At 35.6% G+C, this 926,528-nt stretch overlaps 16 protein-coding genes and 2 long non-coding RNA genes across 38 annotated transcripts; 13 read left to right on the plus strand and 5 right to left on the minus strand.

Moving 5' to 3' along the window:
* Positions 1-26,388: 26,388 nt before the first annotated feature.
* Positions 26,389-32,575, plus strand: LOC105207556 (calcium homeostasis endoplasmic reticulum protein). Of its 3 annotated transcripts, XM_011177087.3 has the most exons (8): positions 26,389-26,623; positions 27,861-28,031; positions 28,670-29,330; positions 29,412-29,483; positions 29,727-30,129; positions 30,202-30,605; positions 30,748-31,113; positions 31,455-32,575. In XM_011177087.3, exons 1-8 carry the CDS (start codon positions 26,605-26,607, stop codon positions 31,747-31,749), a joined length of 2,391 nt encoding a protein of 796 aa, XP_011175389.1. In that variant the 5' UTR covers positions 26,389-26,604; the 3' UTR covers positions 31,750-32,575. The 3 variants fall into 3 exon arrangements, with proteins under 3 accessions (XP_011175389.1, XP_011175390.1, XP_025986926.1); XM_011177088.3 differs by lacking the exon at positions 27,861-28,031 and having other exon boundaries at positions 26,394-26,623; XM_026131141.2 differs by lacking the exon at positions 26,389-26,623 and having other exon boundaries at positions 28,732-29,330.
* An 8,685-nt stretch (positions 32,576-41,260) lies between these two features.
* Positions 41,261-45,712, minus strand: LOC120356990. Its single transcript, XR_005574197.1, has 3 exons — positions 45,286-45,712; positions 42,091-42,147; positions 41,261-41,713 (listed from the first exon to the last, which is right to left on the minus strand). It is a non-coding gene; the product is annotated as an uncharacterized LOC120356990 (long non-coding RNA).
* A 7,924-nt stretch (positions 45,713-53,636) lies between these two features.
* LOC105207557 (transcription factor cwo) lies at positions 53,637-114,924 on the plus strand. 3 transcript variants are annotated; one of them, XM_011177089.3, is made up of 6 exons: positions 53,637-54,186; positions 58,883-60,714; positions 86,217-86,346; positions 110,648-110,831; positions 111,443-111,679; positions 112,488-114,924. In XM_011177089.3, exons 2-6 carry the CDS (start codon positions 60,650-60,652, stop codon positions 113,096-113,098), a joined length of 1,227 nt encoding a protein of 408 aa, XP_011175391.1. In that variant the 5' UTR covers positions 53,637-54,186; positions 58,883-60,649; the 3' UTR covers positions 113,099-114,924. The 3 variants fall into 3 exon arrangements, with proteins under 3 accessions (XP_011175391.1, XP_039302266.1, XP_011175392.1); XM_039446332.1 differs by lacking the exon at positions 58,883-60,714; XM_011177090.3 differs by lacking the exons at positions 53,637-54,186; positions 58,883-60,714; positions 86,217-86,346 and adding an exon at positions 106,339-106,778.
* A 236-nt stretch (positions 114,925-115,160) lies between these two features.
* LOC105207558 (elongation factor 1-alpha) lies at positions 115,161-123,080 on the minus strand. 4 transcript variants are annotated; one of them, XM_026131242.2, is made up of 4 exons: positions 122,922-123,080; positions 117,587-118,429; positions 116,690-117,183; positions 115,161-116,193 (listed from the first exon to the last, which is right to left on the minus strand). In XM_026131242.2, exons 2-4 carry the CDS (start codon positions 118,407-118,409, stop codon positions 116,125-116,127), a joined length of 1,386 nt encoding a protein of 461 aa, XP_025987027.1. In that variant the 5' UTR covers positions 118,410-118,429; positions 122,922-123,080; the 3' UTR covers positions 115,161-116,124. The 4 variants fall into 4 exon arrangements, with proteins under 4 accessions (XP_025987027.1, XP_039302265.1, XP_025987030.1 ...); XM_039446331.1 differs by having other exon boundaries at positions 117,587-118,432; positions 122,922-123,060; XM_026131245.2 differs by lacking the exon at positions 122,922-123,080 and adding an exon at positions 122,436-122,894 and having other exon boundaries at positions 117,587-118,432.
* Positions 123,081-124,646: 1,566 nt separating this feature from the next.
* LOC105207559 (actin-binding Rho-activating protein-like) lies at positions 124,647-134,105 on the plus strand. Of its 2 annotated transcripts, none has more exons than XM_026131062.2 (4): positions 124,647-125,013; positions 133,021-133,151; positions 133,286-133,535; positions 133,704-134,105. In XM_026131062.2, exons 1-4 carry the CDS (start codon positions 124,987-124,989, stop codon positions 133,809-133,811), a joined length of 516 nt encoding a protein of 171 aa, XP_025986847.1. In that variant the 5' UTR covers positions 124,647-124,986; the 3' UTR covers positions 133,812-134,105.
* Positions 134,106-136,115: 2,010 nt separating this feature from the next.
* On the minus strand, positions 136,116-867,545 carry LOC105207562 (agrin). Of its 10 annotated transcripts, none has more exons than XM_039458528.1 (29): positions 867,337-867,545; positions 865,197-865,239; positions 686,150-687,629; positions 659,096-659,131; positions 614,268-614,300; positions 300,942-301,148; positions 184,373-184,609; positions 174,966-175,181; positions 174,323-174,588; positions 172,813-172,999; positions 168,182-168,276; positions 161,709-161,838; positions 160,817-161,050; positions 159,408-159,704; positions 159,057-159,206; positions 158,573-158,833; positions 157,617-157,763; positions 157,016-157,252; positions 150,181-150,375; positions 149,328-149,501; positions 148,260-148,599; positions 147,729-147,956; positions 146,785-147,395; positions 146,191-146,602; positions 145,688-145,941; positions 145,266-145,362; positions 144,971-145,078; positions 144,189-144,366; positions 136,116-143,651 (listed from the first exon to the last, which is right to left on the minus strand). In XM_039458528.1, exons 3-29 carry the CDS (start codon positions 687,486-687,488, stop codon positions 143,394-143,396), a joined length of 6,927 nt encoding a protein of 2,308 aa, XP_039314462.1. In that variant the 5' UTR covers positions 687,489-687,629; positions 865,197-865,239; positions 867,337-867,545; the 3' UTR covers positions 136,116-143,393. The 10 variants fall into 10 exon arrangements, with proteins under 10 accessions (XP_039314462.1, XP_039314485.1, XP_039314471.1 ...); XM_039458534.1 differs by having other exon boundaries at positions 143,394-143,651; positions 174,323-174,564; XM_039458551.1 differs by lacking the exon at positions 686,150-687,629.
* Positions 272,143-275,194, plus strand: LOC113003107 (ornithine decarboxylase 2-like). 2 transcript variants are annotated; one of them, XM_026131153.2, is made up of 8 exons: positions 272,143-272,275; positions 272,811-273,031; positions 273,140-273,216; positions 273,445-273,617; positions 273,764-274,064; positions 274,134-274,376; positions 274,460-274,668; positions 274,794-275,194. In XM_026131153.2, the coding sequence occupies exons 2-8, from the start codon at positions 272,848-272,850 to the stop codon at positions 274,816-274,818; spliced, it is 1,212 nt and encodes a 403-aa protein (XP_025986938.1). In that variant the 5' UTR covers positions 272,143-272,275; positions 272,811-272,847; the 3' UTR covers positions 274,819-275,194. The 2 variants fall into 2 exon arrangements, with proteins under 2 accessions (XP_025986938.1, XP_039314527.1); XM_039458593.1 differs by having other exon boundaries at positions 272,811-273,216.
* Positions 326,357-336,088, minus strand: LOC113003122. Of its 2 annotated transcripts, XR_005576552.1 has the most exons (3): positions 331,319-336,088; positions 331,029-331,122; positions 326,357-330,892 (listed from the first exon to the last, which is right to left on the minus strand). It is a non-coding gene; the product is annotated as an uncharacterized LOC113003122 (long non-coding RNA). The 2 variants fall into 2 exon arrangements; XR_005576551.1 differs by having other exon boundaries at positions 331,029-336,088.
* LOC120359750 (putative gustatory receptor 28b) lies at positions 349,227-351,304 on the plus strand. Its single transcript, XM_039458630.1, has 3 exons — positions 349,227-350,459; positions 350,616-350,702; positions 350,779-351,304. The coding sequence occupies exons 1-3, from the start codon at positions 349,410-349,412 to the stop codon at positions 350,872-350,874; spliced, it is 1,233 nt and encodes a 410-aa protein (XP_039314564.1). The 5' UTR covers positions 349,227-349,409; the 3' UTR covers positions 350,875-351,304.
* Positions 366,935-368,831, plus strand: LOC113003103. The gene is made up of 2 exons (XM_039458656.1): positions 366,935-368,012; positions 368,353-368,831. The coding sequence occupies exons 1-2, from the start codon at positions 366,957-366,959 to the stop codon at positions 368,467-368,469; spliced, it is 1,173 nt and encodes a 390-aa protein (XP_039314590.1). The 5' UTR covers positions 366,935-366,956; the 3' UTR covers positions 368,470-368,831.
* Positions 371,006-371,505, plus strand: LOC113003102. The gene is made up of 2 exons (XM_026131146.2): positions 371,006-371,163; positions 371,231-371,505. Exons 1-2 carry the CDS (start codon positions 371,092-371,094, stop codon positions 371,336-371,338), a joined length of 180 nt encoding a protein of 59 aa, XP_025986931.2. The 5' UTR covers positions 371,006-371,091; the 3' UTR covers positions 371,339-371,505.
* Positions 383,070-384,830, plus strand: LOC113003119. The gene is made up of 3 exons (XM_039458595.1): positions 383,070-384,257; positions 384,409-384,495; positions 384,558-384,830. Exons 1-3 carry the CDS (start codon positions 383,202-383,204, stop codon positions 384,660-384,662), a joined length of 1,248 nt encoding a protein of 415 aa, XP_039314529.1. The 5' UTR covers positions 383,070-383,201; the 3' UTR covers positions 384,663-384,830.
* LOC120359749 lies at positions 493,479-495,429 on the plus strand. The gene is made up of 3 exons (XM_039458624.1): positions 493,479-494,834; positions 494,969-495,055; positions 495,123-495,429. The coding sequence occupies exons 1-3, from the start codon at positions 493,794-493,796 to the stop codon at positions 495,225-495,227; spliced, it is 1,233 nt and encodes a 410-aa protein (XP_039314558.1). The 5' UTR covers positions 493,479-493,793; the 3' UTR covers positions 495,228-495,429.
* LOC120359743 lies at positions 495,763-501,205 on the plus strand. Of its 2 annotated transcripts, XM_039458607.1 has the most exons (6): positions 495,763-497,847; positions 497,976-498,062; positions 498,158-498,269; positions 500,459-500,545; positions 500,638-500,749; positions 501,066-501,205. In XM_039458607.1, the coding sequence occupies exons 1-3, from the start codon at positions 496,786-496,788 to the stop codon at positions 498,245-498,247; spliced, it is 1,239 nt and encodes a 412-aa protein (XP_039314541.1). In that variant the 5' UTR covers positions 495,763-496,785; the 3' UTR covers positions 498,248-498,269; positions 500,459-500,545; positions 500,638-500,749; positions 501,066-501,205. The 2 variants fall into 2 exon arrangements, with proteins under 2 accessions (XP_039314541.1, XP_039314535.1); XM_039458601.1 differs by lacking the exons at positions 495,763-497,847; positions 497,976-498,062; positions 498,158-498,269 and adding an exon at positions 498,854-500,340.
* Positions 506,438-507,796, plus strand: LOC113003110 (putative gustatory receptor 28a). The gene is made up of 2 exons (XM_026131156.2): positions 506,438-507,207; positions 507,343-507,796. Exons 1-2 carry the CDS (start codon positions 506,470-506,472, stop codon positions 507,472-507,474), a joined length of 870 nt encoding a protein of 289 aa, XP_025986941.2. The 5' UTR covers positions 506,438-506,469; the 3' UTR covers positions 507,475-507,796.
* LOC113003105 (putative gustatory receptor 28b) lies at positions 512,586-516,338 on the plus strand. The gene is made up of 3 exons (XM_026131151.2): positions 512,586-514,222; positions 514,351-514,437; positions 514,521-516,338. The coding sequence occupies exons 1-3, from the start codon at positions 513,179-513,181 to the stop codon at positions 514,623-514,625; spliced, it is 1,236 nt and encodes a 411-aa protein (XP_025986936.2). The 5' UTR covers positions 512,586-513,178; the 3' UTR covers positions 514,626-516,338.
* Positions 517,481-519,359, plus strand: LOC113003121. Its single transcript, XM_039458636.1, has 3 exons — positions 517,481-518,527; positions 518,805-518,891; positions 518,987-519,359. Exons 1-3 carry the CDS (start codon positions 517,493-517,495, stop codon positions 519,041-519,043), a joined length of 1,179 nt encoding a protein of 392 aa, XP_039314570.1. The 5' UTR covers positions 517,481-517,492; the 3' UTR covers positions 519,044-519,359.
* On the minus strand, positions 795,805-862,536 carry LOC120359759. Its single transcript, XM_039458682.1, has 2 exons — positions 860,129-862,536; positions 795,805-799,672 (listed from the first exon to the last, which is right to left on the minus strand). Exons 1-2 carry the CDS (start codon positions 860,556-860,558, stop codon positions 799,620-799,622), a joined length of 483 nt encoding a protein of 160 aa, XP_039314616.1. The 5' UTR covers positions 860,559-862,536; the 3' UTR covers positions 795,805-799,619.
* Positions 867,546-926,528: the final 58,983 nt, after the last annotated feature.

Genomic DNA, 926,528 nt, shown 5'->3' on the forward strand with positions numbered 1-926,528 from the left:
TCAGAAAAATTTTTTTTCCGAATTTCTCCAATATTTCTGTGTTCTGATAGCCCCCAGAAGAGTTCTAACTTTTATCATGATGGATCGAATCGCTAAAGTGGAAAAGGAAAGACTTATATCAGTCAAACTTCGAAATATTTGAGTAAAATTTTTTTTGCGACTTTCCCCAATATCTCTGTGTTCTGATAACCCCCAGAAGAGTATTAACTTTTTTCATGATGGATCGAATCGCTAAAGTGAAAAACGAAAGACTTATATCAGACCAAAATTTTTGAGAAGAATTTTTTTGGCGATTTTCTACAATATTTCAGTGTTCTGATAGCCCCCAGAAGAGTTCTAACTTTTATCATGATGGATCGAATCGCTAAAGTGGAAAAGGAAAGACTTATATCAGTCAAACTTCGAAATATTTGAGTAAAATTTTTTTTGCGACTTTCCCCAATATCTCTGTGTTCTGATAACCCCCAGAAGAGTATTAACTTTTTTCATGATGGATCGAATCGCTAAAGTGAAAAACGAAAGACTTATATCAGACCAAAATTTTTGAGAAGAATTTTTTTTGCGATTTTCTCCAATATTTCTGTGTTCTGATAGCCCCCAGAAGAGTTCTAACTTTTATCATGTTGGATCGAATCGCTAAAGTGAAAAACGAAAGAATTATATCAATCAAAGTTCGAAATTATTGAGAGAAATTTTTTTTCGAATTTTGCCAATATTTCTGTGTTCTGATAGCCCCCAGAAGAGTTCTAACTTTTATCATAATGAATAGAATCGATAAAGTGAAAAACGAAAGAGTTATATCAGTCAAACTTCGAAATTATTGAGTAAAATTGCTTTTTTTCCGAATTTCTCCAATATCTCCATGTTCTGATAGCCCATAGAAGAGTTATAAGTTTTATCATGATGTACCGAATCGCTGAAGTGTAAAAGGGAAGACTTATATCAGTCAAAGTTCGAAATATTTGAGTAAAATTTTTTTGCGTATTTCTCCAATATCTCTGTGTTGTGATAGACCAGAGAAGAGTTCTAACTTTTATCATAATGAATCGAATCGCTAAAGTGAAAGACGAAAGAGTTATATCAGTCAAACTACGAAATTATTGAGTAAAATTATTTTTGCGATTTTCTCCAATATCTGTGTGTTCTGATAGCCCACAGAAGACTTCTAACTTTTATCATGATGGATCGAATCGCTAAAGTGAAAAACGAAAGACTTATATCGGTCAAAGTTCGAAATTTTTGAGTAAAATTTTTTTTGCGAATTTCTCCAATATTTCTGTGTTCTGATAACCCCCAGAAGAGTATTAACTTTTTTCATGATGGATCGAATCGCTAAAGTGAAAAACGAAAGACTTATATCGGTCAAAGTTCGAAATTTTTGAGTAAAATTTTTTTTGCGACTTTCTCCAATATCTCTGTGTACTGATAGTCCCCAGAAGAGTATTAACTTTTTTCATAATGGATCGAATCGCTAAAGTGAAAAACGAAAGACTTATATCAGACCAAAATTTTTGAGAAAAATTTTTTTTCCGAATTTCTCCAATATTTCTGTGTTCTGATAGCCCCCAGAAGAGTTCTAACTTTTATCATGATGGATCGAATCGCTAAAGTGAAAAAGGGAAGTCTTATATCAGTCAAACTTTGAAATATTTGAGTAAAATTTTTTTTGCGACTTTTTCCAATATCTTTGTGTTCTGATAGTCCCCAGAAGAGTATAAACTTTTTTTATGATGGATCGAATCGCTAAAGTGAAAAACGAAAGACTTATATCAGACCAAAATTTTTGAGAAAAATTTTTTTTCCGATTTTCTCCAAAATTTCTGTGTTCTGATAGCCCCCAGAAGAGTTCTAACTTTTATCATGATAGATCGAATCGCTAAAGTGAAAAACGAAAGACTTATATCAATCAAAGTTCGAAATTATTGAGAGAAATTTTTTTTCGAATTTTGCTAATATTTCTGTGTTCTGATACCCCCCCGAAGAGTTCTAACTTTTATCATAATGAATAGAATCGCTAAAGTGAAAAACGAAAGAATTATATCAGTCAAACTTCGAAATTATTGAGTAAAATTGGTTTTTTTCCGAATTTCTCCAATATCTCTGTGTTCTGATAGCCCACGGAAGAGTTATAAGTTTTATCATGATGTATCGAATCGCTGAAGTGTAAAAGGGAAGACTTATATCAGTCAAAGTTCGAAATATTTGAGTAAAATTTTTTTGCGTATTTCTCCAATATCTCTGTGTTGTGATAGACCAGAGAAGAGTTCTAACTTTTATCATAATGAATCGAATCGCTAAAGTGAAAGACGAAAAAGTTATATCAGTCAAACTACGAAATTATTGAGTAAAATTATTTTTGCGATTTTCTCCAATATCTGTGTGTTCTGATAGCCCCCAGAAGACTTCTAACTTTTATCATGATGGATCGAATCGCTAAAGTGAAAAACGAAAGACTTATATCGGTCAAAGTTCGAAATTTTTGAGTAAAACTTTTTTGCGAATTTCTCCAATATTTCTGTGTTCTGATAGCCCCCAGAAGAGTATTAACTTTTTTCATGATGGATCGAATTGCTAAAATGAAAAACGAAAGACTTATATCAGACCAAAATTTTTGAGAAAAATTTTTTTTGCGAATTTCTCCAATATTTCTGTGTTCTGATAGCCCCCAGAAGAGTTCTAACTTTTATCATGATGGATCGAATCGCTAAAGTGAAAAAGGAAAGCCTTATATTAGTCAAACTTTGAAATATCTGAGTAAAATTTTTTTTGCGACTTTCTCCAATATCTCTGTGTTCTGATAGTCCCCAGAAGAGTATTAACTTTTTTCATGATGGATCGAATCGCTAAAGTGAAAAACGAAAGACTTATATCAGACCAAAATTTTTGAGAAAAATTTTTTTTCCGAATTTCTCCAATATTTCTGTGTTCAGATAGTCCCCAGAAGAGTATTAACTTTTTTCATGATGGATCGAATCGCTAAAGTGAAAAACGAAAGACTTATATCAGAACAAAATTTTTGAGAAAAATTTTTTTTCCTAATTTCTCCAATGTTTCTGTGTTCTGATAGCCCCCAGAAGAATTCTAACTTTTATCATGATGGATCGAATAGCTAAAGTGAAAAACGAAAGACTTATATCAATCAAAGTTCGAAATTATTGAGACAAATTTTTTTTCGAATTTTGCCAATATTTCTTTGTTCTGATAGCCCCCAGATGAGTTCTAACTTATATCATGATGGATCGAATCGCTAAAGTGAAAAAGGAAAGTCTTATATCAGTCAAACTTTGAAATATCTGAGCAAAATTTTTTTTGCGACTTTCTCCAATATCTCTGTGTTCTGATAGTCCCCAGAAGAATATTAACTTTTTTCATGATGGATCGAATCGCTAAAGTGAAAAGCGAAAGGCTTATATCAGACCAAAGTTTTTGAGAAAAATTTTTTTTCAGAATTTCTCCAATATTTCTGTGTTCTGATAGCCCCCAGAAGAGTTCTAACTTTTATCATGATGGATCGAATCGCTAAAGTGAAAAAGGAAAGACTTATATCAGTCAAACTTCGAAATATTTGAGTAAAATTTTTTTTGCGACTTTCCCCAATATCTCTGTGTTCTGATAACCCCCAGAAGAGTATTAACATATTCATGATAGATCGAATCGCTAAAGTGAAAAACGAAAGACTTATATCAGACCAAAATTTTTGAGAAAAATTTTTTTTGCGAATTTCTCCAATATTTCTGTGTTTTGATAGCCCCCAGAAGAGTTCTAACTTTTATCATGATGAATCGAATCGCTAAAGTGAAAAAGAAAAGTCTTATATCAGTCAAACTTTGAAATATCTGAGTAAAATTTTTTTTGCGACTTTCTCCAATATCTCTGTGTTCTGATAGTCCCCAGAAGAGTATTAACTTTTTTCATGATGGATCGAATCGCTAAAGTGAAAAACGAAAGACTTATATCAGACCAAAATTTTTGAGAAAAATTTTTTTTCCGAATTTCTCCAATATTTCTGTGTTCAGATAGTCCCCAGAAGAGTATTAACTTTTTTCATGATGGATCGAATCGCTAAAGTGAAAAACGAAAGACTTATATCAGAACAAAATTTTTGAGAAAAATTTTTTTTCCTAATTTCTCCAATGTTTCTGTGTTCTGATAGCCCCCAGAAGAATTCTAACTTTTATCATGATGGATCGAATCGCTAAAGTGAAAAAGGAAAGTCTTATATCAGTCAAACTTTGAAATATCTGAGCAAAATTTTTTTTGCGACTTTCTCCAATATCTCTGTGTTCTGATAGTCCCCAGAAGAGTATTAACTTTTTTCATGATGGATCGAATCGCTAAAGTGAAAAACGAAAGACTTATATCAGAACAAAATTTTTGAGAAAAATTTTTTTTCCGAATTTCTCCAATATTTCTGTGTTTTGATAGCCCCCAGAAGAGTTCTAACTTTTATCATGATGGATCGAATCGCTAAAGTGAAAAAGGAAAATCTTATATCAGTCAAACTTTGAAATATCTGAGTAAAATTTTTTTTGCGACTTTCTCCAATATCTCTGTGTTCTGATAGTCCCCAGAAGAGTATTAACTTTTTTCATGATGGATCGAATCGCTAAAGTGAAAAACGAAAGACTTATATCAGACCAAAGTCTTTCAGAAAAATTTTTTTTCCGAATTTCTCCAATATTTCTGTGTTCTGATAGCCCCCAGAAGAGTTCTAACTTTTATCATGATGGATCGAATCGCTAAAGTGAAAAAGGAAAGACTTATATCAGTCAAACTTCGAAATATTTGAGTAAAATTTTTTTTGCGACTTTCCCCAATATCTCTGTGTTCTGATAACCCCCAGAAGAGTATTAACTTTTTTCATGATGGATCGAATCGCTAAAGTGAAAAACGAAAGACTTATATCAGACCAAAATTTTTGAGAAAAATTTTTTTTGCGAATTTCTCCAATATTTCTGTGTTTTGATAGCCCCCAGAAGAGTTCTAACTTTTATCATGATGGATCGAATCGCTAAAGTGAAAAAGGAAAGACTTATATCAGTCAAACTTCGAAATATTTGAGTAAAATTTTTTTTGCGACTTTCCCCAATATCTCTGTGTTCTGATAACTCCCAGAAGAGTATTAACTTTTTTCATGATGGATCGAATCGCTAAAGTGAAAAACGAAAGACTTATATCAGACCAAAATTTTTGAGAAAAATTTTTTTTTCCGAATTTCTCCAATATTTCTGTGTTCTGATAGCCCCCAGAAGAGTTCTAACTTTTATCATGATGGATCGAATCGCTAAAGTGAAAAAGGAAAGTCTTATATCAGTCAAACTTTGAAATATCTGAGTAAAATTTTTTTTGCGACTTTCTCCAATATCTCTGTGTTCTGATAGTCCCCAGAAGAGTATTAACTTTTTTCATGATGGATCGAATCGCTAAAGTGAAAAACGAAAGGCTTATATCAGACCAAAATTTTTGAAAAAAATTTTTTTTCCGAATTTCTCCAATATTTCTGTGTTCTGATAGCCCCCAGAAGAGTTCTAACTTTTATCGTGATGGATCGAATCGCTAAAGTGAAAGACGAAAGAGTTATATCAGTCAAACTACGAAATTATTGAGTAAAACTTTTTTTGCGACTTTCCCCAATATCTCTGTGTTCTGATAATCCCCAGGAGAGTATTAACTTTTTTCATGATGGATCGAATCGCTAAAGTGAAAAACGAAAGACTTATATCAGACCAAAATTTTTGAGAAAAATTTTTTTTGCGAATTTCTCCAATATTTCTGTGTTTTGATAGCCCCCAGAAGAGTTCTAACTTTTATCATGATGAATCGAATCGCTAAAGTGAAAAAGAAAAGTCTTATATCAGTCAAACTTTGAAATATCTGAGTAAAATTTTTTTTGCGACTTTCTCCAATATCTCTGTGTTCTGATAGTCCCCAGAAGAGTATTAACTTTTTTCATGATGGATCGAATCGCTAAAGTGAAAAACGAAAGACTTATATCAGACCAAAATTTTTGAAAAAAATTTTTTTTCCGAATTTCTCCAATATTTCTGTGTTCTGATAGCCCCCAGAAGAATTCTAACTTTTATCGTGATGGATCGAATCGCTAAAGTGAAAGACGAAAGAGTTATATCAGTCAAACTACGAAATTATTGAGTAAAATTTTTTTTGGACTTTCCCCAATATCTCTGTGTTCTGATAACCCCCAGGAGAGTATTAACTTTTTTCATGATGGATCGAATCGCTAAAGTGAAAAACGAAAGACTTATATCAGACAAAAATTTTTGAGAAAAATTTTTTTTGCGAATTTCTCCAATATTTCTGTGTTCTGATAGCCCCCAGAAGAGTTCTAACTTTTATCATGATGGATCGAATCGCTAAAGTGAAAAAGGAAAGACTTATATCAGTCAAACTTCGAAATATTTGAGTAAAATTTTTTTTGCGACTTTCCCCAATATCTCTGTGTTCTGATAACTCCCAGAAGAGTATTAACTTTTTTCATGATGGATCGAATCGCTAAAATGAAAAACGAAAGACTTATATCAGAACAAAATTTTTGAGAAAAATTTTTTTTGCGAATTTCTCCAATATTTCTGTGTTCTGATAGCCCCCAGAAGAGTTCTAACTTTTATCATGATGGATCGAATCGCTAAAGTGAAAAAGGAAAGTCTTATATCAGTCAAACATTGAAATATTTGAGTAAAATTTTTTTTGCGACTTTCTCCAATATCTCTGTGTTCTGATAGTCCCCAGAAGAATATTAACTTTTTTCATGATGGATCGAATCGCTAAAGTGAAAAACGAAAGACTTATATAAGACCAAAATTTTTGAGAAAAATTTTTTTTCCGAATTTCTCCAATATTTCTGTGTTCTGATAGCCCCCAGAAGAATTCTAACTTTTATCATGATGGATCGAATCGCTAAAGTGAAAAACGAAAGACTTATATCAGACCAAAATTTTTGAGAAAAATTTTTTTTGCGAATTTCTCCAATATTTCTGTGTTTTGATAGCCCCCAGAAGAGTTCTAACTTTTATCATGATGGATCGAATCGCTAAAGTGAAAAAGGAAAATCTTATATCATTCAAACTTTGAAATATCTGAGTAAAATTTTTTTTGCGACTTTCTCCAATATCTCTGTGTTCTGATAGTCCCCAGAAGAGTATTAACTTTTTTCATGATGGATCGAATCGCTAAAGTGAAAAACGAAAGACTTATATCAGACCAAAGTCTTTCAGAAAAATTTTTTTTCCGAATTTCTCCAATATTTCTGTGTTCTGATAGCCCCCAGAAGAGTTCTAACTTTTATCATGATGGATCGAATCGCTAAAGTGAAAAAGGAAAGACTTATATCAGTCAAACTTCGAAATATTTGAGTAAAATTTTTTTTGCGACTTTCCCCAATATCTCTGTGTTCTGATAACCCCCAGAAGAGTATTAACTTTTTTCATGATGGATCGAATCGCTAAAGTGAAAAACGAAAGACTTATATCAGACCAAAATTTTTGAGAAAAATTTTTTTGCGAATTTCTCCAATATTTCTGTGTTTTGATAGCCCCCAGAAGAGTTCTAACTTTTATCATGATGGATCGAATCGCTAAAGTGAAAAAGGAAAGACTTATATCAGTCAAACTTCGAAATATTTGAGTAAAATTTTTTTTGCGACTTTCCCCAATATCTCTGTGTTCTGATAACCCCCAGAAGAGTATTAACTTTTTTCATGATGGATCGAATCGCTAAAGTGAAAAACGAAAGACTTATATCAGACCAAAATTTTTGAGAAGAATTTTTTTGCGATTTTCTCCAATATTTCTGTGTTCTGATAGCCCCCAGAAGAGTTCTAACTTTTATCATGTTGGATCGAATCGCTAAAGTGAAAAACGAAAGAATTATATCAATCAAAGTTCGAAATTATTGAGAGAAATTTTTTTTCGAATTTTGCCAATATTTCTGTGTTCTGATAGCCCCCAGAAGAGTTCTAACTTTTATCATAATGAATAGAATCGATAAAGTGAAAAACGAAAGAGTTATATCAGTCAAACTTCGAAATTATTGAGTAAAATTGGTTTTTTTCCGAATTTCTCCAATATCTCCGTGTTCTGATAGCCCATAGAAGAGTTATAAGTTTTATCATGATGTACCGAATCGCTGAAGTGTAAAAGGGAAGACTTATATCAGTCAAAGTTCGAAATATTTGAGTAAAATTTTTTTGCGTATTTCTCCAATATCTCTGTGTTGTGATAGACCAGAGAAGAGTTCTAACTTTTATCATAATGAATCGATTCGCTAAAGTGAAAGACGAAAGAGTTATATCAGTCAAACTACGAAATTATTGAGTAAAATTATTTTTGCGATTTTCTCCAATATCTGTGTGTTCTGATAGCCCACAGAAGACTTCTAACTTTTATCATGATGGATCGAATCGCTAAAGTGAAAAACGAAAGACTTATATCGGTCAAAGTTCGAAATTTTTGAGTAAAATTTTTTTTGCGAATTTCTCCAATATTTCTGTGTTCTGATAACCCCCAGAAGATTTATAACTTTTATCATGATGGATCGAATCGCTAAAGTGAAAAAGGAAAGACTTATATCAGTCAAACTACGAAATATTTGAGTAAAATTTTTTTTGCGACTTTCCCCAATATCTCTGTGTTCTGATAACCCCCAGAAGAGTATTAACATTTTTCATGATGGATCGAATCGCTAAAGTGAAAAACGAAAGACTTATATCAGACCAAAATATTTGAGAAAAATTTTTTTTCGAATTTCTCCAATATTTCTGTGTTCTGATAGCCCCCAGAAGAGTTCTAACTTTTATCATGATGGATCGAAACGCTAAAGTGAAAAAGGAAAGTCTTATATCAGTCAAACTTTGAAATATCTGAGTAAAATTTTTTTTGCGACTTTCTCCAATATCTCTGTGTACTGATAGTCCCCAGAAGAGTATTAACTTTTTTCATAATGGATCGAATCGCTAAAGTGAAAAACGAAAGACTTATATCAGACCAAAATTTTTGAGAAAAATTTTTTTTCCGAATTTCTCCAATATTTCTGTGTTCTGATAGCCCCCAGAAGAGTTCTAACTTTTATCATGATGGATCGAATCGCTAAAGTGAAAAAGGAAAGTCTTATATCAGTCAAACTTTGAAATATTTGAGTAAAATTTTTTTTGCGACTTTTTCCAATATCTTTGTGTTCTGATAGTCCCCAGAAGAGTATAAACTTTTTTTATGATGGATCGAATCGCTAAAGTGAAAAACGAAAGACTTATATCAGACCAAAATTTTTGAGAAAAATTTTTTTTCCGAATTTCTCCAATATTTCTGTGTTCTGATAGCCCACAGAAGAGTTCTAACTTTTATCATGATGGATCGAATCGCTAAAGTGAAAAACGAAAGACTTATATCAATCAAAGTTCGAAATTATTGAGACAAATTTTTTTTCGAATTTTGCCAATATTTCTGTGTTCTGATAGCCCCCAGAAGAGTTCTAACTTATATCATGATGGATCGAATCGCTAAAGTGAAAAAGGAAAGTCTTATATCAGTCAAACTTTGAAATATCTGAGCAAAATTTTTTTTGCGACTTTCTCCAATATCTCTGTGTTCTGATAGTCCCCAGAAGAGTATTAACTTTTTTCATGATGGATCGAATCGCTAAAGTGAAAAACGAAAGACTTATATCAGAACAAAATTTTTGAGAAAAATTTTTTTTCCGAATTTCTCCAATATTTCTGTGTTCTGATAGCCCCCAGAAGAGTTCTAACTTTTATCATGATGGATCGAATCGCTAAAGTGAAAAAGGAAAGACTTATATCAGTCAAACTTCGAAATATTTGAGTAAAATTTTTTTTGCGACTTTCCCCAATATCTCTGTGTTCTGATAACCCCCAGAAGAGTATTAACTTTTTTCATGATGGATCGAATCGCTAAAATGAAAAACGAAAGACTTATATCAGACCAAAATTTTTGAGAAAAATTTTTTTTGCGAATTTCTCCAATATTTCTGTGTTCTGATAGCCCCCAGAAGAGTTCTAACTTTTATCATGATGGATCGAATCGCTAAAGTGAAAAAGGAAAGCCTTATATTAGTCAAACTTTGAAATATCTGAGTAAAATTTTTTTTGCGACTTTCTCCAATATCTCTGTGTTCTGATAGTCCCCAGAAGAGTATTAACTTTTTTCATGATGGATCGAATCGCTAAAGTGAAAAACGAAAGACTTATATCAGACCAAAATTTTTGAGAAAAATTTTTTTTCCGAATTTCTCCAATATTTCTGTGTTCTGATAGCCCCCAGAAGAGTTCTAACTTTTATCGTGATGGATCGAATCGCTAAAGTGAAAGACGAAAGAGTTATATCAGTCAAACTACGAAATTATTGAGTAAAATTTTTTTTGCGACTTTCCCCAATATCTCTGTGTTCTGATAACCCCCAGAAGAGTATTAACTTTTTTCATGATGGATCGAATCGCTAAAGTGAAAAACGAAAGACTTATATCAGACCAAAATTTTTGAGAAAAATTTTTTTTGCGAATTTCTCCAATATTTCTGTGTTTTGATAGCCCCCAGAAGAGTTCTAACTTTTATCATGATGGATCGAATCGCTAAAGTGAAAATCGAAAGACTTATATCAGTCAAACTTCGAAATATTTGAGTAAAATTTTTTTTGCGACTTTCTCCAATATCTCTGTGTTCTGATAGTCCCCAGAAGAGTATTAACTTTTTTCATGATGGATCGAATCGCTAAAGTGAAAAACGAAAGACTTATATCAGACCAAAATTTTTGAGAAAAATTTTTTTGGCGATTTTCTCCAATATTTCTGTGTTCTGATAGCCCCCAGAAGAGTTCTAACTTTTATCATGATGGATCGAATCGCTAAAGTGAAAAACGAAAGAGTTATATCAGTCAAACTTCGAAATATTTGAGTAAAATTTTTTTTGCGACTTTCCCCAATATCTCTGTGTTCTGATAACCCCCAGAAGAGTATTAACTTTTTTCATGATGGATCGAATCGCTAAAGTGAAAAACGAAAGACTTATATCAGACCAAAATTTTTGAGAAAAATTTTTTTTGCGAATTTCTCCAATATTTCTGTGTTCTGATAGCCCCCAGAAGAGTTCTAACTTTTATCATGATGGATCGAATCGCTAAAGTTAAAAAGGAAAGACTTATATCAGTCAAACATTGAAATATTTGAGTAAAATTTTTTTTGCGACTTTCTCCAATATCTCTGTGTTCTGATAGTCCTTTTTTTTTTTTTTTTTTTGTTGACGGAGGGGAAATGCGTTACCGCATACCCCAGGCCTCGGGGGAGGCCTGGCGGTTATGTGGGGCTCTCCCCCGCCGTCGACGTGACGACGGGGGCATACCCACTAAAACCCCTCCGGGTGTCCGGCTCTGGTCCTTGGCTGGGGGACTCCGGGAACGCGTGCAGCATGCTTCCGGAGCCCCCCGGACCGGTCGGCCGAGGCCGACTCAGCACGCCGGGAGGACCCTGGTACAGGTCCCCCGGCAGGGCCGTGAGGCCAAGCCGGCCTCAGGTCGGAGGAGAGGGACACCAGCCCTCCCCCGCCTCTTCCCCTTGAGTTGTTTACGGGGGTAAAGCCCGGGAGTCCGGCCCCCCGGCCGTATGTCCCGGGCCCCTACGCGCCGGACTAGTCCGGCGCGGCGGCTCATCCTTCTCAGTGTTGGGGTGGGAGGAGGTAGGAAGAAATTCCTTCCACTCCCCCACCAGCACCCCGGCGAGGCGCTAGAGGGGGGAGCGATGGCGCGTAGTAGCGCGCGCGATCGCTCCCCCGGACCGTTAGGTCAGATCTGCCTCGCCGGGCTCACTAGCGCGGGGGACCCTTCTCCCGCGGCTGTGCGTCCCAAAAGCTGGGCCGGCAGCCGAAGGGGAGGAGGGTCGCTCCCTTTCTTCATTCCCGTGGCGGTCGCCGTTGTCCCTCTCCTCCACGATAGTGGGGAGGGAGGGGGCGACCGCCACGGCTCTTCTGCCCCGCCGCCGCCCGGTGGAACTCCGGGCTCGGCGGGGGCCGCTTCTTCTCGGTCGGGGCGGACGGGGCGGGGGCCGAGACGAAGCGTGACCCCCGTCTCCGCCGCCCCTTCTGTTCCTCGCATCGCCTGGGGGCATACGGCCCCCAGGCTGACGCTCCCGCACCTTTTCGGCCTCCTCCTTCTGCAGCATGACTCGCTCGCAGAAGGAGGAGACCGCCTTCCAGGCGCTCTCCCTGCCAACCATCTGACTGATGATGGCCGGCAGGGAGAGGTCGTTTCCAACTTCAGCCCTCAGAGACTCCGCGCAGCTCTTCCCACGCTGGACACTCTTCCATCGTGTGCCGCGCGGAGTCCCGGGCGGCGCCACAGTGGTGGCACTGTGTCGTCGGCTCCTTCCTTATCCTGCACAGGTACTCACCGAAGCAGCCATGCCCGGTGAGCACCTGTGTCGTCCTGTAGGACAAGCCGCCAAACGGGCGGCCCACCCACTCGTCCAGGTGTGGTAGGACGGCCTCCAAGATCCGAGATCCGGCCGTCGGCGGGTTGTCGATGAGGTTCCTCTTCCATGACCTCATCACCCGCCGACGGGCCCTCTCCCGTAGCAACGCGGCGGCCCTGGGGGTGACTACCCCCCCTCAAGGCGGATGGCTTTTGCCCTGGCGTAGGTCCACGCCAGGGCATCGGCCGTGTACTCCGCCGGGGGGAGCCCCGCCAGGGCCATGATTGCCGCGTTGGGAGCGGTGCGAAACGCGCGCGTTATCCTTCGCGCCAGCCGCCGCTGCACATCGTGCAACACCTTCTTGATGCGGCGGCTGGCCAGCGCCTCGCGGGACCACACCGGGGCTCCGTACAGAGCCCCGGACATGATCGCGAGGGCGTACGCGCGTCTAGCACCCACCCTCGGACCCCGGAGGTTGGGCATCAACCCATTGAGGGCGTTCAATCTCCTGCCCAACCGCTGGGCCAGCTGGTCAAAGTGATCAGCGAAGGCCCAGCGACCGTCCAGGTGCAACCCAAGGTACTTCAGGGTTGCACCCACCTGAACACGGGTGTTGTCCACCAGGACGAAGGCCTGGGGCGGTACCCCGGAGGAGCCATCGTGAAAGAATATGGCTTCCGTCTTCTCCGGGGCCACCCTCAGGCCCAGGCCTTTTATGGCACCGACGACACAGGCCACTGCCCAGTCGCCATTGGCGACTGCTCCTCCCCAGGAGGTCCCCCCCGCCACTATGAACGTGTCGTCAGCGTAGCCGACGACGTAGCAGCGGGGGGGGAGGGCCGTGCGGAGCACTTTGTCGTATGCGGCGTTCCATAGCAGGGGGCCCAACACAGACCCCTGTGGAACGCCACATGACACGTCCCTCCGCTGCTGGAGTCCGTCTTTGTCGCGGAACTCCAGCTCCCTATCCCGGAAATAGTCCTGAACGATGGCGACGAGGTAGGGCGGCAGGCGAAAGTACTCGCTCAGCGCCGCCACCACCTCGCCCCAGGGGAGACTATTAAAGGCGTTGGCGATATCCAGGGATATCGCCAACGCCACCATCCCGTCCCCCGTTAGGGATTCCGAGAGGGACCGAACCTGACGTATCGCGTCGATTGTCGATCGCGCCTCTCGGAACCCGTATTGTTTGGGAGACAGTTCAGGACCATTCCGGGCCATATGCCGGATGATGCGGTTAGCGATTATTCGCTCAAAGATCTTACCCGCATCATCCAGCATACAGAGGGGCCTGTACGCGGAGGGACTCTCCGCGGGCTTGCCCTCCTTTTTGAGGAGGACAAGCCGGGCCCTCTTCCACCTCCTGGGGAAGGTACCTTCCCGGAGGCACTTCGTGTACGTGGCACGAAGTGCCTCCCCTACGATAGGCGATGCCCGGGCCCAGATTTTGGCATAGATGCCATCCGGCCCGGGCGCCTTCGCTTTTTTGCCAGTTATTCGGGCGAAGGCCGCGACCATTTCGTGTCTGGACACCTCCAGTTCCTCCGACCATCCTGGGGGAGGGTCGGACTTTTCCGGGATATCCCTCCCCCGGGTGGGGAACAGTGTGTTCACCACCCTTTGGAGGAACTGTGGGTCCAGCGTCTCCGAGACTGGAGGCGCCCATGAGCGAAGCCTTTTCATCACTATACAGTATGGCCTGCCCCATGGGTCGCGATCCAGCTCGGAGATCATATCCTCCCAGGCCGCGGCCTTGGCCCGAGCTATGGCGGTCCTCAGGGCCTTTCTGGCATCCCTGAGGACCGCCGTGGCGTTTGTCAACGCTTCCTCCATGCCCCGTCGCTTGGCGCGCGTGTGCGCCCGCCTGGCAGCCACGGTAGCTCGCCTTAGTTCGGCGAGCTCCGCGGACCACCAGTAGGCGGCGCGGCGCGCCATAGGTCTGCTGCGGGGCATGGAGGCGTCGCAGGCACGCGACATAATCTCACAGAGGCGCTCCGCCTCCTCCTCGGCTCCGAGGTCAGCTCCTCCCTCCGGCCAAGTGGAGGCGAGGAGACTGACCTCGAGGGCTTCTAGGTCGAGTTTCCTCAGAACCCATCGATTCCTATCCCGGGTGCGGCGGCGTTGCTCTCGCACCTCCGTGGGGGGGGAGACCAGCTCCATGGAGATAAGTCTATGATCAGACGTCTCTCCGAGGGAGCCGGTCTCCACCGTCCATCCCTGGACCCTGTTTAGGGCCTCGGGGGAGGCCCATGTCACGTCGACAATGGACTCTCCCCCGGTCCCCACGTAGGTGCTGACCCGGCCCCGGTTCAAAAGGACCAGGCCGAGCCCCGCCGCAAACTCTAAAGCGAGGCGGCCCCTCGCGTCAGTGCGGGGAGAGCCCCAGGCCACAGCATGGGCATTGAGGTCTCCCCCCACGATGACAGGCCTTGGAGAGCGACTGAGTATGTCGCTCTCCATGCCGTCTAAGGCCGCCTCGTACTCCCCCCTGGTTAGGCTAGGGGGGAGATAGCATCCCAGGACATCGATGGGTCCGTACTCGACCATGACGAAGCCCTCGCCAGCCGATAGAGGAATCATCGGCGGAGCGCCCGGCACATGATGGCTGACCATCGCCACCTTCCCCGAGGGATCTCCAACCCAGTTGGGGTTGCCCTCGGGGATCCTATAAGGATCGGCGACGATGGCCAGCCCGCCACCCCCCTCCGCCAGGCACTGCGCAAGCATGTCTTGCGCAGCCCTGGCGTGATTGAGGTTGGCCTGGAGGAGCCTAGGGGGCATTTTCGGATGTCCCCTGAGGCTCCTCCACCTCCATCTCGGTTTCGCGGGTTTCCGCGTTCTCGGTTCTTATGGTCCTCTCCCTTTGCGGGAGAGGGGCTTCCTCCTCAACTACCACCATGGGGACCGGAGCAGGGGGCGGGGTTGAGTCTGAGATTGTAGATGGCCCCGCCTCCCTCCGGTCCTCAGTGCTCAGGGGCGCCCGTTGCGGCTTGTTAACCAGGCACCCCTTTGCACCGATTCTGTGCTCGGCAGGCTTGCCCGCGTCGCGACAGACCGGGCAGCCCGCCTTGGCAGTGCATGCCTTGGCCAGATGGCCAAGGCCTCCGCACCTGTAGCAGCAGCCGGATCTATCGATCCGGCTGCTACATTTGGCCTGGACGTGTCCTTGGGCCAGGCACTTGTGGCACTGCAGCCCCCGAGGGGGAAGCAGCACCACTCGGCAACTCGACCAGCCCACCCTGACGCGGGGGGCGGCCAGAGCTGCCTTGCCAGCCTTGGCTGGGATACGTACCCAGCAGGTGCCTAGCCCGTTGGGAGCCGTTCGGATCTCCCCCACTTTGATGTCGTGGGGGGAGCATCCTCCTATGGCTCCCAAGGCATCGGCCACCTCACTCGAGGTGACCGAATCGTCCAGGCCACTCAACCGTAGCTCGACCGTCTTGCACGGTCGAGCTACTTTAACGTCATCTCTGACTCCGAGGGCCTCCCTGATCCCTTCGGCCAGGGCGTCGGCCTTGATGCCGTTTTCTACGCCCCTGACCTCTAGGATCAGGGCCCCCGTAACGGCTCGTCTCGGGCGCAGGTCCTCAATCCCGAGGGAGGAGAGATCTACCTTCTCCCTCGCGGTCTTGAGGACCTGCGCGTATGCTCCCGGGTCGGCGCAAGTGACCGTTACGGCCGCCGTGGTCGGCGGCCTGATCTTGGTCACCTTGGCCGGACCCTGGGAGCCGGCTCCTCCTGGGGTTTGCCCCCCTGGTCCCCCCTGGCCCCCTCCACGTCCACCCCTCTTCTTCTTCTTCTTCGAAGAAGTAGAAGGTTGTTGGTGGGTGGGTTTCGGGGGCGGGATCGGGAGGACCCTAGTCGGCCTCGCCGCCGGGGGTGGGGCCGTCTTTGTCGCCCTTTCGGCGGCTTTGACGGCCTTTTTCTTGGTCTTTTTGGAGACCACCTCCGTCCATAGCTCTAGTATGGACGGGGTGGCCTCCCTCTGCGTCGTCGGAGCGGGCCTAGCGGCCACTGCGACAGCGTTGTCCGCTCCTTTCTGGGGGGCAACCCCGGACTGCCTGGCGATCTTGCCCGCAGTCGGGGGTGCCTTGGGCCTTTCCGCCCCCCTGGGGGCGGGGAGAAGTCCCATCTCAGCGAGGACGGCCGGGAGGACTCTAGAGAGAGCCTCCTTTAGGCCGTCCTCGGTCAGGGCTTTCGCCCTCTTCCTTTCTTTCTTCCCGCTCTCCCCAACCCTGGCCCATCCCGATGTCTCCAGAGTACTGGAGGGAGGAGGGAGGGCAGGGAAGGAGGAGCGGGAAACGGGAGCCGCTATCCGGTCCGCCGCTTTAGACAGGGGGTTCAGCTGCTTGCTGACCCCCTTTAGCGGCGGACGGAAGTACGGCTCCTTTAATATCTCCGTGGAGACCACTACCGGCAACTTTCTGTGCCGGGTGGTCTCTGCTTTGGCGGAGGTTTCCTCGACAGGGGGTCCCTCCACGGCCGTTTCCGTGTTTATATGGGTCCCCCCGGTCAGGGCGCCTAGGACTTCGTCGTCGAGGTCCAGATCCGTCTGGACCTCGACGTCCGTTCCGCCCTCGCCGGCGGCTCGTGCCGAGAGGCCCTTTTCGAGAAGGGCAATGCGAATTCGCAATTGCCCCATCTCGGCCTCCAGGCGCTTCTTCTCCAAGGCCCACTTGGCCTTGGCCTTGGCCAGTGCCGCGCTTTCGTCTCGCTGCGCACGAGCCTCAGGGCTCTCCGCTTGCCTTGTTACAATGGTGGACAAGCCGGCCGTAAGGTCCGTGTACACACTCCATAAGTCCCTCTTGATGGGACCCTGGATGTTTGTGGACCTTTCTACCGACTTGGCCAGCATCCCAAGGCTCTGCGACATAACTGCAGCAACAGCCGCGATTGGCTGTTGCTCCAGTTCTTCGGCGCGTTCTAGGGCCTTCTCTTGGGCCTTGGCGGCTCGAGCAGAGGAGGGGTGGACCTCCGGGTCGTTAATGGCCATGTGGTCCTTTTTCACCTTCCTCGCCCTTGCTGCATCGGCCTTCTTTGCGAGGGCCTCCGCCGTGAATTGCCCCTCATGAGAGGGGTCTTTCGCCGGCCTGCCTCGCCCCCTCTTGGTCGGACCTTCGTCCGACTCGGAGGAGGACGAGATGTAATATGCGGGCTTCTTTTTTACATAGGCCCGCTTTGTCCCTCGCCCCGTCGAATCCCTATCCGTGTCAACGTCCATGTATATGGGGTCCGTGACTAGGGACGGGGACGACGGCAGAGACGCCGTCTTCTTCGTTTTCAGGCCGGATGGCCCGGGAGTACTAACCTTCTCGAGGCGGGTGGTATCCGGTCCGCAGCTGTCGGGTTTCGGCCCCTTGCTGCAGGACGGGCCCGGCCTCGAGCCGGTGGGACGTGCCTTCCCACCTTTCGGCAGGAAGTCCTCCAGAGTGATCTGGAGCCTTCTGGTCTCCAACTTGTTTGGGGGGTTCTCCTGAGAGCTGGACGGGCTGAAAAGTTCTAGCCCGCCAGCTCCGGTGGAGGGTCCCCTCACATATTTCGAGGCATCTCTCCCTTCTGCGGGAGAGATGTCCCCTGTTTTTAAATCGGGAGAGGACGAAGATCTCGTCCCTCCCAGACCGCCGCTTGAGCGGACACCCTTGGGCGTGCCGCTTCTTCCTGCCTCTTGTTGGTTACTAATACTCATTTTGAAATGTATCCCACTCCCCGTGACGGCTGGACCGACCGGCGTATCTCCCACCCCGCCGAAACATGACCGGTACGGGTGCCCCCGGTACTCCGGGGGGTCGGCTTATGGCGCAGGCCCTGGGGATGTGACATCCAGGGCACGGGCCTCCAGCCCCCTACACACCCATACGGAGGAACCATCAAGGGCTCGCCCCGTATGGGCTTTCAGGGGTCCCCCGCCTCCGACAGCGGGGGCACCGTCACGGGTGGCGCCACCCGGGGGGCCCCACGGACGGGTCGGGCAACGGAAGCGACGCCCCTTCCGCACCCTAGCCGCCGTGGCGACCAGCACGTCCACCCAGGGGGGTGACAACTCCCCTGGGGGGACAAGACTCCGGCCCGGCACCCGCTTCGGAAGGGACGCCGTCGCGGAATGCCGGGCCAGCCAACACCGCCGCGGGCCCCGCCTCGGAATACTTCCGAGCGGCCCCGGAGCCAGTCCAGCCCGCAACCTCGGGGAGGGTTTCCCACGAGGAACGCGCTGGACCGTCCTCCACCGCTCCGACCCTGACCCGGAATAAGTCCGGGCGGCCCGGAGACGGCCCAGCCCGCTGGGTCCGGTGAACCGGGGTCCCAGCGGCCCGTCTCGTCCGATTGGGGGCGGCGGGGAGTTCCGTTCCGGGACAAGTCCCTTCACAGAGACCCCTCGCCGCTGTCCGCACGCGCCCTCGGCCCTGCCTCGGAAAAGTCCGAGCGGCCCGAGGGCCGCCCCGGCCCGATGCATCGGGGAGAGTTTCCCACGATGCACGCGCCGGGACAACCCCGCCGCTCCGACCCTGCCCTGGAATAAGTCCAGGCGGCCCGGAAACGGCCCAGCCCGACGGGAATGGTCACGCCAAAACCCGCCGGCCCGTCCTTCCCGGAGGGACTGGTTCTCCCCGTGCCAGGACGCGAGCCGTGAAAACGACGCCGTCCCCAGACACAGGGATCACCAGCCCCTCTTCTTCCCGTGCCCGCCGCGCCGGGAGGCGCCTTGGGCAAGGCATTTGCCTTCGATTTGAAGACAGATGCCTTTCACGTGACCTCTTGGCCCCCATCCCCGAAGGCATTCGGGGATGGAGTTCACCCTCTCACCACGTTGAGGTGGGTCACATCGAGAGGGGTGTTCTGATAGCCCCCAGAAGACTTCTAACTTTTATCATGATGGATCGAATCGCTAAAGTGAAAAACGAAAGACTTATATCAGACCAAAATTTTTGAGAAGAATTTTTTTTGCGAATTTCTCCAATATTTCTGTGTTCTGATAGCCCCCAGAAGAGTTCTAACTTTTATCATGATGGATCGATTCGCTAAAGTGAAAAACGGAAGACTTATGTCAGTCAAAGTTCGAAATTTTTGGGTAAAATTTTTGTTGCCATATTCTCCAATATTTCTGTGTTCTGATAGCCCCAGAAAATTTCTAACCTTTATCATGATGGATCGAATCGCTAAAGTGAAAAACGAAACACTTATATCAGTCAAAGTTCGAAATTTTTGAGTAAAATTTTTTTGCCAATTTCTCCAATATTTCTGACTTCTGATAGCCCCCAGAAGAGTTCTAACTTTTATCATGATGAATCGAATCGCTAAAGTGAAAAACTAAAGACATATATCGGTCAAAGTTCGAAATCTTTTAGTAAAATTTTTTTTGCGAATTTCTCCAATATTTCTGTGTTGTGATAACCCCCAGAAGAGTTCTAACTTTTATCATGATGGATCGAATCGCTAAAGTGAAAAAGGAAAGTCTTATATCAGTCAAACTTTGAAATATTCGAGTAAAATTTTTTTTGCGACTTTCTCCAATATCTCTGTGTTCTGATAGTCCCCAGAAGAGTATTAACTTTTTTCATGATGGATCGAATCGCTAAAGTGAAAAACGAAAGACTTATATCAGACCAAAATTTTTGAGAAAAATTTTTTTTCCGAATTTCTCCAATATTTCTGTGTTCTGATAGCCCCCAGAATAGTTCTAACTTTCATCATAATGAATAGAATCGCTAAAGTGAAAAACGAAAGAGTTATATCAGTCAAACTTCGAAATTATTGAGTAAAATTATTTTTGCGATTTTCTCCAATATCTGTGTGTTCTGATAGCCCCCAGAAGACTTCTAACTTTTACCATGATGGATCGAATCGCTAAAGTGAAAAACGAAAGACTTATATCAGTCAAAGTTCGAAAATTTTGAGTAAAATTGGTTTTTTTCCGAATTTCTCCAATATCTCTGTGTTCTGATAGCCCACAGAAGAGTTATAAGTTTTATCACGATGTATCGAATCGCTGAAGTGTAAAAGGGAAGACTTATATCAGTCAAAGTTCGAAACTTTGAGTAAAATTTTTTTGCGTATTTCTCCAATATCTCTGTGTTGTGATAGACCAGAGAAGAGTTCTAACTTTTATCATAATGAATCGAATCGCTAAAGTGAAAGACGAAAGAGTTATATCAGTCAAACTTCGAAATTATTGAGTAAAATTATTTTTGCGATTTTCTCCAATATCTGTGTGTTCTGATAGCCCCCAGAAGACTTCTAACTTTTATCATGATGGATCGAATCGCTAAAGAAAAAGGAAAGACTTATATCAGTCAAACTTCGAAATATTTGAGTAAAATTTTTTTTGCGACTTTCCCCAATATCTCTGTGTTCTGATAACCCCCAGAAGAGTATTAACTTTTTTCATGATGGACCGAATCGCTAAAGTGAAAAACGAAAGACTTATATCAAACCAAAATTTTTGAGAAAAATTTTTTTTGCTAATTTCTCCAATATTTCTGTGTTCTGATAGCCCCCAGAAGAGTTCTAACTTTTATCATGATGGATCGAATCGCTAAAGTGAAAAAGGAAAGTCTTATATCAGTCAAACTTCGAAATATTTGAGTAAAATTTTTTTTGCGACTTTCTCCAATATCTCTGTGTTCTGATAGTCCCCAGAAGAGTATTAACTTTTTTCATGATGGATCGAATCGCTAAAGTGAAAAACGAAAGACTTATATCAGACCAAAATTTTTGAGAAAAATTTTTTTTGCGAATTTCTCCAATATTTCTGTGTTCTGATAGCCCCCAGAAGAGTTCTAACTTTTATCATGATGGATCGAATCGCTAAAGTGAAAAAGGAAAGTCTTATATCAGTCAAACTTTGAAATATTTGAGTAAAATTTTTTTTGCGACTTTCTCCAATATCTCTGTGTTCTGATAGTCCCCAGAAGAGTATTAATTTTTTTCATGATGGATCGAATCGCTAAAGTGAAAAACGAAAGACTTATATCAGTCAAAGTTCGAAAATTTTGAGTAAAATTGGTTTTTTTCCGAATTTCTCCAATATCTCTGTGTTCTGATAGCCCACAGAAGAGTTAGAAGTTTTATCACGATGTATCGAATCGCTGAAGTGTAAAAGGGAAGACTTATATCAGTCAAAGTTCGAAACTTTGAGTAAAATTTTTTTGCGTATTTCTCCAATATCTCTGTGTTGTGATAGACCAGAGAAGAGTTCTAACTTTTATCATAATGAATCGAATCGCTAAAGTGAAAGACGAAAGTGTTATATCAGTCAAACTTCGAAATTATTGAGTAAAATTATTTTTGCGATTTTCTCCAATATCTGTGTGTTCTGATAGCCCCCAGAAGAGTTCTAACTTTTATCATGATGGATCGAATCGCTAAAGTGAAAAACGTAAGACTTATATCAGTCAAACTTCGATATATTTGAGTAAAATTTTTTTTTCGACTTTCTCCAATATCTCTGTGTTCTGATAGCCCCCAGAAGAGTATTAACTTTTTTCATGATGGATCGAATCACTAAAGTGAAAAACGAAAGACTTATATCAGACCAAAATTTTTGAGAAAAACTTTTTTTGCGAATTTCTCCAATATTTCTGTGTTTTGATAGCCCACAGAAGAGTTCTAACTTTTATCATAATGAATCGAATCGCTAAAGTGAAAGACGGAAGAGTTATATCAGTCAAACTTCGAAATTATTGAGTAAAATTATTTTTGCGATTTTCTCCAATATCTGTGTATTAGGTTAGGTTAGGTTAGGTTAGGTTAGGTTATGACGATGATGGTGATGATGGCGATGATGGCGATGATGGAGATGATGGCAATTATGGCGATTGTGGCGATCATGACGATGATGGCGATGATGGCGATGATATTGATGATGATGGCGATGATAGCGATGATGATGACGATGATGGCGATGATGATGGCGATTATGGTGATGATGATGGCGATGATGGCGATGATGGCGACGATGGCGATGATGGCGATGATGGCGATGATTATGGCGATTATGACAATGTTGGCGATGATGGCGATGACGGCGATGTTGATCGGGCAATCGTATTGTCACTATTACGACGGCAATGGAAATGCAATGATAGAAATGATAACAATTGTGGGAATGATGGCAATTGTGGCGTTAGTGATAGTCCACTGAATTTCTGCAAAATTAAAAAGAACTTGAAAAAGGATTCACTTCTGACATCTATTCTTGTCAAAAAATTGACCAAAGTTGGACTATCTTTCACCGTTTTTCCGCTAAAGATTATTCATGTCATTATAGTGGCAAAATATCGGTCACGACGTATGCAAGACTTACGAGCGTTGAATGGGTATCGGAAAATCTTGAGCAAGCCTACCAAAAACAAGTTATGTATTATAATCAGCGTCGGCGTGGTACAGTTTTTGTAGTGGGAGCTCGTTTTGAAGAGATACCACGTCCTATCGTCCGCGGCTCAAAGCATTACGGCAAAATTGTTACCGAAATTTTATGGACCATTCCGCGTTTTAATAGCCCTTTCGCCTGTCGTATACGAAATGTCAGAAGTTAATTTTTTCCAAGTTTTTTTTAATTTTGAAAAAATTCATCATTTTTCGTCAAGTTTTTGTCAAAAAATCGACTAAAGGTCTCTGGTCGATTTTCTCACCATTTGTCCGCACTCACTGTGCCGCTTAATCCCAAGCAGAACAGTAAGTGAAAATGACATCAAATCTTAATTGATCGAAAAGTGACTTTTAATGATCATTTTGATATTATTTTGATGTAGTGGTGACTCCCTGTTCTGCTTGGAATATGTGAGATAGTCTCTCATTCACAGCATTCCCATTATTGCCATCGTTACCACTATTGCCATCATTCCCATTATTGCCATCATTTTCATCATTGCCATCATAACATTCATTCCATTATTTCCATCCCATTTCCGTCATTTCTACAATTGCCATCATTCCCATTATTGCCATCATTGACATCTTTGCCATCGTCGCCATCCCATTGCCATCATTGCATTCATTTCAACATTTCAACAATGCACATGATTGACATCAGTGCCATTAGTCAGTCTATAGCCTGACAATCTTAGGGCAATGTTCTCGATAATTTTAATTATGGCAATGAAATGGCAATATGGAAATGGAATGGCACATTATGAAATAAATGCTTGGTAACGTTATCAAAAAGATGGCAATGATAGCAGTAGCAGAAATGGTGGCATTTGTGACAATGATAACAATGATGGCAATTGTGATAATGACGGCAATCGTGGCAATGATGGCATTGATGGCAATGGCTTAGTTTACACCGGTTATTTGATACGCGTACTAACTACAATATACATACTAAATTAATTTAATTCGATGGTGTAAACGATGACGTATAGTCTGGTACGATACAAATCAAACAGACGTATCGTATCAAAATAGTACGCATTTTCAGCACACTTGTAACGGTGTAAACATTTCCGTATTATGTAATAGGCGATTTAGGTTTTCTCAAGTTTTTCTCAGTTAATAGTTAATAATGTCTTTGTCTTGTGAGAATAAATCTGCGATAATTAATATAATGTGTAAAAAAAGACAAAATTGGGAAGAAGAGGAGACGCGTGTTTTTTTAGAATTATGCACGGAAAAACAAATATTATCAATAATGGATGGAAAAAGACATAAACATGTTGAAATTTTCCGGCTACTTGTTTCAGAAATGGAACAAAGAGGTTACAATAAAACTGCAGAGCAGATAAAGCTAAAATTAAAAAATTTAAAACTTGCATACTTTAAATGCTAAAGAGATAATAATGTTAGTGGAGCTGCAACTAAACGTTGTCCATTCTATGATGAAATGGAAATATTATATGGCTGCAGACCAAATACAGCAGCAAGCTCATGTCATTCAGGAATCGATAATTGCATTCCATAATTGCATTCTTTCCATCATTGCCATCCAATGGGATGGCCTACTTTTCATCTTTTCCATCATTGTCATTATTGCCATCGTTGCCATCATTGTCATCCCATTTTCATCATTGCCATTATTATTACGCCATTGCCACCACTGTCGACATTGCCACCATTTTTATTATTGCCATCATTGCCATTTTTTTTATAACATTTCCATCATTGCATTCATTTCATTATGCGATTCTATTTCCATATTGCCATTCCATTGCATCATTAACATCGAGAACATTGTCATAATTGCCATCATTTCCACCATTACCGTCATTGCCGTCAGGCTATATATATTGTCATTGTCATCATTTCCATTATTGCCATTCCATTAACATCATTGCATTCATTCCAATATTTCCATCCCATTGCCATCCCATTTCCATCATTTCCACAATTGCCATCGATTAATATCGAGAAGAATTTGATTAAAATCCGTTACTTTACTGATTAACACTTTAATACCTTATATCGTATATTATTATATAATTCTTTATTAATTTTTTTTTGTAAAGTTTTGATTAATCTTTACGTGATATTTCGTAAAAGCTGTTGAAAGGTTGTATTAAAATCAGATCAATAATCTTCACGTTTGTAAGTTAGAGAATAAAAATAATACTCAAGTATCCATATATTTCATTGATTTTTATTACATTATTATTATTATTATTATTATTATTATTATTATTTATTGTGCCATATTAATCGCGCGTATTGTCATTTGTAAATCATGCGTATGCATGTATGCCATTGTAACATAATAAAAAAAGAGTGGGCGCTTTCTAGTCTCTCTACGTCCCTGCGCAGAAATCGTCCGAAATCCTCTTTCTGAATTTTACGGCCTAAACGTAGCACGGAAAACGTGACGAGTCGAGAGGGGAGTGAAGAGGAGGGTATCCATAGAGATAACATCGCCGCTTGCTCCATGTCTATCACCGCGATGCTTTCTCTCTCTAAATGAAGGCCTAAACAATTAAAGGACAATCACGTTAAAAGAGAAAGAGAGAAAGAGTGAGAGAGAGAGAGAGAGAGAGAGAGAGAGAGAGTTGCGTCAAGATTTAAAAAAATTAAAAAAGCTAATTTTTTCAAAAGCATAATTTGAAGACATTTAAATAATAAAGAATTATGTAAAAATAAAAAGATGGTATATTTATTCGTGGAAAGACATTTATTTCTTCTTCATCATAAGATGCGATGTTAATTACAATTATTTTTTAAGTACTGCGTAAAATGAATGTTTCTTTATTAAAGAACCAAATTCTCTCTGTTACTATTAAACATCTTTTTTAAGTAAAAATATGATTGTGCAAAATATGGGCATAAACGTATTGATATGTATTAATATCAATGTTAATGTAAATAATTCAGACTATAATAAATAAAAAATTACGCGAAAGTAGACGTAATTAATCATTTGTGCATATTCTCGACCCCTGTTCTGGATGCAACATACGCGATACGCATCAGATTTTATTTGCAGCAAAATGGATATTAGCACGGACAACAACCTACATCCATTTCTCGAGAGATGGATGTGGGTTGTTGTCCGTGCTAACATCCACACTGTTTTTAACGGCGGGTTTCAAAATGGATGTAACACGTAGTTCCCATTCTGACCAGAATAGATGTGCGTCACTAGTGTACGGGAGTTTCGAAGCGTTAAGGGTCTCGCACATGAAATGCATAACATAACATTAGCACAGCGTAAGACCGATGAACCAATAAGCATCTAGCATAAAGTTGCCATATTGATTTACATAAGATTCCCATTGGTCCAGAGGCCTTATGCTACGCTTATGCTCTATTATACATTTCATGTGCGAGGCCCTTTATAGGAAAAAGGCCGCCGTGGCCGCTCTCAGGTTCCTCTCTGACCAAAGGCTCAAGGAGGAAGCATATGCATAAGGAAATTGATTGGTCCATTAGGACATGCATAAGGAAATGGACCAATCAATGTCCTTATAAACAAACTCAAATTTAGGGGAGTCTTTCTGTTTGACAACTCTGTTCGAGACGCGAGACGCGACGCCCAACGGGTTGGCAATACTGGTCGCCGCGAGCAACCGCGAGGTCGTAATGGCGACGTGTAGCGCGTTGTCCGGTCCGCCTTGAGTGAATGATGCATCACAAAACGGTGCTCCGTTTTCATGCACGGTACAACGTCAATCGAGCGAACGGACGGTACGTGTACGTAACATTTTAACGGCGCAATTTTGACGGAGCCGCCGACGATCGAACGTCCGCGCCGAAATGGACCAGGCACCCGCAGGTGAGCATGCCGATCCGGCCGCACAGGCGCGCGCTCTCTTGCACGCGTTTCTCTCTCCCCCGTCGCACCGCCTCATTCGGTCGTGCGGTTACACATTAATTAATTAACCCGCATTCTCTCGTGTTAAACGCACGAAAAACGCTATTAGAATCTTTTGCTTGCACCTTGCCGTTTTGTTTGGCCTATGTCGAGCGGCTTTCTACGAGAACAGAGTAGAGTAGTGTAATTCTTTCAATTCTTTGGTGTCTGGATTTTTATTCACTAGGTTACTTGCGAAAACCTACATATTTACGCATGTATTTCAAACGCAGGAAATAAAAATGCCAATAAAAACAGGTTTTTTTTGTACACGTAATATATCGATTTTATAACGATACATTTCTGAGGACTTTATTATGTATTCTTTTATTAAAGTACATTTTTTGTTTTCACAGTAATTATTGTACATATAATTGTTTTATTTATTCAGGGTACTTCAGAAATAGGTGGACAAATTTTAGGAGTTTATTCTACTCACTGTAAGAATGAAAAAAAAAGCACAAGCCTGGGTTTGGAAACGCTTTCTTTTCAAGTTATAAGCAACAGTCTGTTTACAACAGACTTTGATACGAACATTTCATTAAGGGAATTGTTCGAAATGATTTTCTTTTACATCAATGTCCCTTGCATTGTCAAAGATGTTCAAGAATTCCCCAAGTATTTTATATTTTGTTACAAAGCAATATAATTTCATAATACTTTCACAATAGCAGCACAAATATCATAAATGAGTCTTAAAATGTTTCCACAAGTAAAGAATACAAAAGATTTAAATCAACTGAAAATGTGCTGACCATTCAATCGATTCTCATTTGTCACTCCATCGATTGATGCAATTATATATTAACAAATTTTTCCATAAATAACATGTATTTTTAATTTGGAATAGAAGTGTTTCCAGGCTTATGTGACCATGTTTATGTGACATTTTTTTTATTCCTACAGTGAATAGAATATGCTCCTAAAGTTTGTCCACCTACTTTTGAAAGACCCTGTATATAATTATTGTATATACAATCACTTTTAGTTTTTAGTTTCAAGCATCTCCCACAATGATTTCTCATAGCGAGATTGTTGTGGAAGATGCTTAAAATGAAAACAAACTAATGTGAAGTAACAATTTAACTAGAATAGCTGTTAGATTCTAATTACTATTAGTTTGGATCTGACTCTTGTTGTTTTCGCTTATAACATTCAGACACAGAATTACGGAACATCATAGACAAACTGGCGCAGTTTGTCGCTCGCAATGGGCCAGAATTCGAGCAGATGACAAAGAACAAGCAGAAGGACAACCCGAAGTTCGGTTTCCTGTTTGGGGGGGAGCACTTCAACTACTATCAGTATAAAGTGACTACAGAGCAAGCCAGTAAGTGGGACACTCCCATTAACAGCTACTGCGATTATACGAAGCATATAAAAAGCAGACCCATGCTTTATTCAACCAGCAAAGGAATGACTTTGAAAAGCGATACAGAGTCTGATTCTCCATCATTGCGAAACATACAAAAACCTATTATTCATCGAATAGGAACAGTCTTCCTCTCAAGAGTTTGGGATTGCTCTCTATTTGTTAAGCAGAAACACTTTTATCCTAAAGACATCTTGCGCATTCCTTGGCAATGGCGATTTTTAAGAAGACGTAGTTTTAAGATTCTTGCTGGAGTTTGTCTAACGTGAAGTACATTGTCAATGTATTGCTTCAATCTGTGTGTGGGAAAATATGAACCCACCATCCAAAATAGCGTGCCCTGTAATATATCTTAGTACCGTAGAAATACAAAAAAGAGAAAAAAAGAAAAAATGAATATAGTGCTCCCAAAAGATTTGCCGATGTTTCTGATACTATACTTCTCTCATGTAAATGCCCAAGAATTTTCTTATATGCACCGATATAGAAGATAAGACTTCGCAGAAAAAAAAAACAACTATTTGTATACAAATTTTTCAAATATCGATTGACAAGGACTCGACATCTCACAATAATCCACCGTCATTCGTTTACAGTTTTAAAGCAAAAAGGAATAAATCCAATGCAAAATGCAGACCCACGTTTAAACGTTTCGCAGCAGCAGCAAACAGCCGCAAACACCGTCTCGCAGCCACTGAATAACGTCAATCTTGCGTCCGGTCTGAGTACGCAAAACAATGGAATAAATCCAGTAGTCGGGATCGGACCCCAGGTGGGAAGCCAGGGCGGTCCCGTTTTACCTGGACAGATCGGAGGGCCGGGAAATGCAGGACCGCCGATTGGACCGGTTTCCGGCGCCATGGGAGGTGTGAATCCGCCGATCGCTGGTGTCACGCAGGCAGTTAACATCGCGGGTCCGCCCGCGTGGCTGCAGAATGAGCTGGCAAATCTACAGTCGCAGCAGACGACGTTGCAGGAACAAGTGAGACAATCAGAACAGAATCTGGCTGCACAGCATGCTGCATTGATGGCACAACAGCAGGGGAGAGTAGAGGATGCTGTGAGGCAGGCACAGGAACAGGCTCTGCAAAACAATGCGCAAAACACGAACACAGACTTGGCTGCATTTGACACGGTGCTACAACCGATCATCGATAGCTGCACGAAGGATAGCATAAGCATAGGAAAGGCCTGGATACTTCAGAATTCACTTACACCGCAGAGTAATCAAGTTGTTGCGGATCATTTGCTGAAAAGGTACATTTTAACATATACTTCATGTTTATGTATGAAAAATATTTCCGTTTTTATCTTCATTTAAATATTCTTTTTTTTCAGAGTAATTCAGGGAACAACCTTCAGTCATAAGTTACACATTATTTATCTGGTGAATGACGTCTTACATCATTGGTTAGTATAAATGCACGTGTCATGTGCGAGATAAATTGCAACTTAATCATAGTGGTTAATTTGTATTATTTTTATTCTTAGATAATTATAATTCAATTCTCAAAATAATTTCAATGGTTTCTATGATTGTGTGCTAAAGTTTGATTCTGTTAACATTTATATTTATAATTTTATGATATTAAACAATATGCCGTAAAATATTGTCACTATGCCCAAGATATATGTTATTGGATACTTTCTTAGTGCAAGAAAAAAGTCTATGGATCTCCGCAAAGCAATGGAAAGTGTTGTTGTTCCCATGTTCTGTAACACTTCACTAGCTGCATCCGAAGATCAGCTTAATAAGTTGAATAAACTGTTGAGTTTGTGGGAATCAAAGAATAATTATTTTGACGAAGGCATCGTAGATAAGTTGAAACAACCAAGCGCATCCTGGTCAGAATACCAAGCTAATTTGGTAGCGCAACACACTACCGCGATTACTCCTATCACAGCATCAACGAAACAGACATTCGATAATTATCAAGCTCAGCATCAAGCATTTGTCACTCACGCACTGAGACAGATCCAGAATATCGAGCAACAAAAGATGGCAATAGATCAGCAATTAAAAGCTCCGCCGCCGCCGCCCCCGCCGCCTCAAATGGTAGTGCCATTTTTTCCTCTAAACTGAACATTTTATTTTTCTGGTTGTTTACGAAAATTTTTATTTGTGTAGAGTCAGCAAAATATGTCAATGCCACCTAGTCATTCTGGTCCGCCGAACACAATGGGTACAGATGTGAATTTCAGTCAACCACCACCAGGTTGGGGTGTTCCACCCTCGAACGAACCGCCGCCGTTTAGCAATGTTCCTTTGCCGGATTTCTCGAAACCACCACCGGGTTTTGGACCGCCACCAGTTATCCACGAACCTTCTGTGGAGGATTTGATGCCTAGTATGCCTTATTTTGAACTTCCAGCGGGTTTAATGGTACCACTGATAAAGCTAGAAGATGGTGAATATAAGCCATTGGATCCAGACGCGATAAGACTTCCACCACCAGCTCCTCCAAGTGATCGTTTAGTTGCAGCTGTAGAAGCATTTTATGCACCACCAAATCATGATTCTCCCAGAGATAGGTAAATCTAAAAATCTTACATATATAATTGTGTACCAGCGTACAAAAATAAAGTATTTGAAATAAAAATATTTAAGATATATCAAAATAAATGTGAAGTAGGGGTATTACTATATTTTTGGTATATTTTTGTATATTTGCAGTGATGGATGGGAAAAATTAGGATTATATGAGTACTACAAAGCGAAAAATGGCGCCCGCAAGCGTAAAGAAGAGGACATTGCTGCTGGTATTAGGCAGAAATCAAAATCTCCATCACCGATTTTACGACCGAGATCTAAAAGTCCTAGTCCGCCAAAGAAACGCTACCGGAGTAAATCACGCAGCAGATCACGATCGCGGTCACGAGGCAGAAGTAGATCGAGATCGCCCGCAACTAATCACAGACGCAACAGTCGCAACAGCAATCACGTTAATAGAAGTCGAAGGAGAAGAAATAGTAATAAAGATCGCAGTCCCGATAGGAGAATGGATAGACAGGACAGAAGCCCAACTCCTCCTAGTTTTCTGTAAGTACTTCTGTAATAGATATATAGAATGAAATATATGAGATTCTTCAGTCTACTTAAATTCATAAAGTTCAACTTTTGAATTAATCCCCTAATAAACTAACTGTATATATGTTATCTTTAACGCTTGAACATCGAACTTGGGAGAGACTCGTTAACTACAAGTTGATTCTCGCATAAAGCTCTTATATAAAGCTATGTCACCATACTAACTTATGTTAGCTTTAATATTTTTTTTTCTTGTGAACAATGAATAAATGTTTCCTTTATATACTTTTATCTTCTCTATATTTTCTAGCAATAATTATGTTATTATAGAAAATGTTTTACATTACTTTTAGTGGCTCCACTTATAGTAAAGTTCCACAAGAGATTAGTTTGGATGAGAGTAATAAAGGACATCAATTACTCAAGAAAATGGGTTGGAGCGGTGCTGGCCTCGGTGCGAACGAGCAGGGCATTGAGGCCCCTATTTCAGGAGGCGAGATTCGTGATAAGAATGATCAATACAAAGGAGTCGGTATCAATCTGAACGATCCGTATGAGACTTTCCGAAAAAACAAAGGCCAAGCGTTTATCACTAGAATGAAAGCTAGAGCAGAAGAACGAGCTGAAGAGAGAGGGGATCGTGATTGAATGCAATTGAACGCTATTATTAAAATGAAAATTCCAAATGTTTACGATACTTTGTGAATAGGGCAGATATCTGACACGAGATATTAAGAACGTTCTTGTTCTATATTGATCATCCATTCACAATGCCAAAAAATTTATGCTACTGCCTATGAGGGCTAATTTTCAAGATCGACATAATTTTTTGACTCTCAAGCTGTTGTCTTTCATTAATTCTGAATTCCCATTGCACATCACCAATTTTGTAAACTGTAACAGTGGACGCAGATTATTTTATATTGAAATCGCACTGATTATTTTTATCGGGAGCTATCTTCATTACAATCTTACAATTAGATGATGACCTGACGACTAGTGTCATGTGGAGTTAAATTGTACATTTTTAATATAGAAATTATGAATGTAATTAAGATTGATTTCAAGCTTAATGTGTGAATTAAAAATGATAAAATATTCAATCTTGTTACGAAAGATTGATGAAAAAGATTAATCGGCTTTATAATCTTATATTGAAAATATTTAAAACGCCAAGCGCGTAATCATCACATCGGTCGACACAAACCTTCGGTCCTATTTAATATATTAATTATATTCTATACATATATATACATAATGAATAAATTTTGTTCCATTTTCATCCATTATTGGAATGATAGGACGATACTCGACTCACAGCAGAAGTACAATTCGTTTTGTGCCGTAAAATAACATGGGCGTAAGAAACGTGAGAAATAAGAATACTTGTATCTAGTAAGTTAACAAATGATTATATTGGATACACTGAACGATAGCTCAAGAATAAAAACTGTACATTTATTACAAAAGCAAATGCGAACCATCGCTATCGTTATTGTCTCCTCTGTTTTTTCCTCTTCCTGATATTAAATATATTACCAAGAGAAAAAAGAGAGTGTTTGAAATTGATTAGTCCCAAAATCAAAATTTTGTTGGAATGTATCACTTTCATTATTTACTTTTAACAGTAAACTGAATGCGTTTATATTTTATAATTTTATATTTAAAATCATGTTTTATTCTTAAATTCACTTTATATAATTTATAATTCGCTTTAGATTTTATGATAAAATTCTCTATAATTTTAATAAATAGAATTTTAGCCTGAATTTTGGTATAAGTAAATTAGATTGTCTAACGTGAAATTTAGCTTCTTTTTTTTCATTCTTATTATTTTATTCTTCGTTTTTTTTAATTTATTCCTCATGCTGTTAATCTGATCTGTTAACATTCTGTACATACATTGTTTTTAGATACTTCTCTGTACATACAAGAGATTATTTGTGTTTGAATTAATTTTCATTATTTTTACTAAAAACCCTATAATCAATCAATGATTTGTCTTTAATTTTTACAAGTATAAAAGAATTTTTCAGTGATACTTATACTAGTTCTTATATGTATGTATAAACTTCAACATTTTTAGAAAATATTTGTTAATTAAGAATTTATATAAAAATTATAACTAATTATAGCCAATAAAATTAAAGAAATGAACCTTACTATATAAAAATTTATAAGTTTAAAACGAAAGATTTAATCTAAGAAAAAATTTTTATGTCTTAAAATTGATATTCCAAATTACAAAAGAAAAAAATAATTTAAATGTTGATTGTTCAAAAAGTTGAATTATTTAGTAAAATGATGTATTCTAAAAATGACATGTTTTAATATGAATATAAATAGAAAAGCTATTACATTCTAAATTGAATAAGGTATTTCTTTTTAATATGTTACAAAAACTTGAAACTAATTATAAGAAATATGTTTGAATGTTATTTATATATTTAACGCAAATATGATAGCGATGCTCTCGCATTTCAGCTTAAAATTATCGTTTAAATTTTAACTTTTTTCAATAGTTCGTAAAATCCTTTTAATATAATATTATATATAAACGAGAATATACACGATGGGATCATTTGTGATCCAAAACAGTTTTCTAAAACGTCTTGGATAAAAGACATGCACGAATTAAGACTCCAAGTGTGTTTTCTCATCAAACTTTTGTTAAGAAAAAGGATCGGATATTTGGCCAGTTCGTAATATTCTAAAAAAAAGTTACGTTGGACATTTTTGTCCAATTATGTGTATATAGACATATAGAGTGTTAAAAAACAGCTATCGATTATTAAAAAACAATTATTACTGTTAAAATTTGCAAAAACTAATAGCTCATGCCTCTAAAATTTTAGCAGGATTGGAAAGTAACTCGTTATTTATAACGAAAAGTTGGAATTAGTTTTTTTTCAATAACTTAATTTCGTTCTTTTTTATAATTGTTTTTCTGTAACTGTAATTTAATTACATTATTTTAGTAACTAATTTATTAATTACTTTTATAATTACTTTATATATTTCAAACTGATTCGTCAACATATGGTCTGCGTCAAACAGAATGAAGTGATAAATCTCCGAGAATAGCCATATCATGTAAACGTTTAAAGTTGAAACTTAACCCTTTAGTCTTGAATTATTAATTTACGTTGATATTATCATGAAGTTTAAATTTAGTAAATTTTTTAGCTGAAAAATATTAATCTTATAATTTTGATAATATATTCAAACATTAATTTGTTATAAATTATTAAGTTAATATATTAATATATATTTTCGAACTTTGTTCAGCTGATTCAAAATGATGACAAAATATTGATTGAATAATGTTAGAAGTATAAGGTTCTGGTATTTAAAATAGGACTGCATAAATATTACAAAAAAGTAACTAAAAAGTAACAATTTTTTAAGTATATATTTATAACTGTAACGCGTTATTTTTTAGAAACCGTAACATGTTAATTTTGAGAGAGGAAAACTAACTGTAACTTCTATAGTAAGTAGCTTTCCTAATTTTGAATTTTAAACATCGCAGCAACTAAATCTCATTGAGAATTCTTTCTTCTTTTCTTGCGAAGAAGAATCAGAGGATAAGGCGACGCAAGACAAAACTGTTCTAATTGAGATGAGAATATCACACGGCGTAATAGAGCGTTCTTCGACCGCTCGTTGGCTCGTAACACAGGCGTCTCCTTATCGTGCGTCACGTGCATGCACGAGTCTAAAGAATGGAAGAAAAAACGGAGAAGCCTCGTTTAACTGGCTACGAACGGCTCGGCGAGTGACCGGGTACAAGTTAATCGCGAGTCGCCTTCTTGAACTCCCCCAGCGGCAGCTGATATCGAAACCGATTAAATCCAACATCGAACCGGTTTTCCCGGTGACGATAGCGACGGGCCGGCCGTCACGTCTCGAGGCGAGACGTAAACAAAGCTGGATGATCGGCCGTCGCTGTCACAACACCCACGAATTCTTTTCGCCGTCGTGCGAGATAATATGCATGATCTTTCTGGACGCAAAAGTTACGCAGAATCTTAACCTGCTGCCCTGCGAACTTATCACGCGAGAGCGAAAATAGATCTTTTCGCGCGTCGAACAAACGACAACGATATCACATTTTTGCGAGCGGATGGAAAAATTGTAACACTGAAGAAGATATAAGTTTATCAGAGAAATGTGTATGCACATAAAAATTATGCGTGCACGCGCTCGTGTGAGCATATAAGAAATCGAGCCCTAAGGAAATCACGATATTTTTTTATCAATGTAGCATTTTTCTTTTTAGATGGTGTCTCAACAAATGAAAATAAATTCAAATGAATTGAAAGTTACAATTCATTTTATCATTTAATTCATCCTAGTTTGCTTCACTTTAGAGTTTCCGAGTATTTTTTAATTCAAGTGATTGAACTCAAATTGATTGAAATGCGCTATTCATCATTGTTGAATTTATTTTTGGATTCAAATGGATTCGAAAAATCTGAAGTGCGACTTCGAAAATGTCAAGATAAATTCATTTCTGTCCATTTCAATTCATTTGCCGGGATTATGATGTCTAAATTAATGATGTCAAAGACGGTACTTATGAGTTATACCTATTATATTTATATAACCTGACTTTGGATATACATTCTGAATACAAAAGTTTCTGCAACGTTCCAAGGATTTTTATAACATTGAAATATTGAAACCGTTACAGTCATGTTGCGTAATGTCTCTACAAGTTTGTAGCTACGTCGAAATGTAGTCTACTTCAATCTGCAAGAAACATTTTTTACATGTAACAGAAATATTTCTATAAGACTGTTGACTTTCCTCTTTGATTTTATTTGCAACACATTTGTCTCACATAAAAAGATAATATAATATTAACATGTATTTAATATTGACATATTAAAATATAATATTAACATATAAAAATACAAATACGAGGAAACATAAAGTATCAGTAGTTTGTTATTTTTAATAAAAAAATTCATATATCACTCGTATGGTAAGAAAATATGTACGTATCTTCAGTACCCAGAAGATAACCTAATACGTATGTATCTTTTATCGTAACGATTGATATATGACTTTTTATTAAAAATAATATACATCTATACTTCATACAACTTAATTGGTATATTCGTTATAAATATTATACATATCTTTTATAAGAGAGATATTCTCATCCGTTTCAGATTCGACCCTATATACTCTCATTTTTGACCCTGAATAATACACACTGTGTTTTAATGGTCAGAACTGTGCCAATATGTTTTATAGAAATACAAGAGTAAAAAAAATTCTCTCTCAAACAATAGTAACAATATAAAATATTGTTAAACCTGTGGAACACATTTCTTTCATATCTAATCAATTTATTGTATTATAGTCACAAAACATATGGGACATCATGTAACATTTTTGCATAAGTGACTCCATTTATTCTCGCTTTCGCAAACAAGAAAATGGTGGAAATTTACAATTTTAACTACGGACATTCTCAACATAGAACCGTTTTACCGGATAATAAACGACACTACTTTGAAGCCAACGTATCTCAACGTATGTTAATACATCGACGTGCGTCATTATTTATCTTTTTCAAACTTTGTTCTACTCTCAGTAACGTATCATTAAGTACGTAAATTGACATTATCAGGCTAAAGATGACTAATTGTAAGAAAAGTCGAGACATATCTAGATATTTTTGAAACGTTTCTAAATTAAGTAAAATTGAATAACATTTCTTTTCATCTTTTGACAGTTTGTTTTATTTGACCTATATTCTTTATTAAAAAAAAATTTACATAAGCGGACCATAAAAGTTTTATGAAAAAGTTATAATAGAGATGTATGCAATATTTGAAAAAAAAAAATAATAATAATACAGCGGTTTCTTGTTATATATGCTGCAATTTCATCCGGAAATGTTGGCCATTCTTATGTCTATATATCTAATATTTTATCATAATTTTTTATTTGTAAAACGTACTCTGTACAATTTGATCGATAAACTTGAGACAATCTGTGTAATATCAAAAGAATGTGACTTTCAATTCAAAGTTGATTTTCTTGCAAGAAATGCATTTGATCAAAAATCATTTAACCTGCTACAACTTTTCAGTCTTTGACATCAAACGCTATTCATTGAAGTGAAATCTGTTAAAGTTACTCGAGACTGATCGAAAGTAGATTTTATCTGTTTATAGATTACACAATCTAATACACTAACCATACTGAAATATAATCTATTATATAAAATCGAGCATTTTGTCTACAGATAGCTCGTTCAGTTAAAAAGAGTGGACTTTAAAACATAATGGTATGCTTTATCGCATTTCATAGTTTAATCTCCATGTCGCTTTTACCATTGACATTGTTAAAAATTCAGAGATAAAAGAAATAAAACGAAGCGATTTTATATTAATAATATGAGAATATATCTAATAGTTTTCTAGTCATGTGAGAGATTCTGTTTGTAAGGCGTAATGGGAGTGATTCCGCATTCTTGTATCACTAATCATTTTTGTATCATTAATCATGTATGACCGAGGTTTAATGTGTGATTGGAAATAGATAGAATATATCATTCCTACAGTCACTAAAAAATTTTAAATTGGAAATGTGTTAATATTTATTAAAACGTCAACCGGACATTGATGGAAAAAAATACGCCAATCGGACATTGATTTAAAAAAATACGTCAACCCGACATTAATTTTAAAAAATATGTCAATAGGACATTAATTTAAAAAAATTCGTCGAATTGGTGGATTGACACCCGAAAAAAAATTAATTGGTGGATTGACACTCGTAATAAACGAATTAGTGAATTGACACTTGGAAAAAATTAATTGGTGGATTAACAGTCGGAAAAAAGTAACTGAGTGAAAAGAAAACGTCAAACGGACATTAATTGAAAAAAATACGTCAATCGGACATAGATTGAAAAGAATACGTCAACTGGACATTGATGGAAAAAAATACGTCAACTGGATATTGATTTAAAAAATAAATTGGTGGATTAACACTCGAAAAAAATTAATTGGTGAATTGACAATCGGAAAAAATAAATTGGTGGATTAACACTCGTAATAAATGAATTGGTGAATTGACACTCGGAAAAAATGTAATTATTTGAAAAGAAAACGTCAAACGGACATTAATTGAAAAAAATACGTCAATCGGACATAGATTGAAAAGAATACGTCAACAGGACATTGATGGAAAAAAATACGTCAATCAGACATTGATTTTAAAAAATACGCCAACCGGACATACATTGAAGAAAATACGTCATTCGGACACAGATTGAAAAATCTACGTTATTTGTAATTAATTAATTAATTAATAAGTTTGATTTGAGTTTAGTTTAAATTTGTTACGTTGCACACGTACCACACGTACAACATATTAATACACTAAAAATATGTTATTACAAAAAAATTACGGAAATTTGTTTTGTAATTTAATTGCGATTTTAGTAAAAAAATAATACTACAATATTTATAATTTATTTGTTAATTATTAAGTTTAATTTAAGTTTAATTTAAATTTGCTACGTAGCACACATAGTATACGTACAACATATTAATACACTGGAAATACGGAATTACGAAAAAATTACAGAACGTTTTTTAATTTAATTGCGAGTTAAAAAATAATGCTACATTATTTATAATTTGTTTATTAATTATTAAGTTTAATTTGACTTTAGTTTAAATTTAATTTTAAGTTAGTTTTAGGTTTTTAGTTTCTAGTCTTAGTCTGTTGTTCAGTTTAATTTAAGTTCAGATTAAATTCAGTTTTACTTCCTAATTTTTATTTAGTTTAAGTTTACGTTACCGTTTTTCAAATAATCATTGTTCATAATGCACAAATATTTAGAAAGAAGCTCGCGTCTTAAATTTGCCTTGATACTCGTGCATTTTCAGATAGCTAGGCATTTCTGTCCTCATGTGTACATACATACAATATATGTATAGTTAATATCGGCAAAAACCGGCACTTTTAATTAGGGTGTAAAAATCATCCAAGGTGATCGTTAGCGCAAAATAATGAGATAATTATTTTCGAGTTAATTTTGGAAAAAACATATCTTGTCCCATAATCGCACGTGCCATTTGTGACTCGACGTCTCTCCCGTTCGCGTATTACGTGTCAACGTACCCGAGTACGTGCGCGAACGTGCCGGCTGCTTCCCAACGTGATTGATACAATTGACCGCGATCGGCGAAGGAAAGAAGTCCTGGTCGCACGGGAGCGATCACGTTCGTGCGTCGAGTCGCGCGTGATCCGGCCATCACGCCGCGGGGAATTTCTCGGGTCTCAAACGCCGGGTGTCGGGAGCCGTAACGAGACCGGCAAACGTGAGCGATCCGTATCGGAAACTCACGTTTCCGTCGATTCGTTATCGGACGCGTTATCGCGCCGCACGAGCGCGGCCGCCACTGGCCAGCACCCGTCGTTCGTGAGAAACGTGCGATACAGGCCGATGCCGATGTATGCGATGCGTGCGTTTCGAGTACGTGCGTGCGCCCGTGAGACCACGTCGCCGGCATGTTCGGGTGCAAACGTGACCCCGGGCACGAAAAGAAATACCGGCGATGCCGATAAGAGGCCGATTACGTCGACGGACGGATGCGCGTCGATGGTCGGTTAGGCATTATTCCTGGAACGTCGCGGCTTCGTGGCTATGCTCAAGCTACCGTTCATAGAAGAGCTGGATAAAAATTGCGGCGTCGCCAGAAAAATATCCCACCGAGAAGCATCCTGTGTCCGAGAAAGAGAGCGAACAAGCAACGAGTCCGATAATTTTGAGGAGATACTTTCGAGGACGCGACATCCTCCTCTCTCCGCGAACCGTCTTATCAAAATTTTCCTCTCGGCTCGTCAAGGGAACGCTCTCGTCACGGCTGCTGTATTTTTATTCCAGACACTTTTACACTTTAACGTTAGAATGAGAAAATGGCGAATAATTGCAGCCTCACAAGGCTGAAAGAAAAAAGTCGCGGTCCACGCGATTGCACGATATCTCTGGAGCGACCGGGTGCCTACAACGCAAATTGACATTTCTGAAGGGGGTTCAAACTGCTCCCTCTGACCTTTCGGCGCGCATCATTAATGAAGCAGATATCTAATTTTACGGTGCGTGTTATGATACGGCAGCAATACGGTGCCGTTTTATCGTCGGCTATTTATGGTCGCGCGGAATACAGTTTCTCACGGAGAGCCAATCTTTGCGACCTCCAAGGCGAATGCAGCCTACACAACGACGCCATATAAACAACAACTCTATATGCAGCTAACACGTGTTATTTCCTTTAAATAAATAAATACGCGAAAAATTTTTTCAAATATTAATGAAAAACGCTTTGTCAGGTGGAAACCTTTAAAGAAGTCCGACAAATAATTTCGATCATTCATTCACGAGGATCGTTCTATCACAAATTAACATTTATAAACTTGATAATATATATTTTTTTTTATTTCAGTATTATGGAGAAAATAGAAAAAAAGTAAGAAGAAAGTTCACCTAGAGCGAGAAAAATAAAAATAATACTTTCCTGAATTTTTTAAAGGATGATACAAGATCTTTCAAAATAAGGTTTTTTATAAAAAAATATATATATATTTCAAAGTATTTTTCAATTTTCATGTTTATGCAAAAATTTTTTAAATGGCAATGCTATAGTAGTTTGCGTTACATACTAATTTTAAAAACGATATCAGGTGAAATAATTACAAAATGCATCTTTAAAAAAAATGTATTTACATGTCCTCTTTGTAGTCCTTTAGAAAAAAATTTTGTTTCAAAATGGTAGGTGTTTAAAACCATACACAAAAAAAAAGAATATTTTTGCTTAAGAATATTTTCACTTTCAAAATGTTAAATAATGAAATAAAATTATATAATGTTATAAACAGATAGAATTTACTTGAAGAATTTTTTTAATATTTTCATCAGGAAAAATATATTGTAATTATTCAATATTAATTTTCATGAGTTCAGAGAAAAATGTGTCGATTAGAAAATAAGAATATCTTTAAACTAAGAAATTAGAATTTTTTAATTATTATCAAAACAATTATATTATGTTCTTTAAATGACTATTAGAATATTAAAATAAAAATATAATTGTTTATTAAAAAATTTAAGATTATCAAATCTTTTAAAGTAGATTAAATTATTATTATTTTTTAAATAAGAAGTCTCACTTAAAAAACCTTATACATTTCTAAAAAAAAGTGGCTCTTACTTTCATCGCTTCAAGTGCATGTACCCTTTTAACGGCGTATAATTTCGATTCGCCGTTTATTGCTGGTATCAAGAGAAATATTTTTTTTAGCATGACATTGAGTGGCAGCTGCCGTCGTTTGTCAGATAAGTGAACACGCGCCAGTAGATATCACCTACTCGCGGCAACCATACCTACTTTCGAAAACTAAATCGCATTCTACCACGAGCGACCTCGTACGTGGCTGTCACGTACGTAAGAACCGGATCTCGTACTCCAGACGCGTATTTAGGGCGGAAGTGCAAGTCTGGCGACAGTTTTAACTGGTGGTCACGGCTCTGTCACTCGATTCCTTTTACGGACTGGCCACGCCGAGAGCACGCGATAATCTATCAATGGAACGAATGTTCTACTTTGCTTATTTTTCATCATGATCACGCTAATCCATTTAAAAGTCAATAAAACATTAAATGTTATTAAGCGCGGGTTTCGTTTGGCAAAAGTAATATTTCATTGAATTTATATAAATCAAACTAGTGCACGTATTTTATATCTAAAATTAAAAAAAAATAAAAGATTATTTTAAAATGTGAATAAAGAAGTGAAAAGCACGAATTAAACTTTTTATAGATATTAAGAAAATACAATTTTTTAAAATTTCTTTATACAATTTGTTATTTAAATTAAATTTGAATGGACAATTAAAATAAAGAATAAAAAGATAATCAGTGATAAATATGTAATATACAAAAAATAAATAACTCACCCAAAGATTACTCCGATGCCTCTCCCAGGTCTCTACCTCCTCTCAGATCCTGTAAATCTGTAACATACAGGTATAACAAAAATTATAGCAGTGATCAAAATAATTAATATTTTAAAGAATAATTACATAGCTCGTTAAATTTTATTTATACTTTAAAGATTTTATAAATGTGATCGAATGTACAATGTAATAATAAGTTGTAGAAAACATATGTTTAATAATAATGAACATATAAATTAACAATATGATTACCCAAACAAAAAATCTAAGAATTTATAAAAAAATTTGTATACAGTAAATGACAATAAAAAAAATCATACGACAGATTAAAGACGTAATTATACAATATTAGCAAACTGTGACTTATTAAGAGTGTTTTTTTTAAGTTTAGCATATATTTGAATTTTATGAGACTCATTATTGGTTTTAACTGTGTAAAATTAACGCAATGAAGTGTTTTAATAACCGTTAATGAGATTTTATATACTGTCTGTGCAAGTTCTTAGTTTTATCGTTAAAAGTATTGCCCACTCGACACAATTTGTAAGTGCTATATAATTTAGAAATGATCCTTTACTTAACAAATATGTCGAGACATTTATATTATAATTACTTGTATCTATTGCTTTCTTTTATGTAATATAAATTTGCAAGTGCCGCATATTATTTACATAACAAATACAATGCTTTAATACATAAAATTTGAACGTTGAAACTACACAAACGTCATATAAGAAAGTAATTAATTATAATAAATGGTATAAATACATTATCGTTACTTTTGAAAAAAAGCAAAATTATAATATATAACATTGGTGTAAATTTCACGTTATACAATTAGACTTTTAACTCCAATCTTTTAATGCTTTTTGCATGCATATTTCAATACTTACCCTCTCCTTATAATAGCCCTTAGTTTTTAATTAATATTTTTGTAACAACTTTTTCAATTTTTTTAGCGATTAAGTTTGGTATGCCGCAGTTTTTCGCGAATCTCAATAAGAAACCATAATAATTTACATTAATAATTACAATAACTTTTAAAGGAGCTTGTAAACCGTTATAAATGTGAATGTACATGTATTATATATTCATGCATAAAAACTATCTTTTAAATAAATATCTTTAACTTATTATCATTTTTATCTATAGCCAATAAAACTTTAAGTGAAAAATATAATTAATAATAAATGACACGTAGCAGATTTTAGATGATAATCACATTTCTTTGTGGATTATTGTTTACAGAGTTCACGGTAAGATAGCATGTAGATATTTATTAAACTTGGATCCAAACTTCTCTACTCGTTCGCAATTACTTCGAGGAAAATATTTCACCTTCTCTGACATTACTTTGCGTTTAAAAGATGCCACTTCGGATATGATAATTCGCTAGTGACTCAACCGTTATCGGACTGAGGACGAGTAAACAATGACTACATGTAATTTACGTTGACAATGACTCCAAAGTCAAGTCGAAACATTCATTGTTTTTTCTTAATTAATTTTGCATTTAATAAATTTGGTAAGAGTTTATAATTGAAATTGTGCATTAATCATCGCACTTGACTCTTATCGTATTTATAAAATTTACGCCCAACGACAGGTAAATGTGATCTTTGAACGTCTAGTTCCTCCCCCCTTTTCCTTAACAAATAAACAGTAAATTATTAAGTGACAGTTTCAATATCTATTAAGCTGAAATATATTTAGGAGAACAAAGTTAAATAATTAAAAAATAAAATTTTTTTTAGATAAAGCGCTCCTGGAGCTTCGACACCGTAGGGTTTTAGCCTCAAAAGTCCATAAGTAAACACGCTATTGACTCCCATTAGCCCTCATTAAGTATTGTATTTTATAAAAAATAAAAACGTGAATTAAGAGGAAAAAAAAGAGAAATGCAGAATAAAGGACAATAGATAAAAATATTTTGCAACTCTATAAAAAAATGGAAGGGAGAAAGAGATTTCTTTAAGTTTTAGGAGACTGGAAAAAGTATTGTCTTTAAACGTGTGTATTGTTTATCTGCATCATGCTTACAAATCGAGTTACAAACTAACTAACGTTGCTCCGTTTTGTACCGCATATCTTGCACTTAATTGCTAAACCAGCCAATGGCTATCGTAGCTATTATCGTCTCTATTGCGATAATTATCGTTAATTGTGCGACCTGAACGTCTTTTACGACTTACTTGTTGCACCCGCTCGTTACAGTGCAAATATCTTTCTAGGAAGAAGTTCAGCACGGAAAAAGAAAAGATTAGTTGCAGTTATAGTTGCAACAGCAAAAATCTATGTACAACTGCAATTTAGCTACCACATACAGACTCTTGCTGCTGCGACTAATCTTTTTTTTTCCGTGAAGTTACTTGTTTGCAAAACTTATAAATTTTATTAGAAAAACGTTGAAACGCCAGGAAAAGAAATAATAATTATTGCAAAACTTTCATTTTTCTAACATATAAAAAAAAGTTGAGTAATGTATTGTGCTATTTGAGAAACTGTATATTATTAATAAAAACGATAATGATGTTTGCAAATAGTACACAAAAACAGACAACCGAATACAAGAATATTTTCGTAATTTAAAAAGTAATTTAAATGCTTTTTAAAAATTTTACAATTGATAAAAAAAAGTACTTGCATATCTTATCTTGTTAGAAATGATTTTATACAATCTGAAAAAAATTTTACTGCAACGTGCTTTAATTTTAGAGTATAACGTATATAAGTAGAATCATAAAAGGGAACAGTATGAACTAAAAATACGAAAAATAGATCGAGCAATCAAATTGTGTTAAATAATCAATAATGGCTCATTTGTCTTAAACGAAAATTCTCTGCATTACGTTTTTTGTTTCTAACACAATTTGATTACTTGATCTATTGTTCGTATTTTTAGTTCATATTTTCAAAGATATCGCTCTACGTAACTAATAGTAGCAGATCCAATTATGTGCACTTTATTCTGCATTACTAATACTTTCAAACAAACGCTATTTCAGCGTAAAATTTCATAAAACTTTTTTTTTTTAGTTATTCAATATTACATTTATTCAATTTATTTTATTATAAAAAAGAAATATGCATAATCAATGTTATATATTTTTTGAAAGTAATAACACAAATTTTCTTTCTAAAATCTCACAATGAAGGATCATTTAGAATTATTTAAGAATTATTTAATCTTCTTACATTTTCTATCAGGCGTGCAATTTCAACTGTTTTGGACCAATCGCGCCTGTACCGAGCATAGTTCAGATTTACCTCGCGCACGGTGCACCGCTGCAGTTGGCGACGGAAAGGAGACAGTCACGGGAATCGTGACAGTGCACCGCGCGCGAGAAGCGCTCCGTGCAGAGAGCGGGCAAAAGCGAGAGAGGCGAGAATGTTCAGACCGCGTTACATTCCACGTGATCGGGAGAAGGGCACGCCTCGGCCGCGCGAAGTCACGCGCGCGACCACGCGTTCACCCTTTCCGACACGTGCACGCAATGTGCACGGCGATCGGCTCGGCGCGGCGCGGCGCAGCGCGGCGACTACGTTTCGCCGATACACCGCCGGCGCCCGATGACATCGTCACCGGTGCGGTTTATTGCGCAAATTGCGACACGCTGAGACCGCTCCGTTCCGTCCCGTCCCGTCCCGTCGTCGCGCTCGCGCGGGCTTGCATAATACGGGAAAGTAGATGGAAAATAGTCCGGGCTGCGGGGCGGTCTCGTTCGTTTTCCATCAGCTGGACGCACGCGCGATTACGAGATTGGAGTAACGTCGTAAACGCGTCTCTCACACGTTAAATATTTGCCGAGCGATCCGCGCGCGATTGACTTTTCGATTTCGCGAGCCGCTTGGCGCAAAGAACTGTTTGTCATACGATCCAATAAATTTGTCTAGATGTTTTTTGCGTAAAAGGGTAATAGTTACGTAAGTAAAGAGTCTTTGTGACTGTAACTGCGTTGAGAAAAAGAATTGGTTGAAAAACTAAAATATTCGATACACACACGTGCAATTAAATATCGAATTGGTTTAATTAAATTTAAAAAAATTAATAATAAAAAGAATTTGACGATAAAAATAAAAAAGATTGATCGTAAGCCAACGGGTCCACGTGGGCTTGTTTTAAATTGCAACAGAACAGAATCTTTAAATCTACTTTAAATTTGACAAAATTAGAACATATCTTTTCCAGATGTTTCATGACTATTTTTACTTTCCACCGCAGGCGCGGTCCATTTCAGATTTTATGCACATCATCACATGCAATGATAATCTCTCTTTGAGGCATTGTTGTTAAAATTGCAGAAAAACAGACATCTCTTTAGAGCTATTGTCCGTAATGGAAAATTGTCCTAGATTGTACAATATTTCTTCCATTCCCTCTCGGCAGCTTCTCTTTCTCTCGCACTTTTTTTCCCCGCTTTCTGTTCCTGCGTCGGAATGCAACGCAGGTATTTAACGAGGACGCGATACGCAACGACGACGGTGTTCCGTACCTGTCGCGCATCGAGCGAATGAGCGCTCGGAATTGCAAAGCGCACCTTGTTCCACCGGCGAGGTCGACACGGATTCCGCTGTCGGATGACGCGGAGAAGGGGGAAGAATGCCTGTTCGCGCTGCATTTAGCTACGAGCGGCACGCTTTTGCCCTCGAGCAAATTTATCCAACCCTTTCCTTCCTGAGAAGCGTACAAAATGTATCCTCTGATATAACTCGAACGGTAATGAATTACGTGACATTTTTTTATTTTATCCACCATGTACGGAGGGATGATAAATAATAACTTTTTTTTATTTATAAAAATCATGTTAACTATGAATATGCGACGGTGTTTTTTTATTATTATCATTATCGGACGGTATATAAATATTGATTCCTTGTTTATCAGAGTTTAAATTTAATTGGATTTAATTAAAATGCAAGAGTGTCGCATTCGTGGAAAAAGTTTTTCTGAAAAAAATATATGTCTAGTCACCTCGAGTAATTGAGGAAACTCGGTCTGTGCACCGAGAAAGTCGATCGATAGAATTTTCGTAGGCGCGTGTCAAGTTCCATGCGATTAAGCAGGCCGCCTGCGCTAGCGAGATTAAAGCTCGACACGATAATTAAAAGTAAATCGATAAAAAGAGCTCGGTTGCGACTAACGGCACGTGCGCGCGGCTTTTTCATTTCCGTTTCGAAAGCGCCAGCCGCGTAAGGCCGCGGGGCAACACGCGCCGGACTAGAAAGCGCCGGTATTTTGCCGGGATTATGTAAACTAAACCGTCGCTCTTCTCGTGTCGGAAAGAGGGGGAAAGGGGGAATCGTCATTTAAAGGTGACGCGAATGAATAATGCTCGCGGAAGAGCCGGGCATTGCGTTATGTCACGCACCTATCTTTCATAAATAGCTTCGCCCGCCTAGCTATTACGTTCCACTTTTTCCTGAGAAGTCGATAATATTTTCTACTCTTGATGGAGCGAGATTTATTTGGGTTATTTGTAACGACAAAATATCTCTCGGTGTTATCATTTATAGAAAAGTGGTAGACAAGCGTGATAAAGTGAAAGTAAATTGTCCTAAGTAAAGAACGAAAAGGGATATACTTGATTTCTCTCTGTCAGTTGATTCGAATCTATGGTAAGCTGTTTTACTTTTTTTTTAATAACGTAGAAGAAATTTATGTAAAACTCTTGAAAAATAATTGTCTGAAAAGAATTAAACAATTCTTATTAATAAATTAAAATTTTAATATATCATAAAACTAATTTCTAAGGTTCAGTATGTCTTGTCATAATTTTAATGAGTGGAATTATCATTATTGATGTAATTTCAATTCATTAATAAGTTGATTCTTAAGGATTTTACACATTAGGCTAAATTTTTTGTTAAAATTCTGTTAAAAAGTAAAACAGCTTGCCACATTATCCGCTTTGCACTGAGAGAAAAATGTTTTAATTAAAAAGTACAGTTTTCTTAAAAGCATATATTTTGATGCAAATATTTGTTTGTCCTGTTTAATTAAAAATATGTACTTTTAAGTAATTAGACATATTATCTTAAGTATACTAAATACATGACGCATTGCAATCGGATGCAAAGTCGTTGTTGCGAGTGAAGCGAATCTTCTTCTGCAGCACAATACTAAGGATTTATTCTCTAGAAATTCTTTCTAGAAATAGCCCTGCAAAAATTAGAGCATCGAATTGATTATGCGAATGAATACGATTTATGTGCGCCTTTCATCTCTCTTCTCTCTCTCTCTCTTCCTCTTTTTTTCTCGCTCTCGCTGCATCGAATCAACAGAGAATTTGAGAACCGACGACGGATTTAGCGCGGGAATTTGATATAAGTGGAAAGGGGCGATCTCTCTTATAGTCGGAGGCCGCGACAAAGTAGGTAGGTACGAACTTGACGTATGCGAACGTAATACGAACGTAAGGCGTGCGCGACCAGCGCGAAAATAGACGAACTTATCCTGTGCACGACGCGCGTGAAAATAAACGCGATCTGTGGCAACTACGGGTTATTCTTGATCCGGCCTCGCCTATTACGCGCGACGCACACGTTCACCTTTTAATTCAATTCGCTGACGAATAGGCAACCTTTCCGGTCCGCTTATAGACGGACCATTTCGAGGAAAAAATACGGGCCGTTCATAAATGTCGTTCCTGTAATTTGAGAAATCGTTTCGTGAGGAATTTTCATTTCTCTCACAAGTATTCGCGCTTACAAATTAATTCTTGTATGACACATATATTTATAGCACCGTTAAATGCGTCCAAGCCGATTTTGACAACATGAAAACGTACGAAAAGTTTTGAAAGAGTTTACACAAGCTTTAGTTAAAAACTTATAAAAAGAACATTTCTGAAAATGTTGGGAAGAAAAAGTTAAATATTTTATTTTAGTGCACAAAAAAGATATGTAAAGTTCATTTATGCCATTAAAATTTTTAATCAATAATTAACCAACTCAATATTTAGTTAAACGTAAAGTAAAATTATTTTCGCTTTTTGACAAATTTTTTTTCAATATCTGGGAAACGGAGATGTTTAAAAAATTGTGCAAATAAAAAAATAATTGAATTTTTTTATTTGAAATTTTTAAAGAAGGAATACAAGAAAGTGAGTATTCAAAAAAATGAATTATTGAAGTACCTGCCGAAAAAATGAATTATTGAAGTACTAACTTTTTGTAAAAAGTTAATTTAAAAATATATAATTTTTTGTAATCCTTTTTGCAAAAGTTTAATTTTATTACTGTGAAAATATTAACAATGAAATATAAAAGAAAAAATATTTGTAGACATTATAATAAATTTTATAAATATACTTATGTATATGTATATTTATAACACAACATCCTGTTTATCGCTGCTTGCAAGAATCTTTCTTCTCGTCTGTGCGTGGCGCGAGACTTTGTGCAACTATTTTCTCGTTTAAACGAGACGATCCTCGCCGGACGCATCTCAGCTCTCGCTTCGCGTTTTCCTCGACGTTGACACGCTCGCGAGCAGCTGTTGAACCTGTAGTTCCGGATCCTGCCTGTGAGACGAGCCAATTTAAATTCCTTCGTCGGCGCCCGACGGAGGCCCTCTTTGCGCCGGTCGGAATGAAATTATGCGCCGCTTAAACGGCGACCGTTTAAGCGCCGTCGCCATCGTCTCCGGCTACGTGACTTTTTAGCTTGAAAGCAGGCAGGAATGCGCAGCAATAAATATCGACGTGCCTTTAAATCAGGACGGTGACATTCCCCTGGCGATTCTCTCGAATATCGACGTTAACATATTAGGTGGCGTTCGAAGCGAGCAGGCGCGAGGCGTTAAACTGCAGTTAAACGTGCAGCTGAGAACAGAAACTCCATTCGCATTATCATGAATTGCAAAATTTCTATCAAACTGTTCGATTTAATTTTTAACTCTTTGTGATTGGCAATTTAAACCTTAAAAAAGTTTGAGGCTCTATATCTCTATGTTTGATTTATTATAAAAAGAGAGGGATCAGAGTAATGAGAGTACCCAGACTAATTATGTGAAAACTCAAATATAAATTAATGTGGAGCTTGTAACAATCGTAGCTAGATTTCAGATTTGAACTAATGTTGTTTGTACGATTTTATGCAATTTCAAATTTTTTCAAACTATGCGCTGTTACTTTACAGTTTTAAAAAATCATTTCATTATTGTTTTTTTAATAAAACTTATTTTTCAAAATTATTTATTTTTCCAATTTTTTTAAATATGTCGTAATTAAAACCGTTGTATGTGTATCTTCCACAATGTTTAAAGTGTGTCTAGTAATTTCTTTTTACTTTAAAGGGCGAGAATTGTAAATACGGCAACCGGTTAAATGCGCTGGGGTCATTTTGATTCCAGTGGGAGCATTACAGAATAACTTTCAAGAGAAACGTGGCCACGAAGGGTTAAGAGTTTCTGAGAAAATGTCAATGTTAAATGATATAAAAACTGATCGATCGTGGAAAATACCAATGTCAAACGATATAAATACATCTGTCGCGTTCATCGCGGAGAGGCCGATCATCGCACCTTGTAAAACCACTCGTGTCCCTACGCGTGTCCGCTCGCTCGTCCTTGGCGAATTAGAACATTCGCTCGTTCGGCGCGCAATTATAGCGCTCGCGCTCGTCATCGCGGCGATGACGTTCCCTTACCGTCCTGTGGTATTTCGATTCATGCGTAAGGATGGGCCAAATGAATCAATTTTTAAAAATCGATTAAAATAAAAAAATTGCGAAGTCATTGATTATGTATAAAAAAGAACGAATAAAGATTCGGTTAGTCGGTATATCCTTTATTTTTTAAATTGATTTAAAAAATTTTTATTTTTTATATTATGTTTAATTACATTAAATTACATTATATTAAGTTTTTTATTCAATCCATGTTGTCCAAGATTTTTAATTATAATTAAATATACATCATTATCCAGATGTGAATATATCTCTCAAAATATTATAGTTTATTAATTAAACTGAAAGTTTATTAATTAACATGAGTTTATTAATTAAAAGAGAAATTTTCTGTTGTTTTTACACCATTCACTCTTAACCATACACATGCACATTATAAACATTAGCACGTATTTACATAAGTTCTACGCAAAATTCATTAAACTTGATTGGTTATCTTTCTTCTAATTGGTTAGTTTCAACCCAATCTCAATCTAGATCTCTAGTCTGATACGAGCAGGTTCCAAGCCTCTTCAGTTGAGAAAAGAACCAGTTATTTTATCGATGTTGACAAGAAAAAATTGACAAAAAAATTAATCAATGAAAGGCATCGATTAATTAAAAAAAAAAAACTATCGATGTTTTCAATTTTTCGAGGAACATCGCCCATTCCTACTCCCATTTGCAAAGTGGCGACAACGTCCGCTTCTTGACGATAGGTCCTCGCGTTCCCAGGATGGGCACTCCTGATCCACCCGGTATACTCTTGAACCTGAAAGTCCCACGGAGGCGCGCGTGCCTTCGCTGCCGCTGCCGCCACCGTCGGGGGACGTAAGCGCCGAGACCCTTTATCCGCCCCAATAGAATTTCTCACGCCAGAAATAGTGGTACTCGCGTGTGGGCGGAACGTGCACGTGCTGCGCGCACAAACTTAGAGCGCGTCATATTTATACCTCAGAGCCCGCGATCAATCGTTCTTTCACAAATCGCGCGTTACGTTATAAGATGCTTGCAGTTCGACGTCATCCATCACGCTCCTCGTGGTGAACAGCGTGCACTGAGAAAGTCCGTTTTTTTCCCGCCGTTAAATGCCAGTAATAATCTTTCTCACTTTGGATTCTCTCCTCTGCCGAAATTTTTAGCGAGTAAATAAAATCGAAAAGAGAGAATTCGAAATTAAGCGTTAACAATAACGAATGCGCGCGTAATTACGGGAAAAGTCTAAATAATGTATATTTAGAAATAGAGAAGACAGATAAAAAAAATTTACAAGAAGGTAAATATATTATGGACAAACAACATCAATTTGTAGGATTATCAAAAGCGATAATCGAAATTTACATATGAACAAAACAAACTGATGTTACGTGTTAAAAAGATAAAAATAACTCAATAAATTATTTATTTCTATGTTAAATTAATTCTACGCTCTTGGCAAAATTTAGTAGAAAAAGATCGCCGATATACCAACATACCACTTTGCTTTTGAATTATATTTCTTAAGCCAAAACTAAAGATAAAAAACTTTGGAAACATAAATACATACTAGAAAGTGTCTTCTATCGAATGATATAGCAGTTTTTGTGTTATCGTGTTAATAGTTTCAAATTTTGTAATAATTAAGTTTCTCGTAAAAAATGCAAATTATTAAAATAAAACTAAATTATGAAAAAAATAAGAAAGAGAAAAACTAAATATATACTCACTATTATTTTAACTACGAAATTTGCAAAAGAAAATTGTGCAAATTTTATTCTTATTTTTTAATAATTTGTTTTTAGCAGATTTTACATAAAAAAAGCCACGGATACATAAATTATGAGTTTTTACGTTTTTAATTTAAGTAGTTATTTAGGATACCTCGGAGGATTTTTTAGGATCAATAATCACAACTTTCCTCTATAACAACAGTATTTATTTGATTAGTGATTAATTGCTTATCTTGAGTATTGAGTGAAAGAGCGTTTGTTAGTACCAGTGTAAATATTGTCAGTACTAAATTTCTCTAAGGATATTCTAAACTTATATAACTTCTGTGCTATTATATACGTGTACTTTTATCTTATATATTTTTGCAATAAATTTCCAACATTATTAAGTCGTTTGTATCGTTAACCTTATGTAAATTTTCTGTTGTTCAATCTCAGCTATTAATGTTGTAATAAATCATTTGTATGTTATATTTTGCTATATATTATATTACGTTTTAATAATGTTAAACATATTTCAATAATACTGTGTGTAAGGTTTTTAATAGTGCTATATATCATATCGTTTTAATAATGTGAATTGTAGATATTGATTAGATACACTAAGAAAAACAGTTGACTTGATTAAATATTTTAACTTGATTAAATTTCTTCAATTTAAGTATTTGTGTATTTAAGTTAAATACATAAATACTTGAACCAAAGAAATTTAATCAAGTTGAAAAATTTAATCAATTTAACTACTTTTTTTCCGTGTAGAGTATCACATCACGGTTGCTTGGCTGCAGCTTTACCTATTGTTTGTTCAGTTATTTTATTATTACAATCTTTCTTAAATGGTCTGTATTTTATTAAAATATTGTGTTGTATGCAATAAATTAAATTAAACTCGGTGTTATTTAATAATAAAACGTAGCTCAATTAAAGAAGCTTTCGATGTCGAGAAATCATCGCGGAACAGTAATGTCAGCGAAGTCAAAAGAATCGCAAAATGTCATCACGTTATGATCGCGTCGACAGGGAACGAAAGGGATGGTAGGGATACGCATGTGGAACGTAATGGGTTCACGCGCATGTGCGAGAGAGAGAGAGAGAGAACATGTTCATATATGCATGTAATATAAGCGCTCGAAAGGAATAGCCGCGCGACGTGGCGCGACGACGAGAAAGGAGAACCAACGACTGCAGCGGAGTGACCGGCGACGGCGGAGAGGCGACAGAGATAGAGAGGTAGGGATGGAGCAGCGAGCGCGTGACAGGACACGTGATCGGGAGCACACGGTGCTCGCGTGACCGGCCCCGTGACGTCACGCGCACGTGTCGCATAGCGTGGTAACCACCGCTGCACGCTTCCCACTCCAGGCCAGCCCAACAGCCGCCGAGCCGCTCGCGGCTCACCTTCCTTGCCACCCTCTCCTACTCCCATCGCAGCGAAACGCGCGAGAATTGTGCTCCGTGTCTTGGTCAGTAGCGTCGCGAGTCCCCACTTCGCCCTCCTCCTCCTCCTCCTTCTCCGACAGCGGAAACTTTCACCTGGAAAGCCTGACATTTTTCTTTCTCTTTCTCGTCCTTTTTTCCCCCTTTTTCTCCGCACGCGAGCTGCACCTTACGTCGCCCGATGTATTTGCATCATCGGCCGGCGGTTACGAGACGCGACGATGCCTAGCAGTTAAGGCTCGATAGTCCACTTGAAAGCCCGCTTGCACGTTACTTGGAAATGGTACGTAACATGCATTCGCTATTTATACCTGTCAATCGTCAACATGATTTTTTCTTTCGTGAATTACATATCCCCCTTCAAAACGAAATTGCAGGGCGCGCTTAAATCCACTTTGTCGATTTTAAAGCCAAAGTTTGCTCACATTTTTGTAAAGAAAATCTGATTATCATCCGTGAAATTACAATTTTTTTTTTCAATTAACAGAATGTCACAGTTCAATATTTTTCTTCTTTAGGAAATCATTGGAACTGACGTTCTGCATGACATTCGTTCTAATATCAGATTTAATCATGAATGTTCATTCATCCGTTACTCGTTTGATGACGAAATTCGAGATGCACCGATCGATTTTCAATGTCATGACACATATTGCATTAATCTCTGAGACGTATGATTAAAGGAAAAAACGCACGAGTGTCGAAATTATGTCATTTCTTCACTATTAACATTTCTTATTAAATATATGTAGAGATATAAAATTACCATCACAATTACTTACGGTAGAATTAAGAAGATAATTTATTGTTAATTTTGGTAAAATTTATTGTGTTTGATAGTTTTGTGCAAATAAGCTATAATCATTTTCCGCATTAATTCCTAAGATAAAATAATGTTTTTCTACATTCTTATCAATTGTACTAATTCTAATTGATGAAATCAATTTCCCACAACTCTCTGTCTCTAATGATGAGAATGTGCAATCGTTGTTATGAATGACAGTGAACAAAGTAGACTTTACTCGACTTTTTATTATGAAAATTTTTTACATAATTCTTAATTTTTATTAACATTAAAAAATTTAGCATTTTGTTTTATTACTTAAAATCAATCTATATTTTTGTTAAATATTCCTGCAGTACAGTGCAATTGCAGAAAGTTTTATTTCGTTTTCTATAGACATTTGTAACTTTAAGTGTTTTTGTTTTTTTGTGTTTTTATGCTGTAAGATGTTGTAATACTGTAAACTATGAAAAATATAAATTAAAAGACAATATTGCATTTACACACATTTTACTTTAAAAATTCTAATAAAAAAAGTTTTATTTGAAGTTTCATTATTACACTACTATGTAACTATGTCCCTCATTATTATATGTTATATTATTATATGGAAAATATGAGTTAAATAAAATGTTAAAGACGAAATGCCTGTTATAAGCTTCGTATCAAAATATTTTATTTCTGTTTCTAAATTATCTCATTTGATCAGTTTTTCAAAATTACCGGGTAATTTATTGTAATTTATCAAGTTACTGTTACATTGAGTTATTTTAAAATATATGCTATAATTTGTGACAAGAAAGAGCTCAACCTTCTTTCCCTCTTGTGTATTAATTTGATTGCAAATTGTTTCAGTAAAATTTGATTGCATAATTTGCTTGCAAATTATCTCAATAGAATGCGTAACATTATATTTTATATTATACGAGATATCGGACAATTATTAAATAATAAATAATATTATGTTTATGAATATTGATGATATTATAATAATGAATAAATTAATAATGCTGCTAAAATATATATATATATATATATATATATGAATGTAATTTAGTTTTATACATGAATATTTCTGTGAGTGTTGGGAAGTTAATAGCATGTCTTGGCTTGTTTTTTTTTTGGCGCGCAATAAAATTCTTTTCACAAGCAACAACAGTGAACAATTTTGCGTAACCATTAATCTTCACAATAGAAGAGTACCTGCCACGTTCTTGGTAGATGTACTTGAAAGATAAATGCAATGCGAATTTCGTGCCTCGCGCGTGTACTTAATCGCAAACGCTATAGCGAAGAGTAATAAATATCGTGATACTCCGGCAATTAGCGATCAGCAAAGGGAACGCATTTACAAGGGATTCCACGAAAATAATTCGCTCTGAATAAGATATTACTTCCAACACACAAGTTTAAGAGAACAAGTTTACTATCAATTGTTACGTTACCATAATTGCTATTTGCATTTAGATATGAATCATTCTGAATAAAGTCTAGATTGAATAATTAGATATTACTTCGTGGTATCAAATTAATTTTACATACTGTGTAAGAATATTGTTTTTTTTTTGTCACTGTTGTCTATTCATTTTTTTTTCAGTTTCTTGGTAAATTTCAATTAAATTCTTCGTACAAATGAAATCTTTCGTGTATGCGTGCTGGATAAATCTGGCAAAAAAGCTCAAGCTCGGTGATAATCACGGCTGAGCATTTACACAAAGATTTTCTGCCAAGATCCCGACGTGAGAGACCAGCTATCGCGAGAATGTGAGATTAGTTATCTCAATGCGATACAATGCGTTTGCGATGCGATGTAGCAGTTTGTTTCTCAGTGTTTGTTTTTGTTTTGGCGGTGGCGCATATGTGTGTGTATGTGGGTGGATAATGTGTGCACGCACCGTCGAAACTATTTTCAGATGTCGTATCGCCGTATCATACAATTATTGCAACACGTGATGTGTCAAGAACGCTCCGACCTTATCGCGGCACCACGTATGCGCCGTCATCGCGTATTCATGTGCCGATGAGTAATATTGCTCGTATCGTATATCTAGCAATTTCCCGATATCGTTTCGCGTAACGTGTAACATTATATTACTTTTCCTCAGACGTTAGAATAATTTGCAATTATTAAAGAAGGAGTCCATTTTCATATTTTACAACAAAGAATAACAAAGGAATGATGAAGTTACAAATGCGAAAATCGTGAAGAAGCGTTATTCTTATCATCCACACATACTTGTGTTTGTAATTTGTGAAGCTTTCGTTAATATCTGATTCCGTTCAAGAAACTTTTCCGAAAAGTATTTTTCTATTCAAAGATTAATTTGATTAAAGATTTAAAAAAAAAAAAAAATTGTTAGAATTTTGTTCAGCTGAACAAAGGATAGAAAAAAAGATTTCGCTTATACTCATTCCGCGAAGAAATGTAGCTACTTTAATATCAATTCGTATTTTGTCAATACTAGGAGGAATATCAAATTTTTCTTTAGTATTAATAAACATTATCTCTATTATCTGAGAATGAAGAGCATCACAGTATGACTAATAGAATATTTTATCAGAATTTTCAAAGTTCATTCTTGTCAGGAATTAAATATTTATGTAATATTTCAGTCGAATCATATTTTAGATATCAAATGCAAAATGTTAATTCTTATGCGAACAAATTTAAAATTTGAACATTGCATTTTCTTTCGTATACTTATAGCGGAGATTGAATTCGGGGAAATTATCAATTATAAATTTTTAATTCTTACAATTTCTGAAATTAATAATAGATTTATTATCACATTTTTTTTGTCAGAAAGTTTAAAAGCATCACGAAGAAGTATCTAGGCATCAAAGATGCAATCTATATTAACACAAGAATACATACATATAAGTATCAACAAATCATTATTACCTATTTTTTTAATTAATATCTTTTTTCTTGTGCAAAAGATGAGCTTCTAAAATTTTTTTTTCCATTATTTTCTTTATCCTAATAAAATATTTGGTTTTCTACTACTTTTATTTTATTTTCATGTGGTAATTTATTTGTCTTGTCTTTTAAGTGATTTAAAAAACTTCTAATATTCACATAAGTAAGTAAAATTTAATTAAAAAGTGTCTTAAATCTTTTTTAAAAGTTTAAATGCTTAATATGTGTCATATCATACTTTTAGACGTTTGTCCGTGAACCTGTGTTAATTATTATTTTTTAATTACATACAATTTTAATTATAATTATTTCAGAGGTGAAAGTGATTATAGCTATTCGTAATCACGTTCGTTGTCACTTAATATCTCCGTTATTAGGAGGACAAATTTCAATAATTAGTTTTGAAACTAATTAGTTATAGTCATTAATAGTCATTTGTTTAGTAACTCGCTGTTATATAGTGGCGTTAATATAATACAAAATAACTGACATTTGTTGTAAAACATTTTTATTTTTGAGCATTTCGAAACTCTTCAAAATATTTTAGTATTTACTGCAATCTTTTTGAATTTGGATATGACTGTCATACAAATATATGTACGCATAAATGCTTTTTTTTATTATTTAGTATTTTATTCGGCTGTACATATTTCGATTATGCAAAGTTAAGTATAAATAGCGTGGGATTTCGTTAGTGTAATTTCGTAAGCGTACTGATGTTTCAATAGACTTAATACAATTTTTTTTTTCGAAATTTTCATATCAAAGTATTCGATAAGTTTATTATAGTCTTACTACGAATCTATACTTCACATTACATGTATTATAGATTTTCAATACTGCAGTCTATGTATGGAAGGGTTATGTATATGTACATATATTTGCACATATTCTACAATGTTATTCCCTTTTGAACAATTTTATAACAAAATACTATGTTTTTTTTTAATAAAACCAATTGTTTAAATCTATTTTTGTGAGAGGAAAGAAAGTGCACATTACCATTTCTGTTTTTTTTTCGAATTATGCAGTGTGTTGTACATTTTCTATAAATAGCATTTTAAGTAGTAAATATTTCATAACTTTGAGTCTAGAATCGATTCAACAATACGAGCTATAACAGACGAAGATATAATCGTCAAGTTTTCAAATAAAAATTTAATTATTAACAACGTTATTGTACAAAATGTAAACGTGGGCCAAAACGTGGAACACCTTCACTACAGAAAATTAATCTTATTAATCGCGTAATTATGAATTATCACTTGATTATAGAGTCGACAGGAATTGTAGGTTAGGCAACACGCCCGATTCCACGAGTGCTGAAGCCGCACCTGAGACGGCTCCGGATTTACTCCTACCAGCCGCGATTCATCGCGAGCGCATCGTCGGGCAGGGCCGCGCGCGTGATTACACGTATCCCTGCCGAGGTGACGACACGCCGTACATTCGCGCGGTCGGTCGTCGTCGTCGAGTGCGTGCGTCGCGAATAGCATTACGTACCTACGACGACTTGCTGCAATCCGCACCGGCATCGAACCGGAGAGATCTCGGACGAGAAGATTACGCCCGAGCACGGCCTCGTCCAAAGTCGTCTCGTGAAAGTTCAACGAATCTATATCGCGCTTATCGCGAGATCTTCGGAGGTGGGGGAGTGAGGTCTCTCTCTCTCTCTCTCTTTCTCGGGCCGCGAGAGAATTCGGCGGCGGCCGGCGCGGCGGTCGAATTACGGTCCTGGCCGGAGTTCCGCGGAATTTCGCGAGTCAACGGCCGTATCAGCGTTACGTTCCGAGGCGCTATCGGCCACGTTCGAACGCGTAGATCGATCTTTCGGACGGTGACAAGAGGACATCGTCATCGTCGTCGTTGTCGTTGTCGTCATTTCCTTGGGAAAAACGCGTTATCTTCTCGGTTCATGATATTTTACCCGGCAACTTGAGAACTGAGGAACGGAGAAGCGGCGGATAATAGATAAACGAAGCGACTTCCTGAGAAACGAGCCGCCGCCGTAAAACTGCTGGGAACCAGGGCGCATAATTTCGTTGGGGGAACGTAGACGACAGGCGAGAGAGAGAGAGAGAGAGAGAGAGAGAGAGAGAGAGAGAGAGAGAGAGAGAGAGAGAGAGAGAGCTGAAACGGAGAAACAAAACGGCACGTGATTCGGACCTGAAGACCTCGCATCAAGAGGCGTAATTATTACGATAGTATTATTACTATTATTAAATAACAAACAAGAGGGAAGCGGCGGAAGATGAATCGCTCGTGAAAAAAATGAGCGAATCGTGACCGGTGCACGCGCACGGGAGAGAGAGGAGAGAGAGAGAGAGTGAGCGGAGCGCGCGCGGGAGGGTGGGGAGCAGGAGAAAGAGGGCGCCAGCACGGATATCGCGCGCGCGGCCGCGAGACCGGACTCGGACTACTCGGAGCGGTGGAGTGTCGTGGGCGAATGTTCCCGTGCGTCGCGCCGGCGGCCGCCTCTCTCGTCGTCTCGCGCGAGTTGTGTCAGTGAGCCCGTGGCCGCGAAACTAACCTAATCCCGCGCCGTGTCGTCTCGTTCGTGACGTTTTGCGTTGCGTGCCGTGTCGTGCCGTGCCGTGCCGTGTGTGCGTGCGTGCGTGCGTGCATACTTCCGGTGCATTCTTCCTACGCGTGCACGCGTCATCGTCGCGGTGCGATCGATCGATTCCGAACGATCCGCGCCAATTTGACCCAACCGGAAGGTTTCCGCGTGGTCGATCTCCGGAGCGAAGCGGAGCCCGCGCGGAAGAGGAACAGGAGCGGCGCGAGTTTTCGCGCATCTCTCGCGATACGTGTATCACGTGACACGCGCGCGTGAGCCAACTGTCGGCCCGGAGCCAATTCTCGCGGAGGCGAGACGATAACGCCGCGCCGGTAGCGAGTCAGGCGAGGCACAAGGCGAGACAGAAAGAAAACGAGAGGAGAGGAGAGCGGGAGGAGGAGGAGCAAGGGGGCGAGAGAGCGATCGTCGCGAGGATCTTTCGGAAGCGCGAAGCGGTATCACCGCGCCTTCTATGCGGCAAGATGATGGAGACGCAGAATTATTGGGAGGACACCTCCGCGCACTCGATGCAGGTGAAATACGAGAGGTGAGTGCCCACGTGTGTGCGCCTTGTTTCGTGCGATTGCATTTAAAGCTGCGTCGAGTCCGAATCGAGCGAATCCACGCGTCGCGTGTTCTCTCTTTCCCGCCTGCGAAAGATCTTGTTCACGTGAGACGCTAAAGAAAGAGGAAGTCGCGTTTATATTCGCGCCAAATATGCCACTAATTCTTTGTGTTACGTTATTATGCCAGTAGGGACACGAGTTTGCTCCGCAAATTCTAATATCTGTAGCTGAACATATTGTAGCCACTAATAATTTTAATTACCATTTAATTTATTAAATTTAATTAGATATTATAAATTATCATCATTATTATTATTAATTTTAATTGAATAATTTTCTGCAGAAGCCAAACAAGTCCAGAGGTCTTTTTTTAATTGGATTTTTTAATTCTTAAAGCCTAAATCTTGTTCGTATATTTATTAATTATATATTCAGAGAAAAATTACATATTTATGCAAAGAGAAATACAAAAGGATATTTCTGTTAATAACGACTTGCAAAAATTATGTAAATGAAAAGTAAAAAAATTATCACTTTATATTTTAAATAATATTTTCTTTTTCACTTTTTATCATTATTAATGTTATGGAAAAAGATAAATGTAAAATATATTATAGGATAAATAGGTGATAAATATAAAATTCTCACAAGAACTAAACAAATTCAAATATATTGGAAAAAAATTTTCGATATGTATACAATAAACGAGTTAAAGATGAGCAGTTCCTTCTGTCTTTTGAAAATTTAACTTTTTGAATTTATTTGGCTTTTATAGGAGACCCTTCAGTTATTATTATGTCCTTATTACTTCCTTTAATTCTTGAATTGAATATAAGAGAACAGCCCAAGTCGAGGCTTAATCTCACTCTGTTCCTTGAATAATTGTAATCATTATCATATATTTAATTGATTTAACGATATTTATCGTCCGACAATCGCGTGTTGAATATGCACGAGGAGAGGTGCTGCTGCAAGTTTTTTTTCGAATTTTTTTTGTTAGGCTAATTAAAATATGTTTTCGGAGCAACGAGCGGTTTCCGTTCAACGATTTTACACAAGTGACGGTTTCTCTGTGTACTTTTGGAGAATAAATAATAACGTAAATATACGGTAATATATTGCGAATAAGCGTAAATAAATAACCTGCCGGCGGAATAAATATTAATAACGCCCGTGCGGCGACGTGTTCCGGGCATTCAATTTAAAGGCCGATCCCATTCGGCGCGGCCGCGTTGTTTACGATAATAAATGTAATGTAAAAGGCCGAGGGGGGAAAATATTTCCTCTCTCGTCGTAATAAACGGCAGAGTCACAGGTCGCGGTACGTGTTTTGTCGCGATCGCTGGCGTCATCTCGTCACGTGTACAGAAATCAACGGAATGAAGCACAAGTCATTACACCTTTTGCACGATGCCTCGCACGCGTGTATGCAGGATGAAAATCGCATTGGTCGCGGCCGCGAAAAGAACGAACGCATCACTAAGGATGTATATAATATTTCTTAAAGAAATTTAAAGACCCAGACGAATTTTCAGTTTTCAATTTTCAATTATACTGATGGAAATGGAGAATTATGTAGGTTGCGTTTCAAAATTCATTACCAATGCTAAATATCTTTAATTTACGTTATACGCACATAGACTTTCAATGCAATTCACATGTCGGTGAATTTGGAGCACAGCCGCAGTAAGACGTAAGCAGTAAGGAAATCAGCAGTTTGGATTTGCTGCCACTCATGTTGTGACCCAATTTCTTGACTATGATTGGCTGGCTTGCTTAAATGCTCAAGTTTTACTGTTTAAATTTTCCCGTGTGCTTTTTTCGTAAATTCACGTATTCACGTTAAGCGTGCATGATAGACAATTTTGCGCGGTGAAGTCGTGGGAGAGTTCTTTCCTTTATAAAATACGAAGAAAATAAAGCTGACACGTGTAAACGGTATATCCGTATGCATCTCATAATGACGAGTAAAGAAAAAACGAGATGCACGTGTCGGTTGTTTTTGCGTCGTACCGGCGGCGTGAGACATAAACGGGCGGATTTTTCAGTTTTTCCGGGAAATTCCCGCGTTAATTGAGTCAGATTTGCTTTCCGGTCGCCAGCGAGCTAAATTAACGAGTCTCGCCGAAGAGAGAGAGAGAGAGAGAGAGAGAGAGAGAGAGATGGTTCTTTTTGAATTAAAAATAGGTCGTCTGATTCGCACTTGTTTTCCTTCCCCCTTTTTCGTCGCGTCTGTTTTCGATGCACTTAAGTGAATTATTACGTAAAAAGAAAATATTTGCATATATCGCACGTATAAGGTATTTACGTTCGTTGCATAACATTCGCGGGCACGTTGAAATATACACGGTTGCCTCCAGTCATTATGTTTTCATTTTGCAGCTTCTCTCGTCCAAACTCTCATCTAAACAATTCACGCGTCTGTATACGTCTTCCTAGAAATGTTATCGAGAAGGGCATCAATTATACATATTTCATGCCTACATGTTATGAAACACTCGATATACAGTGTATCTATAAAGTCTATTTCAATCTCCTATATTTTAAAAATCGTTCAAAATTGAGCCAAATTACATATTCGAAATACATATTCAATTTATTATTTTGGGAGTTTACTCTTTTAATCCTCCGTGGTGTAATGTTTTTTTTTCGTCGCTTTCCTAGTTTAAACTGGATCACTTGTGGCTGACAATATTTTTGAAAAGGTTTTTAAGTTTTAAAAAATCTAAAAAAAAAAAACTGATATACTCTTCTAGTATTCCAGAAAACGATTTCGCAATTATTTGTCCCGAAACGTTTTTCACTTCTTTTGCACGTGTCCGAATTTGAGGCAGAATAATTCAAAATTGAAAAGATCTTTGTTAAGATCTTTAAATTTCCGGTTGGATCACGGAGGATTAAAGAGGATGAAGAGGTAAGAGTGTAGTCTTTCGAAATGATTGGACGCGTATTTCGCGATTTTTCATAATTTTGAACAATTTTTGAAATATAGAAGGTGCAGACTTTACAGACACCCTGTATATCGGTCTCCTTTATTTTCGAACCGTTATATCTCGATTACACGATTTGTACACGTGCAAGATCCAGATCAATGGCGTAAGAGACACAATGTTGGCAACATTCAATACAATATCTCTCTCTTTCTTTGTCAGTTCTCATGAATAATTTTACAATTTAAACGCATGCATTTAAATGCATTGTCCTAACTTCCGGTGGTGACGGTTTTAGGCTGGGGAAAAACAGCCTTCGAAATTTGCCGTCACGGAGATTTTGTGCTGCAGGCTTATTCCGTAATTCTCAACGATAGTTTCGTTATCGTTATAACGACGTTGCACAGCTTTTTCATTATATTTTATATCTGCGCAACAACGACGATATAACAATAACGAAACTGTCGTTAAAGCCTAATGCACAATGAAAAGCACAGATTATAGGGACAGAGGATAAAGGAATATAACCTCAAAAGAGCTCGTATAAAATCGGATTACTGTACTTGGCCAAGTATAGGTATATAAATGCTTAAACTAAAGCTCAAGCTTTTATATATTTAAGTCAAACACATAAATACTTAATCTAAAAAAATTCAACCGAGTTGGAAAATTTAAGTTAACATTAATTTAAGTTAATAACTTTCTTCTCATTGTAGGTTGAGATCTATTGTCTGTGATCCTGTTGCCTGTGCGTTTCATTCTACATTAGGCTTAAGAGTTATAGAATAGGCCAGCAGTAGCAGGGATTCTATAACTCTTAACGATAGTATCGGTATCGTTACACTGTCGTTGCAGCTTTTTCATCATATGCAACAGCTGCGTAACGTCAATATAATGATACCGATACTGTCGTTATGTTGTCGTTACGTAGATCGTCTATGATAAAAAAACTGTGCAACGATATTATAACGGTACCAATACTATCGTCAAGAGTTACAGAATTCCGCTGCAGCAACTGTATTCTGTTACGATAAGAGTTCTGTATCGTTCTGTAATACTGTCGTTGCACAAGTATTATATAGTAAGAAAGCTACGCAACGACAGTATAACAATACCGAGCTGTCTATCGAGTTACAGCTTGCTGGTCATTTGGCCGGATAAACGAAGACAAAGCGGACTTCATTCATGTTTCGAAAGCTTAGAAGTTTGCGCGTTATCGCCGGAATCGGCAGATCGCGTGATTACGGAGAGCTTAATATCACGTTGTTATCGTGAGTACACAGGTGTCTTTGGTTTAACTCGCGTATTCCCTTTCTCTTCCTACCTATCGTCCAATCCCTCCCCTCCCTCCTGTCCGCATTGATCTATTCTTGATAATTAGATTTGTGTAGATATGTTTTATTTGTATCCCCTTAAAAAGACACCACCGAAAGATTCATGGCCGTGCCCGAGATAAGATAGAAACTAGAGGCTCGTTCTCTATCGGCGGGCGTTAATTAAACACACAAGAGTTACAAGTTCGATCGACGACGTGTACGTTACGTGCGATCGAGAGCGTGAGAGAAAACCATTGATGTTTCATCGCGAATGAAATCTGAGGTATTGCGTGGGTTTCGTTCAATTTTAGCGGAGTGACAATTGCTTTAATTATAATTAATTATTTTTATTATTTGAACTTGAAAGAAATGTGTTGTAAAATTGTAATTTTTAGTTCGATACGTTTAACCAAATAATTGATTGATTCAACAATTATTTAGTTGCACAAAAAAGATACAGTTTATGTCAATCACCGTTAAAATTTTTTAATCAAGAATTAACTAAATCAATATTTAGGTTGAACCTACCGAACTGAAGACTTCAGGTTTTTTTCGACAACCTTTTTTCAGTGTACATTTTAGTTCTATATTGTTAACTTGACTAAATTTCCTCAGTTCAAGTATATTTAAATTAAATATATAAAGAAGTAATTTCAAAAATAATTAGAATCACTGCAATTGCTGAACAATCATCAATAAACTGTCCAAGAAAAATAATAAGACTTCAAAGTAATGAATTACAAATTGATATTCTTTTAAACCTAATTTTCATATACATTTAATTAAAAATTTTTCAATTAAAACTTTTTAATTTGAAAACGTAATTACTATTAAGTTGTTTTTATTTGTTCATTGCCTGGCGCAGTAACCCTATTTTTTCACAAGTCACTTAATTTCTATGAGTACACACAACCTGTATGTCGAGCGAGATAAGTTGGCAGTTTCTTCCAACAAATCTATAAAATGCAAAATATATGTGCATCTCACGAGCTATCGCGTCGGTCGTTGACACTGCCGATCGATTTGCACGGATTTATTCGCGCACCGTCTACGCTCTTCGTACATACGCGTACGGCGAGAGTATTTGTGTGAACACGTTGCACGTACGACCACCTGCGTCGGTTAGTGCACACTTGGGACAATACGAGATGCCACTAACGTTGCATACAGATGTCAGAGATCAAACTGAGAAGAACGTGTGTGTTTATTGCAAGGATAATTAATGGCTCCCGAGCTGTAAGCTGTGCAAATTGACAAATGCATACCATAATAGAGAATTAAGAAATAGCGCAGAGAGATGATAAATAAATTTTGTTTCTCGTCTAATTTTCAAATATGATCGACCATATATTTTCACAGAGTTTGATTTCAAAACTTAACGAAGACACCAGAGATAATGAAGATCGTGAATCTCCAATGAGAATTATTTAACGTCGCGCAATCGACGCTGCAATCTTAAAGATTCTTATTTCTTGTTATTTGGATTTTATTTTGACGCGACGTTGGAGATTTTAAAAAGATTCGATCTATCGGTCTAGACGAAAGTATATCTCGTTGCCGCGTCGCGATCTCGCGTTTCGTCTTGCGAGCCCCGAGCTCTGGCGTTTGATAAGGAGCGGTAGATGGAGTGCCGGATTTTCGGACTAGTTTCATTTAATCGCGATATCGGCGGCTAACAACACCTACACAACGGTCGTCGTACTTGCACGCGACGTACGTCGCGATGAGGAGCGAATGACGCAAGCAGGCACGGAGTGCCTGCGTCATGGAAACCAACCGCGACCTGAACGGGATCGCGGGGCGATTAAAGACGGGCGGATGCTAAGTATTTCGGCGTTATCTAGTGTCACGCGTTACATTCTGTCAATAGAAGTGTTTCTCATTGACGTCGGCGACCTTCATAAGCATACACGTATTACACGTGCGCCGCCGTCGGTGACTACGTTTCCTGTGGAACATTATTGAATTTGTGAAGGAGATAAATTTGTTTATACGCGTGATTCGTCGTGTCCCTGAATTAAATATTACATAATTAATTATCCATCTTCGAAGAAGTGAAACTTGTAATGGATAATATCCTTGAATTAAATATACACGCTTAACGAGCGTTTTGAAGTTTTTTAATGTCAGCAATGGTTAAGAGGTTACTAATAGTTTATTTTTATCTCGATTGACATATTGTGCTAATTTGTGCATATTGTATAATAATGGCATCATAAATCGACGGAAATTTCACAATTGCGTCAGATGACAAGCCGTAGTTTTGCCAACGCAGTAGTTTTGTTCCAATAGAATTCCTGAATATTTTTCAAAAATTATACAAATTTAAATTTCAAGTATAAATATTTTACAGTTATTTAAAAAATCGTTTGATTTTTTATTTAAAATTTTGCCATGCTGAATGTATAATATTTTATATTGCAATATTTCTACATTTAGGAATATTTGTGCATTTTTATATGTATATGAATTATGTTTCTAAATGTGTTTGCACATAGTACAACTAAAACATTTTTTTTTTATTACTTTCAAAGTTAATTTTGCAAATGTATCAATAAGATAATTGCTTTAATATAAAATATCAACATACATACATGGATTAATTACAAAATAAATCAGATGCAAGTTCTAGGGCGGAAATGTGAAAAGTAAAAATCTTTACCATTGTTAATGGAAAAATTTTTCATCCCTCACGCTTTCATCTCAGGAAAAAAGTTAAAAAAATTTTTTTAATACATATTATATACATAATACAATAAAGCAGTTTACGTTTAAGTTTAGTTGAGATATCACGGTGATATTTTATTTTGTTAATTAATTAAACTTTGAAAAATATTTTTATTTTATGTATATTAATATGTAACATAATTTATAGAATTATGTTATATGTAAATTAATATTAATTTTTAATACAAAAATATAATGTTTTTATAATTTATATAAAACTTTATCTTTTGTATTGAAAAATATTAAATAAAATATTGTAAAAATATTATATAAATAACATAAATAAACAATTGTTTTCTGTAATTTACAATTACTTTTATTTACGTTTTCTTACGCTTTAATAATAGTGAATAGTAAACTAAAGTCTGTCTGTGAGTTTTAATATAGGTTTTTCACTTTGGTTAAAACCGGTTTCAACCAGGTGAATTTAATTAGGCTGGTCCAAATATTTTACCAGTCTTGTCGAAGAAAGGTTCATATCACGTGAAATGCTTGTTGCATCTCGTCACCCAATTATTCCTCTCTTTCACATTTTTCTTCACATCCTCGACCGAGGATCGATTCTGGCGATTCGACAAACAAACCATTTGCCAGAAGAATTAATCCGCGCAAATTAATGACACTTGTGTGGGAGCTCAAGGGAATATAATAACACACGGTGAAACGTCACGCGCGAACGTGTCGTTGCGAGAGTTTCAATTATGCATATTCAAGGAGCGTGCATAATTAGAAGTGTGCGTTCGCGCGAAGAGCTCCACGTGCAGGACGTAAAATCTCTTAGTACCTCTATTATCTACGGCGAGCATACTCCCGACTCATTTTCTATACGAGCGCGGCAAATTGCGACAATTACGGCAACAGTTCCGTACGCGCGACTGGCGCGTTTGCGCGCCTGGGCGCTTTTTGCTTAGAATGTAAATTCTCTCCCGTTTCTTGCGACAGTATTGTATTTCGCGTTCGACGCAGTTGTATCTCGGACGTGCGTGACATGCGTTATCTTTGTAGAATTAAAACGCCGTCCTCAGTAGCTGTTGCGACTCCAAGGGTCAATCGGTATAATCGTGACGAGTGGAACGGGGCGACGTTCTAATGCCTCGCAACGAGAAAATTGACATTGAATTAATATAAAAGCGAGATGCGGCGAACATAAGGAAAAATGTCGTAAAATAGCAAATGAGAAATCGCAACGTAACGAAATCACCGATAAATTCATAATTCTTTGAGACGATCTAACATTAAATTGCTGCCGGATTGTCAGACTGACGAATATTAATCGTTGGAAAATAAATCTCGATACAATTGATTGCGATTACTCTGTTCGATTTATTCCTTTCCCTCTCTCTCTCTCTCTCTCTCTCTCTCTCTCTCTCTCTTTCTTCCTCCACGCACATTACACGCCCTAGAAATATTTTTCCCGGCCCACGATCGCTTCGCGATCGGAGGAAGGTAATGATGGCGTGCACGAGACCCCCCTCGTCGGATCCTTCTAATTGTGAGATACATAAATCACGGCTGTCCTAAATGCTTTTAAATCGCGCGATACAAATTGAAAGCAGTGCCCCCTCGAATCTCTGACCTCCTTCGACAGCTACTTTTCTCCTCGTCCTTGATGAAGCGTACGCGCGTGACGATGCGCGATGCGCGCAGCGATGTGTAGCACGCACCCGAACGAACGTTATACGTGCGCTACACTTTCGCAGTATTTTTCCTTGGCTGTATTTGTCGATAACCGTGCTGGGGAGAGGGAAGATTCGAAATTTTCCGTCGTTGCATTCGGCACATATGCAGTTTTGCGAAGAGCTTTTGCGAATCGCGAGAGATTGCAAGATGCTCAATGAATTCAAACTTCATTAATCCCTTTCTTTATACATTAGAGATCGATCGAAATTGCTCTATTCTCGACCATTTTTTGTTTTACTGATTTTTTGGAAACGAATTAAAGAATGATTGGGGAAATGAATCTATGTCGAATCTTTGTCTAACGAGAAAAATAATTTTTTGTTACATTTTCTACACAATTGAAACACTTTTTCTCTTGATAAAAAATAGGAAGAAACAAATTTTTTATTTACAAATGCTTGAAATTAAAATGCTTCAAATAAAATTACATAAATTAATAGAAAAATATGAAGCTAGAAACTCATTTCAAATGAACGATAATCTCATTTGTACCACATTTATTCATTACAAACGGATGCTCTGTCTATTTCTCAATGCATTTGCCCTTTGAAATGTTATCTACATCTCGTGATTTTTTTTTTGTATACTCGGGGAAGTACATCCTACGTGGAAGTTATCCGTCACGAGAGAGTAAGAAGAAATTGCTGCGCCATCATCGTCAGCTCTTATCAGCGTAACATAACGAGACTTCGATTTCATGTAAATACGAGCATGCAATCAACAACCCGGGGATTTTCGTATTAAGTACACAAGCCTTAGGCTGCAATCATCATGTATATTGTATACAAGAGAGAGAGGGGGAGGAGACTGGAGTGTGCACATCTGTGGCCTAACGACACGAGGCCTTCCGAAATAGAAGCGGTGACATCAATGGAATTCAATATGAGTATCAATAACTCGGATGGCGTAGCGGCCGCGATATTTATACATATCCCGTCGTGGGGGCTGCCTGTCATCGGCTATTTATTATCGTCGCCCATGGCTGCATCTCTCTCTCTCTCTCTCCTCTCTCTTCTCTCTTGCTGCGATGGATGCGCCCGTCCGCATGTAAACTGACTTTCGACGCGGCGTGGTTAATCGATCGCGCTCTCTCTCCTTTCACGTTTACGTCGCGGATGAATGCAAATCGAAAATTCGTGTATGCGCGCACACCTTTCGGCACAGCAACGCCGAAACCTGCTCGCGGTGGCCGTGGCGCGATACGGCTCTGTGGAGGGTCTTCTCGGCTGCCTCGTATGTGCGCGGTGGAAAATTTCGACGATAAAACCGTGTCGCGATAAGACGAGACAAAGTACTGGCGTAACAAAACGCGTCTCATCATCGTTTGTATCGTATCATGTTGATTGCTGCGTTTGGCATTTCTGATTCACAGGTCTTCACAGGCCAGAGCTAAACAAAGACGTTCAAATAGAGTATAATGATACAGATATGAAGACACAAATAGGATTCCTTGTTTATTGAAGCTTAATTTAAAGTATTCTGTGTTTTGAGTCTTACACTTTTTCTATTAATTTATGCAACTTTATTCGAATCATTTTAATTTGGAAAATTTATAAATATAAAAAAAAGAATTGTTTTTCTATTTTTCATTTTTTTTGTACAAGAAAAGATATGCGTCTATGCTAGAATAGATATGCGTGCTGTAATATGCTTGACAATAAATTTTGCAATTACAATTTTCCTAAACATTTTTACGATAAATATTCATCATTTTGTAATGTGTGATTTTATAATTCAAAGTAATCGGAGAATTCTTAATTTATTGAAGCTTAATTTAAAGCATTTTAATTTGAAAAATTTATAAATAAAAAATGTTTCTTTTCATTTTTTGTTACAAGAAAGCTAGAATATATATGTGCTAGAGTAGATGCTTTGTAATGTTGGCGATAAATTTCACACAAGCCAAAACATTTTTATGATAAATACCCATCATTTTTTAAAGTATGATTTTTCAATCCAAAGTCAAATCGGAGAATTGACACAGTTATTTTTTTGTCTTGACCTTGTCTCTGTTTTCTTTCAATAAATTTATCGATTAGCAATTCCTCTAGTGCTGATATTGGAGGTCGATAATCCTATCGCTGTAGAGAGATTCAGTGTCGTTCGAGAAAAAGTGAGAGTCACCTTGGCGCTTCGCTGTCCTCGTTGAACGGTGTACGTTTTGTGTAATATATGTATGTGTATATGCGTGTGTGCTATGCCTGTATGTATGTATGTTGCATGAGTGATGAACGCACGCGCCGAGTGGTCGTGGAAAATAGTACGGCGATCTTATTACTGGAGGCAGATGATTCATTGCGAAAAACTCTGAACTCCGTCGTCTTTCATTCTCGAGATTATATTCTTTGCTCATCACGATGCTTTGCGATCGTTTATCCTGTCATTCAACATCTTGCAATCAGCGTCGCTAGTTCCAATCTCTTGGAAGAGGGAAACTTTACATTTTGTCATATTCTCGAATAAAATCACTAAAATCATTCTCAGCACAATAAATAGTAGAAAGCCTATAAATACCATTAAGTAGATTCAGTCTTGATTAGCAACCTTGAGAATATCTTCACACGGCTTTATCGTTTTTTATTCCTTTATTTTTTTTCGATGGTGAAGTCAAGGTTCGTTTTGATGAAATCGTGAAATCAGGGACGACGCTGCCGAATTTAACCGTATACCGTTTCGGTCGTACTATTTCTAGAATTATGAAATAAGTATATGTGAGTCCCCGTCTCCCGTAGGACTGCGGAAATCAATTTGTATCGCGTCCGCACTATCAGAGAATTCTCGGTATAGATTTATAGTCTCTTATAACTGTGACGACGATATATATATATATATATATATATATATATATATATATATATATATATATATATATATATTAGAAGTTAAAGAACAAACCCGAAAATTTTAGGACTTTGTTCCTGCATGTTTCTAAACTAATTTGTGACTGTATATTACAAAATTTGTATTTTGTCTTTATTTTTTTGTTACATTTATATCTTATACATATAATTAGTAATTATAGATTGGATTACTATATTTGCATAATTGACTCCTATTGTCTGATTATATCGTTAATATGTAATTCTATATAATGCCGTGTTCGACGTTTCCGATAATCCGCGAATCGGGCGACAATCGGCGCGCGGGAAACGTACGGTCGCTCGCACGAAGCGGCTTGGCGAGCCAGAAGTCACGTTGCCTGACACGCGCTCGACCTGGATATGGGTTAGTATTTTTGCACAACGACTTGGTATACACGAGTATATGCAGGGTGCGTCGTGTAACTAGGACGGGTTCTAGCACCTGTTCCGTTGAAGATAGAGAGAAATGGCAAAGACAAAACTTGAATGATATAATAATATCTCTTTTTCTAATGGCTCATTTTTTTCATAAGTGCAACGATGCACCGGAAAGTGTAATATTTTTTTATTAATGGAATTGTAGGATATCCTAAATAAGTATAAAAGATTTAAGAAAATATTTCTTAGCTTATTTTATGAAGAAAAGGTCTTGCAAATATGTTCAAGTGTTTCTTAAAGTGCTTTTTCAAAATGCAGGGTGTAAAAATTGAGAAAAGAAATATGAAAATTATGAAAATATGGAAAACACAATAGAAATATTTTAATCAAATTTGCTGTGCTTATATGTGATATTACGAATCATTTTCCAGTACTAGTGAAACATTCTTAAGCCCATCAAAAGTGTTCGTAATCATATTAAATTTTTTAAATTAAAGAATGGTACACCACTGTTCTTTTTTAAGAATTTAATATTTTTTTTTAAATTTCGAACTAAAATTCTTGATACAACATGTAAGTACATGCATCACATTTAATACTCTGAGCTAAAAATACACTGAGAAAAAAGATGTGAAATTGACAAAATTTTTCAACTTGATTACATTTTTTTCAGTTCAAGTATTTATGTATTTAATTAAAATATTTGAATTTTAATTTAAGCATTTATAAACTTAACTATAAATACTTGAAGAGATTTAATCAAGTTCAAAAATTCAATTAAGTTAATAATTTCTCAATGTATCTCTAAGCGTTTCTTAGATTTTCGAAATTTTCATATTTCTTTTCTCAACTTTGACATCGTGTTTTTTGAAAACGAAGTATTTTAGAATATATATTTTTATAGGACCTTTTCTTCATAAAATAATTTAAGCAATATTTTTTTAATTTTTACACTTACTTAGGAATTACTTTATATATAAGTTTATATATATATATATATATATATATATATATATAAATTTTCTTATCAGAATAATATTTTCTTCAAGGCATAATTCGATGTATAACGGTAATCATATCCTGTGATTATACGTGATACTTCGTTAAAATTATTAGCCTAGAGATAGCCTTATGCTCTATCTAATCATGAGATAGATAAGTATCCAGCTGAAAACTTATCTATCTTATAACTAGATAAACATAAGATTCAATTTCTATTAGGATGTGGACAGTAATTTTAATGAAGTATAATTGCAAGACTATATATATATATATATATATATATATATATATATAGCGTAATTCTTAAGTGTAAAAATTTAAGGGAATATTTCTTCGCTTACATATATATTTGGATAAATAGATTTTTCTGAATATCTCACATGCATACAATTATTAAGATAAAGTACTCAAAGAAGAAATATTCATAAGATTTTATACTTTATTCTAGCATATTTTGATATGAAATATCTCTGTAAACTATTCATTTTTGGATAACTATACCTTGATATTTTTATGATATTTTTATGACACAAAATAATGAAATAAATTAATTGGTGTAAGAAAAATACGAAAAATGAATTACGTGTCGCATTCTGTATTTCTCTATCTTCGCGAGAGTGCGATTACACTCTGAACAAAACGATATATCAAATGTGAGGCGAGAACGACTATGATTGATTCGTCTTTCCTTTTCATCCGATAACTCTATATCTATCCCGTGTGCGATTGGATGTTACACGTACACAATACGTAAAATTTCGGTATTTTCTCTCAATAGAGACATTATTTTCTGTATTTCTCATTATAAAAGAAGGAAGAGAGGTTTTAATCTTACACTGAGTCTATAAAAAATAATTTTTATATGAAAATATTGCGCGCGCGTGTATGTGTGTGCGTGCGTATAAATGATATATTATAATTATGCAATATGCAAATGTATTATAATATTTTTTCGCAACATTTCGTTGTACGACTGATTATTACTGTGAAGGTCGACAATCAATCGTATATTTTTAGCAATCACATTAATAAATTTGCAAATTTTGCGTATGCAATTTTAGTTATGTAAATTTTAAATTATGCGCATATAAAAAACTTATAATATATGTAAAAGTACTGGCGTTACAATCAATTTTTTCACTGTCTCTAAAAAGTTACGATGTAATGCTTTGTTAGAAATGTAAAAATACAAAATATAAAACGTACGACTCATCTATAAAATAAAAGCAGCTGCATTCACAGACTATAAAGACTTGTCTCCCATTTTAATAGAATTTGATTATATATTAATATTCGTTAAGATTATTTTTTTTTAATGTAAAATTTACATGCTATTTTTAAATAGAAATCATAATATGCAATGCCGATATAATTCAATGTAACGGGAACTTTATAGTACGTTGCTTATTACATATTTTCTCCGTATTATATTTTATGAAGTCGTGCGTGCAAGAAAACTGTACGTCTTTTTATATTTACATTACGAAGACACGAAGTCACGCACCTCGCACGCCGGGGAGAGGGGTATCTTTCAATACTTTGTGAAGAACGTGTTTGTACGTATTATTGTGTCACCGTGTATCCTTGACCTTTCGCAATAACACGCGCGCCATGCGTGGTCGGGTGTAGGTGCACGGGATTTCATGAGGACTTTACTTTCGGCATGCATGGCTTGCGTAACGCGAATGAGTTGAAACACATGCGAAAACACGCGCCGCGTTAATCGATGCCGATACGAATAGTTACCTTTTCTTGGCTCTCGAAATACCTGTCTGCCCGCCCGCCTGCCTGCCTGGCTGACGGACAGTGCTAATGGTTCGGCGTTTTGCAACGAGAATACCGCCCGAAAGATTGCCGCGCACGCAACGTACCTACATATCTGGTAGAAAGTTGAAGAAAGGATGGATTTTTCTTTAATAATATTCCGAGCATCGACGTGATGATATCGCGACGAGAGATGAAAGCCTCTTCGCGAACTTCGTACGAGCGAATCAAATTTCACTTTCTCATTCCTTGCGTAGATCTCATTTCAGAAAAATCTCCGCTGCCTTTATTTGTAAGCCATCAGTGAACGAGATTTAATTAAGATTACAATAATAATTGCTCACGCGATTGCAATTGCGGGTGGTCATTGTGGAAAGGACTTAATTTTCTTATCCCGTTCTAATTTGAGTGACTCGTTGAATTATTGTATTATCATGATATACTGTTCTCGATTTAATAGTGATCTACACAATGTTTTAAATGAGAGCTTATCACGCGATAAGCGATACGGCGTTCGGGTGTCGACACACACACGACTGTCGAATTAGCAACAGGTTGTAAATTATTGTCTGACCTGTCTGACCCAACTGTATCAGATTGCTTTTAAATCGCGAAACATTTGAATAGGATGGCGCGGAGTGAAGCTACACTGTCTGGGAATTATATATTCCTACGTTTCGCGGGAATCATTTACATGATTACCAAGGACGCGTGTGACGCGTCGGTCGTTTCGTCTCAACGTGACAGCACGAGATTACCCTCGTCGTCTCGAGACGAGGTGCCATGTCGTAGGTACGATTTCGCGGATTACGTCGAATCGAGGTAGTAGCCATTCAAGGCGACGACCTTCGGCGGGCCGTGGCCGAAAATATCTTGGGCCGGATCGCTCTATTTTACTCGGAAGACTCGGGGGAGCGGGAGACGACGACGACGTCTTCGTCGACGGGAGAAGGTTACAGCCGAGTGCACCGGCGACGCATCTGTTCCGCAGCTGTCAACCGTGTCAATTGAGCATCGAGGCCGGGGAGGCGCGTTACCGATTGCAAAACACGACGCAGCGAATACGTTGCGTCGCGATTGTCGTCGCTATTCGCCGCGTCGGCGAGGACGAGATACTCTTTCGGGTCAACGGGGATCCGCCGGAACCCCGCCGATCCGAGGTGCGAGGTATAAATCATCATCCACATTCTTGCGTCATCGGAGATGAAGCGTTATACACCTATCAGGCAGGCCATTAATCGCTATATTGTATTCACGGCAGTTTAGTCTGCTCGCTGGATCTATATACAAGATGTGTTTGGACAGACTGAACCTTACGAAGACGCCGGTAAACAACGCTATATTGTGAGCGGTTGAAAGCTAAGTGATTTCCGAATGATAGGGTAGAAGTTTGATTAAATTAATGTGTCGAATTCTAAGAAAATCATCCCGAGTCCAAATTTCATCTGTCGAGATGGTTCTTAATATTGGTAATAAAAAATCTGCTCCAAGTAACCCGGAAACGAAAAGAAATTCAAATGAATTGAAAATGGCAATTTATTTTAATTTATTCGAGCTCGTGTTTTAGAGTCCCGGAGTATTTTTGGATTTAAATGCGAAATGCGCTATTCATCAATTTGAATCAGGTTGCGGATGGATTTATGTTTGCATTATATTTTTGCATTATTTTCGGATTTAAATAGATTGAAATACGAAATAAACTATTCATTATCATGTTGAATTCGGATATATCCATATTAAAAAACTATTTTTGAAGCATTCAACGTCTTTTAAATTTATAATAAGAAGACCTGTTTCGTTATGAGAAAAAAAAAAGAAAAGATTCGCTTTATATACTAAAGTGATTCGAAGTGTCTCGAGCCCGACACTATACTTAACCGCGAGTAAAGTGTGACAAGTAATAAGTGCGTCTTTTCCGTCCACTAGTTACGCGCACGTGCGCGTGCACGCGGCGGCGCGCATTTACGCATCGTCACTTTCCATTTACAAGATATTTGCCGTCGATCTATACGATCGCTCGATCATCGATCGGATTTGTGTGCCTCGCACACACCTTGAGCGAACCACGGATAAATGATGAACGGTCGCGTTTTAAGACGATTCCGTCGACACGCATAATCGCCGTGACGACGTGCGTGTATGCGTGCGCGCGTACGCATGTACGTGCGTTCTCATTATTCATGCGACACGGCGCATCGTCGTCGCCGTCGTCGCCGGCCATCTGCGTCGCAAATAATGCTCACTGCTACACGTACACCACGGTCCACCATTTCCTGAATAAAACAGCTCCATCAAGGATGACGGAGCGCGCGAATCTGTCAAAAAAGGACACGAAGGTTGAGCACAACCTTCCATATCAAACTTTCGAATAAATACATAATAATTTTCCTTAATGTGTAATTGAATAAATTAATTTTGCAATAACTATATTACAAAGGTGTTCATGAGAAAATTATGAAAACTGTATATGAAAAATGATATCGATGAGAGTTTTTATTTTGTGCTTCTCTCGTCGCATAAATTTCTCACAAAAAAAACAAAATCGTTTCTTTCGCACGTGGGTAGACAGTGTATAAAAAAAGCCATTTCTCAATCGTGAAATCCTAGTCTTGCAAATTCGGCATGGATTATTCTGCATTCGTCCGAATCAATACAGGTAGCGCGATATAAGCCGTATAAATGTATCTGTACGTACCTAACGCCAGTCGCACAGTGATAAACTATTACATGGGAATTGCAGAAGAGAATGCGTTATTAAGATGATAAACGAACGACAGCGGTGGCGATTAATCGGCACCGGCGTGGCGAATGCATTCCTGCGTTTTACCGTCGACGTTTGGTTATGCTTTGGCATGTGAGAAGAGAGAGCGAGCGAGTGAGAAGGAAAGAAAAACAGAAGAGATGGATGGCATAGCTACCTGCGTGCCTACGCACTCGCGAGCGCACGTGTTTTCGTGCCCCGTAACGACGTGAAAGTGAATGGCAACGCATTGATGCGTACAGTTATGGCGTGCAAAAAGGTCGTCGAAGGACACGCGAGATCTCGATGTTTCCACGACTCCGCGTGTCTGGGATTCTAGTTCACCTCTTTGGGAGACCTAGACCCAGCGGACTTTGCATCACGTTTCTTCGTATCTGCGTTCCAATTTTGTCCCTTTCCCTGCTATCCTAGATATTTCGTGTTCGATCGATTCTCGTTCGTACTAGTTTCTCGCAAGTTTGATGAATTATTAAATTATACACTTTTTATTATTCTCTAACGTGAAATTTCAACATTTGTTCTAGAAAGCTGAAAGTATCGATAAATTGTTCGAGATTTTTTTAATTATTTTACATATAGATGAACAAATGGACAGATTCGAGATACCCAGATAGTAGAGATAGTAGAGATGAGGCACCGTTTTGAGCATGATATTGTAAGGGTTAATCGAGAATCATCTTTCCGCGATTTTTCGCCGCTTTGCTAATCCAACTGGGTCACTGGTGCTCGACAGATTAAATGTAATTATGTTTTTGCTATCAATAACTACAAAATTAATTTGATCGCTAATTAAATATTTGCTTGATATTTCTCTCGGTGTATTAACTTTCAACACAAAATGTACTAGAATTTAATTAGAAATTACCATCTCTGGAAGGATACCTTATAGATAAAGTTATCTAGAGGTCAAGAAATTTGACATTTAAGTCTTCAAATCCCTGGTTAGACCACGGAGGTTTGAAATTCCGCAGGCAACTTCTGTGAATTGAAGTACGCAGGAGGTAGGAATCGTTTGCGCGTTTCCTTCGCCTCCTGACGTCAAAAGTCGATGACGTTAGCTGCCTGATGACGTGGTCGCCGAAACTTTGTTGCTTCATACCCGTGGATTTCTTTCGGCGTTCGTGGAAGTAAATAAATATGAATTTCCAAGAAGATCAAATTGGCAGAATTTAAAAAAATATTTGAATTTATTTTTTATTATAAATGACTGATGAAAAAACTGGAAACATCGAGTAAAAGCATTCAGTAAAAAAAAAAAACACAGATTTTTACTCTGGCCTTAAAAAGCTTTTCATTCAGATTTATATATTTTTCGATATTTAACGTTCTCTATTATTCTAAAATTAGTTTTTACATTCAGCCAAAAGATTTCTATATAAAAATAAGTGTAGGCAATCAAATTATAGTAAATGACGATGGATACTTAGATCATAGTCGGTAGGAAGTGAATTCAAAGCCCATGTTATTTGAACAAATACATCTCTTGTGTATTTATTTAATCATTAGAGACAGAAAAATATTAAATAATATTGAAATAATGTATGAAATGTATATCAAACATTTTAACAATAAAAATTAAAAGAAATAAATTGGCTCTTTTTATCATAGAAAATTAGTATTTTTACTTTGGTAATTAGTATTCTTACACCGAATTAAAAATCTGTTCTTTTTTTTCATCTTTATTTTTGATGTTTCATTCAAGGAGGAAAAGCGCGGCCTGTGTAGCTATAACGGATATTCGAGTGATTTGATCGTAGTGAATCATGTGCTTAGCTCATTCGTGTCTCGCGCAAAATCTCACCGGAGATTTTCGACGCGAGTGTTGTGCTCATGGCGCGACTGCTCGCGAGATGGGATCGCCAGTCAAGTGAATCGTCTCACGCACGTGCGCCCGCGCAGCCGAACGTGAAAGTGAACGCACGCGCGAGCGGACGACGTGGTGGGCAGTAAGGTCGATGAAGGACGCTTTGCGTGGATCTCGAGCACGACAACTGTGCTGTACGTGGATCTTACACCATAAGAAAAATATAAATGAAATAGAAAAAATAAAAGTATGTGAAAAATAAGAGTAAAATTGTATAAACAATTGGAAAAGTTGCATGTTTTACGTTATGGAAATATATGTATTTCACACATTTATGTGATTTTCATGCTTGTCCTACTTTAGTCTTTGCTGAATATTTTTGTAACTTTCAGAGACGAATATTCATTACGTGAAATTTATTGGCTGATATTCTCGAAGCTAAGAATAGTCGCGAGAGATCCTCTAGATTTTTATGAAGGATAATTTTATACTTGGGAAATAAAATCTTTCGAATCGAAAAATAAACCGCCAACCGAACGATTTGCTCGACTGAAATTTATGAGATAATAAACAATAGGACGCTGTTGTTCGATTTAACTCTTCCATTTGGTGATGTCATCGCCGTCTATATTATTTGTTGTATAGTACACTCCTCGCACGGCACTCACATACGAGATGCGAAACATTCATAACGTTGTCGATCGAAAGACATCTTAAAATTGATTTCGAAATTAGACAAGTGGCGATAAATAACGCTCGACGATACTAAAGATGAAAATGGAAAAATTTGTGCGGTTCTATAGACTGACATTAAGAGTCCAGCACTTCGCGGTTTATCGATTACGCTCACTCAAGATTGATGATTAAAGACTAACGGCAGACTGTGGTTTTTCGCAGAAATCTTCGCTATAAATCTCGAGGTGCCAGAATGTACGACAGAGAAGTGAAGAAACGTGTCAAGATTAATCATACGATTTTCTGTAGTTCGTATTGAATAATCAATTTCTTCGATTTAAGTTGAAATAAGAGGTGCGGGGAAAGACAGAACGAATGAAGGGAAACCTCGTCGGATAGGCAAGGAGAGCCTCCTTTAATATCCTGACGTTACGTATGTCGGACATTACGCACGCAATTCACTGGGGTGCTGCAAGGGCTGCGGGAAGAGCGGCCCGCTGCGTCGGATCGAAGTCGTCTCCACGTGCATCGCGTTGTTACGTCATCGTCGACGTTGTTCGTCACCGCGCTCGGTCAGAAAATTCCGGATATTCTCCGGCTGCCGACGTATAATTGTCGTCGCTATTAATGGAGTAACACGAAATCATGTTACGAAATCACGATGTTCCATTCTACCACGTAGAACGCATGCACGCGCGTAACTTGCACGCGCATTGGTGTGTTACACCATGAGAAAGAGTGTTGACAATACTGACATAGAGATACTTTCTCTTAAATGCTTAGACATGTTAATACTACTGTGCTCTAGATTTAACTACGTTTAAGATTTTAATGTTGGATTTTTGTTTGATATTACGAAGTTTATTATTGATACCTGGTGATATATTGACTGCATGTTATCATGGAATATTACAGATGTGACATGTTTTATTCCGTTTCTTTAAAGTTTGAATCATTAGTACTGCCAATATTATTAGATCAAATTATTCCAGTTATTATTATCAAAGTATTGATTTTTTAAATTCAAAACTGTACTTTCATTCTTGTTTTAAAAATAAATACGAGTTTTTTTTATGATAATCTTATTTATAACTTTTAATTTATTTTATAAAATCTTTATTTCAGAACAATTATATTTTTATTTTATTAGATTTATAACAAGTTCGATTTTGTAAAATTTTAAGAACTTCCATTAAAAGAATTGTTTGAAAAATTAAAATATTGAATATTAAATAAAATATTGGAGTTATCAATATTCATCGATATTGATCTACACGTTATCATAGATTATAAGATATAATACAATTCCGTTTCATTTCTGGAAAGTTCAAATTATTAACTGCTTAATATTGAAAACGATTATTATCTGAAATTCTTTTTAAAATATCTTTTCTTAATTATTCTAATTATTTATACGTATAAAGTTTTATGCCTTTATGCTTATTTTGAGAACTATACAATTATTTTGTGACAAAATTTATTTTATAAATTTTTGGAAAATAATTTCATCTAAAACGTAGGTCGAGCGCTTATCTTTTTAAATACGTTTAAATTCTAAGAATTGTAATCGCAATGAATCATCAGAACTAAAATAATCAAAATTGCGTACACTTCTCTTGCGACGCCAGGTGTGGCGTCGATACTTGCCTCGATATCAAATGTCGCGATTAGTATTACAGTGTTTGCATAGCGCAATCCTATTCGGGGCACACGTGCTGGTATGAGCGCTGGGCGCGTTGCAGCGACGTTACGTACGAGGATGCGTAGCGCGCTGCAGCCGCAGGTGCACACAGGTGGTGTCTGCCGATGCCGGGGCGACGCGTGTGAAAGAGAGCGGTATGGTTGCGACGTGGCGGAAAAGGGGCAATGGGGATGGAGGGGTCAGAGGGGGGAAGGCGGCCCTAGTCACATGCCGGAAAATGTCAACCACGTGCGGGTACACGAGGCGCTTGTGCTCGCCTATAATCCGTCCGGCCGCGGCGACGGCGCGATGTAAGTAAGCGCGCCGTCCGTCGTCGTAAGAGGAGCGCGTGATAAAAAGAAAGAACGTTCCCAGCTGTGTCGCGGCCGTGCAATTCACGTGGCAACTGCACGGGAAACTATGGACGCAAGCCTACGTTTCTTTCGTCTACTTCCCTCGTTTCTGCGCGGTTTTTATCTCTTTCTCTCTTTTCTGCACCTCCGTTGTTCGCCGCTCGTTGCCGATCAACGTTTCGTTGACCCAGGTCCAACTCTGTGCTCGCGGACTAATGTTCGCGTAACGGAATGATTGTTTTCTCGAAATTGAACACCGCAACTATTTATTTTCTCTTTTCTTCTCTTGACTTTTTTCTAGGGAAATTTTTAGCTTTCAGCTCCGCGAGCTGTAAAAATTTCGCAAGTAGTCCGACCTTGTTGCGTTGATCTTTGCGACTGAGGGCTATCCCCCGCTCCCTCATTCTCGTGTCGCGTGATATCGACGATATCGACAACTTCGTCCTTGAACTCTTGTACGAGTGAACGCGTTCGGTAAACATAATGCCAATCTCCATCATTGTTGTAAAATTATATCGGAGACTCTTGTGGAACGCATTTATTCTTGCCATTGTTTTGTATTTAGATTGTTCTAGACTGATTTTCTCATTAACGTTTCTTTTGATATCGTTCGTTTTTCAGTACAAGATGTAGCGTGTTTAATTAAAGAATACAACCTTTAAGAATAGGACCTACTTCTCGTAAACAATTCCTGCATCTCAAGAAGGTTTTATTTTTGAATTAATCAATTTCTTTTAACGTAATCGCATTAAAAATTTATTATATTATTTAAGTAATATATTATTTAAAGTTAAATCGATGGAATATCTTTCCAAGATAAAAATTTAGACTGTTCTAGACTGTTATCTCATCATTTTTTCGATATTGCTTGTTTTTAATGTAAGACGTAGCATGTCTAATTAAAGAATACGATCTTTAAGGGTGCAAGAATAAACAAGCGCGGTTTCTCAAGAAAGTTTTTTGAATTGATCAATTTTTTAAATTTAACCGCATTAATCATTACTTGAGTAGTATATTATTCCTTGAGTATTAATATATTATTTGAGTAATATATAATTAAACCAATAGAATGTGATTATTCTTCAAAAATAAAAATTTTAGGTTTTCCTTATCTGTCTTTTAATACAAGATGTAACATGTCTAATTAAAGAATACGATCTTTAAGGATACAAAAATAGGACGTCTCAGAAACAGTTGCTGTCTCTCAAGAAAGATTTTCAAATTGAACAATTTTTATCTTACCCGCATTAAATATTCATTGAGTAACACTTAAAATAAGCAGAATTTAATGTATTGTAACGGAAGCAAATGTCAAGCAGTTAGAAATATTTAATGTAACCAAAAGTGCACTAAATTTCATGCACATACTTTTCAGTTAAAGATATATTAAATTTAATGTTTAACTTAAAAATACACTGAATTTCATTACATTCTCAACAGTGTAATATATTATTTAGAGTTAAATCAATGGAATGTGATTGTTTTTCAAAAATAAAAATTTAGGTGGTTATAAACCGAAGCCTTATCTCAACGTTTTTTCATTGTATTGTTGTCTGTCTTTTAATATAAGTAGCGTATCTAATTAAAGAATACGAACTTTAAAGATGCAAGAGTAGGATTTATTTCTCAGAAACAGTTGTTGTTCACGAAAGATTTTATCGTTTTCGAATTGATCAATTTTTTTTTTACTAAACCGCATCAAACATTTATTGTAATATATTATTCAGTGTTAAGTAACTGGAATGCGATTATTTTTAAAAGATAAAAATTCATGCTAGTCCAGACTGGAATCTTACTTCATCGGTTTTTTCTTTAATATTGTTTATCTTTTATATAAAACATAATGTATCTAATTAAAGAATATGATCTTTAAGGATGCAAGAATAGGACCTACTCTCTCAAATTGCTATTTCTCAAAAAACAAATTGCTACTTCTCAAGAAAGATTTTACCATTGTTAAATGGATAATAAATTTTTACCATTGTTAAATGGATAATAAATTTTTTTAATTTAACTGCATTAAACATTTATTGAGTAATAAATTATTGAGTATTAAATCTATAGATATGAAGGAAAGGCATGATGTAAATTCCACAGTATCTCTCAAAATAATTAACGCGAAATCTATTAGTGACGTAAGCGTTTATTGACACGTTAAAAATGCAAATCTACAATTCGTAACGTTACGAGAATCTCTATTCTAGGTACGATAATGCGATGAGAACGGTGCTTGACCTATTTTTTTCAGAAGGATTGTTTGTCACATGGCTCTATCCTCTCGACGCATGAATTATTAAGCGTCGGATGAGATCCGATTTGTGATGGCTTATTAGCGAATTACCGGCTGTCGGCGGCCTTCTGACTCCGCTTGAGTCGGAATTACGACGTATCTGTGTCACATGCATGCGAAGAACGCTGCAGCGGAGAACTCTAACCCGTTAAAAATTTATGTTACAAGAGGGATTCGAATGCCGACAGACCCCTCGGCGAACCGTCGCGGCGTACAATGGACTAGGGAAAACGGTGTCGCCTGCAAGATTCATAAGCAACGACATTGCCGTGCTTATCAATAATGCGCCGGAGCCTCGTGCTTTTCCCGTTCACTCTATTTACGGCGGAAAATCTATAACGGGGCAAGGGACGTGCACAGGGTTATTGACTGAAACATATATTCGTGTCGTGCGGTTGCGTAAGCTTCGCGAGAAGCAGATGCATTTAGCTTCTTGATAGCGTCATGACGCGCATAAGCAGTGCGTCGATTTTTTTTTTTTAAATAATAAATCACTTTTTCCTGTTTACAAATGCGTTAAAAAGGATTTAATTCTGTAATTAATATTGAATTTAACTTAGTGAAAAAATAATAGTTATTTAATCAAACGAGAGAATCAACTTGAATACTTTCTACGATTTGAATGTACGTACGCTTTAATGTAATTATATAATTTCAAGTAATAAAAATCGTTAATTAATAAAGTTAAGTATTTTATACATGGAAACTTAGTACCGCTCTTATTGATTCTTATTGGCAATATTAACATTAATTGAATAATTTGCTGACTAAAGTTTAAGGAAATCAGGAGACAGTTGCCGAATGTGTATATACAATGAATGTAAAATATTTTAGAATAAACTTTCTTGAACATATAAACATAAACGTTCAGTATAAAATTTGCGTGATATCATTATCAACTAACACGTAAAGTTAGCACGCGCAAAAAAGAAGTGTAATTTGTTAAATTTTTGTCTCTATATTAAGTACTTATTTTTCATTTATTTCATTTATATATCTTTTTGTCACTAAATGATTTGTATTAAGTAAAAATACACAATACTGTTGAGGTACTATTTAGGCGGACTAATAGATACGCAGTTCAGCAACTCTCTCCTATATGTATAAATTATATAATTATTTTTTTCATATTTATGTACATACAATTTAAATATAAAAACATATAGTTTTTACTTCTTGAAAATGGCAATCTATCTTACGTTTTTAGGTCATCAATACTGTAGATGACTAATCGTATACTTTCCGATTTTTTTTTTTTCAGTCTGGATGGTAGATCCTGCAAGGACGAGATATACAGAATGGGTATAGGAGCTGGATACTGCGAGGGCAACCTGAACTTCGCAACGGCCTCGGAGGATGACGAGGTTTACACCAAGAAGAAGGTCTCCAGGGTGAGTCATGAGCTCATTTATACACGATCGGCTACATAATAAGCACTTTCGTGCCAATCGACGAAATATTAAGCAACGTGGTGGCCGCACTTCGCATTTCATTTCTTTTGTGTCTATCACACGTCAAATATTCCTCAACTATTTTTACCATGTTTCACAACATTTGCTTAAACGAAAGCGTACAAGCACTTCAGCTCCGAGAGAATTATATGCAGAGATGCAACGTTAGCCGCAGGCAAATATTGCACGCGAGTAAAGAGGGACTAATTGTAATTTCATTATATTTGTTTGGCTTATTTTACTGATAAAATAAAGAAAATCTCATTTTTTAATTGCATACTTATAGGTACATACATGTTAGAAAAAAATTATAAACATATCTTTTAACATAAAAAAAACTGTATTTTAACTTAAAAAATATCTTTATACTCTTTGTACCTTCGCTTTTATCATTTTTATTTTTTCCTACGTTTACTTTTTTCAATTATAAATTCTCAATTAATTTTTTACAATTGTAAAAATTACACGGCAATATGGCAGGTATACTTTTTCTTCAGATGCATAATGCATTTTGAAAAGATTCCGTAAGAATTGAAATGAAATGAAGAGAAGAAGAATTGTCCGTTTTTTTATTTCAATTTTCATTTGCATTTTTGTCAGTTCACTTTTTTTCATTGATTTTGTTACGATGTCGACCGGAAGACGATTCCAAAATCAGAGTGTACGAGAAATCGCGGGGTATTTAGGCCATCGCGCTGTGGAGAAAGGTTTTCCATGTTGTCGAATCAGCAATGATGCAACAACTTGTCGCGACGATGTGCGTTAGTCACGTCACGTCACGTCCCGAAAATGTGATGATTGTGACACGGCGACCGCGCGAAATCGGACATCAGAAATGTCGAGTGCGCCAAATTCTTATCAGAAATTGTCGGCGCATTGACGGGCGTGCTAAACATTGAAAAAAAAGCGTGTCTTTAACCTTTTTCTTTAATCATGTTTATTATTCGTGTTCTTTTAAACTGTCTTACATTTTATCTAATTATTCGCATAAAAAATATACTCGAGTTCTGATAATACTCATTATACATCGTAATTATTTGTAAGAACCGTATTATCAGCGTGGCGTATTTATAACTCGCGTTTTTTATATATAGTAGCGATAAGTGAGAACTACTAACTGACGCGACGTTTCTGTTGCTTGTGACACACGTGTTTCCAACATGCTTATAAAGTATAGCGCGGTCCCATCGTGCGCTAAATGTCATTTTTGTGCCAAGGGTACAAGTGACAATGGCCAATGGACAATTAGTTGTGTTACAATTACCGCCATATAAACTTATTGCAATTTAACTTACATTATTAAAAGAAAAGAAAATTGTTTATATCTTCATATATTTTTTTTAACAAAGAAGTTCGGAGACGTCTCGGTGCGTTTTACTATAATATATTGCAAGGCGACAAGGCGACTGACTGTCGATCAAGTGGATGCTTAGTTATATTTTTATCAGACATTTAATTGAAATTATTTCACTAAAGTTTGTTTATCATTACCAAATTCTTTTTTCAACTGACTGTGCGATTTTACGTAAGTTTATACGGTCAAAATCCGTTCAATAAATTTCTCCTCTTTCTATCGTGTTGTAATCGCCAAGCTGTTACCAAACCAAGAGACATCCTAGTCAGGAAGTAGCTCGGAAGCGTGACTGGGTGTCTTTTCGAGATGTTGCGATGATTATACGGATCTAAATTAGAAAGGAACGTCTGCTCGTCTATTTCTTTATCTCTTCCTTTTTCTATGTCGACATATAATCCACGACAGTTGGGAGAAAGCAATGGTAACGGAATTCGTCTGGGGAGCGATTTACATTATTATTCCGCCCAACAACTTGTAAATCATTCTCTTTCTCTCTCTACAAGCTTTATCTTTATTTCAAGAAGAATAATTCGAAAGGATTAATGATTCATTTTAATTGCATGTAAATTTTTGATTTCCAAATTCATGTCGGCGAATGGCTGTGACGTAGAAAAAAAATTCTTCCTTTCACCAAGATGTAATCGCATTATCGAAGAAATATGCATCTCTTCGCGCTCTCTTTTACTCGCCTGTGCAACATCTGATGAATCCGCGAATTGCGTAAATATGTCTTTCCTTCTCATTTATCACGCATAGAGATTATAAAAGATGAATCGCGTTGCTAGTTAAGCGTGCCTAATTCATTTTGCATCGGCAAATTATATAAAGTAACGTGGATCCGCGTTGGATTGTCAACATCGCGAATTCGTTCGACAGTCGAACATGTTCTTACGTCGATGTTAAATTTTTTTTCTTACGTGACGAAAGAGAGTGAAACCGTGTGCATGCACGAAACGAAACGTGCGCGCATTTTACGACGCCAGAGCGTCGGATTTCTTCCGTCATCGTCGGGCGATTCATCCGCGGAAATGTCCCTCTCGTTTCTCGGTCACGGCTGTGAATCAGGGCCCCGTACACGATTACACTTGCTCGATGACAATGAGAAGAAATTTCGCTGCCTCGTCAGAAACGCAGAAATCTACTTTTCAGGCCAATTTAAATGTGTAACTTTGATTTCTTTTTTCTTTATAACGTGTACAGTCATTACGACACACATATTTGTACTCGGTTGTTAAATACTTAATAATACAATAAATAAAAATTTAATAAATTTTAATTGCACATACACATTTATACGCACTCGATTATTTAGTTGTATCTTATAAATTAATACTTGAATTGAAGAAATTTAATCAAGTTGAAAATTTTAATCAAGTTAACAATTTTTTCCTCAGCGCATAATTATGAATGTATTCTATCGTTTGAGGATGTGCTTCTTGGCGTCAGTGTTATAGGAGCTGAGGTAGCCTTCGTGAACCGTTTTGCCTCAGGTTACTCTGTCTTTCTTGCTCTTTCTGCCGTGAGTTGCACGTGGCGAACGAGATAATTCGAGTCACGCGCTTCTCCTCGTCGCTTTCTGGAATCGTCGGTCGTCGAGCGCATGCCGCTTCGCACGGCGATGAGTTTCGAAAGGCGGTTGCTGCCTGGTATCGCCTCATTGCGTCATAAACTGATATAGCGTTCGTGTGATGTCCAGAAAAAACGTGAAAGAACATATCTATTTCTTAACGATGGACAGATAACACGTACTCTAAAATGCCCCACCGGAATCACACGGTTGACAAAAAGAAACGATTTAAAGAACTAGGTTTAGGTGTCGAGAAACAAATCAATCTTGGTATTTTTTTTTAAAGAACTTTTCTGCGCATTTTATTATATTAAAAATTAAAAATTTATATTACTATAAATACTAAAACTTTATGTTATTGACTATCAGCATTAAAAATATATATTGTTAAACATTTATATTAAAAATTTATATCTTTAACTGTTAATATTCAAAACTTATTAAGTTTTATATGATTTTTTATAGAAAGATATTAAAAAATATTAAAATTGATTTTTAAAAACATTTGTAAAAAAATCCGATTAAATAATGGCTTTATTCTTTCTCGAATCAGAAATAAAAAAAATAACTTTTTTTTTTTTTATAACTATCCATGTAAGAATATTTCGAAATTTATTTTCGGAATCGTTGAAATAATAAAATGACTTTCAAATTTATTAAGGACTTGAAATAGACAATCGTTATCTTGTTGATAAGCACTAAATTCTACGTGATCAGATAAAGTACTTATCTAAAAATATGCATAGTAAATTTGAAACAAATCAATGGAAAAGTTATCAAGGCTATTGCTTTAAAAATATATTGTTTTGAGGAAAAAATTTTTCTTATATAATTGCAATCTGTAATAGAAAAATGGTTATCTATATAAACTTTTAGAAAATGCAAGAGGAAATTTTCAAACTTTTATAGTAACTTCAAAATAAAATACAATTTAGAAATATATTTAAAAATCTTTATATGACTATATGACAAATTTTCTAATAACAAAATTTTTTAACATAGATAGTATTTGTATATTTAATTCAACAAGTGATCATTGTCGAGTCATCGTTAAAATGATCGAATAAAATTATCCCTTTTGTTATGATTTTCCTAGCATTTAATTTATTCCTGAACCTTTAATATAATTATGATGAAGATGAATAATTAGAAAGTTGTCTTTGAAGCATACTCTTTACGTAAAGCTGCATATTTCTTATTTTGACGTAACGCGGAGAATATTTTAAGTTTAGCAAAAAGGGGACGCTTTCGCGCGTAAGTCTGAGTGAGTTTTCCGCTTCCCTTGGTTCTGATTCGTTTGAAACGCCCGAGGCGTTTACGCGCGCGTCCTCTCCGCCTTCGCTTATTTTCATAAAATATCCAAGCCGGCATCACGTGGCGACGGCGCTCCTGGTAACGAATGACGTGACCGGAAAACTAGTCGTGAAAAAGTGATCGGAGCCGTGATCGTCGCACGCGACCCAAATAATGCTTTCTGCGACGTCACGTGCGAGGAATAGCCTGGGCGCATCTCGTTTAATGAGCGCGGCGTGTGCCTCGATTTCCGAGATCCTATTTTCAGAAACTGCGGAAATTGCGAGTGGAGCACGACGAACATTTTGCAAAAAGTAATGAGTACAGTAAACTACGCAATAAAAAAATCAACATGAAAATACTGTACGGCAAATCCACTTTAATTTTGTTTTGGTGCTAAAGATAAGAACATATAAAGATAAGAAGACCAACATATAAAGATAAAAATACCATTCTTAAAAACGGTAGCGATTGGGACAATAAAAAAAAATGACTTTTTCGAAAAATGTGAGTTAATATTTTTTTCTCGAATGTGTGAACACTCCTATCGTATTTTCCTCAATTTTGTTGCTGTCAGCCATTCTAATTCCCAGACGTCCGACCTCAGGGTTTGAGGATATACGCTTGTGCAAATAAATAGAAATGTGTCGCTCCTAATTGCAAATATATATTTTTTTTATAGCAGTTAGTGTCGCAGCGCGAAAACGTTGAAAACGAGAAGTCGTTGATCCAAATGGCAAACGTGCCAAAATTAGAATACGTTTGTCGTAACAGAGAGTTAGGTCTTCCAAGTTAAATTTGTCGCGGGCCGTATTTAATCCCGGTCTATATCGAGAGATTCGTTGGCGCAGATAGTCTCGCGCGGACGATACATCGCAACGTATTTACATCTTCGGAGTGCCAATTAAAAGCGAAACACACGACGTGGCTTCTTCTTTTATATTAAATTTACATCGAATTAAAAATAACGACGTGTGCTTCTCGTCAGGTTGGCGATAAGTATTTTTGCATGTTTTGCCTCACTCGATTTCTAATCTCGTGTAATTACACGTGATAAGTAACATAGTAACGTAACATAGCAACGTACTAGATAACATCTATGCGTCGCGTGAAGTAAAGTAGCTCAACGACGTAATAGGACGAGAGTATACGCGTGTACGGAAAGATTTTATGCTAAAAAATTTAGTTTTAAAAATAATTTTCTTTTCAATAATTGAGACAACAGCGTAACAAGTGTAACGTAATTAAAATTGAGAGAAGAATGAACGGACTAATGAACGGAGCGTGTTCTATAATATTTCTCATATGGTTTTGTACATTGAGAAAAAAGTTATTAACTTGACCAAATTTTTTAACTCAATTAAATTTTTTTTAGCTCAAGTATTTATGTATTTGTGTGCATGTGACTTAAATACATAAAATATTTGAATTTTAGTTTAAACATTTATATATTTAACTTAAATTTATAAATACGTAAATTGAAGAAATTAAATCAAGTTGAAAAATTTAGTTAATACTTTTTTTCTTAGTGTATATATTTCCTAAATCTTCGACCCATTGTTATTTTTGTCTTGAAATTCTTAAATTGAATCAGAATAATAATATTACAATATTAAATTGATAATTGATTTAATAATGCTGATGCTAATAAGAATGTACAGTGACCGATAAAAAAATATGATCGTTAATCTCTCGAGTTTAATAGTTTTTTTGTTTAGACCATTCAAATAATTATATAAAACGCGGAAGGTGGTTGCTAAAATGTGAAAACTTTTTTGCCACACTGCTTATTCTTCAATAAAAAACGATGGTGCAATAAAAAATTGTTTTCAGATCGGTTATTCAGCTAAAGTTTTTAGATAATAGAAGCGACGCGTTCAGCGGAAGTATTTGAAGTAGCCGTATCTGACGACGAGCGGAAAAATACTTCGTGATAAGCAAACAGGTGTGACGTAGCCGATGGCTCCGCAATCGCGGACAGAAATCGCGCTTTTAAAGCGATAAACTAGATTCGTTCGACATACACTTAAAATTCAGCGATATGTAAATTCTTCGCGCGATATTCCGGTTGGATATCGTCGCGGCAGGCCACTTCTGATTTCGCCTAATTATTCGTAATAAGTTCTCGAAAGGCTGAGTTTCACGTGCCATTGGACACCGAGCGAGCGGAATTACCGCGTGACTCAACGCGTGCCGCGATACGCATTTATCGCGCTCCGTTTTTTTTCTGTTTTTATCTCTCTCTCTCTCTCTTTCTCTCTCCGTACTCGTGCACGTGTTACGTGCTGTTTGACTTTCGCCTGCGGGAACTCACGTCTGACCAATCAGCTGTTTTTACTTAACAGAATTAATGCAACTATCACCGTTTATGTCAGCCACTGAAAGCCAGATGTAATTATATGATACAATTATAGGTTTTTCTTTTCATGAGAAATTATCGTTATTAAAAAAATATATATATGGTATGTAACATAGAATTTTAATGTAAAAGTAATTAAAATTATATAAATGTGTAAAATATTTCTTGACTTGAGAATCGATTTTATATTAGTTTCAGGAAAAGTATGATATTAACATAAATAAATCTTGGCTCGGATTGATCAGATTCCGCTTATTGCTATCTAGTTTTTCCTTGTTGGTGACTTTATTTAATCACTGATCCACTGAACTCTGTGCCAATCAGTCATGATAATTTTTACAGATTTCACTTATTTATGTAGACGAAACAAACATGATGAAACATACAATTGTATCTATCTAAAATAAACGTGTTTTTTAATTCATTAATTTGATGGACAAGTCCTAGAATTCGAACGAATGTTCGCCGTGATTGAAAGCGGCTTTAGATAAATGGAATTGTCGCTCCGTATTCATTAGCTTCAATCAACGTTTCATTAACTTGACGAATATAAATGAATAAAATTAAAATAGGAAATAATTAGCTCATTTAGATAAATTATAAAATTTCCATTTTAGGATTATATGCACACAATACGAGCGTAAGGTGCAGGTCAACTTAATCGACAATTAATTCAACTGCATAAATGCATAATTGTTTTTGAACTGTATAATTCTTCGTTTTTATAATATTTAATCTTTCTCCTCGTGTGTCAGACAGCAACAGAAACAAGAAGTCAACGAGTCTATTTATATTAATAAAATATTGTAAATTTTTCTGAACGAGTTATAAACTAATCTGGCAATGAGTTTGATCGAAATTAAATTGTGAAATGTGTTAGTCAAATTGTATGCTTCGCATTTTTTGAATTTTGTTTTTTTATCAATTGTCCTTGGTGGAAAAAATTTTACAAAATTCTACACAAATTTAAGAAATGCTACAAAAATCTACGTGAAAATGATAGAATTGAAATACTTTACTAAATTTTTCTATTTTTGTTGTGCTAGTCCTATAAATTTCTCGGGGTAAAATTATTACGTCAAACTACGACGAATTACAACATTTTTTACATTTTTAAGTAGTTTGGTGAAAAAAATTTCTATGAATAATTCGAGGGGGAATTCACAACCCAAAATTTTGTACACCAATGCCGATTTTTGGCATTGCTGTAAAACACTGCCGACATTTTTGTACACTGCCGACAATGCTTATTGTTAGTCAATGCCTACAATGCTGTCAATCCTATATTAAAATTAAGGCAATGCCATGCAATTATGAACACTACCGCGTGCCCATTATCATACGCCAATGCCTGCACAAGAATTCTAAAGCTTTCCCGAAGTATTCAAAAATTTTTGTGCTCAACCCCATGATCGAAAAACCGACTCTGAAGTGAGCTCACCACTCCCCAACCACTGACGACAATGCCGTCAATATTATAGGTCACTGCTTACTTTTTTCGGCAGTCCACTGCCGAAATTTTGTACACCAATGCCGGCTGTGAATTTCCCCTCGGAATAATTACAAAATTTATTTACAAATCGAAATTATTAATTTTTTTCTAGAAATATTTATTTTTTCTTAGATATATGTATTTAGGTGCTAAAATTAATAAAAATATTTCAATTCTAGAATTTTTTTGCTAGTGGTGCTACGCCCGCGCGCGTGCACGCACACACACACACGCACACACGCGCGCGCGCGCGTTAATTTATCATAAGTCTTAACACGGTGATTTAAAGCATATTTTGAATAAAAAATTTAAAGCACATTTTAAAAATAAAAAAATTTTCTGCTACTTCTTAAAATCACTTTTGTGAATGTTTAGTCTTGTGATTGCATTTTTTTGTTGTGTGCGTGTGAAGAGAATTTCAATGGACAATTATCGGGATGATCTGACGATTCGAGGGTCACGATGATCTACGTCACGTGTGTGGCTCGTTGAAGTCGGGTGACGATGCGGCTTATCAAGCTTTTGACGTTAGAGTCCGCCGCGATTATTATGAAATTTCCGCGAATCGGATAGCCCGGCGTCGCTGAATATCGCACAATGGACTTCGCGCGATGACCATTAATGGCGTCGATAACGGAGCTTTCTCGATAGCCGATCGGGGGTTACAATCGTACTATGAACCGACGCGATAATAGTTAAATATGTATGCGTAAACAAGTGCCATAGCGTATATTGCACGCCGTATGTATGTCGGATCAGCGTGCAACGTACCAAAATTCGAAGAGACGATCAACATAATTCTGAAGCATATTCTCTGTCTATTTCAAGTTGATTTAATTAAGAAGATTCAAAGAAGAGTACTAATTTAATCAAATAAAGTCCGGGTTTGTTCTTTAAAAAAACTCCAGTGGGTTTTTTATTTTATTGGGTTTTTTCGAGTTTTACGCGCTTTTTTACTTATATCTAATGATTTTATATCTGATGATTATCAAAATTCATTGTTCAATTGATAATTCTATTATAAATTGATTTTAATTTAATTTATATAATTAAATTTATTAAATTTTTTTCTATATAAGAAGAAATCGTTTCTAGGTTTCATAATAAATTTACACCATAATTAAATACCTCATATTTTAGTCATTCCGTATATGAAATTCACTTTTGCAATAGATTCAGCTGTACTTAAGTATAATAAACTTGAACACCTTGGTCGACTAATTATAGATTATAAGCGAATCGGTCTGCCATTAATTGAATTAATTAATTATAATTAACTGTGAAGTATTGCCAGCTCGGAGTTTTGCCAGCGGAAATGTTTTCTTGCAAACGGTGGAATGTAGCGGGAGAAGCCTATTCGTCTCTTACGTTGTTTAAAACTTCGTGAAAACATCACGTGAACATCGCGGTCCCAATAATAGCCGTCTCGCGTATTCATATAACTCTTGTTAAATGTCATATAAAGCGATTTGCACAGCGCTGACCGATCGCGTTTAAATAACAAAAACAATTTTTATTGTAAATTGGAATACGGCACTTATTATATTATTTCTCTCCTCTGTATATTTTTTAAATAAAAATTTACGGATAAAGATTAAAAATATACAACAAAAACTGATTAACAAGATAAAAGGATAAAAAAAGAAAGATTTTCAACTTACAGATAATATATAGCCTTCGATGAATCGTGTTATCAATTTTTAATTCACAATTTAATATGTGGTGATAAATTGATACTGGTTTTGCTCAAGCTGATGAAGATTAAATTAAATTGAAACGTTCTTGTGTAATATCATATTTAGGAGAATAAATTACTATTATGAAAATTATATCATCTAGAAATGCTTGTATTATCCGCGTTCTTTCTTCTATATTTTTTATGTATTTTTAATTGTATATCGTTTTCCAAAATTTTTCTGATTTAGAATTTTTCTGCGTTCAGAAACATATTACAGGTATCATTTTATCTTTAACATTAAACAGCAAGGATTAAATGATATCTCTAAACGCAATTCTGTAGAGTGATAATCGATCTATCGAAGAAATATTTCAATACGAAAATCTCGCTTAAGTAGTCATATTGATAACATGCTATGTTGAATAATTGTGTATGACACGAAATGTGTGTAACTAAATACAAAGTTAAGTAACAAAAAATTCTTGACTGTACGTACATTCGTATGATGATACGCTCAAGTTTAACAACAACAAAGAAATGTGTGCAATTAAATATTAAAATGTACGTCGAAAAAATTTCGAAACGTTGAAAAGTAAAAATGCCTTATAATAATTGTCGGCTTTTGTGTATTAGCGCCATTACATAACGACACTACATAACTACTAAACAAATGATTCCCTTGAAACAGTTATTAGAATTCATCACCTAATAACGGAGATAATGGGAGTAGCCATAATGCTTACAGTGTACCGTGATACCAGTGACTCGAATTTAAGACATATATGTACGTGTTATTATTGTTAAAATTATTACATAATAATATATAATAATATATAATAATAATAATATTATGATATACATAATATTATTAAATATCACACTTATCTACACGGGATGCCAATTGGATCATCTCGAGCATCAAGTCGCTTCAGAGGGTTGGACATCCTCAGGGGGAGCTTGTCCTAAGTAACAAGCTGACAAAATGAGATCTTTGATGATGTTTTGGCGCCAAAATGCCGACAAATAATGTCAATTTGCTACTTGGGGCCGACTTCTCCGAGGATTAGACACTCGCCGTGAAAAGTCCGACGAATATTCTCCTCTCCCTTGTCTATATTTATATTCAGCTCGAACACGCGACGCCACGACAAAAATAAGGTGTACTCGAGTGCGTCACTGTTTTGTGAAAACAGGACGTGTTTACCCCGCCGACGCGTGTGCCGTTTCGTCCGCGATTAGCGTGGCCGTAAGTTCCTTTCTCACTAATATCCCCTACGTGATCTCTCGCATGAGCGTTGTTCCACTCAGCCGAAGAGCGACGTCAGCCGAACGTGCAGAGGCTCAAGTCCGATGAGCCATCGTTCTTTTCGCCTGTTCGTTAAGTTACGCCATGCGAGAGGAAGGTTTCGACCGCGATAAACAAGTGATATTAACGTCATGAGTCATTCGTTATCATCAGTTAATCGATCGGTCGAAATTGAAAGATATTAGCGGGTAAATGTCTAATAAAGAATTTGAGCGTCAACTAGATCGTTAATCAGAAATAATTATATGCAATTATTATATTATTAGTAACATCCGCGATAATTTTTAAGCGGTGAGAAAATTCGATGTCGCTTAAATTATTGAAACGCTAATTAAATTACGGTATATATTTTTTAATATTAAAGAGAAATATAAAAAATAATAATTTAAATCTACAAAAAATACATATCAATTTACAAAAAAAAAAAAAAAAATATTTTAGAATTATTTTTGTCATTTTTAGATACCAAAATAAAACTTGCGCAATAGGAAATGTTAAAATTGATAAGAATATCACCTTTCTGCACACTTATATACAATTTAAATAAATTTTAATAAAGAAAAACGTTATTATATTACGAGGTCACGTGTTGGGTGAGCAAAGTACATCTTACAACGCCGTTCAAGGCTCCAAGAGTTCTCGATCGCCGAGGTTTCGACATTGGTCTCTACCCGCCGAATGAATCTTAATTTATGGAGGTACCATTTAACACCGGTTGATGTTTGTGGTCTCAAGGTTGCATTCGTCGCACAGGCAAAAATACTCGACGGTCAAAGAAACGGGAAACGCCATTCGCAATCTGGAGCGCGACACAAATTATACAGGGCGATCGTAAATCCGCGCGCGTTCCTGGTAGTAATTTCGATGGGCGGAAGAAGTGCGAAGTTTTTGCAGGTAAATAGCGGATAGAAGTAACAGGAAAGTGCCGGTAATCATCGGCGTCACCGAGCGCGCCGAGGAATTACGAAGGTCCGCTCGAGGAGCTCTCCTCACGTTTTTTTTTTTCTGCTAACTTCGCGTGTCGTCGATCTGCAGTTGCTTCGACACGAGATGCCTCGGGTAATTTATTTTCGCGTCTAAATATAGACGTCGCGGCAGCGCTATGCGCCGATTTGCATAAGCAGGCCGGATTTTCCTCTCGTCGCGTATAATAATCGCTCATTCCACACGTGTACATATGCGCGCATGTATGTTCATATTATTTTATTTAATAATGCATAAGTTGTGCTCATTGAATTTTCATCAGTTTATTTCGAAAAAATAAGAGAGACAGTTTCTAAATACATTCAATTATTCGTATTCCGTATTACAAAATGTATTTAATGTGTAATTATTATAATTCAATCTTCCTAAAACTTTGTAGTTTTTACGCTTGAAGATTATTTATTTCGTAGATTTTTTATGATACAATTCTATTCGCAAAATACGTTTGGAGATTTTAAGAGTGTCGAGATATTGTTAACAGTTCTTAACTCGACTTACCAAAGTTAAAAGATATAGTTGAAAGATATAGCGATTTTTTTAAAGATAGAATTTATTAAATCTCAATTAATTTTAGAGACTTTAAGTTGTAATAACGTCAAATTCTTAGAATATATTAAATTAAATTTCTCTAAATCTTTACAGACAAAATATTCCAATAAGATGGTTTAAATTACTTTAAAATTTTATTTTTGTTTTAACGTGATAGATACAGAGAAGTCGTGAAAAAACGCTATCTTTATAGCTCAAATTTATTATACTTTGCTTTTAAAATTTTATTTATAACTTTATATGTGTATTTTCATGTATTTTAACATATGCATGAATGTTTGGTTCTCGTTATTCCGAAACGTGAAATTAGAAGTTGAAATCTGGTCCTTTAGAATTCTAGCAGAAGATTCGTAATTTTATTTTTACCCATAACTTTTTAAGCGGTTTATTTTGATGTATAAAATATTTATTTTCACGTGCGTATATACCTATATATTCTGATTTAAATGCTTTTCATATTACACGCAAGATTTTTTTATTAAACACTATCCGGAATTTTCTAACGCGAATTACGGATCGGCCGAATCGAGATGAACGTCGCGCAGACTCGTCGACATATCGGCGATCGTCGAAACAAAAGTAGTTTTGCGCATGAAGCAGACCGACGACGATAAGAGGCCCCGACCGCGGTTGTTGTCGCCGAGATGCTGGGATCCGGTGATGCCCGGTTATCGTTTGAAAAACACTGGCTGGACCACCGTGGTCAGCGAGCGTGTGCGCGCGCGCGCTGATAAACCCTCGGTCATAATGCGAGCTTTCATGCCGAGAGCGCGCAGAGATCACCGAGTACCGGTTATATCCGGCACGCCGATAACTCGACCCCGTTAAAGCGGTTCTTGCGCCGCTTTTTTTTTCCTCCGTCGTCATCGTCGTCGTTGTCGTCGTCGGATTTCTTCTGTCGACTTTTTCTCACTGTTTCGAGGCGATCGCCGATCAATGTGCAAATAACTTCTCGCCGTTCACTCGGCACGCTCAGCATCCTGCTGTATCACGAGCCTTATCTTGGCCTCGCGGATGTTTGCGTTTGCAGTATTATAATTTAATGAGAGAATTCGCTCTAATTGATATTATTATTATTATTATTAGAATTCATTGAATTATATCTCAATTATACAATTAAACACGGTTTACGTAAGATATGATTTGTGTAACAATTGCATTAATCAAAGTATGATAATTCGTATGGTACATCGAAAGAGAATTAAAATTACTTTGCACAAATTGCTACATTTTTAAATTATTTACAGTTTTTGTGCACATGGCACGTTAAATTACAATTGAGTTCACTGCCTTTAGTTTCTAATTGTAATACGAATGAGATTCAATAATAACGGCACACATTGATATTTTAGAGTAGTCAGCTTTAGAGAGACATTGTGATAATTTCAAATTAAAATCATGTCATTCGTTATTAAAATTGTGTGAGTAAACACAATGCGCAAATGTGTTTATCCACATCAGACTTTGTAATGAAATGATGATAACTCTGCGCTGACGGAGATTAGCAAGAAAGATAACTGATTAGCATTTTGCTGTGGTTTTGTGTGTGTTTGTATATGTGATAAGGTTAAAATGATTCTTTTATTTCGCGGAAGGAGAAAATTACGTCAGATGATTGAAAACTAAATCATGTTACGAGGAATCATTAGCGAATTTAATTAGACGTATTAAAACCATCGTATACAAATCGACAAATTAACAAAGTCTCCAACAAAGTCAAATGTGTTTGATTAATCTTTATACTTTTTCTTAAATAATTGAGTAATAAAATAATTAAATTAATAGTATGTGTCTAATAACTATAGATAATCAAAGTATCAATTGAACGTTATGATTAATTGAAACTTTTTTTGCGGAAATATATTAAACTATCATTGTCAGCAGTTTATCATTTTTTAAGAATTATTATGTATAAATATTTTCACTCCTAATTTAAATGCCATTTTTAATAAACATAAGAATTTCCTTTACATTTATTTTGACAATATTATGGCGAAACTAAAGCTATATGAGGAAAATTATTTATTATGTTTTAAGAATAATTTAATTGACGAGAATATATGAAGTGTACAATAATTTTTTTAATTACATTCCAATTAGGAAGACAATTAAAAAGAATATTTAATGTATAATTTGTCTTGAAAGTGCAATCCATAATAAATAAAGATAATATATTATTATTAGTTAAGAATTACACTTTGAAGACAATATGGATTATGATTATACTTCTCATTTATGTAAGTAACAATACATAAATAAAGACGTAATGAGAGCTATATTAAATTATCGATTCCTGTAAGACTTAATTTTTTTACTTTATTTTTAAGAAAAAAATTTTATTTTGATCTCTATTTCTTTTACGTATATTTTTTGTAATTATTCAAAAATACTGATTATTCTCGCTGTCATTTTGATAGGGAAAAAATATAATTTTATATATCAACTGAATGGTGTATATGTATACCATACTTGCGCCTTTACCTCCAAAAATTAATAAAATTTAAGACTCACCAGTCGATGCGCAGCAGCGGAGTTGCAAAATTAATCTGTAAAATATAAATATCCGAACATTAAAAACATATTCCAATAAATATTAAAATACTATAAAAACTTGTTATTTAATGATATAAAATTAAATAGAAAATAGATACTTTTATTTAAACCTGATATGTAATATAAAATGAAAATTTGACATTTTTTTTAACTTTTTAATTTTTAATATTATATATTTTTATTGTACATTAAAATCAGATATATTAATTTTAAAACTCAGTTATTTTTTTCTGTATGTTGTGCTCTGTATTTTCTAATTTACAATAATTAACATATTTTACACGCTTCTATTGTCTACATGTAAAAAGTTTGTGTAAAAATTAGGTATTATTTACGTTAAAAGACATGTGTAGACGTAATTTTGAAATATATAGTACAACCCTGAGTTACGTGACAGATTTTGCAAGAACAGTAGGTTCAATAGGAAATGACAACACACCATATTTTAATTATGAATCGGTAAAAATGCGCGTGATCAACTCGACCGATCAATAAGTTATGACGGTACAATCGATAAGTTATGTCATTATTACCTACTGAGCCACGCCTGCCCTTGCAAAGATCGTCGCTTACTCCGTCGTGATGCTCAATATGCATTCTGTTCGAGTAATTAGGCGTTCAAAAACAGAACAATGAGTTACAATGACTTTTCGCTCCATTTGGGTACGACATCCGCGAGTCTCAGCTCGAAAATCACACCGGAGAAATCTAATCCTCGATCAAAAAGAGAAAGAGAAAGAGGGGGGAGGGGAAGAGAGAGAGAGAGACACACTCACCCACGGTTGCTCCGCCGTTGCCAGATGCCAATCCCCGGGCCTCCACCTCCTCTCAGACCTCCTCTCAGTAGGGGCGGCGGGTTGCTCCCTCGCAGAATGCACTGACATTCACATAAACACTCACACACGCGCACTTCACAACGGCAGGATTGTAATAGCCGTTACCACTGACCAAAACAATACATCAAAACAACACTCGCGACGCTCCGACGACACTGCTCCACCGTGGGCCGTATACGATCACGATCGACATACGCATCCACTATCACTCGCGGCGTTCCTCACGGCACTACACCACCGCGTTGATCGTGCATAACCGCTACGATTGCCATCAACCCGGACCGCGAAAACGGAAAGTCCGCTCGCGTGAACACCCGCGCGACACACTCGCGACCAGAAGCAATGTAACGGACAAACTTGCACGGGTGGCGCGGACAACTTCACGGCGCTGCCAACTTCGCGGCAATGTCGTACCTGTTGCTTCCCGCCCGGCGTACTCACGTCCACTCTGTACTCCGCACTGTTGTCGTTCGCGAAACGCGCGATCGAGACGAGGTTGACGTAAACAAATGCGGGAGGTCGAACTAAAGGTTGTACGCGCAAATCGAAGCCTACGCCGTACACTAGAAACGAAAATTCGCGAGGTACGACTCCGTTCGGAGGCGGGCGGGTTGGGAGGGGAGGCGGAGGAGTACGACTGCCGCCTTGTCGCCGATTACACGACAAGATTCGACTCTCTTTCGAGGGAATCTCGCGTCGTACGCGTCCTGCGATGTCGTCGGTTCGCGAATATGTGTCGCACTGTTGACGAGCGTCGAAATACGGGGCCGATTGCGACGATATTACACTTCTAAGCGGAGGGCGCCCGCGGAGTAAATCTGCTCCGTGTCTACGATGACCGTTTCACTAACGATGACGTCACGTTCACACTACTTCTCCCTTGTACTGCGCGAGTCAGTTTAATGGTTAATCACTCGGTCTCCTCGAAAACGACGATCGGGATTCGGCATCGCACTCACGACGAATTCTGCGAGAGGGTGAGGATTTATTATCGAGCCATCGATGCTTTTTCTGGATATTAATCGAACGGTCTGACGATTCACGTATTCCTCGCGCGCTCGCGGCTGGCGGGCAAGCGGAATTTGAAAAGCGCGATGTTCAAAATGAGCATTCGAGCATAACATGAAAAAGTTAAATTAATATCTCGCTGTTTCGATCTTCGGCAAGCGAGTTGTGCGGAGTATTAGCGTCGAAAACGACAGCCGTTGCTAACTTTGAGATATATATAAATATAAGTAAGTACATAAATAAATAAATATATTATATATGCAAAAATATAGTTTTTAACAGAAATTCGAATTTATATGAAGCTTTTTTGACTGATTAACTAATCATTTTTTGCTCCAACTAATTTGAAAATTGCCTTCGTGATATGTGAATTGATAAATAAATTAAAATAAAGTACAAATAATTATGTATTAATATAATGCAATTAATTATGTAATATAACGAATAATTAACATGAGCGAAGTTACATTTTTATATTGTTTATTAAATATAATGCCTGGAATTATTAAATTTTTTTTGCATAAAATATTTCGTTAATTTTGTCAAAGTGTTTCCGGAAAGAATCGTTTTTATACAATATTATAATAAATGTAATAACAAAAATAAGTAATTAAAAAATTATTCTAAAAAGTTTATTGTAAAAATATATAATTTTGTGAAGATATATGAAATTCTGTAATTATATATTTTTAATAAAGAGACTGATGACGTCAAATAAATATATTGTAATAGACAATAGTGTTGAATGGAATGTGTTTTAATATAAATTTAATTTAATTAACTAAATTAATAATACGACGCTTGCCTGAAAAAAAATATCCGACCTGCGTCAATATCTTTGTACTTGGATGTGCCATTATAGAAAACGATTATTTTCCACGAAGGGAGAACAATTTTTGTTTTTCTGTCAAATGTCATGGTCTGGCAACCCTTCAGTCGACAACAGTACGCAGTTGTGTAAAGCCTAATTTCTTACGGTTATGACCTGTATAAATTAGGTTTAAGTGTCCAAAACCGCCGCATTTCTAATTTCTCTACATTGACCGAACGCATCAAATAACGAAGTTGCATAAAAAATAGAAAGGTCATTACTGGCACTGAATTATGATTCTACGACTATACCTCTGAGACAAAAGCCTAATATTTTCAGTAAAAAATGGCAAAAGGACAAGAACCGAAAAAAAACGCGTTAAAGTCAAAGCAATATGAGGGCAATGTTCACAGGTCTTTTTTTCGACCACAAAAGTATTGTTCTATGATGAATACGCTTTACGAGGTTAGATAGCAAACAGGGAGGAGTATTGCTGTCTATCAAGTTCTGAAAAGATTACTAGATGCAATGAGAAGGAAACAGCCTCATTTGTGAAGCGTTGGCTGACTATTTCATCATGATACCGCATCTTTTCATCTCACATTATCCAGGAATTTTTGACGAAACACGACAAGTGTTTCCCAAGTCTGTACAGTCCCGATACAGTTCTGTGTGACTTCTGGCTTCCCGAAATTAAAAGAAAACCTTTAAAAGGAAAGAGATTGGATGATGTGGAGAACATAAAACAGAACGTTCCGAGTTGTTGGGTATTCTAAAAGCTGAGTTCTAGAATTGCTTCAGGAAATACCTTATAAGTGCTACAATATTATTTAATATTAAATACAAAGTGGTTGTACGTTTACCCTTAATAATATTATATAAATATTATACGAGAATTAAATAATATTTACTGCAATATATTAAATTATTAGGAATATTATAACTTTTAAATATAATAATTATAAAGTTTACGAATACTTTGTGCATAATAATTCATATTTATAGAACATTTTCATAATATTTCACAGATGTGGAATTAATGTATCACGAATATTATATAAAGCGGACATAGGTATAACATTAATACAATATTCCTATAATATTAAAAAATGTTATAATCCCAAAATATTATTTTAATTTTTAATAATATTTGTACAATATTCTAAAAGGAATATTACAACAATTTATAAGATGGAAGCAGTGCTGGAAGAAGACTGTTGGCTTCCAAAAAAGATTTTGAAGAGGATATAACGCATTACTTAACATGATGCAAACTTTTGCGTTATGAAAGTGTGAAGCTTTTTCTAGAAAGAGATTTATCAATATTCATTAATCATCATAAGCATCGGTTCGCCTATCGGCGGAAAGATAACTGAACCAGTTTTATGTAAAGACCCGCGCGAAGAACTGGGGAGGGAAATTCGGAGATTCGAACGGCGCGGATGGTTCTTCTGCGAGAGATTCTCGTACCAGTCAAAGCCAGAAACAGCAAGACCCCGGGGCTCGGCCTGACGCACGGCGGCGTGGCCTGGACGCGGCGTGGCGCGATGAAGACGCGTGCTGCCTCACGTGTTGGGCGTAACGCATCGCGTTTCCAACACGTGATGCCTCCTCATCGCCGTCGGCGCGGCGCGGCGTGACGTCTCCCTCCCGATGGCTGAAGAAACGCGAGTGTCGTCTCTCGCAGCTCGTAGTCGTCGGCACGCCTGCGATTCGCGAGCATGCGGAGCACTGTTGTTCGATAACGAGAAGTGTGAGACATCGCCCGTTCCGATTGTTAAGTGGAAATCGGCTAATCTCTCACCAAGTTCGAATGTCGCGCAATGTATTGAGTAATTTACAAAGATTAATTATATAATATAAAATAATATACAAAGATTTATTATTTTTAAATCTTAAATAAAAGAAGAGAGATATAAAATAAATATATTGAAATATTATTGTCAAAAGTGTTGGACTTTAATGTACATGACAATACGCTATCAATCAATAACAATACGTAATTGATATCGAAAAATACAAATCAAGACATGAACTGATAAAATCGAACAATTTTTCGTGGTGAAATCCGTCTGGATTGGATTGTGTGTGTAACAGCTGTTGTTACAAACTCTGAAAGTGTCCCGTTGCAATTTGACGTAGTGTAATTTGACGTAGTGTGAACCAATTGTGGGAACTGACCGGAAGAGGATAAGCGCTACAATTTGAAATTGAGTTTTCTTCACGGGGAAGATCGAGAGTGAAGTCTAGTCAGCGCAATTGTCTTTGACATTTGTCAATATAGGGGTTTATTTTCGAATTTAGTACACACGTGCAACGCGCATCATATCGCAGACATTCAAAGAGAAACGTCAAGGGCAATATTGATCTGCGAACGGATCGTTATTTTCGCTTTTGAAACACCTTCGTGGAAGATTCGATAGGACGGTATCTCTCCTCTTCTGTGTTTCACCACTCAAGGCACGATGGTCACGCATAGTATGGATAACATCCTGAATATGCAGTACTACCCGACAAACAGCCACGTCGATGCGTCGGTGCATTCACCGCCGCCGAGGAAGAGACGTTGTTTGAATAAAGAGGTGAATACGCTTCCGCCAATCTGATTGAACGAAATCGATATCCCGTTTCTTCCCACTCGAGAAAGACGGATACGCAATCTCATAGCGGCGCGCTGAAGCATAGGAATGCCATCGGAGCGTCAGTCTCCCATCTAACTTACAGCTGACTCTTTTATTAATAACGTTTAATCCATAAGTATTCGCCTGAGGGACAAATTGATCCGAACGCGAGCTATAAATTTATTAATTAAATGTATTACGTAATAAAATATTTTTTTAAATATCGTTTTTTCCTAATTTCTAATGTTTGAAAATTATTTTATGTTTAAAATATGTCTCGGTTTATATAATTATTTATAAATTATAAACGCACATGCCTTAAAGAAGTTACGTGGTTTAACACTAATCCTACGCTGAAAAAATGCTGCAATATGGATTAAAACGTAGTTTGATTCAATTAAACATCGAATCGGGAGCTGTCACAAATATTTATGTATTATAGTTGATCCATCTAAATTTTATCATTCATCTATATTTGTTATTATTTTTACTTTTAATCTTTTGCTTTATTAATACTGTTATTGAATTAACAAGATATTTTCAATTAGATTCAACAGCATTTTTTTTAGTCGGTGTACGAGTTAACTAACTGTGCGATTTTTGAAAAGGAAGTCGATTAAATTTTTGTTTGAAAGGAAGTTTGCTTTAAGTTGGTCAATATGCCGCATATGATCCTATTGGAAAGCTGCCATTTCATTCTTTCATTCTGATTTATGATTTTTCGGTGTATTTCTTGCGCTTCCACGCCCTTCTTTCGCGCGTACTCGTTTTCGCGATAGGATGTGCCGATTTGTACGCCGATCGCTCGAGTAATTTTGCATGAATGAATTTCATGGAAAATGTTGCGTTGGCTGGGTGCCAGGAACAAGCGTTACGTTACATTCGAACATTACCCGTTCGTAAATGAGCACAAATGTCATTATGACGTTGTTTTTTGTCTGTTATTTAAAATGCATAATTGCGGAGCGGATCGCGACGTTCTCTTGAAAAAATTTATTTGAAAGCAATTCAATAGGCGTTTGTGCAGAAAGAGCGTTGTATTTAAAGTTTATGGTCTCGCGTCGCATCGATTATCTCGAAAGAGAGCAAATTGCAATTATCTGCAAGTGTAAAGCATGTTGTTTGTTTTCAAAGCGGAGACTCCGAGCTTCGAAGCAAGAATGCAGTTATATAAGATCCGACTGTGACTTGGCATGACGTGGCAAATAATGATTTAAAAATACAAAAATTGACAAAGTTTGCATTACACTGTTTTGCAAATTAAACGGCGCAGGCATGAAAATTTGGCCGGGGGGTCATAAAGTTGTAAAATAATTGCAGCTTCCAAGGCTTTCGATCGCCGTTGAAAGATTCGGTTTCTGCGATTGTTCATTCACTCGTAGCGTCCGGTATATGTATGTATACTTGCTCTCAGTTCATTTACAGAGTACGATCTTGAAAATTGAGATTATCGGGGAAATTGAAGATTACGACCTCGCGCGCGACTTTGTCATCGAACGCGAAGGTTTTTCCATTACATCACGTTGCTCCGTGCCCGATTGTTCAATGTTATCTTTCCGCATATTCGCGCGATAGACGAACATTTCGGCGAATTAAGCGGTTACCTAACTAACCGCGATACGTGCCTCGAGATTGTGACACGCGGCACGTACAGATAATTGCGCTCCAGCAGCGGCTCGCAACGTGACCTTTAAAGACGATAACGTATTTTATTTCGCCCGCGATAGCGTAATTACGATCTCTCTCTCTTTCTCTTATTCGTGGCGAACGCCGTTACTTTGAGATACTTGTGGGTGGCCAATAAAGCTTGCTCAACGCGAGCAATCATATTTTATTTTCGAATTACAACTCTAATTGGGATAAAAAATCTTCGTAAAAACTTATCTGTTTACGAAGTAAACGAGAAAGAGAGCTTTTGATGTCTCTCATCTTAATTAGTGAGAAATTTAATCAATTGAAAGAATTAAAGTGTCTACAGTAAACGGACCGTCTCGTGTCTGACCATATTCTCGACCGTTACTACTGCGAGATAAGCAAAGACTCAAATATTAGGTGTACAAAAAATAATCCACTAGTTTTGAAATTCAATATTTATTATCAAAACACATCGATATAGTTTCATTGTAAAAGTTATTATTTTCAATATTTTTCTCTAGGTTTTAAACAAATTATGGATAAGCTCGATAAAGAAAGTCTCGTCTTTTTTTATGACGAATTCATCAAGATATTTTCTTACTTCTTCGACTTTCATAAATGTTTTGTCAGACAAAGCGTACTGCACCGAACGAAATCAATGATAATTTCAAGGTACCCTTCACCATGTCTGGTGAAGTATCCTAGCCAAGAGTTTGTTCAGATTTCCTATCCGAGTGTCCCCCAGGTGTCGTTTTATCTTTGTCTAACATTCAGTAAACAATAAGGATAAAATGTCACCTGTGGCACACTTAGGGGAAAAGAAAGTTGAACTCACCTCAAGTTGCAATTGCAATGTTGTTGTATCTGCAACTGACGATTATAGGAAAAGTTCGCTGCCCAATCAAATTGCTGTGATGACAATACTTAGCCTTGTGTGGCGAGAGCAAAGGTTAAAGATACACTATTGCAACTTGGCTGAGATGTTTTACTCACTGGATATAGCATTTTTAAATCATTATTTGTTTTGTTCGATGCGACATATTTCGTGGCAAAAAAGAATTTTTTTAAATATCGACGAAGTTTGATGAATTTATCGTCAGAAAACATCAGTTTTTATTTCGAGCCGGAACGTATAACTTGCCTAAAGGATTATTGGAAAACAACGAGAATCGCTTTTATGGTTGATACTTGTATATTGATGTGTTTCGATAAGAAATATTGAATTTCATAAAAAATAATGAATTATTTATTTGTACACCTAATATATTGACTTGCGTGAAACTTTTTTTATAGAAAATACATCGCATATGTCATCATTTTTTAAAACTTCGTGATATTTACATCATTTTTTTTTTATGAAGGATCAATGTATAAAAATGAATATCTTGTAGTTATTTAGTATAAGATTAATACTTTGCTGAAAGGTCAAATTATAATGCGTCTTTCTTTTAAAGAGTTTTTATCAATCAACTTCTTGATCTTTCGTTTTTGAGATTATGATCTGTTATTTTACTTCGTGATCAATATGACATCAAATTTTGTCTATTAATTATCATTAGTCACTGTTAGTTACCTATTTGAATTTATTGCTAAATACAAGAGAAAACTCTGTTTAAATCACAAAATAAAAATTGCTAGAATTTAATCTGAATACAGAAATGTGAAAGGGCACGATATTATAAAAGATAAGAAAAATTATTCGAGTTTGAAAATCGTAGAGATAAAATTCAGAATTTAAAAGTTTATTTATTGTATTTGCCTAATCAATCCGGGAATTATGTATATATATGACATATGAATGTCGTATGTGATGTATGAGTGTCATATTGTGTATATGTTGCGAATATATGTGCATCTGTCCGAATATTTATAAATAATATTGTACATTTGGTTTTAAGTCGTGGCGATTTAATCGATACATTCTTTTAACTTATTTAAATTACAAAGTTTAAAGAGATCGGTAATATTACATTTGCAATTTGTTAATCTAGAATAATTATTTTATTTTGAATTCTTTGTTCATGTATCAATTTATTTATTTCTTGCAATAATAGCAACAGTATATTCAGATCAACAGATTATACGATTATATAATTGCACAAAGCTCTAAAATATTTTAATACTTTGCTAAGCGATTAGGTATTATTATTAAGGCGTGCGGTTAGATAATTGAATCGTGTTCGTTTTTGTTGCAGCAAGATCCAATGTCACACAGGATTATCGAGAAGCGCAGAAGAGATCGCATGAACAATTGCCTGGCTGATCTCAGCAGACTCATACCGGCGGAATACTTGAAGAAGGGTCGGGGCAGAGTCGAGAAGACGGAGATCATTGAGATGGCGATCCGCCACATGAAGCATCTTCAAGGCCTCCGGCAAGGTGAGTTCACGCGAGCTTTAATCCATTCGCTGATTCTTCCAAACAAAATTATTTTGGGAGCGACAATATATTACGCAACGCTGCACAGCATTGCATTTTCGCGAGTTGATGTACTGAGAAAGAAAAATATTTTGTATTTGTGACTATAATTGATTGTTAAAATAATTACGATTAGAAGCTTCATTTTTACTGCTATTGTAATGCTAATAATAATAACATACAATGTGTTACACTGACAAAAAGTGCTTGTAGTATCAATATAATTTATTATTTTTAGTGTTTATACACTGATAAAAAATGTAATATATGAACTAATACTGTTATTGAATTAACAAAATATTTCCAGTTAGACCGTTGATTCAACAGCATTTTTTTCTCTGTGTAGTAATTGCAATTATTTTATTTAGTGCAACACGTCGCATTGTATGCTATTAACATTTATAGCAGTAATGACTAAAAAAATAAGTAAAAACAGTGTAAAAAAAAAATGTTGCTCCGCGAGCAGATAAATAACGAATACGCGTTCTCTCGTTGATGCTCCCTGAAAACGACAAGCGTACAAATCATACTCGCTGCATGGCTTATCAAAATTGGTAATATTTTGTACTTAGATACCAAGCACTCATCCGTGACGCCGGTGCACGCGCACCCTGAAGATAGCGTGGACAGCGTCTCTCATTCGACTGCGGCCTCAACCGCAGTTGATCATTACAAACTGGGATTTCAGGAGTGTCTGAGCGAAACCATGCATTTCCTCATTGAGGTCGAGGGCTTTTTCGCGAGAGATGCCCTTTGCGTACAACTTATCAACCATTTGCAACAACATTGCGATAAAATCGTAGCCACCAGTACGTATCATTCAACTTTCGAAAGATATAAATAGCCTTTATTACGGAGACACTTTAATCCTTACAATGCTTGCGTTTATTATGATAAAGAACAATAGACAGTTTCATTAAAATTTGTATATCTTAATAAAATTGTAAACCAGAGTTGGGTAGTAATTAATTAAAAATTTTAATATTCAATTAAAAATTAAATTAAATACAATTAGTATAATAAATTAAAGGTTAATAATTTAGTTAATTTAACTTAATTAATTTCAGAAGTTAATTTTGAATATTACTTAGTTTAAAACATATAAATTTTGGCTTATTAACATTTATTAATTTACCTATATAAAAGAAAAAATTATAAAAGAAAAAAAGATATTCTTATATAAAAAAAACAATATGTTTCTTTGTTCCTTATAAATTTAATTTACAAACAAAATATTTAATTTATTTGATTACTCATATTATAATTGGTTGTTTAGTTGCCAGTGTCTTTTGAATTTTGATATTTCATTTTCAAAATTTTAATACGACCGATAGAGTCTTGCACTGAGAAAAAAATTTATTTGAATACTTGCAATAAAATATTTACTTACATAAATGTTTATTTAATTAAAAAAATAATAGTTGAATTACATTAGTGATTCTTGTAGTAAATAAACGTTTATTAACATTTAATAAATATATTATAAGTATTCAAACAAGTGTTTATTAAAATTTAGTAATTTTTTCTCTTAGTGTAGTTATTCCTTAAAAAGACCTATAGATTTCCGATGTACTTTAAAGGAGGTCCGATGATTAATCGCTCGAATCTGTGTTCCAGGTGATCGATTAGGCTTCCCGCACCCCGAGCTGCCAGTGCTGAACGGCGTGATGAACGGCGCCGGTTACTCGCACACGAGTATTCCGACGATATGTCAGCCCAACGGCGGCCACTCGGATCACGGCTCGAGCTCGGGCGTGAGCTCGTTCGGCGATCCGGAGCGTCCGCTGCTACGACCGGCGATCGTGCCTCCGCCGACGATCGTAAGTGACGACAGCAACCATAGCAGCCACTCGCACAGCACACCGCCCGGAGCTGGAGCCGTTTCCTGTCGGGATCGGCCGACCAATTACAAGTTCAAGAGCTCGATCAAGCAGAGGTTCTCGGCGGAAAGGATAAAATCGTGCTCGCCGCCAGTGTCGAACGGCGCCGGGCTAGATAAACCGCCGTCCTCGTCGTCTCACGGGGTGCCAATCTTCGCCCTGCACGACGCCGGTTCCTTCTACGTGCCGCTGACGGTCGAGGCAGCTCTGATCAGACCTCATCTGAACTTCATTCCGGACACAGGACCCGACACCGTCCTACATCCGGTCACGATATCGGTTAATTTCAATCAATCATCGCCGCCAGCATGGTCGCAACACAGTCCTACTCACCAACATCAGACATAAGGGAGAGACGAGGACAGTTTGAAACGAATGATTTGTCATCCGGTCACTCGTGTCCATCGTGAGCGAGGGAGATGTTCTCTGATCCATCGGACTTTCGATTGCCAGATCGGTAGACTGATCTTTGGATCAGTGCTCTAATATGTGAATATAAGAATCCTGTGAATTCTGGAATAATAAATACTGTCGGTCATTGCGATGGAATCGGGAACGATGATGAAGTCGTCCACGTGGCGTTTGCGAGAATCGAGAACAGCTTATGGTTTCTCCTATTTCATTAATTGCGATTCAGACGCAGTGGACGGTACAAAGTGGCCTATATACGATACATTTTCTTAGTATAATTAATACTATCGCTAAATCTCAATAAGTAAAATAAAAGTTCTCATTAGCATGTTACAAATCTCTCATACATATATCAGTATCTTGGAGTATATTTGTGATGATAATTGAACATATCGCGTATAGGCCGCTTTTCGGATGCATGCATAGGAGACGCCGAAGTCGAGGATGTTTGTACATTTACCGAGGCTGTGGGTCGCTTTAGCATTTACGAGGTTCGAGAGAAAGCGTTTTAAGGGTTGTACATAGATAGAATATTAAGGATAGGAAGCTCCAAGTCGTTCTGGCTTCGGTGTGTCTTTCTTCGTCGTTAATGTGTATAATTCGGATACCCGTTTTCCTCCATCTTCCTTTTCCCTCAACGGACATTTCATCTCGTTCCCGTTTTAACTCCGTCTATTCTCTTTCCTCGACGCTTTTTTTTCCATCTGCTCGATGAACGCGCTCTGCTTTTCGCGCCGCTATTGGTCCCTTAGTCAGAAATCAGTATGACCGACGATGAGTTTACGGTCGTATAATCGTTAAACAGTTGTATGAGCATGTTGAGTATTCAGCGGAGGAGCACATTGCGTCTCAATATAAAGCTGGGATCTGGAAACAACTTCATTTCTTACATATTATCTAAGATCATGGCCATAGTATGAATGAAAAAACAAGTCATTAGATATACGACGTCCATGGAAAAGATTTATTTTTGTTAAGTTAACGCAGCAAACGCATGACAATAGATAAAACGTTATCAATCTAATCAGATTCATGCAAGAGTGATGACCTTGCTTCAAGATCCCGACGAATTGATCCGTGTAAGCCGATGATTTTCCGTATTTGCGATATAAGTTAATTAGAATAAAAGTGCCTACATATACATACATACATCATATATATGCATCCAGATAACAAAAAAAATTAAAAAAAAGTTTTCTAGTTCCTGAACTATAAAATCAATTTTTTTTATTTTTTAATCTAAAAATATTTATTAAAAAAAAATTATTTTTGTGTTACTTGAGCTATTTTTTAGATACAAGATAAGTTCTTTTCTAATTTATTTCACAGATCTTTTTGAATTCGTTTTATAGATTATGTTCTATAAAGAATTAAAAAAATGAATTATAACTATTCTCTATTTGCTATTTGGGGATATTTATATGGATAATATAATATGAATGTATGTATGTATATATCAGTTCATGAATTCCACTTATGTGATTTTCTGATTATGTACGGAGAAAGTGTTTCTTTTTTTTCTGCGAATATAATCCTGTGTCATGTTCGATCACGAGAGGATTGAGTCTGCTTGACGCCCCGCCACAAACGGGCCTCAGCAATTAAAGACTGACCAAGACCTGCATTACACTAAAAAAAGAAAAAAAACAACTCTTGTAAGATCACTCTGCATTAAATATATTTGTACATACCACGTCTAGCTGTAACTTTAACAAAGAGAGGAGAAGAATTTATGCGGAATAAATTATATTTACCTTAGAAAACCCACCCCTCTTCTTTTGCGTCAACCATTCGTCTTACGTCACGTCTACCTACGCGATTTCCTCGCCTGCATTCACATTTGGATTAATATAGAAATTATACGAAAGAAGATATTCCGTTTCTCATAATTTTAACTACGCAGTAGCTTGCTGGCAGTCTCTAATAATAATTATTTCATCTGTTGTGAAATTACGGGAGGGAGCGTAATGACCGGGGAGAAAATAAAGAGACCTGAGAATGCAATTAATGAATTTTTTTTTATTACATCAACGTAATACTGGCTAAGGGTCAAAACAATGTCATAGAACGCGTCTATGGTCAGCGGGAGGGACAGCGAGATCAACATGAGCGACTCGCGACGCGGATGTCTCGTCCTCTTTAAGGAGACGATTATTTTCCCTCCTCGAGAGAGGGGAGGCAACCGGCGACTCGCTGACGACAAGAGAGGGAGCATAGTCTAATGATCCCCATGTAACTACAGATAAATATCTTATAAGTATAATAAAACTAATTGCACAGAGAGCGAGGCAACCAAGTCTCGGAACAAATCAGCCTTAATGAACCCTTCGAAAAGAATCGAGAGAAGTCTTGCTGGGTATGCGAGCCAGCGGCGCTCGTCTCGACGTCGTCGATCACGCTGTGCGGCTAAATACTCGTCGCTGCTCCGTCTCGCAGAGACGGAACACTCGACTGGGAAAAGGCGATGCGCCCGCTGTCTCGCTCTCGCTCCTCCCGCGAGAGCGGGGAGGATCCCGAGCGCGGCTGTCTCCGCGACACCCCGTGATTGTTGTTGATGCTCGGTGTTTTGTATCAATTGAAAAACCTAACTACACAGAGTCCAAGGGAACTGAGTACCTGGTAAATACCGGACACATATCGTCAATATCGAGTAATTAATGATAAACGCGGTAAGACGCGGGGCAACGCTCCTCCTAGCATATGTGAGGCGTGCGCGGGGCATGGGTGAACTGAATGTGCAGGTTCGGATAGATGCGCGGGTTCAACACTACCGGATAATGTAACGGGGGTAAGCACAACATCTTATGACTTTTGGTATTAGTCGACGAGTACGAATCGAGCGGGGCAGCCACCGCGGCGGCATGCTGCGTCCTGACTGTGGGTCCCAGCTGCTGCGCAAGGACGCCTGCTGCCGGCACAGGGTACCTGCCGGCGGACTGCGAGCTTCCGAGGAAGCTTGATGGTTACTTTTTCTTCTGGGCCTTCTCCGCGGCCTTTGTTACCTTGCCCTGGGTGTCTTTGAAGGTGACACTCTGTGGGAAAGCATTACAGATTGTTAATTACGTCATTTTTAAAAAGTTTGATCAACTCGAAGTGAATGTCAAATATTTAAATATTCAAACAAAGTTTTTATTGCTTTGCCACAATAAATTAATTTATCGTGTGTGTGAAATATCAAAAATACACAACATTATCATCATTTCAATGTAAGAGGCTCGAAAATATTTTGTTTGTTGAAGATTTTTGCTTTATCAGGATCTCAAGAGCGAAGTAAGCAGGTTCAATTACCGATTCTCCTATTCCGCATACGATAAGAAGAAATTTTGCGAATGGAAAAATATTCCACTACGACAAAGATAAGAACTAAAAACAGAAACAAATCTCGAGGTAACCGAGTAATAAATCATAACGGTGCATCTGTTGAAGAACGGAAATTCAAATAATAAGAAGCCACTCTATATGACTCTAATGTTTGAAGTTGATTTCAGTCCGCTTTTATCTTGAACCTTGCAAAGTAATTCCTCGTACCTTGATAACACCCACAGCAACGGTTTGACGCATGTCGCGAACCGCGAAGCGGCCCAGAGGCGGGAACTCCTGGAAGGATTCGACGCACATCGGCTTGGTCGGCTGCAGCATCACAATGGCGGCGTCGCCACTCTTTACGCTCTTCGGATTCTCCTCGGTGGTCTTGCCGGTACGGCGATCGCACTTTTCCTTAATTTCGGCGAACTTGCAGGCGATATGAGCAGTGTGGCAGTCGAGCACGGGCGTATAACCGTTGCTGATCTGCCCCGGGTGATTCAGGACAATCACCTGAGCGGTGAAGTCGGCGGCGCCGCGCGGCGGCTGATTCTTAGAGTCGCCGGCGACGTAACCGCGCCTCAGCTCCTTAACGGAGATGTTCTTCACATTGAAGCCAACGTTGTCGCCGGGCAGGGCTTCTGTCAGCGCCTCGTGATGCATCTCGACGGATTTCACCTCAGTGGTAAGAGCCGCCGGCGCGAAAGTCACCAACATACCTTAAAATATTATTATATTAAATTTATACATTTATTTACAAAAATATGCACCAGTAGGTTTAAAATGTCACGATAGAAGTAATTAAATGAATAACAATGGTTATTGGTTAAAGTATATAAAGATATTAAACGTGATTTGTCAGAATGATGCATAACTTTGTACAAGAGCGATTGACTTATAGCTCGACAGAGTTCAAATTGATCTCCGTCACTCCATGTATAATTTCCTGGTTGAAAGATTGATGGAGGGTTGAAAGTTAGATTTATGAGTAAAGATGAGTGGTAACATTTTCACTTTGGGAACGCAAATTTCGTTTATTATGTTCTATCTTCCAAATCCGACTCCCGCAACCGCAAAATTATTCTCTCCAGTTATTTTTTACAAAATTGATATTATAATCACCTGGTTTCAAGATACCGGTTTCCACGCGACCGACAGGCACCGTACCAATACCACCAATCTTGTAGACATCCTGAAGCGGCAGCCGCAAGGCCTTGTCGGTGGGCCTGGAAGGCGGCAGGATGGCATCGAGCGCCTCGATGAGAGTCTTGCCGTCGGCATTGCCGTCCTTGCGCTCCACCTTCCAACCTTTATACCAGGGAGTTTTCGGGGATGGTTCGAGCATGTTGTCGCCGTGCCAACCGGAGATCGGCACGAAGGCGACCGAGGCGGTGTTGTAACCAATCTTCTTGATATAAGACGATACTTCCTTTTTGATCTCCTCGAAACGCGTTTCCGAGTACGGCGGATCGGTCATGTCCATCTTGTTGACGCCGACGATCAGCTGCTTCACGCCCAATGTGAAGGCAAGCAGGGCGTGCTCGCGGGTTTGTCCGTTTTTCGAGATACCGGCCTCAAACTCTCCGATACCAGCCGCAACGATCAGCACCGCGCAGTCCGCCTGGCTGGTGCCGGTGATCATGTTCTTAATGAAGTCACGATGACCAGGCGCGTCGATGATGGTGACGTAGTACTTGGCCGTTTCGAATTTCCACAGGGCAATGTCGATGGTGATACCACGCTCACGTTCCGCCTTGAGCTTGTCCAACACCCAGGCATACTTGAACGAGCCCTTGCCCATTTCCTGCGCCTCCTTCTCGAACTTCTCGATCGTCCGCTTGTCGATGCCGCCGCATTTATAGATCAGATGGCCGGTCGTCGTGGACTTGCCAGAGTCTACGTGGCCGATCACCACGATGTTTATATGGATCTTCTCCTTACCCATGATGCTGAGGTTCTAGCTACCTGCTGACACAAGTTGTCAAGAATTCAGGAGTGAGCTATCGATCGAGCGTTACGCGACAGGCGGTGTACTGATTTTAAAGTTACTTTAATAGTTGTGCAAAACGTGATTCAATACAGAACGTAACATCTCCCTCTATAGAATAGACTATGACGTAATATCTGTCTATAGACTGGTCTACTAAATCGGTCGTGCAGACTCAAGAGAAAGCGTTTTAAGCCAGTGTTGAACTTTCACGCATAATTCAGCTATAGAATGTTGTCTTGTAAGCTAAACGTAAAGTTGTCTTGTGAGACTCATAGTAATCCACGCATGTAAATAGACAGTAAGCAGTAACTATGTTTTATTGGTTCCCTATTGGCGCTGTTAGTATGTAAGAAATAATAATAGCTTCACGTATAACAATATAAAACATACACAATAATTAGTAATTTCAGAAATAATAATTAGAGAGATAATTTTATATTGCGGATATGATTATAATTATCATGTCTCGATAAAACAACATTTATTAAATTAGGACTAAATCTTGTATAAAAATTATAAGATACCTGAGCCGCATAAGCCTCAGTACTAAATGAGGCCCACTTTTGAATCTATCACTTAAAAACGTGCTTATAATATATATATGTTTAAAAGATATTTTAAAGGAAGTAAATAAAGAAGGGAATTGGAATCAGCAGCAACACATCTATTCAGTGCAATAAAAACTTGTAACAAAATGGACTTATAAATTATAAAATATGAATATATATAAAAATTTGCAGCAAAGTTTATTAAGTATACATTATTTATAATTTATTATAACATTTTAATATTATTCAACTTCTTAGCTATAAAAAATGACAAACATATAAATTTTTTTTGAATAAGTGCATTTTTTTAGAAATAATGTACTCAATAAATAAGATCCACATACATGAATATTATTGTTATGGGTATTGTTATTTGCTTGTTACGTGTAAGGCTTGCATCAGAAGATAATGACTTTCAATGTTGCTAACTTCTGAGAAGCTAAAATTGCATCCAAATAGCTAAAAAAATTAAAAGAATAATTAAAGACAAAATCAAAGATATTTATGATATTTAAGTAGAGTAAACGCCAAAGGATTTTATTGTTGTGATTATTTTGTGATAATTATTTTAGAGCTGATTTAGAATATTTAATGCCTTTGTTGTTTTCAATTTATTTTTTATTTGGGCCTTATTATATTTTTGAACATATAATAAGGCCTAGTGTTAGAGTTTAAAAAAAATTGTTTTTTGTTTATTTACAAATATTTTATATGAAAGATATATTTTATTTTTGTGAGTGATTGAAATAAAGATTTTATTCCTACTAGTTTTATAGTTTATTTCAATAATCCCATAAATAGAATTTTTTTAAAATAAAATAAATTAAGTAGGCTTTTGACTCAAGTATCTTAATTTGCAATTATATAGGCATATTTACAAAAATATGTAGTATTTTGACAAAACTATAAGGATATTGTGAATTATTTTAGTGCTGTATTTTGCAAAATTAAATTTAGAAAAAAATTGTTCAATAGTTGAGAAAAATATTTTAACTGTATCCTGTATACAAAATTAAAAAATACAATTAATTCGTATATGCTTATAAAAATGCATAATTATTCCTAAATTATAATGTAAAAATATTGCAACATAAAATATTACATATTTAACAAAATTTTAAATAAAAAATTTAACGGTTTTTGAAATAATTGTAAAATATTATATCTCAAACTTGGATCTGTCTAATTTTTGACAAATATTGTTTAGAAATTTTATTCTGACTAAACTGCTGCGTTATGACGTATTATTTCAACACATTATTACGAAATCGTCAATTCACGATGCCATTGTTATGCAATTTGCACAATGTGTCTATTAGAGTACGTGTGATATCTGTAACGTGTTTATATCTATATCTATATCTAGTGTACTAGGTCATTCGATGAGCTACGCCGTATTTATTTTATTTATGTTAGATAGACACATTCTGACATGTCATAATGGAATTGAAAACTTAACTTCAAGATAGCAAACAGTAATAAAAAATGAAATTATATTTTGTATTAAATTAAATTAATAAATGTGTAAATTTTATTCTTTAAAATCTTTCAAGAAATGTAACATTATTTATTTAAAAAATAATTAATAAAATTAATTAAATATAAGTATTTGCTAGTTTCCTGAAAATAATTCATAAATAAAATTTTGGAAAATGGATTTTTTTTAATATAAAAAAACATTTTTAAGATCAACATAATATAGATTTATTCTAAATCTAATTTCTATTCATCATTGAAAGGATCTAATATTTAAATACAATGTATCAATAATATCTCTCTCTTTAATTTATCTATCTAAATATACAATTTTCTTTGTACTATTCTTTTTTATTTAATTTCCATATTTTATTAGTGCAGTATCAACAGAAATTAATTATAACTGATAACACATGAATTCTTGTGTTTAATGAGACATCTGAGAAGTTTTACGCGTTGATCGGATATTAAAGAGACGATAAATATTGACGCGCGAGGACCTCTCGCAAGCTACAAAGGGTATTGATTCGTTTCAAGGAGACCCACGCAGGGCTTGTGAACTCACTCACTCACTCACTCTCTCACTCTCTCTCTCTCTCTCTCTCTCTCTCTCTCTCCCCCTATCCTCCCTCTCTTTCTCGACGTACGTGTATAAATATGAGTGGTATCGGATCGAGCGTGCGCGGTTATCCCCCGGATCTCCGCCGAGAGGCGATCGGCAATCCGCCCGCGGAAAAACAATTTCAGCTCGATTACAGCAATTTAAGGGGGCTGAATTAGGGTAGCCTACCGCATTCCAATGGACTCAAATCGGATCGTACGGCGCGGCCCAGGTAATTCCCGTTCCGCGAGTTTCTCTCTCTCCGCCTTTTAGATCAATAAAGGGTGTACGCTGTCCTAGCAATCTCGATTTACGTATGGGGTGCGGTGCACAGAATTTATTAAAACTTGTACTTCCGTCCGAATGCCAAAGACTAAAGACCAAATTAAGTAAACAAACCTCAAACTAATGCCAGCTAGATAAATTTCTTTGTTTAGTCTTTGTGAAAAGTATTTAAAGATGATTACTTTATTTCTCAAAAAATAATTAATGAAACCAATTAGATATAATTACTTGATGATTTCTTAAAAATAATTCGTGACTAAAATTTCGGAAAATTGATTTTGATAAAAAAAGAAAAAAACACTTTTGAGATCGATGCAGCATGGAGTTTTCTAAATCTAGTTTTTATTAATCAAATATGATTCAATAAAAAATTCAGAGTTCAATTTAGTTAAATTATTTAGTAAGAGGTATCGATTAGATCGAAACCAGTCAATATTAATCAGGACTAAACATTTCCTTCTTTTAGAACCAAAGAGGAGCAAAGATTAAAATTTAGAAAGATAGGAAACAGTTTCAACTAAACTGCTAGGGATTACTCGTCTAAGATTCGCGTTAAATTTTCTAAATCGTTGTTTATATACTGGACAGCATATAACTGAAGAAAGTCGAGTTAGTCGAGTAGAATCAGTTGGTACCCGATCTTAGAAAATCAGTATCGCGCAATTAATCGTGCTAATTCTCATTTTGCCCGTTGTTGCAACTCACGTCTCTCATCGTAACGCGCGTACCGGCCTGCCTCTTCTAATAATAGTCACAGCCCCACGAAGGCGGCCATTTCTCAGGCGGCGATTACTCGCTCCGAAACGTCGTATCTTCGCGGCGTTCACCATCGGGAATTTCCATCCCGATGGTGAAATTACCCGAAATACCCGAGAACGACCCTTTCGACCCTTTTATCCCTCTTCGCTCCGATCGCACGAACGAGAGTCGTGCGATCTCTCCCTCGGGAAGAGGGAGAGATCGCACATCGCGGGTGCGGTACGAGGTATGCTAAAATGACGTGGCTTACGACATATCACGCAACGAGGTAAAATCCCCGAATGAACGTTGGCTCGAGGCGGTACCACTTACCGATCGACCGATGTCGCCCGATCAATCAATCGCAACGACGCACTCCGATTTTCAGCAAAACCCTCGCCGGGAAGTATCACCCAAGCACCCAGGAAGCTCGCGGCACCTTTTACGTCGTCAACGTAACCGTGTGACCGGTCACCGACGTAATGACCGGTCTTCCTCGCGTTGTCACGGGCTTGCGGCTCGCACGGAGAAAAACCCTTTACCCGCGACAGGCACCCCCGGCTCGGGAAACGGCGGAAGCTCGCGGACGCGCGACGAGTCGAGGGCGGATTCGCCCCTAGAGAAGCGGCGCGCCGGCTCGAATCGATACTCTCGTTGGCTGGCTGGTTGGCTGGTTAGCTGGCTGACTGGCGAACGAACAAGCCGGCTCGAGCTTGCACGCAGCGAGAGACCGATCGAAGCCTTCTCGCAGGCTGGGTCGGACTTACACGAGTTCCTGAAGACGATGATCGTTCGCGTAACGCAGAACAATTTACTTACCCGAGGATTCGACGTCGACGGATTCTCCGCTCCCAAAATCACCGCGGAGCCCTGCCTCCCGTCTTGCCGCGCACGCAAGCTCGTGGAGAGCGAGAGAGAGAAAGAGGGTAGAACGGCAGAGGGAGGATCAGGCGCGTAGTGGAGGAGACAGAGAAAAAGCTCTACCCAGAGCTGGCGGGTGGCTGAAGGGGCTTGCGGGGTGAACGAACGATTGCGATGCCATCTGAAACGTGTCGCGGCGCTTGCGCCCGCGTGCTTTCTCCGCGTCCGCGATCCCTCTCGATTGGTCCCCGACCGACCGACCGGCCGGCGAGCGTCTATTTTCCTCTTCGCCGAGGACAAAAGAACGACATCGTGTGTCGTGGCGAACGCGAGGCCGGCCGCGAGCGAGCGAGCGAGCGAACGAGCGAGCGGCCTCGCGATGTATTCCGCTCCGATACGCGTGCGCCCGTGCATTCGCGCTCCACGCGTCGGCGCCGTTCTTTTACGAAGACGTGGTTTTTCCTGGTGCGGCTAATCCGCGAAGAAAGCTCGTCGTCTAGCGACGAAGCATAATCGGGTGAATTGGACTGATAAGGGACGTCGGCGTTGTTATCTTGCGCGTTACTGCCTTTTTTATTGATCTACCGCTCGCGCTTTTTTCTGCTGTACGCTTGCTGATGTAGCGGAACGTCGAAGATTGCGAGTTGGGTGGGAATATTCAAAAGTGCTTTCACGTAACACGTGCTTTTGGGAAATATTCTATATTCTTATTTAACCTCTTGCGTCATGGTGGGACGCTTAGCGTTCCACCCTTTTTCGCTTATAATTAGTTTTTAATTATTTTGGTGAATTTCTTGAGTTCTCTCTTGTTAAGCATTAGTTTCTTTGTTTTTATAGAATCTCATAGATTCCGTAGAATATAAATGTTTAAAAAAAGTAAGTAAATTTTGATTTGCATAATTACTATAACTAAACAAGTAATCAAAATTTGTACTTTCTTTAAAGGGGAAAAGCATTTTCTATTGAACTATTATCAATGTCAAAATGGCCATTTAGTCATTCATTTTGAATATTCTCAAGTATTTTGAGAATTTTTTACGAAACAACTACGTTATTTTTTTATTATAAATTTTATTATAAATCTAAAAATACATGGAAAAATCGATATTTTCTACTGTAAATTCAACTAAATAGTTTGAACATTTCTTTTATAATGGTGTTCTATGAGTTTCTTGAGTCAATCCTAATCTAAGATTAAAGGTTATTAATTCCTAGTTTTAAAATCCAAAATGGCAGGATCTAGTATGATAAATAAAAAATAAAAAAATATTCTTATTGTATTAAAATTTAGTTTCTGAGTTTCTTGATCGCTCATCCGAATCTGAGAACAAAAATTTCGATTACCAAAAGTTCTAGATCGCAAAACCGAAATGAACAGAAAAAAAAATAGTTACATTATTCTTCAACTTGTTTTACGAAGTTTTTTTAACTGCCGAATGTCAAAATTTTCGAAAATCAAAACAGTTACAAGAAAATAACATGTATTATATATATTCTTGTAATTATTGGGCCTCTCTCTCCCTCTCTCTCTCTCTCTCCAGTCTGATATTTTATTTTTTATACTAATTTTCATAAAAGTTAAACAATTTTTGAATTATTAATGCACCATATTGGATCAGTCATTTAAAATTTTAAAATTCTGATTTAAATATAATAAATGCAAATAATGGAATAAATTATCACAATAACAGTTATTGATATAAACAGAATCGAGTTACATATGACTTTTTTATTTTCTGTTTATAGAAATCGTAAATATACCTACTGTTGTTCTAAAAATTTTCAGTTCCAATTGTCGAAGAAGATGTCGGCTGTGTCACGTGTTTGCTACGATCACAAATAGAACCGAACAGTCATCACACGAAAGTCTCGCCATAAGAGAAGTCAGTGCTGCCTCTAAAGATTGTCGAGAAAATTAAATTCATGTGCGTAGTAATGTAATTTCAGATCTTGTTGCTAATCGAATTACGTAACTGTAGTTTTGACGAATATTGGCGCCGAACGGTTGCTTTACATTTCGAAGATGGAGTATTATAGTGATTCAGAAGAGGTCAGTGACAAAATCGTGTAAAGTGATGTTTTTATACACCGGTCACGTTTTATCATGCAATTAAATTTAAGCTGAAGCTTATATTTATAATAAAGTTGTTTTGTTAATCTAATCATGTTTATTTCTCCTTGCTACTATTTCCATTAACATATCTACACATTTTTAAACACTTTTAAAAGTATTACATTTAGTACAAATATGCAAAATATACATAGATTTTTATCAAATACATTCATTATTATTATATGCTATTTATATAAAACTCTGGTTCGAGATTTTTTTATTAAGATAATGATCGGTCTACATGGAAAAAGAACACTAATCAACAGAGTAGTTTAATTGAAAATAATCTTATTAATTCAATGACAGCTTTAACTCTTGAGGCCCATAGTCAAATTTCGTGTTCATCGATTTCTATCGGAAGTTTTCCGAAATTTTAAAAGTAATTAAAATATACATTTTACTTTTTCCAAAAGAAATTTTTCAAATAGATATTTATTCTAGAAACTAACAAGAGATTTTTAAGCTTTACCATGCTCATTCCGTTTAACTATATCACTTTAATTTCTGTTTTATAATTTTTTCTATTTTATTTGTGAATGTTCATCTATTGGATCTTCTTCTTCTTTACGTTTATGAAAAGCTCTTTCTTCTGTTTCTTTTACCTGTCAAACTTAAAATTTACGTATTGACGAAAGAAACAGGATTTATAGCAAATCATTCTGTCTATTTAACTTTATGTGTATGTTAATTTTTAAGAAAATATTTAATTGGTCAATTTCTCTTTAATTGCGGATAATTTTTCAGACGATTGTCAAAGATAATATCCATGAAATGAATTTAAAAGCGGCGATCAGTCGCTGCAAGAGTTCCGGACTCGTGACGAATACGGCCGAAAATAACGACCGCGTCTGCCAGAAATAACAGAAAAAGTGGGAAAGAGAGAAAAAGAGATATTAACGCCGTGATTTCCGCGTATGTCGCAGCGTGATTGGATCATTCGTTATTCTAGCTCTATACTCTGATGTTGGTATTCGCCGATATTTCGGTCGGAGATCGAACACGGAATGTGGGACGAAACTTCATAATGGGGCACGCGTAGTACGGCGAAATACGTATTCTAAGTTAAGATTACTAATAACTTCGGAATGTAAACACTTCTGATTAAAGTGATTTAATAATTAGTCACTGATATTTCCTAGTATTCCGCTTTTAGCCGAGCGTGTACGTTAATGGCACGTTCTATTTTATCCAGATCGATCGTTAAGGTAACCCACTTTCTTTAATCCTTTATGTACTGACTTGAAAGTCGTATGCATATATATATGTATATATAGTTATTTTTATTTATTATTAAATTATTATATACCTTTTATCGTCTATGTCTTAAGTATATTATGAAGAGGTTTGCTGCTTCTCGTAAATATTTATAAGTTCTTCAAAAGCTATGAGAGTAATCGGTTCCTTGATCTTAGATTTTACCATTCTCAAATTAGTTTAAAGAGAAATTATTTAAAACTGTCTCGAGGAGTTTTTGAGATTTTTTGCGACAAACGCCAAACGTCATACTTTGAGTTGTCAAATAGGAAAGAAAGACGTCGTGTCAAACGAGGTCACGTTTGGCGTCCGACCAAGGCTGCAGACAAATAAATTATGACCTTTTCTGTACGATGACTCGATTTACATCTTCATTTCAGATGCAAATCTGAATATATTTTCCTTTTACGATAAACAAAATATTAAAAAAAAACATTCTAGTTTTCTTCATTAAATTGTTACCCAAATAGCAACGTGTCTCTGTATTGTTATTGATATATTACTTGCACCATAATATATATTGCTACCAGAACTGCACCAACTCTACATTTTTTTCGAGAGAAACCAAATTTTATTAATTTTATTAAAATTGAAAAAAAAATGGAATGGAAAAAGAAGTGGATATAGAGATGCGGATGTGGAAATGAACGAGTTGTGTTAGTCATACAAATCCCGGTTAATGCGAGAGACAGGCTCGAGTGCCAACTTCGAGATTGTGTGACGGAGAAAAGATTTGAATACCAATGTCTTATTTGACGCCCACGTATCGTTGACATTGGTCAGTGGCGCGTGTATTCATGTAGACGCACGTGCGAGAGTTTCACGCGTGATCTTTCGACATATACTTGATGTCGCGAATACTTTGACACATGAAATTACTTTAAATCCAACTTATCGTAGTTAAATTGTATTATTCTTAAGTTGTATAATTCAACATACATAAGTGCTCAATGATAAATTAACCTCAAGATTTAAATAAAAAAAATACTGTGCATAATAATAAAATAATTGATTATATAATATATATTAAATTAACATAAATAAAGAGCTTTACATTTTAATACTAATAAGTATGTATAATAAGTAAATATCTAAACCGTTGTTAATTTCTATGGCTTTTATCTCTCTTTAAGATTCGTCTGTAATACTACGATAAGTTGCATCATAATTATTTGTTAAGATTAAGAATAATTATAATAATACTTTATCACATTTTCTTTAAGTGTAGTTTGCTCATAGAGTTAAAAAGAAATATAATAAAGTTGGCGCAATGCATAAATGTAAGCATTCAATTAAATTAAATTTAAAAGCAAACTCTAAAATTTTGTAAAGTTTTATTAACTTTGGTCGTATGTCTCCTAATTTTTGTTAGAAATTCATACACTAAGAAATATTATTTTAAGTACACGTACATGTATTTTGATTTTAACACACAAATTTTTTTAAATTAATTATTCGTCTTTAATTGTACATTCTTAATCTGTAGATACGATTGCATGAGAGGACTTCATTAAATTACTGCGTTTCTGTATTAGGCTAGGCTAGTGCAGAGGTGCTATTCGAGCAATTTTACGACTTTAATTTGGCTTTACTTACATAAGTCCATCAACATAGATTCTCCTAATTACTTTGAAATCTGATGTGGCGTGCCAAAAACAAACGTCGTACGTACTTCGTCAGTTGGAGGGAATATCGACTTTATACACGCGAAAGCTCTGAATGCTGATTGTGTCCTACAAACAACATCGTCTCCAACTTTAGATATCAGGCTTTCCAAGAGAAAACAATTCCATAAAACGCTACTGCTAAAACAGAAGGAGTAATAAATTGTAAACAATATAACTTTTAAAATCCCGCAGCAAATAACAGGAAGACCTAGTTTAAGTCAAAGAAGATTCTCCCAAAGTTTATTTCTCTGATGTGTTTACAAAGATAATTTATCGTTTCTAGATATCGATTTCACAAGTTCCAGCTTTCGGTTGTGTTGGATGAATGCCCTCTCATTTCCCACGGATTCATTTATAGCACGCACATGGTCGACCTCTGATCTTCTAGTATGTTGTCCTAGGTTAGGCTATACTTTCGTTGCTTTTGCTGATTGTGATTTATTGCATTCCTGGCGCAAGCTTTTTTTACTTTAAATGATCAAGGAGAACGATAGAAACCGCGGACGGGTTCGTTGCCATGGGGAGGGTCATCGGTAGGATAATTTATAGAATCTTCCACGCACATACGCGACGATCGTTATACGGCCTCTGGAATTTTAAATAGCATATTTATAACTCCGGATCTCTAAATTTATCCTGAAGATTTTAGTCGCAGATATCATTCTAAAACTGACTTCTCCATCTTCCATCTTCCTTGATTCACAAGTAAACGAATAAAAGGAAATTATTTTTATTAAGCAGTTTTCTTTATTATTTACAAAATAAAAACAATTTTTTTTAACTGATGTTAAAAATATATGCTTATAATATTGTAATGAGATTTATTTTATATCCTAAATTGACAAAATTACAAGTTTGAATCAAGAAACAAACAATTCGAGCAAAGAGCTTGATGTAATTAAGAAGACAATTATCAAAAGAGAAAGTACAAGTGTAAAAACAATTGTCTTTTTTAAATATGAGGAAAGATTTAATTTTATAATAATTACTTAACAATATACAAGTATAAAAAAATTATTAGAACGTTGAAGCTTTTATTTGAAACTAATTTTTTCTTAATCTTTCCTTCTTATTTCCTACAATATTTCAAGAATGAATTGGTTTTAAACGCTGCCAAAATATAAAGCATTATTAAGACAATGGATTTTAAATTAGTGCGTTTCTTCAAGAATAAATTCCATTGCAGATATGCATCCGCATTTTTGGACTTATAATGCAGCTACGAAGGTATAATATAATGACGTATTCGTGTATGCGTTTGTCGATGAGAGCAGAAACGGATCTAATTTTGGAGCATGTTTCAGGACTGAAAATGCAGCATCGTATGCGTCAGGTTCTTGAAGCTCCTTTTATGGATGGCCATCACGATCATTGCATCTTTGCGTGGCATTTCTCACGAAATGAATATTTACGCACGTTAGATCTGCGTTCAAAGTTAAATTCTCGCGAGAACGTCATAAGTATAAGTAGTAGAGAGTCATCAATTCCGATATAGGTATCCTAACTCAGCAAACAAGATGACGTCAAATGACGTCAAACAATGTCTTATTGACGACAAAAACGTCATTAAGATATTAAAACATCTTTTGACATCATCTTATGTTTACTAAAAAAGCGAAACTTTATTTCTGGAAAAACTAAACATTATACTTAATAAACATTGATTAAAAAATGACCTGTTTAAATAATTAAAGAAGTAAAAATCTGTAACTCATCTATGGCTTGTTTCTACATATATAAAATCAACTAATATATTAAAAAAAATTTTTTTTTAATGCAATTTTAAACTAAATTTAAATTAAATTGGGATGCAATGTAAACTGGTACATCTGACAAACCTCAATAAAAATGACTATAAAATAATAAATTTTATATAGAATAAAATAAAAGACACAGTATTAGGAGATTTATTTATTAAGTCAGTAACCTCATCTAATGTTTATTGTTGTGCTACATGTTGTGTCTTGCGAAACGACATAAGATATTTATATAAATCGATAGATGTTTTATGAAGCAAAATGCTTCTTAAAAATTGTCATATACATTAACTTGTAAATATTTTGTAAATAATTCAACAAAAGAAAAACCAACGAAAATGTAGCATTCTTGCTTACTATGTTGATTTTGGAGTACATTTGTTATCGGACATTCGTTTTTGCTTATTTTATGAAAATTCAATTGTAAAATTCGAAACGATATTATAGAAACTGCTGTATCATTTGATAAAAAAATGTTTCCTAATTTATATTTATGTGTTCACAGTTTTATTTTTATAGTTTTTATTTAAGAAATACAATTGGTGCGTCGGTATTGGCAATTTTTTTCTAACATTAATATAAGCATAAATAACATTGTTACAAATTTTTTTTCTTAAATTATACAGCTCTTAAAGTGTAAATCACTTATAATTTTTGGATACCTTCTGTCTTTTTTTCTTTGACTTAATTAAGATATTAATTAACAAAATAATTGAAGTTTTACTGCTAAATACTGAATAGTAGATATACACAACTTGTCGTGATAATTACATAGTTTCGTGACTGATAGATAAAGTAGTAAATGACACGCACGACGGAAAATCCACAAATCTATCCGATCCCTAGCAGACAAATTAAGAACACGGGGAATATTTGTAAGGTGTTTTATCAACGTGGACTATGTCGCGTCCTCGAGATTTATGCGTATTCGAGTTCACGCGATTCAGCTCGTATATCGTTCGCCTGTCAGTGACGAATAGTCGTCGGTCAAAAGTTAATTTGGGAGATTAAATTCGGGTTGTGCTGTTGAGTACACGTTGTATTCGTTGCTCGCTAGACACATGTATTCAAGTTTCATGCTAATTTGGGGGGACATGCACGCGATTCGATATAACGCAATGCTAATCGATTTATGACCCTCTTGCAACATCGACATCGATGTTTTCATAAATTTACTTGCGATCATAATCCTAGGTTGAAAGTAGGTTGCTCTAATGCGTCGTAAATTAAATGACTTTCAGGATTTCCTTTTTAGAAATTAGAAATAAAAATTTTAATATTAAATACTTATGTCATTGATTATCATTATACTGTATTTTTTACAAAACTAAAAATATACAAAAATTAATAAGTTATAAAAATTTGTAAAAATTCCAAATTATCTTTGTTTTTATAAAGAATAATGTATTTTATTTTATATATTTTTAAATATTAAAATTTTTTGCAGTTAAAATTAATGAGAGCTTTTATTTTACGAGAGAAAGAGCGGTAGAAATAAATATTTAAAATTACAAAGCTACGTGTCTGTAAATCCAAAATGCATATCAAATATTTTTTTCATTAGTATAAAATTAAAGATTTTTGCTAAATTTTAAAAGATTTAAAGATTTTATACCTGTTTTATCAGTGAATTAAATTATATTAGCTAAATTAAGAAACAAAGATTAGGTGCATTTAAAGGGCTATTTTCTTGTATTTTTTAACATTAAATTTTTTCATTATTCAAACAATTAAGAATTTTTTTATGGCGATGGATATAAAGTGATATTCCTAGAAATTTTAGCATATCGTTTCTCAAGCGAAGTGTTATTGTGATAAACAAACGGAGATGAGTGAGATCCGATCCGATTTTGAGAATTGATTCTCGAAGGCAGAATGAAATGAATGGATATATGCACGCGATTGATAAATTATCATTTCCGGTGCGAGCAGAAGGTCATCTGGCAACCAATCAAGAGTCTGGGAAACGTGGCAAATATTTCGGCCCGCGCCGAAATATCACAGCAGGGTGGGAGCCCTTGGGACGCCGTTGGTTTCTTATAAAAAGAGACGTGAAGCGTCGCGACGCCGTCGTATTCGCGCCGACAGTGTCGAGTGAACTTGGTACCGCAGTACCGGAAGTGGGAGTAGGGTGTCGATTCAAGATAGTTTCTATACTACTTAGGTGAAACTCGCTTCCCTTATTATACGTCGAGCATTATTTGCTTGCGGTTCTATTGGATTAATCACGACACTATAATGTCTTCAGTAATGTATGTGAGTATTATTGAAAGACCTTCGGCTACATATTGAGAAAGGGATTAGCAATAGCATTTTGAAATAATTAAAAATTAAATTTTTTTGAAAATTTTCGGACGAAGAATTATGAACATGAACTTTTTATAAATAATAGAAAATTAAAATAAACGAAAATGATTTAAGATGGGGGGAGGAAGGATGGTATTTTCACCGATTGGAATTAGTGTTTTATCTCTGAAAGACAGTGCATATATTATTGATTGATATAGTTATAAGTATAGTATTGAAACAGTAAGATTTAACTGAGAAAAGATTTTGAGACAAAGGATTTTAAAGAAGGATGCTTTAATACATCTTTACTGAATTATACATATCTCTTTATATAATTATTTTAAAAATTACATAATTTAATAAAATATAATTGTAATTATAAAATAAATAATTACAAAAGCTACAATTATAATTTAAGAAAATATATTTATAATATAAATCACTGAAAACACTTTTAAAAACTTATTTAAATTTGTTAATCTTAATTATCTATGTATTATATCTTTATTGAAACACTTTTTATTTTGAAAAAATGAGACAATTTGGATTTACAGAATTTTTTGTTAAAATACAATTTAATTAAAATCTTTTACCATCTGGAACCTTAAAATGTATGAATGCGCGAATGAATGTAACTACATATATGTGACTGTGAAAATTTGTCAAGATGCCATTACGACGTCATTTATGGTCAGGGTCAATTCTTAGGCTTAGTTTGGCAGATTCCCAGAAATTCCTGTCCCGTTAGGTTCCGAATAACTCGACTCTGTGCAATCTTCGTCGAAGCTTGAGTACAAAATTTTGCAGAATATGTATTTTATGTCCTTATTTTTCCTCTCCTTGGTTATTCAAATATGAAACTCTACAAAATACTTTGCGCAAGCCATTCATGTCCTACAAGATGTTTTCTGACTTATAATGTCTTAATTAATTTTAAATAATAAATTAATTATTTACGTGCTTTTCCGTTTTTAAAGGAATCTTTGGGAGCCAAGGTCGCTATGTTCAACCAGTATGCCAACAAACATAAAGATAAGCAGAGTAAAAATCCGTTCACTTCTGGTCTAAATATCGAAAAGCCAAAATTCTCGAAGGAGGAATATGGCAGGTATATGAAATTTAATGTTTATCAAGTTTGTCAAGTATTAATATAATATAAATTATACTATACTAATTTATAATTAGCTAATTAACTTAATTATTAGTTATTAATAGTTAATAATATTAACTTGCTTCTTTCAGACCAGAAGCAGGTTCCTTGTCCGATATACGCGGTCGCAAAGCAAACGCTCATGTCTTGAAGGAAATTCTGGAGCTTTGTGAAATCATTAGCCAAGAAGGCACACCCTGCCGAGATCAACCAGACGTAATTGGCATCACGTTCGGCGATATTTTTAATATTTATACTAATATTAGCAGCAAATGCGTAGGACTGCTGTTGAGAGCAAGGAAACAGAAGTATTTAGAATTTGAAGGCGAATGTCTGTTTCAGGTAACTGGATGAATAATATTTTTAATATTTAAACGTTTTCTATTTAATTAGATATTAATGATTTTCATGCAGATTAATTGTATTAAAAATTGATAATCAATTTACCGTGTTTTTAACATAGCAGCTGTTACTTTATGTTACGTAACATAAATTTTATTTTTTCCGCAGAGGAGAGACGATGATGTACCAATATTTTTAGTCAAACCCATCGAAGAAATTCGTCAGGAATACAGACGACGACTTGAGGAAACTCAATATGATGCACTGGATAGTTAATGCAAATTATCGTTGTTTCTATTACCGGTTTTTACAATCGAAGGATCCTCTATTTATCCATTTATATTTCACAGTAATATGAATGAGACCAGTATATATGTAATTTGTATTTGACTCGCCGGTTTTGTATTTTAAGAATGATTGCGGATCGGTGTAAATATTTTCGCGAGTGGCGCAAATGAGATACGTTAATGTGACAATGAAACGCTATTTCATACAATTTTTATAGAATATATTACTGAGGCTGTCGACTATGTAAATATCTGATGCGAAATAAATAATTAATATCTCGTACATTTTATGATTTTTAAAGATATCGCGATTATTTTAGTAAAATAGTATATTTTTATCTAAACGTATTTTATCTAAAGATATTTAAGGAATTTTCCAGCTTGGAAAAGTGAAGAGAAGTTATGTGATTTTTCATATAATATAATAGAACAATCTATAAAATTTTTATATTTTTTGATAATACTTTAAGAAATGATACATACATCTTTTAAGTCCTTTCAATTCTTAATAATTCTTTAAGTCATACATGTAGCTTTGAAAATTCTCTTCTGTTACTGCAAAAACAAATAAAATGAAAAAAGAAATACACATAAAATTTATATTATTGCGTGATGTTGCGCCATTTTAAACTCTTTGTAAGATTTCTTTATCTTTTGCGTGCGTAACCCTCCACAGTTAGATATTTTCTTATCTCGGGCATCAGCTGCAAAAGCAAATACAAAATATAAAAAAAATGGGAGGGAAAGAGCTAGTTGATTTGATAAACGTAGTTTACAGTTTACTTCCAATAGTGAAATGACGCAAATAGGATCTCAGGGCATAGGTCACCAGTTAGCATATTAATGTTACAGTTGTATACACGCACCAAATTGGATAATTTACTGCATAATTTACTGTTAAAAATTTACGTACTAAAAAAAACTTTGATGAAAAATTAAAATATAATAGTCTGATACGTGTAATTAAATATTGAACTGGTTTAATTAATTCTTGTCTAAAAAATTTTGATAGTTGGCAAATTATATCTTTTGTTTGTACAACTGAATAATTGTTCAATTGATCCCCAGTGGTTGATTGTATCGGACTAAATTCTTAAGTTTTTTAAACAAAGTTTTTTCCACGTGCATATAGCCTTAGTGGTTCTACGAATACAGTAGATGAATTGTTTAGTAATTTGTTTATTATCACGTGGCTAAGCTGAAATGTGTGTGTTGTTCCGCCTTTTCTAATATTCTTATACAAATAAATTTATTTTAAACCTAAACTTAAATTCTTTATTTTGTTCGTTCATAAACCCGATTATTTTAAATTAAATAGAAGAATAAAGTACAAAAGTATACATGTGTGTGTACTTAAAATACTAGCTAAAAGTAGAAAATGTATTATAAAACTAAGTGAAGATAAAAATGTATTGTAAAACGCAATAACGATAAAGAAGTAATAGTGAAATGGGAAATAAGTAATGACAAAATTGGAACTACTTCATTACATTCGTTCATTTGTCTTGGAAATAAAGGAAGCATTGCGTCTCTATTTCGAAGTTACATTCCGCAGTTTTCATACATACATCAGTTTCTGATCAGTAGTGTCATCTTCACGTTCAGGCTCGAACCTACATTCCTCGTATGAATGTAGGTTCATCAAAATTTTTATATTTTATTTGCAATTAAATTACTTAAAACCCCATACAGCACAAAATATTTAAAAAATATTTTAAAAGTATTTTGTATAAAAATTTAATATTTTAAAAATATTTTATAAAATATTTTTAAAATATATTTTTATGTCCGCTAGATCTTGTAAAAAAAAATATATTCAAAGATATTCTGAAAATAATTGGCAGAAACCTTTTTAAAATATTGTTAAAATATTTCTCATAATATTTTGTTGGATATGATATAAAAAATATTTTTAAAAACATTAACAAATTTTAAAAATGTTTTTAAAAATATTATTTTTATTTTTTAAAACCTTTAAAAAAAATATTAAAATTTTTTAAAAATATTTTTCATAATATATTTTTAAGAAATATTTTTTGGAAATATTTCATAATATTGTGTGCTGTATGAGAGCACCCTTTTTCCTAAGACTCAAAGCTATTTTAGAAAGTTATTTAAATAAAATTGCAATTTAGATAAATTTATTCTCAACATTTGATTTTACATTATGTAAAAGGAATAAAGAACCTCCTAAAATAAAATTATAGTCCTACATATTTTCTTTTCATTTCAAGCAAATTTTTAAATAATAACTAATTTTTGAGAAGGAAAGGAAAAATGTGCACAAGGAAAGTAATCGCATAATTTATATTTGTATATACAGTCACTTTACAACGCGCACTTTGTTACACAGTGTAGCTCGATTACTTTAGGTCAGCGAACGCCAGGTGATCTTAGTAAAGACGATATCAAAGTAAAAAAGAAAAATTAATTAATTAAGAAGGGCGTCCTGCCGCGTATATCTCTCGCGCGGAAAAGATGTGCGACGACGCTAAAATGGGATATTTTATGTCCGTCCAAGTGGAAGCTTTCGATAAAGCTTCTTCAACGTGTTGCAGGACAGACCAAAGCCTCGTATTCTCATTGTACATTCAGAGCCTCTGACTGAATTTCGCCATGAATTCTCCTGTCGAGCTCGATAAAGCTCGTGAATCGTGAACATTTAGATTTCGTCGTACTGGCTAATTGTCATCTCTAATGCTGAACAAGCAGTGAGAATAGGAGGCGGATTCTTTCGCACTTTCGAAGGCAATAAGTTCGATATAACACTCGATGATGCGCGAATATATTTCGATCATCAAAAAATGTACACGCCTTCCGAGAAAAAACATCGATCGTAGGGTCTCTATCTCTATACTGGCAGTAGCGTTAGTCGTATATTGCAACGGAAGCCAACAACATGTGTCTCCTTTCTTCCCGTCCGCGTCTTCCTTCGACTCGGTCAAAGCGCAATTTTGTTTTACTAAATAAGTTTGCTAAAAAAGTTTCACTATAAATATTTATCACGCATTATTATAATTTCAACATTTTTTTTGTAATTTATATACTACTTGAAAAACTAAATAGATCCAAGAGAAAAAAAGTAAAAAAGTAGAAACGTATCTTTAAGAATATCAAAAATTTCTAGATATATAATTCGTAACAAGTGTACAAGTCGAGTCTCGAGAAGCGCATTTATAGTCTTTCTTCTCAGTTTTTCCCCTCTACCTCGTCTCCGATTATAAATGTGAGCAAAAATTGCGATGGGATAAAGATGTTTAACAATTGCCTTTTTCTCCGTTGAGTCTCTCGGTTCTCGTTTGAAGATATAGTTCGATATGTTCGACGATAAGATAAAAGGGGAGGATAAAAAACCTTCCAAAAGACAAAAGTTCGCGTGTCGAAAAGAGAGGGATATGTGCACGGAGATTGCGCGCGATTGATATTCGCGTTGCTCGCGGATATGGTTCAATTGGACAGCGATCGCGATTGATCGATAAGAGCGTCGTATTTCACGATTTTAATTACACTGTGGAAAGCCGCGCGGCAATTCTTAGGTATTCTTTAATATATCCCTTGCGTTTTACATCAATTCCTGGCTCCTCACGAAGTAATTAGAATTTTCATGAAATACTACAACGTATGCGTAAAAAGAATGTTCGAATGCGGGTCGAAGAAACCCGAGGATGTTCGCCGCAATTTCATGTAAGCGTATTTTCTAGACCGCATATTGATCCTCCACATTTAAGCGCCAAATACGGATGTTTTAATATTTTGTTTATTATTTTATAACGAAGAGAGATGGCTTTCCATCAGCCTTATTACCATTCAAATAGATACACATTTAGCGATAAATGTCGGATGTCAATATGGGCTGAAATGAATGGGGCTTGATTCACACTATCAGGGACGGATTTAATTGAATTGAGATATTGAAACGTGTCTCGGAAAAAGTAAGGCTACTTTCGCGCTTAACATATCTATAAGAAAATAATTTTACGCTAACTTATACAATCCTATATATTATTATATATGTACTTTATTACTACATTATTTATACTCAATTATAATTCTGTCGTATTTTTAAACTAAGAGACGCATTAATTGCAGAAAGGTCGCTGATACCGACATACCACTTTGTTTTTAGATGTTTCTTAATCAAGAACTGAAAACTTTGAATACATATACGATCGTATATAAACTAGAAAGTGTCTTCTAGTTTGTCTAAGATAATGTAGCAGTTTTCATAATATTTTGAATTTTACGATAATCAAGTTAAAATAAGCAACAATGAGCGTCTGACAAAATAAATCCCAAAACCAATATAGCAAGGGATAATGCTACATTTTCTTTTTCTTGTTCTTTCACATGAATCGTCTGTATAAAATACTTACAAATTTAATATACATGAGGATTCTTAGAATCCTTTTACTTCGATGTAAAATGTTTTTTGTCGATTTATACAAATATTTTATATTTTGTTTCACAAAATGCAACAAGTAGCGCGACAATATATAAAGATTATATTAGATTATTAATTTAATAGATTCATACTGTTGTGCTTTTTATTCTATCCTATATAATTTTTATTATTTTAATCCGTCTTATTAACAGGTGTGCCAGGTTACGTGGCATCCCAATTTTAAAATCGCATTATAAAAAAAATAAGAAAAAGAAAAATAAATACAATAATTTTATAACGCTACAAATGTGTAAAATGAAATAATATTATCAATCATTCACTGTTGTTCAAAATATGCAGTTTTCAAAAAAAAAAAAAAATTGTGTAAATTTCATTCTTGTTTTAAAGAGTTTGTTTTTTTTTCAGATTTTATATAAAAAAATTGAAATTATGAATTTTTATTTCTTTAATAATCTAAGATTGTATTTTTATTAGTATTAATAAAATTCAATGTTTAATTTCCGAAAAATAAGATATTGTTTTGGAAGACCTATGTCGGTATTAACGACTTTGCTTTACTTATTTAATGAATATTAATTATCTAATAAAATTTACATATAAATTCAAAATTTTATCATTATGTCTATTCGATTAACATAAGTTCACTTACGCAATTGTCTTATAAAATTAAGAAAAAATTATAAAATTCATCTTATAAAATTAAAAAACGCAGTCTTACATTATGATATCAATCTTATGTATATTACACATAAAAAAATCGAATTACCTATCCAAAGTATGTGTTTCGTTTTTTACTCTTTTTATATGTTTAAGTCATCATGTCTTCCAGATTGAATTTTCATGATTGAGGTTGGACATGCATCTGTTTGTTAACACTGAGTCAATTGCAAAGCGTCACTGAGCCCGTAGTTTGAATCAAGCCTTCTGTACATTGTCTCCGGAGATGTTAACAACGACGATCGATATGTGTTGCGATCAATGTGTTGGACGTTGCGTAGTTTTATCAATCGCCCGTTTGACGCTCCTCACGGAAGCGAGCAATCGTTGTTTCCTTCTGTGTAACTATTGCGGCATTCGCCAGTATACTCGCGGATTATATTGCGATCACTATTACATAGCGTTTCTTAAGTCGAGTTGCATTAAGTTCGATTGCCAACAGTGCAATTTTATTCCAACAACTTCTAGTTTAGCGTTTTTTTTTTTGGTTCTTTGCAACAAACGTTTCTTTCGCTTTTTTTACGTTTTTTAAAATTGTTTTTTATATTGTTTTTTTTAGAGTTTTTTTAATGCGTAGCGTGTTATGCTTAATTCCGTAGATACATTTCGTGTCTGACTACACGCTGAGTCTTCTACTGCGTTCTCGAGCTTACGCTTGATTAATTAATACAATTATTTTCGCGTTCGATATTGGAATAAATTCGCTATACGTTTTTTTTTTGCACGCGAAACGCACATTTGTACTAATCAACCCGTTTTTTTTCCCGCGGGATTAGCACAACGTTGGCAAGCGAATAACGTCACGACGCTCGCAGCAACTAAAGTGGATTACGGTTTCTCTTGGTGGTAGGAAAACAGTGAAATTCGACGGTGTCTTTCAACGTCACGCGTTATCAGGGGCTTGGTAGAAACGCGCGTTGTTGAACGTGCCAGTGTACATACATACCACGTGATATATATCTCGAGGGGGCCTTTCGCGCCTCTCTGCCATGATCTTATTTCGACGACGTTTACGTGACCGGAAGGAAGCGTTTCCGCCGCTCGCGCATCGCCGGCGGTGATCACGTAAACATCCGCCGAACGTTTCCAGCCTGTCCTATTCCACCACCTTCTCCGCCCGTTCGCGTGTCACTGCCGCGAGAACCGCGAGATTGAGAATTGACGATTTTTCCCTGAAAAAACGAAGAGCTCTCTCTCTCTTCGCGTTTCCACCATCTCCCCCACGAATTTTTCGAACGAGATAAAAATATCTTTGTAAGCTATTCTTTCGAGATTTTAGCTACAGCTTTTTTTTAACAATTTTATTTATCGTTTACATATAATGGCGCACTTTAGCATTTTGTTCGCGGAAAGGGACAGGGATGGAAACGTTTGGTGGTCTCTCTAAATTATCAACAACGGTTGCATACAAGGTAAGAACGAGTTTCACGTCAATTAACTTAGGCGCTTAGCTATTTCGTTCGAAGGGAAGAACACGTTCACATCATTAGCTCGACATGCGTGCGTGTGGTTGTCCATATATTGTATATGTATATATATATATTTATTTATATTTATTTATTTATGTATATGCGTGCATATAATGCGCTTTCTTGAGTCACGCAAAAAATAAATGATGCGCATCGCGAGCATCGTTCGAAGGCTAATCCGTGAATTGGTTACGATAATTAGGTCGTTACGATGATTCTTAGGTCCGGTTATAGTATGGTACACTCTAAAACGAATATTTAAATTCGTTATTTAGCAGCGCGTGTGGAATTATTTACAAGTTCACTCGCGTAAAACTCTTCTCTTTGCCTCGTCTCTCTTTTTCTCTCTCTCTTTCTCGATGCGCTTTCGGATGCGAGTTAACTTCATCGGGGATCATTACCGCTATGACGGAAAATTTTGAACTGTATTCCGCCGTACACGCAGACGAGCAAGGCGTTAATTGGCGTTCCATTCGCGTTCAAATTCCGATTAATAATCAGTGTGACAAGACCAATCGGATTTCCTAAAAATAATATTGAAGCAGCGACGAAAACTTGAAATCAAATTTGATGGAATTATAACACTCGATATGTCATCAACTTAATTTACTGAATCGCTGTATTCAACTAATATGATTACGTAATTTAGGATATATAAATTGTAATAATTTGAATCGAATATTTTCGAGAATATATTGTAATAACTACTGAAATGATATATAATTAATACACTAAGAAAAAAAAGTTGTTAAATTGACTCAATTTTTCAACTTGATTAAATTTCTTCGGTTCAAGTATTTACGCATTCAACTCAAATACATAAAATACTTGAACTTTAATTTAAGCCTTTATACATTTAACTTGATTACATACATACTTAAATTGAAGAAATTTTAATCAAATTGAAAATTTTAATTAACAACTTTTTTTTCTTAGTGCATGCTGTTTTGATATTCTATAATGAGAATTGAAGCCGCAACGTCTTAGAGAAATAAATGAGTGTCCAGAGTTAGCAATTTAACAATTGCTCATTTCTTACAACATAGAGAACGGTTTGTCAAAAAATGTGATATTTTCAGAACTACGATTCGCGAGAGATTTGAACGGTCACGGATCGCGCTCACGCTGGCCATTGTCAACAGCGTCTGTCCACGTAAATCCCTTGAACCCCGATTTACGTCCATTGAATGGAATGTAGAATCCTTTGTATATAAGTGGTACGTATAATATATATATATATTTATATATAATATATTTATTCTCTTGCGCATTTGTAAAAAGCTTCCCCTACCTAAAAACAACAGTGTCGTGTGAGTTCGTCTACTATACTGGCGATAAATCAACAAGTCCTTTAAAATACATATTTCCTCTATTCCGGGGAAATCCACTTTAAATTCATTTAAATCTCTCTACCGAACACTCAAACATAACACCGATTTATCAATTCTTTCCTCGTTTTTCTTTTTCCCTCCCCCTTCGCTACTTCGTGTCGTCATCTCGTCGTTTCTCGCCGCCTGCGTGCGCTTTTTAGTCAGTCTTGGCATCGTAAAACGTTTAAGTGTGTGCATCAGTACAACTTATAAGTACAGATTCTACAACGGGGCCCGCTTTGAGCGGACCCCGCTCTTCTTCCTCTTTCGCTAAAATCCGCTAAACGCCGCTCGCGCGCGTTCGCCACATGCGTATACAGATAGATTCATACATACACATACATATGTATCAATATGTATATTAATCTCATCATCTTAAAAATATATTATTGTCTTTCGATGAAAACGTAGCACTTAATTTGCTCCAGTTTCTCCCCCTCCTCCGTCTCTTCTTTCATCTGTTAACGCGATGGTGATCTCGACGACGAGCTCTGGTATCTGAATATAAACGCGTGAAATAATCGCGTGGCGATCGACCCCTGCGACTAGCTTCTTATACTTAAACCTCGACGTGGTCGGCCGCGAATAGCGAACGGTCAAACGCTGCTACTACAACTCTCTCTTTGAGTACTTTTCTCCTTATCCCTTATTACTTATTTATTGGATGGCTCTATGAGAAAGCAGTATTCGCCAAGTTTCTATAACACGCCGATGAACTCTTAATAGTGCCCGCACCTTTCACATGCGATAGAGTCACGGTTCTCTGACTTCAGCAGTGTAATCGTCTCAAGCGGACGATCCTGCGTTCTAAAGTGAAAGTACTTTGGTTCTCGTTCTGGCTCCGGCCTCATTCGGACGTTTAAGCTTCAAACGACACTATTACCGATTACAAACCTGAATTTCTTATCTTCACTGTTTCGGAGAGACATGGGTGCTGTCTAAGAAGGTCCTGGTCCTATCTCGGGTTTAATTTTTGTTCTCACAAAAATACCACTAATGACTTTTGAGAATAAAAGTTTTCAGGAAAGACAGGAAAAACAGAAAAAAACATTTCTGGTCCTGTTGCGACAGTCATCTTATAAGCAACACGACATCAAATTTTTTTTCTCTGAGTGGAATTTCCGATGGTTTTATCTGTAGTTGTATAAGAACTTCGTTCTTCTCGGGAATATGATACCATGGGGATACAGCTTTGCCTTTCCATGAGACGCCAAGAACCCACTCGCGTGAACGAGGACCATCTCTTCGCACAACTTTGGCAGGAATCAACACGTCGCTCGGTCGGGTTGGACACGATTCTTTCACACTTTGTCTCGACGGCGAACTTCGTTGCACTTTGCGTTTAGTCTGTTAATTCACTTGGGAACACCAGAGACGTCTTTCGAGTCTCCAACGGCGTGGGGTGAGGTTGACGATCGTCAGGATACGTTATCGTACTTGTCGTTGTAGATATTTAGGCGATCGTCGATCTTGGTCCGCCGCATGCGATTCAGATTCGCGTTCGTATCGCGTGATCAACTTGTCGTCGTCGCCGACGACGGCGACATCATCGGGTCGATGAGGTTCTCTGATATCGACGTCGCGTTGACGATCGTCGGATTCGGGGTTCGTTATCATACATCGTTGTCGTGGCAGAAGTCGATCTTCCGTCTGGCGAGCTGCAGCCGTCGCTTGTCGACGATGAAGTCCGTCACGCAGCCCTTGATGCCGCGATGACTGGGCTTGCCGCCGACGAAGATCTTACCGTTGGTCGTCAATAACGTTGTTTCCATCGAGACCTTGACGGGCGCGTTCTCGTCGATCTGGATCGTACATGCCTTTCGTCGTCGGGACGCTCGGATGTGATGGAAGACTCCATCATCTACTCTCTCCTACATTCACATCAATAATAACATGTGAGATGCATAAGCATTTTGGAGAGGCAAGCATATTAAAAAAAATATTTTTGGAGAATTTTTATTGCATTATGTTATAGAAAAAATACAGTTCCTTATTAATTCCGCAAAAAACGGTTCCTTATTAATTTTACAAAATATTGAGATGTGTTTGATCATACTCAATAATAAGAAATACATTTTCTGCCTGTGCTTCTAGAAACACTTTGAATCAGACGGACGTTTTATAAGAAAATTTTATATCAGTAATTTCAATAATTTAATATTGTATTAATAAATTTAATAATTTAACGTTAATAATTTTACAGATATAATTCTTTAATTTTTATGCACAATTTAATTTGAATGCACAAAGCAGACAAAGAAATATTGTATAAAATAATTTGTAGAAATAAGAGGAAGGTGGAAATAAAAAGGAAAGATGAGAAAATTAATTAAAATGGCCGTAGAGAGTAGATATAAAAAAGGAGAGTGTGATATCTATTAAATCAATGTGATAGCAATAGAGCTTACCTTGCTCTTCACGGATATCTCTTCATCAATCTTGCTCTTATAAGTGAGTACCACGTGACCGTCGTGCAGAGACAAAAAGAGGTGCTCCATCTTTCCTCTTCCCACCCACGCGATAAGACCTTCGGGATGTACCGTCCTTAGCCGTAGCTCAAACTTGTTCGATTGCTGTCCTCTGCGTCTGAACGAACGTGTTCGTAATTAGAGATTCATTAAAGAGAAAATTTCAATTTCAAAGCTAAGCACATGCTAATAATAATTCACACTACTATGTATCTATATGCTTCTACACTAATTAAGGTATTTTCTATACTAATTGTAAGATACGCTTAGATGGGAAATTAAAAAAATAATAGAAACAAAAAAATTATAAAACAGAATTATAAAAGAAAAATTCTTTTAAAGACTTTTTATCCAGCTTTGCTGGCTCTTTTTCCTTTAAATTTAATTAGCAAAGCAAAAAAGAAATAAGATTGCGAATATTACTAAAATAATGCTCTCAATTGTCAAATATGTAATATGCGAGAAGCGTGTCGTTGATAATTAAGAGTTATTGTAAGAAGCTACCCATCTAATTATATCCATAATTATGTTACGTCAATTCTACACCAATTACATTCCTTATTACGCAATAAAATAATTGGCTCCGGAGTCTACGGTAACTGCCAGGGAGGTGATTATCAGAGATTGTCGTATGACATTACAAGGCGCTAGCAGGAAAGATCAATGTATCTCTCAAACGAGTACATTACAGCCATTCTGTCCATTCTTTCTAGAAAACTTACTCCGTATAATCATAACTGTCGTACTCGTAGTCGACGTCCTCCTCCAAATCGTAGTCGGAATAGGACTCCTCAAAGTACTCGCCGAGGGTAGTGTTAGTCGAGTTAGTACTAGTTGGTGGTTACATAATCAGAAGGTTAGTGACGGTAGTCGTTAGTCGGGAATGCTAATTAGTCTAGTCGTCGAGCGATCGAGGTTACTAATCTCAAGTGTACCTAATCGAACATCCTAAAAGATGTGCCGATGCGATCTAAAGTTTCGATCGTCGATTTTTCGTTTTAGCCGAATGTCACTCACCTTCTTCCAAAGCGATGTTTGAACTGCAGGAAGTTATCGCCCTCAAAGCGTACAGGCCGCTCCGATATCTCGGTACCGGACACATCGTAGCCCGTAACTGAAAGAAACATTTAAATGATAACTTAAAAATTTTTTCTGTAATTATAACATAACAATGTAATTAATTATTAACAAAGTAAAATGTATTTTAATTTTTTGAAAAGCAAAATAAAAGGTAAGAAAATAATATATTTAAGTATATGAGATTATTAAGAGATTTATTTTACTATCGACTGTGTATTAATACATGTATCATAAATGTGAGAATATAATTAAAATTACCTTCAAAATTTTTTTCAGAATTTTTAATACAATTTTAACATAAAAATATTCAAAAAATTTTATATGTTAAGAAATAATTAAATTACGAGGAAAAAACTTACAGAATTCGCAATGTAAGCCATTGTAACCACTAGCGCATTTGCAGAGGTAACTGTTCAGGAGCGGTAGGCAGACCCCGCCGTTGTGGCAAGGGTTCTCGTTACTGGGACATGGTAGACCGTCGTAAATTTCCGTATTGTGTTGAGTAACATTCACGGCGAGATTCTGATATGTTTTGCCATTTACCATTAGCCTCTGCACGGCGCCTACTAATCCGGTCCAGGCTCCGGACAAGCGATGAACTTCTCGCCAGTGTCTATGGAAGCAAACAATCGCGATCATCGTTTGTTGCTTCGACAGTACATCGAAGACGTGTGCTTATTTCTTTACGCAGTCGTATATACGTATGGCAGATATTTTTATTATGTTTTATTTAATTATAAGTGTAACAATATAATAGCAAAAATCTGGAAAGTTTAGAGCTGAGAGAACAAGTAAAAAAATTCGAGATAATTGAAATAACAAAAAGTATAATAAATAGTGTAATTTAATAAAGATATCTCACTTGACGCCACCAACGTAAAGCGGCATTTCCAGATTCAATTCCGTGAGAGGACTTCCAGACAATCCTCTGGCGACGGTTCCGTCATCGAGCTGAAGAGCACCCTCTCTGCCGAGTCTGTTGATCCTCACGCAGTGCCACATATCCCGACTGACCGGATCCGGCGACGTGATGTTCGCAATACCGCTACCGAGATTGAATCTGAACTCCAGCCTGCCATGAACCAGATTCAGACTAATGAAGTCGCCCCTGCCGTTATTCAATTGGCCATTGTAAAGCAGGAGACCGTCGTTCGCGTGCGTGAGAAACCATAATTCAATGGAGAACGCTTTTGCGACACCCTCCAGACAAGGCAGCTCCAAATATCCGTTCCCGTTCATTTCGGGAATTAGCAATTCCGTTAGGTCAGCGTCCACTGAAAAAATAAATATGATATAAAATAATTAGAAAATTAGCGATAAGAGAGAGAAAGAGACATCAACATATTCTTTAATAAAAATATATTAAACTATTAATATTTTTTGTACGTTAATAAAATGAAAAAACATGGTTGGTCAGCAAACAATTTCTTTTTCCAAAAATCTTGCGAGTACTTACGGATTTCGCAGTGCTCGCCGGCCCTACCGGGAGGACACTTGCACACGTATCCTCCCTGCGGCAAGATGTCGCAGGTGGCACCGTTCTGACAGGGCTCGCCAATGCACGGATCCAAAGATTCCTCGCAATTTCTGCCGGTGAACTGCGGCGGGCATATGCACTTGTAATCTGACTGTTCGTACTTCTCTACCGCGTAATTTCCGTGATCGTAATTTTTCTCATATTGCAGCTCGGAATCGTAATCACTTTTCCTCGCATTCTTCTTGGTTCTTCTCTGGTCGATGGACGTGCAGTGGGAACCTCTGCACCTGACTATATTCACCCCAACACTTTTGCCATTACCACCTCTGTTGTTTCTGCTCTTACCCCTCTTCTGTAATCTCCTGCAATCCCGGCTGTTGCATAGATCCTCCTCGAAGATCGGTTGACACGTCGCGCCGTTCTGACAGGGCAGATTGGCGCACGCATTGTCGCCGCATTCCTTCACCCGATAACTCTCGAGTACGTCGCTATTGTCACGACCCACATGGAGATCTATGTTGTTTCGATTAATTTTCAGTTTGCGAATGCAACCGAGAAGGCCATGGTTGGTGCCGATGTTGTCATAGACCCTGTTTAGAAATTTGTGATCGTATTTAGTTCTGTTCTTAACGTTAAATCTTCACTGTAAATTGAGAGAGCTTTCTCAATCAAAGCGGCAACATTTACAAATCCTCTTTTAAAAACAAAAACTTCCTAATAACATTAAAACATCTTCCTTGATTTGTCTGATATCAAACATTTGTAATTTCATTACTTTTTTCATAGACACCAAAACCAGTTGTTTAAAAAATTTTAAATCTAAGATTGGAAAACATAAAAATTATATAAATTTGGTAAAATTACTAATTTTATATGAAAAAGCCCTTCATTTTTTTATTCAATACATCGTTTACAAATATTACTTAGAGTAATTAGTCGGCATGTTTCCGATGAAGGTGTCTTGATTCAGGTCCAAAGACTTCAGCATTCCCTGACTTTGTCCGGCTACGTCTTCGCCGTCGTTAAAAATCAACACTCCGTCCTTGTGATATCTTTTAGCCGCTACTCTATGGAAGGTCTTCATGGTCACCCTTTCCGATGACGTGAGCACTACAGGTCCGTTTCCCAAGTTATATCTGAATTGCACATACCTGAAGCACACAATCATTCATGAGCTCTACGAATTAGAAGCATCATTTATTTGATCAACAGCGCAGCGTTTATATCTTCTTTTCTTGTTTTTGCATTTTTTGTCATTGGCAAACAATTACGTGAAAACAATTCCAAATAACTAACTTGATCACTTTGATATTTAAAATATGTTATAAATATAATTATATTTTATTCTTGAAATTAAATTATAGAGATATGAGATAAAATAGTTGAATCACATTGTATATATGTTGCTTTCAGGAAGCATGGTTTTTGAAACAATCGTGATGAAAGATACCAACCCGTCGACAATGGCCAGCGAGACAAAGTCGCCGGTGCCATCGTTTTTCTGCTGATTGTACAGTATGATTCCATTGTCCGCATATGTTTTGAACTCAACCTCGATGCTGAATTTGTGATACGCTTTCAGTCGCTTCATCCTGACGTAGCTTTTGCCGTCAAAGGAAGGTATCTCGTAATCTCGCTTCTTGATCTCTACGTCGCATAGCAGCCCGGTGTAATTTGGTCGGCAGATACAGACGAAAGTTGCGCTGGGTAAGTCGATGCAGGTCGAGGTCATGTGGCAGGGATAAGAGAGACACGCGCGAAATTCCTGAGTCGGCGTCACCGGAACGTAATTAGCTGACGAACGATTAAGCAAAAATTAATCTTCGTCTAATCACGATAACATTGATAATTCATGAATGAAAGTCGAGCTTTTGAACATCAGAAGGTTTGAACGAATTAAAAGTCAGGACAGCAAACTTTCTTAATTAAATCGCTTATTAATATTTAATTTTATCCGTTATTATTAATTAATATTCGTTTGATTAAACAGACTTATATTGAGAGAAAAGAGTGGGTGCAATTAATTTAACTATAATTCATAGTTATTTTCAATGTCAACTATATATTTATAGTTGTTTTAACTATGCAAATTATAGCTATCAGTCATTATTACATTAATAGCAAATGTTAAAAAAATAGTTATATTCATTATAATTATGATCATATTTATTACAAAAATGTTAATTTTATTTTTATTACCTGTATCCTGATATTTTATTATATTTATATTTAAAATTATCATAACTTGTAAAAAATTTTTTCATAATTAGTAGAACTATAAAAAAATGTTATTATTACTAATTACGTTATAGAAATAATAATTATAATAATTATAAAAACAAATTTTCTTACCAATTATTTTACCATAAAATTATATTCAGAAATACCAAACACTTTTCTCATGTCAATGTAATAAATAATAAAAATTGTTAATACGAGACGGTAGTTGATACAATGTGAAAAATTCAAAAGTCGTATATTCAAAGTGAGAATTAAATTAATTGAAGCTTTTTCTGTTTTACCGAAGCATTCCTGCCGATCGCTGGTTTCCGCGTAGCCCTCGGAACAGATGCAGCCGCCCTTGGAGCATTCGCTGTTCGGTATGGTGCAATCCTTATCATCGGTGCAGAGATCACCTAGTAGAGCGGTGACCACTCGAATTGTCGCCGGTGTCGGTCGATACACTGCAGCCACTCCTGAAAGTTACATTTTTTATTATTCTCATCATTAGAATACTTAAAAAAATCAATAATGGTCCGAATTTTTATTAGTAAGAAGCACATTTTAAAATTATCCCAGATTTTCGAGATAAAATTGTTTTCTACGACCATCTGACAATGAGAAAGGTAAAAAGCTTTGATATAAATTTACAGCAGCGAATAAAGATTATATCTACATATACTAGTTCATTGAACCAATGCCAGTTCATTGAACTCTGCAAGTAGATGCGCAAAGAATCATGAATTATTTAACGTGAATGTAGAATTAAATAAATTTCTACAATTTTCGCGTTGCCAAATTATCACGCCACGTTTCAAGCATTGCAAGCAATTTTGAAGCATTAACGTTTTGATCGTGTTAATTGACAATCAACAATAAATCAATGCGGTTAATAAAGTAGTACACGACACATCACATTATAAATTTATCTAGTTAATTATCAATTTTCCCAGTACAATGATTTAGTAATCAGTTTTATATCTTGAAATGTTTCAGAATCTTTAATAAGAATTGTATATATAGACTCAGAAAACACTAACAGAGTTTTCTTGAAGAAAATAAAACTTTTTTTTTGTGTTTTTTTTCTCATTCTTCTGAAAGAAATACATGAGGTGGCTCATAAAGAATTCTCAGAAAGGGACTTTTCTTTTTTACCGTGTTTCAAGTTATCTCTGTCGATGGTGATGGTTTCTTGATGAGCTCGGTGGGTGTAATAATATCTTGGGTCCGGCTCCGGTACCAAGAGATGCCGCGTGGATTTGGACAATGGAGAAATGGCGGCCGCTGGTTGAGTGTACTGTACAGCTGTATATCTCTTAACGGGGAAGTCCGTATTAACCATGGGATCGTCTGAAAATGTTCGTGAATTCCGGTTCTCCTATTATTTTCCCTTCTCGCGTTCTCCATTGAAAGGTTTCGTTTATTTCAAGGCTTGTAACCAAAAATATATAAGAGATATATTTTGTTCCTCAAACGCGGTCATTTCATTCATAATAACAATTCAAATTGATAGAAAGAAAGATTATTATTAAACGCATTATAATTTTGATTGTTACATTATTTTATTTATCATGTATCTACATGTACGATTACTAGAAGAGAAAAGTTATGTTCAAAAATATTGGAAAGATTAAAAATAGAAAATAATGCTTTAGTAGGATAAAGAACATTATCAAATCGGTCAAAAGCCTTGATTATAATTATAACTAAACCAATCATTTATGTTCTTGTAAAAGTCGATTTTAATCATCGTAACATGGCAATATAACTAACCAAACAGGATTCGCGTTTTGTCGCTGCGTCCTATGTGTGTACGTGTGTGTATGGCATATGAAATTCCATTATATAAAAAACGAGGAAATAATTAATTTTCCTCATTAAAAGTTATAACGATGGTGACACCCCTATGAATATATATGATTATAAAACTATAACAGAGAAAAGTTTTCGCTCTGCTTGGATCTCTGTTAATTAATTTCCAGATAAAGCTTTGATACTTTTTTTTTACAGGGAGAATATATAAAAAAAAAATTATTTCTTTATTTTGTTTTCGTAAACAAATAAAAAGTATACGATACAGAATTGTAGCATATATTTCATTATTAATATTAAAAATCAAATATAATAGTATTAATAATAATATGAAAAAGGTTACATATGATGAAGAAAGTCTAAATGCAAAGAGAATAGGAAAAGAACAAAATCTCAGTTCAGTATAGATTAATAATTCTTACTCAAGCACGAGTTATTCTCATAGGTGAATCTATGTTTCTGTTTGTGCTTACGAAAAATCTCAGCGACGGGAGAAGTTTCTGGAGTCGCTCGTCGAGTTTTCTATAATGATTTAAGTTGCGATCTTGAAAGCTACATCCGAAAGCTTTAAGAAGGACTTGAGAACCGTTTCAAGAGCTGTTTTCCAAACTCGCATATTGCTCCTTACTTTCTTTTTCTTCCTCTTATTTCCATGAAAGATTCGCTTTAAAAATACTATACTTTATACCCAGATGAGTACGAATAAATGCAATCCCTTATTTTCTACCCTTTTAATCCAACAGATCTTTGCTTTTCCTCTTCTTATAGAAAACGAAAGAAACGTTACACAAAAACTTCGTAGAAATTATAAATCGTATTAGCCGACGAAGAGTTTTGTTTGAAAGGAGTTTTATTTCAATTAACACTGCAGTATCGAAATGTAGGCTATCGTATTGTTTTACATCTTCATCAACAAGTGCTACGTTTCACTAGTTTTATTATCTTCAGATTATATTCTACACTGTTAAAAATGTTATAAAATTTCATGAACTTTCAATATACAGTAGTAAGTGATATTTAAATCACTTGTAACTAAAATAATTTTTAATGTACATGATAATAAAATTGAATTTAAATAAATAAAAATATTAAAAGTAACGAATATGTACATTAAATTCAGTAAAGCACATGCTTTAAAAGTAATACAAACGCTAATCAAATTTAAGACATTAGTAAATAAATATACATATTCATATGTTGCATTACTTTTTGTTTACGGGCTTGAACCAAGCTTCCTTTACTATTTTAAAAGTTAAGAAATTTCTAACAATTTACTAAAGCCTCAGATTAGACTCAAGTTATATAACCGCGATAGCTTTACAGCATGTCAATGTCTACAGGGCAGAATTTCACAGAGCGTTCTATAAAATTATCTCATTCCGTTTCCATTATATCTCATTTCTATTTGCGTGGAAAGGATTCGTGTCACTCCCACGTTCGGAGAAGAGCGCGACGATGGCAATGGCGCGCCGGCGACGGCGGCGGCGTTCCTCTAAATAATGAAAATCGAAAAGCTAATTCTATCGGCACGGAGTAACGCGAAACTGTTAACAGGAGTCGCAGCGACCTTAATGGGATTTTAATTACTTTCCAATTGCCGCGTTGTTTCCTGTTATTGTCCGTCGAGGACTTCCGCTATTTTTTTCTCAACAATCGCGCACCACCCGCTCTCTCTCTCTCCCTCTCTCTTTGGACTATCAATTCTACTCTTCCTGAACCCACCCTCTCGCACATTCAACAATTCGCTTATTTGTCTCCGTATAATCGATTCGTTTATTTACTTCCGTCACGAGAATGAGCTTTTCTCGTTTTCGCGCATCGCCGCTGCTACAAATATTTCCGTCTCCTCTTTTTCTCCGGAACTGCTCGCAGCCATTTAAGGGACGAGAACCCCGACCGGACAATGCCCCCCGACAGGATGCGACGAGGAAATATAATCTGATATTTTACGATCGGTGAATCTCTTTTGCTTTCTGCTGATGGATATGTTTTTATCAAACTTAAGATGTGTTTGAACGCCTGATGAAATCCAGTTACTTTAATAAAAGCTACACACGCTGCATATTGGCAATTCGCAATTTAAACCGAAAGAATCGGTCGATTGTTAAATTTAATTGACGGATTTTCCGGTTTCTTTCTTTAATGGAACACGTAACAGTGAACTAATATTTTCTCAAAAATTTACAAACTTTCTAGATCTTAATCTTCTTTCGCAAAATGAATGCTATATATTAACTTCCTCGTCAAATTGAGACGGAACTTGTAATATTAAATGATATGCTTAATATTGTAAACGCTGGATTATGCAATTTATTGACGGACATGGACTGACTCGAGTTTCCGCGACACGGCAGATTATACTAACCCCTTGCATTGTTATATTGATTTATCGCTTTTCTCGGCAGCAATTTATTCCAGGATGTTCCTTTGGCGACGCGAACATTTTCACATGAAAAAGTAAATGTCGATCGCATTCAAGATCTGCCCGCCTTCCTCTCCGGTTATCCCGGGTATACGCGACCTCGATACGATATCCTCGCTTTCCGATAGTAACGCGATCATCATAACTCGCGCTTGCGTCAAGCGTATCGCAGCCACATCCGGCGCGGTGGCCCACGTCATCCACACTACCGGTAGGCAGGATCCTCCGAAGGGATATCCCACGGCGGCGTGCCATTTTTTTTCGCGTGAAAAGCCCGGCCGTCACGAGAAATTACGGCATGCATTATTTACCAGGATCCAAAGTGCCGGCGCCGTCCACATCAGTCTGTCGTCCGATCCCCCTCCCCTCCCCCCTTACTCCCTTGCTATCGTCGTCGACTTCGGGCCTGCATGTTGAAGCGAACAAGGAGAGTACATCGAACGATAAGGAACCCTGTGACCACCCGGCGAAGTCGGCGTACACTCGATGAGACTGCTAGAGCGAAGTCGAGGGGAAGATAGTGGAGAAACACAAGTGGGAGTGAAAGAAAGGGAGGTAAAGGGAAATCCGCGAAGACGGCGTAATCTGATTTATGTTTGACTCCGGAGGACGAGTCCCGAAGAACTTTTTAAGAGATTGACTTTCAGCGAGGAAGCTCCGACCGAGACTGAAAGTGAGGGGGGAGGGAGGGGGTGGAGGTGGTGAGGGCCAGGGCTGAGCAATCGAAAATAAGGGGTCGGAGTTCGCGGGGCGAGCAAGAGACTTTAATAGATTCCGACGTTTCGCTTCGCGAACTTCGTCAGAGGTTCGGAATATCTTGAGAAGTGCGAGGTAAGAGGAAGAGCGGCGGAAGAGAGGAGGAGGAAGAGGAGGGTGGGGGAGGACGGGAAGAAGAGGATCTCTCTTTCTTCCGTACTTTTTGCGCGGTTTATCGCGGCGCCGACTAGATTCGTCGGTCTGATTGAGTCGGGTACCGAATTTAATGTCGGAATAATCAACGATCCGCGAAATTAGATCGCGATCGCGCAAGCGTCTCATCTTCCCTCTCTTTCTCTCTTCTCTCTCTCTCTCTCTCTCACTCTTCGGGGTTGTTTGTAATTAGTTGAGGAACTCTCGCTAATGATGCGTACGCTCGTTACATCTATCGTCGAGTTTCGCGAGAAGAGACGATCGATTACCGTGGTACCGAAGTAATCACGCGGGAGAGCTTCGAATTTTCGGGACAACATAATTCTACTGTTTGGGAACAAAGAGGTTGAAACAAGTATAAGTAGGTCTCACCACTGCAGACTATACACATTTCTCGTTTTCTTGCGAGAGATGCGGACTATCGTTCGCTATAAATCTTGCTAACTTCGAACATTCGGTCATTCTCGATGTTTTTGTTTTAATAGCTCTAAAAGTCTTCTATGACAATATCTTTGATAACACGGAAAGAACAGGCCTATTCCGGCAACCTGTTTGAACGTCCAGCATAATTATTTTGATGGTTCAAAATTATTTTCATAGATTTGTATTTAATTAAATTTTTAAATACCTTAGCAAAATCGTCCTTTTCGTGATGACTTTCGAATTTTCTCCCGCGCAGAAAATAATGCTGGAGAATATCGAGTAAAACTCTCACGACTGACTATTTCGAATGAAACTTTGTCGGCCGTATCTCTTTGCGAGGAGGGAGAGGTGGGACGAGGGTAAAGAGAGTTATGCGAGTCACGCGGATTTAATGCTCGCGGCTGGACCGTCGGACCGCCGCTAGTTACCGTTCTGGATGTCGGTTCTTCTCTTCTGGAGACACGTCCCACGGGCGCCACTTAAGACGAGATCACGCTGGAAGTCCGCGGTGATTTAGTTAAAACCACCTTCGGCGCTCGCTTCAGTTTCGCGAGTTAACGTTCGCCAACTTTCTTTACGTGCGAACGCGGCAGTCGGTACACCTCCGGGGATGCTTTAACACGACTCTGACCGAGCGAATCTAGCCGCACACCTATATTCAGAGAGGCTACGCCTCCGTATTACTTCCAGGTGATCGCAATAAATTACCGAGCGATATGGAAAATCTTGAAAAACACGAGCAAAATGTATAAACTTACAGATATTCAAATGCAAATGTGTGTTATTTTAAAATTTAATTGTAACGATAATCAGAAATTAAATGAAATAATTAAATAGGTAAAAAAGCGCCTACTACAATAAACTAAATTTTGGTGCCTAATATTATTTGATATTATTTGATATTAACGTATATCTTAAATATGTTTTCAGTTTTAAAATTGCGCGACAAATGCATTGAAAAATATTATTCTTAGATGGAATAATGTTTTCAATAATAAATTGTCCAGAGTGTTTTAAGGATACTTTAGCTCTATAGCAAAAAATTATCGAATTAAAAAAAACGTAGGCTGCTGAAATTTATTTTTTTTAACTAAAAGTTACAAAAAAATTTTATTGTCAATATTCGAATTTCGATTCTGAAACCGGCTGGAAAGAAGAAAATGATGAAAAAGTTTACTTTTATGTGGCGATTGCAGTAATTATTTAGTTGCGATTGCTTTTGCACTTCCAATCATGACGTTTCCGTCAAACAAATTATCTTGCGAATTTGTGTCAACTTGAAGTCCATCTGTTTACTTTGCTTCCTTTCTTCCTCGATTTACGTTCAACCTGGCCTGGTTGCGTTACGTTCGCGATTCGTATTAATCACAAGTGTTATTCACGAAAACAAAGACGAGGACGTGCGGTTGATTAAGAAAGCAAGCAAAGTAGTAGCTGCGGTCGTTCCGGTGCGGTGGCGGGTGCGGGGGTTACAAACATATATATACATGTCAGTAGAAACTTGATGAGTTTATTATAACGTTTGGATATACAAAGTGGACTACTGGTTAGTTGTTCTAGGACAAGCTGGGCGTTTCTTTTTTTTTAATCGGGCTCCTCCGCGAAGAGAGAATTTACTGACGCCGTCGTCTACACTTTGCTGTCGATCTCTCTCATAATTAACAACGTCCTTTATTTGAAGGATCTAAATTGTTATAAACCGTTGTTACAGAATTATTGCGCGGCCGTCCGACTGCTCTGTTAGGCCACGATTTTACCAGGTCGTTCTCAAAAGATCTCTGTTCTTGACATTAATTCTCATGTTTACTAAAATTCTTCCTTACTATACAATTTTACATTTCCTGACAACTCCTGAGCTGAATTGCCTTTGCTGGTCCTAACTCTTATATAAATTCTTCTGATTAATTTACAGAACAATAAAAATTCGTCGAATCACAGATTAATTCATCAGATCGTTGGAGCAAAACTCAACTTACAACAATACGTCGCATTTTCGTGTCTTTGAAAACTAGCTTTACGCTCGACAGGCCGTTCCTCTCTTCTCGTACGTTTACCGCGTTTCAAGTTTAATTCTGTTCTCGAATATCCTATCGCCGACGCATTTTTCTCTATTAACATCGCTACACAATTAGGCATACTCTTCTCAACTACGACAAGTTACGAGCACCGGTTTCGCCTATCTAATTAGGAGCTGGCTGGTAACCGCAGTTGTCTGCAGTTTCCTCTCTAAGGGGTATACGATCCCGTTGGAAGCCGCGCCCGTTCGCGATTTTCGGACATGCCTGTCCGGACTGTGTATATGAGTGTATCTCTCTCTCTCTCTCTCTCTCTCTCTCTCTCTCTCTCTCTCTCTCTCTCTCTCTCTCTCTCAGTAGCGCAGGACATAAAGCGACCTGTTCGGCGGAGTACGTTCAGTCAACCCACCTCTGCAGTGGCCGAAGGCCTGCGTGACCACGTCGGCCTGGTGGCCGCACGCGTAGAGCCGCAGCTCGCACTCGTTGTCGTAGGTCTGCCCGTCACTGCCGCACACCGGTACGGACGGCACGTCCTCCGGGCACGCGGACGGACAGACGCAATGCACGCCGCCGATTTCGGTGCAGTGGCCGCCCGAGTAGCACTCCAGCTCGTTGCAGCTTGTCGGTATGGGCGGTATCATGTCCGCTGCGGAGCAAAGCGGATTATAGCGCGGACGTTAATAAAATTACGTCGTTGTTACGAGACGGCACGACCGCATCGGGATACCGCGAGGTCTAACGCGAACGTGCATCTTAAAACGTTGTCTTGGCGTTGGCCGGTCGAGAGATAAACAACGTGAGACAAGTTAGGGAGAGTTAAGAAACTCGATTTTGGAATAAATCGCGTATTCTCTCGAGTTGTTGGGACAAGTTAAGGAATAAATTCTCCTTCAACTTTCTGTTTTCACTTTTGTAAGGAGACATTGAGGGTCATAACTAAATCTTAGTCGGCTTTGTATGGGAAATCTTTTTGTATGATAAATTCAGACGATTGTTATTACGTGTGATACCTGAGTAACAGCCAGTGGTTGTGAGTATCTTGTTGTGGTCGTTGCAGATTGTGCACTTCTGGCCCTGAATGTCAGGCTTGCAGACGCAACGTCCTGTCATCTGCTCGCAGTCCTCTCTGACGGAACCAAACAGCGAACAGCCGCATGCTACATTCAAAAAGAAAACGTTGTCCCGCATTAATTTTCTACAAACAATTAACGTGGAGTGTACAAAGAATAAACATCGATTGATTGATTACACATGTGTAACAACATTGGAAAAAATACTGCGTAAATTGAGAATCTAGTAGATTTAGCTATAGAAACATACAAATCAGAGAGATATTTATTTTAAATCTATCAACGTTCTAGTTATAAAATATCGAGAAAACTAGAAATTCCGATAAATGCATTTTGCATGTACTACTTGTTGGTGTAACCAAAGTATAAAACTTTTTTTTTTCAGCAAACGATAACGCAATTAAAAAAAACAAGTTTTAAAACCAGTTTAAAACCGATACGAAAAACTTTTTTTAAGAGCTGAAACAATTTTAACAACATTCTTAATTTTGATGAATAAAACTTCTTTGAACATATTGTAGTTATAACGTGTCGAAGTAAAAATAGCCTTTTTTGCAATTTCAACTGCAAATTTTTCAATATTGCGTGATTGAGTAATTTGAATTGATGTATTTAGCATCCGAAAAACTATTTATAAGAAATAACTAGTTTCATTTTAATATTAAAGAAAAGTTATTTTTTGCTAAATTCTGTAATAAAATTAAGACAGACTGTACTTTGGAATAAAATTTTTTGAAATTCTTTTTCTTTAATCAACGCAAAGGGGACTATATTCTACGATGAACATATATTTCACGCTGACGTTTGTGACGACACATTCCGTGTGTAATACACCGTTACGACAAACGATTACATGGCGAACAGAGAATCGTATAGTATACTGATCCCAATCTTACGTATGCATCCCTGATGACCCTCGCTTATCTTCGGCAGCCCCCAGTAACCCGGCATACACCTATCGCATTTGAGACCGCCCACACCCGGCTTACACTCGCATTGACCGGTTTCCGGATTGCAGGTGTCGGACACGCTGCCAAGCCGATTGCAGCCGCATAAACTCGGACAGCCCGCGCCGTCTGGGCCGAGCGCGGCGGTTTTCCCATCCGGACAACAGCCGTGCCACGAATCCGCGCACTTTACCACCTGAATACCGTGAACTGAAAAAAAAGCATGTAGCCGTGAGTGTCGCGGAAACTTTTAAGGACGTTGCTCTTGCGGCGCAACTTCTTTGCAGTTGAGGAAATCACGAGGTAATTTTTAGAAATTTCTGTCATATGTGTAAAACGGATGCGTGTGCATCAAGGATTGGTATCTATCTAGATATATCTAGGTACTAGGTAGATATCGATATCGGATCAAAAGCTTTTTTTTTTCGCTGACCTTTCTTGCAACAACGAGCAAATCGCGTTGTCTGATGGCAATAACTATTACTAGGACAGTCTTTGCGTTCTGGTCCACTACCGCAGTCGTACTCTTTGCCCTCGGAGTCCACCAGTGGAGGATCGCCGTTGCAAGGCTTAACTTCCATGCCTAAACAAACATCGTCATAAATTTTTCGCTATCTCATATCACTATACTAATTTACAAAATCAAAGCGATTATCAACATTAATTAAATTCAAGTTAAGATTCGTTAGAATACAAAGCGCGAGAAAAGCGTAGGGAGTTAATTGTTAAAAGACAGTCCGTCCGTCGTCTGTTCAATCGATCGATCTTCTCGAGAGTTCCGAACCTTGGCAAAGATCGAGGGGTCGCAGCCTGAGCTCTTGCTGCCTCTGGCAAGCCTCCATTTTCATGGCGCAGAGGGAGGAGTAGATTCTGAGGTCGCTACCGCAGACGGGCCGCATGTTCTCCTGCGAGATGGAGGCGCAATCGAACCTGCAGCTGCACCTGGGAAATTTGTCCGGGCCGAGCTCGCAGGTCGCCTCGAAGTCGCAGTGAATATCCTTGCACGCCTCGCGCTCCTGCGTGCTAGTCACGTCTGCGATGGTGGTGACCACACGAGTCACCGCGGGTGTCGACTTGGTCGCTGTTAGAAGCGGTTAGAAAGCGTCGGTTAGATTAGCGGTTTGTCGTTAGAGCGTTAGGCAGGCAAATCATTAATGACATGCGGTTAACGCAGCCCGGATCAGCGTTAGAAGATTCTGGCGCTCTAACAAGCTCTCTGCTGATCGCGACCGGATGCCGAGCGAGTTATTTTCAATTACGTCGCCTTGTATATACGGGAGCAGCAACTTCTAAAGATTACAGGCATGTGCGAGATGTCTAAACGTCTTTGGAACTTCATAAGCGTCTCGCGCCTCGAGCGTTGCGCTCAAAGGAGTTGCGGATCGCGTTACGTCAGACGCTCAAACTCGTTGTCAAGCCACAATGGCTTTTCATTACGTTGCCTGAGAGATGCTCAGCGCACCAAGTATCTCTAAGTGTCAAACGTCACACGTGACAGCCTTGCTGCGGCTGATCTTGTATCGTAAAGTTAAAATGCAAGTAAAACGTACGTTTGATCGCGAATTTTAACCCTTTCGTGTCTGGTGGCATTATATATAAGTTCTTATCCTACAAAATTCATATATTTCATAAAAATATCCGTAAAATGAGGTAAAAATAAAGAATACGTATCTTTTATAAAATTTCAGAATTTTTTTCTGGACTCATTTTGAAAGTCAACATAAGGGCTGTATGAAGAAAATCACTAGTTAATTTCAAAATGGCGGATTCAATGTGGCCGATTAAAATGATAAATTTTGTTGTATTTTTGTTATAAATTGGTATATATCTTTTTGAGGCTGATGATTAATCTGCAAATTGCAAAATTTGAAAGGACGGATCTAATATGACAGAAATGCTAAATTTCGTTAGAATTGCTAAATTTCGTTATTTGAGTGAAACTCATTTGATTCGCAATTTTAAATTAAAAAATTTTAACTACAGATTTATAATCAGTGACTAAAAATCTTTAGTAAGATGTAAATTTGATGCTAATTATTTTTCGAAAAAAAATCAAGCACATGAAAGGGCTAAGATGTTGTATTTTCGTCAGTAAAATTTTATTCAATGCGTTTCGCTATACCACGTTCGCGCTGGCAGTAAATGGAATTCGCGTGATATAAAGGGCGGGGGTGTGTAATTTCGGTAACGTACTTAACGCCGCCGCGGCCAATCTCTCGGTGCAGTCTCCATAAAATATGACGTGCAACGCCGGCAACTTGGGGTCCCTGCCGCAGGCCGCCCGCTGCAGCTCGCACTCGGACTGGTAAGTTTTCGCGTCGCTACCGCAAACAAGCTCGCCGCTGCTCTCCGGACAGACCTTCGGACACACGCACACACCCGCCACGCAATGCGCCCCGTGATCGCATTTCACCCTCGCGCACATTTCTGGAAAACATTCAGTTTTCACTCCTTAGCTAGCTCGTAGCAGTTGGAGCGCTAAATTCTGCGTCTCCAAAATAACTAAACGGTTAGTTTTCAAAAAAGAATATATACGCATTGTACATGCATCCAGAAAACTTTTAAGATGTCAAAAAAATATTGTTTGAAAAATGTGTGAGTCAACGAATATATTAGTAGGTTTTACTTTTGTCAAAAATTTTCATTAATATTATTAACGTAATATATAACATTTTTCCATTATTTATTATAGGATCACTGCATCAGTCGCTAAATAATCACTAGTAAATGATTAATATTAAAATAATAAGACTTTAAAATAATAAATTGCGAATTAATTGTATTTTTTATGACCCACTTATCATAAAGATTTTATTAAAGTAAAATTTTTTTATTTAAAAATCCAATTATATTAAAATTTTATTTATATCTTCATTGACTAGTTCAATTTTTTACTTGTTCATCAACTGGTGCAGTGACTTTATACTTTAATATTTATATTATACATAATATTTTTATAAATAACCTTCTCTTTCGCAATCAAAAAAGAAGGTAAAAGGAAAGTAGTTCTATTTAGTTAAGATATCAATGCATCTAGACTCATCGCACTAGTTCATATTTATAAAGCATGTAATATGCTGCTTACCACAGGCACCCGTGTAGGAAACGTTGATGAGGGTCTGGCTCGTGCACGACGCCATTTTCAAAACACATTCGTTATCGTACGTCACTCCGTCAGATCCACAAACTTTTTCCGCCCCCGGAGGTTCCTTCACCTGTACATAATTACAAGTTTGATTTTAATCGCAATAATAAATGTGATCATTTATGTCATTTATGGCAATGTGAAATTAAGAAAATATGATCTTAAAATAAAATCTTTGCCTTAAAATATTCATTGCAATGGACGTTAAAAGAAAAAATTCACACATATATAGCCTCGTAATAAAAATATGGCATTTACTTCGTGTACCTTCTATTATATTTCTACCTTTTCTTTCGTGTAGAATGAGAATTTTCTCCTAGAAACAACAAAATAGAACCGCGTGCATAAGAAAGCAGCAAAGGATATGACGAATAAAATTTAAAAAAAAACAAAGAAAATTTAAAAGTTAAGAGAGAGAGAGAGAGAGAGAGAGAGAGAGAGAGAGAGAGGGACAGAGAGAAAGCGCAGGAATGCGTGTCTCACTTGTTGCGCGATACATGGATGCCGAGGGATGCAGGAGGACGGTGGGGCTAGGGATAGGCAGGGAGTGGAGAAATAAGGGTTGCGCAGCGCAATAGCATAGGAAAGAGCGAAACTTAATTAGCCGGCCGTCATATTCGCGACTCCTCTTGTTTGCTTATTACACGCGCGTTTCGTGCACTTGCCACTTTTCGTTGGTCGGTACCACAATTATGTTGGTCAATTGCGGACGTTACAGGGTGTTTCAGTGGAAACTTTTCAGTGGAAACTGTTTGGCCAACGACAATTTATTCCTTGACAAATTTAAATAAATTCAATTTTTTATGAAAATCCAAATAATGTGATTTCAATGAACGTGTGTTAATGCGCGATAAACGCGTGTAATCAATCTCAATTCTGATTATTTATAAAATGCGAATATAATTGTTAATTATGAATTATTAAACGGACGATGATATTAAACAATAAATTTGTAATAATATTTAAACTATTTCAGGTATAATTAACTGCAATGAGTTGGTAATAAATCAATGGATGATAACTATTACGGAAGTAATTAGGAATTTATTTATAAAATAAATTGCATTTTCCATCCGGAATATTGTACAACGTGAAATACATAATTAGACAAATAGACATTCGGGGAGAAGTATTTTTCATTAGATTGGAATTCGCGAGAAAGGTATTCGCGTGGACGACTTTGGCCGTTTTGACGAGAAAGGCGATGGTTATTACGGCCGTTCAAAATGCAGCCATATCCGGTATGCGGGCTGGTAAAGTTTCCGCTACTCCCTCCTCCCTCGAAAGGAAGAGAAAGAGGTAGACAGAGAGAAAGAGAGACGTCCGCGCACGATTTAGTTAGTTCCCTGTTAAGTTTAATTGACGTCAGTCAGCTCATTTTCTGAGGTTAATCCGCGTGCATACGCGGGCCCGTGGTTCGTGTTTCATTAAGAGGATTATAGTATGCACCCAACGCGTTATTCTCTACAATTATTCTGCCTCAAATTAGGAATAAAGCCATCTGCTTAAATCCATCATACGCAGATGTCTTCAACTCTTTTAATTCTGAAATGGCATTGTGATTTCGCCGAATGTACGATACAATCGCTGGCCTGTCCAGATTTTTTTTGTTTACTCTGCGTCGGTCTGCACACTTTGCAAGCAAGGATTTAAAAATTCAGTGAATTTCGCGTAGAGAAAAATCGTTTGTATCGGTATAACTCTTCTAAAGCAATACTTGTACTTCTCGAAAATTAGATATTGAATTAATACTGATAAAAACACAATCTGCTTAAACAATAAAAAAAAAAAATAGAAATCTATAAGTAATTCATAATTTTTTAAATATAAAATCTAAAAAAAAAATGAATTCTTCAAAAGCAAGAATAAAACTTACACCACTTTTTTTTGCAAACTGCATATTTTAAACAGTGAATATATTGATTAAATATTAAATCATTTTACAAATTTGTAGCGTCCTAAAACTGTTTTATTTAATTTATTCTCATTTTTTATTTAATTCTAATGCGGTTTATGTATAACATCGAGATGCAAGATTAATTGGCACACATGTCAATAAGATGTTATCTCTTTTGAATCTATTGACATGATTACAATAGGATCTTCGTGGAGAAAATTTTAAGACAGCTTCTTTTTAATCTTAAAGTGAGAAATTGTCCAATAACTACCATTTTGAGGCTCAAGAAGTTCACAATGTCTAATTGAGATCGAAAGTAGAAGTAACATTTTGACGCTTTATAAATATTATAAAAAGTGCTATATCATCTGAAGACACTTTCTAGTTTGTCTCCTATTTTCAAAGTTTTATTTTTAATTTTTATTTACAAAAACAAAGTAAAAAGTTGGTATTGGCGATTGGAAGGACAACTCTAATGCGCGTATCAGCGGCATAAAATTGTAATTTCGATAGTTTAAGCGACTTTCAATCGGCGTAATCGACCTCGCACTAGTTCTCCATGAAGGTACGTTTTGAAATTCCCATTGCAGACCGAGAGATCACGTCGTCGACTCACTGATACTTCCCAATAAGCATCCGTGACCGACTGGCGAGTGGACTTTCTCTGCCGGAAGAGTACCTTGCGGGAGTCGTCCGCAAGGCTCCGGTCCTCCAGCACGAAGCCTGCCAATCTAATCCTTTTCTCAACTCTTTTTCCCCGACGTTGAATGCATTCCTTATTCCTCTCCGGGTCTCCTCACGAACGGCCACGGAACGACATTGAAGGAATTCGGAATTGTTCGCCGTCTCGTCAGCAGGACGCTTTGCGAATCGTGAAATCCGAGCCGCTCCGCCTATCACCGTTCGAAATCGGCTGAGTTTTCCGCGGAGCCGCTATCTTGATGAACCAACATGCTTCCCATTCTGAATGCACGATCGCCGTGACGAGCCGGGGAAACACGGAGAGATAGGTAGAGAGAAACTGTAATATCCGCGCGTGCAACCGGATACGAAAAATTATTTATCGGAAATCGATCCCGGATAGGCAAATAAATCCGCGGAGATTGAAGTTCCGTGGAAACGAACCGGATTTTAATGTATCGACGCGCATCAAATCGTTACTACCAAGCGATTATTAGCGGAAATAATATAAGCACGAGAGAACCATCTCTCAAAAATTGCAAGAAAATAAACCGATTCGTCGGAAGCTTGATTACACCGTGTGACACGAATTTTAAACCACAACCCAGACAAAATGATTCTTACAGACTTTTTTGTTGCTGAATCCACTAATGAAATTGCTCTGTCGCACCACATTTCAGAGAAAATTAAACTTAAAGATACCAAAAATAATATTTTTGAGCCAAAAAAGTATGATGTGATGGAACAATTTTATTTACGAATTTTTCTTTAGCGATCTAAAATTTAAAAAACTTACATTGTACAATACTACTTTAAGCAAAATTCACTTATAGATTAATGGAAGAAGAATGATAATGATCCGCTTATGCTTATAATCACCTGCAATATGTCAAATACGAGCAATCATTGTTTGACAAATAGAAAAATAATATTTATACGTATTTTTCTCATAAAATTCAATTATGCTATTAGATTTTATTAAAATCAAATTGTTTTATGTATTATTTATACAATCATTGTTCAAACAAATCATATTTGACAATTTTTATCGTAAGTTTATAATCGGCGATCCAAGAAATCTATAGTTATATACAGGTGAGTATTTAAATTGCATAAGTAGACTATTTTTTCTTTTTTTAACTATAATTATAAATTTTAATTTGCATAAAGCAATTAATATAATACGTGAATTTTATAGATTTTAGATTACTGGAAAAAAATTAGTACATGAAATCGTGCTCTATCACGTCACATTTTTTTAACTTAAACTTAAAAGTGCTATTTTAAGTCCAATTTTCTGAAATATGTGACATGATACAGGAATTTTGTTTGAAGATTCGTTTTTAATGATAAAAATCTATAAGAATCATATTGTCTAGCTTGCAGTCTAAAAAAAAAGTTTAAATGTGTCACAGCGTCACACCTTTAACTATAAGTCCTAATATTACCCACTATAAATTATTGTAAAAATATTTTACAGCCTACATGCCGCGGAAATAAATGTCATAACAACGATTTGCCGTAGGATTCCTTCGCTAAATATACGTTCAGTGTGCGTCAAGAGACAGACCGCATCGGACCACACCCGGCGAAGCGGTGCGAATGAAGGGAACAAAACGTTAATTAAATTTCTTTTTTCACGCGCGCTTGTTCCTCCGTCGTGTTACGGCGCCTCGAAATACCGTTAAAATTTTCGACGTTTTGCAAAAGAGCCATTGACTATTGTCGGGCATTTAATGAAACATGAAAACGCCATTCATGTCGCGGAGGAAGGATATAATAAACCAGCAGCGCGTCGCAAAGCGTCCTTGATGGAAAGTCCTGAAAATAGCGCATGCAAATGCACTCGATCTCTCGTCTTCTCTCCTCTTTTCCCTCTCATGTCGCCACCTAACGAACCGGCTTTCTGCTCTCGCGGCGCGCAACATCGAACGGTCTTGGGGAAACGCAAAATATCGCTGCTGGCCGAGAAAATGCATGTACGAGTGCAGAGGCGCGAGCGGGACATTCATCATTCGTGAATGAATATTTTACGTCGGTTACGCTAACGAGCGAGTCCCTGGTGCGGCGAATCGCCACGAGCATCTCGAAACGACAGTGAGATTGCAGCGTGCGATCATATTCCGTGTATTTCCATTCTTTGCCGCTAGCAAATTTGGTGTCGATTAGGCTAATTATATCGATGCAAAATTAATTTGTCATATTGAGATGCGGTTGAGAAGAAGAGGAAATCGTTACGAAGAATCATTTAAGAGAAGAAATATTTTTTTGTTGGCAAATTTTTTTGAACATTGCTTTATGCTTGTAAAATATTTATTTGTTAATGTATTTATATATTTTTCAGTAATACGATTCTAGGTAATACGATTTATACTTTTTATCTGTCTCTTATCGGACAAATGCAGATTATTTTCTAGAGCGCAAGGTATTTATCAGAATTTTGTTATTTTTACATCAGTCGATTTTAACATAAAATATAGATTTTTATTAGAATAATTACAAAGTATTGTAGACATATTCAATTTGTAAAAAAGATTCTTTTCTCTCTCAATTATGATGAGAACTAATTCATTTATTTGAAAGAATTAACAAAATGCGGCGATTTACTGAATTTGGAACTTTGCAAGAGGCTGTCAGTCTCGGATTGAAAGCTATTTCTCTCGGCGTTATATTTTTGCGGAAACACAAACAAGACAGGCGTGACATTTATAAAATTTCAGTGATCGAAATGGCGCGAATGCAAATGACAATTCTGAATGATCCAAACATCCCAAACATTTGATTTAATATTCTATAATGCGCGTCACGTGCTCCCCTGGTATATTTACGGTCGTATTCATTAGAGTATTTGTAATGCATTTGATGGCGTTATCGATATATAATATTGTACAAAAAAATATGTGAAAAAAAGAAATGCATGTATTTTTGTTTTTAACTCGATAACTCTCCGAGGCAGCATTGTTAAATATTAAGTATCAATTCAAATCAATTCATCGAGTTAAATCAGGGTTGCGCCGTGTATTTCAAGATTGCGTCTACACGAGTTTTCTACGTAAACAACACGTGACGTTTACACGAACCATTTTCCTGTAGACAATACAAACATATAAAATATGTAAACTGTTGTAAATTATAAAATATAGAGAAAAGTAATTAAATTTTAAAATTATTAATATATGTGATTTTAATATATTAATGGTAAAAATATATAATATTAAATTAAAAAATTAAAAAAAATAATACATCAAATTTTCATTACATTGCATATCAGATTTAAATCTTCTATAGTCCATAGAATATAGGTTACATACTTAAATGACATTTTGTATATGGTTTACGTAGTCTACATAATTTACGTTGTTTACGCGTAATGTAGACTATTTATATTTTACGCGTAAACACACAACCCTGAGTTAAATAACATTTTGTTATTTTTAATTTCTATATGTCAAAATTTATTATTTTAACACAAAATATATAGTTGAAAGAACACAACCTTATCTAATCAACTAATTTCTGTAATTAAATTAGTTTCTAGTAAGTAAGACTATATTAACGTATGCACCTTATAAATAAGAAATTAAATTTGAGTCAAACTTAATATTTTTGTATTGAACTTTGTTTAACTTTAGTGTTTTAAATTAAATTGACGATATATTAAACAGGAGCAATGGCGACTTCTAAGACGATTAAAAATAATTCAAGTTGGGCAAAAATAATTCAAAATAATTGAAAAATAATTACGAATTTAACAGTGTGGGACACATCGTGCAAGAAAATTAAAATAAATTGCTATTAAAGATTTTTAATTATTCCGTTAATAATGTAAACTCACCAAAGTCTCGCACTTTGAAGGACAGACGCACTTGGCTTCTCCGTTATCGCTTTCGCATTCGCTGTAGAATTCGCACAACTTGTTCTCGCAGCCATCTGTGAACAGATCGATGACAATTGAAAATCTATACTACCGTTCGGCGGCGCGGCTGTGTACGAGTTTAATGCAGATTCGACCAACACATTCCTTCGGTTTCGTGACACTCAGTGGCCGGGGCCACTAATCACGCGCCACCCCTTGACCATCCTGGCGGAAGCGGGCCCGGCCTCTGACCGCCTCAGGATAACATTAATAAAGATTCTCGCGCGTATTTGCATAACGGCGTCCGTTTCGAATGGAATTCTCACAGCAGTGTGCAGTGGGATGGACGGAACGGGAGCTGAGAGGAGGGACGAGTGGTCGAGACAAAGGGTAGTACCGAAATGCGAGCCGAAAATGCGTGGAAGGGTGGAAAGAATGGAGAGAACGACGATAGCGGTGGCTCGCCAGTCGCCAAGTTATCTTTGGGATTCATTGAAATTCGTGGCGAAGGCAAGGGAGGAGGAGCAGGTAGAAGGGGTACGTGAAAACGAGATATTCACCCCGCCATCGTCGACGTGTCGATGATACTCGTGGCTTGGGATGACTTTCCTCCGGTTTTTTTGAAAATTCTTCGTTCGCGAGATACACACACCGCGAGCGGAGAATCGTGACTAGAGATACGGTGAGAGGGGAAGAAAGCGACGCGCGCGCGCGCGCGCGAGGTAGCGCATGCATATGCAGCGTGCATGCCGCGGGGTAACAACTCATACGATTCCAGTCGCGGAACAGCCTAGCCGAAGTTGCAAAACGCGCCGCGCGCGATGCACGAGACCAAATTCTACGGCACGTTCCGCTCGATTTCTAATGCGAGTCCGAGAGATTGTTAATGGAAATCGTCTCCTCTTCCCACGTCTCCTCTCTAATTCACAGGAGATCGCGTATACTCTTCGAAACTTGCCAGCTCGAATAACGAAATTCTGTTATCACTGCAAACTTATTATGGATAAATATTGTAGGACGTTATATCGAAATTTCTATATATATTCAATCTCCAAGACATGGATATGTATATTCAGTCCTATGAGCATGGAAACGATAGGAACGATAGAAACCATAGAGAGTCAAGAAGTTTAATATAGCAGTATTTGCAGAATTCTGAAAAAGATAAAAATATATATATAATATAATGAAAAACATAATATATTTTTATATATTTATTTACGTATGGTATTTATATATTTTATATATGTGACGAAAATTATATACTTGGCGCCTTGCTACTGCGTTCCCTCATATAAATATGTACTATATATATATGAAATAATAAATATATACAAATATAAAATAAATGTAAAATACACAAAAAATATATAAATATAAATATTCTTTTCAGAATTCGGATAACTAAACTTCCTGGTATTTTATAATCAATTTCACCACGTGAATTTTCATGTTCTCAGAATCATGGATTGAGTTTAATTAGAAACTTCATATAATGCTCGGTAATGCGTACGTGAAATGTTGATACTGTGAACTTTTACCAAATTTAATTATCGTTCTTCTTAATTAATTTTAATAGTTTCCATTCCTGCGTTCTACCTCTACGCTTTTAGATTCGTAAGCCTCGTGTGCTCGCTCAATATCAAAGGCAAATCTTTTTCGCGTACGTCGAAGGTACGTATGTTATGAGGAAAGTTCGGTAAACCTTGGGGCATAGGTTACCCATCGCGTCGTATAGACTCCTTCCTAGAGAAGATCACTTTCACCCACCATCTCGTTCCGGCATCCCATTTCATCAGATTTTTGTGATGGAAATTACTGTTTGTGTTTAAACTAACTCTCTCGCGAGTACGCGATTTTATATTCTCCGAGCCTTAGAGTCGTCAGTCTCGTCAGTCGAAGGGGAGGAAGAGAGAGAGGATTGACGGGAGGGAGGTTGACTGGAATTGGTTTGATGGAATCGCTGTTTGAATGCGTCCCTGCCGGCGCGGGCTTTTGATAAATCTGCCGTCTGATAGCGAAATGCGCTTGTCCGCGTTGTACGTTGACAAGTGGAACTTTTTAATAAAGATGCAAATCAGAAATGTTACGGTTTATTCCTCAGCCGCAAGACGCGAACATACGTAAAGTTTGCAGATTGATTCAGCGATTGTTGCGTTAAATTTTACATATTTTATGACATTTATTTATATGACATTTTTAATTTATCATATATTGTATATAAATGATATTTGCACATACATACACATAATGTATAAAAAAACGTCTTTTTAATCGACGCGAATAAATATAATATTAATATTCATATGAATGCCTCTAAAAACATGGATCTTGTTTCATTGATACTAGAAAGTGATTCTTAATACCACATGTAAGAACGTTTATATGAATATGGATTTGCGTTAGAAACGAAGAGCGTAGAGGTATCATCGCGCAACCGTTTCTTGAAATCAACGCATGGATTTATTTCGCTCTGCGAAAAGCGCCTCATTCGCAAACGATTTCCATAAAGACAAGAAGCGGAAGGATGAAACCGGAGAGAGGAAGTAGGGCGAATGATTTTTTTTCCCCTCCCTCGTTTAATTGCGGCGATTCTCTTGTTTTTACAGAAAAGGAATAGTAGAATATTCACGGGAGAATATAACGCCATTATAAATATTTAACAGTATAATATTTAACGTTTAATTAACGCGTACTGATTATAACAATTTCTTTGTGATTGTTATTAATTCTTGGTCTCTCCCTTTACGGCAGAATAGAGAAATTGTGTATTTTATATGTACCTTTGTACTTTAATATAAAATTCTTTTTTCAGAATTGTACACGTAACTACAGCTGAAGCTTTGTCTTCTTGTCTATAAAAATATAATGTTTAAATTCGGCTTGGCAAGCTAGAAGATTCAATCACGTTATGATTATAATCAGAATCGCAGGTTTTACATCGAAATTTATCGAACGAAAGCGGAGATCGAGAAGCGATTGAAGCGCGATATTCATCGAATGCTACGGAAAAGACGCACAGAACGGAAAATCGCCCAGGAATTCACGTCCTTTTAAGACCACGGGCCTGATAGTGGCTCGTTCTGGAATATCGAAGGTGGTATAGGGAGGGAGAGAGACCGGGAGACGGGGTGGATTAATAAGAATGAAATTGCAGGGTAGGGGCCAACGTCGTAAAGTACACGGTCGATGAAATCTTGCTCACCCCTTTTTCCCGCTTTCCTCCCCCGAGATCGTCGGAGGGCACGGCGTCGTTATTAAAGGCATCGTAGAAAATAATAAAATGAAGATTAATAGCGCGAGCTCGCGTGCAGCCGCGATGATGCATCGTCGAGTGCAGTATGCATGAAGTTGTTTACGATATCGTTCGGAATTCCTATTGCGAGGGAGGAAACGGGAAGAAAAGAAACGCTTCGCTGCACGAGTGGTATCGCTGGAAATATCTGATGCGAAGCACAGCTTTATCAAACGCGGCACTTGTCATACGTATTCTCGGAAGAAACGCTGACGCCAATAAACCGGGACGATACTTCCCAGCGCGTACGGAAGCAATTAAATAAATCTTACTGTAAAAACGTTGTTGCATTAGAGAGATTCTGCGGTCTGCGAATATAATTCATCCCCTTCGAATCTCAGTACCGATTTTTAGCGATCGCGAGCACTTTATCGCGTCGCGTCGTATCGAACACGAGGAGGCAAAAGTGCGGGCGGACGGCCGATCGATGTTTAATTCTACGGGAACACGCGAGGCCATCGACGTTAATCAAGTTTCATGCCGCCGCGCTACTTAAGATCGTTCAGAAATCCGTTATAAATTCAATTTACCCGGGCCGGATATTCAAATTAGTCGTAGCAAGTTTTAAGTTACCGCCGCTGCCGAGGCGGTTACGCGACCGTATATTAACCCCTGCTGTCCGACCACTCTGGCATATTAAAATCGCAGATTTGTTCTCTTAACGCCCCGCCGCGAGATAGAAATTATTTTTCGAGCTCGATATTAGTGCCGATAAGAGCGCTTAACGCGGGACAACCCGCCAGATTGGGAATTGACAATTTTATGTGATTAATTGGAGCACCCTTCGAAGGACTCTCTTGCGAGATCTATTTAAGAGATTAACTTGCCGGCAATATATTTTCCACGTGACAAAAGAACGTACGATTGAATGGACACAAAATTATTAAGCGAGAGGGACAAAGGACGTTCTTAGGAAATGAAAATTGGTATTTGAATACATTCAGATTAAACGAGAAAAATTTGCTGGAAAGTTAACGTTCAGGTTCTTTAGTCTACGAGCTATATTGCAATTTAACGCTTTTAATCGTTCTGTCTTTATATTATTAGAGTGTCCCTTTATATTACAAGATGCCAGAAACTCTCTCTCTCTTTAAAGCGGAGAAAAAGGATTTCCATTTATATTTTCGTAATGAAAATTTTTCATTCTCATAGAATATTTAACATTGTTTATAAAACTCAAAGCTATTATTTTGTGCGTGTATTATTATTTTAGAATCAAATATTTAATCAATTCGCGATTGCCGATGGCAATGCGTATTCGCAGACACGACTCGCGCTGCTGTTTAAATTTGTTTTCGAACGATATGGTACTCACTGCACAATCCTTGATACAGAACGCGTATCTCCCGTCGATGCTGACATGCCTCCAAGCGAAGCTTGCACTCGTTGCTGTAGCTGATGCCATCATCGCCGCATACGGGTTGAAATTCCGCTGGACAAGTCGGACATTCGCACACAGCACTGCCGCTGATCTCCGCGCAAATTGCTCCCCATTGACACACCTGCGAACCGAATAAACATACATGGGACTTTATATCACGCTGTGCAGCAATGCTGCACAACAAGAAAAGCTATCATCGTCTTGTCTTTTTCTTAAATTAATTATCACGATGGTTCAAGTTACTAATTGCTAATGCTAACAAACTGACATCAATGATTATTGAATGTTATACATACTTGTATCTATATCTTAGATATAATTACATGTTGTTCTTTTTTTATATAATATATCAAATTATATAATAATATTATATTATTACATACATTCTATAAAAGAAATAGATTATTTTTAACTTTCAAGTAATATATCTAATAATATAATATCTTCAAATTGCCTTAAACCTAAGGCAAACGAAAATGTATTGAAAATGTAAACAACGAATGAATTAAATGGTAGAAAGTTTGTCGAGTGTATCGAGAATGTCCATAAAGTCGTTCATGAGAAATACATGGGACGGGAAACTCAATACACGAATGTCTTCCTGAAATTCATTGAGCTCGATCTCTCCTCATTCCCTCTCGTGCTAGTACGTACTAGCTTTCCCACGGAGATACCCGGCACAGCGTCATCCAATTAGCGACAATTGCTTTTGGCGAAGGAGCTCGTCGAAATGGTGAAGATCTCACCTCGGGCTTTCGAATTTTGCGGGGAAATCGAGAAAGTATCGAGAGGGAGAAATAGTGAAAGAGAGGAAATTCCCTCCACACTCCATCGGATTCTTGATCCCTTCCAATTTCTGCGGTGAATACATCTAGCAATTTCCATTTCGCGAGCGAGCTCGGCGTCGATTACGAACCTTGTTTTGTAGACCAATGACGTTCGTAGCTTAAATCCAGCTAAATCGTGTGGCGCTTTAAATAGCAACGCGTTCTTTCTTTTATAAAAATAAAAATTTCTGTCGCAGACGCGGGTACGCGTATACGACAATCTAAAATTTTAATTCGTCAAAAATTCTTTTCGCTTTTTGTTGCAGAATCCGAATTTATTTCGGATTTCTCGATGCTTGATCCCGATTGAAACGTCAAGAATGGATTTCACACGAATATATCTCCTTGAATTTTATATATCAGCCACGCGCGTTGGCTCCACACGTCGTATTCGTTTAACCAATTTGTCGAGTTTAATGGAATATTCACGAGATGCTAGAATGCGGCTCGTCAAGCCTGTCTTTCCCGAAGAGAGAAATAATTCACATCGTCGAAATTGCGAGGAACCAAAGACAAGAAAATTTGCTCGCGTTGCGCCGAGCGCGAAAACGGAAGCAGAAATCGCGAACGTGTCTCGCGTTTCCGTGTGTGTGTGTGAGATACTAGCTGATACTGACCTTCTCAGAGCAGGGTCCTCTGGAGCCGCATATGCCGACGTAGGCGACCTCGATGTTGGTCTTCGTCAGACACGCCTGCCTCTTCAGCTCGCACATGGACGTGTAGGTTGTTCCGCCGCGGGCGCACACGGGTCTCATTACTGGCTCGCACTCGGGACGACACTCGCATGTAGCGATCCCTTGCCGATTGATTGCACACTGCTCGTAGAAACTGCACTTCGCCGCTTCGCAGGGATTTTGTTCTACAAAATTGAACGGTCGTACGACTTTCGTCGCGATTATTCTTACTTTTGCAAGTTATTTCAGAAATCGTGTTTTTTTTTTTTTTAAACACGGACAGCATTATATAAATGGAAAAAAAGGACAAATATATAATTAACACGGAAAGAACGGTTTTGTTGAAGCGTTTAAAATTTTAGTTGGATACAGAGTTGAAAATACTGTATCCAAGTGTTGAATCACTAAAATAATTATGTAGGATGTTGAAGCATAATAAGCAAGCTTATTCTTTATCCATTACTGTCCAACAATAGCATGTGATGAGACAGGAAACAATTTACTTATACGATTTTTCTACGATATATTCCATCGTTATTTTATATTTCACATTTTGAGTAAAAAATGTTAAGAGTTGTTATATTACCGGAGCTGCAGGCGCCGTTGTACATTTTCTTGAGCGGTAATCTTGAGCGGCAGGCTTCCTGCCGGAGGTTGCACTCGTTCGAATACGTCTTGCCGTCGCTTCCGCAAACCGGTGAGAGTTCGACGCCACATTGTTCCCCGCAGCGACAGGCCGGTTGCCTCGAACCGTCCAGCTGACAGATTTCCGGTTCCAAGCACTCGACGGTTCCGCATGGGTCTGGAAAATTAATTCATAATTAACAGTCATACAATAAAATAAATTAGCGTAAATAACATAAACTCATAAATTCAATCATATGTGTAATGAACGATGTGCTGCATTACGTTCAATAATCACTGATTCTTCTCAGTTTTCCAAAAAACTTTAGAAAAAAAAAAATTATTTAAACTATAGCAAAGAGCCCTGCTACACTTACATCTACTTTTTGCAAAAAGGATCCTTAATTATCTCACAATTACAGAATTCATCTCGAATAAGACGTGAGTAATTAAAAGGATTGATCAGATGATCTGCGTGCTGAAAGTTTCATTTGCATTCGATCGGCTCTTCCATCTCATTTCAGGAATTACTACTAATCCCGACGAAATCGAATGAATTTAAATAACCTTCTTGTGATTCCTTTTTATGAGTCGCCATTTGCATACGAGAGCCGAGAGAGTTCGCGTATACGGACGAGTAATGATAGAAGGTCGCAAGGACCGAGGAGTTTGGTCCAGTTGGAGGAGATACAGCCGCACCGAGATTAATCTTCGCCCTCCGACCAAGGAAGGAAGGAAGTTGGATTCCGTTTCCTGTCTACAGGCGGTAGCTAGGTTTAGCCTTATACCGGCGGCTGACGAGGCAAGTTCTCCCCCGGCGGTGGTGGTGTTTCTCGGCGTTAGCTCGAGTTACAGTCCAGTGGAGCGGCTAAACTCGACCCTTCCGTAACTCAAACCCCGGCCGTTCTCCGTCGGCGCTTGGTGCGTCAGTTAGTTTGAGTTTAGCACTAATCGATCTCGGGGAAAAGTAATCGTCGTTGCATCGCTACAGTTGCCGAGATGATCGACACATATATTGTCGTTTGGCGATCGTTCTCCATTCGGTAAACGATATTCTCGAGATTCAGATAAACTCCCGTACTTTTATTTGCCGTTCATTCATATCGTTCCATCGCATTCAGCCGTCTCATTCAGACGTCACGAGATGATTAGCGATTAATGGACGACGAGAACATTCCTCGCCATCCTTTTCATCGCTTCGTAATTCCATTTCCGTGCGATGGGAACGCGGGTCCTTATATCGCTTCCATCGCTTGCATCGGACGAGATAGAACGATGTCATCGCGTCCTTTCAAGATCTCCGCGCTCCTTAATGGGATTTCTCACCCCGCTTCTTTCCCGCCGTCCGCCTGCAGCAGCCTTCATCGAAACACCGGCCACGATCCGATCCCTCGGGGGCGAGGAGCGAGAGTATGGGTATGGTTACGCTGGCGCGTTAACTTCACGCGACATTACCCTGATGCGGATTTCTTTGTATTATCGGGCCAGGGCCACGACGTGAAAGCCGTTGGAAGACCTTTTCAGTATGGACGACGGACCTGCCGTTCGACGGTTGGAATCTCCCATGGAACGTGTGCAAAGACGAGCGACGCGATGCGGTATATCGCGACGCGGGTGACTGATGAGTTGCTCGCACATTCCTCGTATTATTGACGAATTATCATTTAATTTAGCGGAGAAAAGAGACGCGACAGGCGGAATATCAATTCATTTTGTCGAGTAGAAATTTCGTCTAATCTGATTTAGAACTTGGTGGCTGGCTAGGATTAATTAGATTACAGATTATTAGACAAAATAACTTTGGAGTTACGCAAAAATTGATAATTATGTAAAAAGCGTTTTAGGTTTAGCTTACTTTTTTATTTTGCGATCAGGTAGATGTGTTTATTTTTACTGGGATGCGGACACAATAATTTTATCAAAGTGTCGTGTACAATCGCATCGAGATGCGATTGTACAGCGAATTATGGTTTGAGAAAAAAAATTTTTTATTCTGATAAGAGAGAGCACACAATCCTCTTGAAGGATCCTCGATTTATCGATTCTTGAATCGAGGACCCAGTCTTTGAGGTGATTTTCGGATAGGAGAGACGCTCGTGAGGCAACCGACTTATGTACATACACACGGCGAGAGTGCATCCTAGTTACTTCCGCTAAAGCAACTGCAAATATCGATCCTTTTTAGACGCCTTCCTTTCATGTGCAGATACCGTGCGCATACCTCTCTCGCATTCTACGAGTACTGCAAGTGGGAATATCTCAAAATCGCTCGGCGCTCGGTAAAAGCCTTGTAAATTGTCAGTCGCCTTCACCCACGAACATAACAAGTTAGCGTCATTCATTTCGTTTGTAACTTTACGATTTTGTCGGTTGGCAAGTCTGCCTTCCTCTGAAAGTGATATATCGCGTCGCGATTGAGTGTTCCTTTTTACGAGAAACATTCTTTGTACAAAATTTTTTTCTTTCTTCGTAGATACGTATTAAATAAATGAGAAGAGAAAGATTCAATGGGATGAGGCGTGCGCGTTAAACGGCGCGTAAGCTATAACGTACAAGATATAAACCTCCTGCAGCTAAAATCCTGTCGAGGCTTCTCATTTTCTTCGTGCGCTTTTCGACCGCGAAAACGTCCCGGAAGCCTTTCTTTTTGTCGGTGCGCGACTCCGGAAACTATGGGAAGCTATACGACGAGACGCGGTTTGACATTACGCGGGAGTAAGGTACAAGGGTATTATGTCTGGGGAGCAATGACTGGGTTTATGTTAACGGCACCTCTGCGATGCTTCCGGCTTGATGTACCGCTCCATCTATCGCGCAGCCGCCTCCGGTTCGACCTATCCACGTTCGTTTCTCGTCTCCGCGTAAGTCTTCTGGTGAATGTTTCTCTCTCTCTTCTCTCTCTCTCTCTCTCTCTCTCTCTTTGCTTCACTTAGGTCCCGGACGCGTAAACATGAGCGCATAAGAGAAGACGACGCAATTTACGGGGTTGCGGAGGACGTAAAATTTCGGTTGAATTCGAGCGGCGGAGCGAGCGAGACAAATTGCCGCCTGCTTGTGTAAAGATAAGTTTTTTACGAGCGCATCAAGGCGGTCAGAAAGTAGTGACTGTCTCGATACCTGTATCACGAGATGATGTTGCGGTTAGTAGTTGATGGTAATTGCTGCCAAAGTATAAGATTAATTTTTGAAATTCAAAGTATTGCAATCCGCATTGAATATTGAATTCTTTTATGCAATCTTTCTAATGTTTTGCTAGCTTTAAGCATGGTTTTCATCGAGACAATCTTTGTAATCATTAATAAGTTGGTTATCAGATCGATATGTGAATAATAGACAATAAGAAATAAGAAGAAGTGCCATTCGTCGATCGAAGCGGATCTTGATGCTTCATTTTAATTTTTACATCAATTAAATATATTTTTCAGATATTTAAAGCATTTTTTTGTTTCTAAAAATATTATTCGCAACAAGTTCTTGACAGTTTTTAAGATGCTTATAGCATCGTTATTAAAATTTGACGATCAAATTAATTTAAGATATCATTTCCAGCTTCGGTTTATAATTACGTTTCAAAATAATGGCACTCTCTTTTATCTCTGCAGGTAGAATTATGTTCTCTCGTCCCTTCCAATCAGTTGTTTTCGCATTGAAAATAACATTTCTCGGCAGTTTATTTTTGCGTTCGCTTCTTGCAACCTCGATCGATTCTAGCTTCTAGCGACTTCGTTAGATCGCGATAATATGACAACGCAATCGATATCTAATTTACAGCGATGATATTTCCGGGCGTACAACAAGCACGGAGCTCGTTAGCGACTCTTTGAATAATGAGCGCAATACTCACTTCGTCTCCCATCCCTCCTGCAATCGAACTCGCGCGAGTACCCGTTGAGTGCCAGCCTGTTTGTCACCGCCGGTTTTTAACCGACGACGACGTTCGTTCTTGTGCCGCCTCTATCCAGCTGCGGCGCAATCTCGCCGCTATCGACACTTACACGGTCATCGATAACCGATCGCGCCCGTTACTTACGCCCGTTCGTTTCTTGCCAACTATAGAGCTCGCCTTCGGCGTGAGAGAAATCGCTTCCGGCGCGGGGATGGGTCTTCTCGCCTGCTCCCTTTTTCGCCGATCTCGAGTGCGACGTCGTATAGACGCGTCCGTTTCCTGGGACTGCGAATCGTTTCCTTCTCCGAACCTGACACCACCGAAATTTCCAGCTCATTGGGTTCCGTTTGCAAGAGGTCTCGTGGATAAACACATTTGCTTGTTGGTTTGTCTCGGGTTTACATCACGCAGTTTCTTTCTCACCCCTCCCCCCCCTCATCGTCTTTTTCACCGTCGTACAAGGGCGAGCGCATCTCGGCACGGCTCAGCTCGGCTCGGCGAGTGTGAGAATTTAGTTGAATCCATTTCCAAGGTGCCACGTCTCGGGGATCCGACGTTCCTTCATGGCCGGCTCTACCATTTCTCGGTCGACCCTTATTTCGGCACGTTCGAGCGTGAAGAAAATAGAGCGCGCGCGCGTCTTTCTTTTTCTCGAGGCTGGATATGCGTGACGGGAGCGACTTGCGGGCGGTGTCTCACGAAAGCGGAAGGGAAGAGCGTAGCGAGCTGGATAGAGTTGATAGAGCCGCCCCTCCCTCCTTCCCCCTTTACCGTGCACGCTGGAAGAAAACTCGCTCGGAAGACGAACGGAGGAACAAGCGAGTTGGGAAAATGTTTTCGAAAGCGAAATAAAAATTTAATCAATACGTTGCCATTACCGATGACAGAAGTATGATATACGAGACTGCAAAGTATTATGGCTACGTTCTACGATAATAAACGAACAATCGCAATAAATCAGAAAACGGTAAAAGCAATGTAAATTGTAGAATTCATTTGCGTAAAAAGAGCTTTGATTTATTCGCAAGTTGCTGATCTGACAGATCTGCGATTTTCTTCTTCGGAGTTAATACCTGTATTTTGCTTTTCCCTATTTCTTTTTTTTTTAAGTCAAAACTTTTAAAAAATGCTTCTGCGCAATATACTGTTCTCCTTCATGTTATATTTACGATGCTAATAAAAGTAGCTTATGTAAGGAATCGATAATTACGACGGAGGCTCGACGTCGCGGCTTCTGAAGCAAGTTTCCACCCTCTTGCACAGGGTTTCAGACGCGGAGGTATGAGACCTCGTCTACTCTTTTTCCACGTTCCGTTTCACCATCCAATCACGACCGCGAAATAGTAGCTGCGCCGACGAACGAGGAGGGGAGAGGGGGGGGGGGGAGGAAGGAGCCGAAAAGTCTCGAAACTTTTGGGAGTTAATTTGATTTATCGTACCGTCGTACCGTCACTTCAGATTCATGCCTCGAACCACCCCCTCATCTAGGACGACGAGATGACGAGGAGAGCGAGAGATAGAGAAAGAGGGAGAATCACGAGAATTCACGAATGGGAGGATTTCGCGAGGCGAGGTGGCACTTTACGAGGAGAATTTATTATTGATTCCGGCGTTTAAAAGGGTCGCAACTGGCGCCGATTGATAAAAGGGCAACCCCATTGTTGTACTAGGCTTTCCGCCCAACGAGAGAACCGATTGAGGAAACTCAGAGAGTCTTCTCTCACTCTGCCTCGCTTCTCCCCTCTTTATCCGCCCCGTCATTCGCCTTCGACCATTCCTGGCCGGATATTGCGTTTCATTGTTCCTGGTATAATACGACGGCAGAAACAGTGGAACAAAAAGAGAGAGAGAGAACGTTCATCTTTGTAAACTTCCGGCGCGCGCAACCCGCTCCCTTTCGATCTCTCCGTCGCCTTTACGTCTCTATTACACTTCCTTTTACTGTGTATACGTCGCAGGCCGTTATTAAGCTTCACGATCGCATCGTAGGATGAGCGTCGCGGATTTACCTCGCGTACTTACGCGACTACGAAGATTATTATTTTCAAGTATCGCTCTTTACACGCTCGTAGAATTTACGACGCTCTACTGTGGACGCGAACATGAGATATCTGCACTTTCATCTACGCTCTAATACTTTCATCATAAAATCCCGTGCATTTTATGAGGCCTTTCAAAGTTCAACCGTAATTTTCACGAGTTAAAATCGAGTTTATATTCGCGCAACGTTGAATTGTTAATTACATTAATCACTTATTTACATCATGTGGACATAAAAAAAATTACCTATCTAGAAAAAATTACAAAAGAACAAAAATAAAGAGAAAAACTAAATTTGCAACAGCTATAAAAAAGTACTGGTGTTTTACATTATAATGTATTTTAAATTATATTAAAATTATATTATAACGCATATTAAAAATTGTATATTAAAAAGTTTAAATATAATATAGCTGGCTAATTTAGAAATACAGTAGAATATTTTGCGCTGTAGAAAAATTGTTTGCACAAAGAATTAGAATGCATAAAAAATAAATCTATAATCCTGCAAATTCTCTGTAAAAGCGATTTTCTTCTTAATGATGTATGTCACATCACAATATTATTAAAAATATAAAAATTTTATAGACTGTTCTATTATTACGTTTGAATATCTATAAACTTTAATCCTCTTATTAATTTAAAAATTATTTACTTTTGATTATTACGTAAAATCGTTTTATACACTAGTATTTATTTGCAAATTTGATAAAAAAGTAGCATTGCAAATTTAATTTTTTCCTTATATTACTATGATACTTTGATAAATATTTGTGCAAGAGATTATTTGATTCTATTTACTCATTTAAAAATTATTCATATAAAATTGAAGCAAAATATTGAAATTTTCGCTAGATAAACCAAAACCATTATAAACCAAATTTTTCATTGTTTTATTCTTTGTACTGACTTCAGGGTCAAATTCAAATAATAATCATGACCAGAATTTTTTGTCGTTGATTAGAAAAGAAAAGATGAAACCTAAGAAGCCTGCAGTTCTAAAATTTCGAGAATTTTTATTTGATATTGTACAACCAAAACGTTCTTAAAGCGGATATATGTTGCAAACTCACACTATTTCTATTTTGAATTTCTCAATTATCAAATCGTCTGAAATTGACTATTTATATAGCCCCTTTCGTTCACATGTCTCCAACGATTATTGCTAAGGAGTGCAGATTGGAATCGTTTGGCGACATATTTAGCTAGCTCGTTAACCGGTGCGATTACCGTAACCACGTTACTGTCTACCATACTGGGTTGCACAGTGCCACGAAGACGACCCGGTGTGAAGGAACGAAGGGGAAACGGTGAGGATGGACTTACCTAATCCTAAGCAAACACGGCCTACTCCCGGTAGCTACCTGTCTGATCAAACATTTGTCTTTACTACTCGGTTGATTAAACGCCTGCCAAGTTTGTACTGCTTCTATGGCAGGGAGAAGGGAACCTCGGGAGCGAGGGGTTAGTTCAGGGGAGCTTTCTCATTCGTGGGCGTGTGTACAACTATCTGTGGACACGAACGGTGACAGCTGTGTGGAATATAACGCATTAAGGGATGGATATACCGTATAGGATGCTTTAGATTAGACTAGCTCATGCAAGGAGCTACGGCGATAGTTGTATCGATATCCTTCCAACATTTAAGAACATGGCGTTCAAAATTATTGTAGAAGTTTCAAGTGCGACCTAATAATATAGCCAAATTTTACTTTTTTTATTAATTTCGCGAGGAAACTTTATCTGATTTGTGTGATACCAACAAAATTAAATTAAATATTAAATATTAAAATAACAAAGGTAGCTTTCTCTTTTCAATTTTGGCTTAATATTGAATTTGCTTAAAATTATTATTAAATGCATTTAAAATTTCATAAATTAGTTCGTGCTCTTTTGTGTAAAAACAATCATTAATCATTAAAAGGTCCAATAAGAGCGAAAATAGATAAGATGTCAATAAAATTCTATAATTAGATATTTACATAAATGAAAAACGCTGAACGTTTCGGGCTAACTTGCACCTTTTCAACATAAAATTATTTACATAATTAAAACATTCGCGGTGCGAATGGGAACGCAATAGTTGGAACGTTGATGTGATGTCGTCCGTATAATGTCATCTCTAATAATTGGATGAAAACGAGAGCTTCGTAAAGACGGTTACATGTATCGTTATCATGAGATATGTGTGTATATAATAAGATGTCTTATCCATGGTCAAAGTTTTTCAAATTCACGGAGCACATGACAAACGAACCGTCTCCGAGGAGAGATATAGCAGAAAATTTTCTCCAACTATTGCGTTCCCATTCGCACCGCAAACGTTTTAATTATGTAAATAATTTTATGTTGAAAAGGGGCAAGTTAGCCCGAAACGTCCAGCATTTTTCATTTATGTAAATATCTAATTATAGAATTTTATTGACATCTTATCTATTTTCGCTCTTATTGGACCTTTTAATGATTAATGATTGCATTTAAAATTATTAAAGAATATTGACTCTGCTTTTTGCAAATAATTCTGTATCAGAGCAGAGAATTTGTGGGACATCCTGTATAGGAGATCCTGATCCTGCAAGGGTGAATAGATGGAGTGATGTAGACGGTTAAGAAACGGTTAGGGACGGTTGATTGTAAGAGTGTCTCTTCACCCTCTGACAAATCGCTTTAGCCGAAACGTAAATAATTGTAACAAAATATTGTCTGCAGAAAGAATGACGCTTTAAGCAGACTTGTTTGCACCAGAGAATTATTTAAAACGTGGTAACTTGTTGACAACAAATAACAAAGTGAAAACAAATGGGGAACAGTAAACCGTTAAAAAAAAATTCAATAAAAGCTTGCAGTACAATACAACGTTGCGTAATCCTTTACGTACATTCAAAACCGGTTTTACAACAAAAATACAGTAAAATCGCATTAATACTTGATTTGTACTTGTATTTGTAATGCATATAAAAAACGAAAGGTTTTATGTATTATAATTTAATGTATATAAAAGACATAATTCATGAATCAGATTTTGGAATAACCTGGGAATATGTTAACATTAATTAATTTTTAATATTAATTTATTTACTTTGATATTAATCTTTTCATTCTGATCAACAATAATTAATTATTAATTTTAATCCATCCAAGCAAAAAAATCTACAGTATACGATAATTTAATTTATTTTAATTTGTCTAATTATTTAAAGTACATAATTCATAAACTCAATTAAATTTGTATTTTAATAAATTTACAAATTTAAAAAAGAGAACGCAAAATGTATAATTACTTTATTTAATCTATAGGACCTAGATGTATTTAAATTGATTGAATTGATTGCGGTAATAATAAAGTTTATGTAAATTTGTGATAGCGCATTAAATACTTCTTAAGATATCGAAACTGCTTACTCGAGACATTACTCGAATCGTACATTCGCTATAGAACTTACCGCACTTGCCACGAAATGCCACGGTGATGTTAGTACGATTCTCGCATGCGGCTCGATTTAGGTCGCACAGCGTCGGATAGTCGATCCCGTCCGAACCACAGACAGGTCCCGATCCCTCGTGATCCCCTAAATTTGGGCAGAATTGCAAGCATTTGCAGCTCGCCTCCTTGCCGTCCCTGCTTCGCACACATTGCGAACCTTGCGAGCAGTTGAGCTTGTCGCAGGGATCCTTGATTTCTGCAAAAGAAAAAGCATCGAGACCTGATATCAGTTAATCGTCACGATGATCACGTTATTTGATAACGCTTGAAGACAGTTATTTTAATAATTCGATTAATTCAATAATTAATAATTAAATTAATTCCGAAATATGAATACATTAATTTCGGAATACATTACCAAATGTATACATTTATTTACATAACCATTATGTTTTAAAATAATTTACAACATGATATAAAATATTTTACTCAAAAACTGCCATGATTAATAACTGATAATATTTTTCTCAATTTTTTTGTAAATAAATCCGCGCGTTAAATAATCAGTCAGACAATAGCTATCAGTTATTGCACATTTCGTCCAAGTGAAAATGAAGATCTGCATCTCGTGCAGTGTATCTCGTTTGGTCTGATAATGCGCGTATATCGGAAATGAATTGGTAATGGTGCCGATAATCCGTTGATGAGAGTAGTTTGATGTTACGGTCAATCCCATTGACGGAAGCTAGTAAACAGCTTCGATTTCGAAGTAACGAGATGAAGGCCAATGCGATGGACGGGATCAACGCGGCGTTTCATCTGGCGGCGCATGTTTGCCGAGGACAATCACACACGGCGATACATAGAATTTAATGTTCGCGTATTTGGAATTGGCGCATTCAGTTTACGACGGAAATGCCAAGCAGCATGTAATCCTTCGTCCCGGCAGCGGTGTTTCTCGCCGGAATGCTGTTGTATCCCGTGGAGTTGCAAACGTTCGCGTCATGTCTATTCGCAAATTGTATGTGTTCCCTCGAAATTTGATTCGGTTTAAAACATACCAGAGCAGTAAACATATTTCAGTCTTCGAGTTTTATCTTAAAATATTCACTTATTTACGCGCCCTCTGAGACTCTAGCACGTAGAATTCACTTTAAGTGACATATAATTTATGTCAGAGATTTCAGAATAAAATTTTATAATTTAATCTTCCGCGTGTTTTGATTATATAAGTACGTATCTGATTCTTTTTAAATGTTTTTCATATTACATATTGCATCATAAAATTATTAACAGAAAATTCCTGAATTCTGATATGATTTATATTGATTGTCTAAGGGAGGATTTACGATATATTATTTCCTTCCTTTATTTTTCTCCCTATACATATAATAATCCCGCGATGTAATTCTCTACAGCGGTTCATAAAATATATGTACATGATTACGGAACTAATTATTCGGATATACATAATATTGGGTGCTTATTTTATTCTACAAATTTATTAAATATTATAATCTTTTAGGAAAAATACGATTGGAAGTAAAAACCCTTATTAGTGATACATTTTCATCTAAAATATACTTGAGTTTAAATTGAGAAGATTTAGTTGACCTATTGTTAACAAAATCAGATTGAAAGTGATATTTGAATAAAATTGCAACAAAGCTCCAATTCTTTTCATCTCTTGTCTTAATTCTTTTACTTAAATCTGAGAATGTGTTTAAAAGATTGTGAAATTGTAAAGGAATAACATTAAATAAATTAGATAATCTTTTTTATACTGTCATAAAAGTAACTATCCGAACACATGAGATATGGGGAGTTTATTTTACGCTAAAAATCAAAAGCATATTTTTGATGGAAATTGTACGTCACTAATAAGCTGTTTTTACTTCCAATCGAGTTTTCCCTAGAAAAATTATAACATTTGGCGAATTTGTAGCATAAAATACTCTTAAAATCCTGTGCTCTCGGACAATTAGTTTCGTGGCTGTATACAACGTACCGTGTTCCGTGTCACTCGTTCTGTGCTTCGCACCTGACCCCTAATTATTTTTAATCGTTTATTTACAACCCGTCTTTTATGATAATTAGGTGTTGGCGCGAAAGGTGTTGGTTTTTCCATTCGAACGATCGGCGCGATCGTCCACAAAACGCGACAATTCGCTTTCCAGCGATCGGGGGCGCGTACACGCGTACATAGTGTGCGAAAAGTTCGCCGTATTTTCCGCGGAGCTTAATCAATGATATTTTTTCCGTAACGTGAGCCCGTACCACCGCCATCGCCGCCGCCGAAATGTAATTGCAGGCCATAAACACGCCGGACGCGCGTGTACGTTATACGATACGTTACCAGCCGTAACGCGCCGTGAAATTAAATCCGCGCGATTCGCGATGAATAAACTATCGCCCGCTGGGATTCATTCGCGACGGAATTTACGCGCCGCAGTCGCTTTTTTTTTGGCGGCGGCGCGGCGAGGAAAAAAGGAGCGGGCGCGTGTCTCGCACGGGCATCGCGCGGCTCCCCGGCGTGCCGGATCATTAATCCCTAAGGGCAGGCTCGAAAGAGCCGGTGCATGTATGTATGCACGTCTGTGCCTGTATGCAGAGGCGGAAGGAGGGTTGTTTGTGCTCCGTTAAAATTTTATCGCGCGTGCATGAGAGAAATTTGCGGCCCCCAACTGAATATTTCCGCAGATGGGCGTCGTAACCGGTGAGAAATATTTCTCGAGGAAAGTGGACGTGATGGTTTGCACTCGGTTACTGCATGAATCATTGGTACGGCGCGACATGGGCACGCAAGAATTTTTGCGGCGTGTCCCGGATGTCTTTGTCGACGGTAAAAAAATAGAATATTTCATGTATTTTTAGAGAGAAAATTGACCGTTCTACATCGATACGTAATCAAAGATATAAAATGACGGTTCATTTCAAAGCCCACTTTTAGATCTGTATTTCGCGTTGGAATTCAGCACAGGATTTTATTTATAAATTCATATTCTGTGTAATAACGAAGAATATTTAAAAAGTAAAAATATATGCACACACATATAAAAGATATATTAAAATGGATATTATTCATAAAATATACAGGACATAAATTTAAAAATAAATATAAAATTACTCTTGTTTCGCGAAAGTTTCCTATATATGATCTGCGCAATAGTTAGCCATAGTTATTAAACCTTGTTAAATAATATTTAGCAATAACGGTTATGTAAAAGTTATTCACGTACGACCTAATTAAGTTAGTCGTGAATTATCGATTGATGCTTCCAGGCTTTGTGCCATATGTAACACACGTTTTTCTATTTCCGAGCGCAGTCGAAAAAGAAAATGGAGAAATAGCGCGCCAACATCCGTTGCAGGTATTCGCGCGCTGTAGACTCGCGTTTTAGCTACAGAGCAACTGAAAAGATTCGCAGCAGCCTCGCTTGCTCATTAACACTTAATGCACACCTTAGGACGTTTGTCTGTGCATTTCTTTTCTTTGAAATATTAAAAACGCCTGAATAAACAACGGTCTCTATTCTCCTTGAAAAAAAAGCTTGGCGTCTAAGGAACTGGTTGTCGACCTTAGTTGCATGTCTTTCATTCAGGACGTCTTGGGAATTCACTTTGGGAGTTCACACGAATGAGCCAAGGTGTCTCTCGTACAGAGTATTCTTTTATAGTTAAAAAATTTTTTGTTTTCTATCTTTAATTATCTCATTTATATTCCAAGGATTTCACGCATTATTAAAAAACATACAAATTTTTATATTATATTTTTTAATTTTTGTAATAATATATTAATAAAAAAAAACATTGTTTAAAATGTAAGTACACATTAGCAAAAATATTTTATTGTAATAACAAATAATTTGATTGAAATGTACCAAACAAAATTATTTAATAAACTTAAAAAAATATTTCTTTCATTTACTTGCATTTCACAACAATAACTAATTTTTTGCTATGTGAAGTATATTATAAAAAAATATTTGGTCGCTTTGGTATAAAATAATTATATAGTTAATTAAATAGTTCTTGCTGAAGCAACACTTTTACTGATGCAATATATGTACGATTATTTTTTAATTCATACCCATTTATATATGTTAAAAAATATTATTTTCTTTTAGGTTTCTGAATAACTCAATTTTTTAGATAGCAGAGTCAATATCAGAACTGTTTTTGTTTTGTAGTTTAAAATGTTATTTGGAAGTTACGAATTTTTATATAAAAACAAGAGCATAATTTTCCTGTTGGCTACAATTAGTCATAATATTTATATACAACGTTTTTTTTTAATTAACGATCATATAAATATTTTCTAGAGATATTAAGTATATGTGAGAATTATTCAATAATGTTTAATACTTGCAAAAGTGATAAAAATATCGATCCATAATATGCCATAAGGGATCGAATAAATGCAGAAGTTCATTAAGTGTTAATTTGCAAAATAACGTAACCATATATCGGAGCTTCCTGAAAGTTCCTATACTTTCGTAATCCAATATCTTAGGATTGTGCGTGGCACGCGATATTTCGACGTTGAGCATAGAAGATGAAACGTACGATTATTTGCGGTTTATTTCGGAATACCTTTCGGGAAGATGTAGCAGCAGTGGGCTACTGTTAACGTAGTGCACACCATCAGCAACAGAGTGTACATTAATGTTGTACGCGATCGTTGCCGTCGTCGACCGTTTCTTCCGCAAATCAAGCTCGCCATCCGGCGACCCATCATCTTCGCCGTCTCCTTTGCCGTCGCTGTCGCGACTACCGTTCGCGACGCGCGATTACTCATTTCGCTTCCTTCCAATATCGCCCTTTGTTCCCGTCTCCCGTATATTTGGGAAAAAAAGAGAGGAAAAAAAACCGCAACTGTCGCCGCCGTCGTCGATCGCGGAATCTACGCGTTCGAAAACGGAGAATTAGGAATTATTTAGCGGTCTCGTAACCGCAGCGTGCAACAAAGTGAATGCGGAAATAGAAGCGGCGAATTTCTAATGCTATCTGCGGGCATTGGCGGTGTCAATTAGGAGCGGTAATTGGAAATTCAAGCCGCCTAAGTGTTTGAAGGATGCGAGCGGTGGTGAAGGTGCTACACAGAATACTAACGACAATCTAACGATTTCTATTACCCTCGTCCAACTATCATTCACTTTTCCGTGAAGTATAGCCGTTACGTTTGTCGCATAATAAATTTTTCAAATATATTGATTGATTATAGGATTTTTTTATGTTCGCTTTATGCGTTTCACGACAATGACTTTTTTTCGATACTCGATTTGCTGTGTAATCGAGAGTTTTGTCTATTTAATTTTCCTTGATTTTGTTTCCGGCCGAGAATTCGCCCACGTTTCGTCCTTCCTCCCCCCCCCCTCATTTCCTTCTCCCTAATCAGTGATAGCGATGGAAAGCGCCGGAACGTCATTACGGGCGTCGAAAGCCAGTAGCTGAGCTGGATGATTGATCGCGGCCTCGTTTGCATTCAATAACTCCCCGCCGGTGTATTTTCGATTTGGCATTCACCGCAACCCGATTATCATCGTTAATGCATTTAATTCGCCGGTCAGTCGTCGCGCCGAGCGGTGCATTATTAATTATCGGTATGACAAACGCAATTAGCGGTCGCGTATCTCGCGCGTGTTACATCATCCGTCCGTCCGTTTGTCGTCGTGACTCGACTTGTCTCTGATATTCCCACCGATATTGCGGCTTTCTAACTTTGGGACGAACTTACCCTCGTGCGCGTTAACGTGTGCAGCGGATGTAGATGCGAAATATTTTACATTGCACCGCGGAATTACAAACTAACAGGACGACAGTTCATTGCGGCAGCAGCAGCAAAAGCGTTCGTTATCTAGAGCAAGCTCTCTAAAAATACACAAAATGTATATACAGACAGCAAACAACTGTAATGAGTGAGAAGCGTGTGCGAGCCGAATTAACGGGCATGGCCATTTAAAGCAATATTGTTATACTCATTTGAAGCGGTGAACATTAAGTCTAATAACTAAAAGCGCTTAGCGTAAACATTTACCATAGGAATTTCCAAATGACCTCATTCTTATGGTTTAAGGTTCATTCACGCGCGAGACGGTTGAGATCATCGACGGGAAAAGAAAAGCGAAACTAGTGTTTCACAAGCGGCAATTATGTAAAAGTTCCGTTCCGTACGGAACGAAAATTTTTATTTGAAAGATATTCTAAGGTTAAGCACTCTGGAATGCCAAGCAGATTTTCGTCCCCTCGTAAGAAGGGGAGAATTTCGCGCGATATCCCACGTGAACCGAAAGAGTTAAAAATAATGATGAAGATATAAAGAGACGGAGAAAAGGGCGAAAAGGAAACTTCCAAATATTCTAATGACCGCGCGTCGCTTCCGGGATAGATATTGGGACGGGCGCGGCAAAATTAGATCTGGATTTAAATTGCAAGGTGAAGTTAATGAGGTGACTCAACTGAGAAATGGATGTTGAAGTTACTGGAGTTTGGAAACTGAGCGGATCCCCGTGGAAGTTCGGCCGGAAGTTGAAGTTTTTACAGACCATGAAGGTAAGTCCCGGATGCCCTTAACGACGGTCAAATGTTCATTAAAGTCCGCCGGACGTGAACAAATGAGAGACGCTGGCACTTTAGTCGACAGTACGCGGGTAACTGATTTTTCATAGTATAACGCTCATATCTTTAAATTCGTTACTCCCCTGTTATACTATATGCTCGGCTATCGTATTTCGTTCGGATAATTGGCGAAAAGTGCATACTCGCGATATTGAAATAGCGTCGATATAATTGTTACGAGTACACACCGCACTCGATTAAAATACACCGGTTATCGGATACAAACGTATGGGTTGAATTAATTGAACGTGAAGCGTTTTATTCCGCATCTGTATCCGTTTGCAGTTTTCCGTTATGGTGTCGATCTCGTAAAGAGAGCATCTCGGACATCGTTCAAATGAAACGCCTAGATGAATTCTCTTCAGTTTGTTTCAATGTTAAATTCCTGGACGTCGTTTAAATAACGGGTCTAAAATTGTTTTATTTTCCAATGCTGCAATCTGTTACGACTGCTTCGCATGTAATTTTCATCATAAATTTCCTTTTTGCAAGAGACTTCCTATATATGTAACGTGTTATTTAGTTATTTATTCTTGTTACATGACCGTTGAAATCGACCACGTAATAATATATTTTATTCACCGCCACTTTTATGTCTCGGTAAATAAATAATTTATAATATTGAAAATATTATTAACCATCAAAACCTGCTTTCAAAAAATGGCTTTTTTTCTTGTGCTCTATTCGCACATTGTTCTAATATTCAAATAGTTAAAAAATAATTCTTATTGATTCAACCAAATCATCCCGGAAGTATTAATATTTGTGGCTCTAGAATTTGAATAATTATGTTTTCCATGAATCGCTCTAACAAGTATTTGCTCATCGATCTATTTTAATAGAACTCGGGGATTTTGTAATCGCCGCCGATTAATGATAGAAATTAATACACCCGATAGGAAAGTGTCATTAATGATCTCTTTTCGTCTCGTTCGTTGGTGATGAAATAATTATCCGACCGTGCCTGACCGGGCGACCGAGCGGAAAATCCGCGGGGTTCCAATCAGGCCCTGTGGCTGGCCGAACGAGTGTTGTTTCGCGCTGCAGCGCGATTGAATGGGATTGAATGGGCCAATTCAACGAGGGAAAAGTGCATTTCGTCGTGACCAACAATTGCCTAATTTGGACGAGATTCTCCAAATTGCCGGGACAATGTGCATATCGTGGAAGAACTGACCTCTCATCCTCCCCCTCGCCTCTGCGCTCTCAACCCCCCTACGATCCTTCCCCTGAGCTCTTCGGCCCTTTCGGACGGCGCGTCGACGTAATATCGTAATTAATAATCCATTCTAGTTGGTTTTTGTCGGTCCACCTGACCGTCGCAGCTCGCCGTTGCCGCTTACGGGTAATTTATTACCACAGACCACCTGTGTGGCGTTACTTCTGTACGAAGGCTTCGTTTTTTTTTCCGTTGATGATCACTTCAGTTTCAACGATTCCAATTAGAATATCGATTTTTGCAGCAATTCTGGCTTATATAGTGCATAATTATTACCTTTTAATTGATAATCATATGCAATAAAATTCTGTTCAATGTAGAACAGATTTATTTTATTTTTACTATATTACTTATTAATAATAAAAGATTATTTATTATTATTAATTTTACTTACATAATGTTTATATTATTTAATTTATCTAATGTATAATTTAATATAAAATATTTAATTATATATTAAAATATATATTAGATTATAAATAAAGATCTAATATTTTCTAATAATGATCTGAAGATAAATTGTTTCATCATTTTGTATAAAAATAAAAAGAACGTTTTATTATTTTTTGTTTTATGAAGAGCCATTAAATAATAATAAAAGTTATATTGCACTAGCTGAAATAATCTATTCTTTAAGCAAAATATCATTAAACTAAAGAAAGTGTATATAATTATTCATAAAATTAATTCAGAAATTGTTTAAAAGCTTATTATATTTTAGAAATATTATGATATTAATATTTTTTTAATAAGTTATACAAATTATAAAAATTTTGTTTTATGTGTGTGTGTATCTTTTACGTTTTCTTTCTTTTAAATTATTCAAAAAATATTTTAAAATATTAGAAAATATTTTATAGCAAAAAGAAAAAAAAAGGGATAAACGTTTAAAAAAATATTTTTTCACAAATTACATATTGTTAGGATATTATTAATATTTCTAAAACGTAACAAACTTCTAGAGAACTTTCTGGCAGCCTTCAAAGCATTTGATTAATTTCACGAGTCGCTGTTACTTCGCAAGAACAGCATCTCAAAGACGCATTTCGAAAGCATCAGGTCTTTTCACGTGAGAGTCGATTTCGAGAACCGTAACGATAAACGTCACGTCGAGCTATAACGTTCACGGCCATCAAAGCGACGCCGCTCGTTTCACGCAAGAGCACTCGTGCCATCTAAAAGGGCGCAGTGTGTAACAGCACAGTGATAGGATTGGGCGAGTCTAGGGTGCAATTGCCAATTAGTGGCTCATTACCGTAACGTACGATGGCAAGGGAGGGCAACAGAGGGATAGAATAGATCAGGTGACGAAATCGTAGGCAGCCGATAGTTCCCGAGCTTGCTGACCGGCTAGGGCCTGACGATAATGGGATTCGTGCTTTGGTTGCCGTGTACCGAGTCCGGTCGCGTTGAATGAGTCTCATTAGGCAAACTTTGAGGACCGGACTGGCTATTGACGAAAATGGAGGAACGGATGTCGAAGCGAATGACAAGGACCAGCGGCGACGACGTAAGGACCGGCCTCCGAACAGGACTGTCGATTGGATCGACTGAAACGGCCGATCTGAAACAGGACCCATTAATTTCCACTTGCGCAGGTGCTTGTTTGTGCCAGTTGTCACCCGACAGCTCGTCGAATGCTGCCAGGGGTTTCACACACAACTCCTGTTTACAGGACCCGTTATATGCTCGAGCTGTGATTTTAACGAAAACGGGTTCAGTCCAGATTTCTGGCGCACCGAGTGAAAGTGCGCTCTACGTTAGGGGACTCGCTTTCGATGCTCGATAGCAGTCGCAAATCAAACCGAAAAGCCTCTCGCGCGCACAGCTTAAATAAATACCAGTCGGCAAATCCTGACTTTCGTCATTAGTGGAGTTTCAGTGAAATCCTCAGATATCGTCACGATTGTACGTAGACTTGATGTAATTCCACTGATGCAAAAGGGATGAGCGGTAAAGAATCAGATCAAACTTCAGGATTACGCTTGCCGATCAAAAAGATAAAAAAAAAACGTTATACGAGATCTTTGGTAAGATATAAACCGAAATTATATGGGCGCGTCGTCTATTTGTTCTGACGCACTAGCCGCAAGAAAGAGATTTCAACATGACGACGGGATGGACTGTTTTCGCTCGAGCTTTTACGATACCTGAAACAACATGCGATGTTTGCGAAATCGAAATGCGACCCCGAAATGCTATCTCGAAATGGAATACGAGACCAAAAAGCATGAGGTTGCATTGTAAATAAAACTAAATATCTCTTTCCTGCTGTGTCTAGATACGCAAATGTATAGAAGTAAGCTAATCGCGAGAGATACGAGTATACAAATCGGATGCTGCATCAGCAATTTCCTTTAATTCGCAAACGCAATTGAAGGATTTCCTAGAAAAATCAAACTAGTCTAAAAAGTTAAAAAGTTTAAATTTTCAGGAAACTTATTTATGTCATATTTTATATTTATCTTTTTTTTATATCATTAATAGTAACAAAAGAAAAAAAATATTATTTAAAATAAAAAGCAATCATTTCTTTATATTTTATTTACAAAATTTTACAAGCTGTTCTTAACATCTTTTTTTATTTCTCTGTGTATGATAATTTTTCTCCAAACATATAAGTGTACAAAAAAAGACTTACAATTAGAATTAACATTTTGAGAAATTTGTTAAAAGCAAATAAAAAACCTTTTTAAACTCGTTTAATCTTTGCCAGAAATTTTACATTTACTATCTATTCATATTTCCTGTTTGCTGTTTAATTCTTTATTTTAATCAAAATAACACTAATTTGTTTTTAGAAAATCCAATTTTTTTAAATCTTTGTCATCTTATTCCTTATGAAATTGTAATTATTTGTCGTATATGCATTTGTCATATTAATTATAATAATAGATTATTATCATTAATATTAATTATAATAATAAATTATTATAATTAATATTAATTATAATTATAATAATAATGTTCTTACATACAAATTACATTTCATCATCTACCACGTTATCTTAATTATCCGACCTCTTCGAGGTCGTTAACGAGGATCAAAGTGCTAATCGATATCCGCGTCACTTAGGGAAGACAACGGACTTTGTTTGTCTGAATCGACGCGTTCCTAATGTTCGATTTGTCTTGGGTCAGTCGAACATTGTCGAGAAAAAAAAGGAACGGTTGCAGGAAGACGCGAGGAAACATTAAAAGCTTAATTATCACGGGCTTAATTACAGGACGCTTGTTACAGCTTTTCCTGTGCACGTTCTCGCTATTCTTTTGACAGAATCCTCCTTTCACGAATTACTTGTCGCGCGCGATAATCCTTCCTAAGTCAATTGATCTGTAAAATAAAACGTAAAGGGACTCGTTTCGCGCAACTAGCATTTGAGGATTAAAAATGTTCCATCATCTTAGGATCTGATCATCGAGATCTGCGTCGTATGAGACAAATCGATCTTATCTTGAAACTACGTGATACATGTGTTAATTAGCTCGGGTAGAGACAAATCTTATAGTATTTCGTTTTTTGTGCTAAAATGTACGACATGCAACAATATTTTAGATAAAATGCAGACTTATTAGTTATCATTAAAAATAGAAAACAATTATTTTTTTATAACTCTATCTTAAATTATTTACAGAAACTATAATAAAAATTGTGGTTAAGTAATAGAATAATTACCAAATTTAGATTTATTATATATTAAATTAAGAAGTTTTAATCAATTCTTTATTTACCAAAAAATGTATTTTTCCGTTTCATAAACTAAAATTTTTTGTTTTTTTTATTACAAATTTAATCATAAGATATAATACATAAATGTTAATTTGGTCTGTTAAAACTTTTGTCAAAAAGCACTGGTAGAGTGAGGCGATTTTAAAAAATTTATATTGTAATTAAAAATTACTCATACATAAATAAGTTTTATTTTAAATTTTTGTTAAATTATATCAAAATAAATTAAAATGCATTCAAATTAATATTATATCTTAACATATATTATTACTCAACTATTTAACAATCCAACAATAGTTGACAAAATTAATTTATTCCGGTCCTGAAACTAGTTGATGCGTAAGGAATGTATTAGAAAAACATTAATTTCTTATATCAATTATTAGTTTTCACTTAGTATTAAAATTTTATTAAATAGTATTCATTAATCAATATAGGATTTGTTTTTTTTTTGTTACAAATCTCACAATTTCGTTTGTAAAAATTGAAAACTGAACAGTGGGTCAGCTAGCTCCAATGTTCCCACAGGTGAATACAATTACGTTTGCGGAGGCGGAACTGCATTCAGCTATTAAAAGGGGCGCGTGCAGGCGAGACCGCGCAATTAGCGGCCGAATCGTCACATGTTCCGCTGACGTTAACCGATTTTTAGCGCGGCCGGTAAACGTGCTCGACCGGCGCGGCTACTAATCCCAGCTGGCTTTTGTGCTCGAACCGCTTATCTGCCGCGGTCTGACCACACCGTGGATAGTTCCACTTATCTCGCCCGAGCCCGCCTGCTCGCACCGCTCTTATTCTAAGGACAGAGGCATGTGCCAGCGGCAACTATCGTCGTTATCTGTGTATATCTAATCAACGTAACGACGATCCTCCCGGGTGCGTGACACGCGTGTTATCCGGAGGAGGGTAAACGCCGGGACGGAGAGGGTAAACTTGTGCGCGGCGCGGCGTGGCGCGGCCGGGCGCGCTCGACGTACACGTTCGATGCGGCGATAAGCTGCGATTAATGCGTTATCTGATCCGTGCACGAGCATGGATTGCCGTCCCGCATCCCGTCCAAGATTTTTAGATTGCGATCGCGGCAACGAGGTGCTGTCCGCTTTATTCTCCATCCCGCGCGATACTTCCTCTTCGGGGAAGACAGGCCCTCGCACCGCGAAATCTGATTTCGAGAGCTAGAGGAAGCTAACTTTCGGGAGATAATTAATTAAACGCAACCGCTATCAGAGTCGTAATTTTATTTTAATTGCCGTTCACTTAGTTTTCGCTTAATTCGCGCATGTTGATGAATTATTGCAAATTTAATGATTCATAAGCGATTTTTCGATATTAATTACTCGACGTTAATTTCATATATTTTTTTTACGCGTAATTGTATTTATACGCATAGATAAGGGTAGTAATTTGTAATATTAATATTTGAAGAATATAGCGCAGCGGCATGTTTACGCGCGTAGCGACATATATTACATATTACGGGGACAGCTTACTCTTTTAATACGTTTTGATTAATATCCCCGTGCGCGATTTTATTTACTTGCGCGAAATTCACGTTTATTTACGTGACGTTTAATTGCAGAAAATCCGACGCGGGGGAACACCCGGACGCGCGAGATCGCGCGATTTTTTAATTACGGGAAATGCGAAACGACGCGCGTTGTATTTATCCGCGATATTTTACGTCACGTAGCTGTTTGAATGCATTACACGAAGTATCGATTTCCGCTGCTTTTTTTTCGCGACGGACGTACACTCCCCCTTCTCCCCCTCCCCCCTCCCCCTCGCGTCAGAAATTAAAGTCACGTACGAGCGAGCGTCCGTTAAACGGAAGTGGAACGGTAAACGGCAACGCATTTCACTATGAAGTGCCGCTTTCTGCTCATATCGTGCGTAACTCGATCTTCTTTTGAAATTTATTATCATTGTATCTAATAATTGTTCAGCTTCAGCTACATACTTGAGCAAAACTACACGTACAATTGAGCTATCTCTGATGAGTTTTTCAAACGTCAAATTTGCATTAAAGCAATTAAACGGAAAATGCAACCATTTTAGAATTTTGTCTCTTTGAATTGGAAAAAGAAATATAAATATTTATGGAAATATTAGAAGATGGCTCTATAATTCGATCTCGAATAGTAATTCGAAATAAATATTACTGAACTTTTTCATTCTTCATTTTTCATTCTCGTAATTATCCGTCATGTAGAAAATTTTTGAAATTGGTCGAAGCAACAAAATGGCTTGTTTTAAAGTGTGCGAGATTAAAACTTTGGAAAAGGCAATTTTTCTTGAGTTGACCGAAAAAACTAGTTTTATCAAAATTATTTTATCGACAAACTGACAGAACTACAGGCGGTATCTAGAAATGTGCTTACAAAATTCGAAATAATCCAGCGAAAAAAATTTTATAATTTTCGAAACAGCAGAATTGGTTTCCTTTAAAATTTTCGGGATTAAAACTGCGGGGAAAAACAATTTTCTTTTTTTGCTAACTGAAAGATTATGTTTATCAAAACTATTTGACTGAAAAGCTGACAAATTATCCGCGGAACCTAGAAATACGGTTACTAAATTTGAAATAATCAAACAGAAAAATGTTATAGTTGGCTCGTTCTATAAAAAAAAACTTAAAAAACAATATTATCTATTAACTTTGGTAGTCTGTTTGGATTTATTTGATCCAAAATAATTTTTGTTTCTTTATTACATTTTGTTACGATGAGTGAACGTTCTGGGATTTTGTTTTGAGAGCACAAATATATTAATTTGATTAAGAAAGTTTTAACACAATTTTTTTGTTCTGTTTTTAAATGTTTTCATTGTTACATACATAATGTTCGGATCAATATAACCCGATGGGAAAAAACTTGGTACTTTAGTAATCTCAATTAGAATTTAATAATGTTCTCTCTTGTTTTATGACGAGAAAGAACATTATTAGGTTGAGTAAGTATTATTGCGTTGTAAATCAATGTTTGGCAACAAATTTAATTATCTTCAGCAATATTATCAAATATTATAAAAAAATAAAAACAAATTCTATTACTTTATTATTTATATTAGTACATATTATTTATATTACATTATTTTATTATATATTATAGATTGTAATAATTTTAGTGAATGTTGATCATTTTATTTCGAAGTGCATAATGTTGTTATAAAAATATAACAAGTCATGCTTCAAGGTCTATTGCAGCTATTATATTAAACGTGCTCGTTGTACATTTTGCACAAAATCAATATTGTGTGTAACAATTAAAATTATTTTTGTCTAAATTAAAACCAATTGATAAAAAATGTTTTCCTTTATTTTTTGATGGACGTATTTTATTATTGTTTATGTTTGAATTTTTAATAATAAACGTTTAAACAGCCTGTTTTACTTTCATATTTTCGCAAATGTATAAAATATTGTAAGATCGTATTGATCCGAGCAGTACAATATTGTACAATAAATTCAAACATGTCAGCAGGGTTGATTTAATAGATTTTTAATTGAGTTATAATGATATAACAATAAATAACTGAAAAACATCATCTACACATTTGTAAATTTTGAGAAAATCCAAGAAGGTTTGATTTTCTAGTATTTTCATAGTAGTCAAACTTCTTACGCAATACATAAAAAAAAGACTCTTGTCCCGAATGATTCTGCGGTACATCCGAATCGGAAGTCGATCCCAAGGACTTCGCTCGCGAGTGCAATTTCGTGTCTGCCTTCCATTCGTTTCGCGACTGCGAGCGCCGATTGAATTACGCGAGTCAAAGTCGGATGGTGTTTTGCTTATTCTGCGGGTATCGTATACCGGAATAAGAGCACCCACGTCGCGCATACGTCGAGTGAGTCGCGGTTACACCGGTAACTGCGTTTATTCGCTCGCGCAGGTGGTCGCCGGTTAATGGAACACGCGCCACGGCGTTGTTGCTCCCGTTACATCGCGCCAGGTCTTCTCCACCTCCGTCCTCCTCGCGGAGGAACGGTTTCACTCGTCTCCCACCCTTCTCCTCGTAGACGAAACGCGTCCTTTTCCGGAAGTGTATTTCGAGCTCGTTAACTCTCGACTAACTCCCTCCGGGAGCACGCGCACCCGCGCTCGTTGCACCCTCGTAACGCGCATCTCGTTGTTAAAAGGGAACTCGTCCGTTCCATTACCGTCGCGATCGTTTTAAATCGTATCACTTAAGTCCGCTGGTTAACTCCCGACCGTTTCCCGAGGTTTATCGCCGCTTCCTCGATTTATCGCGCGCTCGCTGGCCTCTCTCTCTTTTTCTCTTTCCTCATTTCTCTCTCTCGGCTTCCACCTTTAACGCGCCCGAAGAGTTTTCCGTGTTACGTCGCGGTCGAGTTTTACGCTCGGCTACATTACCCGTCCGACAGTAGCCGCGCTGGAGTGTGCTTCCAATTACGTAATTAACCCTTCCGCTCCGCCCGGCGCGGCCGTATGGTTACGCAGTAACAATACCCGGGGATTGTAGTTGCGAAACTCAGGCACGAAAATTTAAATGAATGAGTTAGGGACGGTTATATACTCAAATTAACGTTCCCCGTTCGAATCTCGGTGTAACTGCGAGAGAGTCGCGGGAAAAAAGAGTAAAGTCGAAAAAAAAAGAAACGTTGGAAGGGGTGAATGTGCTGAAATTTTATTTTTGTAGCAAAATTGAGCTCGAATCGACACTTTTGACGGCGTTTTATAATGCCATTCAGTTTGATCGCCATTTGATACGTGCACTTTCACGTCATATAAATCGTGCGAGCGCTCGATTCCGCTTCACTTTTCTCCCGCAACATTTTTTGCGAATAACGGGCAGGCTGTTTATTTCACGTTTCAACGTCGCGCTAACGAATTCTCATGGTCGTCTCGTCTTGCGTCCGAGCACCGTGGCGGTCGAACGAAGGAAGAAAAGGAGGCCGCGCTACCCCTGGCGAGCAGAGGCGGGACGACGACGACGGCGACGGGGTGCGAGATGGAAAGGCGGGGAAAAACGCGGCTAAGGGGTCTTCCGACACCTCCGGGGAAATACCGGGGCTCTCGTAAAAATAATGCGCGGCTCGTTTGTTGCGTCGGACAGTGATTCGTCCGGGAGCGGGGCCGGCGACCCGAGAAAATGGCGCGGGGGCCGCTTGGGGGAGCGGAACATTTTTCACCCGCGTACTTAGTATTCGTTACAACGGGAGAGAGGTCGTCTCGCTGGAGTTTGCGCGAGGACGGAGTGAATGGGGGAAGGGGAGCGATTTCTCGCGAGGCGATGGCTGACCGCGTCCCGGACGTCTCCGCCGAGGGGAGTCCCTCATTCCTCTCTCTCTTTATATATATATATATATATATATATATATATATATATATATATATATATATATATATATTTCAGATCATTCTTAAAAGTTTACGTGCGAGGATTGTATTCGTGAACCTCGACGATGCCCCGCTGTCAAAATTCTCTCTGCTCCTTTTACCTTTCCTTTCCTTTTTTTTTCTATATTTTGCAAAAGATATGGCTCCGCGCTCCCTGGCGCCTCCTCCCTCGTGCTTACATCTCGCGAGCTATAATAAACATAATCACTGCAGTTGTTTCGTTGAACGAGACACGTTATGCAGTTATACAACTTCCGAGGAACAACAATGCGAGAAGCGCGACGGCGCGCGTAACTCTCGGTCGTTATTTTACGAGTCGGGGCGTTTGAGCAGCGGGGAATATCAAGACCTAACGGGCGCGCAGCTCGTGTTTTTACGCACGCGGGTGATTAAAATGCAGTGAGGGAAAAACGAGGTGGAAATTCGACGGCTAATTAAAGCCGGTATTAAACGTGAAATGAGGGGGCGGCGGTGGTGGCGGCGGCAGCGGCAGCGGCGCGCAGATTACAAAGGAGTCCCAACAAATTTTCAATTTCCGTTCCGCCTTTGTGAGGTAAATGAATGGTAAGCTCGAAGATACGCCGGAGGCATTCCGCTATTACGCGAGAATGAGTTTCAAGAAAGCGGGATCGGCGTCGGAATGCCGGTGGAGCAGTTCTGTGCAGCGCGCGCGCCTCAACCGGGATGATGTTGACGCGGTTGAAACACATCTAAACGAGAAACGCCAACAATATGCATGAATCGACGAATCGTGGGAGAGCTGTACGCGAGACAGCTTGTTCGACGCGACGCTGTGATGTACGATGACATCGTTTCCGCGATGTATTTCGCGTTTGCGTAAAAAATAAAAATAAAAATAAAAATAAAAACTTTATCTCGGAACTGACAGGACAGTTTTCCCGTAGATTGGATAGACACGCGGGCGGACTTATTCGTCGACGCGGGCTGGATTGGCAATCTAACTACACTTAGGAACGCGTTCGAACAGGGATCGAAGGGAGTCGTACAAAAGTTTTTTAACAGATTGGAGCACGAGTGGGTGGAACTTCGGAAACAAAGTAGACTGATTGCACACGAGATGTAACTACTCTCTTTGATTGCTGGGTAAGCTTTCGAAGGAGGCGGAAAGAAAAGAGAGAATGGAGGAAGACGAGAGTAAAAAGGGACGAAGGAAAAGTTAAAAGTGAAAAGGGAGAAAGGGGAGGATTAAATATTCTTTTTAATAGTAATACAGCATTAGCCGTAAGAATATTAAGCTCGAGAAAAAGCGCACCGGCATTTTTAATTATTACACCCAGTACCTAGCTCAACGCGCCCGTGATTTTATCCGTAATGTCGCACAGAGGATCAAATAATGTAAATTCCTCGACGTAATGTCAAAAAAATTTTGGTTTTTAACATTTTATCATAAAAAATATTTAGTAAAATAATTACACTTTTCATTCCTATATTAGAATTAATGTCACAAAAAACGGATAAATAAATAAAATTCATCAAAATAAAACGTAATGCTTACGTATATTAAAAATACGTTTACCTCGCGAATTTGATTATTTTACCAAATTAGTATTATTGTATTAAACATATAATTTTTCTATATTTATCATAAATATGCACTTTCCCATCTTTATATTTCATTTTTCTTTATTTGAAAATGTTATTCAATAATTACAACATTTAATATATGTTTCTAAAAAATGCCAGGAATTATTGTTTTATACTCAAAATTTTACAAAAAGTATGTTCTAAAATTCTTCATACGAGATAAATTTTAATGCATCTAAGTGCTTATTTACAAAATATAAATTATGATGTTCATTTATATATTATTAAACAAGATATTTCAAGCATTTAAAAAAAAATTGTTCTCATTGTTAGTTATGAATAATGACAAATGTAAGAAACAAACTATTTTATAGTTAGGTTTATAAGATGGTTGTCAATTGATTTTCATGTATATATATTTCTGTGTTACATTCAAAATTAAAAAATAAAAATATTATACAAATACTTTATTAATGAAGTAGATGTGTGTAAAAAGTAATAAAAGCAAACACGTTCCAAAACGAAAAACTGTTATGTCCGAGAAATTCTGCTTCGCACTACTGTGCTTAATATTAACTTGTTCACACGTAGCTACTATTTCGTAATTTAAAAAAAACTGAGAAATTTAAGATTTAAAATTTAACTCTCTCTAATTCATGCAATAAACATAACGCAGATGTTTAAAGATGTTTTGGCTACATAATACTAGTTATAAAAGTTTTTGAAATTTTAAAACTGCAGTCTTCTTAAATTCATTTTTTTTCTATTCAACGAAAAATTTTGATCGTATATTGTAAATGTATAAGGTGTGCAGAAAATGCTTCATTTATGCGTGTCATTTAATTTTCCGTGTAAAAATAATATACTTATACTGCAAAGAGATCTCTTTATGCAATGTAAGTGTGTTACTTTTACACGGAAAACTAAATAACACACATGAATGAGGCATTTTTTACACCGTGAATTTGCAGTGTAAATGCCTGAATTAAGTCCCGAAGCTACAAAGAACAAAACAAAATATTTATTTTATAAATAGCTTATACAGTGAAAATGACCATATTTTGCTGCAGTTTTTAATAACTTTTAAATAAATAAATGGATTCAAATAAACTTTTGCACGAATATTTATTAAAGTATACAGTAGTATATGTAAAAAATTTATTTTTTCAATTTGTAATTCTATTTTTTCATCAAATTTGCAAATGAGTATTACAAAACGCGATTTTACGTAGTAATCAAGAATAAATGAAACATTTAAATAACTTTTAAACCGCTAAGAGGATTGTGCTAAAATTTTGCACAAACACTTAACGTAATAATAAAACAGTCTGTGAAATTTTTATATTTTTGGGTAATGCTTTGAGAAATGTGACGCATACATTTTTAAGCAGCAAACAATAAACTACAAACTATTTGACGCGAGCTTATAAAGCACGAAGAAGGTTTAGCAATTTTTACAGTTAAAAAATTGAATTCTCGTGAACATGTTGCAGGAGGGAATCGAGATATAAATTTGAAGGGAACGGATACAAGAGAGAATTCGGTCCAAAGCGCATCTTTCTTTGTGCGGAACGGCAAACGCCACGCAAGCAACATTTGTCTGCTAACATTTATCATAGAAATTGGCTTTGCAGATCCTTTTGATAGTCAGATATTTTCGATGAATGCGGAACACTGAGAGAAGAGAAAATGATTACGCAGGGGCTTCGTTGGATCGAAGGGCAGGGCGGAAGGGAGGAGTATCCGGAAGGAGAGGTGTAGTCTGGCTGCGAGCGCGGAATGTAGCTACTTCGTTTTGATTACAAAGACACTCTCGAGGAAAGGTAGAAGCGGGCTAGGTCGAAAGAAGAGAAATTGGCACACAGAGGAAAGAACCCCTCCGCCGCGACGTTACGAATACGTTGCCTTAATGGGCGAACTGGAGACCTTTTACATCTTTATTAGATGCAGGATTTCTGTGTGCTCGATCGATCGTGCTTCTTCTCGACATTAACCCTTTCCCTGCTATCCAGGATATTTCGTGTTCGACCGATTATTGTTCATAGTTTCTAAATTATATACATTTTATTCGTTTTTAAAGTAAAGTTTCAATATTTGGTCTACAAAGCTGAAAATATATTCATGAATTGTTAAACATTTTTTGAACAATTTTAAATAGGTGAAAAAATGAACAGTTTCGAGATATAGTACTACGAGATAGGAGGTTGTGTGGTTTCCACCAGGAGACAACTTGTAATCATTCTTAACGACGAGAGTTAACCGTTTATCATAAAATCGATATTACGAGGCACGCAGGAATATTCAACTCGGCTTGTGTCGGTATGTAATGACAGAAATTACATACGCGAGTTGTTGAGCCAAGTAGCGAATGTGTAATTTATAAAAGCACGCGGCGGGACGTTGGCTGGCGTGTCGTTAAAAACAAGTCGATACGAGTTTCCAGGAAGGGGGAGAAAAAAAGGAAGAAGAAAAAGAGAGAGAGAGAGAGAGAGAGAGAGAAGAAAAAACACAGCTGCGCGGGTTGTATAGAGCCGGGATGGAAAGCGTGATTAGGTGCAGGGCTGCACCCACGGTGAAAGGCTCGAGACGTCGTCGTCGGCATGGCGATGAATATTTAAGAGCGTTATTTTATACAGGCGATAAGCCGAACCGTACCGAGGGGACGCTCTACCGAAAATATTTGAGTCTCGTTGAAAACGCGGTGACACACATACAGGGTTTCGGCACGTTCGCGCCGGTAACGAGTCGACGAGGGAGCGTGCTGAATAGCACCACGACTACCGCGAGGAGGCTAAGCGCGATGAGATTTTCACCAATTTTTATCTCGCGGAATTTATAATTTTATAAACACACCGGAGAGAGCGGCGGAAAACCGTCGGGCGTGCCCTTTAACGCAACGCGATATTCGCGGGGCGAAGTAGTAAATCTAGCGAGATCCAGCCGCATATTTTTAGCCGTTATCACGGAGTACGTACGTATACGTACGCGCGCCGATTGCATCGGAATTTATCTCCCGCGGCTGTGATTAATAACGCCGCGGCCCGGTCCGCCGCGGCCCGGTCGCGATATATCACGCATAATGATGTAATAACCGGCCTGCACTTTCGCGGGTCGCGCTACTCCTTATCCCGCCTCGGTATCTGCGCCGTAAGCCTAATAATAATACCGAAAGAAACCGACGAGGGCGGTCACCGTGATGGATGAAAACCGGACGGTGCATCGGCGCCGCGCGATCGTATTAAATAAACATCGCTCTGTTTTATGGAACGCGATTTTAAAAGTTCGCGACGCGATGCCCCCGCATATCGGGCCGGTTTTGCCCGCTTCTCCTCGTCCCGCTTTCGCGAAAGATCGACACGCTCGATGGGGATGATTGATGCAAGGAGCTTATCGATGATACCGGAGCGCAAGATTGTCCGGTGAGAAAAGAGTGCTGAATAATTATTTCATTAATCTCCAGGTGGAAAGGGGGGAGGATGCTAATGATCATCGATCGACCGTGAAATTTCTTAACCGACGATTAATTCGACGTCGCGTACCGATTCAAATTTGGCCCACGCCAGGTTTCTTGTAGCGGGTTAAGGAAGGTAACTGTACGACAAAGGCGGGCTCATCGCTGTTTTTACGGAAGATAAATTAAGAAAACTTTTAAGAGGCTCTGGTCTCTTAAATCCAGATAAGAAGTAGAATCTTGCGGAATATAAAAATTGAGGGAACGGGTGACTCCCAAAGTGTAATTAAAACAAGAGCTCCTCTTTTGTAGACTGCAATATTTCCAAATGCTAAAGATCAATTAAGAGGTTAGAGGACTCTGGTAAAAAATTTTTTAGAATATTTTTCAGATAAAACATTCAGATAAAATTTTTTGTATGTATGTATATGTATATTTTTTTTATGTATGAAATATATCTCTTGAAAAGATCTCGCATAGCAAAAAGTGACAGATGATATCACAGCGAAGTCAGCGGTGACGTGTAAATGTCCGCTTTATCATAGAGTGATCGCCGCGATATTATAACGATATCACAAAGCGGACATTCACACGTCACCACTGGCTTCTCTGTGATATCACCCTTTTGCTATAGGGGATATACATTTGTTAAAAAAATAAAAGGTGCAAAATTATATTGAAAAGTGTTGTTAAACTTTTAATTCCTTTTTTTAAACATTATTTTTAACTGTGATAGCCACGATAACCTAAATGGTTTATCCGATTAATTTAAAATTTTAAAGCAATATTTTTTTAGCAATATTAAACATTGTAGAATCTTTTTCAACTTTTATTTTTTTAAAGTTATAATAAAAAAAAGAAAATTTTTCGGATAAATGCAAATTTCAAATTCAAATGAGTGCAGTTTCGCAAAAAATAAAATTAAAAAAGTTCCCTCCATAATCCAAAAATGATAAGTAAATGTAAAAAAAAAATTGCTTACTTTCTAATTTCAGATTTATGTAAGCTGAATTATGGCTAAAATGCTAATACACGTATTTATTTAGAAAACGTTGTTATAATTTATTTATTTTTGTATTTATTTAAATTTTGCATCTTACTTTTTAAAATAAAAAATATACATTTTCAAAGCAGAGAAACATTATTTTTCTATTTCGTTAAGTAAAAGTTTTACATGATGTTGACAAATATTAGCTATTTTTCGATTCGCTGGAATCTACAATCCCGTAATAGCGCAGATACGATCTATTTGTGATTTGTGAGAAGGTGCGGTGCGAAAGAAGAAATTTTCAAAGACGATCACACGTAGAATTGCACGCGGTTGAAAGATCGGGGAATTTATTGACGGCCACGATGCCGTGGGAATCAACGGAAGAAGGAGATAAAAATTGATATGCCGGTGCATATAACGGCTACGTAATTACAACCGACGATGAAGCGTACAAATTCTTTAGTCGGCCAGACACTTCGATTCATTCGTTTGCTTAAGTGTACCGTTTGACAAGTTTCTAATTAAATTTGCATTTAACGATGAAACGCGAACGTCGTACCCGACAAAGGAAGAATTCTCGACCGTCTCTCTCTCTCTCTCTCTCTCTCTCTCTCTCGCTCGATCGCTCGCTCGCGGAGAAATATTGTTCGAATAAAAATGCTGTGATTGCATTATAGAGAGGCAGATTTTTCGCGGAGATTTCCTTCTTTTTCGTGCTGCGGAAACATTGATACTCCGCAATAAAAAGCAGTTTGCAAACAAGCGTTTTATTACTATTTGAGCGTTAAATCCACTTTCATATTATGTAAATATTCGATTTCTGAACATCTAATATTATCTTCTTCCTTTTATGAATATTTTTTTGCATAAAATGATAAATAGTTCTATTAGAGATAGATGAATACATTTAATTATCAATTTTTAAAGGAGAAGAGTTGAAAGTAAAGATACATGAATTAATTCGTCTTAAATATTAAAAAAGCTACCATTTTAAATGGTATAAAAGAAGAAATTTTATTTTATTTTAATTCTTTTTTTATTTGGCTCGTGCGTGCTCTAAAATAATAAATTTCGATTCTCTCTGTACCTCTCGCTTTCTCACGCTCCTTGCTAGTACGACCATTCGGTCGATTGCCAGCTCTTGCCAATTAACGTCGAGTAAAAGGATGTAATTGACTTTTTCTTGGCCGAGACTCATCGAGCGCAGACGGCAGATTTGCACGTGCACCGTGCTTACGTCGCGTTTTTGGCGGCGTTTTGTCCCTCGAGCATTCCCAATATTACGTTAGCCTTTCGCTCGATTACTATTTGATCACCGTTAGCGTAATTCGCGCACATGTCTCGAGAATTCACGTCGGGAGCGGGACATTTACTCAATATGTCATGCGAGAGAGCACGCTCTGTCTTTTTCATCTCTCTCCCCCTCTCATTCCTTCTTTTTTGTATGAAGTCTCTCTTCCCACGTAAGTTATTTTTCACTAGTACTATAATGATATACCGTGTATATGCATATACTGGAAGATTAATGAGCTTCCGTACGCTGGAACACTCTAAATGCGTCCGTGATACTGTTAAAGGGGTGCTAGAGAATTTTCACGCGAGTACTCCGCACTTTTCAATGGCGTTCCCGGCGCGGTGTGAAAATACATACAGGAGGAAGGAAAAAAAAAGGAAAAAAGAAAACGAAACCTCGCGGCTGTGATGTAACGTTACAACAAATTCGACGTGGCGCCATTAAAGGATGGATACAAAACCTACTTTCCCAACACTCCAAAAACTATCCTCGAACCCACCCACAAACTTCTCTAACTTACTTTGTAGTAGTCCCCGCGAGCCATGTAAAAACCTTCTAACGAGATTACTTGCGCGACTGCGTCGCGCGACGAAGGAAATTTCCGTGGCAAAGATCCCGGAGTGTCATATTCCGGAATGAGCGTATCCCCTAGATTCCTTAACCAAATTTTGATTGTACGCGCAATGTTATTATACGGCGTTGTTAAAAGTACTCTCTTTCGTATTTAAGTAATCTCTTTCTATAAAATCTGAAATAAAAGTTTGTTAAAAAAATTATTAATAAGAGCGGAGCTGTACTAAAAAAATGTAATAACTATCAAATGTTGAGTGAAATTAAATATTTTTTAATTAAATATTTGGCTATATAATCGAAAACAATTTTACTTTTCTAAATATTTTATAAATATTACTAAATTTGATTATACTTATTAAATATTTAAAAAGGTAAAATTATTTTTGGTTATATTAACCAAATATTTAATTGACATTACATTGGTAGTTACTACCAAACTCTTTTTTCAGTGCACTTAAAAATAATATAAAAAATAATATTTTTAGATGTGGGAAATATGAGAATCGAATCGAGTCAGAGAGATTGGATTTGATTCGAATTTGAATCTCTATGTTTCAAATCTGACCTATTAAAAAATTATTTAAAAAATTTTGAATCTAAGAATTTCAAATTTTTAATAAGAATAATTTTTAATTAAAATCTATGTGTTTTTTTTAAGGATTTGATTCGATTTGATTTGGATAAAATTTTGTTAATACGATTTAATTCGAATTCAAACAAAAAGATAAAATTTGATTCGATTTAGCGTAAAAAAACTTTGATATGCCCATCTTTAATATTTTGCAATTTTAGTTGCATTAATAGCTGGATGTAATATTAGATATTGCACATAACAGCCTTGGGTTATTCGGTATACGGACGTATAACGCAAATATCCGGCAGGTTAAACATTAAACTTTTATCGCGTACAGAAATCTCGATTTAGTTTATCCTTCACCTTTATCAATTTTTTTTGGCATTTGCCCGAATCGTCCAGTTAATTCAGTATTACGTGAGTTATTTGTCCCTTGACATAATAATACGAAAAAGTTTTTGTACAATGTTTATGCTCTGCTTAATTTATTTTCTCGTCGCATCAGTCACACACTGCATAGTCTCTTGCCTTATTACCGAAATATTGATTAGAAACTAGGCCAGAGAGGAAGCACACCGATTTATTCTGACCTAATTTTTTCCAATCAATATCACTTAAACACACACACACACACACACACACACACACACACACACACACACACACACACACACACACACACACACACACACACACACACACACACACACACGTGTATGTGTATATGTATATATATATATATATATATATGTGTATATATATATGTATATATGTATATATGGAGGATTTCCTCCAAAAATCAAATATGTCCATTTCTTTCAAAATCTGGGTTATGTCAAATCATTCTCTATCAATAGTGTCACATCGTGAACAATTCTGTTCTAACAAGAATCAAACAGAAAACGGAGAAATATAAATATAAATACACTGAAATTTCGTAATAGAGTAGGATTTGGGGCTCTGTGTGACGTATGTCGCTTAATAACGAGATCACCTCCATTTCACTCTCAAACTGTGAAATTCAGAACTGTATTATTTTATCCATACATTATTTTATTAATATGTGCATAAATTTTTTTAATAAAAAAAATTTAATTATATAAAAATTAATATTTTTGTTTATATTATAAAAGTAGAATTTTTAGAGAATTTGGTTTGCATTAATTTTTCAATAAAATGTTAAATTACAAAAGATTATTGTATTTGTATAGGTAAAAAAGAAAGAAATATTATCTTCATTAAATATATCAAAGTACTTTAGTACTTTGATGAATACATAATATAAAATATTATGTTTCCAAACATATATTTCTTTTAAAAAAGAAATCTTGTTTTCATATATCAAGAATTTTCTTTTTAGTTTTTAACTAATAAACTACACCAAACCAAAATTTTGTGTGAGACTTGTATGACCTTCTACAAATACTCCTAATACAAATCGCCGCAAGAGAAGGTATAAAATCATAAACAAATGATAAATGTTACTACGCGGTTACATGACTATTTCAACTCACACTACTCACGTGCGTCGAGCGCATATGGAGAGGATTTTTTCGCACTATTTTGAGGTACTCTATTACTATGTTCCAGTGTAGGTAGTAAATATAAAATTTCCGACAAGAAAAAAACCCAAACAGCTTGAAAATCCATAAGCTTTTTTATACCTTTTTTTCAACAACTATTTCAAAATATTAATCTTAAAGCTTAAATCTTTATTCATGTACCTGTTATATGTTCGAAGAAGAGAGTTGTTAACTGTAATCCGAAAAATAAATTATATTTATACAAAAAAAATAAAAGAATGTTCTGTTAAGAGTAACTTGTAAAATTTTATAATAAAATGTGATAAAATTGTTGCTTTATATTTTAAATATTTTTTTCTTTCTTTTTTACTACTATTAATGTTACTATTAATGTTACAAAAAAGAATAAACGGCAAATATTATAGAATAAATAGATAAATATAAAATTCTCAAGAAACAACTAAACGAGTCCAAACATTTTCTATTTCTTTTTTAATGGGTCCTCAAACTATTAATTAAAGTTTACTTTGCTTTTATACTTATTGTATGTTTGAAGAAAAATTATCATGTTTTTGTTCAATGGTGTAAAGATCAAAAGTTTTTGTTTCTTAAAAATTAAATTTTTTGAACATGTTTAGTTTTTATGGGAGAAATCTTTCATCGATATTCATATACATGTTATACGCACCAATATTTTCAAAGTGACGGTTAGACAATGCAGGCGATATCTTTTTTTTGTCAAAGTCTTCTGATCGGATTTATGCAACGTGGAAAATCTATCTCCAATCACGTTAGAAATTACGGTCGTATAAAAATCTGCATGCTATCATTATTCACCTCTCGTATGGATAGACGTTATTACCTAGCATCAAGTTAAATTGTCTTGTGACACAATATTGTTGCTTCTACATGTATACATGTAACTATTATCATCGTCATCGCGCTTATTATTGCGCCCGGGAATGCATTTACGAGAGTGAGTAGTTAATAATGCACCGTGCTGTCATTGCCGGCCCATGATCTGGGAATTATTTAATATCTGGTAGTAATTATGCGGCGTGAAAGGTCGATCGATACTCCGACAAAGCCAGAGTACCTTTGCGCCTTGATAACTTTGGCCCGGATTGATAACTGTATTAATTGTTCCCACCCTCTTCTCGCACGTTATACACCGGCAGGACGATCGACGTGTCACAGTGTATCGCGTTATTTAGCGCTCTTACATGCCTTTAAAAGAGCCCGCGATTGTAATTTGTCGCTGCTCGATTCCGCGGCTCGAATGGCACGCGATCCTCACCACCGCGGGATAGTCGGTGAGACATGGGGGTAGGAGCGGGCTTAATTCAATAATACATGCCTACGGCACTCGGGAAAGCACCCCGAATCTCATCTCGGTTCGTCGTAATGTTCGCGTGCGTCACCCTAATTTCTGTCGCTGCTCGTTACGCGTATCTCGCAAATAATCATCGATTGATTTACTCCTGTCGTTAACTTACGTGATACGAGATTTCGCTGATATAATATCGAGCGTGCATCCGCCGCTGTTTCTGTCACATACCGAAGATATGCGGAATAGCGAATTTTATTACTCTTTTGGTATCTATAGAACATAATTGAAAATGAAAGAGTTCGACGAGTTTAAATAAAGTTTAAATAAATAAAATTAGACCTCCATTTTCTCCTCAGTTGCTATTAAGTAGACCGTTTACTTTTTTTTAACGTGAAGCTTAATTGTTAGAATATATTTATTAAAGCCTTGGGTGAAAAAGTTGGCGTTTAATCGAGAGCTTTTATTCAGCCAAGTTAAGTTTAATGAAAAGCTTATACATGAGAGAGAAAGAACGATAGAACATTTATAACGTTCTGCACATTTAAAACGTTTCTCTACGTTTCACAGTGAAGTGTAATAATCCTAATGATAATTTATAAATTAACATTAATTGGTTATAATTATATTAATTGTGAAATTTATTGACATTATAATTATAGAGCATTCATAATCACGATGCATATAAAATCAACGCAATCTGGTTTGCAGATAAGACGATCATGTAGCTGAGAAATAATGAAAAGCATCTAAGAAAAGTAAAATACACGCGATATCGATTCTGTGGCCCAATTCGGCACCACACAATTAAGCACCGCAGCTTTTCGCGCATGCGATCGGTCGCAATCTCGCCCTCGTCCTCTCGCGGGTGGCGTTCAATTTAATTCGATAATACCACCCTGAAGGCGCGTAATGTCGCGTGCGGTCGCGTGAGTTTCCTTAATTTTGACCCCTCACTCCCGCGCCCGACGACGCGGAGGTGACGAAGCACGCGGCTGATGATTACTTTCGTGTTTCTTCCTGATAGCGCTCTCTCATTTTTTTTCCTACTTTATGATCTTTATGACTTTTCCCTCGATCCTTCGCATTACGCGCCTTTCTCTTCGCTCTCCCCGGGCTCGATAAAATCACCCCTCGATAAAATGCCGCGTTTACTCGCTTGCTGGCAAGGACGGATCGGAAACTAACGCGAAATGTTAGGGACAATTATGAATCTTCGAATGTCATACATAGCGGGAAAAATGGGACAAAACACGTTTTTCTACATATTATTTTTTTGGGATTATTAAAAGTTATTATTTTTGTAATAACAGAAGAAAATAAATCAATATGTAAAAACACAACTAATAAATGCAATCAAAATATAAAATCACACAAGAAATATCAACGCCAAGCTCCAACTATGCACTGAGAGAAAGGACTTTGCTGATTTAACAAATGTCCAATACCTGTAATGTGATTTTGTTGTCACTATATCTACAAATATTGTTGAATTAATAAAGTGCTTTCTCTCAGTGTGGCTGAATGAGGCTCATCTTCAATTAGTTGTATTATTTTTAAGTTTAAAAAGATAAAAATTAGTTTACATCTCTTTACTTATGCCCAGAGATTAAAAATCTTTTCCTCATCGCAACATTAAGTGTATTTGTAATTAAATATGTTTTAAAAATCTGTAGTGGTAATGGATCAAATTAATAAATCAGATTAAATTTTTATAATAAACAAAGAAGAGCAACGTACAATCTACAATTTATTTATCCCCAAATTGTACATACACTGATATTGAATTGTCATACATTGATATTAAATTTTTAATTTAGAATTTGTACCTCCCCAATAGCGTCGGTAATCGAAGGGTAGTTTAACGCGTACTATGATCGTGTTTGCAATTCATAAATATCTAAGCTCCGCTACGAAATTCATGTAACTATTTAGCGGACCGTGTGTAAAATGAATATTATGCCGGGGTCAAATATTGGCGTGGATAATAAACGGGTGGCAGAAGGAGGGGAAGGGGAAAAGAGGGGAGGAGAGGATTAATAATATTTATGCGCGCGTGCGCGCGTACGAGCAAGGGAGGAAGGGAGAGAGGGAGGAAGGGCGCCACGGTTTCCCCCGAAATCAGCCAAACGAAGAAAACAATAGCGCCGAGAGCACAAAGCTTTTATCGAGCGTCGAGCGAATTAAATCCTAAATTATTCGCGGGCAAGGCGAATACCGGGATTCCGCCATAAAGCGCCGTTTGTTTCAACTGCGCGGTGGAATTCGTTTCGTGTTTGCGCTTGTTTGCGCGAAATGTCGGCGAAGAAAAGCTCGGCTGCCGTCGAGTTCCGATTATGTACGCGGAATATCAAATTGTTACGCATTTCTATCAACGATCGCGATTCCGCAATTTCCCATGCTTGCCCTGAGCTTTGCAATACACACGCCCTTTCTTGCGGCTCATGCAAATTACATCTTTTAAATAATAATAATATTAATATACATGTATATATAAAAAAATAAACATATGTACAGTAGTGATTATAAAAATAGAGCTATTGAAAAACGAGAATAACAATCATTAATAAAAACATCAAAGTTTAAATTTGTACTAAATTTCTTTCACTATTTATTATTATATAATTTATTTTAAACACAAGAGACTAAAAGCAAATTTTTATTTTATTGCAACTCATATTAAAATAAAAAAAAAATGATAAATTGATATAAATGCATTTATTTTTATACAAATGGCTCCATTTTCATGATTACTAGTGTATTGCATATACATATACACAGATGTACATAAATTTATATGTATATATTTTATGTACATATAATGCCATATATTTTGCCTTTATACAAAAATAATAATTTAAAAAGTAAATTATGTGGAATGTATGTTAGAATATATAATATGTAATGTATATATTTTATTTTCTGATTTTTTGAAATTTTCTAAAGAACTGTATTTACTCTAATTTCTAATTGTACTTTAATTTCTTTATAATATAAGATTATATACACATTTAAATATATGTATGTCTAAAATTTCTTCAAAATACAAAAGTAAATTAATAAAAAAGATTTTGGTAAAAATAAGTTTGAAATAAAATCGCGAAATTAGTTCAAAAATGCAGCAAATTTGTTATTACTTCAAATCTACGTATTAATTTTTCAACACATCTTCTAATGTAACGCGTTTTTCTAAACGTTTATCCCCTGCCTACTGCATTTCGTTCGTGAAAAAACTTCCTGATTTTTCTTTGATTCAATCGTGCAAAACAGCTTGAACTTCAGTTTTCGACGAAGAGTGTTGATCTTTCAATACTTTAACTTTGTAAAGAAGTCGAAGAACGACTAATCTGGGCTGCACGAAATGCGGAACAACCAAAAACTTCATAGATTCATCATTATTTTCGCCGTTTCTCGACTGTATTGTGTTACTTTTTAATCGTCATAAACAATTTTCTGAAACGTGTGAATTACGGTAGGTTTAAAATCTCCAAGAGTAAAAAATTATGTTACTGAACACTGCAGTGCAGGAGAGGAGCTCATGATCACGAATTAGACGCTAAATACCGATTACAACGTAACGTGTTGTTTCTATCTCCGTGAAACGATGCTATAGGAAACATTATTTTGTCAAACATTATTTTTGTCCGTTTTCGCAATTAAAGTTAACGCGTAAATCCCATGATATAAAAGCTACTTTTGGATAACATTCCATTATTAGACCGATAATCAAAGGAGGGAAAAGTACTTGACGTTGTTCGAAAATTTCGACGTCGACTTTCGCCGGCGTAAACATAAAATGAAACGAGGTGAAATGGCAGGGCCGTCGAGCGTAGCTTCGAAACGCGCAGCTACGAAACGCGAAATGAAGACTTGCGGCGCGAGGTTCACTCTCGCGCGGCGCGTTTGTGAAAATCCGGGACGCGCGTCTCGTATAAAATCTTTATGGAATCTCGCCTCACTCTTTCTTTTCTCTTTTGTTCTCCTTTTGTAATTTATATCGTCGGATCTAAGCGCGCGGCGCTTAACGACGCCATTCCGGGGCGCCGTGAGTTGAAATCTCTTTATAGGGTAAGAATCGCGTAAATGTCCCGTCTGCATTGCCTTAATCTCGCGCTTTCGATCGTTTAATTATTTAATCACTTAACTGCGGCTCGACTCCTAAGGAGCCGAGGATTAAAAATGCTATTATCCGATTTATCATCGCGACGCGCGAGAAGTTGGAACGGCTTCTGTGTCGTTGGTCGACTCGCGGTAATTGCATTATTAATGCCGCTTTATGAACAATGATATCATGTGGCCCACGTTAACGTACTGTTCCGTGAAACCGCGTTTAATTAATGATAACTATCCTATTGCCTCAATTGTAATTTTATTTATCTCACTACGTTGAATAAATAGTTACATTCTCATAATAACTGTCAGTTTGATTTTCAAGTCAAAACAATATTTCAAATTAAGTTTGATAATTTATCTGTGAAAGGAATTTATTTGCTTCTTCATTATTTATAGCATTGCCCAGCTTTGTTTCAATAGTAATTAATTATAATTATCTAATTAACATGTAATTTTATCTAATTATGGTACACTTAATATTCATTGGTATAACTTAAACATTTAGAATTGTTGAATTATTGTACAATAGCTCATTCTAAAATTGAAAATATATTCAAGCCAAGTTTCGTAATACATTTGCATTTTTAATAATTAATTTTATTTTTTAACTCCTTTTTCTATTAAATAATTAATTCTGATTATAAACTAAGGGAAAAATTACTAAGTTCTAATAAATATTCAAATAGTACTAATGAAATATTTACTAAATGTAAATATATATATTTATTTTGAACACAATTTACAAGAATGGCTAATTTAATTCAAATATTATTTCTTCTTGTAAAGTAAATATTTATGTACCGTAACTAAATATTTCGTTAGTATTATTTGAATAAATATTTATTAAAATTTATAAAATTTGTCTTTTACAATCAACATATTATTAAATTGTCATAATTTGTTCTTTGCCATAGTTTAAATGGTTGTACTTTCGCGTACAACTGCTGATTCTGAAATAAAAAAAAAATGGTATCCCAAGCCAAGTTTCGTAACACATTTTTGTAAGATATTTTTTAATCGTTTATTTAATTGCCCTCATAATTTTCATAATACTGAGAATTGTTGTATTTTCGTGCAATAGCTGATTCTTAAATTAAAAATAATTGCCCTCAAATGAAGTTTTGTAACTCATTTGCGTAACACATTTTTAGTTATTTAGCATCTCTCCTAATTCCTTCTTAATGTACTGCCTCGTAATATTCATTACTCTATTTATTCTCTGATTATTTCTAAAAGTATTATCTCAGAATGCTACATAAACCTCTTTCCTCCTCTCTCTCTTCTTGTTCACCCTTTTTCTCTCTCTCTCTCTCTCTCTCTCTCTCTCTCTCTATCTTCCACAGCGGTACAAAATATAATACCGGAGAGAGATTGGCGAGGTGGAGGTGCAGCTCGTACTCTTAGATCTAGACTCGTACAACTTTAAAGCAGTTTGTTTCTAGGCCGAGGTGTGTGCATAAAGGCTCCATACACCGTGTATGCGGGCGCCATAAACGTTTCTAGGTTATACCGGGTGTGCTCGTTTATTTACGGCTTAGGTATATACATGCACACCCATGGGGACTTTGGGGCTGATTCCGCTCGTTGGTTCCCAGTTTCTCGCTCTCCGGCTGCGGCCCGCGTGCGGATCGCGCGGACCGCTCGAAGAAGAAGCGCACGAGCGCGATTTATCAGCTCTACGGTCTCGCGCGAACCGTGTACGGTGCACACAGCGATCGATCGGAAGCTCGTTCCCCACGTGCATACATGTTGCGATGATATGCAAGTGCAACGCTCCTCGCAATAGCGGGTGCATCCGCGGATGACTCACCGCGCTGCTTGCTTTTATTTAATACGATTGGAATGAGCCATTTCACATGAATAGCCTAGGAATTGATTGTTAAATTAACTTACAATATTGTAATATTGTTTTCATAAATTAGCAATGGCAGAAATATATAACGCAGCGATCGAAACGTTATTTCATCAAGCGGCAGTAAATCTCATGAATACAAATTAACGGTCTAGTGCATTAATCGGTTAGTCAAGCAGAGATTCATTCTTTGTACATTATTATATTAAATTGTGATTAAGTTCAACTTCGCGCACTCTAACATAATTCCGATTACTTTGAAATTTTATAACGTTACGTACGGTCGATGCGAAATATTTGGCCTCTTCCATGTTACTTAAAATTCTGAATTTGGCACGTTCGAGCCAGATATCATTCGAAAGAAGGGTTTACGGGCGGATCATGCCTCGTTAAATAAATGCCTCGTAACTCGCTCGTCGGGATTTATGCGCGATTATGTCAAGCGTGAAAGCGCGCGAATAATTTCACGATAAAGATCCGCCTCTGTCTTTCTCTTTCGCTGCACTGCGCTGCTGGTACGACGAACGGACCCGCCGCTCGTATCATGCGCAAGCTTCCAGTCGGTCGGCTCATTAGGAACACCGCGTATTTGGGTAAGAGCTTTCACACGCGCTTTCAAACAAACCTCAAAGCTTTGACCACTCGCACGTGTTCGCGAAAGCTGACTGCATGGCAGCCTGCACTACCTGCCTGCCTGCCCAGGACGAAACGGTGGTAAATCGTTTTTGCGCATTAGGATTATTTCCTCATTGAATTGAGATAGCGGAAATAAAATCGATGCATTGGTCAAAAAAAGCGTTAATTTAGATTAATAAAAACCTAAAAAAAAAAATAAATTTTCCGAGAATTATCTCGACAAATATTAATAAAAGCGTCGCGCGACATAAAGCATTTTTTTAGTATGCTGCTAAGTATGCCAAACAAATATTGTATTATCAAATATTTTTTAATGATTTAGAAATAAAAGCAAAAGGACAGAGGGCACGCGGATTTATATTTTCATTATTTTTTTATCTTTCCGCGTTTTTTTTACTTATGACGTGATTTTATGCAACGCTCGTTTATCCGTGTGTTTTTATTTCTTCCGTTTAAAATCTCATGTAACTTTTATTCCCCTGCCTCTCATTACGTGAATACGGTATACCGCATAATTGAATTATTCTGCAAACTTAATGAAACTATGATCTACGCTGGAGAATTGTTCAATTATTTAATTAAGGTTAACGCCCGTTACATCCGGCGGTTCGATTAAAAGCAATTTTCTTTCACAGCGACCACGCGTGCACGGCCCAGTTTTATTTCGTCGATATTTCATTATCATCCGTAATTAATATTTGCTCTGCACCGCTCATCGATTGCGAAATTTTTATTTGCCTTAACGATCGAAATGCGCGCGCGCGCGCGCGCCTACGTCAGATTTATTCTAGAACCAGCACGTTTGTGAAATAATGAGAATTATACCCCACTAAGATCTATTAATAAGATTCGCTTATTTTTCTATTAATACTCAAGAAGGTGTTTATACAATTGGATATGATTAACGTATCGCAATATTTATGTGGAAAAATTGGACATTTAGTTTACAATGGTGATTATAATTTGCATTTTTTCCATTAAAGGAAGTATTACATTTAAAAAAAAATTAAATCTCAGATGGTAAGATAATGAGGTAACTAATTTTCACGACACTGTATCATATACGATATGTAATGTTTTCCATTTAATAATTACATTATTGATAAAGTAAAGATTACGTTATCAGTGAAATAAAAATCAAATTATCGTAACTTGAAAATTTAAATTACCAGCTATCACCGTTCTGCCAGTTATATATGGAGGTTGGCTTTTCGCGGACTGATATGCAAAGGATTATATTTGAAAATAATATTAAGCATTTAAACGTGGAGAGTCTGAATTGCGACGTGACGGTTGATATCCTGCTTACGAGCGAATAAATTCGGTCAACGAAATTCCGGGTTTGAAGCTTTCAACTAATTATTCATGGAATATTGATTACCGAACGTCCCGTTTATACGGGAATAAGAAATCTCATTTTTATTTAAAAAAAAGTATTATTGTTAATCCCATCACGATGCCAGATATTTTTATTATGCAAAATTAATTATTTTCTTTATGGCACTTTGTGTTAAAATATGTATTTAGTAATATTTTAGATAAAGTTGTAGAATTTTGTTGGCGTATTGACAATTGCATTATATCTATATTTGAGTGCAGGTGGCACAAAAATCAATGATCCTACCAGTAATATAAAAAATAATTCGTTATAATGCTTTTAAATTTATTCCGGAAGTATGTCGGAGTAGAGTTTTGAAATATTTCGCGCAAATGGCAAATGTAAATGTTCACAATTCATTAACAACTTCCTTCAACGTGTGCATTATTTGTCGCGTCGCTAATAGCCACAACTATTTTGTCAATTAAACAAGTTCTGCGCCCAATGGATGTGGATATCGTAAATTATTGACATTGTTATGGTAACGATTTTCATATTTTATGAAACATCAGCACAGGATTATTACTATCGTTGAAAATGCAAATTTGCGCAATTCAGTTATTCCTCTAGAGATTCGATAATCAATTTTGAAAAAACAATTAATGCGAACAAAGTGACAAGTATTTATCATCAAAGATGCAACAAGGTATGTCTCTTCAAACTCGCTTTATCAAGAATCCGCAATTTTTATAATTTTTTCGACAATATGCGTAAAAGAAATACGAAAATATTGATTAATTATTGATTAATAAATTTTTGAGTCACAGTTTTTACGTAAAAAAGTGTTCCGTTTTTTGCATCGCAAAACAAATATGACAGAGAAAATATTGTAGTATACTCGTAAATTAAGTAAAAAGATGTTGCTTTTTGTAACATTCTATTGTAAAGCTGGAATATAACAACATAATAGTATTTTTTATTACAAAAATTAACAATTAATTATGTATTTTTATCATCTTGGTAATAAAAATTATATTACATGTTATAGAAAGTAATGCCCATGTTTTACTGCATTAGGGACATGTAAACATTTGCAATATATTTACAATTACGTTTTAACCAACTTTTGTATTATCTTTAAAAATTAATAATAATATAATTTTTATTATAAATGCAGTAGAAAATACCACTCGTTTAAAAGCATTTAAATTATGAAATTCTTTGATTATTTTCAAACGTTCAAATAATTATAATCTCTTTTCTAAAATATAACGAGCAATGCCTTTGAATAAAAATATCGTAATTTTTATCATACAGTGTTAGTAAAGCCCAAGAAAACTTTGTTTTAATCCTAACTACGACATTTTCTCTGTATAGATGATGTGAGAGTAACCTGAATCCAAATGCGCGCAAAGGGAGTAAGTAAAGAAGCCGAGGTAATCGGAGCCGCAAAGGGGAAACCTCGCGCATATGTCAGACCTGGCTACCGTGTCGGAGTAAACGCGGGGGCACACGAAAATTCTCGAGCAGGTCACGTTGCTCAGTCAACAGAAACATAATTTAAAGTTAATATTTCCTGGGTGGCGCGCCCGGGAGACTGAAAGAGGTACGGCGGAGTCACGGACGTCTAATGTTGGAACCGCGTTGTCTCGTCATGCAGAAACGAGCTCCGCGGCAGGCACGTGACGTGAATTATATACCGCAAGCACCGGTGGTGTATTAGCCAGCGCGTGACATGGCGACTACGATATGTTCGAGCAAAATCGTGCAAAAGGCGAAAGGCGTAAACCATTACGAGCGCAAACATCCGTGCTCACCATCGACGGGTCCGACCACACGTTGACTTTTTTCACTGCGACTTTCACAAGCGTGAAAGCCTTAGGCCTAACTACTGGGCCAATTTACATCGTGTGTTTAGATCACGATATGTGCACTATGTTTAACCCATAAACGATCACTCGCAAGGGTGTAAACAGTTGTTAAACGACCCGATTTGGTTTAAGTAAAAGCTCTTTGGGGCTAGTTCGTATCGTGCGTTTAAGCAGCGACCTATACGCTATATTCAACCCATAAGTCCGGGTCTAAAATAGGTGCGGTAAACTGTAAGAAATTGACCAATTATAGTCGATTATTCTTCTCACATTCAGCTGCGATTGATCAATTTCTTACGGCTTAAGGCTCATTACACCTATTGTAGATTGAGACTTATGGGTTGACTGTAGGTCGCGGCCTAAAAGTTGTAAGCTAGCCTCGAAAACTTTGACTTAAACCAGACTGAGTCGTTTAACAACCATTTACACTGTTACGGTCTATTATTTAGTCCCCATGATAGGTGTAGCAAGCCATAAAACCATTAAAAACTTAACTAACCATAGTTATTATTCTTCTCACATTCAACTGTAGATCGGAGTTGAATAATGGGTCGCGATAATGTTAACAGTTGTTAAAAAACTCATGGTTTGAGGTAGGTCTCTTTTTCGCGTACTCTGACCTGATTGATTTAAATCGATGTAAATGCAGGTGGCCTAAAAATCATTTCTGATAAAAAAATTTAAAAGAAACAAACAATCCACATTCGAGCAAGAAGTATCATAGATCTACATCGTGTAAACGTTTTGTTGACCGTTTATAATTCAGGGCATAGATAAAGAGAAATCGCGCGAGTAAATCTCGATGTAAATTAGCCTATTGTCGCTGCGAAGAATGAATAAGCACGGATGTTTGTGTTCCTCAATCTTGATCTTGCTACACAATCATCCATTCATTTGCGGAAGGGGAAAAAGAGGGACTTTTATGCAAGCTCTAGTGCGGATGCAGGCACGCAAAAGCGAGCAGCGGTGAATTCGAGGTAGTGTGAAGTCGAAAGTGGCGCGCGTCGGTATTTACGATCGTGGCGCCCCGGCTTCCCTCGAATATGGCGAACAGGCGCAAGCGGGGATGGTCACATACACACGCGAAACGTGCTCCAAGTTCTCGCACGAGGTCTCGTCAGGGAGGTTAGCTCCCTTCCTCTCTGCTGCACCGGACTCGGCTCGACACCTTCACCCCTTTCGGCGGCACCCTCGGTCGGTGGACCGCGGCGGCGAGGACCTTTCCTCTCTAGCGGGGCCCGGGGTCGCCGCTCACGACGAGAAACGCGACGGGAAAACGCTTGGCGCGAGACGGGGGCGTGTAAATTTTAGCGGGGGATGCTCTGCGGCCAGTCGGCTGGGATTTTCCGGACACTGAGATTTGTCTCCGGCGAGAGCCACCTCACCCCCGAGAGGCGCTGCCGACCTCCGATATTGATTTTCCGGGGGAAAACAGAATAGAGGTGCATCTACGATATTCCACTGACTCCCTTCCGGAAGGGAGGGAGAGAAGGGGTGGCAGGGAGAGAAGCAAGATGATTCCTTCCACCCTGTCCCTCCCCCTTTCCCCGCATCGCCATTTCTGCCTCGTACTCGTTATTTTTCTCTTTATCGCGACAGATCCTATATGATCCTATTTCATCTTTAGGAAAAATTATTACACATGAATTTGCTTAACTTCGCGTTCTCGCAGCTTATTAAAACCGTGCATTGTGTGTATTACGTTTGTAGATTATATTATGCCATTTTATGTTTCTATTAAAACTCGCGAGCTACTAAATTACGTCAAATAATTCTAACAAAAGCGGCGCACGCAGGCATTTGGTATACGTCCAAAGTCATAAAGCGATAAAAAATTTATTCCCGCCCCGGGAGATCTCTTTTTTATACGTTTGCTGCGTTATTACGAATGCGTTATTAAATTATCATCAAACAGTTGTACGTTAATGCTACGAAAATAGAATATTCGATGAAATATCTGCTTCACTGTTTTTCTCATAAATATATGCATTCCCGGCATAATTATACCGGGCAACAATGAAACGTTTTTTTATTCAAGGTTGATTACACGATTTAATGTAATGTATGTATTTTTTAGAATTCGTATTTCGCGCAAAAGTGACAACAGAAAAAGAACGCGCTAAAATACTGTTGTCAGAATTTACCAGATGTGACCGAATTAAGCAACAGCAACTGCCGACATTTATTTGGCCTGCGATTAAAAATATAGATTTCTAAAGATCTATGCACAGCATAATCAGAGTTGGAAAAATTATTTTTTTAAATCGTTGAAAGAGTAACAGGTTACTAATACTTGTTATTAATTCTAAATACCATATAACTTGTTACTATTGTCGTTACTATAACTTGTTACTATTTAAAAAATGACGATGTTCTACTTTTTCTGTTTCTTTTTTAATGTTAAAACAAGATCAAATTAAACATAAAATTAATTTTTCTAAAGCTTTTTGTTAATGAAAACAATATTATTTGGTATGTTAAATTTGTAAGACTACAAAAAAATGTATAAAGATAAATTTAAAAATGCTTAAAATGCAAACCAACAAATTTTAATTTTCTTTGAATTTATAAAAATACAATAAAATTTATATTGTACATTTTTGCACCTTCAGTTTTGCGTTAAAAAATTTTAACGTAATAGTTTTAACTCAAAATCATTTTTAACAATATGATTGATTTATGATATCTTAAAACTATATTTAAAACGATTAAATCATGTCAACAAACGATCGATACCAGCAGGAAACTGAAGATTGAACACAATGAAAATTGTCACAAATAGATTCACAATGTAAAAAGTAACGAAATATAAAAGTAATCGTTATATGCATATACAAAATCGTTACCATTATTGAAAAAAATGTAACTATTGTATATAACAGTTAATAAAAAAGAAATTTTATTACCAATCTGTTACTAAAAAAAACAACGGTAACGACATTACAAGTAACGTGTTTCCAACTTTAAGTATAATTTTGCAATGCTACGTGCAACAGGATATAAAAAAATAGTTTTCCCGTGTTGAAATAAGAAAAAAGAGAAAGGATAGTCACGCTGATCGATCCTACTTTCTTTCTTTTCTGCGCGTTTTCGCAAGATTCGAGAACCCTTTTGGATTTATGAGGCTGCCAAATTTTTCTGTCAAACAAATCGCCTCTACGAATGATACTCAAGCCATTTTCTGTCTCTTCCGAGAATGGTGCCGGATAGAAATTTAAAAAAAAAAAATGGTCGCCCAGAAAGAGTAATGGGATGCATCCGCGGATCCGCGTTTCGCTCCCCACATTTCTTCCTGCCCGTCGCGTCATTGTCGCCCTCGTGTTTGTCCTCCACCCTTTTTCTCGTCGCGTTTCTCAGGGTAGTGTTCGCGCGGTAACAGCGACCCGGTTTCCATTCATCCGTCTCGATTCACGAAGACGACGAAGGACCTCGCCCTGCGAATACATACTCGTCCGCGTGACGGATCACACAGTCGGATTGCTGACGTGTGGAATATCACATTGTCATCTCTTGCATGAGCGAGCGCGAGCGAGCGCGACATATCAATCCTTAGCCGTTGAAGTGGAATCAGATGCTCGCTCGTGCGCGAGCCTTTCAAAAAAACAGCGGATGAGCTTCCCGATCTTGAAAAATGTAGGTCGTCGACTTGTGCGTCGAGTCCTTCTTAATAAAAGTATAAAAGATTATGGATTTATTCGATACTCAAGAGGGTAAACTATATTATATGTAAACTATATTATATGTTACATGATACAATCTACGTCAATTACATAATACATATATATTTTTGGTTAGATATTGTATAATGTTATAAAAAAGATGTAAAAACTGTTTAAATATGAATCAAATTGAATTGGATTTCAAGATTCGATTCAATTCGAATTCGAATCTCAATATATGATTCAAAACTAAATTATTCAAAAATTTTATAATCTAAAAGGTTCGAATATGAATCACAAACTGAGAAAAAAATTCTTTTTATCTGTATATTATTTATTAAGAATCAAAATAAAAATTTTCACAATAATTATGTTGTTAATTAAAAATTATGTTTCAACGATTTAATTCGATTCGATTCGAGTAAAATTTTGTCAATTCAGTTTGATTAAAATTTGAGCAAAGAAATGATATTTGATTTGATTCGATTCGGCGTTAAAAAATCTTCTTATATTTCTAGTACAGAGATCTTGCGTTTTTCTTAGGTATTTCGTTACCTATTTATTGTGTTGTTTTGATGCTCAATACGACTATATGGTTAGCGATGTGTTTTTTTCATATAAAGTGGATTTTCGGTTTTAAAATCCTCTTACGTCAAGCAAGAGAGTGTACTTGGAGTTCCCATTTGTGTCTTCGTTAAGGCTGGTCGTCTTAGTGTGAGACGCGACTACTTGACCTTTTGTCGTTTCCGAGCAAGAAGTAATTCTACCAGACTCATCTTAACAAGCCACGCCATATGTTCTCTCTTCTTTACAAGAGCATTCAAGCTCGTCCAAGGATGACCGAAATGGCAGAGCTGACTTAAATTAATGACAGTCATACAAATCAAAAATGATATTTCTCGTCTCTTTCTCGTATTTACACTTCCATGAAACTCGCGCTACTATTTTTTAACGCTCTGAAAAACTACGTAAAACATTTTTAATTATCACGTGACATAACGTAAAGCACAAGAGGAACAATCTCATTTGGCACCGGAGTTTGCACACTAAAATAAATTTTTTATGTTTAAGGGAATGTATTTATTTTAACATCATTTCCTTGATTTCAAATAATATTTCTAAAATTTAAAAATAAATTATTTTGTATTAAATTAAGAAAATAATGTTAAAATAAATAGGATTTACTTCGACATAAAAAAATTTTTTTTTAGTGCAGCAACATTGCAGTGCAGAAACGTTGGAATGATCGTGACTAAGAAAGCACATGACATAGAATAAAAGGCGCAGCATTATGAGATATATTTTTTATTCTAATAAAATGATGTTCCTGAAGAGGCAAGTCTCCAAAATTGAGTTCGAAGATAGAATAAATAAGATGTACAATATTTTAATTATGAACTTTTTGGTTCATTAATTCAGGTTGATATACGTATAAGATACTTGGAATTTACATATGGCGACAAAATATATTAATAGCATCTGAAATATTATCAGAAACGTTAAGATAAACTGGCCCGTATTCAAAACGCGCTTATAAAGCCGTTAGCGCGTTTTTTCGTTATTCTATCTTTATCGTTCATTAAACTTGAAAGGATAAAATGACAAAGAAAGCATCTATATAACCGCGTTTAGAATACGAGCTATTATGTTGCATTATTTCTGCAACATTGCATTGTAATATTTATAAAAGCGGGCATTTGCCGTTGCTGCAATGCTGCAGCAATATTTTGCAACATTTTTTGCAATATTACATTCTTGCGGTGAAATATTTCTGCAATATTTCTGTAGTGCATGGGATACGTTATGCAAAAATATGATCTAAAATTAAATCATAGAATTATTAAATATTTAAGATGTATCTAGGGTCTCATTAGTAACTACTTTCGCTTTTTTCGGAATGTCGCCAAGTATCAATTTCAGTTTCGCGGTAAATACGACCGTCAAAAGCGGAAAGCAGGAAGAGCGAGGGAAAAGATAATAACAATTTGAGGGAGGGAGAAAGGGCGAACTTGTCAGAAATCTGCGAGAAAAGTTTCTACCTTTTCGAAATCACGGTCCTCAAAGGGGATTACGAGTTCGGGTGAGGCTGTTGCCGGTACTGGATGAGGAGTATCCTCGAATTCGCCGTGACAAATTAGTGCGAGAAGGGTTGGTCCGTCGGGCGTTCTCTTCGCGTGCGCTTCCACGTGGGATTGCGAAAGAATTTAAATGGTAATCGGGAAATGTAAGTGCTCGGGAAGGCCGTGAGGAACGAGACTTCCCTCGTGTTACCGCCCTCGTTAGCGCGTTTCCAAAGAAGAAGTTGCAACCTCTCGCGTCGCTTTAAGCCTCGTTTTGCTATGGAGGGATCCCGCTTTAAATTTTTTCGCGTTCCCATCCGCGTAAAATCGTCTCGTCGAGTCAACGTGACTCACAGTTACGATTTATGCACGAAATTTCGGAAATGCGGAACACGTAAAAATCCATTTCCGTTGGCGCACATATCAGTCAGCAAGGCGCAGGCTATCGATCAGCGAGTTTGACGCCGCGCCCGTAGAAATGTAATAAGTAAAGCGGGAGAATTGAAACAAATTTAATAAGAGCGGTGCGCAGCGTTTAAGGGGGTAGGAGAGAGAGAGAGAGAGAGAGAGAGAGAGAGAGAGGGGGGGGCGTGGATAGTTCGAAACTCGATATTAGCTCGCCGTGTAGCAACTTTTGAACGTGCCGAACCGCACCTGAATTATACATTATAATCCTGCGTGAACAAGAAGTCCGCGAAATTCGCAGCTCGTGTATGTTCTGCTGTTGCGATCAATATTCTAGTTAGTTTTAAGAATGAAAAAGTAAGGAAATGAATTTGGAAGAAGCTTACAAAAGATATCACAAGCAAATACATTATGCGTGGAGCAACAAAATTGTTTTATTTGTTTTTATCTATAATGTAGAATAAATAATATAGGATATTATCGACACGGAAAAAACTTTTCTTGTTATTAAAAAAATGTATTTTGGTATAACTAATAAAATTAATAAAAAAATATTTCATAAGTTTATAAAAGATTTATTTTATACTTGTTGATATTTATTAAAATTAGGAAATTATACTGAATTATAGTTGATATAAAAAATATTTTTACTGTATAACATTATCTATATAATACAGAACAGTCATTTTACACATGTGATAAGAATTAGCTACAAATGTATAGGATAAGTAGATGTATCAAATACTCAAATACGCAAATGAAATAATTTCGAATGTACGAGTATCATCCCTGACTATTAATTAGCCGTTAATGCGTTTAGAATATATGAGAGACATATCACCCGTATGATCATCATAATATTCCAATATTAAATATTCATTAAGTTTCATATTTCGAATCCCCGATAATTTCGAGTCTGCGGCAAATATGAATATCCAGATAAAGCATATAGTATATCCCAGCGTGCGCGAGTATATTTGCCGTAGCGCAGGTTTTCGATACGCTGCTGCCGTAATATGTCGATACGAGAAGAGCAGAGCAGAGTTTGATTTTTCCTGCGTATAAAATTGGGCGCTTGCAAACCAAGAATTTGCGAGCAGCATCTCGAAATATATTTCGGTTGATCGTTCAAATTCGTGCAAGCACGCTTGCCGACTGAAGTCTATGAGCCAACACTCGAGACCTAATTTTGATGCTGCTCAATATAGCTACCAAGCGTTATTGTTGTCGATTATGTTTTACATGCGCCGTGAATGGAGATGAACTGGACTGGTCGTTATTAACGGTCGGATTTCGAGCGTAATACTAACGCGTCAATCTGCATTAGATCGACGAGTTATAGCTACGGTATTACCAAACGAAGGGAATCGATTCGCGTCTCGATTTACAATTGTTCATTCGTGCCAACGAAGTGTTTGCACGTATCTCATTCTTTTACAAATTTGTTGCGAGATAAGAATTCGCTTATTCACATCTTCTTAAAACTCTCCTTAAAAATCAATAAAAAAGCGTACCCAAGATTGAATGTTTATTCAAATAATTTTTAAATAAAATTACTTAACCAACTTAAATTATTAAACTGAACCAATAATAACTGCACCAATTTTTAAATAAACAAAGTATTTAAATTTTTGAAGTAAATAATTCATAAATGATTTAATAACTGTAATACAGCTGAACGCGCAACGCCCACGATTATTATTATTATTATTATTGTTATTATACGAAGCAGCGGGAAACACATGGTCTGCGCAGTCACTTCCGCGGATGAATAACGCATTAGCAATAATAGTGTTTCGCAGATAAAAGTACGTGGGTGGCTGTCGTAACAGGACAAAAAAAGGGCGGCCAATACTCCTTCCGGAGCATAGTCCACCTCATTTTCATGTCTGCACTTAGTCATTCCAAGTCGAACAAGGGACCGGAGGTTCTTCGCGTCTGGCTGTCGCTCTCCCTTCCTTTTCCCCACGTCATTATTTTCTCATACATACAATTAGCGTGGGACTGTCCGCAAATTAGCAGAGCGACGTTTCACGACCTGAAGAGACGATAATCGTTGTTGCGTACATAGTCGCTCACTCGGAAGACGCTTTGTCTCCCTCGTGTGTTAGCGCGAAGGTGTCTTCAATTACACGACGCGTCTTTCTTTAACGCGAAGGGATTGCCTGACGCGTCATTTCCGTGACAAGCCAGTTTTGCACATCGTTACAAGCTGCAATAAGATCTATTCTCAGACAGCACGTGTGTCCAAAATCATGACATAACACATTAAAAGATTTTTCAGACAAGATATTTTATGTCCTTAAGATGTCTTACACATTGTACTGATGTTATATTTTGTCGATAATGATACGTGACGTTGGTAAAAGGGCTGACTTATTGCTTCATGATATAATGCACTAATGGCATTTATATTATGATTTATATTATAAAATAATATATTGAAAGTCATTCGTTGTAGAAGTCAAATCTATGCTGCAATAACAGAACTATAAAAGAACTTTTCTTATTTTTGGAAACATTACAGCCTTAGAACAAACATAGAAGATTTCCTATTAAAAAAATACTTTTAACTTTTGGAAATGCACTAGAGCTAATGGCAGGTAATTCAGATACTTTTAACTTTTGGAAATTAAATTTGAAAAGAAAATATCTATAGATTTATAATTAATTCTTGTCAAAATCAATTTTGAAAACAAAATAACTTTTACTTTTCTTAGCCACCACATTAAATTCGCTTTCTTGAATTTCGCAATTTACTACGAATTCATTCGCACAATTCAGTCGTACTTTTTTGATACTTTTTGCTCATTTTATTAGATCGTCTTTAACCGATCTTAATTTAGATCGTAATCAAAATTTACGCATAACAGCCTCTTTTATAGCCTGTTCAATTTCCAGCAAAAAAAATTAGTTAGAAATTGGAGCGTTGGCCAATTTTTGTAATTGTAAATTTGACACGTGATTAATGCATGTTCCTATCCTCTTTCTCCTATAGATGCTGCATTGTTCTCATTTTCGTCCCGAAAAGATGAATGCTTTCGATGTCATCAGTGCATCACATGCGATACGCTTCCTGTTGCAGTTTCATGGTGTACGCACATCGGCATGATCATCCTCATTAGCGTTTATAGCATTCAGTTGCGCGATGAATTAGTGTTATTAGACGTCGCCTAATATACCTACCGGAAGCTTTGTCATCCCGCAACAGGTGGTTACATCGCAACGCGGCTATCACGCGGCGCGAGACGCAGTTCACGTCGAAGAAAAGATGGCTACAGATCGCGCGGTTTACGTTAGATTTTCCTTCCGTTTGCTTCTACAAATATCCATCGCAAACAACAATTGATACCCTTATAATCGGAATAATCTACTTCAATAATAACATTGAGCAAAAAAAAATTGACTTTCTTTGCTTTAAAATTTTATAGAGAATTTTCTGTGGATTTTTGGATCAAATACCGGATTAAAAAACGTTTATTGTTCCAGCCCGACTATTCCCATGTCACCGCGTGATCGGTCTATTTTCAACCGCAAACCCATAATCATCAATCACTGATCTGCCAATTATTACGCTAATGGTCTCTGTAATAACCGGGGATGTATACGGCGATTGTTCCCTCTCTAATATATCACATATAGTCCGATTAAATGGCCGTTAGATTATCCGTTAAGTCTAAGGGACTAGTAATGTGATTAAAAATCCCTTGCACATGTGTGGATAATTAACGCCGATATACGTTTGCCCACTCGCAAGAAAGATAACACAAGTCTAAAATACAAAATGTTCAGAAATAAATTTACGGGAAATTACGTATTTAAAAATCGATTATTTATAGCAATATTAAACAGTGAATTAAGTAACTCGGAGTTAATCCAAATTGCTTGTTTTAAGTTCTTTAAAAGTTAACCTTGTGCGGTGTTACAATAAAACTACCGTTTTGATTTGTATTTCTCCGCTTTTTTTACTTAAATTCAGTTTGTATTACTTTTTTTTTATTAAAAACCGATGTATTTAGAATATTCCGTACGTAAAACAAAATTCGAAAATTTTCGAGCTATGTCATCCTTCTTGCGGATGAGCGACCGTGTAACTTGAACAATACCAAACACATCAAAGACATCCTCGAGAATATTCTATTTTCCAATAAGCGATACAGATCTCCCTGTTCCATAAAATGGAATTACGGTTTTGATTTCATTATGTCCGTGATCTTCTTGCGGAAACGATCCTTCCCCCAATCTCTTTGGTAATTGTTACCAAAGAGATCAAGAAGCGGAACGTTTCTGTGGAACGGCATCTAATTATGTGGCAAAGTTCGTGAACGGGGTAATTCGATAGGCGCGGACGAATTTACCGAGATCTCTGTACCGTCAACGTATTCCTGGTTGCTTGGTTTGCAGCAATCACTGCCTGTCTTCTGTTGTCGTTGGATCAACGGCGTATCATGTGAGTCGCGGTTGCTGTCACGCATTCACTCTGTTTACTAGAAATTTCACCTTTGCCAGTTATCCTTCGAACGCGGACGAGTGGTCCTACCAATTGGTGAGCACGAACGTTGTTTGCTCGTTCGACGCATGCACAGCCTGCGAGAAGGGCCGTCGCAAACAGAAAAATTCACGAAACTCATTGTTAGACTTGCGGCGAGAGCGTCGAAAGTTATTAACGCAGAGTAAACAATTGAAGTACCATTTCGTACAGTACGATTAGTTGAATTGCATTGCGTACTTTTAATTGCGCGATACGTTGTTTACGTTTTTTTTTTGATATTTTAAGGATATATGACATATTTTTGAAATAAGAAAAAAATTATGAAAAAATTACATTCTTTATTGTATTTGAAAGTAATGTGAAAAATTTGAAGACTATTTTGTGCATCTGGATAAAAAATTATTTCAACTAGTAAAAAGTAAAAATCTCCAATGAAAATTTAATTAAGAAATAATGATTACCTGAATTTTTATATATGAGTATTTTAAGTATTCCCGATGATCTATGTAAAATTTCATTATAATGCAGATTAATTGTTCTACAAATAAATAAAATTTATTTATCTGTTCATCTACAGAACAACTAAGCACCTCATCAAAACTTTGTCAATAGGTCATTTGTAATACTTGTAAAAAAGGTTGAAATTTTTGTCCCTGTGTTTCAAAATAATTTAATTTCCAATAGTGTAAATGAAGTAAATAAATCAGAATTGGACGTGAAATGTGTGTTATTAAAAATAAAATGTCATTAACACGCAACTTTCATATATATTATTTATAGTATAAATATTAATATATTTTTCCAATTTTAATTTATTTCGCAGGGACTGTACGAGTGATACATCCTTAATCAATTTGACTCTCGGTCGCGCGATCTTGTCTCCCGATAGACTTGCCACTCGTTTCCGCGTGAGCGGCGGCGACGGTGTTCCGCGTATGTAAAATCCGCACGCTGAACGATTCCTGCTTATCGAATCGATTCGCGCTCGCGGTACTTTGCGCATTAACGCGCGAGTAACTTCCCTTCATACATCGCATAATGCGTATTTATGCTAACGGCCGCGGCCGTTGGCTGTGTACATCGATATGTTATATGCAACGGTTCGTATGTAAATGCGCATCGTCCGTGCTCGATCATTCGTATGCGCCGCGCGATTCGCGGTATTCGCGCATCAAGCAGGCTCCGTTTAAGCCGTTTACGCGCGACAATTCGATCCTCCAAATCGAAGCGTTCCCCGCGCCCGACATTTGCTCTCTCTCCCTTTCTCTTTTTTGTTATTTAACGAGGGTCGCGCGAGCAGCCGCGAATATAAAAAAATACAGCGAGCTGCACGTTTATTCGCGGAAAGCGCGCGATATGCAATAACGCTATTTGAAATATTTACACGGTATCATCCGGCAAATTACACGTCATACAAATACATCATGCGTGCGAATGATGGTTTGTTTACAGTTAAAGAACTGTTTGCCCTCAACGGCTTGATAACGCAATGTTACAGAAAGCGGATGTCGTTGCAATTTGTTTTTTTTTTTTTGTATGATATTTAAAAGAGAGATTGTAATGTCGAATGGTTTCATTCAAAAAAGTGTGCCACGGCGAGTTTTTGTCAAGTTGTTGTTTAAAATAAAGTAAATTTACAGAAATATGAAACGCACAGTTTTAAGCATAAGCAAAGTACAGTGCACAAGTGCACTAGATGATAAACTTGGTTTCTGCCGCTCACAGAGATGGCTCCAGCTGCAAAAGTAGTGAGCTTTGGCAGCTGAAGCTGATTGTCTTTTGAAGATTAGACATCTGTCAATAAAATTCAGTGCGCAAAGGTTAATTGTTGTAAACGCAGAGATATTTTTAATCAATTTAAAATAAATCGTGATAAATGGTTTTATTTTTACAAGTACTTTACACTTCTTCGTTACTTTGATCTGAAAAGAAACCTGCAGTTGAAGCGCATCGTTCAGAATAGTCAAAAAATTTGAGGTTGCCGAATTGCAAGCATTATCGGATGAAAATCCAACTCAAACATTCAGAGAAATGTCCAAAGTGTTGAATGTTAAAAAACGAACGATGAATTGATGCGAAAAAGACCAGTGTCGACGCAAAGTGATGCTTTTGCATGATAACGCGCGATCACATGTTGCAAAAACCGTGAAGGAAAAAATATTGTTGAAATTTAAATGGGAAGTTTTCCCCACCTATTCTCCAGATTTGGACCCATCGTATTATCTCATTTTTCGATCAATGTAACACGCGCTCACTGATACACATTTCTCTAATTACGAACAAGTTCTAAAATAAGTGGATGAATGGTTTGCTTCGAAAAATAGCTCGTTCTATTGTCGTGGAATCCAACTTTTGCCAAAAAGAAGGGAAAAAGTAATCAAAAACAGTGAAAAATATTTTGATTAATGTATTAATTCATATTCTTATTGAAATAAATGTGTTTCTCAAGCAAAAAAATGGCGACAATAGTTATATTAATCGACAAAAGAAATTTTGGTTAAATAACTCTGATCAGAATAAATTTATTTCTTATAATTTTTGGTGCTTGCTGAATCCGAACCCGTGAGTGAAAATGTTCCATCAAATTTGGTTTTCTCTCGAGAAAAGCGTTCTTATACATCTTTGAAAATTTACAGCTGGTAAATCCGATAAACTAAAGAAATTTAAAAAAATTTAAATTAAAGAGAGCTTGAACACATTGTGCTTTAAAATAAAACTATTGAAACTTTTATCATAACCATTATTAAACTTCTAGTGCGCTTTATTTTAGGGGTAAATGTAGTTTAAAATAATATAACTCGATAAAAAAAATTGTCTAAGTAACTTTAATAAGAACAAGTGTTTCTTATAGTTTTTGACGCGCTGAGTCCGAATTTGTAAGTGCAAATGTTCTATAATGTCAGGTTTTTTGAAAATGATAAGGTTGAAACTGCCAAAAAACACCTTATTTTTCAACCATTAATTTTTTTCAAAAATCTGATAAAACTTTGTGGTAAAATATAAAATTCGAAAAATTCACTCTGTGTGAAACTTTTTCTTAGTATTTTAGAGTATCAAACATAAAACGTATACTCATATGGTTTATTCGCATTTTGCCTGGCATATACCGGGTGATCGCGTCGACGTAAACGCATTTCGCCCCGCCAGATGGGTAACAGGAACCTGGATGCGAATCGTGTATATCCAAATTGAACGGGAAATTTAGTGGTCTGTTCCGCGTATCTCGGGTATCCTCATCGAAGCAGTTCGTACCCTCCACCCTCCTTTCGATCGTGAAAGCCGAAACTCTCGTCGGGTTTCCCGTTTCGGGAGTCCGTTCGAAAATCGCGAAAACTCGCGCTCGCCAATGTTGAGTGCCAATCAAGTGGGGAGGAAGAGAAGGGGAAGGACTCGAAACTGTCTGCGAACTGATGCCAAACCAATCGGAGTGTCGAAATCGCGTCGCGGCCAACGCAGGACCCCTTTGCCGTTACTTTTTTGCGACGTGCCATTTCGACCGTCGATTCTCGTCACTCCTTCCTGCACGGTGCACATGCCATCGGCTCGTCAGTCTCCTCTGTGGTACCGTTGGCTTGCCATTCCTCCCTTTTTTGGTACCTTTTTTTGTACGGCTATTGATTATTCTTTCATACCGCATCGTTTCATAGCTTGATGTTTATTCATTTCGCTATCATTTATCGCGGTAGCGCGGTTAACGAATAAGTAAAGAAAAGAACATTTAGTTAAATAACGTTTATTAATATCGTGTCTTTGCAAAATTTAATTAATTAAAAAAAGTAAAAAACATTTAAATTCTAATCACACAATTTCGAAAGAATTTCGCCACGAGAACTGCCATACCGATGTTAATTGGATTAAACTAAAAAAATGCATAAACTTGTAAAACAAATAAAATAACAAATCCTTTTACATACGACGACGTTACAGGTGACGAATATTTTGAAAAGTGATTACCGCGTGATTACCGTCGGCGTTTTCTCAGTGCATTCTTGGGCACGAGAATACGCGAATACGTGTAATTGTCTTTTGTTTAAATTTTCCCTCTCGGGAGGCGCAGTTTTATTATGTGGGATGTGTAACGGATGTACAAATGTACGGCGTTATGTAATTGCGGTTAACACACGCGCTCTGCGGTGCGGCGCGCGAGGCCCGAGGTATAAAACCAGCGCCGCACTCTAATCAACTCAGGCAAGTTAATCGGCTTGTAACGGCTTTATGACATATATGGTGTACTTTAAATAAGGCATGCCCGCGAACGTTAACCGGGCTAAATGTAGACGGATAGTTGCAGCGCGCGCGAGCGCGCGCCCCGGAACCCCCTTTGCAATTCTCGCCGCTCTTCGTGGAATGAAATTTTCGCGGGACAAAGTGAATGCTGGAGGGGAACGAGTTAATTGCAAATAGTTTAATAATGCACACCGCCCGGCTGAGCGTTCATAATGAAACACTCATGCAATGGTCACCATTGCGTGCCGTTCGGTCAATTGTCGTTCGGCCGTGTAATTAGCAACAACGTTATTGTTCCCTCTGATTGTATTGTAATAAAGTAACTGTTCGGGAATAAGAGAGGAAGACAGAGAGAAGTGGTGCCTATGTGTATGTATATGACTTTTTTTTTAAAGTTCTGTCTGATAGGTAGCTCGAATTTCTTTCGATACTTCGAAAAAAGCAATGAAATTGTATGAGTTAACACTCGACATTAAAATAATGACTTTAATTGATTGAACACGTATTGTAAATATTTTTAAATAAAATTTAATTCTGCGATAAAGCATAAAAAATTGTGTTTTATTACAATATAATTTTAATACAATATTCTAATTTGATCAAAGATGTATCAACACATTTAAATGACGAAAATGACTATACCGGTTGAAAGCAGATCTTAGTATTTAATAATAATTTTCTAGATGAATTTACAGACAATCACAAGATCCTTTAAACTGCGCGCCGCTTATTTGTTGGACTTAAAAACGCAGCTTTTTATTAAAAAAAAAAGAACCCAGAATATCACAAAAATTAAATTATTATAATAATTAATTTAATAATTTTGATGCTTTCCTTCTGAAAATGTCCTATTAAAACTATTAGAAAGTTTTATTCAATTAGTAAGATTGACTTGTGTTTTTGAACCAGCATTTTCTAGTAACATCACAAAAATAAAATTACTAATCAATTTAACAATTTTGATGCTTTTCTTCTGAAAATGTCCAATTAAAACTACTAGAAAACTATATTCGATTAGTAAGATTGACTTGTGTTTTTGAACCTGCATTTTCGAGTAAAACATAATTATTTTCAAATTGGTTGTATTGGGCATACTATGTTTTACTGGAAAATTCAAATTTACAATTCGAGTGAAAAATTCAAAAACATAATTTAATTGAACTCTATAGAGTTCAGCCATTGTACTGCTACTGTACAACCGACTTGAAAGTTATTACGTTTTACTAAAAAATGCAAGTGCAAAAACACAATTCAATCTTACTAGACCAAATAGAACTTTCTTATTAGAATTAGTTTTAAACGAATATTTTCAGCAGAGTCACACGCATCTTTACAATCCCTTCTTAGCTCAAAAACTGTCCAGAATTTAGTTTTTATTAGTTTGAGCACAAATTCTTTTATCATACGAGAGCAAAGAACTTTTGCAGCCAACGGGTATTAAGAATCATGGATGATCGACGATTCGGGAAAGAATCGCGATGCAAGAGTTACCCTCGCGATTCGATTAAAAGACTTGGCAGGGCTCACTGCACGCTTCACTAGTTTCGTTTCGTGGCGAAGCAAACGAACGAGGACGAAATATAAAGCGCGGATGCGATGCCGTTACATCAGCGCACTATCGCGCTGAACCGGATAACGAAGTTCGCTGAGTAATGTCGTTTCGCCGGTCGATGGGACATCATTGGTCCTTCGATATCTAACTGTCGGCTGGCTCTGGTTCCGCGAACAAGATTACCGGAAACATACACGGGTGCGGAAGATCAGGAAGATCGAACTCGAGAAGGACGACAGACGGTGACGGGCAGGGTAATGCGAGCGTCCGCGGTCGGCTAAACCCTGTACAGCCGTTAACCCAACGCATTCACGTCCCTGCGTCGCGGAATCTCCCTTAATCTGCCCCCTGGAACGTTTACACCGGTGGTTAAAGCCCGAACTTAAAATCTCGGGAGGAGGAAGGAGGGAGGGACAAGCGGAATGTGCTGTCGCGAACAGCAAATCCCAGCGTACTGCCTTATATCACGTTCTACGAGGAGAGGCAAGCGTGTACGTAATGCAAATGCAGAAAATACCGCGGTGGCCTTTCATAAATTACGCTGCGTTTTGTTAGGTCCGGGTCTTATAATACTCTTTTAATATACGTGGCTGGAAAAACGTACTATCATACTATTTTGCGTAATGCTATACATTTTTCACGAGCATTTTTCCACTAAAAAGCCACGGATACGTTAATGATTTTCAGCAAAATAAAATTGTATAAAATGTACAAATATGTACATACATTTCTGTGCATTTATGTTATATATTCAGGTCGTTTGAGCTATTATACTTTTTTGTCTTTCTATTTTTATACTTTCTTTTTTGTAAAAATGCTTCTATCAGAAATTAGAATAAGTGGCACTATCTCTACTTTTCTTATACTTCTTCGTATTTATCGTATTTGTACGATCAATACAAATGGCTTGGTAAACCAAATTTCGCGAAATTATCCTCGTTTCTCGCTTAGTTTCAGAAATGCGGTCACCAGTTGAACGGTGTCGGTCTGATTAACCAAAATAGACCGCTTACGTTCTACGAGAAGGCTGTAACAGCATGCGGCCGGAAGCAGTACGGAAGTCTCCAACGCGGATATCCTGCGTGGCCCGGCCGACGCAGATTTATTCGCGTGTATTCCTCCGCACGGTCGATTCGATGACACGGCCGATCGGCCGCTCACACGTCCGAGAACGTCCGTGCGAGCGTATTTCGGCGAAGGCAGGAACACGCGATTGTACGGGCTGATCGGAAAATGAAAATTACTGTTCGCGGTATATCAGGGAAATTCTGCGGTAAAACGAGAGATCATAAATATTGTTTGACGCTCGCTTCAAACATACACTCTATCTTAATCCGTAATATAATAATAAAAAGAAATCAAGGTTAAAAAAGATAACAGCAGGTTGTGAAGTATGAAATAGAGGCTTATTCTTTAAAATTGAATTTAAAAGTTTTTAAATTAAAAGTCTTAATATAGAGGAAAGTTGACAAATGAATATAAGTTATTTTTTATATTATATTTTTCTTGAATCATATTTTATTATATTTATTACGTTATATTAATTTATTTCTATTTAGATTAAAAGCTGTAACTTAATATTTCAGGTACCAGTTATAATACTATGTTTAAACTTTTATTCATAATAAATTAATTTATTGAAAGCTTTTCACATGCTACAAAAAGTAGGTGACAGTTGTTTAAAACATATCTGTAGTGGGTTTTTTTAAATTGTATTATTTTTGAACGTATCAAATTTATAAATTAAAATAGTAAAGAATTATAAGAAATTATTATAATTAATACTTATTTTATTATTAATTTACCAAAAAAAAGAATCAAATATTTCATAATTAATAAATAACAATAAAAACATCGAATAAAATTGACTTTGTTTTTTTATTGTGTATGAGAATTCATTTTTGCAATTGACATGTTTTTATTCATTCAGTTATTAGTTTTACTATTATTATTTATCAATCTTACGTTAATACTGTTTATTATAATAAAAAAAATGTATAGTGACACGGTTTAATAAACTTGATAAAAATATCCATTTAATCTTTATAATAATTGCAAATATGTATACATGCACAATAAATATAAAATATTCTACAATAAACTTTTTTTTTAATGAAAATATAAATTCAGTATAAAATTTCATGATTACATTATTATCAACTACATTAATTGATCAAAAATTACCATCCGTTGTATCTGATTTTTTAAAAATGTTGTTAGCACATACAAAACAAGATGTAATTTTGTTAAATTTCTGTCTATTAATTTTCATTTATTTTATATTTTTATTATTAAATGTTGCTTATATTAAATAAAAATACAAAATATTGATAAAGTATTATTTAACTGGCACATATTCAGCAATTCCCTCTTACATTTATATCGGAGAATGTTAATTTAAAAACGGATATTATCTGTTTTTATAAAATCTGTCCTATAAAAAGTATAAATATATTAAAAATATTGGTCGCTCGTTCAACAAAATGTAGCAAATTGCAGCCGGCCGGTCTTAATGCACATCCTACGATAAAGAAATGTCTTCAACATCGGAAAATTCAATTGAATCAAACGGATACGTCATATTATCGAGCATAATTGAGATCACGTTTGCGCAAATAATCTTAACCGCGTGCATGTATGTCGGATGCAGCTCTCAGGAAGCAAAGGCGGGGGAATTGCCAGAGAACGTTTGGAGGGAGACTTCAGCATCGACATTTGATCGTGAGTTCCTGCGTAGCGAGCGAGGCTTGCGTTGCCAGTCGGGGAACGGGGTATTGGTTTGCTGGCGGAATCAGTGCCGCCGGAAGTGCATCCTGGATCGCATCCTGCCCCGCTGCGTTCGCTCTCCCGGTTAGATCTTGGCTCGGCGAGCGGGGCAGGGGGATGGAAGGCGGTACGATCGTGATGTGAAATCGTTTTCGCGTCCCTCCAGCGTTTGGGGTGAGCGAAAAAATCTTGCGGGCATAAACGATGCGACTCGTCGTGAAGGTAAATGGGCAAATCATCCTGACGGAAATAAATTTCTGTCTTCAATTTGCGAGATACGACGAGCATTGCAAAGAGGAAAAAGAATGTTAGAAAAGGAATTAAAAAAACGTTTGATAAGAACGATCGTTTTTTACCCAATTTGTAATGCTATTTCAAGTTTTTTTGCAATTTATTTTATTTATAGAAATTCCGAAGGTACATTGCTCGAGTAGATAGTCTGGCTGTAGCGACACGTAGAGAGAGAGGATACTACTCTCAAGTTGTCGTTGGTTACCCTAACAGCGATTAACAACATGATACACAAGCTCCTTCACTTCTGCACTCACGCTGTTATATCACTTAATGTCACTTCACGTGATAGCGCTAAGCTTGATATTAGTGCGACGGCGGACACAGCGAGCCATTTATCATCGTAACGAATTTGTCCATTAAGCGAATCGAAACTCCAACAGTTTCGCGCTACTGTAATATTTACGTTTATATCTGGCGACACGGTAAATTCAAAAACCCTCCGTAATAAACAACGGGAACGTTCTTACAACGTTTTTACCTCCCCGTTCCTGTTTATCCCATTTAATTGTGTAACGTTACGTTTCATTACAGGGTTAATTATGGAACCTTTGCACAAAGCAAAATTCAACGACGCATAATCAAGGACGGCATTTAAATACCAGCAAACCAATACCCCGTCCCCTCCAGGCTCGCAACGCAAGCTTTGCTCGCTACACAGGAATAATTAATTAATTATACACAAATAAACTCGTTCATACATTTTTCGATACTTCTTCTTGACTTGTATAGATTTTGAGGGGTCTCATAGAAAATTTCAGACAATAAATCAAATTCCTTTCACGAGGATGTGAGTTCCGCGAAGAATAACGCGTATCTCTCTCTCGGATCTGCCGCGATGCGGTGCAACGCAATATAGAAACAGCGAAACAATACGGTGGCCAACACCGGGGGAAAGAAATGTCCGCGCGACCAGACACAGATGGTTCGCGCAGGTCGACGGCGACGATGGCGGCGGCGGGTCGCGGAAACCGATAACTGGCGAGATAACAACGGGACGCGTTATCGCGCGACTGAATAGCACCATTACCGGTTTAATATGGCCTCTCCTCGCGCGCCCGCCACTGCATTACACAACGATGCGCTGCCGCTGCTTCACGCGTCGCGCACGTCGCGGGGAAAGCGGCAGAGCCGGTCGGGCCGGTGCAGGTATATCGAGACAGATAGCCTTTCGGGACATTGAGCGCGTCCTGTTCGATTGAACATCCCGCGAGCTGCGCGCGTGCGATTCTATTTGCCGGATATACGCGACCCGTATCTATTTGCGCGCCAGTGTCTGCCTGCCAACACGGTTATACGTAAGAGGGTGGCTCCGGCTGGATTTAATTACCCGCTCCTCAGTGTGTTGTGTATACACTCATCGCGCCGATATGTCCGCGAGTTAAACACTCAGCGTTCCGCTCGTCGGAGCTTAATCATGTCACGAGTGGAACAAGTAGAGAAGTTACTTCTCGCTTTGGTTACATTTTTCATGAGTACTTTGCAATCCTCAAGTACAAAAAAATAATAGAGAAGAAGGTGATATTATGGACTCATTTACATTATATTTAATAATTTTGTCAATAATGAATATTTCATATTGAAATTTAGCGATTGTATTATATCGAAATGTTGTTTAATTGATTCTGGACTGAAAGTTATTGAAGTTAAAATATTTATCACTTAGGACGTGATTTACAAAAAATGTGACGACGCTGCATATGAATCGAAGAGAAACAGGGGTGGTAATAAGAGCCACCACAAAATATAAATTTAAAAATTAGTTTTGTTTAAAAAAGACTTTTAATTTTTCTTGGTTTAGAATCTTTCTGCGTTCAGTGATGCCATTTTATCTTCATTTAATATTAAACAAAGATAAAATAATATCTTTAATATTTCTAAACGCGGTCCTGACAATCGATTTACCGAAGAAATATTTCGATACGAAAATTTCGCTCAAAAAGCCATATTAATGAAATTTCATGTTATTGTTTAACTTTGCATAACTCGAAATATGTATAATTGAATAAAAAGTTAAATAACAAAAAATAAATACTATAAAAATAGTACAAATTGCACATACATTCGTGTGACAATACGCTCAAGTTTTAAAAATAATGAGAAAGTATGTGTAATAATAAAATATACTTTGAAAAAGTTTCGAAATATTCAAAAGTAAAAATGCCTTATAACAATTGTCAGCTATTGTGTATTGGCACAGTAGCATTGGAATAGAGGTAAAATAATATGTAACAAATATATTTATGGAAGTAAATAAAATTAAAAAACAAATATATAAACTGATTTCAAACGAACAAATGAACAAGAATGACAATGGCCTTTGAAATGAAACAAAAAGAACTCTCATTTTTGTTAGACGCACAAGTGCAATTGTCTATAATAAAAAATAATAAGAAATAAAATTAAATGAATAAATGTATAAGCAAAAAAGAGGAATATAAAACGTTTTCTACAGAGAATGAAAATGGCTGTGCTTTGAAGTGCGTGTTTTCAAGCCGATTTCGGTGGACTTTACTTTTATCACAATCTTTCTAATCTCGCAAATTAAATATCTTTTTCAACCACGATTCCTGGCTGCGTTTTAATTGAAATTAATTTCGCCGCTTTAATCGTGTTATTTAAATTAATTAGACATTAAAAGATAACGAGAGAAAGAGCGCACAAATGTTTCCGTGCCCGCGACAACGTTCGCGTATGAAATGTCGAAAGAAACGCCCCTCGGGTAGCTAACTACCTAAAATATGGAAATCTCTGCGATGCACGGAATGCTTTTTGATAACGAGATTCGCGCAATTGAAATTCACGTGTAATCGGCATAACGCGCGTTTTCGTCTCTTTCTCTCTACGAGATTTTCCCCTCCCCGTATACGTTGTCCTGTTGACAATATATCGCAGCGTGTAAGTGATTCGATGCGAACGCTAATGGCTCGTGTCAACCATTTTTCTTCCCTCTTCCTGATTCGAGTGACCACATCCGGACGACCGGTTACACAGCGTCGACATCGGCCGGTACGATGGGGAAAAAGGGGAGTGAGCGGATGGGGAAGGGGAAATTAATATCGTATTTATTCAAATTGGCCATTAGACCACGCCGGTCGTACATAGACGCGGTATGTATACGCAGGTACGGCGGAATAAATGGACTCCTCATGTAAATCGAATTTTCTTTTTCGAACGCGTATCAATATTTACGACATCGCGAAATTGCGTACCAATAACGCCGTATTCGATAAGCGAGAAATGTTCGTTTGCCGGTCGATGTATTTGCGTATACAGACTGTGCATCTAATTATATACGGTCCCCGCGATACTTTTCCTCTAATTCTCAGAAACAAGCAGAGAAAAATCTTAAAACGAGAAAATTTCTCATTTGTTTCCCTTATTTTGCAACCGGGAGATAAACCGGCTCTTATTTCTGTAAGGATGGGATTCAGGAAAAATATATTTTCCCACTCCGAGCGGATCCCGGCGTTGTCGGGTATATGAAAAATATATTATTTGCGCGCAAACAGTATTGCGAAAATGCTCGCTGATTTGAAAAGCGCAAAATACGGTCGAAAATATGTTTATGGGGATTTGCGCGAGAGTTCAAGCAGAGAGTTATCGGACACGAAATTATTTGTGCTATCTGATATTTAACGACGCGTACCGTTGCACATACTAAAAACACTGATATTCGATACGGCTCTTTTTTTTCACATTCGTCACAAGTCACTCCGTTGAAATGCGATATACATACGTAGCTACATAAATACTTTTTTTTTTCACAAGCTTTGATGATCGAACGAATAATAATCTGCTGCGACATAATACATGATTTGATATCGAGGTCCGGCTCGTAGTATGTACCATGTTATGCGTGCTAAAATCGCCGCGATTGTCACTCGTAATACTCGGCGACATTTTGCGCCGAACGAAATTTATATCCGTTGACTCGATTGTCGCTATATGTACACTAATTTCGTCACGTTCAACGAGCAATGTGTGTTGTAAATAGCGTTTGACACGCCCAAATGCGTGCGACGATTTCTGACGAAACGTTTGGACGTTTGCCAGTCGATTTATATATCCATGCGGACGCGTAGACACGCGCGACAATCGATATTTTTTTGTAGCTTTTTCACTTTTTGGTTTCACATTTCGTTACCCAAATTGTACCTGACAAGAGCGCGGTCACAACTGTTGTTCGAGTTGAGTTGCAAATACGAATATATCGCGTTTTATTTATAACATATGCGTTATTACTTTTTCTAAAAGTCGTGTTGCATTTTCTAATTAAATCGCAAACTTGGCTGTATATCATATCATAGATAGATAAACGTGTATTGATACCAAAAGAAATTCTCTCTTTCATAAAATGTACAATTTTAATTGATCAATTTTTATGCACCAGATAATATGTTAATATTTATATTAGGTCTTATACATTTCACTCAATAATTGCGGGTTATGCGATATGCCCTGATATGATAATAGACAGGCTCGAATTGATGATGATGATAATAATAATAATAATAATATAAATACATTATTCAGCCGACCTGCTACTACCTTATATATTTGATGCAGAAACATTATCATGTCTTGATATTAAATTTTATTAAATTTCTGAAAACTGATTTTAATGAAAAATAATTTTCCGACATGTTAGAAAAACTGGAGAATAATGTCGTTTTTTTATTACAAATATTGAAAACAATATATGTAATAATTTGTTAATAATTTATTATTTATTCATTAATATAAATGTCATTATTTTCTATGATGTTCTCAATCACTTATTTATTAACTTTTTAATTCTTTTCTCGAAAATGTTAATCGGCTTTGATTCTTTGTTACAATGACAATAAAATTAGAAAATATTATTCCACTGTATTTGCTTCATCGGACTTAGCATTTTTTAATCACTGTAGTATTTCTTGTGAGAAAAAAATTATGTAAAAATAAATGTAAAAATAAGTCTTCCACATTTTTTGAATCAAAGCTTCTTCGTGCTTATTTGAGAAAGAAATTAAAAAATTAATAAGTAAGAATCATTACAAAAAATGATGATAATCATATTGTAGAATAAATAATAAATTATGTCAGCAAAACTATGCATTATATATATTGTTTACTACATTTATATAATATAAACGACGTTGCTTTCCGTCCTCCTAATAAATTACATATCTTTGAAAGCTCACAGAGTTATTCACGTTTTCTGTAAATGTAAGTAAACGCATGTATCATGTTGTTCATTATTTTACTAGTAAAGAAACCTGGCTATAATTATATTTCTATGGAAAAAACAATACTAAGGTAATTAAAAAATTTAACTAAGAACAGATTTAGTATCTTTGAAAATAATCACGTCAAAATAATTATATTCGACGCTTAATCTAATTGATAAAATGTTTAAACTTTTAGCAGAATTATTATCGTGTTTTTGCGCGTTCTACATAATTATTTTGATGGTCCAATAATTATTTTCAGATCTGTGTATTTAGTTAAATTCTTAAATACTTTCACAAAATCGCTCTTTCCATGTAGCGTTTGAAACAAGTGTACGACGCTATCGTAAGTATTCGCTACTGAAGAACCAGCGTCCAGCGACAATGTCCTGTCGCGAATTATAAATTCGTGAATACGTAACGCAGCAAGGACACGCGGGGGTTCCCTTATGTACATTCATACCACGGCATACATATTCATGCGGGTAACGTGATACCTGTGGCGGTTCGTCTCGCGTAGAGTCCTTTCAGTTCCGAAGCTCGTGCGTTGGTTCGCAAGAGCCCTCATATAGAGAGAAGGAGAGAAACTGGCCGATTGGCGCGTAAATCGAGTATCGCGTGAGCATAATGATAGCACCACGGCTCTAAAGTTGCAATGACGATAATGATGATGATGATGATGATGATGCCAGCAATGCCGCAATGTTAACATAATGAATCATTGCCACACATCAATGCCGAAGCACGAGACAACGATATTTTGCGCTTGCATAAAATAAAGATCAATATTTTATAACATTAAAAAATACATGTTACTCTAGAGAGGAAATTTGTGGCTATAATTAAATGCTAAAATAATTATGGTAAGAAAGGAGCTTTTTAGTTATTACTGTTATAATGTTAATAATAATAACATTCAGTGTATTACACTAACAAAAAATGATTACAGTTAATTATATAAATTATAGTTATTTTTATTGACAAATATTATCATAATTTAATTTACAGTAATTGCAATCGTTTTTTGTGAATTCAATTGTACAATACATTGTATGTCATTAACATTATAGTAATAGCTAAAAAAATTGGAGCATCTTATAAGCTATAATTAGTTTATATTTAATTATAGTAACAAATACCAAATACTTTTCTCTTAGTATTATTTAATAATGCTATAGTAATTTTATTTGTATAAAATAATTATAAGATTTGTCTTATAAGAAACATACACATGTTATGACACTAACTGTATTATAAGTTATGAAGTTCATGAAGCTTCAGGTTAATTATTCAAGTAGTTTTAAAATTTTCTCTATTTTTCAAAATAATCACTAAATATTCTTTTCTTTCGTAATATATTCATCGTACACACGACCGACTGCATGCAGTCTTGTTGTTGGAAACACTGAGGGAGAGGAGAATGTACTACGTGTGCGGGATGTAACATGCATTTTCTTGTGCTTTAAGGTCTCGAGTATACTAACGTTACGAAAAAGAACCGCGTGTCCTTTATGTTTTGCATACTTATACACTCGCGACACGTCCGTGCTATTTTCCTTGCACACAGCCCACGTTACAGAGATTATATTGCGTTATACAGCAAAACTCTGGTAATAATGCCACGTGTTGCTGAGGCCTAATGTCGATAATGATCTTGATAATGGCAACGGTACGCTGTGGCCCGACACGTCCGGCGTTGGTACACGCGATCCGAGCTGAGAAGAATTCGGTTGTATTTCGTTCTTTTATCTGAGATCACAGTGTTTCCTGTGAGTCGTGTTCAAGCCTTTGTTGGCTTTTCCTGGAAACTCGAGGATTTTAAATTCACACCATTGGCTCAAATTCTCATCTTACTTTTATCGATAAAGGCGATTTTAGGATATGGGTCAGAGTTTTTCTCTTTTTGAAATGCTAATATCTAAGTAAATGTTCCAGTGACCGAATATATCGAGATATTTATGCGGAAACTTGTCATTATTAATCTTAAACGTGCTCTTCTATAATATTAAAATTTATTGTTATCTTTAAATATTTTAATATATTTATAAAATAGGTTATTTTAAATATCATAAAAATTAAAGTTAAAAAATGAATTTGTTGCACAATCAAGTTGGAGTTTAATGATGTTCTTAAAATTTTTTTAAGAAACATTATTGTATTTATCAAGATATTATTTATTTTTATATTTACTTTATACACAATACATTGAGAATAAATATTTAGGAAACATCAAAGAAGACAAGTGATTTAGATTCTCTGAATATTGGTACATTCAGAGATGCTTTACATGTTTTTACTATTTTTAAAAATTCTTTGTGTTTTTGTAGGTTAATAATAATGTTTCATATTTTATATTTCATTTAATTATATAACTAGTATTAAAGAAGAAGAACTGATAAAGTATTTCAATAAACTGATTACTGTATCAATAACTGATGATATTTTGTTAATTAAATAATGAAGTATCACCCATTACTGATGTAGTAATCAGTTTATTGAAACACTTATCAGTTCTTCTTTTTTAAGGGATAAGTTGCTTTATATTCTTACAAAAAGTCAACAATCTTGGTTCTGCGTTATTACATGTCAGGTTAGGGGGATCAATCATTATGCGAATCAGAAATCGAATACTCTTAATCTTCTTCTTACTTCGTTAATTATGCAAAGCGGGTATGATTAAATCGCACGTCGTGCGGCCCGCAATTGAGTACGGAAATCAAGTGCGACGAGAGTCATTTTTAATATCTGGCAACGTCAGCTGCAACGCCTGTCTCGCTCAAACTTTAGCCCTCTGCCTCTCTTTCGAGAGCCCCTCCTCTTCTTGTGCTCGGTGAATTGCAAATTCTCCGCAAAGAGTTTGTTTCCGCGATCTTCTCGTGTTTTCCGTTCTTTTCCTCGGCGATCCCCGGTAAGTTACAATTGGAGGGGGACGCCTTACTCGATATTAAATTCCCGTGACAGACGGGCTGCCAGAGTTCGACGTATTCATCCGTTTTGCATAATATGCGGTTCGTGGATTGTGATACGAGCGCATTATCGTAATGTAAAACGTATAACCCGCGTTAAGTCACAATCGTTATTATGTCTCATTTCTCTCTATCACGATGAAAATGTCCAACGAAGAAAGCTTTACGCGATCTTATCCTTCGAAATAAATTACGCGAACTCTTTGTAAACTCCGACACGGACAAACGTAAGAACAATTCTATAATCGTGAAGGATCATCACGAGCGGGTCAAAGAGGGTGATTTACGGTACAGCTGCAAATACGGCGGGTGTCCTCCGGTTTTTCCGACGAGCGACGACAATTGCCCTCCGGAGAGCACCGGAGAGCTTCGTAAAACCGGAAGTAAAGAGCCGTGGCTCGAAATGTCACGGGGCTCATTGTTCATGAACGCGGCGCGGCCAATGGCCCACGGCGTGCCATCGGACCGGAAACGGCGGTCCCAGCCAACTTTAGCCGCGAAACTTTTCGGATTAGTTCCTGTCCTGTGCCCGACCGCTGCTGAAAATTTGTTGGAGGGGTAAATGGCTCTGATGGATTTTAGGACACTCACAAATATGCCGTGCAAAAGCATTTACATGTAGCGATCAAAGATTAATTCTTAATTCAAAATAAAATGTATCATAGTATAAAAATGTATGCATTAATAAAAATATACAAAAGAGTAGATAAAATTTATTTACTCATTTGATTTCTTTAAATTAACTTGATTAAACTTGAAATTATTTTAAGAACCGAAAGCGAGGAGTTTTTGTCGGTATCATATCAATTTAAAATTCTTAAGCGACGGCTCTTATTAAATGCGATTAATTAACCATGTTTGAAAGAAGATTGCAGCGTTATGGAGTTAAGTGGTATAGAATGCCGAATGTGTACGCGCGGTCGCGTGTAGAAGCGCAGCAATTTACGGGACGTCCATTCTCGGGGCCGCGAAATGCAATATGTTTGCAGTCGACGAGAGCATAAATTTATGATTTACGGGGACAAAGGAACATACGCGAACCCGCGCACGCGGGTGTGTTACGGCCACACGCGAAAATGTACGCGCGAGCGTTCACGGATTTACGGGGCAACGCACGTTTATGATACGCGAAACACCTGTTCATGGTCTATAAGGGAAAATGTATTTATAGCCTAGTCGAGTCGTCATAAATCTGTTATGTAAGAGGCTTTGCGCGAGAGTTGAATTAAGGGAAAAGGTAGCCGGATCTGCCCCCTTTCCACATAGTCCTAGCTAAATATTTAAATTACGTTAGAATTTTAGTTAGAATTTGAAATAAAGGTGTAAATATTATACATATATTATAATATTATAATATTAGAAAAATATTAAATATATCAATTAATTATATCACTTAACTGCTCAAATAAATTACGGCAATTTGAATGCGAAGAGATATATTATATGTAACAAAAATTTACTTAAGTTAATGTGATTGACTTAAGTTATATTATTTCTTCTTTTTAATTAATATATGATTTTTATTCTTCATCTTGTTTTACTTTGCACATACACACACACATTATTTTTATTCTAGTTTATGTACATTAATTATTGTATATAATATAATTAATATACAGTGTGTGCGTGCGCGCGCGTGTGTGTGTGTAGTAGTAGTAGTAGTAATAGCAGTAATGAAAATGGATGGAGCTGTATCAGTCCCTAGCTGTCACTTTGATCTAAAAAGTTTCTTTGTGACTTCTGCTAAAATTTTTTTCTTAGGATTATAATAGGGAGTCTGGTTCTAGGCCTAACACAACCCTCAGAGTTTCTTTTAGGCTTGGTATAATCCCAGGTTCTTAAGTTTATGCAGTTCTTGTTCCTTATTTAGACCTTAATGCAACCAGAGTCCCTTGGGTCTAATACAGTTCCAGGTTTCCTTGGTGTAACCCTCGGATAATACATTATTGTAGAATGGCAAAGTGCTCTTGGTAATTTACCATTACTTTCCGAAAGATGATTGATTAAAAAAAACTGCTTCGTTCTAGATGCATGTAAACTTGGATCTTTAACACAGAGAGCAGACGTGCATCTCTCTACGCCATGATCACCATTAATTTATGTATAAATAAACATATATACATACATATGTATGTGTAATAAATAAAAAAATATATACAAATTATATCTTATGTATATTAATTACATTATATATATAAATATATTATGTGTTATTATTATTATTATACGAGGTATATACATAAATAATTATATAATTTATACACATTAATATAATTTTATTCTTTTAATGATCCAAGATTTTTATTTTAAACGTTTTTAATAATCAACTTTAACTTTTAACTTTTGCATTTTTGACTACTTTAATCTTGGACGTTTAACTTGACTTATTGGAAGAGAAATCCGATTATGCATCGTATCTGTTTTTCTATTGCATTAATTTTTTTCATGCACTAAAGAAGATTTAAATATAAGGTTGAAATGTTTGCAAATTGCGCATATTTACACTTCCCTTTTAATACATTATTTTTACGCATCAATCATCGCGGCGGCAACAACATTGTCAATGCAATATTGTTTTCTTTTCCGATATATCAGAAACGTTCGATAACGAAATTAAATTGTTTCTTCTTCGACAGTTCGATGACTATATACTTGATTCTTCAAATTGACATTCTAAAAATTCAAGTCGATCAAAAGTTAAAATAACAGTGGACGCTTGTAGTCTTTGGCACGCAAGTTTCTCGTTAAAATCTCTAGCCAAGTACGTGTGTAACTACGTGTATAATATTTTATTTAACAAGAAGTAATGCAGGGAAGAAACGCGTGGTACATAATTACACGCTAATTTCCGCCCAAATAACGCACTTGCAAAATTTCCCAGATTCTCGAAACTGCGCTACTTTACCGTAGTGGTGTTGCACAACACTCAGCACGCGCGTGTACGCGATGCACTCGCTACGGTCCATCGGACAAAGTACCTTCGCAGACGTCGCGGAGAGTTTATGATTTAAGGGTAACACGTAGGTTTTACGGGCCGCGAAGAAATATATGTGTAATTCCTGTGTATGATCCCGCTGTGTGTGCTGAGAGACTTACGACATAATGCTGGGCGCGCTCGTTCGTGTGACAGATAGAGTGATACCCCTCGATACTGTTTTTATCGCAGATAAAACGTCCGCAACGTCGTGACGCAACGGCGCAACAAATTTTGTATTTGTCTCGCGTTTATGTTTGCAATATAAATAAACTGTGACAGCGGATGGAGGTGGCAGAAGAGGAGGAGAAGAAGAAAGGGGATGAGGACCAAACGCAGAAGTTACATATATTTTACTCAATGGTGGCACAGATTTCGCGTTATCTTTCAAAATTGTAGTTAAATAAATTTTACTGTTTACGACGGTTTGTAAAAAAATGGCTGAATTTATGAAACGGCGGCTTGACATGCCCATTCCCCGTGAATAATGCAGAATGAGAATTTTTCCAACTGGAGTTCGTTATTCTTTACGCTCTCCCATTTTACGCTCCTAAGCGACCGTAATTTGGTTTACACGGTATATAAATTTTTGCGTTTACTTCGCCATACGCCCCGTGCGCAACGGAGACTCGTAAATCACGATTATATTTACGTAGCAGACACGTCCAATCTAAAAAATTCGTGGACCGTCTCGCGACGTTAATCGCGCGAATTGCTCCGGGCAGTTTCAATATTCCGTGGCAATCGCCGTTTCCGGCGTTCGGGATTTTCTTTTCCCTGCACCCCCCGCCGCTTTTCGTGCTCGTAAATTACCCTCTCACGTTGGACGGGGGCGAGTAATCATGTTCGCTGAACGGATGGGAGGGCGAAGGGTCGCAAAAGTCTCGTGCGGAAATTCCGCGAAGGATGTCCGCGTGGCCGCAGGAGTTGCGGCGAGTGAATTCCCTCCACGCCGCAACAACTTCTCGCAAATGGGGTTGACTCCGCTGTTTTCAGCACATTTATAAATAATTTTCTCTTGGCACGACCGCCGCCGCCGCCGCCGCCGCTGTGTTTCGCGGCGAACGTGAGGGTGCGGGTGCGGGAGCGAGCGGGGCGAGGGGCCGACCTCGAAAACTTCGTCGCGCCCGTGGGATCGGATTTGCGGCTGGAAAAGCGCGCCAAGGTGGTGCCGGGTAACTTGAGCAACTTTTCTCGGTCGCTGTGCGCGATCAGGCGAGAGAGGGTGGTCGTCCGGAGGGTCGGTGGGGACCCCGAAGGATGGGCGGACCGAGCAATTTTGTTGTTTCGCCAAGTTACAACGGCGCGCCCGACGTCGCGTGGCGTTCCTACGGACAAACTCGGTTGAGTGAAATGTAAAATAGAAAATCGCTCATGCGAGAACGATCTTCCTTTCTCCTCTTCCCTCCCCCTTAACCGCCCAAGTGTTTGGACATTCAGACAGTGCGATGTGCACGGAGATATTGCCTTTAGGGATTGTTCCGGGCTGTTTCAATATTTTCATTCCTTTTCTCCGCGTTTGTTCAAGAATGCACGGTTAAAAGATTATATACATTAAATTATGCGGAATTATATGTAAGAGGCATATCTTATATGTACGCACGCGATTTTAAAAAGTAATTTTAGAACCGGCTGGATTATAGCTTCTTCTAATTTAATTAGAAAAAAGTGGTGGAGGAAAATTATTGTTTAATATAATCTTTTTTTACCATTTTTATAATATTTTTATAATATTTTCCTCGAGTTTTGTATTGACGCATCTATAAGACGCAGCTGCATTTTTAAAAATTGGGAACACGTTTTTTTTTTTTATAGAACGGAGATATTGCCTTTAGAAATTGTTCTGGGCTCTCTCGATATTTTTGTTCCTTTCCGCATTTATTCAGGAACGCATTTTTAAATTAAAAGATTATACATGAGATTATACGTCAAAGGCATACCTTATATCATGTGTATAGAGTGACTTGGATTACAGCTTTTTTTCTAATTCAGGGTGGAAAAAGGTGAAGAAAAATCTTCCATCGTTTGATATAATCTATCATTTTGCGATATATTTTTCGAGTTACGTATCGGTGCACCTATAAAACGCAGCTGCATTTAAAACAAATAAAAACACATTGATCTTTTTTAACAAATTGAATTTTATCAATCGATTATTCTGTATAAAATATTAAGATAAAGTAATCAATATTTCAAATTCATATTGAATTATATCCAATTTCAGTTACTTTTAATCATTCCTACAGGTCCATTGCTCCTACTCAATATGTTATTACCTTAATTAATTTTAGCTCAAAAAATATTATATATTTTATTTTATTTACTTTATTATTTGTATATGAATTCAAAATGTGAATGGCTGTAAGTGAACGCTCACGCTGTCACGATTCGCAGAAGATTCTTTTTTTAAAAAGAATACACATCTCGCTTTTTTTTAGAAACGCATCTCGTTTCGTGTAGTTCTTTCAAAAGAAATGGATTTATTAAAAATGAAATTAATGTCTTTCTCCTACATTTATACTAAATTCATACATTCATATAGACACTATTTAAATTGAAATTGACCAATTCAATTACAAAAATAGGTTAGTTGAAGTTATTCATTTAACTATGTTTTGTGTTAAAATAATCAACTTCAACACATAAAAGTTAAAAATAATAAAACGTTATTTAATTCGAGGAATTGGTTTACATATGATTTATATATTTTTTTCGTTTAAAATAAAAAAATTAAAATATTACCGTTTAAAGTATAATATGGAATTAAGCGCTGTCATCCTCGCTCTATTGCTCGTTATAGCCGTTTTCGAATTGTTATTCATTTTTAAATTAACGACTGAACTGGTATATATTTTTAATAATTTTTCATATTGATTTTATTGATACTGAGATGTATCATGCACAGAAGTAAAATGACAAAAGTAACGTTTGAATTAGCGATTGAACAGTAGAGATTTCGATAATAGCTTTTAACTTTCGCAGCAATGCAAACTATCTTCCGTTGCGTTTTACTTTCCTACATTCTTGCAATCAGCTTCTAAATGAATTTCCCCGTCTTGATAACGATAGACACGCTTTGTTGCTCAATTCCCGAGGGAACATTCCGGCTTGTTTGACCAACGCTATATTCAAATCATCCGATCGATTGCACCGCAAATAGAAACGTTCCGTTCAAGTCAGACAGACACTGTTAGGAAATTCCGTTGACTCTCGGAGTGAATCGATAAGTCGTAATTCAATTACCTCGACCGCGGCAATATTTATAGTGTAATAATTTAATACGACACCTGCATAGCCATTAAATTATCAATTAAACTCGCGAGACAAACTTCGTTAAGTTTACACGAAGCTGGAAACGCTCATTTACATCGCACAATTACGGCGATGTCCCTACTACGTCGATTTAATCATCTCTTCATCCGCGCTATAAAGCGCGTTCTATCGGCAAATATAACCGATGCGGGTCAATGGCCGGTACGAATCAAGGCGTAAAAAACTGATGGGTCTGCTCAATAGACCCAATTTCACTTCGCTCGGTTAATATCACAATTGAACCTGGTATATGTATCGATAAATCTAATCTACCGAATTCAATCGCTGCAATTTACAATCTCGATGTTGTCGGGTCCGCCCTCAAATTCCTCACCGCTTTCTCCCTTATTTTCTCCAACAAATTTTACATTACTTTCTCCCTTACTTTCTCCTAGCGTTTTATGTTATACATTCGTTTGACTTCAATGGAGCAAGGAAAAGCAACTATAGAAATCACGCGACCCGGACATACCCTTAACGCCTCGCCACGTTAATAACGTCCCGCCATCTAATTGCGCATACACTCCATACGTGCAGAAGGTTGGAAACAACATCGCGCGATAATTAATGACCGGACGGAATTGCTAGGGCGCAATCGAAAATCATTTCGCCTAGCAATTACGCGGCGAAAGATCCGCAATTCCGAAGGCATAAACGAAATCGAGAACCGCCTCGTCGCCGGTGACCGTAAAATGTTTACGTACGTCTCTAATTTACGGAAATCGATACCTATGCTTCGCGCAATTGGCCATGTGCAATTTCCGCATGCAACATTTTCATTGCCGCGGCCCGCGACTATGAACCGATACTTCTCTGCTTCAGTCTCCCCGATTTAATTAACTCACATGCGGTACTTTTGACACAAATGCGCGAGTGCGAATTAACTGAAAATCCGTAGATTACCTTTTCATTAAGTCAGTAATAATAAAACCGCAAATATTCCGAAATGCTGCTCGTTTAAATCGATTATTAATTTTACGACTCACCGTTTCTTCTCTGCATCCCGTCTACGTTTCAACGCATGTACTTGGTATACAATATTTTATAACGTTCATATTTTTCTAAATGTATTTCATTTTATTAATGCTTTTGTTATTATTAAAAAATTTGTATTTGTTTTTACGGTTACGTCTGCATTACAGCGCAAATTGATTTGGCTCTTCTTTTTTTTCAGCGTTTATTGCAAGGCGAAAAAAAATGGTAAAATTTTTGCTCAACAAACAGGATAAGTTTTCACTCGAGCCACAACTTTCTTTAATTTCAGACGGGGTGCAAGGGATTAAACATCACGCTCAGCTGCAAGATTAATTGCTATTTTCGCGCCTTTTTGCCTCCCCCTTTCTGCGTCCGTCTATCAATCTGCTCTTTTCACACACTTCCGAACTTCCTGCCGTTCTCGGGGTAGCGCAATCACCGGATCCAGGGAGCGATTCCAGGAAAGACGGTGACGGGTTAATAGCATCGGTCGGCCGGTCGCCTTTTTCTCACTGCCCTCCCTACTCTTATCGTATCCCGCCGTTATAATCCTCTAGCTTATAACTTTCCTGCGAGAGAAACGGCGTTACGGTGGCGGCTTTTTCGGACCTCGCCGTCCACGGAAGAGCGCGGCGTGGCGGCACGAAGAATGAGGAATGAATCTTCGGACGAATGCAAGGGTGGAATCCTTACGGAGGGATTTAAACGGAGAGAATCCCGTCCGGAGGGATTTTAACGAGTTCGCGATAACGCTCGTCGACAAGAGATTCGGGGTGCCGTCTTCCTTCTCGAACCCGTCGGTCCCCTTTCCCTCGCGAGGGATAAAAAGCATTGCCCCTCTCTCATTCTGGCTTCGCAGATTATTCCACAAAATTGGTGGAATTTTCCGCCCTTCTCGTATAACCCGCATGATTTTTGCACGTTACATTCGGGATAACAGCCGATGAAATCGCGCGACCTGCAGCTGGTTGCTGTAACGTTTAAATTTATGTACTTCGAGTTTTCGACAGACTTTTTCACTTTAATCTTTGTACTAGGAATTTGATCGCGTTCACTTTGATCCGGTTTGAGCATCGCGTTTAACGCTAAATTAATTGTTACTAGAAATATTAATGTAAAAATCTTTTCGAAATAATGCTTACTATGAAAGAAAATACAGGAGAGAGTTGTTAAATGTGTACTATTCAAGTAATTTTTTAATTCTGATTTGTACGCAAATAAACGTTGAAAATTGTAGCTTGATGTTTCAAGTATCTATTACTACAATGTTTTAAACTTTTACTAATATCAAATTAATTTATTGCTTTAAACTTTTTTCGTAATATACTGCAATCAGTTGTTTAAATCGTACCCATAAGATTTCTAAATCACATCGTTCTCAAAAGTATAAAAAATAATTAAAAATATAAGAAATTATTAACCAATAGTTATTTTATTAATTTATCCAAAAAGGTAAAATATTTAATACTTAATAAGTAATAATAATGATAGCCAGTAAATGATAGGTTACTCACTCCCCACCGACCCCTATGGTCGCTCGACACCACCCAGATCAGCTTCTCCTCTCGGAATCCTGGCTGCTTGAGCTGCTTTCCCATGGCACTCACATACGCACGCGAGAACGCGATTTCACGAGCGCGCGCGCGCTAATTACTGAAACGCAATCAATGCAGGACTAACTATGCGGACCGATATTTCCCGATTAAACGATTTCGCAATTCAGGACCGCTTCGCTTTCATCGCGTCTCCATGGCGTTTCGTTGACCATCATCGAAAATTTCGATGGGGACAACAACTGTACTCCGGTTTACCGCGCGCGGCACGTTAGGGTTAGAAATGCTGAATCGAGGAATGCCAGCCGACCGTTGCTTTCCGTGTATGCGCTATTTAGTGCGAACGCGCGTCTTTATAGATTACTTCAATCAAATGCGTGTTTTGTTGAAATGCGCCCATGTAAACAGATTGAGATTCTTTTGTGTGCGCGTCGAACGCGCGGCAACGCGTATATGGAAAGTAGGGTTAACTGTACGACGCGACGCGACGTGACGATTCTTCCGAAAGTACAGAGAGGCGGAAGGAGAGTAATACAGAATTCAGTATTCATAATAGCACAATTTTCAATCGCGCGAATTCCGCAAAACACACGTTTTAGAGTAACAAAAGATCGATCGCGACTTGTTGCTCAAGAATACGCGACCCGCGACACGCTCGCGCGCTTTTCAACGATCTGAAGTTGGCGGACGAACTGCGGGCGCTTCAGTCGATGCGCGCCGTGCGCGGTAAAAGTTCAAATCGTTCAATGCGATGTATCTTACAAGTATGTACGTAATAATTATATGTTTGAAATTACGCTTGGTTAATAAAAAGTCTGTAGTCAAAAGTTGATAAGGATATATATACTCTCTAAATTCTTTGGAGTGGAATCTCACTCTAAAAGTGTGAAAATTCTGCCAATCTTGATAAAGAGTGGCAAGGTTTTCACACCTTTAGAGTAGAATACCACTCTTTTAGATGAAATTCCACTCCAAAAAATGTAGAGAGTATATATATATATATATATATATATATATAAAGATTAAAAAAAGATTATAAAAAGATGAGAACATCAAAATAAAATTGGTTTAAATTTATTTTTGCCATTGACATATTTTTATTCATATTAATTATTAGATTTACTATTTTTACTTATCAGTTTTACGTTAATATTGTTTAGTATAATAAAATTTTATTAATGGCATGATTTAGAGAATTGACAAATTTGATAAAAATATCAATTTAATACTTATAATAATTAAAAATGTGTACACGAGTGTAAAATATTCTATAATAAAATTTCTCTTATAAAAATATAAAAATTGAGTATAAAATTGTGTAATTACATTATCAGCCATCTAAATTAATCAAAAACTAATATCGGTTATTGTATCTGATTTTTTAAAATGTTGTTAGAACTCATAAAACAAAGTTTAGTTTATTAAATTTTCATCTTTATTACTCATTTCTCACTTATTTCATTTTTTTATTAAATATTGCTTAGATTAAGTAAAAATTTAAAATATTGACGAGATACGATTTAGGCGGTCGTACCGCATTCAACAACTCTCTATTAATTTCATGTTGCATTTAAAAATGTTTTTATTCAACAGTTTACAAAGTTTAATAGAAACTTTCTTCAAAGTATTATCCGCAAAATCTAGATGATTATTATCGAAGGAATAGTGCTTGTGTTCATTAATTTATTGCGTGACAAAGAAAGCACCGGGTAAATCTGTGGCTACATTGCGCGCGATAAATTAGTCGATTCCCGCTCTAAGCTATTATTATAGTAGTAGTTTTCATTGCTCAAGTTTCGTCAACAGTGTTCTCGGCGACTTGCGAGCACCAATTTGAAATTGAATTATATTCCACGAATCTCATCATCGCGAGTCGTTTTTCGTTTTTATACCTATCAGAATTGGTAAAAAGGTCCTGCCATTTCGAGAGGCAATTGACAAAATAAAAGATAAAATTAAAGTAGGATAGAACGTTTTCTGCCTTATTCGCATCTTATCTTTCGCGAGTGAAAGGAGAAACGGGACGAGCGAAAGTCAGTGGCCTTTATTTCTTTTTCTCCGCTAGCCGAACCTCTTCTTCCTTCCGTCTTTATGGTGAATAAACGAGTCGTAACTTCAATAGTGTAATGATCGCTCAGGGAAAACGGTTCACCGGCTTGAAAAAGCGAACGAACGGCTAGAAGACGGAACAGGGAGAATCGTTGTAAGAGAGGGGAATGGAGTTTTATATGCGTTTTTTGCGTCTGCGAGGTCCTATTAATCAGATACAAGATATAAACTGTAAAATAAACGGGCGAATAGATGAAGGAAATATGTTAGATCTTTTCGAACGTCGAGCTGCCTTCGCGAATAAAGAAAGCAAAGTTTGAAATAAATCTTTCCAGCATCTCTTTGTGCGAGAACAACTTTTCTCGCCAAACTTAAAAAAATCCAGATTTATTCTTTATTGAAGGTAAAAAATTCCGTTTGCGCAAAAACGCGAAATAAAAAATGATAGGAAATAATCATTAAATTATTAAGTTAGGCAGCCTCTATACTGAACGAGAATAAAACTCTAAAATAGTTTGATATATGTATAATCTCGTTTTACTAACTGCTTCTCCGAATATTAACCAACTGGATTATTGCACGCGAACTCGTTCGATACCCTATATCAAGCGTAATAAAGTGAAATCGAGATCTTTTACAGATTCGCGGCGATACTCTCATCAACCAGAACGGTTCTACTAAAATTGGACGAGATACCTGGCTTCCAGGCCCGATCATAAATCTGGATATCAGCATAAATTCCCCTGACGTTCAGCCCGATGGTGTATAATCTCGGACAGATAACTCGCTAACGAATCACGCGCTATAAACTTCCGGTGAATTCAACGCATTTTGTTAATATCATAGAAAAAGCTGCCTTTGTCCAAATATAATCGCAATATTTTTCACAGCGAAAATTTCTTTGCCTCTCTTTATCGCTGCCCTATTGTTTTATAATTAATAACTATTTTCACCAATAATACCAAGTACCAACATTTTTTACTTATTAAAAGAATCAAGCAAATAAATTATTATATAAAAATAAAGAAGTGATGAAACATCCAATATTTTATTAAGATAGAGGAAATAATTGATGAAAAGTAAAAATTCATTTTTGGATTAATATAAGAAATGGTATTTCTACATAAAAAATAGAAACGGTCAATAACTGTTCGGTGCTTCTAATGATAGAAAATATAATGTCGATAAATGTATCTCTTCCTCTTGTTCATTTGATAGTTATTGTATTTTCTTTGTATATACATGTACATATAAATAAAAAGAAAAAAATATATACGTATATGTGTATGTATAAATAAATTGTAAGCACCGTGTATCGAAAATCGTGTATACTATTCTGAATTATGAAGCATGAAGACAAATAAAGCTGACGATAGCAGATCGGATCCCGATGCGATTACGAACAAGTTTCGACTTTCTGATAGCGGTTGTGGGACGAGCGATCGTCCAAGTTAGGATTTAAAAATGCGGTGAGAAACGAAGTAGGGGGGTAAGGAGGGAGGGAGGAAGGACACCCTTTTTCCAGAGGGTAACAGCGTGCCGAGTCGCAGTTTATTTCAATTATTTAAATCCGTGCCCACAACCGATTCCACCCTCCGCTTATATCCATCCTCGCCTCACTCCATTCGCGAGAGATTGGTTTAATTCAGTTCGACGCGCGGTAAGGGAGCGCCGCGGAATTCCGTCTACGTGATCAGCCTTCCGCTTCGCCGATCACCCTCACCCACCCCCATCCATGTACGCGCGAACCGATTTTTCGCAAAATAGTGCGAATGTTCCATGGCTACGATCGACGTATACCAACCATCGAACATTCACCTCCTCCTCTTCCTCGTCCTCTTTCTTCTTTTGCTCTCTTTCCTTCCATTTTCGGCCATCTCACTCGTTTTCACGACCCTCCAACGTGGATAACGCGGCTGTCATGGGACCCCTTTCGTTCTCTCTACGCGTTTCGCTCTACCCTCCCGCACACTCGCTTGTGCTCCTGCGCGACTTACTCATTCTTCGAATTCATGTCCCAATGCGTCGCATCCCCCGCTGCCGTTTTCATGCGGGTTTTCGACTCTGACGATGGGGTTTTTCGCGTGCGATGTTCACGAATTCGTATACTCAGTCGCGGCTCACCGCTGCAAAATTGAAATCCTTGTCCTTTTGGACGCAATATTGTGCAAGTGTGTGTGTGTGTGTGTGTGTGTGTGCGCGCGCGCGCGTGTGTGTGTATGTATGCGTGTATGAGCAACTCGCGCTTCGGATAGCAGAAACCGTCGAGATGCATAAGCTGAAACGTCGGCTTTGATAATCGACCGAATCGGACATTATTCGCGATGTTTAAATTTTTGCTGCCGACGACACGAAGGTTTTCTCGATATTCACATAATTCGCTTCGACAGACGCTTTGAGTAAATAATAATAGAAGAACATATAGATATAAAGACACAACCAATTAAAGATAAATCTTATTTTGTCATGGCTTATAATTAATGTTGATACTTTTTAAGTAATTTTTATACGAGTGTACATTTTCAGATTCATTGAACTGCATGCCTAATAAATTTTTTTTTAAACAAATTCAGTTTTGAATGGAACAAAAATAATAATATCACGCTATAATATTGATAATCGATTTAAATGATAATAATGCTATCTATTATTCAGGGAGAACAAACAAATCAAATCAACGTAGATTACACGTCGATGACATCTAATAGATAGCATCTGATAGACGTTTATCAGATGTTTATTATTTGTTATTTCTCCTTGGGTATGGAAATAATACAAAATCTCTCCTCGTAAATAGCATAAAGAATTTGTTGAGATAAATAACCTCATCTTTTTTGGACTACCCTAGAGACCTTGAAGAAAAAATCTGGAAAAGCAATGTTCAATTTTTGATTGTGGTAATCATTATGCAGCATAATTTACTAGTCAGAACATTTCAGATGAGTTTTGATCAACTCAAGCTAAGTTTTGTTATTCTGTGGCATATTGCTTTCTTATGATATTGAGTATAAAAATAAAATGAATATTATAACGCTACTGTGTGCTAGAATATTTTAATAATGCAAAAATAAATTTCAATCAATAATAATTTAACAAAGGAATAAAATGTTAACGTTATAAGTGTAAATGAAGATTTTATCAATTCCATCTAGTAATATTATTTCAAATAACCTTGAATTTAACATATTGTATAGAGAAATTTATATAACATAGTGGGATATATAATTACTAATATCTAAAGAAAACTATGTTTATTGTGATAACTATATATTATTTATGGAATCAAAAGAAATTTAGAAATTTTAATATAATAATTTTAGCATGTTTTACATAATAAAAAAAATACCTTTCATTAAATCAAACGTATTCAAATTTTTTAGTGGAAAATGTTTTTAGAGCTGCCATACTTTTTATTTAAAATAAAAAAAATATATAAATTTAAGATAATTTTTTTATAATAAATTTTCTAAAATTAATTTTAATATTATTCTAAATTGTCATTTAAACAATATATAAAATTATATTTGTATAAATATATTTAGATTAAGTCTAAAATGGTAAATGAAAAAAAAATAATAAAAAGCCGATTTCACAATATTATAATGGCAGTGCATTGGAATATTACGTAAATAGTTTATTTTTATTCTTATTTGATTTTCATTATTTAATTTTTAAATTTATCTACAAAATCAAGTTCATCAAAATGCACATTTTCCAGACTCTTCCTTGAGGATCCTTCTAAATCATCCTATTTTCCGGGGCGGGATGTCTTACCAATTCAACCATTTAGGGAAATGAGGATATTTGCTGCAACAACCAATAATGTTTTAGTAATTCGTCGAGTAATTCGTGAATTAATCTGTATGCTTCGAACGATCAAATATCATTCACTTTCGGAGCAATTTCAAAATTTAATTGTTTAATATTTTATAAGGATTACAGTTCATCTAGAATAATTGAGTATGTAACATAAAACCATAGTGCAAACTGAAAAACAAAATTAAAAATGATACTTTTTACGTATACAAGCACGATATAAAGGAGACATTAAAAATAACAATGCTCGAAAAATGTGCAATCAATATGCTAAATAAAAAAAAAGAAGGGAAAAACCGTAAAACAAGTGAAAAATTCAACCTCCGGTCGATCCGATATAATTTGATCCGCGTCGAGTCTAAAGTTACAAGTATCGTATACACGCTTTCTCTATTTTAATTCACGGTTGGTACGCGGCGGTGTTTGCGTGTTCGTTCGGTGGCTCCAATCAAATATTTGATTGTAAATATGGCAGCGCGAGCAAGCGGATTCTGCGTTACAGAGGGTAGTTGCGCTCTTTACCACGATGCCACGCGTGCAAAGATACACAATCAGATGCTGGACGTCGATTTCTCGCTGTAGCTTTCGCGCTGAAAGGATTTCACGGCGGTTGTCGCTACGCTGTCGCGTGATTAAAGGAAGAGAACGTTCGCACCCTCGAAGGCGAGCGTAATCTTGGATCGATGTTACCCGGGCGGCTTCGTGTTCGAAGCGGCGTCGATTATTGCGCTCTCCAGCCCCGTCGCCCCCGCGCCACACCGACCGGTGTTGTGCATTCGGAGTGTACGTGAGCGACATACCTATTACGCCGATCCAAGAAGTCGTTGGGAGTCACGCGATTTACGGCGGGAACAACGTTGAATTAGTCCGCGAATATATCGTGGCATACCGCTCACGTCGTTCAGTAGGAAACCCTAGATCGACCGCGAGGCGTGTACTGCGTGGATTTTGGATGGTTGTTGAGAAACCTGAGATACCAGAGTAGTAGTTTTACTTCTCTTTATGTTGAAATTTTCACGAAGACACAGAAAAATAAATCGCCAATGAGAAAATTTTATCATTTCATAGAAAAATTAAATTGAGGGATGTCCTACAACAATCAAATAAGTCCATTAACAATAAACAATTTTGTTCCGACAAGAATTAAACAAAAATATGAATTTTATTTTAACATTTTAATTTTCTAAAATGGTGATAGAAATATTATGAAAAAATCCGATATTATCTCTATCTTATTAGAAGCAATAATAAATAAAGAAAAAAATTTTTTTCAAATAGAATTAATTCGCGATTGAAACGATTAAATCGATCCTCATTGTATTAAGCAAAATCTTTGCTTTTATATCTATTAACTGCCTGAAGAAAAATTACCATATTTATGCAATGAGCAACTCAAAGAGAAGAAGTTCTCTTGTTTCCTGAGAATTTTTAACCCCCAATTGGGTTCAGCCAATCCAATTTGGAACAAAGTTCCTCGTGAAGGAAGTAACGAAATGAAAAGCGCAAGAAGATACTCGATATTATACGTGCGATAGGTGCAGCGTGAATTTAATTTTCAGACGTGAGCGAATTGAGCTCGTTGCCTTTTTATCGAAGAAAGTGCGACACAAGATTAACAAGACGAGAAACACGATATCCAACCGCGAAGGGATGAGTAGAGGCGGTTAATTTAGCGGCAACTAAGGTTGCGCAAGCATACGCCGTCTGCAGTGGCTGCTGCCAAGCTGTCGCTGGAACGCGAACGGTGTCCGTCGCACACACCCCGATCACGTGTACCATTCCAGACCCCTGCCAGCATCTCGACAAGTTCTGAACTCGGCTTAACAACCGGGAGTTTTATACCCCGAAACATAAAACGTATCACGGGGTGCGAGGGGAGAGAGAAGGAGGGAGGAGGGAAGAGGGAGAAAAGGAGGGTTCCGCGGAAGTTCCGTTTGCAGCACAAAGTTCTGCTCTTGTTAGCTTGTTCTCCCTAAGCCGGAAGTACGTAAGCCTTTTTAATGACGGGGACCGGGAGAGGCAGGATATTCATGCAGGAGACGTGGTGCGTTTTCGCAAGAGGGATCTTCATTATTTCGCGGGGCGGGCAGAAATACTACCGCGAACTTGCGCGGAACTGCGATTACGTACGTCTCGACGTTTCCCGAAACGTGATCGGCAGCTGGCGAAACTGCGCCGGTGCGCTATTAACGGCGCTACACGACTGTTCCTCTGATTTATCGTCCAACTTTCTTCGCCAACAATAGTCGCTCACACGTACACACGTGCGCACCCCCTCACCCCACCCCCAATCTCTTTCGGTGTGTCCAAGAAACTTAAAAGTATGTATCAATCCTCTCGGTCGTAACAATTTTCAGTCCATAACTGGTTTTTCTACTCCGGAGCTTTTGTGTTCCTCTGCTTTCCCTCTTCCCCTCCCTTGCAACTTTATTTCAAGTTTCGCCGTAACGGTCAGCTGTTAAATTCGGAATATCAAAATATCTTCGCGCCAGGTCGAGAGAGATGAAATGCGCGCGATTCCCGATGTGTAACGCGCGCGTTTTGGATTTACGCCGCACGACGGATAAATGTGCCAAATATTCCCGCACGAATTGATGCTCACGACAGCGGATCGATAAATAATCAATCGGCGACTATCATGCCGGGCGAATCAGCCGAATTGTCGCGTCAAAAACACGGGACGACAGCGGGATGGCTGGCCGATGGCGACAGCTGCCAACAACGCGTGCAATTTTCGTATCGCGTACGTATCGCGAGCGTATAGCGGTCGTAATATATATTGCAATGTTTTTCGTCATATAAAAAATACACGGACATTGTCCGGCGCGACGCGGCAATCTGCGAGAGCGTCAAATCCATCATCCGGGCCGTCCGCCCGGATATTACGCGCGACATACTAACGAATATCAAAAGAAGCGGTTTCATAGTCGTCGTGTCTACGACAAATGTTATCAGACACGTACGCGTGACGTTGATTAATGCGCGAGGAGACGAAAATTTTGATCTGTAAACAAATTCTTCGAACAAGAGAGTGCATTCATCAATAAATAACTTCGAGTATCATCGAATGCTGTTCTTTCGCTCGAATCTACGCGTGTAAGCATCGTCCACGTACCTATCTTAGGAATGTATAATTAAACTCGATTAGATAGATTTTCTATTCTTTATTCTTTCTGTGTATATAAGTTGGATAATTTTTTTTTATTTTTGGAGACCCCCCTAGTCCGATAAATATTAGTAGATTTAGGAATGATCGTGGCGCAGAGAGTTGTTCTCCATGCTAAAGACCCGAATTCAAATCCGATTGATCAGAAGCATTTAATTTTTATTTGATCGCTATCTCTCGGAAGGCAATAACAAACCACCGAAAATATCTTGCCATAAGAGAACCCTTCTAAATTAAGCCGTTTGGAAAAGGCGTTTAAGTTGTAGGTCCCGTATATCTGTGTAAATTGTAAAAGCGCACAGCACAGAAATACGTTGAGGGACTGTGCTCTGATAAAAGCCAAGGACATAGGGAGAAACACTCGCTAATAAATTTCCTTTCTGATTAAAATTTAAAGCACTTACATATTGCAACTATGAATAATTACATAAAAGCTATATGTGCACAGTAATAGTACGCTGATTCCAATTAGTGAAAGTATTCTTATCTCAAGCAAAATTACAAGAAGACAATGAATAATCACTGATGATCATAGTTATAAGTATAGCACTGTAAATCAGTAAGATCATACTGATTCAAATTTAGAAAATAGGTTACAATGAAAATAATTATTCTAAGTTGATAAATTGATTCAAGTCATTATGGTTTTGTTAACAATAAAAAGAATCAAAATTATAACACAATAATAATATGACATTAAGACACATAACTGATTAATTGCGTGTAAATTATTCACTGCTACTACTTTTTTCTGATTTCTTCGGCGTAAATACCGAAGTTACTCTATATACCTCCTGTAATTTCTGAATAGTGAAAAATATCGTTCTGCGGGAAGAACGAGTAGGTTTAAAGGTGCAAGAAAAAACGTTTTATCTTGATCTAAGCGAGATCCAGGATTAACAAGCTGAAACTCGGGCCGATCTTTTCTTCTTCTTTTCATACGCTTTTAAGCTGCCCGGAAAGTGCGCGGGTCAACCATGTACCCTTGTGCCACTGTAAAATTCAAATTCCATGGGCCATTCCTACGGAAAAAGGGGAGTCGCCTGTACACGTCTGAGTGCAGGAAATCCGCCACTCCGCCATTCTAGTGTTCCCGAAACGTGCGTCGACTTCTTCCTCAGGTCTAATTCTCGGTCTGTGTCAACGAGATGCGATCTATTCTCGGTATCACAAGAGCCCTCGTGCTAGTCCGTTTAATGTTTGGTCTAAATAATAAACCTGCTTCGATAAACAACGCACAAGTAGATTGGTTGGCGGATCTTTGCCCGTTGACAAATGATAAATATTTTATCTGTTATTTTCTAGTCCTCAATATCTTTTTTTTTTTTAAGTGTTAACTAGACGTTGAAGTTCGGAAAAAACGGATTAGCTAGGTCGGTTTATTATCGCTGCGTTGGTCATATGTGTTATTACAATACATTTATGTATTACATTATTATTCCTTACATTTTTATACATTTATTTCTATATTTATATATACAAGAAAAATAATAAAAAATAATTTTGCAGGATTATTATACATAGTTTAAATTTTAATTTGGCAGTACAATACTCATTTGCAAATCATTTAATTTTTTCAGTATGTTTTTCTGATTTAGAAATTAGGTACCTGCCTTTGATATCTGTTTTTGTAGTTACACTTCTCTTCCAAATTCCAATTTTGCAACCAACTTTCGTTTCCAATTACATGTCGATAGTTTTGCACATACAAGCCCGTCATTTTCCCCCGTTTTCCCCGAAACTATTCTAACAGAGGACGGCTATTTTCCGTTCTATTTGACCCTCGTTTTCTCCCCTTAGAAACCGTTGCAAAGAACGACTGGCCTCGGGCTAAGCATTATTTTAGAGCGAGTTGGCCGGCCAGTTAGCTGGTAAATACGTGAATGCAGTATGAGCTTAGAAATCTCCAGCATCGTTCATCTTTTATGAAAATGATGGTTATACACGGATCTAACAGGATGACCCGCGGAAGTGAAAATACGTTTCATTGTTGGCTCCGTGTACGTGCGGAGTTTTATTGTAAAACTGAGTAACAAAGTTTAAGAGAACAGGATTGTTATTGAACAAACAGAGAGAGAGAGAGAAAGAAAGAGAGAGAGGGGGGGGGGGAAAGAGAGAGCACGTAAAAGTTTTATAATGATGATGAAAACGACATTCTAATTTTTTTAGCTGGGGAAAGTAGGAGAAAGTGTACGTTTGTAATAAAAAATTTAAGGCAGTTGTATGCTTATACTGTTCATGGATGTACAGTGTCTCCGGATTCTCCAAGGATAACTATTTCGAGAATAGATTCAAGATCTTTGATGAGAAACAATAAAAAAAAATTTAAAGTAAATAAAGAACGTAAGTAACAAGGCTCTAAACAAGTCAGTCCGTCAAAAAAGGTAAAAAATTCTTATTTTGTTCTTCTTAAACAGAATAAGTATTCCATTGTTTGATTTCATATCGATTTCAACTTGATTATATAAACCGTAAGCCTGGTCGTTACGTGAAAAATATTGTTATTCATGAAGCAGAGAAAAAGTGCGATAAATTGTACATGAATTCATATCAGTTTCCTGCAGGTTGAATTTAAATAAATTAATCAACGATAATGATTTCACGAGTTAATATTATTCATCTATTAATTATATTCTAAATGTAAAACGTGTATTTTAATTGTGTCTGATCCGGCACAGCAATGTTGATATTCATCAATTGCAAAAAGTTATACGGATAAGTATCTGTATAAGGATAAACGCAACAGTTTTCAAGTAAATTACTTTAAAGCATTATCTCAAAAATTGTAACTATGCACGTATTTCAAGGTAAGACAAATGAACGGAAATGCTAATTATTGCAATTGCAAATAGAACGGGTTTTTCCTAAGAGTAAATAGCGCTTAAAATAATTACATAAAATATTGATGTTTTTGCTATGTTGCAAATGATATGTTACCTAATTATTAATGTCCATCATATTAATGTGATCCAAGAAATAATGTAATCTTATTTTTCTTAAAATTTTTATTTTTTTCTCTATTTCTGACTTATCTTACGACCAAAATGTGACAAACTATGAACTCAAAAATAAATATGATAAATTAGATTAAAAAATCATATACCGTAAAACAGGGTAATTTTAATATTAATATTTTAAATTTTAAATTTTATAGCATACTCATATTTACCACTGTACAAAAAATAGTGATTTAAAGTTAATAAATCGCATTTTGTTTGTGACAGTAGTGAATATTAGCCTGCTACAAAATTTTAAATTTTGAATAGTATCCAAATCTTCTTTTTAACAGAATATTTTATTAACATTATTTATATTGATAACATTATATATATATATATATATATATTGATTATGCATAACGCATTTATTTTAATTTTTTGAAAATGATTAACATCTTTGATAACACAAAAGTGCAAAAAATGACATAAAAATATTCTTTACACATCTTTTGGGCGTCTTTATTACATCTGTCAGACTTTCATATCATCTGAGATAATATAATACATCAATGCTTAAAATCGTGCACTTAAAACAGGTAATTATGCAGTATAGGAGATCCAGCTTCAATCATGTTGACCTTGACATATGTGATAGAAGTAATGATACTGAACATTACTTTATAAATTAATTGGCGCTCTCCTACAGTTTTCGAGATATACTTAGAGAAAGAAAAAATAGTTTTTCTTAATTATTTCAAAAAATATTTATTTTAGAAAAAAATGTGTTAAATAAAAAATAAAGCTTACAAAATACTCTACAAACGAGGTTCTATACACATTTTACCTAACTTCAATACTTTAATCGTTATAATAAAAAAACTGTTTTAAAATGAGTTTTTTAAGTTTTATTAATAATTCATTTTCAGTAATAACCACACACATATTCACACACACACACACACACACACACACACACACACACACACACACACACACACACACACACACACACACCGCACACCACACCCGCACCACACACCCACACCCACCCACACACACACACACACACACACACACACACACACACACACACACACACACACACACACACCTGCACCCGCACCCGCACCCGCACCCGCACCCACACACACACACACACACACACACACACACACACACACACACACACACACACACATAAGTGCGCGCGCGTTCACACGCACGCACGCACGCACGCACGCACACAACGAAGAGAGAAAATGCAAAGAATCAACATGATTAGAGCTGGATCTCCTATACTGCATAATTACCCTTTCTTTGTGTAGGTTAAATTCTAACGTACAGTTTGGGGAACGTAAAATATATAAGCCCAGGTCGTCGCGTTCTCGATGCCATTTCCGTTCTATCACATGTATCTTTCCGATTGCGTGCGCGTTTCGTATAAAGAAGATAGTTCATCAATCAACTTCTTCATCCACGCGAAATATCAAACTGTACAAAATAACGAAACAGGTAAGTACATGTATTAAAATAAGTGTATATTAGGCTGCCTAATGATGGGTGATCGGAGTGTGACTGCGTGTTTCCCACATCGTATGAAATGTATATGTATTATTTGGACATTTATACGGCTGCGTTATTTTTCAAATTTAATTTTTTGCTTTAGTGTAATTAATGTAAAAACAAATCATTTGGGAAAGAAAATTAATAAAGACCAGAATTAATTTGTTCATTTACAACCGTGGCAAAATGAAAAAGTGTAAAATTTATCATGATTGCTATTATATAATATTATATTTTATACATTCTGATACCATTCTCATGTTTTTATTGTGTATGTAAATTAATTACAGTATAAAAATTATTAATATTGATCTATAAAAACTAGTTATAAAAATAAAAACAATCTATTTTCTAACCTTAATTATTTTATCAAACAGTTATAGTTAGAAATACGAAACACTTTTCTCTTAATATGTAAAAACAAATTATACCTTAACTAAGAAACAAAAAAAAAAGAAATATCTGAATATCTTTTTTCTCGCAGGAAAACTTCTTTTGTTACGTGTACGCATAGTTCTATAATGCCGCACTTCAATTTTAAAGAAATAGAAGTCATTGATGACAAAAAAAATGATTTAGATATCATTAAAGATATAATTAAACTTGAAGAACCGGAGAATGCCTTCTATATCGCAGATATCGGTGACATTATTAAAAGACATCAAGCATGGATTAGCAAAATGCCTAGGGTTATTCCACATTATGGTATGTCTGCGACGTTCATTGCACTGTTTTCAATTTTAATACTGCATTGTTTTCCAAAATGTATTTATTTTAATAAATTTAGGGTTAATCACTTTTTTCAAATTTTAGCGATAAAATGCAATTCAAATCCGACGGTAATTAAAGTTCTGGCAGCTTTAAATGCCTGTTTTGATTGCGCGTCAAAGGTAAATCTTCGTTTTTATCTCACAGATTTTTTAAATCATCACTGCTTATACGTAAGGTGGTTTCTTAAAACGTCTCAATATTAAATCGTCTCAATATATTTTGTTTAATCTAAATATAAAAAGATGAAGAAATTGAAGATGAAAATATCTTTGAGACACTATACTCACATAAGTTAATGAGTTACCTCGTAAGAGAATTAATAATAATAATAATAATATTTCTAATAGGAAGAAATAATGCAAGTAATGAAGTACGATGTGCAAGGCGAAAGGATCATTTTTGCCCATCCATATAAATTGCCTTCTCATATCAAATTCTCTAAACAAATGGGAGTCGAACAGATGACGGTGGATAGCGAGTTTGAGTTAAAAAAAATTAAAAATTTCTTCCCGAAAGCTAAGTAAGTGAGATTAGTAATAATAAAATAAATTCTATTCATTCAAATGTTGTTTAATATATTAGAAATTAATTATTTTAAATATATATAATGTTTAATTATTTTCTTTGTTTTACTTTTGGTTTATAATTAATAACAATTTTGTTCAGAATCGTGATACGCATACGTTGTGACGCGAAGAAATCGTCAGTGTCATTGGGAGAGAAATTTGGCTGCGAACCTTACAAGGAGGCTGTGCGCTTGATACGATACACGCGAGATCTCGGCTTAAACTTATACGGCTTCAGCTTTCACGTGGGCACCACGTGCTTAGAGATGGATGCCTACCGCCGAGGAATTGAAATATGCAAACAGTTAATCGTAATCGCTAAATCGATCGGATGTAACAACGTAGAACTCATCGATATCGGCGGTGGATTCTTGAGCGTCTGCGGGAAGGAGCTCGATGAGGTACGTGCCTTTCGTTCGCTCAGATACCGTTATCATCGCTGACATCGGTACATTTCGTAACCTCTTTAGCTGGCCGAGTTCATTAACGGTGCGATTGAGAATCTTGATCCCGGTATAAGAGTCATTAGCGAGCCCGGACGATACTATGTAGACTCAAACTTCACTTTAGCCTCGTATCTACATTCCAAGAGGCTCGCCATTTCCGAGAACGGCAAGTTGAAGAGAATGTATTATATGAATTGCGGCGTGAACAATTCGTTCATGGAGGAACTGAAAGGTGTACAAGCCAGAGTCCCGGAATTGATTTTTGAAGTATAATTCGTTTCAGTACTACGAAACAATACTTGTTTTTTTTTTATGAATCGCGTGAGATAACTATTATTTTATTATCGTAGCCGATGAGCAATGAAAAATTCCTTTCAAATGTATGGGGACCGACCGCCGACCCGCATGATTTAATAGTTAAGAATGTTTCATTGCCTGAACTTTATATAGGCGATTGGCTAGTTTGGAAAAATATGGGCGCTTATACATTGGTTCTTTCCAATACATTCAATGGATTCCCGATTCCAGCTGTGAGACCATTTATTAGGAAAAGCCAATGGTTCGTGTCTTTATGTCAATATGAAAAAAATATATTTAAAAATAATATTTCCAATAGTTACATAATAATATATAGATATTTAAGAATAACTCTTTCATAATTTAATAATATATTGACCTTTGCAGGGAAAATTTTCTGGCACAAATTTAAAAATAAAAGCGTATTTTATTTCAATAAGCAGAATGGAAATAATACAATATTCGTCGAAGGAATTTAATGTATAATTGACATTTTCATAAAAAAAAACACAATCTAACTGTTATATCTCTCTTAATAATTTTAATCTTTCTATGAAAAATCTTCATTGGTATCACAAATGAAGTAAATATGCTTTTTTATCATTGCACGTTTTATTTCATAATTAGATCTGATTTCCGAATGGTTCTAATTTCATGTATAATTTGGAATTTTGTAATTAGATTATAAATGATATGAAAATCATGTATTTCATTGTTTTAATATCTGTTTTATTATTATACGGCACAATAATGTAAAATATTAAAGAATTTTTGACGAGTATAATAAAAAAAAATGTTTCTTTTATCAAATGTACATAATACAGTTACGATAATGAAGAAGGGTAGCGAGCTTTCAGCAAATGTGTACGGATACGCTGGTGATTTACAGGCGGCGAGTGACGTATATAATCCCGCGATTACGTACACGACCGGGCTACATTACATTAAAACTATCCGGCTAATCTTTATTCCCAACAATAAACCGCGGCGACGTAGATAAGAACCACGGCCGGGGTGGACTATAAAAAGTACACAGCTTCATCCCGAATTGCGTCCCTTTTAATGAGCAGAACAAAACGAGCGGAAGAACGTTCCATATTTCATCGCGGCTGAGAAAACTCATCCACGCTCGGCCCATTGACATCGATTCTTGCTCCGCTATCTTTCATCTTTATCGCAAATCCCCGTAACAGCCGCTTAGAGCTGAGTGGCACAAACGACTACCGCGTTTATCATTTGCAGATACCGTACAACGAGGCGATTGTGTCCATTAATCCTTTGTAAGACAAATGATCGTAATTTTTTTCATCCTAATGATAACGCAAACTTTTACGTAAACGTATGGATGGCATTTTTAATAAAATTTTATAGAAATTATTAAATTTTTGATAAAATAAAAATCGAGTAATTCTTTTTCTTAGTACGAGAATGATATCTTTCTACGTGCAGACATTCAAATAATACGTCATCATCACCATCGTCATTGCCTCAGGCCGAAACTCAAGATCAGGTGTTTCTAATAATTATCGCTCATGATGTGTATAGGATAAGTTCGATCAGGGAAATAGGCAATTTAGCGCACTGAACGGACAAAATAAGATCGACCTCGTTGTCGACGTCGAGGCATCGATTCCGCGACGACCATTTCTCGTCTCGTCTCAACCCGACTCTTTTTTTTTTCTTCTCTCCTGCCCATTTCCGATGTTTCTCCCTCGCCCCTGCGCCCGAAACCGTCGAGAGAGAGAGAGAGAGAGAGAGAGAGAGAGAGAGAGAGAGAGAGAGAGAGAGCCAAGTACTAAGTATGCATAGCCCGGTTTCCGGGTGCCGAGTACGCGCCTGGACTTCACCTCTACCCTACGGGTCGGTTCGTAACTAGTTGGCACAACGCCATGCATAGAGGTGCGCATTAATAAGTATACCGGTTTTCGGTAGCGGTATCGTTACGTCCGCTAATATTCCAGTAGCTGACAAATGCCTCGATACTCGCCACCGTCAGTATCCATCCTGCACTCGCGTTCAACTCGCAGCCCCTTTTTCACCCGTTCGCGCATACGTTGCTTCGCATTTGATTGATGCGGAGCACTTTACATACATAACTGCTAAAAAAAATCTCGGCTGTGAGAAACGGATATGTAGTTTATTTAACGATGAAATGAATATATTTCATGTTTTTATCGAAAGAACGATTCGCGAGATGGATCAAAAAACGCGAATGAAGTTCAAGACAATTCTAGGATGATTCTCGGAACTTATTATTAAGTTATTATTATTATTAAATATGCTTTTGACAATGACAAAGATGACAATCACAAAGATGACAATTATAATATTAAAATAAAAATATAATTTTGCTGAAATTTAAAATTATGAAATTCTTTAAAGAAGATTAAATTGCTCGTAGCAAGATTATCATTGTTTTATATATGAACAAGAAATTATAATCTTGCTTATACATGAGCAAGCAATAAATGCTAAACAGAATATATCAGATTTTATTTGATATTAGTGTTTGATATTATTCTTTTCTGTGTATAAAATTTTGTAATATTTGTAGATACATTTAATATTGATTCTATATATATCGAAACTTCTTCCGCTATACAAATGCATCTACCGCGTAAATCGCTTATTGGATTACACGTGGCAGAACCTCAGAGAGAAAAATATCGCCCAGTGGTGATACGAGAGCGAATATGAAAGATAAGGCTGGATTACGAGCGGTGATCAATTGTGAGTTGAGTTTTTTAGATTAGTCCTTTGCACTCATAGAACCGGGTTAACCGTTCGTACTCGAAACATTCTACTCTCTTTCTCTCTCTCTTTCTCTTATCGACGTGCGGCTTGATTGGCTTCGCCGCAGTTTTCACGGAGAAAATGGCGAATCGGCTGTCAACCCACTGCAAATACATACACATGGATTCGCGACGGATTAAGAATCGAGGTCGCAAAGGCCATCACGGTGTGACCGCGGTCGTCTTTTTACCCCCTGCCTCTCTCTCTCTCTCTCTTTCTCTCTCTCCCACCCGTTTTTTGGCCGAGCGCTGTATTTTCGGCGAGAGGACCAATTTCATGTGCGTCACACTGTGAATGACGCTGCTTTAATAACTCTGAATTGCGGTCGCGTTGAATCAATAACCGGCCATGCATGGGCACAGCTTTGTCCCAAGGTACATGTGCCTTGTTCCGACGCACATGCTTTCCAGCATGATTAGCAGGAAATGGAGCAATGAATTCATTAAGACGCGTTGATAGTCACAGACGGTTAGATGAGAATTACTCTGCTGTAAGGGAGCAAGAAATAAAACAAAATACGTTTCACTTGTATCATTAATAAGCGTGATTTTATCGTTTTACGATATTTATATACACATTGTCTGGACAAAAAGATAAAAAAAACGTATGACTTATACGCTGATGGTTCCAATTATGAGTCCAATTAAAATGATTTTCATTGATTCGTGTAAATTTAATGATCAAATATTTAAAAAAGCTGTCCATGCTTAAACAATAAATATTATAATTTCAAAAAAGAGACATTGTATGTTCGGTAAACTGATTGTGAATTTTGGAAAATATTTAAAAACGCTTAGCTGCAATAGATCGACATAATAAAATGTGCATTAATTTATGTTTTAAATGTGTACGTTTAGTACTAATTACAAATCTATCGACAGTAACTTGAAAAAAATTATTAAAGAGATATTTAAAGAGCTTATTAGAAATGTTGTTAGATAACTTTTGCTTTTTTTTTATAAATATCAGTAATGTTTAAGAAAGTGATTTCATATTATAATAATTACAAAATTATAGAAAAATGTAAAAAGTTTATTCTGTAATTGTATCAATACATGTATGTCTGTAAAACATTTAATTTTGCAAATTTGACCAGTAGTTAGAACTGGACCAATAATTAGGACTGTTACCTCAATACTAAATAAATATGATTCAATCTAGCGCAAGGTGAATCGATTGTTGTTAATAAAAATATTTACGCTGTCTATTTAACGTTTATTTAACATAAATGTCACTATGCTAATCGGACTTTATTCTCTATTTTATTGTTTTGAAATCATTTGGAGCTGTACGTTACAAATTACTATGAGCTTTGTCAAGCCAGTCTTTCCTTTAGCTTCTCATTTCGCAATTATTAATTCTGCGTGTTACACACATCTCGATAAATTATTTATAATTAATTATTAGATGTCCCAATTGGATATCGTGCAAAATGTGAAAAGCATGCGACTTTGTGATATTGCTTGCCCGCGTCACAAAGCTTGGCAGATAAAACAATGCGTACGCTATTTATTTGTAATTTCAATTAACGAGTCGAGACCTGCCACATTATTTGGGAGCTTTTGGGTCCTTTGAAATATTATTACTTCGATGTAATATATATCATTATGTATAGAAACACACGTTGTAACGATCATTTAATTAATGCACGGCGAACAGCGGCGGTTTTGGCAAAATACGGCGTTGCGCATGGCACGCATGCCATTCACGCTTAAAAATATATCGCAGGCTTTATGAGTCAACAGGCGCATGCGTCATCCTTTATAAAAATTCAATTAGCTTAATTCCGCTGTGCTTACCGTAAGTTAACGTTACAAGCGACTGCGTTTTACAATCGCAAAATGTAGTTACGGCTATTAGCATACGAGACGATCCATATTTATTTAATATTAAGATGCCGATCCCAATTATAAGTCGAGTCCTAACTAATGATCAAATTTGATGAATTAAATGTTTTAGACATACACGTATTAACACAATTATTAAGTAGTTTTTATTTTTCAATTTTTTGTAATATAAAATCACTTTCTTACAGATTGCTGATTCACTTTTTAAGGAAGTAAAAAGTTACCTTTATTAACTTTTCTAATAAACTCTCTAAATAACTCTTTAAAAATCTCTCTGAACTTAGGCACCATTTAGCCTCATTCAATTGATCTAAAATTTTACAGATGTTATTTATATATGCATTGGGACAATTGTAAGGAGTGCCTTGTATAAAAGTAAAAAGTCAAAAATAACTTTCTGTCCTGAATTCATTTCTAAAGTTATATTGCAAATTAAATCGAAATAATCGAATTCAGTATCTTTCTCTCGTGAGACGTCGAGGTTGATTCGGGAGGTTCGCAGACGGCTGCACACACCTGCATTTTTCATTTCGAGATGCTTTAAAGAGGGATCGGCGCAGCGCGTCGGGGTGGATCAAAGGAATCGACGTACCTAATTGCTATTTACCCCGGGCGATCCTTCTTCTTCCCCCGTCACCGTCGCGAGAGCAAACCAGTTGTTGTATCATTCTACTTTCGGAAACGGATCGCTTCTCCCATCGACCGGCGGCGCGACTCACCGCGTCGTCGCAAGAATTCCATCCTCTCTCTTTCCGTCTGCCGTAAAGAGGGTTGTCGTCCACGGAGACTCGTTACAAGGGGCCGCGACTCCTTTCCCCTTGCCTTGGAATTTTTATATCCAAATAGTGCTCGACATCGAGCGGATGTTTCAACCGAATGCACGAGAAGGCGGCGGGCGGCCACTTGAGCGCGCGAGCAAACGTTTGAGGAAAATAAAATAACGTCTCGAAATCGAACATGTTATTCACCGCTGGAAGGTAAACCACCCCTGCTCTCTTCGTGAAAATTCTAGCTATTTTTCCAACATAAATTTGAGCTCCCGCGGCGCGGTGGGTGCTTTCTTTTTCTACTTGCGTTTCCACCGCCCGCCAAAGAATACATTCGGTAAGTAGGATACTTGTATTAGCCATTTAAGCAGCTTGAACGAGATCCTCGTTCGTCGATAATACTGTTGGTTATCAATTCAACGTTTGATCGCGAAACAGCGAATGTCATACAAATGAAAATAAACGCACAGAGAAATCGTGTCGCTCTCGTAACAAAATTCTCTGTCGAGATTTACGCTGATTTTACCCGCTCTTACACCGCCAATTTTGCTCGGACGCGCGATCTGAAGTCCTTTTACGCGAAGTATTCTATATATTTGTCCGGAAAATATCACAGGAGATAGCAGAATGCTGTGTATACACAAAACGCAGCTGGAGAGAGCGCGCGCGGATGCGAAGACTTGGAAGTTTATAACAGCGAGCGGCAGACAAAGCCAGCTGAACTCGATTTTCCGGCTGTCGTTAAACTAACGGGCGTTTCCGACTGCAGTTTTCTCGCTGCGCGCGCTCGCCTTTCCTCTATGGACGCATCTCGGAACGACGTGAAAATGGAATATTATCCGTATAAATTCCAAAAAAAGACGCGTTTATTTTTCCGCTTCAAATCGCCGCGAATATTCGGCGCAGTTCGAAACGTTTTTCTAAACGAGATAATTGAGTAACCATACTCTGATGCGAGAGAACAAAATAAAAATTGCCGGATAATGTATCGCGAACTTAATTCGCCGGAACGACTTAAAAAAAAAACATCTCCCGTCGGACAATAACGCAAAAGTGCATGCTCCGAGTGTTTACGATTCGAAAAAAATGCTCCCCTTCTCCGTCTCATAATGCGAGATTAAATTACTAAGCTCCTCTATAAATCTGTAGAGGAGCTACGATTATTGCTAACGAGGGAGTGCGTTGTCTTTGCGCGCGTATATCCTGCATCCGCGCCGGCTCGCAGGCTCGGTCGTTTCTGAATCTCGCAAAAAGCCCGACTCGCACTCTTTTTCAGGATTAACGAGGGTCTGAGCGGACGCAGAGTGGCGCGGAAAAAAGGGAAAGAGCGAATGTCGCAAAACGTGGAAACGAAACGAAAGATTGCGAAGACGGTGGCGGTAAGAGCGAGACGCAGGAAAATGGAGAGGGACACGAGTCTTTACGGGGGACACATAACTCATGCCTCTTATTGAAACTTCCGCCCGAGAATGGATTAAGACGGCTAGCATGGAATTTGTCGAAATTTCCGGGGCGCGTAATTTATTCTCTTGTACCTACTGCACCTTTCCATTCCGAATGATCAATGTAGATATTTTGTGGATGTCCTTCCATCTCTGGCAAAGACTTCTATTGTACCGTGTGTATTGATACGTCTTTGACGTGTCTATATGCAGTAAAAATATATTTTATATTTGCGTTGAAATTTGTTTTCTTATTAAAACTTTTATGTTGAATTTGTAAGATAGCCGAGTGTTAATTTAATATAATAGTGATGGTGTTATTTAAATACTTTGTGTTAAATTAATATTTAATATATCAATTTGTGGGTAAATAAACAAATAACATGAAAATAATGCTGTATTAAAACGTAGATTAAAAGCTATGTAAATAAAATGTACGTGCTAATTTAACATTGTAAATGTTGATTTTGCTGATTAAATATGTTTCCACAATTTGCTTCTGAATTATGTCAAAATGTTGCATTTGTTGTATAATTTGTATATAATATTTGTGTCATCTTTTTAACGTATTTATCTAGTTAAATTAATTCAAAAATTTGAATGGGTCGCTCGAGTTGAGACACTTTAAAATGTGTTGTGCAATGGACAAGATATAAAATTGTTACGTTATTTCTAAATGTACGCATTTTAATGTCTATTTTAAACTGAAACGTGTTTGAGAGTCAACGGCATCTTACATCAGTTTATAACGACTAATTCATCTACAGCCTACACTTAATAATTTGCATTTACTGATTCTGAATAAAATATTTATTGCTGGACAATTGGAATGACAATAACATAGCCGGCAGTAATATCGTACCAAGTATATTTGTGACAGTGGTAAGACTTAAACTGCTTATTTGTATAGATATAAAAATGAAAATCGTTAAATTCGCGCGATTTTTATTATTATGCATAATATCTCTCAAAAGTGCGATAAAAGATAGGCGCAATTGAGTTCGGCGTAGGTAAAAGGTATAGAACTGAAGCGAAGGAAAGATATAAAGGATAACGATTCGGACATAGTACGACAGGAATACGAAATTGCTTGACTCTGCCGCTACATAAAAATGCAGGTGACGTAACAATCACGAATTAACATGCAAGCTAACATGTACGTGCTTAGCATTAACTCGTGATTGAATACATCATTTACAAGTTCAATGTAATGTTCGGCATTATCTGATATAAACCATTCTTGTTTCTTAATTATGAGAAATTAAGATATCCGAGTCGAATATAAGGCTCGTTCTCTTTTTTATTTGTTAAAAAACTCTATGGAAATATTGAAATAAATGAAAATAAAATCTTTACTTTAATCACTCACGAAAATAAAATATATTTTCCATATAGCATAGTTGTAAATAAACAAAAAAATATTTTTTAAACTCAATCTTGGACCTTGTTATATGATTATAAATATATAATTGAAAATAACAGAATTAGTTTAAAAATAATTATTAATCTAAAAAAATCCTTTAAAATTTACTTTAACAAGTCACAATTATGTATAATTTGATCTTTAATTAATTTCTTAATCTTTGGAATTTTCTAGTCATTTGAATGCAATTTTAGCTCCTCAAAATTTAGCAGTATTGAAAATCCTTTGACATAAGCCTCAATAAAACCAAAGAACAATGACCATAAAAGTATGCCTTGCTTAATAAATACATTATTTCAAAAAAATCGGTATGTATATTTATTATTTTTTATAGTTAAAAGTTCAATAACATGTTATAATTAATCATAAAATAATGTATATTACAATTAACAAATAGAATTTTTATAAAAATAGCTCGTCCAACTACTTACATGTTTTAAGTGTTGTTTTTATTTCTACTTTCTGACATATTTTTTAAGCGTATACTCTAGATAATAAGTATGGTTTCTAAGTAAAACCATATTTATTATTTAGAGTAAAATTTAAAAGTGGGCCTTATTTAATATCTTATTCGGCTCAGATACCTTACTCCATTGTTAAAATTCAAAGCTCTGTCGTATATAGACGGAGCTTCGCCATGCCGTCCCGTGAACGAAATACTCATTTCCCTTTGTCACAGTGAGACTCTTGGCTTCGACAGTCAGCTTCGAAGAACTACGAGTCTTCTGGGGAGCGACTGGGGGCTCGACAACGGACACAATTCCGCTTGGCTACGTTCCGCTGCGCTCACGTGTATACAAACCGCAAAAGAGCGTGTGAGACACCGTTTGCGTGAAAGTGAATTTTGTTGACTCTCTGTGGATACGATGTCTGTTTATTCGCGCGAGCGGATGAAGCCGTAAACAGAAATTTCGTTAAAGCGAGGTTGCGGAAGAGAACGTGCTGCGGTAGCTCCTCGATATTGAAACAAATGGGATTTCTCTTTCTGTTGTCTTGCCATTTCTTCGTTTTTTCCTTCGTGACCATCGGTAGTCGCAAAGAATGCGTATATATGTACATGTATAATGCAGTTAGAGAATATTTTTAAAATAACTTCTGTTAAAGAGAGTAGAAAGACTTGAAGTAAAAAATCAGTAAACTTTGACTTTTTAATATAGCATACAAATAAATTGAATATTAAACCCTTATGTAAGCTATATATTAACAACAATTTGCAAAGTTACAATATTAACATGTAACGCTACTACAGCTTGACCCATCAAGATGTAAAAGGAAAATGTCTACGGCATAAGAGAGCTTCCTTCCTACTTTCCACTTTCGAGCCGCCATATTGGATCTGCCATTTTAAATTTTGAAAATGTAACATTGAATTTGAATACCGTGACCCTCAAAACCTATACGTATAAAGCAATTTTTACGTTTAAATACTTTAGTTTTCAACGAATTAATCGTTGACAAATCGTAAGTAGTAATAGTCAAGATTGGTCGGACTGGGAAAACTTCAAACATGATTTTTGAAATATGTTAATATTCTGCAATTTTGAATAGTTCTCTTCATTGTTAATATATAGAATAAAGAGCTTACAAAAGAATTTCTCATTCATATCATTTTTTATATTAAGTAATCAAAGTTTATCAGACTTTTGCCAATTGAAACTTTCCTAACTCTCTTGAGAGCGGACGCATTTTACATTACACTCGCAGTTGATCTATTAGATTAGTTGTCTAGTCTTAGCTTTCGCCCGCGTTTATACGCGGTCTCACTTTATTCCCTTATTCGTTCGCGCCCAGAACACGTCCGTATAATTGGTCTAATCTAATCTTAGTTCTCTGCACGGGGCGCAAACAAACTGCGGGAACGCCGCGTCCGGTCATTCGGAAGTATCCCGTCGTAATTGCGGTGGAAAGTGATATTATAGAGTGCGCCCGTGGATCGGGCGATATTTCACGGTGATATTACACGCTGTATCCGCAACAATACCGAAACTTGCTATGCGAATACGCGGGCGCAACGCGCTGGTTCGGTGTCGTTATAAATCGTAGGGCGAGAGGCGTAGCCGGGCGCTGGAACCGGAGTGCCGGAATTAAATTTCGCACGGGCAACGCGTTTCCGCCGCGAGAGAGAGGAGGTAAGGGAAATAAGCACGCAAACGGAATAAGAAAAATGGCGAAGCGCAGAGACAAGTGGCGGAAAGCGATGGCCCCCGCTTCCTTGTATAAATATTTCACGCGCATTGTAAATTAATGCTGCGCAAGCGTGATTACGTAAGGCATCAAATAGAGTGAGAGTGAGAGAGTAAGAGAAAGAGAGAGAGAGAAAAAGCAAGAGAGAAAGTCCGAACAATTCTAAAATAAAATTTCTCTCGCTGTTGCATGGCTTCAAGTATTGCGTATAGAAATTGAGACGAGCGAATATTAATTCGCACAAAATTGAGAAAGCACGGGAATGAATATTCATAAAGAATGCAGCGCGTGCTACGGGCGTTTCTTCGTACGCGACTAAAATCTAAATCTCTTTCATTAAATAATAATAATATAATCAATAATCAATACGTTGCAAATTGCGAATTTATTAATTAAAGGTAGCGACCGTGATAAGTACATCAACGAAAAGAATGTGTATTATTGCACTCATGAATAAAAACGAAAGGCGACAAGCTGGCTGCACTTTTGCGCTTGCGCTATGTTCATCGCGAGGATTAAAAACAGAGGTAAGCTCTCGTGTAAATATCCTCCTAACGTTTGAATTAAATTTTGCAAAGAGCAGCGTGATCCCATCCGCGGTAAAAACCGGATGAAGGAGATAAGGGGGGAAGGGGGGGGGGAGAATGTAACAGGCACGAACAGGCGAGAGATATAAAACAATCTTTCCGGCGTGCGTTCGTGTTCCTGCAGAAGCACGCGAAGGTTCCAAAAGCGGAATTGTTGCTCGCCACATTGCCGGATGACCATTGTTACAATGTGCATTGCATAAATAATGCCTTTAACGTAAAATACGACAAATGATTAAAGCCGCATCTTGGCACGAGCAACGGTCTACCATCGTCGGGAAAATTTGGAGACCAAAATTTGCAGATTCACTTTGCGTCCGTCCGATGGACGCAATTTATTTATGAGAAGTCATACATTCAGCAAGAACATTAAATATTAATTTTATTTGTGTCTAAATTGTACCAGCGCCAGCGTCCGCATCTTCTCAAGGCGAATCAAGATGCCCGATAAATGCGACGCTTGAAAGTTTCGACTGCCGACTTTGGAAATTGCGATAAATTATTCCCTTTTGCCTTAGAATCCAATCTTAATTAAAAACGAATCGCTTTTTCTTCTTTTGGCGACGCGACTCTCTCATTCGGGAGACGCGCCGCATTCTAACATTGGTCGCTGCCGGGGGAAGCAATAATACCGGAGAATGCAGTGGTTCCCTCATTTATCACGCGTATAATTGCGCTCACTTTACGCCCGCTATACGAATACCGGAATATACGCGTCGGCTCAATGTCGTTATAAATCGTGGCCGTGCTCGGCATCGCGGGGGTGGGATCGCGATGGGTGCCCGGAATTAAATTTCGCAAGGAGCAACGTGTTCCCACTGCGACGGGCTGGAGCGAAGAAGACGAAAACGCTGTCGCGCCCGGGAAGGGAACGGAAAACAACGTTCCTGGCACGCGTAACGGAAACGGTATCCTATAAGATAAATTTTCATGGGCATGGCGGAATAATTGCGAGCGCGCGCGGAAAGAGAGAAAGAGAAGAGAGATATTTCGCCGCTCTAGAAAATTAGCTTGAGAAAGATACCGTAAGCTAGGCCTCGACCATAAAGAAGAATTAATGTTTAACGTACCATATTAATGCATACTAAAGTAGGAAAGTATCTTGCAAAGAAAAGTAAGTAAATGTAAACAGTTAAGTCTTTATTACATGATTTCACCATTACGTAAAGATATATTTCTTAATGTGGATAGGGATATGTTTTTCATTGTATATTTTATTTAGGAATATACATATAAGAAAGAGTTACTGAATGCATACCAGCCATGTAAATCGTGTCTCAATATTTTACAATTTATTTAACTTTTATATTTTGTAAATTTGTACTTAACATAAACAATATTCAGTGACAAAAATATAAAATAAATGAAAAATGAGTGGGCAAAAATTTAACACGTTTCATCTTGTATTTTTGCATGCTAATAAAACTTAACAAAATCAGGTACAACCAATATTAACTTTTGATAAATTTATGTAGTTCATAATAAAGTAATCATGCAGTTTTATACTAAATTTTTATATTTTCATAAAAAAAGGTCTTTTATAGAAGGTTTTTTATAGAATATTTGTATTCATTGTATACACATATTAGCTATTACTATGAAGATTAAATCGATATTTTTATAAAATCTCTCAAGTTTTTTAAATTGTACTACATTTTATTGCAATAAACAATATTAATGTAAGACTGACATGTGATAATGGTGAAACTAAAATAATTAATATAAATAAAAATATTAAGTGCAAAAATCAAATCAAGCCAGTTTTATTTCGACGACCTTATCTTTTCATAGCTTTCATTATTTATTTATTTTTGATGAAATAAGAATTCATGATTCCTTATATTTTTAATAATTTTAATTTATAAATTTGATACTTTTAAAAGCTATATAATTTAGAAGACACATACGATTTGTGGAAAGAATTGCTTAAATCATACCTTTCGCAGTATGTTGCCAAAAGACTTATATAAATTAATTTGTTATTAATGAAATGTTAAATATTATAGTAATAATTGCTACAATTTTCAACGTTTATTTTTGTGTATAAATCAATGTAAATATAAATAAAAAATAACAAAATATAATTTAAGTGATACTTTATATTTATCTTTTGTGTTACTGAAGATGGAAGAAAGACAACGCTTTATATTTTTACTAACATTGCTTTAAATTTTCTTAATATATAAAGAATATTGAAAACGCTTTATTATCGATATAGAAATAATAAATTATTAATTTTATGTTTTTATGTGTATAGGAAGCCGTGCGTGGTTATAAATCGCGGTGGCGCGCAGTAATGGGAATGGCAATGGAATTAAATTTCGTGTGCGAGCGAAGCGTGCCGATGCCGCTGCGCTCGAATGCAGGCAGCGCGAAGAAAACGACAGGGTAGGAAAACGGTGGTGGCGGCGGCGGGTGCGGAATGGCGCGGAGGGTTAGAAAACAATGTTGCTGCGGCATGTCGGTGTGCAGCAGCCTCCTCGCAGACGTCTCGTGTGCGAGCCGCCTGTCCCATCAGTTATCGTCAAAACGCCCTGAAAATGCCTCAAGCCTCGCGGGCTGTAATAATTGAAGAGACTCGCGAAGGATGGGGGAAGAGGGGAAGCGAGGCGAAATTGAGGCGAGGTAAATTGAGAGCCGCCCTTGGATTAAGGGATGAGGACGACGACGCTCGGCTGCCACATGCGTCCGCGGCGATACAGCTATACTCTTGGTAAATTATTGCGAACGGATACCTGCAGCATTGTCGCACCGTTCGGCGCTCGACATTCGAAATTGTATGAAAAATATGCTGAATCTACTGTGAGGGTTCTCTTAACTGTCAGACGCAATATTTAATCTTTGATTATTGTGTTACAATATCGTGCAGAAAGATTATGTATTTTATATGTATATTTATTCAAACTACCACCGCTGTATTTTTCAAGATTATTGTCAATGAGGAACTCTCATTTTATTATTACACATAATGTATTATATATATTACTTTTTATTGACAAACTTGACGTTTTACCTAATCCAATAGGAAAAATTTGAGCAACAAAATATTCTAAATTGTGTTAATTTTAATACTATAATAATATAATAATTTAAGAGTTCTCCGTTGGAAAGCAATAACCAATTTTGAAATATAATAAACTTTTGAGTAAAATATAACTAACTTGTATTTAAATAATATAATTTAAAATATCATATCGTTTACACATTTTTTTCTATTAGATTAGCTATAATAAAACGTCAAGACTGTCAATGGAAGGTAGCACGTAATATGATAACAGACTAGGTGTCAAATTTCTACATGAATTATCGTGATTAAGCATACCTATTATCGTCAATGCTCAATGCACCTTCCGACGAAGCCGCTAATGAAGCGTAAAACAAATTAATTATCGCACAACGAGTTGATGCCATCATTACGACAGCCACTCTTTCAGATATTAATTATAATCTTAATTGCGCAATCTGTTAGCCGATTATGACAAACGTGATGATGTAACAATTGGGTTGGATGAACAAAACCTATGATAATTATTGCAGCGGAGGCAATTAGTACACAATAATAAGATAATAAAATGTCATAAAATAGTTAGCATTAATAGATTCAATTAATATATTGTTTAATCACCACATTAGATAGATTTAAAAACGGAGATGGGGCCATTAGCGGCCCGATATAATCCACTGTAATTTCAAATATGATAATGTTGTCGGGCGATAATAAGAATTACCTCACACAGACGTGTATAGGCACGAAAATAAAGGGCAAGTGTAACTATCGACGGCGCTTTACTTTAAACTAGTGATAAAACACATTCCTGGCAAGGGAGACAAATTGAAATGCGCTATAAGCGCACGGTATTCTATTACATTGGTAACCGTTAGAATTAATTGTCATCATAATCGAACGACGAACGATCGTGGTTACGTTACGTAACCACAGTGCAACTACTATTATATCGCTGGTCGTTAGTTAACGGCGTAGCCGGACGAAATAACAAATTGTCGCTGATGAAATTTCAGCGTTTCATTATTTTAAGTGCTCCGCACTGACGACGGATGTATCGAGCCGCGCGTATCCGGCATTAACGCCAGCTATAATTTTTCGTCGCACATGTAGGTATACGCGACGCATCTAGCCGTGAGTCGTGGCCGTTTCCTTCGCCGCGGATAAATCAATTTGTACCTACGTCGAAAATGGCAATTACACTTTATTACTATAGCAATCGGCACAGTGTCGGTGGTGCGCGCGCAATACCCATACACCTTAAATGCATGAAATTCTGCAACCTTGCAAATTATCCGGGTATTTTTCCCGCTCGAAATGCAATATTCATAACTGTACACCGCATGCACATAGAGTCGAATAATGGCACGATATTAACGATCTCCTTATTTACACGAGAGTTTGAAACCGTTTATTCGAGCGCGCGTAACTTTGAGCAGCTGGCTTCTTCTCGTTTTCAAACAGAACTTTTGTGGCGCAGTATGCACAAATGCTGTTATCGTCGTGTTACTTTTGTAACGTTATCTTCCTTTTCCGTGAAAAAATTGTGATATTATAGATTGACGCAATCTTTTATTAATTTATTATTAAATTATAATAACATGTATATAGGAGCAGGTGATATTACGGTCACCCATTTACATTTTATACAATAATTTTTTTAATAATTAATATTTGAATTTGAAAATTTAACAATTATATTCATCAAACTGTTCAATAGATTCTAGACTCAAAGTTGTGATACATTTTATTATGTCGAATAATATTTATAAAAATGTAGCGATTTATTGTGTGTACTGCATAATTGAAGAGTTAAAGAAAAACAGAGACGATAATATGGTGCACTACAAAAATAAATTTAAAAAGTTGATATCAATTTAAAAAATACATGTTTTTATTATAAAGTTATATACTTATTCAAAATAAAAAAATATTGTATTGCGGAATATGCAAATGAATGTATGTACATAAATATTCCGTATAAAAATCTATAAGAAATGTAATGCAAACTATAGATTAGCAATAAAACTACAATCAACCCATCGAATAATTACTCTGATAGAAAACTTTGAAAAAAGAGCCATATTAGATCTGTTTAAACGTCAGTATGCATAAAAATCCTACGTTATTGTTTAACTTTCCACAACTCGAAATGTGTACAGTCAAATACAAGTTAAATAATAAAAAAACACTCTAATGTACAATACATTTGTGTAATAATACTTTTGAGTTTAAAAACAATGAAGAAGTATGTTTATTTAAATGTTAAACTGTATTTAGAAAAAGTTTTGACATGCTCGAAAGTAAAAATATAATAAATGTCGGCTATTGTATATTGGCATGTTAGCGCTACTACAAGCAATTTAAATAAATGATTCCATAAGTAATTTTTAGAATTCGCCACCCAACATCGAAGATAATGGCTATACTCTTATCCTGCACGGAACATAATATCACCTTCTTCTCTGTATTTATAATTTTTAGTAGCAAAAAGAGTTAAAGTTAAGAGTTTCTATTAAAGAAGATTTTGCTTGAGAATAAATAAAAAGGCGAGTTTTACGCGTTTTATCTGTGCCCTTTCACCTGAGTTCGCCGGAGTTCTTTAATATTTAATGCGCCCGTGGTACGGTATCGATGCCATTCGAACGAACGTCTCTGCTTGGTTGGAAACCGGTAAGCAAGTTTAAAAATCATTACTAGCTCTCTAAAAGATTCTACGAATGGCAGTTTGTCGAATCGTACGCGTCTCGGGAGAATTGGAATAGCGAGTGTACCGGCGGCGGAGTGGGTTTGCCAAGGAAGGGGAAGTGAAGGAGCCATTTCACGGAATGAAGATGTATGCGAAGAATCAGGAAGTCGCTGCTTACCTTGCTGCAGCGGAGCAGCTAAAGCACTTTCGTCTCCGTGGCGAGCGACGCGGGGAACATTAGACACCCGACGGAGGAACCGAAGCAGCGTCAACGACGACGAAATTGCACGTGGATTTATTTATTTCGTTCGCGTTGTGTTTCGTTTCTCCTTTCTTTCTCAACCCCGCTTGGTTTCCTGGGAATCGCAGGAAAATCGCGCGACGAGGTGGAATGCGTTAAAAAGCGGGTGAAAAATACAAGAACGGTGCTGCGCGCGTATATTTGAGAGAGAGTGCTGGTCGAGGCAGCAATCGGAGATAAGAAATATGTCCTGTCCGAAGTGCCAAGACGATACGACGATACGCGACGTTCCAATTGCATTAAACAAAAGACAGGAGAAATTTAGACATATAATCATTGATCTTTGTATATCTACATACATTGAGAAAATAGTGTTTGGTAATTGTAATTACAATCGCATACAATCGCATCATAAAATAATTATGATAAGGTAAAATAATTATGCTCCATTTTTATCCAGTTATAATATTTAAAATTTAATATTTCAAAAAAATATTAATATTGAATATTTAAAATAACATTAAAAATAATATTTAAATTATAATTTATATTAAAATTTTTTTACAGTCGCCAGAATTATAAATTCAAGCGTTTTTAAATAAAAAAAACTTTGACCGAAATGTGAAAGCGGATAGCTAGATCTAAGGTGCTAATATTTATTATGCGATTTTATATACTTTTTCAAAATTATTAAACTGCGCGTCGATCCCGTCCCAAATAAATTTTTTGTGAACTCGAAAAGATATATTAAAATCATACAATAAATATCAGCATTAAGAATTAGCTATAACCGTTAAAATACTTCTTTTATATTGTATAAACCTAAGGTTATTATAAGTAACGTTATAGCAATGATTATTAATAAAAATAAAGCTTCTAATTATAATTTAAAATGCTTTATTATACAAATATAGTGACAAATACCACATTTCTCTCAGTGGAATCGGAATTTTTTGAAAAAAATTCTGCCTCTCTCATTTTCTACCGCGATAATATTCTCTATTGATTACATTCATGATTTAATTTATTCGTGTCCGTGAATAAACTTATCGAATATGAGTTTCCGATAACACAATAAATTTATCGATCGATGAATTTGCACTGAGGTGCTTTCGATTACGCCCGAAAGGACTGAAAAGGATTTATTTGACATAATGATCGATCTGACGGCAGAGTCGATTTCCTCTTTTCGATTCTGACGTGATTATCGCAAAACGTTTACCATGCGGGATTCGCGAGAATCGTTTAGCACTGACGCGCGGCCGGCACTCCGGCAAAAACTGCACTCCGTTGACCCAGATGCGCGTCCGGCGGACAGGGCTTCATTTTAAAGGCCGTAAAAAGCGCCCTTTTTGCGAACCGGTCGATCCCGTCGTGTCCGCGGCGCGAGGAAAAACGCGCGGTATTGCGCGCGTTCGACTTTGATCGCTTGACACCATCGCCGGGTCGACCCCCGGGGATGAGTACATCGGTCGTTCATCATCAGCGAAAGTTTGATAAAACTTCATCGTCCGGGTCGAGCAACTCCGAGAGCCGGGGGGAGTAAGTGAAGTAAAGCCGACGATGTAGATAATGATTAATTTAATTATCTCCCTTTCTTTTTTCTCATTGACGCGGATTACGATTCCCCGGCGAAACCGTCGTAAAAATTCGCCGATCGCCGGTAGGTATGGCACTTCAGTAAACTCTCGGATTACTTCCTGCCATTGATACCGAGAGCGAGCCGAGAGTTATGTGACGACGGGATTAAGATCTAATTTGAATAACTGCGCGCGACTGGTAACTTTTATGAAAGCCCTGTCGGCCCGACAGAAAGCAATTACGTATATGGGAATAAACGTGTATTAATTGAAGAAGTTCTACTCGGCACGGGCGAATTGGTTTGCAATTCCACGACAGCGAAAAACTTAAGACTCATTAAGAATCTCCCGCGGGAAATTGTCTGCTATAGATTTTCCTTTATTCATTCAACCGATAGATCAATACGTTGGAAGATTAAGTACACCAATAAGAAATGAAAAGGATGGGAATCATCCCATATAGATAAAGGAGTTATTAATTTAAGATAAAATTTTAATTCCACTAAAATTGTTTATGCAATTGTATGTGTATCAAAACAAATTTTAATGAAATCGTCGAGGAATGCATATCTCGAGTGTGTTGAGCGAACCCTTCAATATCCTGTTCTTAAGTAAGCCTCGGAGTGATGAAAACCAGGAGCGATAAGGATAGATTTTCCGTTGTGTGACATGAGTTGGGAGAGCAGGGATTAGATGGTGAGATTTCCACATAGGAAGAGGCCTAAGTTGATAAAATTAATTTAATTTCTCGTTATTTTAGCTTCTCTTCCCCTTTATATTATTAAAAGGAAGGAAGAGATGAATTCAATTGAGGGAGACCTGGTAGTACCGCGGTGGAATGAGTTTTTCATTGTATTTTACACACTCCCTTTTAATGTACCTTAATTTTATTATCACTGTCAAGAGATGTGACGCACTCGCGTTTTATGTCTCGCGAGACTAAAGAGCACAATTGTAGTAAAATATTAAATTATAGTAAAATTGCGGTAGAATCCAAATGTGTATTTTTGTTTATATTTTTATTATTATTGTTTTTTCAACGTTTGGCAAAAAGATAAAAAGTTCACGCGGAGCAGCTGTTCAAAATATTAAATTCTGGAAAATACATAAAAAATATCACGTCTTTATTCATTTATTTTAATTCCGCGTCCTTTAATTTATTACATTTTTGTTTGTTGTACGCTTGTCCATGTTGTAAAATAGTTTACTCTTTTTATGATTCAATGCGCTGTGATGCAGTAAATTCATTTTGCTGACAAAACTTTTTGAAAAAATCTGCTGAATTTATGGACGTGATTATGGACGGAGAGAAGTTAATTTAAGATGCAATTTTATTCAAGCGAATGTAGCATATTTCGCGAATTTAAATGTGTTTGCGGCTGCGAGAAAGCAAATGATGAATTGCCCTGGAATTGTTTTATAAGGCATTTCTACGCGACTAACACCTTTGGTTCTCCCCGGACAACAACTTTTTCTTTCCCGGTCACGGACTGTTCCTTTCAGTGTAATATTTCTTTTACTTATGAATAAAGAACAACACTCTTCACAATGAAAGATAAATCCGCCAAACATGTATAATATAGACTTATATAAGATAGATGCAGATTAAGAAAATTTTTCTCATTTGAAATAGTAAGAAATGAACAACTTTTGCATACTGTTTGCATATTATGTTCACGAACATAAGATTGTCTTTACAATTCATTATGTTGGTTTTGCGAGCAACATTTTCCAAAATTTCTTTGTTAATACCTGAGTATTAATATCCAAAACATAATAGTATAAATGATGAAATGTGAAGCAATCTTTTTCAATGGGGTCTAAGTAGCAATTTAGAAAATGTGATTTTGAGGAAAACACATAAGTTTTGTACAGGGTATTCTCAATGTTTTAATAAATTTTATCAAGTACTTAATCAATTATTGAATATAGATTTTTATACTAAAAAAAGATTGTTTTAATTTTTACTTGTATCAATTTTGCCTTTTTTAATTGCAACAAGCAGTTGTCTCTCGGTTTGCTCAATTTTTAATCAAATATTTATAATTTTGTTAATTTTATAGATGACATTATAATATTATAGAACACATTTTTTAAGAACTAAAAATTAAAGGTAAATGAAAAGATTAAAATTTTAAAGTTTCTACTTGAGAAAATCTCTTTAAACACAATAAAATACGATTATCATTCTACATGTTATTTAAAGCATTACTTTATAAGAATTTTAAGATCAAGATATCTCTCATTTCCTCTTCATCTTGCTTCCAAAATTAACAACGTGACCTTATTTCTTGACAAAATTTCTAATGAACGGAGCAAGAATTTATAACTATTTGAATTGGTACTAAATGTGAAGGACAAAAAAATTGGAAATCGATCGCACGTAAATTACGCTTTTATCCGTGTGTGATATTTCGTTCTATCTCTGACCTTTGCAAACTGAAGCGAAGACAATTTCTTTTTTGACAGTTTTAGAAAATGTATGCATGTTCCGCAATACTGTAAAATCTTATTTTCAAAATAGGACGAAATATTTATGTCGCACTGTAGAATAAAATTATAAATATATGTCAAGAACTAAGAATAGCATCAGTTATTTTGTTGTGTTCTCTTACAATCACCCATTTTCTCCAAGCATTATTATTTTTATTTATACATTAAATGTATCTTGAATAAAAGATAGAATCAAAAATTTTTGCTTACATCTCTCGCTAGCTATTCTAGATTAATTGCAACGTTATAAACAAGTTTTAGCAATTTGTATTGTCCTATGATACTTGATTGAGCAAAAAGTTTTATGTTTCATATTTTTTACTAAATGTAATTTAAAAAAATCGTCGATAACTATTTGAATTATTATAAATAAAAATATTAATATTTTTATTAAAAGAAAATTATATATATATATATATATATATATATATATATAGAGAGAGAGAGAGAGAGAGAGAGAAAGATTTTCAATCTATCTGAAAATTCTTAGGTAAAGAAAAATAATTTTAAAATAAACTATAAATTTCAAACCAGATCTTTTCGCGGCAGCAAAGATTACATCATTGTCGCGAATCGCGACAAACACGTGCGATTTATTATTCTTCTTCTAAAAGCTATAATTTCATAAAGAAATTTCTCTCGTATTTTCTATTTCCACGCTAAACGAATATCAAAGCCAGAAGCTTTTTAACTTGCTCTATTCGCGCTTGATCCCAAAATGTCGCATATCTCAGCGTTTGATTGAAATACGATGGACAGCTTTTCGATCTCTTTGTTTCCTTCTAGTCTGTTAAAATGGTCCGTGAGTCTCGCAGTGACTGAATTACAGCCGCTGTCTTTCACACCGACTGGATGAAACATTGGATTTCATAAACGACGACGACTTTTATGCTTCGACGTGAAACGTCTCGCTAACATTTTTGTAACTCCTACAGCGATATGGACTATAAAGTCTTACAATGAGAAAAATTTTCGCAACAGTACGTAATAACCAAAGGCTGCATAAAAGAATGAGCATTAAAACTGCGACACTCGACATCCGACTATCGAAGATGCGTAATTTATTTGCAAATTTTATAGCAAGCCGGCACTATCTCTATTTCCGTGTAGATTGAATTATACAGGGCGTCGCCCTGATCTCTTTGGAGGTCGGTTCCCGTACCGACTAAATTATATATCTGCCATCGTGAATATAGACTAAGCAACGAAGGGTGAATCGCACGGCGTCTGAGGTAAGCAGATAAAGCTCTACAAACGAAAGATAGAGAGGGGGACGGAAAGATGGAGCTTCCTGTTCCTTCAGTCGGCAAAAGTACGAGGGGATCGGAAGCTCGCTTAAGACTGCGCTTATCATTCATTCTGCCTCCGCGCTCCTTCATCTGTACGGCTCACCCACCCGTTTCCTCAGCCACCTCCTCGAAGTGTCTATGATCGGATGAGCTGATTAATGGCGAGTACACAGGATTTTTATCGTTTCGGAGCAGCGATGGAGAAGTATCGCGAGAATACAAATGAAGTGTGAACGAAGAAGCCTGATCTGTAATTCTGAAATCCCGGGAGTGACGTCAGTTCATCTCTTTATTTCGCGATAATGCGATATCTATAGCATTAATAATAGATAAAAGCATTATTAATTTTTAATGAGTTGGAAATTTTATAATTCATGCAAAATTATTATTATTAAGCACCAAAACCTGTTTTAATGATTGGCATTTTCATCAGTCGACTTCCAAGTAATGTTAACTATTAATATTAATATATAATAGATTAATATATTAATATTTTGAATAAATTTTGTAGGATAAAATAGATCTTATATATTTAGTTTTTTTATTGATTTTATGGGTTAAATAAATTATCGACTCGTCCAAAATAAGACATTATTTCATCACTGTAATTTTATTCGTATTATTTTTGTAATTGGTACAAATTTTTATTAATTTAAACGGACGCAAGTTCAAAGATTAATCTAGCTCAAAATAAATATTCGTGGAATGACTGAAAGATGAAACCGAGATCACCGTAAAATTGTATAACCTTACTTGAGGAATTTACGGATATGATCTTGTTACGAGAATGGGCAAGAGGGGGAGAAGAAAGAGTAGCGGAGTGGCGGGCGGAGGTTATTCGCAAGACTGAGGCCGAGTCGCGGCGCGCACAAAAATCGCTTGGGATTCGCGTTGTTTTATGGGACGTTGGAACGCTCGTTTCGCATTGTTTGTTCGCATAATAATTTACGTGCCGGGTTGCTTGTAGGATGACTGCCGGCGCGAGGACCTGGCTGGCTGACTGGCTGGCGGTACGAATAAGAAATGCTCTATATACGTTGCGTCGTGTGAAATAGGAGCAGAGGAGATCAGAGGAGATGAAGGAAGGGTGGGACAAACACGCGGAGTAGAATGATGCGACAAGAGCGGTGGCGAAGAGAACGTACGCGAAGAATACGTGCGTTAATGCGGATCCATGAGAAACGATGCTATCTCGCAATTTTATTTTTGCCTCATTTCTAAGACGCAATCTCTGTCCTCGTTTGTTCTCGGCTTTGCGGATTGTCTACTGTATCACGGAATGATTGTAAGCGTACCCATCCGGCAAAATGATAGTTGGCTGATGCGGGTCGCTCGCATGCAAAAGTGAAAATCTACCCTCATGTTTCACATTTAGCTCAAACGCTGTTTTAATATTAATGAAGACCGGAATATCGCGCGAGAATCTAAAAATTAATTCTGAAAATATCATGCAATAATTGATATTAAAAGAACATAATATAATTAAGATGAAAGTTGTACAGGTTTTATGGCTTAATTTAGAAGTTCCGACGATTATTTCAACTAAAGAATGGTCACTTGAGATTTTACTTTCCAGCAACGGAAAACGTAAGAGCACACTTTTGATTACGGCTGCTCGATTTGCTTACGGCCTCTTCATTACAAATAAAAATTTTTGCTACGTGTGAAGATTTTAATTCTAGATTCAATTTAAAATTTAAAGAAACGTCTAGATCGCATCATTGCGCCAAACTTAGCGATTCGATGTCGTACGGCGTGTACACGTTCGCACATTTGAGAGGAACTTCGGAGTAACGAAGTGGAATCTTAAGACGTTCAACGTAGGTAGAGTGGGGCACCTCGCATTGTGCGCCAGTCGGACGGAAGGAAGGTTTCACGACCTTGCAGCTTCGCGCGTCCTTTTAACGCCGGATGAGCACTTGAGCTTTCATGACCTTGCGCGTCCGCATTGTCCGGTCTTTCAGACGTGGCGTCTTTGGCGCGATTAATTGGAGCGAGGCCCGTGTAAGGGTGTGCTAGGACGTTAAGTAGAACTCACGAAACGGCTGAATCACCTCCTGCGCGAGAGAAACTTGAAGCGGCGGCGGCGCCTGTCCGCTAGAACGAAGACAATGACGCGGAAAATAGGGTCTTTGTATGACGCTCTCAAAGGAGGATTCACGTCGCCGTGTCGGAGCGACGCGGAGCATTAATCAAGATCATAAAGTTTGAGAAATTGTGACTTTAAAAAAATTATCGAACATCCGTTTCCTAAGTCGGCCGCGATCCTTCGACGTTAAGCGTGTCGATCGAACGTTCGGTTCGAGTCGATCGATATGGTAATCAGGGGGGGATTTAACGCTTTATCGCTTCATCGGTGATGCCGATGATGACCGGGGCGCTCTCGACGACGAATTCGGAGATCAAAGCGACACCCAGGCGCGTATCCCGCGGGATCGTATTACGCGTCCCGTATTCCCTCTCGTGCTCGCGCGAATCTGTGCGCATTTGCGCTGGAAGAATTTGCATCGGCGCAGCGGAGACACGGTCTCGCACGTTATCGCCGTAATTTCCATGGCACATGCTTTCTGGGATATACTCCCTGTGGGGAGTATTGCATTCCATTTGCGTATCGCTACGCCACGCGGTTCGCTCAAGTGTTTCTCTCCGCCCGTTGATGTTCAGGAAGGAACACCGCGATGTACACAGCGGGGAGACGTATGTACAACATACGGGCGCGCGCGCGCGCCGTGCAGACTTCGTCCTGAATAAAAGATCGTTTCGAGAATCAGCGCGTAGAATCGCGCGGAGCCGCGCCGCGCAGAATCGAGGCGAGACCGGCAGCAAAAATCGCGTATCGGATGCTGGTTAATTCATAGCAGCCCGGGATCCCGCGGGATGGACGGGCAAAAAGAGAGCGAAGAGTGATAAAGTACGTTTCGAGGTATACGAACTGCTGTCTCCCTGCGGCTTTCACATACACGTGTGTGTGTGTGTGTTGCATGCGTGCACCTCTCCCTCTTCCCAACTGATTTTTTGCCGACCGCGTTTAGTTCTGAGATATTTCGCCAGATACCGGAGAAGGATCTTGAGGATCGGGAAGCACTTGGGCGAGCATGTTGGACGAATTAAAGTTTAAAAAGCTGCCAAGCACCGCGACCTACGGATCCGAGGTAGTCGGGCTAGAAAGTTTCATCTTGGCTTTGTCACCGCTTAAACCTGGATGAGTAATGTGAGGCGTAATAGTGCTCGCGATAAAACACTCATTTCAGACCCTTCCGCGAGATGCTAGATCGACAATGTTAATTTTCCCTTGCTGGGTACACTCTCACTTCATTTCGTCAAGAACCTCTCGTTGCTCGGTGAAGAAACGATTCTCCGATAATACCGAATATTTATTTTAATCGGATTTGCACGTCATCGGTCAATTTATTAGCGCCGTCAATCACTGCGAAGTGATCGCTTCACTTAGGATGGAATACGATTTCGCGAAAGTGAGGATAACCAATCGATAAAATTGAATTTTTATTAGGAACGACATGTGTCAAATTTAAAATAACTTCGTTTATATTCTTGGAAATCCTTTCCGATTGTCATGCATATCGAACGTCATGTTTCGAAAGCTGCTTTCGTTCTCGCGGCAAGCAATATCGGAGTGAGTAATAATGCCAAGACGTTCGAAAAAATTGAGAAAAATATTATCCTTACGGTTAGATAAAATAGCGCAAACAAATTCACATTTTATACTTTTGCAAATGACACCGTCAATAAAATAGTAAAACGTATCCCTTATATATCAACATCAAATACAAGATAAAAGTGAGTTTAGCGACATGATAAAAAAAAAGTAGAACTTCCCGTTTTAATCAATAAAGAGAATATATAATTATAAAATTAAATTTTTGCTTTAAAAGTTCTAGAAGAGATTAAATTAGATTATATTATCTAATTTATTTTTAAAAAATTGATACTCAGTGTTACGATCAAATTAAATTTGTTTGATAAAAATTTTAGAACGTTGTATTATCCATTTTATTTTTAATTTGTAATTCAACATTATCATCCAAACTTGACGTGAACATTGAATAAAAAAGAATTTATAAGAAGGGAAAATTACGTCGATGACAAAATCTGTATTTGATAGTTTTTTCACAACTTCTAAGGGATACTATTTTTCTAGACGGACATACACATTGTAACGATGATATAGCACTCACCGCACGCGCCTTGATGCTTCACCCTGATGGTCCTCCTAGTTTGGCAGCTGGTCTGCTGCAGGTGACAATGGGTCGTGTAGGTCACGTCGTCGGAGCCGCAGACGGGATTGGAAGTCACGGGACAATTCGTGGGGCATTGACACAGACCCTTGCCGTTCTCAACGATGCACGTCGCGCCCCAGGCGCAATAGGTCTTCTCGCAGGGTTCTGAAACAGAGAAAGCACGTTCTTTTAATTTCCAACTCGCCGAGCACGTCCAGCGTCTCAAAGCGTTTCAAGCCAGCACAATCGATGGCCGACCGTTCTCGAACTCTGTATTACGCTAATACTTTATTTCATTGTTATTCTGTTACTGTCAGCGAACTGGTCTATCGTTGGCGGTACATGTTTGAGAACAATTGTTTTAGACTAATTTTCAGTCGAGAAAGTTCACAGAGAGTTCCACGTTTAAAGTAGCGTGCTAGAGTTAAGCGGAAATTTACCTCGGAGCTTGAATTGTCAAGGTATTTTGAATGAAAATTAATAAGTGATGGCACACGATGATCGCCAGACATTTTGCTAAACAAAATACTTCATATTATTCATACTATACGTAGAAGGTACTCCTTACTGAGCGTTTTGTTTCAAGTCAGTATCTTAATATAAATATTATTTTCAAGATGTTGATAGTCAAGATGTAAATGATTAAAGATGTAATGATAACTTTTGAGACGTATAACAGTATAGCTATACGTCTCAAAAGTTATTATTACTAAATAATTTTTTCGTTATAAATCACAATGCAATGTAGTGTCACAGAAAAGCACACGCGCAAAAAAGGTTAAAATCTTCTTTCGTCACAAAGGCCTCGGCGAAAGCGTTGAATAACATTATTATGGTAATCAGTCTACTTTTCATTCCCGGTTAAAAATGATTCGCACCCTTAATCTTTTAGAGTCCCGCCGTTTAATGGACCTCGCGGAGCATTTCGCGGTTGAAAGTTAACAATAGGCAACAACCTACAATGACGGTCTTTGAATAAATTGCAGGCGACGGTTGATACTGTCACGTCTTATTACTCCGCGTCGTTAATTATTAATTCCAGTTAAGTACCGACCTCTTTTCATCATCCGAGCAACAAAGGAGATGGAAAACCAGCACGATCATTAAGTCGATCTGCAAGAAACGATCGTGAACGAGAGCGATAAAATTCTAGCCGACGTGCGCGGAAGGTACCGCCGCTAGATTTCTGTTTATCGCGATTGCTTCACGTACGTATAATACGTATAGAACGTATCTATTACTCGAATGAGTTCCGAGCGCTGTGCGGTCGGCCCTTTGCCCTAACACGCAACAGAAGTTCGCATTTTGTCTCCCAGCAGAGCCGTCACGAACCGACCGTCCAATGGGGAAAATGCCAATTACGGCGGAATTACTCGGCAAAAATAATTAGCAGCCTCAGGTCTCGCGGGAATGGATAAATTTCCTTCGCTTCCCCTTTTCGCTATCTGAATCTTGAAAGGGTCTCGATCGCTCCTTACAATTTTTTACCTCGTCCCTCCTCGACTAAACGTAACGCATCAATATAAATATGTATATATAACAACGTTCAATCATTAATGTATCAATGCATAATATTGTTTAAAGAGGAAAGAAGCGTTGAAGGAAAAAGCGCGTTGTATTAAATTTAGTTTAGCTCATCGTTCGGACGCTTATCTTTCTTTTTCAGTCTCCTGCGGCATCCTCCTTCGACTCGTGTAAGCGCAATCAATTTCACCAAGAAGTTCGCTCGGGGGAAGATGAACCCGCACGAAGAAATCCCGACGAATAATCCGTGCAGCGCGGTCATTAATATAGAGGACGAGTTGAACCCCGGCGAAAAAATCGTCGAACTCGCTAACCGCCCGGTTCGATAGTTCCCTTCACAATGACCGCCTGGAACAGGAGGTAGGAGACGGCTCTCTTCCGCGCGTTCTTCGCTTTTCTCGTATTTCTCCATTTTTCAGCCATCCCACGTGAAACGGTCGCCGCGAACGACGTCGTCCGTGTGCCACGACCGAAAGAAAGCGATAAAGAGCCGTTTTTCGCAGCTCAACCCGATCCTTCTTGTCGCCGTTTTAGAATGGACGCGGCTGCGGAAACCGTTCTCTCTCTCCTTGCTTCTGCGTGAACCAACGACGACCCGCGAATTTTCTCGCGGGAAATCGCCGCTCATTAGGGCTACTTTTTCTATTTGCACGTTTCACCCGACAGAACGCCCTTTGAGACGTTCTTCGGAAAAGCATTTCAACGTACGAGCTCTAACGTATCCTACTCGTTTTCTTCTCGACTAAAACGAATCTTCGAATTTCTTCCAACGTTCCACTCATCTTAATAAGAATCCCACACACGCAAAATCGAGATTCATGATATGGATTGTGACATTTAATTCTTAATCGTACACAAAAAATATAAAAAGAAATAAAATTGTAGTTGTCCATAATGAAGGTCCTGAATTATGCATTAGATGAAACAAGATAAAACGTGGAAGATGTGAAAATGTTAAAAATATAATAGAAGCATATTATAAATATATTAATTTATCTGAGATCGACTATTTAATGCAGACTATTAATATTAAAACTTTACTTCAAAAATTAATAAAAATTAATTTTAATTTTTTAATTAAATTTCTAAAGTGCATATATTTTCGAAAAGTTGTCAAACACGAGTTTAATATTATTTTATCAAATGTTATCTTGTAAATACAAATAAACGCAGAAAAGTTTTAACTAAAATGTCGATGAAAAATTTTAAGGACCGTTGAAAAGAAGACGTGGGCGTTTAATTAAATTCTTGCGAATAAATTCATTGATTTTAAATTCGACGAAGAATATATTCCCTCTCTTTTTGATTTGCTATATTAAAGATGTTTACAAAACGAAACGATAAACTACGTTACCATAAGAAAACAGCAAATTGTTGCTTTCTGTGCTGTTTCATGAAGAACAAATCCACGAGATCATTTTTAATGGATACATAGAGGAGCGGAATTTTCAACTTTACTGATTTCGCATTTTTACAACTGCTTGTTGCGAACGGACCGGAGCGTGTTTCACCGTTGGTGCCGTGGAACGCGACTGACTCTTGATACGTTTTGAACGAAATTATATCCGGCCCGATGGTGCCGCTGCTTCCGTCGACTATTGTTTACAGCGAGCCGTGTCGTTTCATTGCGGGGCGTTGCGTTGGAGTGATTTTTGGCGGTCGGCGACAATGCCATTTATATCATCTCTCGCACCAAGTGCCGGGCGCTATAAACAAAACCGAGAGGGCGCGGAACAGGATATGACACAGGACACGGTTATTTTCCCGCAATGTGGAAAATGTGACGGGTCCGCTATCCGCGACTTGGACGGGCTACCCTTGCACGAATTTTCAATAAAAATATCTTCCGGTCCGTTTGCATTGCAAGTTCCGGATTTCATGAATTTCCAGCGCGGAATGGCGCAAATTGCATTTTCGCATGTATTACAAACATTTCACAATTACATTGATAAGAGGAGAAATTTGTTTAAGTGAGATCTAATTATGGAATGTACGACAAAATGATAAATAGCCTGATTATTTCGGTAATTACTTTGCCAAGCGTTTAATAAATTAATCCGTTCCTTGATTCATTATACTTTATTTAAGAAATTATACAAAAAATGAAATATTTAAGAATATATTTTAGTGACTCAACCATAATATTTTTTTTAGAGAAATGTTATTCAAACTGAAATGTTCGTAAGCAACTATATCATTTTTGTCTACATTACGCATTATAAAATCGTCTGCATTTTTCCTTTTTTTGTACAATGTACGTCAATAGAGTCTATTGTACCGATTGTTAGGTCGCCATGTTTATCTGTGTTCAACGAACGGCTTGTGTTAAAGCAGAATTTTCCAACAAATTTACAGTACGAGAAACGATCAGCAATTAATGTTTACTTTGCCGTGGTCCGGATAATTACGATTTTCAGAGAACGCCATTTGCGGAGAAAATTTAAATGCAAAATAAATATAAATAACCCATAAAAGTTTAAGTCAATTTTTGCTGTATTTTAAAACAATAATTTAATTTAATGTTGAGTTTAAAATATTGAATAATTATCAGTTGCCGTTAAATAATTTTTCTCTCTAGTCTCTCTCTCTCTCTCTCTCTCTCTCTTATATTATTTCTCAAATAAAATAAAAGATACAAAAAAATCATACGCATAGATAAATATACCTACAGATTTTAAATTTGAGTTCAGATTCTTTTCGCAACGCGAAAATCGATACTGTCAGAAATTGTTTCGCTTGATCAAAATCGCCGTCCGTTGCGTAAATCTGCAAGTAGATCTGCGTATGATTCATCGAGCGACAATTTGTCGTTAGTCATAACGAAAACACTCTCGTGTCCGTCACAAGTAATTTATCGTATTGCTCCATCGGGAATTCAATCATTCGGAAAGACATCCGCAGTAAAATACGTATAAATTCCGCAAGTAGAAAACAAAAACGCGTCGCATCGTAAACCCGAGTCTGTGTAACGTGGATCACTTTGACCCGATTATACAGTCTCAAATATGAATTTTGAACACCTGCATTGTCTGACGGAAATAGAAAACGGAGAAAAAGTTCTGTCATGTTATATCTATATAGCGTCAATCTATATTTCAATTGTTATCTACAAAGTGACAAACTCAGTGTCGTCTATAATAATTTCCATTTTCAACTTTATCATTTTGGACTAAAGTTCGCATCTTTTATCGCTTTATAGAAGTTTTTATAATTCTGCAAAATCGTGTGAATAATGTATTGTAATTACGTAATGTAGAGTAAATGTTTTAAATAAAGATATTTAGGTCAGAGTATAAAAGCAGGCAAATGTAGACGTCTGTGTGACACTATCTGTTCGCATTATTTCGCGAATATAATATTCAGACCGTATATACCTATGCTTACAATACTGCCTCTGTTAGTGCCAACAAGAGAGGATCGGTGCTAAACGCGTATTTTTCGAGTTGTTATCTTTGAATATAACAAGTCGGCGTTGCCGTTTGTATTGAAAAGTAAACTGTATAAGAAAATTCGATGAAATTGATGCAATTACGGTTTATCGCGCCAATTCCTTGCTAATTCTTATCGAATACAAGACGTAAAGACTCGTTAAAGACGCAATAGACAAAGACTAAAGTTCAAGCTAAAATTATTTCCTTCCAACCTAATATAAGATAAAATTTGCATGTGTTACTCTTGTCTCGAGACAGTAAGTCAACCGTACGTTTAATTCATTGGAGAATAAAAATTATTAAGTAGTTAAATTAATTACAAAAATCAATATCTTTAGTTTTGTTATTGGAAATTCTAAGTAGGTGTATATATATATATATATATATATAACTTCGATTGCTACTAAATCCCTCTCAGTTACATATTCACGTTAAAACGAATATTTTATAGTCGTTAAGTTTGACTTTTTAAATTTGTCAACGATTTAAAGCTGCATATTAAAACGGGGTATAAATTATTGAACAACGTAATGAAACATTCGTGAGAATAAAACCGAGAGGTTTTTGGCTTTAAAAATTATTAAATTATTAAAAGATGACAGCGCAAAAACACTTAGCGCACATAGATGGTATATAAATAAATCTTCAATTAATTATTAATTTAATTATTTGGATTTCACTAAAGTCCAAAATACGTTACATATTAATATCATTAATTCTAAATTATTCTGTATTTCCGCAATGTATGTCGACATAGTCGGTATACTTTTGCAAGCAACGTATTAGCGCCGTACATTCGTCCCAGCGTGACAACGTAAACGAGACGTCTCTGTTTTTCTAGTCAATTAATGCGGAATGATGGGGAGGGAAGGACCGTGAGAAGAAAGTCGGCGCGCGCGTCACGTCGGGATGAAATGCCGGTTGCGAGTAATTAATCCCGGCCGTGCCAGTTCCGCGGCGACGACGAAGACGGATCAGGAGTAGATGAAGAAGAGGGAGCGGGGGACGGGGGACCTTAATTGCGGCGCGAATAGAACTCTTTTCCGCACACGCGCGGAGAACTCGCGCCTGTCCCCTTCCCCAGCGATATGAACACATTGCGGACGTCGCGACGTCCAACCGCGACCCGTGATTAATGTCTCGCTTCGTTTACCGCGCGATCGGATCGTCGGTATAATTAATTAACCGCGCTGTTCGCGACCGCGTTCTCCGAGCCGGCACACACAACAATATGAACCGCGCGTAAGTAAAGGGAATCCCCCTTATCGTCGGGACGCGACCCCGCATCGGGTCGACGCTCGGCTTATCGGCGTCGTGTTATATCAGATCGGCGCCACGATTAATTTCGCCGAGCGAGTCGTCCGCGCGAATCTGATCCGCTCGCGGTACGATTAATTAAACGCGCTCGCGCGGGCGGCTCTCGCTGCCGGGCAAATTCGCTCGTCATGCCGAGACGTAAAGTCTTAAATACATGCGCGAGGATGAGCTCTGTATGTGGCATGACAATGCTTTTGCTTTCTGCATTTATGGAAGTAACAAAACGGGACGTGGTAGCTCACCCCGGACGTGTCCATCTATATCATAATGGAAATGCTGAATTTTTTATACTTTTTTTACGGCGTATTCATTTAGCGCGTAAAGTCTACACGTTAACAGAGTACTCTAATCTAGAATGCGAAAGTTTCCTATTTTCTAAAAAAAAAAGAAAAAAACTACCGCACATATATTTATCTGCAATAATTAATATTCATTTTGAAGGGTTTAGTCTAAATAAAGAAAAATATAACGCAAGTAATGAGAGAAAAGTCTGCATATTAAACTATTAAAATGTATCTTCCATGCACATAGGGCTTGAGCCCCATAGCATACTTCCTCTCTTCATACTTTCTCGCAACTTTATATTTTCACGTATTTCGCGTATTTTTCGCGCATCGACACACAGTCCTTCGGTTCGCTCAACCGCCGTCGATTCCCGCGGGCTTATCGCCGCCGCGAGATCTGACTTCTTCTAGCCGTAGATATCCCAGAAACGTGGTTAGCTCCTTTCTTGCCCCGTACACCGACGCAATCGCCCGGGCACGCGCCGTATTTCACGTAGTTTATAACAGTAGAGCGCGAAACAGCATGCTCGCCGCGTTACGATAAACAGGTCCGCGCGTTAAGTAGTTACCTATATTCAGCGCCAGCCGTCGGATGCGCAGTGATAAGAGTCAACAGCTTGGGCGCGCATCACTTTAACGCCGTTCTCTCGCCGCGATTCCGAGCCGATGTGCCCGGTTCCACTTTAATCTGCGCGAGGAATCGCAGCGTTCATTGTCGTCGTATTAATATTTACGTCGGTCGTTTCTGACCTGCCGGAGGCGGAAATCTTAAATGTGAATGTCGCTGTTTCTCTACGCCGGATAGTAAAATGTGCACATTGCTTTAAGTGTACGAGGAAAGCTTCGAATTACTTTGATTATTGGAAATTAAAAACACTTGAAAATCTTAAATGTTTCGATTCTAGGAACGTTTGAAAACTTTGACTCTTTCTAGTCTACGAAATTTTTAAGTCCACTTTAGAAGGACTTTAAAATTGATCTGAGTTCGCTCTTTATATTTCACGTTAAAATTCAGAATAGAATTTTATTTATACTTGTATAATTATAGATAGAATTCTATATTGGAATTTAATACAATTGATAAGTTGTCTAAAGTGTGATTGATATTTAAAACCTCAAAGAATTTTTAGATGTTCTAAATTTTTTGATTTTTCAAGATACTTTTAGGAATTTACTATTTTAAATAACGTTTAAAGTAATTTGAATTCTTATACGATTGAATAGTTTAAAATAACGTTTTACCAATCAAGATATTTCCGAGTCAAATAAAAAAATTGGATTATAAAACTTCGTAGCTAACCGTTTCCTCAATAACCATTCACCATTATATGCGCCGCTTTCGTCTATATACATACATTATATAGACCGTATATTACGCCATTGTATGCTGCGCAGTTTATTGGCGTAACGATAATAATACACTTCTTTTAATTTTGTATCGTCGTAAAATCGTACATAATTCATGACTACGAGCAGCGAGCAATTGTGGCATTTATTGTGACGTGTTATTTACAATAATGCCGTTATATCAAACGTAGCGTTACGTTGTCCAGATTGTGGCAGGCGGAATAAAACCCGCGAATTTCCCTCGCGATAGTGATTCATTCGTTCGGAACTCGTCACTGAACTTTATTCGCCCGGAATTGCGAGTTTCATCATAATCGCGAACACGTTGCTGAAACACAAATAAAAGCACAGCGAGTATTGAAAGGCCAATAATTATTTGTTCATTATCCTGTGCGCTTTTGTGTACGAATTGATTAAGAGGATCTATCGTAGTTTACAAAAGGGGGAATTAGCTTGGGTGCCTAAAATCTAACGTTCAATCGACAATTTGTACGCCAATCTTTATCGCAAAATAGATCTTTTAAATTAACTTTAAAGCGGTTAAACAATTTGCTAAATTTTTTTGAATAACTCGTTAATAAGATAAGTTAGAAAAAAATATTTTATTGTAAAAAGCACATTAACAGTAACTGCCAGAAAGTTTTAACAGAATTCACAATCCATGTGACAAAACGGAAACGATTTAAAGATATATAGGACATTTCTCAAAATATTAATTAAGAAAATTACAGATTGTTTTATATTGCACTAGACAAGACAGGTGCGCGTTACAAAGCTTTTGATATTACATATAATAATTTCATACAAATTATAAATTTAATATTACACTATTAACCCCTCAATATACATAGTCAAAATACGCGATCTCCGCGATGAAGCCGCTTAAGAAGTTATCGCAACGAGAGAACCAATTTAAATCTTATGTTTGTGTGTTACAGTATCACTGCAGCTTCGTGGTTGAGTAACTTCGCTCTTTACGCATCGGGTCGGTGAGTCAAAAAGTTTTTTAATAAGTAGTTTAAAGTGCGAGATAATATTCAGTATAGTACATACGACGTTTTAGATATTTGGAGGAATTTGGCTGACACACGGCCTTGGAGGTTGTTGCTCTTGTGTAACGCGAGATAATACACAGAGCGGCTCGCGCCGCTACCTGCTCGCTCGAGTCTTCGAATGCGAATGATAGCGCGGTAACCTTGCGTCAACACAATGTGCTGTACACAAGAGCAACAACCTCCAAGGCCGTGTGTCAGTCAAAGTTCTCCAAATGTCTTAAACGTCGTATGTACTATGCTAAATATTAATTTTCCGTTATTTTTCGCAAGTACTATACAACGCTTTAGACATTTTGAAGAATTTGGCTGATACACAGCCTTGGAGTTTCACATTGATTTTCGTTTTCTTCCGCTTGGAGCTTACCCTAGTTCGAGGGCGAGTACGCGTACGTTCCTACTCGCCGACTCGGGGTATTGAATCTACGGGACTCCCTCCAAATTGGAACTCTTATCATGGGTTTTCTAAACCTGAAGTGCCGCAGTGTCGCGCGAAAAACTTTACAGATAATTAGTCCACGCGCGCAAATTTAATATATTATTCACGAGTGTTCCGCGTGTACGAGAGGAAGAAGACAACCTAAAGAACACTGAGAGGAGGAGGAGAGGCATCGGGCCCCAGCGGAGCAACCTTGGGGTAAATATAATTTTTTATTTACATGAATTTAATAATCTTTTTCTCTTTTACTCCATCTTATTGCAAATTCAAAAAAGATACTTAAAAATAAGAAATTTGTATAAAATTTTATGCACACCTAGAGAAAAGTTATGTTTAAATTGATGAAATCGATTTTTTAACTTGGTTCGTTTGTTGAAATAAAAATACTTTAGCAAAAGTAGAAATTTGATTTCAAGAAATGACATTATTAGCTTTTTTAAAAGCAAATAAATTATATTTGTTAAAGTTATTTGTTTCGTTTAAACAAATAATTATTTAATTCAAAGAAAATATTAACAGAAATGTAAAAAATAATTTAGTTGTTCTGGTTTTAAAAATATATTTCTTTCATTAAAAAAAATTTGCGTTGCACAATCAATCTGTTTCTTTAATTCTAATAAAAGGAACAATCAAAAAATTTCTTCAAGTCAAAGAAACTTTTCTTTAACCGTACAGCAGTGCACGAATTTCTTTTAGTTAAACAAAAATTTTTTTACTCAAAGAAATCTTTCTCTGAGTATATAGAAAATAACTTTTGAACTTATTGATTTTGAGCGCGGCTTTAATTTTTAAATCTTATGTTTGTGTGTATAATAACCACCGTAGCTTCGTGGCTGATTAACTCCGCTCGTTGCACATCGGATCGGTGAGTCAGAAATCAATTCGTATTATATTTTAATGACTGTATATCCCATACATCTTTAAATATCTAAATCGCTGTTGTAGAAAACCCAAAAATTTTATAAATTATAATATTTATTTCTAGATATTTTTTTCTCTATAAAATTCTTTACACTATATATATAGTTGATTGACGTCTGTTTTGTTCCCCTAACGTCGAAACAGCGTGTAGAATTGCGATGGGCTGAAGATATCCGCGGAAACGAGCTCATTCGACAATCGACGCCCTTAACTTTAGCCATTATCTGTACGATACGGCTACCCGGAACACAACCGTTTACGATCGCTTTAACCGTGTGGTTATGTACGTGTATTCCTGCCCGGAAGTACGTAGTCGCATCGCGATAAGGAGAGAAGAGATAACGTGGTCGAGGAATACCTTCCGTGGCATTTTTTAAGAGGAGATTTCGTCTCTCAATTGTCATTCTAACGATCGAATAAAAGTGTTTATGCAGCCGTTGCTATCAATCGCTAATCTCATCATCGATACTTCTCTATTATCGTTTTGTTAATAATTTAGACAACGACAATAAATTCTCTCTATTTCGACGTGGAGAGAGTATTGCCGTTCGTTCCTTTCTGATACTCTCGAGACATCCCGCACACACAGGTGACGCATTTAATATATCCAACAAATATCCGGCGCCATCGATGCGCAATAAAATATTCGCCGTCGCGAAATATTGAAAGCCGTGCCGCATGTAAAGCGAAAGGAGGAGAGGGATGTGTATCGAATAATACGGCGAATTTCTCTCGGAACGGTTTCATTTTAAACGATGACTCGCCACCCGTCCGGATTCGGAATCTCGGATTTTCCGACGGAAAATCGACGGGGCGAAGGGAGGAACACGGGCGGAAGAGGGAGCGGAGATGGCGAACACGGACGACGGTCGTCGATGGTACCGGAGGAAAGAAAAGCAGCCCTTTTCTCGTGAGACTTTCGTATGCGAAACGGGTTCACGGGGGAAGTCCCCGGGGGAGAGGCGGTTAACGTTATTAATACCTTTCGCGTGTAATCCGTCAACAAGTCTCTCTCCTCTCCTCCTCAATCCGTGTCGAAGTAACAAAAAGCTCGTGGGCGCTCTGTGAAAAGCCCGAGCGGTCAGTCACGCTGGCGCGTTATCGAGGGGGATATAAATATGCGAGTCTATCGATTTCGTGTCCGACTTCTCGCGGGGCGTGTTGTCAAACGGGAGCGGAGTTGCTCGTAAGCGAGACGAAGGGCCGGGGCTATCTCCGCGGCCTGTAAAGGACCAGGCTGTAAATTACATTTTGACATCGTGACATCGCGGGGTATATCGGGACGCGACAGGTGAGCCGACGATGTTACGAAATTGGAAGCTGCGGGAAAGAATCGACAGTACCAAAGCATCGTACCCCTCGTTTAATTAGCTCTTTAATTGGGCGCTTCCTTCTTCCGTTACATAACCCGAGCATTTTACGCAAACTTTTCAAGCGAACAAAGATTCATAGACAATGCGCATTTATACGTAATACGTCGGATAATTTCAAATAAATGATCGACATGAATTTTATTGGCATATTGACGAAAGCAGTGATTTTAGAATTAAAATTTAGCGAACGACAATTGAATTCATAGATAGTACCTCTCTTCAATCTCCGGTTTGTTGTGCCCGAGATAATTATTATCCGATCGTCGAAAACCAAATACGATGTAATCATGAACTTCCTGATTGAGAGCTAATGTAATTATGGAATAGTTTGTAGGCTTGTATTAATGCGTTACATTAATGAATCAATGCGTGCGTTGTGTACTATGTGCATAATCTTAAAAAATGTAACAGAGAGTCGCTTTACGTTACAATCCATAATTACAGAAATTCCATAATTCTGCATTATTATAAAACGGAATTGCTTATAATCTTTTTAGATAATTTAACCGCACACGCCTTTAGTAAAAAAAGCCTGCAGTTATATTTCTAATTAAAACTACGAGAATAGTTCGCGTGCTTGTGAAAAAGTGCTGGTATTTGCTATTTAATTAATGTTAGAGTCGTGAAATTTAATCGCAAATTCTTTTGCCGAAACTATTCTTCCGCCTATATTTTGATAATTACGCGCAAAGTAAATTTTTCTATGTTTCCGCTCGATATTTTTGCTCGTAAATTAGGACACTCGATAAACAGAACGGAGAAAATATCGCTTGGATGTAAATGAGATACATCATCGAGAACTTATAAGTGATCATATGATATAATGGCTACTTTCTGTTTCATCATTTATCGAAAACTTATCAGCCAAAGCTACTTAACTGATTACATAAATTAATGGAAAGCACAGAATAGCATGGAATAAACAAGTATGCGAGTAAATAAATGCACACCGAGGTATCGTAGCGTTTAATTACCACGAAACGAGCCATCTGCTATCATTAATAATTAATTAATTGTCATCATTATATGCAAACGATTAATTGATAATTGCTGGAATAATTTATGTATACGCCACTAATTAGTCCACTCTGCGCGCTGTTCATTTCAACTGTCGATAATGCAACAACAATTGTCATTATTATGAAATAACGCCAAGTTATGATAAGTTAATTATATAAACTTGCCCTATTCATTCGCTTTGTTTAATTTAATTACATTTTACGCGAAGTTGACTTCCCTTTTCATTCGCAGAAGCTTTTTCTATGTTTCGAATAGAAACAGATATTAATCTACATGTATACATTTATTTAAGACACAAAGCGTTGTATTTTAATTCATTATATTCACAAAGGGCCACTAATTCATGGATTACTAAACGTACACAAGTCATGAACAAATTTACAACTTGTTTTTGCATATTGCCATGTGCATATCGCAAATTGTAACTCAGGATGTCAAAAAGATAGAAACGCTAAAAATGATATAAAACTAATTCCGAAGAATAAACTTCTTTTAAGACATAATTATACAAAGATTCTCTCAAAAAAATTCTACAATTGCGTCAATAATTCTCGATCACTTGCTCAGTAACATAAGTTGAGCAATCGCAGTAGAGAGTTAGAAAGATAGCTTCTAAAAAAAGCGTTCATCACAGGTTACATAATATTTAGCCCCTCCCTTGTTGACGTAATCGATTCATTCAGGCTATATTCATTCAGGCTGGTCATTCTCTCCGTGATTCAAAGTGAAGAAGATATAATTACGCGGTCAACTCGCTCAAGCCCAAACGAGAAATGGGTAGGTAGTGGGTACGAACGGTGCGGTCGCGGGGATAGGCACGAGAGGAGAATATAACCCAATTAACGGCAGTCGAACACTCAAGTTGTCTGAATATACAGTCACGAAGGGTTCGCGGCGGCCCCAGGTAAATAAGCGATCACGCGCGAGAGTGGGTCCGTACCTACCCTTTTATTTCTTCCCCCGGCAGAAGAGAACCTTACCAACTAATTATCCCTTCCGACTTCTCGGCCTCTTCGATCGCCAACAGCATCCGCGGCCCCTCGCTAACCTAAATCCTAATTTCAGCATGTTCACCCTTTCCCCTTTCTGTCTTAAGAACTCAATGAGCTCGATTTTATCGATCAAATGATCCTCGGTGAGAAAAGCTCTACTAACGCTGAAAGGAGATTCTGAATTTGATGATTAACTTTTTATTCGTATCGTACCGAATTCCTGCATCCTTTTGTGTTTTTTCATTTAAATGTGATACTCTTCGGTACAACAGGGATATTGAAAAAATTCCAGTTTTTAAAAAAATGCCAATAAATCCGATAATAAAGTGAAAAAAGCAGAGTCTGACAGAATTAAATAAAATTCCTGTCCTCGCTCGCAATTCGGAAATCGCGTCAGCTGTAATAATATCCTTTCAATAATAATAAGAAAGATGTTGGAATAAAGAAATGTTTAACGACTCCATAGATTCGTTTAGCTTGTTAAGAATGTATGAACCGATGAATAGATTAACTACTTTCCAAAGACGTAATTTTATGTATGCTATGGTATTACCCACGCTATCATAAAGTTATATCGATTCACGACTGGGCGGAGTTTAATGTCAGTGTTATGAGTAGCAGTACAAATCTTTTGTTTTATGACCGACAAGGCTGACGGGAATAAATGAGGATTTCAAACGTAGGAAAGATTTAACGATAGCGCGGCAAGAAGAGGGCAGCCGTATCAGAAATCTGAACGTCAGCGTTCCTTCACTACTTCGCTCTTTTTTTTTCACACAATGTGTACTTTAAAGCGGCAAAAAAAAAAGAGCGGTGAGAAAGAGAGCAGAAAAGCAAGTAAAGAGAATTATCAATCGAGCTACAAAAACAATCTGTTATCTACAAATTTGCAATCAATTAAATATAAAATAAATGTCAGTAATTACAAATTCTTTGGCAAATTTAAAGTCAATGTGACATAGGCTTGAACGAGTACGGAAAATAATTTTGTATCTAGTATTAGATATCTTATTAGATATCTAACAATAGATATCATTCACTCTCTCTCCCTCTCCTTTATTCGAGCATTGGATATACAAATCCATGGTATTAGTTGGCAACGGTGACGCTAGGACGCTAATCTACGTGCACCAGGTTGTCTAGTCTGACCCGGCTGTCGCTATCCATGTGACACATCACGATACGACGACACTTCGGTCTAATCCGGTATAACGCGATACGGAAGGAACGTTATAGAACTTGGCGGCGCGACTAATTACCAATTCGATCGGTGATTCGGTTCTGTGAAGTCAGGCTGTATTATTAAGGAATATCTTACGTCTGATAGACCCTTATTGTTTCCGACCGTATTGCAATGTTATGTAAATGAGCAAAAAGGAGGATATATCTCTATGGTACGTAGTTATGCTTAACAGCATTGATGTAATAATTCGCAAACAACGAAAATAAGATTTCCAATTGCGATGATCAAGATTATATGACAGAATCTTACACAAAAGTTGTAACCTGCAATTATGTAATTATTTTTACAAAAACATGTGTAGAAGTTTTGATCTTTTATAAAATATTGATTATTGTTGCCCAATTAATTTCGAAATAAAATTTCGGCCAAATTATGACGATGGTGGTGAATTTATCTTACCAACACATTTGCAAAATTAAATTTGGAAAGAAATTATTTAATAATTGTCAAAAAGATTTTAGCTCTATTATGTATAAAACATTTACAAATATAATTACACCACAAACGTGACTGTACAAAGAGTCGTAATTATTCCTGAATTATAATGTAGAAATATTGCAATATGAAATGTGTCGGCATAGCAACATTTTAAATGAAGAAGCAAACGGTATTTGAAATGATTGTGAAATATTTATTTATACTTCAAATTTGAATTTGTTTAAATTTTGGCAAATATTATTCAGACATTTTATCCCGACAGGACTGTTGCGTTATGGAATATTATCTTAGTACAATTATTGCAAAATTTTCGTCGATACCATCATTGTGTAACATTTGCACTACGTACCTATCAGGGAATACATTACGTTTGCACAATTTTATCGGCTGGATTTTAACACTGTGTTGAGAGGCAAATAAGGCAACAACGTCATCCACAACGTCGAAACTAGCACTAGATTGAGGGGGTTCAAATGCCGCATTCGCCACCGATGAGCGGGCTTAAAGCTTTAACGCGTTTCAGAAGAGAATAGGGAAGAGCTAAAACGGCCCCGGGCGGTTAAGCTGATGAATCGCGCAAAAATCACGAGCCCGCGAGAATCGACACGTGGAAGCCCTCAAGCATTGGCGGCCCGTTCGGTCATCGAGCTTCTCACACTCGAAGCAGCGGTGGTTGGGTCAAGCCTTCGTGAGTTAGGATAGGTCGGCTCAGGTCGATCGGCCGTCGCGTACGTCAGCCTACGTTTTACGATAGCGGCGCGACATGGTGGCGGCTCGCTTGCGTGGAGAGGGTGCGAGTGATTTAACCGCAACCTCTCCGTCCCCTGCAATTATAATGCTAATTCCGCGTACGCGGCTTTACGGTTAATTGTCGGGCGACTTTCCTCGCCCCCAAATTGCTCGTTGCGTAGTCGTTTCGCCACTCCAAACTGCATACCGTGAATTCTACCGGTGATTGCTTTTATTATATTTTAAACAACTTTCTCGCAAAAATTACAGAAGAAGAAAAAAACAAATTTATATGCAATAATAAGTTATATATTGGCGGAATAACACAAAAATAAGAAAAAGTATTATCTTTTGATCGAAGCAGATCTTGGGGTTGTGCTTAATAATACTTTTAATCAATTATTAAATTCATTTTTCAGATTTATAATTAAATTGCAATCGCGTAAATTGAAAGTAAAAATAATATCTCATATTAATTAAATTAATTAGCTCTAATAGTATTACAAGTACTCTCGACCAGAATGATATTTTTCGCAACAAGTTCTTTACAGTTTTTTTAAGATACTTGTAACATCATTAATTAAATTTCACAATTACATTAGTTAAAGATGTTTCCTAGTTTCAGTTTACAATTACGCTTTACGTCCGACATCGGTACGTAATTTATAAAACTAAAGAATGTATTTAATAATTAAAAATGTGAAAATATTATTAAACTTTAAAATAAAAAAAACATTTCTTATTTCTAATTTATAAAATGTCTAGTTATAAAAAAAAATTTTATGAAAACTTTTTCGGGTTATATCAAACTCATTATTATCGTAACATGAAATAGAGAAAAACCTCTATCGTAAGTCACTTAAAATAATTTATTAAGAATTGTGAAAATATATTAAGTAAATAAATATAATTAAAAGTACGAGATAGAACTATACGTATTCCTTTATGCATTATTTAAAAGTTTCGAGTGTTGCAAAGTGGATTATTTTTCCAGAAGAAGATTATGTCGTTTCTCATCCTGCTCGTCGTATTTGAAATGCACGCAATGGTATAATAAGAGAGCGTAAAAAAAAACGGTAAGAAACGAGAACGATGAAAGCTTTCCAATCATGGTCCAAGATTCTCCAGGAAACAAGAAACGTCACAACATCGTGAACTTTCGACTTGCTTTATTTCCGACGAGAAAAATGTTTCCGCGGCACGATGCGCGCCCCTCACGAAGAAAAGGAGCAATTTATTTCGATATTTCAAGCTCCTCTTGCTTTGATCTATCTTAAGGAAATGGAACTCCTACAAGAGTAGTTGCGCGCTTAATTTAGCTGCGCTATTTGCGAATGAAAGCTCGTCTCTTCCGCATTATGAGTGCCACTATTTCGCACGCCAATGCTACGTATCATTTATATATTTCGCTGCCATTAAAATAATTTAAATCAATCTTCGATAGATCTTAAGACTTTTATAATGTACAGCTTTCAATTTTCAATTTTCTGTTAAATTTTCTAACTCTCACTTTACTCTTTAATTTCTCGGCGTGTTCTCATGTTTATATTCAAATATTTATTAGCAGAGAGCCAATTTCACAAATTCATAAAAGGACGCTTGTATAGAAGATAGAACCATTATTTTGAGACAGCTTGTATATTAGTACGCCGATACATCTCGGTATTACTGATGGATCAACGGTATCGTACATGTTCGGCCGGCAGGAGGCAAGAAAAGTAGTCAATGTCAACGCGTGGTCGGACCCGCTGAGAATTATAATCCGGACGCGAGACGCCTAATTAATTAGCCTGTCTAGGGTGCCCATCCGCGGATTATGTAATAGCTGACAGCCGACGGAATACCGTAATTACGCCATTCTGGAATATCCAATTGGATATCTAACTCGGTAATAATCGACACAGCGGCACTAACGGAGCTTGGAATATTAATGCGGCGTGTAAACTAGTAACGACTTAGCCAATTTGTGAAGGTTTTCTAGCCATCTCATCGTAGATTAACCAATTGTCCAAGGGGTGTGTTAAACGAGTCTTACAGAAAAATAAATATATTAGAAACTGGTGATGATCAACAAATTATGATTCGTCTAATGAACAATTTAATTTCTTCGTTATTACAATATATATTTTTTTCTAATTGTCAGTACCACGAATGTCGAGAGTGCGCTCAACTAGATTAATACGTTAAATAGCCTCCCCCATTACCCGATTGCGAGAACTGTTAATTGACACGTGGCAGTCATCGCGAAACATCAAACGATCAAACAAAACGCACGGGCGCGCACACGCGCGTTCGCACAGAAGATTCGCCGAAATTGAGCCGAGGCATCGGGCTGGAATTCATATCGCGATATATACGAGAGAAGTGCATCAGCCACGAAATTGTACGGCCGTAGTTGCACCTCACCCTCTGTTTCTCTCTTCTTCCATCCCTCTCTTCCTCTCTTTCTCTCTTACTCTTTCGTTCTCTCGCTATCTTCTTTCCCCGTCGATTCTCTCGCAGCCACAGAATTTATAAAGGATCGTGCACACGTGAAAGGACGGGAGACGCAACCACTTGCGAATCCGGGAATACCATCAGCAGCTAGACAGGGACTACTAATCAGGCTGTTTCCACTTAATTTGCCGGGGTAATTAAGCGTCTCGTTCACCTTCGCTCACCCCAGAGCCCCCATGACCGAACCGAAAACCAAGTGCTTTATTATGTACGAACCCTATTGTGTCCCAGGATACCATCAGGACAACCTACCGCACGTACATTGTACGATTTCTGCCTTTCTATTATGACTCCTTCCCCATTTCTCTTTGTCCGTCCTTGCTCTTCACGCATTTTTCAATTTCTTTCTTTTATTTCGTTTTTTACATTAATGTTTATAAATTGATATTGTTAGAGTTGGAATATTATTCGTCTCTTTTACAATCTTCTTTTTGCCTCTTTCAGTAAACTTATGTTCGGTTCCATGTTACAAAGTTATATTATCAAATTAATAATCGCTTGCTTCATTAATATTGATAAATTTAATACACCGCTGTGCCACTCAGCGAGTATTATATTTACTGATTATGTTTATGTAGTTGTACTATTGTATATGGAATTATAATGTATAATTTAATCTTTGTTTAGTATGAGATACTTCTGTATACATGAAAAAGTAGTATTAAACATTAGTATGAAATTAAAACTAATATATTCTAACAATAATTGTTTCATATATAAAGAAAAATATAATTTCTTGCTTCTATATAAAACAATAATAATCTTACATATAATTTAATTTTCTTAAAAAAATTTGATAATCAAAAATTTCACACACAAGAAAATATATTTTTAATTTAATATTATCATATAAAAAATACAGTATGATAAAAAAATTTTAAAATTCTAATTTTTGAAGATATTATTTTCTGTCCGATATTTTTTATTTTGAATTCATGAAAATCATTATTGAGATAGAATAAATTTTTCTTGATAAAACTACAAAATCTTTTTATGTAAGCAAATTATGTCTGTTTAATTTCTATGTAATCTCATTTCAATATTTAACATTTCTCAAAACATAACATATTCTCAAAACAAGATTTCTTTTTTCTGTATACTATTTTATTTTTTAGGTACGCTATTCGTTCCGATAAAGTGACACTCCTTTCATATTCGAAATAACAAATTTATTTTAAAAATACTGAAAACTAAACAAACATGAATTATTTTATGACAATTATGTACAAAAACTGCGAGAAATGTAGCAAACATAAAAGAAAAGTTTTAAGTGCAATCTTTCAATATTTCATCGATTCGAAAATCGCCTTGGAGGGGACAGTTGCGATCGAAGTCACAGCTATTTGGGCTTGCATCGAGAAAGCGCGTTTTACGTGTTCTCAAGAGGGAAGGAAGACTCTCGCGAGGAGCGACGATGGTCCGTGACCTGTTCTAAATCCCATCTATTTTTCAAGGAAGACTTGTGAACTCGGTGGCGCGCGTGAGCGTGCGACTTCCTCTCTCCTTCGCGTTCCGCTTGTATTATAGGTGGGCCGCGGGTCTGACATACCGTGAAATTTTAACGAAATCTAACTTATAATTCGTATATTCTGCCAGCGAAATTTCACGAAAATGGATAGGATAACTGCAGGCATGCGCGCGCGGGGGTGGAGATTTCTATTTCGGCCCCTAACCGCGCAGCACGGCATATGCGCTCGGTTCGACGATGATATATTTATTTCGCTCGCCGTCACATTTCTAATTGCGTCCGACCCTCTTCCCACTGCGACCTTATCCGTAGATATTCCGAACATTGGACGTCATACGACATGATGTCAATTTTAAGATTATAATAGAACTCGGAATAGCAACTCTAAAATTATTTAAAGATTATTCATGTACATCATTCGGCGATGCACCATTCGAAGATCAATGTTTCACACATGACGTAAATTATCGTTTATTCAACAATATATTTTGCATTAATTATGTAAAAGCTTCAAACCGCGAACGTTACAGCGCGTAATCAATTTTTACTCAATTCACTTGTCAATTTTTAATCAAAGTCGTCAGATGCACGTATATATAGTTATTCAAATATATTTTTCACTCTTTTTATAAATAAAAATCAATGTCCTACTTTTTTAATATCGCAGAGATCAATCTGTCAAATAATAGCGCTTCTTAAAATTATCCTACGAGAAAATTTTGCTTTAAATAATAGCGCGTGCATGTCTAACTCAGGTCGGTCATCCTAATTTCATACGTATAGATTCAAATAAACGTTAACAACTGAGAATGAAGGTTGCCCCTATAAAAAGCCATAAAGCCCGTTTCATTCTTTACAGCTCACGTGCTCTGCAACGTGCTACAAAAAAGCGATTTAACGAGCACTAGAATCCGTCATAAAAATCCGCCGATATGATATAACGAACATGTATACAACCACGTGTTATTGCTAATTGAAACGTTTCTTTAGCACGCTAGCAAACTCTTTTTCCCTGCGGTATACATTTTACGTCGTTACCACCGTAAATCGTTGATCGAGATAAAAAGCAAGATTACAATCCACATCAAATCCAACACAAAATTTAAGGCTAAAATTTGAAGTTAATTGCTGTGGCACTATTTATGCGATAATATATCAAATAAGACAGAGTATCATAAAAGTGGAAACGCGGACTGAGAGAAACTTTGTTTAGTATTTGTGACTACAATTTTATGGTAAAATAATTATAGTTAGAAACCATTTTTACTTATTACTGCTATAAAATTACTAAAATTAATAAAATTATGTATATAATTCTGCCAACAAAATTTTACTATAAATTATGATGATTTCAAATATTAATGTAGTGAAATATTAAGATATAAACATTAAAAATAAAATAAACATTTTTATATAATAAATGTGAACTATAATTACGAGTATAACTATTTTTTAAATATTTGTTTAATATTTACGTAGTAATAATAACTAATAGTCACTATTTATATGGTTAAAATAATTGTAAAATATATAGTAGATACCAAAAATAATTGTGAATTATAAAGTTAAAACTTGGATATAATATATAATAATAATAAAACTATTATTATTATATATTATATATTATATGATAATAATAAAACTATTTTTTCTCTCAATGCGGATTGCCATGGGCTTTTGACATTTTTCTTTTTCCTGTCCAATTATTTTCCTTGTCACCAATGATCGACTCTCGCCGTCGTACGTAGGGTCGCGGAGAAGGAGCACGACTATCACCCATTTCATTTAGGGAAGGTTGCCAAGCATGAAGAGAAGCCAAGAACCCGACCGAGTGCGTAACAGGCCGTTTAAGTATCCATTATTCGTTGTTGAGTTGCAACAAAAAGCTCGCGTTTCACTAGCACCTAATGGTCGGCCCACCATCGTTCCGCGGTTGAATAAAAGGAACTCGTGTATAGTGTATACACATGACAAGGTGGGAGTGAGAAGGAGAACAGATTGTCTCTCTCTTCTCCTGGCATTAATGAAATATTCCTAAGCACCGCGTTCGCTAACGTTATTTCAAAGACCAGCTCTCTCTCTCTCTCTCTCTCGCAGGATTCCGAGAATATCCAACGTCCGGGAAAATTCACGCGGCTCTCCAATAACGTTAAAAGCACGAGACTCGGTCGGTCGGTCGGTTAGTCGAGAGCTCTTTGCCAACGAGACACCGAGCTATTTTATTGAACAACATCTTGGAAATTACATGAGAACAAGTCCCAGTAAACGCGGCTGTCGTGCTTGAGAGACGTTTAATCGATGTGACCTCGCGATGCGTTCCCAATCTTATAATACAAGAAATAAAGTATCTATCTACTCGGTTTATTCACAACGTGTATCACAGATGCCTACACAGAGAGAATTTTTCGTGTTACATTTTACAGTAAAATTCGCTATAAATTTTCCACGTGTGGCGATAAGTTTGGGACAACTCTCTTGGCAACAATTCAAATATGAATAACGATAAGAAATTTTTAAAATATACAAAGAACGTTTTAAATTGCTTAACATACAGCATTGTAAAATGTTCTAAGGCAAAATTTTTACAATTTGAAAGAAAATTTTCTTATAATATATGATCGTATACGAAATTTGTGTCTTTATGTGTGTATATATATTACATAAGTATGCTCTTTTGAAAAATATGCTTATACTCATAGAATAATAAGCCTCTGGATCTGTTGCTCACGTATTATGCCATTTCTTCTAAAATGTGTTGTACATATATTGTCTATTTATGATATAAATAACGTGTCAATCAATTACCATGCTGAATGATAAGATTATAAGTAATTAAGACAGAAAATATGCTGCACTGCAAAATTTTTATGAGATATGTTTATTGCTACTTGGCATTTATTTGACATAATAATACAATAAAGAATTATAAACTATTTAATATATTTTAAAATCATTAAAGCTTAACTATATATTTTAAAAATAACTAATCATTACTGGGTTGAAATATAAAATATGTGTACAAGATATTAAAAAACCAGTAAAAGTCACGTACAAAATTCAAATGAAATACAATGTTTTCCCACGACTATCGTGACATTTTCACGGTAAATTTTATGAGAAAATTCTCTCCGTGTACAAGATTACAATTTTCTGTATACAGTATACAGTTTCGTTAAATTTGGCCCTCTGTAATCTTTGCACATGCTATTTTCACAGACGCTAATGCTTCTTCTGTCATAACGGATAGAGCATAATTCGTCAGGTACCGCACATCTATACTTAATTGTAATTAGTGTAACAATGCAAGTACATAGATATGTATACGTCCAGTAAGATTATAAACATCTTTCTCTCCAGTAATGTAACCTCATATAATATTACAATTCCCTATTCAATAATGTAATTAGTACGTATAACAAGTATTAGATTACAATTACATTGTTAAGTATCATTATAATATTAATTATGTTATTATTAATTTGGTGTTTCTTGGGTAGTCACATCAGTCACTTGCATGTATTATAGTTGTGACAGTTTACTGCGCGCAACTACGTTCGCGCAAGTAATTAATAGACTCGTGATGTAGAAAGGGTTTTCCATAATTTTGGCGCATTCCGCTCTTATCGCCCCATAGGGTCAAAACTAGAAAGACTCTACTGTAATATTTTGTATTTAGTTTGCGATTGTTATTTATTCTGAAATCTTTTACGGATTTTGCACGTGACACACTGGGTTGGCGAAAAAGAAATCCTTTAATTTTGCGACTGTTATACTATTCCTCTTTTATTTCTGTTCTTATTTCTCGACGGCTCCTCTTATCTTTTTCTCATCCATTTCATTTTTCTCTCCCTTTTGGCTTTTCTTTTTCCGTCTGCTCCGCGAATTAGTCACTACTCTTTTAAATTGCGCGTCTCCATCTACCTCCATTTATCCATTCTATAATCTTATCTTAGCTCATCTCTCTTTGGAGTCGCGATAAAACATCGCGGCATAAAGGGTAGCGTGGAAGATCCTTCCTTTACTTATTATTACGACCGCAATAAGCTCTTGCGAATCCGATTTGCGGCTCTGCGGGATTATTAAGCGGCAAAGTTGTCGGAACGCGAATCAATTTTGCGCCTCTCAAAGATTAATCGCGGGCGCTACTTTGAAGCTCACGGCAAATCAGTTAAACCCGTGAAACCTTCTTTGATAGGGAGAAGCATCTATTGTACATTCGTGCGCAGAACTGCAAACAATTTCTGATTCAAAATTGGGGAGACAGCGCACCAACGTCTTCAAATATTACTATTTCCTTCCAACTTAATCCGTTTATTTATTGGCGGTTATCCGTACGTTCTACGTTGTCGAGAAGCAAAGTGAATGGATTTTCCAAACATCGCGAGAAACCGCGACGTCGAGGGGAATTGAAACGCATCGCGATCGCAATCGGGATACGAGAACGCGCGCGGATGGCGCGAAGACAATAGCTCGAGGAAAAATGGATCGCGAGGGGATCGTGACGCAGGAAAGGGAGGGTAGACGCGGTGGGGAGAAACGCGAATGCACATCCTCGCCGAGGAGTCACGTACTTTATAAAACGCAGCCGTTACACCGGTGTCGGAGACGGGAAAACGGGAAGCGTCCGCGTTCACATTGGTGCAAAAGAAGGGGACAGACTGGCCGGAACATATGCTTCCCTTCGCAATATAGCGGAGAGTAAGAGTGAGAGGGGGAGGGGAGAACGTCACCGACCGATAAACCCCCGCAGAAATGAGCTTTTTTCGCCCATTTCTCTCTTCGCGCGACCGCCATCGCTTCTCCGCAATTTTCGATCTGTCTCCTTTCCTCTCTTTCTCCTTTATATCTCTTTACGCGAAAGCCAATTTTTCTGCTCTAGCTTGTAATGCGATGACAAATGGCCTCCTCAATAGACAGTGTAGATAGATGAAGCAAAATCTGGAATGACTGAAGCATACTGAAAGATCAGAAAACGGATACCACGTCTGTTCTCTTTTCTCCCGCAAAACGCGCGACAGTACATTTTGCTCATATATTTCATGTATATTCGTATTTATATCGTATATATAGCATATAAATAAACAATGTGAATAATTAAATTATGTACAGCGTATGCAAGAAAACAATTATCATATCTTGTATTCATCTAGTGATGCAATACCAGTTTCGTTTTCTAACTTTTTGTTTTGTACATCATCTACCTCCACATTTAGATATACTAAGGATTCGACTCTTTCAGTTCGTTTAAATTATATCTATAAGCGTTACGTCATCTTTCCTTCCACCTTCTTTTTCCCGCTTTTTGCATTTGCCTTATTTCTTCGTCACGATATTTTTCAACAATTTATTTCTTACATCAAATTTGCCTCCTTGAAACGCTTGACTTTATTATTGTTATAATTATTATTGTTAACATAGATTGCAAAAAAGTCATTCAATTGCAGATGACTCTTCTTCAAATACGAAGTCAGCTTTATATTAGCAAAAATTAAATTAACCTTTTACTTCTCGTAAAGTTCCAGTAAAATCTTTGTTAAAGTCTAATCAGAGCTAATTACAAAAAAGAGATTTTATCTTCTATCGTTCACGCTTTCCCTATCTTCTTCTCTCTTTTTCTTTTTCTCTCTTTCTCTCTTTCTTATTCTTATTGTCACGTTGTTGAATTTATTGAAAACATTGAGAGACACGGATATCGAGTTTTACGACTGCAGTTTATTTTGCTAATAATCTCTGTTGTAAAAATATCGAGACTTCAGTTTATGACAGAAATAAACTGACAAAGCGCCCATTCTTAAGTCGCGACCTAATGGCCTCGACTATTACAAGACTAACTCGAGCGAACTCTCTTCGCCTCGCGTTACGACATTAAATCCGATCGGCGGCGCTCGTCCGTTCAGCTGTGCGCAACTCGAAGAACAGATTTCATTCCGTTCCAAATCGACCTGTCGCGCGGAGTTGGTGCGACCTGTGGAGCCCTATAGACACGGCGCGCTGGCGGTTATATTTTAACGAGGACGTCACGTAGCCCCCGACTGAGAAGACACGAAGAGATGCCGCGCTCGGGCGTTCCGCCCAGAACTTCCCTCCTGCCTTTCTCTCGGCTGCCAGTCACGCGAAATCTTCGTTCCCCGTTCGTGTGTATATCTTCCGGCGAGATCACTGCCGCTTTTATATTCAACGTTACTTTCGCGTTACGCGGCGAGCGCCAGCTCTCTGTTCTCTATTCCTTTTTCCCTCTTTCTTCTCTAAATAGAGAACGGCTCCTTCGCTCCGCGTTGTCGCACCGGTAACATGCTAATATCTTAAGTTGCAACTTCGTAACACGCTTACCAACTGTCACATTATATAAATCACATCAAACAGCATCGATTAAGAGTACTGCGTCTCTTCCAAAAATATAGAAAAAAGAAGTAAATCAATAAGGTCTTGTTTCTTTCCTCAAAGCATTCTTATCGAGGCATAAGATAAAAGTACAAGATTAATATAAAATTACATGATACCATAGAGCATAGAACATTTCAGCAATATTGTAGCAACATTGAAATATTTCAGTAATATTGAGAAACACTGAAAATATTGTAGCAATATTGCTAGAATATTCCGGATGTCTTTTTCTTTAAAATACTGACTTCTCTTTTCATAAATGCTGCAATACTTTTGACCAATACTGTATGAAAGTTTTCCTTGATTATGAAGTTGAGTTTCAATTGCCTTTCACTTTTCTTTAATATTAATATACAATAAATATACGAAGATCGCTAATTCCCTTTTCTTCGCAATACTAAAAATTAAATTAGATAATAATAAAGAAAAAGCAGAAAGGTTGATGATAGTGGCCAAATTATCATAAAGAGAAAAGTCATAAGAGAACGGAATGAAAATTCTTAATGACCAAAATTACGTATGTGTAATACGACTTTGGATCATTTCATTTCATTTCAGAGAGACTCATCTCTGCCTCTCGTTATTTTTGCAGAGGACACCTTCGGCTTTTACATGCAGTGTTATTTTTCTGTTATATGAGCACACATGAAGAGTGACACACTGCTGTGTTTACGAGCGCCCATTTGGAAGTACAAAATATACATGAAACCCTCAAAATTTGCAAGTGACGTTCTTATATAAACTCATACCAAGTAGTCTAGTATTAAGAATACAAATGTGTGTGTATGTGTATGATAAATTCGAAATAAAAGATTTATTGTGCTTCTAAAATCTCACGACATGTAACGCAAATGCGAAAAGTAGTTGACACTTTTCAACACATATAAAGTAAGACCAGCTATTTACACGCGGAAATTGCTTCGTGAAATTTTATTGTGAATTCTTATAAGAAGAAAAATGATCTCAAAGACGCGGATCAAATCAGCATAGTGATTAAAAGTCCGTCCAATATTAATATTTATCTATATTAGCAACTGACTATAATCTATCACGTTAACGACCACTAGAATCATTCGACTAGTATGTAGAAGAAATTGTCGGTTTAATCAGACTGATTATTTTCACGTTTGTTATTCGTTGATACATGATTTATGAGATCAGAATGATGTCGAAAAGGAGAATACAAAAGAGATATCACGGCTTTTCTCTTTGTGTTTCTTTCAATTTTACATTCTTATACACACGCGCGCGCGAACACACACACACACACACACACACACACACACACACACTTGCGCTGATTATATCAACGATATAAGAATTTTCTTTGCGGTAAATTTTCTTTGCTCAAGATATCTTTTCTTCCGTTATAATTTTCATTCGTGATATAAAGGAACGTTTATGTAATAATGTATGTTCATAAGAGCAATTTATTTTGCCGCTGAATAGTAGAAATAAAGAAAAATCATTTCAAACACAATTTGCAAAAACACGACAAAAAAATGGAGTTAAGTTTTTCTATACGTTTCAAGATAGATAACATTTAATTTTATTTTTTTTTGAATTTTATGTCTAATAAATCTGTAAGCTAACAATTGTAAAAATATTTGTTAAAGTATATTCATAATCTGTTTATACAGAATCAGTTCAATGGAAAAATGCTTCAAAAAATTATAGCATCAAAAGCGGCAGAACTTGATTAATTAATCAATATTGATTATTTAATCAATAATATATTAGCAGAAACTTTGTACAATTCATTTCCAACGGTACTCATACATAATGATGTTATATTAAATGTCATTACTCAAATTTAAAATTCCAGTTGTTTGAACATGATTTGAAATGTACAACGTATAACGCATAACGCACGCTTTACAATTGTAATTTTACGTGATTATATATAAAAGAGACTTAATTAATATCGATAAAATAAACGGAAAATATAACCATTATAAAATTTCTATTCCTTGTTTATAATCAAAAATTATTTACTTTTATAAGCAAAAATAATCTTATTAATAATTTTATTTGTGCTTTTATTTTTCAAGCTTTAGATGTATTAAACGTTAGATAATATCCATTTAAAACACAAATATTTTTCTTATGCTTTCTATTTATTTTGAAACATATGTAAATATTTTTAAATAAAAACGCAAAATATGAAAAAAAAACATATTTTTTGCATATTGTTTATTTTGCGATGTAAAATTCTTTACATCTTTCTGTAAAACAATTTTAAATGGTGTTTTATTATTCCATTTTTAATATTCTTTCAATTTTCTTATATTAAACACACACATAAAGAAACATAACTTTATATACCTATCCAATTTATGCACATTACATATCATTTTAAAAAGATAATATAGAGCAATGAATAGAAGAATATTCTATTTGTCTTCATTGAATTGAGCAAAACAAGATTAAAAATAAGAAAAAAGTGACATTCACCATCGTCGATACGATTCGTGCCGCATTTCGATCAAGCGAATAATTATTTTCAAGAGGAAAGAGCGAGGTGAAAAGCCACGAGAGAACAAGCAGGCAGCTGCCGCAGAAGAAACGAGCGGCAAACTTACCATTAGCTAAGTATTCTTTGTGTAATGAATCGGAAAATATTTTTAAACGGTTCAAATATGACAATAGAAGACTTATGACAGACAAGTAAATGAGTTTTTAAAATCAATTTTGTAATATTAATAAAAAATAATTATCCAAGCACTCTTCATAAAAAAGAATGCGCATAAACTCGAATATAAGTGACATATTTTCACTTTTATGAATTTTCTATTTTCTATGTCACTTTAGAGATGCAAAAACGATTATTAATCATTATTTCATATCAAATTTTTTTTATTAAAAAATAAAGATGAGTTCCTTCATTTCTGATATACGTTCATTAATTTAATATGCAGCAATTAATACTTATCTAACGTTATCAATATGCCTCGTCTAGATAGATTACATTTTCTGACATACTTTTCTATTTTATGCGAATTATCTTGGGATACATTATAAAGTAATATAATGTCAAAGTCTCATTACATACGTTGAATATTTTGAATTCACACTGTGAGATAAATATTCCATTTTAAGACTAAATATTCTGTATAACATAAAATATTTTATGGACAAATCGCAAGACAAATATTTTCAATATTTAAATACAATAATTTATTTTTGGATTGCATACCTTTCTTTAATTTATTCGCGTAATGTTGTTTATAGACTATTCGTCGCAATTAATCATCAGCAGAAACTGCATTAAAATTAAGATGTACGTAGTAACGTTACCAATAATCTAAAAAAATCACAGAGTAACTAATATATATTTAATAAAAACAAATAATTAATTACTCACCGCAGTGAGAAGGGTCGCGTCCACATTGAGACCCTTCACTGAAAATATATTTTTACGATGCACTATTTGTAAACAAAATAACTGCAGCTGCAACGTTAGAGCACCACATAGTTAGATATGAAATCAAATAATTATGACTTCAATAGATTCAAGATTCAATATATAAACAAATCCCATTAATATATTAAAAGTTTTTATAAAAATATGTATTTTTAATTTTTACCTTTTTATCGATAATGTATTTATATTAAACACGACGTGAACAGTAGTGTTGATTTGAAGAGCTTGATTCTGGTGTCGCAGGCCCAAATTATCGACTATATTTTTAAAACTTGATATATTACAAACAACAGAAAATACCAACAGTATAATACCAATAATCTCTCAAATCGATTATGAACTCTTGTTGGTACAATATGTAGAAATATAGACTAAAAGTAATTTCACAGAAAGCTATGCTATGATTATAGTAATGAGAAACTGCAAATTGAAAACCAAGTTCAACATTCGTACTGTGTCGTTGATCATCTGATGTTGCCTTCTCAGAGTTTTGAGTTCCATTAGTAGAAATAGATTTCCCTGTTTATCTGGCTGAATACACATGGTACATCCTTCACTAGAAGTTCCAGATTCGCTAGATTGTCGTTGGTTTTTTTTAAACAAGCTGTTAATATACAAACACAATTCAAGTATAACATATTTTCTAGAATACCACTAATGTGACGTATAGTGCGTACAATTCCAGGATAAAGCCAATCTTTAACTTGTTGTATATTGTTATCATGATTACGAGGACGAAGAAGAAACTGAAGATGTCTTTTGTGTGGATCGGTCTTGACAGTTTTTTTATATGTATCCAAAGACAATTTTGAAGAGACATCCATTATGGTCTGAAGCAAATACATTCGTGGTTCGCTCAAGATGTACGTCACGATTGCTATAAAACAGCTAAACACGTAGTAAAAGTTACCCTCAAGAGTCATGGGCGTGTCTCCAAAATCGACTTTTCCAAGAATGTTTGTGTCATAGAGCAGCATGAATTGGTAAGCGCAGACAACACAAGTAACGGTTGACAGAATATAGCAGGGTTTGGACATCTCGAAGATTGAAATATTGATCTTGTACGAGAATATTCCAAGAATGTGGCAAACATACATCAAGGATTGAAAGTCAGTGGCTTGAAAAGGCCGCCATTTTTGCAATACTTCTTGAAATTTCGATGACAAATTGAACATGATCAGCCAAATGTCTTGAGAATATAATCATCTTAGTTATAAACGTGAATTGGATAATTAGTACTACATACACCCAGCAAATTCAGCTTCAAAACTACAGACAATTGACGCTTCGAACGAGACAAGACTTAAGGGACACTTTGTTAGGCATCAAGTAACCATGGTGCTCTTCGATCGACAAACTGTACTCTTGGGATATAATAACGTAATGTGTAAAATAATGATGTGTAATTGTTGTGGCGACCCATCAAATTATGTATGCAAACACGAAAAAGATAGTATCGAGAATATTAACGTGCACGAGAAACTATCCAAGTAATGTTAATTTTCTCTCCTTCCTCCGATTTTATGCTTAAAAAAACTTATATTCTTATTGTACGTATTAAAACATTGAATATTTTTATGACTCAATTTCAAATCTATTTTTTTATTTTTATTACCATTTAGTTGTAATTTTCATTAGATCAAATATCAACAATTCTTAAAATAATCAGTTAAGTAGCAGATCGAAAAGGCTTAACAACAAATAAAATCAACAGTAACATAAAATACGCACAATGCAATTACTCAATTGCAGTATCAAATCGCATTCTTTATCAGGGGTAAACATAGGGTAAACAATTTATAAAGTACATTGCAATATTTAAACATCTGTTCATTTTAATTAAATAAAAATTTGTCTTCTTGTTCCTTAAGTTGACTTTATAACTTTTTTGACCTGCTAACAGTGCGATATTCATCCTTTTTATTTTTACCTATATCTGAATCTATAATTGAATATTGCGAAAATCTTGATAATGTTTATTCATTTCGTATGTATCTAGATACGTAAAACTATAGATGTAATACCAAATTATATATCATTTTTTGCATTCTGGAAGTAATGAGAGAAAAACAACCGTTATTTCATGACTAACAAAGTCATGAGCTTTGTTTCGCTATACGCAATAAATAGCTTTAAAACTAAATTCACTAGGTGTAGCTGGACTGTGAAAAGTTAACGTTGGTTTATACATTCGCCGTGAAAATATAAAAAAAATTACACTAAAACAAATTTTTTGTAAATATATTATTAAAGTGCATTAATAACTTAATTAACCTTTTTGATTATATAATTTACAATTTACATTGTTGTAACACCTAGGTAAATATGTTCAAATCATCATCGAAGTTTCAAAGATTCAAAGGTAAAAGAAAAGGGAATATACGCCAGCTCTTCCGCGCCACGAATTTTGAATCGCTGATGTATCCTTGCTTCATTTTTTCTCGCATTTTGGGATTACATCCATACAAAATCGACGCTTCAACCATCAAGACATGCAAACTATGCTATATTCTATCGACCGTCATTACTTGCATTTTTTGTGTTTGCGAATTAATAATTCTCTACGATATCAATTTTAGTGAACATATTCTGTTCAACAACATACCCAGGAAACTCGAACGTAACTGCTTCTACATTTTTAGCGGTATCATAGTAATCGGCACATTTATTCTGAGTGGACCGCGAATACGTTTACTTCAAACAATTCTGCAACTTTCTTTGAGATTACCACCGAAATCATGTCAGAAACTATCTAGATTCATTCACGCTAAAGACATTTTTGGATCCTTTTTTGTAGTCATTCAAGGTTTCCTATATTTTCCTAAGATACGATTTGGATACTTACGCCAAATGTTTGCGCTATACGTTATTCTGTTGGTATTTCAAATGGATATGCTATACACGAACTGTGTTTGAATATTAAAAGCTTATTTCAAGCAAATCAACGACAATTTGACAAATTTGCGGGATATCGTGGCGAATGGTGAATCATATCTTTTGAGAGAAGCCCATCACGAGCAAAGAAATCCATTTCTACTGATAGATCTAAAAACTCTGAAAAAGCAGCATCTGGTAATTAGTGACGCAATACAGATGCTGAGAAAAATCTTCAGTTTACAACTTGTTTCTACGATAATTATTATCTTCACACAAATTACTTGTAACATATACTATTATTTAATGGACATACATGTGGGTGTGAGTAGCCTAAAAATGCTGGAATATTATGAATATCTCGTTGTAACTGTAATATATTACTCTACAAAAATGTTGTTGATGGTATGGGCTTGTGAATCCGGCAAAAATCAAGCTGCGCAGATCAGCACCACCGTTTACGACGTATTTAATAGCACCAATACTAAACAAATAAAATTAGAGGTATGTTAAAAAATTATATAACTCAGTTTATATATTTTACATACCCTTTAAATTATGTATATTAGTGTAATTTTTAATTTGTTACTTTACCAGACTTATAATCGAGTCTTTTAAAACTATTTTAATTTTAATGTGACATTACAGTTGCATCTTTTTTCTCTGCAATTAATGCATTGTAAAAATGTATTCTCTGCAAAAGGATTTACTATTAATGCTACGTTTCTCGCTACAGTGAGTAGTCAATTATTTGTCTTCGTTAAGTAAATGTAGATTTATTTAGCTTTATTTCTTCATTTTATATTTTTAGATGGTGGGTAATATTACCACGTACCTATTAATTTTACAATTCCTGATTATGTATAATTCCTGCGAAGGAAAATCTAAAATAAATGTTATGATATAATCTAGTTAACAAAATATATCTGATTAAACATAAAAAAATATTTAAAATATTAACTAATTCCATTTGTATTATGTATTAATTATTGATTTTATCATTGTATTAATCATTGATTAGAGTTTTTTGGGATGTTTTAAATAAAGACTTGTTTGTATATGCACGTATACCTGTATATAGAACAATTTAAAAATCTTAAATCATATACTTATTACTAATCAATTGCAAACAGATGATGTTTTATTACTCTTGGTACAAATTCTGTTCATATTTAATTCTTGCAAAGAAAAATCCAAAGCTAATGTTATGATATAATCTGCTTAATAAAAAAAAAATAACTTCTGATCATAAGAAATATATTTTAAAAATTAAGTAAATACTTCATTAAATACGTAAAATGCAATTACTTAATTCTTTATCAAATTACAGTATAAAAACTTTAACAAATACATTACACTGTCTAAAAATATAATAAAAAACTAATAAAAAGTTCATATTATATAAAGTGCAAGTTGTTCTTATTATTTCTCAAGTTAAAACAACGTAATAACGTCATCTTTGCTATCATCTTGTATAACTTTTATTTACCTGTATATGAATTGAAATAAAAATTACTAAATATTGACATAATAAAATTGTTTCATAGATGTTCTAGATATGTAAGATTATAGATACGAGACATAAATTACATATAATCATTTTCTGCGTGTTCCAAAGGCGACAGCAAAAGTCATATTTACTTCATGACTAATCAATTCTGGAATTTTTTTTGCTATCCGACATAATAATTTTTACTAGTTTTAAAGGTAAACTTGTCAGGTGTAGATGGACTGTAACTCATACATCTGCATATTGGTGTTTCAAGATATATTATACATGAATTGTGTTTGCATATTAAAAGCTTGTTTCAAACAAATTAACGACAATCTGGCGAATCTAGAAAAACGCAACGTGGCAAATGATAAGCCATATCATTTAAGGAGAACTTAATATGAACAAAGAAATCTATTCCTATTGATAAATCTCAAGGCTCTGTAAAAGCAGCATCTGGCAATCAATGATACGCACGGGTGTTGAAAATAATTTTTAATCTGCAACTTCTTTTTTCAATGGCTATATGTACTTCACTCAAACCACTTTTAAACTGTACTTTTATTTAATGCAAATACAACCGGGTTTGCCTACGAACATTAATGAAAAACAGATTTATTTCACTTCTCTCATTGAATCTATAATATATAGTTTTATCAAAATATTGTTAATAGTATGAGCTTGTAAAACCGGCAAGAATCAAGCTGTAGAGATCAACACTACTGTTCACAATGTGCTTAACACAAGTGACAAGCAAATAAAATACGAAGTAGATTTAAAAAAAAAAAATGTTTGATTTATACGTTTTATTTTTTTTATTATGTGCCACACGTATTTTAATTTTAAGTTTAAACATATATTTATATTGTACATATATTAATATATAAAAAATAATTTTAATTTTGATTATATATAAACTTATATACAATTTATAAATTAATATATATTAAATTAATTTATATTAATAATATAGTATGTTGTAATATACATTAATTTAGATATTTATTTATCACACTCATAATTATATTTTTTAATCCTGTATTTAGTAATCTTTTGATCTGACATTGCAGTTGCAGCTATTTTCTTTGCAATTAATGCATTGTAAAAATGTATTCTCCGCAAAAAGATTTACTATTGATGCTACGTTTCTCGCTACAGTGAGTGACCCATTATTTGTCTTCGTTAACTAAATGTAGATTTATTTAGTTTTATTTTGTCATTTTATATTTTTAGATAGTGGGTAACATTACCACGTACTTATTAATTTTGGTACAATTTCTGATTATGTATAATTCTTGCAAAGAAAAATCCAAAATGAATGTTATGATATAATCTAGTTAACAAAATATATCTAAATAAACATAAAAAAATATTTAAAATATTAACTATTTCCATTTGTATCGGTATTAATCATTGATTTTATCATTGTATTAATCATTGATTAGAGTTTTCTGGGATGTTTTAAACAAAGACTTGTCTGTATATGCACGTATGTATGGAACAATTTGAAAATCTTAAATCATATACTTGTTACTAATCAATTGCAAACAGATGATGTTTTATTACTCTTGGTACAATTTCTGTTCATATTTAATTCTTGCAAAGAAAAATCTAAAGCTAATGTCACGATATAATCTGCTTAATAAAAAAATACCTTCTAATCAAAGGAAATATAGTTTAAAAATTGAGTAAATACTTTATTAAATACGCAAAATGCAATTACTTAAATGCTTTATCAAGTTGTAGTATAAAAACTTTAACAAATATATTATACTGTTTAAAAATATAATAACAAATTATTAAAAAATTCATATTATTTAAAGTGAAAGATTTTCTTGTTATTCCTCACATTAAAATAGCGTAATACATGTTTTCTTTGCTATCACCTAAGCTTATGTAACATTTTATTTACCTGTATATAAATTGAATTAAAGATTAAGAAATATTGACATAATGAAATTGTTTCATATATGGTCTAGAAATGTAAGATTACAGATATGAGACGTAAATTACATATAATCATTTTCTGCATGTTCCAAAGGCGACAGTAAAAGTAATATTTATTTCATGACTAATCAATTCTGGAATTTTTTGCTATCCGACATGATAATTGTTACTAGTTTTAAATGTAAACTTGCCACGTGTAGATGGACTGTAAAAAATTTATGTTAGTTTATAATCTCGCCGTGGAAACACCAAAAAAAGAATTATAATTAGAAGAGAACATCTTGTAAATACATTGATAAGTATATTCATAACGCAATTAATATCTTTTACATAATAATCTAAAAAAAAATATTGATTTCTTGTAATACTTCGATAAATATGGTCAAATCATCACCAAAGTTTCAAGGATTCATAAGTAACAAGAAAAGGTATATATGGCAGCTATTTCGTGCCACAGATTTTGAATCATTGATGTACCCTTGTTTCACTTTTTGTCGCATTTTGGGAATATTTCCTTACAAGATCAACGCTTCAACTATCAAGACTTGCAAACGATGTTACTTTATGTCGGCTATTATTACCTGTATTGTATGCATTTTGGGAGTAATTAATTTATACGATATTTTTGATGACCTAAACTTGAAAAATGTACCCCAAAAATTTCAACGTAACAGCTTCTTCATTTTTGGCAGTTTCACTGCAATCGTCACATTCATTTTAAGTGAGCCACGAATGCGTTTACTTCAAAGTATACGACAACTGTCTTTGAGATTATCTCCGGAATTATATCAGAATCTATCTAGACTAATACATGCTAAGGATATTTGTGGAATTGTCTATCTAGTCGTGCAAACCTCGATGTATTTTCCATACATAGATATTAATATCTTCAACAAAATTACAACAATATACATGCGCATAATGATGTTTCAAATGGATATGTTATACATGAATTGTGTTTGCGTATTAAAAGCTTGTTTCAAGCAAATTAATGACAATCTGATGAATCTAGAAAAACTCATTGTGGCAAATGATAAATCATATCATTTGAGAAGAACTTATGAACAAAGAAATCCATTCCTATTTATGAACCTCAACGCTCTGCAAAAGCAGCATCTGGCAATCAGTGATACAGCACGGATGTTGAAAATAATTTTCAGTTTACAACTTCTTTTTTCAATGGCTATATGCTTCACGCAAACCACTTTTAATCTGTATTTTTATTTGATGCAAATACAACCGGGTTTGCCTATAGAGGAACAGACCTTTTTCAATTATCTTATTGAATCTATAACATATGGCGTTATCAAAATATCGATAATAGTATGGGCTTGTGAAACCGGCAAGAATCAAGCTGTAGAGATCAACACTACTGTACACAATGTGCTTAACATTACCAGTGACAAGCAAGTAAAATACGAGGTAAATTAAAAAAAATTAATGTTTGATGTTTACATTTTATTTTTTTTACTATGTGCCACGCGTATTTTAATTTTAAGTTTGTATATACACACAATATATGTACAATATAGTATTTATAATATAATGAATTATTTCAATTTTTATTACATATAAATTTATGTTCCATTTATCAATTAATATATATTAAAATTAATTTATATTAATAATATAGTATGTTATAATATATATTAATTTATATATTTATTTATTACACTTTTATAATTATATTGTTTAATCCTGTATTTAATAATTTTTTGATCTGACATTGCAGTTGCGGCTATTTTCCTTGCAATTAATGCATTGCAAAAATGTGTTCTCCACAAAGTGGTTTATTATGAACTCTACGCTTCTCACTGCGGTAAGTAATCAAACATTGTTTCCTTTAAATAAATATATAACGTATATTTAGTTTTATTTAATAATTTTATTTTTTTAGATGGCGGGTAGCATTACCACGTATCTATTACTTATGCTACAATTCCTGTCCATATTCAATTCTTGTAATAAAAAATCTGTAACTAACGTTATGACATAATATATGTGTGAAAAAAGGATGATTAAAAATAGAAAAATGTTCTAAATTTTTCAACATTATTATGAGTTATATGATTATAACTCAAAGAGACACCGTAGATGACCTGAACGGAGGATCGAAATGTCTGTAGCTCATGCTGTAGTTTATGCAAATAATAAATAAATAATATTTGAATTTAACAACAAAGATATTTGTATGTAAATAATAGTATAATACGTAATAACAAAAAGCCAGGCTTACATGTTCTGTAATAATAATTGTATTTTCATTTTTATGATTATATATAGAATATTATAATGAGTTTTACAGGATGTTTCGCGTACACTACAAATCCAAGTGTGTAAAACATGTAGTGACTTTTTATGCGTGTAATTTTTGTACTTTTTACACTCTTTGACGTGTGTCAATATTAAATTACACGTCTAAGCATATAAAAATATACACGTACATAAATGCGTAAAAAGTAATAACATAATTTTATACGCAAAAATACACACTTGAATTTGCAATGTAATGTCATTCCTGAGACCACGTCGTACGCTACAAGAAAATGGTTACGATATGTAAAAAACGATGATAGGCATGAATTAATCGCGAGCGATTAATACCGCGCGAGTAAATAACAAGTAAATGATAGGTTACTTACCCTTCTCCGTGGTCGCACTGCCCGACCAAGCCTCTGCTGCTCCTCTCGGAATCCTTTGCAGCGCTGCTCCTTCATAGTACTTACATACGCGCGCGCTTATCACCGACGAAACGCAACAAATACGGAATCAATTGCGCAGGACGTACGAAATTTCCAATTAAACACGGCTCGAGAGCGCTTCGCTACGCTGCGTCTCCGTGGCGTTCCAAGGCGGGAAAGAGCGCCGATAGCGGATGACGTCATGTTCACTCTGATTTACTGCGCGAGTCAAGCGAGAGGTCGAAATCGAGACGGCTAATCGAGACACGAATGCTTCCATGCACGCACAGGGTGTTTGACGCATGATGTAACTCGCGCTGACGCATGCATATATAGAAAACGAAGGTTAATCGCAACGCGCGCGCGATTTGGCATCTTAACTCTAGCTTGACTCGCGTCCTGTTGCGGAGGTAAATCGGAGTGAAGTTGACCACGTGACGTTGACGTCATCCGCCGCCAACTGAGACGCGCGAAACGAAGCGCTTTCGAATCGCAATCGGGAAGAGAGGATAAGTCACCTATTATTTACTTGTTATTTATTCGCGCGGTATTAATCGCTCGCGATTAATTCATGCCTACCACTGTTTTCTTACATATCGTAACCATTTTCTCGTAGCGCACGATTCGGTCTCAGGGATGACACACTACACTGCAAATCCAAGTGTGTACATATTTTTGTGTATAAAATTATGTAGTCACTTTTTACGCATTTATATGCGTGTAACTTTTTATATGCTTAGACGTGTAATTTAATATTGATACACATCTAAGCGTTTAACAAGTACAAAAATTACACGCATAAATTTAATTTAATGCATAAAAAATTCAAATGTGTAAAAAGTGACTACACATTTTACACACTTGGATTTGCAATGTAAAGATATTTGTGCATATGTGTGCGTGTGCGTGCGCGTATGCGTGTGTAGATACTTTTAAAAATTTTATATTACATAGTTGTTAATGGATGTTATTTTTTATATTACATAGTTGTCAAGTGTAAACAAATAATATATTTTAGTTAAATATGTACTTAAAATTGGACGATATAGATAATGTACACATTTCTAAGAAATATATTACTTTAGACCTATTAAATACATTACAACATTATTTAATTATAAGTAAAAACGTTTTTTATTATTCTTTATAACGACGTAATACAATGTAATCTTTACTATCATCTAAATTTGTATAACTTTTTATTTACCTATATATGAATCTAATTAAAGATCGCAAAATATCTAAATAATGATAATTTACTTCGTACGTGTTTTAAGTCTGCAAGATTAGAGATATGAGACATTAATTATATATTATTATTTTTTGCGTGTTCTGAAGAAGACAAGGAAAAGTCACAATTTCTTCATAATTAATAAATTCTAGAATTTTACTTCCTCACTATCCGACACAATAATTGTTATTAGTCTTAAAGGTACACTTGACAGGTGTAAATAAACTGTGAAAAGTTTATGCTTTCGCCATGGAAACAAAAAAAAAAAGAATTATAATTAGAAAAGATCGTGTAAATGCATTGACGCAAAAATGCACTAATAAAAAAAAACGTGCGTAATTTATATCTCTTTGATAATAATCTACAATCAAGATTATTGCTCTCTCGTTGTACTTCGACATGTTCAAATTATCATCGATATTTCAAGGATTCAAAGGTAAAAGAAGAGGAAATGTATGGCAGTTATTCTGTGCTACGGATTTTGAATCACTCATGTATCCTTGTTTCACCTTTTGTCGCATTTTGGGAATATTTCCTTATAAGATCAACATTTCAACTATCAAGTCTTGCAAACGATGTTACATTCTGTCGACCATTACTTTCTGCATCTTATGTATTTGCGAAGTAATTAATTTCTATGACGATATCACTCCAAACTTAAAAAACATACCCAGGATAATTGAACTTTACAGTTTCTACATTTTTGGTGGTTTCATTGCAATCATCACATTCATTTTGAGTGAACCACGAATGCGTTTACTTCAGACCATACTGGAGCTCTCTTTGAGATTATCTCCGGAATCATATCAAAATCTATCTAGACTAATCCATACTAAAGATATTTTTGGATTTTTCTTTCTATTCGTGCAAATGTCGATACATTTAACCTATATGACATTTAGTGTCTTGTGCAAAATAAACGCATTATACATCTTTCTGTTGGTGTTTCAAATGGATATGCTATACATAAATTGCGTTTGCGTATTAAAAGCTTGTTTGAAGCAAATTAATGACAATCTGGCAAATCTACAAAAATTTATGGTGAATGATGAGACGTATTACCTGAGAGAAACTTATTATGAACAAAGAAATCTATTTCTATTGATGAGCCTTAAAGTTCTGCAAAAGCAGCACCTGGCAATCAGCAATACAATAGGAATGTTAAAAATTATCTTCAGTTTGCAACTTCTTTCTTCGATATCTATAACCTTCACTCAAATTACTTTTAATCTGTACTTCTACTTAATGCATATACAAACGGGTACGCAATTGAACAATTATGAGAAACAAGTCTATTTCGATTATCTCATTGTATCTTTAATATACAACTTTACAAAAATATCGCTGATAGTATGGGCTTGTGAAACAGGCAAGAATCAAGGTGTAGAGATCAACACTACCGTTCACAACGTGCTTAACAGCACCATCGACAAGCAAATAAAATACGAGGTAAATTAAAAAAATTAGAGCTTAATTTAAACATCTTATGTTTCTTATTATGTTTCCCACATATATTAATTTTTAATTTGTAAATATATATTAGTTTATATTACATATAAACTAATATGTATTATATTAATATATAATATTAATTATTTTAAAACATTTTATATATAAATTTATGTTATTTAGAACATAATTAATAAATTAGAACATAATTAGTAAATTAGAACATAATTTGTAGAATTTATTTATGTAGAATTTATTTATTTTGTAACTACATTTGTCAATTCTGTATTTAGTAATCTTTTGATTTGACATTGCAGTTGCAGCTATTTTCCTTGCAATTAATGCATTGTAAAAATATCTTCTCCGCAAAGTGGTTCGTTGTAGACTCTACGCTTCTGAATGCGGTGAGTAATGAATCATACTTCTTTTAAATAAATGTATAAGCTATTTTTAGCTTTATTTTGTGTTATCTTATTTTTTAGATGATGGGTAGTATTACCACGTATCTATTACTCTTGGTACAATTTCTGTTCATATTCAATTCTTGTAAAGGAAAATCTCAAGCTAATGTCATGATATAATGTAGTTAATAAAAAAAATACATTTTGATCGCAGGAAATATAGTTTAAATATTAAGAGTTGCTTTTGATCAATATTGACGTATTCGTTACTTTAATTTGTCAAATATTAAATATTTCATTAAATACGCAAAATACAATTACTTAAATGTTATGTAATGTAATTTCTGTATTGCGATTTTACAAAAACTCCAAAGCGACATTAAATACGTAAATTACTTAATTATTTAATTGCTTTATAATTGCACTAGTCCTATTATAAAAAAATATATTAAATACATTATTCTGATAAAAAAAACTGATTTAAAGTAAAAATTTGATATTCCTAATTTTATATAGCAACATAAAGTGTACTATATTTAGTATTACTCTTCATTAATCTGCATATAAAAATTTAATGAAATATGTCAAAATATCTTGATAATGTTCATTCCCTTTGTAGGTAATCTAGATGCGCAAGATCATTAATTATTTAACCTAGCAATTATACACATTTACCTTATGCTTATTTCGAACAAGATAAGCGAGTCATGGTTATTTTATTACTAATATCTTGAGTTCTATTTTGCTGTGCAATATAGAAAGTCTGTGCTAGTAGTTTTAAAACTAAACTCACGAAGTGTAGACACATTACAACAAGTCTATGTCGATTAACGCATTCGTTGTGGAAACACCGAAAAATTATACTTATAATTAAACAAAAATTCTTTTAAACACATTAACGCTAAAGTGCATTGTGATAACATAATTAATTAAAATCTCTGTGATTATAATCTATAGTTAAGATTAATAATTTTTCATAACACTTTAGCAAATATGTTCAATTCGTCAAAATTCGAAGGTTTAAAAAAAAAAAGAAACTGGAATATATTCAAACTGTTCCGTGCCACAGATTTTTGTTCGCTGATGTTCCCTTGTATTATTTTTTGCCGCATTCTGGGAATATTTCCATACAGGTTCAAGGCTTCAAGGATCAAGAAATGCAAATATGGTTATACTCTATCAACTATATTTATCAGCAGTTTCCTTATTTATGAACTAATAAATCTTTATAATATTAATATATCTAAAAATATTACATTCAAGAGTCTGCCCAGGACTCTTGAGCGTAACTGCTTCTACATTTTCGGCGGTTCCATAGCAGTCGCAACATTCCTTTTAAGTAAACAACGACTAGGTTTAATTCAAAACATAATAAAGCTCTCTTCAAGATTGCCCCCGAAATCATTTCGCAATCTATCTAAATTAATCCATACCAAGGACATTTTGGGATTCTTCTTTTTAATCGCACAAGCATCGACATATTATTCCAAGATGCAGTTTGGTATCTTACGCAAGATTTTCATACTATACATCATTCTACTGGTATTTCAAATGGATATGCTATACATGAATTGTGTTTGCATATTAAAAGCTTGTTACAAGCAAATCAACGACAATCTGTTGAATCTGCGAAAATTTGTGATGAACGGTGAAATATACATTCTGAAGGAAACTTATCACGAGCAAAGAAATCCAGTTCTAATAATGGAGCTCAATGCTCTAAAAAAGCAACATCTGGAAGTCAGCGAAACAGTAAAAATGTTAAAATTGATCTTTAGTTTTCAACTGCTTTCAACAATAGTTATGACTTTTACTGAAATTACTTTTAATCTGTATTTTTACTTAATGCCAACGGACGAGGAGCCTGTAAGCAAGCAGGAACAACAGGTTTATTATGAATACTTCATTGCGTCTGTAATATTTTATTTCGCAAAAATGGTCTTAATAGTATGGGCTTGTGAAACCGGAAAGAGTCAAGCGGCAGAAATCATCACCACCATTTTCGATGTATTTAATAGTTCCAATGATAAGCAAATAAAATATGAGGTAAATTGAAAAAAAATTATAACTTTGTTTGCATATTTATATTTTTATTTGTTTCCCTTTGTATTAATGCAATTTTTAATATATTAATTTAACAGATTTATAAGTAATTTTCTGTATTGAACAAAATATTTTGATCTGACATTACAGTTGCAGCTATTTTCACTGCAATTAAGGCATCGTAAGAATATATTCTCTACAAAAGGGCTTATTGTGGACGCTTCGCTTCTCACTGCTGTAAGTCATCGATCATTTATTTTTGTTGCATAAACGTAAAAACATTTAGATTTAATTTTTGACTTCGTTTTTTAGATGATAGGTGGCATTACCACATATCTACTAATCTTAATACAATATATTTTGAAGTTGGATTCTTGCGGTGGAAAACCATCAATTAATCTACAATTAATTTTATAGATATAGTCTAGTTAATGAGAAGATATCAAATCAAATCTAGAAAAAATATTTTAAATATTAATTATTTTCTTTTTTATCATTATAACTATCATTCAAAGTGCAGTCTCCGGATTTTATAGAGATTTATAATATATAGATATTTACAGATATTTATAAATATATTATACACATATATAGTATATGTGTGTGTGTGTATTCTGCCACATATGCTGCAAAAATTGCAACATGTATAATCTTCAAACATCTCTTTTGTTGCTATTATATAATGTTTTTTTTCTTATATTGAAAAACATTTTGCAGAATTGTATCTTTTTATTATTTTATCATTGTCAAATCATTGTAAATCATTTCCTTATATTTGATATTTCTTAATGTTGAAATGTACTTTGCTTTGATTTTTTGTTTTACTTAATAGTGAGAAATAAAGTAGTGAGAAATGAAAATAAAAAGCATTTAATTTAATTAAAGAATTATGTAGTGTAGTACATATATTCACAGAATAGCATAGCAGCAAATAGTCCAAACATGTATGTTTAAAACCGAAAAATAAGACGTCTTAAAGATGACATTAAGACATCTTTAGACATATTATTTTAACTCTTTTATTATTGACATAGAGTAGACAGCGTGTGTGTAAAGCTGGCACATCATTTGGTGGAAAATCACTAAACATTGACAGTTCTGAGTTTATTTTCAATAGTTCTACAGTTCCTGATAGATAAAACAATTAGTTCTGGCCTTTAAAGCGAAAAAAACGCATAGGACAAAGTGAGGTGCCAGGTTCACGCAGCACCTCAGTTTGTCCTACGACATTTTCCAGACCGAATTCTTGTAGGATTTTAAAAGATCTATAGTTCTAGATGAGTTCTAGAAAGAGTTCCAGCGTTTAACATAGTTTTTTTATTTTTTTTTATTTTTTTTTTATAAAACATTTATGTTATAATATTATATAATAGAGTTCCGTGTACAAAAAAATATTTTTCCTACAGTTCTAAACATATTGAAGCGCGTTCCGAAGAGATCCGGGCGATTCCGATATTAGTTAATTAACAAAAAATTAATAACACCCGAAAAAGCCGATTTTCCGCACATATAGGTGAGGTGCTGGACTTTTTCGAAGAGTTCTGTGTACGAAAAAATATTTTTCCTACAGTTCTCAACATATCAAAGCGCGTTCCGAAGAGTTCCGGTCTATTGCATAATTTATTAGTTAATAATAAATTGTTAACTCCCGCCAAACACGTATTTTGTCATATATGGGTGAGACGCTAGTCTTTATTCGAGAGTTCCGTGTACAAAAAAATATTTTTCCAATCGTTCTTAACGTAACAAAGCGCCTTCCGAAGAGTTCCGGTCGATTGCATAATTTATTAGTTAATAATAAATTGTTAACTCCCGCCAAACACGTATTTTGTCATATATGGGTGAGACGCTAGTCTTTATTCGAGAGTTCCGTGTACAAAAAAATATTTTTCCAATCGTTCTTAACGTAACAAAGCGCCTTCCGAAGAGTTCCGGTCGATTGCATAATTTATTAGTTAATAATAAATTGTTAACTCCCGCCAAACACGTATTTTGTCATATATGGGTGAGACGTTGGTCTTTATTCGAGAGTTCCGTGTACAAAAAAATATTTTTCCAATAGTTCTTAACGTAACAAAGCGCCTTCCGAAGAGTTCCGGTCGATTGCATAATTTATTAGTTAATAATATTTATTAGTTAATAATAAATTATGCAATAGACCGGAACTCTTCGGAAGGCGCTTTGTTACGTTAAGAACTATTGGAAAAATATTTTTTTGTACACGGAACTCTCGAATAAAGACCAGCGTCTCACCCATATATGACAAAATACGTGTTTGGCGGGAGTTAACAATTTATTATTAACTAATAAATTATGTAATCGCACGGAACTCTTCGGAACGCGCTTTAATATGTTGAGAACTGTAGGAAAAATATTTTTTCGTACACAGAACTCTTCGAAAAAGTCCAGCACCTCACCTATATGTGCGGAAAATCGACTTTTTCGGGAGTTATTAATTTTTTGTTAATTAACTAATATCGGAATCGCCCGGAACTCTTCGGAACGCGCTTCAATATGTTGAGAACTGTAGGAAAAATATTTTTTCGTACACAGAACTCTTCGAAAAAGTCCAGCACCTCACCTATATGTGCGGAAAATCGACTTTTTCGGGAGTTATTAATTTTTTGTTAATTAACTAATATCGGAATCGCCCGGAACTCTTCGGAACGCGCTTCAATACGTTGAGAACTGTAGGAAAAATATTTTTTCGTACACAGAACTCCTCGAAAAAGTCCAGCACCTCACCTATATGTGCGGAAAATCGGCTTTTTCGGGAGTTATTAATTTTTTGTTAATGAACTAATATCGGAATCGCCCGGAACTCTTCGGAACGCGCTTCAATATGTTGAGAACTGTAGGAAAAATATTTTTTCGTACACAGAACTCTTCGAAAAAGTCCAGCACCTCACCTATATGTGCGGAAAATCGACTTTTTCGGGAGTTATTAATTTTTTGTTAATTAACTAATATCGGAATCGCCCGGAACTCTTCGGAACGCGCTTCAATACGTTGAGAACTGTAGGAAAAATATTTTTTCGTACACAGAACTCTTCGAAAAAGTCCAGCACCTCACCTATATGTGCGGAAAATCGGCTTTTTCGGGAGTTATTAATTTTTTGTTAATTAACTAATATCGGAATCGCCCGGAACTCTTTGGAACGCGCTTTAATATGTTGAGAACTGTAGGAAAAATATTTTTTTGTACACGGAACTCTATTATATAATATTATAACATAAATGTTTTATAAAAAAAAAAATAAAAAAAAATAAAAAAAACTATGTTAAACGCTGGAACTCTTTCTAGAACTCATCTAGAACTATAGATCTTTTAAAATCCTACAAGAATTCGGTCTGGAAAATGTCGTAGGACAAACTGAGGTGCTGCGTGAACCTGGCACCTCACTTTGTCCTACGCGTTTTTTTCGCTTTAAAGGCCAGAACTAATTGTTTTATCTATCAGGAACTGTAGAACTATTGAAAATAAACTCAGAACTGTCAATGTTTAGTGATTTTCCACCAAATGATGTGCCAGCTTCACACACACGTAGACAGCCCCGAAATGTTCGAACATTGATGGACTTGAAATGCTCACTGTATCTCAATCGATGATGGATGATAACCTATTTTCTAACATTTTTGTACTACATTATTAAACTTTATTTTGCCGTAGCTATGACTGTATAAAAAAAGGTACAACATTTCGTGGCTTTGGACTTTTGCATACTAGCACTATGAGATTAATATTTATTGTACCGAAGAAGTTAATAACATCTTTAAGAACTTCCATTCTAATTTGAACATATTTAAACATGATGTTGGAAGATGTATCATTAAAAGTAAAGAAAAAAAAATGTTATAAGCGCAACAATAAATACAAAAAATACAAATTAATAAATTGCTTTAAGTAATTGTATTACATAAAATTTAACAAATATGTATTGATCAAGAAACGATTGATTTCAATTTTAAAATAAAAATTTATTTTTTTCTGGCTTCACATTAGCATGACGTATATTTATTAAGTAAGTATTGAATTTACTTGTATATAAATATAATGAAAGATATCATGAAAATGTTCATTCTCTTTGCACATAATCTAGATGCGCAAGATAGTGAATGATACAGCACAGCAATTATACACAATTATTTTAATTTATGTTTTGAAGCAGAAAGCTATGGTTATTTTATGACATATTCCTGAGGCTTGTTTTGCTATTTAATGCAAAAACTGTTAGTAGTATTAAAATTAAACTCACCAAGAGTGGATAGTGTCAGAAGTTAATGCTACTTTAAGCATTTACTGTGAAAAGCAAAAATTACCTACGAATATCTTTTAAGCATTAGTACTAAAGTATATTGAAAATGTAATTAATATTTTTATTTATAAATCTACAAACACAATTAGTGTTCTCTTACATCAAAAAATATGTTCAAATCATCGAAGTTCCAAGGATCTAAAAGTAAAAAAAAGGGAAATATATGGCAGCTATTCAGAGCCACGAATTTTGAATCGTTGATGTATCCTTGCTTCACTTTTTGTCGTATTCTGGGGATATTTCCATATAATATCAATGCTTTCAACATCAAAACTTGCAAACCATGCTATATTCTATCGATCATTATTATCTGCGTCTTTTGCATTTGCGAACTAATCAGCCTCTATGAAATTAATATTTCTAATTATGTTAAACAACAGACCAGGAGTTTACAAGTTAACTGCTTCTATATTTTCGGTGGTTTTATACCAGTTGTCACTTTCATTTTGAGTAAACCACGAATGCGTTTAATTCAAACTATACTGAAAGTCTCTTTAAGATTGCCCTCAGAGTCATATCAAAATCAATCTAAACTAATCCATGCCAAGGACATTATTGGACCAGTCTTAATAGTCGTGGAAGAGTTGATACTTTTCTCTACTTTACAAAGTAGCGTTTTACAAAGGATTCTCACGACATATATCATCCTAGTAACGTTTCAAATGGATATGTTATACATGAATTGTGTTTGTGTAATAAAAGCTTGTTTCAAGCAAATCAACGACAATCTGATGAATCTAGTAGAACTAGTAACAAACGATGAGCCATATATTTTTAGAGGAATCTATAATAATAAAAAAAATCCATTAGTGCTGATGGCACTCGAGGCTTTGAAAAAACAACATTTGGTGATCAGCGACACAGTGCAGGAGCTAAATATGATTTTTAGTTTGCAACTTCTTCTTACCGCAATTCACACTTTTGTTGAAGTCACTTTCATATTGTACTTCTACTTAATGCGTTGGAAAATTGGCATGGTATTATTTAGTTCAAATGAAAAGATTTATGATATGTTTCTGATAGTAGCTACAATATATTATTCTATAAAAATGGGATTAATAATATGGGCTTGCGAAACCAGCAAGAATCAAGCTATAGAGATCAACACTACTGTCCACAGCGTGCTAAACAGCATCAGCGACAAGCAAATAAAACGTGAGGTAGATTAAAGTATTATAATTTAGTTTGCCTATTTCATATATCTTTCTAATTATAGCCTTTGTATGCTAATGCAATTTTTAATGCAATATATTATTTTACCAGATTTATAACTACTTTCTCAATTCTAAATTGGTAAATTTTTTGATCTTTTATAGTTGCAATTATTTTCTTTGCAATTAATGCATCGTAAAAATATATTCTCCACAAAATGGTTTAATATGGATGGAATGTTTCTCACTGCTGTAAGTAATCAATTATTTGCTTTAAGTAAATAAACGTAAGAATATTTAACATTATTATCTGATCATATTTTTTTAGATGGTGGGTAGCATTGCCAAAAAGTTATTAATCTTGATAGAATTCCTGTTTATAATGTCAAATTCTTGCAGTGGAAATTCTATAATTAATTCATAAGTAAACTAGTTAGTAAAAAAAATACACAATCAAACAAAAAAATGTATTAATATATTAATAATATTAAATGTTTTCATTTTTATCATTGTTAATAAAATATTCTCATTATTAATTTTCACCACCTTTCTTCACTTCATTACATTGTACATATATGTATACATATTTTAAATCTGACACATGTGTGAATTATCAGTTGCAAACAATTTATTTCATTTATTTAAGTATGATTCAATATATTAAAAAATTTATTTAAGTATTCGATGTATTATATGAATTTCTGAGAATTTGGATTTATTAAATATATTACACAAAATCTAAAGTCTCATTTATTTTATATGGAACAGATAATATCTCAAATTTAAATGCCAATGTTATGTATAACATACTATTTTATGAAAATTCTTTTTGATATATAAGAGAGTATTTTTTAGTTCCATTTGAAGTAGGAACATAAAAATGAATAAGAAATTGAATTGATTGATTCTTAAGACCAAAAGACTGCAGGTTAAAACTTTTATTGTATTTAATTATTATTAATATTACTAATTTAAATAATATTATTAATATTACTTTATATTACTAATTAGAGTACTTTGTAGAACCGTTCCAAATCAGATCAAAACATTCAAATTGTATAAATCGACAGATTATAAATATAGCGCTATTTTAATATCAAAAGGGTATTTTTTACTCCATTCGCATTGCGTTAACGGTCATAATTGCTGATATGAGAGAATCCCTCATTCTTGTCACACTTTATATGAGCGTAATATATCTTATGTATAACTCTATATTTACTTATGTATGTGAATTTAATGGAAAATTACGAAATAATATCTTGATACTGTTCATTCGCTTTGTATGTAATTTAGATGCACAAGATAATGAATTATACAGCTATTATACATAATTATTTTAATTCGCGCTTTGAAGTAGAAAACCATGGTAACATAATGACTCACATATTCTTGAGGCTTATTTTGCTATTCAATGGAAAAATTTGTACTAGTTTTAAAATTAAACTCTCTAGGAGAGTAACAAATTTATGTCGTTCTAAGCATTCTCTGTGGAAACCAAAAATTATCCATAAAAAAAATATCTTATAAATGCTAATACTAATTTAGATTGCTAACGTAATTAATATTCACTTATCTACAAATATAATTATTGTTCTCTTATCATACTTTAGAAAACATGTTGAAATCCTCATCGAAGTTCCGAAGATTAAAAGGTAAAAGAAAGGAAATGGTAGCTCAATAACAAAATAAAGTTTATTGAGCTAGCATTTTATTTAATTTATAAACGTGTGTGAAATTAATAATATTTTTATATAATATAGATTTATTGTATTGCCCTAGTTTAAAACATTAAATAATATTTCAAACATTTTTTAGTGTAGAACGTATCAAAAAAGTTACCACAGTAGCAAAAAGTATTAAACATATTTATTGAAAATGTTTCATTATAATTACATGATAATTGTCATGCAATTGTAATCTCATATTATCATAAATCCTTTCACATATAAATTATATATTACATTTTATAAATTTTCAAACAGAAATAAAAATGTATTTTTATTTTTGTACTCAAATTGCCAGAATACGAACGCACAGGCGCATAAAGAAATATGTAATAAAATTAATAACATACTTACCGAGTTGCCGTTTCGCTGAAATTCTGCTAACATCTCGTTCCGTTGTTCTCGAACAGCACACACGACCGCGATAATTTTTTCGGTACTCCCGTCATTACGCGGATAATATATCACGAACGCAAATAAAACGCGAAACATTCGCGAGAATGAAACTTATCGCGACGCAACAGGTACCAATGGAATCATAAAAAAGCATGTTACAAACGCATCACGTTGACATGTAACTTAAGACGATCGCGTCCACATTCGCCACTTTAGAGATTGCATCTGTTCACATTTGAAGTTTACACTTGAAAAACGCGAAAAGTACGGAGCATCCAACCAGCAGGCGATCAAAAATAAACGTAGTGCGACAAGGGCTGCGCTTGGAAACATCCCTCGTGTACCATTTCATTCTTGTTTAACATTCGCTGAACAACAAGGAATGAAATGATACGCGCCGAGACACTCGAGTTTCCGAACGCAGCGAAGGAGGAGACTCTCGGTATGACCGACGCAAATGTTTACGTAATGCGTCGGGACAGCCCGAGACAGCGGCGAAAGCCGTTTGAAACAACGTTTACCTAAACACAACGGACACACACGAAACAACGACTCTATTGCAAGGACAAAGCATCACTTCGGAGTATTCGAGAGAATACGCGCGCGCGAAAACATCTAAGCGACACGACACTCACGACAGGCACACGATACCGCACTTCGTAAAGGAGTACGATCACTTCTAGATACGCCACAATCACTCGCGTGTCAACACGAAACTGCGCATTACTGTGTTCGGTACTCGATCATTGTATTTCCGCATAATTCGCTCTCAAAAATACGCGTAGCGTCCGATCACCGGCGAAGTAACGAGAAAGATGGCGGCAGCAGTTTTCTGAACTGGCCGTAGCACCGGCAGTGGCAGCAGCGTACGGCGACTGAAGCGATAGCGGTGGCGTCTGCGCGCGGCGACTGCCTCGCTGCGACTGATTCACGTGGACTCCGCGTCGAGGAGTGGGGAGGCGGCCCAGACGACGTAGCGTGACGCGTCACGCGTCGTACGTCGTACGCGACCTCGAGCGGTCAACGACCCAAGGACATTAACCGTCGGCGCGCGGCGTGCCGACGGCGTAGTAAGTACACGTGCTCTCTCAGTGGTGAATGACTAGCTTGCTGATTGCTAGCGGCAGCTCACTTGTCGCATCGCGCTCCGAATTTTTTGTACTTGTTAAATCTGTATGTGTATATCGAGTGATTAAGAATAGAATTATTGATAGGTAATAAAGTTCTATTTAAAAAATCTGTTGAGATTGAATTTTACTATACGAATTAGTATCTACGTTAACATTAACATTATTTATAAAATGTGCATTATTAGCAAAATGTTCTGTAAGTGTGTTTTGCAACATGCTTCAAAGTAAGTATCGAGGATTCGGAGCAACAGATAAATCGCATAATAAAATGTGAAAATATTATATTAAACTGTTCTGAATAATATTTCCTATCTTTCGATTGCACGTTTCCAATGAATTAACAGCGATTAATTAAACAGTCAATTAAGCGGTTATTATTTTTAAATAATAAATTCTCTTATTTCTCAAAATGTAATATTTCCAAGTGATAATAAATTTTATTCTAACCCAAATAAACATATTTAATTTAATAAAGTTTTAATAGAATATATAATATTTAAACCTAAATAATTAAAGAAGAAACAGTATAAAATAAAAAAATGTTTAATATACAAAAACTTGGCATTGCTAGATGTTTAAATATAACAATATAAATGTAAATCTTGTATTTAATATTAAGCCATGTATCTACCAAATATTTTAATTCTATTCTTTGCTTTTATATACACTAAATAATATACACAATTAAACGATAATTGTCAATATTATAAAAATCCAGTATGATTCGTTTTTCAGGTTGAAATCATAACGTAATTAATATTTACTTATTTACAAATATAATTATTGTTCTCTTATCATACTTTAGAAAATATGATCAAATCATCATCGAAGTTCTGAGGATTCAAAGATAAAAAAAAAAGGAATATATGGCAGCTATTCTGAGCCACAGATTTTGAATCACTGATGCATCTTTGCTTAACTTTCTGTCGTATTCTGGGGATATTTCCATATAGGATCAATGGTTTAAACATCAAAACTTGCAAACCATGCTATATTCTGTCGACCATCATTTTCTATATCTTTTGTGTTTGCATACTAATCTATCTCTATAAAATAAATTTTTTTGAAAGTGTTATTATGATAAAAATATCTGTAAAATTTAAAGCTTACAGTTTTTTCATTTTCGACGGTCTAACAGCAGTTGTCACATTCATTTTAAATAAACCACGAATATATTTAATTAAAACCATACTAGAACTCTCTTTAAGATTGCTCTCGGAGATAAAATTTATCTAGACTAATACATGCCAAAGACATCTTTGGACTAGTCTTTCTAATCGTGAAAAAGTCAATAATTTTCTCCAACATACCAAATAATCTTAAAGCAAGTATAAGATATATTCTCACATTATATATCATTGTGATGGCATTTCAAATAGATATGTTATACATGAATTGTGTTTGCGTATTAAAAGCTTGTTTCAAGCAAATCAACAACAATCTGATAAATCTAAAATTAGTAACGAATATTGAGCCACTGCTGTAAGTGATCGATTATTTACTTTTAATAAATGAATGTAATAATATTTGGTATTTAACTTTATTATCTAATTTTATTTTTTTAGATGATGGGTAGCATTACCACATATCTATTAATCATGATATAATTCTTGTTTATATCAAATCCTTGCATGGAAAATCTATAATTAATTCATACGTAAGATAGTTAGTAAAAAATATCCAATCAAATAAAAAATGGTATTTAAAATGAATGGCCACGAAAGCCTCAAGACTGGTATTTAAAATGTTTAAAATATTGAATATTTCCATTTTTATCATTGTTAGTAGAAATATTCTCATAATTAATTTCCATACTTTTTTTCATTCTCTATATTTATAGATATTTGAAATTTAGTATATGTATGAATCATCAGTTAAAAACAAATTATTTCATTTATTATTTATAATTAGATAATATGCAAATTATATGAATTTCTGAAAATTTCTGAAAAGTATTACTTTGAATTTATAAAATAAATTGCAAAATCTGAAATCTCATTTTCTCTATGTTACAATTAATATGCAACAGAATGTTACAAATTTAAATGTTTAAGTTATGACATATTAAAGCATTACGTATAGCATGTATACAAAGTGTGACAAATAGGCTTAGACAGCACATACGTTCACAATCGTAACATAAAGTGTAGTATTAATAACATCTTTAATATATCCTGTGTTACGATATCGAACACGACATTGAATTCGTAGGTACATTACTAATTGTCATATCGAATCTAAAAAAACTTATAAACCCAGTAGCAACAGTAAATAAACAAAGTGTATAATTATTCATATGTTTTATCTAGTTGTATTTTTGAAATAAATGATCAAATTATTAAAAAATTATGAAATGCATTATACCGATAAAAAATTGTTAATTTCTTTAAAGTAAAAATTTATATCTTTGCTTCTAACTTTTGTAACGGATATAACGATTATGGTATAATGCTGTACGGTTATAGTACGATCTTGAGAAGGGAGAGATAAGTCGCGGATCTAGGAGTGATTGACATTTTGGGGTTATCCGACATCCGTGTTCGGACGAGAAGAGCCAAGATGCCAAGGCTAAGAAGAAGTCGGAATTTGGAAAGGGATAACGCAAGAGTCAGTCCACTAGGTATCTGGAACGTCAATTAAACTGGACTTTTTCCGCAAGATTTCTGTCGATCCGGTGAACGGTCTTCCTGTGAGTTAGTGGCCGCATCAGGCGCCATCCTGAAATTTTGTACTTGAGACTGAGACATCAAGATCTCACTATACGGAGAACCGGAAAGTTGGTTGCTTCGGGGACGACCAACTTCACGGAGCGAGTAAGTGATGAACGATCTGATTGAATTGAATCTCTAAGAATTAGCCTCTATCGCAGCGGAACTTTTGCGTTAACTTACAAATTCTTTCTTTCGTTTTTTGCTGTCCCCTCTCTCTTTCTTTCTTTTTTTCTCTACGCACATTAGAGATTGGAAGTTTTGTTGTATTTATTATTACCCATCGAGGTGCTCAGTTAAACCCGAATTTGATCGAACCGTTCAAATTGTATAAATCAACAGAATGTAAAAATAGCGATATTTTAATATCAAATGGGTTGTATTTTTTGTTCCATTCGCATTGCGTTCACGGTCATAATTATTGACATGAGAAAATACCTCATTCTTATTACATTTTATAAGAGCGTAATATATCATATACGTAACTTTGTATTTACTTATATATGTGAATTTAATGGAAGATTACAAAATATCTTGATAATGTTCATTTTTCGCTTTGTATATAATTTAGATGCACAAGATACTGAATTATACAGCTATTATACATAATTATTTTAATTCAAGCTTTAAAGCAAAAAACCATGGTTACCTCATTACTAACATATTCCTGAGACTTGCTTCTATATTCAATGAAAAAATTATTAATAGTTTTAAAATTAAACTCTTCAGGAGAGTAAATAGTATAAGAAGTTTATGCCGTTTAAAGCATTTACTGTGAAAATCAAAAATTATCCATAGAAGAAGATATCTTGTAAACATTAATGCTAAAGTGTGTTGATAACGCGTAACTAATATTTATTTATCTATAAATACAATTATTGTTCTCTTATACTTTAGAAAATATTAACAAATCATCATCAAAGTTCCGAAGATTTGAAGATAAAAGGAAAGGGAATATATGGTAGCTATTCCGAGCTACAGATTTTGAATCATTGATGTATCCTTGCTTAACTTTCTGTCGTATTCTGGAGATATTTCCATATAAGATCAATGGTTTAAACATCAAAACTTGCAAACCGTGCTATATTCTATTGATCATCATTACCTGCGTCTTTTGCGTTTGTATACTGTTTCCTATATAAAAATGAATACTTCTGGATATAATACTGAAAAGGTACCTGGAAAATGGAAAGATAGCAGCTTCTTCATTTCCGGCAGTTTAATAACAGTTGTCACATTTATTTTAAGTAAACCACAAATGCGTTTAATCCAAACTATTCTTAAACTTTCTTTAACAATGCCCTCGGAATTATATCAAAATCTATCTAAATTAATCCGTATCAATATTTGTGGAACAGTCTATATAAGTGTGCTAGCGTCGATACTTTTCAACAGTATATTATTTAACGTTTTATCAAAGATTATCGTAATATATATCGCCTTATTGGTATATCAAATGGATACGTTATATATGAATTGTGTTTTTCTATTGAAAGCTTGTTTCAAGCAAATCAACGACAATTTGATGAATGTAGTAGAACCAGTAACGAATGGTGAGCCATATATCCTTAGAAGAAACAATTATAATCAAAGAAGGGTGTTAGTGCTGACAGAACTCAAGGATTTACAGAAGCAACATTTGGCGATCAGCGATACAGTACAGGTGTTAAATATGATTTTCAGTTTGCAACTCCTTCTTACCATTTAGGATATATGTCGAACTCACTTTCGTACTGTATTTCTGTGTAATGCGTTGAAAAGTTGGCATTGTATTAAGCAATATAAACGAACAGATATATAATATATTTATAACATTGCCTATCATATATTATTCTCTAAAAACGAGATTGATAATACAGATTTATGAAATCGGCAAGACTCAAGCTGTAGAAATCAACAGTACTGTCCACAATGTGCTAAATAGCATCAGCGATAAGGAAATAAAACGCGAGATAGATTTAAGTATTATAATTTAGGTGTGCACATTTTATTTATTTTTTTAATTATGTTAATGCGATTTTTAATGTATTACGTTATCAAATTTTTAATTATTTTCTCAATTCTAAATTGATAAACTTTTTTGATCGTATACAGTTGCAGTTATTTTCTCTGCAATTAATGCATTGTAAAAATGTGTTTTCCGTAAAATGGTTTAACATAGATGGAAAGCTTGTGATTACTGTAAGTGATCGATCATTAACCTTTATTAAATAAATGTAAGTATAATTAACTTTATTATCTTTTTTTAGATGGTGGGCAACATTATCAGCTACATATTAATTTTGATACAATTCCTGTTTATATCAAGTTCTTGCAGTGGAAAATCTTTAATTGATTCATATTAAGCTAGTCAGTAAAAAGATTCCTAGTTAAAAAGATATTTCAAATATTTAAAATATTAAATATTTCCATTTTTATCATTGTAAGTAAAAATATTCTAATAATTAATTTTTATATTTTTTTTTATTCTCTGTATTCATATATGTATAAATATTTGAAATTTAGCATATGTGTAAAACATTAATTGAAAACAGCGATGTTTCAATATAAATTGGAGTATTTAAGTATTTTCTGTTCCATTAGCATTGCGTTAACAATCATAATTGCTAATGTGCCGGAATCCTTCATTCTTGTTATACTTTATAACAGCATTATATATATTGTATATAACTTTGTTATAATTTATTTATATATGTGAATTTAATGGGACATTATAAAATATCTTGATAATATTAATTTGCTGTGTACATAATTTAGATTTGCACGATAGTGAATTATACGATCCAGCAAATATATATTATTACTTTATGTACGTTTCACAAGTAATAAGCAAAAAACCAACCTTCATGACATGTTTCTATTTTACTATATGATGCAGAAATTGTTAGCAGTCTTAAAGTAAAACTTGTCAGTAGTTAGAGAGAATGCGAGAAGTTTAAATCAGTTTAAGCATTCACGGTAGAAAACATTGTCCCTAAAAAAGAAATTCTTGTCTCAATACATTGATACTAAAGTGCATTAATAACGTAATAAATATATTGTTGGTTATAGTTACAGTTAAAATGTTTTGTTATAATACTTCTGTAAACATGTTCAAATTATCACCAAAGTTAGAAAAATTCAAAAGTAAAAGAAAATGGAGTATCCAGCAGTTATTCTGTGCCACGGATTTTGAATCATTGATGTATCCTTGCTTCACTTTTTGTCGTATTCTGGGAATATTTCCATATAAGATCAGTGCTTCGACCATCAAAACTTGCAAACCATGCTACATTTTATCATTTATCATTTTATGCGTTTTTTGCGTTTGTCAACTAATCAATCTCTACAACATAAATGTTTCTGAAGAAATCCTGTTCAAACACATGCCCAGGAAACTTCAATTAAATTGCTTTTACATTTTTGGCAATTTAATAATAGTCTTCGCATTCATTTTAAATAAATCACGAATGCGTTTAATTCAAACGATACTGGAGCTTTCTTTCAGATTGTCCCCAAAATCTTATCAGAATCTATCTAGACTAATTCACACCAAGGACATTTGTGCATTTCTTTCTCTAATTGTGCAATCGATTGTTTTTTTTAACAAAAAATACATATTTTCGTGTATAACTGGCACATACATCGCCCTAATACTATTTCAAATGGATATGCTTTATATGAATTGTGTTTGCGTAATAAAAGCTTGTTTCAAACAAATCAATGACAATCTGGCAAATCTGCGAGAACTAGTGGTAAACGGTGAGCCATATATTCTGAGGAGTACCTATCATAAGCAAAGAAATTTATTCCTGCTGATGGAACTCAAGGCTTTGAAGAAGCAACATTTGGCGATTATTGAAATAGTGCACATGCTGAACATGATTTTTAGTCTGCATCTCTTTATTAGCACAGTTATATCTTTCCTTGAAATTACTTTCACGTTGTACTTCTATATAATGTATCGGGAAATTGGCATATTACTAAACGGAGTGAGCAAACAGACTTATGATATGTTTTTGATAACGCTTATAATGAATTATCTTGTAAAAATGGCATTGATAATATGGGCTTGCGAAACCGGCAAAAATGAAGCTAAACAAATTAATACTACCGTTCACAGTATGCTTAACAGCACTAGCGACGAGGAAGTAAAATACGAGGTAAATTTAAAAAAAAATTATAGCTTAATATGCATATCTTATAAATTTTTCAAATTGTGCTTAGCGTCTATAAAAATGTTTTTTAAGATAATAATTTACCAGACATATATTTATTCTCTCTTCAATTGAACAATTTTTTAATCTTACGTTGCAGTTGCAGTTATTTTCCCTACAATTAATGTATTGTGAAAATATGTTCTCCGCAAAGATGTTTAATATGGATGCTACGCTTCTCACTACGGTGAGTGATCAACCATTTTTCTTGGTTATTTACATTATATAAATGTAAATATATTTAGTTTTATTTTGTATATTTGTTTTTTCTTAGCTGGTCGGTAGGATTGCCACATACCTATTAATCTTAATACAATTTTTGTTCACATCACATTCTTGCGATAAATAATCTATAATTAATGCGGATATAACTTAATTAGTAAAAGAATTTTTAATTAAAAGTAAAAAATGTACTTCAAATATTAAATATTTTTATTTTTAGCACTATAATAGACTATTATTAGTACCATCTGGAATATTTTGTTTATACATGTATTTACACTTATAGAGAAATTTAAAAAACTTGCATCTTTTGCGTATATGTTGATTGTATTATCTAATATTGTAATATGATTGTGAATAAACAATTGTGAATAATCATTACCAATATTTACATGCTAAACACGAATCTGTTGACCAAATTTTACTCAATTACATCACCATTTTTAGAAAAATGATGCCAAGGACAAGGGCTAATAATAGCAAAATAATTTTTAGTTGTTGACGTCATTTCATCAATATTTTAATATCAATCGAGTTGTATTATCTCTTCTGTTCGCATTGCGTTCACGGTTGCTGACATGCCTACATCACTCATTTTTGTTACACTTTATAATATATATTATATATAACTTTGTATTCATTTATATTTATGAATTTAATGGAACATTAAAAAATATCTTGATAATTCATTCGCTTTGTATATAATTTATTGTTAAATGCCTAAGATAGTGAATTGTACAACGCAGCAACTATAAATATATTATTATTTTATGTACGTTTCACAGATGATAAGAGGAAAACCACAATTATTTCATGACATATTCTTGAGTCGTGTTTTGCTATGCGATGCAGAAATTATTAACCGTCTCAAAATTAAACTCGCTAGTCATTAGATAGAATGCGAGAAGTTTACGTCGGCATTCACGGTGATAAAAGTTATTCTTAAGAGAAAAATTCTTGTATCAATACATTGATACTAAAGTGTATTAATAACGTAATTAATATATCTTTGATTATACTTACAATCAAAATTATTATTCTTCTACAATATTTTGATAAATATGATCAAATTATCATCAAAGTTACAAGAATTCAAAAGTAAAAGAAAATGGAGTATACAGCAGTTATTCTGTGCCACGGATTTTGAATCATTGATGTCTCCTTGCTTCACTGTTTGTCGTATTCTGGGAATATTTCCATACAAAATCAATGCTTCAACCATCAAGATGTCCAAATCATTTTATATTTTATCACCCATCATTATTTGCATTGTTTGCGTTTGTCAACCAATCAATCTCTACGACTTATATGTTTCTAAAGATGTTATATTCAAGCAAATGCCCAGAAAACTCCACTTAAGTTGCTTTTACATTTTCGGTAGTTTAATAGTAGTCTTCGCAATAGTAGTCTTCGCATTCATTTTAAATAATTCACGAATGCGTTTAATTGAAACAATATCGAAGCTTTCTTTCAGATTGTCTCCAAAATCTTATCAGAATTTATCTAGACTAATTCACACCAAGGACATTTGTGCATATCTTTTTCTAATTATGCTAGCGACAATTTCTCTTAATATAGAATATAAGTTTTTGCGTAAGATGATTATCGTATACATCAATCTAATAATACTTCAAATGGACATGCTTTACATGAATTGTGTTTGCGTAATAAAAGCTTGCTTCAAACAAATCAATGACAATCTAGCAAATCTGCAAGAATTAGTGGTAAATGGTGAACCATATATTCTGAGGAGTACTTATCATAAGCAAAGAAATATATTTCTGCTGAAGAAACTCGAGGCTTTGAAAAAGCAGCATTTGGCAATTATTAAAACAGTGCACGTGCTGAACATGATTTTTAGTCTACATCTTCTCCTTACTACAGTTATAACTTTCCTCCAAATTACTTTCATGCTGTATTTCTACATAATGTATCGCGAAGTTGGCATGTTACTACGCAGAGTCAGCAAACAGACTTATGATATGTTTTTGATAATGACTATAATATATTATCTTCTAAAAATTGTATTGATAATATGGGCTTGCGAAACCGGCAAGAATGAAGCTAAACAAATTAATACTACCGTTCACAGCATGCTTAACAGCGTCAGCAATAAACGAGTAAAATACGAGGTAAATTTAAAAAAATATAACTTAATTTGCATATCTTAAAATCTCTAAATTTTTTAAATTGTGTTTGGCGTATACAAAAATGTTTTTTGAGATAATAATTTACCAAACATATAATTACTCTTTCTTGAATTGAAAAATTTTTTGATTTTACGTTGCAGTTACAGTTATTTTCCCTACAATTAATGTATCGTGAAAATATGTTCTCCGCAAAGATGTTTAATATGGATGCCACGCTTCTCACTATGGTGAGTGATCAAACATTTTTCTTGATTATTTACATTATATAAATATAAATATATTTAGTTTTATTTTGTATATTTGTTTTTTTTCAGCTGGTCGGTAGCATTACCACATACCTATTAATCTTGATACAATTTTTGTTCACATCGAATTTTTGCGATAAATAATAATCTATAATTAATTTGGGTATATCCTAATTAGTAAAAAAATTCTTAATTAAAAGTAAAAAGTGTACTTTAAATATTAAATATTTTTATTTTTAGCATTATAATGGACTATTATTAGTACCATCTGGAATATTTTGTTTATAGATGTATTTACATTTGTAGAAAAATTTAGAAAACTTGCATCTTGCGTATGTATTGATTGTATTATCTAATTTTGAAATATGATTGTGAATAAACAATTGTGAAACATTGCCAATATTTACCTGTTAAACACGAATATGTTGACCAAATTTTATTTAATTACATCACCATATTTAGAAAAATGACACCAAGGAAATAGTACCAATGGTAAAATAATTTTGAATTGTTGACGTCAATCGAGTTAGATTATCCCTTACGTTCGCATTGCGTTCACGGTTATGATTGCTGACATGCCCAAATTTCTTATTCTTGTTACACTTTACAACATATATTTTATATATAACTTTGTATTTATTTATATTTGTGAATTTAATGGAACATTAAAAAATATCTTGATAATTCATTTGCTTTGTACATAATTTAGATGCGTAAGATAGTAAATTGTACAACACAGAAACTATACATATATTATTATTTTATATACGTTCCACAGGTGATAAGAGAAAAATAATTATTTCATGACATATTCTTGAGTCCTGTTTTGCTGTGTGATGCAGAAATTGTACGCAGTTTAAAACTGAAATTCGCCAGTCATTAGATAGAATGCGAGAAGTTTATGTCAGCTTACGCATTCACGGTAAAAAAAATTATTCTTTAGGGTAAAATTCTTGTATCAATACATTGATACTAAAGTGCGTTAATAACGTAATTAATACATCTTTGGTTATAATTGCAGTTAAATTGTTCTGTTATAATACTTCTGTAAACATGTTCAAATTATCACCAAAGTTAGAAGAATTCAAAAGTAAAAGAAAATGGAGTATCCAGCAGTTATTCTGTGCCACGGATTTCGAATCATTGATGTATCCTTGCTTCACTTTTTGTCGTATTCTGGGAATATTTCCATACAAGATCAATGCTTCGACCATCAAGACTTGCAAACCATGCTACATTTTATCACGCATCATTTTTTGCGTTTTTTGCGTCTGTCAACTAATCAATTTCTACAACTTCAATGTTTATGGAGACATTATATACATATCCAGAAAACTTCAAGCTAACGGTTTTTTCATTTTCAACAGTATAGTAACAATATTTGCATTAATTTTAAATAAATCAAGAATGCATTTAATTCAAACGATATTGGAGCTCTCTTTCAGATTACCTTCAGAGTCATATCAAAATTTATCTAGACTAATCCACACTAAGGACATACTTGGATTTCTTTTTCTAATCGTGCGATCATCAATTTATCTTAATGTAAAAAGTAAAATTATGTTTGAAATTGTTACGGTATACACCATTCAAGTGACACATCAAATGGACATGCTTTACATGAATTCTGTTTGCGTATTAAAAGCTTGCTTCAAACAAATCAACGACAATCTGGCGAATCTACGAGAATTAATAATAAACAATGAGCGATATATCCTGATAAAAATTTACAAGCAAAAAAATTTATTCTTACTGATGGAACTCAAGACTTTGATGAAGCAACATTTGGCGATTATCAAAACAGTGCACATGCTAAACATGAATTTTAGTGTGCATCTTCTCCTTACTACAGTTATAACTTTCGTCCAAGTCACTTTCGTGTTGTACTTCTATATAATGCACCATCAAATTAACATGATAGCAAGCAAATTGAGTAAACAGACTTATGATATTCTTTTGATAATGATTATAATATATTATCCTGTAAAAATGGTAATGGTAATATGGACTTGCGAAACCTGCATGAATCAAGCTAAAGAAATTAGTACTACCGTTCACAGCGTGCTTAACAGTACCAACGACGAGCAGCTAAAATACGAGGTAGATTAAAAATTTATAACTTAATTTGCATATTTTATTTTTTAAATTGTGCCTGGCGTATACAAATGCGATTTTTAATATATATTAATTTACCAAATGTATAACTTCTCTCTTCTAAATTGAACAATTTTTTGAAAATACGTTGCAGTTGCAGCTATTTTCTTTACAATTAATGTATCATGAAAATTTATTCTCCGCAAAGGTGTTTAATATGGACGCCACACTTCTCACTATGGTGTGTACTCAATAAGTCTTTTGATTATATGAATGTAAGTATTGTTTATGTAAGTATAATTTTATTTTGTGTTTTGCTTTTTTAGATGGCGAGTTGCATTACCACGTACCTATTAATCTTGATACAATTCCTGATCATGTCGCATTCTTGCGATAATCTATCATTAATTCTGATATAATTTGGTTAATAAAAGGATACTTAATAAAATATAGAAAAGATATTTCAAATATTAAATATTTCTATGCTTAGCACTGTAAGTAGAATGTGATTAGTGTCACCTAGGATATTTTGTTTGTAGAGATATTTACATGTGTAGAAAAATTTGAAAAACTTACATCTTACGTACATGTTGATTGTATTGTCTAATTTTGTAACACCAGTGTGAAATAGTCATTAGCGATATTTAACTGCTATACACAAATCTGTTCTCCAAATTTTATCTTATTATGATACAATTTTGAGAAAAATAATATCAAGGATATGTTAACAAAGATTAAATCGTTTTTAGTATTTTAGTTTTTAATTTCCTTCATTTCTAAATATTTTTTCTTTCTTATTTTTAAAAATTTTGTAATGTAAAATATATTTCATTTTAGAGTAATGAATCTTCATTATTTTATATAACTAAATATGTCTCATATAACTAAATGTCATTTAACGTTTCTAAACTTATGTATGATATATGTAAAAAGTAACAAATGTATCTCAAAAATTTATATTGAAAATGTGATTTAAGAAGACTAATAAAATAAATATATAAATATATATACGATAGGACTATTTAATTTATGGTTGTTATTACTATAATTTGTCAATTTTATCATTTGATTATTATAAAAGTATTTTAATAAAAAAATTTATAATTACATTAAATTGATCAAATAAGTTACGTATTTTATTTAAAGTAAAAGTTTGTATCTTTCTGTCTCTAATTTTATGTATGACGTATTAAAACCGTTATTTACTTAATTTATATGAACATTGCGATCGCATACTGCGTATCTTGATAACACTTATTTGCTTCGTACGTAATCTAGATGCGCGGGATTGTAAATTAAATGACACAGCAATTACACACTATTACTTTATGCGTGTTCTAGATGTGATAAGCGAAAAGCCATGGTTACTTTGGGACTAACAAATTTCTGAGTCCTGTTTCGCTACTAGACACAGTAATTGTTATTAGTTTTAAAATTAAACTCGCCAGGTGTAGACAGATTACGAGAGTATTCATATCAGTTTTTATGTGCAGTTTGCTGTGTTAATATAAAAGTTACATTTAAATAAAAATTTTTATAAACACATTAACATGTTATAAAATATATCAATAACGCGATTAATACTTTTTTTTATAGTAATCTGTGATATAGTTATTCTTCTATAACACTTCAACGAACATGTTCAACTTGTTATCAAAATTTCAAAAACTCAAAAAAAATAAAAAGTGGAAAATACGGTGGCTATTCCATGCTACAAATTTTGAATCATTGATGTATCCCTGCTTCACTTTTTGCCGTATTATAGGACTATTTCCATACAAGATCGACGCTATGACTTTCAAGATTTCTAAACCATGCTACATTTTTTCGGGTGTTATTACCTGCATCGCGTGTGTTTACAATCTAATAATTCTCTATGACATCAATCTTTCAAAAAATATTAAATATAAAAGCTTACCAATGACACTTGAACGTAACTGCTTCTACGTTTTCGGCGGTTTCATAGCAGTCGTCACATTCATTTTGAGTGGACCACGAATGCATTTAATTCAGACCATACTGGAGGTCTCTTTGAGATTGCCTCAAGAATCATATCAAAACCTATCTAGACTAATCCATGCTAAGGACATTTTTGGATTTTTTTGCATAATCGTGCAAGCGGTGATATTTTATAGCTGGATGCAGTTTAGTGTCTTACGCAAAATTTTGACACTATATTTCGTCATAGTGCTATTCATAATGGATATGCTATACATGAATTGTGTTTGCGTATTAAAAGCTTGTTTCAAGCAAATCAACGACAATTTGATGAATCTGCCAGGACTCGTGACAAATCGTGAGATATATTTTCTAAGAAGAACCTATTACGAACAGAGAAATCCGTTTTTATTAATGCAACTCAAAGCTTTAAAAAAGCAGCATCTGGAAATCAGCAACACAGTACAAATGCTGAAAATAATCTTCAGTTTGCAACTTCTTTCTACAATATCTCTAACCTTCATTCAAATCACTTTAAATCTGTATTTCTACTTAGTGCGAGTACAAGTGAGGTCTATGAGCTACAGGGAAAATCAAGTTTATTACAATTACTTCATTACAGCGATAACATTTTGCCTCACAAAAATAGTGTTGATAATATGGGCTTGCGAAACTGGCAAGAATCAAGCTGCCGAAATCAGTATTACTGTTCAAGACATCCTTAACAGCACTAGTGATAAAGAAACAAAGTACGAGGTAAATTAAAGAGTTTGTAACTTTTCTAGGTAAATTATATATTTAAAGGGAAAGAACAATTTTACATATAAGAATTTAACTATATGTAAATCAGAAAAAAATTTTATATTAAGCATTCAATAATTAATTAAAGAACACCTAAGTATGTTAATATTGTTGCAGTTTTGACATTCTAGCAACCAAGTTGACCAATTTTTTAAATGGTTTAACATAATTATTTTCAGATCTGTATTTTAGCAAAATTGTTCTTTGCGTGTAATTATGTCTCGTATAAGTGCGATTTATACAATTAATAATTCATCAGATCTAAAGTTATATGTTTTTCAATCTGATGTTGCAGTTACACCTATTTTCCTTGCAATTGCTACATTGTGAAAATGAATTCTCTGTAAAGGGGCTTAGTGTGGATTTCACGCTTCTCAGTAGGGTGAGTCAATCATCTGCTTTCGTTGAATAAATATATTTTAGTTTATTTTGTGATTTTCTTCTTTTTAGATGGTGGGTGCTATCACCACGTACCTATTAATCTTGATACAGTTTGTGTTCCTATTAAATTCTTGTGATGAAAACTCTGTAATCGGTTTTGCAAATATAATCTAGTTACGTGTACTTACGTGTATAATAATACAATATATGTAACGTATAAATTTCTAAGAAATATTATTTATTAAATATTTCACAAAATATATCTATTTTTTAGCCCGTTTATTAATAATATTAATATTAATATGTTTGAGATATTTATTGTTTCAGTAATAAATAGTTCTACAAGATAGTTATTTTGGTTAAGCAAAATGAAAACTGATTATGACATTGACTTTCGAGCAAGACAAAACAAAAATATTTTAATAATTAAAACAACGGATATAATGCTAATTTGCTCTTGATTATATTTTAATCATTTTATGAATAAATAAAAAAGAAAAAAATAATTAATTGTGTTTTCATCAAAAACATTCAAATAAATGAGTATAATAAATATTTTTCTACATATTTAATTGTACATATATGTAAAGACTAATTAATTTAATATAATTTTTGAAAAACAATTTAAACAGTTTCTTGAAGATATTTGCATTCCTAGCTTTATTTATTTATTTTATTCATTATTTAACAATAACATTTTAATAAACACGCAAAAGTTTTATAATTCATAATTGTACAGTCTAATTTAAGTTAAGAAAATAAATATCGAAGTATAACTTTGTGTATCAGTGAAAAATTTTAATACCTTTGATATTAGGTTTCAATATTTTTACATCACAAATTATATATTTGTGTGTACGTGTTGTGTCATTTAATTAATTTATTAATTTATTTATATAAGATCAAAAAAATTAAGTTGGAAGAATATATAAAAACATCGAGTATTGTAAAATATAAAGTACAAGAATGATCAATCTTTATTAATTGATCTTGCGAAAGAAGTACTTATAACGTGGACACTATGCAGTCTTTTGCTTTATGTACGCATACATGATTCATATTACAGAAATTACATACCATTTCTTTTTATGTTCTTTCCTAATGACAAATGTTGATCGAAGGGCGCCATGGTTACTCCACAACTAACAAATAATTCTTTGAGTCCTTACCATTTGGCACGAAAACTTTTCACAGTATTAAATTTAAATTCAGTGCGAGTAGATCGACAATAAAGTGTAAAAGACTATATCGGCGATACGTTTCCAAAAAGATAAAGTTTCTAAAGATATATTAAAAATGAAGTTTTCACAATCACATTCTACTTAACAATAAAGTGCATCTGTAAAGTAATTAATAATTCTTAAGCTGTTCTTTCATGGTTCTCCACTAATAATGTTCAGTTCATCAAAATCACAAAGACGAGCCAATGGCAAAATGCGGAAAAAATGGCGGTTTTTACATGCCACGGATTTCGAATCGTTGATGTATCCATGTTTCGTCTTTTGCCAAATTCTCGGAATATTTCCATATAAGATCAAAACTTCGGTCATCGAGATTTCCAAACCACGTTACATTATTTCAACCATCGTTGTAAGCGTTTGCTTTATTGGAATGGTGGTTATTCTCTGTATGATCGACCTTTTTGGAAACAAGGAGTCTGGAGGCGTTCAGTTTAGAGGCGTTCATTTCAGAGGCGTACCCAGAATTATTGAGCGTAATTGCTTTTATATACTAAGTAGTTTTATAGCGATTGTGACGTATATTTTGAGCGGTCCACGAATGCGTTTGCTTCAAAACATAATGGAGATCTCTTCGAAATTGCCTCCGGAGTCATATCAGAAACTTTCCAGACTAATTCACGCCAAGGACGTTTTAGGTTCCGTCTTTCTAGTTATAGAATCACCGATATATTTCACGATGGACGTCCATGTTGTGCTCCAGATTTTTGTAGTATACATTAACCTGCTGATATTTCAGATGGATATGTTGTATATGAATTGTGTTTGTGTACTAAAAGCTTGTTTAAAGAGAATCAACGATAATTTGGAGCATATGCGAGAGCTCGTGATAGAAGATGAGGTGTATCATCTCGATCCAATGTACAAACATAGGAGTCCATTCTTGCTGATCGAACTAAAAGCTTTGAAAAAGCAGCATTTGACGATCAGTAACACAGTACAAATGCTGAATATAATTTTCAGTTTACAGCTCCTCGCTACCATAATTATAACTTTCGGCGAGATCACTTTTGAGCTCTACTTTCATATATTGTATTGGGAAGACGGAACAATTTTGGTCAATATAGACGAAAGTTGTTATACTACATTCTTGACGATATCCATAACGTATTATTTGATAAAAATAGCGTTAATAGTGTGGGCCTGTGAAACCGGCAAAGATCAGGGTATGCAGATCGCCACTACCATTCATGATGTGTTTAACAGCATAGGCAATATTAAAATCAAAGACGAGGTAATACAAAATATAACTTAATTTGTACATTTCTATAAATATATGTAATAAATATGTACAATATGCAGATACTACTAACGTAATTTTTTCATACATAAAATTTAATCTAATAAATTAGTAATTACATCTTTTTTTTCTGTTATTAATTAATAATTTGACATTACAGTTGCAGTTGTTTTCCATGCAAATTATGCATCGCGAAATAAGGTTCGCTGCGAAGGGTCTCACTGTAGACGCGACGCTTCTCACTACAGTAAGCTATCAAACGTTTATCTTTATATATTAAAATTGATTTATTTAATTTTTGAATTTTGTTTTAGATTGTGGGAAACATCAGCACATATTTAATAATCTTGATGCAGTTTTTAACCATGCCACAATTTTGCAATAAAGAAGTTGCCACAAATGTAACACAAATAACTCAATAAAATGTATAATCACACGATAAATATTTATTTTAATAGTAAAATATTATTTTTAATATAATATTTATTTATTATAATATTTTAGTGTGTAATACTATTTAGTATAACAATATTTTAAATATTATAATATTTATAATATTACCATAAAATATTAGTGAATAGTATTACTATAACGTTTTAAGCATATACATGTATAAATTACATTTATAAAAAATTTTTGTGATATAATTTAATATATATTATATAATATATTGAATTTTTTATTGTTCATATATTTTGTTCAAGCAATACTTTATTCGTGTATTTTCATAATAAAAAAATTTGTATCCGTTTTCATCCAATTCCTTTGTCATTATTAATAAATGGTCTTATTAGGTTTAATTATAGCCTGTTTTTAATTTTATTAATTGGGATAGAAAATTGACTAATTCTAATTTAGATAATGGAATTGTCTTGCATTATAACTTGGTTCATTTCACAATATTATGTTTGACAATTGTGCATTCTTCAGAACAATATCAATGTTTCTTAAAACATGTAGAGAAATTTAATAATATTTTAGACATATAAGTTTATACGTAATAACGTTTATATAATTTAAATTGAAAGATAAGAAGATAAATACTAATAAAGTTATTTCATTCATTTGATATTAATTTTACGTTATTTTTCTTAAAAACAAAGAAAATTATTCTATTATTAAATATATATTAATTTCAATCTTTTTACGCTCGTATCAATATATTAATTTGTAAATGATTATCTTAGATACCCTATATACTAAAAGATATAGAGATATTGAATGCAAAACATAAATTTGTATATTAAAATCAGATAATTGGTATTAATTAGATAATTGTTATTGAGCACCAATCCATATTGTATACATGTATAATATCAATGCACCTGTACATATATATTGTATACATACTTTGCAGACAATGGTTTTTGTTTCATATGTACAACTATTATTTAATAAGTGCATATTTGACACCAATATAAATGACACCAATTACATTTTATTTCTTTATCCATTCAAAGTAGTGTAAATATTCTTATATTTCTTCTTAATATAATTTTTTCTCTTAATTATTATTGATAATAATTAACGCGCTATAAATTTTATATTAAAATGAGTTTTTAATTGTACATACAAACATTACAAAGACATAATAAATGTCGATCGAAGAACACCATGGTTACTTGCTACTAACAAATAACACCAGTGTTTCAAGGTAGTAACTTTTCGCAGTTTTAACGTGAAACTCTTTAAGTGCAGATCAAAAGTCTATATCAGTTTACGTATTTAATAAAATTAAAAATCTATATATTTATAAAAAAAAGCTCTGGAAATAATTATGCTAATATTAAAGCATAAACATTAATAAATTTTGGGTTGTAATCTATGATATAAATCATTAAACTTTGATGGTAATGCCGAGTTTGTCAATAAAGTCCTAGGATTGCATCATGTACAAAGTGTGGAAAAAGTGGCAGCTCTTTCGAGCTACGGATTTTCAATCGTTGATGCGTCCATGCTTCACCTTCTGCAGTGTTCTCGGATTATTTCCATACAAAATCAACGGTTCGACTCTCGAGACATCCAAGCTACGTTATATCGTATCAACTATCGTTTTTTGTGTTCTTTGCATTTATGAGCTAATAGTACTCTATCAGATTGACGTTACTGGAACGATCAAATTTAAAAACATACCTAAGACTCTTGAGCGTAACTGCTTTTATATACTCGGTAATTTCATCGTCGTTGTTACATACATTTCAAGCAATTCTCGAATGCGCTTGCTCCAGGATATAATAAATGTTTCTTCAAAACTGCCTCTTAATTCGTATAAAAAGCTATCCAGATTGATCCACGCTAAGGATATTTTGGGTTTTACCTATCTACTCGCACATGGAATATTCTATTTTAATCTGTTGGATTTCGAAACGTGGCATAAAGCTTTTGTACCGTTCCTTAATTTGATGGTGTTTGAGATGGATATGTTATATATGAATTGTGTTTGTATATTAAAAGCTTGTTTCAAAAGAATGGACGACAATCTGATAAATCTGCGGGAACTTGTATTAAACGATGAACCACATCTTTTGAGACGGATTTATCACGAACATAAAAATCCGTTTCTGCTAATGGAACTTAAGGCTTTGAAAAAGCAACATTTGGAGATCAGCGACACGGTGCAGATGTTAAACAAAATTTTCAGTCTTCAGCTTCTCGCTACCATAGTTATGACTTTCTCCGAGCTCACTTTCACATTGTACTTTTACATTATGTATTTGAAAATTGGCTTGATGACAGTAAACCATATAGGCGGATTGATGTATGATACGTATTTGATAATATGTATATTATATTACTCTATAAAAATAATATTAATAGTTTGGGCCTGTGATACCGGTAAAGACCAGGCTATGAAGGTCGGTACCACCGTTCACGATCTGCTTAACAACACCTCGGATGAAGAAATAATAGATGAAGTAATTAAAAAATTAAAATTTTATCTCTGAGATTGTCTAAAGATATTCTGTTTTTAATGTATCTCATTATACGTAAAATATAACAGAATCACTAATGTTTTATAATTCTGTTTTTAACTCTAATCTTACATTTTGCAGTTGCAACTGTTTTCCTTGCAAATATTGCATCGCGAAAATGAGTTCTCCGCGAAGGGTCTTATTGTGGATGCTACTCTTCTTACTGCAGTAAGTAAGTGATTTGTTTTTTAATTAATTAAATGTGTATTGCTTATTTTTATCATTTTGATTTTAGATAGTGGGTAATATTACTACATATCTACTAATTTTAATACAATTTTTGATTGCCTCACATTCATGTAATGAAAGGAATGCAAATAATGTTACTGCAACAATATCAAATTAAAAAAAAGGTATATTAATAAAACATATGTCATATAGTTCTTTTTTTCAATATTATATTATAAAAATACACATTGTATATACACACACACACACACACACACACACACATATAACATTAAATTATACAAATAAAAATCTTTAATATATTTAAGATACTTTACTCTCTCTTACTTATGTATGTCCTTGAAGTGTAGAAAATATTGCTTTGATTTCATTAAATAATCTGGCTCCTATTTCGTGTTAAGAAATTAAAATATATTATAATGATAACAGAAAATTAATTAATTAATATTATTTTTAACTTTTAATAAAATGTTTAATTAATATTTCAGATTTATTCTCAAAATGTTATATGTCATTCTGCAATGATTTAAGATTTAGTAACAACGATTTAAATAAAAAAAGTATAGCTTTTATTTTAATAATGCCATATTGACTAGAATTAGTGAAAATGTAGCGACAAACAATTTGAAATGAAATCTTATATTGAACGTTATATACTGTGTACATGTAATTTTCAACAATTTGACTCATTGCCATTACAGATTGCTTTTTTCTTATCACTGGTGATTTATTTATACAATTTTATCTTTCTCTGTTATTATTAAGTAAACAAATTATTAAAAAATCCTTTCTTAAAATTTTAATAATGTGAATTAAATTAATTAGACGACATGTTATGTATTGATATATAATTATACATCAGCACAGATTTCTTTTTAATTTATTTATTGTACGTTTTTCCTTCACGTTATTTTTAGTATCCTTTTTGTTAATTCAATTAGCGCAAAGCACAAGGAAACAAGCTGCGTGAACATAATATATTTATATACGCTTTAATACATATTTAATGTGTATGAATTAAGTTTGACTCGTTAAATTTAAATAAACTTATAGTATATAGTTTATCACATTTATTACTATAATTAATATTAAATAAAAAAATATCACTAGAAATAGACAATGTCAACACAGTTTCAAATATACAAAAATATGTAATAACATTTTTAATTGCAAATTACACACACGTACACACACAAGATGTCAAAGTCATGATATAAAAGTACTGAATATATCCTGTGTTATTAATAAAAAATGTACTATTTAAAATCGGAAAACCGCTAATAAAATTATTTTGAAAAAGTTAATAATTCATGTATTATATAATAAATATTTCCTATTTGACGTATCCACATATGATATAGTAAATTATAAAATATAACAATTACTTTGTTGCATAGTACCTTGCACACTAAATGTAATTACCGATCGAAGAACACCATGGTTACGTTACAAATAACAATTGATTCTTTAAGTGCTGTTTAAGATGAACACAGCGACTGCTTGCAGTTTTCAATTGAAACTCGACGAAAGTAGATCACCGAAGAGTGCATAGCATTGTAAACAAAAGAATTTGAAAACTGCATTAAAGAAACACTTCCTGTGAATCTCAAGTTAATGCTGAAGTTCTAATAATACGATTAATAATTTTTGGGCAGTATATTATCTAAGTTCTTATACGCGCGATACAGATTGTTGTATTCCCGTTACACTAATAATGACCAATCGGTTACTGAAATTGTTAGAATGTACCAAGTACAAAATGTGGAAGAAATGGCAGCTATTCCACGCTACGGATTTTCAATCGCTGATGTACCCCTGCTTCGCCTTTTGCAGTGTCCTCGGAGTATTACCTTACAAAATCAATGGTTCAACCTTCGAGATTTCCAAACAGCGTTACATTTGCTCAACTATCATTTTATGTGTTTTTTGTATCACTAAGCTAATAATATTTTACATGATTAACATTGATGGAACGATCAAATTCCCAGAAACGGTTATGACTCTTCAGCATAATTGCTTTTACATACTTGATACTTTTTTCATGATCATTACATACGTTTTGAACGGTCCTCGAATGAACTTGCTCCAGACCATAATGAATATCTCTTCAGAGCTGCCTCTCAATTCATATAAAAAGTTATCTAGATTGATTCATACCAAGGACATTTTGGGCTTTCTTTTTCTAATTATGGGAATGATATTTTATTACTCCCAGATAGATTTTAATCGCAAAGACATCTGGTACAAAGTTGTTATACCGTATATATTTTTGCTGGTGTTTCTGATGGATATGCTATATATGAATTGTGTCTGTATATTAAAAGCTTGTTTTAAAAGAATCAACGACAACCTGTTAAATCTGCGGGAGCACATCGTGAACGATGAGCCACATCTTCTGAGGCGGATTTATCACGAGCATAAAAATCCATTACTTCTAATGAAACTCAAGGCTCTGAAGAAGCAACATCTGGCGATCAGTGACACAGTGGAGATGCTAAACATGATATTTAGTCTGCAACTTCTCGTTACCATAATTATGACATTTTTAATTATTACTTTAACACTATACTTCTTCATTAGGCATTGGAAAATTGGTATGATAACGAACAATCTGAGCCACCTGGTTTTTGATATATTTTCAATAATAAATATGACGTATTACTCTGTAAAAATGGTATTGATAGTATGGGCCTGTGAGACCGGCAAAGACGTAGCTATGACGGTTGGCACCACCGTCCACGATTTGCTTAACAATACTTCAAATAAGCAAATCAGAAAGGAAGTAATTAAAAAATAAATAAATCTATTACTATGCTTGTCTAACAATATTTCGCGTTTATCAATGTAATATTTTTTCTAAAAAAGCTAATGTTAATAAAAATTTTATAATTCTTTAACTATATTATAATCTCACGTTTTGCAGCTGCAGTTGTTTTCTTTGCAAATACTGAACTGTGAAAATACGTTCTCTGCAAAAGGTCTCATTGTAGATGTTACTCTTCTCGTTGCGGTAAGTGAGCAATTATTTGCTTCTTAATTAAATGTCACTGTTTACTTTCATAATATATTCTAATTTCAGATAGTGACTAATATAACTACATATTTACTAATCTTGATACAATTCTTCGTTGCCACGTATTTTTGCAACGAAGAAGTAGCAAATAATATTACACAAATAATTTCAGCAAACAGAGATTTATAATTAATAATATACATAATCTTAAATACTTAAGAAACTCTCGTGTTTAATATTTAAAAAATGTATACAGACAAAACTTTGTACAATAAAAATATAATATTTATTTGTAAAAATAAATGTATACCACTATGTCTTACTCTCTTCTTTGCACATATATTTGAAGCGTAATGAATATATTTTTTTTTTAAATTGCTTGGTATTTTTATTAAATAAATTTACTGCAGATTTATTAAGATTAAAATATGTTAATATTTAATATTTTATTTTATTTTATTTAATGTTCAATATAATATTTAATTAATATATAATATATTTTTTATTTTCACTAGTTTTATAATTTACATAGTACACGAAAATAAACTGCGAGAAAGAAACACTCTGCATACAAAATGTGATAATTAAATTAATTAGCGATCGAAGAGCACCATGGTTACTTCGTTACTAACAAGTGACTTCTCAAGTGTTATTTCGACATAGCAATCGTTTGCAGTTTTAAACTAAACCTTACCGAGTGTAGATCAAAAAATCATATTAAACCACAACAAACTTGAACACTATACATACAAAAAAATTTTATAGTAATGAAAGTGTAACATTTAACAACTTTTTGGATATTGTAATAATAAATTATTACGTTATATAGATTATTACATAACATTATCAAAGATAATGATGAATTCTTCATTAAGACTCCAAAAATATGTAAAGTGCAAAATGTGGAAAAAATGGCAGTTGTTCCACGCTAAGGATTATCAATTACTGATGAATCCCTGTTTTGTCTTCTGCAGCGTTCTTGGGATATTCCCTTACAAAAGCAACGGTTCGACCTTCGAGATTTCGAAACAGCATTACATTCTATCAACCATTATTTTTTGTGTTTTTTGCGTTTATGAACTAGTAATTCTTTACGAGATTAACATTACTGGAAAAGTAAAATTCTCAGACATGCCTAGAACCCTTCAGTATAACTGCGTTCACACACTTGGTATTTTTATGGGGATCATTACATACATTTTGCACGGTCCTCGGATGCACCTGCTGCAGACTATAATGAATATCTCTTCGGAATTACCCTTCAATTTGTATAAAAAGCTGTCTAAACTGATCCATACTAAGGATATTTTGGGTTTCTCTTTTCTCGTCACATTAACAGTGTTCCATTATTCCAAGATGATTCTCGACAATTGGTACAAAGCTGCTATACCATACATTATTTTGATGGTGTTTCAGATGGACATGCTATATATGAATTGTGTTTGTGTACTAAAAGCCTGTTTTAAAAGAATCGACGACAGCTTGATAAGTTTGCAGGAGCACATCGTGAACGATAAGCCGCATCTATTGAGGCGAACTTATCACGAGCAAAGAAATTCATTTCTGCTAATGGAGCTCACGGCTTTGAAGAAGCAACATTTGGCGGTCAGCGACACAGTGCAAATGCTAAACAAAGTTTTCAGTTTGCAGCTCCTCTCTACCATAGTTATGACATTTACTGTTCTTACTTTTTATCTGTACTTCTACATAAAACGTTTTAAACTTAGCATGTTAACGAACAGCCAGGACTATTTGCTTTTCGATGTGATTTCAATAGTGATTATGACGTATTATTCTATAAAAATGGTATTGATAGTATGGGCCTGTGAGACCGGCAAAGATGTATCCATGAAAATTGGTAATACCATTCACGATCTCCTTAACAACACTTCAAATAAGCAGATAAAAGACAAAGTAATTAAAAAAAAGAATCTTTACTTCTGTTTGTATAAAGATATTTCGTGTTTATTAATGTAACATTTATAAAGTTTTTAAAGTACGCATATTTACGTTAATCAAATTACATTAATGTTACAAAAAAGTAAAAAAATTACGTAATGAGCCCATTGCAAATAATTACAGGCTCTTCAAATTAATAACAAAGTGATATGGTCTAGTTTTGTTAGTGTTCCGTAACAATTATATGTATTACACTAACATTATCGAATTGCTATATAAATGATATCTGTAATATTTATTGGGTAATCTCACGTTTTGCAGTTGCAGCTGTTTTCTTTGCAAGTACTTCACTATGAAAATACGTTTTCTGCGAAAGGTCTTGTTGTAGATGTTACTCTTCTTGTTGCGGTAAGAGATTACTTGTATCTTAATTAATTAAATGGTAGTGTTTACTTTGATAATATGTTTTAATATATTTTTTAGATAGTGACTAACATAACTACATATCTACTAATTTTGATACAATTCTTCATTGCCACGTATTTATGCAACCGAAATGTAGCAAATAACGTTACACAAATAATTTAATCGAAAAGAGGTGTGTAATTAATAACAGGCAATTATATGCATAAATAGTTAAACTGCTCTTTTCTTTCATTATTATTAAAAAAACATTATTAAAAAATATGTATATGTACTTCTAGGCAGCGTTTGTGTCTCTTTGTATAATTAACATTTTTGTATTATTATAAATAATAATAAAAATAATAATAATTTTTTTTGTTAGAAATACAAAAACTTCTGTTTTTCATGTCCTTGTGAGAACAGCTTATACAAGTTATTGATGAGGTGTATGTTTCTTTCAATACAATTTCATTTATCAATGTAATAATTTGATTAAATTTTTCTTGAAAAGTACATAATGTGATTATTGTAATGCTAATATTCTAGTCTTTCTAGTTGCTTTGTATTTTATATCCAAGCCAATTATACATGTATACACATATTAAGATATCTGAAAAAATTTCGTCAAGATGTTAAAAACGCTTGACATATCTATTGTTTATATTATGTCGCAGTTCGTCCATCTGAAGAATCCGAATATAGTTTGCTTTATGCTCTAACGAATATAGTTTGCTTTATGCTCTAAGCTTTATGCTTTATGCTGATAATATTAATTGCTAAATTACTGTTGATTACTTACGTGTAACGAAGAAAGTGGCAAAAATATAACTTTGCACTTACCTGAAACAAGAAAATAAAGATATCGTTACATATTACAGCATATAAAAATAAAATATTTATAAATTAATTTTCCTTCTCTGACAATCTTTTAGCTTCTATAATACAATAAAAAATAGCAATAAGAATATATAAAAAAAATAATCAATTTTTTAAGGCGATAAAGGCCTAAGATTAAATTCATACGTGTAAAGCCATTCGGTTTTTGTCCTGCTGTTAAGTTACGTGTCTCAAGTCCGTTTCACCGTTTAAACAAAGTAGAGAGCCTTAAATATTTTCGTTTAATTCCAAATTATGTAAATCCCAATAAAGAATTTTAAAAAAGCTCAAATTTAAAGGTTATTAATAATAATAATCGGTCAGTGTCACTTCGTCAAAAAATGATTAAAATTGGATATATCCGCTGCGACAGTCTCAAGACTTGTTAATTCTTGTTGATAATTAATACAGATTCGTATTGTTACACTGAAAATTTGCGTTGGCTCTTATTGGCTTTTTTATCTCACTAACTTTGTGTCTCTAGAGTCTTAATTTTTGTTTTACGAATTAATATACAGGCATGCATGTATTATTATAATGCTACACATATAATTTAATGAGCTACATGCTATAAAAATATATTACTTTATATTATATTAACGTAGTTTTTCTAGAGTAATATTTGCCGATCGAAGAGCATGGTTTCTTTATGACAAACAATTGACTTTTTAAGTTAATATATTATTTCGATCTAGAGCAACCGCTTGCAGTTTTAAACTAAACTTTGCGAGTGTAGATCAAAAAATCATATCAAATCACAATAAACTTAAACGCTGCAGATAGAAAGAAACTTTCATAGTAAAACTCATATTAACGTGAAAATGTAATAATTAACAATTTGGGCAGTGTAAAATTGCTAATAATATAGACTATTATACACTTACTTCCCCAATAATGATCAATTAGTAAAAGTTCAAAAACGCATCAAGTGCAAAATGTGGAAAAAATGGCAGTTGTTCCGTGCTAAGGATTGTCAATCACTGATGTATCCTTGCTTTGCTTTCTGCAGCATTCTTGGAATATTTCCTTACAAAATTAACGGTTCGATCTTCGAGATTTCCAAACAGCGTTACGTTCTATCAACCATAATTTTTTGTGTACTTTGTATTTATGAACTAGTGATACTCTACAAGATTAACCTTGCTAAAACAATTAAATTTCTAAACTTGCCTAAGGTTCCTTCTTTCTGGTTATGTTAGCAGTGTTCTGTTATTCCAAGATGAATTCTGATAACTGGCACAAAGCTGCCAAACCGTATCTTCTTCTGTTGGTGTTTCAAATGGATATGCTATATATGAATTGTGTTTGTATATTAAAAGAATGTTTTAAAAGAATCGATGATAATTTAATAAATTTGCGGCGGCATATCGTGAACAATGAGCGGTATCATCTGAGGCGGATATCTTTCAAGTATAGAAATACATTTTTTTTAATGGAGCTCAAGGGTTTGAAGAAGCATCATCTGGCGGTCAGTGACACAGTGCAGATGCTAAACACGACTTTTAGTCTACAGCTCCTCGCTACCATAGTTATGACATTTTCCGGTCTCACTTTCTATTTGTACTTCTACATAAAGCATTGGAAAATTGGCATGTTAACATATCTGGGCCACGTACTTTTTGATGTGTCTGCAATAATGATTATGGCGTATTACTCTATAAAAATAGCATTAATGATATGGGCCTGTGACACTGGCAAAGACGTAGCCATGAAAATTGGCAATACTGTTCATGATTTACTTAACAACACTTCAAATAAGCAGATTAGGAACAAGGTAATTAAACAAAAATTTTTATTTTTTTTTATATTTGTGTAAAGATATTCTGATTATTATTATTATAAAGAAATTTTTTTTTAAATCAAATAGTTTTAATAATTTTACAATTCTGTGTTTAACTATATTATAATCTCATGTGTTGCAGCTGCAGATGTTTTCTTTGCAAATATTGAACAGTAAAAATACGTTTTCTGCAAAAGGTCTCATTGTGGATGTTACTCTTCTTGTTGCCGTAAGTTAGCAATTATTTGCTTCTTAATTAATTAAATGGTATTGTTTATTTTAATAATACATTTTAATTTTAGATAATGACTAACATAACAACATATTTAGTAATCTTGATACAATTCTTCATTGCTACGTATTATTGCAACGGAAAAGTAGCAAATGTTACACAAAAGATTTAATTAAAAAGTGGTATATGATTAATGATAAAGATATATTTTCAAATATTTGTTAAGATACTCCCGTTTTTTTAACGTTATAAGAATATGTGTACATACGTAAAGGTATGGATAAAATTTCATATGATGCATTTAAAACGTTTAGTTGTAAAAATAAATTTATAATTTTTTTACTCTCTTGCTTATATATAACTTTTAAAAGTAATGTATTTATAAAAATGTTATTTTGTACTCTCATTATGTAATTAATTCTCATTAAACTGCTGTTTCGATCATGCTTCTGTGCATCAGCAAAAATATTTCTTATTTTTGTCCACTGCATTAGAATAATTTTCTTCTTCATATTATTAATATTTAATATGTTTTAATATTTTGATTTACATTTAATATTTGTGATTTTATTTTATTATATATATTTTTTTATCATCTAATAACTTTTAGTTAGTGCAATGAAAAAAACACTGCAAGGAAGAAATAATTCTAAGAATTACTTTACACACCTCGAAGGTGTGATAATTACTGGTCGAAGAGCACCATGGTTACTTTATGAGTAACAATTAACCTCTTCAGTGTTATTTCGATCCAACACCCGCTTGCAGTTTTAAACTGAAACTCGCCGAGTGTAGATCGAAAAGTTCATACCATAATAAATAAACTTAAAGATTACACGCAAAAGGAATCTCTCACTAAAGCTTATATTAATGCTAAAATTTAAGGATAAATAACATAAAGGTTGTAATTCTGCCGATAATGATTAATTCATTATTGGAACTTCAAAGACGCATCAAGTGTAAAGTGTGGAAGAAATGGCATCTGTTCCATGCTACGGACTTTCAGTCGCTGATGTATCCCTGCTTTACCATTTGTCGCATTCTCGGAATATTTCCGTACAAAATCAACGCTTTGACTTTTGAAACTTCGAAACGACATTACATTTTTCCGACCGTTATTATTTGCGCTCTCTGTATTTACGAACTGGAAGCACTGTATGAGATTAACTTTAGTAAAAACATGTCACACGTACCAAGCATTCTCGCACGCAACTGTTTTTATATACTCGGCGGTTTTATTGCGATTGTTACGTATATTTTAAGCGGGCCTCGAATGCACTTATTCCAGACTATAATGGAGGCCTCTTTGAAACTGCCCTCTGTTTCGTATAAAAAAATGTCTAGAATGATCCACGCTAAAGATATTTTTGGTTTCTTTCTTCTAGTCGGACAAGTGTCATGTTATAATTCCATAATGGACTTCAATAATTTTGATAAGTTTTTTGTGCAGTACGGTCTCCTACTAATACATCAAATGGATATGCTACACATGAATTGTGTTTGCGTATTAAAGGCTTGTTTTAAGGGAATCAATGATAATCTGACAAATTTACGGGAGCTTGTGGCAAATGACAAGCCGCGTCTTCCGAGACACACAAATAATCATGAGCATGGAAATCCATTTTTACTAATGGAGCTCAAAGTTTTGAAAAAGCAACATGTAGTGGTCAGCGACACAGTGCAAATGTTGAATACGATTTTCAGTTTACAGGTTCTCGCTAGCATAGTTATGACTTTTTGCTGTATCACTTTCTATCTGTATTTCTATATAATGCATTGGAAAATCGGCAAGATAATAATGAATGTAGATTACAGCTTGTATAACACGTTATTGGTAACGTCTGTATTATATTATTGTATCAAAATAACGTTGATTGCGTGGGCTTGTGATACAGGCAGAGATCAGGCTCTAAAAATTGGTATCACCATTCACGAAATACTCAACAGCACCATCGATAAACAAATCAAAGATGAGGTAGACTAAATAAAAAAAAAAAGGTTTGATTTAGATGTTTTTGTGAAGATACCTTGTGTATTAATAAGAATTCAGATACATTAAAATTTAGTGCAGTTAGTAATCCTAGTTCTATTTGTTTTATTATATCTTATAATTTGTCATCTTGCAGTTGAAGATGTTTTCCTTGCAAGTACTGCATCGCGAAAATACATTCTCCGCCAAGGGTCTTATAATAGATTCAACGCTTCTAGTTGCGGTGAGTAATTATTTATTGTAATAAACAATATCTATTACTTATTTATACGATTTAAATTTCAGATAGTGTGTAATGTCACTACATATCTATTAATTTTAATACAATTCATGGTTGCCGATCACGTTTGTAATAAAAATTTTTCAACCAATGGAACAATACTTGTTTAAAAGAAGATTCATAATCAAATAAGGAAACATATTTTTAAATACTAAACGTTATATATTTTTGCACTGCGTGTATATGTATATGTGTATATACAAACAAAACAACCTTATGTATTAACATTTAGTTGCGAAAATAAACCTTTGATATAATTAATTATAATTATGTTTATGTATATCAACTTTGTGTATCAAATACAATAAATATGTTTATAAAAAATATCGTTTTAGATTCGTTAAATAATCTCATTGACACTGTATTAAGATCTGTTAAATATTAAAGTAAGATTTATTAAATATTTATGTTGATAAACTAATTAACTATAATTTTGAATTTATTTTGTAATGTGTAAGAAATTATATAATTAGTATTTTAAAATGTTTTTCAATGAATATATTGTTCTGTGACAATCAAAAAATGTTTAGTAACATTTATTACTAAATTTATATTAATTCCTAATATATATTGCTAAATACTAATTACTAATAAATATTATTAAACTAAATAAATTACGTAAAATAATAATAAAAGTAATCCTTTAATGCACGTATATAATCTATATATGTATAATGTCTTACTAGTATAATAAATCAATACTATAATTTTTGATAGCAATACTTTTGTACGTCTAATTAATCTCATCTAATAAATTAATTCAGATCTATTTTATTTTTATTTTTCTCAGTATTTATGGTGTAAAAAAATATATTTAAAATATATTCTATAATTAAAATTAATTTTAGACAACAGCGTGTTAAATAATTTTTTGTACTTCATTTATTAACGACGCCACGACGATTAAATTTCATTGCAGTATAATGTGATCGATGAATTATCGTAATAACATTCATACATTTCGCCACCCCTTTCTTTTATTGCAGCTGAAATAAAAAAGATTAGCCGTCCCCTGTGTGTAGCCTATAAATTACGACCTGTTAAAAATTTTATCAAGGAGAATACATCGATCAGTTTTAATCCAGATAAGTAGTTAGATTAATCCTAATCAATGTAATGGCATTACTCTATCATCTAATTCCAATTTATTAAAATTACATTTGTTACACATATGCTTTCGCATCAGTATCATTTTTCAAAGTACGCACAACGCAATTTAATAATATTTTAGTACACTATATTGTAAAAATGAATTAAGTTTAGCTTATTACATTTTAATAAGTTTAAGGGAACAATTTGTAATTATAACGAATTGCGTAGTGGCTATAAAAGAAATATCGATGACAACATATTTTGATTGAAGTAAAATTGTTAAAGAATATTTTTTTTATAATAAAAATCATAAAAAAAGTATAAAGAGTTAAAAATTAAATATCGAAAATAAAGTACAGAGAACATCCTACAATAATTAAAATCCTCCCATAACATATGCACTATACGAAAAATAGAATTAATCGTTATTGATTTTTACAAGTTGCTATTCTACGGATATTGTGAATTTCTTTTGTGTATGCATATAAAAGTTGACGTATTGCTGATACGTCAATAATAATACAACATTATGTTATATAGTGTATTGCATTCTAAGAGTGACAAATGGTAAAAGCTTTATGGTTATTTTATGCCTAACAAAGAATTTCTAAGTCTCGCTATTCGATGCAGCGTATGTTCACAGTTTTAAATTTACACTCGCCAAGTGTAAATCGACAAACAGAAGTACATATCGGAATACACAACGTAAAAAGCATTTAGCTGCAAAAAGATAAAATTAAAAATTATATTTAGAAAAGAAGTACATTAGCAGATCATATTCGTACTATTACTAGCAAAGTGGCAAGTACATTGATATTAATTTCTAGCCTGTCAATCATTCAATGGCTTAGATTGAGGCTTTATATAATAATTGAAAGATAATGCTCAATTTTTCGCGCAAGTTTCTAAGACGAGTTAAGGACAAACTACAGATAAGGTGGCGATTATTTTACGCCACGGATTTTCAATCTTTGATGTGTCCCTGCTTCACCATCTGTCGCATTTTCGGAATGTTTCCGTATAAGATCAATGCTTCGACTTTTGAGCTTTACAAACCGCTCTTCATTTTATGGACCTTTATTATCTGCATTTGCTGTATTTGCGAACTGTTGTATTTCATAATGATGTATGAGATCATAGTTTCTGGAACCGTTGACATGAAAAGTGTACCCAGGGCTCTTGAGCGTACCTTCAATAGCGCTCTCGGCGTTCTAACAGCAATTATTACGTACATTTTGAGTGGCCCACGAATGCGTTTGCTCCAGACTATATTGAACATCTCGTCGATACTGCCCTCGGAATCATTTCGAAAGTTATCCTGGCTGATCCACACAAAAGATATTACTGGTTTCTCTTTTATAATTGTGATCGCCATGGTATATTTTAACAAAGTGGAACTTAATCCGTTGTTAAAATTGTTCATAATTTACATCACCTTATTGGTATTTCAAATGGACATGATGTACATGAATTGTGTTTGCGTATTGAAGGCCTGTTTTAAGGAAATAAATGAGAATTTGGCAAATCTATCTGCCGTGAATAACAAGCTTCATTTCTTCAGCCTGATCTATCACAAGCAGAGAAATCTATTCCTGTTGATGAAACTCAAGGTCCTGAAGAAGTGGCATTTGATGGTCAGCGATACAGTGCAGATGCTAAACATAATCTTTAACTTGCAACTTTTAGCTACTATAACCATGGCTTTCATTGAGGTTACATTTAACGTGTACTTCTACATATTACAGTGGAAAGAAAATGTGTTCGTAGTCATTACGGAAAAGCATTATTATTATTCGTACTTCGTCATAGTTTTAACGTTCTTTATTATAAAAATAACATTGATGATATGGGCCTGCGAAACCAACAAGATTCAAGCTTTAGAAATCGGTACCACCGTTCACGATGTGTTTAACTGCACCAAGGATAAACAAATAAAATACGAAGTAGGTTAAAATATCTACAATTTAATTTATGTATATTTATCTAATTATATCCTATCATTTTTAATATATTAATTTCTTAGATTTATAATTATACGTTTCTATTAAACAATCTTTTATTTAACAATTTTGTTTCAATACACTGTTGCAGTTACAGCTATTTTCCTTACAAATACTGCACCGCAAAAATATATTTTCCTTAAAGTGTCTTACTATGGACGCAACGCTTCTGACTGCGGTAAGTAATGCATCAGATGCTTTTGTTAAATAAATATGAATCGTTTATCAGTTTAATTTTGTTTTCAGATAGTGGGTAACGTCACCACATATATATTAATCTTAATACAATTTTTAAACGTATCACATGTTTGCGATGGAAAAACAGCAGTCAATGTTACACAATCTTACAAAATCTGATTAAGAAAAAAATCAAATAAAAAATGTTTTTAAATATTAAAAAGTGTTTTTTCATTATAGTTAATATAATTTAATTACGCGATATTTTACACCTGTATAGAAACACTTTTAATTGTATGCAAAGAGTATAAAAACTATAGTAGATATGAACATATGTATTATATGTAAAATAGTCATATTACATAAATAAAACTTCAATATTGTATTTATTCAAATATAACGTTTGAGATGTAATAAATACATTCTGAAAAAATATTGTTTTCAAAATTATTTCACGAATAGGTAGTGAATAAAGAAATAACCATTAGCGCAGAGTATCGCCGTTTCTTATTCCATATGTGTATACATATATGATTTGATAAGTCATATGTTACAACAATTATTTTTATTATTTTTCCATATAGAGTGACAGTTGTCGATCGAAGAATGTACCATGGTTACATAATGCACAACAAAATATCCATTTAGTCTCCTTATTCGAGATACCAATTATACGTAGTTTTAAACTTCAATTCGTCGAGTGTATGTTGACGACAAATAGTCTATAGTAGTTTATGCGTGTACAAATGCAGTGAACAAAGGCTATACATAAAAAGAAGTTATCAAAGTCATATTTATCAATAACAAGATTAAAAATTTATGTGTTGTTGACTCTAATAATTTAATTTTTCTTGTTCTCTTATCCGTGACATATACTCGATCATGTACAATTTGTCATCAAATTTCCATGGAAAATCCAAAAGCAAACGAAGAGAAAAAAGGCGGCAACTGTTCCGCGCCAAGGACTTTCAATCCTTGATGTATCCTTGCTTCACGTTTTGCCATATTCTTGGTATATTTCCGTATAAGATCAACGCATCAACCTTCGAGATTTCAAAACCACACTATATTCTGTCAGCTATCGTGACCTGCGTTTGTGATATTTACGTAGTAATATTACTATATGATTCTTCCACTTTTGAAAACATCAACATGATATATTTGCCCCGGACTTTTACGAATGACTGCTGTTTTGGATTTGGCGGTTTCATAATGACTGTAACATTCATTCTATGCGGACCGCGAATGCGCTTGCTACAGATTATATCGAAAATCTCTTCAAGACTGCCTGTAAAATCTTATCAGAAGATATCTAAACTAATCCACGCTAAGGATGTCATAGGTTTTTTAATTCTATTTGGATTTGTGTTAATATCCGGCTTGTCGTTACAAATAAATCTCTTCTTTCAAATGTACATCACTTTAGTGATATTTCAGATGGACATGTTGTATATGAATTGCGTTTGTGTATTAAAGGCGTGCTTTGAAAGAATCAATGACGATCTAGTGCACATGCGTAAAATTTTGGCGAACTGCGATTCATATAACTTTACATCAGGACATCTAGAGCAGAGACATCCATTTTTGATAATGGAGCTTAATGCTCTAAAAAAGGAACATCTGATGATCAGCGGTACAATACAAATGCTAAATTTGATCTTCAGTTTGCAGCTCATTGCCACAATAATCCTGACTTTCTTCGATATCACAACCAATATATACGAATACATATTAAACTGGCATGTTGTTAACTTATTCACCGATAATTTCATAGGAGTGTTATGTCTCATAATAATTATTATCTTAATAATGATATTTAACTTTATAAAAATAGTATTGATAATATGGGCTTGCGAGACTAGCAAGAATCAAGCTCTGCAAATTAGCACTTCTGTTCACGATACATTTAATAACATCACCGATGAGCAAATCAAAAATGAGGTATTACAATAGAAAATTAAACTCTTAAGCTTCTTTTATTAAATTGTGTTAAAGTATTTAGTATGTCAAAATAACTTTTGTAAAATGAAATCTATCGGACTTATAATTATATTTTTCCATCGTAAATGTAATCATTTTACTATTGCAGTTACAATTATTTTCCTTGCAAATACCTCATTGCAATAACACATTTAACACGAAAGGTTTTACCTTAGATGCAAAGTTTCTCGCTAAGGTAAGATTGATATGCTTTAATTAATTGTAATCATAAGTTTTAACCGTTTTTTTTTTATTTTGCTTTTAGATCGTGGGTAGCATTGCCACATACGTATTAATACTGTTCCAATTTAAGCAAATGTCTTCTTGTGAGAAAGAAACATACAATTTTACGGAAATAATTTTTTGAAAGAAGTTAGAAGAAAAAATATAATTAAGTAAATGATTTTTTAAATATAAAAAATATTATATTTTTGTATATTGTATTTTGTATATTACTTTTTTTATTAATATGATGTATTTGATATTTTATATTTGTATTCCGGTGTATATATATCTGTATTTAGTTCTCATTTATGTGTATTTTGACTGTATGTGGAAATATATATTCTGTATACTGTCTTTGTCAATGCTATAATTTGTAGTAGTTCTTTTTCTCTGTGTTCGTCGTGTACTAAAAAATCGTCAACAAACAAAGTCAAAGATTCATTTGGAAATTATAAACTATAAATGTACAAATTTAAAATATAAAAGTTCAATATTAAAATATAGAAAAAGATATTTTATATATAAATTTAATACATTAATAATAATACATATTATATATAAAAAAGTATATCTAAATACAATCACAGATATTAACACAAAGGTATAAAATGTTAAATATTTTGTGCAAAATACTAAATTTAAAAATAGTGACAAAAAATACATACGTAATTACGAACAATTTTTTGAAAGCTAACAATTAACAGAGATAGGCGTAGAATATCACAAATTATTGTGCCATCAGTGCACATATAATTTGACGAGTCATATGTCACATATTATTTTTTCATACAAAGATAACAATTTCCGATCGAAAAATGCTATGGTCACGTCTAGCAAAGTCTCCTTTCAATTTTTTCTCATTACAGAAGATAGAAATTATTCGTAGTTTTGAAACTAAATTCGTTGAGTGCACGCCAACAGTAATGAGATCATAACGAGTTACGTATGTGAAAAGACAAATGTAGTACATAAAGACTTCGTATAGAAAAAAGTGGTCACAATTTTATATTAGTATCAAGATGTATCAATAATTTGTGATTAAGAATTTATATGTTGTTGATTGTAATTTAAAATTTCTCGTTTTCTTTCTCTTTTTTTCTTGTGATATATCTCTGATCATGTTTGATTTATCATCGAATTTCCACGGAGGACCAAAAAGCAAACGAAAGGTAAAAAGACGGCGACTCTTCTACGCCAAGGACTTTCAATCTTTGATGTATCCTTGTTTCATGTTTTGCCGTATTATCGGTATATTTCCGTATAAGATCAACGCTTCAATGATCGAGATTTCAAAACCACGCTACATTCTGTCGACTGCTATAATCTGCGTTTGTGATATTTACGCACTGATAGCACTATATGGTTCTTCGATTTTTGGAAAAGTTGATATGAATATTTTACCCATAACACTTGGAGATGACTGCTTGTTTGGGTTTGGCAGTTTCATAATGACCATCACATATGTGCTATGCGGTTCACGAATGCGCTTGCTACAGATTATATTGAAGATTTCTTCAAGATTGCCCCAAGAATCATACAAAAGGTTATCCAGACTAATCTACGCTAAGGACATCATTGGCTCTTTTATTTTACTTGGGGTCATGTTGATATTCGCCGTTAATTTGAATATAAATCACATGTTTCAAATGTACATTGTTTTAGTGATATTTCAAATGGATATGTTGTACATGAATTGCGTTTGTGTTTTAAAGGCTTGTTTTAAAAGAATTAACGACAATCTGACGCACATGCGAGAAATTATGACCACTCGCGATTCAAATGGCTGTAGACTGATTTACAACGAGCAGAGCAATTCATTTCTGATAATGGAGATCAAGACTCTACAGAAGGAACATCTCGCGATCAGCGATACAGTACAAATGCTAAATATGATATTCAGTTTGCATCTTGTTGCTACAGTATTTCTGATCTTTTTTGATACTACGGTCACTTTATACTATTATATATTAAAGTGGCACGATATAAGCTCGTTAAGAAACACTTTCAGAATATTATATCACACGTATTTTCTCGCATCAATAACGTTCAACTTTGTAAAAGTAACATTGATAGTATGGGCCTGCGAAACGGGCAAAAATCAGGCTAAGCAAATCAGCATTTCTATTTATGATATGTTTAACATCGCCACCGATGAGGAAATCAAAGATGAGGTATTACATCGAAATATTAATCTTTCTTCTAAAATTTCTTTTAAATTATATTAATATGCATATCAAAATAATTTTGTTACACCAAAATTATCGGATAAATAATTGCATTTCTTAATTTTAAATTTAATAATTTCATTATTGCAGTTACAACTATTTTCTTTGCAAATGTTTCATTGCAATAACATATTTAGTGCAAAGGGCTTTACTATGGATGCGAAGCTTCTCGCTGGAGTAAGTAATTAATATGCTTTCATTTCTTATATCACAATTTAATAATAAAATAAATAATAAATAAAATATGCATATTTTGCCTATTTTTAAAATTTTATATTGTATATGGGTTTATCTTGTTTTTAATTATATTATATACAAAACGCAGTGTAAGTTTACTTTATAATTATTAAAAAATTTGGTTTTTATAGATAGTGGGTAGCATCGCCACATACGTATTAATACTACTCCAATTTATGCGTCTGTCTTATTCTTGTGAAAAGAAGACGACAAATGATATAGAACTAATTTTGTGAAAAAAGACGTTAGACAAAAATATAATTATTAAGTAAATAATTTTTTAGCATATTAAAAATCTTATTTCTATATCTTGTATTATAAAGTGTATTATTATTATTTTCTTTTATTATAAGTACATAATTACTTTACATGATATTTTATATTTATATTCTAATATATACAATATATGTATATATGCATATATTGCACAAATTATAATAAAACATATGAAAATCTTATTCCATACATATGTTTAATTAGAAATCAAAATTTAACATATTATTTGTTTAAGTATTCTATATTAAGTTAAATTTTGAAAGATATTATAAGACACATATTTAAAAAAATATTTTTTATAATATAATTTTAAATAATTTTTATCTATAATAGTTTCTCAGTAATAAAAACTAAATATTAAGTAAATATCAATAAATTAACATAATTTAGTATTTATATATATAATTTTATATATATGAAAATATACGTAATCAATAATTTTTAAAATTTTATGTTAGAAGATATGAAGTACACACATACACATTGTTCTATTTTATCTTAGAATTATTTAAGAAATATCTGCAATGCAGTTGTTGTGGTGTTACAATGTTGCGATGGAACAATTAAAGAAAAAAACTATATTCTTTTATTAAACTAGTAACATTATAGCGATTGCGTTGTAAACGCTGCCTTAGATCAATGATTTATGTGAATGTTGCACAGTATGCTTTCTATTTAATGTGTGCACGTATATATTAGCGAGTTACATGTCATAACAATAATACATCATTTCTTTATATAACCTATCAAAAGTAATAAACGCTTATCAGAGAATTATGATTACTTCACGAACAAACGATTTCTTCAGTTATATTTTTGCTTAGCGCAACATTTGCTTGTAGTTTCAAAATTAAGCTCGAGTGTAGAGCGTGGAAAGTCCGTATCAGTTTATACAATTGTTACTAAAAGACGGACTTGGAAATTATATTATATTTAAACAATAAGTTGTCGCAATTATAAATATATTGAAAAATTGATTAATAACATTTAACTTTTTCATTATGTGTACCGGTTCAAGAATGCAAGTACACGCTAAAAGTAAAATGCGAAAAAAATGGTGGCTGTTCCATGCCACGGACTTCCAATCCTTGATGCTACCCTCATTCTTCTTTTGCTACATTATCGGAATATTTCCGTATAAACTCAACGTTTCAACCTTCGTAGCTTCAAAACCATACTACGTAATATCGACCGTGATTATCTGCTTTTGCTGCATTTTTAACTTGTTACTTATTCATGATATCTTTTCTCAATACAACTTTAAAGATCTGGCTAGAGTTATTCAAGATATCAATTATTACACATCCACCGGTATTATTGCAATCTCCACGCACATCTTGAGCGGTCCACGAATGCGCTTACTACAGACTATTTTGGAGATCTCCTCAAAATTATCATCGGACTCGTATCAAAAGTTGTCCAGATTGATTCATGTCAAGGACATCTTTGGTACTATCTTTTTAGTCGTGCAATTGTGCATATTTTTTTCCAAAAATATGACGTCTGACATGACTGTTCCAATCATAGTGTTTACAACATACATCGCTTGGCTGACATTTCAGATGAAAATGCTGTACATAAATTGTGTTTGTGTGTTAAAAGCTTGTTTCAAAAATATTAACGATGATCTGATGCATATAAAAAAGCATATAAAAAGTGACACCAAATCATGTATCCCCAAGTTTATTTCCCACGTGCAGAGAAATCAATTTTTGATAATAGAACTAAAGATTTTACAGAAGAGACATCTAATGATCAGTGACGCAGTGCAAATGTTGAATGCAATTTTTAGTCCGCTACTCCTTGCGGGTACAGTCACGACCTTCTTCGAAATCACTTTTGAACTGTATTTCTGTGTAGTGCGTTGGCAAAATGGAGTATTTCTTAATTTAGATACACATTTTCTTGATGTTCTTTTATTTTCCACGGGATTTAATATTTTTAAAATGATGCTACTTGTGTGGGTTTGCGAAACCGGTAAAAATCAAGCGCGAGAGATCGGTACGACTATTCATGATCTATTTAATAGCACGAATGATGAACAAATAAAAAACGAGGTAGAAATTTCATCTATATACCTTTCTGAAAATATGTAATATGTTGAGACACACACAATACAATTATTTTAAAAATTGACTTTACTAAATTGTATTTATCAGTGTATTTTTTTGTTTCTGCATTTAACTGTTTCGCAATCATTGCAGTTACATCAGTTTTCTTTACAAATACTACATCGCAAAAATAAATTTTCGGCAAAAGGTTTTACTGTTGATGCGATGTTTCTCACTGCTGTAAGTAATCAGTTATTTGCTTTAATTAATAATAAAACGTGTACTACTTACATTTTTTATTTTGATTTTAGATAGTGAGTAATATTTCTTTGTATCTAGTAATCTTGATACAGTTCTTAAATATGTCGCATTCTTGCGATTAAAAAACAACAATCAATTACACAATCTAATTAAAAGAGGTATATAATCATATAAAAAGTGTATTTACATAATTTAATGTTTTTATCATTGTTAATAAATTATTATTACGTCATGTTTTATACTTAAGTAGAGGCATTTAAATATATGTAATATAATGAAATGTTGTAGAAGAAAATATGCAATATATGTTAATAGCTATGATATGGATAAATAAATTTATTTGTTGTGTTATTTGAAAGCGTTTCTCGATAATCCGATATCGTATTTATTTATCGATGATGCAATTATATCAATCTATTATTTTTTATCATCAACTTTTCATATTTTGTTCATTTATTGATGTACGCACATTCAAGAATAAATTTTTAAGAACATCTTGATTATCGAACGCGCTGTAATTTAAAATGTTGTAAAAATATTTTAAAAAAATAATATTTAGAAATTGTGGAAAAATAGTTATTCTTAAGAGCTAATTGCTCTTATATCTTAGAATTATTTAAGAAATGTCTACGATGCAGTCGTTATGGTATTACGATGTTGCGATGGAACAATCAGAGAAAAAAAGTAATGTATTCTCTTTTCTTAATTCGTAATATTGTAACGAATGCATTGTGTAGATGCTGCCTTAGATCAATGATTTATGTGAATGTTGCACAATGTGCTTTCTACGCTTTCTGTTTAATGTGTGCACATATATATTAGCAGTTACATGTCACAACAATAATACATCACTTTTTTATACAATCCATCCATAAAGTAATAAACATTAATCGAAGAACTATGATGGATTCGCGATTAATAAACGACTTCTTCGGTTATATATTTCTGTATGGCGTAACATTTGCTTCTAGTTTTAAAATTAAACTCGAGTGTAGAATGTAGTGAGTCCGTATTAATTTATACAATTGTTACTAAGAGACGGGCTCAAAAATTATATTTGTACAAGTTGTCGCAATTACAACTATATTGAAAAGTTGATTAATAACATTTTAACTTTTTCATTATTTTATGTGTATCAGTTCAAGAATGCAAGTACACGTCAAAAGTAATATGCGAAAAAAATGGTGGCTGTTCCATGCCACGGATTTTCAATCTTTGATGCTTCCATCTTTCTTCTTTTGCTACATTATTGGAATATTTCCGTACAAGCTCAACGTTTCAACCTTTGTCGCTTCAAAACCATACTACATAATATCGACTGTGTTTATCAGTTTTTGCTGCATTTTTAACTTGTTATTTATTTATAATTTGTTTACTGAATACCACTTTAAAACTCTGCCCAGAAAGATTCGAAGTATCAATTATTACATATTCAGCGGTATTATTACGACGACTACGCACATCTTGAGCGGTCAGCGAATGCGCTTGCTACAGACTATTTTGAAGATCTCTTCAAAATTATCTTCAGACTCGTATCAAAAGTTATCCAGATTAATCCATGTCAAGGATATCTTTGGCACTATTTTATTAGTCACGCAATTGTGGATATATTATTTTAAAAATTGGATGTCTCAGATGACTGTCCCGACCATAGTGTTTACATTACACTCCGCTTTGCTGATATTTCAAATAAATATGCTGTACGTAAATTGTGTTTGTGTATTAAAAGCTTGTTTCAAAAGTATTAATGACAATCTGGAGTGTATAAAAAGTCATATAGAAAATGATACAAAACCATATATTCCTAAGGTTATCTGCCATGAGCAGAGAAATCAATTTTTGCTAATAGAACTCAAGATTCTACAGAAGAGACATCTGATAATTAGTGACACAGTGCAAATGTTGAATGTAATCTTCAGTCCGCAACTTGTTGCCATTATAATCATCATCTTTGTGGAAATCACTTTTGAACTGTATTTCTTTGTAGTGCGCTGGCATAATGGAGTATTTTTTAGCTTAGATAAAAATTCTTTTGATATGCTTTTAACGTCCACGGGATTTAATATTTTTAAAATAACGCTACTTGTGTGGGCTTGCGAAACCGGTAAAAATCAGGCGCGAAAGATTGTCACGACTATTCATGATCTATTTAACAGCACGAATGATGAGCAAATAAAAAACGAGGTAGAAATTTCATGTATATACTTCTCTGAAAATGTATAATATGTTACAACATGATACAATACGATTATTTTAAACATTGATTTTACTGAATTGTATGATACTTGAATTATCAGTTCTACTTTTTTGTTTCTGCATTTAACTGTTTCGCGATCATTGCAGTTGCATCAATTTTCTTTACAAATACTACATTGCGAAAATACATTTTCGGCAAAAGTTTTCAATGTGGATGTAATGCTTCTCGCAACAGTAAGTAATTAGTTCTTTGCTCTAATTTTAATAATAAAATGTATATTACTTATGCTTCTAACTTTTGCTTTTAGATAGTGAGTAACATTGCTACGTACCTAGTTATCTTGATACAATTCTTAAACATGTCACATTCCTGCGACTAAAAGACAACAATCAATTACACAATTTAATTAAAAAAGATATATAGTCATATAAACTGTGTATTTAAATATTTTAATTTTATGTCATTGTTAATAAATTATTATTACGTCAATTTTTACACGTGTTAAAATACTTATTTTCTTTTCGAAAAATAATTTATATTAAGTATAACATATGCATGTAACAATTTTTAATATATAACACACGCATATACATTGAATCGAAATCGCTTGATAAAGATCATGTATTTTATGCAAAATGTAAATATAAGCCTTGAAAACAAACAGACATTAGGAAATAGGTAATCATCAAATGCTTTTTCGAAACTTAGTGCTTCAGAAGGAGACAGAAGTATTGCCTTTTCTTGTTTTATGTGTGCATAAAAAATAAATTATATGTCACAGTAGTTGTACATTTTTCTTATAAAGGTAATAATTGTTGATTGAAAAATGCCATGGTTACGTCACACCTAACAAAGTCTTCTTTTAATTTTGACTCATTACAGAAGCGAGAAATTATTCGCAGTTTAGAAATTAAATTCGTCGAGTGTACATCGACAAAGCCCTCTCGGTCACACTCATATTTATATCAAAATGTATTAATAACGTAATTAATAATTCGTAAATTGTTATCTATGATACTGTTTTTTGTGACAAATCATTGACTATGTTCAATTTGTCATCAAATTTTCAAGGAAAACTCGAAAAAAAACGAAAGAAAGAATGGCGATTGTTTCGGGCCGAGGACTTTCAATCTCTGATGTATCCTTGCTTCATCCTCTGTCGTATTCTCGGTATATTTCCATATGAGGTCAACGCTCCGACTTTCAAAGTTTCAAAACCATACTACGTTCTATCGATTGTTGCTATCTGCGTTTGCAATATTTACACATTGGAAAAGTTGTACATGATGATATGGTGCAGAATTTGCATTATTGAAGAATATAATATGATAAAGTATCCCGCAATTGTTATGAATAGCTGCTTTCTCGTGTTTAGCAATTTTATAATAATTGCCACGTTTGTTCTAAATAGTTCGCGAATACGCTTGCTCCAAGCTATATTGAAGATCTCTTCAAGATTATCCTCAGAATCATATAAGAAGTTATCTAAATTGATCCATGCTAAGGATATCATCAGTTTTTGTTTAATTGTACCCATATGGATACCTTATGTCGGATATATAAATTCTTTAAATGTCACTTATATCACTCTAGTGTTATTTGAGATAAATATGATGTATATGAATTGCGTTTGTATATTAAAGACGTGCTTTGAAGAAATCAATGACAATCTAGCAAATATGCGAAAACGCATTGCGAACAATGAATCACATGTCTCTAGATTGATCTATCATAAGCAGAAAAATCTATTCCTGATTATGGAGCTTAAAGTTCTGCAGAAACAACATTTGATGATCAGCGGTGCAGTACAGATGCTAAACATGACCTTCTGTATGCAGCTTCTTGCTACAATTATCGTGACCTTCACCGGTACCACTTTCAATCTGTACTTCTACATATTAGGATGGCGACATTTCAAGTCAATGAGCACTCCAGGGGCTGTATCATATCATGTCTTTTTTCTCTCTCATATAATATACTTTATTATAAAAATAGGACTAATAGTGTGGGCCTGCGAGACGGGGAAAAATCAAGCCGAAAAAATTAACACTTCCATTCACGATGTGTTTAACAGCACCAACGATGAGCAAATAAAGAATGAGGTAATAAAATATTTATCTATTTTTTTCTTATTTCTTTTAAACTGCATTCATATGTCTCATGTATCAAAGTGATTTTTGTTACGTCAAACTTATAAGATTTATAATTATATTTTTCAATCATTAATGCTTTTGCAATTACAGTTACAACTGTTTTCCTTGCAAATACTTCATTGCAATAATATATTTAGCGCGAAAAGTCTTAATATGGATGCGAAGTTTCTTGCCCAAGTGAGTAATTAATTTTATACGCTTTATTTGTTAATAGCTAGTAATTTATTAATAAAATTAATAATTAGAACGTACATAATTAATTGATTATGTTTTCAATTTTCTTTTCAGATAACAGGTAGCATCGCCATGCACGTAATAATAATGTTTCAATTTGTGAACATGTCTCATTCTTGTGAGAAAAATACGGCAAACGGTATGACAGAAGTAAACTAATTGGAAGATTAACATATATAATTAAACAAAACACAAATGAGTTATTGAAAGTACTTCAATGTTACACAACAAATTATTTTTTATCGATGTCAAACGTAATCACTTAATATTTTATATTTGTATTTGAATACATGCACATACACATATATGTATAGAGATACATATTTTAGAAATCTTATTCCATATATATGTTAAAATTTTATTGGAAATTTAATTGTAATATTTTATAAATTTAAATATGCATAATAAATATAATAATATGTAAAAGTAAATTAATTTCAAAAATATTGCTTAAATAACTCATTACTTTCTACGTATTGCATTCATGGGACATGATACGGATAGAGTAACTGCTTATAAAGTATTTTTCAGAGAAGAAGAGAACTGCTATGATATCAGATAATCTTACTGCTTCCGGGTTTTTCTTTTGCTATCCTTAAAATGTGAATTTTTGTACTGGATATCAATACAGATGAGATATATAAAAAAGTTAAACAAACATTCAAAATGCATTTGATTGCAATTTGATAATTACGGCTGCGTTTAGAGAAAAAAACAGTTTTGCAACTATTGTAAGATTCTTTAATATGATTTGTTCTTGTCTTACAGGACCTGAATGTATAAATCAATCATATTAAAGAATTTTATAACAATTGCAAAACTGCTTTTTCGGCATATAGCCACTGAGATAAATTTTTATGTCGCATGCAACACGTAGAAACCAATAAATTATGATACTAAGCTACAAAATTGTTCATATCTAAGAAACAATGGAATTTTCGATCTATACTTTTTTTTAATTTTCTACTCAATACAATGTGTACTATTTACCATAAATGTTAAATGTTTTTTTGTATGATCATTCTATATTATTAATTACAATTACAACACTTACACAGCATATATGTTGCAATTTATTCCAAGAATAATAAACGAACGAAGAATGTCATGGTTACTTCATGACTAACATTAGTTTTATCTACTTGACTCAGCATTTGCATGCAGTTTTGAACTTGAATTCATCGAGTATAGATAACTTGTAAGGTCATATCAGTTTACATGCTTAAATACAAAGAGTTAAAGATTACATTTCAAATCATATCTGTATTAATTCCAAAGTGTATATAAATAATAATGTAGGCTGTAAATTATGTTGCGGTAAAGTGTTTTTCTTGCACTTCTGCTAATCATGTGTAGATCGAGAATCCAACAATATGTAAAGGGCAAAATGCGAAAAAGATGGTGGCTGTTTTCTGCTACGGACTTCCAATCATTAATGTATCCCTGTTTCACCATTTCTCGTATTCTCGGTATATTTCCATACAAGCTCAACGGTTCAACATTTGTATCTTCAAAACCGCATTACATCATATCGACTATGATTGTCTGCGTTTGCTGTGTTCTTGATTTGTTAATCATTTATGGTCTTATCATTACTAAAATGAAAGATATGGGAAAGATAAAAAGTCTTGAGGCTATTGGTTACTGTACGATGAGTTGTTTCACAATTATCATCACGCATGTCTTGAGCGGTCCACGAATGTGCTTAATACAGACTATAATGGAGATTTCTTCGAAACTATCCTCGGAATCATATAAAAAAATGTCCAGATTCATCCACTTCAAAGACACTCTGGGTTTTATCTTCTTAGTTATGCAAATGTGCATATATTTTCCTAAAAATTATATGTATGAAGTAACCTGCGTGCTTGTCATAATCACAGGAAGCACTATATACTTGACTCTGCTGCAGTTTCAGATGCATATGTTGTACATAAATTGTGTTTGTGTATTAAAAGCATGTTTCAAAAATATTAATGACAATCTAGCACACATGCAAAGGCTAATGATAAGTGATACAAAATCACATAGCTCAGACTTGATTTGTCGCCTACAGAGAAATCAATTTTCACTTAAGAGATTAAAGACTCTAGAGAAGCAGCATCTGATGGTTAGCGACACGGTCGAAAGGTTGAACATAATCTTCAGTGTACAACTCCTTGCTACAGTAGTCATGTCATTTTGTGCTATCACTTGTGAAGCGTATGCCTATTTAGTTTACTGGCAAGATGGAATATTCATAAATATTACTAATGTGCATTTTCTCGTCGCGCTTTCAACGACAATAGCATATTACATTATAAAAATATCGTTTCTTGTGTGGGCCTGCGAAACTGGTAAGAAACAAGCTCAAAAAATCAAAACCACCGTTCATGATCTACTTAATAGCACGAATGATGAGCAAATAAAAAATGAGGTAAGAATGTAATTTTATCTCTGTAATCGTCTGAAAATAGCCCGTATACTAAGACGATTTCATACATTAAATTTATAAAATTATATTTATCAATTGTATTTTTTTCATTTCTGCTCTTAATTACTTAGTGATTTGATATTGCAGTTGCAGATATTTTCTTTACAATTACTGCATCGAGAAAATATTTTTTCAGCAAAAGGTCTCACTATGGATGCGAAGCTTTTTGCAGTGGTAAGTAATCAATTATAATTATTTATTTTAATAAATAAAACATCTGTTGTGTACATTTTTTGTTTTATTTTCAGATAATAAATAATATTACCACGTACTTAGTGATCTTAGTACAATTCTTACATATGTCTCATTCTTGTGATAAAAAAACAGCATTCAATGTTATATAAAATAATTACAAAAGATATATAGCCAAGTAAAAATGGATTTTTAGATATTAAAAATACTTTTTTATGTCATTGTTATAACACAATCATGCGATGTTTCGTGATTTTACAGAGATACTTTTACATGTAAAACAATAACACTCTGTAAAACAATAAGAAAAAAACTTGTGCACACGCAAATATATGTATATTACAAATCATGTTACATTAATATATTTCAATTATCACATTTCTTAAATATATCAATGTGTTATTTGTTTAAATGCATCGTTTAAGAAATAATAAATATATTCTGAAAAATGTTACTTTGAACTTATTAAAGATGTTCCATATTTTACCTTTTTAATATTAAAAACATTTAGTTTCTCAACTTTCAACATATCAAATTATGATTTTGTTTTAAGTTGTATATATGCTAGAAATATTTTAAATTTGTATATGAGCATATATTTCTTTAAGTATTGTTTTCCTCATTAAAATTAAAATAAATAAAACATCAAATAAATTTAAATAAATTTTAATATATTTACATATTTCTTCTACGACGATAAATGTAAGTTGCATTACAATAATAATTTGTAAGCCTTTCATCCCATTTCCTTATTAATTATGATACAAATATTCAAATTTGTATAATACAAAATTATACCTGCTAATAATTTATTAATTTTAATTATATAGATAATAATAGAGATTAATCTATTTTCGGAATATATGAAAATATCTTTAAGACTTTAAATTTTTTCTTTCTTATGATGATTATTTAAAATAATTTCGATAAACTTTTTCTTTTTATGTAATTTTTTGGGAAATTTTTAAAGACTTTTTTTAGTAGTATTGAATGCTAATTATGCAAATCATTCTTGTGTTTCAAAAAGTTAATTGCGGTTCTTGCGTCACATAATTTCTCTGTACAACATTTGTTAAATTGAAAAGCAGAACTTTACATACATTATAATGAAGACGCCATTGTTTCGCGAGTGAAAATTATCGTTATAGCAGAACTTCAATGGCTGTTATTGATTGAGGATTATTAACGGATATCTCATGAAATAATTAATTCATGGATATTGCAAGGTCTACATTTTCCATTTCATGTAGACACTTATTAATTTTTTCAGTTATATGTTAAAATAATTAAGCAGCATTCATTACAATTCATCTCAAGAGTATTAATTGTCGATCAAGGAACGCCATGGTTACTTTACGACTAACAAATGATTTCTTTAGTTTTATCTTTCTACTTAGTTCATTTGGCCGCAGTTTTAATCTTAAATTCGTCGAGTGTAGATAGTAGAAACACATTATTTCCGTAATTTAAATGTGTTGAGAAAGATATCAGTTTATATACTTATTACAAAAAAATGGATTACGTTTAGAAAAGAAATTTTCAAAATCACATATGTTTGATAATGTAGGCTGTAGATTATACCTGTTATTCTCTCGTGAATTTCTGCTAATCGTATTCATTTTGAAAATCCAGCAATACGTGAAGAATAAAATGCAAAGAAGGTGGAGCTGGTTTCATGCTACAGACTTCCAATCCTTAATGTACCCATGTTTCATCTTTTATCGTATTCTTGGTATATTTCCATACAAGTTCAATGCTTCGATCTTTGAATCTTCAAAACCGTATTATATAATGTCGATCATAGTTGGCTGCGTTTGCTTTGTTATGGACATATTTCTGGTTAATATAATTATTTCTACATTAAACGTATTTGGATACATACAGATATTTTTATCTATTAGTTACCTAATGTTGAGCGATTTTATAATAATTATCACGCTCGTCTTAAGAAGTCCGCGAATGTGCTTACTGCAGACTATAATGGACATTTCTTCAAAGCTATCCTTGAAATCGTATCAAAAACTGTCCAGATTAATCTACACGAAAGATATCTTGGGTATTATTTTCCAAATCATGCAAATAAGCATATTTTTTTATAAAACAAATTTTCAACTAAACTGTTTGTTTATCCTGATCATGGTAGTCGGTATATACCGTTCCATGATAATATTTCAGTCAAATATGTTGTATATAAATTGTGTTTGTGTATTAAAAGCCTGTTTCGAAAGCATTAATGACAATCTGAGGCACATGCAAAGGCCTATAGCAACTAATATAAAATCACGTGGCCCCAACTTGATCTGTCACGTACAAAGAAATCAGTTTTTACTAGAAAAACTGCAGATCTTGGAGAAATGGCATTTAATGGTCAGCGATACTGTGCAAAGGTTGAATACAATCTTTAGTTTGCAACTCCTTGCTACTATGGCCCTGATACTTTCTGCTAACGCCTGTACAATATATATATACGTTGTGCACTGGCAAGATGGGATCATCATTAGTTTGGATATGGACGTTCTTGGTCTACTTATAGTATCCATTACATATTACATAATAATAATAATATTACTTGTTTGGGTCTGTGAGACTGGGAAGAATCAAGCCCAAGAGATCAGCATGAACGTTCATGAGTTACTTAATAGCACATACGACGAGCGGATAAAAAATGAGGTAAAGATTTAATTTATTTATATATTATCCTGAAAATGTAGTGTATGATAAAATGATTATTTTAAATCTATTAAAATGTATTTATCAATTTTATTTTTTGTGTCTATTCCTAATTGTTTTTCGATCTGTCGTTACAGTTGCAGTTGTTTTCTTTACAAATACTGCATCACGAAAATACATTTACGGCGAAAGGTCTCTCTGTCGATGCGAAACTTCTCGTAACAGTAAGTAATAATTTATTTAATTTTATTAATAAAATGTCTATTGTTTATGTTTCTTGTTTTAATTTTAGATAGTGAATAAAGTTACCACGTACCTAGTAATTTTGGTGCAATTTTTAAATGCGTCGCATTCTTGCAACAGCAAAATCAATGTTACATAATCTAATTAAAAAGAATACATATATAATAAGATAAAAATGTTTTTAAACATTAAAAATACTCTTTCTCGTTGTTGTATTATATATAATTGTTGTAAAATAATATAGTTGTGCAATTTTATACTTTGGCAGAGATTCTTTTGTATCTGTAATGGATATAAAAAAAATTTGTACACAAATATATTATACAATACCTAGTAATTCATTTATGTAAATAAGATTTTATTATTTTGTTTACTCACAATGCAAAATTGGCACACAGCAAATGCACTATTTAAAAAATATTGAATATTATAAACCAATTTATCATTACCAATTAATGATTGATTAAAATAGCTAATATAATAAAATCAATTCTTAAAATCATATATATGGAATTTAAAAGGAATAATTTATATCAGTTCAATATTATACAATATGTGATAATTGACGATAATGTAATATGTAGAAATTTATATTATTTAATGTGATAATTAATTTATGGCAGCGATTTCAAAACCAAATTTTTTATTTAAAATATGTGCATGTGTGGGTGTCTAGCCACATTGTATGTGGGTACAGCAGTGGATTATTAAAATTATATAATATCTGTATGTAATCGTAAAAGCTAATTAAAGTTAATTATTAAATGTTTTAAATAATATTGTGAATTTTATTTCAATGTTGCAACGAGTATTTTATTATACAGAATAAATATTATGATAAAAAAAACACGAATAACATATTATATAATCGTTAATTATGTAATATGTATAAATAACACAGATAAACAAGAATATTAAATCGAAATCATGTGATGCAGCAAATAAGTGGAAATATGTAATAATCGATAGGTGAAATTAAGAAATAAGTAATTATTATAAACGTCTTTTAGAAGACTAGTAATCCATAGGGATACTATGCAAGAAATTATTCAATGAGTATATCATAGCAATTATAGCATTCCTTCTTCATATAGAAATGACAACAAAAAAATTTTATTGCTTGTCACGCTTAACAAAATATTTCTGTCTTATGTCACAAAGCAGGAACTGTTCGCAGTTTTGAAATTAAATTCATCGAGTGTACATCGACAACAAGAATTCCATATTAATTTACGTACGTGGATAAACGAAAGTAGCAAAAAGGTTACATTTAGAATAGAATTTCTCTCGATCACCTTCATATTAATATTGGAGTATATTAATGTTGTTAATAATTTATAGATTGTTGTCTGTGAATCAAGCTCTTGTTCTCTCATGACATATCGCTCATAATGTTCGATTTGACATCGAATTTCCAAAGAGAACTCAGAGACAAACAAAGAAAAAAAGTGCGGCAACTGTTCCACGCCAAGGATTTTCAATCCTTGATGTATCCTTGCTTCACTTTCTGTCGTTTTTTTGGAATACTTCCATATAAGATCAACGTTTCGACTTTCGAAGCTTCAATACCGTATTATATTCTGTCCATCATTCTTACCTGCCTTTGTGGTTTTTATACATTAGCAACACTCTACAATCCTGATTTCAAAAAATTTGATGTATTATTGTTACCCTTAATTGCAGTAAAGAATTGCATAATTGTGTTTGGCGGTTTTATAATAATTGTCACGTTTATTTTAACCAGTCGGCGAATACGCTTGCTCGAAACTATATTAAAGATATCTTCAGAACTGCCCTCGGAATCATTTCAGAAACTATCTACACTGATTCACGCTAAGGATATCATCAGTTTTTTTTGTTTCGTTGCGCTCATATCACTGGGCGCCTATTCACGGAATATAGATTTCTTTTGTGAAATATACAACTTTGTAGTGGCATTTCAATTAGATATGCTGTATATAAATTGCGTTTGTGTACTAAAAGCGTGCTTTAAAGGAATCAATGACAACCTGGCGTACATGCAAGAACTTATTGCGAACAATGAGCCACGAGTCCCTAGCTTAATCTCTTACAAACAGAGAAGTCCGTTTCTGATTATGAAGCTCAAGTCTCTGGAGAAGCAACATCTGATGATCAGTGATACAGTAAAGAAACTAAATATTATCTTTAGTTTGCAACTTCTTGCTACAGTATTAACGATTTTCGTATTTATCGCATTCCATCTATATTTCTATATACTGAATTGCTTATACTTCTGGTTAACGAACACTCCGATGGACGTAATACCTCATGTGACATTTCTCTTAAATTTCACATTAGTTTTTATAAGAATAATATTGATAGTGTGGGCTTGCGAGACAGGCAAAAATCAAGCCATGCAAATCAGCATTTCTATTCACGATGTGTCTAACAGCACCACTAACGAACAAATAAAAAATGAGGTAATGTAATAAAATCTTATTCATTTTTTATAACTATATTAATATATGTTGTGCATCAAAATAATTTTGTTATACAAATTTTATATAATTAGTAAAACTTATTTATAATTATATTTTTTAAACCTAAACTTAATCACTTTACGATTGCAGTTACAACTGTTTTCTTTACAAATACTGCATTGCAATAATACATTTAATGCGAAAGGATTTATTGTGGATGCGAAGCTTCTTACTGGGGTAATTTGTTATATGTTTTATTGCTCAATAGTTATAATTTATTAATAATGTTAAAAATGAATGTAATACGTATTTTGATAATATTTTAAATTTTACTTTTAGATAACAGGTGGCATTGTCACGTACATCTTAATAATGTATCAATTTTTTATTTCTTGCAAAGGAAAGTCAGTATTCTATTATACAGAAATAATTTATAATAAGTTATATAATTGAACAAACTAATATGTTATTAAAAAAGATAATACTTAAAAAACAAAACCGATAAACGTAAGAGTCATATAAGAAGAAACACCATACAAACCATTTGCACAGAGTAGAAAGCACTATCTAGCATACTTTCACTTGAGATATTCTATCTTATTTAATAGTCTTGAAAATAAGTAAAGATATAAATATAGAGATCAATTTTTAAATAAGTAAAAAAATTCTTAAAACTTTAGGAATTTGTATCTTAGAATGATGAATTTTCAATATACTTTTAGCAAAATATCTTCTTTAAATTAAAAAAAAATTTAAAACTTTCCTTGAAAATATTTAATATATAATTATACACACCATTTTTCTATTTGACATTGCGTAAGATTAAGATTGCAGTACATGCATAATACGTCAATTTCTCAATACATTATTTGTTACATACACTATAATAAAAATATAAATATTTCTCAAAATAAAAACAATATATTTTTATTTAAAAAATAACAAACTGGAAATATTTATTAGGATACATATATCCTGTCGAATTTAATGATTGAAGCAAACAATATAGCTACTAAACTTAAAATTAAATTTTAAAATTATCGGCAATTTGGAAGGCGTAAATGGAAATCTTCAAAAAGTGCAAATAAAAATTTGTCTGCGAGTGAAACGGAGATCTTTTCAACTTGAACGGAACGAAAATCTTGTTGCAGATATCGAGGATATCAGAGGTTTTCGACCAAGAATTTTCACGCGTGAAATATTTCACTTACGGAAGCTATGTGGGTAATTCGATGTCAGAATTAGGTTCGAATCTGATAGGAAATTCGGAAACACAGGACCGATTAGTATGGCATGCAAAACAGAGAACAAAAAGACCGCACTGAAGTGACTCTAGTGGAACGATCCGTATTGATCGGAATTTAACAGCAAACTCGACGATCACGAGACAGATATAATGCACAATTGTCTAATTTCCAAAAGATAGTGTCTAATTGAATTGTCTAATTTCATGTAGATGGATCTCGCCACGCATGAAACGTACAATTAAATGAGTACAAAACTACGACAAAGAATTGTATACAATTGTTGTTGTATGCAAAGGATTGATATTGAGTGCGATTGGCAGAAATAACTTACGAGAGCGGAAATTTTTCATAAATTATACGCATAAATTATACACATACAATATCTATTTTTGACAGTTATCCAATCTACAATCTTGCGCGCTTTATTATGCATTTGCAATATACATCACATCCTTTCTTCAAAAGTGACACAAGTTGAAAGATTAAGTTTTCCAAAAAAAGAAAGAACTATTTTTCAACTTGACATAAAATTTATTAGTAGTGCACTCTAGGGCAATGACTATTTATAAGATAATGTTTTCCTAATTTATTCACAGTAATAACTAAAAAATCATATTTTTTAAGAACTTCCTTTTCTCAAATTATTTTTTATAGTGTTTGATATTAAGCAAGATTACGGCTCTTATGTTATAATTTTACACATATATATTTCTGCATACCTAATGTTTGTTAATTATGTATTGTAACAAAAGAACCAGTGTCTCTCAAAATATAAATTTTTGTTTTAATAGAATTAAAATAGAAAAGTTTATTTTTAATTGACTGGCTGTCTTAAAGCTAATAATTTATGTGAATATTACGATACATATGCTTTCTATTTTATATGTACATATATAATTTATCTTGTGTCACGTGTTACAATTGGAGAACATTTGTTACAATCTATTTTAAAACTAACAAATAACAAATCGATAGGAAATCGTTATGGTCACTACGCCACTAGCAAATAACTTCTTCAGCTCCGTCTCTCTGCTTAATGGAATATTTGATATCAGTTTTAAACTTAAATTCATCGAGTGAAGATGGTACATGAAAACATATTAAGTTAGGCTCTTGTTACGAAGAGACGAATTTGGTGATTACATTAACATTTTGAAATAACATTTGTAATAATACAAAAATTGTGTATAATCAATAATGTAGGCTGCAGATCAAGATATATATTTTTATTCTCTCATGAATTTCTTCATAATTACAGTTTAGTTCAGAATTCCAACGATACGTCATGAGCAAAATGAGAAAGAGATGGTCGTTGTGCCACGCCACAGACTTCCAATCTTTAATGTATCCCTGTTTCATCTGTTGTCGCATTCTCGGAATATTTCCGTACAAACTCAAAGCTTCGACTTTTGAGATTCCAATATCGCACTACATCCTGTCAACCGTCGTGATCAGCATTTGCTGTATTTTTTATGGGATAATCATTCATGATATTATTTTGAAAATGTACGATGGAGACGTACCCAAGCATCTTAACCATATGATTTATCGTGTGCTTTGCGGACTGATTGTGGTTAACACGCATATCTCGAGTTTTCCGCGAATGCGTGTGTTACAGGCAATATTAGAAGTTTCTACGAAAGTGCCACGAGATGCATATCGAAAGATGTCCAGATTTATTCACGTCAAGGATATATTGAGTATTAGTCTCAAATTTATACAAATATACATATATTTTTCTAAAGCACACTTCCAATTGTACGATTACAATTACTTAGCTACAGTGACCACAATGTATTTAGCTATGTTCAGACTTCAGACAAATATGTTGTACGTAAATTGTGTTTGTATACTAAAGGCTTGTTTCAAAAGTATTAATGACACCCTGAAATACATGCAACTTGTGATAAACACTAGAAAACCATGTATCGCGAAGTTCATCTTCCATGTTCAGGAAGATAGATTTTTGCTGATAAAATTAAAAGCTCTAAAAAAGAGATATATGATGATTAGCGATGCAGTGCAAATGCTGAATATGAACTTTAGTTTTCCACTCCTTGCTACTATAATCATGATCTTTTCCACTACTACTTTTCAATTATATTTGAATGCAGTTCACTGGCAAGATGGAATAATTATTAGGTTGGATAGATACTTCCTTGATGTTCTTTCAGCAGCAATGATATATAATATTACAATGATAACTCTACTTATGTGGGCTTGCGAGACGGGTAAGAATCAGGCCAAAGAGATCGATACTACCATTCACGATTTACTTAACATCATAAGTGATGAGAATATCAAATACGAGGTAACAAAAATGTAATTTTATATATATTTTTCTTAACATAATTTGTATACAAACATAATATTTTTCATTATTAAATTTATTGAAATATGATTGCATGTTTTTAAACCATTTTTTCATGCTTACATTTATTTGTTTTGTGATGTTACAGTTGCAGTCATTTTCTTTACAAATACTACATTGCAAAAATACTTTTTCGGCAAGAGGTATTACTATTGATGTGACTCTTCTTGCAGCAGTAAGTAAGCTATTCTTTGTTTTTAATTAATAAAATATTTGTTATGAATGTTTTTATTTTATTTTTAGATGGTGGGCAACATTACCACGTACTTAGTAATCTTGCTACAATTCTTAGACATATCGCATTGCGACAGAAAATTGGCAGTCAATGTTACACAACATAATTGAAAAAGGTATTTATATATTTATATAGTTATTAAAAAATATATTTTTATAAAAATACATTGTTTTATCATTCTTAATAGTCATGTGACATTTTTATTTATATAGAATTTTGTTATACACTTTTACATATCAAAAAGTGTATAACAAATTGTATATGCGCATGCATGCATAGTATACTAACAAGTTGATATACATTTGTTTGTTTAGAATTAGATTGGCACAACGCCATTTTGTCGAGAAGATTTGCACGTCAAGACAGAGTGACATTACAAATAACAAATTCGAAATTTTCGTCAGGATGTGAATTCAACAGTCTTAACATCGAAGCGAGCAATATAGCTAATGCAGTTGATAAATTCTAAATTCGTCAATAATTTAAAAATGGCGCATAAATGGAAATTATCAAGAACGCTATAAAAATCTTCCCGTACAAAACAAAGATCTGTCAAATTTGAACAAAACAAAAATCTTGTCACAAATATTTAAGATTTCGGATTTTTTTCATGCGTAATTGGAATCTGACAACAAATTCGATTACAAAGCGCATAATGTGCAATTGTCTAATTTTCGAGAGTTGTGCAGATGATCTGGTCAAGTATTAGACATACAGTTAGACAAATGCATTATATCAAAGAGCAGTATATATTTATTGTTGATGGCCGGCAATTAGCGTATTTAAACCGAGATAACTTAAGAGAGAATAGAAAATTTTAACAAACCGTATAATTAATGTCAATTCTTTTGAATAGTTTGATGAATTAGACTTATAAACTTTATTATGCATCTGAAATATAAATGTGTGCAATATTTGTAGTATATTAAAATATTTTAACACATTTCAACAAATTGCAAGTATATGATAGAATCATTCATTTATTATATAAAAGTTAAATTAAGTTAAAGTTTTCTTCAATATCTCTCTCAATAATATTTACTGCAACATGTTACAATGACAATTTTCATGCCTTTCATGAATCTAATTACCAACTATCGTGCTAGCACACTAGCTATTAGTAAAAAAGTTTCATGTAAACGATATAAGAGTGATAAGCGTTGATCGAAGAACACCATGATTACTCTACGGCTAACAAATAAATTCTATAACTTTGTTTAACATTTGATCGCAGTTTTAAACTTAAATTTATTGAGTGTGTCAAGATGAAAAGTTCATCAGTTTATAAACTTGTTACAAAAAAGAGGATTTATAATGACATTTATAAAAAAACAAAAATAATTATACTTATGTTAATATCACAGTTTATCGATTAATAATATTTTGCTGCAAATTATGATATAAACTGTTAATTTCTTACGAATTTCTGTTAATCATGTTCAATTCGAACATTTAAAGACATCTCAAGATGAGAAAAAATTTATATAAAAATATGTTTCTAAATGTTAAAATATTTTTTGTTATTGTTAATAACGATTATCACGCAATATTGTATACTCGCACATAAACTTTTTGATACATGTAAAAGAATTTAACACAAACTTACACATGCAAACGTATGTATGTTGGGAGTTATACTACGTAATTATGTTTGTTTTAGAGTTATGCTAGCACAAACCTGGCCTTGTCTGAAAGCATATTAAGGCAAGATAATTTTCTAAATAATAGATTCAAAATTTTCAATAAGATAAATAATCAACAATCAAACAACATCGAAGCAAACGATGTAGCTGATGCAATTGATAAGTTTTAAACTCGTCGACAATTAAGAATATGTATATGAATAGAAATTATCAGAAAGTGCGAACACTATAAAGATCTTACTAAAGATGAAACGGAGATTTTTCAAACTTGAATGGAACAAAAATTTTGTCACAAATGTTGAAGATCTTGAATTTCTTTTCATGCATAATAATCGGAATATTGCAGCAAACTCTCGATTACAAGGCGGACAATGCACACCGCATGTTTATCATTGTTAAAACACAGTTCTAAACTGAAACCGATCAATATTATTAAATTGTCAATTTAATTTATTATATTACATATTCCGGTTTTAGTTTAGAATTATGTTTCAAAATTGTTGAATAAGCGGCACGTGAAATAGAAATAGTAAAATTTACACAAACGTTATTACTAGACATTGAGAACCGTTGTGATCGAAATTGGTTCTTTCATCCTTGACATTATGATTGACATTTTCATCGGTCGAATTTCACTTAACGCCGTTTTTAAATAATATTTATTTTAATAGGAAATTAATATCAATTTCTAATTGAATATTATTAATAGACGTCATAAAATGCATTAATTCGTTTGGATATTGCAAAATCTAATCTTTCTATTTTATGTGTATTTTATACGTAATTTGTTCGGTCATTTGTTATTGTTGCATTAATACTTTCCAATCAATATTCACCCTAAAAAAGATCGATTATTAAATAATTTCTTTAGCTTTGTCTCTCTACTTGAGCATTTATTCGCAGTTTTTAACGTAATGTTATCGAGTGCAGACAGTATCTCTCTAGAGACATATCAACTTATACACTTATGACGCAGAAGAACATGAAGATTATATTTAGAAAAGAAACTTTTGAAATCTATATTAGTGATAAAGTGTAAATGCTTAATTAATAGGCTGATATAGATTGTTATTTTCTCATAAATTTCTGCTAATTACGTTCAGTTTAAAAGTCCAGCAAGAGCAAAATGCGAAAGAGACGGTTGTTCCATGCTACAGACTTCCAATCTTTAATGTATTTGTGCTTCACCTTTTGCCGTATTCTTGGTATATTTTCATATAAAATCAACACTTCAACTTTCATATCTTCAAAACCGTGTTACATCGTGTCGACCATCGTTATTTTTATTTGCTGCACTTTTTATGGGAAATACATTCATAATGTTATTTTGGAAATGAAAATTGAAAAGTACAATATCATGAATATTAATATAATAATTTATCACGTGCTTTGTGTTTCGATTGTGGTTATTACGCATATCTTGACTGGTCCGCGAATGCGATTGCTACAAAAACTATTAGAAGTCTCCGTTATAATACCCCAGAAGTCATACCAAAAACTCTCTACATTTATCCATATCAAGGACATATCAAGTATTATCTTTAAAATTCTGCAACTATGCGTATATTTTTCTAAAGTGCCGGAGACAAATTCATTCAACAGTTTTATTAGGATGATCATAACATACTTCGCTCTGATTATACTTCAGATAAATATGTTATACATAAATTGTGTTTGTGTATTAAAAGCCTGTTTTAAAAGTATTAATGATGATTTGACGTGCATGCAAAAACACATGATAAACGATGAAAACACATGTATCCCCAGGTTTATCTACCATGTTCAGAGAACTCAATTTTTACTATCAGAATTGAAAATCCTACAGAAGAGACATATGATGGTTAGCGATGTAGTGCAAATGCTGAATATAATTTTCAGTCTGAAACTGTTGGCTACTGTAGTGACAACCTCTTCTACTATGATTTTTGGATTATATTTCTCTGTAGTGAGATGGCAAGATGGGATATCTATTAGATTTGATATGCACTCTCTTGATTTGGTTTTAGCATTCACAGCATATAATATTATAACAATAACATCATTTGCATGTATCTGCGAGACGTGTAAAAATCAGTTCCAAGAAATTGTTATCACCATTCGCGATTTACTCAACAGCACCAATAACGAGGAAATCAAATATGAGGTAGAGTTGTAATTTAATGTATATATTTTTCTCAAAATTTTATACGCTAAAATATTTAAATACTAAATTTACTCAATTACAATTACATTCTTCAATTCTATTTTTTCTCGTGCATTATTTAGTTATTTTGCAATGTTACAGTTGCAGTTATTTTCTTTACAAATATTACATCGTAAAAATATTTTTTCAACGAAAGGTCTTAATGTAGATGTGACGCTCCTTGCAACAGTAAGTAATCAATTATTTGTTTTAATTAATAAAAAATATATTTTTTTATTTTACTTTTAGATGGTAGGTAGTATTACTACGCATCTAATAATCCTCGTACAATTTTTAAACATGTCGCATTCTTGCGACAGAAAGATAGTAACCAACGTTACACAATCTAATTGAAAAAGGTATATATTTAAAAAATGCATTTTTATAAAAATGTTCTGTTTTATCATTATTAATAACATAAACCTTCTTTTAATTTTTAGCGAGATTTTTTACTTATATAAAGACACTTTTGAATATCTAAAAGAGTAACAAAAACTTTTACATTTACATTGTTGCACTCCTCAATGTTTTATCATAACAAGGGTGACGATATTTCACAAACTATAATATATTTTAGAGAATTAATGTCTATTATTAATTAATTACTATAAATATTGCAATGTTGGGCGCTTTCTATTTCACATGTACAATTTATTGTTTCATAATTACATAGCATTTGTTGTAATCCTAAGAGTAATAATACCGATCGAAGAATCCATGGTTACACCATGACTAACAAATAACATCTTCGTGTCTTTTTGTAATGCTATATTTGCTCGTAGTTTTAAACTTAACTTCATCGAGATAGTACGTAAAGACCTATCAACTTACACATTGTAATTACGAATTTGAAGATTAGAAGTTGTTATTACGGATTTAAAAAAGAAATTGAAATAAAAATTGTACTAATACATAAATGTAGATTATTAATAATGTAATAATGTAAAGTGTAAAATTTGACACAGATTGTTATTCTCATATAAATTTTTGTTAATAACGTTCAATTTGGAAAACTGACGACACGTCAAAGACAAAATGTGGAAAAGATGGTGGTTGTGCCACGCCACGGACTTCCACTCTTTAATGTACCCCTGTTTTATTTGTTGTCGCATTCTTGGAATATTTCCATACAAGTTCAATGATTCAACTTTCAAGATTTCAAAGCCCCAATACATCCTGTCAACTGTCGTGATCTGTGTCTGCTGCGCTATAAACTTGCTAATCATTAAAGGATTTATAAACTATGGAGACATGACCACGAATCTTTACCATCTTACTTATCATATTCTCTCCATTTTTATAGTGATTGTCGCGCACATCCTGAGTGGTCCGCGAATGCGCTTGCTACAGACAATATTAGAGATCTCCTCGAAACTGTCTCAGGAGTCATATCAAAAACTGTCAAGATTGATTCACGTCAAGAACATATTGGGTTTTATTTTTAAATGTGGACATTGTTTCTTGTATTTTTTAAAAATACCGGCATCAGAAATGAGCTATTCCACTGTCTTCATTGGAATTACCGTAACATACTTCACTCTGATCACATTTCAGATGACTATGTTGTACATAAATTGTGTTTATGTATTAAAAGCCTGTTTTGAAAGTATTAATGACACTGTGACACACATGCTAAAGCATGTGGTGAATGATAGAGAATCATTTATCTCTCATGTGCATAGAAATCAATTTTTATTAACAGAACTGAAAATCGTAAAGAAAAAACATCTGCTGGTTAGCAATTCAGTTCAAATGTTGAATATAATTTTTAGTCTGCATCTTCTTGCTACTATTGTTATAACTTTTTTTACTACCACTTTTACATTGTATTTGTATGTAGTGCACTGGCAAGATGGAATATATATTAGTTTTAATAGCATCAATCTTGATTTGCTTTTATCAACAATGGGATATAACATTATAATAATCTTATTGCTTCTGTGGGCCTGCGAGACGAGCAAAAATCGAGCTCAAGAGATTGGTACTACCATTCACGATTTACTTAACAGCACGAATAATGAGGAAATTAAATACGAGGTAGTAGAATTCTAATTTGATATATAAAAAAATTAGAAAGTTCCTTATCTTAATACAATATATTTAAAATTAAATTCACTTAATTATAATTGCGTTTTTCAATTTTACTTCTTTATATTTATTATTCAGTTATCGTATGATGTTACAGTTGCGGTTGTTTTCTTTACAAAAGTTACACTACAAAAATATTTTTTCGACAAAAGGTCTTTCCATTGATGCGACTCTTCTTACAGCAGTGAGTAATGAATTATTCATTTTAATTAATAAAATATATATGATGAGTGTTTTGATCTAATTTTTAGATGGTGTATAATATTACTACATATCTGGTAGTCTTGATACAATTCTTAGATATATCTCATTCTTGTGACAAAAAATCAACAATCAATGTTGAATTATCAAATTAAAAAAATATTTTTACGTAGATATATGTTCTTAAATATTAAAATTACTCTATTGTTATTAATAGAATATATTCATGTAACGCTTTGTATTTGTATAGCTACCCTTTTATATACATAAAAAGATATAACAAAGACTTGAACATTCAAATGCACGTTAATAATTTTATGTATATATGAATATTCTATTTATTTAAATATCCCTTCAATGATGATATTGCAAGCTATATTGTACTTTATGTCAAAACATGATAGAGTACAATATATGTAAAATATTTAGTGAACTATTAATTTTTTTTATAACTACACTTAAGTTTATTTTTATACAGATTAATTGGATAATTTCTATCATGTAAAAGTATCATGACATTTGATTTTTAAAATCCGATAATCTTTATGTAATTTTGGAAAATTATTTAATTTGTTTAAAAATTAAAATTTATATTTATTCACATTAAAATCATCCTATTTTTGTCTAAAACATTTTTCAAAATATTTTTTTTTTTCAAAATAATTAACTGTATCATTTAAAATATAACATTTTAAATATATATAAAATAATATTTTTATATCTAAAAAATTAGTTTATCTAAATTACTAAAATTAAACATATTAAACCTTACAGTTGTATTAAGATATTGTATATTTTATCTATCTATGCACAAAAAAAAGATAACATATATTAAGTTCAAAATCAAACAATCGATCTTAATGGATCTTTTATAATTATTAATTCATGCATAGTCTGCATTTATTTCATATGCGCATATATAATTTAAGTCACATTTTACGATTGATAGCATTTGTTATAATCTATTTTAAGAGTGATAGATGTGTCGATCAAAGAATGCCATTGTTACTCTGCGGCTAACAAATAATTTCTTTAACTTTCTGCTTGCTGCAGCATTTGCTCGCAGTATTCAAATTAATTTCATCAAGTGTAGATAGTAGAGACATATCGATTCATGTTGTTCTTAAGTATAATCTTTAAACACTTAAATAAGAATTTGGAAAATCTGTATTTATACAAAAGTATACTTTGTTAATAACATGAATCTGTAAATCTTAACATAAATTATTATTTTCTCATAAATTTATTCTAATTATTTGAATTTGTGACAGAAAAACAAGAATCAATGCTACATAATTTAAATAAAAATATGTATCAAGAATTTATTTATTTAAATGTAGCATTTAAAATATAATTCAAACAATATCTTTTACTCTTTTTATATTTTTCTTTTGCAAAGATAAATGTAAGCAACGTTTTAAATTCCATTTTGAATGCCATTTTGAATGTCGTTTTATTTTATTTAATATTCCATAATTGATTAATTTCGATTTTCTTTTATTATATTCACAAAATCATGTTTATCTTGATAAAAAGTTAAAATATAATTATACTTGAAGTGCATTTAATAACTTTATTTTCGAAAGTAGTTCCAACATTTTATTGAAGGTATATTTGTTTTTGGTGTTTTATTAATCATGGTTAAAGCTTAATAAAGCTTTATTGAAGGATATTTATTTATTAATCATCCACATTTTAGTACAATGATAATTTTCGCACTGTAAATTATACAGTTAATAATTTATGACTAATGGAAATATGCCAATAGATTCAATTAATTAAGAAATTTATTAATTATGTAGATTAATTCTAATTTTTGGACATATTTAGTAAAAAAAATGGTTTTATTTAAGATATCTTTCTATAATGATTTTTCCGCAATTCACAAAATTTGTTGAGTCACGTGTTATGATAATAGCATATCATTTTTTTGTCCCAATTCATTCCAAGAGTAACAAGAATCGATCGAAGAACGCTATGGTTACTTCACAATAGCAAATAACTTCTTCAGTTTCGTGTTTGTCGCAGCATTTACTAGTTTTAAACATAAACTCATCGAGTGCACACAGTCTAAAGAATCTATATCATACTTGTTATCAAAAGAAAGATTTGGTTTAGAAAGAAAAAATTATATTTATATTAATAATACAATTGATTCTTATGGATTAATATTAGCTGTAATTATGACATAGACTGTTAGTTTCTCACGAATTTCTGCTAAATATGTTCAATTCAAAGATTCAAAGATACGGCAAGATACGGACAAAATGGAGATTATTCCACGCTATGGACTTCCATTCTTTAATGTTTCCATGCTTCAGCTTTTGTCGAATTCTCGGAATGTTTCCGTACAAAATCAACGCTACAACTTTTGAATTTTCAAGACCGCATTACGTCCTGTCGACTGCGATTATCTGTGTCTGCTGTATTTTAGAGCTAACAATCATTTATGATATTGCCATTTCTAAAATTATTTACTTTGGAGATACATCCAGAAATTTTGAAGCTGTATGTTGCTATATGTGTAGCGGTTTTATAGTTATCACCACGTATGTCTTCAGCGGTCCGCGAATGAGTGTACTACAGACCATTTTGGAAATCTCTTTAAAACTACCATCGGAGTCATATCAAAAATTATCAAGATTGATTCATGGCAAAGATGTCTTGGGTACTATCTTTTTAATTGTGCAACTATGTATGTTTTTTTCAAAAACACCGATATTTGAATTAACTTGTCAGAACGTTCTAATCATATTATTCACAATATACGTGGAACTACTGACGTTTCAAATGAATATGTTGTACATAAATTGTATTTGTATATTAAAAGCCTGTTTTAAAAAAATCAATGACAATCTGATATATTTTCGAAAGAGTATGATAAACGATATTAAGCCGTGTATCCCCAAATTGATCTGGCACATGGAGAGAAGACAGTTTATGCTAATAGAACTCAAGATCATTAAGAAACAACATCTGACAGTTTGCGAAACAGTGCAAAAGCTGAACGTAACTTTTAGCATGCAACTTGTTGCTATTACAATTATGACTTTTTTTGAAATCACTTTTGAACTGTATTCCTATATAGTGCGTTGGAAAGATGGAATATTCATTAGTTTAAATTGGCAGTTTTTTTATGTACTTCTAACATCTATGACATTTTATATTATGAAATTAACGCTACTTGTATGGGCCTGCGAAACCAGCAAGAATCAAGAGCAAAAAATTCGTACCAGCGTTCATGATTTACATAACAGCGTCAGTGATAAAAAGATCAAATGCGAGGTAGTAGTTGTAATTTTTACATATTTTTCTGGATATTACAAACGCAATTTTGTTTTATATTAAACTTATTGAAGTATACTTAAAAAATTTTCAATATTTTCTTTCTTATTTTTAATTATTTGGCAATTTTATATTATAGCTGCAGTTATTTTCTTTACAAATTCTGCATCACAAAAATACATTTTCTGGGAAAGGTCTCACTGTGGATGCGACGCTTCTCACGGCAGTAAGTAATGAATTACTTTTTCAAATTAATAAAGAATATATTGTCTAATTTCTTATTACTTTTTTAGATGGTGGGTAGCATCACAACGTACATGTTAATTTTGATACAATTTTTGATTACGTCGCATGTTTGCAATGGAAAACCTGTAATCCAAATTATATAAATAATTTAATTATATAAATGATGATACATAGAATAAAAAAAAAATTGTTTTTAATTCTTAAGATTTTATTACATTTATATAAAATCTAAAACAAATAATTGAAAGTTTATATAATAAAAATGTTTTGCTTGTTTCAAGTTAAAAGTAATGCAGATATTAATTTTATTATAGTATTATTTTAAACCTCTACCAATTACCTCTTTTAATACATCTTTCCAATTTTATTTTCATCACTTCTCTATTTTAATTCACTTTATCATATTTTCTGATTAAAAGTCAATATATTTAAAATGCAATCTATGTATAATACATTTGAAAAATGTGTCAACTTGTGTTTTTTTACAAGGCAATACATACATAAATGCAAAACAACTAAACATATTAAATCTTGAAATTGTAGAGTAAAATACTTATTCCGTACTCAATTTTCTCTCTTCTTTTTTGTGCATCGTGTATGTACAAAAGAGAAGAGAGAAAATTGAGTACGGAATTAAATAATTCTTATTAGTAGACCTTTTAGACTTATTAATTCATACAAATACTGCACTGTAGGTTTTCTTTACGTGTACATATAAAAATTGTTGAGTCATATTTTACAATAATTAGCCATCAATGTGTTATATAATGCATCATTTGTTAGGTCATCCTAAGAATAAAAAGTTTCGATTGACGAACGCCATGGTTACTTTATAACTAACAAATAACTCAGTTTCATCTTTATGTTAGACTTAGCATTTGCCCGCAGTTTTAAAATTAAACTCATCGAGTGTAGATAGAACATGAAGTCCGTATTAGTGTATATACTTAGAGTATAAAAAGACACATGGTTATATTCAGAAAAGGAATTCCCGTAACTGCATTTATGTTAATTTTACAGTAGATTAATAATAAGCAGAACGTATAACATTATTATTTTGCTATAAATTTCTGCTAATCGTATTCTGTTGTAAAAAACAAAATGTGGAAAAAATGGAAACTATGCCACGCAACGGACTTTCAATCTTTAATGTATCCCTGCTTCATGTTTTGCCGAATTTTGGGAATATTTCCGTACAAGTTCAACGCTCCGATTTTCGAGGCTTCAAAACTACGCTACATTTTGTCATCTGTGATTATCTCTACTTGCTTCATGTATAACTTCATACTTATTTACATTTTTATTTATAAATTGAATTTTGAAATCACTAAAACTCTTCAAATTATCTGTTACTATACGGTCAACAGTTTCGCTATAATCACCATGTATGTCTTGAGTAGTCCGCGAATGCGTTTGCTACAGACTCTTTTGAATGTCTCTTCGAAATTATCTCCGGACTCGTATCAAGAGTTATCCAGATTTATCCATGTCAAAGATATCTTTGGCGCAGTCTTCATAATCATATACGGACAAATATATTTTTATAAATATGTGAAGTTGGAACTAAATTGTATGAATGTCCTGATTATGATGTTCACTACGTATCAGGCTCTCTTGGAGTTTCAGATGAATATGTTATATATGAATTGTGTATGTATATTAAAGGCCTGTTTCAAGAGAATCAACGATAATTTAACACACATGCAAATACTCATAGTCGATATACAACGACGCCTATCACAGTTGATTTATTACATGCAGAAAAAACATTTTTTATTGATAAAACTAAAAAGTTTGGAAAAACAACATCAAATGATTAGCAATACAACGCGAATGCTGAACGTAATTTTCAGTCTGCAAATTCTTGCTACTTTACTCATACACATTTCTAGTGTCACTTTTGAAATATACTTCTACATAGTACGTTGGCAAGATGGCAAACTCATTTGGAATAATGTGTACGTTCTTGATGTACCTTCAATAGCACTAATATTTAATGTTTTCAAATTAATAATAATTGTATGGGCCTGTGAGACCAGCAAGAATCAGGCTTGAGAAATTGGTACCACTATTCACGATGTACTTAATAGCACCACTGATGAACAAATCAAATATGAGGTAAAAAAACAAAATTTTAGCAATATTTTTTTTAAATGTACTACAAGCCAATATATTTTTTACACATCAATTTTACTAAAATATAATTGCGTATTTCAAGTTTATATATTTTGTTTCACATTTCATTAATTGTTGGTTTGATATTGCAGCTGCAACAGTTTTCTTTACAAATTTTACATCATAAAAATACATTTTCGATGAAAGGTCTCAGTATGGATGCAACGCTCCTCACATCGGTACATATTTAACCATCTATTTATAATTAACAAAATTTTACACTGTTTATATTTATTTGTTTGTAGATGGCTGGTAATATCACAACATACTTATTAATTTTAATACAATTTTTGATTATGTCGCATTCTTGCAATGGAAAACCTGTAATCCATATTATATAAATAATTCAATTGTATAAAAGATAATATAAAAAATTTTGAAAAACGGAGTCTTTTAATTCTTAACATTTTATTACATTTATATAAAATCTAAAACAAGTAATTGAAAGCTAATAAAAATGTTTTACTTGTTTCAAGTTAGAAGTAATTCAGATATTAATTTTATTATAATATTATTTTAAACCTCCAGCAATTACCCCTTTTAATATGTTTCAATTTTCCAATTTTATTTTCCTCATTTATTTATTTTAATTCACTTAATCATATTTTCTGATTAAAAGCCAATATATTCAAATGCAATCTATGTATAATACATTTGACAAACGTGTCAACCTGTGTTTACTTATGAAGTAATACATATGAATGCAAAAGAAGTAAACATATTAAATCTTGAAATTACACAGAAAAAATACTGCATCGTGTATGCGCAAAAGGGAAGAGAAAATATTGAGTTCGGAATTAAACATTCGTTATTAATAGATCTTTTAGAGTTATTAATTCATACAAATACTGCACTGTAGGTTTTCATTACATATAAAAACTGTTGAGTCATATTTTACAATAATTAGCCATCATTGTGTTATACAATACATCATTTTTTAGACCATCCTAAGAATAAGAAGTTTCGATCGCCAAACTCCATGGTTACTTTATGACTAACAAATAACTCAGTTTCATCTTTGTGTTAGACTTAGCATTTGCTCGCAGTTTTAAAATTAAACTCATCGAGTGTAGGTAGAACATGAAGTCCGTATCAATATACATACTTAGACTATGAACAGACACATGGTTATATTCAGAAAAGAAATTGCCGTAATTGCATTTATATTAATGCTACAGTGCATTAAAAATAAGCAGTACATATAATACATATTATTGTTGTAATGAATTTCTGCTAATTGCATTCAGTTGTAAAAAACAAAATGTGGAAAAAATGGAAACTATTGCACGCAACGAACTTTCAATCTTTAATGTATCCCTGCTTCATCTTTTGCCGAATTGTGGGAATATTTCCGTACAAGTTCAACGCTCCGATTTTCAAGGCTTCAAAACTACGCTACATTTTGTCAACTGTGATTATCTGTACTTGCTTCATTTATAACTTGATACAAGTTTACACTTCTATTTGTATATTTAATATCGAAACCGCTAAGACTCTTCAAGTTATCTGTCACTATACGGTCAGCAGTTTCACTATAATTACCATGCATGTCTTGAGTGGTCCAAGAATGCATTTGCTACAAACTCTTTTATATATCTCTTTAAAATTACCTCCGGAATCGTATCGAGAGTTATCCAAATTCATCCATGTTAAGGACATCTTTGGTACAGTCTTCATAATCATAAATACACAAATGTATTGTTATAAGCATTTGATGATTGAACTAAATTATATGAATTTTCTGATTACGATATTCACTACGTATCAGATTCTCTTGGAGTTTCAGATAAATATGTTATATATGAGCTGTGTATGTATATTAAAGTCCTGTTTTAAGAGAATCAACGATAATTTAATACACATGCAAATACTTGCAGTCGATATACAAGCACGCGTATCACAGTTGATTTATTACATGCAGAATAAACAATTTTTATTGATAAAATTAAAAAGTTTGGAAAAACAACATCAAACAATTAGCAATACAATGCGAATGCTGAACGTAATTTTCAGTCAGCAAATTTTTGCTAATTTACTTCTATTCTTTTTTAATTTTACTTTTGAAATGTACTTCTACATAGTACATTGGCAAGATGGCAAACTTATTTGGAATAACGTGCACTTTCTTGATGTACGTTCAATATCACTAATATTTCACACTTTAAAATTAATAATAATTGTGTTGGTTTGTGAGTCCACCAAAAATGAAGCCCAAGAAATTAGTACCACAATTCACGATGTACTTAACAGCACCAGTGATAAACAAATCAAATATGAGGTAAAAGAACAAAATTTAAGCAATATTTTTTTAAAAATGTACTATAAACGAATATACTTTTTATATCAATTTTATTAAAATATAATTGCGCTTTTAAGTTTATACGTTTTTCTTTTTGCATTTCATTAATTGTTGGTCTGATATTGCAGCTGCAACAGTTTTCTTTACAAATTTTACATCACAAAAATATATTTACGGTGAAAGGTCTCACAATGGATGCGACACTCCTCACATCGGTACATATTTAATCATTTATTTTTAATTAACAAAATTCAATATTATTTATATTTATTTGTTTTTAAATGACTGGTAGTACCACGACATACTTAATAATTTTGATACAATTTTTGATTATGTCGCATTCTTGCAATGGAAAATCTGTAAACCATATTATATAAATAATTTAATTGTATAAGAAACAATATATAAAAAAATTACATTTTTTTTGTTTTAAGATTTTATTACATTTAAATAGAAACATTTGTACAAACGCATATTAGGTTTTGTTTAATATATTTCAATAATCACATAAAAGATAAAATAAATCATATAATTAACAATTGTCTACAGATATTTAAATTAAAAGATAGTGTATTAAAGACAATTATTAATGACAATGTATCAGTAGTATGTACATCGCCTAAGTATGCATCACCAAATAATGTGATACAAGTAAAAAATAATATTTAATTGTTTAAGAGAAAAGAAGAAAAACCATTTATATTAAAATTAATTATTTATATGCCAATATTAAATAAGTAATTTAGAGCTAATAAAAACCTTTTTCAATTTAGAAGTAATGCATATAGTAATTTTATTATTGTGTTATTTTAGATTGGTAACAATTAATATCATTCTTCCGATTTCAATATTCTCGATTTATAATTTCAATTTTACTTATATCATACTTTGAGCTAAATATATTTAAACTAAATATATTAAATCGTAAAGTTACGGAGTGAAAATATGAATCCAGCATGCTCAAAAGAGAAGAGAAAATATCAAGTTTGAAATTAAACATTCGTTATTAACGGATCTCTCAGAAATACTAATTCATACAAATATTGCTACGTTTTTTTAATGCAAACATATATTAATTGTTGAGTCATATTTTACAATAATTAGCCATAAAACTTTTATGCAATACATCCGAAGAATAAAAAATTTCGATCGAAAAATGCCATGGTTACTTTATGACTAACAAATAACTCAGTTTAATCTTTCTGCTAGACACAGGATTCGTTCGCAGTTTGAAAATTAAATTCATCGAGTGCAGATAGAATGTGAAGTCCATATCAGTTTACATACGTAGGTTACAAAGAAAACGATTATATTCAGAAGAGGAATTCCCGTAACTGCATTTATATTAATGCTACAGTGGATTAATAATAAGCAATACATATAATACACATTACTATTTTGCTATAAATTTCTGCTAATCGTATTCAATTATAAAAAGCAAAATGTGGAAAAAATGGAAACTATTCCACGCAACGGACTTTCAATCCTTAATGTATCCCTGCTTCATGTTTTGCCGAATTTTGGGAATATTTCCGTACAAGTTCAACGCTCCGATTTTCGAAGCCTCAAACATACGCTACATTTTGTCAACTGTGATTATCGGTACTTGCTTTATTTATAACTTTATACATATTTACATTTTTATTTATACAAAGAATTTCGAAACCATTAAAATTCTTGAAGCTGTCTTATACCATATACTCAGCGGTTTCGGTATAATCATCATGCATGTCTTGAGTGGTCCGCGAATGCGTTTGCTACAGACTCTTTTGGATGTCTCTTCAAAATTACCTCCGGAATCGTATCAAGAATTATCCAGATTCATCCATGTCAAGGACATCTTTGGTGCCGTTTCCTTAACCATTGCTATGCAAATATATTTTTATAAACGTTTAATGTTTGAACTAAATTGTATAAATATCCTGAATACGACGTTCTCTACGTATCTGGCTCTCTTGGAATTTCAGATGAATATGTTATATATGAATTGTGTATGTATATTAAAGGCTTGTTTCAAGAGACTCAACGATAATTTGGTACACGTACAAAGATTCGAGATAAACGACATAAAACCACGTGTATCCCGGTTGATTTGTCATATACAGACTAATCAATTTTCATTGATAAAACTAAAAGATCTGAAAAAACAACATCAGATAATTAGCAATGCAGTGCAAATGCTGAATGTAATTTTTAGTTTGCAAGTTCTTGTTACTTTAATCGTATCCTTTTGTATTATCACATTTGAAGTGTACTTCTATATAGTACGTTGGCAAGATGACAAACTCATTTGGAATGATGTGTACTTTTTTGATATGATTTCGATATCAATAATATTTTACATCTTAAAGTTAGTATTTATTGTGTGGGCTTGTGAGAACAGCAAGAATGAGGCCCAAAAAATTGGTACCATAATTCATGATATACTTAACAGCTAACAGCACCACCGATGAACAAATCAAATATGAGGTAAAAAAACGTTACTATAATATTTCTTAAAAATGTACTATAATATAATCTTCTTAAACATAATTTTTACTAAAATATAATTGCGTGTTTCAAATTTATGTTTTCCACTTTGCAGTAATTGTTGATCTGATATTGTAGATGCAGCAATTTTCTTTACAAACTTTACATCAAAAAAATACATTTTCGGCGAAAGGTCTCACTGTGGATGCAACGCTTCTCACTTCGGTACATGTTTAATCAACTGTTTGAATTAATAAAATTTACTATTATTTATATTGTTTATTTGTTTTTAGATGGCTGGTAATATTACGACGTACATGTTAATTTTGATACAATTTTTGATCATGTCGCATTCTTGCAATGGAAAACCTGTAATCCATATTACATAAACAATTCAATTATATAAAAAATGGTATATTAAATAAAAATTGCGTTTTTTATTCTTAAGATTTTTTTACGTTTATATAGAATCTTTTGTAATGATATATATTAGGTTTTGTTTAATATACTTATATAATAATAAAGTATTAAATAAAGTATTAAATAAATCGTAAAGTATTAAATAAATCTTATAATTAAAAATTGTCTAAAAAAATTTTAATTGAAAAATAAGTAATGACAATGTATCAGCAAAGTATGAACATCGCCCACGTAAAATGACACAAAAAAAAAATATTTGTTCAGAAAAAAGAAAAAAAACCGTTTATATTAAAATTAATTATTTATACCCTAATATTAAACAAGTAATTTAAAAATAGTAAGAGATTTTTTGCTTGTTTAAAGTTAGAAGTAGTACATATATTAATTTTATTATTGTGTTATTCTAAATCCAAAAAAATTACCCTTTTTGATTTGCATCGTTCTTCGAATTTTATTATTCCCATTTTAGAATTTCAATTCTACATACATTATATTTTGAGATTAAAAGCCAATGGATTTAAACGAAATCCATACATAATACAAAATTTAGGAAACGTCAACTTGTGTACTCTTATGGGGCAAGATGTCTTCTAGATGTATATAAAAGAACTAAATGTATTAAATCTTGAAATTACAGAGTAAAAATACACCTTGCATGTGCAAAAAAAAAGAAAATATTCGGAATTAATTTGGAATTAAACATTGTTATTAATAGATTTTGAGAGTTATTAATTCATACAAATACTGCCATGTTTTTTATATGTGAACAAACATTAATTGTCGAGTCATATTTTACAATAATTAGCCATCATCCTTTTATACAATACATCCAAAGAATAAAAAATTTCGATCGAAGAACGCCATGGTTACTTTATAAATAACAAATAACTCAGTTTAATCTTTCTGCTAGCATTCGTTCGCAGTTTTAAAATTAAATTCATGGAGTGTAGATAGAACGTGAAGTCTATATCAGTTTACGTACTGAAGTAACGAAGAGACGGAAAATTACATTTAGAAAAAAAATTCCCGTAATTGAATTGATATTAATGCTGGATTGATGACAAGCAAATTACAATACACGGTATTATTATCCCAAAAATTTCTGCTAATCGTGTGTACTTCGTCAAAAGACAAAGATAAAATGTGGAAAAAATGGAGACTATTCCAAGCAACTGATTTTCAATCCTTAATGTATCCGTGTTTCATCTTTTGTCGAATTTTCGGAATATTTCCGTATAAGTTCAACGCTCCGATTTTCGAGGCTTCAAAACCACGCTACATTCTGTCAACCATGATTATGTGTATTTGCTGTACATATAACCTGATGCTCGTTTACATTTTTATTTGTAAATCTAATTTCGAAACCGCTAAAACTCTTGAAGTTATCTGTTACTATACGGTCAGCGGTTTCGCTATAATCACCACGCATGTCTTGAGTGGTCCGCGAATGCGTTTGCTACAGACTCTTTTGGATGCTTCTTCAAAATTACCTTCAAAATCGTATCAAGAGTTATCCAGATTCATCCATGTCAAGGACATCTTTGGTACCGTCTTCGTAATCATATACGGACAAATATATTTTTATAAACAATTGATGTTTGAACTAAATTATATAAATGTCCTGGTTACGACGTTGACTACGTATCAGGCTCTCTTGGAGTTTCAGATGAATATGTTATATATGAATTGTATATGTATATTAAAGGCTTGTTTCAAGAGAATCAACAATAATTTGGCACACATGCAAAGACTCTCGGTGAACAATATAAAACCACGCGTCTCCCGATTGATTTGTCACATGCAGAACAATCAATTATTATTGGTAAAATTACAAGGCCTAAAGAAACAACATTTGATTATTAGCAACACAGTGCGAATGCTAAACGTAATTTTCAGCCTATCACTGCTTGCTTCTTTAATCGTATTGTTTTCAAATTTCACGTTTGAAGTGTACTACTATATAGTGCGTTGGCAAGATGGCAAACTCATTTGGAATGATATACACTTTCTTGATGTGATTTCCATATCACTAACATTTCACATTGTAAAATTTGTATTAATTGTGTGGACTTGTGAGACCAGCAAGAATCAGGCTCGAGAAATTGGTACCACTATTCATGATGTACTTAACAGCACCAGCAATGAGCAAATCAAATATGAGGTAAAAAAAAAACGTTATTATAAAAATGGTTTTTTTAAATGTTCAAGAAACTAATATAATCTTTATAAACATTAATTTTACTGAAATATAAATGCGTGTTACAAGTTTATGTTTTCCCTTTTGCATTAATTGTTGATCTGATGTTGCAGTTACAACAGTTTTCTTTGCAAATTTTACATCATAAAAATACATATTGGGTGAAAGGTCTCACTGTGGATGCGACACTTCTCACATCGGTACATGTATAATCATCTACTTTAATTAATAAAGTTTAATATTATTTATATTCTTTATTTGTTTTTAGATGGCTGGTAATACCACGACGTATATTTTAATTTTGATACAATTTTTAATCATGTCGCATACTTGTAATAAAAAATTTGAAACTAGTATGACAAATAATTCAATTATATAAAAAAAAGATTCATAAGATAATGTTGATAATGTTTTAATTTTTATGTAGAAATATTTGTGTATAATACATATATATTTATCTATATAAATGTATACGTATAAAACCAATTTTATAATACCAACATTAATATTGAGGTAATAAATTGCTTTGTGAAAAGATATCATGTGTTTCAATATACATTGATCTGATGATATTTTAGATGAATATGCTTTATATGAACTGTGTTTGTGCATTAAAAATCTATTTAAAGAAGTTTACGACTGGCGGACGATTGTCATCTACGAAGATGCAAAACATATAATGACATATTTCTAATTTCGTATTGCTTACGTAAAATGTAAAATATATCATAGTTTTAAAAGTTAATTAAATTCACAAAGTTAAACATTTTTATATCTTAAATGCTGCACAAATTGTTTCATAATTAAAAAGGCCTTCTGCCTTTATTTTTATTTAAAAGATGTATAGAATATCATCTTTTATTTTATTGTAAATCGTTAAAGAAAACACTGAAAATTGAGATATAATAGTAAACTGCAAAAGTACACACAAAAGTAATTAAAAATACACACACACACAAAGTAAAAAAATCCATTCCCGATAATGAAACTTACGGTTCTGAAAAAGCAACATCTAATGATCAGCAACAATAGAGTCGCATGTTACAATAATTTCACGTAATTCTTTTATATCACCCAAGAGTGCCAAGAAAAATTATAATCAAAAAGTCGCCATGGTTACTTCATCACTAACAAACGACTCCTTCAACTTTGTCTTTTTGCTACACGTAACATTTTCTGGCAGTTTTGAATTGATATTCATCGAGTGTACATAGAACGAAAAGTTCAATTCATAGTTGATAGACTTGTTACAAAATAACAAGCTTAAATATTGTTAGAAAGACAACAATTATATCTCTGTTAATTCAACAGCGTACTATAAATTTCTGCTAATTATGTATAGTATGAAAATCAAACGACATGCCAAAGGAAAAATGCAGAAAAGATGGCGGTTTTTACGTGCCACGGATTTTCAATCTTTAATGTATCCCTGCTTTATTTTTTGTCGCATTCTCGGAATGTTTCCGTACAAGATCACAGCATTAACTTTCGAGATTTCAAATTTTCGCTTCACCGTATCAACCATAATTATTTGCGTTCATTGTATTTTCTACTTATTTTTCATTTCTTATATTACTATTTCTAAAGCAGTTACCTTTGGAGACGTAACAGTCAATCTTGAATCTATCAGTTACATTACGTTCGGCGGTTTGATAGCAATCATCGCATATATCTTAAGTAATCCACGAATGCGTTTGCTACAAACTATTTTGGAAATCTCTTCAGAACTACCATCGGAATCATATCAAAATTTATCCAAATTGATTCATGCAAAGGACATCTTGGGTACTGTCGTTCTAGTCGTGCAAGGATATATACTTTTCTCTAAAGTGCTAATGTTTGAAATTAGTTGGTTAACTGTCTCAATCATGATAATTATAATGTATCTGAGTCTACTGGGGTTTCATATGAATATGATGTATATGAATTGTGTATGTGTATTAAATGCCTGTTTTAAAAAAATCAACGACGATCTAATACATATGCAAAGCTTCATGATAAACAGTACAAAGCCACGTGTTCCCAATTTGATTTGCTACGTACATAGAAATCAATTTTTTCTGATACAACTCAAAACTTTGATGAAACAGCATCTCATGATTAGTGAAACTGTTCAAATGTTGAACATAATCTTCAGTCCACAACTACTTGCTACTATGATCATATCTTTTTCTCAAATTATTTTTAAATTGTACTTTTATGCTGTGCGCTGGCAAGGTGAGGTACACATTAATTTTGACAAGCAATTTTTTTATATATCTTTGCCAAGCATAATGTATTATATTATAAAAATGATACTACTTGTGTGGGCCTGCGAAACTAGCAAGAATCAAGCCCAAAAGATCGGAACTACAATTTCAGATGTACTTAATAACACAAAAGACAAACAAATCAAAGATGAGGTAATGTTTCTTTTTTTGAGAATTTATTTTGTGCTAATACGATTAAGAAATGTTAAATCTATTAAATTATAATATTTTTTATTTTATTTTTTCTGCATTTAAATGTTAATACAATTTGATGTTGTAGTTGCAACTCTTTTGTTTACAAATTCTACATTGCCAAAATGCATTTTCGGCAAAAGGTTTCACTTTGGACATGACGCTTCTCACAAGAGTAAGTTATTTGTTTTAATTAATAAAATATATATTATTTATGTTTTCAATTATTGTTTACAGATGGTGGGTTACATTACGACATATATGATAATTTTGATACAATTTCTAATCATGTCACATTCTTGTGATGAAAATTAGTAATCAATAGTACGTAAATAATTCAGTGTTGTATAAAAAAGGATATATTAATCAATAAAAAGGAAATTGCCTTGTTTATACTTATATAATGGCTTATATATAAATATAAACACACACACACACACACACACACACACACACACACACACACAAATGTATTGAAACGGAATCATATTAATGTTAACATGCAAATAAATTATATAGATAATTTTTTGTTCGTATATATAAAATTAAAGAAATTAATAAAATGTATTAATAAGAAGTTGTATATTAAAATAAAGTTTATTTCATATAATATTAAAATTTGTATTATTAACATGTTAAAACATGTCTGTAATGATATATTGGACGTCGTTTTATGATGATTGACACTAATATATTACAGACATTATTAAAAGATTTAACACATTGACGAAATTGTGATTATTAGTGTATGAAATTTTACTAGTCACTAAGACATTTACCCTTTTATACAAATAAACTTTACATATTTTTTAGTAACAGTGCTTGTCCAGATCGTTTAATTCACGTAATCCTGTCATCTTTTAACTGAAAAGGTCAAGATAAAAATAAATAATTACCACTTTATACAGAAAATACTCAAATAAACTACAGCATAAAATACAGCCCATAAAATAATTGTCTTGCATAACTTTTAGATTTAATGAAATCTTAATCTTAAATAAAAATCTTTCTGCACAATCATAATCTGATATTTCAAGAATTACATGACATTTATCATAACACGTAAAATATTGATAAAAAAAGACCTAAATATTGTTTATATACATATATTTTATATAACACATCAGATGTAACACGTGTATTGTATATAGAAAATATATCAGTATAATATAAGTATAGTGTGTGTGTGTGTATTTATAATTTCCTACATACAAAAAATAAATAAGAATAGCAGATTACAATGATATGATAAAGATATTAAATAGTTTATACGAGGAAAATAAACGTGGACTATGAAAATGGAGAGTCACATTAGGTAATAGATAATCATCATAAATGCACTTTTGAAAGCGAGCGATCTATAGAGATACTGCTCATAATATAATTGTTTCTTGAGTATATATAATTCGATGAATCATACGTCATATCAACTACAACATTATTTCTTCGTAAGATGACAATTAGCGATCGAAGAATAGTTATTCATCTAAGTAACCTATTAATTTTGTTATTATAAAAGATAGCAATACTTTTGCAATTTTGAAATTAAATACATTCTTTAAATTGCATTAAGTGCATTAAGTGCACCTTGCATCCTTTAAATTGCATCCTTCAATTATGCACTCGTACAATTCAAAACAAAATTTCAATTTTTCATTAGAAGTATACTATAATAAATCGATTTTTCATAGAGATAAAGACAAAAAGAGAGAAAAAAATTAAATTTAAAACAAAACTATTATTATTAAATCCTTTAGAGTAATTGATTTGAATAATACACAATCTACGTGTAATGTTTTATTTTATATATGAACTAATATTTTAATGTGTTGTAAAAACAATGACCTATAATTTTTTTATGTCTTTAAAATGAAAAATGTCGATCGAAGAATACTATGGTTACTTCATGACTAATAAAGAGGCTTGTTCAGCATTTAGTTTCACGTAGTATTTCCTGGCAGTTTTAAACTGAAATTCATCGAGTGTATATAAAATAAAGCGTCACAATTTATATTTGATACAAAGAAACAAACTTTAATATTACACTTAGAAAGAAAACAGTTATATCTCTACTAACTCTACAGTGTATTGTTTAATAATATTTAATCTCTGGATTACAAAGAAAGTTACTTTGCTATAAATTCTTCTTAATTATGTTCAGTTCAAAAATACAAAGGCATGCCAAAGACAAAATACAGAAAAAATGGAAGCTGTTTCACGCCACAGACTTCCACTCCTTAATGTATCCCTGCTTTATTCTCTGTCGCATTCTTGGGATACATCCGTATAAAATCAACGCTTCACGCTTCGTGATTTCAAAACCGTATTATATTTTATCAACCATAATTATCTGCGTTTGCTGTGTTAACAGCTTGATAATCATTTACGGTACTACTGTTTCTAAAGTAATTACCTTTAGAGACGTAACGATGAATCTTAAAGCTACCAGTTACTTTATATTCAACGGTTTCATAGCAATCATCACAAACATATTGAACAATCCACGAATGCGTTTGCTACAAACCATAATGGAAATCTCATCGAAACTGCCTTTGGAATCATATCGAAAGTTATCCAGATTAATTCATGCCAAGGACATCTTCAGTTTCGTTTTGATAATCATGCAAGGAATCATACTCTTTTTTAGAGTGCTAATAATTGAACAAAATTATTACAATATTCTACCTATGATCTGTGGAATATATATGTGTCTGTTGGGGCTTCAGATAATTATGTTATACGTGAATTGTGTTTGTGTGTTAAAAGCCTGTTTCAAAAATATAAATTATGAATTGACGCACATGAAAAGACGCATCATGGACGATATAAATCCTAGTTTAATTTGCTACATGCAAAAAAATCAATTTTTGTTAACAAAACTCAAAGACTTAAAGAAAGAGTATCTGACGATTAGCGAAACAGTGCAAATGCTGAACATAATCTTCAGTCTGCAAATTCTTGTTACTGTAATTATGTCCTTTTCTAATATCACTTTAGAATTATATACCTACGTAGTACGCTGGCAAAATGGGTTATCTATTAGTTTTGATTGGAATTTTTTCGATATGTTCTTATTATCTGTAACGCATAATTTTATAAAAATTATGGTACTTGTGTGGGCCTGTGAGACCGGTAAAAATCAAGCTCAAGAAATCAGTACTACCGTTCATGACGTATTAAATAGTACCAGAAATGAGCAAATAAAAATTGAGGTAATATAAAAAAAATCATTAATTTTATCCATATATCTTTTTGAAAATGTACAGATATACTAACACAGTTTTATTATATTATTAAATCAATTAAAATATAATTATATTTACCAGTTCTATTTTTTTTATTCTTGATTGAATTATTTTGATATTTGATGTTGCAGTTGCAATTATTTTCTTTACAAATTCTACAGCGCAAAAATACATTTTCGGCAAAAGGTCTAACTATAGATGCGACGCTTCTCACGACAGTAAGTAAGCAATAATTATATTTATTTAATAAAATATTATTTATGTTTTCAATTATTGTTTCTAGATGGTGGGTAACATCACGACATACATGTTAATTTTGATACAATTTCTGATCACTTCACATTCTTGCGATGGATAATCAACATCACATAAGTAATTTAGTAGTACATAAAAGAAGATATAAATCAAAAAAAGGTAAATCAGTTTTTACTTTTATGTTTATATAAAATTTCTTTTACATATATTTAAATACATCCATAAATTTAAAATAAAACGTTTTTAAATTTGTATTAATATTAAATAAATTTTTAATATTTTTTTTATTTATGTACATGTATATCTTATATGAATCATAATGAATTAATTTTTAAGAAAGATATTGTTTTAAATATTTCACAAACCAATAATAGTTTCTAAACTGTTTTGAAAATTAAAAGAATTAATAAAAGTACATTAATAAAAAATTTAATTTATTTTATACATAAATTATACATAAAATTTAATCTATTTTATACATAAAATGTATTATTTTATTCGCGATACAGAATACAGTTCTACATAAAATAACTCAATATTATATAACATCACTCTAAAATAACGTTTTCTAATTTAAATGTTTTAAATCATTGAAATTTTGCAATTACTTATAAATAATTTTAATATTATACAATGATTTGATTTACTAAATATAGAATAATATAAATATTCTGCACTATTAATTCAGTGTTCTAAATTCTTATTAAAATACTTTTTCTTTACAGGCACCTTAACAATGACAATTTGTTACTTCTATCGTTATTGTAACAAATAAGTGATATATTGACATCAATATTTTTACATTAATAATAAGATACAGCTTCTTTATAGATTGTATATATAAAACCAAAAATATCAACTTTTCAATTGTACATGAGTCTATATGGAATCTATTCGCTATAAAGAGTCATTTATTCGTAACCTTAAAACGATAAAATCTGTTTATTTGTTACTTCTCTCTAAAAAAAAAGAGATAGTACAAGGATTTCGAAATCACAGAATCATTACGAAAGACCAATATATCGCTGAATGTCAAGCATATAAAGTCTCACATGAACGTGTCAAATCCACAAGTAACTTTTTCCTATAAGTAACAATTTGGTAATTATTTATAAAAATTGTTGTTTTTAATTAAAAAATATATTTCCTTAAAAGATTTTGACAAATTGCCGTTTTTCTTTTTGTTATTTTTAAGAAATAAAATTTGAACAAAGTTTATTATTTGTTTTTAAAGTTAAAAATAAAATATTCAATAAACATTTTTTTATCAAAATAATTATAGCTTTGGCCAAAATTATGAAGTACCATGCATTGTTTAAATATATTTAACTGGAGAGATTCAAACAAAAATGTATTACATCAAATAATACATTTAAGTAAATAAAATATATTAACATGTTTAAGTACAATGACAATTAATATATTAAAATAACACAATATATACACTAACATACAGTTGCACGTGCACATTGTTTACAATTTTTTTAAAATGTAAAAGAATCTTCGTTCAAATTTTCAAACACAAAACATCATGTGGTTTGTTATTATAACAATGTAAAAAAGTCAATTACCTAGAAACTGATTTTTATATAAATCTTTTATATTAGATTACGTAATATTAGTAGCCGTTTCTTTGTCACAGGAGTGAAACATATTTAAGAATTGTATCAAGATCACTAGATACATGGTAATTCTACGCACTATCTAAAAATAAAACAAAAAATGTATACAACAGATACTTTATTAATCAAAATAAATAATTGATTACTTACTACTGTGAGAAGCTTTGCATCCAAAATGAGACCTTTCGTCAAAAATATATTTTCTCGATGCAGTGTTTGCAAAGAAAATAGCTGCAACTGCAATAATTAGATCGCAATAATGAAAAGCAAAAATAAAAAAAAAGATAAATAAAATTTAGTACATTTAATGTTTGATATAACGTTATAGCACACAAGTCATTTTCAGGCTAATGCAGAGATAAAATTACATCCCTACCTCATTTTTCAGTTCCTTATCATTCGTGCTATTAAGTAGATCATGAACGGTAGTTCTGATCTCTTGAGCTTGTTTCTTACTCGTTTCACAGGCCCAAACAAGTAGTGACATTTTTATAACATAATCTATTATTGACGTTAAAAGTGCGACAAAAAAGTGCATATCAATATTAATGAATATCCCATCTTGCCAGTATACTATATTGGAATATATTTCAACTGTGATAGCACAAACTGACATAACTATTGTAGCAAGAAGTTGTAAATTGAAGATTATGTTCAGTTTTTGCACCGTGTCGCTGATCACCAGATGCCGTCTTTCCAGAACCTTCAGCTTTTTAAGTAAAAATTTATTTCTCTGTACGTAATAGATCAAGCCGGATTTTGTATCGCTTATCATGAGCCTCTGCATATGTGCTAAATGATCATTAATATTTTTGAAACATTCCTTTAATATACAAACACAATTTATGTATAACATAAGCATCTGAAACTGCAGCAGAGACACGTATACAGCGACTATGGTTACAACAACCACATGGTTGACTTTAAATATCTGATTTTGAATAAAATATATGCACATTTGTGCGATTAATAAGATATTACCCAAGATGTCTTTGGTATGAATTAATCTGGACAGTTTTTTATACGATTTCGAAGATAGTTTTGAACAGATCTCCATTAGAGTCTGTAGTAAGGACATTCGCGGACCGCTCAAGACAAGCGTGGTGATCATTACGAAACAGGAGGCCGTGCAGTAGGCAATAATTTTAAAATTCTTTATATCTTCAAAACTGATATTAGAAGTGATAACATAATTAATGAGTAACAAGTCAAGAACACAGAAAACGCTCACGACCACGGTCGATATGATGTAGTGTATTTTTGAAGATTCAAAGGTTGAATTGTTGATTTTGTACGGAAATATACCAAGAACACGACAAATAGTGAAGCAGGGGTACATTAATGATTGGAAGTCCGTAGCGTAAAACAGCCGCCACCTCTTTCGCATTTTGCTCTTAACGTATCTTTGAATTTTCAATCTAAACATGATTACCATACATTTATACCAGAAAATACTTTATATCATAATTTACAGCCTACATTATTAATTGTATACCTTTAATATTAATGTAGATATTTACGAAAATTTTTCTTTTAAATGCAACTTTCAAGTCTTCACAATAAGTGTGTCTACGTATTAGTCTTTAAGTCTATACTCGATGAACTCAAGTTTAAAACTACGTGCAAATGCGTCAAGTAGATAAAGAAAGATAAAAAAGCCATTTGTTAATCATAAAGTAACCATGACGTTCTTCGATCGTCATTTATTACACTTGCGGTAGATCATAACATAAATACCTGTAATTGCTACAGAATTAATACAAAATGTTCAAAAAAGGTACAACGTTTATAGTAAATAGCTCACACCTTATTGAATAAAAAGGTTTTAGCAAACGTACATCGAAAGTTCAACCGTTTCTGAAATATAAACAATTTTGAATGTTTGTACAATGACTAATTTTTATTCATTTCTACGTATAACACGCAACGAATGTGAGAAATCCGTACGTATGCATGCAATTTTAACGTAATAGTATAACATTTAGATGTTTCTATTCTACATACATAAATACTGTGTGTATAAGTCACTGTTCAGTCGGTACAAATAACGACTTAACAGCATACATTTAACAAGTTCAAAATAACATTTTTTCTTAAATATCTTACATTTTAAATACTAAATTTAAATAAATAAATTACATTAATTTATGTACTATGACAATTAATATATTGAAATAATACAGCTAATAACATACATTCGCACGTATAATATTTCCTTATACTTTTTTACAGATGTAAAAGTATCTCTGTATACAAACACAAAATGTGACATAATTGTGACATGTTATTATAACCATAATGTAAAAAAGTGTTTTATATCAAAAAACACATTTTTCAATAAATATATGCATATTCTTTTTATTAGATTATGTAATATTAATTGCTTTTTTGTCACAGGAATGGTATATATTTAAAAATTGTACCAAGATTACTAGGTACGTAATAATTTTACCCACTATCTAAAAATAAAATAACAAATTTATACAACAGATACTTTATCAATTAAAATAAATAATTATAATTGATTACTTACTATTGTAAGAAACTTCGCATCCATAGTGAGACCTTTTGTAGAAAATATATTTTCTCGATGAAGTATTTGCAAAGAAAATAGTTGCAGCTGCAATAATCAGATCGCAATAACGGTAAGCAGAAATTAAAAAAATAAAAATAATAATAACAATTTAATGCTTGATATCACATTAGTAAAAAAGTCATTTTCAAGTTAATGCAAAGATAAAATTATATCCTCACCTCATTTTTTATTAGTTTATCATTTGTGCTGTTTAGTAGATCATGAACGGTGGTTTTGGTCTCTTGGACTAGTTTCTTGCCAGTTTCACAAGTCCAAACAAGTAGCAAAATTAATATAACACTGTACATTATTGACGTTGAAAATGCGACAAGAAAGTGCACATCAATATTAATCAATATCCCATCTTGCCAGTACACTAAATAGGAATACATTTCAATAGTGATAATAAAAAACAATATAAGTATTGCAGCAAGAAGTTGTAAATTGAAGATTATGTTTAGTTTTTGCACCGTGTCGCTGATCACCAGATGCCGCCTTTCCAGAATCTTTAGCTTTATAAGTAAAAATTTATTTCTCTGTGCGTGATAGATAGAGCCGGATTTTGTATCACTTATCATAAGCCTCTGCATACGTGTTAGATTATCATTAATACTTTTGAAACATTCATTTAATACACAAATACAATTTATGTATAACATAAGCAATTGAAATTGTAGCAGAGTCAAGTATATACTAAGTATGACTATAACAACCACATAGTTTACTTTAAATATTTGATTTTTAATAAAATATATGCATATTTGTGTGATTAATATGATACTACCCATGATGTCTTTGACATGGATTAATCGGGACAATTTCTTATACGTTTTCGAAGATAGTTTTAAAGAGATGTCCATTAGAGTCTGTAGTAAGGACATTCGTGGACCGCTCAAGACAAGCGTGGTAATCATTAAGAAACAGGAGACCGTACAGTAACTGATAATTTTAACATTCGTTAAATCCCCGTAATTGATTTTAAAAGTGATAATACCATAAATGAGTAACAAGTCAAGGACACAGTAAATGCAGACAACCACTGTCGATATGATGTAGTCCCGTCTTGAATATTCAAATGTTGAAGTGTTGATCTTGTATGGAAATATACCAAGAACACGACAAATAGTGAAGCAGGGGTACATTAATGACTGGAAATCCGTAGCTTGGAACAGCCGCCACCTCTTTCGCATTTTGTTCCTGATGTATCGTTGGACTTTCCGTTTAAACATGATTAGTAGAAATTTATGCGTGAAAACAGTTTATATCATAATATACAGCCTATATTATTAATTGTATACACTTTAGTATTGACATAGATGTAATTTCAAAAAAATTTTTTTTTCTAATTGTAATCTTTAAGTCTTCGTAATAAGTATGTTTTTACGTATTAGACTCTACGTCTACATTCGATGAACCCAAGTTTAAAACTACATGCAAATGCGTCAAGTGTATAAAGAAAGATAAAAAAGCCATTTGTTAATTATGATGTAACTATAAAGTTATTTGATCGGCATTTATTACTCTCGGGGTAGATATAACACAAACACCTGTGTTGTACCTAATTGTTACATGATTAATACAAGATGTTCAAAAAAGATATGTAACTTTTACAGCAGATCATACATACCATACTGAGTAAAAAAGTCTTAGCAAACGTACATTGAAAATTTAACCGTTTTTGAAATAAAAAAATTTTGAATGTTAGTACAATGACTGATTTCTATTGATTTCTACGTATAGCATGCGATGAATGTGAGAAATCCGTATGCACGCGATATTGATGTAATAGTATGACGTTAGGATGTTTCATAAATTCTACATATATAAATACTATGTGTGTAAGTCACTGTTCAGTCGGTACAAATAACGACTTAACAGGATATATTTAACAAGTTCAAAATAACATTTTTTCTTAAATATATTACATTTTAAAGGCGGAATTTAAATAAGTAAATTATATTGATTTATGTACTATGACAATTAATATATTGAAATAATATAGCTAATAGCATACATTTAACCGTGTACAACATTTGCTTATATTTTTTTAGAGATGTAAAAAAATCTCTGTAAACAAATACAAAATGTGGCGTGATTATAATATATTATTAGAGCAATGACATAAATGTTTTATATAAAAAAACACATTTTTGAATAAATATATACATATCTCATATATTAGATTATGTAATATTAATTGCTATTTTTTGTCACATGAATGATATATAGTTAAAAATTGTACCGAGATTACTAGGTACGAAGTAATTTTACCCGCTATCTAAAAATAAAATAACAATTTTACACAATAGGTACTTGATCAGTTAAAATAAATAATTATAATTCATTACTTACTATTGTGATGAGCTTTGCATCTATAGTGAGACCTTTTGTAGAAAATATATTTTCTCGATGAAGTATTTGCAAAGAAAATAGTTGCAGCTGCAATAATCAGATCGCAATAACGGTAAACAAAAATTAAAAAAATAGAAATAATAAATACAATTTAATACTTGATATCACGTATACAAGTCATTTTCAAGTTAATGCAAAGATAAAATTACATTCTTACCTCATTTTTTATTAGCTTATCATTTGTGCTATTAAGTAGATCATGAACGGTGGTTTTGGTCTCTTGGACTAGTTTTTTGCCAGTTTCACACGCCCAAACAAGTAACAAAATTAAAACAACATAATATATTATTGCCGTCGAAAATGCGACAAAAAAGTGCACATCAGTGTTAATGAATATCCCATCTTGCCAGTGTACTAAATAGAAATACATTTCAAGAGTGATGAAATAACATGACATAAGTATTATAGCAAGAAGTTGAACATTAAAGATTATGTTTAGATTTTGCACCGTGTCACTGATCACAAGATGCCGCTTTTCCAGAATTTTCAGCTGTTTAAGTAACAATTTATTTCTCTGTACGTGATAGATTAAGACAGATCTACATGATTTTGTTTCATTTTCCATAAGCCTCTGCATGTGTGCTAGATTATCATTAATACTTTTAAAACATTCCTTTAATACACAAATACAATTTATGTATAACATAAGCAACTGAAATTGCATCAGAGTCAAGTATATAATAACTATGGCTAAAACAACTTCATAGTTTACTTTAAATATATGATTTGTAATAAAATATATGCATATTTGTGTGATTAATAAGACACTACCCATGATATCTTTAACATGAATTAATCTAGACAGTTTCTTATATGATTTCGAAGACAACATTGTAGAGATGTCCATTAGATTCTGTAGTAAGGACATTCGCGGACCGCTCAAGACAAGCGTGATGATTATTACAAAACAAGAGACTGTACAGTAACCAATAACTTTAATATTCGTTAGATCTCCGTAATTGTTTGAAAAAGTAATAATACCACAAATGAGTAACAAGTCAAGAACGCAGTAAATGCAGACAACCACTGTCGATATGATGTAGTCCCGTCTTGAATATTCAAATGTTGAAGTGTTGATCTTGTATGGAAATATACCAAGGACACGACAAATAGTAAAGCAGGGGTACATTAATGACTGGAAATCCGTAGCTTGGAACAGCCGCCACCTCTTTCGCATTTTGTTCCTGATGTATCGTTGGACTTTCCGTTTAAACATGATTAGTAGAAATTTATGCGTGAAAACAGTTTATATCATAATATACAGCCTATATTATTAATTATATACACTTTAGTATTGATATAGATGTGATTTCAAAAAATTTCTTTTTTCTAATTGTAATCTTCAAGTCTTTGTAATAAGTGTCTTTACGTTTTATACTCTACGTCTACACTCGATGAACTCAAGTTTAAAACTACGTGCAAATGCGTCAAATAGATAACGAAAGATAAAAGAGCCATTTGTTAATTATGATGTAACAACAATATTATTCGATCAGCATTTATTACTCTAAGGGTAGATATAACACAAATACCTACGTTGTACCTAATTGTTACATAATTAATACAAGATGTTTAAAAAAGATATATAACTTTTATAGCAGATCATACATCTCATATTGAACAAAAAAGCTTTAGCAAATGTACATTGAAAATTCTCTCTGAAATATAAAAAATTTTGAATGTTAGTACAATGACTAATTTTTATTGATTTCTATGTATTGCATGCGACGAATGTGAGAAATCCACATACGATATTGATGTAATAGTATAACGTTTGTATGTTTCATAAATTTTACGTACATAAATTGTATGTCAGTAAGTCATTGTTAAGTGGATACAAATGACAACTTAAAAATTAATAATGACAATGTATCAGCAAAGTATGCACATTGCCCGAATAGAGTGACACAAGTAAAAAATAATAGTTGTCCTGAAAAGTAAAAAAAACCGTTTATATTAAAATTAATAATTCATACTTCACTATTAAATAAGTGATTTAAAAATAGTAAGAGTTTGTTTGCTTGTTTGAAGTTAGAAGTAGTGCATATAGTAATTTTATTATTGTGTTATTTTAGATTCATAACAATTATCCTTTTCGATTTGTCATTCTTCCAATTTTATTATTCCCGTTTTATTATTTCAATTCTAACTACATTATAGGAGAACCCGGATCATAATGACGTCATGGGATATAATGGGGCATAGTTGATAACTTTTCACAGAGATGCTACTATGTAAGAAAATGTTATGCAATAACTACTATTAGATGTATCTTACCATATGCTGTTTTCAGTTTTTATATATATTTTTTTTTAACTTATAGTTGTTAGAAATTATTTAACGTATTTGCTGTGCTCTCCGCAGCCGTGTTAGAATTTTTGAATACATTTGCGTAAGGTAAACAATAATAAAATTTTATTTTTTATTACTGCAAGTACATTTATGTTATTAAATGACTTTTTTTATCACGTTAATAAAATATTTATGCAAATGTATTTATTCCCTGTAATGTTCCATATTATTAAATTTATACACTTTGGGGCATAATAGGGCATTAGAACACGGGGCAAAATAGTAGGCCGTGGTACTATGCGCTGGCAGCATACATTAGTCGCAAGTAAAAATGTTTATATACATTATGTTTTACATTAAATTTTATATAATATATAATCACAGATATTACAAAATTTTTATTTTAATTGTTTAATAACAGTAATGTAATGTATCACAAAAATTATTAATAAAATATATATTATTAATTGAAAGTCCAATAATATATTCCTACTTATACTAAGAGTTCTAAGTTACTTTTAAGAAATTTTTAACATTATTTTTAAAAAATAAACAAGTTTTATGAGGTGTCCCATTATACTACGCATAACGAGACATAATGGGATTAATGCACGTTTTCAATAAAGCAATAATTTTGATCTTTTAATCTATTTTTTTGGAATAAAACTTGTTTTTTCTTAAAATAGATATTCTAAGGAATATTTTAGTAAAAAAATCAATGTGATTTATTTACTTTTAATATGTTTAAATCTAGTTTGAAATAACTATGCCCGTTATAGCCCGGGTTCCTCTATTTTGAGATTAAAAGCCGATAAATTTAAACGTAATCCACACATAATACAAAATATGGAAAAAATCAACTTGTGTAATCTTATGAGGCAATCTATATGTATGTCAAAGAACTAAATATATTAAATTTTGAAATTACAGAGTAAAATACTACATTTGTATGCACAAAAAGCGAAAGAAAATATTCGAAATTAATTAGGAATTAAATCGCTATTAATGGACTTTGAGAGTTATTAATTCATACAAATACTGCCACGTTTTTTACATGTGAACAAACATTAATTGTCGAGTCATATTTTACAATAATTAATGATCATCCTTTTATACAATACATCCAAAGAAAAAAAAATTTCGATCGAAGAACGCCATGGTTACTTTATAAATAACAACACTCAGTTTAATCTTTCTGCTAGTATTCGTTCGCAGTTTTAAAATTAAATTCATCGAGTGTAGATAGAACGTGAAGTCCATATCAGTTTACGTACTAAGGTAACGAAGAGACGGAAGATTACATTCAGAAAAGAAATTCCCGTAATAGTATTTATATTAATGCTGAAGTGGGTTAATGACAAGCAAATTACAGTACAGTTATTATTATCTCAAAAAATGTTGCCAATTGTGTGTACTTTGTCAAAAGACAAAGACAAAATGTGGAAAAAATGGAGACTATTCCACGCAACAAATTTTCAATCCTTAATGTATCCGTGTTTCATCTTTTGTCAAACTTTCGGAATATTTCCGTACAAGTTCAACGCTCCGATTTTCAAGGCTTCAAAACCACGTTACATTCTGTCAACCATGATTATGTGTATTTGCTTCACATATAACCTGATGCTCGTTTACATTTTTATTTGTAAATCTAATTTCGAAACCGCTAAAACTCTTGAAGTTATCTGTTACTATACGGTCAGCGGTTTCGCTATAATCACCACGCATGTCTTGAGTGGTCCGCGAATGCGTTTGCTACAGACTCTTTTGGATGCTTCTTCAAAATTACCTCCAAAATCGTATCAAGAGTTATCCAGATTCATCCATGTCAAGGACATCTTTGGTACCGTCTTCTTAATCATATGTGCACAAATATATTTTTATAAACAATTGATGTTTGAACTAAATTGTATAAATGTCCTGGTTACGACGTTGACTACGTATCAGGCTCTCTTGGAGTTTCAGATGAATATGTTATATATGAATTGTACATGTATATTAAAGGCTTGTTTCAAGAGAATCAACAATAATTTGGCACACATGCAAAGACTCTCGGTGAACAATATAAAACCACGCGTATCCCGTTTGATTTGTCACATGCAGAACAATCAATTATTATTGGTAAAATTACAAGGCCTAAAGAAACAACATTTGATTATTAGCAACACAGTGCGAATGCTAAACGTAATTTTCAGCCTACCACTGCTTGCTTCTTTAATCGTATTATTTTCAAATTTCACGTTTGAAGTGTACTACTATATAGTGCGTTGGCAAGATGGCAAACTCATTTGGAATGATATACACTTTCTTGATGTGATTTCCATATCACTAACATTTAACATTGTAAAATTTGTATTAATTGTGTGGACTTGTGAGACCAGCAAGAATCAGGCTCGAGAAATTGGTACCACTATTCATGATGTACTTAACAGCACCAGCAATGAGCAATTCAAATATGAGGTAAAAAAAAACGTTATTATAAAAGTGTTTTTTTTTTTAATGTTCAAGAAACTAATATAATCTTTATAAACATTAATTTTACTAAAATATAAATGCGTGTTATAAGTTTATGTTTTCCCTTTTGCATTAATTGTTGATCTAATGTTGCAGTTGCAACAATTTTCTTTGCAAATTTTACATCATAAAAACACATATTGGGTGAAAGGTCTCACTGTGGATGCGACACTCCTCACATCGGTACATGTATAATCATCTACTTTAATTAATAAAGTTTAATATTATTTATATACTTTATTTGTTTTTAGATGGCTGGTAATACCATGACGTACATTTTAATTTTGATACAATTTTTGATCATGTCGCATACTTGTGATAAAAAATTTGGAACTAGTATGACAAGTAATTCAATTATATAAAAAAAGATTCATATATTCTTTTTCAATATACTGCATTCTGATGATATTTTACATGAATATGTTGTACCTGAATTGTATCTACGTTTTAAATGCCTGTCTCAAAAATATTAATAATAATCTAGCTCATATGCAAAGTCTCTTAATAAACAATACAAAACGTTTGTATATTTCTATGTTGGTTGGATACATGCACAGAAATCAATTTTTGCTAATGGAGCTCAAGATCTTAAAAAAATGGCATCTGATGATTAGAAATACGAGGCAAATGCTAAATATAATCTGTAGTCTGCAAATTGTTGCTACTTTAGTCATAGCGTTTTTACCATTAATTTAAATTGTATTTCTACACTGTGCAGTAGCAAGATAGAACATGCATTATTTTTGATAAGCATTTCTTTGATATATGAGTAATGTCTATAACATATTATGTTATACTAATAACGCTGCTTGTACGGTCCTGCGAGACCCGTAAAAATCGATCTCTACATAACAATACAAACAATTAAGAAATCAAAGACGAGGTAGTTTTATTTATATATTTGCTGAAAAGAATGTATATTAACAATAAAAAAATGTGTAATTGTTTCAACATTTAAGGCTCCTGAGCAGTGATCATATTAAAATTGTGACATCATAAAAAGAAAATCGTAAAAATATGTTGTGTGATATTTGTAAATATTGTAAAAAAAATTTGAATAAAATAAAATAATGTTATCGCTTTAGAACATTTTTAAAAATAGACTTCAGCTCTTCTTTTTTCCAATGACAGTAAATAATCGTAAGAGACATGTGAAATAAAATTTATTTCAGCAAGAAAATGGATAGCTGTAGAAAGGAGTAAAAAATATCCACTTACGTATAAAATTCCAAGATGTTTATCCTTGTGGTTTATTTTGATAAATTTGATTAATACGAAACAAATTTTCCCATTTTCACAATAAAATATGTAATAATGACATGCAAAACAAAATTTCATTTTCAACACGTCATTTTTTACGCCAATACTTCTAATATTTTTCGCGATATTACATCGCCACTATCAACAAGGAGTTTTAGGCTAACTACTAAAAATCTTAAATATGTAATATAAAATGCGTTTTTCTGTTTTACATCTTTGTTACCGTATATAATTATTTTGCGATCTAACATTACAGCTCTACCTGCTTTCTTTACAAATGTTGCATTGCGAGAATACAATTTCTGTGAAAGGTCTCACTGTAGATGCGGCGCTTTACGCAGCAGTAAGTATCCAAGTATGTATTTATTCTAATTAATAAAATGTATATTGTGACTATTTTTTTTGCTTCTAGATGGTGGGCAGTATCACGACGTACATGTTAATATTAATACAATTCTTGATGATATCACATTCTTGCAATGAAAAATCTATAATCAGTAAAAGATAAGTAATACAATAATATTTGTAAAAAAATCAACATTCACCACAGAAGAGTAGATACTTTTTTCCATGTTTATGTAAAACTTCTTGTGTACATTTATATACATATTTAAAAGTATGTACAAAAAACGAAATATTTCTCTACATTTACATTAATATATAAATTTTTACCATATCTAATTTATTTGCGTGTTTACAATTTATAAATCGTAATAAATTAACTCTAAGGACAATTTTCTTTTAATCCTTTAATTTAATTTTCTAAATAATCATAATTTTATCCTATAAAATTAAAAGAATTATAAGAGTACTACTACATCATTATAAAATATTAAAATTCTACGAAATAAAAGTGTATTATTAGCAGCTTAAACTGTTGTCTGGTATATTAAATATCATTCTACAATGTTTGATATCAGTTTAGTATGCACTAATATGAATAAAAGTGTAATTATCAATATTAATTATCAATATTAATTTGTGTAAAACGTCCCATATCACAAAAACTTTTAATATTTAGTACAAATGCACCTTGTGCATATTGGACAAAGGTAAATTTTATGTAGATTTAATTAATAAAACGCACGCATCTCTTTTTATTATAAGTAAACATAACAAGATTAATAATATTTTCTAATTTCAATTTGATATTTCTTATATGCACGCATAGTTTATAATATAACAATGACATGTTATAATCATAGATTATTATAACATGTCATTACACTCCACTATAAAATTTATCTTTTTAATCATTAAAGAATAATAAACGCCAATCGATGAATGTCATGGTTACTAAACGAGTAACAAATTATACAAATTCTTCAATTTTTTTCTCGGTGCAACAATTTGCTCGTAGTTCTAATATTAAACTCGTAAAGTATAGAAGGTGGAGAGAAAATCTTAAATATACACGTACGTTTCAACTACAGTAAATTGATAATTTCGATAATAGATTGAAATATAGATTGATTTCTTATTATGAATTTATGCTAATTATGTCCAGTTCAAAAATCCAAGGATACACCAAGGACAAAATGTGGAAAAGATGGAAGTTGTGTCACGCCACGGACTTTCAAACTTTGATGTATCCCTGTTTCACCTTTTGTCGAATTCTTGGAATATTTCCGTACAAGATTAATTCTTTGGCTTTTGAGGCTTCGAAACTATATTACATCCTGTCATCCATCATTGTTTACATTTGCAGCATTTATAACGGAACATTTATTTATAATATGATTTTTAAAATTAACTTTGGAAGCACGATTAGAGACTTGGAAATTGCTTGTTTCTTTATGGTCAGCTCTTTCATTTTGATCGTCACGCATGTCTTGAGCCGTCCGCAAATGCGACTGCTACAGACTATTTTGAACGCTTCTTCAAAGTTACCCTCAAAATCATATCAAAAACTGTCCAAGTGGATCCACATCAAAGACTTCATAGGTATCGCTTTCTTTGTCTTGATAATAGTCATTATTTCTAAAACACAGTTTCTTGACAATATGGAATTCCTGGGCAAGGTGTTTGTATTATACTGCAGTGAGATATTATTTTACATGAATATGTTATACCTAAATTGTATTTACGTTTTAAATGCCTGTCTCCAAAATATTAATGATGATCTGACTCATATGCAAACTCTTATATTAAACGATAAAAAACAATACGTTCCCACGTTGGATAGATACATGCAGAGAAATCATTTTTTAATAATACAAATTAAGACTTTAAAGAAGTGGCATCTGATGATTAGCAATACGATTCAAATGCTAAATCTAGCTTTTAGTCCGCAAATTGTTGCAACTATAGTCTTAGTTTTTTCTAATGTCACTTTTGAAATGTACTTCCATGCTGTGCGGTGGCAAGATGGGATACGCATTACGTATAATAAAGAATCTCTTGATGTCATTTTTATTTCGATAATATGTAATATTATGTTAATAATGCTACTTGTGTGCGCTTACAAAGACGGCAAGTTTCAAACACAAGAGATCCGTACCACTATTCACGATCTACATAACAATACAAGCAACGAGAAAATCAAACACGAGGTAAATAAAAATGTATTTCATTTATTTTATATTACAAAACAAAAATGTTATAAATAAATGTTAAAAATTTTTACTAAAAATAAATATTAATACGATTTTTTAAACCTTTAAACGTGTAATTTAAATGTGTTTTTTAATTTTACTTTTTTGTTCCTGTATCTTAGTATTTAATTAATTTGTGGTTTAAAATTTTAGCTACAACTGTTTTCTTTACAAATGTGGCATTATGCAAATACATTTGCAGTAAAAGGTTTCACTGTAGATGCGTCGCTTCTTATAGCAGTAAGTACTCAGATCTTTACTTCAATTAATAAAATGTACATTGTGACTATTTTTTATTTCGTCTTTAGGTGGTGGGCAATGTCACGACATATATATTGATATTGATACAATTCTTGATTACGTCACATTTTTGCGATGGAAAATTTACAATCAGTACGAAATAAGTAATAGAATAATATATGTAAAAATACCAACATTTATAAAAAAAGAGTAAATGTTTTTTCTGTATTTATATAAAACATCAGGCGTGTATGTATATACATATTTAAATATATATATTCCAAACAAAATATTTCTCCATGTTTATATTTATACAAATTTTTATCCGTTTTAATTTATTTACGTGCTTATAATTTATATGTCGTAATAAATAAATTTCTGAAAACAATTTTCTTTTAACTCTCCAATTTAATTTATCTACATGTCTATTATTCTTTAAAATTAAAAGAATTAGTATGATTATTACGTAATTACAAAGTATAGACATTTTCTTAAATAAAAGAAATATTATTAGTACCTAAAGTTTTTGTCTGATAATTAAATATCATTCTACAATGGTTGATATCAGTTTATTAGCACTGATGTGTACAAAAGTCTAGTATTATTATTCATTTGTGTAAAATGTCCCATGTCAGTAAAAATTATAATATTTTGTACGAATGTACCTTTTGCATATTGAATTAACAAAGTTTATCTATATTTAAATAATAAAACTCTAATCACTTTAATAAAAATAAACGAGGTAACAATAAAAAATATTTCCTAATTTCATTTTCCTATTTCTTATGTGCACACATACCTTACAGTAAAGTCTTATGTTACACAATAATTGCACTCCGTTATGCAATTTATGAAATGAAAAATACAAATTCCTGTATGCGTTAATGAATGATAAATGCCGATCGAAGAATGTCATGGTTACTTTACGAATAACAAATCATATAAATTCTTCAATTCTTTTCTCGTTGCAAAAATTTGATCGTAGTTCTAACATTAAACTCACCGAGTATAGAACGTGAAGAAAGAGTTTTAAATATCGGTTTACATATATTTAAACTAAAGTGTATTAATAACATTTCGTCAATAGATCATAATATAGACTGATTTACAGCCATGATTTTTTGCTAATTATATCCAGTTTGAAGTTTCAAGGATACACAAAATGTGGAAAAGATTGAAGTTTTGTCACGCCTCGGACTTTCAAACTTTGATGTATCCCTGTTTCACCTTTTGCCGAATTCTCGGAATGTTTCCATACAAAATCAACTCTTCAACTTTTGAAGCTTCTAAAGTGTACTACAGTTTGTCATCTATCGTTATTTGCATTTGCTGCGTTTATAATGGACTATTTATTCATGAATTAATTATCAAAATAAACTCAAGCACGGTCAGAAATCTTGAAGCTGTCTGTTTCTATATGATTAGCTGTTTCATAATGATCATCACGCATGTAATGAGCAGTCCGCAAATGTACTTGCTACAGACTATTTTGAATGTTTCTTTGAAATTACCACCAAAGTTATATCAAAAGCTGTCCAGATCAATCCATGTTAAGGACATCTTAGGTACCATTTTCTTGATCGTGCAAGTATCTGAAACTTTTCCTAAAATAGATTTTTTTAACAATTTCAATTCTTTGATCATGATATTCACAACATACTGCATGTTAGTGATATTTCACATGAATATGTTATACTTAAATTGTATTTACGTATTAAATGCCTGTCTTAAAAATATTAATGACAAACTGGTGCATAATCTTGTAGTAAAAGATACACAATTATGCATTCCCACGTTGATTGGATGTAGACAGAGAAATCAATTTTTGCTAATTGAGCTCAAAACTCTGAAGAAATGGCATTTGATGGTTAGCAATACGGTGCAAATGCTGAACGTAATCTTTAGTCCGCAAATTGTTGCTACTATAATCATAGTCTTTTCTAGTATCACTTTTGAATTGTACTTTTACGCTGTGCGGTGGCAAGATGGAATATGCTTTACTTTTGATAAGCATCTCTTTGATATATTTATAATGACTATAACATATTATGTTATACTAATAACGCTGCTTGTATGGTCCTGTGAGATCGGTAAGAATCAAGCCCAAAAGATCCGTACCACCATTCACGATCTACATAACAATATTAGCAATGAGGAAATCAAAGACGAGGTAGTTATAAATGTAATTTTACTTATATACATTTTATTAAAAATATATATTAACGATGTATAGAAGAAGGTGGGGTAAGACAGGGTAGTTAAGCTATAAGAATAAATAAAAGCTAGGTTTTCATAATTAACAAGTCATATCTATTTTTATAATACTTTTTGGACATTTTTAATATGTTTATTATTAAAATAAAATTTTAAAGTATTACAAACTTTATTTAATAAAAACCGAAAAGAGACATTTCTCCTCATCTTGCCCGACGGGTGAGGTAAGACAGGGTATCCCCGCGAGCAAAATGAGATACCTATGTGCTTTTAGCTTAATTTTTTCTTATATGTTTCTCTGGCTATTTTATAATTTTATTTTGTACTTTTCTTGCTCTTTTTTTTCTTTTTTCTCCTGTTTGCTTTCTCGTTGTAATCTTTTTTTGTAGTCATAAGAAAATTGCAAAATAGTATAAATTATGATCTATCTTAATAACGCAGTTATCTATTTCGCTGACTCGTGAGTAACTTTCAATGACCGAGAAGCAGCATCTAATGCGTTTGCTTGATTGTGATTTCTGCATTCAAATCGTGCGATACAGGGGATACTCCGTCTTGACTCCTTACCTTTTCTTACCCCACCTCCCCCTATTAATAATTTTTTAATATTTAAACGTGTAGTGTAAGTGTATTCACCCATTTTATGTCGTCATTCCTGTATTTAATTATTTTGTAATGTGACATTGTAGTTGCAGCTATTTTCTTTACAAATGTTGCATTGCAAACATTCATTTTCTGTAAAAGGTCTCACTGTAGATGCAACGCTTCTCGCAGCAGTAAGTACCCAAGCATTTACTCCAATTAATAAAATATATATTGTGACTATTTTTTTTTCTTTCTAGATGGTGGGCAGTATCACGACGTACATGTTAATATTAATACAATTCTTGATGATGTCACATTCTTGCGACAAAAAATCTATAATCAGTAAGAGATAAATAATAGAATAATATTTGTGAAACAACCAACATTTATTAAAGAAGAGTAAATGTTTTTTCTATACTTATATAAAACGCCTCGCGTGCATGCGTATACATATTTACATGTATATACAAAAAACAAAATATTTCTCTATGTTTGCATTTATACAAATTTATATCATATTTAATTTATTTACGTGCTTATAATTTATAATGAATTAATTTCTAAAAACAATTTTCATTTAACTCTCCAATTTAATTTCTCTACATGTTTATTATTCTTTAAAATTAAAAAAATTAATATGATTATTACGTAATTACAAAACATAGACATTTTCTTAAATAAAAGAAATATTATTAGTATCTAAAGTTTTTGTCTGATAATTAAATATCATTCTACAATGATTGATCAGTTTAGTAGCACTGATGTGTACAAAAGTCTAGTATTATTATTCATTTGTGTAAAATGTCCCATGTTAATAAAAATTATAATATTTTGTACAAATGTACCTTATGCATATTGGATCAACAAAGTTTATCCAGATTTAATTAATAAAACTTTAACCACTTTATTAAAAAGACACAAAGTAACAATAAAAACTATTTTCTAATTTCATTTTCCTATTTCTTATCTGCAGGCACAGCTTACAGTAGAGTCTTATGTTACAACAATAATAATTGCACTCTATTATGCAATTTACGAATTAAAGAATACAAATTTCTGTATGCGTTAATGAATGATAAATGCCGATCGATGAATGTCATGGTTACTTCACGAATAACAAATTACATAAATTCTTCAATTTTTTTCTCGATGCAACAATTTGCTCGTAGTTCTATCATTAAACTCGTCGAGTATAGAACGTGGAAAAAGAGTTTACATATGTTTTATCTAAAGTATATTGATAACATTTCGGCAATAGATCGTAATATAGATTGATTTACCGTCATGAATTTTTGCTAATTACATCCAGTTCGAAAATCCAAGGATAAAAGGTACACTAAAGATAAAAGATGCACTAAGGATAAAATGTGGAAAAGATGGAAGTTGTGTCACGCCACGGACTTTCAAACTTTGATGTATCCCTGTTTCACCTTTTGCCGAATTCTCGGAATGTTTCCGTACAAAATCAACTCTTCAACTTTCGAAGCTTCTAAACTGTACTACAATCTGTCATCCATCGTTATTTGCATTGGCTGCGTTATTAATGGTACATTCATTCATAAATTAATTTTTAAAATCAGCTCGGAAAGCATGATCAATAGTCTGGAGGCTTCCTGCTACTTTATGGCCTGCTGTTTAATAATGATTGTCACGCATGTTTTGAGTGGTCCGCGAATGCGACTGCTACAGACCATTTTGAAGGCTTCTTCGAAATTACCGTCAAACTCGTATCGAAAGCTGTCCAGGTGGATTCACGTCAAAGACATCTTCGGTATCACTTTCGTGGTCTGGCAACTATTAATAACTATTTCTAAATCACAGTTTTTTGGCAATATGAATTTCTTGGACAAGGTGTTCGTAGTATACTGCATTCAACTATCATTTCACATAAATATGTTATACGTAAATTGTATTTACGTTTTGAATTCCTGTCTCAAAAATATTAATGACAATCTGACTCATATGCAAACTCTCATATTAAACGATACAAGAACATACGTTCCCACGTTGAATGGATACATGCAGAAAAATCATTTTTTAATAATACAACTTAAGACCCTGAAGAAATGGCATCTGATGATTAGCAATACGGTTCAAATGCTGAATGTAATCTTTAGTCCGCAAATTGTTGCAACTGTAGTTATAGTTTTTTCTGGAATGACTTTTGAAATGTACTTCCATGTTGTGCGGTGGCAAGATGGGATACGCATTACGTATAATAAAGAATTTCTTGATGTGTTTTTTGTTGTAATATTATATAACGGTATGTTAATAATACCACTTGCGTGCGCTTGCGAGGCGGGCAAGTATCATGCACAAGATATCTGTATCACCATTCACGATGTACATAACAAAACAAACAACAAAAAAATAAAAAACGAGGTAATTATAAATGTATTTTATTTAAATTTTATTATGAAACACACACACACACACACACACACACACACACACACACACACATATATATATATATATATATTATAAATAAATACTAAAAATAAATATTAATACAGTTTTTTTAAACATTTAAACGTGTAACTCTAATGCGCTTTTTAATTTTACTTCCTTATTCCTGTATTTTAGTATTTAATTGTTTTGTTATTTAAAATTGCAGCTGTATCTGTTTTCTTTACAAATGCGGCATTATAAAAACATGTTTGCGGTGAAAGCTCTCACTGTAGATGCAACGCTTCTCACAGTAGTAAGTACTCAAGTATTTACTGTAAAGAATAAAATGTACTTTGTGACTATTTCTTATTTCGTCTTTAGATGGTGGGCAGTGTTACGACATATATATTGATATTAATACAATTTTTAATAACATCATATTCTTGCGGTGAAAAATCTGACAATGACAAATAAGTGATACAATAATATGTGCATAATACAATAATATGAACAAAAAAAGCAGTAATAGGTATAGAGAATAATAATAAAAAAGAAAAAAAAGGTCTTTTCTATGTTTATAATAATATCTTGAGTATGTGTATATTTGCGTATATAAATGTACTGATTGTGAAATCAAATATTTATGTTTGCATAAATATAAATTTTTACGATAAGTAACTTATTTATACGTTTATCGTTTATAAATTGTAATAAATTAGTTTCTAAGGACTATTTTGTTTTAACGTTTCTACTTTAGCGAAAAAATGTTAAATGTCTTTAAACCTATAATTTTTAAAAAATTAATAAAAGTATTTGTAAATCATTATATAGTATAAAGTGTATGAGAAAACACATTCGCTTTTTTATTTAAAAAATGAAAAAAGCAAGAATAAATAATATTTCCAAATTTCTACTTCTTATTTCTCGTGTATATACACAGTTTATAGCAATGTCATATGTTACAACAATTATGCATTGCACTTCATTAAAGTTTTACCTTTACGCATTAAAGAATAAAAATGTCGATCGAAGAATGCCATGGTTACTTTACGTCTAACAAATAATTTCTTCCGGTTTTGTTGGATGCAAAATTTGTTCTTAGTTTTAACATTAAATTTATCGAGTGTAGAACGTGAAGAGAGAGTCTTTACATATCAGCTTATGCATTTGTTGTAACTAAAGTGTATTGATGACACTTCTGCAATAGATTATAATATAGATTATTATACACTCTCTCTTGTAAATTTTTGTTACTTATGTTTAATTCAAAAATCTAAAGATACATAAAGGATAAAATGTGGAAAAAGTGGAAATTGTGTCACGCCACGGACTTTCAATCCTTGATGTATCCTTGTTTCATCTTTTGCCGAATGCTCGGAATGTTTCCGTACAAGATCAACTCTTCAACTTTCGAAGCTTCGAAACTGCAGTACATTCTGTCATCCATCGTTATTTGCATTTGCTGTGTTTATAACGGAACATTCATCTATGATTTAATTTTTAAAATCAACTCGGGAAGCATGATCAAAAATCTTGAGGCTATTTGTTTCTTTATGCTAAGCGGTTTCATAATTATCATCATGCATTTTTTGAGTGGTTCGCGATTGCGTGTGCTACAAACTATTTTGAAGGTTTCTTCAAAATTATCTCCAAAATCGTATCAAAGATTGTCCAGATCAATCCATCTTAAAGACATCTTAGGTACCATTATCCTTCCCCTGCAATTAATTCTAACTCTTCCTAAACAAGAATTTTTTAACAATTACAATTTCCTGATACATATATTCACATTATACTGTATCTTACTGATATTTTACATGAATATGCTATACGTAAATTGTATTTACGTTTTAAATGCCTGTCTTAAAAATATTAATGACAATCTGGACAATTTGCAAAATCTCGTGATAAACGATACAAAACCATATGTTTCCACATTGATTGAATACATGGAGAGACATCAATTTTCGTTAACAAAGCTCAAGACTCTGAAGAAATGGCATCTGATGATTAGCAATGCGATGCAAATGCTGAATCGAATCTTTAGTCTACAAATTGTTGCTACTATGATCATTGCCTTTTCTGGTATCACTTTTGAATTGTATTTTTATGCCGTGCGCTGGCAAGATGGGATACGTATTATCTTCAATAGAGAATTTGTTGAAGTAGTTTTTATTGTCTTAATAGAAATTTATTATGTTATAATAATAATGCTACCAGTATGGGCCTGCGAAACCAGCAAGAATCAAGTCCAAAAGATACGTACCACCATTCACGATCTACATAACGGTACTAGAAATGAGGAAACCAAAGACGAGGTAGTTATAGTTGTAGTTTTAGTTTTATAATTTACTTAAAGTGTATACTTACACGATTCCTTCAACATTAAAAATTTTTAACATTTAAAATGTAGTATAAGTGCGTTTTTCAATTTGATATCTTTGTTCCTGTATTTAAGTATTTTACAATCTGACATTGTAGTTGCAGCTGTTTTCTTTACAAATATTGCATTGTGAGAATACATTTTCTGTGAAAGGTCTCACTGTAGATGCGACTCTTCTCGCAGCAGTAAGTATTCAAATATTTACTTCTATTAATAAAATGTACATTGTGATCATTTCTTTTTTCGCTTTTAGATAGTGGGCAATATCACGACATATATGTTGATATTGATACAATTCTTGATTACGTCACATTCTTGCGGTGAAAAGTCTGCCAGTGACAAATAAGTAACACAATGATATGTACAAAAGAAGCAGTAATAGGTATAAAGAATATTTATAAAAAAAAATAAATGGCCTTTTTGTGTTTATAAAAATATCTTTGGTGTATGTACATCCGCATATATAAATGTATCAAAATTGAATATTTATCTAGATTGCATAAATATATAATTTTTTACCGTATCTAATTTACTTATGTTTACCGCTTATAAATTGCAATAAATTAATATCTACGAATGATTTTATTTTAATTTTTATATTTTACCAAATCAATTTCCTAAACGTATTTTATACTATAATTTTGAAAGAATTAATCGAAGTATTAGTAAATCATTATAAACTGTACATACAGCTTCTTTCAGGTACTTGTCTAACATATTAAATGCCATTCTTCAATGATCGATAAGAGATAGTAGCAGAGATATGAATGAAATTATTATTACTAAATTATGTTACACTTCCCTTATTAATAAAATTTTTAATATTTGTGTACAAATGTACTTTGCATATTTTGAAAATATAAAGTTTAATCATTTATCCAAATTTAATTGATATAACACTCCCACTTTTTTATCAAAAAATGTAAAAGACAAAAATAAATTATACTTTCTAATTTCTACTTCTTATTTCTTATAGTATGTGCGCACATAGTTTATAGCATTGTCATATGTTACAACAATTAGCATAATCCATTATCCATTTATCCTTTATGTATTAAAAAATAATAAATGTTGATCGAAGAATGCCATGGTTACTTTACGACTAACAAATAACTTCTTTACCTTTGCTTCATATAAAATTTGTTCGTAGTTTTAACGTTAAACTCATCGCGCATAGAACGTGAAAACAGAGTTTCCATATATGAATTTACGCATTTGTTTTAACTAAAGTATATTGACATTTCAGCAACAGATTAAAATATAGACAAATTGTTTCACACTTATGAATTTCTGCTAATTACGTTCAGTTCGAAAAAGAGATATTAAAGATAAAATGTGGAAAAGATGGAGTTTGTGTCACGCCACGGATTTCCAATCCTTGATGTATCCTTGTTTCATCTTTTGCCGAATTCTCGGAATGTTTCCATACAAGATCAACTCTTTGACCTTTGAGGCTTCGAAACTGTACTACAGTCTGTCATCCATCGTTATTTGCATTTGCTGTGTTTATAACGGAACATTAATTCATGATATAATTTTTAAAATCAACTCAGGAAGCATGATCAAAAATCTTGAGGCTGTCTGTTTCTATGTGCTATGCGGTTTTATAATGATTATTACGCATCTTCTGAGCGGTTCGCGAATGCGCTTGCTACAAACTATTTTAAAGGTTTCTTCGAAATTACCTCCAAAGTCATATCAAATGCTGTCCAGATCAATTCACGTTAAGGACTTTTTAGGTACTATTTACCTAATTATACAAATATTTATAAGTTTTCCTAAAGAAAAGTTCTTTGACAATTTCAATTTCCTGATAAATGTATTCTCATTATACTGTGTCTTAATGATATTTTACATGAATATGCTATACGTAAATTGTATTTGCGTTTTGAATGCCTGTCTTAAAAATATTAATGACAATCTGAGCAATTTGCAAAGTCTCGTGATAAACGATATAAAACTATGTGTTCCCACATTGATTGGGTACATGGAGAGACATCAATTTTTGTTAACAGAGCTCAAGACTCTGAAGAAATGGCATCTGATGGTTAGCAAAACGGTGCAAATGCTGAACATAATCTTTAGTCTGCAAATTATTAGTACTATAATCATAGTTTTTTCTAATATCACTTTTGAATTGTACTTTTATATTGTGCGCTGGCAAGATGGTATACGCATTATTTTTAATAAAGAATTTCTTGACGTAATTTTTATTGTCACAATAGAAATATATCATATAATGCTAATAATACTACTTGTATGGACTTGTGAGACCAGCAAGAATGAAGTCCAAAAGATTCGTACCATCATTCACGATCTACATAACAATACTAACAATAAGGAAATCAAAAACGAGGTAATTGTAGTTATAATTTCACTTATATAGTTTAGTAAAAATGTATATACTAACACTGTTTTTTTTACATTTAAGATGTAGTGCATTTTTCAATTTTATGTCTTCGTTTCTGTATTTAATTATTTTACAATCTGACATTGTAGCTGCAGCTGTTTTCTTTACAAATATTGCATTGCGGGAATACATCTGTGAAAGGTGTCACTATAAATGCAACGCTTCTCACGACAGTAAGTATTCAAGTATTTACTCCAATTAATAAAATGTATACTGTGACTATTTTTTTCGCCTCTAGATAGTGGGCAATATCACGACGTACATGTTGATATTAATACAATTCTTGATGATGTCACATTCTTGCGATGGAAAATCTTTAATAACTAATACATTAGTAACACAATAATATATACAAAAAAGTTATATTTGTCAAAAAACGATAAACAGCCTTCTCTATGTGTATATAAAATATTTTGTATGTATATACAAAAATATATGTATTGAAATGAAACATTTGATTGTGTTTACGTTAATATTTAAATTTTTGTTATATTTAACTTATTTATGTTACTGTTCATTATAAATTGTAACTTATTTACACGTTTACTTTTATAAGTCGTAATAAATTAATTTTTAATGACGATTTTATTTTAGAACTCATACCAATTTCATTTAGTTAACGTATCTTATTGTTTAAAATTAAAAGAATTAATGAAACTATTAGTAAATCAGTACAAAGTATAGAATGTCTTTCAGATAAAAGATGTACTATTAGTAGTCTAGATTGTTGTCTGACATATATCGTTCTACAATGCTCGCCATTAGTTTAGTAAAACAAAAATGAATAAAAGTGTAGTATCTAAATATCATAGTGATTTAGAGAGATAGACTTTCGTTCATTTCCGTGAAACGTTCCCTGAAAAAATTTAAAAAAATCTGAATTTGTGCAATGTTTGAGTGATTTGTTACTCTACTAAAAATCAAAATTTACCGAGGATTGAATAAGAGTGATACCGAAGTCTTCATTACAATTCACTTTACAAAATTTACAGTAATTATATATTATTATTGAATTGTAAAACGCCCCTATCAATATAAATTTTAATATTTATTTACAAATGTACTTTATGCATGTTGGATCAGCAAAGTTCAATTTTATCTAGACTCTTTATCTAAATTCAATTAATAAAACAATTCCATTTTAGCAAAAAATAAACAAGATAAAAAAACGATGATACTTCCTAAGTTCTGCTTCCTTTTTTTATGTACATACACAATTTATAGCAGAGTCATATAATATAACAATTAGGCATTCCATTCCATTATGTAATTTATCCCTTTATTCATTAAGGAATGAAAATCGAAGAATGTCATGGTTACTTCACGACTAACATGACAAGCTTTTTTAGTTTTAGCTTGAAACAATATTTGTTCGTATAGTTTCAAAATTAAACTCATTGTGTGTGGAACGTGAAAAAGTTTGTGTAATAATTTACTTACATGTGGAACTAATTTCATAATTTTGGTAATATGTGCAATTAGTTTTAATCCAAGGATATACTAACAATAAGGGCAAAATGTTCAAAAGATGGAGACTGTGCCACGCAACGGACTTCCAATCCTTGATGTATCCTTGTTTCACTTTTTGCCGAATTCTCGGAATGTTTCCGTACAAGATTAAATCTTCGACTTTTGAGATTTCAAAATTGCAGTATATCCTGTCATCCATCGTTACCTGCATTCTGTGCATTTGTAATGGGATAATTATTCACGATCTAATTTCTAAAATCAACTTGAGAGGCATGAACAGAACTCTTGAGAACGTCTGTTTCTTTATACTCCACTATTTTATTATAATTATCACGCATGTTTTGTGCGGTCCGCGAATGCGATTGCTACAGACTATTTTGAAAGTTTCTTCGAAATTATCCCCGAAGTCACATGAAAAGCTGTCCAAATCAATTCACGTCAAGGATATCTTAAGTACCACTATCATATTTGCGACAATGTGTACATCTTTACCTAAAACAAAATTTTTTTACAAACTGAATGCCCTGCCCATAGCATTCACAGCATACTGCTGCCTTTTGGTAGTTCAGATGAATACGCTATACATAAATAGTGTTTATGTATTAAAAGCCTGTTTTAAGAATATTAACGACGATCTGAATTATATGAAAAGGATTATGATAAATAATACAAAATTATGTATCCAGACAATCAACCGTACGCAGAGAAATTATTTTTTACTAAAAGAACTCAAGATCTTAAAAGAGTGGCATTTGATGGTTAGCGGAACAGTGCAATTATTGAACCAAATTTTTAGTTTGCAAAGTCTCGCTATTGTAGTCATGGTTTTTTCTGATACTACTTTTGAAATATACTTTCACGCGATAAGGTGGAAAAATGGGATATATATTATTTTTGATAATGAATCTGGTGACGTAATTTTTATGATCATAATATATCATGTTCTGTTAATAATACCACTTGTGTGGACTTGCGAGACCAGCAAGAATCAGGCTCAAGAAATCCGCATCACCATTCACGACCTACTTAATAACACTGGTGATAAAGAAATAGGAGACGAGGTAATAAAGTTGTAATTTTATTTTTTTGAAAATGTATTTTATGTTATTGCAATTATTTCTTAATTATCTGTACTAAAGTATAAGAACTTTTTCAATTTTATGTTTTCACGTTTTGTAATCTGAAATTGCAGTTACATCTGTTCTCTTTACAAATACTGCATTGCAAAAATTCATTTGCGACAAAAGGCCTTACTATAGATGCGACTCTTCTCGCAGCAGTAAGTAATCAATTATTTACATTAACTAATAACATTTAATTTAAATTTTTTATTTTTAGATGATGGGCAGTATCACGACATACATGTTGATATTGATACAATTCTTAATTACGTCACATTCTTGTGATGGTAAATCTATAACCAATAATACGCAGTAAATAATTTTAAGTTTTTTCCATCACTGGAACATTTAGTAATGTTAACATTTAATAATTTACTTTGCATTTTCGCTTAACAAAATTTATTCTTTTATACAAATTTAGTTCATAAATCACTCGCATTTTTTTTATCAAAATGAACAAGATAAGAATAAATAATACTTCCTAAATTATATTTCTATTTCTTATGTGCTCATACAATTCCCAGCAGAGTGGTGTTACATCAATTATGCATTGCATTCCATTACGTAATTTATTCCTTAATGCATTAAGGAATAATAAATGATGAAGAATACCATGGTTACTCTAAGACTAACAAATAATTTCTTCATTTTTTGCTTGACGCAACATTTACTCATAGTTTTAAAATTAAACTCATTGGGTGTAGAACATAAAAAGAGTTTATTATATACATACGTATCAGTTTATGTAACTAAAATGTATTAATTACATTTTCTGAACAAATTATAATATAAATTGTTATTCTCTCATAAATTGCTGTTAAGTTCTGAATTCTGTTTAATTCTGTTAAATTCTACGTTTAATTCGAAAATCTAAAGATATATTAAAGAAAAAATGTGGAAAAGATGGAAGCCGTTCCACGCAACAGATTTTCAATCTTTGATGTATCCCTGTTTCACTTTTTGCCGAATTCTCGGAATGTTTCCGTATAAAATCAACTCTTCAAATTTCAAGATTTCAAAATTACAATATATTCTGTCATCCATCGTTACCTGTATTTTGTGCATTTGTAATGGGATAATTATTCACGATCTAATTTCTAAAATCAACTTGAGAGGCATGAACAGAACTCTTGAGAACGTCTGTTTCTTTATACTCCACTATTTTATTATAATCATCACGCATGTCTTGTGCGGTCCGCGAATGCGATTGCTACAGATTATTTTGAAAGTTTCTTCAAAATTATCGCCGAAGTCATATGAAAAGCTGTCCAAATCAATCCACGTCAAGGATATCTTAAGTACCATTATCATAGTTGCGACAATGTGTGAATCTTTACCTAAAACGAAATTTTTTTACAAAATGAGTGCTTTGTCCATAGCATTCACAGTATACTGCTGCCTTTTGGTAGTTCAGATAAATACGCTATACATAAATAATGTTTATGTATTAAAAGCCTGTTTTAAGAATATTAACGACGATCTGACATATATGAAAAGGGTTATAATAAATGATACAAAATCATGTATCCATACAATTGACCGTACGCAGAGAAATCACTTTTTGCTAAAAGAACTCAAGATCTTGAAAAAGTGGCATCTGATGATTAGCAGAACAATGCAATTGTTAAACGTAATTTTTAGTTTGCAAATTCTCGCTATTGTAGTCATGATTTTTTCTGATATCACTTTTGAAATATACTTCTACGCGGTACGCTGGAAAAATGGGATATATATTATTTTTGATAATGAGTATGGCGACGTAATTCTTATGATCATAGTATATCATTTTATGTTACTAATACCACTTGTGTGGACTTGCGAGACCAGCAAGAATCAGGCTCAAGAAATCCGCATTACCATTCACGACCTACTTAATAACACTGACGATAAGGAAATAGAAGACGAGGTAATAAAGTTGCTAATTTATTTTTCTAAAAGGTATTTTATGTTATTGCAATTATTTTTTAATTATTTATACTAAAGTATAAGAACTATTTCAATTTTATGTTTTCACGTTTTTTGATTTGAAATTGCAGTTACATCTGTTTTCTTTACAAATACTACATTGCAAAAATTCATTTGCGACAAAAGGCCTTACTGTAGATGCGACTCTTCTCGCAGCAGTAAGTAATCAATTATTTACTTTAACTGATAACATTTAAGCTGTTAAAATTTTTTATTTTTAGATGACGGGCAGCATCACGACGTACATATTGATATTGATACAATTCTTAATTACGTCACATTCTTGTGATGAAAAGTCTATAATGCACAAATAATTTACTAATGTAAGATAAGATTAATTCAACGTAAGTAAATGGTGTTTCCTGTGTTTATATAAAATTAGACGATTATATGAATGTGTTAGAACACAATGTTTCTTTATGTTTCATCAATAATAGATAAATATTTATTATATTTTATATACTTACACGCAAATTGTTTATAAATTGTAAAGAAATAAATTAATTTCTAAGAAAGATATTGCTTCAATAACCAATACTAATATTATTTTCTAAATTTTTTTTACATTTAAATTAGAGAAATTAATAGATGTATAAGTTAATCAATAAAAAGTGTAGTATATTTCACATAAAGGTATATTAATATTGTGTATTACCTGTCTATAATGATATATGGTACGTTACGTTACGATGTTTAGCATTAAAAAATACAATATGGAAAAGTATAATTATTATTATTAAGTAGTGTTAAGTTTGCTCCGTCACTAAAATTTTTAATATTTATTAATGTACTTTGCATTTTGATTCAACAAAGTTTTCGCTTTTATCGAAATTTAATTTATAAAGCACTCTTGATCTTTATTAAAATAAGAAAAACGAGAATAAATGATACTTCTTTTTCTACTCTTTACACACACAATTTATACACAGTTATAGTACAACAATTATGCCATTAATTCCATTATAAAACTTACTCTTTTATGAATTACAGAATGATAAATGCCGATCGAAGAACGCCATGGTTACTTCATGACTAACAAATTATTTCCTCAGCTTTTGCTTGATGGAACAATTAGTCGTAGTTTAAAAATTAAACTTGTCGTGTGTAGAACGTGGAAAGAGATCAGTTTACATATATACTTGTATAACCAAATTAATAACATTTGGCCAATAAATTATAATATTATTAATCACTCATACATTTCTGCTATTTCAGTTCGAAAATGAAAAGATATACTAAGAACAAAATGTTAAAAAGATCAAGACTGTTTCATGCAACGGACTTCCAGTCCTTGATGTATCCCTGTTTCATCTTTTGTCGAATTCTTGGAATGTTTCCGTACAAGATCAACTCTTTGACTTTTGAGATTTCTAAACTGCATTACATCCTGTCATCCGTCGTTATCTGCGTTTTGTGCATTTGTAACTGGATGGTTATTCATGACATAATTTTTAAAATCAATTTAAGAACCATGAACAGAACTCTTGAGTCAGTCTCCTTCTTTATGGTCAGCTGTTTCATAATGATCGTCACTCATGTTTTGAGCGGTCCGCGAATGCGCTTGCTACGCTTTATTTTGAAAGTTTCTTTGAAATTATCCCCAAAATCATATAAAAAGCTATCCAAATTAATCCATATCAAAGACATCTTGTGTACTACTTATTTTATTGTGAGCACATGCATAATTATTCCTAAAATGAAGTTTTATTGCTATCTAAATAGCTTGGTGATGATATTCACATTATATGGTGCTCTGTTAATAATTCAAATAAATATGCTGTACATAAATTGTGTTTATGTATTAAGAGCCTGTTTCAAGAATATTAATGACAATCTGATTCATATGCAGAAAGTTATAAGAAATGATACAAAGTCATGTATCTCTGTGATCGGCCTCATGCAAAGGAATCAATTTTTGATCATAAAACTTAAGGCTCTGAAGAAGTGGCATCTGATGGTCAGTGACGCAATGCAAATGCTGAACGCAATTTTTAGTCTGCAAATTCTTGCTACTATAGTCATGACCTTTTCTGACATCACTTTTGAACTGTACTTCTATGTTGTGCGCTGGCAAAATGGGATACGCATTATCTTTGATAAGGAATTTTTTCACATATTTCTAACTTTTATAATAAATCACGTTATATTAATAACGTTACTTGTATGTGCTTGTGAGACCAGTAAAAATCAGGCTAAAAAAATTTGCATCACCATCCACGACTTACTTAACAACACTACCAACAATGAAATCAAAGAAGAGGTAATAAAGTTGCAACTGTATTTTTCTGAAAATATATTGTATGTTAAAGTAGATATTTCTTAATTAACTGCATTGAAGTATAAGAATATTACTTAGTTTTATATTCATAATTTGCAATTATATGTTGCAGTTACATCTGTTTTCTTTACAAATACTGCATTGCAAGAATTCGTTTTCGACGAAAGGTCTTACTGTAGATGCAACGCTTCTTGCAGCAGTAAGTATTCAAATATTTACTCCAATTAATAAAATGTATATTGTAATCATTTTTTTTGCCTCTAGATGGTGGGCAGTATCACGACGTACATGTTGATATTAATACAATTCTTGATGACGTCACATTCTTGTGATAAAAATTTTACAATCAATAAAATATAAATACTTTAATCATTTAAAATAAAATATATTAATTTAACACAGATAAATAATTTTTTTTCTTCTCTATATAGATTATCTTTCGTATATATAAATATATTAAAATACACTCTTTTTCTATGATTCAAAAGTTTTAAATAACTAATATTATTTTCTGAACTGCTTAAAACCTTTTATAAATTAAAGGAATTAGAAAATGTAATAATACAATAATCCATAACCAATATAATAGTAACCAATAATAGACACAAAAATAATTTAGTAATATAAAATAAGATATATTATTTCAAGAAAAATAAATGTATAGATTTGTCCATATTTGTGTAAAATCTTTCACAAATGTATATAAATGTATTGAATGACATTTCTTTATGTTTGCATTAATATTAAATATAACTTTTTTTATATTTTACTTATTTATTATATATTATGTGTACATACATCGTTTATAAATTGTAATAAATTAGTGTTTTTAAGAAAGGCATTGTTTTAAATATCTTGTACTAAATTTTATACTATACTATATTATACTACTGATATCTTATACACTTATAAACTACTTTTATATTAAAAGAATTAATGCAAGTATCAATTAATCAATATGCTTGTTGTAATTCATTTCACACAAAAAAAATATTAATATTTTAAGTCTTATCTATACTGATAAAGTGTGCATTGTTTTATAGTGTTTGATATTAGCTAACAATACAAATATGGACAAAAGTGTATTATTCTTAATTTGAGTCAAGTTTTCTCTGTTAATAAAACTTGATATTTACTAAAGTATTTTGCATTTTAGATCACAAAGTTTACTCTTTCAAACAGATAATTTGATTATCAAAGCACACACATATTTTTATCAAAGTAAGACAAGAGTAAATAAAAAACTTTTTAAATAATATTTGCTATTTCATATGTACACATAGTTAAGTCATATATTACAACAATTATACACTAAATTCTTTTACGAAATTTATCTTTGTTTACATTAATGAATGATAAATGCCGATCGAAGAAATGCCATGGTTACTTGACCACTAACAATTGACTTCTTCAATTTTATCATTCTGCTTGACCCAATATCTGCTAGTAGTTTTAAAATTATACTCATCGAGTGTAGAACATGAAGAGAAAAATTTAGTTTTTTTTTATTTATTACAAAGAAAAAAAACTTGAAGATTACATTTACAAAAAAAAAATCGCGTAATCATATTTATATAAGTGATAAAATGTTTTGATGTAGGCAATAGATTGTTTTTCTCCTATGAATTTCTGCAAAATATGTTCAGTTTAAAAATTCGAAGATACACCAAGTGCAAAATGTGGAAAGGACGGCTATTCCACGCCACGGATTTCCAGTCTTTAATGTATCCCTGTTTCACCTTCTGTCAAATTCTCGGACTGTTTCCATACAAATTCAACGTTTCGACTTTAGAAGCTTCAAAACCACGTTACATTGTGTCGTCCGTTGTTATCTACGTTTCCTGCATTTTTTATGGAACATTTATTTACGATTTAATTGCTAAAATTAACTTAGAAAGCACGCCTAGGACTCTCGAAACTGTCTGTGTTTATATAATCAGCAGTTTTATAATGATCATAACGCATGTCATGAGTGGTCCGCGGATGCGTTTGTTACAGACAATTTTAAAAATTTCTTCAAAATTACCACTGAAGTCATATCAAAAGTTATCTAGAATGATCTACATCAAGGACGTTTTAGGTACCATTATTCTGATCGTGAATATATGCATATATTTTCCCAAAACACATGTATTTAACTGTTTGAATGGCCTGGCTGCAGTATTTACATTATACGGTGTCCTGCTGATATTTCAGATAAATATGCTGTACATAAATTGTGTTTATGTATTAAAGGCCTGTTTCAAGAATATTAATGACAATCTGACGCATATGCAAAGGTTCGTGATAAACGATACAAAATCAAGTGTGTCTACAATCGGCTACATGCAAAGAAATCAATTTTTGTCAATTGACCTCAAGATCCTAAAGAAGCAGCATTTGGTGATTAGCGACACTGTACAAATGCTGAACGTAATTTTTAGTTTGCAAGTTCTTGCTACTATAGTCTTAGTTTTTTCTAATATCACTTTTGAATTCTATTTCTATGCTGTGCGTTGGCAAGATGGGATACGCATTGTTTTTGATAAAAATCTTTTTGACATATTTTTAATAACCATGACATATCACGTTATACTAATAACATTACTTGTATGGGCCTGTGAAACTGGCAAGAATCAGGCCCAAGAGATCCGTCTCACCATTCACAATCTACTTAATGATACTAGCGATGAGGAAATCAAAGACGAGGTAATTATAAAAATATTTTTACTTGTATATTTTTTTAAAAATGTATTATATATTAGCGCGATCTTTTTGAACATTGTCTGCTAAGATATAGTATTTAAAAAGATTGCGCTAATATAATACGTTTTTCAGTTTTACGTTTTCATTTTTATATTTAATTATTTTATCTAAAATTGCAGTTAAAATTGTTTTCTTTACAAATATTGCATTGCGGAAATACATTTTCGGTGAAAGGTCTCACTGTGGATGCGACGCTCCTCGCAGCAGTAAGTAATTAATTATTTACTTTATTTAATAAGATATAATAATAATTTATATTTTTATTTCGTTATTTTAGATGATGGGCAGCATCACGACGTACATGTTAATATTGATACAATTCATGGTTACGTCACATTCTTGCGATGGAGAAATAATATTGCATAAGTAATCCAATTATATAAATAAAATAAACAAAGAAAGGAAATTATAATTAATAATACTTATAATATTGATAATTGTTTTAGTTATATTACATGTTTCTAATCTCTAATTAGAACATGAATGTAATTTAAGAAGTACGGAATAAGATGTTGAGTAATTTGTAATAATTATAAAAAATGAGTAAATATAGTGATAAAATAAAGACTTGTAATTTGATTACGTAATCTAAATTCAAACAAAGGAATAATATGTACTGAGTAAAATAATTAAGAAGAAGGTTGTTTAAAAAACAAATAAAAACTAGAAAAAAATTTGGAATACGCACGGTCAAGTTTCGTTTATATCACATTTAAACGTTAAAATTATATTTCTTCTACAAGTCGGAATAAAAAACAATTTTATATTAAATTAATCCATGTATAATAAAATTCAGAAAATTGTCTGTTTAAGACTTATCTTAAAAATATCACTATAATTGTTATTTCTAAATAGCGCTCGCGTCTTTTTTGTGTAATACGATTGAAATTTTTGACATTACAGATTATAAATAATAATGAAAATGATAACAATTTTTATATTATTTCTTGTTAGAAGTACAAAAAATTCTGTTTCTTTATGTTCCTTGTCAGAACTGCTCATAGAGGTTATTTGTGAGATACACGTTTCAATTTAATTTATTAATGTAATAATTTGATTAAATCTTTCTTGAAAAGTACATACTATGATTATTGTAATGATAATATTCTGGTCTTTCAATTTTCTATTTTCTTTTGTTAAAAGTGAAATAAAAAATAATAGCTACTTTGAGATATCTTCTTGTCCATAAAACATACCAACTAATTTTATCAGTCAGAATTATATATCATTTTGTTTACATATAGATAATTAGTGAAATTAATTAGATTAGTTCTAAGTAAAATAATATCATTGCTTTTACATTATAACTGAATTTATTAGCGTTATATCAGTTAGTTTTTCGTCTTCCACGCAATATTAAAATGTCTCCAAATATACATAATTAACAGTACATTAGTTTAATAAGTAATATTATGCAAAAATTAACAGAATTTAGTATATCATATTTTAATTTGAAAAAATAATTTGTAATTTTGATTTAAATTATATTACCTTATATTTAAAAATAATTATCAGTAATGCTGTACTTTAATGGAGTTAAAAATGTAAAATAATATTTTAATTTTTATGAAAAATTACGATAATGCTTAAAATATTTTTAAACGTTCTGTATGCACAATAAAAATGTTTAATACGGAATTAAATGAATAATCATTATTAATCAATCATTTCTTAAAAATGATTAATTCTTATATATAGATATTATGTAAAGCTTTCTGTTTTGAATGTGTCTACAAGATTTGATGTATGATCAGTATGTTGTAGCAATAAAATATAATTTCTTTATGCACTTCACTTCGCGGGTGACAAGTACAGATCGAAGAGCGCCACGGTTACTTCGGCTAACATATAATCTCTAAGGCATTCCTCGCTATACTCGATGCAGCAACTGTTCGCAGTTTTCAAGTTAAACCTGACAGATGTAGATCGAAGAAAAAAGGAGTTACGCAATCGCCACCGAAAAACGAGTTTCGAAATTTACGCTTATAAACAAAGCTTCCGCAACAACACTCACATTTGCTGACAAAGTGTATTGGTTAAGGTAATACGTAATTTTTAGGGCTATATATTTAAATCATGATTCTCCCATAAAATTTCACTGTAACCGTATGCTTAATTTCATTATTAAAATTTCAGAAACAGGTCAACAACGATATGCGAAAGATATGCCGGCTCTTCTACGCTACGAACTTTCAATCCTTGATGCATCCTTGCTTCACCTTATGTCGCATTCTCGGAGTATTCCCGTACAGGATTAAAGATTCGACTTTTGAGGCTTCAGAATCTTGTTATATTCTATCGACCATTGTTATCTGCATTTTCTGCATTTTCGGAATAATTATTTTCTATGAGCTTGATGTTTCTGGAACGATCAGCTACATAAGTGTACCTAGATCTCTCGAGCGTCATAGTTATTACGTGCTCGGTAGTTTCGTAGTGGTCGTCACGTATGTCTTCAGGAATTCACGGTTGCTCTTGCTACAGACCATACTGAAGATCTCTTCAAAACTGCCCTCGGAGTCATATAAAAAGTTATCCAAACTAATTCATGTCAAGGATATCTTCGGTTTCTTCTTTATTGTTATCTTAGGAGTGGCATGCTGCATCAAGATGCCTCTCGATTCAATCTTGATGACAATATATGGAATATATCTCACCTTATTGTTATTTCAAATGGATATGTTGTACATGAATTGCGTTTGTGTATTGAGCGTTTGTTTCAAGAAAATTAACGATAATTTGGAGAATATACAGGAACTCGTAATAAACGACAAGCCGCATCTACTTAGGAGGATATATCACGAGCAGAGAAATCCATTCTTACTGATAAAACTCAAAGCCTTGAAAAAACAATATCTGATGATTAGCGACACGATGCAGATGTTGAACTCGATTTTTAGTTTGCAGCTCATCGTTACTATAGTCTTGAGTTTCGCAGAAATTACTTTCAACCTGTACTTCTATATAGTCCTGGCTATGTCCAAAGAGAAACAAGGGTTCTGGAGTACGTTTTTCATCATGTCCGTCATTTATTACATTACGAAGATAATGATGATTGTATGGGCTTGCGAAAACGGCAAAGATCAAGCTACTAAGATCGGCGTCGCAGTACACGATTTACTTAACAGTACCAGCGATAAGCAAATCAAAGATGAGGTAATAAAATTTGATTTGTATATTTCACATTTGTATATTTGATAATTATGATTTAATTTGTTTATTTTTATGATTGTCTCGCATACCAATGCATTTTATGTATTAAATCGTCAAATTAATAAATATATTTTGCCAAAGTTTTTTTCTCTACATTTACATACTATTTTATTTACTAAGTTATTATAACGTTACAGCTGGAACTATTTTCTATGCAAATACTACACCGAGAAAATGTATTCTCCGCAAAAGGTCTCGCTGTGGATGCAACGCTTCTCACTGCGGTGAGTGGCCGATTATTTGCTTTAAAATAATTAAGTGCATATCGTTCATCTTTATGATTTTTCTTTTAGATGATAGGTAGCATCACTACATATCTCTTAATCTTAATACAATTTTTGATCACATCTCATTCTTGCGATAAAAAAGTTATTAGTATTACAGCAATAGTCTAATAAAACAATGTAGAACTAATTGTAAGCACAAAAATTATAATTATAATTAAATAGTTATTTATGTTTTTAAATGCAGAAAAGTATTATTTTCTATTTACGAGTAGAAAGTAATTGCTTTGTATTTTATATCTAAGACATTATACACATATTAAGACACTTGAAAAAAATTTATGTCACGAATTATAACGACAAAAAGTTTCAAACAATTTTTAAATAATTTAAATACGTTTGATTTCTTTCTATCGAATTTCTTAATGCATTGTAATGATAATTATAATAAATATATTTTGAAAAAATTTTGCCTTGAATTTATTATAAATGTTTAAATATTCTGCGTTATAAAAAAAACTGCAAAATGTAATACATAACACGCAGATATTCTTTTTATTAATATTACTGTGCGCTAGTTTTTTGTTACCAACAAACATTCTGTGGAACTTTTCTTTCTATTCGTTTGCTTATGTGCAAAATCGTAAAGATTTCGTTGTCTTTAAAATTTCATGATATCTTTATTGTAATCCCATTAATTTTGTCTCACTACTTGACTATAGCAATAATTGCTCGTGGTTTTAAATTTAAATTGTAAATTGCCAAGTGCATTTATTGTTAAGAAACTAAAAAAATTAAATCATTTTGTTTATAATAGAACACTTACAAGATTAAATACTAAAGTGTGTAGATAATATGATTAATAATTTTTAGACTATCATTTGTGACTTAAATTGTTCTTCACGATACTTTGATGATATTCAACTCATCGTTCCAAGAACAAACGAGAGGTAAAATGTGGAAAATACGACAGTTATGTCACGTCAGATTTTTAGTCTTTGATGTAACAATATTAAATTTCGAGTTCTAATAAAAAGAACAGATATTTTTCAAGCATTGTATACGCATAATGAAATGTGCAGTATTTGAAACAGGAAATTGTTATTAATCAATTTTTAAGAATGACTAATCTGCTTAAATTCTGTGCTCCCTATTTTGATAATTAATGTACTGTTATAATACATTACAGTAATTAGTACATTAAGCGCTGTATTTCACAAATGACAAGTCGAAGAGTGCCATGGTTACTTTGCGACCAACATACAATCAAGCAATGTCTCACTTTTTATCGAATAATTGCTCGCAGTATCAAATTGGAATTTGTCAGGTGTAGATAAAAAAGAAGCTTAAGTGACGCATTTGGCAGTGAAAAAATTGGCAATAAAACTTAAATTCTAAATTACGCCAATAGTCAAATTGTGAATTCACTATTAATAATTTTTAAGATAATATTTATAAAATTTAGATTATTGCTCGTCCATACATGACGATCTAGTAATCGCATTCGTACACTGTAAAAATTTCAAAAAGTTGAATACAAAATGCAAAAAAAGTGGTGGCTCTTTCACGCTACGGATTTTCGAACCTTAATGTATCCTTGCTTTATTATGTGCCGTATTCTTGGAACATTTCCATGCAAGATTAATAATTCGATCTTTGTGGCTTCAAAATCATATTACATTCTATCAAGTATAATTATCGGCACATTATGGATTTTAATATTAACAAGTTACCATGATTTCAACGTTTTTGCCAAAGTCAAATTTGAAGTTGTGACCTTGTCTTTAGAGTCTGACTGCTATCTTATATTGATCAATTTTTTGATAGTTATCACATTCGTCTTGAGCAGTCCGCGAATGCGTTTGCTCCAGACTATAATGGAAATATCTGTGAGACTTTCCCCGCAAACGTACCAACAATTATCAAGAATAATTCATGCCAAAGACATCTTTGGCTTCCTCTATCTTGTCAGCCTAATTATTACATATATCTACAAGAAAGTAACCCGTATCTTGGATATGATTTATGTTGTATACTCGGTTACACTAGTCTTTCAGATGGATATGCTGTACATAAACTGCGTTTGGATATTAAAGGCTTGTTTTAAGGAAATTGACAACAATCTTCTACGCATAAAAGAACTTGTAGTAAACGATGAATTACGTGTTCCTAGAATGATTTATTACGCACAGAAAAATCCATTCTTGATAATGAAGCTTAATGCTCTAAAGAAAGAACATTTGATGATCAGTAATACAGTACAAATGCTAAACGTGATCTTCAGTCTGCAACTTCTTATTTCAATAACAATAACTACTCTTCAAATTATTTTTGGATTGTACTTCCATTTAGTTCAGTGGCAGAATGGGTTAACCATCAATCTCGATGAAGATGCTTATGAATTATTCCTAACGTCCGTGGGGTACCACATTATAAAAATGGCGCTAATGGCGTGGATCTGTGAGACTAGTAAAAATCAAGCTCAAAATATTGGCACTACTGTTCATGATGTGCTTAACATTACCAAAGATAAACAAATTAAAAATGAGGTAGTAAAAGCTATTTAATTTAAACACTTTTCTTGTAATATATTATATTATATGCTCATAAGATTTTTTATGTATTATATCTATTTGCGTTACGTTTCTCAAGCATATCTAATAATTTTGTGATCTCACATTATAGTTGCATTTGTTTTCCTTACAAATATTGCATCGCAATAATACATTTTCCGCCAAAGGTTTCAATGTGGACGCAGCGTTATTCACAAAAGTGAGTAATTAAGTGCTTGATTCAATTAATAAAATGTATCTTGTTAATATTTTTATTTTGCTTTCAGATGGTGGGTACCATAACCATGTATATGTTAATTTTGCTACAATTTTTTATGATGTCTCACTCTTGCGATGGAAAACGTAAAATTAATACTACACAAATAATGTAAAACTCCAAAAGAAAGATCAAAGCAAAATTTTCTTACATTTGTAAACAGTTTATGTATTTATGTACATACATATGTATATACGATTACGTAGATAAAACTTTATTATGCATGCACTAAGGCACACACATAAATTAAATTTTAATTAATAGTAATTATTAATTTTATAAAGAGAGAAAAACAGTTATACATATATACATTAATTATATATATATATATATATGATATCTAAAAAAATTTTATCAAAATGTTGCTTGACATATCTACTGTTTATATTATGTCGCAGTTCGTCGACCTGAAGAACCCGAATATAGTTTGCTTTATGCTCTAACTAATAATATCAATTGCTAAATCGATGTTGATTACTTACGTGTAATGAAGAAAGTGGCAAAAATATAACTCTGCACTTACCTGAAACAAGAAAATAAAGATATTGTAAATTTATTACTAAAAGCAACAAATAATAATAATTACAGCATATAAAAATAAAATATCTATAAATTAATTTTCCTTCCATGATAATCTTTCAGCTTCTATAATACAGTAAAAGATAACAATAAGAATATATATAAAAAATAATCAATTTTTTAAGACAAGAAAGACTGCGGGCCTAAGCTTAAATCCATAGATCGTGCAGAGTGATTCGGTTTTTCTCCAGTTTCACGGTTGGTAAATTACGAGTCTCAAATTTGCTTCGTCGTTTTAACGACGTAGACGAGCTTTAAATATTTTCGTTTGATTCCAAATTATATAAATCCCAATAAAGAATTTGAAAAAAACTCGCAATTTAAATGTTATTAATAATATTAAACAAAAAGAATAATATTGTCAAAAACGATTAAAATTAGGTATATCCACTGCGGCAGTCTCAAGACTTATTAATTCTTGTTAATAATTAAAGATTGGTATTGTTACACACTAAGAACTTGTGTTAGCTCTTTTGACTTTTTTTATCTCACTGACTTTGTGTCTTTAGAATTTCAATTTGTATTTCAGTTTTACCAAGTAATAACAGACATACAAGCATTATTACAATGCTACACATGATTTTATGAGCTACATGCTATGTACTAAATATATTACTTTATATTATATTAATATGGTCTTTCCAAAGTGATATTTGCCGATCGAAGAGTACCATGGTTACTTTACACCTAACACATGATACCATCAGTCCTGTCTTACTACTTGACGTAGCAATTGCTTGTACTTTTAAATTGTAAATCGCCAAGTGCATTTGTTGTTAAAAAATAAAAAAAATAAAATCATTATATTTATAAAAGAACACTTGTGTAAGATAGAATACTAAATTGTGTAGATAATGTGATTAATAATTTAGACCATTCGTGACTTAAACTGTTCTTCATACTACTTTGACAATATTCAGCTAATCGTTCCTAAGGATAAATAAAAGATAAAATGTGGGAAATACGACAGCTATTTCACGCTACAGATTTTCCGTCTTTGATGTATCCCTGCTTCATGACTGGCCGAATCCTAGGAATATTTCCGTACAAGATTAACGCTTCAACCATCGAGACTTCTAGATTGCGTTACATCCTGCCAACATTAGTTATCTTCGTAGTCTGCATTTACGGTTTAAAAATTCTTCATGAACTTATCATTAGAAACACAGTCAACTTTGAAGACGTAACATATAGTCTTCAAGGTATCTCTTATATTGCATTAAGCATTTTGATAACAATCATTTCATACATCTTAAGTGGTTCGAGAATGCACGTACTACAAGCCATGCTAAAAATCTCTTTGAGACTCCCTCCAAAAACGTATCAAAAATTGTCCAGATGGATCCATATGAAAGATGTTTTAGGTACCATCCTTGTATTCACGCAGGAATTGACATTTTACTTCAAACGTAAATATACTTTTCTCCCTGTGCTATCAATATATCTTTCCCTACTCATGTTTCACATGGATATGCAATACGTAAATTGTATTTGTGTAACAAAAACCTGTTTCAAAAGAATCAACGACAGTTTAACGCACATGCAGAAAATCATAATAAACGATAAACCGTATGTCCCCAAATTGATCTACCATACGCAGAAAAATCAGTTCTTGTTAAGAGAACTTAAAATTCTGAAAGAATATCATTTCATCGTCAGCGACACAGTGCAGATGTTGAATGTAATCTTCAGTCTGCAGCTCCTTGCCACTACAACCTTAACCTTTACTGAAATCATCTTTCAAGCATATTTCCTTGCAATGCGATACCAAGACGGACAGTACATTACTCTGGATGATATTCATAAACTGTTCATTGAACAAGCTACACTGTACATAATTTTAAAGTTCATATTGATACTGTGGGCCTACGAAACCAACAAGAATCAAGCATTTGAAATCGGCACCACCATTCATGACGTACTTAATCATACGAGTGATGACCAAATCAAAGAAGAGGTAGAAAAAAAAATAAATCTAATCTTGGTGTATACTTTACTACTATAAAAAATGTCCCGTACTAATACAATTTTATTTTTACATTAAATCTATTTTATATAATTATGTTTCTCAGTTATTTATTTTGTTATCTGACATTGCAGCTGCAGCTATTTTCCTTGCAAATATTGCATCGGAAAAAAACATTTTCTACGAAAGGTCTTTCCGTAGACGCAAAGCTTCTTACTGCGGTGAGTAGTAGATTAATAGCTTTAATAGAATATATGTTATTCAATTTTTTTTTTATTTTTAGATGGCGGGTAGCGTTACGACATACATGTTAATCTTGGTTCAATTTATGGCTATGTCACGTTTTTGTAACGGATAGTCTGAAAACAATAATACTCAATAAGTAATCTTCTAAATAATACATAACTGAATGTAAATATCAATATGTTTAAAAAAGATATTAAAAATGTAAAAGAACAATGTCATATATGTTTTTAACGTACGTTTACCTATTTAAATTAAATAAAAAAAATAAACGTTGATGGCAATAATCTTTATTAGCTAAAAAAATTGATATTTTATAGTAAATTTTGGAAATATGATAATTTTACAGTTGCACATTGTGTAAAACAGAAAATAAAACTTCTTTACAAGAAAAAATATGTAATAAAAACAATTTATTAGAATTTAGAACTAAACCGTTATTAATAAATTAAAGAATCTGTAAAAACTAACGCATACAGGCATTATTACATTAGAACTCATATGATTTAATGAGTTTCACACTACAAAACTATACTACGTTATAGTACATTAACTTAGTTTTTACAGATACTTGTCGATCGAAGAGTGTCATGGTTACTTTACATCTAACACATAATCCATTCAGTTCTGTCTCATTACTTGGCACAGCAATTACTTGTAAATTGTAAATTGTCAAGTATATTTGTTATTAAAAAACCAAATTGAATAATTGTTGTATTTTATAATAGAACATTTGCGGACTGAAATATTAAAGTGTATAGACAATGTGATTAATAATTTTAAACTGTCATTTGTGCTTTAAACTGTTCTACACGAGTCTTTGACGATATTCAGCTTATCGTTCCAAGGATAAACGAGAGATAAAATGTGGAAAATACGGCTATGTCACGCCACGGACTTCCAATCTTTGATGTATCCCTGCTTTATCTTCTGCCGAATTATAGGAATATTTCCATACAAGATCAACGCTTCAACTATCGAGATTTCTAAATTGCGCTACATTTGGGCGACCTTTCTTTTATGTGCCAGCTGCATTGACGAACTGCATATTCTTCATGAAATTATCATTAGAAAAACACTCAACTTTGGAGACGTAACTCATACTCTTGAGGGCGTCTTCTACTTTACGTTGGCCGGTTTCATAGTAATCATTACATACATCTTAAGCGGTCCGAGAATGCGTATACTACAAGCTATGCTGGAAATCTCTTTGAGACTCCCTCCAAAATCATATCAGGAACTGTCCAGATGGATCCACGTGAAAGATATCTTAGGAACCATCATTATATTCACACAGGAATGGATATTTAACTTTGAAAGAGACTATCATTCTTGTTTCCCTATAATGCCAATATATGTCTCCATAGTCGTATTTCTTATGGATATGCAATATATGAATTGCATTTGTGTATTAAAAACCTGTTTTAAAAGAATTAACGACAATTTGATTCACATACAAAAAATCGTAACAAACGATGAGCCATATGCCCCCAGATTAATCAGTCATATGCAGAATAATCAATTCTTATTGATGGAACTTAAAATTCTAAAAAAGCAGTATTTAATAATCAGCAACACGGTGCAGATGTTAAATGAAACCTTTAGTCTACATCTCCTTCTCACTATAACTTTAACTTTTACTGAAATGGTCTTTGAAGCGTATTTCTTTCTAATACAGTGGCAAAATAGTGGACTTTCCAGTATTCTAAATAATTTTAGTGAGATGATTCTTATGACACTTATAGTACACGTAATTTTAAAGTTAATGCTGATAGTATGGGCCTGTGAAACCAACAAGAATCAAGCATTTGAAATCGGCACCACCGTTCATGAAATACTTAATTGCACGAGTGATAAACAAATAAAAAAAGAGGTATAAAAGAATGTAATCTAATAGTACCTATATATTTTATTATGAAAATAACCCGTGCTAATGCAATTTTATATTTACATTAAATCTACTTGTCATATAATTATGTTTCCCAATTCCTTATTTTGCTCCGACATTGCAGTTGCGGTTATTTTCTTTGCAAATATTGCATTGCAAAAAGACATTTTGTACGAAAGGTCTCTCCGTAGATGCAACGCTTCTTACTGCGGTAAGTAATAGATCAATTGTTTTAACGTAATATAAAATATTTAGTCCTTTCTTTATTTTTAGATGATTGGTAACGTTACGACATATATATTAATCTTGACTCAATTTATGCTCATGTCGCGTTCTTGCGATGGAAAGTCTGTAAGCAATATTACTCAAGAAATAACCGTCTAGATACATAACAGAAAAAATGGAGAGTTATACTGGATGAATTTGAACCTGGATCTTTGGGGCGGAGAGCAAACTCGCAACTTCGTATACCACATTCACACAAATTTATTATAAACATATAAATATTATGTGTTATAGAAAAATACTACTGTAACGTGTAACATAATTTTCAAATATTTTTTTCATTATTATAGTATGCTAGTTTTTTCTTATTACCAGCAAATAATAATGAAACTTTCGTTTCTATCAGTCTACATATATAAATAAAATCGTAAAGATTTGTTGTTTTACAAATTTTACATTTCTAAAAACTCAAATAGCACAATATTACAGATCATTAATGCACAACATTATATATAAATCAAATTTGAATTATTACGTTTCAATAGACACAAGAAAACAATTTGTAACGTACGTTTGATTGTCCAAATTAAAATCGAAAAATAAACGTTGATGGCAATATCCTTTACTAGTTAAAAAGATTGATATTTCATAGTGAATTTTAGTAACATGAAAATTTTACAATTATATATTATATAAAACAAAAAAATAAAACTTCTCAAAAAAATAGTATAACAAAATCGAATATTGTTCTCTTTAGAATTTATGCTCAAGTGAACGTTATTAAATTAATAAATTAATAAATATTTAAAAACTAATGCATATAGACACTATTACATTAGTACACATATAATTACTAATAATCTGCAAGAGCCGAAACCATATTTCATTACTTTATATTAACGCGGTCTTTATACCGATAAATTGCATTTGTAGCCGATCGAAGAGCACCATGGTTACTTTATACGTAACACATAAAAATTCAGTTTTGTCTCACTCCTTGGCATAGCAATTACTTGTAAATTGTAAATCGTCAAGTATATTTGTTATTAAAAAATCAAATTAAATAATTGTTGTATATTATAATAGAACACTTGCACGGTAAAATATTAAAGTGTATAGGCAATGTGATTAAAAATTCTTAAACTGTTATTTGCGATCTAAACTATTCTTCACGATACTTTGACGATATTCAGCTCATTACTTCAAGAACAAACGAGATATAAAATGTGGAAAATACGGCAGCTGTGTCAGGCAACAGACTTTCAGTCTTTAATGTATCCTTGCTTCATGGTTTGCCGAATTTTAGGAATATTTCCGTACAAAATCAACGCTTCGACCGTCGAGACTTCTAAATTGCGCTACATTCTGCCGACCTTACTTTTTTGTGCCGTCTGCATTAACGAACTGCAAATTCTTCATGAATTTATTATTACAAAAACATTCAACTTTGGAGACGTAACTCATACTCTTGAGGGCATCTCCTACTTTACATTGGCCGGTTTCATAGTAATCATTACATACATCTTAAGCGGTTCGAGAATGCGTGTACTACAAGCCATGCTGGAAATCTCTTTGAGACTCCCTTCAAAATCATATCAGGAACTGTCCAGATGGATTTACGTGAAAGATATCTTAGGAACCATTTTCATACTCACACAGGAATTAGCATTTTATTTTAAATATAAATCTTTTCTCCCAGTGATACCAATATATCTCTCCCTACTCGTGTTTCACATGGATATGCAATACATGAATTACGTTTGTGTATTAAAAGCCTGTTTCAAAAGAATCAACGACAATTTGATGCATATACAAAAGATGGTAAACGATAAACCATACGTCCCCAGATTAATCTACCATATGCAGAAAGATCAACTCTTATTGATAGAACTCAAGATTCTAAAAAATCATCATTTAATAATCAGCAACACAATGGAAATGTTAAATAGAACCTTTAGTCTACAGCTCCTTATCACTACAACTATAACTTTTACTGAAATAATCTTTGAAGTGTATTTACTTGTAACACGGTTGCAAAATGGACTGTCCATTTTTTTGTATGACTCTCGTGACGTGTTCTTTTTAATGGCTATAGCATACGCAATTTTAAAGTTCATATTAATAGTGTGGGCTTGTGAATCTAATAAGAATCAAGCATTTGGAATCGGCACCACCGTTCATGACGTACTTAATCGCACGAGCGACGAACAAATAAGGGAAGAGGTAAAGAATATAATCTAATCCTTTTTCATTACAAAAATGTTCCGCGCTAATACAATTTTATATTCGTTGAATATACTTGCTTTTTTTATATAATTACATTTTTCAGTTCATTATTTTGTTATTTAACATTGCAGATGCAGCTATTTTCTTTGCAAATATTGCATAGCAAAAAAACATTTTCTACAAAAGGTTTTTCCGTAGATGCAACTCTTCTTACTGCAGTAAGTAATAAATCAGTTGTTTTAATGTAATATAAATTTAATCTTTTCTTTATTTAGTCTTTTCTTTATTTTTAGATGGTTGGTAACGTTACGACATACATATTAATCTTGGCTCAATTTATGCTTATGTCGCGTTCTTGCGATGAAAAGTCTGTAAACAATATTTCATAGTAAATTTTAGAAACATGAAAATTTTACATTTATATATTATATAAAACAAAGTAGAACTTCTCGAAAAGAAAACAGTATAACGAAATCAAATATTGTTCTCTTTGAAATTTAGGCTCAAGTGACAGTTATTATTAAATTAATAAATATTTAAAAATTAATGCGTATAAGCACTATTACATTAGTACATATATGATTACTAATAAGCTGCAAGAGCCAAAACCATATTTCATTACCTTATATTGACGCAATCTTTATACCGATAAATTGCATTCTTTGCCGATCGAAGAGCGCCATGGTTACTTTATACCTAACACATAATACATTCAGTTTTGTTTCACTACTTGGTATAGCAATTACTTGTAAATTGTGAATCGTCAAGTATATTTGTTATTAAAAAACCGAATTAAATAAATGTTATAATAGAACACTTGCACGCTGTAATATTAAAGTGTATAAGCAATGTGATTAACAAGTCTTAAACTGTTATTTGTGATTTACACTATTCTTCACGATACTTTGACGATATTCAGCTCATCATTCCAAGAACAAACAAGATATAAAATGTGGAAAATACATCAACTATGTCACGCAACAGACTTTCAATCTTTAATGTATCCCTGCTTCGTCGTTTGCCAAATTATAGGAATATTTCCGTACAAAATCAACGCTTCAACCGTCGAGACTTCTAAATTGCGCTACATTCTGCCGACCTTACTTTTTTGTGCCGTCTGCATTAACGAGCTGCAAATTCTTCATGAAATTACCACTAAAACCACAGCCAACTTCGGAGTCCTAACCCATATTCTTGAGGGTATCTCCTTCTTTACATTGGGTGGTTTTATAGTAACTATTACATACATCTTAAGCGGTCCGAGAATGCGTATACTACAAGCCATGCTAGAGATCTCTTTAATACTTCCTCCAAAATCGTACCAGAAACTATCCAAATGGATCCACGTAAAAGATATCTTAGGTACCATCCTTTTACTTACACAGGAATGGATATTTTATATCAAAATGGAATATACCTCTCCCCCTGTGTTGTCAATATACATCTCCCTAGTCATATTTCATATGGATATGCAATACATAAATTACGTTTGTGTATTAAAAACCTGTTTTAAAAAAATCAACAACAATTTGATGAACATACAAAAGATGGTAAACGATAAAGCATACGGCCCCAGATTAATCTACCATACGCAAAAAGATCAACTCTTATTGATAAAAGTCAAGATTCTGAAAAATCAGCATTTAATAGTTAGTAACACAGTGCAGATGTTAAATAGAACCTTCAGTCTACAGCTCCTTATCACGACAACTATAACCTTTACTGAAATAATCTTTGAAGTGTATTTGCTTATAATACAATTGCAAAATGAACTGCCCACTATTGTGTATGATTCTCGTGACGTGTTGTTTTTAGTGGCTATAGGATACACTATTTTAAAGTTCATATTAATAGTGTGGGCTTGTGAATCTAACAAGAATCAAGCATTTGAAATCGGCACCACCGTTCATGACGTACTTAATCGCACGAGCGACGAACAAATAAAGGAAGAGGTAGTAAAGAATATAATCTAATTCTTTTTCATTACAAAAATGTTCCGCGCTAATACATATTCGTTGAATATACTTGCTTTCTTTATATAATTACGTTTGTCAGTTTTTTATTTTGCTATCTGATATTGCAGTTGCAGCTGTTTTCATTGCAAATGTTACATAGCAAAAAAACTTTTTCTACGAAAGGTCTTGCCGTAGATGCAACGCTTCTTACTACAGTAAGTAATAAATCGTTTTATATATTTAATAAATGGAGTATATATTATTTACTCTTTTCTATATTTTTAGATGACGGGTAGCGTTACGACGTACATATTAATCTTAACTCAATTTATGCTCATGTCGCGTTCTTGTAGTGGAAAGATTGCAAGCAATATTACTCAAATAACTTTCTAATTATTATATGTCACAAAAAATAAAACATTTCTAAAATTAATAAGTATAAAATTATTAATTATCTTCTATGGAATATAGAATTAGATTGTCATTAACGAATTATTAATGCACATAGAAGTAATGCATCCGGTATTCGTTATTATATTTGTACATATGAATTAATAAGCAAAACGTTACAAAAATTTAATATATTATTACTTTACAAGTGGTTCTTTTCAAATTAAAGTTTGCCAATCGAAGAATACCATGGTTACTTTACACATAACACATGATCCGTGTTCAGTCTCGTGCAACTCAATGTAGCAATTACTCGTAGTTTTAAATTGAAAATCGCTAGGTGCAACTCGACAGTAAAGAATTTATATTGATACGCACTTATTGTAAAAAGTCAATTAAATAATTATATTTATAATAAAACATTTACAAGCTGGAATGCAAAAATGTGAAATGATTAATAATCATCAAACGTCATTTGTAACTTCAACTATTCTTCTAATGGTACTGTAACAATGTACAACTCATCGTTTCAAAGGCAAACAAACCGTAAAATGCGGAAAAAATGGCAGCTATTTCACGCCACAGATTTTCATTCTCTGATGTATCCTTGCTTCATCGTTTACCAAATTCTTGGATTACTTCCGTACAATATTAGTGCTTCAATCATTCAGACTTCTAGACGGCGCTACATTCTGTCGACGTTTTTTATCTGCATATTCTGCATTAGCGAATTGCTAATTGTTCGGAATATTATTGTTACTCAAACTCAAGTGAACTTTAAAGACGAAACCTATACTCTTGAGGCCATCTCTTTATTTATTTTGGGCGGCTTCACAGTGATCATTACATATATGTTAAGTGGTTCGAGAATGCACGTGCTACAAGCCATGCTGAAGATCTCTTTCAGACTCCCCCCAAAATCGTACCAGAAATTGTCCAGGTGGATTCACGTGAAAGATATCTTAGGTACGTTCTTTTTAATCGTGAGAGAGTACATATTTTATGTCAAAAATCAAAATCTCCAAATGACTGTGTTATCAATATACATTTTCTTATCCGTGTTTCATACAAATATGCAATATGTGAATTGTGTTTGTGTGTTAAAAACCTGTTTTAAAAGAATCAACGACAATTTGCTGCACATCCAAAAGATCGTGGTAAACGATGAACCATACGCCCCCAATTTAATTCGCCATACGCAGAAAAATCAAGTCTTGTTAACAAAACTTAAAACGCTGAAAAAACAGCATTTTACACTCAGCGACACGGTGCAGATGTTGAACGTAATCTTCAGTCTACAACTCCTTGCCTCTACAACCTTGACTTTTACAGAAGTAACTTTTGAATTGTATAATCATATAGTACGATGGTACGGTGAACTGTCCATTCTGCAGGATGCGACTGATGCCATGGTTTTTCTGTTGAGTATGGGGTATGAACTTTCAAAATTAATATTAATAGTGTGGACCTGCGAAACCAACAAGAATCAAGCATTTGAGGTCGGCATTATCCTTCACGACGTACTTAATCGTACCAACAATGAACAAATCAAGGAAGAGGTAGAAAAAAATATAATTTAATTCCTTTTTTTTACAAAAAAGTTATTGAATATACTTGCTTTTTTATATAATTACGTTTCCCAATTCTTTATTTTATAATCTTACATTGCAGTTGCAGTTATTTTCCTTACAAATATTACATCGCAAAAAAACATTTTCTGCAAAAGGTCTTTCCGTAGACGCGACACTTCTTACTGCGGTGAGTAGTAGATTATTTGCTCTAATGAAATATAAATTATTTACTTTTTCTTATTTTTAGATGGCGGGTAGCGTTACGACATACATATTAATTTTGGCTCAATTTATGAATATGTCTTGCAATGAAAAGACTACAGACTAAATAAGTTATCCATTTAACTTATTTAGAGAAAAATAAACTTCATGTTTAAAAACAGTTATAGCATTTAAGGTATGTTATATAAAGTTTCATTTGAGGTGACATATTATTTTTCGATGACTTATAATAAAGTAACATAAATATCATAATATAATATACCAAATATCATAATTTAAATTGTTTATAACAATGTATTATCCGTTGTTTTGTAACTCTTCAAAAATAATTTAATAATACAATTACAAACAAAAATTTAATTAAACTTTTGCTTTATCAATATTATACCAGAACAAAAATTTAATGATAAATGCAATTTTTGATAGTTAAAGTATCTCAACAATCTGAGTTGCCAGAAGTATGTGTAACTTTTAAACACTTTTATTGATACACTTAATTAATAACTCTCGGACATGTATTATTGCTACATTCTAAATAATACGTATATACCAGCATTGTATTTGCATAACTTGATTTATGTGACATTTTCAATTATATCTTTTCAATTGCAATATTAATTTTTTTCAAGATAGCAACGCAATATAACAATACTTTAGTATAAAATATTAAATACAAGTAAATTTAATAAGTTTAATTTAAAAAATTATGTATTGTAATTTATCACCACTAAGTAATTTAAATAATTTTTTTCAGATAAAAACAATATATTTGTACTTCGTGTTTCATTTGCCAATTGATAATGTGATTAAATTTTCATTAAGAAACACATAATGTCACCAACTCGTTATTATAATGAGCAGTTATTTTCCATCACTTTTTTGTTTTTATTGTCTCTAAAGTATACATACATCTTAAGATAATTTCCTGTCCACATGACGTACAAATTAATTTTTCAGAGGGAAATTCAATTTAATTCTCATCTAGATAATTAGATTAATTCTAATCGAAATAGTAGCATTGTTTTTGCATAAAAACTCAATTTATTAACATCTTTAATATATACTTTTTTATTGAGATATTAATGCTTCTAAAAAAGACGCGCAGTATAATAATTTCACAATTGGTGTTTTCCAGTTACGCGACGTAGACAACACTGTGTAACGCAATGTCGTTTATATACATATATAGCTAGAAAGCACTCAATGTTTAGTGTATAATGTGTTTATGTGCAAGTAAAATATAATTTGTTTTAAATTTTACGTAATTCATAATTGCTTTACAAATAAAATTCGAAAAATAAATATAAACAATAATATATTTTTGATCAAATATAAACAGTTTTATATTAAAAATTACAAGATAACAAAGATTGTATTATAAATCAAAAAGTCGAAATTGTAGTAAAAATAGAGAATATTTTAATTTATATTTTAGGTACTCAATACTTCTTCTAGTGTATGTAAATGTGATCCCAGTTTAAATATGCTGAATGGTAAACTCTATATGTGTCAGTCATTACTTTATTTTTTTACATATTCTTATATTCTAGGGAAGAAGTGAGAAATGAACGTCATTACTTTGCAGCTAACACTTATAACCTCTTAGTCGTGACTTGCTAATCGACGCAACAACTGTCTGCCGTTTTCAATTTAATTCGCTAAAAGTACCTAAATAGTGACCACGATTAATACATGTCGAGTGACAAACTCATGATGGAAAGTCTAAAATTGAAAACTACACATTTAGAAAAGAGAAAATATTTATAATAAGACGTATTAACACCAAAGTGCATCAATAATGAAGTACTTAATTAACTCTCTGCAACAAACGTAAGTAGTGCAGCAAAAAACCGTTTCTAATTTAAAAAACTTTGTTCTAAAAAAATTTGGTTTTAAAATCTAATTCTTTTACAATTAATTGATTTAACTTACATTTTACCTTGGTGGTGTCAAAGTCCTTGGATATCAATTAACGAAAAAAGAACTTAAAAAAATTAAGTTGTTTTTAAGAAATCTTGCAGATAGATGGACAGACAAACGAACAGTTAGACAAATAATAAAAAATTTTAAAACAGATTGTTACGCTGCACTGCTTAACAAACTTAAGTAGTAACTTATTAATAGTAAATTAGATTATTTTCTCTCATAATTTATTAATTATATTTGTCGCAGAAGTTTGAAAGTCAGGTCAAGGTCCAGAAAAAGAGTGAGAAGATGGAAATTGTTCCACGCTACAGATTTTCAATCCTTGATGTATCCCAACTTGACCTTAAGCAAGATTATCGGAATATTTCCATATAGGATTAAGACTTCGTCTTTCGAAACTTCTAAACCGCGTTACATTCTGTGGACTATTATTTTGTGCGCGATTTGTGTTTACGGGCTGATATTGATATATCATCTTAATCTCGATCTTTCTAGTAGACTGGAACTGGACAAACCCACAATTATTTCGCATAATTTTACTTTACTATACGGAATATTTATGACGGTCATTTCGTATATCTTGACTGGTCCGCGAATACGTTTACTACAGACTATATCAGATATTTCTTCAAAACTACCCCAGCAATCATATCGGAAATTATCCAAATTAATACATGCTAAGGACATCTTCGGTTTTTTCTTTGTACTCTGGGTAGGAATAATACGAGTATATTCCGCAAACTTTAATAACATTTTTGATATTCCATATGGACCGTTCAGAATATATTTTGCCTTATTGGCGTTTCAAATGGATATGCTCTATATGAATTGTGTTTGTATCTTAAAAGCTTGTTTCAAAGAAATCAATGACAACCTAGAGAATCTGCGAGAACTCGTAATAAATAATATGCCTAAATGGATCTGTCACAAGCAAAGATGTCCATTCTTGCTGATGAAACTTAAGATAGTGAGGAGAGAGCATCTGATGATCAGCAACACAGTACAGACGCTGAACGTAATTTTCAATTTGCAACTTCTCGCTACTATAGCATTATGCTTCAAGCAAATCATTTTCTTTACATATTTCAAAATGGTACAATGGAAAAACGGGGTATTCATCAATCTGCATATGATGTATGATGGGTATTTCTTATCACTTGTACTGTATTACCTTATAAAAGTGACATTGATAGTGTGGGCTTGTGAAACTGGCAAAAATCAAGCGACAAAAATCGGCACTACCATTCACGATGTGCTTAATAGCACCAACAATGTTCAAATCAAGAAGGAGGTAATAAAGTAAAATGTAATTTAAAAATTTTTTTAAATGTATTAAATCTACATCAATTTACGTTTAAGTCTATCGTTATTGTCTTTATTATTGTAATGATAATTACAAGAATGTATTTATTATTTTTTAATAAGAAATATTACATTTTTTTGTTTACGTATAAATAATAAGTTTTGTCGTTACAGTTGCATCTGTTTTCCTTGCAAATATTTCATTGTAAAAATACATTCTCCGTGAAAGGTCTCACTGTGGATGCGACATTGCTCACTGTGGTGAGTGATCAAGTGTGTACCTCAAATAATTAATCGTCTATTATTACATATTTTGAATTTTGTTTTTTAGATGGCGAATGGTATTACAACATATCTGTTAATCTTAATACAATTCTTGCTCATATCACATTCTTGTGATAAAAAGAAAAGTACAGTTCATTATTTATATGTAAACGAAATTTAATTGAAAGAAAATACATAACCAAAGAAAAGTATTTTGGAATATTGCAAACTTTTATATGTATTAAATACGTTTTTGTTATTCTACATAAAATCTTGTCGTCCAATAATCTTATTTCTATAAAAACACAGATATATGTATGTCAAATATGTACAAGAGCAGATAAAAATCTTGTGATACATACATGTGTACATTAACAATCAATGGCATAAATAAAATTTGAAATTTTATTTAATTAAATGCAAATTAGACATAATAAATAATTTAATGAGAAACATGCTTTAAATTTAATATTTCACACAATCTGTCTATATTCAATTGTTCTTTTGTTCCATCGTAATTAAAATGTAGGAAATAACAAATATTAATAACTTTATTAATAATGAATAATTTTTTCAAAACTACTAATCCATATAAATTCTAATAGTATTTGATGCTTTCTATTTCCATATAATTCGCGATCTTAGAGTACTGGATGACAGCTCGTAAGCCAACATTAGTTTATTAGTTTATATGCGCGTGCGCATATGACCCAAGGATGATACACGGTGAACGAAGGAAGCCATTCACTAGCTAACAAATGATTTCTGAGTCGTGCCTCGCTACTCAATGCAGCAACTACGTTTTGCAATGTACCGTATAATTCGTCAGTTGTAAACGTGTAGTGCATGTCCGTTTACATATTTGTGGTGGAAAATTAAAGAGATCATTATTACAAAAAAAGATTTTTGTAATTACGCTCGTATTAATGTTAAAGTGCATCAATAATGGCAAAGTGATTAATAATTTTTAAGCATTAGTACTCTATTATTAACAGATAAAGTTTTCCAAAGAAATACTATTATCATGTTTAATCTATCGATACTCCAAAGAGTCAAGAGACGAAAAAAATGGCTGTTCCACGCCAGGGACTTCTATTCACTGATGTATTTGAATTTCACTTTCTGCAAAATTTTCGGAATATTTCCGTACAAGCTCAAGACTTCGACTTTTGAGATTTCAAAATCACGATGCGTTGTGTTGATTATCATTACATGTGCCATCTGCGTTTATGAACTAATAATGTTCTATAAAGTCAACTTCTCTGAGAAAATCAGGCTTGAAGTGCCCAAGATTATTATGTACAACTTCCATTTTTTACTTGGAGTAATCACAGTGGTTGTCTGGTGTGTTTTGAGCGGTCCGCGAATGCGTTTGCTACAGAGGATACAAGACATTTCTTCGATATTGTCCTCGGAGTCGTATCAGAGGCTCTCCAAACTAATCCATGCAAAAGATATCCTCGGAATTTTGTGTATATTGTGGCCAATATTAACAAAGTTCTTAAATACATCTGACATGGTCGTTAGTACGTCGTTCGAGCCATTGAGATTTTACATCGCCATAATAGCGTTTCAAATAGATATGCTGTATATGAATTGTACTTGTGTTTTAATGGCTTATTTCAAAGAAATTAATAACAATCTGGAGAATCTGCGGAAATTTATAGTGAACGATGTCTTTAAACTTATCGTCTTTAAATCCTATCATGAGCAAAGAATTCTGCTGACGAAACTCAAAGCTCTGAAGAAGCGACATCTAATGGTCAGCGATATAGTACAGATGCTGAACTTAACTTTTAGTTTGCAGCTTCTCATTACCATAGCCATGGCCTTTAAACAGATTACTTTCTTTTTATATTTCCATATAGTGCAATGGCAAGACGGGATAACCATTAGTTTAAACAACAAAAATAATGATCTTTTCTTATCGCAATTAATATATTACGTTGTAAAAATAACGTTAATAGTGTGGGCTTGCGAAATTGGCAAGAATCAAGCCGCAAAAATCTGTACCACCGTTCATGACGTGCTTAATATCACTACCGATAAGCAAATAAAGCATGAGGTAATAAAAAAATGTCATATAATTTGCAAATCTTTAAAAATATTTAGCGTGCTATGCAATGTTTATATTAAATCTAACAGATTTATAAATTTTCTAATGTAATAAATCATATTTTCTTTGATCTGTCATTGTAGTTGCGGCTGTTTTCCTTGCAAATACTGCATTGCGAAAATACTTTTTCACCGAAAGGTCTTGCTGTGGACGCAAAACTTTTCACTACGGTAAATAAATAATAATTCGCTTTATTTGATTAAGTATGTATTGTTTACTTTGTAATTTTGATTTTAGATGATAAATACTATCACTACGTACCTTTTAATCTTAATACAATTCTTGGGTGCTTCGCATTCTTGCGATAGGAAGTTTGAAACCGATGTTACAAAAGCAATTTAGTTAAAAGGAAGTATAGTTGAACAATAAAATGCATTTGTGAATATTGAAAACTAGAATTTTCTCATATAAGACATTTCTTTACGCTGCGAGAAATACAGTTATTTTACATTTTTTACTCCTAAAGAAAAATACATATATGTGCAAATGCAGATAAAAATATATTATGTACATATGTAGTAATGATTAATATTACAAATAAAACTTTAATATTTAACTCATTTAATGCATCAAACAAAAAATAAATAATAAATAGATTAATAAAAAATATCGCGTTTTTGATTAAATATCATTCAATTAATTTTTATTTTATTGGAATCCTCACATACTGTTTTCATAAAAAATAACAATCACTTTTAAAGTAAACTTAATATTTGAAAGTAGTTTACACAATTTGTTTTCAAATGTAAACAATGTGCTTGCTGTTTTAGTTTCATTTATCAATAAAAATTTAATTAAATTTTTATTGAAAGACGTAATGTAGTACGTGAATTATTACAATAGTAATGTCTGAATTTTTGCCCTTCTTATCGCTGAAAAACAAAAGTCAACAATAAATTAAATTTTTTATTCATATACACCATGACGCACTATTACTTTTGCATCAATCAAAAGAATATATCAAACAATTCTAATTTAAATATTAGTTTAATTAATTTTAATGTAAAAATAACATTATTCTTGCATTAAAATTTGATTAATCTACATTATTTCTTTTATAATTTGTTAATTAATAACGTTTAAAATTTTATAATATTTTAATTTATAATAAACATAGTTCATGAAGTGACTTTCTAATAAACCCATGAAAGAAAATAATTTATAAATCACAGTTACTAACAAAAATTTAGTTTGCAAAAAAATAATTATCGACAAATAATATGACTTAAGGAGAAAAAAAACTGTATTATTATTTGTATTACATATTATTTAAATATTGCAACAATATTCTTATTTTATATTAAATATTATTACATAAGATAATATGTATGTGTTAAAAAAAAAGTATATATTGGATTTCTTGTTTGCAATTAAAAAATTATTATTGACAACATTTTGAATGCTAAATTACGTTAATAGTAGATAATTTATACTTTGTGTTTTATACGTAATTCATACGTGTTTTATACAATTCATCTTGTGATCTACATGCTGGATGTGTCATACATTATAGCAATTACTTTATGCGCTGCATCCCAAGGGTGATAAATACTAATTGAAGAGCACTATTTTTATTTCAGGAATAACAATAGAACAACAAATAATTCCTGAGTACTGTTTTATTATTCCAGACAGCAACTATTCGCAGTTTTAAACTTAAACTCTTTAGATGTGGAACAGTAATAGAACAGAATTACGTGCTAATTTATAAATTTGTTGTGTAAAAAATAGTCTTAAATTGTACATTCAGAAAAGATGCATTCGCAATCACTTTATTAAAGTCGAAGACATAGTCAATAATTTAGTGAATAATCATTAGACCACTGTGTATGTGTCTGTGTGTGTGTGTCAAGAATTTAAGTTTAATAAATTATAGTTCACGAGTGACATTTTGCTGATCATGTTCAATCCGTTGTGGAAATTGCAAAGACGATTTAAAAAAGAAATGTGGAAAAGATGGCAGCTGTTTCACGCTACGGACTTTTTATCTCTGATGTATCCTTGCTTCACCATCTGTCGTATTCTTGGAATGTTCCCGTACAAGATCAACGATTCGATATTCGAGGCATCCAGATCACGATACGTAGTACTGACTATCATTAGCTGCGTCACCTGCGTTTATCAATTGACAAAGATTTATGAAATCAACATATTAAATGTCAGGGGTTCGGTAATCGCAAAAATTCAGGACAATTGTTTTACCATTCTCGGAAGTTTCATAGTAATTGTTTCGTCTATTTTGAGTAGTCAACGAATGCGCTTACTACAGGTCATATTAGGAGTCTCTTCAAAATTACCACCAAAGTCATATAAAAAACTATCCAAATTGATACATTTCAAGGATATATTCGGTTTTCTCTCGTTAACGGTGCATGGGATGCTGTCAATTGGACGTATGAGTCCAAAAGTCGGTTTGTCTGTATTAACAAGACTAATAGAAAATTACAACAACTTACAAATATTTCAAATGAATATGCTGTATATGAATTGTGTTTGTATATTAAAAGCTTGTTTCAAGCGAATCGATGACAAACTGATCAATCTACGAGAGTTAATAATAAATGATAAATCGCATATTCCTAGACTGATCTGTCGTGAGCAAAGGAATCCACTCCTACTGGAAGAGATTAAAACTTTAAAGAAACAGTATTTGCTAGTTACGGACACAGTGCAAATGCTGAACAAAATTTTTAGTCCACAGCTCCTCGCAACTTTTATTATGGTCTTCGTCGAAATTACTTTCGAATTATACACGAATACGGTACAATGGCATAACGGGCTGTTTATCAATTTGTTTAACCAGATTCATGAAACATTCTTGATGTTCTACGTAATGTACTTTGTTATAAAAATAGTATTGATAGTGTGGGCCTGCGAAACCGGCAAAAATCAAGCTATAAAAATTAGCACCACTGTTCATGATTTTCTTAATATCATCAGTGACGAGGAAATAAAAGATGAGGTATCCATAAAAAAGTTTAACTTATATAAATAACTAATAAATTTTTATACGTTAAATGTAACCATTTTACAATTATATTTTTAAAACCTATTTGTAATCTATTTATGCTTTTTTATCTGACGTTGCAGTTGCAATCGTTTTCTTTGCAAATAATGCATCACGACATCACATTTTCCGCTAAAGGTCTTACTGTCGATGCGACATTCCTCACAACAGTAAGTAACCAAACATATATTATTTATATTTTAATTTAAATTAAGATTTAAATTTCTTAAAATAAAATTAAAATATTTATTTTTTATTTTTATAGATGGTGGGTACTATTACCACGTACCTTTTAATTTTAATTCAATTCTTTATGACGACCCATTCATGCGGAAAGGCTGGAATCAACGTTTAACAATCTAATTAAAAAACATTGTGTAAGTATAATTTAAAGTAGTATAATAAAAAAGTATATTTGTTGAAAATTAAAGTATTGTTTTTTCTAACAAAAATATCCGATATAATATAATATTTCTATATAATATAATATTATAATTAACCATGTGTATACTAAAAGAAAGAATATCTTAAAAAAAAACTTTATTTATCACAAAAAAATTATTTACTCAGTGGACCGTAATATCATATTTATTTAAAGTTAAATTAAAAATTTCTTAATTGATATATTTATGTAAATAAAATAAAAAAATAATTTTTAATCAAATAGTTTTCCTTGCAATAATAAAAATTGTTTATTGTTAGATTATATTTACACTCAAGATAACGAAATTTTTTAATCTAAGAAAACAATTTAATTAGTTTAATATTATTAGCTTACACACACACACAGACACACAAATATCCAAATAAATTTATTTGTCATTATATAAGGTAATATATACATGTTAAAAAACAAGATAATATTAGATTTTAAAGTTGTTATAATATATCCTTGTTTGCAGTTAGACAATTATTATTGACAATACTTAAGTGCTGACAATTTATGTTAATAGTAGGTACTTTATACTTTCCTGTTTTACATAATTCATCTCATGTATAATCGACATGCTAGATGATGTGTCATATATTATAGCATTTCATTACTTTATGTGCTGCATCCCAAGGGTGATAAGTACTAATTGAAAAGCTTCTTTTTTATTTCAGGAATAATAAACCATTCAGAATTCGGTTTTATAATTCCATATAGCAACTACTCGCAGTTTTAAACTTAAACTCATCAGATGTAGACCAGTAATAAGAATTACGTATAAATTTATGAATATTTTGTAAAAAACATAGTCTTAAAGCTTACACAAAGAAAAGATAAATTCGCAATAGTTTTATTAATCAAAGTCAATAATTTAGTGAATAATCATTAGACCACTGTGTTTGTGTCAATAATTTAAGTATGAATTATAGTTCACAAGTGACATTTTGCTGATCATGTTCAATCAGTTGTGGAAATTTCAAAGACAATTTATTAAAAAAAAGTGGAAAAGATGGCAGTTGTTTCACGCTACGGATTTTCTATCTTTAATGCGTCCTTGCTTCACCATATGTCACGTACTGGGACTATTCCCGTACAAGATCAACGCTTCAATATTCGAAGCATCAAGATCGCGATACGTAGTATTAATTATCATTAGTAGCATTACCAGCATTTATCTAATGACAAAGATTTATGAAATCAACGTATTAAATGTTAAAGTGAAGATTACCGAAAGAATTGAGGACAACTGTTTTCTTGCACTAAGAAGTTTCATAGTAATTGTATCGGCTATTTTAAGCGGTACACGAATGCGCTTACTACAGACTTTATTAGAAGTCTCTTCAAAATTACCTCCAAAATCATTTGAAAAACTATCCAAATTGATACACATGAAAGATATATTTGGTTTTCTCTTGGTAACAGTCCGAGGGTTACTGTCATTTGTATATTATAAGTCTCCAAATAACAATTTGTCTATAATAATAAGAATATTGGCACATTACAACAACTTACAAATATTTCAAATGAATATGCTGTATATGAATTGTGTTTGTATATTAAAAGCTTGTTTCAAACGAATCGATGACAATCTGATTAATCTACAAGAGCTATTAATAAATAATAAGTCTCGTGTTCCTAGACTGATCTGTCACCAGCAAAGAAATCCATTCTTACTGGAAGAGCTTAAAACTATAAAGAAACAGTATTTGCTAGTTAGCGACACAGTGCAAATGCTGAACAAAATTTTTAGTCCACAGCTCCTTGCAACTTTTATTATGGTCTTTGTAGAAATTACTTTCGAATTATACATGAATACGGTACAATGGCATAATGGACTGTTTATCAATCTGATTAACCAATTTCATGAAACATACATGTTGTTCTTGGTAATATACTATGTTATAAAAGTAATATTGATAGTGTGGGCCTGCGAAACTGGCAAAAATCAAGCTATAAAGATTAGCACTACTGTTCATGATTTTCTTAATATCATCAATGATGAGCAAATAAAAATTGAGGTATTAATAAAAAAATTCAACTTATACATATTACTAATATTAATTTCTATATATCAAACATGACCAATTTACAGCTGCATTTTTTAAATCTATTTGTTAATGTTTTTCTATTTTGCAGTTACAAACATTTTCTTTGCAAATAATGCACCGCAATAACACATTTTCCGCTAAAGGTCTTACCGTGGATGCAACACTCCTTACTGCAGTAAATAACCAAACATATTATTTATACTTTAATTTGAAATAAGATTTGAATACCTTAAATCAAATAAAAATATTTATTTTTTATTTTTGTAGATGGTGGGAACGATTAGCACATACCTTTTAATTTTAATTCAATTCTTTATGACGGCACATTCATGCGGAAAAGCTGGAATCTACGTTTAACAATCTAATTAAAGAACATTATGTAAGTATAATTTAAAGTAGTAATAATAAAAAATTATTTACTCGCCCTACTTATGGGTTCTTATTTGAAGTTAAATTAAAAATTTCTTAAGTTAAATATTTATGTGAATAAAATGAAGACAAATTTTAATCAAGTATTTTTTATTACAGTAATAGGAATGATTTTTTGTCAGATTATTTTTATATTCAAGATAATTAGATTCTTTAATAATATTTTTAAAGCTAATTTTTTTAAATTTTTTACTGCAAATGCTATTAAAGTTATTAAAAAGATATAATAATATATAAATCTCAAAAACAGAAAACAATTTTTATAGATTTCCGGACCGGAAGCCAATATATCAGTTCTGGAGCAGCGCTATCTCTTTCGTAGATCAATGCAACGATAGTTAACAAAATTCTAAATTTAATACTGTATAAAATTGATATTAATAACATTTACAAAACTATAGATATAGATAATGCGTATTAGATACTTCCTGTATTATTCAAATATGATTCTTCTAACAATTTAGAAGTGCAACATAATGAGTCATACTGATTAGAGCAATTTTATTAGTTTATGCGTTACACAATGATGAAAAGTACTGTCCAAAGAGCACCATGGTTACTTCATGCAAACATATTATTTGCAAGTCATAGTTCATAATTCGTAGTGACATTCAGTTTCAAACTTAAACTGATAGTGAATAGTCTGTGTCAATTACTGTGTCAATTACTACATTTTCAATGCAGAAAAATTAAAGTGAAAGATGCATTTATAAAAAAAGCATTTTCAATCATGTTTACATTAAAACTAATATGTATACTTATTACTGACAATAAGACATTTGCATAATTAATAGTGGAATTAATAATTTTCAAGCAGATTATATGAAAAGCTTGGATGATCATGTTCAGTCCGTCATTAAAACACCAAGAACAAGTTAAGAAAGAAAGAAAGAGCTGGTGTTTGTTCCAAGCTACAGATTTTCAATCTTTAATGTATCCTTGCTTCATCTTTTGCCGCATTCTCGGAATATTTCCGTACAATATTAACGCTTCAGACTTCAAAACATATAAACCATGTTACTTTCTTTCGGCAATAATTAAGTGTATCATCGGTTTTTGTGTGATAATGGGAGTAATAAAAAATATTAGATGGTATAATACCCTAGACGAATACAATAGTACTGAAAATATCAGCACCACCATACTCGGCAGTTTCATAATAATCGTTACGCTCGTTTCAAACGGTCCACGATTACGTTTACTTCAAAATATGGTAAAGATTTCTTCGAGACTTCCTTCAGAGATATATAAAAAGCAATCTATACTAATCCACTCCAAAGACATTTTGGGTTTCCTCTTTTTACTCATTTACAGTTTCTTCTGTTATCGTTACATGTCAGTTAATGTTTTAATCAAAGCGTATGTCTTGTATAAGAATCTGCTAGTATTTCTGCTGGAAATGATGTACATAAATTGTGTTTGTGTATTAAAATCTTGTTTCAAGAAAATCAATAACGATTTAGCAAATTTACTCATAAATGATGACTCGCATATAGTCAAATGGATCAACAATGTGCAAAGAAATTATTTTTTGTTAATGGAGCTCAAAGACCTGAAGAAACAGCATTTGATGATTAGTAATACAGTACAGAAGTTAAATATCATTTTTAGTCCGCAGTTGCTGGCAATCATAGCCACAAACTTCATCCATTTTACTTTTGAAATATACATGAATATAGTAAAATGGCAAGACGGATTGTCTTTCAGTTGGACTAATCAGATTTATCGCGTTTATCTAATACCTTTTCTTGCTAGTTTTCTTGTAAAATTAGCATTAACGGCGTGGGCTTGTGAAACCGGCAAGAATCAAGCCATAAAGATTAGCACTACCATACATGACGTACTTAACAATACTGATGATAAGAAAATCAAACGTGAGGTATTAAAAAAAAATTATTTATATTTATATTTTTTAATATTCCGTACATTAATACAATTTTTTATATATAAAATATAATCACACATTTTACTTTTTCTAAACCTATTTATAATTGTTTTTCATTTAACATTGCAGTTGCAGCTGTTCTCTTTGCAAATAATGCATTGTAACAATACATTTTCCGCGAAAGGTCTTCCTCTAGATGCGACGCTTATTAAAATGGTAAATGCAAAATTATTTGTTATAATTATTTAAATGACTTTAAATTACATTAGAGTATTTATTTAAAAATTTTTCTTTTTAGATGATAGGTTCTATCACTACATACGTTTTAATTTTGATCCAATTCTTGATAGCGTCGCATTCATGTGATGGAAAGAAAATAATCAACCTTAGACAAGTAACTTAAATCAGCATACATGGTCTTAGTAAAGTACAATTTATAACCAGGTATATAAATTTATTTTTGATTTTGGAAACAGTCCCTTTTTTATTATTGCTACTATCTGTAATTACCTGATTTATATTTACATAATTAAATTTAAATATATTTAAAATTACAAATCATTGAGAAATCAGTAATCAATGTACATAACGTATTATTATCACTACTACTAAATAAAATATAGATTCCTAAATTATGGATTAACATTTATCTTTATTTATAATCTTTAACTTATCACTATTCTTTAACTCTTTCCAACCGACGTCTTATAAGATCCGAGGCATATGGGATAAAAGATAAAATTCTATACTCATAGACTACAAGTCAATTATTTTCACACGTAGTTATGAGTCAACCTACATAGATTATCAATATTTCCCGTTCTATTCAAATAGATTCGCTTAATAATATAAGTGTGCAACATAACTGAGTCATATTGATTAAAGAAATTAAATTTTATTATTTTATACACTTATGTCACCAAACTGTCCGCAAAGCTCCATGGTTACTTCATAGTAACAAACAACTCGTAGTCGTGTCTTATACTTCGGAGAAGCAATTTGCAGTTTTAAACCTAAACTTATCGCGGAGTGTCCATGTCAAGTTCCATACTGTCTCGGAAAAATAAAGGTGAAGACTACACTTAAAAAAGAAGATTTTCTATTCATGCTGACGTTAAAACAAAAATGATCATTAATAAGAATGGGAGATTCATATAAGTAATAATGAGACAAATTATTTTCAAGCTGTATAGTTATGAAACTTAATTGATCATGTTCAGCCCGTTATCAAAATTGCAAAAACGAATTCAGGAGAGAAAGAGATGGTGGTTGTTCCATGCCACAGATTTTCATTCCTTGATGTATCCTTGTTTCATCTTTTGTCGCATTGTCGGAACATTCCCATACAAGATCAACGACTGCTACTTTGAAACTTCTAAACCATACAACTTTTTATCAGCTATAGTTGTGTGTATTTTCTTCTTTTGCGAGCTGATAATACTACTGGACATTTCTGGATGGTACAATGATTACGACGTACACGAAATTATTCAACTTGTTGCATGCAACATGTTTGGCACTATCATAACGATTGCCACGTTTGTTTTAAGTAGACCACGAATGCATTTGATTCGTACCATATTAAAAATGTCAAGACTTCCTTCGCAAATGTATCGAAAGCAATCTATGCTGATTCATGCCAAAGATATTTTCGGTTCTTTCTTCTTAGTCGTGCAATCATTCGTTCTTTATAACCAAACGCAACTTTCTACTTTAATACAGGTGAATTCATTGTACAGGATTCTGCTAGTGTTTCAAATGGATATGCTGTACATAAATTGCGTTTGTGTATTAAAAGCTTGTTTCATTAAAATCAATGACGATTTAGTTAATTTACTCATAAATAGTGAATCGCATGCAGTCAAATGGATTACTCGCAAGCAAAGAAACTCTCTTTTCTTAATGGAGCTCAAAGCTTTACAAAAGCAACATTTGATGATTAGCGATGCAGTACAGAAATTAAATCTAATTTTCAGTCCGCAGCTACTGGCATCTATAGCCTTAAACTTTATTTACATTACATACGAAATATACTTCAATATGGTACAGTGGAAAGATGGATTATTATCTATCAGATGGACAAAGAAGATTTACTGTTTTTATATAATACCTTATATTGTGCATCTTCTTATAAAATTAGCGTTAATAGCATGGGCTTGTGAAACCAGCAAGAATCAAGCCATAAAGATTAGCACTACCATACATGACGTACTTAACAATATTGAAGATAAGAAAATCAAACGTGAGGTATTAAAAAATTTATTTCTATTTATATTTTTTAATATCACGTATATTAGTACAATTTTTTATACATAAAATGTAATAACGCATTTTTTTCATACCTATTTATAATTATTCTTTTATTTAACATTGCAGTTGCAGCTGTTCTCTTTGCAAATAATGCATTGTAACAATACATTTTCCGCTAAAGGTCTTCCTCTAGATGCGACGCTTATTAAAATGGTAAGTGAGAAATTATTTGTCATACTTATTTGAATGATTTTAAATCATGTTAGAGCATTTATTTTATGATTTTTCTTTTTAGACGATAGGTTCTATCACTACATACGTTTTAATTTTGATCCAATTTTTGATCGCGTCGCATTCATGTGACGAAAAGAAAACAATCAAATAACGTAACTTAGACGGCTAACTTAAATCACCAAACATGATTTCAGTAAAGTACAATATATAACCAGGTATACAAATTTATTTTTGATTTTGGAAACTATCTCTTTTTTTACTATTGCTACTGTCAGTAACTACCTGATTTATATTTACATAATTAAATTTAAATATATTTAAAATTACAAATCATTGAGAAATCAGTAATTAATGTACATAACGTATTATTATCACTACTACTAAATAAAATATAGATTCCCAAATTATGAATTAATATTTATTTTAAAATCTTTCATTTATCACTATTCTTCAACTTTTTTCAACCAATCTCTTATAAGATCTGAAGCATATGGGATAAGAGATGAAATTCTATACTCATACACTACTATAAGTCAATTGTTTTCACACGTAGTCATGCGTCAACTTACATAGATAACGTATATTCGATATTTCCCTTTCTATTCAAATAGATTCTTTTAATAATATAAGTGTGCAACATAACTGAGTCATATTGATTAAAAAAATTAAATTTTATTATTTTATACACTTATGTCACCAAACTGTCCACAAAGCTCCATGGTTACTTTATACAAACAAATAACTCATAAGTCATGTCTCATATTTCGTAGAAACAATTTGCAGTTTTAAATCTAAACTTATCGCGGAGTGTCCATGTCAAAGTTCCTTACCGTCTCAAAAAAATGAAGGTGAAGACTATACGTGAAAAAGTTTTTCTATTCATGCTCACGTTAAAACAAAAATGAACATTAATAAGAATGGCAGATCCTTATAACTGATAACAAGACTAATCATTTTCAAGCTGTATAGTTATGAAACTTAGTTGATCATGTTTAGTCCGTTACCAAAATTACAAAAACAAATTCAGGATAGACAAGAAAAAAAGAAATGGTGGTTGTTCCATGCCACAGATTTTCAATCCTTGATGTATCCTTGTTTCATCTTTTGTCGCATTATTGGAACATTCCCATACAAGATCAACGTCCGCTACTTCAAAACTTCCAAACCATACATCTTTTTATCAGCTATAGTTGTGTGTATTTTCCTCTTTTGCGAGCTGATATTAATGCTGGACATTTCTGGATGGTACAATGAATAATGAACCAGATATACACGAAATTATTCAACTTGCTGCATACAACATGTTTGGCACTTTCATAACAATCGCCACGTTTGTTTTAAGCGGACCACGAATGCGTTTGATTCAGACCATATTGAAAATTTCAAGACTTCCTTCGCAAATGTATCGGAAACAGTCTATGCTGATTCATGCCAAAGATATTTTCGGTTTTTTTTTCTTAGTCGTGCAATCATTCGTTTTTTATAATCAAACGCAACTCTCTACCTTAATACGGATGAATTCGTTGTACATGGTTCTACTAGTGTTTCAGATGGATATGCTCTACATAAATTGCGTTTGTGTATTAAAAGCTTGTTTCATTAAAATCAATGACGATTTATTTAATTTACTCATTAACGATGAGTCGCATGTAGTCAAATGGATTACCCGCGAGCAAAGAAATTCTCTCTTGTTAATGGAGCTCAAGACTTTACAAAAGCAACATTTGATGGTTAGCGATACAGTACAGAAATTAAGTATAATTTTCAGTCCGCAGCTACTGGCATCTATAGCCTCAAATTTCATTTACATTACATACGAAATATACTTCAATATGGTGCAGTGGCAAGATGGATTATTATATATTAGGTGGACAAACGAGATTTACCGTTTTTATATAATACCTTACATTGTGTATCTTCTTATAAAATTAGCGTTAATAGCATGGGCTTGTGAAACCGGCAAGAATCAAGCCACAAAGATTAGGACTACCGTACATGACGTACTTAACAGCACCGACGACATGCAAATCAAATATGAGGTATTGAAAAATTTAATTTTAATTTATCTTCGTTAATATTCCGTATGCTAATACAATTTTTTATACATAAAATGTAATCACGGAGTTTACTTTTTCTAAACCTATTTATAATTTTCCTTTTGTTTTACATTGCAGTTGCAACTATTTTCTTTGCAAATAATGCATCATAACAACACATTCTCTGCGAAAGGTCTTACTCTGGGTGCCACGCTTATTAAAGCGGTAAGTGTCTATCATAGCTGCAACCATTTAATGCCTTCAAATTAAATTACAGCATTTACTTTATGATTTTACTTTTAGATGATAGCTACTGTTACTATATACGTTTTAATTTTGGTCCAATTCTTGATTACGTCGCATTCATGTGATGGAAAAACTACAATAAACCGTACACAAGCATCTTATTAAAGCACTTGCAGTTTCATAAAAAATACTGTATATGATCCTGAACATTCATTTTTAAACTTTGAAAACAGTTTTTCTTTATTACTGCAGCTATATATAACACATTGTTATACACAAATGCATTTAAATATATTTAAAGTTTAAATATTGCATTTGCTGAATAACAAAACAAAATTTAATCTGAAAATGGAGATTTTAGTAAGTTCTATCAGTGTGAAATAAAATTAATGTTACAAAATTTTTATAAAACTAGTAATAGCGTGCAGTAGATAATGCATTATTATTATCACTATTACTAAATAAAATATGAATTCCCTAAAAATGGATTATTATTTATTTTAAAATCCTTTATCACTATTTTTCAACTCCCTTTAATCAACTTATATCAATATGTATCTCTTATTTGAGACATACATCGGATGAGGCTCGAGATCAAATGCGAAACTCATAAGACTACAAGTCTATCGTTTTCACACGTGGTCATTTGTGTCTTATACCACGTAGACAACGTTTACATTCGATATTTCCCGTTTTGTTCAAATATAATTTTTGTAACGATCCAAATGTGCAGCATAGTGAGTCATACTTAATGACAGCAAATGCATTCTATTAATTTATACTACAATGGTGATGCGTGTTGTTCGAAGAGCACCATGGTTACTTCAGGGTAATAAATGATGGACATAGTCAAGTGTAATAATTTGTAGCAGCTGCATACAGTTTCAAACTTAAGCTCATTGCGGATAGTTCATGTCAATTTTCATATTCAAAGAGGAAAAATCAATGTGTAAACTGCACTTAAAAAAGCATTTTTAATCAAACTCGCATTTAAACTAAAACTATTATTAATGACAACAAAATATAATTAATAATTTTCAAACAGATTATCTGAAAAATTTAGCTGATAATGTTCAGTTCGTTTCCAAAATTCAACAGTTAGAAAGTTAAAGATAAAAAAAAATGAAGAAGTGGTGCTTGTTTCATGCCACAGATTTCCAATCCTTGATGTATCCTTGTTTCTTCGTTTGCCGCATTCTTGGAATAATCCCACACAACATCAACGCTTTAATCATCAAAACTTCCAAAGCACGCTACTTTCTATCAACTATAGTTACGTGTATTTTATGCTTTTTGCCGCTGATGATAATAATAAACAAATCTAAATTCTATAGTGACTTAGACGATATCAATACTGTTGAAATTTTCTTCACTAACGTACTCTGCAATTTCACAACGACCTTTACGTTTGTGTCAAGTAGTCCACGAATACGTTTGCTTCAAACAATACAGAAGATTTCTTCAAGACTTCCTTCGGAAATATATCGGAAGCAATGTATATTAATCCATGCCAAGGACATTTTTGGTTTCCTATTATTCCTCGTTTATACTTTAATGTTTTATTATATTATAACACTTTATTTTTTATTACAAATGTATTACTTGTACATCACTTTAGTAGTGTTCCAAATACAAATGTTGTACATAAATTGTGTTTGTGTATTAAAATCTTGTTTCGAAAGAATCAATGACGAGTTGGCAAATTTACTCATAAATGACGAATCGCACATAGTCAAATGGATCAACCATGAGCAGACAAATCTTCTTTTGTTAATGGAGCTCAAGGCTTTAAAGAAACAGCATTTGATGGTTAGCGATACAGTGCGGAAATTAAATATAATTTTTAGTCCGCAGCTACTCGCAATTATGACTTCAAACTTTTTCCATATTACTTTCGAAATATATTTCAATATGGTGCAGTGGGAAGATGGATCTTTATCCATCATTTGGACTAATCAGATTTATCGCCTATGCAATACCTTATTTTGTAATCGTGATTGTACAAATGGCGTTGATAGCATGGGCCTGCGAAACCGGAAAAAATCAAGCCATAAAAATTAGAACTATCATTCATGACGTACTTAACAATACTGATGATAAAAAGATCAAACGTGAGGTATTAAAAAAATTTATTTCTATTTCTATTTTTTAATATCGCGTATGTTGATACAACTTTTTATATACAAAATATAATCATGAAATGATTCTAAATTTATGTATTACATAATATTTTTTATTTGACATTGTAGTTGCAACTGTTTTCTTTGCAAATAATGCATCATAACAACACATTCTCCGCAAAAGGTCTTATTCTGGATGCCACGCTTATCAGAGCAGTAAGTGAATATCATTTACTACAACCATTTAATGCCTTCAAATTTAATTACAACATTTACTTTATGATTTTACTTTTAGATGATAGCTACTATTGCTACATATGTTTTAATTTTGATCCAATTTTTGATTGCGTCACATTCATGTGATGGAAAAACTACAAACAACCTTACGCAAGCATCTTATTAAATCAACACTCGCAGTCTTATAAAAAATACTATATATAATCCTGTACAAAATATTCATTTTTAAATTTTGGAAATAGGTTTTGTTTATTATTGCAACTATGTATAATTACACGATGTTATACACAAATGCATTTAAATATATTTAAAGTTTAAATATTGCATTTGTTGAATAATGAAACAAAATTAAATCTCAAAATAATGATTTTAATAAGTTTCTATCAATGTAAAATAAAATCGATGTTAAAAAATCTTTATAAAACTAGTAATTGCGGGCAGTATATAATTATTATTATCACTATTACTAAATAAAATATGGATTTTCGAAAAATGGATTATCATTTATCTTAAAATCTGTTATCAATATTTTTCAACGATCTCCAAACAACTTATATCAATATAAATCTCTTATTTGAGAAATATATTGGATGAGAGTCGAGATCAAACGCGAAACTCATAGACTGCAAGTCAATCGTTTTCACACGTGGTCATGTGTCTCATACCACTCAAACGTAGACAACGTTTACATTCAATATTTCCCGTTTTGTTCGAATATAATTTTTGTCACGATCTAAATGTGCAGCATAATGAGTCATACCTAATTACTGAGAACAAACGCATTCTATTAATTTATACTACAATGATGATGCGTGTTGTCTTCGAAGAGCACCATGGTTACTTCAAAGTAATAAATGATTGGCAATTCATGTTTTATAATTCGTAGCAACAACATACAGTTTCAAACTTCAGCTCACTGCGGATAGTTCATGTCAATTTTCATATTCAAAAAAGCAATATCAATGTGTAAACTACACTTAAAAAAGCATTTTTAATCATACCGGCGTTTGAACTGAAACTATTATTAATGACAACACAATATATAAATTAACAATTTTCAAACAGCTCATCTGAAAAACATCTGATAATATCCAGTTCCTTTCCAAAATTCAAAAGTTATAAAGTTAAGGACAAGAAAAAAATGAAGAAGTGGTGCTTGTTTCATGCTACGGATTTACAATCTTTAATGCATCCTTGTTTCTTCGTTTGCCGTATTCTCGGAATATTTCCACACAACATCAACGCATCAGCCACCCAAAATTGCAAACCATGCTACTTTCTATCAACTATAGTTACGTGCTTTTTCTGTTTTTTGCCGCTGATAATAAGAAAACAATCTAAATTCTATAGTGCCTTAGATGATATCAATACTATTGAGTTTCTCTTCACTCACGTACTCTACAGTTTCATAATGGCCTTTACGTTCGTGTCAAATAGTCCACGAATGCGTTTGTTTCAAGCAATACAGAAGATTTCTTCAGGAATTCCTTCGGAGATGTATCGGAAGCAATGTATATTAATCCACGCCAAGGACATTTTTGGTTTCTTGTTTATACTCATTTATATTTCAATCTTTTATTTTCTTACGCCATTTCATTTTTTAATAAAAATGTATTACTTCTACAACACTATGGTAGTGTTTCAGATACAAACGTTGTACATAAATTGCGTTTGTGTATTAAAATCTTGTTTTAAGAAAATCAATAATAAGTTGGAAAATTTACTCATAAATGACGAATCGAACGTAATCAAATGGATCAACCATGAGCAAATAAATCTTCTTTTGTTAATGGAGCTTAAGGTTTTAAAGAAGCAGCATTTGATGGTTAGCGATACAGTGCGGAAATTAAATATAATTTTTAGTCCGCAGCTACTCGCAACTTTAGCTTCAAACTTTATCCATATTACTTTTGAAATATACTTCAATATGGTGCAGTGGGAAGACGGATTTTTATCTATCAATTTGACTAATCAGACTTATCGCCTTTATGCAATACCCTATGTTGTAATTGTAATTGTACAAACAACATTGATAGTATGGGCCTGCGAAACCGGAAAAAATCAAGCCGTAAAAATTAGCACTATCATTCATGACGTACTTAACAATACTGATGATAAGAAAATCAAACGTGAGGTATTAAAAATATTTATTTCTATTTATATTTTTTAATATCGCGTATGTTGATACAACATTTTATATATAAAATATAATGATAAAAATTTTCTAAATCTACGTATATAATTTTTCTTTTATTTGACATTGTAGTTGCAGCTGTTTTCTTTGCAAATAATGCATCATAACAACACATTCTCCGCGAAAGGTCTTACTGTGGATGCCACGCTTATTAGAGCGGTAAGAAAATATCATTTACTACAACCATTTATTGCCTTCAAATTAAATTACAGCATTTACTTTATGATTTAACTTTTAGATGATAGCTACTATTACTACATATGTTTTAATTTTGGTCCAATTCTTGATCGCGTCGCATTCATGTGATGGAAAAACAATCAACACTGTACAAAGAATTTAAAACAGCACACGCAATTTTATAAAAAAGTACATAAACGATAAAAAAAATTTATTTTCAATGTTGAAAACATTTTCTTTTTTATTATTGCTACTGTATATAATTTAATGGCATATTTGTACCTGATGTTATATTTACATTAATATTTCAAAATGTATTTAAAATTACAGTACTGTGTGGTTTAAATAGCAAAACAAAAATAAATCTCAAAATGATTTTAAAAAGTTATTTCAAGAAAGTCGATCGGCGTTGCAAAATTCTTAAAAAATTAGTAATTAATATGGCTAACGAATTCTTATTACTGTTATTAAATAAAATATAGATTATCAAAATAAGACTCACAATTTATTTTAAATTCTGTTATCTGTCAAATCTCCAATTTATGAGGTTTTAATCGTATATCGGATGAGAGTCAAAGGCGAAACCTACAAAGTACAAGTCAATTATTTTTACACGGAGTCATGTATCTTATCTCATTTCTGCTAATGATCTAAGTGTGCACCACAATGAGTCATAGTAATTAAAGAAATTACATTACTTTATACATTTATACCACAAAGGAGCTATTCACAATGCTCCATGGTTACTTCATGCCAACAAATAACTTATAAGTCATGTTTTATAATTCGTTGCAACTTGCAGTTTTAAACTTAAACTCACCGCGGAATGTCTGTGTTAATTTCTGACTTTGTTTGAGAAAAATTAATGTAAAGATTATATTTAAAAAGAAACGTTTTCATAATCATGATTACATAAAAACAAAAAGTGCTTGTTACCAAGAATGAAAGATAAATATAAGTACTGACGATGAGACAAGAAGCAGTTTTATTATAAACTTAAATGACCATGTTGAATGCATTATCGCAGATCCAAAAGCAAATTGAGAGCAGAAAAAAAAGATGGAGACGGCTGTTCCATGCCATAGATTTTCAATCTTTGATGTATCCATGTTTTATCTTTTGCCGTATTCTTGGAATATTTCCATACAAGATTAACGTCTTATCTTTCGAAATTTCTAAACTGTGCTACTTTCTATCAACTATAGTTACGTGTATTTTCTGCATTTTCACGACAATAATAATAATGGACGTTGCTGGATGGTTCAATGTCCAAAACGTACACGAAATTATTCAACTTAATTCCTTCTACATCTTTGGCATTATCATAATGATCGTGACGTTCGTTTTAAGCGGTCCACGAATGCGTTTGCTTCAGACTATATTAAAAATCTCCTCAAGACTTCCTTCACAGATGTATCGGAAGCAGTCTATGCTAATCCACGCCAAGGACATTTTCAGTTTTTTTTTCTTACTCGTGCAAACACTCATCTTTTATAACAAAATGCAGCTATCTATCTTGGTCAAAGTGAATTCATTGTACATTAGTCTGCTAGTGTTACAGATGGATATGCTGTACATAAATTGCGTCTGTGTATTAAAAGCTTGTTTCAAAAGAATCAACGATGATATGGCAAATTTAATCATAAACGACGATTCACATTTAGTCAGTTGGATCAACCGTGAACACAGAAACTCTCTTTTGTTGGAGCTTACAGATATGAAGAAGCAACATTTGATGGTTAGCGAAGCAACGAGAAAGTTAAATATAATTTTCAGCCCGCAGCTCCTAGCCACTATGGCCGTAATCTTCATCATGATTACTTTTGAAGTATACTTCAATATGGTGCAGTGGCAAAATGGATTGTTTATTAGTTGGACTAAGCAGATTTATCACATTGTTAGAATACCTTATATCGCGTATTATCTTATAAAAATAGCATTAATAGTATGGGCCTGCGAAACTAGTAAGAATCAAGCTATAAAAATTGGCACTATCATTCATGATGTACTTAACAACACTGACGACGAGCAAATCAAACATGAGGTATTAAAAAGTACTATTCATATTTTTTTTTATATCTCAAATAATAAAAAAATTTTTTTATATAAGAAATTTTACAACAAAATTTACTTTTCTCAAAATTTTTAATTTACTTTTATTTAACATTGCAGTTGCGGCTGTTTTCCTTGCAAATAATGCACTGCCACAACACATTCTCCGCGAAAGGTTTTACTCTGAATGCAAAGCTTATCACATCGGTAAGTGACCAAATTATTTATTACTTCAATTATTACTTTAATGAAATTAAATTACTGCATTTACTTTATGATTTTACTTTTAGATGATAGGTACTATTGCTACATATGTTTTAATTTTGATCCAATTCTTAATTGCGTCGCATTCATGTGACGGAAAGACTGCAATCAACTTTATAGAAGCAACTTAAATTAGTCTCATAAAAATATACATAACCGGTAAAAGAAATTTATTCTTAAATATTGGAAACAATTTTGGTTTTTGTTATTGTATATATCGTCATCATTGCATACAGTCTTCTATTATATTTATATAAGTATAATTAATTGTATTTAAAATATACAATGAATGTACTAATAACGAAACAAAATTTAATCTCAAAATGGTAATTTGAAAAATTGTACATTTCATTTTGAAATTAAATGATCGATGTTGAAATATCTTCAAGAAAGCAATAATTAACGTAGACAACGTATATATTTCTTCTTATTTTATTCAAATATATTTCATCTAATCATCTGTATGTTCATAATGAGTCATACTAATTAAAGAAATTACATTCTATAGTTTTATACATTTGCGTCATAAAGGTGCTGTGTACAAAGCTCCATGGTTACTTTAAGCAAACAAAAATTTGTAAGTCATGTCTAATAATTCGTAGCATCAACTTGTAGTTTTTAAATTGTACTCATTGCGGTGTGTCCATCTCAATTTCCATATTCGTTGTGCAAAAGTTAAGAAAAAACTAGACTTAAGAAGACGTTCTCCAAAACAAGCTCATGTAAAAACTAAAACAATTACTGGCCGTGGAATATTTATATAAATAAAAATGAGAAAGACAATTTTCAAGTAGATCGACCATAAAACTTAACTAATCATGTTCAGTTCACTGCCAAAAGTCCAAGGACATATTAAGAGGAAAGATATAAAGAGATGGTGGCTCTTCGATGCTACAGATTTTCAATCCTTGATGTATCCTTGTTTCACCTTTTGCCGTATTCTCGGAATATTCCCATACAAAATCAACGCTTCAGTCTTCGAGATATCTACACCATACTACTTATTTTCCATTATAGTTAAGTGTGTCATCTGTACGCTGATAATAATAATGAACTATTCCGGATTGTTCAGTGATCTAAATGAAAGCAGATATATTGAAAATATCTGTGCCCATATGCTCTATAATTTTATAATGATTGTTACATTTGTTTCAAACGGTCCACGAAAACACTTGCTTCAGACGATATTGCAGATTTCTTCAAGACTTCCTTCAGAAATGTATCGGAAACAGTCTATACTAATCCATTCCAAGGACATTATCGGTTTCATTTTTTTAATCGTTTATTCATTGACATGTTATTATTACGCTCCTGTCAGTGCTTTAATTGAGATATATTTCTTGTACCACACTCTGCTAGTGTTTCAGATAGATATGTTGTACATAAATTGCGTTTGTGTATTAAAAACTTGTTTCAAGAGAATCAATAGTGATTTGGCAAATTTACTTATAAACGATGAATCGCATGTAGTCAAGTGGATCAAGCATGAGCAGAGAAACCCTCTCTTGTTAATGGAGCTCAAGGCGTTAAAGAAGGAACATTTGATCGTTAGCGATGCAGTGCAGAAATTAAATATAACATTCTGTCCACATCTGCTTGCAACTATAGCTTTGAACTTTATCCATATTACTTTCGAAATATTCCTCAATATGATACAGTGGAAAAACGGATTATCTATCAGTTGGATTAATGAAACTCAACACGTTTCGGTACCTTATATTGTGTGCTTGCTTATAAAAATAGCATTGATAGCATGGGCCTGCGAAACCGGCAAGAATCAAGCTAAAAAAATTAATACTACGGTACATGATGTACTTAATAGCACTGACGATAAGAAAATAAAAAACGAGGTATTAAAAATTTTATTCCTATTTATTTACACTTATTTTTCATATTTGTGTACTGATCATTTATATAAATTATTTATTATTCAAACCATATTATTTATTATCAATTTTCGCAAATTTATTCCTAAATGTTTTTCTACCTGACGTTTCAGTTGCATGTATTTTCTTTGCAAGTAATGCATCATAACATTACATTTTCTGCGAAAAGTCTTATTGTGGACGCGACGCTTATTATAGCGGTAAGTGGTCAATCGTTTGAAATAATTGTTTAAATCTCTTTAAATTAAATTAGAACACTTTTTAATTTTACTTTTTAGATGACGGATACTATCATTACATATATTTTAATTTTGATCCAATTCTTGATGTCGTTGCATTCATGTGAGGGAAGAACGACAACCAACCTTAAAGAAGCAATTTAAATCAGCACCCGCAGTCTTATAAAAATGTACATAATCAGTAAGAGAATTTTATTCTTGAATGTTGGAAGTAGTTTCTCTTTTCTATTGTATATAGTCTCCTGACGCGTTATATTTGTATAAATATATAAAACTAATTGTATTTTTAATATATATTGTGAATATTGGACAACAAAACAAAATTTAGTCTTGACAATTTTAATCTGATGATGTAACCTTAGCTAGCTAACCTTTTTTTTGATTAGCATTAAAAAAGCTATATAATCCAGTTTTAAATTATACGATTAATTAAAATATCATTAAGAAATTTATAATTAATGCAGATAATTTATATTTCGAAACATCGTGTTTTTTTCGGATATAATCCTAATCATCATGAGGAATAATGAGTCATACCGATTAAAGAAATTATATATTACTTTACACACTTATAACATAAAACAGCTATTGGGTTCTCCATGGTTACGTTATGTTAACAAATAATTTGTAAGTCATGTTTTATACCTCGTAGTAGCAACTTGCAGTCTTAAAATTACACTCACCGCTAAGTGTCTTTGTCAATTTTCGTATTTGTGGCACAAAAATTAAAGTGAAAATTGTACTTAAAAAAACGTTTTTCTAATCACGCTAAAACGTTAAAGTGATTACTAATAGTGATATATTTATACAAATAATAATGTGATTGACAATTTTCAATACTTGAAGCAGCTCGTTCATGAAACTTCACTAAACATGTTCAGTTCTCTATCAAAATTTAAAAGACAAATTAAAAATAGAAAGAAAACAAGGAAATGGTGGCTGTTCCACGCCACAGACTTTCAGTTGTTGATGTATCCATGTTTTACATTTTTCCGCATTCTCGCTATATTCCCGTATAAGATGAGCGCTTCATCCTTCGAAACTTCCAAACCACGCTACTTTCTATCAACTATAATTACGTGTATTTTCGGCTTTTTGCCGCTGATAATGATAATAGATGCTTCTAGATGGTACGGCAATCTAAACGATCGCAGAAATATTGAATTTATCTGCCTCACCATACTCAGCAATATTATAATAGTCATGACATTCGTTTTAAACGGTCCACGAATGCGTTTGCTTGAGACGATACGGAAGATATCTTCAAAACTTCCATCAGAGATGTATCGAAAGCAGTCTGTGTTTATCCACTCCAAGGACATTTTCGGTTTCTTTTACTTACTCATTTATGCGATGTACAGTTGTTATTATACCCAAATTAATATTGTATTCGATGTGTGTTTCTTCTACAATACTGTGCTAGTATATCAAATGGATATGTTGTACATAAACTGCGTTTGTGTATTAAAAGTCTGTTTCAAAAGAATAAACGACGATTTGGCAAATTTACTCATAAGCAATAAATCACATGTAATCAAATGGATCGACAATGAGCACATAAACCTCCTATTAATGGAACTCAAGGCGCTAAAGAAGCAACACTTGATGGTTAGTGATACAGTGAAGAAGTTAAATATAATTTTCAGTCCGCACTTGCTCGCAACTACAGCCTACAATTTTATCTTTATTACTTTCGAAATGTACTTCAAATTTGTGTATTTGCACAACGAGTTGTCTAGTTGGACTAATCAGGTTCATCGTATTTCCATACCCTATATTGCATGTTTGACCGTAAAAATAGCATTGACAGCATGGGCCTGCGAAACCGGCAAGAATCAAGCCAAAGAGATTAGCACTACGGTTCATGACGTGCTTAATAGCACTAACAATGAGAAAATAAAAAATGAGGTACTATAAAATTTAATTTCTAAGGATAAATAATTAAAGGGCTAGATTATTCGCGCAGTACTTAGTGCGCTGGCTTCTACCTTTTTAAGATTACCAACTTTTTATGTCTACTTGTCTATTTTTTTACTTTTTTTATATTCATATACAGATACTCTTGATACAGATACATTTTCTCGTAATAAAGTATAACCAGCAAATTTATTATTACTTTATATTATACAATTTATTACTCTTTTTCATAAATCTATTTCTAAGTATTTTTTATGTAATGTTTCAGTTGCGTGTGTTTTCTTTGCAAATACTGCATAGCGACAATACATTCTGCGCGAAAGGTCTTACTGTTGATGCGACTCTCCTCACTGATGTAAGTAGTCAATTATTTATATATAATTAATATAAATTAATTTACATTTATATGTTAATATTAAATTATATGATCTATATATTTTACTTTTTTAGATGATGGGTACTGTCACTACATATATATTAATTTTGATACAATTCTTGAACACGTGAAGTTCATGTAACGGCAAGACCGAGAGCAATGTTACATAATCAATTTAAATCATCACAAACAATCTCATAAAAAAATTCATTTTTAAACATTAAAACTGTAATATTTTTTATTAGTAAATGTGTAATACAATCGTCTAACGTTTTATATATTAATATACATTCATTGAAAATAAGCACGTTAACATAGTTACTAGTTTTAACATACAAACAGGATGTAATAATTATGTCCTTGCAATTAATCTTGAAGAAGCAATTTAAATCAGCACCTACAGTTTTATAAAAAATGTACATAATCAGTAAAAGATTTTTATTCAAATATTATTTGGTTATTATTTGAAAGTATTTTTTCTTTTTTATTATTGTATATAGTCTCCTAATGTTATATTTGTATAAATTTTTTGTATAAATTTGTATTTTAAATGTACATTGAACAAAACAAAGTTTAATCTCAATATGGTGATTTAATCCTATCTCGCTTTATTTTTGGTTACTTTCCGCTGATGTGTCTGCGGAACCTCGTAACTTTGTCACTCTATATCTCGGAACAGAAAGCATAGTTCTCAGCTCAAAATATGTGAAATCAATACCTTAATATTAATTAAACAAGACCTGAATAAAAATATTTAATTTTCAAGTAATTATAACTGTTTAAAGAAATTGTATTGATAAAATTTGCAAAAATGAGTACTTAAGGAAAAAAATTTCAAATTCTTAAATTTTAACTTAAAGTAAAAAAATCAATGGAATTTTTTACTCTTTAATTGACTAACAAAAAAAGTACGATATGTATTGGTCTAAAAAGTTTAATTATTTGAAAATGACATTTCTAAAAACTCCATAAATCATGAATTTACAACTAATAAATAAAATTTTATTCTTTGCACAATATAAAATGGTAAATAAAAAGCTGTAATAAATAAATAATATTATTGTATATAAAGAGCACGCATCTCGAAGAGAATAGAAGTTTTACAGTATTTGCGCTCATAACGTGCAAAAGGCGAAAGAACGTTACAACAAAATAATATACTTTATACATTATACTAACATAATTTTTTTAATTCTGCAATTTCATATACTTGCTTTTTACTATTTAAAACTCAATAAATATGTATATTTGATAAAAAGTAAAGAGGTATTTAAAACGCCGAAACCTTCCAAGTTACCTATCCGTGGGTATCAAGTATTTTTTTAAACTTTGTGCATTTTCACGTTGAGAATAATAAAAAAAAGAATTAAGATTTTTCGTATCCATGAATAGCAAAATTTTATTTTGAACTTCAATGCAAACCTTCAAATTAAGATTATAAGAAAAGTTATAGAAATGTAAAAAAATTGCACATAGGGTACTACATTGTACTCATAGGAGATGAGCTAAGGTTACACGAGCTATATTGCAATTTAAAATGAAAAAATTGATTAGAATATCTTAAAAAATTAATATTTAACGTAAATAATTTATATATTTGATACTTTACTATTTTATTCAAATATGGTCCTCCTAATGATCTAGATATGCAGCAAAATGAGTTATATTGATTAAATAAATTACATTACATATTTTACATACTTATACCATAAAAGAGCTATTCACAAAGCTCCATGGTTACTTTATACTAACAAATAACTTGTAAGTCATGGTTTATAATTCACAATAGTACCTTACAGTCTTAAAATTAAACTCGTCGGTGAATGTCGATATCAATTTTCGTATTACGCAAAATTTAAGGTAAAGATTACTCTTAAAGAATCGTTTGCCAAATCATGCTTATGTTAAAACTAAAGTGATTAATAATAACAATATAATTATGCAAATAATAATGTGATTGACAATTTTTAAGTAGCTCATTAATGAAACTTTGCTAACCATGTTCAGTTCTTTATTAAAATTCCAAAGACAAATTAAGGATAAGAAAAAGACAAAAAGATGGTGGTGCTGTTCCATGCAACAAACTTTCAATCCTTGATGTATCCTTGTTTCACATTTTGCCGCATTCTCGGAATATTCCCGTGTAAGATTAACATCTCATCCTTCAAAATTTATAAACCATACTACTTTCTATCAACTATAGTTGCGGGTATTTCTTGTATTTTCGCACTGATAACAGTGATGGATATATCTGGATGGTACGGTATTCTAGATGAACGTAGAAATATTGAAATTACCTGCATTCACATACTCTACAATATTATACTAGTCGTGACATTCATTTCAAGCAGTCTACGAATGCGTTTGCTTCAGACGATACTGACGATCTCTTCAGGACTTTCTTCGGAAATATATCGGAAGCTGTCTATGCTAATCCATTCCAAGGATATTTTCAGTTTCCTCTTCATACTCTTTTATATATTGACCAGTTATTATTACGTCCAATAGGTGGTGTACTTGAAGTTTACTATTTGTACACCACTCTGTTAGTATTTCAGATGGATATGTTATACATAAACTGCGTTTGTATATTAAAAGCTTGTTTCAAAGGAATCAATGATGATTTGGCAAACTTAATCGTAAACAATGAATCACATATTATCAAATGGATCAACCATAAACAGAGAAATTCCCTCTTGTTAATGAAACTCAAGGCACTAAAGAAGCAACATTTGATGGTTAGCGATACAGTGCAGAAGTTAAATATAATTTTCAGTCCGCAACTGCTTGTAACTACAGTCTTAATATTCATCACTATTACTTTTGAAGTGTACTTCAAATTTGTGCATTATCGCAAAGGGTTGTCGATTAATTTGTTTTATCGCATTTCCTTGCCCTATATTGCGTGTATGATTGTAAAAATAGCATTAATAGCATGGGCCTGCGAAACCAGCAAGAATCAAGCTAAAGAAATTAGCACTACGGTTCATGATGTGCTTAATAGCACTAATGACGAAAAAATAAAAAATGAGGTATAACAAATTTTTATTTCTAGTTACTTACTTTTTATTTCTATATCTATAGTATAGATACAATTTTTTGTATATAAAGTATAATTATCTATTTTATTATTGTTTATTGAAATGTATGCTTACTTTTCATAAATTGATTCCTAATTTTTTGTGTGGCGTTTCAGTTGCGTGTATTTTCTTTGCAAATACTGCATAGCGACAATACGTTTTGGGCGAAAGGTCTTACTATTAATGCGACTATCCTCACTGATGTAAGTAGTCAATTATGTATAACTTAATATAAATCAATTTGTATTTATATCTTGAAATTAAACTATATGACACATATTCTTTATTTTTTTTTCAGATGATTGGTACTGTCACTACGTATATACTAATTTTGATACAATTCTTGTATATGTAAAATTCATATCACAAAAAGACCGAAAACATCAAGTTACATAATCAATTTAAATAAGCAATCTCATAAAGAACACAATCTATACATGAAATTCATTCTTAAACTTTCAAGACCGCAAGAATCAAGCCATAAAAATTTACAATTCATGAAGAACATAACAACTCGGACAAAGAGCAAATTAAATATAAAGTACTCAAAAGGTTATCTGTTAAACTTTTTTAATGTTCTGTATACTGTGGTACAATTATATATATAAAATATAACCGGATACAATTTTATTTATAAAATATAACAACACAATTAACTTTTCCAAAATTTATTTATAATTTTTCTTTTATTTAACGTTGCCATTGCAACTGTTGCAAATAATGTAATGTAAATACATTCTACGCGAAAAGTCTTACTCTTATGACAGCAGTAAGTGATCAATCTTTTACTACAATCATGTTAAATAAATTTAGATTAATGGCTATTAGTAATTTACTTTACGATTACTACTAGTAATTAATTTACTTATAATGACTACTAGTAATTGACTTTATGATTTGGTTTTTAGATAATAGATACAATCGCTGTTTTAATTTTTATCCAATTTATGATCACGTCACATTTATGTGACTGAAGAGTTACAACCAATTTTATGAAAGCAACTTAAATCAGCATCTGCACTCTCATAAAAAAGTACATAACCGATAAAAAAAATTTATTCTTGAATATTGGGATTAGTTTCCCTTTTAATATTACGTACTATATTCTGTATATAGCCTTTTGATATCATATATTTATATAAATATAAATAATTGTATTTAAAACTTATACTGTGTGTATTGAATAACAAAATAAAATTTAATTTGAAAATGGTATTTTATAAAATGTATTTAAGGTGTATTTGAGAAATTAATATAGATAACGTGTATATATAATAAGATACTTCTGGTTTTGTTCAAATGTAATTTTCCTAACAATCCAAATATGCAACATAATGAGCCATATTGACCAAAGGAATTACATTACATTACTTTGCACATTTATCAGACGGTACCATTTACAAAGCTCCATGGTTACTATATGCTAACACATAATTTGTAAGTTATATTTTATAATTCTTAGGAGTAATTTCAAAGTTAACTTCGCCGCGGAATGTTCAACTCTAATTCCGTATTTGTTACGTAAAAATTAAAGTAAAAACTTAAACAAACTTTTATAATTGCTCAAGTTAAAACTAAAGTGATTACTACATATAAAATATTTATACAAGTGATAATGTAATTGATAACTTTCAAGCAGCTTATTCGTGAATTTTGATAATCATGTTCAGTTCACTATTAAAATTACAAGGATTACTATTAAAACTACAAGTTACGAACTGGAAAAAAACAAAAAAATGTTGGCTATTTCAAGCCACGGATTTTCAATCCTTGATGTATCCTTGTTTCATCTTTAGTCGCATTCTTGGAATATTCCCGTACAACATCAACGCTTCAACTATCGGAACTTTAAAATCATATTATTTACTGTCAACTATAGTTATATGTGTCTATTGTTTTTGCACGCTAATAATACCAATAAATTTTACTGAATGGTTAAATGTCCAAGACGAACGAAAGATTATTGAAATTATCTGCATAACCATACTCTACAATGTCATAACAATCGCTACATTTGTTAGAAGCGGTCCAAGAATGCGTTTACTTCAGACGATACTGAAGATCTCTTCAAGACTTCCTTCGAAGATGTATCGGAAGCAATCTCTGTTAATCCACTTTAAGGACATTTTCGGTTTCCTTTTCTTACTAGTTTATATATTGATCTTTGCTTATTACATCCCAATAGATGCTTTACTTAAGGTGTATTTCATGTATAGCATTATGCTAGTGTTCCAGATGGACATGTTATACATAAACTGTGTTTGTATATTGAAAGCTTGTTTCAAAGGAATCAATAATGATTTGGCTAATTTACTCGGAAACTATGAATCACATATTGTCAAATGGATTAACTATAACCAACGAAATCCTCTCTTGTTAACAGAACTCAAGGCACTAAAAAAGCAACATTTGGTGATTAGCGATACAGTGCAGGAGCTAAATAAAATTTTCAGTACACAACTACTCGCAACCATAACCGAAACCTTCATCCACGTTACTTTCGAAATATACTTCAAATTTGTGCATTTGCAAGATGGATTATCTAGTTGGATTAACCAAACTAGAGACATTTCTATGTACTTTATCGCGTGTTTGATTGTAAAAATAGCATTGATAACATGGGCTTGTGAAACTGGCAAGAATCAAGCCAAAAACATTAGTACTACGATTCATGACGTGCTTAATAGCACTAATGACGAGAAAATAAAAAATGAGGTATTAAACAATTTTATTTTTATTTATTTATTTATTTATTCATATTTGAAATGCTGATTGCAATTTTGTTTATAAAATTATAACCACATAATTTATTATTACTTTTTATTATTTATTATTAATTTATTATTACTTTTCGCATATCTGTTTCTAAATGTTTGTTTATCTAACGTTTCAGTTGCGTGTGTTTTCTTTGCAAATACTGCACCGCGATAATACGTTCTCTGCAAAAAGTCTTACCATAGATGCATCACTATTCTCTGATGTAAGTAATCAATTATTTACATATACCTTACAAATACACTTTAAATTTACATCTTAAAATTTAATTATATATTTCTAATTTTTTTTAGATGATTGGAATTGTGACTACATATATTTTAATTTTGATACAATTTTTAAAAGCGTTAAATTCATGTAATGGAAAAACCGAAAATATTGTTACAAAATCAATATAAATCATCAGAAACAATTGTCTTTAAAGAATACATAATATGTAAAAAAAAAATCGTTTTTCAACATTAAAACTTCTTCTTCCTTTGCTAGTCTGAATGTGTAATGTAATCGTCCAAAATTTTAATGTAAAATTAAACATAATCAAATTAATATAGTTATTTGCTTTAGTGTATACAAATGGGACAAAAAAAATTGTTTAATACTTGCATTTTTATCGTATATTAAAAATGATGAAGTTTAAGGCCACTCATCAGAAAGACAGATAAATTGGACAAAAAATACAAAAGTTAAAGACTAGTATTTTCGAGTACATCATCCTTGAATATCTCTTTACCCTTATGAAATAATCAATAACCTTCTAGAAAGAGTGAACATAACACATAAATTATGCGTCGCTGCTTATGGCCACATATAACATTCAGAAATTAATTCAATTTACAATAGTTTTGTTATTATTAAAAAAGAATAAAAAACTAAAATTACAACACAATACTAATATAACATAAAAGCATATAATATAGAGATTACAAGCAAGTTATCTGCATTCCTACTATTTTTTCTAATTTTTACTCCTAAATCCCCGCGCGGCGTAGTTAGCCTACTGATAACATAACTTTAAAAACTAGTAATTAAAATAAATAACTTACATACTCGTTAATACAATCGTATTTCCTGTTTCACTAAAAATATGATTGTATTAACGATATAGATGTGCAACATAATAGAACATACTAATTAAAGAAATTACATTCCATTATTTTACACACAATCGAAGGAGCTATTTATAAAGCTCCATGGTTACTACATGCTAACAAATAATTTGTGAAACATGTCTTATAATCCGCAAAAGTAACACGCAGTCTTAAAATTAAACTCGCCGTAAAATGTTTATGTCGATTTCCGTATTCGTTGCGCATAAATTAAAATAAAGACTATAATTAGGAAGACATTTTCCTAATCATATCTACGTTAAAAATAAAGCGATTACTAATAATAATATATTCATACAAGTGATAATGTGATTAACAATTATCGAACAATTCGTCCATGAAACCTCATTGACCATGTTCAGTTCAATATCACAGTTCCAAGGACAACTTAAGAACAAAAAAGAAATAAGAAGATGGTGGCTGTTCCATGCCACAAATTTTCAATCTTTGATGTATCCTTGTTTCTCTTTTTGCCGCATTCTCGGAATATTCCCGTACAACATCAACGCTCCAAGCTTCGCAACTTCAAAATTATGCTATTTCTTTTCGACTATAGTTAAGTGTGTCCACGGCATTTGTGTGCTAATAATAATGACAAATTTTTATAAGTGGTTCGGTGTTTTAAACGAACACAGAAATATTCAACTTATCACCGCCAACATACTCTACATTTTTATAATATATATAACATTTTTTTCAAATGGTCCACGAATACAATTACTTCAGACAATACTGAAGATCTCTTCAAGACTTTCACCGGAGATGTATCAGAAGCAATCTATGTTAATCCACTCCAAAGACATTTTCGGTTTCTCTTTCTTAGTTATTTATTCATTAATATGTTATTATTATATCCATTTTGGTGTTTTTCTTCAGATGTTTTTCTTGTACAATACTTTGCTAGTGTTTCAGATAGATATGTTATACATTAATTGCGTATGTGTATTGAAAGCTTGTTTCAAAAAAATTAATGACGATTTGGCAAACTTAATCGTAAACGATGAATCGCATGCAGTCAACTGGATTAACTGCAAGCAGAGAAACCTTCTCTTATTAATGGAGCTCAAGGCGTTAAAAAAGCAATATTTGATGGTTAGCGATACAGTGCATAAGTTAAATATAATTTTCAGTCCGCAGCTGCTCGCAACTATGACTTTGAACTTCATCCACCTTACCTTCGAAATATACTTGAAAATGGTGCAGACGCAAAATGGGCCTATGAAATGGACTAACCTGACTCAAAACTTTTCTGTACCGTACATAGTGAGCTTGTTCGTAAAAATAGCATTGATATCATGGGCCTGCGAAACTGGCAAGAACCAAGCCAAAAAAATTAGCACTACGATTCATGACGTACTTAATAGCAGTAACGAAGAGAAAATAAAAAAAGAAGTACTGAAAAATTTTATTTCTTTTTATTTATTTATGTATTTATTTATATTCTAAATGCTGACGCAATTTTGTTTATAAAATTATTACCACATAATTTATTATTACTTTTCGCATATCTGTTTCTAAATGTTTATCTAATGTTTCAGTTGCGTGTATTTTCTTTGCAAATATTGCATCGCGACAATACGTTTTCCGCGAAAAGTCTTACTATGGATGCAACTCTCCTGTCTAATGTAAGTACTCAATTTACCTTAATATAAATTAATTTACATTTTTATCTTAAAATTAGTTTACACGATACATGTTTTCTTATTTTTTTTTAGATGATAGGTACTGTCACTACATATGTTTTAATTTTGTTTCAATTTTTAACCGCGACAAAATCATGTAGCGGGAAGACCGAAAACAATTAATTCAATTGTTACACAATCAATTTAAATCAGCACAAAAAAATCTCATAAAAAGATATACAATCTGTAAGTTTATTTTTATACATTAAAATTTTTTTCTTTCTCTCATTAAGAATACGTGTATAATAATGCAATGTTTTATATGTACACGTGTTATATATTTTATATGTGCAAATACATTTAGACGTGTATATCCATATAATAATAGTTTTCGCTTCTTCTTCTTGTGCAACTCTATTTTACTTTATTATTCTTGAAATGTAAAAACTTCTATGTCTCTTAATATAATTTGTTACCTATACAACTCTTGCAAAATTTATTAAGTCATCAGTTAAAGCATTACGTTAGTAAATAGATAATTATTTAAATTAATATTAATATAATATGAATAATAATATTTATACTATCGCTGTTTAATTTTTATCAAATTGTTAATCGCATCACATTTATGTGACTGAAAAATTGCGACTAATCTTATGAACGCAAATCAGCATCTGCACTCATAAAAAAGTACATAACCGATAAAAAAAATTTATTCTTGAATATTAGGATTATTTTCCCTTTTAATATTACATACTATATTCTGTATATAACCTTTTGATATCATATATTTATACAAATATAAATAATTGTATTTAAAACTTATACTGTGTGTATTGAATAACAAAATAAAATTTAATTTTAAAATGGTAATTTATAAAATGTATTTGAGGTATATTTAAGAAATTAATATAGATAATGTGTGAATATAATAAGATACTTTAGGTTTTGTTCAAATATAATTTTCCTAACGATCGAAATATGCAACATAATAAACCATATTGACCAAAAGAATTATATTACATTACTTTGCACATTTATAAGACAATACTATTTACAAATCTCCATGGTTACTATATGCTAACAAATAATTTGTAAGGTATATTTTATAATTTTTAAAAACAATGTTAATGTTAAACTTGCCGCGGAATGTTCAACTCTACTTCCGTATTTGCTACGTGAAAATTAATTAAAGAATTGAACAAGCTTTCATAATTACACTCAAGTTAAAACTAAAGTGATTACTACATATGGGATATTTATACAAGTGATAATGTAATTGATAACTTTCAAGCAGCTCATTCGTGAATTTTGATAATCATGTTCAGTTCATCATTGAAATTACAAGGACAAGTTACGAACCGGAGAAGAACAAAGAGATGTTGGCTATTCCAAGCCACGGATTTTCAATCCTTGATGTATCCTTGTTTCATCTTCAGTCGCATTCTTGGAATATTCCCGTACAACATTAACGCTTCTGATATCGGACCTTCAAAATCATATTACTTTCTGCCAACTATAGTTATATGTGCCTATTACTTTTACACGTTGATAATAATAAAAAAATTTTTTGAATGGTTAAATGTCGAAGACGAACGAAAGATTATTGAAATTATCTGCCTTATCATTCTCTACAATGTCATAATAATCGTCACATTTGTTAGAAGCGGTCCAAGAATGCGTTTGCTTCAAACGATACTGAAGATCTCTTCAAGACTTCCTTCGAAGATGTATCGGAAGCAATCTCTGTTAATCCACTTTAAGGACATTTTCGGTTTCCTTTTCTTAGTAGTTTATATGTTGATCTTTGCTTATTATATCCCAGTAGATGCTTTAATTAAGGTGTATTTCTTTTATGGTTGTCTGCTAATGTTTCAAATGGATATGTTATACATAAACTGTGTTTGTATATTAAAAGCTTGTTTCAAAGGAATCAATAATGATTTGGCAAATGTACTCGGAAACTATAAAACACATCATGTCAAATGGATTAACTATAAGCAACGAAATCTTTTCTTATTAATGGAACTCAAGGCACTAAAAAAACAACATTTGATGATTAGCGATACAGTACAGGAGCTAAATAGAATTTTCAGTCCGCAAATGCTCGCAACCATAGCATTAACTTTTATCCACGTTACATTCAAAATATACTTCAAATTTGTGCATTGGCAGGACGACTTGTCTGATTGGATTAACCAAAACAATTACATTACTATGTACTATATTGCGTGTTTGATTGTAAAAATAGCATTGATAACATGGGCTTGTGAAACTGGCAAGAATCAAGCCAAAAACATTAGTACTACGATTCATGACGTGCTTAATAGCACTAATGATGAGAAAATAAAAAATGAGGTATTAAACAATTTTATTTTTATTTATTTATTTATTTATTCATATTTGAAATGCTGATTGCAATTTTGTTTATAAAATTATAACCACATAATTTATTATTACTTTTTATTATTTATTATTAATTTATTATTACTTTTCGCATATCTGTTTCTAAATGTTTGTCTATTTAACGTTTCAGTTGCGTATGTTTTCTTTACAAATACTGCATCGCGACAATACGTTCTCCGCAAAAGGTCTTACTATAGATGCATCACTATTCTCTGATGTAAGTAATTATTTACATATACCTTACAAATTACTTTAAATTTACATTTTAAAATTTCATTATTTATTTTTTATTTTTTTAGATGATTGGAACAGTCACTACATATATCTTAATTTTGATACAATTTTTGTACGCGTTAAATTCATGTAATGGAAAAACCGTTAACATTGTTGCACAATCAACATAAATCAGCACAAACAACTGTCTTTAAAAAATATGTAAAGAAAATTCGTTTTTCAATATTAGAGTTTCTACTTCCTGTATTAGTCTAAATGTGTTATGTAATCGTCTAATGTTTTAAGATAAAATTAAATATAAATAAGTTAATATAGTTATTTGCTTTAGTATACTAAATAGGACGAAATAAATATGTTCTTATTAAATATTGCTTTAAATTTATTAAGTTTGTCATATAATTAAAATTTCAATTGTCTTGTTTCAAAATTAAATTTTATTTATTTGACAACATAACTTGAAATTTACATACTTCTTTTTTCTTGGAAAGTTAGAATTTAATATACACCTTGTTAATCACGTTCTATTTATGTCCTGTAATTGGCACATATTTATTTTGGAAGAGATAAAATATATTCTAGTAGAGGATTACCTGAAGTCAGGAAGTCAGATATATATCAGCATTAATAATTAGAAACTAATTATATTGAGCTGTTCACAAAACTCCACGAAAGCTTTGTGCCAATAAATAATTCGTAAATCATTTCTTATAATTTGTACTTTACTGATACTTTAATGATCATGTTCAATTCACAAAAAAAATTAAAAGCAGAAAAGAAATAAAGAGATGATTCTACAACGCCATGGATTTTCAATCCTTGATATATCATCTTTTGCGCATTTTCGGAATATTCTCGTACAATATCATCGATTCAGCCTTCAAAATTTCTAAATCATGCTATGTGTTTTGAGTTAAGTATGCCTTTTGCAAATTGTTCTGTATATTTTTGGTGTCCTAAATAAACGGAAAACTATTAAAATTATCTGTGCCAACATATTCTATAATTTTACAATGCTCTTTATATTTGTTTCAAGTGGTCCATGAATGCGTTTGCTTTAGACAATACTGAAGATCTTTTCAAGACTACATTCAGAAATGTATGTAAAACAATAAAATAATTAAAAATACAAATTATTATATTTATTTTTTTATACTGGAAAAAAACTGTTTTAATACTTGCATTTTTACCGTATATAAAAAGTGATAGAATTTATGGCCACGCATGAGTAGGACAATCATATTGGACAATAAATACAAAAGATAGAGACTTATATTTTCGAGTATGATCGTATTAACGATATACAACATAATGACACATACTAATTAAAGAAATTAAATTTTGTTATTTTATGCACAATGGAAAGAGCAATTCGTAAAGCTCCATGGTTACTAGATGCTAACAAATAATTTGTAAGACATGTCTTATAATCCGCAGAAGTAACACGCAGTCTTAAAATTAAACTCGCCGCAACATGTTCATGTCAATTTTTGTATTCGTTGCGCATAAATTAAGATAAACTCTACTTAAGAAGACATTTTTTTAATCATGTCTACGTTAAAAATAAAGTGACTACTAATAATGATATATTTATATAAGTGATAATGTGATTAACACTTTTTGAACGCTCGTCCATAAAACCTCATTGATCATGTTCAGTTCAACATCACAGTTCCAAGAACAACTTAAGAACAAAAAAGAAATAAGGAGATGGTGGCTGTTCCATGCCACGAATTTTCAATCTTTGATGTATCCTTGTTTCTTCTTTTGCCGCATTCTCGGAATATTTCCGTACAACATCAACGCTTTGAGCCTCGAAACTTCAAAATTATGCTACTTTTTTTCAATTATAATTAAGAGTGTTTACGGCATTTGTATGCTAATAATAATGACAAATTTTTATGAGTGGTTCGGTACCTTAGACGAACACAGAAAAATTCAACTTATCACCATCAACATACTTTACATTTTTATAATATATATTACATTTGTTTCAAACGGTCCACGAATGCGTTTACTTCAGACGATACTGAAGATCTCTTCAAGACTTTCACCGGAGATGTATCGGAAGCAATCTATGTTAATCCACTCTAAAGACATTTTCAGTTTTTTCTTCTTACTCATTTATTCATTAATATGTTATTATTATGTTCATTTTAATGTTTTACTTCAGATGTTTTTCTTGTACAATACTCTGCTAGTATTTCAGATAAATATGTTATACATTAATTGCGTATGTGTATTAAAAGCTTGTTTCAAAAAAATTAATGACGATTTGGCAAACTTACTCATAAACGATAAATCGCATGCAGTCGAATGGATTAACAGCGAGCAGAGAAACCTTGTTGTATTATTGGAACTCAAGACGCTAAAGAAGCAACATTTGATGCTTAGCGATACAGTGCAAAAGTTAAATATAATTTTTAGTCCGCAACTACTTGCAACTATAATTTTACACTTCATCCACGTTACTTTCGAAATATACTTGAAAATGGTGCAAGTGCAAAATGGACCTATTAATTGGATTATCTTGACCAATCACTTTTCTGTACCCTATGTAGTAATCTTGTTTGTAAAAATAGCATTGATATCATGGGCCTGCGAAACGGGCAAGAATGAAGCCAAAAAAATCAGCACTATGGTTCATGACGTGCTTAATAGCAGTAACGAAGAGAAAATAAAAAAAGAAGTACTGAAAATTTGTATTTATTATTATTTATTTATTTATTCACATTCCGAATGCTGACGCAATTTTTTTTATAAAATTATAATCACATAATTTATTATTACTTTCCGTATATCTGTTTTTAAATGTTTCTGTATCTAACGTTTCAGTTGCGTGTGTTTTCTTTGCAAATATTGCATCGCGACAATACGTTTTCCGCAAAAAGTCGTACTATGGATGCAACTCTACTGTCTGATGTAAGTACTCAATTTATCTCAATAATATAAATTATTTTAAATTTTTATCTTAAAATAATTTATACGGTACATGTTTTCTTATTTTTTTAGATGATGGGTACTGTCACTACATATGTTTTAATTTTGTTTCAATTCTTGGTTGCGTCAAATTCATGTAACAGAAAAACCGAAAACAATGTTACATAATCAACCACAAACAATCTCCTAAAAAATACACAATCTGTAAAAGTTCATTTCTAAACATTGAAACTTTGTTCTTTTTTTTCATTATAATAATGCAATGTTCTATATATGTTCTATATGTGTTATACGTTTTATATATGCAAATACATGTAAACGTGTATGATCCTACAATAATAGTTTTCGCTTCTTCTTGTACAACTCTATTTTACTTTATTATTCTTGAAATGTAAAAGCTTCTCTGTCTCTTAATACAATTTTTTGCCTATAAGGCTTTTGCAAAATTAATTAAGTCATCAGTTAAAGCATTACGTCAGTAAATTTAGATAATTAATTAAATTAATACTAATATAATATAAATAACAATATTGTGAACATATTATAAATCATTTTTAATAACAATACATTATAAATATGCTTTTTGTTATAATGTCAATGTCACAAAAAGCGATCAACACTATTTAATAGTATGTAATATTATGTACATAGTAATACATAGTAATATATGAAATCAAGATTAAGTTTCTATACTTTAATAAGCGTCCTAATAAATAATTAGTAATTATTACCTTGATAAATTTGTAAAATAAATACAATATTAATGACAATTTCAGTAGTGCATCATAATGATATCGTAATGCGTTGTTAAAAGCTCCATGGTTACTTCATATCAATACAAATAATTTGCGACTCATATGTAGCAATAATACGTAGCAACTTGCAATTTTACATTGAAATTCATAACGAGTAGTCCATGTCAGTTTCTCAGTTAGTCATATCAGTTTTCGCAATTGTTGCGAAGAAACAAAAGTGAAAACTACACTTTGCAATACAAAAATCTTTCACCATCATGATCACGTTGAAATAAAAACAATTACTGGCAATTGAATATGTACACAATTTGTAACGTGACTGACAATCTTCAAGAAGCTTATACGTAAAATTTCGCTAATCATGTTCAGCTTTCTATCAAAATTTCAAAGACAAATTGATGGCTGGAAAAAAACAAGGGAATGGTGGTTGTTCCATGCCACGGACTTTCAATCTTTGATGTATCCGTGTTTCACCTTTTGCCGCATTCTCGGAATATTCCCTTACAACATCAACATTTCAGCCTTCGAAATTTCTAAAGTATGCTACTTTCTTTCCGCTATAGTTATGTGTGTGTACTGTTTTTGTGTACTGATGGTAATAATACACTTTTATGAGTGGTACGGTGATCTAGACGAGTGGAACAATATTGAAATTATATGCGCCAACATACTCACATGTTTGATAATGGTAGTTACATTCGTTTTAAATGGTCCACGAATGCGTTTGCTTCAAACGATAATGAAGATATCTTCGAAACTACCTTCAGAGATATATCGGAAGCAATCTACACTAATCCACTCCAAGGACATTTTCGGTTTCGCCTTCATATTCGTTTATTCATTAATCTGTTTTCATCGTATGTCAATTCCTATTTTGTTGGAGGTATATTTAATATATAACGCTCTGCTAGTGTTTCAGGTAGATATGCTACACACAAATTGTGTTTGTGTATTAAAAGCTTGTTTCAAGAGAATCAATGACGGTTTGATAAATTTATTCACAAATAAGTCGCATATAATCAAAGATATCAAGCATGAGCAAAGAAATCCTCTTCTGTTAATGGATCTCAAGGCCCTAAAGAAGCAACATTTGATGGTTAGCGACACAGTGCAAGAGCTAAATATAATTTTCAGTTTACAGCTGCTTGCAACTATGGCCACAAATTTCATTTATATTACTTTTGAAATATACCTCCATATGACACGATGGCAAAACGGGTTGTTCATCCGTTGGATCCAGACTAATCGCCTTTATACAATACCTTATATATCGGCTTATCTTATAAAAATAGCTTGGATAATATGGGCATGCGAAACCGCTAAGAATCAAGCCAAGAAAATAAGCACTACAGTTCATGACGTGCTTAATAGCACTAACGACGTGAAAATAAAAAATGAGGTAGTGAAAAATTTAATTTCTATTCACTTACTTTATATAACCACATAATTTATTAATATTTTTCACATATCTGTTTCTAAATGTTTCTCTATCTAACATTTCAGTTGCGTGTGTTTTCTTTACAAATACTGCATCGTAACAATATGTTCTCCGTGAAAGGTCTTACTATGGATGCAACTCTCCTTACTGATGTAAGTAATTAATTACTTCGATATCAACTATAATTTAATCTTATGTCTTGAAATTAAATTATATACATTTATAATTCTTTTAGATGATTAATACTGTCACTACATACGTTTTAATTTTGATACAATTTTTGATTGCGTCAAAATCATGTACCGGAAAAACTGAGAACAATGTTACATAATCAATCTAAATCAGCACGAGCAAACTCGTATAAGTATCAGTACTTGATCAATATGATTTGGAATTTACTTGTTTTCTTTTTTGTGGAATATATTATAGTAAACTCGTTACAAGTCACTGTTCTACTTACGCAGTATAATTGCAACATTTTATTTTGAAAAAAAATTTCTAGTCATATTAGAAACTTGTATCAAGTCAGGTATTCTTCAATATTAATCAGTAATCATACTCATTTCATATCTCGTGCGACACTTTTAATGTTACGTCAAACAGGTTTTAAAATGAGTCTCATTCATTCGTTTTATTATGAAATAATCGATAGACAATATATATTGCAAACATTGTCTTTAGATAATTTACCCAAAATCGGAAAAAAAATATTCTAGTTCTTTCCAATGTGAAGACTGATATACATTACACGAGTTTGCAATGGGGATGAGGTCAAATTGTTACAGTAGCCACGTAATGAAAGCAGCATTATATAATAGCTTTTCCTTGCAAAAGTTTGCATCATGACATATTTTTTGTAACTTTGCATTTATATATGTACTCTTCTCACTACAATGCCAGTGTTTAGCAAAATGCAAGCAACATTTAACAGTATATAATATTATGCATATAATAAACTCAATATTATATAGCAAAAATTAATCTATTGTGTGTTAATAATTACAAAAAATAATTCATAATTTAAAATTATTTCGTTATAATCGATTATTCTTACGTTTATAAAATGAAGATGTCGCTGTAACTTACTTTAGGTAAAATAAAAAAAAATGTCAACTTCTATATTAATTATTATACAATAATACAATAATACAATTATAATTTATTACAAAAGCAAATTTCAATATCGTATGTACTGAATAATAAAGCAGAGCTATTCTCAAAATAATAATTTTAAAATATTTCATATCTCCGTTTGAAATTAGACAAGCGGTATTAACAGATCTTTGAGAAATTAATAATTAATGTAGATAATGTGTCCGATACTCTCTGTCAAGTATGATTCTCCTGAGTTTTAATAAATGATCTAGATGTGCAGATTAATAAGTCTTAATGACTGTAGAAATTACATACTATTATTTTTTGCACTAACTCGCAAGGGGGATGCGTGCCATTTGAAGAATTCCATGGTTACTTTGTGCCAACAAATAATTCGTAAGTCATATCCTATAATTTGTAGCAACTTGCAGTTCTAATCTTAAATTCGTTGTGGATTGTCCATGTCATTTTCATTGCAGAAAAATCAAGTGGAAGCTACATATAAAAAGAAGTTTCCTCAACCTTTTAAGTTAAAACTGAGTGCTTATTACTGGCAATAGAACAATCTAATGGGACATTATAATTGATAATTGGACCAATAATTTTCAAGCAGTTCTTTCATGAAGATTGGCTGATCATGTTCAGTCCGTTATCGAAATTCCAAGGACAAGCTATAGACAGGAAAGAAAAAAGAAGGAAGTGGTGGCTGTTTCATGCGACGGACTTTCAATCCTTGATGTATCCCTGTTTCATCATTTGTCGCATTCTCGGAACACTTCCATACAGGATCAATGGTTCTTCCTTCGAAACTTCTAAACCTTGCTACATTCTCTCAAATATAATAATGTTTATCTTCTGCTCTAGCGCGTTGATACTGATATGTTTTATAAACATTTCTAAACGGTTCGATGACGTACGCGAAACTATTGCATATAACTTTTGCCACATAACTAGCAGTTTTATAATGATTGTCACATTTGTTTCAATCGGTCAACGAATGCGTTTGCTACAGACTATAATGAAGATTTCTTCAAGACTGCCTTCAGATTTGTATCAAAAGCAGTCTATACTAATCCACACCAAGGACATTTTTGGTTTCGTCTACTTATTCTTACAAACATTGCACTGTCATTATAAAATGCAACTTCCTATTTTAATCAATGTGTTCGTATTGCATAATACTCTGCTAGTATTTCACATGGATATGCTGTACATAAATTGCGTTTGTGTATTAAAAGCTTGTTTCGAGAAGATCAATAACGATTTGGCAAACTTGCACATAAACGATGAATCGCATTTAGTCAAATGGATTCAGAGAAATCCTTTTTTGTTAATGGAGCTGAATGCTCTGAAAAAGCAACATTTGATGATTAGCGATACAGTGCAGAAGTTTAATATACTGTTCAGTCCACAGCTCCTTGCAACCATAGTTTTATCTTTCACCGAAATTACTTTTGAACTGTATTTCAATATGGTACAGTGGGAAAATGGATTGTCTATCAATTGGACTAAACAAGTTAATTATTCTTACGTAATTGTCTACATTATGCGCCATTTAATAAAAATGGCGTTAATGGCGTGGGCCTGCGAGACCGGCAAGAATCAAGCTTTAAAGATCAATACAACGATTCATGATGTACTTAATAAAACTAACGATGAGGGAATCACACTTGAGGTAATAAAAAAATTTAATTTCTGTTGATTTTGTTTAATATTCTGTATAACAATACAAATTTAATATTAAAATATAATCACACAATTTATTTTGTCCAAATTTATTTGTAATATTTTTTCATTGAATTTTGCAGTTGCAACTATTTTCTTTGCAAACAATGCACTGTGACAATACATTCGGTACTAAAGGTCTCAATCTGGATGCGACGCTTCTCACAGCAGTGAGTGCACAATCATTTGTAACAATTGCTTGAATACATTTAAATTAAATTACAACATTAAATTATTTTATATAATTCTGTTTTCAGATGATGAGTACTGTTACTACGTATTTATTGATTTTAATACAATTCTTGATAATATCGCATTCTTGTGATGGAAAGACTGCAAGCAACATTACACAAGAAATCTGAACCTACGAAATTACTTAAAAAAAATATGCGTTTTTGTTATAATGTCAATGTTTCATAAAATGTTAAATCAGCACTATTTAATAGTATACAATAATATACGCACTGTAATACACAGCATTATTTGTAAATCGAAATTAATTTATATTTTAACAGGCTCTCTAAAAATTAATTCGAAATTCATTGCGATCTTCATCAAGTTAAGTGCATAAAATAAATGTGAATTATAACTTGAGAGCTGTATTGTAATAATATTGTAATGGACTTCAAGAACTCCATGGTTACTTCATATCAACAAATGATTAGTGAATCATGATCCACAGCAATAAATTCCAATTTTACAGTTAAACTTATCGCGGATAGTCCATGTCAGTTTCCGCGTTGCGGAGAAACATAAATATAAATTACATTTGCAAAAAAGCTATCATAATCATGTTCAAATAAAACCTAAAGTGATTATTGGCAATAAAATATTTATACAAGTGATTATGTGATTGATAATTTCCAAAAAGATTTTTATACGTGAAATCATTAGTCATCATGTTTAGTTCTCTATTCCAAAGACAAGTTAATGGCAGAAAAGAAACAAGAAGATGGTGGCTCTTCCACGCAATGGATTTTCAATCATTGATGTATCCTTGTTTCACCTTTTGCCGAATTCTCGGAATATTTCCGTACAATATTAATGCTTCAGCCTTTAAAACTTCAAAATCATGGTACTTTCTTTCCGTTATAATTAAGTGTGTGTACTGTTTTTGCGCGTTGATGGTAACAATACATTTTTCTGAGTGGTTCGGTATCCTAAACGATTACAAAACTATTGAAATTGGATGCACCCAAATACTCGGCAATTTCATAATAGCAGTTACGTTCGTTTCAAGCCGTTTACGAATATGTTTGCTTCAGAGGATACTGAAGATCTCTTCAAGACTTTCTTCGGAGATGTATCGAAAGCAGTCTATACTAATCCACTTGAAAGACATTTTCGGCTTCCTCTCTTTACTAGTTTATCCGTTAATCTGTTTTCATTACATACCAACGAGTGTTGTATTTATGATGTATTTAGTGTATCACACTCTTGTAATATTTCAGATGGATATGCTGTACATAAATTGCGTTTGTGTATTAAAAGCTTGTTTCAAGAGAATCAACGACAATTTGACAAATTTATTCATAAACAATAAATCGCATGTATTCAAATGGACCAACAACGAGCAGAGAAACTTTCTTTTGTTGATGGAGCTCAAGGTTCTAAAGAAGCAACATTTGATGGTTAGCGATACAGTGCAGGAGTTAAATATAATTTTCGGTCCACAGTTGCTTGCAACTATGACCTTAAATTTCATCTACATTACTTTCGAAATATACTTCAATATGGTGCGCTGGCAAAACGGATGGTCTATCACTTGGACTAACCAGACTCACTATCTCAATTACGTATTCTATATTTCGTGCTTTCTTATAAAAATAGCATTGACAACATGGATCTGTGAAACCGGAAAAAATCAAGCCAAAAAAATTAGTACTATGGTTCACGACGTGCTTAATAGCACTAATAACGAGAAGATAAAAAATGAGGTATTAAAAAATTTCATTTCTACTTATTTATTTTGTTTACTTATTCATATCTAAGTACAAATACAATTTTTTGTACATAAAATATAATTACCTAATTTTTATTATTACTTTATATAATTTATTATTACACATTAAAATTTATTATCCGTTTCCGCAGATCTAATTTCTAAACGTTTTTATGTGATGTTTCAGTTGCGTATATTTTCTTTTCAAATATTGCATCGTGACAATACGTTTTCCGTGAAAGGTCTTACTTTGGATGCAAGTCTCCTCACTGATATAAGCAATTAATTATTTGTTTATGCCTTAACATAAATTAATTAAATTTATACATTAAAATTAACTTACACAGTACATGTTATTTTTTTATTTTTTAAATGATTGGTACTGTTATTACATATGTTTTAATTTTAATTCAATTCTTGATCGCGACAAATTCATGTAATTGAAAAACTGAAAACAATGTTATACAAACAATCTAAATCAGCACAAATAAAGTGAACAAAATACACAATCTGTAAAAAAATTTATTTTTAAACAATAAAACTTCTTTCTCTTTCATCATTGGAAATGTGTAATATTATATTAATCGTCTAATGTTTTATAAGTAGAAGAGAAAGTGATGTTATAGGTTCTGTAGATATTATGGTCACTCGCAATATCTTCGTCATTAGATAACAAATTCTAGTAATTATTTACAAAACTATTTATTTAATAGTCTGCTATTCTGTAGTGATACTAATACACAATAGTCAATGATTGTAATAAGACATTTTTAATTTCAAACATTTCAAAAATTTGATAAGATATAATTTTAATTTAATTAATTTTACATTTAATTATGCATATTTCCTTACTCATTTTAAACTTAAGCGTATTATGACATGAATGTATATACATTAAAGTATTTGTTTGTTATTTAACTTTTTATTTGGCAGCACATATTTCGAATAATGCAAAGTTAAATGCAAAATTGATAAAGTCAGTCAAGTTATTATATCAGTTAATATTAATTTTAATAATCATTTAGATTAATTACAATATAAGTAACACTACTGTCCAAGTATTATAAATTATTTTTAATAAGTTTGTATAAATCGTGATTAATTTATTATATTTCAATAAGCTCCATAAAAATTAATTCGAAATTCATCATGAACTTAATCAAAATTAAATTCATAAAATAAATTTAAATGACAACTTAAGTGCTGCATTATAATGACATTAATCGTAATATGCTTGAAAAACTCCATGGTTACTTCATATCAACAAATTAGTGCGTCATGCATTATGATCCATAGCAACAAATTCTAATTTTATAATTAAATTTATCGCGGGTAGTCCATGTCAGTTTCCATATCCGTTGCGGAGAAGTAAAGGCGAATACTACGTTTGTAAAAGAAACTTTCATAACCACACTCATGTTGAAAGTACAGTGATTATTGACAGTGGAATATCTATACAAGTAACTGACAATTTGGAGTTTTCGCGGATTATGTTGGGTTCTACATTAAAATTCCAAGGACAAGTTAATAGCAGAAAAGAAACAAGGAGACGGTGGCTGTTTCACGCCACGAATTTTCAATCCTTGATGTATCCTTGTTTCACCTTTTGCCGTATTCTCGGAATATTTTCGTACAACATCAACGCATCAGCCATCGAAACTTCTAAACCATGCTACTTTCATTCCGTTATAATTAAATGTGTGTACTATTTTTGCGCGTTGATGGTAATAATAAATTTTTCTAAGTGGTTCGGTGTTGTAAACGTAGACGATTGCAGAACTATTGAAATTGTATGGGCCAACATACTTTTCAATTTTATAATAGCAGTTATGTTCGTTTCAAGCAGTTCACGAATGCGTTTACTTCAGACGGTATTAAAGATCTCTTCAGGAATTCCTTCGGAAATGTATCAAAAACAGTGTATGTTAATCCACTTCAAAGATATTTTCGGTTTCCTCTTCGTACTCGTTTTTTCATTAAGCTATTTTTATTATATACCAAGGAATATTTTACTCATAGTATATGTAGTGTACCAAAATCTTGTAACGTTTCAAATGGATATGCTGTACATAAATTGCGTTTGTGTATTAAAAGCTTGTTTCAAGAGAATCAACGATAATTTGGCCAATTTACTCATAAACGATAAATTGCACATAATCAAGTGGATCAACCATGAACAAAGAAATTTTCTTTTGTTAATGGAGCTCAAAGCTCTCAAGAAACAACATTTGATGGTTAGCGATACAGTGCAGGAGTTAAATATAATTTTCAGCCCGCACCTGGTCGCAACTACTGCTGCAATATTCATCAGTATTACTTTCGAAATATACTTCAATATGGTGCAGTGGCAAGACGGGTGGTCTATCAGTTTGACGAAACAGTTTAAATATCTCATTTGTTCACCTTATACAGCGTATAATCTTGTAAAAATAGCTTTGCTAGCATGGGCCTGCGAAACCGGCAAAAATCAAGCCAAAAAAATTAGTACTACAGTTCATGATGTGCTTAATAGTACTAACAACGAAAAGATAAAAAATGAGGTTTGAAAATTTTCATTTCTATTTATTTATTTATTTTGTTTATATATTCATATTCAAGTACAAATAATCAAGTACAAATAAACAATGTTTTGTATATAAAATATGATCATCTAATTTTTATTATTACTTTATATAATACAATTAATTAATACACATTAAAAATTATTATTTGTTTTTGCAGATCTAATTTCTGAACATTTTTATGTGATGTTTCAGTTGCATATATTTTCTTTACAAATACTGCACCATGAAAATACGTTTTTCGCGAAAGGTCTTTCTTTGGATGCAACTCTCCTCACTGATGTAAGCAATCAATTATTTATCTTACCATAATATAAATAAATTTAAATTTATATATTAAAATGAAATTATACGGTATATATTCTTTATTTTTTAGATGGCTGGTACTGTTACTACATATGTTTTAATTTTGATTCAATTCTTAATCGCAAAAAATGCATGTAATATAAAGACCGAAAATAATGTATCTATGTAATAATAGCATTTGTTTTCTCATTACTTTATTTTACTTTATCATCTTAAAATATAAAAAATAATTTATTTCCCTTTTAATATAAATTGTTGTCTGTAGAGGACTATTACAAAATTAATGAGATTAGTCAGCTTAGTACATCACTTAATACTAATTTAAATAATTATTTAGATTAATTCTAATGTATATAACACTGTCAAAATATTATAAATTATTTTCAATAACTTTGCACTATAAACATATATATGCCTTTCGTTATAATATTAATGCCTAATAAAATATAATCAGCATTATTTAATAGTATATTATATTATATGCATTGTCATAAACAGTATTATATATAAGTCAAGATTTTATTACGTCTTAATTGGCTCCACAAAAATTAATTCAAAATTTATTATGATCTTGATCAATAATAAGTTTATAAAATAAAATTAAATTACAAATTAAGTTTTTAATTTAAAATATTGATATTATTAATAAAATTATTATATAAAACATTATTATATATAGTAAATGGATGCCTATAAAATTACCTTCTTCTTTATTTTATGTTTTATAATTTAAACGTGTGTAATAAAAAAGCATTTGCTTCTTTCACTGTTCTATTTTACTTTATTATCCTTAAAATATAAAAAATTATTTATATCCATCTTAAGAAAATTTCTTGCCCATAGGATTATTGCAAAATTAATGAACTCGTCAATTATGACATTTACGACATTACATTAGTAATTATTTAAATTAATTTTATTACTTTGCATTACATATATGCTTTTCTTTATAACGTCAATGTTTTAACGCACTCAGTACTATTTCATAGTGTACAATATTATGTGCACTTTAATACACAGTATTATATAAAAATCGAAATTAATTTATTACATTTTAACAGGCTCCTAACATGATTAAGGAATCATTATCATTTTGATAAAAATTACGTTCATAAAATGTCAATGACAACTTAAATGTTGCATCATAATGACATCGTAACACTGTCTCAAGATTTCCATGGTTACTTTATGTCAACATATATGATTAGTGAGTCATGTCTTGTGTTCCACATCAACACCTTACAGTTTTATAATTAAATTTATCGAGAGTAGTCCATGTCAAGTTCCACATTTGTTGCAGAGAAACAAACGTAAAAGTTAAATTTGAAAAAGTAGCATTCAAAATCATGCTCACGTTAAAACCACAGTGATTATTGAACATTTAAACAATAATGTGATTCACAATCTTCAAGCAGCTCATTCATGAAACTTTCGTTGATCATGTTTAGTTCTCTACTGAAATTCCAAGGACAAGTTAATGGCAGAAAAGAAACAAGGAGATGGTGGTTGTTTTACGCCACGAATTTTCAATCTTTGATGTATCCTTGTTTCACCTTTTGCCGCATTCTCGGAATATTTCCTTACAACATCAACGGTTCAGTCTTCGAAACTTCTAAACTATGCTACTTTCTATCTGTTATAATGACATGTGTGTATTGTATTTACGCGGTGTTAGAAATGATACATTTTTCCAAGTCGGACAGTGACCTAAACGATTACATAATTATTGAAATTGTTTGCACTAACATACTTAACTATTTCATAATAGCAGTTACGTTCCTTTCAAGCGGTCCACGAATGCGTTTGCTTCAAACGATACAGAAGATCTCATCAAGACTTCCTTCGAAGATATATCAGAAGCAATCTATACTAATACACTCCAAAGACATTTTCGGTTTTCTCTCTTTATTTGTTTATACATTAATATGTATTTATTACATTCCAACAAATGTTTTAACCAAGGCATGTATATGGTATCACACTCTTGTAGTGTTTCAGATGGATATGCTGTACATAAATTGCGTTTGTGTATTAAAAGCTTGTTTTAAGAGAATCAACGATAATTTGTCAAATTTACTCATAAACGATAAATCGCATGTATTCAACTGGATCAACCATGAGCAGAAAAATTTTCTTTTGTTAATGGAGCTCAAGACCCTAAAGAAGCAACATTTGATGGTTAGCGATGCAGTGCAGGAGCTAAATATAATTTTTAGTCCGCAGCTTCTCGCAAGTATGGCCGAAATCTTCATTCAAATTACTTTCAAAATATACTTGAATACGGTGCAGTGGCAAGACGGGTGGGTCATCAGTTGGTCGAAACAAACCTATCATCGCCGTAATGCACTCTATATTGTGAGTTTTCTTGTAAAAATAGCATTGATAATATGGGCCTGCGAAACCGGCAAGAATGAAGCCAAGAAAATTAGCACTACGGTTCATGACATGCTTAATAGCACTAACCACGAGAAGATAAAAAATAAGGTATTAATTAATTTCATTTTTAATATTTATTTCTTTAGTTTTCAAGTTCATATGTAGATACCATTTTTGGTTTATAAAACATAACCACATATTTTATTATTACTTTATATTAAACAATTTATTATTACTTTTAGCCTATCTTAATGTTTCTATATCACGTTTTAGTTGCACGAATTTTCTCTGCAAATACTGCATTGCAACAACACGTTTTCCGCGAAATGTCTTACTATTGATGCAACTCTCTTCATTAATGTAAGCATTCAATTTTGCTAAAGTATAGACAATTATTTGTCTATACTTTAACAAAAAAATTAATTAAATTTACAATTAAAATTAAATTACAGGGTACATATTTTTCATTTCTTTTTTTTTAGATGATTGGTACTATTACTACATATGTTTTAATTTTGATTCAATTCTTGATTGCGACAAATTCATGTAACGGAAAGACAAAAAAAAATCCTTTATAAGCAATTTATTGTTATCACTGTGCAAAAAAGCGTCATCAGCGTAAGTAAATTGATAAAAGAATGCATAATTTGTACAAAAAATAATATTTTTAAACATTTAAAACTGAAATTTTTTTCTCTTTTATTATTATAAATAATATAATTGCTTAATGTTTCATATATAATTGTATGGAAAAAAGTGGTACCACGATCCAGATAGATCCACTACAGAGTGTCGTTATTTTTATAAATAATATTCAGTATAATATGTATAATTCAATATAAGAAGTATAGTTCAATATAACAAGTTACAACTTTAAGTCTAGAATCAATTAAAAAAGAGATCGATGAATGTAATCGTTAAGTTTTAAACTTAAAATATTGATTATTAATAAAATTATTATATAAAATTATAAATAAATGCCCATAAATTTACTCCTTCTTTATTATATGTTTTATACATGCAAATACATAAAACGTGTGTAATAAAAAAGTTTTCTTATCTTTCACTATTTTATTTTACTTTATTATCTTTGAAATGTAAAAAATTACTTATATCCCGCTCGAGATAATTTGTTGCCCATAGGACTATTGTAAAATTAATGAAGTCATCAGTAAAGATATATTAGTTCATATTAATTCAGACAATTATTTAAATTAAATTTAATACTTTGCATAAACATGCTTTTCGTTATAACGTTAATATTTCACCAAACGCTCTCAGCACTATTTAATAGTTTATTATGCACTTTAGTGCACAGTATTATATGGAAATTGGGATTAATTTATTATATTTTAACAAGCTTCCCTAAAAATGATTAAGAACTCATTATCATCTTAATAAAAATTACATAAGTAAAATAAATGTCAGTGGCAACTTAAATGCTGTATCATAATAGCATCGTAACTGCTTCAAGAACTCCATGGTTACTTTATATCAACATGATTATTGAGTCATGTCTTGTGTGTTCCACAGCGACAACTTGCAGTTTTACATTTAAATTTGTCGAGGGTAGTTCATGTCAGGTCCCTCATTTGTTGCAGAGAAATAAACGTAATAGCTAAATTTGAAGAAGTAGCTTTTACAATCATACTCACATTGAAACAATAATGATTATTGGCAATAGATATTTATACAATGTGATTAATAATCTTCAAGTAGTTCTTCCATTAAACATCACGGAATATGTTCAGTTTTCTATCCAAGTTCCAAGGAAAAGTTAAAGGCAGAAGAGAAACAAGGAAATGGCGGTTGTTCCACGCCACGGATTTTCAATCCTTGATGTGTCCTTGTTTCACCATTTGCCATATTCTCGGAATATTCCCTTACAACATCAATGCATCAGCCTTCGAAACTTCTAAACTATGCTATTTTCTTTCTGCTATAGTTAAGTGTGCGTATTGGTTTTGCACAGTGATAACAATAATAAAATTTTCCGAGCGGTTCAGTGACATAAACGAATGCAAAACTATTGAAATTGTCTGCGTCCACATACTCAGCAATTTCATAATAGCGATTACGTTCATTTTAAGTGGTCCACGAAAGTTTTTGCTTCAGATGATACTGAAGATCTCTTCAAGACTTTCCTCAGAGATATATCGGAAACAGTCTATGCTAATTCATGCCAAAGACATTTTTGATTTCCTTACTTTTTTTGTTTATGCATTAATCTGTTATCATTTTAAATCAATTAATGTTTTAAACAAGATGTATTGCGTGTACAACGCTCTGGTAGTATTTCAGATGGATATGCTGTACATAAATTGTGTTTATGTATTAAAAGCTTGTTTCAAGAAGATCAATGACGATTTGGCAAATTTGCTCGTAAATGAATCGCATGTAATCAAATGTATTAACAATAAGCAAAGAAACCATCTTTTATTAATAAAACTCAAGAGCCTAAAGAAGCAACACTTGATGATTAGCAATACAATGCAAAAGCTAAATATAATTTTCAGTCCACAACTGCTCGCAACTACAGCCTTAAACTTCATCATAATTACTTTCGAAATATACTTCAATATGGTGCAGTGGCAAAATGGGGTTTCTATCAGTTGGATTAACCATACTAACTATCGTCTTTCTGTGCCGTTTGCTGCGTGTTTTCCTGTGAAAATAGCATTGATAGTATGGATCTGCGAAACTAGTAAGAATCAAGCCAAAAAAATTAGTACTACGATTCATGACGTGCTTAATAGCACTAACGATGAGAAAATAAAAAATGAGGTATTGAAAAATTTTGTTTCAATTTTTTTACTTTTTCATATTCCGAATACATTCTATGTATATGAATTATAATTACATATTTTGTTATTATTTACCGTAAATCTATTCTTAAATGTTTTTCTATCGACGTTTCAGTTGCATATATTTTCTCAACAAATTCTGCACTGCAATAATACGTTTTCCGCAAAATGCCTTACTGTGGATGCAACTCTTCTCACTGATGTAATTAATCAATTATTTATCTTAATATAAATTAATTTAAATTTATATCTTAAAGATAAATTATAGAGTACATATTTTTAATTATTTTTTTAGATGATTGATACTGTTACTACATACATTTTAATTTTGATTCAATTCTTGATCGCAACAAATTCATGTAATAAAAATATCGAAGGCAAAGATAAACAAATAATCTAAATCAGCACAAGCAATATGATGAAGAATATTATAATAAGTAAAAGAAATTTATTTTTAAATATATTTTGAACTACTATTTTTATTATTAAAACTGTGTAAAATTTTCAGATTTTATATTTATACAAATACACTTAAATTAATGTACATATGTATGAAATAAATGTGATATAAGTAATCATTACTTTAATCATGTATATAAGATAATAGGACTTCAATTTGTATATTGTTTAAAAAACACCTTGTGTTATTGTAATGTTTCGTATATTTAAAGTAGCTAATTTGTTATATTATTTAAATATTTAATTATTCAGACTTTTTACTTTTATATTTAATTATAATACTTTTCGTTCGGATGTTACAGTTGCAGCTGTTTTCTATGCAAATATTGCATAATCGCCAAAATATATTTTCCACGAAGAAGAAAATTTATTTGACTGCAGATGCATCGCTTTTTGTTACAGTGAGTGATCAATCACTTCCTTTTATTAATTTAATATATTATTCGTGATTCACTTTTAGTTAATGGATAGCATCATCACATATATTTGTTAATCTGGATTCTTGGGCATGACGAATTGTTGCGGCAAATAGTTTATAGTTCACAATATTATACAAATATTGTGTATAAAATAAAAATACAAAAAAATATATTTCTAAATATAGAAAATATTTTCTTTTTATAAATATATAATTGCCCGTTATTTTACAGCTATAGTTGTACATATACCGATACGTATGAAAGCATTATAAAATACAGTAAGTATATGTTAATAATAAATAAAAAACAAAAAAATGTTTATTAAATTATATATATAGACATTTACTATGCGTCAAAAGTTTATAATGATCAAAATTTCATGTTACAGTGCGCTAGTATTTCATCACGCCTGATAGAAGAAAGGGAAGTGATTCTTTCTCCATTGAATAAAAAAATATTTGCGTAATACGAGACAAGATTGTCCGTTACGAGTGTCGATGATACGATATCAGGGCGAATGAATTTCATTACAGCCGGCGGACGCATTTAATGTAGAGCAGCTCCGGCGGTCGAAAGGCTGGATAGGCCAACTCAGCACCCTGATATTTCTTTGAATAGAGATCTGTGTCGTGCGATAGGCTCATATAAAAGACGGGGATGAAGACGGAAGGAACTCCACCTCTATCTTACCCTTTCACTCGCCCACTCCACGTTGCCGTAGTTCTAATGTCACTTAGCATATTACCACTCTCTGTCCCTTTAGACTCGAATTTTCATGCTCTGCCTCTTATAGATAAATTCCGTAGCCCTAAACCCATTAGCAAACCGAACTAATACTCGTTGCATGTGACATCAAGTGTGAAATGAAGTAACGCAATCTTGAAACGAAACCGTGTGCACCGTTATAATTAAAATGTAGCTGTCAAAGTCTCATTACATTACTTAATATATTTTAATATATTTTTAGCAAAATTTTAATTAGATTATTAATTAAAATATTATATATATATATATATATACGGATATATATATACATATATGGATATATGGATATATAATAAAACATGACTTTGTATAAATTCTCAATATAACTCAAGCATTATATCTCATCTCGCTATTAACAATTATAAAAAAATATTCTACTTCCTTAATTTAATTAGCTAAATCTTGCTGTTAAATTATCACTTTGCCTTTCTTTTTTCCGTTACCTGCATTTGTTTAGTATTCACTATTATCTGTGCCGTTATTATTTAATTAATCCTCGCGTTGTGCTCGAAAGGGATTAATCTCTCGGGGCGCAATAAACGTTTTATGTCTACGTCTACGTCCGATCGCGGGCGAGGTCGCGTCAGGACCGCGGAATAGCACTGAACTCGACACGAGTAACCCGGGAATAATTCGTCACCATAAAAACTGCGCCCGCTACAAGTCCCAATGGCGGGACGACGGCAAGGACATTAAATCCCGGCAACACGAGGCGTTAGAACCGGATGAACGACGCGCGGCAGAGAAAGTGAACCGCACGAAGGTATACCAGCCGCCGAACTGGGAGCGGAACGAAAACCCGCGGCAAACTCAATTTTCCGCGTTAACTCGGCCGACGAGGAAAGGTCGTAACGAGAGTCCGGCCCGATCGCTTAATATTCATGGAGGAGTGGCAAGCGGGTTTTAGTGTTTCTCTTCGGCGCGCCGCGCCGACCGGCCAAGTGGGTTTATGACTGTTTCCACTTCGAAATGGTCCGTCGCGGATCAGCCGAGTCGAACGACGCGTTACATCCGCGAGAATTCGCACCCCGACACTGTTGTGCCTTCACTCACGTCGGCACTCATGAGACTACGACTGCAAAAGACTTGTTGGATAAGCCACGCGCGCGTCGAACAAGAAGAAAGGAATAAAAGAGAGTTTCTGCATCTACTCTCCATTTTATCCCTTTCAAATCTGATTCTTGATAAAGAAAGAGCGAATTCATAAATGGGACATGTATTGTTTAATTGTTTTTAAAATTTAGAGGTTTGCTAAAATGAGGTCGAAACAATATTAAATTATGTGCATGTAATGAAATTGTTTATTATAGGCGTCGTAACTGAACGCATTTCATCATTTATGGACCGTAAATGTAAATAAATTTGATTATTGTTCGTATTTATAATTATTACTGAACATTTTTTTACCAATAATTATTTTTCCTGTCATTAAAATATAAAAATACTTAAAAATTAAGTGTTTATACATTATGTATAGTATAAATATCAGAAATGTATACTACTACATTTGAATAATCGCTATTCAAAAGTAATGCTGTACGTTATCTTGAACCTTCCATTGTTAGTCACAAAACTCTTTACTACGCAAATAATTTTTTTATAATTGTATTTATATTACTATATTTTTCAATTAAAATTTAAACAATTTTCTTTTAAATAACCCTTAGTTGAACTAAATAACTTAATATTCAACAAGATATGAATGTTTAAAGATACTGATACTTGACCCGAAAGGATTAAAGAACTCATTTTGAACATATAGTTACTAGCAACTAAATGTTCCAGATTAAATGAACGATTTACAACAGTGGAAGAAGATATGTAATTTTGTCAACATGTAATATGATTGCTAAAAATGCAAGCGTAATGATTGTTGCAGTAATTTGATCGATCAGCATTATCAAACAATTGGCACACATTTTGCTAATAGCAAACGGCCGATTGTAATTAACTGTTCAAATATCATTTAAAATTATAATACTAAGAGTTACATTTGGTGTCGCGTTGATGAGATACTTCAACGTCAGGAATTTGGAACATTCAAGCATGAAAACAATGAATATTTCATTTTTATGCAAAACGAGAATATTGAGAGCTATCAAGTATCACACGAGTAAAGTCGTTTTCAATTATCAATTCAAAAATTAGATTAAATTGCTTATCAGTTATTCTCTTCATTTACTCGTATTTCTGATTAGTCACTGACTTATTATCCAACGTTCGACAGTAGCACTTTTGTATTTTTTGTATATTTTTAAAAATTTACAAATAAAAAAGAAAGAGAGAAAGAGAAGGAAAGAAAAATATTATATAATTACGCTCCTCAATTATTGCAAATCGCATAATTGCCGATGTGTGACGGTATAATAAATGTATTACGTTACTAAAATCAGATATTCATAATCAGCGCTTTAGATCCAGAAAACACCGAGAATAGTGGTCACCGGATGCGAATTTTACGTGCCTGGATGTTAAGCGGCGTAAAGCGGATTTTTTATGTCACTTCTCGTACAAACTGATGTTTTCCATATAAAACAGAGACACAAATTTGACCACGCATCACAAATGCAAGGGTCTTTTGTCCTTTTCGCTTCGAGAGTTGCCGACAAATCGGTATTCGTGTAACAAGGACGAAAGTGCGACGCAGCTGCTATTAAATGAGAGGATAATAAAAACCAGAAAGAATGATAACAGTGAAACAAGATCGCGACGAGCGCGAGTATTATCATCCGTGGATTTCTATCTCGCGACTATTTCGCGATTACTGTTGTATTTTCAATTCCCCACTTGTTATTACCGATAAAATTGTCCAACATTTATAAACATGTTCAATTTGAAAGAAAAATATTGTGATTTTTTTGGATTTAAAAATCCAAATAAAATCCTGTAATATTTTTATTATTAAAAGAACATGCTCGAACTATTAAACGAACATGCTCTATTCAAAATACTAAATACAGCGAAGGAGAAACGTTGACATTAATTATTGAAGCTTCTTGACAGCCAAATTAATTAAGTTGAAGTAAAATATCTATCTAGATGAACAGTAATTTTCTTTTTTTTTCAGTTAGTCTATACTATATTTAAAACAACTTTTATATTTATAACTACATTATTTTGAATAACTGGAGCGCGAATTATTACATCTAGATAAATTTGAAAACTAGATGAATTTCAGAATTACTTCTTAAATAAGTAACTTTCCTATATAAATTTATACATTCTTTATTTATTCTACTTACAGATACATGTGCATATGTATGCACATACGTAAATACATTTGTACATATGCATACACGTACGTACATGTAACAAATTTTTATTCATCAAGAAGCAGTTATAAAACTATCTTTTACTTTAATACACTAATCATGTTCTATTCACTCTTCAATTATAATTCAGATAGTTAAAAATATAAGAGCTGTTAAAAGCAAGGTTCAAATTAAAACTGGAAAAATAAGTCATCAGCACTATAGACATCTTATCCTACTTTAATTAATATCGATTTAAATTCTTCAACAAGATCTATTGAACAGATATCACGCAGGTTTGACATATTAATTGCTACACGTTACGGAATAACAATTACACGTACGAAGATTGTTCCCGATGTAACGTCAAGCTTGAACGATTTGTTTCCTGGTTTTCTCAATGGGGTCAACGAAAGTCGTAAATCAAAGAGCGAACGATAGTATGGATGCTACCAATCAATTAGGCGCATTCGTAAAAGAAACGGTTTCGTTGATCGAATCGTTCTCGTTATTCTCTGCATAACAAACGCAGCGGTTTCTTTGAAACCTCAACGCAATACCCTTCATGCAATGCCCTTCGATATTGCAGTTGAAAAAGTGTCGCGCGAAAGAGTGCCTTCGTAATTTCAAATATTTTTTTCGCGCACAAAAGAATCTAATATTTTTTAATAAGTACTAACTAAAATAAACTTCCAATGCAAATGTAAATTTTATTGTTTTACAATGGAAAGAAATAAGACATATATATATATATATATATATATATATATATATATATATATATATATATATATATTTTAATCTCTTTATAAGAATCTCTTTATAAGAATCTCTCTATAAAATATTTTACTTTGTGTAAAATTCTCTTCGTTTATTTAAAATTCATTTTAAATTTAAGTTAAAAAGTTATAATCCTTGAATATTTTAAAAATATTTAATCGGCATTTATCTCACACAGAATAACAGATTTCATTGGAATTTTTATTCCCGTTTATTTGACTGAAAGTTGTTTCATTGAAACAATATATGTTTATAAAAAAACATTATTTGTTTGAACAGTTTTATTTTAACATTTATTTGATAAAAATAACACTATTATTAATCGTACTTATTGATTCAAATATTGATTTGTTTGGACCATACCAAATTTGTTTGGATATAATAGAATTTATTGTCCAAAGAAATCGTTTTCTGTGTGCATAAAAAATAACCTTTGCTAATATATAATAAAAATTATGCTGTCTTAATTCTATAATATAGAATTACGAGAAAAATATTTATTATTGTTATTTAGAACCGAAACTATATGTATGCATGTATAATCACTATGGAATTACAATTATCAAGTTTAATTTAATCATTTGAATTTCATTTTCTTTTAGTCTTTATTCGCTTTGCTACTAATAATTTAATTCATTTATACTTTTAAGTGAAAATTTATCAATCTTAAAACGTTGCATTGCGTCTTACAAAGAACTGATATCACTGCTAACTAATGTGCAGTGTTGTGTGTGTGATGGTACGTAAATCTTTTCCTCGTTGGAAGATATCGCGTGTAGCCGATATGATCACGATTGTGGGTCGTAAAGGCTGCTTCGTAGTTGCAGCAGAAATAAAATTTCTTCGTGCGAAAAAGATTTATCGGCTGTAGCATTCTATACAAATGGATAGTTGCTACCCGCCACGCATTTATATGACGCGGTTAGGAAAATTGCAGACATTTAGAAGGATTGCAATGCGCATAAATAAAACGCCACCGTTTTAAGTAAAAGTATAGAGTAATAGAAATTTAATTAAATTGTCATATATATAATAATTAAATAAAATTGCACTTCATAAAGAGAGCCATTAAGTAAAAACGGACTCTCTTATCGTTATATTATTCACTATTTATTTTATTTCTACTTTTTTTTAAATACAGTAATAGATATTTAATTTAATCGCTATACATACATACATACATACATATATATATATATATATATATATATATATATATAATTAAATAAAATTGTACTTTATAAAAAAAACCATTAAATAAAAAAGGATTCTTTTATCGTTATTACTATTTATTTTATTTCTAAAACATTATCTTTTTAATGGGATTTTTATTAATATACGTAGCTATTTGCATACGTTCGAATCAATGTTAAATTTAAAAATTTACGTAAATTCTTATTGATATAAAAACTCTCACAAAGATTACTATTATTCAGAAAACAGTGTAGAATAGTAATTGATATTATGCGCTGGATATAAAGTAAATATAAATAAAAGATTATTCAAATATCTTTTGGTTTTGCAACGTATGTAAATGTAATTTCGGAATTAAGAGAATTGAGATTTGCACAGCACACACAGTGCAGTGCATTAGCCTTAGATTGCTTACTAACGTCTTTATCACATCGAAACTATTGATCTTTAATGCACTGTTCGGTGTAACCAAACAGCTTCATGATTGGAGAGGCTTCTAAAGTTGGTGTACACCATTAAATACGTCATTCAATTAGCGCTCGTTGATGAGGGCTAGTTTCTGGGTAGCCTAACCGGCCAATAACGAGTGATCAACAACATCATGAAAATTGGGACACCCTCAGATCAATTGGCAATTAACCGTCGCGCCCGGGACGGACTTTATGAAATCTCGATTCGATTACATCGAAGTGTGTGTACTCTGGCCGGCGCGCGGAGATTGAGCGTCACCGTTGCCAATGGCGGAAAATTGGAAATTTACCTAAGCAATTTGCCAGGCACGCTCACCTGATCGCCGTTGTCGTCATCCTCCTTCTCCTCCTCACGATTCCCTATTATTTTCAAGTAGGTCACCCGTGCGACCTGTTAAAATTTTCAGCACTGCGGCATGTTTCAGCTACTATGAGCTTTAACGTGTCTTAAAACTAGGCCGTATGTCAGTAAATTTTGTACAAACGATGTTTACTATGCTGTAAGTTTCGACTGAAACTTCGTTTCGTTGATATTAGCAAAATTTGTTTAGATATACGACCCACGTTCGTTACATACCCGCAACATTGCAGACGATAAATCACGTAACGCGTTCATCAAAATTATTAATGACACATGATATTTAAATCGATTCGATGAAATATCAAGAGTTTTATCTTGATCTAATTATCATTATAATGAGCTAACATTGGAACAGATCGATGATGAAAAACACGCGATAGATCGGAACGAATGTTTGGACTAAAATGTTATACGTTCGTTGAACATTGCTCCTTCAAACAATGTGACGGATAAAACGCAGCATTTTTCATAGTTCAACACAGAAATGAGGAGCCTCAAAGAACAATGCACTTTTATATCTCTAAACAAGGAAACTTTTTTTTTCTTTCATTTTCACTGCCATTACTCGTTTGTACAGCTCAATCCGCCCCTTGCCCACGATGCAGCACACGGAGGTATATACGTGGACGACGATATTAATAAAGTAGGAGGAAAGTAGTTCGCGAAAAATATAAAGGATCCCGGTATTCGCGAGAAATAGGGGATGAAAGAGAGGAGAATCCGAGAGGGAGATAAAAATTGAAAAAGACGGAAGCTCGGTGAAAAAAGGTAACACACGTACAAGAAAGAAAGCGCATGCAGGAGGAGAGAAAGAGAGAGAGGGCGAGAAAGCGAGAGAGGAAAAAGAAAAAAGAAAAAGAGAGTTCGCTGCAAAATGGTTGGCCATCCGTCAAGAGACGTATTGAAGACATACGAGATAGAGACGTATTGAGAAAACCGGGACAAAAACCTATTGTTAGGCACACGTTGTAGGAATATAGTATCATTGCTTCTTGTCACCTTCAGACCCCTTTCCAATTCTATCCATAGCGTGTAAGTGCCAATCGTCAATGCGAACATGAAAGACGGGATTGTATCATCGATGCGAAATTGCATGCGACGCTTGAAATCGACGGCAATTATTGCCGCACGATCGTTCTACCGTGGAGAATCAAATGTTTTCTCATTCCGCTCGACATTTATAATTTTCAAAATCGTAAAGCTAATCTTTTCTCAGAAATTCTTTGTTACAATAAAAAAATTTCCATATATGATGTATAAATCATATTGCAAAAATTTTTAATTATGAGTAAAGCAATTTTCTTGTCTCAAATTGTAGGATTCTACAATAAATCTACAATAAATAAAAATTAAGAAAGAAAGCAAGGAAAATAACAAAATAAACATTCAATATAATTTATCTGGATTGGAAAAGAAGATTGGAGAGATAAGCTTAAAGCACACAATTCTTTACGGGGAAGCCATATGTAAACTTATTTAGACCACTAATTATAAAACTTCACATGTAAGATCGATGAGTCTCATTATATCAGTTCATAACAAATTAAAAATCTAATTAAAAATTTTCGTCGTCACGTCGCAGGTATATACATACGTACAATATACATATATATATATACAGCTTTAAGCTTTTTATCACTTTCAAAGCCTCACGTTTTATCGCTTTAAACTTAATCGAAGGCACGAGGAGGAAATAATAGAAATTAAAATATGTGCACGCAACGTGGAGCATCTCGCAAAGCCCGTATCCTACGATTTTCCCGAGCGTGCGGGAGATATCGAGGCAAAACTATCATATTACCTCGTTACTCGGTTTTCAGGAAGTGTAAAAGTAATTACAAGTGGAGGAAGTAACAAATCGCTTCGCCCGACAGCGGCAATAAACGGCGGCGAGTATTTTAAGTAGTCCAGTCATTTTACTGTCGGACACGCTAGCCCTCGAGAGCGATTTTCCCGTGAAAGCGTAGCAGCCGTTGCGTTTCGTATTTCATTTAGAGTGACGTTTATGCCATTGAAATGGGATAGCGGTCCGGAGATAACTGGATGTTGCACTGGAATTACTTGCGCAGAATTAATTTGTACTATTTTTTTTCTTTTGTCTCAGACTTATATCTCTCCTCTCATCTCATCGTGTGATGAGCTGCGGCTGTAAAACGCGCCCGCGCGCGCAGTCGCACACACAGTTTCCTATTAAACAATTTCGATTAATTGAACAAAATACATCTCTAAAATAATTATATTGTTTCAATCCGCTGTTTTTCTTTTCAGCCAGTTATATATTGTCCGTAAACCACCAGTGATGTAAGAGGCAGGACACGGTTATTTGATAAAGGTAGCTTCTATCGCAGCGTCGCGCTGGTACCGAGCAATCTATTACAGATTAATTGGCGTTTCTATCAGCCCCGGAGCTCTCTCCGCTGTCGATCGATCTCCGGCGCGGACGGGGGAAAAAATATGAAATCTAGTTCTTGCGCGCCGTGGGGGATGCACAGAAACGTTAATTCGATGCGATGGGCCGGCTCGCTTGCACTGTCAATAACGCTTTTTTTTCCCTCATATCGACGATGCATCTCTTGTATCGAGAGAACTGCACGCTGGAGAGGGCCATTGCCGGTACACTCTCCCTCTCTCTCTCTCTCTCTCTCGTGCGCGTGGTTTATTCCTGCAGCCTGGTTATTAACACGACGCCGTGATCACGCAAAAGCCCTCATAAAGCCTCGTCCGCCGAGTGGCTACCTGCGAACGAAGTGTCAGACAGGTGTCAATCGCCATCGATATCAAGAGGAGAGGTCCTTTCCTGAATGTACATACGTATACATATATACGCATGTATGTGCATACATATGTACATATATGTATATATATGCGCTGAGGGGGTTAATTGCGAGATATCACGACGACGCCGGGTGAGTGTCGGCGACAGTGGAAAACGCGGCCTCTGATGGACACCCTCGATTAACTCGAGAGCCGCGAACATTGGGGCGGTTCAACCCGATCGCTTGTTTTCTCCCGGGTACTTTTTCAGCTTTTGACAACGATCGATGGTGCTGATGGGGCTAATACGATGGTCGCGACGTTTACTGATGACACTTATGATCGTGAATGCGGCCCGGGCGCGGCGCGGACGATCCGACGCGACGAAGCTCCTCGATCCAGCCAGGTACGTGACATAGATATCATCCGTACACAATTAATACCTTAATATTAATTAAATGTCATTATTATTATAATTATTAATAACGACACGCACGGATGTACGGATAATGATATCAAATGTGTTTACAGATGACAGTTGCAATCGTGATATAAATATTAATATTCGATAAATTAAATATTTGTCAATATTATCCGCATAAATATTGTCTGTATACTTAAAGCGCTTATTAATGCAAATAATGTAAGTTATTAAATATTTTGTGAGGTAAAAGGTGAACCGTGAATCGCAATTTCACGATATCAATGGATAATGCTCGTAAATGCGATTGTACACTCCTGCTTTTATATGCGAAACTTTTCCCGTTATGATACAAATGAAATTATTTGTTTAAACGATATTGGACAAATAAATATTCATTAAACTCTGCCGCAGTTCAAAATCGAACGTTGCAGTGAACCCAAGCGGTAGTTATAAAATTGATTAACATATAAAGAGATAACGTATGCAAAATGATACATAAATATTGAATAACCTACTAAAAAATTTAACGGTACGCTTTAAAAAAAAAATTTCTTTTTTAAGTAAAATGTGTTTTATAATTTAATTCAATTAAATTGTGATTACATTGATGCGTGTACTTGCGTGTGATAGAGTAAATACATTGTCGCCTAAATTAAGAAACAAAAAAAAAAACATAGACGTCTATAACTCTTACTTCCGCGTATAAAGATAAGTTCCGGAAAAATAAACTCCCCTGTAAGTCATTCGTAGATTAAATTAACAAATGTGTGGGGAAAAAAGAAGTATTTTATCTATCAACAATGTCACTCCAGTCGACAGGATCAATTAGTCGGAGACAACAAAGTGCGTGCCGTGGATAACCGGAACAATCAATCCTCCCTCCCTCCCTTCCACTCTTTCTCCCACCCTCTGTTTGTCTCTCGCTCTCTCTTAGAAGAGACAAGCGTCGAAACAATCGTGTGCAATCGGCTTCGGAACGCGATACGGATATAGACGAGGACACGCATATTCATCCCTCCCCGCCGTCTCGATGTCATCCGGACGATGACGCGTCCTGACAGCCGGAATCGCGGGGAAAGCGATTCCTGCGCGTGACATCCGGTCACGCGGCTCGCATACGAGAGCACGACGCGATGCGAACTCGATCGCCTCTCGCGACGGCGAGAATGGAATTCGACAGGCCGCATCCCCACACCCCCATTCGCCACCCCCATCCTCTCTGTCACTCTCATCCTCTGATGTTGGTCGCTGACACATACTTCACTCGCTCTCCCGATTCCTACTATGCGCGCACACATACTCGTGTACCCAATCACACTTCGTATCCTTTATCCACTTTGTCCCCCTTTCTAACTCGGTCTTTCGCTCGTCATTATCCTTTCGCTTTTTTTTCCGCCATATACTTTACTCATTAATCCTACACTGCCTCTTTGGTGAATAAAGTTCACAAGTTCAGGGTGAGCGTTGGTGCTATCTAAATTGCAGCAAAGCTTGAACCGTCTAGCTTTATTTTCTAGATAATAATGCATGTACATTAGCTTTATGAAATTTTCTTTCAAGTCAGTATAGCAAAAATGTTCATATAGACAAATTAAAATTTAATTTTAATTGCTATTATGTTGCAGAGCATGAGATACAAAAAAAAAAAGAATTTAAGACTTTTTAAGTAGTATTTCAAATAGCTTACGAGTGAATAAAGTCTATTCAAAGTAAATAAATAAAATTAATTACACAAAATCTAGAAATAACTTTTAATTTTGGAAAATGCAAGCAAATGTCACTGTCTATAGAAAAACATTTCTATCTTTAATAATTCCTTAATTCGTGATAATTGAACAATTATTGTTTAGTTAATTGGTGAATATTATTTGTTTTCAAAGTGTTAATTTCATTTTCTAACATTTTGCATACTCACTTGCTCCCTTTTGTATTTTAGTAAAAGAAATTACGTAAATACCATATTAAATTACAATTTCATGATTAATTGTTACTATCTACATCTACTAGGGATTTTTTTAAAATCATTTCTCTATAATCTGCTGTAAATTCCACCTCGTTATGCCTCTTCAGACAGGATTTGCCCTAGAATAATAAATAGACTTTTCTCCTGCTCCTCCTACCTTTTTACTCTCCTTCCTCTAGCCTCTTACACAAACTTCCCACCTTTTCCACTTACATTTTTCGTCTTCTTTTCGCACGGTATCTCACGCATACAATTTCTTCCTCCCTCGTGAAGGTGCCTTCCTCTCATAACGTTCCCCTTTTACCTCGAGCCGCCACCGTGGCCATTAAACGTCAGCGGCAGGCCGTCGATGACGGAGTGCCGCCGCCGTCGCACAATGCTTGAGTGCAATTGCATCGAGACGAATACGCGGGCCGAGGGATTGACGGAGCGTGTGATTTTCAGATTATTATTTTCACGTGTGTCGCAACGTGAAATAAAGTTGGTCACGGGCGCAGGAAGTAATCCTAATCAAATCCTGAATCAACGTAGAAAGGCTGACGGTTTGATTTAATCCAGAAAGGATTGACGATGCGATAAAGAGAGAGAGAAAGAGACAGAGTATCAACAATGACGATAATATCTTTGATAACGTTGCATTACATTTAAGAAGATCGATATCGCTATTATGAGATCGCCAATGGCGATGATTTGCCAACCTCGCGATATATCACGTGACGGATCCCCCGACGCCGATTACGCTCTATTGTAATGTGACAATAGCAGGCTCGCTATTCCTGATGCACTTTACTGGAGTGGACTCGGTGGTCCCCGCGTCGCGGACTGACAGAATACGCAGTTCCTGCTTTATTATTTCGTGACGTGCGCTCATGACGTCCATTCGACGGGCGTCATAGTCGATTGAGCGCCCATCTAATTAGCGTCAAGCCGCACACGATCCCGTCCTGACATTAGGCGTCGAGGGACTCGGACGTCCCTCTCCTTCCCATTCATGGTTAAACAGCACCGGCATACTCCGTCCTGCCCGTTAATATTAGCGCTGCCAGTTCCGTACGGCGAACTGTCTTGCATATTTCACGCCAGTGAAGTTTCGGCTTCGATTGCAAAGTTTATTCCTATTCGTGAAGTTAAATTTGGAAACTCAGTTACGTCTCGAACGTTACTAATTCGGCAATTATTAGATATTGCACCAGTAAACGCATTAGTAGTTTGATTATTGTTACCGTTATCGAGAGAGAAAAGCGAAAGAGAGTATACAGCACATTTAACACTTTTAAATATTTTGCTAGAAATAATTTTCGTCGCCAATAATTGAGATGTGCCATCACACGATTTATAAAAATATCTCAACGAGTGGATGAATTACTTCCATAATTCCAATGACAGTTTGATAATAACTAATAGCTCGGCAATGGCCTAATGTAGCGAGCCTAATGCGGCGATGAAAGTTAACCCGCGTGAAAACGGCCTTGTCAACAAAATAAATTGAACAATTGCAAGGGAAAGATTTCACATCGGTGTGGCGCATCGGCGCCGCCGGTCGAGAATGCCGCGTTACGCTTGCAGTACCCGACAATCTGGCCGCTTCATTTCTGGAACTCCATCCGGAGTCACAGACTCACCCCCGGTGCTTCTGCGCCAACAGACGCCGGCCGGTTTCGACGAGGGCGAATCTAGAAATTAAATTTCAGCAGATCCAACTCGGAATGCCAAGCACCTTGTACGAGAGCCAAACTAACTTGCCTGCCTACCCCTGTCTCCTTCCTTCTCCCCTTCCTCCCTCTCAATTTTCCGGCCTCCTTTTCGACTATCTTTTCGACACCTTCGACGTCTTCTTCGCGCAGAAGAAAGCGCGGCGATTGAGATAAAAAGAGATGTCTAGAAAGAATGGGTGTCCCTTCTCCATCCCGGCAATATGGTCGTTCAGACGTTTCATCGCGACGAGATATAGAAGACTGTGTAGCTTCCTTTTTGCTGTAAACTTAGTAGCTTTTTTTTCTCCGAGATTTTCGGATATCTTATCTTCCCTTTTTTTCCCTCCTTCGTGCTCTCCACTTATATTCTTGTGAGACGCTTTTGTTTTTTTTTCCGACGGCGAATAGTTGTCAAAGGCCACGGCTACGTGATGAGGCAAGAGGGGAGGAAAGAAGAAGAGTGGAAATCTGATTTTCCTCAGGGAGAACCTCGGTCCTCTCTTATTCTCGACCTCGTCCAATGGATGATCCATGCCGTTTCGTCTCGTACCGGGATCACCGGTATCCCGATTCGGATTACACGTGATTCCCGGATCCATCCCTCGACCCCGGACCGGACGACCCCGGACCGGACGGAGAGATTGGTCGGATTGGCCGACAATTTAGGTCGATCGGTGGTATTGTTCGCCGAGGATGTTCGATAGCGACAGACCCTTATTTCAGGTCTTATTGCTCTTATCTTTATTTCGTCACCGATTAAATTGTCTAGCCGATTGTTCCCGACGAGTTCTGAAAGGATTGAGAAAACTTCGACCGTCGTCAACTACTTGATAAACTCTCTTGTCACAAGCAAACTATTCTTGATCGCATATATTGTAGAATTTTTTTTCATCACAGCTACTTTTGCGCTTTTATAATTGGACAAATAATAAAATAAAATATTAGATTTTTTACTCGATGAATATCAAAACAGATAAAATCATTTTTCGCCATGCACATTTCGATCATTTATTCGAAATGAATAAATGTTTCGCGATAAATCGGGTTAGCATCTATTTATAGCATTATCGTAATTCCATGGGATTGGAGCTAATACCACTGAAACCACTCACTTTCTCGTTTCAAACAAGATTGCCAATTCATGAGGAAATTCGAATTCATCAGTAACATCATGGTAGCGGCACATTAAACTCATATCGCGAAAATTGATTCGGGCGGATCTTTAAAGCCGGCAGATCCGCTTGATACGGTCTTTTTCCGCTCCGACACGCTCGAGCGGAAGCCCCGTAGCTGAGCAGCAAAATGCAAGTGACTAATGTTAATGCGCGATTAACAATCCGATGTTGCATGGAACGGAGGCCGTACCGCGGAACGGGATTCGGCAGTACGTACGTTTGTGCATTCGCAGCACCGATAACTCGCTTAACGGATAATAGCCTTCACCTTTGTAGCGAGCGCTTTGTGGACTCGAATAGCCATATATCGATTCGCGCGGCGAAAAGCTACGCCCCGCGTCCGTCGCGCGATACTCATTAGATTTGGTCTTTGCTTTTAGCTCTCTGCTTCACTCCGACTGTCTCTCCCGAAGACCAGCCAGCTATCTCTAACTTGCAAGCGCAAGATTGCCCCAATTACGACCGCGGCGCACGTCAAAGCGACCGAATCATAAGCGGGACATAGTCGAATAATCTATGAAATTATCTCCGCCGCAAGAATTGCTCGGAGGAAAATCGCAATTTAATGGAGAGGTGGGCGCGACGGAAAGCATCGATAAAGAGACCTGAGAAATAACAAACGCCGATTAAATTCATCTCTATGGCGTGCGACGTTAGCTTCGGCGTATATTCGAAATATCTACAACGCGAGAGAATGAAGTGCTTATTGATCAAGTTCGCGGCGCACGTAAATTCCTTTACCTCTAATACGATATTCAAGCAGGCACTTTGGATTATGACAGATAATAGCTTCTCAGCTCGCATTATTGACGAGGCGGTATTAGAAGGCGAATCTTATTATATAGACTTTATGGCAGTCATTAGATTACATCTAGTTCCTACGTAGCTAACAACCCTCGGCTCAAAGCCGCGCGGCCATTGACACGGCAACAAAATCACGACGAAAACGCTGATGGCATTTACGCCGGTGCAAAGACGGGGGCTTTCAGAGGCGACGCTCGCCTAGTAATTAATGACGCGCGAGATATCAAATAGCTGACTGGTGTGCGAATAACAGACGCTACTTCAGCGAGGTCGCTCGCCGATGCGATCTGCATTCGGATTTCCGCGAATTTTAGATCGATTAACTCGCGCCCCCGCCCTCGTCCCCGTAGGGGATATTTGCGCCTCGCCCGTGCTCGATTATCCCTTTCAAGAGTTACCACGAAGATTCGCTTACTCGACCAAGCCTGCCGCACGTTTGCCAACAAGAGCTGCCGTCTCCCTTATCATAACGTTCTGCTGATAATGGGCCCACATTTCGCTTTTCTTCCGCAGTTAGATAGATCGTGCATTCTTCTCTTTTTCTCTTTCTTTTGTCCTATCGCATATTGTATTTCATTTTAATCAAACAATCAGATTAATCAAATTTCTTTATTCCTCTTTCTCGTTTCTTTCGCACTGTACGTGTATGAATACACATAAATAATTTTATATCTTGTTCTTTTTTGATTCATTCTGATCAGATATTTCAGAATAATGTTCTTGTTATAGTTTATAATTAGCACATATATCTTAAAATATTATTATTATTTCGCTTTCTCTTGCTTCTACCTTCTGATATTCTACCTCTCTTTTTTAACGACCACCTTCGTCTTCCTTTCGAAGATGCATCCGAACTATAAAGCAAATGGCAAGGAAATCAGATTATACAGAATATGGACGACATAAAGTGGACTCTCTGCAAGAGACGTTCCTATAGATAGATTATGACCTAGATCTTTGATGCTCTAATTGACATTGAGTGGAAATGTAATTAAAGGCTTCCTCCCCTTCTCTCTCCCTCTCTCTCTCTCTAACTCTCCCTCTCTCTAAAGGCATTCTCTGATAAGTCAAATAATCCGCGCGCCTTCTTTCATAATCCGCGTTGATCGATTAAGGATAAACGTCAACTATCTCCAGCCGAGTGGCGTGCTAATTGAAAGGTAAACAATTCGATGCGAAATACAAATTAGCAATTATTAATAACAGAGTCTCTTCGCAAAAGGTCGTACGGTTACGCTAAAAATAAGAGATTTTCTTTAACAGTAAAAACTACGCTATTGTAAGTGGAGCAATAATACTACTTTAAATATAACTCGATTGAAACTGATGAAGTGCATTGAGCTACAGAAACAACTCCTTGGTATTCGATATGAACTGATCTCTTTCCAGAAAGAATTGATTGTTTTAGGTAAAAATAATTTTACGCTCTTATTTGATATGCAATGATTTGAATTGAATCCATGACCAATATGCATAAATTAAAATGTCATAAGAATAGTTTTATAATTTTTCTGCTACCTAAAAATTGCACTCAAATGCAGTTTTCGTTATTCTTACAAAGTTATTTTTACAAAGCGAACGCAGCAGCGCGCAATTAATAAAGAACACCGTGTATGAAGCCCTCTCTCTCTCTCTCTCTCTCTAGTGTGCTGACATAATTAAGTTGAGCTGGTTAATTAAGACGCCGGGCATTGCATTTGGCAATTAGTATCGTGACAGGAAAGATGCACTTCGTGCATCAGGACAAAGACAAAGAGATTCCACTTGAGAGAGCGCTTCTCTTGTGCATGAATCGAGCCGTAATGGATGGCAATTACTGCTGAGTGCAGACCGTAACACTTCTCGATAATCGTGCTGCCATTTTCATCAAATGACAAAAACGAATAAAGAGCAATGGATCAAACGAGTCCGCGTTTCGTTGCGCCAATCACTGTTAGGTGTCGAACTATTCAATTGAAATTGGAATCATTTATTTACGAGAATACCATACGTAATTATTGATCTCGTATGCAAAGTAGAATCGCATTAAAGATTTATTGCAAATTTAATTTTAATCTCTTCCTCCATAAAATGTTATATTCGCTTTTGTAAAATTTTTTCAATATATATTCGGCTTATTTTGCTGGAATAAAAATTATTTTGTTGACCATAAAATGTAGAATTTTTTTTCTATTTTGTTTCCACATTTAAGCTATCGCAAAGAGGAGTCTTCGGTAATACCGCAAACAATTATATGGTAAAAAAGATTTTAATTGGGACGCAAAATTTGCCAAAGTAAGCTAATGACGCATTTAAATGCATACACATACAATTTAATTTCACAGTTACATTTCACATACGTACACTCAAATTCAGAAATAATTTTACGCAAATAATCGCCAATCTGGCCGTAGGTGGAAAAGGCCGGGGGCACATTTAAATTAGAGCCGTTTTACGGATTTACCTATGGCGTGGTGTTTTTCCCTTATTTGAAATGCCGCTTGTAGATTAATGTCGTTATTGACTGAGTTACTCATGAGAAATGTCGACAGATTAAATTTTGAAATTAATAAATTACTCGGCGGCAGTCGCGCGGGACACCGATCCAACGCCGACGGTTATTTACGTCATAAAATACAGCGCGTAGCCGAGCAGATATTAATTTATCTCCGAAAGTAGTTTCCATTAATTTAAAGCAGCAGGCGCGGTCGTGTCTGCATTAACTGTACACTTGTATACGCGATTTCTCCCTCTCCCTCTCTCTCTTTCTTTGTCTTTCTGTCTCTCTTGTACAGGTAATACAGCACATATAATATTTTGCAAAATGTCAGAAAAAAGTAAAACGTAAATCAAATTCAAAAAAACATCTTGTAGCAAATATTTAAATCAAATCTTAATTAAAAATTTACTTATATATCAAAATATTATTTGATGAATATTTAGCTCCAGCGTTTAAATATGGTTATGCCAAGGGGAGTATGTCAAGAAACTGAACCAGAATGCAGAATGAATTTCTACTTCGTTACTACTCCGTTAATTGGACGACTAATTACTGTTAAATCCGTAACACGAACACTTGAACAGAAATGCTACTGTGCACTATTTGACATTCCATAAAATTGCTCTCTCCTCTAACGTCAATTAAAATATTTAGTTTACTTTGCAGAAAAGCTTTTACGATTCCCAGGCATCCTAATAAAAATGTAAGCAACAAAGAATACATTAAATATCTGTGTCAATCTTTTGGATAAAACATGATTCTTTTCTTTACAATTTTTACCAATAATCATCTGTGTTTACAAAACCAAATAGTTATCTAGCTAATTCATTATAAATAAATTTTTTATTGTATTTCTATTTTACACATATATATAAAATCTGTGAATATATTAAAACTGCTAATTGCACACTCAGCGTTTGTAGTCAGAACTTGATTAAACAAGCGAGATAAATAAATTTTGTTCTCTGCACGATGTGTTTTTAACAAAAGAAAAGAATAAAGAAAACATGTAATATGTAACTTTACAATGTCAGTTTCAATATTTTTCAAATATACCGTGTTCTCTAAATATTCACTTCTCTCTTTTCTCTTCTCGCCGAGATAATATCCGCTTAATCCGCGTGGATTCTTATACGGGACGGGGCTACGCCTCGCGCGCACGTGACGGCTAAGTCTGCGGCTTTTTCTCTTTTCCGCTCGGTTCGTCCATCATCCAAATTGAGTAATAAACCCCCGGCCTGTCGGAGCTCGCTCTTTAAGGCACTTTAAAAGTTAATCTTGCGGGCGCAACGGGAGGGAGACCTGAGGATGCACGAGGAATGTCCTGCCCCAATTTTCCTCGGCCTATGCCGAGTCACTCCGAGCCATCCCTTTTCATTACCAGCTTTTCATTCTCGCTTTCCCAGGACGACACATATCTTCGTGCAAACAGGGCTTCCGCGCGCGCGGCAGGAAAACTACGGCCAAATATTTCAACTCGCTACTGACGAACGAGGTACGACATTTTCACAGAACTACTACGTCACCGTGTTCTCGCTCTAAATGAAGACGGCAGTTTAGCTGCAAGGAACGCGGCATTAATCGTGGTTGCGCGACAATCCATAATTTGTCACGCAATTTATGGCACACACGACGGAGAAAATTGATTTCTGTAATGTGTTAGATTTTTTTTTCAGAAGATCGTTGTATTACATGGTTTCAGAGCAACCACGGAGACGGCGTTGTGCATGATGCGCATCAAGCTTACGCTTTGATGAGCGTCCTACGGTTCAAAGCTTAGCATATTGTGTTATAACTACCTGTCGAATCTGACATGTAATTATCGAGGTATTCCAAGGACCAACAGTCTTTTAGGCCACATGACTATCGATCAACTTTACAAATCAAAAATAATATAAAAATTTATTAAACTTGGACAAGAGAGAGAGAGAGAGAGGGAGTTGAAGCGAGTTAAAACGTTTCGAAAAGTGATGAGACCTTTCTACCATTTTTTAATATAAGATGTTTGTTTAGCTAACTTCTGTCTAACATTCAAAAATTTTCCCTAAAAAATTCTGGAAGAGGCACAGCATCACGCTTTTCCTCATTCGCATTCACGCCGATTGAGCGAACATTGATAAAATCACATGTCGGTTGCGAGCACCACCGGGTTAATCATCGGGCAAGCAGGAAACCGCAAATCTAAATCTCACAGTTGGTTCGTAAACAAGATGTGGTAGGTCAGAAACGATTGCGCGTCCGTATCTCGAAGATACGTTTCGTCGAAAACAGAAAAACGCGACGCGACGGATTCATTTTTTGCCTTTCGGAATCAAAACTTCTCCTCATATTTGAATCGGCTAGGATTAAGCCGCGTCGTATGTTAGCGAACCGCGTGACGATTTCAGTCGTACAGGCAAAATGACGAGTTGGAACAGTCTCGCGGAATCGCACGGGCGAGAGACGTAGGGCCGAAGACGGAGGTGAATGGGTGTAATTCCTAATGGATGAAGCGTTAGGCGACGCTCCGCGCCGCGACGATGAATGTTAATATCTCAGCTCGGGGACGGAGTGGCAAAGTTTTCAATTAACGTGAGCGAACCGGGGATTAGCGGGATGGAGCGACGTTAGAGACAGGGAGAGAACGAGAGACAGAGGCACAGCCGTTCCAATGAGTCGTCCCTTTTGGGATTACAAGCCGCGAACAGACGAACACCTGGCATATTATTCGGTGATAATACTTTCAGATACGCACGCACCTAAAAGTATTATCATCAAGTATCCAGATAGTCCGAATGTTTTCGAGTGCGATGAGAAATTGGATCGCGTGTCACCATTATTTCTACGCCCTTCTCTCTCCCAGTCATTTTGCGAACAGCATTCCGCATATTTTATTTGCAGACGAGCATCACTGAATAAACATTAATTAATTTGTTAATGCATATTTAATATCAAATATGCAATGTTTCTTGTTAACTGTACAAAATTATTTAGATAAACAAATGGCTTTATCTTATCTTTATCTAAATTATTCGAATGTACATTTTCTTTACCTTTATCTTAGATAAAAAAAAGTATATCGCTTTTAAATTACCCAAGTTAATGTGGACGAAACGAGTATAAAGGCATGTATTAATTAATTTTTAAATTAGAATTTATTTTTTGTTAACTATATATTATGAAAACTAAGATACTACTTATTCTAACAAGAGATTTCTTTAATGATAACAGATCAAAAAATAGTAGAGCAATGTAAAAGTGCTCTAAAACTATAAATGATTCAAAAACTTTTAATTTTTTTTTTTTAGAAAACTTATCAGTCATTATAATGTAATAGATTTCTTCTATATGTTTTAACTTGAATTATTATTTACGTATTGATTTAAATCAAAAGTGAAACATTTTTTGTCAGATTGAATTATTTGAAGTACACTTATTTCTGAGGAATAAAAACTTATAAATAAAAATATGAATATTAAATATACTGTTTTTCTATTCTAAATTGTTTTTCATGTAAAATACGTTTACATTTAATTTATGTTATCCTTATCTAGATAGTTTTGAGTTAACTAAGCGCTAGTTCAACTTGAACGTGACTTCGGACAAATCAATTTCCGAATAAGATAGGCAAATCCGATACTCCGATCGCGTTAGATAGGTATGCAAGAGTTTCGGTCCTTGTGTCTCAATTCACAGTCATATATAAGTCATTCGGTTGACGCATCTATTCCTAAGAGCTAGGTTCCACTGGTCGAATTGTTAAATACGGCGGCGTGGTTCGACAATTTTGGAAACAATGCCGAGAGCGCGGAGAGCGACGTGGACGCGGTGCGCGAGCTACGTTCCAGAACGCTGGAATCCGAGAGTCCAATGGTGAGTTACCTTCGAGTGGCCCGAGTATTACCGGGGAACCTTGCGGAGGAACATACCACCAACGGCAACAGTGGCGCTCAGTGACCGTGCTCGCACAGGCGTGCCCGACTAGCGTGCCGATATTTTCTCAACAATTTTCGAAACTTGAGCCAAGTTATCCTTGGTATCTGATATTACCGAAATGCCGGAAAACGTTGGCGGGAAAAAATTCCGCGAATTTTCACAATAATATCCGCGAACGACGTGCCTCGGGAGAGAGGGCTCCCGATTGCGCACAAATGCAGTAAGGATGTAATAAACTTTAAATTAAACTTCGAAACTCCCCGCCGAGTATATAATATGCGCTTCGAAATTTGCAGCCTGGGCGCTAATTAGTGTTGATCTCGGGATATAATTACGGGAGCTATGCGGGACGTCGCAAATCGTCGAGCGAAGTATCTTACGTTTCTGAAACAGTCCTCGTCGTGAGCGGGTAAATTCTCGAGTGGCTCAGAACAAAAAGTTAAACAGAAATTCGATAACGTTACGTGCGATAGATCGAGCGAGAGGTGCATTAATTACAAAAGCAATCGGCCGTGACTCGTATTCTATTCTTAGTTAATCGTCGAATTGCGAGGAGAACCACGCGTCGATACGCATTGAAAAAAGGGTGGCGCGGTGTACTGTGGGGCGCAGTATCCACAGACGTCAAGGAAATTCCATCCGCGGATATTTTGGAGATTAATGCACCGGCAACCGGCGAGGACTCTTGAAAGATGAAACGTCGGGTATTGTCGGCCGCTTCAGAACTCCGTCAAGAGTTCCTGGCGTGCATGTAGCAATCGGATTGGATTACGCGTCCGGACGCGCTCCGGATATACGTCCGGGAATGGTACGAGGATTCTGTGACGGAGTTTGAAGGACTTCGAGGGCGATGGATGATATTTAGTACAGGAGCCGACATACGGAGCTGTACTAGCTCGCATCCACGGTGCGCGGAATGCACGTAACGTTGTTACGTCGGGGCGATCCTCGGGAGGATATCGCGCCTGGCATTTAGAGTCCTAATTAGAACGGCGGTGTGTTTGCGGAAAGCTGCGTCGACCAGGTAGTAGAAACATCTAATTATGTTCTAGAGCGCGTCACCGCAATTCAAATTAATTATAAATTTTATTCCAAGATTTTGGCGATACTATCGACACTCCTTCTCCTCGTTTCCTCAATAAAACGTTCCGCCTTCGCATATTTTCCACTTGAAATCGTGCACTTTTTATTCCAAAAAGTAATTAAGGATCTTTCCTCACGTAAAACTTGAAAACTTTCCTCTTTATGCATATTCCTTCAAGTTTTAAGTCTTAAAAATATGTTCTTTTGTGAAAAATTGATGAAGTTATAAGTATTCGATTCATTCAGCTCGAACGATTCGAGTGAAGATTGTTTGCGATCAAGAAGGCTAAAATAGGTAAAAGAAAAAAATCGAAGAAAGTCCCTTCCTTGAATATAAGAAGTATTTTTGTATGGCCATAAAACAGCTGATAAGAGTGAAAAGTTTTACTAAAGCTTTGAAATCTGTGTGCAAAACTAACGCCTTTTTCTCGTATTCGCATTTTTTTTAGAGAAATTACATTCACAAATATCTCCAAAATCTCTAGAACAAATTATTTAATTAGCTTTAAACATATAAAACCAAAATTGTAAAATAACTGTAATTTCATCTTGTTTTTTCTTTTTCACAATTTGATTTCGCCTACCGTGTAGATTATTTCTTTCTTGCAGTACAATCGCAAAAAGATATAGGAATACGAATTTTACTTTCAAAGCGCTGACATTTTTTTTATTTCTTAAATAAGTGCCTTTATTCTTAAAGAATAGAAAGCACTTTGACCTTTACCTTTATGTAGTTTCAGATAATGATGCAATTAAGAGCATTGTTAAGAAAAAACCTTTTTTATATCATGTTGCACATTATATCATGTTATTGTCATCATTCGTTCTATATTGATAAAAAAATTCTTAAATCCTATTGAAACCTTACATAAAGAAAAAAATTATTATATAATTATAAAGATTTTGTTTATAAAAAGAAATCTGCAAAAGAGCTGATTCTTACCGTTCGCAAAAAAAGAAATTAAGAAGGAATAATTGAAAAATTGAAATGCTTCAATCTGCTTAAAACTTGTGTAGAATATTATTTAAATCAAAAGTAATATTATATTAAAATTTTAAACCGATTGATCGTGTAACTTGTAAAAAAATAAAAGTTTAAGTTAGAATTTGTATATTTATAGATAACATCTTATGACAGATGCATCGAACAACTGATATATTACTTTTTAAAATGATTTGATACATATAAAAATGATATAAATTAGAGCAAACCCTTTTATATGTCCATAGAAAAATTCAACCATATGTAGTTTCTTCGTATACAATTAAAAACTGATAAAAGTATGCTTATAAACTAAAGATGACTTTTTATAAATTAATTTTAATTTTATTAATTTAATTTTACGTAGATAAAACCAGCGTAATCTCGTGGAATTCAAATACATGCTAAAATTTCAACGATCGTTATATTCTCAATAATATAAATCACTTTTTGTTCTTTAAGTTTGTATCAATCATGCCTCCTTAATAGCCGATGGAGCATAATTTCTTGTATCATCTGCAAGCGACGTAGCATTTCCTCAGTAGCATCAACTTTGAGAAACATATTATGCATTCCGCGACTATGAAGTTCCAAGGACTGGAACATAGGAGCGAAGAGTGTAGGAACCGGAAGGAGAGGAACGCGTTGACGTTTATTAAGACGAAGAATTTTGCCCACGAGCGCACGTGCGCGTTCACGCGCGCCGAAGACTCGCGCGTTTCTGGACGGGAAAATATAACGTCGTTCTACTCTCAGCCTCACCTTCTTCATCCTCGTCGTTCCGAACAGATTAACGGCGCGAGGATATTCCACACCCGGAATGTTCATATCGCCGTTTCGAGTCCGCGGTGCCTTTCTCAGGTACCGAGGGCCCCAGCACCACCGCAGAACTCTCACGAGAGAATTCTGAGGCAACTGACAGGGGATAAACTGCAGAGGGGAGGGTGCAAAAGAGAGGCGAAGGTTGAAGGCAAATGCCTTGAAGTTTATTAAGATTAAGGACTTCATTCGTAGTAATTCCGGCGCAGCGCACCACCTCGTATTCGCTCCATACTTCCGTAATAAGGGGATCCCGACGAGGTTGGTGAAAGGTTGTACATTTCGCGCAATCTTATAATTATTGCACGAAAACCGAGATTATTAAAAGGAAAATGGTGCCATCCTCAATGGTGGAGAAAGCGCGGCGTATAACTGTAACGGATGTAACGTTTACGCAAGGATCATCGTTTGAATGAATAAGTGCATTTGTACAACGAAATTATGACAAGTTACCCAAACGTGTTGAGAAATTTCAGTATCAACGCTACCGCTGGCAAAAGCGACCGCCGTATGCAGTGAAACAAAAAAAAGTCGACAGTTGAGTCTTTCTTTAGATACATCGGCGACGCGATATTAATGTTGCGAGCGTCCGGAGTAGCTCGACCCTCGAAGGAACGACTCTCAAAATCGAAAGTGCCTCGCAGCCAGACCACGCGACGATTAATAACACTTAGAATGTTCGCGAAGGAGCCCTACGGCTTCCTGTAAACCCGTTGATATTTATTAGAATTTAGGAGGTGGCCGACCATTACCCCGACTCGTTGCTGGTACCACTTCCGGAAGGTCGCTCGGCTGGCGCGATCGTAACTGCAGCGGAGTTCCTACAGTCTCGCTACCCTTCTCACCACTGCCTGGTCATTTTCGGATAATTGTAATCTACGACGACCCTGATTCTTGTGGGAGTTACAGTGTCGTGAGAGAGCGAGATAGAGACCGCTTACAACCACGTGTTCGAGCGCGAAAGCATGAAAGATAACAATGCCCTTTCATCGTCTCTGAAAGTTCTGTAAAATAGCTGTGATATCGGGTGCACATATATTTTCATAACATTTAATTTTACTTGCACTGTTATTCGGCAATTTTAAATAATGATAACAGTCCATTTATATTAAAAACTTTAAGAAATCTATTTTAAAATTTAAAATTAACGTAAAATAAATATACATTAAAAAATTTAATTTACTTAAAAATAGATTAATAATATTAATAAATAAGCAAATATTAATTTAAACATAATTTTAAACAATAATAACTAGACCGTTTAAATGTAATTATACAAATAAGTGTGTATAAGTAAAAAAGCGTTAGACTGAATCCTGGTGCCTTATATGTACAAGAAATCTTATATATATTTCCAATTTTTATAAACCCATCATTCGATTTTAAACGCAATCATAAATTGAAGCTATAAATAATAAAATAAATTAAATAAACCATCAATTTAATAACGATGTTACAGCACCTTAAAAAACTGTAAATAATTTACTGCGAATAATATCCCAGCCACTACGTTAAGCAATAAATTATTTACAATAAATTATTTTTTAAGGTGCATCGGATATTATTAAATTGACGATTAATTTGTAATATTAGCTATAATTTAATTTCTGATATTATTTCCAACTTCAATTATGAGTTTCAAGTTCAACGATGAATTCAGCACGCAGTTTATAAAAACAAAAAATGCATTTAAGATTTACATATGAAATAATATTAGACACCAAGATCTCAACCGTAGTTGACGCTTCTTCTTGAATTACTTCTTTAATTATTTATTTGTAGATAAATTTAATTTTGTATCAAGAAAAATATTGAAGAAATAAGAAAGCGAACCATATCGTTGAGATTTAATTCGTATGCGATAATACCTTGAAGAAATTTGGTATTAAAATATAGTCTTGTACTCAAAACTATATTTCAGGAACTGTTTCACGTGATAGCAAAAAAAAGAGACAAACAAAAAATTTTTTATCGCACCAGGACATTCTCGATTGAATATCAGAATGTTCTCCATTCTAGTTGGCGAAAAGCTCGGTCGTTAAACGGATAAGAGGCTATTAATTGGTGGAGCTTCAATGTCGAAAGGCTTCGCCGTATATTTTGTTATATAGAACGCTGTATCGTCGTCGAGGGACATTGATCGTCTTACGGGCGGTATTTTTAATTAGTTCTTTCGCAGCGCGAAAATTATAGTACGCGCAAACTGATAAAACCTGTCTTCCTTGATCAAATGCACAGGGTTGCACAAAAAGTATTATCAAGCTAAAGAACGTCCAATAAAGTCGTAGACGACTTCGGAAAAAGAATTGTTTCCCTTGCAATTATTATCATTGTTAAATATTTGATTAATTAAAAATTAAAATTATGATTACCCTAAAATTTAATTTAATTAAAATCAAGAGAACATTATGAAGTCCATATTTGGCGCTCTTCACTTATTATACGTCGTCTTAATGTAAATTGTTTTAATATCTATTTGTACTATTTATGGTAAGTTAGAATTTTAGATGCCAGCTTGCAGGCGTCGTAAAGGGATGTTATTATAAGATTCGTATAATTTTACATGGCGTGAACTCATTGGACGAAATTACTCGGTCGAGTTTGGGAAGTGCTTTAATCTTCTTCCCTGAACTTTGATGCACATTTTAATCTCGGCGCGAGTTTTCCTTCCGGAAGAAGTCCGAGCGCGCAACTTTCCTTATGATACAACTACTACTAGACTTTCCCTAGGAGTCAAAAGCTGCAGTTCTTTTTTGGCATCGAAGCTATTTAGCGTCCTTTGAAAATTCAGTCGTTACCTTTGAAAATTAGATATTAAAATTGGATTCGCTGCGCATCTTTATGTATTGCATTTAAAAATATAAGTGCGAATAAATTCACATTGCACAAATTGTTGTCTATTTGAAATCTTCTGGAATAAAAATTGAATCTAGCAACAATGAATCGTGAACAACCCACATTTGAGCGTTAACAAGGGCAAAGCGTCTTGGTAACCGCGTGCTAAAGGCTAGTAAAAGTGCATTTATGATATTACGACGATGCTATTAAGTGTCCCAAGTTTGAGGCCGAGGCGATAATGCTCGGGGAACCTCGCGAATGCATCCCGGGCTAAGACCAAAGTTCGAACGGCCTTTAATTAACTCACCCCCTCCCCCTTCTCCCCCCTAGCCACATAGCCTAACCGGTAATCCACTTTCCAGTCCCGGGCGTTCACGCGACGAGATCCTCTAATGCGCTTTTTATTGCTCGCCGGCGCGAAATTTCGTGGCGAAATTATAAATTAAATTCACGGGGGCCCAGCCCTACGGAACTTGCCACTTAGACTCTTCCGGGACGATATTACACACATGCGCCCACGGCGGTCGTTTGAATTAGGCGCAGCTCGTGCTATCCTCGTATTCCCTTACCAGATATGTACACTGGTACATATATATGTATATTAACTCGACTTCACGGTTCCCACGGAATGTAAAGACATCATTTGTAATTACTGCTGTATGATACATACACAGATCGCTTTTAAAATAATTTTAAGTAACACGATACAGTTTGCTCTATTTTCCGCTAGTTTTGGCAGATGAATATTTTAAATAGAAAAGCAGCAATTTTTACTATTTGCAAAAAGAAACAGTTAATTAAATTCATTGGCATCGCGGTTAGTACATCAAGATTAAATTTTATGTAAACAAAATATAAATTAAATTACGTATATAATTACTAAAAATATATTTTTTTTTAATTATTTCGAGAATATTACATCGTTTTGAAATAAAACTGATAGTAATCTCTTGAACTTAAAAGTATCATAAGCTGTTAGACGTAATAATACATATTACATTTTCCACAACACTTTTCAGTACTTCCTCGCCGACTTCCTCGAATATCCTTTTGAAGTTCAAGATAATACTTTCGAGCCCGAGGCGAACCTCCTGTAAACCTGCGAAGCCACGACTGCAAAAGTTAGCACTCTGAGCCTGAACTTATATCCACGATGCCGCACAGTTGAAGAACCAATGTTTCGATTACGACCTAATTCTTCATTTTCATCATTTTGCACATCCAACGCCTTTTATGAATCATATTATTAATATTATTCGTTCTCTTACGTTCAATAGATTAAATTTTCTGCAAATTAATATAACTAAGTTCGTATTACAATTAATTTTTGTCGCTCTCTTGCTTCTCTCTATTTTTACCTAAATATTTACTTTTATTTTCTATTTGCGTATGTAAATTTGTATGTAACGTTTGTATATGCTTTATAAAATAAGATAAAAAAACATATATAAAATAGAAATAAAGATATAAAATGAATATTGGAGATTTTCTTTTCTCTCTGTGTTATGTTTTTATTTTATACATATATAATATAAAATACAAATGAAGAGACAAAAAGAGGACAAATAGTAAACACAAGAGAGGCAAAATAAGTGGATAAGAAAATTAACGTATTCGTCTATGTAATTGTAGACATCGGCGAGGTCTTCTTCACTTTAGATACACATCTAAGTGCTCGCTATTTTCGAGAGCTGCAAGTGTTTCGTCTCCTCTCGAAACTTCCTTCGTGGAGTCTCTCAGCCGAAGTTTCGGGATTCGGAGACGAAAGTTCAGACGCCACGAAATTGGGTCGAGCCGCTGACGTAATGAAGGGACACAAAGTCTTTGTAGACAGAAAGAGAGAGAGAAAGAAGAGAAGAGAGAGAGAGAGAGAGAGACAGGGTAAGACAGGGAGCGCGCGGTTGGAGAAGTAGCAACCGAAGTTTGACCCTTCTCGAATACATTAAAGTTGCCGTTTCCGGCGACACCGCTCGCCCTAGAGCGCTACAACGATCGCTCTCTCGCGGAGAGTTGGCGACCGGATTAAGAGGCGAGATAACAGTCCTACTCCGTGCTTCCTCCGCAAGACGGGAAGATTGTTGCGGGAGGAGCTCCCGTACTTTCGCGCGGGCGATACTTCCGTGTCCGTGGGAATGGGGCAGTTCTAACGCGGACGAAACTCACCCGGCGACAACGACAACGACGGCGGCGACGACGACGACCATCGGAAATTTACGCGCGTCCGCTTTGCGCTCGATTTACATGCTGAGCTTGATTAAATCTGTTTGCCGGCTTAATGGTACCTTTAATAAGGAAACACGCGAAGTGGGGCCATAGAAATTAATCGACATTGATAACGTCGCGTCTTATCCTTAGCCGGTATAATGAGAGAAGTTTGTGTACTTGCTTCGAGAAATTAATATCGGACATCGTTTCCTACGCGGATAATCTCTATATACCAATTTTATACGCAAGCTCACCTTACGACATTTGAAAATGTCAACTAGTTTAATTTAAATTTCAGATTACGTCATGATTGGGCATTAATTCAAACTCGCGTTTATTTAAAACAAAAGCTGAAAGCTCGCAGAATATAAGTGGTTGAGACTCGAGAGTACTCTTTCTCATGGCGGATAATCTTTGCAACGATTGATCGTTAAACTCGTGTCGAACGAGTTCCAGCCAGGAAGATCCGCCAAGCTTCGCGTCGTAACGTTCCAAGTCCGCGTTGTTCGTGACGGTAATAACGCGGTAAGAAATGGTCAACTCGCGTAGCGCCAGGAGCTCGTTTTTCCGATGCATCCAGGCGAGTCTTTACTTTTCCTCGCCGTGAAAACACGGCACCACATCGATCTCGTCCTTCTTTCCTCTCGCTCTCGTCCTCGATGGGGAATGCGCGCGGATTTGCCAGCAGATTGGATACGCGCGCGCGGTTTATACGTTATTTTTCTCGCGTCGCTGCAAAGGCTGACGGAGACTGTTGCGCGAAGAAACACGAGCAAGAGTGCAGAGACGATAACAACGCTCCTTCCAAGTGACGAGGGATCCTCCAATCCACCCTCCGCACGAGATTTTCCCCTCGTTACGCGGTCTCCCTATCCCATTGTGCCGCTCACAGGACCCTCTATTTATTCCCTGGCACATGCCTCGGTCCCTTCGATGGTTCGCACAAAGGTAACATAACAGCGCGAGGAAACGCGAATTCGAGAAGCATCAGAGAGGCGGGTTTATGGACTGTCTTCGTGCGCGCGCGACACGTTGACGTATAGGATCGGATCAGGTGGATGGCTGGTGAGATCGCTCTTCAACGGATCGACGACGTAAATTCCTGCCGCGATGCTGCGGCCGAGTGCAGTCGCCAGGAACGTTGAGGGATCTCCGAGAAGCTTGATCCTTGAAATACGTTTCATTGCGATGAAATTGTAGCGCAAAATGACTCTCTACGTTGTAAAAGAAAACTCATCATTTACATGCTCTGTAAAGATAGACACCATATTTTTCGTCTCTTTTAAATTTAGTACATCAAAAAAATTGTAAGCTTGAAATACGAGGATTATATATTATATACTTTGTAAACCTTCTTAAGACATTCTTAATGGATAAAGATATATTCTTTATTCTTAGAATATACCCTTTGAAACTAAGAATATAATCTTTGTAATAAATCTCTGGGCAATGGCACTCTTTGCAGACCATGCTTCATTTAGTGTTCGCAATTAATTCGTTAATGTAACATAGTAATGTAGTGTTTCATGTTCAAAGCCTTAAATGCATCTTCTTCACGTGCCATACGCTTATCAGCGTGTAGGCTATATCTTCTGCATATATCCATAAATATATAGAAAAAATTCGTATCTTATTATCCTTAAAAATCAAGAATATCTAAAAATCTATCCTTTAAAAGAATTCCCTCTGTAGATAAGAAAGAAAATCCTTTGAAAAGAAAAAAAATCTTTTTGGTGCTTATTTTACTAGAGACTATTAAAAAAATAAGAGGAAATTTCTCAAGTTGAAAATACAATTTTTTTCAGTAATTTAATGTGTACAAAATAGTAAAATGTTAGGATATCGATCATTACGATCGTGACTGTCTAACAGAAAGAGCATTATTGAATAGCGATTCAGTAGAGAATTCTTAATTAAATCAATGATTTTCATAAATATGCGATATTTAATCTATAAGCCTAACAAAGCTAGGTTTATAGACTTTAAAGGCCTAGTTAAAGATGCTTCGAGCTCTCTCACCGATAATATTAACTATGTTATATTACGTCTAAACAAGAGTATATCGAGAATATTTACTTGCAGAGTAATATATACAACGAGAGATATGGACTTCTATTTCTCAAAAAAATCTACTCGCAACGCGAGATTTTAAATTTAATATCAAGAGGATTATTTTGAGAGCAATAAATACTAAATGTTGTGCAAAAAGAGCGGAAAGCTGTTCGAAGCAATTTATTTATTTCATAAATACGTTCTAAAAGGGAAAAAGTGACATAACGAACATATTGCGTTATGTAAACGCAGCTAAACGTCATCCTCAAAATGAAAATGATATTTTTCGCATGAAACTGGCAGTCGTGGTTGCATTTCTGATATGCAATTTCAACCGTAGGTTTTCAATCTCGGAATCGTCGTCGTCGTTGTCACCATCGTCGTCCGTGAAGTAGTAGTAAAAATAATAATGCAGAAAAAAACAAGCCCCGGCGGACTGAGAGAAAAAATGGTTGTAATTACATAATTTAACTATAATTTATAGTCATGTTATCGGTGCTAACTAAATATTTATAGTTGTTTCAACCATGCAAATTATAACTGATAGTTATCATTACTAAATAGTAATTTAACGTTTAAAAAACAATTGTATTTATTATGATTGCGTTTGCCATATAAAAATACTTATTTTCTTTTTACCATTCATATAGTATGATATAATATTTTATAATATATTAATATTTAAAATTACTATAATGTACAGTAAGTCTTTTTCATAATTGGTAGAATTATAAAGACAAAGTTATTACTACTAATACTACAGGTGTAATAACTATGAAAATGGAACTCCTAATCATATCATTTTCATTTTTAACCATGCAATTATAGACGCAAAACACACTAATTTTCTCTCCATGCAGCAAGGGACTCGGAAAAGGACTCCAACGACCTACACGGGAGAAAAGGGGGAAATACGAGGGGAGACGCGAGAAGGGTAGTCAATATTTGCATGCCGCAAGGCGCGGCCGGAAGTGCACTTCAGCGACGAAGAGACAAGAAGCTCGTCGGCCGGGCCAACCGCACTCTTCACCTCGGACAACCCGCCGTTGCGAGAGAGCCGTGAGAGTCGAGAGACGAGCCTTTGAGGGTCCTTCTCTCGTCGAAGCCGCAGAGTTGCACGCGAGATTCCTCGCGAGCCATCCAGGCCTTTTTCATACCACGTCTTTCCCTCGGCCAACCGGGAGAACACCCTTCCACCGACAACGGCAAAACCATTAGTCTCGCCGTGCGAGGTTCGAAAGATCAATCCCAACTAATTATATTCGCGACGGATTTCTTCCTCGATTTTTTTCTTTCCTATGCAAAGGATTTCTCTCGTTACGAGGCGACGTGTGTACTCGTTGAAAGATCGAAATAGAGTGTTTTTAATTCGAAGCGAGTCAACTCAATTCACGAAGTAAATTTGAGGACAAATTCGTCGGATAGAGCTTACTTGATTTGCTCGTTGCTGGTACTGTCCTGTCGCTTTCTCGCAATTTCGCGAGGTTCGCGCTTTCGCGATCGTGGCACAGTTGCAGTTCAGTTGGAAGCCCAGGTGGCGTAAAAGTTTTTTTCCAATGTCCGCGCCGTATACACACGCTAAACCGTTATCCACTTTTCCGAGACGAGGGTAATCCCGCCCGTGGAATTCTTAAGGCTCTTCGTCGCGAGTTAAATCGTCTTCTCGCGAATCAGAAGCGGAGAATACTCGCGGCACGGTTGCCGCGTGGAAGGCGGATAAGAGGGGTGGCATTCCTTATCCCTTATTACCACGCGCGAATCCAAGCGGTGCAGCGCGGCGTTGTAAAATTATGCACGTTCTCCGCCTTGTAAAAAAAATTTTCTCGCGCCCGCGCTCGTTGACTCCGAACTCGGTGCATGCGAGCGAGATAATGAATTTTTAACGCCGCCCTTTTACGCGGACGGGCCGCTACTACGCCGCCGTGCGAAACGTGACGGGACCGTGTGCGCCGAATGGGGATAAAATTGGCCCTAAACTTTTCGGCTGAGAAGAGTTCCGCGGTCCCCCGCATTTATCATTCATATCGCGTGCGTTATCGACCCGACAAAAATACCTCTTTTGTATCGCTTATGACACAGAATTTTCTATAGGGGACCATTCTTTCCCACGAATATTATATTGGGGAAAATTAGCATTTGAAAACGGTTATTAATAGGAAATAATTTGTCTTCGTTTTATTTCTCTCAATCTTCGAAACTAGATCTTTAATCCGGGAATAGTTACTCGAATTTTGTTTCGCATAAACGATCAGCTGGAGTAATTTTTACACGATGATTAAAAGTTATTGTTATTAACTACATATTGTATTTATAATATTATTGATTGTTCTATAATTTATTAATATTTAAGGATATTATGTTTATTAAATTTTTTTCTGAAATTGTAAAAAGAAACTAAGAAAATATTACACAAACAAAAAAGAACATATTAAACAAATTATTATGGCAGTATTTCTAAAAAAATAAAATAATCTTATATAATGCGAGATTTCGTCGGGATTGTGTTTTCAAATGTTCATAAAAAATACTGTTATTTAGAAAGAAACACAATTTAATATCCATTTTATAAAAATTTAAAATAAGACCGAAACATCATATAACGTTGCTTATTATATTTGCTCTTGTAGAATTATTAAAAATTGTGTATTTATTTGTTATATTACATAAATATGAAAGTTATATGAGATTTTCATTAAAATAAAAACAAAATATTTATAGAAACATGATATAAATTTTTTGTATTATATTTATTATATAAATATAAAACTTACAAGAGGTTTCAATAAAAATAAAAATAAACAATTATAAAAATATAATATTAATTTTTTATATTGTATTTATAAAAAAATATATTAATAGCTTAGAATACTTTTTAACTCAATTAAAAAAATTTATTGTTATTTTGAATTTATAATATAAATTCTTATCATACATATAAATGATCACTTGACACGTTTCCTGCATCCCAACTAATTTCAACAGATCGGTATGCTGTGAATAATATGTGAATCAGAATTTGTTTCTGTTGTGTCTCGAATAAATTGAGTCTCGAAATCGTCGAATAAAAAGTAAATATAAATTTTGGATCAGTAAAAATATTGTGAGTTTCATTTTTCCAGTGCTAGAGTGTAAAAAAAAACACTTCACGTGATTACTTTAGAGTTAAAATACCTGACGTAAAATACGATATTTGATCCTGCCAAACTAATAAAAGGATAAGCTGTATACATTTTCAACTAAGCTATAAAGCTTATAGTATAAACGCTGAGTATACTTTTGAACTGCAATAAATCGCCAGTGAGAAATAATTCCGTAACAACGGATTCTCGATTGGGGGATATCTAAGCGTCATAACAGCGCAGTGCAGTTCACGCCGTCGCGCAAGCCATAATTTCGAACGTCCCCAAGACACGGGGACGAGAGTTTCCCGTCGACGAGTTGGCCGAGCGCAATTCGTCATATAATTCGCAGGATACACATGTTGGCGTGCCCGTTTGGCCGCTGTACCGCGTCGCAATCACGGTGCGTCTAACGGAACGACAGAACAATTCCGAAAGTACAATCGTGAAACTCTGCGGTAACCACATGTGCGTGTGCGTGCGTGTGACGACGGATTCTCCGTAATCCCGCCGCGGCGATCCCAGCGGGAAAACACGAAACGTCGCGCGGCAGAAATACGCAACGAGAACGAGAGGAACGGAAATGCTACGAAGAGATCCGGTCGCCTGGACCGGCGGAGTCGTGGCCAGGAATCGTAACTACTTGTTCCATGCAAATTCGATTTGCAAGTTCGATTCGCGAGCGCGGACTCGGCTCTATTCGGCCCGCCCCAAGACGACCGTGCCTTCAGGACAAATTTATGCGCGAATAATATAACAGAGACATACCGCATGCCCAGATGAAACACACTCGTACAACGGTCGGTCAGTCGGCGGTGGGTATTGCCACAATCAACGCCGAGTAGACCGCAACTGTGATTAACAGAAATCATTCCACTATCCATCCGCCGTGGAATCTCGTTTTCAACTAAATAGAATAGTCATCCCGACTGCGATGCAACGCGCGTCTCGCCGATGCGGCTATCTGATGCAACGAGTGTGCCCCATTCATAAAATACAATTAATTATGCGCTAGATTGAGAGCTGCGTTTCGAAACCGCGACAAACGGTACTACGATTCACGTTTTCATTGCTGTATTATTTATATGATACTCAAATATTGTATTTTGCTATACTATAATTCAATTAATATTGAACTAAATCTAGCATAGAATTAATTGTATTTTATGAGTAAGATACAATCGTGGCATCGGATAGCCGCAATGGCAAAATGCGCACTGCAATTGAAATGACTATTCTATTTAGTTGAAAACGATATTCCATAGCAGATGAATAGCGAAGTGATTTCTATTTACACGTTTGTTTTATTATATTTTTACGTACAATTGTGGAATATATTTACGAAAGATACTCATCACATTTTAATGAAATTCATTCCCTCGAGAAGCATGCGAGCCAAAAATTCGCTGGTATCTCCAAATTACATTCTAGTAGACGGTCTGCGCTTTGTACGTACGCTACAAACCTCTTCACGACGGTGAATCAAGAAGGCGGGAGGAGAGAAGGGAGTAGCGGCTACTTGTTCTATGCAAATGCGTTCCACAAGTTCGATTTAGCCGAACGTCAGATCCAGGCGGATCGTGCGGCACTCGCTCCCTTTTCAGTACACGGATAATGTCCCCCGAGGTACAGATTATTATGCGAAATACCAGTCGCAGTCCTTTCAGCTAATAACAAGCGTTTCCCAAAAACTAATCGTACACTCTAAATCTGAATCAGTGAAATCTTGCTGATTTAAAGAGCTATACTTGTAACTGTGATCATCAGTGATTATTCACTGTCTTCCAATGAATCCGCTTAAGATGAGGGTATTCTCGCTGACCGAATCAGTTGTCACTGAAAAACAGTGCATATATCACCGATTGACATAGTTATATCACTGAAATCGGACTATTTACTGGAAGACAGTAAATTGTTCGATTTTAATGGTACACTTATATCACTGATACATTGATTCTGATCAGGCCTTCTTAATCAAAATCAATGAAAAATAGTAAATAGTCACCGATTATCATAGTTAGGATATAGCTCTTTAAATCAGCAAGATTTCACTAATTCAGATTTAGAGATTATGATTAGTTTTTGAAAAACACTTGTTACTCCAGCACTGCAAATCAGTAAGATTCCACTGATTCAGATTAGAGAGTACAGTTGAAATGAAAAAGATCAACGAAAGATGAAAAAAAAAAATTAGACGTAAGAACGCGCGATCGAGTGACTCGCGACGTGAAATGGGAAAGAAAATGAGACCTTGTGCAGCACAGAAATTTACAGAAATATTGTTGCAACGTTGCAACAATGCTGCTACAAGTTCTGTGATGTATGGGGACCCTATTCGCAATTCGTTACGTAACGCAAGACCAATTTGAATCCCGCTGCATTTCGCAACCGAGAGTCGATGCACAACGTCGAGTCGCCGTTATGGCGATCCCGGATCATGTTTCGCGATCGGGCGAGCACAATCGTAATCGCGCAGACTCCCGCTGGGCGAAAACGTTTGAAATTCACCGGGCGAACCGGCGAGCTTGCGTGATCCGCGGATAAAACGGCAAGCCCCGATGGCGCGGCGGCGGGGTGGGCTTAGATATCGTGGGACGTAAGGCGCGGGCTAAATCATTCGGAACCGAGAGTCCCAGGACGTCGCTGAGTCAAATGTGTGTGCGCGCGCGCGTGTTTCCGAAAGAGAGCTATGTTTGCGCGCCACCGGCTGCAGTGGCAAAACGGAAACGTCTGGCGGCCATTGTCGTACAAATTCTATGGCGGCGTCGTGAGGTCACGTTCCCGACGTTGCGACGGAGATGCATTCCACGAAGGTCCCCGGGATTTTCGCGACTTCGGAATTCTTCCGGGAATCCCGTGGTGTTAGTCCGCCCCCTTCCGCCTCTTACCCCTTTCATCCTTCCGCGCTCTCTCTCTCTCTCTGTCTCTCTCTCTCTTTCTGCCGGCAGTCTGGCGACGATGCGCGGGTGGATCGGTCGGCGAAAAGATTACTGCCGCGTGCCCGGCTTTTCGCGTTTCGTTGTCGACTGCTTCTGCTAGAGCAGAAATGCGCAACGTGCGCGTTCCTCAATGGACAAACCGCCGCGTGCATGTACTTTTTATACGTAAAAATCTCACGGAGGTTGAAAATGGAGGTTTAAAATAATTTATTAAGTAGACTGCGGTGTGTCGGAGTTCTCTCGAGCACTCGCGCCGGCGGTGACGCGACGAGCGTAATCGCCGTCCATTTCGCCGCGACGTTGGCTCACGCGAGAGTCGTGTTTATCATGCGCTTATCGTGAACGTCGCTGCAACCATTTTCGCCGCGATCTGCAGCCAGGCTCGTCCGCCTCTCTCGCACCGTCGTGCTCCGCCCGTGCCGCTTGAGCTGTTTTACACACAGGCTTATACGCAAAGTTCGTGGTGCCACCGCATTTTACATGAGCAGAGACCAAGGGCGTCTTTCGCAAATCCCGGTATTCGAGATCGACGCGTCCATTTCCATGCAGATTCCGTAACATGCGAATCATCGGAGAGAGAATATCACGATGGCAAAAGAGACTTCCTTAAAAGTTCACGAGAAATGTCGTTTTCCCGTCGTCGTCGATCTTCGCGCAATCGAATATTTCGCGGTTACACGCGCCAAAGCTACCAAAATTTTTCCTGTCGCGATGCATCGTGGAAAATATTTACCTCGTCTTACCGCGATATCTTCAACGTCGATTCGTCGATGGTGTGCACGAAATTCCTCGAGAACGATTATCACGAAGTAATTTTTATAATCGCATGCGAAACTGTCCTTTCTGTGTGTGAAAGATACTTTAATTTGATCTGATTTGATTAAATCCTATTTTTAATAATTATAATAAAATAAAACCGCAATATGTATAAATTAAAATCGAGAGAATATGAAATCTTCATAAGATATAAACGCAGCTAAATAAGTTTAAAAGACACAGAATTAAGTTTGTTTTGTTGAGTCTGCCGCGACTAATATATTCAACGCTAATAATATTAATATTTATTTACTCACTAATATCTATTTCCATCAATGTAGAATAAAATTTAAAAATTTTGTCGAAAAATGGAAAAAATAATTGATAAAAAGGCAGAAAATATCAGAATTCAATCTTTTACATATAATAAATAGAATATTAATATAAAAGATGGAAACGGTGAACAATAAACGCTCGATATTTCAAATATTACAGAACATGGGCAACTGTCGAAGCGACCTATTTGTAACAAAATAGAATCGCAGAAAAATTCTGCATGTCTTTGAACGACATACGACAAAAATAATCTATATTGGACTCCCCGCAGCAATTCATCGCGAGGGAGAAATACTGCATCGCGAGAGGAATGGAATCGCCGTTCGCTCATCGAGCATCCGGCGCGCGATGTGAAAAGAGGAAACGAAAGAAAAAACGCGATAAGCGACGCCCGTATTCCGCGTATTCCGCCGGACTTCACACGGAGATATTAACGAATTACGCATTAACGAATTACGCAATCGCGGCGATAGACGGCGATTTCCCCCAGCTCGATTTCGGCCGTTGAATTCTCTCGTCGGCGATACGAACCGCAAACGGGGGACGTTACATGGCGGAATAACGGCCGCGTGCCGTGAATAATATTCGCGGGCGAGCGTTTCGCGCTTTTCCACAGGACTGTAAATCCGCGAGAATTTATCGCGCTATGCGCAACGACACAATAAAACAGAGGGTTGAGGGAGGGGAGGGAGTGAGGTGGTCCGTCCGTCCGTTCGTTCGCTCGCTCGTTCGCCGGCGCGAGCTTTTTGACGAGCTTGAACGTCGCGTTGACGCCACTTCGCTTTTTGTGTGAACGACGCGCAGGTAGAGACGGAATAAATGGCACGGACGTATGATAGGGAAGGGGAGAGGGTTGTAACGAGACCGGTCGAGTGGCTCGCCGATGCGGGATGATTCTAAGCGCGATATAAATCCCCGGATATGTTCCAAGTAACGATTTAATGGCGTCTCGAGACTGTAAAGTGGTATGAAGCGACGCGAGCAAGAGGGACGCGGAGGAAGCAGGTGGAAGCGATGACGCTCATCAACGTATTCCCGCCTGTTACTGCATTCTACTTCTCCATTAATTCTTCATCAATTCCCGTACTACTTCCACAGTCTTTTGAAGTTTCCGTTTAATTTACCTTCTGCTCTCGCTACATAATCGCCCTCATTTCAGCCTTCTTTCATGACAGGAGATAATCCCTCTTCAACACAGCGACGCGGCTAACGGCGAAATTTCTTTTTTATCGACCGCTCGACTAATTCGCGAGTTATAGTCGCTATAAAATAATTTTATGACGCGCGGTATATCTCCTCGGCAATATATCACGTTCGATCCTTCGCACTCGAAATCATTTATCAGTCGGTTGCCTATCGCGATCCTCTGGAAAGATGCACGTTGCGGCGTACATTCGTCCTCCCATCCCCGGCATATAGATTATCTCTCTCTTTCTCTCTTCCTCCCTCCCCCCCCCTCTCTCTCTCTCTCACGTCCGCACGAAATATGTGCATTTATTACAAAATACCTGGGCGTTGCAGCACGCGCGCGCGCGCGCGCATTTGAAAGCGTATTAGAAAGCGCGAAAGCTCTTTCCACGTCCGCACGAAATACGTACATTTATTCTGCCATCCGTTCACCGACGGTAAAAAGCGATATTCCGAATAAGAGATAGTACAAAGGTAACAACCAATTTATCGCGCTCAATATCGTTTATTGCCGATTTACGACACGCTTACCGTCAGCCTTTATTACACGGCAATTATCGATCGGCCAAATGGTTCGTTCGATCATTATTTATATCTCACGTCCGCTCGAAACATGCGCATTTATATCTCGAAAATGTTCCGCAAAGACATTCCTCTCCCTCACTTTTTTTCCCCTCCCAAAACGTTACACTGAAAAAAGCCTAGTAATAATAATCAAACATCGATTAAAATAGTCGTAATATCGTGTAACATACGCATCTATTATTGCCCACATCTATTATGTTACATAGAATTACATCTATTCGGTGTATGTTGTTTACCGGGTAGTTACTAAACTTTGGTGAAATAATTTCAATCAAATACTCGGTTAATATAATCAAAACTAATAATTATTACCAAATAGTTCAATTAATGCATACTACCAAAACTAGTAATTATTATCAAATTATTATAGGCTACGGAAAGATGGTTCTGCTTTGCGTTTGGTGGGCTATCAAAAGCGTTATTTATTATGAGCGGTTGGAACTGAATGAAATAGTTACGGACTTGTATCACCAACATCAATTAATCCGCTTGAGTCAGAAATTGGAACGAAAACGCCCGTATAATGATAAAGGAAAACGTTCTGCGTAATTGCCGCGTGACAACGCCAGGCCACACGTTGCTTTCAACACAAAAAACATCATAATGAGTCTGGGCTGGGACGTCTTGCGGCACCAGAGCGTATTCACCCTAGCGTATTCACCAGACGTAGCACCTCAGGATTACCATTTATTTCGCTCGATGCAGCACACCTTGTTCGATACGCACTTCCAATCAACGAACAAGATTCGAAAATGGCTTGATGACTTTATCGCGTCCAAAGACATTGCACTTTTTAGATATGGAATTCATAAACTGCCCGAAAAATGACTTACGTCCATTTTCACTAATACAGATTAACTTTGATCACTATATCAGTTTTATTTACTCTTTATCTTTTTCTAATTCTCAGAACTAAAAAAGAATAAAGTAAATTAAACCGAGATCAAAGTTAATCTATTTTACATTGGTGGAAATGAGCATTTTAAAGTAATAGAAAACAATACTTCGATTTAAAATTTTTTTTTAACAAACCTTGAATTTTACCAAAATAATTGAATTATTCATTTGTACATCTAACATTAATAATTGCGAAAAATAATTATTACTTGGTAACAATTGCTAATTTTAATTAAATGAACATTTGATTAAAATTATTTTATCAAAAGTTTAGTAACAATCGTCTAGGTTGTTATTGTTATTAGACTTTTATCAGCGCATATTTCGATCGCGTGCGATCTAAACCGGTTATAGATCGATAAAGGAGGAATATCAATCCAGCCGTGGCAGGAATGGAACGGTCTTGAATACCGAGATCATTCCGATGAGAATCAAGCGGATTCAGAGCCCGCTGGAGTATCATCGTCGCGATGCGTCCGCTTGGATACGGCCGGAGCGGCTTTGTGCGATAACGGCCCTCCCTAATTAAGGCGCGCTCATAATTGTCTGCCCACACATCGGCACCGCGATTGTCGGCGACGATTGTCGCGGTTGTGCACTTGTCAGTTCAAAGCGTCGCGTCGCCTGCGCGAGCTCGAACAATGCGCAATCATATCGAGCGGGGCGCATGAGGCGTCGTCTGAAATATGTTGCGATTACAACGGCGCTCTGATGGCCCGCCTAAGCGACGGTGCATTACCGACGTTACTTGTCCTTCAACGCCAAAATGGGGTTCGCTGAAAGGGTTTAATCGGCCTTGCGACGCGGGGTCGCTCGAGGTGTCGTTTTAACATCAAGAGCTCTTAGTTATCTTTATGCAGATATGACAGCAGTGGCTCTCCTTTTTCCATATTTTACCAAACTTGGGTCATTTTCTTGAATATATTTTTTTTTTTCATTCCGATTTTATTAGTAGAAACATACTTCGCAAAACAAAAAGAGGTGAAGAATTATCGCGCGGTATCGCGCGGTTACCGCTGTCCTTCTTTCCGTGACAGTGGACCATCAATTATACGTACTCCCGCTATTTTTTTTCCTCGCCCGGCACATTTGCATTGTCGCGTCCAAACAAGGCCTTAATTAAAAGCGGCATCGTTCGCGATTGTTAGTACTGGCGGACGAATTCGCAGGGAATTCAACCGGGGATACACGCGCGCGAGCGCGTGATAATGTAAAAAACTGTATAATCATAAATCACGGCCGCTACGGCGGCGTATTGAAAGTGCGATATTTTGACCGCTCAAGTAAATGGCCCGGCGATAACATAAGCTCGTCCGTCTTAATTAAGGCCCGCGGCTGTGTTTTGCCCCCACGGTAGATACGGAAAACAAATCGACATCCAAAGCCTGCGTGTACGGTAGCCCCTGCTGTGTGGTCGTTTAGATCAGCGTTGAGCTGCCCACAATCTGTTAGCCGCTACATACACGTCGTGCTCGAGAAAATAGCGCACTTTCACCGAATATACTGCAGATCGATGGGGAAAATATGGCTGACATTTCGATAACGGGATATTAATAGTTTGTAATTTATAAAGATTCAACGAAATCCTCCTAATTAAAAGGGTATCTTGTACTTCGTTAGGTTTTAAAAAAAAAGCCTATTTACCTGAAAATTTTTTAGAAAAAAATATTAAATCAATTAAGATGCAGCTTTTATAGAAAAATTTATTGATTTTTGTAAAATATTTTTTTTATTACGGACTATCTGGATGATGCATAGATAGCAAAATGGAAACTATATCTCTTTTGCCATTGATTAATCTAAAACATAAAATTCAAAAAAAAATTTTCCTAATTTACACGAGTTCGTACACCGACTAAAAAAATCAATATTAAAAACTAAAAATTGACACAGTAGTGGCGTTTCAAAGTTAAAATAAGTTAAAAATAATCTTTGAAAGGCCGCAATTTTATTAATTTTTAAATCTTAATATTGACTTTCAGTCGATGTGCACAAATTTATATAAATTAAGAAATTTTTTTGTTTTTATATTTTATGTTAATAAGTGACTCTCATTTTTGCAAAGAAAATCTGTAATCCTCAATGCTGTCTATACATTATCCACCATAGTCTACTAATAATAAAAACATCACATTCTAAACAAGCATAATCTACAAAAATCAATAAATATTTCTACAAAAATTGTCTCATAATTAATTTCATATTTTTCTCCCCTCCAAAAAGTTCGAGGAAACAGATATTTTTTTAGATTCAACAAAACAGAATACTTTCTTTAAAACTTTGATCATCAATTGATTTCAAAAGAACTTCTCATTGCGATAAAAATTAATTATTATAAGTAAATAATTATATGCAATTTAAATATTTAATTTTTATAATGGAATAATTATATTCTAATCTAATTATAAATTTTGTGCAATATGCAGAAATATCGTCAAAAATATTTTCTCGACCTTATCATTTCCAAATCAAAACAGTATAAGCGATGCCATGAAATTTTTAACAGTAACAGGTCAATTAAGGGAGAACTTTAAATTGTGATTCGGAATTTCGAAGCGCGCACAACTTTTTCCTAGTTAAATACCCGGCAGTCGAATTTCATTATAACCACGAATACCTTAATTAAGCTGAGTCCACAATTGGCTATCCGCGAGTATACGATATATATCGACAGCTACGGCGTTCCTGTGGCTGCGCCAGAACAATACATCCATGTGCAGGCCATTCCTCCAGGGTCAGGAGGTAGCTCGAAAACCCTATTCAATTACCCCGCTTGAGTACACCGGGTGTCCCGACAGCGGTGGCGACGATACCACCTGAACGCTGCACGCTACCACGAGATTTGTGGAGACTTAATTACACGCAGCGTGCGGCGCGTAGTAGATCGCGGTAATCGACTCGTAGCCGGTTACATTAAGGAAACGTCGACGAGTCCCTAATAATAGAGACGACTGGACGTATTAATCGTCCAGCTGTACGCGATCGTACGTACGTTAATGTTGTTAGAGTTACAATGTTATCGCAAAGAACGAGAGATAAAATAATAAAGAGAAGTATCTACTTACAATTAATCGGAAAGTATAATCTAGTTAAACGTCAGGATTTAAATTTCGTTACGTTCATATAAAAATCAAATTTCCTAGAATTTCCATTTATGCTCACCTCTACTCGTGTCGCTGTCTATTTCTTTCCAGATCGATTACTCTAAGCACAAAGATGTGGAGCAAGAAGATAAAGCCACTAATCTAGCCATTAATCTAGTTTCATTCACCAGCATTGGCGAAACTAGATTAATTCTTAATGCAAATGCAAATTTCTTTGTCGTCTAAAAAATATTGCGATTTACATTCTAGATATGTGTTTATGTAACTGGCGAATGAGAATTACTGATACGACGACTACGGATCGCATTTAATCGTCTCAGTGCCTCACATTTTCGTGTAATTATTCCTCTTTGTAGGATTATGAACCACTAATTACGAGTGTCTAGCAGGGAGAAACGCACGGGAAACAGTTTCTTTAGACTTACTTACGCGCACCGCGGCGTCGCGACGTCTGCTTAACATCTGACGAGCAAAGCGAGCGCATATACGCGTGCGGTTTTAGGGCCGACTAAGTTGGAGCACGACGGAGTTCGCGGTCCCCGAGATGTCTCCGGCTTAGCGAACTAAAGCAAACTATCGCTGCTGCTTACCGTTCCTGACATACCGCCCAAATGCGCGGCTGGAGACAAAGCGGCAGTGAGACAACTGGGGGATCAACGGCGTCTGAACAACCCTCACCCTCCAAGGAAATTCGCGCTCACGCGGAAACGATTATCGGGCTGCGCGAAGCGGCAGCCGTCTCGATCCTATCTATGCTATTTGCTAATCATACTGAAACATATTCTGTCAGCTGTAATTTCAAAACGTACGTATATTGTATACAATAATAATTGTGATGGATTATGGCAGACATCGTTCAACATCTCTCAACGAAATAAATCCGTTTCAACTCTAAATAATAATAAATTTCGACCTTAAGTAATAAACAAAATAGGTCTAATAATGTGAAACACAATTAAGTAAAGGAAAATGCTTAACAATAAATAATAATAAATTTGTGTGAACAATTTCCAGTTCATTCAAACTGCAAACAAATTATTTGTCGATCTTAAAACACAATTCTACTGAAGCTGGAATACGTAATATCATAAATTAAATTGATAAGCAATTTAATAATATTCTGATTTTAACGAGTATTTTAAAATACTGTAAAAAATTTATTGTGAAAAATATCACCTCACATAAATACTATTAGACATTGAGTTCCGCCTCGACCCAAAAATGACAACCTCCTTCGATTGTTTTTATCTTTCTTTATAAAATAAGATGTGCTTCGCACATAAAATAATAAAGTTTAAACATTAAAAATTTAAAGAAAATCTTCATATTTTTAAAAATATGTTTGTCATAAATTTAATTAGTGAATTGACAGCTTGCGTCTAAAGTCAGTTTGACCCTCGCACGAGTGCTAAAAGGTTAAGCATCTAAAAGAAGATTAAGGAAGCAAAATATTTTCCAAGTGTTTCATACTTTGATAAGTTTTATTTTTCAAATATTATGATAAGTCGCTATTATATTATCATTATACAGACTTCATTTGTTGTCGTTTTTCGTGAAGCAAATTTTCAATTTCTGTGTTGTAATGTAATTAGTATTACCCGCCACGATCACAACACGTAATATTAAGTTCCCGAGTATCCCCCGTGGTTTCGCAACATTTTCCGTGTGCATACAATCTAAAATATGTCAGTTACACTGTATCCACTCTTAATATATCCGGTAACGTAATTGAATCCTACTTTCAATGGCCGGAGGCTGTGCGTATGTATTAACCACTGAGTTCCGTATGTGCGCAAGGATGTAAACATATTACGTCAGTATGATCCTTCTGCACTAACTAGGTCGAGACTGACTCTAATTGGATGTAATCCATTTGCGGAGCAATCGATACGTTCCTTGTCGCGGGTGTAGACCAAGAAAGATAGCTGGACCGCGAGATGAGCGATATCCGAAGAGTAAAGCTGATTAATTTGATCGCCATAAACGGACTTAGGATTCGATCTCCGTTGCACAAATTAATCCGCAAGAACTGGAACAATCTTTGATAAATGATATAAATTTTTCACGTTCGCTGTATTAATAATTTAAAAGCTATTGATTCCACGGAAATCTCCTGGAATATCTCCCGGCGCCGTTTCCGCAATTTTGCCGGTGCGTTTTAACTGTGCATTACCAAACGGCCGATTGTGAGACGTCCAATAATCGCTGAAATGCGCCGTCGCAGGCAATAAAGTCCTCTCGACGAGCACTAACTAGCTCCGACTCCTATTATGTCGACCCACGGTTCCACGTTTGAGAGTTCGATAACTCGTAAAAAAAGTTGAAGGACTCGGTGCGCGCGTTCTGAAATGACGGCAACTTTTCATAATCGCGGAACCGCGACCCCGTCCTCCCACCCGGCTCGAGAGTCCTGCGCCATTCCGTTATCTGCCTCTAGCCAACGCCATCCAGCTCGTTTTAACCGGCGACGGCGACGTTGCGACCGTCCTCATCTGGCTCCTTCACTTAAGCTTCCAAGATAAAATTCCCCAAAGCGAGCGCGCATAGATAATAGCGCGGCCAGTGCAAAAAAGTATTACTGCGTTATTAGGGAGAAAAAGCTTTAAAAAGGGATCAAATGAAGATTTTGTTGAAATAAAATCTATTCGGGAGTGTCGACGACATCACTGACTGAGTTGACAGACGAAAGGATTCGCGTGATTCAACGACAAGTGATACAGGAAAATGTCGTGCAAACTAAAATCGTTAAAAGAGAGAGAGAGAGAGAGAGAGAGAGAGAGAGAGAGAGAGAGAGAGAGAGAGAGAGAGAGAGACGGAAAGCGAGGAAGAGGGAAGTAAGAGAAAGCGCATTGTGAGCGAAACAAAGGACGTGGTAACGCACAGCAGCATTGCCATTCAGTGGCTAATCTCGCGAAAGCTGATTGCTTTTCTCGATGATTCTCGTAATGCCGGATAATCCGAAAATCCGCGAGGACGCCCCGCGCGTGGAAACGATTCGCCGTATTCCAAGAGACGGCCGATTTTACCGGGTAAGTTTTAACGGTGGTTTTATTACGTCACAAGCCGCTACGGTCATTTCGTCGGGTGTGATGCCGTTATTCACGTCGAGTTGATGTACGCCGGCGGAGGATGGACGCGCGTGAGGGACCGAAAATCGAGTTTTCCGCAAGTGCGGCGCGCAATATGAGTCCCGAATCTCCCCGATCAGCGGGATTCATGTCACCATTAAGAAAGTTCGGTGTTCGATAATAGCGGAAGACACGCGCTCAATCGAACCCCAAAACTCGCCGGGACGCACGGAATGATGAGAAATAGGAGGAGTCACTTTTATTGCTGACGCTAACAACCGTAATACGTAACACGTAGAAATACAGCATGCTTTAATTAATATTGACTGATAAAAAAATATGGTGATTTTCAAGTGAGAATTTTTTAAAAGAAACAGTGAATATTATTTTATAACAGTTCAAATAAAAAATTACATTTAAAAAAAATTGAAATATAATTAAATTAGTATATATAATTAAATGAATTCTTTTTATATAATTAAAGAGAATTAAACAATATATGCTGTGCGATTAATGACCTACTTGCAGATTATTTAAATTAGAATTAAACGAGTAGGAGTTTTACCAGCAAGATTGACGGTTACAGCGTCCGGCTAACATTTAACTTTAAGCCAACGACTTATTAGAAAAATGTCGTCTGCGTTTAAACTACCGTGCACATAATTTCCGGCTAAACTTTCCTCGCGCCAATCTTTCTTCTGTTCCACTTAAAGCGTCGCTGCGGTATCATCAATCATTGAACAATGGCGGCCAAAGGCGAGCCGGCAAAAAGTGCAGCTTCTCGGCTGATTGTCGAGTAGGCGTGCATGTGCGCGCAACACAATGGAAACTTTCGCGGCATTGTGGCAGACGGCTTGTTGGACAAGGTTCCTTGGAAATAAAAGCTATCCCACGTCCGATCCCGCGCACCCTTTTCCCGCAGCATCCAACCCTTTTCGCCGAGGAAAGCTTGGCGAGCGGAGAAAGGGTTAACGCGGCCGGATAACCTCGCTAACTCGTCGCCGAGTAGCTAAGTTTTCTTTGTTCCAAGATCGGATGCTCTCGGGCCTTATCCATCGAATCTTCAGACTCTAGCGGCACGCAAGACAACATGGCAGCTGCGAGTTAGAGAAGTCTTTTAACCGGAAACAATGCCCGTCGCGCGAGCCATCCGTTTTCAAAATGGTGCGAGCCAAATTTCGCACGCTTCCTTAAATTATTAGCTAGATATACGAGCACACATATCTGGCTAACAGTTGTAAGTGATTTTATCGCAATTATATGTTTATATAAAAATACATTCGAAATGTTTTAATTTCTCAAATAAAAATCTTATACACCTGGTACGATAATAATATACAGGATGATAATTGGGAAGATGCTAAAACTAAATAATTAAACAAAATAGAATAAAAGCTATATAAATAACAAAATAAACATTTGTATTCAATACAAAAAAAATTTAAAAATACCTATACAAACTTGTAAAAATAAATATAATGAAAAAAAGTCAGCTAGTTATATGCTTCAGTAATATAAGTCTTCGAAATAAAGATCCTAAATTTCCACATTAATTGAAATATTTTTAAAATTTATCAAGTACTTTTTAACATGAATAATTGTAACTGTATCTTCTAAACATGTTTTTGAAGTAAATTTATTTTATTTCATATTGAAATCTCTTGAACATTTATTACTAAAACATGTGTACAACTAGTTAAATGTTCGACTTTTGTAAAAGAATCATTTTTTAAAGTTCATAAATATATATTTTTCTTGCATTATGTGCTAACAAAAAAAATAAGTTTTTTCTGCAGAATAGCGTTTACTATACTTCATTTTGTGTATTTAATATTATGATGTAATAGCTATTTGGTTTCAGCAACCTTTCAATTATCACACGGTAAATATTGATTACACGTTATATCAAAGTATTGCGATACGAAACTACGCAAATCAAAATTTATTATGAATCCAACCTTCGTAGTTTTGTTGTAACAAGTTATTTTGGTAGGTACATACATTCTCTGTACAATATTAATATCCTTATCAAGCATCCAAACATGAGAAATCGCTACTTAGAGATAGAAAGTGCATCTGTGATTTCAGCAAAACACAAGTTCATCATTTCAGAATAATTTCTCCTAGTACGCATCGGTGTGTACCTCCGCTGGCACTTCTTGCAAAGGAGTCTTATCCAAGTGTCGGTCCGGAAGATCGAAATATGTTCACCTACCGGCGCACTAGAATCTCGAGAGGCAAGCACGAAGATGGAGTGTACACATAAATCGCGCAACTTAAGCCCGAATAATAGACTATCGATTTTGTTCTCGGGTCGCTCGACCTGTGTGTGCGTTTACTTAGCGGAAAATTAACCGGCAGGCTTGCGCAACCGAGTTGCGAGCGAGGAAAGCTGGATTCGGAAAACGGCGATCATGTGGACGCGAAAATGTTCGTAAAACTTGTCACCGTTTTATTTCCGCAATTAACTCTCGCTGACGCCAAAGAAACCTCGCACGTCGCCAAACGAGCGAAAGAATTATCTGACAAAGAAGAATTGTCGAAGGAGCAATTTATTCTTCGCGGATACGTAGTAATTTTTTATTTACGTAATTAGGTATTCAACCATTGTAAATGACTAACTGAAAAATGAATGATTTCTTATTAAAGTATAAGATACTTAAATGGTGCTCTCTCTCTCTCTCTCTCTCTCTCTTCACTTTTTGTCTCTTAATTTTATTTTAGATATACCTTTGTCAAATTGCGACTAACTAAAAAATGGATGATTTCTTACATTGTTACATAGATAATTATAGTAGAATTTCTTCCTTCACTCTTTATCTCTCAACTTTATTTCTGACATAAAATTTTCTGTTAAATTGCGCAGCTTATACGTTGAATACTGTAATAAAACTATTTGAAAATCGCAAAAAAATGAAATACTTTACTGTTAAATACTAAAAAACCAAATTTAAAGCAAGTCCTTGAGTCAAATAAAAGTTTCTTGTTTTTAATCCCCCTTGTAGATGTGTGTGTGTGTGTGTGTGTGTGTGTGTGTGTGTCAAAATTTATTATTTTAGTACAAAAAATGTAATGAAAAAAACAACTTCATCTAATCAACTGTGGTTGAATTGCTTAGCTTCAAAGTAAACAGCGTCCATGTTAAGCGCATAATAAATAATATAAACTAAATTTCAGTCAAATTTAACATTTCTTTAGCTAAATTGTTCAACTTCATTGCTTTAGTTAAAGTAACGACATATTGAGTAAAGAGCAATGGCGACTTATAAGATTAAAAATAACTAACAAACTGGGTAAAATTCGATACTACTCTCTAAATCTGAATCGATGGAATCTTACTGATTTGCAGTGCTATACTTAACTGTAATCATCAACGACTTTTCACTATTTTTCAGTGATGTCGATTAAGAAGAGAGTACTCTGACTGACCGAATCGATATATTGTCACTGAAAGACAGCACATATATCACTGATTGATGTAGTTACATCACTAAAATTAGACTATAACTGTGTTTCAGTAAATAACACACTGTTTCTGACTTAGAGAGTATAAATTGAACAATGTTAAATCTTTTTTTTTTCAAAAGTCTAATATTTCGTCCCATTAACGGGGTTCAATTATACGTATATACCGCACCGTCTATAACCGTACGCTCGTAAGCTAATAACAAGAGTAGAACTGAAATTTCGAGCTGCTCTCTCTCGGCGAATGCGGCCTCCGGGTCTTAGGCTCTTGTTGAACAAACGCGCGGCAAAGCGTGGCATTAGTTACGAGTAAAGTTTGTAACGTACGATCAGGTGTATCGCTAGGCTCGCAATAAGACCGCAGGTCTAAAGTGGAAACTTGTGTGCAAAAGCAAACTCCAGGGCATGTTACGCCCTAAGATGTGATGCGGCGTAAATACTCGAGGGAGCGGGTGAATTGTTTCGGACACGCGTGTGCGATTGCGTCAATGCGGATGACTGAGTTTCACGAACAAATCCTGCGAAAGCTCCTGAGGATTAAAACGTGTCAAGCTACCTCTCACCGAGAAAGCAGCTCTGCCCTATTTTACATCAATCGACGATTTCTGGAACAATCGTCGTTAAATCGCCGAATGCTAAGCTTTAACACACTTCGCGTTATTACAATAACTCTGATAACAGTTAATACTGTTTGTTGCATTCTACACGTTAAGCTTCACGATAATCAATGACGTATTATCGAATAAATCGATGATTTAATATAAATACATGAAATTACAAACTGCTACGTAATCGCGGCCACGAGTGAGTGCTCACCGAGGGAATTGTGTGAAATAACGCGGTAACAATAGACGCGCCCTTAAATTCTACGCGGGCACGTAATTGCGCCGCTGTATGTGCGTATTACAAGGAATGAGATGTTACTCACTCTCGCGAGTGGTGGTAATTTAATTCAAACCGTGCGTTACAAGGTGCGGTACACATGTAGCTACCACATCGAGCATCGTCGATCTTGCCTGAAGCAAGCAGATAAAGCGACGGCGACACGTCATAGGTGCGCGCGTGTTCTGGGAGCTCGTTAAAGCGTGGTCGATATTCGGTTATCAAGCTTCGGCTAATGTTACCAACCCTTATTTAGATCGCCCGATGAGGGACAAATGACAGTGAGACGGGGCAATAAAAAAAGGCCGGCAATTAATTGGCAGCGCTTTAGATCGCCCCAGCTACGATATAATTGCTCTTTCATGATACCGTACGGAAAAGAGGCGGATCAAGCCGCGCTGGCGGAGATCGAAAGTTTAAAATGCTTCCCTCTCCTCCGCGAAGCGAGGCCATTTCGAGGCAGTTATCGATGACCCGGTTCAAAAGCACAACAGAGCCTCAAATTTAATATATCGCGGACAGCTCGTTTCATGTTCCACGAATATTACTGGAAATTAAGCGAAAACTTTCTTTACGATTTTATCTCTGCTAAAAATGTATTCTCCGATGTGGTCTCAATAATATTACTACTGATTTCAAACTTAATTTTTTCGAATCGTTGTTAAAACTACTTTTTTCAAGAAAACGCCAGTGTAAATCCTTCAAGTGTAAAAATCATAAAAGCAAGATATTATTAGCATATGCATTTTAAAATGTTTTTCAGTATTAATAAATTCTGTCAGATAGAACGCTTTCAAAAATAGTTACCTGCTATCATCAATAGTCAGTCGAATCGTCGAATACACATTCGCGCACGACTCTCGAAAGGCAGAGATCGAGGAGATCTCCGTGATCCGACATCGCCGATGCCAAAGTCAATTGGAATCGTTACACACTTCCAATACATTCGGCGGAATAATATCGACCGTCGTTCGATATTCCATTTATTTAATACTATCGTCGAGCATCGTTCGATCCCGTCGTAAATTTAAAGTGAAATAGTCACAATGCGGATTCGTTATGTATTGTATAAATAAATAAATTTGCGGGAAAGCCGTTTACTCGCAATCTTTTCGCGTTTGACCTTTGCCGGGGAAAAATTGAATCCGATTTGATGGAAACCGCAGAATGTACGGTCTGTCGGTGAATTTTCAAACATCCTAGATACGACACGATCTCCTGAGATGGAAGGAGAGAAAATCGAAATTGTTGCACGCTCTCCAGGTACATTCGATGGCATAATATCGGTCGCGCACTCGACACCCCAATTTTCTTAATACTTTCGAAAGTAGTTCGATTCCATCGCTGTGGTAAGCAGAGTCGGGAAGTTACGAATCTATCGCGCGACGCGAACAAAATTCGTAAAATCGAGATTGGCCCCGGATATAGGGGGTCGGGGCCGGCCGGGTATCCCGTTTCCGGGACACATATGCGCGGATATCTCTTTCTCTCTCTCGCCGTCTTACAAAGTTCTAGATCTGATCGATATCCCGATAACTTCTGTGGCGCGTCTGTTGATGAGGAATACGCTTTCTTTTTCGTTTATTTGAAAAATCGCCGCGTTGAAAATACACGCGAATCTCCGGTAATCTCCATCCCAAGTAAACCGCGTGAAACTGGCCGGGTCGGATTTCCGGTCGTCAGCGAAAATTGCTGCTAACGATCCGTTTCATCGTCCGTTCCGACGAAGTGCCCCGACGATTATCAAAAATCTAAGATGTATATCTCGATCTAAATTTCAGTGTAATAATTAATTTTAATATATTCGCACTTTTCGAATCTATGCATCTCTGCGCGATTGATTTTACATCTCTTTTATAAACATTTTTGCAAAATTCTTCAATATTTAATCAGCATAAAAAATAAGTTAGCATTGCGTTCCGTCAATGTATTTATAAACAATGGAAAAATTACCACAAAATATATCTTTTATGATATAAGTGTATAAGTTTGATTTCAATCAAACAAGTGTTATAATAAGGAAAGAGGAAAATCTGAGAAGTGAATTAAATGTTTAAAAATTTCGTATTATTGTTCTTCAGCTTGAGAGAATAAATGTCAGTCACGTACTATCAATTAAAAGAAAAATTACTGTTACTATATAACACATTATTTTTAATAATAATAAGTAATCTGTTATGATAAAATAAAATAATAAATTAAAATAAAATGCTAAGTTAGAACATGTTAAGCTTGCCTTAAATTTAAGGCAAACTTAGCTTATGCGCAAGTGAGAAGTGAACATTTAATTATAACTTATTTCTAACAAAATGCTTCATATTTAATATTTCTACAGTGATGCAAGCTACATTTAAAATATTGTAATGTATATTTGTTTTTCTGTAACAGCATGTAACGCGTTCGTATTTTACTTATTACAAAAAAACTATATCGTACACAGAAACGTTTCTGACGTAAAAATGTAAAGAAAGTCCTCTCTATCACATTAATGCAGTTTAATAATAATTAATAATTATTAAAAATGTGTCGAATGCCAAAATTATGAAAACTACTCTGATGACAGTCTCGCTTTCCCTATTCATTCCTAATCCACTAACAAACCGAATAGAAAATAAAAATACTATTTCGTCGTATAATAATAAAGCACTTTATCTATTCTTCAAAATAATTGTAATACGGGACAATCGTTAGTCACCGGCTGAAAAATAGACGACGACAATGCAGCTGCGATTTTTATTCCATTACGCTTACGCAGGTATTATGATTTATCGCATTCCACATATATACATACAATTTTGACAATGATGATTTGTAGCGCTCGCACGAAAAACACAGTGAACTTTTATAAATTGCCCAAGACTGAAAAAAATATCAAGCGCGAGCCTTCGACTCTCATCGGTGCAACTGGCATTCATCTGAATGAAAAATAGCATGGCAACAGTTTGCCACAAGGATGAGCAATGTTTTTTTTCTATATAAATATTGCGCCACCCCAAGGGACCCCAAGAGGAACGAAGAGGGGCAAGAGCGAGAGAGAGAGAGAGAGAGAGAGAGAGAGAGATTTTAACCAATAGAGAAACAGTTATCGGTCCGTTGCATGCATGGACATATAAATCTACGATTGCCGATAACCCGCTTTTCAGAATAAATATCGTTGCGTTTTTCAGTTCTACTGGTGGCGGATCGCGCGCTTCAAATAAACATATTGCAACGCGTAATCCCTAAATACTCGCCGTTTGTCGGACAAAAAATATATGGAACTGTCAACGAATGTACTCTTGTCAGTGCCGATCCGGTGCGCCTCCATAGGAACAGGAGCGATTAATCCCGCTGTGTTGTACCCGCGAAAGAGAAATTATACAAATCCGGGACTGTATATTAAACTGACGAAAGTTGTTTAAACGGATTTCGCGTTATCATACTTTCATAATCTTTGTGGCGATTTAACCACTGCACTGGCTCTCTCCCTGCGACGCGCGACGAGTTTTAAATGATCACCGATGCGCATGTTTGCGCCACCCTCGACGAGATAATTGACGTCAATATCGGACTGGATGTCGAGTATAAGCAGATCGTGTACAGGTCGCGGCATTACACGCTCGCGTGAAGGCTTATTGGACGGCACGCGTCACTAGAGCGGGGCGCGATCACATCGATTTCGGCCACGCTTACCTGAGTATGTACGCCGATCGCTCGTGACAACGACCAGTGACACGATCGGTCACGCCGCGTGAAAGGTTTCACTTAAGGTTTCCGCATCGCGTGCGACGACCGCCGGGGATGCGTGACTTGAGTTTGGAGAGCCACTAGCAGTACTCCAAACAGCGATCAATCACCGCCGCCCTCTCAATCGGTTAATTGATACCAATATCGAAAATACCAAATCCAACGATAGCGCGATAATCGGTTTTGAGAGCGCTCGTGTAAAAGTTTCCTGCATCCAGGATCAAATATAATCCACCGGAACATGAAGGCCGCCATATTATTCCGCTTATTGTTTGACGTAACGTCTTTCTAATTCTTTACGAAATTCTTTACGAAATTCTTTACTGTTATCGACTTGAGAACTATAACGCGCGATATACCGTGCACAAATTGAACTGAAATAAAGTGACTAAAATCAAGATAGATGCTGGTGCACTTTATTTCAATTCAGTTTGTGCATCGCTGTTGTACATCAGATACCAGAGCCTCTTGCCTCACAATTCAGTAAGGTATGCGTTAAATCTGTGTATACGATGCAGGATACGCGTGTAAGAGGAAGTCTTAGACTAGTCGTGACGGTAATTCCGGACGCGGTTTAACCACGTTGCCACCATCGGTAGCCTCAGCAGCCGCATCTGTCCTCCCACTGATCTTCATCCTCGCTCGGAAACACGAAACTCAAAGTTACACGACAAGCAGAGGCGGAGGAGGGAGACGGAGCAATGCAAAAGGAAACTAGAAACTGAGAATGGAACATGGAATGTGGAGAACGGAGAAATGGGACGTGGAAGAAAAAAAAAGGATAGAATGCAAATAAAAGAGAGAGACGCAAACATACAGATATAGAGTAGAGAGAAATGGAGAAAGAGAAAAGACGAGAGAATGGCTAAGATGGAAGGAAGGAACGCGGAAACTTCCGGTATAGAATACTCGAGTTTGATTGTTGGCGACGAATTGAATTAAACGCTAGTAGAATGGAAGTGAGAAGTGGAGGATGGAGGTGAGACACGAGGAGAGGAAACCAGTATTAATTCGAGCTCGAGCGATTAGCGCGAATTAAGTTCCATCCCAACGAGCCGTCTCGATTAACCGCGCGGGCGCGCATTGCAAATCGTCGAAGCACGCGGCAAACCAATTGACAAATACACACACACCAGCGAGTTCCAGCTATATGATATTCTCGCGGCTAGGTCGAAAACCGTGAAGCAATCCCTCCTTTTGTTACGAGATGTACCACAATCCACCGTACGGGGTTTTAACAATGTTCTGCAAATTGATTAAAGTCGTAAAACTCTGATCAAAAAGTGTTACTCAGGTTTGCAGTAAGTCCTGAGTTATAAGTAATCAAAAAGCTGATGACATCACGCAGGCTTTGTGCTTGTCGGCTTTAATTAATTTCCAGGATGTGCTACGCTAGTATTGTCATATAAGCTTGTGATTGAATTTAAAATCAATTAAAATACAGAAACGTGTTCAACATTGATGCTTGAGAAAAAAAGAAAAATTGCACCACAGCCTGAGGCATGCTTTGTTGCAAGAACAGTGAGGACGATGCATCAAAAAATCAATCACAGAGAAACGCGCGAACAGTGACGGCGCGGCGTATTGCTATATATATATATATATATATATATATATATATATATATATATATATATATATATATACCAATTTTATATATTATATATATAATCAGCATCATAATCCATTATCAATATCTATTCATGTGCGTAGGGCGATAGCATGTGTGCATCTCTCGTGGTTATCTTCTTTGGCGGTTTTGCGCGAAATATCCACTGCGTACATGAGTAATACATTACCGGTAATGCTCATGCATAGGCGATTTTTGGCGCTATTGGAATGCCACCGTGTATCCTGTAATACGCGCGATCCACTAACGCAGTTCCAGGATAAAAGGGATTGGAAATTAATTTAAGTGACTTGATCGGTGAAAGCGAATGATGTTATCTCGATGAAATTCGCTCGCTATATACTCGCGATATTTTAATGTTTCTATTTGGAGCATATATGTGTGCATATGTGTGTGCATATGTGTGTGCTGCTTTCGAGTAAACCGATTTAACTGTTCTCACTATAATTGAACATTACGATTTCAACGTGACCTGATAATTTTCAAATTGAAAAAAAAATCATTATTTTTTTTATCGAAACGTTTTTGTCCCGAGTACTCTTTTATGAAGCTTACTTCAATATTCGCATTTGTTGAAAACTTGAATCGGTCATACATAAACCAAACTGATATACAGAGTGTCTCAGATGTCGCGTGACCCGCTAATAGATTCTTGAGAGCAATTCGAGACGACAATCTCAATATCAAAACATCGAGGTTACTAGTTTTTGAAGAAGAGTTTTAAGTTGGTAAATCAAATTAGTCCAAAAATCGCGCGCTCAGATATTGTACAGCTGAAGACGTTTCTAAATATGATACTTATTTTTCATATTGATTTTGAATCTTCACGGTACGATGTGCCATACTTAAAGTACGCGAATTTCGAACAATTTGATCTGCTAATTTTAAACTCTTCTGATTTGAAAACTATTAGTCTCGACATTTCACAATAAAATTTTAAAATGTTCTCAGGAGTCTGCTATTAACAGGTGTCACGCAAAGTCTGAGACATTTCCTATACATATGTATCTATCGTCGTTCATTTTGTAATCAGTGATTAATGATTGCCTCGCAATTATTTTGAAGACTAAATAAAATGCATTATAATACGATGAAATAATGTTTTCATTTTTTATTCTCGGTTTGTTAATAGATAATAAATAAGAGCTCGTTGGCATACTTTTCACCAATTCTGTGAATATATAAACTGACATTAATAAAATGCATTTATAAAAATGGAATGCGCTTTTGTGTAATTCTGTTTTTGTTTAACATCTAATACATGACAAGATAGAATGACAGAAAAACATGTTAACCTCGTTAGACACGTTTTGAATATCGGCCATAATGTTTGCCACAGTATAATGCATTAAATACAATTTTCCATAGTGTAATTGTATCACACTTTCAGCACAAATCTTCAGCACATCTAAACTAGAAAAAAAAACAATTTTCGATACCCATAATAAATGCTTGCAGAAGCATGCAATAATAAATCTCGAATATTTTTCATAAAAATAAAAAATTAACGCAATCAGATATGTAAGTATCCACATAAAATTAGACACATACGTGTATACACTCTAAAAAAACAATATGATTTTGACAGCGGTTAATGTGGATTTAATGTTATTCAGTTTTTACACATAAAATACTATATGATAAGAATTGTATAAACACCATCATTTTTTAAAGTGTAATAATAAATAATTAAAAAATAAACGAGAATAACTAAACAATGAAAAAATGTACAAAATTAAAAATGGAAAAATATTGTCCTATAATATTATGTCATCAGACACGAACGAATCAATAAGTTCATCGATCCACGTAACTTTTTTCCTTCGCGGAGAAGCTACCACCGATAATTGAGAGTTGAGAATTAAATGGACAAACCGGTTTATCGCTCAAACTTTCCGATACTTCGTACTGTGCTGCACACGGACTTTCGAGATACGCCGAGAGCTTCGAGTAAAAACCGGGCGTATTCCGTCGCATTATACCGGCATTTGTAACCGAGTGTGCCATGGCGACCGTGCATGTAATGTATACATTAGCCGAAGCCGATTTCGCCGGTGGCGCATGTACGCGTACCCTGTCGCGACGTTCGTACACGTACGCTACGCACGATCACATCGCCGCGCACGTGTACGAACGCGCATACGTCGTGGATAGTACACGTCGCGACTCACACGAACAGAACCGCGCGCGTTATGTTGCGCCCAGGGGTACGATAATTCAGCAGAAAAACCGCGAAACATTTGTCCGGCTGCCATTAATTTCGAAACTGCCCCGACGTTTCTGGCGAATCTGCATAAAACCGTAACGTACCACTCGATAATTCGACCGATACGCCCGTACCCGACCCTTCACCCCCGCCTCCCGCATCCTCCCATCTGCCCTTCATTCGCCGTCCTTCCGCCCTTTCCCGGATCCCTTTCTCCCTTTCTCTCCCCCTGCCCTCCACCGCTCCCTCTTCACTCTCTCTATGCCAGGTGGTCCGGATCGTGTTTTATCTGCCGTTTTTTTCCGCGCTCTGCACTTTCCGCAATTCCCTACAAATCCGCTCGATGTCACCGGCATGCGAGGGAGGAAGCGGACCCTTTGCGATCGTGTTACACGATACGGCGCAGCCAATAGCACTCTCGCCTGCTTCCGGCCAAACTATAATACACTCTATCTGCGCACGATCAACTTTCATTTCTCTCTCTCTTTCTCTCTCTCTCTCTCTCTCTCTCTCTCTCTCTCTCTCTCTCTCGCTCGCTCTCTCTTTCTGTTCCCCTTCCTCCCTTTCCCTCTCTATTTTTTTATTTTTCCAAATGCTGCGAGGCGCTCTTTTCGTCTCGCATGTTTCACTTTAATTTACCGCCAAGTAATATTGTTCAATTGTGATATGTGGATACCTGTGTGTAGATACCAACGCGGTAAAAAACGAACATATTGCAATAATTTTCGCATCTTTTGGAAAACACTCGGCATAGATGAAATGTATCTCACAATTGCAACACAGAGATACAGAGGAATATCGAATACAAGGTAAACGGAGACTCCTGTGCCTGAACGCGACGAGTATTTCCACGGCTGGCCTAACGCGGTCGTCACTACTTAAGCTTTTATCGCCACGCGAGTCGACATGCAAGTGAGCACGAGATCGTGAGTTGATAAAATTTAGAATTAAGTTGGAATGGAAACGCGGGACGAATGGCGACCGAAAACATGCCGCCAATTACCAGGTCGCCATCTCATGACATCTGTAATTAATTTTTCAAAGGAATTACGGTAAAATCGCGAATGTGCGAGAACGTGTTTGCAAGCAGTCGGCAAAAGGAAAAGACTGCACAGTTGCTGCGCGTTCGTTTGCTTTAACGCCCGTTGCTTTCTAATTAACCCGACCACCGAAAACGAGAAATTGCAAGCGAGTGCTTTTTTCCGGAGCCGACACGCATGGTCGGATAGTCGCCAGAAGTCGACGGGGGGAAAAAAAGAGATTGAGCAGCGGCTAATTAAATCTGATTGCATTAATTAAAGGGTCTCGCATGGGACTCAATTTTTAGCAAACTTTTAGAAAATTGAATAAAATTTCTAAACAAATCGATACGACACTTCATGTTTTACAAAATAGAATTAAAACATGGAACTTTTATTTTGTTAGCGTATAAAAAAAATTAAATTTTTACTTCATTTATCAATTTGTATCAAAATCGGAAATACCTTACGTACGCAAGTGCGTGTGAAAAGTACGTATAATTTTATTTAAATTCAACAACGCCTAATATCTCAATTCTAAATTCTTACTGAAGAAAAATTATATTCATTTATAATAATCGAAGAAAAACGCGTATATAAGCCGAGGCAAACTTTTTAATTTGCAATCGATTGATCAATCGTATTATGCACAAATACAACTTTGTTCTCTAAAAATTGCGATGAATTAAAAAATTTGCCTCTGCTATGCGAGTTATGGAACTCATCAGCTGGATTGGGATTTCGCGGGTCGCAGCACCTGACACTTACACGTATCTCTTACAGGACGCAATTTTACGAGGCCATTGAAGATCGACGGTTCCACAAATAATAATTATAGCACAGACACAAAGCAGCTCTCGAGAGCCTCGTGGCGCACCTCTTGCGATCCAATCCCACGTCATCCCCTTAAAACCCTTTTGTCGACCCCGATAATCCCACGTCGGACATGGCTGAGACGGCATCTCCTGCCGTACTCGGCTTCCTCCTTTTCCAAAATTCTATTACCACCTACGTGTTCACGCATAGATTTTATAATCACTTTTCACATACGGAACAAGTGAGAAATAGAGAAATAGAATGAGAGAAAAAGTTATCGTTGGCTTTCCTCGGATTATAAGATGTAATACTTAAAAGAAAACACCTCCTATACATGGAAACGCATTTTACTGCAAGATATCCTCATTATTTACGTCGTCATCCCGTTTTTTATACCCTAAATAAATAAGAGTCCTTCCGTGAAACGCGTAAGTAAGTATAAAATGTTATATGAAAATAAAATTTGATGCTCCTTTATTTAGTACTTGTACGTAATAAAGTAAAAGGAAAGATTACAATCCCTTTGAGGGAAGAAAAGAAAAAGGGAAATTAAAATATCTTGTATTATCTCGCTAAGCGGATTCTGAAACTAAATTGAGAAAAAAAAGAAGATAATGAGTGCATAGTCTATTTTCTGAAATAGCTGGTTCAATTGTCGCAGGAATTACACGCGTAGAACTGGATAGCTTTTTGTGATCTACGTCGAGATAATCCCTAAATCAATTTTTATTCTTCTTGTTTTGTATGTCGAAACACCCGTGCGTCATTTCAATTGATAATCACCAAAGCAACATTACATGGCGAATACGTCAGTCGCTAATAAATGTAAAGCCGACCCTTATGTCGATCGCGCGCCATTTCGCAACTAATGTCCATTTCTGCCAAAGATGGAGATTAACTCGGTTCAATATTTTTTGTTCTTTTTTAATTCTACGGAATTAACCGAGATTTAATTGAAATTAAAGTTAGGCATAAAATTATTACCATCATGTTATTATAACGATATAACACGTAATGTTTCAAATACGTCGCATTTAACGTTGTATACATCAGTACGAACAAACTGTAACCGTGACTTAGAGATAGCAAAATATTTCAACAACGTTTTAAAAAAAAAATACCATAAATCAAATAATTTTTTTGAAATATTTACACAATTGTAAAGTAATTGAATGGGCGGAGGTAAAGGGTTGTCAGGATTGGTTTTTACGTGAATAGAATAGCTCTGAATTTATATCCAAATTCTCTCCAAAATGTGTGTAAATATTTTAGAAAAGTCACAATCGTCAGTCACAAAATTTAATTTATCTCTCGTCGTCAATCTCGGATTTACAATCTCTCTTACACAACGATATCGCAAATTACGCGCAACACTAAACAATTCTCTCGATAGTACAAAACCCGATCGCCCTTGCAAGTTCGTCTACTCTATCCAATGCCTAATTACGATTCGCCAAGATATCTATTCCAACGAACTTCACAACCAAAAATCAAAATCACGATGTATACGGAGATTTTCGCTTGTTTTTCCTTTGACAGCTTACACGATACCATTTTAAAGCGTTCAAAAAAATATATACATGAAATATCAATATTTCTAAATGCTGCTTTAATGTTTCTTGCTTGCTGGGAATGGACATAAGTCGCAAACAGTGTGGGTGACGATCAGCCAGTAGATGACGTTAATTCGCGCCGGCCCGTATATATTTCCCCCCTGCCGTTCTTCTCCTGTCCACACAGCGCCCGCTGACGTAGATTGAAAAAGCAGCCCCATTATAAATAATTTAAATGCATTGCCGGCAAGAGCAAAAAGCGGATGGCAACTCGGCGACGGCGATGGTGTGCCGGCAAAATTGATACGACGCGCGCACGACTTTTCTCGCGACGCGAACGTCGCTCGTTGCGGTCAATACATTCCCGACCGCGAGTTTGCGCGCCGGATTTCATATATATTTTATTTATTTATTTGTGGGCTCGCGCTTCTCCATCAGCTCGTCGTTCTTTCGCCATGTAAATCCGTCCCGGAGACGAAAACGCCCGCAAGTTTCGATTTCTCTTACCGCTACACACGTAGATTACCGTATCAACGTGTGGAATTATTAAAAATACGTATATTTCGAGTCTCCCTTCTTCCTTTTTTCATCTCGAATGAGCTCTCGTGTATTTGAGAAACGTTTGAAGAAAGAAATCATCGGAGTGACAAGCGGAAGTTGAAGATCCGACGTGAATCCTGCGAGAGGGGCTTCTCATAGGCCAACAATATTGCAATTTCTCGCAACGTATTCTGCGATAAACCGCGTCACGAAAGAAGTTTACGGCACTATTAGAGAGATCGCGACATGGAGAACGGAAACGAAGAACGGAACGTCGCAAACGAGGAGGGAGAATGCGAGGGAGGAGAGGGGAAGAAACGAAGAGAATGCGACGACGAGAGTATACGAGAGTAACGTACGAGTACATGTATCGTCGATCTGGCGCATGAAAAGAAATTCCCCTTTCCGCAATTTTACCGAGGTTTCTCCCAGCAGAATCCTAATCTCCCGCGATGCGGATGTAACGGACGTCGCTTTCCTCGCTCGACATCCCCCCTCCTCCCCGCTCCTCGGTTCCTTCGGTGCAGTCCGTTTTCGTACCCGTTCTTCGGCCGAAGGCAGTTGCAGTCGGATAGGACGACGGCCCCCGGCATCGGGATCTCTGGGATTACTATCCTGGAGCCTAATCAGCCAGATTGCTTGCAATTTGCCGTCCTTATCTCGGCGGTACCCAAGGCGAGTCTTCCGATCTCGCTCTTTCTTCTGATTCCAGATGGACTCCTTTGTCCCTCCTTCTCCCGCGTGAAAAACCAACCCCTCGTCATCGGCGGACTGTCGCTTTGCGGAAGAATACTTCTTCCTTCGCCGGATCTCAACTTACGGTGCGCGCGAGAATCTTTGGCGAATTACACGGGATTTAGGTGAATCGGTACTTTCTTCACGACAAGGTTGAATGAAGATGAGCCGCTTGCCACGCGGCGTCGAAAATTGCACCAAGTTTGGAATGGTATAAAAAGAGAGAGGTAACGCGAATGTAGTACAATTCCTTGCATAAGTAGGCTTAGCGCGGTGTCGAATTCTAGTGGTATCGACCACGATACCACTCGAAACACTGCTGCTAATTGTAACAAAAGATACATGTGCCTACGCGTACGTAGAAGTTGTCTTGGAATTATTAGACTCGAACTAAACACACCTGCGATCTTTTAACTTTTATTATTACTTTATAAATTAGCAAGCCGCATATAGAAACTTGCGAGAAATAACGAGGCATCGTGACGTTGAATGCCAAAATCGAATCAAATTTACGACCGAGTTAATCTGTATTACTCGCGAATAATTGTTTCTGCCGGTAGATCGTCAGTAACATAACGAAACTCGCAAAATTTGAAAGCACGGAGCATACGGGTCGTTAATGTCGATTACGAATACGCAGTTGCACGGAAACTCTAGCGTACTCTCGTCAACACAGAGAACAATTGGTAATCGAGAACTGGTGCATGCGGTAATAACTGTATATTGTTAGATGTAACACTCACCCGCGTTATTACTGGCGAAATTTAGATCCTTACCTGAAACAAACAACATAGATGTTATTATAGTACACGTATCGACAAACAGCAACGTGGTACAGATATCGATCTCGGGATATGTAAACTACGTTCAAATTAGGGATATTCCAAAATTGTATTAAAATGTTAAATTAAAATGTCAGAAATACAAGTAGATTAAATCAACGTTTTCAAAGCTATTCAAATCAATTCCGTATCTCGTAATTTCTCATGCTGTAAGAAGTAACGTAAAATTTCTTGCAAGAAATAGTAATATTATTAATTAACCTGTAAAATAAAATTAGATAATAACATGACAGTTTAGACTATGGATCACACCAGCTGATTCTTGTGGATTTTTTATCGCTAAAAATAAATCTGCAAATAAAATTGCTCTATCACGTAATTTTTTTAGTTATTTAAGTTGAAAAAAATTGAAATACTTCACATCTAACAAATAATTTTAGTCAAACTTAACATTTAAAAAGAAATAAAATTGTTCTATTATATGTAGAATTGTTTCACGTCACATTTTTAAGAAAATTGAATTTAAAACTTTTTTTATTTTTTTAGCTTAAATAGCTGGAAAATCAAGCAATTTTATTTATGGGTTTGTTTTCAGCGACAAAAATCTGGATTAAAAAAATTACTTGGTTTGGTGCGTAATCTTAAAATTTTTAACAATAATTTATATAATATAAAGATCGCAACGTATATAATACAATTAAAATCAGGAAGAGACCAATAACGAACATAGCGGATCTCAGTGCTAAAATAATATTTCACATGTAATTTTATATACATTTTCTAGTTCTTTGAACTAGACCGTCACTTTCGATCTTGAAATGTAGTTCTAAAATCGAACCAAAATAGTAATATTATATCAACGCTCAATAATACTGATTTATAGATAGATATAAATGAGATATCCACTATAACTTATTTTAAAATAAATCTGACCGGCAACCCAAAATAGTCTATAATAACTGTAAAAGAGATTATAGATACCTTACAGATCCGAAGTTGTTCGCACTTAAAAATTAAAGTTGTTATCGAGATTGACGTCATCCACGCGATAGCGTTTTAAAAAAGGCTTGCAACCCGCAAATAGCCCCATTTATTTTTTACCAGGCGATGCTCGATTTAATGAGATTTAAACCGATTTAACTCTTTTCCTTCCCTTATACTTCGGAATTAAGTGCAGCTTCAGCGACCGAGATGTTAGAATTTAGTTAGACACGCGATCCTTCGTGTTGCGCACATATTATTTCGCATAAACTAACCGCGTGTAATCCACACGCAAGTAATCTACCCAAGTACACTGCGTACTGCAAATACACGGAATGTTTGCAGTTACATATGATCCTCTGGAAATGCAGGATCAAAGGTAGTATAAATAAGACCTCGGAAATAAGAACATGAGCGAAAGACTTACGCGCGCTTCTCTGTACAGAGATATATGTACCTGAATATTTTGATCCACGATTCACAAGATGCAAAATAGATATATCGACTGTCGCAAAAATAGATATAAAATAGCAAATCATGGATTGCATTTTTTTTATTATTGGAAAGATTTTAAAATATTAAATTTTTTATTATTGGAAAAATGAAACAATTTTACTATCTTGCCATATTTTGTGTTACAACAGATCGGCTTTAGTTGCGTACATTGTCGACAAACAGTACCATCCTGAGATGCTTGTTGTGACACTGCGTATACTGATACCATAAATATTATTAGAGAAACAACGCACATGACCATTGGAAATATCGCGAATTAAAATACGGCTGATATAATGCATGTGACTGGCCGTAAAATTCCGAGAGAGGCAACTCGATGCAATATTTACATGGTAATGGATCTTGGGAATTCGCGACGTTTTTCCTTCTCGCGACAAGGGATGCACCGTCGTCTGCAGCAGCTCGTATGGTCTGAGATTCGTAGATCTTCGCAGTGGCACTCAACTTCCGCCTGCACGGCCTCTCGAGCCAGTGAAACGCACCGGAAGTCGTTTCTCGGCCGTTCTAAGCTCCGCGGTGTCCATATGACCACGAAATATATATTAAATCCAGTTGTTTTATTCATGCGCGGAAAGGCGGAACTCCCGCGGTAGCGGACTTTTTGATAGCGACTCCCTTTATGGACACTTCCGAAGGAAAAATGCCCGAGCGGATCAGCACTGGGATAGAAAAATCCGGAAGGAAAATTCGTTACGACGATGACAACGGAAAGAATCTAGTGGTCGATTGTAGTCGCTGCTTCGAGAGAGTCTCGAGATTCGTCGAGACCCTTTTCCTACACGCGAAATCACGGTCATCGACGAAATAGCTACTGTTTACTGTTCATTCGCGTTACCTACCAAGAAATAGCGAACGCAGAAAGAAAAATTACGTTTATCTATAGGACGCTCTTTCGCTTAGAAGAAAAAGTAGCAAAGATAAACTACAGCAAATATGTGTATTTCGAAGGAACTGCGCTAGAACGCAACGTATAGTCACTGAACACTCGCTTCTTTCTTATAATATAACAATTTATCTTATAATATACCGTTATCATATTTGATTGACTTTATAACGTAAACGATCACCTGGAGTGGTTTCTACACCTCAGCTAGTTTCAACAGATCGGTAGTAAATATATAAGGCTAAACTTGTTTCTGTTGTACAAATTGGGTCTCAAAATCTTCGAGTGAAAGATTACTGGAATATGGATTTTGGATCAATAAAAAAAATTGCTGCAACGTGCTGTGAGATTCCCTTTTTCGACGATGGAATAAAAAAAACACCAGGTGACTATTCTCTGATCAAAAATGATAAAATCCTTAGCCTTGCAAACAAGTTCCAATCTCAATTTTATTCTTAGAAATTATTTCCTTTTTCTAGAGATTAAACCATCTTTGTGTATTTAGAACCATTTCATGTATTCTCTCTCGTGACAAATTTACGATTGTCTTCAAGATAGATTAGTCTCGATCCATGCGTCGATCCACCTTTATCAAGAATGGATGTGTAATGCGGGGCAACCACTTGAGCGTGATCGATAGCGCCGGTGAGAAAAATAAAAGACAGCCACCGCTTCTCTGTCTCCGATCGGAACGATCCTCGGGAGGACACCGACAAAGAGCGCTTCGGCCATCACGAAGATTACCGCGGCGATCCGCACCGGAGCGGTAGCAGCCGGGACGAGGCTGATTTATTTGTTGTCTAACGTCCCGACGAGTCCTTCTACATTATTTACCTCCCCGCCACGGCGGCGAACGCACGGAACACAAAAGGGTGGATTCCACGTTCGACCATGGGATCAATGGATCTCTCGCTTGTCGCCGAGAGATTTACTGCGCGGCGATTCTTCCGTCGCGACGTTGGGGTCACTGTGAAGACACCTTTATCCGCGCGACGATCCACCCATCAGCTCTCCTCTTTGTCAACCAGATCGAGAACCATGCGCGAGCGCGTATACGAAACAGACAGGAAAAAATGCAAATTGCTGGAGGGTGTATAGTCGTGTCTTGCGCTGCCTGAAGGGGATAAAACGGGTTAAGCACCGCCGGCATTTTTCACGCTGACGGGTCCGGCAATGATGAAACAAAAATATCTTCCGGCATTCAAGCAAAAGATTGCAAGTTGAAGAAAAAAAAAGACAAAACCTGTGTTAATCTTTAAGCGAGATCCGGAGATGAATAAAAGATTTGGAGAAATTAATGCAAAAGTGGATGTGTATCATTTGTCTCATTGAAATAAATCTCGCGTACTTTAAATAATCAAACGTCTCGTAATGCTTAATTTTGCTAGGAGAAGAACGACTCGAAAATGTGCGAGCGTTTGGAAAAACGTGTGACATAAAAAATGGAGATACGTTAAAGATAGCGCGTGAAAGGGATGGAATTAAGTAGAGGGATCGTGATTGAAAGAGAGAGGGTGAGAGATGGCGTAAACATCACTTTGTATCGACGCGTTCCGCGTACTTTTCTTTTCACCCCGGGCCGTAACCCTCTCGACGAGCTTAAGTCTACTGTTCGACTTCCTTCTCCGCCGGGGACGTTTTTTTTTCTCGCCCTTTATCTCGGCCGCTTTCGATCAGCCTGAATCTGCCACTTAGCGCGATCGTCCCTCCAACAGCGGGGCGTCAACCCTTCGAGGACAAATGGATGGATTCCCCGTTCAAGCAGTAAGTAAAAGCAAGCCAGGTTTTAGCGATGGAAAGAGAGAAGGGTGGAGTGAGCACGAAACTAGCAGTGACAATACTAAAAAGAGCCAATTTCAAAAGTGGTCGTTGCTGAAGACAGGGGCGAGAGAAACCTAACCAGAATCGCAATGGTACGAAGTACTCTAGTGCCGTGCTTGCGATAAAACAACGGGTAAAATGCAAAAACGACTTTTTAAATAACACGCAATTATCTTAAATTAACGGAGCTACCTCTTGAATCCGCACTCGGTAAATCTTCTTTTACAGCACGCGATGTATAAAATTAAAAAAATAAGACACTAACGAGGTAAATAGACGTACCTCAGTGTAAATTGAGAAACTTACGCTGCCGACTATTTTTATCTTCAGGAAACGGCGGTGCATAATAACAGTAATACCATTTACGTCAGTAAATATTACTACTTTCCCGAAAATTGTTTTAATCATACAAACACCGGTATCCCAAATGTAATTTTTTTCCAGCCCGTCCCACAAAACAGCAAGACGATATACCGTCAGAGGGAATTATGTCGCAACTGTGGAAGATATATTTATCAGATTTGCGCTCTAGCGCATATTCGCGTAGAATCCGATATCTGGCTCGCCCGTGACCAAATCCGCACCCGCTTCAACGACGCGTGCGAATGTACTATGCATAAAGGAATCGCCGTAATATCAACCGTGGCAGCACTATGAAAGATTGAACGTCTTCGACGTCCATTGTGTTCCCGGGATTGAGAGAATCCTTGGATTTTACCTTCTCTCCGGCAATCGAATTTTAATCCGTCTACAGAAACCGAAGAGGCACACCGTCCACAGAGACAGAGAATACAAAATCACATCCAAGATCCCTCTCTCGAATTTTCCATCTTTAATGCATTTCCGCCAATAGTTTATAACGAAACAGGCATCTGGCGAAGACGTTTATCATTTTATACGATGGTACACGGTGTGGCACGTGAACATGTGAAAGATATACAAGGAAATCTCTTTTTTCCAAAAGGAAAAAAAATAATTCCTTCTATTTTGAATTCTCGTCTTCCTTTTCGCACAGCTACGTGCTCGCATACGTCAATTTCTCATGCGATCCAACTCGGAATATTAAAGTTTTACTCGCGCAAAACTTCAAATTTTTTACGCGACACGCCTTTTCCAAGTTTCTATTTTATATGGAATCTTATTAAAATATTTTGATAACATCTACACTCTGATAACATCTCATTTTAATAACATTTCACTTTAAAATTAGCAATTTTTTATAAAATTATAAGTTAAAGAATTAAACGAATCAAGGAGAATAAAAAAAATATAATGTGATTTAAAAAAAAATTGTTTTCTTTTTTGAATATGAAGAAGAATGTTTAAATATATCGATTAAATATACTATGATAAAATTTAACATGTTTAAAATTAACATGTTTTTCTTCGACCAAATATTTTGTAAACTAGTTTCGTTATAAACGGATTGTGGACTTTATAATTCACTAAAATAAAATAGGTATGTTTTTATATATATTTTTTGCATTGCGTCTCTTACACACACAAACATCACTCGCGTCAACATCATTAACCTTGTATTGATTAAAAAATTTCAAATTTCAAGATGTTAAAACCTAATATAATAAAGACTTCAGTTATAGAAAATTGCTCATCTCTTAAAAATTTGTTTTTACCTTGCCACATTTTACTTTAAATGATAAAAATCCTTGAAAGTAATATCCGTAATTCGCGGTTTTAATAAGAATTGCAGAATAAACGGGAACACGCAGGTACAGCCACCAGTTCGAGGAGAACATATTGACACTCAAACCGCAATTCTCCCCCGTTAGAACTCATTTGGTCGTCGATGAAGGTTTATGGCGGCGCGATTCTCGAGGAAGGTGAAGTAGGCGGTCGGCACGTATATTCAACAGATCTTTATTGTCGGCAGGGTCATATTTGCTATCGAGATAAATCGCGGCTTGCAGCCAAGCCGGCTTTCTTGGATGCACGCGATTGGCCATCCAATGACGTTACCGAAGTGGAATAAATAGCACACTGCGGCGCCGTGCGTAAATGAGATGGATATTAAGTCACGAACGAGACTTTGTCTTTCACCCCTGAGTAATATTAAAACCCGTAATCCCAACGACTAAACAATCTCAAATATGGATTTTAAATAAAAATAAAAACTGAATATCTCAATCGTTCGCGTTAACGACACATGTATGTATGTATTAACACACAAGTTCTATTTAATATCTTTTTGTAAAGAAAAATTATGATTACGTTGTAATATGCATTTCATCCTAAAATTATTAAGAGAAAAATAATTAGAGTTTCCTACAAAAATCAAACAAGTCCATTTTTTTTAAATCTGGGTTGTGGCGTTAATTCTCTAGTAATATAACAATTTTGTTCCGGCAAGAATCAAACAGAAAATATAAATATGAATAGGTAGTGTTTAAACTTAACTTTTTGAACTTGTTTAGTTTTCATTAAAAAATCCTTCAATTAATCAAAAATATAACTATGAATCTTAAATATTTCTAGGTTGATAAAAGACTACCTTGGACTTTCTCTACTTATTTCGAGGAGAATCAACTTTTCTTACGAACTAAGAATAATCGTTTAAGAGCCAAGGAAACTCACGTAAGAAGCGCGAATGGAGGAAATATTTAACAATCCGTTCCGATCGGACACAACAAGATCAGGCACCTCCAACGATGCAGAAACGTTTCCCGCAACTTCGACGCTTCGAAGTTCCAGTGGAATTCTCAGCGTCGCTTTCGGTGATTCTTGATACATCTACTTCGATTCTGCTCTCTTTCTCGTCTTTACTGCTCCAACGGTGCGAAAAGCGATACGCACAACTGTGTCTCGCATGTGCTATTGTCGCGCTTGAATGTCGTCAAAATGGCAAGAGCATTTAAGTAAAAAATTGCAGTGAAAGGGAAAGTGTGAAAAAGAAAGAGAGGCAGAGAGGAAGAGTTCTGTCCTCCTCGCGGCGGGATCTCATCGTTCGTGGGATATGGACCGTAGAACAGATGGGTGTCTCTCGCGACGCGAGAATAGAAGAAATGTTATCCTCCCAGAAATTATTCCCGGCTCATTCCTTTCCCATTCGGCCTCCTCTTTCGAACCCGCGACGCGCCAGGACCATCCCCTTTCCTGCCGCTCAGACGACTCCGCGCCAAAAAGACGATCCGTCCGCGCGAGTCTTCCACCCGTTCTTTTCATGCGATCTGATAAATCCTTACAACGGAGGGAGCGCCGACGCCGGCGCCAACAACGACGATGACAACGCGACGCGTCGAGGAAAGGAAAATTTTCACAGCCATCGGATCAGCGGAGCGGCGCTGTGTACTTTAGGCGAAATATTTCATCTCAATCCCGCGCGAGGTTCACTTCCGAAGGAAGTTTTGCAATGTAATTGATAATCAATATTAACAAAAATCTGAGTATTTTTAAGGTGATGAAACGAGTACTATGAATACACTAAAGAGACAAGTGTAACGGAAACGGTGGCTTGTTGAGAAAATCCAGACAAACGTGACAGGCGTAATAGTGGATCGAAGTGACTTGATAAATTGTGAATAACGAAGCAGTTTTAAGCTCGCGATCAATTATGTAAACTTCGCGATCTCCATAAATATATGTATAGCATATCTGCTATTCTCATTTTGACAAAGGCTAACATTTATTTATTTCTTTGTCAAGTGTTAAAGTTTAAAAATGAGCAAATTTAAGATACCTATTTTCGACAAAAACCAGACGAAAAATCATCTTTAATTCCAGCGCTCTAATGAATTCGTTACTGTTTTAATCTTTTACATCATTGTAAAATATTGATTGTAGACTACAGTATTCATGCTATTTTTTTGCTGAATACACTTTAGCTAAAATATCTATTTTCCTGCCGTCTCGTATCTAAGACAAGCGTGGTACTAAAAATTCACCTCCGTTCCGAGCCAGACGCTTCCATAACTCTCCATGGCGAATGCCGGAAATGGGAATGGCTGATCATTTGTTCGGCACATGTGAATAGCGAGCTTCTGCATCCATGTTCTGCGCGTTATTTCTTACATTATATGAACAGAAAGTTAAACGTTTATAAATCGATCAAATTATATACCTTCGCAATACTCTGCATTTCACAATCAGTTACACTGAGAAGAATGTCGGTACAATAAGAAGTAAATGTTATTTGTAACATTTTCTTCAATACTTATTGGTTATAAAATTTGATTGTGATCAGGAAATATATATTCCTATGAAATACATCGCATTTTTCTTATTAATTAATTTATTTGCGTTAGCTCTTCTCGTCTTTCTAATCTCTGACTTCGTGTCTTTAGAGTCCTAATTGTCCTAGTGTTGATTTATTTGATTTATTTGAGAATAAAATATTATATCGCCGTGTTTAAATAAACTAAAGATTCATTTAGTGAAACAATTTACATCTCACAAATAAGTTTTTAAGTATTTTTTTTTTTTTAAGTTACTGTTTCACAATTAAAAATAAAACATTCAATGTTATTCTCATTACCAGAACTCTAATTTTCTCGATTAACAAAGTGTTGGAAACCGTTACATAAATCCATTGGGAAATTAAAACATGTGTATTCAATAAGAATAAATAATAATTTCCAAGATTACTCGTAACGTTTAATAGAACAATGAATAGAAAAATTGTAGACCATAAATAAAATTTTAATAAATCTCTATTACACCTTGGCGTAATTGTGTGAGAAAATTACGTTATTCACCGTGGCATTCACGATTTTCGCAGACTTGTTTGATCCTACGTGCCGTTAGGCGACTTGATTATTGTCTCTGTTGATCATCCCTTCCCTACAATGAGCCCACGGACACAGCGCAGTCTAACGTTTCCGTTGATTTAAAGCCCCTAATCTCGGGGTAGAAACAACCCCCGCCGGTTGCAGACATTCGTAGAGGTATGTGGTACAACATTGTACGACGTAGCAGAGACATGCAAGCGTTAGAAGGATGGAGAAAGGTTGGTGGGACAGGGGTGGTAACGGAGGGCTAACCATCGTTCCAACATCTCGAAACGACCCTCGCCGTTGCGATAATTCGAGCAATTCGTAGTACAAAAAATTATTTATATTTATAGAGTACCCTGTATTTATCACAGTGCTTTTTACAAATTCCAGGAATTTTTTGGCACTTCTTTATATAAGATGTTACATAGATTTTGATAACATTAACCAGTTAATTGCAAATTTTAATTGAAATAAAAACTGAACGTTTACTACGGGAGAAAGAGAGATTTTCTTTTTAAAAAGATTCTTCAGAAAAATTTCTGCCGCTGCTGGCACATTCCTAAGAAAAATTCCAGCAGTACCGATGACTACGATCCCATTTCGCGGTAATATGATTCCTTCGTCCGTCCGAGCTTTAATCTTATCAGCCCTGAATGATGACCTGTGGTACCATGTGGAGGTGCATGAAACTACGTAAAGACACGAGGCTTCCCGCAAGAGCAAAGAGAGAATAGCGAGCTTTTTCTTTCACACCAGTCTGAAAATGGCCATTAGATGGAGGAAAACTGGGAATTATTGAAGTGATATTGGAAACCGATAAGGACGCAGACGAGAATTGCTCGAAATGGACGTTTAGATATGTGTTAGGCCGTACGTGGTAAAGACGGCGGGTGAGGGGAAGAGCAGGGAAGAAGGGGCAGTTAGCAAGCGAAATTTTCGTTAGTGCGATTTTGCTCGAGATCCAATAAAGCTGCCTACGATACATAGAACGGGCTTCGTAAATGGTACCGGGGATATTTATAGAACGAAATATGGCGATGCATACGCAATTATCGATTTTTAAGATTAAGCGGTGGACCGTGGCTGTTAAATTTGCGCGATATTTAATATCAATTTAATTTGCGCTCTCTGAAAAGTATTAATAAATGTGTTTCATTTGAGGTTAACCACGTTTAAACTAATTAACTTCAATTCTCTTGCTTCAAACTTGTTTCGTCGTATATTATAATTCAGAAATAATTCAATACATGACTATACCGGTCGACAGCATATCTCAATAATCAGATAAATTTTCATTATTTAAATGTGTTGCTATCCTTCCCGTTCACATTAGAACACCTCCGTCTATATTGCAAATCGTATGAACAATATATCTCAGGAACGTGACGTTTTTCTCAGGGTGTCGTAAGAAGGCAAACACGCGAACAAGATCAAATACAGACAGGAGCGCAATAAAGACCGATTTGCAAGAACACCACTGAGGAACACGACCGTCGCAGTTCACCGGATTTAGTAGCCTGGGCAAATCGCGGAATTGCTTGCGCTCAATAAATGTAATTAACCCTGGTCTCGTTCGTTCAACGAGTCACAGCATCATCGTCAACCGTGCATCTCTCGTCGTGAAGGGGAATATTCATAAAGCCCGTCGTGTATAACGCCAAGAGCCCGAATTAAGATCACGGTTGAGCGCCGTATTTGCGCTGGTCAAATATAATAAGGCACGCGGTTCTCATTCTTCGGCCAACGTCGCGTCGCCGCACTGGTGGTCGTGTACGATCGAGGGTTCAACGACGGGTCGAGGGTTCAACACGTCTGGTTGTAATCGACAAGAAAGATGCACGGCAAGCGACGCTTGTTTCGTTGGGACAAAACGAACCGGGGCGAACGCAACTGCATCGCAATCTTGGCGGACGGAAAAGGCACTTTATTAAAACGCATCACTCGACTTTTGCGCTTTGATATATTATATATATTACAGCGCCGGATATTAAATTGACAGGGATATTAAAACGTGTCTCGCGCGATAACTCGTCGTCGCGAGGTATCATCTTGTCTCTAGGTATGTAGCTGCAAAACGTACATTTATTACAATCTTCACAAAGAAAAGCGTGGTTCTTTCACATAATTATTTTACGCGATTAAATTATTATATGAAATATTCTTATCGTAATATAAATGTATCGCAATTATTATGAATTGTCACGTAGAAAAACGGATAATACCAATAATTGCGTAACGTAATAATGACGGCGGTAATTTAATCGTAATAATTTGTATATGACAGTAATGAAATATAATTGTTTCTTTCACATAAAATTTTCTAATAAATCTTCTTTTCCGTTAAAATAACGTAATTTATTTTATTTCGGTATTCTTTCAAATTGCAAGTTAATCGTAATTGATTGTTTTTTAAATACGGTATATTCGACGGAAAAATCGCCGACACTCCGTTACAGAGCGGCGCACGAAAAGTGCTGCGCTCCTCAGTTTCCCCGTCGTGCTTCTTTTGCTCAATTAGCCCCGAGGTCTGACTGTGCTGGCGGTGGTTCCATCGTTTTCCAGCTGGCGGAATCGACGAGAGAAGCAGAATCGTTTTCCACCAGCGAGATCAGACGTATCCCAGAGTTTCATCCGGGGTGCTTACGTCCTCGTTGGCGCTAAGCTTCGCAGTTAACGCGGCAAAAAGACGCTTAAAAAATATATATAGGGGGAGAGGAATTCCAAGAAAAGAAAGAAAGAGAAAAAAGAGGAGGAGAGGGAAAAGGGGAAGTGAGAGAGAAGGAGAGATTGACGGGGAAGACGATAGAATCGTGAAAGAGTTTCACGGTAAAATTATCAAGTAGTAACGTTCAATCTGTGGTCAGACACAAGCAGCCTGGGACATAGAGGCTAGGAGGAAAGAAAGAGGAAGCAAAGACCGCATTGTTCGTTGCAAAACAAAAGGATCGGTCGTGCTCCGACGATTATTCGCCGTTTACTAGACCGACCGGCATAAAGGGACGGCATGGGACATTCGAAGCGAAAGAGGAAGACGGAAAAAAAGACAGATATCCGGGAGTATAAAGCAAACGCGGCCCGGCCGATTGTCGGAACAAAAGAGTGTTAAACGGAAAAGCGGCAGCGAGAGTACACGTAAAGCGCAGGAAAATACGCAAAAGAGGGAAAAATGAAAAGAGAGAAGTAAGTCAGAGAGAAGAATAAGGGTAAAAAGCAGGTGCGAACCTTGGGAAGGCTAATAATTAATTGAAAAGTTCGATGGAAAATAGGGAGAAAAATTGAAGCAAAGAGAGACGTGAACGGCAAAATATAGTAGATGCAAAATAAAGCTTCTTAGTCAAGTTCGACCAGCCCAGTAATTCCGCACAGCGTTCATCCATGATCCCATAACCTTCTTTTTTTTAGATTAAACCTTTTCTTTTAGAAAGAAATCGTGCTTATAATTTGTATTTGTACAGAAGAAAGAATCATATTATAGAAATTGCTTCGGTTCTCTGTAAAACATTATTCCTGCAAAAAAAAGTTGATTGTAACAGGCTCGTGATTACATCGCAATCATTCCAATCCATTAATTCCTTCTTAAGATTCATTAAAAACACGACAAGTCATGCATTATGCAGAAACTCGACGGTGTCTGTCTGCTATCAAGTGATGAGAATGCTGTACGGTTGCATCGTAAACAACATATGAGAGTAAACGAGAAGAGCGTTTTCATAACTCGCCGCCGGGCGTATGCGTCAATAGATAACAACAAGAATGAAGTTCTTCCGTGAAAAAGATGGTGCGCCGTGGTGCGGCTTGGCACGGCGCCATTGTGTCCCCAACGAGCATCTTTATATGGCGGAAAGGTTGGCGGAATAATGCACTTCCTTCGGGTGAACGTCCGGTTTCGTTCTACTACGTGTTGAAAAAGTCGCAGGAAGCGAACCGCGTTGTACTCGCGGAATTACGCAGCGGAAGTTTCGCACAAGGTGCACAAGCGAGAGAAGAAACTTGTATTGAGGATTCAAGAATCCATATCGTAAATTCGTAGCCTGCACTTCTATACTCGAATGTGGAAGCACATCATAAAAATACATCCGGTAAAGTACGTGATACTGCGACGTAAGGCAACCGAAATTTTGAAAATTTATGCTTGTTCTTCAAAACTCGAGTCTTTAATAATTCGCGACAATTATTTAGAGCAATTCAATATTAAATAACAAATATTCGATTGTCTAAGTTCGATTGATTGCTTACGTTCAATTAAAACATATCGGTAAATATCGTTTTAAGAGTAATTCATTTAAATAAATAACAAATAAATTTAAAACTCACGCTCGATATATGCAAACGAAAAACAACAATACTTTCTCTCTCCTTTTATATCTTCAAAATATAAAAGTATAAAGCTAAAGCATGATAAGCAATCGACTAAACATCTCTGATTGACCAGCTTTAAACCTTCATATCTAAAAAATTCTTGCTTCAAATAATAATCTACAAATAATTATTTTACTTAATTTTTCAAAAACTTTTTCCCTATTACTTTCATTTCTCAATTTCGGCACACCATGTATAATAAATTAACAAAGATTTGTACGATCGTTGGTGTATCTCAAAGAGATCATTAAAACCTGAAAAAGTGTCCGATTGCGTCTGGAAAAATCAAGTCTAGAACACTTGTCAGGGTAAAATTACCTCGTTCTCGGAATTTCGAGAACTTCTGTGTGCAGCTGAGAAGAATAAAACTGCGTTTGCGACGAGCGCCGTCACTTCCCAACCGACGATACAAGGTCAACAGACATGCGAGCCAGCTATAAGCCTGAGAGAACCCCTGCCTTCATTATATTTAGCGAGCGCAAACAATCGTTCCTGCAATCTAGCCGGCACGTGGTAGTGCAAGCAGCTAATGCTACTTCCAAAGTGACTCCATTATTGCAGTCGAATATATTATACAAACATGGCCGCCGCTGGTTAAGACCCACACCAGGCGCCCGGCCACCCTCGGTTCTGCCACCCCGGTACCAAACCCACACCCGCGCCTTTATGCATTAGTGATGAAGTGCTTCCTAACCTGAAATTGTCTTTCTCGCCGAGACAGGCGCCGGCACGCCCGACTATCCACGGGAACAACCTTTGTTCCCGTGACTGCAAGTACGGATGTCACATTCATTCCTCGCTATTTTCAGCCACTTGGGACGGACGGAGGGGAATAATTTAACATGACGTATCAGCAGTTGGATATCTCCCCGATCGTACATTTTTCTTCCTATTTAATGTTACATCTCTTCCGTCAATTGAATCTCGTTGTAGAAGAAAGAAAGAAACACAATGACTGATATATGAGTTTTCGAAACAATTGCCAAGAATCTAAATGAAGGGAAATTTCCCTTTAGAAGGAAATAATTGAAATTGGAGAAAGCTTTAATTCGTTAGACGAGATCTATCATGAATAATCATTGCTCTAAGTCATCGCTGAACTAGATAATTGATAGTAACGTCAACTTAATTTTACAATACACTCTATTGTATTTGAGTATATATAATTTTAATAATAATTTAATTTATATAAATTTAATTAAAATTTAGAAAAAACAGTTCCTCCTAATTTTACATATACATGACTCTATTGTAAAAATTATTTTCCAAAAGAAAAATCGACGTAGAGGAAAGTAATCATTCTTTTAATATCGCATTAATAGTGAGTTCCATGATGAATTACGCATCGATTTAATATAATATCGATCGAGTCCGACCAAACAAAAATTCAGCGGATGAATCAGTTTAAGCTTCATCAAGAAGGCAGCGGAGGACGAGGGAGCGAGATTATTTTTTTAATATCTGAGATCGAGACGAATAGATGCACGAGAAAATTTGAATGTCCCACGACGACGGAGAAAGAAATGACGTTAAAAGAATGATAGCCAGAAAAAGAGAGAAAGCGAAATTAATTTTAGAAAAGAAAAACAAGCGATATATTGGATCATTTGAATATCGCGTGAACCGATTCCGCTTCTTAGCCACGAGAGAAAGAGAGAGTCGGTTTTATCCTCGCTACCTCTCGGAATATCGATAATATCCTTCCGGACGAATAATTTTATTTCTGTCTGCCTGGGATATATTAGTTCTTCCGGATCCGCGGTTCGGCAACTTATATCCTCCATCACGTTTGAACTTTGCATACACACCGTCTCGTCACACATCCTCCTCCCGCGCTTCCTTTTCCTCCTCCATCACTACCGCCACCGCCTTCTTCTTTTGCATCGGTATATTGAACGTGCTTTTGCGCCCTTATCGTAAAGGAACTTTTACGAGCCATTCGCCGTAAGAATTTTTTGCCAACTTTTATACGCACGTACGTAAAATTTTACATATAAGTTACAGTAGCGCATCCCGCGTTACTCCTCTAGTCGATTGTATATTTGCCGGAATCATGCTTGTGTGTGTCGCCGTGTATTATCCAAATGCGATTTATAAGGGAAAGCGCGACGTGTTGTTACGCGATGGCGTAACACGATGTGTCTATTTCGCGAATTGCTCCGTAACGTAACAGACGCGAGAAACAGGTTTTTCCATATACCGTCTCGCTGCGACAAAATGTATGTAAGAATACGTGCTGACAAATTGAAGGCACTATCTTGCATTCTTGCATATTCTCGTACACGGAAAAAACGATTTTTTACTGGAGTATCAAAAAACAGGAATCTGAAAATAATTTTGTTGAATCTCATAAAATAATTATGAGGAATGGTTAAGTCAATCATGATTGACTACGAAATGTTTTGACATTTTAGCAACTAATTTGAGCGTAATACGCAATTATTTTATGTATTTTAACAAAATATTATTTTAAGATTTGTATCCAATTAAATTTTTAGATATTTTAAAACCATTCTTTTGATGTATAACTACAGACCATAATAAGAATTTTTATTAGTGTCATAATGACAATTCACTAACGTGCAAAAGTATCGCTTTATTATTTTAAGGAATGCATTCGGTTTATCTTATATTGACAAATTTGCAATCGTTAATGCATTAAAATATTTACTTAAAAATTAAGATGTAACTGGTATTTAGTAATGAGAAAAAATATATTGTAATTGCTTTGTATTTTCTAACTCTAGATAGAAAAAAAAGAGCACGCTCTGTGTGAGCCGAAAAGTAATTACGTTGTAGGTTTCTCTCTGATTTTATCTACACGCTGTGCGAAATCCCGATTTATGTCCATTTTCTCCAAGAATCGGGGGTGATACTTGCTGCTATCAAATGTCGTGATCAAAGAAAATTCGGAGAAGATACATTCTAGGAAAGGAAACAATTATCTGCATCAAATCACACGGAATAGGATCTTTCTTCGCGATATTAGAGCTTACGTATAGCTATACGTTATAAAATAAATACAGTAGAAATATAACACTTTTCGTAAAGCTTCAATACAAATCAGAAGAGTTTCCTGCAAAAATCAAACAAGCGTAAAAAATTAAATTTTTAGAAAACAAAATACTTCTCATCAAACAGTTTATTATGTAAATATAATAACTTTCTTCGGACTTATAATAAATATAAAATAAACTTGTAAATTTTAATTAATTTTGAAGATCCATTTAAAAGAAAAAAATTTTAAAAACTTCGAAACTTGTTTAGTTCTTGCAAAAATTTCGCATTTAACATCTATTTATCCTATAGTACTTTACATTTACTTTTTTTATAATATTAATAAAAAAAAATAAAAAAAGATATTATTTAAAGTAATAATTTTGCTCTCTATTTACAAAATTTTACTAATTTATCTTGACATCTTTTATATTTGACTTTTTATAAATATGGTAATTTTTAGATATAAAGTATATATAAGAATAAAGTTTTATGCTTTAATATTTTTTGATATTTTTAGATATAAAATATACATATAAGAATAAAGTTGTATGCTTTGATTATTAATATTTCACAAGGATCCATTAAAAAAATTAAAAACCTTCGAGATTCTTGTTTGACTTTATGGAAATTTTATATTTACTGTCTATTTATATTTACATTTCCAACTTTTTATTTGATCCTTGCCCAAACAAAATTGTTCGCAATATGACATTACGAGAGAATGATTTATGAAACTCAGGCTTCAAAAAATAAACTTGTTTGGTTTGTAACAAACTCTTCAATTACATTTAATATCTTTTCAATATATCATTTTTCATGATCAAAATTCATTGCGCAATATTTCTTCAATCTCTTCTCATTTAATTGCTTGTTTAACTATATCTTCCTTTTCATCCTTTTATAACATTTCATATCATTTAATAATCACATCGATTTTATTTTGCTAATTATATTTTCTCCGTTTCAATGCTTGCAACACTTATTAAAGAAAACATAAATAAAATTTAATTCTCGTACTGTCGTCGTTTAAATCTTTTTGGTCGCGCTTGTGTACTTGCGTTAACTTTAACTTTTCCTTCGATGCGCTATAGGTAAAACGGTAAAAACTGGTGAAAATCGAAGGCAAGCAGCATGTACAAAGGTGCGTGAGCGTCTTTGCGGAAGGCAAACGTATAACTTTAATACCGTCAGACAATTTAATGGCTCTCTTTCTCCTTACTTTTGTCCGCCCGTGGGAGGATATTACCGGCGCGGTAAGCAGGAGTTGCAACGAAAAAGCAATTCGAAATGAAAGGAAACGACGCGGGCGGGACGGCGCGGCGGCGCGCCGGCGAAACCACGAGAAGAAACGACTTTATCCGCCGCCACAAAGAATAATTACTTCGAATGTTGAAAAGCTTTCGCAACGCCGCGAATACACAAAGCCGCGCCACTTGGGGGAGGTGGGTGGGCAAACGAGGGATGGGGAAAGGCTGAGGCCGAGTCAAGTAGCAAGTCACTCGCTTATCTTTCCCCCCTCGTGTTGAAAAATGTAACGCGCCGCTTGACTTGCCGCAAAAGTGCCGGTTCTCGTGTAAAACCGGCGTAAGCCGCCCCGTCATACCCCGTCGCATCGACCTTTCGCCGCGCCGCGCCGCGCCGACCCGCCGGTATCGACGTATAAAATGCATGCGCGACGAAAATGGGAAAATACTGAATACCGCTCGCCGTAAGTCGTCTCATACAGAAAACATTACGGATACATATATATATGTGTATATATCTCCAGTAAAATAGAAACCTGTATATCATTCACGAGCTTTCCTAGCTGTTCTCTTTATGTTTGATTTATTCGTAGTGATTTGAACGCTCGTTCGCCTTTAGCGGAATAGCGGGATGTATTGTACTTACGAGCGCGAGACATGAAAAGGCGATTTTTGCGAATATCTTAAATCGTCGCGCTTGTCATTTTCGGCCAACGACAGTTTATGCATTTAATTTTTTTTTTCTTTTTTTTATGGAATGGCTTTTCAAATAAAACATGGATATTCGGGATAATTGGCAAATTTAACGAAAAGAGAAAAAAAATCGGCGTTTAATTTTAATGTGTAATCTCGTTCGCGAGCGGAAAATACGCGAAATTGCAAGCGCGATTACACGGTGTACAGCGCGCGATATACGGGATGAAATAGAGTCATCATTTTCCTGATTTCCGCGAGCGGACTTTTTCCCAGGGAAAACGCGATTTCCCTTTCAAATGGTCGCGCGCTCCGGCCAGCGTATTATTCGGCCGCGTGAATGGATGGAAATTGCCAAAAATAGCCGGAAACGGATGTGCACGGGTGGCTGCCCCGCCGAAGCGTGGGCGGAAGGGAAATGCGACGAGAAAGGAGACCTGGTGCCATTACGAGGTAGTTGCAAGAACCGTCTCCAGTTGCGAATTATTGTACCGATGTTCGATCAATAAATGCGGACATAATGGACGGATGTGTGGAACTGTGATTCTTCGTAATGCCCCCCGGCGAGCGACTGTCGTATCGTTACAAAGATTATTAATAATTGTGTCGATCACGGTGTTTTACGCTCCGTAGAACTCAAATGCACTTGACGAATATTTTTCCAATCGGAAATAACTTTGAAGTGGTTTATTTGACACCGAGGCAAATAGCACTCGTTGCACGTGAAAGTTGAACTGTCCCAGACGCATGCTATGAATTTAGTAATTATACGAGGTCTAACAATAAAGTTCGCGAACTCGTTCCGATAAAATTGCTACGCATCTTATTTTTAAATATCACGGTGGTCCTTTTCAAAGCAATACTCTTGGAAAACTATACACCGACGTCACACACACAGACATGCATGCAAACTGTGTCTATTCCACTCTTCAAAGTAGTTTTGGAAGTGGTTTGTGGAATAACCTTAAAAACAAATGCCGTATTACTTTTGACGCATTCAGACAATATGCTATTAGCGTTACTGCTGCATCATTCTATCCTTGTGTTTAATGATAAAGGTAAAAAGACGTAACGCTGAATAGTATTGACTGCATGCTTCCCGAATGGATCTTTGAAGAAGTCGATGAGGGAGTTTTTAGTTGAAAAACAATCGTGTTGGAACACTCATCCTATTCACCGGGTTTGGCTTTGTGTAACATTTTTCTGTTATCAAAAATAAAGAAAATATTGAATGAAACACATTTTCATGACGTGGATGACATCGAGAATACTGTTCTGAAGGCTATTTCGCAAAACCGTTTCCGAAACTGCTTTGAAGGTTGAAAATAGGTACTGGCATTGGTGTATAGCTTTCAAGGGAATCACTTTGAAGGAGATCGCAACGATACTCAGCAATAAGGTTCATGGCAATTTTATCGCAACAAGTTCGCGAATTTTATTGCCAGGCCATGTATATTACAAAACAAAATATTTTTAAAAATATGGATTTTTTAATTTCTGATGTTTAAAAATTATATTATATTATTTATTAAAAACAAAAACAAAAAAGCAGTTAAGTTAAAAAAATCAATGTGTAAGCACTTACGAGTTAATATATCATTAACAGCATCGAAAGATTCAATCTATTTCTCTGATTTTACCACATCTACATGTAATTTAGATTTTACCGATGCGTTAATATTCAACATGGACTCTGAAATAAAGCTGTTATCGGGAAAGGCAGAAAGCTTTTATCTCGAAATCTCTTAAAAACTTTTCGCCTTTACGTACCCCGTGACCCAGCTCTCTACATTATATAACGAAACTCCGCAACGCCGTAACCATAATTATCTAAAATTCCAACGAGCGACACGGAGCGTTAAATAATAATCGCGCCCATCTTGCATAACTCCCAGGGGTTGCGCGCGGCATCAAAACACCGAGCGGCCGGGCCATTCCCGTAGCAGAGGGGTCGCATTACACGCGCGGAAGTTGCGAAATAATTCGTCACGCTCGGACGTGTACAATGACACCTGATCCGCGTGTGGAGCGCGAATGGAAGTCTCAGGTCGCGCGCGGGCCGAAAAGTTTTTAAATAATTACAGAGAGCCGCCGGGTTGGCGGATGTGACGGCGGTGGTGGGTTGTGTGAGGTGCGGCAACGAGAAAACGGGGGGCGGCAATGTTGAAGGGTTGCAATTGAGTCGGATAGCAGTCGCTTGTCCCTCCCCCCAACCTCTTTCTCGCACCCCGTTGCGTCCCTCCCCTTATCCCCTACCTGTCCGTCCCCGCGCATTCGCCGCCCTCGTTCCTCCCTGCGGGCATTAATGGGAAAAGTTTGCTTTTATCTTTTAAACGCCCGGCAACACTACTAATTTCTAACTTCGGGCGTTACTTGTACCTACTCCAACGGTCTCGAGTGTACCGGCACGACCAGTAACGCAGTCACTACTTTCCCGACCAATAGAAAATCACCGCCATTCGTTCTATCCGCGCGCGAGATCTAATGGGGCGGCTTGATAAAAAAAAAGGAAGACAGAGAGAGAGAGAGAGAGAGAGAGAGTCGGCAAAGAATGAAAAAAAGAGGAGAGAAAAGGAAAAGAGCCATCGACGCGTTTCTCGATGCACTCGCTTTCGATCGGACACCGCCTCGTTTCAGATCGGTGAATCGAGACGTATTTTATTTAAAAGTTGGTGAGTAAGAAAAGTACCGTAAGAAGTTTGCCAATTTAACATTATCGGATATTCCCTTTTTTTTCGCAGAATCCATTGCGTGTCAGTTGCATTTGAATGAGAAGGTCTCACTATCCGTACTTGAACAAAGGTGTAAGTTTAAATTCTGTTTTTGCATCTCTTACCATCCCGTCATGCAAAATTAAGTTAAACTCTTTTACGCATAAAAACACAATATAAAATATCAAAATACATCATTCTCTCTCCTTTGTATATTATTCTTTCTTTTTTCAAAGCAATCTTGTAATATAAAATTGTGTGAAACATCATGTAAAAATTCTGTGAGTTTGGAGGTCAGTTTAATTCTGTTCCGGATTAATATATAATGTCAACGGCGTTAAGCTAGTAAAATATTTCTGAAACATGTTAATAAATAACGCACGCGGCGCATCCATTTATTTTTTAAATCGCAGTAAAATCGCCAGAGATTTTAAACATTAGTGAATCTCCGTTGTACGCAATTTTTAATCGCTTCATACTAATATATATACGTACATATAATTGTTTATTTATACGCAGAGTTTTTTTCTTCGAAACTTAATTAATCTTTAAAGACTGTAGCAGCGCCGAAGACAACAAACGCGGAAAAACGCGGGAAAACGCGGGAGAGCCGCCATTAAGATGCTAAATCTCGTCTAGCCGGATCAAAACCGTCACGCTCGAATGCCGCGAAGGGCTCCCGGGAAAATGAAAGAACTACACGGGCGCGCCTTTATCTCCTCGGTGATAAAACGGATTTTATGTCGCGTTTAAAATAAACCGTGGGACCGGTCGCGCGAAGGAGCAACGCCACTCGAGGTAATTATACTCCTCTCCCTATCTCCCGCGCGAATCGTTAAGGTTGTACGTAAGTCTAAATAAATTGAATAAGAGCAGAAGGCACTCCAGTTAATTAAAGAATACATTATCCGCGCGCAGTTACATTGCGCTCCGTGCACGTATTATCGTCACGGAATTCACGGTGATGTGCGAAATTGCATATGTGCGTAACTGACACCACGTCTCAGCGGGCTCTTTATTCAAAATTATTATTATTATTATTATTTGCGCTCTGCGCTCGGTTCTTCAGTTGCCTGCAATTTTTATGACAAAGATACCATTCAGGTACTTTTCTTTTTTCACAAAATATATTTATAAACAGAATTATACCGCGTAACGACTTTAAGCTTCGTCTCGGCCATATTTACATTTCATGCAACTTTTTCTTTCAACTTTAAGCACAATTCTTTTGCAATAATATTATTTTCTTCTCCGTTTCGTGCGTTAAAATACAACTATAAAATAATTAAATTAAGTGATATAAAATAATTTTAACGATAATAAGATTAGAATAAAATTGTCATGCTTAATGATGAGAGTTATCGGTCTTTAGCAGATATTTTGAAGCCTAAATTAATTTTTTGTGAATTTTTACTATCTCCACTCACGTAAATACGTAATATCACAAATTAAATTGGCGAGCAATTTAATATTAATACTCATAAGCATCTTTACAAACTAAAACATTTATTGTGAAAAATAACAGCTCAGCCAGAATTTAAATCTACATTCCATGCGAACATATTACCAATCCGACAACCGAAATATGTGGTGATATTGATCGCAATAACTAATATACATTAGAGGAATCTTTTTTCGGAGTTTTTGGACATGTCAACAGTAATAAGATTACCGATAAAAATGCCACAAAAATATTTTCGATGACTTTGATTTCACGGCTATTAATTTTATCGTAATCGTGACTCGTTTACGGTCAACAGTTTTGTCGAAGTAAATACTTCCGTTGAAGATAACCACAATATCGATTCGCTTCGTTTATATACTGCGAACTGACCTAAACCGATAAATCGATCGTTAAGTAAAGCTCAAGGCGCGGATCGAGATAATTACGGTTCAAAGGGCTCCAAAGCCTGATGAAAGCAAAATACGAGAAGCCCGCCGTTTTCTTTTCTTCCGTTCCTTAACGGAACAATTAAGCTGGTTCTCACGTTGCATTTAAAATAAGCCGTCAAGTCGACCGCGAAGGAGCAATGTTCCAACGTGCGTCAATTACAAGGGTATCGCCGCCGCCCCCGTTAATTAATCCTACCTCGTTCCTTCTCGCTCTTCCCGCCCGCAAAACCTTCTTGCAAGATATATCAAGAGAGCACGAAGAGAATTGGAGGATATACGAGATGATCCTCTGACGACGAGCTCGGATTCCACCGCGATTATTGGTCTCCTCGCGCATGATTAATTAACTCGCATCGTACAGCGGCATATCTGCCTTACCGACCTCGTCTTTCCGATGTATATACATATATAGTATGTACACATATGTATAGTGGTATAAGTACATATACTATATATGTATACGCGTGCATACACTCGGCCATATATCTGAGATATCGTAAAGAATTTTACCCAGAAACCGAGCGTTTAAAATCGCGCGATCGTCCCGATATTTCAACAATATCAACAATTTGTGTTTCAAGATAAGCAACGATCGATGCAACATTTCCGGAATGCAAGTTGCAGAATCGTAAAATGAAGGGGTCTAACTGGAGCAGCGGTATATGGTCGCTATATCACAGGTTGCGAGCGACGGTAATCGGAGTTAAACACTGAACCTGGTTATTAAAACGGGTTAATGTGCAATAATTAGCTTAAGATGTCCTAAGCGCGATATACAGAACTGTAAAGCGCAGCAAATCAAATACAATCAGTGTTAAACCTCAACAAAATCATGCTTCACTGTATGTTCGTGATAATTTATATTTTCCAAATAATGTTGCGCACAAAATATAATCAAAGGTAATATAGCTCGCTGGAAGCAGATTATAAAAACATATTAATGAGCGATAATTATTGCAGACGGTGATAGCATTTTGGGAAAGACTCATCGCCGGAAGTGCATTCTGCGAAAATGTAATAAATTTGTGCTCACCATAACAGATTACGCAGAGTGTAATTAGGGTTAACCCAGCCGTCCCGTCGTACAACATTGCTAATCCTAGTGGAAGGAACCGCGATTGGTCGGCCGTTTCGTGTCGCGGCGAGCCGGCAGATAAAGCTGTCCGGAAGTAGTTTAAGCCAGCCACGGACGTAACTACATCTGGACCCATTAGGACCGGAGATACAGCTCGTTACAAGACAACGAGCTTTCGACCCCGGACCCTCCGCCGGATGCTAATGGTAATCAGGAACCGTCGAAGGGTAAGTCGAACTCGCGCTCGTATCAGGATACGAAGTTTGATCTCGTCCATGAGATAAGATAAAACGACTTCCTCTCTCCACGAGGATAATACAAATAAACGTTACTTGATATATAAAACTGATTCTATAACAGTACGGTCTCACAAAAAACTAGGATTTAATTAAAATTAATTTCCCAGTTTAATTTTTTTTTAAATATTATAAATCTCGTTAAAAAAAATGTATAAAAATTCAGAAATATAATATTTTGTACACGCGAGTGTACCTATGAAAAATTCGAGCAGATTGTTCCTACTCAACTTTTTAAAGTTTCTCCTAATTTTTTATTTTCTGATCGGTAATAAATATATCATTATCATAGATAGTTTTTTCCAAATTAGATTAATTATTTAAAATAAAAATAATTTTAAATAAACAAGAATAAAAAAATATATATATATAAATAAAAATAGATTTCTCAATTGTTATGCAGAGTTAATAACTTTTAACTTAATTAATTTTAAATGGTATAATTTTTAACTTCAACTAGTTATTATTTTTGAAATACATAAACTTTAATTCGTTAACTTCTTTCCTAAATAAAAATTTATCTATGTAAAACAAAAAATGCATTTCCATATAAAAAAAACAGTATTTTTTATTTCATATAAACTTAATTTACAAATAAAACATTAAATATATTTGATGACCCATATTATAATTAAGTAATCTAACTTTAAAAATTTACTTTCTAATTTAATATTTTACAAAACTAACTTTTAATTTAACTTACAAGTTTAATCTTTAACGTAATTTTTAACTAGTCAATTTTTAATTCATGTAACTTTTAACTACATTAATTTTATAAGCCATTAACTTTAATTTCATTAAATTATAAAATAGTTTGACTTATCCAACCTTGCTATCACGTTATATTTGTTCAGATTTGTACACTCTAATCGGGATTCTGATCTATGTTGTATCTGAGAGGATTCTGAGAAAACTTCTACGCGGAGTGTTAGAGAAAATTCTTTCTGTGATAGCGTCGAATAATAGTACGAGACGTGAAATGGCGAAGGCGCGAAATCCATAATGACAAATCCTGATAATACTCCATAGTAGAACGCCGTATCTAAGCGCTTCTTGCACAAAGGAGATTAAGGGAGCCAGTTACATTGATGGAATACCGTATGCATCGCGTGTCTGTGCGCCTCCCTACAACATGCCGCGTTGATTAATTCAACTTCCATACTGTAGAAACGTTCGTATGAATTGGCGTTCCTTGGCAGTGGAAGTATTATAATATCTTCGGTAGTGCGATACGTGTGACGCGACGCGCTATAAATCGACCCTGTTAAAAAGAGAGAGAGAGAGAGAGAGAGAGAGAGAGAGAAAGAGAGATCTGAGAAGAACCCATGTCGTTGTAACCCGATCAAGTGCGACGTATCATCACGGCCTCGCGATGATACGCTTACGGGCGCACGAACGTTACAAGAGACGTTCGTTGGTCTATGCAAATTACCAGCGGTGAATGCAGCCGACTCACGGCTATGCCGTATCAAGCTTAACGTGCATTAACATACGTAAGACCCGCCGCGCAACATTATAAAGTCTAATATATGTAAGAGGGAGAGGCGAGCCTGGCGCGTGCCGCGCGAGTCGCGAACAACTTCGCCGACTTGCTTAACTTCGGTATTAGTATAGTTTGACCAAATGACACTACCGTGCCGGTAAATGATAATTGATATGCAAATGGCCGATAACGTGTGAGCCTTTGTGCACCTTTTCTCCTTCTAATTGCACGAATACGAATTTTCTTTTCCTTTCCGCTCCGCTCAATGTACATACACAGTAACAAAAGTACAAGTTTCTGATGAGATCTTCGCAATTCTGAGATCTTCGATCAATTTAGAAATGTGAGACATCAGATATTTGACAGGATAAAAAAAACTTTTAGTTACTTTTAGGTTTGTGATAAAATCGCGAGTTAAATTTGGGAAATCTAGGACATTGTCGAACGCAGCGTGGCAAATAAATGTTTCAAGATGCGCTTTATAGTTACAGTCTTGGATTAATCCTTGAAAGATTCCGGAACAAGATCCAAAATAACAATATTTCTGTTTGCGCTTAAAGCGGCCTAATGTCCATCAGGTACAAGTCACCGAATCGCAGTTCCATTGTCGAGAAAGAGCTAATCGTATTCACGCGCGCTATCTGATTACGGCGCTACACTATGTCGCCGTCATAAAGCGAAGCAACGTCTACTTTAAAATCTAGCATGCATAATGCATCGTATGCATGCGGCAAACAAGAGGAACCGGGGGATAAACGCGAACAAAAACACGTTATTCTCATGCCGTGTGCTCGCGCGTGCACTCGAAGCCAGTTAATCATCGCACGGTGGAGAAACCTCGTTTGGAAATGTCCCTCTATGACCTGTACTCAAAAGAGACCCTACATATATAAAAATAAAAGAAGAAGCTCGAGCATGACGTCGCCACGCACGTACCACGATACTTTTTTAATATCACTTCTGTTATCCTTTGACGGATTCCAATCCATCTGCAGCTGCCCGCCTCCCCGTAAAGCTGACAGGTCTCGGCGATGTTTAAAGCACGATGTATTTGTGTCATTTGCGCACACGCTATAATGATGAATAGATTACAACTTTAAAAGCACTCGCCTCTCTGACGGTTTACACTCTCGTGGTTGTTGTAAAAAATAATTTATCATTTTCTTCCCTCGCGTAAAACATGATAATGCAAGATGCTTATCTTGTGACAAGCTTTGAAACTTTTTTCCAAAATTTATCAAAGCAAAATTTTCAATAATATAGAAGTGCTACTGTAAGAATGTGTTGCATACATTATTCTAGCAATTTTCACATACATTTGCGCAATGCATTTTTTATATAAGATATTCTATCTTACATGGTCTATCTAAACTTTGTTTTTTTTATGTTTTGTGCCGAGTCTAAAATTAAAAACTAAGCTAGATTCAAAGTAGGAAACATTTCTAAACATTAATTTAAAATATGGGACAAATACAAAAATTTTTAGAAAAAAATATCATTTAGGTCGTATTGGGTACCTACATATTTATTCACTATGACCTAATTATGTTTTGTTCTTTTTCACAAAAAGTGTTAGAAAAATAGATAGCAAAGTGATCTAATGACACATTTATAAGTTTATATAATATGTTTAACTATATATAATAAAAAGTTTAAATGCGAGAAAGATAGATTTTTTAAAAGTAACAACTTAAAAGTTATCCAGTTTAAGGCAGCAACGACAATGCATATTGCAAGTTGCGAAAGGTAATTCAAAACATTTTGAGCTTCAAAAAAAAGGAAACAAATACAAAGAAAATGTAGAAGAAAAGAAGATTTAAGACAGAACTTTCTTTAAGATTAATGCTACATAGGATTCCTCTTATATCTTTCCCAGAATATACGAATAATGTAGTCGTAACACAGATATTAAAACATCGTGAATATTATGAAAATTTTTCGAAGAACATTTAAAATAAAGAGAGAGCTTAAATTATTGTATAAAATTATTCTGCTTTTTGCACAACTGTTTTTATCTTGAATTATTAATTATTTTAAATAATTCTAACTTTTTGCAGACGTTAATACAACAGTTATAAAAATTTAACGTCTAAATGTAAAACCGTCTAACCATAATGTAAAAAAATAATATGTAATATTTAATGTGGTCACACAATGCGCACATATTATTTTTCATTCAACCATTTAGACCTCATGTGTTATCCTTTCGGACGCGAATTACGAATTGTAAATTTCTGCTGTAGCCACTCGTTTGAGAATAACGTGTTAAAAGGAAACAATTCTGCAGCTAACGTAATGCCAAACTGGTATAAATCCATTGTTCCACGAGTAGTTCCCGCCTGGCGTAAGAGGCGGATCAGAGGACGCTACAGCTACGAGAGAGACCCAGGGTAGTGCTAAATTCCGCAAAAAACGAAGATTAACCTTTTGTCTCTCGGCCCGCCACGGTGTTCCTTTGTCCGAGTTGAGCACTCTGTCGCGACACTCTGTTTTTGTCCAATGGCGCGCGCGATCCATTCCCTTTCAAACTCCACGGTCGCCGCACGCCCCCGAACCACCCTCCCCTCTATCCCCTCGCGTTACCTCCGCAGACTGGCCACCAGTGGTTCAGTCCTTTCGGGGTTTCGTTTCAACCCTCATTCCGAATATCTCAGTACCAACCCTTTTACATGACCAATGCTCGCATCCAGACATCTAGCCGCGACCGACCTCTGCCCCCTTCTCTTGCCAAAGTTAAATCCTACGGCTCTGTAAAAGCCACCCTTCTTGCGTTTCGTCCTCCTCTTTTCCCGCGCCGCCGACGTGTTCCTCCGGCTTTTCCCGGACTGCAGCGGCGCATGCAAAGGTTTGAAATATTTTAACCAATCCTCGTGAAATGTGGCTGTAAGTACGATATCCAGCCTTGTCACTGTCTCCCTATCGCGGTTCTCTTCTCATCCTCTCCCTCGTCTCCCTCGACTCGCCAACATTCGCGAGCTTTTCGAGGTGCACGCGGATCGTACCGCAAATGAGCTATCCGACGTAATTCCCGCCGTTTATTTTCCGCCAGAAGTCGCACAGCAACGACCGGCATGTCCCGAGTCGGCAAAAAATAATAAGTGTATAGAATAAAGGTCGAAAATATTGAGATTATTATTACTGGCTCTCAAGTAATCAATAAATTATTTATGTTACATAAGAAATTCCATCGACGTTATGTATGTTCCTATATTGACAAAACTATCCTCCCATTATATTTACTCAAACGTAATGTCAAAATAATTTTATTGATAGAGATATATAAACAGACAAAGTGTAACAAAATTATTCTGTAACTAGTCTGTATCAGCCAATAATAATAATAATGCGTTGCATTTAAATAATTTCTTATTAATAAATCCATGATAATTAGGAAATGCAAAGATTCCTCTATCACAGTGAAGTTACATAAAATTTTCAGAAAGATAAAAAAGTAGGTATTATCTCTATAATATGCACATTCATTTGTTACAAATTCAATATTTGTGACAAATGTTATGAGAATAGGTCTCTTTTCGTATCTCTGACGCCGCCTCGCGTCTCTTTCGGCACGCCGAAGTAGAGTACACTGAAGAACAATTCACGCTAAGTAAGTTATGGCCCGTAGTAAGACCGTGGAAAGAGAATGGGTCGACCACTGTGCGGTCGGTCTGACCTCACCGCGAGGCATTCCACTGCTACTTAACGCTCAATACGTTCCACTTAGGGCTGACCCGCGTCTACCCTCACCACTAATGCCGCTTCGAACGTTGACATCTCTGCGTATTAATTTCAAAAACTGAATTGAGATATTCGTTTTTTCGAAAAAGAACATGGGATATCAAAAATTGAGCGAGAAACTGAATTACACAATAATAAAACCTTACAGCAGAATTTTATTGTTCCCAAATTAAATGTTAAAATTTTATTATAAGACTATGCAGATTTAATAAAATAGATTTCAGTGGAAATTTTCAATTATATTAATATAGGATATTCATCATAATAATATCAATTAATTATTACAATTCACTCATCACAGCGAATTCTATATATTCTCGTAAAATATTGAATAATGAAAGGAATTAAATAATATACATATTTGTCGAAGTTATAAAAGAGATTGACTAATATTTGTAAATAATTCAGGTTTACTAGATATAAAATAATAAATACGTAATATTAACTTAATATTATAAAAATTTAGGTACTTTGCCTTTAATTTTACTCTATTGATCAGAAATAATATTATTTATCCATACTGTTTTTTTGTCATAAATCACAACTTTTTTTGCAGTTTTAATAATACTCTCCTCCACTCCTCCCCCTCCCCTTTTCGTTCACACAGCCAATAGCACAATGGAGAGAACAATGGAGCGTTAGGTATTTTTACACGGATTGAAATTCGGGTGACTTGCTGAGCCAACGTTTTCGCTAATCACTCGCCGGTATCCGATGCAGAACGCTCGCGGTTCGGCGAAGCGACACCGGTGAGACAATAGAAAATTTGCAGTCCGCCATCCACTTTATCCGATCGCATTTGCTTTTTTGACGCTTTTTTCCCAAGCGAGAAAGCGGCTATCGCGCGCCGAGCAAATCTACCTCTCTCACCTGCTCTCTTCTGCCCCTCCGTTTGAATTATGCGATTATCAGACATAACGTCCGGCGTACGTGCGGTCGCAACGGTGCACGGTGCATTGTTACAATCGCGCTACGATGCATCGACCGGCAAAATGTCGTTACGGGCCTCCGCGTGATCGAAAAATAGGGAAACAAAAGAAGAATGAGCAAAAGAAAAAAGAGAAGTAAAAGCGAAATGGATTTGTTATGGGACACGTTCCTAAGGAGATGTGAAAAAGAGAGAGCCGCGATGGGATGACATGGAAAATCATGCTTAAAAGTAGGCGAAAAGAAAACGGAAAGTATGAAATAGTTACTTTTGTCTTTCTTTATATATATATAAACATGATATTTCTTTTTTGCGACAGATCGCACGAATTTTCTCAGTCACCGTAAACAAAAGTTTGTAATTAATTTTCAGCTGTGCGAACAAGCTTTACCGATAACGCAATCAGGCCTGATTGAATTTACGCGATTAATTATACCTAGCAAGCATATCAGCCTACATGGCATTAGACATATGGCCGTAGAACGGTTATCACGATCGCGGCGCATCGTCGTGCATCGATCGTCGCGATTTCGGCGGCAACGTGGTGATCGATGCCGATGATTCGCTCAGGCGAGAAAGAGAGAGAGAGAAAAAAAAGATTGAAGGTTCCGCACGTTAAAAAAAAAGGTCCCGCCATCGGTGAAATACTGCCTAGAAAACCGAACGGTCTTCATAAATCCAGCGCGTAAATCAGTCTTTATGGAGTCTCCCTCTGAGGGGTGGAGGGATGAGAGGGAGACGACGGAGGCTATTTGGAACACTATGTGTATACGGGGTGTCTCAGAAAGATTGGACTCTACCGCAGAAATGCATTCTTTAACGAAGCCACGGTCGATTTTCTTCTCGCGCGAAACTTTGATCGATCGTCGTGTTTTTTCTCCATCGTATCTTGCTTGTTATAAATTTGTTGCTCCGACGTCTTTCAGGGACCAACTCTCAAATCGATCACTTTCGCACCTCTACGAAGTACATAAGTTGTAAAAGCAAATGTATATCACATTAAAAATGAATACTAAATATTAAAAACGAGAATAAAGTCACAATACAATTGTGAAAGCGACTGGGTCTTAAAAAAGATGACATGTATTCTATGCGAGAAACTGTCGCCTATATGATTATCGAGAGAGAAAAAGATTATGGGATCAAAAATTAATAACGTCAGCAACGAGCGCATAAAATAAATCATTTTGCGTCTGATAAATATTTTCAACAGAGTTGGCCTCCGTGAAAAGCAGCGCGGCTATCGGTCACGGATATCGGCCAGTGATTTATCATCGATTAAACGGACGTAATGCACCATTGTTGCTGGAACGTGCAGTCAGATAGGCAGGTATATGAGGTCGTATCAGGATTCCGCTCATCCTGGTATTGACTCGCAATCGGCCGTGTATCTTGGATTCGGCAGCGTGGGTCCGGCGAAAGGGACGCGACCAGAACGACCCACAATGCCGCGCATTATTGCCGCAATCGGTTATCCGACTGGTTCGTCTCCTAAGGACCGTTCTCCTAGAAACGCATACAATCGGTTCGATACATCCCGTCCCGCCCGGGAAACACTTTCGCAACGATATTGCTATACAATATCGGAACGCGCTATTCATAACCAAAGCCATACCAATTCCCTCTGGTTTTCCATAAATAGTAAAATGTCATTGCTACTTATATTACTCGCAAATAAAGGCGATAAGAATCAAGAGAATCCAGTCATATTAATCGTTTCAATTATTTAAAGATCACTTATTTTGATAACTATTCTTTAAAAAACATTTTTTTAAATCATCTAATCTCAATGCCTTTTCATTTCTAATAAAAAATCTTATTAGTTCCGATACCAATTTATATTAATAAATATTTCTTAACGTGTGTTCTCTCTCTCTCTCTCTCCCCCTCCCCCCTTTCCGCCAAAATCCGCGAAAATGTGCAGATGAATATTTGCTATATATATAGTATTTCTCTTTACCAGCAAGCACGTTGTGCTTGAACTCGATATCACGCGGGCACAAAGGGGCTCGTCGATGCAAGCTATAGTACCAGTATTATGGGCACATAGAGAGTTCAATGTGACAATCCATGGGATATATTCAGTGCGCGTATCAGCTTTAACACTGCTCCGTCACCTCTATATTTTCGTACGTGAATTGAAACAGTAACATGACTTCTTAGCAGATTATCACGTTCGGGAATGTAAAAAATTTGTAGAGAATCATCTCGCGATATATTAAAAATTGTTTAACAAATATGTATTTCGTTATGTTATAAATTCGTTCTAATTATGTCGGAATGCTGAACAATATTGCGTTCTGTCAACATTCATTATTTCAATAGCAAATGTGAAATTTAATGAAGTGAAAGTCACTTGTAATTATGTCGGCAAGTTCATGTTAATTGCATTTTTAGAGGACAATTAGTCCAAACTTTGATAATTCTCATTGTTAAATACGTAATTCCATAATTGTGCTTTACTTTGAATTCCGTCGAAAACAAAATCGATCGAAAGTTATACTAAAGTTTATATTTAACAGTACGATCAGCGCGGTTTGCGAGATATTCACTTCCTGTCTTATGGAAAAAAATTGATTGCTCGCAAACGAGAAACTCTTGTAAGTCTTAGAGATCATGCAAAGCGCAGCGCCGCATTTCGCCGTAGCGCGTCTCACAGCTCTACTTCGGTCGTCGTTCCTCCTTTGGAAAAACCGTTTCTGAACGACGATTTTCACGGTTTCTCCTGTTCGTTTTCACAGGAACGACTCGTATGAAGTCGACGGAGAAACGCAGCGTGTGTATAAATCGGCGACGGTAGCGATACAGAGCGGGGGTTCGTAAATCTCGACCGGGCGATCCCAAGGGAACCATGTCTCAGTCACAGCACGCTGCTGCGGAAGTTACAGGATCCTGGCAGGAGTACGTACGAACACACACACACACACACACACACAAACGCGAAGGCAACCAGGCGGCGTACATAGGTACACGAGAAACCGGAGAAACCGCGTCAATCTCACATTTAGTTAATGCGACTTTAATCCGCTAATTTAAGGTCGCGCCGTTACGCTCGGATTTATCGACGGATTCAACGCGCGACGATTTTAACGAACGACCGCGGTAAAAGCTACCGGCTACGGTGCCTTGTACGTGGTCACCGTCACGGTGAAGCATGTTTCGAAGACTCACATAATCAAATGGATCCTCACAGGTTTATCGATGTTTACTTTAAAGTAAAGAGTAAGTTATTATATATATGTAATACACAGAAAAACGATCTTCAAAGATCGTTTCGAGATCAATTTCTGTACTTATAAATTAGAGATTTCTCTCCATTGGACAGTTCACAAATGTTATAAATTTAATTTACACAGCAATTGCGGGAGAAATCGATATATCTAAGTTAATTAGCTTTCGCTCGATATGTTTAATGCATATACCGAAACATGTGAATTAATTACTTGGTACTCAAAGTTAAGTAGTTACGTCGAAGTTCGATATCAAAGTGACCATCTCATAACTCGTAAAGTTAACCTCAAACGATTTGAAGATTGTATATTGATTATATTTCTTATTAACCAAGTATTATTGACAAATTTTATTCTTAAAAACACTCTTGAAAATATAACAATGTAAAATAAACTTAAAATAAATAAAATTGAACAAAAATCTAGCTTACACAAATTAAGACACATATCCTAAATTCAGGATGTGAATGTTAATTACATGCACTGATAAAAAAATGATTTATTAAAAAAAATTAAAGAAAAATTATTATATGCAACAATTACAAAAATGTAAGTACATAAAAGTTAATGATAGAACAGAGAATATCATTGTTTCATAAGTGCTCAGTAATACTTGAATTCAAAATTTTACAAATTATCATAAAATATGTGTAAGAAATAAGCAAGCGTAACCTCTGGGCACAAAAAGTTTTCATTCAAAGCTTTATTCTTTTTTTTATTTTAAGTTTGTATCATTTCTATTTTCAAAAATATTTTTCAAAGTTTTTAATACTTGGTTAATTAAATTAATTTTATGTTATTTTTAAACACTTAATTTTTTATTTAACAATGTTTTTGGATACGTTTTATTTTAGAACTACTTTTATTTAGAAAAATTTCTTTAGGGATTTCTCATTAACAGTGTCCAACGTAAGTAAGAGTTAAGAAAGATTGTCTCTTTTAATATCAATCAACAGCTGTAAAATTATACTTTCATAAATAATACGAACCCTAAGAATATAAGATTATTAACTTTGAAACAATACATTTGAATAAAAATTAATAATAAAACATAAATTAAAACAAGAAATACATGATTGAGAAAAATCACATTTTGATTGAAAAGTTGAATAATTTAAATAGACAAACTAAAAAAGAATATATATATACATATATATATATATATATTATATATATATATATATATATATATATATATATATATATATATATTTAAATAAAAACAGTTTAAATATAATTAATATGATTATATTGAATAAAGATATATTCTGATCTCATTTAATAAAAATTATATATTTCAATCAAAATCAAATCAAAATCATATTCAGAAGCATTCCTAATCAAATTTTGTTTCAGTTTTCCAGACATGTCAATAAAATATTCATATTACATGTAATGTACAATATATATTAATAAAATGTAATTAAATGTAGTTAAATAGAGAAATGACACCAACAAAATATGTAATCAGAAGTGTTAATTAAAATCATGAAACAAATAAAAGAATGTAAAATAGAAGAACATTTTACAGTTTAATAAATAATACATGAAAACACATAAATTACAGTACAATTCTCATTTTGCAATAGTAAGCAATTCTAACTTTTCATGTCTATTTCAACACAACCTATTTTTCTCCCCTTCCCATCTCTAAAAAAAAAAAAAAAAGACTAGAGAAGAATGGGGAGAAACGTCGATAAACGAAGCCGTCGGTCCGCGAGATTCGCCCGGTTGATTAATTTATGCCCTCGATTTTCGGTCGTGCGTGGATGTAGGCGTTCCTGTCTTCCTTTTTCAGTTACCGTACTGGCGCACTGACATTTTCGCGCCAACTGATATCCGATGCAACGGGCCAGGAACACGAAATCGTCGATTATCGCGCTTTCAGAAACAGTCGACAACCCGTCGCATTATTTTTGCTTTTCACGTTGTGAATGTAACCCAGAACACGTCGCGTACTTTGATTCCCGCAACATTGCCGGGAATCGCAAATGTAGTCTATCTTGCCATTCCTCTTACATCCATTACTTCCATTTTATCAACGACATCGGAAAGCTAAACTTTATTTTCCAGAGCACTAAAGAACTAAATTGAAATAAATATCATTTATTTCAATGTGTTAATACGCATTAATATTATTTGTAATAATAGAAAAATCTAGAAAAACTTTATTTTTGGAAACAAAAAGAAAACGGAAATTAAATATATGTATTTTAAAAGATATATCGTGAAATATTGAATATTAAGATGCCTTGTAAACAGTAATTTCTGTTAAACAAGGTGACGCGGCGTAACTACAAGCTAATAAAGTTATTTCTAAGTCTTGATAAAACTCTCTCGTTTCATTACTAACTCATTAGCATTTTAATTCGCGTACGGATAATAAGAATTCTTCCATTCTAGCGACGCTACTAAACTGACGGTGATGGAAACTTTTCTTTTCTTTAATACTTTTTAATTTTATAACTCGGTTGCATCATCAAAGCGACCTTACTCCACCTGCAAGTGTGATGGACTGAAAAATCGAGATTAAAAAACTCGAATTATTTCAGACCCGTATAATAATATCACGCAATATAAAATTCTAACTATATATTATTATATTCTTTTTTATCAACTCGTGTTATAAAATCTTTGCTTAATAAATATCAATCAATATAATTTCCATTCAAAAATGTTTTATAAATATATAAATATCATGTATCATATTAAAATTCTGCAAATTGAATCGAATACTATTCTTCGACGAGTGTTGACCAATATTTTATATAACATAAATGATATAATAATAAAATTCATATTTATTACTTGTTAATATGACCAGAACTTTTACAGCCGTCACTTTTACAGCCACTTGTAACTTTCTCGTGATTTTTTTTGTTGTTGTAGGTGTATAATAAATTTTTGTTATTACATGTACAGGGTGTTCTAACTGGGATCCTTTAAATAAATATCGATCAATTAATGAAATCTCTTCGAATCCCGCGAACGTTTCTGCTGTAGCTTTCGGTATCGGGAAACTATTGCGGGAAACTGTTATCGGCGAAAGTCAATTAGCTTCGTGCTCGCCGGCTTGAACACACAACGGCACAATAATGTAATAAAATGTTTATGTTACTGCGCACCTGCCGCTTATCGCAGTATAAACTGAAGAGGAGATCGACCAGAGAATTCTCTGTCGATGAAACAGAACTTGATTTAATGAAATATATCAAGTATTAGTTGAAGAGATCTTAATTAATTAATATCAATTATATATATTTATTTATACCGCAGCATCAAGAGAAAAAAATTAACAATTACTAGAAATTCTCGAATTTTCAAACAAAATTCTTTTTCTATAATATTACATCTCTTTCACAAGAAAAATACTGAAATTAAATACAATGATTCGTTGATACTATACAGTATTATTGTATAATGTGGAAAAAAAGAATTAATTTAATTATATTCAATATTTGCTTAGAGTTTCCTACCAAGATTCTACAATTTTAATAAAAATAATTATTATTATATTTTAAAATAGATTCACTTTTTAGAAAAAAAACGTACATAAAATAAGTAATCGACTTTTGAACAATTTTGATACACTTGGATATTTTTAAAAATATTTGATGTTTCACAATTACTTAATTATTATTATTTGGCAGTCTATTCTAATAATTAATAAAATATTAGAACTAAAGAAATAAAAGGAGGTACCATTTCTCGGATATTGCTGCTTAATCATTTTTATATCAATTATTAAATTTTAATTCTATAAACTGCATGTCAAAATATTTGTCAAACTTAAAACATAATCATAAACTGAAGCCAGAAATAATATCTAAATTAATTTGATCGTCAAATTTAATAGCTAAGCTGTAAGCATCTTAAAAAAGCTGTAAAGAATTTATCGCGAAAACTTTACCCTGAAGAGTTAAGAAAGCACCAAAGTTCACAATTCACAACGTTGTAATCATGAATAAGTAACTCGATTAAATTTCGTTATAATAATAGTGATTTTAATCTTGCAATTACATCTCCACTACTGATTCATAAATAGAACAAAGTATTGTTACAAACATACCCACGCATGTAATTGCATTACACAATGCGGGACTGTTATGCATATCGGATGCGATATCGAGTGCACTCCAAGAGTGGGTACTCCAGCAAACTGAGACGCTTTAACGAGTTTGTTCATCGCACGCGGATTAATTCTGATCAAGGTATACTAATTCCAAAGCAAATACTGAAAGTTTATTGGAAATTGGAGTCTGCAATTGCGGCGTGTTTTCACGCCAGAGTATCTTATAGTCCCGTTCGTATCTATCGGTAATCAATAGTAATTAACGAGAATTATCTATTCATTTATACGGATTTTATTTCTTAATTTAATTTATTTCCCTTCCTCAATTTTACTTCAGCATTCACTAATAAAGTAATACTATAATGGAATTAGGTCTATGTAATGGTTAATGGTAACGGATAAGTAAAATATTTCATGAAATATACATCCATTATTATGCAAATCCTTTAATCCTCACAGTCACTATGATCCCAATAATCGTATAATTATTCATCAGGATATCAATAAAAGATTTTCTCTCCAATAAAACAAAATTTTCAGTTACAGTGGCAAAAGACGAGCGATTCGGTCTTTGACGTTTTACCGCTGACAGTTTGCTCCGATAAAAATCGAGTGAAGTTTGATAAAATCTGAAAACGCGAGATAAATAGCGACACAAAAATCCTCTACTCGATATCGAAAGACCGCGTATCACGCAGGTCGTTATTTCTCCCGTGACAAAGTAACGATTGCGTAAAACTCCTTCCCGCATCGACTTCACGTAAATCCTCGACTCTTCTTCCAGCGTCGATCGACGTAGTAAAACGGAGTAAAACCAGGCGGGAAAGAGGTGCGTTTGGAGAGGTGCAACGAGAAGAAATCGTGAAGTAGCAGGTACGAGAGGCAAGGGCGAGTTGGATTTAGTAGACGGAAGAGAGGATAAGGCAGAGCGAGGAGAGGGGAAGGAAGGGAACGAGAGACGCGGTTCTCTCGGCGGAGAAAGTTCGCTCTCATCCGCCTGCGGGAAGCAATTTCTTAGCGTAACCTTATCACCGCTCTCGTAGAGGTAGGTGAGACGCAGCCGCATATTCGATAGAGGCGTTTATACTCGCGGCTGTCGCGCGCGTGCCGAACGCTCGCGCGATGAAGAGGACCGAGAGTAAACTCCAAGTTTTTCGCGAAAAACAAGCCGGAATACTAAAAGCGGGGAAGCGGTAAAAGCATCGGGAAGAGCTCGCTCCCTGCCATTGACCTTCGGGACCAAGTTTCGTACGCGCGCCCGTCGCGGTCTCGCGATCCCCTTGCGCACATCCGCGCGCGCGGCAATCCCCGCAATTATTTTCCGCGTTATGGTCGCGCTATTCTCGTGGGGTTGTTTTCAGATAATTGAGTAATCGATAGTCCCACCCTCCTCGCCGAGCTGACGGTACCTCAGCATATCGTGTAATTGCAGTTAAATAGCGATAAATCATCTCTTTGTGAAAAGTATACAGCCGGCTGGTATCTACGGTGTCGATGAAATTGATGATGAATTAACGAGATTGCGGATGGAGTGGATATGATAAACAAGCGCTCCGTCAATAATTAATGACAAACGATTACCGGATTCCGAAACCCTCTCCTTTTTTTTTTATACTCGCGCGCTTTCGGAAAAACGTAGGTTCGTATACGCGCGTGCGGCGCGTACATACCGCGTTTCGCCGGGCTCAGCCGTTAAATAATCGATTTCGCACGGGGCACTTCGACGGGCCTGGCGCAACATCGGCGTTGCACCACTCAAGTGCACACAGAGGCGTCGTCCGCGTCGTCGGTAAATCGAACGGCCGAAACACAGCCATCGTGCTTCGTTTTCCCCGGCTGTACTCTCGAGAGATGGCACAATGGCGTTTCGGTGGCCTTTTAGCGAATGAAAGCCATCCGGTCTTCACCTCCGTCCCTGCAGACCGCGGCGGTTTCGGTTTCGAATCGCATCGATCCACCCCGCTGAGGACTGGGTTTGCGGGACAGCGGTTCTCAAGCACGTGCACGCGGCATATTCGACATTGCACGACGCATTCTGGAGAAGGGAGAGAGGGAAAGACAAACGTCCGCGTTTCTACCCCGTGTTTTTCCCAAGCACGAGAAAAGCTCTGACTGAGAACTTAAGATTAAATATAAAGCGTTCCAAGGGTCCCACATTTTTTCATATTTACGTATACAACGTGCCGTATGATTATATTACTCGTTTTAACCAAACTAAAAAAAAATATCTGTTTTAAGAAGATATTACAAAGTCCGAGATAGTGGCTTATTTTTGAAAAAAAACTGCTGCACATATTCTATACTACTATTATATTCTTCTACATTCACTTATACATTATTAATAAATGTCTACGAATGTTCGTGTGGCTAAATGTTTATTAACTTTTAATCATCTAAATTTATAAACGTTTTTCTAAGTTGGATGAAATTATCGACTTCAACTTTTACGTATATATAAAATATATATCTGTTTATCGTATAAATTAGGATAAATAAAAATTATTAAACAGGTGCAATTTAAAAAAAATAAGTATCGGTTTTTTAACAAAACAAATTGAATTAAACTTGTAAAAAAATAGTTTATAAATATGTATAGTTCATAGATATATCGCTATAATTTTAGTTCATACGATAAACAAGCATGTATTTTACATATATGCAAAAGTTGAAATCGATAGCTTCAATAATTTCTAAATTACCGTGTCAGTTGACTAGAAAAAATGTTTATCGTTGAATTTATACAACATAAAAATTAGTAAACATTTAGCCATATTTCTAGACACTAAATACGTAAAAAAAAATGTTTAAAAGCATAGGAAAATATATGCATAAGTTTCCTTTAAGAAAATTCCTAAAAATAGACAAACATTTACATTCTAAAAAAAATATTCTCTTCATAAAAAAATTTTTTTCTGAAAAAGTAAAATATTAATTCAATACATTTAATTAAATATTGAATTGGTTTATTCATCCATTAAATTTTTTTAATAAAAAATTTTAATGGATAAAAAAACTATATCTTTTTATGCAAATAATTGTTGACTCAATCTAGTTTACTTAAATGTATCAGACTAAGTATTTTAATTCTAAATATTTTAGTTTCAAAATATTTGAGTTTTTCAACAAATTTATTTTCTGCGTTAATCAATCCATTAATAATTCTTCGATGTAGATTTATTCGCGCAGGATATACTTGGAATACTACAAATAGGATACTTTTGTACATTTTGTACAACGTCGGTTATAAAAGACCAGTCATTTCTGCATTATTTGCACGAAACACATTGTAGCTAACGCAATATGCGAATATGTAACTACAACACGTTCGTCTGTTTGCGCAGAACTTTGCGTTACATACATATGTTGTAATGCGTAATGTATTTCCCCTGACATACGTTCTGTTGCATACATACGCATTTTCGATATTCGAGAGAATATGTAAAACGAAATAGCTATTAAATATACTCTATCGAATTAATTGCCCAAACGGCCACGCTATTATCGAATAAATATGAGAAACATTGGTATTAATTTAGTGTTAATTTGAATTAATATAGTGTTTTAGAAATCGCATATTTTAGAGAAGAAATTTTCAAAAAATAATTATTTAATACTGAAATGTAACAGAGGTGAGATATGTAAAGCGTTGCAATTGTTTTCCTAAAAATTAAAAACAATGACTAATGTTTTTTAAGATGTTCATATTGTAAAAGAAAATAGCTTTTTTATTGATTTTTATCTGGAATATATGTTTTATTTATATAAATACGTACTTATCATTATCTAAGATAAAAATATTGAGAATTATAAAAAAATTAATTATAAGATAAAGATTATGCCTTTTATAATATTTTATCTATTTATTTAAAACTTCTACAAAACTGCAAAATTTTTGAAAATAATTTTAATTCAAGGAAATCTATAAAATTTCTACTTCTTTCAAAAAGTTCCATTAATTCTTGAAATACTCGAAAGAAATTATTTTTCTCTCCTTACAGTTTCTACGAAAAAATAGATAAAACTTTATTGGTCACCCTACATATTAAAATTCTTGGAAAATAAGAAAATGAATTAACTTTCAAACAACAAGAATATCATTAATTTTGGGCAATTTCTCTCAAATAAATTTTTTGTTTAATAGTTACGATGAACTATGTGACTATCCACATCACTAAACACGTTGAACGCAATATAATACAGTCATAGAGGATGCAAGAGTTGCAGGCAATTTCGATATTAATATAAACATGGTGTTTACTGCACAAGCATATAACGTAGTATATGACATATAATCAATACCATATAGCAGGTAGCCAATTTTGCGCTTTATGTCACTGCAAGCAAAGCTATCTTATATTATATGAGACGCTATATAAGTAGATCCGCGGCTTTACACACAAAATTCGTGACATACAAAAGCTTGTACAGTATACACACACTAAATTCCATCAGTCGAATATCGAATACAATAATTCTGAATAACTATATATAGTTTACAAACGACTGGTATACCTTCGATCGTTGCACAATCACGACTATAATTCTATTATATATCTAGCAGCATCCATTCAAGCGAGTCTTACGAACGATAGCAAAATCAATGTTAATTACCAGCAGTATGAGGTCGAACTGTCTCACAAGCGCTATTGTTGCAGATACGGTTATTATCAAACTTATCGAAATTATTGTACGACAGTGTGATTATAACTGAAAAAAAATCTATTCGAATAGAAATTTATTGAATATACTAAAGAATTTTGTTTGTGTAATTTATATATCACACATCTTTTTATTTTATAAAAAAAATATTTTAAATATCGAGCGCAGAAAAGAGAGAAAACTAGATTAATGGACAAAAAAGGACAGAGAAAGAGAAAGTAAAAAAGAAAGAAAGAAAGAAAGAAAGCTTCGACGAATGTGAAGCTGCAAGAATGTAATTAAGGAGCGGAAGCTGATTATTTAAATTGCGTAAAGTGAGCCTTGCTCTAATTGAAATTGAATCTGCGAGTTAATTATCAAGGCGTTCGGAAATTGAAAAGGAAAATCGAGCGAGCCTCAATGGCTCGAATAATCAATTAGATGCTTCTTCACCGCAGAGTATTTGTTAGATGCATTTCACGCAGCAAAAAGTGCTGATTGCGTGCAACGTAATGACAAAAGCCCAAGTCCTTGGGACGGGGCAAGATTTGCGCCTCTTGAAAGGCTGCTACGCTGTGTTTGTTGAAGAATTTGGAGATTCCGCCAAATCCCGGATTGATCAAAGAATGTGAGGGTGCGAGAAAAAAGGAGCAACGACAATTCTGGCACACCCCTCCCTCTCTCTCTCTCTCTTTCTCCCTCTTCTGCACGATATCACGAATCTCGTTGACGAGAATTCTGATGGTAACGAGAGTAGACACGGTAACGGGAGTAGGCAGGGTAACGAGAGTAACCAAGGTAACGAGGATAGTCCGAAATGTAGCCGTCCGTGTAAATCGCAATGAGAAAGGGCAAGATGCGCGACAGGATCCCGGGGACAAGAGAAAGTCGTATTTGAATGTACTTGCGAAGGGGTGGAGGAAACCGGTGGGAGACCTCGATACCCCGAGTCTGATGGGCAATTTCGTGTTTGGAAAGCCTGAAGATGCCTGGAAGCGGGTTGCGCCCACTTGGGATTACCTCGGCAGTGACTACGAAAAATAAGGCGCGGGGAGGCAAGCTCGGAAATACCAAGTAGACTGTGTCAATATCCGCGTATGCCATGCACGTACGTCGCCGCGGGGAAACGGCGGTGCCAGCGGTAACATCGGTAGCGAGCGAGAAATTTTTCCGTGTGTTATGTTTTACTAAGGATTGTTTGCGCTTGTATTTTATCCAAATATACACGCGTGTGTACGGCATCGCGCGCGCGCGTATAAAATGCAGAAGAGAAGAGAGACAGAGAGAAGCAAAATTCCGGGTACGCGAATCGCGATCGAGAATTCTAATATCTCGTCGTTCACGACACCAACCTCATTTTTCGAACGATACCTCTATAATTTTCGGTAAGCGGGTCCATTACAGACGGAGATTACGAGAGAGATGGGGGACCTTTCAGAGATCTAAACGCACAGTCGAAAGCAGCTTTCGGTAAAAGCACAAGAAGAGAAACTCTTTCTGAAACCCTGTCTCTCGCAACTTTGCTTTTTTATATGTTCCGCAGGACTTAGAATGTTACGACGACGCGAGAATGAAATTTGTATCCGGAAAGTTTCAACGTGTATTAAAAACCGTCGCCACACCTTATCACCGTTCTCTCCGATCGAATCTCAATCGAATCGACAAACGACGATGGGATTATAATTACTCGCGCGGGATAACGAGGTGAATTAAACGTCGTTAAGGGAGCGGACGTGCCACGCGCGCGGGTAAACGACGAAAAACGTGTCTTTAAGAGCCGTTCACGGGGTGCTGCAGGTACGCGAACGCGAAACACGCGTGTATCGTGATCGTTTTGATGACGATAACGCAATTTCACGGTACGCGAGCTCCATATAATTGTGCCGTGCTGTCAGTTAGTTGAAAGACAGCATTCGGCCCGCATTGCCGTCGGCTTATTCTTCGGAATAACACGTCGCCGAACGACGCGTGTCAGCCTATCTAAATCTGCAATTTCGCTGGAAGGCCCATCTCGTTTTGCAAAAGCATATATCAATGAATTCCGTTTGCGCGCACATTACCAACGAAGTGGAAATCGCCAATTTCGTTTGCCCGCTTTTTTACAGCGTGTATCGTTTAAACCCGTAATATTTTTCCGCGATACAGAAATCGACTGCAAACTAAATATATTACAATCGCGTTACGCAACCTGGTTTCAAACAGCGAATAATTCTCGGCGATACGTGAATTTTCACGGATAACAATGCTTCGTGATTTTGAAATGCGACATATCGTAATTGCTTAATACCGGTATTAATGAAAAGCTGACGAACTGCCCGAAAGACCAGATAAGTACTGAACTGTCTCTGTGATCTTTCGTTTAGAAAATCAATATTATCATAGCGTACGCTTGTAGCAAGCTCTATAGCTTCCATGTCGAGCTTCAAATGAATGAGGAAGCTACCCGCGATTTAGATTGGCATACCATTAGTATTACGTGTATTATGACTGAAAACACTTACCCTCGATAATGGGATGGCGCGGCTTGTAGGACATGTCTGAAAAGAGAAAACGGGGTTAGTATTAGTGAAATTAGTTACAAGATACATGTATGTATGTACACACGCGGTCAATTACTCACAATGCTCGCTATCTTTATAATACTTCTACCGTCACCACAATTATGACACGAACATTCCACCGTTCTAATTTTAGCAGCGCAACGTTTAGACTGCATTTCCTGCCTAGCAGAACTAATGCTGTCGCATTAATTAATTGCGATTCTAATTTAGAACTTGTAATTAGTAAGCATAAAAGGTAACGACAAAAAGTTAAGTTGCCATTTTATTCTAATTTAGGTGATCTATCAGAATGTTCGATTATATTATAAATAGCATATCTACGTTACACATCATATTTCTATGAAGAAACTGCTAATTCGCTAACCCATTACAATTAAAAACAATGCGTGAGACACTTTGCACATTGCAAGTGACCATGTACCGGAAATTGTACTGGCAATAGAGTAAATTCATAAAATAAGAGCGCATTCTCTCTTGTCACGAAACGAAAGGCAGAAGCCTTCTATCTAACCGTTTAAAATGCAAACTAATTACAACGACACAATTAGCATTGCGCGCAAGCTGTGAAAGAGATTGCCGCTCTCTCTGCCTCCTTCCTCTCTCGCTCTCTTTCTCTGTCTCTCTCTCTCTCTCTCTCTTTCTCTGTCTCTCTCTCTCTCTCTCTCTCTTTCTCTCTCTCTCTCTCTCTCTCTGTTTTTTGTAAAATTAAGTAATTTATATTAGTGCTTACGTCGCGATAAGATTTATTCTATTTAACTGATGTAACTTAATTAAAGGCTTTCATTTAATTAAAGTCCACCTTAATTAAGTGGCCATTCTTACTAGTTGTCCGGGACGCGCGGCTCTTGTCGCATAACGAGTCCCACGAGACGCGGAAATATAAACGCACAAAGCGTCTATACAGGCCGCGCTTAGGGAAGATACAAACGCAACACCGATATTCCGGACATACAGGCGTATGACAGGAATATGGTATTATCTCTCGCATTATTACCTACATTTATTAACAAATAATACTAGAGTATCGATTTTTGTAGCTAAAAAGACAACGTAATGGCGACAAATATACTTTATACATGCGCGTTGTGCGAGTTTAGAAGTATATAAGGTACATAAATATAAAATATATATGTATATATGTAAATATTTGCTAACATTATATATGTTAATTGCAATTCCTACTTCTGTTCTATTTCAAATTATTTAGATATTAATTCTCTCTCTCTCTCTCTCTCTCTCTCTCTCTCTCGCCGTTTTCTTTTATTCTACTTTTTCTCAAATTATTCAAATAATCTTTCTTAACACGTTAAATAGAGAACGATATAGGACCAATTATAAATGCGACGAATAAGCATCAGAAAAATTCAAACATTCCGTTACGATTTTGCAAACGGACGCTTCAAAGCTTCGAAGCGAAAAGCTTCGAAACTTTTAATCATCCTTTCCAGAGAACCTTTTAATGAAGAGATTCTATGCGGCCCTATGATGTCAAAAATAATTACAAGTTTTTGTATAAAATTCGAGAGATGCGCGGAAAACGAATTGCCAAACAGCGAACGTCCATCACGAAAGTACCGCGATATCAGTGACGTATTGTGCGAGTCGCTGTCGGGATGGGAGTAACGGAGAAAATAACTGGAATTTCTCGAGGTAGAATATTAATCCTCCGCTTTCATCACCCCTGCCGCTCTAAACAAAATTCCGCGGCAAATGCATATCGCGAACAGAGGAAAATGCAGCAGTCCTACATTAAATTCCAGGCGTTTATTCTTTGACAAATTCGGGAGCCGACTCCTCCTTTGAAATTTAAATTACGACATAATTACCAAGCTTACGGCATAGACACGCAACCATAATTAAATTACAGATTTGTCACAGATGTATGACGAAGATTGTGCGTAAGACGTGAAGAACATTTCACAGATAAATTGTTGCCATATTGAATTGTGAATGGCTCGATAACGAGCGCACAGAGAATCTTGTGAAATAATATCGGCAAAGTGACAAATTGCAAAACTCAGATTATCACTTCGACAAATTTTGACAGCGACTGCCGAGAGCAATCGACATTTGTTTGCCAAATTATTTACGAAAGACAGCGCAAGCGAATAAGGGAACGCAAATGTCTCCATCGCAAATCAACCGATGCATTGAAATGCGCGCGACGCGCATATAGAGTGGTGTGTTAAGCGCGCGAAATCGGGTGCCCCATAAATTTCCAAATCGGACGTTCGGAAGAGAGCGCACCCTGCGTCGCGCGCCCAGGACATATCGCTTAGGATTGCACGTGTATACCTGGTGTATACCTACGTCGCACCATTGCGGCGCAGTTCCAGCCACGCGGCGCCGCCAAAGCATCGATATGTATGCAGGTCGACAGTATGAGAATTTGCGCGCGCTCGATATCGCGCCGATATTCTCCCTTTCTGGATTCTCCCTTTCTGGGATATACGACGACGCGAGGTATACAAGATATAGAGGGGTTGATGCACCGTCGGGAAACACATGTCGCCACACGCCACGAGGGAAAACGCGCTAATTGGCTTGTGAGACACACATCCGCATGCGCGTGTGCACTCGTAAGAACTATCATGTGCAATTAACATAAAAGCTCGCTACATAAGACTAATGACGGGAACGCGAAGTATGCGCGTGTGCGAGTGAGATTATCATCGGTACTTCGCATTTTTATTGCTTATTGTCATTTGCAGTAAAATATTATATTACACATATTATATTCCAATTTCTATTAATAATCTATCTATAAATATCTATATATCTGATTGCAATTATGTAAACTCGCGGTTATAAGCTCTGCGTTGCGCTATTTGATTCAAACATAATTTATAATTATGAAATGTAAAGATCAGGTATCATACATTCAGAGGAAACAGTAGCTTTGGTAATTGTAGTCTTCTATACAATATAGATTTTATACAAGTTTGCGCGTGACGAGTTTGCGTTGCACGTAATGGTCTCTTGTACGCAGGATATTTGGGAATTACTTGACGCAAGATAGATATCGATAGGATACCAAAGGGATAGGCACCAAGGCCCGAGTCCGGATATCGACTCGGTGGATAACCATCGAGACAATAGGACACAACACGGTTGAATAAACTCGTTAAACGACCGGGCTGCATGGATTTGCACGCGGAAACTTCATAGAGACGGAAGGCGCACCGTATCCGGAAGATTGCATAGATCGATTTTATGCGCACTCGAGGGCTCGACAAAGTCCATTGTACCTGGGAGAATTGCAGGACATCGATGAAAACGCGAAAGAGAGAAAGAGAACACCGTAGAAGATAGCAGACCCCGCGAGGAAGTTATCGTAGGAAAAATCGTAGTACTATTATAAAGCAATTGAAAAATTCTGCTTCTATCAAATACGTATGTATGCATGTATGTGCATGTATTTGATAAAAGTTGAATTTCTCTAGTTCTTTATAGAAGACACAACAGAGTCGCCGATACCAGATGTCTTTTAAAATAACATCCCTTTATTTCTCGAAAATTAAACATTGGCACTTATTAATACCGATAAAAACATAATCCGTTTAAATGAAACTCATGATGAACTCATGAAAACTCATGAAAAACTCATAATTCATATATCCGCGGATTATTTCTATAAAATATCAAATCAGCTAAAAATAAAAACAAAAAAAAACAAAAATAAATTCTTCAAATGCGAAAATAAAACTGTTATGATTTATCTTTGCAAATTGTGTAGTTTAAATAATAGTAAATACATTATTAATAATATTAGATCATTTTACATTTTACAACGTCCTTAAAACTATTTTATTTATACTATTGTTCTTATTTTTTTTAACAATGCGATTTTAAACATAGACTCAAAATGCACTATAAAGTATCATATCTATCCGAAAAACACCACTCAGCAAACATTGAATATAACTGTAACATGGATGTAAAACGGGTATATTTACATACGTTATATAACAGTACGTATGTTATATCTGTGTTTGCTAGGCATAAAATGTGATTTTACCTAAAATATAAATCGACAAAAAAAAGTTTCACAACAAAGTAAAAGATTTCTAGGAAACTTCCTATACATTAATTTATATGTATTTTATACAGATGATTCTTGTAAAAAGAAAAGAAAACTATAGCATTATTGCCTGTGCCAGTTTTGGGATTTTCTGTCAGACGTTCATTTTGCTAAATTCGACAAAAAATTCAATTATTGTAAAATTCGAAACAGCATTATAAAAACTGCTACATCATCTGATACAGAAAACACTTTAGTTTGTATTTATGTTTATAAAGTTTTATTTTTAGCTTTTGTATAAGAAATATAATCCAAAAACGTATTATAATTTCTAGTATTAATTTAAATACCATAGTATTTGGTACCAGTAATTTTCCACTGCATATGTAGACATTATTTCATTTTTTTATACTCAAGTTATAAAGAAACAAAAAAAAATTTTGTTTGCGCAAACTGTATAAAAAAAAAACATGTTTCTTTATATACCTGTATATAAAGAAACATGTTTTCTGGTGCAATTTGTCTACATTTAAGTCTAGCGGCATTGTAACGGTGGCTTGACTTCCGTGCCCTGCTGTTACATGGAAGGCCAAACCAGGAATGAAGCATTTACAATCCAAAAACGACGAAAACGGAATACCTTAACGCGCGCGATAAATTGTCGACAAATGGCGGCGTTGTAAATGCGGTTAAATTTAAAGGTGCATAAATATTCGACGCGCGCGTAATATCACGCATTTTAGAACGATTGAGCGTGTTCGAGTACAACGGCCAGTAATTCGTACTCTTTATCACATGCACTTTACCGCAGTTCATAAACGTAATGTCGCATATACGTGAGGAGAGGTGGGAGGAAGAGGCTATTTTATCGCGAAAGAATTTTACGCATGGTGCACGCAGACGCTATTCTTCATTCGTCTCGTTTTTGCATTCGACAGCGACGCGCGCTCGCCAGATCTCAGCGAAAAGGAAACGACGGTGAAGTACTCCCGACTTTCTGTTTCCTCATCCGAGAACGTACGTACATGGAACGCCATATACCTGCCAAGCAGACGAGGTCGCTATGTAGCGCACGTACTGAAGAGGATACATTACACGGAATATATAAGAGTCGTAATGTTATAAACGAAGCACAAGATTTTGTCTGCTTGCTTTGTCATATTTCTCCAAACGTTGAGCCGCAGAAAAGCTCGTAAAGGCAACTCTAATATCGCAATATACGGCTGTTCGAGTAAATCGGAGTTATATAAAGAACGGTTGTTGTCGTACGCTGTTGTTGAAAAGAATTTACATTTATTTAATTAGTCAAGATATTTACGCGGTAAAATTAATGATACATTATATTGATTTGTTCTTTTCCGTAGTACGCGAGTTTCTATAACATATATTATACACATTATTGTACCGCAGAGTAAATCGACAGATTGCGATCACATCATAAAAAGATATTAATTAAACGCGTACCTTTGTCCTACAATAAACAACAATAAATAATAATAGTAATAAATAGAGATGTTTGTTCTCTCTCTCTTTTTTAGAAACACTTTCGTGATAAGAACGTGCGGTATTTTCTGTAAGTGCATTTTATTTTGCGTAAACAAGAATATCGCTTTATCGCGCATACTAGCAAAATGCATGCCGCTCCATAAAAGTTGTAGAGCATCGTGCGATGTAAATGTAAATTGCATTCTGCGTACGCGGATAAAAATATTTTCGTTTACCGTGCGCGAGGTGACGTTTACGCTATACGAGGAGATATTAGTTTTATTTATTAGCGTGCTTATTAGTGTCAGTGTTTATCACAAAATTTTCAATTTTTCCATAAATCTGCATATTCAAATTACGGGCATATTATTGCGAAAATTCGCGGTATTACAAACGCTGCTTTGAGAATTTATGTTTCGAATCTGGATCAATGGATACGTGTAAGTCTCAGTTATTGGGATGAACGTGTTGGGACGTGTCCACTATGGGTCTTTGATCAATTGGATCACAGTTGACTGATCAATTCAGTATGCTTATTCATGTAACATTGGAAATCTTCGTCGCGAACACTGTCGATAACTACCGCGCGTCTGTAGAGTACTACCTCCTGATAGGGTTTCATTACAGATCTCTCGAGATCTTAAATTCATGCGTCAGGTAAACCATCCTGTGATGTAACATAACCCTGTCACATCGCGTCGGTAAAAAGAATCTAAAGTTGCGGCACAAATTCATTGGACACATCCTGTATATTATTTAAAAATTTGTGTCTACCATGTTCTCGTTTTATTCTGTGTTATTATTCGCTCATTCCTTTATTTCTACTACTTCTCACTAAAACAATAATAAACTACAAGTGAAGCGAGATTTCACTGCTATAAATAATATGACACTTTAAATGTACAGTACAAACGTTTCAAATAACCTTCATCAACTTATTCATAGAATAAAACGTTTATATTATTCTCAAAATTAGAATTAATGTATTGTTCATTGAAAGATAATAAATAGTCTGATTTCAGTGCCATATATTCAAAAAAAAGATCGTACCATATAAATTTGTGAACAAATTGCACTTTAACAATGCAATTTATTACAAAATTATAATAAAACAATAAGTTACATAAATTAAGCAAATACAGTAATATTAATTATTGGTAATAAAATTGGTGGATAAATTATAGAAAAAAGTAATACAAATGGAGGTGACGGACGGATAAATTTAATCGACAGAGATTTGAACCAGAGAGCTCTCGTTCTCATTCCTGGCACTTACAGCTCTGCATCACTGCTCCACTGCTATCATAATTATTCCGGTCGTATACTTAATCGACCGTAAGTACATAATTGTTATAACTTATTGTAATAAAATCTATTAATTATTACGTAATTATAATTGAGGTGCTATTCACTATAAACTAAATAGTTGCACAAAAATTGCCGTTACAATGTTTACAAATTATTTTGTAATAATTACAAGTAAAAGCTTAATTCAATAACTATAAAATAGTTTATTGAACTATTAATTTTATATATAAAGTTTGTCATTTTTATAGTTGCCACCACTATGAATTTTTCTCTAAATGTATTACAACTATATCATGCAATGATATGTGCACTATTTTTCAGAGATGATACATTGATTTTAATATAGGGAGTATACATTTTAAATATTTGTCATATTATTTATAGTATTGAAATCTTGCATGTCTCGTATTATTATTTTACGTAATTTTTAATTAAACTAAGCCTTGGTTTTCTTACTTGTTATTATTATTTCATTACTTCGATTAATTCAACACTATGAAGAATGAATTAGAGCATATTCGACGTGCGAAATCAACGGAGAGGATCGGCTTCGGTAATATCTACCGTGGAGGTTCAACCGAGTGTGTTTGTATGTTCTACGAATCTATCAAACTGTTTGCGCTCGATGTTGCGCGGATTACGGGATTGCAAATCTGCTTATCGCGTTTACTAGAACAGATGAGATTCCATTGTAAAAGTCAAACAGTTTCAATTAGAATCGGAAGTTAGTTCACACGCTGCTACATATAAATACAGAATTTCTTTTATCGCGTGCACCAATTAATTAAACGGTTTTTTTCGTTTATGTATACAAGAACCGGCGTGTTTCAAAATACAGAGTCAAAAACTTTTTCCTCTATTGCAACCTTATCTTTTTCTCGGTTATTAATTAAGCCATTTACTAAGAACGAATTAGATTACATTCAATGTGCGGGAAAGCTTAAGAAGATTAAAGCGGCAAACACTTCGCGCTCGGTCGACAAGATCAAAAGCCACTCCCAAGTTACTGCAACGGGCGTAAACGGCAGCACGCTTGACGACTCGGCTAAACTAACCCATTACTTCTCTCCCGAGTGCCGGGAAAAGCGCGGAAAATAGGGCCGCGATCGCGGCCACTCGCGCCGGCGATTGATTCCCGCGATATTTCAGGGGGAGGGGGAGGAGGGGGAGGAGAACTTCCCCGGAGCTCGATCGAGGCTCGAGGCGAAAAATGAAGAAAGTTTCCCTTCCGGGGGAAGGTTTGCGCTCACGTCTTTCGTAACTGCGCCCACGTGCGCGATATACTTACGCCGGACGTGTCGATTTTTCGTCCCTGGAGGAAATCCACGCGACGCGAGCGAACGAGAGAAACGCGACGCGCTAAGTGATATAAAGCGTAACAAAGTGGTCAAAAGGTGCGTACGCACGCACAACGCGAAAGAAACGATTCCGACGACAGTCGACGCGTGATCGAAACGGCCAAATTACAGAGGAGGAACGGAGTCATACCGATATAAAAAAAAAGACCTCTTCCTTTAATCAAGAAATAAGAGCGACAAAAAATGTACGATCAATTACGAGTATAACGAGTTAAAGGCGATGTACTCTAACGATAGCACGAATAGCTTCAGAATATAATTATCAACTAAATAGTCATCTCGCCTCTTCTTATTTCGCGCGCATTATTTGCTACCTCAGGTGACTCCCCCCCCCTGTTTGAAAGGGTCTGAAACTTTCCTTTGTCCATCGTAAGTTTCAAATAAACTCCCTTATCAGATAATATTACAATCTTGTGTAGAGCGGCTAATGAACCCTTACGTGACCCCCTCAGTGTTAGGTGCGTGACAATTAGCTTTCCGCCCCCTCCCTTTCCACCTTTAACATTGTAATATCGGACTTTCATCAGCGTTTTCCTTCTTCCTACGAGTCGTATGAAAATGCCCTTTCGCTCGACCGAGTAATCTAGTAACGGATCAATGGGCTGATGATACAGCAATAATGCAAGACTCGTCGGCAGACGTTAAAAGGGAGGCGCGCAAATTTGGCCGCATTATTACGGCCTACTCGGAAATTCCATTAAGCTGTCACCCTCGTCGGATATGATGACAATTGACGACGATGATGTTAACTGCGGTCAGTTGCTAATAACTGAAACTGTCAGTCATCTGGGAATAAGACTTATAATTGAAAGAAAGTTACCGCGACACCTTATCAATACTGTCGTTCAAACAATTGAATACTTTGTAACATATATGTAAAATGTATGTAAATGTACGACTGACGCGTTATCCCTCGAGTTACCAGCTGTTATCGATAAAACATCAATATACTTTTGGATTAGCCGTCAATTCGCAAACATTATCAAATGAACTGAACATCGAATAGCCCAGGTGAGATCAAAACAAAAAATTCAGAGTTTATTGCATAAAACACGATGGCGCTTTGACAGACGACTGTAACGGCAGAAATTGTCGCGACAGTTTTGTAACTCAATAGTTTCCCATTTCAGAAATCTCTTCGTATATATCGACACATTGTCATGTCTTTTCGTTTTCGCGCAAAACTTTCGCATAGACGGATTTAAAATCCGACAGCACATCTTCGCAACGATCTTTCTTCAAGAAAAATTTTAACGTTTAACCTCGAGTTCGAGTTTAAGTATAATAGAAAGATCAAAATTTTCCAACCATTCTGTTTAAAAATTAAAATATAGAATATAGAATAGTTAGAGAAAACTAGTTTGTCCATGCAAAAATTTAACTCCAGGTTTTTCGTATACAAGTAAAAGCTGATAAATGTATACTAATAAATTAAAGATGATTTTTGATAAACTAAAAAAATATAACAAAAAATTTGGAAACTTTGTTGGAAAAATGTTATAAAAAATTATTGCAAAGTCATTAATTAAAAATTAAGCTGTGCAGGAAAAGTTTCAGAGGTAAACATTGAACTATAGTTCGCATATATGCGAACAATATAAACATCGCAAATTGGTTAATTGTTAAAACTAATAGTGATCACGGAATACAAACATAAAATTTCCAATTTCACTAAAATTTCAACAATTGTTACGTTCTCAATAATATAAATCACTTTTTGCTGAGATTGTATCGATCGCACCTCTTTAAGTCTGATGATTTCAGTAGATGAAAAATTCGACGATGAGGATGAGAGCGCCGTCTCGACGTGGTTCACGAAGGACAAAATTAGACTTACGGTACCGTGAAATTGGTTAGCGGATAATTACACAATGAGAAGAATCGTCGATAAAACGACGAGCGGGACGATACATCAAACGGGCAAGAAACTGCGGCGTTAAGTAGAAAACATTTTTATATATCGCTTGCAAGAAGCGGAATATTAATGTAAGAACGTAATTGACGATGGCGAAAATATAGTCCGACTTACAACATTAATTTCTTTCGACGTTACTCGATAGCACCGTCTTCATCCGAGCAGTCGCGAATTTCTGCCGTAATAATGGATTAATGTCACGCGAGCAAGTGATCGATCTACTTCTACCGGCGACAGGCGGCAGGTAGCTGAAACTTAATGGTCGCATAATCGCATACATCAGTATTAAGAATAAACTCTTGGGGCCACGCCTGATTTTCGTTACAAAATCACCATAATTAAAGAACGGGACGGAGAATATGAGCGGCCAGCTGAAATGTATTCAGCACGACACGAAAAGCAATTAATATTAATTAATAATGTACTAATTAACAATAATTAACTCGTGGCAATTGCTAATACGCCTTAAGCGAACGGATTAACTTGATTTATAAGAAATATTTCTGTTCAGAAAAAAATTTATGTTAAAATTGAAAAAATTTATTGTCTATTATTAACAAATTCAAATTAAAAGATATTTTTAATAAAATTGTAATAAAGCGCTGATTTCGCTACGAGTATATTTCTGTATCTGTTTTTTAATCAAGTCTGAAAAGGTGTGTAAAAGATGGTAAAAATACATCACAATAATATTAAACAAAGAAGATAATCTTGTACGATTGTGAGTTTATTTTATACTATAATTTAAAAGTATATATTTATAAAAATATATATTTATGAAAATGTATCATTGGCAAGAGTTTTCATTTCCAATCAAGTTTTTCCTTAAAAATTAAAATAATGATGAATTTGTAGTATAAAATAAACTTCCGTATTCCGTTGTCTGGACAAATAGTTCCGCGATTACATAATATATTACATCCCAGCATAACTTCAGGGAAAAATTTATTTTACCTTTACAATGTTTTGTTGTTCAGGCAATAATAAACGGTTTACACAAAATCACGAACAATGATCTGTACTATAATAACAGTAATAACCACAATTAATATCAATTGTGCAAAATTAATGCGCACATAGTTCCCACCCTCCCAATATAACGGAACCCCCTAATGACCTCGGTAATCGTAATCGATACCATATAGGATTTATTACCAATTAACACTCTATGTAACTAAACGATTTACCGTACTTGAACCGTGCTGGCACAGATGACATTACTTGGCAAAGATCCGACACATACACGTTCAACGTCGCTTGGCGACGGCTTGTAAAAACGCGCGTCGGAAGGCGAGCGTCAATCAGCGCGCGAGCGCTGGAAATTACGAAGTTCCGGCAAACTCTCGACCGTAAGTTTGACGTTCTTAACAAGGTGCACCCCGGCTGGCTCGCGCAGTTTTTCCGAAGGAATTTTACACGGCATCCCCCGGTACAATGACCGGCGACCAACACCCTCGGGAAGGGGAAATGGCGCGGAAACGCGCCCCTTCCCGCGCAAAATCGCGCGCGAGAAAGAAAAGCCGCGACGGTTTTATTAAATTAAACGTCAGCTCTACCGACAAGACTTCCCAAGAAACCGCGTCCTTAGCGACCGGCTCTTTCCACCCGTCAGAGTCACAGAAAGTTGACCACGTCGGTGCCGCCGTTGTTCCACATGCAGCTTCCGTCAGTTGAGTTCTCGTTTCGCAATGAAATTAAATTTGGCTTTTCTTCATTGTGCGTTTTTATTTTATAAGAGTCAATTCAAGTTACGATTAATATATAACAATCGAAAATTCTCAAAGGGTACACTATACAATTGTATTAAGTGAATGCGAAAGTTTTGATGAATTTTCAACAGAATTTGTAAGAAACACTTTTTTAAATGCCGAAAATCGGTCGGTGTTTAATTTATTTTAATAAAACATAAATGGTAGTATCTTTAATTTATTTCATTTACAATAAAACCGAAGTGGTTACTATTTTCGTATTTTGATTAAAAATTTTCTTATTCTAACACAAATTAAATGTATTTAATTTTTAAAAATTTTGTTAGGATATAATATTTAATTTTAAAGATTAAAGAGCAAACAGTACAAAACAAGCAAATTTATTAAAATAAAAAAATTCTTAATATACAAAATTGGCGCTGCTAGACCTCTAAATATAATAAGATAGAATCTATATTGAATAAAAACAATAAAAAGAATTTAAGTAAAAAAGAAAGTGTATAAAGTGTACAGAGCATAATAAAAACAATTATGCAAAGTAGGTCTAAGATTAAATTTTTTCAGTGTTTAAGTAACATTGTAAAGTTACTATAATTAATTATTTTAATTACTATAACTGTTTTACAACCTTATTTAAAACTATCTAGCAGCACCAAATTCTTGTACATTAGAAATCTTTGATTTCAATAAAATTTCCTCATTTTGCACTGTTTCCTCTCTCTTTGATTTTTAAAATTAAATATTATATTTTCCTGAAATTTTAAAAATTAAATACATTCAACTTGGATTAATAAATATAAATATTCATAAACAAAATGTTTATTGAGCTACCATTTTATTTAATTTATAAACGTGTGTGAAATTAATAATATTTTTATATAACACAGATTTATTGTATTGCCCTAGTTTAAAACATTAAATAATATTTCAAACATTTTTTAGTGTAGAACGTATCAAAAAAATTATCATAGTAGCAACAAGTATTAAACATATTTATTAAAAATGTTTCATTATAATTACACGATAATTGTCATGCAATCGTAATCTCATCATCATAAATCCTTTTACATATACTCGTATATAAATTATTACATATATAAATTATGTATCATATTTTCTAAATTTTCAAACATAAAAATAAAAATGTATTTTTATTTTTATACTCAAATTGCGAGATTACGAACGCAAAGTCACACAACGAAATATATGATAAGACTGATAAAATAACATACTTACCAAGTTGCCGTCTCGCTGAAATTCTGCTAACATCTCGTTCCATGTTCTCGAACAGCACACACAACTGCGATAATGTTTTCGGCACTCCCGTCCTTACGCAGATAATATATCACGAACACGAATAAAACGCGAAACACTCGCGAGAATGTAACTTATCGCGACGCAACAGGTACTAATAGAATCATTAAAGAGCATGTTACAAACGCATCACGTTGACATGTGACTTAAGACGATCGTGTCCACATTCGCCACTTTAGAGACTGCATCTGTTCACATTTGAAATTTACACATGAAAAACACGAAAAGTACGGAGCATCCAACCAGCAGCCGATCAAAAATAAACGCAGTGCGACAAGGGCTGCGCTTGGAAACATCACTCGAGTACCCTCGTGTACCATTTCATTCTTGTTTAACATTCGCTGAACAACAAGGAATGAAATGATACGCGCCGGGACACTCGAGTTTCCGAACGCAGCGAAGGAGGAGACTCTCGGTATGAGAATGACCGACGCAAATGTTTACGTAATGCGTCGCGACAGCCCGAGACAGCGGCGAAAGCCGTTTGAAACAACGTTTACCTAAACACAACGGACACACACGAAACAACGACTCTATTGCAAGGACAAAGCATCACTTCGGAGTATTCGAGAGAATACGCGCGCGCGAAAACATCTAAGCGACACGACACTCACGACAGGCACACGATACCGCACTTCGTAAAGGAGTACGATCACTTCTAGATACGCCACAATCACTCGCGTGTCAACACGAAACTGCGCATTACTGTGTTCGGTACTCGATCATTGTACTTCCGCATAATTCGCTCTCAAAAATACGCGTAGCGTCCGATCACCGGCGAAGTAACGAGAAAGATGGCGGCAGCAGTTTTCTGAACTGGCCGTAGCACCGGCAGTGGCAGCAGCGTACGGCGACTGAAGCGATAGCGGTGGCGTCTGCGCGCGGCGACTGCCTCGCTGCGACTGATTCACGTGGACTCCGCGTCGAGGAGTGGGGAGGCGGCCCAGACGACGTAGCGTGACGCGTCACGCGTCGTACGTCGTACGCGACCTCGAGCGGTCAACGACCCAAGGACATTAACCGTCGGCGCGCGGCGTGCCGACGGCGTAGTAAGTACACGTGCTCTCTCAGTGGTGAATGACTAGCTTGCTGATTGCTAGCGGCAGCTCACTTGTCGCATCGCGCTCCGAATTTTTTGTACTTGTTAAATCTGTATGTGTATATCGAGTGATTAAGAATAGAATTATTGATAGGTAATAAAGTTCTATTTAAAAAATCTGTTGAGATTGAATTTTACTATACGAATTAGTATCTACGTTAACATTAACATTATTTATAAAATGTGCATTATTAGCAAAATGTTCTGTAAGTGTGTTTTGCAACATGCTTCAAAGTAAGTATCGAGGATTCGGAGCAACAGATAAATCGCATAATAAAATGTGAAAATATTATATTAAACTGTTCTGAATAATATTTCCTATCTTTCGATTGCACGTTTCCTGTGAATTAACAGTGGTTAATTAAACGGTCAATTAAGCGGTTATTATTTCTCAAAAAATAAATTCTCTTGTTTTTTAAAATAAAATATTTCCAAATGATAATAAATTTTATTCTAACCAACCCAAGTAAACGTATTTAATTTAAAAAAGTTTCAATAAAATATATAATATTTAAACCTAAATAATTAAAGAGAAAACAGTATAAAATAAAAAAATGTTTAATACACAAAAACTTGGCACTGCTAGATGTCTAAATATAACAATGTGAACGTAAATCCTATATTTAATATTAAGCCGTGTATCTACCAAATATTTTAATTCTTTTTGTTGCTTTTATATACACTAAATAATATAAACAATTATTAAACGATTATTGTTAATATTAGAAGACCATTCAGTGTGATTTGTCTTTCAAATTGAAATTACGTCATTTAAGTTTAACAAATCGTCTTTTGCAGACTAAAATTGACACAGTATTCTCTTCGAATACGTCATAAATGTGTTTTACGCTGTTTCAATTATTTATTCTTTTCCAAAAATCATTATTATACATAACACTTGCTCAAATTTAGCCAGTTCCTTATTTAAACGATGACCAATAGTGTTATCTTTTAAGTGATATAATATATGAACATGTCTGTCAATAGTGAAATAAAAAAAATGTTGATTACAGCATTTATTAAAAACCTATCAAAACTTTTGCAGTCATTTAATGTATTGCTTTTTTTTCAGAATAAATTTTCTTACGTTTAACAAATTCATCTATCTTTGATTCTGTTCGCGTGTTCCGTCTGTACAAACGCTACGCAGTTTTCCCTCGGAGCTAATGCTTCGAATTACCAATTCAGACAGCGGAAGTGAAATAATCCATATTAGCTGTTTCGTGACACCCTCCCAGCCCTCTCAACGCAAATAAAGCACGGCGCCGAGTAAATGCCGACGCGAGAATAGCATAATAGGAAAACTATTTGGTGTAAGTAATCGCGGCAAAAAGAGCGCGGATTCCTGCAGAGAACGATCCTGGAAAGGACGCTCGGAAGCGTGGGAGCTTCTTGCCGAAGACCGCCGATACGCAGTGCTTTTTCTCACCGCGAAAGTTTTCGAGTTTCAGAAAGCTTGAGGAGGGTTCAGGGTGTGGAAGCGTAGGACGAGAGGAAATGTCCGTAATGGAGCGTCGGTAGGTAAAGCCAGGCATGGAAAGAGGAGGAGATAGAGAGAAACACGGAGGGAACGCGATATAGAAAGACAGATGGAAAGGAGGGAGGAGGGGGAGCGGGAAGGAGACAAGGAGTTGGTTAGATTTATAGGTGCCGGACTTATTAACTCGACGGCGAAGTTAACATTAATCTTGACTCCAACTCGGTAACTCGCGAACAATCCCAATCGCGAGCGATTGGCGCGACCTTCCCACCCACGACATCGGTCGCCTCGCGCCGCGCTGTTCATCTTCGTCCTCTTGGAAATCTCAGAATCGCCGCGAGCGAAAACTGAGGAGAACGAAAAAGAAAAGGAGAGGGACTTTCCTTCTCGGCGTAGAAACGAACGCCGGAAATGCAGAGGCGTGCCATTGTGCCGGTCACCAATTTCCAAGGGGGAAAGGGGGTGAAAAGAGGGGATCCGCGAAGTTGCTCGTTCGACAATCCCGACGGAGAGTTAATTCGAAGCGAGCACCCGGAAGGCTCGAACGAATCTACGTGGAAGAGGTAGGATCGAACTTGCCTCGGTTAGAGCTCTTCGACTCTAGAGAGAACTCGATGGCACGGCCGCTTCCTCCTTCCTCCCTGTCGTGCTTAAATCAACTTGATACTTCGATTAGTTTCTTTCCCCGCGGAAGTTTTTGGGTCGGATTTGCACATGCGGACGAGGAAACGCTGTCGTTAGGGATTCTCGCGAGATATCACGCGTATACTCGATACAGCATTACGCGAGATGACAATTATTTGGGAATCGATCGGGATACAGAAGAAGATTGCCAAAATCGTACCACTTTACACAAAAAAATTATAATTCAGAAATTATGAAGAATATTTTTAAGTTTTTTTTATATCATAATCAAGCGCAATATATTCCCTCATGTAACTTTTTCATAACTTTCATAAGTATAATTCATTTTAAAATTATAACTTTCTTTAAATAAGAAGTTTTGATAAGCCTGCAAACGGTGCAATTTAGAAAATGGATCTCTTAAATCGTATCACAGATTACAAAAATCGTAATGGTTCTCTACCATTCATGGAGTCTATACTAGCTCGTTCCATTCTATATAAAACTTCATTCTGATATTTCTGATAAAGTTACAAAAATATTTTTTTTTACGGAAATCTCTCATTTTCTTTTACTCTACTTCATTCAATCTTATTTTTAGTCTGTGTATTAGGAGCACGATACATAGATTTTAGATACCACTTTTCGTATTTTCTTCATTTCCTGTCCGCTGCAAAAAAATAACCAGTTATATCACAGTAGCTAAAATTGCGCGATCTATAAAAAAAAACAATTTTACTGCAGCATCTAAAAATTTAGCTAGATACAAATCAGAAAGTAATTTTATGTTGGGTCATCAAAATAATTATGTAGGCTCAGGCATGACAATATTGCTGCAGTTTTGACATTCTCGCAACCAAATTAAACATCCGCTACAATTTTTTAATTAGTTCAACATAATTAATTTCAGATCTATATTTCAGCAAAATTGTCCTTTCCGTGTGTGATTCAGCTGCGCCAAATGTATCGGAAAAAAAAGCTATAATATCATGATTTTTCTATTAACGTAAATAACAAAATTGCTGCTGTGCCTAACGTCTTGAATATAATAAAGCATCATAGCAGTACTAATATAGTTCTCAAATAATCTCGTGAAATCGTACAAATACGCAGCAATTGAATTTTTAAATAACGTGGTACTCTTTCGGAAATCTTTCTTTATAAATTCAACGACCTTATTTCATGCAACAAAGATTGAAATGAAATTTTGCCTCCTCACACATGTGACACATGTCGAATTGAATTTTACGTTATTATCTTTTGTTAACTCGATAATTTAATAACTCATTTCAATTTTCCATCTGCGGTCAAGTTACATACTAGGGAGAAAATTTCTACGTCATTCCTCGTTGTTCTCAGCGGAATCTACATAGAGATAATTCACATAAAATTTAGTCTACCTTAGGTGCTCCTCTAATTTAATGCGGCACGAAGCAAGATGTTTCGTTGTGACGAATACGACGTTTCGCGTAGTACTGAACTTTCTATTTCGCTATATTCTCTTGTGGACGACATTCTCCCGTTCTTCTCTCTCTGTCTCTTTCTCTATCTCTCCCTTGTAATAATGTAATTTGAAATTGCACATGAAACAAACGCGCCAGGTCTTTACAGGATGGTAAATCGCTTCAAATCCTTCGGCATACGAACTCCCGTAGCTCACAGCGCTTTTACAGCCTGAGAATTTATCTCGCCGGTGAATTCGGTTTGTATCAGTTAAAAGGGTGCAAGTTTCGCCTCGTAATTTCCGACGGTTATCGCGCGCAACCTAACGAATTTTACAGCCGCAACGCAATTTTGCTGATTTTACAAGCGTCATTCCGAAAGCACGATAAAGCGTATCGCGATGCAAAGGACATTGGCGCGATTTTTTTCAAAGGTATACGTATTGCCACGAGACATATATATGTGTATGTTAATCATTAATATCTCCAGAGATTTTCACGTATATTATTTGTTCTAACATAACATTAAATAATCTTGTTTATATCGTTGTATGTGAAGTCGCAAGAAATCTCGATTAAAATATTAACTTTCGAACTTATTAATAAGTTTCGCTATATCGATACTTCCATTTCCAATATCGGATGCGCTCCGTGCAGTTTGTTCTCTTTTTTTGCCTTTTTCATGCTGATGTCGATACCAAATATTGATACGGAATATCGCAACAGCCCTATCTGTATTTGTGCGGCAAAAGGTAGCCCGCAATCTCGTCCGAGGTGCCGCAAGGCAACTCCGTTCGCGATTTAGCTATTACCCAAAGATCCAATTTCGCCGCGCCTTTTTCCACCCCTTCCCATGCCCTCCTGTCGCGAAGGGCGGCGTGGCGTGATGGCAATCGGCGCCACTCTACCCTTCGCGAAACGCGCGAACGTCGAACGAGAGCACGGACGGAGATTGCGGTAGGGCGTTCAAGCACCTCGGATCCGCTGTCCGTCGCGAGTGAAGAACGAGCGAGTCGATAGATTCGCGAACGATCCGCCTATCCTTCGTGCGGCGATCAAACACAGCTGTGGTCCCCGCGCCGCGCCACACCGCACAGAAATCTCTGGAAGTTCGTGCAGCCGCATGCGAATGTGTCGTGTAACGCGATTATCTCGGGATAGGACGAGGGGTGGTTTACACGTGCGGCCGCGAGACGTAGAAGTATGTATCGGGTTAACAATGTTGGGGGGCGGTGGCGAGAGGGGAGGGGGTGAGGGACGAGTTGTGCAGGTGCCGCAATCTGATTCGTACGCTGAAGCGCACGCGATAAGAAACGAGAAGCGCGCTGTGTTAACTTCCGAGTTAAACATTCCGCTCGTCAGGATGCCAAATTTATCCGCCGCGTCGAGTTACTGCGGCGCGGTTGTCTGAAACAGTGCATCCGCAAACGCAGTACACTCGAAGAAAAAAGTTGTACCAGCAGCCAGAAATTTGTGTACAAATAGTCACGATTATACAGTAAAGTTGTGATAAGAACCATGAACAAGTTGTATAAATTAGTCATTATTTCTCAGATAACTACGGAAAAATAATAACACAAATGTAGGCGACAAAAAAATTGACTTGACTGAAATTCGTTTCGAGGTCTTTCGTTCTTATTCCTAGCCTTTAGAATGCTATCACAGAAAAAAAAGATGTATTCAAACAATTAAAAAATTCACTGATTCAGCAGATCCGCAATAGAAATGTAGTATACGCACAGACACCCAGTTTTCTGGGTGTCTGTGCGTATACTACATTTCTATTGCGATTAAAGCAAAGCTTTTTTACAGCTGAATAAAAATAGCAAATATAACTATTCATATTTGTTAAAATATCACAGCAAATTCGTTAGTATAGCAAGATAACTTTCTGCAAAAATCAATCGAATTTATAAATTAAAATTTAACAAAACATACTAACTAAGATGACGTACACTTTTGTTACTGTAATAAGTAAAACTTGTTGCGTTAACACTTTTCATTACAATGAATTAGTTGCTCCAACAATTTATTCACTGCTTTCAGACATAATTTATTTGTTGACCTATCAAATTTCCTTAAATGTCGAGCGCGCACAGCAAGTTTTGCTGAATCACCCGATTTATTTTTTCTGTATGCACGAGTGCTCTACAACTCTCAAAATTATTTATATACTATATTAATGCCTACACAAAATGCTCTCAATGAAAAATATATTATGCTACAAAAAGCGTGTTGTGATTAATTAATTTTTATGACATTAAGCGCTCAGTTGAAAAAAAATAGTTATCTAAACTAGAAAAATCTTATTGTCATATCGTATTTGTATGAATAAGGGAGAATAAAAAAATAGATTGGATAATTCATCAAAGCTATAGCTTGCGCGAATTCAACCGTTATAACGAAGGGAATTTGATAATTCCCAAAGAAATTATGAAAGTAATACAATAAATATTGCTATTGATACAAGTTTTCTTTATTACAGCAGGAAAAGTATGCGCCATCTTAGCTAGTAAAAATTTTCGTTAACAATTTTTTGTTATAAATTTTAATCTGTAGGTTCGATTAATTTTCGCAAAAAATTGACTTGCTATATTAGGAAATTTGCAGTGCTGTTTTAACAAATATAATTAGTTATAAAATACTAATTTTATTCAACTGTAAAACTTTGCTACTTTAACATATAAGACTGGTGGCTGTCCTTGTATTACGGCTATGGACTTACTGAATCAGTGAAATTCTTAATTGTTTTAACAAGTCCTTCTTTCCGTAATCCTGTGTAATGCTATTGAATCGCTATTTCATTATCAACTAATAGTGTAAACAAGTTATTCTTTCAGTATTTAGTACTACTTTATTACTTCATAAAACTAACAGCAAGTATTTAAATTTCAGAATTGTCAAATTATAGCTAAAACTAAATATTTTGTTTGCTCTCAGTGTAGCTCTCAGTTTTATGCATCTAGATTTTCAGATGCGAGTTGTTACCCCGTGAGAAACGGACGCAGTTTAGAAGAAGGAAGAAAAAACAGTTGAAGTCTTTTTCATGCATCTTGTTCAAAACTGTCGATTTATTCAAGACTGTCAAATTCATGACTAACACGACGCGATTCGACAATGAAGTTCATTGAATGAATTCGAGTGGATTGCCTTGGAGGAATTCTGCTCCATCTTACCACGGGAGTGTTGACGGACCCGAGGCATTTACATTAACGTGGATGGTACACATCGGCGGCTATATATCCAGAACCCGACGCAGTCTCTATAATTTATGTGGAACAAACCCCGGCCGTGGGTTTATGGGGGTCGTACGACGGCGGATAAGGAGCGAGATATCTCCGGGCCTTAATATGATCGGCGACGCCCTAATCCCGGAACCCCGTGTCCGCCCTCCGCGCGCGGCAAGCTTGCTCTAGAATGAGGACGAAATGGTGGAATCGCGGGAAGCTCTCATAAAGGCAGATGCGGACACGTGCCTTACATACTAAAGCTCGATCCTGCGCCAAAGCCGTCGCACTGCACGTCCGTGGCTATATATAGGGTGTTCTGTCGTGTCGCCCACCACAGACACGGATTCCTGGACGACTTTGGGGGGACGGGAGGGAGAAAGGGAAGCAAGGGGATTAGTCTTTTGTTCGGCATTTAAATAATCCCGCTCCCGTTTGTCGAGTTATTTGAATCTACCGCTGCTGTACCTAACTCTGTCTCTCCGCAACAATTAAGTAAATGTTACATAATCGCCACCGCGTTACCACAGTCCGTCACTTAATGCGGGGCTCAATGAAATCGGAATCGTCACAGACGGTGTTACAGGCCGCGCGCCAGCATCCAAATTGAATTTCCGAAAATTCCTGCGAAAACACGTCGTCGGTCCGACAAGCCGCGCCGCGCGGACGGACGATAACTCCGGGATTCCTACGCGCGTCGGGATTCCGTCGCCGTGGTTGTATTGTCCTCGCCGGACAATGCGCCGGCTGATTGCGAAGCGGCCGGGCGAAAACTTGACCCGAAAATAAACCGAATCGCTCGAACGCCCCGGTCGACCGCCGCCGAACGCAGCCACTCGAAATACAGGGAGGAAGGGAAACGTGCATGGGGCTCCTGTCCTGTACTGATGTGTCTTGGGGCAATTGAATCTACCCTCGACCGCATGCGCGGATACCAGACCATACCTTATCCGCAATGAGCTTCCAGCATAATGCATAGAATACCGATTTTCCGTTTATTTTCGACGGAAATTAAATCGACAGAAATTAAATTTCACATTTAATTGCAAATCACGTAAACTTCGCGGACGAAAAATTCCAAAATGCGCAACATAAATAAATAAATAGTTTCCAAGCCCGGAGTAGAGCGTCAGTTGCCCCAGATTCGTTATTTAACGCTCGATATGAAAATGTTGCGGTACGTAGCGTATCGTGAATTAAAAATTTTTATCGATAAGAAGCGACTTCGAAGGACGTCCGACTGCAGAATGAAACGCCCGGTACGCGAGCGCGGGCGCTGAAACGATTCTTCGATTCAACCACTGGCCGACGTTATTGTCGTGCCGTCGCAGGTGAAATGTCGATCGTGTGGCTGTCGCGCGCGAGAAAGCAGAAATCGACAGAGAGAAAAAGTGGCTTGCGCCACGACGCGGCGGCGAGTCACGATGATTTGCGAAAGAGAGCGCGCCCACGCTCTCCTCCCTCAAGCCGCCTACAAACCCGAGCACACGTTGACCATTCAGAATTTAAGCGTTTCCATCCAAACGTGCCTTACGAATTTTATTGCATTACGCGCCTACGTATGCCACGTGCCGTTTAAAATGCCACAAGTTGCGTAGCAGTGAAATAACGCAAACGTGTCGCGCAAAAATCTCGGCTAGTGTTCGCTAAAGAGATTGCTTCCGTCTCTATATCCGCTAATGGATTTCTTGGGAAAGAGACGGGAAAACGAATGGGCGATGGTAGAATGCCGCCAACGTAAAAGTCCAGTAACATAAAACACAACGGCGGCTATTCTCAGACAACGTTTTGTAAAACCGCGTAAAAACGCGCAGCGGCCGTATCGAATATTACGCTCGATATCCGGGAGAAGAGAAACTGACGCGAGATGAGCTCCAGCCAGTTTAGTTTTACTTTTTCCGTAATAATGTACGGACTGCTCTTCCGCTCGATTATAAATACGAATCGAGGCGTGCGTGAAAACCGTTGCTCGTTACTCGCGGATGACCTGGTCCGCCCGAGACGATTAATATTCTTCGCGAGTGCGAGGGAAGCTCGCTTAAGCACACCATGGTATCTCATAAGCGAGAAAGAAGAGACGAATATAAAAGACTGTTCGGGGAAGCAAACAAAAATTATGTACGTGTGATCCGCGAAGAATTTACAACGTGGGATTTGCACGGGATGCAAACATTGAATGAAATTGATGGTCTCGAAAGATAAAAACAACGTTGCAAATTTTTACGATTTTCTTAAAAGTATTTCAAAATTAAAGTGTACTAGAATAGTAGGGTCTGCCACTTCTTTCAATTGTAGTATTAGAATAAAAGATATGAAAACATTATGTATTAAAAATGTTAAGCGCAACGATATAAAGTATTTAATAAATTTCATATTTAAATTTCATAAAATAATTAAAGAAAAAAAGCATATCAACTACCAATGTGTGCTTAAGCGGCAGTAATTGGAACAGTTACTCTAGTTAATTATATTGAGTTATAATTGAGAGAATAATTTTAATATAATTTCAAAACCATACGGGGAATGAACTTATAATTCGAAAAGTACTATATAATAAAACCTTGTCAAACGCAGTTTTATATAAAAGTTTTAATAAGTTATTAATGTTTAATGAAAAAATAAAATGGAATTTTATTTAATGGAATTCATTCAAATATTATTTTATAATCGTTTTCCTTTATCCACCACTTGAAATTGATTTCGTACAAACTACTTGCTTTCATCCTATCTTACTGTACAGTTGGTTTTTTCGTCCCTCTTTTCGTTTCCAATAAACGTGCGTACATGTTAGAAGAAAATAAATTTCTATCGCGAATGATACACTCTTTTAGGACGTCGTTAAAGGATGTAGTGGATCTTTTCCCATATATGTAACACGTGATCTGCGCGCCGTAAACAGGTGAGCGATAAATCTTTATGGCGAAGTTATCTTGAAACTTATTAGCAATGGTAGACTGAACATGTAAAAAAAGATAAAATTTTGTTAAGCTTAATATTATATATTAATCTATTACATTATCTTTAAAAAAAACATTACAAATTTAAAACATTACAAATATTACATATATATAAAAACGTAATGCTTTAACCAAGCAGCAATTATTTCTTCTTGGTTATTAAATATGTTATTAAAAATACATTTTATGGAAAAATACATTTTTTTTTCACTATTGGCATACAGTTATATAAAATTATTAAATAAAAAGTATATAGAAGGTATTTCCTATAATCAATTATTTTTTAGATTATTATCTTTTCAAATAAAATAGCATATTTTCATAGACACGTAGTAATGTAATTCATAAAAAACAAACATATACGGAATATGTAAATATTAAAATGACTTTAACTATAAAAAATCTCATTAAAATCTCAACATATTATATATGATCAAATTTGTTATTTTTTTACGAACTATGTTGCTACGTTAGTAAAAATACGCTACTGCATTAAAAAAAATATTAATCTCAAAATCTTGTAAAATGAAAAAAATGCTTCCTTCATAATATTTATATTATAATATTTGCCTCTTTGAAATGAACAACTTTTCTCTTTGGTATTTTTTTATATTATTGTAAACAACAGAGAGATATTTCAAATATGATCGGGTTACGAAAAAACACCTTGTATATAATTATTTCCATCCATATTTCACGCGTTTTATATTGCAAGAAATCGATATCGTATTGTACAATGTTAATTTAAAAAATATTCACTTTGCAAAGTTTATAATTCACTGGAATAATTGGAAATAAACCATCTATGCAAACTACAAGACAGCCAACTGCCATAGCGCAGACTATAAACTGTTATGATCCTGTGCTATCCTATAACAAGCTTATCTGCGGGGAAGAATCCCGGTTTTGATATAGGGCTTGACCATAACCGCGTAAGCAGAAAAGTACTTCTGCACACGTTTCCACGACGGTATTTATCGCAATATTTCATACAGCGCGAAATATCCTATGCGCTTTTTTATCCCGCTCCGCGGATGTTTCCACCCCGAAAATATCCGCAGTCCAGTGTTACGTTAACATCCGCGTTCGCCGCGTTATATATATTTACCGCTCAAAATTTTTTAACAGGATCCATTAGCGAGTTTGGCGTTGAAATTAATCACTCGCACTCGCATGCGCGCCGTAAATCGACGGGGTTGTTCAATTAGTTACTCGCTGCTCGTAACTCAGTAAACTAAGTAAAAACGTTACCGTCCACTCGTATTATTCTTTTTCTATCCTTTTCTTTTTTTGGTTACAGAATAAAACTTTTTACATGAAAGATTTCACAGGGCGTTCCGAGTCAAGTTCACTGAGTCAAGTTGCTCCTGCAAACAAACAACTAAATCTAGACACGAGCCTCCAGCCTTTCTTTATGTCAGGTCACAGAGAATTGCTAGCTTCTCTGGTAATGCGACTTCGCGTTCTTTCCTGTTGCCATTCGTCCTCAACAAACACGATCGCGCACGAAGCAAAAACGGATTGGTCTGTCCGGCACGGTCCGTCATTCTTTTCCACCTATTTTCCTTAAACCCACCGGTCCGCCCTCCATCCACTGGTCGCATTGTAATTCCAACCGAACAGTTTCGCTAGTGGCAAGTTCCTACGTGCCCGGCATGTCAAATTCGACACATAAAACTGTCGTGGAGACAGTAACCGTTCCGGTTTAACGTATCGTCGGCACGTGTCACCGCTTCCCGTCGTCTTCGTCGTTGTCTTCGTCGTCTTCGTTGTCGTGCTAGCCATCTATTGCCCTACTATTGCTATTACTATGGCAAACGCGGAGACGCCCGTAAATAATTAGTATCGGATGCTCATTAGCTAAATCACCCGCCGTTATCGCCGAGTCGGCTCACGAACGCTGTAGCGCGACAATAAAATACATCGGGTGCAATATAAGATGTCTCGAGAGAAATAAATACAACTTTCACGAACATATATGATGGTATATGACGTGTCAATTATTTCTTTCCGCGGGCTAAAATTTTTTTAATTGTAAGTATTGTCGTCTGTGAATTTCGCAGATTAAAAGTGTCGAAGCATTCTTGTTGTGAGTTTAAAAAAGGTAAGCTTAAAGGAATCTTCCATCAGTTTTAACCAAGCGGTTCTTCAAAGATGATAAGAAATGAAGACATAAGAAATTTAAATAATGGTGACAAATATAGAACTCTTGTCCCCAAATTAAAAAAAAAAAAAATTATCTACGTGTTTGTTGAGATATATCTGTAACCGGCTGGAAATGCATTTAGAGTATCATGCAACAAATAACACGTTTTATTAACAAGCCGTAAATGAAGAAAGAAATAGCACGGAAAATTAGCAGCGATTATTCGTTCTCAAATGTCTCACGGATTGTTATCAAGCGTTATCCTTAATTATCGTCGGGAAGGTAAATTCAATTCAATCGACAAACAATTATTCGAGTCGAATAAGTGTTATGGACAATAAAATTTGCTATTTAACTTTTTTAACGCGATAAGAAACTGATGTCAGAAGCTACCTTTGAAAGTTGTACTTGAAGTTCAATTGTTTTATTTCTGAATACAATAATATCTTCTTCCTCTTATTCCACAATGTGAAATTTAATTTAGAATAACGGGTTTTAAACTGAATTCAAGGAAACAAATTTACCATTCAAAAAGCTGCATTATTGTCCGTAATGAATTATAACAGCCGTATACAAATTTTTGAAATGCATAATATAAAATAAATACTAGAAATAACAATTTTCGAATAAATTCTCTCGTTTTGTCAAACTAAAATCCTGACGAATTTTGTTCCATGCGATATTAATTCGGCATGCCAAAGGCTACAACAAAATTCTATTGCGTAAAGTTTCTACGACGTAGAATACATTTTTACGTGGAAACACATTTCATGCGAAAAACGTTTACAAATTATTTTTAAGCGCACGAAAAACTGAACAAACGTTCTTGTAAAAAGCACATGTAAAAAGAAAAAAGCGAGACATTTTGCAAAAAAATGTGTCGCATCAAATACAACGTTGGAAACTCACAATTAAAGTACAACAGTATTCCAGCGACGAAGACAAAGATGACGACCAGAAGCACCAACAGGAGGAGTAGTATCGTTGGCCTGCACCAAGGGCTTCTGATTACCTCGGTCTGCCTGCTGTCCTTAGAACGTTTCTGATCGACCACAGCAGACTCCCCGCTAACATTCACCACGACGCCCTTGTAAGTGTATTGGGGTCCTTTCTTGTCCGCCAAGAAGCCATGATCATCCTCGGGATCCGAATAAACCCCGTAAGCCTCAAAATTATTCTTCCTGTATCCGTTCATCTTCTCGGCGCCAGTCTCTTCCTGATCCTGGTGCTTTCTGACATACGCGCCGGAAGAGGACGAGCCCAGCTCACCGATTTTCAAGGTCTGATCGTACGACTTGTCTTGGTATCTGGACGCTGAGGTGCTTTCATATTTGCCCCTCTCATAGCTCTTCGAGCTCGTCAGCTCGTACTTGGACTCGTAGCTCTTACCGCCGCACTCGTACGACTGCTCGTCGTATTTGGGCTCAAAGGTGGGTCTGGACTCGTAGGTCGGCTCGTAGGACTTGCTACTCTCATACCTGGGTAGAGTGCCATACATCTTGCTGACCGAGTGATATTTGCTCTCATACTGTCTAGCTGGTGGCTCCTGTTGTCCGGCGCAGGTGCCCAAATCGTAAGCGGAATCGTGAGTCTTTACGCCCGATTCGTAACCTTTGGAGGAGGCTGGTTCGTAGATCTTACCCGGATGATGGTGATGGTGGTCCTTTTTGGGCTCCAACTTCAACGTCTCCTCGGCGTAGCGCGACGCGTATTCATAGTCAGTCAAGTCGCGCGAGTACCGCCTGCTGGGATCCCGGAGCTCCGGATAAGCCCTGCTAAGCTTTTGCGCATCGTTTCGATCGTAAGGCGCATCCAGGTCTGATTCCTGATAGGTGCGTTCCACGCGACGATCGGTGCCATATCTTAGCCCATCCTCCGGGTAGATCCTATTGTCATATCTCTCGAGATTCTCCCGATCGAAGCCAACGCCTGCCTTACGATCATAATTTCGGTATCCTCTCGACTGATCGTGGTAGGCCCCTTCGTAGACTGGCGCCGCCGAGGCGGATGACTGGGGGTCCTGGTAGGACTTGATCTCTTGGTACTCCAGGTAACGGGAGGACCTTCGCTCGTTACCATAGTCCATCGAGCCCTCGACCACGTTAGGCAATTTGCTACTCAAATTCTCACCGGTTCCGGCGGACAATGCCTCCGCATGCTCGACCAGATTCGGCAGCCGCGACAACGAGCTACCTGGCGTGTTCTCCGTCAGGTCGAGCTTGAGGCCGTTGCTGCTGGTCCTGCGCATTTTCGGGGATTCGCATGATCGTTCCGCGAGATGATCCGCCGTCGATGACAGCGGTGATCGGAGTCCGTCGCGTAGGTTAGTTAGGAGTGCATTTTTGTGTTAGTAGCGGATTCTTCGCGGGGTTAGTGAATACAACTACACCTGGAAGCAAAGAGAGAAAAGAAGGTAATGGTTAGTATGGTTAGTAAAATTTATATTCCTATAATTTTATCTAATAGTAACGCGCAATTTTGGAAACTTGTTAATAAATTAATAAATTATTTAGTGAATATAAATAATTTTGAACGAGGAAATCTAATTTTAATATGGTGAGTAGTATTAATATATTTACATATACTAAGCCACTCGATAATTATTTATTTATGATCTTTCCCAGCGCAAAAGAGTTTAGCTGATATTAGATGGTTCAATTTGCTTCTAAATATTTTATAGCAGTGGATCTAGTAGTAGGTAGCACGCGCGAGTATTTATTAGCGGTTCGCTATCGACACAAGTATCTCACGATACAATATTCAGAGTAGGAGGAGAGGGCAGCGATAGTCTGTAAGCGCTTCTCTAGACCGCGATTGCCCTCCGCATGCTCGATAGCTCACGAATGGTCGCTATAGCCAATGATGACGATAATACTCGATCGTGCGTGACCGAAATGCAGCTGTATCGCAGTCAATGATAATGCGGCCGTCGAATGCATATCGGAGTTCCCAGAAAATTGAAGTTGGTTAAACACAATGAATAGACGATAGCAACGTGGAGCAAACAATTTCTTCCGAATAAAGATGCGCTTTTCATGGTAAATTCCAACTTTCTTCTCCCTTTTACTCGGAACTGTTTGCAGTTCCCAAATGTTTCTTCAAGCGTTCAATATAAACGCTAATAATACAAGTTGATCGCGTATACATATAATCGCGCAACAAGAGTCACGCAACTTACATCATTACGTATTCAACGACTTTAAGTAAATGACTTTAAGTAAATTAAACCTTCGCTAATTATATAGCATACAAAAGCGCTATGTTTTTATAAACTTCATTACTTCATTCTTTTAATTACCTCCATCTTTTATCATTTTAGAAGATTGTGTAATCTATAATATTTTTTCATAATAGTTTTTCATAATATTTCATAATAATTTCAAGACTATACAATATTTTTTATAATGCTCAACAGGAGGACAGTGAAGTCTTGCTATTGTTACATGTGTTATATATTACATTTAATGAAAGCTTATAATATTTAAAAGTCAAACGTAGTACGCATTTGATGTATATCCAATCGCTCGTTCGTCGTTTTTAAAGTAGGTACTGCTACATTCCTCAAGAAAAGTACTTTGGATCACGGGTTTAACGGAGTCTACATTCAATAGAATTCCGATTTTAATTTGTTGAATAGGCCGGCATGGTGCCGTCAAATCGACGCCGGATCGATAAATCACATTATTGAGCTAAGTCTTTCGATTACAGTCATATAATACCGTCCGCCCGGCTTTTCATTCTCATTGTCAGTCGACGGGACTGTACTCGCGATTGAACGCCCACGGCGGATCGATCGATAATTAATTAAACGCGATTGCGGAGGAACGACAAACGTCGCGCTCCCGGAAGTTTCTATGAGAATACCGACAAGAATACCACCGTCTCTACCGTCTCCGTCCGTAGTTGCCGACTTTCTCGAGGAGTGTTTCGCAAACCTACCGGCTGCGACGACGTTTGCCTCACATTGTCATATTGTATTTGAAACGACTGACACTGTCTTTAAACCTTAATGAACGAGCCGTATTACGACGTAACTTTAATCAAATAAAGTTTCGATCGTCGTGAGCGTTGATTTGCAGGAATTATGGGAAACGAAACTTAGACGGGAGACGAAAACTCCGGTAGAGAGACACGACCGCAAGGTGATTTAACTGCGATACCTCGAACGTTCAAATTATTATTTGATTTTCGCCGAGATATAAAGGATAAACGGCATTGTATGATTTGAACGTTCCCTTTCACGTTAATTCGAAACGAATGAGCAATCTGTGGTATCCCATAACTTTCTATCAGTTTGCGTTAAAATAAACGCGAGCAATATCGTAACTGCAACGTCATTATCAGTAATTACTTCTCGATAGTTTCGAGTAAGCGGTTTAACGTGACGAAATGAGAATATTTGAGCGTTAACCGCGTCACGCTGATAGGAGACCGCATTTCCTTCCGTGGAAAAGCGATCAATCGGCTGATGATCCTCGCGCCGGTTACAAGCCGGCGCTGTTCGTCATAAAATTTTCTCTGGCGACTAAACTGGAGTAATAAGTATGACAAGGGCTCAAAGGAGATTGCTGTTCCGCATGCAAATATGATTAGTTCCGGCGCGTAACTTCATTTGCGTATATTAAAAGCGCGGATAGCTCACTTTATGCAAACGACGACGGGATGGGCGTCGAGAATGAGGGAGGAAGAGGGCGAGAGGGTGCAGGGCTGTTGGAGAAGGCTGTTGAAGGAGATGAAAAGGGTGGGAAAAAAAATGTTTCGCGAAGAATTACGAAGAGCGAAAAAGAACCTGGGTGGAGAATGAGCGACCGGGCGGCGGAGACCGAGGACGAGCGCGAGAAGCGAGAAAAAGTGCTGTCCTTTTCTGAATTCTGATTGCCGACTGTTAAATGTGCCAACGGCGCGTCGATATCTCGCACTTAAGCGCAACGTAACTTTGTAGAGAGAAAATGGTAATCGCGTGTCACCCGACGTTCGCAAAACTGCATCGACCTGCAGGATTCTCGCGTGAAAAAAAAAAGAAAGAAAGAGACACATGCCGTGAGAGAAACGTTATCCTCAGTTTGTCTCTGTCACGCCGGACGTTCATTTGTCAAGCGTTCGGGCCTGCCAACGTGGCAGGGCATGACAGAAACCAAATATGCCTGATACTGGATACACGCTTTTTCAAGCTCAATGCGGCAAACCTCCGGCGTCCCATTTACGCCCATCTCTTTCTCCAGTAACACAAAATCTGACACGGTGTCATTTGATGTCGTGTTTATTTGTCACAATGTCCGACGATCAGAAACGACGATATGCTTTGATAAAAAAGAAAAAAAAACAATCACGCCCAAGCGTATCTATCGTATTTTCTCGCTGTATTTGATCCGTACTCTCTTTTTATTGTCAATGTCACGCAAACGACGGTATACGGGAGAATTTCTCTCTTAATGGGAATGCGCCGGAAGACTTGAAAATTGCATCCTGTCCCATCTACTCCATTCTGTCGCACGGACAAAACTCGGATTTCGCAAACACGAGCGGGAACGCGCTGCGCTCGCGCGTTCGACTCGAGAGCGGAATATCCGGGACATCGCGCGTCGAGAGAGCGCGGAATTAATCCGCCGTTCGCTTTTTGCCCTCCGCAGTCATGCTGTCGCGCGCGCGTTTCCTCTGGCGTTTCGCGTCGAGTGGCGGCGATTATTGTCGCCGGTAAACGCGTCCTGGCTGCAGCCGGAAACAATTCGGGGGCCGCGAGCCGCCGGATTAGCAAACGCAAGCCGCGCGCCATTCTCCCGATTCCCGTTTCCCGTCGCGCGTTCAAACTTGCACCCCCTCACCCCTCCTCTCCCCCGAATACCGACGCGTCGCGCCGCATGTACGATCGTACGTATGAAACTATTTTGCTTAATGAAGCACCGTTAAAACTTTCCCCGATAGAAACCTCTGAAACCCTGGGCTCTCACCCAGCTTCCTCCCCCTCCCCCCTCGTGATTTCCGACTTCGTCGTCTGAGCCTTCGGACGCCGCGGTAGAAATTGCAAGCGGCATATCCTGCCGACTAATAATTCCATCTTGATATGCGCAACCATTCGATGCCGGGGAACTCATGACTACTCGTAGTACTCGAGTATCCGTGACTATACGGCACAGAATAGCAAAAATATTGCAAAATATTGCTACAATGCTTCGACAATATTGCAAAAACGATAAATGTGCGCTTCAGAAATATTGATATAATGTTGCGGCAACGTTAATACAATGTTACATACATATATTGCTGCAATATTATCAATATTTCTAAAACGGACATTTTATCATTGCTGTAATGTTGTTGAAACGTTGCAGCAATATTTTGCAATCTTTTTCTATGCTGTGCTGTATAGGCAGTAGAATAATATAAGACAGAAATCATATAAATCATTCAAAGCAAATTTTCCTAAACTTCCGTCATGTAATTTTTTACAACCGCAGACATCCTGATTAAAGATATCAGTCAATTAAGATCATCATGAATAATGTCTAGCAATATTTAATTAATTCGGACGCATTCATGGAATACGAATGTTTAATGAAATGTATGCCATTTTATTTCATATGGTTGTGAGATGTCAACAGAAAACGACGTTATGTAAAGCCAAAGTATTTCTAAGGATTCGTAGTACGTCAATCGGCATTAAAGCTTCAAACAGAGAGTGAGGTTAGCAATTAAATGACTAAAAAATATTGCGCAAAAAGTGTATCGAGTTCTTTATTTTTCAAAGGCTTGCCATCTCTAGTCCTGTTATTGCATGTCACAAATAGATACGTAACGAGAGTAACGAGTGGAAATAGCGAGTTTTGGAACGGGATGCCTTGCATCACGCTCGGAACGATGTCGCCGCTCGAGGATGTTGAACGCTCGCAACACGTTCGATCTAGACATTCCGATTGCAATCTCTGTCGCTAATCGATTTACGCACGCGAAAGAATCTCGTGCCGTGGAGATCGCTGTGTAAACCCGCTTTAATAAATAGCGGATTATGGCCGGTTATTAAGAGAAAATATCTAACAAGATTAATATCAAGTCGTGGTTGAAGTTCCGTCGAGATACTTTAATGCTTCGTGAAGAGAAACGGAAGAAGGACGAAGTGCAAGAAACGCAGAATATCGAGGAATATTTGAAAGAAACAAATTAAATTACCTTAGGGCGCTTAGCTTTCCTTATTTCAATTTGCTTGCGTATACAGACAGTCTCCTACCACGAGAGTCTCATTTCACAGAACTCATAGGTTTTCTTTGATAAATTTTGAATAAATTTTTTTTTAGCAGAATTTTCAATCTTTCTACCTTTCAATGTTTAAAATATCTTAATAATATCTAAATATACGCATCAAGTTTTTGTTGAAATAGATGTATATTTTTAATTCTTATTATATAAAATCTAATACAATAATTTTGTTTAATTGTCACAGTCTTTAAAGTATTAAATGTAGTAATTGTGTCGACTATTATTAAGTAAAATCTTTTTTTCCAAGCATTTTTTTTCAGTTTTTTTCAACTTTTTTTTCATAGTAGCAATGGCAGTCAGCAGAAGGTGCGCATTGCTTCTGAAACCTGCACCAAAACTTTTATTTTTGCAACACACATTTAAGAAAAACATTTTTTGACATTTTGTACAGTGCATCATAGAGAGACAGCGACGTCGTTTGTGGATGCAACCGCGGACGATCGAGAATAAAATTGCGTTTTGTAAAGTCTCGATGAAAAAATAAATAAATAAAGCGCGCCCGGCGCGAAAATATTTACAGCCGTGGTCGCGAATATTTGATTCGCGCGCGCGGCCAAATAACATGCCTCGAACGACTCACGGCAATTTTCGTGATGCGTACTAGGATCGAAACTAAATTTGTACGTAGATATCGGCAATTTGCCCACGGAAACAGTTGAATTAATTCCGGTTAAGATTTTTTTTTTTGTTACCCAGCCATTCAACGAGATCGATATTCCCGATATTACAGGCAATCGCCGATTTAGCTACTTTAATATTCCAGTCTGGAGAAAATCCAGAGCAACGAGAGAAACGCTACGATCACACGTAGTCTTTCGCGTAAGTTTGTCGACTGACTCTCCAATCTTTTGCGCGTCCATTTATAAATCTAAATTTTTGAAATTCTGAAAGATGCAAGCGCCCAAAAACTACAATCCGTGAAAACTATGAAAAAAAAAACGTGCAACTAAAAGGATTTAACGCGTGTGATTTTCCATCGTTCGAAAATATGCAAGCGCCATGTGACAACTACGATAACAAACATTAAATTTTCGACGCAAGGTTTTATTCGAAAATTGCGACGCACAGTGCGGACACACATCTGCCGGAATAGTCCGCCCGGTTATTCCATAAACAATTTTTAGCAATATTCCGTCGCGCAAAATCTGTGCCCTACATCAAAAAACATTATCGGCTTTACGATGTTTCGGCGCGGGCGACTGCATCGGCAGGACGAACGCAGCATCATTTTTCGACCGTTTATTCGGCCGTTTGGCGCGTCATGACTGATCCGCCATCCTATCGCCCCGCAAATCACCCGCCTCTGCCACGGATTCCGCTGCCACCCTCTCCCACCCCTTCCTCCTCTTCCGCTCCCACGACAACCAACTCCCGACGGTCCCGTAAAAACTCTTGAATTATTTATGTTTTTTTCCGGGAGCCCGCAGTTGCAGTGCGGGATGCAAATGCATCTCCTTTTTTGCCGTCCCTTTGAATGTTTAATGTCGGCCCGCAAACAGAACTCGACCCTCCTTTCCATCCACTCCGCGGGATTTCAATCCCTTCCCCTCTCCCCCCTCGATTTGTACGCGAGACGTGGAGAAACAAGACCGAACGTACAAGGGTAAATGAGGTGAAGAAAGTATCAGAGAAGAACATGAAAGAGATGAGAGATTGTAATTAGGACTGAAGAAATTTATAAAAGAAGAATTATTGTTGCTAAAATATGCAACATATTAATGCAACATTAATCATTGCAATTACAAAATTCTAGTAAAATATTAATATAAAATTAGTAAGTAAATCCAAGAGAATTAAACTTTAATATTTTTGAAATATAAATACCTAGTAATCAAGGTACAGTAATTAAAAGTGCTCAGATACGAAATAGAAAAAAAGTCTTAAAAATACTTAAAGAAAAGAAGATTTCTCTGATACCTAAGTTTATTATACCTGTATTATATAAAAATATTCGCAGAGTATTTCGTTGAAATTAAAATAAATACATGTACTTCGCACATTAAATAAGTTTAAATTTCCTATTAATACTAAACAAACATAAATATAAAAGACAAAGAAGGCAAGAGAAAGAGAAGGTTAAAAGCGGAAAAGGTTAGATGAGAGAGCAGGCACAGGTGAGATCGATTTTAGCCGGCTGGCGCACCGACCTATCGCGCGAGTCTCGAAAGTTACGTATTAGGTGCTCCAGCCGTAATGGGCGCAATCAAACGTTAGGATTACCAGACGGGAAGGGAGGAGCGAGGAAGGGCGACGAAACGGTTGAAAAGGGTTGCCTTGCAGTTTCAGGTGCATAAACGAGCTTTCAACTGCGCAAGAACATGTGCACCTGTAGTGGCACTAACGTTCAACCGTGTGAGGACTATATAACGTATTACGATGTTACGGTACGTTGTTTGCTAATAAAAAGAAAGCGATGAATGGCGATGAATCTAATGCAATTGAGACGATCGTCTCAAGAACTAATACCAATTACTTTTAGTGCTACACATCTTCTTCCAGAACTTTTTTAATTGAGCATTAAGAGAGAGAGAGAAAGAGAGAGAGAGAAGCTTGATAACTAAATTCCAAAGCTGAAGTTTTGCTGAGAGCAACCTCAAATTAATTAGAGAATAAGATTATATTTATTTGTACGTTTGTAACTTAGAAAGCATAATATCTCGAGGCTTCTCTCGTAAACTATTAACATCAGCGCAAAAAACCTCTTTTTACAAATATTATATTTTTATAAGTATACAACATGGTAAACAGTGTCGCAAGATCTACCGCGGTGTGTAACTGTAGTATTGGCAAGAGATGTTACCGTTCGCAATTTGACGTTGCCGCAGAGCCACGTGATAAAGCACGTGTGGACAGAATTACGAACGTCTTTCCCTCGGTTTTTAGCTTTATCACGTCCACCAACTCCAGCTTTATCAACATAAATATACGCGGAGTCTCGCCGCCATATAATACGGTCGCCGGACCATATAACGTTCGAAAATATGCCGCGCCCGACATTTTCGCCCTTTCGCGTCACCGCTTGCAATCCCTTTTCCCTTTTCTCAATGTAAGCGTCAACGTACAATCCACACGCCACCATACCTCGTTACCCTCCGATCTAATTTTAAGAAAGAGCGTTCCGGTAAAGCTCACCACATCTTATTGTTTCAGCACAAAGTTCACAAAGGCTTTAGCAAATATGATATCGGTGTTATTTTCGTGAGAAAAGGTTGCAAAATTTTATTTTTACAAAGAACTTATACGCGCAGTCATAAAGAAACGCCGTATACGCTTTTCAACAAGAATTTTTACAGGCCACGTTCTACGAAGCCGAAACATCGTCTAGCAAAAATGCTTCTATAGAAATAATCGCTTCAAAATTGCTTCCAAGATCACGTCTGCGCTATTCATAAATGTTAACGTGAGTGTGCTAAGAAACACTAAGAATCGCCATCTTATTCTTATCGCGGTGATGCTTTTAGGTGTACGACGCTCCGCTTTCAGCTGCGCGAGTAGAAAAACCTTTCGATAGCCAGCCATATTGTGAGGAACACACGTGTGTGCACTCCACTGCAGATAAAATATACAATGTGTTCATGCAACAATTCTACTGTAAATTTTTGTTCATAAATTGAATTTGTCTTGACAAAGATCTATTAATCTAACTTTTTTCGTCATCAAATATCATGGCCCGTTTAAGTACCAAATGTAATTACGTTTCAATTTCGATTAAAAAATTAGCCGGAGAAACACACTCTTTATGCAACCCATTTACATATTTCCGAAAACTCTATTCAATTAAGTAATTTACTATATTAAATGACTCCACAGCGACACAGTTGACATTGAAGCGGTCACCATTTTTCTCTTCAGCTTCACCCAAAACATCCGCGATACCGGTGTGTCATGGCACACACGACAGCTCCGTAGAACACCCTGTACACACACACACACACGTAAGGCAGCTCGCGCGTTTCGAACGAGCCGGGTTGCGCGCATTGTGTACGTGGCTGTTAGGCTACCCCCGATATGGCCCTTCTGCGTCCAGCAGGAGTCCGCAGTATGCCCTCGAGGGCACTTTGGTGCTCGTGCAGCGTCTCAGTCGGAAGGACTTTCACGTGGAGCGACAACGCCGTCCACCCTCACCCTCCCCTGCGTCTGCCTATTTTTCTCTGCTCTTCTCGGCTCGACGCGCCCCATCCCTCTCTTTTCCTCAGCGCCGTTAAATAAATACTTAAATAAAAAGAAGAAAAGATACAATGGATCCTTCCGTGTCTCCTTGTTCTTATCCAAAGAGGAGAACCATTTCGCTGGAAAGCATATTATTACTCCGTCCCACGACCCCCGCGTCGCTTATCATTTACGTAACGCCTGACTTATGACGCTCCTTCTGCCACTAAAAGGTTTACCTCATCTGGCGTTGTTGAGGATACAATGAAGCGACTAGATATAGATACGCCACTCCATTACTTATATAAATTATTATTTTTAAATAAAAAGAAAGAAAAAAAGCTAAAAAGACAGAGAGCGAGTAAAAAAGATATATTTTTCATATCTGTGCACATAAATAAAAGAGTAATTATTTAATTGTATCGCACTCTCATTTTTTTATCTTAGAATCATTGTTTATATTTAATGTAGAACAAAGTTAATAAATTTATAAATTAATAAAAATTGTTAACTTACATGTTAAAATACTAATAAATTATAAATATGCAAGATATTTGCATATTTTTATGTGTTTGTATTCAATGTGTAGATTATAATCATCAGAAAATATCATTTATATTTAGATGTGCAAAAAGATAAATGTATTATATGTGCAGATAAATCCATCCCAATACAGAATCCAAACATCTAGATTCTTAATAACACTAATCTCGTGTTAGAAGAGAAATCTCCTTCGTGTTGCAATTAAGTGCGATTTAGACGACTAAAAGCCGTTCGAAGGGCGTCGATTTTTCTCTTACGCTTCTTTTTTCGTTCTACTGACCGGTGAATGTTGTTTCTCCACCAACTTCCTTTCGCCCTTCGTAATTCGGTTTTCCACGGTCCAGTTAATAAAGATCGAACATCAACAGTGGAGAACAAACACAATTATCCCACGAACCTACGAAAACGATCACGAGATTTTTCGAGTCGCATTACACTCTCAGTTTCTTCCTACTTTTAACAAAATTGACAAATAAGAAAATAAAAACATGCACCTTTGAGAACAGCTTTGATTTCTCGATGTTATCTAAAATCGCTTCAAGGAAAACTATATATTTCTTAATATATTAGAAGATAGCCAATATAGAGATACCATTTTGTTTTGAAATCATATTACTGAAGCAAAAATTAAAAATAAATCTTTGAAAACATATATTAAAAAGTGTTTTTGATCAGATAAGTTAGCAATTTTTATAATATTGTTTTGAATTTTGCAATAATTAAATTTTTCGTAAGATAAGCAAAAAAAAATTAAACTCCAAAACTGACATTAATAGGCAGTAATGCTGTATATTCCTTTTTCTCCCTTCATTCGTATAAAATATTTACAAGTTAATGTATTATACATAAAGAATCCTAGAAGCCTTTTCACTTCGATGTAAAATATTTTTGTTAAATTTATACAAATTGTTAAAAATACACGTAGAATGTATTAATAAAATACAATATTTAGTTTCTGAAAAATAAAGGAGTGTTGTTTCGAAAGAAACTTATATCGATATTGGCGATTTTTTTCCATCAAGATATTTAAATTTATGGAACATTATGAACTTTTTTATAGCCAATCAATCAAAATTATTGTACACATATATTAAATCTAGATAAAGATTAAACCTAAATATTTTTAGGTTTTATTGCTGAATTTTATAAATAGCTTAAAATAACAGAATTAACAGCACTCTTCGTTGCAATTTCCTCTAGAGTGATGCTATTTCGGTTCAACTTGGCGGGATCGTTAATCGAGAATCCATCAAGCCGCGCCGTCGTAGTATAAACATCCGGTTAATCGCGCATAACATTATCGTGCGGAAAAAATACAGTCCGAAGAGGGTGCGCTTAAGCCGAGGGAGCTTCATCATCGAGTTGCAAGAGAAGAGTTCCGCGCATAATACGAATTTATCGATTATCGCAGTCTTTCAATCCGAAAATTCGTTTTCAACGGGGAATAAAAAAAAGAGAAAAAGAAAAGCAAACCGAATTACAAAATTTCAGAACGGTTGTGAAAGAAGGATCTTGCGTGAGGCGACGGGGGGTAAGCAGGATCGGTTTACGCCAAAACCTGCTCAGCGAAAAGACTGCAAAGATAGTAGACAGGAGATAAAGAAAAAAGAAAGAGAGAGAAAGAGAGAGAGAGAAAAATAGTGCGACTGTTCAGAGAACGACGCATTCAGACAACTCTATTCCCAGGATTTTTCTCTCTATGCGTACGGCCTCTCATCGCGCTTCATCCGCATCTGACGCTTCCCTCACCCTCCCCTCTCTATCTCTCTCCTTCTCTCTACGGCAATGCTAAATTACAAAAATAATGGAACCGACTAGAATCTGTCAAACACAACTTTTTCAGTTCAAAAAACGATGTCGCATTTGCGGCTTTCAATATAGAAAGATATGTCGTTTAAATAAATAGAGAGAAAGATAGTATTGTGAGCCATATAAATATTACGGCCACTTGTATTATCTCCGTTATTAGGTAGCAAATTCTAGTAATTACTTATGGAACCATTTATTTAATAGCCTAGCGGTACTGCTAATAAGCCAATACGCAGCAGCCGGCATTTGTTATAAGGCACTTCTATTTTCGAGCACTTCCAACTTTTTCAAAGTACGTTTTAACATTTAATTACATATATTTCTTCTTCTCTTTTAAAAAAAACTTAAACGTATTATATCACACAAATGTAAGTACATTCGAATGTTTTTTTTCTTTGTTGTGTTTTTGTTCGGCTGTACATACATTTCAAATTATAAAAAGTTAAACTTGTGTATAGGATTTTGTATTGTGGACCTTTATACACACCCTTATACAGATATCTCAATACGGTTTCTTTCCTCCAAATTTTCATATCAAAGTAGTTATTCAATAAATTAATTAGCTTTACTGCTATAATTTACAACATGTATTATAGATTTTCAGTACTGCGATCTATACGGAAAGCTTACGTAAATGTACATGTCATACATATTTACACATATTCTGCAATATTTTCTTTTCATTTCGAATAAATATATATACTTTATAACAAAACATTGTTTTTTTAATTAAAAATCAATTTTTTTAATTTAATCTTGTAATGGACTATGTTATAACTGCTGCTTCTCTTCGATCAATTATGCACTATCACTATATTTTTATAAATAATATTTAATATAATAAGCACGTCATAACTTTGAATCTATTGAAGAACAGTTTAATAAATATAATCATCAAGTTTTTAATTTAAAATATTGATTATTAACAAAGTTATTGTATAAAATGTAAATCGATGACAGTAATACCAGCTTCTCTATAATAAATAAGTGCCATAAGGAAAAAAAAGAAGTAAGTATAATCTCTCATGGTTGTATGAAAAGCGAGGTTTGACAAATAAAGAGCTAACAATATCCCCGAATAAATTGATAAATGAAAAAGCTTATCAAATCTGTCAAATGCGTATATGTAGTAGCGTACAACAAATACAGCGACGCTGATATTTTTTAGCGCGATAGCTTCGTTTCGCATTGAAAAGGGGAAAAAATTAAAACGGCTTTAGATGCATCTGAAGGAAAGGACGTGAATAAAGCAAATCGCGAGAAGAGAGATCGTGAAATAAAATGCTGGGGCGCCACCAGTCGAGTTTACGATGAAAAGAGGTAGGAGGAGGTTTAAAAAAGCGGACGAGATAAAAGCCCTGGCAGCAAGAGCGACCGAAAAAAGCTCTCTCCTCTGCGCGCCGCGATCCATCCCCGCATAATTAATCAGTTTCGTGGGGCAGTAATTACGGTGTGTTTCCGCGCGATCGCACGGATGGTTTCCGCGGGAAAAAGAAGCAAGAAAGTGAGGCCGGGAGGGACGGAGAAGGAGAAAAAAGATAGAACAGCCTGTGGCAAGAAATAGCTAGTATGCTCCGAGGAGAGATAGAAAAAGGAGGGAGGAAGGTGGAGGTAAAGGGATGGAGGCTGTAAGGATGCAGTTTTTTTCAATTCGCCGCAAACAACGTGCCGTCGATAAAATCTGCATTATTCCGCGCTGCGCCATATGCCGGTTCGTTAGTGTTATATACACTGTTAGGCGAGATTATGCTTCCAGAGAGAGGATGGTAGATTTACTGGACTTATTTAGAAGTGATTATGTAGACCGGAAGAGAGAGAGAGAGAGAGAGAGAGAGAGAGAGAGAGAGAGTGAGAAGGGGAGGAGGAAGAAAGAGGAAGAGAGAGAAAAAGATAGTCTCTCATCCCTGCTAATAAACAACCGCTATTAGCATTATAGCTAGGGAATTCCTAAACTTTTCCTCTCCCCCTGCGGATTTTACACGAAGTTTACATTCAGAATTTTCACCGTGCAGCATCGTTAGCAAATTTCACCCGTTTAAAATAACGCGATGAAAAATATGCATAAATCTATCACTTTATTTACTATCTTATTTTTATGCTTGTCAGATCTTTAATGCGTGCATTGTTACGTTGAAATTATGACAAATTTTCAAGTATGATAAATTTATCAAGAATCAATTCTTAATTGTGTTTCTTAATTCGTTCAAGATTTGTTTTTTATTTCAAATCTTGTGAAAATTATTAAAATCGCGATCGACAATAAATTAATGTTACCACGCATGATTCTGTTATGACGACCTTATTAGAAATTTAAACAAAGATCTCATTTACAAGTAATTGCATTCACCGCATACATTATACATGTACTAGATGTTTAAAAACAATTGATTAAAAATCGTGTACAAAAAATATTAAAATATTAATAATCGCAATATTAATAATAATTACTAATCTGTACAGCGAGAAAAAAGATATTACAAAATTTATTTGTAAGATATAAATTTCAGTGGAATAATTTAAATTCTTTTTTATTTAAATGGTAAAATAAAATTTTATTCTTAGCAATAAACCAATTAATAATAAGATATATTTCACATAAATGTCTATTTGTCAAAATAATCAAATTATTTTATAAGTAATAAATATTAAAGAAAACGTCACAAGTAACATTAGCTCTTGAATCGACTCTTTTCTCAATGCGCAAAATAATATTGCTGCATTTCCGCAATTTACAAATGTTTAACGTTACGTGTTCAATCAATTTCAGAATTCCTATTTAAGAAATCGATTCCGCATACATCAAGATGGAATCGGCAAGTGCAAGCGACATTATCTCTGCGACACTCGATTTACGTAAATCGCGCGTGAGAAATTAATCGGGCGGCTGATAAATGCATCTACGAGAACGAATAACATTTTCTTCGGAGCTTCGAGCGTTGGCTTTCGACGGAATTGCACTCGTTTGCTCGTTCCATTTCTTTCTCGTGGGTGCGTATACACGTCCAGAAGTTTTATTGAAAGCGGCCAATCGTTCGGTTCGGTCCGCCGGCGCGCTCGACGGCCGTTGTAAAATCCTCCCCTCTCGCATTAAAATCGTAAAACCGGACGCGCGTCGAGATTGCGGCGCGAAGCGCCATAAAGCGTTACCGACATCCCTGAATTACGACTGGTCTCGCCCTTAACACCGATCCGGCCGATTCTCTTGCACGATCCAGCTTGACCCAACGATTTCTGCCACTTCGAATTCGTCTGAATTCCTCGTAAACGATGGCACGTATTCACGCGCGTTCTCCTTTCGCCAGAATAAAAATTTTTTACGATGATATGTGCGAAATCACAGAAACGCTCAAGATTTATCGTATTGATTTTAAAAAGTTTCGTCGGGCAATCTTTAGTTTCGATAGACATATTTTATAAGTGAAATACGCAACCAATATTTCCGACGTAAAAATGTCTGACCTCTTACTGGTTGTATCTACTTGCGACTGAGAATTGTGCTAAAAATAATTATTTTCTTGAACCATTGCGGTGCGTTACAATCTTAATATTGTCAATCAACGTCAGATTTCAAATGCATTAATTTGGTTTTTCTTCAATAAACTTTTTATTATTTTTATTCTTTTTTTATAAAATAAAAGCGAGCGAAGATTCACCGGATCCACTGTGTAGAACGACGCATAAGGCGACCTCTCGCGCACGTAGAGGCAGCGGCAGCGGTATATTAGCTTATACGCGTGTAATATGAAGCATTTAGCTCCAATAATACCGGCGGAACAATACGGCTTTACATACGCCGCTGCATTTTCAACGTTATATGCGTTAACCTCGCGAGAAGGTACCTCGTATTGTTCGCGCGCCTGCACGTGCACACTGGCACGGCACGACGATGGCCGCACATGTGAATATTCACGCAGGTAGAGACGACATCGCGCATAAAATTACGGGACGGCCCCCTCGGAATCCGTTTAACCATTAATTCCCTCGATTTTCGTCGGGTAATTCCACGCGCCACGCTAAATGTACCGGGTCGTAATAAGACATGAGCTTCACGATTTACGTCGGTGCATGCCCGATTCATAAAGAGTCGGCGGCAATCTTGCTCCGTATCAATCTCGCAGAGGTATTCCTCATTCCCACGATTTTGACGCAAACCATTGAATAATATCACGAAGTTGCGGTTGTTTACCGTATCGAGAATGATCTATGCATTACAGAAGGGATAGAGGAAAGTTGCCATTACTAACACAAGGCTCCTAAAGCGAAATCCCCTTATTTCTCGGAAATTAAATATTACGCTTTATTAATATTAATAAAAATATAATTTGATAATGAAAATAATAAAGAAGTAAAAACCCCCAAAGAAAGAAGTAAATAATAAAAAATTGAAAAAGTATACAGTTCATACATCCATGGCTGTTTCTAGGTAACATCTGCTAAAAACGAATTCTTCAAAAGCGAATAAACTTTGCACAAAATTCTTGACAAATTGCATAGTTTAAACAAAACCGCGCGCAGTTCGAATGTCGATCAGTATTTAAATTGCGCACGGCGCGGTAGGTTAGGAGAAATAGCATTAAGCCAAGCTAAAAATCAAAATATGCAAGGCGTGCCTTGATTTCAATAAAGTGAGTACATTATTTTATGTGTGTAACATTCTACATTGAGAGAAAAAATGGCTGTAATTATCATAATTTAATTTATAATCATTTTTGATGCCAATTATATAATATATTTATAATTTTAACCATGCAAATTATAATTACTATGTAAAAGGCAAGTGTAATGTAGCATTAATTATCTAATGTCGGTTTTGAAGCTTATTTTATCAGAAGTTTATTTCTGTTTATCTTAGAGAAAACTTATTTATTACAAAATTCAAAACAATATCAGAAAAATTGTTGTTTTATCTAAATCTAATACATTTTCTAGTTTGCATTTATGCTTTAAAATTTTTATTTTTAACTTTTGTTTAAGAAATACATTCCAGAAACAAAGAGTGCTGGTATTGACGATCTTTTTCTGTAGAGAAATAAAAATAGAAGATCCAGAGTATTACATGCATACTTTCAATGAATTTAATTTTCATTTAAAAAGCACTCTTCTGTATGTGTTCATTTTCCAGCGACATCGAATTTTCAAAGAGTGCAGTGTATTACAGTAGTTAAAAGTTGCCGAGCATATGTGCGGAGCAACTTGATTAAAGTTAAACACGCGTTCTTCTCTCTCTCTCTCTCTCTCTCTCTCTCTCTCTCTCTCTTTCTCTTCCTAAACTATCGACGAATTTTCAAGTACAAAGAACAAAATTTTCGCAAACAGAACTCTCTTCCACGCGCGCGTATACAACGAACAAAGGTTGCAAAGAGTCCGTCGTGGTAGAAGAAGAAATACGAGCTGGCGAACAGCCGACGAGAAAAAGCAGTTAGAAGAAGTCAAGAAAAAAGACAGCGAGAAAACGAGAGAGGGAGCGGAGAAGGGAAGAGGGGAAAAGAGAGAGGCTAATCCAGACTTTCCTGGAAGAGGGTGGAGAAGAGTAAAGGCCGAAGGGTCGATGTAGACTCGCCTTCATGTGGTCGTAAGGGTGAAACACGACATTAGTTGCGCCTAAAAAGCTACACGTGAAGTTATTCCTAGGCAAAATATAACCGAGAACCGTGTACCGTGAAATAGAATCAAATGAGATTTTGGAAAAAAATTATGAGTCTAAGAGAAATGATATGAAACAGAAAAGATAAAGTCTTAATTGCGTATTATTAGTTAAAACAGTAATCTATAGGAGCAAATGATTTTTTAGGTGAACTTATATTCTGATGTTTTGTTCAGTGATTCATTGTTTGTTTTGCAGCGGCAGCTGCTTTGGCAAGTAGCCGTTTCTCTGTCGCTTTAATTATTCCTTTCGGAATATCGTTCATTTGTTTCTTTTGTAATATTTTACGCTTGCACGTTATTATAAGATAAAATATAATCGGGATGTTCTTGGTTATTACGCATTCACACAACAGAGTGCAATACATTTTCTAAATTATGGTAGTATTCTGAAGAAAAATCCGATTTTTCCGACTGGTAAAAATGTTGATTCACGTTCCTTTCTACAATAATCAATTCAATTCAAGACAATAGCGCGTTTCTCCGCGCTTTCATTCTTTTCCCTCTGTTCCTCCTCCCTTTTCGCTTCTAACTTCTCAGCAGACACGCCGATCGTCATACGTCTCGAAAAGAGTACAAGTCACTCTTTCCTGCGCTCGACGGCCAGATAATGGGGGAGTCGTTATGAAGTAGAAAGGATGCTAAAGATCTGCATTTCATCTCCGTCCGGCCGGAAAATTACGAGGTACTCCTCTCACCCACGTACCTCTCCAGCTTCCTTTCCTAATTATCGATGGTTAAGAACCTCGAGAACGGGAGACGCGCGCCATCGATTATCGAACAGACAATAGCCTGAGTCCTCGTCCGACGACTTAACAACGTGATCTCCGAACCCGCGGAAGTCGATCGATTAAAATGAGTGGGGTAGAAAATGACTTGTGCTTTTCTTCACCCGCAAGAAATGTTATACACAGTGGCATATTGGAAAGTGTGAGAGGTCATTGAGAGAAAAAAAAATAGTTACAATTACCGTAATTTAAATTCATAGCCATTTTTTGTACCAATTATATATTTATAGTTGGTTTAACCATGCAAATTACACCTGTTAATTATCATTGTGTAAATAATAAGCAAATGTTAAAAAGTAATTATATTTACTATAATTGTGATTGCATTTACCTACATAAAAATAATTATTATTTTTGCCATTTACATTTTGAGATTTTACTGTATTAATATTTGAAATTGTCATAATTTATAGTAAAATTTTTATATGGATAGAACTCTATAAACATAAAGTTAAGTATTACTAAATTAAAATAGTAATAACTCTAAAAATAGAACTGATCGTAATTATTTTACCGTACAATTATAGTCAACAAATACCAAATATTTTTCTCTCGATGTAATAAGAGGGCATTTTCAATAAATTCAAAATATTGAGGCTTGAATGACTCGAAATGGTATCGAAAAATATGGCACCAGACAAGATAAAAAATAATATGCATGATAATTTCATCTAGATTTATCTTCTACGTGCAACCAATTATCACATGTTTCTGTCCCCAGACAAAACTTTACAAGAATAGACTTTGTGTACTTTTATGTGTACTACTTTGTATCGTTTGACGAGTGCGATCAACCACGCCGTCCTTGAAAAACTCTGCAATCCTTACCTCCTTAACTTTTACGAGCTTGACTGGTTTACTTTTTACGGCGGCGAAAGTTCGTTTGTGGCAAAGTAGCACAGCGTCGGCAGAATGATTTCGTTGCTCCTCTGTAACTGCACAACTCCTAACGGGGATCGTGCAGGAAACATCGAGAAGAAAATCCAAATCATTGCCGATCCGTGACAAAACTGTGTCCGAAGGGAGGAAAATAAATTGTTACTGTAGTGGCATACAGTTTTGAGGAAAAACAAAAAGAAAGGGACGCTACATTCTCAGCGCCCCCCCCCCCATGTGATTAGAATTTAAAGTAACGTTGCCGCCGGAAAACTTGTGGCATCCAAGGGGAAATAAGGAAGTCGTCTAATTTGCAAAAAGAAAGAAGCTTCTCACGTAATATAGGCCGTATTTTTCTTTAACGGCCATTTATTCCCTGTTTATAGTTTACTCAGATAATTTATATGCTCACTGGGAATATTACAAATAAAAATAAACTTAGAGCGACGAAGAGGTAAGCAGATGGTACGGAACAGCATACAAGGTTCCTTGATACAATCCTCTTTGTAGGAGCCAGCTTTGTCCGATGATAACAAAAATTCTTTTCGCGCCTTTCATCTCAGAATAATCTTCTTATAGTAACTAACTTTGTTTCACGATAATAGAAAATTCTTCTCACGCTTTTTGCTTGGAGAATTGGAAACCTTCTGCAATTTATGAAAACAGATTGCCTCTCTTTAAGCTCGCATTTCTGTATATTGCGCTATATATTTAGTATTTTGCCGTTACAAAAAGTAAAAAGTAAAAGAAATATTTCTTAATGTTGTTAAATATAAAAATAACGTGTTTGTTACTATATTGTAAATATTATATTGCTTCTGCTTCGGTCTCTTCTAATTGACAGAATCGCGTGTTCCGTTTTGCATAAAATGTCTACTTAAGCATCGCGAAGAACAACTCGTAATCAGCCGTGAGTCGACGGCGCGGCGGGGTGCGAAATCGAGAGGACAAAAGGAAAATGGCGAGAGAGTCGAGGGCGATATAGGACCTCCCGGTGAAGAAGAGGAGAGCGCCGTTACGGTAAATTACACCGGGGGTACAATGCGAAATATAAAAAGCGAGGTGGTGTAATAGGCGGGCGTAAGTCTCGACGTCTAAAAGGAGGCGAGATACCGTGACCCAACCGGGACGAACGGCGGCAATTCGCGAGATAACCACGCGATATAGTCACAGAATAAGCGTCGAAGGAATCGAAAGGCCGCGTCCCCGCATATACACAGATGTGAACCAATCAAAAAAAAAAAAAAAAAAATCGATGAACTACAATCTCTTTGATGTTTATCTTTGCACAAAATTTGTTAGCGTGAAGCGCTGACACTTTTTTTCTCTATAAACCTCGTCGATGCACTAACAAATACATTTCCAAAAAATGTCCTCGATGTATGGGTGTGCTGTTTGCAAGCAGTCGACCGACAGACGGATAAGCAAACAATCGATGTATTTTGCTTTCTCTCGGAAATGTAAATCGAAATGCAACGTTTGCAGATCTCGGACGTGTTCAGAAACGCTGATATCGGTCGGCTGTTCAGTTTTCTCCAGTTTCGTTCAACGGCGCAACACGTGGCCGTAATAATATTAATTTTAATACAAAACGTGCGCACTCATTGTCTTCCTTTGTCTCTTTCACGCGAGATATGCACGTTCCAGATGCATATATTTAAGAATAGATTCGCATATTATATGCTATTCGAACGATAATCTCGTTTATACACAACATACTTATTGCGTCTTTGTGAATACGAAAGATTCGCAAAGAAGATTGCACCAAATCCAAATTCGCGTATCTACATAAAACTGGCTTTATCTATTCCATATGCGTGACGATACAGAAGCGTTACAGGAGGAAATCGGCACGAGTGGATCGTACCTCCGGGAGTTCTCCGACATAAATTCCGACGTCTACTTGATATAAATCACCGAATGACGCACAGTCGTTCCTCCCTCTGGAAGGGGTTACTTTCCAGTCGGCGTCGAATGAATCAATTCCTGACGCCGGTATTTTCTCCCGAGAAACGGAAAATGAAATCATTAATAAATCAATCTCTCACCGAATTCAACGCCGTCAAATGCAAAGAGATGCTTTCAAACATAGCAAACGAATATCAAAATCGAGGCAAACTGTCATTGAAATATTCAAATTGCGAAGTGTTGTCAGAGATACCATTGGTGGCATATCAATAGAAATTTCTGCGTTGCTTCAAAAGTGACGGAGCCAAGAGTGTATTTTAATATTCTTATCTCTATTGCAATTTTTCTTTTATTTAGTCACATTTATTTCAAACCAAATTTCCAATAATTGATAGAAATTGGAATTACCTACATATTTTTGATCTGTTGAATCTTGACAGTTTTGATGAGGAGAATAATATTTATAGTGAACGTTATTAAAGTTAAATAATATAATCTCGTTAAATAAAATATCTTATAGTGGATGTATTCAATTAATTATTCTACTGTAATGCGTCATATATAATGCACTTCACTGTACAGGGAAAGATTGCCAAAATCATATAAGCCTTTATATGAAAAGTGATGTAACTCAGAAATCATACAGAATAATTTTTAGTTTCTTACATCATAATAAAATACAATATGACAATTATAATTTTTTTCTTTTTTATGTAATATTTTTATAAATTTGTTGCATTATAAGTTTTTTTTAAAAAAAGAATCTTGATAACCCTGAAGTAGTACAATTTAGAAAACGAGTCTTTTAATTCGCGCACAAATTGCTAAAAAAAAAAAAATATCAATGATTTTCTATCGTTCACGAGGTCTACTCTAGCTCATTCCATTTAACGTAAAATTTCATTTAAATAATATTACAAAAATGTTTTACAGAAATGCTTTATTTCCTTTTTACTTCATTCAATTTTATTTTACAGTCTTTATACTCTTTGAAACATGATTCACAGATTTTGATATCATTTTCAATATTCTCTTAAAGAAGAACCATTTATATCGCATATTAAAAAATTGTTATTAAGCAATATAGTGGTGCAATTTAGGAAACTAGGTAGAGATATAAATAGAAAAAACGATGTATTTTTTATTGTAAAATTTTTGTTAAAAAAAAATGTGACAATCCTAGTATTTTTTCACAATTTTGTTTTTTTAGATATGTATTCTATCTATATTTTACAAGTAAATTTTTCACAATTTTTTATTTTTTTAATTTAAATTACCACTATTTTAAATAAAAATTATATTAAAATTTACTATATTGTTATATAATTACTATTCAATTAGGAAAATTCTTCAAAAAAAAGCGTTCTAATTATAAGCATTTTCTTCAGATTTTTTACATCATCACACGCAAGTCATTGTTTGTTCTTTACTGCAAAAAAACACATTTAATCTGAAATATTTTTTCAATACTTTAAGTATCTTTAAATAAACAAGTAACTTTTGTTTACGCCCCGAATTTTCACGCCTCAGTATTTTGAGATATAAAGCAATTTTTTTAATTTATCGATTGATCAATCGAACTATACGCAAACGCAATGTTGTTTGATAAAAACTGTAATATTAAAAAATTTGCTTATATTGGATTACACTATTGAAAAGTCTCAAAAATATCAAAAAAATTGAAGACTGGATTGGATAATCTTATTCGCTATAAACATCAATCCCCAATTCTTGTTCAAAACAATTGCTACGATTTATTCGTAATTCGTGCTATCACGCTACTATTCTAAAACAAAAAAAAAACCAAATTTGTATTTTTTTCAATAAAAAAAACATGTTTTTTTAAATGTTTCTTCTACTAAAAAACAAATGTATTTCACATCTCTAAGACTAGAGTATTTCATAAAAAATTGTGTACATCTAATCTATAAACAAAAGTAAAAAAAAACTTCAACCCTGTTAATATAATTCTGAAATGACAAATAATCAAAGTCTAGATCACTTATCTCATTTTTTTGCAATTTAGCTAAAAATGTACTAAAAAAATAATTGCAATGTCATGATTTTTCTATTAACATAGATAACAAAATGTCTACAGTGTCTAACGTCTTGAGTGTATCATGATAGTACTATATAAAATTTCAGATAATCCAATAAAAACTATACAGCAGTTGAATTTTTAGGTGAAGCGGTATGATTTAGGAGTGGGGGAGAGGGGGGGGGCAATTTCGACAACCTTCCTCTATATTCTTCTTTGACATATCCTCCACACGCTAATAACAGCAACAAAAAATTTTTGAAATTAAATTTATTGCAAACTTTAAGCTTTTAATTTTCTGACATTCATACACAAATTTGCAGCCAATCTGAAAAGCGCAGAGTAACAGTCGTTTTGCTTACTATGAAGAAGGCGAACATAAATTTCGTTTATATGTTCATAATGCAATAAAGCGGAATGTCGATCGCGGGAGGATGCTCTGGAGCGGCCAGTTCACGTCGTGCGCAAAGTGATTTAAATTTCTGCACGCTCTCACCTGTGCAACAGGCGAGCCAACTCGCGTACAAATTTGTGTTTTTACACGCACCTCTCGATACCCTTTAATCCTCTTACCGCGTTTAAACTGCTGTACATTTCGCTCTCGGTACTTGACGTCTTCCTTCCGTTCGCGTATGCCGCCGATTTGTCGCCGAAATCTCTCGCGCATTCACTTCCGTTCGCCACATTTGTACTCGCAAATTATCGCGGAAATCGTTTCGCCGATTTTGCTTACGCTAAATTAATTTACACGCCGTGTCAAGAGGTGCACTCACTCTTCTCATGCGCTCAGGTCTAAATCCACGTCGGCCGGCCAATTCCGACGGCGCAACCGCGTAACTGCATTTCACCCGATAAACGCACTCGATAAACAATGTACGCGCGTTTCTATGAACGATTTTTATTTCAATTGCAGACAGAACCACTTGATATCCGCTGATATCCGAGCTGATATTCGTTTTGTTAAAATTGGTGCAAGCCGAACTATAAATTACGATATATCTCGATGAGAGCGCTGCAAATCAATCAACCGTTATTTTGCATCTACGTAAAGTCCTCAAGCAACGCGGAGAATTTTTCAAATAAATTCCCGTAATTCATAGAAAAATTTCACTCGGAAGACTCGGTATAGACTCTTTAAATTTCCAAATAATCTATTTCTAAAATCTTTCTTTGGAATGCCAAGTGTCTAAATTTCAATGGCGATCTGTACGAATGCAGTTTTACATTCCTTATTTATATCTGCGTAAGTAATCGCGTAACATTCGAGCGTTATACGAGTGAAAAAACTGTGAGTAGAAGAAAGTTAAACTATGCGGTTAAAGCGAAATTCTGGCACGGGAAGGTTTTCCTCAAGCGGCCGCGCGTTTTGTAACCGGGCTTCCGTTCCGGGAGAGACGGGATTCCGGTCCAGGTAATAGTCGTGAGGAAAAAAAAAGAGAGAAACTCGACTCCTCGCGCGAAACGTTGACTTTATGGATTGTAAAAAGGCCTTACGAGGTGCCACCTACGCGCAATGTGCCCGATGTCCTTCGAGCCTGGCCGATATCTTTACGCGGATCTCGAATCTCTCAGGTGTTCCCCTTCCGCCCCATCAGCCGTGGAGATTTAAATCGCGCCAAACTTTCTGACGATCCAGTAAAGATTCCTCCCACGAGAACAGTTTGTCGTACCGGTACTGTCGCCCTCTCCGATCCGGTTCATACATTCTCGTATCCTCGTGGGTCGTAACACTGGGTGTCTCTTTTACTGAATTTCCTTTTGTCCGCTTCAAAAATTTCAAGCGTTGCGCGAAGCTGATTTCTTTTCAGCAAAAATTTAGCCAAATTCTGTAATCTTCCGCAAAATCTGATCGATCTTATGATATTCTAAAATGTATTAATATGCAGAATGCTCTGTGCAACTGGTGCAAAAGGGAAGGAGATGATTCTACATAAAAAAAAATGTAGAATTCAATTTTTTTATACGATGCATCATTTTGAAGATAATCAAATTTAAACTCTAGCATATTTTGACATAAAATAAAAAAAAATTAAAACGGTTTGTTTCTTTCTAATACTTTTTTATACATAGAATTAAGAGATAAATCAATTAATATAACGAAAAACGTATGCACTGAGAAAAAATGGTTGCAAACTATCGTTTTCATTAATTTAATATTTTATATTTTATGTTAAAGTAAGTCAAATTTTTAAATTTAATTATCTCAAAAACAATGCATTATACAAACAAAACTTATCGATTTAATTTTTCTTGTAAAATTAGCTTCTCGATTGATGCTACAAATTATAGAACACCCTCTATAATAACAATGAATATTTTCCTGCATTTATCAAGCCTATAAGTGATAAAAAATGTCAATGCAACGATTGTTCGCTCATTCAGACAGAACTTTATTTATTTTATTTGTGTTACAAATGCAATGCAGCAAAGAATGGATAAGCAAAGTACTACGTCGGAAAGACGTAAACGTAAATATTTGCAACGTGAATCATAATTGCGTTGCAGAAGTTTCAAAGAATTATGCAGGCTTTGAAACTACTTTTAAAACCAGAATTTTGTTAAAGTAAAGTTCATTCGTAAATATAAGTGCAAAAAAATAAAGATTTGTTATGTTACTGCAAGACTATTCTACACAGTAAATGTTTAAACAAGAGTTAAAAATATTCTGCTATTCTTATCTGACAGAAAGACGTAACACAGTATTATAAACTTAACTGACGGGTCTGAAAAGTTGGCGGCTAAAATTCCTCATTTGCCAATAAAATTAGTTCGTGCTTGGCTCGTCAAGACTTTTTTTTTATATTCTGCTATTACGATTATTTGCTGTGAAAATGTCGAGAAATGTACCCTTTACTCAACGAGTTTTTTTTTTTGGACAAATTAACTTGCAACCAAGGTTGAACATTAACGTCATAGAAGTTTTAATTTCTCTATAATACTCTTAAATATCCGTTCATAGTATCTAAACGTAGTTGCTTAATTAGACTTTGCTAGACATACAAAATAAATAAAACAAAGAAAAGTAAAACGGAAAGCTCCATTACTTCACATTCTACTTAACTTCGTTAAAAAGTAGATATTCCTTTTAGCAGAAGTACACGGTTAGAAGTTTCAGATATGGCAGCGGCAAAAACCTAACGCCAGTAATGTCAGATAATCCAATATTGAAACTTCATAACGAAAAGTTTGATAGTGTGGCGAATCAGATCAAATATATAAAACAGTCCATGACGTAAAAGGCCAATGTTCGCGAGAGGAAAAAGATTCCCTCGAGTAAAAGAAACTGAATTAACCCAATATTGTAACAGAGTTTTTAATGTATAGAACATTAATGTAAATTTTATGTATAAGATATAGAACATGAAAAGCAATGGAAATCGCAAATCACAAACGAGACTATCTTCTGACTCTTTTAATTTTTTAACGGCAAAGAGTGCGAATGACGTGGGGAGAAAAAAATGAAAACGGCAATAAAGACAGTTCCTTTTTTCACACAAAAAAACTGTAGAATTAATATCGTTAAAATTAACTGTTTAACTAATTAAATACGTTTCTCGACGATTTTTTAATCCATACGTGTCTCTCATACCTGTTCTATTTTCAATATTTAATATTGAAAAAAAAAAAGAAATAACCGCTTTCCGAGGTAAATTTAATTAAAATATTTTATTATGTTAAGTCCGCATTCAAAAAGTTTCATCAGGGCAGTATTATTAATCAGATGTGCACAATACGAACAAAACTAGATGAATTTTAACGAACATGGAGAAACTTTGTACGTTCATCCTTGCTGTAAATTAAATAACGCACAAATACGCAGTTGAACAAGGCTCTGCCTGCGAAATCAAAATTACAATAGAAAGTTTCCAGTCGAGAGAAGAGGTGATGGTTGCCGATGTTCTGTTTCCCTATATTTCTTTCTTTTTTTGCATTATTGAATAGACACATCGCTTTGCCGAGTTTTTTTCCTAACCACTTGCAATCCAATACCAATAAAAAGATAACAGAAATAAAAGTGAATACCGTACATAAGAAGGAGTTCGTTGAAACTATGATAAATTGCTCAATTAAGTTAAATTAACAGTTTCTGTTGATACTTAAATGCCAATCGAGTGTATGTTAATTGAGTGTATGAGATTTACCTTTCTAAATGATAAATAACAATAAAATTAGATTATTCCAAAGGTTTAGATTGTAAATAAAATAATTTGTGCAAATTTTCACGTATTCTAAAAAAATCTTTGCAAAATGAATTTCGAAATTGAGAGCTCTGATTTGCAGCGTTTTCCAATTTTCAACATCTCGTTTCCGCATCACGCACTCGTGAAACGAGAGGATTGCACCCCGAAGTACCGCTTTGTAACTGATGACCGATAAAAACAATCACGCCAGTAGCATCGCGCCTATTAATCAGAAAATCGCGGCGAACAACGATTTGTTGCGAATAATGTTGCACCGTTTCCATACGATATTCAGCTGGTAGTATAATATCGACAAGCTAATGGCTGCGCTCACAAGAGACTTCCAGTTTCTCCTTCCGCCCTCCGGCTTCTTCGGTGTTCGCAGAAAGTCCTCGATATTCCTGATCGTCTTGTTTGAGCGGTATAGATCTGCCGATATCCGCTATTGTTGCTCGAAAGCCATTTGTCCCGTGAAATATGCACGCGACGCAAATGCTGCGCGTGTCCCATTGGGCAGATCAAGAAATGGCAGAAATCAAAATATCGAGGGAATGCCGGAAAGCTCCGTAGTAATATCAGCCGTTTTGCCCCGTGATTTCCGTCCGGACGTTTCTTTTCCTTATTCCGTTCCGCGAATCATTTCTGCGACAATTCGTCGTCTAAAGGAGACGCGTGTAAACGGAAAGCCTCCATAAACTCTGCGGAGAAATTTCGCTGAATGCGATGACTCCGTGAATTTGACGGTCCGACAAAATTCTGCAGAATTTCGAGAATTCCGAACGTATTAGCGCAAGAATTACAAGAGACGCCTCGTGAAAATCAGTGATGAAAACGTAGTCTACACATATTTGAAAAAGACACAAATTTTATTGGTCTAGTATATTGTTATTGTCTATCCATTACACTTTAAGATTAATCGATTGTAGTATTTTTATCTATAATGTGAAAAATGAATGATTATTACATTACGATATTAAATTTTTTATTTTGAATTAATTTTTTAAGCTATAAAAAATGATGTAGATTTGCATCATATCTACTGTAGTATAAATGTTCATGTACGTTTTCGCAGCAAAGTAATTAGCTACTGTTAATTTAAAAATTAGCATTTAAAAACAAACAAAATTATTTTAAATTTTATTTAAAAAACATGATTTTAATAGAAAAAAAAATTTACTCCAGATGGCCAGCTATAACATTAACCCATTGCTCAGGGGGATTAAAAAGTTAATGGAATTATGAACGCATGCTTTTAGGGACGAGTAAAGAATTCACGAGTCTGGATAATTATTTCGTTATTCTGTGCTGTTAAACACGGGAGGCAAGCAAATCTTTAGTATCGGGGAAAACGATGCGGTGAGAGCGACATTTCTCGATAATGTTGCAAACGAAAAGGTCTGGCGTCGTTGTTGCTCGATCAATCGACATCGACGCTCTTGTCTCTCGATATTTCCCGCGTGAGTGGCAAAATGAAAAATGGTGCATGAAAGTGCAAAATCTTGTTGAGCGCTTTTTCGAAGAGCCTTTTGGTTGGCTTTGACCTTTTGATGGGCCCCGTCACGAAGTTAATTGGGAATCGCTCGACTGGCGTGCCGAAAAAGTTAGAAAGGAACGATGAGGCAGCTATCGAAAAGAATGGTAAGTGGTGGTGTGTTACACATGAAATAAAAACTTTGGCACGGAATAGAAAACTCTGTATTGATAGCACTTGATAACGCAAAATAATCCTCAAAGAAGAATTTCAGATGCATTGGGCGGTACATTATAATTTTACAGTTTCCAAATAATCGAAGCAGAGAAGAATGAAAGTTTGAATACTATAATTAAAATTCTTTATTCTCGTTCTACTTTCATGGAGAACAAGTTTAGCTTTTATTAACCCTAGAATGTGTGAAAATGTACATAAACTTTACGTACAACTTCCACATATTCTATTCCTTTCAACCATTATTCAACCGACTCTAACCTACTTTAGTAAGCGCCGTTCCTTATACGCTAAGCTATGCCCAATTACATTGTTGAGCAGCAAAGAGTTCGACCCTATCATATTAAAGTTGATAATCAAGTTATTTATGGTTATAGAAACGGTTGTAAATATATTGTCAAGAAGAGTGTGGAATGTATAAAAAATGTGTGCTACATTAATTAAAAGTGACTTATTTCCTAGGACATTAGATTTATGTAACAATACCAATACTATATTTTACTTAATAGCGATATTATTGTAGGGTTAATGTTGCCAAAAGCCCTATAATCTCAGTTTTAGCTCACAAACATATTTTGATAATATTACTCGAATACATAGATACCTCTATACAGATGTGTAAAACATATCTGGCTTATATCTAATTACATTCGCATTTAATTACATTTGGCACTGATTATTGGCGCGAGATATATCTTCCCGCACGAAGAAACGTCATAATCCCGGAAAATCTAAAGAGACAAGAAGATCGAGCGGGGGATGAACGCCACAAAGTTTCAGCGGAACGAGTTGGGACGGTCGAGGTAGAAAAACGCATTTCTCGGAGCAATATATCAAAGAGATACGCGTGTCCGGGCAGATCACGAGCAGCGCCTGGCGGTGCCCGACGTCGTTCACCCCCCGTCACCCACGAGCAACGTAAACCACCGACGCTACCCTCGGTCCCACCGGTAAGCCCTCGAGAGATAACCTAATGCTTGGCCCTATTAACGCGGGAGTTCACCCTTCCCCTGCGATCCCCCTCGCTCCTGGCGTCTCATACTTCGAGCCACTCCAGCGCGTGGATCCGGCGTGGATCCACTGCACGTGGAATGGAACGGGCCCGGTGGCTGATTCACCGTGTGGCGGCCTTATTCCGATTATCTCCGCCGCTTTTAATTGCCAGCTTAATGCACTCGGCCGCCGCACTTCGCTCCCGCCATCTCGCCACGATCTTGGTCGCAGCCGCGAAAACGAGAATTTCACGGGCATTGTCTCCCTCATCTCGCGGAAAGTTACGTCGACGGGGAAAATTAATCGCGACGTTGCGCCGCGATGCGGCAAGGTAACGCGGTAACATCGAAAATCAAATGTTAATAACACCCGTATTGAATAAAATCTTCATCAAGTTTCTCTTCCGCCCGTTATCAGAATTTCCGCTACGGCAAGATATTGTTGAAATTCATGCAAAGATACAACACTTAATTATGCGTACTATCAGCAAATGTATTTTGTAATCTACGGAAAAATTTTGATAAAGTATCTAAAAATTTAATTGGATATAAATTTAAAAATATTATTTTGTTCTTGTTAGTACATCAAAATAATTATATTAAACGTTAAAGCTAGTTACTGTGTCAAAACTTTTTGCAGCATGCTCATGTTTGAACATAATTATTTCAGTGATGTTCTACAAAATTATCTTCAGATTTATATCTAAATTTTTAGATTCAACAAAACTATTCTTTTCTTGTGGAATGGAGACGTACAAATTACGTTCTATTTTTATCATGATTAAACATTAACAATATTTACACATTTCTTGAAGCCACTTAAATAGCCTGTAAATCAATATTATTTGAAATAAAGTTGTTTCTCTCGGCGGGCTTGCGACTTTTATTGATCATGTAAGATAGGTATCAACCTCTTATTTCGTTCTTTAACGTAACTCTGAGCGTAACACGAATACGCAAAGTACACAATTTGTGTCGGGCCGCCTGCTTCGATAAGAATAGATTTGGGAGCCGCGGTATGATGGACGACAATTATAAACGCATAGCCACGGAACGCGTTATCTACGGAAAGTCTTACACGCAGGACAGGGTATACCGCGCCCAAGAATGCAAAATTTGCCTGACAGAACGAAGTAAATCATTCCGGGTTTGATCAATGAAATGGATCCCCTTTGTAACATTAGCGGTACATCAGTATAGCATGAAATGATCGGTGTTACAATCACGTAGCGTCCCACTCATATCGCTCTTAATCAAATTAGATACCCCATAAATCACACTTACGGTCGGGACTATAATGAATGGTCGAAAAGGTGGAGACGAGCTGATAGATGATACGTTGAAAGCGTCTAGCTGAATGAATTTGCAGACGTTGCTCCAGCCATTTCAAGAATTTTGCATCAGAACGCGATAATGTTCGTACGAATTCTTATGTAAAAATATCTTTGTTCCAAATTTCACGTAAATTATTACATGCCTTGAAAATTTAACTGACAAAGGTAACTTCAAAATTAAATTGATAATTAAATTGTAAATGATAAGATAAACGATTATTATAGCGAAAAATAAGAATCGTAAAAGTACGATTAATTATTTGAGTGTAACGCTTCGCGTGCGATCTTTCTGCGATTATCGCGGCCGCTAGCGGCATTAGCTACTACCGCGGATGTCAGCTAAATTTAGGAAAGTACTCTTTATCCCATGCATTGGCCGGTAATCGATTCTGCACGGAGACCACCTACCCGGGCCTAATCTAGCATTTACATGCTCGTCTGATTGCGTGTACGGGCACGGCGAACGAAATCGCTGTTCCTCGTGGGATAACGGTTGACAACCACTGCTTCCTTCCTTCGTAACTCCGGATTAGCGTCACTATCGAGGGTACTAAATGTCCGATCGCTATCGTATGGGCAACGCTGATAAGGGTATAGGAAAGCACGCACGCCTAACACGCCCGATTCTCGTGCTAATCACTGTTTTAATCCAATCCGCGATAACGCCGAGGGTTAGTCGTGACGATAAATTGCACGATAAAGCCCGACTCTATATATTTTTTTCTTCTTTCTCTCTTTCTCTCTCTCTCTCTCTCTCTCTCTCTCTCTCTCTCTCTCTCTCTCTCTCTCTTTCACCTCTGCCTTCCTTTTTCGTTAACCCGACGAGACACTTTCAGCGGAGCGCCACCCGGTTCATAAGCGACGCGGTCTCGTGTAATCTGTAGTTCCACTACACGAACACCGGCGCGATGATTATCCTAATCTCCCTTTACGAAAGTTCAAAACAACATTTACACCAAAAAAAATTCCGCTTACAACTTTGTCGGGAAATACGCCGTTAGATTAATGAACATGGAAGCATACAGGAATTTTGCTGCTGCGTGTGTCAACTCCTTTCGGAAAATCATCTGCTGGTACATCCTCAACGCATTCTAGTATCGGCATGTAACATAATATGAAAACGTTTATTGAAAAAAAGAGTTTGGTAATAATAATCGAGCTTTAGTGACATAATTTCAATTAAATGTTTAATTAATATAAACAAACATTTAATAGTATTTAGTAATTATATTAGTAGTAATAATACCCAAAATATAATAATAAATGAGTCGATTACTAAATATTACTAAATATTTAGTTACATCAATCAAACATTCAATTCAAATTATTTCACCACAGTTTCGTAACTGTCATCTAGGCTCGATTATTGTTACTAAACTTTTGTTTCGATGTGTACCCTAAATTGTGTCTAAGCAAAAATATTACAAGGGCATTATCGTAAAATTATGCTCTTTGCTAAAGAGAGATATTTTAATGAAGCCTAAATTTAATATCGTGAGAGATCTTGATTGAACCAGTTCAAGAAGATATAAATGCGCCAGCTTACAAATTCCAGCGGCTCGCCTGACTTCGTCACGAGTCTTACCACTTGCAGCCGCGAACGGACAACCCCTGTTCCTTTAAATCGTTACCACCGAGCCCCTGTATTCACCGTACACACTCGCGCAACATTGGCGAACCCACGTTTAACGTCCGATCTGATTTCAACACACCAGTCAGCCGTGCACTAAATAAATTCGATAAACTCTCGGATGAAATTTTTTACCGCTACGGAAATTAAAAAAAAATATTTCTACATCCAGTCCATTGATTTTATAGATTTAAATCCTATTTCGACGAAATAAACTTTTGCAGTAAATTTCGTTTTTTCCCCGATGTTTTCATTTAATTTTGTGCTAAGGAAAAGTAAAGGAGGCACATGAACGATCGCGCGGCCGTAATCGATCGTGTAACACACAAGAAGGAAACCCAACGTGACAAACAGAATTCTCATAAGTTGACGGCTTTCACGTCGTCTTTTTTCACAACTCATTCTTGATCTCATTCAACGCGACCTCAAAAGACGTCCTGCGTGAATCGATTATTACAATGGGTGCGTTCCGAGGTATATGCTAATACTAAGAATCTATTCACATCATATATATTCTAAATTGTCAATGCGTCTATACATTTCGGAACGCAGCTGATATCGAATAAAATTAAGCAAATATTGTCAGGTACCGTCAAAGAAGATTAAAAATCACAAAGTATGTAGAAAAATAGTTTAGAAGAATTATTGTAAATAACTTGCCGAAATCCTCATTGTTCATCGTGTCTTCTGTTACTCGCTAGAAAAAGGTACCTGGATTTTTATTCTTTTGTAAAAAAAGAGGCGACGCTTCATCGTATTTCGCACCATTCGTTTTTCTGTCTCCGTCGAGGGCTCGGGATTATGGCTGGTCCAATGGAACATTCTCCACTCGGGTGGAAGTCATCCCTATCGTTTATTATAATTTATCATAATTTATTGGTCAACCGCGCATTTCCATATTGCGAGGATAGCCATGCCGACCGTGCTTGCCTCGAACAAATCAGTCATCATTATGCGCGCCGGCAGGAACGTAATTATAATTAACAGTTTATCCCCTGTCCAGCGTATGCTACGTGAGCCACAAAAGGATATATCCGCCGCGATCGGATTTTACGACTGTGACGAGCACGATATCGCGCGCTAGGAACCAAATATTTGCTGTAATGATCCCATCGATCTTTCATCTCCTTTGACAGCGACGCGAAATCGCAGCGCTAGCAATTTGGGGTATAAATTTACACACGGATTCTCATCACGTATCATCTTTCGGGCTTAAAATTCATCAGCAGAATTAAAACAAAACGAATTAAGAAAAATATGTGCAAAGATTTATCGAGATTTTTATATCAAAAAATTTTTATACATCTCTCTCACACGTGGCTCCCAATCATTTTGTTTCCACAATTCTCATGCGATATTTTTTTTAGCAATTTCGTAGAGGATTATTCTATATATAAAAGATATATTTTCTAGATATGAATTTGCACGAAAAAAAATGATTCAGCGATACTGCGCCGTGCAAAGTGCGTCAGTCGAACTTCGACACGCAGCAGAAAGCCGGACGATAAAAAATACATGATACCGTAGGTTGCGCGCCTCCGTGCGTATCGCGGGGAATAATATTTTATTGTCACGGATTGTTAGATGGAAAAATGTTGCGTAGACAAAATGTGCTGAACGCTGCGCGACGCTAATAAAAATCAGCAGTGTTCTCTCACGGGGCGCATACCCCCTTTCTCTCTCTCTCTCTCTCTCTTTCTCTCTCGTCCTTTCTCTCTCCGACGTTCGCGCATTCATATACGCGCACACGAGGGGCGATAACGAATATACGCGCCCTGTCGCCCATTGTATTTGTGCGTGCGCGCCGAGCTTTTGCTACGAGAAAGGGCACCGACCCACAATTCCGGCGTGCACGTCGGGTGCGCATCGTCCCGCTCGTTTTCCGCGGCCGCGATGTACGGGTTCTAATGCCCGAACTCACTTTGTCAGGCCAGCAAATACCGGATCGTAAACTACTGATCCATCGCGGCAAGGATATATCCAGGCAGAGGCGATGGCGACGGCAGGAATCATGCATGCGTCCTTTGTTGCATCGATCCTTCCCCTCGCCCTCATCCTCTCTTCTCTCCTTCGTTACCTCCGCGTTTATCGTTCACGCGATCTCGCACCCTACACTTACGGTTCTGAGAGCAAGTGTGAGCTTTCAATTCAGCATGACATTACCAATATATCTCTCTCATTAACTTTAAAACGATTGCAAATTTTTGTAAATAATATTTCTGACACGTAATAAAGTCTAAATAAAGTTATAAGCATCGATTTTTCAATTTATTATTAGTTTAACGGCGTATATTTAAAGTAACAATAATCAAATAAACTCCCTTTCTAAAAATGACTGTTTCACTTCATATTTGATTTGTATGCAAAACAGTCATACAGTAATAAAGAACCTGACTAATTTTACTATTAAATGAATGCTGCAGCAAATAATTTACTAATCATTTATAGCAAAGTTACACTGACTGATTTTGACCAAATTTCATATATTATAAAACGCGGAGAGCTATCTTCTTCGTTGAAATCCCATTTCAAGCTCGAACGCGCGCGCACTTTGGCGCGACGCAGGACGTAATTTTCCCTTTTATCGAGTCTGCGGGACGTTGAAATTACTGGTCCCGTATCGAATCAGATTTTCGGGTTAAGCGAGCCGCTCGGAGCACTGAGGTATAAATTTCAATGGTTCGGCAGCGGTCACTTAATTTTCAACAGCGTTGGGTCAAAGCACTTTCTATTACCTTGCATTATCGCTAACAATGCACCTGCAGAGATCGGTCGAGTCCGACAATGAACCCCATTTCAGTTTATATGGCGAGCCCGAAACTATCGCGAACAGAATTGCACATTATTAATCCAACTTTTATGGGATTAAACATGCTTTTATGAAAATTGACGAAAACGGAAGGCGGGAAAAGGATCGTGGTTATTATTAATTTGGAACAGGCAAACAAAAGTATCTTCTCTTGTTTTTAATTAATTGGATTGGACGTAAAATATATTTTAGACGACCTACAAACCGTATCTAACTTCAAAAAAAGTAGAGTAATATGAAACTGAGCGGTTTTGATCAAAATTACTCTACTTTTTTTCTAAAAAAAAATAAAAAATAAAATTAAAACGTACAGTGAAAATCTAGGAAATAATTGAACGATTCCAATCTGAATCCATTTCCAACAGTTTCATAATACAAACTCACCTGGTTTTGTTGGAGTGTCTAAAAATTTTAACCAGTTATCGATTTAAACATAATATTGTTAGATCATCAAAATAATAATGTATTGATGATATATAATAATTACGCTCAAGCATGCCAAGCAAATAAAAAGTTTTGACATTCTAGCAATTAGTTTGAGCATCCTACATCATTATTTCGATTGTCTAAAATTATTATCAGATTCATATCTGGTTAAATTTTTATGTATGTATTTCAACAAAAACAGTCTTTTCATTTAAAACGAGTTTTAAAGATAAATGATAAATATATTATGCAATAGAAATATAATATTAGAATAGAAAATACGAATGATGGTAAATATTTAAACATTTGAATTTAATGTTCATATACAATATTTTGAAATAAAAAAACAAGTTAATTAATAAGAAAACAGATTAAATAATTCGTCGTTTTCAATAACCGATAACGAAAATAGATAATCGGCTTCCAAGTAACGGACAGATAAACACGGACTCATAAATTTCTAATCCGAAACATTTCGAATTCGAACTCTTCTTATTCCAAGTCGAAGCACATTTCACGCGATATACATATACATATTTTAACCATTATTTAAGTCTCTGCTCTCATTTCAAAACAAAATCAAACAGCAGTTATAGATATAATAAAAGTAGGAATAATAAAAACGGAAAGATTGCAATTTGAAGCAACCTATCTGTTCTCTTTGCCACTTGAACATTTATGTTTCAAGATGTGCAGTAGAAGTACATTACAATATCAAAATTACGAAATACGAATGTTTCTTTACACATTTTGAAAAAATGTTCAAACAGATAAATTGCACAAGTGGCACAATTTATTATCTGCGCTATGAGTAACCGCGGGCTTTGGAAGCGTACTTTTTTTTCCACGACAAAGCATTTCGATGTCGTCTACAGGACACAGGAACACCGACGGTGTTTCTCGTTCTAATATGACTACGTGCTCACGCGGTAAGTTTTGCATACAAATTGGCGCAGAAGTTGGAGCAAGTAAGGCTTGTTTACGATGACGAGTGCTCATCCAACTCCCCCGGAAAAGATGTCGACTCGCGGCCGTGACAACGTACAAAAGCGGCGAGAGAACTTTGAAGAATTTTAATTGAAATTACTTAATTAACACCGGACCCTGCGGCAAGACGTCGCATGCATGCACGTGTGGGCGCAAATGCAGAAACGTACGCACCCGGTTGTTGATATAACCGTGCTTACAAAGCTTACGGGACGACATGATACGCGGAATATTTTCTCGAAACTTCTACCTTAACTTTAACTATATCACGGTTGCCTAAATCTCATTTTATTTCATTCCTACGATTATCTTCGTTATACCGTTGCAAAAACTTTCACATTCATATTCGCTCTAGTTCACACCACTTCCACGTTACTTTACATATCTTAAGAGCTCGAGAACTTACAGAGAGATGCAAAGATGAAGAGAACAAGAGTCTCCCGCGGGCTTTTGGTCTCGACCGACCTCGTTTCGTGCCTGAACTTCCATCGGCTGACCTAAGCGCCGACGGAAACGAATGTGAAGCGACGCGTATTGAACGAGCGGAGACGGCGGCAGCGGTGGCGGCGACGGCGGATGCTGCATTATCGGAGAACCTTCGTCGGCCTTGAAACTCATCCCCGGGACTCGGCACGTCCCGGACAGGATTACAGGAAGGGACGGCAAGTTTCCGGTCTTCCCCGAACAATTGACACGTCGTGATAATACGTGTTCCCAGCGGTACCGGGTGTACATACCGACTCGGTCGGTCGCTACCTTCCTGCGAGGGGAAAAGTGGGGACAACCGCTCCGACGATATATCCCGAGCACGAGCTGCAGAACTGTCGTGCCAAGTCCTGACTTTGTCGCGCGTTGCACTATCTGGCCCGCCGAGTATCTGTCTACATTGCTCCCGGCAGCTTCGGGCTGTTGCACTCAACAGCGACTAGTTTGCTACTGAGAGTGAACTTGTATGACAACGCTCGCACACCTTCCGTGGTGCGTCGGTGCGTCCCATTTTCCAGTCAGTCGCGTGTGAAAAACAAATCTCGATCGCGGTTCGCAACTCTGCGATTTAAAGAAAATGACGCAGATATGTACTAAAAACCGTAACGAAAAATGGACGCGCATTGAGTTTGAATAATAGTCACGAGGTTGAAAATTAGAGAGTTTTAGTAGATCACGTAAAAAAGATAAAATGACTCGAAAAATTGCATCTTAGCTAATGGAATATTAATTTTGAACCAAGTTGTGAAAACTTTCGAAACTAATATTGACGTACATTGCGACAGCAAGCTCAATACTTGTTGAAACACTCAGAGAAACCATCAATCAAAGATGTCGTCTGTAAGATTTGTGCACACGATTCTGTAGGATCCTTTTTTCGCGTCGCGACGCCTAAAAACGCACAGAAAAAACTTGCTATATATTTCCAAAGATATTCGCTTGTCGATAACAAGGGTAACCAGCGGCATTGGCCCATTGCTCCACTTGACCGCATCGCATTTCTGCGCCTTCACACATTCATACAATTTGGAAACTGACTTAATTGCGTACAACGGCTCTGTAAAAGACAATAGCCACAGGACGTGCGACTTCCGATTGGCCGACATTGTAGTGTGGTAATCATACTAATTATAGATTTGAATAAAGCATGGTATTTACTTCCGGTACGAGTTTACCAAAAGCGGCCAGCATCCGTTTCTGAAACAGCGTTGGTTGACAATGTATTATTGTGTCCATTACATCTAAGATATTAATTATCAGATTAAACCGTCGCATTAAATACTTTGACATTTTAATCGTCGATCGAACGACAAAAAGATCGTACAGTTTATTTTATATCGTTGTGTAAAGTAAATGAATTAAACTAATCCTTCGTTTCAGTGGTGGACAAACTTTTTATGAACATGGCGCCTTTTCTAGACAAGACATAATTTATTAATATTTTTTCGTATAATTAAAAGATAATGTAAAAAATTATAATTTCAAAAATTAGTCCTAATTAATACATAAATAAAATTTAATATTTTTTTTACATCAATACACATATATATTTATGTTAAAACAAATTACATATTAATACATATTAAAGGAGAAAAAATAAATAAAATAAAGTTTAATACAAATAAATAAATAAACTTTTAATTTTGGTTAATAGGAATGCGTTTCAATGAAACCAATATTTTTTTTTATTTATTGCAACATTAGAAATAATCGTAAATTGCGGGATTTAAACAAGACGCATAATATTTTGTTTTCTTTGCAAATAATTTTACAAAACCCTGTTTCAAAGAAATATGTTAATGCAAATTATATAAATGTTCTTATCACGTTTGTTTTCTTCATTCCATACTCATCTCCAAATAACAATCAAACTTTTTAGAAAAGCAATTATTTTAATTTAATGTGCACCATTTCTGTCAAAAAATTGTTCTTTTTTATTCTCATTAAAATTTTTATTAAAAAATTTAAAATATAAAATAAAAAGAAATCAAGAAGCTATCCTAAGCTTACATCTTACAGTTCTTAACTGTAAACGCAAAGCCCAGATCAAACATCAAAATTTCTTAAAAATGTCGCGATACCTCCAATAACTTGATCGTGACCTCTCGAGAAGCCACAACCTAGTTTGCGCACCACTGCTTTATTTAATCTTCTCTGATATGATCCGACATTAAAATTCCACGTAGATATTTACACATTCGATCGGCTTGAAGCTATTCATACTATGTTATCGAAATAACGCAATTTCGCAGTTTTCCTTTTGCAGCTACCCTTTGCGGAATTCTAATGGCGATCGGGAGAGTGTGTCTCTTATGTAAAGCCAAACCTGTCGTCGTTCGAATTCGCGCGTACGAATGACGCTTTTACTTTCGGCCGAACTATGCCTGAATTCGAGAAAACTCTTAAGCCTGTGTAACCATGGCCCTGGCCCAGCTGACCCCATCGGCGTGAACAATTCATCAATGTGATAGATAGCGCCTAGAGATCCAACGTTTACCAGGATAAATGCGGCCTTCGACTATATTCGGTCCACGCCTGAATACCATTATTTACCTTAGGAAGTTCGTCAGCCTAAAGCTAACGCTGTTGGATAGCTATCCGTTGGTAAGTCACGTACACTTTGGACTCAGTCAGTAGATTCTTACATGCGATACGTAGCACAAATTTTCTCTTTCTTTTTTCGTTTTTTCGTTAATACACGGGTCGTCGAACAGAAACACACTTGAAATTAACACATCCAATATCTTGGAGATAAAAAAGTTAAAAAAAAAAATAAATCTAAAATACCTCTCTAACAAGGAAAGAAGGAAAAAGAAGTGTAATTCACGATTAAGATATTTTTATACTTAAAAAATGGTGCAAGTTAAATCTTGAGATAGCTCAAGAATTTCATGTAACCTATTTTATAAAAACTTTCCAGTAAGTTGGAGCACAATCCTTGATACATTTTGTATACAAATTGTCAATTCTGTCCTTGGCATTCCTCGCGAAAAGAAGTTGATAAACGATAGTCAACGTGTTAACTATGTATGCCACGGTTCGTGACTGCCGAACGACTGACGATCAGACTGACCTTCGTCCGAATGCAGTTCCGGCGTGCGCTATTCGGTCGTTCCACTGCGATCTGTCGATAAGAATGAACTGTCGTAAACGTTAACATGACATACGCTCGCCAAATATCGATCTTTGTATTTATTTTAGGCTCGCCTAAGCCGATGGCCCCGATCGATTCTACAAAGCACGAAAACTTACAAAGATATATATATGTATGTATTTGACGTGTACTCTATTCTAAATTTAGAATAGAGATATAGTAATATTTTCATATAACACAGAGAAACGTAGAGGAAAGTTGTTAATGCAGACATAGGTCCGTGCTAAGTGATATACCTTGACAAAATTATAAAATCTGGAAATTAAATCTAAAAATATGCTTTATTTAGATTTAAAATACAATAATTTTGATTGATTGCTTGACTAAGAAAGATCATAATGTTCCATCAATTTAAATATTTTGATAGAGGAAAATATCGCCAATATCGACATAGGTCTTTTGACTATGTCGACTTTAAAACTCATTTTCAGACTCTTATTTTTATCTTACAAAAAACTTATTTATTAAAATAAGAAATAATATTATAAAAAAATGCTACGTTATCTAGCATTCGAAGATACAATTTCTAATTTGCATTTACGTTCCTAAAGTTTTTATTTTCAATTTTTATTACAGAAATATAATTCAAAAACAAAGTGATGCGTTGACATTGATGACCATTCTCCAACAATAAGAAATTTTATTAATATTAATATTAATATTAATAAACATTTGAAGTAAAAATACTGCAATGAGCATCTTAATATGACTATATAAAAAAAAATAAATAATAAATAATAAACAGAGTTAAAAACGCAGAAATTGAAAGAATTGGCTGAGAAAATATGCTTTGTTAGAATTTCAACGCTGCAGCTTTGAAACGCGCAAAGGTGCACCATGCCATGCATTTATTCATGAAATATTCGGCCCTAATACAAGTATACTTCGCATTCATGTGACAAATTTTACTATCATTAAAGCAGTTCCAGACAATGCATTCCAAACAAGTCCGCCAAAACGTGTAAAACGGATATGCAAAACACACAGATGCGATGATGGAATAATAATATGTGATAATGACATGTTTAATTGATTTTATGACTCAAATATGATATATATCCGTTAGTTATTTTGCCACATTATTATTAATTTGTTATATAATGCGATATAACTACCTCTCTCTCCCTTTTTTTTCTCTTTCCCTATAAATTATTTCAAAATAAATTATATCTCTCAACGACGAACATTCGGATGATCAATAAAATGCTTACAACTATTCGCCTTTTTTTAACAGGTATGAAATATCAGGAAGACAGCTTGTTCGTGAATGTCACACTGAAATAATAACGCCGCAATGTCCGCGAACTGACGACGCACAATAATTTCATTTAGCACATCGTCGGGAGGGATTCGTACCGCCGACGAAAAAAGAAAAAGCGAAAAGAGACTTGGGAAAGGGGGGAGGGAGGGAAATTGCAGCGGTTCGCTTGCGTGCGTAAAAGTGACAGCGGCGTATTTGCAAGCCGTTGGCGATTTAAATAATTAATCGAATTAAAGCCCCGGGCCCGGTTTGGTGCCGGTTGCAGATCGCGCCGCGCGCGCGGATCTCTCCTCTCGTACCTCCCCTTCGGTCGCGCTTGAAAACTTGATAATTTAATTTCGCTCGGCAAAGGAAGTTAATCCCGCCATGACGATGGGGGTGACACGACGGCACGAAAAAAAAGAGCAGCGAGCGAGAGGGAACAAAAGAAATGAGAACACATCCGCCACTTCCGATGCGACCGGCCAGTTTGAAAGAAACTCTTTCTTTCTAATTTCTGTTTGCTTTGCATAGTTTTAGTTACTAAAAGTTGTATTTAATTTGCCTTAAGCGATTATCATGACAAGAAGGAAGAAGGAAGGAAGCAACGGCTAAAAAATAAAGAGAAAAGATGATTATGTTTGACATTAACATTATTCTTGTCTCGACATTCTTTAAAAAATCGAGAGAGAAAAGTGAAAAAGAAAAAGAAAACAACAAGGATATCGGATTAATATTTCGTCTTACACAAAAATATTCTTATTAAAAAGATTTGATTTTTACACTAATATTAAAAACTAAGAGTGTTAAAAAAATTTTACAATAATTAATACATAAAGATGCAAGAATATTTAATGGTGTAGAAATAAATATATTAATGTAATATATAGAGACAGAGTTACTATCGCTTTATACTTTTCCAATAATTTTTTAAATATTTAAAATACATTTCTTTTTTATTAAGTAGCAAAAGTAATTACTACTTTAAATATATTTAAGTATTGATTTATCTGATTGCGACAAATATAAGCACATTAAGTTAAGCTATTTATTGGCAGTGTCACTACTCAGTGTGTAGCTGAATTTCTATACATCTACGTGAAAGGCGGAAGAAGATGTAAAGAAGATGGAGTATAACGCAGAAAACGGAAGTATAAACCGGAAGAAAGAGCATTGCGTCTGCATATTGCATCTCCTGTAAACGGTTCTGGTAATGATACTTGCAAAGTGAAGACGGAAGCGCACAGCCGTGAATCGGGATTAGGCATTAAGATCATTATAGCCCGATTCCAACCCCCATCGCTTCTGTGATCCTTGGATTAAGTTCACGACGCATCGAGTGAAGGGAAGCTTAAGTCGAGATCCGCAGAGACTTTCATGAATCAATGAACGCAAAGACAAACACAACGTATAATAAATTCACCATGATATATATGAATGTAATAATAGATCCATCTTCCAGCGGATTAAGAGAATAAGCAGATCCGAGAAACGTGCACGTTTATTTATTCCCTTAATCATAACGGAAAGCTAACTCTCGAAAGTATCCCGACTAGACGGCGGTTTTAAGGACGTCGCAGAAAAGCAAACGAGAAACAGAAAAAAAGTCTCCAAGTTGAAACTTTTATCATTCATTTCCACAACATTCCGCAAATATAACTTTTTTACGTTCCGACAGCAAATTAATTTTGCAACCATTCTACTTTATGACATTCATATTGAGATTCCTCGGTATTGATACACGCGATTGAGCTAACAAATTTAATATTAAAACTTGTTTCAAATTTTATATAATTATGCCAAATTCGTACCGTCAAATTTTATCCAATTTGAGTTATTTTTAATCATTCCTATAAGTCGCCATTGCTTCTGATTAATATTTGTTAATTTAACTAAAATAATGGAGTTGGACAATGTCACTCCGAAAATGTTAAATTTGATTCAAATTTAGTTTATAATATTTATCGTACTAAGTACATACATACGTTAAATATGAACGCTGCTTGCTTTGCAACTGAACAATTCACAACTACGAGACAAATGAGACTGTTCCTTTAATTATATTATACGTTTCGTGTTAAAATAAATTTCGACATACACATTAGAAAGTTAAAAATAACAAAATGTAAAATAAAGAATCAAATTTAACTCAAGGAATTGATTCAAATTTGATCGTTTAATATCTAACAATGTATAGTTCTAAATGTTCGAGTGTATTAAGCAATGTAGCCAGCTACTCGCTATACGTATAGACAGGAATTAGGCTTTCAATTAGGAAACGCTAAAACGCCGCACACACGGTTAATCATCGGGCTTTGTTCGAGTCGGATCGATAGTTTTAATCGCGAATCCGGCGCCATCTTAACAACGACGAATAATCCCAGCGGTGATGTCGCGTCAAAATCATTACGCTGGATGCGGATCCGGCGCGTTTTCATCCTGGAGAGGACAGCGAAGTCCAGGACTCCTCGAGCATCGATGATCATCGATAATGCAATGAGGAAGGAAGCAGGCAGCTGTCACTCGCACGCGTCCCTCGTGCAACATCGAGCCGGCGGTTTCAACCCCATTGAGGCGCACGGAAAGTAATTAACCCCGTGTTCGCTGGCCCCCATTCCATCCTGGCCCCCCGGCTTTCCGTCATTCGCTTTCCCGGCCGTGGCCGAAGCATGGAATTCCTCTTCGCCTCGCGGACCGCCTAATTGACGCGCATCTGTACGCCATTCGACGAAACGATGCTTTTCCATGCGGCGTCATCGAGTCGGAACGCGAATCATTCGATCGCGCAACACTTTGATTTCAACCTGTAATGAAGGCGCCCGCCGCGCCGTGCGTATTATCCTTTGTTGCTTTGATATTATCCAAATCCGCTTTCGGCACGACATGCATCGTCGTATTCGGAGGCCGGGCTCGGCTCGTAATCGCTTCGTTATACCGTGGAATTAGCCATCCGCGGGATTATCGTGCGCAGCATTCGATAACTTGCGCCGTTGCAGTTCCACGATTAATCGGAAACAACAATAGAACAAGATAGACCTCTGTAAATATCACTGAGGCCGATGTACTTGTAATCGGCTTTACATCAGAAGATCCATCATGGAACATTAGCAAAAATATTCGTTTCGTACACGCGCTTTCTGAAAAGAGACTTTTAATCGACCTAGTAGACAATTGACCCACACGAAGCGTCATACACTTTTGATAGTCTTCCAATTTATCAACCCCCCCCCCCTCTCTCTCTCTCTCTCTCTCTCTCCTGATACACTCCATTATTCGAAGCCAGATTTGATCAGATACCGAAAATAACCCGGAAAATATCGATTGTCAAACATATTAAGAACGGATGTCTGTCTACCCGAGAAACAAATAACTGCAGTCTACGTGAAAACGACAAAAAAACCGCCCCCGAGATCCATCTCGATAAAGACCGGAGCGAGGTCGAAGAGCAGAGAGGAAGCACGGGACAAAATAATGGTAATCAAACCGACTGCCGGTGTCGTCCAGAATTTTGTTCCCTGCAACGCTCGTTAGGAGAAACAAGAAGAATGGAGAAGAAAAAGAGAGAAAAAAAGCGCCCGTGCGCGCGCGCGCGCGACCGGGCGAACAAAACGGAACACGTGGATCCGATAACCACCCAATACAGAGACTTGCAAATCCAAAATGGACGAATACGGACGCACAAGCGCGCGCGGGCGCGCGCGTGTCCTCCCGGTTAAACCTCGTTTCCGATTGTTCCCTGGCTGTTTCTGGTCCAGCGAAACGCGTTGCACAAAAGTCACGTTTCCCCGATCCGCGTCGGACCGCATTTTCATTTGCATTTATACCCGGACGCCGGAGCGCGGCGGAATTGAATCCGCCGTGAAGTCGCGACCCGCACCGCAGCCGAGTGCGCATCAAGCGCCAAATAGTGAACGGGGGGGCACGAGTGTATACCATTGAAGCCAAAGGCGTGCTCGCGCGCGCGTTGGTTTGCCGATGGAAATTAGGGACTTGGCACTACCGTTTACGAGCTTGCACGAGAAACCCTCGTGGAACGCGCTTTAAATGTCTGAAGATAAGGTCTAAAATACCCCGGACCGCAATATGCGCGTTGATTACGGCGTAATAAACGAGGGTGCAGTGTGCAGTACGAAAACCACTGCGAAATAAAGGGCCATGAGACATAAAAGCAATGTTAACATTATTCAAAAGACCACGGAGCATTGTTAGCATCCTTTGAGAAAGAAAGGCTGGCATGCGAAATGTTGTTTACCGCGCCGAAAATCAATTGCGCGTCGTACAGTTACGCGTGCGTACCACCTGAAGGGAAGGTAGTAGAACGTGGCTCTTAAATTTACTTTTAACAAGATTCGCCAGTATTTCCTTTTCTACCACGGAAGAAATCAGCAATGTGTTTTAGATAACATTATACTCGTTGAGAGTATAACTCGATCCTCGTTATTCTTCCGCGAGTCTCTCCCCGACTCGCAAACCTTATAATGCCCGGAGAAAAGTGAATGTCGCATTTCGTTAAGGCCATTCTTCTGTTTCTCGTTTCTTCTCTCCGCTCCGGCCGGCGTTCTGTCTCACCGTGGCTTTCCCTTCAGTTTCCCTGATCCAATTTGAGCACTCTCGAAATTCTACCCTTTCAAGCCCTGACTTCAACCGTCTCTCCGCCGCTCTCTCGTAATACCTCTGCCTTTCGCGCCCGCTAGGGCACGTGTAGCGCCTTCTCTCTTCCTTATCCCCTCCATCACGTCTCTTTCCCAATTTCTTCGCCCAAATACGCGGAAACCAAACTCGAGGAAACGGTGTTCAAGTCTAACTGAACTCTATTGAGCAAATGGTGCTCCAAATCCCAGATTCATCGGCACATGTATTCTTAGCACACGTTTGGCATTAGATGTGCCTATCCGATCCTCGTTTCGCGTTTATTTCGAGACCATTTCCAATACTATCCGCATACAAAACTATTCTGCAGATACGACTAACTAATAAAAGTAAAGCACGTCATCGTTGTGAATTGTATCTACTTTCTCATTCAAATTCGTAATTGGAAGGATATCGTCGTAATAGAGAGATTATCCGAAATCATCACTTTTCACATAAAAATTTATAACTCAGGAATTATAAAAAATATTAAGTTCTTTGGATCACAATACAGTGCAATATTTTCGCTTTCTAATGTTATTTTTTTCTCATTTATAATTTTTTACGTAGTAGTACAATCTAGAAAACGGGTAAATTGTATTATAAGTTGCTAAAATTGCAGTACAATTCACAGAATCTACACTATGTACCTCGTTCGTTTATGTAAAACTTCATTATGATAATATCGTAAAAATATTTTTGCAGACATGTTATATTTCCTTTCTACTTCATTCAATCTTATTTTACAGCCTCTATACTCTTTGAGAGCACAATTCACAGATTTTAGGTAGTACCTTTTTCCGTATTCTCTTTTAACCATTTTCCGTCCGCTGTACAAAGACAACCATTTATATCACTAGCTAAAATCTAGGCCACGTGTATCGTGGTGTGATTTAGAAGATTAAGGCATTACGTGAAACTTTGTTTATTTAATTTATAACCGAGAGCGAAGCGAAAACTTTAACTCTGTAATCTAACTAAACTAAGTCTAACAATATTATAATCATTACAAATTTACAAAAACCTAGATCATTTATCTTTATTGCAATGCAGCTAAAAATGGATCAAAAAACAGCTACAATGTCACAATTTTTCTACGAACATAAATAACAAAACTGCTACTGTGCTTAACGTCTTAAATGTGACAAAGTATGGCAGTAAAATGCTCAATCCTCAATATTTCCACAAAAACTGTACAAGTACAGCAGTTAAATTTTTAGATGAAATGATAAAGCCAATTTCAGTAATCTTCCCCTATTCATCAGTACTAGCATCTAATTTGTAAGCGCAAGAATCGTCCCACTTTTTTGCGATTATCTCTTGAAAATCACACAGGGCATTCGGAAAGGAAACGAGGAGACAAGACGTTTCATTAAATCGCCTCGCGATTCTTTCAATCTTTTTGGAAATAAAAGTTTATGACAAGCTTTCCCAAAAGGCTACCTAAAAGTTTTCCCTCGTTTTTTTCGCTAGCCTCCAGAGAAAGCTCCCCCGCTGGAAGAGAGAGATCCGACCATCGCTCTTCGCTCCGACATCACCCTTTCGTCTTTCACTCATACCGAAAGTCCATCCCTACGTTTGTATCCCGATCGTGACTCAAACTCCGTTTCGTTGGATGGAACCGTTCGAGCTGGCAACCAACATCCCCGCTCTCGTTTCAAGAGAGCCCTGTAGAGAACGATCCCTCGAATCACGGAGAGGGGCGGCGGCAAAATGTACGAGGGGCTCGGCTGCGTATATAGCTAACTGTGTGTAAAGGAGTAATGAAGTCGGCGAATCAAGACAGAAATTGAATCCGTTCGATTTTACGCCCCGGTGGCCCCCGTACCGATCCCTCAGGGGCGAGATAGATGCTCGCCGAGAAATAAAGTTCCCCCGTCGAACGCGTCAAGAAATAAAATCTCGAATATACACTGTGTTTCATATATATCCTAATAGGAATCATGAACGGAAGTTCTGTTTCTTGCGACTCGCACAAAATCGAGTAAAACAAATGTTTGCAACGAAACGTTCGAGCTATCAGTTTAATTTCTTTTTAATTGAATTTACATAATAAAAGCTAAAAATACAATTCCATTATTATGATTTTATTTAGATAGTATTAGAGGAATTTCTCCGCATACTGTTATTTTCCTCCTCCCTCCCTCTCTCTCTCTCTCTCTCTCTCTCTCTCTCTCCTCTGGCTCATTTGTACAATTTAATTTATTACACTAGCAAAGTTAAGTCTTCGCACTACTGTAAAATAAACTCCTCTTTCCTTCTCTCATTCTCTCGCAAATTAGAGCAGGGAAGAAATGCGCTAATCACCCGGGACACGAATATACAGCTCACCGGAACTATTTCTTCTTCCCTTTCTCTCTACACTGACGAATATAATCTCTCTTTCCACCGCTCTGCTGCAGCGGTGCGAGCTAGCACTCTTGTAGACACAGTACTCGAGACCGCGGATCTTCTCGCCTCGCGAAAACAAACACGGGAACCGCGGATTGTTCTTACCTCGCGAATGCGAATAAACAACGGCCGGCATGCGACCGGCAAAACCAACGGCGGGCCGGATTGTCGAATCTTGGCACGATTCCTGCAGTTGCAGTTTGGCTCCAACCCGGCTTGCCCTTACCCCAACCAAGCGCACCGTAAAGAAAGGCGTACGCGACACAAAAGCGGAATACTCTATTCTCCGTAAAAAGACGCGGAACGTCGTGCGGTTACGCCGTGTCAGACACCAAAGAAAGAACGAATAGTGCTTTCGCCTCTATTCGCAATTTTGTTCACAGGCAATAGGAACAAAGTTTTTTTTTTAAACATTGATTTCAATTGGATAAATATAAATACGATCGGGCTAAACTAATACTCGATATTAAAATAAAATAAGGCGACGTTTATACATTAGTGAAATATTTTAACAAGCTTCAACTTTAGCAAAAAAATTTTAATTTAAAAAAAATGAAGTATAAAAGCCACAATGTGCTTCAAATGTTCTTGAAAAAGCTCTGTTTGCCGCTGATCCATTATGTTAATGTTTTTTTTTTTATTTACTTTCAAAATTTCTTTGTTGCGTACTATCACGCTAGCCCTACTTCTTACTCCAGCAAAGTGCACGATGTATTAAGAGAAGCTTTCACACACGACATCAATTATGTGTCACTCTTGGTATACTTGGTGTGCATAAAAAAACGTCAGCAAATTTGCGAAACAGGGTAATACAGCACCTAAGGTAGCGCCGCGGGATTATTAGTCCGAATAGTCCGAGCATGGCTTAAGTGCTTCCTGAAGAAGTAGGTGTAAAGTTTCGCCTCGGTAACGAGTGGATGATCGATCCCTTCTCGAGGGACGTCGACCTAAAGCTCTCGCCAGATATTTTGCGACGTTCATGTAAACTCGATCGCGAACGTAATACGTCATGTCTGTCTTTACTGTCCAGGGACATTACTGCGTCTCCGTGGATTTTCCAGTCTACAAATCATTTTCGGAAGGCTAATAATCTGACTTTTAATAACTTTTTTGTAAAATAATCCTTTAAAATTGCAATAATCGGTCCTCGATAAAATAATTCTCACATTAAAATCAATGATAGCCTTTTCTTTTATATATAAATTACTTTACGTTACATTGTTATATTCTTCAGAAAATATATCGAACTATCTCCAGATTTTATGTCACGTTAAATACATTAAGTTGTGTGTTTAAAAAGGCATTATCTTCTAAGGATACGAGCTATACTAGCTTGGCATGATATAAAATGCACGCAAAAAGACTTCTGGCGTAATCTGGCGTATATTGATTGCTTATTAAAAATAGTTGAAACTTTTGACATTTCGTGCGAGATATTTTTAAGAAAGTAAATTTACGAAATAAGAACATTGAATAACTTTTTATCCGAGGTATAAATAATCTAAGGGCAGGTCACATTTAGAAATTTATGAACGCGGCCGCGGCCGCGGCGTCGCGGACGGTATCGGCACCAACTTCCAAAATATAAAACGAGTTGAATAAAACAAGTGCTGCCGCGAACATCGCATGGACACGAGCATGCTTTATGGAGTAGCATCAAATCACCTGGGCAACAGTCCATTGCCGTAACCACGTCGATAAATCGATAGGGGAGAAGAGTGGGACGGCGGTTTTATCGATACTCGCGGTTTCCGATTTCCATTCGCTACGAGACGCCCCCTTAATCCACGTTCTTCCATCAGACGAACCATCGACCATGACCTCGAACCCATTTCAATCCCCGACGAGAGAGCAAATAAATTATTTCGATCTCTCTCCTTTCATCCTGAATCCGTGACGCGGCCTTTCCAGGTCATCAGGGAAAAGGAAGAAAAAACATTTCTATGTCAATTACTAATCAAAAAGAAGCTACATCAGGTTAAATAAATATACATCAGTTTCAACCAAGCACATCCGCTACGTAATATCTTGTCCAACGGAAAAGCTTTAGATATATTGTAAGAATATTCTCTGATGTAATAAGCTCTTATTTTTCACTTTTCTCTCTTTCTCTCTCTCTCTCTCTCTCTCTAAAAAATAACCGCATGTAATATAAGTAATTTCCATACAAAATTTAACTATTTAATAATAAATATGTTTTATCATTTTTATAAAAATTATTCTGCAAATAACATTGCTTTACAAAAAATAAAAATAATAAAAAATTAAAAAATTAGAAACATTCTATATATACACGTGAACATAATCGGCGTCTCTTTGCGTGAACCAAAACAAAATAGCTACTCTCGTCTAAGTCAAGAAGAATGAGAGAAAAAATTTCGGTAAAACATCTCTTCCGCCGGAGAAATAATTTCTAAGTATACACACACCTCTAATCCCGGCTAAGAAGCTTACGTTAAGCCGAAGGGCATCGTTCCGCCGAGAGCGACAGATTTAATTAGCCAAGCGACGTTACTTGAAAAATCGCAAGGTCGACGGATCGTCAGAGAGCGGAATGACAGGCTCCCCTGTTCGGAGGGCGTGTTGGCCGGAGACACACCACCGCGGGGCAACGCGCGAGTACTGACGAGACATACGGCGCACACCGACCTAGAGAAAGGTTTTCGCTGCAGCTGGCTTTAATGAGGCGGGCGAGAACGTCTTGTGTATGTAGCATCGGCAAGATCTAAGTACCGCATGAGAAGAGGGTATAGCGTAGAGTATCTGTGGGGTAGATATAGGGTCGGAGTGCACAACCCCTGTTTATAGTAGGGATAGATGTCCCTGATACGCGAGCGTCGGCTTGCGTAGCGCTCGGAGGCAGCTATCATCTACCGCCATCAAAACGACGACACCTCGTTCATGCTCCCGGCAGCCGGGGATAAATTCAGCGGACGAATAACAATATGTCCAACGAGTAAACGATGAGAAAGTAAAAAAAAACTAACGGTAGAAAGAAGATGATAGATGCCTGCCACGGAAGTGCCATCGTTCATCTCGAATAAGTGCAGTGATAAGAACAGTTATATCAAGAGAGCAGTGACAAAATGAGTTTCTGAGCTAATAATATTAATTGATCGTTCATTAAAAAACCGATATCTCCTAAACCTTTTTAGACAAAATTGCTTTATTAAAAAAAAAACTATCTTTTTGTCAAAAGTAGTTTGCAAAAAATGACAATATAAATTTCTATATCAAGAAACGAAATTATTCAAATGATTCCAAATGATCAATTTCACACTCAATAAATGAATTCGATTCCTAAGCCACTAATCATTCGATTTAATAATTTTTTCTAACGCATAAAAACCACCTTCTTTTCTTGTGTCGTATGTACGTCTGATATCAAATCGACTCGAGATGTAAGTATGATAATGCTACATGAAAGACTTTGCATAAAGTGTACCGAAGACTAAGATGCATTACAAACATACTCGGTGTTTCAAATCTGTCACCATTCACGTCATTTATATTTCACTTCTTGAAGTCTGATAATAATTAATTTTTCTATTGGAAAATACATTAAATAACGCTAGTTTTTATTAAGCTGTAAAAGATTAAAGTTATGAAGAATTTGACAGATTAAGCTTCGAAAATCAGACATATTCTTTTTACCGGTTTTATTCCAGCTTGGCGGACATTATGACACTTAAAGTCGGAGATTTAAAAATCGCAGAATAATATGACATTTAACTTCTCATTAAGAAGAGATCAGGAAGTATCTGTCGACGAGAGGAGTAGCTAGTTGCGGAATACCCAGTATATGAAGGTCTCTACAGTTTGGTTTTAATGAGGTAGACGATGACGTCGCATGTTGCAGCTAAGCCCTAAGTGCCTCGGAGAAGATGATGTTTGCATCTCTCTATAGGCCATGTACCTTCAAGAAGGATTGGCATACAGAAAGCATGAGGCAACATACAATATGTAATAGATACATTAGACACAGAATGTTATTCCTGAGCAACTATTATCCAATCAAAATACCAATTATTGATTCAATAATGCCTAGTAGGTTTCCAGCACTGGAGTAACTTTGATAATTGTTTAAACAACTTAATTACATAATAAATTATTATTTACATTCGTCACATAAAATACGGATATTTCGATTGTTAAAAATTAATCCGCAACATTGCGTCTATAATATTGGTGCACGATACAATTTTATCACTTTGTTTTATTAAAATCATAAATTTCTTATTAAAAAAAAACTTGTAATCTACATTACCCGCACCAAAGCTTTAACTAAAACATTGATTTATAGCAAACAAATATTTTTCTGCATAACAGAAAGATGAAATTCATTGCAAGAACCGTCATGCTAGCATTTCGTTCAAATTTCTAAGAAGCTAAAAGTCGTCCGAAATGTCGCGACAAATTTCGAGAAATTTCAACATCTTCGACCGTCAACAGTTTCAAGAGCCAAGAAGGATACGAAGTTTGCAGACGCAAACCGGCTGTATTTCCGATGTACACGAGACGTGCAACCGGCTTAATGAGGCGGCCACGGGTCGTCTTGAGAAGAACCTTAGAGGCGTTGGTACCTAAATGCGCGGGGGTGGCCAAGAAGGTGAGATACGGAGATAAACAGCGTCGCTTGTTTTAACGAGCGACGTAGGAGAGGGCCTCGACGAAGGCAGTGGATAGGGTCGCGCGCTTAAGGAAACTCGAACTGTCGAGCAAATGCTCCGCCATCGTTCCTATTTCAAGTCTGCGCAAAGCGCTCAAATGAGCTGCTATTAATACTACGCGGGGATTCATGGCTCCGTAGACGTGCAGACGTTACGCGAGTATTTATTTCTTTCCCGAATCCCATGTATCGCGATGACTAGCACATATAACGCGAAAACGTTGATGTATGCATATCTTATGAGAGCAACTTAAAATAAAAAGCATTTATAAAAAGAGTTTTGCACAATTGAGCGACAGAAATGTAGAGAATCGTTTAACCGGTAGCAGTTACCAAAACGTTTAATATCGAAGATAATAGATTCTTTTCTTTATAAAGAGTGACATTTCCTACTTTTTCTTTTCTCTTTCGTGTTAACCTAAAATAAAATTTTCACTAAGTGAAGATCAACTTTACATTGCTGACCTAATCTGCCTTGTTCCGATGCCAATTCTGCCGAGATAAACGCCGTGCAATCTGCGCGAAAAGAGCTCAGCCCGCAGTAGAATACATTTGCAATTCCAATGTAACACTAGAAACCGAATAAAATTAGATTCAATCAATACACACCGACTGCGGCGCTTCGATATACGATGCACTCGCAACGCAACGACATTTCCCCGACGAGATGAAAGAAAGGCACGCGCGCGCGTGTGTACATATACCTGAAAATAAATTGCTAGCGAAGCGTTTCTCTGCGACGCGAGGCGCCCGCCGCCTTTTCGCGATCGATGAAGAGTGCAAGGTGCATCGACACCGCATCGATGCACTTTAGCAATCAGTCAGTGGGCTTTTACCGGTCTTTGCTACCCGCCAGTGATCGATAGGCTAGACCAGGCGGAAGAAGGTACAACAATCGCTCGAGGATAACAGTTTGCCTGCAGATTACGTCGACATGCACATACACAGGCGCGCGCACACGATAGAAAGTATAGACACAATTCCGAGGGAGGATAAGTACGACAAGTAGCTTTACGCGCCTTGACGATACCGTCGCGTGCATATTTCACGAGGCGCCCGCGCGTATAGATGGCCCCGATTATTTTTATCGGCTCGTTTCCGTACCGCGATGATGCCGATAACGACAGCCAGCGGGTGAAAAAACACCGATGTGACACTCGGTCCCACGAAGGTGTAATAGTTTCAACAAATAAAAAATGCTCGAGCAAGTACGAGACAATTTTTTCAGGTGGAAGATTGTAAAGATTGACGTGATTGGAAAATTGTGACGGGTCATCGAACTGGCCGACCGCTCGTTCTCGATTCCAAACTGGTATTTATAGAGATGGGAATAGGAGATAGCGTCCGTCCGACTCTATACTCTGTATAATGACAATGTAAAACCGTGATCAATTAAGTCTCTGTTTTCCTCTCGCACTTTCTCCGTACTTTGCAACACAACCTAGTCATTAGCGTCTGCATCATAAATCATTTCAAAGTTTTCTATAGGGTCTCTAGTGTTATTTCATACGAGCGATAAGGTATGATGTAAAAGTAATTACATTATCAATTGCGAGTGCGTACAAAGCCGAGTTTTTCTATCTTGCTAAATTAATCCTGTACTTTACTTGAAACCAAAGTAACGACGTGAGTCATTAAATGTAGATTTAAAAACAATCTAAAATTTTCAAAAATTTTTAATTAACTTTAACCTGATTTAATAAATTGAAGCGCGACTTTGTTTGACGAGGACGTTGCAATTTTGGATCACTCAGAATTAATCTGTTCCTCTTTAATCCGTGTTTTCTCTCTCCAAAGATACTTAAATGATCTCCGAATACTTGGATCGAAGTATCCGTAAAGGCTGTCAACGTCGAAGGTTGGCGAGCGACGACAGAGCCGGTTTTAAAGTCCTACAGCTTTCAGCATCTGGGGACTTTCCCGCGGGAGGACATTTCCGGTGCATCAACGCATCCAGTTGTACTTCGTCGTCATCGTTCGCGCGAGAATCGTTGTCGGGACGAGACGCGCGGAAAATCGAGGTGCGCGAAGAGGTACGCAATCGCGAGAGCAGAGTGCATCAAGAACACATAAGAATTGTCGTAGGTATCCTTTTGTTCGCACGATAAGTCGGAGTTGAAAAGAATAGACAGGGGACGAATAAGACGGTATTCGCGAGAAGCGAGAGAAAGATGACGTAAGGTAAGATGGAGAGAAAAATAGAGAGAGCTACAGAAATATCTTGAAATAAAAATAAAAATTTGAATCTACTTTCGAATCAGGTTCTCAATCAAGCAAAGAAATAATAATAATGTAAACATTTGACATGAAAGATGTAAAAACGGAACTTATTAGCATTCCATTCATCCTCGTTTATAAAAACTGTACATTATAGATATTGAGCTCTAAATTTCATAAAATGTTATTTCAAAAGAGTGAAAATTGAGTTTGGGCAATTTTCGCGTAATTTTTCATTCTAGGAGATTTAGAGAGCAGTAAATGCTTTCGTTAATATATGAGATATCGACAGGTATACTGGAAGAAGTGTAACTATGTACGTTTAAAACACCAATATAGCTAACAAAAAAAAGAGCGAAAGAAAACAGAGAGAAACAGCAGAAATCGGTTTATTTTACAAAGTTTCACGGGAGAAAGAGAGTGTAAGTATCTTCTGATATTGATTTCCCTTTTAGCAACTTTTGTCTCTTAGTCTTGGAAACGGACGCAGCTTTCGAGCTGCTATCGTCGTGACGGCGTGGCTCTACATACAAGACATCTCCATTTAGATGCCACCCTCTTGTACTATCGCCCGTCTCTCACTCCGCCAACCCCTTCGTCTCTGGTTCGTCCGATCCAACCCCGCCCCCGCGTCAGCATCCTCCGCGAAGCGTGCAGTCGGCAAACGTTTTTCTCCTTTTTATTCCATCCCGCCCCCTACCCGGTCCGTTATCCGACCCTTCTTCATATTCTTTTTCTCCTTTCAGCGAGACGCCGTCACGACGAATGTCACATCTGCCGTTTCATATTCGTCTACGGTAGTGGTATTCGGTTTTGCGGTGGTGTATGTATCACCGGGTTTCTCAACGGATGCGCAAACATTATTTGGACACATAAAAAGTTTAGCCCGACGTCTTAAAGTATTTGCGAGGGGAGACTGAAGTGCAATTTTCAGATGTGATGGACAAAGCATCGTCTGATGCTCGATCCGAAAAATCTCTCTACTGTTGCACCTCGAACAACAAATGCCAAGAATGTCAAGAGTGCCAAGAGTTGGCCCAGTTATGTCAAGAATATTTGAATGAAAAAGCAAGCCAACGGACGCAGCGAACGCGATTATTTCAGCCGAAATGTAAAAAGTACAACTTTATACAAAATTTCCTTAACCTACTCGTCACTGACGTACTACCGGCCACGTGTGATCTACATAGAAATCGAAAGGAACGACATAACACACAGGACTACAAGAATGTAAGAGAAGTTCAAATTTGTCTTAGAGTTTCAATGGATGTCATTACCGAATGTGGACGAGCATTATTACGGAGCAGAAGCGCACCTTTCGATTAGTCCATTCAACTTCCATTTGTTTGGAGTGTTTGAACCGTTAAAGAAAGTTCTGCGTGACCAGAGCGGTACGTTAGTAACAAAAAAGTTGAAGAAATGGTGCATACGTGGCTTCACGGGCAGTAAAAGGGCAATTTTTCGCAGATGGAATGAGATTCGTAAATCATTTTTGTTAAACAACTATGTTAAAAAATATATTGTATGTATAGATTTTGTTAACGCACGTTGTACGTAAAAAACAAATAATTTTATTTCTTCTTTTTCTTTATAAATTTATTATTCTCTCTGATTTATCCTCGTTTTAATGTACCTTAAACGCGCCGTAGGAAAACGTTGAGTCGCGTAACGCAAAAATTCACCAGGGAACGAGTAACGACTGTGCAGATCGAATAGTCACATCGCGCAGTTTCTTCTTTAATTTTACTTCAGTAAAATTTCTTTTCTCAACGGAGGATGGGAGACGCGATGTCGCTCACGTCAGTCACGGGCAGGAAACCAAGTCGTGGAGGGCACAAAGATCAACCGGCGCGACAGTTTTTTTCCGATAATGACAGAGTTATCTCGTGCTCGCGCACGATTTTAAGAGTAATACCGCGTCGCCTTGGCGTTGACAGTGGTTCGACTCTTGGATTATAGAATCGAGGTTTGTACACCGAATACGGAGCAACGAATGCTGCGCCGAATACTCGATTGCGAGGGGAACATTCGCGAAAAATACAGCGGATCTCGTAAGTTCGAGCTCATCCGAACGAAATTGAAAATATATCAAAGTGTTACAGGAAAATCGAGCTTTCGCACGTAATTCCGTTAGTGGGTGGAGAACAGATATTTGAATATAATTTTTGTGTCATTCATTAATATTAAAATGCGATATTTAATGTGGCGAGAAACGAAAGACAATGCAATGAATACGATAATGACATAAATCATAATAAAAACTGTTATTTTGTATAAAATTATAATAATTACGGTAAGCTTATTAACGTCGACAGTCTAAGTTTATTAATGCGACAATTACCGATCTTGCTTGCTCATTTAATAAAAACGTGCGTATGAGCGTTGTTTGTGACTCATACCGCTTGCCATTCTACATTTAGTGGGGCACGTGAACAGAGGAAATGCATGTACATGAATTATGCATGTAAAAGTAACTAGCCTGAACATTTGCTTGCCCTTCCCTGTTTTAGTCACTTCGGATTTTGCCTCATTTATCTACCATATTTAAATCTGATTTAAGACGCGACGTTTACTACCGGAAGCAAAAGGGAGAGAAACAGAAAGAAAGAGAGAGAGAGAGAGAGAGAGAAGGTGACAGAGAGAAAAAAGACGTGTGATAAAGAGAGAGGGTTCGCCGATTGTTTCCACCGAAATCCTGCACTCTACACGGCATTTATATCAGAAGACAATCAACGATGTGACTACGGCTCGAATCGCGAAAGAGTTCGATATCCTCAAGCGTGGCGTATCGATTTCCTCCGTGGGATAGGTCACGGCGTTACGGCATACTCATGACGGAATCGCGACAGAGACAACGAGTGGGAAAAAAAAACCGATCGATATACAGGCGATCAGATGTGGCGCGCGAACCGGGATAAAGCGCGAAAAAAATAGTTGGAATAAAGAGCGAAAAAGACGCGAAGCGGGAAACGTAAAAGAAGGATGTGTACACGTTGTGGATAGCCGCGATCGATCTTAAGTATAGGAGTAATACTTATCGCGTTCCCGCGAGAGAATGCAATAAATAGTGGCGCGGAACACGGTGGCGGCGGTTGAAATACTATACTCGGCGGTATAAGTCGGTTACTCGTGCCGCACACGTACATTTCACGCCGCTGAGGTATCTTTATGCGAAAAGTTGGATGACGTAAAGAAATGTGTAGCGCGGCTTTAAAACCAGAAGTTGCTCAACGCATTGTGTTGCGTGTCGATTCGTGCACGCCCTTTGCAAATATTGAATAAACAGTTGAATGACAATAGTCTGCAAATTTTGCATTTATTTTAATGCAAGAAAAGAAAATAATCTTTCTTAACGTAGATATTTTGGGACGCTACGTTCGAATCTGGCGCCATAGAGAAAGATTCCGTCGGATCGAATTTTTAAAATATGGCGTGTTGGAAGCACTGATAAACAATCTTCATATGCTCTTGTATGAAACTGATGAAACTAAAGATGTCGTCGTATTTTCAACAAGACAAAATGAGATACAAATAAAATATTTTTATCAATTATTGTATATAATTAATAATTTAATAACAACTTTTGCCGGCAATAATTGTCATTTGTAACAGAAGCACTGCGCGATCAAATATTATTAAGTAATATTGACGGTGTGTACTGTTACCAGGATTAGTTGCCGCTTTAAGTTCAGTAATATGGAACAAGATGAGCGACGTGGCAATATAGAGGCAAGATGTGAGCGACAAGGCAACATCCTGCTAACATATATAGCTAACTTGGGTTAATTAACATTCGTGTGGATATCAAGCTCCTCGTAGTCAAGCCTGGACTTTACAATATTGCTTATTGATTATACGACAACGTGCAAAATCGTATAAATCTACAATCTACAATCTGTCCTTTCAATTTAGATGTATATTAAATTGTTCATTATTGTTTATATTAAAGTGTTGATTTAATATTTAAAAAAAATTTTATTAAAAACAAGTTTACTTTCGATAAAACTGAACAGCGCCAAAATCTCAAACTCAAGCTTCGAAAGCCTAGGATTTCCATGGTAGTAGTTATCATATATAGTATGGTCAGACGTTGCGCAATTAAACGAGAGATTAGATAAGGATCTTTCGTCTCTTCCAACAAAAATTTTCGTGTAAAAAGATGTTATTTTATCGACCGAACGTGGCGAATCATAAAGAACTTTGATTTAGCTCGTTCAGGTAATGTACCTGAAGGCAACTTCGCCCACCTAAAGGCTCGCGTGCGTGTTATCGGGGAAGCTTAGCGACAAAGCCAAATAATAAATTATAAATAAAAAACTGTTTTACATCGTTGACGTTACAGCAAACGAGGCATGGCATCGCGAACACAATGCCCATTTTTAAAAACAAGAGAAAGCTGATTAATGAGATGCACTATATTGTTCACTATTATGCATGTTTTCCAGAAACTTGCTGGTTGTTCCATCGTTTTTTTTTTTACAATGTTTATATTTTGTGTTTACATAATGAACAATATCTATAATATTTATGTAAAGATGAGATACTGTTGTTTCATCTAATAATTTAATTTTGCGATTTTGCAAAAGGTTTCTCTTCGAATTTTAGCAAAGAATTTCGAAACTTTGATCAAAATATCAATTGTGATTGTTTGTGTTCAATTTCTCGTTTGAAAATCATTTGGTCTTCAATTTCCCGCACATTTTAGGAGGGAAGGGGGTGAGTTTTAAGCACTTTTACCGCGGACTCGTTCCGTGGACGTTCAAAAGCTCCCAACAGCGAGGCGAAAGCTGGATCGAAATAAATGGCAAAGTCCGCAATAAAACCAAGTAAATCGCTGGTGCATACCTGCCTTTTTTTCACTACAAGATCCGAGGATTCGTTCGTAAATTTTTACTTCCCGTGCTTTCCGATCAAAATTGATTTTTCCAACAACAAGAACGGCGAAAAAAATAGAGTATGCTTTAAAAAAAAAATTATACCTTTGATAAAAAAGAAGAAATAGAGATAGAAAGATAGATAAATGAAGAAAGAAAAAAAAATCTTTCCTCTCCCTTAATAATTCAAACATAAATAGAGTGATGAAACGTGCGTTTGTAAGCATTTCTATAATGTGTGTACATGACTAAATGCATATCAAATATACAATATTTCTAAACAACTGTATAACAGATGCTTTCCCGGAATTATACGTGCATTCGGATAATGATAATGTATATGCATCCTTACTCTAATAAAGTGTATACTGCCTCGCTCATATTTTTATATGATATGAGAATGCTTGATTCTCCGCAAATTTCTCTCATTTTCGCGTAGAATAAAATGGAGTGAATAGGAAAGAGGGGTCTCTGGCAGAAACATAATTATTTCAAACTACGAGATACTTCGTTTCAGCAAAGCGGAATAAAAATACCCAGAGCCAAAATGAAATATCTCATTTTGAATTATTAATTCTCATACCAGGGAAAACTGTCGTTATTAACCTACCAGTTCGCTATTCAACTGTGTACGACGGCATGCTGTAAGCATTTTCCTTTAACGTGCTGACGTGTTCTACAACTTTGTACACCTTGCCTACAGCTATATTAACGTTTCAAATCGAATTATCACGAGATTTCGAATCGCTTAGTCTCCAGTCGGATCAGTTACATTGTCACCGCGCATAAATACGATGCGGGGCAATACCGTAAGAAATTTCTAACAAATGATCAGTATATGAGCAATAGCTTATACAATGTATAACCCCATATAATGTACTCGTGCTTGTTCAACAATCGTGAATAAAATATTCGGTTTCCAACCTCTTGGTCTGCAACTCTACCAAGCTGAATAACTCCCACAGAACTTCGCCATAGAACTTTACCACTTTCTTCCGTGCTGCGGCACCACTATCTCTCTTTCTCTCTCTTTCTCTCTTGTACGTTTGCTTTTGAAGATTAAAAATGCTTCGCTTGTCCGAAGATGCCCTTTGCTTCGAGAACCAGCAGACAACCGGGAAATGTATTCTCAACGACTCTTAGTCCTCTTTTCTGCTTGTTATTTTCCTCTCCCCCCCCCTTTTCCTCCGCCCCTCCCATTTCTTCGCAAGAGTTCGCAAAAATTTCCCGCGTCCAAAGAGAAAGAATTATGGCAAGTGTTCACTATAGTGTTCACAACATGCTATTAAAATAAAGAAAAGGTCGAGCCATTTTTATTTCATGATTATTTCATGAAGCGATATTCTTTTCAGCATGACGTTGTGGAACGCAGCCCCAAGGCAACGAGAAATTTTTTACAATTGCACACGCTCGCGAGAGTTTGATTCTGCTTATATCCGGGGTTATTTCGTAATTTGCTAACGTGTTACGGAAATTCGATTTGTATCCATGACAATGAAGTACAACCGGGAAATGTATTTTCACTGCCGCTGGTTCTGACAATATTCAAAGGTATTATAACAGCTGAAATAGCTTTTGTTTTTATTTCACTCCTCGAGTTGATCGACAAGTAAAGCTTTAGAAATTGGTTGCTGGACAGCGTTAGCATTTAGCGAAAAATTCACCAATAAAAAGAGAATTTAAATTAATATCTAAAATATATATTTTTAAACTAGATAAGATTCTATATATATTTTTAAACTATAGATAACTATAGATTCAGTAATTTGCTTCTTCCTTCGAATATGACATGCACATCGCGTATTAATTTTTTTTTTTTTTTGTGACAAATAAGAAGAAAATCAATGAAATTCTATTAAAACAATTCAACTATCAAAGCCGTTATTGCCATTTCATGCACAATGTTTGCTCCGGGGTGACACTTTTAAAGGTATAAAAATATTCAGTAACACGTGACTATTTTACGACTGTGTTGCAACAAAAAAAAAAAATAAATTGCCGTACAATAAAGTTTGTCGGACGTGCTTCCGGGATCGACGCGGAAAATCACGTTTGAGACACGAATTGTGAAACATCTCATAAAATAGTACACGATTAGCGGCATAAACCATTCGCACACTGCACAAATGACGAAAATCAAGTACAAATTTTCCTCTACTAGATAGGCATCAAACAGAATTTGGAATACTATAAATTATAAACATTCTCATTTAGTACTACTTATGCTACTTTATATAATATTTAACTTGCCGCTTTTATATTATATAGACCTAATGATAACAAAAGTAACAATAATTTTACTAAGTGCAATAGTTGACAAAATTGGATATAAATTTTACATAAAACAAAATAATAAATATACTCTAAAGGAACACCAAAGCCACATTTAGAATGATTCGAAAAAAACGTGAATCGTGCTAAAATTAATACCAAGTTTCTTAAGCTACTCTTTACAAAATTAAATAATTTCGTACACATTGATTTAAGTTAATCCGTACAAATTAAAATTGGAATCGGCATAAAATATTGTATTTAGCGAGAAAATATTACAAAATCTTTTATTATATTTATTAGATTAAATTTATATAAAATTTTATTATATTTAAAATTTTTTATGTTAACTTTTATTTAAATTTAACATACTTAATATCGAAGATTAAAAAACTTTTTTTCTTATAGTGACAACATAACTTTGAAATTGCCATAGCACAATATTCAATGGTAGTAGAAAACATTATAACTTTGAAATTTGCAATTTCAGAAAGATGTCGCGTCCAATAAAAACTTCGCTCAAGAAATTGATCAAACGGTCCACATAAACTGAATGATGATAATTGTATAATTTTTCAAAGCTGAATAATAGGTTAGAAGGGGTTAAAATGAAGCATATAGCACTTCTACTTCTCATTACACCAAGCCCCGTATTCGTCGATGTGTCGGCCGAAGGACGATCCGCAGCAACTCAATTTCGCTCTGACGGACAGACACGCGCGTCTCGCAAAGTTGAAGACTTAATAAAGGTTCTCCTCGGCGATAGTAGCCTCGGGGTGTAGGCGAACATCGCGAACACAGAGACGAAGCGAATAGAGTGGATATATGTAGCATACATATCATCGGTACGTGACCTCTCTGAAAAACATTATCGATTCAAAAATGTGTTACACGCATAAAGCGAGGCTCTGACGGAGACTCTGACAGAGTGTTGGGCGAAGAACAGCGATTGTTTGAAATACGTGTCAGAAATAATAACAAGAATTTATTAACTTTCTACTATCGTGTATATTAAATTAATTTTATATATAAGAAAATAAGACAAAGAAAAGAGAGAGAGAGAGAGAGAAATGCTACTCTATCGTCTCAATTCAATTTTCAAAGTAACTATTTTAGTTATTATACAACGAATCATAATTAAATTTTACTCTGTATATCTATATCTGAATTATTATAACATTATAATGAAATAACATTCAAAAAATATTGCATTATAGCGACATTTTACAATAAAATTTTATTTTTATCTTTGTTAAAGCATCACGTTCTGTTTTAATATGGAATAAATGCGACAAAACAACAGACATAAAGATTAAAAAAATGTAAAAGAAAGAATTACGAATCCGAAAGCTGAGAAAAGTTCACATATCTCTGTCCGAACGATTTGCAATTTGTCGAAACGTTCCACAGGGACAACCTTCATGAATTTTGATGCGGGAAAGATTTCTGAAAATTTGTCGGGCGGACCGGATCTCGGTTAAAATCGAGCGAGAATTTACATGAACGAACGATTTAAGTACGCAGGCAAACGTACACACGTAAGCGGGACTCAGTGTAAAAGATGTCAAATTTCCGCAATGCAAAACTGTCGCGGCCATTTGTAATCCCCGCGTCATCGCGAATCAACGCGTATCACGCGTCGCAATAATTTCTGAAATAACACCATTTTCTCCCAGTCGCCTTTTTTTTCACGCCGCAATTTAAAAGTCGATCTGCGAGGCGGCGACAGACGTGATGGACAGGCAAGTGTTCTCTTCCCATGACTGAAGACTTAATAAAGCCCTTCTAAATAATGGCAGTCAAAAGGCTGAGAACGAAGTATAGAAAAGCATCGTGGAAGAGAGAACAATAGGTGAACGGGGTATCTAATCTTTAATCTTTCGCGCCGTAAAATAACTATGCATTCGGTGGCAAGTATAATAAAAATAAAAATGTAAGAATAAAGGGTGCGTTCTATCAGTTATCCCATTCTTATTTTAATATTTCAGCTTAATAATCAATTTCTGTTACGTATATTATAATATTTTAAGAAATTCAATAAATGCTTGTGCAATTTATAAATGTATATTAAGTCGATGCATAAATTTTTTGAAAAATTAAAACATTTGCAAAAATAGGTTGTAACAACATTGTATATTCCAAATATAGTTTTTATTTGCTGTCAGAATCAATATTCTGCCAACGCAGAAAATTGTTGAGACCAACTAGAAGTTTTTTTTGAATAAAGAAAGCTGCATCTCATTTTTACAAGTGTCTTAAATTATTCAGAAACTTTATGAATGCATAGACGTAATAATTATAAAAATATAGAATAAAATAATAATTGGCTAAATCGCAACTAATCAATTAGATATGTACAGGATGCCAGTCGGCAAAAAGCAAGTATCTCTGCGAAATAACTACAGCGTATTTTTACAAAGTTTTACGATAAGAAGTTTACCAATGTCTTCGATTAATATATGATTTATAACTAGCTTTGGAAATATGTACAGAATTTTTTTGCTATCGCAATTGTTTTTTTTTTTAACTGTAGAATACAAGTAGAAATATCGATCCGGTCGACCTGTGCTTTACGATTGCGTGAAAAGTACAAAAGGCGGTATGAAGGCGGATGATAAAACGGCACGTTATCCTCGTGAGGGAAGGCGCAGGGCGATACGTACGTCGCGTGTGCAGTTGATAGAATTAGCGAAGGCGAGTGTGTTCCTTAGCTCGCGCCGCGTCGTAGGCGGATACTTAATGCCATGCGTTAAACCCACCGCCGCGTCGTACGAGAGGGTGGCACGACCTACGCGGAATCACCGGCGAAACGAGTTTGAAAGTCTCTTTACGAGCTTTCGGTGCATCGAACGACGAGCGCGCAGTATGTAAGGTCGCAGACTCGAAGTTGTAACAGCCACAGCCAAGATTTCGATCTCGTTCGTCGGACGTAACACCGATAAGTTTGGAAAAGAGAAAATCGCACATCTGGAAAAAATATATTTCTCGGCTAAATTAGCACTCCGGCGGAATTGCGTTTCGCACACCACAATAAAAAATAAAATAAAGACATAATTAGTAATAATTTAGTCCCTAAAAAATATTAAAAATCATAATAAGATTAAATCGTTTAGCTCCTTTTTAAATTAGAATCGAGAACTTTGAGGATTTTAAAAAATAAAACTTTAATACTTCTCGTCATAATCAATGCTACAAAATTATTGCAGCCAATCCGTCTTCTTCAATCTACTTGGAATATTTAGATGGGCTTGATGGCATTCATTTCTATTAGAAAGCTACACTTTTAGTTTTCTGTTTTTAGACATAAAAGAATGTAACATAAATTCATCCACACAACCCATACGTTCTCTCTAATTAAAATCTAAGCAATAGAGCTAATTATGACAATTGCACACAATAATTACATCGCAATCCAGGAAAAGAATAACATTCAACGCGCTGTAAAACAGTTCTCTTACTAGTTTACTGTCGTGAAACAGAATCGATTGATCGAGTCTAAATTGTCCGACAACTCCTTCGCGAGAAATTGCGCGCAATTTCGGTCTGCTATAAACAACAAAAAAGACCTCTCGAAAAAATAGCGCACATTAAACGCTGCAACGTTTCGTAGCTCGTAGCTTCGGATTTTCCCAAGGTAGCTGCTTTTTCAAGCAAAACCAGCATCAGTCGAAACGTTAGCTCGACGGCGCGGCGCGGCGCGGCGACACGAATCACGCGCTCATATCTCGCACGCGCGATATACATTCCGCGTGCTGTTTTTATAATTGATATCGCGTGATGCAATCTGTTCGAGCATTCACTCAATGTAATGCAAATCTCATGAAATTTCCATTCCGTAATAATTCGTTCTGCGCCGGGTATCAAATGTTTTTTAAACCACCTGTGCTCTCTATTGTGCTCGCGCAGACAATATTCGATAGAATATTAGCGATGAAGGAGGAGGGAAAAGAGAGGGAGTATCATCACGCCTATCCTATCTTTCATTGTGATTTATTGTTATGTCCCCTGCGCTGCTTCTGATCGCGCTTTATATTATTGCATTTCATATAACGTATTTCGCAACAGCGGAGACGTTGGCTTTTAACAAAGACCAGTAATATTATAATATTACGTACTCTGTGTGACGCGTGTATGATATGTCCTAGCATCATAGATCTTATTTTAGTCATAAAACTCTTCGCATAATTAAAATAAATTTTACTTCATTAAAAAAATTAAACCGAGAGAGCTAATTAAATATGCTTTTAATTTTTCTAATGCTATATTCAGTAATATTCTAATTTCTATTAAGCCTCAAATGTCTTTATAGTAATGTTAAAATCGAAGAAACGTATCTCTCGATAAAAATTGAGTTTTACATATTCTAAAGGTCTCCCAAAATGCACGAAGATGTACTAATTAACCAGCTTTGTTTCTACGAATTTGTACTGTCTTGATGAATGACAAAATAATCGCGGTTACCGTTTGCGAGGGAAGAAGACAGGAACGGGGCTTTACCAGATCATTAAGAGAAATCCTTTCAGTAACAAAATGCAAGAACGTGCACGGGCAAAGTGAGGATTTCGCTACGGCCGTTCGCGGAAAATAGATCCCGCGTCCTGTATCCTACTCGGCTCTCGGCTCTCGGCTCTCGCCATTATTCTCTCGTTCGCTATTCGCGCTCGGTGACGTGGAAACGCCTCACGAAGAGCCTCCCGTGCGGGACTACGAAATTGCTTTACCGCCCTCGCGCGGGGTCTTTAATTTGGTTTACTATCGGCTCCGGCTCTCTTTCCCCTCTCCTTCTGTTTCTCTCTATCTATGCGCGCGGAAAGGGGCTTTACCATCACCTTTTTGCCCAAAGATCTGTCGTACAGTGAGACACACGAAATTCACTGCAAACAAGCTTCTGTTCTCATTAAATGCGAATTACTTGCAGAAACAAGAGGCATACACCAGATTTGCAGAGAACGATAGGTCTATTTTTTATAGCTGAAATTTGTAGTTTACAGTGTACAGTCTCTCTGTACTTAAAGTGAAATAGGCATATCTCTCACACACAATCATATAAAAAACTGTCTACCGATGGAGTTCGTTTATCTAATATAATTTTGTAATTTATGTGACGCTAATCAAAAGTAAGCTGATTATGGATTAGGAAATTATATTCTCCTAATCATTAGATTTGGTGCAATCAACTTTATGAATAGGAATGGCTGAGTGGGATTCGATTTGCAAACAACTTTATGTGATGAGTTCTGGAACGTTTTAGTTGTTAAAATTCATAGAGAGTTATAAATTTAATTTTGCATTATAATTTAAAAAATTTTCAATTTTTGACAATTTCTGCAGCCTAAACTACTGAAAAAGTTTTGCCCATTGATACTTTTAATTAACGTCACATAAACTACGAAAATTACAAAAGATGGATAAAATCCGCCAGGAGACAACTTCCCATGTAGCTGTACGCGGGATTCTTTGATGAAAACGAGAAACGATATTCTAGTACAGTCCAGCGCAGTAATAAAAAAAAAAACAAACCTTATGAGAAATGTACACGTAGTGACGTCCAATATTATTCCTTATAACTTTTATCTCGATATTCTCGTTAAAATGAATGTAAAACAATTTTTCAAATAAAAGAACTGCCGAGAATAATATCAGAATATATTGCTTTGATTCATACGTAAGTGATATAAACCACAATGTTACCCTTTACGCTCTTTGCATCGATGATAATAATTTCATAATTACACGATTACATGTGCCAGATCCTTTCAGTCCTTAATATCCGTTTTAGTCACCTCGTGTGCAAACGCTATTCACGTAACCCAAAAACCGAAAAAGAGGATTTGAATGCTCTTCGCCACCACGCGATCAAACTCACGGATAAACCGCAGTCCTATTTGTGAACGGACGCGTCGCGCCCTCCCACGCTCGAAAATCCGCCATCGACGGCTTCTTTGTCCGGTTGAAACAGGTAGCTTATACCGGACAGTCTCGCCTCGGCGGAATTACCGGCGATGAAAGGAAGAGGAAGGAACTCGTTGACTTGTCCGCAGCTATTTCGCGAACGATGAAAAGTCGCCGTCGCGATTTTACACAAGGTAATCTCTTTTCTTTCTTTAACCCTTCTTTCCCCCTACCATCCGCTATCTTCATGCCGACAATCTCCTCCTTTGCCCCGTTCCGAGAAAGAATGAAGATTGGCTGGAGCGACCTGAGCCAGAAGTTCGCAGTGTCGAGATCGGCTCTCCTCGTCCATTCGTTGATCGTACGATGCGGTATAAAAGGGCTCTTCGAGTGACCCGCTCGGTCATTTCGCCGACAATACCGTTTCGAGCGATCGACGGATACTACTTTCGGGCCCGACGATGAGCCATGAAGCCCCGGCGGTAAAGTCAGGGAATCTCGTGAAATATTCACGCGCGCATAGCGCGAGAGGCATGAAATTTTTCTGATAGCCGTCGGACTCGTCAGTGTGAACGTACAAAGCCCCACAAAGATTACAATTCCTGACATTAGAAAAGTGCGCGTCACAATGTACCGAAAATTCCTTTGTCCGAAATGTGTCACCGGCCGGGAATATCGCGCTACCCCTGAAAATGTCAGGAGAGGAGGACCCAAAGCGATGCAACGCAGCGGACGCGCAAAAGTCGGAAAAATCACGATCCCCGCTGTGACAAAAGCGAGTCAGCGTAGCGAAATTTCATTATCCCGAAATGTACCCATTCCACAAGGATATATTATTCTTTCCATATATTTTAGCTTCCAGATTTCATTTCACACTTTTTTCCCCCGAATCCCGCTCGCGAGTACATATATCGGGAAAATAATTTTTTCGGACGCGGTCAACGTATTTACGCGCGCTTTCCCGACTTCACGATCTCTTTTTACGGTACTTTAACGTGCCGGAAATTCACGCGGCCCCCGTTCGCCGTCATCGATGCGGCAGTTTCGAAATCACGCTACGGCCATAATAAACTGCCGGCTCGCGCGGCTCGTTTCGCCTGCTGAAAAATTGCCGTCCGGCCGCCCTACAAAGTTAGTGCGCTCGCGGGAACGCTCAACGCGAAAAAAAAATCCGAAATTGCGCGCAGCAAAAAAAAAAGGATAATTTATTTCATACGACCGCGGTGCGGCGATGCGGAAGACTTGTGCGCGGAAACTGCGATTCAATTGTAATTGACGATATTTTATTGCTGACGTTAGCGACATCCAAAAAACAACGCTTCATCTTCGTCCTCCGATTAGAACGTGCTAATAACGAACAATTGTCAAAATTTTTATTGTCTTTTTATAATAAAAATAAAATTTTATTTACCACATATTTTATTCAAATCTTGTTAATCACGTTTACGAAACATGGTTTTATCATAAATGGCTAAAAATGTCGAGCAAACACATCGCGTTCAGATTATCGCTACATTTTCCCACACTAAAAAAAATGTATCGGCGTGAATTAAATTTTAACGAATCGAGTTTGAAGAATCATATTTATCTGATTGTGAATTATTCACGTGCTGTATTTTCCAATGTTAACGAAGTGGAATTTCTAAAGTGCACGGTATTGCAAAGTGAGAGACGCGTCATGTACATGTAGTGTAGATGTGAAGAGATTATGCAAAAAGCTAGAAAAGTGTCAATGCTGTAGGTCAACGAGACAGAACCGAGCTTGAGCATTCTGATTCTATTCCGCAGCTGGCCGAGATAATTAATGCAAATGCAGTTCTGCTCGCGTAATCGCGAGATAATAAAGCGATTGCGGCTACGGCGGATATGCTTCGTCGGAACACTGGTAAATTACATGGCATGCCATGGTAAATCAAGACAAATTTTGCTATATACGCAAGTATACGAAATATAAAAAAAATCTATCTCTTTTCCAATAAATGAAAAAAAGAACAAATATTAAAATCAAAATAAAATAGACTCGACGTTTTTACGTAATTATTCCAAAACGCTTCTGCCAGATTTCTTGCAACTTTTTTTTTCTTTTCGTATATCACGATGATTTTTTTTATCTACAAGAAATCATTTTCGACAATTTTAAGATATAATTTTCCGTTACTTTTAACAATTTATTCTTGCATTCTATTATACGCGTCCACGTAGCGACTTTTTTCAGCATTTTTTGACTATTAACAGCAGGCTTGTAACACAGAGGCATCGTTCATTAAAAATTGCACATCTACGTGGCGAGACGCAAAAGAGGAATGCGATTCACAAACACTCGACCTTATGTGAAATATCGATGCAAACTGGGCGAGATGTCGGGATGTCGGGTCAAAATGCCAGAGTCTTGGCCCCAAAAGGTTAATGGCGCGACGACACGAGACACGTGCATGTGCTCGTACAATGCACCTCGTATGCATTGGGGGTTTTCGTGTTGTACACGCCGTAATTGTTGCGTCCCAACACAAACGATGAGAGTTAAAATAGAGAGATTAGTCAAACAGATTCAAATAATCGCTAATTGCGTATTTTAAACCGGCGCTATACAAAGGTGGAATAGAACATCCCTTTACAATTATCCGCTTTATACAAACACTAATTTTAATACTACAGAGAAGCTTTAAAAAATACACTTTAAATTCAAAAATGCGATTACAAAGTTTAAGTTCAAAGGTAGCATCGTGGAATACGATGAATCTTTTAAGATGCGGAAAAATATGAACTAGTGTAAGTTTTAATAGCCACACGTAATATAAATGTCCGTCTTAAGAACTTAATCTCCCGTCTGAATAAAGTCCTATTAAAGTCACTGCAGGAAGGATTAGAATCATTAAGAGAAATTTTACGAGCCAAGAACGACCAACGTGTGGTTTATGCTAATTGCGAGGAAAACAAAATCAAGAAACACGAGCGCGAGAAGATGGATGAATCAGGGCTGCTCCAAGGAAGTCGGATCGTCGATTCTTTCCGTGTCGGTTGCTCCTTGAATCACTCGCGTTGCATTCTGTGTAGGTTGAATTCACATACGAGGAGGATGAGATAGGCTGAGAGAGACGATAAATAGAAGCGCTATTCGCCAGACACGTGCGTCTATTTGATCAGGCAAAGCAAACACGACATTTTCCCGCGTACGGATATGTATTCCTCGAATTCCACGGAAAATCTATCATGCATTTACAGGTATGCATTGTAATTAATTTGATTAACGTGCATCGTTAAGTTAGCTCACACACATCTTGAATGTTTCGCTTTAATTAATTTCAGAAAGCAATAACATCTTAATTTTGTATCTATCCACTAAAAAATGCTTCAAGTATTTATTAACATGATTAATAAATTATAACTAACTGCGATAACGTAAAAATTGTTTCTACTAAAGATTTTCTTTCTCTGAAAACGGATTTTATATGATGTATGTATATAAATTATGAAAATAAAATATTCTCTCCCAGAAAAATCGACTTCCTACTGTTAGCCTCTTATCCGACCGCTTACGTGTTAACTTCTGAAAAATCATCGGCTCGCGGCGTAAAAATTGCTGCTCTAGAGCATTACCCTGCCGTTTCGTAATCGCACCCAAAGCGCCTCTAAATCGGCTGCATGTTCATGCTCACGTACACCGCCGTGTATCTAGAAAGCCGGACATTAATCAGAACGATTAGAGCGGCAAGGTCTTATCTAAGACAATTTGTATTTCTTACGAGCAGTAATCCATGCATTTTCTCATAAAAAGAACGGGCAGTCGCAACTGAACTCTGTCCTCCCATTTTCCTTTCCCTTAATATCCAATCTTTCTTCGAGATTTTGCATTCTTGCCTCCCGTGCACCTCGCATACAACTGTGATTCCGCGTAAAAACAACGACGAATTGCAAATATCATGAGCGAAACAAAAGCGAGTAGCCCCGGAATCGATTCCGATTTTCATACGAAGGAAAGAAGTACGAATGAAAATTTCTGACTCAAAGACGCTTATCTTTGATAGAAAAATAAAAATGAGATATAACAGATTATTATATAGCAACGTTTAACGTTTATTAATCGCGCATAAAAGCGATCGAGCGTTCGTTACGCTGCTCTTGCAATTAATAAACTTTCTCGCGCAAAGATCCTCTTCGAAGTGCCCGTTCTGCCCTTTATCTCGCTGCCATGGATAAAATAAACGGACGCCCGGATACTTGAAAAAGAATGGCCGACGGAATTCTTGAATAAAATTGCTCGCCGGCGCTTACAAGGTAGTTACAAGGCGGGCAAAGAGAAAGTGGTCCTAATTAAATTCTGCGAGGATTACTCGGGTTTATGATCGGGCGTGATTGCCGAGAATCTCTCTACGATTCAAGCAAGCTAAATTAAACACACCTCTCCGAGAGAGATCATACTGCTGCGGAACCGTTGCTAAATTAATAGCGAGATAGTAATAACGAAACGCTATGATGCGACACCGACGCGATAACAAAACAAATCGCGAAGATGTGCAAACTCGACGATGACGAGCGAAGAAGAGATTGAACGTATTACGTACGAGTGAATTGAATTGCGCTCGATTTATTGAAAACAGAATGTCGGCGCGGAAGAACAGTTTGTTTAAGCGACTGTTAATTACAAATTGAATTTGGATACGACATTTACCCAGATCGATTTTTCTAAATATCGACGTTAAAACATTTTCACGCGCACGTGAAGTTGCCTTGGGCAACGAAGGATATATCGACAAAAAAAAATCTGAGCATTTTATGCCCGTATACATTCCATATCCTTTCCAGCTATTTGTATTTACCTTTCAATATATATACATACATAAATATATATATATATATATATATATATATATATATATATATACTAAAAAAATATATTGCTAAATTTCAGTGCAAATATTTATTTTAATGTTACTACATGTCTGCATATGTAATACTGTAAAATAAAAAAAAAACAAAATAAAACTCCTTCAATTGTTGAATTAATATTGTTAATTGAATCTTCAATTTTAACAATACAATTTTTTTTAAATGTGTGAATATTGAATATTTAAATATATCAGATTTTGATGCGCAAACCTCCCGGATTGTTGAACTACCGCTAGGTTGTAAATTTGTAAATGATGTAAAATGTATTGTTGGTGTGTGCAAAGCTTATTTGCAGCAATAATCAAACAGAAACAGAGAGTTGAGATTTCTGACAAATTGATATCTGTGTTATCTCACTTTAAAGAGACATGATAATCGCATTCACACCTCGGCAGACACAATAGAGTAACACTCAATAGATAAACCTTGATTAATGGAGATGGCAATTTTCATTTACAATCGGCCATTTTCGAGCCAAAAAGTCGAACCAGAGACGGATTAATTAACGGATGTTAACGAATGAAACGCATCAATCTGCTTTCACTGTACATATATCACGGCAGTGCGCGAATCTAAATCGGATTCTAACGTTTTGTCAAAAATATTTTTTTTTAACTTTTCTCAAAACTGTGAAACAAATAGTAAATTAATAGCTACACCGGCAATGGCGCTGCAGGCAAGCTTGATATGTATAGTTCTTTTTTATCTATAACAAAAAAATTTTTTAGGACAGAAAAGGATTCAAAAAATATATTTTTTTTTATAGTAAAAATCTTTTTTACTCGTTTAAATCTTTGCGACAAAAGTTAAAATAATAGTGTATCATTAATTGACTTCACAAAAAGACTAATTAATACGTATCCCAGTACGAATCCGAGTAGAGAGAGATAAAAAAACAACCTATCTTCCAAAGCTGTTTCTTAGTTACAGGAGTTACGCGGCCCGAGGATCTCGGGCGGACCAATTACACCACTGAATAATTGTCCGAAGTTACGAGTTGTGCCGTTAACAAGTAACGTCGGAGTGCTAACGCGGTTCCGGTTTCTTGGCCCGAATAATTCCGCCGGACTATGCCGAGAACTTCGCACAGTCGTAAACAGAGCTCGAAGAACACCCACTTTTGTCGCATCTCTATAGCTCAACGAGCAGTTTAGAAAAATAAACGTACCGTAAAATGAAGTGAGATCCCTGCAGTAGATAATTTTACACAAAAACCAAAAAAAAAAAAATATTGCAGAATAATTGGTCTAAGAAGATGGCGCGATAATAAAATATGCAATAAGTCACGTAAACAATAACGCATAGACTCTTTAAGTATTACAACGATGCTAAAATTAGTAAAGCGTGAAACGACGATGCTAAAATTAACGTAGGAAGAAGAAAGTCTGGATATTACCCGTAATACTTAAAATAAGTAGTAATTAAAAATAATTAATTAAAGAATAATGCCTGACGGCGATCAAATAAAAGAAGCAAAAATTTAATATTAAACCGCGCTAATAGAATATTAAATGTTTAATTAAACATCTCTTTTGATCCCGACTGAGCGTGCTTGGTTTAGTGATTTAAATCGTGGAACAAACTATCGCAAGATCAGGATTAAAAAGGGCAAGTAACAAACCAGTAATGATAAAAAATTGTCGAGTAAAAGGATTTAATAACTGCGTTTAATATATTGCCGAGATTAATAAAATCTAACTTTCCAATGCCATATTACATCGATATTTTGCTTGATAACGGTAAGAAAAAAATATAACAGGAACACATATGCATCAACCTTAACGATAAGCGGCACGAAAGTAAGTACTTTCTGCTGCAATTTAAACGTAAAATACCTTTTACCACTAGCGCCTTACGATATTGATTTTACAGTCATGAATGTATGTCGAGGCAAATTTTTTACGTCTTTTAAATTACAGTAATAAGGTTTTACGTTTCTATTTCTACATTCAAATATTTAATTCACAGATATTCTAGCTAATTAATTAGATCGCTCATAATTTAATATTCATGTAATTTCTATGATTCGTGTAATATCTGTGTTATGCATATCGGGGATGATTAAAGTAATAGGAACACCTAAGAAACACTATTTGTTAATAAGAAAAACGTTAATTTCTTATTTGTCTTTAATACTCTATCCTCGTTGGAATAAAGTCATACAATACTTGAATGCTACCAATGAAACGTTGTGCTATTCTTTCAATTACTTATACAAGTAACGTGTTGGAGAAGGAAATTTGCTTTTTACTACATTTTCCAAAATTATTCTCCACAACTTCAATATCTTATCTGGTCGGTATAACCGTCTAATTTAAATTCTATGCAATTTTGACGAGTAGAGTGAGAAGCAGATTTTTTTCTCCAATATCTCTTGCAAGATGTTCTGCTAGAAAATATCTAGTATAATATTGCACCGATGAACTATTCAAGCATTGTGTTTCACTTTATTTCAACAAAGATAAAATGTATTAAAAACAAAAATGATAGATCAACCTCTTATTAATAAAACAAATAATATATTTTGCAGGTTTACATCATTTGTCTATCCTCAGTATAATAAAAATATAAAAAAGGATAATTTTACTAAAAAAAATTGATTTCTCTTAAGAAATCTATCAATTCATTAGTCTGTAATAATAATTGTGGAATGCAATATAAATATCAAAATGACACAAAACGCTTCATTATCTCTGGCATCAGTAGGCTTAACGACATACAGTTTTAAAGCCACTCTCCTAATAGGATAGACCTCCGACCAATGTCGCGAGTGACGATTCGGAACCTGGAGGTCAAAGGATCGGGCGATCAAGATCACGATTTACCGAGTAATCCCCAACGAGCCTCATTACAGTTTGCCTTCGAGTTTTCCCGGCCAATCGGGACTTTATCACACAGGCGTCATCGTTACAACAACGTGGCGTGCCAATCGATCCGGCCGATATCGCGCGAACTTAAGCTGCAACGTGGAAGCTTCCGGGTAAACTTTCCTGCGATTAAGACCGGTAATGTACGAAATTGCAGCGAGATAGCTGTGCTGCAGCACCCTCCCTCCCCTGTCTCCGCTTTTCGCTAGGATTTCGACGCGGGACCCGCGTTTATCATCGATCGCGTTACTTCCACGTCGACGCTAACCAAGTGACGTCGCGTCGCCCGAATTAACACCGGCGTTTCGCCTTTTGCCAAATTACGCGGTAAATTTGCAATTATCGATATCTCATTAAAACGCGCGCAGTTTTGTTTAACCGGCCAACGCAGAAAGCTGGAATTGGCATGTGCAACGCTCGCCAAAATATTATACTTCGAAATGAAGTGAAAAGCCTAATTGCGGTTTATGCCAAATTTGTAGTGAAATTGTTGCCAAACGCGAGGAGGAATATAGGGACGCCTTATTTTACATTTCTGCATATAATACATTTGAAATTGATATATCGACCAAAATGCCGCCACCGAAATTAATTGCCATCGCGTTTTGTTATTTAACGGTATGAAACGCTCTCCCACACAAGTTATATACGTATTCAAGTCGCGAATAGAACTGGAATGAAAAATCGGGAGCAAATCTCGGTTTGCGATAAATCATACCGCGTTACTGAAAATTTCCCTATTCTAGCGCATTCGGTAATTAACAACGGCGCGTGATGGAAAAAGCTCCGAGACCCGCCAAACTCTCGGCATAAATTCTCGTATGTTGATCGAAACTTCCTGGATATTAGCGAATTCCTATCCGCAATATTCAGAAACAGTATCTAATGCCAGCCAAGTCGTCGTTGCAAATTAATCTTGTATTGACGATTCAATGTGAGAATCCTAAAATTTGACTTTCGACGATCGTATGAAATTTTGGATCACAATATCGACCCTGACCTTTACTTTTCCATAGGCCACCGCGTATCGCAGCACGGAAGATTTGCTGGTTATCACTACTGACCGTAAAATCCTGATCACGTCTATTACCGTTCGTGACCGGCACTCGAATGTCACTCCGTCAGTCAATTGTGTCGATATAAAAAAAAAAAACAAGTGAAAGAGGTAAAAACCGGGGATATCACCAGGAGTGTATCAACAAAGCGCCGAATCGAATCCACCGTCGTTCGGGCTAATAAAATTGACCGTTCGCCAATTTCGCGCGCTCTTTAACGAACAAGCGAACGAAAACGTTCCGGCGCGACTAATAAATTCGGCATGATGCCCCGTGTCCCCGCTTAAATCCCGGCGATTCATATTCCATTTTTCGAGCAGTAACGACGGTATTATTTGTGTCACCGTATTATTGGTGGGGTCACGTTCCGAGAGCACGCGCCATCAATAAAACGCTATTTATTGCACATTCGCGAAAAAATAAAAAGCTGGTGTCACGGCAGCTTCGCATGAGCCAGACGAGTGAATACTCTTTTTTTCGTATGAATTTCGCACACGTGAGAAGCGGACTGCGAAAGCAAAATAAAGATAAGAAATTCAAAATTCACTCAAATGAAGTAAATTAATTTAAATAGAAAAATGCAAATGAAGAACCAGACACCGAATATTCACAGAGAATTACAGACGTTTCGGCCTTAAGTTTTAGACCATCATCAACATAAGATATTTACAACAGTAAATAATTTTCAATTTTTGATTGAAAAATTAAACTAATTAATTACAGCTTTATTTATGCATTCATTCATTTTTTCTTTTGATTGAAAATTATTTGCGACTATAAATACCGACCTGAAATGTAGACTAAAACGTTTATAATTCTCGTATGTAATTCTCACATAAAGAATACACTTTATTGCACGTGAATATCAGAAGTCTGACTCTGTATTAGCATTTTTATAAGAAATTAAATCATATTGCACAATATAAATTTAAAGTGTTGTTAGTAAATTAGTAAATTTAAAGTGTACTTGTTAAAGTAAACAAAAAAAAATTATTTTGAACTGATAAAAAGCAAACAAATTGGAATTCATCTTATATTCGCAAAGGAACATACAGAAAAAATATTGCGATCGAAGGTAAAGAATGTAATCGCGCTCGCTTTCAACAAAGAAAACCAGCGCGGCTTGATTTTTATTGCGGTAAGAAAATCCGGTTCTTTCGCGCCTAATGTTTTGCGAACTTGATGGAAAACATAATTTGGAAAGAGGACAATCCTGAGCACGTGTCTTTGTCCTTCGACGAGAAGGTGCTGGAGGACTATTACAGTAGGTCGATAATCCAATTTCGCGTGAAGCGAAACGATCGCGGAAGCCGTAAACGTACGTCGCCGGAAATTCGTACGCGGAAGAGAACGAAAGGGGATTTCCCACCCTCTCATCCCCGCCACCGTCCCTGCTCCCTTTCTGCCCTTACGAATCGTCTTGTCTAGAGTATGTATCCTCCGTGCAAGACTTCGTGAAGAAATTTTATACGATCCGCCAATGCATGATAACTTATAACATCAGGAACAAAAACGAATCCTCGTCGCTCACGAGAAAAATCACATCTCTACCCCTTCTTAGATTAACGCGGAAAGACATCTCGGAAAAAGATCCAGTTCCGCTCATTCTTTTCTTTCCTCTTTCCCGTCATCGTGACAAAGATAGAGAAAAATGGCGCAGCGTGAAATTGCGATCTCGCCATGTGGCCTCGGGAAATATTTACCTGGTGGTTCGCGCTTCTCTTCTCGACTCCCGTCGACCTTTAATTAACGAGCTTCGATCCTCGCATTCTCATTCAGTCGAACGTTTCACCCGCACTACACCGTGGCAAAGATTGAATTCCAATCAATACTGGTCCTTTGCAACGTGCAAAAAGAAATCCTTTCGAACGTATGCCATTAACTTGTACACCATTAACAAAACTGCGAGTCCTGTCCGCGACGTTCGTCCGATCGTCGCATCGAGTCGCACGTCGGATCGGGCGAACTAATGCTCGCTTCTACTACTTGCTGCTGCTGCACAGGCCGCCGTGTCACAGCGTCGTACACTCGTACCGGGAGATGGCATATTTTTTTTCCCCAGCCAGCGAAACAATGCAGGCGGTCGGGAAAACGATGGCTATCGCGGGCGACTATCGATCCCACGCGCTCGTAAAGCTCACGAGAACTCGCGCGTGGCACTATATTACATTTCTCGTGACGAAGATGATATGTTGCCCGCTTGTAAAGAGGAAGAACGACTCACGGATATGTCGCTGAACGATTTTGTCACGCACGTTCTCGCCGATCTCTCTCCGCTCACCTCTTAGATCTTCCGTGATCACGCCGGGGTTACTCGAATTAACGACACGCTTGTCGAACGGCTTCACCGGAAGCGCGGAAGCTTTTGCCAAGAATATTACCAATATGATACGTGACGAATCTCGGTGGATCGTGATGCACCACCTCACTGATATTTCACTGATATGTTTTCACGGATGACTCGTCACGTACCCGCGTCCTGGACTTGCTGACCGGGAGCTTGCTTAATCTCGTACGTGACGGAGCAAGTGATAGATCGTGATGAGCAATTTTTTTTCTATCCCTCTCGGATCGCCGATATGTTCTCCGCAAAAGTTTGCCAATTATCCGCTTTCGGGTAAACCCTGAATTGCAATGTCCTAATCTTTCATAATACTTCTTCGGCTTTTAGTCGATACGTTACTTTCGTCGATTGGATGCCACTCGAGATATAGGGGAAATTTTTTACTATTTCGATACCCGACGAGTCTCGGCGGTGCATCAATGCACGATTCCAGTACTATTCACGTTGTCGTTCGGAGTAATTTAGTAGAGCCTCGCGGAAACATTTACGTTCGCCGCCGACGTTCAATCGACTACGTCCACCGGCCGGAGATATTTTCGAGCACCGTACGACGACCTGAACATCGCGCGCGCACTGCACAATCACTTCCTCGAATCCCACTTCGTGCACTATTCACCCGACGAGTTCCCGAGTCAGGTCATCGTCCGCGAGAATGGCTCCATAGGACGCTCGACATCGCGGCGGAGAAACATCCTTATTCCAGCGAACGGCGCTCGCTCGCCGTCAATATCCACGATCCACCTCAAGACGGGGCACCCGGAGGCTTCTTCATTCCTCGAGGGACGAACTTCCCGGTTGGCGAGACGTCGAACGAACCGCGCGACGACCGATCGGGACGCGAAACGTCCGGCACGTTCGGTACGCGCCGGTATACCGCGAACACGCTCCGGATGCACCGAAGGGCGGGCGACGAGAAAAAGAGAGACAGGAGAAGAGAGAGAGAAAGAGGGAGGAACGTCGAAGCGGACGCGCGAAGGCTCGGCACGCGAGTTCGCCGGCCGACTGAAGCACGGTTTGGCTGTCAGTCGACCCCGCACCCGAAACTCGACTCGTCTTCGTCGAACGAGTCCGCCGTCTCCGTCGGCTCTCCCTCGGGGACAGGGGTGGCGCGGGGGCGTAGAGGGTGGGTGCGAGGCGAGTGCGACGCGCTTGCGCCAGGTGAATCGGCCGACGGTGGTATTCGTTGCACTCGCTACCTGCCACTCGGTACTCTCTCGTTCTACGGTGCACACAGGCGAGGCGCGACGCGAGCGAGAGGACTAATATCGAGACGACATCGATAAATTGATATGATGGCATGCAGAGCGTTTCTTTCATTCAAGAGGGATTATTGCGATCGATGATACGCTCTTGATCGTAACGTTTCTTGATTCGTTACCGGCATTCTTGTTAAGCGCGTTCCGTAATGCCCGAACGAGTGTGATACACGTTAAAAAATTTAGACTGCGTATCGATAGATCGATTCACATAAAAATGAGTAACGCCGGAAATTGACATGTATTTATGAATAACGTTTCCACAATTGAAAAATTAAAATTGTCGAGAGATCGGTTTCTTTAATCAACGTTCTTCACGTTTGTTCTCTACAGAGTATTCAATCGCACAGTTCATCCGATGGATTAGCGAATAGTGGATCGACAATAACGGATTTCTAGCATTGAATTTAGAACTTATCGGATTTTAATTTTCCGTTCCTCACGATATACATTCGTGCCGTTTCCAGTAGCGAGATATTCTGATATTTTCTCGAAAAGAAATATAGAATAGTAAATTACGTAAAATAACCGAGTTGATTCAACAAAGTAATATAATATAGTTTCTAATGAGATTTCTGACGAGACAAGGACTCTAACGTTGTTTCTAATAATACCAACTACACGGGTAAAAACAGCAACAAAATTATAGCTCAATTTAGATTTATTGAATTATCAATTCTAAATAAAGGAGAATATCAGCTTCCTTTGTTTAATTATATTTCCTTTGCTTAATGAAATAAAAAAACTAACATATCCCAGGTTAAAAGGCAAAACATCTTTTTAAAAATAAAATAATAATGTGGAATTGACAGCTACTTATATCAGAAAACGATTGAATTGCTTAAGCGATTGAGTGCCACAATTGTCACTATTGTCACAATTACTCTCGACATCTCCCTCGGTCGCTAGAATTGTGGAAAATCAAATTCCATTGCAATCATTGAAGAACAAAAATAAGAAGATTCACTTTCTCGATATTCAATTATATCGTCAATCAGCGCGTCTACGCTAATACTCATAGTTCGATATAAATCAATTTCGAAGTGGCAGCTTGGTACCTCTGTATACGCGACAAACTCCCATCTAATAAGATTTTATTACGAATTTCTGCGATACATGCTGTGTAATATTCCATATTAGAGAAATACTAACATCCATGAGAATTATAGTTTGCGCGCATACCAATCGATAATTTCGAATATTCCGCTCTAGGATGGTCCCTATTTAAATAGGAATTTTTTTTCAAATTTTTCTCAAATAACAAAACCTCCCCGTTTTCTTTTATTACAAAAAAACAATCCGTATAAAATTGCAGATCAATTGGGTAATACCGTATCCCATCAAGTTCAAACTTGAAAAAATTGTAATATTTCTGACTGATTACTAAAAATTATGTAACGATTATAATACCAAAGCTAGACATTCATTGATTTAAGATTTTATAATTACATATATAAGTTCTTCAAATTATTAACTAAATAATAAAATATCAAACTACAATTATTGTTTATTTAACGTCGACTATGTCTTCGTTATTTCATACAGAGAAAACGATAGACCAATATTTTTAAACGATAGTCCAATATTTTTCAACGAGTTATGACGCTTGTACAATATTTTGAATTTTGGGTACCATGGAGCGTGAATTGACTAATTGATCCCAAATTTTACAAAAAATAGTTATTTCAATTAAGTAACAAATTGTAAGGATTCTGCATAAAAATGTCAAGCTCGGAAATAAGGACCATTCCGTTCTCCCGATGATAAAATCCAAAATTATGCAATAAAAAGCTATCATCTCGTTCGCCTTATCTTATCCCGCAGTAACGTGGTATAAGTCGTCGATTAATGAACGTCAGCCGCGATTAATCAGTCGGTTCGCTGCTCTCCAGCGTATTCAACGATTTTCCACAGGTCAACCTACAGCATCTCGATCCTGCTCGCGCGCGCGCAGAAGCTCGTCCCTTCGTCTCCTCCGTGCTAAAATCGACCTCTGTGCACGCCGACGATTCGATGTGGGAAATCAATCACCCCCGAAACCACTTCCGGCAAACTTCGAAAGCACGTCTCGCCGAGCCGTCGGAGTCGAGATTCCTCGAGATGATCGCGCATTCGTGTGGTTTGTTCCGTTTCCGCCGATGGACAGACATCGGCGAGGACGATATACTCAGGGGGAAGGGGGGAGATTTCGGAATGATTTCCCGCAGTTGCACAAAGCGGGTCTCGGACTCCTGTCCGAGCGCCGATCGACCTGTTTCGTTAATTTTCCCGATCCGATTGACTCCACCGCGAACCGACGGTCCGCATTTGCATTACGTAGATTTTACATTTAAGGATCGAATCAAATCAAATCCGATTCACTTCCCGCGGTTGCGGTTTATTCACTTTTTTAATTACTTATATCTTGATCAGATGCAATCTGCTATATTCCCATTTCCCTTCTATTTTCACCAATCCATTGTTTTGCAACAAATTTAGATTTCTTCGTGAGAAGAACATTATGACGTGTTAAGCCATAAAGCGAATAACCCAGTTACATATCTAAAGCTTCCAGCGTATTCATAATCAAGTAAATAAATCGACACGATTATTGCCAACCGATTCAGTTTCCGGGCAAAGCAGTTCTCATTACTGCTGATTCAGCAATTTCATTAGTTTTCGTAGCTCGCTCATCGTACCTCGGAGTAATAAGCCCAAATTAGAGTATCGAATTTTACGATGCACAACTCACAGACACATAATAAACAAAATAGAAAAAGTAACTAGATAAAAATAGAGTGCAAAATGTACTTGTGTTGAGCATTCATAACTTACGCGTTTACTAAACGATAAAGCGTTGAAGATATAAATGTTTCTCTCTTACGTAAACGTTATTCGACAGAGATCTTATCCAATCTACTTTTGCAAAATATTTCAAAACTGTATAAACATCTTTCGCTTTGTTTCGGAAAGTAAGTCGATAGAAGAAAGATGATAAAACGCTTACGACGAAAGGAAAATAAAAGAGTATCAGCAAAGTTGGACACTTATTTGCGACAATCGGTCGAAATGCCTTCTTCGTCTAACGATCACGGACAATAACAATAATCGAGATAACGCACGCAGCGGCACTCCGCGAGATCCGTTTAGTTCCCGGCCAAATTGCCAATATTATCAGTTATCGGATTATTACGGCAAATTGTTCGCGTTTGCCTTTACCAACTAGCCTACATACTGCGACCCCTGTGGCGACCCGACGTCCTCGGTCTCTATGTCCTCTCCCACCCCTTCCACCCTTCCTCACCTCCGTTTCCCGTGCTCTATCAGAATCCGCTCTATCCGTCTCACTCCTTCGTAACCGATGGAACCGACATTCTGAATGCTGTAACCAGGTGCGACCAGATCGTTCGCATTAAGCATCATAGATGCTTCCACGGCGAGATTGCACGGATAAAGTACACGGACGGGAGACAAAAAAATATTTCGTTTTTCTTGCTTTTCTTTGAAATTTCATTTATAATATCAATAGTATTTTATCATTCCTTCTCTCTCCCGCCATTTCATCAACAATGCGATTATAAATATATCTCATTGCTAACAAGTTGACAATTTAAAAACTAATAAAAGTTAAAGATTAATTTAAACTTCCTAATTATTTATTAGTACAGTTTTTCATTTTGTACAACTTGTAATTCAAAAATTATCACGTTGAGGTGAAGCTACTCTTTTCTATTCGTTTTTTAGCTGAAGGGATTGACGATAGTTAGCACTCGCGCACGTACGTCTGTTATATACATAACTATTTATGTATATAACAGACGTACATCCGCAAACGTGTCTAAGTGACGTAGGTAACACGATGTATGTGATATATACGGGATCATAGCGTGCTAAGTCTGAGATATAGATATCGCAACGGCACTCCGATTCCATATAAGCCGCCCTGCCGTCGAAATATTTGCTTCTGTGACCGATTCCTCACATTAAACGTTCTTCACGTCATCAACTTTCGCCAGTTACGTCTGCTAACTATTTTTCGATCTCGCTTCATGCTGAACGTCAATCAAATCATTGCAAACCATTATAGAAATAGAGCGCCATATTGTTTGCAAAGATTATTCATGTTAAAAATTCTATGAAAGTTGAGAGAGACGCTGAATGTTAAAAAAATGATAAGATTTTACTTGAAAATAGCGCATTCAAGATATTTTAAAATTAATTTCCATAGCTAATTTTATTAAATAACAGAGGCGATAATAATTATTATAATATATATTATATATGCAAACTGGAAATCTCATATGTTCTATGTATATTAATTCCGTTTGAAATCAACTTGGTACATTTTTTGATAACAACGTGTCAAATTGCCGTAAAATTTAAATATTTATCACAAAGCAAAATATGCATATACACTATACTTGTAGCAGAATTATAATAAAATACTAGTAAAACAAAATGTTAAAACAAACCGGCTCGGCATGCTGTTATCAGTCGTTATTGATCAATATATATATTCGTGCCATACTTTGGTGCTAGTTTCTATTTATCCAACAAGCTTTTACCTCTCCGTTATTATTTTGCTTTGTGAAAATATCGCAAATCAAATATTGGAGCAACAAATCTAAGCATGTACAGAAAATGAAATAATGTAATTTAATAGACTCCTCATTGAATGAGACAGTTTCCGTAATGGAAAACTCTTAACTTGGAACTCTTGTTATTATTCAATTAAATACGTAATCACTCTATAAATCATATTACAGATATTACATTATACTATCAGCTTTCCTCAGCATTACATAGTGAAATATTTTAAGCTATTTTCCTTTCATAAATTGTATTATTATTGTATCGAGTTTTCAATTATTCTTTCAATAAATTTAATATTTACAACATTACTGCTCCATCATTATTCTTAATATATCGTCGCACGCATCCATAAAATGAAATGGTGACATTAAAACGAACGAACTCTGTATCGTCTAGCATTATGTGGAGTTCGCAATAAATCACACAGCCCCTCACCTAGCCGGAGGCGCGGAATTTCCTCCACGAATCTCCGTTGCAATTCGTCAGAAAACACGGTACCGGCAATAACGCGACGACGACGATTTTGTTTTAATCATACCAACACTGTCGCTCTCTTGTCGACGTAAAAGGAAAGAGCTCAAGAGAAACAAGTCCGCGATTCTTTCCAAGAGCTTAATGTTACATTATCTCGAGTAATTAAATTCAAATTTTACTTAAGAGATAATTGTACATTTTGTTCTCCTAATTTATATAATGCATAACTACACGAGAAAGACCGATTTTGCTGGAGTATCTACAAATTGAGCTAAGTACAGATCTAAAAATATAATTATGCTTAAAAAATAATAAAATGTAATAAGGATATTTAATTAGATAACTAAAAGTGCCTGCTGTGTTTAATAAAATAAATATAATTATACACATTTTCAAGACAAAAATAAACATCGTTGATGTTCACAATTTTTTTATTAAATGCAACTTTCTTTCATAAATTATAAATGAAGTTTCGTAAAACTTAAAAACTACAATTTTAAATATTATTATGAAAGATTTTTAAATAAAAGACAAAAATGAGGAATGACCCTAATTAAACTATGTACACAAATTAATCTCAAACGAGATTAATTTATTAGGATGTAAATTAATGGTTCTTGAAATAATACTCTGCATTGTATGCGCTTAAGATTGGAAACTGTGCACGTACAAAAGCTGCGGGAGTTCCTTTTATCACGGGCATCGCGATTCTACGTGAGAGAACGCGGTGAAAGAGCGACGACAATTTTGTTTTAATCACGCCGTCTCCGTCCGCGATCCTTTCCAGAATTAAAGAGAAAACACATACGACAAAATGGGGGAAAATGTGGCAGTGCCAGGAGGGTACCGTCTGTCTCCAGCTCGAGAGCTGAATTCGTCCTTGTTACGAAGACACTGCGCCAGACTGTCTCTCGTTCAAACGCTCCTAGAAGGGGTTGCAAGTGGCGGCAGTGACTTTAGTCGCCAGAGCCTTTTCAAATCTTGACGGGGTTAATAGTCGAACGTGTCTGTAGGGGTGCTCTAGGACTCCTCTTCATCGTCCTCACCTAGTCTCTCGTACCTCTTTAATTCTCCTGCTATATCCGACTATTTCCGCTAACTAGCGTGGTTTCGATCCCTTCCACCCCTCCGTTGTTCGTTTAAGCAAGCTTGGTATCTCTCGTCTCATTCAATCCCCTTCTTCTCTCAACGCGAAACTTCAAACCACGCAATCTCTACGCGCAATCCCCTCTATTTTCCTTCTCCCTTCTCTCTTTTATCCCCCCTCCTCTCTCTCTTTCTCTCTCTCTCTCTCTCTCTCTCTCTCTCTCTCTCTTCCTCTTGCTATCTCTCTCTTGATCTCTTGAACCTGCAACACCGTCTGTCTTACGGCGATAATATGTTAATCAGCCACTCGCAATGTTAATTAATTGCCTACAGTGCCGACGAAGTGTCGAACCCGCGTGAACTTCAAACCGTCTGCGCTCGCTGCTGATAAATAGACAGTTATTCCATTACAATGGAAACTCCGCTCGTGCATCAAACTCCTTAGCATCCTGACGCCACACACAATTCCCGTTTTATCCATAGTGTATATATGGAGCGCTCGTTTATTGACGCCCTCGGCGCACAGGATGATTAATGCCGGAGAATTTTTTTTTATAAATTATGCTCTGCTACACGATATATAAATGTTAACAATATCGAGAAAATAATAAGTTGAGTATTTTAACGTCAATTATTCTCTTCAGATTTCGCTCCATTCATATTCAGATTTATCATTTATAATACGAAAATTGACATTTGATAATAATAAAGTGAGATTGTGTATATATAAATCGGTAGAAAATAACAAATAATAACGAACACGGATTTCGTAATGTCCACAACGATTTCACTGAAATTCAAGTGTACAGTGACGTCTGTGAAGTAATGCGCCCCTTTCGTGATTAATAAGGTAACCCGAGATTAATTATTCAACCCCAATTAATCAAGCTGTCAGGAATTACGCGGAAGAATATCTAAGCTCACTAACAACCCAATTCAAATCAGCGCGCATTTGCATGAACGAAAATGTCATCGAGATATCACCAATAGTTATAGTACCTAATTCCAGACGATAATTAAAAACTGCACACGTAACAATACTCATATTAAGAAATTACGCACGCGCAAATGGTCGTGGTAGAGTAGAAAACTTAAAGGTTTATAATTGAGTAGCATGACCCACGGGTTTCGGGGTCGAGTTGTCGACTACACTCTGCGATCTTGCGTCTAGTGATTGTTATCTGCTTGTCTGCGACCCGGGGTTATCACCGTATTTTCCGTCTAGAACTTGTCGACAATAAGACAAATGTGCATGGTATCACGATACAACGGACACCTTCATTTATTTACAATAGTTTTTGATACAAACCAAAAACAATTCACCGCTTATCTAAAATAACAGACTGTACACAGACTGAGAAAGAGAAAGAAAAAAAGAGAGAGATTTGTTCTTAAAGGAGATTACAAAACGTGTGAAAAGAAAGAAAAAGTGTTATGCGAATGTATAGAATAACAAAAAAAATAGATAAAAAAATAGAATAAATAAAGTTATATTTTTCTTTTTATATTTTAGTTTTTACTTTATTATTTAGTTCTCATCATATTTATTGTTGTTGGCTATAGAATCTATGATTTATAGACCAGTATTATTCTCTCAATGCTTGGTATAACACCCACTCCGTCATGAAGAGCTCATATTTTCATCGCAATCCCTATTGTCACTTAATACATCCATAATTTTCCGACATGCAAATTTACGAGCGACGCGGCGCGATTAAAAGTTTATTAATTTAAATTCAGTGTACGCGCGCCTGTTCGGCGAAGATACAATGCGAAGCTGAGATATAATTAAAGCTTGCAAAGTTCACGATTGCGAGGAATCGGCTCGAGGGGCAATCCGCGGTTAAAAGCTGCGAAAGTAGCGTCACAACGTTGCCGACATGGATAACGGTGTCCCGGGAAGTTCGCGGGTCGTCAGATTTCATCAGCATCTCAATGGGAAACCACCAAGCGAGAAAGGTAACTCGCTGTTCAAACAAAACCGCCCTTACGCGCCCTCGTCTTGTCATCGACTTCGAGAGCTTCAAGACGCTAAAAGAGAAAGAGAGAAAGAGAGTGTGTGCACGTGCGTACGTGTATATGTGCGTATACGAGAGAGTGGAAGGGTAGCTCGACACGAAAGTCAGGCCTGTAAGTCGATGCGCCCCGAGACCACCCCGGGGAGGCGCAGGATAAACAGGAAAGTGCACGAGTCAGCATGTACGGAATATGCTCCCCCGGCAAAGCCGGTGCGTTTCAAAGCATCGCGCCAAAGGGAAGCTATATATGCCTACACGGTTGTATCTGTGCACACGTATATACGTACGTGCGCGCTTTTACCCTACGTCTCGATCTTTCGTTCATCCATTTTGCGGTTCGTGGCGTAGCGCGAAATGGGGAGAACGGATAGATTCGAGGTGCAGCTCGTGTAAACACTTTTTGCTTATAAAAACAAAAACGTCGATGTCGCAATATACATGTTACCGTTCAGCGAAGATATTGTAGAAAGATCGAAACAAAAGACTTGCATATGTATTACGAATAAGACACTCGGAATAAAAAACAGTATCTTATTTTATTGTAGAAATTACGATCTGCTCACAGTTAAAACGTGCTCTGATCATCATTTGCGTGCAATGTCTGAATTATCGATAAGCCACTCTTTAGCAAAATTCGCTTCGATTAACATATAGTATTTTATTTTTAAATATAAATGCAATTACTAAAGACATAAAAATTAGAGGGAGGAGTTATTATTAAAAGAGAATCTATCCCAATTATTATCAGTGTCTCAATTAATCTTGTCAATTGTAAATTGAAATAAGAAGTATGAAAGCGCATGTATTAAAAGTGTTTTAATTTTAGCTCGCCATCTATGAGCATGACGTACCGCGATTCTTCTTCTTTAAAACTATTAAAAGTAATTATGTTTTTCTTCCATCAATTGATTTATTCTTGTTATGATATGCAGAAAAGTATTAAGATACCATTATCAAATAATTAATAGTTTTTACAAGACATATTTTATATTTTATATTAAAATATATCAATTTTCAAATTCGATTATGTCGCGTTATACAAAAAAATTTTATTCTACTCTTCTGAATTATTTTTTCACGTAAAACTATCCTCTTTCCGGTTATACTAGTTATAGAACTCTATATATAATATATTTTTATGATATTATAAACTTCGGAATCATCTATAAATTTTGTGTGATATAAAAATTGCTCATATTTCGAAAATACAATTTTACTTTTCATATTTTAATTATTAAAACTGTTAATTATTAAAACAAACAGGAACCGCTTATTACTAATAAATCACAAATTGAAAATTTACGAAAGAAAGAAAATAGACAGAAGTGTTTGTTACAATAATAGACTTAAATAATACAGTATTTAATCTGAATATTGAATCATTATTACGAAGTAAAGAATATAATCGCGAGATAATATGTGATGCAAATTGTATTCACCATAATTCAATTCAAGTTTATATTTATACAGCATCGCATATTTCATAACGTTTATTAATATTATTTATGCAAGGTTGCAATAGGATAATGTGTACAACGAGACACGAACATTTAATAGTTCATTCAATGTTTCAGCTCTTCAATATCAAATCCAATAAATCATGCTGTTGATGCGCTAATCGCTATACAAATCATGTATAGCGATGTGTAACCACGTATTTTAAACTCAACGCCGATTTTATAAAATATAGACAATGTTAAAACCGAGAGATTGAGGACAATCTATAAGCAGGTCAAGAGAACAGTTGAAGCGCTGAAATAAAAGATATAAAACCGCGAAATAACTGCAAATTGATGGAAAAAATTAATAATGTATCCTTAAAATAAATAATTTTAAACATCCTTAAAATAAACATTAGATACAAATTAAGAAATAAACAATGTACGTAATATTACTATTTTTTTGCTTACGTAACAGATTACTTTTACTCCCGCGCGGAGAAAGACTTATCCGTAACGTAACCTTTTAGATTGATTTGCGTAGCAGAGCCCCAAAATAATTTCTATGCTTCACAGGCCTCCGTGGCCGTAAAGACGGCGCTACACATGAACCAAACGATACGCGCCGGCGACGTGCACAACCCTATTCGCGTCTGGGGAGACGTAAAGCTCGCGCGCACGCGGGGATAGTTTTATTCCGTGAGGCATAAAAGTGCAAATTTTTAAGCGCCAGCGCGAAAGACAATCTCTTTATACCTTCTCGCGCGTTACGTCCGCGAAATTGCGTTGTCACCTCGCCGTTGTCGCCGTCTCTTCCTTTGCAGGTCTCATTCCCAAGCTCAGGGGGCTAGAGCGTACTCCGGTGGTGAAAAAAAGGGGTGGAGGAAAATAAAAAGGAGGACGCGCGCACGGACGGGAACCTCTGGAAGAACTTGACGAAGCTTAGCCCGCCCGTCGCGACGGCCGAAAGTGCCGGGGCTTCAGCCAGACGGCGTTTATCCTTTTTACGCAGCGCGGAATGACAACGGGATCGGAATTTTATGCGGATAATATTATTTCTAAACGGCACGAGAGAGCTATCCCAGGCGTACTTTTTTGTCTGCATGGGCTACGTTTATTTTTAAATGACACCGTTCTTTATTTATTGAGGTAACCGTTGACTGTTGTTTGCGCAAATATACTATCGCTCGATAGTGTCGTCTGCAAAGAGAAAGCGAACAATTTATTTAAGGAAAGTATTCGCGTACATTTTCATTTATTCAACTGTGGGAATTTAGTTGTAACACACTCCAAATTGATATAAATTGTTAAACTTTTAATTAAATATTTAGTAAAGAGATCCTCTCAAATGTGAATGCATTCTTCAACTTCGGATCGATCTGTCTACAAAAATAAAAGTCATTACTTATCTTACAATCTCAATGTTAAATATCTTAATAATAAATCATCAGATACATATCGAATGTCTTAATCTCTGTCGCCTTCTACCATAAAGTATAGTGAAAAGGAATTTATCCCAACCGACGTTGATGAATTATTTTGTTTGTTTTATGGCAATTTCTCTCGCGAACGGATTACGAAGCTGAATTATTACCGCTGAGTACCGCAGCGCGCTAAGATAGACCGGAAGAAATGGTTGGCGGAGGAAAATTAAAGATAACAACCGAGGCACGTACCGACGTGTTTGCAATAATTATTGCGAAAGCGTAGAGTGGCAAAAGGAATCGGCCGCGTAATCTCCGTAAGTCCCGTAATATTTGTTTTTCGTGCAACGCGATAAAAGTTGAATCGAAGGAAAGCAAATTTACGTTAGTCTGTTTAAATTTCAACAACGAGAAACGAAAGTCTGCAAAACGGTCTTTCTCAAACCTGACGTATCAAAATTTTCTACCGGAAATGCATCTTTTTTCGAATAATCTGCACAATTGTCAAAAAATGTTGGAAACTTTTTAAGTAGCATAAATGTTTTTTTTTTACAACGTCTATTATTTCTGTCGCTTTCTAGAACTTGTTATAATCGCATACAAATATTCTTTTCTTAGATTCATTTTCGCGAAAGCACTGAAAATAATTTAAATCCACCAATATTTGTATAGTTAGCTCTTAATATCACCTTTCTAATACATAGAAAAGAATTTCCAAATGCGTACCACTTAAGGTATTTTTTATTATATTTTACATTTGGTACTGTTTTAGATGCAAATCAAAGTTCGAAATTGTAGCTCGATGTTTTGGTCGTTTAATATCACATATAAAACCGTTCAGTAACAACAAATTGATTTTTCGTAACATGCTGCGAAAAATGTGATTTAGAAAATTGTTCGCATAAAGCGTACTTATAGTTTCTTAAGTCGTATCGTCTTCAAAAATATCGAATTTAAGAATTCAAGTAATTATTAAAAAACATAGAAAACCATTGACTAATAATATTTTTTAAAATGCTGATAACGTGCACAAAACAAACTTATTAAATTTTGGTCTATATTACTTATTTCTTTTTTACCTTTCTATTCATGTCACTAAATATTACTTATATGAAGTAAAAATGTAAACTAAAAGGTACGCTTTAAAACAGTATCGTGAACATTTTCATGTATCTGCCGCCTGTTAAAGAATTATGGAGTTCAAGAATCTTCATTACACGATTCTTTCATCAATTTGCATACCGTCTATCTTTCAAGCTGTCGTTCGAGGACACCCAGTGCACGCGATTCCACGCGATCTTATGCACGCGGGGTCACTTAATCCATACGAAATTCCAGAGGAGCGACTATCCCTCGCCTTGCATGCCAAGTGACCCGCTTACATTACGCCTTTTCGCCGTCGCGGACGATCTAAAAGACGGCGGTGCACGGTCGCAAGAAAAGTCAGGCGGTTTCGGCAAAATGGCCGTCCGGTACGAAAGTTTAACAATGGGAAGGAAATTATACGGCCGGAGATTCGCGGAGACGTTGTCGTTTCGACCGCGCGCGCAAGCGAGAGAGAGGACTGGTCGACGTGTGCCCCGAGAAATTTACAGCCCGCCCCCGCCGCCGCAATGAGGAGGCGAAATCGAAAATCAATATTCGAAAGGTATAGAATGTTCCGCGAGACTGACAAATGGCTCTCGCGCGCGTCGAATGGCTAAAATACTGTTGTATAAACGAATAATCCACGACTTACAGTTTTATATATGATGTATCATTATTAACATATTAATAATTTTATTATCAATACACTTTTTCCTTATATTTTTTTTTAGAACAACGTTTCGCTTAAACAAATAAAATGTAGGTATTTGAATTTTTTAATATAATAAGCATTTATTATTTAAATAACAACTTTAGAGCTCGGTTTCCTTGCGACGCAATATTGTTTATATGACGTCAGAAGCGAGAAATGATATGTAATAAATTATTTGTTATGTGCAATTTTAGTTTTTTAATTTTTCCTTGAAAAGACTCTAATAATTTCGTAATTTTGAAGTTTATAAAATATTCAGCAACTGAGACTCAGTCCGATATTTTACATACATATGTAAAATAATTCTTGAAATAATTCGTAAAATAGTATAATATATTTCTCAGTTGTCAAAAAATTGTTATTATAATGTTTTAACAGCTGAAAAATGTACCATTATTTTAAGAATCATTTTATACTTGTATGCGACATATCGGATAGATGTCTCAGATTGCTCCATATCTTACATGTTTCAAAATTACAAAATTATTATATTTTTTTATTTTTAAAGATAAGTTAAAAATAAAGTTGTCTACGCTGCAACTAATTTATTGAATGTCATTTCTTATTTCTAACGTCATACAAACGGTATCATACCACAAGAGAGCAGTCTTAATATGCACAAAATAAAGACAAACTCGAAAACTGATTTATTATTTAAACATAATGAGAAAAATAAAAATAGAAAGTATGAGAGAGAACCTAGGTATCACTGCCTGTCAATGTTCTGAATACAGTTCTCCGATTACTGTTTTATACAATATTGCTTTTGCTATTTACTGCTCATGTATTAAATACTGCTACGCATTTGTTTATGTTTACATAATTATAATCTTAGTTAGAGATGTAACAAAATAATTCTTTTCTAATGAAAAAACATATTCTTTTTAACTTTCTTTTGTTCTTGAGTCTTTTGAGTAATATATTTCAGTATAGGCAAATTTTTTAATTTATCAATTGTTTAATTACATTATTCATAAAGACAGTTTTTACAAACCAAAGTTGCATTTGCGCACAGAGCGATTGATAAATCGATGAATTAAGAAACTCCATTTTATCTCAAGATGCTAAAGTATGAAGATTCAAAGCGCAAATCCGTAGAAGTTAGTTACTTAGTCAAAGATATCGAGAAAAATTGTTAGTTTAACATTTAGTTTAACATTAAACTTAGTTTAACATTAAACATTTTTAATACATAAAATTTTCATACTTCTTATTCTACAATTGACAAAAGTGTCAGTAATTGAGACAGTATCGACTCTATCGTTAGAAAAGATTTCATGAAAGAATAAATGTATCCTTAAATAATTGACGACACGGGTAATCGTTCAAACTATCACTAATCGTTTTACTCAAATAATTCTTAAATAATTGTTAAATAACTTGCCAAATTCGCTTGTTAAATCTCGCGTGCACTTTAGACGCACAGAAACGATCATACGCGACGCTCCATGCTCATTCATAGTGAGCCATGTTGACTCACAATAGCTTCAGCTCACGATGTTAACGGGATATTGCTACACTATATGAAATATCACGGAATTCAAAGATGGCCGACACGGACACGCGAGCGGGAGTAAGAGGAATTCAATTTCATAAGGAGAGGGCGCCTTTTGTACGCGATAGCTTATGTAGGTATTTATATAGTGATGCTCTCGTGCACGTCGATATTTCTATTTGGCTTTTGAACGGGGAGATTGCGACGTCATGCAAAATCCGTGCACCCATCAGGAGTCGCGAGCGATAATCGTGTTAATTGATTTAATAGTGCAAACAATGCGAAATCAAACACCCGCCGTAACATTTGCCACTGCATGATCGCACAAAAAATAAAATCAATTCTGTCGCGCGTAAATGGCACACTGCTTCAGCCTGATAATATTTGAACAGTTATATTATTCAGTTATATTGAAATATAATATATCGCATTGCATTCGCGCAACTATGATGTTTAGCGAAATTTGCAGTTCATTAATCGTAACGTGTGTTGTAATCTTCTCTCCTATGAGTATAATTCTGTTGTGTGAAGGAAATAACACATAAAAAAAAATAGAAATGCAATTGCATGAAAGAACCGGCGCGGGACAGACGCAAAGGTGGATAGAGCGCGTTATTTGTTGTGCGAATTGAATTTTGCAGCCGCGAAAGACGACGCTTGCCGAAGGAGGACGGTGAAGAGCAACTGGGTCTCGTCTTTGCAGCGCGGCAGAGGAAAATCTTTTAATCAATATTTAAACGATTAATTGCCAGTTAGCTTGCCGAGCTGGAGGAAACGCTCTTGGCACGTCCAAACAGGCGGTGGAAGAGATCTGGGAGCGTAGGAAGGAAGGAAGGAAGGAGCCGCAGTTGAACGAGTTTGCGTTTGCCGTGACCGTGCCCCATAAGAGCCGTGGCCTTGATAAGGATCGTTTCAATTATCCATTCAATTACCGCAGGGCAATCCGTAATCGTCGCGAAGCTCGAAAGCTCGGCGAGGATTTCCACAAAGCATTTCCTCAACGTCCGCAGAGATAAATAGTTGCGGTAATCGGAAAGTGAAAAAATTTACACGTGCCACCCCAACGGCAGTTGCGAACAAGAATTCTCATTTACGCAACTGTACCCCTGCGTCCCTTATTATTCCGCGAAATAACGTTCTACAATTACATGTCCGACTACCGAGAACATCTCTCGACAAATGCTGCTGAAATAAACAAATTTCGTTAACTAAATGTTATCTATAATAATAAATAAATAAAAATTGGAACGCAAATTGTGAACGTTAAGCTAAAAGTACTTCACAAGCTGTCACGCAATCACCACAGTTTAGTAGCAAATTCTAAAGATTAATTACAGTAAAAAATTTTGATACAAAAATGTTCTGAATAAAGCAATATGAGTGGATGAAAAATTCACGCACTCAGACCTGCAATTGCATTTATATTATTTAAATTATATCATATACATATCATTAATAAATAATCATTAGTCAAGTACATTACAACTTTTTGATACTTAAGCTACTCATCCCACACTTTTCGTTCAAAAATAATAAATAAATTAGCATTTAAATCAGCGAGGAATTTAAATCACGCATCATTAAAGAAATAATCATCAGCCAGATATATCGCAATGAAATAATAATTCGTAATTCCCATTCTCCGCGTCGCTCCAGTATTCCTATATTAAACAGATAAATCGCGCGAAATACCCTCATTGATAAATGGCAGTTGCCTCGACACGCTTGCGAGTCAGTAATCGCGGGAGTTAATTAATCAACGCTAATAATCACTAATTGTAATAATCATAGAGAACGATCGCGTCTGGTGCCTCGTAGCACTTGCCACGATGGCGTTTCGAAGAGTAATGAGGCACGGAATGGCCGTTACCTACTCGCTCAAGTCTGACTTTGCGAATCGCAATAAGATGAATCTGACAGGATGAATAACAATATGTTATAAAAAACGAACGCCAGATTAACTTAACATTGCCACATCAAATCAATTTTGTTGCCGCAAAATACTTAGTGTGCTAAAAAATAAATGTCATATATACATACATGTATTCTCTACTTATTCACATTTTAAATTACATATATAAAACTATTATATTAAATAAAATGTAATATTTATTTAAATTTTATCTTATTTTAATAGAAATATTTTTTAGAAATAATCGTTTCTTATTTAATTCTTATTAAATTTATATCTAAAAAATGTTATATATCATTTTAATAAATAAAAAATAAAAAATTGAATTAAACTGCTATAAAAAATATGATAACTAATTTACTAAAATCACATAAATTTTCAAGCAGAAAAATTTCATTTTTTATATTTTAGTAATAGTTTTAACAAATCTTTTAAATAAAGTAATTATCAATTCAATTTTTTATTAAATAACAATTAAACTTAAGTAACAATCACGAATCATAAACTTGTCAATATAAATCAGCTGATTCCTAGTGTAGATAATACGTATATGTGTATAACGATCAAAGACTAAAATCAGCTGTGCACTCAAAATCAATATCACGTGAACTGTGAAAATCAAACAACAGATAACAAATCAATGCGTAAATGCATTTATCTGAGTGCGTAAATTCTACGTGATTCACGAATTTTCATCGCTTTCAACAAAAGCTACAAAATATCACCTATAATGTTTGTAAATTGGCGTTTTTAATTTAATCATCAAAGTACATTATCAAAACTTTATGCGGTAATTGTCGTGATAAAGAACATACCAAATCTCGATTAAAAATACAGAAAAGTTATAGATACAATTTTACGTACTTTCCAAATGTCTAAATTTTAAAAGTGTGTCTACGATAATATTTAGTCGCATATTGACTGACAAATAAGAATTCAGACGATTGCTGAAATATCACGATAATTAAATTATTAATTAAATTAAATTATTTCAATAAACAGTAGTTTGAATTCGTGCTACTTTTAATTAAACTTATCAAAACTAATTGAACGTTCATTTGGATCCAACGTAACAAAGTTGAGCAGCCACTATCGACATCCACGAAGCTTCTCATTTATGAGGTTATTTCTCCCCCTCACTACGACGATTATTGGATCAAACTTTGTTGCGAAACGCGCCTCATCTCATCCTCCCACATTCATTGGTTAAAAGCACATAGAGGACAAGAGCCTCATCAACGATCGCTAATCGAGAGAGACAGAAGAATAGACAGAGGGAGAGAAGGGAGAGACTCCGGTCAGTATCGGGATGTACATCAGAAGACCGATCGGATGTTCGCTTTAGCACGGTTGGACTCGCGCTAAAGCGAGTGGCGCGAGTACTCGAACGCGGAGATATTGTATGCTGCGGTTTGCGAGCCTCAGAAGTTTAGTCCAGGATCACCATGGATGCGTACGGAGCGTACGGCGTACATGACGAAGTCCGATGAACCGAGATGAACTATCGTCGGACCTCAACGCGCGCTTTGGACGCGCCGTCATCTCGGTCGATCCGCGAGGGAGAGCGAGAGACCAAGGGCGGTCGGTGGTGCCAGCGTGGCAAGAACCGGAAAGGGCGAGGACGAGAAAGGGACACACGCGGTGGCAGACGGTTGTGTGTTCCGACGTAATATGGGCTTGTTCCCGTTTGCGACGCGGTTCGCCCGCGCGTCGCAATTAGCCTTTGTCGCGAGTCCGCCGACCAACGGTCTGACCCCTCGCCTCGCCGCCCTCGACCGCGCGTGCACATGCCGTCCGCCCTTTTCTTCCCGTCCTGTCGTCGTTCAGCACGACCGTTCTCGCGTGGATGTCGAGCGAAATACAATATAATTAGCAAATTCGCGGGAAACTCGCCGCGTCACACTGTGCGAAACCCTCTCGAAAGTTCAATTATTTTTCTCGCTACCACGATAACGCTTTCTGCGAAATTTATCGTTTCCCCTTTGGTACTCTCAGTTGAAACGGTGGTTCAAAGGTGCCGATGGTTAACAGAACGATCCCATGGGTCACACGATCACTGGTGACTTGTTAAACGATTACGAGGGAGCACTGATGTTGCGATAACTGACAATCTCTTAGGAGATGCATTATAATTATAGAGATCAATGATGTAATAACAGATAGGTATTTGTGATGAATGAGTGCATGCTTATGAAAATGGACTCATGGGAGTACGTCGAGCAGAAATTTACTCACGCTGATTTCCAGATATGGAGATTAAGATAAATAAATATTTCCTGAGTGCGAGAGATTGATTGAACGCGGTTCGCTGAGTAAAATAGGTTTTACAGGAAGAAGAGACCATCAAAGAGATTTAATATTCGTTTCTCCATTGAAAGAACACGTATATCTGAAAACATTCCGCGCCCAAGAAGAACGCGACGTTTTTTTTTTTTTTTTTTTTTTTTTGGATCGAAAAAGTATACAATTTGCCATGTTAGCAATTTATGAGATTCAAACGTTTCTCCCCTTTAACATGCCGTTATCCCCCGTAACATCCCGTTACCTTAAACTTTACGAGACGATATTTGAATTTCTCCCTTCTTCCAAATTATACACAGTATATTTTAAAGAATTGAATGCCGATATCTTTTCCACTTACTTAAGAAGGAACTACTACAAGAAAAGAGATCTTCAACTCGAAAATTCAGAAATTATGAAACTTTGATAATACATAGAGGGCATTCTGATATGCAATAAACTTTTTTGCTACATTAAAGATTTATATATAAACGATAATAAATACACAAACATATTTTTTACAACATTTATTTAATTTTTCTAAAATTGTTCTTGATAATTATAAAATTCTTTAAAGAACTGTACAAAATAAAGGAATTTCTTATACATACTATGAACAGCGTTACTACACTGAGAAAAGAAAGTTATTAAATTGATTAAATTTTTCAACTTGATTAAATTTCTTTAGTTCAAGTATTTAAGTACTCATCTCAAATACATAAAATGCTTTAAGCATTTGTATATTTAACTTAAATATATAAATACACAAACTGAAAAAATTTAATCAAGTTTAACAATTTAGTTAATAATTTTTTTTTCAATGTGAGATAATAATCATAATAATTGCATATGAAACAATGTGGCAAATGTAAAATAACTTAAAAAATAAAATAAATTTTCTGTATGAAATTTTGTTGCATTTTTTTTTATTAGCAAATAATAAAATAAAAAAAAATGGCAATCTTTTATTTGATTTTAATCCCTTTAAGGTAAATTCGGACAACAACAAAAACAGTTTATTATGCATCAAGATGCCCTCTGTGTATTGTACAAGTTTCATAATTTTTTTGAATTTCCGAGTTGAGGACTTTTCCTTGTAAGTTTAAAAGGAAAAAAAAATTGGAAGGGATTTACTATCGTAAGCTCGACTTTTACAGGTACACGCTTGGGAAGTCGATATAAATTATCAACACTGTAAGTGCAAGGGTCAAAGTGAAAAAGACGTGGTTTACACGCCACCTCTAGACTCTCGCGGCATTTGTATGCCGTCTGGCGTGCGCGAGGCTCTAGCGCGAACGTGAGAGCATCCGAACGACCCAAGTTGTTCATATTCGCGGCCGTCGATATTACTCCACTTCGAGCGTTGTTACTAGAAGCATTTATTGGCCGTGCGTATCGCATTGTTCCGAAAGTTAGCTCATAACGGCCGTTTTCGCGGCTCCGATTGCAGCGGGAGAGCCGTAAAGTCAAAGAGCGATCGACTGCTCGCCTCCCCCGTGTCCGCGGCGCGAAATGCAAGAACGCGCGGCCGAGGATGCCCATCGGCCGTGGGAAAAAAAAGCGTAGGAATGCGCTATCGAATCTAGAACTATGTAACGGTCGGTCTTTGCATGCGGCGCGCGGCTTCCTGATCGATTCGCGCAACGGAACTGCAGTTTCGAGCAGGTGCACTGACCCACGCGGGCGCGCGCACGCTCGCCTGCCATTCCTTATGTACGAACGGCGCCGCTGTCTTTGTGGAAAGTTTCCCCAGGCACACAAAGTGCATTATCAATTATTACAGCTAGCCTGATAGCGTTATTGGTCGACGCTTGATAGCGGCACTGCATACTGTCAGCACGGCTGTTACTATTGATCGTGGCCCTTGTTCCAAGTGAGACGAGACGACTACGACGATCCGGTATCAATTTTGCGTCTGTTCTTAATAAACGATGACTCCCCGTCCAACAACAACGCCAAACTCTTTACACGAGCAGTCGCAATTAACTTGCTGCGAAACTTTTCCGGCAGCTTTGACAGTTTCGATCAAAACGAAGAAACTTTTCGATTCGGATCAAGCCCTTCAATCTTCAAATAGATTTTTCATCATTCTATATAAATTGTTCTCCTCGTCTTTTTACATCTACGCTATCGGGTTGTTTATTGTGTCCGAGACCGGGCATTAACAAAGCTCTGTTTCGCAGAAAATCATTTAGCCGTGATCGGACGAACAAGTCTGACTTACTTAAATATTCGATGCCTCCGGCTAACCAACCCTCGTTTTACCCTCGATTCGTGCTCGGTCGAGACCGCTACCCTTATCGGGGGTACCAAAACGGAAGAGGCCGATGGGTATGCTAAAAAGCAGACTAAGTACGTAAGATGATTATTGTATGAATTCACAACGGGGGTCCGCCCCCTTTCGGAAATCGCATTTCCAACCCGCGGTACAGCGCCCGACCTCCACCATCACCCCGCCCAGCCGGCGCGATACTCGACCGCGAGTTGAACGAAAGTTGAATTCAAATTGTTATTTTAATATTTATCACCTGCCTCGCGAATCCCTCGGCAGCCCGTCCGGAATCTACCTGGGCGGCACAGTCCTCCCGGAAAAATGCTAAACGCCCGGCTTAACGCCTCAATATTTCAGCGGGGTTTCAACCGTTGCATAAACCGCGAAGGCTCGTCGGCTGTTCATCAGACGAAACGAGGACGGAAAAAAACGAAAGGGGAAGAAGGGTCAACGGGCAATCCGCTAATTAGGAATTGAATCTCCGTTAAATCTCTCTATGCTATAACGTGCCGTCACGTTTTTCAAACTTGTCAAAGAAAAAAATCTCATTTTTAAAAATACTATTTAATTTAAGAGAACAAACGTAAAAAAAGTGTGTCGCTGGTAAAGTAAAACAAACATTTCGTAACATTTCCCATAAATTATGAATTTTAATTCTGGAACTCATAATTCTGCAGATAACACTGCATTGAATTTTGCATTGTAAATTTTGAATTTTGAACTGAGCGAATATTAGATCGGGATTATGGACATAACTAACTTAAGCAAAGCTCACCGCGAAAACGCTGAATGAATCTCGATAGCATTGATAAAGCCGCAGTAATAATTAGCTAAATAATGGAACGTGGGCACAATCGGAGCGGCAGAAACGTTGCGCGTTGTTACCGAGAACTCGTGATTTTCACCGGACACGCACACTAAAAAGAACAAAATACAACTGAATAATTGGTCAAGGACAATTAAATCCCAATCCACGTTAATTGCCGCGCTGACGATAAACATCGTTGAACAAACATCACTGGTGGTTTTACGCGCGCGCCTTTTCATCTCGTCGTTTCGCGCAATCGCGAACCTCGATAACCACCGCGGATTGATGGCATTTCATCGTAAATCGCACGTCAAGCATTCTAACGCGCGCGAACAAACATTTCCAGTGCAATCGGCGCATTTTGGAAGAAAATCTCCGTCAGTTTTAATCGACCGAATTTATCTCCGGCATGCATCCGCGAATGAACATGTTCCCTAATCGGATCGATGCGATTGTCAAAACTGATCAGACGGATCGGATTAACTATAAGTAGCGGATGTAAATTTTGCTTCGACTAATGATAATGAGTGGAGCGAACAGAGAGAATTATAGAACACTTGTGCATTTGTAGAAAAAATATTTCACAGAAAAGATGAATAAAATATATGACTAAAAAAATCCATATCTTTTTCTTGTGATATCATAAAAACAAGAAAAAAGGCAAGTGCAATTTAGAAATATCGTAGAAAAATATGAAATAATTAAAATCATTATTGTCTATGTACCACCCTCCTCAATATCGGCTCTCAATCAACGTCCAGCCATCGAAGTTTGATTCTAGCCTCAAGTCGTTATTCTTGGAAAAATGTGTCTCGCTTCTCTCACTGATTGGACAATCTAACAGGACCGTTAAACGAGCCGAGGGGGTTGATTTTAATCGAAGGTTATACCACCGGCAATAATCGGTAGTTAGCCGTGCGCCTGCCTACGATGCGGCTGGAGTTTGCTGATAACAGACTTAAGAGGGGAGGGAAGGCTAGCAAGAGAAGGGGAGGACGAAGCCTCCCTTTCGATCTACCACGATCGTATACCGTTACGAGTTGTATCGGCGGAAGAGTGGATCATAGAGGATGCCGGTGGATAGCATGTATCGATATCGGATAGGATAATCGATCGCTATTGCTTTCTTAATTAGTGGTCGGAGCATTTAGAGTGGCCATTCAATTACACAGTCGCGTAATCTACTTACGCCTTCCTCCCGCCGGTCTCCACCTTCTCCCAAGCGGCGTGTACAGCCACCCCTTGTAGGCTAGCGTCTCCGAGAGTGTGTAGCGACTTCAATAAACGCGATGCAAACACTATAGTTATGATCCAAGTCAAACGTGAATCAACGTGAGATTTGAAAAGTGGAAAAAGAAATTACGCCCATTTCTACAAAATTATTTGATAATGTACAAATAAACACTTGTAAAAGTGTTTGATTTTCCAAAAAAGTAATTTAACACGCTTCGTGATAATATAATGTGATGTATATAGTGTAACAGTACATTAATATTGTTAATTGTTCATATTAACATAATACTTATTTTAATTAGAATAACTGAAACATAAATATTAATATAATGTTTAATTTAATTTTAAAATTTAATTGATAATCTAACTCAGTCAAATGCTGAATCTCATGAATACGCTTTGTATCGATAAGTCGAGAATTCGTGGTAATAGTCTGCGTAATACTTACAATCTCGTAAAGAAACGACGAGAAACGTCGAATTAATTTCCGCGAGTTGCGTCTCGCTTCCATGCTCTCTCTCTCTCTCTCTCTCTCTCTCTCTCTCTCTCTCTCTCTCTCTCTCTCTCTCTCTCTCTCTCATCTTGACGGAACTCCTTTTTGTTCCCGCGGGCGGCACGAGCCGTACATCCCAGACGCGGACATGAGGGGTTCCCACTCACCCCAGAGCCCAGCCTCTTTCCGCTTTGGCGAGCTTTTTACTCGTTTCTCGTTGCCCCGTCTCCATCCACCCCGCGAAATATGTCCCGGCTTATGAGAGGGTCGTCCACGGCTTCGTGTTTCTTTCGCGGAAGTAAATGTTTTTAATTTCGCCGAGAACGCCCCGCTACGACGAGCGAGAGGACAGAGAAAGAGATAGTAGAAGAGAAGGAAAACGATGACAATGCGACGAGACGAGAACGACGACGACGACGACTACGACGACGACCTGGCTCGTCTACTGTCTGAACCGGGGCAGTCTGCCTCGTCGTTTAGCGCTTTTTACTGTCGCGAAACTCGCTGACTCCTCGAGACACGAGAGCACGACGGCGTACAGAGGATGAGGAACGATAGAAAAAGGTAGTACGAATCGGCCACGAGCTCTTGAAGAACCATCGCCGTCGGAAACGTATAGCGCGCGACTTTGGACGAATACGCCGCGTAATTCGCCACGACGTCGAGTATGAGTCAATGCCAATTGCCCGCGACGCGCATTTCACAACGAATACGAGATGTGGAAGTCTGTTTCGCTGATGGATTTTCTCTCTCTGATTAATGCAATATAACATATAATATAATATTATTCTACATATATGCAACATGTATTTGTTCATTATATTACGTCATATATTCTTCTTATATATTGTATATTAATTGTATATATTGCACACGAACAACAAGCGTTGACTCTTTATTACTTTTATACATTTAATTTAATTCTCTGAACCCAATACCGTTAGTTACTTATATATATCGTAAAGTGCAGAGTTGCGTCATATTTAATTTTAGAAATCAAAGTTGTTCTTTTTGTCACCATCATTTGTTCCATTTTCCAAACACTCGATCTGGTCGAAGGTTCTCGTACATCTTGCTTTCGCCTCGTAAATCGCGCCCTTTCATATTCGCGTGTGCGAATCAAGACGGTGTATTGGGTATACCAACTCTAAGTCACCTTGCTTGTTGTACCTTCTTCTTCTTCTTCTTTTTCTTTTTCTTCTTTTTCTCCTCTTCTTTTTCTTCTTCTTCTTCTTCTTCTTCTTCTTTCTCTTCTTCATTCCTCTTCCACTTTTCCAGCAAGGGAACCTGGTGCGTCTGACCAGATGGAATTTTTCCACTTTATTTTCCCGGCCCTGTGCACGATATCAAATTCCATCGTTCCCACCCTCGTCGCCGCGCGCTTTCGCGCTGTATTTCATGTGCACACTCGTACCTTCGTCTTCCCCCTGGCTGTCCGTTAAGCCGAATTTACACGGTTTACTCTCGACGATCATTCCGGATGAGCCAGCCAAAACGAAAGAAAAATATTTTCATAAAACTAATCATTCGCGACAGGACAAACGGAATTGTCTCCTCCTTTCACAAATTCGTGCTGGATGATGATTCGCAACGATATTCAACGCGTGAAATACGCGAATAAATGTGATGTGAGAATTAAAATAAAATTTTTATTGCCGTGTGTTTTTCTGAAAAACTGCAAACGCTCACGAAACTGTATCAAACTATATATTTGAGACCGACGTGCTTCTATTGATGACACGTTCAAATAAAAACTCGACACATTCGTTTGAAACGATTCATCTCAATACAGCTGTTCAGAGAGAACCGTATAAATTCGGCTTTAGCGAGGATATTCAGTTCCCCCTTCTCGGCGGCCGGAAACGCTTCCTTTTGCAAACGGAGAGCGGTAGACAAGACAAATAAGAAGAACGGCAGGCACGCGACGTGGCGGCTCTTCCGGAGTAACGCGATTATATCGAGGCCGGGGTCTGCCTGTGCCGCCGTCCCGGGAATCGATATTTATCGGGAAACAGGCATGAAGTGAGAATAAATTTGTCGGAAGTTGAGGGGACCATCGAGTTGGGCTCGGCCGACGGTTTTGCTTCAAGACCGAGACTGCGGATACGTGCGTCGATTAAAAAATAGTGGAATAACGATGAGATTGGGCGGACGAATGTGACATATCGCCGGCACGTGGTAGCGACCGATGCGTACACGGGGCAGGATATCCACGGTAAAATCGCATGGATGATGCGATTATTAAGCTTTAATTGACGAGAAATTTTTATTTTTAAAAATGAGGAATCGTGCTTTCATACTTTTCGTATTAATTTTTCACTTCGATTAAATGATAGCTGAATATTTATACGTAAATTATTCGCATATTTTAAATACTTATTATAATTAGATGATACGATAAATCGTTATTCTCATATTTTTTTGTTCCAGTTCTTCAAATCGAATAAATGTTAAAAAATAAAAGTTAAAAAATTATGCGTCAACTATACCTGCATATTTTAAGTAGTTATTGTAGCCTATTACTACTGTCGCAGCTTATTAATAATGAGGATATTCGACCTCGTTTTACGTTCACAATCGAAAATAATATTGTATTATACATTCATTCAAACGCGAGAGCGAAAACAAGGAGAGCGAGAAAACAGTGTCGTATCAAGGGTTTTGATAGACGAGACTAAAACACCGATATACCTATCCGGGAGATCCGACGTGAAATAGGAATAAATTTGTCAGGATTTCCTTCCATTCGATACGAGTCGAGTACACAGAGGGGAACGATATCATCTTCACTTCCTAATCAGTGATCACTTTATCAGACTCCCTCGACCTGCATGATTACATCGAATGCACGGAGATAACGTCGTTATTCCCTGAGCGTGATATCGGATCACCGCTTTAATAAAGTTATTATAGAGCTTCACGACATATACGCGCGGAACATATCGATGTTGCAGCGAAAATATAAAGCAAAAGATATCGGGCGCAATTGGAGACTCCATTTTTCTTCTTTCAAAACGGAATCAATTGCAATAGTTGCTACAAACAGAAATAGTAATTAATGATTTCAAATTATTAGTTTCTTGAAAAAGCTATTGCTCTCCAAGGAGAGAAGCTGATTCCATAGATTGAAAACAAATAGTATAAGCTAACTTTTATTTTACAGCGATGTGTATACGTACACGCATACGCTAACATTTCAATAGATAAAAAGTATTGCAATTTTATATTAAATAAAACCTATTTTGGATGATTGTAACTGACTCAGAATTTAGGATAGAGTTCCATTTGTATTTTTATGATATACCATATCACACGAAAAATATTTAAAACGTTAGAAAGGCAATAACGTATATAAAATATCAAATTACACGGCGCATATAAAATTATAAATAAAATTTTCTCCCTAAAAACCTTCCCTCTAGAATAAATTATAAATTGTCTAAATTAATGGACATTACAAATAATTTATAAATAAATTTTATATTAAAATATGTCGTTATATGCATACTGCTCTCAATTCTGATTCAGTTGATATCAGGTGGAACATATATTACTATCATGAAGCAATGTAACAAAAAAATCGTACGGGCAATGAATTCTGTGGTACTGTAAAATGTAGTCAAACACGTTAAACAAACAGCCCGTAGCTTAATTAATATGAGGAAACTGAAGTCAGCGTCATGAATATGTAACGCAATAAATACATAACACAATGTAATAAAACAAATATAATAGAATATAATCGAAATATTAGATCATAATTCGTATAACTATATGGTATACCATATTACGGTAACATAAATTTAACATTTTTCTTCTTCTCTGATGAGTTATTACGGTAGATGTTATTAAGAATCAAGTTTAAAAATGTTTACAGAAAAAAAAGCAATATGGCACCCATTTTCATTTTATTGAATAACTTTGTTGCTAATCAATATTTTATATTAAAATTAGACCGGTTATATTTGTCAAAATGTTATTTAACAGATTCTAGACTTAAAGTAATGAAATATTTATTACTTCAAACGAGATTTATAAAAATGTGACGCATTGCGTAAAAAAAAGGTGCATGGTAACAATTTCAATTACAGACACCTTTCCGTTTAGTTAGCTTTACGACACAAAGCATCCTGCATCTTGCCCAAAGCCCCCCTTCGCGTTCGCGCACGTTTGGTTGGGATTCCGGGCCACCCGTTAGCGCTAAACACTCCCGAGAAGTCAGTAGACACATCGCTCCACAGGCGGAAGTTTCAGTTTGGGGAATCCTCCGCGATTATTAGTTGGACAAGTAGTTCGCAACGTCTCCCGGGGAACGACGGTGGCCCTGGCGGGGTTAAAGCGAGGCTTGATTAGGCGCGGCAACTTGTTTCCGTCGCCGGGTCCCACCCCCTCCCTCCTTTTGCACGAACTTAAACCACATTAAATTGCGCTTAAGTCAAGCACGTGCTGAAAATGCCGTCGTCGCGAACGCAAGGGAAAGCCGGAGACCGCGGTTGGGATCGCGGGAATAGAAGGGAGGAAGGATGGAAAATGTTGTTGGCGGCGGAAACGCACCGGCAAGTATGTGCGACTGGAATAATGGCATCTGGTGGGAATATCTTCTACGAATTTCCATCTCCAGACGCTTCGCTTTAACACGTAACAGTCCCCGCGACAATCGAAACTTGATTATAATTAGAGACTCGCGAATTATTCTAATTTTGGTGACTTAAGGTTATAGCGAGTGGCTCTGTTCTAAATCCAAATGGAAAACCTACATTCTATTTACGAAACGCGGACTTTTAATTTATTTGCCATTTTCAACGGTCTGATTAATTTGGGTATTTTTAAATTTTATGAGAAGAACGAAAAAAGAGGATCAATGTTAATTAAAGTAAATACAATGCGATAAAAGTTCAAAGGATCTATGGGACAGAATCCAGTATTACGGAATTTTCATTCCTCGCGTAATTCCTCGCGAAGCCAGTAAAGATAACATTGCGTATCACTACAGGGGACTACCAGGACCTTTATTCTCAGGATTATGAGTTTCTTTTTCATTAGAATAATGATTCGTCCACTGAGTGGATGAGAGATAAAGCACACTTTATAGAGCAAATCACGAAGAAAAGGGAAAAGATTAGGGCGTCAACCGTCATTTCCACGGTCGTTGGTACGAAAAACATGAGACGTCGAATGAGAAGAAACTTGGAGGAATTTAGTAAGCATGTCACGCGCAGTGCGTAGGACTCGCGTGATTTCTCAAGCGAGTGCGCGGGGGTGGAAATGCGGTTACGTTTAATTATATTCGCGAAGAAAATTAATCTTCCGCGAGGCGGAAGATCTTTCCTTCCCTAAACGAAACGTAACTGTCGTGTTAATTATTAATCATCGAAAAACTGGGCCACCAACTTCAACTGTGTGACTTCGCCACGTACACTTCTTGGAATATAACTTCTTAAAAATGGTTTCTCACGAATAATTTTACGTTGTAACGTAAGAAAGTTTATGTTCTTATTCTGTTTCGGTTCGCTTCGTTCTTTTTCCACCGAGTGGATTCTCGCGTTACTTGCAATGTAATATTATCATCTATTGGTATTACGAATTGCCACCGTTACTATCGTTTTGAACTGCAAATAGAAACAGTGAACAACGGTCCAATTTAGAGCCGACATATTGCACGATGCTACAAGCGGAGGACGATCGAACGGAGGAGAGGAGATGGCGGTAGCAATGTGTTTGACTGTATTAGCTTGGGGGTGTGTTTGCCAGAAGCAAACGGACGAAACCGGTAATTATATTTGGCGTCGATTCCTTAAGTACACATGACTGGTTCCCAACGGGGGGTGCGCTATAGATACTGTACTACGTCCATCAAAGGGGCGTTATGTATGTACCTCTTGGAGGGTGAAACGGACTTCGGAAATCGGCAAATACTGACGCGTATCTGATTGGAAGTTAATGTCGACTGTGAGCCGAGAATTAAGATCACGTATGCCCGCCGCTCCGCAACGCCGTCCGTTTCGCCAAATCCCGGACAATTAGCAATCGAATTCTGTCAATCAATGCTGACGGCTAATCGTCTCTGCGACGACAAAGCTATGAGGAATGAAAGGAATGATTGTCTTATCTCTGCGTATAATTTTTCTGTTTACAAAAATTTTTTTTTTTTTTCAAAGAATTTTTATATTAATAATAAAAACTGTATTGCAATGTAAAAAATAAATATAAATGTAGAAGACTGAGAATTTTGAGTTTAGATATAAATTTCCAATTTCGACGAGAGTTCGGTTAAAAGATCACGCGTTGTAGCCTTTTAACATGTACATTGTTTCGAGGGTGGTCGACAAGAGCAGCTATTTGTAGGCACGTCTTGTATAGTGCGCAACTACCAGAGCTGCATGATTATAGATAGCATTTAGTAGCGAGCTGGTGGCGAGGTGGGGCCAGTGAACAAGTACACGGTCCGTTGAACTAATCTGAGGATAAGTTAGGCTAGGTTAAACTACACGAGACCGCGCTGCTGCTATTAACTGAACCGGGTTAGAATCCTACAGTTCCGCCAAAAGTTTCCCGGAGAGTCCCTGCTAGATATTCCTTGCATCCTTCTTGTTCTTGCCGACCCGCCGGCTAATAGCTACTAGCGATCCGCCGGCTTTTATTACCAGCAAAGTGCAGCGCTGATAAACGCATTGGGTTTGAGAATGACACGGAATAAATATTATACGAGGATATAGATCAACGCTATTTTAAAGAGAGCGGCTATCGGAACTTCACCCGCGAAAGGATCAATAGTATTCCGCCATGAGATATTCTTTCTTGCAAATTACGTCCGCTCATTGAAACGAGATTATCTTTAACAATCTTGGATATAACTCCTCATTAATCCGTTCGCGAAACTTTCTCTCCAATGAAACAAACTTGCCTGAGCGACGTGCGCTTCCTTCCGCAGTCGTGAAAAGTCTACGGCAAGAAGTAGGAAATTTTTGCGATTTAATTTCGAAATGGAAAGATAACTTTTCTTTATCCGCTCTCATTACCGGCGTCCGCGCACTCATCTCTCATAGCATTTTAATTTAATTTCGTTATAATTACGTTCGAGGTTCGAGGTTAATTGCAATTAAGAGGCGAAGATCAATTAGGCGGTAAGAAGGACGACGAGTAATCCCCCTCTCCTGCTAACTTTCCACGCAACGGGGGATACATGCTTTCGGATAGCCTAAGTGGAATGTAGACATAAATATCTGGTTTACTCTCCGTGAGAGAATTTCCGAATTAGAGAGAAATATATATTCAGCCAGTTTCGAAAAGTAGACATATTTTTATGCGATAGTTAGAGATCATTAAGTACATGCAAACGCATTAAAGTAGATTTAACATTTAATTACAGCCGCTAATCTTTAATAATTTATGACGGTTAACTCTGCTTATGATATAGAACACTTCTAAAGTACTAAATGTTACGAAAAGAAACAGATCCAATATTTACTGTCACGGGCGACGCACAGGTGGAGGAAATTGTAATTCTTCCTGTCCGAATATCGATCAAAGAAATTCGGCTCGCGGACGTCGAAGCCGCTCTTAAAAAGCCCGTAATGCCAATATAAATCACGCCTTTGGGGGGCGCAATTCGTAACGTTGAAAACTTGGGCTCTTTGTCAATTTAATCCGAAGTTTCCGCGAAAACATATTTTTCAGATAATAACTCAGTCCCGACACCTTTACCGAACCTCCACCTGCACATTCATATCCCGAGCTCGTAAATCAAGGAGCGGTCTTACCGCAAGGGTTTCCATTAGTCCTGGAAAAAATTCGCGGATGACAAATACGATTGTTTCAGCGACTCACCTGCAACAAAAAAACAAAATAAACAGATTTAGTACGATACTCCCCTCTACGCGCTATTCGCGCGACTCGCTCGTATAATTACTGCACGCAGTCCTTTATTATGTCATTTATTTCACCATGATTTAATCGCGCGTATTCCGACGTTTATATTTCCAAATTTAGCATAATATTTTCTTGCGCCATTTATTTCCATCGTTTACGCAAACGTTGCGCATTCATGAAAATATCTCGTGTATCATTTCATATTAATTACACGCTTATTTTGGAAGGGTGAATGTAATATAATATCTCTCATCGCATTATTATCCTTTATACTATATAATTATCAATATTATCTGTGATATCCCGTTAATTATTTTCCTGTTTACTTTACGTAGTTGGCGTCTATGTGTTTATCCGCAGTAATCAATATCGTTTGCATCGTTCTACGCGTTAACGTTAACCGCACACACATTCCCGTATTCATGCAATTCCCAATTTTGCTTTAATCCACCGCCTTGACTGCAAGACCCCTTTGGATAACAATTTAAACATATAAAACTTGCCACGTTCCGCTGTCTTACAAAGTAAACAAGTACTCGACTCGGAGTTTCTTCAATGCCCGCCGGAAACATTTTTAACGAGAAGCAAATAAAAGTAATATCGCCTCGTTTGCATCGTGATTAAAACGTAATTTCCGACTGCGAAAGATACTCGAAAGTTGAGATCCAGTTAAGAGACACATCGCGAAGAAAATTCGAGCTTATAACGCGGTAATCGCGAGACATTTGTTTTGGGAAACTTCTCTTCAAAAGTCTTTTCCGGGTTCCACGTTCCCGTACATTTTAATATCTACACTCTACTTTTTGCAATGCACAATTTTCCGAGAAAATTTTCGACATCTCGATCCTTGGAAGGAGCCAGGGACAATGGCGAACGCATGCGTAACCGAGGCAGTAAATCCGCAAAGTCGGCGCAAATCAATCATGTATAAAGCGGCGGCGCCGATAAATCTCCGCGGGCCAATAAAATCTTATCAATCAGTCGGGGCGAGCGGGTGGATGGTACTTTTTCAACTGACGTTTCTCCGAAGTTCCTCCGCAGATGCGCTCGTCCCCGCTAGACGATGACGGGTAAGATGAAGCGGGCGAGACGTCGAGAGATCTCACGAAATCGGCGCGAGTCGGAGAAGGGTAGACGAAACTTCACGCCAGATCTTCGAGGCGGGCGTGGAAAATGACGGAGGAGGACGAGTGTCGGAGAGGAAGGACGGACGAAATAAGGGGTGAGAGGTCGAGAAGGCGCGACGGGGAAGAGAAGAGGCGCGAGAAGTTTCGTCGCTCGGCCTTGCAGTATCCCGTCGTCTCGCTATCCTGCGATGTGATATACGTGCCGAGAAAGTTGCTGTATCGTTTCGAACGCTAAAGTATATCCGGGAGGAAAGAGAGAACGACGAGACTCCGCGAATCTGAGAGGCGATCGCTCGTCGATTTCTCTGAGCACAGGATATTTCTCAGCGCGTTCTCGAGTACCGCCTAAATCGATTTTCTAAAATTTGCGGACTTGTGATATTTATCTCTAATAGTTACTATATGTAATAATTGTCCTTTCAAAAAAATTTTTTTTTATTTATTGGCATATTATTTTTGTATTCGCTATAAAGGGCATTCACTGAAATGTCTTTCGGAAATACTGGGGATGGACAAAATAATATAAACGTGTAAAAAATGGAACTAATTATTTTATTAATAAGAGGTTGGTCCATCATTTATCTTTACTACAAATTTTATTCTTATTTAGAATGAGGACATACAATGCTTAAATAGTCACTAGTGCAATGTTATACTTTTTTTCTAGCAAAATACCTTATAAGAGATATTGGAGAATGTTTAAGAGATATTAAAGGAGAAAATCTGTTCTTCACTCTACCTTTCAAAATTGTTTACAATGACTCGTTATTTAAGACAGTTACGTTGATCGAGAAAAACGTCAAAGTTTTGAAGAACAGAAAACAATTTTATAAAATAGTGTAAAAAAAGAACATTCTTCTATTATTACTTTACAATCAATACGAAGACGTGTTCTGCTGAAAGAATAGATTTCATTTCATCAGTGATTATTCAAACGGTGTATGACCTTATTTGAAACAAGGATAAAATCTCTATTAAAAACAAATGATGACTTAATCAATTATTAACCATTTCTATAAACCTGGGTATCTCATATCCGATCAATTTCTATTCATGGAAGTTTCTTGAAATCTTAAAAAGTCTCTCACTCCTCATCCTCCCGTAAAAAAGTTCGTGATAGAAGGAACCGCCTCTGTGCGGTGATGCAACCGAGGTCAAAATCGATTTCCTTACGAATAGCATCGAGTTGATTTCTGTGTCAAGCACAAGTGACCCAAGCTTATGCACAACGTATAGCTCTTATATAAAAAGTAAAAATTTTGTTAAAATCATTGTATTCTATTTTTATTCCAAATTAAATATAAAAATAATTGTTTTTATTTAAAAATTAATTTTCTCAAAAAAATTACTTGTTTGAAAAAATGGACTTGGCAAACAGAATTGAGACATTGAATCACATTGTATTAGTGCGAGCAAGATAATAAGTTAAGCCTCTTGGGAAAAACATTATTTTTGCACTAAAATATTAAAAAATGCTTATTTTTGCAATATTCAATTTTTTCTAATTGCTCCTTATTAAAAATCATTCATTTTTATGTAATCGAATAATTATACTTTTTGAAGAATTTAAATTTCCTGTATTTGTTTCAAAGCTTTATATCTAAATTAGAAAACTCTACAGTCATTATTTATACGCATTCATAAAAAGCTACTTTATTTAAATCAGATAACATTTTTTCCAATTTATGCGTGCAATTAATCTTCGGTAATTAAATTACTACTACAATCAATTTTTTTCCAAAACGAAGTAGATACGAACATTTGTTCTGGAAACTTGAAAGTCTTATCCTCAGCATTCTTTAAAACCTTCAAATAAACGTTAAGTGACTCTGACTTTGAAGATAAATTGTTAATACTAATTTTAAAAATTGTTTAAATAATCTGCAATCTTTATATGATTACATAGTAAATGCGGAACAACCTCTCTACAGCGTAACATGAGAGAACGACGGTAGTTCCACGAAGTAGCGCGATAGACGTAATCGATGCGGCGCATCTGACAGGCTGCAGAGTCTCGAACGTAGCGAGGAAGTTATGAACTCGCGTGGAAACATTCGTTAGACTTCTCACCCTACGTAACGTAAGACGTGCGTATTTACTGGAAACGTATTTACATCGTTGCCGCCACCGTCACCACCATCTTTTCGGCGTCTCGCCTTCGGTAACGCAGGGGGTGAGGAGGAGGAAAAAGGGGGAGAGGGGGGGGGGAGGCAGCGCGGCAGTAACTTTTAATTCGCGTGCCCGACGTCGACCAATCTGTGTCGTGCGCACCCCTATTACTCCTGATAAGACCAGGGTAATTTATTTGCCGAGCACGAGGGATGCCATCACGCGACCCCTTCTTACGTCCCTCCTTCGGCGCCGGCAAAAAGGAGCGTAAAGAGAAGATGCGAGTACTCTAAAAAAAATTTTTCTTCGCTAATAGATATCTTCTTGGTTCTAGCCCCCCTTTGATGAAATTAGAGTCGTCTAAGCTTAGAGGAAATTTATTTAAAGGACAAATACATTGATAAGTCTCTCAGAATCAAATTTTGCTTCGACTAGTATCTGCAAGTTTAGGATCTCTCTTAAGGAATTCAATACAAATCTTTTTAAAATTGCCTCGATTGAATTTCCTCTATGTTTCGAACTTTCTATTCACATTAATATGTCACGTCTGCGACAGCTTCAAAAAAAGACCTTTCGCTTTGATCAAATCAGGTGGAACGGATTGGAATTGGAAGAAAGCTTGGTTCAGCTGTTAAGGGAATCCAAATGACTCGTCACTGTCGAGCCATCCATTTCAACGTGCCTTTCTGCGGTCGCCGCGAGACCCGAGAAATTGTCTGACAATGAGCGAGAGAGTGGTAGATGAAACCAGAAGGGGTTCTGTAGTTCCCTTTGTGACGTGATCGATGATCTTGCACAGGACATCGTATCCTTCCGTCTCGCTACCTCGCGCTTCGCTTACCCGCAATGTAACATGCAGACTTTAATTATTTCTCGCGACGATTTTAATTTCATTAAACTCACTGACTGTAAATTTACGACAGGAGTACAAGTAAAAAAATATAAAGCAAACGATGTAAAATAGTCCAACTAAAGGTGCGCAAATAATTATAATCAAATAGTATCACAGCGAATTTGATTTGTTTTCTAATCTCAAAAGTTTGTATTCGAATAGTTCGAGAATTCTGAATCGTCTACTGAGTCGATTTCGAATCAATCGTCTACTTTGATTGTTTCATTTATATCTCTTCAAGAAACCAATCTTGTATCTAACGTATGCCAATTCTCGTGCCCAATTGTCAATTTCTAAAACATTTCAATCATTTTAAAATCTTATAAATTGTTCAAAAAAAAAATGTGAACACGACAGACGATCGTCCTTATAAATTTATTCCAACATTTCATCGTGGTTTGCATCGTGAATTCATTTTCAAGAAATGCCGCAATTTTTCTTCAAAAAATCTGCGATTTTAATTTCTTGGACATAAGCGCATACCACGTAAAAAGAAGAGTGCTGAAACAATTGTGGGTACGCGGCGTAACGTGAAAGTCTCTGGAAGATAGTAATTAAAATTTTTAAGTGCTCTTCTCAGATCTGTTAGAGAACGGAGAATATTATTCCTCGGGATGTAAGTACAAGGCTAGCGAAAGGATTGCGGAGATATGCAGAAGCAGCTAAGGCGGCGGAGGAGAGAGTGGGTGGAAGGTGTTACAGCGGGAAAGAAAAATTGTACGAAGCGTAATCGCTGCTTGAGCGTAAGCGAATATACCTCCGAGGGTCGCCGGAATCGTTTTCATCTTCTAACGTAGTTAGGATTTCATTACGCGATATTACGATTGCCACTGCTGTCGCTATCGTCACGTACCATAAAATCGTGCTGCCTGACGCTCTCTCATCATCTATATGGACGGATACGCTGAATCGAGTTTGCGAATAACGGACATTTATTTCGCGTAAGTGTGATTTGATAGCCGCGCGAATGTTCGTGAGCGGGATAGTTGATAAGCGCGTTGTAAAACGTTTTATTAAAATCGGAAAACGAGCAACGTATTAGGATGTTAAACATGACCCAATCGATGCACTGTAAAATATCGATTACAGCCAATTTAATGTAATACGACCGGTATAAAACGTGGTTTTGCCGTCGCGTTTTTATTACTGATTATATTTTATTAACCTGCCTCTTATCTTCAACAATCCCATTATTTCCCTCCAATGTATAATCATGACGGCATAGAACGTAATATATGTACAATAATATATGTAAATAATTTCAAAAATGAAATAATTTAATAAATGTAAAAGGAATTCCGATATAAGTACGTTATTAATATTAATGTAATTATACATTTAAGATGTTATCTGGGAAACATAAAATATGGCCTGAGTACTTTCAAAGCAGAACCATTTGCACATTTTATTTCATCGATAACGTTATAATTTCTCTCTCAGAGAAAGTACTTATGCATAAATAAAAAAAATATGTAAAATATAAATGCCTTTAAAGATATCTTGCCCAACCGGCGGCAAAGGCGCCAACTGCATTACCTCCTGCAGAAGACTGCATTGCGAGCAGTGGGTAGAAACTGACATTTACTGGCAGTCCGACGTTAATCGGGTTCAATGCGCCCTCGTACAGCGATAACCTGTTTTCCTGCGTCTCGCCCGCGTGCGTTCGTCGCCGCGTGTCGTGAGAAATAAACCTCGATCGATAAACGTAGCAATAAATATGAAAATAGAAAACACAAAGTATGGAACAAAAAATAAGAAGAAATAGAAAAAATGAGATTAGTATCGTTCTACAATTCTAAATTCAATTGCAGCAATTACATCGTTATTGTCGTCTTTAACGAGCTACGTTTAACATTAAAGTTCATTTTAGTACACATTTAATCGCGATAAACATATTTCACACATTCACCATCAGAGAAACAATTTATCTCTGTACATCAGTCGCATGGATAAATAATTTATCTCGTATTACATACAGTATTTCAATTCGCATCGTACGATTCTTGCACCGAAGACTTTAACGATTCACGCCACGTGAAATGTCATCTACAAAAATAATCCGCCGAGAAACGGATAGAGGAAAAAGAAGTTTTACCACCGAGTCGATGAGACGTACCTTATGCCTTCGACTGAATATCCGAACGATCGAATTGAACGATCGTGTCTCACGCGTTTGAAATTTGCGAATCTTTATCGGCGATAAAGTCGGATATTCTCCCGCCTCGCGTGTTGTATTATTTTCCGTGGCGAGGGTGAAGACGCGCTCGATCGGAAGGGAAAATTTTCGGCGAAACCGGCCCTTTACGATCGATTAAACCCAGAATTTAATGCTACGCTTGTAGCGTATTCTCGCACGCATATTATTGGACCTCCAATCGTTTAATAAATTCAAACAATTCACGTAGTGCATGCTGTTATTATTTGCATTCTAGTAACAATTTTATATCAAATCGTTTTGTTTATCAGATTCTGTATCTATTTGCAAAATTTGATGATTATGTTACTCCTACGTATAATTACAAATATTAATTAATATATTATTTTGGTACAATAAACTATTATGCTGTTATTTCTAAATTTATTGTCATTGTTATAACTGTTACTATTATCACTGCTGCTTTTATGTAGATTGCAACAAATTACAATAGATTGTACTATTTGTACAATTAGTTAGTTTATGCTAAATAATTTGGTTTTCCACCGGAAAACTTAACTTAAAAGTTTAACATTAAAAATTAATAAAATTCGCACATCGTCTTCTTGGCTCGATTCGCTGAACAGAACTTTCAAGACAGCATGGTATCGTCATCGAAACCATCACCTTATTTTCAGTCCTACTTTTGCAATATATTTATCTTGCGAAGATTCGCCCGCGAGCAGCACAGACGAGTTTGTGTCTTGTGGAGTGTAGCCACCATAAAAGTGCACCGCTCGGCGTGTAGAATAATAAACGGCGAGTAGAATAATAAATTAACGAATCGAGAAGAGAGAACAACTATCCGGATTGACGATTCCCACCGACTCCTTTCCGCGCCAAGCATTTATTAGGCGCGAAACGACGGTGCTCTTCGGAAATTAATGGCGTATCCAGCGGCCGCGGATCCCTTGGATATAAAATATTTCGGACCGGGGGATCTCGTCGTTAACGTGCCGCTACCTAGAACTGGCCTATCTCGTTAGCGAGTCGATCGTTAAGATCTCCGGGACGTCGTCGCGCGATCCCGCACGGTTTTTACCCAATTAGATAATCGATATCTCTTGTATCCCGCGTGAGCTTTCGATACCAATCTCCCGGTTCGATCGAGAGACCGAGCTCTTGGACCGCAAAAGCAGACACCAATCTAATTTTCAATTTTAAATAATGAAAATTGCAGGCACTAAAATCAGACGGCGAATCCTTAGCAACAATCTTTGTCAAATTTTATTTTATAAAACTGTTTCGTAATTTCTTTTTCGTGTGTGAAAAATATGTTCATAAAATAATTTTAACTTGATCAAAGATATTCAATATAAGTTCTGTGAAAATTGTGTTACTCCTCTGTTTGCAAAAAATATTTTATTTATATTATTAATTGGTCATTATGTTATATGCGCTTTCGCGTAAACGCACCATAAAATTGATTTGGCCTTCGAAGTAAGTTTGGCCAAAATCAGTAAATTATGATAAACGAAGAACCATAAAAATTCTTATTGTTGGCTCTTGAATTTTCGTGAAGTAAGCTAAAACGTAACAAAAAAAAAACTTTAATACGATTCAAAAAAGAAGAGTCTCGAACGATATACTCCAAGTTTATGCAACTTTCCTATTTTATCGAGCTGCGTGGAAGTTATGTCGAAAAAGACTGGAGAGCAGCAAGTTGTCCCTTATCGTTCTATCAGAATTTCCTTGTCAAAGCAGCTTTCTAATAAGTGCATCTTACGGTATACTGAACAATCGGTCGGACGTGTCCCTTCGCGATCCAACGCACAATCCTAGCGATGTATATTCGTGTCGCCATCCAAGTTCGCTATAATCCCAAGATTGACGCGTGATCGTGATGTCGGATCGGCGTCAGATCGGCGTCGATCGCGGCGCACCGACTGGTCGTCCGACAACCATCAGACAATACTGGTCGGCTTATTTATAGGGTAGTAAAAATTTAAATAAATTTCCCACCGCGAGCGACGAGAGGCTCGCCCGTCCTATCCAAAGGGTTGGTTATTTATTCACTTAATACGGGCTGTGCTGCATCGTCTCCTCCTCCTCCTCCTCCTTCTCCTCCTGCACGTCTATGTCGGCCCCTGGCAGTCATTATTCGATTTTCGGCGGAGTTTTACCGCCTCACTCGGCACACCACGAGAACCGTCGGAACGACGACCGTCCACGGAGGCGCGGCAGTAAATTTTCACCCTTTCCACTCAAGCTGTAAATTTACCTTCGCCTTTCAATAGGGCCAACGCCAACGGAAGGAGCACTCGCAACTTGGAGAGTCATAGGCATTCCTCGCCCCGTCACCCCTTCCCGCACGCTCTCGCATCAGATCCTTTTTCTCCCGCTGCGTCCTCCTCCCGCTACATTCGCGACCGCTTTGCGCCTCGTTTTATTAGTTCTCGCCGCGATGGCGATCGCGCCGCGATGGTGGCGATGACGATCGCTCCCGGTTAGTAGTGGTGGCGATGGCACTGGTGGTGGTGGTCGGCCCAGTGAAGGTGATACGAGAACGACGATCGGCCCGGTGACACGGTTGTTGGTAGTGGTGGCGGTGATGGTCTCATGGTGGTGGACGGGTCTTCTCACGGGGAAAAGGAGTCCACGTTGTGGTAGGAGACGCGTCCCCGAGGCAAGGCTACGGGATCCACGCCGTTTGGGCGTGGACAATATTTATGTTGAATTCTTTCGGGGCTATCTCCCCCTTTCTCTCCCATCCCACTCGAATATGTCTTTTTGCACACCGATCCACGGAGCTGTCCACAGTCTGATTTCACTCGTGTCTCTCCTTATCCCCTTTGCTCCGTTTGTCTTTTTTTCGTATGCAGAATGCCTTCTTGTTTGCATTTGGTAGGCGAACATTTTCACTTTTCCATCTGGTTCAGCTCAATTTATACTGTTATAGAAAGTAGATCCTATTGCCGCGCTCTCAAGATCATTAATGACAGATTAAGATAAAGTGTATCTGTGATCGTTTCTTGTATTTATTATATTATTGCATTTCAATCTAATATCTCATTTCTCTCATGTATATGTATCTTATTTTATGAATAAATTAATAAAGGAATAATTTTTTTATATTACACAAATTTTATGTGTGTGTGAATATAATAAAAATATAATGTATTTTATATGCATAGTAATATAATATGCACTACCCACTTTCGTCCGGGTCACAGAATGACTCAGTTAGATATCAGCGAACACAGAATAATTCAACGGAAGGTGGCATGACGAGATCAACACGACGATGGCGGTAGATGAAACTTTCCGTGGGAAGAGAAGGAATCATGTCCACGGGCAAGGCTGCGAGAACTCGGTGTCTGGGCGTGGACAATATTTATGTCGCGAATTCTTTAAGATGTTCCCCACGCTTTCTTTTTCAAGAGATCCCGCCGGCAGACTCCTGCCGGTTTCCTTTTCGCAACTCGGCGAAATCGGAAAAAATCACCTAAAACCTGAACTGCCAACAATCCAATTCTTGCGGCGACTTTTTAATTAGGTGCTTTGTCGCAACACCTAATTAAAGTCTTTTGAATATTTTATAAGATGTCGCAAACTCGTGCATTTAACGAGCGATTCTTCACTATATCTTCCCTATTATTAATCAATAATTTCAAATTGTCGGGTTATCTATTATTATAATTTAATTTTTTGTATATTTAATTGAACATAAACAAACTCGGTAGTGATAATTTTAGAGTATTATACAAATATTGCATTATTATGCAGAAATTGTATTAAACTGTATTAACACCGATATTTATTTTATAATCCATCAATATCCGTTCCATTTTCAGTACTTAGTCGATTTCACGCACAGCGAATAATTAACTTCAATAATTATCGTAATTAATATTGCAGAAACTTCGAAAATTATAGATGTGTGCAATCTCTAATCATGTTATTCGAAACGGAATAATGATTTACAAGGTTGATAAATAATTTTATCTTCAAATTTCGGTCAAGAAAAGAATTGTAAAAAAAGGTACCAACCAAGATTGTTTCAACCAAAATTATAATAAAAATCATAGATAAAAATTCCTGTTTACAACAGAAAAATGATAAAATCTATCTCATTTAAATTATTAATTGTCTTTCTTCATTTACACATTCAAGACGATACTTATATCACTCATGTGATAAACAATATTACTTTCATACTGCGGAAATATGTATGCGACATAGAATGCAGCGTCAGTGTTGTAATCATCAATAACGGACGAATTCTATGTAAAATACCGTGCAACCGCAATCGAATCTTTTTCCACGCATACGGGTATCGGCTGGCGATCGCGCGCCGTAAATTTTTCCATTCCTATCTCGATGGCGCGGCGGTACGGGAATTACCCTTTTCTAGGAAACCAGGCGAACCTCTTCCGTGGTTTCGCGGGGGTTGCGGGGACGAGGCGATAAATTTGTAAAACCAATTTAAGGCCCGCCGTACATGAGCCGCGCCTCGCCGCCATATACGATGTTCCGGCTCCTTTTATCTGTAACTCCCCGGCGACATATCAGCTTTTTATCTCGGCAGAGACAATTCGACAACGACCGCGCCGTTCTCATAAGGAGAGGGGAGGGAGGTGAGACCTCTCTTGCACGAGAGCATATTCGGGGTCGAGCCCGAGAGGAATGTTATACCGGAAGAACGCGTTCAGGATTCTTATCCCGACATTGGGGATTCTTCATCTTCCTTCGCACCGTTCGAGAATTCGCGATAATACACACGCATGTAAAAAAAATCATTCCGAAATACTCTGATAAAACGAACGACGATGACACGTAGCCTCTGACATAGCGTGATTTATGTCGCGAGAGGGATAATTTGCCGTTAATACGTGTGACCTGTATTCAGATTGCGAAACGCGAGCGCAATAATGGGCCGATACCCAGAGTCACGCTACGTCGAGAATAATTCAATACGTTGGAGCGAGCCGAAGTCGTGTCTCTCCTCTCGTGGAAGAGGAAGGGGAGGGAGATGCGATATACGTGGCGATACCGAAGATTTATCCTCTCTCCTCCAAGCGACACAGAACGATATTGGTTATTCTAAAGTGTCGATATCGTAGGTGCCGCGAGTGCAATTTATTACAACGGACGAGATAGTTTATTATTAATACGTGCAACTCGCGTCTGATTGCGAAAGGCTACGTACTAAGGTACTCCCGGCTAGGAATAATCCCACGGGGATACCGAAATAGAACGTTCGTGCTTTCATAATGACACGCCGCGCCGCGCCGGCTCGCGATTTTGAGCGAAGCGACACCGACGTAAATTTCCAATAAAATCGGAATTACGTCGGATTATTAATTAACAGACGTATCGATTGTAATCGATTTAATTATTCGCGTTGTCCACCGAGCGCGAACCGAGTGTATTAATTAAAATATATATCGGAAAGAGAGAGAGGAATATGAAATATTGTATAATATTCCGTATATATTTCTTTCTGCACGTAAGCAGCGGTCGATGAATACGTATTAAAAAAATTATATTCTTGAAAGAGGATTGATTTTGCAAGTCCTCTTAACACGTATTCCTAACAAATGAGAATATATTCTTCTTTAGAATATTCTTTGAAACTAAAGATATTTATTAATAAATTGTATAGATGGATTTAAATTATATAAATAATACAAGAAATATGAGAAAATGTCATTTCTCGGTAAAAGCAAATCTTAATGTTTAATAATATCTTTATATCGAATAAAAAAATATCCTGACTGAGGTGATATTTTTGGCAACAAATTCTAGTTTCAATTTATATGACTGCGTTTTAAATCCGACAATGATATCAATACAGTTTACAGAATTAGAAAAATTAGATTTAATAATTAATATAAAAAAATTAAACACCAAAATCTGTTTCGATCGAGAAATGGAACTTCCATTTATTTCACAAGACTACATTCTTTCTAATTAACTTTTATATATTCTGTACAGATCGATGCTACATTTGATGTTTGCAATAATAATATCATTATATTATAATTTAAGGCAGCGCAGTGTTTGGTGCTTAAAATTTTAAACATCGTAATTAAATTAAATACTGGATGAAGGAATAATAACGAGTTAATCTTATCTCAGACAATATGCTTATTTTAAAGAGCAGAAACTTTTATTAATTTACGTATTTAATATTTTTAAAAGATGAAAAATAGTGTTCCAATAAAATTTAAAATTTAAAAATTACATTTTCTGTCGTATTTGTGGAAAATCAGAATCCTAGAATAAATACTATAAAATCTCATCTTACTTAAATATTCTTATAAAAATTAAAAGTATCTAAATCTATGCTTTAAAAAAAAAATCTAAAATTAAGGAAAGCTTTCTGTTACCTACTTTAAAAAAGATTATTATAAAAATAGAGTAAAATTTCAAAGTTGAGAATAGTTTTTACGGTGCGCGCGTTAGATTTCGGCATACAAAAATAGAATAAATTTTCCCACATGCAGTCGGAAGAATAATTGCGGTGATGAAAGATCCAGGAGTTAGACTCGAATACGAAATTATTTAGAATCTTTGGTCATTTTCCTTTCCTCTCTTCTCTTCGATGACTATTGTGGTAGACAAGCGAATCACTGCGACTTTACTGTCGTATAAGATATTCCACCGCAGGCCGCAAATGGAAAGTAATTACGAGACATTACAAGAGTGGTAAAGCGCACGCGTATACACGGAAGATGAGAGGCCGCACGGAAGATCGTAAGAACCTTCAAAAATATATCCTCTTCCTCGTCCGCTGACCACATCTCGCGAAATTAGCCATCTATCGTCGCCGCGCGCGGCCAATCATCGTCTTGTCAAAATACAAATAATGCTTGTACGTCGCAATGCAATTTGCATAAACAAGCGACTAACCATGTCGGTCACCTTTTATCCCTCCTTTCCCAAAAATTATACATTTTTACTCGGGGAGTTACACATTTTCTCTCTGTAATTATCCCCGCACGCACTTGCGTTTAAACTTTATTTACACATTAATTAGATATACGAATAATTGTATTCATTTTATTGTGCAGTTTATCGTGCGTCCTTTATTTTATTCTTTTTTTCTTGTCTTTTTTATATTACGGAGCATAAGGTAATACTTATACATCACTTATATAACATAAAATAAAGATTGCAATAGTCGAGTCGAGAATAACCGGCGCATCCCTTCTGACGCGCATCAAAGGAATCGCGTTCGTTCGAATGACCGATCAATAATTAACGCTCTCGCGCAGTAGTCTTAAATAAATCGCCGGTAAATCAAAATGCGACTGCGACGGGCGATCAGCCGGGCGTTTAATAAACAATTAAACGCTCGGCCTTTCGAGTTACAAATAATTAGCGTCCGCGCCGGGATCTCCCCGCCTCGAGTTACACGCGCGGAGCGCGGCCTCGTAAAATATGCAGGACGCAACGTATACGTCGCGCGCGACGTATGCATGCATTACGTTGCATTACGAAGCCGCGTCTTAACTAATCGGAGTTATGGTAGCCAGGCCGGGCTGGGCCGGGGCGAGCTGCTGCTCCTCATTTCAATGCATACAACGCCGTGATTTGCGAGAGTGCGCCGTGTAATCGGCGGACTTTCCGTCTCGCCCTACAGCATCTCTCTCCTCCTTTTATCGTCGCGCATCCGATCCTCTTCTCCACGTTCGTTCTCTTCTTCCTTCAATAACGAGAGACAATTTCCGAGAGTCGCGAGACTGGTGAAAATCGCACGGAAGAATCAAGCGCGCGAGAAGCGCTACCTCCGCAATTTAATTGTGCTAATCTTAATCGTACGTACATGCATCTACACGATAAAATTCACGGAATGAGCGCACCGGTAATTACTTAGTTTGAATTTAGGTTCAACCCATTTTGTACGCGGAGGATCGTAAAATTAGCAGCGTATTAATTACGGTTATAGTTATCTATCTAGCCAGATACTCAGACGTCCGACATTAAATTCTACGAGCGCGCGCAGTCAATTTGAGAGATTAGATAATGCCTCGCAGTACTTACATAAACCGTTCGTAGGGTCTAATGTTTCTTTCTAACGAAGTCGAGAGCCGGCGTGGTTTTTCAGGGCGGAAAAACCGATGCCGCGGCCCCCGATCGTTATCGGGGGCCGCGGCAAAAGAAAGGAAAGAAACCCTTGCCAAATGCAATAAACGCGGCCGGTGAACCATCTACGGGCAAAGGAACGCGGCGCGCGCGTGGCCAATAAGGCACCGCGGTTCTAAAGATTCCACCGATTATTACTTGGCGCGTTTTATGGGCCGCCGTATATAGCCAGTTACGGCCAACACGCCTGAAACCACGTGCACGCATGTGTGCGCTCGCGATCGGTGTCCCGATGTGCAAATTCATTCCAGTGATAAAGTGCCCCATCGCTCCCTGGCGCCTGCAGCGAGCTGCGAAAGAATAGCGATCTCTTGAACCTGAAGTTGATACATTTGGAAATTTTTGGCAGCGAAAGGGTGTTGACAAGGACACCTTGTGGGTCTCTTACACATTTCTCACATGCAATAAATATTACGCTGTAAAAACTCTTGGCACCCTTCAGACCGTTGTATCTATTAATCCGAGAATAGCCACCTGGGGAGCTTTTTACATCCCAACGTCGAAAAAATAAAACCTACGCGTCAAAGCAGCTTTTTTTTACCGATTTAAAATCCACATCTACCTTTCATTCCAAGACCCCGAGACCCAATTTGTACAATAGAAACAAGAGTTATGATCCATATATTCACCGATGGTACCGATCTGTTGAAACTAGCTGGGGTGTAGAAAACACCCCAGGTGAGCGTTATAAAATCAATCAAACATCAAGAAATTTATAGTATAAATTTAAAATAATGAGTTTGAATGAGGCTTGAGTTAAAAGGTATTATAACCTTTTGTAATAATATCATTTTGTTTATACAATACAAAAATTTATATCATGTATTTATAAATTTTTTTTTAAATACTTTTATAATAAACTACTTAATAAACTTCTTTTATAATATTTCCTTAGTTTCTTTTTATTTATTTTTTTCAGAAAATATTGATTAAGTCTATAAAATGTCTTTAAATATTAATAATTACAAAACAATCAATAATATACAAAATTTTAATAATAACCATGATTTTTAATTAAAATATAAAAATCACCCCAAGTAATCACATACGTTTACGCAAAAAAAAGAGATGACTATTTGTGAGTGACTATTAACTGTAGGTACTCTTTCCTACTTTTTACACATTATTCTATTGCCTTATTTAATAATACAAATATACATTATGTATTAATATTGATTCTACCGTATGTTATCCAACCGAATAAACTCATAATTTTAATTAATTTGTTACGATTACATTCTAATGTAAATTTCAGAGTTAAAGCAAAATGTGTCCAAAAACTGACAAAAATTCCACGTCAAGTCAAAATAATCAAAATTACGTACATAAAATTTGTATCATAATGAAGGAACTTTTGGATGGAAAATCCAAGTAACATTAGTTTCCACCCTTGCATGTAGCGAAAGAGAGTGATCGAAGAAGCCGAAGAGAAGCTCGCAAAAGAAGCGACCGAAAAAAAGAGAAACAAAGCAAGTCGAGTTTGTCGTGAAATAACGAGCCCGAGAAGTTAAGACACTCCCCGTGACTTCAAGGTTTCTTATAACGCGCCCTTTCATCGACGTCATCCGTCAGATTGATCTATCGTCGAAGTTTCGCGAATACTTAAACAGTGTGCCGCGAAGAAGTGTCATACAGCCGTCAAGCTGAGATTCTTCGTGAAACTTCTAACATAATCGACAAACTCACTTCATAATGTTATAATAAGTAACGAATCGAAACGACTTCATTACGATCGGCGTCAGATTCGAATAAGGTTTACATCCGTGATGAGAAAACTTTATAAATCTTATAATGACGCGTTAAGATTGCGTAAAAAAATTAAACTGTAGTTTGACATTAGCTTTGAATTAAAATAATTTAAATTCAGGAGAGCTCTGCTTTATTATAAAAGTTTTAATTTCTCAGTCTATTCTGTGCAAAAAAAATAGACGATTTCAATTTATGTTGCTTTCATAATATGCACGTTGCTATCATAACATGTAGCATTCATAAATATTATTAGCGAGATTTACGTTTCTTCATCGATCGTAGAACGAAACAACAATCTCAAACACCTCGGCGTATCTGATCGTGACATCCTGTGTGGCTTCTCAAGCGCCTTCTGTAATTGATTCTTATACATTTCGCAGATTTACGTTAATCACCGGTAGTACCGCGCGGAACTTGTCCCTGGGAGTGTAATTATTACGTTTCTCATTACGCTAAATCACCGCGGCGCGCGCTTCTAATTACCTACCGCGATGATCGCAGGACCCCAAAGTGCGGCGAGGATGGAAGTTCATGAAGAGAAACGCGTTTCCCCCGCGTTGAATGGCGTGTGGGCGAAATTTACACGCGTGTTATACACGCGTATACGCGCACGCGGTACAATCAGTGTACAATGTTCGCGATAAAATTCGCGAGGATATACTCAAGTATCACGAAAGTTAACGATCTATGTTAGCTACGCATCGTTTTCAAAATTTAAGATAAAAATTTAAGATTGTAATCAGTGTCTGATAAAGACGATTGAGAAAATAAAATATGTCTTAATAAAATAAGTTTTCTATGTGTTATCTCTAAATAAATTTTACATACACTGCTGTATTTCTCAAGTGTTTCTTTCTGAAAAAATCTTATATGATGCAGAATTTGAATAAAAAATTAATGGATAAAAATTAAATGATAAAAATGCGATTACAGTCTGAACTCATTGTTTACATTGTTGATCTATTTAAATCTATTTTCAGCGAAAAATTGTGATTTTTTCATTGAAATAAACTATAAAAATACTGATTTTTATATACACGACATATGAAATTATGATGTTATAATATTTCCGTCATCAGACGGAGGTAACGAAAAATTTTCATTGGTAAAAAAAATCGATTTCAAATTTTAAAAACAATTTCCAATTAAAGAAATTCCTACAAAAACTAAATAACTCTATTTTTTTAAAATCTAGTTTATGTTGTTAAATCATTTCCTGTTAGTAGCGTCACGTTGTGAACAATTTTGTTCCAGCAAGAAATAGAAAACGGGCAATACAAAAAACATGTGTAGTAAATATAAAATATAAAATTTCCGGGAAAAACTAACTAAACCCAAAGATTCTATTTTACTTTCATAGATGCCTCAAAATATTAATACTGCTTTATATTTTAAATAATATTTTTTCTTTATCTTTATCATTAATAACGTTAAAAAACAAGCGTAAATTGTTATAGAATAATTCCTCAAAATATTACTCATTATTTTGTTCTTATACCTATTATTATAATATAATGTAGGTACAGAGAAAAATTACCGCATTTATACAATAAATAGTTTCAAGATAAATTTTTATTTCCAAAATATTTAATTTTTTAGACTTGTTTTTTTTGTAGGAAACCATTTAATAAAGTTTTAATTCCATATAAAAAAAGAAAAAAATTTTATCATTTCATATGTCGGTATCAATTTCGATTCTTTAATGTCAGGATTAAATAATACTGTACACTACATATGTTTCTAAGTTACTTGCTTAAAACTTTATCATGTCGGTTTATTCTTAGCACGTATGTAAGTACAATTGTCATGATTCGTGATTCAAGCAAGAGCTGCGCAAGAGTAGCGAGGATGTTAAAGTCATGGGATTCGATTGCGAAAGGATGCGGCTGCATTGTACATCGTCGTGACAATGTATCACTAATAGCGCGAACGGAGGAAGGAAGACGTTTGTTTCGACAAAGCCATGTGGGAGGACAGCGACGTAGTCACAAATATAACATTACAAAGGCGCACGGAAAGAAAATGAATTTCGACCCGAACACATTTACGGTTTACGATTTCACTGGCCGTTTTTCGGCAGGGGTGCAATCCGATTAGTACCCACATGTAACATCTGGTCACCAAATCCACCGAATTAATGTCAGAAAAAATATGAATCTTCCTTGAGAGATCGTTTGTCATTGTAAGAACAAATTACCGATTCTCGCGAAGACACCACCCGCAACGTACGGATAAGGACAAATTATTACGACAGCGCGTTAGCGCCAAGTGTCACAGCTTAATTAAAATCTCGTCTCGTTGAGCCATGAAAGGGGATAATCCCGCTTGAGCAACCCGCTCGCGTACACGCCGCCCATGAAATATATTCGCAGATTACGAGCTCGTTCGTGCTCGCGCGCGATCGAGTCGTCGAAAGGGATTTAAATCGGCAGCGGCGGCGGCGGCGCACACTCGAAAAGCATGCGAGAGATACGGATAATACGAACGCGGAACCCGTTAAATTGCTCCCGCGACGAGATAAGCGACCACAGCACGAAATAATTAAGGAGAGACGAGCCTTAACTCGATCGAAACTGACGCGCCCGAAGATATCAACACGCCGTGGCGCTTCGACCGCCGATTCGTATCGCTAACGCGAGCATGTATACGATCGTTGTTCACGACCGGCTCAACCACCAAATTGGCATGCCTTTAACATCGTCGTCTCTAATCTAAAGGCCCGGCAGAAGCTTATCCTTGAATATTCTCACTTCTCACTTTGTATCTCACATTAATTTCAACATCCCTAATTGCGTATAAATAATTATTCTTTTTACTTTCTGCTTTCATCATTTTTAATCTCATATAAATCTTATATGTATAAGCAATCTATAGTCAAAAAATCAAATAAAAATTATAAATAATAAAATGCAAAATTATAATTTAAAGTAGAAAGTATAAAATAAGCTTGAAAATTGTATTATTTTCTGATTGAGAATTCGTCTCGTTTTTTTTTCTTATTTTTATGTATAATCCGCAAAATTTAGCAGACATCATAGAAACATCGACAGCTAAAAGAATCGGTTCGCCGGACTACAGCCGGATCTGAAATTACGAACGTAAATCTGTATAATGCATTTTGTCACGACTCGCGCACATACGAGCTCTGCCGATCATAATAAGGATATTTTGCATATATTAAACGACTAATGGAGGCAATAATAGCGTATCAGCGGCGCAATATTACCCGCTTTTGTCGGCGCGGAATAATATCATCGGGGAAAACGCGTCCTCGTTTCTCGCCGACAAAGCAACGCACCTGCGCAAATGCCAGCCTGCGAATTTCATAGGCGGGGGAAATCTAAAGAGATCCAGGAAGTGATCCTTTAGCGTACCTGACAAGCGTGACGGGTTACGTTCGCGCAAACTGCGAGGTAATATCAGTTGTAGCAAAGTTATGCGACTTTTTAGACGTACGATGGCAAGACGAGTTATAAACGAAACTGAGCGGCATTTCAAATATACGCACAGTCGATAAAAATATTCACGAGACAAGATATTGTATTATATATTCTGTATTTTATATTGTATCCTCTAATTTTTAAAAAAACGTTACTTCTATATTCTTAATTCTTCTGACAGATTTAATTTTCTTTCTCATAAAAAGATTACCATATTTAACGTTGGGATTTTAAGCTAAATGCTATCTAAATAAGGACCGGTTGTAGTTAACTGGGGAACAAGATTTCACAATTTTTTTCCATCCCTTAATTCACAACTTTCACTTTCACTTTCTATTTCTTAAAGCTTTAAAATGCCGGAGTAAACGTATCACGACTCCTCTTAATCGCTATTCAAAAGCACATCGTTTCTGGGACATTCTGTACGCAGGAGGAGTGGCAAAGATGGCTTGAAACGTTTCGACGATTAACACAGGTCGTAAAGAGCCAAACGGCGAAATCCCGAAGTCGCGGTGAGCCGTGAAGAAAAAACGGCAGCGTTTATCGCCAAGCTCTCTTAAATTCCACGCACTTAACGTGCGATTGGACCTACCGATCGCTAATGCAATCCGGAAAGTCATACGGCGCCTCCGCGAGAGCGTAGGCCACTTTGCGCCGACCTCTCGAGATTATTGAGAGGCACTTTCGAAGGTAGGCGAGACCTGGCACTACGCGTGACTGTGAGTCAACCTAGCGTACGTGCGACCGACCATTTTTAGGACTCTCCTAATAAAGGTCTTGGAGGCAGTGACGGATTAAGTTTAGGAGCGGAATTTAATGTCACTAAAAAATGATAGTTTGTAATAATCATTCAATAGGTGTAATTTTAATTAAAATAATTTTTACTAATTAATTTTTAAAAAATGTTAAACTTTTTTTAATTTTTTATGTTTTAACGTTGTGACGATTATCGCTATTTATTGATAAAATACTTGCTCTGTATACACATTACTTTGTATTAGAACATATTCTTATATGACACAATGTATTATGATAATATGCCACATTCTTTCAATTCGCAAACTTGTTTGCTGAACAAACTACTTTCGAATAATAAGGAGACTTTGTTATTAACTTTGTTATTCCAAATTTTAATATAACTTACTTTTCTACTTTCAAATCGTCGATAAAATTAAATTAATTAATTTATGCACAAGAATTGGAATATATCTACATAATTCATGTGCATAAGTTATGATTTATTTAATTTTATCTAAGATTTAGAAATGCATAATTTGTGAGTGCATAATCCAAAATAAGAAACGCAATAAGTATGTTTATATAATAAGTAAATCATAAGTCAAAAAATAAAAATATGTTCGATAATGCTGAAACTTGATGGTTTAATAAAATTTCGTCTATTAAAGAAACATATGGAAATCCGTCACTGGCCGGAAACTATTAACGAATAGTTGGATTTCGTGTCCGTCGACCGTTACGCAAAAACCTTCGTCGAAAGTCGATATTATCGCCACTTAGATGAAATCTCAACTGTTCTCTTGTCCCTCCGATTTCTCTCACCTTCTTCGTAAACTTATTTCCGGCAAGTGCTGCCTTGTTTCAATGTTTTGTTTCATAATATCATCTCCGTCGTCCGCGTCGTATGCGGATGAGATTGTCGGCAGAAACCTGACAAGGTTTTCGGCTTTAGGCGTTAATACCTCAAATCCTCAAACATCCACGATACTATTAACTGTAATGCTAGAAAGCACTCAACCTCCCGCTAGACGATTCGTTTAAAATAGCAAGAAAATCGTGTGAAATACATAGTCATATTGTTACAGTTTTAGTTTCCTTACAAATATAGAAAATTTTAAAAAATTATTAAAAAAAATAATTTTTACGTAAAATAATTTTTCCAATAATTAACAAAAATCAAAATCCTAAATTATAACTACTTATTATAATTTAACTAGGTTAATATTATTTTGACGTCCAAAGAGCGAAACAAAAAGTTGACTGAACGCGGTTTACCTTCATAACGGTTTCGAATGCACTTCCTACTGCACTTGGCCGCAATCCAGGCTGCCGGGGCAACATTGTCGTTTTAATGCCGTTTGGCAGACTAGTGTCTCAGGGTAAACGATTAAGAGATGATGTTACCGAAGGCGACGAGTGAATATCGGATTAGCCGCGGATTCCTCGACACGCCCAAAAGACTTTAATCGCGGTCATTTCGGCGGGTTATTACGTGTAATAATGCGCTCGTGTCTCATTTTTCCTCCCTTTTCGACTCCTAATTTTATACGTACAACCGCGGCGACCGGACACGACTTCGCACGAGTTGCCGTGTTACGTTACGCCGCATAAAGATGTCGAGGGTAAAAATCGTCCCCGCTCGTCGTCGGTGGGGCCTTTCAATTAAGGGCTATTAGGGCACGTAAGGACCTTTAATCCCCGTCGGGATACACGATTTTTTACTCCGGGTTTTCGCCGTAAAAGGATGAAAATGACCCGCGGACCGCCATTAGTCACAACCTGGCCCAATGCGACGGCCTGTTGTACACCCCGACTATATTTTTATGATACGTGTGTGGAAACCTGTTTCATTGATCGTGCGTGACGACGTTGTATTTTTTCTCTACTACGCGTATCCTCTGCACAGAATCGAGTCTTTTTCGCGATTTCCGTATAAAAGTATCTTTGTCGTATAATTAATGCCAAACGCGCGTAACTACATTTCCATTTATCTAAATCAGCATCGACTCTGCCGGAATTATAACTATGATTATAGCCACGGCAAATCTACCGCCTGTCATTTGCAACAGCGGGGATATAATCATCGTTAATCTTATTAGACGAATATAAATAAAATTTCTATCCAACTTGCCAAACAGAAGCTAATAATACGAATATTATAAGGAACAACATGTTGTGCGCAACAGCAATTACGAAAATCACAGGAATCACGAATGTAATCGTTAGACGTAGTGATCATTGGAATGAACGAGTCTGAGAAATAAATGTGACCGGTTGAAGCACGGCATGCGTACTCCGACGCGTTTTGCTCTCTCTCTCTCTCTCTCCTTCTTATTGTCGTTCTCGAAGTTCCTTTTGCTCTCAAACTCTCGACTCCCCGAGAGCCACCGTGGATCCCGCTCGTGTGGCGGGAGAGCTCTTCTTCGAGCGCAGCGGCGGCGGCGCGACCGGGAAGTCGTAAGCTGCGTAGTCACTGTCGCAGGTTGAAGATTGAAAACGCCAAGTCCTTCGCCTAATCCCGCCGCGCGATAATTGCGGCGCGCCGCATTCAATTATACGAATCATAGTTATCATTCTAAATAATCTCCAGCCGTGCCGGTGCTTATGCGAAACTACCGCGTTACGCGTGATTACGCGTGCGAGAGATTACATTGGCGGATATTCTAACAGCTCTGAGTACATTTCATTTTGATATATACACCGGATAGGTCTTTATCATAATCCGATGACAAATTGATGCATATACCGGAATCCGCTCTCTCACAGATCTCGATAATGAAAGGGCTAATCTGAATCGACTATTCCACTAGTTCAAAGTAATCAAGCTAATTACACCGGGATTCATTCGCGCTACCTAACTTATACCATAACTTAAAATAAAACTTTAACGACACATTTACATCATGTAAACCTATGTTTTAAATCGAATGTAGAGAGATCGCATCATTCGTTTCTTTTAATTCTTTACCAAGAATGACCTAAAAAGTCATCTATGTAACGTGACGTCGGCCGGTCTAAATCGAGTCAGGCAAAAAAAGACATTTGACTCCAGGTCCAGCCACTCAACAATTCTTTACACCATCGTGACCTGTCTCGTTTGTGAGTTAGCAGTTTAAGTCGCGATCTAAACACACGATGTAAACCAGCCCAATACAATGAAACTCAATCCCGTGCTTTATTGCGTTCTTTTATTCGACTGATCATTTGCGCAAGATGACGCTAATGGCCGTATCGGCTACGAGTAATGCCAGTTAAAGTGTATTTGAGTCATTTCTTCCCTAGCATCATTGAAACATCAGTAGTTGCGTTCGGCGCTCGGGGTCGCGATAAGCCATCAATTCAAACCGACCTTTCGAGACCAGAGATGATCATCGATCGTGGTGAGTATTGTTCGAGAAGTGCCACGTGACGTGTGTATGTACGTAGGAAGAAATTTATGGAAGTGGAATTCTCTGTCCCAGCATCGCGATGCGACGAGCGCGTTGGCATTGCGAGGCGTCGAACGGAGCGTTGTGTCCGCTCCTCGGACATCTGGCGATACACAGACTGCATTAATGCCTGGCCATTGCTCGAGTGTTTAACCACGCGGATGCGCCTCTCGAGTAACTGAGTAAACAAGCACTCGGTCACGAAATGATAGTCTACTTCAGGTCAGAGACGGTAGAAATAGGGCCCTCCCAGATTCCTTTCCCGAAGACGGACGCGCAGCAGGAATTTCATTAATTCCGTTTTCGTAGAAAATTTTTAATCTCGTTCCACGAAAGTTCTGCGTGAGCTATCGTCGTCTATTAATAGCGTCGACATGCCCAGAACTACATTATAACATGCAAGACATTATAAAGTGTAAGACGTTAATACAGTTCCTAGCGGTAATGAGATCGTTCATGTTGTACCATCGTGTGAACGTGAACTGGGTTAAAACGTGTTCCCGATACGGAACAGAGAGGAGAACCGTATGCGCGTCGTTCGCCGCTCACTAGAAACGCTTACAGTGCGTGTTCAAGTGATTAGGTACGGAGAACTCGTTGGTATTCCGGATACGTCGCTCTCGTCTGGGCCGTGGGCCGATCGGAATGGCTCGTGGCAAAGCGGGAATGTTACTCGCGTGTAACCCGCGCGTTCGGTATCTGCAACAGATCTTGATACAAATGGAAGTCGGGGAGCGCGGCGTTAAGCGAACCGCGGTAGTCGTCGACGCGCGGTAGATAAACCGGCGTGGCCATCCGGCGATGCGGTGGGGAAAACCACCACGTGTGGTGAGAGGTACACACGCGGAAGGTTCGAACGAAATCAATGCTTCACAGGTGGTAGAGTATACACGTGTATCCGCGACGGGTTGAAGGTGGAGGTGAGCCATATCGAGCCGGCGATTATGACATCTAATAATGGAGGCTTGATTAGCATTGAAGGGAAAACAGATTCGATTGATGCGACCTGTCTATTCAGATTTCGTGTCAGAGTCTGCGGCTCGTGTCGCCAGTACGATGAACATAATTTCTCGTATGATTCAGGTATCGGATGGGACATTTAGCCAAATGGTATCGCTATAATTCGACGATTTGAATGTCTAAGAAACACTTGGAAGATTTTTCGAAATATGACATGAATTTATTTTCGAAATAATGCATCGTTGAGAATAATATGTGTGATGAAAGAAGGAATAATATACTATAAATAAATAATGTAATAAAATAATACGTGAGACCCTATTTATAAATTCATTCGAGATTATTATTTTTGAGATTGAAGTGACGAGCCTCTTTACAAAATTGAAGATACCGCATGAGATAAATGACACGCTTGTGTCAACGTGTCATTTACCCGAATTTGTAACGACATCAGCGAATGAGATAAGAACTCCGTAAATGTCCTGTACGACGTCAGACCGCGTTTGTCCACATCGCGAGCGAGACAACATGCAATGACGCGACATGACTTGACGCGCGGCAATCTACGTTGCACGTACGCGAAACGAGGAGACAGCAGCTCGTATTCATTAAGGAACGACCAATAAAAGGAAAGAAAGGTGCGCCTGAATTACAAAGTTATACCGTATTGTACGTTCATTCGTTGCGACGTAATTTTCTAGGTAAACGATTCAGCAAGTGGTCTTTCTCCTTTAGTAATTGTTAGCGCGTTAAAATTAACTTCTTGAACTAGCTTTTATACCCTATAATGAAAAAATACAAGTTTGTTAATTCCTTGGATGAGTTATCTCATGCGGAAAAATAAAAATGTTACCAAATTTAATTTTCTCTTTTCTTGGAATTTGTCAATTCTTGGGCTAATATTTTATGCGTCGTCCGGTTTTTCAAGTCTGTTGATTGGCTGTAGGACAAAGCAATTCTCGAATCTCTTTGTTCTGTAGTCAACCAACCAGCTGAAAAAGCCTTGTCATACGACACATGAAATATCAGCTTTAACCATTAAACATAATCAAAGTAATTGGTCTCTCGCATTGATAAAAATATTATGAAAATTTCAGCTGAATAAGTTTATAAGAAGCTGTTCTCTAAATCTGAATTAGTGAAATCTTATTGGTTTACAGTGCTATACTTATAACTTATGTGATCAATAAGTGATTATTTACTGTCTTTCAGTGATTCCGTTTAAGAGGGGGTACTCTCATTGATCAGAATCAGTGCATTATTATTGAAAGGCAATGCATATATCATGATTGAATAGTTATAAGTATACGATAAATCATGCTGTTCACTGTCTTTCAATGCATAATACGCTGATTCCGATTTGAGATAATATGATTTGAATAATTATTCAGAAAGTGGTCTTTCTCCTTGTAACAAATTGTACTAAAATAAAGATAGCTTAATTCCAAATAGATCAAATTAAAATACATATTATTAAATACTTGAAAAGAAAAAAAAAGTTCGAGGTACCGCATTCAAGAAGCGCTCATACAAGCATCCTCGAAGGGTGCGGATGCAAATGCAGCGGCTCACATCCCTCTCGCGACGTCCATGTCTAGAAGTGATTAAGCAACGTCGTACGACGTAATGGCGGTTAAAGAGCGCGGATGCGTCGAGCACGGACACGGTCGGGAGAGGCACGCGTGGAACGTGAAAGGACGTAGTTGCGTGCCAGTCCAAGCGTGGACGGACGAACAGACGGACAAGAAAGAGCCGCGGGTCTCTGACAAGTCAGATCTTAATTACATGCGACCGTCCGCGCGTTCTCGTCCGTGTAACTCGGCCATGCGCGCGCGGATACACGCGTGAGAACAGCGTCGTTTACACATCCGGATTTATACAGCGGACTATACGTAAATTCTTATTCATCAGGCGCGACCTCTCCGAAGCGCGCTTCGGAAGATCGGAGATGCAGACAGTAGAACGAAGTAATTTCCAAATGATTCTAAGTAATCTACGACGAGAGGAATTTATCACGTGAAATAAAATCTTCAAAGCTTGTTATCTCTTATAACGCGATAATATCATCTCAGTATATTATGTCGAACGTCTCAAGCTCTTCTTTGTACTTCGAAGAGTGCCGAGCTGTTTCTTGTTCGCGCACTTAATTCCTACGCAGTAACCCTCCGCGACGAAACATAGAATATTTATGCTTATTTGAATATGTTAATCCCACCGGAGTTTATACTTGATACACTTTTAACTAATTCAGGAAGTCCCCCGCTTATCGCACCTTTTTCCCGCGCTCGTGCTGCGCGCTTCTTATCCGCGAACGGATGCGGCAACGAGAAGCGGAATGGCACTAATGCGTAAATGAAACGCCACCGTGTAGGCCTTGAAGAGCATTAACCGAGCGCTTCAACGTGGGGTCGAAAAATCCGAAGCGGTCTTCGCCGCTTGACGAGGAACGTTCTTCGAGCAGGAGCAGCCCTCTCTCTCTCCCCTGCACCTTCTTCTCGCCCGTCACCTCAGTTAATTGCAACTTCTCATTTACATAGAGGCCATCGCCGTATTGCCATCCAGCCTATCGCGACGCGTCCACCGCTCGAGATCACCACGCATACACTTCATGGAGAATTCATTGATACAGACTTAAATTAGCGAAGTGAATCTCGCATTCGTTTATTTTTAGAAGCCTTGTAGGCTTTACTCGCGAAGAGATCAATTACTACATCCTTTATAATAATTTTACAACATTTTTGGAGCGTACAGATTTAGAACTGTCATAAGAGATATATTTTATGTATATTTACATATACATATATCTGTTATTGTCTAATGTCCTGTTAACAGTGAACATTTTTTCTTACGAAAAAAAATGAGAGATCGTTAATTGGGGTGTTTATATCTTGTACGAATCGAGCTTAAAATTCTGAAACGGAAGAACGTTTGGTAATTGCCGAATGATTGCGTTCGGCCGAATTTCATGCTTATCTCCCGCGATACAACGTCGCCGAACCGACCTGCGGAATGCGGACCGATCGCGCGCGATAAGAGCGTCGTAATTGTCGATGGGAGTTTTTAAGAGCTATTCTCAGCTGGGGCTCAGCTGCACCTTGACGACTCTTTCGTCGAATTAAGAAATACCAGGGCGTTGGGTTACCCCGCACGACTTGCTCCTTTCTTTTTGCACGTTTTATCGCCTGCTATATCGCACCACGTTACGCGGAATTTTCCTGTAGATCAGCGATTAAGTCGTTACGGCATCCCGCGAGGACTTTATTAACCCTTTGAACAGCACGGTATCTTCGCGGCTTTTATAGGAGCATAACAAGCCCACTTTTAATTGCCTCAACCAATTGGACAACCTGTGAATATTTTAGCATTTGTTATATATTCCACTATAGTTTAAAATGGGAATCTTACTAAAAAAAAATGTTTAACTTTTTTCATTTAATTCGATCTATATTATCCTCTTTTCTATGTTATAATTTTTTTTATTTAGGCCCTGACAGAAACTTGAGTATAAAACAAAGCAGTTAATAAAATATTTTTGCAATTACTTAATTAAATATTAACTTAATAAGTTCCGAAACGTAAATATACCTTGCACCCATATTTTTAAAATGTCATAGAAATTCATTAAAATAATTAATGTGGCAAATTATGTTATTAAAAAAATGTTGTATAAATCCAAAAAAATCCACATCCATAAAAAAATATAAAGATCTAAACTTAAATTTAAAAGAGAAAAATTAAATTGGTCAATCGATAAATCACATATCTTGAATATTATAAGAAAGATCTTTTAATATGTATGATCTCTTAGAAATCAAATTATCTATTTCATGAAATAAAAAGTAGATAAAATGAAATTTTAATCTAATCATACGTACTCTGATATAAAAATTAAAAAATATACAAAAAGTGGAATCGATCAATTTAGCTTCTGAGTGACTCGTATCAACCGCGTGATCGCCGCGGCTGTTTCCCAGAGGCGGTCACGTCATTGTATCTCGTTTGAGTAGGAGGTAGGAGCTAAGCGGACGACAAGCCTGCGGGATGAAGATAAGCCGGTAATTAATTAGCCGGCTGGTTGTATTGCCGGACTTTTCCCGCGGCTGCGGCGGCAGCGGCATGGCGGCAACGCGGTGCTCAGAGCTGGGCGCATCCGCGATGCTAATTGTAAGTCGGTGCGAGGCAATGGAGAAGTAACGAGCTGTCCAATATCGAAATGGACTAATCCCCAGAGCCGTTTCGCGCAATTCACTCTCAGGAACTGACGCACCGCGATGACAACTAACGACTCCTTATGCCGACTGGTTGCACACGCCACGCGGCGAATGCAATAATGATATTTGCCGGGAACACTCTCGCCGTACGTTCGAGAATCTTATCTTTTCTACTTATTGTGCAATTTGCTTAATTAGACAATCGACAACAAAAAGTCAGCAGTTTTTTGCCAGTATCGATAATCAAGATCCGTGATTTTAAAAAGGCATATTAAAAGATAAAGTTTTAAAAAACATTTCCATACATCACAAAAAGAGAAAGAAAAAGAGATTGCAGAAACATTAGAAAATGTCTGCTTTAGAAATAATGTAATACGATATTATAGCAATATTACAAAATATAATATATATATTAATATTTTGTGTAATGTTATGATAAAGTGTTTTTAATTTCAACAATTAGTGGTGATATGTATACAAGTAACCAAAAACTAAGAAAATAATTATTTAATTAAATTTGCAATGCGCTATTAATAGTGTATTATACGACATCTGTACTACGTATGATACGTGTTAATAAATTATTAATAGCGCAATTGCAAAATATTTATATAATTGTCAGCATTTGCGCACGAAAAGAAAAATTTGGCTAAAATACAAATCTAAAAATAATTATGTTGAATCATTTAAAAAATTGTGTCAAATTTTTAACTTGGTTACAAGAACGTCAAAATAGTTTACAGCAACATTATTGATCGCTGAAAATAAAATTAGTTTCTAGTCTGTATCTAGTTAAATTTTTAGATGCTAAAATAAAATTGTTCTTTCCGTGTATACTTAGCATTTATTACAAGATTGATTGCAATTTAAATAACATTGTAATTTTTAGAGCGTAATTCTTAGAGTGTAATTCTTAGAATCACATTCAAATTTATTAAAATTGCTATAAATACAAAGTTATGAAATTGAATTATATTTTGATTCAAAAACATTTCATTAATTGCAAAAGTGGTTATTACCATGTTCAAAAATAGCTTAACGAGAGTAATCACAATAGAATCGCGCTTAAATGCAATATAAGACTTTTGTACAAAATAGCGTACAAGCTTGAATAATAAATAAAAAAATATGCAAGTGCACAATATACGTACACAAATATACATACTATACATAAAATCTTTATTTTCACAATATGTTGAAAATATTGTTGTAAAATTATTAAAATTATATTGCATATCAATGTTTTAACAAAGTTTCTGAAACACTGTATTGCATTATACAAGATTGCAATGTCGTTGCAATGTAGCTGCAAGATCCTGTATTGTATGGAATTATAAATTGAGAAACTTTTTTTACGATCATACTTGAACGAGATCGGATCATTATGTATAACTCTCGGCAGCATACTCCATCATTGAGCAAAGCTACATTTTATGACACTAAATACTGATCAGGCTTAATAGATAGAAGTATTAACTGCGTACGTCAATACGCCGACTATCTAATTCTCTACGATAAAGGTCTGAAAACAAGCTAGAAAACACGGCGCAGGAATTCTCGGCAATCGCAATTATTGCACTTCGCCGGAAGCCGCCGTCGGTTCGAAGAGAAGTCCCCGGGGGATAAAGACCAGTTGGTAATTAGCAAACGGTCGTGTTAGCGCACTTTTTCGACGGTATCTACCTCGGCCTCGCCTAATTGCCAGCATTACGCGCTGACAATCGTCGGTATTACGGCTGACTCGGCATCGCGCGGACGAGCTCTCGAGTCGATACGCGGTTTATGCGCGACGCGGTTTTCATCCTCGCAAGAAGTGTTTACGAGATACGCGACCACTGGTACTAGATATCCCCCGCCAATTAACGTTCGTCTCTGTTTAGCCTCGGCGAAGCGGATTGGATTAATTGTCGGTGCGCGAGCCTTTAATCAAAGATTTCATTTTTATCGCGGGCACATCTTATTGCGAATCGAATCGCCGTTGATAGCATCGTAATACTGTGCGCTATATCCATAAGACGAAGAAAATGACGGAAATGCCGAAAGGGTTTGGTCTAGTTTAAAAATTCAAATATATATAACGTATCATAAGCAAAGAAAAAAGCAAAATCGAATTTTCTGATACAGATAAGGATAAATATCCCGGAGCGACCGGTCGCACGTGTCTCAGCCAAGCGCCGCTCGTAAATTTTCATGGGAATTGAAAGCAACAAAATGAATCTCACGGTGGCTTAACGCAAGCGATATAATTGTACTTTCTTGCGGGCGCTCGGTGAATACACACTCGACGCAGTTATGGCAATGCACCGCACTTTGCCTCGGGTGCGAGCAGCGCTCCTCATCTCACTGTGGCGGCTTAACTTCATCTTATTAAATGCTACCTTGCATAGCAGAAAGATGTACGTCCATTTTACATTTTTTTCCCCCATTGATGACTCTGTTTAAATAAAACATAGCTGTTATTATAATAAAAAAACTGTCAAAGCGATAAATTATAACTCTTACACGGATAGGACAATTTTGCTAAAATACAGAGGTGAAAATAATTATATTGAACCACTAAAAAATTCATATTGGACATTTAAACTGATTACTAAACTGTCAAAACTTTTTGCATCAGTATCATCATGATTAAACCTCTCATAATTTTAATAGTTCAACACAAAATTATTTTCTGTATTTAACTAAATTTTTAAATGCTACAGTAAAATTACTCTTTCCGTGTATGATTTTATTTGTAATCACATTTTATAATATCCCAAATATTATTTTAAAAGTTAAGAAGTATTAGAGATAAACGAGATATTTTATTTATGGGATCATGAATGTGCGATCACGATGAGAAATGTTTAATAGATTATAAAAAGAAATTGAGACTACTAATTACGGTTCATTTTAACGTGATTTCCTGTTTTCCGGCTATTTACGCAAATGCAACGCATATTTAAAGGTGCAGTTACGCGCGCAACCGTGCGCTTTTATGCAAAACTGGAAGCGTGTAATAACGCACCGCGGGCGATACATAATCAAGGGGCTCCGTTCCGCACCGCGTAAGTTTCTACGCGCATTGCGACACGCGGCACGCACGCATATGGTTGTATAACCTGCAACCGTTGCCGCCTGGCGCCATCGGTTTTTCATCCACGGGCCTCCACCGAGCATTTATGGCTCGGCGCGATATCGCATAGCGATAGGATTTGAGCGAGACGAATTTATCTCGACGTCATGAACCTACGATCCAACTGCGGGATTACGCAAACAAGATACTACACATGAAGTAGCGGGATATATTTCCTCTTACTTATGGCTTCATTTTAATCGAAACGATTAAAATGAAGCCATAAGTATTTTCAAGGAAACGATTCTTTCGTTGAAAAAATTTGGTCTTTCTTGACAGCTTTTCAAAATGTATGTTTAAATACATTCTGTAATCTGATAATTTAATAATCAAATCTCACAAGGGGAAGACCTGAAATAAAAACGCGCTTTTCAAATACGATTTGTTGCAAAAGATAGTCCTTTGTGTTCGTATTTAAAATATCAAACCTTAATGTAAAATTAAATATCCTTAATTTTCTTAAAAAATTAATAAGATAAAATTTTAAATGTATCGGATTGATTAATCATTTGGAAGGATAAAATCTCTGGGAAAGAAGAAAACAGTTAAAAGTTCCAATATTTTTTTAGACTTAATCAACTTTTCTCGATGCATATAAATATAAAGATTAATGTATTTTTATTTCAACAATGAAATAGGCATTAACTAGTATTTGGACTAGTATTTATACGACACATGTTCGCACTAATCCGAATCGTGTTTATATGCATCATGAAAAAATCGATTGCGCCTGAAATATTGTGTAATAATACTTAACTTTCTTCTCCCTTTCTTGAAATCTATCATTTTGTCAAATGATTAATCGACTTTAAAATTTTTACACTTATTGTTAATTTAAAAAAAACTAACAGATATCTGGAACTGGATTTAAGTTTCTAAATATGGGCACAAGGATTATTTTTAGCAAAAAATCGCATTTTCAAATATACATTTCCACTTCCTCTCCTCTATTAAACTCGCAATCTGATTAGGTAATGCAAAAATGTAATTTTAAAGTAGGAATTATCGACACAAAGTACCAAATTTAGCATCGATGCGGTATTTGCGAGAAACCAGTCAACGACGACGAGTCAAATCATTTAACCACGTCGTAACGTGGACGTCATTCGGTGAAATTGCTTTGACGAGTAACGAGATTCGTTTCTTCCATAAACTGGTTAACCCTATAATGAACTCGAAATTCTTGCATTACAATTATAACGAATTCTTTTCATTATTTTTTTCTTACTCGTTATTTTCACATGCACACTAAAAAATAAGTTTGGTAAAAGCTATTAAATATCAAGAAGAGTGAAATAATACCATTACAATTTTTAGTTAATATATTTATATATAATTATTTTCTAAATATTTAGAAAGTATTATTAAATTATTATACTTATTTTTCGTTATATTAACTAAATATTTAATTAACATTATTATAGCTCGACATTTGATAACTCTTACCAAAATTTTTTTCAATGCGTAACTGTAAATGTAAACTAATGCAGTGTAACATATAAATCGCGAAATTTGAATAAGGAACCTAGTTCTTTTCTTCAATTATCCGCGATGAAAAATTGTTACCTTTTACGAACAAAAAGTGAAAAAATGCACTACAAAATTTCGAGAATACAAAGAATTCTTTGCACGCGCGAATTTTATTGCGATTTATCGGACTTCGATAATGATATGTGCCGATACTCGTTCCGACGCGGAATCTTTCATTTCCAGATGCATTTGCATTCAAACGGGACGCAAGAGGACTGACAACCGCGGAGAGACGTATTTTTCGGTTAGCTCGAATCCTCCTGAGAGCGAGGGCGCGGTGGGGACGCGGTTATGTAGATGAGATAAGTTAACTACAGGTCCGCGGCGGTGAGACACGACATGAATAATACGGCCATCGACCCATAATTGTGTTGCGCTTTCTGGTCGAGCAGGATCGTTCGAGTCCTGGTACCTCCAGCGTGCCAGATTCCGTCGTAATCGCGCCAAAATAAGGAGAAAAAAAGGAGAGCGACTATCACGTTCGCTATTCCGTACGCGAATAAAACGCGCTACACATGCTGTCCGCTATAAATAATATCTTTTCGATCGACGCGATCTCGCGTCACACAATTAATCTCAATCTGTTTCGTAAGCCGCTTTATCCATTTCTCGTTCCAATCGCTCCTTATAGAAATCAACAGAATCTGTTAGAAATTAATTTTGCGGCAAAGCAACGCACAGCACCATTTAATCCTTAAGGCTCAATCATAAACTCATTCCGTGCCTGATTGATTTCTATCTGTTTCTCAAAATTTCAAAGGTAATTAAATTATACATTTTTTCTAAAAAAAAATAGTACGTATTTGTTCTAAAAATTTGAAAATATGTTTTCGAGATTTTTTGATCACTTTAAATAAATGAAAAAGAGGTCAGAAGCAAGATATCCTTGATTGGATCAATAGAGTATATTTTTTTTCATATTGTACCATAAGGATTGATAAATCTTATAAATCGTACTTTATATGTTTTTATTTGTTCAATCACCGTTTCTAGCGTATGCTCAAAACCGTAGCTTTCAGAGAGAATAACAACGTCAAATCGAATACAGTATTATACGACCGTTTTTACTTGGAATTATTTTTGTGAAAAGCAAATGAGGTACTCTCGGCTTCTCCATTAATGGCCAGATGATAATCGCGTTCTCTAAAACTAAATGTAATCGGGAACCTTATAAATCCCGCGATAACGCGTCCGCGCCGACAGGCAGCGAAAGGCAGCAGCGGCTTCTACATAACGGACCGGCTACTTCTGCCGCACGACGGACAAACGCGACGTCGAGGAATCCCGGTTTCTTGCCTCCGCACATAAATCAAGCGGCATACCCCCATAGAGCATTGTTTCGCGGCTTACGAAGTATTATTGATGGCGATTCTACGCGCGGCTGTTAATCTGCACGAGAGAGCAAGAGGAGAGTACCGGGGGTGGAAGGGAGGGAGGGAGAGATGGTTTGCGCGGAGGGAGTCGCGGCTGATTTACGACTAATTAAGGTTAACAAGCCATTTAGTCTATTATTAAGCTGGCGTTTAAAGACCAAAATCCACGGGTGCATAAATTATATCTCATACGAAGAGAGAGACAGGGATGAAAGGGAGAGGCGTTGAATGGCGCACAACCACCCCCCTCTGAGCGCCGTAATCGGCCGACATATTTCCAAATTAGAGGCCCGGGCCGTGGGTCACCGGGTCGTTCACGCTGTGATTTTAAATGGCGAATCTGCCGTGGCGTCTGTTTGTTTCGAGATTTGTTACGGCCTACCTCGAGATGCTTCATCCTTCACTTCGAACATCGTCTGACTCAAAAGACTCTCCGAGAGATCTCTCATCCTGCTAACCGAATCGATGTCGATCGTCTCGATCCTTTCGACGCCTGCCGAAGGTCGAAGGTCCGAACTTAATGACAAGTCTAACAAATGATCGACAATGCCATCATCGAATAGTATTTAACACGAAAGAAACTATACTTTTATAAGAAATTTTCTGCGAAATAAATATAAAATAAAAAATATACAAAGCAAAAGATTTCCAGGTTTTTTAAGTTTGATTAAATAATAAAGATTTTCATTCTCTAAAAATGTAAAATAAATTTAAAAAATATGTAAATATTCTAATGGTTAACTATTTATGCCACATTAAGTCTGCTAACACGCACCCAAATGCGCCTCAAAATCGATTGATCTGGACCCTTCGACATCAGCTAAGGATTGAGGGTTCAGATTTAATGACAGTCATAACAAATGACCGGTAACGTCATAATTGTACGCAAGGCAGCGGCCAGTAATTTGGTCACTCGATCTGACTAATGACAGCGCGAAAGATTACCCACTTACAGGTGAACAAAGAGAACAGTCTTAAAGAATTGCATGCTGTTCAATGCGACGTGATTGATTAATTTGACGCTGACAGTTATGAATGCCAAAACTATCGTGATTAATTTATGTCTTTGTTTTGACTACGTAATTTGTACAAAATGTTGAACTCTATTGTTTATGATAACATTCGTAGGTGTACACATATACACGAATTTAAAACATTTTCTTAGAAAAACAATATTCAATTTTCTGCTTTTCACATGAGTAACTCATTTCTGTGGAATTTATGGCAAAAATGCAAGGGTTCTTTAAAGTTCTTTTTTCAAATATAAAAAAATTTTTATTTCACATTTTTAATTTTTTTTATAGACAGTATGAAGTTTTTATTGGCATACTTCATTTTTTTTAAACGTAATAAATAACATTTAAATTAAGTTTTAAATAGGTACAGCACATCAAAGTTACCCTAGAATACAAACTATTTTTTTTTAATTTAGCAAAATTTCTGATACTTCTTTTAAATATAAATTGTTAAATTTAAAAATTCAAATTGATAAAAAATAAATAAAAATAAGGCAGATATACAAAATATAAACCGCTCAGAAAATTGCAAAAATGTAGCTGCGATCACACGAGGACGATTGATCTGGCAAGTCCAGCTAGCTCAGCTGTCGATTCCGATACGACAGCGGATTGATGGTCATGTCCGTTCGTTAGGATCGCGCCGATTCACCGCCAGGTATATTTATTCCGACGTTTAATCTGCCCGGCTTTTCCATGTCTCAATTATCATCATACATAGAGATTTATGACGTGGAAAGGGAGAAAGAGAAATCACGCGATAGCTCAAATACTCGCGTATTCGCCAGACGCATCGCGATATCTATCGATAGCGATCGAGACGGTATAGAGAGCATGCGTCGCATCGGCGGAATGCCATTAGCATGATCTACGCCCTTGCTTCCGTGGCTACCGATCCTTTCGAGATGCTATCTCGCTCGCGGAAGAGTCCCCCTTTTCGCCCCCGGCCCCTCTCACGGCCTCTTTCGCCCTCGAGCGAAAAGGCCGACCTCAAGAGAAGAAACACAGTCCTACTCGTCCGTCCTTACTTACATATAGATTGCATCCCATTTCTCACACCCGAAATATTGCCAATCGTAACGGACGCGCGAGCGCGAGTGCGAGCGAAATTGCATTTGCATACGGGGCGGATTGTCCCGTTTCGCGTGCAAAGAATCTCGCTCGTCCTTGGCGGGACGCGGCCTTTGCCGCCGCTCCCGAAGGACCTCGAGAAGCGGTTCGTTATCACACGGAGGTGTAGCAAGGAATTCTGCGTTGCGTCACGGTTTGGGATGAAACCGCGTACCGACAGGCAGGAGTTAATTGAATCTCTGTCCGCGGTTCTCGCGATTGCGTTTCCACCCGTAATGTAGACTTTACGGCTGGACTGCCGACCGCGCGATCAAATTAATTTAGGGATTATCGACTCAGCAGCAATTTAGACTTAAACTCGAGCCAATTAGAACGGGAGATTGCGCTAATCAGAATTGGCATTAACCAATGTTGGCAACCGAGCCTGAGGCGGAGCCTCTCGTAGCCTCTCGTTGCCTCTCGTAGACCGCGGCTGAACGTATTCTAAATACGTTTGTAATAACGAAGCGTAAATCTCTTTAATTTTATGGACGCGATAATGTTGAGTAATGTTTATGTTAATGTTCGTGCTACACATACGTGTATACGGGACGAGTATCTAGATTCATTCATCAAGCACCGCTTGGAGTACGTATTACACGTTTCCCGCTACGCGATTGCGCCCCGTCGTATGATAATTATTCAAACTTTCGTGTTCAGCACGGACCCTCGTTCCCGTCCGTTTATCTGGCCTTATCTTTTAAGTTTCGGCGTTGGAGCGGTAAACGCGCATCTCTCGCGTCCTATTAGGGCTGTCGGAACGATAAGGCTAAAAGCGATCCTGTTTTCCCCTCGGTGATCTCCCCTTTCCAATCTCGGAACATATCTTTGCGGTTTTTACGCCAGCCGTGTTTATCGATAACTTACCTTTCCCTACGACGCGAACCGTCCTCCCTTCCGACGTAATGAAGCCAACAAAACGCAAATATGCCCACGCTACAAGTCGTTGCCGTACGATGAGGTAAGGCAAGATTAGAGCTACAAGGATAACTTCACACTGGACTGAAAACAGGTTCCAAAACAATCCTTGTTGTCTGAGAAAATAAGCTAATTGATCAGGGCTCAATCAAAATTTGCATATGGAAGCTTGCAGATTACATTTTTTCAGATACTTGTAATTTTTTATTGAGACATGTATTAACTTTCCTAACGCAACGTAATCTCGTGCAATGTTTTTTTAACCATTTTCATCAAAATCAATAACGTAATAGCATTTTATTAAATTGAGAACAAAAACAAAACGAATAATTTAAAAGGATGGTACTTAAGCAACCGGAATTAATGCAAAAATAAATTACGATCGAACGTCGTAAAGAACGTCGCGAACTTGTATTGACAGTTCTTATGTCATTCACAAATTAATCTCGATTGGACACAGCGACAGCTGTTACTGAGAGTTGCTACAATAAATAAATAAATCGCTTCCTGTCAAACAAGGACCGGCTAAAAGGGACCAAAAAGCGTCAGTGGGAAAAACGAACTGCTCGTAATTCGCCTCGATCAACTGGCTCCGTCTGATCTCTTCATGAAAGGACGGAGAAAGAGGATGGGGGGTCCTCCCCCCGTTCCATTGATGGTCCTCCACGATATCGGCCACCGTGAACGTCAGATCAGTCGATAATTTTGTACGGGACTATTTGTAGTCCTCTCTGTATATTCACCTGTCGATCCGTCAGTTCGTTGGCCAATCCAGATACCGGGCGTTCCACTTCTCGCCACCGCTGCCAACACTCTATCTAAACTCGTGGGGAGATACGCGGTGTACGCGTTCCGGATGCAGACGACAGCCCGATTGACGCTGCGGTATCGTCACGTCAGACCTGAAAGCGCGCATACTTCGTGTCGGAAATCTGGACGACGCGCGAAATTATCAGTTTGCCTTGTGAATGAATCCAATTATAATATAATTTCGCTCGCAGGTTATCGCATCTCGCGATACTCACTCCCCGAAACTCACTCGTGTGACAAGTAATCCCTACGAAAGCTGAGATAAAATAAAAGATAAACGTTAAAACTTTAAATATATAAAACGTTCGTTATGAAATTCATTAAACCAACGTCAATCAACAAATATATTTTTTAACTTCGATATCGATATCGATAGTCTTGCATAAATACTATAGTTTTTTACGGCTCTACATTTATGTCAGACATAAATATGAATTTTATTGCAAAGGTTTTTTTATTACACATCCAGCGAGGCTGTTCTTTAATAGTATAGTGCGATAGAGAGAGAGTGACTCTACTCACAAAAATTTGAGACGTGATTTGAAAATAAATCAACCTCAGCTCCGAAATTAAGGACCCCACGCTGCACGCTGCGTGAAAGAGGAATATCCATGAAGTGTTCAAAGCGGAACGCTCTCGGGGCTCTTTTTTCGTGGTGGTCATCGATAAAATCGGCCGATTTATGTCGCGGCGCGAGATAGGGAGACCACCGTGTGGCGCCGGGATCCCAACGGTCGATTATATCGCGCCCCGCGTGATACCAAGGGGGCGAGAGGCCCTAATACGAAATTTACGGTAAATTCACGTAATGGCCCGTGACATTCTCGGGGCCCGAGAGAGAAAGGGAGGGACGACGATCCTCCCACGCATGCCCGGAGAATCGAAAAGATCTCATCGCCGTGCCGATGAAATACGTAGCGCGGGCAGGCTGCCATTAGACGCGACGATAGAGACGCGATTGAATTTGATTATGGTCGCGAGCCGTGTAATTTCGTCTGTCAAAAAGGCGACCTTTGGCTCGCGTCACTTAAGACAGGATCCTGGACACGTTTGCTGCGGAGGGTTCACGCCGCCACGAAAGGGGCGGTCTGAAATGATACGGGCCGAGTGTGAGCAATAATAAGTCTATATCAAGCGAACGCACAAGGCAAACACGGTGATGCGAGAGTTATAAAGGGATTATGCCGATTCCAATCTTCCCTAATAGCGTACCTGAGAAGGAGAATAAAATGCATTTGATAAGTTCTAAGAAAGAGAGTGTGTGGGTACTCGTTTCATGTTCCCTCGGAAAGCTTATGAGAAGAACGAATGGAGGATATGCATTTGCATGTGTGATCTCATCGTTCGCTGATACATAAATGATATCAGCGGTGAAATCATGCTAAATGAAAAGGAAGAGGAAGATACCATTCGATAATTTCGTCATCGAGCGTAATCGTCAGGAAGAAATATTATCTTTCCGTAACAGTTGCGTTAATAATTTTGAATAAAATTATTTGAATAAAATGATTTGAGATGAAATCAAATAAGTCGACAAATACATAGTTTTCCGCAGAAAATTCGCTCTGCATGATTTAATCGATCGATCGCCAAGTCTGATTTCCTCGGCGCGGCGTGTACCCCAAATACTTTTCAGAATTGCAAAGTCATGGCGCAAAATGAGGCCAATGTTTGTTCTCGCCTAATCCAAGTAGGACTGTTAGTTCGCGCATTCCTTCTTTTCTCTTCTATTTGCCTTCCCTCGACCTTCCTGCACCGTCCTCGCCCACTTCGACTCTCGCGCCTCCCCTCCACTCTGTCGGGCATAATAATTAATGACCGTTCCTACGAAGAAAGCACCGCCACCCAGGGTCGGTCCTTGCCAACCGCAAAAAATGATTATGAATTCGAAATCGTCAGTTATTAATACCAAACTTGGGTAGCGACCGACACGGAGATAGAATACTAGGTGTTCGCTTCAAATCTTCGCTATCCAGAGTCGAGAGTTTCTCTCGGGTAATTAAACTCGTAGATCTACGCGGGGGTTCTGAATTCTCATCAGCGTACCTTATTGTTGAAATATGTTCTTGAAGAGAATAACAATTCAAAGAATCAATGTGTGTGTAAAAATGATGAAAGAAAACTGTTGAGAATTTTACTTTTGATACTTGCCTTCAGTAATATTTTTTTCAAACGTTTATGTAAATGTATATCTAAAAAAATAAATAATAGCTAAATAAATCAGTGATTTAAAACTTGAAGAAAAGTCAAACCAAAAATTAAATATTAAAGTTATTTACATGGTAAATAATTAATTTTTCGTGGTCAAGATGTATTTAGAAGAAGTAACAGACGTGAATGCAATTAGAGAAAAACGTAGCAATGGACACGTGGATGAGACTGAGGCCTGCGAGACTGGAAAGTCGATTCACCAAACAAATGAGTCAGTTATGCCCTATCCTCTCTGCCCCCTCTTTCCGACGTCATTCGTCTCTTAGCCTTCTCCTTGGTCGCTTTGGACCGCTCTACCGTTTTAATGGCTCTTCTGGTCCGCGAAGGAACGCCGTAGAACGAGAGACAGACAGACAAACGGAGACGGAGAGACAAAGGACCCGGAGCAAAAGGAACCGCGGCAGAAAAACGAAGTCGCTTTATTTTACCAGCGCGAATAAACGCGGAGAACTACGAAACGAAGAGAGAAGAAGAGAGACAGGAAAGGTACGTCGAGGGTGGAAAGGACCGAGGGCACCACGCGAGGGGGCGTGGTGGGGTGTGGTCAAATTTGTTAAGGGTTGGTTTCTCCTGAATTTATATTTCATAAATTATGTACCGGAGAGTCGCGCACACCCAGGACGAGGAGCGAGAGCCGCTCTTGCGTCTTTCATCCCGAGAGGCGAGATTTTTTAACGATCTACCGCCACGATCATAAGTTATAATTGCGCGTCTCATCGTACGCATCAGTACACAATGGAACTATTGCTATCAGATATTAATGATATACAGAACACCCTGCGCAAATGAGGAATTTGATTGTGTTAACTTGTGATAATCACGCTGTTTCATTGGATACTAATGTATTCATATTTAATAACAAAATAATAAGAACTAAACGAACGATCGATGACGATTTAACTATAAGCTAATGCTAATGGCGCAAACAAAATAAATTTCGATTCAAATAAAATTAATCAATAGCTAATTTTAATTGTGCACTTAAGATAATACCTTGATTAAACGTTAACTTGAGCAAAATAAATATGATAGAATTCAAGTATTTATTAATCGAATAATTTAATCTTGGACTTATATTTTTATAATTATTTTGCACAAGAATCATATAACATTAGAATAATGATTTCTATATCAATACTTAATATACTGCTTTTATCAACTTATGTATAATAAACTAATAAAATGAGAATATAGCTTCTAAAACGTATAGATTGGAAATTTATAGGAAGTAAATTATATTACAATGTGTCTTTTCAAAAATACATACCACGTCTAACACTTATGAATAAATTTTCATATTTCTATACGTGCAGTAATTATAATCGTCACATTTATTGTTCCTCGAATAGATCTCTTAGATCTTTACTAGCTTAAAAGATGGTCAAATAGACGCTAATAATTCAACGATGATGTTTATATAATGAATATTAAATATGTACAATAGTGTATAGCAAAAGTATCCTTATATTGATTCTTATTGATTGATCAAGTGATCAGCTGTTTGCCACCATTTCCAACTGAAAGTTTACATTTCACGAAACTCGCACGTGTGGTTACGAGCTGTGTACGCAACATTAGATGGAACGCACATACTCGCACGTGAAAGAAGCTCTTACACAAGAAAAAAAGTGAGAAGATGAGGACGCTCGAAGACTAACGGGTCTGCCGCAAATGTTACATGCGAGAACGTTGTCTCATCGACCTGTATACTCGGCATACATTTTTGAATGTCGAACAAAATAAGAATCCAAGGTCGTATTACCGAATGTATCTAATTTATTCCATAAAAAATATGACGTAAATTGCTTTAAATTATAAATAAAAAATTATTTTAATATAAATATCATAAATTGTATCTGTAGGGAATTACATGTCTCTCCTTTTCAAAAACGTATCCTTTCCATTTGAATAAGAAAAAAATACAAAAAAGATTTTATTTTTTCCTAAAAAATAAAATGCACTTTTAATTGCTTAAATAGCCTTTAAAAATATTCTAAATTTTCTTTGAGTAAATCTGACTCTCTATATAGAGTCTAATAAGTAAAGCAAAATTAATACACGGTTTTAACTTTTTTTTGTTAATCTATCTCTGCAGAAGTTAAAGAGCTCTTATGCATTTTGCATGAAATCGCTCGCAGTTTTCCCGATAGTCGAGGCACTTCCGTAGAGGAATCGTCGATTAGCTTATCTGGCAAGTACGGCTATCGTCGATCCGCGATAGGGCCCCTTATCGACCCGTCGTTCAATCGGCCTGAGCTCCGATGATCGCGCTCAGTCGCAATTGGGTGTACATTTTACATCTCATTCCGTATGCAAAGGAAGCACTGGCGGATTACCTTCGGGAAACGCGCTTTTAATTCGAGCTCCGTACAACGCTCTCGACGCAGTTTTACGATCTTATGGTGGGACCGGCGAGTAGTCTAACAGTAGCGAAATCTCGCCCGCGGCGAATCGTCCGAAATTGGATGTGCTGAACCATAGACTCGTGCGGCGTGTATACACTGAATAATTCAATCCTTACGAATAAAGTTTCTCGCCAAAAATCAAATTATTTTATTCGTGGAAGAGCGAGTTATAATTAAATTCAAAATTAAGAACGATTCAACCGGAAAAGACTGTGGCAATTTAGCAAAATCTCATTTACACGACAGTTGACCTATTTATTTTCTTTTTAATAAAATACGCTATTAATATTTTTACACAGTAGATCTCCACACAGCGCGAGACGGAGCTGTGGAAGGCAGAGCAAATTCGCCCGTCCGTGCCTTTGACCGGCAAAGAGGTGAAAGAAAGAGGATACACGTCATATCTTGATTGTGCGAGATGAAAACCGCCGCTGTTTTATTATCCAGCCGGGAGGAATTTTAATTTTCTCCGGAAAACAGGAACTGGTTCCAGCGGCAGCGCGGTGTTAGACACCGAAAAGGAGAGAGAGTTGGGTGCATTCCACCCACTCAACGTCGCAACGCGTCCCTTCACTCTCTCTCTTTTTCCCTTTCCTTCTCTCTTTGGGAAGAACCGGCACGCGTGTAACGACATTCCACCCACTATCCCGTCCTCCGCGTGGAAGGGAAGAACGACACGTGTCGAGGACAAATGCGAGAAGGAAACGAATCCGCGCGCGTTTGTACGAAGATTTTTTTTTATGGTTCGATGTTCGAAGTCGACGATAAGTAGTTGATCACAGAAATGAAAAATCATCTGCGTAAACGCACGGGACGTTACTATTTTTTCCCCCTTCACACATTCGAGAGCGCGCAATCAATTAACTAAACCGAAAAGACAACCGAATCTTATCGCACAATTTATCGAGGTTGTCTATAACGGCGGGAAGAAAGGGAAAAATAAAGTACGACGACTTGACACGGGCTCTCTCTCGTTTTTCAATACTCTTTCTATTTCTGTGTACCGCGGAATCCGAGGCACGCCCACTGTCATCGAGAAAGCCAGATAATTGAGAAATTGCCAGATAATTTTCTTGGAAAGATACGTTATAATCTCGCGTGTACGCGCAACCGCGTACCCTCTCTTCAAATAACGAACGCGCAATTACGGCGTAATTATGACGTTCCGAAAGAGTAGACGAATCAGGTTCCGCGCTGCACGTCGCGTAAAAACACACGCGTATCCCTTCCATTTCTTCCTCTTTGCTTCGTAACCTTCCTTTTGCCACGTCCTCTCGTTTCGTTTCTCATCGGACGTTTCGTCGTCGGGCGAAGTGCTCCAAAGATTCCCGGCAAATTTGCGTCGTGTCTCGGCCAAGCGGTTAACACGGCGGAGCAACTCCGAAGCTTGTCCGCGGCCTGACGAATCGCCAATTACCATGCCATTATAGAATGACACAATCACACAGGGTGTTTCATAAAATTTGCATTGAAACTCAATACAGCGTCAGAGACGAAATGAGAATTTAAAATATGTCCATTATATATTTCTTGCGACAGTCCTCAAAATAAGCGTAACTCGTAAAATTAAACGTCTATAAATAATAAATTTTACGCATACGTACTCCATCCACATAAAAACAAATTGTAATCGTTAATACCTTGTCTTTATTTTCACATGTACTTACTTCTTTAAACTTTTCTTTTTTTAAAATTGGAGTTCACGATTCCAACGAAATTTGTATTGGTAATTTACTAAGAGACATTTATCGAAGAAATCTTAAAATACTTTGTCTTGATAATTCAACAAATACTTAAAAAACTTCCGTCTAAATTCAACAGAGCTTCCCTGCTATCAATTTTTCTCTATATATTCGGGGATTTAATCAAACTCAATCAAATCAAGCTACACACGTCCCGACTGTCTCAACGCGTTAAATTTAAAGACCGTCTTCAATAAAATCCCATGTAAACTTTACTTCATCAAAGTACACAGACTAAAGTTTCGCGTAAGCTTTACGAAACATCCTGTATTACTCCGTGACTTGATGAATCGCCAGTTATCAATGCGACCCGTCACTCACGTTCCTTCACCCTCTCCCGTTTCTACGACAGCACCCATGTGACGCCAATCATGTATACGAATTCACTAAACGTTGATACGCACTTCGGGCATTCGCGCAAAAATCTCTGATTACGTCTCGGAGTCGCCGAGACGCAACAATGGACTTTCAGAGTTGCGGGACATCGAAACGGCGGACATCGAAACGGCGCGGCACCGCCATTGCGGCCGTTACCTGTCAGAGACACAAAGCACAATTACGTTCAATTGAACGTTACAAAATCTTCTAGTCGCGCGTAATGAACCAAATTACATTCGTAGAGAAATCTGCTCTAATTTCGGATATCAAAAATATTTTAGAATAAGAGCAGCCCAGCTGATTAGTAATGATCATTAAGACATTTCGTTTATATTATAAATAATTAATATTTTAACTCGTGGCAGTAAATATAAAGTTTATTATCTTGTACTTAATTAACCATTACATTTTGTCTCTCAACATTATTTCGAACCCACAGTTGGTATACGATACTTCAGCTGGATCGCAATCACGCGATTGGCCCTACGTAACAAGGCTCGAATAACACACGAAAGGCAATTTCAAGGACGACCGAGGGAATTCCACGATTAGCGTTCGTTTTTTCTCGCGAATATGCTCCCCCTTTTTTCCTCCTTTAACGGTGGCGGTAGAGCCTACCGACATTCTTACGCGCGCATACGGGGACCCGTAATTGAAAGCTGTTACGCTTGGTATTTTATGACTTTGTCCCGCGGCCATGCAAAACTCGATTCTTAACGTCCTCGAACAGGGACGCGGGGCCGCCTCGAGTAACGGGCCACGAAAACGCGCGCCTCCTAATTAAATCCGACTAAATTCATCAAAATCGTCGTTAAAACCACCCCGGCCGCCCACCCTCCGGCGGCGACGACGGCGACGGCCTTAACGATGTACGCCGCGAGAACGAGATTCCGATCTGTCTAATTGCCGCGCCTCGGTGTCCGTAAGCCGCAAGCCGGAAATTCCGATTGGCAGATAGGAAGGTCAGTCTACTCATTCAATATGTAAATAATTTAATCGGTCCGGTCAACGAGGATAAAATGGGCCCTTGAGCCCATAAGATCACGACTACCTGTGCCTGCTTACGATTCCTTTCTTCATTTGAAAATCTTGATTATTTGACAGATAAAATATCCACACCAAAGAAAGAAATGAGACAAGTCCCGAATTATCACTTTTTAGACTCTTATCCTTTTGTTTTTCCAGCAAAAATATATTTTTAGATAGTAATGTGTAATTTCTGCTTTTCCTTGTATTAAGCAACTCTCTCTCCTTTTCTTAAATAATTGAAGCTAATATCATTCTGTGAGATTGTCAGTAGCTACTGCCAGATTGAAGAATATGTCAGTATTATCTGAAATAACGGACGCTCCAATTTACGATGGACATACTAATCCCAAGGCGCATTATCCCAACGAATATCGCGCGCTTGATCGTGATATTTAGCCTACCGAGAAGTAAATTGGATCTCATGGCTAGCTATACTTAAAAGAATCCGGTGATACTAGATAAGCATACCGCTATTATACAAGTTCTCTCAAAAGTTATGTTACACGAAAAGAACGGTTAAAACATCTAAAAATTTAACTAGCCGCATATCTGAAAATAATTCTGTTAAATTATCAAAATAATTATGTAGAGCTCTCGGGCATAATGAGCAAAAATCTCCTGGAAAAAAATTTGACGTTCTAGCATCCAACTTTATCCTACACAATTATTTTAATGATCTGACAAAATTATTTTTAAATATGTATCTAACTAAATTTTTAGGTACTATAACAAAATCGTTCTTTTCACTTAATGAAAAAAATAATTGTGTATAAATATAGATTCAAAAATAATTATGTTAAACTATTGAAACAAATCATATCAGATGTGAAACTTGATTGCTAGAATATCGAAACTGTAATGTAACATTATCATGCTTTGGCGTCCTACACCTTAATTATTTTAATTAAGGTCCAAGATAAAATAATTTTCTGATCTGTATCTAGTTAAATTTTTAGATGTTGCAGTAAAATCATTCTTATCGTACACTTCGGAATGTTTTTAAAGCATAAAAAATTAAGAAGCGCGGTAGTAGTTAATTAACATCGCGTAGAAGAGAATATTAAAATATTCTATGATTTTAAGAACTCTCGATTTATCACTCTTAAAATATACGAGAACTCCAACTGCTTAATATTAACGACTGAGAGATAAAAACAACAGTAAAAAATTTACTAAAAATAAACTGTCTTTAATTTCAGTAAGAGATTTGCAGGAAGAAATTTGTAGGAACAAGGTATACACAATTTCTGATACAGCCAATACGTTCAGACGTGCAATTCGAAAATGCCGCAGATCGCCATCTGGCACGACTTTTCGTGCGGCACGCGTTCGGGGCGAGACAATAACAGCGATAACCACGGTAATAATAGTAATAATAGCAATAACGTCTTTATGAGCATCCCGAGAGAGTGGGCGAGATTGCAACTCCTTGACCTCAGAAGAGAGCGCGAGGATGAGAAAGGGTCGGAGGTACGTGCCGACCCTAACCAAGCAGGAGGGAATCGGTAGCTCGACAAGTCTCCTAGGACTGAAAAAGTCAAAGGGAAAGAGGGAGATGGAAAGAAAGAAGGGCAGGTCTCCCGTGTCATGGTGAGCCAGCATGCCAGATAAAGGCGCTCGCTCGAAATAAAACGCGCACCGCTCGAGAAGAAAGCGAACGGTGGGCAAGGTGGGAATAGTGACGGCTGTCAAAGCATATAACACTTATACTTACACCTTTACTTATCGGACAGGATCTTTACCGAAGTGTCTGTAATACGCATTATTTGCCCATAAATGTCTTACAAATAAAGCCAATCGAAGTCTGATTTTGAAATAGTGCTAAAACGTTAAAAGTAATGTAGTCAAAAATATTAACAGCAATAAAAAAAATATTTATTATTAGAAAGGAAATAAGAGACTCAAATGACATAAAATTATTAATATATTAATGTTATAATTAATGTAATTTATTTAAAAAAAAGTATCTTATATTTATATTAATGATTGCGATATTATATTTATACATCAATCTCATAATAGTTTATTTCAAGAGAAATGTCCAATGTGGAATTCTTCAACGACTTTATTTTTCAACGCGCTTTGATCATTCGATAGGGCGAAGGCATCAACGCGATCGCTAAGACAGGCAGGAATTGTCGAACGAAAAAAGCGATGGAAAAGAAAAAGAAGCGAAAGACCTCGCGCTCGCGCAAGCTAAGCCACGTTGAAAGACTAATTGATGAGGAGGAGGTCGCTGGAAAGGGTAGAAGAGAGGAGAAGGGCCTGACGAGCCGACGCGCACCCCCGTAAATATCGTGACACGCGCTCAAATTAATGGCCCGGTCTTACACGCCGGGGAAAGCGAGCAAACTGGTATCCTCTCGATGCCACGCCACGTCGAGATCGAATCAAAACACGGCCGGCCAAGTCGCCCTTTCATTTCAAGCGATACACGAGCAATCGAATGCCGCGAGTCGGTATCATTTAACTCTTTCCAAGGAAAAAAAAGTTTAGAAATACAAACTACATGTCTAAATTGGATATATGAGAACATTTGCAACGTTGCTTAAAATTCTCTCACGCTATCTCAATAAAAAAAATGTTATAAGCAGCATTATACAACTACATAATTTTATATAAAATGTGACTATCTCTCTCTTATTTTTATAGTTATTTTATGTAATGTTATGTAATCGTACACGTAGAGAACAGTTTCCTCGGGTAAAAAAATATTTGTTAAAATCAAAGAAATGTGTGCATGGTTTAAAAAAGAATTTCTTCAATTAAAAAAAATTCCGTTTATTAACATTAATAAAATAGCTTAAGTTATGCAACACAATTTTTTAAATAAAAATATTCTTAAAACCAGAACAACTAAATTATTTCTTGCTTTTCTGTCAGTACTTTCAATTAAAAAGTTATTTATTTACATGAGCCAAATAATTTAAACATATAATTTATTTTAAACAAGACTAATAATGTCATTTCTTGAAATCAATTCAATTTTCATTTTCATAGGTATTTTTACTTCAACTTGAAAAAATCACGTTAAACAAACGATTTCATCAATTTAAACATAATTTTTCTCTGGACGTATCGTAAATTATCAGATAACATGATATTCTCACACTCGCTCAGAAATAAATCTTATCGTATCGCAGAGCCAGCGCACCGAAGACGTTAAAGATTCTTTTTCTTCAGCGAGGGACGGATAGTTGCGGCCTGTCCCACGAAGGGCGGGCCAACGTATACCCCATGGGAAAATCCCGTAACGACGTGGAGCGAAATCTTTTAATTAAAACCGATTTGAGGGCGGAGAGAAGCACCGCCACGCGCGTTTCACTCGCTCGGAGAAATTAGCCGGCCCGCGTTCTCCACGGGCCCAAACAAATTGAAGAAGATTGGGTCTGTAGCCCCAGGCCATTCGGTAGACTTTGAATAACGCGAGAGATAGCAGGAAAGAAAGAACGTTTTCCGCGTGTAACGTAAGATGTAGATATGATCCTCTGAACTTTAATAATGAAGCTGTCCGTTTACGTGAATGTATTGAAATTTATATTTATACTTCTGGAATATGTGCATCGTAAATGCTACAGAGATTCTTTAATATTTATTACAAAGACAAGTATATTTGTATAATGTACTAAGTATAATTTATCACGATGCTGTATAGGACAATTGCCTGTAATTGATGACGTTCTGCAGAACTTTAAAGACAATAACTAAATATAACATTTATCTTTTGATATAGCAGCATTATTGATATTTTTTAAATATTACATTTATGTATATAAATTTTTTTAAATATGTAGAATACAAATATATCACGTAAGAGAAAATTAATTTAAAAAGATCAAAAAAATGTTAAAAATGAATTTTTCAAAGTTTAAAAGTCTAAATTAAGATTCTCAAGAGGTGGCATTTCCAAGAGATGGTATTTTTCGCAGTTATTTTTCCTCAAAAATTTGATATTTTTCTACATGAGTAACTGCAGTCTGATATTCAACATTGCACTTATAACAACGTTACCTATAACAATATTGACGCAAACGCGAAGTTTTCCGAGACATCTTTCTTATTCCGCCCCAAATTATGGCCAGGGCGTTAAAAGCTTTTATTGCCGAGAAGATGAGGAAGAACGATCGTGACTCTGACATACGGAAGCGCATCTCTTCTCCGCAGTCTCTTTCTTCCCCCTTTTTTTATTCTCGCAAGGACGGAAAACGGGAGTGTCGCCGAAGCGCTTAAGAAAATAACCGACGAGATGCGCTAGAAAAGAAAAAGGGTAACCGAAATAGAATGACCGAGTTACGTAGAAACTACAGACGCGATAACGGATCGAAGACAATGGCTAAAATTAATTTTTCAGCAATTGTAAAACGGCAATTCGCCAATTTTCGCGAACGCGGCAAACGACGAACGATACGCGATTTCTATGTCGTCACTAAGTGACGCTTCTCGCTAATAACGGAGCAACTATGCTCATAAATTCCACCCACTCTAGCTTTACGCCTACTCATTCACTAATGAGAAAGGAATGACGAGTCGTAACTAAGTACCATATGCCATTTCTTGATCTCGCAACCGGCAAATTGATTTTTATGCCTAGAAATTATCCATTTTCCATCTACTCCCTAACTTCCGCATTCATAAATAACACAGAGAACTTTCACGTATAATTTTACTATTTTAATTCTTCATATACCTAATAATCTAATGTACCGAGCACTAAATTAAAATTTGCATACTACAATATTTAGCAAAGTTATACGCAATCTCATTTATAATTCTCGAACAGTTCAAAATCTTTAATAACCTCTGTCTCTCAAAAATCGCGAGTGCCTGTGAATTTGTGAAAAAATTCAATTTGAAATTTGGTCAGAAACAGGCTGGTAAAAGGAAATGTACACATTGTGTATGTGGGACGTGCCTGACGAGACCGGCTTTGGGCGACTGCCGTATGTCCGTCCTGCGTGTATTGAGTTACCCTGGCGCACTTTGCACGCGCGCGCGACTAATTTTTCAGCGGCTCGGCTTACAAAGCGTGCATAATGCAGGGCTGCTCTCGCGGGCGCGCAATCAGCCTACCACCAGCACGAGCAATGCGAGCAACACGATGTGTTGCCGTGGAAGCCGCCGCCGCCGCCGCCGCTGCTAGTAAACCTCGCTGCAACAATCAGTCGACTAATCCCCTTTGGAATCGGCCTCCGCGGCGCGGCGTACCAACCGGCCCGTCCCCGCGCGGTGCCCCACGGTGACAGACGACATGCATGTGCTAAGGCATGCACATTGTAAATCCTAATCGCCGACGCGGCCTCCGAGGCGGCGGACTTGAGATTAAGGATCGACCGACAAATTTATACCGTCGATAGGCGCGAGAATTTAATCCCACCCACGAGGTGGATTAAACGATCGCGCGCGGCGCTCAGATTTGTACGCACTTGCGGAAGACATTAGACGCGGAGATTATCCACGATGAGTAATCTTTCGCAATACGATTCGCCGCGTTTACCGTAGCGGTCGAAGATACGATCAGACAAACGGATTAATCATGGAAATTACACGAAGGATTTAACGCTGCCATTAAGTACATCTTCCTGATCTGATTGCAACTTGCAGTATTTCTTCGTTTTGAGCCGTATCTGTGCAAGAAGATTTCAATCTTAAGTCTTAAACCAGAATATTTTAAATACTTTCCAAGAAACTCATGAACTCTTCACTCTCAATTTTAATCCTCCATCTACAATCTCGGTCCTTTTGGGTTTTAGCACAAGCAAAATTTCACTTTTAAATTTTGTTTGTGCTAAAACTCAAATTTCGATTTTAATTAAATAAAGATTTTAACATTTGAGTTAACAAACTATTTGTTAATGTAATAGAAATGTTAAAAATTAATCCTAAATTTTGATACATTTTTAAAAATCTAGAACAGTAAAAAAAACTTGGGCTAGATATTAAAGACTCCATAATCTAAAGTGAAATCTTACTAATTTGCTTTACTTATAACTATGCTCATTAGTAAATATTTTTTTACTGATTCTAATTAAGAAAAGAGTTCTCTCATTAAGATTAATATTGTCATTGAACAACAGTGTATATATCCCCAATTGAAAAGAATTATAACATTGACATAAGACTGTTCACTGTCTTTCAGTGAATAATTCACTGATTTCGATTTAGAGAGCAGACCGAGGAGGTAAAAATCTGATCGCAAAAAAAGAGTTAAGGTTCGATAAGCAACGCAGTAATTTCGTAAGAACGCGTTTTCGAAAGGTAGAGCGCGTAAATTATTTTCAGAATTTAAGCCGCATCACCAATCATCGCTTGTGACGATATTTTCGAGTTCACAAATCGTCGAGGATGTTACTTAGCTTGACAAGTGAATCCAGATCACAATGTTTATGCTCTTGCCGATTCGCCGTGGTGTTCTCAGATGAAATACGTTCGTTCTTTTGCCCTTCGGATTACTTCCATTATTGGATTAGCAACGCGCTTTTGATCTCGCGCGAAATTCGCGCGACATCGCGTCGAGTTCGCAAATCGACGCGCGCATCATTAAGGGTTGCCGTTATAAATCGCAATCACCCATAAATGCGGATACCGCAATACTGCAATGGTGAGACCGGTCCTAGACTTTGTCCCGTCGCAAATAAAATATATTTTACTCAGCCACGCGTAAAGGAAGATAAAACGGGTTACGTAAAAAACAAAATAAAAAGTGATTGCGATAAATCAGAAAATTTCACAAGATCTTAGATTTGAATGCGTTTGATAAAAGATACGATACGCCGTGTACATTTTGTTAAATCTGATCGTTAACAAATTGATTCCTTTCTAGCGAAAATTTCATACGATATTGCAGAACGCTTCAGAATCAAGAATTAATGAGTGCTATGCAAATTGCAGAATATATGTAAATGCCATGGAAAAGCGGTTACTTTGTGCGCAAAATATGCTAGACTCACTTTTGTCTGTTAAAGAAATGCAGGAATGCATCGCTTTCCAAAACCATTAATTATCCGTCAATTTGGCAATCAATTTACATAAAATGTAGAAGCTAAATATGCGTTAAATCTGAAGAGGTTTGAAAAGAGATATGTGATGCATGTAGCACATTCTCGCAGCGTGATTTAGTCCGAAAACAAGAACGCCTTGTGTGTATTAAAAGTTCTACAATTCGCGTTTGTGAAAAAAAAAATCTGGAAAATAAAATATATAGACGCTAAATGTAAAAACTAATAGCGATATATAGGCGAATACGAGTGTTTAAAGATCCGATTGTGTAAGAGCGTTTATATGAATCGCAAGGATTACATAAACGAAAAAGGCCACAATTTCACACATAAATTAATGTTAAAGTTAATCCATGGAAAATTTACTATCGTGTCCGGTACATTTCTGCATGAAATTAATATCGTGCAATACAGACATTTTTATGCAAAAAAAAAATATTGCTACATAAGCGAGTCTGATAGAGGCAATTAATGAATATTCTAAGAATAAATTAAAGGCGATGATTTATATAACGACTAGGGGCTGTGTACGTTTTACGGCATACAAATCACTATCTCATTATTTTCGCTAAATTGGAGTGTCAAGCAACACAACGATTTTTATTCGTCCATTGGTTCCATTTAGGAGGTATCACTCTCGCCTCGCTTTTACATCTAATTTCATCGTGCGCGAGCTATAAACGCAATTCCTCGCGTTATAAACCGTACTGGTGTCGCAGAAATGAATTATTAATAACTAAAATTATGGTCGATAACTGTACAACACTTCGATATGCGACTAATTACGACCGGCGGTATTGTTGACGCGATAATAAATTAGACTAACGAAACCATCGGAGCCCTGTCTTCGTACAGCAGGTCACTATCTCATAATTTACTCGGAATTAAAACGTCGTTACATACATCGACTTTTATTCGTTGCGGCGCTATTCAGAAAGCGTCAGCCGGTTTTCACTTAATCTGATCTACGCGCGCCGATTTTTTCCATTCCCGGCCACCGTGCATTGGTGTCGCTGATGAATTATTAATGATTAAAACGTGCTAAAATTATGGTTGATAACTGCTACGAGCTGCAGTGTGTACGTGTCTAACCATAATCCCTGCTAACCAGGTATCTCAAAAACGCGTCACCGTCGACTACAAATTAGCGCACGCGAGAGGAACTAATGAAGCGTGACTTATCGATCTCCTGTTTTTCTGCTTTTCATTTATTATTTTCCCCCTTCAGAGATCGCGTAATAAATACAGTACAACGCATTAAGAATTTATCAAGAAGCAGCAGTCCTCTCTCGCTAATGAATCGTTACTAATTCGGCCGTAAAAGTAGCGAACGATCGAGGATTTAAAGTTTGTAAAATAGTAATGAGGATCGAAAGCATTCGGAGAACCGCGCGTCGGAGAGAGATCTAGAATCTTATCAAACGGTATTTTAAGAAAACGCGTGACTGACTATAAATTATGCACGACAGGAATTAATGAAGCATCAGCTCGCTAATTTCACGCTGTATCTACAAGGTAGCAATTTGAAGGAGCCGCAACCCTAGCAAAGAATCCGCGCCCCCGTTTGCGTTACCTACACTTCCGATAGTTACCTCGGTCCTCTCGCCTGATGCCCTCCTCCCCCCCCCCCTTCCCCCGGAGATATCATCGATCGTGATCGTGATCGTGATCGTGATCGCAATGAGGCACGCGGCTCATTTCATACTTGCTGGTCAGCACAGCGCGTGGGCGCGGATAATTACTGTTTTGAAATCGGTGCCGACTGCGGCGTAGTGCGCGCCGCATCGTAACAATAGACGCGCAGGCCTCAATCGAGGATCCATTATCGACTTCTTTCGGGCACACGCGGTACACACAATGAAAAATTAATGGAGTTTCTACGCCGCGCAATCCGAACGCGCGGACGAATTCGAATGGTATTACAACGCGCGAGATTCGATGCATTTCATATCGAGGATAATGCACGTCATATTTTTATTTCAAAAACTTACAAGCTTTACATATATCCCCTACAGCGTAATAGTAAAATTGTGTGTAATTTCTCGATGGAATATAGCAAGTTGATTAACTTTTTGTTTCGCGTTTATTTTTAAGAAATATTGTGAAACTTGTTATCCGGCGGTTATTGGACATGCTGAGAATAAATCCTGTGTAAACAGTACAAAATTCAAAGTAATGAATCTAATATAGCGGACAATAATTTTCAAAATAAAACGGATCTGCTTAAGAATAGTGTCGCAAATTACAAGCCAAAAATATAAAATCCATAATTGACGGAGATAATCTGGCGGATATGTTAAAAAAAGAATTGCTTATAAATCTATTTTTCTATGACATTTTGCTGAAATGTAATCCTTATTATTTTTGCATCTAACATTTCAAATTTTGTATTTTAGACAAATTTATAATCAACAACACCAAAAACCCCTAGATAGGAAGTTTGACGCAAATTGATTTTAACAGTTTTGTCCGCTATATTAAATCCACCGTTTTAAATTTTAAACTTTTGACTTTGGATTCATAATCAGCGACCTCAAAAATCAGAAAAAAATTTTGAAGTATAAGTTATTAAGCCAAATTTATGCAAACAAATTTAATCATTAAAAACGACAATTCTTTAATATATATATATATATATATATATATATATATATATATATAATAATAAATTATTTCTTTAAAATATGATTCTAAAAATTGATTTATTATTTAAAGGAACTTTTTTGTAATCCAGCAATACCAAACATGCTTAAAGAATATGTGAAACAATTGATTTAATAGAAAAAACTTAGATGGATATTACTGCCTGAGCAACAACACTATGCGGCAAAAGATTAAATCTTACTAATCTTATTAAAAAAATTTAATTTTTAATTAATGTTTATGTTGCAAGGACAATTAAATCAATTCCATTCTTACGAAAAATTGCAAAAAAATTGAAGTTGCAATTTGTCCACTTGTATGTTTCGTGGAAGGTAGTAACTTGCCGCAAGAATTATAAGTATATTTATTCTGTGTAATATAAAATAAAATTACGCGCAATTTTTATTCATAATGCACTAAAGTTCATATAAATTAATTTCTTCGTCTTATTTAGAAAACTTTATAAACTTTTAATTATTATTTATATGTTAAAAGAGCAATTGAAGAGCATCTATCCTTATAAAAAATGGTAAAAAGGAATTTTAAACTTTCAAGATCACACATTCCTTTCGTATATTTCAGGAGATAAATTATCGCCAATAACTTTCACAATTCGTCTATATTTCGCGGGGGGTTGCAGAAAAGGACATAAGAGAAAAGTCCTCGAAATCGGGCACACCTGGGCAGTTATGTGACTGGGCGTGCCTGTGTTGGCTGGCAAGACGCGTGGGCCGGTACCGTATTATGCTGATCCCCCGAGAGAAAGAGAGACGATTCGCTCAGAGCCTGAATCGGGTCTTAGGACCCGCGACGCGGAGAAAACGCTACGTCGCAACGCGTTCTGCCGCCGCGCCGCGCCGGGAACGGGCGTCGAGTGAGACGCGAGACCGTGCACAAACCCGAACGTGGGCGACCAGGTGCAGCTTCGCCAGCCGTGCCGTAATTATGGTATTTGGTATCGCGACGATACGGACGATGGCAAATTAACGATATCCTCGAAAAGTTAAAACTCCAATGAAAACGTGTTTAATGTTTCTCGATCGAAAAAGGAAATCCAACGTATTGAGAAATTTATTCACTTTAACACGAGCGCGAACAGATGTGTAACGTCCACGTCCGTTTATCATACGTCCGTGGACATTTAGTGTATCTATACGAGTGTCCATTCACGCGAACTATCGGACCGCAATGATAACGGCAAATGTACGCAAACGCTCTATCGGCAGAAGTACGCTATCTCGCCGATAAAAGGAGGCTTGCGATTTAATCGAGAGTAACTTCTACGAAAGCTACGTACTAGGAAAAAGTTGATAGCACACTGAAGAAGCGCGCACGTGTGCTCGGAAGTATCGCGATTCCTCCCACAAGCGAAATTCGCGCGCGAATCAAACAGGATACAGCCTCGTTGCCGCGTCTCGCATCGATAAAACGCTGATCCGCGCGATAACGGGGACACGTCGATTCCAAAAAATTGATGTCCAATGAACGATCGGCACCGTGAAATGAACGATCGGCACCGTGATTAACGCGGCGCCGTGTAGTCGCGATCGGTCGAGCGAACGACAAGATTGGAGGAGAAAGAAGAGAGGTGGGCAGCTTCTCATAAGATGGTGCACACTAGTTAACAGTACAGCGATCTTAGCTTTTCCCTGCATTAACTGCGTGGAAATTTTTGCAATTGAGTTTCCATTTAGAATAGCGATTGTGTAACTTTTTCTCTAATGCCCAGTTTCTTCATCTCTAGATAACTTTATCTCCCAGAAAATATGGCCATTTCTATTAAAATTCTAATACGTTTTGTGTCGAAAGTTAGTAGTATGAAGAATAGCTATCCGTTAAATACGTAACCAGTGGTTCCAAAGAAAACAATTTTTAATTAATTTTTAGTTAATTGACGAATATCTTTATCTAGAAGATAGCTATCGGGAAGTGTAAAGAAATCTGGCATAAGATAGAAATGCGCGAAGAATAAAATATTTCTCCATTAACTTCAATAATGCAAATTTTTATTTTTCACATTTTTTTCTTAGCAAAAAAATTAGATTCAGAGATATCATTTATAGAGTACTGAATCATTATAGAGTACTGAACGTCGCAAAGAAGAACGCGACAGACCAGGATCATGCGAAGAAAAGTCCCATCCGAATTAATCAAGAAATATTACCCTCGTTCTAGATAGACATCGCGATACATATCTTAGAGATACTGTGAATTAGATCGCGTCATCAATCTCGTATGGCGGTTTTTGCGCGAACAAGTGTGGCGATTTTCTCAGCGGCCTCCACCCTTTCATTATCGCGAAACGGTCTTCTTCCGTGTCCACTGATTGACAGTCAGCGCTCGCGAACTAAACTCCTCGTTAACTCGAATCGAGCCCCGCGGGCACCGCTGGAAAAACTTCTAATTATACACGACGGCTTTCGTCAAAGATCCCGGCGACACTTTACGGTGCCGATCGACTTGCAAATGATGGGGGAGGGGAGAAAAAGAGCAGAGGGATCGGGGAAAGCGACGTCCGATAGCCTTGTCGGTCCAGGCGGCATTGTGAGTTATTGAGATTAAACGATTGGCCGCGGGGGTTCGGAACTTTTATTCATCAACGTCGCCGTATCGCGTCGTTGACATCGTCGCGCCACGTTCGACCGTAAACCGATCTCGGAAGCAAAAGGACGAGAGGACCAGAGAGCGCGGCGAAAGAGAGGAAGAGACCGCACTTAATCTCCGCTTATTAAATAAATCACGACTCCCTATCACTTTGGAGCCCGAGATGTGCCCCGGGAAGCCAGTCTTATAATTCCTACATTAATTTCTTTAATAGTCCACGAAACAATCCCGGCGACCGTCGGGGTACATCACGTCGGAACGGTATCATCGGCCCCGGGGGAGGAATTAAGCGCTCTCCAGATCGTAAAAGAGTTAAATTACTGTCGTAATTTATTTATAATGCGCGTCGCTTTATTTAGCGCGATTAACACGATGAAAAGGGGCATGCCCGCGTGCGTGAGGCGAAACGGCCGTGATTTAATAATTCTTGGGGTTAAACGCGACGCAATAAATCAAACTTTCTCGCGAACCACCTCGCGCGCTTTTTCTTACATTTTGATCATGTATGCAGGAATTGTAACATATCAAAAATTCACGCGAGAAATACTGAAATAGATTATTTTTTAAGAAAACAAAAAAAATGTGTTGCAATAACACGTCTTACGTTTCTATCGCATGTTAACAGCATCACATATATGTTTTATAAAATTGTTTATGTATCATAAATGTAGATGACGTGGAGATAACATTAGAAAAATCGCGCGCACAAGATTTTTAATTTTTAATTTTTTCTTTTATTATTCTCATAAATTAATTCGCACAAGAAGATACTGCCGTTTCTAGCTGTCTTACGCTTTTGTCGAGGCGATTGTCCAGTGGACCTTGAATGCTAACCGACTGACGTGTTTTATCCACCTACGTGCCAACAACACATTGCGTGTCAACACGCTCACGCATGATTCTTGTAAGAGAACACTGCACAATATGCAAGAAAAAAGATAAGAATCATCGTGAATATAAAATCCTTTCTTTATTCCTTAGTTGCGCGCAATGCGGGTTGTATAACGAATAAAAATAAATCGAAATTTGAATAAATTTCTACGTACTATAAAAACGAAATAAAGCGAGATATTCTCAATATAACTCTACAAAATCCATTTCATGAAATCAGTACAGATTCTTCATAGGTATGTTCTTCTAAATTTTCCTTACTCCCGCTAAAACAAATCTCTTCGAAAATTCAGTTATTCATTTGCATTCCTAAAGTGTGAAACCTCGAGTTTTCAAACTTCGCGAAGACTCACAAGTCGGCTACAAAATCAACCAAAGAGAGAACTAAAATTATATATATCAAACATTCTGCATTAAACGGTGGCGCGAGCCGTATAATCCGAGCGAGCCGCACATTCCCTTGCGAAACCGCGTAGCTCTCGCCTGATGACGAGATCCATTAAATGTGAACGGACAGGCTGCCGCTGTGCTTGTATATCTCGCGCCCGGCGGTGCTGCGCCAGGTAGTCCGTATTCCGACTTATCCAATTAACGGGAAGCGTTTTAACGCGACGTTAGAACGTCTCGTTAAAGCGCGAACGTTCGCGCCGCGTTCCGTTTTACCACGTGAAATCGAAGAACGATGATGCCTGACGGCGAGCTCACCTCTGACGGCGGCGTTCAGCCTGTCGAGATTGGCGAGCGTAAGCGGTACCGGGCCGAAGTGCATCACGATCCTGCCCACGTCGCCGGCACCGCGACGCGCCATGAAGATGCCGGTGTAACCGCGCCTGATGTAACGACCGCAGGTATCGTTCGTGGCGATGTCGACGGTGACGTTCAGCGCGCCCTTGATCGCCCTCTTGACGCGCACGTGCACCACCTGTCCATGCCGAAGCTCTTTCACCTTTCCAGTGAAGATGTAGTCCGACTGGCGCACCTTCTCCACGAACATCGTGTCGTTCCTGATTGTCGCCGTCAAGTTCGCCCGACATTCCAGCAACTCGCCAGTCGAGAAGCTGGCCGACGACAGACTGGTACAGAGGACCACAAAAATGATCACTGAATAACTGACCATTTTGAATCCGATGTTCATTCTGTTTCAAAGTTCCGCGTCACTCTCCGACACGCGAATAAAACTGTCTGCGTTTCCAATTTCTCCGTCTTTGCTTACATACATACACGCACACATACACACACTCAATGTAATAGTTTTAATCGTTGAGCACTCTCATGAATACTACACGATGTTTCAACACGATAGTTTACTCTACTTGTAATTCACATTCCGATATTAATAAGAAATGCATTCGCAACGTGCGAGTTTATTCTCATTAATTCCACGCACCAAACTGACGTTCTATCTCGAAGACTCGTGGTTCTACAATCCGCTTGATAACTGTCCGTTGGGTCCATTTAATCACAAGTTCGTTTGATTAATTCCCGGTTTCGAGTTGAAGACGTATCTTGAAGACCTCCTATCGTCAACAACCTCCTTCAGAGAAACGCGACGTTAATCAGAAGCAACCGGTATCAATAGCATGGCTCCGAAACAGAAGACTACCACGGAGAACTTCTGATCCCACTGCGTCTTCAATAAATACAAGCACGGGTGTTAATCAGAAGTGGGCACTCGAAACTCCGCTGGTCCGGTTGATTAATTCCTGGCTCCGGATCGAGGACGGGTCCCACGGTGTGTCAGAGCGACGGCAGCCAGTTCGGCCTGGGCTCCCGTAGTCCTCTAAATGGAAACGAGTCCGATCTTGAGCAACAGGTTGGCGCCGCGTGTCAACCCACGCTCGTCGATTTCCAATCCGCGTGCCAACGTTCACCCGCTCCAGTTGAGCAGCGGGCGCGATGTTTCTCGATCGATCGACGAATCGATAAACTGCCGATTCGCCTCCCCCGTTGCGTCGTCGCTGTCGTTCTCCGTTTTATCGTCGTCGCTGATGAGACCGGATGCCGAACGCGGTCGCCAACGATCGTCAACGAAACACGCGGCTCTACTCGCGCTTCGATCGTCAACTGGTTTCCGATCGAACCTCCGAATGATCGGCGGTCGAATGTGAATTCTCTACTCAACTCCTGCTTGTCGCGATAATATCACAAATTCACGCCTATCATGCGCCATCGCGGATATTTAGCTCACGGCTTAACCAAGCGTCAAAGTGCTTGCGATCCTGCAATACTTTTCACTGGAATTCATTATAGAAATATGTTTTTATAATAAACACTCTTCACGAAATATTCACCGCAATCTGACCGAATTACTCCGAATATCGATAATATAACTCACACGAACGATACGCGAGCACCACCTCAACCATCTGTTTTAATAAATGCTTCCTCATACACTAAATGACATTGGTTATAAATATGTAGTCAAATGCGCCGTCATGATGTTCCAAAATATATTCAAATTTCAGAAACAGTTGAACGTCCATTAAATTATTCCGCACTATTAAAAGACATATTCTGATGATACTTAATTATGAAGACTAATATGCTATTCTGAAATGTCAAAAACACACTTATTTTTATCACCGTTTTAAAAAAATAAGTAAACCAAAATATGCCATTACTCCAGAATGGAAAAAAAAGAATATTCAACTGTCGTTTTCAACAAATTTTCAACGAATTTTTATAACTTTATAAGCATCATTTGAGATGTCGTTCTATATTTTTCATGTAAACGTTATAATTCTGCAAAACACGTCGAAGCTTTCTTATACAGTTTCACCAGCACTCGTGAAATTATACCGTTAGAAAGCGTCGACGCGACATTCGTCATGACAGCCACATCCAACGCATTTGATTCGATTTTCTCCAGTCGTGAGACACAGTAGCACAGAACACTGGCGGACCACTTGATCGAGCCGCGCGATCAAGCAGTCGCTGGCCGAAAGCACTGTCAGCGCGAAATTCGCGGCGAACGTGTGTTGAGGCTCGCCACCACGAGCGTGAACCCGCGCGAGAGTGAGAGAGCAGTGATCGAGGTGGTGGTTGGTCGCGTGGAGGCACGCGCTGGACTGAGGAGGGCTAAGTGTGGATGCTGCAACTACAACGTGTAGGCGTAAGTCGCCTTAGAGAACCCGCGGCGGGCCGAGAGGGAGAAAGAGAGACGTAGAGGACGGGCGCGAGGGTGTGAGTGCGTGCGTTCGTGCGTGCGTGAGCGTCCGTGAGGACGGTACACGCGCCCGCGCGCGCGTGTGCGTACACGCCGCGAGAGCGAGAGACAGAGGGGGAGAGAAATCTTAGCCGGGTACAGCAGTGAAGGTGCACGCACGCACGCACGCACGCACGCACGCATGCACGCATACGAGTATATCTGCGACACGTTCACGTCGCTGCTGGCTCCATTCGCACGCGCCACACGCGCGTGGAATCCCGTGGATTATACTCGCGCGTATATACAAAAAAAGAAGTGGAAAATTAGCAACTAACGCCGGAGCTATATCAGCACCTGTAGAAAAATCTCTCATCGAGAATTTTTCAGTATTTTTGGAATTTTTTTAGAGTGACAATTTTTATTAACATTAATATTGAGAGCCAACTCTGAATTTAAAACTCATTGTCAGATGAAAATAATAGAGACAAATAATTTAAATTTTCGTTATTTAATCCTTCAGTTTCAGGTAGATCAGATTTATTTTTGATCCACGGTTCGTTTTTAATGTTGCGCAAAAAAGCATTTAAATTTAGCGACGTTTTTACTATCAATTTACGAATATGCGAATGTCGATCGACCCCGAGATTGTCGCGCGAGAAAGAGACAAAGTTAAATGATCTAATCGACACCGGCTTAACGATCGACGATCCCGGACGGTTTGTAATTGATGGCGATCGATAATCTCGAGCGCCACACACCGTCTCCTCTCCTCGGACTATCTCACCCACGAAACGGTGAGAATCTGACTTAACGAGCCCGATGGAAAAAGCTAATGGCTCGACTTCGACAACGACTTCGTAAAAGGAAAGACACGCACTCCTCTATTTTATGACGACGGTCTCGACGCGACGCGGTGTGAAAATGGGCAGGGCACGATATACGGTGTCGTCAGTTATGGTACATCATAATTTCCGCGGTTATTCGTGTGTACCAGTAACAATGTTACGCGCCTTCGCGAGCTGGGTGTGGGTACAGACGAGATTCTTGTCTCGCAACGCATCAGCTAGACACCGTCTCGAGTTTCGAACGTTTGCAGAAACGATCGTCGCGATAGGAACCTTACAGATTTGCCTACGCCTTTTCGTTAAGAGAAACGGAAATACGAATTGTGCGTGTCCCAAAAAAAATCTGTTGGACATTCAAAACGTTTTGTTGACGAAACAAGAATATATTGAAAAAGATATTTCCTAAGCTCGAATTTAATTCCTTAACAAATATAAATAATTGGAAATGCTTATCTTATGATAACATTAGATATATTCGTAGTTTCATTAAAACTTGATAAATCGATAAATAAAATTGATATTGGAAAGACTTTGCATATTGAATTTCTATATATTATTTCAATTAATGTATATGTACTATATATCTTAATATTTTATTTTATTTATTTTACCTGCAATCTCGTATGCCGTTTATTTTTCATAATTTGTTTATATTTTACATTTAAAATTTTTCCAATTTTTTTTCTGTCATTTTTTGAATTAAAAATTCTATTCAGATCTCTTTCATGGCGCTAAACATGGTAGCATGATTCGTAGCCGCGATAACATTGAACATGATCTTCGTAAAAGTCAGACTGGCAACACCTACGTTTAACGCTAAACGCAAGATGTGAATATAGGCTATAATAATGTCTCAATCCGTAGAGTAATATATCACAATCTTGCAAAGTTGCACGAGACTAACCTACAACATTCATAACTGCCGTTAAATAATTATACTGTTGGCATCCTACATTGACTTTCGTAAAACTACTCACCTCAATGTAATGAACCTGGTAATAGAAATTACGCGGAAGTCAACAATTTATAACGCAGCCGGGAGATAATTAGTACTGTAGACTAATGAAACGTTACTCGCTAATCGCGATACAAATCGGAATACAAATCGGAAACTAATCTTCAAAGAAATACAAAAAAAATGTGCAAGTATTAAAAGCAGGCTCATTATGTAGCGTTCTGCGATCAGCGAATGATACTTTAATAGAAATTATCTCAGCATATGATTCAAACACGAAAATGTCAAAATCGTAATAATTTTCGAATTATAAACGTCAAAATAAGCCAATAATAAAATGATTGCAATCTATTATTGGTTCTCACAAGTGATATTTGCGAAGTCTACATTCAAATTATAACGATATTTTACTTCAATTCACAAAATTAAGCTATCAATAAATGTAAATAAATGAAAAATAAAAAATTAAAATTAAATTAACACATTAGAAAAATAAATGCAGTACGTTTGCAAGTTCAATAAATTCCAGGCTAATTCAATATAATTTTTACTTATTATGGAAGGAAATATCGAACTGTGCCAATAATTAATGCTTTAGTATAACGAGTATAATGTGCATGATATACACAATTAACCGAGATATAATTCGCATATTCCAGGATTATAATTAATGGTTCATTCATTTAAAGTAATAGATCTATAAGATATCTATTTGTAATATTTTATATTTTTAACGTGAAATTTTAATTATGCACTTTCTAAAGCCGATACAATTTTCACGGATCCATTACCTCAAATTAAATCAAAAGATAATCTGACACTCACCGATACGTTGCGCATCAGCGGAACTGTATTACTGCATATCGATCTGAAAAAGACAAATATATCCAAATTGTAATAGCGCTCAAAATAATGAATATGTTTAATATGATAAATAATTAAAATAAATATATCAATAAATAATGACTGTCATGCATATTTTTCAAGAAGCACAGTTAATTATCGCGCGCGCACCAATCATTAAAATATGACGATCGCGAGCCATTTTGCACGGTTTCCCTGACGTTAATTGCACAAACAGCACTCTTTATTACTGCAGTTTTGCGGCAAAAAAATAACACGAAAAATTATAACCACACAGATCTACGATTTACACGATGTATTCATGTATAGTATACCCGCAAAATCTCACAAAGAAATTAACGGATGAAGCACGAACGAGAAACGGAGAGGTTTAACAAATTGCTGTACAAACACCAAATTGATTCCACGCGGGTGACAAATATTTAAGATACGGGGTTAGTTACGACTGCACTTGCTAATTAAACCCGCGCGCAGCTTGGCTCACGGAGTCGATCCGTCGTTGCGACCCACGTATCGTTAACGACCAAAAAATTCCAACAGCTCTGCCCGTGCGATATGACATGATTATTAAAGTCAAGCTAATTATGACGCGATAAAACATACAAATTTCAGTACTGCATGCGTAATATATTTCAAAAACATAAATTCTGCAAAACAATTTGTTAACAATTTGTTTTTTATTGTTAACAAGCGATCAAAGTATTGCATCTTTCTGTTGCTTCCAATACTCAATTCGATAATTTATGCATTGCTCTATGCGCGGCGTGTTTTTCTTCCAGTGAACAAATTACATCGCGTTAAAAAGAGTGAAATATGTTTAAAAATAAAATAAAAGAAATGACTAACGCTCATAAATGCCACAAGCATGAAACAAAGATTTATTAGATTACTGTTCTTTTATCGTTTTAAGTTCTCTACTTTAAGGAGATAAATAAATCACACTAGACAACCGCTTCGGAAAGTCATCTCGATACGCTTAGCAATCGAAGATTAATCGTCTGATAAACACGGACAATTTTATCAGGTTTAAGCTGATCACTTCCCTCCTCCCTTCCGCTTCTCAAGAAATATAGTCTAGAAATCCTTCGTTCTCTTTTCTCGAGTGTTTCAGACACCGTAAGTCATAAATTATCGTATCAAATTTCATAAACGAAGACCGCAAAGGACCAATACTTCCACGTCTTTTACGAGAACGCAATATTAACCAAGACATCGGACGCATGCGGAATTAGCACATTACCTCGCCGACGCGTTTAACAACGAGAATTCCGGCCGTATATTTCGTCACGGCTGTATTGTCACCTACGGCGCACATAATACACCCGGTTGACGGTAATGAATGCGCCGTGACGAGAGACCGTCGACGCGACTAAACGAGATCCCTCACGTCCGACTGAACGCTCTGAATCCGTCGCTGGCACGCGATCGTTTTCGCGACGAGAGGGACACTTCCATGAGGCATTGAATCTCCAGCACGCGCGACCCGAACGACAAGCCGAGACGAATCGGTCGTCCCGATGCCCACGCTCTCGCTCGACATACCGCGATACCGGCGAGAATCGCGTGTCCTTGCATCGTCCTCGTCGCATTCTCAGGTCGTATCCCCGAGCGGAGAGAAATATCGGCATTATACTGTCAATGATTCCTCGTACCTTACGCGCTGATTGTTAGTTCCTCAATATACATGAAACGCGAAGTACTGCGGATGCAACAACGAAATGAGGCGCGCAACGACATTCCACGTGTCTAGTGTTACCGTAAGACCACGCGTTCCACTTTATTCTATAATAAAGACACTATAAACTTTTGTATAACTTATCCTTTCTAAAAAAAGGCACGTAAAGAATATATCGAATATATCAAAGTTAATCTTGTCGCTTTTCCGTGATGCTGATTGGTTCTTTCGCTGCGCTAACATTGTGAGCGGCTGTCATCGCGGAGATTGCGTATTTAACTATGTGTATTGAGGGGTTAATATAAAATTTGTAATTTGTATAAAATTAAATGTAATATTAAAAGCTTTGTAGCGCAAGCCCGTTTTTTTAGTAAACAACAAAAAGACAATTAATGATAAATAATATACAAAAAATAAGTAACTCACCCAAAGGTTGCTCCGCTGAGGCCCGATGCCTCTCCTAGGCCTCCTCCTCCTCTCAGAATCCTCCAGGTTGTCAAACTCTCCTCTTCGTTGTACACTTGCAGTACACTCGCGGAACACTCGCGGAACACTCGCTAATAATATACTAAATTTGCGCGCGTGGACTAATTATCTATAAAGTGTTTCGCGTGACACTGCAACACTTCGGGTTTATAAAACCCATGATATGAGTTCCCATTCAGAGGGATTCCCGTGGATTCAGCACCCCGCGTCGGCGAGTAGAACGCACGCGTACCCGCCCCCGGACAAGGGTAAGCCCCACGCGGAAGAAAACGAAATCAATGGCATTGAATCCGAAGCCTCTTGTCTCACAAAAATCACGTCTAAAATTGACTCGTTCATAAGCCCAGCCAACGGATCATCGAGATCAGTCCCACTGGATCTTATATCCAAGCGGCGTCGACAAGACACTCCGGCAGGACGAGAGAAGAAGGTACTCATTGCCGACGTCTAGCATTTTAGACGAATCAGGAAATGAGAGCCAGCCTCTCGTCACAAGCTTAACCTACAAGGCCAAGTTCTGACCAAGTCAGATTAAACGTGATTCACTGGTTCGAACCCAAGATCCAAAGAATCCAAAAAGGGTATCAAGGATCTAAGAAAACCTTAGGTGGACGAGAACAAGAGAAACATGCGAATCCAAGGTAACTGATCCGAACTCTAACCGCTTAGGACCGAACCGATCGCCAGAGACAGAGCGTGTAAACCTCACACAACCAGACAGCCGCGCAACATGCACACAGGGGAAACATGCTATAACGCGGCCCGGCATTACCTCGTGCACGGGCACTCGGCATGGAACGTCGCGGTGCAGCGCGCACGCCCACCATGTGCAACGCCCCAGTAAGGATATTCACTGCCAAGCAGCGGGGGTGCGATTCCCGGCCCTCGAACTGAGAGTCTATCAAATGGGAGTTATGAAAAAAGTCTGTTTAGTCCAATACTCAAACGACACTACCGAAGTAAACGCGCGACGCGACAAACCGGCTGCGGTTCGTATATTTCACAATAATTCGGCGACGATTGACGTTTGCTTCCTCTCGTACACCGGAGAATATCTGTAATATATATTTTTTGAATTTCTACAAAAAAGAAAGAAATATAAAACTACATTTTTATAATCTGATTACGGTATTTAATGTTACTCTAAAACCGCGGCTAATTTTATTTTTAGATGAAAGTACACACTGTAAACTTTCTACATATCTTCTAAATGCAATAGATACATGTATTTTTAAGAATGTCTGCAGAAGGAGAAAGATGAAAGTCACAATATAGAACTGATGTCTACTGCTGTCAAGAGTAGAAAAAAATAATAATAACCTAGCTGTTGAATTTCGCAACATCATACTTTTATACTAATGTCACGATAGAAGAAGAAAAGAGAAAATCTAATTTGAATACAGTTTCGTTATTCACGATTATTATCGATTTAATTGATATATTCTGCATACTAATAATGTTTAAAAATTATTTCTTTTAATATTCCACGAGAGGAGATTAATTATATTTCTATGACATTTAAGTGTCTTAAGTGTTCTAAAAATATTTTGACATAACACGACGATGTGTTTGGAAATGATCGATGTTGTCTCGGCGCAATTAACCATTACCGAGAAGATGGCACATTCATTCACGACGATACGACACCACTGACTAGACCGTCATTAAACAAATCGCCTTCACCCAGCGCGCGATGTTTGCATACGCAACTAGACAAATCGCCGTTCGAACGGAATGAAACATGGCGGTGAGGAGACGAGACGGGAGCTACCACACCGAGTGATCCCCCAACGATAACGAATGAATCGGTTTGCGTGGCTCGTTAACAATACATGCATAAGGAACGCTAATGCGCCACTTTGTTTCAGACCTCGACCTCGGCGCAACAATCTTGTACCCGAAAAGAATAAAAAGACGGACGGGTCGTGCATCGTTGGCGTCTCTACCTCACGGTCGAGAATTCTTTCTCTTCGCGCATAACTATATTCTCGCCGAGCACGCGGCGACAAGGACGATCGTCTTGACTGCATGACGCTCACGAAGAGCTAGTCGATTAAATTGATTCTGTAATGACTTTTCATCTTGCAACGCACTAGCAGTTGTGCCACATCGTGTAACACGTATCACATTCTTGCCATCGAGATTGCGTTGCCTTTATAAAGTAACACCCAAAAAATTGCATTTTTAAAATAAGAAGACTACGTGCTATGTGAAGAATCCTATATTCTTTTCTTCTAGAATAATCTTCAAGAAAGATTTATTATTTTAAAATTACATCTCTTTTCATATTGCAAAAGAAATCTGTCCTACATTAAATCCTATAATCTGCTACTAATCTATCTTTTAGAAGAATTGTCTTAAGCTAAAATTCTCTTGTGTAATGTTTTAAAAGACTATTATAAAAACTGAGAAATCAATTTTTCAATGATATCCCTCAAAACCTATTATATTCTAATCAGAGTAAGTTATTTTCAGCATAAAATTGATCAAATTCACATAAAATATTTTTTGATAAGACTGAAGCGCGTTTTACTTTTGTTTTTTTGTTTTTTTTTTATAAAATATTTTCAATTCGGAATTATGTGAACGATAAGTTATGGGTACAAAGTCGCCGAAGACCCCTTAGAATACACGCAGATCGTCCAGAAAACCAAGACCTGTTGACAGCACGATGAAGATGAGTTATGGGGACCGTCGCCTCCGGGTCTCGCGGGGCCTCTGGGCCCCTCCGCCGCCGTCGTTCCACGAGATCTTACAAATGCTCGCGTGCACGTACGCCGTAATGCCAGCGTCGTTAGCTCTTTATACGTTTGTCAAGCCCGTTTGAGTAATGTCATTGTCGGCCGATACCAGACCGCCGCTACCGCCACCGCCACCATTACGAGATGAACCACGTTGACCAAATTGGTCGTACATTCTCGCGGAAATAAAAAGATTCGCGCGAAATATTACGACTCCTTTGTGTTAATTATCGCAAGCGGTATTGCAATCCTGCCTTGTGCTCGCTTAATCATACGCGAAATGTCAGTACGAGAATATAAATATTCTCTTTCTCTCTCTCTCTCTTTTTCCACTTTTTCCAAGGACATTTAGATTTTATTCAATCGATAAAAAAAAGAATGTCAGAACCGGTAATCGAGGTATGTATGAGAAGATCGCGAGTCGAGATCTCCCCACGGCGAGGCCAATGGAAACGAGCGAAAATGATCTCGTCATTTTCTCCGCTTGTAAAGGCACAGTCCATATAACAATCTGACAGTGCGATTCGCCGTTAATCGGCGCGCATGCACGATAAATCGTGCAAGGGCTCAGCGATGCGTGGCGAGCGGCAAACGTCGCTCGGAACATTCTCAACCGACGCGGCGACATCGGCAACGTGTCGTCGCGGATGCCGCCGGGCACTACCGGCGCTGCGCGACGCGGGCCCATATAAAGAACACGCGCCGAGCGGGCAGGTAGATGGTAGAAGCCGGGAGCCGCGGGCCGCGCAGCGTCTCTCGAAGAGACGGAGAAACGAAGACGGAGGGTCGGACGCGGACGCGGACGCGAACATAAAATGCACACACGACGAGACGCGTGTGTGCGTGTACTTAGCATAAGTCTCGCACCCGAGGCACTCTCTCATCGTATTTCATGCCGGCTATGCTTATACGCTCGCGTCGCTCGCCGCGTATAACCGCCTTTTCCTTCCTTCTTCTTTCTCTTCGTCGTCGTCGTCGTCGTCGTCGTCGTCGTCGTCGTCGTCTTCGTCTTCGTCGTCGTCCGTCGTCGTCTTCGTCGTCGTCCACCGCGAACCACGTCTCGGGTGCGAGGATAGGAATCGCCCCTGGTAACCGAACGCGAACCCGCAAAAACACGTAACGATGTTACTTCTGAGGAGGATCGGATTCGGTTCGTCGAACCGACGTCGTCGGAGGTGTTACAAGCGGTGTGTCGCGCGGTAAAGACGTACCGTTCAATTTAGTTTAAAGAAGAAATAACCCGTATCCACGCGCAAACACACATGCGAACACGCAGTAACGCCTTTAAAGTGAGGCACCGCGCGCGCATACTCGTGTGAAATGGAATGTAAGCTTAAACTACCATAATCGTGAAATTGTATTCACAAACATTTAAATGTTTCGCACAAGTTACTTAAATTCAAATTGAATAGTGTGTAGAATTCGCTGAAATCGTTAAATCGGTGCATCCACTTCATCAATCTCGGACGGAGATAGAGACGCGTGGATAAGAGTTTATCAGCGACGCGAAGCAATTGGTAAGAGCATTACGAGCGTTATAACGACACCCGGACTGCGTGGCGACGCGGATTTAACGAGCCGCTTACGATCGCCAGACATTGGCGAATTATCAAACGCGATAGAGACGTCGCGGGAACGACGTCCTCTCGCGATATTATGGCACCAACGGAGGCACCGCGGAGGGTAACCACGAAGGCTTGCTACTTGCGGCAGTGGTCACGCGAGCTCCCCGATTGTCGGAATTTACCCAAACGCACGATAGACGTCAGACGAAACGATCGTCCCTCTCGCGTTATAGGTTTTGCGATAGCGAAACAGCGTAAGGCAACCGTGTGCTCGCACTAAAGCCGAGGATGCGATACTTTGAGACGAAATATGTCCAAATATTCCGTGTACCCGCTATCTGGCTGACGAGTAAACCTACCCAAGTAAATATACTTTGATTTCTTTTAAACTTGGCATAAATGTAGAACTACAAAAAATATTTCAGAGCAATTATCATCCCTTCAATTTTGAGCCTCACATCTAAGAATAGAATATACTTGGATCTCCTTTTATACAGTGGATGCGCACAGGGTAAAAAAATTGTGTAAAAATGATTGATTTGCAACAAAGTGTTAAAGTAACGCAAACAATACAGAAAAAAATGTTTAATATAAAAATACATTCACTGAAAGTATTTTATTTAATAAACATGAAAGAAAAGCTAATGTATTGAGGGTTATAAATAAAATAATTTTAAAACGTCTAAAACCATGTAAAAGTAAATAAAACGTTTGAAAAATGTGGTGTAAATGTAAATAAAACGTGTTGGAAAAACCATATAATTATAAATAGTAAAAAATATTGTATAAAAAGAGACCCATGTAGATACTAATATACATAAAATAAAATTGAATATAAGATACATGATTTCATAGTCATAATCAATGATCCCAAAATCATAATCAATGATCATATGTTGCATTAAATTTTATTTCTTATGTATTTTTATTCTTTTTATAAATTTGAAATTGAAAATTGAAAATAGCACTTAATTGCTCCTAAAACGCTTATGTGCAAAAATGGAAAACTAACACGGATAAAATATTTTTCGAAGTTCTACGTTTGTGTCAAATTTGAAAGAAACTGGAGTGTGTACCAATTTGGTATTAGATTTACCTGTGCGATACAGTAAATCTACTCGCGCGTATAGATCAAGATTTAATTTCCTCGAGATTAATTTTTGCTCGGAACCTTAATGTAGCACGTTTATAAAGATTATTTGTGAAGATTAGGTGGAGCGCAATATCTCGAATACGGCGGCCTTGCGAAGATCACCGTGACGTTTTAAATACAGAGAGCAGTTGGGCACGCGGATTAAAGCCTCATGGTTAAAAGTTATTTACAGCGGGATGCCCGCGTGCGCGGCTTAACGAGCTATTGAAAAAATTTATGCGCGTCTTAAAACTTTCTTAACCAGGATTAACGCGGAAGGAAAAGAGGGACTCGCGCCGCGCTTGATAGACCGCGGGTACTTGGCGCGAGCCTATCGCCGGAAATGACTTATAGTCGTATTGCGATGCGCCTATCCGAGGCGTAATAATCTAAATTAAGTCCGCGGGACTTTCTCCACTGCGCAGTTCCCTGGAGTCCTTCCTGCAAATCCTTCCCCGTTCACCGTTATCGCGAGGGGATAATAATGCTCCTCCCGCGGCGCGAGACGAGGAAGAAGACATGAAAAGACTTCGAGGGACACACGTGTGCCCTCTCGACGTCTTCCTCGAACGGACGCACATCGCGTGTGTGCGGTCCTTGAGACTTTACGCCCAGCCATTTCACGGAGGATGTGACGCAAACGCCGACGCTAACTAGCCGGCGTGGTTAGCGAAGATTTCGGGAGATATTCTTTGCCACGAACTGGGCCGCGAAAGTGCAAAGATAACGCGGTTGATAAGCATTATCTCACATGCAGCTCGCATCCCGCTCGTTGCAGAGTGATTCCAGTAACTTGCTTTCCAAAGAAAGACCGCAGCGAGAACGACTGTTGGAAACGACTTTTGATACACTTCCTTGTGCTGTTTCGCAAATTTTATACCGACAACCTACGAAATGTCAGTGATACGCAAAATGAATTGCGTTGGATGCATTTGATCCATAGATTTACATATTTATGAATTTATAGATCCATCAATCGTTATGTTTATGGATCCCATGAATCTGTAAGTCTACGGATTGATGACTCAATAAATCCATAAATTCATACGTCCGTAAGTCGCGAGATCCATCAGTCCGCGTATAAATTTATAGATCTGTAAATCCATCGAGATTGCTTCATCCATATATTATACGAACTATGACTTCATTGATACATGAATTTGTCTGCAATCAAGCTCGTTCTCTAGATTCTTGCCAACGTCAATAGAATATTGACTCTCGGGAACGCGTTACGCACGATCAAAAATTACAATATGATAAAAATCAAAATACTTTTCCTCCTTCAAGACACCAGCTCACATTATAGCAATATTGCAATTAGATATAAATCACATGTTATGATACGATTGAACATTGTATTGAATAGAGACTCGTACTCGTCGTGCACCAGTAAGACAAATCGATACAAGAGCATTCGCCACGCCATCCCGTTGCCCATCCTTCGGAGCGCATGAATCATTTATCAACCTCGATCTCCGATCCGAACCGAAAATGTCCGCTTGACGATTCAATCTACATCCACTTAGCCGCTAAACGTCTGCGACGTCCTTATCGGGTCGCGCAGAACTGCGACAGCCGCACGGTGTGTCTTATCGCAGCTGGATCCTCATTTTACGAGTCACGACAATCGTAAATACGACGAAGAAACACGCGCTCGAACGGCGAAAAGCTGTGCGACGCGTATCGCGAAAGAACCGTTCAATCAGGCGCATCCAATTCAATTCGCGGAACGAGGACCAGCCGCGATAAAAAAATCATCTCGCGCCACAAAGACGACGATTTTATCTCAACGAGGATATACTTCTGACTTTTACGCGAACCGGGACTGTTAATGCAGCAAATTTGAATCGTTGGAAAAGATAGGCTTGAATGATAATTATTATAAATAAAAGTGTAAAAATCGTCTCTGTGCGTCGTAAAGTATATTTCATTCTCCAGCTTTTTAATTTATCGCATTACCAACCATAGTACTCATTCGTAGACGCAACCAATCAATTTCAACGGTTACGAGATCATTTTTTGTCTTCCAGACGCAACTACTAAATTCCTGGATTGAAACCAGATCTTCTGATTAGTCAAAGAGAAATCGCCATTAATTTGTACGAGCTGCACACCGTATCATCTGTTACAGCCGTATCATTTTGCGTTATGACCACGATACTTTGCCGCAATCGATTCCATTCGAGCGCAAGCCGCGATAAGCGGAATACGGCGGAAGACGGTGATTTCGCGTTCGCACGATCGGCGTCGGCGACAATTACAGATCTTTCACGACGGGGCCAGCGCGCGGCACAGTACGTCGTGCAAGTTTCTCGTCTCTTTGCCACCGCGCCGCTGGTGCGGTAACCTTAAACCGAGAAAACGAGCGTCCTCGGGCACGAACGCCGCCACTGCCGGCCGACGGAAATGAAATACGGGTGAGAGACGAAGGCACGAACTTAATTTAGGTTGTTACGGTCGGACCCGCCGTACTCACGCTCGCCAAAAGCGCGCTGGCTGGTCTCGGGCGATAAGTCATTCCGACGATAAGCCGTCCCGTGGCGGCGGCGGGACGCAAAACGGCGGAGAGGTGCAGTTGTCCGCGGACAAGTCCGAATTAAGGTTTCACGAAGAAAAATGCACTGGGTACGCGACCGTTACCGCCGGAAGGAAAGGAATTTCGCGACGGCGAGCACGGAATTTCATTTTTATGGCGAGCCGCCACGTTGTAAAGTACTTTGTCCCGGAAACATCATTGCCACGAAACGGATTCAGATATTTTTAAACAGCATGTAATTTTGATTTGAGAAGTGGCTCGGAAAATATTCTTCGCAGTGCAGCTAAATAAAATAAAATGTTCCGTCACTATTTAGCAAAAAATCAAGGAATTGGAGGAAGGATTTAGGGCAAGATGCAAAGCGGATAACAGAGAAATCGTGTCTCACTCGAGATAAAAATTAATCAGCTTTTTGAAGAGTAGCTTTCGCGTACAAAGTTGTGAATATCACCGTCACACCATCTTTACGTTAACCGCGCTTCTCCCTCGCGTGCTTCAATCTCGCGTGCTTCAATCTTGACGAAAATAATGGAACATCGGCGAGATACTTTATAAGGAACCGGAGGGCCGGTCCGAAGGTGTGGTCTCTGACAGACAGCCAGGCGTTGTGGTCTTAAATCCAAAGCCAGGCGGCGAACAGAGCCCAGATCCTTCACATCCTGCGAACCACTTAGTCAACGAAAGAACGTGCTGCCGCGGGAAGATTCTTATCTGGTGTTTGCCGGAACGCGTCGCTCGTTAAACCTCTGATGCAGTTTGGAGGTCAATATGTACACACGGTACCTATAATTTTCTTATCGCACGTGTCAGTTTAGGAATATTGACATACCGAGATCTTCATTTTATTATTCTTGGTAGCGCGCGTTAACGGACGTGCGACGTGAAAATTTGATCGTCAATGAACACGCTTTATCATATAGGTTGTTCACATAAGCTTAGTAGTTTAACCAAGATTTGAGGACAGAGATATGCGTCCAGAATTTAACACGGAAAGATGGATAATCTTTATCTTATTTGGTAATCAACCGTTTTTACTTTTACCTTGTAATCGACTTATTAATTTTGACGATTATTCATTACATTGTATTTAATTTTTTTTTAGCGAATAATAAAATGTACTTATTAAAAAAATATATATTAAATTCAATATACCTTTTTAACAGCTTTATTGTACCTAGCAGAATTTTCAATCGAATAGACCTCTATACTTAACTCTGAGAACACAATACTGCATTTGCATCATTTTTATACGAAACCCTCAATTAATAAAGCCCGAATATGCATTTAGATATTAGTTAAGAATATTCCACGCAACGCGTTACAAAGCTGCTGCGAACGAAGTGATTGATCAGTTGCGAGTGCGGTGTTTATGCCTCGCGGTCGCCGCCGACAATTACGGGTTTGAAGGATGCGTCGTGCCGATAGGTAGGCAAAGAATTCGTCCTTCCTCGAAGGAAGATTCGAGGATGACGAGAGGAATGGCAGTGCCGGAGCTATTGTGCCAGTGAGAGAATCGAAGAAGCGTCGGTGGAATGAACCGAGGATGAGGAGGAGGAGAAGAAGGAAGATGGGGGGCATCACCCCCGGGGGCATGGCATAAATCGCTATGGACAGACAGCATGTTCGACTAATTACAGATCCCTGATTACCGACGGGCGCGACCGCGGCCGCCTAATAAAGAGAAAATAAATTAATAAACCTCTAATATCGTGGCCGGCCGATCTCGCTTGTGGTCTGGGATAAAAAAAAAGAAGTGTTTATTAATTTATTGTGATCGAGGCGCGATAAAGGCCGTGGCCACATAGGCACGTCTTCAGGATCAAAGGATTCGAAAATGTTCCTCGCATTGCGCAGGCTGGAACCGGATCCGCCTTCGTAAACCCTTCTCGATCTTCTGTCTATGTTAATGTGACTTCATCATATTGTCACATACCGAAAATTTATTCCTCCTTCTTACATTAATGTCAAGAATCGTGTCCCGCATATGCATTATTATAATCTACGCTCCAACTTTTATTTTTATGTACATTTAGCAAAATTTTTTTTTACACATGGAATAATATGTACATTATTTATACGTTTCTCTTACTAAACTCTTCTCTTTTTTAATTCCCGTTTTGCAGAAGATCGAAATAAACATATTTATTTTTTTATCTAAAATTTAATTTGAAATAGATTCATAAAATTCAATAAAATAATTTTAAGTTACATTTTAGAAAGCCAAAACATTTCCCAAGAATTATCATAAATTATATCGTCCTACTCAAAAGGTTAATAAGTAGATACACAAGATTTATCTTCTATTTCTCAACTGGCACGTCTCAATTTACCTAAGTATTTTCGAATCAGCAAACAAGCTTACTTTCCTAATGATCCCCTACGCCGAAGATTAAAGAAACCGTCGACGTGAGAATTGGACTACACGTATCGAATGGGCGGCGATAGAAAAGAGAGAGGCCGGGGACTCGAAGAAGAAGAAAAAGAGAGAGAGCGGAACATAGTGAACTTCCGCGTGGGCCTATCTCAGGCAAAATGGCGGCGACAGAGGCGTTTGTGCGGCGACCTCGGAAGGATTTATATTCGTAACGGCGAAGATCCAACCGGAGTTACCCAACGATGCAGCCGGGACCCCCTAATGAACTGTGGCGAAACCGAGCCTCGAGTACGCTCGCGGGGGCGTTTTCACGGGCAATTAATGCGGTCTTAAAGGGGCCGCGCAAACACCCCCGCAAAACGAATCCAACCAGCTGTCTCGATTAAATCGAATCTATCATTTCGGCACGTTCAATCGTCACAAATTAACGCATATTCATAATCTATCTACAGCCATAACGAAAATATGCGAGTATACACTGAGAAAAAAAGTTATGAACCTGATAAATGCTTAAACTTCAAGTATTTTACTTATTTAAGTTAAACATATAAATACTTGGACAGAAGAAATTTAATCAAGTTGAAAAATTTAGTCGAGTTAATAACTCTTTTCTCAGTGTATGAAACTTCTTTAGAAAATTTAATTTAATAATTTGTAATAACGTCCTTTTACATATTTCTGGCCAAAATATAATCACGAAAATTTTATATTTATATCTTTTTTATTTTTTTATACTTAATATCTGATATATGCTAGAAATGTGAGAATCAAGGATTTTTTTACGCCAAATCAAATCGAATTTCATTTCTTTCGAATCAATTCAAACAAAAATTTACGAAAATTTTACCCAATTAAAACAAATTAAATTGAATAAAATTGTAAAAGCTTTTAATTAACAACATATAATTATTGTTACGTTAAATTTTAATATATAGATAATAAAAAAGATTTCTATGTAAGAAAAACTGTATTAATTATATTATATAAAATCACTTTAAATATATGAGTTTATAAGATTGCCAATGAATACGTATGATTCGTATTGAAAACTCTTAAAATAATGTAATTACTTATAATAATTTTTATGGTCCTTCACTATACTTTCAAATATTGCGTGTGTTGCTAAATTATGAAATTTCAAATAGGTCGGATTCAAACTATAGAGATTCCTAAATTCAAATCGAATTGAATGCTACCTGATTCAATTCAATTAGTATACGAATAGTTTGCATACTTCTAATCTATACAGATGTCAAATTAAAACAGATATTTCATTCTATAAAGAGTAAAATCTAAAACTTAATGTCTTGATAATTACATCTATAATTATATGGCATTTATATGGCAAGAACGTTATATTTTTGCTTGTTTTAACTCACCAGATTTGCACCATTAATTCGCCCGATGATTCCAACCGGAGTACCTTCGTGGAGCTGAAAAAGATGAAACATTACCTTTAGCAACGGCGAATAGCTACGGTACTCGAAGAGAACGTAACGCGCAATTCATTATGCGTAAAACCTTAACGACATTATTAGAACAAGATCGTTAGAGTTTAATTATATTATCGCAAGTATTATTAGAGAGCTGTCCGAGCGAAATGTGACTCGGTTCCTTAATAAGCGGATGTAATCGGCGCGCTGGTGGCACCGCGTACCTCAAAGGCACCGATATCGGATCGTTAGCGAATCGGAAACGCACACGTTCTTAACGATTGAGCGAATATCGAAGTCGTCGCGGATAAAGAGCGCGGAAAGGATAGCTCGCGAGATCGAGAGAGCAACTGTATTAATAGTCAACCGCCGCGACGAGGCCGCAACAAATTTCTTATGGGCGATGTAAATCGATTCATAAGTCGGGATAGTTACACTGTTTAGCCAATTAGCGGAATACGACCGGTTTTCAGGCGCATGAAAGACGGCGGATCTTCTTCTCAGTGGGATTATAGCTCAACGACTCGACCAATAAGCAACTGTAATTTTAGGGATTTGAAATATAATAAAAAGCGGATTTGATCGATTACAGTCAAATAGATTAAGAAACCGTCACTTTAAAAGACACATGTTCTTAATGTAAAATCAAACTTTATTATCCAGTAATCTTATCAATTTCTCTAAACGTATAAAAATTGATTGTCACTTTTAATATAAATGCAGAAGATACTTTTGGATTAACGTCTTTTGCGTTTATTAGAAATATATTTTTTTGAAAAACCTAACTTACAAGTAACTTTCCATAAATTTTCAATAACGAAAAAATAAAGATTGCCGGGGTCAACAATGATGAGCAAAGAAACCTACTCTAACTGCCTAATTTGCGTGAAAGGTTGCTAACGAAAGATTGTTAAGCGACACGCGGTGGGTAGCTGGGAAAATTATTAGCCTCGCGCAATTCAGTTGGAGAGCAGGAGCATTACTTTCATTCAATATTATTATTGCTTTGAGAACGTTTCGGAAAAGGCATTTGCCAGGAAATGCGTCGCTCGCGATGGATAATAACGCTGACCTTGTCGATTCCGGGCGCAGTTTTAGTACGGCGTTTGAATAAACGCGGAATAAAGATGTCATAACACGAGCCAATGCCAGGACACCGACGTTTTGTCCCGGGTGAACTTATCGGCGCCGTTTTCAGGCTGGGCTGCCTCGTTCGCGCGCGAATTACGACACTCGTACGCCAAGCTGACGAGAGTGTCGCGAAAAAATGCGGCCGCTGTGCAAGGAAATGGAACTCAGAATAAAGCCGCTACTTCAAGATGAAATCGCATACCAAGTCGCGGGCACTGACAGAATCAGCGCGGCATCATATAAAGCCTCTTTAAATCTCTCGTATAAATCTTTTATTATATGCAAGTGGTGCAAGAAAAATTTTAAGAAGTATAGCAAAATAGTTTGTCGGTATCCTACACTTGCATCTTTCCTAAATTCACATTTCTCCTGCAAATTAAATAATATATACAGAGTGTCTCTCTTAATTTTTGTCTTTAGCTAGAAGAATAAGGAAACTCAAATTAATTAATGAAATCCGTTTTGTAAAAGATTAATATATATAGATAAAGTTGATGTATTATTTAATATATACATATATGTGTGTGTGTGTGTGTGTGTGTGTGTGTGTGTGTGTGTTTAAATTTATATACATATATTTATATATGTATATACTTAAGACGTTCGACCGCATTGCTAAGACCGCGCAAGTCCCAATAAAATCCTCAACCTACACAAGAACTCATGATACATGTAGGATATTGTACTTCATACAACAAAAAGGATCGCGCAAATGCGCATCGTGAGATTAAATAAGGATGCGGTCTTGCCCGCGTGACCTGCCATTCATATGCTAAAACGACATTCGGGATCGGTATGCTCAGACGATGACGAATCCGGGCGTGTCCGATCGGAGATCGTGACCGCGAATGATTCTTCAATCCATTTTTTTTTTTCAATTCATGCTGATCGGCGCACTTGTCAGGAACAATGAAACGCCTTCATAAGAAATTGAATTTCTGAAGTGGAGACACGCGGACACTCTCGGGCCACTTCTGAAGTTCAAGCGATACGACGTCGCCGAAGCAGACGCGTCGATTATCAAACGTGAGTGCATTATAGCAGACGCGTATCTAACCCGCCGACATGATGGTTACAGCTGCTAAAGAAATCCGACTGAAGTGTTGAATTAAATCTGATTTCTTATTCCAACTTACATTACCAGAGCTTTAATTTAATACTAGAAATTCCATAAATATATTTTATCCCTGAATTATCGACATTAAATTTAATCATATCACGTCTTCAATTAAGATCTTTCTAATTTAAATATAAATTATTCACAAAACACTCTAATCTATTTACACGTTCCTACTTTGATCGAAATTGTTAAATATTTGATCAGTATTATTTAGTTTAAAGTTATCTTTGAATTCCTTTTAATACTTTGTCCACGCGTTATTTTTCGACACCTTCTCCACATACGGTTGGATCAGGAAACTTCTGAATTCATTTTTATTACTTTTACAAATATAAAAAAATTTTTCAACGATTGTTAAATGTACTTTAATATCTCTAGAAAGTATTTATACAGTTGTTAAAAAAATTTTATATGTATAATATAACTGCGTTATAAATAATTACAATGTTCTTAAAGAAAAGAAATTCGTCGGACAAAACCGTCGTGTGTACAGAGTATTAAACGTATGTACATAAGATGACGTTTGTAACATTTGCTATAGCTTGTTCATAAAACAGGCGTGTCCATTTTCGCGGCACGGCGCGAAATCAATCGGCTCACGCGAGAATCATCGTAAATTGATGCCGATTGACGAGCGACATGGCCAAACATCCCTGGCACGTTCGCTGTCAGTCCATCGGCCGTGCGTAAAAATGTCAGCCGCGAGGGCAGTCGTATAACAATCGGGTCTCGAGAAGAAATCTCGAACCCGCATTCCGCGACCAAAGAGAAGTCCGCGAGAGAAAAGCAATCTACCGAGAACGACCTGCGTACGCCTCTTGCATTAACCCTCGACTACCGCGGTTAAATTTGGGTAACGTTTATTACTCCCGAGATCTTATCCTTCGAATTGAAGCCAGACACCATTTGCAGAAAGACTTTATAATGTACATAACATAGGGTAGATATTTTATAATGTAACGTACATTGTATAAGAATATATAATATAATAGAAAATATAAAAATAAGAAAATTTAACATTCTCAAAGAGAGAAAAGAAAAAGAAAGAAAAGATTAAAAGAGATTAAAACAATATTTTTTTTTATTTTAATACTTCAAACTGAAGAAACTTTTTTATCATTAGATAAGATAATTTAAGATAAGATAGTCGCCAAGCACACAGAGTGGCGCAAGGAAGCCCGTAGATGGGAATCATTGAAGATAAAGTTCTTCCCTCATTAGGTGCACCAGAGACAAGACGATTTGGCGCAACGTTTAAGAGAGTCCCCGTGAGTAATGAAGGGGAATAAAGGCGCTAGCATATTTGCCATGCAGCACGCGCGACGCCTCCGTAACAATGGGACCCTCGCGCGAGATGCGTGGGTGCACCACCGTACGTTTATTTCGTGGAGACAGCGCGAAATCCCTTGTTTACAGCCACGTGGCGTGGGACAAGTGTGTGTCCGCGCCTTGCGGGGCCTCTTGCATCGGCTTTTGTCTATGGCAATTATTTTCCTCCTTACTCTCACCGGATATCGTCGAAACTCGAATTAAACACATCAAAAAAATAGAGTTTAACGATTTTCCAATATATGAGCAAATAAATATTAAATCAACATGTAAGAATATCTTTATATTATAGATAGAAATCAAATCGAATATTCAAAATAATCAGTAAATTGTGATTTCTAGATTATGTTTGAAAGTAACAGTTTACTTTTTGTAAGAGAAATTTAAAGATTGAAAATTTATCGGCAAATTTATATCGCGGTAAAATTATAGTCATTTTTCATATAATCTAAAAAATATAGCGGGAGTATACATCTCCATTAATAATAATGATGTATAATGACGATTTAAATCCCACGGTTTCTTGAGAAATTGTTTAGCTCACTTGCCGCCAGTGTTTGTAAGCGTAATAAAACAATGACAATTTTATGTCTCACTATGTTAAGTCGCTACGAGTTGGAGGTCTGTCCTTCGAAAACGGTGAATGGAGACGTAAGAACAATATCGGCATTAAAAGTGAGCATCGTATGTCATTCTTAGCGCGCTCGCAGTAAGCGGGATCACCATAATTTTCCTCCGCGATAGTTGGTCTAAACCGGAAACGTCGTAATCCCGTGAATGTGAGCACGCTCACGCAGGCATATTCTCCGTAAATACCTGGAAAAAGCACTCACGTCTACAAAATGCTCCATAATTTAGGAACTTTGACGTTTAATAATGGTAATCGGCGTTTGAAGATGCATGGCTACGATAATGCCAGCTAATGTAATGTTTCTGAAAGTCAGCGAATGTTTTCTCTCGAGCTTTCTGATATCAGCTCTGTTATCTCAAGCTCAACTCCGCGAGAATCACGCAAGCGTCATGTAATGTCAATCGTCTTTAAGTAATAACAAGATTATAGTGTTTTCTATAAATAAAAAAATTGTACATATATATCCAGGGAAATACAAATAAGCAAAGTAATCCTTTATGTAATAGATAAAGAATCAAATTCTCTGAAAAGAAAATCTTTATACAAATATTTTTATTGTAACTTATTCAAGAAATTCAAAAATGATTACCAAGGGTACGTACTTTGAAAAATTTCTTACGTCAAAATTGAAATATTTGCGATCATCGAATAATGGAATTTATGCTGCAGGCAGTATTAAGCTATATAAGTTTGATAACTTGCTCCCGAGATTCACTTCGCAACTGTGTCTCTCGGATTCACCTCCTATCGCCGATAAGACACGAGAGTGGCGAAAGTCGACGATCCGAAACCGAAAACCACCCTTCCGCCCTCGGCACTCGCGTAAATCACTCGGGGTGACTTCGGCTTAGCGCGAAATTTACTGCCACGTCGTACAAACCGCGTCCAGGCACGTTCGAAATGCAAACGTTTACGTACGGAGGACGTAGCCTGCCGCCCCGAACATTTGCCGCGGGTCCCATATGACATCTCGGATCTTAAATTCTCGTTCATCATATGGATGGTTTTCAGCTGACGTACAGTTTATAAACTCATACATTAAAAGATTGTTCTTGTAAAGTAAAAACAGAGTTTAAATAACTTAATATTTTTAAATAATCGATGCATGTTGTTTCTTTCTTGGAAAAAAATAATTTCATAATAGAATGTATTTTTATTTTTCTATCATTGATGTTAATTTTTTGCATTATTTTGTGTCTCAATAAATAAGATTTTTATCTCAATAAGTAAGGGAGACTAGAACTAGTTGGCACAATGGATGAATTGTGTTCCATTTTTATGTATTTGTGGCAAAAGAAAACAGTAGAAAAATTATTGCAAAATATTGTATTATATAATATAAAAGAAATATTTTACGTTAATTTTTTTATTATTTTTTTCACCACTAATACATAAAAATAAAACACAATTCCAGCTTACCCCTTGTACTGAGTAGATCCAGCCTCTTCTAATAGCACAAAAACTATTTGTATTATAAAATTATTTATAGGAACTTTTATTTTTTTTTTAATCAAATATACTGACTACAAATATAATATTACTATTATATTGTATAATTGATCATTTGCTTCGTAATATTGCTGCCAATTGTAATAAGCATTATTTCTTCGTTGTAGTTTTATAACGCAGATATTTTAGACAGATTACATCAGCAACTGTAGAGAAACGATGCGCATCTTGACGTTTAGCATAAAATACGTGATTTCTATGCAAAGAATTTACATTTATCGCAGACGTAAACGTGAGACAAGAAAGTTTCTATATGAGCAATAACATGCCGAGACGCTTGAAGTAAATTTGACAGGCGCGTTCAACTGGGAAAGACTATAAATCATTAATGAGATTTAATATTCTTTTCCATAATTGATTTCTCAATATCTTCAATCAAAACCTATCAATCTCTCCTACGCTGAAAATTAACTTCATGAACAGAAAAACAATATCATACTTTTACTACGTTTTGCAACAATTAATAATCAAATTTGTTTTATAATATAACTCAACTTTGGTTTACAATATACCTTTAATTTTGTAATGTATAATTCGAGGTAGGATTTCATCTTCTTGCTATCTATAGAATAGAATGAGCCATGAATAAGCCTTGTAATGAAGATATAGTCTTTGTCATATAATTCCTTCTGGCATAATAATGGTCCGATAATGAGAAACCGTGACGAAGATCGCCCTGTACAAGCTTAATGACTCAATAGCGCGCCTGAAAAGACGGGGTTCGTCGAATTCTCAGGGCTCTCAATGGATGTATCGTTGTGGCGGATATTTATAGCGTACGAGAATTACGAGAGCATTAATTTGACAGGTACGATCGGCTCGACGACAGAGTGGTCGAGCATAAAGTAAGTTATACCGGTGTATCCGGCCCGGACAGATTAAAACCGAAAAATCCAAATAAATCCTGTCCACCTCGATGCTGATGGGATCGCGGTGAAATCGATTCGGGATCTGCCACGTTTGCTCGTAGGCAGGCTTAACTCTCAGCTTAATATGTTTATCGACGTCAGTGATCACCGCCATCCATTCGTCACGTTCGGACAGTGCGATGAGCGCGTTGTGCACGCCGGGAATCCGTAAGACTAATACCGCCGTCGCTTGCCGAAGAACATTCAAAAGATAAACGTTTGAAATAAACAAAAAAAGAAACCAAAAAAGATGCGGAATGCGAAATCGTTGAGGATTGCGTGTCTTCTTATATAAATCTCTACTTTTTTTTCTCCGCAAAGAAATCACACAAATTTTAATGAGAAATAAATAAAATGTATAAGACGCTACAAAAAATTGTCCTTTTTATTTAATCTCAGTGTGTGCATTTTATCTCGGCAGAATTTTAAGATTAACAAATTTTAAATTTAAATACGGAGTATGTAAACTGTCGTCGAAACAAAATCGACTCCAGATTCATTCAAGGATACTCGTCCAAAGATCCCTATCACCGATTCTCACATCTCGCTCTTCGCTTTGTGTATAGGCGACCTGTTCCCGTGGGTACGCGCGCGTATACATTCCTGACTCGCTTAGTCCCACTCGGACACGGAGCCACGAAGTGGAGGAGAGAGACCGAGGGGACTGAAAAAGACGAATGGTAGACAAATATGGGCAGGACGGTTTCTATGTGCACTTCCCATTACCGGGCACCCACGCACGGACGCGGGGTAACGCGGGCTCGAGAGAAGGAGTGCGTTGCACTTAATGGATTCTTGAGATTGAATTTATCCCGGGCGTTCTCGCGTTACACGGCCGGGATATACCTGGCGCGCGTCTAATCCCGTAGTTAACGAGTACGAATATCGGCGCGCGGTATCGTCGATATTAATAACGTCAATCGTCATACGAGCGATCGTCGTAATAACGGTGCCGGCGGCATCGGGACCGGGATGCGGCGGTGTGCTCGTGTCCGAGCGACGACGGCGGTTCGTTAGAAGTAATGAAGATCGATCGCGTTGCCGGCGATAACACGACGCGGCAAAGCGATCTTACGGTTAATTGAACGTAACGCGGGATACGCACGACGTACGTATTCATATCGGCGATAATCGGACCGCTTTTAGTCCGGCAGGTGCCGCGGGTGACGGTATCTGCGGTCTCTTATGACACCGATAATGATGTCATGAATCTTACATAATATAGGTTAAGGGAATCACAATCAAGTCTTGAGAAACACAAAACAAGAGAGAAAAAAAGAAAGAAGTATATAATATATATTAAATATACATACACAGAAAAAATAATTGGGCAAGTTTCTTAATTCATCGATTGATGCATCATATTATGTGCAAACGCAACTTTTACAGAACAAATTTTACATTTGCGCGTAATGCGATTGATCAATCAATAAATTAAAAAAAACTTGATCATTTTGTTGAAGTATCTAAGTTGAATATAGATCTGAAAATAATTTTGTTGAACAATCAAAATGATTATAAAGAACATTCAAGTGTAAAAGTTATGCAAAAAATTTTGACATTCTAGCAATCAGTTTTAACATCCTACATAATTATTTTAATAGTCTAAGCAAATTGTTTGTACAGCAGTTTTCCAACTAAATTCGTTATAAAGTTTTAGATACCTTAGCAAAATCATTTTTTTCATATACATATATTGTAATCTAGATCGTATCTAGATCATATTTCTTCTTTTTTCTTTTTTTTTCTTTTTTTTCATTCTCTTTATTTTAACATATCAAGCATAAAAGTTTTTACTTTAACATCCAAAAATACTTTTTTCTTCTTGAAAAACGATTGTTGCAGACGAAGCGAGTCTTTTGAAAGCAAACTCGTCCATCCATTCAGCGCGGTGACCGCTGTCTGGAAACCACCCGGGGCGTGTGGACCAGCGATCGAACGTAATATCCCGCATCGCGACGCGATTCCGCCCGTCTCATCATAATCGGCATGTGACTTACGATAATGCGAGTACACGAGCCGGTCCTTTTTACCATTTTATATTCCCGCCACGCGTAGAGAGCCGGAACACAATGACCGCGGCGCCGTGCAGTGCGAATCGCACGTATCTCAATGCAACATCCCACATGTCGAATATTACGCGCGTTACTCGCTCCGGAGCTCAGGATTCTTCACCAATGGTATCAGAAATCAATCGCAGATGTAGCAAACGCAGAAATGCCAACGAATTTTTTTTTTTTTTTAATTGTTGACGTAACTAACAATGCGGCCACAGTACCATATATGTTTAGCAATTGTTTTCATCGTTGCATTTTTTCTGCTTGAATTTATTCGATTTGCGATGCAAAGTAATCAGATGCTATTAGATAAGTAGCCAGTGAGCGAATAGTAATTAAAATAAGACGAGATACAAAAATATAAATGAGAAATTTATATTTTATACATATTTTACAAATTTTATGTTTATCTCATTGAAAAAGTAACTATAGTAACTTATTTTTAACGATAGTGACTTTCAGTGACTTATAAAAAAAAATAATAAAGAGTGACTTAAGTAATGACAGTGTTGTAAATATAGAGAAAATGCTAAATATGAGAAACGTGATAGCACAAAAGCTAGATAAGTGGAATTAAAAACATAAAATAAACAAAAGATAATATACATAAGAGATTTTTTTTCGTAATGTTTATTCATTCGTTTTTCCTCTTATTAATCTCCCTCTTTGAAAATACGCAGCTTTTTAAAAAATCCACTGTTAAAAGCGCGTTGCGGTCGTTACTAGTTTTCCAAATACGATCTAATCTGGTCGTCGTACTGTAACTCGGGACGCCGTTTGTTCCAACGATCGAGTTGCGCGCTGTCACGCTTCTCGCTATGCAAATGTGGATACGCACAATTTGCGAGCGATCCAGACATCGTGTACTCGATGGAAAAACGACGTGACCGTTTCAACGATTTCCTCACTTGCAAGACTTTTTTCTTTTTGCTTTTTTATATGAGGACAAGAACATTTGTACATGTCGCATGCCACTACAATCACCACGATCGTATTACGCGAGTGAAAGGACCTTTAATAAGGTATACACTCGGCATAAATTTCCCAGTCTTCGCCTAAGGCAAAAAAAGAATAAAAGATTATTAACTGATTACTCCAGATCTTATACTAAGAGTACTAAGAGTATTGCCTTTTCCTCAACTGAACGTTTGTAACTATCTGATGTATCTTTCCTTAAGGCCTCATAGGTCCTTAATAGAAAGCCTAGTAGAAAAATGTTTAAGTCCTATAAGCGCGTAATATTATTTAATATTAAATAATATTGAAATATTAATAGTTGTCCACTCTTAATAATAATATTACATGAATGTTATATGAAGACATATTATATGAAGACATTTATATGAATAAATTATGCATAATGGTTCATATTAATTTTTGATCACAATAATATTCGTACATTTTCATAATATTCCACGGATATTGAAGTAATATAACACAAACATTATGTAAAAATGGACATATAACGTTAACGCAATATTTCCGTAATATTAAAAAATATTGAACAATATTCTCGGAATATTGATAGTAACATTATTTCAATTTTTAATAATATTTATATAATACTCTAGGATTATTGCGTGCTTATCAAAATTTCCAGACTCATTTTGGAACAAAGATGTGTGAGAATTGAATTGCGTAGAATTAATAAAGAAAGATTCAGATCGAAAAATGAATGTCGATAAAAGGTTCCAATATATGTTAGTACCTAGTCTCCCGGCGTTGAGGTAGTCAATTTGCGAAATCTGCATGAAACGGCATTGATCGCCTTAAAGATACCACGCAACTTAAGGCACTAAGGACGTATCACCAACTGAATTACGGATCTCATTCCGTATCGATATTCTAATTTTACTGCTCGATCAGCGCTCGTAAATGGCGAGGATTAAGAAGTGGCGAGGCGCTACGTCCTCGCGGCTCGTTGCCGAGCGCGATTACGTAGCCGGAGGTGCCAGGAAATGGAGAACGGCGCTAATTGATCGCCATCTTGACAGAGGCGGCAAAGCGAAACTAGCTAACTAACTGAAACCTGGTACGCACTTACAAGACGTCGCCTCGGGAATGTGTGTCGGCATATCTATTTTTGAACAATATTTGCTAGCGATGTCTTTAGCTTCACATGAAACGCTTCAGCGGAAATGTGAGAACGTTTGTATGTTCCTTCAATAAATAAGCCCCGTGTATTTTAATAGTAGAATATCCACCGATATTCTACTATTAAAATGAGCATTTTTTTTCCAGTTGAAACTATATTTTACGATGAAAAAAACGAGGATATGTAACCTTTGCAATATTCTAAGAAAATCTTAATTAATCTATAAAATCTACATGAATTTAATGGTGCCTCTTTCTATTTTTGGTTGACACACCAAGAGCTTAAGGATATTTACAGTCGATAATTCTACGCCTCGTTACCGCAACAAATTTCGCGCGACAAGCAGTCGCGAATCGATCGGGGATCGTTCGCTATCGGTTTACGAGCGTCGAGGGGAAGCGCGGGACAGGAAGAGAAAAACGTTAATGCGAAAGCGCTGTCTAATCGCGGGATAAATTATCTTAAGGAGATATAATAGAAAATGTGAGAGAAATCATTATACTTGACGCGCGCGGGCCGCAGTGCTATCGCCGCTATACCGGAAGACGTTAAGTGGCTCGGCACACGGCTTCCATCATTATTGCGTGGCGATTGATCCAATCGTACACTTTTTCTAAAAAAATATCCTTATAAGTTACGGATGTGACCGTGCTGACCACGGGGATGCGACTTTTTTTTCCGTCCGCCGCGTAACGAGCTGGTTCTTCGGAAAGCTGTGCAACTCCGACTCCGCGGTGAGAAAGAGAAAGAGAGGAGAGAAAAGAACAAACAAGAATAAGAGAAAGAGAGAGAGGCGAAGGTTTATTCGTACTGTGGAGAACGTAGCCTCTTTAGGAATGGCAATTAGAAAATCTAGTAAAAGAAGATTATCAGTTATTAGAGATAAAGATAGGCCTATTTATTATTCCGGGGGGAGCGAGTCGTTGGGCGTAAGCGTACAGCTGCGTACGGTATACACATAAAATATAATAAGGACAATAAACCCGCGGGATATTCTCTAAAACTTTCCTTCGGCTGTAGACTCGAAGGAAGTCATCCGACGGAATCAATTTGTTTTTTTTTTTTCTTTTAACAAAAAGTATTTTGGAGTAATATACAAATTTAACGTAATACAAGGCGATGTAGTAAAATGCAAAATTAATATCATGTATGAAAAGGGGGATACCACAGTTGCAGAAAGAAGCGCGGAAAGTATAAAAGGCAGGGGAACGGGAGGAGAGAGAGAGAGAGACAACGAAGCCGAAAGCGGAGAGCGCGGCCGGGCCCGTAACGTAACTCAGTGCCGGAACGTTTCTTCCAGGACGTTGTAGCCACGTATCAAATATGCAAATGCGAGTGCATAATTTGTCGTTTGCGCGCGCCGCGGCCCGAGACCGCGCGTGGAAAAACGAGTACAATGCCGAGCGCGTCCGAGCTGGACGACGAGTCCGTCGCTCCGGTCGGCTCGGTTCGCTAAAGTATTTATAGCAAAGAGCCGGGAGGATGCAAATCCTCCCATCAGATAATGTCCCCGGCGAGTGCACGGCTCTATTACGCCAGGACTATTCACCGGCGTGTATACCGACGCTTCTTCGCGCGCCACCCGATGAAGTTTTCAGCTCCCTGACCCCCGCGGCTCCTTTCTCGCTCCGTATCAGCTCGCCTCACTCACCTCTCGTCTCTCGTACCACGCCGGACCGCGCGATAACGTAATTGGCCCGCGAAATTATCTGATTTGCGGCTCACGGCGCCCGGAAGAGGCTGCGAAGACTCGTTCCTCGCGGACCGGGCCACGAGATTCCTCGGGACCGCTCATACGCGGCCGATGCACGGAGTAATTTGTATCGCGTGACATACGAAGAAACGGCGATACGGATAAGCGAGTAACTGTACGTTCAATTTGGAATAAAGTGTACGCGATAAAAGTATATTATGACGAGATAAGAGAGGCGCAATTGGAAGCTGCGCCGTTTCCGCTGCCATGTACCAATCATCGAAGATTGGCTCGAAAACGTTACGCGAGTAATTTCAATGCAATAATCCTAAAATGCAAAGCCTGATTATCATGCTTTTATCGTCCAATCTCTTTTTCTTTCTCTCTCTTTCTCTCGATATTAATCCATTTCGACCTTATCTCTTCAATTTGTTTCTTTTCCATTTTCTCGCACATCGATGCAAAAAATTTTGTTTGTTACTTGCGTTGTACCCGATGAGTTTAATACGACTTTGCGCTAAACAGAAACCATTTTGAAGTGAATAAATATTAAACTAAAATATTTAAGCGAATCTTGTGTTTATTACTTTAATTCTCGATCCGACTTGAAACTTTCTGGACGCAACGTGTATTTACGCGATGCACGTATGCAAATGCCTCCCCGTCTTGATACAAGTGTCCGTGCCTTCATAAATACAAGGTGTGGGAGAGTGGTATTGTGAAGAACGCCGCGATGCCATTGTACGAGGGAATTTAAATCAAGGACCGCACGCTCGAAACGAACGCTTCCTGCCCGTTCGGAACCAGTATCGAAGCAATATTCGACAACCACCTACGCGTACCCCCGTGGAGAAAGTCGCCCTTCTGCGTCAGAATTTATTGCAATCGTTGCGCGCGCAAAAAGCATCCAGGAGGTATCCCGGAGCCCTTAATTCCTCTCGCGGTACGAGAGCATAAAATTAAACGCTCGAGAAGGCAAACAGCTTCTCGCAACTTGGAGAGCTTATTCCCACGCTCAAATATAAAGCGACGCTGTTCTTATCAGGAATAAGTACATATTTTATGTACTTGCTTTTAGGGATAAAGCAATGGATGGGTCATCATTATGTAAGATCGCACCTACTTGACAATAATTTACACTTAAAATACGATGAATAATAAAATTTGCAGTACTTGACAAATTACCGAAAATTGTTTTCAAGAAGATAAGTTTCAAGTTTAATTATTCTCATTTGGCCCTTTTATTTAAAATTCACAATAATCTTATTAATGTTGTGTAATCAAAATATTGGATTTATCTTGTTAATTAAACATTTAATTATTTTCAAAAAATTGAACGACGACCTTTAATTACTCTCAAATAATATCTACTTTCGAAATAAATCGTATTGGAGCTATTCGATTGAACTACGTTTTATGTTTCAGAGAGACAAGTATCAAGGTAAACACGTATCACAAATAAAGACATCATCACGTTACAAGGATCAAGTACTGTACTGTGGACCAGTAAACAGCTTCCCGTGCGATGAAGACATTCAAGCTCGAGCGCGCTCGTGATCGCCCCGTAAATTTCCCAGGAGCGGCAGATACGATCGCATCCGCGAATAATTTCTGGATAGGTCATGAATCCACGGGATTCGGTGTCGGTCCGCACCAACAAAACTTACGGAGATGAATCGCGCCAAGAGCACTGCGAGCAAGAGATGAAGAACGAGAGATGAAAAAGAATTACTTTTACGACTTACTAATTAATCGATTCTTTCTTTCCCCTCCGTCCATTCTTTCTTGATATAAAATAAAAGAGAAATTTATGAAAATAAGATTTAAAACAATGTAAGGAAATAAAATTAATAAAACTCCGTGATAAGTATCTTTGTGGCTAAAGTTTGCCATACATTAAAAGCGTAAATTATTAAATTCACTGATCTCCATGAAGCAACAGGTTACTTATTCGATCCATGTGTACACCCGTAAATTCATAAATCTATGGATCCATAGACTCTGCCAGATCTACGGATACATAAATCTGTGGATTGCTAGTTTTATAGATGATTTATAGGTTCATAGATTGCTACGTCCGTAGATGTTGGATCTATAAATCCGTAAATCCATAAATTCACATCCTTTCAGGTCACATTTAAGCACGAAGACTTGACGTTTGAAGAATGATGTAGTTTATTGCTTCTCTCTCCCTCCCTCCTTTTCTCCTTTTCTCCCACTCTTTCTCTCTCTCCTTTCCCTTCTCTTTCTGTCTCATGCTTTCTGTTACTAGAATTAAATAGCTTAACTCGATGAATAATTTCACTAAATTAAGCTTCGCAAGGTACGCAAACAGAAAATAAATGTTCATTCTTCAACAAAGACACTAAGTAATTTTACTTTTAACAAAATTCTAATTTATGTCTTGCTTCAAAATATAATTAATATGAATATTAAACAGCTGCAAAATAACAGTCTCATTAACAAATGGTATATTTCGAAAAACAATTTTAGAAAACTTTTTACATAAAAAAATATCGACGTTTACAAATATTTTAGCTTATCACATGTGTTTCGCGCAAGATTGATCAATTATACTTTCAGATCGTATTTTCTCCGATAATATCAAAGTATCATAAGCATCGACCCTAATTTTCGACGAATCAGAATCGAAGCGAAGCAATCGAGAAATTCCGTATGTAAAGCGGTGTCGAGCCCACTCGACCGGTCGCGGCATAAAACGGGCGGGCGCGTGTCTTTCACCCGGCTCGTAAATCGCTCGTGGGTGGAGAAGCTCGAAAGGAAAGGGAGAATAAAAGGACATAAAAGATCGGCCGCGGTGGGCGCATGACGGGACAGGGAACGTGGAGGAAAGCCAGAAGAGAACGTTTTCCGATGGGAACTTCGAATGTATAGCATACAGCTGAACGCCATAACTCCCTCTGTCTTTCTACGGTAACGTAGATAACGAAGCACGTAAGTCGCTTCTCGCTTTCTTCCTCGCGTTTGCTATTCTCTCCGCCATCCTTTGCAGTGCCCCGGTTGCCGTCTGAGCCCTTTGCTTCCGGAAATTATAATCCGAACGTACGCGCTCGACAAAAGCGCGTCTCACATTCATGGTTGTCGTAAAATCAACACTTACGTGCTCCGAGCGTCGCATCAGTTTTAACGCCGAGGCAATTTTCATAAAATATTATGTACGAGAGATTGAACGATTTTCTGCAAATTTCCTACATAAACCACAGATAGCTCTGATCTATCGTGATTTTAAATAAGTCAGCAAACGAAAGAAAATATTTCCAATTTTGTGATTATTTTATTTCTGTACTTATTCTCCAAGAAATGATAATATTTCTAATCTCCAAAGATATCTTAAAGGGGACTATAATGAATGCTCGAACTCGTATCGTGACCCCATCGACTACACGAGACCCAAGGGTTGAAGATAAACCTATCCCTCGATTCGATACGAACTTGACTGTGGGAAAATCGGCGTCAGTTCTTAAGTGACATGTCCGAGAAACTGTGTTCCGGTAGGTAAGCTTTGAAGGCGTCATTACGTGCGAACGACATCTCGCTTAAGTGCCCCATTTATATCCCGGGGAGCACAGTGACGGGACATGCAGGAATTTATAAGCTATAATATCGCTACCATGGTAGTAAAGCGTACCGGTATATATCAGCACCGCGAAAATGATCGTCCCGGTGAACCGTACGCCGCGCATATCGCTCGATTTTATTGCCGACGTGATAATCGTCGTCTGTTGCCTTTCTATATGGAGCACAGAGATCCAAGGGTTTAATCTTTAGAATTATCACGTAACAGGTCTACAGTTGCCAGTTTGTTTGTAATACGCAGGTCAAAATATTTATTAAACCTGCATGTGTGTATGCGCGACATTTAAAAAAATAATATTTTATATTTCCATAATAATTTACGAATAAAAAATGAAAGTGTTTTTAGATAATTTAGATATTAAAATCTTATTAATTTTACTGAATTTCAAAGAATTTTATATCCGCTATTTGATTATTTTCTTATGTACATAATAAAAGAATAATGTACTGAAACAGAATTTATAATAAAAATAATATAAAGAAATAAAATATACTCTATAGTAAAATGTATAAAATATTCTACAAATGTCAATTAATTTCTGAATGTATTAAAACATTTTTTTTTAATAAAAATATTTTTTTCCATAAAAATGTTCAGTCTTTATTTTTTGATACTTTTATAACTTTTATTGCAGGTTTTAAAAAGCAGGATGGTTGAGTATTGACAATTCGCTCCGCATCAGTAGGGCGATCTCGTTTGATTCCGTATCGGGAACCAATGAATTCCAGCGGTAAATGTCACACGGAGAGAGTATAGTGCTATGTTGTCTGCAAGTGTCGAACGCGGTGGGAATAATTGCATGTTGCTATCGCCGTATGTTGCAGCAACGGCATGGCGAGCTTATCGCCAATAAAATCGCTATACCTCCCCAATTATAACGCAACTGGTCGTGTACTTCCACATTTTTTATAGAAATCTAAATGTATATAATACAAAACCAAACATTTTTTGCTGATTCGTTTTTACTGATTAAATGTTACGTCCAATTCAGATAATTAATTATCATTCATACAGACGTGATATTAATACGTGTCGCATTCATATGCAGACGTTGCAAAAGTATTTCTAATATCTCGTGATATGTTAATTCGCATCTATATGGTATTATACTTGTTATTCTTACATCTGATCAAACCGCATTGTAGAGCAAAATGAAGATGTTCACGGAGCGCACATAAGCATCATGATAGATATCGCCCACTATATTGTCACGCCTCAGCGAACGAACATCTACGAAATGCAAGCGTCAATCTGTCAATATCTTAGTCGTACTGAAGAGAATAATAAGATCCATCACCGAAGCGAATAAAACGACGTCGCGAAGAAGACAAAGAACAAATGATCATTATGTCACCATCATTTCCTAGTCGATCTTTTGACACTGAAAGCTTATTTATTACATGATAAAATTCTAGATCTTTGACGAGTTACACGAATCTACACAATTCTGTAGAAATTTTATTTAGAAGTTTTTAAAATATTTAGATCGTTTAGATAGATCAATTTAATCTTTTTTTACGAAATATTTAAGAAAGAAATTCGTAAGATTTAAACAAATTTTTCTTTTTATTGTACACTAAAAAAACTTAAAAATTTATGTTTTAGTTTCACTAAAATAAATCTTTAACTCTTTGATAACCGTTTGCCCTAGTACTGAATAGTATAAAAATTATAATAATTATTTTGTTATTATAATTGCTATACATTGCTTATTGCTATACATTAAAAAAAATTTTGGTAATATCTACCAAATATTGAGTGAAATAATGCCAATTAAATATTTAATTAATATAATCAAAAATAATTTATCTTTTCTAAATATTTTGTAAATATTACTAAATTTGATAATATTAATCAAATATTTAATTGACATTATTTTATTCAACATTTGATAGTTATTAAATTCTTTTTTCAGTATACGGAAAATTTCTTGAAATCAACCGACTTACTTGGGAATTTGTGTCTAAAAAATTAGCATGAAAATCAAAAATTTAAATACAGCAAAATAAAATTTTATTCCTAGCAAATAAATTAATTAATAACAAAAAATAAGATATATTTCACAAAAATGTATATTTCGTCACTTAAATTTTTTTATAACTGATAAATATCTAAGAAAATGTCATAAGTAATATTTGTTTGTTAATAATATATTTCGATTTTTTTCTCAGTGTACGCTTCATATATTTTCGAGGAATGAAATAGAAGATCCATTAGAATAAAAAGAAATTAAGATCTAAAAGATAGCGAGGACTATTCACAAGAGAGAGAAAGAGAAGCGATATAACGCGGCATACATACGCAAAATGCGTGGGCGTGCGCCACGCGACTGAACGGGTTTCTTCGTCTACTCCTCTCAAACCCCTCGCCTCTTTGGAGGCTTCCACGCACAGCGATGCCTCCGTGATGGCACCGACGAGCGTCATCCTCACCTGTATACAGGGTGTCTTAAAGAGAATCTTCTTAGCTTTTCAACGCGTGATTTTAACTCTCTAACTCTCTAAAACAATTTTCCTAAAAACAGATATGTCGTAGATTTCAAAAATCCCTGAATTAGGTGTGACTAGAGATTTGAAATGGAAAAATCCTGTAGAATAAAATTTCAATGCCTATAAAGTCGGCATAATTATATAATAAAATTTATTAAATATTATAAGTATCAAACCGTATTTTACTCTCATACTTATACGTAATAAGAATACATGAATCATTGAACAGCAATGATATTACAATGATAACGTTGATAGAAATACTTCTGTAACCAAGTAATCAATCGCGCAGATCAACCTCGAAACAACAAACAGGTAGCGTTTCAGTATCATACTTTGTGTACATTTCATAATGTTCATTACTTCCGTGCAATGCACCTGACTGCCATATATTCATCATAGATATACAATCGTAGATAACGATCGCGGTCACAGATGTCACAACAGATTCGTGAATACTGAAGTCTGGGGGCGATTAGCGTTCTGACATGAGTACTGTGTGAAAGAAAAAGGGAAACACGATTACAACCGCCGGTTAAAGCTTTATGGTTACGCGTATTTGTGGTATACGCTGGACCGGAGAGATATAGCCGCATAAACCACGCGTTTGTGATGACCGTAAATGAGTCATCTAGCGACCCACGGTCGCCCATACTCAAAAATTTACGACTATGTACGGACCAAACGCATATCAGAATAGTCTACGATGGCGTACAGCGTAGAGGGTGTTCGTGGACCTACCGCGGATAGAGCAGTATTAAAAACACAGCGGTTATTCCGATGACTTTCATATAAAAAGGATGAAGGCTTTCTTCGAAAAATAAAGCGCGTATTGGAAAATTTTTTTAGTTAAATAATAATGTTAAAATATTAATTTTTGTAGAAATGATGAACATTTAAAAACAAAATTTCATTTTCATCCAAAAAATTCAGTGAAAAAGTATATAACAAAAAAGTTTTTAATCGGTCGTAAAAATTCTGTATACTTTGAAGAAATGTATTATAGTTTAGCAGCTACTGTAAACGTTTCAAGTGCGTCGGATAAAATTTATTATAGATATGCGGCAAGCCAATTAAAAACATAGTTTCGAGAAAAATGCGTTAAAAATCGTTTTAATTAGTTGTAAAACCACTAAAAAAAATTGTTAAAGTAATTTTACAACTTTATTTTTTATTTTTAAGACATCATTAACTCTAAGGCATCATTCAAGAACAAAAAAATTTATTTCGATTTTTTGAAAGTTTCGCACTAGTGTAACCCCTTAACTCGCCAAATATCTTTGGTTTTCAACCAGTATTGTAACACATTAAAAGCACGCGAGATCTTGACTTTAACAATCGTCATATTTTTAGTGCAATATTCGCCACGATAAGATACACCGTACAAAGTGTCTTTCCTCATTTCTCTTTATTCGAAAGAAGACCTTGTTTGCAGATAAGAGGATCGTTAAATCGAATGTTTTATCATCGCTAACGGAATACAACTGCGTCGCGTCAATTTGATTATCGATACCGGATTGCGACACCCACGGGCCAGAAAGCCTATCCGAGATTGAATATCGAGTGATACCATTCTGCACCGTCGCACGGTCTTTGATCGCGAACATTTGTTACAGCCGACGGGATAATCGTTCTTCCTCTAGGATAGCTCCCGGGAATGTAGAAAAGTGGCGGAACAGCAGTAAAGACTCTCGTCTCAAAAAAGGAAGCCAAGGATATAGAAACACATTCGAGGACTGCCCCGAGACTCTACGATCGTGTTTTTCCTCGGGGATGACACGACTTTATAGAGATCTCGCCGCAGGTGTTCCCGATTGCGAAGCGCGAGCACTCGCGGGATCCGACGCTCGCGCGGAATTTATCCGACGACGCGCAATTAAGTACAATTACCCGCGGCTGGCCGTGATTTTAACGTCACCGTAAAGCCGAACGCGATATTTCAATCGACCCGAATCGCTTCCGCGTGCAACAAGTGCGAGCGCGGGTGTTAGGGTATGGGCACGTAACGCGATAACACGATAATAAATAAACAGCTGACGCGGAAGAGCACCCCTGTGTACAAGTGTCATATATTTCCAGAAAATAATTTTTCGTCGAAAAAAAGGGATCCCTCCACGTACCGCGACACTTATGAAGTGTACAGCAAATGTTAAAAAACCGCATCTTCTCTATATTTTTTTAAAACATCATTATTCAGATTAGTATTATTATTTAGCAGCAATTGACTCGTGTTAGAGCGATTATTTGCAGAAATTCTTATTTAAATATGATGGATTTACATTGATGGATTTTGTCGAGTATGAATGACGCAATTCGCAAATGAGAAGTACAAGCAAGCAGAGTAAAGGAAAACTTTGCATGTCGCTGAAAGTTAACGAGCACGCTATTTCAACTCCTTCACTTCGCCAGAAGAAATGTGAATTTCTTTCCATGAGTCGTTCCTGCTCGAGGATACTTGAGGGATATTTCTGGCACTTTTGCGTGGGCCAGTTTTATGTCCGCAACTATCCCGGAGCACAAATACGAGCTAAAAAAAGTAATTTTCATATTTATACTGCTTTCAAATTATGCGGGATTTTCTGTTCCTAATATTTACTTAAGTATCTTTCGGCATTGATATTAAAAGAGGCATAAATTATTCAAATCCTAATTCAGAACATATCAACACATATAAGCTGAGAAAATGATACTAAATAATTATGAAATTATGAAATCACTAATGCAATTAACGGTGACGATAATAGTGGCTAGAATTTACACTCATTAAAATCTCATCTTAATTTACACTCATTAAAATTATATCTATCTCAAATAAAAACAAAAAGTGCATCTCTAATTAAAGTCGAAGGTATTAAATATCGTCGACGTGGTTCGTAGACTATTGTTTTGCGATGCAGATTTCTGCATCTCGATCGGACGAATTTATTACCGGCAATCGTTAGGTTGTGTGCACAAACGACGCGACCGTTCGTGTTCCCTTCCCTTCCTTTTTTTTTTCTCTTTTCTCCCCGCCTATCGGCTTCGCGATACCTCGTTCGTTTGCTTGGAATACCTTGCCGCTTTCGCGCGCAAATATTTGCCGATACACCCTTAAACGTTCAGAGAAGCGGAGGCGAGACACCCTCGCGAAATTTGGGATCTCCACAAATTTGTCCTCGACAAATATTCACTTATTGGTATGCCGGGAGCGCCCCTGCACCCCGCGTTCCTACTCTCCCGCGAACCCCCTTCGTGTTTTATCGGCGATTCTTACGACTTCTTCGCATAGAATTTTTGCGAGTTTTGATATCGAGCGTTTTCCTGTCACGCTCTATCGTTCACCTTGTCAAACGACTTTTCACAGAAGGGGAGAGTTGATTCTAGTGAAATTAATCCTCTGTATGAAAGCTGAATATGTGAAATATGTGTAAAAGGAAAAATGGTTATGTAACAGCGGGCGCCTCGTAAATCTCACGCTCCTTCCTTTCTCGCGCCTCTTTTTAGGATTCAAATAGGAGAGATTACCCCTCTTATCTTTTGATTTATAAAAAAATGTTCAAGAGAACATCGTCATAACCGCAGCATCGGCATTCAATCCCGCGGGACGATAAGCCGATATTCGGGACAGACGGCTCACGCTACCGCGATGAATAGTAATGCTCGCGAACTAATTGAACGCGCTGCGACTATTCCTGGTTTCGACGACCTCGTCGCTCGACTCGCATCTTGCTATAGAAAAACAAAAGAAGGGACTTTCCTATTTTTCGCGTCGGTCGAAACCCGTTTCGCGCAAACGGACGCATGTTTTACAGGGCGACAAGGGAAGGACGAGACGACGCGACGCGACGCGCGGAGCCCCGTTATCAGCTGCGCCCGATGCTGATTTATTATGCGAACCCGTCAAACATCTCTATCAGCTCACTCGCGGCGAATTAACCGCCTGTCCGGTCGCGGTCGGAATCGCGAAACGAAAACTCGCGGGTCCGGGAACGCGCAGTGCGACCGGAACGTTAATGCGGAGTGACAGGTACGTTGAGTGCAGCGTTCCGCGTGAATCCGCGCGTCCTCCGCCGATCTCACCCGCACGGTGTGCTAAAGTGCCGCATTTGAATAAGCCTTTCGACATTTTATCCCCCTCGATAAACAAGACAACACGCTGATTGATAATAACGCGACATTCTGACACGCTACGCCGGAGCCAGGACTCGCGTGAAATGCGAAATTCACCACGCCTGTCGTTTCGCATTACATTTAATTACCGCGTCCTCGAGTGAACGGATCGTGATTACGATCGCGAATTTTCGTCATGTAATTAAATCGTGGAAAATTATTCAGCATTATGTAACAGCGTTTCAACGAGTTGTTAAAGATACAATATAACGCCGATCAATCGACGTTGACGTTAAAGTACAGATAAATTGACATCGAAATCTTTGCGATATCTCTGCGAAATCTCTGGAGTATGAAAAGACGGTTGATAAAAATCTTCATTTGCTCTGCCTTGAGGAATATCATTTCTGATTACCGGAATACATTATCAAGTACGGCGTTACATAATGACTGAACTTTCCCTCCAATTATATTTTTTGATCCTCATACGATCAAAGTTTACACAATCAGAAAACCGCGAGCGCTTACTCGAGCATACTTAAGTAAAACTGACTACATAAATCAGCCAGTTTTACGCCGTTTAAGGCGACAGCATCATGATTTCCATAATTCCTTGCATATATATAACTGCAAATGGATTAATAAGACAAAGATATGTACATGAAACAGAATGCAGAGACATGTTTCGTAAAACCTGTCATACTTTTGACAGCAATAAATTAAATTGATAAACAAAAACTTTTCCGTTTGTTGTAAAATAATTTTTTTATAATTTTGTTTTTTCTATTAGCTCCCTATAAATGAATAGCAAAGTGTTACATATTTTTACTTATAATAGTCTAATAAAATGATGTAACAAAATGATAGTGCTTACACTGCAAATCCAAGTGTGTAAAACGTGTAATTACTTTTTACGCATTTATATTTTTTTACATATTAAATTCAATTTATGCGTGTAATTTTTGTACTTTTTACACACTTACTACTTTTACACGTGTATCAATATTAAATTACACGTCTAAGCATATAAAAAAATTACACGCATATAAATGCTTAAAAGGTGGCTAATTTTATGCACGAATGAATAACAAGCAAATGTATAGGTTAACTCACCCCGCTCCCCAGATGCGCTGCCTGGCACCGACCATCGCCGACCAAGCCTCTGCTGCTCCTTCTCTCAGAATCCTTCGCTCTCCATAATACTTACACGCAATATCACACGCGCGCGCTTATTACCGAAACGCAATACTCGATTAAACGCTATTCAAGAGCGCTTCGCTGCGCTACGTCTCCATGACGTTCCGTTGGCGGGAGAGAGCTTCGCTGGCGGACGGCGTCAACTTCACTCCGATTTACCGCGCGACTCGACGCGAGCTAAGTTAGGGTTGAGAGGCCAAAATCGAGACGGCTAATCGAGACACGAATGCTTCCGTGCACGCACAGAGTGTTTGACGCGTGATGTAACGCGCGCTAATGCATGTATTGTATAGAACGCGAAGATTAACCGCGTCGCGCGCGCGATTAGACATTTTAACTCTAGCTTGACTCGCGTCGTGTCGCGGCGGTAAATCGGAGTGAAGTTGCCGACGTGACGCTGACGTCATCCGCCGCCAACGGAGACGCGCGAAACGAAGCACTTTCGAATCGCGTTTAATCGGCCTACGCAATTAGTCCTGTATTCGTTACATTTCGGTAATTAGCGCGCGCGTGAAATCGCGTGTCGAGTATTCTCGTCTGTGTGAGTGCTATGGAGTCTATGTTGGGTGGCGTCGGGCGGCAGAACGACCATGAGGTGAGTGAATAATCTATTGCTTACTGTTTTCTACATTACTGTTTCTTATGACGTTTATTTACTCGCGCGGTACAATCGCGTCGCAAATGCCTCGTCGATCGTTTTACGTCAATACAAAATTTGTGGTTTTTGATCTGAAATTAAAATGTATCATGCTTACTGTCGTTCCTACACATCATAACCATTTTTTTCATAATGCGCGACTCGGTTTCACTACATTACAAAACAAAGTGTGTATTTTTGTGCATTAATTGTGTGTAAATTATGTAATCACTTTTTTACCCATTTATGTGAGAATAATTTTTTTATATACTTAGACGTGTAATTTATTATTGATGCACGTTTAACCGTTTAACAAGTACAAAAGTTACGCGCATAAATATAATTTAATGCATAAAAAATGCAAATGCTGAAAAAGTGATTACACATTTTACACACTTGGATTTGCAGTGTACACACTTAATTGATGAAACATCTAACGTTTCCTTTTTTTTTTTTCATATTTTTAAACTTATTTGCAAATATTATATCGGCGACACCGGTTAGATTAATTTACAAGTCGTTGAAGAATTCAAACGAGACGAGAATGGAGTGGCATACGTGCTCTTGGAACGTTGATAAGAAAAAGCCTCGTGCGCGTTCCTCCTTTTTCGCTGGTCGACCGCGTTCCGGAGGTGCGAATTCTTGTATCTGGGCGTGGCAAATTGCCGCACGCGAGCCTCTAATGACGCGAACAAACGATCGAGGCATCCAGAATGGCCAGGATCAGGAGAAGAGAATGGGAGATGGAAAGAACGGTGTGAAAAAAATAAAGGCCGGCCGGTAGAACGAACGTGTCGAATGGTGAGATATGGAAGCTCCGAAGAAGTTGACTCTCCGACGAAAGTGATACGAAAAAAAAACCGGTTCACAGCAGGCTGCTAGCCGAGGTGAAGATGGAACGAAATTGAGAGAGTCATTTAATAGACAAAAAGATAAATTAAAACCGTTCATGGGAATGTATGCCTAGTTCGATATTTTTATCAAGTTCCAAAGTACACCGTACAAAATGATGTCTCCGATGCGATCCTAATAAAAATGACTTTCGGTAAAAGGTGATTTCACCTTACAATTGTTTTGTATAAAAAGATTATATCAATAGTGCACTAAAAGAATAGATTTACCAAAATATCTAAAAATTTAGTTAATTACAAATCTGAAAACAATTTTTTGTTAAATCATCAAAATAATTACATTTCAAAAAACATCCTTGCTTTAAGAATAATTTTATTTTCGAAATATTAAAAAGAGAATAATCTTAAACAGATATAATTTACAAACATGAATAAATTTTATATGATTTTATCAAAAAAAATATATTCTTATTATTTAATAATAATAATTGTCATGAATTAAAAAAAAAATATATCAGATAGAAAATAATATCTTCAAACGAAGAATGAGAATATTTTAATATATAAATATATATAAAAAAGTTCATTTTATTTTATTTGTTATTCTTATTCGTCTAATTTGATAATAATATTATTATTATCAAAAATACAATTTTATTGTCTTTAAAAAATTATTATATTAAAATAAAAATATAATTTACTGAAATGAAATGTAAGATTATCAAATTTTTTAAAGATTAAATTATATGTAAGCAAGAATATAATTAGTTATTTATATGCATGTAAAATAATTGTTGGATAGAATATATTAGTTTTAATTTGATACTAATGTTTGACATTGTGTAGAATGCTCCATGCACAATGAGCCATGCTGCAAAAAGTTTTAACATTCTAGCAACGAGCTTGACCATTGCACATAATTATTTTTTAATGATCTAACAGAACTTTTTTCACATCTGTACTTGGTTAAATTTTTAGATACCACTGTAAAACTGTGCCTTCTAGGTGGTTATCATAAGCGTAACATATTCTCGGATATGTAGAATTAATATAAAATATTTCAACTTTATTTTAATCGGTGAGATATTTATTACACGCTTATATTAACGAAGATCTCGCCTTTTTCTTCGATTGGAAAAGGATCTTATTCGGATAAAGGTCTAGTGTCTAGTCTATCTAACTTCTATACCATTTGACGGACGCATCTTCATTGAAATAGCTTATTAGTGCCGCGAGATGTGTATCGTGATACGTGTAGGATACGCTTCTCTCGAGCAGAATCGAGAAGCTGACTGGATGGCGCCCGATCGATGGATCCCTCCATCTCCTCCCATGGGGAAGTGGAGCCACCGATCCTTGAAGAGTTAACCCGAAGGCGGCTTTCGTTCCGGACCGACTGGTTCTGTTCCTCTCTCGATCGGCCACATTAATCATATTGCGAACGACGTTGTGCCCCTCTTTATTCATTCACTTTCTCTCTCTCCCTCTCTTACAGTCTCACCTTCTCCATCCAGCGGCCTCTTCGCAGCGGCGTCACGCTGTTCCGAGTTGTTCGATATTCGTCGCACGAGCACCATTTACCCGCTTCGACGCGCTAACAAAATCACGCTTATCTTTCCTCAGTACGGCGTAAAGCGATAAACAACGTATGTAAGACGGAGCTTGGACATCGATAATTGCGCTAATTGCAAATAAATGGATGCATGAACCTTGAGAATAAGTAACTTAAAAATGCAAAGGTATAGCAGTCTGGACATCATTAATTCCAACTGGAAAATATAAAAAATTGTAACGTAGTGTTTGAAAGAGAATAAAAAGACATTTTCAAGATTGGAGTAATGGAAAATACAGAATTATATAGAATGAAGAGAAGGAAACATTCCTCCGCGAAATTATAGTTTTTGTGATTAAATGATATTGCACTAAATACGATCGGTATAAAAAAGAAACACGAGAACTGTTCTCAAATGTTAAATGTCCCTTCAGTTAAGAGTACATTTAAATGTATGCCGTCTTATAATTATACACACCCACGCATAAAATATCTGTATGGTAAGTGACTAAAAAATAATTTCGAAGTAATAACCACAACTTACATCCTGTTTGCTTTTAAGGAGCACCGTTCAGGATTCCAGTACTTTCCGATACCACTCCATAGCTTTCGCGATTCGCGGCGTTAAGACGGCAAAGTGGTAATCTCGCTTCGGACCGCGAGAAAACCGGGAATGGTGGATCTCGCTAATAAGAGGAGTGGGCGCGATATTTATTGGCCATCGCGCGAGAAACCTACCCGTCTTTGAGCGCGCAGATTACAGGCTGTTCGTGCTAACAGGACGAAAGTCGAAACCGAAAAGCGACTCGCTCCGTTCTACCGTACGCGAAGAAGAAGAAGAAGAAGAAATCAGACGCATAAACGACCGCGCATTGCCCGGAAGCGACTGCGAGATTGATTTTTAGAAATACGTTGTGCCTAGAGATATTTCGGGAACATAGGTAAGTAACGTTTAAGTATCAAACGAGATCCTTCAAGGTCTACCAATAAATCGAGAAGATAGCGAAAAAGAGAAGAACGAGGTAGCCTAAAGCAACGCTTACTGGAATCGTCTAAGAAGAAGCCACCGCAAGAAGCAACGTGAGAAATAATCGCGGTGACTCTCGATTGAACTGAAATTGTGGAGAATAAAGGAGAGGAGTGCAGTGCGCACCGAAACATCATCGGATAATCAATTGCTATTCTTTTTGTCATGGTGACTGCGCATTCCGCCGAAAGTTTATTTTCTTTCGCGATAAAAGTCGCATCTACTACCTGAGACTGTTTCGTTGTTGTCGCGCGAAAGAAAAAGAGGGACAAATTCCATTGCTTTCTCTAAGCCACAGTGCTTCCCAAATCTGCAAGCTGATTATATTCTCGGTATATTTAGCATATAATTTAAAAATTAAATTGTGATTCTGTATTCTCTCTGCATTAAAACAGAATAATTTCGCAAATTTTATGTCAAACGACTATCGCATTATTATTTTCGTTCAAACCGTTTATGCTATTCTGATTGTGTAAGAATTCATAGAATATAAAAGCTAACTTACACAAAACCTAAGAATCTAAACAGAGAATATAATATTATACTAAATCATTTCAAATGTGTCTTGAAAAGAGGGACTTGTATTGCAGAAGGATATATTAATCATTATCCCCTTTCGTAAGAAAGCTTACTTTTCCTTAACTTCGTAAAATCTCATATGAAAAATTGAAAATTTTCAAAATCTCTCGAGTAAATTTTATATATAGAACGAAGTTGTATGTAATAGAAAAGATATATGTAATAGAAAATGAGATTACTATATGAATTCCCCAAGACTAGCGGCGAAATAAAACTTATTCTCTCTTTCTTCTTAAAAGCCATTAAAAATAAAATATTCGTTGAAATAAAAATCATAGAAACAAAATATGTATAGATAAAATATAGCTCATAATATTATATCTTTAGTAAGATAGATTTATATAGAGTATTAAATGTAAATTGAACTTCAAAAGTTGGAAATGTAAAATTGTGGAAAATAAATTCGAACTATCCATATCTACTCGTTCATGTAATATCATTATTTTCGAAATTTGATCGGCACCATTTTTTCGGGATGCCATGTAACGAAAAGGCGACCTCAAAAAGACAGCAACAAGGCACCCTGTGAGCTTTACACTTTGGGAAACACTGTCCTAGGATGAAAGCAAACGAAACGCGTGACGGTGGCGATACTCCCACGCTCGGAGGAACAACTTGATACAAGAGAACCGTCTCGCTTACAATCTAGCCTTTATAGAATCCTTCGAAAGCTTGAGAAGGAGAAGGGGAGGGAATGGAGGAGGGACAGGACAAAGACAAAGGCGCGAGTGAGAAGGGTGCGCGAGAACGTGCACAATGGAGAACCAGAAATTCGAGCCGATGCACCGTGAGGCGCATCTTCGGCACCGAGACGCGGCAAGATCTTGTCCAGCTGACAGCTTTACGGCGCCAGAAAAAAAAATGTTAAAGAAAAGGAGATGATAAGGAGAGAAAAAAAATGAGATAATGATGTAGGAGATTTTGCGGTATTTCTATTTTGCGGCAGCGAATCGAGCAAAGCTCGTTAATTAGTCCTAATTTCTTCCAGAATCGAGCAATTAAAACGTCCGACAATTGTGATATAATTTTGTTCAAGCTTTAAAAAAAATTTCTATTGAGATAAATCAATTCTCGTGAAGAAACAATATATCTGTACTTCCCGATACTTTGTATAGCTTTATCTTATGCACGAGACAAAGCTAAAAGAGTGTCTGATGGTGCAGCTAAAAAATAACTAAATAAAAACTATCTTAAACAAACAAAATCTTCATTATATAACACAACATAAAAAAAGATCTATTTAATTTCATTATATCTATTTAATTTCTCCCAGATTTCTATGAGACGTCTAAAAATTATCAAAAAAAAAAAAAAAATGCAAAAAGTATTAGGAACTCGCGTTTGAGAAATCTAGTACGTACATTAAATAATCTAATAAATAATGAATGTAGATGAATGTAGTTTGGGCAGGTAAGATTCGAATTTAGGTTAGACAGCCGAGATAAAATAAATTCTCGTGTCACAGAGGATAAGTTGATTTGCAGGAATAATTTTTCTCAACAATGCGAGGTAAGATTTATGCAAACCGATGCGATATAACTCATGTTCTGGCATGCACCGGTGTGAAAGAAGCCTTACTCACATTGCCGCGCCCCTTGTATTAGGCAGATTTATTAACGTGGTATCGAGATGCTTCTTCGAGTTTGAAGCGAGCTGCATGAATAATCTGGCCGCGGGATCTACTGACGTGAATCAGGCCCCTCGGTCGACTGGGCCACACGATTGTTGGGTCCGCGACCGGCCTTGAGAAACGCCGGTTGCACGTTTATTGCAGCAATGTATTTCTAACGGCTCGATTATTCAAGGTGAATCAGTTAAGAACTCCTCTGACAGAGAATGCCACTTTTTTCTGCCTATTAGCATCAAATAATTTCATTTTTAATTCAAAAACTTATTTAACAAAGATTCTTGCTTTGATTCTAAATTATCGTCATTAAAATTTATATTGAAATTTTTGAGACATATATAAGTCCAATTAAAACATGACAATAATTAATAGTTTACTAAATATTACCCAATCGCGATTTTGCCATATTTTACTATTTTTCTTCATTTTTCTCTTAAGTTAATATTATAATTTCTTCAAAGACTGACAGATCAACATTGCTACAGCATTTTTCTTGAATATCATTACGCATTCTATTCAGGTTATAAATATGCAAGACATGCGTCAAGATCTACAAAGAATAAAATCAAAATATCTAATCGCGACGCAGTCGCGAATCGAGAAGTAAGGCGTTTAAAGGCCGAGGTTGTGATTTAGAGGCAGCGTTAGAATAGTAATGAAGTATAAACATGACTGCGGAGGTGTGGCGTGCAGGTCAACTACTTTTTGGAGTCACCCGGACGAGTTATAGGCCCTGGCCACAGGACACTTCCTTGACGTTTAATTATGATTTATGGTCGGTTCGACGACAGGACTTTCTTGCTTTCTTTTGCTGTGAAATGTTGATTCGGTACGCTGCCCGGGCTCCCGACTTACACTCAGGCAACTCACAAAATATTTTTGCTTTGAAGCCGGGAACACTTTCGCACTGTCGCAATAATCCTGATCTTTTTATAGTCACAAAAATTAAAATAAACAATTTTAATGCTTGGATATTGAAAGAAACGCAAAAATGTCCTAATAGTGCATTTTTTCAACTTCATAAAAAAATGTCCTCTTTTTATAATTTAATTAACTAATGTTACTTAAGTTGATCAAAATTGATCTCAAGTTAAACAGAATTCTATTACGTACTAAAAAATTTAATTCTAATTAATCAAAAATATTAATTAATTGTGTTAATTATACAATTACATTATACAATACTAACATTATATGAAATTATTATTATAAAATCACTTGGTATCTTTTGAAATTTAATTTATGTTTTAGTTAAGGAACTATTCGTGTAAAATATTTGGAATATCCACTTATTATTACACCAATAAGAAGAGGATAAGTTCCGGCGCGGACAGACGATAAAACTTAACCCTACAAGGATTTAGTTGTTCAGATGATTACGAGACACTCCTCTTACCGCCTCGAAGATACTCGAGTCTTGATAAAGACCGAGCGGTAGAGAATGGAATTAAGATCAATCGCTTTGACGCGTTTAGGAACAAAATCCTACACGGAGTACTTTACGAGCACGACTAGATGCGTGGAACAGGCGATGATTAATGTCGCGTTTTTATCGACACGTTCATCGAACAGAATAATTGCGCTCTGTGATGGACTACACAACATTGTGTCCGCATCGACGCGACATCGTTATGAAGACATTCTTCAGGGAACGTTATGCTGATGAAGAAGCTTCGAAACGCAGTAAACCTTATATATAAAACAAATGTGTCTTATATTTATTTTTTAGCTATGTAAAATAAAATTATGAATAAAGTTATTCTTGTATAAAGTATTCTAGATCTTATTTTGAGTAAAGTTTATACACACATACATAATAAATACAAAGATGATTTTAAAAATATTTCATCGAATATAACGAAACAAATGAAATAATTTATATATCTCTATCTAATAAATTAATAATTTTGATAATTTTTTAATAAATTTTTAATTATAAATCTATTAGAGTAAATTTTTATATAAAAAACTAGAAAATATAGAATACATATTTAACGATCTCAAAATATATATTTTACAAAATTTCTTCAATAACATTAATAAAAAAAAAACATAATATAAAACTGGAATATCATGTATAAAATTATCATGAGGCCACAGAATAATTATTTAAACACACCCTCTCAAAAGTTGATCTAAAATGTAGTCTATCCAATTATCATTTTAATAATTGCTAGACATAATTCCAAATTATCAAAAATTTGTATTGTATTGTTTTTCAAAAACGTATCTTTAATAAACTTATTAATAAATTTTTGTTAATTAACCTAGAAAAAACTCTATTGAAAACTTGATATCACATTTCTTTAACTTTAGTTTCTTAAAAAATTATTTTTATTTTTATATTCGATGAAATGTAAAACAACCGATACCCCTTCGCAGCATAACGCCCACGTGGCCCCCAAACGCATAATGAGCCATTTCCAAAATTAAACGACGCGTCTTACATGCGCAATTATTCATTGCACCTTTCGCAGAAAAGACGTCACTTTGCGCACTTATTACGTTCCGACGAGAGTGCAACATCGCTTACCCTCCTACTCGCTTCCTGCGGATCCACGTCCAATTCCAGTCAGGCGATCTGTCTTCCCTATCAGAAAGCTCGCTGAGGCAACAGGCAACACGTGTAGAATGCCAGAGATCAGCTTTCGATCTGGAATAATAAATCGTCAAGAATAAACTAACCATGAATAGACTACTTTCCGCGCTGGAGAACAATTAGTTCTCCGGTGTCCAATATACGTCGTGTTATCGTAACACGCAATACAGTTAGGATTCGTTTTACCTTTTAACGGCTAGGAATAAAATACTTCTTCAGAAAATTATTTCGATAAGCTTATTCATCACTCCATTATCGAAAATCTTTATATTTCTTTTTATAGAATGTATTTACGATATATATGATGTGTTAGATTTCAGCTAGTGAAATAACTACAAGAAATGACTAAATGCGTGAGTGTAATAAAGTAAAATCATAAATCAAGTCTCTTTTAGTATATAAACTGAAAATAAATTAGTCTACATTTCATTTTATAGGATGGTGATTAGATAAATTCGAATATCATTTTTAACGATTTTAATATGCAAACATATATAAATATTAAACGTCATAATAATAAGTATAATCTAATATACAGAAAAAATTTCTGTAAAAATTTCATTTTAATGTTGCTTCGGTAATTTTATTATCTTTTTGATGCAAAAATTAATTTATAAATTCATTCTATATATAATCTTATTTTCAAACATTTACGGACTTGCTAAGAGGAACTTATAACATTTGCTCGAAAATATGAATTTATTAAAATACAAGTATCTTAATATTTGTATAGATTTTCTAGATTCAAATTCTCTTCTTGCCGCGGCATCTCAAACTCTCATTTACTACTCGTCTGTTACTCGACTCCGTACGCGTGCAATTCTCGCAAATGTGATCGATCTTAGATTGCGATCGAGCCTTAGATCGTATCGCCCATCGGCAAGATCAGAGGCGAAAGAGATAAGAGGTCTGTGTGCGATCTCGCAGAAAGTCGGGAGAGATCGACTCTCGAACGCAAGTGGTTGGTCGGCGCGCGTGGCCAGGACCCCTCTTATTACTCCGACAGGCTGTCTCCCCCGTCGTAAAAGCCGACTGTATGTATGTAAGTGCTGCATGTACGCGATGAGAGTCGGTACGTTGTGATGCAGGGGAATCGTGGGTGTCGGTCCCACGCGTCTAGGTGGGGCCCGGTACTCCCGGACCCCGAGATCCGTGCGCGTCCCCTTCTACCTTTCTCTTTCTCTCACTTGCCTCACTTCCCAGCATCTTCTGCTCCCACCTCCGTTTTCATATGTTCGTCTCTCATTTCCCCTTCTCTCTCAATGTCTCTCTTTTTCTCTCTTTCGCTCTTCTGTCTCTTTCTTTTTCTCTCTCATCTTTTGCAGACCTCGGTCATTACATATATGGAAGGTGGAGGTATGGTCTACCCCCGAACGAGTCTTCGTAGTGCGTCGTCGTGAACTCATGAGAAAAACATTCTACGTGCTTGACTTTATAGGAGAAATGATTCCCCGCTAAAGATCCGGAAAGTGCAGAAATAGTATCAGAAATAACGCATCATTAATTTATATAATCAATTCCAAATTACATATTTTTCACTATTATTTAATAAAACAATAATTGTAATCATTGTGAAACAATTTAATCATATCATAAAAGTTACAATTGATTTAAACTTTTACATGGATTAATTTGCAAAACTAATTATTATAATTTCTTATATGTAAATGGCATATCTTCGATTGTGTGAATTAAACTTTTATATTTGTAATTTTAAAAATGTAGAATTAAAATTTTGCATCAGTTACTACTTTGAGAACCAAATTACTTTTTGATATAAATAATATAAAAAATATATGTTATGGATTAAATTTCAAGTTCTAAACTGCGCCTCATTTGAAGGTCTGAACTTTCGCTTCTGAACAAGGCTACCTCCGCTTAAGGTAGCCGAATTAAAGCCCCAGACAGCCAATATTTCTTCTTTCGTCGCAGGCTGTTTTTCAACTTCATTGTAGCTTTAAAACTCGGGTGATTCACGATAGGCGCGCGGGCCTGCGAATTCTTCGTGTAACATACGTGAAGCGATCGGTACATGATACTCGTGGGAGAAGCGCGCGACCCCGCGAGGAGCGCTAGATATGGCACGTTACATGATCGGACGGTCATCTTCAACGATCACGAATCCATCGAGCAAGATCGAATCGCGAGACATCAGACACGACCATTAGTTATAGGGCGATCGATACCTCGTAATCTACACCATAGAAAAAAAGGTCGTAAAAAAACCATATCGCGCAGGCTTGGATTTATCACGCGAGAAGACACGTCGGTGCATTTTCTCCAAGGCACATTAAATCTCCTTCATACATACTTGAGTATCGTACACGAAAATCCGATGTAAATGAAAATATCGTAAGTCTCGATATTTTATTGTTAGATATTTGAAATTAAATTTTTAAAGTTATAAACTTTGAGAAGTTAATCATTAAATCAATTACATGCTCTCAACTCTGTAACTGATGATACAATCGGGAAGTGAATAATTCTACGAGAAAAAAATAAGTTGAAACATATAGAATAAAATTTTTTTGTCATTTCCAAGATAATTAAATTTGAAATTTGGCATATTTTGACTTGAAATATAAAATATCTTATAATCTGTTCATTTTTTGATAATCATATCTTTTATGCACAAAATAATGAGATAAATCATTGATGTAACAAAAATACATAGAGTAACTGCTAATGTCGCAATTACTGCCACTTTTATCAATTGTAGTATTAGAATAAAAAATAGAACGTTACGTATTAAAAATGTTTTAACGTTCATCTAAGACTATCATATAAACATAAGTAAATATGCAGACGATATACGTGCGGCAGAGTAATCGGGGCGGCAGTATTCAGGACATTGATCGGCAGGACTGGCAGTAACAGGTTCATACCTTACACTTTTTTTTCTTTCATTATATTTAAATAACCAATCAGTTTTCGTACTCTTCTTGCTTTTATTTTGTATATATTAAAGTTTTTACTTGAATAATGATAAAAAAGAATGTTTATTATATTTAAAAAACTACTAAATAAGCACATCACTTTAAGCACTACGTGCTTAAAGTGGCAGTAATTGAGACAGTTACCTTAGTTGTTTTAACAAAAAATATGCAAACACTTATTCTTTTTATTGGCAATTATGTGTTTTCTTTACATTAACTGATTCATCTTGTTGTTACATTCATAAAAGTATCAAGATACAATTATCAAAAAAATGAATAGTTTATATAAGACATTTATATTTCATGTCAAAGCATGCTAATTCGATTATGTTACAAATGATACACTATACAAAAAAAAATTTTTTTACGTTTTCGATTTATTTTTTCATGTAAAATTACTCTCTTTCCAGTTATACCATCAGTTATGAGATATTTTTGCAATTATACGTTTTAGAATCATTTACAATTTTCGTAGGTCTAACATAAAAATCTTCGTATCACGTAAAGACAATCTAAAGAGAAATCCCATATTTCCTCCAAATGTATAAAACAGTACTTAGCGGTTTAAGAAATGTGCAAGCATTTGACGACAGCTCCCGTAATGCGAAATCTCCCTTCTACACGAGCCAGCACACATTTTTCGTCCTTTCTTTTTTACAAAACTCGACTTCGTCCATCGGGGTGTAAGCGTATGCAGATTGCCGGGTGGCGTCGTGTCCCCAAACTTCGCGCGCAAGATTATACACTTCGGGACGAGATTCCAGGGCATAAAAAAAAGAAAATCAAAGGGAAGACAGGGGAGAAGAGAAAGAGCGAGCGAGAGGAAAGGATTGTGGACCAGGATCGGCGCGGCTGATATTAATAACGCGACATGTGTATCAGGATTCTGGAACTTGGATGCTTCCGCGCAGCGTCCGCCGCCTTTCTCTTCCTACCTGACACGAATGCATTTTATTATGTCCACCACGAGCGCGAAAGAGAAAGGCGGCTCCTCGTTCGTTCCCGAAAGGAGGGGAAGAGAAGCGCGACGAATTACTTAAAAATTTAATTAACGGTATCCCCCGTAATTTAGCGCGCAAAGTCACGGGAGTCGTGTTGGTAACTAGGCTGGTGTAAGTCATACCGATTAGTTGCGGTGTCAATTAACGGCGATTGCGTTAGACTTGATAGTTACAGTATTCGTAAAGTATTCTAGCTTCGAGAACGACTTTGAATCATGAAAGTTTACATTTTTGAGAGCAGTGAAACTTGTTAGCGTACACCTGAGAGGAAAGAGCAATTATTATAAAATAACGATTACATATAATTTTCTGAAGTTTTTCCCATCAAAGACACAAGTGACAACAGTGTCAAGTGTGAACAGATAATTCTAGAGTAGAGCTTACAACTTGATTAGAAACATAGTAAACGTTGACAAATCGCAATTTTGTATGTGTATTTTTTTGCATGTAGGTTTGATTAAACTTATCCACAAACTTCTATCAAAATTTTGTAAAAACAAATCAAGAAATGATGTTTTACCGCAATTACGTTCTGTATGTAATTACGATTCTACAACCATTTAGTCTAGCTAGATTTAATAAAATCTCACATGGAATAACTTATGAGCGCGACTAAATGCGCGGAACGAGCGATGATTAATACTGCATTTTTATCGACACGTTTAACGAACAAGATAATTGCGCTTAATGATGGACTGTACAATTGTGCCTGCATTGATACTGTATTATGAAGACACTGTATCACATTCTTCAACCTTGCCAAAAAAAAAAAAATTCGGAGCGTCAGGCCCCGGGCGCAATAGAAGAACATTAGATATTAGGAATAGAAATTAAAATTTTAGAATCAATTTTTTTAATGAATATTAAACGTAACGCATAAAAGATACAAATAAAAGGTGTCGTACAAGATTTAACTTATTATTTATTTATAGTGTTCAATGAGAAAACTGATTCTACAATTTTAATTCCTATTCCTAATAATATAAACTGCATTAAACCGAAAATTAAAATTTTCCTCAGAGAGGATGTTTTGGAATATAGCTTGAATGTTTTAAATCTGTCTATACTCAAAAAGGAGTAAAAGGAATAAAATAATAAATGGAATAAAATAATTATTTTATTATAATTAATGCTCCTATTAATTCCTTTAAAAATAAATTTTCTTAGAGAAATAATCGATTTCGAATATTTGTCATTTACAATGTTCGTCATTAATTATCAAAGATAAGCTGCCAAGTGTTGAGTGAAATGATGTCAATTATATATTCAATTAATGTAACTAAAAATAATTTTCTAAAAAAAATATATATATACAATATATTTAGTATTACCACACACAATAAAATAACCAATCATTTTGTACTACTTACTAAATATTAAAAAAATAAAATTATTTTTAATTTTTATTTCACTCAACGTTTAGACGCTATTACCAAGCTCTTTTCAATATATTTATTCTTAAAATTTTTGCGTTATTGTGAAGTGTTCCCATTTGCCAGTTCAACGTTAAAAAATTATCAATAATTTAATATTTTAATTATCAATGAAAATAATTATAATTAGCTTTTATGATTAAATAAATGTCGGAAGCAGATGTCTACAAAAATATTCGGGTTATCTCTCTTGAAACGAGTAGAGCGCATATAGCATCTGCGGTCATTGCAAGACGTTTATCGCTCCACGGGTTAATACAAGAGGCTAACGTTAACGAATCGACAGGATTTACGAAACATATGTGGCTTCGCCGGGCTGGATCGTATTTCTTTCCTCATACGACCGAGAGACGCGCACGCGGCCGAAAGTACCTTCGTACTTCGTGATAAATCGCGACCGTGTAGAACGATAAATCTCGCTATATCCCGGCCACTCCGTATTTGTCTCCAACCTTTTAGTATATTAATAAGCGATAATATATTAGTCGCAATCGCGAAGAAAGAAATTGCTCATGGAACATCACGCTTAATTTTTCAGTCATAAGTCATTACAGGATAGTGCACAAACATATTCTTATTTCATCATCTTCGGTTATTAATGACGAACTTTGTAATAAATATGAGATCGATAATCCCTTGAAAAATTTACTTTAATAGAAGAATTAATACGAGCATTTATTATTAAAATCATAATAAAATAACTATCTTCCCTTTCCAAAATTCAATCTAGAAAACCATAAAATATTCATAATGTTTAATTCGTCTAGACAGATTAGAAATTCATAGTATTTAACAATACATTGATAGAGAAGATAAAGTATCAATATAATGATTGTATCTGTATATTGAATACAAACGACATTCTCTTAACATTATTCAATCTTTTTTTAATGATCTCTTCTTTATAAGCTCCTAATCAATCATCATCGATCTCTGACCGACATTTGTTAATGACGACTAGAAATTAAAAAGTTCGGAGAATCTCAGAGGCTACTGACACATTATCCACTTTCCTCGTTACCCACTGCGCGCAAGATCTGTTATTCAATCAATCCTCCAAGTATTATAATACAAGTATTTCAACATTAATAGCTTCTTTACTTCAACGACAAAAATGATAGTTTAAGTATTTATTATAAGAAATACAGATAAACGTATAATAAGCAAGATTTGAACATATGAGTAACAATAAAATATTTTACATAATGATTGAAAAAAATCAAGATTAAAAACTGGCTATTAATTTGAAATACGCACTTGATTAAAATTTGGAAAAAGTATTAATTTTGCACAAAATTCTAAGGATTATCCAAACCATTCTTTTTTTTATTTTTAATTTTTCAAAAAATTTCTCGGTTTAATTTAAACTAAAACATGCTGATATTATAATATAATATATAATCTATTTTTTATGCCACGCAATTGTGCCAACATTATCTATATAAGCACGAAAGAAGTCTCGATACAGAAATGGAAATTGACCGCTTTGCTAGCCGCGAACGTGCATTTACGACAAAGTAATTACGAGTTTCCCCGTCACTCCCTTGCGGTCGGTGTTGTGACTGTTTCTTCGCCGCAGACGATGTGAGCGATGACAAGGAGTCGCGGACCCTGTGGGAGGTCTCAACAATGGCCATCCGCCTCCGAGTCGAGTGCGCCGCTACCTGGAGATTCTCGGCTCGTGGCAAAGCTAGCGGCGGCTTGCGAACGCGATCGAACGCTTGTTCGTCAGAAAGAAAGAGAAAGAGAGAAAGCTTAAATCCTTCCCCACAATCTAATTTATTTTTTATGAAATCTGTTTCTCTCAAATATTGATATTACTGATAAAAAGAAGCGTATTAATAAAAAATCAATTTATCATATTTCGTATTAATTAAATATTTTATTCAAAATAAATATGCCTCAATTATGGTAAAAGAAGTTACTTATATCGTTAAAGATAACGACATCTTAAACACAAATCTCTTGAAAAGTCATATCGCTGATTAAGTGTGAAATTGAAATAATTAGGTGGAATCTTTGATTGTTCTCTTCGATATTGGCTCGGGCCTTTTCGTCGAGCCTGAACGAAATCCGACTGAATCGTGCGCCGTCCGGGCAGTTGAGCCTCTCCTCTGGAAGTGAGACAGACCTCCTTACTGATCGTAGGTGGTCCCCGCCCGTCGGACGCAACGATTTTAAATTAAAATTAAAGTCAAGCGCTCTTATGGTCCTTGTGCTCGACATCGCCGCCACCCGCGTAACAATGTTAATGGCCCCGCGTCGCCGAAATTGCAAGTTCTGTCCCCTCCATGAGCGGCACACGCATCCGCATCGGAGGAGCCTGCGGAGTCGCAGGAGCGCGGATATACCGCATTTATGTCGCTGCGAAGTTTTCATCAACACTTATTTCAACATTGAATATGTTATCGCTTATGAGAAGACGTTTTCATAAAAAGAGAAAGCGCATAACGTCTCAAACATTCTATATATCAAGGTTGATGATTTAACCTTCCAGTGCTACATCTTCAAAATAGGATCTTGTGAAACGAATATTTAATTTTTGTAAAATATGTAGAGATTAAGAGATGGCGAAAAGGCGCATAACTTTTATTCATTACACTTATAATTTTCCAAAACGCTTTTATCCATTGTCGAATTTTCTTAAATACAAGTTGTCTCAATTAACCCTTTCAATTCCAAATTAATTTTATTTAAAAAAGATTTTTTTTTCTTCTTTTTATTATTGTTCGTAGAAATGATACCTAATTTTTTTCATAATTTTCTTCATAATGGTTTTGGAGAGATCAAAATGTCGTGTTGTTCTTATTATAGTTGTTCAAATATCGATTAATTTAACGTCTGGATTTGAAGATTGTTGCCCCAGAGCAATAACGACTGCGAAAGGGTTAATACATTAGCATATAAAAACCATAATATCTCTCTCTCATAATTATGTTAGAGAATAAAAGATTCACAAAATTTAATACTAAAATTAAATTTTATCAAGAGCAGAAATGCATTATGCGATTTTTCATTGGTTAAACGTCATATGAATTTATCGTGCAAACAATTAAGAAAAAAAAAAGAAAAGACGGAGAAAGATTTCTCCGAATTCATCATTATACTTAAGAATTACATTTCGTTGCTGATATAAAGCAACTATTATACCGTCGTAATTTGCACGGTGATGGTGCACCCATCGTCTGTACCAGGAAAATACATTTTTCACGTTTTGATTCGTATGTTTGCGCCGTGTTTACAACAGTCGCTGCCGTTTTTGAATGCGCGTCGTTCCGTAACTCAACTTACGCGAATTACAACTCTTGCATAATTTCGCATAGAAGTCCAGTGCCCGTGTGTCGATTTTTGCTCATTGTTTCCCGACACACAGGCAAGAGTGCTTTACGAGAGAGCCGTGCATCCTTTCTCACCGGACCGGTGCATAATTGGCTTCGTGTTTTTCGGAGTGTTACGATGTTTGTATGCGCGCGCCGTGTACTCGTATCACTATCTCATAATTAGCAAGAAAGTTATTGTGCGTTCCCCGCGACCCGTGAAAAACGAGCAATGCAATGTCATTATTATTTCATTAGCTGCAACGGTTGCAACACGCTTCGCAACGTGACAGTTTTTTGATTGTCTTATGTCTCGTTATTGTCACGTTAGTATTTGCGTGTTTATTATGTCGGCGTGTGCCACAGTTGAAAATTACGTGAGAGAATTCTAATCTGAAAGCATAAAGTCGAGTACGGAAGAGTCGAAAAAAACCAGGAAAAATCTAAAATAAAGTAATTAAGAAGAGAATTTATAATCGAGTAAATGTAAGCCGAATATCAGAAAGAAGCGTAATCTGATACTGTAAAAATAATATTCAACATTGTTAATTCCAATTAATTAATTAATTGATGTATGATTCAAAGAGCGTACTTAACGGTTATTTTATCCTCCTTAAGTAATGTCCCTCTTACGTTTCATTAGAATATTACGTTATTTCCATCCATTATGATTTCATAAGCCATAAACACCTTTGATAGGAACATCGAACCTTTGTTTTATCGTCGACATCGAACCTCGGCCGCGGATACTTGGTTCATGTATCAAAGGGATCCGAGGGAACTCCTAATTGGCAATTAATTTAAGCTCGGGTAATCGCCGGTTTGAGTTTAACGACAACGAATATCTCTCGATGGAACAAACGGACAGAAAAATTATGAGCATGGTGCCTTGAATATGCTTAAAGGCTGGTCGTTTGCTTGTTATCGCATCAGACATTTCGCTCTAATAAAACTTAGCTAGGATAACATTTGCATTATGCATTGGAAAATGCATAATGTAAAATCGACTATTCTATTTCTATTTCAACCATTATTTTTAATCACACATTAATTTCAAATCAAATGCATTTATAAATTAACAATTTTCTGGTATAAAAAGATAGAAAATAAGAATATAATATATCCCTTTCTTGTAATATAATAATTGTTAAATAAATGGAAATAAATTTAATTATAAATTTAATTAATTTTTAATTTAATTATAAATTTAAAATTAACAAAATTCTAAATATTTTTAGAACTCCATTTTTATAATTTTTTTATAATTAAATGCTTTAGAAAATTTAACATTTAAATTAAAAGACTATTAAATTAAATTAAAACGCATTATATATTCATGTGTGCTTGAATTTTGATTCATATCATTTCTTATTTCTCGCCATTATAGGAGATTCGTGAGCGAGAGCTAAGTGGAAACAATATAAGTGAAACATAAGCAGGCCCATAATTAATTTCGCAAATTGTCCAAACCCACGTCATGCATCTCACGCGCGCATAAGTCACGCATTTTACGGACAAGTGCGGGTCCTAATTTTCGTGCCACCCTTATGCCGCGCATTCGGCGCTGTAAAAATTCCGGTCTAGCTGACCGGTCTGAAAGAGAGACTTGCGCGGTCGATGAATTATCTCCTCGGTGGTCTACTGATTTTATTTTGATGAATTTCGAAAGGGAGAGAGGTGCCCGCGGCCATGGGGCATTAGTCACGGTGTAATTGGCGGTGGGAGGGCGGCGTACAGCACGCCAACCTGCCGTCAAAGAATTCCTTGCGCGAGAATTCCGCCCGACAAGACGCCATGCCACGCTCTCCACGATTAATTGATAAATCGATCAAGTCGCATACTTAATCGCGTGAGTCCGAATTTTTTTTTGTCATCTTGCTCTGTTTTACCTTTGCATTCTTGGATTTATTTTCATTTCCTTCTCGTGGCGAGTAAACTCTTCGCGCGTGTATAATTGCATTAAACTCTACATGAATTATTATACCTTAAAGATTTTTTAAATAAGAAACTTTTTATCATGGAAAAGCTTGTACAAATTAATTTTAACGATTTTTCTGTTATGAAAGATTTATGTTGTAAAGATTAAACTTATAATAAATAAATATACCTATCAATAGAATTTTACAAATAATGTATACTAAAAAACGATTAAAATTTTCTTTCAAATTTTTCAAAGTTTTTTAATAAAATCTTGTTTTGTTTTAAATGGATACATGAATGTATTTTTAAAAGTATATCTGATACAATGTTAAAAGATTTTACGACGTGTAGTGTCGAAAGAACAATTCATAAATTTAATCTGCACGAACACGTGAGATAACGATAATTTCGGCGACGCTCTTTGAAGATGGCAAAAGGAAGCCTTTACGCGAATGATTTGCAACGTGAAACTAACCTCGGCGGGGTACGTCGACGAAACTTACCGTTGTCCGAAACCTGGTGCATCCCTCATAAAAAACCGTACCGATAAAGATCCAGATCCTGTCTTAGGCTCACTACCGCGAGTTTTAGCGAATACCGAATGGTTTTCAGAACCGTATATACAGTTCTCTGGTCATAATCGCGCATGCGGCGTAATAAATTTTGTTGTTTTTACTGACGAATTCGAAGAACGGAAGAATAAAACCCTGCGTGAGCAATAATACGGTAACGACGAACTCACAAACTTGCGAACTTTTACGATCTATATCAAACAAACTAAAAAAAAGTTTTGTAATAGTAAATATTGAATGAAATAAAGCTAATTAAGTAAAATCAATTTAAATAATAATATCATCTAAATATTTAATAAATATTATCAAACGATTAATTACATTAAATATTATATTTAATATACTTACTAAATAATTAAAAAATATAAGTAATAAAAAATTATTTTTTATTACTTATATTAATCGAATTTTTAATTGGCATTATTTCTCACTCAACATTTGAGCAATTACCAAACTCTTGTTTCAGTCCAGAACGAGTGTGTGAATAAAAGAAATATACAGTAAAGAATAAAAAATTTGAAAAATAAAGTTGGCTATATCTAAGTAAATATATAAGCATAGTAATACACGACAAACACAATAATAAGCGATGCACCATCAAAACTGAACATCGTCGAAAGAGAGACGTTATCCCGCGAGTCGAAGTGTAATTTATTATTACGGCACTGGTGTAAGATGCATGTGAATTTAATTAACATATAATTATCAAATATCGAAGGTACAAGCGTTCCACACGTGAATGTAGATCCCGGCAGAAATACGATTCCCGGAGGCAATAATCTGTCCTGTAAATCACGCCTTACCATTGCGGATTATTCGATCCACATGAGAGGATAATACGAAGTAGGTATATGATAATGCATATATGTTACTCCCGCCAGAATATCTTCTTAGATGTAGAGATGCTGGGCAAAAGTAATCTTTTAATTCCTTGTACTAATTCTTTCAATTAGCTCACATTTTCTCGACTTATCACTTAGCTAAAGATTGAAGCGTATTAAATACGTACACACTAATAAGTATTTTTTTTGTAAGTAATTATTAGATATTACATAGTTCACATTAAGATAAACAATTTAAATGCAGTTTCATGTGATCATTGACTTTCTTCTTATTACTCACTGATTTTTTATTTATCTAGTACACCCAGAGAAAAAATTATATTTAAATTGATGAAATTGTTTCTTTAACTTAAGTAAAAATATTTTTGCGGAAAATAAAAATTTATTTGATTTAAAAAAATGACAATATTAATCTTTTTAAAAGTAATTATATTAGTTGTTCAAATTATTTGTTTAATTAAAACAAATAATTATTTAAGTATAAAAAGTACTGACAGAAATGTAAGAAATAATTTGGTTGTTTTGGTTTTAAAAATATATTTCTTTCATTTAGAGAAAGATTACGTTGCACAATCAAATTATTTTTTAATTCTAATAAAAAAAAAACCAAAAAATTTCTTCAAATTAAAGAAACTTTTCTTTAATTGTATAGCAATGCACAAATTTCCGTGAATCAAATAAATATTTTTTTATTCAAAGAAACCTTTCTCTTGGTGTAAAATAAGGCCTGCGCACAATGGAGGAATATTAGATATTATTAATAGAAATTAAAATTTTCAAATCAGTTTCCTCAATGAACATCAAACTCACAATGAATATGAATAAAATATGATATGCATAAATGTGTCGTATATTCAAGATATAACACAATTTTTAATTTATCTATAGACACAATCTATTATTTATCTATATTTTATTGAGAAAATTGATTCTAAAATTCTAATTCCTATTTCTAATATCTAATATTTCTCCATTGTACACAATGCCTAATATAGAATAATGACACAAAAAAGACCGTTGATCAAAACATCGCATTTTTTGTATTAAGCTGTACTTACAGCCTTAAAGTCAGCGTTAAAGACATCGTTTATTTTCTGTTATACGTCGCTTACGATTTCTCCTACGTTTCCTTAATACGTTACGGGTATATCTTTTCTCTGCACGGTGTAATTCATGCCGCAACATTATATGCAAATCCGCGTTAATTTCGCGCATGGAGGGGGCCGAGAGGACACGTCGAAGTGGCGCCACGACATTCCGCGGTCGTCAATTTCGTGCAGCCGCCTGGCGCTCGTCCCACGCGTTTCCACGGTTTTCAGTTTGCTCGTGTGTGGCGGTCCCTACTGCGTCCTTTTTTTCCCCCCTCGAACCCTCTCTCATCCTTCCCGCTAACCTTCGTCCTACCTCTCGTCCCTTCACCGTCGCTCCTTGCCTTATCCGAAGCTCTTTAATTCGCGCACGTGGGCGTGTGCACACCGTTCCGTCCTTCTTCGTCTCGTTAAACTCACGTTAAACGCACGTCGGTCTTCCTTTTCGCTTCGTCTCCACCTCTTCCCTTTTTGCCCGTCGATTTCTCTCTCACGCGCTGCACACGCACGCCAAAAAGCACACGCGTGCCTTTAAAGCGCTATAATCGCGTGGCCCCTTGGAAGCTAATACATTCGATCGTTGATTTATGCACTATCCGCGTCGAACGCTACGGGACTCTTTCCGAGTACGAAATTAATTTCGTACATGCTCGCGTTGGTCTCGCGACCGTGTAACTATCAATAATAAAAGGTGGGCCTTACTCGTCGTCTCTATGCGGCCCTTTCGATCTCCCAACGCTGTTACTTCACCCTCCATTGTGTCCGCGTTCCATTGTAGTATTTTTCCCATCCACGAGCTCTCTATTTATACATAATAAAGTGTCCCACCGGTAATCTAAGCATTAAATCATTGATAATCTTGTAACGCGTTATTAATGCTTCTTCCTATAAATATTATAAAGCCACATCTATGTTACATGTTAATCGAAAAGTCTCGGGAAGAAAAGAAGAAAATTAAAAAGATATTAAAAGTCCTATGGTTTTTTTCTAAATATCTTCTCAAAAATATTTTGTATTATGCGCGATATTAATCGTGTTTTAATATATTTATCAATTTTTGAGAGAAAGAGAAAGAGAGAGACTGTAAATATATAATTTGTTTTCACATACACGTGTAAGATACAGGAAGGTAAAATAATCGCGGTTTACTTATACTACTGAGCGATACATATGCAAACCGATCCTTTGGAATGCTGTGTACAATGCGTAATGACAACACTTAAAGATTTCGCGGCAGTTGCAGTATTATTTACTGCCATTTATCTCGAATGTATCTTGATAAATAATAAATAACACGGATAATCCCCTAGAATCGTTTCTTCGGCAAATTACCTCGCTTCACTCGCGGCCGCGCCGGTAACCGCGATTTATCGATGGATATAAATCGGCATCTTCTCTCCCGACATACTGTGTGCGTGGTGCGTGCAAGCCGCCTACTGTAAACCGCATATGCCTAAAGCTCCTCTCAACAATATGTAATTCTTGCACCCACGATTGCAGTTCACAGCAAATCGATGGAACGCA

Source organism: Solenopsis invicta, chromosome 2 (assembly GCF_016802725.1).
Source record: "Solenopsis invicta isolate M01_SB chromosome 2, UNIL_Sinv_3.0, whole genome shotgun sequence".
Taxonomy (NCBI): domain Eukaryota; kingdom Metazoa; phylum Arthropoda; class Insecta; order Hymenoptera; family Formicidae; genus Solenopsis; species Solenopsis invicta.

Bases quoted from the DNA above. Each gene is read 5' to 3' on its own strand.
- LOC105207557 (XM_011177089.3), top strand. From the start codon at position 60,650: ATGATGGAGACGCAGAATTATTGGGAGGACACCTCCGCGCACTCGATG. The intron at 60,715-86,216 runs GTGAGTGCCCAC...TTTTTTTTTCAG, and splicing joins ATGCAGGTGAAATACGAGAG to TCTGGATGGTAGATCCTGCA. The intron at 111,680-112,487 runs GTACGTATCATT...TCTGTGTTCCAG, and splicing joins CGATAAAATCGTAGCCACCA to GTGATCGATTAGGCTTCCCG.
- LOC113003102 (XM_026131146.2), top strand. From the start codon at position 371,092: ATGCAAATTATGCATCGCGAAATAAGGTTCGCTGCGAAGGGTCTCACT. The intron at 371,164-371,230 runs GTAAGCTATCAA...ATTTTGTTTTAG, and splicing joins ACGCGACGCTTCTCACTACA to ATTGTGGGAAACATCAGCAC.
- LOC120359750 (XM_039458630.1), top strand. From the start codon at position 349,410: ATGTTCAAATCATCGAAGTTCCAAGGATCTAAAAGTAAAAAAAAGGGA. The intron at 350,460-350,615 runs GTAGATTAAAGT...GATCTTTTATAG, and splicing joins ACAAGCAAATAAAACGTGAG to TTGCAATTATTTTCTTTGCA. The intron at 350,703-350,778 runs GTAAGTAATCAA...ATATTTTTTTAG, and splicing joins ATGGAATGTTTCTCACTGCT to ATGGTGGGTAGCATTGCCAA.
- LOC105207562 (XM_039458528.1), bottom strand. From the start codon at position 687,488: ATGCGCAGGACCAGCAGCAACGGCCTCAAGCTCGACCTGACGGAGAAC. The intron at 174,589-174,965 runs GTAATATAACAA...TCGCGACGAAAG, and splicing joins CAACGGCGCCTGCAGCTCCG to TCGTACGACCGTTCAATTTT. The intron at 157,764-158,572 runs GTAAGATTGGGA...TTTTGAATGTAG, and splicing joins GGGTCATCAGGGATGCATAC to CATGCGGCTGTTCGCTGTTT.
- LOC113003107 (XM_039458593.1), top strand. From the start codon at position 272,848: ATGCCGCACTTCAATTTTAAAGAAATAGAAGTCATTGATGACAAAAAA. The intron at 273,217-273,444 runs GTAAATCTTCGT...TATTTCTAATAG, and splicing joins GTTTTGATTGCGCGTCAAAG to GAAGAAATAATGCAAGTAAT. The intron at 274,669-274,793 runs GTTCGTGTCTTT...TGACCTTTGCAG, and splicing joins TTTATTAGGAAAAGCCAATG to GGAAAATTTTCTGGCACAAA.
- LOC105207559 (XM_026131062.2), top strand. From the start codon at position 124,987: ATGGAGTATTATAGTGATTCAGAAGAG. The intron at 133,152-133,285 runs GTATATGAAATT...TGCTTCTTTCAG, and splicing joins TCGAAGGAGGAATATGGCAG to ACCAGAAGCAGGTTCCTTGT. The intron at 133,536-133,703 runs GTAACTGGATGA...TTTTTTCCGCAG, and splicing joins AAGGCGAATGTCTGTTTCAG to AGGAGAGACGATGATGTACC.
- LOC113003105 (XM_026131151.2), top strand. From the start codon at position 513,179: ATGACCATGTTGAATGCATTATCGCAGATCCAAAAGCAAATTGAGAGC. The intron at 514,223-514,350 runs GTATTAAAAAGT...TTAACATTGCAG, and splicing joins ACGAGCAAATCAAACATGAG to TTGCGGCTGTTTTCCTTGCA. The intron at 514,438-514,520 runs GTAAGTGACCAA...TTTTACTTTTAG, and splicing joins ATGCAAAGCTTATCACATCG to ATGATAGGTACTATTGCTAC.
- LOC105207558 (XM_026131242.2), bottom strand. From the start codon at position 118,409: ATGGGTAAGGAGAAGATCCATATAAACATCGTGGTGATCGGCCACGTA. The intron at 117,184-117,586 runs GTGATTATAATA...TAATATTTTAAG, and splicing joins AACCGGTATCTTGAAACCAG to GTATGTTGGTGACTTTCGCG. The intron at 116,194-116,689 runs GTACGAGGAATT...GCTTTCCCACAG, and splicing joins TTGCTGTGGGTGTTATCAAG to AGTGTCACCTTCAAAGACAC.
- LOC105207556 (XM_011177087.3), top strand. The intron at 29,484-29,726 runs GTTAGTATAAAT...ATACTTTCTTAG, and splicing joins AATGACGTCTTACATCATTG to TGCAAGAAAAAAGTCTATGG. The intron at 31,114-31,454 runs GTAAGTACTTCT...CATTACTTTTAG, and splicing joins CCAACTCCTCCTAGTTTTCT to TGGCTCCACTTATAGTAAAG.
- LOC113003121 (XM_039458636.1), top strand. From the start codon at position 517,493: ATGTTCAGTTCTCTATCAAAATTTAAAAGACAAATTAAAAATAGAAAG. The intron at 518,528-518,804 runs GTACTATAAAAT...GTAATGTTTCAG, and splicing joins ATGAGAAAATAAAAAATGAG to TTGCGTGTGTTTTCTTTGCA. The intron at 518,892-518,986 runs GTAAGTAGTCAA...TTACTTTTTTAG, and splicing joins ATGCGACTCTCCTCACTGAT to ATGATGGGTACTGTCACTAC.
- LOC113003119 (XM_039458595.1), top strand. From the start codon at position 383,202: ATGATTAATTCATTATTGGAACTTCAAAGACGCATCAAGTGTAAAGTG. The intron at 384,258-384,408 runs GTAGACTAAATA...GTCATCTTGCAG, and splicing joins ATAAACAAATCAAAGATGAG to TTGAAGATGTTTTCCTTGCA. The intron at 384,496-384,557 runs GTGAGTAATTAT...TTTAAATTTCAG, and splicing joins ATTCAACGCTTCTAGTTGCG to ATAGTGTGTAATGTCACTAC.
- LOC113003110 (XM_026131156.2), top strand. From the start codon at position 506,470: ATGTTTGGCACTTTCATAACAATCGCCACGTTTGTTTTAAGCGGACCA. The intron at 507,208-507,342 runs GTATTGAAAAAT...TTTACATTGCAG, and splicing joins ACATGCAAATCAAATATGAG to TTGCAACTATTTTCTTTGCA.
- LOC120359759 (XM_039458682.1), bottom strand. From the start codon at position 860,558: ATGAACATCGGATTCAAAATGGTCAGTTATTCAGTGATCATTTTTGTG. The intron at 799,673-860,128 runs GTGAGCTCGCCG...TTTTTGTTGCAG, and splicing joins GCTGAACGCCGCCGTCAGAG to GTGAGTCGCTGAAACAATCG.
- LOC113003103 (XM_039458656.1), top strand. From the start codon at position 366,957: ATGTTCAACTTGTTATCAAAATTTCAAAAACTCAAAAAAAATAAAAAG. The intron at 368,013-368,352 runs GTAAATTAAAGA...CTGATGTTGCAG, and splicing joins ATAAAGAAACAAAGTACGAG to TTACACCTATTTTCCTTGCA.
- LOC120359743 (XM_039458601.1), top strand. From the start codon at position 499,276: ATGTTCAATCAGTTGTGGAAATTTCAAAGACAATTTATTAAAAAAAAG. The intron at 500,341-500,458 runs GTATTAATAAAA...TCTATTTTGCAG, and splicing joins ATGAGCAAATAAAAATTGAG to TTACAAACATTTTCTTTGCA. The intron at 500,546-500,637 runs GTAAATAACCAA...TTATTTTTGTAG, and splicing joins ATGCAACACTCCTTACTGCA to ATGGTGGGAACGATTAGCAC.
- LOC120359749 (XM_039458624.1), top strand. From the start codon at position 493,794: ATGTTTAATCTATCGATACTCCAAAGAGTCAAGAGACGAAAAAAATGG. The intron at 494,835-494,968 runs GTAATAAAAAAA...CTGTCATTGTAG, and splicing joins ATAAGCAAATAAAGCATGAG to TTGCGGCTGTTTTCCTTGCA. The intron at 495,056-495,122 runs GTAAATAAATAA...TTTTGATTTTAG, and splicing joins ACGCAAAACTTTTCACTACG to ATGATAAATACTATCACTAC.